This window comes from Vicugna pacos, chromosome 14 (assembly GCF_048564905.1).
Source record: "Vicugna pacos chromosome 14, VicPac4, whole genome shotgun sequence".
Taxonomy (NCBI): Eukaryota; Metazoa; Chordata; class Mammalia; order Artiodactyla; family Camelidae; genus Vicugna; species Vicugna pacos.
The window spans coordinates 18,769,054-19,780,998 of NC_133000.1; the positions used below are offsets into that span (position 1 = coordinate 18,769,054).

The 1,011,945-nt window shown below is 41.5% G+C and overlaps 5 protein-coding genes, 5 long non-coding RNA genes and 1 pseudogene across 43 annotated transcripts; 7 read left to right on the forward strand and 4 right to left on the reverse strand.

Annotated features, from left to right (window-relative positions):
* Window positions 1–38,466: 38,466 nt before the first annotated feature.
* LOC140685496 (uncharacterized) lies at window positions 38,467–40,953 on the forward strand. Its single transcript, XR_012058741.1, has 2 exons — window positions 38,467–39,368; window positions 40,733–40,953. It is a non-coding gene; the product is annotated as an uncharacterized lncRNA (long non-coding RNA).
* Window positions 40,954–273,013: 232,060 nt separating this feature from the next.
* LOC140701134 (uncharacterized) lies at window positions 273,014–290,579 on the reverse strand. 2 transcript variants are annotated; one of them, XR_012080027.1, is made up of 7 exons: window positions 290,457–290,579; window positions 289,279–289,352; window positions 287,060–287,231; window positions 276,904–277,027; window positions 276,640–276,777; window positions 275,649–275,857; window positions 273,014–273,105 (listed from the first exon to the last, which is right to left on the reverse strand). It is a non-coding gene; the product is annotated as an uncharacterized lncRNA (long non-coding RNA). The 2 variants fall into 2 exon arrangements; XR_012080026.1 differs by lacking the exon at window positions 273,014–273,105 and having other exon boundaries at window positions 274,461–275,857.
* Window positions 290,250–342,527, forward strand: LOC140701133 (uncharacterized). 4 transcript variants are annotated; one of them, XR_012080022.1, is made up of 9 exons: window positions 290,250–290,304; window positions 290,525–290,621; window positions 295,064–295,268; window positions 303,332–303,512; window positions 312,043–312,151; window positions 317,232–317,329; window positions 332,957–333,082; window positions 338,415–338,499; window positions 342,420–342,527. It is a non-coding gene; the product is annotated as an uncharacterized lncRNA (long non-coding RNA). The 4 variants fall into 4 exon arrangements; XR_012080023.1 differs by lacking the exon at window positions 303,332–303,512; XR_012080025.1 differs by lacking the exons at window positions 303,332–303,512; window positions 312,043–312,151.
* On the reverse strand, window positions 334,042–345,162 carry LACC1 (laccase domain containing 1). Of its 2 annotated transcripts, none has more exons than XM_031684524.2 (7): window positions 344,933–345,162; window positions 343,209–343,814; window positions 342,382–342,560; window positions 341,478–341,643; window positions 338,466–338,691; window positions 337,193–337,353; window positions 334,042–336,204 (listed from the first exon to the last, which is right to left on the reverse strand). In XM_031684524.2, the coding sequence occupies exons 2-6, from the start codon at window positions 343,756–343,758 to the stop codon at window positions 337,194–337,196; spliced, it is 1,281 nt and encodes a 426-aa protein (XP_031540384.2). In that variant the 5' UTR covers window positions 343,759–343,814; window positions 344,933–345,162; the 3' UTR covers window positions 334,042–336,204; window position 337,193. The 2 variants fall into 2 exon arrangements, with proteins under 2 accessions (XP_031540384.2, XP_006209488.2); XM_006209426.4 differs by having other exon boundaries at window positions 344,869–345,162.
* On the forward strand, window positions 344,616–349,478 carry LOC140701044 (uncharacterized). The gene is made up of 4 exons (XM_072975908.1): window positions 344,616–344,664; window positions 344,800–345,563; window positions 345,738–345,765; window positions 349,403–349,478. The coding sequence occupies exons 1-4, from the start codon at window positions 344,616–344,618 to the stop codon at window positions 349,408–349,410; spliced, it is 849 nt and encodes a 282-aa protein (XP_072832009.1). The 3' UTR covers window positions 349,411–349,478.
* On the forward strand, window positions 344,922–390,949 carry CCDC122 (coiled-coil domain containing 122). Of its 8 annotated transcripts, XR_012080019.1 has the most exons (9): window positions 345,461–345,592; window positions 354,321–354,406; window positions 354,930–355,045; window positions 363,070–363,468; window positions 364,228–364,344; window positions 375,606–375,813; window positions 376,649–376,682; window positions 386,663–386,756; window positions 390,788–390,949. XR_012080019.1 is itself a non-coding variant. In XM_072976292.1 (6 exons), exons 2-6 carry the CDS (start codon window positions 354,361–354,363, stop codon window positions 375,753–375,755), a joined length of 828 nt encoding a protein of 275 aa, XP_072832393.1. In that variant the 5' UTR covers window positions 344,922–345,038; window positions 354,321–354,360; the 3' UTR covers window positions 375,756–379,957. The 8 variants fall into 8 exon arrangements, 3 of the variants coding, with proteins under 3 accessions (XP_072832393.1, XP_072832391.1, XP_072832392.1); XR_012080017.1 differs by having other exon boundaries at window positions 375,606–376,682; XR_012080018.1 differs by lacking the exon at window positions 376,649–376,682.
* Window positions 390,950–395,004: 4,055 nt separating this feature from the next.
* LOC140701135 (uncharacterized) lies at window positions 395,005–396,337 on the forward strand. Its single transcript, XR_012080028.1, has 2 exons — window positions 395,005–395,226; window positions 396,147–396,337. It is a non-coding gene; the product is annotated as an uncharacterized lncRNA (long non-coding RNA).
* A 19,179-nt stretch (window positions 396,338–415,516) lies between these two features.
* ENOX1 (ecto-NOX disulfide-thiol exchanger 1) lies at window positions 415,517–924,721 on the forward strand. Of its 13 annotated transcripts, none has more exons than XM_072976293.1 (19): window positions 415,552–415,830; window positions 517,544–517,609; window positions 569,318–569,358; window positions 662,375–662,518; window positions 688,249–688,396; window positions 728,590–728,733; window positions 729,570–729,707; window positions 774,529–774,702; window positions 775,926–776,132; window positions 779,699–779,932; window positions 790,221–790,433; window positions 807,242–807,348; window positions 811,202–811,319; window positions 835,671–835,855; window positions 868,437–868,544; window positions 872,639–872,695; window positions 892,754–892,856; window positions 901,737–901,822; window positions 924,379–924,721. In XM_072976293.1, exons 5-19 carry the CDS (start codon window positions 688,309–688,311, stop codon window positions 924,508–924,510), a joined length of 2,094 nt encoding a protein of 697 aa, XP_072832394.1. In that variant the 5' UTR covers window positions 415,552–415,830; window positions 517,544–517,609; window positions 569,318–569,358; window positions 662,375–662,518; window positions 688,249–688,308; the 3' UTR covers window positions 924,511–924,721. The 13 variants fall into 13 exon arrangements, with proteins under 13 accessions (XP_072832406.1, XP_072832394.1, XP_072832405.1 ...); XM_072976295.1 differs by lacking the exon at window positions 415,552–415,830 and adding an exon at window positions 497,969–498,356; XM_072976294.1 differs by lacking the exon at window positions 415,552–415,830 and adding an exon at window positions 498,622–498,706.
* LOC140701137 (uncharacterized) lies at window positions 497,801–499,509 on the reverse strand. 2 transcript variants are annotated; one of them, XR_012080032.1, is made up of 3 exons: window positions 499,294–499,509; window positions 498,570–498,749; window positions 497,801–498,118 (listed from the first exon to the last, which is right to left on the reverse strand). It is a non-coding gene; the product is annotated as an uncharacterized lncRNA (long non-coding RNA). The 2 variants fall into 2 exon arrangements; XR_012080031.1 differs by having other exon boundaries at window positions 497,801–498,132.
* LOC140701136 (uncharacterized) lies at window positions 897,922–951,810 on the reverse strand. 9 transcript variants are annotated; one of them, XM_072976307.1, is made up of 8 exons: window positions 945,237–945,258; window positions 944,827–944,844; window positions 934,686–934,858; window positions 926,546–926,616; window positions 923,831–923,918; window positions 922,022–922,056; window positions 899,968–900,008; window positions 897,922–899,581 (listed from the first exon to the last, which is right to left on the reverse strand). In XM_072976307.1, the coding sequence occupies exons 6-8, from the start codon at window positions 922,050–922,052 to the stop codon at window positions 899,048–899,050; spliced, it is 606 nt and encodes a 201-aa protein (XP_072832408.1). In that variant the 5' UTR covers window positions 922,053–922,056; window positions 923,831–923,918; window positions 926,546–926,616; window positions 934,686–934,858; window positions 944,827–944,844; window positions 945,237–945,258; the 3' UTR covers window positions 897,922–899,047. The 9 variants fall into 9 exon arrangements, 8 of the variants coding, with proteins under 8 accessions (XP_072832408.1, XP_072832407.1, XP_072832410.1 ...); XM_072976306.1 differs by lacking the exon at window positions 945,237–945,258 and having other exon boundaries at window positions 944,827–944,897; XM_072976309.1 differs by lacking the exons at window positions 926,546–926,616; window positions 945,237–945,258 and having other exon boundaries at window positions 944,827–944,897.
* A 17,591-nt stretch (window positions 951,811–969,401) lies between these two features.
* On the forward strand, window positions 969,402–970,228 carry LOC102535013 (spliceosome-associated protein CWC15 homolog pseudogene; annotated as a pseudogene).
* The last annotated feature ends 41,717 nt before the right edge of the window (window positions 970,229–1,011,945 follow it).

The window sequence follows — 1,011,945 nt, forward strand, 5'->3', positions numbered from 1 at the left end:
TCTCTGGTGGAGGATTTTGCACCCAAAATGGTGCCAGGCGTGGCCATGCGATTTTAGGCACCCATCCATCCTATGGAAGATTATGCATCCACGCCCTATTGACGTCAGGCTTGGCTATGGGGTTTGCTTTGGCGGGCAAAAGTCAGCATGAGCAACTGTGTCACTGTTGTGTAGATGCCTTAAGGACCATCGTGTGGTCTGCCATCTATCTTTCTCTCTGTCATTGGGGCCTAGAATGAAAAAGACGTGGAGGCGGGCTATAGCTGACCCCTAGTGTATGTGTGACTGTGACATGGGTGAGAATTAAATCCGTGCTGCAGTAAACACTGAGATTTTTCAGGTTGTATGTTATTGCAGCAGAACTTAGCTTAAGTTGATCAATGATTGAGAATAATATGATCTATCTGATGGGCTCCTTGTGAGAATTAACTCAAGAATGTATGTGCACTTACAAGGTACCAGGTACTGTGTTCTAGATAGAAGAGTAACAAAATTGTGTATGGCATGGAGCCTATTCTCCAAAGAGCTAATAGCACAAGGGACAGAGATTTATAAAAAGCATGTTAATAGCAGTGTATAGTAGTAGACTTATGAGATCTGTAAGGGATTCAGCCTGGGCTGTCACAAATTCCCCAGTTCAAGAAAACCTCTCAACATACGATTTTTCTCTGAAAATGTTCGCAGAACAGTGCATTGAGACCAGCAAAACTGCATCACGATATGGGTGCTGGGCAGTTTTAAGAGATCACTAACAAGTAACTCATTTTTTGCACCAAAGCCCTTGAGATCAAAGTACCTTATTCAAACCCAAATCTCATAAAAATATTTTGTTTCAGCTGCATACAGTTGCTTGCAAACCGTCAGAACCATAAAAGTCGATTATCTAAGGACCAAGTGTACATGGTACGTAACATGGCCATACTGGATACCCAGCATGGTTTCTCACGTGGCAAATGGCTGATCTAAAGTTAGAGAAGAGGGCTACCTGATAACATCCACAATGGGTTTGTTATAATGAGGGGTGGTTGTCAGAAAGGGAAACCTGCTCAAGCCAGTTCAGTGAAGGAGGGAGATTGGGAAGATGCAGGGGAATCTCATGGGCTCCAGAAGGCCTTCAGGCAGTACCCTCTCCATCCTTCATCTTGATTCTGCTGAGAACATCCACTTTCTTCTTTTGCAACCCTGGTTTCATCATTTGGTCTTTCCTAGGTTCTGGCTCCTCTCTGTGTGATGGTGATGGTTAATTCTATGACTTTAAAAAATGGTTTAATTTTATGGATAATGTTTGACCAAATATCTGGGCACCCTGTATCCCAAATTGACTGGTGCCCAGATATTTGGTCAAATATTTTTCTAGGTGTTTTTGTGAGGAGGTTTTGGGAGGAGATTAACATTTAAATTGGTAGATTGAGTAAAACAGATCCCTTTCCCCAGTGTGGGTGGGCCTGATCTAATCAGCTGAAGGCCTGAATGGGACAAAAACCCTGACCTTCCCCTGAAGAAGAGAGGATTCCTCCTGCCTGGCAGCCCTTGGATTGGGACATTGGCTCTTCCTGGGTCTTGAGACCACCAGATTCAGTCTGGGTCTAAACCATCAACTCTCTTGTGTCTCTAGTTTGCCTGCTCACCCTGCAGATCTTGGACTTGTTGGCCTCTGTAGAGTCAATTCCCTATAATAAATCTTGTTCTGTATCTGTGTACATCCCATTGGTTCTGCTTCCCTGGAGAACCCTGACTAATACAGTGATGGCACAGCTGCAGGCTCACAGATGCTTTAAATGTCCTTTCTAGGTGTCAACTCCAGTCCTGTGGGAGGGCATTTCTGACTTACTCTTGGCGGTGACTCTCCCTGTTCCAGTCAGCTCTAGATGTCCTCTGGTGTGTGGGCCGTGGAACCACCCTATTCAGAGTAGGAACCTGGCAGGTTCTTGGTGGTGTTATTCTTGAATGTATAACATTTCTCTTACAGTCTTCCTCTGCAGTGAATGCAACTACCCTAACCTCTGTACACCCAAGAGGTTTTTAATACTATTGTGAGGCCATCAGGGGGTTGACATTTCTGAGTATTCCACTTCCGAGAAGGCTGGCATGCTAAGTGGTACCCCTCTTACCCTCTCTTGTTTTCCAATACCAAAAAAAAAAAAAAAAAAGGCATAGCAACGCTTTGAACCTGTGACTACAAATGTACTTTTTTCATTTTGGGGACAAGGCTATTGTCCATCATGGCCCTTCTCGAGCACTGGACCAGGAGCTGCTGGATGCCGATTTATGACAGGCTCTGCTGTCTACCAGCTGTGTGACATTAGGCAAGCCATCTCCCCTCATGGGGCCTCAGTTTACTCCTCTGTAAAATGGGGTTAACACCAATTGCCGGAGATACAATGAGGTTGTGCCAAACGTCTTGACAATTGCATTCTGATGCACAATGTTAAGGCAGTTTGAGAATTCCAGGGAACCCTTGCTAGAAGTTACCATAAAGAACACTTAGTCCAGCCCCTTAATTGGAAAGAGCATGAAACTGAGGCGCGAAGAGATGTCATTGTTGCTGAGAACATAAATAAGGACCCTCACAATTCTATGGCTTGTTCTGGTCTGACCCTCCATGAGGCATCTGTTTCCTTAGCTGGAGGGGTCAGGATCCCCAGTTTGCCTCCCCTTCTTCCCCTTTTAAGGACTTTTTTTATGTCCTCTGGGGCCACTTGTTGGACACCCCTCATGAGGTAAGGCGTGTGACCTTATCCCCTAATCAGGAAGCCTGGGCAGGCCAGCTGTGCATCTGGGGGCTGACTTGGCAAGGGCGGGCATCCAACTCCTATGGCCAGAAGAGTCAAAAGCTAGAGATCTGAGTGAGGATTCAGTCACATGGCAGGGGGAAAAAAAAGCACAGCACACGGGCTCTCAGGCCCTGTGGCCGGGTTTCCCGCAACGGGGTTGTGCAGTTTGGCAGAGCCCAGCCTGGGGTGCCCAGCAAACAGCTTTTGATCTAACGCCATAGTGGTTTTTGAACTCAGGGTGCAACGCCTTTAATCGCTCTTGGCTCTGATTTCCCAGGTTAATTTCCTGACATCTAAGGAGCTTTGTTTAGTGTATGTAACTTCCTGCCTTTTATGTCAGAGCCTGTGAACTGACGGAATCAGGGAATGAGCCAAGATAACCTGGGGGTGGGGGCCAGCGTTTGAGACTCCTTTCCTAGCTTTATTTTCCTTTAGTCACACACTCACCCTTAGTCACTTTTCCCCCTGATATTAACACAATAGGAGGCTCTTATGTAAGATGGTAGAGGTTGGGAGAGAGGTGCAGGAGGGAGTGTGGAAGGAGGCTGTCATTGTCACAGTGCAGAGCTGGAGAGGTTTTACCCCAACTTTGTGACTTTACACTAATGTCCTGGAGCCCTTGGGGAGCTGTCATCCAGGGCCCTTGCACAGGGTCGCCATTTCAGTTCTCTCAAATCTCCTTTCCCCATCATTCAAAAGACCCTGCAACCCTGGGCCAGTGAGATACAGCTAGTGACTCCCCCATCCGTGGCCTGTACGCCCCTCTCCCCTCCATCTCCACCTCCACCAGTTCTGCCTTTGCTTTCCCTTCGTCAGTCTGACAGCATCGTCCTATTAGAGTTTGCTTTGTTTTTTGTTTGCCCTTTCTTTTTTGTTTGGAAAGCTCTAGGATTTCTAGAAGCTTCTGGGCGGGCAGCGGGGCTGTGCCTCTTTGACTTAGAGCATAGGTGTCCGGAGCAGACAGGTGCCTAATGAGTGTTTACGAGTGTTTAGACGTTGCCCCACTCGCCTCTCCCCAGGGGTTGCGGTGAGGCTCTGTGACCATTTCGGACGCCCCCACTGCAAGTGCCAAGTGGCTCAGTCTGGGAACCCAAACGTAAACAAACAAGCAAACAAAACAGGATTCTTCTGTTTTAGCAGGGGCTGAGTTCATTAGCTCAGGAGACATAAGGAAGCCCTCTTGCCACTAAGAAATCATTTAGAGACCGTTGGGCGGGAATTGGCCCTGGAGAGCATGCCCTATAAACCCGCGGAAGCCTGGCTCCACCTGGGGTGTTTGGTTTTTGTTTCTATAACCCAAGGCAGTCCTTGGCATCTAGCAGGAGTTCAGGAAGTAAGTGATTGTTGAATCAATGACAGCAACTGCTCACCCTTCTGTTTGCTTCTGTTTCTCACACACGTACACACACACTCATGCGCTTTAGTTCACCTTTCCTTCAGTTTTCATCACCAGTAACCATGTACACTCTGTCTGGGGGCATAGATAAATCCTGGGTGCATGGAGATGGGACCAGTGTTAACATTATACTGACTTGGACTCCAAAAGACCGATTTGGAATTGTCCAGAGCCTCACGGGTAGGTGCCAAGGAAGGGCAGAGGAGCCACTGGGGTCCCCCATGGGATGAGGCAGCTGGTGCAGAGGGGACGATGGTGTCATTGGCTCAGAGCCTGGGAATGGTCATCACAGCTAGCCAGTCACAGGAGAACCACTCCTGATGCCCGTAGTGACTGCTGCTCCCACGCAGGGCCCTTCGGTGAACTCCCTGGGGTTCTGGAGCCAGGCCAGCCCAGGCTGCAAACTCCAGCCTTGGCCCAAGTCGGAGGTAGGATCAAAATAGCAGGAGAATGAGGACAAGAAAAGGGAGAGAGTGGGAGGTTTCCATGGCCATGCTCATGGAGAAATGCCAGTGACAGCAGCCCAATTCTAGAACCTTCTTAAGCAGGACACTTTAACATCCTGAAGTCAGGGTTTCCTCCACTGAGAGAAGAAAGATTGTTTATAGCACTGAGGCTAGGTAATGCCCTGATTTCTCATTTAACAGGTTTTTTTTTTTAATTCCTTCCTATTTCCTCTGCCATCTAGCTACCTCCCAAGGGCGTTCATAGGAATAACGAACACATGTGTAATTGCTCTGAGCTCCTTAAAAGGAAAGGGCTATCGACACACAGAGTATTTTTATGTGTGCATATGAAATATATCTTCTCTGGCTAGAAGTTTCTTATTCATGGAGCTAAATGAAACAGGTTTCTTTGGAATAGCAGCAATCCCAGAGGAGCTGAGTAGGGCAAAAAGCTCGAGTTTGGGGAAAAAGTGGTCAATATGAGAAACTGTGTTTAGCATTCACTTCTTCCCCTCATCTGTGCAGTCTTAGTTTCTACCTTATTCTTTCTGTTTTACCTTAATGAGGCTCCGGACCCTTACTCACACATAGGCTCTTCTGTATAGATCATAACACGGTTTCGGGTAGCGATGTGCTGGTAAATTTTGTACAACTGATTCTTTGAGGGAGGGGGTAGGCCTAATTTGTGGTCCTGGGGAGGTAAATTTTCACAAGGTCAATACTCCTCCCCTTGGCGGATTTCAGCTGTCAACATGGCGGATGTTGACAGGAGTCAGGGACGGAAGCACCTAGGACAACCGTATGTGACTCTCCCCCCGTGCAGATGAAGTAGGTATAAATCACCTCCAAAGCACAGGTGATAGTAAACTGTAACGAAGTAAACAGGAGGTAGAGAGCTTGGAGAATTTGCTACAGTTGTTTTTAAGATCACTTACTTGCAAGTTTTTATGGTTCAATTTTTAGTGAAGACTAGTTTGCAAAATTTCACCACTGGTTTGCAAAATTTCAGAAAATTTAGCCGTTGCCTCTCCCACAGTGGGAGGAGTTGGCCCGGCACCCCACTGTGCTAGGATGCTGAGGTGCTGGGCTTGGTGTGGTCTTGATTCTGAAGCCCCCGGAGGCCTCTGGCTCACGATACCAAACATCTGTTGGGTGTTTCCACCCGGATGTCGCACCATCAGGGTAAAGTAAAGGACTCTGGAAATAAATTCCTAGTTCCCCTCACCGGGCATCCCTTTCTGACTTTATCCAAAAGTTAAAAATCTCAAGGTCACCTTCTTTCCCCTTCTCGCTCAGTCTTTACATTTGCCCACCAGCTGTTATCAGTTCTTCCTGTGCAATATCTCTTGTAACAGTGGTTCTCAAACTCCGCTGCACAGTGGACTCCCTGGGATGCTGTAAACAAATACTGATGGCTGGGTTCCACTCTTGGGGGTCCTGATTCAACGGGTCGGGGTGCAGCCTGGCCATCAGGAGTCTGGAGAGCAGCCTGGGTGAATCGAATGCTCAGCCAGCTGGCCAGCTGAGAACCCCTGTTTTCCAGTCTCATCAGTGCCTCCACTAAGACAGTGTTGGGTGTGGAAATCCAACAGACTGGGGTGTGAACCTTGGCTTTGTCACCTGCCAGGGCAAGTTTCTTAAACCTCTGAGTTTCACTGTTGCCAGACTATAGAGTAGGAATAGGAACTCTGATCACATATAGTTATGTAAAAGTGTTTCTAGCTCAATGCTGGACTTAATGGAATTCAGACTCCTACTTGGTATTTCAGTGGTCTCCTAATTCATCATCTCCCTTTCCTCCTCAGCCTGTGTATCTCAGACACTACTGCTAAAATGATCACTCCCCAAAGTCACCCCTCTGTCCAAAAATCTTGACTGGCTCCCCATTGGCTACTCTGCTCCTTACCCAGCGCCTTCAAAAATCTCACTCCCTTGTACCTTTCCGGCCTCACCTTCCATCAGGAGGGTGGACCGTCTCCCAGGTCTGCGAATCCACCTTGTGCTTTCACTGTTGGGGTGCCCTCCCTGCTCCTCACTAATCACCAGCTCACAGCTTTCAGGATGCCTGTCTTTTCAGGAAGCCTCTGATGGATGTCTCCCTCTCTCAGCCTCCCTTCGTCCTTGCCCTCCTCACTCTGGTATAAAATGTTTGTGCCCCACCCTCATTGAATTTAGACATTTACATACATTTCATGTCCTTAGACTGAAGCCTCCTGGATGACAGGGACTTCTCTCTACCCACAGCCAAGGCTGTCCCTGGGATGTGCTCAGCGAGGGTGTCTAGTGATAGAGGGTGACAATCAGCCTTACAGCTCAGAGCTGCTGTCTTCCTGAGCTGCTCAGGTTGGAGGGAGAAGGAAGTGGCTGAGTAATGCTGATGTCCCCTGGCCACCACTTCCCCACCTCTGCCCTCCCCAACTGCGCTGCTGCAAATACTGCACTTAATTTGCAACTCAGTTCCTCCTGGGCATTCAGGGTGATGATGCCAGGCCTCAATTCTCGTCTTGGCAGCTCTCTCCAGGGCCTTGCATGCCCCAGGACTCAGCCAAGTATGGAAATGGTGAGGAAGACGAAGGTCCTTCCTGCTCAGCCTGTGGTCTTCACTATCAGCCGCCCCTGAGAGGACCACATAGAACAGGGAACAGCCTGGCATTTTTATCTCCCTAAAAAAGATGTGTCCAGTACCGCCCACAATAAAGGAGACGTTAATTATAGAGCAATTGATTGAAAAATTGTGTCTAAATGAAAGCAACCATCTTTACCTAGGCTGTTGGCTATCCTGTTACTGGATAGTAAACATCTTGGATGAGCAGGACCTAGTTTCTTGTCTCTTGTGTTTCGGCCTCTTGTTTTCAATTTCCCAGCTCAGTTATCACCATCATGGACTCAATTGTCCAAGCTGGAAACCTCAGAATCCCCTTTGACTCCCTTCCTGCCTCACCCCCAAATCTAATTAGCCACCAAGTGCTGTTGACGCCACTTTCTGAAGGCCACACCCTGGCTGCCCTCTCCATTTCCACCACCATTAACTTACTTCAGATTTTCATTTTCTCTTAGTTGGTCTACGGTGTGAGCCTCTGACCTTCCCTTTCATGTTTTACTTTACTGGCTGCCTTGTCTGTCTTTCTAAAATCTGATCGGTCAGACCTATGCTTAAAATCCTCTCTCATTTTACCCAAAGAATTAAGTCCAGACCTTTTAGTGTGGCACGTAGACCTTCACATTTGACCCCAACCCTCCGAACCAGCCTCACACCCTCCCTACCCACTCCTCCCACTTAATCTGTGTCCCAGACATGCCACACTTCCAGGGGGCTTTCACGCCTCTGTACTTCTGTGTCTGCTGTTCCCTCTGGCTGGAATGCCTTTCTCCTCCTTTCTCAACTGGCCATTCCAACTCACCTGTTAAAGTACCAGCTCAGAGGTCACTGTCTACACAGCCTACTTAACTCCCTCTGACAAAATTAATTACTCCTTCTTTGTGTTCCCACGGCCTTTGGTATAAAGCTTATTCAGCACTTGGCTGCATTATTTTAATGGTTTGTTTTCCTGTCTGCCCTCATTTGACTGCAACTTCGTCACCGTGGTATTCCCCAGTGGCCGCGCACAGAGGGAGGGGCTCTGCAGATGTTTGTGAAATTAACAAGCGCATTTCCTGTCTCATGTTACACATGCTCTCTCTGGTCTTTCTCCTCCAGAGATAAGCCAAGAGAGGAGGTGGAGAGAGCTTAGATGAGACAACAGTACACACAAGCATCTCAAAAGCTTTGCTGATGCCCAGAAAAAGCTGCCTCCCAGAACCCACGTGGCAAAGCACATTGAACCAAGCTGTGGCAGACGGGCAAGAAGTCCACCCTTCGCCCTCACAGAGGCTGTGCTTGGAAAAGCCGTGTTGATTTTAACTTGAGTATTAGTCACCCATAAAATGCTGCCAGAAATCTCTCTGAGGCTGGCCCCAATCGCAAATCGTGTGCAGATTGTTTTCTAAGCTGTGCTTTGCTAAAATAGCAATTCCCAGTTTGCCTCAGGTGTAGAGTTTAGGTTCATGGTTCACTGGGTATTTGAGGAAAATATGAGCAAACATTCCAATCTCTTCATTCCCCGCCTGACACTATGTGAGGCTTAGGCTCTTTGTTCACATGGCTGAGATTTTTCGGAGAACAGATTGCTGATAATAGCCGTTCCGTCTCCTAACCCCCCCCCCCCCCCCCCGCAAAGAAGCCTATTTAAGCTCTCGGTGGATTTGAGTGTCCACAGAACATCACTCTCCAGGGTATAAGCCTGGGGGTGGTGTCGGGGGACTCTGGAGTCCCTGATGGAACCAGAGCCTGAGCCTACATTAGAGATGAGGCCACATTTGGGCTTTTCCTGGAAGATCTAGCCAGATTGAAAGAATGAATAAATGAATAAACAAAGGAATCCTTCCTCACAACTTGAAAAGAAGATTTGAAAACCCAGCTCTGCATTTAGTGCTATTTTCCCCTCTCATCAACCTTCCCCCGACTCCTAAGGTGCACCCCTTGCTTTTGAACACTGACTCGGTGACATGACTCACTAATCTTTGCCAAATTAGCCTCCATGTCAGACAGTAGAAAAGACCTTCAATGACCATGTGCAGGACTGAAGGCTGGGTGACTCTCTAAGGAATTCTGGCCAAAACAGAAGGCTTTTTTTCTGGTTTTTTTTTTTTTTTTTGGTTTGGTTTAACAAACCATTTTTTAATCTTTATCCTTTTTTTAAACTTTTTTGGTTTGTTTGTTTTGAGGGGAGGGGAGTTAGGTTGATTTATTTATTTCAATGGAGGTACTAGGGATTGAATCCAGGATCTCATGCTTGCTAAGCATGAGCCCTACCACTGAGCTATACTCTCCCCTCCTCCAAAACAGTAGGTTTTTGAAAAAAAGTCAGAGGAAAAGATCAAGGAATGATGGTAGAGTATAAAATGCCTTCAGTCCCTGCATTCAAGAAAGTGACATCTAGGTCGGCTGTCACTCTTCATCAGACAGGCGTGTGCACCGGAGGTGGTGTTGACAGAATGGAACTGGGTGCTGGGGAGACGCTGGTGAAGCGGTGAGGTGGTGAAAGGGGGAAGTGCTTGGCAGAGTTCTGGAGGATTCTGCTTAGAGCTTCAGCAAAGGTGAAGGAAATAAATCACAGCCATGGGAATTTGCTGCTCCAACTCCATGTCATCAAGAAGATGGCCAAGGGAGCCTCTGAGGCTGAAGGCAACGCCGTCTCGTGTTTGCCTGGGCAGGCATCGGTGACATCCACCTGTCAGACTCTTCAGGAATGAAAGAGTGTTTGTTAAACTGAAACAGATGTTCTTAGAAATGTAAATTCAATGGAGTTACATAAATCAATGATCAGTTACTATATGGAGTAGCAGAAACTGTAGCAATGAAGAGCTGTGGTTGGAGGTGTGCTGACCCACAGAGGGAGCCCAGCTGCCGCCTGTCAGCTCAGTCAGTCACTGGCGTCAAGTTTCTTTCATTGCTTCCTGAGGAGCTTGGGAGTGCATGCCATCTTGGAAGGTTTGTCAGCCTGATCCCAAGATAGCAGCAGGCAAGTTCTCTTTACTGGCTATACCCTGGGATGGAGGTGGAGGTTCTCAGAAAGCACAACTATATTATGGGGCCAAATCAAGTGCCCATATAATCGAGTACAGGGAGTCACACCCCACACCTCACTTGATCCTCACTGGGTCCTCCTGAGGGCAGACAGGGCATTGCTCATTCATTCATTCAACATTCACTGAGCAACAAATGCGAAGCTCTGTTGGGGATTAAGAATGTAGTAAGACAGACCCTGGCTTTAAGATGTTTAGAGAGAGATAGACAAGAGTATTAGCCAGGATATTTATAGTGTGAAAACACTGGACTAGAGGTATGCACAGGACACCATGAGAACACATCGGAGAGGTACTGGGTTCAGCCTTGGAGAGACGTTCAGGCAGGCTTGAGTTGATTTTGAAAGATGAATAGGAGTGAGTTAAATTACTGGGTGGCAGGCGGTGGGGCTTAGATTCCAGGAAGTGGGAACAGCATTTATAAAGACAGAGAGACGTGAAAAAAAGACACTGACCAGGAAGCAGCAGGCATTCAGGATGACTAGAGCAAAATCAGTGGGATTCTAGCAGGAAATAAAGTTGGAGAAATAGAAAAGGGTCATATCATCAAACACTTTGTGTATAATACTAATGTTTTTTTACTTTACTCTGTAGTAATGAGCAATTGAATTCTTTTTTCTTTTTAAATCATCTCTACTAAGGTATATTTAAAATACAATAAAGTATAGCCACTTCATTTTTTCCAGTTTTATTGAGATGTAATTGACATACCGCACTGTATAAGCTGAAGGTGTATAGCTCAGTGATTTGACTCACCTACCTCGTAAAATGATGATCACAATACACTTAGTGAACATATATCATCTCATATCGTTATAAAATTAAAGAAATAGAAACAAAAATTTTTCCCGTGATGAGAACTCTTAGGATTTATTCTGTTAACAACTTTCATATATAAATACAGTAGTGTATGAAAAGCAGATATATGAAATTATCATATTGTACATTACATCCCTTGTAGTTATTTATCTTATAACTGGAAGTTTGTGCCTTTTGACTGCCTTCATCCAATTCTCCTCCCAACCCACCTCTCCTTCCAACTCAGTCTGATCTCTTTTTCTATGAGTTTGTTTGTATGTTTGTTTGATTTGAAGTATAATTGACCTACAACACTGTGTTAGTTCCTGTTATACAACATAGTGATTTGACATTTCTATACATTTTCAAAATGATCACCACAATAAGTCTATTATACATACATACAAAGATAACTACATAGTTATGGACTATTTTCCCCACACTGTACATTTCATACCTATGGCTCATTTGTTTCTCAACTGGAAGTTTGCACCTCTTAATCTCTCTCACCTTTTCTTTTCTTCCCCCAACCCTTCCCGTCTGGCAACCATCTGTTCTCTATGTCCATAACTCTGATCGTTCTGTTTGTTCATTTGCTTTGTTTTTTAGCTTACACATATAAGTGAAATCATACAGTATTTATCTTTCTCTGACTTATTTTACTTGGCATAATACCTTCTAGGTCCATCCTGTGTTGTCACAAATGGCAAGATTTCATTTTGTATGGCTGAGTAATATTCCACTTTACCTATCTATCTACCTACCTACCTGCCTACCTCACATCTTCTTTATCTATTCATCTGTTGATAGGCACTTGGCCTACTATGTGATCTATTCTGGAGAACATTCCATGTATATTTGAAAAGAATGTGTATTTTGCTGGTTTTGGATGGAATGTTCTATATATATTCAGCTGTTTTGTTTTAATGTGTCATTTAAGGCCCATGTCATTAACTTTCTGTGTGTTTGTTTATTAATTTTCTGTCTGGATGATCTGTCCATTGATGTAAGTGGGGTGTTAAAGTTCCCTACTATTATTGCATGACTGTCAATTTCTTCCTTTATGTCTGTTAATATCTGCTTTATATATTTAGGTGCTCCTAGTTGGGTTCATGTATATTTACCATTGCTATACCTTCTTTTTGGATTGACCCCTTCATCATTATGTAAAATGTCCTTTTCTCTTTTTTGAGGAGGAGGGGGTAATTAGGTTTATTTATTTCTTGTTGGAGATACTGGGGATGGAACCCAGGGCATCATGCATGCTAAGCAGGCACTTTACCACTGAGCTATACCCTCCCTCTCTGTAATGTCCTATTCTGTCTCTTGTTACAGTCCTTGCTTTAAAGTCTATTTTGTCTGACGTAAGTATTGCTATCCCGGCTTTCTTTTGATTTCCATTTACATGAAATGCCTTTTTTTATCCCCTCACTTTTAGGCTGTGTGTCTTTAGATCTGAAGGAAATCTCTTGTAGACAGCATGTGTATGGGTTTTGTTTGTGTATCCATTCAGCCACTCTATGTCTTATGATTGGAGCATATAATCCATTTATGTTTAAAGTAATTATTGACATTTTGTTAATTGTTTTGGAGTTGTTTTTCTTCTTTTGTTCTCTTCCCTTGTGATTTGAAGACTATCTTTAGTGTTATGTTTAGATTCCTTTCTTTTTCCTGTGTGTATTTCTATTATAGATGTTTGGTTTGTGGTTACTGTAAGGTTTATATATAGCCATATATATAGCTGTATATATATATATATATGATTATTTTAAGTTGCTGATCTCTTAAGTTCAGATGCATTTTGATAACACTGCCTCCTTCTTACTCCCCCCATTTACTGTTTTTAGCATCATATTTTCCATCTGTTTGTTCTGTGTCTCCCTTAACTACTTATTGTGGATAACGATGATTTTATTACTTTTGTCTTTTAACCTTCCTATGCGATTTATACGTGGCTGATTCAGTACATTTACTGTATATTTGCCTTTACCAATGAGCCTTTTCTTTTTGTAATTTTCACATTTCTAGTTGTGGCCTTTGCTTTTTCACTTAGAGAATTCCCTTTAGCATTTCTTATAAAGTGGTGGTGCTGAACTCTTTTAGCTTTTGTTTGTCTATAAAGCTTTTGATTTCTCCATCAAATCTAATGAAAGCCTTGCGGGTAGAGTAGTCTTGGTCAGAGGTTTTTCCCTCTCTAAAATACATCCATTTTAAGTGTGCACTTTGATGACTTTTGATAGACATATATACCTGTGAAAGAACTTCCCCAGTAAAGACACAGGACATTTTTCCATCTAGCCCGAAAGTTCCATGTGCTCTTTTGCAGTCCTCTCCTCCATTCCCACCTCCAGGTAACTACTGATCTCTTCTCAGTCACAATAGAGTGATTCTGCCTATGTGAGACTTTCATACTGATGGAATTATACAGTATATTCTCTTTTATATCTGGCTTCTTTTACTCAGTAGGCCTTTGAGAGTCATCCGTATTCTTGGGTGTATCAGAAGTTCATTCCTTTTTACAGCAGGGTAGTATTCCATCGTATGAGTATGCCACAATTTGTTTATCCATTCATCTGTTGATGGATATCTAGGTTTCCCGTTTTTGACTGTTGTAAAGTTGCTATAATCATTTAAGTACAAGTCTTTTTGTAGACAAGAATTTTTATTTCTCCTGGGTAAGTAACTACACAAATATGTGATGAGCACATAAAAAAGATGTTTACTGTAATTAATCATCAGGAAATGTAAAGCAAAACCACAACAAGATACCACTGAACACCTATTAGCATGACTAAAATTAAAAAAACTGACCATAACAAGTGCTGGCGAGGACTTGGAGGAACTGGAACTCTCAGACCCTGCTGATGTGAAAGTAAACTGGTACAGCCACTTTGAGACACAGTTTGGCAGTTTATCATATACATAAACATCCACGAAGCAATCCCATTCTTGAGTTTTTGTCCACTGAATAATTTTGAGCAGGGTAGCAATAGGAAGAGACTTTATTTTTTAAAAAATACTCTAGTGGCACTGAGGATGAGAGATTCTATGTGGTTAGATAGTCTTCATATATGTTAATTTTTATTGATGAAAAGCCATCTATCATGTTTTAATACTATACATGGGTAATTCTATCCTTAGTGTGAATAGTTAGGTAACATTCAATATTCCGTCATAGACTATAATTCCTAATAAACTTCTTCATATACATAAGTGTTGTTTCTGCTGAATTTGTTCCTTAAAATTGAGCTTCTAGGATCACTGAGTCAATATTCTTAAAAATCTTTATGCTTTTCGCTGTGAAGTGACATTCTGACTGACACAGGATTATACTGGTCAACAACAGGATATATATTATCAGTTATTTTTCATAGGTCAGAAAAGAGACGTTCAGATAGATCACGTGAATTAGCTAACACAGGTGGGAAAGGGTACAGCAGTGTTTTGAGGCCATGTCCTTGATCCCTTCCTAGTCTGGGGGTCTCTTATTCTTCTGTTCACACTTGTGCTAACTCAGAACTTCATCCAGAGAACCTCGACTCTGTACTGTAGACTCTTCTAGTGTTAGAGGTACAATAATGAAAATGCATAGATTCTGTTTTCACAGAACTCATGGGCTAGTGACATTCCCAGATTCCCCCCTGTTTATCTGGAGGAAATCTCAAGTGAAAAGACTGAACTACAAAAGGAAGGAGAGAAAAAGTGTTAAAATCATACAATGGGCCACAGCTTGGATACTAATCTTTGACCCAGCTTCCAAGACCTTGCCGAGAGACACGAGGAAATTGCATCTTCTGTTGTATCCTTACTTGGTTGGGTCAGTCACGTGGGTGGTGGTCTGTAATTAAGAAACAAATCTCAGCAGGGGATAATGACTGAGATTCAGTATGAGCTGAAGAAGGAGAGTATACAGAGGAGCTCGGCGGGGAGAATGACAGGTTGGAGCAATAACGGAGGAGTGTGATGGAGGCATCAGAATTGAGTGCATTTCATTGTGAGTGACTCACATTTCTTGAGTTCTTTCTGTGGTTGGCATTGTTCTAGGTGCTGGAAGAAAGGAGATGTAAAAAGCTTTGGGGGCCGGAGATCAAGACATTCTGAGAAACATCTGGCACATAGCAACGCAGGTGAGGTAGGAGGCGGAGTGTGGAGGTGGTGGCGTTTCCTTTGAGTGTGCCCAGTTCTCCCTCCCTCCCTCCCTCCCTCCCTCTGGGTGCCCCTTTTCTTTATCTTCTCCCCAGCTGCACCCCCTGAGCCCCCAGACACCAAGTTAGCACTGTTATATTATCCCAGGCCCTTTCAGAGGCACCTTGCCCAGGCCTTTGGAATCAAACCACAAATGCCCGCAGACGTCACCAGGTCAGCTCAGTGAGTAAAGAAAGCTGTCGTGGGGAGCCAGTGGTAGGGGCTGCAGAGAACTGGACAGCTTCTTGTCCATCTTGACAGCTGCTGCTACTCTGGGTGACTGATGCTAGTGATACCAATGAAATAGGACATCACGAGATGGCCCAAGGCTCCAGAAGAACGGGAAAAGGAGTTTTCATCTGAAATTTGATTATGTTTAGATATTGGAAATCCAGTTAATTTAAACATTTTTGCTACAGTTTACATTGGCCAAAATAAAATAAGAGTTTGGATTAGATTCCACTGGGGCCTCTCATTTGTGCTTCTGTCCTAGGCAACACTACTTTCCTTTTTCTTTCTCTCTTTAAGCCTCTCAGTCCTGGGAGAAGACTGCTCAACTAATTGATTTCCAAGGATGATAATGGCTTGATAGCGATCAATTTACCTTTGTCTTTGAAAGGCGTGACCTGGAGGTACTGGAACTGATGGGAGGTGCAAGGGATCACTGGGTAGGCTTGTCCTTTTTGTCCCAGTTCTCATCAAGCCATTTGGGCGGCCTGTGGGCTCTGACCATGTCTACAGTCAGCTCTCTCTTCAAGGGTTCTGGGGACACCTGATGATTTTTCATGAATAGGTTCACTTTGGTCTGGGGCTTGGAATGGAGAAGGATGGCTCTGGGGCACGGTACCTATGGAGAGAGATAAGGGTGACTCGCCCAGAAGCCCTCTCCGTGTAGCTCAGGTTTAGCACTAAGCCCCCACCTGCATTGTCCCATATGATAGCCACTAGTCACAGATAGCTATTTAAATTTAAATTAATTAAAATTTAATTAAATTTTTAAAAAATCTAGGTCTTCAGTGGCACTAGCCACATTTCATATGCTCAATAGCTACTTTAGCAGATGGCTACCATATTAGACACTGTGGATATGGAACATTTCCATCATCACAGAAAGCTCTACAGGACAGTGCTGCTGGACCGGCAACTTCATGAGTAAACAGGCATGGGAGTCAGAACTGAATTTTATCATAACCTCAAAAAGGTTCCCTAGGTGCACGTAAGGCGGGGAAGACAAGCAGGAAGGAAGGACTAGGATGCAGTTGCTGCTGCAGGAGTTGTGTAGAGCATGGTCTGTCCCAGGTGGTCAGAGAGGGGGGTTCAGGGATGAGCATATACCTGGGAACAGTGAACAAAGGAGAACCTGAGGGGTCAGGCAGGTCTGGCTAACAGTGGACATTGATAATGCTGGAAAGCAACATGGGACCAGATCCAGTGCTTGGCATGTGGGAGGTGCTCGAGAAATACTTGCTAAATGAATGAATGAATGAGTGAATGAATGAATGAATCACACAGAGGGTAAAGGCCAACAGGCAGCTTCTGGTGACCCTAGCTTCTGTGATGACTTCCCCAACAGCATAAAGCCTTGAGTTAATGGAAGAGGGAGAGCCATGCAGGATGGGATTAGCTTGCAAATAAGATGCAATAAACACAGGGAAGGATAGCAGCTCTATTTACTGGCCATCTGCTATGTATGCTCCGCATGGTTTCCGCATGGTTATCTCTACTCCTTACAAATACTCTGCAAGATTCATGTCTTCATTTCCATTTTACAGAAGAGTGAGTTTCCCAGAGTCACCTGGCTTTGTGCAACCATCAGTTACAGATCCAAAATTCAGACTTGAAGTCCACTTCTTTCCTGCGATGCCTAGCTACTTTTCAATAGGCAGCATGTTCTCTCTGAGGAGACCTGTGTTGCCTGAGCTTTGATGCAAGAAGTTGCAAAGATCTCTAATCTTCAGGTGGACTTCTGACTTGGCTAACCCTCTTTGGTTTAGCTTGGTTGTTAGGCTAATACGTACCATTCGTGCAAGGATTTCACAGTCCTTTACCATCCATACCTTGAACACACAACAGCAATGAAGTTGTTTTGCTCAGTTGAAAATGGAGAAACTATAGCACAAGGAAATTACATGACTTGTTAGAGAGTGTAAGGGAGGAAGTCATGGATGGAGTGTATATGAAATGAGGACATTTTGGGGAACTGAGATGGATCCATGTCATATAATAGTATGCATCTATTGCTAAGGTATGGAATTGTTTAACGTTTTTTGCTTCTTCAACTTCAATGCTTGTAATTGTGTATTCCAGAATGCAACAAAATGATGCCAAGAGATTGAGGACCACACGGAACACAGGTGTCAGTCTCAGACCATTCTGCCTGGAGACTGGTTTGTCTTATGTGAAGGGAATGTCCAGTCACCAGACCCTATTTCTCTGTGTTTCTACTAACACCTTTGCGGACCCTCTGCTTACAAGAGTGTCTGCATGGTCGAGGGTATGTGGAGGAGTGAACGGTCAGAAAGATGGAGAGGGAGCCTGTCTACCAAGGTCCTTCCTGGAATTTCCCTTTTACATTTACCACCTAGATGATGTCTTTCATTTGTGGAGTTCGCCACAATCCCTCATGTTCCAGTGAGGACTGACTGGGGGTCTAGTGATCCTGGGCAGGGTCTTCTGGGGATGAGATGCCCAGCTCTGTCCTGGGAGCTGTTGGAAGACATCCTAGAAGAAAGAGAAGAGAAGGACAATGGAAATCTATCACGGCAACTGATGGCTGCCCTGGGGCGGTGTCCTTCAAAGTGTGTTGTATGAAACCCGGGTTCCATGAGCTGCTCTGTGATAAAAGGATTCTGGTCCAAAGCTTTCAGGGATGTTGCATATTGTATCGCCCACATGGAGGAGCTTCACAGTGCAAAGTGAAATATTTAAAGCTCACAAAAAGCCCTATGGAAAAGAAACTCATTTCTTTCTGTTTAATGCAGTTTTTCTCAAATGTACTGGATTGCGGAACTCCATTTCTCCAATCCCTGTGCCCATCACATCTTTTAATATCACAGGAAAACACTTAGCATTGAAGGAAGATGAAGATGCAGGAGAAGACTGAAGCTACTGCCTAAAAGAAAGTGGGGGCCCTCTTTCCATTGTCTGTTGCTCTAATTACTAAATTCCAAACTCCATTTTGTAAACCTTCAAGGCACCAGGAAGCTCACAAAACATTATTTAAAGCCTAGAAAGGTGTACTCACTTTGACTGGAAAAACCCGTGCTGCCGTGTGCAATGTTCAGCAGGAAGAACGGGGTCACAGGAATAGCCTCCCTGAGTTCTGCTCGCTGAGTCACTGCCTCAGAGGACTCCTTCTGAGCACTCGTCTCTTTTACAATTCGGCCTTCCCTAGCATTGGTTTATGGTTTCCACTGGCCTGAAAGCAACAAGAGAATGGGGATTGGCATATAATTGGTGTTCAATAAATTTTACATCAAAAATATTTATTAAACCAATTGGAAGTCATAATAGATCCACATCCTTTGAAACTCATTAAACCAGACACTCCTTTATCCTCTAGGCAAAAATCTGGATTAGTTTCCCAGGGGCTACCATAACAAATGACCACAAACTTGGTGGCTTAAAATAACAGAAACTCTCACAGTTCTGGAAGCTAGAATTCTGAAATCCAGGCAAGGTTGGTTCCCCCACAGGCTCAGAAGGAGAATCTATTCCACGTCCCTCTCCTGGCTCCTGGTGGCTCCTGGAAATCCTTGGGGTTCCTTGACTTGCACATGCATCACTCCAATCTTTACCCTCATCGTCACATGAACTTTTTATCTCTGCATCTGATCAGAGATGCCTGTATGAAACTGGAATCCCTTAAACATAACAAAAGCCTAAATAAAACCTATAGTTGCACCACCCCGTCGCACTTTCCTGCTAACAACTATACACTCACATCCTCCTGGTTTCCTCACAGACCTTCAGTGTTTTTTAAAAATTGGGGGCTTCCACAGCTTACCATCATTAATTTTGTCAACAGGTATTTGTTGGAGATCCTTGAAGGGGATTAAGATTCCCCCAGGTGGAGAAGACAGAGAGGCATTTCAGGTGGCGAAACCAAAAGGAATAAAAGTTCAGTCCAGGTGAGGAACGGAGAATTTTCCCTCTCGCTTTCTCTTTTGTGTTTTTCACCTTCCTTGTACCAACAACCCACAGAACTCACAAACTGCCCATTCATACACCTTGTGCTCAGCTACAGAAGTGCCAAGGTGTTTTGGCAGGAGCTGTAGACAAGACACTTGCTATAGAAAAGGGAGCTAGCCTCTTGAATGAGCTATATGAGGACTATGAAATCTTGGATAGCTGCTGTCCTTGGAAGATGTTAAGGCTGAATATAATCTTGATCATTGGGATCTTCGGTTCTGCACTAGATCTTGCTTCCTCTGGGGGTAAGATGAGAGCAGACCTTCTTACCGGGCCAACTGCTACTTTGTACAGAACCTGAGGTCCTTGTAAGGGGACCAGATGCCTCAGTGGTCTCTGATCTCTGGAAAATGGAACTAAAAAAATGTCCTGCACCTTTTAGCAAACTGTAGGGCTCACAGCTTACTTTATGAATTAACATTTTAGGTGAATGTACTGACGAAGGTTGGGATGTGTTCTAGCTCTGAGTGATGAAGCAGAGAACTATTTGGCGCCATGGTCACCTGCTGGGCTAGGATTCCCCATGAAGGCCCACCTCTTTGTGACTCCCTTGTCTATAATACCTTGATCTTTCCCTCTCAAAACCCAAAATAGACACAGTTATAAAGCAACACCATCCGGCAGATACACCCAGTATGTATTCTTATTATCAGATGACTAGAGGAGAGGAATTGAAGGCATACGGACCTTCCCATCAATATATCAAGAAGGAAAATGAGGGAAGAGGCAGAGTTTGTCCCCTTCCTGGTTATAAAGGAGAGAGGTGGTATGTCTGAAATAATTACTTTTTTCCTATCTACTGACTTTACCAAAAGCAATATATTAGCCCATAGATAAGGCAGAGCTTTATCTTGATAAATGACAAAAACACACTCCACCGGAAGAAGAAGTATTTCCAAGAATTTTGTGGGGAAAGAGGAAGAAGCAATGCAGTGATGTCAATATCTATGACCGTGGAGGTAGGAAATGTTTTTTTGAAAATTAAATTTCAGACAGATAGTGATGGTATTGATATTGAGACTCCTTGAACAGAAGAAATTCTGGAGAAGTTTAAAATTTTTGTTTTCTGATGTTCATCTCATTTTCTGTTAGGAAACAAAATTCATGAACCTCAGAATTAAATTCAAAGGATATAGTACTTGGTATGCTGGAAATACTCGCTACCAAATATGTCAGACCTTAATAAAGATGGGTCTGACATATTTCCATGGGAAAGACACCTTGTCTTTTTCATTCTTTCAAATCAGGCATATGAAATGCATTTCATTAACCTTGATGCATTAGGGGGCCCTCAGCTCACATATTTTATTTAGCAAAAGGGCACAATATACCTTTCTCTTCTAATGTCTCTTTGCTTTGAGAAATCTTTTTGCCCTTCACGCACACCTAAGAAGCACATCTCCAAGGTACATAAATTTCCAAACTATGCTCTCAACCAGGTGAATTGCAAAAGGGATCACTCAATCCTTCCAACCAAGAAGAGAAACTGTCATTCAAAAGTTCCATTCCCAAGACTGGGACGTGGAGTAGAGGGCTGGGGAAGGAGAGTGGGCTTTTGCTGGGACGAGTGATGGAAGCTCTGGGACCCTTCTGCTCGGTGGTTGATGAAATGCTTTCATCTGAGAGAATACTCTTTTGGCCAGGTGTGCTGAATTCTGGGACTGCGCAGTGTGAGTGCTAATGGACGTCAAGTCAAAGAAAGCAGCCAAGGAGAGACAAGAGAGGAGAGGGGGGCTATTTCCAGATGAGATTTGAAGTGAGATCACGAGTTGATGAGGCGAAGACAGACAGGATGGCTGTTCCAGGTGACAGGAGCTGCAGAAGATGTCACTGCTTGTTTGTCTTTAGGAAGAGAGAAAAGCTTAAGGGGGCAGGAACCCCAAATATTAAAAGTGCTACATGCAGCACAAAACATTGTTTTGAAATCTGAAAATGTTACAAGAATATAAATTTTATTTTAAAGAGCTTTGCTGAACATGATTTTCAGGCTGGGTCCCTGCTAACCATATGTCCCCTTTGCCAGTTAGTGATGCTACAGGGAGGTCAGGTGTTGCAAGGAGGGGAGAAGGACTTACCCTTTCTGTCTGCTCACTTCTAGGGTCTGAGGACCCTCCTCCTCTCTGTGTTCTTGGCTGCTTCCTACAGTCAGTAGCTTTCGTTACCGGAGGGCCCTCTGTTTGCCTTTTCAATTTCACAATACCTGTTTCACCAATTCTCCACATTCAATTCTCTCTGTTAAGAGTTTCGGTTTTCTGACTGTACCTGGGGGATACAGCACCCTGTGTGGGTTTCTTGGTTTGCTATGTGTGTATAGGAAATGGTTGGTTGAGCCGAATGAGCACTGAATTGAATCCAGAAGGACTTGGTTTTGTATCTTGGCTCTTTCACTTTCTCACTGAGAAATCCTGGCCAAAACACTTGGCTTCTTTGTGAGTCCGATTTTCTTATTTGTGAAGTGGGATTAATCATGTTTATCTTATAAGGTTATGTGTAGTTGAATGAGATAACGTCTAAAAAGTGCCTGGCACCTAACAGATATTCAAGAGATGTTGGCTATCATTTATGTGTGTTAGAAATATATCTTTGTCTCTGTAAGGTCTCTTACGGGTTCCTTTGCTTTTTACTGTTGAGCATATGAGCTCCTCTGTGCAAGTCTCGTACTTCAGCTTCTTTCTTGGTTCATTTTGGGCATTTGCTTTAGATAAGGAGACTGCAGTTCTGTTGTGTTCATTAGCATGAGCCCAGCTGATTAAAGACTGAGGAAGGGATAGCAGTGAGTGCGAAAGGAGATGGCTGTAAATTGCATAATAGATTAGGATGAGAAACAACCCCCATCTCCCCCCTCCCCTAGCTGTTGGGAAGCACCACTGGGATGCTTTCGACAGCCTGGTGCTCACCGTGGTCCCTCAGCATGCTTTCTCACGTGGATTTGCTCCTGACTTTTAGAGGCACATCCAGTAAGAGACTGTGACATCCTTCGGGGTGGTGGAATGTGAATTAAAAGCTAAATGAATACAATCTGACTGGGACTGTTTGCCAGAGACTTAGTCAAAACTCTTTTAAAGCCACTCCCATGTTGAAAGACTATTTCAAAGTCAAAGAACATGGAGAGTCACCAAACGTTCCCAACATATTCCAAACATTGGTGAGGTAGCGTTCTGCAGGAGCAAATGAAAACTGGGATTTTAGCTGGTTTGGGATTTCCAGTATAATGAAGAGACCAAACTGACAGGTCCAAACACAAATACAGTATTTTCATATGTGATTCCAGTACATTCTAGAATTTTCTGGAGCTCCCAGGAAAATTCCTGAAGTGGCAGGTGCAGGGCCTGGGACATAGGTGCCACCATTAAAAGGTATTCTGCAGAGTCTAGTGGGAATTATTGGTCTCATTCTCTCTACACACCCACCCACAGCTGACCCGGGCGCCCGGATACTGCAGCTAGTTCTCATCACCTCAACTCACAGAAGGCTCCATCCATCCACTGGGCTCCCAGTTAATTCCCCTTCTCACCAGCAGTGTATCATCCCTACTCTCTTAGGATCCTGCTTTCTTTGTATGCAACCTTCAGTCAGTCAGCTGTACGAACCACGTAGAGCACCAGACACTGGGCCAGGCCTGTGGACACAAGATGTGGACACAAAGGTGCGTGAAGTGCAGAGCCTCAAGGAGTTCACAGTCTCAGTAGGAGGGACAGGTGAACAAAGCGCATATTAACTGCACACTGATTTGAGGTTCTAGGATAATGAAACACAAAGAGGGCGTGGGCCTTCTAACAAAGACGTGGTGAGAAAAAGTTTCATAGAGACTTCAAAGTGGGTAGGAGTGCAACACTACTAATTGGGGGGAATATGAATTTGGAGAGTGAGGAAAAGGCGACTGCAGGCGCAATGGCAGGACAGAGGACAGGCAAACACGATGGTGACATCTCCAAATACAGATGCATGGTAGGTCCTAACGTCAGGACTGAGAGGAAAGAAGCCAGGCTGGTGGTGAGGGGGTTGGCTTGGCAGGGAATGAAGGAAAAAGGGTTCTTGCTTTAGCGATGTTTCTTTCACACCTCACAACCGGGTCCCTGATATTTCAGTCAGACATTTGCACTGCCTCCTCCATTGTCTGTTTACCATAGACTTATTAACTGTCACTTCGTGATCCAGTGCCACATAGAGAGAGGGTTCAGAAGAAGCAACCCAGTCTCATACTTCTCTTACCAGCCGGGATTCAGATGAAAAGTCTACTCTCTTCTTCCCTGCCTTCCATGCCAGGAAACAAGTCCTGGAAACATTTGTTGGACATCTATCGCAACCTGGTTTTATACCAGTCACAATGGGGAGGGGCGTGCCTACCGCTTTTTAAAAAATGTTTTCTATTTCCCAAGCACCACTAGCTACTTTGGAGGCAGGGAAAATAGGGCACAGTCCATCCCATTAAGAGCTTGCAAAAAAAGGTAGACTTACACGTGCATTTTCATACAATATAGTCATGGCCAAGGGGGCAGTATGCAGAGGATGCTGTAGGGTTATAGAGGAACAGCACTGAGCCCAGTCTGGAGCTTCTGGGAAGCTTCAAGAAGTGATGGAGGGTAGGCTGGGTGTTGAAAGGTGAGAAAAGGGTAGTTATGTCACAAAAAGATGGACCAAAATTCCAGGCTGAGGAAGGAGCATGAGTGACAGCACAGAAACTTGAAACAACAGAACACATGTTAGAGCTACAAATGCTTTGGCACAATTAGAGCATAAAGTGTGAGACAGGGAAGGAAAGAGGGGAAGCAGAAGGGTAGAGGCCAATTCATATGAGAGCCAGCAGGCCAAGCAAAGAGCTTAACTGTCTTCTGTCATGTTGGGAGGCCCTAGAATGGCTTTATGTGGAGGGGAACATGCTTGGATGTCTAACTGCAGAGTGGAAGATGGATCTGGGCAGGGGTGACAAGACTGGAAGCCAGGAGTCAGTTGGGAGTCTTGTTCAATAGTCCAGGCAAGAGATGCTGAGCTCCTGAGCTAGGAAAGGGGTGGTTAGATGAGGTGGGGAATAAGGGACAAATTTAAGGGCCATTTAGGAAGCAAAAGAAGCAACTGGATTTAGTGACGGGTTGGTTAAAGGAGAGGAGGGGATAAAGGAGGAGGCAGGATGATTTAGACTGGGGCTTGGCTGCATGAATGCATGAAGTTTTAATGAACTGATACTGGGAATACAAGCGAAACAGAATTTTCGAGGAAGTCGGGGAAGGCTGTGGGTTCAGCTTTGGCGGCTTGAATATGAAAGGCTTGGAGGGTCTGAAAGAGGGAGGGAACAGGGAGTTGGATTTCATATAATCTGAAATCTCCTGGAGTGTCTTGTGAGCACCAGCATAGGGGTGGGAAATGCAACTGGGACGGTGCCTGGAATCACCTGTGAAGAGAAAAACAGGAGCTAGAGGGAAGACTAACACATTTTCCTTTCCCCGGAGGGCATCTGTAGTCTACCGGGGGAGAAAGGCTTGTACACAAGTAACTAGAATACAGGAACCCATGGAGTCATTCCTGCCATCACAGCAACTGCATTTTCCAGGCCAAAGTATGAGATCACGTGGTCTCACCAAGGCCTGACCGCAGACGTAATTTTGAAAGAGAGTCGTGTCAGAAATCCTGGTGCCTTAGTTCTGCTAGAGGTACAAATAGAAGAGCTTTTATTTTCTTTTATTTTTGAAGTTATTTATATATGCGATTTTAATGCTCAAAAATACATAATTTAAGTTAAAACATAGAAAAATATTTAAAATTATTTTATATCAGATTGCTTACCAAAAGCTCTCCTTTGAAAATGATTTATGTGAAATCAATATTTAACACAGTAATAACACAAAATTTATGTGAGTAGGAATAAGAGTCAATAATAAGTTATTGTGCTAAGATCAGTGACCAAGAAATAGATTAGAGAAAGTCTTACCTAATGCTATACATAATTCCAGTAACTGTTTTTTGTATGTTTGTGATTTTAGAGTTTGATTAAAAAATTTTTCTTTTAATTTATTTATAATTTGTTTTGGTGGAGGAGGTAATAAGTTTTGTCTTTTAACTGAAGTGTAGTTGATTCCCAATGTTAGTTTTAAGTGTACAGCAAAGAGATTCAGTTATACACATACATACACATATATGATTTTCAGATTCTTTTCCATTATATGTTATTACAAGAAGTTAAGTGAAGAGTAAGAAGCCATAGAAAAGAACCCCATTTTGCCACGTGCAACAATGTGGATGGACTTGGAGGGCATTACGCTGTCAGACAGAGAAAGACAAATACCAGATGATACATGCGGAACCTAAAAAAACACAACAAACTAGTGAATATAATAAAAAGAAAGAGACTCACAAATATAGAAAACAAACTAGTGGTTACCAGTGGGGAGAGGGAAGTGGGGAGGGGCATTATAGGGATAGGGGATTAAGAGGTAGAAACCACTATGTACAAAATAAGCTATAAGGAAAATGATTATACATCAATAAAAAATGTTAAAAGAAATAAGCTATAAGGCTATATGTACTGCACAGAGAATACAGCCACTATTTTACAATAACTATACATGGAGTATAACCTTTAAAAATTGTGAATCACTGTATTGCATGCCTGAAACTTATTTAATATTGTACAGCAACTATACTTCAATAAAAAAATTAAATAAAGTGCAGAATAAGAAGAAATTTATGCAGAAAGAGGAATTTGAGTTAACCCCCAAAAGTGGACTTGGAAAGTCTCAGCTTTACCCATATTAAGTTGTTTTCATTGAATGTTGAATCATCTTGGAGCCACAGAATAGGGTTGACCCTAGTGGGAAAAAAAACTGAGTCCTGTAGCAAGCGTAGACTAGCCACAGTCTTTACAGAAGATATGTTTGGGGCTCCTGGTTCTCTTTTGGACTTCTGGGTCCTAGTGATTTGTATAGTGTCATCTTTTTCCACCCTGTGTCAGCCAACCGAGACATAACCTAAACGGAGACAAGGAATGAATTCCGTGATTTACCAATGCAATGGGGTCTCAGATATGTTTGAATTGGAATTCAGAGTATGTTTATCTGCAGAATAAATGGGCTGTTGACCAGGTAGCATCCTCCCCCCCATTTCTGTTTCATGAATTGCTTTGTGTGAGGTTTTTTTTTTTTCTCTCTGCAAGGTAATGGAGGAAGTTTAGTGCCTGGGCATCTTAGAGAGAGACGAGAAACGTTGAGTGGTAGAGACGTGCAAAATGCCTGTCTCCTCTGCTTGGTGTTATGTGCCTCAGTTTTTCATTATGAAAAATTTGAAATCCTCAAAAAGTTTTGAGAATTGTGCACCACATACCCTTCGCCTGGATTCACCAATATTAACATTTTTGTAACACTTGCTTCCTCTCTCTCTTTGTAGCATACACAGGGGTTTTATGTTTTGCTAAACCACCTGAGAGTTAGTTGTAGGCATCACGAGCTTCCGTCTCCAAATACTTCATCATTTATATCCTAGGAAAAGGAGCACTAGTCTATGTAACTACAATACATCTTTCACATTTTGAAATTTGAAGTTTACACAACACTATTATCTAATATTCAGCTCACACTCAGATTTCCTCAATGTTCCCCGAAAGGCCTTTTATCGTCTACCCCCTCCCCCTTAAAATCCTAGGACCTAATGCAGGACCATCCATTGTCTAGTTGTCATGTCTCTTTGGTCCCCTGTACTGCAGAGAACAGTTCTCCCAACCTTCTGCAGTTTTCCACAACATGGAGATTTTTCAAGGGTCCAGGCGCGTTGCTTTACAAATCCTCAATGTGGATTTTCCTGTTTCCTCATGGTTAGAGTTACGTTAGGCACTGGGGTAAGATTGTTTTTTGAGCTCCTCAGTGAGGGTCACCTGGCTTGGGCAGGGGAGCTCTTCCTGATCAGGTGCACCTCAGCCTGGCTCTGGCATCTTGAGAATGAAAGCAGCCTTGATGTGGCTTCCAGTATCTGAGCTCTGCAGTCTGGAAATGACTGGGTTCAGTGGCACAGAGCAGACATGGGGACAGTGGCTTGGAACAGCTGTCAGGGACTTACAAGAGCCTGGCAAGAGGCTTAGAAGGAGAGAGCAGAAGCACCATTGAAGAAGATGCATCCGTAAAATGTGTGAGGCTCCACTGGGTTCCAGCAGCTTGGTGTTCTTCAGGGTGGAAGTTACTGAATTGCTGATACTCCTAATTAAGCAGCGGGGTAGAAGCCCAGCTTTCAGGTGAACGCTGGGGTTTACAGTCCGCAGAGGAGGAGAAGGTACTGCTGAGCAGATGGGAAGTGAATGAATAATTGCAAGAAACTATTAAGATTTTCATTTTCCTGAGAGAAGGAGAGACCGCTGTGGGAGGGGTGGGGTGGGGTGGGGAAGGGCAGGAAATGAGTTATAGTCAGAGATCTTAGGCGAATTTATTTTTAGGAGCATTTTTACCGTGAGAGGTTCAGGACAAAACAGGAAAGGCGCACTTGTATTTCCTTCTAGAGGAGAGATTTCCTGTTCCCGAGGTTTCCATTGACGGTTTTGAGAGACGTGTGAGGGCAAAGAGCACTCCCTTCGGTGCTCGCTGCCAGGTCATCTGTTTGCCCTCCTCCCTCCCGACTTTGCCCTGAACGTGCTGTGTGCGTTCACTGCTTCCCGGGTTGGGAAGGAAGTAATAGTGGAGGCCACGCTCATTTGGGAGCAAGAAGGAAGGAATACTTGCTGTTTTGAGGGAGCTGGTCCCTCTAGGAGCTGCAGGGTGAGACAGATCCGGGCTTGGTTTCTGGATGGCGGAGGCTTTTGATCTCAAACCAGCTCTTTGATCCCAGACATAATTCAGGCCAGAGGGAATGTAGCTGGTAGTTTGTGTAATCATTTGCTCATTCCTAAGGCCAAATCCTACCTCGCGGCCATGAAAATCGTGAACAGAACGTTTCAAAGCAGGAAATTAATTTTTGTTAAGTGTATTTTTTTAAATAAAGCAACGATGCCTTCTACTTGTAAAGCATTTTACCATTTACAAAATGCTTTCATGAATCACATCAGCTTCACAAAGTAACGTAAAAGGAGGAAGCAGCCCATCCTGGGATCTCGGACTTCCATTAGGGCTCTCAGCCCAGTGCTCAGTCCTCTGTCCTTTGCTTCCTCCTCTTAGCAGGGGGATACCATCTAAGATGTTTGCTTAGAGACCTAACTCCTCTGTCTTTCACCTGGCTTCCTATGAGTTTTTTCTTTCTTTTTTTCTTTTGGCTTCTGATCTTTATTTTTATTTTTTAAAATTGAACAATAGTTAACTTACAACGTTGTGTTAATTTCTAATTTTTGGTGTAGAGCACAGTGATTCAGATATATATATATATATATATATATATATATACACATACATATTCCTTTTCATATTATTTTTCATTATAGGCTATTACAAGGTATTGAATACAGTTCTCTGTGCTATACAGTAGGACCTTGTTGTTTATCTATTTTATACATAGTAGTATCTGCAAATCCTGAACTCCCAATTTATCCCTTCCCACCCACTCCATTCCCCCCTGGTAACCACAGGTTTGTTTTCTATGTGTGAGTCTGTTTCTGTTTTGTAAATAAGCTCATTTGTGTCATTTTTTTCGATTCTGCCTACAAGTGATATCATATGGTATTTGTCTTTCTCTGTCTGGCTTACTTCACTTAGTATGAGAATCCCCAGGTCCATCCATGTTGCAGCAGATGGCATTGTTTTATTCTTTTTTAAGCCTCTTACGAGTTCTTTCTTCCACCTGGTACCAGGTCTGCATGGAGAGACAACTGCTCTGCACCAGCGGAAAAGCCAGGGCCTCCCTGAGCAGCTGTTGACCCAGAGAGAGGAGGACGCCTCTGAGGTTTTCCCCTTTTGTGAAAACACAAGTCCTCTGGTGGTGTGAGAGAGATGCACCCTGTCTTCTCCTGAGACCCTTGGGGAGGATTAAATATGTCCCATGAGAGTCATTTTCTTTGACCAGTAGAAAATAGATCTGTTTTAAGATAAGTGTCTACATGGACTCTGAGTCTGGGATGATGTATTTCAGAAAGTCAGCAGAGTTCTGTGGGGGGTGTGTGTGTGTGTATGTGTGTGCATGTGTGTGTCCACTCAGGCAGCTGCTGGGGGTGGCACTCTAAGTGATCCTCTGTAAGTCATAGCACTTTTCATGGGCCACTCACAGGAAAGATGTCACGATGGGATGACATATCCACCTACAATTCCAGTGAACTTTGGGGTGACTTGATGGCTTATCAGAGGGGCAGTTTCCACAGAAGCACTTGCAAAATCCCTGAGATGGGAGGCCAGTGACGGCAGAGCTACCACTCTATGGCTGGGTCCTTCTGAAGCCACACCACACTCTTTACACAGTGGGGGGAAGCCCCACGGCTGGTGGCTGAGAATGAAACTTTAGGAGCCACCCTACCTGATTCTCCTCCTCTAAGAACTGAATCGAACGTCACTGTCTACGCGCATGTGTACACGTTCCTGCAGGATGTTCTGGAGTCCAGCCCATTACAATCTGTCATCCATGAAGCTTTATGAACCTGCCTCCCGCTTGCAGGCAGAAAGCACATGAAATTGTACCCTGGAGGAAAAAAAACCACCAAATCTCAGAGGCTAGCTCTCCACAGGCATAAAAGGAGATTGGGAAATCTAAACAATTCAGAGGCTAAGACGGTAGAACCAAAAGAACCAGAAATGCAGTAAGGAAACAAAGCAAGGCACATCCATGTTCTCGGCAGCCCTGTTCACAGGAGCCGAAAGGTGGGAGCAACTCAAATACCCACCCATGGATGAAAGGATAAACACAATGTGGTATATTTATATACAATGGAATATTGTTTGCCCATGAAAAGGAAAGACATTCTGACATGTACCAAAATGCGGATGAACCTTGAAGACATTATTCTAAGTGAAATAAGCCAGTCACAAAAGGATGGATGCTATGTGAACCCGCTTACGTGAGGTACATAGTCAGACTCATAGAGACAGAAAGAAGAACGGTGGTTGCTCGAGGCTGGGAGGAGGGGGAAATGCGAAGTTGTTGTCTAATGGGGGCAGAGTTTAAGTTTTGCAAGATGAACAACTGGGGACCGACGGCGTAACAATGCAAAGACACTTAACACTTCTGAATGGTGGACTTAAAACTGTTTGAGATGGTTAATTGTGTTATGCATATTTTGCCACAAATAAACAATGACATAACAAACAAAAATAAGGCCAGATAAGCCGTTTGTGTAACAACAGAGCTTTGTTAACTGGTTGCTTGAACTTCCTGGAGACGCAGCCACGTGTGGCTTAGCCAGGTAGTGGGGTCAGAGATGGTATTCTCAGCTGGGAGGGAAGCCACCCTGGGGAAGATCTGTTGAGGAGGGAGTTGGAACATCCCCTGCCCTTTGCCTTCCTGGGAGTTTGTCCTTCCATCCGTGACTTTCGAAAGAAAACTAAGGGTGAAAGTATCCATCTCTGATTTCCGTGTTTTACTGTAAATACTGACACTGTCCTGGGCAGGGAACTGCTGTCTCATCGAGATTCCTGGAGGCTGAGCAGGGTTTGTCTTTCCTTGGACACAAAGGGTGATCAGACTGGTCGGACAGATAAGGGCTATGCCGCCAGGGCTGGTGGTTGATCTAACAGGATGTTTCTCAAACCGGAATCCACAGGTCCTCTCTGCAAACTTTCTACTTTATAGCAGTTCACTTTTATGATAGAAATTTATTTAAAATCTTACAGTCAATTTAATAATCGGAGCATCCAGATGATCAATTTACCACTGGCATGCTGGTGTAATTCCAGCAGCCACCTTTATGATTGTACTCACTCCAGTGAAGGGCAAATGACATCGCAAAGCTTTGCATGAATGGAGGTGTAGCACCAAACTGAAGGGAGGAAAGCAGTGGGAGAGTTGAGTCCCCCCACGGCGCAGGGTGGCACAGGCATGCCACACTCAAAAATGCCACCATCGTAACAAAGCCAGCATCGTATTCGTTTCAGCAAAATGTCATCGGTGTCATTAAGGTAATGCGGTTAACTTTAATCCTGTCAACCTTTGAGGTCTTATTTCCATTTAACTAGTAAATTTTTGTTGCTTTTCAGTTATATCTGCACTATAAGCATAGACAGTTTAAATCTACGCTTACGCTGGTGTATTTTTAAGTAGCACTATACAAAGGTTAATTGATAATAACTTAAACTCAGGGTCTAAGATGCCTTATCTTCGGATACTTTTCAGATGCTCCTTGTGTGAGAAGCCCGTTACATGGAGGGTCAACAGGCTCTACCTGTATTTGATCAGACCCAGAGGAAGGTCTTTAACTCAAGACTTTATGGTCAATACAGTGACTTACTGAGAATGGCCGAGCTTATGTTTAGGAGTTCTATCCATTATCTCCAACATCAGTACATAAACTCTACAGTATAAATTATAACTTCCGGTTTGTGTTCACTTCGACTTCCTGGCTTCTCCCAGGCTCAGGCAGCCCTCTTCTGTGTTCCACGCCATTCTTGTCCATTCTTGTCGGAAGCCATGGTTGGCTGCTTCTTTTGTTGAGGATGTTTGTTTTATGTACAGAAACTTCTAGACTTGACACTAGCAAAGGCTCAGATTTCACCTTCAACACCATTCTCATCAAACAGTTTGGCCTCTGAACACACTCTGCAAACTGCTGCTTTCTTGTTGTGCGTGATCCTCCAGACGTGCTTTGCGTCCCGCTCGCTTTCAGTCTCTCCTCATCTCCAACCAGACGCTCTGCCCTGCTTTTGCTCCCTCCCTGAGACACAGACCCTGACCGACAGGGGGAGGGAGGGGTTCTCCAGACAGGAAGTCACTTCCTGAGCAGGAATCAAGGTGAAAATGGATTCCCCCTTGGGGTAAGACTTGGGTAGCCAGACAGACACTTTCTCTGAGAAACCATTAATGTTTGTGCAGTCGACAGGAGCCAGGGGCTACTTCTGGTTAACGTTCCATGACCCGCATCATGGAGGCCTCACCCCTCCCTGCTCTCCGCTCATTTGGCAGGTGTTTACCAGATACCTTCTATATGACAGCCACTGTTCCAGGTTTTGTCCATGCCAGGAGGAATAAATAGCATTTGTCTTTCATGAGCTTGTGGTCTCACTGGGGATGCCATGTGCCCCTAAAAAGGTTGCAGTGCATTGTGACAAATGCCCTACCATTAATACAAATGCCATACCGGGTACCAGCCCTTCAGAGGTGAAGAAGAGGAGGCCCCTAACTACTAGGGGAGGTCAGGGGAGACACCCTGAGGGCATGACCTCTTGAAGGATGAATGGGAGTTTTTGGTGGGAAACGGGGGTGGGTAGGCATTCAAGGTAGAGAAGAGGTTGCGCAAAAGCTCAAAGGAATAAAACTTCGTAGAGTTGGGGTGGAAATGTAAATTGCTTGGGGTGGCTGAAGTGCATGTTTTGGTGTGTGTACATGTATCTTATGGGAGGGAGAGGGTGGTGGATGCTCACAGTAGAAGGAGGCAGGGTGTAGATTCGGAAGAGGGTTAAACTCCAGGCCAAGAAGGGGCAACTGTACACCACTCCTCACTCTATCCCTTCCACAGTGATTCTGCCCCACACTGTGCACCACTCCTGCCTGGGGCTGCTGTTTTCCCCCTTCCTCCCTCCCTGCCCTCCTCTCTGCCTTTCCCTCCTTCCCTCCTTCCCTCTCCCATCCTTCCCTCCTTCCTTCCTTCCTTCTTTCCCTTTAACAGCTTTATACTTCACATACCGTACAACTGAGTGGTTTAAAAGCATACAACTCAGCGGTTTTTAGTATGTTCACAGAGTTGTGTAACCATCACCACAATTCATTTTAGCACATTTTCATCACTTCAGAAAGAAAACCCAGACCCTTTAGCTGTCAACCTCTTACCCCCATCCCTTCTATCTCAGCCCTAATTAATCAATAATCTACTATCTGTCTCAATGGATTTGCCTATCCTGGGCATTTCATGGAGATGGAATCATACAATATGAGACTTTTTGTGACCGGCTTTTTTCACTCAGCATGGCTTGTTTTCCTTAGCAGCTGCCGAATGGGTAGCAATTTGACCTCCCCTAAACTTGCAAAGGGACAGCAACTTCATGGGAGAGAAAAAGGCAAAAAAGAAAACAGTGATGGAGTATTTGGGGACTCGGAAAGGGCAGAGCTAAAAAAGGCATAAAGTTTCGTTCAAGACATTTCTTTCTGGGACCATGGCTCCTTAGTTGTAAATATTTCTCTTACAAAAAACTTCTTGTTTTGAGTGATGGGTAGTTTGTCTGGAGCCCCGTGGCTTGCAGTTTATCTCTTTGTGGACTGGTTGTAGAAGCGATCCCTCTCTTCCCCACTACTGTGGTGCCACTGCCTCCAAGAAAACCCCACTGAACTTCGCATCCAAGCTGCTTGCTCCATTAGGGGCCCTCTGCCTGATACTGGGTCGACACAAAATTACTTTTTCTCCAAGAACAAACTTGATGAACTGGTAAGAGGCATACGCTGTACCCTGTACCCAGCACTGTTTTCACAAGTGTGGTAAATTTCACATCTGTAAATTCAACAGGACAGCCCTTGTCCATTTCGTACGTCGCTGTGCAGAATTGCTGAGTTCTATAAAAGGTCTGGTTTCTTTCTCTGTGAGCCTTGCTGGCATGTTCTCAAAGATCACATCAATTCGTGAGAGCAGCCCTGGGTCCCTTCCATGCAGCTGCTGCCTCAGGGTTTTATAGATCCTGAGACGGAATCTCGTAAAGCCTGGCCGCCATTCTGCGTCGCGCAGTTCACTGAGTCTCCCTCTTTTCCTGCATGAAGATTTGATTTTAAAAATCCGTTTGGAAAATGACATGGTTAGCCTGAATCATCTCAGGCTTCAATATTAAATAGAACAGAATATGTGGTAGTTGACTCATACCATTGTAGTTAAATTACTTGTCACTTAATACTGCACAACTTTAAGGATTGTTTTAATCAATAGTTTTATAAGGTACACAGACTCTAGAGCGCTCCCTCCATCTTGTTCTCTTCTTTGGCGATATGCGTCATTATTACACCAGCGGGAGCCTGTTGTTTACAACTCTGCTTTCTCTTTCTGTTTCTCTCTCTCTCTCTTCCTGCTTGTCTCTCTGTCTCTCCATTTGTACTTATATTTACCAAATTATGATTACAAACATTCCCCTAATACTTCTGTTGGGAAGATTTGGGCATGTGACTTGTGGTTGTCCTTGAATGATTTTTAAAGTGTGCTAAATGAGAATAAGGAATAGGAGAGGCAGGTGTAGGGTAGCAGGTGGAGGGGACCCTTCGTGCTCCTAGACATCCGCTTAGTGACTTGAAGCCTCTACCTGAGGTTAAAGACCAACTTGTGTCATCATGACCACTGTGACCCAGAATCGGATCTGGGAGTTGACATCTTCTAAGAGCTGATTCAGCCCCATGAGCCTGGAACCCCAAGTTCAGGCATGGCAGCAGCCCCACACTTATCCTCAGATCTCAGTGAGCTTGCACCTCTGAGCAGCCTGGTGTGGTGGGAAAACACAGGTGTTAGAGTCAGTGGACATGGGTTAGAGTTTGAGGCTCAGCCATTTACTGGCTGTGTGACGTTGGGCAAATTGTTCAACATCTCTGATCTTCTACTTACCTTTTTTGTCAAGCAAATATGATCAGATCAGTAACCATGGAGGTTATTGTGAAGAAGAAATAAGCATTGAACATTACAGGTATGAGGAATTTCAGAGTCAAGATTTGTCTCTGTCCCTTTATAGGACAGGGTGTTATAGGACCCGCTTGAGAATATCTGACCAGAGATTTAGCTGGAAAGACTGCTTTATCCACTTTGTTTCATGAATCAATTCTTTCATTGATTCATTGTCTCAGTTAACCTAACTGGGGAGGGGTCCAGGAAAGCGGAGACTCCGAAGATGAAAAGGAGTTAGGTGAACGTGAGGCAAAGAGCACAGAGAGACACACAGTGGGCAAAGAGATGGTGCTAACGTGGTTCCTGTGGATATTTTGCTCTATGAGGAGTGTGGAGTGTTGACTGTGAAGGGAAATGTAGAGGTAAATATGGAGATACGGCGAGAACACAAACTTCCTATGCCCAGGAGTTTCCTCCTTGCCTCCTGGATGGAGTCCTGTACCTCTAAGTCTGGTACCATCCATGCATGTTGTCATCATGAAAGGCATGATGTAGGGCATTCCACACACTCAAAGTTAGAATTTGAAATACAGTTGCCACAGAAGCAACATGTTAACTGGTAGTTCTATGTAGGCAGGACAGTGTTATAAATAATGCCTTCAAGTGGATTTTAATTTAAGCAAATAAAATACTGGGGGAAAAGGGAGAGGACAGGTCCTGTTGCAAGGCAGGGGGGCCTTTGCAAGGCAGAGCACTGGGCATCTTGCTCCAGCCATCTGAGCCCTGATGCGGTCCATAGGCTGGCTCTGCTTGGCCCACGGTATTTGGGTTTGAATGTTTGGTCCAGCGATGCTTTCTTCACAGCACTTCTGTGGTCCCATCCCTCCCTGCTGGTTCACAGCTGGCCCACTTCCTCATGCTGATGTTTGGTCCCTGGGGCACTGGTCTTGGAAACCCTTTCTCTAGGTGGCAGAGATGAGAGATGGTACCAGCATCTCCATCCATGATGGGATTCATCATCAGCTGGGTGTTTGTCCACACGCAAAGTCAAGCATGATAGCGCGTCTGGAGGTGCCCTCTCACTTTCCACCAAAATGCTTCTTTTTCTTTTCTTCCTGTCCTCTTCCTTGGCTCTTCTCTTGCTCTGTTGGCACTTTTGTTTTTTAGCTCAATTAAATTCAATTCAGCAAAGGCATATGGGACATCGACCGCGTGCCTGCCACTTAGGCTGCAGGGGTTAACAAAGCACAGTGGTTACCCGCAAGGGGTTCACTGTCTGGCACGAGGCAGTGGAGGACAGACAAGTAAAGAAGGCAGTTCTGAGTGGTGGGGGAGGTGCCTCTGGGGCAGAGTTTACAGAGCATCGAGGAGGAGAACTGAGCCATCTTGGGCACGAGGAAGAGGCAGGAGGGATCAGCAGGAATTAGCTAGACAAAGGCAGGTGCATTCCAGCAGGAGAGCAGATACAGCATCGTGCACCCAGGATGATCCAGGATTGGGCCAAAGGCTGGGGCCAGGGAGGCAGAGGGAGTGGGAGGTGAGGGTGAGGAGTCAGCTCCACCCTTCCTGTCTCTCCCCAGAGGCGCCTCCAGGAAGCCCTCTGAGCTGAGATGGGCACTGCCTCCTGCCCTAGGGAAGCCTATATTTTTCAAAAGTTTCCTTAGAGAAGAGTCCCAGGGGAGTAGAGGGGCTGAGCCTGCACTGGCAGGAGAAGTGGATTAAAAGCAGGCCAAACCCAAAATAGCTCCTGGGGGTTGACCAGAGAAATTGGATTGCTGGTCTGTGTGGGTGTAACCCTGGGGAGGCCAGTAAAAGGGTTTGAAAAGGGGAATGATCCCTTGTAGAGAGTGGGGGAGAAAATGTTGCTGCCTGGGTCCCAGCTCGGCAAATGTTACAAAAGAATATAACCCGAAGAAGCCTTGTCTTAAAAAAAATTTCAAAATGCAAAAGGGGTAGGGGAGGGATAAATTAGGAGTTTGGGATTAGCAGATACAAACTATTACATATAAATAACAAGGTCCTATGGTATAGCACAGGGAACTATATTTATCCCATAATATCCTACAGTGGAAAAGAATACGGAGATACATGTGTGTGCGTGTGTGTGTGTGTGTGACCGAATCACCGTGCTGTACGCCAGAAATTAACATTGTAAATCAACTATACGTCAATTAGAAGAAAAAGACACCGTTAACTCAGCATCCACAAAATAAAATAAAAGAACCTGAAAAAGGAGTTTTGCAAAGGAGTTTTGAGTGCCGTAGGAAAAATATTATTTTATTGGTAAACAAGTACCAGTAAGATTGCTGGTCCTGCTGTTTAAACCGTTACTATCTGGGTATGTTTGGGGAATAATGATCTGGAGTCAACTTTCTAATCTGCTCTTTCTTTCTGAACTAGGAAGAATTCAGCCATTCTCCTTAGGTTACTGTCTCGAGGCGTGTGGTGTCCTGTTTGGGAGATGTAACTGGACTTAGAAAAGGGCTGCTCTGTGACCTTGTCTGCATCTGTCTCTGGTCCTTACCTGGACCAAGGCCACCTGCTGAAGAAGACCCAGGGCCAGGGTGATGTATAAACATGTAATGTCTATGATATTTTGGTTTTCTTCTCTCATCACTGTGTTGTTTTGGAAGTCGGTTCAGGGAAATGATGCTGCCAGCCTTTCAGACCGCCCTGGGCTGCCCAGCATCCCGGAGGGCATTCTGAGGCAGGCACGTCTGATCTCCTCTCTCAAAGCCCCAGGATGAGCACACACCTCAGCCTTGTGAGAAAGATGGGCTTTGGGAAGGGAGATTTAGATTTAGAGTAAACAGGAGAGAGGATTTCATAAGCTTCTCAGAAATGCCTGGGCCTGATGCCTGTCATCTGCTACTAAATTTGGCCTTTTCATTTTCCTTGCACAGGATACAATGGCAACCGTGGCACAGATTCCGGGATGGATTTAGATAAACAACTTGACGGCTGAGGAGTTTTACCTGTTACTAGACCAAGAAATGCCAAAGGTTATAAGCATGACTCAGGACAATTTCAATTAAAGTGTTAAGAATAGAAAAAATCAGCAGTCTAGCTGACCACTGTCTTTTTTTTTCCCTACTCTTATAATTTTCATTACTCTCAATAAACTGCTGGAGGCAAAACTGTTTTTGTCTTTCAGCTTTTATGCTGTGTGTAAGCTGATTCTTGTGTTTGGGTTAATAATATCGTGGCGAGCTTCAGTAGCACCTCCACCCTCTTCCTGAGCAGGTAGAATACATCTCCCCCACCTTGAATATTCAAAGCACCCTTGCAGGCCTCTGTTACAGCATTAGTGTGTTATTGGTTCACGAGTCTGCCTCTCCCGCTGGTTCTGGAAGCCCAGCGTGGACCATCTCTCACTGATGTTTGTATTCTCAACGTGAGCACGGTGCCTGGGGATGCTGAGCTGTCATGCTGATTCAGAGAATGAGGCTTTGGGCTGCCAACTGACAAGAGAACAGAGCGAAAGGCTCATGAAAAGACAGCAAGGGAGTAGGGGAAGGAACAAAGGAATTAAAGACAAAGATGCTTCTTCTGTTTACTGTTTCTGTCACCTTGGGCAAATCACCAACTTGACCTTTTGTTACCCAGGAAGTGATGATACTGCTTTCCCTCTAGGTTTCTGGGAGACGTTTCAATGATGTCATAGATGTGGAACTGCTTTCCCAATTGTGATGAGTTCCATGCAGGAGAAGCATCGGCATTAATGGAAAGAAGCAAGTGTACCTGGGAGCTGAGACAGCCACGTTTCTGGGAAGTTCCTCACGTTCTGAGAGATCTGGGGGCAAGTAAACCACTCTGGCTGTCATGGATTCCTCGTCAGTCAGGAAACTGTCGGTTCTATTTCCCAGGGTCATTTTGAGGATCAAAAGAGAATACGGCAGGAGGATTATTAAGGGCTGTGAACTGGAGCCATGATATTATTGGATACGGAGGGAAGTGGGCGTCCACGTCTCCGTCTGCTTGTGCTCCTGCTGTCCTCCTCCCTGCCCTCGTCTCCCCACTACCGACTCAGACAAATGTACGTGCATGTGTGTAGTGCTGGGGGCAGCAGGCAAGAGCCCCTCCGACTGCGAGGGCAGCAGAGTGGCCCCTGTCCTTGCTGGACAGTGACCCAGATCACTGGCCTCTTGGCAGTCTACTGCAACGACAGGAGTGGGGAGGTCAGCAGAAGCTGCCTCTGCTGAAATCGCACATTTTGGGGCGATGCATTCCTCGGTGTGCAAACAGAAAGATATATTTCTGGTATATCTGCTCCCAAACTGGACATTGATCATGCTTGTCATCCTGTAATGAACAAGATCAGCTTTTTCTACCAGCCAAACAATGTAAGCGGTTGGTGTTCTTAACTCTGCACTGAAAATAAAGCACTGTAAGGAATGATTAGTAGAATCTTAATAACCAGGACCCTCAATTCACCAGAATTAACGTCGCTGCATTTAGTATTCACGAGGAAGATTAGCAAGCGACACACAAAGCCGGTGTGTCAGGATAATGTATTAAGATATTAATTTGCACTTTGTGCTGTGATGGAAGAATGCAGTTAAATGAAACATTGTGTTTTATTCATTTTACCCCACCTTTCTCTTTCTCAGAAATTAGACAGGTCTTTTAGGGTCACTTGATTGTGAATTTCCAGGGCAGAAGCAAGAGGGGAGGATTTTGGGGGTTTGTGAGTGGAAGTTGAGGGTAGGGGCAGCATCCTGAGCCAGGGGAGCTGGTGGAGATGGGCGGGTCTGCCGCGTCATGCCCCCCCACTCCTTCTCTGTCTACACCCCAGATTAGCAATGGGACCTTGGACAGAAATGGTTGTGTCGAGCTCCCAGGAGGGCTAAAGCCCAGGAAATAGGGCTCCTGGACCAACAGCAACTGGCTTCCTCTGCTCCAGCACCAGTAAGGAAGTACCAGGCACTACGACTTCAAGAGGAAATGTTCATTTTTTGTATGACCTTTGTAGATCAGGAAGCCCCAGTAGGTACTGGGATTAAATTTTGGAATTATTGCTCAGAGCTGGACTGAATGAAAATAAATAAACATGATAGTTCTTGGGAAGCTGAAAATAGTTACTTGGTTGGCAGAGTTTATTTAGAAATGCAATTTCCAGGGGTCTCTATGAAGTCAGTTGATATCTAGTCCAGTTTCCAGCATCTACATCTACAGGATCATAGGGGCTTGTAGAGTTGGGGGCGGAGCAGGAGGAAGGCTGACAACCAAGCTTCAGAACTCAGAGCGGAGCGCTGTAGAGGAGAGTGTGATTCACCTGAGCCAAGGGTGGAAGTGCCTCGCATCTTTCTCCCACCGGGAATCCCTGAAACCCCTAGAGGTCGTGCTGTGGCAGACCAGGCAACCAGGTACTGGGCTAAGCATGTCACTTACGTCAACTCATTTAATCCTCGTAACAGCCTTGGGGGTGGGTAATGTTATTAATCTCCCATTTTGTAGATAAAGAAACCGAGGTACAGAGAAGCTCACTATCACATAGCTAGTGAGGGGCGAAGCCAGGAGTGAACCATCTGGCTTCTGCTGTCAGTCGACCTTGACCAGGTGGGTTGTTGTTAGTGGACAGAGCTCATAGGTGCTCAGGACGCTTATCCAAGCAAGACTCTAAATCATCAAGGGAAGGTCAAGTGTGCATACTCTTGATGGTTATTAAGAGATAAGATATTCTAATTTTTGTATTTTTATTTTTTAGGACACATTTTTACAAGTACTGAACCAAAAAGGGATTTCTGGGCAACCCTTGTTTGTTTCATTTCCGCAAAACCAAACAGTTCTCTTCCCAGCACGTTTTGGTTAATCTGGATTTTACTTCAACAAACAACTTGCAACGACTGAGGCAATCTGAAGTGGGTGAGGGCAAATTCTTCCTGTGCTACTCTGTGCCTCTGTAACTAAACCAAATCTCATCCAGTGTGTGGGGCTCTTCTTTGGGAATGCTGAAATATGAGGAGTGCATGAGAATCTCAGGATGAAATCACCCAAACAGTATATTTGCCTCTGGCAAGAATGCTGGAATCTGGCAAAGTGTGTGGAGTAAACACAGAGTGGATGGTTTCATCTGGACCACTCCATTTCAATGAAATTTGACTAAGGATTTGGGGAATCCCTGTGTGGATGTAAATAGAGCTTAGTATTTGTTTTTAGGTAAATACCCAAAAGGTCATAACAGGTGAGGGTTTGGAGGATACAGCAACAACAGCAATTTTTAAAAATAATTTTCTGCTATGTCTGGGGATTTTCCAGGTAACACTACTTTCTGGATTTGAAGATGACATTTCTTGTAGCACTCTCAACCCATGGTTACATGGCAGATGGGTCATATAAAAATAGATACATTCACACTCTACACAGGAGTTAATTTTATCCTCACTAAGAGAGAGTAACAGCCGAGTGACTGGAAACTTCCTGTGTTAGATGCCTTGAGACCACCCGTTCCCCACTCCCCTGCCTTCCCCAGGGGAGCTTCCCCAGGGGAGCTGCCACAGGGCTGTCAGCCTCAGTGACACTAGGCCTCAGCAATGAGCAAATTACTGAATGAAAGTCATCTGATAACCCTTTTATCCTTAGCACATTGTGATGACCTTTCATTTCTGATCCAGCTTTCTCTTTGGACTTGGGCTTTTGACTCTGTTGCAAAGCCAGTCATCTGTCTGTCCATCCATCTATCCATCTATCCATTTGTTCATCCAGACCTCCATCTGTCCATTCACTCATTTATTCAAGTCTTACCCATTACCTGCCTTCTCTGTGACAGGTTTCCATTAGTGCCCCAGATGACTGTGCTCTCTCCCAAGGGCTTGGGGGCTCCCAGTGGCCCCTTCTCCCACCATGCATGCAGTGGAGTACAGGGCACTATGAGGCTACTCTCAAGTTCACATTCCTGGACCCCTCCATGGCCAGTATGAGTCCACAGTAGTGTCAGGTTGGCTGGTCTACAGTTTCGGTCCAGCCCTGCCTGACATGGTTCTGAGCCCACAGGTCTGGGGATGGAGGAGGGGAGGTTCTGGGGGAGGGAAGCCATGGTCCCTTCTTGGCTCCTCTTCTTCCTGTGGGGTGGGAATCAGCTTCACATCACACCCTCTCTTCCTTCCTGCCTTGCTATGTATGGCCAGCTCAGAAAGGTTTTGGTTCTTTGTATGTTAAAAATAGAAAACAAACAAAACCCATTTGAGATCCCTGGAAAAACCTCTTTTTATTAACAGTCTTACAATTCTGTTGCCTTCAGAGTGAAGTACAGTTTGCAATTCACAGCAGAAGCAATGGTGTCTTTTCTCCTGTTGGTGTAGCCCCTTCCTGGGCTGTAGGTCTCAATAGTGTGGCCCTGAGGACCCGATGGCAGATGAGCTATGGAGTAGAGGTCAACAAACTGTCCCTGGGAAAATACAGGGGGAGATAGTTCAAAGAATCCCCAGACACATGAGCCAAGGGTGTGAGTCCCACCCTCTAGTGGCCCCTACCTTCCACTGACTTTGCCCTGAACGCTGCTCTTTCAAGTGACGTGGAGAAACAGCCTTCCTCCTCGTATTGGGTCTTGATTTATGTGGCCGTTTTGAAGCTCAGACTCCTCTGGGAACCTCGGCCTGTGTGTGCAGAAGGCCTCTGTGCTGGACTCGGCGGTCACACCACATCGTCTCTGTCCAACTGCCTTCAGGTCACTTGGCCCCATGTCCCAAAGTAGCAGCCCCAGGGTGTCGCCACCTGTTAGACCCGCAAACTGTGGTAGTTTCTCCAGTGGGCATCGCTCAACTTACACTCCTTGGATGTTGAACTGCAAGGACTGCAAGGACTCTCTCAAAATGCAGGCAGCTGGAAGATTGCTTTTCAGGAGCCTGGACGTCAAGCCTGTCTCAAGGACAATTCTTGTGGCTATGGCCTCTGTCTAACATGGTATCTCCTCCCAGACATCTTAGTGGAAGGTCTAACTGTGACCTTGTGGGCAGCTCTTCCTAAGCCTCTCATTATGGCTTGAAGATTTAAGCATTCTGTGCTCCATCATGCCTCCATGCTTTTGTGTATTTTATTCCTTCTTAGAATACTTTCTTCCACGGTCCTCGACGTGATATATCGTTCACTGAACGAAGTGGGCACTTCTCTGAGTACCAAACTGGTCTAAGTCCCATTTGTCCTTTAAACCTTGGCCTGGCACACAGTTCCATCTTTGAGGGGCCCACCTGGATTATTCCCGCTCCCTTTTCTATCCCTTCCTCCCTTTCCTCCTAGCCCTGAACTAGGGGCTCCTCCTCTGCTCCCTTGGAACCTGTTGCATATACCTATCATAGCATTTATCAAGTATAGCATTGCTTTCTCAGTCAGCCCCTTTTTTCAATCCGTGAAAGAGCAAAGAAGGTGCTTTGTCATGCTGCATTCAGTACCCAGCATACCATCTGCAAGTTAAAGGCCCTCAATAGAATTTACTAAATGAATGGATAAATAAATGATCGGGTTTAATGTATTTTCAAAATTGCATCCTCATGAAGGATTGACTAAAAAGATATTCCTGGAACTGGGAAAACAAACCAGAGCAATTCAGTGTGATTTTAATTTTAACCTGACCTTGAGGCTCTTGGCTGAGTAAACAGAAGATGAAAGACAAAATATTGAATTTAAGAAATGGTCATTTTTCTCAATGTTTAAGGTTTTGAAAAACCTCATGCCATGTTGCCCACAGAGAGGAAAAAAAGAAACGCTGCCACGAGAGAACTGTGAATTTCAACTTGTCTCCGGGGCAACAAAGCGAATAATTTTAGAGAGAGAAGGAGAGACACTGAGACAGTCTCACAGAGTGAATTCACTGTTTCAACGGAAAGTCACTTCAAAAAAAAAAAAATTTCCCAAAACAGAAGACTAGGAATCCAAATCAAAATAAAAGGAAATCAGGCAGTTTTCCTATTCATCATGTTCTCTTGGAGGCCGAGAAGGAGACGGTGAAACAATGGAAATTTAATGAGTGTTCAACTCTACTGAGACACAGCAGTGTGGTCTTTTCGACGTTCACAGCAGGGAAGAAATGTCAAGTCAGAACTGTAAGTATACACACAGCTCCAAGGCTGACTGTGAAACTCGATCATGCCCACAAGGTGTGTAAAGGAACAGAGCGACAGGATTGTCCCCCAACAGGGCTGGTGGGGAACAGAGCTGCTCTGGAGGATTGCTCCTCGCCTCTCCTTTGCTCTCCTGCCTGGAGCGCTTTCATTTCGCCTCCATCAGGAACAAATTTCAGGTCTGTTTCTGCCATGGTTGTTGCCGCCTGACTCCGGGATTCTTCGAGTCAGTCCGTTGTCATGGAGACCACCATTTAGACAATTCATCTGAATGGGGCCTTGTTAAGTGGGCAAATAGGACCCACAGCCGTATCCACTTCGGTGCAGGAAGGCCCCCAGTCAGGAGCGCCGTGTCACTGCTTGGGTCGCGGCCGCAGGATGTCACAAGGCTTCCTAGAGCCTTCTCAGGTCGTCGCTTCATCTCTCCATCTCCTCAGAACACATTTGTGTATTGCTCCTTATGTGCCCTTGATGTGTGACTTTAGAGAGAGGCTCTGCCTGCCGGGACCACCCCCCACCCCCGTCATCCTGGGCTCCCACACGTAGTCCTCACGCTCCCAGCGGTCCACGGCAGTCGTGTCCATTACAGGCGTTTCATGTTTAGAATGTGGACCATAAGCTGCTTCTTACTGTCTGCAGTATCAGCTGTGAGATCTCCGAGTGTTTCAGGCCCTCTTAGAAATCCATCTGCAGTAGTGCCCGTAGCCTGCAGCTAGACGGCCAGCGCCCCAAGTCATGGTGGGGAAGGGAGCCCCCAGGTGCAAGACTAGAGCCAAGGACAGGCATAAGAGCCCCGGGGACAGCCAGCCAGCCCCACAGAGCTTGTGCGTTTTATTCTGTGTAAGTGACGTGAAGCCATTCTGAGGGCCTCTCCCTGAAAACCACGTGAAATAAAGCAAAATGCAAAACTCTGGGGGCAATGGGTCACATTCAACACAGACAGTAACATCTCACAGAACATTAGAAGAAACAGAAGCGTCAAATCTGTACCTGTGTTTGGGAAATACCCATAGCTTGGAGTCATTTAGCAACCCCAAATGATACTGGAGGCAAAGAATATTGTTTATCTTGGAAGTCACTGAAGGTCTTGTTCAGAATGACACCAATATATCATCAAGAAAAGCTAAATATATACACATATATACACCCATGTACACATATATATATTTTTAAAGATGTGAAGTATGTAGTGCATTTCAGAAAGATTTCCTACTAAATTGATAAAATAAGAAAGGGAAAAACATCCGTTTTATGGAAAATTGAGTTATGTGGGCTACTGCCATGTGTATTCTGTGTGGCAGAGCTACTTTCTGTTACCACACCAGTGGAATTAAGAGTTCTTATATGCGGATTTCACAGAAGAACTGCTAGCGTGGGAGGCATATTTACAATCATATATTATGGAAATAATTATCAGCCTTGGAACTCTTTGTGCAGTAGAATCTTATGCAGGAGCCTCACCTGTATGTAGAAACCCCTCTCTCCGCCAGCCTGTGGGGAAGGAGCTGAGCTGGAAGAACCACTTGCTTCAGGTTCAGGTGGTGCCTTAGTCTGCTCAGCTGCCATAATGAAATACTACAGACTGTGCGCTTAGATAAACGAAACTTACTTTCTCATGATTCTGGAGGCTCGAAGTCCAAGATCAAGGTGCCAGTATGGTTGGTTTCTGGTGAGACTTCTCTTCCTGGCTTGCAGATGGCTAACTTCTGTCTGTGTCCTTACATAAGAGAGAGAGAGAGAGAGAGAGAGAGAGATCTGTTGTCAGTTCTTACAAGGGCACTAATCCATCGTGAGGGCCCCACTCTCATGACCTCATCTAGCTCTGATTACCTCCCACAGGTCTTGTGTCCAAATACCATCACATTGAGGGTTTGGGCTTCAACATATGGATTTTGCTGGGACACAGTTCACCCCACAGCAGACATGAAGGCAGAGGTCTAGGGAGGTACTGTGATGGGGGGGACATGTGTCCAGACGATGGTGTCCAGTCCAAGGCTCCTTGTCTTCAACCGCACAGCCTCAACTTCCAGAGCAACTGCCCTGGGGTCTTGACTTCCTCAGTCCCTTCTGCCCTTTTAAGAGCTGCGTGGACTTATGGGAGGATTTCTGGAGGCTGCCTTTTCCAAAGCACATCAGAAAAAATGTTAACCCTTACATTAGAAATAGCTACCATATATAGAGCCATGACTAACTGGTCTAAGAAATTCACCATGGAGTACCTCATCTAACCTTTTAGGCATCCTTGTCCCTTCTTCAATTCACAGCCAGAGTACAGAGACACTACGTGATTGTGCAAGGTCACACAGCCAGAAGGCAGCGTAGCTGGGAATCAAACCCCGGCTGTCTGGTTCCAGAGTCTGCGGTCTTAATCAGCACCACCCTTAGGGATGGAATAGACAATACCGTAATCAGGAGATGGGTGGGAGTCACCCTCCCCTGGGCTGCGTGTGCTGGAATACACTGTCCCCTGGTCAGGGCTGGGATGGCACATGAGGCTGACTGAGAAAAGCTTTAAGTGTAACTGACATATGGGTGTTTCCCAAACTGAGAATTGAGGCATGGGCTTCAATCTTCTGCTTCTTCCAAAGTCAGATGATGAAGCAGACAGACTTATTCTAGTCATAGTCCCGACTTCTTGTTTTCTAGATGGATCTGGATTAAGGGCTTCTCGATCTAGGACCTCAGGATCAAGGGACTAGGCAAGGACTACGAAGCCACCTGAGACCTTTGGTGCCATTGGACAGGACCACATGGAGCAGGATGCCATTTTAGTATTAAATAGTATCTGCTGGTCTATCCCTTAGGGGTGGTAATCTCCCCTTCTTCCGAGTGATAGTCAATAGTCAGCAAGGACGTTCAGTCTGCTGGGGGTCCACAGCCTAGACTTATGAGCTTGTGCAGCTGAAATTTACATTTGGACGTTGATTGACGTCAGTCCCTCCTAGGACTCTTATCACCAGCTGTTGCTTGTGGTTGGATGGCCTGCAATATGGCAGTGTGTCAGATTTGGGAGTTACATTGATGAGGATTCAGTCTTGGCTTGTCACTTGGTTACTTTGGGCAAATGACTTCACCTTCCTGAGCCATAATGAAAAAGAAACATATATATGCATATGTATAACTGAATCGCTTTGCTGTACACCTGAAATTAATTGTAACGATTAAATCTGAAACAATTATAAATCGACTACACTTTAATAAAAAATAAGAAGAAAAAAAGAAGGAAAAAAGAAATGACTTAATCTTCCCAAATTCTAGCTTCCTCACTTACAACGTACAATGTCTGCATTGTAGGTTGTTGTCTGGATTAACTTAAGGTGCCTGCCTTGTAGTCAGGGCTCAGCAATGCTAGGTGTTTTTCTTCAGGTGTTGCAAGTCCTGCATTTTTACTTAACAAAATTCTTCTGCTAGAGTTTAATTGGTGTCATATTTCTTCAGTGGGTTGTTTGTTTGTCTTTGACCGTGAATTATTTTATAACTGATGCCTCCACGTTTCTGGGTAAAGAAGCAGAAGTGAAGCCAAGGAAGAAGCAAAGCTGGGAGTTAAGGATGGTTGTGGAATGTAAGGACCATTGGCAGAGAAACATCACAATGATTCAAAAAGAAAAAAAGAGACTTATCCTGGGGGGGGTGGGGAATCTGCACTGAATTTCATTCCATTGTTTCAAGTCTTGGAGGGCTTTTAACATTATTATTTTATGTCATGTTCTCAAATACAAGCTCAACAAAGAATCACTGTCTCCTAGAAAGATTCAAGCAAGCGAAATCAGGGAATTAGATCAAGACAATAGCAAATCATCACCCACCGGAACAAGAACAAGGGGAGAGAAGCATCCCCAGAAACCCAGAACAACATTTCAGACCAGACTCTGCCTGAAGGCAAGATTCGGTTAACAGACCTCCTCCAGGTGACAGGGCTGGTTAGCAAGAGATGGATGGTTTGAGTTAAAAAAAAATTATCATTTACCCTTCTTCCCTGTAGATCTTAGATTTCAAAGACGATTTCTTGCTAACTCTTTAGTAACGGAGAAGCTGATGTGTTATGCCTTTTCTCTCCTATGGGAACATGCACTTTGCTGGGAGAGAAAAACGGGGAAGGAAAAAAAGCCATGCAAGTGGATAGATGAGGGATCATGATTGGCCAAGAAAGAAGGTTGGGAAGTTACTGGTGGAGATGATGCACACAGATTTGATTTAATTTAATATTGATTTCAGTTTCAGGAGGAAGAAATTGCCCTTGTAGCTGAGCGTGCTGTCATGCAGGAAATCTCTGTTTTCTCATTCTGACCAGGACTCCCCCCTCCTCCCAGTAGCCTCCCCACATGCACGTGTCTTACACTGAGGGCATTCTGGAGGGCTATTCATTCATCCTAAGGCGATGGATCAGGGCAGATAAAGGGCATTCCATCAAAAACATCTCTGTACAGGGACCAGGAAATAGACGAATTTCCTGAATAAGATGCTTTTTTCCCAGCACCATCAGCATCTTCCCTAACAAACTGACAGCCTGTTCTTACAAATGATTGTTAAGAAACAAACAATCACTTTGGTTTTGCCTCCTCCGCACAAAGGGATTTTAAAATAACCAATGTTAAGAACAAACGCTGGGTTAACTATTTCTGGTGCATTTTTCCCTTTCAAGTCTTGAAGAACGTGACATCACTTAGTGCCAGAGCTGCCTCACGTGGCATCTTCCTGTATCTCTGTTGGCACAAACACTCACCCATTCATCCCCTCCCTGCCTGACCGTCCGAAAACAATGTGACTGACGCATAAATTGTGCCAGGCAGGGGACAGGTGGGTTAGCTGAGCTTGGGGCCCTGCCAGCCCTCCCATCATGTAATAAGAAAGCTCTCAAATAAACACCGTGTGATTTAATTGAATCTGAGCTAAGAGATATGGTTTTATAGAAACTAATTATGGCAGGCAGCTTGGCATATTAGTGCAGTACATCTCACTGATGTCAAGCCCTCGAACTGCTGCTGTGTTGGTTAATTTTCTCTCTCTCTCTTCCTCTTCTTTAGCTTCTTAGTGTCTTTCATTTTGTCTCTTTTCACTCGGTCTCATCTCTCCCTCTTTCCAGCATCCAGCACTGACTCCTCCTTCAGATTAATGAACATATGTGGTTCTGTGCGTGTCTATGTGTGTGTTTTGGTCTTTCTGCCTGCGATGGACATGACAGTTCAGGATAGAGTGGTATGAGGGTGGGAGAAGGGAGCAGTGGATGAAAAAATTATTCAAACTTCTTGCCTTCAAATAGCTTTCTCATGGGTGATACTGGGAGTGGTGGTGGTGTTGGTGGTTATAAAAAGGGGAAGAGGCAAGTTATGTAAGCAATTAGCCTTGAAAACATCAGGCAGAATGAGGGAAAGGCCACGTGTCAGCAGAGGGCAGATGGAGGAGTTTTAATTCTGATCAGGTGAAGCTTTAGTGTCTTTCCTTCAAGGCTACCTTCTGTTTCAGTTAGGAACAGAACGCTTGATTAAATACTGTGAGTGAGTGAACTCATAATTACATTTATTACTTCCTTAAGAAGAAGTCTGGAGCTGGTCTCAGAGTTTGTTCAGTTATTTGGTTATCCTTCCATGCTTTTCCCATCCTTCTTTGCCATCCTCAGGGTTAATGGCTTGGTGTTCTCGTGTCTTGTGGTCTTAAGATGGCTGCTGCATTTCCAGATGAGCATCCCAAGCTTAAAGGAAGTGGCAGGAGCAAAAGACCTTCTCTTTATTAGGCTCCAAGAAACGAAAGTTTTTCCTATAACCCCCAAGAAAATTTTCCTTCTATCCCCACGGTCTGAACTGAGTAGCCAGCTTTAAGGAAGGACAGGAATGCATTTAGCAAAGGAGAATCGTGAGAGGGCCATGATTCATTTTCTAGGGGTGGAAGCACTGTCACTCTATTAAAATCAAGATTCTGTAAGAAAGGGGAAGGGGACTGAAATGGCAACTGGGTTGGCCAACATATTGTGTCTGTCACACTTTCCTCTAACATATTTGAGAAAAAGGCGATTTGTTGTACACGAGTTACTGAGCTGCTTCCCCACACCCCTCAGCCGATGCTCCTCATGTAAGTACCCTTCTCTGCCATTTGCTTTGCTGCTGGTCACCACGGAAGTCCTTCAACTGCAGTCCTCCTGTAACAATATTGCCTTCTTTACAGGCCTCCACACAGGATTTCGGATCAGACCAGTCCTGGGTTTGAATCCTATCCCAGGGTTACCACTCACTAGCATTGTGGCCTCGGGCAAGTTACCTAAACTCCTCACGCAGTAACAATGCACATAATAATTTGTATCTTGTTGAGTAACTATGAGGATTAAATTATGAACGTAAAGTGCTTAGCACGGTGCCCGACCCAGAGGGGTGCTCAATTAAAAAGATCATTTTTCTCTTTTCTGCACATTTGAAAAATAATAATAGCTGATATCTTTTGAGTGCTTCCTAGGCACCTGGCGTGGCTCTAAGTGCTTCATACAAATCAACTTGTCTAACCCTCACAGCAACTCAGAAAGGTCGGGACTGTCATCCTGTGCGTTAACAGCTGAAGGAATGAAAGAAAAGTAAATCTGCCTAAGATTCCAGCGATAGTGAGAGGCAGAAATAAGATCAAATCCAGGCAGTCAGTCTAGAGCCTGGGCACCAACCACTGGGTCATACTTCCTCCCACTTACGATGTGCCCCTCCTGGAAATGGGTTCACGATCAACTCACCAAAACTTCTTATTAGGCAACAGACATTCCACAAGAGGCGGCCTGAATAAGCACAGTTGTGTGGTCGTGGAGGGGAGGGGCTGTGTCCTGTCTGTGAAGGTGGCACAGCAGGAGCGCGAGGTCACGTGACGGAGTGGGGCAGGGAGACTAACGCACGGCGCTACACATCAGGCTACTCCCCACAGAAGGGCTTCCTTCTGCTACTGTTAGCTTAGCCAACCTCGGTGTGCTTGCAGCACCCAGCTCCCTACACAAGGGGTCTGCCCTGGGAGCACAGGTTTCCAGCCTCTAACCTTAGATTATTTTCCAGGTAAAAAGATCAGTGTTAGAACCCAGCAGCATGAGATGATTTTGATATTCTCCCTGGGGCCAGCCTTCCTGATGGAAAGAAGACAGAGCAGTGTTTTGTAGGGGGAAATGGCCATCTTTCCTTTGGCTTCTGAACGACCTACTCAGTTGCATCGAATGATTTCTAACCGTGAACAAAGGCTGCAGCATCCAAACTTCAGGTCCCTGTCGGGCTCAGGAACGAAAGCATCCATTGGTCTGAGATCCCAGGAAATCAAGGGAAAGAAAAGATCAGAATGAAACATCAACTCCCTGCTCTGCTGGCTGCCCTAAGGTTTTGTTTTGTTTTTTGTTTTGTTTTAATGGAGGTACTGGGGATTAAGCCCAGGACCTTGTGCATGCTAAGCATGCTCTCTGTCACTGAGCTATTACCCTCCCACTCATCCGAAGCTTAAGTAATTTCAATTTGATGTTTGGATGGCGATATTTCTTTCCTAAGGGAACCATGGACCCAAACCATGGACCCATATCAATGCCTGCATTAATATACACTCCATTTAAAGAAACAGATGAATCACCAACCATGCTGGAAAGGTATTTGATGAGGACATAGCATTTTTCATTAAAAAAAAAAAGTGCAATTGTACCAGAGTCCATGAGGTTGGATCGAGGGTGGTGGGTGGGGAGCCTGGAAGTGTTTAAATAACTTCAGTCTGAGGAGGTAAATTCCTGTGCACCTCCCCTGGCCCCTTTGTTGTGGTTTTATTGCCTTTGGATTTTGGTTGCTTGCTTGAGTAAAGGATGAGCACTCACGATAATGGGCCAGAAGGTTTAGATAGCTGAGCGGCCCAGGCCTGCCTGGAAATGAGTCTCTGTACTGCATATGATGAATTGCATGCAAATTTTTTACATGCCAGGCATAGAATCAATTGCTTACTTAGGCCTATCTGAGCATGGCTGAACCTTAGATAGTGAGAAGTTTACCATTTTAAAAGTGATTTCCTGGTAACTTATCTCACGTAATTTCAGCTACCTTGGCTGAAAGTAGGATAAGGGAGATTTCAGTGTGACCCCCGGTTTACAGGAGGCCTGGGCTCAGAGCAGTGACTTGTGGTCGCGGAGGAACTCGGGCTTTTCATTTCTGGAAAGAAATCCCACCACACCATCGAGCTTTTCCCCTAGTAGTTGGAAGTTCTCCCCAGGTCTCCCTAAGACGTAGGGCCTTGCGTTCCCCATGCACCTGGAAGGTGTAAGCCAGCAGAAAGGAGGAAGGAGACACGGATGTTTTGGGTCATAGCTTGTTGCCTCCACTGGGTCAGAGCTACAGATACGTTCAGCAGGGCTTTGGGAATATGGCGGCTTTTCAGGAGGGCAGATGTTTGCCTATAGTCTGGAAGCATGACACTCCGGACACTGGGAGGGACATCAGAGGATTCCCAGGCTACTTCTCACAAATGAGGAAAATAAGACTCTAATTCTGCACCCAGTTCCCATGAGTGAGATCTTTCCCCACACCAAGCAGCTCTCAGACACCAGCAGGATGTTCTACAGTTCCACTCAGTCCTGGCACTGTCTACCTGGAGACAGTGTCAGACCCCACAGGTTCAGGAATCAGTCCTACAAGACTGCTCCCCCCAAGCTCCATTTGGGTTGCCAATCACAAGTCAAGGTTGTCATCTGTGCTTCTGACCAACTAGCTATAGACTGGAGGTCCCAACGATCGCCTTGGGTCCAATTAATTAGCTAGAACAACTCACAGAACTCAGAAAAACATTTATGTAGAGAGTACTGGTTTATTATAAAAGATATAATTCAGGAACAGCCGGATGGAAGAGATGCAGAGGACAAGGTATGTGGGAAGAGGGACTGAATTCAAATGTCAGCACCTCTCCCCTCCCCAGAGGTCTAGGGATGGGGCTGAAAGTTCCAACCAAAGTTAGCCAGGAGGTTGGTTCCCCTGGCAACCAACCCCCCCATCCTTAGGTGACCTAGAGGCTTTCCAAAAGTCACCTCATTAACGTAACAAAAGACAACTTTGTAGCTCCCTTCACTTAGGAAATTCTGAGGGTTTTTAATAACTCTGTGCCAGAAATGGGATAAACTAAAATATTTCATATTATAAATCACAACATCAGAGAGACTCGGAGAGGTGGACTGACTGAACTGAAGCCACTCGGCTGGTAGAGAGCAAGCATTTGAGTAAGCTCAGATCTCTCTGCGGGGGCCTGGGCCAGTGTACTTGTTTCTGTCCCTCACTGCCTAGCACTTTGGCTTCTTTCTGCTGGCTGTGATCTGTGGGCCAGAGAAGTGATTAAAAGGAGATGGGAGGTGGTGAGGAGCCTGGGTCTGGGGATGGGTGAGACCCAAATTGTACCCCGACTATCTCAGGTGACTGTGTATCTTCAAGCAGCATGGTCCATCGAGGCAGAAAAAAGGTCATGCCAGCCAAGACGGTCCCTTTTGCTCAAGAAAGGAACGCTTCTTCTGGAAACTGCATCCAGGAGTCTTCTGCTTGCATTGTCTGGGCAAGCGTGGGATGGTGGGGCTCTGTCTCTCAGTCTAGCTGCAAGGGACAGGGAACATTAAGCCGTGGCCTCTGCAGCGGGAGGTGGCAAGGGAGCAGAGGATGGGACATGGCGCATGGAGGTCAGTCAACAGTGTCGCCTCAGGTCACGCCCTGACTTTTCGGGGGTCAGAGCTGGGGCTCTGTCTATGGCTCAGCCTCACGTGTAATGAGGTTTCCAACTCCTTATCCTTAAAAAACAGGTAAAATTGGTTCAAGTATCTATTTCTCAGTATCCTCAAGCTTGTCCACAGAGTCTCTTCCTCTTCGAAGGAGGTGTGTGTCTCAGGTAACCAGCTGGCTCGCGGCCCCGTGTTCACAGCAGGACCACGTCACTGCCTGGGGCTGCTGTTCCTGTTTCTCCACAGTCTGTTTGACTCAGACCTGGATCTTAGAGACTTTCTTTTCTTCCCACCAACTTCCCCAAGCTCCAGGTGTGTGACTTTTACTGAGAAGTGAGTCCATCTGGTCCATCGACATCAAAGCCAAGGGAAATTCCAAGGAAGAAAGTGAGCAGGGTGCACCGTTGTTTCTGCAACAGTGTAGTCAGAATGAGTTCTTCTCATTGTCTTTCCCCTTTTGGGGGAGGCTGAGCCTTTTCTCCAAAGATCTGTTCCTGCCACTATTTGTGTGATGCTGGGTTCCCAGAGCAGAGTGGGTGTTTCAGAAATCACTTAAATAAAATCAGGGAGGACAACCTTGAGTAAGGAAGCAGCCACTCAAATACTTGGAAAAGTTTGCAAAATCGGAATCCGAACAACCTCTTTCAGTTAACCAGGGTTTAACAAGGCATTTTCTCTTTGAACCTTTCATTTTCTCACGTGAAATTCTTTCTTATTGTTATCTTGGTGGAAGGGATAGGTTTCAGTGTGAAACTGGTCACCTCCCATGGTGTCAGTGGGACTTTGATGATTAAAAGTATTTCCTGTAACATGTTATCTCTTCCTGCCACCTACCCATTTACCAGGAGTCTTTGCAGACACGTGCTGCGTTTCTGAGGTTCCCTTGGAGAAAGAAACTCCAGGATCTCAGGCCATAAACAAGGTCACAAAACGTTCTTTTCTGCTGGGGACTATCTTGTGGGCCTGGAACATGCCAATGTATTTACTGCGGCTCAGTTTCCTCGTGTGAAGAATTGTCATTACAATTCCATGGATTTCTCAATGCCTTGAAGACTTTCTAAAGGGCAATTTTCAGCCAGTTTGTGTAGGAAACATTGCCGGGCTACTACCGGCTTCAGGAAGTCAAGCTGTGTTTTCGGAAGGGGCCGAGATCAGATTGGGCACTGAGCAAATTTCACTGCTGACAGCTATAGAAACTTTCTAGGATCTGGATTGAAAAAAGATGCCACCTGTGTCAGGCCACTGTAGTTGATGGGTCAGATGACATCATAGCTCTGTCAGCTCTTCACTTAAAGCTCTGATAGATTTCAGCTGCTATCTTGGAGTTTTTTTTTTGTTTTTTTGTTTTTTTTTTGGTGGGGTTGGGGAGAGAAGGATGAGGGATGATGGGAGTGAGACAGGAAGGGGGCAGAGCACAGCCATTCAAGGAATGCTACAGCAATTAACATCAAAATGGTGAAAGATTCAGCCCACTGTAGGCCTTGAGGCTCAAGATGGTGGGAGATTTAACTTCTAGTAGACCTTGAGCTCATTATACGCCTATTGTAATATAGTAGATGGTGGATAATATGCCCACAGGCGCCATGACAGTCCCCAGGCTAGCCACAAAAGGTCAAAGAGTGGGAAATGGCCAACTTCCTGGGAATCCCAGCCCCTTCCCCAGGCTAGTTAGACTGGTCCTTCCACTTATTTGCATACAAAGCTACCAAAGCCCATAAAAATGGGCAACACTGCCCCACGCATCCTTTCTCTCTCTCTCTCCATTTGGAGACAGCCTGCACTCTGTCTGTGGAGTGTGTGCCTACTTTTACTCTAAGCTGCGCACCCAACCCCCACACCTCGTGGCCTTTCTCTTCCCTTTCGATGTATCTCTCTAAATAAATCTACCTTTACTCAACTGTGGCTTGCTCTTGAATTCTTTCCTGCATGAAGCCAAGGATCCACACTTGGCAGGGCACATCCCAGGGGCTCAACCGAGACCTGGAACATGGACCTCCTCATGCCCCACATCCGTTTTTCCTTCATCAGGAGGAAGTTAAGCGCTTTTACTCGTGCTAGCGTGCCTCCCTTTGCACTGTGATGCGAGATCCCTTTTTGAGAAATCAGCAGTGGAAGCAGTCGTTTAAATGTGAGAGCTCATCACCCTACAGGGGGAACAGAGGGTGACATGGAAAAATTCTGTGGGGCCACTAAGAGAGTGGGAAAAATTCATTCAAGATGTTCATCACCGTGTGTGAAAAGTCAAAATGATTTCTACCAAGTGGCTTTACGTGACCTAGAAGGGCAGGTTGAACAGCCGGTTTCTCCCAACAATACCCACAGCTATTTTCATCAGTGAGTGACGAGAGGCTGAGATTTGCATAAAGCTCTTCTAAAAGGATGAACAGTCACCACACCCCAATCTCATTTTATAGACGAAGAAACTGAACATAAAGAGAATGTCTACACAGCAGAACCAGGGCTGAGAGAACCATCTACACCGAGTTAAGACTTGACCATTGTCCCCATGACCGTCTTCCTGCCTCTGTGGCTGGGGCTGAGGAGGGCACTGAGGATGGGTGACACACCAGGTGGGTCACCTCACTGGGGTATCACTGGGTGGCCTAAGCTTAACTGTCACGGCAGCAGAATAGATTAACCTACGTCCTATCTTGCCAGATGAATTCCTCCCCGCTGTGTTCCAGCCACTGAGAACTAGTCACCCTTCTCCAAACATGGCATTCCTTGGCTATTTTTGTGCTTTTGCATATGCACTCTGTCTTGAATTCCCTTCCTCATTTTCTCCTCTGAGTAAGTCCCTATTCATTCTTCAAGCCCCTTCTCTGCGGCCGGCCTTCTAGGAAAGCTTCACAAATGCCTCAGCCACTTTATCTGCCCAAATCCAATCACCTTGAATGTGTCAACTCCTGAACAGGAACCTCCATCTCTCCCTACTTGTGTGTATATCTGGAGGACAGCGACCTGGGTCTTTTCATTTCTGAAGATCTAACACCTTAATGATACCTGACACTGAAGATACAATTTTTAACTGGTTAATGATTGGATCCATCTCACCATTCTCAAAGCTGGAAAGGTACTCGAGGCGTAACAGCTCCCCCAGAAACCCGTATTAATTCACTCTGGTTATGCCTGGTCCCCGATGGAGCTGCTGGGAGCTTGCTGAGACAAACCCGAAGGCGCCAAGTGTGTGGGGAAGGGGCGCAGTGCCAGCATTTTATGTTCAGAGTCTATGCGTCACTATCAGTGTGGGTCAGGCCCTTTCCACTCACCATCTCATTTAATTTTCACGTCAGTGCTTCAAAATAGGTGTCAATACCCTTGCTTTATACTTGAGGAAACTGGGACAAAGAGAGAGTAGCCATGTGGCTCGAGGTCACAGAGCTCCCCAAGATGGCAAAGCCAGGTTTGGACCTTGTCGGCTGAAGGCAAAAGGTGATTCTCTTGACTACGGAGTTGTATTTATCTCCTTTCAATGTAGCTGCCACAGCACACATTTAAGGGTTCAGCGGTGGCAGGAGGCGGAGAGGGCTGGGAAGGGATTGGCTCACCTTGGGCTGAACATTTTTTCTTTTCACTTTCAGGAAAAGACTTCTAAGTGGATGAGGCCTGGGGGCTTGTGCTGAGTGTTCAGGTCATCTGTTTGGAAAGGTAGCCATGGGCCTCCTGGAACCAGGACATCTGCAGTGTCCACAATCAGACACATCATTATTGAAGACCAAATACAATGGGTTTTGTTCGCACGCGTGCATGCACACGCACACATTCAAAGGCAAGTGAGCACTTTCCTCCAAAAAAGTGCTTGTTGGAGGCCAGGCAACAGAGGCTCCAGAGTCTTCCACAGTCAGTATCAAGGGGAAAGGTCCTGTGTGGGGCCTGGCAAGAGGCAGCACAGCCGTCTCCAAAACAACATCAGTAAGAACAAGCCCCAGGGGGCCAAGTGCGTGGCTCCTGCCCTGTGTTTGCTCAGAGATCTGGGCAGGAGTTTGGGGTGGGAGGGAAGAGTCTTCTAATGGCTCTGCGTTAGCCCTAGGCAATGGTCAGAGTCCGGGATGTGTCTGGGTTTTGCAACCCTGGAGGGCTTCGCTGCTTGCTGCAGACCCAAGAGCTGCCAGGAAGCCCTAGAAAATGCTTGAAAACAAAGAGGCAATAAACATACTCTGAACCCTTTTGCTAACTGGCTCCATCCCAAACAAAAGTGAGAAATGAATTGCTGGGGTAAGCTTGTGTGTGTGTGTGTGTGTGTGTGTGTGCATGCGTGTGTGTGGTCTTCAGTTGGTGGGAAAGAAAAACCCTGTGTTAGAAGGGAATCTTCACTTTGGACCATTTAAAGTTATGGTCAATTTAACTTCTAGAAATTGGTCCCCATCGAAAAGCTGATCTGATAAGCTGTAAAATCTTAGCACCTCAAATTTTCTTAAGTGCTGACATTCCCCAGGGAAAGGCAACGTGTTTGCTGAGCTTGAGAATGTGTTTTCTGAATAGAGAAGATCGTCATCATCATCATCTCTGTGTCATCATCATCATCCTTTATTAAGCACAGTTTATAAACAAGCAATCTGCTGGAAGTGCACAGATATCAGCTATCATTTTTATAACAACACTGCTGGGTTGTTATCCTTGACCCTATTTTTACAAAGGACAAAATCGATGTTCAGATTCAAAAAGTAATTTGTTCAAGATCACATTACTGGTATTTATATTTAAGTCTTTTAGACTCCAAAATCCAAATTTTCTGCTGAACGTCTCCATGTGCAAATATTTATTATTATTAATAGAATGTCTCAAGACAGATCAATATTCAGCAGTAGGATATGGGGATGACTGTTTTCTCAATATATTGGGTTTTTATAGAAAACTTCATGTGGGCGTGCTGTTACCCAAGACAGGGATCCAGGGGCCAGGATCTGGATTCCATTTCTGGTTTTCAATTACTTTTTCTGTTCTTCTCGTTGATAAGATAAATGTGATGCCACTTGCCTTTACCCTTATTTTGTAAGACTTGATGAATTTATGTCTACGAGTTGCTCCAATATCTTAATCACAAGGTATTCACACATTTTGCTAGATGTTTTGCTTGTTTACCTGTTTGTTTTTAATTAAAGTCAAACCATATTTACTTTATTTTTGTTTGAGCTGAAGTTTTTGGAGGGGTCTAGGTGAGAGGCCTGATCTATGACCTCAGGAAATTGGCATGGTCAGCTCATCATCTGGGAAGTTCTCTGAGGCCTTCTTTCCACGAAGAACTTGCTTCTAGGGAATCATCATTGTCTAGGAGGTGGCGTGTCTTAGTTTTGTTGGAAGGGGATCAACCCAAGAAAAATATCCAAATGTAACTTCACTCTTTTCACAACTGAGTCTGAACACAAAAAAAAAAATCACACTTCATATTAAAAAATGGGAATAAAACCAAGCGCCTTGTGCACACAGGACCTTTTAACAAAACAAATCAGACCAAACAAAAAACAGGCACCAACTTCATATAAAAAAATGGGAATAAAACCAAGCGCCTTGTGCACACAGGACCATTTAACAAAACAAATCAGACCAAACAAAAAACAGGCACCAACAACCCCAAATCCTTTTAGAACTTTTCTTATAGGATCAGTTGACTGAAATAATTTTAAGATAAGTCTCTTAAATTGCTGAATATCTGCCAACCCTTTGTGAGAACACAGGAAAAGTACCATTGATGGGAAGGCCTGTTGCTGAAAAATATTTAACATTAATCAGCACTGTTTTCAGGAGATTTACACGATTAAACCAATAATTCTCACAGTAATTCTATATCCTTTTCAAGATGAAGAATCTGGGCACAGAGGAGGCAAGTAACTCACCCAAACTCATTCAACAAATACTTATTCATTCAATAAATTTGTTCAATAACTATTCACTGGCTACGAAGTCTGAGTATTATTCTGGGCACTGGAAGTGCAGCAGTGAACAAACCCAACAAAGATCCCTGTGCCCAGGGAGACCCTCAAACTGCAGATCTCATGTTTAGCAGGACATTTGTACCTTCTGACGCTCCAGGCATGAAAATTCACACGTCTAGAGAGGCTTCGAACACTGGGTTTGCGTGGTGGGGCTTTATTTCAGTAAACTGATTTTACACTGTAAGTTCCAGAGTAGCAAACATTGAAGTCTCTCTTGTTTCACTGCCCAGAAGTATGAGTGCGAGGATGTTTGAGAAATATTGGCTCTTTTTTAAAGTTATGACACTATTGGTCTGCTTGCTAATTAAGACTCTTTGCCCAATAAAACTTTGGGTTTTAATCAGAGAGACAGAGGGGGACTCAGAAGGATTGAAGGCCCGAGGCCGAGCTCTCAGCGTGGATGCCCTGGTTCAGCCGTGTGCATGTTGCCGGTTGCTTCTCCAGATTTGTGCTGATTTGATTTGAACTGCATTCAGCGGAAGATGGGGACACTTTCTCGAAGCATCTGGAGGTCGCTCTCGCTTTGGTGTCAGCTCCCCATACTGTTTGCAAACACAGCAGCGAAGAGGGCAGAGGTTCCCTTCCTCCTCCTATGCCCAGTTCCTCAAAGAACTGGCTGATTTAAATGTTTTCCAAATGTTGAATGGGTAAGTGAAAAGATCCCAAGTCCGAGAGTCGTGATAGCTTGGGGTCTTAGAAACCTAGGCCAGGGGCTCCAGGTCTCTGAGCCCCCATGTCCTCATCTATAAAATGAGGAGGCAAGCCCCCTCAGACGTAGACAGCTGCAGGTAGTTTCTCTTCCAATAATTCTTATTTGCGACAATAGGTATGGCTGCCTGTAACTTACATCGTTCTTCAGCCTCATAGTGAACCCTATGGAAAACCTCAAATGGAATCACCTCTGACTTTCTGCAGAGCATTGAGGGGCTGAAGTTTCTTTGTCAGGAGAGAGGAGGTCTTTATTAGTACTAGTGTTACTATTATCTATCAATTATTGAGCACTTAGAATATTCTGGGCATTATGCTAAGTGCTTTATAAATATTACTTCTGTTCATCCTTGCAACAACACTATGATTTAGACCTTTTATTTTCCTCATTGCATAAACAAGAAAGCCAAGGCTCAGAAAGGTTAATTAACTTAAGGAGGCTCATCAGATAATAACTGACAGACAAACCCCTGTGTGTGCGTGTGTGTGTGTGTGCAAGTGTGCAGGTGTTGATATCTCAGTGTAAGAGCATCTGTTTTTCCTTTTATTTGTCTCAGTTCTGCAGTGGGAAGGTCTGTCCGTCCCCCAGAAGATACCAGACTCTAGCAAAGATCCACAGCTGAAAGAGAGCCCCTTCCTGTCCGACCTGCTGTCTGGGTGGCCATGACAAAATGCCACAGACTGGGTGGCTTATAAACAACAAGCATTTACTGCTTACGGCTCTGGAAGCTGGTGGTCTGAGGTCAGGGTGCCAGCATGGGCAGGCCCTGGGAGGGCTCTCTTCCAGGCCCCAGACTTCTTGTTGCCTCCTCACAAGGTGGATGGGGCGCAGGAGTGCTGTGGGGTCGCTTTTATAAGAACACAAATCCCACACGTGAGGGCTCCACGCTCGTGACCTGAGCACCTCCCAAAGTGCCCCCTTCCTAATACCATTATCCTTGGGGGTTACGATTTCAACCTGAATTTTGAGGGGACACAGGGAGACCATAGCCCCTGCCTAAGCCAAGCCAAGCCAAGGTGTAGTGTAACTAGATGCTTTACATAAAAGAAGGGCAAATGAGGGGGAAGCCAGAATCCTAACTGACTCTATCAGCACCAAGCATCACCATGGTCTGGGGCATTGAAAATGATTCCCAGAGGGGACTCTGGGGTTGTTAAAACTTCTGAAAACTTTTGTGACCTTTAATTCCCGTTGCTAAAAATGCCTTTCCATAAATACTTCAATTTCACTCAACTCCTCAGTATCAAGGTTTATAATCACTTTCAACTCAGAGAAGAGAGCATATTCAGGCATCTACAAGTCCTTGATTTTAAATGAATTTGTCTTGCTTTCTGTTAATACTAACAAAGCTGCCATTGATGGAAACCAAGGGTATTAAAACCCAGAACACATCTACTGGCCCCAGGAAATTAATCAGATAATGACTGCTTTGAGAAATGAGTTCTGTGTCGGGACACATTGGCCAGTCTCCTTAAGGCATACACAGGAGCCCATTACAAACGACCCAGCCCACCTTGTGTAGGCTCCTCTGCACAATTCATACGCACAAAAGTGCCTCTGCTGGTGGGATGTCATTCTCCAGACAATGGATTTGCTGTGCTGTGTCACGAGAACAGCATAAGCCAAAGAATTGATGTACATGTCATAGTCTGGCAGCTGGGACACCTCAGTGAAGAGCACCCAGTAAGCTCAGGGAGGCTGATCGTGCTGTGTTTTGTTGGGCAGGGGCCCAAGGCTGCCTGCCAGCCCACTTGCTGGCCACAATACCTGTATCTAGTGCTGTTGGAGAGGCCCTCCGGGCCTACCTACTAGTTGACATTACTATGCACATTTTACCTAGGTTTTCAACACGCTGTTGTTTACTCTTGCTGCTGGGTGTGCAAAACAATTGTTGGTGCCTTGTATTTCCACTGAGTTGAGTACAAGCCCCCATCAGCCTCAGCAGGTCTGAGTTTGAGGGGAACTGAGAGCTTGCCGTCTCATTTCACAGATGAGGATCTGGAGGTCCAGAGACCTTGAGCACCCGGCCAAGGTCCCAGCTACATAATCTTAAGAGTCAAGACCAGAATCTAGCTATCATGACTCTTGGTCTTACGATCTTTCACTTACCCATTCAACACTTGATGAGCACTTAAGCTAGTTCTTTGAGGATCTGAGGATACAGAGACGAAAGGGGGTCTTGTCCCTAGGAATCTGTGGTCTTTGTTGCCCTGATTACAAGAAGTGCTGGGTCCTAACATCAAAGGCTGTGAGATGTCTGGAAGTTCAGTGAGAGAGTCTCCCCACAGTTGCCATTCTCCACTGAATGCCTACCCGCCGAATTCACATAAATCCGGGATTCACTAAATAAAACCACCGGAAACAAGGTCAAAGTGACCAAGGCCAAGAGAACCATACAAGTGCCTTCCTATCCCTCCTGAGAGGCGAGCCAAACAGTGGTCCCAAGTGACAACATGGGACTCATGACTGGGCCGCGCCCCCCACCCCAGCACCGCCTGGGCTGAATCACACAGCAGAGAACAACAGGGCTATTTCTTAAGCGTCATTTGTCAAGTTGACATCCGTGCCTAGAGTTATTTAGGGCTTTCTAAAGACACTTCTTTCCCTCCCTGCCGCAGGAAACACCTGCATGGCTGTGGAGCTGCAGGTTTGCTCAATAGCTCTTTGATATCCCTTAAGGCCATCAATTACACTTCTGTCCCTGCCGGCGTGGACTTTGGCGGATACAAAGATAGGGAAGCTTAGAGAGGATGATGAAGAGGGAGAGGACGGTGAGCTCCCCTGGGATCTGAGGCCAGACGCTGTCTGTAGGTGGGCTTCGTGCTGATTTCTGGGGGGATCCCCCCAGGCAGGACAGTCTGAGTCCTTGGCTGGCTGGACTTGGAACTTAACCGTGATACTCCCGTGAGGGCAGGTCTCCCTCCTGGAGTGGATCTATGTTCTCTGTCAACTACTTAGAGAAAAAGCAGGCCTGTCAGACGAGGGAGACGTGAGTAAAACTGGTCTTCTGATTCAGGTACCTGACTTGAGGGAGAGGGAAACTGGAGAGGAATCAGAGGAGGAAAATATAAATAATTAGAAGACTTGGTGAATGGACCTCTGAAAGCAGTTAGGGGAATTAGAGTTGTTGAGTCTAGGGAAGGCAAGGGTGAACTAAGAACTAGCTTTGATTACAGGGAGAATAATTGTGCAGAGATTAGTGGTCATTTCCACTGGAAATATGATTTGGGTTAGTACTGTTTAAATTGCTGCCTGAGGATTCTGTGCAGTGGGTGGTGGCCAGTCTGGGCTGTCGCATTGTTCTTATTCATGAGATGGTGGGTCTCCTTCCTTGGAGATGTGCGTGAATGAAAATGACATCCTCTCAGCTGGAACGGTTTAGGGAAAATCCGAATGGCCATGGGCTCTTCCTTTCCGTTCACACTGCCCAGCATCCCAGCTCAGCCCTATGTTTGAATCAGTTTGACAGACTCTCAGCTGGTATCCAGGCATTCCATCTCTGCCTCCTCCAACCCATTTTGCATAGTGAAGTCCTACTTATCGTCCTTAAATTCACTTTCAGTGATATCAGTGTCTTGCTCAAAAAATATTGATACTTCATTCATTCATTCATTCAACACATATTGAGCACCTAAGTGTTGTGTCCCTGTAATGTGCCTGACACTGTGCTAAGCTTTGTCCACACAGTGGGGCACAAAATGCAATAGGGCCTCAAGGAGGTCATTCAGTCCTCATGTCCTAGTCCTGGGATTTTTCAAGGCCCTCCCACAACCTGGCTTTAACATTTCTGACTCTGTGCCCACTGTAAAACCTTCCCTCTTTATCAGCCTAGTCCATTCGCCATGCTCCGCTCACTCTGGGCCTTGCTTCTTGCCATTACCGATGCATAGAATATCCTCATCCACGGCCCATGTTTCCTTCAAAGCTAACACAGGTTTCCTTTCCTGTAGGAGGGCTTCTGAGGCCATTTGGGCTTTGAGAATTCCGGCACCACAGCCCCGACAGTGCTTGCTTGGCACTGCGTATTTTCTGCCTGAGTGCAGATTGCAGACTGGGCAGCTGCCATGCCTGCTATGACCTCTTCTGCCCTCACACACTGTGGACAAGCCCCCAAGAGCTGTGACCACATGGACCTTCTCTCCCTTTCCAAAGCTCTGCTATGAGCAGTGAAGGTGGTTAGAGGGGTGGGGACAGCTCAGGTATTAGCAGATGCTCCCAGAGCATCTTGCATCATTAAGAAAAGGGCAAGTATACCAAACCTCTGGAGAAACACTTTTGTGATTGCTTAATACAATGACTTCATCTTACAGATGTGGAAACTGAGGACCAGAGAAACTTATTTACCCAAAGCCACAAGGTGAAGTCATAGCAGAGTCAAATCTGTTTTCCTTGTCCACTGAACTATCCTATCTCTATACAGTCCAGCAATTGGATTCCTAAAGAACATATTATTTCAGGACACACATGAAAGAAACAGGAAATGCATTAGTTACTTATTATGACTGTAAGAAATAACCACAAATTTAGTGGCTTAGACAACACCAATTTATTGTCTTAATAGTTATGTGGGTCAGAAGTCTGACATGGGTCTAATGGGGCTAAAATCCAAGTGTTTGCAGGACTTCATTTCTTTTTGGAGGCTCCAAAGGAGAATCTGTTTTCTTGCCCTTTCCAGTTTTTAGAGGCAGCCTGCATTCTACGGATCATGGCCTCCTTCCTCCATCTTCCAAGCCAGGAATGATGTGTTGAGTGCTTCTTGACTTGCATCATCACTCCCACCTCCTCTCTGGCCTCCCTCTTCTACTGTTAAGGACCTCTGTGATTACAGTGGGCCCTGGTCATCTTCCTATCTCAAGTTCAGCTTAATAGCAACCTTAATTCCTCTTTGCTGTGTAACAACATATTCACATGTTCTCTGCATTAGGGGGTGAACATCTTTGTGTGTGTGGGGTGGTCCTTATTCTGTCTATCACAGGAAGCGAGTAGAGAAATGAGAGCAAAGACCCACTCTCTCTCTTGCTTTCTTAATTTTTCTAATTCGCTGTGACCAGGGAAATTTAGTTTGAAGATATTCTAGATCTCTGTATCCAACCTCAGGCTTCTCTTCTGAGCCATGATCTGGTTAATGTGGTCAAGACACAAAGGAAAGGAAAATGCCAACATTTATAGAAAACAAGCCTTCCAAATGCTGGCTAAAATAGGATGAGGGTGAAAGGAAGACCTATCTAGTTTCTGAGGGTCTGAGAATTTCCAGACTTCAAGGATGTGGGTTTAATTTATCAGAGGAGGGCGTTTACATAAGACATCTATATGGAATCTCCAACTTCAAGGCCTGCTGATCATTAAAATCAGTAAGTAAGACTAGTGAAAGAGAGGGAATGTCTGGGACAATTTAAGGAAGGAATCAACCAATTTCAGGTTGGGATGTTCTTACAAACTCCTGGTCTCTCGGAGTCTAAATAAAGGGCCTTAAGGGGTTCCTTGTCTGACCTCACACTTAATGCAAGATCCTCTGTAAGACCTTTGACCATCCATCATCACTGTGCTTTGTGAACTTCTGGCCAGAGATAGAAAATCACCCTGATTCCTTTAGGTATTCTCCAGTTCTCTGAGTCTATGATTTTCTGTGACTCCCAAATTTTATGTCTAATTAATTCTTGATGTTGGTGGGAAAGTCAGGCCACCTATCCCTCCTGATCTCTTCTCTGTTGGGACCGTGGGAGGTTGACTGCTGTTCTGTCTTCACATGGGGAGTCTGAGACCCCCTAGACCACATGTAGCATTTCATCTTCACTTATAGGTCTATGAAGATAGGGAGGAAGATCTGATGGTAAAGTCATCTGCCAGCAGACTTGGCTTCACAGAGCTCTCTTTTCCTTAGATCCCGTAGTGACTGTTGTGTGATCTCCTGAGTGCCCCTCCCCCACCCCTTTTGGTAACAGACCCTGTCTCCTGGTCACACGGGACACATGAGCCAGGAGAGCCAATCACAGATCTCACATACTTGAGTCATTGTGGCTGGGGCAATCAGCATCATCACTCAGGGATTGCTTTCTAGTCCTTTGTTAGGGGACAGGAGTAACTCCCACCTGCTCAGCTCATGAGCTGTGTGGAAGTGAGCTTTGCCCCTCCATGGCCAAGTCTCCACCTCGTGGTGGAGCTGCTCCGGGAAAAGGGCATCACGCAGGAGCAAAAAGAAGAGAGAGTGAGTGTCCTGAGAGTGTTTTCAGGTCCCTCAATCCAACCATTCTTTTTATGGCTTTGTTACATGAACAAATAAATTTCTTTTTTAGGTTTAAAGTGCTCAAGATGTGTTTCTGCCATCTGTAACCCATTAAGTCCTAAATAATTTAGGACCTTTCTCAGTTTCCCTATTTTCTACAGACTCTGAAAAGTAAACTAAAGATCAGAAAGTATTAGTCTCGGAGTCCAAGTTGTCCATGATGGTTTGGGGAAGAATCAGCAGAAAGAAAGGGTGGAAAATCATGCAGGTGAGAAAGAAAGGTTCTTATGCAGGAGGCCCAGTGAGACAGGACCCATGGGTGATTCACGGGGTCCTATTCCCTGTGCTCCTTTTGGATCTCAACTTGGTTAAAATAAATCATGGCCCCAGACTCACATAGATTCAGGCCAGTCTTAGGGTCCCAAAGTGAGTGTTTTCCTACTTTGTGGATACAGTGCTATTTGTTCAGTATAAATCAGAAACTTAAAGAGGACACAGTAGATTCACTGTTAAGCCCAAGGAGAAGGGGAGGAAAGCAAGAAAAGTAGTAGGAAAAGTAAGGAGAGAGAAACATCACTCCACCAACAAAATGCTGACTGAATATCTCCTATGAATTTAGGGCTGTGCTAGTTTCAACTTGTCATTTCAAAGCACCAAGCAGAAACCTTATTCGTGACAACAAGAGTTAGGTAACGCTAAGAGTTAGGTGTGTCTGGTGGAAGAAAAATGCATATCCAGGTAGGAACAGCAAGACAGCAGAGTAAATGGACAATTACTCACCAAGGCTGTTAAGGAAGGAAGGAGCAAGGATGAACAGACCCGTGTTTAAACTAGAAGTTAAGTTAAAACATATGGGAAATTTTTTTTTATACTCATTTGAAGCGTGGAACTGTCTATACGAAAAGGCTGTGGCGTCTCCCTCCAAGGGAGGCTGTTGGGAAGAGTTTAGTCTGCCTTATGGCTGCCTCACCAGCTTGATTACAGGTCTGCAACTCAGCCCATCACATCTGCTTTTCAGTATCACCATGGGGGAGGGCAATTTGTCCCTTTGGACTCTTAAACATAATTTGTCTAAGTCTTTTGCATTTTTTTTCCTGACAGAGTTACTTTTTCATGTTTGTTTTATGAAGAAAGAGCTTTATATATATTATGTGTGTGTGTATATATATATATATATATACATATATTTTTTTTTTTGCAGGAAACAGTTGAACAAAATGTACACAATGGTGTCCAAACTTCTTAAGTGCTCCCAGATTTGGAAATAATGTTTATTTATGGAGCTTTCAGAAAGTCCAGATGGATCTGAAAGGTCAGGAGATACCTGAACTTTTGACTCTGCCCTTCGGCTCACACACTGTTCTGTGCATTGTTTTACCTCCAACATGGGAAAACGGGAACCATTCTTTGGCCGTATCTTGCTCACAGAGCCTTTCCCCTCCTGCAGACTGTGCCACCACCCGCAAGCTTGAAAACACCGCAGGAAGCCATCCCGGCATTGTGAGCAGACTAATCGCCACGTACCACTCGGTTTTCCTTCCTGGACTGCGTCACGGGCCGTAGCCCTGTGGTTCCCACATTGTTCCTGTCATCATCCCAAGAAGTATAACTCTTGATCCTGAGTCTGGGCGGGACAGCCTGTCTCAGCACGAGCGCTTATGTAAGTGGCTGTGGGGCGAGCTGGCAATAAACAAACATTTTTCCAGCCATTGTTTTCTCTGCTGTCTTGAAACTTTTTTCCCCTCTCTGGGGCTGCTGCTGCTCTCCTGCCCCAGGATGGCAGATTCCCAGCTTAGAACTGTCTTGTGCTGCATTTCTAGATTCTGAAATCAGAACAGAGTGAACCACAGTGTTCAAAGAAATTACTGAGCATGGGGGCATTTAGATGGGGTTCTCTGCAAGGAGATTTGAGGCAGCAGTTCAGAAAGCTTGTCCACTCATCTTTGCGGCTGGTAACTGTTGGTAAATTACATGGTCCTTCAGGGCCACGGATGGGGAACCAGAAGATGATAGGAACTAACCTGGGAGTGGAGAAGAAATTTCATGGCTACCAAGTCCTGTCTTCCAGTGTCAATGTCAGGGTCACTGCATGAACAGAGTCTCACGCATATGAGAAAGTGGGACTATTTGCAGGATCCATTTTTCCTTGGACCACTCCATCTTAGAAACTCAAAGGAGGGACAATTTCCAATAGCTTCCTTAAAACACTGTGTCTAACTCCCATTACTGAATTTCCTGGAAATCCTACCCAAGTAGGCAGATTCTGGGAGTATCTTCTTGAGATGTTCCTGGTTCACTGGGGGGCATCACTGGGCTTCCTGTGGTGGACACGATGTCACCTGTGGAGCTGCCTGGCTTCAGCTGCCTGTCTGAAGAAGTCACTCCCTTCCCCCTTCTCCACTGGGAGGCCCCAGCCAAAATGACCATGCTCCCACTTTCCCAGAGGTGGTCAGCTGCTCTGGGGGCACTCCCTGTGCTGAAAGCCAGGCTGAATTCTTTGTCTCTTTGAGTAACTCAGATCATCTCACAATGACTTAATCAAGTGCATTTGTTATTCTTTTGGGGGTGGTGGTGGTTGCAGAGGTGGGAAGCATACCTGAAACTGAAAGAGTCTCTTTCGGTTTTCCTTGAGTCTACTGAGACCCTTGCGTGAGGACTCATTGCCTGTAGCCCGGACACATCGCTACACACTGGAGGAGCCTCCGCTCTGCTCGTTGGCCAGGCTGGCTCTGTGGCTGTATTCATCCCACCTGCTCACCCCTGTCTCCATAACATGCATAGAACAAGGACAGGGATCCATGGAAAGGAAACGGCTCACCCAACACCACTTGGCTAGTCCTTGGTCACAAGGAGCTAAGATCGCTCCATAATTTTGGGGGCCCAGTGCGAAATAAAAACATGGAGCCTCTTTTTGAAAAATGACTGAGAACTTCAGCCAAGCCTTGAACCAAGCAGAGGCGCTATACAATTACACAGGTCACACACCCACAGGGCCTGGGTACCTTTAATTTGAAGTCTCCAGTTTTCCGAGGGTAGTGACTGGAAGAGGTGAGTACTTTCAGGGTCAAGTAAGAAAGCCCATGAGAGAAGTAAGAAAGAGAGACTGCAGCTGGCTGCCTCTCGCAGGGTACTTTGAGCGAGGAGAGCCTCCCGGGGACACCACGAATAAGAGGAACCATTCTAAGTCCTTCCGCATGTTAAATCATTTCACATACATACATACATATAAATAATTTACATCTATTACCTCATGAACCCTCACAGCAACCATACAAAGCAGGTACTATTATTTTCTCCTGCTTTACAGATGAGGAAACTGAGGCACAACAGAATTTGAGAAAACATCGAGAGTTTGGTTCTCAGCTTTCTGATACACAACCACTGTTTTTCAAGTCTACCTTGGAGTTCACTGGGGGGTTGGGGGGCTGAATCAAGCCAAACTCATGGATAATTGATTTCTATGTAGCAAAACATTTATTTCCCTACAGTGATAGGCACTACCATTCCAGTAACTGAAATATTTATATCCATGATCGAAGGCACCCTTTGGGTATTAAGGTACCTGAGGTGACTGAAGTCAGAATCAGAAGGTTTCTCAGTGAGCACAGAATCAAAACAAAGCTAACTGCAAAATCTCAAGGGAGGTGGCAAGCAGATTAACGCAGAATCCGGGAAATCATTGTCTTTGTGCTTAATGCACTTATTCCTGGTGGATGGGGTGCTCTGTCTTCTGAGCACGGGGCCTCTGTCCCGTGCATGGCGTCACCCCCCTTGCCTCATGCCAGGCCAGTTACATGACCACCAAGGGGGTTGTCCCTTTCTTTACATTGTTACATTCAGTTCTGGGATTTGATTCCAAACATCATGGTCCCAGCAGTAGCTTATTTACAAACCAACACTGAGGATGCTGAATCCACAGAAGGCCTGTTGACTTCTTTCAGTCCATTTCAGAGGGCAAACTGAATCTGGGCCTCTCTGTGGTGCCTAAACGTAGTATATAGGTAGTTCCAAAGACACACAGAATGTTAACGTGTTAAAATGAGATTATGTTGGTTTCATCGTGAATGTAGAATAGAGATGCCAGGCTGGCCCCTTGGAAGTAAATTAACTCCCTAAAAGCTCCTTTCTTAGTGGCACTGAATAATTAAACATCAAAACTACTCTTGGATAGGTTTCAAGTGGGACTGAGGAAGTAGTTGTAAAGTAAATGACTTGCATCATCAGGGAATTAGTTTTCTGTTTTGTTTTGTTTGTAAACCTCCATTAGAGAGTTGTCTTCTCTCTGCCAAAAGTCAGGGTGATTCATAAAACCATCTTCTGATGTACAAAGAAACTGCTGGAGGTGATTCTGAAGGGCATCTTCTGGGACCCAATTTTGAGTAGCATGATTGGATTGTAAAGATGATGATAATGATGATGGTGGTGGTGATGAGAGCTAACATTAAAAATATTTTTACTACATAGGTGGCAAGAATTGTGCTAACTGAAGACAAATTATTTTTTTTTAACAACCCTATAAGATTATTCTCATTTTACTGACAGAAAATGGATTCTGGATAAGCAATGGTGATAGAGATAAAGGTGATTATTCTCAAACTCTGAACCAAAAGCATTAAGAATTGGCTACAACTGGAAACTTGTCTTAGATGGGAAGGATGGTTCCAGGCAGACCAGCAGGGGCTGGATACTGATGGGACACATGGGGAAGGTCCTGAGACCACAATTAGCCAAGCAATGAAGCTGGAAGAGGGTCTTAAAAGGACTAGGGCAGAAAAAGAACCAGGGCTTGTATTTCTTCAGGTTAGGGCCACCTAAAGTTCTTCTGAGATCCCTTACTGAGATGTGTTCAAAGAGACCACTAGAATCACTGTCTTCCTGGTTAGGTGTGAATAGTAATTGTAACTGATTATTTATGTGTTCATTTATGCTCGATTAACTGTGAATAGACTGGTTGGATGTCATTCCATGGTGTGGATTTTGTCTTTCTTTCCTACATCTCTTTTGCCCCTTTTGAAACTCCAGTTAACAGAGTCCTTCTAACACTGTGAGAAGCAGAAGCCAGCTGAGGAGTACAGTCACTTAGTCTTCTCCTTCTCCTCGGGAGGTGGCTTAATCATACCCATTTGTAAAAGAGGAAATGGTGGCTTGGAGGTACTCAGCAATTTTCACAGCTAGGTAATTCACAGGCGAGTGGTTCAGAACTGGGTCTTCGATCTCTCAGGCTCTTTCCCCTCCATTGGGGAATCAGGCAAACAGCAATCCTCAGATAAGAGCAATATTTCTGTCTTCGGTGTGCCTCCCACTGCCCTGTCTGCAGCTGCCCCCTGGGGTCTAACCTCAGGTACACGTTCACCTTCAGCTCATTGCTTTGCCTACTCAAAGCTCGCAGGTGTGCTAACCGATAAAAGCAAGAATATGACTGTGATTTTCTTACCTACTTATTAATGTTCAAATCAGCTCTTTGAAGGCAAAGTCAAGATATAATAATAATAATTGTTTATAGCTAAAGCAGGGAATCAAATAGCACTTCTATAGCGTCTACTATGTGGCAGGTTGTTACTGGTGTGTTCTGTGAATTCAGTTTGCCCTATGTCTTCAAAAACCAGTTTCAGTGTGTGTGTGTGTGAAAGAATGTTACAATTTCAGTTTTCTCCTGCTCCAGTCTTTGAACTTCTCAGAATTGATTTTAACAGAGCTGGACCCAAGTAGAATCTGATTCTTACTTGTGGTTCCAAAAATGGTCCTGCTCTAAAGGCTGCCTCTTTGGCAAAGGGAGGGGGACACAAAGGTCGGAGGCCCACCCTAGATTCCCCCAGGCCTGACCTCTCTGAGGGTGTTTCTCAGAATCTGTGATTCCTTCTTTCCTTCCTGTTTTTTTTTTGTTTCTTCCTCCCCTGCCACCAAAGTCTTTCTTTTCATCCTGAAGAGCCATGTGCTGATTAACTTGTACACCAACACCCGCACCGTCCTCTGGCTCCCAGAGGCAAGGACCCCAGTCTCTTGGGGTCGGTCCTTCTATGCTTTGCTTCCCTGCACGCTGGGAGGGTGGAGACTGCTCCACCTCCTAGTTTCCACACAGCCATGAGAGACACACGTGTGCAGTCAGGGGGAGAATTTGGCTCCCAGGGTCCAAAGACACTCAAAACCAAGCTCTGTGCAGTAATTCCCCTCATAAATCTCGGCTCCAACTACAAATTATTTAGACTATCCAATTTCACTTCCTTCTCCTCTCCCATCAGAGTCAAAGGATTTTAGACTTAAGAGAAACACTGGGTCTGAATTAAGCCGAGTCATTAACTTGATCATTGTCAAGTCTCAGGTTTCACAGGAGACCGGGAATGGGGTGAAGGAGGGGCAGGGGGTCCCTAAGGCAGGGGCTCAGAAGGTTTCTACATATGAAAAGTCATTTGGGAAGCCAAACTTGCTATGGACTGTATAATACTGAAGATGGTACAGCCGAAATGAAACACAGAACAAAAGGCTAGCCCACCTCACTGTGACGTTTTTGTCCTTAATAATTGTCCTGGGTGGTACTGTCCCCCAGCTCCGGAAATCTGAAACAGGAAATAAACAAGATTCCAGGAGCTCCAGCAAGACCATAATGACAGCTTCGGAGAGCAGCTGCAGATCACCACTTTCTGTGATGGGGCCTCTGTCCCTCCCCTTATGTCAAGGGTGCTGTTTGATCCCTACACCCAGTTCAAGTACCTGCTTGCAGGCTTCCCTGGCTCAGCACACAAACAATACATGGCAAAGGAAAACACTGGCAGCACGTTCCAAGGCAGGCCTGAGGCAGGGATTTCCCAGAATTTGTTATGAGAAGTAACCTGCTCTTCCCACCAGGTCGGGAGGGGCCAGGGACCAGGTGGAATAGCCGTGAGTCAGGCCTAGAGAATCTCAGTTTCAACACCCACTCTGCAAGAGGCTGTTTAATTATATGTGCTACCTCGGATGAAAAGGTCACCCACTCTGCAGTAAATGATTAATTGCTGGCTGCCTCACATACTCTTCCGAATCGAATTCCTTTACATTTCTGGTTAATTTTTGTAAGAAAACCCGGATGTGCTTCGTTTTGTTTAATGGGATGGTAACCACAGTCGATGGTCAGTGGGTGAGCTGGCTCCCTTTGATGAATCGTTTGTGAACAGCTCTGGGTAGGACTGAAGGGTACGGGTGGGGCATGGTACTCAATTTGTAGTTCAAATTCTGGTGTAAATTGTCTCCCCCCCAAGTCAAAGGTTCACTCAATGGGTGGAAACCAGTTGAATAATCACTGTGGTCTGAGCAGGGCAGGAAGGAAGGATACGGGTTTCTAGAGAGAACATGCACTCATGCCAGATCATGACTGCACGCGGGGTCCCCGAGCTCCCAAATTGCTGTCCTCGGCCCTTGGAGTGATGGACCCAGGAAGATCAAGGGGTCCCCTCTTTGGACCGGTCAGCACTCTTCTTGAGAAGATGCCGTGGTTGAGTCATGTATAACACCTGTCCTGCTTGCTGACTTTCCTTCTTGTGACAGTGTCAGAGGGGCAAGGAGAGTTATGGAACTGGATCTATAACTCACCATCACAACTCAGCCCTTCATTTCCCTCAACAGCATAGCTGTCAAGAGTCTAATTTGTTGGAGATTATTTTTAGGAGATATGAGGAGAGTGGTGGGGTTGGTAGCTGTAGGGAGTGTCAGATGTGTTCTAATCATTTCTTCACCTCTGTTCCTGCCTTTTTTCTGCACTGGACTCATTTAATGTCTACAGCAAGCTCCAGAATAAGTGGAAACGCATCACCCGTACCTGTACCTAGAAGCTGACCCGATATTCTAGGGCCTGAAGCTTAGCAACCATGGGGACTCATTTAAGAAAATTGAGTATTTACTCAGAATTATGATGGAATTACAAATAAATTAACAAATTTTAAAGTACTGAGAAATACCACAAACATTCACAAAAATCCAGAAAAATCCCACACTGTTTTTTATTAACTAACTGCCCGACAGACCTCAATAATTCGCCACACTTTTTTGGCTACATACTCTGATCATCTCTTCACATGATAACAGTTTTATAGAAAAAAAAGAGAAGGATAATTCAGTCTTTCCTCTAACATGTTTGATCCAAAACTCTTTTTTAATTTTAAAATAAATAGTCGGAATGTGTAAACAATCGACTCACACAGGCACACACTTGCTATTTATAGTACTACTAGAAGTCTATGCCCTACAGGCACAGCGAGGACTTCCTTGTTGACCAGACGTCCATGAGAATTGAAATCTCTGCTTACAATTTCACATGGGTGATGGTTGGAGGAATTGCCACAGACCAGCTTAGCTTCTGCCTCCATAATCTCAAACCTCAGTGGTCTTCTAGTTCCTACGTATTCACAGGCGAGATTCTGCACAACACATTTGTCTCATGGTCTGACATCTGGCTACGTGCCCTCATATTGCAATGACAGAGCACTGGCACAATGGTTCTAGGAGTATTTCTAGAAGAAACTCCTACCCCACAATAAATAGCAATACCTTAACGATTACACACAGCGATGATGGAACCATAAAAATATATCCCATTAAACCTAAACCAAATGTATCTACAACTCACCTTAACCTCAGTAGAAGTCCCAAGTGCTGTGGCCACTCCAGGCCAACCCGGACAAGGGTGAGTGTGGTGAAGGGGAAGCCAGAGAAGAGCCCTGACTCATTTCAGTTATTCTACTTCTGGCAAATTTTACAGAACTCATGTGACCTTGAGCCCTGTAGCTTAAGCTTCATTAACACCACAATCTGCCTTTGCTTGTATCCATTTTAAAGCCCAGTTCAGCATTCAATAAATAGCTTTAATTGAAGAAATGGAGAATTTAATCTGGAAAAGACAATGAAGAATGATGAAAGAGGACATCAAAGGTGGGGCTGCTGCCAGCCATGTGTGTGCCAAGCAGCATCTGAGCCTGACCCGGACCTGTCCAGGGAAGCAGCCAGGTGGCCGGCCTGGGATGCTCCAGGAAACTTCCAGCGATGCTCTAGGCTGGGGATGTGGCTTTTGGACCATGACATTTTCCAAAAGGATAGAGTAGTCCTGGCTGTTAGTGAAGGTGAGAAGACAGCCTGAATATGCCAGAGAAAAAGGGAACAGAGGTTAGGAAGGAAATAGGGAGGGAAGGACAAAAAAATAATAATGATAAAAGAATTTTTCTTATTAGGTCTCCAACTTTCCCCCAGCAGTGGCAACTCTCTGTGTAGCCTGGAAGGAGAGTATGTCAGAGGTCACTTACGGGTACATAAAGGCTTCCGAGATGACCCACCAATGGCAATGATCTGCTGGCCCTGGGGGGAAAACTTTGCGAAGTCTGAGGATTTCCCTGTCTGTGTTTCTAGAAGGCTTTTGAGGTTAGCTCCTTTTCTGGATAAGAAAACAGTTTTATGGGGGAGGGAGTGTGATCTGTGAGACTCATTTGTGAAACTAATGAGATCTATTTCAGAGCTGGAGCAAGACCTGACAGTCTCCATCTCCTAGTCCCCTAGGTCTCCAGTATCCTCCTGTTCATTCACTGGTTCAACAACTGTGTGCAGACTATGGACTCATAGCTCCTACATGCCAGGTACTCTTCTAGAACTGGGGATACAGTGGTGGACAAGACTGGTAAAGCCCTTGCCCACCCTCGTGGGGCTTCCATTCTAGTGGGGGGAAAACCAGTATGTAAGCCAATGAACGGTATCTATCAGGTCTGGCAGTAGTAAGTATTCTGGAGAGAACGGAACAGAGGATGGGATATGGGTTTGGAGAAGAGTGTGGGTGAGGGGGAAGTAACAGCAATTTCAGAAGGCTTCTCACTTTTGAAGAGATGACACCTCGGACTGGAACGGTGAGAAGGAGGCAGGTAGGCAAGCATCTGGGAAGAGGGTTCCAAAGGGAAAGGGAACACCAAACGTGAAGACCCCCGAGACCAAAGGAGTTGGCACATTAGAGGGACAGAACGTACACCAGTGTGTCTGCAGTGAAGAGGCGGAGGAAGGCAGGGGTGAGATTAGAGAGAAATGGCCTAGATGCTGATGAACTTTGTCCCCTATGGTGAAGATTATGGACTTGGACAAATTAGTCTATCCATTCAGACAAACAGACTCCCCTTTTACAATACTACCCTATGAACCTAGAGGGTATGTAGAAATAGACTATGGCAAATGTAAAGGCCATCAAACCAGTGCCAGGAACAGGCTCAGGGAACTATGAGAGTGGCGAAAGGGGCCTGCAGACCCCAGAGGAACAATGGTGGGGGAGTAAATGGGTTTCATGTGACCTCAGTAGGGCATGCTTCAAGGTACCCAAGAGAGCGAGCTGGCACCAGATGTGCGGAGATTATTTTCTTCATAGTTGAACAAGACCACTTTGAGTACACAGGCTGCAGTGGGATAAGAGAAGAAGCAGAGAGGCCAATTAAAAGATTTCTGTGGTAGTTCACCCACTGTAATGTTACCAAGTCCAAGCTTGTACTGCTTGTGACACAACAGGCCAATAAATCAAGGGATGAGTTGCTGGGGGCAAGGAATGGTGACATTATTTGGAAAGCCAGCAGACTGAGAAGATGCTGAGCCAGTGTCCCAAAGAACCATCTTCCCCAAGTCAGAATTCAGGCTTCATTTATACTAAAAGGGGAGGAGGTGGGACTGGGTGTTGCAAACTTCTTGGCACTGGAATCCTTTGTTCTTGCAGCTGTCCAAGTAGGTCTGGTCACAATGTCCCTGTAAACTTCCAATGAGACAAATGTTTTTCTCTCTTCTGCAACTTTTAATCTCTGTGTGAATGGAAAAGTGTAATACCTTTAAAGGTCAGAGCCTTGAGAGTGGTCTTTCCTGTATACTTCAGGCTATAGGCAACATTCTTTTATAAAAGGTGCAGAGCAAGCATGACTAAGTACAGGCGACAGAGCTCAGGGTTAGAGCTAAAGGACTAGATTCAACATGGAGTCAAGTTTTGTTCTTCTCTGTTATAGTAACACTTGCAAGCACATATCTTGGAGGTACAGCTGAGAAGACTTGCTAAACAATTGGATGAAGGTATAGGAAAGTGAGGAGGAAGGTGTCATCAACTGCTGAAAACGGAAAGATGAGAGAGAGAGAGAGAGAGAGAATTTTAGTAAGAGAATCGAGTTCTATCTGGCTATGTGGTGTTTGTGATACCTAACAATACATTGACTAGGACACTGAACAGAAGACCTGGAGCCCAAGGAGAAGGTAGGGGCTGGATTTATATATTATTGGCTTTGTTGGCCCCTTTTGATTCTTCAACAATGTTGTGAGCAGCCAAGCAAATGTACATTTCAAATCTTGCCATTGCCACCTGTGACAAGTTGACAATTATTCATCAAAAATGAACAAAGAAGAGTTGTTGGATGCGGCTGCCCACCAGGACTCATTTCCTTGCCTCTCTTACATTTAGGTGGAAATTATGTGTCTAATGTTTCCAGGTCAAGGCATTTACAGAGTAGTTGTATCTTACCAATTCTTTCTCTTGCCTGTTTAGCTGGCAGGGTACGGAAGATAATGTGTCCCTTGGGCAGTATTTCTCAACCTTGGCACTATGGGCATTTTGTGCCAGAAAATGCTTTGCTACAGGATCTGTCCTGTCCACTGTAGGATGTTTAGCAGCATTCCTGGCCTCTACCCACTGGATGTCAGTAGTATTCCCCAAGAAGTCAAAAATATCTCCAGGCATTGCCAGGTGTCTTCCAGGGGGCAAAATCACTTCTACTTGAAACCCACTACCCTCGGGGATGGTGAAGCCACAAAAAGAAAGAGGCCTGAGTCTCTGAATCTCGGTATGGAGAAACACCTACTGACTAGGAAAACCCACATTTTACTGTCCCAAAAGTAATAGATAAATGTTTATTGGGTTAAGCCACTGATGTACAGGTAGGGGCTTATTTGGCATAGCAACTGCCACTCTAACCAGTCCAGCACTATAATAATGCCATAGCACCAAATAAAAACAAAAACAGCTAAAAACCACAACCTTTTTGTCTCTTCAATGCCACTAATTAGTGGTATGATTCTACATAAACCATGCAACTTCTCTGAGCATTAGTTTTTTTCTCACCTGAAAATAAGGTGATGTTGGACTAGACACGTGCCTTTCAAATATTTAAGACAGACTCACAGGCAAAAATACATTGTGATCCAGGACATACATAAGAGTTTCACAGAGCAAAACTTACCATTACCGTGAGCAAGTAACTTTAATATCATTCGAGTACTGTACCATCTTTAAAGTTATGGGTATAAAAAGTTTATAAGAAAATGGGAAAATGATGATTTTATTGTGCTGAAAAGTAAGAAGTTTTAACTGAGCTCTTTCCCATGGCCAGTACCCTGAGCGCTATGCATAAAAACCCATTTTTGCATAGAAATGTTGTTTTTCTAATAGAAAGGAAACCTAACACTGCATTTCAAATCCAAAGAAAACCCAGGCTTTGGCCTCCACAGTGCTTCTGACAGACTGTATAACCTATAAAAGTGGTGTGAGGAAAGTATGTTGCTTCCCCCAGGAATTCTGGTAGGAGAGAGAATGACATTATTTGTACTACTTTCCAAGGACCAGTCCTATATAAATATAAGGTGTTATTCTCTCTGCCTTTCATAACTAGAAAGAAAAAATATTATGAAACATTTTATTTTAAAAAACACAACTTTAAACCCCAAGTAATTGCTACCATAGACATTCGTTAGAGAGTGGAAGTCAAACTTAAAGGGCAACAACTTATTTTCCTGTCTCAAACTCTTTTCCTTGATTGAAAAAATCCTGTTCTAAATCTACAGACTACAGCTGCAGCGGAAGTGAAGGAACCAGTCTCCGTTGAGATGTCTGCCTTTCTGGAGCCTTCAATGGAAAGCTTTATGAAAAGTATGATACAACAGAGTTCATGAGAAGGTGGAAGTGCAGACTTGAAGACTCCACTTCTTCTTAGAGAGCCTCACCATTCCTTCCTTTGCAACATAATCTAGTCGGGTTATTCATCACTTTGCCGGTTGGTTCCAGAAGTTGGTCAACTGTTTTGATATCTCTCCAGGGAGCTCTCTTTTGTTGCTCACAGCACAGATACTTCCTAAGATTGCAGTTTCTTGGACTTCAATTACCTGTGATGTCTCCTTTGGAAAGGTTAAAACAAGTATCAAGGGCACCATTTTCTTGCTTTTTCTACCATGGCACATTAGTGTTTCATGCCTCAGTAGGTAAGGAGAGAAGTTATGGAAGGCGAAAGGGGGAGATTTTAATCAGATTTAAGGCAAAGGTAGGGTTGGATACCAATGGAGAGTTTGCATAGTGAGATGTTTCTTATTTCAGAAAGACGTTAGAATGGAACATTGTCACTATCAACCATCCTAAAACTCTCTAGCCTTCAAATTCCTGGGCACTCTTGTTAGTAATAATAACTATGAAGTTTCTAATGAGAATACTAACTGTCATAAACATTTAGTGATTTTTATAACTAAGGGCTGGATACTGTACCAAGCACTTTATGTGCATTATTTCATTTAATCCTCACAATAACCCAAGAGGTAAATTCCATTATTATACCAGTTTTACTTAAGGAGGGTTAGTAAGTTGCCCAAATACCAAAGCTTGACCCTGTGAGGATCTGAACTTGTATCAGTTAGAATCCAAAGTTCATGCTCTCGGGCTTTAAGCTATATTGCCTTCCTGATGCCCATATCATGTCCCCAGTGAAAGTAACTATGAATTTTAGAGTAGATTTCACAAGTACTCAATGCTAATGCACCACTAATTGTGATGGCATCCTCTTCTGTTGACACCATTGTCTTCTATAAGAAATAATGCTTTCTCCAAAATCCTAACGTACTAGATCTGAGGCACCGTGAAAACACTGTTTTGCTTCTTTCAAATTTGCTAGTTTATAATATTCCCTAAGTGATCATCTACAATCCCTCTTTCTCTCTTTCTTCTGGAAATAAATCCACTTTCTATAACCATGTGGCGCTTGGCTATGTGACCTGGTCAGGTGACTGTGATTGGTCCAGACTTGGGCAGGTGATTCAGGTGGGCCAATTGGAGTCCTTCCCTGAGACCTTTCCATTGGAGGCGGTAAGAAGACTATTACATGAGCCAAAATATCACATTTTTGGGGGGTTTATTTCTTGCTGAGTTTCTGATGGAATCTTGATTACTATAACTTACCCCCAACTCTTCCCAACTCTTTCCAATTTTTGTTTTATTTTAGGCCCCAATACACTTTAGCTATAGAATAATTCAGTTTTATACCAATAAAAAACAAGAAATTTGTTTGAGAGTAAATGAAAAATGAGATGAAGATGGGGAATGTGTACTGACAGGGATACATCTTCATTGGAAGTGTTCGAGGACGCAGTGCCAAAGGAAGTTATAATATTTCTTCTCAAAATATTTGTTTAAATATGGTAAGAAATTTTCACAAGGGGGAGGTGCTAGGGAAGATGCTGTCCTGCCTAAATGTAGGAGAGTCCTGAGGATTTTCTGGATCTAATCTTTACTGTTTTACGCCAAGTATGAAGACTCATCATACTTTAGGCTTTATAAAATATTTCACTTCTGGCTGCTTCTGTTTGCATATATTTTCTATATTCTATATATGCATGCTTTTTCAGTGGAACCTTTTCCCACTGTGTACATCTTTTTTTTCCTCCCCTAGGGACATATAAGAAAAAAATCAGCTTGTTTTTCTATCTAAATGGAGGTTTGTGCTAAACAGAAAAATCTAGCTACAAGTAAATTATGCTCTGATCTTGAAGGATAAAATAAACACAAAGCCATGCAGAGCTAGGTTTTGCCAGAGCCAAATGGAACATGACGTTCAGAAGTTTCCAATTGAGTCCCAAAATTAGAATAAATCTTGGCAAAATGCATACTCATGTTCCATTAGGAATTTTATCATTTGAACTCAGTGCTGGCTACTCCACGCCTTCCTCATTCCAGTAGCTCCCAGGAGGCCTGAGGACCTGACTTCATGTCTTCTAGAGCTGCCCTCGGCCTGCTGGTTTTAACTTTGCCTCAGTTAGGATAGAAATAGAGAATCAAAAAACCCAACCAGTGATCTAAGCCTTGAATGCTCATTTCTAGACCCATTTCTCCCAGAAAGCCCAGCTAGTGTGGTTGAGTTTATGCACTGAGTAGCCAACTTACTTGGTTTTATAGGGGTAGCCCTCTTGGAAGCACTTGGCGGTAGCTGCTGGATCTAAGCCTTTAGGCTGTGCAGTAAACTCTGGCTTACTATGAAAGTCTCTCTGTATTATACATTCTGTGAGAGGTAGTTCATCTCTAGAGTGGAGGCCTTTTTGGATAGACAGTCTGGTTCAAGTGTGAGAGTGTGGGAGTTCCCATCAGGAAGTTCTTAATTAAAGTCAGCCATATGGTTGTCAGTTAGTGTCAGGCAAGGTTAAATACTTGCTGAGTTACCTTCCAGGAGCCAGGATGCCAAACTTCATCACCAAAGTGGACTTGAAGCTCTTTCTTCTTTTGTTCATGGAGCCTCTCGGCATAAAACTTCATCTTATCTCCCACTACTCATCAGTCAGTGTAGCACTTTTGTCAGCCAGTGTCCTCTTAGCCCCTTAAGGTGTTGTGTACATTGAAACCTCAAGATTTCGCTCATTCCAGTTTCCCTCTTGGATTGCTTCCCTCCACTTGACTCTACAAATGCCATTCATCCCCCAAGCCCATCTCAAATCTTCTTACATCCTGTGTGAGGCATCCCTGCCACCAACTTTAGCCCACTTTGGTTGTTTGCCTCTCTATTTTCTCATTGTCAGCATCATATAATTACTAATTCATTAATACTCAGCCTTTGATTTTTCTGTAATTGTGTCCCACATTTCTACCAAAGCATTTTGAAATCAGGGCATATATTTCAGACTTTCTTATATCTCTTGTAACTTGAAAGATAGGTACTTGGGACTTGCACAAAGTTGAGTGTACATCTAACAAAAGATAAGCAAAATCTTTAGGTAAAAAACTACAGAACATTACTGAGATATATTAAAGAAGATCCAAATAAACGAAGGTATAGACTATGCTCATAGATTGGAAGGCCGAATATTATAATGCAGAAGAAGATCTTCATAAGCATGGGAAAGGCAAAGATTTCATAAATAACATTTATGAATTTTATGATGTACTAAACATAAAACTGACAAGTTAGATGAAATTAAAAATTTCTGTTTGTTCAAAGATACTATTAAAAGAGTAAGATATGAAATCATGGATCAGAAGAAAATATTAGCAAATTACATATCTGACAAAGGACTTGTATCTAAAATATATACAGATTAATTAATTAAGTCTCCTACAAATTAATTAAAAAAAAAGATAGACATCTCAACCAAAAGATGTGCAAAAGACTTAAAGAGGTAGTTTACAAAGGAGGAAACTCAAACGGATAATAAACATGAGAAGACGCCCAAGTTCATTAGTCATCAGAAAGATACAAATTAAAAACATGAGCTTCAAAATCACAGCCACCAGAGTGGCCAAAATGAAAAGGACATTCAATACCAAGTGTTGGAGAGGATTTGGATTATTTAGAACTCTTGTGCACTGTTATTACACAATGGTAATATACAGTTTATATAACCACCTTTCAAATCTATTTATAAGGATCTACTAAACCTGAGCACATATATAGCACATGAACCAGCACTTCCATCCTAGGCGTATATGAGAACGTACGCTCATCAAAAGATGTGTAGGAAGAAGATTCATAATAAGTACTATGCAAAATCACCCCCAAATGGAAATAACCCAAATGTTCATCAACAGTAGAATGGGTAGATAAATGTGGCATATCCATATAGTGAAATTCTTTCAGCAACGAGAATGAACAAACTATTGCTACATGTAACCATCTGGATGAATTTCACAGACATGTTACTGAGCAGAGGAAGTCGGACCCAGAGAGTATATATTGTATAATTCCATTTCTTTAAAGTTCAAAAAGAGGCAGAACTAATCTATGGTAACCAGGAGGGCTTTCAGGATACAATAATGTTCTATTTCTTCATCTGAGTGGTAGTTACAAGGGTTTGTTTTTTTGTGCAAATTCGCTGAACTGCACACTTAAGATTAGTGCTTTTTTCCTGTCTGTAAGAAGTATTTGTGTTTAAAAGCAGACGGTTTTGTCCTAGGAGGATGAATTGTCATTCATCAGGGATTTTTACCCACTGTCCACAAGCTTAGGAGTAGAAAATGAGGAGAGTTTGATTGAATAAACAGACCCATAAATCTGATTTTAAACCTCATCTTGACCTTGAAAAGGATAAAACAATGGTTTGAGCTACTCAGCTCCTCCTGCTTCAACAAATTTACTCATAAAATCATTTTATAGACGTTGCTGGCTTTCAACAAAGAAAGCATCTTTATTAATAACATTCACGTCCTCATTATTTTCCCATTGTAACTCATCTCCTGGCTTAGAATTGCTTAAGTCTCTCTCATGACCAAGATCTTGTTGAGTCTTGCATTGTAATTGTGTGTATTATTTTCTTACTCCACCATTCCTACCACCTCAGGGCAAAGTAGCCAGCCCTGTGCTGCTCAGCTCAATACAGAGGAGAGACTCAAGGCTGGATTTCCAAAAAAATTTAATTTAATTGGATTAACTGAAAGACTCAGGGTTACAAGCTAAGTGGGTGGTTTTGACTACACCTGGTTATGCTTCAAATCCTCCTCGTGAATTGGGTAAAAGGACATGATTCTCACTAAAACCCAGGCGGGCACTAAGACATCTTCGCTCTACAAGATCACAGGCTTGATTTTCTAAGGTTGTTCTTGGGCACTCAGATTGGTTTAAGATATTCCAACCAGAACATTCTCGAATGTGGGAGGCAAAGTGGGAAATATATTATCCTGTTTTTGTATAAATTCTATCAATTATACTAAAATGAAATAAGAGAACATTGGATTTGGACTGTAGAAGTCCTGAATTTAAAATGTTTCTACTTTAGCAGTCTGGAACTTTGGTAGTGATGGCAGGGGGACACAGCACCTGTTTCCATATCTTCCCCGAATGGGACAGTATTGCCACCCCACAGGATGAATGGGTGGATTCATTCATGCATCCATGCATTCAGCTTTCAACATTCAGCATTTATTCAAAACACTCTTATGTGTCAACCACTCCATCAGTTCCAGGGACTCATAAAAGTTTCACAGTCCAGTTGGTAAGAAAGATGTATGGCCAAATCAGTTCAGTATTTCTCAACTAATTTTTAATTATTGGCCTCTAAAGGGCCTCCTTAGGCACTTCTTTCCTAAACTCCCTCCCCCTTCCATTAAATTTTAAAACCACATATATACTATATATATATAAATATATATATATATGAATGATATGCATATCTGTGCTTTATAATAAAAAGAATAAGATTTTTCCAACCCCCTCGTACAAGAACTACTACTGGCCCCCTTAAATGAACATCGCCTCCATCAATAATGAAGGAAACAAATGATTACAGGGGAGTGTGGTGAGTGCAGCAGGAGGAAGAGGTACCGAGCTGTAGAGTCCCTCCACCGCCCACCCATGGATGAGGGAGACCACCTGGGACAGGTGTTGTCAGGGAAGACTTCAGGGAGAAAGGGAGGGGTGGAGATCACCAAGGATGAATCAGGACTGCCTGGCAGCCACGAGAGCGGTGGTCCCCATGGCTTTTGTCACAAGGGGGTATGAGGCAGTGTGCCCCCTCTGGGTGGGTACAGGTAGGGAGGCTCAGGAGCAGGAGGTAGGCTGGTGCAGCACAGTAGGGCCTTGGATGCCAGGCCGAAGAGCAAAGCTTACCCTGAGGCACTGGGGACGCAAGAAGTCCTTCTGAAGTGGAATGACTTGATCAGATTCACACGTTTACAGGTTCACTCAGGCTTCTGTGGGGAGGAGGCAGGGAAACCAGGCCTGAGACTGTTCTAGAATTTCAAAGCCAGAAATCATGAGGACTTGAACGAGAGCAGTTGCCTGTGAGGAGGGGAGAGGAGGAAGGAGATGCTGGAGACAGGATGGAGTGAAGGAATTTCTGTGATAGCATGGGGCATGCTGTCAGTAATTGACAAAGGGCTAATCGCTGAAACTCAGCATTTGGGACCATTTGGTGGCTCGGCATTGCAGACACTTCCCAGAGGCTGACTGACAAGTGGGTCTCGGTGTTGACCTTGGCTCCAGCACAGAGTGCCTTTAGAGCACTGCCCTTCGTGGCTCTGCAGTGAAACCCGGGCAGAGGGCCCTGGCCCTGTGCCTGCCCAGGGTCTAGGAATTGGATTCAGCTGGGCCTACAGAACCTTCCAGGTTCCACTTATTTCTTAGGAGAAGGTGAAGCAACAGTGCTGAGGGAGTGGGAGCTGATAATGATTAAGGAGTTTGCTGGGGAGCCCCCAAATGCTCCAAGGAGGCCAGAGCTTCAGCTCCAGCTCAAGTTCCATCTCAGGCAGGGATGGAACTACTGAAAAGACATACTGAAGAGTGCTGAGCTGTGCGTTCTGGTATCTGGAGGGAGGCCTTTGGGGGGGTGCCACAGTTCCTGACACCGTTTAAAAATTAACTGGATTAGGAGTGTTGGGAATATGTTAAGTAAACACAGAGAATGCAGAGCTGGGGGTGGAGACCAGTGCTCTGTGACAAACTTGGATTTAGAGCAACTTTGAGGGGCTGATCAGTGATGCAACAACATTCAGGGAAAAGTGAGAAATGTTAACGAGAAGTGTGAATGGATTTTCTATTAACTGCATAGTGCAAGAGAGAGGAGAGACGGCATACCGTCATGAATTGGATCCAAAGAGTCTGCAGGAGTTTTAATGAACAGTAAGATCAAGGGAATATAAAATGCAAGCTCCAGCCCCTCAAATTTTATATACCCCAAACTGAGCATGTCAGATTTGTCCCTCCCTTGATGGTCCCAATTTTTGTTATAGAGCTATTAGCCTCCTAGAATTAATGATCTATTATACTATTTGAATTATTTAACATATGATTGTAATCTGTAGCCAATTGTTTAATATACATATATTTGGTACATAATCCCATAACATGTTTTAATGAATTATTTGATCATTCATTTATTCTTTTTGTATATATGTATTGAGCAAATAGCAAGTACTCTACGCTCTGCTAGGTCCTGGAAATACAGTAGGAAAAGAGACAGACACAGTCCCTGCCCTCCTAGAGCTTGTCCTATCACGGGAGACAGACAGAAAACTAGCCAGTACATACGATTATTCACAATGATAATCCTCGTTAGCATTATGGAAGCACAGGTTTCTAAAGACCATATAATGGAGAGATAGGCCTATGGGAGGGGGAATCAGGGAATATCTCTTGAGAAAGTGAATTTTGAGTTTACTAAAGGTTGTAAAAGTTATTCTGTCCAATATGGTAGCCTCTAGCCACATGTGGGTATTTACATTTGAATGGATTAAAATTAAATAAAATTAGAAGTTCAGTTCCTCATTTGCACTAGCTACATTCCAGTGCTCAATAGCCACCTTCAGCAAGTGGCTCCCGCATCACAAAACACGGACATAGAATGTTCCCATTGTTGCAGAAAGGTCTATTGATCATGTGTTACATAGGATTTAACTAGCTGGGAAGGAGCCCAGGGGAGGGGAAAGGAAATACCTTGATCCAAAAAATATACTCCTGAATTTAGAGGAACTTAATTATAGCCTAAGAGAAATCATGTTTTTAGCATGTTCTGTTGATGATGACATTGGATGATGGGTTTTGGTGAAGGATAAGAGGAGATGGGAAATGGTCCCCTCTCCTGTTTTCTGACTCAGCCTTGGACAGATAATATCCAGCCAATCGTTCAGTGCTTATTCTCAGATGGGCCCCCTGTTCTGGACACTTGCCTTGGTTCCTGAGTACATGAAATAATTATGACCAAGACTGGAAAAAAGACAACAATATTGTGCTTGAATCATTCAGCAAAATATACAATGAATGACATAAAACGGGACAATTGACAATACATTTCGAATTGTATCGTGGAAACCACACGTAACTAAATATTGGCAGTCACTGTCCTCTGAGTTGTCTGCCATTTGCCACAGCACCTTGTCCCCAGGCCATAGAGTAAGGATCAGTGCTCCCAAGAGTTCTATCCTGGGTCCTAGTCTCTTTTCACTTTACACATTCCTCTGAGTGTGACTGTTCACTCCCTGACCTCACAGATGATCCACATACTGACAGTTCCCATGTCTATTTCTAGCCCAGCCCTCTGCCCTGTGCTTCAGATCACTAAGTTTAAATGCCCACTAATAATCTCAAAATAGGCCATCCCACAGATACTGCAAACTCATACCACCGGTGCCCGTCCAAACTGCACCTCCTTCTCAGTTCCTGACTTCAACAATGGCAACACTTTCCAAGCCAGAAGCCAGAAGCCTGGGTGTCATCCTTGACTTCTGCACTGAAATCCCAGCAGTCACCAAATCTGTTGATTCTGCCTCCCAGATAACTTGTCTGCCTTTCCTTCTGTACTATTTGAGTTTATATTCACTGCCTAAATTATGTATATTATGTATGTATATATGAAATAACCATTTCCTAACCATCTCCTTGGTCCAGTCTTGGCTGCCTCCAAACCACTACAGCCATCTCAGCCTTTGGAAACCTGATAATTTCCATTTCTTAAAACCTTTCAGTGCTTCCACATTACCTTGGTCTGAATGACTTCCTATAGTTACAGGCTCATCTTGATTTGGCCCCATTACTTCCCCAGCGGCTTCTCTTACTCTTTCTCCCTTGCACATTCTCCTGTAAATTCTTCGTTTAGTTCTAGGAATCCAGCATGCTTAGCTTTGTATGAGGATCTTTGGATGTGCTCTTTCCAGAAACAATTTCACCACCACCACCATCCCGCTCCCCTTCCTTTCCTAGTTCATGCATTTTAAATGTCATTTTTTTCAAGGAGACTTCCCCCAGTTCCCCAGTGTGGGGTAGGCTGCCCATGTCATGTACCCTCTGCAGTGGGTCGATTGATGCTTCCCCTCAAAAGATAAGTTCACATTCTAATTCCCAGAACCTATAGTGTTATACCTTCATCAGAAAAAAAGGGTTTTTGCAGATTAATTAAGGACCTTGAGATGAGATCATCCTGGATTAGACCTAAATACAATATCAAATATTTTTATAAGTGACAGAGAAAAGAAAGAAAGGCCACGTGAGGAAGGAGACAAAGGTGTAGTGATGCGACCACAAGCCCAGGAATGCCGGGAGCCACCAGGAACTGGAAGAGACAAGAAAGGATTCTCTCCTATAGCTTTCAGAGGGAACATGGTGATGCCTTGACTTCAGACTTCTAGCCTCCAGAACTGTGAGAAAATAAACTTCTCTTGCCATAAATCACCTAGTGTGTGGTCATTTGTTACAGCAGCCACAGGACCCTGATGCATCCTCCCCTCACTTCTATGAGACCTCTTCTCACAGTGCTCCCACATGGACTTTTTATTTGTTTGCCTTCCTGACTTGCAAAGTTTCATGAAGGTAGGAGTGTGGGTATGCTTACAATGGTATCCCCAAAGCTGGCTCAGTATCTGGTACAGACTAAGTAATCAATAATCATTTGATACATGAATGAAGCACCCTTGACTGATATGCACAGGATAAACTTGTGCAGGAGGTGGACTTGAGCGGGTATGATAAAATGGGCAGGATTTGGGTAACACTGAGAAGATAAGTGATTATTCTCAGCAACAGGAACTATATTCACGAGGGCTTGGAGATGAGAATGTGAGTAAGGGACTCAGAGACATCAACCTGACTGGAGGCTGGGTTCCTACAATAAAGCTGGGTGAGCAGGAAGGTGAACTGATAGAACCATCTCCTGCAGGACAGAACTTTCCCAGCAGGTGTGCTCAGCATCCTTGTGTGCTGCAGAAGGGTTCCAGTTTGCCATGGCATCTGCTCTCTCCAGAATGGTTGGCCAGGATCTGGGGCCTCAGAGCAGCCCACTGCAGCATCCATCTATTACCACATTCTTTGTATACCATGGGCTAAAAAAGATTGGGAAATACTGCTAAGGTTAGGAGTCATTAAAATAAAGCTTCTTGAAATTTAAACATGAATAGGACTAGCTACATAATTGGTGGGCCCCAGTGCACAATAAAAATGTAGGCCTCTGGTTCAAAACTCATGAAGAATTTCAGGGTGGCCATAGTAGAGCATTAAACCAAATGTGGGGCCCTTCTAAATATGGGGTCCTATGTAATTTATAGCATGAAGCCGACCCTGATCATCAAAGAAAGATTTGCTGAGAATGGATGTGAAGTCATTGTGTGATTTCGCTGAATGGGTTGGGGGGTATGTCAAGGGGACGAGGTAAGGGGCTGCCAAGGGAGGAAAAAGGCAAATCTAAGAGATGATGTGTGCTCAGAGGCAGGAATGCTTCAGGATCTTTCCAGACATCTCAGAGCAGGGAGGGACATCGGGGAGCCCTGGAGGAATTCGGAACACCTGTGTGTCACTGACATGGTACCAGGAGCAGCAGCAGGCAGGGATGACTAGAGACCAACAGAGATGAGAGTGAACATGGGCACTTACTCCACAAAGGAGCCACATGCAGCTGTCAGGCTGTAGCCTAGCAACGCAGATGGCTATAGTGAGGGTGATGAGAGAGAGGACACTCTCAAATGCTTCCAGGTGCCTGACTGTGTGAGGATGAGGATTGGTGTGGACATCTGGAGCTTATGACTGCCCCCAGGTGACAGCCACCGCATAGCTTCTGCTGCGGGAACACAGGGGGCAGAATGGCCAGAGCTTCTGAGTTTTAAAGAGAAGCCAGGGATCCAGAATTGTGAAAGCTCCCAATGTTTAAGTGTTGACAACAAAGTTAAATATTTTTCTGTAAATGCTGTAAAAGCCAAACCAAATACGCCCATAAGCCAGATCTGCTCCTGGGACTCAGCTTGCGGCCTCTGTGAAGAACGCGGTGGATACACGCTGTGGCAGGGCTCGAATCCTGCCTCTGCCATTTGACCAGGGGAGCTTCCTAAGGCTCCCTCTTCTATATGATGGGGACAATGTTAGCATCTGCCTCTCAGGGTAGAGATGAGGACTAAATGACGACTTTTTGGTAAAGCACAGATGACAGTGACTGATATGTGAAACTAAATAAACATTGGCTGCTACTGTTCTTAAGCATTTACTACTGTCCAGTTCTGTGTTGTGCACTTTAAAGGTTCCATTTTATTTTATACTCACAACCACATAGTGAAGTAGGCTTTATTACAACATATCCATTTCCCAGAAGTGGGGTAGAAAGAAAGGCTCAGAGATACGAAATCACTTGCTTCAAATCACACACGCCAAGTCTGAGCAAGCCTTCAAAACTCATTATTTCTGTCTACCTCCAAAGGTATTGCTTTTAAAAAAAAGTCTTTCTTACCCTGACTCTTGTATTTTATTTTGGAGGTTTCTAGAATGTTCTAGCCAATGGTGCTTTCCAAAGAAAATGTTAATAACAAAACAAACTCCAAAAGAAAAAAAAAGCTCTCCCTGCTAACCCCCAAACTCAAACACACACACAGACACACGTTCAAAACAAAAGTAATGAAAGCTGGCAGAGCATTCTCTCTCCCTCAGTCCAATGGACTCTGAAATAACATTATTTGAAGGAATACACTATTCTTTGTATTTTCCCAGTTCCTCAGGATAACCACTGCAATCCTATTCTGCCTCAGAGGTGAAGGAGTTGACAATGTAACAAATATGCGACCTATGTACATGCCCTAAGGGAGATTAACAGGTAGGACCCTAAGGCCTTTATTGAGTAGACCAGCTCCATTGGGTCCACTCCACAGTGGTGACAGGTGTCAGAGCCAAGCACAGGGCCCTGGGGCCTCTGTGCTTGGAAGGCAATTAGGCATTATGGCTCAGTGGCCTATACTTCATGTATGTCCTCTAGTCCCCTAAACTGCTCATTCCATCTCCCACTTCTTCTCAGGGACTGTACATTCTGTCTACCCAGGATCCTCCAGCAATCGGAATTTTTCTTTTCTTAAAAAGAGAGAAGGAAAGAAAAGATTTGCATTGTTTGTAGGTCTGAAAGTAGCAGGAATTTTAACTTGTTCCTGGAACAAATTCTGGGGCATTTGAATTGGGAGTGGAATTGAGTTAGGGGTGGGGGGAGGTCCCAGCTGGGCAGGTCAGAGTGATGAAATTCATAGCAAACAGCTTTGTTTGATTCTTTTGACCATGGCCAAGCCAGTAGGGCTGAGAGCACGATGTTCTCAATAACAGCCTTGACAATAACATGATTTGTTTCCCTTCCAAAGCCGAAAATGGCATCTCAGCCTGCAAAGGGGAGCTTTCTTCTGAACCTGTGGGATGGGAGAGCAGATTTCGTCCTCCAGACTAGGAAATGAAGGCATTAAGCAGAGCAGACTCGAAATGTCATCTGGCCGTAACACTTGCCTAAACAATACACATTTTATTTTGTTTTGGAGGAATGTTTCTTCAGTTGTTTCATGGGTTGGATTTCATAGGTAGACTAAGATGTTCCACTTTCCTAACCACCAGATTGAAACCGAATATTGCCTCGGTCCAAGGGGTACAATACCTGCGTTATTTCTGTAATTCACAGCAGAAACTAAGTCCTGAAGCTTGACCCAAGCCAGCTGACATTTTTAGGCCGTGGGCTGATACCCACCAAATGGTTTTCTTTTCTTCATGCTTTTCTGGATTCTTTCAGAGGACTGGGAGGATGTAAACTGAACCTCAGCACTTTCTCATTAGGGAAAACTGAAAGCTAATAGGCATTCATGCCATTAAGAAAAATAATGGCTGCAGTTAGCTAGCATTAATCATGATTGTAAGTGATTGCAAATCTCTTGAGCTGCACGAACGAACACTACAGACAGAAATAAATGAGGGTTATGACGCTCCCTCCATCGGTGAAAAGCAGGCGTTAAGCTCAATTCCGGTCAAATCCGTGCTCTAGTGCTGCAGAGGGAAAATGAGTCACCAAAGACATGATCCCTGCCCTCACTGAGGTTACAGGATCATGAGAGCAGGGTGCCCACAGGCACACACAGGTGCACGCGGTAGGAGTACCCACACCCCCGCGGTAGATAGGGACCGTCCCCAGAGCGTGTGTGGGTATGCAAGTTCACTTCTAAATCGATGGCTTCAATTCAACTTGCATTTGCCAAAACAAATTATACCCTAAAGGCTAAGTAAATTCTTGGGCTTGGAAACCACAGGCCATTTGCTTCTTTAGACAACTCTAGGATTTGTCCACCTCTTAACATTTCTATGGACTAATGTAGCAATCCCCTTGGCCCTGATGGTAAAGTCCAGAAGTTCCATGTCACCACCCTGCTGGAGGGAATGTTGCCTCCTCTCTCCTTTTACTGGGATTCTGTTTTCTTAAGGGCGCCATGGGGGAGGGGAGATGGTACCCGACCACTGGTGGGAATAGTGAGTGGTAGGGGGCTTGGGTGAAGATGGAAAACTCAGGAGGCCTCTGGGGCACTCAGGGAGCAGTTCATCTTTAGGAAGGAGTTTAAATCTCAGCTGTGGCACTTATAAGTCACAGGGCCTTAGGTAACACCTTCTTGATGAGTCCCTCAGCCAACAGAGACTCTTCAAATCTCAGTTTCCACATCTCCTGGGCTACAGTTCTCAGTTTGACTCGAATAAAACTCTTTTCTATTTCTATCATAGATCGTTTATTGATTATTTCCATCAATACCAGCAACTCAGAAAGGCCAAAAGGAGCAGACAAAAAACCAACCAAACAAACAAAAAAAGCCCAAAGAAAAGCCTGCTTTCTCTAGACAAAGGAAAAGGAAAGGAGCAGTCCAGAAAGACAGAAAATGTTTAGACAGTAACTTCTCTTTCAGCCAAACACCACAGAAAAAAATTGTGGCCCCACTCCCACCCCTGTCAGGGATGACCAAGTGGAGCATCTATACTTCTACTTTTGTGAGGCTATATCAAGGTATTCCCCAACCCCTCAGTGGGGTACGGTCAGAAAGAGCCAAATAGGGGCCAAGACTTTCACCTCCACTGGCCTGTAAACAATCCTCCATCCCCATCCCACAGGCAGTGGAGATTACGTGGGGAGCTGAACCACCCATCCTCATCCAACAGTAACAAGATATGCCCTCTCTCAGGTGTCAATAGAGGCTAAGTGGGGAACCTTGATTTCTGCCTCCTCCTGGAAATAACAAGGTGGTCCCTTCTGTTCCCTTACCCAACCTCCTGCCAGAGCAGTATCAGAAAAAGCCACCTAAAAACAAAGTTTAAATAAGATCCAGGGTTTTATAACATATTTTGATATACAGATTTCTATTGATTTCCTGTGGCTGCTGCAAGAAATGACCACAAACTGTGTGGTTTAAAACAACAGAAATTTATTCTCTCCCATTTCTGAAGGCCAGAAGTTAGAAAGAAAAGTGCTGGCAGGACAGCTTTTCCTCTGGGGGCTTTAAGGGAGAATCTGTTCTTTGCCTCTTTCAGCATCTGGTGGTATAGTTGGTATTCTTTGATCTGTGGCCACTTCACTCCAGTCTCTTCCTCTGTGGTTACATTTTATCCTCCTTTTCTATCTATCTCTTCTGTTTGTCTCTTATATGATACTTGTCATTAAATTTAGGTTCCACATGGATAATCCAGGATGGTCTTCTCTTCTCAGGATCCTTAACTTCATTATCGCTGAAAAGACCCTTTTTTCAAATAAGGGCACATTGACCCATTCCAAGGATCATGGCATGGACATATCTTTTGGGGAAATACCAAATATCACTCTAAGGTTTAGCTCAATTCTATCAAAATATCAGCAAGATTTTCTGTAGACAAAGATAAGATTATTCCAAAATTTATATAGAAAGGAAAATAATTTAGAATAGCTAAAACAATTTTGAAAAAGAAGAATGAAATAAAAGAAATCAGTATACTGGATATCGAGGCCTTAAATGCTGTAGTAACTGAGATTGTGTGGTACTGGTGAAAGAACTGACACATGGATCAATAGAACGCAACAGAGAATCTAGAAACAGACTCACACAAATATGCCCTCCTGGTTTTTGACAAAAAATGCTCGCCTCCTGCAAAAAAAGAAAAAAAAAAAAGGAAAAGGAAAAGGAAGGAATATTGATTCTGGAGCAATTGGACATCCCTAGGCAAATATATGAAACTCAACCTAAGTTTCACATTTTATACAAAATTAACTTAAAATGAATCATGAACATGTAAAGTGTATAACTATAAAACTGCTAGAGAAAGAACCATAGGAGAATATTTTCAGGATCCAAGGAAAAGAGTTATTAGACTTGACACCAAAAGTACAGTCTATAAAAGGAAAAACTGATAAATTAGGAATTTTAAACACTTGATCTGTGAAAGACTCTGTTAAGAGGAAGAAAAGGCAAGCTACAAAATGGGAGAAAATATTTACAAACCACATATCTGACAAAGGACTAGTATTTAGTATATACAAAGAATGCTCAAAAACAAATAGTGAGAAAAAAACGAAACAATCCAGTTAGAAAGTGTGCGAAAGATATGAAGAGACATTTCACCAAGGAGGATATACAAATATCAATAAGAACATGAAAAAATGTTTAACATCATTAGCCATAAGCAAAATGAAAATTATCAGCACAATGAGATATTTCTACTCACCCATCACAATGGCTAAAATAAAAAATAGTGACAACAGCAAATGATGGTAGGGATGTAGAGAAACTGGATGATTCCTGCATTGCTGGTGGGACTGTAAAATGGTACAGCCATGGGAAACAGCTTTGCAACTATCATATGATGCACCAGTTACACTCTAGGCATTTATCCTAGAGCAATGAAGACTTATGTTTACACAAAAACCTGTACATGAATGTTTATAGCAGATTTATTTGTAAGAGCCAAAAATAAGAAACAACTCAGACGTACCTCAATGGGTGAATGGTTAAACAAACTGTGGTATATCCATACCATGGAACAACCCTCAGCAATAAAAAAAGAACATGTATATAACTATTGACACAAACAATAGTCTGAATGAATCGCCAGAGAATTATGCCGAATGAAAATGTCAAGACCCAAAGCTTATATACTGTATGATTTCATCTACGTAACACTTTTGAAATAACAAAATTATAGAAATGGAGAACAGATTAGTGTTTGCCAGGGGTTAAGGGGAAGGTGGGAAGTATGTGGATGTGGCTATAAAAGGGCAACTTGCAGGGTCCTTGTGATGATGGAAATGCTCTGTACCTTGACTGTATCAATGCAAATAGCCTGGTTGTGATATTGTACTGTGGGTTTGCAAGATGAGACCATTGGAGGAAACTGGGTACGTGATAATGGAGATCTCTCTATACTATTTTTTAGAATTGCATATGAATCTGCAATAGCCTCAAAAAGTTTATTAAAAATCATACTTTAGTTTATCCTAATTTATTGGGAGCTAGGGATTTGTAGATACTAATTACTATATATAAAATAGATAAACAACAAAGTCCTACTGTATAGCACAGGGAACTACATTCAATACCTTGTAATAGCCTATAATAAAAAAGAATATAAAAAGGTATATGTGTAAATGAATCGTGACGCTGTACACCAGAAATTAACACAACATTGTAAATTGACTATATTTCAATTAAAAAAATGAAATATATGTAACATATAAAAATCATACTTCAATTTTAAAAAACCTGAAACAAACTAAAACAAACTATGTTTATGTATTACCTTTACAATTAAAAATAAAAATAACCTACTGGGAAAATACATTCAACATAAATTACAAAGGGCTAATATTATTATTGTAACAGGAGCTTTAGGTAATCATTAAGAATAGACAACTTGATGGAAAAATAAGCAAAAGCTACCAGCAAGTAATTCTCAAACCAGGAAATGCACAGCCAGTAAGTAGTGTGAGCCTAAGTTCCATTTGCTTCCCTCTGGTTAGCGCCCCTTTCCACTCTTAAAACACTCTAGATTGCACAGTAAGTTATATAATCATCTCACTAATAAACTAACAAAAAAAGATGTTCACCTTCATAAATAGTGAAAGAAAAGTGGAAAACCAAGTTGTTTTCCCCTATCAGCTTGTTGAAGAATGAAAGTTTGCTAATCCCTACCATGGGCAGAGGTGTGGGAAAGGTGGCTCTTATGTTCTGTTGGTGAGAGTATAAACTGGCTCAGTTTTTCTGGAGGGTAATTTATCTATATGTACTAAAAACGTTTGAAAAATATATTCTTATGAACAGCAATTCCATTTCTAGAAAATCAGACAAGTAATCGAAGATGGATATTCAAGTGTCATGCACTCACTAAGTGCTTAATATATGATATTAAATAAATATAAGGTGTATTTCCCCCCAAATTACCCATTGATATAAGAGCTTTACCTTACATTCAGGTCCTTACAATGTTTCCTGTATTATGGAATGTTGTCTCAGTTGTTTTATTTTTGAACAGTAAAGAACCATTTGAGAAGTACTGACTTAGGCCAAAACGACTTAATGGATGCTGGTTTTGGACACAAAGGTCATCTGACATAATCTGTGAAACCAAGAACAACATTCCAGGATGATTAACTAGTACATGTCGAGTCCAGCCGTGAGCCAGCATCTGCAGAAGGAGTTGTCTGCACTCACCATATCTTTAGTGGAATCATTTCTTTGGTGCAGTGAATACTGTCAAGACTGGTGACTAGTTAGGAATACTGTACGGCCTTCACCAACCCCTGGCCTTTTTATAAACAAGGCATAAGAAAGTGGCAGGTGTAGGCCAGCCATCAGCCCGTTGGTCCTTGGTCCTCCCCTTCACAGAGGGCCCTGCTGCCTGATCTGACCCAGAACTGCCCAGTGCTCACCATGTCTGCCCCAGTAGCAGGCATCCTTGCACGATGCTTACTTGAATGCTGGGCCTACTGAGTAAATGGAATGCCTGTTTTTGTGCTTACTTGCCAAAGCATGTCTGTATGTCTAGTGGGGTTCAGTCCAACATTTTTGAGGTTGTGGGAGGATGGGATTTATAACTCCCCATGTGCCTCTAACTGTAAGAGGTTACCAATAGTTACTAAAAGAAACTGATGTTTTCTGAACGGCAAAATTTGCTTAAGTCAGATGGCAATGTCACTGTCTGTCTCCCCACCAGTCCATAAACTCCTTTAAAGCAGAAGCCACGCCACTTCTGTTAGCCTCTTTCAGATGCCTCGCATGGTGCTTCATGCAAAAGTGAACTTAGGAAGCAGATACGTTTATTCAGATTAAAACTTTCTATGTTCAAATCCTGGCTCTTCCATACATTGAGAGACTTTGAGGAGGTTACTTACGTTCACTATACCTCAGCTCCCTTGACTGTCAAATGGAAATGGTGACAACAGCACCCACTTCATAAGGTTCTTGTGCAGATTAAGTTAGTAGCTCAGAACAGTACCTGATTTTCAATAAACATTAGCTCTTCTTATTGAGTAGGTGGAAAATGTTTGTTACGTGAGTTAGAAGTAGTAGTACAGGATTCTGCTAACTGCACAAGAGCTCTGTCCAGGCCAGCTATGATTGTGTAATCAGTTGCCATAGATCTGCTATTGGTTCCAAGAAATATATCCATCAACAAATTCACCTGCACTGCACATGAAGCCACCCGGCTAGTGCTGGAGGAGGGCCACAAGCCAGCCCCTCCATCTCCCCTTCCTGCTTCTTGGCCTGAGCCAGCACAACACTTTCTGAGAAGGCCCCCCGGGATCCGGTTCCAACTCATCCCTAATGGTTTTTTACCCCCTGCACTAAGGGACCTCCCTATCAGGATGTTGATTTTGACAACTGGTACATATCCTCCTTGGTTCTATTCCATCTCATTACTTCACGCTTCTCCTTTCCCCCAGTGATGCTGAGTGATTCCCAGAGGGTGAACTGGAATGAGAAAAAGGTACTTGTTGACTCTTGGAAAATGATGGCTTTTCCCATCAGAGTTGGGTTTGGCAATTGCTCTGTGGTTAGGCTAACATGTGTAGTGCTTGTACTGTTTGCAGCATCACATGTTTCCACACGCGTGCCTGGAGGCACCAGCACTTGCTCTAATACGGATCTACGTGGGGTAGTGCATGCACACCGTGTTCACGTACATGTGCTCATAAGCCCCTCCTCTTCTTCACACAGATTCCAAACTTGTCCTGAAATGACCTGGCACAGGGAGAGATGCAGGAAATGTAACACACTTTCAACCTCTCATCATGTTAGCTGTGAACTTGTTTTGAATACTGGGGCCCCTATACTCACACTGATTTCTTCCTCTCTGCCCACTGGGCTCCCCTCACTGCCTCCTTCACCCCAGAAAGGCTCTACACACCGGTATAAGACCCAGGTGTGTGAGAGTGAGCTGTGCTCAAGGTGATGACTTGCTCTAAATGCAACCTTGCAGGCCCTTCATGTCTAATCAGAAGGAAGTCAGGACATTGTCCTGCGGCCCTGGGACTGTGGTGGTGTGGTCAGTCACAAGCAAAGGAGCATTCCAGACTTGAGGGCTGAGATTCCACCTTCCCAGGGCTGACTTCTTTATCTCGGTTGCTGCTTCTCTCAGGAGGAGAACCCTGAACCCCCAAGCATTTAGAGGCTGTTGCTGCCTGTAGCCTTGAGATGGTCCAACTTGTAAGGCAAATCCCTAGGTTCAGTTCACATCAAACACTCTGGAACTGACGTGGCTTGTCTTGCGTGCCGAGAGAGCAAACAAGAGCCTGGGCTCTATCAGAGGAGGAAGGCCTCTCTTCCCTGTCCAGGATGGTGACATGGCCCTACCCCTCCCACACAAAGGAGGCTATTTATAGTTAGTGTCGATGGCCATCTAGGTATGTCTCTATAAATAGAACTATCCAGAACAACCTTCCAAGCAAATTTTCTTATCTGTCCCCCAAATAATGTTGACTGACAGGGAGAGGCAAAGCTATATTAGCTTTCCACCAGCAAGTAAAAGACATGGCTGATCCACTGGACAAGTGAGATGTTAATGAGGTTGTGCAGATAAACACTGTCTAAGAGACGAGAACTCTTTCCCCCAGCACCTGCGTTTTTTTCATCCTCCACTAATTATGCCCCGGCTTGGCAAAGACACTAGATAATGCAGGTAAAGTATACTTGTGTCCTGGCTGTCAAGGGGCTGGGGATCTGTTTGCTTAGGTCTACACACAGCAAACTTAGTAAGCATAGCCCAGCATTTTGATTTCTGGATTTTTTTTTATACCAAATCTCTGCATCTTTGCTTCAAAGCTATCTTGAGTTGAGTGATTTTTTTTCCCCGCGGTTCTCTTCTCTTTACCACCCTTAGCCTGCGAAAGTGCTGACATAAAATGAAATCCCCTGTGGCAAGGGAGCCTCACCAGGCTATGGGGCTTGATGTCGGTGAGCCCCGGAAGGGCAGAGCCAGGCCAGGTGACCCAGCCCAACTCCTTGCACTCACTCCTCGGGACTGCGAGGAAAGCAGAGGTTTCCTCAACCCACTGACTGGCTGGTTCAAAGGACAGGTGACTGAAGGGGAGAAGTGTGATTCTGGAAGGCTCGAATGAAAGGGGCTTGGAGCCTGAGAGGAACACCTGGACCTGAGAGCAAGAAAGCTGAACCAGAGTTGCGGCTGACATGGTGTCTCGGATCCAGGTGCTGGAATGACAGGGTTTGACTGGCAGCAGGGTAGGAAAGCTCGTGGGACCAGCCAGGCCAGGGGGAGCCTTGCTGGCTGTTCTGTTTTTCCTGGGATCATCTCCTGGGGAGCCTGTTTCCCCTGAGTTGACTGGTAAATCATTACAGAGCCACGACTGGAATAAGTGTGAATGTTTCCTGGGTTCAGCAGCCTAGGACACAAATGAGACTGTTCACCATTATGATCAAATTTTGTTTGCCTGGCTCTGTGCCCCGTGGGGCCACGGTGTTCCTGTCACAGTCCTCACCCCTCTAGCATCTGAGAGTTCCGAGGCTGTGTTTTCTCTGCTCCGTGGGCAGCCCAGCGGTATGGAAACAGCAGCCTGCCGCCCGTGAGCTGCTCTTTGAGGTGGTCCCCTGCAAGGCTGTAGAGAGACCTGAGAGCTGGGATCACTGCAGATGAGGAAGGAAGACAGCCTATGGGCTTCCATAGCAACCTGGCTTCCCTCTGAACTGCCTCCCACAATTACAGTGCCTTATAATTGCTCTTTCAGCCATCTCTCCACTAATCTGTGAGCTTCGGAGACTGAAGCTTTAATCTCTGTGTTCCCAGAACCCAGCTCAGCTCCTGATATGTAACAGGTGTCCAAAACACAGAAGAGGGGCTCCGTCAAAGATCTTGGGAGAGAAACAGGCACACTGAAGGCCAGGAAGAGTAAACAAAATTGCTTAGTTTAAAATGATGGATCTTTTGTAAATCAATTATGCTTCAATAAAATTTAATTTAATTTTTAAAAATAATGGATACATGGAGGGAAATGACTCTTAAAAGGGAGGGCAATATCTTGATAGTGAGCCTTGAGTACCTCAGTTGGTTTTACTTAAAAATGAGTCAGAAACTGAAATCAATCCTTGAGTGTGGATCCAAAACAGGGTTTGAGAATTCGTTTTCAGAAGTTGTGTGTAGAATGGCTGGATTAGGGGAGAGGCACAAGGAGGTGTGGGCTGAGGGGCTCACCAAGGAAATGTAGGTGGCCAGAATGAGATGAGGGAGGTAGCAGCTGAAGGTGCATTTGTGTAAAGAAAGAACAGAGCAAAGGGGAGGTTGGTGATGAGCAGGAATTAGGCTAGACCATAGGAGCCACTTACAGGTATGGATTCCTTCATTTGCTCTGGTGTCTACTCATAAACTCATGCATGCTTTATCCAGCCTTGGGTAGTGCCCATCCTCTTGCTAAGTGCTCTACTCTGTTCAGTGTCAGCCGACAGCTGCAAGTCCCATCCCAGCCAGAGGGCGACCACGTGGTAGAGTGTGGACTCCGGCTTCAGGCTCTGCTGGCTTGTGTCCTGAGTCTGCCAGCATGGTTCTGGGCAATTTACTTAACTTCTCTAAACCTCACTTTCCTCATCTGTGAAGTGGGGATAATGACCTACCCCATAGAGTTATCGTGAGGTTTGCTTGAGATAATGCATGGAGCTCACAAGGGTTAGCTAGCATATGATAAGTGAATCTTCCTTTCTTTTAATTGAAGTATAGTCGATTTACAATGTTGTGTTAATCTCTAGTGTACAATGTAGTGATTCAGTTATACATGTATATTCTTTTTCATATTCTGTTTCATTATAGGCTATTACAAGGTATTGAATACAGTTCCCTGTGCTATACAGTAGGACCCTGCTGTTTATTTTGTATATAGTAGTTTGTATCTGCTAATCTCAAACTCCTAATTTATCCCTCCCTCCACTTTTCCCCTTTGGTAACCTTACGTTTGTTTTCTATGTCTGTGAGTCTGTCTCTGTTTTGTAAATTAGTTCATTTGTGTCATTTTTTTTATATTCCACATATAAGTGATATCATATGCTATTTGCTTTCTCTTTCTGACTTGCTTCACCTTCTCCAGGTCTATCCATGTTGCTGCAAATGGCATTATTTAATTCTTTTTCATGGCTGCGTACTATTTAATTATATTTATAGATATATATTTATAGATATATATCTATCTATCTCACAACTTCTTTATCCAGTCATCTGTTGATGGACATTTAGGTTGCTTCTACATATTGGCTGTTCTAAATAGTGCTGCTATAAACATTGGGGTGCATCTGTCTTCTCAAATTAGAGTCTCCTCCGGATATATGCCCAGGAGTTGAACTGCTGGATCATATGGTAACTTTATTTTAAGTTTTTTAAAGGAATGTCCATACTGTTTTCCATAATGGCTGCGCCAAACTACATTCCCACCAGCAGTGTATGAGGGTTCCCTTTTCTCCACACCCTCTCTAGCAGATAAACGAATATTTCTTAAGCACCTGCCTATGTGTTAAAAACCATGATATTAGGAGACCGAGACAGATAAAACCCCATCTTGTCCTCTAGTACCCCAAAGACAAATTGTGAGGAAGGGAAATCTATAAACTCTGCTGTGTCATATAATGTACTAACTGATCTGACAGAAGGATAATTTAGTGCCATGGAATTCAGACAAAAAGATTAAAGGGGGCCTGAGGAGTTAAAGAGATGCCACAGAGGAAATGATAATTGAACTGGGTTTTGAAAAGGAGTAGAAATTTGGAAGATGAGAGGAGGGAAGAAGAAAAAGAACTTCATTCTGGAAAAGGCACGGCTATAGAAACAATGAAAAGATTGTGGTTTCCAGGGGTTTGGGGAGACAGAGGGAGGGAGGAATGAATAGATGGAGCACAAGGGATTTTTAGGGTAATGCACTTATTCTGTATGATACTATAGTCATGTCATTATGCATTTGTCAAAACCTATCAAATGTACAACATCAAGAGTGAACCGTAATGTAAACTATGGACTTTGTTTGATAATAATGTGTCCATGTTGGTTCATCGATTATTCCAAATGCGCCACACTGATGAGGGCTGTTGAGTGTAGGGGAGTATATGTGTGTGGGTGGGAGGAATACGTGTGAACTCTCTGTATTTTCTGCTCAATTCTGCTGTGAACCTGAGACTGCTCTAAAAAAATAAAGTCTATTAATAAAAAAAAGGAAAAAGAAAAAGGACTTCAGGCAAAAGGAAAAAATGCACCAAAGAACAAAGGTTACCGACACACCTCCCTTGCAGGGTTACTGTGGGATGGACTGAGGCACCACGTATGCACAGCACCAGGGCCTGTGAGGTCACAGTAAGCACTCAACACACCAACAAATGCTAGCTTTCTCCCTGCCTTTGCTGAATCCCAGCTGTGTCTTCTCTAGACAACTTGTAGCTCAACCAAGAAAATGGAGGAATGTCTCAGAAAAGAGAGAAAGAAGGCAGGGGTTCTAAGGCCAAGGCTTATATGACCACGGTTAATGAGTAAATGGAGAGAGTAAAGCACGTGTCTGCAAAGGAAGCCAACAGAGGTCACTCAGGGTAAAAGGAGCAGCAACAACAGGGTTCATGTCACATAAGTCAAGGAAGGAAAAGTCTTAAGAATGAGCAGTCAGTTATGTTGCATGTGATGAGAGGTCAAATAAGGAAGAAATGTCGCCAGGGCTGCTTCTGGTGACCTTTAATATCCTCCTCAGGGGTTTCTATGGTAACAGCTGCGGCCACTGTGAAGGGCTGGCTCTTCAGTGTCTTCCCACAGCTCCAGAAATGTTTCTTCTCCCCTTAGAGTCCCCATTTCCCTCTGCACCCTTCACCTCACCAGGTCCATGGGGCTCACAGATCTCAGTGAAGTGAGAGCAAGAGGACACACAGCTCTACCCGTGGTCACTCCGTAGACCAAGCCACCTTCCCAGGACAGCCTCACCCACCCAAACCTTCTGGCAGTTATGGCGTCCACACAGGAGAGCCCCACGGTTATGAAGGGCAGTTGCTTGCCAACTCCAGGTCAGCCTCGAGGAGGAGTTTGGTAAAATTTAGACAAAGCAAAATAAAACCTTCCTGTGTTACTGTTGCAGCTGGGATTGGTCTACAAACTACCTGGTGGTGCAGTCCTCCCAGGAGATGACCTTAAAGGACCCAGACCTCAAATATTTAATGACAAACAATAATGGTTGTCAAGATAAAGGCCTATGAGATTGGGTCATTCACTAATGCACTGGTAAGTAACGAGTTCACACTGAACTCTACAAATGTCCATCTAGTCCAGCACCTATACAAAACTCAGGGAATTTACACTTCCCAAGGACTGAGATTAGTAGACTTGCCTTTGCTTGAATCATATGCGTGTTCACCAGGACATGGGTCCCCTTTGCTTTATTTATAGCTGAAACCCTGTAGGGTGGAATAAAATAGTACTTTCTCCTGAAAGCACAGTAACAAAATGGAGAAGACAAATGAACATGGTAGATTTCTCTTTTTTTCTTGCTTCTTCTTTGTCTCATGTTTTCTAAAACCTAGACAGTGAATCGAATCTGAAGAACTACTCTGAGATAGCAGTGTAAACTATTATGTTAACGTTTAATTCACTTCTGGTTGATCAGTACTTTAAAACTTTGAATAAAATGAACTTCGGTAAAGATGAAAGATGAAAGGAGATCTTAATGTAATTTTGGTGAAGAAACAGAGCAAAAGTAAGTGGTTAAGGAGGAAGCAGTGTGTAAGGAGAAACAAGCCCATAGCTAGGGGATTGGTAAACAGAGCAGGGAGAGCAGGAATCTACACTTGTATAAGAGAAGCTCTTGCCTCTTCACCAGGGACTGGACTGTGTTTTCACTGTGGTTCTCATCCTGCTGAACCTTCCTCACTCCATGCCCAATAAAAATTTGCCAGTTGGTCACCAGATACTAATCTAGCATCTGCTAATTGCTAAGCAGAATACCTAGCTCATGGGAGCACAGAGAGAAGAATGATATTCTAAAACCCTCTTTAGCTTTATCTCAGAGGTAACTCTGACTCCAGACCAGGTGGGGGCCCCCATCATGTGCATGGACAACACCCCAACTGTCTCGTTCACTCACTCTTGTGTTTACTTGATGAATATCTGTCTCCTTACAGATTGTAAGCCTCAAGAGAGCAGTGACTCTTGGTGAGTTGATCATATCTGGAGCTGGAGCATCTAATGTAGCGCCTGACACAAAGAGTAGGTCTTCAATACATTATGAATGAGTGAAAGAATGAATGAACAAGCAATGGAAGAACAAACACCATCTCCGGGCCGTTGAGTTTATTAATTCATCCTCCTTTTGGAACAGCAATGGAAGGATGTCATTCAAATATCAGCTCACTCTCCCCTTCCTTCTCTTTCCTTCTTTCTTTCTGCATCTTTTCTGACTGCTACGCGCTTCACTCCCCACCCCTCCTGCCAGCCCCTCAGATATTAAAACGACAACATCACCAACAACCTCAAAATGTATTCTGAGTGTCTGCACCCTGGAGGAGGAGGTGGTGGTGCTGGTGTGGGCTGTACGGACACAGCCCACGCCCTCTGCTGTGCTGCATGGGGTTTTTATGTAATTGGAACATGTCAATTGAAATGTTCCCAGTTTGGAAAGAGAAGCCATGCCTTGTTGCGGCTTTGAGTTGAGACCAGTTTTTCTTCATCTTTGAAGATGAAGAGCCCTATAAGCAAAGCAAGTCAAAATGAGCCCGAATGCTTCAAGCTCTATGCAAGGCAGGAGGAATGCTGTGCGATGATATTGTTTAGAGAGAGACTTGGTAATTGCTGTACTGGAGAGCCGATATTTGCAGAACTCAATTGTGTGGCGTCCGACTGAGTAAGTTAACAAAATAAAGACAGATGGCAATGGATTAACTCCAACACACCCACCAGACAATGGCAGCCAACGTGGAGAACTGTGGAGTGCTCTAAAAAAGCGCTTTCTGGGAGAGTTTGCCAAGTGCCTCCATTAGATGCCACCTAGTGACTCACCCAGACATTGCATCTTGCACAATCGTGTAGATGGAGGAAACAGCTTAAAGAGACTGACCCGTACATAGATTGGCTTTGTTTAACAGGAAAAGAGAGAGGGAGAAACACCAGATCGTGAAAGCTTTGAAAATTTGTAGGAGTTTAATGTTCAGTTCACTGAGAAATAATGGTTGGATTCAGTATTCTGCATCGTATGTTTGGGGAAAAAAAGAAGAGATAAAGAACACAAATCCTGCAAGACAGGTAACTATCTTTCCTCCAGAAATAAATGACACAGACATAGATAAAAGACTCAGGACAATTTATGCATTGGGATCCTGGCTTTATACAACTAAAACTCAGGATGAGGAATTATTCGCTTCAAGTGCCAGCTCCAAATGACTCGCGGGATGGTGTGGGGCTGTGAGGTGGGCTCCAGGCTCCTGGTTGAAACCTTGTGGTCCCTGAGGTTGCTTGTCGTGGCTGCAGGTGAGGGGACTGGTACTACCTGGGTCTGCATTAGACAACCATGTACCAGGCTATCAAATCTCCTAATTAGTTTAAAAAGCTCTTTGTATTCCTACTGTTTGAGGGCAGAAGCTGAAACGTGCATAGAACATACAGAAAAGGTGACAGTTCTCCATGTAAAGGAGAGACGAAGAAGTAATATGAGCAGTTTTGTTACGTTCTACCAAACTAGCGTTTCATTACGTTGGTCCCTCCATTGTGGAAGGTGTTGTGTGATTGGCAATTTACACCCTAGCTTATATAATTTAGGGCTTATAGTCCTTGAATAGGTGCCCTGAGGAACTAAGTGAAGAGACACTACTTATTCCTAACTATACATTTGTTTTACAAGAGAAGGTCTAGACAATTTCAGTACAGGCAGACCTCAGAGATACTGCAGGTTCAGTTCCAGACGACTGCCATAAAACAAACATTGCAACAAAGCAACTCACGTGAATTTTTTGGCTTCCCAGTGCATATAAAAGCTATGGCTCCCCTATACTATAGTCTGTTAAGTGTGCAATAGCATTATGTTTAAAAAACAATGTACATACTTAAGTTTAAAAATATTTTATTCCTAAAAAATGCTAACCATTATCTGAGGTTTCAGTGAGATGTCATGGTAACATCAAAGATCACTGATCACACACAGATATCCATAACAAATATAATAATAATGAAAAAGTTTGAGATGTTGTGAGAATTACCAAAATGTGACACAGAGCAGGAAGTGAGCAAAGGCTGTTGGAAAAATAGTGCCAATGGACTTACTTGATACAGGGTTGCCATAAACCTTCAGTTTATAAAAAATGCAATATTTGCGAGATGCAATAAAAATGATGTAGTTTATCCATTGACACATGTGACCAATCCACCTGAAGTGTCTAGATGGGTACCCCAGACAACTTGTGAATACCTCCTGTGTGCCAGGCACTGTTCTAGGCATTTGGGTGCACAGAGATGAAAACAAATCAGTACTTGCACTGGGAAGTTTGCATTTTAGTGAAGAGGCAGACATGCAAAGATAAAACCCCGATATCATGGAAGAGATGCTATGACTGACATCATGGCTGAGGGAGATGGGAGCTCAATGGAGAAGGTGATATTCTGGGTAGGTCTTGAAGGATAAGGAGGAATTGAGTAGCCTGAGGATGACCGACTAGAGTTTGCAAGGGCAAGATCCCATGGAAAGGCAACGTGTGATGGGGGCATAATGAGCTGAGGTTCAGGTTGACATAAACACAGTACAACAAGAAGCCACTGCCAACAAAACCACAAAGGCTTTTGTGTCTCCTCTGCTTTAACACGGGTTTCATGTTTGGACTTGATCCTATAGGCCACTGGTTCCCAATATTCACATTCTTAAGGACTCCTTTTTTGTACTTTCTTTCCAGTGGATCATGTTTTTATAGCTTTCTTTTTAACCTCCCCTAATCCTGCAATTATTAAAAAGTAACATTTATTTCCTATATCAAAAAAGTCATCCAACTTCCATAACTGGGGCCAATGGATAAGCGTGAGCTAAAGCATGTTACCAAACTGAGATGATAAAATACAATTCATGAAAAAAGGCAAGCTCCTATTCAGTGAGCTGTATCATGGGGTATATTGGTCAGATAGAGAACATTCGCTGCTGCCTTAGACAAATCCCCCAAATCTCAGTGGTTTAAGACATGAAGGTTTATTTTTGCTCAAGTGAGGTCCACTGTGGGCTGGGAAGCCCCCCTTCATGTTGCAGCAAAGCCACTGAGAACATTTCTTCCAAGGTCCCTGCATCAGGGCTTCGAAGAGAGAGCATGGAAGAGGAACTCAATATCACCCTGGAAGTGATCCTGTCACTTTTGCTTGCAGTTCACTGGACAAATCTAGTCACATGGCCCAACCGAACCACAGGGGAGGGTAGAATATGTGGGGATGCATACAGGACATTTCATGAACTGCCTTGGCCATGTGGCATAAATGTGTAATTTTTCTCCTGGTTTCCTGGAGTTCAGGGGAGACTCCAGTTGAAAGCCTGGACTATGGCAATAGGAAGCAGGGGAATGACCGGATTGGTTTCTTTCTCAGAAAGACCACACAGGTGGGAGTTCAGAGAATGGACTCTAGTGAATAGACTAGAGTCAGGAAGACCAAGATGTAGGCACTGGGTCAAAACGAGGGAGGATGAGGGCCTGGTCTAAAGCAAGGGAAGGAGCAAGGGAATGGGTTCTAAAAATAGTCTGCGGGTAAAATCCTTCAGTACTGGTGACCAGAGATGATGCCTGGGGGAGTTAGAGGTGTCAGCGTTGATCTTGGGCTTCTAGACTGGGTGAGTCAGAGGTACCACGGCAGCAACAGCCTGAGTCAGAGCGGAAGTCGGGGCCAGGCAGGCAGGATCCCCTACTCCAGAGTTGCAATGGTTGCCAGTCATCCCTTTTTTCCCTTCTGACCTCATCATTTGCTCTGTCCCCTCCCCACCCAAGAAAACACCAGGTTTGAATCACAGTCTGTGGAAACTCAAAAGCCAAGGCACCAGACTTAGGGCAGGTCTGGCTCGATGTTCCAGACTCCAACCTGGGATTAAAGCCTTCCTGGCGCTACCTGTCTATGCTCAGGTGCTCTGTTAAGCATCCGGGCCAAACGGCACTTAAAGCTGTCACTGCTGACGCCGCCCAGTGCTCCTTCTTCTCTTCTACTCACTTTCTTTCATCAGGTTTTTTCCCTTCTGGATGCTTCCCAGTTGCTCCTACTGACCTTGCCAATTTTCGCCAAGCATCACAGCCGCCTCCTGATCATTCAGTGGAGATCATAATCAAATGTACCAATGCACTTCTTGCTCAGAAATCCCATGAGTCCTGTCTCCCACTGGACAGCAACCTCATCTGTGGAGAAGTCTGCGTTTTAGTGAACTTCACCTTCCCAATGGCCGTGAACCGAGCAGAAAGGAGCAAATCCCACCCCTCTCAATAAAGGGGCTGTGCAAGTTTAATGATGAAAAAGAAAGTATTATCTCTGGGGAGAATGTAAAATGAGATGTCAAAAGGCAACATTACTGTATTAGGGTTCTCCAGGTAAACAGAATCTATATATACATTTTTTAAATGCTGAAAAATATATCCATGTTTGTTTTAATATTGGGAAACATTTATACCTACATGCCCAGTTAGGTTACTTAAATGTGACTTAATAATTAGATGTAATTAATGCTCCATGCAGATGCCCCATTTCCTAATTTTAAAATATGACTATTAATTATAAAGATATTGGGCCACAAGACACCTCCAAGAAAGTTCAAAGAGATATTCACTAAATACTGAAAAAGTATGGAACAGACAGTATTCAGCAATAGCCCCATTATGTTTTACCGGAAACTGAGATGAGAAATACCTTCTTTGGCTTTGAGAGACATCAATAGTATATGCAAAATAAATGGAAAAATGTTTAATAAGAAAACTAACCATACAGGCCACATGATAGACTCAACAGTGATGTATCATTGAAACACGCTGACACCCTAAGGCTTCCCACCACGTGGGCAGAAGCAGCAGTGGTGGCTGTGGGACCTCTGCCATCCAGCCAGCGCCCACCAAGCCAGTTCCCCACAGCTGGAGGCCCTTCTGGTCGGTTGTTTCTCTGGGCCACGACCCAATGGATAAAACATGTTGATAGCTGTCTTTAGATTGTTGATCAGAAATAGTTCTTGAACAAAAAGGTGTTCTTTTCATGCCAGGTCTAGACTTTGGATGAGATGAACACAAAGAAAAAGGGGAAGAAGAGGTACTCTTTTGGTCAGCTGGACAGTACTTTCTGGGCTGTCCTTCCATGTTCTCTTTACTGAATTCTTTAAGATCCCACTCAAATGTTACCTCCTCTGTGCCTCCATCATGGCCGATTCCCTAACTCAAGGCAGAATGAGTTACTCTCTCCTTGGACCTCTTGTAACACTTGCCAATAGAGTTACCATATTTTAGGACAATTAGTTTTTTATGTATATGTGTCCCCTACTATTCTTTACTCTGAAGACAAGGGTTACATCTTAACTCAGTATCCTTAGATCCTGGTATTATAGCCAATGCTGGCTGGGTAAATGTTAAATTTCATTGGCCCTTACAATACATGATACACCACTTGTTACAGTCACACCTCAATCAGACTTTGGAGAACCAAGAACTGGCCTGTGCAGATGGAGAGCTCGTCTCCATTTTAATTTGTGTATCAGGCTTCATGTTTCCTGCCAGTCTGCCAAGCTTTTGACCCAGATTCCTTCTCTGAGCCTCTTTCCCTGGTCCAAGTGCAAACATAACTCCTCTGACCCAGATCCACTGCCCATACTTGTTCCAGATCAACAGGGTCTCCAGCATTGGCCTCATCTATGAAATCTGATGTGCGATCAAGGCAACCCTGGTGAAGAGCCAGGTGGGGAAGGCTGGCACTGCAAGGTCCCAGGGTGACATCTGACTCTGCCAGCTGTCTGCGAGACAGCTGGGTGGGCCAAGCAAAATAAGCTTTCACAGACTCAGGTATCCAATGTGCTGCCCACAGAGAATCCTGAGGTAGGAAGAGGTCCTGAGGTGGGGCCCAGGAAGGAGCAGATTGGTCAGTCAGTATGTCTTGCTTGCCCCTCTGGCTGTGAAAATCTCATAAAAGAGGTAAGGATGAGACTGGAACAAGGGTGCAGGGAAAAGGAAAAGGGGAAAGGAGATATATGGAGGTTCAACCAAGGTAAAGAGATGAATTGTACTTAGAATTAACTAGGGCCCTGTTACCCCTTATAGTGGGTTGAAGTGGCCCTAAAAGCTATGTTCATGTCTTAATCCTTGGTACCTGTGAATGCGGACCTGTTTGGAAAAATTGTCTTTACAGATATAATTAAGGCTCTCAAGATGAGGTCTTCTAACTCTAATTTGAAAAGGTACATGCACCCTAATGTTCATAGCAGCACTATTTACAATACTAAGACATGAAAGCAACCTAAATATCCATCGACAGATGAATGGATAAAGAAGTTGTGATACACACATACAAACACAGATACACAATGTAATACTACTCGGCCATAAAAAAGAATAAAATAATGCCATTTGCAGCAACATGGATGGGCCTGGAGACTCTCATACTAAGTGAAGTAAGTCAGAAAGAGAAAGAAAAATACCATATAATATCACTTATATGCAGAATCTAAAAAAACGACACAAATGAACTTATTTACAAAACAGAAACAGACTCACAGACATAGAAAACAAATTTATGGTTACCAGGGTGGAAAGGGCAGGGGGTAGAGCAATAAATTGGGAGTTCAGGATTTGCAGATACTAACTACTATATATATATATATATATAAAATAGATAAACAAAAAAGAATTTACTGCATAGTACAGGGAACTATATTCAATATCTTGTAATAATCTATAATGAAAAAGAATACAAAAAGGAATATATATGTAATATGTGTAATTGAATCACTATGCTGTACACCAGAAATTGACACAACATTGTAAACTGACTCTACTTCAATTAAAAACATTTTTAAAAAAAGATGAGATCTTCCAGAATTTAGAGTGAACCCTAAATCCAATGACAGGTGTCCTTAATAGAGACAGGTAGAGGAAGATTTGTGACAGACACACAGAGGCAGAAGGACATATAACAACAAATACAGAGAATAGGGTGATGCTACCATAAGCCAAGGGATGTCTGGAGCACCAGAGACTGGAAGAGGTAAGGATTCTCCTTCAGAGCTTTCAGAGGGAGGTGGCCCTGCTGACACCTTGGTTTCAGACTTCTGATTCCAGAGCTGGGAGAGAATAAATTTCTATTGTTTCTAGCCACTGAGTTTGTGGTACTTTGTCTGGACTGCTAAGAAAATGAATACACCCCTCCTTTGCTCATTTGCTGGAGACATAGGTATGCATTGGAGTGTTTGGCTCTATGAGGAAGGTTTTCAGAACATTAGGGAAAGAAGACAAGGAATAAAGAGGTTGGGTTAGAACCACACAGAAATAGCTCTTTTTCTACCCAAATCATCAGCTGAGATCCAAAGTATCCATCAGAAGAAATTTTCTATTATTCAATTAAGTTCTCCCTAAGAAAGAATCTTCCACTTACAAAGGAAGTAATGCTAACAGAAATAATAATAATTACTGGGAGCATGTCATATATCAGGCTCTCTCAAATGTTCTACCTATATCCATTTTTTTTTGTGATGAGAAAACTGACGCATAGAGTGATGAGGTAAATCTTTATATCATATTTACTATATGCCAAGCCTTGTTCTAAGAATTTTACAGTTCTTAACTCATTCAATCCTCATAACAACCCTGTGAAGGAGAAGTTTTTATTTGCATTCTGCAGATGAGAAAACCAAGGAACAGAGAGGTGACATAACATGTCTAACGTCACACAGTGAGGAAGTACAGAGGCTGAAATTCAAATCCAGGAAATCTTGTTGCCAAAATTCTGCCCTTACCTAAAGCTATCCCGGAGCCCAAGGTAAAAGAATCGGAATTTGAATGCAGGTGTGTCCGAGCCCACATCCCATGTGTACCCATAAGCTGCACTGCCTTAGAAAAACAAGAGGTGGAATCACATTGTGAACAGAAGTCCTGCCCACATGACCGACCCTGTCTGCCCTCTCAGTTACCGGCTCTGAGGGTCGTCAGCCAGGAAGGAATTGCTCCCCGTTGCTCACACAATCCTGAGCACAACAGCCAGCACAGTTGGAAGCTCAGACTTAACCTCCTGGCAGAGACTGGCACGGGCTTTGTGGGCCAGTCCCTGGGAGACTGCGGGAGAACCCTAGCCACCTCCCTCCCTTCCCCCTCCCCCATGCTGTCCCATCCATGTTTACCCAGTTACGTAACTGAGGTTTTTATTGTTTCAACAAATATTTATCAGGAATTTACTGTATGCTCTGCAATGTGGCAGATGGTGGAGATAAAGGCTGAGGTCCAGGCAAAGCATGCATGGACTCCAATTCAGAATGACAGATGCTATCAAGGAAGAATAATAATAGCCACTGCCTTCAGAGTGCTTGTTAGGTGCCAGTCATCATATAACCCTCCCAATACACGCTGCTCTGGGAGGGTCACCCACCCAGTCTTGGGAGTTAGAGGAAGGCTCCCTGGAAGAATCCTGGTGGACACCTGAGGGATGAGTAGGAGTTAGCCAAGTAAAGAAAGAGAGCCAAGGAGAACGGTCTCCCAGGCAGAAGCCTGAACTTGAGAAGGCACATAGTATATGTCGTAGAAAGGGAAAGCAGCTCAGTGTAGCTGGGGGCAGAGCAGGTGTTGGGAATGGCAATGGATGTGGTAGGAGAAGTATGTCTGCAAGTGAACACCATCATGGCCTTTTCACCCATGATACAAGGGCCTGCTGGACTGCAGTCCTCCCTATCAATGCCTGTCAGCTGGGACACTTAACATCTTCCCGCTCTTGCTGGACTCCTTGTCCCCTGTCTGCTGCCTGGAGTCCTGCTTCTAGGTGGATGGACTGCCTAGAACTATGGCCCTCCCACTATCTGACTGCGGGCACCACTACTGCCCAAAAGCTCCTTGGATACTGAAACTGGCCTTAATGGCGCTCAAGTTCACTGCCGTCTGTGGACATCTCCAAATCGATGGTGGGACACCACCAACCCTGGAAAGCAGATCCAAAGGACAGTTATTCCCCTAGTCATGGCCAATCTGCCCCTTGCTCCCCACTTTCTGTGCCTTATGGGGTCCCTGAATACTTTAGGAAGATGCCTACCCTCTGAGGGTTAAGAAGAGACTGAGAGCTGTGTTTGGTGTAGGCTACATAGCTGGTCAGTGGGAGGACCCTGGCCTCCTGACTCTATATCCGGGGTTTTGGTTAAGCGTAAGTGCTTTGGAGACATGTAGCCTGTGTCTGAACACAGGTTGTACTGCTCAGCAAGTTACTTAGCTTTCCTAAGCCTTGGTTTCTCCAACTGTAAAAAGGGGTAATAATTTATCTCCCTCATAGGCCTATAGTGAGAATTAGAAAATGTGTGTAAAGAACTGAGCACATGGCCGGACACCTCTCCCAGGTATGAGGCATTCATTTTCCTGACTGCCAATGGCTCCCTAAACCAAAGGAAGCTTTTTGCTCAAGGTCATGTCCCTTTTCTGGGACAGCCCATATTCAATGATGGGCTGATGTGAGAATACAAGTGCTGGCCCCCTTTGCCCTAGAAGGGTCATCAGTACTGACCTGATGCTATTCCCTAGAGCAATCCCGGGTAATTTCCTACATACAAATCTCAGAGTCTCAGACAACCCGTGCTGCAACGATGCTGAGATGAGCTGTGATGATGGCACCTCAGTGCCTTTAAAGATCAAGACTGTGCTGATACTGATAAGAATATGCAGTGGGTGTCAAATTAATTGATTTGGCTTATATTTATTGCCTATTCTCAAATAAGTTATTTCTTTCTTTATTTGAAGTTTCTATTAGAAAGAGAATACACAAACTTGAATTTCACAAGTATATATGATTTTCAAAAGTGTGATATTTCTTTAGCAAAGATTCAACTTCAGGCTCCTTTCAGACATTGATTATTCTCAGTATGTCACTAGTCTGAGTTAAGCAATATTTACCTTTTATGTTAGAACTGAAAACCAAACAACAACAAATTCATGAATTCAGTTATGCCTATTGTTATCTATTTTTTCCCTAAGTCTAAATTATATATACCATAAACTCTATCATTCGCCTTAGTAAGAGTACAGGATCATTTGGGCAAACCAATATTCTGATAAATAGCGTTATCACATTTCCATACATACTTTGCCAATTTTTAATGAATTAGAAAACAGTAGAACATATTTATCACTAAAAGTCTGCTACACACAATTTTATTTTTCATAATTCCAAAGGCATTTGGCATTTGAATGATTAGCAGTGCATTATAAATCTGTGCAGATAAGCTACTAGAGAATGACAGATAAAGCCAGTTTTAATCTAAGTGTATCTGTGATTATGATAAACATGAATGCCCACATTTGCATACCTTCATCTTGTTGAATACAATTATGTGGACTGTTGTTATAAAAATTGGTAATTGGAGTATAGCAGGAAACTCACTGATTCAAATGAGAGGAGACAGATACATGTTTAAAATAAGATAAAATTTACACACACTGTACATTAGCTGTACACTTTGATGGAAATGATACATACTAGTGTAACCAACAAGATATAGAACATGTTCAAAGCAGGGATTGTGTGGGAAGGTCTTTGGACCAACAGTGTGCTTGGTTTCACGAGACAGCTTGTCAGCGGCTGGATCTTGGTGCCGCTTCACTCCTCTTGTCATCTCCATTGCTTCCAGCAGCTTCCATCAGCATCCACCGCACCTTTCCCCGGCTGATACTCACTGCACACAGTTCTCATCAGACTGAGGGTGACTTCCTCTCACTGTCCCAGGCGGGGCTGTTTCCACTTTCCCTTCTCAATAGTCCATTGTTGTCTTACTGGTTTCAAACGATCTTTCTCACAGTGGACACACACAGCAATCAGATTTCCTTGCTTCTTCCAGGAGCCTTCCAAACCTTGGTTGGTAAATTTTCCCAGTACAGTCCTGGGGAATGAGTAGGGAGCAAGTCATACCACTTGCTTTTATAGATGGACGCCTCGAAGCAAAGTGAAGTGAAATGGCTTCCTAGGCCAATGAGTCTGACACTAACTCACAATTATACGACCTAGTTTGTGCCATGTTGGTTTTTGTTTTTGTTTTTGTTTTCCTCCAGGAGGAAGGGGATTATGATGGAGTTCCAGAGACAGTTATCTAATCTCTTTAAGTCTCTCAATTTTTCTCGCCTCTACTTGACAGGCTATTCCACAGTCCAGGTGTGAGGAAACAGGCCTGCAGGAGACACAGAGGTAAGAAGAGACACAGGGGGATCGGCGTGAAAAGCCTCAGGTCTTGGTGATGTTTTTACAGATTAGGAACAAGAAAGAGACAGCAAAGGGTCAAGACGGGCAAAAAAAGTCAAAACAATAGTTCTTCACACTGTTTTATCTGCACACTTCCTGCAGTTTCATCTTCAGCAGCTTAACAGTTTAATTTCAATATACGTAAACATTTTTAATTTGACTCTTTTCAGTATCAAAAAGATGACAACGTAGAAACTGTAAAGAAGACAGTGACTTCTCTGGGAAATCCCTCTTCTCCACCCCAAACGATCCTCCCCACAATGTTTTTCACGTTAACTGACTGGCTGTGTTGAAATAGCCACATTTAGGTATTAAAGGGAATATATATTTAGAGGCTTAGGAAATTATGCCAGAAGATTTTCCATGCTTTGGGCAACGGGAGGCGTAGCCACCCAGCATGTTAAAAGGAACTGTGCGGCTGGCGTCGCCCCTGCCCTCCCTCTGCAAACAGAGTCAGGAGACAGGAGCGGTCGGAAGTGGTGCCGCTCTCGCGCTGTTCTTATTGGCTGGGCTGCAGTTCACCTCATGCCCTTGGCGTAATGACTATGCTGTGGGATTTGACGGTTGCAACATCTAATCTGCCTCAAAGGCTCTCCGCACTTCCAGGGAGTTTCACTGGACCTCCCTTGGTCTGGTGTAAGATCTAGCTACAACTTTAATTACTAGTCTCCTTGAGAGAACCACGGAGACTGTCTCCCACACCATGACTCCGTCCACTCAGCTATGAATGAACAATCCAGCTCTTGATGGCTAACTCCCCAAACAAGGGTCAAACCCAAAGTGTGAGTAAAACAACGTGTGTCTTACACAGCCCAGCCCGGGCATGCCGCTCCTATGCTGCTTCTTAGGCAGCATTGTACACTCATCTGCAGCCTGAGTAAAACTTTCTCTGGCACCTTCTTCTGACTCACCAGAGCATCAACTTAATCCACTATAATAATAAAGTATTCTATGTAGCTGTACTTGTGGAAGAGGCATCATCAGGGTTGCTTAGCAGCAGAAATTGGTTTATTAAAAACAACTTTCTGTGAGGAAATCACCCCCTCATTTTCCTATGGATTGTGTCTTCTGGTTGATTGACTCACTCACTGAACGGCTAAAAAGATTTTCTCCGTGTATGTACCTGGAGAGCAAAACGGCTAGGAAAGACTCAGTATTAGAAAGTGTATGAGACACCTTGAAGTGACTAGGGGCACCATGTTTCTTCTGTCCAGAAACCTCTAACTAGACAGTCGGAGGACTCAGTGAAGCTGAGTGTCCCTTGCGCTGCTGTCAGGTTTCATATGAGCTCCAGCAGGACGAGGAAGAAGCTCAGAGAGGGAAAAGGGACAACGTGTCAAGCTGGGGATGAGGACAATCAACCCAGGAAAGGATGCAGACTTGAGTTGTTACCTGGTGACTCGAGGCACCACTGTTGCCAAATTCATTTTGTTGAACTATGTGTACTAACAGTTAAGCACATGGGGCCAGGAAGGTAAGGAAAATAGCAAAACTACCTCTGTAAGGGGGGTGGGAGGGAAAATCATCGACATTTCTTGAATGATTATTATGTGCTAGCCATTGTTCTAAGTGCTTTTGGTACACAAAAAGAATTGTTTTTAAAGATCAGAAACCAAGACTTTGAGAGGTTAAGTTCATGAATTCCGTTACCTGTAAGCACAGGGATGGGATTTGAGCCCTGGCAACCAACGTTCCTATCCACCGCACTCTCACTCAGATAATTGTGACCATGAGGGGGATTGTGGCCCTCAGCTGTCAGATCTTCCCATTTTTTCAAGAAAGCCAGTTTATCTGAATTTACTAAGGAGATTCTTCCGAATTTTTAAATTGTTGGCAGTATCTTTTTTTAAAACGTCTTAATAAAACTCACTTCAGGTCAGCGATTGAATGCAGACTGAATGCGATCTAGGATTACTTCCTGCCCAAAGTCATTAATTAGGTCACTGTTCAACCTGCAACCCTGTGTACATGTTGGGTAAACCTGGAAGCGGGAATATAAACAGGTACCCACACCTGTCCCATTGCATAAAATGTCCTTTGGGGAAGCTTTGCTACATTGGGTCATTAGAGTGAGTCTGACCACCTAGACTTGTTAGTTTCACCAGAAAACTGGGGGAAACGTGGATTTCAGATTTGCAGTGGAATAGAGTCTAGACCTGGGTATTTACGCCAGAGTGCTATAATCCTATAATTCAAAGAGGTCAGTGGGTTATAAGTGAGCAGAGATACTGACCCTCTCAGCCCTTAGGGGACTGGGAGTTTCTGTGGTCTAGAGATTTCTTATCTTCGTTGATGACCTCTGGCCATAAGTAGCTCCTCTTTTCAGTTTACCTCATGCTACAAATACTACAAATTTTTAAAAAGTGTGCCATGAAGTTAAAGTAGTTGGGAAGTGCTATTCTGGTCTGTTTCTTATATAATGTGTATTGCCCATCAAGCTTTTTTCTTTTTAATGAATGGGATCTACATCTTTATACGAATCCTTTAATGAAACGTTTCTCTTCTGCTCCCCTGCATAGCAACAGATCTTCTTTCCAGTTCTCCCCTTCCTCATTATTCATGGATCCTTTTATTAAAACATATCATTTCATTCATTTATTCATTCTAGTTCTCTTTCTGACTTCCAATCTCATATAGCAAGGATGGGGAGTGAAACAACGTGTGATCTTTTCGTGCCCTGATGCTGCCATTTGCAAAATAAAGGGGTGGGCTAAGTGAGCCCCTAAGGTGCCTCATGCATTCTAGAATTCTAGCACTTCTTGGAGGACTGTAAGAGGAGAGAAGTAGTTACAAACACACACAGATACACACACACAAAAATGTTAGAAGTCTTTGGTGTGTGAATTCAAGAGGGTAGGCCAGAGGTCTCTATAAAAAGTTAGGATTATGACTAGGACGGATCAGGCCCTAGGACACTGAGAACCAGGCAGCACCATGAAGGTTTGTGACAAAGGAGGTCTAATTCCGCCCACCAGAAGTGAATTTCTCATGATGGACTTTCACAGGTTAGAACATATTTTCACATAGAATAACTGCTTGCAGATTGAGAAGCATTTGAACATAATAGTGTTGTGTCTGATCCTCACACAATCTTGGGGGCAGACAGTAGAATGTCTAATCTCCCATTTTACAGATGAGAAAACTGAGTTCACAAGCAGTTAAGGTCACAGAGCTGAGTCCCCGCTTCGGTTCCCATGAATCTCCGTAACACTTACAGGGAATGGGAGTCAGTGGGGTTCTATCAATGAGCAGCCATCTCAGAAGCAGAAGCCCTGGGCATGGAGCTGGGGACCCCCGGGACATAGTGCCCCTGCAGGCTGGAGCAGAGGCCTGTGCCTGTGAATGCCATGATCGGTGGGTCACCAAACAGATGCACTAGATTTGGGGGTAGCCTGACAAGTCAGTTTGCATACTCTCCACTGGGGCTACGTCCTTGTGGTAACATCTCCAACCTAGACACTCCTGGAGTCCCTCTTCTGGAATGTTCCAGGACCACAGCTTTGGGGCTCTGGGAGGCTGTGGAATCGAAACGATCTAGGAATCTGCAGGGACTCCTGCTTCTCTGCTGTGTGCTGTCACGTGAGGCCGGATGCTAGTGTGTACTTTTGCTGCTGTTCAGACTGCTTATCCTCTATAGGTTATTATTCCACAAGTAGACCTGGAATGTTTTCTCATACATCTGAATTTAATTAATAACCTTTTTCTTGCTGACATGGATGTGGTCTTACTGTTTCTGGCCAGGCCAAAGATGTTTCAAGATAGATTTCTGAATCGTGGGCCAATTTCCCTGATCTTTTAAACCCAAAGCCTCTGCTGTGAAATGGAGATTTGTAACTTTGACACGCTATCTTCTGTCACTCTCTGGTCACTAGGGAGCATGCAGAAGCGACTGATCCCAAGAGTCAAGGCTGTCCCCTGCACCCTCGCTAGGGTCCTCACAGGATTCAGAGGACTACCTAATTTTCAGTATTTGGAAGACTGTGTCAGGATCACCCCAGCTGTACTTAATCATCTCATGACTTGGGAGGGGTGGTAACGGGATTTAATTTTCCATACTGTGGTCCATTTCTGATGTGTCTGGCCTGTGGAACCTTCGAGGGCATTATGAGCTTTCCTTTCTGTGTCCCAAAAGGACTAAGAGCAGAAACAAATATTTATTATTTTGGTAGCTTCTCTGTTTAGCAATATTGCACCTTCGGTGCTGATGCTGCTTAAAGAATAAGAGAAGATTCAGTAGCGCTGACAAGGGCACATTCCAAACCCTCTGCCCCTCCCCTTGCGTGATGGTCACGCCCCCTGCACCTCTAATTGCTCCCCAGGTGCTCATCCCAGCAGCTGGCTCAAATTTAAACAACCACCCCCAGGGAACACTGCCTCTTTGGTGCATGTTGTAATCAGGAGATTATGTCTCTCTTCAGATTCTGGGGTTCACGCCATTTAGGGTGGAAAGTTTGGGGAGCAGCAATGCTGGGACAGTAGCATCCATGCAGCCATCCAGTCACGCCTCCATCTAGTCTTCCTTTACCCAGTGATGAGTGCCCAGTGTGTGCCACGTGCTAAGCTGGGTGCTGCGCATTCAGTGGTGAACATAGCAGCCTCGATCTCAAGGGGCAGCTTCTGCTTCTGTACAGCAGTTCAAGGAACTTCATCCGCCATTGTTTCAGGTGTGTTCATTACTGCCAGGAGTCTGTTCAGAGACCTCATTACATTTTGGAAGCTCTGGGTCCTCTCTGCTCCTTGGGACCCTGGCCCCTGGTTGGGCATGGCCCTCAAAGGGCCACCGCCAGCACCTTTCAGATGAGTACTGCGTATGGAGAGGGGCAGGGCCTGGGTCCCCCACAAGACCGTGTCATCCCTGGCTCCAGCCACAGAGGTTTCATCATGGAGGGAAGCTGAGCTGTGAGCATGTTGCTAGGCTGTGGCTCTTTATTTTTATAAATGAGCCTTGTGCTTAATTTAGAAACCTGCTTTTGCTTTTTCTTTCTTTCTTTTTTTTTTTTCCAGCATCATCTGGCTGTCTGGCAGCATCAAACAGTTGTATTTCTGACCCAACAAGCACTCATGGGTGGAAGAGGGCAGGAAGAAGGTTGGGGAGAGGACTGATGCCAGCCAGGCTGCCTCACAGGGAGGTGGAAACACGTGGCCATGCCATTAGCATCCTGTTCTGGATGAGTTTCATCTGTGACACCTACATAGTTCTTACTGGGAACAACGGGATTAAAAGCGGCCCTGGTGCTGGTTCCTCTTCTGATTAACCACACCCGGTACACAGCGGAACAGAAAGCCAAGCTGCACAGAAGACGACCAAAGTCAGGTGCCAGAAGCGGGTGACGTCCAGAGCCTCAGTTTTTTGGCCAGGGCTATTTTAACAGAGTCGCTTTTTTTCCGCAGCTATTTTGATGCAAGGATATTTTGATTTGGCCTAAAAATTCAGCCGATAAATGTTTAGTTTTTCAGCACAGGGAATGTAGCTAGTATTTTATAAAGAGTATAATCCATAAAAATAGTAAATCACTATGTTGTACACCTAAAATTAATGTAACATTGTAAATCAATTATACTTCAATAAAAAGTAATTTTAAATAAATGATGAGTAAAATGGGCCTTTTTCACTCCATTTGTGAGTTTCATACCAGCCCCCCAGCTTTGCCCAATTGCCAATCCTGCCTCTGAACATCAAGGTGTGTGAATCAGGGACAGGTAAGGTAAAGGTGTGGCAGAGGTTCAAAATGGGAGAGATATCAGGGATTGGGTAACAGTCAAGGACGCAGTAAATGTCAGGAACGAGGTGCCCATCAGAACTGGCAGCAGATCAGGAATGGCGGGTGGTTGAGAGGCAATGAGAGGGTCAATAGCCCTGAGATGGAGCAAGAATCAGAGATGGAGCGAGGGGTGCGAATTCCGTTATAAATCTAAAATCCAGTGAGCTTACATTTTGATTCCCCTGCTTGGAGGCTGTCAGAACAGCTGCATGAAATTGCTGGGCAAGAAAATAGTCCACTTAGGATTCAGAACAGCTCATGCTGGCTCTTCCATGGGAAGTGTCTGACTCATCAATGTCTATGCATTTCACTTCAGGGCTGGTTTGAGCCTCAGTTTTCCCACATAAAATGCAGATGATCATGTCTACCCTTCTCTGTCCCCACTCGTGTTCTCCCTCCAAGCGACAGGATGAAGAATGAGCCAGCAGCTCGTAAACTGCTTGGAGCGACTTGAAAAAGTGCTTGCACACCCAGCGGGCATTAGTCTATATGAGTGCTCGATGAGTCAAGCGTTTCTGAGTTGGGCAAGTGTAGCCGTCTCTGCCTGGTGACTCATGTGGACACAGTGATGCCTTTAGCTGGAATGCACGGTGTTGGTGATGAATTTGTTCTTGCCATGGAAGAGAACTTCTTCTTTACCCAGATGCTATCAACGTGAGGAGTGTGCACAGGGGCACCAGGGGATTAGATGGGAAAAAGTTGAATCACTTTGCTGTATACCCGAAACAAACACGACATTGTAAATCAATGGTACTTCAATTTAAAAGCAAAAAAAAGAGTTGAAAGGAATCTGGCATTTCTGGCTGCCATCCAGAGTTCCACTGTACAAAGAACTATGGTGGCATGTTTGTGCCCAGTCATCGACTTCTCTTTGCCAGCAAAGAAATTCTTCCAAATTCATCTGCCATTTGTCAAACTTGCCAAAGTCCGCAGAGGTAATTCTGGTGTAACTGAAGATGGAGGAAAGAGAGAGCTTTCTTTACCAGATTTCACTCCTCTCTGTGTTGATCTTTTGCATTTCATGATGATGCCTCACTGACTTGAGTGTGGAGTGTCCCTCTGGAACTGTTACAAGGAGACAGCAGATGCCAGGGCCTCAGCTTCCAGAAGCCTGACCTGGGGCTGCCACATGGCTGGGCAGGGACCTGATTCTGAGCCCTGAGAGTGGAGGCGAAGGGCAGGAAGGGCATGAGTGTGTCTGCCGCTTGCTGACCCAGCTGCGCTTCTGAGAGCTGGCCGCCCCTGATCCCCATTCAACCAGCCAGAGCGCCATCTCCTCTGTTACAGCTAATCTTTGTTCCTGCCACCAACTCATCTTTCTTTGTTATTTCTCATCATGCCCCTGCCTTCAGATTTCTTATGGATTCCTTTCTCAGGCGTCGTGTTTTGATTTCCTCCTCACATTTACTTCCAAGTGCCAAGAACAACTTTGTTCCGGCAGAAGGATATTATTCGGCTTTAAAAAGAGAAGGAGCAGTAGCTTCTCTGCACTAGCATTTGTTACGTGGATTTACATGGGAATTTATTCTGGGAGCTGTTCAGAGTCTCCCTCAAGTCTCCCACCCCCACCCCAACAACATGCCTCTGTCGCAGGGAGTCCTCTGCTTTCATCGTTTTTAACCAGATGACAATAAGAGCTTTCTTTCAGAGGCGGGGTAGAAGGGCTCAGCACACCCCCTATACCATTACTCCCCAAGGACCCTGGCTGGGCCCCCACTGAACAGTACAATGTGCGCTGTTACCCCTGTTACAGATCTGAACCTTGGCCCCAGTATTTGTGCGATAAACCTTGAGACCTGTTCTGGAATAGTTGATTTTTCCAGCCCTTGGGTGCGGAATTCATCCCTTGGGGCAGCCCTCCCTAAGCAACTGACAAGCACTCCCAGGTTTAGCTGGAGGGGGGTCGGGTCCTACTGACACTTGCTTCTCTGTCGTCATCGTGTCGGACTTAGTGACACGCAACAAGCACAGCAGCTGGTGTTCTCACCGGTCCCTGTTCCTGTTCTGAGGAGGTTGTGTTGCCCCATCTGCAGTGATTCAGGAACTTGCTGTTGGACACAGGACTAAGCTCAGGGGTCGGAAGGGCCCCCAGGCAGCAAGCAAGCCTGCCAGGCCTGTCCCCAGACAGGGGAGTGGCTGAGTCCTGGACTTGATCTGCCTGGGCCTTCTGTAAACTGGACCCTCTAGACCAGTGGACGTTCTGTCCTCCAATAACAAAGAACTGCCCTTGGGGGAGAGGGGACTGGAGGCCTTGAGAGGTCAGCCAGCAAGACTCCTGCCTCAGGGACTAAAGCTAAGTAATCAGGCTTAGCCTGCATCCAAGCAACCTTCGACTGGAAGGTGCTTCCAGGTCCGTGAATCGGCTCCTTGAGTCCCGCCACAACTCCTGGAGGAAAACAGGGCAGGTGTTATTACTCTGACTTTACCAATGGGGAAACTAATTTCCAGAAAGTTTAGTGAACTTCCTTAGAGAGTCAACTAAGTAAATTACTGGTGAATATGCGACAAGAAACCTCCGGCTCCTGACATCTCTCCCGTTTTTCCATTACCCCGTGCTGGACTTCAGCAGGGCGTAAGCAAAACATCAAACGCCAGTCGTTTTCAGACATCAGACAGGAAGCCTGTGGCTCTGGTAAAAATTATGATAGAGCTCTTTGGATTGGAAGAATCTCTTTTCCCCTATGTCCAGGAGAGCCCCTGTATCAGGGCTGCTTGTAAGAAATAGAGAACTGAGCTGTGTCTTCAAAAACGATACCAGGTTGAAGTAGGCTTGTTTTCTTGCTATTTTATCTTCTGAGTTGCCAACGACATGGACCCTGAGCAGGTGTAGCCTCAACTCCTCACTTCCTTCCAGGCCTGGTGGTGGCGCTACAGATGCTCACTTTCATCGGGCAGACCTACATTGTCTTGTTCTCCAAATTCCTCTTAATGCAGCCATAGACTCTCGGGAGCACAAGACTCCCCAAAGTGGGAGTGGGTGCCTGGATGTCCCTTTCCCATCAGTCTTCCTGGGTTCCAGCAGACAGCAGACTGGACGTGCAACTCAGTAGACACATGCAAGCAAACGTGTTCTTCTAACATTTTGTAACCTGCCTCCCACAAAACAGAAGGCACTCTTTCCCTTGCGTTCGTCCCTGCCTTGTTCTTGACATTTTTAATGTGCTGAGTCTACAGCCGACTTTGCATTCCCAACACCTCCCACTTGAATTGGCTGCTGGTCCCTCCAGGCCGGAGGATCCCAGTCACGTGCTACACCCCAGAGAACACTGTCCGCTCCCTTTCTGGGCAGGCTACCCTCCTCCTCATCTTGACATTTAAGGCCTGCTGCTTCTTCTCCCCTTCTCTTCCAGTACATCAGGGCCAGACAAGACTCACTGTACCCTTGGCGGGATTTGGAGATGCTGACACTGGGATGAAGGGGCTTTTCTGTGTGCGCTGGGTATAAGGCAAGCGTCGCCTTTCCATTCCTGCGGCCTGGCCTTGCAACAGCATGAAAGCCCAGGCTCCGTCTCCAGGCCCTTTACTGACCTGTACAAAGCTGAGTGTATCTTTCAAGTTCTTTTGCTTAAACCAGACAGAGCAATACTGTCCCTTTCCTAGTTTGTGGCCCAGGCAGAGCTTCTGGTTGAGCTCGCTCACCTCAGGGGGTCTGGTGTGGAACGGAGTCATCAACAGCCTAAGGAACCGAGCCTGGACCATTCTGTCCCTCTCCCTCCCACGCCCCACTCCCACCTGGGCCACATTCAGGAGTCTGGGTTAAACCTAGCTTGGTAATGAAGGGAAGTAAGCCTTTCCAGTGCCAAGTGTCAGATGCTAAGCAATGCCTAAAGGTATGTACGTATGGGATGATAAGGTCCTCAGATAAGCTACAGGGATGCAATGTACAACACGGGGAATGTATCCAACATCCTGTAATAACTGTAAATGGAAAGTAACATTTAAAATTGCATAAAAAGTAAAAATAAATAAAAGAAAGAAGGAAAGGGGAGAGAAAGTGACAGAGAGCAAATGGGAACGACAAAGAAGGGAAAGGAGGAAAATGAGTCCACAAAGTAATAGTAATGTGGAGGAGTGGCTGTGTGCCACCTACAATCCTCTGAGTGGCACTGACGCCATCTGTCACACAGCTCTGCTTCAAAGTGGCATCAGGAGCTGGTGAATGCATGTGCTAGCTCCAGAGAAAACACACAGCTCAGATTTAGAACCATGTTGCCTCCTACGGTCCCCTGGAGTGGGAATGAGTGGGAACCTACTTACTCAACCACGAGAAGTCTTGACCAAAGGACTTTAAAAGGCTTAGTAACAAAATTAAATCACTTGTGTCAATATAAGATGGTGTTTTTCCCTCCAACTCATTTAAAGACTTGAACATACACTATGTGCAAGGGCCCTGACTGAGGTTAATTTAAGAATACTTAGAAGATTCTTAAAGGAAGAGCCATGACAGTTGGGTTGAGCCTAATGCCTGGCACATGGTAGGCGCTCAGTAGACATGTGAAATTGAATTACAGAATGAATGAATATGAGAGAGATACAAAGAAGAATATTTTAACAAGAAGATGCCTGAATACTAAACACTGATTCCTTTTCAGCATGTTTCATGGCTTTCCTTCTGGGTCCTGAGGGTGCAAGGATGAGTGAGTGCTCCCTGTGCACACTCGCTAGTCGATCACACACACCAGAGTGCTGGTGAAAGGAAGATGTGGACAGGGCACAGTGATGAGATGGTAGACACTGTCCAGGAGATTCTGGAGAGGTGTCCACGTATGTGGGTTCTGAAGCTATCCAGGACATTTCACCAGGCAGACAAGACCATGGAAGACTGAACATATGGACAAAGGTATGAAAGAACCTATTGTGTCAGAGAGCTGCAGTACCTGGGTATGGCTGGGGCAAAAGGAAGGGGTGTGTGTGTGTGTGTGTGTGTGTAGAAGGGTGAAAAAGGTGGTGGTTTAAGGAAGGCAGAGGCCTTGTTGAAAGATAACACACACAAGATAGAGAGCCCTGAATGTCTCTGATAACCACCAGCTTTTGCTGGCCACCAAAGGCTTTAGAGTGTCTTCTATACGACCAACCACTGACGAGAGTGGGTTTCACTTAATTAAATCTTCCTGGGAAGATGAAACCCCACATACAAGCTGTTGCTTTTTGGGGAGTGAGTGAGTATCCCCATGCCTACTTAGGGCCTCCTAGCTGATGGGAGAGGGCTATGATCTCTGATCTTCTAAGCACCTCATGGTGCTCATGTGGTTTCTGGTCTGTATTCCTCTCTGCTGTGAGCTACCTCAGGGCAAAATCTCCCTGTTCTTTGAGCAGACTGAGAACAATAGACCTTTTCTGGAAGGTTGGATGGATAGATGGACAGACGGACTAGCAGATGTTCAGAGTCCCATAAAAACCCTTAAGCCCTACCACTCTCTCCTAAAAGGACAAAATTCATATTTACCATGACTACTTATTTATTATTAAACTTGCAGGTCTCCCATAGGCATAGAGTCCAGAAAAAATCAGTTGGAATAAAAGAGACGAGGCTGGAGCCCCCAGAGAACTCAGCAGGAAGCCAGAACAGGGCTTACCAGAAGGGCGGCGCGCACAGGCTCTGAGGCCTGGGAGGAAGGACGGGCTGGGAGCCTCTGCCGTCGCTCAGGCCCTCGGGCCCCCAGAGGTGCCCACAGAAACGAGCCTGGTGCTGGAACACCACAGCACTTCTGCTGCAGAGTGCCTTGGAGGCCAAGGGATTTGATGGAGCCCAAAGCAGAGCAGATAAAAGGCAATTCTGTTCCCACAGCTGGGCTCTTGCCACCCTGAGGCTCCCTGGGGATGTACTCGTGGCATTTGGATGTTTCTCTCACAAAGGCCTGAAGAGAGAAAAACAGCCACTCAACATCTAATAAATTATCCACCGTGTCACTGCTTCTGCTGGCCTTGCTCTGACACTTCTCCCCTTTTGACTGTAGATAAAAACCATCCTCTAATTGCTTAGATCATCTTGCTCATGGAGCTACAGTAATAATAAAAAGCTCTCGTTCGTTTGTTGTTGTTTGTTCAGAATGTTGATTTAAGCCAAACTATGCCTCAGTTAGGGCAGGATTCTGTTCTGAAGAGCAGGACCTCCCTGCCCCCCTCCATGAGGCTTCTCTCTTGGCCTGAGGCTGCACCTGACCTCCAGGAGGTCACTTGTCAGCCCCCGTTTATAATCTAAGCCCCAAACAGGGCCCAAAAGTGGGGTCTTTGTGTGTCTGGGGGCCATGAGCCACCAGTGGATGAAGAATAATTTCAGGAAGACAGTGGGTGGATCCAGGTCCCAACCCCATTAACAAGTGGATTTCCCTGGAATTCAGACAGACCTTGGACCCTGTGTGTCATGATCTCTTTTTTCAAGGCACAGAACTGAAGGGCAGGAAAATATGATAACTCATGGACGTAATTAAATAGTATTCATTAGCCAACCCCTATTCATTGCTTGGTGCTGGATGTTCTACAGTCTTTGAGAAGCTTATTTCCTACAACAGGAGTACAGATTATAGATGGAAAGTGCCGTGAATACACAGAATATATGGAAATATGAGGCAGTGGTGTGAAGCAGACATAGCAATCAGCATCGATTCTCAGAGCAGCAGTCATGTGCAGAAAGCTGGAGAGAAATACCTGGTGTGAGCTGGACATCAGGCCTGGAGGTCTCAGTTGCTTACATTATTCCTTAATTCATTTGTTCATACTCTACGCACCGAGGACCTACTGAGTAACAAGTACCAAATGAGGCACAGAGAGTGGAAAGGAAAGGATAAACCACTGCCCATGGCTTTGAGGAGTTTGTACTCTGGAGACAATGAATGAAAGTAGGAATTTACTAGATAATTAGAGTCCAGCGGTACATAGAGGGTAGGAAGTACCAGGGAAGCGTCGAGGAAAGACGGATGGACTCATCTTGAGGAGATGGGACCCAGATTTGCATGGACCTGGAAGGCTTGCTGAGGGCACTTCTGGCCTGGAAGCTGGGAGGGCAAGGGGCAGTGAAAGGAACGTGAAACAGTTCTGTGCTGCCAAACAATACATGGAGGGAGGCAGAGTGATGGGTGTGGCGGGAGAGAGGCTGGGGCTAGTTCTGGAGGCTTCTGAGTATTCTGTGAAGGACGTGGGCTTTTCCATCAAAGGCTTTACGTGGGGACAGGACATGAAGAGACTCACTCTGGCCAGCGTGTGTGTGTGTGTTGGCAGGGGGATGGTGGATGGGAGGAGGAAAGGCAGGAAGCAGAGACCAGTGAGGCAGTGGCAGAATTAGTTGGCCTGGAAGGGCAGCTTTCAGAGACGCGTGAGATGGGGTCTCGTCCACCCTCACAGTTCTTTTTTTTCTCTTTTCAGTGCCTTTGGGGCATGATTACACACAGCTGTTTTATAATTTGATTCTATTAATCTGCTTATTCTGGAAGTCATTCCCCACATTTTTCCTGGGCCCTGAAATCTGGCCTCTATTTCTGAATTGTTAGGGTGCATATTTTCTGTCCTTGTTGGGGGACGAGAGATCCCTGGGTACACACTCAGGTTAATGGATGTTTCATGTCATGGGTTGGCCTCAACTTGAAGCCCTTCCTTTATGATCTAAATAATTAATTTATATTTTCTCCTTTCAAGTTGATAAACTCTCATCTGAAGCTAGAGTTATTTATGCGAGGACCTGGCTCTTTCCCTACTTTATCAAGAGTGTTTATAAACCAGGGGTCAAGTCTCAGCCGGCCTATGAACACAAAGCTATTGAACACCTGCTGTTTACACTTCACATCACAATTCCAGGGTGTGTTCCAAGAAAGAGTCTGAATATTGTTCAGTGGCCAAAGAAAGGTTCAGGCCAAGTGTTCTTAGCACTAAGCAGCTCCTACCTGGTGCTGAACTCGGCCAACCCTGGGCTCAGGGTGAACATCTGTCCTCCGGAGTATTGCCCGTTTGCTTGGAGTAACTCTGATGACTCAGCATCGTCAGACTCCACACACACAAATACATGCCTCTGGGGTAATTGCCATGGTTGTTTCCAGAGCACTTCTGTGAAAGGTGATAAATGAAAGTGCTTTCTAAGTGGCCTTGAAAAGAGCTCTGCTCTGAACCTGGACCTGTCCCCACTTTCTCTACCAAGAGAGTAAATAATCCAGAGGTCAAGAGTCAGCCAACCTATCACCAAAGATTTATTGGATGCCTGCTGTTTACACATCACACAGCTATTCCAGATTGTGTCCAAAAAAGAGTCTAGACTCTGAGTCTCAGCAAAAGTCCCTTGTAATCCTGCCTACTAATAACAATGCTTGTTGCTGGCTTGGGGCAGCCTTCTCATGTGCTGCTGTGAAAACCAATCTTAAAGTGCTTGCAAAGCCTGATGCAATCAGTCATCTAGACCCCCAGCTCCCTACCAACTGACAGAGAAACAAGAGAAGGGCTGGTCTCTGGAATGCTTTTCAGATCAGAAACCCCCAACTATACTGAGGAAGTAGTACCTTGGAGATGGTAAATCAGTTTGCCTAAAAACAAACCATCTAACCTACATTTCTCTGAGTCTGTTTCCCATTTCCCAAAGGCAACATATTCTGGAGGAAAAAACAAAAGGAAAATAAATAGATTGATCCAGCACCTCCTGTATACATGATTCTCTGTTAAGCACTATTGGGTCACAAAGAAACCAAGACTTGGCCTCCGACCTCATCGAAGTCGTGTATTCTACTTGCAGACATACAGAGCTGGATGAATACCTTTAGAGGTCCTAACATGAAAAGATACGGTCTCTCCCACCTATTTACAGGTCAAAATATAAAAACCAAAGCTATAGTGTAAAACATGTGTATATACTTAAATGTGTGTAAAAATTATAGATTTTTTTAAATTGCAAAATTCTGGACAAATGAATTCAAGATGAACTTTTCTCATGGTTTTGTGCTCTTGTTTTATTGGTTCTTGAAGCATGGGCTTCATTTGCCTACTAGGAATTTAGATAGGGGTCATTAACTATACATAGCACAAGATACAAGGCTATGCACACCAGACAATATTATAAGAAAACACGGGACATGGTGAGTCCCTGGGTCCTCAGGTTCTCAAGAGAAACAGAACCAGAAGATACATACAGAACCAGTAGATCCATACACACACACACACACACACACGTACAGTATGTGTGTGAATATACATATGCACATATGTGTGTGTGTATACAGAGAGATAGAGGGACAGAAAGACAGACAGACAGACATACACACATACACAGAGAATTATTTCAAGGAACTGGCTTAACTGATTATGCAGGCAGTTGGCAAGTCTGAATCTGTAAGACAGGCCAGCAGCAGGCTGGCAGCTCCCAGGCAGGAGCTGATGCTGCTGTCCACAGACTGAATTTCTTTTTCCTCAGGGAAACTTCAGTTTTGCTCCATAGGCCTTTCAATTGACTGGATGAAGCCCACTCAGTTTATCAAAGTTAAGCTTATTTAAAATCAATTTAAGCAAATGTTAATTGCATCTACAAAATACCTCCACAGCGACACCTACGTTAGCACTTGAATAACTAGGCTACAGCCTGATCAAGCTGACCATCACAGTCCCTACAAAGGATGCGCCATGAACAGGATAGAACATCAGAAGGAATCCCAGGATGTAAGAGCTGGAAGGGGATTTAGAGATCACCAAGTTCACTCTCTTCCATGCAGAGAGAAGGGGCTACGGTGCTTGCTTTATACATAACCTTGAAAACTGATTTTTCCAACCTAGTAGTGTGTTTTATGTGAGGAATTCAAAAGGATTGTTACAGAGGCCTGGGTCTAGATTCTTTCTTGATTAAGGCCTGACAGAGCAGAATGTACACACCAGGTGTCCAAACAGTGTTTTTTAACTGGATCACATGGGTAACGGAACTGGGCCTGAGGCTTAGTCCTACCTTTTGAGAGCAGGGTCCAAGACCATCAGCTCACTGATACATCCCAAGGGGCCTAGCCTAGTCATGGCATGTAATAGGTGCTTAAAAGCATTGGCAGAACTCATGAATTGAATGAATGCATGGAATTCAGGCCAGTTGAAAGTGCAATATCCCAATTCTATCCATAAAACGCAGACACAGAGAGGAAATATTCTAAGCATGAAATATGGTGTTCTCTGAGTTTCCTCATCAATGGAAATGGTAGTATATTACCTATCTAATAGCCACATTCTAACGATTATATAAGCATATAAACATGTATTTATATTTCATATTATTTTTGTATAGACTTTAGCACAGTACTTGGCACACAGTAGGTGCTCAATAAATGATAGTGATTACTACAATCAACATTAGTTCACACTATCCAATTCCAGTAGATGCCCAGAGTACCTTTATCAGCCGCAGCAACTATCCCCCAGCTCTGGGTGATGGGTGCCAACAGCTCACAGCCGCACCCTTCTCCAGAAACTTACCCTCCAGTAGAACAAGAGTTGTGTTCACTAGGCAGTTACGGTCCCCTGCCCTGTAGGGAAAGCCCGCAGCCAATGACTAGCCCATAGAGACAAAGAGTTATCCTCCTTGCCTTCAGGTGGGACCAACCCCAAGGCTCATGGTGATGAAATTGCAGCTAGTCTCCAGCTGAGCCCACATCCAGGCGTATTTCCTGCCCTATTCTGCTCCTCTCACTTCCTTTCTACTGATAGCACGCCCTCACTTGAAAAAATAAATCACTTGGGCGATAGTTCTTGTCTCAGGCTCTACTTCTCAGGAACCCAACTTAAGACATAAATAAATGTTTACTTGGAGAGCACTCACCTTTTTGGCCTGGGCAGTGATGAGCCATTTTGCTCGTTTGATTCTGCTATTCAGATCTCTGGGTGGGTCTCTGGCACGTGATGTTCCCAGCCAGAAGATGATATGGCCTGGCCCCTGCGGCTGGCATTGGGCTCATTCCTACCCGATCTCTCCAGGCGGCTGCATCGAGTCCTCTTTATGTTACATTTTGCCTCATTCTTCCTGGCCAAGTCTACTCAATTGGCCTTGCCTGTTTGTTAAACCAAATAATCACATTTTCAATCACCAAAGTTTGAATTTCAAGGAAAACATTCACTCACTTATCCATCCAACAATTATGGACTATTGTCCATTTAGCTAAGTACTGTGTTAAGTGTTGGGGATGTGGCTACATAGATACAATATAGTAACTACCCTCCAGGAAGTCATAGTCAGGAGGGAGAAATGGACAAACAGGCAATTGCAATGGAGTTTGTGATCCACGCTATAATATGATGTTATGAGAAAACAGAGAAGAGGCTCCTAACTTAGGCTAGAGGTTCACATCTGCTTGGTCCTCCTTGTGATCAACCTAAACAGAAATAAATAGCATGGATATCCCCTAGCATGCTTCAACCAGAGCAGTTACTCCAGAGAATAAGGTGTTACAATGTAGAAGGATATGTAGTTTTAAGCACAAAGAATGGTTGCCTAGTGATGGACAGAATAAAGAGATATAAATGCAAAGGACTCTGCCTGCTGTGTTTTTACTGCTGTAGGGTTTCCCCTACTCAAATGCTCACTTCCTGGGGGCCCAAAGAAAGGGTGGCTAATTAGATGTTTTCTGCCTGGGGAATGGCTAGATTAGTGGCCATCAAACAGAGTTCTCCCACTGCCTTTCACCTGATGGCATGGTTGATCTCCCACAGACACGGTCAGGATGCAGAGGTCTCATGCAAGGCCGCCTTGTCGTTGTTTATCCCTCCTGATCCATTCATCAATCTACTCCCCCAAGACATAAGGAGGTTATGGCCTAACTGTGAGGTTAGGGATGTTAATTGCTCTGGGCTGATATTAGTGTGGCTGGTGCTAATGGGGAAATAATTACTACTCTGTGCCTTCATGAACATTTTCATTGCCCTCTGGTGATTATGTAGTTACTTGGCAATAGATGGTAATGGCATAATGCATGGCGGGTAGTATTGCTTCAGCTACACAGTTAGGGGGAGTCAGGTAGGAGGAGGTGTTTGAGAGATTGGGACTTAATACGTACTGTATTTTTCTTGAGACTGTTTTTTGTTTTTGCAGAGTTCTCTTTGCAAAATCTCTATGTAAAATCCTAAAGGTACCTAAAATCCTATAAACCAAAAAAAATCGGTGATTCAAGAACTCCAATATCTTATTCATAAGTCAGCTCTGTTGGTGATTAAGTGCTGGAGGCTGAAAGAGAAGGAGTGTCCTCATCTCTCTGAATGCCTCCTATCACCTAATTCCTGAGTTATAAGCCTTGGAGTGGATCTAGATTCCTCCATCTCTCTTATTCTCCTGCACCCACCTCTAGTCATTCTCAAGGCCCGTCAGTTGTATCTCTCGTGCACCCCACTTCTGTTGCCTCCTCTCTGGTCCTGATCACGGCTCTGGTAGAGGGTCTATGCCTTTATCTCTTCCTGGACTCTTGATTGACAACTGCTGCCTTACTGGTCCCCCACGTCTATTCTCAACTATTCTAATCCACCAATGATGTTCATTCCTTATTCAAAAATTTCCCCATTGACTACCAGATAAAATAAAAAGTTCTTTCCAAGATGCTTTAAGACCTAACCCTTGTCCACCTTTCTACCTTCACCTCCTTTTACGTTTCCTTCTCATTCCCAGCAGTCCTGTGTATGACTCATTCCCAGAGCACGTCGTGTCTTCTCCTCCCATGCCACTCTTGCCTCCTGGAATGTGCTCATCCTTCAGGAGCTACTTCATCTGAGAGCCCTGTCTGACTCGCCTGTGCAAACATGACCACAGTTTTCTGCCCTGCAGTTTCCACCTCTACCTCAGAAACAACCACACTACGTTTTAACAATGTGTTAGCTCATCTGTTCCCTCACAAGACTGAATTTCTAGAGATTCAGGTTTTTCTCTCTTTAATTTCCAGTATCAGGCACATGGCAATTATTTAATATGAGATGAATAAATGAATGAAGTGGTTTTCTTCCTCATGAACTAAGGGTCTTCCAGATTCAAATGGCAGATAAATCAATTACTCTTTAGAAGGATCACATGAGATGTTTTTATCAACTTACAGATACAGTCATGTAGTCACATCTGTTAGAAGGCCAGCCTCCCCTTCTTCATGGTACTCACATGTGCTGGTCCCTCTGCTTGGAATGCTCTTCCTTCCCCTTCATGTGATTTCAGCTTAAATGTGTGTTCCTTAGAGAAACTCATACTGAGTACCCTTCCAATCCTCATCAGACAAGGCTAGGCCCCTGGTTACATGTCCTCATGGCATCTGTATGTTGTTTTCCCACTTTATTTATCCTAATTATTACTAGAAAATATTTGTTCAATGACTTTTATCTATTAGATATTAAGTTCTTTGAAGGCAGGGGCTATATCTGTCTTATTTATCACTAAGTTCCTGGCCCTGGCATATCACCTTACCTATAGAGAGTATATAATAAATATTCAAATTAGGAACTGAAAAAGTTTCCAAGGCAAGACATTCTTTTGACATCTACTTATACGCACAGATTAACAGGTTACATAACTACATCTCTTTTCAGAGATAGGCTGAAGTGTGTGTTTTCTCATGTAACATTTCAAGCAACACACTGAAATGTCATTAATTTGGAATAAGAAGAATAGGGGAGAAGAAAAGTGCTTTTGAATATGGGCTAAATTTCAATTTCAGGCTTTTTTATTGGTCAGTTTTGTTTAACATCTCCTGAGGACCTACTATATGCTAGGCACTATCCTAGACTCAACATTGGGTATATGAACATGAATACAACATACTTAACATACTCGCTTACTTTGAGATGCTTTTAAAGCCCTTTGAGGAATGACTTTTAGTAGATTTAATACATTTTAATTCACTCTAATAACCACTTGTTTCTTTAAATCACGTGGTCATCCCTCCCCAGTTCTGTCTGGAATGTTCTTTCCTATCTTAACCATTTGGTTAATTATTTATCTCTCCCACACCAAAACCTTTAGGATCACACTGATCCTTCCCTCCTCTGTTCCACTCTTTCCCTCCCCAACATCCTCACTGCTCCTTCTCTGTGCTCCCCTGCTGTTCTCCCAGGATGCATCCCCGTAACACCATCTGCCTGCAGGGCAGAGACTATCATTTCATTCTTTCTTCATAACAATGACTGAGATGTAGGAGATGCTCAGTGATTTTTGTTGTTGTTATAATAAACGTGTAAAAGAAAAAATTAGTGTTTTTAAATAGAGATAGTGCAAGACTATTTTAATGGACTGTTTACAATTAGTGATACTCACTCCTACGAAGACCTAGACACCCCCCTACCAAGTCCCTCAGTTTTTTTTCCCTGTAATCAAGTAAGTTAAATATCCGTTAGCATATCTTATTTTTCTCAGCATTCTGTAAGATTCAGCCATAAGAAGTTATCATTTTTGTGCATTGAAAACAGTTGAATATTGGGACTTCACATGACTCCAAATAATACTTAGCAAATCTGTTCATTAATGATGGTGCCAAGGTGAATATCAAAGTCTATATTTAGAAGTTTCAAATTCCAAAAGAGAGGGCTATTTTCCTTAACCCATTCTGGGTCTTTTCCCTAGGCTATGTCTCCAAAGCTATTCAGGAGTGTCTGCCAAGCCCACTGCCTCTTCCAGTCTCCCTGAGATCATAAATGTTTGCAGTACTGTGCAGAAGTAATCTTTTTTTAGGATAGTTTATGAAAGGTTAGCATTTATAGCTAATTAGCAAAAGCATAACACAAAGTGGATGTACAATAAATGTCTCTGAATGAATACTAAGCAGCACAGTGGATATTACTCGTATCACAAAGGGAATCTCCAGAGATTGGGATGGAGGGGCTTGAGGGATAATGGTTTGGTGAAGCCCCTTTCTTTCTGGAGTGAGAGTCACACCTTTTGTTTATTTGTCCCTGGGCCTTTAACTTCACTGCCCTGCTCCTGTGCCATGTGGTCAACACCCACAGAACTAAGCTGTCCTCTGAACTGTCTAATCCACAGCCCCTGCCTGAGACTTGACTGCTGGTAGCACACTCTACTCCATTTCCCAAGCAAGTGGTATCACTGAGTCCAGCCTCTTGCCTCATCTCCTGTCTGTCTGTATGTTCACCACTAGAGTCTCACAACCAGTATTTCTCTACCAGAATTGCCCTAGATTTCCCTCTTTGATGGAAGCTGTATTTTCTCTGCACTCAAAATATCATCTTGGGATGTTCACAGAGCACTTGGGACCTAATCCCCAGCACTATCCCCACTTCCTCCTCACATTACATGTTTCCCAGGCTTACTTAGAAAGGTGGAAGAAGAGAAAGCAGAAGAGAGGGGTGAAACTCAAGCACCTGGGTATTTTACTTAGCCAAGAGTCAGGACTGCTCTGGACAAACAAAAGCTGTGTATGGAAGCGTGCTTGCATAGTTCAAGGCCAGCAGAGCTATACAGGCCAAAGTCCTTTAGCAGGAACTCTGACCTAGCTCCCAGGGGGAACAGCCTCCAGTTTTCCCCTGTAGATACTGTCCCTTTGTGTTTGCCAGGCAAATACATCCCTGCTCGCACCTCACAGTGTTTAACCTTCCTTTTGAGTCTGTGCTTCCTTCAGGTCTACCAGCTCCCACCTTCTTCCCCATCTTTCTTTTTCCTTGCTCTGTGACACCTGATGAATGACGCAGACATGATCTGTGGTCACTGCAGTACACCCTGTGATGGTGAGGTAATTGGATAATATCATGACCTTCTCAGAAATTGTCTTCGAAACTATCACGAGGAAGTGAGGCATTCCTCTCTTGGCAGGTATCTGTGTGGTTAGATAAGATGACCAGATGACCACTCCATTCCATTCTAATCATGTCATTCGGTCATTCTTCCACGTTGGGCACGTCCACAGAGACAGTGAGGGATGTGACAGCCCACAGCACTCAGCTAAAATGCAATTCCAAACAGCACCCACACGTGGGTTTCTAATAATCAGTATGTATGTAGTCCATCCACAATTTAGGAGTTAAGATTCCTCTCATTGTACTAGTTTTTTTTTTTTTCTCCAACCCGTAACAATTTTAAAAAGTCAAAGGCATCTTGTAGATGGTGATAAAAGTATTCATTATCAAAGAGAGCTCTTGTATACAGCACAAATATTAATGTGTGTGGATTTCTGAGCTGGACTGCCTGGGTATGAATCTCAGCTCCAACAATTTTTACCTCTTTAAACATGGGAAGGTTATTTAACTTCTCTGTGCCTCAATTTCCCCATCTTTAAAATGGGAATTATAATAGGATGTGCCTCACAGGTCATTGTGAAAATTAAATAACTTAACTATATAAAGCACTTAGAACAGTGCCTGGCAAAAAGCTAACCAAAAAATTAGTATGTTATTAGTGGTAGTAGTAGTGCCAATAGTAGTGGTAGCAGTGGCAGTGGCAGTAGCACTAGTAGTAGAAGAAGAAGTAATTAGTATTTGCCTTAGAGGAGTATTATTTCCCTGCTGTATGTCTCCTACGTAAGGACTCACTGGAGCTCCTGAATATGTTCCTGCAGCATCCTGCGTTCCCTGGACTTGTGAGAATCACAGGTGCTGCAGAAAGAGGCCCAGACGAGTCAGAAGACCTGGGGGGTGGGGGAGTTGTAGCTACATACGCACCGTTCATTAGATGCCTGCACAGGCCAGTCCTCGTACCGGGTTCTTTTCTTGTTACTTTATGCATTCTTTACACCAGTTCCACAAAGTGGCTATTATTTGCTTCACTTCGCAGTTGCAGAAAGAAGTTCAGATCGGTATAACGACTGAGTCAATGATATGGAGCCGAAAACACAGGTCTGGAACCACTCTTAAAATTCCGTTTTAAAACTCCGGCACGTGGTTCTACATAAAGTCTCTCAACCTCTGCGACACTTACTTCTCACCTCCTGTAAAACTGGATTACCCCTCCTGGTCTATACCACAGGGTGAGAATCCAAAGAGAAAGTGTTTATGCAAGCCGGCTATAGACCGCGACAAGGCACCTGGCACTGGAACTTTTACTCCAAGTAGAGAGAATCACCTGGAAAGACAAGCTGAGAGGAAACGCTAAGGCTGGCAGGCGCCCAGAGAGCCCGCCTCCCCGCCCTGGGAGCGCGCGCGCCGCTGAGTGGCGGGAGCACTGGCCAATAGGACTGCGGGAGGCGGCGGGGGCGGGGTTGCCCCCCCTCCGCCACGCAAGGCCTTATGGGAGAGTGAGTAGCCGCCCACCGCGCGGTGGTGCCCAGTTCAGTCGCAGAGGTTGTTTTCCGAGCCTGGAAACCTGTGGAGCTTTATCAAATCTTAAAGCGCTCGCAGCGGGCACCGAGAGGCCTGGCTTTAGTGTAAGGAGCCTGGCGAAGCCTCGTTATTAAGAACAGCAGGCTGCTGGCGAGGTAGTGAAGTGGTGCAAATCTCCTCAGCGGCCCGGGCTCTGGAATGCAGGCATCGGGGCGGTGGATCTCTGTGAAGAAGACTGCGAGGACCCAGGCCTTGTGCTTCCCCTCTCATTCCTGAATGTTCCAGGGGCAGGGACCCATGGGGAACAAGGGGCGGCTGGAGAAGGAGCAGCCTTCTTCTGGAAACACGTGTGCAGTCATCCTAGGAGAAATCTTTCAACAGTGGTATTCTGGGAATGAATAGCACCTTGGGCCTCACGTTTGGATAGGATCCATTCACTTTCTGTCTTACGCGGCCACCACCATGTCTTACGGACTTTGTCGCAGTAGTTCTGACTGGTTTCCTGCTCCAAGATTTGCCCATTCCTGTTGAGCCCCCTGCAGCCCAGAGTGATGCTGCTAAATGCTCAGGAAGTGTTATGCATAGAACTCTTTAAGGGATTTCCCATTGCCGTCTGGATAAAGGCTTGACGTTGAACTTGGCTTTCAAGGTGATGGCGACTCTGGCCTCTGGTTACTGTCCATCTCTAGACACTTTCCACTCCCTTTCCTCAGTTAAGCGTTGTGAGATGAACACGTGTACTGGACAGTAGGTTCTTGTACGTCGCAGTAAGAGTTCAGAGACAGGAGGTCAAGAAAGCAGAGCAAGAATTTATTGAGCAGTATGACACTCTCAAGAGAAGAGCGGGCGGACTGAGGTGAGTAGATGCGCTGAGTTTCTTTGGCAAGCTGGTTATATGAGGTATAAGAATGAAAGGGCAGAATATTCACTGGGGAGGGAGGGACTTGGGGTCATATATCCTCATTTTCATCCCAGCTCCAGCTTCCTGAGGGGAGGAGGGATTTTTGTCCTTAGCCTGGATGGGAAATGTCATAACATAGATGCCTGATGGATACTCCTTATCTGCAAGGCTAATTTTATTGTAATGAGCGTATAATGAGGCTCAAGGTCAACTGGAAGTAGAATCTTCTCCCCTCACCATCTTGGACCTGGTTGGTTCTAAGCAGTTTATGTCCTATCCCCAATGTCTGGGTCATTCTTTTAATGGTTGTGCCCTGCCCCCTTCTTGCCTGTCTCATGGATGAATGAGTTATTTCTAGAATCATTCAGCAATATTATCAGAATAGAAGAAGCCCTTCGTAATCTGATGATGAATGCTCAGTAATTGCCTCCGATGGGAAGTGAGCTCTTCCCTGGAATCCAGGAAACCTGAGGGCTAGTTTTTGCTCAGATGCTAATTGTACTGTGTAATCTGCCACATGTGTATAATCTATCTCTGTTCCTTTATTTATAAAATAGAGCCAGTGAAGTAACGTTTCCTATTCTCTTATACTTTTACCTTTTCAGGATACTTCAAAGATAAATCTAATAGTACAAGTAGAAGCGCTTTACAAATTCAAAATATTATTAATAGATGTCCCTTACATCAAGGTGTACACAATTAGTTACCTTAAAAATCTTTTTCTGGGCCATGTAGAACCTGCACTTTACATACAATATGTAATGCCTAAGGTTTATCTCTTTAGCTGGCATATATTTAAAGCACCCCACGGATTTCTTTTCCAGTGGCTGGGTCTGAGTGTCCTGCCTGGCTTGTAAGCCTTGCCCACTTCTGTTCACCAGTTACTGTATGTTTTAACAGAAGGGCCTAGAGAGAAGGTGAGGTAGAAGATGTTAACTAGAGAGTACGGCCAGGGTGAACTAAAAATGACTCTGTTTTAAGGAAACCTTGAAAAGCAGTTCTTTTTGTGTGTGTGCCACATTCTGCGATTGCCCTCAAAGGAACTGGAATAGCATGTAAAATATTAGAATGTGGGGTCATGGGTTGCTATAGATCTCTGCTCACCCTGTGCTCTTAATCACCTCATTTTCTCTGCTTTCAGCACCCTTTTCCAATCTGGGGTGCCTCTTTTCTTCCCTCAACTTCCCAACATACATGTACTTTTCACTTAGCTAACAATACATGCTGAATGAATAAATGAATGACCGAAGAAATGGAAGGATGATGGAGGGAGGGACAGATAGATAGATGTTTGGACACCATGGACATCAAACCAGTGGATATGGGTTCTTGCTTGGATCTGCACAACCACCTTGTAAATGTAGTAGAGCAGCAATTATTGGTTCCCATTTTACAAATGATAAAATCAAGGTTTAGAAAGTTAAGTGACTTGGCTGGAGACATACTGTTACAAAGTGATAGAACTGGGCCTTAACTCTTAGGATTTCTTTTTCCCTACAACATCATAATTCTTGAAGGCAGGAAAGACTTAAATTTCATGTTTTAGGCTGATAACAAGGGATCTTTAGAGTAAAGAACATTTATATCCCTCACCACCACCTCCTCCTCTAAGCAAATTATTTCAAAGGCAAACCAGTACTCAGGCTAATTTTAAAGCAGGTCTGGAAAGTGATGCCTGTTAGGAACATGGTAAAGAAGAACTAGACATCACGAGATTTTAGCCCATTTTTGCACAGATTTCTAATGGAAGACTCAGTCCAGTTCTCTGCTTATGAAAGAAGCCTATTTCCATGGCACGGGAGGAAGTGAGGGAGGAAAGAGAGAGAGATAGTAGAGCATATTTTCTCAGAGTAATTAATCCAGATACACTGAACAATTCAAAGGGCAAGGGCAATTCAACCGTGAGGAGTGTGGCAATGTGTGAACTCTGAGAAACAGAATAATTCTTTAGCTTTCATCGAAGCAACAAGATCAATGAGAAGCTTGGGCATAAAAATGCATCCTTGAGCTCATGAGCCTGCTCTGTTTCACTTGCTCTGGCTCACATCTCTCCACATAGGCAGGAGCTAGACTTCCTGGGTTTTAAACCCTGGCTCTACCACTAAGTCTGTAATCATTGGTATTATTCTTAACCTCTTTGTCTATTCTCACCTGTAAAATGGGGATAATAATAATTAACACCTCCTTTGTAGGTTGTTTTGAGAATTAAATGAATTAGTTTATGCTAATACACTTAGATCAATGCCTGGCACATTGTAAATGCTGTTGTCTGTCATCATTACAGCTGCCTTTTAATTGAAGTAGGGCATACACTTCAAGACAGTTATTTTCAATTAGGTCACAAAAAGAAGGAAAGAAAAAAGGGAGGAAAAAGTGGTTAGATCACCTGGGGTGCCTTTACACCTTCTGGTTTTCCTCTCCATCTCTCATCCCTAACCTTCTGGAAATTCAGACTCATTTGGTCTGGGGTAGGACATCGTCTCGCATATTGAAAAGGCAGATCTTAAACGCTTTCTTTCATCCTATCCCTCAACCTAACACCCCATTGGAACCCCACCTTTAAGGGATTTCTCTAGAGGGTAGAAGGTATTTTTACTTCATTTACCAGCACAGTATATGCTTGGACAGGGCATGCATGCATTATTATTACTAAGTCCATCACCCTAATTAGATTGAAACCAAGCCAATTTAGGATTCAAAGTTCTTTTGCATTATGGATAAGCTGATGAGCCTTCCTCAGACTTACAGATGATATTAACATGATGATAGTCTTTCTGTAGACGTGGAGCTCTGGCAATCTCTAGTGATTGAAAGTTTGATCATACAGTATTGTGTTCATTATACTGCAGCTGACTTTTTTCACTTAATAATCTATGTGGACATCCCTCCAGGTTTATGCATATAGCTCTAACTCGTTCTTTTTAATAGCTGTATGATATTTCATAATATAGTATTTTTTCATGCTTTATTCAGGCATTTTCTATTGCAGGAAATGCAGATTGTCTGCACCCAGATTTTTACCACTAAGCACTGTGCAGCAACAAACACCCTTGCACGTATATCTTACGTACTATGGCATTGTTTCTTCTCTCCTCTTAGGATAGGATCATGAAAGTGTAATGGCTGGATCACAAAGTATGCACATTGATAACTTCAGATGATATTTCCAGCAAGGTTGAAACACTTCACCACTGCCCCTCCCATGTGCTTCTCCTGAGCCTATAATGTGTAGTGTGGGAAGGGGGCAGGCTGACCTAGAATACCTTCAGGTAGATGCAGCTGTGAGTATGACAAGACTATGATTCATGGTTTGTAGAGTATTTTGGATTTTATGGGTCAGCTAAAACCTCATTAGATAGATGCCCTTTGCAGAATATAACTGTGTCCCTGATGTGGCTGAACATATGACCCACCCTTGCTTAGCGACCAACATCAATCCACCTTTCATCCCTGCTCCTAGCTTTGTATGATACCTGCTTGAGGGAAAGGGGGAGTGGGTGAGAGTAGATGCAAAAAAAAAAAAAAAGTACAGGGGCAGGTAGGAGGAATTGTGGGAGTGGGTATTTAGGTCCGTTCAACCCAGAGACCACAGGAGAGGTGCCAGGCGCAGGATGGAATCTACTTCCTTATTTTCGTGCTCAGAAACATCTTTAGTGGAATAGCTGCTGACTTCTATAACACCCTCCTGTAATCTCCTGCAAATCCAGTGGACTCTGTGTTGTCACCCTCCATCAGCTGTGTTATAATTCCCAATAACTGGCATACAGTTGATGTTCTATCCCTGAAAAGCTGGCCTCAAATAAATGGCTTCGGAGGGCTTAATGATAAATCAGAGGCATTTTGAATGGATTCTGAAAGTATTCTAAGTCAGGACAAATCCTCCCTGGAATCCAATTTGGCTGCTTCATTCCCAGTTCTCTCTCCTGCATGCAGAAAGATGATAAACAACATTGTAAAGATGTAGATGAGATTGGCTTTTGTGACCTAATGTTTCTGATGAAGAGAGAAGTACATGTTGTTAAAATGGGAAAAAGTGCACACAACCCTCTGGCAACAGATTATTACAAGCTTCATTTTGAACAGGAATCATTTGTGATTTTATTATGGTTTAATTAACCTTTGTGCACAGAGAACTAGTACACCTATTCGAACTAAAAGGCACTTAAAAAATTGGGAGATGCCAGCTATTTCTTCCAGAGGAGGACCAAAGATTCTGCAGAAGTAGATAGAAGAGTGATGAAGGCAAACATTTCCTGGCCAGGCTCTGGGGGATGAGTTCCAGCGAATGACTTAAATTTCCCTGTGTCTCAGTTTCTTCATTTGGAAAATGGGCTAATAGTAGTTTGTACCTCACTTTTTTAAGTGGCACTGAGAAGAACTAACAAATAACCAGATGTGAGAGGGTGTATGGGCAAAGAGTGAAAGTTTAACTAAGAAATCTAGCCTCAGAAAAATCATTAAGAACAGTTAGAGTTTGCCTGTCATTTTTAGTTAATAAATTTCCATGTAAGGTTTTGGAATTGACAGTATAGTACATATGTTGTTTCTGTTCCGGGCGTTTGGAGTTAGACAGACTTGGGTTTAAATCCTTGCTCTGCCACTTAGTAGCTGTGTGATCTCCATTTCTTCATTTACCTTATGGGTGACAAAGGTCACACAGTGCATACCCATCCATTGTAAGGGTGCAGTGTGTGGCAGCTGTGATTATTATTATGCTCAATCTCTTGGCTGCCATGTATTGACCGCTGTGTTAGTTTCCTGTTGCTGCTGTACAAACTACCACAACCTTGATGGCTTAAAACAACACAGATTTCTGGAAGCCAGAAATCTGAAACCAAAGTGTCATCAGTGTCACGTGCCCTACACAGGCTCCAGGGGACAATCACTTTTTTGCCTCTTCTTGTTTCTGGCCAGCATTCATTGGTGTTCCTTGGTTTGTGGCTACATCACTCTAATCTCTGCCTCTGTCTTCACATGGCTTTCTCCTCTGTGGGTGTCTAATCTCTTATAAAGGCACTTTTGATGGTATTTAGTCCTTACCCAGATATTTCAGGATAATCTCATCCCCAAATCCTTAATTTAGTCGCATCTGTTAAAACTTTACCATGTAAAAGAACATTCATAGGTTCTAAGGATTAGGACTGATATCTCTGGGGGCACCACGCAGCCCACTGTCGTGCTTTACCATGTGTCAGACTAACGCGGGTTTCTAGAAATGGCTCTTGTTTAGGAAGAGGGGAAATTGAAAGTGATGCAAACACAATTTCGTTTAGCCCGAATGCTGGGAGAAATAGGGAGATTTATCAATTAAAAACAGAGTAAGGATTTTGTTTCTTAACATAAACAATGAGTCTACACATGTAATGTAGCTTAGAAGTGGATGCTCTAGGTCCTTGACCCAGATGGCCTGGGTCAGCTCCCAGCTGTACCTTGTATATTAGCTGTAACTCTGGGAAATTATGCCTCATTTCTTTATCTACAAAATGAGTACAGTTAGGGTACCCACCTCAGTGGGTGCTTGTGAGGACTGAAAGGGGCCCAGCTCATAGTAAATATTATGTAAATGTTAGCTATTATGCATTTCTGTGCATGTAGAGGGAGAAAAGATTTACTGCAGTTTTAAGATTAGAAATCCCCACTATCTGCTTTTTTTCTTCCAGTTTCATTACTTGCATCTAAGGGCATGATGGAGAGAACATTCTGGTTAGTTAAGAATCATAGTTATCAAGGCACTCATTAATTGAGATTTCCTGTGTAATTATGCACACCAAGATTATTTCCATGCATGAGTAGATGTATAAGGGGCAGATCCAACTTTGTGGGTACTGAAACTTCTATCATAGAGGGGCCCTCGTGATGAAAAGGAACACAAAATCACAAATGAGAGATTAGGTACGAAAGGGAATAATTACAATGAGAAGAGAGAGCACCATAAATCACTGGTTTGAGCTGGTCCTGGAAAGCAAGCAGAATGCAGATTCCAGGGCCGGTGTATATGGCGATGGTCTAGGTGGTTAAAGGCACAGCTCCAGAAGCGGTCTTGGCACAGTAAAGAACAACCCTCTTCCAAGCCAGGAGTCAGTAAAACTAAATCCATTAATAAAGAAGATTTATTTTGTTTAAACTAAAAGCAGTTTATTTTCCTTTTTTAAGACTTTACAGAAAAACATTTACATGTATGTCTGAACTGACATTCCAGTTTGGGATTAGGAAATCCAGTCCTGTGGTTCCTTTTACATTCCTGGTCTTCATCTGGAAAAGAATTCTTCTTTAGGTTCTAGGTCTTAGCAGGATGGAGAAGGGAGCCTGGAAATGTGGGCTGAGGGACATGTGCCAAGGTTACAGTCTCGAGCATCATACTTTGTTTTGGTCTTCTCCTTTCTTACTTCTCTCAGGTGCTCAGGTTTTCAGGTGCTGTGTAGCTGGGAGAGAAAGCATGTGTCTACTAAGAATATATGTTTTGAATCCTCACCTGCTGAGCTTCTCACTGTTATCTGGGCAACTTTGGAAGGGGCAAGGGTATCCTGGAAAGTATTGCCCTGCGCTGGGAACACTAGAAGGGAGGCAAATTCTGTCTTTTGGGTTGAAGTTTTGTCCATCTGTCAGGAGTGTGTCCTGGACAGACTCTGAATCCTTTCACCCTTAAGCACTATGGATTTGATGTTTTCGCCTTTACTTCAAACGTGTGATTTGAAGCCATGAAAGTGGCTGTGATGACAGCAGTCTCCAGCTTGGTGTGAATGGTGGCACAAATACATGCATGGCCCTCCCTCACTGGCTGCATCTGTTTGCCACCTCAGCCTGGCCAAGTCACCTGTTCACAGCGCCTCAGGTAATTCAAAATGAGAGCTAATGAGGAGAAAAAAAAAAAAAACTTGCTTTGGTTTCACTGACCTAAGCAATATAAGAAAAAAATGTAAATTAGACCATCCAGGATGTAAGTCTTCTTGAATGGCTTCTAGGGATTGTTTTCTCCTGCTCTGACAGATCATTCTAGTTCATTCCAAGGGTTATGAGTTTGGCCCCAGCAAGTGCTGCAAGCTGGGCTCCTCAGTCATGCTTGGGCATCTGCCCCTTTGCTTTCTTTACCCCCTCGTGGCAGATCTTCGTGAAACTTTATTGCTTTATTCCCTAGCACTTGGCAGGGAGGGGTTCTCCTCCAAGGTCAGGCACAGTGGTCCCCTGGCTGCCTGCCTGGCAAGCGTTACTGCCACCACGCAAGGCCTGGGACCACACTGGGTTGGTTGCATGGGGAAGAATGTTTATGGTAGTACTTAGCATCTGGGCCGTAGTTTGCCGTCCAAGATAGAAAGATAAAACAAAGCAGCCGTGAGCAGAATTGGGGTGCACATCTGTGGAGACTCAGGATGTAACAAACAGCCTCCAAGGGAAATAGAGCAGGGAGATATTGGAAGCAAGAATGTTATTGCTTATGAGTTTTAAGAATCCAGTGGTAATTCCATGGTGGAGAAACGAGTGCAGTGAAAGAATCCTAAAGTAGCAAGAGGCAATGAACACAAAGACTTACAGGCAGCACCTTCCAACTCACAGCTACCAGTCTTGCCTCACTGATCTCCCCCTTTCCTGAACTCCTATCACGTGTTTCATCTTTATTACATATTTTGACATTTATACCATACTCTGTCTTATGTTGCTTCCCAACTGTGGTTTCATGTATATACATTAGCTCTTCCCAACTGAAATATAAACTCCTGGAGGGCAAGACAATGCTTGACAACTGGCAAAATGTATGAATAAAACCAGGTTTTAAAACTTGCATATTTACTATAAGAGAGACAATACGATCAAGTCATTGTATTGTGCTTGGAAGAAAATTAAACAGTTATTGTATAGAAACACATCAGCACCATAAAAAAGCATTCTGTACCTACTTTCCTGGTCCAAAAAATTATTTTTAAGGTTTTTAATAATCAAAAATGTTAAACATACTCTGAAGTAGAGAAAATAGTTTAACTAACCCCCATATAACCATCACCCAGAGTCCAGAATTGTTTAAGTTTTCACTGCTCTTACTTCATTCATTCCCTTTTTTACCCAGTGTAATTGAAAAATTTAATCACAAATCCCAGATATGTTACTGACATCTGTATACTTAAGTATACATCTCTAAAAATATGGACATTTTCTTTCATAGCCATGTGCATTCATTAACCTGATTAGCATCAATTTAAAATTAACAATAATTCCTGGATATCATCTAAACTTCCCTGATTGTTTTCGAAGAGCAAAAACATCATATAAAAGAAGACTTGTTTCTCATTCTGTCACAGGCAGTTATGCTGGAAACTGATGAGATGGCAGCAATTAAATTCAAGGTCAGTTCTTGTCTGGCCATACTAACAAAGTCTGAGAATTGTAGTCACAAGCTCAAAAGCTGACTACTCTTCGGCCTGACTAGAGGACTGGCTGGAATTCAGCTTTCTGGAGAGAGGCTGTTGGGTTCTAGACAGCTAATGCTATTTTCGAGTTGTATGTGTGTGTGTGTGTGTGTGTCCAGATAAGGGCCATCTTTGAGGCATTGAAGTGGGAATAGATTCCAGGGGGTTGTGATGGAATTCAGGGTGGGCTATGAATTTTGATGGAAAAAGGGGATAAATCTTTTTATTAACTTTTTATGAAAGTTTAAAATTTCTTTCAACTGTAAAAACAGGCAGCAAACCACAGAAGTATTAGTATCTGTGACTCTGTCACCAATAGAAATAAAAATATTTTAATATTACATTACCGTTGTTGCACTTATCTTCGAATTTTGTGACTGCTCATTACTGCTTTGAAATTATGTCATTTTCCCACCTATATATCTTGTTAATGTGTCAGTAAGCAAGCACATATATTACTACATCACAAATTTCCTTTTTTTTTTACTATTTGAGTAACAGTATTTTTTATATACTTGATTTCCTTTGTAGTCCTGTATGTTTTATTTTACACATTTTAAAAAAGTATTTGAGAAAGAGTCCATAGACTTCACCAGATGCCAAAGGAATCCATGACACAAAGAGAAAGAGCCCCTGGGATCAAGGCAGGCTGTTTGGAGACACCCAGAAAGCTGAGATGCTGTGAGTGATGTTAGGGGAGAAAAGAGAATTACCTCTTGACTAGCTGATCATATTTTTGAACCCTGAACATAATAGCTGGAGATGAGAAATCAACCTGTATAAAGCCCGGAAGTCAGTTTAAGAGCCACGTGAAGACCCATCTCCAAAACAACACTCTCCTAGTGCTGGCATATGAGTCACCAGCTTTGGCCAGCTCTTCTGAAAGGATGCTCAAAGTCCTCTAGAGGCAGGGTACTATAAAAATCTAAGGTATTAATAGAATTCCTCCCACCTCGAGGCTGTGGTTCCTCCCACGATCTTCTCAGCAACCAATTGGGCACCTGCCAGGCTGAGTGTGTTGTGGGGACTGCTGGAGACAGCTCTCAGCTCACAGTCTACAGTTGATATCGACTCACTGTCATGAACAGGATAAGAGGGAGGTGAAGTGATTTGCCTGAACTCTGCTTTCTGGAAAACAGGAGCAGTGCCATTGGCCAACTACCTCACAGAGTTTTAAGTTAATCAAGACAATGTATGTGTTAAATCCTAGGAGTGTCACATTATCATAAGAGTGTCACATTATCATATCATGAAAAAGCTACCAAGCTTTGCTAAAGGTAGAAGGTAAAAATAACCAGCTGTTGCTGGGCTCACACAGACTCTTATTCTTTACCTGCAGATTCATCAGTCTTGTTTGCTTCTCACTGGCTGATGACTTACTAGCATTATGCAGTGAACTGCATATAACTGCCTTATACAGTAACCATATCTTTACTTTTTCCAAGCAAGGAAAAGTAAAGGAAAAGACATCTTTTACAATTATTTTTGCTTCCTGCAGCCCTTGAGTTTCACGTTCATATTTGGTGTGGCTTTTGACAGGAGTATGTTAACAACAATCAAACATGAAAGATGGCTGGCAACCATTCGCAATAGCTCCAAACTGGAAATGACCCAAATGCCCATCAGTAGGAGAATGAATTAAGTGATTTGTGGCACAGTCCTACAAGGGCATACTGTACAACAGTGAGAATGAACGAACTATTGTTAGTGGCAACAACTTGCATCAATCTCACAATATAAGATTAAAACCAGACAAAAGAGTGACCGACTACTCAGTGACTCCATTTACACAGAGTTCACAAACAGCCAAAGTGAGCCTGGGGCATTAGAAGTTAGAGCAGTGGTTGTCTGTAGATGGTGAGGAGTGATCAGAAGATGTGAAGGGGTTCCTAGGGTGCTATCTGTAATTCTGTTTCTTGACTTGGGTATTGGCTACTTGGATGTATTCATTTTTTGAAAATTTTTTGAGCTGTACACTTATAATTTGCTCACTTTTCTCTGTGTGTTTTATATTTCAACAAAAATTCAGAATTAAAAAAAGGGCATGAACAGGGTCCCCCAATTTTTTAATACACCCTCCTCTAGAATACATTCTTTCTTACAGAATTGGTGATATTTAGAAATAATGTTAAGGAATCTGAAATTCTTCATTAGGGTTTCTGGAAATATACAAATCACCAGAAAATAAACTATCCTGTCCACTCCCCACCCCCCCAATAGAGTTAGAATTCTTTTTATTGATGTATTTGTTCATCTTAAATGACAGATATCACAAAGCCAACTGTGATCTGTTCTAATGACTTGTTAAAGTGACCTTAAGTAAAGTGAGCCATGGTGAGGATGGCCTTACCAAGAGCTTCTCCCCAGGAGGCAGAGTGGTGGTGACAGGGTACCGAGCCAAGCTGATGCAATAGGGGCTGGGATCTAAGCGTGCTCTGTTCCCAGTGTGGTGTATGCAGTAGGAGGAAGGGAAATCTTCTAATTGGCCAGCCCAGAGAGCGCATTTTTCTCTAATTGGTGGGCCCCAGTGAGTACTGTTTTATAGATAAGACTAGCAGGGATACAGCCTTGATTCTGTGTCCCATGGGTTCCCTTCCTCAGGTCATCACTGTTGAAGCAGAACACAGTCCCTCCCTCGTCCAATTGCCTACCTTCCTTTCTCCCTGTTTTTACGTAGGAAGGCTTTGGGAACCATCTTGTTTCTTTTATGTCTTCCCATTCCACCCCACACTCCAGAGCAGAACCTAATCCTAAATCCCCATGTTTTACTGTTTGCTTAGTAGGGATTAAAGGAGGGAACCTTGTTTATGAAATATTGAAACCCACTTCCTATCCCAACATTTGGTGTCTGGAAGGAACTTGCTAAACACTTGCTCAAAGAAGATTCTTGCAGATTCTTGGTGTTTCTTTTGGCCCTATGCATTTTTGTCTTGCCCTTATTCTGTGATATTTGTTCTGATTATCAGTGTGGTACAGTGGAAAGAGAGCAGGTATCAGAGTTAGATAGATCTGGTGCCAGAATCTCGCCAGCCTCTTGTCATTGTTAAACCCTGGGCAAAATTAATTCAGGTTCAGTTTCCTCAGTTGTAAAATAGGAATAGTATCATCTTCTTTTCAAGGGTCTGGGAAGGATCATATAAGTAAAATGTATGTAGCTCCTAGTACAACATATCCACACAGCACTGTACACGTTCATTTTCTCACTCATGCACATGATAAACATTTGCTAAGCTTGAGATAGATTCCAGAAACCAGGCTAGCTGTAGTGACACAAAAAATAGGGTTCCATTGTGTGCAGAATCCTGTGGGGGATGTATTTGTAATCAATAAATGCAAAATAAATTTTGTTTTGTGTATTATAATAGAAATATATACATGGTTGTCTATATATTTATCTGTCTATCCTCATTTTACTATCTAGGCATCCATTCTTCTATCTGTGTATGTATGTAATTCCTCTACCTATATCTTGGTATAATATTAAGTATTATATGTGTTTGCTATTATTATTAATAATAATATTATAACTAGAAATTGTAACTGTATCCATATATAGAAATGTTTATATTATGATTATTTCTAAGGCTAGGGCTTAAGGTGGATTTTTCAATTTCATCTTTAAACTCTTCTATATTGTTTGAAGTCTCCAACAGAAGTTATCATTTAAACAAATTAAAATATTAAAAGATTTATGAGCTAAAAATTGAAAATCTAGACAAAATGGAAAAATATTAAATGCCAACTTTGGCATAAGAAATAGGGAACTTAAATGGACTGACAAATTTTAAAGAGACTGAATTGCAATTGACAACTGCTACTCTCAGAAAACTGTAGGCTTCAATGTTTTTTCAGGTGAGTTTTGTCAAACTCTTGAGGAACAGTAAATTTCCATTTGTATTATAAGTACTCCAGAAAAGACAAAACCAAAAGCTGCCAAGCTCATTTCATAATATTAGTATGATCAGATGAACACAGCATATAAAAAAGAAACACTACCCTTTAAAGAAATATTTTAAAACATTTTTCATCATTTTCATCAGATGAAAAATCTTTTAAAATATTAGCTAGTTGATTCCAACAGTATGTTTTAAAACAATATAGCTTGATTAATAGATGATTCATCATTAGGCATTCTATCAGCATTGTTAGAACATTAATAGATTACATTTTTTAAAAATCTCATGATAATTTCAGTTGATGCACAAAAAGCATTTGATGAATTGTTTACTTATTTATGATAAAAACTCTTAGTAAACCAAGAGTAGAAAAGGATTTCTTTAGTTCCATTAAATGAATGATGGTTATATTACAAAACCCTCTGCAAATATTATACTTAATGGAGAAACTTTAAGTGCATTCTTGTTAAGACTGATAATAAGACAAATATTCTTATGGTCAGAAACCACTGTGTATTATAACCAATCCTATAATATTGGAAATCCTGGTCAACACTGAAGGAAAGAAAGAGAAATAAGAAGATTGGAAAGAAAGAAACAAACTATTGGTTTTTGCAGGATAATACACATATTTACTCCAAATAAGCAATAGACTCAATAGGTAAATTATAAGACTGTGGTGGGTGTATGATCAAATTATAAGAGCATTTCTAAGAGCAATCAACTAGAAAATGTTATAAAAAAGCACGATACTATTCACATAGCAACAACAACTAGAAGTTGTCTGATAATTAACTTAACCAAGAATATATAAGGCCTCCTTGAGAAAACTTAATCATTGTAATAAAAGACATAGAAAAAAAATGAGTGATTGAAAGACATTCCATATTCTCAGATGAGAAGACTTAATTTGTAAAGATATCCATTTTCCCCACAATTTTCTCGTAAATACAGTGTAATCCCACTAAAATTGTGGTTAGATCTTTGAGATCCTTAATAAATGTATCCTAAAATGTGTCTGATGTAAAGACAGTACAAGACCTCTTAAGCAAAAACTTTAAAAAACCATATGATATAAAATTGATTATTAAATATATCAAAGTTAAGGATTTCTGTTATACAGTAAAGGGCACATGGATAAAGTTAAAAACATGTTTCAAAATGAGTAAAAAGCCTTAAAAATGTTTTAAATGGACAAAGGTTTCCTATCTAGAATATAGAAGAACACAAATCAACAAGAAAAAGTAACTTCAATAGAAAAAAATGGGGAAAGTATATCAACAGGCAATTCACAGAACAATAAACTCAAAAAGCTAACACATCATGAGTAACTCACTGAACTAACATGTGAGATATAATTTTATATTTATTTGACAGGAAAAAATTAGAAAGCTGAATTATGCCCTGTGTTGGGCTGAATACTGGGGTAGGTCCTGTTGGTGGGAGTAGGGACAGGCACCGCCACTGGGAAGCATAGTCTGTACTGTTCAGGCAGAGTAAGTAAACCTGTGTCCTACAAAATGGCAAGATTAAAAGTAGGGCAAGGAAATGAGAGGAGTAGAGAAAATAGCAAGGCTTCTGGCTTAATCATTGACTGGGTAGATTCAGGTGGCAGTGCCCAGGATAGAGAATGAAGGAGGGGGGGCTTCTTTGGGGATAAAGATAAAGTTTTCCATTTTGGACCTGTTAAGAATTATGAACTTATGGGACCCCGCCCACCATGGAATTAGTAGGCTCTCAATCAATACTAACTTCTCCATCAAATAAATTCCCCTTTTCTTTTGCGTTTAGGAAAGATTGAATCTTAATTTGCAATTTTCTTCAACTTAAATTCTGTTAGTTTTTATAGTTGAAGGACCAATGTTTTTATTAATCCCTTCTCAATAATAAAAGAATGAATAGATCATCAAAACTTTTAAGCTGTAGTTAGGAACTGAGTGAGATGATATCCCTGCTTTTTCCAAGTCACAAAATGTCAACATTCTTGGGCATATTTTTTAAAGTGAAGTAAAGAATGCTTAAGAAACATCATCCCACACTGGAGAGTCATGCATTTTGGTGCCAGAGAACCTAAATTTAAATACTGATCTACCATTAGCAAGCTGTGCGATTTTGAGGAAGATGCTTAAGTTTTCAATAAATGGAAATAATAATAATTACCTTTCAGGAATTATTAAGATTAAATAAACTCATATAGATTAAGTTTTGGACACAGTAGATATGTCATAAAAGGTTATCTGTTGTTGTTGTTATTACATCATACCGCTGTAGACCCTTGCCTTCCATTTTTATTAATTCTAAATTTCACAGAGTAGTCTACATTTGCACTCTCCAGTTAGAATATAATTCAAGTCACATGTATTATTTAAAAATGTTAAGTAGCCATATTAAGAAAGTAAAAAGAAATAGGTCAAATTATTTAAATAATAGACTTTAACCCAATATGTACAAAATATGATTTTAGCATGTGACCGATATAAAAGTTATTAATAAGATATTTTACATTCTTTTTTAATTGTTTCAAAATCTGGTGTATATTTTATACTTAGAACACATCTCAGTTCAGATGAGCACATGTAAAGTGCTTAATAACCACACGTGGCTTGTGGCTGCCACATAGGTCTAGATCCAATGTTTTAAATCCTGCATTACTTAGACCTTCTCTTTAAAATCAACAAGTTCTTTTCTATCATTCTCAGGTAATAAGAGTTTGTCTAAGAAACAACATGGCATTTTTTTCCCCACATCAGTCATTAGAAATGGAAGTTTCTTTGGAACAGTCATTAGGTCTTTAGTGCTTCTGGCAAGAGGGTCTTTGCAAATGCTCCCTCCTTCCCCTCTAATCTCTGGAGCTAGGCTGAATGGGGCCTTGGAAGAATTTCTTGAACCAGGTGTCCACACAGAAGTTTTGGCTGTACCTTGAGGGATTTCAGACTTTCTGATTCTTCTCAACAGGTTTCAGAATATGAATTCTTAAACAAGCATAGGGCTTCAATGTGTGATTCCCAACCTGAAAGATCGCAGACATGGGAAGATCCAAACCACACCATCCATTAAACAAATGGGAAGGAGGGAGGCAACTTTTCCATCTAAAGCTCACTCATGTTCCAGTGCAATCTAGCAGATCGTTTGTCCTGTTTGGAGTTGACTTGGAATGCAACAGGAAAGAAACACATATTGCATAAGCTTATGGTAACCACAAATGGGGTAGGACAAGTGTTAACAATACTTGAAACAAATGAAAAAGTATGAAATTATTGTCTTTGTTTACAGTGCCTAATGGAGTCTTGCTTTGGTTGGGAGGGTGACAAGAGGACTTCTCTCAAATCCATTTTAGGTCTGTTATTCTCTAGTTTTTGAAATAATTATGTAGGTAACGCACGCGTGTGTGTGTGTGTGTGTGTGTGTGTTAATAACACGTATCATGAACTTTATATCTTTACCATTTTAAGTGTACAGTTTAGTAGTTTTGAAACAGATCTCCAGAACTTTTTCATCTTATAAATATGAAACTCTATACACATTAAACAACAACTCCCTCTTCCCCTCTCCTGCCAACCCCTAGTAACCACTATTTTACTTTCTAAGAGTTTGACTACTTTAGACACCTCATATAAATGGAATCAAGCAGTGTCTGTCTTCTTGTGACTGGCTTATTTCACTTAACATAATGTCCTCAAGGTTCATTCATGTTGTGGGAACATTGTTTATAATAAGATTTTTTTTAAGTTTAATCTCCCAGATTCATCATTTTAAAAAACACATTTGATCTTTTAACCAGAGTTTTACTGAGCAACAACTAGATACTGCACGCCATACATGTGAAGCCTATTTTCGTGTTAAGGAGATAGAAAGCTAGAATTTTCAGTGTCAGGTTAGCATAGCCATGGTTGAGACTTACTCAAGGAAGCTGTAAAGAACATGTGAGGGAATATACAGCCTTATGTCCAATTTAAATTCTTCCCATGATCCTCAGCCAGGCACTTCTTTACTCCATTTTTCTTACACTGCTGGATGATGATTCACACTCCTGGGTGATGATTCAGGTTCGCAAACTATGGGGAATATAGATAAAAGTAAGCATAGAATATGTGTGCAGCTTTGAATGAAGTGGAGATCAATTTAAAAGCACAATATTTCATGCTCAGTGATTTGGGTGGGACATGGGCTGGCAATAGAGAGTCTGGCCAGTAGCAAAGAATTCCACATCACCAGACTCTGTCCCCCTCCTTGTCTTTCCCATTCCCATTCCACTTTGACTTCTCCAGAGCAGCCGGGAATTTGGCCCTGCCATGTGTATCTTAGGTCAAAGAGCAAAAGCATACAGCTCCAAAGTATGATTCTCAGCCTGAAAGGAACCAAGTGTCTTCTGATAAACAACACTTGAGTTTTTTTTTTTTAATGAAGGCATTACACTGACCTTCTTTTGAAATTGGCTAGAATGGGCTAGACAGGGTAAACAGGAGAGGTCTTGTTTTCTCTTCATCCTAGAAAAATAACATTTCTCCGTTTCCAGCTCAGTACAGTTGACTGAATTGGAAAGGAATCTATTTTCTCTGGAAAGATTTATTTGCCCAACAGTCATGTTTTTGTATATGTGTGTGTGTTGGCAAGAGGCGATAGATTTTCCAGAACAAGGGTTGTCTTGTTCACAGTTTAAAGGGGCCCAGAAGTTGACTGAGGAATTTAACGTTGGGGAAAGCTTTTGCAGCTTTCATTAATGCTACGTACAGACTCCAAAGCATCTCAAGTTGGCCTGGGTGTCAGGGGAAGAGAGTGTGCTACGGCATGACTCTGCTCCCACCCCGCTCATCCAGGAACAGATAAAAACATCTCCATTTTCTTTAGCTGCATCTCAAGACTTGTGACAATCAGCATCTGTTAAGAAGCATCTGCCTTTCCATTTTTCAAATACAGAAATTTTTCCAAAAAAGTTAAACAAGTTTTGAACAAAGCTACATGATAAAAACTAAGAGTAGAATTACCTCCTCTACCACCAGCCAAACTTCTTTTCCCATCTGGGGACATATATTTTGCATCAAGTTAGATGTAAATTCCTTTCTGGCCAAAATAGAAAACTTAAAGGGATTATTAAGGTGCCTCTGTCTCCTCTTGCCTCCTCTACTTAGCTTCACAAAGGACTGACATCACACTGGAAACTTATACCAAATACTTTCTGCTTTATGAAGAATTGTTTTCACTACTTTTAATTTTCTTAAATTGTGTACTAGGCATTAGTACAATAGACAATAAAATTAGATACTTGGGATATTTTCTTCAGAACATTTCCTTGAAGGTGAATGACCTACTTCTTGTCAATTCAAAAGAAGTTGAATACATGTATATCATATACATAAAACATATGATTAAACATATACATATTTTGTGTGTGTGTGTGTGTGTGTATAGTCTAACACCAGAACTGCAATATATCTTAAGCTGGAGATTCTTTCCCTTTTTTGTTTCCAAGTCATTGCTTGCTCAGCTCAACTGACAGCTCAGCTGGATTTTGCTCAAGTGACTTTTCACTCATCTGGTCTTTGCCTTGCCAGGTGTGTCTGGCCAATGTAAAGGAAAGGAAAGGTGTTTTTCCTCTTAGAACAAATATTAAAACTTTTACCATATTTTCCATCACCCAGTGTCTATTTTCAAGGAAGCATGGATGGGCAAAAAACAGAGGGGGCTGAAATTTCTCCTTTGTAGATGTTGGCTCCCAGCCTCTTAGTACATTTAATTTAGCAAAAGCCCACGTAATTAAATGAGGGGAAAATATAATTTTTCTTTGATGGCAAAATAGTTTCCATGAGGAGAAACTGGCTGACGGTGTTGACTGAAGTGTTGCTGGAAGACTTCACAGCAGTCCGGCACCCTCCTTCAGTGCCCAGACTGTCCACATTCCCAGATACTGGCTCTCTTAGGGCTGAATGGCTTTCTACTTAGGAAGTGTATACCTTCTTGAGACATTTTTGACTTTTGTATGTCAAAGTCCATGTATTTGGCATAATTGAAAATTTTACTAACTTCTATTTTGTTCATTATTACCTTGGTTTGGAGATAGTTGGGATTAAATCTGGGCTAGATGGGTTTCCACTTGCTCTAAAGTCAGTGAGCAGCTCTAGAAAACTCAGCTATCATCTCTAGGAAAGACCTCATAAGTTTTCCAGAGCAGGGTCCAGGCTTTCCTTCTTAGTCTATTCTCCAAATATCTACCCCATGCTTGGTATTAAATAAATATTCATTGGAAGTGCTGACCATGAGGTAAAAGACACAGAGGAGAGGAGAGAAAAATGGCAGCTTGCTGCCCATGACCAAAGGACAAAATGGGGGTGATAGTCCAGATGGACTTGATTCTCCTCTTGCAGGGCTCTCTGTCAATGAAGCTTCCAAGTCTTTCTCTGCCATAATCCCTTCTCTGATTCGCTCCCAGTAGTGCCCCCTAAATTCTGCCCATTCATCCTTCCGTTGGCACCTTCCTTTCCCACTCCCTGGTGCTGAGAGCCCTCCAAGGTACCTGCTTCTCTTTCCTCACTTCCTTCTCTTCCCCTCCAGCCAATGGCCTCGGGAGTTGGGAAAAATTAAAAACAGCTTCTTCACCAAGAAGCAGGCAATCTCTGGGATGGAATAGTATGTAAGGCTGGATGAATCACACACTCCGGGTTTCTGCCCGTAGGACAACAGGCAGAAGAAGGAGATTTAAAGTGGGATGTTAGCACTTGCCACCTAATTGTCAGGGTTGGTTGTTCATGTAGATGCATTCCTCGCTCAGGTTGTGGATAAGCTTAGTGGAACAGAATGGAGTGAAAACACTATCTGAGCAGCTAGCTTCAGAATTTCTCCTACCTTGTTGAGCCAGCCTGATCTAAAGAGTTGAGCAGGAAAGTTCAGCCCCAGGAAAGTTATGAAAAGAAAAGATAGAACAAAAAGAGGATTGAATTGCTCTGTATATAAAAAAAAGAAAGTATAATACTTTTTGCTAATGAAGGTGAAAGTAGAAGGGAGAGGAGAATGTTGAACTACCTGGTAGTAGGTCTCAGTTGATGGAAAAAAAATATTTGCAACAATTTTAATTGTTTTATTTGTTTGCATGGGTATGCTGTAAACCCCTCTATTTATCAGAGTCTTCAGTAAAGGGCATAAACTACTTATAAATTACAATAAAATGCATATAAAAACTGTGTGTGCACGCGCGTGTGTGTGAAAATCAAGGGACCATTCTGGATTTTCTATACCTAGATCCACTAGTTAAAGAAAGCCCCAGTGGATGGACAATGAGGTGATACACATTAATTAATGGGAGGAAATGGAACTTGACCAGCAGTAGCAAAAGACACACCTTCCTTATGCATCCAGAATCCAGGAGGCAGAAGGAATGCAAAGCCCCTCAGATGGGAATGTGAGGCAATTTATTTGAATCTCAAAGGACAGATTTTGTTTTTCTCTGATGCCTTGGTTATATTAAGAGCACATTTAGCAAAGTAGGGGGAGGGGGCTGGACAGCAATTGACTGGCTTGATTTGGGTCTAGGAGTATTACCTGGGAAAAGAGACCAAACCAAAACAAAATTTAAACTTCTATCCAGCATTTTGACTCTATCAAAAGACAGCCTCACCTTCCTTCATGAAAATGTGTGGGTCACAGACACATGAAATAATCCCAAAATGTTAAAGTCATGAGCCCAAATGTGGCAAGGGCCATAGAGCATATGAATCCAACCTCTGGTAGCAATGATCTAGACTTGACCTCACTTACTTGTAAGTGACTTTATACAAGTTCCTTATCTTCCCTGTGCCTCAGTTTTCTCTTCTGTAAAATGGGGAGAATATAGTTCCTAACTCATGAAGTTCTTGAGAACATTAAGTTAGTGTGCAAAAAGTACTTAGAAGAGTTCTGGCATAGTCAGAACCTGAATTATTATTATCTTGCCTTATCACAGGAAGTTGGGAACAGGATTATGGTAGGAACTTTATGCACATATCTCAATCCTCCCAACAGTTAATTTTCATAGCAATTGGATATTGCTAAAACTATTTTCTCAGCTGATGAACTTGAGACCAAAGAAGAGGAAGTACATTTTCTAAGGTCACACAACAGGTTAGAAGCAGATGTCTTTGTGAATCATTTGTTATGCAAATTTACAAGCAAAATTATAATGATCGATTATAGCTCACCCTGGGAATAGTGCAATATCTTATATAGTGTTTAAATAGAAGTGGAAAACCTAACAGGAAATAGCTATGTTAAGTGCATTAGGCTAGCCACACACCATTTAAAATGGGAAAGTGTGACATGAAATAAAACCCTTACAGTTAATCTCTGAGCAGGAAGTCCATGGGAGCCGCAGTGGGTCTGAGCTAGCATGTCTGCAGAAGTCTTCATTTCTCAATTTCTGGTCTGCAATTGCTTGAATTTTTAAAAACAACATTAAAAGTAGATTTAGCTTACATCTCAAATATTAAATAGATTCATATTAGTTGAAAGAGAGACAATTTTTATCCTCAAAGCTATGTCTATAAAGTTAAAGTCCCTTTTTCTCAGTTTGGGCAAGTCTGGTTTCCTGGAGGGTGGCTTTCGTGTCCCCCTTGTGGCTTAGAGTCTGACACTCATCCCTGTTCTGGAGGTGGTTGGGGAGGTTGGAGAGAATCTTCCTTTGTCAAGTACTTCCTGCTACAAAGCCATGCTAGACACCTGGCATCCATCAGCCCTTCCAATCCCACCACTGTCCTCTGAGGGTGGCACTCTCATCCTCTTTGGGGAGGAAACTAAGACACAGAGAGCCTTAGATAATTTGCTCGTATTCTCACAGCTACTAGGAGAGGCTCCAGGCTTCAAATCTAGGACTGTTTGACTCCGAAGCCTATGCTCCTGCTATTCATATTTTGCACCTGTTAGTTAAAGATGGATCCAGATTAAATCAAATTCCAGGCCAGGGGGAGTTGTTAATAAGACTCAAATCATTCATTTCCATGTGTGTAAGAAAGAGGCATAAGTTCAGGTACTTCCAAGTAATTGCCAGATAGACAAAGAGAACACAAAGGGCCCTTAGATCTGAACAGCTGACTAGGGCCTACACTAAGATCAGATTGTTTTTCACTTGTCCACTCAATACTCTTTGACAGTAGACAAAAAATTCATAGGCTCAGATCTCTTAAAGCAATGCTTCTCTCACTTTTTCCTGTGTGAAATAAATGGTGTTTTGTTCTAATGAATGTTACTCTCCCATGGGTAGAGTCAGGGCTATGGTAAATTTGATACATCTACCCTCCTTTCTCTTCCAGTTCAGGAGGCCCATCAGAATGCAAGTAGATGCTCTGGTTATTAGAACCGTAGCTTTGAATCCATACTCATTTACCTAATAGAGTACTTCATTTGCTAACTTCAGCACTTCCACCATTATTTGTAATAAACTGTATGCAACATACCAGAGAACTGTTCCTCAGAGGTGTGTAAAATCTAAATGAAGCAGGCATGGTGGCTACGTATTTCAATACATTTCCAAAGGAACTTCTGTGTTTTTCTTTATTTTTCATCCTTTCTTTTCTTTTCTTCTTCTTCTTCTTTTTTTTTTTTGGTGAGGATCCTTTATGTGTTCTATTTCAATAGAATTAACTTACCCACAGTTCTCCAGACTTAGCAACTCAGGGCAATTTTAGTGCCTCCCTCACCTTTTACTATTTCTCTCACACCTGTTCCCTTTTCTCCATCCTTTGTTCAGGTAGTCATTAACTTACTTCTGGGCCATTGTCTGTTCACTTGTTTCCCTGCCTCTTTTCTCTTTCCTCTTTCCTCTATCATCTTTTTATTTCATTACTGCCAGATGAGTCTTCCCCAAATGCAATTTAAATCCTTTTACATCATTTTATTGTAACAAAACTCTAAATAGCTACCCAGATCCAGTGCAAACTCCTCCCCTTAGCCCATAATAAACTTTGCCATATGATCCTAACAAGTTTTCCAATCGTACCTTCTACTTTCTGTACCCTATGCTCTGGCCAAAGTATAATATATAACTGCTGCCTGTGCTTCTCTGTGCTCATCCATTTCTCACTTTATTAAAATGCTCTCCATCCTTCAAGATCTTGTTCATCTTTCTCCAAAAAAGCCTCTCCCCATTCTCTCAGTCAGATGTAATTGTTATTCCTTTGAACTCTTCTGTCATAAAATGAGCAGAAATTGTTGTATCTCACTCGAATTACTATTATTATCTAGTTTGCTGTTCTCTTGACCCTCTCCTTTCCCAACCCCACACACACACACACACACACACACACACACACAGAGAGTTGTCGTTTCCTTGGCATTTGGGACTTTGTATCCCCTGTAGTTTCAGTATGGTCTTTCAAAAGAAGTGGTAATTGCAATCATGACATTGTTGTTGTTAAGAAGAGAAAGAAGGAGTAGAAAGAGGGAGAGAGTAGGGAGGAGGAGGAGGGAGAGGAGAAAAAAATGGTTAGAGAGTTCTTTTGCTGTCTACACAAAGCACGTTCACTGATCCAAATATAGCCTGCATGCCTGCCCTGCTTATGACCTGCCATCAGGGACCTTCTTCTCACACATTGAGGGGAAAAATTCTGCTTCTGAATCCACCCACCCTTAGCAGCTTCTCCAAGATTCAAGGCCTTGATCTCCAGGTTAATTTCTTGAAAGCATCTTTCTCCACTCATCTCTGAGCTCTAATATATATGGGGGGAGGGGGTGGTGTATATAGGGTGGCTGAGAGATCTGTTGGATTTATTATCATTATGTATAACAAACTCCTGGGGGTCAGAGGCAAAAAGATTTGTTCTTCCATTTACACAGAAAAAAATGCATCTAAGCCTCATGATTAAATCTTCAAATATGTGACTATTGTTATCCTATTTCCCATAAATCTTCCTTGGAAAGATTTATTTACTTTGGAAACTTAGAGTGGAGTGGATGGATAGGTAAAGATTCTTAGTAAAAATACCATGAGATGGGTTTTAAAAGGGTATATTTAGAAAAGAGGAGTCATTTATTTAGGATTTATTTTTACATTACAGGGATGGGGAACGTTCTGTGAGTTGGCTGTCTGATTATATCAGTCTTTGGCGGCTCTCCTACATAGTTGGCAGAAAAACGGATATAACTTTGGTCTCATAGGTTCATTATGTGTTCTTTGTTGTAGGTAGTTGCTAAGCAACACATTATCTGATTTGACACTTTGATCAAATCCGCCAATATCTTCCTTTCCATCACTGCTGCCATTACTCTTTCTTGGACCATGCAATGGCCTCTGGCCAGGATCCTTGTATCCCGTTGCCCCTCTCTCCAAACCATAGCACAGGTCCTAGTGAGGATAATCTCTAATCATGTTCCTGACCCAGCAGTCCTGTTTTCTTAAATCTTAAATCTTAAACTTAGATGCCACTTCTCACTTCATCCCTGGAGGTGTTCCTAAGCTCCTACAGAGTTGACCACCCCACTTCTTACTTATATTTCTGATACAGATTTCAATCATAATATTTATGACACTTTATTTCTTTACATCTCTTTTCTACTTCCAAGACTGTAATTTACCGTTGCATCCCCAACACCTACCATAGTACCTAGCATGCAGTGAATGTAAATTCCTCAGGAAGGAATACTAGCATACCTTGTTTTATTGTGCTTCACAGATGTTGCATTTTTTACAAATTGAAGGTTTGTGGCAACCTTGCATGGAGCAAATCTATAGGCACCATTTTCCCAATAACATTTGTTCATTCTGTGTCTCTGGGTCCCATTTTGGTAATTCTTGCAACATTTCAAACTTTTTAATTATTATTATATTTGTTATGGTGATCTGTCATCAGTGATGTTTGATGTTACTCTTGCAAAAAGATTAGGACTCGCTGAAGTCTCAGATGGTAGCTAGCATTTTTCAGCAATAAAGTATTTTTGAATTGAAGTATGTACATTGTTTTTTGAGACATAATGCTATTGCATACTTAACAGACTACACTATAGTGTGAAGATAACTTTTATATGCACTGGAAAACCAAAAAATTTGTAAGACTCACTTTATTGTAGTATTTGCTTTATTGGGGTGGTCTAGAACTGACCTGTATTATCGCCAAGGTGTGCTTAGATAGGATAAAGTTCTGTCTCCTTGACAGTACTCCAGGCCTTCCATAATCTTGGCCTGCCCCATCTCTCCAGTATGAATTTTCATGGCCCTTGTTCATTTACAAATCACAAGGCAAACCATTCCCCTAACAAGACTTGAATCATCTAACTTTAATGAGAAAGTGTCCAGTTGCTTTTACTGGATGACCCCCTTTCCCCTTCTCTGCTTATTGGAGCCCTACTCATTTTTCAGGATAGTCCAATAATCCCTTCTTCATGAAGCCTCCCCCTGCCCTGGTAACACCTGATTGATCTGTGTTTGATAGCATCAATCAGACATTTATTTCCTGACCTCATTCAGTTTCATTTCCTCCACAGCCTTCAGAATGGGGACTTCGCCAAACAGATGCTAAGAATACCCTATGTGGTATGGAGATAATATGGCTCCGTATCCACTGACTTTGCTGAGCACACGCCCTGCCCTGTGTGCATACATCTTGCTACTGAACTGTTGCTAGAAAAATGGTATATCATAAGCACTGAGGGCATAGTTAGAGCACAATCAGGCCAAAGCCTTTCCCTCTCTTAATTTTCTCTGGAGGAGTAGTGAGCCAGGCTGCAGAACCTCGGGCTTTCCAGCCTGTGTTCCCCACAGTGATGGGTCACAGGTATATGGAGAGAGAAAGAGATGCTTCTCACTCTTCGGGGTGGCTGGGCCAGGCTTGGGACCTCCCAAGCCCCTGGACCAGTGGTCTGGCTATCAGCATAGTGTGCCTCACAGATACTCTATGTGGGTCCTGTTATGGATGAGGTTGGGGGGCATTGATCTTAGTCAAATTAGAGCAAAACCAAGAACTTGTGGATGCATGCACACTACAATGGGAAATGGCTCTGGATTTGGCATCCTGTCTGTAGGCACAGCAGGAAAAGTGGAAACTGGGAATCAGGAGCTGCTTCCCAAACCCATCCCTTACATCTGTGTGATTTTGAGCAAATCATCTGGACTTTCTGGGCTTCTGTTTTTTAACTTAGGGTTTTGTTTTTGTTGTTGTTTTAATCTGGCTTCATTTGGGGTTAGGGGAAACCACAATTTTAGGTTTCCAGCCCCTTGCCCCACTTTGGTCCAGCTCCCTTTGATCTGTTTTATATGCTGTAGGGGGGCAGATGGACCTCCCTGGGAGAAGGAATCCCACTGCTTTGCAGCATCTGAAAGCCATTGGACTAAGCGTTGCCCACACACCCTTTCAATGCTCACGTCCTCCCAGTCTATGGAGACCTATTTCCTATCACTCTGTTGAAAGTAAGAAAATTGATACACTTTAGGTCACAACTTTTTCATTCTTAAAATGTATTGTTTTGCTGATTAGTCACTTTTTATCACTTGGTTTTCTGAGAAAGTAGAACTTTTGGGTGAGGTAGAAGCTTTAATGATACGGCTGTTAAATTCACCAGTTTGAAGGCAAAAGCTATGACTTCTCCCAGAAGAGAAATGTGAACATCTTCTAAGGGCATCAAATGCTGTAGATTTCACCATCAGGCTTTATTCTCCCTTTCCAATTAAATAGTATAAGATTGTGAGCTAATTTTTGAAAAAGACAATCTGCAGGTCTTGTGCTATTCATTTATTAATTCAACAAAAAATTGCTTATGGTAACTATACCACAGTTTGCCCCAAAACAGTCCTGGTTAGGCTTTTTGTGCATTAAGTGATCTCCACTAATTATTTTTAACACTCCCTTTCACTTTGCACATCTAATGCCTTCTCTCTGCCTGCAATCTGCCTGCAATCTGCCCCTTCTGGGCTGGGTTGGTACAGATTTACAAATGACTCCGCTCATTCAAAAAAGAGAACTGAGTCAAAACAACCTTATGAAATCTGTTTCTGAACCTGGCGAGTAGTCAATAAAGGAAAGTGGAACCTGAATGAATTATAGGACTCAGAATCAAGTCCTGTAGCTAAGCCCTGATTCCTTCTCAGATGTGAATTTTTAGATGATTCTAAGTTCATGTTTTCTCTTCCATGTTTTCATGGCTTATAATGGTTTGGTTTTCCATGTCAGGATTTTTGTCATTGGCGTGGACATTCACCCAGATCTTGACCACCACAGAATTTTGCTTGCTGAGTCAGAAACCAGTCCCTAAGGTGAGAATTAACTTGCTGAATGAAGATACCTTTTAGGTACAAGGCATCTCCACCATTCACATGGTGAGGTCCTATTTAATCACAAGCTTGTCCAAAGCCTTCACTGACCCCCACTGTGGAAATAAGCTCTCCTTCCTCTTAGCTCCTGACATTTCTCCATAACCTTTCTACTTGTGTTTATCACTTTCTAGAGTGACAAGGGATCTTCAAATCCCCATCAGGCTGGGACTATGTAAGATGACTGAGGCATTTGCTTCAGATGTGAAATTTAAGGAGATCCCCCAGATTTAGTCATGATAAAGAATACTATAATGTGACAGTTTAAAAAATAAAAGTTAGTGTAAAAAAATCTGTGATGAACAAAATAACAAATTTTTCAGTGAATACAGGATCAGCATTTTTCCTTTTATTTCCCCCCACTTTTTTTTTCAGATTTTTTTTTCTTTTACCTCAGGTGCCAATATGGCCCAGCACTGTTACTGATTTTGTCTTTAGTAGAAATTTTGATATTTTGTTCATCATAGCCTTTTGCATTAATTTTGATTTTAAAAACATTGCATTAATGTGTTATTTATCTTGATTACTGAGTTTTTTGGTGCCCCCTTAAATGTTGTGCTTTAGGCCAGTGCCTCACTTTCTTCTCCCTTGGTCCAAGCTCTGATCACCATAGTAACTAGCACAGGCCTTTGCCCATTGATAGGCACTCAGTTAATATTTCATGAATGAATGAATGAATGAACGAATACTAGCAGAGATATTTTAGGTGATTTTGTCTTTTTTTTTTCTCTAAAGGTAAAGTGACACCTTGCCCACAATCTAGCATGTAGCACATTTAGACAGGTAATGATACAGGTAAATTGTAGTGGCCTTAAGTGGCCACCTGTATATAGTGCCTGTCAGCATTGCTCCTACCAATTAACATAATCGATCCTGGGTCTTTTTCACTGTCATGGAGCACCCCCTTCCAGTCTTGCTTTATTTCATAAACAGACAATTCTCAAGAAGCTAAATAGCTGTGGAGGTATAGAATCATCTTTTCCTTCTTCTAGTAAATTGTAAACCACTAACAACAAAAATGCTCTATCTTTAAAAGACAGAAATGATCATTCACAAAATCCTCTCACAAAATCATCTCTAGAAAATTGAGCCTGCAATAACAAAATTATTTCTCTGTCCTGGTAGATGGCCCATGATAGCAATGTTTTTGGTTTAGTTACAGGAATCCTGTTCAGCAAACAATACTGTTAAAGTGTTTGCTCTGAGTTCTGTCCACATAATAGTCACTGTCCCGAAGAGAGAAAAACAGATTTTATTCTGTAATAGTTACTATGATTTACACTTTTTGTCCTGTCATCGAATGGTCATTAGCCTTTACCTCTCCTCACTCTTTCTAACCTTGAGTAGTCCAACTGTCAAAAAGTTAGCTAAATTAACTTTATTTTTAAAAATTATTGTTTTTATTTAAAGTAACTTAAAAAAACCCAAGAATAATCTACCCTCCAAACCCAGGATCCAGAAGAAAGAAAATGATTCTTAGTAACTACCTCTTTGTTTCTCTGATAGTTTCCAAATCACTTATTTTTCCATTTTGTTTTTTGCTGTTTCATTGTAAAGTGACTGAAACTTCACTTCTGATCTACCTCTGGATTTCTGGGGATCTGAGACCCAGCAGTGTGCTCATTTTAGCAGATTATCTTACAGGGAGAATGTTTAGACATTTCCTGGAATATTGAGGAGCCTCACTAACACATTAGGTTAAGATTCCACTTTACATGAGCACCTACTGTTATCTAGCGACTGCACTGGGCAGCTTTCCCGTATTATCTCACTGAACCATTTGAAGAGTCTAGTGGGAGAATAGGAATTGTCATCCTCATGTCTAAGAAATAAAAAACAAGACTCCAAAAAGTTGTACTGTGCATAAGTTCACAAGATGAGTAAGGAGCGAGGCTGAGGCTTGGCCCAGGTCTCTTGCTTGTCATGTTGCATCAACTGCCTGGTTATCGTCACAGAAGGAAATTCTGCACTGTTTCTACTCCAAGAGATGCCGAGGATATGTTTTTCCAACTCAGTGTGTCATATGGTTAGTTTCTAAGGTGAAATGAAACAAATTCTAAGAGGTTTCAGATGTTATTTCAACCTATTTGAAGAGATATGCACCATCTGACCAGCTCTCTGGACCCTGTATATACTGTCCCTGGAATTCTGTATTTTTTAAGGGAAACTTCTTCCTTTTCAGAAAGGACACCGTAACTTCCAAAAAGACTTACAAGTAATAGGTTTTAGGTCACCTTGGAAGAATTGCTAAGGTGACTGTGTATAAGAAAGAGAACAATTTGATTCTTTGAAATGGAAAATGCATCAAAGTTTATATGCCTGAATTTGGGGGGTATATGTGGGCATAGCTGTGTGTGCACTGGGGTTGGGGAGAGGTTTGTAACAGAAATTGAATGATGCTGACAATACATCCTAATCACTCAGAACCATATTTTGATGAACAAACAAGTATTAATGGCTACAGCTCTAATGGATAAAATGATTTAAATTAAAAGCAGTACAGGGAAGTAAGATAGAATAGCAGAGCACAGTGGTTAAGCAAATAAGCTCTTAAAATCAGTTGCATGAATTTATATCCCAGTTGTGCTACTTACTGGTTATGTGACATTTATAGGTCACTTAAAAACAAACAAGCAAACCCTGTGTGTTCAGTATTCCCATCTATACAATGGATACAATAACAGTAAGTATGTGTAAGGATGTTGTGAAGATGAAATGAGAAAGTGCCTAGAAAGTATCTAACACATCTTTAAAATGTACTATTATCAAAAGAAGGATGTACCTGTAACAGTTCTGAGTTCCTTGTGGTGGAATAATCTATTTCTCGGCTTCAAGAGATTGAGAAGAGTTAATCACGACAGGAATTGTCACCAGGCTTAGCGATAGAGCAAGTGATCTTATTAGTGGAAGTCAGCGTGACCCCAGTAACTCAGGAGCACAAGGCCAACAAAGCATGGGGAAGAGGACGTCTAACCAATAAATAGTAATAATCACAAGATTATGGCAGCTGAGCCCTTGGAGCACCTACATTCCTTTAACCATTAGGAGGCAAATAACTCTGCTCAGTGACAGTGGGTCTGCACTAGCCGTACAAGAGGTGCCAGCAAAACTAGGAAAAACTAGCACATGCCCCTTGTAGGAAATTTAATTCAAGTGGAAAGGCCTGTAATAATGTTTCCATTACACTCTTGACTTAAATGGGAGGGTAAAGCGTTCTGCAGATTCTCCAGACCAGGAAGCTGGCATGGAAACTGAACAGACACTCTGGGCCTCCTTGGATCCCATCAAGAGGACTTGTTGTGGCTATGTCAGTTGGTACTAACTTCCCCAGAGTCACACAGCACTTACTGATCTGCACAATTCTGGGTCACAAAATAGGTGGGAAGCCACAGAGTTCTGGTTCCTTTAAATAAAGTTAAAGATTACACAGTCTGTAATGAAACACCTTTATATCTCCTCATGGCCTCAATTCCTTACTCACTGATAATACAATAAACTCAGGAATAATTCATGGAGGTGATAAATGAAGCCTCACCCTTTTCTGTTCTGAGATGTTAGCAATTGTTCTACCTCTTGAAAGGGGGATAGAATCTATTCCACATCTTTAGCCTATGATATTTTCTTGCAAATGTCGGGGACTCTGAAAGGCAGTAGGCAGTTCCACAGGGAGACAGTATAAAGGGTGCCTGCCCTGGAATAGCAGTGTCTGGTTTCCAGTATGGTCTCAGTGTGCCAGCTTTATTGCAATAGACAAATGACTTCATTCCCTGTGCTTCTCGGTTTCCTCATCCACAAAATAGGAGTAATAATAGTGCCTACTTCATAGGTTAGTTGTGTCTGGCACACTGTAGTACTAAATAATTGTCCTCTATTATGCCCATTCTTCTCAGTAATTAACAATGGTCTCACCTCTTGATAGTCTAGTAAAGATTCTTTGAAGACAATTGCAATGACCAATTAAATGCATACTTCATAAAGATAAAATATCTAACATTATTTTGGACATATACCCAGAACTGAAATTGCTAGATCATATAGTAGTTCTACTTTTACATTTTTGAGGACCATCCACACTGTTTTCCATAGTGACAGCACCATTTTATATTCCCACAAAAAGTGTACAAGAGTCCCAGTTTCTCCACATCCTTGACAGCACTTGTCTTTTTTCCTTGTAATAGTTGTTCTAACCGATGTGAAGTCATATATATCACTGTGATTTTGTGTTTTTTTGTATGTATCAATTATATTTCAATAAAGCTGTTAAAATAGTATCTAACATTGTACCTTACATGTTATAGGGACCCCACACAATATAGGTAGCTATTGGCTCTTTGATTGCTATGTAAAAAGATAACATGTGCTGCTTCTTCTCTGAATAATATTCTGCTCCTTTGGCATCTCCACTGCTTTGACCTTTCCCAGTGGACCTGTTGAAGGGATCACAAAGATCTGCCTTGGCAAGTATTTACAGGGTTCCTTCAAAATGCGTACACCTACTAGGTGCTGACAGTAGCAGGGGAGGAGGCACCGACAGGAGTGTGGATAGAGTTCCTCCTTCATGGAACTTAAATTCTAGTTAGATGAGTGCTAACAAAAAAGCCTGAGAAGGGTTAGGATCAGAAACTCAGAGTGTGAGGGAGTCATGTGTCAGGAACTCACAGGAGGAGGAAGGAAATCCTTCCGTAAGGAAATGAAGTTTAAGCTGAAAACTGAAGGATTCTAGGCATTAACTGCACTTGAAAAAGTGCTCCAGGATGGTGGAAGAATGTGGTTTCCAAGACCTGGAAGGAAATGAGCCTGTAGCAAGAGGAGATGGAAACGTGGATGGTGGCCAAATTCTGATGTAGGCTTGGAGGCCATGTCAAAGAGTGAGGCTTGATCCTGAGAATGACGGGGAAATCACTGAAGGGTTTGAAGGAGGGAAGTGAAATTCTCCAATCTGAGGTTAGGAAGCATCATATTGACCACTCTGTGAGGCAATGGGGAATGTGGAATCCTGGTAAAAGGCATTAATGCATCATCTCTTGATGATTCTGGCTCCAAATCATCAGGTGGTTTGGAGGCAAAGGAGTGGATAGATTTGAGAGAAATTAAAGCCAAAGCTAGCCCTGCCTCTGCCACCCAGATAGAGATGGGACAGGTAGAAGCCTTAACTTTCAGCCTACCTTTCTGCTAACAACACCCAGAAAGTATTTAATCTGGAGAAAGAAGAAAACTGTTATCCAAAGTGGAGCTAGGGGGTTGTCTGCCCATGTCAGTTGTCTGCAGTAATCTACTTGACCCACTGCTTCAGCTAACGAAAGGCTGCCTGCCCGCCTTTCACCTAATTATGCTTATCATCTCGGCCCCATAGAAGCCAGGAATAGCTCAACACCAGTCCCTCTAGCCAAACAATCAGCAAACAAAGATAAGGTTAAAGAGTGTCAAGCCCAACTTTATGACTCCCTCATGGCACCACGGGCATTGTCTCAACAGCCTAGGCCACCAGACAGGATGGCTCAAGGCTGTTGTTAGCTGACCTGCTGGAGCCAACTGTGACTCATCTGTTTACCGCAGAGCAAAGGTAGCTTGGGATGCATGATTGGACAGCTGCCTGACACCTGCACCTGGAAATGAGGGCACTGGGCTCTTCAACTGGAAATATTTCCATTGGCACAGATCCAGGCTGGATGAAGCGTGTGGGGTGAAAAGTCACGCCACTGGACGTGCATGAGCACATGTGCACATTTTAAAGACCTGGGGTCTTCACAACTGCCCCGCTGGACTGTTTCAAGTCACTTTCGTTATCTCTCTGAGCATCTTAGAGGCTCCTGAGCATCTTAGAGTGTTTTTTTACAACTGAATATGACCAGACTTCTTTTCTTGGCAGAAGTAAGATTAAGGGCAAGCATAATAGAAGAGTAGTAATACTGGTATCATTTATTAATGGCATATTATACTTGGAAGATGCTGCATCATTCAGGTCGTATATGTTACCGCTAATCTGGTGAGCCCAACCTGGGTGCATATGTGAATCACCTGGGGAGCCTTAAAATACTGATGCCAGGGCCCACCCTCCAAAGACTCTGATTTTATTAATTCAGGTGGAGCCAGGCATGGGCATTTAAAGGCTCCCCAGGGAATTCTAATGTGCAGCCAGGATTCACGACAACCTGCATCATAGGGATTTTTAGCTTCATTTGATAGGTGAGAAAAAAATAAAAATAATGCCCAGACCTCTTTTGCCAAAGTGCGAGGTCTGATACTTCAATCTTGTGTCTGTCTAGCCACCAACTCTCCCTTTCAATTGCTTTCCATACTGTTTAGTGAATCTTCAGGTAAACAGTATGCAGCGAGAGTACACGGATGGAGAAGGAAGCCCAGGGCAGTAGCACTGCATAGGTACCTGGAGCTCTCTGAATAGGAAGCCCCACTTTGCCCTGAGCCAGCTGTATAGTCTGTGGGTGAAGGTTCATAAAGGAGAGGAGTTGAGTGAGCAAATAACCCGCCTTCGTGTTAGCAGCAGCTCCTTGCCTCTGTCCAAGCCTCGAGGATGGCACCCGGGAGACACTTGGCAGAAAGTTAAACAGGGTGCAGCCAGCAGGCAGGCTCACACACACACCCATTTACCCTCTGCCTTGTCATACTGCTGCAGGGAGGGGCACTTCCTTCCCCAGCTCTGCCTGCGCACCCTGCGCTATGTCAGTGCAGGGCTGGCCGGTTCCCTCTACGTCTAACCTCTGCTTCTGAAACACTGGTGTTAAGTCAAGGAGGTCAGCTGCTTGAGACACTATTGAGTGGAAAAGGGGCATCCTCTGTCTTGTTTCCCACCCATGAGCACTCTTAGCCGTAAATAAATAAATACCATCAAGTGGGATTCTACAGCCACACTCTTCTTCCTCCCTGCTAGGAAGACTAGGACTAAATATTTGAGGAATAAATGAAGGCAGAAGAGGCTATATCTGGAGCTAGTTGGATGTATCTCAAAGATGGGACCATCATGTTTCTGGGGAAAAAAAAAGAATGAAACGTGGACACAAATCGTGAGTTCAGTTCCTTTGTAACCTCCCACTTCAGAGATGAAGGTGGATCTCTCAAGTTATTTATGATATCGTCTCTGAGAGTGGTTGGGAAAGGCTCCCACTCTGAGGGATAAAGAAAGGAGGGAAGAAGTTTCTGGAATCTGGGGCAGGAAATATCTGACCGTCTCTGTTCCTCACATCTGACACCTACTCTTACACTCCCCACAAAGCCTTGGCCTGGCCACCTGCATTAATGTATTTACTCAACAGTTATTAAGGGCTTATAGTGCTGAGGATTCTTCGAGGAATAAGACCCATCCCTGACCTTAAGTAGCTCACACTTCAGCAGGGGAGAAGTCACAAAAAGAGCAAACATAGTAACAGGAGAAAGCACTGATGTAGTGGGAACACAGGGAGAGGCCCTGGGCCCAGCCAGGAGGTGGGGAGGGTGGGCCTGGAGGGCGACCCCTCACTTGGGACCTCCTGACTGCCTAGCAGGGTGGGGGAATGGTGTTCTCGGGGAAGTGGGCAACTTCAGCAGAGGGGCAGAGCTTCCATCCTTTGTCTCAATAGAGGACATTCCTTACTGAAAAGCCACATTGGCTCAGCTGTAGAAACTTCCCTAAGTTTCAGAGACTTGAACTTCCTTCTCTCTGTTTGAGCCAAAAGACTGAGTCCAAAGTGAGACTGAATTCCTCACTCAGATTTTTTTTTTTTTCCACAGAAATATGCAGTTCCAAAGTCCCGCCAGCCACACCAAAGAGCTTTTCCCAAGAAGGGATGGGTCGGTCAAGGCAGCTTTGCAAGGGGAGGAGTGTTAGGCTTGGGACCAAAAACCACGACTCAGGTGAGGTTAACAATACACAAAGCACAGGCACTGCATAAAGGAGTGCTTTCCCCCCTTGGTAAGCATGATGTCTCCTAGTATTGAAAATTATAACAGGGCATAACAGAGCAGACAAATAGATCCTTGAAGGGAAGTGTTCCTGGATTTCAATCCTGGCTTAACCAAGTAGGATCGTGGATGACCTACTGCAGATTTCTGAGCTTCACTGCTTTCATGTGTAAGATAAGGGTGAGCATGTTCCCTTGTCCCCTCTGGTGGGGAGAAGTAGGTGACATGGCCGCCAAAAAGGACTTGGGCTTGGCACAGAAGGGATCTCAGCCAATGGTAGCTGTCCTTACCGCACTCCTGATGTGACCCTCCCATTTCCAGTCCCCCTCACCATACAGCCCCCTTTCAAGTCTCTAAGCTCAGTCACCCAAATGCTTGGTCCCAGAAATGTCTACCTTTTCCCAAAAGTAGGTGATTCTGTGGTCATCTATCTTGGTGAGCAATCATTTTGTGCTCCATTTCCCCTTGCCCCTTGGAGAGTAATACGATGTCCCTGGGCAGAATTGTGCCCCTTGTGCCCCACCTTCCCTCTGACTTTTCCCTGGCAGCTCCACTATCCTTCAGCTTCTCTGCTCCAGCTATTTTGCAGTCCTCTTTCTTCACAAGCCCAGAAAAGATACTGCTCTCTGCTACCATCTATGTCCAAGCACATTTTTATATAATTTTATAGTTTTGCCTCTCACATTGTACATTTATCCTCCAAACACACCTGAGCAGATAAGGAGAAAGAAGGAGCAAGAATACTGATGTTTACTATGTATCTACTATGTGTTGGGCATGAACACATTTGGATACACTTTTTCAGTTTACCTGCAGACTTGTCTGGAAACATTTTGATACACACTTTCCAGGAGGGAACTGAAGCTCATGTTGGATTAATGACTTTCTTAAGGACAGTATGATGCCAAATATGGTGCCAAAGAGAAAGAAGACTTGTAAGGTGGAGCTTGTTAAGACAGGCTTCACAGATGTGGTGGGAGCGGAGCCAGACTTGGTCCAGTGGGCAGGAGGAGAGAGCACTTGTGAGTGTGAGCAGCATCACAGAAATTCCAAACTAACCCTGACAATGTGATCATTTATGGCTTTTAGAGATTATACCTGATTTCCTTTAAGAAGGCAATATTAAAGTTAATTGCCTGGTTTTGAGCACGCAAACACTGAAATGCACTGGATGGGCCAAAGTTCAGGGGTAAGTGAACTTTACTGTAGCATGTGGAGAACAGAATAATTGCTGACAGACAGAAGATTTTATTTTAACTGCAGGGCAAAAGAGGACTCAATACAAGATGACTGAAACTGGGCAAACACACAAACCCAGATGGTTTCATATAGCAGGATAAAAATGAATGAGCCAACAAGGATTCATCGACAATAACAAATGTACCCCTATGTGTGTGTGCGCGCAAGTGTGTAGGAGGTGGGAGGTAGGAACGCTATACTTTTTGCTCAGTTTTGCTTGGAACCTAAAACTACTCTGAAACATAAAGCCTATTTAATAAAATAAAATCACTTAGAAAAATTTAAATGGATGAGCCCAGATCCCAAAGCTGTGTGTTTGAAGGAATATGAGAGCTACCCAAGCAGCCAGGGCATTAGTAGACAGGATTCCAGAGAGAAGGTAAATAGAAAGAGATAAGATCAAAATGCAGCTCTACTTTCTCCTGGAAGCATTTGCAAGATCATAAGTGGCTAAAGATGGTTTTCAGCAATCTCATGGGACGAAATTGGAGGTCATGGCCTGCTAAGGAGGAGGAGCACTGAGAAATACTGTCAGCTTTCAGCTGTGACTTCTAAAGGGCAACATTCTACAAATAAAGGCAAAGTAGGTACAGACGAGCTCTCACAGAAACTAAAAGCAGCTTCATCCTAGGTTGGATTAAAGTGATTTGCCTAACTTAACCAGCTGGAAGTTATCCCTGGTGAAGAAAGATAGTGTCACCTAGACCCTCAGATGGTCTCCATATTTGCTATAGGAAAATGTCCAGCATTCAAATTTTTTTTTAATTCGATGTTTTTAATTCAGGAGACAAGCCAAGGACCAAACATCATTTGAAGACAGTAGAAACAGATCCATAGTGGCTACAGATACAACACAGACACTGGAGTCATCAGACACACACTTTAAATACTGTTAAACAGATTAAAGAAAATTGATGACGAAGTGGATTTCAACAGACAACTGGAATCTATAAAAAGAATAAGAAGGAAATTAGGAAACTGAAAAATTCAATAAATTAAATTGAAAATTCAGTGAGTGAATCAGGAACACATTAGACATAGCTGAAGAGAGAAATAATGAACCAAAATGTAGGTCAGTAGAAATATCCAGACTGAACCACAAAGAGAAAAAAAGGATGCAAAACAGAGAAAAAGAAGGTAAGAGATGTGTGGGACATTATAAATTATCATACATAAATATATAATTGTAACACCAGAAAGAGAGATAGAGAATGGGCAGAAGCAGTATTTGAAGAGAGTTTCCAAAACTGATGAAAATCTCAAGCCATTGATGGAAACAACTCTATGAATTCCACAATGGACAAATACAAATAAACTATGGCAGGACAAGTTGAAAACTGAAGACAAAGATAAAAATGTTAAAAGCAGCTATAGGAAAACAAAAAGATACATTATCTTCAAGGAGAACATTAAGGCCGACAGCTGAATTCTTAAGAAAAATTGTGAAAGCCAAAAACATTGGTATACCATTCTAAGGTGCAAAATGCCCCTTCCAAACTAGGATTATGAAAATTATCCTTCAAAATTGAAGATAAAATTTATTAGTTTTTAATTTATTTTTATTTTGTGTATTTTAATTATAAAATACAGATACAGAAACTACCCAAAACAAGGGTGTAGTTTTATAAATTATTTTAAGGCTAATAGTTTTGCAATCACCATAGAGAATAAAAACTTTGCCAGACACTCAGAAACCTCTCGTCTGCTGTCCCAATCACAGTGCACTCCCATCCTTAAGGACAACCCTTTACCTTTTATCATACTTTCATTGTAATCTCTTTCTTGTGTTTATAGTTTTATTACGCAAATATGCCTCCCTAGGCACTCTAGTCTAGTCTGGCCCATTCAAAAATGTTTGATGTGGCGCAGACGTCTTTTTAATCTGGTGGAGCTCCTCCACTTCTCTCTTCTATAGGGACTTTATCTGTTGATGATTCTGGGCTGTTTGACCTATGGAATTTCCCAAAATCTCATAATTATGGTACAGTTTGATAAGTCCCTCTCTTCTCTGTGTTTATCAAAAATTTTTAGAAACCAGAAACCTGGGTCCAGAAACCTGAACGTTGTATTTTCTGGAAGAATTTACACCAATACCTGCAGTAAAGGAAATACACAAGGGAGATCTTCAGGCAGAAGAAAAGCGATGCTAAAAGTGACAGTGAAGAATTATAGGATAGAATAAATAGTAAGGAGAAGATGTAAATACTTGTACATATACATGTAAACCTAAATAAATGTTGAGTCTATAAAATAATACAAATAATGTTGTGTGGGGTTTTAAGTAAATAGAAGATTAAAATATGTGACAATGATGGCATGAAGATCATAAAGATAATAAGTAAAGCCAAAGTATTCAAAGTTCCTTTCACTGCTCAGGAGTTGATTTAAAAACTACTGCTTTTCATTATGCTTTAATAAATTCAGGATTCATGTTGAATCTCTAAATAGCCTCTGAAAGAATGCCAAAAAATTATGTAACTGCCAACAGGTGAAATATGGAATAGTATATAACCTACTTGATTGACCCAAAAGAAAATAAGGAGAGAATAATAAGGAATATAGAATGAATGGAATAAACTGGACAAAAATAGTCAGATAGCAAATTTAAACCCAAGTGTTTCAGCAACTGTATTAAATGTAAACATTCTTAAAATTTATATTGTTAGACTGCATTAAAAATAGCAAGACTCAATAGTATAATGCTAATAAGAGAAGCATCTTAAATACAAGGATACAAAAAGAGTAAAACTGTAAGAATGAAGAAAGATACACCATACAAACTATAACCAAAAGGAAGTTGGCATAGTTATATTAGTATCAAACAAAGTCAGTTGTTAGACAAAAAGGGACCCTGTAGAAATGATAAAGGTCTATTCTCTAGGAAGATAAAATTGTCTTAAATTTATAGATTTTAATAATGTAGCATCAGAATATATAAAGAAAAAGTGATAGAATTAAAGGAGAAATGGCAAATCCAGAGTCACAGTGGAAGCTTTTAAGCATATTTCTTACTGAAACTGACAGACCAAACAATATAATAGTGAGAAAATCAGACACAATCTCTGCCTATATTGAACTTGCATTAGAGTAAGAGAGACAGATAGCAATCAAATAAGCACATGAATGAATGTAAAATTGCAAGTTAGCTGAGTGCTCTGAAGGGAAGGAAGACAGTTCTATGATGATGAAGATGACCGAGGCTAAGGGAATCAAGAAAGGCTTTTCTGAGAAAGTGACTCTTGATCTCAGTCCTGAATGAACTCAGATCTGAAAGACAGTAAGGTTAATTAAGAGAGTAGGAGTGGAAGTATAGAGCAAAGAGCATTAGACATTGGGCTTCATGGCATCTGCAGAGATCCTGCAATTGGGGGAAGCATATGAGTTTGAGGAACTGGAAGGAGGTTTGAGTAACTGAGCACAGCATATGAAGGAAAGTAGCTCAGAATCAAGCTGGAGAAGAGGGCAAAGCCAGAACGTTGAGAACTTTGTAGGCTGTGTTAAGGATCTTGGCCTTTAACTACAGAGCAATGGGAAGGCAATCAAAAGTGCTAAAGCAGGTTTATATTGTTACTGGATTTATGTTTGGAAAAGATTATTCTAGCTGTGGCATGAGAACGAATTGTAGAAGGTAGAGCCAAAGGAGGCTGAACAGCTCAGCAGTTTTTACCAGAGGAGGTATGGTGGTTGAGACAGTAGAGATGGAGAGGAGTCAGGCTCAAGAGAGCTTGAAGAGATTAAAATCAATAGTACTTGTAGAAGAATTCTACATGAGGGCAAAGGAGATATCAAGGCTGTCTTTCCAGGTTCTTGCTTGTGCAAATGGATCTGATAGTGATGCCATTCTCTGAGACAAGAAACATAAAAAGAAGGCCAGATTTTGGAGAAAAGATTATAAATTCAGTTTTGGATGTACTGAGATTGAGGATTTTTTCTGTTAGATATTGTTCTATAGGATGTCTTCTCAGGATTCTTAATTGATTATTCTTCGTGGCATTTGCTTTGTTTTATTTGCTTTTCTTACTCCCCTCCAGTCTAACATTTCAAAAATGGAATTGCAAGCCCACACTGTGGCTATTTATCATGTCACTGCATCCAAATATTGACGCTTGCCTAATTTGAACCTTCCTGGGGAGTAACGCAAACAAGAGAGAAGATGGAAAATTTGTGGAGATTCCCCAGGAGTGCTTGCAGGATATTGGACACTGAGCCCAGTTAGAGTCCAAATGTGTCAGGGAACTTTCCTGGCTCCTGCTGTCAAAGGCCATCTAATGTGGCAGGATTGCTTTTCTTGACGATGCTGCACAAGGATGAGCAAGCCAAGTTTAGAAGAATTGGCTCTCAATACACAGGGCCATTTCAGAGAAACACTAATGAGCTTTCCTTTCATTGAAAATTAAATCTGTCAAGGATGTGAATCAGGTGTCATATGAAAGAGAAACCAATCAACTCTTTCAAAACAATTTCCTGTTAGAGCTCCAGGATGGGAGATGCTATTTCCCTTGCTCCAGGGTGGTTGAGATCCTGTTGGCAAGTTGTATTGACACCCTTTGCATGAGAAAGAACACAGTGAAGATGAGAGCATGTTCAAAGTCAGTTCATATCCTGAAAAAGGGAATATATAGGCATGGAGTGTGCGCTTTCTCTCTTGCATTGACCAGTAACCTTATGAGGATGTGATGGGCCCTTTTTTTCCAACAGATTTTTTTTACCTTTCTTCTGCCTACATATATTCTTTAGTTATTTTAGGACTTAACTGAAAAGAAGAAATTGGATTTCTATCTATTGAGAACTGATAAATTTGATTATGGTATCTGATTGGAATGAAGTTCGTAGATTATATGAGGTTTAAATTATGTGGTATTCTTTAAAACAGCTTAAGTTTTAAGATTTTTGCCCCAAATTGTTATTATTGAGTTTACCTATAGTTTCAACAGTTGGTGAACTGGAGGGAAGATCCACTTCTTTACTTGCAACAGAACCTTGAGTTTTGTAGCTGTATGAAGAAGATAGTAGACAGATGATTTACAGCTGTTTCGCAAGCTATGAACATAATTCAATTGTCATAGGAGGAAAGAGACGGTAGACATTTACGAACTTGTGATTTTCTGTATTTGTGATTTGTTTAAAGGTTACCATCTTACGGGTTTATAAAATACAAGGCTATATACACGTATCTTGGAACTGGGTCAAAGAGTCATGACGTTGCTTAGTACCAATGCCACCTAACACAAAAGCACCACAGAATTTGGAAGTGCAGAGGCTCTTAAGCCATCAGGTAATCAGGGCTCTCTGGAGGGCCTGTGATTTGGGATCCTGGTTTTGATTCTCCCCACCTTCCATTGCCTGTAAGGAAACAAAGTCCCAGAAGGAATATGACCTGGTAAAAGTCAAGTGATTTGTATCTCAGCATTTATCTTCTTATGAATTTTAATCAAAGAAAAGAACCAAGAGCTTGAGCTAGTCTTTTTTCTAACAGACTGATTTGGCACGTTACAAAGAGAAAGTCTCAAGTGACAGTACTGGGAAGAACTACACTATGTGAAGTTCTCTCCACGGGCTCCGGGCTTTGGGTGTGCTTAGGCTATTTTTTATTTCTGTTTTGGATTTCTACAGACTCTGTAATGAGGAGGAGGCCACCAGGTTCTTGTGGCTGAGGGGAACTGAGAGAAATGAGAGCAGGGAAGCATCTCAGCACATTTCTGAATTTGCTCCTTGCTTTGGACCCCTTCTGCACACTAGTATGATGCCCTTGAACTGAAAGACAGGGATCTTGGACTGGAGTATTTTGCTTTCACATTTTCAAGCTTTGTATTTGTTTCCATTCCTCTGAAAGAACACTCGTTTACTCCCCATGTGGCCCCCAATCACATATTGAGAATTATTGGCCAAGCCTTTTAATAATTTATCATGTTGCTTGTTCTTGAATTTGATGGATAAAATAAATGACCCAGAATTTGTGATTAATGGGACCCCATCTCCACTTCAATCCCAACTCATTAACCAGTGACTTCTATTTGTGCCTCTCATATTAACAAATACTCCAAGGCATTGATTTAAATCTAGAGCTAAGCTGGTGATCTTATAGGAACTACTCTGATTCATTCTGAACAATCGTTTGATAGAACAGCCTTGGTTTTCTTATCTGTAAAATGAATTTAACATTGGTGACACTGGTGTTAAAGTAAAATAAGTTTAAGAAAGTTGCTGAAGGCTGTGACATATTGACCTAGTGTATTATTATTTTATGACAGAGAGTCTTATCTACCAAAGAGAAGAGCTATCAGTTGCTTATGGCATTGCTGGTAATTTATTATTAATGATTTCTAAAAATTCTAGCATTGCAGGAGGCTTCAAGCATCATTACTGCATTATGTTTTGCTTTTATGTTAATGGAGAGCTATTTTTCACTGTCACTTTCACAAGTAGCAAGAGAATGCAGATGAACAATTTTAACAAATATGAACAGTAGAAAACATATTCTAGGCTTTGTCACTTGTTAATAATTGAATGATCAAATTCAGCTGTACCAGAACAAGAATTTCCTGAGAGTAGAACAGAGAGTAACCCATGTATCTCCTTACCAGTGCCCTTTTTTACATACACCCACTCAGAAGCAAAGGTCAGGAAACACTGAATTTTGTTAGCACTTTCATGCTTAAAGAGTTAAGAAATCCATATCATCAATTTTTTGCTTTTTCATAATTGAGACAAAAAAGTCATAGTATAATTTTAGGCAGTGGAGAAACTTCAATCCAACTTCTTTATGGGTAAGAGTAAGGAAGCCACCTGCCCCCTGCCTTTTTGGCTTTATGTATCTGTATATAGGAGGGCTTTTCTTTAAAATTTTTGTTGTTGTTGAAGTATAGTTAATTTACAATGTTGTTTTAGTTTCTGATGTACAGCAAAGTATGTATATATATATATATATGAATACACACAGATATGTATGTTTATATATATATATATATATATTACTTTTCATATTCTTTTCCATTATGGTTTATTACAGGGTATTGAATATAGTTCCCTGTGCTATACAGTAGCACCTTGTTGTTTATTTTATATATAGTAGTTTGTATCTACTAACCCCAAACTCCTGATTTATTCCTTGCCCACCCTGTCCCCTTTGGTAACTATATGTTTGTTTTCTATGTCTGTGAGTCTGTTTCTCTTTTATAAATAAGTTCATTTGTATCACATTTTAATTCCACAACTTCTTTATCCCCTCACCTGTCAATGGACATTTAGGTTGCTTCCATGTCTTGGCTATTGTAAATAGTGCTGCTATGAATATTGGGTTGCATGTGTCTTTTCGAATTAGAATTTTCTCCGAATACATGTCCAGGAGTGGAATTGTTGGATCATATAGTAAGTCTGTTTTTAGTTTTTGAGGAATCTCCATACTGTTTTACATAGTGGCTACAAAAATTTACATCTCTACCAACAATGTAGGACAGTCCCCATTTCTCCACACCCTCTCCAGCATTTATCTCTTGTGAACTTTTTATTGATGGCCATTCTGACCTGTGAGGTGATACGTCATTGTAGTATTGATTTGCATTTCTCTAAAAATTAGCGAAGTTGAGCATCTTTTTATGTGCCTTTTGGTCATCTGTATGTCTTCTTTGGTGAAATGTCTGTTTAGGTCTTCTGCCCATTTTCTGATTAGCTTGTTTCTTTTTTTGTTACTGAGTTGTACGTATGTTTTGGAAATAAACTCCTTGTTGGTTGCATCATTTGCAAATATTTTTGCAACCCTAGTCCATAGGTTATCTTTTCATTTTGTTTATGGTTTCCTTTGCTGTGCAAAAGCTTATTAGTTTAAGTCCCATTTGTTTATTTTTGCTTTTATTTCTATTGCTTGGGTAGATTGCCCAAGGAGACCATTGCTGAGATTTGTGTCAGTTAATGTTTTGCCTATGTCTTCTTCAAAGAGATTTATAGTGTCTTATCTTACATTTAAGTCTTTAAGCCATTTTGAGTTTATTTTTGTGTATGGTGTGAGGGAGTGTTCTAACATCATTGATTTATACGTGGCTACCCAGCATTTCCAACACCACTTGCTGAAGAGACTGTCTTTTCTCTGTTATATATTCTTGCCTCTTTTGTCAAAAATTAATTGTCTGTAGATGTGTAGGTTTATTTCTGGACTCTCTATTCCGTTCCATTGATCCATATGTCTGTTTTTGTGCCAATACTTTGTTGTTCTGATTATGGTAGCTTGTGGTATTGTATGAAGTCTGGGAAGGTTATGCCTCTAGCTTTGTTCTTTTTGTAAGGAAGCCCTTTTGGTTTCACCAAAGAGATCATCTTCTAGAAGGCTTTTTAAAATACCATGTCTCACAGAGGGTTCTCTGGTTTGCACACATCTCTTGGAGGTAAAGACTCTCTGCTTGCCCACAATCTGGAATAATCTAAGTCAAGCCCAGTTGTCATACTATAGGAGCAAAACCAGGCTAACCCCCAGTATAACAAATGGAAGCAATTCCTTTGTCTGTAACTTGTAATCTGTCTCTCTTCAAAATGTTTGTGCCCTGGGGCTGGCTGTATCTGAAGTTGCTAACAGTCAGCAGGGGCAAGGACATCAGGGGTCTCTTTCTGTCTCCTCTTCTCTTCCATGCCTGCTCTTTGATTAATTGGTACTATGAGAACAAATTCACAAGCTGAAGGGCACATTTTCAAAGGGACAAAGAATGCTAAGACAATAGCTCTCTGCAAATATGATATAATTGGCAGATGTAATAGGTAAAGAAAGGAGATACTTAGCATGTTTATACTCATTATTAATAGCTTACAGCTAAGCAATTACATATTTTATTTTGATATCTTCTGACCTCATTCAGTTTTCCTTTATGCAGTCCAAGCATGTGCAACAAATGCTTTCTCATCCAGTTTCAGATAGCAGTGTATTTTTTTCCCAGTCAGCAGGGTCCTTGGTTGTGTGGTAACAATCAGCAGAAACAAGGACATCAGGGGTCTTGTTCTTCTCTTCTCTTATTTTCCATGCCTGCCCTTTGTTGTTTGGCTTTGGTAATTTGATCCTGAGTAGTGGCCCTAGATGGATCATATTTTCCATCCATTAATCAATGCTAATCCAAAAAAGAACAGGGCATAGATAAGGAAGGTCTCTTGCCTTCTCTTACAAAACAAGTTAATGTTTGTTCTTGGAATCTGTTCTAGACAAATTAAAGGATGAAAGAGACTGCACTGTCCATTAAACATCATGACAAACTGGCTGTAAAAACTCACAATTTGTTCAGAGTCAGTAAATGGATATTGTGGTATCTGTTACCTGTGTTATGGTCTAGTGAAGTATTTCCTAAAAGGTATTTCATGAAAAAGAAACCCCTGGAGATGCTTCGGAGAAGGGATTCTGGAGGTCAGGAAGACTGAGAGTGTTTCATACAGGATTTCCCTCTTTGAGATTCACAATAAATAGGATTTTACAGCTCTGATCACTCGTTCTGTTAAAAAAACAAAACAAACAAAACTATTATACTTTGTATAATCCAGCACTTTTAAAATTCACCTGATCACAAATCATATTTTGAAACACATTTTGGAATAATACGTATTAATATCTGAAAGTCTTAAGTGAAGCAACTGATCTATAAATTATACTTTGAGAGCAGATCAGTACTTTTATTTAAAAGATAAAGGTTCCAACTCAAGGCTTGCAACTGATTTGTAATAAATCACAAATTACCATCATATCCTTCTATACCCCATCAATAACTTTTCTTTTAAGTGAAAATTTACCAAGTTCTTATGATGTGTCAGGCACTGTACTAAGTGCTTTATATGTCTTATTTAATTTATTCCTTTAAATTTGTGTTTATTTTAAAATAAATCCAAGTAGTGCAAGAATGCATTCTCATTACAAAAAGTGAAGAAATAATACAAAGAAAATCCTTTAATTTTAGTCTGTAAACATTTAAATCTTTTTCTGTATATTTACAGTAAAAAATATGTCTTTGCAAAGCATGTACCTTTCTAATTATTTAAATAAAACAGAATTATATTATGCATGCCGTTGAGCAACTAGATTTTTCACTTTAAAGTATATATTAGAGTTCTATGTCAGTATGTGTGCATCTACCACATTCCTTGTAATAGCTTCATGACATTTACAGTGTATTTGCTTCCCACAATTTTTATTAGGAGATATTTAGCTTATTTTAGAATTTCTCACCAATGTAAATAATTATTTTTATTTCTGTTTCTGGTCGTAGGGCAGATAGATAACTCTGAATTTAAAATAACCAGAATTCTGGAGAAAATGTAGACTATCTCAACTGGTGCACAAGGAAGGAATCCTCAGAGGTCAAAAACAAAGTGAAAGCAGGGACTCTGTGGAACAAGAGATTGCCAAAGTTGTCTTTTCTTCAGATTTTCTAGTGAACTCAGGAAAATTTTAGCTACTTCTTGGTGAGATGCAGGAACTAGAAAGTAAAACTTAATGTCCATACAAGAAGCTGAAGCAAAAAGAAAACAGACAACATAAAACTGGCAACCAAAGGACTATACCTTCATTGTAACAATAAACAAAAAGTAAAACCACCGTCTAGAAGGGACAGTAAATAAATTTACCTGGCTCAGTCTGGGTGCTGGGTAGAGAATGAGGATAATCTCTTTTGAGAATTCAAAACAACAAGCCTGACTTCATGTGGGTTTGCAATCTAGTTCATGTGATGTCTTTGTTTTTCAGAAAACATCAAGTAAAGAATAGAAAGTGGACCCAGGTTAGTGATGCCCTTAGGCATATTATGTAATTAAAACAAATTCAAATTCTCTTAGAGGAATTTCAACTCAGGCATCAGATAATTTCCACTGATAATGTAAGGAGAAAAAAGACCAGCCTACAGTCAAAATTCATGAAACACATTAAAAAACCAAGACACCATGAGTGAAAACTAGCAGAAATAATAAACAAGAGAATCAGACTTGCAAAGACTTCATATGTTGAAATTATCAGACACTAAAAATAAACTATATTTAGTATTTTGAGAAATAAAGGAAAAGCTTAAGGATATACATAACAACTAGAAATTTAAAAATTTTTTACATTTGATTCTTTTTTAAAAAGAAGAACCAAATATATTTATAAAAGAATCACTAGAGAATTTTTAGACTCCTAGAAGTAATAAATATACAAATTGAAATTAATAAGGCAATGTATACAGCACATAAGACAGATAAGAAAGAGGGAATTAGTCAATTGGAAGATATAGCTAAAGAAGTTATGCTAAATACAATCCAGAGAGATCAAGAGATAGAAGGCATGAAGGGGATGTTAGACAAAGAGGATAAAGTGGAATGTCTAACATACACTAAATAAAGTTTCTGAGGACAATAATCACAATAATGGGGAAAAAGGCAATATTTGAAGAGATGGTGGTTGAGAATTTTCCCTAATTGTTGAAAGACTAATTTTTCTTTTCAAGAAGGTCAGTGAGTCCACAAGTATGATAAAGAAGAGAAATTTATACCTAAACATGTCACAGTGAAACAAAACACACACACACAAAGAGATTTTTTTAAAAAAATAGCTAGCAAGAAGATATATAAAAAAAAAGCAATTATCATTGTGGCTAACCTCAAAAGCAACAATGGCAGCAATAACTTCTTTATGCTGAAAGAATGTAAATGTCAATCTAGAATCTTACAGTAAGAAAGCATGTTTCAAGATTGAGGTGAAGTAAAGATATTTTCTATCCTTTTGCTTAGCTGTCTTTACCATGTGCTACTTGCCTTGTCACAGAATGGTTGCTTCACCTCTGAGGATTGCCTCTGCATTCTGGGTAGGAAAAAGGAAAACAGCAAGGGCAAAAAGCCATGCTAGCTCCTTTTGTGCCTGGAAGTCCCATGCAGGCATCCATTTATACTTCATTGGCCAAAACTCCATCACATAGCCTCACATACCTGCAAAGTAGCCTGAGACACATTGTCTCCCCCAACAAAATTTAGTTTCTGTTTTCAAAAAGGGGTAGGTTGGAGATTATAGAAGCCACCAATTAATAATTTCAATCACAATCAAGAGTGAAATATGGTTTCTGTCCTCAAAGAATTCAGAGTCTGGTGAGAAAGATGAGCCTATTAAAAAAGGTAAATGTGTAATTTCAGACACCAATTTCCATAGCTCTTTCTATAAATTAAATGGAGAGGCTTTACTACTATCATTTTGGGTCTTTGTTTATCCATCATTCCATCAGCAAACCAACCAATCAACTTTAATAAACACTCTCTTGTGCTAAGAATTATACTAGGTCAAGGGTAAAGAGAAATAGCATATATGGTTCCCACTCTGTAAAGGCTTATGAAATAATGGAAGATGTCAGGCAGAAAAAATACACAAGTGCAAGAAATTATTATAACATAAATAGGATGAAAGGAATAAAAGAGGGTGTTACAGATTGAACTGTGCACTCTCAAATATGAATTTTGGTGAAGTCTTAATCTCAGGTACCTCAGAATGTGACCTGATTTGGAGATAGGGTCCTTACAGTGGTAATCAAGTTAAAGTGAGGTTATTAGGGTGGGCTCTAATCCAGTATTACTGGTACCTTTATACGCAGAAGAAATTTGGACATAGACACTCATGGAGGGAAGGCAGTGTGAAGAGAAAGGAAAAAGACAGCTATTTAGAAACCAAGGAGAAGGATCTGGGAAAGATCCATCCTTTATAGCCCTCAGAGAGAACCAACACTGCCAACACCTTGGTTTTGGACTTCTGGTCTCCAGAACTGTGAGACAATCAATTTATGTAGTTTAAATCACCCAGCCAACTAATACAGAGGGAGTGGTAAATTCTCCTTGAGGCATGGGAAGTAAAGGTGTTTTGTAAAAGCCTTTATGAATTATCTGAAAGTTGAGTTGTAGGCTGAGTAGACATTCAACAGGCAGAGTTAGAGAAGGAGGGGCAATAGGAATTTCAGTCCAAAAGGATGTTATGCTTAGAGATACAGGAGTGTGATGAGGCATGGCCATGATTAAGAAGGCACTACAGCAGGAACATAGATTTTAATGTAAGATACCACGAAAGAGAAGACTGGAGTAACAGGATGCTCATATTAAGAAGGATCTTTGATTTCACCAAAAAAAGGCATCTCTTTGAAAAATAAATATGAAGTTGAGAAATCTTTGTAGCCAGTTTTGTATTGGATTGAGTCTGTTTTTGGCACATGAAAAAATACTCAATATCACTAATTATCAGAGAAATGCAAATCAAAACTACAATGAGATATCACCTCACATCAGTCAGAGTGGCCGTCATTCAAAAGTCCACAAATGATAAATGCTGGAGAGGCTGTGGAGAAAAGGGAACCTTCCTACACTGCTGGTGGGAATGTAGTTTGGTGCAGCTGTTATGGAAAACAGTATGGAGATTCCTCAAAAAACTAAAAATAGACCTACCATTTGATCCAGCAATCCCATTCCTGGGCATGTATCCAGAGGGAACGTTGATTCAAAAAGATACATGTACCCCAATGTTCACAGCAGCACTGTTTACAATAGCCAAAGCATGGAAGCAACTTAAATGTTCATCAACAGATGACTGGATGAAGAAATTGTGGTATATTTATACAGTGGAAAACTACTCAGCAGTAAAAAATAATAAAATATGCTGCTGTCCAGTTTTCCCAACACCATTTGCTGAAGAGACTGTCTTTATTCCATTGTATATTCTTGCCTCCTTTGTCGAAGATTAGTTGACCAAAAGTTTGTGGGTTCATTTCTGGGCTCTCTATTCTGTTCCATTGGTCTGTATGTCTGTTTTTGTACCAATACCATGCTGTCTTGATTACTGTAGCTCTGTAGTATTGTCTGAAGTCTGGGAGAGTTATTCCTCCAGCCTCTTTCTTTCTCTTCAGTAATGCTTTGGCAATTCTAGGTCTTTGATGGCTCCATATAAATTTTATTATGATTTATTTGTTCTAGTTCTGTGAAATATGTCCAGGGTTGCCAAGGGGGTGGAGGGTGGGAAGGGACAGACAGGATTTCAAAATTGTAGAATAGATAAACAAGATTATACTGTATAGCACAGGGAAATATACACAAGATCTTATGGTAGCTCACAGAGGAAAAAAATGTGACAATGAATATATATATGTTCATGTATAACTGAAAAATTGTGCTCTACACTGGAATTTGACACAACATTGTAAAATGATTATAAATCAATAAAAAAATGTTTAAAAAACAGAAAGAAAAGAGGAAAAAATGGTAAAACAATGCCATTTGCAGCAACATGGATGGACCTAGAGATTGTCATTCTAAGTGAAATAAGCCAGAAAGAGAAAGAAAAATACCATATGGTATCACTTATATGTGGAATCTCAAAAAAAAGTAAAAGGCAAATGAATCTATTTCAAAACAGAAACAGACTCACAGACATAGAAAACAAACTTACGGTTACCAGTGGAGGAAGTGGGTGAGAAGGGATAAATTGAGAGTTCAAGATTTGCAGATACAAACTAATATTTATATAATAGATAAACAAGAATTTCAAACTGTATAACATAGGGAACTATATTCAATATCTTGTAGTAACTTATGGTGAAAAACAATATGAAAACGAATATATGTACATTCATGCATGACTGAAGCATTATGCTATACACCAGAAATTGACACAACATTGTAAACTGACTATACTTCAATAAAAATTTATTAAATATAAAATAAATGAGCCTTCTTCATCAGTTAAAGCTGATGCTCATTTAAAATTAGTCCCTTCTAATCTCCAGCTCATTCTGTACATTACCCAGTACACTTCCAGGCACAGTGTGTTGAACAAATTAGTTACTGATGGAAGTACGGACCTGTATATTCAGTGTGCAATGAAGCTATATGGCTTGACACACTTTCATGAAGTCGAGATCTTAGTCCTCCTAATACATAGGTGTTCTTTTGATTCCTCTGAGACTCTTTAAGAGCCTTGTCTCAAAGATATGAAATCACTTAGTATAGAAGATTATATTGTCTGTGGATGTGTTGATATATAACTGCTACAATTGTGTCTCCAAATAATTGTGATATTCTTGTACCCTTCAAATTTGAAATTTCTGTTCTGGTTTAATGTTTCATTACTCAATTTAATTAAGTGAAGTACATGCAGGAAATATTAGAGGAGCAGCAGATATAGGCCTTTCATGTTCAAAACCAGAGAATAGAAAACTCTAGTGTGTTTTAAAATAGAAACTTTTTCAATTAAACCAACTCCCTCTTGCTCAGTAAAATCCATCTAAATCAAATTTGATGACAGTACTTCCTAACTGTTATAAATGATTGTAAATAAGCAATCTAATTTTCAATGCCTGCAACATGAAATATATTAACCTAGCATAAATTTCATTATAATATTTGTCACATCTTGAATTAAGGTTTTCAAAATGGCCATTATTTATAGAGACAGCAGTTGTTCATTGCTGACTTTTGTTAGGCTTGCATTCTAAACCAATAGTCCATCTTCAATAGAGAAGTTAAATTTTAAAAGCAATTAAATAAAGCAATATATTACAAATACTAGTTGCTACAATACAGGATGTAGAAAGTATTATACATGAGAGAAGTCTGAATAACATAGCAACTGGGTTCCATTTGAGAAATCTGTTAGCCATTCATTGTAAGGCTTGGATAAATTCTTCATCAGAGTAATTCTATTTTTTCATCTGTAAAATAAGGATAGGAGAAATAGATGTCCATAAAGAATATATCAGTGGTCCTTGTTTAATTATACACTAAAAATACTATAGCAAAATGTGCATTTTTGCTTGAAAAGACTGGAGCAATTTACAGCTAGTTTTCGAAGATGATGCTCAGAGTTTAACAGATAGAAAGATAGAATTAACACCGCCTTTGTTTATGCAGAGATTCATTGTTTTTATTCAGTGCATTTCTGGGAAAGAAAGGACAGCTAAGTAAACAAAAGTCCTTTAGAAGATTGCTGATGTTAATTGGATATGAAAATTGCTATCACTGAATCTGAATGCTCTTGCTGCTTTGAGGACTGAGTTGAAGGCATTGTCATTCATACCATGAACTTTGTACTAATTCTCACAACAGGTTAGAAACAGTAACAGATTTACAAATGGAAAGACAATGACAGCTGCAAATGTAAGGAGACATTTACAGGTTTAATTTTTATTTATTAATTACAGTTCTGTTTGGCATAAAATAATTGTAGGCCACCCTGAATTATACACACCTTTCTTATTATCTCATATTTAAGAAACAATCTAGGCAATCAGGATGATCAGTAAGAATGAGGGACAGTCTTAGGACCCAAAGAGTAGAAATAATTTCCTGGGTCTCTAGATTCCCTATCAGCACCACAGGGTGTTCCACCAAGTGTTTACATTGCCCTTCCCTAGTATCAATCCATTTTCCCCACAATTAGAAGGTACTGCACATTTTATTTTTATTTTTAAATATGTTAAAAACTTCACCAACAATCTTGGTCAGATTTTTAACAAATTAGAAGATTGTCTCCAATTTTTGTAATGGTGCCAATAGATTTTAAAAAAATAATAAGTTGTCTATATTGTTTTTGTGGCATCAAAATCTCATTAACTATGGATCATTTTCATTGTTTTCTCAAATTCTCTCTCTATAGCATGTATTTTTTGAAAAGCAATTAATCATAGCTATTAAATCCATAATATAAACTAATTACTATGATGTTTTGGTCACATAATAAATTAAGTAGATTTGATAAGCTAGGTTCAGAAACTACCCAATATCAGAATTATCCTGATTGTCATGAAAATGTAGCCTGCATGGTAGTCCCTTTACTTCTTTTATACAATGATAAGCATATCCACCTACTTCCCCACCTGGTTCCTGAATGGAGGGCTGGGCACAGAGTGAGGCATTCAGGGTAACCAAACTTATCTTCCGATTGAGTTGTACCAATAACTGTGGAGGACAGTCCCGAGCCGTCTCGTTCCCGAACACCACTTCATTGCCTTCCCCTGAAATGATAATAAATATGCTAGATTCTGAGAATAACAAAATCCATTCTCTACTCTAGGGTTCATAGGTATAAGGCAGGGTTTCTCAACCATGATATTGGTGTTTTTCTGGGCCAGTGATTCTTGTTTGTAGAGGGCCATACCGTGTATTGTGGAATGTATTATCCCAGCCTCCACTACCCTAGATGACAGTAGCACTTCTTCCCTCAATTTTGACAACTATCCATGTTTCCAAACATTGCCAAATGTCCCTTGAGGGGCAAAATTGCCCCAGTTAAGAACTACTATTTTAAAGCTAAAAGAATCAAGGGGGTAATCAGGTGTTTGATACCTCTTTCCTTCTTACCGCACAACGAGGTGTGGGTTTTTACAATTTCCCATGTAGAGTCTTCCTCTTTCCTTTCTGAGACCCCAGTCTTCTTTCTTGAAGTCTTCCTCGTATCCCTTTCCTTTCTCCGTATCCTTATTTTCCCAATTCCTCTGGGCATGCTGCTCAACCCACAATGATCAACTCCCAAATCCACTCATACCTTGCCAATTTCACAGCCTCCATTGCACAGGGAATATCAAGGCTTTTCTCCTTTCTCCTGTCTCTACTGAGTCTGCTGAGTGGAGGAATGAATTCATTTCTTAGTGTTTACAGACCTGAGGTTGGGATGGGGCAGAGGAAGGGCTCGAACCATCTCTCACAACCAAGTCACTACCGCCTTCCTCTCTGGCCTACTTCAAACTCCTCATTGGTCTCCCTGCTTCCACCCTTCCAGGCCACCATCTGTTATCAACTCAGCATCTGGGCTAACCCTTAATAAACGTGAATCAGATCATGCTACTCCTCTGCTCAAAACTATGCCTAAGCCCTTCATTTAGTCAGAATGAAATAGGTGTTCTTACAATGGCCCAAAGACCCTATGTGATCTGCCCTTTATGTTGCCTGTGACCTCAGCTCCTTCCTCTTTCCCCTCCTTTCTGTGCTTCAGCCACACAGAACTCATTGCAGTTCCTCACCCAGTAGGCACACTGCTGCCTTAGATCCTCCACAGAGGCTCTTCCCTCTTCCTGGACTGCTATTCTCTCAGATACCCATCTGAGTACCTACCTCCCTCACCTACTTAAGATCTCTGCTCAAGTGTTAGCTTCTCAACAAGGTCTATTCTGTGCATCCTAATTAACATAGCAACATACCCATTCCCAGACAGCCTTGCCTGCTCTCCTTTTATTTCCCACTGCATTATCAGCTTCTAATATCCTCTCTAGATTCTTTTTTTTTTTATTATGTTTGTTACTGTTTGTCTTTGTCTGTTTTGTTCACCAGCATATCCGGTGTCTAGAACAGCATCTGGTACATAGCAGGCATTTGGTAGATATTTAATTAGATATTTAGATATTTATTAAATGAACAAGTGAGTGAAGGTTGAATTCTCTTCCTGGTGGAGATGGGGCAGAGAATGCAGAGGGTGTCCCTCGCAGACTTTGATGTAACCTCCTCTCTTACAATACTGCATACACCTAGGGCACTCTTGGTAGTCTGAGCCAGATAAGTCTCTGTTGCATAATTTCAAGCACACTACCCATTGAAAGCATTCATTTCCTCCTGGAAGCCCTTATCTGGTCTGTATCTCAAATTCATATTCTTCTTACTAGCATATTAATCTTATCTCTTGTAATAATAATAATTTAAAAAAAAACCATTGGAAAGCATTTACCCCCTACCTACTCTAGTTCACTTGAAAAAGCCTCACTCCCTTGACTTCTCTTGGGAAGCTGGTTGGGTATGCGTTGTGATGGGTGGTCTCTTTTCACCACCCTGAAAATATTTGCAAACTTCTAAATTACTATCCTTAGTAAATTAGATTGTGATTGAATTCAAGGTGTAAATTACAACAGAAAAACAAGTCACTTTGGTTTTGTGAGTTATGTAGTGTCTACGAACAATTCCTCTTTTTTCTTTAGAAGAATTAAAATTAAAGAAATGAAGAATAGAGGAAATTATAGAGGCAAAAAGAGAGACCTTCTCTCTGTGTAAAGATTTTAGTCCTTGGTGTTTGAATTGAGTGACCCCAATACAAAGTCAATTGGTGTCCTAAAAGATTGGTCAAGGGGCTACTGGCTCTTAAATTCAGATTTTAGACATGCACAGTCCATGGAAGTTTAATTTTTGATTGATATATCTATTGTCATTAAATTGACACTGGGTACATCTTAGACTGAATTACAAACTTGTGTACTTTTCATTAACAGCAAAAGTGAGATGTATTAATTTAACTTTACTAATCTGTAATATTTAATAAGCCTATCAGGAGCTAAAATTTACCTAATGATTATTTATATAGAAATAATTTACTAATTTAAAATGCAGTAAGAATTCAAGTAAATATTTAAAATATTTGTAAAAATTGTTTTCAAATATCCCCTACTCCTTTGTAGAGGAACTATTGATTTATATCTCCATCTGAGGAAACAAAAAGAATCTTTTTCTCTTTGTATTCCACATCTAGAATGTTCCTGGTATAGAATGGATGTTTAATAGATAATAGTTGAATGAATAAAATAGCTCATATGTTAAAAAATCATTTATTTAATGAAGAAGCACCCCAAAGAGCATCTTACTTAAAAATACTTATCAGCCTAAGCTTACTACCATCTGCATCTAAAAGTAATAAAAATGCTTGTTTTTAACCATATCCTCTGAATCAAAGTTATTTGGCAACGTACTTAACTGCCTAAAATGTTCATAACCTCTGGCATTGGTGTTCAACCCTGAGAATGTATCACTAAAAACTTAATGAATTTAAAATAGTATATTTTATGTAACCTTAAAGCACCAAGTGTAGGAGATAGTTATGTAGCCAGTGACAGCTCTTGACAAACTGTTATGCAGATATTAAAGGTTATATTTATAAAGCATTTTATAACATGAAAAAATCCTAAAATATTAAGTTTTGAAAGTTCTATTCTTAAATCATATACAGTACAAATGCAACCAGGCCAAAACTGATTTGTAGAAAAATTATTGAAAACACATATTACTCAGTGTTATCTGTTATTGTATGTGCTGCTATAGTTATGGGATTTTCTTTTCTTGTCATGTTCTCCCCCAAATTCTTTTATCATAGTGTATAAAGCTGCCATCATCTCTTGCCTGGACCATTGCAACAAGGATCCTAACCAACCCCCCCCCCCTTCACAATTGCATGTTTCTTTCATTATCTATATATAAGCCAGACTGATCTTAAATAAATTGGACCTTTTTAAAATAAATTGGCTTTGTACTTCAAATAGAATAAAATCCAAAATCTTTAATGGGTTGACAATAATCTGCTTGATCTGATCGGCTGTGTAAGTCATATATTTATTAGGTACAAATTTAAAGGCATTTCCCATTTCTCCTGAAATTCATCATTGTCCTCCTGAAAAAAAAAAAACTTACACCTTATTTGTGCTCTTCAGCTCACTAAATTCCACCTAAATTGCTGACTGTGGATCATATTCCACACTCACAGCTTACCTAGCTTGGTAATTTCAGCAACTTTTACCAATAGAACATATGTGTATTTCACATTCCTCCCATGTAAATATAGGTGCAAATAAGGTAAATTGCCTAAAAATTCTGCTAGTAATATCCACTAAAGTAAGGGAATATGAGTAAATGGTTGACAAGATGAATTCATATTAAGCAGTTTTATCCTTATTGATTATATAGAAGGAGTGTGCTTTATGTGGCAAAAACCATAATTATTTAATAGAGGTTAAATCAATCACTGTAGGGGAGGAGAACTACATTAACATTTATTGAGTTCCTATCCATGGTAGATAATTAATATTTATTATCTCACTTGAGTCTGGAAGTGTTAGTAAACACCTGACCCAAGGAAAACAAAGATTGCCAAATAGCAGCCTGAAATTAAGCTGAATCTTTTGTTTAGTGCCAGTTCAGTGGGTCTCTTTGGGTAGAAATTAAGAGGACTAGTATCAGTATTGTCTAATAGAAAAATAATGCAAGTCACAAACATAATTTTAAATTCCTAGTAGCTACATTAAAAAACTGAAAATGAAACAGGTTAAATTAATGTTAATTGTATATTTTATTTAACTCACTATGTCTAAAATATCAGTATTTCAATATGTAATCAACATAAAAATTATAAATGGGGTACTTTCTCTTTTTTGGGTACTAAGTCTTCAAATTCCACTATGTGTCGTATACTTAGAACCATCTCAGTTAGAACTAGCCCATTTTAGGTGCTCAAGAGCCATCTGTGATAGTGGCCACCACATCAGATAGCATAGAGCTCTTTAATAAGGCAAATAAGAGAAAGACTGAGTCCAGCCCTATGGATGGTTCATGAGGCAAATTGTAAACGATTCTCTGGAATTAGTTGTCTTCAGTTTTTAAGACACCAAAGCTTGGAAGCTTGGATTCAATCTGAAATGGCTTGTCCAAGATTCCAGCCAGCCAAAGTTCAATCAGCGGATGCACTTGGTTGAACACTGTTGAAACTTGGCAAGATTTCTTTTTGCCATCCAAACAAGTCTTCAATCCACCACAGATGAGAACAGGAGATTTTTTTTTTAATTGCTTCATCAGCCACGTTGATCTTTAGTTAGGATGACCATAGAATTGATACTTCAAACAGGGATAGTTTTCAGAGAGAAAGGAGGTGCTCTTAATAATTACCCTGGGACAACAGGCATAATATGAGGCTGTCCCCACTGGGAAATCAGGACACATGGTTACTCTACCTTTAGTCAGCGTTCCCAAAAGAACTTGGGTTACTGCCAGTAGGCACACATACCTCCAGGATATATGTAACTCAATGAAGAGGAACCAGTTCCCACAGGAGCCCTGAACACAAAGCGCTAAACTCCTCCTGTGGAACTCTAGGTCTCATCCCAAGAGCCAGCATCATAAAGGGTCCTTTACTCCCTTGTCTAATAACATTACTTTGATGCAATTTGCAAGCTTCCTGCCTGTTTTGCAATTTTCCACTCTGGGTCATGCTTAAATTGGGGGTTTAATGAGAAATGGCTGTAGTCAGCTAAATGGAGCTTCTTTTTTGGCAAGTTCTCCCAAGAAAACTAGAGGACCAGTAAACAAAGCTGTGCATATGGGTGGCCAGATCTTTTTTTTTTCTTTTTTTTTTTTTTTGTGGTGGTGGTGGTGGCGGGGAGGGGTCCTTCCCTTTTTAAATTTCCTTTTTTTCCCTCCTATATATTTATATATAAAAAAGAAGTAGAACAATCAACAGTGACAGCCGAGGGAATGTTTCACGGGAAGTAACAGATGGCTCAAAGCCACTTCATTTTTGAGTGAGAGGGAGATTGCCTGTAGGCCTGGAAAATTGAAGGTTTGGAAACTAATTTTGTTTGACTCTTTAAGCCATTTCAAACATAGGCTCCAAAATGGGAGATTAAAAGATTTCACTTTTGCTGCTGAGGACATTCAGCTCAGAAAAGGTGAAAGATATAGAAGTGGATGACTTCAGATGGTACAATAGGAGACTGAACAGGGGGAACTTACCTTTATTAGCCCCAGGGTAGTAGGATAAAATTCTCAAAGGCAGATTTTGCTGTTACTGTTTTTGTTGTTTATGTTAATTTAAGACTGTAGTGTTTTACAAAATTGGAAGATGCTAGGTCATCATACAGGTTATATTATATATAGATCAGATTACTCAGAGCAAACAAGTCACAAAGTGAGATTTGGAGGTTAGTTAATATGAGCAAAGGTACGTTACAGCAAAGGTAATGAAAAGCACAAAGGATTCAGGCCCATCCAATATTCATCCAGTATTTATTTGTCCAATATTTATTGAGCACCTGCTATGTGGCAGGCAGTGTTCTGTTTCAGGTTCTGGGATCAGCTGTGAACAAGGTGAACAATGTAATGTACATTACAACAGCAAAGAGTTGACAGGAAAGAAATAAACAGATAGTAAGATAATTTCAGAGAAATATGAGCCCATGAAGAAATCTTACAAGGAGGGAAGAATAAGTAGGATGAAGTTGGAGTACTTTAAATAATGTGGTCAGGGAAGACGTCTCTGAGGAGGTGTTTAACCTGAAACGTTGAGTGGTAAGAAGGAGCCTTCCAGATGGCAGGAATGGTGTATGCAAAGGTAGCTTGACCTACTCACTGTGTGCCAGGCATTATTCCAGGTACTAAGAATATAGTGTGAACAAATTAGGAAAAATTCTTTCCTCATTGAGCTTATATTATAGTGGGAGTGGAAAAATAAATGAGGGCTAAATAGAAAAACTTAGCTGGGAGGTGCTAGGTTGAAAAATTAATCTGGGAAGATGATACATCATGACTCAGGGAAGATTTCACTGGGAAGATGACATTTGAGCAAGGACCTCTCGGAGGCAAGAGAATGATCCATGCAAATTTATAAGAGAAGACAAGTGTTCTAGACAGAGGGAACAGCCGGTGCAAAGGCCTCAGGCGAGGAAATGCTTAGCTTATTTGAGTAACAGCAAGGAGACCAACATGGCTAGAGTTTACCCAGGAAAAGGGCAAGAATAATTTATACTTAATGTTGGAGGATGGTGGGTGCCTCAAAGGTGGAGAGTCTATTCCAGAAACATCGTACCTCTTGTTCAGAGAAGCTCTTTCTCTGATAGTGGAACACCTATGTTTATTTCTGTGAGATAATGCTCACTCCAGGTAATTTTCTTTTGCTTTTGGATTTTCTCCATCTACCTCAAATTCCACAATTTTTTCCAGGTATTATAAACACCAGAATTTAATATGTATTCAGAGGTAGTTTACTTCAATATTTTCTAACTTGACTCATTCATTTGAAAGGAAAGATTACTAGCCAATAATGTAAGAATTCATGGTTTCATCAATTATTAGTGTGTTGCTCAACGTTCAGTTTTAGGGGGGAACTTCCCAATATCTTTCTGTTATTGATTTCTACTTTAATTTGCTGTGGGCAGAGAACATACTTTGTATGACAAACTGTTTTACAAATAATGACGTTTGTTTTATGGCACTCAGTGTGGTCTTAGTGATTGTCCTGTGTACACTTGAAAAGAATATGTTTTCTGTTGTTGGGTGGAAGTTCTACAAATGTCAGTTGTATCATTTGGATGATAGTGTTATTCAATCTTGTATATTTTTAAGAATTTTCTATCAAGTTTTTTCTACCAATTAGTGAGAGAAATGAGTTGAAATCTCCAACTCTTACTTGTGGATATGTTTATTTCCCTTTTGACTTCTGTAGGCTATTTCCTTATACATTTGAAACTCTATTACACTGGCATACACATTTATAATTGGTAAGCCATCTTAATCAATTTATTATTATAAAATATACTATTTTATTCTTGATAATATTCTTTGAAATAAACTTTACCTTATGTTAATATGATTGGGCTTTGCTTTTTTTGTCCAATCTAACAATTTCTACCTTTTAATCAAAGCATTTAAACAAGTTACATTTGATTGTAATTTTTTATATGGTTGGGTTTGAATCTGTCATCTTGATGTTTAATTTCTGTTTTTCAATTGCTTCTTTGTTTTCATTTACTCTTTTACTCTTTTCCTGTTATCTTTTGGTATGAATACTTTTTATGATTCCATGTTGTCTCCATTATTATCTTGTTAACTGTCTTTCTTTTTTTTTTAATTTTTGACTTTTTACTAGTTCTCCTTGGGTACAATACTTATTTCTAAACTATCACTCTCAACTTTTAACCTAAGGTATATGGTAAAAATCTTATAACAAAGTACTTTCCCTTCCTGTCTTTTATGTTATTGTTGTGATGCATTTTTCTTCTACATAATATAAACACATAATACACTGCTATTAATTTTGCTTTAAATAGTCAGTTATCCCTTAAATAGATTAAACATGAGAAAAATGTTTTATATTTACCCATATAGTATTCGTTTCTGATACTCTCCATTCTTTAATGTAGATCCAGGTTTTCAAAATAATACCATTTCTTTTTGCATCCCTTTTTTGGGGTGTAGATCTTCTAACAATGAGTTCTCTTAGCTTTTCCTTGTTAAAGACATTTTTATTTCCCCTTAATTCTGAAAGATGTTTTCCCTGGGTATAGAATTCTAGTTAGTTTTTTGTTTTGTTTTGTTTTTTGCTTTTGGTGCTTTTGCTTTACTCCATTGTCTACTGGCTTGCATACATTCTGAAAGCAGCCTACTATAATTCTTTAAATTTGCTCTTCTGTATTTAATGTGGTTTTTTTTTCCTGTTTCTGCTTTTAAGATTTTCTTTTATGATTGGTATTCTGAAATTTAGTTACAATATGCCTTTGTGTGATTTTTCTTTGTTTATCTGATGAAGTCATTGAGCTGCTTCTACCATTGTATTACTTGCTTTTATTAACTAGTTGTTTCTTTATTTCTCATCTCTTACTTTAAAAAATTAATCAAGTATTTTACTATTTCCCTGATGACTTATTAGTTATCATTTTGGTAATTAATTTAGAGAGCACAATATACACAGTAGACTGAATACTATCTATAATAAAATTAGTGCTTTTAACACTTTCCAGACAATGCAGAGATCTCAGAATATTTAACTCCATTTACCTTTACTGCCTTTTGTAATATTGTTGTCATGTATTTTAATTCTGCATAGATTTTAAACCCCAGAAGATATTATATTTATGTTATTATTTATTTGTTAAATTATTGTTTTACAAAGTTCATATATTTACTCACATATATTTACCCTTCCCAGTTTTCTTCCTGTCTCTGTGCACTTTTGTGATTCCATTTAAAATAACTTTTTTACTACCTGTAGAATTATTTTAAATATTTATTATGTAGTTTTGCTGATACTTAATGCTCCAAGATTTTGTTTGTATGAAATCATACAAGAGGAAATAAAGATTTCCCCTTGATTTTTGAAGACTTCATTCAGTATAGAATTTTAGGCCGACAGTTATTTTGTTTCAGCATTTTACAGATGTCACTCCTTTGTCTTTTGGCCTCTGTTATTTCTGTTGAGGAGCAATTAAGTTATAATTGTTACTTTGAAAGTAATGAGTCTTCTTCTTCTAGTTGCTTTTAAATTGCTTTTGTTTTTAGTTTAAAACAGTTTGACTACATTGTGTCTTGGATGGATTAGTTTGGTTTTTTTGTTCTTTGTTTTGTTTTTTGTATTTAATCTTTTTTGGATTCTTAGAGCTTCTTGAATGTAGGTTGATATGTTTCATCAGGTTTTGGAAATTACCAGTCATTACCTTTTCAAATATTGCTCTTGTCCTTTTTCTCTCTCCTCTGTTTCTGTAGACCCAATCACAAGTATTAGATCTTTTTTTCTTTTTCACTGTATTTCGTATACCCTGGCAGTCACTCTGTATTTTTTATCCTCTTTTCTCTCTGTGATTCAATCTGAATTTTTCTTCATTTATCTATCTTCTAGTTCACTATTGTGACATTATCTACCTCCATAAAAAACTTATTTTCCTTCTGGCAGGCAGTTAGGGTAGGACCATGTAAGCTTGATTTAATGGGGGATTGGGAGAAATCAGATTGAATTTCCATTTTTGTGGGGGCTTGTCTCTTTCCAGTTTGCCTTTACTCTCAGCATGTAGTTATTCATGGATCTCAATTCAGAGAATACAGTGTTTACCATTGCCTCTCATCCTTGGTTGGGATTTGAACTCCAATTTGTGTCTTCCCAATACCATGACAGCAACAAAAATTACTAGGCTTTTTAACCTCTTTTGTGTGTCCTCCTGTTTGTCTCCTAATCTTTACTCTGCACAGCATAGCAATGATAAAATGTCTCAAAGGGAAAAGCAAGATAATGTCAGCATGTTTCATTGTATTTTCTTTCTTTCCAGAATATTTATCCCCTAACTCTTTTCTTCCTTGATTTTTCTCTGATGCCTTCAAATTGCTACATTTTAGTATTTGTCCAAATTTCATTGATGTTATCAGAGAGGGAGTTGATTTGATGTATAAGGTACTCTATGATTCTTAAAAATGTAGATGAATTGAACTTCTAAATTTATTTTACTCCTAAAATATCATTTTGATGAAAAAATATTTAAATATCAAAGAAGCATTATGTTTCTTATGGCAACTAAAATAACAACTTGAAGTTAGAACACTAATTATTTGACAACCACATTTTTAATAGGTGACTACAATGTAGTCATGCTGGAAACCAAGTGATAGGAAGAAAGAAATAAACCATGAAATCATATTGTGAGCAAGATGTTAGTTGAAACCAAAGGGAAAGGTGCTGGAAAACAAGTACTGCAGTGTCAGTGTGGGTGAGTTTAAGAGGAAGAGAACCATTAATAGCTCATTTATTTTTAGAAAATAAGTGGGCTATTATTTCATTCTAAAAATACGATCATTTATCTAGTAGTGCTATGATCTTTCAGTGTAATTTGGTAAAAGGAGATGGATTGAGAGGCAGGTGATATTAATCATTCTCTACTGAAATTTTGAAAATAAGGTGGCAGAATTGAGTAGCCCCTTTTCCTCCGCTATTGAAAAATCATAGGTACATCAATTACATGAGAGATAGTATAATATGGTCACATTGCTGGGAAAGCTATAGTCTGTGCACAATTTATAATAGGAGCAGTCATATAGATGAGTGAATAAGGGAAGAAATCAACAAACACAACCACTGGACTCTTTACTTGCCTTATCAATCTATAGCAAACCATGAACTTGCCATCCTACAACAAAGATACTAAACCGCCAGAGAGCAGTGCTATAAGCAGGTGATACCAGAAAGCGTATGGACAAAACAAAGGAAGAGTGAAGGAATGAGAAGGGGTCTTGGAGTCATACTAACTAGAGTGCAAATTCCCAGATTCTGTCACTTAACTGTGTGGTCTTAGTCATGCTGCCCGAGTCTCTGCTTCTTCATTTGTAAAATGGGCAGAATAATACCTATCTTGCAATGCTGTTACATAGGTTAGAAATTTCCTAGCAAAATGATAGACATAAATAAGGTCTCAATAAATAATTTGTATTCTTGTTATCTTTCTTAAAACCTCCAGGATAATAAGGTATATCTGGTTACTTACTGTCATGTAATCATTTAGATGGAAGACGGTTTGCCTCAAAGATTCTTTCAGAATGAACTTTCAGTTTTTATATTAAAAGAGTTATGTGAAGTCAGCAAAGGGTGACAAAATCACTTCATTAAAGGAACTCATAATAATTGTCCCAAGAGCTATTAGTAATTTCCCATGGGGAAATGAAACAATTAAACCTTAGAAGGTTGAGAAAAAAGGAAATCAAATGGAGTGTGGTCTTTGTAGTTATGACTTGTATTACATTTATCATTTGACTGCAATGAGACTTAAATGTAGGCTTCTTTGTCATCCTGATTAGAAACACAAAATTAATTTGTGGTACAGTGACCTGGACACTGATCAGCATGCTCTTTCTGGTACTGCAACTTTAACGATTGCTTATAAACAAGAACTTCTACTTGTACTGACCTTACCACCTTGCCACCACTGTCCATCACCTCCTCCATATCCTTCACTGGGTTTAGAATCCACAACTCATACTTAGAATCACTCTGTCTCCCACTTGATGTCTATGCCCCTTCCCCTTCCATTATGAATTCCTGGCAAAAACACCAACCTTCTCATTGTTATCCCATTTCTCTTTATAGGAAAACTCTAGTTTTCTGTGCTGGTTCTCCTCACTCCCTTTCCACCCATTTCTCAAAGGCACCAACTCCAGTACATAGTCAATTCCACATCCTCATCTTAATGCAGGTGATAATTCCCTACTTTTGAAAACCTTCTTTAATTGGCTACAGAGACATAATTGCTTAGTTTGTCTCAGACTTCAAAGGCTGTTACTCCTCAGTATTCTCTGGTTGGTCCTTTCCTTTTCTTGATTTCTAAATGTTGGAGTACACAGGGGCAAGTCATCAGACACTTCTTTAGCCATATTCACTCCCTTATGATCTCATCCAGACTGTGGCTTTGAGTGACAGCTACGTATTTCATCAAGTCTAAGATTCTGTGATAGGCTGAATAACAACCCCCAAAGATGTGCAATTTCTAATCCTTGGAATCTGTAAGTGTTATCTTATTTGGCAAAAAGGACTTTACAAATGTGATTAAGTTTAGAATCTTTATGTGGGAAGATTGTTTGGGATATTCAGGTGGATCCTAAATGTAATCACAAATGTCCCTGTAAGATAGAGGCAAGGGAGATTTGACTATGGAGATAGAGGGTAATGTGATGACTGAAGTAAGATGCTATGCAGCGGGCTTGGAAGATAGAGAAAGTGGCTACAAGCCAAGGAATGCAAGGATTGCAGCTCCAAGAACTAGAAAAGGCAAGGAAATGAGTTCTCCCTCCAAAGCCTCTGAAGGAATGTGCTTTGATTTCAACCCAGTGAGACCATTTGGACTTCTAGCCTCCAGAAGAGTATAAATTTATAATGTTCAAAGCCACTATTTATTACAGTAGCCCTAGGAAATGGATACAGATACACTTTTTTCTTTACATTTAACATCTTTGAGATCGGGATGCATCTTATGGCATCTTAGAATTGCTGTCGGCCACATGGAAGGTGTGATCTAGTTGGAATAGTTCAGTGGTATAAGTACATTTGCATTGTTGTGCAACCAATCTCCAGAACCCTTTTCATCCTGTAAAACTGAAACTATGTATCTATATCCATTAAACAACCACTCCCCATTGCCCCCTCCTCCCAGCCCCGGACAACCACACTTCTACTTTTTATGAATTTGACTACTCTCAGTACCTCATATAAGTGGAATCACAGTTTTTGCCTTTTTGTGGTTGGCTTATTTCACTTAGCCAATGATGATGATAATATCATCAAGGTTTATCCATGTTACAAAATGGATGGCAGAATTCCCTTCCTTTTTTAACCTGAATAATGTTCCCCATATATATATTTTGTATATAATGTATATACCACATTTTATTTAGTCATTCATCTGTCTATGGATACTTGGGTTGCTTCTCCCATGGCTTTTCAGCATACTTGGAATAAAATCTGGAGTCCTGATATGGCTCACAAGGCCCTGTATGTCTGGTCCCTAGCCATCGCTTTGGCCTCTTTGTCTGTTAAGCTCCTCCTCACTACACTCAGCCACACAGGACCCCATCACACCCGGGCTGTCTCTTCTTTCTCCAGGACTCCTGTCTGAGTGGTCTGCATGGGTCCTCTCTTACTTCCTCACTCAGGGCTGCCCTCTTATGTCCCTTCTGAGAGAGCACTTCCCTGACCACCTCAACTAACAAAGCACTGTTCCTGCCCCTCCAGTTTACGCATTACACCGATTCATATTCCCCATAGCATTTACTGCCCAATGTTATTGGTGTTTTATGAGTTTATTTATTACCTGTCTCCCAACCAGAATAAAACCCCAAGAAGGCAGGAATTTTGTCTCACTAAATGTTGGGTCCTGAGTACCTAAAGTAGGAAATAGCATGTAGTACAAATTCAGTAAATGTCCTGGAATACCAAAGGAAGTAACAGAAACCAGATGAAGCAATTAACTTCTGGAGTATCTTAATTTTTTTAAATTTAAAGAATTTATGTCTCATAGCAGTTTTAGGTTTACAGAAAAATTGCATGAAAGTACAAGTTCCCATATAGTCCCTGTCCTCCCTCCAGTGTCCCCTATTAACCCTTTGCATTGGTGTGGTAAATTTGTTACAATTAATGAACCAATATCAATACATTATTATTAACAAAAGTCTGTACATTAGGGTTCAATCTTTGTGTTGTACATTTCTATGGATTTTGCAAATATGCAACGTCATGTATCTGCCATTAGAGTATCATACCCAATAGATTCACTGCCCTACAAATTCCCTGTACTCCACCTGTTCACCCCCTGTCCTTTTTCCCAACCCTTGTCAACCACTGGAATGTTTTAATTTTATGTCACTAGGTGACTAGACTCTTCCTAGGACAGACATGAGAAAGCCACCCCTTGAGTTTTCCGCTGCTCCACATTGCCTTCATGTTTAATGTTCTTGCTTTTCAAAGCTATTAAGGAACTGCAGCAAATTTCTTGGGTTAAAAAAAAAACACATCACATAATAATGTTGCATCTTGTACTCCTTTCAGAATGATTACTTGTTTCCTAATTATCACCCAGCTGTGTTCTCTGAGGCTGACATCTGAAAGCTGTGATTAATATGGGGGCTCATTGGGAAGTAGTTTCTCACATAGATTCATTTCCTCTTTCTAGGATTCTCCCCACTCCCACTTTTTTTTTCTCTTCTTGTTTTAATTTTCTATCAAGTTTACGTTGAGATTTCTAAATCTATTGTAAATTCAGTGCCAGTTCAATTAAGAAATGGCCACAAGCAAATTGATTTTTCCCATAAGTCATGGGGGAAAATTGTGCTTGAAAGTTTCCAAATGGCAGGTGCTCTAATATTCGTATTGGGTGTGGGGAGGGAATATAGAATATTACCAAAGGACTGGGTGTCTTTCTGTGGGGATGGGGACAGAAGGACTGCTAGGTGAATGACTTGTCTTTCCTGGTAAGGAGACGATTTCTATCGTTTTTACTCCCTGAAAAGGTGACTGAAATGTATCAAAGGGGAGTAAAGCTTTGTGGTCTTCAGGTTCGCTCCTGGGAGGCTCCTCCCTCTTTTACTCATTTGACCATGGGATCATTTATTACCTTGGCCTTCAGTACTATCTCTTTGGAGGAACTCACCAGTCACAAAATCACAGCTATTGCTAAATGCACAGAAATCTTCGTAGCACTGGGAAAGAAAATATATTTGAGAGAAAATTATTTATGTTTACTGTATAAACCAAGTTCATAAGGGTGGTTTGTTTCACCAATTGCTTGTCATTTTCTAAGTGCATAATTCTTTCTTTCATACCTGTTTTCCATGTGCTCATCCTGATGTCAATGCTACTGTTTCTTCTTTCTCCCTCCTTTCCCTCTGTGATGTCTTCTCTGTGTCCTCAGGTTGAGTCAGTCACTCCTTGTTCAATCTTCCCATAGTTCTTTATACGTATAGTTTTAATATAATAGTTTTTACTCCTTTACTACATGACAAGTTCTTTCTTAAAGGCAAGAATTCATCTAGAGTTCCATAAATAATAGTTAGGTGCTTAAGAAACTGTGGATTGAAAGCCTGAACTTAGATCTTTTAAACATAGTGTAGCAGGAGTCCCGGCTTGAGTGTGATCTGTTGCCTCCACAGCCAACATGTCTGGGGGATTGGTGGAACCAGCCCACCAGAAGCTGTTTTCATAAAGACTGGGAATCTCTGGGGAAAGAATTAGGACTACAAGACTCGTTCCTGGAAAGACTAATCTCTCCTGCCTTCAGGCCTCTACACATGCTCTGCACATGTTCTGCCTGAAACTCCCTCCACCTCTTTACTAAGCTAATTTTATTTATATTTCAGGGAAGAGTATAAATATAACTTCTTTAAGAAGCCTTTGCTCTAGCCACCCAGACTGTCAGCCTCTCTTGTTCTCCCATCCCGAAGCACCCTGATTTCTACATCAGTACCTACCTCATGTTAGTTACTTGTTCAATGTCTGTCCTACTTGCTTGTAAATTTCATAAGACCAAGACCATCTCTGTTTTGTTTATGGCTTTATCCCCAGAATCCAATTCAATTCCAATGCACAGTAAAGATTAAAAAATGTTGTTAAATAAACAGACAAGTATATGAAAATACCTACTCAGTGCTCCACTTCAGTAACTCATAAACACATCAACTGAACATGTTGCAAACTTTTGATTGCCCCTCTGAAGTCTGTTCTTCATCTTTCTCATCTTAGTAAACAGATCAACATCCATCCAGTTGCTCAAGCCAGAAACTCGGTAGTTGATCTTAATTATTCTCCTTTAACACACCTCTGTATTGACTCCATAAGCAAAATTTTCCTAATCCAAAATACACCTTCCATCTGCATATAAGTATCTCCAATGTCACTATCCTTCAAGCCACCATCATCTCTCACTCAGCTGACTGCATTTCACCTCCTGACTGCTCTCCTTACTAGCACTCTTGTTCCCGTCTAATTGCTATTAGACTCTAATTGACTGCTAATTCCCCACATAGAGTCACGATGATCTTTGCAAAATGTAAAGAGAATTATCCCATTGCTGTACTCTTTAATAGCTATCCCAGTACAACCCACAAACCCAAACATAGCCTGGCTACTCCTTACTGGTCCAGCTCCACCTCCTGTCATTCTGCCTCTCTGTCCCTGTCTCTCTCCTAGCTACACTCATTCCAAGTTTATTTCAGGTCTTCAAATCCACCATGCTTCTTTCTTCCTTATGGCCTTTGCTATTCCCTTTACCTGGAAAAATCTTCACCCAGCTTCTTAAGAGGTTGTTTTCTTCTCCGCCTTTGGCTCTCAATTTAATGTCATTTCCTGAATAAGGCCACCTCCTGACAATTCTGTCAGCTCGAGTTCCTCATCATAACACCTTGACTGTTTTCCTTCTCAGCACTTCATGTGAATAATTGTCCATCTATTAACTTCTTCACTTGCTGACTGTCAGTCTACACACAGGAATCTAAACTCCATGTATGTATGATGCTTATTTCATACATAACTGCACACCATGAGCCTGTTTTAGTGCTTGGTGAATACAGATGTTCAATAAACATTTGTGAGCTGAAAGAATAGACAGTGATTGAACAAATCTCAAGGACAATGGGGTGGAGGCAGAGTGGCAGGGTGGCTTTGAGGACAGTGGCTTTGTGTCATAACTAGCTGTAGTGGCCCAGACATTGGTTACCTTGGTCACCATCAGCCTCGGTGTGGGCATCTTGAAAAGTCAGCCTCTCTGGTGGGCACTGAAGGCCGAGCTCTTCCCTCAGGCACAGTGGAGGCAGATACAGCACCACAGAAATCTGGACACACTGGAGTCTCATGAGGGCCAAGAAAGTTAGTTGTTTGAACCATTGGGAGGTGCTGTGTGGGAAGAATTTAGTCCTTACTAAGACCCACATGGGAAGAATTCGAGGAGGCTGAAGAGTCTACAGAATATGTGAGGCCAGTGGAGCTAAAAAAAAAAATGCCATTTTGTGAGAATTGTGGCCAAGCAAATGTGAGTTGTGATTGCCTAAGTCTTTTAAGCCTTGTCTCTTGATTGGTAACTTATGTGGGATTTGATTTTTATGTTCAAGACATTTGGAGTAGGCAGTATTAATAATCACTTGCATCAATAGTGGTGGAAGATGGACTCTGGGAGCTAAACAAAACCTCAGTCCCACTGGTGGTAGTGGTTGCAATTTTATGAAGTCACTTTGGAAGTACATTAAAAAGCAGACACAAAAGATCTTTGAGGCATGTTCCAGCTGTTGTAGAAACCTTTCAGGTATTTATGTCAATGAGTACATTAACAGTCTTAATAGGTCACAGGTGGCTGCATTTTATTTTTTTTTAAAGCATTCTTACAAGGCGATCCAGTTTAAGTATACATTTGGGCCAAATTCTCATCCTTTATGGCTCTACGGGGACATGAATTCATTAGTAAAAAAAGGCATAGAGTTCTTTAAAAGGATGAATTGTCTACCAGTTAGCGATTTGGCCTAAAATATTAGGAACTCCATATCCTGTTTCCACTCTGTTCATTCTCAAATTATTTCCTTCAGTGGTGGCTGGCTTTCCTCAGGGCTGATATTTCTTGTTGTCATCCCCAACAGGAGTTCTGGGTGAGGAAAATGAGATCATAGAAAACCAACACGGACTAGTCTTGCCCAATATCCAGCATTTTCAAGCTTCTTCTCCCTCCACAGCTGAGGCTACTCAAGCCCTTTTTCAGGCTCAACCTTCTCTGGCTTATACAGGAGCAAGATGTTCCAGCACACACCCTGACTGGCTGCACAAAGTCACATGTGCCTCCAGTCCAGCTCTGACTTTGTACACAGGCTCCTTTATCTAGTCCCAAGAACTGATCTCCACCTCAGGTGCCAGTTCCAAGAGTCTGACTTCTCCCTTGTCCCTGGTGTCTGAGTTCCTGCACTGGAAACCTGATGCTCTCTATTTTAAAATGTTTTTTTCTTCTTTTAAAAAAATGTTTTATTGTGGTAAAATATACATAATATAAAATCTACCATTTTAACTTTTTAAACGCACAATATGTTCACATTGTCGATTCATTCACATTGTTGTGCAACCTACCTGCCTCCAGAACTTTATCATCTCAAACTGAAACTTGGTACCCATGAAACATGAACCCCCCATTCCCCTCTCCCCACAGCCCCTGGTGACCCCTGTTCTACTCGCTGGCCATTGTCCCTTGTACTGAGCCTTGCCTTGCTCTTGCCTGCCCACCTCTTCGTTCCTTAGCTACAAGGATGAGTCAGGGACTGGAGTCTTGTTTTTGAATTTTAACATAGGAGTTGAAGCCTTGCTACTTGCTAACAATTTTTTAAAATATATTTTCTGCCTGCCTGGACATCTGAGTATCACTTCATACTGCAGTCTTCTTGCCCTTTCACTGCCTGTCTCTCATAATTTCCCTACTCCTTTGCTTTGGGGTCCTACTCCACAACAGTTTTCCTACTTCCATTGTCCCTCCCCCATATCTGTGGCTTATTTCCATACCCTCTGAAACAGCATTCTCTCTGCTAGACTACACTTCTCAGCACCTGTGGCTGGACCCTTCTCCCTGCTCCCTTATTCTGAGTCTGTCCCTCCAATCATGCTCTTCCCCAGCCTATTTGGCAGCCTCTGAAGGCAAGAGAATGTTGCTATTCAGTGCCTGATCACATGGAGACAAAGCCACTGGCTTGGCAGCCTTTAGAAATGTAAGGCTCTAAGTCCCCCTAGGAGCATATAGACTCAAATTTAGAATTATGAGCAAATGGCAATGAGAATTGACAAAGCAACACATGAGGGAAGTAGCAATCTGGAAACACAAGTGAGATGAGTTCTAATGGACTGGAATAACCCAATATGAAATCTCATTTGATACACAGATTTAAAAGACTGACTTCAAAAGTCATCAATTCCATTTCCCGAGGCCCTCCACACCACCGCATAACATGTGACTCTCTTCCACAATAACCCCATCAAGGATAGAAACTAAGTACATCTCATGGTGTCCCATTGTACCTGAACAGGTTATGTTGTTAAAACCTAAGGTCCCATCCTAAAGAAAAGGTTGCTCTTCTAATGTAACATATTATTTTTCTCTTTTATTAGAGACTGATTCAGCTAAAGAATTAGTTTCTATACTATTTTAACAGTATTTTTAGAGGTCAGTGAAATATTACTGTGAAATTGAAAGTAATGACCCAATTTCTCATCTCCTTCAATAGAAGTGACACGTATTAAGACTTATCTCCCTGAGAAGAGAGATGAGATAGAATTAGATATTCATAATAACTCTGAATTCTCAAGTACTTCATTTTTCAGTGAACCTATAAAAATAGTACAGAGAGCCTATTTAAAATAGCATTTGGGTCATCTCTAACAGTCTAATGCACTTTGTCATATGTCACTCTTGGTCAGGACCAAGGCGAAACAGGGACAGAGACCAGGGTCTCAGGATCAGGCAAGTGAGGGAGGGTTTAATGCTGAATTTTCAGCTGTAAGATGAGTAAGACCTGAGATTCTATTGTAAAAGAATGACTATAGTTGATAACACTGTATTGTATAATTGACATTTACCAAGAGAGTAGAACTTAAATGGTGTCACCAAAAAAGAAAAAAAAAGAAAGGTACATTTTAAAAAAGGAAGCTGAATTATAGTGTGAAAGCAGAATCAAGTAAGGTATAGAGTGGCAGCTTACCAGCTGAACAGGAATGAGAGACCTAAAGGTCTGATCAGACTTGTAAAACAAGCAGAGACAGTAAAAGGGGGACAAGTTGAAAGAAGAAAATAAATGACTAGAGTTGAGACCCAGTGATGCTCGGAAGAATTTTAAGGATTGTTTGTACCCGAGCCCATTTAGAAGGCCAGAGCCCACCTGTGGTGCTCTCACTCAACAGGTGACACCTTGTTCCAGATGCCTGTTTTCTAACACGTGTCAAAGAACAGGACAAAAGCTTTTTCAAAACACATTTAGTTGTAGAAAGGGTATTAGATGTTAGTTTTCAAGACCTAGGTTTAAATTCCAATTTCACTACTTTTTAGTTGTGTATTTGGTGCAAATCACTTACCCTCCCTGGACCTGTTTCTTTCCCTAAATGATAACAAAATCTACTTCTCAGAGTCCTTCTAGGCATCAAATGAGTTAAGGGGGCTTTGAGCATTGGAAAGCTTCTACAGTTATTAAAGCTGGAGTTTCCTAAAAGAAATACTTGCAGGCTCTACAAAGAAAAATCCAGCAATTTGTTCCACAGGAGATGTCAGCGGCACACAAAAAACAAAGTTGAGAGAGTTTGTTTCCCGGTTCAGTTCTGTTCAAGGGTTCCATGTCATGTTTTTTCAGCTGTTAATAATGGAAATTTCTGCCAGATATGTAATTATGATAATACTAACTCTAAACCTTTTCTGGCTGTCACTTCAGCACTAAGCCAGCACAGAGCCAAATGGTACATATTTTTCTGGAACTTATCTGGGTGATATTAGTTCATTTATCCCAGGTTTTTCTATATAGATCTTCTGTGATCTGTCTTATAATATCACAGATAAGAGTATACTTTTCTTTTTAAAAAATAAACTTTATTTTTAAAGCAGTTTTAGATTTACCAAAAACTTGTGAAAGTAGCTCAGAGAGTTCCCATGTACCCCACACTCAGTTTCCTCTGTTAACATTTCACATTAGCATGCTATAGGTGCTGCAATTAATGAGCCAATGTTGAAACACTATTACTAACTACAGTCCACAATTTAATTAATTTTCTTAGTTTTTCACCTTATTTCCTTTTTCTGTTACAGAATCACAACTGGGATTTAGTCATCATGTCTCCTTAGATTCCTCTTAGCTGTGACAGTTTTTTAGACTGTTCTTGTTTTAGATGACTTGACACTTTTAAGGAGAATTGGTCATGTATTGTGTAGAATGACCCTTAGTTGGGATTTGTCTGATTTTTCTCTCACGGTTAAACTGGGATTATAGGTTTTGGAAAGGAAGATCACAGGGGTAAAGTATTACTTTTTCATCTCGTTGTATTGAGGGTGCATACTGTCAACATGACATCACATTGTTGTTAAACTTGATCACTTGGCTGAGGCAGTGTTTATCAGGTTTCTGCACTGCAAATTACTTTTTTATTCCCTCTTTTCATACTGTACTCTTTTGAAGGAAGGCGCTGTGTGTAGGCTACACAGCCACACTTGAGGTGTGGGCAGTTATGCCCTACTTCCTGAAGGTGAGAGGTATCTACATGAATTATTTGGAATTCTTCTACATGGGAGATATCTAACTTCCACCCTATTTATATATTTATTCAATTGTTTATATCAATATGTGCTCATAGACATTTTATTTCATGCTTTGAATTATAGTCTAATACAACTTTAACTGATTTTCCCCCCAAATGTCCAGCTTTATACACTGGGAGCTCTTTCTGTTGGCACCTATAAACCTTGGTAATATCTCCCTTATGGTGGGATTTTGTTTATTTTGCTTTTGTTTTTTGTTTTTGTACATTTCCTTACTTTCTGGCCTGTAAGATGCTCTGAGGTCATCTTGTCTATTTCCTGATTCAGCCCTAGAAGCGGCCATTTCTTCAAGGAGTCCTGGCTTCTTTCATTGGGGATAATGTTAGAAACCAAGATCTGGATACCAGGTGTGCTTATTGCTACTGAGGTGTTGGTGCTTCTGGGGCCTCTCAGTTGACAGAGCAAGGAATTCTGTATGTGTATACTAGCCTATGTATTTACACATATCTAAAAATACTTTGATATATAACCATCTGTATATATATATTAAACTAAACATGAGTTCATACTGATGTCTCCAAACCTAATCCATTATCACATGGATCATTGTGGCGTTGTCCCCTTGCTGATCTATAAACTTTCACTGTAGCAGTGAGAAATCTGGCTCTCATCATCTGCCATCCATTTACTTGATTGTTCATTTCCAATATGTATGTATAGTACTTTCAGAATTATTAGCCCATATCCCTATCGGAAAAAACTACCAACCAGAGCACTGTGCTTATGTGAAGATTCTTTTGCCTTTAAGTCTTATAGACTCTACTCATTTCCTAAATCACTTAGGTCAGCACATTTTCTCCCTGCCTCCCTTAGTGAGATTTTTTTCACACACTATAATACAGTTAGATTCTTTTCTCATAGTTTATGTAACTCCCAGGTACCCCTTGACATCTTGAATTATTTATTAAAAATTTATATAAACTGAGTTTCACTCTTTGTGCTTAAAGTTCAGTGTGTTTGGAAAAAATGCACAGTGCTGTGTATCCACACTTCCAGTATCATACAGAATAATTTCATCACTCTAGAACGTCCTTTGTGCTTCATATAGCCAAAACTCCCACCACCACCCTCCTGAACCCTTGGCAACCACTGGTCATTTTACTATCTCTATAACATTGCCTCTTCCAGGATGTTATACATGTAGTTGGAATCACATAGTATATAGGTTTTTCAGACTGGCTCCTTTTACAGAGATGTAGGCATTTATATTGTATTGTGTCTAACACATTTTTTACTATGGCTGAATTATATTCCACTGTATGACTGTACTGTAGTTTGTTTATTCATTTACTTATTGAAGAATGTCTTGGTTCCTTCCAGTTTTTAATGATTATGAAAAAAGATACTATCAACATTTGGAAACTAGTTTTAGCAGATTTCCATCAATGGAAAAAATTCCCTTGAACAATTTTCAGTTAACCCCTGCTCTCCCCCTAGTCCCAGGCAGCTTTGCCTTTTTTAGAAATTATTTAAAATGTAATCATTATTGTCTAATGCATCTGGCTTCTTTCATTTAGCGCTATGTTTATGAGGTTCATCTATGTTGTTGCATATATCAGTAATCCATTCCTTTTAACTGCTGTGTAATATTTCATTATAAGGATTCACTAGATTTTGTTTATGCATTTGTTGGTTGATGGACGTTGCTGGTTTTTGGCTGTTGTGAGTAATGCTGCTATGACAATTCACATTACAAGTTTTTGTGTCGATATATGTTCTCATTTCTCTTTGGTAGATATCTAGGTGTGGACTTGTTGGTCTGTTTGTAAGTTAGCATTTAATTTAAAAGAAAAAAAACTCTCAAATTGTTTCCCAAAGTGGTTGTACCATTTTAATCCTGCCAGCAATGTATGAGGGTTCCACTTCCTCCACATCCTTACCACTGCTTAGAATTTTCAGTCTTTTTTAATTAAGCCACCCTAGTGGGTGTGTAGTGATATCTTGTGGTTTTAATTTGCATTCCTTGATGACTAGTGACATTGAGCATATTTTCATGCATTTATTAGCCATTGGTATATCTTCTTTGGAGAAATGTCTATTGAAATAATTTCTCATTTTTAATTAGATAGTTTGTCTTATTGAATTGTAAAAGTTATTATTTATAAAAAAGTCTTTTATTAGATATGTTTTATAAATATTTTCTCCTGGTCTCTGTCTTGTCTTTTCATTTTCTTAATAATATCTTGTGCAGATCAAAAGTTGCGATATTAATGAAGTCCATTTCATCAAATTTTTAATAGATGTGCTCTTGATGTCATATCTAAGAAATATTTACTAACTCAAAACCATAAAGATTTTTGTCCTGTGTTTTCACCTAGATATCTCAGAGTTTCAGCTCTTACATTCAAGTCTGTGATCAATTTAAAGTTTATTTTGTGTGTTTTTGCAAATGGATATCCAATTGTTTCAGCTCCATTTGTTGAAAAGATTATTTTTCCCCATTGAATTACCGCAGCACATTTGTTGAAAATAAATTGACCATATATATGTGGGCTTATTTCTGGACTGTTCTGCACCATTGCTCTTTAGGTCTATCATTATGCCGATATCATACTGTCCTGCCTACTATCACTTTGTGTTGAGTTTTGAAATCAGGTAGTGTGAGTCCTTCAACTTTGTTGCTCTTTCTCAAAATTGTTTTGACTATCTGATGTCCTTTGCACTTACGTATAGTTCCAAGGATCAACTAATTGAATCTAATAAAAAAGAACCACCTGGAATTTGGCAGGGATTGTTTTGAATCTCTAGATCAATTTATGGAAAATTAACATCTTAATACCTTGAACATATTCTCCTTTGTTTTGGTCCTCTTTAATTTCTTCTAGCAATATATTATAAGTTTCAGTGTAGAGGTCCTACTTTTTAATGATATAAAATTTTTTCCCAAGTGTTTTGTTCTTTTTGATTTTATTGTGAATGGAATTCTTTCATTGATTACATTTTTAGATTGTTAGTTGCTAGTGTACAGGAATATACTACTGTTTGTATGTTCATCTAGTATCCTATGACTTTGCTTAACTCTTATCGTTTCTATTGTCTTTTTCTTATGTTCTTTAGGATTTTCTACACACAAGATTATTTCATCTGTGAATAAAACATTTACCATCTTCCTTTCTAATCCATATTCCTTTAGGTTTTTTCCTCGTCTTCCTTCACTGGCTAGAGCCTCCAATATACAATGAATTTCCCCAGTCTAAGGGAGACAGAATTTAGTCTTTCACCACTAAGTATGATTATAAACTGTAAGGTTTTTAATAGATGCTTTTAATTAAATTAATAAAGTTCTCTTTTCCTCCTTGTTTGTTGGGAGTTTTTAACATGAATGAGTGTTGTATTTTTCCAATTCTTTTTCTACATTTATTGAGATGATTGTATGCATTTGTCCTTTATCCTCTTAATATTGTGTATTGCATTGATTGATTTTTAACTTCAAATTACTCTTGCAAATCCCACTTTTTCATCATTTATACTCCTTTTTTTACGTTGATGAATTTGATCTGCTGATGTTTTACTAGGAATTTTTGTCATATTTGTGAGGGTTAACATTCCATAGTTTTATTTTTTTACTTTTCTTATGATACTTATCTTGCTTTGATATCAAGGTAATACTGGCTTCATTATATAAATATAAAGTATTCATTCCTCTATTTTCTGAGTTTATGTTGAATTGGTGTTATTTCCTCCTTAGGAGATATATCTTGATAGACTTTACCAGTAAAGTCATTTGGGCCTTAGTTGTTCTATGTGGAAAGAAATTTAATTACTAATTCAATTTCTTTACTTGGTGTAGGTCTATTCAAATTTATTATTTATCTTTAAGTCAGTTTTAGTAATTTGTGTCTTTCTAGGAATTTGTTCATTTCATTTAAATTTTCTAATTTGTTAGAATAAAGTTGTTCATAATATTTCCTTATAAATATTTTAATTTCTTCATGATCTGTGTTAATGTGTCTCTTTCATTCCTGACTTTGGTAATTTATGTCTCTTTCCATCTTTCCTTGATCAAGTTAAGTAAAGGTTTATCAATTTTGTTGATGTTTTCAAAGAACCAAATTTTAATGTAATTGAAATTCTCTATTGTTTTCCTGTTTTCTAATTTACTGATTTCCATTCATATCTTTATTATTTCCTTCTATTCCCTTTGGGTTTGATTTGCTCTTTTTCCCCTAGCTTCTTGTGATAGAAACCTAGATTAGTGATTTTAGATCTTTCTTTTTAATATAAGTGTTTATAACTATAATTTCCCTCTAAGCACTATTTTAGCTGTGTCTCATAAGTTTTGATATGGTTTGTTCTCATTTTTAATTAGTTCATAGTATTTTCTAATTTCTCTTGTGATTTCTTTTTTGACCCACGATTCTTTAGAAGTGTGCTATTGAATTTACAATGTTTGAGGATTTCCCAGATTTCTTTTTGTGATTGGTTTTTCATTTTATCCAGTAAGAACATTATCTCTATTTGTATTGGTGGATGATGAGGAAGAGAAACACAGGTGAAGACTGAGGAGTGGGGAGTTATTTTTGTTGTTGCTGTTAATCTTGTGTGTGTGTGTGTGTGTGTGTGTGTGTGTGTGTGTGTGTGTGTGTGGTGGTGGTGACCTATGTATTCTCAACTAGGTCTTCTGAGTGTATCCAACCCTGTGTGTCCAGGCTGAGGAGCAATATCCCTTTGGGATATAAATTAACATTCATCACATATCACTTCACAAACATTTCTAAGAGGATAATCAAAACTGGTTGAAATTAAAGAAAGAATTAGCAAATAGATTGATGCTTGTAAAATCTTTGTGAATAATACGGGGAAGGCCAAGAGAAATTTAGTCTGAATGAGAATTTCTATATAGATGTAGATATAGCCTCTTTGTTCTATGCCAAAATAGCAATTACCTCTTCAGCATAAAATACATCACTTAGCAATGATCCACATCAGTGAATCCAGATTTTATGGTATCACCAAAGAATTCAAAAGATATTTGCCCTTTTGTATTCTGTGCCAAGAGAAGAAAACACAAGGAAAAGACTGAACTTTAAATTTAGCAGATTAGAAGTGCTTGAGGAATTTTGTAAATGCTATAAATAATTTTAGATACATATAGTGTTATTCCATTTTAATACTTTCCCAGAGCCACCATCTTTTTTTGATCCTTCAAAGTGATTTAACTTTGATCTTTTAGAATTTTTCCTTTCTCTTGAAAAGAAAAAAATCTGTCATGGAAATTGTAGCAAATGTAAAAATTGTGGGCAGTTACAATTTCCCACACTAGTTACAGTTCTCAAGTTCTGTCCTTATATTTTGTTTTGGTGGGAGCACTAGAGCAGAGGGCAGGATGAAGGGAGTGTTTACACTAAGAGGGACATCTAGAAAAGAGTTCTGCACATTTCAACTCTCAGTATGTATTTTACTGGGTTTGTGCCTTACGGCGGAAGACAAAGAGTAAGATGTAGAATCAAAGAGGAAACCACTAGTGAGATGAGAACTTTCCTGGGATTCCTATGTAGGATATATGTGTGCATGTGTGTGTGTGTACACATCACTTTTTTTTAAACTGAAAACCTCTCAAAGTGTTGAAAGTCTTGAAAGTTGGACTTGTACAACCAACATTAATGCCTATTCTTCTCCACTCAATATCAAAGAAATCCTGTTTACTTTGGGACCAGAAAGATTTTTTTTTTCTCTTTCTCTCACCTGCCCCCATCCCCACATCATTTATACACATGTCTGTTTGGTTACTGGCCATCCCAAGTGGTTCACCTGGACAGGTGTGTTTCTAGGGCAGGTCAGGGGCAGAGACAAGGCGGGTATTGACTGTATAGCAGTCAATTCCTCTCCTCATTCCTCTCCTTCCCACCATAGGGCCATGTTTCTAGCATGTAAGATGTGTTGGCTTTTATTCTGATTTCCCAAACCCAACTGAAAAATTGGAATAAAATAAATCCCTCTCCCCTTTTTTGAGATGTCTAGAGGTTATCTGAGGGAGTCAGAAGTAAAATTGACCTTCCCTAGGACACTAGGCTCTCAATTCCTTAATTAATTCTCTATAGTATAACAAAATATTGGAATAGAAGATCTTCTAGACCAGCATCTTATTTTTGCCAGTGAGAAAACTGGACGCTAGAGAGGCTGAGAGGCTTTGTCAGGTCTCACTGCGGGTCCCCACCCATCTGGGACTTAAATTTGCTTTTCTGGCATCACAGACCAACATTTTTCCCACGCTGCTATGCCACCTCCCTGATGGATGATGCCAGAAGAACATTCTGATGAAAGGGACCTAAAATTTTTACAACAGCTGCTTAAAATGTTTTCTTTAGCATCACATAATGTTATGAGTTAGATTTTGTGCATAAATGTTATTACTTGTTATTGACTTGTATCCTTATTTTAGACATCAGAAAACTGAGGAGCTGAGTTGTAGCAATTCCCATAGAGTCTCAAAAATACACCCAAGATGGCTCTTCTCAGGGCAGGTGCTCAGTACAGGCTTCCAGCAACAGAGTAGGGATGGCTGCTCATTCATAACGAGCCCAAAGGCACAGCATCCCTTCGACAGTCCAATCCGCCCAAATAAACCAAGATCTGGATTGCCAAAGGCATCCACAGGCAATGGTGCTAAGGCTGTCTGACACTAACACCACACTCTGATCATTCAGTCAAATCAAAAAGCATTTATTAATCATCTGTGTGAGGCTCCCTGCAGGGACTTCTCTCTGTGTCTCTGGCAGTCACACTTCCCTGCTTCTTTTCTGTGGCTTTTCAACCCTGCCCAAGAAAACTCCCCTCACTGCTGGTGTTATCCTTGTCACAACCAGAGTAGAATCCCTTCTTGGTTCCTTCCAAGATGTTATTCAAAGTTCAGGATGGAGCTTTGGGCCTGGACTCGGCCTTTATTCCATTGTAGAATCTACACGTTCCGATGGCTCTCGTAGGATTCTGTGTGAGAAGCACCCTAGCTAGTAGCCAGAGCTGATAGGGATGAAATTTCAGCATCTGTTTGCTTCTTTCAGAATGCAGAGTGAACACTGAGAAGGGTTTTTAGGAAAGCAATTTACAGCCAGTAATTGGAACTGCTGAAGTGTTTTTGCAAGACCAGTGTCTCAGATTTGCCTAAAAATAAATCATTTATTTTAGGCTTGGACTTGAGAAAGAAGAAAAATAAAGTCTTAGAACAATTTTCTTCAAGTTTCACGTGACATATTTTACATCAGGAAGGGAGAAGGGGGAAGGCAAGATGGAGTTTCTAGAGAGAGGGGCAATCCAACGGTCTTTTCCCTCGGATCATTTATGAGATTACATTTTCCTAGTCATATACACTATTTCCATTTTATGACTCACTCTGACAGTTTACTTTGTTTAAAATTACTTTAATTTTAGGTCAAGTATATGTACTGTATGTATGCTTGGAAATTCCATCCCACTGATCCAGCTCATAGTATGGATGTTGTATTTGTGTCCTCGTTGCCATGGTGACTAGGAAAGGTTAAAGCCAAAGCCTCAGAAATCAGAGTGGCTGTGCAATGAAATATCATAAATATGTGTGTGCTTCTTAAAATATTCTTCTCAAATATGGATGAAAAAAATCTTTGAACCACAGTCTTAAAATTAATTTTCCATTTCTACCATGCAGATTATTACCTGAAAAGCATGTTCTCAAGACAGTCTTCTTTCAATTCACTTCCTTTCTCGCTAAACTGTAATCTAATGGCCATTTATCTCGAAAGACAGACTATGTAAATCATGAGAAATGTTACGGATTTCAGACATGGATGAGAAACAGCAATGAGAATGAAGGTGAATAAAGCTGTTTTCTGACTTAAACACACTGTCTTTTTCAAATATCCCCTTTAAATATATTTATACAGGAATAATAAAATATTTTTCCCAGTTTGTTTAAGAACTTGGTAAATAAACTTGGGCAACACTTGACCATGCCAAGATATTAAACATTTACCGGCTGTAAGAATGCAAACTCTTCTTTTTGTTGGCTGATGGCCCTCGGGTCCCTGACTAACCCGTTTTATTTCCTCATACACTTGAACTATCCAATGAGGTGGATTCTAAAGTTTTAGCCTCAAAAGTAACAGTAAATAGGAACAGAGAATGTAATTCCGGCAAGGCCTCTAGAGCCATCGCAGTATCGGATAAAAGGACATTTCTCATATCCATGTGTCTTCCCTATTATGTTTCCAAATGCGCAGGGAGAATGGGTGAAAAATACCCATGGAGTCATTTCCCTGTCCCCATGGCCCATTTCATAAGGATACTAGAAAGAGGATTAATACATCCCCTGGTCTGTAATCCCTGGCTTAATTTGTAACCTCCTACCTAAATTCTAAGGTTCACCTAAATTCTCCACAACCCTTTCTTTATTTCAAGATACTTCCATGTAGGACATGTAATAAGAATAAAATCATACCAATATAGTTCAGAGTTTATTTCCTATCATCTCTTGTTTAATATCTAAGAAGCAATTTAATGTCTCAAACTCAAGAACCTGGCCCTTCCTCTGCCATCTGGTGGAGAAATGGGGAAGCAGTGATATTAAGTAATGAACAGAGAGTTTCTTCACTGAATCCATAAATGTATCACCAGTCAACAAATGTTTATGGGGCTATTATTATTATTAGTCATTATTTTTATTCGAATAGTACTCATTGAGGGAGGTACCATTAAGCTCAATACACTTCAGACTAGCCAAACTCGGTCCTTGTCCCAGGAAGGGCTATGATATATTACATAAATAAAAGCTCCTCCACAGCTGAGTGTTTTCCAACAATCAGTGCAACACACAGGACAAAGAAAAAGCTCCTTAAGACGATGAGGTTACCACTTAGCCCTTTTTTAGTAGTAACTTACTTTATAATGATATTCTGATCCTAAGATTCACATGCTCATCTGAACATTTTCTAAAGAGGGAAAAAAAAAAAAAAGAAGAGAAAGAGGGATGGGGTGGAGAAATTCACTTCTGCTTTACAAAGCAAAAAATAAAGTTTTGGCAACATTTTTCAGTAAGTCATTTAAGAGTGCCTGGAAGAGAAAAAAATGAGGAAAAGAACATCTCTGTGAACTGTCTACATTTTTATCCATTCCTAATTTACAGGCTATGGAGAGTAGAGTTGTGATAGCAATCATATTAACTGCCACAGATTTGAGGGAAGTGACAGCCTCCTCAAATTAGCTTGAACAAAATGATGCTACAAGCTTGTTGAATTGGCCTATGTATAGTAAAATCTGAATTCCCTTCTTTCTGCCAAAACCTACAGAGAAGAGGCAGCCATTAATCATGTAGGAGATACTGTGGTTTTTATTTAATGTCCTGTGCATGTCAAGGAAATGTGGTTCTTTATGCCATGGATTCTGGAGGAAGCCACTTAAAACAGAAGGATCATGCTGTTTTAGGATGAAAGGGATTATTGGCTTGGTCTATTTTCATATGTTCTTTGGTTTTAGGGACATTGAAATCTAAGAAATGCTCTTCATCGTGTTCCAGAGTCATTATTATGGCAGAGAGGAAAAAGTAGTGCTGATGTAACCAACAGACTCAACCCAAATGGCCCTAGTGGAGCACAGTAATCTTCAACTCCTGTTTCTCGCCTCCTCCATTTAGCATCCTCTTGGACCCAACCTAGGCTGAGCAGTCCACCAGAAATAATCCTCATGCTCAAACAGGGGATAGAGGCACCAACTTGAACATCCCTAATTACAGTCATCAATGGATATATTTTAAATAGACATTGGATATGTGATGCTTTTCTAAACAAAATGAGAATTTATCTGATCCAAAAATAGGCTTTAGAAATAGACCCTCTGTGGTTTTGTAGCTGCTTCTCTACTCCAACTTACCCCTACACATCTTGACCTGCTGCAGCAAACTGAAAGGTCAATATAGTTTCACAGTTGACTCCTAGAAATTCTTTCCCCAGTGTCTACAAGAGAGCTCACGGGACATTCTGCCCACAAAGAGGGAATCTGGAATCTATAAAAGAGGAACTGGCAATCACAGGGAGCCATTATAGTTTCCTTAATAACAAGTTATGTCAGCCTAAACTTACTGTTCATTGATACTGTTTTTATAGTGTAAGTGCAGTGTATCTCAATGACTACAAAATATCTCGAAACCTTCCTTATGATAAAGATGAAGGAGAAAATTGAGCTGAATCCAAACACATCTAGATGAATACACACTGAGAGATACCAAAAGAAGGATGCTTCTGGAAGAGAGCTAAAATATTCTGTCCTTTTTTTACATTTTAATTAAAACTTGAAAAATATAGAAGGTATGTCTTTCAAGTTTGTCCAAGAAACAGTTAACCGAGTATGCTCTAGACACCAGGCCATGTGCCAGGAATCAGGGAGAGCAACATGTATGACGCAGAAAATCTGACCTTCGGGAGACTAGAGGCAGCTTCATTGATGATGCTGATGATAGAGAGCCAGGAGAACTAGAGACTGGATGACAGACTCACAAATAAGAAACCATGCAGACATTCATTGGGCTAAATTTAGCAGGGATATATATGAAATTCTGAATTAAATATCAAAAAATATAATAACTTAGCAATGCCATTAAGGAATGGGAAGATATGGCTTAGCAACTGCCTCATGAAAAGGACTTAATAGTTTCAGATGACAGATATACGGTGACAATGTGATGTAGCTCCCCCAAAAGCCAGTGCAATTTTGGGGCACATCACATAGATATATAGATCCAGAAAAAATTGGCAACTACCCCCTTCCATTCTGTGATGGTTCTACTGATATCCTGCACTGGATGCTGCATACTAATTAGGCCATAGACAAATAAGAGATTCATTGAGATGGTGATGGGCTAAACACTAGAAACTATTCACCAGTGAATGTTTATTGAGTGCCTGCTTTGTTTCAGTCACTGATGTTGGTGCTGGAGACAAATGATGGATCAAACACACAAGGTGCCTGTTCACATGGCGGTGACTGTTTAATGAAAACAGAAGATAAATAAATAGTTAGGAAAATAAGTTTACATACTGATAAGTACTACTTAAAAACCATGTCCCATGAAGCACATTGGAAGGGAATTAAAGACATGATGTTTAGACTGGAAAGGAGAAGATTAAAGAGATATGCAAATGTCTTATTAAAACGTAGAAGGGATTTTCTATAAGAGAAAGACTAAATACATTCTGTAAGGACCTAATGAGTAGAACCAGGGCCAGTGAAACATGAAGACAGAGTTAACTCAACATAAAATTAAACTCCTATAAATCTGATCACTGCAAAGGAGATAGAGCCTCCATCAGAAGAAGAAATGCTCTTCAGTAATCCCTTTGCCCAAGCAGAAACTTCACAACCCCTGGTTGTGCAGGAGTTGGAGGCTCATGATTGATGGGCCCAACTTCTGTGCTCCCCTGTGCTTTGGAGGTGCCTCTGTTAGCACTTTTCACTCAGCCGACTTATCAGTCTCTGAGTAGCTTCATTAGCGTTACTGAAACCATCCTGTCCAGCCTCAGCTCAGATTCTCCTCATTTTTACCTGGTTTCTTATTCAGGAAAGGTTTAGTTGCAAGTGATGAAAAAACTAACTAAAACTTGCTCAAGCAAAGAGGAATTTACTGGTATGCATAACTGGAAAGTCCACTGGTTTACTGGTTTCAACACAGATGGATCTAGGTCCTAGACTCTGGGGCCTCAAACAATATCAATAAAGCTCTGTTTCCCCATCTTTTAGTGCAGTTTCCTCTAAGTATTGGCTTAATGATCAGAGGGCCCTTTCTATGTAGCAGAGAGATGGCCTCTAGAAACCAAAATCTACATCCTTTCATCTTAAAGAAATAAAGGAAGGTAGAAAGAAAGAAAGAAAGAATCCTATGTCCAGGAGTCCATATGTGAAGTTTCATGGGAGAAGTCTGATTGGTGCTGCTTGGATTATGTGCCCACTCCTGGACCAACCACAGTGAACCAGGGATAGGGTACTCTAATGGGCTGGGTTTGAGTCTTATGTCCACTCCTGTGAGGGTGGGCCAGGAGTTGATGACAGGGCAATTCTCTTGCAAAAAGGCAAAACCAAACAACAACAACAAAACCAAAAAACAAAAGAATCACACAACAAATGTCTTCTATAGTCACACTATTTCAATAATTTTTTAATTGCCCCATGTTTTCTTCAGTTCATGCTTTTCTTTGTTAGAAGAATGATCTTCCTAAATGGCAATTATAGTTTTCTGCCTTCCCTCCTTGAAACCTTAAGTAGCTCCTATTTGCCTGCAAAATAAAGTCAAAACTTATTAGAATCTGGATGCTACCTGCCTCTGTCTTATTTCTCCCTCAAGGCTGTAGCTCCAGCCATTTTGAATTGCTTACATTTCCCCAAATGTTCAAGATCATTCTGTGCCTGCAGTCTTTACTCACACTGTCCCCTCTACCACCCTTCCCGAATCCCACTGATTTCCTTTGAAGAGGTAATGCAAGCATCACTTCCTGTCCAAGTCTGTCCTGCGACACATTTGCTTATACACCATGTCCCTGGGACCTGATAACCTGTGGGCTCCTTAGAGCACATGTATTGAGCCTTATTCGTCTTTGTGTTCCTGGTAATTGCCTGGCAGATAATGGTACCTAATAAACACTTTTAAGAGAGAACAAAAGTGGGGAAGAGAGAAAGGAATTTAAAAAAGAGAAGGAGAAGAACAGATTCCTCAGGGCCTGTTGTTTTCCTCCCAGATAATAAATACATTTTGAAAATTATATCCTGGGTAAAACATCTTGACTTTGTTGTCTAATTTGAAGTAATGAACCATAGTGAGAATTTCAGGCTTAGGGATGGTGGAAGATAGATGCAGGAAACACAGGAATAGGGGACAAATAGTCTTCATCATGTCCTTTTTGGATGTGAACCAGGGTAGACCTGTGACTTGTCCACCCATGCAAAGGGTGAGCGCAAAGGTATAGAGGCCTCATCCTCAGAGATGCGCTTGGGGCTGCCCCATTTCTGGCTCACTGCCGAACGGGCAGTCATGTGGAGAAATGAAAGTGAATGGAGAATTAAAAAGATGATCTAATTCTCTGCTGGAAGCATTTCCAATCATAAGTCTGAGCGTATTTTAATTATACCTGGACACAGGAGCCCTCATCCAGACATAACTGAAGTCCCGAGTGGACTGTCACTGTGGCTGTAAAGATTTGTCTAAGCTTGTGGTTATCTCAAGGGCCTGACATCACACTGATCATTAAGCAACAGTGCGGAGGCGCAGCTGGACGTTACCATAGCAACCTGCACTGGGTTCGCCTGCAGAGCTTGGTAACAAGAGCATTTTATTATGGGTCATTAAGGGCAAAAGGCTTCATTTACATTATTTCCTGTGAAATCCTATTATTTCAGGTGTTACAGTCCATCTGCATCTATGTGGCTTTTGTAGAGGAGATCATAATTGTGGGTTACAAGGTAAAGAAAAAAATAACACACATCAGGTAAACTGTAAACCACAGTATTCTGCAAATGAGACAAGCATTTTGCCATAGGAATGCTCGGTAAAGAGGGCATCCAGTGTTCTCTGAAGGCAGAGAATTCTTATTCTGAAAAGCAAAAGGCTTTTCCTTTTATTGTCTGTTCCCTCTGGCCTGAGTCATGCTTTAGACTGTCACTGATACCGATTCTTGGATCCTGTAATCTGCCAAATAAGTATTGACAAATCTGGCTCTGCTGGGTTTTTTTTTTTTCTTCTTTAAATTTTATTTTGTTGTGGTAAGAAAACTTAATGTGAGATTTGCACTCTTAACAAATACTTAAGTGTACAATACAGTATGGTGACTGCAGGTACAATGTTGTACAGATCTCTAGAACTTAGTCCTCTTACTTAACTGAAATTTTAAACCCTTTAATTAGTAACTCCCCTTTTCCTCCTCCTCCCCTGACCATTGGCAACCATCGTTCATTCCACTCTTTGATTCTATGAATTTGACTATTTTAGGCACATTATATAAGTGGAATCATGCAGTGTTTGTCTTTCTGTGATTTGGCCTTTTTCTTATGTTCATCAGCTGTTGAGTCTCACTATCTTATACCCCAGAGTAACCTTTCATTCCCAGCTGCACCAAATCCAGGAAATGGTAGCTTCTATCAGCACTAAAGCATTAAAAGTTCTAGAAGGCAGTGAGCCTCTCTTTTGTGTATCTGTGTTTGGGAATAGGGAAAATAGGCGTTCAACCTTAGGCAGCATCTTTCCGATAGCCCAGGCACTGGCCAGCATCAGAGGCTGACCTGAAGCTGATAGACAGTGATTGCCTCTGAGCTGTGACAGCCCTAAGTCTACTTAGGGAAGGGAGTTTAGAAGGTCATTCATTCATTTATAGCTCCATCTGCTGCCTGTAATTAAAGTTATCAATTCTACAGGGGCACAACCACAAATGCCACAGAATATGCTCTTACTTCCAAATCCCTATGACCTAACGATAGTCAATTTAGGCTTTTCTGAATGCTCAGAAGTCCTCTTGTGATCAGGAAGACTCTGGGGTCTTGCACACCAGGATGACAGCTGAGAACTAGAGATAAACAGTAAAGGGTCTAATCCTTACTTTTGCTAAGTTAATTTAGTACAGCTAGGAATACGTGAAATGCTTCCCTGTTCAGAAAACCACTTGTCTAAATGAGTGGAACAATGGACATGTCATTGAATTAGTGCACAATTTCACTGGCATTTTCCACCGTCCTCCAAGGACGGCAGTAATCAACTTCAGATGACCCAGGGTGGAGCAGTGGCCAGAGAGTGGGTAACTGTCAATGCTTTGCTTTATAAAGAAGATGCTATAGAATTGCTGGATTATATTAGACAAGAAACAAAAATACTGTTCCTTCTCTTAATGCTCATCAGGACAATTAGTGCTAGAAAAAGTAGATTTTTTTGTGTCAAATTTCAATCTTTTAACTATAGAAGTAAAGTATCTCTACTATGAACGGTGTAATTTCTTCTGTTAGAATTGAGTGACACAAGGCAGGAGGCCTGTGATTTAAGACAATCTGGTGAATGTTCCAGGGTGTATTTCCTGGTGTGACAGAGGAACCAGAGAGGTGAATTCTGTGCGGACTTCCTGCTAAGGTGTGAGCCAACATGCAGGACCTCCGGCATGCTTTCAAGCCCAGAAGATACTAGATGGAGGGTTATGATGAAGAGTTTATTTTACAAGTTGTTTTTCTTGCCCCAGAATAGGGGATCAATTTAGAAAATGAGGTTATACCGCAGGTACACAATATCGGGTATGTAAACACATGCTTTACATAGAACAGAGGTGAATGTGAGTTTTAACTGGTGTTTTTATACCAGTGATCACTTACTGCTAAAAGGGCCCCAGCTATTTGACATGTCAAACACCCCTTTAAAAAGATTCAATTCAGGAAATGCCCTATTTAAAGAGATGAATTTTCCAGTTCCGTAAATCAATAAGTATGCAACTAATTAGAGTTAAAAGAGACAAAGCTCCGAGGACAGGAGTTTCACAGGAAACTCCCAACAACTGGATTAAAAGATTTAATCAGAAACTATTGTCCTAAATCCCCTTCTTCAGCTCTGGTATATTCATAGTGAACTCTCTTGGTTTTACAAATGAAGAACTATTTGTCTTAGATAAAGATAACTGAGTAAGAATGGTGTTTATACATAAAATTAATTCTTTGTAAACTATATTTTCAATATCCTTTATCTAGAATACATGGGATAATTTTTGTATAGACTACTAACATAAAATTTCTATGTTTAAATATAAATAGAATGTATACAGATCAGATTTGAGGACTGCAAATTAGACAAATAATGATAAAGATAAAAGGAGAGAAAAATTTAAATAAAATTCAATTTCATAAAATGGAAAGGTTTTTAAAATTTAGGAGTGATGTTTACTTCTAAACATGCTTTTCCATTGTGTATTCCTGGTTTCTGAATAGTGATAAGAGTATAGTGACATGCTTTACCAAAAATAGCAATGGATTAATACAATATTTTGAGCAAAATGAACTAACTTAATCAACTTTCTATCACACACTAAACTATTAAAAAGTAAAATAATCCTGCTCTGAATAAAGGACTGAGCTGCCTGTGGACGTCTCAAAGAAGACTCCTAACTTTCTCATTGTCCCTTATTATTACTTCTGATGAAAATCATTACAACCCCTTAGTTCCTGAAGAAATAATTACCTTATCCAGCCTTGAAAAGCTGTCATACTGTCATTTGGCATTGGGCCTATGAAAAAACAACAAAGTGCTATTGAAAATTAAAGGTTTAGTTATTTCAATCTTTTGGCATAGACGAAACAGTGACTTGAGTGATCTTTCATTCCTATTTTTAAGAAGTCATATCCGTTTATGAGTGTAAATTTAAATTAACACTTGAACCCTGTTTGACATTTCTTTTTCCACTGCTTACTTCAAAACTCCTGATTCAACACCTCTTGTTAATATATGTATCTAAATAATATGTGGCCTGAGTGTGAGACCTTCTTCCATTCTTTGATTGGACGAAAGGTCAAACGTGTCAAAACAGTTCACTTATAAGACATCTTTATAGGCTAACTGGGAATCAGCAGTAGTCAGGCTTAAAGAGACCATTTAAGTCAAGGCTTATCTCCAGTGCTGATTAACAGAGACATCTATAATTAGAATTTCAGGAGCTATCTGTGCAAGGTAACATTTTGCATTGTTCCCATAGAGCCAAAGTCTCAAGAGTTTTAAGGACCTCACAGACATCATCTAATGATTTTCTGCAGCATCTTGATAGGGTAAAGGGAGGCTGACATCATGGCTCTGGAACACAGATGGGGATGCTAAGCCATTGTAGTAAGCATGCATTTATATTGTTAATGCAATAAGTCTTTTTTTTCCCCAGTTTTAAGGATCTCAGATGCACAGGACTGAGATAATCATACTCACTAGTCCAAGGCATATTATTAGTATCCATCTGAGGAAGGTCCTTGATTTGTTTTGTTACTTTTCCCTTTATCTCCCATCTCTAATCCCATTCCCCTCCCTGCTCTACTGGAAAAGTTTGTAAAGTATGTGATGTGCTTCCAGGTGATCATATGTAAGCATATGCATTTATGACCCAGAGATTTTGCCCTTGGAAATATATCCCAGAGAAAATCTTGTAGAACTTTTCACGAGAAACAACTTGTGCTATCTGTTTAGCACAGAGTTGTTCAGTAGTGGCAAAGAGATGAAAGCCACCTGTGTCCATCATTAAGTGAATAGATAAATATGTCATATAGACATGACAGGATACTGTGGAACAGTCAGAACCAATGAAATAGTATCACAAAAATGAATGATACAGAATGGAATTAGAGCACAATGTCATTTGTGTAAACTTTTTAAATCATAACACATAAAACAATGCTAAATATTTCTCAGATACATGTTTATCTCATTTTTCAAGGGAAAAATTTATGTGGTTTTTTTAACAGTGAGAGGAAGGAAAAGAAAAACATACAAGGGTAAGAGGGAAAAAGAAATTAGACAAAGGGTCTATGGATCTAATTTATTAACTATGTACCAACACAATGCTAAGTTCTTTATACTCATTATCTTAGTTAAAATCATAACCCTGGGAGGTAGAAACTAATATTTCTTCTACTAAAAACTGAAACAAATGAGGCTCAGAAAAGCTAATTGTCTCACCTAAGCATTCACTGCAAGAAAGTGGCAGATTCAACTTACAAATGAAGGAAATCTGGCCCAAGAGTCACCAGGCAGTTATAAAATAACTCATATCTGAGAGCTGGGCTTTTGTTGAATTCAAGATTGTTCATTATGAATTTTGCCATAGTCAGTTTTCTCTGTTACAGATCTATACTCAGCTTTCAACTGCTGGTTTTTGTTTCCCAGATTCCAGGAAATGGGTATCAAAAGTAAAAGAAACAATTGTAACAGACATTGACAGATATGTTCTGCTTCCCACAAATAAATACACTTGCATCTGATTTCTACTTTAGTGTTTCATTGATTTGGTTAGCATGAGTTGATGTCTAAGAAACTAATAAGCCTAGATGCACTGTTAAAATTTGTTTTCTTGACGTGAAAAGGTAAGAAAGTGATTTCATAATGTAGTGCCTCATCGGCTATTATCCTTCTACCTGAAAACCTGACTTGACCCTACATATGATTTCTCTTTAAACTCCATAGGCTGTTCTCAGTAGATTATTAAGCTTTTGAGAGTATGTATTCTGTTTCTTAGTGATATAAACTATCCTAGAGTTGATCTTTCAAGTATTAAATAAAAATACTTCTTAACGAGAATAATCAGTTAAATGTCCTTCCTAGAAGTTTTATGCGATGCTTCTAGGTTGCTAGAGATTAAATATAACTATGAAGAAATCTCTAAGATATATATAATAAAAAGTTTCAAAAAGCTAGGCCACACACTTATCATTGAGTTGAATCTTTATTTTCTTTATAATTGCTTAGTGGAAAATGTCATTTGAGAGCTCTAGCAGAGGTGGCACAAAAACTACTTCTGATCAACGAAAGAACAGCGGAAAAGACAAGCAGGGTTACACCACTGGCATCGCTGAATAATATAACGCTTGAGTTTTTCACTTTTCTATTAAGTATGTTCAGTATGCAATGCAGAGGAAGAAGTAGGAAATTCAATTAGGAAGCCACAATTAAAACTACTGTCAATTGATAATCATATGAATCCTCAAAAGCTAGAAAAAAAGAAAATATAGGGGATGGGATGGGATGGGAGGCGAGATGATATTTGTCTTAGATCAACCTGGAGATTCATGGCTCCAGAAATAGAAAAAGAAATGAATAGTAATGATAGAGGACATACTTAATGCTTTCTGTCTCTTGGAAATTTAGTAGTACCCATTGTACTAATCCTTATGTTTCCACTAAGAAGAATCTAATTAAAGAACTCCACATAGATTTCATTGCTTTATGTAGAGCAATGATTCTTTACGTTTTGGGGGTTATGAACCTCTTTTAAAATTTGATGAACGTTATGGACCATCTTTTTTCAAAATGCACATACATGCATCATTTTGCATAAAATTCCGAGGATTCCTAAATCTAAAACCCAAGAACTTGGACTGGAAAGGTCAAATTGATAGGATATGTAGCAACTCAATCTACATTTCCCCTATGCTTCTTTTCATAAAGTTTGCTAAGAAACATCTTGATGTTTATCTTTTTTGCTGATACTCACATATTATATAGAAAGAAAACCAATCATCTTACTTCAGGCAAAGTCCAATCTTGACATAATTAGATTTTGTTTATTTTACTGGAGCTGCCATTGAATTCTGAAAATTGCAGACATCATAATGACACTTCCAGGAATTAGTGCCAAAGGATGCAAAAAATACCTGGTTACCAAGGAGAAGGCTGGTGATACCTTGTGCTTGTGGAAGAGGGGTGATAGTAATCAGGGGCCATATCAAACTAATAGACAGGAACTGAGAGCTCATCAAAGCTTACAGCTCTTTGAAAAATAAATCTAGAAGCGTGCTCCAGTGGTATAGTTGACACTCAATTAAGATATTCTTGTCTAACTCTCAAGTCAGGTCCATCATTAATATTTAATGCAATCATGTCTTGAGAGCAAATAGACATGCTATTTTCCAGGTGCACTTAATCAAATTGAGAAGATTTGTTAAGCAACGAGATCAGTTCCTTGTGTCTTAAGTTGTTCTAACAAGAAGCATTTATCCACTAGGAAAAGCTTTAGACCACAAAGCTGTACCTACTAGTTGCCTGAATATTCACCTCTGTTCCAAACCAAGGATGCAGTGGTGACCTAAGATGACATAAGATTCTGTTCAATTAGCTCAGACATGACTAATGAAGGAAGTCATTTTGTATATTCACATTTTTTAATATGCTGCTGTGTGGGTGATATTACTTATAGCAACATGACAAATTTAAGGTAAGAGATAATGAGAAGGAGGAAGGTATTGTGAGGAAGCCTGAAATACAAAATTAAAAAAACTGGGTTTGATTGTTGGCTCTCCCATGTAGGAACTGTGTCAACTTGTACAGTTTCTCTGGGCTTCCATTCCTTCCCATGGGAATTGCGCATATTATGCTTATCTGTTAGGGATTTTCTGAGTTTTCCCGTCAGCCATCATAGTGAGGTATGTTTTTCTCTACATTTTGAATGCACTTTAAATATACTTTTTATAATCATTAAAGTAATCAATGTACACAATTTCAAAACTCAAATATTCCTATAAGACAACAATAGTGAATAAAAGCAGCTGTTTCTGCTCAGATTCCTGCTTCCCAGGGAAAACCACTATCAACTCTTTCTGTTTATGTCCATTTTTATAATATGCTTATATCTATTTCTGGATGGTTTCCGACATTTAGATATTATATATTGAATTTGTAAATTGAAAGATTAGGATTTCCTTCTATTCCACCCTCTAGACACACACTTTCCCCTCATTCATCCTCCCAGTATAGTTTACCACAATTTGTGATTAAATAATTCTTATACAATTATGGCAATAAACATGTTCAGAGAGCTGAGCCATGTAATCCATTATGATTACATTCCCTTCTTAGGTAACTTTCCCCCTCCCACTTGTTATTTTTATGTTTTGTATTTATTTTGTTTTCTGTTTGCTTTTCATTAGTTCCTTTGCCAATACTCTATCTGAATTACAAAGAGTCTCTACATGATCAAATGCATCAGGTAATATGAGTTTCAATTCCTTCATCCCACAGCCTTCTCACAGTCCCTTGCCTTTCTGCTTCAATTGTCACTATTTCTCAGACTCTTAAGGATTTACTCTCAGCAGCAGACTGGAAATTCCCTTTGCTTCTCTCCTGTGATAAATCCTGTATTTCCTGAATCTCTCTTCCTTCCTTCCTACCTTCCTTCTCTCCTTCCTTCTTTTCTTCCTTCCTTTTCTTTCTTCCCTTCTTCCTTTCTTCCTTCTTTTCTTTCTTTCTTTCCTTCTTCCTTTCTTCCTTTCTTTCTTTTTTTCCTTCTTTCTTTCGTTCTTTCTTTCTTCCTTTCTTCTTCCTTTCTTCCTTTCTTTCTTTCTTATTTTCTTCCTTCCTTCCTTTCTTTCTCTCTCTTCCTTCCTTCCTTCCTTTCTTTCTTTTCTTTCTTTCTTTCTTTCCTTTCTTCTTTTTTACATAGAACACATTACTTTGCTGCTCCCTAAGAAACTGTGTGTGGAAAGTCAATTTTTGAGACTGACTACATCTGAAAATACTTACTTGGGCATTTGGTCAGGAATAGAAATCTGAGTCAGAAGTCAGTTTCTTGGAGAACAGAAGGCGTTGTTCTATTGTTGTCCAGATTTTAGTGTTGTCCTTGAGAAGACTGATGCTTCTCTAATTCCTGATCTGTATTGTGTGACATTTTTTTATCTTAGAAACTTATAGTATGGGTTTATTGTTCATGAATGTCATACAATTTCAGGATTATCGTGAGCTTTTTTTGTCTCCTTCATTGTGCTGCTGTGCACTTGAAGGGCTCTTTTATTTGAATTGTTATGTCTTCTACTTCAGGGAAGTTTTCTTGCATTATTTATGTGATAATTTCCTTTTCTAAGAATGTTTCAAACTTTTGGTCTGATCCTGCACTTATCCCTTGGAGAAACTTGATGTCTCCAAATCCCAGTTCCTGGAAAGGAAGGGTACAGCCATGCTGACTTTACAAGGTTTCCTCATACTGGGCAGCCTGAGCTCTCAGCCAGGTTTCAAGGATCCGACTACTGCTCATCATTTACATAATCAAGCAGAACAGGGATTCCTAGCCAACCTCTCTTTTCTTCTGTCTTTCCACTCTCCTTCCTCCTTCTCCCTCTCTTTTCCTCATTTGTCTTCCTTATCTCTTTCCTCTTTGAGCACTTGATTCTCCTCTTCTTTCATCCTCTTTCCCTTTTCTTTTAAACTTCACAATCTGTCTTTATTCTAACCCCATCGACCCCATCCCAATTCAGTTCTGTGTCCTCTTACCAGTGCTCTCTATAGGCTCAACTGTCATATTAGTTACAGATACAGACCTAGCATTCTGGGACCAGATGGGTTCCATCCACAGATGAAAAATTAGGCTCAGAGAGGTTGGGCTGATTTGTTAGTGACAGCACCAGGACTCCAATCCAGATCTGCTAACTCTGGAATCATCACATATCCCATTATGTAACAGCTAAGGGGACCTCAAGTCCAAGAACACAAATCCCTGTGCATCATGCCTACAAATTTACAGTGGAAATCCCCTTGAAAAGGTAGCTAAACATTGTGTTTAACTAAGTTACTAGAAAGTAGTTTCTGGGTATTGCAAAAGCAAAATAAAACAAATGAGAAAAGGGCTTCTAGTAATTGCCAGCATTCATGTTTCACTATTTAAGCCATATACTAAGTTTATGTAATAGATAATTTCATAAGCCTTGATTTCATTATGATGAAATGTAGGGAAATTAATTTCTTTACTCATAGAGACATAGGAGGGACTCATTCACAAGTCTGACTGGTTTTCATGTCCTTACTGTTAACTAATCACCTATGATGCTTCCTGATAAACCTTGTTTAATGAGTTAATGTAGCCTGCTAGACAAGCTCTGTAGTTTAAGAGCCTGCATGCTTTTAAAAGTCTTCAACAGGTTCATACTCTCTACCTGTTTAGCAATACCTACCTCTCCCACCTCTTTGCAGATCTCTAGATTCAGAGAAGGATGACGTCTCTCCAGGCTTCTGTACATTATCATCCTGAGCCCTCTCATGTCACAGAGAAAAGGTAAACATAGCAAAAGTAGAGTTTTTCAGATTGTTTCCAGTCTATCTCCCTTCTTTTCAGATAAAAACATTTGGTGAAGTGATCTTTAAAAGGCTACTATAACAATTATACCCAGCAAGCTTCTTAAGGTTTATTTAAATTGAGGTGATTTTCATCAATCCAAGTTCCTGATCTGTTCTCCAGGTTCTTGTTACTGGGGAAAAACAGTCTTTCTTTCAAATGACTTCAATTCCCTGATTCATTTTTGACTTGGAAGAAATACCAGGTACATGGCTGTGTCTGAGAGCTGTGTTTTGGCAAGCACAATAAAATTCATTATCTTTTTTTTCTCTTGTCCAAGGAGTTTTTAAAAAGCTAATTCTATCATCTGTTTAACTGATGTGCTTCTGCTTTGACTGCCATACGAGTTTTCTGCCCTATTTTCAATACCTTCAGGGCATTTTTTTCTATTGCTTTAAAGTATAACAAACTATATAACAGATGGTAAAATACGTTCTACCCTTCAAAGCTTGTTAAGTCTATTACCTGTTTCATAACAAGCATGGAGCCCGGAGAATGTTCTGCTGTAATCTCCACAGTAAGGAACAAAACTTTATATTGATGTGGCTTCCAAGGTCTTTCTGAGCCAGTTTGGAATCCAGGACAAACAATAGTTTGTTGCTCTCAGCACTGTCACCACTGGGCAATTCCATATCGTTGACTTGGGCAGAGGATGAGGGTCAGTAGTTCCCTGAGTATATGACATTGAATCATGTCTCCCCCTCTAAGAAAATCATGCCTTCCTGGAACCTCAGAATGTGACCTTTGAAAATAGGGTCTTTGCAGATATAATTAGTTAAGACCAAATCATACTGGATAAGAGTGGACACTAAATCCAATGACTCATGACCTTATAAGAGGAAAGACAGAGTCACAGGGTAGATGCAGGGATTGGAGTGATACACTTACAAGCCAAGGATACCAGAAACCACCAGACACTAAGAAGAGAAAAGGAAGTCTCTTCTCTGACATCTTCAGAGGAAGCTTGGGCCTGTCAATACCAGTTTTGAACTTCTTGCTTGCAGAACTTTGAGAGAACAAGTTTCTGTTGTTTTAAGCCACCTGGGTAGGGGCCATTTGTTACAGCAGCCCTAAGAATGAATACAATGAGGATCTTGTGAATGACATTACTGAAGAGGAGTGATCACAGTTAGGACTGTCTGAACACTCAGGACTCCTGGGTTTTGGATTTTAAAAAGCTCTGCTTTGAGCACTGGACAGGGAGAATTACTAGGTAAACTAGGGAACCAGTGCAGTATGACCAGAGATGGAATAATCTCACTTCAAGCAAAAAGACAACTGCTAAGGCAGTGAGGAAAATCCAAGCTTGATGTGAGCCTGAGAATGCAAGGTTAGAGCTGCAAATTAAAGGTGAGGCTTCAGGGGTAAACTGGCAGGGAAGAACCAACTCAACTTCCTAGCTCTACCAGCATACATGAACATAGGACCCCTAAGCCCAGTCTGATAATTTTTCAGAGAGTTCAATGATAATAAATAAGAAGATTATTACTATGAATCATGGGGAAGTGTTCATTGCTTTGCGAAATCAAAGCCCAGTACTGGAGCCCAGTCTTCACTCTGCTTTGAGGGGCTTCATTTTACACTGGGAAGCATGTGGGCTTTGATGTCAATGAGACATGTGTTCATATCCTGGCCCCAGGACCTTCTGGTTGCTCAGCTGCAGTATTTTAACAAAACGCTACAAGCCATGGTGTCCTCACCTAAAATGGGAATAGAAAATACCTACTTTGTAAACTGTCTGTAAAGATTGACTGAGATAACACATGCAAAGCAGCTGACATACAGAAGGAGCTCATTAAAAGTTAGTTATTGGGTCCCTTCCACTCCTGGCATCCAGGGAATTAAACAGTAATTGTTCTCTTCCTCTTTTTCACATTTGTATCCCTATGAAACTAGGTGGTTTCCAAATTAATGAGGGGGCTGTGTTTGGTCATTTATGCCTATATGATGGTGAAATTCCTACACTATTTCCCTATTTGATGGTCAAGCATAATTTTTTAAACCCACTATTTAATTCACACATCCATCACATCACATATTTCTTTCTTTCTTTCCTTCTTTTTTTGAAGAGAACATTGCAGGTCTATTCTCAGTGAACTTCAATGATACAATACAGTGTTATCAACTATAGTCACCAAGTTTTACATTAGATAAGTGATTAAAGGGTAAATAATTTTTTAATGGTTATGCTTAATACTTATAAGAGGACTTCCAGAAGGCATGGGTTTAACTCAGAAGTAGGCCCCCAAGACAGACCTTGGGCTGCTTTGAGCTCCTTTTCTAGAATTTAAGTGCCGGCCAGCAAGGCAAGAACTTATAAATGGCTAGTCTTACACACAGCTTGGATTGGTCCAAGACAGATGGAACAAAGATGTTCTACAGTAGGACAGAAAAGGTAACAGTTGAAATTTTTTCCTAGTTCTACAACATCATAAATTCTTCCCAAACTAATATTTCTTCACATAGACTTTTCTGGGCCCACGTTCTCAAGGCTTTTAGAAAGTCATGATTTTCTAGATTTTATGGATTTAAATCCAGACTTTATGGATTTAAATCCCATGCCTGCAAGGCCCAACCACACAGCACCTCCCAGTATCTCCTCTGCACAAATCTTCTCCATTTCCTCTCTAAAAAACCATGAAGCTAGCCTGAAACCTTGTTTCTGAATTTTTTTGGTTTGTTTGTTTAGTATTTTGTTTTTCCCAGAGAAACAAGTTACATTCAGATCCTACCATAATTCAGTCATGAAGGAACAACTGAGAACATTTGCTTTGCTGAACTGAATGAAATGAATGGTTATTAAGTCTGGAATTCTGCTTCCCAGAAAGAGAAAGGAAGGCAAAAAAAAAAAAAAGTGGGGTGGGGTAGGGTGGAGGAAGGAAGAAGGAGAGGAGAGACTGGGAGGGGAAGAGAGGAAGGAAGGAAAAGAGAAGAACTATAATGTGAGTGAGAGACTGTGAAATGATTATTCCTTCTGGGTTGTTCCACAAACATGGCTCACCTTTCCTAAGCCTTCCCTGGTCTAAACTCTTTTACCTCATTTCTTCTTTTCTACCAAAGAACGAGATGCTGTAACTGATGACCTCTCAGAGCTCAGACCAGCCCCTGCAGTCAGTTCATCCTGCGCTTGCCAGAGACTTCGCTTAGAAGTCACAACTAGGATAATAGCTGGCTAACATATAAAACACATACTAAGTGATGGTCACTGTCCTCACAACTACCCCAGAGGAGATGCTATTTTTACCTTTGAGAAAAATGTTTCTAGAGGGGTTAAGAAACTTGCTTAAGGTCCCATAACTAGTAGAATTAGCACTCAGACCCAGGTCAGTGGTTCAGTCCCCTGAACTTTTGACCACTAAGCAACACAGCCATCCCTAGAATGGAGAAAAGAGACTGGGATGGTCTCTCCCGGCACAATCCAGCAGCTGCGAGTGTGCCTCAGGCCGTACTGACAGTGTTTGACGGAAGAAGCAACAGAATTGCTTCTTGGAAATTCCTGGTGTTTTCTCAGATGAGAGGAGGTTTCAGCCCCTCTTTCTAGGATGGGGAGGAACACTCCTGCTTCCCTCTACCTCCTTCCCTTACCACTCACGTCTCCTCAGAGGGAGAGGGGGCACTGTCCAGTGTGGGAGCTTGGAAGAACCTGGGGCTCGTGGCTCCACAGTTTGATTTCTCCTTCCCCCACCCTTCCCTGCTGCACTCCTTTCCTGTTTGCTTTTATAGCAAACGTTGGTTTGGAGCAATGTTTGTCCCTGGGGAGGGGAGGCCGTGCCGTGGTACTGCTGGGTCAGGAAGCAGGGGGGGCAGGGTTTTCTAATTCTCTGTGAACTGTCACAAACCCATTTAGCCACACAGGTAAAGCCATATTTTCCAGTTGTTTTCATAAGTAAGAAAACTGATGCTTTTATCTCCCTCTCACTATCTCTTCTGCCTCAGTTTCAACTTCCTCACCTCTCAGTTTCCTCAGCTTCAAAGAGGGAATCTTAATACCCACTTCACACGATTATTCCAACTTATATGAGATAAAGTATGTGAATCTCTCTGCACCTTGTAAGCATTTTGTTTCTTTCTGCCTTTTCTCCTTGTTAGTCACAATCCAACTTTTAAGAATTGTTTTTACTAAAGAAATATAAATATATCTTTCACCTTGTAATCTGTCATTGCAAAGACTTAATTGTATGGGTTTTGACAATATCTCATACCTTTCATCAGTTAAAACTAAGCTTGTGTAAATAAGAAGTCTCACTGAGTTGGTGTCTTGTGTAGATTTGGTCTTCATATCTTAAATCTTCAAATATATTTATTACTTTGTGAGCATCTGATATAATTGTTTTTTTCAGCATACAATTTTTTAAATTATGTAATTGGATTTTAATAATTAGGCTCTTGAAAGGAGCTGCAAAATATGTGTAAAGTAAGTTAAACATTTCAGACTTCAAAGTTATTATTTTGGCTTCAATTCAGTGTACCATGTTATTTAAAGAAGGTGAGAAAGGGATAAAATATCTTTAGATTGGAAGCAACTCAATATCTTTCAAATTTTATTATTCAATTCTTTCATAGTTGTTCTAATGAGAGAGCTAAAATCGCAGGCTTCAGAGATTGCTGTTTGCCCAGTGGATACATGATTAAGCGTCTTCTCATGTAGAAAGACAGCAAGAACAAACATCTGACAGAGAAGAGCTGGACATTTCTCATTCATGCGCAACATGACTCTCTTTCCCTTTGAAAGTGAAAGTAACGAATGAGCGCGTGACACAGAGTCAGTAAGTACTCAATCCCCGTAAGCAGATCCTGACAGCTCTGCCTTTAGACTCCTGCTTAAGGTGTTATCTGGGCCAACCCAAAAGACACTCCTTACTGGACCCCTTGAATGCAGAGTTTATAAAGACTGGACCTCAGAATGTGACAAGGCATTGAGCAGAGCTTCATGGAGGCTAAGACTCAATAAGGCAGATTCAGGGAGGGTTCTGCTTCATTCCAGCTCAAAGCTGGAGCTCAGTGATGCTAACAGTGATGGGAAATGATGATGGTCCCTGCTGAGCATCACCCAGGGCATTTAGGTCCCTTCTCTTGGGCACAGACTATGGTCATGCTATCCCTTTCTTGCATGGACTTGCTCAGTTTGGAATTCTTTGTCCTTCTTCCACCTTTAATTTCTTTCCTCATTGGCTCCAGAACAAGAAAAAGAGAAATAACAGAAAACAACTCTGTTTCCTTGAATTCTGGGGGATTGTGTACCCTGAGCTGATATTGGAGAAGAGTCTTCTACTTAGAAGATGGACACACCAGCTTGTTTCTTCTGTACCCTTCATCTATCCTCTACCATCCTGTCAGAAGTCCATCTTTATTTCCCAGACTCAACTCTTTTCTTTAGGAAGAGTCACAAAGGTGTGGTTTTTCCCTCTCTTGCACTGGTTTAGAGGTCAGGAAAAGCAGGATTGAACAGAAACAGGGAGTGGTCATGAAGTCCCAAATTCCACCTCTGTTGTCATACTCCTTGTTTTAAAGGTCATTAACTCAATGTTTATCAGTCCTTCCTGTAATGGCATAAGGGGTTATGTCTGCCATCACTTTTGGACTACCACCAGTGTTGGGGGTTTGAAACAAAGTAAAGATGTTATTTCCATTTTTTTTTTAAAGAGCGATAAGCTTTAGGAAACTTCAATATGTAGTGTTTGAATTGTGATTTCTTATTTCGTTGTGAAGAAATTTCAAACATCCATTTTTCTTTAGTAATTAAATGAAAATAATGCAAGACTATATGAAGCTTATGCACCATCTATTCAATGACTGCCTTTGAGACTGTTAATGGAACAGACTCACTGGAGCAGTAATGCTGGTAGAGGTTGCCTGCCTGGAACATGGCTTAGCTCACCAGAGTCAGACAGAAAGACCTACAAGTCATAAGTAGGTATAAAGCTAGTGACCCCATATTTCTTTTCGAGTAAAATTTATCCTGTATTTCAATAGCATAATAGAAAAGTTACACACTTTTAACTGAGACAAAAGTTAATTACTCTAGCGGCAACTTTGGCTTTTGTGATTCTTACGTTTAGCATGAAAAGGACTTGACCTTTAGGACTTCGCAGTGGGATTAGGGGAAAGGTATGCCAATTGAGGGAGCCTCTGCTGATTTCATCCCTGGTCAAAGAGTACTGCCCTTCCTGGGAAAGAAAGACATGGTTAAGCCTCTTGGAGGAAAAATTAGGATCTGTGCCAAACCTAATACTGATATGTACTTATGTCATATTTGTAAGCAAAAATCAAGGCAATCAGTGAAAAACAATCAAATCATATCTCCATGATCATTTGCTAACATTCTCACAATTCCCACTGGAACAGTGGTAACAACTAGACTTCAATGACCTTCCATTTATTCGACTCATCACTTACACTCATCATTTTATTGTATGACTTTCTTTTAACCCTCTCCATCCACTACCAAAAGAGGTAGCCTTTCACCGAGAAGACTCTGAGAGGCATGTTATGAAGATTTCGATATTATGGAGTAAAATGGATTGTTGCCCAATCCTTTGTCCTAGGCTTTCAAATACTTGAAGTCATATATAGTGAGAGGTATTAAGAAAATTCCCTGATTTGCTTTGTAAAAGCAACCAGAACCTTTCTGAGGAACTGATTTGTATGGTCACTGAAAGAATTAAAACGGGATTAAGTTGGGAGTCTTCTGGGTGTTTCCGTCCAGAGATATCATCTGACCCTACCCACATACTTCCTGCTCTAGACTCAGTCCTGGATACTGACTGTGTGACTTATTGCAAAAGTAGAAGAGCTGTTCGACTATCAGCTGTATTTTAGTTTGCATAATTCTACTCTCCTTACCCACTGTCCCTCAAAGCTTTAACAGGATGCAACTTCCTTCCTGAGCTGAATGATTGTTCTGGTTACAGTATCTTGTCTTCTGTCTCATTCCTCATTCCTCATGATTAGAACTCAGTGGTGAAATGACAGAGAGTTAGGGGAATGTTAATAATGGGGACCATCAGCTATGAAAATATTGACTCACCTGCCAACAGTGGCAGAAAACTCATGTGTCTTAAAGAACTTGAAATTGGCTTGATATATTTCTTCTTTCTATTCTTTGTAAAATGTCTTAGTCTGGCATAAGTGACATATCATAATGTTTCTCAAACATTAACATGCTGCATTAATCGAAAGTCACCTGGAGAACTTATTTAAACCCAGAATGCTGGGCCCCAGCCCTAGAGTTTCTGACCTAGTCAGTCTGGGTTGGGACTCAAGGATTTGATTTCTAACAGGTTTTTTCAGGTAACGCTGCTGGTCCAAGGACCCCACTTTGAGAATCCCAGTTGGAATTAAAAGGCCCTATATCTCTGAGGTGGGGCTCAAGTGACTAGCTCATCCTGGTTTACCTGGGACTTTCTCAGTTTCTACACTAAAGGTCCCACATTCCAGGGATACCTTCAGTTCAGGGCAAACCGTCACAGTTGGTCACCCTCAGTGAGGCCAAAATTATTTCCAGTTTGAATAAAAATGTTGTAGTTCTTAGTGTTTCCAAAAAAATCACTTTCAAGAATGCTGTATTATGACTTTGTATTGAGAAGATCAAAAAGATTTTAAAATCACTAGGTTTAAGATACCCCATCTATAGAGTATCCATATTTCTAATAATAAAAATGGTCTCACAGTCTCCTGTAATAACAGTAATGAGCTCTTACTGAGGCCCTAAAGCTTTGTGGGGCACTGTGTTAGCACTTTGCATATATTATATCTAATTCTTACAATAGTACAGCTTATTAGAAATTGTAGCTAATACAGATGGGAAACTAAGATCGCAGAGGTTACAGGTGACACAGCTGGTTACTATGCAGCTGGGGTTGGAGTCCATATCTCTCTGGCTCCAAAGTTTGTATTTTTCCCCTTATGATGATCTGAGTGGGTATTTGTTGTTCCTAGGGTTTACCATTTGCCATCACTTATTAGGTGTAGATGTTCAAGGCCAGTCGTATGGGGCCTGATTATTTGTGCACTAACCCTGAAATTATTATGTACCTTGTAAACACTGGTGTCTCCTACGGGAACAGAGATCTGCAGACAGCTTTCCTTAATTAGGAAAAACTGGCAGAAATAGGAAAAGAACTAATTAATATTTTTTAAATTAAAAATTATGGTATCAAAGCAATTTCATTTTCAAATTATTTTACAAATGTAAGGCACAATATGATACAGAATAAAATTTGAAGGAATACACTTAAATATGTGATCTCTTTATTAATCTCTTTATCATATTTCAATGATTGTCAGCCATTGCAAAAAGACCAAGTCTTTCTTTTCCCCTTTCGGGGCACTTTTGTTTCATCACATGTACCCACTGATCACAGTCAGGTCCCAGATCCTTATCTCATCTATGGGACCTCCAGTAGCTGGGGATGAAATTCTCTTCACTATTTCCCCTCCTGTGCCTCCTCCTGGAAAGCTCCTGAAGTTTCATTTTTTTCACCCGTTCAGGTTCAGGAACAGCATCTCATTTTTCAAAGAAGAGCTATTTACCCATCTCTTGGGAAGCTTCAAATTTTTTCCCCATTCTATGATGTGTCTTTTCAAGGTCAGACCATAGGGACAGAAAAAAAGAAACCTGGTCAAAATACGACTCTTTTCTCCTGGTTTTTTCACCCTTGATAGTTTCCTTCCAATCAGAAAAAAATCCTCATCGACTCACTAACTCATTTGGTGAACTCTCTCCACTCCATCTTTAACAATGCCTTACAGTAAACATGGAATTAGTTCTTTACTTAACCTGTCAAATTAGTGACTGAAATAGGGCACTCTTCGTATTTTCATTACTTTAAATATATTCGGGTTCCTCAGAACGTTTTGGAGGACTTGCTTCTAGTATTTCCTTACACAGAGTGTTCTCAGTTCCTAGCATCCTCTCCAATTTATGTGAATATTAGGGTCCATGCATGGTATGAAACACTTCCTAGTTACCCTTTTTTCTTTCCTGATTTCCATTAAACAGAATCACTTAAATTGTTTCGTTTTGTTTTTAACCATAAGAAAAGAAAAGTTATGAAGGCGAAAACTCACCGAGATTCCTAGCTTCTACACCAATGAGTGGCAGAGAACACCTCTGGTCCCCCACTCCCAGGAGGCTGGCTCACCTGAGGTGGGCCTAAAGACACCTGCTCATAGTAGAAAATCCAGAAGAGTACGAAGGACCAGCCTTGACCCAAGGGCAGAGTTTATGGGGTGTTGGTGATCATTCACGTCATGACCTCAAGCCTGTGGCCTCCTGGCTCTGAGCCTAGATCTCCACCTATCTTGCTTCTGTGTCTTGATCTTAGTTATGATCTGTGTCTCTGAGCTTGGCCTGGTTAATCTTTGCTGATAGTTGAATATATGAACTGGTTACCACATAACTTTTATTTTACCCCAAATGATGGATAAAATAGAAAAATGAAACTGTGCATGCAGTCATGACTACAAGTAAGATACATGTTGGTGAGACATTTAAAGAATGAGAAAGTGGCTGGGGAGGAGAGTGGGTAGCAGGTAAGCAGTAGCACCGATGAATTCAACTAACACATAGCAAATTCCATTCCTTTGTTCTCAGCAAATAGCAACTGCATTCTCCGTCCTCAGGTTAACATTTAAAAGTTAAATATCTTGAACCAGACACCAAGTAAAGGGGCAACATTTGCTTCATTTTTTTCATAATCAAACAAGAATTGTTAACAGAAAACAGATTACACATACATGCCTAACATCAGAAAAGATTTTTACTTAATACATGTGTCAGGGACGAAGTAAAAATGTCCTAATGACATCTAGCATTTCAAATTAAGATAATTGTGGAAACCGTAAGAAACCAGCGACAAACCAGGTTTTGAGGGGTTTTTTTCCTTTTTATGCAAAATGCCTTTTACTCTTTGCTCATAAGATCAAATTGCCCCTTTTTGGCAATGACAGGGGATGATATTTTAAACTTGGAACTGAATCAGATAAAAGTTGTTGGTGGTTTCCTCCTCTTCAGGGCATAGACCAGCAGAGCCCCTGCCAGGCCTTGGCCTCCCTTGGATCATTTCCTGACCACAGAGCCAGTACCATGGAGGGAGGGACATGGGGCTCCTTTGGCATCTTTGTTTTAGAGCATCCAGGGCACAGTCCTCCATTTGTGTTGCTGGTTGGCAAGTTCCAAGAAATATGATGTTTTAGCCAATACCCTATTTTGATACTGTCCCAAAAAGTTGTGATGATAGACACAAGTTAGTCAGCTTTGCACCAAGTACAAGTTCTCCCCCAACCGTCCTTTCTGAACCGGAGCTCTTTCCAGGAAGCAAGCAATTGCTGCTGAGAAATTGTTCATTCCTAACCTGTGAGCAGCATGCAGAAACAGGATTTTGATTAAGATGCCAATTTGATGATGTTTGTTCAATCATTAACATATTACATTTTCTGGACTGAATATCTGAAGGTTGTCCAGAAAGTTAGGAAAGGAGAGTTTGAACCAGAAACACAGGTGAGAGAATTAGACTAATTGATCATTTTATTTCCAAACTACATTCACAAACTTTAGGATTATTTCATCTGGCCTGTGTTCAAGTTTGTATTTCACTGTCTGGAAGAAATGCGCTGCTAAGCAATTAACAGTATTACCATATAATGCATTATAACCTACTAAAAAGAATAAAGCAAAACTGTTTTCTTTTTTGTGCTTTATTTCTATAAAATTTGAATGGGTGAAGGAGAATATAATATTTTGCTTAATAGCGAAGATTTTATTTATTTACTTATTATTTTGCATAATGATTCATGTAACTTTCTTATGTGACAGCATGAGGATGAAACATTGTTTAGAAAGATAAACTGAACATTTAGAAAGACTCAAAAGACTGCCAAAAGCTTGTTTCAACATTTCACTTCTCAGTCTAGCTTTTTTATTTTTATATATTAATATTAATTTTTGCCCTATTCAATCAGTATTGATATAAATTATATTATGGTTGTAGGCAATTTGATGAAAAAGGCATCACATCCAATATACTAGTAATGACTATGTTCTTGAATCAGCAGTGCTATATCAAACTACTTTTTCTCTGTATTAAAGACCTTTTTCTTTTTATAATCCAACTAATATAATTTCTTTTTTAGAGATTTTATTTTATTTTTTTAGGGGATAGGTGATTGCATTTACTTTTTATTTTCTTTTATTTAACAGAGGTACTGGGGATTGAACCCATGACCTCAGACATGCTAAGCACACACTCTACCATTGAGCTATACCCTCCCCTAGTTTCTTTTTTGGGAATCAAAAGGCAAAGCAGAGTTGTTTCCCAGGCTAAGCAACAGGGCACTTTGTATTAAAGATGCAAGGTGTGAGGCAAGAGTCAGTTTGGATAAACCAGGAACCTGACAGGGGGTATGATAGCTCAACCACCAGACACCAGGAACCCACTGGTCTCTATTCCTAAGACAAGGGTAAGGGCTTTCTTGTATCTGACTCAGCCAAGAAAATGCAAGAAACAAATATTGGTTAAGCACAAGGTGAACATAATTTATTGTCCAGGTTGGCTCACTTTTGAGAGTGAAAGATGCTATGAATAATTATGCCAAGACAAAAGGTGTAAACTAAGCCTATTCTAGGCAAAATAGAATGTACAGTCACGCAGTTAAAAGCCATATAGAGCTGTACAGTTTTCAGACCATAAAAACTTAGAGCAGAGGTAATCACCCACCAACACTTTCATTTTACAGATAGGGCCACAAAGGTGTAGGGCTGTACAGATGACTTTCTCAGAGCCCAACAGCAAGTTACTGGCAGAATTAGGACTAGAATAGAATTTCCTGCTCCCAGCTCACTGTTTTCCTAGTGAACCACATGCTTGTATAGTGTTTTATTCTCTTCAAAGCATGTTCACAACCTCATGTGGGCCGAAGTCTCCCCAGGCTATACCATTCGGGAATATAAACAAAGGTCATGGCAACAACAAGAAATAGTATTTTCCTTGTTCTTTCTGTATTTGTGATTTCAGAAATTCCAGTTCTACGTTACAGTCCCATTAAACAATTTCTGGGAGTTTCCTCAGGTCAGCTCATGTTTGTTCATGAGTAAAATCCTCCCTACATTGTGGGGAATCCACCATTTCCCTCAACTCACCTTCACGCCAGGGCAGCACAAGCATCACAGGCTGGAGAGCTAGCGTCCGAGGCGGGGTCTGCCTCCTTTCCAGTGTTACAGCTTTAACCACACCGTTTAACCTCTCTCCGCCTGAGACACCTCTGGGCCTAAACTTTAGTAAAATGTGGCCTTTATAGAATTCCTTTCTGGAATATTGCTACTAAGTGAAATAATGTACAGTCTCTTCTCTTTTGTGTTTGTTTTGTTTTATTTGTTTATTTATTTTATTGAAGTATAGTTGATTTACAATGTTGTATTAGTTTCTGCTGTACAGCATAGTGACTCACACATATATATCTGTTTTATAGATATATAGATATATATTCCTTTTCATATCTTTTTCATTTTATGCCATTACAAAGTATTGACTATAGTTCCCTGTGCACTACAGTAGAACCTTTATTCCTGTTAGTTATGGTGCATAGAGCCCCTACAAACACTGAATTAGCAAATACTGAACCATCACTAGAAGGGGAAATACAGAGTTAGGTCCCTCAGAGCCTCTGGTCACATTTTGGTCAACTGGTCAGTACACACAATCTTATTTTATATATGTTTCTGTTTAAAGACAACTTTAATTTATAGTGTCAATTCATTAATATTAAACTCATGGCCAAGAGCATTGTAATTCATGCTGAAACAAAGCTTATCATATACACACACACACACACACTTTTTTTTTCTCTAATAAAACAGATCACAGCTTTCTTGTGCTTAGGAACACTAGACAGTACCTTAGCATTGCACTCAGGGGCCATTTCAAACAGTGAAGTCACCAACCAAAAGCACAAAAATGCCCCAAACATGGCACTGCATAGACCACACAAAGGACACTTGTTTACAGGAAGCAAGCTGAAACAAAAAGAGAGCCTGTCACCCCGTTTGACCTCAGCTGGGAACACGCATGCATTTTAGGGAACTCATATTTTTCTCTGTTCTGCCCGTGTCCCTGAATGACCACAAAAGCTCTGTAAGTATTGACTTTGGAGTCACAAATACATTCTAGCAAATAGGCAAATACGGAATCCACGAATAATGAGGACGGACTATCTATAAAGAGCTTAGCACAGCACGTGGCATGGAACCCTCAATAAATGTTAACCATTGTTGTTCCATTGTGATCATGGTTAAGAAAAGCCTTCTGTCACCCCCGAAAATTGCTGGAAACCCCAGGGCTACCTACTGCTGATGTTGATCACAGGGAATATTTTCTAACCCACTGATCAAAGCTTATATCCCAGATAGGAAGTGTTGTGAGTTTTTCCCAAGTGGCTCCAATGTCCAGCAGGTAATGGGCTCCTAATGAGCCCATCTTCCAGGTTCTTTAGGGTCAAACACTGCTGAATACTTAGGTGAATATCATGTGGCTCTAGCTCAGACACCCTTTTCCCCTCACTTCTCAGCACTGCATTTGACCCTCACAAGGTGTTAATGTGTTCCACATGCAAATAAATGGCTCCGTGGGATGAATTAATGACCCAACATCAAACAAATTCCACACACCCTTGAATGCTTCCCAGTTTCTCGTACAGAAGGTACACTCAGATTTTCCATTCCCTTCTTCCTTTTATTTATTTTGTTTTATTTCGTTTCTCAAGTTCCTCCTTCAGCTCTCCCTGTGGCCTTGCCCTATTCTCCTCTTCTTGAAATGGATTTAACTCCTCCTTTGGCTGCCCTTGGGGTTTTTCTCTTCCCCTCTTCTCTTTGTCTCCTGGCTTTCTGGCTTATTCACTGTCTCAAATTCCAATGACTCCCTCCTCCAGCAGATCCTCTTCCTGCAGATCTTTCTATAATTGAGCTTGTTGTTCTCCTCTGGCTGTCTTCTCTTCCCGAGAGCAGCCTCCTCCCTGTGCCCTTCCTCCCCTGCGGCCCTTGGACAGGGTTGTTTTCTCTGGGGCAGGCCTGGACTGTCGCCTTTCCTCAGCAGGGGATGTCTTCTCCCGGCAGTCTCTTCCTGTGCTTTTGTGGTGCCCTAGCTGCATTCTCGGGTTTCCCACTTCCCCTTCTTCTCTTATCACCCTCTGAAATCCATCACCCTTGACTCAGGAGATTTGTAGGTTTGGGTTTTGCAGAAAATTGGATGATCTCAAAATAGGCGGTGCTTGAATATTCTTTGTACCTCCTTTATAGAACAACTCAATGTCAAATGGATTTGGAGACACAGCGGGTCACATCCCACCCTTTAGATTGCAACGCCACACAAGCCAGCTCATTGTGATCGCCAACCAAGTGTGTGCCTTTGATTTGTCCTCTTATACCAACATCGTGAAGAGCTGATACAGTTACTTACAGTTCTGGGGTTTTCAATATTACGCCCAAACCTTGATTTGCTCTAAGAGCCCTATGACCCTTGCTGCTTCCACTACCTCTACCCTGCCCCATTTACCCAGCCCCCAGTTACTGTCCCCAAACTACTCTCACTAGGGCTGACAGGAACTTCCCAAAACACCAGTCCAGTGACCTTGCCCATCCTCCTGTGCCAGCCTCCTTGCCTTCTTATCCTTGTCCAACACTGCTCATTCTTTCCTTCAACAAGTCATCATTCGATATTTCTCTATACCAAGCACTGCTGTGGGCACTCAGGACAGGTTAATAAAATAAAGATCCCTGCCCTCGTGAAGTTTATATTTGATTAGACTGTGGGGGCAGAGATCAAACAATAAATAACAAATTATTGTTATGTAGAAGAATGAGTAAATTATCTAGTATATTAAATGGCCTTAGAGAGAAAAGAAAAGGTAGAGCAGGTAGTCATCACCGAGAAGTTGACGCTGAAGCAGAGACTTGAAGGAGATGAGAGAGGACACCAGGTAGACATCCAAGGGAGGGAGGGTGCTCCAGGCAGAGACAGTGGCCAGTGCTAAGATACTAAGTTGGGGCATATCTGCATGTTCAAGGAATAGCAAGGTGGCCAGTGCACAGGAGAGGTAAGAGTTAAGGGCAGGGTCATAGAAGACAAGTCAGAGCTATTAGACCTCAGGCCATACTGGGCCTCCTGAGCCCTGCTGCATTGTTCCTGCTTGGCCTCCAAAAATGCTTTGGGCTGGTTCTGTTTGGTTTCTTCCTTTGCTTCCTGCATTAGGAACCTTATTCTTGGCTGATCCCTTCAGAATTGAGTTCTCCACATGCTCTTTTATCTTCTTCCTCTGTTCCCTCACCATCTCTCCCTTTTCGACCACATCTGCTTCCTTGGCTTCTACCATATGACTAATTCTCAACCTTTTCTGCAGGTTTATACCTACTTCCAAGATGCTGTTTTCAACTTGGTGTCTTACCCACATCTCACATTCCCTATATAATACATCAGCTTACTCTCAAGCCAGTAATTTCTGAGGTCTTTTCTATTTCCACTAATGAAAACGCTATTTCCTTGGCCATTTGTGTTTTAAAATCTCTTAATTACCATCCTTCTCCTTATCTAATCAGTATCAAACTGCTATTAAATCGATCTCCAAAAAAAGAATACTTCTCATAAGGAGCATACATTTTTTTTTAAGAGAAACGTAATTTTAACTAGAGTTTGCCAAGTCACTTTCAACCTTTATAATATTGTTGTATATGCCTACTGGAACTCTAAATACCATCAGAATTTTTGTGATGAGTCTAATAAATCAGAAATTAATTTCATTATATACCAGAATCATTCAAAAGTTCATAATAAAGGGCAATGCCAAGGTGTCAGCTAGACAAGGTAGCCATAGTTTTACTGGTAGAATAATAGGATCTGGGTTGCAAGCCCTTCTTTTGATGCCAGAACACTCAGATCCTGTCCTTTGCTGGGTCTTTCCTCACATTTGTTTATCATCTTTGGCTGCTCTGCAGCTCCTCCTGGCACTATAATTCAGTAGTTTATCACAGATCCACTCAGAAAAGAATTCAAGGAACGAGTGAAATTCCTGGAAGTAACCTGTCCACCCTCCAACCTGTTGAAAGATTGCATGGCTTACAAGCCTGTGTAATTCGCCACCAGTTGCCGCTGGCACTGTTCAGGCTTGGCGAGAGAGCCCCCCCGCCCCATGCCCTCCTTGAGTCAGAGGGCACGGGCTTCTTTCCTTACTTTTCCCCAGGCATTGTTATTTCCTGTGGCTCTTCTTTTGCAAAAACAAGATGAGCGGTTACCCCCTGCTCTGCCTCTCCCTCTCTCCTCCTCCTTCCTTCCCTCCCTTCCATCTCTTTCCTGAGAAGCCATTACCCAGCCTGCCTTTAGAAGATGGAGAAAGACGCAACAGAAGCACAGCTGCTCCTTCTCGACCAGTGAGTGCCGTTTCTCCCCCTTAGGGGTACGGACCTTCCTGGAGCACATGATAGACTCTCCACTTCTGTTTGCACAACTGTCCCCTCTTCTTCCTTTGGGGAGGAAGGGGCATCTCAGCACGGGGTGAGGAGGTGCTGTGCTCCATGCATGTGAAACAAGCTCTGGCTCTGTTGGCAAAGACTCAAAACCATCACTGGAACAAGATGGTGTCAGCAGAGAGGTCTTCGTGTCAGGGCTGGTGAGGGCGGACAGGGGAGAGTGGCCCCGCACGCTACCAGACCAAGCTGAGGGCTTGCTTGCAGAGACTGGCCACTCAGCAGATACGCCTGAGGGGTTTCCACAGGTCTTAACATTAAGGTTTAAAAGTCTGATGGCAGTTCTGAGACCCAGTGGAGAAAGGAAAGGGAGAGGAGCAAGAGGAGAGAAGAGAACAAGTTTTGGAAAGAAAGAAGGCTAACGGTGTGTGCCCTCCCCTGGTAGAGCTACCAGCCACGACACAGAGGCCCTCTGGACCTCATGCAGGCTTTCATAGCACATGGGCCTGTCCAACCTCAGTCTCACAGTGAGACCAGGATCCAATAGTGTTACTGACATTTCTAGAGTGTTCTTTTTTTTTTAATTGAAATATAGCTGATTTACAGTGGCATGTTAGTTTTAGTGTACAAAATAGTGATTAAGTCATTTGTGTGTGTGTGTGTGTATATATATCCTTTTTCATATTCTTTGTCATTATAGGTCATTTCAAGACATTGAATATCATTCCCTGTTCTATATAGTGAGAAAGATGTTGTTTATCTATTTTATAATGGTAGTTTGTATCTGCAAATCCCACTTAGGCTCATGGTCTCTTTGCATATCTGTATAGAGTCAGTTTATTTGGACTAGGGTCTATAGGTCAGAAAGTCTTAGAAAAATTTTGTTAGGAGCTCTGATTCTGAATCTAATGTCTCCAACTGGCTGGGTCTGCTCTGTGTCCACTCACACCCATGTCCAAAGACTAAGAAGCTGCGGTAAAGTTGTTATGAATTCCTGGCTCGGGGAATTCTCTTGAAGTCTCATGATAAACTCTGACCTCATCACCCATGAGTTCCTCTCAGCTTCTACTCTAGCAAGTTTCACAGTGTGACAGTCCCTTTCTGTTCTGTCCCATTTGGAATTGGTAATTGGGTTCTGAACATGTACTGTTGGTCTGCAATCCCTGTAGAAAACTGACTTGTGTAATTTTCTCCAGGCTCAATTTTCTGCTCTCATCAATGAGATGTTCCCAAGACACCAATAACCAGAACAGAGTGTGGACAGATTGTATGTTCCCTAGGTGTAATGGGATCTGTAATCGGCTTTGTGGTGGGAAAATGTCCGAGGGGAGGACCAGCTTGTACATAGAACAGGAGTTCATTTACATTTCAGGGGTATGCATTTCACAGTGGCAAAAATCTTGAGAATGAATAGCTCAAACACCCTTCAGTGGCTTGACATATAATGACACTGGCTGAAATTCAGAAAGTCACATTGACCAATCTGATTAACCAATACTGACAAATTCAATGAAAAAAAATTCCTATCCAATGAAACAAATGTATGTTTTGTTGTAGAATTTATTAAAAGTTATCTGGTCAATTTGGGCAACATATTTAAGATCATTATGTATTTGGGCATATTCTGGAGAGATACATTTGGTTCTTCAATTTATCAGCTTTGCCAAAAACTATCCTGGGTTGTTCGGGTTGAGTCATTTATCATTGGCTAGTTAGCTTTTTAATAATTCCCATCTTTTCAAGAAGTAGATTGATGGGATGAGTACAAAGAGAGAAGTTTCTGGAAATGGTGGAAAACTTTGACATAACTTCCTGAACCATCCTCTTGTTCTTGATGAACTGGTCTGGAGGGTCAAGTGTACACATGTGCTTAGGAAGCCAGCAGTGCCAAGCACCCCCAGCCTTGGAGGTGGACATGTGAGCGCATCCAACTCCTGCAGCGCTGGGTCTGAGCTCACTGCCCAGATGGTTGCAATAAAGCCTTCTTTTCACATAAAAGAGAAACATTTTAAAACAGCCCTCCTATGTACAGTATTAACCCAGGCAAGCGTAGACAATCAAATCTGAGTCACCCATTTAAATCCAAAGTACTATTTTTAGTTGACAGTGTCAGCTGTTATTTGACACTCTGTCCTGGAGTATGGGCCTCTTGGCCAGAGTTCTAGTCATTTACTGATCATTAATGGAGTAGGTGAGACATGACTTATTAACAAGTTTCGGTTTGAGGCTGTGGATTTGAGGCATAATGGTCTTGACCCTTCTCCGCCAAACGATCAAAGTTCAGCTTCTTAAGCTGTGCCCAAGCGTGGCTCCCACCCACATCTTTCTCATCTCTGCCCTTCCCCAAATAGGCAGGGTTTTATTAAAGAGCTTTCTTGTTTGATGCCACTATAGAAGTATAATTTGGAAAAGATAGTATTTTGAAAACCGGGACATTTTTAAAAGGGGCTCTTGTTTAAAAATGTAAAGCTGGATTTCCCCTAGTGATGTGTTTATATTCAGGGATCATCCAGGCTTACGTGGCCCAGACTTCTTATGTATTCCCAGAAATTTGGCAAAACCTTCTGAGAGGAAGCTTCCAGAAAGGTCTACTTTTGTTTTTAGAATCAAACTTGTCCTCAGACTACTCAGCAGCTCCTAATACCTGGGGACCAGAGAATGACCAGAAAGGGAATATGCAACCCATGTTCTCACAGAGGGGTCACGATTCAGGATCCCCTGGGGCGTGAGGCAGGAGGTGGGTCTTCCAGCCTTTCTCCCTAAGGTTAGGTTTATTGTCCTGGGCTTGCTGCCCCGATGAGTCCGCCATGCCTGTTTGTTTATTCGGTGGATTAGCTTTCCTCTTGTTGATTCTCATGTTTCTAGATCCCAGCATAACGTGCCTGTTGACTGCCAGGAAGTGTTTTTCACCCTAGCCTGACCAGTCAGGGCAGTAACCCCAGTCTAGGAACCAGAAAGATCTAAGTACAAGTCTGAAGCAATTTGATTGGTCTTAATAAATTTTCATAATCAGTGGAAAATATGGAGGCCAGTTCTCCATTACTTAGTCAATTCAAAATATGGACAAAAGCAATCAAATTCAGCTTTTACCCAAATGTGTCAGATGATTGCTTCAGATTTTCCGTTTTATTGTGTTATTCAAATGTGTCCCACCAAATGCAAATACTTGTGATCTCTCAGTGCTTCATTATCATCAAACATTGGAGTGACCAGGAAAGCAACTTGGTGGTATGTGTCAAAGAACAAAACAAAACAAAAAAACAGGCATATCGTTGTGCAAGCAATTGAATTTCTTGAAATTTTTTGATACGTACCTTCAGGAAATCAGCAACTACTATACATAAAAATGTATAATAACCAAACAATCCTCTTGAAACAGACCAAATACTCAACAAGAGATTAGGATAAGTAATGATTAATCCACATTATGAAATACTATGCAGCCATTTAAAAGCTCTGTCTTTGAAGAACAGTAATGGCAAGGAAAATATTCCATATCAGAAAAGGAAAAGCAAGGGTGTGGAGAGAAATACAGAGACAAAGGCAGAGGGTTGAGGGAAGGATTGAGATGAGAAGATGAGAAACTTAAGGAGAAGAGAATGTGAAGTCAGTCCTTTTAGTGTGGGGGATGAAAGAGCAGGGCTGGTGGGGGGCTACCACCTGGAACGTTGAGATGAGCATGTATGGAATCTTCTGAGGACCTGTGTGCTTGCTCAGTTAGTCGATGTTGGTAAATATCCTAGAGAATTTTTGAGTCCTGAGAAGCAGGTGGGCAACATAATGAGCAGATGGAGACAACATGCCCTCTGCTCAGACCAGGAAAATTTCTCTGTCATCACCAGATGCCTTACAGGGCATTCTTAATATGCTTGGTCACACTCTTCTTTAATTGACAAACAGTACTAATGAAGATTCCCTCATCCTGATGCTTCCTCGTAACCACAGCACTCTGCCTCTTCCTCCTTCCCAGGCATACTTCTTAAAGGAGGAGAAATAAAATATCAACTTTCTTGTAATCCATTCCTTTCTTAGTGCATCAAAGTTAGGCCTTGAGGTTCACCACATCATTGAGACCACATTGAGGGGGCAAAGGTCACCACATGACTTCCTAATTGCCAAATCCAACAGACCCCTTTATATTCTCATTTCCTTGGACCCACCACATCACTGAACCACCCTTGGTTGAAATGTGCTCTAATACTCTCCCAAGGCATCATTCCCACCTTATTCTCCTTCTTTCACTCTTACCATTCCTTCTTTGTCTCTTTTACTGACACCTCCTATGAGGCCTGGCCATTCCCAATGACCTGCTGAAGAATGTCTCCTTATCTTGCAAGACTTGGCTCAAAGTTCAATACCACTGGGACGTATTTGTTCACTCGTTCAGGATTTACATGGAGGTTAATAAAACTCAAGCATCAGGGCACTTCATTTACAGAGGTCCTGGACCTCATGTGTTCATAGGTCTTTGTAAAATATGCAGATATAATTTATTTTAACTGTAATGAATTAAGCCCACCATCTCTTTCCCACTCTGACTGCCCCCACCCCACTTTACATACGTCTCTTCATATTGGGCAGCTTGGAAAGACTGAGGGTATTTTGGGGATCCAGTTCAGAGAGAGTTGAGTTAGAGAGATATTTATTTTGATTTAATCAGATGTATTTATGTGGTTCCTAAACACTTCCATCTATAGTTAATTGACACCAGCTGTTCCGGTATAGGAATGGCTTCCTGGAATCCCCCTCCTGCCCACAGGGCTGACTCATCTTGCACCGTGACACTCAGGAGCGAGGAGGCCAGGGGCTGTACGGTGCTAAGAATAGCCTGCCCTCCTGGGCACTGGGACCACGAGGGCAATGAGGTGAAACAGGGTTTGAGAAGTACTGGACTGTCTTCCAATCTTTACATATATAAAATTGAAAGTGAATGATTCAGTCTTTAATCACACCTAATCAAAGTGAGAAATAATTTAAAAAAAAAAACAAATTTCACTGAACTGTGTTAGAAGAAAGCCAGAATTACATTTCTGTCTCTCTCTGAAAAATAATCATTAAAAAATCATTGTCATATGAAGAGGTGATCAAAGAGTATATGCTTAAAATATACAGGGAAAAAAGTAATAGAAGTTTATTATGTAGTTGGTTAATAAAAAATATTATGTCTTTTTTGCCACCTGGATTTTATGATGTTTGTGGTATTTGTCTGATTTTTAAAATTTGGAATTTGTTGGGATTTTTTTCTCACTCTAAATAAATAAAATTTCTCTTTTATACTTAAATTTATATTTGGAAGGTGGTATTTTTTTTTCTTAAAGAGAACCCTGCATAAACTTCAGGCTCCACGAGCCTGGCTGCCTCCCGACCTACCCTGCGGTTAGAGGTAGCAGCCCCAGGTCTTCATCTGGTAGCTCCACTGTTTATGCCGAGTCCAAATGCCTAGCACAGGCTCAATAAATGTTTGTTGAAAAACATATCATCCGAAATCTTAGGATGCTACACTCAGGGTTTACTGTATCTCAATACAATCAGAGGGTGAGAACTAAGGACATCAGGGCATCCTAGAAGACCAAGCCAATTCAGATGGTCACTTTCAGCTTGACTACGCCTATGCTCATAAAGTCTCATTTTATCTTCACAGTGTTCCCACTCCTGACACAGGGGAGACAGAATAAAGGAGATACAGAGATTTCTCTAATTACTATATGTGACTCAGAGTACAGGTGCAGCAAAATGAAGAAGTGAAGGAGAATAATGAAAAATATGTGCCTAGGACCCCTTGAAATACTGAGCTCCCCAGATTCCCTTTTCTGCAGAGACTACCCAGGTCTCAGGAACGTACAGGGCTTAAAACTCAGCTTCACATGTCAACCCCTGCACTTTGTTCTCTGCTTTATCTCCAAGGCCTTGTTATTTCAGGTGATGAACTCTACCTGAGGCATAAATTGTAGCTATTTAGCCAGTTGCTGAGTCTGCAGGACACACACCCAAGTCTGGCTTTTCCCATTTTCGAAATCTTGCCCCTGTTCTGGAGATACTCCTCTTTTTTGGTGGGACACTCTCCTTAGTTTGAGTCTACCATCAGTCCCTTTCTGTATCACTGGTACCAATTAGCAGCATCTTCTGGATTTTACCATCTCACCCTATGACCTCCCCTCACCCTTGACCTCCCCTCACCCTTGACCTCCACTCCAGTGCAAGTTCTTTCTTGTTTTGGTGGCTAGTATTTTCCCCTCTAGATTTTCATAGCATAGAGATGCAGGCCTTTTCTTTTTTCCTGTGTAGATGTTCATCTGGCATCTTCATTATTAGGGCCTTAACGTCAGCATCCCCTTTCTATGTAGACAGTAGAAGCCAATTTCCTGGAAATAATTCACATCTTTCTGACACAGCTACTCTGGTCTAGTCCAGTTTACCCCATGTTTTCTAATCCTGTCAGTCAACCTTTTAATAGACTTAGAACTGCATCTCCAGCCGCACTTCTACAGCCACTCATCCACTCTACATGTCCATGCTGAGAGAGAGAGCAAACACAGGTCAGGATTCATAAAGGGGATGGCCTGGATAGTTGTGTTCCTATTGACTTTAGGAAGTCAATAAAAGTAAAAAGAAGACAGTCAGGAAAAATGAAAGAATGAGAAGGACATGGAGAGATGAGTTACGAGGAAGACAGAACTCCCATGCCAAGTTCTAGATAAAATAAAAAAGAAGATTTGAAAAACAAAGCTGGGAGTGTCCTCTAGAGGACATTGAAAAACAAGTCCAAAGTCTTGAAGCATAGGACAGACATTTGAAATGAAAGCAAAACAAATAAAATGTAGAACTTTATTTCCCAGGGGCAAGAGAAATGTCCCCTCTGTCTGAGTGCCTAAACTGAAGATGCAGCTTCTGGCCTGACTAGTTCACACTGAACAAGAAAAGAAGCAAATCCAATCACCAAGACAACAGGTGTTGTAGGCAGATTGTATTCTTAGCTTATAAAAAATAATGAACCACATAGCTCTTCTTTATGTGTTGCGTTTTGAAATCTGATACTTAAAAGAATAACAGTTAGCAGATTAAAATAGAACTGCATCAGCACAAGAAATGTATAAGGTTAAAAAGAGCCACAATAAATTCATTTACATGAGATTTCTTTGGAGGTATATTCAAAGTATATTCAATACAGGGATGATATATTTCGAAGGTAATAAGAGGGTTTACTTCTTGTTTTTGAATAAACTTGGTATGACTCCAAGAACCAGTTGCTTATAATTATAGGCTTTTCAGAATTATTAATTAAAAACCAATTAACAATCATCTCAACCTGGATTGCTTTCCAGTTGCCTTGACAAATTGGCCGTGGGTGTTTCTTGAAAGGGAAATATAACAAAGTTGTGTTCTGCCTGACATTCCTCCGCCATCACACAAGGGATCAAACAGGTTTTTTCCTATTAATGTTGGCATAAACTTGTGCTCGAAGAATAGAACATCCCAGGAGAGTGTTACACCGTGAGAAAGGGATAGAATGGGAAATAAAAATCTGCATTATCAGATCTTGGCCAAATTTAGGGGAATGGCATTTTTCACACACTGAGAGTGCTTTCCTATGCTTATACATTAGAAAACTTTTCCTACTCAATATCCAGAATAATATGTACATCTTTGACAAATGAAAGGGTCCTTTTGGGAAAGGAGAGTCTCCAGCATTTTACTCCTCCTAGTTCTTGTAAATCTTGGAGCAGACAAAGGCCAGTGTCAGTATCCACACTATTCTTCATCCCCCTTTCTACCTCCCACCAGGAAGGACTACAGTACTTCCAGGGAATCGATGCCACGTACTCACCAGACACAGTGGCCAGCACTGCTTTCTGTCATTTCATCAAGAAGCCCCCAGAAGTAGTCTTAGCAGTAGAGAAACAGGAAAAAGAGTAAAATTTAAAGGTACATTTCTTTTTGTTATATCCTAGATCATGCTGAGTCCCCATAGAGGATTTACCAAATCCACTGTGCAGCCTTGCATGGTAGATGAATATACACATACAAGAGAGACATGTTTAACTTTGCTGGTTGTTACAGAGAAACCCACACCCCATTCTCTCCTACCCCTATGTCTGTCTCCCCATGTACTCCCAACTTGGCATAATTCCCTGGCAGGGAAACATAGATTGTGTGATCTCTGAAGACTTTTCTCAGGAGGAGATCCAACCTTTGAAAAACAGTTGTGTTTCCTGGGGATGCAGTGAATAGCATCACTGTTTTCTCAGGAAGCTGTTTGTGTTCACTTTGTGTTTAACCAGCCACACCCCCAAATAACTCAAGCAAAGAGGTACTATAAAGAGTTCACATTTGAACTGTTTTGGACAATTTTCTGGCCGAAATTGAAGTGTTCCAAGTTAGGGGCTATTTCTTACACAAAAAGTGTAGGCATCACTTGGCTGACACATCTTTCAGCAAGCTCACTTCTCACTTCTCTAGCTGCAAGAAAGGGTATTATAGCCAAGAGCCAAATTCCAGCTGAGTACGGTGACCAGGGCCACCTTGACTTATGAGGGTTTGTTAACAGTTTCCAATGGGAATTATGCATCTTGGGAATTTTTTCATTGAAGAATTGGAGCCAGATTTCTTGACTCAATGGGAGATGTCTAATATTGTAAGAAGTTGAATTAGTTCTGATAGTTCCACAAAATTGATATTACTATAATTCAGTGTTTCAGCGAAACTCTATTAATATGGACAAGAGTCAAGACTGAGATGACTGTGGCATGAAGCATGGCCACAAAACTCTTTGACACTACTCCTGTGGAAAGATAGGTCAATACTGCCTCTCCATAAATCTGAGCTTAGAGGCTGGAGGAATAACTCTCCCAGACTTCAGACAATACTGCAGAGCTGCAGTCATCAAGACAGCATGGTATTGGTACCAAAACAGACATATAGACCAATGGAACAGAATAGAGAGCCCAGAAATGAACCCACAAACTTTTGGCCAACTAATCTTCAACAAAGGAGGCAAGAATATACAATGGAATAAAGACAGTCTCTTCAGCAAATGGTGTTGGGAAAACTGGACAGCAGCATGTGAAACAATGAAGCTAGAACACTCCCTTACACGATATACAAAAATCAACTCAAAATGGATCAAAGACTTAAACGTAAGACAAGATACAATAAACCTCCTAGAGGAAAACATAGGCAAAACATTATCTGACATACATTTCAAAAATTTTCTCCTAGAAGAAATAAAAGCAAGAAAAAACAAATGGGACCTAATGAAACTTACAAGCTTCTACAACAGCAAAGGAAACCAGAAGTAAAACAAGAAGAAAACCTACGGAATGGGAGAATATTTTTGCAAATGAAACCGACAAAGGCTTGATCTCCAGAATATATAAGCAGCTCATACGACTCAATAAGAAAAAAATAAACAACCCAATCCAAAAATGGGCAGAAGACCTAAGCAAGCAATTCTCCAAGGAAGACATACAAATGATCAAAAGGCACATGAAAAAAATGCTCAATATCACTAATTATCAGAGAAATGCAAATCAAAACTACAATGAGGTATCACCTCACACCAGTCAGAACGGCCGTCATTCAAAAATCCACAAATGACGGGTGCTGGAGAGGCTGTGGAGAAAGGGGAACCCTCCTCCACTGCTGGTGGGAATGCAGTTTGGTGCAGCCACTATGGAAAACAGTGTGGAGATTCCTCAAAAGACTAGGAATAGACTTACCATATGACCCAGGAATCCCACTCCTGGGCTTGTATCCAGAAGGAAATCTACTTCAGGATGACACCTGCACCCCAATGTTCATAGCAGCACTATTTACAATAGCCAAAACATGGAAGCAGCCTAAATGTCCATCAACAGGTGACTGGATAAAGAAGACGTGGTATATTTATACAATGGAATACTACTCAGCCATAAAAACCGACAACATAATGCCATTTGCAGCAACATGGATGCTCCTGGAGAATGTCATTCTAAGTGAAGTAAGCCAGAAAGAGAAAGAAAAATACCATATGAGATTGCTCATATGTGGAATCTAAAAAACAAAAACAAAAACAAACAAACAAACAAAAACAAAGCATAAGTACAGGACAGAAATAGACTCACAGACAGAGAATACAGACTTGTGGTTACCAGGGGGGTGGAGGGTGGGAAGGGACAGACTGGGATTTCAAAATTGTAGAATAGATAAACAAGATTACACTGTATAGCACAGGGAAATATACACAAAATGTTATGATAAATCACAGAGAAAAAAATGTGACAATGAGTGTGTATATGTCCATGAATGACTGAAAAATTGTGCTGAACACTGGAATTGGACACAACATTGTAAAATGATTATAAATCAGTAAAAAATGTTAAAAAAAATAAAATTCAGTCGCTTAAAACAACAACAATTTATTTTGACTGTGAATCTGCAATTTGTCAGGGCTCAGCAGGGACAACGCATCTTCTCCAATCAGGATCAGCTGGGGTAGCCTGACAGGATTCATGCGCCACTTGGGCTTCCTGACAGCATGATGGCTGGGACTCTAACATGAGTGTCCCAAGAGAAAGACAGCAAAAACCCATTGTCTTTAAGGCCAGGGTATTAAAACTAGCATAGTGTCTTTTCCTCTGAGTTCTATTAGTCAAGCAGTCATAAAGCTCAGATTTTTTTTAACATTTTTTACTGATTTATAATCATTTTACAATGTTGTGTCCAATTCCAGTGTTCAGCACAATTTTTCAGTCATTCATGGACATATACACACTCATTGTCACATTTTTTTCTCTGTGATTTATCATAACATTTTGTGTATATTTCCCTGTGCTATACAGTGTAATCTTGTTTATCTATTCTACAATTTTGAAATCCCAGTCTGTCCCTTCCCACCCTCCACCCCCCTGGTAACCACAAGTCTGTATTCTCTGTCTGTGAGTCTATTTCTGTCCTGTACTTATGCTTTGTTTTTGTTGTTTGTTTGTTTTTGTTTTTGTTTTTTAGATTCCACATATGAGCAATCTCATATGGTATTTTTCTTTCTCTTTCTGGCTTACTTCACTTAGAATGACATTCTCCAGGAGCATCCATGTTGCTGCAAATGGCGTTATGTTGTCGGTTTTTATGGCTGAGTAGTATTCCATTGTATAAATATACCACGTCTTCTTTATCCAGTCACCTGTTGATGGACATTTAGGCTGCTTCCATGTTTTGGCTATTGTAAATAGTGCTGCTATGAACATTGGGGTGCAGGTGTCATCCTGAAGTAGATTTCCTTCTGGATACAAGCCCAGGAGTGGGATTCCTGGGTCATATGGTAAGTCTATTCCTAGTCTTTTGAGGAATCTCCACACTGTTTTCCATAGTGGCTGCACCAAACTGCATTCCCACCAGCAGTGGAGGAGGGTTCCCCTTTCTCCACAGCCTCTCCAGCACCTGTCATTTGTGGATTTTTGAATGACGGCCGTTCTGACTGGTGTGAGGTGATACCTCATTGTAGTTTTGATTTGCATTTCTCTGATAATTAGTGATATTGAGCATTTTTTTCATGTGCCTTTTGATCATTTGTATGTCTTCCTTGGAGAATTGCTTGCTTAGGTCTTCTGCCCATTTTTGGATTGGGTTGTTTATTTTTTTCTTATTGAGTCGTATGAGCTGCTTATATATTCTGGAGATCAAGCCTTTGTCGGTTTCATTTGCAAAAATATTCTCCCATTCCGTAGGTTTTCTTCTTGTTTTACTTCTGGTTTCCTTTGCTGTTGTAGAAGCTTGTAAGTTTCATTAGGTCCCATTTGTTTATTCTTGTTAAGCGACTGAATTTTAGAGTGGAATATTAAGCAGCAATATATAAGAGGTATCATCAACTTGCCACAGGTTATAGTTAGGCAGTCTGAGAATTAAAAGTAATTTTTCCCTAGTTCAATATCAGTTTTGAAATCTAAGAAAGCAGATTCAGGTTAAGAGATGTAGTACTTTGCAGCAAATGTAAATTTGATGTTGGTGTTTTGCACCAAGCTGTGTTAAATCAATATTCTGCATGTTTAAAGTTGAAAACAGTAATATTGTAGTATTAATAACAAAAACATAGCCCTATTTGCCAATGAAAATGATAATATTATTCCTACATAGGGGCCTAATTATTGTTACCTTTGACATTTTGCCTTCAATTTTATGTCACTCTGTGATGGACTATTTTAATGCTTTGGTTTTTCTGGAACATTAGATTACATGGAGAGGATTGTGATTATATAACCATAAAGATGTTCAGCATGGGACAGAATACATCAACACAAAACCGTACGAAATTTAAAGTAAATGAAACACTAGAGAACCAAATGAATTTACTACGATACATTTCAAGTGCTTACTACAGACATACTCACTTATTTATCCATTCACTCAACACACACATAATGAGCTTTAACCATGTACCGAGCATCTGCTTGTGGCTAGACATAAAGATGGATAAGAAGGCATAGTGAATAACAATGAGCAACAGTGATTATCGTTTGAAATCTTGTTCCTTCTTCAACTCATTTGGGTTCAAACACCTTCCCCTCTTGTCTGTATTTCTACCTGTACACCTGGGGAAACTGGAGCTCATGGATTACAAAGCCAAATTAAATTCTGTCAATTTGGTTAAAGATGTGAAGCCCTTTGCTTTGAGTCATGCAGGCAGATGAGCAGTGAGGGTGACTATACTCCACATATCACTTCAGGCCCCGGGTTGGTTTGGGGGTGAGCAGTGCCAGCCAGAGCAAAGCTAATGATACGGGTTCTCTAGTGAAGCAAAGGAGGCCCTTTCTCAGCCCCAGGTGTGAGTGGGAAAGTATGCATTACAGTATACTGGGGGTATTAATCATCATATTTGGAGGCATTTTAAACAGCAGAATCTGCAGCACTAACCCACAGAGGGAATGTGGTGGGTTAAAGAAAAAGGGAATAGTTGAGAATGTTGCTGAAGTTTCTAGTTTGACACAGGCCAGCTGAAAACATTATTAGCCAAGCTGGACCATACGGGGTAAGGGACAAGCAGAGGGACACCTGTGCAGGGATGAAGTGGTCAGTTCAGGCCCAGTCTGTTTGAAATTTTTAAAATATAGATCATGGGCAAAATAGGTGAAGGAGATCAAAAGGTACAAACTTCCAATTACAAAATAAGTAAGTCATGGGAATGTAACATACAGCATGGTGACTATAGTTAATAATAGTGCATTACTCATTTGAAAATTACCAAGAGAGTAGATCTTGAAAGTTCTCATCACAAGAAAAAAAGCATAACTATGTATAGTGATGGATCTTAACTAGATTTATTGTGATGATCATTTTGCAATTATACAAATATCTAATCACCATGTTGTATACCTGAAACTAACATAAAGTTATATGTCCATTATATTCAATAAAAAATTATATCAGGAAAAGAATCCAGAAAAGAGTATTTTAAATATGTTTGGGTAGCTCAAATTATTAAATAAAGTATTTTGACGTCTAAGGACGAAGGGAAAAAAATACTTCAAAGAAACAACAACAACAAATAGATAACCTACAAAAACCCACTTTGATTACCTCACTCAAGGAGAGTAATTTTGTCAAAATGATGCTAATAGCATGCTATTCTGCTAGAGCTATTTAATATATTAGGTGCTACTTTTATTGATTGATTTAGTTTTTGAGGGGATGAAGTAATTAGATTTATTTATTTATTTATTTTTAGAGGCAGTCCTGGGGACTGAACCCAGGACCTTGTGCATGCTAAGCGTGCACTCTAGCGCTTGAGCTATACCCTCCCCCAGTTAAGTGCTCTGTTTAACTGCGATTGCAAATAAGGAGGAACAGATGATCCTACCATCTGGTTATTTATTTGTAATAAAACACCAGGTCACCATAACTAGAATAAAGCATAGTGCTGACCAAGAGGATTATGAGAGAATTCTGAAGATAACAAAGGATAAAAACAGAGAAGATCAATGATAGGTAGATAGACAATAGATGATTGATAGGTGGATAAGTAGATAGATAGATAGATAGATAGATTATGTAGGAGAAACACCTCTAGAAGAGCTACCAGTCAGAGCTGGGAGCTTAAGCTCTAACCTTAAGGAGGGAGCAGAGAAAGATGAATACAGATTGGAGAACAAGAGCTTCAAAAATAAGATGAAAATAGGATAGAAGCTCAGTTTGCAACACCCTTAAGAGCTACCAACGGATACATCATTTTATCCCATGCTTCCTTGAGTTTTGATGTTGCAATTACTGTGTTGTGTTGTATTAGTTTTCGCCTAGCAGAAAACTCTCTGGGAAGGGATAGGGTGCCAGTAGGCTAGAGGACAGCAATACCAGCCCTACATTCTTGGCTCAGGATAGGGCAGGGACAGGGGACAAATAAGTGGGAAATAATGAACAGCGAAGCTAATTACTACAACCCACAAGTCAGCTGAGGGGCCATGGGAGCTGGTCCAACCTGCAGTACACCTTAATTCTTGAAAAGACTGTTAATCCAGGCCTCTGTGGATTTCACAGGTTAAGTCCCTGCCCCAGAATAAGGTACAAAAACAAACTGTGAGCATGCCATTGATTTACCACTGAGCTCATAAACTGCTTTGGAGGAAAATAGCAGCATTTTGTACAAGAAACTTGGCAAGCCCATGGTGTTGACAGTGTGCTGAGAGAGTCAGTTGATGTTTGACCTCACCAGGACTCAACTTATTTGAGTTCTCAGCCCCTCTGAACCTTGATAATGAACACATCTCACTAAGGCCTCTGATAATGGAAACCTTTTCTCTGCTGAGTTCCCCAGCTGTCACTTGAACTTACTGGTAAAATTTCAGTGGACAATAGTGAGACTGTCAAGCCAAACAGTAACTCTTTTAGTGATTCCAGGCAGGTCTCTGTATTTACTTGGTTGTCAGGAGTCCAGCACTGCTGGGGAGGACGCAGAGGAGGAACAGCGATGACTGGGGCAAGACATGTCATCAGAAAGAAATTCTCCCTTCGAGAAGGGTGAGTGCCTTCCTGCTAAAGACATAATTCAGTCATGTAGTTAAATCTGTAAGAGTCAATTACTTCACTACCTTTGTCAATCAGACATCCAAGAATTTGAAGCCTAGAGCAGGATCCTGACTGCACAAGAAAGAGGAAGAAATGCAGAAATGTTGAAAATAGCAGAATAATGGAAAATTATGAGGATGAGAAACACTCTCAGGGAAAAGGACACAACAGGTTTTCTGTGCTCACAGAACACCAATTCCAGATGACAGCCTCAACCCTGGAAGAGTAACCAAGTTGAGAAGAGTTGGGCCGAGCCCTGGTCAAGTGGGTTTGATTCTCTCCCTCACCATCTCTGTCAACCTCAAGCTTTCACCTGTAGTTAATGAGACAGGCAGTGGACGTACTTAAATTATTTAATAAGCAAGACAGCAAGGTCTGACCAACCAGAATGGGGGCCAGAGCATTGGAGCAAGTCCTGGAGACCTCCTGCCCAGCTGGATCCTGGGGAGGTCAGAGCAACTTTAACAAGCAGGACAGAACAATTTCAGTGATTTACGCATTGGCATACATGCACTATACAAGCCAGCTGAACATCTGCCCTCTTTGGAGCTCTTCTCTTGCTGCTTCCTCTCACCAGATAGAGATCAGATGTTCTTACACAGCACCCAGAGTGTCTAATTTCGTATCACCCCAGATTTGGTTGTCTGTTTTTCTGACTCCTCACTGTTGTAAGAAACCTTGAGCAAAGGGTCTTTTTCCCCCTCCTCTGTATTTTTGGCACGTAGCACTTTACCTCTCCCTGGGGTGGGAGGGCTAGAATCCTGGCAAAAATGACATCTGAGAGCGGCTTTTCTGGGACAAAATTCAGACAGACAGAGAGGGGGAAACTGGTTAGACAAGCTGTGGAAAGAGAATAAAAAGAAGGCAGGGATGGGAGAGGTAAAAGCTGTAGAAAGAGGGAATACTGAAGTCTGGCTGCACGAAGGAAGGGCAGTAGCAGGGACCAAGTCTGAAAAGGTATTCCAAGACCAAACTGTCAAGTGACATCAGTGACCAGCTAAGGAAATTGAAATCTATCCTGCAAATGAGAGAGAAAAGTGGAAAATTTCAGCACACAGGCAAATTGTGACTGCAGGTGTGTGATGTATTAAGTGGGAAAGATTCTAAGCCATCAGGGCCAGTTGTAGGGTTGTTTCAGTCTAGGCAGGGGGCGACATCAGAACTTGACTTTGGCAGGTAATGACAGTGGGAATGGAGAGGACAGTTTGGATATGAAAGACGTGATGGAGTATAATTAACAGCCATTGGTAACTGATTGGAAGCACAAATAATGGGGGTTCAAAGGTGATGGCAAAGTTGTGAGCCTTGATTCCAAGGAGAATGGTGTTGCCCTTAATGGCACGAATAACTCAGAGAAGCCCTGGGTGGGGATCGGATTGGGAGTGGGAAAGAAGGGCTACAAGAAGGGCATTTGAATCTGAGGGACTAGATGGAAAACCAAGGACAGGGTTGAAAAACCCCACAAAAGTGGAATCGGACCTTAGGAGAGACCTCAGAGGTGGAGTTAGGGGATCAGCTCAAGCAGTCTTAAATTTTACTGAGCATAAAAAGACAAAGCTTAGTAGCTGTTCCTGATGCTTCCAGAGCTGAACTGGGATCCTGGCTGTGGCACTCGCTTCTTTTTCTGAGGCTCGTTGGTCCTCTGTGTCTCTCAGAGGAAGATGAAGTAGGTGCCTGGAAGAATGTGGGTCCTGAGCCTTCTAAGTGGGCTGCCTTTGTGCAAAGCTGATGTCCAAGAGGCCGTGCAAGAGAAGAGGCCGCTTTACCCAGAGCTTTTCTCAACCTCCAAAGAATTATATTTATAAAAGCTTTTTAACAGGGTATTCATAAATCAGTGGAAACAGAGAGAACATTTTATAGAACAAAGATTTATACATGAGAAAATATTTTAACCATGGCCAGGGAATGCCAGATTGTTCGGGGAAGTTTTAGTCTAGCCTAAGAAACCCAATATCTCTAAGAATTCTTTCTTCCGCTAAGTACACAATACAATGTGTATTGATCCCAAACTAACATTGTCATTGTTATTAATAATAATGTAATAAAGAAGAATAAATCTGACTCTATATTAGATCTGTTTCTTTACTTTAACCTTTGTATTCTATTGCTTGTTAATCGCTAAAGGGATGTTGACTATAAGCTTAAATTATATATAGTGGCCCATCTCTGGGAACCTTGCCTCCCAGGTAATAAGCCTTAAGCTTTGTTCAGCTCACAGGACACATCCTGACCAGGCCCACCTGTGAATGGCTGCAGGAAAGAAGAAATTAGCACATATCTTTCTGAGTCTGGCCAGAACCAGGACTTTACCCCTTCCCTTCTAGTATTAAAAAAGTCTGAATTCAAACTTGGGGAAGATGGTTCTTTGGTGCAGTAGTCCACTGTCTTCCTGATCTGTTGGCTTTCTGAATAAGTCATTATTCCTTGCCCCAACAACTCATCCCTTGATTTACTGGCTTGTCATGTGGTGAGCAGTACAAGCTTGGACTCAGTAACAATAAGAAGACAATATCAGCTCATCAGGTAGAATGTTCTTCTGTTCTTCTTTTATTGGGTTTACTTGTTAATAAGTTTGTTTATCTTTGCTGAGTTTTCATGTTCTGTTTTCTTTTTCTGAAAAGGATGCTTAAGTTTTTAAATGTTTTAAAACTTTATTCTAGGCTCCTTCTGGACCAAACATTTTGGAAACCTTAGAGTTCCGATAGCCCCATGCCCACACAACAATGATTTTGCCATCTTAGCTTATATAAGAAGACACCCCACAATGTAGCTGTTTCCTTTCACCAAAACAATCATACCACATTCACTTGGATAATTTCCTTCTCTCCCAAATTTACTTGTATTTCAAATGAAAAAGTGAAATAAAGGAAAATGGTCAAGTGTTTACATTCTAGAGTCAGACTCCCTCTGTTTGAATCCTGGAGCCCTGCTGTAGTTTCCTGCAGCTGCTACAACAAGTTACCACAAACTATGGGGCTGAAGATGACAAAAATGTACTTTCTTATAGTTCTGGACACTATAGTTCTTAAATCAAGCTGTCAGCAGGGCCATGCTCCCTCTGAAGGCTCTAGAGAAGAATCCTTCCTTGTCTTTTCCTAGTTTCTGGTGGCCCAAGACACGTCCAGGCTTCTGGCAGCATTACCCCAATCTCTGCCTCCATCTTCACATGGTCGTCTTCCCCGTGTGCCTGTGTGTCCATTCTGTCTCTCATAAGGACGCTCACATTGCATTTAGGGCCCCCTCTAATCCGGGATTACCTCTTCTCAAAATTGTCAATTTAATTACATCTATAAAGACCTTTTTAAAAATAACAACAGTTGCAGAAATATGAGGGGATAGGACTTGGACATGTCTTTTTGAGGGACAAAACTCAACCCATTACTGATCCCCGTTCCTGGTTGTGTGACTTTGCTATACCTCTGTGTTCCTTTATGTCTTCATTTGTAAAATGAAGATAGTGATTGTATCCAATAATTATATAAATAAATAATATATGCAAAAAACTAAGCACAGTGCTTGGGACATAAATAGTGGCTATTATTATTTCCTCGGCAGAATGCAAAAAGGAAACAAAAAAAACCCAACAAACAAAAAGCCAAGATCAAGTTATGACGTTGCTCTTTATCATGCTCTATACTTTACATTTCTGTGGTATGTATTTTCCATTTTAAGTTTTAGGCAATATTGATCTCACTTAAGCCTCATGAAATCTTTGTGAAATAGAAAGAGATTTTAAGTATCATATTATACCTATTTTATAACTGAATAAATAGAGGCACTGTATGGTTATTTGCTGTAGTTAATAGCAACACTGGAACTTGAACACTGGATGACAAATCCAGACTCTTTCTATCTCAGCAATGTAGACAGGCAAGTTATTTTATATTTTTATGATAAATCATCCTTCTGTATCCAACATTTTATCTAGATATAAAAAAGGGATTGTGATAGAGATCTTGATTGAAATACACTTATGATAATTAATATGAGAGAGAGACCAAAAAAACGAAGTAGGAAAGGAGAAGAAAATGTATTTATGAAGTGATGGAAAGGTGGCCTTTATTTAGAACATCCTTTTCTTTCAAGTTCATACTTAATACTTTTGTATGTTTGGTCTGAAACAGGTTGCAGGAGGCAACTTCTTCAGGCAATCACCTCCAATCTGCTCCTCCTCTTCCCTAGAATTGCGGTAAGTTGGAACCAAAAGCAGTTGTCCCCGGGGAAGCTATTCCTTCCCTCACCCCCTTTTAATCTTTCTCACTGGTAGTTATCAGAGGTTCTAGCCCAACCACTAACACTTCAGGGAATATGGGGGCAGAAACAGGTAAGAAACTGGCAATAAAAGAGTACTGGGAAGAAACCATAAATTTACTCCTTTGCCAACTGCAGTGAGGACAAACCCACTTTATTTTGTTCAAGCACTATTCCTTGATGGGGAAAAAGTAGATACATTGAAAGGAAAATACATGAAGAGGAGATTCTAGTGTTTTCATCTGATCACTCAGCCTTTTGTTCTTAAATTCCCCTGTGAGCTCTTGCTGGAAGCCAGAAAGTTGCTTCACGGAATAAAAAGAACAGAAATAAAAGAGTCAAAAGGGAGTGAGATAATTAGGTGGGGACACATTCTTATAAATTTTATTCTTGAAACATGGAGTGTAAATAATTATATAAGAAAGTGAAATATGAGTAAATATGGGTATTACAACCTCCTTTGGAAATTGGACTCATACTGTTTAAAGTCATTTTAATAATCTTGCGGTTTATTCTATAATGTGTTTTCCAAATTGCCCTAGAAAGCCTCAAGGCACACGTACAACAAGATCATTCAGCAAAGCTCTTTAAACAACTGATAATAATAATAAAATGAAAATTGCCTGCATCTTATCCTAACCCACAGTAAGATCATTCTTTGCCCTTGTATGGCATTTGCCTTAAAGTGACTGACCCCTGGGTAAGGATTAATTAAATCCCACAACTGGAATGAAGGGCAAAATTCCAGACAAGTACAATTAAATCCTGTTATAAAGCACCTTTTTACTTCACAGATTGAATTACACCTGGGTCAGATTATGCCCTTGGTGTCCGTGAGAATGCCACACATGTCTTTCACTTTATAACCAAATGCTTATGACACAAGCTTATCTTTTGTCCTGGAGGACAATTAAATGCCTGACTCAAGAACATTTTGCTTTTGTTTTTTTCCTTTATCCTATGCTGCCTCTCAGCTCCTAGTCCCCAGGTGTTGTCCATCTAATCCTACATTTAAAGCATTGCAGCATTTGACACAATGATACAATAATTAATTTCCCAAACTCAACTGCTTCCCATTTTTCCAATCTGTCTTCAGTGAAAGAACTGAACAAAATGTGTCCCACATCCTGGAGGAAAAGCTACTTCAGCTGAGCATTAAGAGATGGGTCTTTTTTCCTGCCTTCAGTACTGGATTTTATTTAGTTATGTTGTATTTCTGGAAACTATATTTTTTAAAAGACATAATTCCCCTGTAATTGGAACTTGCAGTCTGCAGGGCATATGTCTTCCAGGAGCTGGACAGAGAGGCTCAAGCAGGAAACAGCCAAATATCCACCAGATGGTAAATGCTAGTGCATTAAGTCACCACTGTTCTCTATTACATTTGAACAGGAACCTTTAAATGGAACATAACCCATTGGGATAACTCTGCCTTCTTTTTCAGCCACCCTTCAGGCCTTCATGTCTTATTTCCTCTCTGCCAAGTTACATCTGACCCCCCATTTCGCTGATCAGTTAGACCCCATTAACATCATCTGTCACGTGCAGAATGTGCTTTCAGGATCATGGCCGAATCAAAGAGCTTCCTTGCTCACCTGGGACAGATACAAAGTCTAGCTTAAATGGAAAGACATGGTGGTGTGCAAATAAGAAACAGAAATCACAGATCTGGCTTATTATGGCTTCAAACCACCTGTGGCTGAATCAACCAAAGTGAAGCATTTAGACAGGGGTTTTCTGAAAAGTCTTCAAAGAGGTTGAAAGCTTGAGAATATGTTTTCAACGTTAAAATGTAAAGACTTGAAGAGACCGGCTCAGTGAGACAAGGGTATTCTGGGAGCAGGGAAGAATCTTCAGAATGACATAAGCACGAGGGGGTGAACTGCTGTGGGCATGCACAACTTTGATTGGCTGGAAAAGATACAAATCCAAAACAGACAGGCTTTTCCTACAGCCTCTCCAGAGAGATGATAAGTAAATATCTCCTTGAAAGAGGAATTGCTCTTGTGTTATGTTGTATTTAGTGAAGCATATTATAGATTCTCAGACGCCTCTTCTGACTCAAGTGATAAAAATGATAGATAACATTTCCACATTGCTAATCTCTAAAGAACAAGGAGTTGCTAATTGTCTTATTGCTTATCTGTTTCTCACAGGAACTACAGAAGGACATGATATCCATGGAAGTTTGTAAGTAAGCAAGGAGTTAATACAGAGATGATTCTAAAAAGCCCCTCCTTTCAACAAGAACGGAGCGGGTTAGGCGTCCAAAGGTTAGACATTGAAAGAACTTTTCGTGCTGTTACACAACATGAATCTGTTTCTGGGATTCATGAAACCTCCATCAGCCTTGGCACTGCTCGCCCCATAGCCAGAGCACAAATCCACTTCTCAGGTTGAGCCCACAGAATTCTCCAGTCATCACACAGTGACAGTCCTTCTTTATCATTCGCTCAAGAAGTCCCTCTCCTAAACCATATCACTAAATCCTGAGTGGAACTGAGAATTTCTTCTCCTTTGACTGCTGCCTTCTTCATCACAGATGTTCTCATTAAGGACGTCTGGGCCAGTGTTGCAGAGAGTGGGGATCCCAAGGAGCCTCCTTTCTCAGGGTTCTGGTCCACCAGCCTTACCTCAAAACCGCATCAGTGGCCTAAGGAGCTCAGGGCTCAGCATGAGGGCTTTGCCTCAGAGCCTCTGTCTTGTTCTCCAGGACATAAAATAAAGGCCTGCTGGCTTTCATCTCTCAGAGAATGTTCTCTTGGCTCATCTTCACTCAGACTAAAAGCAGTAGAGCGGAGGCACCATAAACAAATGAATTTGCTTTATCGTCCACTTTCTCACTTACTCAACAAACACTGTTTAGTCCTTCCTCTGCGCAGGACAGGATGCTAGGTTTTACTGGGAGTGAGGCGTGAAGGCAGAGGTCTCTGGGAGGACCGGAAGGCTCTCTGAGACTTGTCACATGTATGGAGATCACACAACTCCTCTGCTGCCTGCCCTGGTCTGGAAGTTCTTTGGTTCAAGCATGTGTAGAAAATGGGAGGGCTCAGGGTCCTTGAGGGCCAAAACAAAAAGATGAATTTACTTACAAAACAGAAAGAGACTCACAGACATTGAAAACAAACTTAATGGTTACCGAAGGAGAAAGGGGGTGAGGGATAAATTAGGATTTGGGGATTAACAGATGCACACTACTACATATAAAGTAGATAAACAACAAGGTCCTACTGTATAGCCCAGGGAAATATGCTCAATAGCTTGTAATAACCTATAATAGAAAAGAATATGAAAAGGAATATATATGTGTGTGTATATATAATTGAGTCACTTTGCTTACACCTGAAACTAAGACAACATTGTAAATTAACTATACTTCAATTGAAAAAAAAAACTATAGGATAAAGGAACTGAATGAGAGAGAAATTTAGAAAAGACAGTTATAAGCCTCTTATTACATCACATTCTAAACAGGAGTCCTCCTCTTTTAACTTCAGACAAAACTTAACTCCAGATGTCAGTCTTTGAGCAGACCACCATAAGCCTAGTCCTCACTGAGCAAGCCCTCTCAACCACACTTATGCAGATAAATTTCCTACTTAGACATTAGCTGAAACTGTTGAATAAACAGATAAAGGAGGTAGGAATACCCATCCTTTATTCGAGAGTGTGAAATAAGCAAAAAAGAGAAAGCAGTGTTCATTTGTTCTTGCTCTCTCTTTCTTTTTTTTTCCCAAAGAAGCAGGATGCACCACTCTATTTTCTTAGAAAAGAAATAAAAACTGAGTAGATAAGTGATGTGTCTTTTAAAGATGGTGCCAAGCCAGATGAGAAGCCACCTCTCCTTTGAAGTTTTGACTTGCATGAATTCCTCATCATCACCTTGAGAAAGTTCCTCTTTTCTTCTAAGCCCCCAGAATAAGATAAGTTTTTGCTCTGGATTCTTCAGAGCTTCTGGTCCCGAGTGCGAATAGCCACTGGAGTTTGGAGACCAGAAAGTGAGATAAATTTTAGGGTTTCCCTTAAGGGACACAAAACTTATCTTTATGCAAAAGAAAAACCACTAAATATTTCCCCCTCCCTCTCCCTCTCCTCTCACATACACAGAGGCTGGGTGTTGGCGATGTTAGGACCTCTTCCAAGAAGACAGAAATGGCTGAATCTAACAATTCATCTTTAGAAGAAAATAGATGGTTATATAATATGCTTTGCGAGTTAGAAGAATTCCTAGAAAGAAAAAATAATAATCAATTGATGATGCAAATTAATTGTTGCCACTTATTGCCTGTTTTTTTTTCTTTGCACAGAAGGTAATTAAGATGACGCCGGCAAAAGCTGCCTTGATTGTTTACAGAAATCGGAACTAAGTCATCAGCTTCTTCCTTGCAAAGCAATGCGATCTCGCCCCTTCCGTCTTCCATTATTTCCTCCAGCTGCCTTTCCTGTTGGGTGATGCTGCGCTATTTGTTGAGTCAGCCTGGCGTGTCTTCCATTTGAAGGCTAGTTGGCAGAGTAGATGGGCTTTTGAGATTCACTCTCATCCATCAACCTGGCAGGCTTCGCCAGACTAGCCCAGCCAGGCTAACATCAGAGAAAAGAGCAAGCAGCAATCTGCCAGCCACTGCCCTGCATCCTTACACACTCACTTGCCGGAGTCTGTAGGGAATGCTCCCAGCCTCCCATTGTAATCTGGAGTGTGCTAATCTCAGCTTGGAGGTGTACACCCATGCACGTGAAGACACATATATGCACACGTATGCTCATAACGTGCACTTAGAAAAAATCCATTTTACCTACCTCTCTTGTTTTTACCTTACTTCATCAGCAGAAATACTGTGATGAGTCTCCTTAAATGGAAAGACCTATGGTACACTTTTTCTCTTTCAATCAACAGCACAGAGATGAAGTCTGTTCTATGGGTTCAGACTTTCTGCACAAGGTGAAAGGGTGGCCGTCACATAAAAGTGATCAGGAGAAATGTTTGGAGAAACAGTACTTTTTTTCTAGTTTAACTTCAGTGAATAGGAAGAAACACTGCCAGTGTGGGTTGGCATGACAACTCTTCTGCTAGACTTGGCAAAATTGCCTCCCCACCCTACTCCCCACCCCTGAGTTTCAGATTTGCGCTCCCACAAAAATTTTCCAGCCACACTGTTTGGAAGATGGAATAAAAACTATTAAGGTGCCATTTAAATCTCAGTGGTTTACTGAAAGGATTGACATTTGCTGAACTTGTTTTTATGGAGGAATACTTCAAACTTATTTTTACCCAAGATAGAAAGCAGACTAATCTCCAGCACTGATTGCCAGGAGAAATGCCACTTGCATAACCCAGATGTTAACCTAACCGACAGAAGCAACCTCCACCACCTGACCCCTAGGTGCCCAGATATTTTAAGTGTGAAGATTCCTGGTGCTTTTCTTTAGGAAGGTGAACACATCCACTACCAGAATGGAGTTCCTGAATTCAGGGTTCCTTGATGGTAGCAACCACCAGATGTTTGTTCAACGTACACTTTTCCTTAATGCAATTTCTGACTCCAAAAATGTGTGCCTGGAGCTCCGAGGCACTTACATTTTTAACAAGTTCTTTAGGTGGCACAGAATCATTTCTTCATTGCATTGCAGGCTAGAGGTAAAACTAGATCTAGATCCAGGTTTGTTGACTACCAACAATATTAATTCTACACTTTATTCAGTTTTGTTGAGGAAAAATAGCAACAAAAAGTTACCAGGCAAGGAAATACAGGACAGTGTATCTTTAAGGCAAGTGTATTTACTGAAGCTTGGCAGTGAAATCTGAGAATATTACTGAGCTGTCATTTAAGACTCTAGTTTAATGAGTAGTTTACTCTAGTTTATGAGTAGTTCATCTAATTTTCATAACTGTTTTCAACTTTTAAAGTTTTTGTTAAAACTATGATATCCTTCTACACAGTTTAGAGTATAAATCTCCAGAGTGCAAAACTTAAGATTTCATAGTCCAATAATAACAAAAATTTCAGAAATCTAGCATAACTTGCTTCAGACCTCCAGTTCCTTCTTTATTCCATATTCTGGGAGCTCTGGGAGCTCATAGGTTTCTCAAGGGGAGGAGTCTAGTTTGTCATATGCCAGCGGACGAGGTCTAGCCCTGTCCCCTGTTCCTGTAGTATGCACCAGTTCAGGACATGGTCTTGCCTTGATCATAATGACATTTTAGGGGTAAGCTGGTCCATTTCCCCAGTATTACCATCAGTAGGAGGGGCCCCTAGCCACTTTGGCTAGGACCCTTTGCATTCAAGTCCATATAACTTCCTCTCTCAGACCCTAGGCTGCCCCAGATTAGATCTAGGCAGAGCCTGGAGTGAAATTTGGTGGCAGAGTCTGTGCTCCAGGACACCCTACAGTGAAATATATTTTAAAGGCAGCCCAGAAATAGAAGCATTTTATCTATCTATCTATCTATCTATCTATCTATCTATCTATCTATCTATATTTGCTTATAAAAATCAGTTTTAATTCTAGCATTTTCTTAAATTCCACTAGCTTCTATCTCTCTCTTTATGATGTCCTGTTTCATTTATTCATTTCACAAAACAAATTCTTACAATGATTTTGATACAGTTAGATACAGGCTGGAGATACACAGTGAAAACTTTCATGTCCTAAAGGAGCTCATGGTCCAACTGGAAATATAGAAAAGACTCAAAAGCAGAATAAGGGAGTCCTTGAGGGACAAATAATGAACTAGAGACAAGGGGAAGAGGGACCCTATGTCAGGCTGAACACCAAGGAGGCCTCATACAGGGGGATGATGAGCTGAGGTCTGCAGGAGGAGGAGTTGGTCAGGTGAGAAAGTTGGGTGCAGAGGTAGCCAGAGTGAGGCTGGCACACTTCAGCAGGAAAGCCAGCACCTGGCAAACACAGACCAGACTGGGGTTTAGGACAGGGCATCAGACTTATACTGTGGATCCCTCGGGTAGTCTGATGACGTCTATGAACCTTGTGGTAGGCAGAATAATGCCCCCCAAAGATGTCTGTATCTTAATCCCCAGAACCTGTGAATATGACAAAGGAGAATTAAAGCTGCAGATAGAAGTAAGATTGCTAATTAAAATAGGGAGATTGTTCTGGATTATCCAAATGAGTCCAATGCAAAGGTCTTTAAAAATGGAAAAGGGTGGAAGGGAAGTTTGGAGCAATATGATTTGAGAAGGACTCAAATCTGGCGTTGAAGATGGAGGAAGAGAGTCGTGAGCCCAGGAATGCGAGCAGCTCCATGAGCTAGAAAAGCCCAGCAGGCAGATTCACCTCTAGGAAGGACACAGCCCAGCTGACACGGTGAGTCCAGCCCCATGAGACCCACTTCAGACTTCTGACCTCCAGAACATTAAGACATTAATTTGTGTTGTTTTAGTTCCTGGTTATTTCTTAGAGTAGCAATAGAAAATTAGTACAGACCTCTTCATGGAATGCTTGTAAATGAATAGTATTATAATGGAAAGCAGCTATGTTGAAATTATCAAAATATTTTAAAGTGGCATAATATATATATTATATATGTGTGTATTTTTATTAATGCACTAAGATTTTGTGAAATAATCACTACAATTTTGAAGCAGTGATGGTCATAAACAATATTTTGAGATGAAACAACTGCAGCATGACATAAAATTACCTGTGATTTCTAACTGGGATGGTCACAAGTACTGGTAACATTATTGTAGTTTGTTGCTTACATTCATAATTGAAGGAAATGCCAAATTTCCATCAGAGGTTAGTAAAAATAAATATGCAATTTTCCCATTTAAGTTCTGGAATTCTGTCTGGATATCCATTAACCTCATTAAGAATTCCTGATGTAGAGAGGAGGTTGGCTGTGGTTAAAGCAAATTATTTCAGGGCAAGCACGTTGGACCATAGGCAGCATCCTGAAAGGAGTAAACACAGGAACCAACAGCCCAAGATGGACTTGTAACCCAGGAATGAAACCAAGAAGATGAGAGCGACAGAGCCTCGTTCTCAAACCCAGGCCACACCTGTGGGGCTGTGACACACCAGGCTGGGGAGACAGACACCCAGAAGCTATGATCACTCCTAAGCAGCCTCTTACTGGGTTGAAGTCAGGGGTGTAAGTAGGTCATAGACTATTTACTTTGCCCACGAATTAGTATTATGATTACTATTTTATATTTTTATTTTTCAATTGTATGATTTTAAACAAGGAAGTGAACATAGCTTAGACACACTGATTCTTGACAATTCCATTATCCCAGAAAGTATTCTTGTGTCCTTTCCTAATCAAAATCTGACCTCCCCTTATAAAAGCAACCACTGCTCCTATTTCTATCGCCATTCGTTAGTCTTGGGTGTTCTTGAACTTCATATGAATGGAATTTATGGTATGTGCTATCTCCCATCTGGCTTCTTTCACTCAATATAATGTCATCAAGATTGATCCATGTTATTGGTGCATGTCGACAGTGTTTTCCCTTTTATTGCTAAATAGTATTCCACTGCATGGATACATCACGATTTTTATATATTCTTTTATTGATGGACATTTGATGGAAATAATTGCTGTTTTTTTCAGGAGTATTTTTCGGCTACTATGCCAGCAAGGTAGAAGAATTCACCCTGCTTTACTTCACTTAAATGTACTAAACTTGGGCAACTCCTTCCCAACGTTTGATGTCAAATTTTTAAACTTAGTTATTTGAATGGGTCTGAAATGGTATCTCACTGTGGTTTTAAATTTGCATTTCTCTGATGGACATTGTTGTTGAGCACAACACAACCTTACTTGCCACTGCCTTTCGATCTTGTCAGTATTTGAGCTGTGAGGAAGTCGGGCTACAGTTGCAGGTATTTTTGGTTCACCCTTAGATTCAACTCAGTCAGAGTCCTGGAATCCAGTTACCATGGGAGAGTAAGGTTTTATGTTATTTCCTCTCTACTTACATCCTCTTTACTATTGCCCTCTCAGCAAAATTTGGTTTAGAGGGAGAATTATTGAGCCAGTTCTGTTCATCAAGGCTTCCTGTGTTTGCTGCTCTTTGCTAGCTCCTTAGAAAAGTGTGATTTAAATTTCATATGGATTTTTCTCCGTGTAAAATTGGAAACAGAGGGCTTTCATATGCTTATGTATCCTAGCTGGAAACAACAGTCTTTTCTTTCTACCTTTTTCTAGTTTTTAATTAGAAAACTAATTGACAACAATTAAAAATTAGGAAAACCCAAAGACATATGAAGATTTCCAGCTTTCGTTGATAGTAAGTTCTCTTGAATTCATTAGGTCTGCAGCCCTCTATGCAGTGATTAGTCACAGCCAAGCAGAGGCTTCTTCTTCACTCGAGATGGGCATCCCCCTACTTCAACCCAGCTCTCTCCACTTCCATCATCCAGCCCAAGCCACACTACCTGTGACTCCTGGTCTTTTGGATATTCATCACCACATCTTTCCATCAGGGCTGAAGGAGAGTCCTTCAGCAGGGTTTTTTAGCCAAATTCTGATTCTTTTAAACCCAAAGGCAATAAAAATTAGGTCAAAAACATCTCAAGTGACTGATAATCTTTTCTGGTTCAAGTCTCTGATCATATTTGGCAAGTAATTTTTCTCCCTGATAAAAAATCAGGAATAACTGCAAATAGGTATCTTGATTTAGGATAGAATGTCTCTGCTCTGGAATGATAGAGGTGCTCAGAGACTAGAGAAATTACCTTTACATTTGCATGCTTTGAGCTGTTAGCCCTGAAGTACTGTCTGATGATGGACAGGTGACAATGAAACATACTGGACAATAGTTTTGACATTTCTTTCAACACAACATCAATCAGTATGTCCCAACTTAGTTTACAAGTCACCATTATAGGAGCTTCTTGCTGTAAAATTCCCTACTCCTGGGACTTCTAATTAGAATCTATTTCAAACAAGAAGTCCCAGCTTGTTTCTTATGTTCCTCTCACTTTCTGAACTTGGGAAGCTCCCAAACTATGCCCAAGTTTAGAACATTTAAGTGAAGTCAAGCAGGATGAATTCTCAAAAAAAATCTTTTTATCCAAAATAGAAGTGAGCCTCCTATTGGAAGGTCACCAGTAAAGATCTATCAAGTAAACAAAATTTAAAACTCATAGTTAGAACTTAAATGATATGCTTTAACCAGCATCAAAATTCATTCCTGTAACTAAACTATCATTTTGTATGACTGTTCTACAACCAGTCAAGAGCTTTTTGGGGCTAGAGACTATGTCTTTTTCATCATATGACCTCAGCACCAAGCCCACTGCCAGGCATCTAGTGGAAGTTCAATGAATAGATTGTAAGCAGTAGTCTTTTCTGAATAATGCTGGATGTGAGTTCAGAAAAAAGCCAGGGAGCTCACAAGCGTACACTTGCTGATTTCTGAAAGGAATGGGTTAAAAGATTTCAAAATTACATGTCTTGTAACACACCTAGAATATTCCAGAATATATTAAGATTTTGGTCCTAGTAAGGATTGGTGTGGGGAGAGTGAGGGAGAACTCTGCAGAAAGAACGTTCTCATCCTTTGTTAGTTGTGATTCCACAGCTCTCCAGAAACTAGCTCTCCTTTGGTAAAACTCAGGGTTCACTCAGTGGGCATTCATAGGTCACCCCATATTCTAAGGGCAAGAACAGGAGGGAAGGTAATGCTGAATGGATGGGTTCCTTAGACCTTAGGTATCTGAAGCCCTGAACCTTTCATGGTGACGTTTTGCAATGTGTGTTTTTTGCTTCATTGAGAGCCACGTCCAATTCTTAATAGCCCATTGTTGAAGCAGCATCTCTGCTTCCTATTTCTCAATTCTAAATACCTTGGCAAGGTCTGCACATTCTCTCTCCATGTTACCCATAGATCTGTTTACCGGAGAGTCTGATATTTCTTAAGTAATGCCTGAGATGCCAAATTAGCTTGAACTGCTTCCTCTTACTTATTTTTGTATAATGTTGATTTCAATTTAATGCTAATGTTTTTAAAAATGGAAACAAAGATAACCAGGAAAACCTGATTGTAAATCAGGTTATAAATGGATAGAAGACTGGGCTTTAAGGCAGACCATGAGAGGGTAGGTTACTGGGTCCCTTGCTATCTCAGTTGTAGCAACTGTCAAAGAGGAAGATGAAGTTTAATGTTACCTTGCCATTTTACAATTGACACTAAAAATGAAATTTCCCACCAGCCTTTAATTTTTTAAATAAATATTTTATTGATGTTGAACATCTATAAAGAAAAGGGCACAATTATGGTTCTCTTGCTTAAAGAATTATCCCCAAAAAAACTCAAGCATCTAAGCATCACTTCATGAGGAAATCAATCACTACCAGCATTCAAAGCCCTCCTCATGGCTCACCCAGTCAAGACGCTCTTGGTCCTCCCCAAACATAACTCTATCTTTACTTCTACACCACATATTACTTGGCTTTTGAACATTATAAAAAGGATATTATACCACATATATTTTTATGTCTGTAAGCCATATATTGGTGATAATCAAAATTCAGATTTATCAACATAGATGACCAGAGTATTGGGCCTTTGTTTCTATACCTTTGTATCATTAAGGATTATTCAGGGAGGGAAAAAATGACCATGCATTTTGAGTGAAGAGATACTTAATATAAAAAAATTTAGAAAGAATTGGAAGAGTTGAGGGAGCAAAGGTCAAGAGTCCGTTTTAGGAGACCTAGAGATGCACAGTGATGGCAGGGAAGCCACTGCCAATGACCTCAGCTGTTGGTCTAAAGGACCCCCTGTAGCCTAGGGAAACCACCAGCGATGATCTTAGCTCCCTACCCATGGCTGGCACAAGAGAAAAACACCTCTTCTTCCAAATTTCATCTAAGTTTCTATCATTGGCAGATTTATCCCAGAATTCTACTGGCAAGAAACTCAGGAAAATGACATTCTGCATGTGATACAAGAGAGAATACAGAAAGGGGCAATGATGCTGCTGAGCTAAAAACCTCATCTGGCAGAAGCTTAGTTTTAGATTAGCTGATGGAAGAGAATCAGCCTGTCTACATCTCTGACCTGCTAGTCTCTCCTGACTCTTCAGATCCATTTCAACACAAATCCTATAGCACCCTCCTTAGGGAAACTTGAAAGCCTGCTTCTATTTTACTTTTTTTCAAGACCAGTGAATTAGAAGGTCCTTTTATCTTGCAGATTGCACGGGCAGCTTTTAAAGATAAGCAGGCCAGTGTGTACTCATCTGAGGATCCTTGGAATTAGAGCAGAATGCAATTCATCATACTGAATGGAACCACTTCCCACTGACCATGTGTCTCAGATGGCGAGACCATCTCCTAGGGACAGACATAGTTGAAAATAATTACTATTCATTATCCTCTACTAACAGAAACGATTTTCTCCCCTCACCTAGTTTCCAATGTTAGAAGCTGTCCTGTCCTCACAGAGGAATTACCAGAGAGCTAGGAGCTGTGTTTGTTTGCTTCTCTGTGCATTTAAGTATCCTGAAAATCTAATCTCCAGAAGGTCCCAGTAACCAGGCAACACAAGACATGCTCCAATTACCAGGTCCTCGATCCACTTTTTCTCTGCTTTTCTAGTTCAAAATAAAGACACCAAAGGCAGAACTGCAGAAATTAGATTTGAATGTTTATTACTGCAAGCAGACAACTGAACTTCCCCCTACTTCTTATTGCTGATCAGAAATTCTGAGATGTATTTTTAAAAAGATTAGAATAACAAATCTCACTTAAGAATAAGATCAGATCTAGTTCCCTGTTTTTCTTATAGAAAAAAAGAGCTTGGAAGGAGATAGCTTTTGTCTGGTGACAGTTTATTTTAACCCAGACGCTTTCCCCATTTGTAATTTAGTCTCACTTGTGTTTTCAGAAGTTTTGCCAATTCGGATGGGTTTCTTGGGCGAGGACTAACAGACAAGGTTAAACACAGCTGTTCTGGTGCCTGAACTCCTTAAGAGTCCAGCAGGACCTGAGCTGGTAAAATAAACTCAGAGAGGGCTGTCTGGACCCATTTTTCTAGAGACAAAAAGAACATAAATAAGCATAGAATCAACAAGCCTCCTGGGCTAAGGTCAGAGGCAAACTGGGGACATGAATTTACAGAGACAGATACTGTCTAAAGTACATTTGCTACAAGACAGTACAGAATTGGACATTCTGGCTTCCAATCATCAGAGTATCACAAGAAAAAGTGGTCCAGATTGACAATGACCTTGTCAGCTCTTTTACAATAAATGTTTCATTTACTGGGAATTCGGTTATCTGGTTGCAGAAGATAAAAATGACATTGAGATGCAAGGTTTATAATTCTTCAGTGAGCTAAACACACAGTCCTAAGTATGCAGATGAAGGGGGTAATTCTTTTCCCAAATGGTACCTCAATCTCCAGCAATTTACAAAGTATTTTTATACACATCATCCAACCTCCATGGTGCATGCATCCCGGTTACACAGATGAGTTGAACTGAAGACAGTTTCATTTGCCACTTTCCAGGATCTTCCGTTCCCTTCTGGGCAGTATTAGTTTCCATTTGGCCTATTACACATCTTTGTCATTTGGCTCTTCCAGGCACAGAGTAAGAGACAAACAGACTAGAACTACTTAGTCCTAACATCTTAGACTGAATCCCTCAGTCTCCCTTGATTTCAGCTTCTTCAGACGTATGCTGTAGATATGTTGTCAAAATTGTAGTAATTCTCACCAAAAAAATTAGGTGGTAAGAATGCACTGATGTGTCTATGGAGTTTTTCTCCTCGGTGGAAATATAAATTAGTGTGACTTTTTTGTTGCTGTTATGTAATATAATTTTAAATGTAAAATGTTATTTCTAGTAAATAGTTATTCCAATGAGATAGTCACATAAATAGGCAAAGATATACAAAGGTATTAATCACCATTAGAAACAACAGAAACATCCACCGACATGGGCCTATTCCCACAAGAGAATCTTCCCACAAGAGAATTTGTGCATCCACTAAAGAGAATCACGGAGATTTAAATTTGTTGAATTGATGGAGGCACCATGACATATCTTTGAGAGAAAAGGAATTATGAAGCAGCATGGTTGATCTAGTCCCATTTATGTGTAAATCAAAGAAATCCCAGATCCCACTGTGATCTAGTCTTGGCACCATGACATTCACAGAAACAGCCCAGCTACCAAGCGGCTTTACTGAGCAATTTCAGTCTTTGCTTTCAACTTTCAGAAAACATTAAAGACCATACAGTTCCCAACCCACAGTACCACATCTTAAAATATCTTCTGTACCTTTTTCATCCTGTTCTCTTTCACACTATAATAGCTCCTTCCAGAAGGCTCTGTCTCCCCAGCAGCTTTTCCAGTCTCAGCCACAAACTTTTCTCACAGATTGATCAACTCCTCCTCTTCCCATCCCTCTTCCCTCTTTCTTTGGGTCTCTCTCTTCTGTAATTACCATAATCTGAATAATAAGGTAGAAGGAGACAAAAATGGTAAGTGAACAAAATTTCCCTTCCAGAGAGTAAAAAGAAAAGAGATTGACTGTTTATAAACAACAACGTCTTAACCTTGTAGCAAATACAAACTTACTACACTGGTATCTATCATGTATACATACAGAGACGTGTCTGCAAGGATGCTGACAAAATTCTCAACAGTACTGATCTCAGTTGGGATTTCCCTGTGAATTTTGTTTTTAACTTTATGTCTCTCCTCCCATCTCTTTGAATTATTCATGATAAATGTGTTTTGTGTATAACCTGAAATGAGAAATAAACTCATATCAACACGTAGAAAACATGTAATAATGCCCACAGGGAATAATGAATGCAAAAAAAATACACTATTTTAGTACAGAATATATGTATTTTAAATAAATACAGTTGAATTGTCTCTTTCTGTTTTCAACATTAATGTGCTTTATTATTTTGGAATTATTTTAATTACTCCTACATGTTATGGTTGATCAATGTTCTTAACAGTTGAATACTTCCATACATTGCTTAATTTGTTATTTTCCTACCACCAAATTAATCCTGCTTAATTTGTGAATCCACTGCTTTGGGACTTGTACACTGTCTAATGACTCAAACACTTCCAACAAACCAACTGTGATCCTTTTCAGCCATCTGCCCGGAAGTCATCATCTTGTGGGGGTCTCTCCAGTGAATAGGAGGTTAGTATATGTATGTTGGTATCTGTTTCAATCTCTCCACACTTACACACCCCTGTATCTCTTTCAAAACAGATAGCATTTATTTATTTTTATGACTTGTAAGCCAGACAGATTTCCCTGAAAATCAAGGTAGCTACCTCTGCAGTTCCCAAAATTCTGACTCATGAGTCTTTTCTTAGCTGGGGGAATTCTGAAGAGAGGTCTGTAACACATTGCTGGTGGGGCCCAGTCCCACAACTGCTAATAACTAGTGCCAGGCAAATGGTACTCCTGGTTCTTGAGAAAGGAGCCTGTTAGTCAGACTTTCCACCCAGAGATGCTAAGTAGCACCCAGGCTTACAGCTGGAAATTCCATCCTGGGATTCCAGAAGGCAAAATTTGTTACTCAACAACTGTATTTACCTTTCAAAGTTCCTTCAGCATGATAATGAAATAACTGAATCTGCTCTAGTCATAGACAACTTGAAGCAGGTGTCTTTGTGAGGAGAAAAGAAAGAACTGCTGATCAAAATCCTGAAGGATCTTAAAACATTGGAAAAGTGATTGGAAACAAGCTTCATTTAATAGGCTGGTTACGGAACAGAACATTCAAGGGAAAAGTGCCCAAAGGAAGTGGAAGGTGGCTGATTTTTTAACCCCACAGATTCAGGTGTCAGGAAGGGACTATACCCCTCAGTGTTATTACATAAATACTAAGCAACATTTTAATAAATATAAGCAGGAAAAAGATTGATGTGTTTTAAGATGGAGCGTAAAACATCAAAAACCAAAGGCTGAAACAGGAAAGAACGTGGCTTAGGAAGAGGACCCAAGCAACACATGAGGACTGGGCTCTATAACATTTAACAAAACATATCCAACCACGGCCAGCTTCCTGAGGCATTAGGCAGGTGATTCTGTGGGCGGTGAGCCTCTCACATTCCCTGATCAGATACTGAGTGCATCGGATTGTGGAGGTCACAGTCCCTTGGGGGTCACCTGTGAGGAGGGGAGATTGATTTCCCTGCCCCTGGCCAGGCCCATTTATTGGTCCAGTGGCTGTACATTGATACATAGTTATTTTATATACTTCTGTTTTACTTTTTCTTCCTTTAATTATCTCTCTACTGCCAAGAGTTAGTATTTTAATTATTTAATCATCTACCTCCTAGAAATTTTCCAGATTCTCATCTCTTGCTCTAGACCAAGAATCAGAAAACAGCCAAGAGGAAAAGTTGACACTGAAGTCAGTTCACCTCTCTGCTATTCCCTTTTCCCTGGGATCTTAGCCCCTTAAGTCCTAATTGCTTTGCAGGACTGCAACAAGATTTTTTTAAATGGCTTTTTGTCTTACAGTAGGAATGTAGGTGTTCCATCATAGTTGGAAATTGATGACATAGTTTGATGTCATAAACTAGACAGCTGTTCCTGTAAACAGAAAGAACAAATGAACATTAGCCATTCCAGAATCCTATCATTTTGATCTCAGAGACTCTAATTTTTAATTAGTTTGCATTAAATAGTATTTTACATTAGTTCTTTAAATTAGACTATGTCCTTGAGGTTTCTTTTTTTTTTTAATGAACACTTTAGGTGATGAATATCACTTAACTGCAACATTTTCCAGCCTGAAAACTTTGTGGATATATATTAACCCATAATGCTTCTAGGCCTGGACTGTCCTTGTGCTCAAGTTAAACAATTAAATACTTTCTGATGAAAATATTGGCCCTGCCTTAGGATACATCCTTTACCCAACCCCCATGTAAACATGGGGCAGTCACGTGGCCTGATTAAACTCCTCATTATTCATAAATGTCATAAGGAGACGTCAAACTTGCCATTCTCTCAGTTTATTCTTAAAATAGATGTAGGGAACTTCTCTTTATCAGTAGCCAGGAGATTGGGTCCTAAATAGACAATATACTGTGAATTTCCTGTGGAACTTTTTTTTAATAAAAACCTTAGTTCTGAGAAATATCATTCGAGGAAGATTACCATAAATCTGTTAGAGTCCACTCCTTCCTCTTGAATCTAAAAGAGTTAAGGAAGAAAATCAAAGCTTTAGATGTAATAGCTTTGGTGTCTTGTATACCAGCTATGCTTTGCATTGTGCCTCTCTAACTTGCAGACAGGGATCTAAGAAGACGAAGTCATTCTACACTTTTTATTTATCACAGAAATTATTGTTGAGGATGTTGATCTCCATGGGAAATCACAGGAGATGTTCCTCTCAGTTCTCTGTATCAGAAAGAATTGTGCATCTCTGAAAATAAAGGGGGTTGTTTTCATTTATTGGCACTCTAAACATTGTTATCAATTATGTTTCATTTTGTTTGGCAGCTAGGAAGCTCAGAGCCAACTCTGGAACCCTCTTCAGGTGCTGTATTGCAAATATTTTTTGTGTTAAGCTTGTCCCTGGTTTTATTTTATGTTCCTTCAGTTATTCTGTAGCATTGTATATGTGTTTTTAGATACAACTTCAAATAATTTCTGAAATGAAACAAAGGATAAGTAACATGAATAAATGACCTTAAGAGTGGGGATGGGCTGTCCTTGCTTCTCCAATGTTTTTTTTATCTTTTGGATCAACCCTCCAGGCATGGGCAAAGCAGACAGCTGCATCTCTCTACCGCCCCAGCCTCCGAAGCAGTGATTCGCTGGGAGTTTCCACGCTAGCTGTGCAAAGAAAATGAGGTGAGAGGAACATTGAAGGAGCCCATCAACAAGGTCAATCAGTAATTCATAGCAATTGATGGGTTAGAGATCTGTTTTGTGACAGTCTTTCCCAGCTCGTAAATTTTATTTAATTCTATAATTCTATGAGCAGTCATTAAACTTACAGGTTAATTCTAGTTTTGTTAGTCTTGCGACCATTCTCGGTGTTTCTTGAAGCCCTTATCTGTAGGAGTTCCTGCTGCTCAGATTCTTCCAGAAGGTTTTGTCCAACATTAAAATCTGAATGAAGACTCCCTGCCCCTGTTCCCACGTCTCCACAGCACAACAAAAATGAGGTTAGCAGCACTCCTGGATCAGCCACCCTAGCCCCTATAGAAGTGATTCTTAAAGTGAGTGGGAGGGGAGGGGGACATTAAACGTATCTGCTCTTTTGAGAATCCTAAATATAGGATTATATTGAAAATGTAATCAACTTCAGAATTATTTGCTTCCTCTAAAACTTTCCTGTGAATCTTTATTTGAGGCAGGGTATAAAAAAATGAAAATATTCTCCTTTTTTATGAAACACACTTTACATTTCATATAATCAACCAAATGTGGAGATTGACATGAAGATATACCAACCTCAGCAAATTTCAGAAAGGGTCCTGGGCAGTATCATTCTCTCATTCATGGACCTGGCACCGTGCTAAGCCACTGAAGATAACTTCCGAAAAAGAGTTTAGGGTCTGATAGAAGAAAAAGGAGAGGAATAGGGAAAACAGATGTCAACATGGTCCTATAGTTGAGGAACAGAGAAGGTAGAGTGATGCCTCAAAGAAGATAGTGCTCTATCTGGGGGAACTTGGAGAAAGGTCAGAGAATTCACCTTGGTGGTGAAAGATAAGTGGTAGTTTGCCAGGTAGAGAGGGGGAGGGGACAACTTGGGCAAAGTGAGTAGTAAGTGCAAAGATGTAGCAGAAAAATGAGATTGGGGAACTTCCCAAGAACATGCATTGTTTTCCATAAAGACTGAGAAGAGACAAAGAAAAAAAAAAAGCAAATTGGGAAGAGAAAGTGAGAAAGAAAGAGCGAGAATGGGAAGGAAGGAGGGAGGTAAGGAGCAAGGACTGAAAAAGAAACAACATTGCTACTGATCTGGAGTTTAAGTGTGGACTTGGAGCCCAAGAGAAAACCAGAAGCTACGTTAAAAAGATGGGAAACCGTAATGGACAGATTTTGAAAGAAGCTGAGTAGAAAACCTCATCTTTACAGAGAGAAGTTACAAAATGCTTAGGGTCTTCCAGAACCTCTCTAAGCTCTTCAGGATAAAATCTAAACTCCTTCGGTGAAATGCATATCAGCTCTTTTTTTGACAGTCTAGCATCTTATCTCCCTTCCTAATTCGTTGGAAAATTATTGTTCCCCATTGTGTACCAGCTTGGTGGAGTAAAGCCTACGAATGAAACTGTTACTATATAGGTTGTTTCCTATCTCTTGGTATTTCAGAGCTCCCTTGGTTTCTGACCGTTGCCACACCCTTGTTCTCAAGCTTATCATCAGATCTGTGAGAACCATGATGTTCTTTCAATATCCTCTTATGCCCAGATAAGGCCAGTCAACAGCTTTTAACCAAAAATACCGTTTTGACCAAGTATATCCATTTTCAACTGCTGCTGTAACAAATTACCACAAACTTAGGGACTTAAAGAATATTAATTTATTGTCTTTACAGTTCTGTAGGTGAGAAGTTCGGCATGGGTCTCATTGGGATAAAATTAAGGTGTTGGCTGGGCTCTGTTGCTATCTGGAGGCTTCCTGGGGAATCCATTTCTTTGCCTTTTCCATCATTTTAAGGCCATCTGCATTCCTCAGTTCATGGCCTTTTACCTCCATTTCCAAAGCCAGCAATGGTGGATTGAGGCTTTCCATACTACCATCTCTCTGGTTCTCCAAAGTCTTAATAAAACCTCTGTCCTCTCTTAATAAAGGATTCATGTGACTAGATTGGACCCACCTGGAAAATCCAGGATAATGTTAGCATCTCCAAGTCTCTAACCTTAAACACATCAGCATAGTCTTTTTCTGTCATTTAAGGTAACATATCACAGATTCCTAGGGTTAAGGCTAGGATGTCTTTGGAGGCCAGTAGTTTCTCTCCAAACAGGGCAATCAAAGTTTACATCACCATGGTGGGATGGGTCTACATCATATTGTCTCCTGTGTGGTGTCCTGAGAATGTAGATAGCACACATATGGGGGTATTTCTATCAAGAATGCATGGGCATTCTTGTTTGAGCAGGAGGAATCATTGAACAGACTCAGGCTGAAGAATATGAATGAATGAATGAATGAATGAATGAATGAATGAATGAATGAATGAATACAGAAATAAACAGAGATACAGAATTTAAAATGTCAGGACTCCAGAGCTGGGTTCTCATCCATCATCAAGAAGCAGACTTTTATTCAACTTTCCTAGGAAAACGCATTTACATACATAATTCCCTACAGAGATTACTGTCATCTTAGACACCTACCTGTTGCATTGGCTTTCAGTTCATCTCTGCTAAGGTTGAGGAGAAAAATATTGGGCGAGGGTAGATTTTAGAAGGACTAAAAAGAACAAAACATGAAATCTGAAATGCTTAAGTTCCGATTCCCTCTCCCTCTTCTTCTTAACTTCACTCCAAAATCGCTTTGAGGAGGAAGTGGGGGAGCCTCTAGAATTTTTTTCTGAGCTCTACTCTCCTGCCCCATCAAGTCTAAAACTGTTGGTTTTCTTTCTTTGTTGGCTTTTCCTTCATGAAGAACTTTTATACACCTAAAATATTCAGAGGGTAAAATAACCTCCTTACCCATCTTCCCACTTCAGCTCTTGCTCCTTCTCATCCATTCTTCACATGGAAACCAAAAGGCTATTTTTACCACATTAAATCAGAGCACTAACTCTCCCATCTAAAACATTCCATTTATTTCTCACCATACTTAGACTAAAAACCAAATTTCTGACCATGACCTCCAAGCCCTGTATGACCTGTGCCCCGTGTACCTTCCTAGCCGCATGTCCCACCTCCATTTCCTTCCCTCACTCTCTTCCATCCACCTTAATGCCTCTCAGCCTCTTGAAGGTGACTGGTCCAAAAAGTGCTATCCTAAACCAGATAAACTGTGCTTACAGGGAAGTAACCTACAGAATTCAAGTCTTCAAGAATCTCACGGAAGGGCTGAAGTGCTAGTCGATGAAGTTTCTACCCTGGGAGACAGAGACCCTCATGGTATCAAACCAACATCTGTTATTCTACTGTCAATATATGAGAAACCTAAGCAGGCAACTGCTTCATTTTCCCCTGCTCTGAGTGCCATTGGACCACCCCCCTACCCTCTCCCCCATTATTACTCAAGCGAGACTACAAAGCTAGAACTGAGCTCCTGACGGTATATGGAGTGTCATGGTTAATAACCCAAGTCTGATTTAGACAACACTAGGTTTGAAAACTGGCTTTACCATTTAGTGACTGCAGGACTTAGTAAATCAGTCTTACTGAGCCTCAATTTTCTACACTATGTTGTGATACTTATTCGACTTCATGAAGGTTAAATTAGAAAAAGCATATAGAGCCCATGTCAGAGTAAAGCAGTCAAGCTCTGCTAACAGTGACCAAACAGAATCGTAGTCCTGGCTTTAATTTTTGCTTTTACAGACTTCATAGGTGCAGACTGATTAAGCAGGGAAAGAGCCAGCAAAGCAGTCACCTTGTTGATTGTGATTGTGTTAGACTTTGCCTGAAGCCTTGCAATACCTAGTGTAGTGCTGGCTATACCATCGGGTGATGTTTCTCAAGTGAGACCCGGAAACCCCTGTATCAGGGACACTTGTCATGAGACACGTTCCTGAGATCAGCCCAAATCCTCTCATCCAGAATCCCTGGGGTTGCAGGCAGAAATGGACATTTTAAAGAAGTTTCCTAGATAATTGTTACTGTACACAAAGGTTCACAGCGTGTAACTGGTACTCAAATCAAAACTGACTTACTTATTAAGCAATAGAATCTACAACTCTTATCCCAGAGGCAGACAATCTCCTCTAGCTTTGCATCTTTCAAAAAAATCTTTCTCCAAAACATAAGCAATATATTAGAATTTTTTAAAAAAAGAAATGCAGTGAACAAAAGGTCAAGAGTTCGTGGGATATTTGCTTCAAAGCCCTAGAGACCTCCTCTTTGACATTCCAAAGGCCCTCAATAGGCCCGTAAACTGACTGTTACATAACCACACTCTCATAGAAATCCTTTCTTCCAGAGACCTGCTTCCCACAGTGCAGGTTCCATCAGGTGCAGGCTTATAGCTCATGTGCAGTATTGGCACTTTATCACTCTTACCACCCTGTATGTATGTTATAAAGAATCGGAGTCCATTTTTGATGTCTGCTGACAACTTTCCAACCACATCATTTCCCTTCTTCTCTGCCCCACATCCAGACCAGCTGATAAGAAGCCTGAGGGCTCCCTCCTTTGGTACCAGCAGGAAATTCAAATCGTGAAAGCTTCAGCATAGATAAGGGGACACTCACTCCATCCCTACACTAACCATCATGAAAAGCCAAGCCAGTCACCCCTTCCTGTGCTCTCAAGCCTTTGGATCTGCTTGGAAGTTTGCCCTGCTCTACCTTAGCATCCTCATTCTGTGAGTAATAAACCTTCTCAGGCTCTCTTAGCGTGTGTTTGTGTGTGTGGCATCAGTCTAGACACCTGAACTAAATTTAGGTGGTGGCAGGTCCATCCCATTTCCCTGGAAGTACTTACACAGTCTGGAAGATGGCAGTACCCTTTAAACCATCTCAGTGTCTGAAGTTTCTCTGTCCAGTCTGCACATAGCTGAAAGATTCACCTCTCCAACATGCGGCTCTGGTTTTTGTCACTTCTCCACTTAAGGTTAGAATTAAGATTTTTTAATGGTTTCCCTACAAAATCAAGTTCTAAAATCTTACCCTGGCATCTAAGAGCCATAATTTTAATACAATTTCTTTTTCTAGGCCTGTCTCCTCTACCATTTTCAGAAACTCCATTCTTTAGCCAAATAGCTGAATTACTATTTCACAAAGGAATTCTAATGTCTGACTTGTATTCACAATTGGTCTTGTATGTGCTTTTCCATTGTTGTCTTAAAGTATTACTTATATCTTATGATGTTATTTGAACTTTCAGTTCTTAACAATTTTCCTCTACTAGATTTTAAGAAGACAAAAACTTTCTTTGTTCCTCCCATAGGACTTAAGGCAAAGTCTGGCCCATCATATGTGCTTACTGAATGTTTATTCTCCTGATTTGATTTTATAAAGAGTTATAAATCTACTCTAAGATTTCTTAAGGGTAAAAAATTAAAACAGAGGATAATTTTTGATGTAGACTTTTCAGTCATATTTTATGTTTAAATCATATATGACTTTATGGGGTTGGGTTTGCAAAAATATTCTTTCATATAAAAATGAAATGGATCTGTCCTTTATTGTGATAAACAAATTCAAACTTTTCTCACAATTATAAGCTATCAAGGATACAATTGCCTGAGGCTGAATTATTAAATCAATTGGTTTGTTTCAGACGTACCGATTTTTACAGGAATTTTTCTAATCATATGCTTTTAGTGTAGACTTTGATCATTCAATTAACACTAATAGGCACCGTATTGCTAACAATTGCAGCATGGTAATTTTTTTCCCATTGGATTGGTGTTCACATGGGCATACACAACAGGGATTTTTGGCTCCTTCAAAAAAAGCATTTTTCTTCTTTAAGCCCTCCATCCAGTGTCTTTCCTGGGCAGATAATAACTCAAGGAGAAGGGCTTGGGGCATCAGATCTCTCTCAGTAACAACTGTCGTCACTCCAGTAAGGCTTCTGTCACAAAGATACAGGGTATCTGCGGCAACCAGTGGAATTCTGACTATTTGTGTGAAGGCCAAGAAACATAGGTGGCTCAGTTTTCCCTTAAACTTGGTTAGATGCAAAGAAAAGGATGTCTAGCAGAAAGCCTTCTATAATCTAGAAGCTGAACAATATTTATACCAGTGCCTTTCTCAAGAACCTCCTAATAATATCCAAAACCAGGTTCTTTTCTCATTTATTAGGTAATTTGCTCAATAAAGACAGGTGAGTCTATAGCCCTGCACACAGAACCATCTGGGAATTGGGTGCTGTAGGTTAGAAAAGACTTTAGTAAAATATGTTTTGTGTGCCTTACTTGGACTCCCCTGAATATTTTTGAGAACCATATTACAACTTGGATTGCCTATTTCTACTGTGCTTTTGTACAGTGACATTGCTTAGGGATTGGATTCCATGCACCACAGCTCCAAACTCTAAATTCTCCAGAACTTTGTTAGTTTTTCTGCTACTACAGCTGCCATTCACTAAAAAACTCACTGTACATACACAAGACTCAAGATGCTCTTGGTGACTAGGCTCTTCCCCACCCAACTCAACACACTTCTTGTGTCTTCTTCCTTTACCTAACCATAGTCCCTTCCTTCTCCTTTCTCACTCACTTCTGCATACAGCCTCACATGTCTGAAATAATTTCCATTCAGCTACTCTCCACACTCCTCACCTTTAAACACTCCTTGTACTTGGATGGTCTGAAAAATCCAAAAATTTCTGAAGTCTTCTTAGAGGAATTTGATATCTACGCCTATGATTTTGTTAGATACAAACATACTTTCTCATATTTTCTTCCTATCTCATACTTTCTCTGGCTCTGTAATATTGATCATCCAAATCTGGTAGCAGCAGGCTATCAACTGTTGATGCTAAAGAAATCTTCACTTATAATGATGGAGGCTAATAGAGCAATTATCTAAGGTCAGGTTCTGGAAGTCACCAATGTGAGGAACATGTCACTAAACTCCCTCAATTGCCAGGATGTAATTCATTCTTTAAAAAAACGATGTAGCCTGATTTTCCAGCTGCACAAAGCAAAATGGAAAAAGAAAACACTATCACACATTGATGTCAGGTTTCTTAATAAATGTGTATTTTTTAAAATCCAGAATCACTACCTATGACTGATTGTAATACAAGTGACACTTATCTGTAAAATATGGAAACAATTCCAGGAAGACAAAGAAGCATAAGTAGAGCATATTTAAAATATGCTCACATACTTGAAGGATTTCTGGTGAGCAAAATCTGAATGGTCCATTGAAAACTTAGATTAGGTTTCTAAGCCTTTGCATCAGTGAGGAAAATAATCATTCCTAAACAAATAGCATGTGTTCAGTAATGATTATATTCATTTTTCTGTTGTAATTTTCCTGTAATAATCAGGCCAACAAACCCAGAACAGCAGTTTTATATTATAAAGTTGCCACATTTTTGTGGGGATTTGACCCTAAATATGGTCAGAAAAGTGAGTCCCAAAATGTCCCCTTGGCAATGATCCATTTCTTGGTTCCCATTTCATTCTTTAACATTCCCCAAAGGACATACTGAATATGGGCACTTTCATTTATCAGTCTGCTTCTAGGACAACAGTGAATAAAGTTATAATTCTTATTTAAGTTTCAGAGACATCTGGAGCTGACTTTAAGTTCTTGAATATTGACTAACTAGCTTTCAGTTAAAATGTAGACTGAACACAAATGTTTACTATTTTCCCCCCAGAAACGTCACTAGGAAGTCAGTAAAGGCATTAAAACATATAAATCCACAAGTATACAGAGAACAGGAAGAGGGGGAGGAGGGATAAATTGGGAGTTTGGGATTTGCAGATACTAACTACTATCTATAAGATAGATGAACAGCAAGGTCCTACTGTATAGCACAGGGAACTATATTCAATATCTTGTAATAGCCTATAATGAAAAAAGAATATGGAAAGGAATATACATATGTATAACTGAATCACTGTGCTGTACACCAGAAACTACACAGCACAATTGTAAACTGACTATACTTCAATTTGAAAAAAAGAGAGAATAAGAAAAGAAATGACAATAAAAACTTGGAAGCTGAAAGTCCAATGGATGAGTGGTTACTAACATAGGAAACTAGAAAAAGCCTGGAAGTGGTTAGAGGTGGGGAAGCCTCAAGCTAACTCCAGAAATAAGCAGATGCATGTGACAAAACGCAAAAAGTCTCAGGAGTTGGGATGCCAATTACCTCCAAAAGTGGGGTGTTCAGGTGAGGCTGAAAGCCAGAAGCTCAGTTGAAAATCCATGTAAGAAACAATTAACCTCATAAATCTTCCTCCTAAGCCTGCTCAGCTAAATGACCACCTCTTCCCTTATCATAAGAGGAAACAAAAGTCTTGCTCACTGGCTTCACCTCACTGAAGAACTGTACTCAATACACAGAAAACAGACCAAATGTGGGGCGCCTGAAGTGTAAACCCTCCTCACCCCCGCCTCAGCCCCTTCTCCCACTCAGTCCCAAAATGCTGCAAGAACTGACAACCTTCAGGTGTGAAGTTGCAAGATTCCTCTCTAGGGAAACCGACCCAGCAAAAAAAACCTTTAGATCTTGATCATTGGGGTTCCTCTAAGCAAACACTCAGCCAGATTATCTTAGAGTGAAGCCCATTACTCAGCAAGGCCCTTCTACTCAATCAGAACTTATAAGCAACCTTTTTTAGTACCTTAAGTATAAGCATACAACCAATAATAGTATTAAATCAGAGAAAGACACAGACCAAAACAAACAAAAAACCAACAGGGAAAAAAAAAAAAAGACTCAGAGAAAAGAGAGGCATTGAATGAAACAGAATACTTCAAACAAACCAAAAAAACCCAATCCTTATAAAAATAAAATAAATAATAAGAAGCAACATTTATTGAACAAAAATTCTTGGGAATTAGGATAAAACCTTCAAAGTGAACATTTTAATAAAAGGGATGGAAGATAAAGTTTCCTAAGTACAAAGTATGACATATGTGCTCAAAAGATAGAAAATAGGAAGAAAGATAAAATTAGAGAATCAACCTGGAGATCCAACATCCTTTTAATGGAACATTTTTGTGTGTGTGACCTTTACCTCACACCATATACAAAAGTTAATGTTTTTCTGGGTTTTCTGTTTTTGTTGGTCTTTCTGTCTATTCATGTACCAGTGCTGCACTATTTTAATTGTATTTTATAGTGCTTACCCAACCCCCTCTTCAGTAGCTCTTTCTTTTTAGTAATATCCTAGCTATTCTTAAGTGTCTATTTTTTTACAAAAGTTAATTAAACATGGATTATAGATCTAAAAGTGAAAAATAAAGCTTCTAGAAGAGAACAGACTAATGTATTTATGACCTGGGATAAGTTTTAAATAGTATAAGAAAACTACTAATTATAAAACAAAAGATTAGTAACTTAAATTTCATCAAAATTAGTAACTTTTATTAACCAAAAGATACCATTAAGAGAGTTAAAAGGCAAATCACAGACTGACAGAAGGTGTTTGCACTACATACACCTGACAGAAGGCTTGCATTTAGAATACGTCATACAAATCAATAATCAACAGATAGACAATCCAATTTAAATAAGGGACAAAAGACTTGAGTAAGAGCTTTCAAAAGTGGATATCCAAATGATCAATAACTATTTGGGAAAAAATTCTCAATACCATTACTTATTAGGCAAATATAAATTAAAACCAGAATGGATACCCTACCACACTCATCAGAACCGCTAAAATTTTAAAGACAGGTAATAACACAAGTTGATGAAGATGTGGGGCAACTGGAATCCTTCATATGTTGCTAGCAGAAACTGAAATTGTATAACCATTTTGGAAAATTGATTAACAGTATCTTTGTGCCTGTCCTTTGACCCAGCAATTCCACTCCTAGGTGTACACATGAGAGAAATGGACACATGTATCCACCAAAAGACAGATGCAAGAATCTTCATAGCAGACGCATTCATTAAAGTAAAAACTCTGAAGACAATCCAAATCTTCATCCATGATAGAATGGATAAGTAAACTATGGCATTTTCATACAATGGGATACTGAGTAGCAATAAAAAAGAACAAACCACTGTTACATGCAACGATGTGGGTGAGTCTCACAGACATGGTGCTGGATGAAAGGAGCTAGACAAATGAGTGCATACAGTATGATTCCATTTATATGAGGTTTATAGGCAAAACTAATTTTCAAAAATCAGAATGAGTACCTCTGAACACAGAGGTACTGACTGGAAAGGAGAACAAAGAAGCTTTTTGATATACTGGAAATATTCTGTATCTTGATACAGGTTGTGAGTCATGGGTATATTCATAGATAACAAATTCAACAAACTATGTACCTAAGATTCATGGACTTTAATATATATGTACTACCTGTAATAGTAGTAACTATACATATAAAATGCCATTGTAGCAATATTATGCCTCAATAGAAATGAAAGTCTGTTGGGAAGATCCCTAAGCTCCTTCACCTCACTCTGGGTCTGCATATCAGCACCACCTCTGATTCTGAGTAACCCCAGCGTGCCCTACTTACACTTGGAGACCAAGCTGAAAGCAGGTTCCTAAATGTTCAGCCCCGTGATTCTTTTGGTGTCAGCACATTATGCACTGTCTTCCCTCAGCCACCTAGAAGTTAGAGTTTAACCATCTCAGGCTTAATCATCTCATAAATATATACTGTTCCAGACAACCTGGTCTTCCGTCCTCCCTAAGTAAAATGCCTGCGCTTGGGGAAAGTGCATAGACTATTTTTAAGATTCCATGCTGTCATCTTATTCCACATTCTGAGCTTGCTGAAATTCTTCTCCCCACCTCATGCCCCAAAAAAAGAACAAAGGAAGAAAAGAAAAAAAAAGAGATTAAGAAAAGATAGCTCTGAAAATGTCTAATCCTTTTTTCTTTCCTGGTGGCACAAATTTTATTTTAGTTTATTATAATTCTCATATTTTTCAGCCTCTCCCTTTCCTTTACACTATTCTTTTTCTTTCTTTTCTCTCTACCTATATCTATTACACTGTAATAAGGCATATGAAGAATGAAATAGTTCTAAAATAATTTTTTAATAAATATACTTGACACATAACATTGTATAAACTTAAGGTGTACAGTGTGTTCTTTGATACATTTTTATATTGTAATATGATTCCACTGTAGTGATATCCATTGCCTTACATAATTATAGTACAATATTATTGTCTATATTTAGAACGATTTTTAAATTAACATACTTTTTAGAGCAGTTTAAGGTTTAAAGAAAAAGTGAACAGAAAATACAGAGTTCCCATTTACTCTCTTTCCAAGACACACAACTTCTGCTCAGTTTCCCTATTATTAACATGTTGCATTGGTGTGGTACAATTGATGAAAAAATATCGATACATTATTATTAATTAAAGCCCCCCATAGTTTACATCAAGTTTCAGTCTATGTTGTATGATTCTGTGATTCTGACAAATACATAGTCATGTATCCACCATTACAGTATCATGAAGAATAGTTTTCCTGCCCTAAAAATGCCTGTGTGCCAGCTGTTCATCTCCTTCCCCTATCCCCCCCAACCCCACTGAACCTCTGGCAACCTCTGATATTTTTACTTTCTCCATATTTCTGTTTTCCAGAATGTCATAAAGTTAGAATCATATAGTATATAGCCTTTCAGATTGGCTTCTTTCACTTGCAGTGTGTTTTCTCCATGTCTTTTCATGGCTTGGTAGCTCATTTCTTTTTATCACTGAAAACTTTCCATTGTCTGAATGTACCACACTTTGTTTATCCATTCAACTATTGAATTACATCTTGGTTGCTTCCAATTTTGACAATTATGAATAAAGTGGCTATAAAAATGTGTGTGTAATTTTTTATGTGGACATAAGTTTTCAGCTCATTTGGGAGCATGATTGCTGGATCATGTGGTAGGATTGTATTTATCTCTGTTACAGAATAATTTTGTAAACATTCTAAAAATAAAGAAATGAGGCGCTTTTTCAGCATAGGACATGGGAAATAGTCTTTCTTCCGTTGCTACTCCAGTCCTGCTCAATAATAGGTCTCAAATACTTAACATGTTAACCTTTCATCCTCTACATTTCTTCTCTTGAGGAGCCCCTGTACAACAAGTCAGAATCATGTAGACCTGTGTGGTGAGGGAGAAAACCAAAATGCCTTGGACCAAATTTCCTAGGTGAGATTCCTGTCTTTTTCTGGGGCTAATGAGCTTTGTAATGAGGTAAGTCAAGTTTGATTCCAAGATCTGCTTTTTATCAACTCTTCCTGGCAGTGACTTAACCTCACATAGCCTCAGTTTCCCATCAGCAAAACGGTGATAGTCATAAGAGCATAACGGCATTGGAGAAAGGATTTGATGAGGTGGCTTATGCAAAGCTCACAGGACAGAGCTGGGGATGTGGGAGACACTCAACAAACGCTTAGTTCCCCCTTTCGCCTAAGACTACTTGTATGCCACACTACAATTTCCCTCCTCACTAAACTGGGGTGATAGCCCACCTCCACCCAGGAGATCAGGAAATCTCTCATAAGTCTTTCAAGTGAATTCTTGAAAAAGTCTTGAAAAGACTTCTGAGAATGAGTGACATTCTGTGGAAATTTTAGAAGTAGGAGGGAAATAGACCTTGGCAGCTCTCTTGATAGCTTACTCCTTAATGCTTTTTAAGGTATTACCCTCCCTGGATTATTTGCATTTTAAGTGAGGATTTCAGGAGATAATACAAAGGAATTAGCGTCCAATTGAATTTTAATCAATCTTGTGGTTCACTCCCCTTAATCTGCCCCAGGAAATACCAGTCTTTCTGCAACATAGCCTAATGTATCCTCAGAATTCAACTCAAGACTCTTCAAACAACAATAGAGTGTGGAATCATCTCTCCAATAAGGACTACAAGTTCAAATGAAAGGAAGGCAGTGTTGAGACTGATCAGAGCCTTGTGAAAATGAGACTGCTGTTCTTTTATGGATGTGAGTGTAAAAATTATTTTTTGTGGAAATCTATCTCTATCCTTAGGCGTGTTAGCCCTAGCCACCACAGGGAGTTCCAGGCAAGGTTAAATGACTTCACAGAGATCCAAAGTGCTGAGATCTGTTGATCCATTCTAGGATATGTCAGATTTCTTAGAGCTAGTTCTGTGCTTTTAGTAGCATAATAAATGGTATCTGCTTTTTGTCTCCCAGGATGATTACCAGGGGAATTAATAGCTGTTTAAATGCACCAATATTATGACCATCTGCCAGACATAGATCCCAATATTCTTTCCCCAAGATAATTTACTCTCCCAATTTTCAGGATTATATTTGCATCGTGGAACCAGTGTTTCCCCTTCCTCGAAAGAGGGTAGGACCCATGTCTTATTTGTCCCTATGCTTTGTAGCATGCGGCCTGTATACATGGTGTTGAATATCTATTGACAAATGCCATGGCCTTATTGTAAATCAGGAAATTAAAGATGCCAATTCTCTCTTTACAATGCAATTACCAATCCAATGGTTAACAATGTCCACTTTACAATTTACAAATTCACCAAATCACAGATACCATTATAGCATAGAATTTCTCCCATAAATTTCAGTCAAGTATCACTAAAAACTTTTAATTGAACCCTTAAGACCTTTATAATTCTATAAATAGAGGAGTAGACTCACTTATAAAGCAAATAATATGAATTCTGTCTGGAAAATTTATTGAAATAGTTTGAGAATGGCCTTTCTTTATTTCTTTATGGAGCAAATGGTAAAAGCATTCATATCATGGATTTAAGCCACTGCCAATGTGGCATTCCCACTCCAAAATTTATCCCAAACTCCTATTTTGCTGTATAAGCATCATCTATTTCTTAGATTTCTTAACTTTCTCTTCACTTCCATGCCAACACTCTTCACCGGTTGGTTGGATTTGTTTGGTTTTTTTCTCTTTGTTCCTTTGTTTAACAGGGACATTTTCCACAAAATACAGAGATTTTCTTGCTTGCTAAAAGGTGTGTGGACAGGAAAATGAGCTCAGAACTGTAAAGTCAGGCTGAGATGAGGATGCTTTGCACTGGATGCTTGGCTCCAGGAAAGTGACACCCTCCTGCCAATGAGCCTCCCCTCAGTGTATAGAACTCAAATGTGTACCTCAGCAAAATTCAAATGACTACATTATGTGGACCATTGGAGTTACTCAACAATAGTCAAAACTGTACATTAATTTTCTGAATGTCAATGGTCTCACAGTGATTTTTTTAAAATTCTGATACAAGCTATAAATATACAGCCTTTTTGAGACACAGTGGGAGGAAGACTAAATTAGTGAGCCCTGTTGTGAGTAAGGAGCTGGGTTCCTTGCTTTATGCTCTAGAGACATGACATCATTTCATTTTCTCAGTAACTTTATAAGGTAGATATATTGTGCCTATTTTTACAAGAAACTAAAGCTCTGAGATGATTTAAACTTGTCCAATATTATACAACTAACAATTGGCTAGGAAATAATTCAAAGCTGGGTCTGTCTGACTGGAACCTTGTTACTCAAAATGTCCTCAGACCGCAGCATCAATGTCACCTGGGAGGTTGCTGAAAATGCAAAATCTCTGAGAAATTGAAGCCAGTTTGTAGAAAATTATAGACTGAAATCTGCCAAACCTCATAGCTGCCTAGGAAAGAATATGAAACTAAGAATCTGAGGCAGAGAGGGATGGAAAAGATGGACCAAGTTGAATTCCCTACTTAATTAGATAATCTGAACTTTGAATCTGTTCCTTTTCTCTCAGAACTTTGTACCCCATCCTTAGGTTGCTTTAGATTTCCTCTTTCTAACATACTCCTCTGCTACTCTTTCATACCCTGATTAGTGTCATGGCCCCAGTTGCTCAGGCCTGCTCTGGAGGTCATCTTTAATTATTCTTTTTTCATTGTCCTGTACATAGCCCATCACAAGTTCTTTTAGATTCACCTCTGAAGTAAATAGCAAAAATCAACCATACTTCACCATCACCACCGTCATCCAAAATACCCCATCTCTTTCTGGGGTGGTCTTAGAACTCACTATTCTTCTCAATTCCTCTTTCAACCCCTGCTAGCATTTAGGGAGGGAGGGAGGAAGGAACTGAGGGAAAGGAAAAGAGAGAGAGAAAGAGAGAGGAAGGAAGGAAAGACAATAACCTTGAGACCAAGTTTGCCCACCATTACAGAAATCACTACACAGCAGTATTGGTATGAAAAAAGATGAACTGGATTGGAGTATTTTGGTGTCTGTGTGGCATATCCCTGGGGGAGCTAGTTGCCTCCAGCAGCCCCTAAGGTGAAGCCCAAGGGCCCATCACTTGTATCTGGAGCCATGACAGTTTTAACAACAGGAGGACTCACCTTTGTGAGGCGAGGGCTGGGACAGGGTCATTGTCATAGAACACATTTTGGAGTCAGTGCTTCCTTCAACCTGGTGAAAGTTGTAAGAGTGAATTGGCAACCATTTTAGGACTTCCACAAGCTTCAGAATATGATGGAGGAGTAAGAAAAAAACCCCCATATTCTGATGACTGGAATTTCTGGATCAGTGTAGGCCTCTGGGCTATGGTTCCAGGGACCAAAAGCTTGGCATATTAAAATTTATGGAAGGTTCTCGGCCTTCACTGATATTCATTCTGTTTTACTCCAATCTCAAATTGCATTTTAAAGAAAACAAAAGGAAAAATTATATTCTTTGAACTCATTTAGTAATTATGTGCATTTGCCAGTTGGATAAAAAAACTAGATGCCAATTTATTGCCAAAAGCCAAGTGGAACTGAGGTCAAATTTTGTATAGGGTTACCCAAAGAAAACTGCATGTAAATATAGTTAATACTTTATGTCTAGAGCTATCTCTACACCTATGTACATTTACATATATAGATATATAAGGACATACCAGATGTCAGCTGATTTCCAGACAGCAAAGCTTGCAATATTCTATTGTAAATATACTGTTCAAAAGCATAAATTTTTTAGTCAATTGCTAGGACCAGTCTATCCAAAATACACTTTAAATAATGATATGAGATACATGGAAAATACAAGGAAGAAAAATTTATGAAACCACTAATGCTGAAATCAAACTGATAAACGCAAGGCATGCCAAAGTCTGAAAGGGCGTGATACGTGTACACAGCCTGCTGAAGTGGCCAGCCAGGCTTCAGAATGGCTCTCAGCTCAGTTGCAAGGGACAGTGTGGGATTTTCTCATCCACCTTGTTCTTCTTTGGTTTCTGTACGAACCTAAATAAATATATTCTTTATCTGGAGGAGTGTGTCCACCTTCTGGGTGAGTCTGGTTTTTGGCTTCAGAGAGGAACCGAGTATTGAAATTGGCCGTGGAAATCCCGGTTTATGATGCCTTCGAGCCACAGTCTTGTTTGCTCAGGGAGAGGAGTTGGCTGCTGAACTTCAGTGAGCAGAATTGATCAACAAAGTCAGGACACGGAAAGCCCTGACAGGCTCCAGCCTCCTCTGGGATGAGGCCAGTTGGGGATTTGAGCCTGACACAGAACCTGTTACATCTAATATTAAAGACCCATGAACAATGGCACGTCCCCAGGAGGCTCTTTCTCCCGGACACTAAGGAGTGAAAGTCATGGCCGGCCTTCTCTTTCCTGCCCTGTTGTCTGAGGCTACGCAGAAATAAAATGCATCTTCTTTTGAAGAGAGTTGTGGCAACAACGCATAATAGTTGCTACTTAAACATCTTCCTAAGATAATTAGCAAACAAATGACCAGGTTATAAACTGAGTGAGTGAATTTAGAATTTCATTTTATCCTTATATTTCCCTTCCTTAAACCTTGAGAGCCAGTACATTCAACAGAGAGTATAAATAAACTCCACATTTTGGAGGCTGGACAGGAAAGTCTTAACTTCAGTACAGTCACCAGGAGAGCAAGATTCAAGGGTGCAGGGCAGATCCTGGTGTGTTTCTGGTTTTATCCAGTTGTGCATTGGTGGGAAAAAGGTTCAGTAGCAGTAACTCTTTCAGTATTACTCCTCCTAAGATGTCTCTGATTCCTCTCGACTAATTTCACTGACAAAAAGCATGTTTTTAATCTGTCTGCATCACTGAGCCAACTGAGAAAAGGGAGAACATAAAACGAGTCCCATTCCTTGTGAATTATTGAAGCACGTTGTCAGCAACTATAAATCCTGGAGATGGAGCCTCAGAAGCAGAGAGAATACAGCCCAACCTGCAGAGCCCAGTGAGAAAAAAAGAAAGAAGGAAAATCACTTTTGAATGGAAAATTGAAGACATCCCTACTTAGATTTAAAATATGGATTCGGGGAGCTCTTCACAACCAGCCCAAATCAAAATTAACCTTAAATAAGCCTTCTTGGATAAAGTTTTTTACTATTTCTATTGTACTAATTCTTTCCCTAACATCTTACCTGGTTGGGATAGTCAACTAAAGTGATTTAAATGAGAAGTTTCAGCAGAAAAGCTTATGGGCACTTAAAATAGGTAACTCTTGAAAAAATTAGTACATAGCATAAACCAAGCTTGTTCATCACCAGATGGAACTAAAATGGAGATACTGAATATTTTCATGTGGTTCATGTGAGTCCCATTCTCTCTGTCACCAGTTCTAATTCATTGTTTCTTCATTCAGTAAACATTTTCTGGGATCTCTCAGTAACTTTCTCTCTGTTCTTTTTGAAGCAAATACTCTTGGGAAAGTACTTAGAACTCTCTGGCCAGCAAAAGGATAAGAAAAAAAGTCTTTATTATGGTGTTAACCAACATTTTTCTGTTACATTAATTCAGGAGTTTATTTTCATCCATCCTACATTATTAAATGCCAGAGAGTAGCTAAATATTAATCATGAATTTTGTTTCAAGAAACACCGTGGGCTCCACAGACTGATTCAGAGTGGATTCATGACCTAAGATCAAAAGAAAATAGAGGCTATTGGGTGTCAGGGCTGTGCTGCCTGGCCTTGAGAAAGGCACCCTTCCCCTCTCTGAGCCTCTGAGACCTGCATTTGACCCAAAGAGTGAATGCCTCCTTGAGTTTGGCATCCTAGGAGTGTGGGGGAAAAGGAACCCTCCTACACTGTTGTTGGGAATGTAAATTGTTGTAGCCACTATGAAGATATGGAAGTTCCTTAAAAAACTAAAAATAGACTTACCATATGATCCAACAACCCCACTCCTGGGCATATATCCAGAGAAAACTCTACTTTGAAAGGACACATGCACCCCAATGTTCATAGCAGCACTGTTTACAATAGCCAAGACATGGAACAACCTATATGTCCATCAAGAGATGACTGGATAAAGAAGCTGTGGTATATATACACAATGGACTACTACTCAGCTATAAAAAAGAATGAAAGAATGCCATTTGCAGGAATGTGGATGGACCTAGAGATTATTGTATTACGTGAAGTAAGTCAGACAGAGAAAGACAAATATCATATGATATCACTTATATGTAGGATCTAAAAAAAATGATACAAATCTCATTTACAAATCAAAAATAGACTCACAGACATAGAAAACAAACTATGGTTACCGAAGGGAAAAGGACAGGGGAGAGATAAATTAGGAGTTTGGGATTAACAGACACAGTATATAAAATAGATAAATAACAAGGATCTACTGTATAGCACAGGGAACTGTATTCAGTTTCTGATAAATAATGGAAAAGAATCTGAAAAAAAATATTTGTATGTATAATTGAATCTTGTTACTGTACATCTGAAACTAACATCATAAATCAACTACACTTCAATAAAAAACAAAATTAAAAAAGAAAAGTTTGGCACACAGGCACCTCATTGCCCACCTTAGTCCAAGCCCTGCCTCCATGATACTTTGGTGAGCTTTATGACTCCAGAGACACCCTGGGTACAAAGAGCTTGTTTTTATTGTCTACGTAGTGTAGAACCAGTAAAAACTTAAAACAGCTCATCCTGGCTCTAAGGTAGTCACACCCCCAAGCCCAGCTGCAGTGGCTGCTTTCCAAAGGAGCTGCCCAAGTCGGGGGAGGCAGCTGTACCAAGGGAGGTCGTGGGGGCACTCTCTGGATGCTGACGCTGGACATTCTTGCTGGGTGTTGACTGCTTCTTTGGTTCCTGTCTTGTGCTTTGGCTCAGAGCTTGGCCAACTGTGACTTTTGGCTCTGGTTCCTTTTGGGCTTCTGCCTCCTGGCTTCCACACAGTCTCAGTAGCAGACCTTCCAGCTCTGACCATCAGCTATGTCCTTGATTGGGTTTGTTGCATTCCTTCCCTTTAGATCCCCTGAACTTTTCCCTACAATCCTGGCCTGAGGTCCTAAGGCCATTTCAAAACCCACAGTCTGGTGACTGATGGTGTGTCCTGGAATGGGGAGAGGAGACCAGAAACGTCTCCTTTTGTTCTTTCTCTCCATGAAAAACAGACTGAAAAAATGCAGTCTACCCTTCTGGGCTGCCTAGGTGTGTTATAAAGATTAATGTCCGTGAAGCCCATGTGAATTAATGTGAAAAGCAGCCATGTAGAAGATTGCTAAGCTATTGCCTTGGCAACATCTCCATGCTAGGAAGAAACCCATGACACAAGCTGCCATAAAAGAAGGAGGCTGTTATGTTTTTACCAAATGCACCAAACTATTTCCAGGTGCCTCTTCTCCCCTTCAAATTCACTGTTGTGAGAAATTGTCACTTATTTCACTTATTTCAGCAGTTAAACCCCACTCAAAAAACTGTTTGGAATGGCCTTTTGATATTTCTCGTAGGGCTGGTAGCATATGTTTTCGAATAGCCTTAATGGTAAAAAGTCTTTATTCTATCAAGATTGTCCTGAATTTAAAACCACCCAATCTGGAGGGAAAGTTAGCCATGAGTCTAGGAAATACTGGGCAAAGAGAGAGAGACACACACACACACAGAGAAACCGACTGATTGATTGATTCCATTTATAATTATAAAAGAAAAAAAAAGCCCTAATCCTAAAGTGGTAAGGTGGGTATGTGTGTCTGCATGCACACATGTAGCGGGTGGAGTGGTTGTGCGTATGAAAATCTGAGAGAGAGAATATTCTCACTATTTCGATCTGTTGATAGAGTAGTGACTTTGTGTCCCACCAAACAAAGAATGCCAATCTAACAGGCCATGTGTGCTACAGCTTCCACCCCTGTCAGGAAAATTTCTCAGCTTCAGTCAGACTGGAAGCACAAAATTTTTTTTTTTTGAAACAGATGATGCTGTCAGCTGGAAGGCAGAAAGTCCCATGGGGCACATCATGGGAATGTCTTTCTACCCAGGATTCACATGGCTTTGTCATCATCTTTGATCTTTGCTGCCAAGATGACCAGCCAGCAGGGCTGGATGGGCAGACTTGTGAATGCTTTCAGTTGAATTTTTGAGGAAAAGGTTACTTTGCAGACTGATCCATGTGCCTCTAAGCTGAAAGCTCTCCCCTTCCCCACCCTAATCATGCTTCCCTTTCCCCACTGCCACCAGTCTCTATTTCCAGTATTCCCTCCTTCAGGCCTCTCTCAGCCTTTATAAAGATAAGCAATTATTTTCAGCTTCAAGAAGGATGCTGCCCCACAAGGAGCCTTCCAGTTGCAACAAGGATGAAAGAAGGTGGATGATTTACAGGTCAAGGGCTACCCGGCAGGTACCGTGGGATACTCTGCTGTCAACACCAAAGGATGGATGAGCGTAGTTTTGCTAACCATAGAAAAAATCTGTAAGAAAAAAAAAAAAAGAAAAGAGGAATCTAAACCTTTCCTCCTACTCTTGAGGAATCTGGTTGCTTCTTTCTTTCTCATTGGTAGCTAATTCCATTTTTAGATGCCTACGAAAGAGACAGAAACATTCTTGCTTTGTGAATTCTGCTATTTCCTAACTCATACTGTGTGTGATCTGGCCAGGTGTGTTCACAATGCTTCCTGGACCCTCAGGTGGATCCGCCTGATGGCCAACATCTAACAGCTATGTCAGGACATAGGAGTTCAGCTTGTGTCACTGCTCTTAATTCTCAGATGTACTTACTGTTCACCTCCTCACCCTGTAATTGGCATATCTACCTTCCCAACTCACTAGTACCACCAATTGCCACATTTCAGGAACTGCTTTCGCATATGTCAGAGTATCCTAAGGTCCCATGTTAATGTTTTTTTTTTCCTATTTTTATCCTTTGGGTATATTACTACAATATTTTAGAATGGATTAGCTGGGTCCGTTTTATCCTGTTGCCTAAATTCAATTCAGCTTAATTTTTATTTATGGAATCCTTGCTAAGAACAGATATTAAAGTTACAGAGGGTACAAAAAGTTAAGACATCATTTACAATCTCATTGGGTAGCTTTTCAAACACAGAAAGGAATGTAAGGTAGACTAAGATAGATGTCTTAGGATGCATAAATGTCCCTGGGGAAGACTCAGATACAGCCTAGTAATTGTAGATGTAAGTGCATGATGAGCATGGGTGTAAGATAGAAAATTTCACTGAAACTGTTCATTGAAAGGATAATAATTATACATGTTCCTTTTGCTTCCATTAGCTATTAAGCAGCTGAGTGTTCTGTAGTTCTACTGAGGACCATTTCTGGCTCCCTGGTTAATTTGCTCGGTGACCACAAGAATTGTTTCACTTCCTGTGTTTCAGTCTCAGTAAGTAGAAATGATCATTCCACTTCCTAACTGGGCAAGAGTTTAATATGAATGTGTTGGTAAGGCAATTTGAGGTCTTATGTGATCAAAAGGAGAGGGGTCAAACTGTGAGTCCTAGAAGAAAAAGGAAGATTATTATTGTTCTGAGAGATTGAGGAATCTCTGCTTCTGCTTTTCAGCGGTGCTGCTGAAATCCCAGAAAGGAATGCCCACACATTGTATCAATTCCTGACTATTTCACCAATGACAGGAGCACTCAGGCCAAGTCACGCACACTGACTTTGCTTTCAAAATTGGAGTTAGAGACAATGAATCTGTTTATCGATTCAAACAGAACTCACACTAAATTCATATAGTATCAACTCCAGATGAGTGCTGCATGCCAGGACGACAATAGGAAGTAAGGAGAGGGCAAGGAAAAGACAAGACCCTGGTACAGATCCCGGTGACCTCAAAGAATACACAGATAATATAGAAGATGAGTGTGAGTGCGTGCAGATATTATTCCTGCACACGCCCAGCTCCATCACCGCCCACACTCAATTCCATCATTCTTACAAATGGTCATACATAAAAGAACAGTAACTTAATTGCTTTGTTATCTTAGGAAGAAAAAATATAAAATGTTTAAGTCATCCATATTTTAAATGGTTAATAAATATTATTAAATCTTACTCAATATACAACATTAGTTCTATAAATTACACATTAGTTCTATAAATTAAAGAGGGAGTTGGATAAACTAATAAAAGTAAGGGAAACAAGTGAAATTAAGTGCTGATAACAAACAATTTTTTTAATAAAAACTGAATTAATTATAAAATGCCTCTACCTCCCATTCCTTTTAACTCCTTTATTGAATTTGCGGTGACCTTTTCATATAAATATTGACAGTAGAGAACATACAAACATTTGAATTTCTTAATGTTTTAATATTTAAATTTTAAAAAATCATCAAAGTATAGTTAGTAGAAGTTTTTTAATTTTAACAAATCCTTATTGACAAAATGTGCTAACTTGGATCCTTGTATCATTTTGAAGGGCATCTTTGTGCAACAGTTTGTAAAGTTGAAACACAGAAGGAGATGGGGAAAAAACTTTGTTTTTTTCACTTTCAAAGCTCCTATATCTTTTTCACCAGAAAATGGACTCTGAGTTTGCAGTCAAGGGCACGTCAATTGTTGTCTTTCCAAAACAAAGGATGGAAAAAAAAAAGATTACTCTTTCCCAATGCCTGCCTATTAGTTAAGATACAGTGAAGCTCTATTTCTTTTCGTTTTTCCTTTTTCTTTTGGCAGAAGGGTTAAATGGTCAGCCAGTTTGTTTCTGTCAAGTGAGTCTGTCAAAATGTTCAGTCAAGAGAATGGACAGGGAAGAAGTTGCTAGATATTGGGCCATTCTCCTTCATGCTATCCACAGCAGTGATCAGAGCAACATTACTCTACAGAACACTTGAGATCATCAAATAAAATCTATAGCAAAGTTCCAGCCTACAGTGTGATCATGCCTAGTGACTACTCCAAATGGCTCCACTATCTAAAGTTTCATTTAGTAGGTCAGAGTCTCCTACTCTTACATTTGCATTAACATACTGTGAAATTCTTATTTCATGACTGTGTAAAGACTCTCCTATAATTGTACATGTGCGATTTTAGGCACAAAGATTCTCAGCTCTGTAGCACAGCATACCCAGAGTGTCTGCTGGTACAGTATGGGGCCCCCCGGGTCAAGTTTGGAAGACACTGATTAATATTTTACCTTCTAGACTAATATCTCTCACTTAAATTATGAACTCCCTCTAAAGGAAAAAATAAATTTTAATCTATATTATTTTATTTTAGTAAAAGCATACAACTAGGTATAAATTTGTAACTTTAAATACTTCTACAACTATAAAATGAAAAGAAATTTACAATTATATACTATTCATGTTAAGAAAAACTCCGGAAAACTCAAGTTTGCAACCTTAGTTTAATTTCATGAATGGCGTTGTTTTGCTGAAACTAGATCTCTGATACAGAAAAACAGAATCTCAGATCCAATTTTAAATATACTTGCTCCAGAATGGTGGTTACCAGGGACTGGGAGGTGGGGGAAATAGGGAAATGCTGGTCAAAGGACACAAGCCTTCAGTTACTAGATGAGTAAGCTCTGGGGATCTCATATACAGCATCGTGACTGTAGTTAACAGAACTGTGTTATGTATGTGACACTTCCTAAGGGAGTGGACCTTACACATCCTCACACAAATAAAAAATGGTAACTAAGGGATGGAGGTTAATTAACCTGGTTGTGGTCTTCATTTCACAAGGTATACCTATGTCAGATCATCACATTATACACTTTAAATATACACAATTTTATTTGTCATTTATACCTCGGTTAAATAGAAAAGAATTAAAAAATAAAATGTGCTTTCTCCCATTGTGAAGAAGATTCTCCATGGTGTATAAAGCCTAGTCCCTAGCACATCGTTCTGTATAGCTGGATTCCTTTCCAACTTCAATTCCCTCTCTATCCCCCACTCACCCTTCACTTATTTCCAAATGGATAACTTGCCATGACTTGCCATTCTCCCAGGAAAACCCAGCCCTCGCAAATGCCTGTGACTTTGCCCATGCCGTCCTCTCAGGCTCCACTCTCCTCTGCCTACTCATTTTGCTCTAAGGTCTAGCTCCAGTGCATCCACTTCATGAAGTCATCTTCCAGCCCCCTGGACTTAAGAACTGCACCTTCCCCTGAGTTTCCAGAGTGCATTACTCACATCTGCTTTCATGTTGCCTAGTGTTATGTTAGCTATTTATAGATCTGTCTATTACATTATTAACCTTATTTTTAAAAAAAAACAGCTTTATTGAGATTAATTCACGTATCATACAGTTCACTCATTTAAAGTGTACAACTGAATGATGTTTAGTATAGTCACGGAGTTGTACAACCAACACCATGAATAATTTTAGAACATTTCATTTCTCCCAAAAGACATCCTGTACCATTAGCAGTCACTCCCCACCTTCTTACATCCAGCCCTAGGCAACTGTAGATTTACCTTCTGTCTCTATAGGTTTGCCTATTCTGAACATTTAATATAAACAGAATCATCCAACATGCAATTTTTGTGCACATGTAAATCTTTCAAAGGCAGAGACCAAGTCGTATTGATGGAAGTAGGAGTTAATGAGCAGGATATGTGACATAAGAGAAAGAGAGTGACTTGGGACTTAGACCCAAGTTAAAAGCTCAATTCAGCTATTTTTGTAACTTTGGACAAGTCACTCCATCTCTCTGAGCCTCCATCTACACATCTGTAAAATGGAGATAACAATTCCTCTCTTGAAAGACGATTGTGAAGATTAGAAAGAAGGTATTAAATCTTTCTAGAAAAGAGTTTGTGCAATAAATGGAAGCTGTTATTTGTGTTTATCTCTGTAAACCCAGCACCTGGCCTGTAGGTAGTTGTGCATGTTGATTAATTAATTAATGGATGAGTGGTGAAGAATTCTAATGCTTTTCCTTCAAAATGCCAGTGGACTGTCAACAACCTGAGGGAGGAGATAGAGCTCCCAGGGCTGAATCTGTCCCAGAAGGTGTAAACTAGTTCCTTCTCTTTCTTAGCCCCTGTTCTCCTTCAGAGACTGGTCCATGGAGAGAGACAACAGGACTAACAAACTAATTCGGGATCTGAAATCAGAGGGGAGAACTTGGGCTCTGGGTCTGATGCTGGCACTCAGGACCACGGCACTTTGAAAAATTAGCTCATTCATCTCAACTTCTAGCTTTCATTTCTACATATTGCTTCATCAAGTAATTTCTGCTTTCCCTATGATAGGACAAAAGAAGCTTGAATCATACCTGGAAAATGTTTGAATTCTCCTTTAGCTAGAAGAACAAGACCATCTGAATAATGAGTAGGAAAAAGTACAGAAAGGGAAAGGCATAGAATAGGCATTGGTCCAAAGGAAAGCATAGTCCGACTAACATAAAACAAATTATATCTCGAGATGTCCAAGTAAATCAGGAACCTTTGCCATAAGAACAATGAGGCTCCCTTACAGGGAAGAAAAGCACTGGTGTACCAACTCAATTCCCCAAAATAAAGGGAAGAGAGAGATGTAAAAAAAAAAAACAAGTCATAATAACGCTTAGCTGAGTCATATGTATAATAAAGGATGTCATGATTGAAAGAAATGGAATAATCTGCCTTAAAACAAAAAGGGTAAACATGTAACTCAATCTCTATGGAAGAGAAAAGTGGCAGGATTTTTAAAGAAGAAAGGATCTAATTTCTAAAAGATGTTAGTACAAGTTACATAAGTTTCCTGTATTTAATGTTTTTATAACCATAATCCTGCAAACCATAAGAATAATGAAGGATATAATTACTTAATTGGGCAATTTTGAAGCAGTTTAGTTTTACCAAAAGAAAGAAAAAAATAGAAATGATCTTGGAAACTTTTGACTTTTCAACATTTTTTATAAAGAGCCAAACAAAGTTCCTTCTAGCTAGAAGCAACTGTGTGAAATTCAGATGGAGGAAATTCAAATTGGTGTCATGGAAATGCTTGAATTGATCAAGTCCAGCCCTTAAAAGCAGGCGGAGGAAAATTTCAAACATAGTCATGAGGTAATGTCCACCATTACTGGCAGAGAAATAGGCTGAGTGTTCCCACCTCAAATTGCTCTAACTCTTTAATTTACCCTTTCCCAAATAACATATCCTGTGATGAGAGAATGTTTACCTTCTGATTGAAGGGAAGAGGACCGATAAGTTTTTCCATCCACTTATCTGTTTAAAAATGATGAAAAAAGAAAAATAATAAAATGTTAAAATAAAAGAAAATGTATCAGTTCCTAGTAGGCCTACTCACAGAGGTTCATAGACAAAACATTCTAAAATCTCAGCTTTCTTTTGTGTAAACAAATATCCTCTCCAGAGAGAGAAACCCTGTTTCTATATCAAACACACACAAGTGGGAACAGCTCCTAAAACTCTCTAAGGATATTTGGCCACTGTAAATAAGATATTCTCTGAGTACCTAGGCCTGCAGTGGATTGATTTTTTTTTATCATTATTTTCCAGATACCACTAGAGATGTAACAAAAGTGTTTGCTAACAGCTTCTGTAGTGAAGCTACCCGAAGAACACGCCCAGCTCAGCCTCAACACTCCCTCATCGCGGTAGGGAAGCAACGTCTGTGTAGCTCTGATGGGGTTTCTTTTTGGTGTTAAGAAACTCGCAAGACTAAGACAGCCTTTCAATACTGAGCTTCCATGGAAGGGATCCCTCAAGCTTGGGAATTGGGAAAGGAGGGAAAATTGAAGGAACAAAATATTAGTATTCAGTATTATGCTAACTGAAGTAAACCAAAATCCAGACCCCAAAGAGCCAACATGAAACTCACTGTAAGAAATGAACAAAATGCAAACATCCTCCAGTGTAAGATGATGGCACAGAAAAACTGTCCTGATTCACTAAGCTTTTTAATCCTTTCTAGTTTTCATAATTATCCCAGTTCTTGCCTGAGCATTAAACGTGCTAGTTAAATTGCTCTCTGATAGGCCACAGAAAATTAAGACTTAGTGTTGAGTTTGTTTTTGTGCACCTAACATTCCCCCAAAGTTTTGTTTTTTATTTTTTCAAAAACTAAAACTCTCTTAATCCAAGCTAGTAGTCACTAGAATCCTGTCCTATCATGGACTCTTCCAATGACTCAATACTTTACCCAAATAAAGTGCATATTTTTTTTGTTTCTCTCTCATTTAATTTCTCTTTCTTAATATGGGAACGTGGTACCTATCATTTGCCTTAACAGAGTTAACGGTGAATGCTCTCCAAACATTAGCTCACAGATATTTTTGTAAACAAACATGAAAAGCCGTTTAATATTGGAGCTGTTAAGACACACTATTAAAATCCTGATATAGAACATTATGGTAATAGCTTCATAGTGGCTAACAGAGCTGAAAGCCATAAACTCCAGCCCTTAGGATACCTTATTACTGTCCACAAATTTTTTCCTTCTCAGGAATGGAGAACCTAATGGTCCATTCAGTTTTCCCTTTATCATCAAAATAGTTTATATTAACAAAAATTCAGTCCACTAAAAGGCTACGGCCTGTGACTCAGATATTTTAAAACTCACCAAAATATCCTCCATCAGACATCTCAGGTTTCTAGTAGCCCAGGATAGGTATGCAAATCTAACTTACTACTTAATATTATAAAGGTTAGTTTGATGGGCTGTTTAAGTCAATTGGTAAAACAAGTAGAATTCTCAAACAGGAGAAAGCATGTGGAATCCACTTTACATCCGTTATCATGGGGCCCAATTCACTAAAGTGTTGGCTTTTGGCTACTTAAGGGTACAAAGATTCCAGTATCAAGTGTGGGTATTGGACCGGATCCCCTCTGCCCTCACTTTCTGAGAAAGGTTACGTGGAACGACAGGAAGAGTTTAGGCTTGAACTCCCTATCCCTACGTTGGATTTCGGTTTTGTCTGTTGTATGATATCGAACAAATCATTTAATCCTTCTGACTCTTAGTTTCTAACACAAAGTGGTCAGTGAAAAAAAGCAGCAGTTGGTTAAGAAATCTCCTGCTTTCTACCTCTCGCAGTCACTGTAAGTTTTAAATGAAGTTACGACTCTAACGTGGTCAGCACAGTGCCCGGTGTATGGAAGCAGTCAACAAACATGGTTGTTGTTGTTGTTGTTACTACTTTAGTTTCCATTTTATTAATTTTAAAATTCACCCGTCATGGCTACTAATCACCTCCAGATCTTGGTATAAGTGACTTCATCACTTGGTCACTGAGTTTATTTATCTGAAAAAATATGTGGTTGGAAAAAATGATCTTTACCATCTTTTTCTAGATCCCCAAATCTCTAGTTTTACATTATCAGGAATCTATCACCTCTGTCTCAGTGAAGGTTTATACTCACTGAACGTGCTCCCTCTCTCTGACTATAACTCCGATGTCCTGAAAATCTTGTTTCTTACTTATCTGTAATTTTCATCCCATGTAATACTTTGATGGTAAAAAGTAGCTTGGACTTTAGGTCAGTTTCTACCCTTATTTATGCCTGGGAACTCAGAACGGAGGTACTAAAAACCAAGGTAGAGAAAAACCTAAACAAAAGGTTGTATTTTCTGTTCATAGGATCATACATTTTCCATTTGGGTTTTCTCTGGGCTTTAGTTCTCTCGAAGGAAGCCTTAGTTCTAAACTAAAGCAGATGAACTAGAACTAGAGCGAAAATGCTACAGAAAGAAAGTTGCTATTGTTTTCATGACGTGGGTTGAATCACAATACTGATCGATTATTTCCCATACACTGAAGAGTGGAAATTTCAAGTTGTTCTAGGATTAGAAACTGCAAATAGTCCATTAAGACACCATTGACTTTGCTGAAGGATGACTGGCTAAACTTTTGTAGAACGACGTTATTATCAGTATGAATCCACTTATATCATGAACAGTAACTTAACGATGGGAAAGCAAAACACAGCAGAAATGAAAAATGCACACTTGCAAAAATGGTGAATTTACTGTTTGCCTTCCTTTGAAAAGTCATAAGCCTATGGCTGAAAGTGACATTTTTACTGGAGGGAATGTGGTCTTCGCGCCCACTGAATCTCAGTGCCTCTTGCCTATACAATAATCCCTCTCCTTTTTACATCACCAGTTTCCCTCTGCTGCATCTTTGTTCTCTGCACACAAACAAAATGCTGTTATTTCTCTCAGAAAAATAGAAGCCTCTCTTGGTCGGTCCTTCACGCCTCTCTAGATACCTCCCGTTTTCTGCTTCCTTCTGTAGTAAAGCACCTCGAAGGCACAGAGCACATTCACTCTCCATCTCTTCTCCCACGCTATCAGGGGTCTGACTCCTGTCAGGGTCTCCTGCATTTCAATAAAACCACTATTTCCTTGCTCACCATTAACTTCTATGTTGCCAAATTCCAAGGTCCATTCTTGGTCTTAGTTGCTTATCCTCCTTATTGAATTACTTTCTCAGTTTGACTTCCAGATCACTACCCTCTCCTGCTTGTCCGGCCTCAGTGGCTCTTCCTTCGTAACCTTCTTTCCTGAGTCTTCCTAACCTTCTCTACCTCTAACGTTGTAATGTCCCAACGCTGAGTCCTCAGACATTGCTTCACTAATTATGTTTATTCTCTAGATGATCCCACTTGTCCTATGACTTTAAATACCATCCATATACATCCATATATATATATAGGTAGATAGATAGCTCATCTGATTCCCAAATGTCTCTATGTCCAGGTCTTCCTTGACCATTCTTTCTAAAATAGAACCTTTCCTGTCATTTTCTTTCTTTTTCTTTTTTTTGGAGAGGGGAGCACTTTTAAGATCTACTCCCTCAGCAATTTTCAACTATATAGTATAGTATTATTAACTGCAGTTACAATGCTGTACGTTACATCCCCAGGATTTATTTATTTTATAGCTGGAACTTTGCACCTTTTGACCTCCTTTACCCATTTCATGCCCCATCCCCTACCTCTGGCAATCACCTGTCCGTCCTCTGTATCTATGAGTTTGGTTTTTTCTTTTCTTTTTTTTTTCTAGATTCCACATGTAAGTGAGATCATATGGTATTTATATTTCTGTGTCTGATTTACTTCACTTAGCATGGTACCATCAAGGTCCATCCACGTTGTCACAAATGGCAGGATTTCCTTCTTTTTTTATGCCAGAATACTATCTATCTATCTATCTACCTACCTGTCTATCTATTTATCTATCTATCTATCTATCTCTGTATATCACATTTTCTTTATCCATTCATCCATCAATGGACACTTAGGTTGTTTCCATATCTTGGCTATTGTAAATAATGCTGCAATGAACATAAGGGTGCAGGTATCTTTCCAAGTTAACATTTTTGTTTCCTTTGGAATAACACCAAGGCATGGAATTACTGTAGTTCTAGTTTTAATTTTTTGAGGAACCTCCACACTGTTTTCCATAGTGCCCACACCAATTTACAGTCCCACCAATGGTACACAAGGGTTCCCTTTTCTCCACATCCTCACCAACACCTGTAATTTCTTGTCTTTTTGAGAACAGCCATTCTGACAGATGTGAGGTGATATCTCGCTGAGGACTGGGTTTGTATTTCCCTGATGATGAGTGATGCTGAGTAGTGATGTCATTTTCTATTCCCTTTCCCTGCTTCTTGTCTTTTCACAGCACTTACTCTTTAGCAGTGATTTTGTATCATGTATCTACTCATTTATTTGTTTGTTGTGTCCTGCCCTGACCCAGAGTATGAACTCCATGAGGGCAGGAATTTGATTTTGTTCGCTGCTGTGTCTCCAGCACCCAGGAAAGGGTCTGATATGGTATATATCAGGTACTCAATTAATATTTGTTTAGTGAGTGACTGATGTCCAAATTCACTCTTTCAAATTATTCACCTCCTTTCATGTAACAGTGTCAGACAAGCAATAGCTTTAGCTCTCAGGGTGGAATTACACAGGCTGCCTGTGTTACTTGCCAGTCAAGGTGCCAGGATGGAGGAGGTTGAGCTGTGGAGCACCGTGAAAGGGGGTGCTGAGGAGTGGCAGCAATTCTAAATTAACCAGAGAGTGGCCAACCCAGTGCCGTCCACCGCAGTTGCTGGTATTAGGGTGGGGAAACAATGGCATGGGAGGGCCTTAGCACAGGGAGGCAGCTTCATGCTATCATGTGAAGAGTAGAGATCACAGGACTCCAAATAGCAAACAAGGTTATCCCGGGAAACTGTCAGATGACCTGGAGCAGATGAAAATTTGCAGAGCTCACAGGAGACTGCCACCTTAGTGCCTGTTTCCTTGACTTCAGAGCAGGATCATGGCTGCCTGCAGACGGCCTGATGTTCAGTCCAGTACCAGACAGGGGGATGGGCTGGGACAGCTATTGTAGGGCTTGTGCAAAGATAAACGAAACAAAATCTCTGTCTTCAGAGTGGCTGTAGACTTACAGGAGATGACAAGACACAGCTAATAGAAGGAAGAGCATTACATAACATGTAATGTGCTCAGTGGAGCCATGGAATCATAGCAAATTACATCCCTAAAGGAGGCTATTTCTGGATTGTATTTAAATATAGAACTCCTCTCTTGGGTACAAGAGGAACGATTTACCAGCCTCAAATCTCTTCATCTGCAAAATGTGGGCTTTTAATAGAAATTGTTTTTCTTCTGTGTCCTTCCAGTTCTAAATTATTATCATTCTTAATTCACATACATGTAACCCTGTATACATACATATAGGTATATAGATAACAAAACCTCATTAATTGGACTTTGCTGACTTGGGATTTAGGATCAATTGTCAGAGTGAGGCTGCTTGAATTTTGATTATGTTCTGCCAGCAATATTAGTAGCTTGTCCAACAAACAGTGTAAACAAATTATAAAAGGAATGTTTGCCAACTTTAAAGAACAAACTGTTTCCAAAGTGCTCAGAACTCCTATTTGTAAACAAGTAGCTACAGTGGAGTCAGCCATGTGGACAGATGTTCTGATACACTTTTTACATGTCCCTGAGCAAGGGCCCCTGGAGAGAAGGGGGTTGGCATACAAGTTCCCTGATCCTCACTTTGCCTCAGAGCTTCAGGAGTCAGAGCTTGACTTGACTTAAGGAGAAGCCGGAGGAATCATCTCAGGAGCAGCATGACCTTGCCACTTACCACTGGAGCTTCTACTGCCTTTCTTGCTCTGGCAGTAAAAAGTGCTTATGAAAAATGTGTAACAGGAAAAAAAATGTATCCTTGTTTGATAGGTTATTATGTAAAATTCATTAATCTTTAAAGATTTATCAAATGCTTACTATGCAGGAGACATTATTATATAGTCTCATTACATTACAGATTTTTTTTAGCACCATGCATTTATTTATCCACAGCTCTCGAAAATATACTAGAACATCTCATTATTGTACAGTTAACTCTAATGCAAATTTCAGTTTCATTGCCTCAAAAGACTGCATGTATACCTCACAGGAAAATGGGAAGCTTACCATAAACAGAAACTCAGGTGACTAGGGAACACTAAAACTTAGCAAAAAGCATTTAGGACTAAGGTCAGAAGAGCTAAAATTCAGAATGAGATGCAAATTGAAAAAAGCCAGGAAGGGAATGGAAGAACAGATCCTAGAAACGGCACAACTAGGAAATTTCATTATATCTTGGCCAAAGGATCACAGAGTGAATCCTGAAGAGGAGATGGATATAGGAAAGCAGCAATAGGAGTCACTCAGGCTACCAGCCTCTCCCCGCGGCTGAGTCAAAGATAATGGAAAAGGGCTGTGGTCTCCAATCTCGGAACACGTTGAGGTCATTTCCAATTTGGTCCCTTTCCTAATGCTGCTTTCCTCACTCACTGTCTGGCTTTCGGATACTGTTCATTCTCAGAACCTTGCTGCAGTTCCAGCTCCTCCTCAGTGCAGCCCTCTCTACCCAAAATGACAGCCACTTTCTGGAAGCCTGGTGAACACTTACAACACTGCTGTTTACCACTCAGTCGTTCTTTCCTGGCTGTTGAGTTGTTCGGGATTAGACTACAGATTCCTAAGGACTCATACCTTAAACCTTTTCATAATTTATGAACTTATACTTATGAGAAAAGTCTTACAAGCGATAAAGATTAAATCATATTAATTATGTATTGAATGGCATGTGTTGGTTGAAAAGAATAATACTGTAGGAAGTGGAACTACCTTGGAAAATTTGGGATGTGTGGTCCTCAATACCCATTGCACTTAAACTCCTGAAATATTTTTGACTGCACGTTGATTGATTGATGAATGATAGTAGGAGATTTTTCTTTACAGAGATCTTTCACTCTAACCTATGTGTTAATGAGGTATGAAGACCATTAGTGCAAATAATCAGATAACGTGTCCCGAATTAGACTCAAGATATTCATCACTACCACCCTCTAAAAACTGCTCAGCCTCCTGTCTCCTCTGTCCTGATTAATGACATCACCACTCAGCCAGTGACCTAAATCAGGACACTGGTGGTCACCCAGCGCCCTCCTTACTCTCATATTTGATTCCTCATCAAATTCTGTTGAATCTCTCGGATTCACCCCTGCCTCTCTTTCAGGCAGCTTCTACCTTGGTTCAAGCCTTAGCTTCCCCACCCAGGCTCTATGGTCATTTCCTAACTGAGAGCCTTGTATCTGGTCTCCCCTCTCTCCAGTCCATTCTACATACATCTGAGGATGATCTTTCTAAAGTGCAAATCTGTTCATGTCATCCCCCTTTCTAAATATTGCCATGATGCCTCGTGTCTAAAGGATAAAGTCCTAACTTTGCCTGTCATTCAAGGGCCCTCATAATCTTGTCCCCGCCTTTTTTTTTCATACCAACTTTGGCCATTTTTCTACATACATCATACCTTCTACCCATGCTGAAGCTGTCAGATTTTGAAGTACCATGCCATTTTATCTCACTATGTAAAACCATCTTTAACTCTATATCCATTTATACTGCTTGAATTAACTTCAGACCTAACCCAAGGGCCAATTTCTTTCTTGACCACTCCTATAAGTCTGATACCTTGGTCACCACCATGCCTGGTAAATATCTTCGATATATTTGTTTACATGCTCATTTTACCAACTAGATGCTCTCTAACCTTGGGAGGATAGGGAGGGACGTAGCAGATTCCAGGTTGGGGAGAGAGTATATAGTTTGGGACTTCATATGTTACCATCACCATAATGACTACTCAAATGTTTGCTGAACACTGGCGAGCCAGTGATGGCAGAGTTTAAAAGAGGAATTTCAGGGAAAGGGAAGAGCAGGAGCAAAGGCTCAGAAGCAGCAGAGAAATTGCTGTCGGCTGAGACCAGCCCGTGGTGTTTTTTCCCTGCCACTGCTAAATTGGAGGTTTTTATGAAGGGGCCAACGGTGAGAGAAGGAGCCAGTTTGAACAAGCAGTGACTCAATAAGTAAAACATGAAGTGCAACAGAAAAATAAGTCAAAGATTTCTGCCCAGGGGGCTGGAGGATTGGGAGCCCCTCCACATAAAATGATAAACCTGGATTCCACATTCAGACGAGTTCTCACCATCTGAATTTGAAAAAATGTCCAAGAGGAAAAACAACGGTTACTTACAAATTACTTACAAATGTCTTTGCCAGGCAGAGAGGGCTTACGCCACCTGGTGGCGGTTTACCCCATTTTAGATTCAATTCTTTAAAGCAGTATAAACTCTCCAAATTTGTATGTACCATTTAAAATTATTATAAAATATTGCCTATATTCACTGTACTGTGTAGTGTATACTTGTAGCTTATTTATTTTATGTATAGTAGTTTATACCCCTTAATCCCCTACCTGTATCATATGTTGCCCCCACCTCTTCCCTCTCCCCACTGGTAAGCATTAGTTTCTTCTCTTTATCTATGAATCTGTTTCTGTTTTGTTATGTTCATTGCTTTGCTTTATTTTTTAGATTCCACATGTAAGTAATGACATACAGTATTTGCCTTTCTCTATCTGACTTACTTCACTTAGCATAATACCCTCCAGGTCCATCCCAGTTGTTGCTAATGGCAAAATGTTATTCTTTTAAATGGCTGAATAGTGTGTGTAATATATACACACAGACACACACCACATCTTCTTCATCCATTCATCTGTTAATGGACACTTAGATTGCTTCCATAACTTAGCTATTATAAACAATGCTGTTTGAACTTTGGGGTGCATACATCTTTTCAAATTAATCTTCTTGTTTTCTTTGGATATAAAAATTATTGAATAAATAATAAAGGGAGGAGAGTAGACAAATCTGTGCAGAAAAATTTCAAATAATTTAAGGTGGAACATAACTCCACATTCAGTAAGTGTGCCTGTGCACACACCACCAAAAAGCACAGCATGGAGAGGAAGAATGAAAGAGTGACTTTACTGTAGAGAAACCTGACAAATATTCCCCCGCAGCCAGATGATCAATGTTGCTAAGTCATGTTGATACTATTTACCCTTGATATGACTTTACCTCTGTGGTCTGCTGCCCCCAAATCCACAATCCAAGTCTAAACATTAGAAAAACATCAGAGAAATCCCAACTGAAGGACAGTCTACAAAATACCTGACCAGTATTCCTCAAAGCTGCTAAGGTCATGAAAAGTAAGGAGAACCTGAGAAATTGTGGCAATCAAGAAGAACCTAAGGAAATATAAGGACTAACTGTAATGTGGTATCCTGGTGGGATCCTGGAACAGAAAAAGGACACAAAAACAAAGAAAATCTGAATAAAGTGTGGACTTTAGTTAACAATAATACATCAATATATTGGTTCATTAACTACAACAAATATACCAAATTAATAATGTAAGGTGGTAGTAATAGGGAAGAATGGATGTGGGATATACGGAGTTTTCACAATTATCTGTAAGTCTAAAAGCTATTCTAAAATAAAGATTAAAAAAACGAGTCAAATATCCCGTCACACTCAGTGCCATGCAGAGATTCAAGGAAATGTCAAAATATTATTAGGTACTTTTTGGAAAATTAGATAGCAGAAGCGTATATGCAAAAAACAGGAGGTTTTCAATCTAGGAAAGAGATAAAAGATGGTTAGGCACATTTAGATGCAACTTTTTCTTTTGAAAAAAGTATAGTTCATTAAAATATATAGAAAAACATAGAAAATATAGAAAAAATACAGAAAATCAGAAATTGGGAAACAAAAGCTTTCATAATTTCATCATCTAATGTGACTACCATTACTACTATTTTATTTTCAATTTTTAAAATATATATAACTTTTTGTGAGTTGTAATCACACTTGATATACAATTTAATTTCTTGGAAGTTTTTCCTTCTCTTAATTGAAGATAAATCGTACACAGAGTTAGTTAATTGGTTTCATTCTGCACTCTGGACAGTTAACTTAAGTGAAAGGGAAATCTATGACTTCCCAAGACTAAATAAATATCCTGAATCTTCTCTACTTATTTGTCTAGGACGTGGTGCAAAACCAGAGGGGATGTGTATGATGTTATATAGGAGATTGATGATGTGTCTCTTGATTTCACTGTGGAGGAGATGTGATATTTAAGAAGTAAAATGGAAAAGGGGAAAGTCCATTGCTAGGCAAGAGCCACAGAAATAAGAACTAATAGTACTGGAGTTGGAAAATAGTTTAGGGGGATTTAGAAAGACCATGTGTGTGTTTATGGAGTGAGGTATGAATAACTATCCCATGGTGTGGATTGAGAAGAACTAAAGTTTCGTCAATGCTAATAAAAGTTAGGTTCATGAATTTGCAGTAAGACAAGTCAGAGATACTTAACTTGTAATAGGGCACAAAGATGGCTGTCAAGACAAGGATCATGTATTTCACGAATGTGTGGTGTGTGAACATACTGGGAGAAGAATGTAGTTGAGAGTAAATGGTAGGAGGTATTAACATTATCAAAATCTCTGTAAGTAGGAGCTTGAATATAGGCAATACTGATTCTTAAGATTTGACACAATGGCCATTTTCCAGATGTAAAAGTTTAATGTCTTAAATTCAGTTAGATTGTGGGAGCTAGAAGTGGTAAACATTCCTGAGTACATGTTGCCACCCAGTGGATGAATGTGCATGATGCACAAATCATTTGCAAAGGAAAAGACAAAAAAGGTTAGGATCATGATGTCAACGTTAAAGTTTTGCTTATGTTCAGTGATAGCAGGTGTCACTTGGATCACACCTCTCCTTCAAAATGCTAGACCAGATTTTAACACACATTTTTCAAAGTATTTTGATAAACATTTTCAGAGGCTTTCAGCAATGAGAGAAAAATACTGAGTGTGCTTAACAGCACATTAGATACTAAAGTTTCATTAATGCTAATAAAACTTATGTTCATGAAAAAATTTCCAACAAAACAGCTCAGAAATACTTAGCTTGTAATAGAGAAGAAAGAGGGCTGTCAAAGCAGAGATTAGAGATTCAAATCTTGACTTCCCAGGGTGCTAAGAGCTTTGATATGAAGTCAGGGATGAATTACATTTTTGGCATAATAATTTTGAGTTTCCCTTTATCTGAAAGCAAATAAAGATTGATTAGATTAGGGATATGTAGAAACAATAGATGGAGTCATTTAAAATATGTACTGAGGCCATGTTTATATAGGGATTTCCCAGTGGTTCAAGTTGGAGGGGCACAGCAATATTCTTCTCTTGGGATAACTCAATTAGAATCTTCTGGTATTCTGCAGACAAGTCTAAACCTATATTCTGTGTTTCCTAAAAAGAGAAATAGAATTTATGCGATTGGAATGACATTGAAAATCTAAAGAAAACTAGTCTGGGGCCTTAGTTTTTGCAATGCTTATGAAATATCCAGCATAGAGGTTTATCCATCTGCTTTTGAACATCTCTCAATGGGGAACCCACTAACGTGTTCTCCTTTGTTGGGTCTGGAATTCCTCGATCTACTTCTACTTGTGAGCTAATAAATTAGTCTATCACTGTTTCACTGATGTTGGCAGAGGACGTGAGATGAATAATGAAAGATTTCATTATTCATAGTTAACAAGTAGGATACACATCATGTTCCAGTTAGTCTCCCTTACCCACCAAGTCCCATGTGGGCACCAAAGAGGGGCCTAGGTGCATCCTATGCACAAGGTAGGTCTTTGGCCTAGGTTAAAAATACTGAGCTTAGGGAATCCGCAGCTTTTATAAAAAGTGGTGAGCAAGTCTGCCTTTTCTCCAAAGTGGGATCTTAACATTTCCTTCAAGGTTGCTTGCTGCAAACACAACCCGGATAAATGGCCTGGGAAAAAAGAGCAGACAGGGCCTTGCTGGGTATTGAAGACCCCTGATGGACTGCCTTTCTCAATGTTCATACTAATCCAAAATCAGCCTTCCTATAATTTCCACAAATTTGTTGTTTTTCTTTTCCATCCTTTCAGCATTTTGTACTTCAAACATCTGCAGTGTGTCGTCCAAATGCCACTGAGACTTCTTTTCTCCAAGCTGTTCATTTCTAGTCCCTCTGACTGTTCCTCCCATAATCTGGCTTTGGGCCCCCTCACCATTAGTACTGGTTTCCTCTGACCTTGTTTAAGGTATATTTCCCCAAATGTACTCCAACTATGGTCTAATCAGTTTAGAGCAGGGTGGGAATACTGATTTGCTTATTCTAGAAGTCTACTTCTATATAGCAACCTGTGATCCCAAGAGCTTCTCTGGCCAGCCCATTAATTCTCACCGAAAACCCCTAACTTCTACCATTAAACTGATAATAAGCCACACACTTTTATTCTATTCTAGTCTATTCTTATATCAGAGGATGGAAGCTCCATGTAGTTTTTCATTATGAAGGAACCATCATACCAACCAGATTCCATTTAACATAATAGAAAATGTTAAAATAAGCTTATTATTTTGAGGTGGTTGCTAGCATAAAAATGTGGCTTCTTGTTGTCTCCTATTTTGTGGATTACAGACCTCCTCTATATACGTTGTTTGTTCTCTGTGTTAATATAAATGGTATACGACTTTCATACTCTTTGTTTAAGAATCCAGATTTCTGCTTTCTACCCACCACGCCCCACTCCATGCATGTACAAGAATGAGGTGACAATGTTCATCTTTTGCTTTAAAAAAGAAAACTGACATATATACATACTTTTTTCAAGAGTGAAAAAGAAATAAACAGCTTTGCAAAATAAATATTGGTCTCTAACATACATGATTCCCACAGCACGCATGCATCCTAAAGCAATATTTTAAAGTTTATATTGCTACATAAGTTGGAGACAGGAAAGTCTAATGATAAAGAATGGTAAAGAAACATAGATAAACAGTTTAAAACAGATTTCCATGAGAAATGTTCCTTCTTTAGAATAACTTTAATGTATCATTTTATTAAATAAGTTCAACTAAATATTTAAGATATAAAAAGTACCTCATAAAAATTACAACACATATGCCTCAAAATTGTTTATTATCTTTAATAAGCTTTGTAGACTTTGTAGTGGATCCAGAATTTGTATTGAATCATTAAAGGATTTCTACCCCTCCCTCCCTTTTTTTCTTCTATAGATATTAGAATATTACATTGTGTTATTATCTTTGCTAAATACTAAAAATACGGAATAAGATATGGTCTCTACTCTGATGGAAGTTATGTTTAATAGTAGACAGGTAGACAGACCAATATTTAAAAATTGATACACTAAAGACTATAAAAGATGATATACAGGATGCTAGTGAGGAAAGGAAAATGTTCCGGAAGAGGTGGCCCCTGATTTGAGTCTTAGAGAATGATTCTAAGTCAGAAGTCAGGTTGAGAACAGTCATCAACAGGTACAAAGCTAGAGACAAGAGAAAGCATGGCTGTAGAAGATCGTGGTAAGGCCTGCTGTGGACCCAATGACACAGAAAAAAAAGTGTTCATATTTTTAGCTGCAGCAAAACTTTCCTTATATGGCAGCAGTTAACCCTTTAAACATTTAACATGGCCGGCCGCTCACCTTGCCTAATGGAACAAAAGTTACTGAGCTTCTATCCATGGCCTGGCACACTACTCACTGTGTACACACAGTCATCCCTTGGTGTCCGGAGGGGACTGGTTCCAGGACTCCCTCGGATACCAAAATCCAGGAATGCTCATGTCCCTTATATAAAATCACACAGTATTTGTGTGTAAACTACGCACATATCATATACTTGAAAATCATCTTTAGATTACTTATAATAAATAATGTGAATAAGCTGTAAACAGTTGTTAAGTGCAAAGTAAATGCTATGTAGCTAGTTGCCAGAATGTGGCAAATTCAGGTTTTACTTTTTTGAAACTTTCTGGAATTGTTTTTTTCTCCCTGAGTATTTTCAACCCACAGTTGGTTGAATCCATGAATGTGGAACCCACAGATATGGAGGGCCAACTGTGCTAAACAGACAACTGAATTTTGGTCATATCTTCAAGAGGACCTAAGGAGACAGTAGAGTGCTGTACTCAATTCCTTAGATGTGTATTTTGTGTATGTCCTGGGTCCTGCTTCTTTGCTAATTAAGTAGAAAGTCTAAGTGAAAATAACCTTGAACCAAATTTGAGTTCTAGTCAGTCTTTGAGTACAAACCAACCTCTGTGGTCTAACCTATCTTAATGGCATATTCTAGGAAATGAAAAAAGTACAGAATGACTGGAATATAGGTGTAGAATGGGGAGTAGTGGAAATTGAAGCGGTGAGCAGGGCTGAGATCATGAAAGCACTTAGAAACTTTAGTGAGTAGGTCTTTATCTCAGAGACAGTGAAGAAGCCATAAAATAATTTTGAAGAATGTAATATGACCAGATTTGCATTTTAGGGCAATCTATAATGGCAGTGTAGGAAAGGATGCAATGAGGAAGCACTAGTTAGAAGGCTGCTCTAACCCTGCAAGTAAAAGATGATGATCTGAAAGGTCTGTGGCAGTTGAAATAGAGACACAGAAACGGATGGTAGATTTACAAAGTCGGTAGTGGTAGCGTGGGAAGGGAAAGGATGAAGAAAAGGAAGGCATTCCGAAACACTCTAGGGCTTCTATCCAGAAGGCAACTGCATGAGTAATGGTTTCATTCTCTGAGATAGAACACCAGAGGGGAGCAGGTTTTGGAGGGGAAATGATGAGTTAAGTGTAGAGGATGTTGCATTGGAGGGGCCCATAAAGTATGTTCAACAAACAACTCAATAATCAAGTCTGAATATGTAGTTAAAAGCAGAAAACTCAAAGAATGAAGTTATATGAAACATAGGTTACAGAAACAAGGATTATGGGGGCAAATACAACTCTAAAACACGTGCTTAAGGAAGCTGAAGGAATAAGGAAGCGCTGTGTTGCAAAACTAAGAATTAAGAAAATGGAGGATAATAAAAATTTAAAAGTCAAATGTCACCATGAACAAATCTGTTTTCTACAAATATTTCTCATGAAATAAGAGGACTCTTTCTATTATTGCTGTCAGAAAGGAACAGTGATATTTTGAACTACAGAATCTGCTAGAAATTTTAATTGTCTAATAAGATACAGTAACTGGTCACCCCAGCCTTCTGAGAATTAAGTAAAACAAAAAAGCCTGCTCCAGATACAGAAAGGACACAGCTCACCTCAGGCGCTTGGCACAAAGACACATGGAGTGTGATGTAAGCATTTTTTCTCTGCAAAGAAAATGCATCTAAGGAGAGGATGAAAAGTTTGTTTCCACACAACTGACTCATCCTGAGTCCAAACTAAATGCATTAATCTGGAGAAAGCAGTACTGGCAGATTTCTTTTCCTTCATTAAGCAATGACCTAACACAGAACAATGCACTTACAGCAGCTGTCTGATCTTTGAAATCACAAGTTTAAAAACACTGCCCACAGTGGATGTGGACGTGCTCTAGACCAGAGTGCGTATAAACACATACATTAAGCATAGGGACCATGCTTCCATTCTTTACTGCACAATTTACAAAATTTTTACAGCGAGAAATCTATGGTTCCACTGCATCCAATGTGATTTGTGTGAATTTACATGAGCTGGGGCAAAGGGATTACCTATCATATTTGACACTTGCATATTTCTTGTTTATCATTTAGCACACAGATCCATGTCTACACACACAGATAACCAAGCAGTGCTTTCTCTGAAGTACTGGACTTCCATAGATTGGTGGCATTCTCTAAGAGTTCATATAAAAAGCAGGATGGATACAGTGGAAGTGTAACTTTAGGACAACTGAGTGAAAACAAATACCAAATCCCACTTTGAGATATAAAATGATGTCATTCAAATGCCGCTGTCCTCTTATTTCCAGCTTCTGGATCCATGGGTATTATTTATGCTTTTGTCATGTGACACAGAGTGAGCTTCTTTGAATTTCCCCGCCAAAATCTACTTCCAGAAAAGAAGTTACTGGAGATTCTGCAGAAGTGAGACCCAGGTAGGTGAGGACTCCTAAATATGTTTATCTACTTGAAGCATAATAAGTTGCCTCTAAAGTAAGAGCAATGACCTTTAAATGCCCTTTTAAAAAATTTTGTACAAATAAATACAGGGATTAAGGTTGGTTCAACCTTACACCAAGGAACAGAGTAGTTACTTGTAGAAACACTACCTCCCAGTGGAAAAATCATTTTTTTCATTTACTTTATAAAGCAGTGGAGTGTATCATGTTTATTCAGTACACTATTCTTCAGAATTTAAATTTACAATTAGGTAAATTTCAGTTTTAAATGTGATATTTTGGAGGTAATAGTCATGAACTCTTATCTGATTTACAAATTTAATTTTTCTTCTTAATAAAATGAAAACTTACATGCAGTTAACAGCAGTGCTTAGACTGAAAACAAAACTTATTAAAAATCATCAATGTGGGTACACCCTAAAAGTCCCAGAAACCTATATACAGATGCTTAAAAGTGATAGAGATCTTGTTGTGACAATAAGACATGACTACTTAACGACCTACATTCTGGTTCTGAGTTACTCAATCAATACTTTCCACTCAGTAAAATAGCACAGAGACAACTTTATATGCTCTGGCACAGGCAATCCAAAATCACAGATAGTCAAACATAATTTTTATTTGGTTGTGGAATATTTTGGTTCATAAAATGAAATATGGCTGCCTAATACCCTGCATTCAACAAAATAATGCACAGTGAAGAACTGGAAAATTATCAGTCTTTCTCAATGTGTGGAATTATTCCTTAATCTTTCTTGTTACCATTAAACAAAAGAATATTTTGTATGAGTTTGAAATTGCTATCCTATGATTTGTATTTCATGCCTTCCCTAAATTAGAAAAAATGAGGTATTTCATATAAATTTCACACTGAGCTATGAGTTGCATAGAACAATTAAACAAAGTATTAAGTTGTGACAACCTTACAACACATATCACAGTATTAAAATTGTTGGTTTATTGATGGTCATCTTTCACTGGATATTAAATCTTGAGGGCTACAACTAAATTTTTTAAACTGGAATACGTCAACAGAATTTTGACTGTATGAATATGTGATTTTAATAAAAAGTTGTAAAAATTTAATTTAGATAGCACCAATTAACTGTAAAATCTGAAATGAGTTGGAGGCACAACATGTGGGTTCAAATCTTGACTTTATCACAAATTACGTGATTTTACCCTCTACTGTAAAGAGACTCAGTTTTTCTCTCTGAATAAGAAGGTAACACCTGACTTATGCATTTCAGAGTAATGATAAAGGTAAAATCAGGTCATGGATATGAAAGTCCTTTATAAGTACCAAACAAATATAACTTTCTGCATATTCAGAAAAGACATACATATGAAATAAGAAATCTTGTTACGGTAGAACATGACCTTAATTTGTATTAAAAATATGTACCATATATACAATTCTTCCCAAATGAAAACAGCTTAACTCCTTTCTTCAGCCTACAAATACACTTAAAACTATTCATCCCCCCATAAAATGTATGTACATATACATACCCCTTCCTTCAAAATACCCTGGTGCTTTATTTTCTCTAGTAAATATTGGCAAAAAAGAGTCAGCACTGACGCATCCTCACCCTCAAAGCACTGAAATCTGGCTCCACCACCACTACCTGTAGAACAGCTTAATATGGTTAATCCATTGGCTTCTTCTCAGTCCTCATTTCATTTTCTTTCTGAAGATTTCTTTTTGAGCATCTCTCACATCTATGCTGGCTTCTTTCTTCAAAACGACTCTTCTCAATTTTTCTCTTCTAGGATTACTCTATTTTACTGGTTCAGCTTCTTGTTCTAAATGCAAGTGTTCTTATGAGGGTTCATCCTTGGGCTTCTTTTTTTCTCACCCTGTATTTCTGCCCAGATGATCCAGCCTACTTCAGCTGACTAAGGCATCGTCTCTGCAAAGCCAACTCCCAAATCTCCTCCCCCCAACCCCCAGCTCTCTCGTAGGTTCCAGGTCTCTATTTCTAATTATTGACCACATATTTCCATCCAGGGGTATTTCAGTCTGTGTATCAACCTCATTATCCCTCCCACTTGTCCCAACCTCCTCCCCGTCTTTGCTGCCACTCGAGGTAGTCAGCCAAGAGACTGCGTCATCATCAGCGACTTCCCCACTCTTCCTCACCTACCCTCTCCATGATTTAGTACCAGGATCTGGACATTTCACCAAATGTCTCTCTAATCCACCTACTCTCTCCTCTATTTTAATTTCCACTGCATTCAGGTTTCCATAATTCTTTTTTTAAAGTATTTTGACTGCTTTTTAATTAATCTCTCTGCTTTGGTCCCTCACAAGTGAAATCTATCCTGTTTAATATAATGCCAAAGACACAGAAACACTCTCCAACTTTCTATGACTACTCTTTGCCAGGAAAATGAACTCCAAACTCTTTGGCATGGCATTCGAGACCCTAACTAATCCATTTCCAACCTGTTTTTCCAGTAACTCTCGCCCACACCCTTCTCTTTCTAGAACATGTTATCGTCCACTTTGAGTTTCATGCCCTAGTTGATGGTAGTCCTTCTACCTGCTACGGTTGTTCTTTATTTGTCAAAAGCCTTTACATATTTTGGGCCCATGTGATAAGCCATTTTCTCTGTAATATCTTCTCTATCCCACTTTCTAGACAAAATTAATCCTTCTTTCTCCTGTACTCTTCTGCTATTAAAATTAAACTTAAGTGTTAGAAGTGTTTATCTCCTCCACTGCATTAGACTCAGAGGAAAAAGTCTTACTCATCTTGATTTCACCTATGATTCATACAACACTTGACAGATAAAGGCATTCCCAATAAATAATGAACTGAACAGACCTATTCTTGATTTATGTGACAAATACAGAGAACAACTTTTAAGAATAATCCTCATCTGTATAACATATAAGCTATATTATGCTGATTTTTGTCAGTTATTGTTAGAATCAAGGAAAATCATAATGCTGTGGATAATAATGAAAATGTACCCTAAAGATGAATTATCCATTGTAATCCTTTTGGTTTTAAGTATACCAAACAGTTAAATTTCTCTTTTATAATCACTATGGAAGGAAGCAGGAAGCAGGCAAAAATCTAGTCAAGTACCTGTAAAAATACACAGAAATCAAATATGAGACCGTTACTAGTGCTGGTAAAATATCAAAGTAACAATTATTAAGTCTGTTAAAGTCTTTTGTATACTAAAGAGTTAAAGACATTGTAAAAACTAAAAATAACTCAGTTAAAAGTAAACTTAAGGAAAATCAGACATTTGTTAATAGGTCTGTGCTAAATCACTATCATGAAATATTTTTGTATAACTCTTTAAAAACCCTGTAATAAATACCAATTTAATGAAATTAAACTCTATCTTACTCTATAACTGTAGATCAGGTGTCAGCAAACTATACAGCCCGTGTACCAACTATGGCCCCTCAGCTGGTTTTTTTTGTAAATAAAGGTTTATTGAAACAGCCATACTCATTTGTTTCTGTGTTGCTCCAGTCTGCTTCTGCTCTACAACAGCAAAGTTGAATAGCTGAGACAGAGACTGTATGTCCCACAAAGCCTAAAATATGTACCATCTGGCCCTTTAATGAAAATTGGCCAATTCCTGCTATAAGCAGTTGGAAATCTACTTGAAAATCAAGCAAGTCTGTGTATGTGTGGATTTCTTATTATTATAGAATTTAGAATTTCTATGCAAAGATTTCTTCTCAAAAATAAAAAGAATAAAAAAAGAAAAGTCAAAGGACGTTATGACAGGAAATTACAGATGGCAAGTACATAGGAGAGCTGAATGGCATCCATACAGGATTTTTAAACCAAAAATTATTTTATTTTTATACTTTTAATATATGTCTGCCTGATTCTTCTTCATTATCCAGGAAAAGGACTGGCTGCTCTTTATATTTAGAGTATGCCACTGAAAATTAAATTCCTACCACTATTGCTTCACTCAAAAGTAGGAAATTAATTGTTCCTATAGGAATAAAGGAGTAAAATATAATTCTTTTCAAAAATGAGGGGAGAGAAAGGTAGAAAGAGGAAGGAAGAAAAAGGAAGGGGAGGGGAAGGGAGAACCTTACTGTACCTCATTCCCTAATTGATATGAAGCCAATCTGTGTACCAAAGTTAAGACCATCTCGGATATGGGAGAAAAACTTGTCAGGATGGCAAGATGTACAGAGGCTGAGATCTTGGTTCTGGTCCTGAATATTCTGTGGTAGAATTCCTCCTCGTTCTAGAAGAATCCTTAGGATACACGTATTTCAAAAGACAGAAAGAGTTTATTAATAGCCAAAGCAATATGAAAAAAGTATGGATATTGGTATAAAAGAATTCTGGGAAAGATCTGCTTGGAACAATGCAAATTGTTATTCAGTTACAGAACAGGGACTGTCCTGTCGGGAAACGGTACATTTCATCACCATTTATTACCTAAGTTCATATGTGAAGTATACAACCTCCACGTTGCCCTGCAGACAAATCTGTTTTATAATCAAAATCAAGTATGCATTTGAGAAGAAACTTCTATGGTTACCAGGATATTTGGAGACAAGATTCACTTGATTCAGACAGACCATGCTTTGTAGTCATCTGGCTCTCCCATATCTTTGCCTCCTATTAACCAGATTTTTCACAGAAAACTTGCTTCTCCATAAACACTTTATGGCATGAAACATGACTATAAATTAGTGAGTCTTATTCCACAAGTCACGTTTAAGAATCTATTTCAATCCTTTCTAACTTATGTACTAAATGAGGCGGAATCTGGGTAAGGTTGTACTACTGGAATCAAATCAGACATCAATTTTCCTTTGTAGAAATGACAAACAATTTTTAATAACTATTAATAGCAAAACTTCATAAGCTCAAAAATACAAGGGGCCATAAAGAACTCGAAAGTGACTGTGTGTTTATATTATCTAATATTTTTGCTGAAAAATATATTCCTCTATTTAATTAGAGAATAAGAATAATTTTTAAACATTAGCTTCCTGATAGTTTATTATATTTAGGAGAATTCAGCTGAGGAATGGCTGTGAAGTGCCATGTTTATCCCCTACAAAAGTACCAACTTTTCTATATGAAGTTAAAGTAGATCTCTTATAACTAAATGCCAACTGTTTCTTCCTTCACTTGTAAATCAGTAAGAGATACTGGAAGATTTCTGTTATTCAAACTTAAATGAGAAAACATTTCATATTGAAAATGAGTTTTTGTCTAAGAGTGTATGTCAGCTACTTAAACACCTGCCACCTGAATTTTTCTTTGGAGTTACTGATTGTTCCCTAAAATAATTTTCATTTTAGAAGGGATAAGAAATAACCAAACTTGCAGTTCTGGACTGAAGTCGAACATACCTGGTGGCTTTACGGATGTCAACATGGGGATTTGGTGAGTCAAGTCGCTGTACACATCCAGGATCAAGATTATGAAATGCGTTTGCTGATTCCCTTGGCAGAGTGAAACAGCAAGGTCCTACTGAAGGCCCCAGTACAACAATAATGTCTTCTAAACTACAGCCGTATTCTGCTACCATAGCGTTCACTGTAGCCATAGCAATGCCTAACAGGGTACCTCTCCAACCTGGGGAATATAATAGGAAGCAAAAGAGATAAGCAAAGTTGAAACATCACAAAATTTCACCATAGTTTATATCTAAGTTAAAAATGAGGCAGTTCCTGTATTTTTCAAAACGTGGAAATTGTAAATGAATCACCAAATTAAGCTAAATAATCAATTAAATAATTAAAATACTAGTTTTTAAATGCAGCATTTTATACAAAGCATCTGACACAAGAGAGACATTCCTCTTCCTTTTTAAAATGGTCTATACTTTCAGTTTCCACTGGGATTATATCTTTAGTCTTCTCTCCTTCACTTTTTTTTTGTCACATTTTTAAGAATTGTGGGGAAAAATAAATAACATAAAACTTACCATTTAAACTGTTTTCAAGTGTACATTTCAGTAGTATTAAGCCAATCCACATTACTGTGCAACCAATCTCTAGAATTTTTTCATTTTGCACAACTAAAACCCTATACCCATTAAACAAGAACTCCCTTCTTTCCACCTTTCCCAGTCACTGGCAACCACCATTCATCTTTCTGTACCTATGAATTTGACTACTCTAGGCACCTCGTGTAAGTAGAATCATTCAGTATTTGTCTTTTCGCAACTGGCTTATTTCACTTGCATAATGTCCTCAAGATTCTTTCATGTTGTCGCTTGTCTCAGGATTTCCTTCCTCATTAAGGCTGAATATTATTCCATTGTATATATTTTGCTTATCTATTCAGTCATTGGTGGACATGTGGGTTGCTTCTACCTCTTAGCTATCATGAATAATTCTGCTATGAGCATAGTGTGCAAATGTCAAAATCTTGCTTTCAATTCTTTTGCATATATACTCAAGAAGTGGAATTACTGGGTAATAAGATAATTCTACTTAAAAATTTTTCAAGAACCATCATATTGTTTTCCATGGCAACTGAACCATTTTATACTCCCGCCAATAGTGCAGCATGGATCCAATTTCTCCCCAGCCTCACCAATATGTATTTTCAAAAAAAATTTTTAATATTAGCCATCGCTATGGGTGTGAGTTGATATCTCATTGTGGTTTTGATCGGCATTTCCCACATTATTAGAGATGTTGGGCAACTTTTCACATGCTTATTGGCCGTTTGCATATCATCTTTGGAGAAGGGTCTACTGAAGTCCTTTACCTGTTTTTTTATCAAGTTGTCTTTTATGGTTGTTGCTGAGTTGTAGGAGTTCTTTATACACTCTGAATATTAACCCCTTATTAGATATATTAATTGCAAATATTTTCTCTCATCCTGTGGGTTGACCTTTCACTTTGTTGATTGTGTCCTTTGATGCACATAAGTTTTTCATTTTGATGGAATCCAGTTTATCTACTTATACTTTTGTTGCTTGTGCTTTTGGTGTCATATCTAAGAAACCATTGTCTAATCAAGATCACGAGGATTTACACGTATGTTTTCTTCTACGCATTTTATTTTAGCTCTTACATTTGGATCTTTGATCCATTTTAAGTTTTATATATGATGTAAGATGAGGATGCAACATTATTCTTTTGCATATGACTATCCAGTTTTCCCAGCACCATTTGCTAAAGAGACTGTCCTTTCTCCATTGTACAGTCTAGGTACTTTGTCAAAAATCATTAGGCTACATATGTAAAGGGTTATTTCTGGGCTGTATATTCAATTCCACTGGTCTATGTGTCTGTCTCTTTGGCAGTACCATGTATACTGATTTGATTACTATAGCTTTATAACAAGTTTTGAAATCAAAAAGTGTGAGACATCTAATGTTGTTCTTTTGCAAGACTTTCATTTATCTTTTAAACGTAATGTTTCAAAACCTAGGAAGTAACAAATTACAAATAATACTCCCGTTTTATGTCCAATAACTGAGACTCAAATTTTAAATAACTTTTGACAATGTCAAATATTAACCATGACTTGTAGTTATCCAACTTCATTACTCTAGCTAGATCAAAAGAAAACACGCCATTTTCTTATTTATCTGTCATCTAAAAAGCAAAGTAGTCATAGATTTACAAGCAGAAGAAAATCCAAAAGATCATTCCTCATTTTACGTAGAATCCTAACCACTGGATAATCTAAATAGTATTTTTAAAAACCTGCAGAAACCAAATTCCGTAACCTAACACAACATAGCACCTAAAAATTCTTCTTTGTTCTTATCTTTAGAGAGTAAAGTCACTAGCCTACAGCATATCAAACTAAATGCAATTTTTCAAACATATCTTGCTTTTTCTTACCTCCATACCTTTGCACATGCTTCTGCATCATCAAGAACACCCTCCTGTGACATATCTCATGTCTCACCTTCCTATTCCCTATGGCCTAGCCCTCAAGGGTTCTCAACTAGAGGCAGTACAACCCCCTGGGAGTGTTTTGAAAAGCATGGAGGCTCTTTTTTTTTTTTTAATTTGTGGTTATTACAACACCTGGGAGTGCTATTGGCATTAAGAATTTCAAAAGCCAAGCAAACTTTGTCTGCAATGTAAACTATCTTGCCCCAAATGTTAACAGCACCCTTGTCCCAGAAACACTGATACCTAGCTAAATCCTACAAATATCCCCCAAATCAGCCCAGGTACTGCTTTCTTTGGGAATTATACTCTGAGTCACATAATTTGACTTAGGCATTCCTTTTACCTGCTCCTATCATGAGTGTGCCAGCTCTACCCTGTCTTACACTTAGCACCATGTGAATTAATCAACTATTTGTAATGTCCATCGGAAAGAAATTATACCTTTTCCTGTGCTAAAAAATTGGTCAAACCCTAGAAGCTTTAATTAAGTCCACTTACCAGAGTGAGCAACCCCACATGCTTTTTTGACAGGATCTGCAAAAACTATCGGTATACAGTCAGCACCAAGCGCCGCTATTGTGACTCCTCTTTGATTTGTGGTGATTCCATCGTAAGATTTAGGCTCCTTCCTCCCCATAATCCAGACATCATTGGCATGATCAGTCTAATCCCAAAGATGTGAGATAAAAATGTTTTGAAAATAAAAATTTCTCATGCCATGAGTTTTTCTGAAGGTACAATTTTGTACAAAATTACATAACCAATTTAAGATTACTAGCATTCATTAAATATATCACTTCCATAGGTATATGATAAGATAACAAATTTACTTATTTATCTCTGGTATGCTAATGTCTGCATGTTTTATTCAAAGCAGACTTTAACATTTAAAAATTCAAAATAGACCATCCATCATGAACACCTCCCACTAGAGATGGGTAAATCTCTACTTGTAGTAATTTCCACAAAGTACCAATTTATTGAAAGAAATTACATTACCAAATCAATGATAGTTTTACTTCTCCTGGAGTCAAGTAAAGCTGGAATTCTATAGGAAACAATTATCTCACCAACTGTACCCTAGTTCCTCTTAGTGTTGATTTAGAAAATAATGGCCTTTCTCTCCTACCATTCAGGAAGTTTCATTCTAAATCAAAAAGGGTAGTGGTACTATACTCTGAGAATTAACTGTCCTTTTAGAGGTGAGGAGCTCCAAGTGAAATATGTAGAACTGATCTTTAGGCTACAATGTATAGCTCTAAGAAAAACAATCACAAGCATTATCCTAAATTTTAGATAAACACCAGGTGCAAAAGTTAAATAGCTTATTTAAAGTCCATGCAGTCATTAGCAGAGTCCAAAATACACTTTAGAGCTTCCAAAATAAGAAACAAAATTTTACTTTTATTCGGTAAAATTTCTTCGCATTAAATCCTGCAGCATTCCCCAGCCTACGCAGATTTTCTTGAACAACGACCTTGGGATCTCTTCGTTTGGAACTACTGAAGAGATTGAATGAGCTAAGAGTTGGTATGTAAGATATTCCACCTGCTCTTGTAGTAAATCCGTGTATGAAAATATCTGTTGAAGATAAGTATTGAAGATTAAAAACATGCTATACAAAAGCTATAGAGCATTACAAACCCAGTCGCTCATTAAGACTTTCCCTGATCACTTCAACCTGCATTAGTTATATGACTTCTCATTTCTATAGCACTTTATACCTCCATCTATTCTTACTGCATACTGCTTTGAGTTAGTTTTACCTTCCCTGTGGGATTATTGCTCTTCAAAGGGTACCTTTCGTCCCATTTGTCTTTGTTATAACCAACAGCATATAAACCACAGTAGATATCCCTTATCCAAGAAGTAAGATTGACTGCTTTAAATTTCACTCCTCTGTAAAGGCACCAGCGAGTTAAGGTTTCAGAATTTCTAAGTAGGAGATGCTTAGGGTCATAAATCTCATTTAAAAGGAAGGCTAGGGGATTTGTCTTAAAGCTGAATTTGCATAAAGTGAATTTATTTACTTAGGGTGGCTTTGAAGGGACTATCCCTTGACACCCCTGACACTACAAGGCCATCCATGACACTCCCATGTTGTAACTGATGCTAATGAGCATAAGCTCACAACAGTCTACCAAAAAAAGAAGGGAAAAGAGGTGAACTACCTGTAAAAAAAGACTGGCTTTTCACATCTACAGGAAAAACAGATAGTGTTTAGCATACCTGAGATCAAAGGAGATGTGATAATGGTTAATTCTCCTTTCAGGGCTGGCAAACTTCTCAAATATGTTTCTATTTCATTCCGGATTGCTTCTTGTTCTTGAGCTGTGATTGTGTTCGTTTCAGTAGATTGTTTCAAAAGACCTCCCCTCAAAGTCATCTGTAAGTCTTCAAACTCAAAATTGTAAATATCAGTGAAGAGTTGATCAATAAATGCCTTCATTATTGTCTTCCGGTGCGCAGGCACAATTACCTTAATGCTGCTCAAATTTTTTTCATCAATTTTTTGTTTAATGGTATACAAAGAGGCAGCCATGCTGGGATTGCTAACAGTCTCAAATTCTCTCAAGAGAGTTGATAATCCATTGCTTGTTTCTAATTCACAATTATCATGGTCACAACTGATGTTACTGCAACACATTATGCAAAGGAACTTTGCCTTGGCACTGTGGTGGTTTCTGATGGAATTCAATGTCTTTAGTAATGTCTGATGACAGTTTTTCTGAGAGTTCAGTTTCAAGCCAAAGAGATCAATCAACACTGCTTCTGCCATCCTTCAATACTGTACAAAATTCTTTAAAATAGATTTCTGTGTCCCCTAAAACTCACCTGAAAAGAAAAATTAGCTTAAGTAGGAATACAAAATTATATCAATCTCTATATAGTTATAACAGAAATTTACGGATGGATAAAAAGAAGAGTTGCATTGATTTTAGAATGTAACCAAAGTAATGAATCTAGACTCCTCCCAGAAAAGCCAGTCCACTATTTGTCATGAGAACAATGACAATGAAAGCAAAGCCATCTCTTAATTCATTTTGTGAAAGTACTTTACATCTTTTCCGCATAAGAAGAGTTTTTGTTTTGTTTTTTCAGATAGCAAATTTTAAGCAGGGAATTGCTTGTTGACTTAACCAAGTCCTGTTTTTTAATTACAGGGTGTCAACTTATTGATATGTCATTATCCTGAGGTGACTGGCATGTTAGATCACATCCCTTCATATGAAATATCTAGGCCCTAAGTTCAGTGGGTTAAAAGGAGCTGCATTTAAAAATTGCAGGGTTGTTTTTGTTTTCAGAAACAGACTCAGATATAGAGAACAAACTAGTGGTTAAAGAGAAAGAAGGGGTTAAGAGGTACCAACTAACACGTGTAAAATAAGTAAGATACAGAATATATAGTATAGCACAGGGAATACTGCCAATATTTTATAATAACTTTAAATGGAGTATAACCTATAAAATACTGAATCACTGTATTGTACACTGGAAACGAATATACCATTGGCAATCAACTATTTGTCAGCTTTTTTTTAAATTGCTTTCTTAGGAGAGAATAGCAGAGATGACTGATACATTTCCCCCCAATATTCACACTCAGGTACGGCAGTTATCACAAAAGCAACTGCGATGCGGATCAGGAGTGCATCCTACCTACTCTCCTATTCACTGCCCCTGAGTAGGTTTTCTCACCCCCAGCACTGCCCTCCCACCCCAGGCTGCCAGTCTCTCTGGTGACCATCCCCCACCCCCGTTGCCAGGACGGTTTTCTCCTGCCGCCACTCCTAACCCCCTCCCTCTGCACTGTGAAAAGCCACACAGCGCCTGTCACCGCCAGGTCCGCGCTCGGCCCCCGCTGGGGGAGGGGGCGCCGATCCCCCACCTGTTCGGACACCTGCACCGGCTCCTCCCGCCCCTTCGGGACTTTTTGACCGTCGGACGCGCACCCGAGGCTGTTCTTCGTCCCCGCCTTGCCGCAGGTCACTTTTGGTTGCGCACTCTGCACACTCTGCCGCCCTCCGCGCCGGTCCTGAGCCGGAACGAAACCGTGAGGTGCGAGCATGTACCCTGGGGGTCCGAAGCCGGGTGCGCGCGGCTGTGTGGGCGGCGCCCGGCCCGCCTCAGCCGCCTCAGCCGCCTCATTCGCCCGACCGCGCCGAGGCACGGCCGCCAGGGCGCAGGGCTGGCGGCGGGATCCGGGGCGGGGGGGAGGCGCCGAGCGCGGGGGAAACGTCAGCAGTTCCGGGTCAGGTGGCCGTCAGCCCGCACCCGCGGCCCCTCGCCGGGAGGAGGAAGGGGAACCCGAGCGGCCGACGGGCCGTGAGGCCGGAGCCAGGCGGGGCCGCGGGCCGGAGGCCGGGCGGGGCCGGGCGGGCCGCGAGGGCAGCGGGGCGGGCCTCCCGACGGGGCGCGCGGCCGAGCGGCCTCGGGGTGGGTCGCCGCCTCCCTTCCCGGCGCCGAGGGAAGCCCCTGGCCCACGGCCGCGCTCCCCGTCGCGCCACGACGAGAGGCCGGCCCAGCAGCGCGGCTGTCACACTTGGTGTCCTCGCCAGAGCCGGGCCCGAGGACCTCATTACGGTAGCGCTTGGCACTGTGTCCCACCCAAGGTTCAAGTAATGGGCCTCCTTGGCGGATTTTTCTTTCTCTCCCCCGGGTCCCCTCTGTCTTGCTTTGTTTCCAGAAACAAGTTGGCTGAACCCTCCTTTCCTTTTTGCTGATCCTGCCTAACTTGCTGACTGGACTCTTTTACAGCTCAGCCTGTTCATTCGTGTTGACAAACGTATGTCCTGTGTGCCCTTTCAAAATATATGCCACGAGTAGAAAATTAGAAGGCACTGGCCCTTAGAATGGTGATAAGAATGCAAATTAGAATCCTTTTTCTACCCTCAAAGAGTATAACATTCATTTATTTAAAAATATTTAACAGCTACTATGTATATGGAAGGCAAAAAATATCTCCGACCGTCAAAGAGTAGGAGAAAGGGTGTGTCCTGTGGAACTGGTTATGATGAAAGGAAAAGTCCCTTTTTTTTCTGATGGTTATTCAGATGATAGGTGCTGAAGAATGTGTTCCTGAAGGAAAGAATCTTAGATGTTTGGGAGTTTAGAAGAGCACTTTGAAGCGGGCAAGTGCTGCTATGCTATTTGAGTAGAGAATGGGGGCCCACTATTCAGTATCTGGCAGATGTTTTTGTCAAAACTTGTATTTTCATTATTTTTGCTGGACATTTGTTAAGAACCCTGAGTGGTATATGGTGCACCTGATGGGAAGGTGCACTCTGCCCTGAGCTTGTTTGATGTTAAATATTACTGTAAGCAAGAGGTCTTTTATTACAAAGCTGTAAAATATTTATCTGTTTTTATAGATAATGGTGAGAATTCATTCTCTTTAATGCAACAGTAACAGTAAAAGGTTAAAAAGGAAATATTTCAAAATAGAGAAGCTGTCAGGAAGGAGAAAGTTTGTTATTATATTGTATTTACATACCATTTCCTTCCACCATCTGCTTTTAGACTATGGCCTCATCTCCTCACCCTCTCTTTCTTCATCCCCACTCCCCCTCACTCCAGTGGCTCTTGATCCTGAGTACACATTAAAACTAAGAACTAAAGTGGAACTTAACAAAAAAACGTAAATCTAGGGACGTGCCGCTCCCCCTCACTCCAGATAAACATTTGAATCAGAAACTCAGGGTGTTGGGTCTGGGCATGTTTTGCTTCGCTTTTTGTTTTGTTTTAATCCTTATATATGATTCAGATGGATAATCAGTTTTGAAAAAACACTTCCCTCTTCAACAACAACTCACAACAAGCCACTCAAACTAAAGGCTGTTCTTGGAAGGCCACATAATTTCATCCTTTACATAATGCTGTTCCTTCTACTTAGAACACCCTTCTCTTTATATGCTTATTTAATTGTTACTTGTTCCAGACCCTTCAAGCTCAAACAGCCTTTCTTGAATCTCCATCCCCTCACCACGCAGAATTAACTTGCTTCTTCTTTAGTAATTTGTCCACACAGGAAAAGCTCTCTCATAGATGCAGAATGGACCCATAATCAAGCAATAAGTTGAAAAAGTCATTTAAACATTAAGTTATATACACTTTATAAAGATGAACTTGATAGTACATATTTTATATCTAAATAAAGCTGTTTAAAAGGAAAGTCAGTTCAACCAGAGCCATGAAAAAGTATTAACATAATACCTTAAACATTTTACTTTAACCTAGAACAACCGTGTACTTGTTTGCTAATCTGTTGAGAAAGTCCAAGGCCTTTTCTTTGCACATGGCCTTCTGATTATAGAGTTCTGCCTCGTCTCTCTTCCATAAATTACACCTCTAAACCATCAGCTAAGATATCCCACGATTTTGTTCCTTTAAGAGGAAGATAATTTTAAGGCACTTGAGAAGCAATCTTAGTGCAGATTTCTTCTTTATAATCTTTTTAGTTATCGCACACATTCAAACAAGTAACCTTAATTGGGTCTTTCCAAAATATTAAACACAGACTTTCAAGGGACAACAACTTTATTTCATGGGTTTACCTAATATTTAATTAAATTATGAAAGCATAATGAGAAGTACAACTGGCATAAACAGGTTTGGAGAACAAACACCAGTGACATTGTCGCTGTATGAGTCAACTGGTAGGAGCAGGAGTGGGTGGACTCCCTGGAGGGTAGCTTCCTTACCCTTCAGCATTCAGCATGATGTGGGAATTAGCTTGTGATTTACAAAGAAAACAGAATGAGTTAATGGATTCGGGTTAAGTGTAGGTAGACCAAGAGAGCATCTCCTGTACCTCTGCATTTTCATTATTTCACTATGGGTGTTTCCTTCATGGAGACTTAGAACTTTTTGTGGGCAGAGATAATGCTTGGCTATTAAGGGGAACCATTGGAAAAATCCCCAGATATTCTTACATCACCATGTAAATCCTTCTTGTGAAAATAATTCGAATTTAAAAAAACTGGAAACATTTGTTTTTAAGACATTTACGGTAGAGTTTATGAGTCCTTCCCGAAAAAGACATGTAACATACAAATATCCTTGTGAAAAGCTCATGTTAGTTTCCTAAGTTCGCCATAACAAATCAGCACAAACTAGATGGCTTAAAACAACAAAAAGGTGCTCTCTCATCATTATAGAGGCAGAAGTCTTAAATCAAGATGTTGTCAGGACCGTGCTCCCTTCAAAGCTTTCCTGGCCTCTTCCGGCGGCTCCAGGTGTTCCTTACTTTGGAGCTGCATGACTTGGGTTTCTTATGCCTCCATCCTCGCATGGTCTACTCACTTGCAAATCTCCCTCTACATCTTTCATATAAGGGCACCCATGTGGCAAAGAAAATATCATCATATGATAGTAAACAAAGGCTGTTTACTCAGAGCTTGCTAGAGCAAGGGAGTCAGCCACCATTACTTGTGTTCTGACAGAGACTTAAAGGCGGGCAGAGGGGTGCGAAAGCTTATAGTGGAAAAAAGGGGTATCTTCAGGTGTGCCCTAATTGGAGGCTGTTGGCATGCGGAAACTATAGAAGGGCTAACTAGAACTGGGGCATCCTTTGTGATTGGTTAAGGGTGCATATTTGGCTTTCTCTGGTCCCAAGTCACAGTAGGGACAAAAATCAGGGAAACTCTCAGTTATTAATCAAGCACTGGCCATTTTGGGACCAGTTGTTATAGGGATTAATGCCTGACTCCTGAATCTTTATTAGAGATAGTGGTCTCACTTCCCACAAGTCTGACCTATAGAGAGCAGGCTACCTTCCTGGGCTGGTTGCTGTAGATAATGAGTGGTTTCCTGGGTTGGTTGCTGCAGACTGTGGGTCAGAGTTCTGTCTTTATATATATAGTCTAGACATTGTTTGCATATTCAGTCTCTCACCTGTCACTGAATTTAGGGCCCACTCTAAATCCAGGATGACCTCATCTTGAGATCTTTAACTTAATTACATCTACAAATACCCTTTTTCCAAATAAGATCACATTCACAGGTTCTGGGGGTTAGGACACCTACATATTTCTAGGGGACCACCATTCAACCTGCTACAAGCGCTTCTTGGTCTAGAAATTACACTTACTTGTTTATAGAGTAAAAAAGGATCTTGCTCCTTACTGTTCTGAAGGAGACAAGTAGATGGTTTATGACTAGATTTCACCAAAGGCCTATAATTTCTTTTCCAAACAGTTGCCTGGGTATCCCTTAAAAATTGTATTTGAGCTACGGACTAATCTTTGTAATGTCTACTCCTCAAAACAAGATGTTTCAGTAGTCCAGTACCATCTGTATATTCAGAGAAATCCCACCTTTGACAGAAAGCTATAAGCAATGAGTAATATATGAATATTCTCTACATTGTCTTTGAAAGGAAGTTAAGGAACAGTACCACCCCTCTGGTTTCTTTCTGTTTTCAGCGTCCTGAAACTTTAATCTCCTTGCCTAACCAGAGACGAGAGTGATTCCTAGTTTCAGCAGATTCTAAGACTCAGGTATATAATAGGTATGCAGTACATGTTTAATGATTCAATTGATTAATTCTTTTTGGATGACTCTGAACTTCCCTTGAAACCATGTGGTTGAAAAGAGTTAGTCTTTTTCACCTGAAGTATGTATTACTGATTCTCACTCATTTGTGCAGTATGTTACATTGTTTTCTTGTGATGTCTCTTTATTGCTGGAATCAAACCGTCCATATCTGATTCCATCATGCTTATGACAAATATAGACTGTAATTTAAAACTTAATTTCAGGAAAATTTTTGTCTCATCTTTTCCCAGGTTAGTTTTTTAGCTTCCCCAGTAGAACCTCAGCTTTAGGTATTAAAGTCTCCCTCCCACTTGGAAAACAAAAACAAAAGCAATTTTATACTTATGTGAAATTTATCTGCACAATTTTTCTTTCCTTGTTTTCTAATAAAACATCTATTATAAAGGAGGTAGGAGGAAATTATAAACTTAACTGCCTGGCAAGACCACACAACAGCTTTTTCATTCAGAATGAAAAATGTTGCTTATGTGACATAGGTACGCATGGACAGTTACCCCCTCTTAATTCTTTTAAGTCTAAAACCCTCAAAGGCTCAGTGGAGTTTGACAGCCTTGCTTTATTTTGCTCATTAGTTTGGAGGGAGGTACCAGATGATGAGTTTCCAAAAGCTTGAACCGTGGCCTTTTTAAAATCTCCTCCCAATGGCCTAGTACAAGGACTCACCTCTTGAATTCAAGTGAAATGATGCACAAGTCATGCTTATCACAATGCTTAGTACATATTAAGTACCTAATAAATGTTAATTTGGATCCTAATTGATTCAAATTTCATCCTCCCTGCTTGGATGCATGACTTTGGGTGAATTTTCTAATTTCTCCAAGTCTTAGTTTCCTCATCTACAAAATATGAGTAAAAATAATGTCTATCTTGTGGGGTTGCTCTGAGGGAAAAAACAGGTGATCTATGTGAAAGCAATTAGAACAGTACTAGTTACAGGTAATTAATACATGTTAGCTATAGTTAATATAGAACATGGTGGTTTATTATAGTAATTCCATTGCATTATTTTCTGTAAAGCCATTGTTTTAGTTGAAAGTGTGTTTTCTAAATGATTTTTTATATGTAATGTTTGGATATTTGCTATCATACTGTAGGTATTATAATGTTTTTATTTTTTTATCGGTTATTTAATTCATCCTCATATTTCCCACAGTGCTTTGCATATTAATATATACCCACATATATGGTTTGAATGAAAGAATAATTGATACTCTCTAGTCTCTAAACTCTTTTCATTGATTTATGCAATTGTAATGAATCATCAGTAGATGGCAGTAGTTTGTTTTCACTTTTATTTTTTGTGCATTCTACAGTAGAGATCTGGAAAAAACAAAAACTTTCTCAGTTTTAAAGCAGATATCCTTTCATGAATAGCTGGCTTAAATAAATATCACCCAAGAGTTCTTCAATTTATGCTGCTTCAAGAATAGAGATCAAGAAGTACCAGTTACTTTATTTTTTATTATATGAATCTTAATTTTCTTCATTTTTTTCATTTCTTCATCAAACTTTAGAGAATACAAAAATGGTTAAGGCATTGTATTTGCCTTCTTGTAGCTTATAGTCTAATGGAGAAATATAGTAAAAAATAATGGCAATGACAGGAATAGAAATTTGAGTGGCAGGAATTTGCTAAATGCTTTACATGCATTAATTCACTTAGTCCTCACAAAAGTCCTGATGAAGCAGGTACTGTTATTGTTCTCATTTCCAGATAAGGAATCTGAGGCTCAGGTTGGAAAGAATTTACCTAATAAACTAGTAAGTGGCACAACCTAGAATCAAGATTAGCTCTGTCTTACCCTGGGGCCTATACTGTTATCTATCATGGTATAATAGAGATAGAGAAACAATTCTGCTAACAAGAGAGAGAGATCACATCTACTCAGAAAGATCAAGAAAGACTTCCTAAAGAAGATGCCATCTAAGATGGAGCTGAAAGATTGGTTGCTATCTGATATGATCACTAAAGTGTTTCAGGAACATTATTCTGTCAGGAGAACAGGGTGAACTGGAGTAGCAACAGACTACAGTTAGATACCTATTATGTGCCAAGCACTGTTCCAGGTCTCTTCCATCATGGAGCTTATATTAGTAAAAGGAAATAGAAAAGAAACAAATGTATGTCAGTGGTGATAAATGCGATTAAGATAAGTGAGGCAGAGTAAAGAAATGGAAGGCTTCTCTTCTAAGGTAGCATTTGAAAGTGGTAAGGAGTGATTGAATTCCAGTATAATTTAAAGGTGTAACCAATAAGTTTTGCCAAAAGAATTGCATACAGCACGTAAGAGAAGGCAAAGAGTCGAGATTCTGATTTGTCCATTGGGTAAAACATTTAGGGCAGCAGTCGTGGGCCACATACTTGGGGAGCATCTTAAAGGATTTCCCAAAGGACCTATGAAGCATCAATAATGAGCTCTTATTTATGATTATCTTGGGCAAGGCTGATTGAATTGCCTTGGGCTCTACACCCTTCTAGAGACCTCCTTGCTAATGTTCTAGGGTTTTGAGTCTGAACAAGAAAAACGAATTTGTAATTTCCTGGTATGGAAAAGACCATGAAGGAGTAGATTTAGGGGGAGTGATGAAGTGGAATGAGACATCAAGAGTTCAGTTTGGAACATAAGTTAAAGTGCCTGTAAGAAGTCCAAGTGGAGATATCAGGTAGGAAGATTGGTATGAGTCTGGAGCCCAGGAGAGATGTTAGATTAGAGAGAGAAGTTTGGGAGTTTCTAGCCTATAATTTTAAAGCCATGAAACTGGATGGCATTAACTGCAGAGTGAGGATAGAGAAAAGAAGGTGCCCGAGGACTGAGTATTGGGGCACTCTAACATAAATGAGAAAGATGAACAGGAACCAGCAAAGGAAACCAAGAAGTATGATGTTTCAAGAAGGAGGGCATGATCAAATGTGCCAAGTGATGTGGATAGTTCAAGGAAGGTGTGGACTGAACTTACCACTGAATGCGGCGATGTGAACATCATAGATACTTTGATAAGCACTTTAAAGGGGGAGTTGTAAATGATTAATTCTGGTGAACTTTAGAAGAGTAAAAGGAGAGAAAGTGGACTGCAAGGATCATGGCTATAAAGGAGAGCAAAGAAATGGGTCAATAGCTGAAGGAGATTAGAGTGTCAAGCAAGGGTGGTTATTATTGCTGATGATTATATGATAGGCTGTCCAGGATAATATGTTTGACCAAGTAAAGGAGGAAATTATATTGATGGGACATTTAAAGGAGTAATATCCTTGAATAGAAGAGAAAGGGGTACAAAAGTAGAGGATTGGCCTTAGGTTAGAGCAAGGACACTTTATTCATTGCAAGAGAACAATAGACTAGTATTTCGTTCCAGGTCCATCATCAGGATAGGTAGGCGGATGATGTCTGTGACCATGAAACCCATATAAGAGAGCTAAAGAGAAAATGAGATTCAAATTCATTACACTAATCTGGGGCCAAAAGGACATAGAGTAATGGCATGAACAGGGTGAGTGGGCTCAGTATCAGGGGAGCCATCATGAAGCAGGCAAATCTGAAGTGAGACTTCAAGGAAGAAGTTACGTGAATAAACAGGAAAGAATCATCGATTCTCTTAATGACACGTTGCTGCGTATTTCTCTCAGGATTTCTTTAGCTTAATAAGATACTTCTGGATAGATTTGAGTCTCCTGCTTAGAAAGCAATTTAACATTTTCTTTGTTGCTTATATATCAGATTGCAGTCTTTTCAATTTTTGCTTTGGGAAAACACCTGTAACTAATATACAAGAACTTTGTATTTAACCAATCTTTAGGAGAGAGATTTAGTGATTTTGCAGACTTCCTTGTGGAAGCTTCCTTACACATGCTGTACTGTTATGATCATATTTCACTTCTTTTGGCTTGTAAAGTTTATCATGACTCTAGTATGATTTGGAAAGATTCACAAGTTCTTTAAAACCAACTAAGATTTTTTTTAAAGGATGTGATCTAAATGGAAAAAAATCCATCTGTTCAAGTGTTAAACAGATGACAGTTTCAGAAGTATTTAACAACATTACATTCTTTTTATTAATTATGCAAACTTATATGATTTCTTTTGCATAGGAATGGAGAAGCAAAAGCAGATACACTTTTTCCTGAAGTTGGTAATACCTTTAACTCTACCAACTCAACATTCACTTGTTGAGTTGGTAGAGGAGAGAACTCTCCACCTTTCAGGGGAGAAAGATACCCCTTCATGTTATCAGTTACTCCTAGATATACAAGTGACTAAAATATGAATTTAAGACTGCATAAGGCCTACCCTGGCCAAAATAGCACAGGACAGGAGTGCATCCTGTATCCACCACGGAAGTTGCTAATCCATGTTGGCACTGTTTCTCACAGATTCTGGTTATAGTTTCAGAATCTACTTCATAGTAGTCTGGAGATACCAGCTACTAATCCAGAATAACTAGTTACTATATGTCAGGTCCTGTGCTAAGCATATTACATACATTGCTTTAATTATTACAACAGCCCTGTGAGGTTTTACAGATGAGGAAACTGGTGGTCAAAGAAATTAAGAAACTTGCTCAGGGTCATAACAGCTGAAAAGCAGGACAACCAAGATCCAAACACAGTTTCTACTTTCTTCCCCAAATCTCTCACTTAATCATTGTATTTTAATTCTTGGAACTAATGATGAATGTCACCATCATCCCTGTGAGATATTTGACTATTAATTTGTTTTCAGAATCACCAATACTTGACAGGAAAAAAAAAAGAAAAGTGAAAGATTATCAACATTGATTATTTTGTAGGAGTAAAGAAGGTGAACTAAAAAGAGGAAAAGACACAAGCATGTCAGGCAACAAAGAAAGGAAGAGTCAAGGCATTCCTGAAGAAGGTAATGAAGCAATCTTAGCAATGTATAACTAAAAGATAAGCAGTAATAAAAAAGTAGTATGACAGAATAATTGTGTTAAAATTAGCAGCAAGTTAGAATAGAAAGAAGCTGTTAAATTACACCAGGAGGAAACTTCTATGGTGTTCAGGAAAGCCATAACAACCTGAAAATGCAAGCCTATAATGAAAATTCATCACCTGTAATTGTGATATAGTTGTTATGGTAGCACTATAATTATAGCATATGTGCAAATGGTCTGGATAAAAAAATTTAGGACAGTCAAAATATTTATACTGTTCTGTAAAGGAACAGGTATAATGTTGTAGTAGGTGACTTTGAATTGTCTATTATTGTGGCCTTTGATTTTGGTTTTGTTTATAGTCGGAAAAGGAAGAATATCAACCCTAAATTTAGTTTATTTATGAGAAAACATCACAATTTTCATGCCTTTGAGTGAAGAAACATGAGTTTCTTAGAGTCTTTGCATTTAGATCTTTATTATGTATTTTATTCTCTTGTCTAGCTCTGGCTGAACGAGACACATCTTCATTAACTGATGCTGTAGAGCAAGTTGCAAAGCAACAACGATCACAAACATCAGAAATAGAAAAAAACAAAAAAGTTCTGTTCCATTTGCAGGTAACCTATTTCACATAGTTTTTAAAATGAGTCTTTATGTTCTTTAAAACTATGAAAAACTAGTAACAGGGAAGTTATTAAACATAGTTTAATAACTTTAAGGAGACAATTTAAAATTTATTTTTTTCTTATTTATAGCTTCTTAATTATTCTGATATCCCGAAGTGAAGTCTACCTGAGTATTCCAGTTTCATGGAACATTTTACACACCCAATGTGCAAATGTTCAACGTCACTGTGACTATAAATAAGCATATAAAACCCAATGTGTCCAGTCGAATTACTTTAAATTCACTTCTTTTTGATAATTTTTCCTAAAATGCTGAATTGAAGGAAGGTTAAGTTTTCAAGCCAGTGTTTTTAAAGCTATGGTTTATAATTACTAGTTGCCAGTGAACATTTCAAGTAGATAAGGAACATTTCAGTGTTCCTTATATTTCAAAATATATTCATAATTTCACCACAGGGAATCTGGAAGTCATGCTTTGTTTTTGCATGTAGCATAGTTAGATGTAACTGTACTCTGTTAGTATAGCTAAAGAAGTGAAAAGGAAAACAGCATTTCTACTACTTGCTTTGTAAAGGTTTTTATTAAATATATCATAGAAATGAAAAGAATATGCTCTGGAGCTGAACTGCCTAGTTTGAAAGACAAGATTTGCTACTTCCAGCTCCATGGGTTAATTTCTCTGTTATTCTGTTTCCTCATTTGTAAAATGGAGATAATAATAGGACCTGCCTATAAGATTTTTATGATGATTAAATGAAATAATGCTTGTAACTGTTATGTAAGGTATCCTTCCTGGGGCCCTGGTGGGCAGTACAGGACCACCTTTTGATATTGGCTTTAGGTATGAATGCATCAGCAGAGACATGATGATAATTTTTTACTATTATGGTAATACGGATTTCTTATAAATATTTACATTGCATTATTCACTTTTAGAAAAGAATATATGTTGAAAATAGTATATAATACGAAAATAATAATGTCTTACTTAGATTTCTGTGAAGAAATTTTCTGTAAAACTTCTCAGTCTTCAAAGAGTTTCACAGATGTTTTTTTCACTTATATTGAGGGCTTACTTTCTATTAAGTATTTTGCTGACATTGTCCTCACTCTTAAGTTGCTCACCATGTATTGAAGAGAAAGACAAAGTAGTAAACAACTAATTACATGCAGTGCAGTGGTGTCAACAATAGAGGCATAAACACAGATTTAACACTGAAAAAGGAATGATCACAAAGAAAGTGCTGTTTCAGTTGAGTTTTAAAGAATGGCTGGAGTTCACTTGAATGGTTGGGTGTCTGGGATAGGTTTGAAGGTTAGGGAGTGAGTAGGATGATACTCTGGACAAAAAGAACATAAGAAAATTCACTGAGGCTTTAAATAACATTGATCCATTCATAGTGGTAGTGGTATAACATAGAATGTATTTTGAGAAGTAGTAAGAGATTTATAGTATGATAAGAAACTTGAACTTTATTCTAGAGGTGATGGGAAGGTTTTGATGGGCTTTAAGCAGAAGAGCAAATGATTAAATTTATGTTTTAGAAAGAGAATTCTAGATACGTGAAAAACATTCATTATAATTCAACGTCTATTTAAGATAAAAACTTTCAGCGAATACAATTCCAGCCAACTGAAAAGGGCATCTACATAATCCTACAGCCAACATCATACCTAATAGTGAAAGACTGTTTCTCTCCTGAGATCAGGAATAAGGCAAGGATGTGTCTTACCACTTCTCTTCATTCTGTGGTATTGGTGGTTTAAGCCACTCCTTGCAAGAAAAAGAAATAAAAGATATCCAAAATGGAAAGGAGGAAGTAAAACTGTTTTCATTCACAGGTGGCATGATTATTTTTGGAAAATCCTAAGGAATCTATTATTTTAAAAAAGCTATTAGGACTAATAAGTGAATTTAGAAATGTTGCAAGATAAGATTAATTATAAAAAGCAGTTGTATTTTTATATATTGAAAGAAACAACCAGAAATTAACATTTAAAAAGCAGTATCATTTATAGTAACATCAAAACTATGAAACAGTTAGTGGTAAATTTGACAAAAGTTTTGTGTTATAGACCGAATGTTTGTGTCTCCCCCAAAATCCCGTGTTGAAGCCTATTCTCAATGTGATGGTATTTGGAGAGAAGGTCTTTGGGAGGTAGTTGGGCTTAGATTAGGTCATGAAGGTGGGGTCCTGATGTTAGGGTTAGTGCCCTTAAAAGAAGAGACACAGGAGAGCTTGCTCTCTCTCCCTCTCTGCCATGTGAGGACACAGAAGGCAGCCCTCTGCAAGCCAGGGAGAGTTCTCACCAGAACCTGACCTTGCTGACACCCTTTCCAGACTCCAGAACTGTGAGAAATAAATTTCTGTTATTTTAGCTGCTAAATCTATAGTATTTTGTTATGGCAGCCCAAGCAGACTAAGACAATTTGTTTTGAAAACTGCAAAACACTGCTGAAATAAATTAAAGACCAAAATAGGAGATATACCATTTTCATGAATCAGAAGACCCAGTATTAACAAGTGAGTTCTTTCTCTTTTATCTATTGTTTAAAAACAATTCCAATCAAAATCCCAGCAGGCTTTTTTTTTTTTTTAGCAAAATTGACAGGCTGATTCTAAAAGTGATATGGAAAGGCAAAGAACCTCTAATAGCCCAAACAGCTTTGAAGAACAATGTTGGAAGTCCTAATATTACCTGATTTTAAGATTTATTATAGAGTACAGTAATCAGGACAGTGTGACATCACATAAAGATAGATCCATGGAACAGAATATGGTTTTCAGAATAGCCCCACACATACTGATTGATTTCAAAGAGGTGCTATTATGGACAGAATGTTTGTGTTCCTCCCAGTGTGATGGTATTTGGTGACAGGGCTTTTGGTAGGTAATTAGATTTAGATGAAGTTGTAAGGGTGGGGCCCCTATGATGGGATTATAAGAAGAGAAAGAGACCCCAGAGCTTTCTTGCTCTTTCTCTCTGCCATATGAAAACACAGCAAGAAAGGATTTGTCTGCAATTCAGGAATAGGCCTCTCCTCTCACCAGTCACCAACTCTGTTGTACCTTGATCTTGGACTTCTTAGCCTCCAGGCTTGTGAGAAATAAAGTCTATTATTTAAACCACCAGTCTTTTATTTAGAAGCATGAGTTGACTAAGACAGGTGCAATTCATTAGGGAAAGGATAATCTATCAAAAATGGTGGACAGCCACATGCAAAAAAAGTGAACAATTTTCACCTCATGCCACATATGAAAAATAACTCAAAATGTATTATAGGCCTAAACACAAGAATTAAAACTACAAAGTGTCTAGAAGAAAACATAGGAGAAGAGCTTAGTGATGTTTAGTTTGGCCAAGATACCTTAAATACTATATAAAAATTTTTTAAATTGGACTTCATCAAAAAATGTTCTTATTTCTGTTCAAAAGTCACTGTTATGAAAATGAATGTGAAGTATACTTGCTGGAGCCCTATGGGCATTTAGGTTGTCACAGACGGAGAGAAAATATTTGAAAGCATATCTGATAATGTACTTGATTTTATTTGTACTGTATAAAGGACTCTTACAACTCAAGAAGGCAAACAACCCAGTTTAAAAATGGGCAAAAGATTTTAATGGTCATTTCATCAAAAATGATACTGCAAAAGACAAGCACATGAAAAGATACTCAGTGTTATTAAGGAAATGCAAATTGAAATGCACTAGAATGGGTAAATTTAAAAAGACTGATCATACCAAGTGCTGGGGCAGATATGGAAGAACTGAAACTCTCAGACCCTGTTATTTGGAGTGTAAAATGGTATAACCACTTGTGAAAACAGTCTACAGTTCTTTAAAAGCTCCAGCTATATATACCATATGATCTAGCTGTTCAATTTCTAGATATTTGTTCACCCAAGAGAAATAAAAGTGTATGCCCACTGGAAAACCAGAAACAACCCAAATGTCCATCAAATGAAAGGGTCATCAAAGTGTGATACATCCAAACAAGAACTACTGCTCAGAAATAAAAAGGAAGCACTACTGATACATCCAACAACATGGATGAATCTCAGAATAATTACACTGAGTGAAAGGAGTGATACTAAAATATATATATGATTCTTTTTATATACAATTTTTCAAAATGCAAACTGATCTTTAGTGATGGAAAGCAGATGAATGTTTGCCTGGAAACAAAGAGCTGAGGAGGGTAGGACAGATTACAAAGGATCAGGAGGAAACTTTTGTGGGTAATGGATATGTTCACTGTCTTAATTGTGATGGTCTCTTGATCATAAAAGTTAGTCAAAACTTGTCAAATTTTAAAGTTTAAATATGTGCAGTTTATTTACATCAATTATACCTCAATAAATCTATTAACAAAAAAAGGAACGAGAAAAAAGGGGAGGGAGATGAGGAAGAGAAAAAGGAAGAAGAAGGAGGAGGAAGAAGAGGAGGAGGAGAACAGCAACAAGAAGAAGAAATATAATTCTAGTGAAAGGGTAGAAATGGATTGGAGGAGAAATTGACTAAAGCCAGGGGAGAAAGTCAACAGTCCAGGAGAGAGGAGACATGATGACCAAATTGGTGGAAATGTCATCTCCCCATACTGATCAGGACGGTCAGCAGCCTGGTCTAGTTGGCAGCGCATGTGTCCGTTTCCTGACCATTCCACGTGCATCACTCATTCAGTCATTTACTAAGTATTTATTAAGCACCTGCTTTGTGCCAGGTGCTATTTTAAGCACAGGGAAGACGGTGGTAAAGAAGTTAGGAAAGCTTACGGCACCCATGGAGTTTACTTTCTGCTCAAGGGAGGCAAATAATAAAGAAATAATGTAATTCCATCGATTGAGGTGTTACAAAGGAAGTACAATAGGCTAATGTGTAGAGTATAACGGGGGAGGAGAGTGGGTGGTTAATTTACATTTTGACTCAAGGAAGACTGTTCTGAGGAGTAATAATACAGCTGAATTGTGAAAGGCAAAGACCGCAGCAAGTAATAGCTAGGGGTAGAGAATTTTAAGGTACAGAGAACAATTACAAACGCCCTTAGGGGAGAAGGAACTAGACGTATTTCATAAACAGAAGGGGAGCTGGAAGGGGGAGAGTAGTACATGAGGAGGATAGAACATATACGGCCTTAAAAGCCAAATTACAGAATTAGAATTTTATTATTAGTGCAATGGGAAACACTGGGAGGATTTTGAGCAAAGAAGTAGCATGATGTGATATATGTTTTTAAAAGATTCTTTTGCCTGAAATAGAGTCTAGCTGGGGGGAGTGGGGGAAGAACAGAAACAGGGAGACCAGTTAGAAGCTGGGCCATAATAAGAAGACTGGTCAGAAGTGAACTGGGATTTTATTTTGGAGGCCCAGCCATCAAGATTTGTTGGTAAGCAGGTTGTGGGGGATAAGATAAAGGAAAGAGTCAAGAATGACTTCTAAGTTTTTAAGTGTCCAGGTGGAATGTGGTATAGTTTACTGAAATCAGGAAGACTGGAAGAAGGAACATGTTGAGTGTGCAAATTAAAAATTCTTTTCTGGAGAATCCCCCTACACTGTTGGTGGGAATGTAAATTGGTGCAACCAGTATGAAAAACAGCATGGAGATTCCTTAAAAAACTAAAATTAGAGTTACTATGTGATCCAGCAACCCCACTCTTGGGTGTATATGGAGAAAATTACAATTTGAAAAGATACTTGCACTCCAATGTTCATAGAAGCTCTATTTACAATAGCCAGGACATGGAAGCAACCTAAATGTCCATCAACAGATGATTGGATAAAGAAGTGTGGTGTACACACACACACACACACACACACACACACATGAATACTATTCAGCCATAAAAAAGAATGAAATAATGCCATTTGCAGCAGCATGGATGGACCTAGAGATTATCATACTAAGTGAAGTTAAGTCAGGCAGAGAGACAAATATCATATGATATCATATGTGGAACATAAAAATATGATACAAGTGAACTTGTTTACAAAACAAAAAGAGACTCAGAGACATAGCAAACATATTTGTGGTTACCAAAGGGGAGAGAGGGTGGAGGGATAAATTGGGAGTCTGGGATGAGCAGATACAAACTACTATATATAAAATAGATAAAACAACAAGGTCCCACTGTATAGCACAGGGAACTACATTCAGTATCTTGTAGTAACCTATAATGAAAAAGAATATATGTATAACTGAATCATTATGCTGTACATCAGAAACTAACACAACATTGTAAATCAACTATACTTCAATAATAAATAAATAAATAAGTAAAGTTCTTTTCTGAACATATATAGTTGACGTGTCTATTCAGTATCCAAATAGAAATGTCAAGTGGGCATTTTAAAAGAGTTGGAGATAAAGATTGAAGTTCATTAGCACGTTTCATTCTTCAGTGTACTTCCCCCTCTTATTTCTGCCAAGAAAAGGATAGACTGGGTCTGTCTTTTTAGTGCAGTACTTCCCTCACAAGATTATACATATATTTAAAGAGGATGACCACACTAGACAGAAAAAAAAAGATAAAGGCCTACAGTTGTTTTTGGTGGGAGGATGTCTAGAATTTGATGAATGGTTAAATACAGATAATAAAGAGAAGGGAGGAACTAAGTGTGGCTCCCAGAGTAGTACCAGTAAGTAAGTTTGGGAACAGAGGGGTGTGGTAATCTGCAGTTTTCTTCCCAAACCTTTACCTTGTGTATAGCCATACCCTTTGCCATGTGTTATTACAGTGCCTCCCACAGTGGGTGGGCATACTTTCTGCCTCTTCGCTGAGAGTTTGATCACGTGGCCAGCTGGGATGTAGCAAATGTTATTCAAACAGAAGCTTGAAAAAGTTGTTGCATAATTGGGCTTCCATTTTTCTGCATCTGCTATCATCATGAGAAGGACATGCCTGGCCTGGCCCACTGCAGAACAAGATACATGTGAAGCAAAGCCAGGACATCCCATTCAGCCCAGTTGAAGCCAGCCCAAACCATCTTGCAGCCAGCCAACCTCCAGACGTTTGAGCAAATCCGGCCAAGTCAACAGAACCACCTAGCCAACCCAGTTGCTCCTCATCACATAAGCAATAAATGCTTAATTGTTGTATGTCACCAAGGTTTTGTGGTTCCGACAGTAGAAAACGGATACAAGGGAGAACAAGATGGGGTAGGAGAGGGGAGGGTTAGTCTGATTTGGGGCGTGATGAATTTGAGATGGCCCGTGGCAGCTGGGTGTGGGACTCGAGAGCCACTGTATTCTGTGAATCATCAGCATGTGTGCATCTCAAGATGTAACTATGGATAAGATTACCCAGGGAGTCTATATAGAATGAGAGAAGGAAATTATGATGACTGAACCCTGAAGAAAACCTATATTTGAAGAAACCATTGAGATTGAGAAGAAATGCTCAGAGATACCTGAGGAGAACCAGAGAGTATAATGGTGTAAAGACTAGGTTTTTAAAAGGCAGTGCTGGTTAGAAATGCCAAATGCCCCACAGAGGCAAAGTTAAGGTATACTTTTGTAATCATTTTGCAAATGAAGAAAGTGTGGTTTGAATGGGGTAATTAAATTATTTGCCATGTATGATCACTCCAACCAGTGAATAGCGGTAAGGGCACTAGAACTTAGATCTGTTGTTTTTTTAACTCAGGGTTTTATCATTTTTATCATATAGTTTTCCTTTCATTAGTACTTCTGATGCCTACGAATGTGTTAGTAAAATGATTGTAAAGTATCTTTTACATATAAAATATTAAGACAAATGATAAAATTTTAATATTTAGAATTAGATGAACATTAAAAAATAGGAAATATATAACCCTGGGCTCCCTCTGATTATGAAATAATTTTGGTACTTTATTACATGTCTCCTGTTACGCATCAATTTTTCTATATCTGATAAATACATATTTTTTATGTGAAGTGAGTTTTTTCCTACACGCACTATGGATCAAAACAATGACTTGCCTTTCATGTTGACTATCATGAATTAATAACAATAACGTTGAAATATCTTGCAGAATGAACTACATGAGCTTAAAACACAAATAGAATCTGTCTCTGCAGAAACTAAAGAAACCGAAAGGCGAATTTATCAGCAAGACGCTGCCATACAGAATACCAAGCTTCAGTGTGGAAATCTGGAAAACCAAATCAAATCCTTACATTCAGAAAATGTGAGGCTTAAATTTGACATAGAAGCAGCCCAAGAGGATTTTGAGGAACACATGATAAGATACAATGAATACTATGGAAAAATGAAAACGCATAAAGACAGTTTGAGGGAGGTAGAAAGCAAATGGTCATTCATGACTGAACTCGATGAGAAACGAGAGCTCGTTAAAAAACTAAAGATAATGAAAGAGGAACTTAGGCAGGATCTCCAAAATCCAAAAGGAAACCTTATGAAACAACTACAGGTTTGAAATACCACTTATTAAAACTTTTCCTATTACTCCTTTTGTTTTTTACAAGTATACTTACTAAATGACAAATTTATCACTAACAGTAAAATACCCATGGGGGCTATAATGGGATTCACAAATTTTAAAAACTTGCCTAAGTGTATGAGTTACGTAACAACTGTGCCAAATGTGCAAATGCATAAAGGAAACATCTCTAAATCCCCTATGGATTAATTAGAATATATAGTCAAACAAAATCACAGTGAACAATTAATCCATTTGTTGCAAAAAGGGTGACTCATAAAAGTGTTGAAACCCTAGTTTCCAAGCTAATGGCTCTAGACCAATTAAAATCACTTTGGTGTGTTTAATGCTGTTGTGCAAACAATATGAATTAGTAATTGCATCTTAAGCATCTTTCTTTTAATATTCTTTGAAAACATTGGGAGATAAAAACTTAAAATATCTATTATATTTTGCTAAAAACTAAAAAATGTCCTTTACATTATTGCTGGGCAGTTGCTGCTATGACTACCACTTTCCTTTGTGTGTTATTTTCATTTGGTTTTTACTTCTAAATTTTCAAATCTAAGGGTTGCTTTTTTGAATAACCATTCTTTGTTCCTTGTACCTATAGAATTAATATTCTAATCCTATTTATTGAAATTAAATGTGATGTCTAGTTTTCTTAAATTATAGAAACACTGAAAATCTTGGACTTATAGTGACCATTCATCATTTGACTTGTATATTTTAAATTTTATAAACATACAGGAAGACATTGCAAAGCTAAAGGATAAAATTATAACTGTAAAAGAATCCATCATTGAAAAAACTTGTTTTCTTGAGGAAGAAAAAAAGACACATGAAAAGTTAAGAAAAGAAATAGAGGTAAGTCTTAATTATGTGGATTTCAATGTTTTATGGGATCATTTTTTTAAACTTATACTGCATTCATAATTTCCGTAGTTTACTCTCAATTCTCAAAACAGCTGGAGAACAAAAAAGAACTAAAAAAAGCAGTTGATAAGTCCAAACCATTAATAGATAATTATAGATAACTTCCTCATTCAAAAATATTCAAATATATGAATGTATGCAAACAAAGCAAGCACTCACTCCTATTTAAATCTGACCTAGAATTCTTCCAGGTCCCATTCCACCAACTTTGTACCCAATTAATGGCTAGAAAGAAGAGGCAATCCAGCCAAAAAGATGTCACAGATAGACATTATAGACTCTTCAAAGTAGAGTAAAGACAATGGAAGCATTGGTATTTTATGCCTCTCTGACTTCATGTTTGTGATTTTCAGCAGTCCAACTAAAAAACAAACAAACTGATATGTAAAATTAAAGGTGAGACTAAATTTGAGGTACCACTGGCAGACTTACGTAGTTATTGTTTAGATAAGTGGAGAACAAAAATGGAAAAGTGTATACTGTTAAGGGTAAATAAATAATTTTCACCCTTAAAAACTACTTTGGAAAATATAAAGATGCATATTTTCAACTTCCTTATGACTAATTTGACAAAATAAACATCTGAGGAATTTGGAGACAAAACCCTCACCTTTACAAAACACTGTCTTTAAGAAACACCATGATTTTATCTTACATTTTGCTAGCAATCTAAATAAATGGGTATGTTCTTACCCTTCAGCATATCAAGATTTATTATAAAATTGTAAATAGGAAGACAGTATACAAGGGGCATAGAAATAGAAAAAAATGATTAATGAAACAGAAGAAAATAATCCAGAAGTAATCTGTGATGAATGATGCAAACATAATGTTAGCCATATGAAAAAATAAAGACAGTTTTGAAATAAAATTGGATTCCTACCTCTTAACACATACATGTACATACTTCATTGACGCTCATGTAGGGAGGAAGGACATCCTGTTACTGGTGGTCAGAAGTAGGAGTCCTGGCTGCCAGCTAGGCTTCTGCTGATGAGGTCCTGGCCAGGAGGGGCAGGAGCACCTCGTTACCCCTCCCATGTGGCCTCCAGTGACTCCACATAAATGTGGCCTTGTTACCACTGCGTGGTGGTATTAAGTCCTGGCTCTCCACTAGGCCTCTGACTTTCTCCCAGGGAAAGGGGGAAGGATGCCTTGTTACCACTAAATGGGAGTAGCAGTCTAGCCACCCCAAAAGGGCTCCACTCACACTAGAGGGTGTGATTTGTTACTTCCCAGTGGAATGAAAAGCCCCGGCTCCTCAATTAGCCTTCTCTGACACCATCCCAGCAGAGGATTGGGACACCTTTTTATGTCCCAGCAATGGTCTAGGCTTTGCACTCAGTCTTTGCTGATCTGGGTGGTGGTGGAGCCATTGTGTTTTCCTGTGATGTTTGACTTTAGCAGAGTAATTACTACCTAAATATTTTTGGTCTGCTGAGACAGCCCTTTTCCTGGTTCTTTGGCTGGAGAGCAGGCTTTTCTCGGAGTCTTCTTTGTGTGCACCTGTTGGCATTTCCAGTCTGGGATACGTGAGGGAAAGAGAAAACCCAGGGAGCTCAGCATCACGTCGCTCCTTGGATCCTGAGCTCTCTAGCAAGTCTGCCCTATTCTCTCCACCTTTCAGAAGTTTCCTATGTTAATACTTTATACAATGTCCAGGGTTTTTAGTTGTAGTTAGCACGAGGAATAGGTAAATGAAATACACTTACTTTATTTTGACAGAAGTAGAAATGTAAATGGGTATTTTTAGTGGCAAAGGGTGGTATGAGTGGCCACTAATGTTATATTTAGATGGAATGCCCCTTAGCTTAAGACTTCATTTTTTAATGTCTTCATCATTATATTTCTTGTCCTGAAATTTAGTAAACTCTTTTTAAGCTTTCATAATGGGGTTACTAAAGATTCTTTTAGACTTTTAAATTTTAGTTTTATTAACTCTAATGCATTATAAGTAGTCCTCAATTGTGTCACAATGTTATGGTTGAAAAAATGAATATCTAAGAAATTAGAGATTATCTATAATAAACTATAGAACTGAAGGACAGATACAACCACAGCATTGTCTTGAAAACACTGCATTTTTTTCCCAAAAATTTCTCTTGTCGCATGATGAGAATTGATCATTGGTATGAGTAACTTCTTTCACAAAACAACCAGTTTTTTAAAAGGGTATATTCAAATACCAGATTTTTTATTACTTATTTCTTCTTTGAGTCTTTTTTTTTCTTACTTCTGAATGTCTTTAGCCACAGTTCATGGTCATCTTTTGCTTTGATTACAGCATTTTTGTTTAATGTTTAATTTTTTCAAACGTTTTGTGCTTTGCATGCTTATACTAATATTACTTTTTGCATTTTTTGATTAAGAAAAAAATTAAAATGTTTTTTGAATTCTACTTTTTTTTTATCAAATGTATGCTTTTTGTTCTTTAAGGCCAAATCTGAATGAAAGAAATATTTCCAAAAACTTACCCCAGATGTCTTTTTTTCCCTGTCTATTGTCTGTCATTATATACATTCTGGAAGAAAGGAACTAAAGATAAGAGAGAGGAGAATAAAGATAAGTTACGAGTTATTGCTAAAAAAATCGGGGAAGCAAAATACAAAGCATACAAACACAAAGCTTCAAATACAAAGCATTAAGCAACAATCAGTGATTTTTCGTTCAAGGTTTAAAAAAATGTCATTTGCCAAATCCAAGAGCTTTCAGGGAAGGGAAACTAGAGCAGTTAAGAAGTTTTTAGCAAATGATGAGTGCTGCAAGTAATATTTCGTGATAACAGTCATTGTGTAAAGCATTGTAAGATTCACTGATAGTTACCCTTGCCTGAATTTTGTACAATTTGAGCTCCAAACTTGAAAGGATAGGGAAGAATTTAGAGTGCCTGCAAAGCTAGTAGGAGTCAGAAACAAGATATGTTGAACATGATCCAATACAGCATGCAGCTTACACAGTTAACTAATCCATTCATTTATTGAGGTTAGCCACAGAAATGATCACACAACTAGAAAGCCGGTCCTACATGAAAAACCCAAAGAAGCAAAGGTAAAAAGGTGAATTCAAGGCAGGATAAGAATGATTCACATAGCTAGATAGCATCGTAACAAATTATTCTATTTTATAAAAAGTACAAGAAGACACGTTCAGTATTATTAAATCTATTGTTGTTTACCGAGTGCTTGGTATTTTCAGGCACTTTATATAGGCTATCCCATTTAAATTCTCATAAGAACATATTTTACAGAATTTCAGAAAATTTAAATAACTTGTGCAAAGTTATGTAGCTAGTGTTAAGGGAAAGAACAGGACATGAGTTCAGGTCTTTTGGACTCTGCTCCCAATCTTTTCAAAAATTGGTTTTCACTTCTGCGGAAATATATTCTCCTTGAAAAAGATTAAAATATTAGGGGGAAGGCTAAAGTTCCTTTGACCACTGCCTGCCATTGTATTGCTCTTTCTCTTATCATGCTCTTCTCTTATTAATGGCAACCACTATTTGGTGTCTATCTTTCAAGTCTTATATATGTATGTGCTCTTGAGTAACTGAGCATGTGAATATACATATGTGTGCATGTACACACACACTTGCACACACATCGGTGCATATAGGAAGATTATATAAATGTACCTTACATATAATTTTGCAAATACTTTACTTACTCAATAACCTGTCTCATAGAAATGTTTTTCATATAAGTACATGTGGGCCAACTTCATTCTTTTTTAACGGTTACAAAATGTCCCACAGTATGGCTATACCTTAATTTATTTACACGTTACAACTGATAGACATTAAGTTATTTCCAGTGGTTCACTATTAAAAGTAGTGTTCTAGTGAACATCATAGCACACACACCTTTGAACCAAGAAGTACCGGTGAGACCATGTTAAACAATGTGACATGTGGGTAATTAGAGTCCCAGAATGAGAGGAGAGAGAGAAAAGGGAACAGAAATATATTTGAAGAAATATTGGCCGAAATTTTTCCAAACTTGACTAAAAAATAACTCATAGATTTAAGAAACTTAGCAAACCTAAAGCAGGACAAATACAGAGAAAAACATACCTAAGGAAGTTATAGTCAAGCTACTGAAAACCAAAGAAAAAAATCTTAAAAGCAGCCAGAAAAAAAGTCACATTAAATATACAAGAACAATGATGAGAATGGCTATTGATTTTTTTAAACATTTAATTTTTTTAGAGCCACTTTAGGTTCATAGCAAAATTAAGCAGAAAGTACAAAGTGTTCCCGCATACTCCCTACCCCCTGGCAGCCTCCTTAACTATCAACATCTCCCACCAGAGTGTACATTTGTTATAACTGATGAATCTACATTGACACTTCATTAGCACCCAGAGTTCCTGCTTTACATTAGATTCAGTCCTGGTGTTGTAGCTTCTTTGGGTTTTGACAGATGTGTACTGACGTGTATCCATCATTCTCCTGTCATACAGAAGGGTTTCACTGTCTTAAAAATCCTCTGTGCTCTACCTATTCATCCCTCCCTCCCTCAACCCCTGTCAGTCACTGAGATTTTACTGTTTCCTTGGTTTTACCTTTTCCAGAATGTCATGTAGTAAGAATCATACTAAAGCTGAAGCCTTCAAGATTGGCTTCTTTCACTTAGTAATATGCATTCAGGGTGTCTTGTGTCTTTTTATTGCTTGTTAGCTCTTTCTTTGTTTTGTTTTATGTATGTATTTTTTAGTGCTAAATAATATTCCATTGTCTGAATCTACGACAGTTTATCAGTTCACCTACTGAAGGACATCTTGATTGCTTCCAAGTTTTGGCAATTAGGAATAAAGCTGCTACAAATGTCTATGTTGTTGTGTGGACATCAGTTTTTAACTCCTTTGGGTAAATGTCAAGGAGTGTGATTGCTGGATCATGTGGTAATGATATGTTAGTTTTATAAGAAACTGCCAAACTGTCTTCTAAAATGACTGTACCATTTTGTATTCCCACCAGCAATGAACGAAAGGGTTCTTGTTGCTCCACATCCTCACCAGCATTTGGTATTGTTAGTGTTCCAGATTTTGGCTGTTCTATTAGGTCTGTAGTGGTATCTTACTGTTTTAATTCTCATTTCCCTGATGACATATTATGTGGAACATCTTTTCAAATGCTTGTTTGCCATCTGTATATTTTCTTTGGTGTAGTGTCTGTTCAGGTCTTTGGCCTATTTTTTAATCTTGTTATTTGTTTTCTTATTGTTGAATTTTAAGAGTTTATTGTATATTTTGAGTAACAGTCCTTTATCAGATGTGTTTTTTTTTAATATTTTCTCCCAATCTGGGACTTGTCTTATTCTCTTGACAGTGTCTTTTGCAGAACAGAAGTTTTTAATTTTAATGAGGCCCAGCTTATCAATGATTTCTTTCATGGATTGTGCCTTTAGTGTTGTATCTAAAAAGACATCATCAAAGCCAAGGTCATCAAGAGGCTTTCTCCTATGTTATCTTCTATGAGTTTTATAGTTTTGAATTTTATATTTAGGTATATGATCCACTTTAAGTGAAGACAGAAAAGAAGGGAGAAAGGAAAAAGGAACAAGGGATGAATAGAACACAAATATTGAGATGGTAGACTTAAACCCAAACATACCAATGGTTACATCAAATGTAAATGGACCAGACACTCCAATTAAAAGGGAAAAATCAGATTCTGTTAAAAGGCAATTTGCAAATATAACCTTTTCACAAGAGATACACTTTGAATATAAAGACACAGATAGGTTGAAAGATGGAAAAGGATAAATTATGAAGACATTGAACTTAAGAAAACTGGTTGTTGCTGTATTAATATCAAGTAATTTCAAGATATGGGCTACTAACAAAGTTAAAGAGTCAGTTAATTCATCAGAAATGAATAATAATACTAACTGTGTATTCAGTTAATCACAGAGCTTCAAACTACATAAGCAAAAACTGACAGAATTAAAAAGAGAAAAACTAGAGTTACTATGTGATCCAGCAACCCCACTCCTTGAGTTATATCTAAAGAAAATTCTAATTCAGAAAGTCACATGCACCCCAATGTTCATAGCAGCACTATTTACAATAGCCAAGACATGAAAGTAACCTAGATATCCATTGACAGACGATTGGATGAAGAAGTGTGGTGTGTATATAAATATATATATATATAATAGAATACTATCCAGCCATTAAAAAGAATAAAATAATGCCATTTGCAGCAACATGAATGGACCTAGAGATTATCATACTAAGTGAAGTAAGTCAGAGAAAGACAAATATCACATGATATCACTTATATGTGGAATGTAAATAATGAGACAGATGAACTTATTTACAAAAAAAGAAAGAGAGTTACAGACATAGAAAATAAATTAATGGTTACCAAAGGGGAAAAGGGTGGGGGGAGGCATAAATTAGTAGTTTGGGACTATCAGATACACACTACTATATATAAACTAGATAAACAAGGTCCTACAGTATAGCACAGGAAACTATATTCATTATCTTATAATAACTTATAATGAAAAAGAATATGTATATATATGTGTGACTGAATCACCATGCTATACACCAGAAACTACCACAACATTGTAAGTCAACTGTATTTCAATTAAAAAAAAGAAATCAATAAAAATAAGAAAACTAGAAAATACATAAACATTTTGAAACTGGGCATTATGGTTATAAATAACCCATGATTCAAAGAAGAAATCGTAAGAATTATTGGAAAATATTTGAAACTGAATGATAATGAAAACACAACATGTAACAAATTGCAGAGGGTAGCTAAAGCAACATCTAGAGGAATTTTTACAGCTTTAAATGCCTGTATTAGAAAAGGAAAAAAGGTTTAAAAGCAATTATCTAAGCTTCCACCATAAGGGACTAGAAAAATAAGAATAAATTCAGCCAATAGCAAATTGGAAGAAATGAAATCATACGTATTAGAAATCAATGAAATAGAAAATGGAAAAATAGAGAAAATCAACAGAGCCAAAAGTTGGAAAGACTAATAAAATTGATAAACCATAGCAATACTGATATAAAAAAGAGAGGATAGTGGGGTCACTACTTTAGGGCCTATAGACTTAAAAGGATATTAAAGGCCTTTTATGAACAACTTTATGTCAGTAAATTTGATAAGTTGATGAAATGGACAAATTCGTTGAAAAACACACATACAATAACACAAGAAGAAATTGCTTTTATATTTGGGCCTATAATCCATGTCAAATTAAGCTACATAAATGACATGAAATAAGAATCAATGAAATTGAATTAATAAGTAAAACCCTCCCTATGAGGAAAGCTGCAGACTGACGAGGCTTCACTGGTGAATTCCATCATACATTTAAGGAAGAAATAATACCCGGCCTATACAAACTCAGAAAATGAAGAAGGGAACTCTTCCTAACTTGCTTTAGGAGGCCAGCATAACTTTACCAGAAAAAAAATAAGCAGGATTATTAGAAAAGTAATTACAGACCAATGTCCCTCATGAGCACAGGTGCAAAATATTTTCAAATTTACTTTACTATATATAAAAAGGTTAATACCTCATGACCAAGTGAAGTTTATCTCAGAAATGCACAGTTGGTTCAACTTTAATGAAACAATGTACTTTACCACATTAACAAAACTAAGGCGATAAAAAGATAAAATCAACTTAATAGTTACTGAAACAGGGGACAAAACTCAACCCCCATTCATAATAGCTCTCAGCAAATTCAGAATAGAAGGAGACTTTCTCAGCCTGATAAAGGGCATCTATAAAAAAACTTACGGCTAGCAACATCATTTTTACCGGTGAAATGTTGACTGCTTTCCCTCTAAAATGGCAGAGATGTCTGACCACACCTCCTCTAGGCAGCATTATGTTGGAGGTCCTAATCAGTGCTATAATGCAAGAAAAACATATAAGGCAAAAAGATTGTGAAGAAGTAAACCTGTGTTTATTCACAGACAGCATGATTGCTCACGTAGAAAATCCTAAGGATTCTACAAAATGGCTAGTAAACCAGTAAATGAATTTAGCAAGTTCACAGGATAAAAGGTCAAAATACAAAAATCAATTGTATTTCTATGTAACTTCTATGTAGTAGCAAGAAACAGCTGGAAAGTGAAATGGATTAAACAAAACTCTTTTCATTAACACTAAAGAGCATAAAATATTTGCTAAATACTACATAAATGGAGTGATATACTTATGTTCATGGTCTACAAAACTCAGTATTTTTAAGTGACAACTTTCCCCCAAATTATCTCTTGATTTAACCCTTAGAGATCCCATTAAAAATTCTAATACGTATTTTTTTTGTAGAGATAGACAAGATGTTCTAAAATTTATATGCAAAGGCAAAGAATCTCACATACCAAAACAACTATACTTTTTAGATTAAACATCTAAAGTGAAGAAAAGTTACATGACATGTTGAAATGGCAGCAAATGATCTCCCTGTTCTTTTAAGTCCAGCACTTTCTTCCTGGTAAAAGAATGACACTTTGTGGAGTGCTTCTTACATATATGGAGAAACTCTAAACAATACAGAATTTAGCAATAGTGTAGCAGTCACTTGATTTACAGAAACTCTTATTTTATCCTTTATTCTAATTCAGCACACTTACTGAGATTTTACTATATGCCAGTTGCTCTTTTAGGCTCTCACAATAGAGTGATGAACAAAATAAATGGCTAAAAATCCCTGTCTTCATGGAACTTGCTTTCTGGTTAGAGAGACAGATATAAACTGTATATATATATACACATATACAGTTTATATTGTATATAGCATGTTAGATAAGGATAGAGTAAAGTACAAAAAAATGGAGTGGCAAATTGGTTATTTTGATAAATTTGGTGAATTGGTGTTTTGACAAATTGATTCTTCTTTGAATTGACCTAGAACCACCTTCCTAACTTGCTAGAACTCTCTCTTAAATAGATACGAGAATGAAGAGGTAACTTTCCCAGACCTATTATTGTATGATTCTATCGGTTCATTTAAAAGTGGATGTTTTACTGCAATGCTGCTGTCATACTCCCTGGAAATACTGCTTCACACCTACTAAGATGGCTATGTTTGTGACAAAAAGGCAGATAATAACAAGTACTTTCAGTATGGGAAAAATTGGAACCCTCCCACATGCTGGTGGGAATGTAAACTAGTGCAACCAGAGTAGAAAGCCAGTATGGCAGTTCCTGAAAAAACTTAAAAATAGAATTACTGTATGATCCAGCAATTCTACTTCTGGGTATATACCCAAAAGAATTGAAAGTAGTCTCAAAGAGATATTTGTGTACCCATATTTATAGCCGCATTAGTCACAACAGCCCAAAATAGGAACAACCCAAGTGTCCACTGATAGAAGAATGGATAAGCAAAATCTGGTGTATATATACAATGAAACATTATTCAGCCTTATAAAGGAAAGAAACTGACACATGCTGCAACATGGATGAACTCTTGAGGGCATTGCACTAAGTCAGATAAGCCAGTCACAAGAAGACAAATACTGTATGATTCTACTTATATGAAGTACCTAACACAGTTAAATTCATAAAGACAGAATTTAGAATGGTGGTTGCCAGGGGCTGGAGGCAGTGAAGAAAGGGACTTACTGTTTACTGGTTTACAGAGTTTCAGTTTTGAAAGATGAAAAGAGTTGTGGAGGTGAATGGTTGGTACTCGTTGTGTGAAGATATGAATGTACTTAGTAAGTACTGAACTGTAACAGTACATTTAAAAATAGTTAAGATGGTAAATTTTATGTGTATTATACCACAAAAAAATAAATAGAAGTAAATTTTAAAAGGAGACCTTTAAAAAATGAATAGGTAACTTTCCCAATTCTTTTAAAAGTAGGTGTTTAACCACAATGAGATATCACCTCACACCCAATAGAATGGCTATAACCAAAAAGACAGACAATAACAAGTATTTTTGAGGATATGAGGAAATTGGAACACTCACACATTGTTCATGGAAATGTAAAAATGTTGCAGTCACTTTGGAAAAAATCTGGCAGTTCCTCAAATGTTTAAACACAGAGTTATCATGTGACCCAGGTATTTACCCCACAGATGTGAAAACATACATCCACCTAAAAAGTGAGAACAACCCAAATGTCCATCAACTGATGAATTGGATAAATAAAATGTACTGTTTCATACTATGAAATATTATTTAGCAATAAAAAGAAATGAAGTGCTGATGCGTGCTAAATCATTGTCAACCCATAAAAACACTAGGCTAAGTGAACAAAGCCAGTCCCCCAAACACACACCTTGTATAATGTAATTTACATGGAATGTCCAGAATAGGCAAATATATATAAAGAGAAGGTAGATTAGTGATTGCCTAGTGCTAAGGGTGCGCATGGGGGAATAGGGAATCACAGCTTACAGGCACTAGATTCCCTTCAGGGGTAATGAAAATTTTCTAAAGTTGATTGTGGTGATGGTTGCACAACTCTTAATATACTAAAACCATTGAATTACACACTTTAAAGAATGGATTGTATGCTATGTGAACTATATCTCATTAAAGTTGTTTTAAAAACAAAATTGGGTGTTCCTTGTGTAGCCAACACTAACATCAAGAATTTTGACCTTTTTACTTTCCTTGTGGCCTGACACCAAATCCTTGCACTTTCCAGTGTGTTTCATTGCCTTCCGCTCTAGCTAAGCATAAACACTGATCTACTTAATGGCAGGGAAATAGCCTACGTGATCCCTAAATCTTTTATAACAATGGGTCTATGTTTCAGTGAACCACTGGATACAGGAAGTGAAACCTTTTCTCTTAACTGGAAACTGTTTTGATGACTAGAAGGCCCTTCATCACATACGCTTCCCTTGGGTTCAAATCCCAAACACCATCACGTGCTAGCTGTGAAACCTTGATCGCATTACTTAAACTCTTTGATCTTCAGTTTACACAATAATGGGGATAATGATATTTACATCATAAGGTGTTATCAGAATTTAATTATATGTAAAAAGCTCTCACATCTCTCATCACAGTATCTAACATGTAATAAGTGATGAGTAAATAGTTATAATTATTGTTTATTTTTATTATCATTATTATTTACAGTAGTAATTTTTAATCAAGTGTTTTCCTCTTTAGAGTAGTCAAAATATCCTTTATGGCTGTTTACTGTTTTTCCTTCTCAAGCCCTGTTGACCTGTACTCTTCTTTTAATAGGTACAACATAAGAGATACGGTGCAATTCTTAAGCGTTTGCACTGTCAAGTAAACAAGCTTCAGTCAAATAGAAGACAATGGCAATGGAACATTCAACAACTGGAAAAAACTGCAGCTGAACTGAGAAAATGCATTGAAATGAAAGATTAATATGTCCATAGGGTGATGAAAAGCACGGACTGTGTTACAAAAATTGTGGGACAGAAAGGTGAGAAAATCCTATAATTCTTAACAACCAGCATCCACTATCAGAAATCTGTCTTACTGACAGATACATTTTCTCTCTCTCTTTTTTTTTTGAATCAGTTATCTGTTTGTTAAAGTGCCTTCCAACCCTATAATTGATAGCTGTGGGTAGACGGTAGGAATGCCCATAAAAGGATAGTGGAAGACTGTATGAATACTTTGAATGGATAAGATATACTGTACTCATGAATGCCTGTTGATAAACCTGTTGCCTTCACTATCATATGAAGCAACAATTTAGAAGGAAAGAAACACTGAAATTTACAATGATTTACATTCTTAAGATATTTTAAATGGTTGTCTGTTTCAAACTTTTTGTGAGAACCGACTTTTTGAAACCACTGGCTTCAAAACAGGCCATGAATATTGACATTTATAATAATGTTAGATGTTCAAGGCTGCACATATTTTACTCAGTTTTCTCTTTATCCAGAAAGTAGCCATCATTCCTACTTTCTTGTTAGACAGCATATTTTAGAGTGTTGCAGTGTATACAATTTTTGTTCACTTTTCTGTCTATAAGTTCTTTGTTACTATTCTATAAGTAAATTGAAGTTATAGCATCATATAAGGCAAACTTATCAGCTCTTAAAAGAAGAATGTTAACCAGTATAGACTACCATGTATTTTTTTCTCATTGGAAGTCGTATACTGTGTCCACAGCAGCAAATCAAAACTTAACTTGTCTCTTATAGAATAAAAGTGGTCCTTCTTGTGGCTCCATTGAGTCAGATTTTAAGAAGCAGAAACAAAATATTAATTGTTGAAGATAATGGTTTTTAAATATTTATTTTTAGGACTTAATGAGTTCAAAGCAACAACGTCAAAAAGGTATCTCAAGTCCATTTTCTCCTCACTTTTCTATGTGCACAAGATTCAGTAGAGCATAGCCGATATTAAAACTTGATATTAATAATCTTGTTATGCCCCACACTATCAGTCCTGTTGTGAATTTGCATAGTTTATGATGGCTAACACTTCAAATGGTTTATACTGTAACACATCAGCTTTGGTCCCTGATTCAGAAATGTAGTTACGAATAAAAACAGTTAAACCTGAAGATTGTAGCGAACACTCACTATGCTCAGCTGAAGACAAGGCTGAGCCAAATGGGGATTATATAAAAATATTTAAATGTATTTTGCATATTTAAAAGGCCCTTCTAATAGTTATACCTCATACTTTCATTTACAACTTATAAAAGAAAAATTCTAGTTTTCTAAACTCTTTTTAAGTTTATAATAGGTTTCAAACTATTTGTACACAATAACTAAAACCCAGAGTTATATTTTTCAAAGTTTGTTTTTAAATTAAGATAAAGAAAATAGGTTTAATCTGCTTATGATAATATGCCCTATTTGAGAAAGTAATTCTCAATATACTTTTCTAAAATACCCATGATAATAATACATGTACCCATATGAAATGTTGTGAGAGTTGAAAGAATTATTTGAAAGAGAAATTTTTTTCTCTTCTTTGCTGTAATCTTAAGAATCATTTCAGATGATGGAAGCTTTTAGATTAACTAAGAGAATTAAAGTGAGGTATCCTCAAGCCTGATGGTGTAGTTAGTGGATATGATGTTTTAATATGGTCACAAACTCTAAGGTTAGAAAGTTAACTTTAGGTGGGGGAGGGTATAGCTCAGTGGTAGAGTGCTTGCTTAGCATGCATGAGATCCTGGGTTCAATCCCCTGTACCGCCATTAAAAAAAATCTAATTACTTCCCCCCACCCTGGAAAAGAAAAAAGAAAATTAACTTTAAAAATTTGTCTGTAACTGAACCTAGCTTAGAACATGAGCCCTTTTACTTAATGGCTTTTGTCACATAACACTTTTGCCTTAAACTCAGTCTCTTTTGGGTAACTACTCAGTGCAGAATTCTCCTCCTTCTCCTCATTTTCTGCTTCAAAGTGGTCTAAGTTCCTGGGGAACTTATATTGTTTTGTCATCAGGGGAAGGTCCTGGTCCAAGTGCCATTCTCTGACCTTACTGGCCTCTGCAGAGGTGTAATTCATTCTTCTTTGTCTTGATCATTGTCTTTTGTCTATGCTGTATCTCCAGTCAATGCGGTCAGCTTCCCTGTCCAACTACAAGGCCTCTTCTGTTTCTGTGTAATTCTCTCTTTCTGTTTGTGGGTCAAATTTTACCTCTTTGTGGCCCGTTATCGGATCCATGCATTCTTCCTCACTCTTTGATTTCCAATATAAAATGAGTCTTTCAAGGCTCCCAGTGCTTTGAGGTTCAGCAAATGTTTTCTCTCTCCAAATGCCCAGTCTTCTGTAAAGGAAAGCTATGATTTCATGAATATTGTTCTACTGTGGGGGGTTTTAAAAGCCTAATATGAAGCTCAAAGCTGATGAGAATGACTTCTTACATCTCAGCAGTATCTGTCTGACTGTAGTTTGCTAGGTTCTATTACTTAAATGACCGTAAGAAAGTAACTAGTGCACGGAAGCAGAGGGAGGAAAAAACCCACGGTTAATATATCAAAATATTACTACATGTGCAATCTATGGGCAAATTATAGTTGACTAATGTAAAGAAATTTATATCTACTTTTAAGCATATATTAACCATGAAAAACACCAGATAGTATGCATTAAAGCCAATTAAGTCAGCCACCTTGGACAGTCATGGCCAACATAAGCCATCTATCTGTTATCTATTAGTCCATGTTTTTTCAGTCAGTTGACTAATCATGCTGTTTTCTAGAACACTACAGCTAGGAACTAACAACACTAATGACAGTAATACACTGAGAAACTATGCTGTGTCCTATTTGGCAATTTGTATATATTCTTTTATTTAATTCTCAGAATAACGGTTTAAGGTATATATTATTATCCCTAATTTACAGATGGAGAAACTGAGGATTAGACAGTTTACATACCTTTCCTGGAATCTCATCACACAGTTTGTCAGGGGCAGAACTGAAATTCAAAGCCCTGTTTTTTTAACTTTGTGGCACTGCAAGAAATGATTCCAGCAGAAAGCCTCAATTTTACCATCAATAAGTAATCTTTTATGTCTATATTTAATCCATTATTTTAATAGATTTCAAGGCATAAAATGAACTTAACCAAAAAGATAAATTTTATGGCTTAAACAAAACTGGGGTTTCACATGTAAAGAGCTTGAAAGTCCTAACAACACTGAATAGGCTGAAAAATCAACAACTCTTCTTGGGTCCCTAAGAGAGGTGGAGGCAAAGGGCAAATTGTGGCCCCAAGATTGGAGAGACAGACAGGTGAATACAGGAATTCACCACTGGCCAGAACAGGCCCACAAGTAGAAACCCCCTTGGGAACCAGTGCCAGGATTGGAAAACCTGGAGTGTAACTGAATTTCTGGAGGCTCATTGTGGACAACTCTGAGAGTTAAAAACTCCAGGGGAACCCAGATATTGTGAGATTTATCTTCAACTAAGCATTACATCTGACCTTTCCTCAGAAACTATGCAAGCAAGAAAAGAGTGGCATGAAAAACTTTAAAGTATCGAGAGAAAAAAAACCCATCAACCTAGAATTCCATACCCTATGGAATTATCCTTCAAAAGTGAAGAAGAAATACTATCTCAGACAAATTTGTTACCAGTATTTCTTGCTGCTCTGCAAGAAATATTAAAAGAAGTTCTTTTGAGAGAAAGAACATAATATAGGTCAGAAACTTGGGTGTATATAAAATAAGAAAGAGAATAGAAGAAGGAATAAGTGAATGTAAAATAAAAACTTTTATTTGTTTTATTCTTAACTGATCTAACAGATAACAGTATGTTCAAAACAATAATAATAGCAATTGAATATATTCAATTATTTATCCTTATGTATATATCTTGTGTATATACGTGTATGTTTATGGGTGCTTACATATAAGTAAAGTAAATAACAGCAATGATATATGGGAAGAAAGAAATTAGGACTGCTTTATTATTATAAGGTACTCAACACTGTTTATAAAGTGATATAGTGTTCTTTGAAAGTGGACTTGGATTTGTTGTAAATGTATATTACAAACTCTATGGCAACCACTTAAAAATTTAAAAAGAAGTATAACTGATATTTCTGAGGAAAGAAAATGGAATTAAATAAAATGCTTGATTAAAACTACAAAAGGCAAAAAAAGAGTGGAAGACAAAAATAGGAACAAAGAATAGTGGCAACAAATTGAAAATAGTGACAAATATGGTAGATATTAATCCAATTAAATCAATAATTACTTTGAATGTCAGTAATCTGAAAACACTTATCACAAGATAGAGATTATCAGAGTGGATAAAAAACAGGACTCAACTGTATGTTGTCTCTAAGAAAATCACATTAAATATAAAGACACATATAGATTAAAAGTAAACAGAAAAATAATACCGTGCTAACACTAATCAAAAGAAAGCAGAATTGCTTTATTAATTTGTAGAGTAGAATTCAAATTTAGGAAAGTTAGCAGAGGTAAGCAGACATTATGTAGTAATAAAGGGATCATTTCCCCAAGAAAGCATAACAGTTCTCTTTTTTTATTGGACAGACAATATTATATTAGTTTCAGGGATACTACACAGTGAGTCAACATTTATATACATTATGAACTGAACACCATTGTAAGTCCAGTAATCATCTGTCACCATACAAAGTTATTTACCATATTATTACTGCACTCCTTGTACATTACATTTTTGTGACTTATTTATAACTGGAAGTTTGTACCTCACCATCTCCTTCACTGCTCCCTTTTCTGGTGATCAAGGATGTTCTGTGTGTCTATGAGTCTGTTTCTGTTTTGTTTGGTTTGTTCATCTGTTTTGTAGATTCATATAGTTCATATAAAACCTATATATATAGCAGTGTATTTTATGTTGATGGTTGCCTAAGTTCCAGAGCATTCTAAAGGCATACATATACAAATTTTATTTTTTGACATTATATTTTACATATTTTTATTTTGTGTATTGCTTAACTCATATAGATGATTACTACTTTTGTCTTTTATTCTTTGTACTAGTTTTCTTAATGGTTGATTCACTACATTTACTCTATGTTTGCTTTTACCAGTGAGATTTTTCTTTCATAATTTTCTTCTTTCTAGTTGTGGCTTTTCTTTTGCATTTTAAGAAGTCCCTTTAACATTTCTTGTAAGGCCAGTTTAGTAGGAGTAAACTCCTTTAGCTTTTGCTTGTCTGAGAAATTCTTTCTCTCTCCTTCAATTATGAATAATAATATTGAGTATTTTTGGTTGTAAGTTTTTTCCTTTTAGCACTTTGAATATATCATGCCAGTCCCTTCTAGCCTGCAACATTTCTGCTGAAAAATCAGCCGATAGTCTTATAGGGGTACCCTTGTACATAACTAGTGGCTTTTTTAAGGGTTAGAGTTAGAGTTGGAGTTAGTGGATCATAGACCTAAATACAAAATGAAAAACTATAAAACTTTTAGAAGATAACATAGGAGAATGACTAGATGACCACGAATATGGTGATACCTTTTTAGATGTAACATCAAAGGCACAATCCATAGAAGAAATAATTGATAAGCTGGACCTCATTAAAATTAAAAACTTCTGTTCTGCAAAAGACACTGTCATGAGAATGATAATATAAATCATAAACTGGGAGATAATGTTGGCAAAAGACACATCTGATGAAGAACTGTTATTCAAAATATACAATAAACACTTAAAACTCAACAATAAGAAAACAAATAACTGGGTTAAAAAATGGGCCAAAGATCTTAATGGACACTTTGCCAAAGAAGATATACAGATGGCAAATAAACATTTGAAAAGATGTTTCACATAATATGTCATCAGGGAAATGAGAATTAAAACAGTGAGATACCACTCCACACCTATTAGAATGGCCACAATCTGGACCAATGACAACACCAAATGCTGGTGAGGATGTGGAGCCACAGAAACCCTCTCATTCACTGCTGGTGGGAATGCAAAATGGTACAGCCATTTTAGAAGCCAGTTTGGTAGTTTCTTACAAAACTAAATGTACTCTTAATGTACAGTCTGCAGTCTCGCTCCTTGGTACTTACCCAAATGAATTGAAAACTGATGTCCACACAAAAATGCAGTTGTTTACAGCAGCTTTATTCATAAATGCCAAAACGTGGAAGCAACCAAGATGTCCTTCAGTAGGTGAATGGATAAATAAACTGTGGTACATCCATGTGGTACATATTATTTAGTCCTAAAAATGAGATGAGTTATCAGGCCATGAAAAGATACGGGGAAACTTCAATGTATATTACTAAATGAAATAAGCCAATCTGAAAAGGCTACATGTTGTATAATTCCAACTGTCTGACATTCTGAAAGAGGAAAAACTATGAAGACACTAAAAAGATCAGTGGTTGCCAGGGCTGCTGCGGAGGGTGGGGTGTTGGAGGAGAGATGAATAGGCAGAGCACAGAGGAGATTTTTAGGGCAGTGAAAATATTTTGTATGAAACCATAATGATGGGTGTATGTCATTATGCATTTGTCCAAATGCATAAAATGTACAACACCAAGGGTGAATCCAAAGGTAAACTATGCACTTTGGGTGATTGTGATGTGTCAATATAGGTTCACACTTGGTTTAAAAAAGATATGGCATTCTGGTGAGTGATGTGAATCTGGTGAGTGATACTATACCTCACTATGCATGTGTGAGGACAGGAGGTGTATGGGAAAATTCTGTAACTTTCTCTCAGTTTTGTTGTAAAACCTATAACTGCTTTAAAAAATTCAGTCTTAAAAAAAACCACTCAGATGCATAGATAACAGTACACAAAGGTCAGTGTTAGTAAAACATTTTGGCTAAGGAAAGTGAAATTCTGCTTATAAAAGTTGCTTTGGGACCTTATAAAGTTCACATGAGTGATTGCAGTTAATACTCCAAGTTCCCATATCACTGTACATTGAACATGGAATCCATTGTTCATCCATAAAAATCACTGAGACCTACATCAATACTGTGAAGATTTAGGCCTATTTTTTGGTGAGAGGAGGCAGAAGATTCAAAAGAACTTGTGGTTTTTCAACTAAAACCTACTTGATTTATCAATTGTTCATATTTTCAATATTATAAATATTTTATTTTCCATTAGTTAAGCTAATAAGTAGTAAAGTTAATGCTCAGAAGCTAAAAGTTATGTGCCTGTCGAAATTAACCGACGCTAAAAGTTTTTTTAAATAACCTATGCTATATTTGTTTACATGAATTTATAATGTATTTCTAAGGGAAGCATTTTGTTTTTGTTTTACTTTTCTGATAAATTTGCAGTGTAAGTAATGGCTCTTCCATCATAGCTATCAGCTAACAGTTAGCTATCACATAGCACTTTCTCCTGGATGTTACTGAACTATGACCAAAACCAGGGAAAATAAATTGAAACGGATACTAATAGCAAAATAGATTTATTCAATACATAGCTAGGAATGGGATGCTCCAAACTGCTTTTTCTCTTCCGTAATGTTGTATTTAAATGATGGCTGTGAGATCTAGATCTTTAGAAAAATAAAAATAGTATATGATTTAGTAATGACAGAGCTGCTGTTTATATAACCCAGTAAACATGGACGTGAAAGAATGAAAAACTTCAATCTCGTAATTAATGGGATGATGTACCCCAACCAGAGCTCATGTGACAAGTAGTTTTAGAAGGCTTCTTACCAAAAAGTTCTCTGACATAACAATCATGACAGAATTGGAATAAAACAAATTACAGATATTTGCCAGTCTTGCTCGGTCACAAGGTAATTTAGAGGCAGTGGTAATACAATGCCAGCCTAAGAGACATTTTCAGACATTTTTTTGTCCAGAATGTTTAAGTCAAGACGTATCATCCACTTCATCTATCACTTATTACTCCCCATAACATACTGAACATAGAATAGAAATTTGTAATCCCCAAGCTTGTACTGGAGAAGCTTCTTCAAGGTGCTTTTAAGATGGTTTCTCTTTGATTCCACAGTGCTTCTTTGTGTGTGTGATGTGGGGAGAAAAATAGCAATCCTGTGATTTGCGTGAGTTGTTTGTCTTCGATGCCTAGTGTTAACTAATTCATGTCCAGTTATCCAGCTGGATGTCAGCACATCTACTGGCTGAAAATACCATGCAGTTTTCTCTTAATCCACCATTTCCACAGAGACCATGTCATTCCTTAGAGTGAGACTGCTTTGAGGACACCTCCATCCCTTGGATATAATACTGATTTTGCTGGGAAGTTAGATAATGTTGATATTATTTTAATTTGTGATTCATGCACAAATTTGCATAAGGCACTCCATTTTCAGAAAAGCCCATTGTTCTTCTAATATTTGACTAATTTAGATTATTCATCTTCTAAGCCTTTCAATCTCGATTAGTCTGTCAGCGTAATTTACACAGGCACCATTTCCTAGTAATTAGTGTAATTTTCTCATTTTTCTTTCATTTCTTTCCATCAGAAATACCACTTCATCATTCAGAGCTTTTCTTTTCTCGGTCCCTGCGTAGCCACAGTTGTGTCATTTTCAGGCTCCGATTCTCATTTTTGTTGTGACTCCAAAGTTTAATTCACTGGCCTAAATTTAGATCCTGAACATTGAAAACAATCTCTTCATTTATAACTGTCTTATGCAAGAGGCTCCATCTTTACTTTGAAATGCATCACAGAGATAAACTTTCTCAGAAACACTGTGTAGTAGACAAGGTCAGTACTTGCCCAGATCCTCTCAGATCTTTTTTTATCCTTTTTGAGCACCCCTCTCCCAAGTGAAGTGTGCTTTTACTTTCACTCGCTCTCACCTAAGATTTTAGTGGGAAATTTGCTACCCTCAGAAGGACTTTGCCTGATATTGCAGCCTTACTTGGCTCCTTTCTTCTTACCAATCTTGTTTCCTTACTCATTTCTCCTGGGAGGACTTCACTAATACATCACTATCTCAGAATCTGCTTCTGGGAATCCCAAACTAAGTCATCTTATTTTTAAGAGATGACTATTACTCTCCTCCTGTTCGTCGTTGCAGATCAATTCTACTTCCAGCAGCAGCAGCAACAGAAAAAAAGAAAGAAAAAAAAAAGAAGAAGAAACTTAGCACCTTTGAAATCTAATCACTGCCCCATTTAGTGTAATTTTGATATTATTTATTTGCTTTAAGTTTAAAAAGCAAGCCAAAAGGCACAAACTTTATTCCATGTATTTAGTACAATGATAAAAGTACACTATTAGCCTTCAAGTATAACAAATCAATTACTATTTTGTATTAATCTTTTTTGATATTAGTGTTCTTAGGAGCTACCGTGTTGCTACATACAGTAAATTTATTAAATACATCTTGATTGTGAATTTAACAATTTTTTTGTTAAAATTTTTTCAACTGCATCAAGGTTATGTGATTTTAGATAGGTTTATCAAAAGACTCATTCAGCCAGACAGAAAGGTTGATATTTAGGGAAAACCTTTTGATTGCTCTCATTCCAACTACATGACAAATACAGGGACAGAAATAAATCACGTGTGCACATCCTCAGATCCCGTAGCCTGGTATAATCATCCTGGTTCTTTCAAACCATCCTTTCCCATCTTTCCCATTTTTTAAAATCAGCAATTCTCTTTTCTAATTGTTCATTATCCCACCTACAGCTCAAGAACACTAGAATAACAATCTGTTGCAGATCAAGGGTAATTAACTCAGATTATTACAAAGAAATGTAGATACAGAAGATAGAACATTATAAAACGTCAGTCATAGCACTTGTCACCATGCATCATGGTTTCAGAAAATTTACAGTCACTTTAAAAGTATTTATTGCTAAGAGTATTTTATAACATCTTTGTGATTTTTCACTTCAGAAACATCAAAAAATATAAAATTAGTAACAATTATAAAAAACTATTATTGGTGTTGTGAAATGGTTTTAACCTAGGCTAAAGTAAATATGACTTTTTGCTCTCAGCCTCAAAACACTTGTAAACATTAATGTTGCTAGTCCTCAAACCTTCAAGCTGATGTATGAATAATTTAAAATGCTCCAAAATGTTATACACATATGGAAGTAGGGCCTGGCAATGGGAGCAAATTTTGAATATCAGTTTTCATTTTGTGACATAACCTAAGAAAGAAGCGGACTGGTGTATGCGTTAGAGCCCAAAACAGTGAGCTGATGGCAAAGAAACAAATTTGATGTTCTTCCTTCTCTGGGTTAGGTAACTGCAAAAAGAAATATGACATGACTGTTTTCATCCAGAAGATCAATGTAGTTGGCAAGAGAAACACGTATATAATATGTTCAAATACAACGTAAAAATCCTGTAATAGAAACATAAACCAAGCCCTGTGGAAACACCAAATAAGATGCAATTAACTCCAAATGGGGGCAGGAGAGTTTTACAGAAGCAGTGACCTTTGAGGTGAGCTGCGAAGCAGTCAGTAAGTTCTCATGGTGGTTTCCACTCACCAGACCCTATAAGTTTCTGTTTTATTCCCTTTGTAGTTCCCCCAGCTGGCAGATGCCTGGCATGCATCTTAGGTGCTGTGGTGTATGTGGAATGAATTAGTGAATAAGACAATCAACCCATTTTTTCAGTCTCTCTTAGTTCTAATCTTATTGTTAATATTATTGCTTGAATTACCTTCTTTGAGTAAAAACTGAGCATGTAATTCCTCTTCTAAAACAAAAAAGAAAAACTTTCCAGAGACACAAAATCAATTTCAGGACTAACCAGTAAACACTTAAAAAATTTGTCCCAACCTGCTTGTCCACCCACTTGCCCATTTTTCTCCTGTTCTATTTTACAGTAAACTCTGTACTCCAGCCAAAACAAAACTCTAATTCTTTTGTAGGTGTATATTTTCACATGTTACTCCCTCTTCCTGAAAGTTCTCTCTCCTACATTCAGGAGTCAACTCTTACTCAACCTTCAGATGCCATAGCTTAGTAAGTACTAAGAAATCTACGTCTGAATCAAAATAAATATTCGCTTATAATTTAGAGAACTTATGTAGAGTTCCTTGTTTGAAATAGGTTAAAATAACTAAGTTTTTAAATACTGGGCTTACTGTGGCTAGTCTGGCATGAGATTATTTGATTGACATAGGAAGATACTAAATAACAGATAATTCATTTATTATTTGTAAAAGAACATGAAAACTACTTGCAAAATTTACTTTTATGATTTTAAACCAAAATGTGTGAATATTTATAAAGACCAAGACTTCAAAAAAAAAAGCTTTTCCAGAAAATGAAATGAAACTTTTAGGTAATTCTAATGAAAGTAAACATGCTTATTAACAAGCCAAAGAATATGCTTTTGTGTTCTTCGATTATAGTTTGAACTGTGCTTTTAGAGTTTTATATATTGAAAAATTATGTAAAATGTTCCATCTTTTGAAAAAGAAAGCTGTAATAAGCTTCATGAAAACACAACTAAACAAGGGGACTGTACGGAAATAGAAAGAAAATCTTTATTGAAAATGGAAACCATAACATTTCTCTGAATAGAATATTGTACATTAATCATAAATTCAATGCCTCTTCAGGATAATTTGGGGCAATTTCACTTTGTTTTTATTGTCTCTATATGGGTTATGCATAATTATGGAGTTAAACTATAATTCTAATATAATTTTCCAAATGACACGCTTTATATCTTTCCTAATTACATCTATAGCAAAATCATTTTCAGGAAACCAGCTTTCTATGTCTGTTATTCTCTACACCACTGAAAGTAACCTCTCTTTTAATCATTTTCAAATATTCTTCTCTTTTTCCCCTTAGAATTACAATATTCCATTAGCTGATGGCACAGGGGTTTTGAGTACTTCTCAGAGTTTTGGCATCAGAAGTATCCTTAACCATGCTTTTTAGGCCTTCAAGAATGCTAATTTTCTTGTACAAAGTCTTGAACTTTCATTAGGATGTTTCCCAGATGCTTTAGTTTCAATATAGTTTAGTATAATTATGGCTGCTTTAACCATGGTTGTTTGAGAAATATGGAAAAACACTAAGTGGATGATAAGCAAACAACCATGGTAACATGGTTTACTATCCCGTGTACCAAAGGGAAAATGTATATCCTGTGATATTAACTATTATAACTGCTAATACATCACAATTTAGACAAATAAGTTCAAAGAATACCAAAGTCCTTAAAATTGTAAGCATTCTTTAAACCAGAATTAAAAATAGCAGTGCTAATATGGTGGACACTGGAGTGAATAAAAAAATTAGAGGCCAAATATACCCTATTAAATAATGAGGAAAAAATAGTAATTAATACGATAAAAATAGCATTTTACCAAGTGTATAAATTCATTGAATGAGTTTACACAAAGTATATTACAAAACATTATGAACAATGTATTGTAATTATGTTGTTTAAAAAGTGACTATGAACTCTGTTTCAAAGAGCTGGTGATAATATAGCCCGTGTCCAGCCCAAGAACTATCTTCTCTGAGCCAAATATTCCCAGTTCTTCTATAACAGCTCATGTGACATAAGTCCATAGCCCTCTGCCATCCCAGCCACATCCCTCTGGGTGTACTCTGCCTTAATATTGTCCTATGAAAGATGCAGAGCAGCAAATGACACTTAAAGTATAGTCTGATCAGCCACTTGTAGAAGAGGCCTATTTCATCCCATCCTAGTACTCACTTTTGTATTAATGCAGCCTAAGTTTACAAAGGCTTTTATGGTAGTCATATCATGTTGATCACTCATCTTGAACTCACTCCTCTAACCTGAGAGATTATCTTGACATACCAGCATTGCACAGGCGTTTCAATTTCTCAACATCTTCTCCAACATTTATTTTATTATTATATTAAACATCCTTAGGTATGTAAAGTGGCTCAAAACTTTGGTCTGAGCTGCGTTTCCCTAGTAATTAGTGATGTAGAGCATCATTTCATGTGCTTATTGGCTATTTGTAGATTTTCTTTGGAGAAATGTCTACTCAAGTCCTTTGCCCACTTTTTTAATTGAAATGTCTTTATTATTGTTGTCATAGTTGATGAGTTATGGAAGTTCTTTATATATCCTAGCTATCAATCCTGTATCAGATATGTTATTTACAAATATGTTTTCCACTCCGTGGGTTTCCTTTTCACTCTGTTGATTGTGTCTTTTGATGTGCAGAAAGTTTTAATGTGATGAAATCCAATTTATTTATGTTTTTCTTTGGGCCTGTGGTTTGGGTGTCATATCCAAAAATCTTTTGCCAAATCCAAAAACACAAAGCTTTTCCTCTACGTTTTCTTCTAAGAGTTTCATTGTTTTGGCTCTTACATTTAGGCCTTTGATCCATTTTGAATTAATTTTGTATATGATATAAGGTAAGGGTCTAACTTCATTCTTTTGCATGTGGATATCCAGTTTTCCACTACTGTTTGTTGAAAAGACTGTCCTCTCCCCATTGAATAGTCTTGGCATTCTTGTCAAAAAAATCATTTGAACATATATGGGACGGTTTATTTCTGAGCTCTGTATTTTAGTTCACTGGTCAATACATTCATCTTGAGGCTAGAATAATCTTTTGTTTTTGATACAAGTCGCAAATATTTATTCCAGTTTGTCATTTGTCTTTTGACTTTGATTATACTACTTTTTGCCAGGCAAAAGTTGTTTTATTTTGTATGTAGTTAAATTTATCAGTGTTTTTCTTTGTTGCTTCTCTATTTTGTGTCACAGGAGAGTTTTCCCGGTACCTAGTTTATAAAGGAACATGCCCATGTTTATGCTAGTACATGAATAACGCTGCAAGATTTTTAGGGGAAAGAGAGGTTGACTCCTTTTAGCAAATACATAATAAACTCAGTTGAGAAACGTCTATACAAAGACTCTGACCAAGTTAGAGTGTAACCTTTTGTTTAATAGTAATGATGACAACTATGATGATGATGATGTTGATGATGACAGCTAGCTATCTAATGACTTCATATTCTGTGCAAGGCACTGTAGGAGGTCTTTGTATACCATAAGTTTAGGGAAAGAAGAAAAACACACTTGTTAAGAGCTTTAACTTTAGAGTTATATAAACTTGAAATTCTAATACTTGTTTTACTAGATTCATTCCAAACTACCACTTCCTGGTGATGTGACTTGAGCAAATTTCTTACAGTCATTGTCTCACTTTAAAAATCTGTAGAATGGGAATAGTAATACAGTTTACTTTGTGGCGTTGTTGTAGAGTTAAATAACACCTATAAAGTCTTCAGTAATTAGAATTAAATAGTCAATACATATTAAATACTGTTAATAAAATTAGCATTGATTATTTCATGAAATTCCCAATTTATGAATGAAATTACTGAAGCAGTGGAAAGTTAGATAAAGTTGTATACCTAGTATGTGTCAGAATTTGGATTCAAACCTAACCTCTGATCTGATTTTACTCCAAAGCTCCTATTCCTCTAGTACATCATTACATCAATAGGAAGTCATTTTAACGTGAATATTGATTTTTACAAAGGCCTAAAGTAAAGGGACTTGGTTGTTAAGAGAACTCTCTTCTGATTAGAAACAATGGTGATCATACAAGAAACAATGTACAAAAGTACAGAGTATGACCCCATGATCTTTGCCTCTTTTTCCACAGTCAAATGAGAAGCAATCAGAATTTTAGGGCTGAGAAGTGAGAGAAGATGAGGACTGGGAAGATGTCACTGAATTGAGTAATTAAGATCTTATGATTGATTTCTGAGCCAGAAACCAGTGTGTAGGGTTAAAGAGTGAGTGTATTCCAGCAGCAGCAGGGCTGGCGTGGTGGCTAAGATTAGACAGGTTTTCTGATGCCGAATAGGAGTTAGGAGAAGCCCCAGCAAGGAGGCAGAAGATGGGTAGTGTGGAACATTTATTCCCCATGACTCATTTCCATAAAGGGAAGAGAATGTCCAGTCTACCCTCCAGAAATGGAAAATTATGGTAGGAATGTTTTCAGCTAATCCCAATCTTCCTCTTGTCCCAACAGATGAATGACTTTCCTTTTTTTTAATTTGGAAGAAAGTTTAGCCCCTGACTCTTTTTCTTGTAAGCCAGACTGCAAATCAAGTGCAGAGAGGATGCATTCTGGACTGCTGTTATAGGAGAAAATTCAATTTAATAAAACTATTCAGCCAAACATCTAAAGACACATTTACCAATCAGCTTTATTAATAATAAAGTTACCGTTCTGATGTCTGTCTGTCCACATGTGAAGGAGAAGTGGAGATTAGCAGTGGGCAGAAGGTGAAGGTGATAACTGGTTAGCTTCAGTAGTTCTAGTAGCAGAGATCCAGGCAGAACCTAGTTCCAGGTTGGAACACTTGACACAGAGATTCAAAACTGTGAACCTTAGGGGTGATGGTGGCTTCCTTATGACAAGTTTTATCCTAGAATCTGAGCACAAGATTACGCCTTAGGACTAGAATTTGTGGCCTGAGGTGTCAGGGCTGGAGGGATGTCATCCATCAAACCAGAAGAGTGAGTGAATGGAGATAACATATGTTGACTGCACTTTTGAGAAATGAGATAGTAAATGAAAAGCTAGAAACATAGATAATTTATAGGCCAGCTAGTAGGGTTAAGAGAGGGATTTCCTAAGGCCTGGAGAACCCAGTCATGCTTCCAGAGTCCCTGAAAAGGGCAACACTGAAGAAACAAGAGATTAGAAGCCAATTCATGGAGTGCATCCTGGAAGACCGGGAGGGGACAGGCTCCAGGGCAGAGAGGAAGGGAGTGGCCTTGAGAAGAAAGAGGACCCCTGAGTCAGAATGGAAATAAAAGAGACCTACATAAGGAGAGAACAATTTTTTTAATGGGAAATCGAAGGAGCTCTTGATTAGATAGGGGGTAAGGAAAACAGCTGAGGGTAACAGTGTAGTGTTGGCACATTTAAGGAAAATGAAATGATGTGAAATGCCATAGAGCTATGAAAAAAGGGATTGTCCTTAATGATCTAAGTGATGCAGATCAGAGTAAATCCACGGTGAACCTATTCAGTTAAGCTTTGCAGTGTTTATTCAGCACTGTTCTGTTGTCCAGGCTCAGGAGGCACAGCCAACGATGGGATGGAAACTGGATTCAATACGTTCAGTATGTGACACACAGTAAGAACTTTTCTTTCTTAATAATTATAGATTCCTTGCCACAGGGTCATCATTTAAAATGGCTGTCCTCTTGAAGTAGTAGTATGGTGGTAAGCATAGAAGTTGTGAAAAAGAAGGCTCAACTCAGAACATACCTGGGAAGTAGTTCATGTGGCTTGTTGGTTTATTTTAAAACTAAATTCAGTATCTCAGATTACAAGTGGAGTGCTACTATTTATTGAACACTTAAGAAATGCTAGACATTTGCTAGGGCACCACAGAACTATGTAACTTCATTTAATCAAGTATTCCAAGGTTCTGGATCTTTTATTACATTTTACATCTACTAACTGCATGTCTCTGCAACATAATATGAAGTGCGATAAATTGTCCCTTTTCTCCTTTATCTTACACCCAATTGTGCCACCAGTAAGACAAGAAACAGATGAATCAGTTAAGCAACACTGAAAGGTAAGTATTTAATGAAGTGCCAACATGTCTCACAAATTTTCAGAGGAATGAACAACATGAACTGTCTATGGGATGATGGATATGATTTGGATGAAAAGGAAAGGAAAAAATTGTGTATTTCCAACTACAGCCATTGTGTGGTGGACCATCCTCAGCACACCAGTCCAGTTACCATGGGGAAGGAGTAAAAGAGAATGTTTGAATCAGATACAAGGGGATTGAGGCCGGGTCGGGGCGGAAGGGCTGCTTCTTGGAGGGAGAGAAGCGAACCACATGTCTGAGCTCTCCATCATTGGTTTGTCTGCTGGATCTAACTCCTCGAGGTTGTCTGTGAAGTCATAACAATGGTATGCGTCTTCATATACTATTCTATGAATATTACTATTTATAATAATGATTTTTAAAGCATGAAGTCTGCACATATCAGTGTTCTCTGTAATCATTAAGTCCTTCTCCCCCAAGCAACCCTCAGCCAACCAACCGATTAGTCCAAGTTAAATTGGAAACTACCAATTTTGGAGCAAGCCACAAGGCCTTTAAGCAACCTACACTTTTTTTTTCTTTTTTAAGTCTTAAAATATACTAAATAAATATGAAGAGTAGCAATTTACATTTTAAAATGTCTCTCTTAAAGTCCAAAACTAAGTCCAGATGTTCTTACTGTTTATAGCTCAAAAGGAGCTAATGGGTTGATGTCATTTTATCCTACCTCTGGAAAGTGAAATGAAAGTAAACTTTTATGTCAATAAATACTTGAGCAAAACCTGCTAGAATATATCCTGTAGCCCCTGAACCTACAGCAGGAGATGTAACACCAGGCTTACTCTGAATTGGAAAGCCCTGGACAGTCACATAGATTGTAAGGGATCCCAGGAGTGAACTTAATTTAGATCCACTCACCCCTCCCAAATCCCCGGCTCTTCACACAAGGCAGCTGGATAGGGACTTGTGCTTTGTGTCCCACACCTCCCACCATCCCCAACACTTCGACAGATTTCATTCATTTCTATAACAAAAACACCTATGAAGCAGCCACTCTGTGTAAGCTACTAGGATCCAGTGTAAAAGGAGACTTCGTTCCTGAAGTCCTAGACCTCATAACTGAGCAGGGAGGACAGATGTTAAATAATTACAAGGTTAGTTCTTGAATTACAGGAATGTGAGTGCTCTGAGGAAGTAACACAGGAAACTCCTGAGAGAATGACCTCGTCTGGAGAGCTCCAGAAAGACTTTGTCTAGCTAAGGGATGCTACACATACAGCCAATTTATTGCCCCATAGAGATTGTAGAATGTAAGAAGACAGGGAAATTATCATCAGTAAGCACTTCTTTTGCACTTACTATGTCTCATACACTCTTATAAGCATATTATAAACATGCTCATAGCTTCCCTATGAGGTGGATGCTATTATCATCATTCCCATTTCCCATATGGGGTAACTGAGGCCCAGAGAGGTCTCAGTCACATGGTGACATCACGGCTTAGCCAGGATTTGGACCCAGGTGGTCTCAGTCACCATGCTCTGCTGCTTCTCTTACACTGTCCACGTGAAACATAAGGGAGGAAGCAAGCACATCCAGGTGTAAAAGATACTGTGAGTTGCTTAAGTACATTTGTCTTCTGCATCTAATAGCCAAATTCAATCAGATCAAGGATTACTAAATTCTATCAGAAACCAAAGTGGAGCTGGATAATATTTTGATATATAATTTGTATTATCTCTCACCTAATTTTCCCTTTATTCTTTTCCATATTCAAGCTAAAATCCAGCTTTATGTTCTACTACCTCCAGTGTAGAAAGTAAAAGTAGACCCTATCCTTTCTGGCTTTTTTCCCCTAAAAATAAAAATAAGCCCATCAAAGAACTTACACTCCTTATAGAGGATGCATAAGGGAAAAAATGTTTGCAGGAGCAAGCAGAGTTTTAAAAAAGTAGGAAGAGGAGAAGAGCTTTCCCCAGGGAGGTAGGTCCTGGAGCAGGAGTCAGATGCAGCTTTCAGGAAATACCCAGGGAGGCAGAAGAACCTAGTGCAGAATGGCTTCAAACATTGGCTGTGACTGTAGAGAAAGGAGGACATGGAAGCATCAGAGGGCGGCCAGACTGGAGGGATGAAGAATGTGGAAAGAGACAATGGATGTGAATTAAGTGGGACAGAATCAGGAATCCATTGCCTTCATCCATATCCTGATCAGTGTATTCTTTCTACCACTTGGCAGCATCTCAGAGAAATCCCATAGCATTTGTGGTCATTTTCAACCATATCTACAGTCTCATCATTATGTAGACCCACATCTAACTTTAATTTCCTGCTTACAGTAAGGCAGATATCAGCTGAGGTCTGACTCCTCCTACTTTTGTTTGGGTACCAGGAGTAGGAAGTGCAGGCTACTTCTACCACTGTCTTCTTCTAAACTCCAACTCCCAATGCTGTGACCTCTCTCCCCATCCCAAGGTGAAGGAGGAGGGCTGCAGGGAAAGGGGAAAGGCCTATTTCCTTCGCTTTGCTGTTTGTATCCTGTCAGTTGTAGACTCTCTCTCTTAAGTTGTATTTGCAGATGATTTAAATCCCCCTGGTCAGGGAACTCTAGTCTGTACCATTCTTGAGTAGGATAACTTCCAAGTGACCTCTCACCATCCCCTGCAGCTCCCACCCTCTAGCGGTGCACCCACGGTCTCCTTCTGCCAGGGTCCTTTCACGTCAATGGCAGCCTCCTGAGCTGGCTCAAACCTGGCTCCTCTGGTGCCAGCTTGTGATGTGCAAAATCCCAGAACAATGACACATTTTGGGGGCAGAGAACATTTCCAAGAGAAGCAGAAGTTAAGATTTCCTCCAAGTAGGAGTGATGGGAAGTCCAGAGTCAGAAATCAAGGTGAGTTTTAGAAAATAAATGGATTTTTTTTTTTACAGTTATGTTTGTGGGTTGAGAGTAGTCATAACCTGCTCAAACAGTAAGTCTCCTCTAGAATGTTGCCCCTGGAGTTGTATAACACGTGGCCCTGGTCATCTAGTAATGTCAGCCAAGTTTTTGCCCATTGCGATAAATTTCCATGGACTTTCTTAGTATGGTTGAAAAGGAGAAGTCAATTGTCATTATCCTGTAGGAGGCTGAAGGAGCAATTTCCTCTCTAATCAGTTTGTAACAGTGTAAGTCATGGTGTCCAATGAGGAGTACCTTCTGGTTTGTCATTCAAGACTCAAAAACAATCTTTAATAGAACAATGTGAAGAAAGAGATTGCTTCCCCTCCCCTCCTCCCCTTTTTCCTCCCTCTTTCTTCTTTTGTCACTTGATCAGTAGCAACTCAAAATCCACAAGTCACTGCTAATTGCTAATTGTCACAAAGTTAGCTTTCGTTCACCATCTACTTTCTAGATTTTATCTTGTCCTTGTTGTGGCAGCAGGGGACCAGCATGTTTTGACAATTTGCTATCCTATTGATCTTCTCTGTTAATTTCCAAGCGAGTTAGCAAAAATATCTTTTCCCTGAGCATTTACCCAATATTAGCAACCGTTCTAAAAGGACAAAATTTCATACTTAAAAGTATGTGATGCTACTGTGTCACTGGATTCCACTTCACCGCTGAAGAGCTGTTAGATGCTACTGGGTCAACTCTGACATGCCTAGTTAGTGAGAAAAAGAGAACAAAGAAAATAAGCCTACATAATGGGTCTGCAGTTAAAAACGAAGGCAGCATGGTTGGGGGTCTCTCAAGAATCACACATCTATGTATTTTGCCTCTCACTCTGGTTTTCTGACTTGTCAAATCTTTTTGATTTTTTAATTACACAGCACTGAATTCCGAGAAAGATAACAAAACCTAAACCTAGGAAATCTGTTAACAGTTCTCAAAAAAAAAAAGAAACAAAAGGCAAGGAAGGTGGAACAGAAACAGAAATGGCTGTTTTCAGCTCGCAGAACAGAATATGGTTTTGGAAGGATGACATGATTTCATAACAATTAAAAGTCAATAGTTCATATTACTCATCTAAGGCTCATCTCTCAATTGGCTATGAGTTCTTTTACAATTGTCCTTAAAGTTCTCTATACACCCATAAATGCCTATTCAGTAAAATTGGCAGATTAACAACTCTCATTCTTTAAATGTGTTCAAAACACATTTTATAAACTAATTATATATTTCAGGTCAGCTAATTTTTCCTGATAAAATAGAGGTTAGACATGGAGATTTTATGCCATCATTGATTACTGACAGAAATAGTAGAGGTCCAATAGTGTGGAATATAATTGAATAAAACAATTTCAAATGGATGGAGGAGGGCATTTTGTCCTAATGTGAATCACTTTATTTAAGCGAAACCTATTACACACATATATTTATTGGCCATTCGCATATCCCCTAGACACTGATGTGCCATGCACAACATAGTGGTGGGCCGAGAAGGATCCCTTGCTATTGTACTCAAAGGTAATTAACATCTAAATCCTGGAAACGGTGCACTCAGTGGGCAGTAAACCAGGTCAGATATGAGAGCTGGCAACTTCATCTGCTGGGCAGCACATTTGAGTGGGAGTCATATTTCTAAATTCCATTCAAGGCAATCCTTCCCTGAAAGCAAATTGCATCTCTTGACTCGTTAACTTCTCCAGCATTAGAGGTTGGGAGAAATGCTTGGGGAAGAGAGAACATTGGTTAAGACTCCCAGGGTTTTGTTTTACCAGAGCTTTCCATTTCATACCGGTTTATAATTCATGTATTAGCTAGGTGCTTCTTAAACACATCTGGGGAATCCTTAGCCTTAAAACCTTTAAAATATCTGAGGATTTTAGTTACCTCCGTGAGGTGATGGCAGCGAGGCAGAGTGTAATACTCCAAACACAAATACATTGCATTTATATAATTACGTTTGGCTTTATACTGTCTTTATCGCTGTCTGCCTGCTTTTTGCCAATGCCAATATTTGCATGTATTAAATTTTAATAGTTAAATCTTAAGTCAGGAATTTTGACTTAAATTTGAGGAGAAAGGCAAAATAGGAACTTTTTAGCCAAGCATAAGAAAAGTGGAGTGTTCTCAATTCTGGTTGCATATGCAAATTACCTGAGAGATTTTTAAAAATACAGAATCCTTGGCTCCACTCCAAACCAATTAAATCAGACTTGCTTAAGAGACTTGGGCATCGGCATTTTACAAAGTCAATTCAAATGTTTCTGATACGTAGCTAAAGTTGAGATCCCCTGGGAAAGGTCAACCAACAATGAATGAGAAGAGGAGGCGTCTCATGATTGTGGAAGAGTCTGGGGAACAGGACAAAAATTATGCTTAGAGAATAACAGAGTTGCCCCAGGAGCAGTTCTGTGTAAAGGAAAAGGCCTGGAGAACCAATTAAAGCTCGATGGAATGAAGCAGGTAGGCTTTCAAGTTCACCAAGTCCAGAAGGACTTGGTCTGGGAAGAGGCTGAATCAGAATCTTGACAGTGATGTCCAGAGGGTCTCAATCTCAGACATATCCTACCCTGACTGTAATTGCCAATCTGCAGAATAGCCGGCAATTCCTGAATTAAAGGAGCTTTTTCCCCCACAAATTGCTGTTTGTCTCTTGGCCCTGAGGGTCATGTGAGACAACGTGTTTTATTAAATGAGCTACTATTTATTGAGCACTAGCTCTGCATGAAATACTATGGAAGATATAAATAAATACAGGACACTGCCTCTAGCGTATTTCCAGTGAGCTGGAAAGGTAACTGTAACACCAATACTCATGTTCCATGTCTTTGCAAATTTTCACTTTCAAATCATCCTTCCTCGTGCTGTTTCTTCAACACAACTTAAGAACTATTTAGAAACGAGCTGTTGTGAAGTGGGTCAGACCGTTCAGGCGCTGTGGTTTTAAGACAGCGGAGTCACTGTGGACAGGGCTTCACACGGGGCTTGGACTGGAGCTGGCTTTGATGGGTGACTCGGCTGTAGATATGGGACAGGAAGGCGTCCTTGGTCCTGGAGATGTGTTTCCCTGGTGTCACCTTTGTCCTTTGGGGGAGTCAGAGACCAGTCTGGCTTGCACCAGCATCTCCAGGAGAGGTGACACCTCACAGAAGCCAACTTGCACAAAAGTCTGGGTGATCGAACCCGTGTCTTCAGTCTCTCTGTGAGCCACACACTCTGTGAACCCATCACCATCAAACCTGGGAGCTTTTATTAGGACAGAGCAATTGGCATTTTATCTAGAGGAGGAGCACCATGTCTGAAAATGTAGTTGGACAAAGAATAAATAATTCATTGATATTCTCTTACAACACATGACAAAATGATATTTTGTGTTTCTAGACTTTACAGGCCACCCTGTGGGCACCTAAGTCCTTTAAAAGCAAATGTTCTAGGAGAGGTTAGTTGCCATCAACGAGACTGATTAAGAATGGGATAAATGAAAGGAATCCAAGTATGGGAATTAAAAGGGAGAGAAGGGGCCCCCAGGACAAGGAAGGGTGCCAAAAGGAAGGAGGGGGCGCTCAAAAAGCAGTGGGAGACACCCCACAAATGCTGTCTGTCTGCTCCATAGTTTTGCTGAAGACTGTCTTTGTCAGGGTGGTCCTGGAGTTTCCCCAGGGCTACAACTCACCTAGATTGGCTGTACGTTGGTGTGGCCGGGGAAGCTCCCCAGTGACTTGGAATCACTGAGATGGGATTCAGGAATGTACAACTTTTAAAATACCACTCATGCGGCCGATGTGCAGGCCCAGGAGAACAGACCTCGCAGGAAAGGTCTGAGATCAATGGAGGCCTCTCCCCCTGCAGTGTGATCTTAGGCACCACGGAGTCTACCAAGGAAAGAATCCCAAGGTTCTAGATGGTGGTTATCAAACCCCAACGTGCCCAAGAACAGCCTGTTAAATGAAGATGTCTGGGTGCCGGACCAGAGGTTTATCACTCAGCACCTCTTAGATTCAGGCCAGGAGCCAGTGTCTTTCACAGGCTCCCGGGGTGATTCTGATGCAGGTGATTCGAGGACCTCATTGTGAGAAGCACTGTGCTGGGCCATTGCCAGGGCGTGGATCACGAGCTGCCTCACACGCTGACTTGTGGAGAAGCCACAGAACCTAGCACGCTGCATGCTCCCGGGAAGAGCTGAGGACCACGCCCCCAGCCCTTTCGTCCCCACCACGCGGGCAGCACGGAATGAGCATCGTATGCACTACGTAGAGCCTGGCCTCTGTGCTAGGGTAAGCATTTCTTTTTCGCTCCTCTTCTTTGTAAAGAAGGAAATATGTTAGCCTCTGAGGTGGGTGAGATTGAGGTCAGAGTTGTCAGCTGAGCAGAGGAGGCAGATTATTTTATAAACCTGTGGAGGGTTCTCAATTTTTACTTGGTGATGCCTCCATGTAGGTAATTTAACTTTCTTTCTAGAAAGTTTTTTTTTTTTAATATCATGATAGATTTCTGTGAAGGCAATTATTTTGTTTTTATTGGATTTTCTTTTAATAAAGTGACTTAGAATGTATTTATGAAGAAACAGACAGACATTTAAAAACATCTTGAAATCTTCATGACAGGTAAGGCAGGTTTTTTTCTTATTTATGTTGTGAATATATATTGAGTATACACAACTCTTCAGAGCCTTTGCAAAACCTCTAACAAAGAGAAAATGAAAGCCCAGTAGATGGCACTGTTTGCTACTTTTTATAAGTTAATAAAATGAGGAAACATTTCCCTGGCCCCCAAACCTGTTTGTTTTTATAGTAATATAAATCCAACCTCCATTTTTAAAAAGCATTTCTTACAAGAAGCCCAATCATCATGTCCTTTTCTGGACCTACATGGAGAAACTCTGTCACAATGTATTAAATAGAGAAGTACTTAAGGATTATGAATCTTGTTTGAGTGCAGAATCCATTTAACTTGCCCCTTTTCCTTCAGTGCTGCTGAGACAGCTGTATTCCTCCTCCCCCGCCCACCCCCACACACTCCACAGATGCTCCGTCTTCAAAAAAGATGTAGGTTAAAAATCAATTTCAGGCAGGAATGGCACTTGTGTTTAAATGAAGTTACGTTTGTATTGGGATTATATCTAGCTGTTCTCTAACATATTTTTTCAAACACTATAGTACATTTATGAACAACCCCTTCATTGTGTCTTTTGACTTGAGAGAGAACTAATGTGTGATCCATATGGTGGGTCACTGAGATCAGAAGAAGGGGCACTGGTATGAGCTCTGGGGTTCCAGGCGCAGCTCTAAACCTAGGACCCCGGGTCCAGTATTTAACTTTTCTGAGCATCATTTTCCACTGTGTGCACAATTGTGATACCAACGCCTGCTCCACAGGGATGTTATGAAAATGAAACTAGATAGCATCAGCACCCAGTGCAATGCATGATGCATGGCGGGTGCTCAAGGTATCTGCTGTTTATGTTGTTATATCAGACATAATCTCCTGAAGTCAGGCATGCCTGACACACAACTTCCTTACAAAACTTCAGAAAAATAAATTCCATAATCTCTATTAGCAATACATTTAATCGTAACTCTCCCCCAACCTGCGGGATGCTATTTTACTGTGTTTTCTCATCATGAGCATCAAACCTGTATTTTTAAGCTTCTTGGGCTCCAGAGGCACAGGGAGGCAATTCAGCAAGCATCATTTACCGCTGAAGGTTAAAGCAGTTGTACCCTGTAATCTCCTACTCAGCCGCCAATACTGATTTAATACAGGGAGGTGAACACGTGGCTGAAACATTTAGTGCAGTATCTATTTTTCCCATCTCGGTTTAAGATTATGAAAATTACATATTGTCTACAAAAGCTCGTATTTCTAGTTAGTGATAGTTTCCCAACATCAGAGCACTAAATACATCAAAGCGCCAAGGTATTCTACTACGGATTAAACTTTGATATCTGTCGGCATTCAATTTGATTAAAATTCAGAAGCCAAGCAGGAAAAGATTCATGAAATGAACTGGAATATTCAGAAGGAAGAAAAATACCAAAGAGAAAAGAGCAGGGGGAATTCACCCTTACGACAATGTAGAATTTTCTATACTTACCCGAGTGTCTTTACTCCACTTGGTTGTCACTTTTAATTGGTCTGCAACATGCTGGGATTCTAATGTATTCAGAATTTCAATTGTGATTTCTGCCATCTAATCTAGTATCCCCCAATGCAGTCTGTTCTTGGTGAATAATAAGAGTTTGTCTCTTTATAGAAATAAATAGCTTATTAAATCTACTTTTAGTTTTTATACCTGATGACCCAGCTGTTCAGAAATGCAGAAAATGGGAAACTGTCTCCTTCACAAATTGTATTTACTTTACTAAGAGCCAGGTTGATTCCTCAAGGTTAGGCCAGCGCTAATTCAGATTTTGTAATGGTTAAAGCCAAGGCAGGTGTATACCAAAGTGTCAAAAGTTCACTACTGACACTTATGTCTCTCCAATGCAATTGTTTTTTGGATGCCAAGACTATTTTTAAAAATACTCTGCGTGTGTGTATGTATGTGTGCAACTGCATTTATCTACCTAACCCTTGATGGTTCTAATTTGAGAAGCCACGTGATGTACTGAAAAAAGCATAAGCCTTGAAGAAAGATCTGGATTCTTAGATACCAGCACTTATTCGTTTTTCTTACCTTGGGAGCTTAAAATTTAACCTTTCTGAAGCAGAGCTTTGTCATCTATAAAAAATGAGGATAATAATACATGCCCTATAGGAAGTGGCTGGTTTATTTTATCACAGCGCCTGAAATGTAGGAGATGCTCAACACTTGATTAAAAATTAACTCAGGACATAGATGGACCATTGAAACAACTTTATATATGAAAATCTGGATTTGCAACAACAAAAAATTAGTTGATGTTTATTTAAAAATATAATTTTAAGAGAAATGACAATAGAATCACTTTAGAAAGCATCTTAGTACATATACAGTTGAACAAAAATAACACTGTACAAAACATTATTGAGTACAGTGAAATATACTACAGAATTAACAACACCAAAAGGAAGACATTATGTTGTTCCTAAGCCATTTATTTGTTGACTCCTATTAATAAAAATGAACTCCCCTACTTGAGTAACACCTAACAAATATTTTTCTGTGTTTTTCTTTGAATAGGACTGGTTGATATTTCAATGTTTAGGTTTGTTAACGTAGCTTGTGTCAGTATGTATGTGTGTCAGTTGTTTTGTGCTGTTCAGAGATACTAGTGTGAGCCTAATTGGCATATGGAAATTAAAGGTTAAGCAAAGTAAACATAAAGAAGATATAAGGGTCATGGTGTAGGGAGTTGGGATTCACTTTCCTCTGTCATTTTCTCTGCATGTTTCTCAGATCTCTCATTTGATATGAAAAGTTGGAAAAGCACTTCAAATCTCAGACAGTGTTACTGAAGGGATAATAAAGTTGAACTACCACATGTTGATCTCGGATGCATTAGTGAATCCAGGGTTGTATATTCTGCAATTTCTCAAAGTGTTGTTAGAACATTTTATCATAAAGTCTTCATTTTAAATAAGATTTTCTTCCAAGAGAAATAGTTTGATGGATGTTTTGTCAGTTTTTTCTAAAAATTGAAAAACTGAGCTGAGGACATAGGTTAGCTGTAATTCACCCATTTGTGTGTGTAACAGAGACTGGGTGGGTGAGAAAGGGTTGGTAGTCTCTTGGTTCATAATCAGAATTGATTATGATTCAGAGAAATAAGACAGCAAGTTCAACCACTGACTTCCTTGATGAACCATTTTGAAAAGATAATTAGCCAAAATGCTACCAAAAGACTAATATACATCTGCAAAATGAAAGCATACATAACAAGGATGTTGAGTTGGTCCCTAAACAAGTACACATCCAAACATCCGCATCATCCTTTGATTCTGGCACCATCGAGAGATGAAGAACACTAATATGTGAGCAAGCAGCTCTTTCAGCTGAATCTAGTCTGGCTAAGAGGGTTACTATTTCCAGCCACATCCAAGAGAAGTAGCTACCGGGAAACGTACAGCCATTCTCACACCCTCCCCTTGCTTACTTTCTGCTGTTCCCAACTCTCTTACTGCACAATCCAGTTTGTGTGTGCAACACTTTTCAAAGCTCACTACAGCATACAAATGTCTCAGAACTCTCATACGCCATTGGCACAAATCAAGGATGTTAATCGCAGATTCTCAATCGCAAGTCATGTGTGTCCTGGTATCAACAGTGTCTGACTTCTGGACATCCCAAATTTCAGCAGTAAACACATCACACATTTTCTTAATAGAATGAAATATTACACAGAAACTCCTGAGGGTTCTTCTGTTTAATGTATTTTGCAGGTTATAGTTGAGAGAAATGTCTATGTGCCTTATTTATTGAACAGAGGTAGCAGCTTGCTGGGAGAATGATACGGCTGGAAAGTAGGATTGAAAATTGGCACCACAAGTTTCACTAAACAAAACAGAAAATTAGCGACATAGTATGGTTTTCGTGGGTTGAGCAGATGCCTCCATGGCAAGGAGGTCAGGCCTTGCCATAGATTCAATAATTAGTTCTTGAGCCCTGCTGATAGGATAGCCATAATATTAATTAATTAAGCAACTATTTACTAACCACTTGCTGTGGGCCTGGGTCAGAGTTAAGTGCTGAGATTCAAAGGAAAGAAAATAGATGTGCTTCCTGATGTGCTCACACACCTGTCACCATCATGGCTAGAAGTTCCTGCAGCATCTGTTGAGAAGAGCACGGGCAGGGGCTCTGCTGGCTTGGCTGCCTCTCTTGCTGTGCTGCTGACTTGCCCAGCGGCCTTGGAGAGGGTGTTTAACCTTTTAGTCTCACGCTCTGCCTTCGTACAAGAAGGCCAACAGTCAAACTTCCCTATCTAGCTTCCTCGCAGTGTTGGCGTGATGGACAAACCAGACAATCGATGTGAGAATGCTTTGAAAATTGTAAAGAACCCATTTTATTTTCACCTTGCAATAGACAGAAATAATAATTTCCACCTATTCACCTCACATGGATGCTATGACTTCTTGGCATTTATTGAACAGCAAAGCTCGCTCCCTGATTTACAAACAATTAGATAGAATTCCTGCCCTGTGATTTTAAACTAGGCAGACACGCATGATAAAACGATGAGAAAACATTCAAGGTAGACAGTATTGTGTGATGATCATAAATGTGTTTATAAAAGGCCTATGAATTTCTTAGATGGAAAGTGCTATGGGCATTTTTCATAGTCCTTCAGATATTTGCTTCCTCTGAAAAAATAACCTACATAGTATAAAACAAGAACACTACAGGAGGACTGAAAGGAAAGGAAGTTGAGTAAAAAGAAGATAATAAGTCAGACAGAGACAGACAAATATCATACATTATCACTTACATGTGGAATCTAAAATATGATACAAATAAACTTATTTACAAAACAGAGATAGATTCACAGACATAAGAAACAATCTTACAGTTACCAAAGGGGAAAGGCAGGGGGAGGGATAGATTAGGAGATTAATAGATACATACTACTATATATAAAATGGATAAACAACAAGAACCTACTGTATAGCTCAGGGAACTATATTAAATATCTTGTAATAAGCTATACTGGAAAAGAATCTGAAAAAAAAAATATATATAACTGAATCACTTTGCTGTACACCTGAAACATTGTAAATCAACTATACTTCAATAAAAAAGAAGGGAATAAATAACACAGAGCAATTGAGTCCAAGAAGATGTATTGAACGCCTTACTGTATGCTTTATACTATGCTGAGTACTCAATAGGGGAAACACTGATGTTGGCATGGGATGAACAGCAAGTGGACTCTTTATTTTGCTCTAGAAACTATGCCAAGTAGTTCAACTCATGGTTGACTGTAATCTTACAGTTAGCTTTGAAAATATTAGTATTTTAAAGTAGTTAACAGTTGTAGTAAAAACCCCCAGATATTTTAGCATTTATACAATGCCTTAGGTTTTAGAAAATGTTTATGTGAACAATGTAATTTAATCTTCACAATAATTTCGTGAGATAGGCAACACCATTATCTCTACTTTACATATGAAAAAGGTGAGCAGGAGTTGGTAAAATAATTTACTGAAAGTAAGACAGTACGTGGGAGACTCATGGCTTGAACCCAGGTTTTCTGACTCTAAGATGTGTTTTCCATCTTCACATCACATAAAGTTAATAGTCTAAAATAAAGCACTATTGTAACAGGCTGGGAAAAGGAAAAAACCTGGAAAACAAATTAAAAAGGAAATTCAAAGCATGTATTGAATTTGGAAGCATTGTGCCTCATCCCTCATCTTATTCCAGTTGTAGAATTTGCAAGTCAGTTCCATTGGTTTCCAGAGTAATGCAGTTTTTCGTAAGATTTCATGAAATGGCTGTTCCAGGCAAACACCGCTTTCTTAAGGATGTCACTGTAAACGTTTAATTGTGGATTGTGGTTCTGCGGAGGCATAGCATAGACTTCTTTCATTAACACTGTTAGAATGCTCCAAAAAGATTCCTGATGTGAGGTTCATGAAAAAGTTTAAAGCGTTTATTTTATTTTCATTAGTTATAGGTAATCGTGTGTAACATGAAATCTGAAAAGAGACTGAAAATGGCTTTAGAGAAATATAAGCCAAACACAAGGTCATAATTGACATTTCTTCTTTTAAGCATGAAATAAGAGTCTAGTTAACTGTACAATTAATGACAAGGCTATATGAGTAAAACACATGCACAATCGAATAATTAGGCATGGTTGTTAGCAAAACTTTAATGGTTTCCTGGAAATTCTAATAGTCTTCTAGTCCAGGAACAGATTACTGCGTAGTCCCTTTGCCAAAGTTAGGGTAAAAGACAACTACTGCAGTAACTCTTGGAGTAGTACTGTAGGTGAGGCCGATCTGTCAGAACACCAGGCTGGCTCTAGACAACACTTACTTCTCACAGTTCTGAATGCAGGGAAGTCTATGATCACGGTGTTGGCAGATCCAGGGGCTGGTGAAGACTCTCGTCCTGGCTTGCAGACGGCCATATTCTCGTCTTACCCTCACATGGTCCAGAGCAAGCGCTCATGTCTCTTATAAGGGCACTAATCCCATTCACAGGGGCTCCACCTGCAGGACCTAATTCACTCCCAAAGGCCTCGTCTCCTAATACTGACACCACCCCACTGGGGATTAGTCTTCCACATACGAATTTTGTGGCAGACACAAACATTCAACCCACAGCAGGTAGCTTAGATTCTCTCTGCCTCTGTCTCTCTTCCTCCACGATAAGACCAAGATCTTTAACAAAAGATCTTTTACCACAATACGAACAAAATCCTGTTTCTTTTTCTCACAAACTGTCTGTGTTTCAGAAATCTGAAATGCAGACTGTCTCATTAAAACAGCTGCTAAAGGCCAATTTCCATTTCTTTTCATTTTTCCTTCTATAATTGTCATGGGATAAAACTATCAAAATGCATCATCCTACTGTGACTTTTCTGTTCTGTTGTACCAGAGAGACATCTGACCAGAAGAGTACTTGATTGATCATCAGTGTCTGCCTTTAGGAAGTACTGTGAATAAATACTTTTATTAAGACTTATTTATAAAGAGCTTCAGAGAGGACCATTCCACCACCTTTCTTAACTCAATTAGGAAATAGTCACTTTCTTTGTCTGTAAACTCTTCCTTATATGTTGATTAAATCCCTTGTAACTACACATTAAGAAATGTATATACACAGACTGGATCTTTGCATTTGAAAATGGATCATCTTAAACATAGAAAAGAACTTGAGTTCATTTATTTCCAAATACTCATGTTGTAACTTTTATGCTAAAATCACTGAATGTTTCAGGCTGGGTCACACAGGATGTAACCCTTAATGAAATCTTCATGGTCTGAGGCTTGGCCCACAGTTTTACAGTTTCAAAAAACTGAGGAGTGGTCTGGCCCTGAGGAAGTGATTGATGCTAGCTGAAATCACAAGAACCTGATTTACATGAATATGTGGTATGATATGAGGGGTGGGGAATTGAACAGGAAGGAGAGAGGGCAGATGTCTGCCTTTTCTGCTGGGTTGGTTTGTTTGTGTGTTTTCCTAAGATATCAATACTTTATGTATTCAGAATATAGCTTAAAGTTGGGAACTAAGTGAAAAGAGACTAGTGAAAATTAGATGTCCCCAAGTCTGGGCAATGGAGTTCTGCTTTGAGCAGAGAAAAATCTACAGTCAGTCACACTGAAGAAATAAGAAGAGATGGTTGAGACCTTGAAGAAGTAGAAACTGGACACATGACTCAAAGGTCCATTCAGTGGTGGGGGAGGGTGTAGTAGTCAGGATTCTCAAGAGAAATAGAACCAATGTATATATTTAAAGAGATTTATTATAAGGAATTGGCTCACATGTTTATGGAGGCTAAGAAGTGCCACCAACTGCTGAACGCAAGCTGGAGATCAGGAAAGCCAGTGGTGTAGTTCTAGTTGGAGTCTAAAGGCCTGAGAACCAGGGGAACCAAAGGGGTCAGCCAGAGAGAGTGAATTCTCCCTTCTTCTGCCATTTTGTTCTATTCAGGCCCTCAACAGATTGGATGATGGACGCCCATCCGCACTGGGGAGAGCTATCTGCTTTACTCAGTCTACCCAAATGCTAATCTTATCTGGAAACACTCTCACAGACACACTCAGAAAAATGTTCAGCCAGATATCTGGTTACCCCTTTATCCAGTTAAGCTGACACAAAAAATTAACCGTCACAGAAAGTAAAATATATATCCTCATCATCTCCCAGGGACATGTTGACATTAGGGAAGAACAAAATGCTTAGTATTATCTCATTTAATCTTTGCAAAACGTCCTAAGAGATAGGTATTAAATTATCCCTATTTTCAGATGTGGAAATTGAAGCTTAGAGAGGTTAAGAAACTTACCCATATGCACTCAAGAGAGTCACAGACCCATGACTTAAATCTAGCTCAATTTGATCTTAAATCCATCCCATAATATGTTTACTTTTCTATGCTATCTTACTATTAAATATTATATTTATTCTAGTGATTCTAATTTGTGAAGATTAGGTTAAATGATATACAATATATACTATATTTTAGCAGAACTGTCATAAAGTAATTACATCAAAATATTTGGTATTTACTTTAATATTTCTTAGTTATTCTGGCCAAGTATGGCCTGATTACATTAATTTAAATAAAGGCTGACTTTTGAGAATGGAGTCAAAAGAAATGGAGGTTGAGGGCAGCCCTCTCTTTCAGTTCCAGCCAAGCCAAGTACCACATAAGAGGGGCATCCCATGGGTACTCAGTTCTCATGGACTTGGTCTTGGAGCACTGGCCTCATCTTGTCTCCCTTCGGATTTTCTGTTTCTGCTGTCACCTCACCTTTCAGATTCAATGCTATAAACTTGGCATCTCTCAGTAAAGTGCCCAAGGCCACTTCTCAGCCCAAGATGACCTACAGAACATACACACGCAGCACCTAGGACAGGAAAAAATCAAGACAAGAGATCCTGTCTAACAAAAAATCACCTTTCTAGTTGCTGAAGTTCTCTGATTTGCTGAATACGATGACTCTCTCCTTTGATTAATGCTAGAGACATGCTATCAATTCTCTAAAACTTTTTAACACATATTGCTATGCCATGTATACAGTTTCCAAGATTATAAGTTCGCCTCTTATGCTGCATTTTATTATCTCATTATTTTCTTATATGAGTTGCATATACAGGGTGGTAACTTATTTATTTAAAACTTGTGTAATTCACAATGTAGGATGTATATTCTTCAGAGAATTCCTGTAAGTAATTAATCTCACCTAGTTTTCCTTTTTTCCTTCCTTCCTACTGTCAATTCTTTAGCTTTCATTTTAAGAGTGATGCCAGAGGTCCTGGTCTCTTTGATCGGCAGAGTGGGGTAGCTTGGGTTAGGGTTGTTTTACTTCGGGAACTTGTTGTGCTCTGTACAACAAACAAATCAGTGAAATTATAAACATTGTTATATGTTTAGTTAATAATGAAAGCTTCCTGGGTAAAATAGTGAGCATGCTCAGTTACAAGAGTAGCAGATTCTATTGGAATTATAGCCAGCATTTGCATCTTGAAAGACTGTTTATAAACTCTTAAAACAAAACACATTTACCAAATTCTGCCTGCAGCAATTGACATAAAACATGAACTCAAATACTTCACCTCCAGGCCAACCTTCTGCACAATCAGTAGATGGTCACTCCAGTGAACATTCTGGTTACTCATTGAAATCAAGAATCTTTTCTGCTCCATCAGGGAATGCAGTACCAGCTCCAAGGTCAGAGCTGGACCTCATCTTGGGGGTGGAGGTTAAGTAATGCGAAGCATCCACAGAATGGCTAGGGGCCAAGGAGCGGGGCTTGTGACTCCAGAACACGTCAGCTCAAGGTGAGATTAAGTTTTCAAAGGGTCATTAAAAAGTACTCATTGTTAGAAGTGGTGGAAATGTGGAAATAGAAAGGACAGGTTTCAAGGATGACTAGGTAAAATCCCGTTTAAAGGACTTGCTGAGACGAGAGCCCATCTTGGAAAGAAAGAATATGAATGGAAGAAAAAAACGTTTGCACCTTTTTGTGAAAAGGTTTAACAATTTTTGCTAAAAGCTAGTATGTATTTAAATGGCTGAATGTTGATTTCAATGGCATTTTATTTTATTTTATTTCTCATATTATCAACAGATTTTTAATTGAAGTATAGTTGATTTACAGTGTGTTAGTTTCTGGTGTCCAACACAGTGATTCAGTTATGCCTATATACATATTCTTTTTCATTCTAGGTTATTATAAGATATTGAATATAGTTCCCTGTGCTATACAGTGGGATTTTGTTGTTTATCTACTTTATATATAAATGACATTTTAAAAGAATAAACTGATACAAAGAAAATGTCTGGGAGGGTATACACCAAAGTAGGAATCTGAGAGGTGATGTTGCAGCATTTTTTTCTTCTATATACATTTCTGTATTGCCTGTTTTTCCCCACTGAGTACACACACTGCTTTCACAATTAAGGGGGAATAAACAGTGAGTTATTTTTTGTTTAAAAAAAGAAATTTTACAGTTGGTCTTAATCTGCACAATAAATATTCCTATAGCTAAATTAGCAGCTCAAAACACCATTGGGGAAGCAGGGTCTGTGTGACAGGAAAAAGAGACTAATTAAAAACAAATGAACACAAAAGCTTGGGTTTTGCAACAGCAGCAGAGTTTACAGAATTACAGCACCTCTAGAATTATGGAACCCACAATTTCCTGCATGTGTCTGTTTCTGCCAACTTTTGGTTGTCTGTGGTTTTCTTAAAATATCTTCGGAAGGGACTCCCAGAAATCATCAAATCAGTTCAATGATCTTTAAGTTACACTCTAACAAGGGCTTCCAGCATTTCTACAAGAGCTGCCCATTCATGCCCATGTTCCAATTTTCTGCCACACGCTTTTGATTTTGATCCAAGATTGCGCAGTTACTTCGCTCCTACAACATGAGAAACCCTTTCCCATGTTGCTTCACGCGATTTTCTTAACCAAGGAGGTAGTTTACACAGGAGGGCCGACTAAAGCTCAGAAAGTGAGTTGCCCAAGGTCTCACGGCAGATTGCTGGCCAGGCTGGGAGTGAACTCAAGAGCTTATGACTTGGTGCCCAGGGCTACTTTTATATCACAGTGAAAAGATGTGACTGGTCATCTTGGTATCCTTACGTGAAGCCCCTGGGGCTGCTGGAGAGGCAGGTGATGTAAGTGGTCAATACGTGGATGGTTGGGCTTTGCAGAGCTCTGATTATGTGACCGACTTCGTGTTTCTGCCACCCTATAAGTGGAAGGGGAGTTTATGGTAACACTGCCTTTAACTGAAAACTTCTTGTTTCCTTGGATTATTGCTTTTCTACTCCTTATAATTTTGTCGTGAATTGAGTGAAAGAGATGTATTTCTAGAAATTCTGGTCACCAAAAATAAATGTTAACTAGTGAAAAGAACAGAGGGCAAAAATTAAGACATTTTAAGGAGAGTAATAATAAAATATTAAACTAAAGTTACCCAAGAATAGACTGAAGGATCTTTGTAGATACAGACATCTCAAAACACATGGGTGGCCCTACTAATTCATTGATCAGCTGACATATAAACGCCAGCATATTGTAATCAGCTTCACTCTGCCCAGGGACCCCCAGTGATAGGTCGTCACAGCAGCCATTGCCAACGTGGGCTATTTTTTCTTGTCAGTAATTGTCTCCTTATCCTCAACCTAAAATTCAGAACCCAGCAACAGACTAGCTTTTTACCTTATACATCATATGATAATCTAAGTAAATTACTGTTGGGAATATGAATATGAAAATATGCATGTATACATTGGCCACTGATCAATTTTTCAATGGAACGGTTTATTGAACAAATGGCTCATTAAGTCACACTGGTAATTCAAACTGAAGTTTGTTGCACCTGGTCAAATGATACATTATGCTTATGTTCCCTTTTTTGTTCCCAGGAATGATAATAGCTAGAGTGTAGGCTCCTTAAAGGCAAAGACAGACTGCATTTTATACTTCATTGGTAACAACTGTGGCGTGAGGCATAGTACTGCTTATGAAGTAGGTACTCAGTAAATATTTGTGTGGTTTACTGATTTGCTTATGTATCTTCTTGGTGTTGACAATCAAATAACTTATTAGATTAAAAACAGAAGTGAGGCTGTTAGTGTATCTACCAACTCATTTCCCTTCAGCCATAAATGTCAACTTGCAGAGGATCTCCGTTAGATGGGGATTCTTAACCCGAACTCCAGAGGCGGCTCCCTTAACTTCCTGACATTTTATTCAAAAGTTTTTGTATGTTCATATGTTCACTTTCTGAGAGGATCCAGCACTTTCTTCAGCTTGCAGGAAATCCATCACTCCATAAGCTGTTAAGAACCACTGGTATTTAATATATCCACCTGCCTCCCAGTGTCAGCACTGATAACTATCAGAGCCTGTCCCTTTGCTTGGAATACACTACTGCCTTTTTTCTCTGATTTCAGACTTTCCTAAACATGACTGCTCTCCAGTCAGAATTCAGTAGCCCTAAGTAATATCTGGAATAAAACAATGTTACAAAAGCATGAAGACAAACAGGATAACTTGAAACTTCTCCGTGTTCCCATGCTATACTCTGTACTGAGCTGGCATTTAGGTCCAGGTGCAGGTCAAGGTGGTTTTTATCATTTAAAACTTGAAGGCACTAAGTTATCTGTCACCTAATTATGGGAGAAATTACCTGCACCCTTATGCGTGCTCACACCCACTAAACTCAACAGCAACACTTCAGCTAACGGTCCCTGCCTTTGCACTTGAAAGAATTTGGGGCAATCTGCTCCCAGCATGTGGAGCTGATTTCGGAATTCATGGCACATCTCACAGCCTAAATTTACCAGTCTTCAGAGGTGGAAAGCTTTTGTTTTTCCTTTAGACAGACAGAATAGATGAGTTAGTTGTCGTCAAATCAGTTTAAAGTGCTTCTCTACACACCCCACCCTTGCTGAATGCTGTATTTTTAATGTTTGACTAGTTCATTGCACTGCTGCAAACTGAAAAAAGCAGTTAAGGAGCATTCCCTTTTTAGGAAGAAAACTAGGACCTCTATAATTGTGTTATTCTCAGTTCAGCTGATAATAACATATGAAAATGAATCTCTCAGTAGTACATTTTATTATTATTTAGTATTTAGCTAGCAGGCAGCTATGGTTTTTAGCATTTTAATCCTAGCTGTTCTTCCAAACTTTTAAGTGGGTCAGAAACACTGTATCTCTTATATTGTTATTTTTTCCCATTATCTTTTCAATTAACATACATTAAGATTGCTATAAGCTTACATTCTTACTTTTAAACATTAGCTTCTTGTAAATGTATTTATTTTTACAAAGACAAGTCTGTCCCCTTTGTTGCTCATCAGAGACACCAGTTGCTCATCAGAGACGTGATGAGTTTGTTTCATTCTTCCATCCCACCAAGAAAGGAAGCACCTGGGAAGCTGTTGAAACCCTAAAGGCAACTTTCTAAGCAAAACAAAGCTTTAAAATTATTTTGGAAAACTGAGTCATACCCATTTTAAAGGTTTGCTGTCAGGAGTTCATTTTGGGTATCAGAGTTTTTCCTGCTTCTCCTGCAAGTTCTAGAGCTCCCTTTCAAGTAAAAAAAAATTTAAATATCTAAGCTTCCAATATAACAAAAAAGCACAGGCATTCCATATCACACCAAATGGCTGCTAAGAAGATTGTAAATTGAGTGACAGAAGAGAAGTCATTTAAAGGGACTCCCGCTAGAGAACACACGGCAGCACCCAAATAAATCAATTTTAATTTTCACTTTATTTCAGTCATGTTTCAAAGCTGGGATATCATGAGTGGAGAGAGAAGCAGCTCATTGAAGAGCCTGAGTTCAAAGGCACTGAAATTCATCATGGAATGTAAAATTGAGGACTTCTACTTAGAACAGGATGACTGTAGAAATACCAAGGTTGAAGGATGTGGGCTTGGTGCTACCAGATAATTAGCAGTCTGGGGTGATGCTGCATGTATTGGCAAGTAGCCATGAAGTAATGCTCTTTACAAGAGAAAAGCTTGTACCTGACAAGTTATTAGAAGCATGCATTTCTCTTAAAACTCTTTTCCTGTCCTTCTGCTCTAGAAGAGACATTATAAACTGTTAATGAAAGGTGACTTTCATGTTGAGGGATTGGATTCCCCCAGGACTGAAATGAAGCAAGCTTTAGCCTTCCCACACCCAGGTACCCCACTGGATTCCCTGCAGGGTGCTCTCTGCCTGCACCCTGGGTGAGACTGCACAATGGGTCAGGACTCTCTGCTGCCTCTCTTTGCAGGGGGCTCTGGCTGCCAGAGGGAAGAGTCACACACTGGGAAATGGCGTAAGTTAAAATCAAGCAAGCCTGGTGGGGTGGTAATGACTTTCCCAGGATCCAAGTCTTTGCCTTCAGGATATGTGTATCTACAAAACAATGTCATTCATTCAACATTTATAGAGAACACAAAAAGTACAGGCTACTGGGCTCAGTACTGGAGGGCATACAGAAATATGCGTAACACAACCTCTGCCCTAGGAGTCGTGCCAGGGAAAGGTATTTCAATTATCTAACAGACTTTATGACGCTTCCTTCAAGAAATTCAGAAATTGACCCGTTGTAGACTGACCACATTTCAATTAAAAAAATAAAAAAAAATCTTGAGTGAATAAAACTGCACTCAGAATTTAAAATAAGCATGGAAAAGAATACCTCTAGGATGGGATGTTTTTTAGGACCAAGGGCATGCGGATGTGCTTGAAAATTTTACTTCTTAAGGTACACAACGTGGCTTGGATGAATGGGAGACTAGGGGGTTAAAAGGCCATGAGCGGCCCCAGGCAGGCCCTTCCTGGAAGAACCTGACTTCAAAGAAGCACTGCTCAGATGCCAGCAGTTAGCTGAATCCGAACAAAGAGGAGGCTGGCAGTTTTACCTGGGAAGTGGATAACTTTGAGGAAAAGTGGCCTCTGAGGAGGAAAAAAGGCAACATTCTGTCCCGAGTGGAAGCCCCCCTTTCCCCTCGACTGTGCACATTGACCGCACCCCCCACCGACCTCACCCTCGCTCCCCAGCCCCACATCCTCTACCCAGTCGAGGTGGGCCACGCTCGGCGGGCTTCCAACCGCCCACTCCGCGCCCGCAGCCCTTGCACACGCCGGCTCCAGCCGGTAGTCGGCCACGTGCGCCCGGGTTTCTGGCTCGGCCCCTCAGCGGGCCGAGCGCCTCCCAAGGTTGTAGTGGCAACCGTGGGGTCCCTATCTCTGTCCCCCGCGCCCACCCGAGAAGTCCGGACAGCGGCGGCGGTGGCGGCAGCGAGCTGCTCGGCCCCTCCCTAGAGGGGGCAGCGCCACCGTGGGCTGCGGGCGCCGCCTCTGCTGCATCTGTGGCTGCGCGTTCCGCTCCGCTCAGCCCCGTTCGGATCCGGAGCCCGCGCGCGCCGCGCTGCCTTTCCTCCCTCCTCCGTCGCCGCCGCCGCCCCTCGGGCGGCTCCCCGCGAGCGAGTCGCGCGTTCGACCCTCCTTTTCCCGGTTTACGGATTTCCAGGGGCAAAGAATTTTGCCTCGGTCCCTGCGAGCATCTCTCGGCTTCTCTCCCCCTCCCCTCGCGGCTCCCCCACCCCGTGGGCGCGCGCGCACACACTCACACACACGCACACTCGCCCGCGCGCGTGCGCACGGCCGCGCGCCCGGAGCCGCGGAGTCTCCAGCGCGGCTCAGCGGAACCCACTCTCTCCGGCGCCGCTACTCACACAGGCTTCCAGCCGCCACTGGGCGTCCTCTGTCTGCTGCAGCGGCGGCCGAGGCGGTAGTGGGAAAGGCAGCTGCAGCCCGGCCCGGTCTCCTAGCTCCGTGCCGTGGACAGAGTCCGAGAAAAGCGGAGAAGGAGGACGCGGAGGCGAGGAGGAGCCGCGCCGCGCCCGGCTCCGCGCGGCGGGCTGCCTCCGCTCTCGGTACCGCGGCCCCAGGTAAGCCGCTCCGGGGCCCGCAGCATCCCTGGGGCGTCCAGGCTCGGAGCGAGGGTTCCGCGGTCCCGCCCCTGCCGCGGCACCGGGACAGAGGCTCGGAGGGGAGTGGGCTCGGGGGGGAGGGGAATAGAGCTAGCGGTGAGGCCGGCAGGGAGGGGTGCAGGGGAGCGTGGGGGCTTCAGCGCAGCCACCCGTGCCCTTCCTCTCCCCATCCCACTCCAGCCGGGTCACTTTTAAGAGCCTGTGGGTGCCTGGCGCCCCAGACAGCTGTTCTTAGCTCTCCCCGCCGCCGCCAGCCAGAATTGGCTCTGGGCTCCGCGCCCGCCGCGCGCCTCCCACCACCCGTGCACCTTGGATAGCGCGCCCCGCCGCTCACCGCACCTGGGACCGTGTCCTGCTCGTGCAGCCCTCCCGCTGCCCTCTTCTTTCTAGGTTGTCACCCTCCCGCCCTGCGTCTGTCATGCTCTCTGCCTTGGCGGACTCCGCTCGGTGCGGGCCGGAAACTTTCCTCCCCGCCTTGTCGGAGCTAGGTACTATTGTTGTTATTTGTGACTGTCCCCTTACTTGGGGAACTCAGACGCCGTGGACGGGTCTTCCTTGGCGGGAGCAGGGCCTTCCCGGACCAGCCCGAGGCAAAAGAGGCACTGGGCAGCTGGACTCGGCGGCTGCCAGGGTGCAGAGCCCGAGCCTTGGGAGCTGGCCGCCTGCCGCCTCTCTGTCTCCCCGCCTCTCCAGACTCGACACGTGCGCGCCTCCCACGGACGCGGCCCCTCCCCGACCACCCCACGTCCTCCCCCTGCACGGCCACGGCCACCCCATAGGTTGGACACCCGGGGCTTGCGGGTCCTGATTGGCTGAAGGCGAAACCCCGCCTTCTTTCCGGAGGGGGTGGTTTTGGAGTGTTGTGGTTGTCATCCCGCGGCGCGCACATGGGGGAAGTGGGGTCGACAGGTGGGGAAGCCCGGCTCGGTAGGATCCCCGCGTCCCATTGTGTATAGCCACACTCCCACCCGCCTTCCTCCAGATACACTCCTGCTTTTCTCCTTTTCTTTTTCTAATTTTGATGCTGTAACATTAAAATAAACTGGCTTGTAACCCTACTTTTATGAATACTGTGTATGTTCGGTGGTAGAGATTTTTAAAGCAGATCTAGAACAATGAAGGAAACGGTGCTTATTGGGAGGTTTGTGGCGTGCTGGGCTGCAGATTTGAGTCCAGTAGTTTGGGGAAAGTAATGGATGCCTAAGAGATATGAAGAGGGTGGGGAAAGTGGGAAGGAAATTGTTTCTTAAAGAGGGCGAGACACAGGTGAGCAAGCTTAGGAGCTGAGGGGAAAGGAAGTGGGTCATCTGTGGGGTGAGACGTGAAGGAGAATCCCGGATGGGCGCTCCTGAGACGTGGGTGTGTTTTGCTGAAGATGGCTCTGTCTGAAAAAAGTGGTAATTTTGACTAGTATTCAGTTCATTATTAACACGCTTTGTGTCTGTTTTGCTAACGTTGCGCGTTTGATAGGAGATTTTATTGTAATGATGTCAATCCACGTAATAGGCTTTGCTTATTCCAGTTTCTTGCAATACATACAGCTTTGCAGGTGGTAATGAATTTCAAAAAGTGAGTTTCAAAGGCTCCTCTAGAGGGATGCACTAAATAGTGAAGTTAAAGTGCTTTGGAAATATTGTGAAGGAAGACGAATGAGTGTTGCCTAAAATCCAAAGACTGTTCTGGCATTATTTAGGGTCTCTGCAGAAGTATATATGTGTGCATAAATGATACTGATTTCTCTTCATTTCAAAGCCTGATTGCTTCTAGCATTTTCAAGCTTTAATTCCTTCAGGCTGTTTTGATGTTGTGTCTGTACATCTAAGAATATTGTAATTCTTTAGAAGCCTTGTCAATGGAAAACAAACAGCAACTGATGCAAGCTAATGTTGACAACTTTATATTGAGTACACTGTGCGTTATTTTATTTGTAAGCTAGTGAAATATGCAAGAGTAACATAGCATGACTGTTATTCCCTAGGGACCAATATCAAAACAAAGTGGGAATCACATGAGGCTATTCCAAGGCGAGCAATTCAGTTATCTTAAAAATGAATATATGTATGACTATAACTCAATAAAAAATGTTTAGGAGAAATGAATACATGTTAATCTTGGATGTAAAGAGAAACAGAATTTCCCCATTTGAATACTCTTTGTACACAGTGGTAGCACATGATATGAAGTAAAACAGCATATTAAATATGTTAGATGATTCCAAAGTAGATAGTAAAGGCTTTCCATTTATTATTTTTATATAGGTAGGCAGAATTGCTCTCCTGACTAGAGAACTTTGTAGTCAGGGGACAGAATTTGATACATCTGGCAAATTGGAAATTATTGCTGTTGAGAAAATATTTCTTACTGTGTTTTCATATCTCTTGGTCCTGCTTTGATTTTGCCTTCAGGGATTTAGATTCTAATTTTTGCTATCAAATTTAGATGGATTTGAAGGTAGGTAGGAGAAGAATGTATATAGTCACACACATACGCATGCATGTATGTGTATATATATATATATATATACACACACATATATATTCAAAATATATGTATATCAGCACACAGCCGTATATTTACACACATAATTTTGGGGTACATTCAGTGTGTTTATATGTATGTTATTGTCATCTGTAGAATTTTTTCTCATTTCTTCTTGTCCAAAAGGTGGCCCTGTTTTAAACTGTGGAAAGCATTATCACCAGTAGAATTGGCCAATAGATCATGGAAACAGACAATAGTATTTTGTTGCTTGGCAACCACCTACTGTGAATGAAAAACAAAGCAGTGACAGCTGCTTCCACATCCTGATACTCATACTGTAGCTCAAGCATTTCAACCCTCCAAATGAGACAGATCGCCTAAGTTGCATTTGATGAAGGTGAAGCTGTTTCTTTTTTAGGATGTCTTTAAAAAGAATATCTAAAAATTTTATTATAATAAGAATTATATTGTTATTGTGGGGTGAAATGAAGCATTTAATTTCAATTATCCTCTTAAGCCCAGTATAAACTGAAAAATGCAAGATGGGGAGGATTGTTTAGACCCTTCTCAGTCTTCGCTTTCTAGTCATTAAACACCATGAGCACATTTTGTGCTGCTGTCCGATGAACTTGGGATTTTACAAAAAAATCTTATGTGAGTAGCTCTGTGATACCTAAATAGGTGACTGGATTTTACTGTCAGGGGGAACTAGAGATTGATGCTGTGGCCTAACCCTTTAGTTTTAAGGGACACTGAGGCATATTGAGTGTTGTAACTCGAGCCTGATGACAGAGCCATCTCCAGGATGTCTTGCTTTGGGTCACATGTGAAAGTTTTCCCTGTATTTCCTCCCCCAAATCATTCTTTCTTTGTTCTTTATTTACATAGAATGTGTAACCAAGATTTTTATCCTAATAAGGATACTTAGGAAATAAGGGCTGTTTGGTAGTAAAACTTCAGTGTTGACAATAGGCTACATTATGGTTTTAGATGCACCACACACTGTGTATTCAGCCTTCAGTCTCGGAAAATCCTGTGACTCCCACCATTTTCCTCAAACTGGGGAAGCCCAGTCCCTTGCTTTGGAAATTATTTACATCTTTGGACAATCTTTAGTGATCTGTTATTCTCTATGTCAGTGTTAAATAAGGATACAATTGAAGACTGTGCTGGTCAGCTTGTATACCTGCGAGAGTTTAAACATTCTGACTAATTAATCACTTGTTCTGGTCTTCTGTCTGCAGTGTGATAGACAGAGTGCTGGCCTAGTGATCTGGACTCTTTAATGTACGTGGGACAGACTGTGCCACTGCATAATGTTCACTCCAGTCTTTTATCAAAGCTGTCTGGCCAAAGGTGTTACCTGGAGCCTGTTGGCGGACGAGAAGTCATCTCTCTGTGAATGACGGCAGCAGTGCAGATTGTTTCTTCACTCTAAAGTGATAATCAGTGGCGTTTTGGGTGGCAAACTTGTGTCATGTATCCATCATTAAGCCTTTCTGCTAAACTTAGGAGATGTGTGTGTGTGATACATCTTGAGGTTTCTTACGCTATTTTAAGAATCTGTATCTATTATTTATTATTTATGACAAGGGTAAGAATTTAACTTTCGTCCACCTTAAGTAGAAAACCTTGGGTTGGATTGGTTGGAGGAACAACGTAGGGACAATATTAAGCACCACTGAAGAGCCCCTTTCACCAGAAAAGCATGCACTTGAGCAGGTTTGTAGAGGGGGAATGAATTGATTTACAGTGTGTTTAACTTAGTTTTAGAAGCCTGCTGTTAACTTGTTCCAGCTAGAAGGATTTCCAAGCAGAATAATAATTTGGCAAATTTTAAATGAACTTCACTGATTTTTTAAAATCATTTTTCCCAGTCTGGTTATAGTTTGTCCAGGACAAGGGCTTGTTTTGGATCCTCTAGGATTGATCTGAATTGTAAGGTTATCATTCTTTAAAAGAAAAAAATTCTGAACCATTTCTCTTTGCATAGCCTGTTGTTAAATATTCTGTAGTTCATACATTTAATTTATTCCACTGGAATCTTGAAATTTAATTAACTTCCCTCTCCTGTCTTCATGTTCAAAATAAGGTGTGTGTCTGTGTATGTGCAAAAACGTACGCAGCACCAACTTTTTTTTTTCCTTTTTGTTGTTTTTATCCCTGTGATAGAACAGCACAGGACCTGATCTGTGGGGTTTTTTCATACTTTAAAGAGAAGCTTTAAACAAGAGATATTTATGTTTTCCATTTCCCTGTGTCAGCTTCTGCTATTGTAACCTATAAACTCTCACCCACACAAATAGGATGATTGCTAAGAACAAGCAAACAAATAAATATTTATCTAAGCAGCCTCCCAGTTGCTGCCCTCCAGACTGGCCAAGAAAGCTTATTTTCTCATTCTTAGACACACATATACTTGCATACACACTCACATACACATTGAGTTTAAGGTCCTGTGTATATGTATTTTTAATTCTAAGAGTGGACAGAAATAGTATTTGATTAGGAGACCTTAAGTAAAGCTGATACATTCAGATTTTCAGAAATGTAGCAGCAAAGGAAGAATTAGGTTGAATTATTCCCTTTGAAAAATTTTCAAATTTATGCTGAGAACACAATCTTTGACCCTTACAACAGTGCCCGGTACCCACAGCAGAGCCTGGCACGTGGTAGATCCTCAATGTGTATTTTGTGGAATTTGCACCTACCCTCCTTCTGTCTGTTTTTGCACAGATAACAAAAGTTGGGGAAATGGAGAAGAAATTACTGTACTTTTCTAATTGTTTCTGGCCCTGTATGAAAAAATATGTCAAAACAGCTGACTTAGCCAGTGATATTCTGGAATATATTTCTTCTCAGTGTAGGAAGTTATACCAGGGTATTGATTTTTCACAAATACAGCCATCCTAAGTCCAGAATAGCTCTTTAATAGCCCACAGCAGCATCACAAAGGTCATGGCAGCTGGTCCAAAGGAATCCTTTATCGAGCTGGAGCTGGAGGGTGAAGTTTGCTAGCCCCAGTGTAATTATCCAGACTGGAATGTGGCCAAGGTGCTGTGGTTAACATCACAAACAGTGGGAGAAAAGCCACTGATGAGGTCTTTAGTGACTGTGAATGTCCAGACCTCTGCTTTGGTCTTATTTGCAAGAGAGCAACTTGAGTAGCTTGAAAACCACAGAAACTGTTGGGCATTTAAGGGTAGGGCCTAGAGTTACCATCTTGGTCCCAGGTACCGAGCTTCTGGGCATTGGAAGAGGTTAAGATCCTGAGAGATCAGTGCCCTTGAAATAAGACTTTCTTGTTCACCCTGCTCCATCTTTGTGAAGTAGGTGGAGGGTAACCGTGCCTCTGGGGACAGCCGTGGCAGAGTCACAAGGTAGGGTGAAGTCTGACAGCCTTCCAGTTCCTCTTAAAGCATCCTTCACCTTTCAACCACGAGCACTGTCTCTTTTGTAGGCTTTAATTCACCATATTGTAGCTGCAAATCTTTCTTAAGGTGTATGCTGATCAAAGGTTATAGAACTTTTCTGGAGGGGTCTTGACTGTCTTGCATATATTAGGTGCTCAATATATATTTGCTTAGTTTTACACCATTTTGATGGATAGGGAAAATAGTTTTGTCCAGGGAACCTAAGTAGTACTATACTGTTTCCCTTTAGGATTGTCTTTTAAATAAACATTTATTGAACATTTACTATGTGAATGGTATAGTATTGGGCTCTGGGGATTAGAAAGTCTTAGGACACAGTTCCTACTCATGGGGGAGAATATGCTACTTGCAGGGAAGACTTGCAGAAAGTGCGCCAACTCAGTGTGGTTTTCACATGACTATACAGGGGGTTTGGGAGGTCTGGAAGGCAGGGCTGGAGACGAGTAAGACCCACCAAAGATCTTGAACTTTATAGTATCGGTCAGTGTTTCACAATCTGCCTGTTCACTGAAGTGCTTGCCAAAGTGTTGATTCCTGGGTCCCACCCAGTGGCCTCCGAATCAAAACCTTCAGGCCCCCAGCCGGGCTGGGGAGACGCAGTCCTGTGCCTGGATGCTCACCACTCCCGCACGTGTCTGCAGAATTCTTCCGCAAGCACTGCTGTGCTCCATCTGAGCGCTGTCTTTTCCACCTGCGGGGCAGCTGTAGGGCAGCAAAGTTCATGTGGCCTCAGGAGTGGACCTTAGCCAATGACAGAAGAGAGCTGGGCGGCAGCACCTGACATCCTGGTCCATTGGGTGCAAAGACCTTGAACCTCCACTGTGTCCCAGAATCCCGAGGGAAGCAGAGCCTCATTGCCCAGGATGGCAGTCGGCTGGGTGACCTGCGCTTTGTTGGCTGTCTTCCTTCCCTGTCCTAGTCCTTCCTAGGATCCCCTCCCAGGTGACAAACTTGTGTTTAAATTCTGTCTCAAGGTTTGTTTCTGGAGGAATCCAACATAAGAGACTGAAGAATCTGCTTTATCTGTTTATTTGTTTTAATAACGGTTTTTTTTAATGAAGTATATGGTTGATTTACGATATTGTGTTAGTTTCTGCTGTACAGCATAGTGATCCTGTTGTACATGTATATATTTGTATATATCCCACTGGTTTTTTTATAATCAAATTTGGGAGCTCTGGCCTCAGGTGATAGAGAGCTACTAAAGAATTAAGATGAGGGCATTTTTTTTTTAATGGAAATATAGTTGACTTACAATGTAGTGTTACTTTCTGGTGTGCAGCCAAGTGATTCAGTTATGTAATATATATGATCATATATATATTCTTTTTCATATTTTTCCATTATAGTTTATTATAAGATATTGAATATAGTTCCCTATGCTATACAGTAGGACCTTGTTGTCTATGCATTTTGCACATAGTAGTTTTTATCTGCTAATCCCAAACTCCTAATTTATCCCTTCCCCCCTCTTTCCCCTTTGATAACTGTAAGTTTGTTTTCTATGTGTGAGTCTGTTTCTGTTTTGTAAATCAGTAAGATGAGGGCATTGTTCCTTTTTTTTTTTAACATTTTTTATTGATTTATAATCATTTTACAATGTTGTGATAAACAAGATTACACTGTATAGCACAGGGAAATATACACAAAATGTTATGATAAATCAGAGAAAAAATGTGACAATAAGTGTGTATATGTCCATGAATGACAAAAAAAATTGTGCTGAACACTGGAATTTGACACATTGTTACTTTTGATTTGCAACTTAGAAAGGTCATGCTGGCAGGTGCTGGGGAAGTGGGTCGATTGAGGGAGAATCGGGGGTATGGAGACCAGCTAGGAGGTGGCACTGCCCGGACAAACAAGGATGGGAACCCCAGCAAAGGTAATGACTATGGGGCTGGAGGTGGGAAAGGATGCAAGATGGATTTTACTGGAAAGCTGTCTGGACAAGTCAGCATGAAGAAGAGGCCTGAGGTGTGTGCCCATGTAGCTCAGTGCCATTCCGAGACTGAGGCGTCAGTCTGCCACCCACACTGGGGCCGGCTCTGTCCCTCTGACTCCATGCCCCTAAAAGGGCTGAGATTCCTCGGCCTTGCCTGGAATCCTGGTCAGGCTTCCAAGTTAAGTAGTACAATTCTGGGCATAAATAAAAGAAGACAGAAAGATAAATTGAAGAATATAAATAATTCACCACCAGATCATTAAAGGAAGAAAGTTATATTTTATGGGCAGGATTTGTGGAGTGGTAGGTAGAGCTGGAGAGATGTCTGTGACTCGTGTCCATTTTGTGATGAATAGTGAGTCTTTCCCCCATCCTCTTGGCTAAGAAGTGGTTTTCATCCAGCAGCAGTTTCTGGAAGACCTAGCATGCACTTCTCGCTCTTGTTTCCCCTGCTTCTCCGATAGCCTGTGTTTTAGCTATAAATGAAGGAGTGGTGGCCAAGGGTGGGCTGCCGCCTTGCTCTTGTTCTGTCAAAATGCCAGGCTTTTTTCCCCTGCAGTTTCTCCTGCCAGTTCTTAGACTACTAGCTCCCGCAGGAGATCAGAGGGTACAGGTGGTGGGAGAAGGGAAGCTTCAGTCCATAAAGAGAGCTGTTTTGAATGGAATTCTTAATTATGCAATGAGCAGGTTAAGGCTTGTTAGATGATCTGAAATAAGATCGGGCTGCCTTCTAATCGTCCCGTGCACGCATACTAATATTCCAGCTTTGTCTGTAGTCAGAAATGCGGAGGCTGAATAGTCAAACAAGAGCAACCTGACACCATCATATTTCTGCAGAAGTAGCACTGAGCCAATGACAAAGAGAAGCCCAAATTACGAGGAGCTGTGGAGTGGGTCAGCAAAGAGCTTACGGGCCTTGCTTTTAATAGGAGATCGGTCAGGACAGTAGAAATACGGTGCATGTGAGAATAGAGGCCGGAGACACCATGGGTGAAACAGTGGAAAGGAAGAGGCCTTACTCATTTAGAATATTATGCACATACTTATGAAGTGTTTTAATTAAGCGTTTTATTCGGAGACACTTATAGATTGATGTGCAGTTGTGAGAAATAACGCAGGGAGAGCCTGTGTGCCTTTTACCCGTTCTCCCTGGTGATGGCGTCTTGCAAACCTACGGGCCAGTATCACAACCAGGACATCGATCGACACTGTCCCCAGTTGGGTTCCAATGCCACCAGTTTTGCTTGTACTCATTTGAGGGCGTGTGCACCTACATGTACGTGCATGTATTTTCTCCCATTAAATACTTAATGATTTTTTTACTTTTTAAAAGAGGCTTTTTCATTCCAGGATTCTGAAAAAAAAATTCACTTGTTTCGACTAGTCCTGGATTAACTGTAACTGCAGAAAAGGTAGCACTGTAGAGTGAATCCTCCATCCCCCTCCAGCATGGGGACCAGGCAGAGAGGATCAGGGTGCACCTGCACGCGCGACAGGGAGGCCAGCAGGCCACTCTGGCAGGCATAGCTGGCGCTTGATTCATTCCTGGGGGACCGATCCATGGCAGTAAGCAAGCCTTTAAAAAGTACGTCTGCTGGGAAAGACGCGTGCTTATCACTGCTCACTGTAACTCCTGCTCCTTGTCCCATCGTCCTGGCCTTCCCTCTTCCTCTCCATGTCTGAGGGGTTCCCCCCTGCAGGCTGCTCCCCCAGGTTTCCCAGTCAGCTGGCTTGCGGTGTTCAGCCCATGGGAGGCATGTGGGAGACAGCAGGGAGAAGGACAAAGCCGGGGTATTTTTCCTTTCCTCCCGCTTCCTGTAGCCTCCCAAGCAGTGGGAATCCCTCCCCAGATCAGGCTTAACAGACCGTCTCTGGTTCCAGCTGCTCACCTGTGACCTTGGCCCATGGGCTCCAGCCGCACCACCTCCTTCTGTGGTTGGTTGTTGTTAGCCCAGGGGAGGTGGCAGCTTCCTGCTCTTCCTAATCTCTGCTTTACCTCACTGTCCTGTCTTAGGCTCTCTGCTCCCTCATCACCTGAGTAACCAATCCTCTATCATAAATTTCCTCTGTGAAAAATGCTTGAAGAGATTTCTGTTTTCCTAGTTAGCCAGTCCCCTGTTCCTCAAAGCCGGGAAATGGTGTAAATCGGGTGAGGTTTTCCTCTTCTGATGTTCTGGCTTCTTCCACTGCAAAACTCTGGCCAGCTCCAGTCCTGGCAGAAAGTACCTTGCATTTATAATGTCACCCCTCCCACCAGGAATCTCCATCCTTTTCCTGACTATTCATCTCCTCCTGGTCTCTGGTTTCCCAGACACTAATTTGCCTTTGTCAAATAGAGTCGACACTTTGGAAACCTCCCCTAGTGTCCTTGTAAGTCTGTCCTTGAGTTCCTCTTTTCTTAACCACCCCTGTCTTATTTTCAGCCAGTGGTTCTTACTGACCTTATCTCCCTTATGAGTTGTGGAACGTCCTTAGGCCCGTATTAACATGTTGGTCTCGTGCCCCACTCCTGAACGCACTTTGGTTCGCAGGTTATACCTCTGCTGCTACGTAGGGATTTGGTTTTGCTGGCACTTCACTCTCCTGCACAAGGATGCTTTTTATGTGTTATCAGGCTTTTCCGCCTCGTCTTTTGTAGAAGTGGATGTGGCTCTGTAACAAAAACATTGGGAGGAACGTTAGTAAGAATGCTCTGGGGAGAAGGGAATAGGACTCAGGTAGCATCTTCAAGTATAAAGCCAATTTAGAAGCCATGTCAGAGGTAGCAGAGCTGGGGGCCAGCTGGCACGGTGCCCTCCTGGACTGCTGCAGGGACTCTGCTCAGGCTCCACACCCTGTTGGAGAGCAGTTTTGTTGGTTGCTTCCTTGTTGGCCCCATAGTTGGCCGCAGTGGGCAGCTTCGTCCTTTCTCCTTTCTCCGGGGGGGTCCCCAGCCAAGCACAGAGAGCTGGGATTTGGAGCAAGGAGAAAGGTTTCGAGCTATCACTAAGATGGCCAAAAGGTCTCACGGACAGCCCAGTTGTGGGTGCCCCAGCCTCAGGTGCAAGGAGCGGTCCCATTAGGCGTTGCGGCGCATGGAGGGAAGCTCTTTAAACTACCAGCTGTGCAAACCATCAGCAGGTCTAGGCCTGGGGCCTGGGAAAGTCTGAAGCTTTGGCTAAAGAAGAACTTCTGTATCGAGAAATAGCCCGTGGGACGGGTAGTACTTGTGTTCAGGTCCCGATGGTCTCCTACCCTCCCGCGGGACGTTCTGGGGGCGGGTGCGCAGTTGCACACAGGTGGAGCTCCTTGCAACCTGCCTGTGGCCTCTGCTCTCCACAGTGATCCCCGGAGGTGAGTGCTGGGCGGGGGGCCTGGGGGCTGGGCAGCTCTGGGCGGGCCGACAATGGAAAAGAAATAGGCTTACTTTAAATGGGCATAAGCTTTGAAGGCATGTGATTAAGATGTACTTCAGCATCAGGGACACACTGGGGTTCCAGTTAGCACAAATGCAAGGTCAGAGAGAATAAATCACTTGCACACCTACAATCACCAAAGAATAGTTGTTTAGCAACAAAACACCCAATTACGCCTGCTCTTAATGTGAGTGTCTCCTCTGTTTCCCTTTTTAAAAAGAAAATCCCTCAGAATGGACTGCGTTCAGGGTCCTTTCTTCCCTGGTCACACTCTGCACTTTTCTCCAAGAGCGTGGTACCCACGTGAGAGCAGCCAGTGGTTTCTCCTGGCATCTTTCTGAAGCCTGGTCTTTTCCCTGGTTCGGTTGCATCTTTCTGCAAAGATACAGTCTCTGTTTCTTTTCTTATTACTGAGTGATGTGCAGTGGCACAAGGAGAGAGTTTTTAAATGGAGTTTTCTCGAGCATCAGGAACTTGATTCTACGTAGAAACCCAAAGCAGGTGCAGTAGACGGTAGAGCAGTTGTTTTCTGTGCCTGGTGGGTGTTCCCTGTGTTGTGCTGAGTTGGCCCTGAGTAGTTTCTGATCTTTCTCATCTGGTTACTAATAATGTTGACATATATATTTTAAATCTCACATCATCTTGTGACCTAGCTCGACATTTTGTAGATTGAGTGGTTTTGGAGGAAAGCGTGCTGCATACTCATTGTCCCAAATGAATAGGTACTAAGGGTGCCAAGTTGACACTAGGTGCTGGAAATGCAGCAGTGAACAAAAATCATCCCCAGTCCCGTCCTCCTGGGAGTCTGTCGTTCGCTGGAAAGAATATTAAGCAAGCCCAAATTATTTTGTAATTGGAGCTCATGATAAGTTCTTGGAAAAGACCAGATTTCTCTGAAAGGATACTGTGAGGGAGGTCAGGGAAGGCTTATGTGGGAGAGTAATTTGTACATTAAGACCTGAAGATTGATTGGGGTTATCCTGGGGTGAGGTGGTGGGGAGGGTCCCATGGATGAAGCCTCGGTGTGAGAGAGAGCTTGGCTTTTAGAGTCACTGAAAGATGGCCAGTGTGGCTGGTGCAGAGAGCGAGGGTGACAGTGGCTGGAGGGAGGCTGCTGAGATGTAGGTTAGGGCCTGATTCTGCCAGACGTACCAGGCCAGGCTGACGACGTTACCCTGAGTGCAATGACGATTTTATGCTAAGTGCAGCAAGATGCCATTGAAGTTTATTTTTTCCTTTTTTCAAATTGAGGTGAAATTCATATAACGTAAGATGAACCATTTTAAAGTGAATAATTCTGTGGCATTTAGTGTATTCACAGTGTTGTGCAACCACCACCTGTATCCATCCTAACACATTTTCATCAGCCTGAATGGAAACCCCTTCCCATTAAGCAGTTGTTGAAGGGTTTTAGGGGAAGTGATGTGGTGTGGCTTGTCGTGTGTAAGATCTTTCTGGCAAATTTCTGGAGAAGGGATTGGACATGGCGAGAGTGGAAGGAACACAACCAACTTTGAAATTTGGGTCAAGTCCAGGGAGAGACAGTGATGGTGGCCTCCTGGACCAGGGATGAGGAGAGTGACCATGGATATGGAGAATGGAAGGATCCAAGTTCCGTTATCAGGTTTACGATCCGTAAGTGACTTGGTCATCTTGTAATAACCTGTATCCCTGGTTCCCAAAGGGTGGTCCATACCCTGTTCTCTGTGGAGGATGTTTGTTAAAAGTACAGCTTCCTTCTTAAGCCCACTTTGAGATACTGATGCAGAAGGACTAAAGAGGGACCCTAAGGGATTCTTTCTGGAACTGAGGTTTGAGAACCACGCATTGTTGTCTTCTTTCTCATCCTGATGCCCTTTAATATTGAAGGCTGCCAACAGGCCATCAGACTGGGATCAACGAGAATGAGACACAGAAGAGACAAAAGGATAACCTGGTGGGTGCTTTCAGTTTTGAGTGGGAGGGATTCTTTTCGGAGATGCCTCTTTAACTTGATCCCAAGGCAAATAAGTAATATAGACAATTTTATGGGTGGTGTTTATTTTTGATTCTTTTCTTTCTTGGAGTATTGTGACTCTCCCAGAAATAAATGGTGACTGACTGAGAACAGTGGCATTCTCATGAAGTACAGTGTAGGGACAGTGCGTTCAGTTATTGTAAAAGAAACAAGTAACTGCTGGAAGTTAACTTGTAAAACAAGCTGTCCTAGTATTTTGGGATTGACCTTGCATCTACAAGTTTCCTACTACTTTAAAGAGAGATTCTCTCCAATTAACTGATTTTACAGCCAGAGTTTTTGAGACTTTAGAGCCAGAAAAATCCTGAAAGCTAGAGTAAAAATCACCAGTAAATAAATCAAGATTTTCACCTCTGACTCCTGTTTTCCATGTGCCTTTGGTAAATTTTTCTAACCCAGTGTTGCCACTTCCAGCCCAAGTCTGCGACACTCAGATGTTTCTATCCTAATGGTGTTTGGATCTTTGAAATAACCCTCTTCTTCCCAACAATTTATGTAATATGTTTGGTTAAATTATAACGTTAGAACTGAAAGAGATCACAGAGAACATCTACTTTTCTGCTTTGCTTGAAGCGGTTACCTTTGGAGAGCTTAACGTGACTGGAATGAGGCTCCGCTGCTGAGGAGTGGGGTCAGGTGCTGGGGGGTTTATCCCTGTGAGAAAAGGGTGTGCACAGCCAGCAGCGGTGGAGAGTTTCACCCACTACATAGCGGCGTGCTAGCGCCCCGCGCCAGCCACCCCTGTGCCCTTCTGGTGGCCTCACTGGCCCCTGCTTTTCCAGGAAGCAGCTGTGGTCTCTCCGCCACCTCCCCCACCCCTTTGCCTTTCTGGAGTGTGATGTGCTCAGCTTCCTTCAGAAGATGTTTCATTTTGATTAGTATTATTTCCACTCTTCTAGAAAGCCACTTAGGCACCTCTGGCTGTATTTCTTTCGCAGCTTGTACACATTCAGATCTTAAAGTGCTTTCCTTGCTTCATCGTGGAATTTCATAATGAAACAAGATTTTCAGTGCCTGGCTAGTGTCTTCGATTTTTTGGGTGGGGTGGGGGGGAACACTTCAGTTTGGAGAGGGATAGGAGGCAAAGCTGTCCATTTATTTTACAGGAAAGATAAACAGAATCAGTAAATAGCCAGCTTGTTTTTAAAGCTTAATTTTTCTGTGCCCCTCAAAATGCAGGTTGTTGGAAAGGGTATGAGGGGTACAAAAAAGTAAGTAAAATTCTTCAGAAACACTAGAGCTCACCATTGTGGACATTTTAGTTAAGTTCTCCCAGGTTTATCTGTCTGTCTCTTTCTGACTCTGTCTCTATCTGCCTGTCTGTCTCTCTGTATACACACACATACACACATACACACATACACACACACAAGATACAGATAAAATTCTAAATGAATGGGATTTTGCTGGACGTGCTATTCTGTAATCTGCCATGTTGTTCTCATGACATGTGGTGGCATCTTTCCATGTCAGCAAATATGTATTATCTTTTTAATGACTAAATACTTGTATTGTGTGCTCTTCGTTGTAAGTAACACGAATCCCAAGGTAAACTAGCTTAAATAATAACATACTGACAGATTCAGTGGTGGAAGCTTCAGGCGTGATTTAATTCGGGATTTAGGATTTCTTTCTTTATAATGTTCTCTTTCCTACTCTCTTTCATGCTCCTCATGGTGGCAAAACAGCTGCAGCCCCAGGCGCACCACACTAACCAGAGAGGGAGCTTCTCTTGGTCGTCAAACAAGCAAATCATCCCAAAAAATGTTGGTTTCCTTCTGCTTGGATCATCTTAGGTTACATGACCAGGGCAATGCCTTGTTCTGATTGCTTCAAATTTGGGTAGAAATTCATGTTAATCCCATTTAAACTTCATGTGTAAGAAACTCAGATTTCTGCTAGAAAAGGCAGGGAACAGCTTGCCGAGGAGGCTGCTAAAGTGTCTGTTAGAATTTACCCCAGGATCCCTGATAGACATTTAAGTTGTTTCCACGTTTTCAATCTAAAAATTATTGCTGCTCTAAGCATGCCTGTATGTATACCATTTTACACTGGTGCGATAATCTCATTTGGGTAAATTCTTGTTAGACGAATTGCAGGATCAAAAGGTATGCCCATTTTACACTTAATAGCCATCAGCCATCTAAGCTACAAAACCACCCTTTTGCGAGTTACACATTGAAATCCCTCAACTGCCTGTTGGGAGCTTTTTTTTTTTTTTTCTTTCTATTTTGGCTTCTGAGTCTGTGGGTGGAGACTTCAGAGTTACAGCAGAATTTCAGATGTCGCCATGTCTCCGAGCGAGACAAATTGGACGTGACATAATTTGAGGTTACTCAAAGCTTCTGTGGTGTGAAATGTTTCACCAGGAAGGCAGGGAGGCAAGGAAGGAGAGTCGTGTGTTCTACCAGCTGCAAGTCTAGAGCTTGAGGGGTGATGGCTCAGGGTGGGCAGTTGGAGGGCCTGTGAGTGGCCTCCCATTTGTTGCCATTGGCACGTGCTCTGTTCACCTCCCATCGCAGCCAGACAGGACTGGATGTGCCGGGGGACGGTGGGCATTCGTGCGTTTACTCTGTACTTTCAACTGTAGTGCTTCTGAGTTCCTCGCAGCTGAATTTAGTAGTAAAAGGCTAACTTAGAAATCAGCGATCTCTGGAATGGTCGGACCTTGTGTGCCGTGAGCATCCTTTGGAGGAAACGAGTGGGGAGACTCATGGGATGACACGCTTTCAGGGACCCGGTGGCAGAGAAATGCCGTTTACCAGGATAACCTTTATTAGTGTGAGCGAGAATGGTGTTTGAGTGGAAACCTAGCAGAAGAATTACAGTTAATATCTTTTGAGTATTTTCAGGCACAGTTGCATATGCCATCCTATTTAATCCTCATGGCGACTCTTTTCAATGTCAGTCATCGGAGGAAACCAAAGTTCAAAAAGATTAAGTAACTGGTCCACTGTCATAGCTGATAAGTGGAAGAGACAGGAATGTGGTACCTTTTTTTCCACCACATATATGATGCTACTTGTGTCCCCAGGAGATATTACTGATAGCAACTGGCTTTATTTTTTTCTGATGATGCAAAAGAAGGAAAACAATATCTAGTATTACAATTGAGATACGGCATTGAAAAGAATTACAAATAATAAAAGTGATGGAAAGTGCGAATGGCCCAATCGAGGTGTGTGACCCAGAAAACAAGGAAGGTGGATCAACAGTGACGAAGAGAACAGGCTTCCCCGTGGGAAGTGACTCTGCAAGGTGGGAATTTCATGAGCTTGAGACACGTGGAAAGGGGCCAAATGGAAAAAAATAGATCAGATACAGTGTATGGTATATGTGAGAATGTTCTAAAGCTGTGCTTATTCTAGAGAAATAGAAATTATCATCATTAAATTAGATATGTTTATCGTGGAAGTATATTTCCATGACAGAACTGTATTACCACATAGAGAAGTGGCAGGCTTTTGGAGATGTGTGAACTTGGCTGCTACGTTCACGCGGGTTCAGAATGCTGTAAGGCGATGGCTTGCTGAAGTCAAACAATGTCCTCATCAGGAAGGAGATGAAAAAGGGCAACTTATGAATAAAGCACAACTGTATCAGAGTGAAAATACGTTTACATGAGCAAAGAGAAGGTTAGGGTGTAGCATACTTAGTGGAGAAAAGAGATGGCTTAAACGCGCAGGAATGGAATTATGGAACACAGGGTCAGTTCTTCTGACATGAAGGACAAGGAAGAGTTCTTTTGGTCATTGGTCAGAAGGAGGGCTCTCCCCCCACTGCCCCTTGCTAACTGCTGATGCCAAGCGGAGCTGGAGGGCACTGGCAGATTGGCCCCAGTGAGTCTCCCATTGCATCTGGCAGCAAGCAAATTGCTCTTCTCGGGCTCCTGCCTGCGGCTGAGCACGGCCCGTGTTTGGGGTGTCTGCCAGTGGACAACTGATTCAGAGCCACAGGGGAGCGTATAGGGCTTGGGCAAGTGGCCAGCGGTACATGGCAGACCCTGCTCATCGCAGATGCTTTGGTGGAAGCTGAGTGCGTCCTTTCCCACTGATGCTCTAATGAAGCCATTACAGAATATCCATCATAGTAGCTCCTTAGTCATCTTTACTGGGAATCGGCTCCATTGCCCAGTTGCACTGATCATTAAAAACTTCTTTGAAGCGTGCAGCCGAAACTTCTCTCTCCTTGGCTCGAGGTAGTTGTTGCCTGCCCTATTTGGCAGCGGCCATGAGTAGCTGTGAGCACAAGTGATTTTACTGGCTGAGTTGTTAAACAGAAGCTGAATCAAGTTTGGCTCCCTGCATCCTGGTCCCAGGGTTGAAAACAACAGAATAGCCAATGAAAGCGTCACTGAGCGGTGCACCGTGGATGGCCTTTGATGCCTCACAGGGGCATGTGTGCCTCAGTGTAGAAGCTGCTGCCGCAGGCTTCCAGTGCTCCAAATCGGTGCTCCGGTCTCGTTAGTCTCCAGATCTTAGCGTGAAATATTTAGTATCCTAGGAAAGCTAAATTAATGGTGAGTCAGAGTAATTAAGGCAAAGTAAATAATCTCCAAGGTTCTCATTCCCCGTGAAACTAATTTCATATCTTATCCTTCATGTGTTAAAAATAGTTCTCTGCTAATTCAAGATGCCCGTGCTCTGTGTTGGTGAAGTGCACTTCAGTTCTATTGAAAGGATGCAGATTAGAGACTTATTTTCAATTGGGCAATTTTTTATTTTTTTAAGAGAGACATTTATTTTGGCACCACGAGAGCATGAATCTCTTTGGGGGAACTGGGCGTTGGATCCAGCTGTAGCCGGGCAGCTGATCGGCCACCTAGCTCCTGATCACTTGCAGCTGGGACAGGCTATTCCTCCCTTTAGTGAGGACTCTCAGTTCCCCTCCTTCTAGCCAGTGGATTAGTTTAACTCTTGCGGGACGTTGACCGGCCATAGCTTGACCTTGAATATGTCTGCACGTTTAGAAACGAGATCTGTTTAGTTCTTGTGAGCAAGGGGAATCCTGGGACCTGAACATCATTTAAGAGTTACTTCTCACCTTTCATAATCATGGCATGTAAGTAAGGGAGCAGCCATGAGCTCGTGTGTTTACTTAGACTTGAGGGTGCCAAACGAGATCCTCCCACAGCCCAGCAAGAGCAGTGCCCATGTCCCGTTGTCCCAGGGCCTGGGACGGTCTGGTGCTTTGGCTTGAGGGAGGACAGGATGATAGCTTGCTTCCTCAAGCTCCTGGAACTGCTTTAGGATTTCTTACTGTTACAGCAGTGGCCTTGATCAGGTGAGAGAATTCTTTCTCTTTCTGTGGTGAGAGCACTGTGGTTAGGAAGAACAGAGCTACCTGAAGAGAAATGCTTAACAATCCTCAGTTACCTGCAGCTGGAATGTGAGATCGTTCTGCTGTGGCTTCCTTTCCAAATCCCCCTGATTGTCCCTGGCTCTTCTGAGAGCTGCCTCAGCCCTGCAGTGTGTCCTGGACCTCTGCTTCCAGAGGTGCAGCCTGGCCTTTCGACTGTTTCGGGTGCCAACACGGCCGTGGACTGTGCAGTGTTCAGTTTACATCACAGAGGGGACCCTGGATAGGGTCACACATCCATGCAGAAGACTGTGGGTGAGTAATGGAAGGAGAGGCATATGTAAAGTGACTTTAATGATTCTCTTACTTTTCAATGTTTCGTTTTAGTGCTGGGGGAACTTTTTTTTTTTTTGACAGTGGAGTGTCCTCTTTTGCAAAATTTTGAATTTCTTTTTCTGAGAAAAGAATATTGAAACAGAATAGAGTGTAAGCATGTGATGTGGATGGGGAATAACTTTACTGAATGTGGGGATTATCACACTGTGTCTGTACATTGCGGAATTTTAATATTACCGTCTTTATCATGATCAGTACATACATTTATATGGCACCTGACAATGTGCAAAGCACCATCTCATGCTTTGCTCATCACGACTTCTGAATGACCTGGGTAATGATTCTTATTCCTGTTGTAAAGGTGATGAAACCAAAATTTGGTGAAGTCAATTCATTATCTATTCCTTCATTGATTCATTCTTTATTTCACAAACTTTTACTGAATGTTCCCTAATGTTATGGCAGTTTTGAATGTACAGAGTTGAGAAGCACAGAGACTGTAAGAGGAAGCAGACAGACAGGGATCACTAACACTGTGTGGTGAGCATAGTGCAGATGAGGCTTAGAGGTGCCCACAGCAAGGTGTGATTCATCCTAATGAGGGAGTGGAGGTACCATTTACAGAGATAATTAAGCTTGGCTCCAGAGAAGTTCCCCAGGTGGAGAAGGTCATTCAAAGCTGAGATACAGAGGCACAGAAGAACATGGTATGTCCAGGAAGAGTCGTATGAAGTGACCAGAGCATTGGAAACACCTGGCAAGTGCAGGTGTGGGGCGCTGAGGCTTGGAGGCATCACAGCTTGTCAGTGGCAGAGCCAGGAAGGCACAGGGTTTGTACCTTCCTAGTTTGATGTCCTCCTTTACACTAGGTTCTTTGTTGCTTATTTTGGTTTTCTTGTCTTTCTTCCTAGATACATCCTTCGCACTCTTGACGCAAGCCATGTTAAAGAAGTGACAAGTAGGGGTTTCATTCGTCAGGGTTGTTTCGTGCAGCGGGAGATGTATTAGCTCGGGTGTTGGTGGATGCATGAGTCTGTGTGTGTTCCTCTGTACGAGTTGAGGTGAAGTGACTGGGGGCTGAGGCCCAGACGCTCTCAGTTTAATGTTCTGAAAGGTGAAGTCAGTGCCACTTCATCAGCCACACAGGGACCCTTGGCCTGCCTGAGCCCAGCCCCGGTTCAGAGGTCTCCCAGGTTATGTAAACTTGGCACTTGGAAATCTAAAAGCCTTAGTGATTATTCTGAAGGGGGTTTTTCTGAGCAGTTTCCCCGGCTGAAATGACTTTTTGTTCACAGAGCTGAGTGAGTGCTAGAAATAATTGAAAATGACTTGAAGACGAGGAGGGTAATGTGGAGGGAAGGCATATTAGCTGCTAGCTGATATTATTGCTTGAAAGCAGGCGGTTCTGTTAGATTCTGTACACTGTATGTGGTGAAAGAACAAACCTTTCCATTTTTTTTTCCTGAGAGCCACGATGCTATCTCAGTAATTGAAAATAATCTTCTAAAGTTGCTCTTTAACTAGATTTACACAATCCCCTTTCAAATCAGCTGTTATCTGCCCTTACATTTCACAGTTAATGTTGCTGTCTGCACAGGCCCTGCTAACAAGAAGATCAAGTGTAACTCTTTTCATGATTTGAAATAAAGTGTTTCTGTTGTAATTATCCTGGCTCCTGGTTGTGCCGTTACAAGTGGGCTCATTTCTCAGCTGGGTTTACGAGGATGGTTCGTTGTGGAATATAAGGCCTGCCTTCTGTTCCAGCAGTGTTTCCTTTCACAGGCATCTCTAGGATGGCTCTAACTCTCTCACTTTAATTTTTTTTTTTATCTTTGAAAGTGTTTTCATAGATGTTTCAGGGTGTGGGCCAGCATTAGGGGGAGGTAGGTCCTGGGGAATTTTTTCCTTCTACTCTACTGAGTGACACTTGACGGACACTGTATCCTCTGTTTATGTCTTGACTGACCTAGTTTTGTCAAAATTAAATACTATGCCTCCTAAAATGTAGCAGACTGGTTTCGAATAGGTGTCTGATGACGGTGGTGAGAGAGGTAAACATTAAAGTGTGCTGCTGGGGGATGTTGTGAAAAGCTGGGGAATCTCCCTGGAATTCTTCTGGACCAGGACAAATTCTCACATGTTTAGGATACGCATCCTCTGTGGGTCTTATGTATCTGTGCTGATGCATGTAACTCTATTTCTAGACTGTGCTCCCATTTTAGTTTTAAGTTGCTATCTTATCCCTCTTGCATAATTGATCTACAAAAGCCTTTTGCTTATTCCAGGCTAGCAAAATTTTCAATAATGCATTCTTTTTAAAAAAAATTATCTGTTTTTTTATTGAAGTATAGTTGATTTACAATGCTGTGTTAGTTTCAAGTGTACAGCAAGGTGATTTAGTTATTCTTTTACAGATTCTTTCCCATTAAAGATTATGACAAGATAATGATAGTTCCCTGTGCTGTACACTAAGTAGGTCCTTGTTGTTTATCTGTTTTCTGTGTAGTAGTGTGTATACAATAACATGCTCTTTAAATCAAAATCACTAATTACCTACTATCTCAAGAAAAATGTCAATCAACAGCCACGGAAAGCTGAAAGGACGTTAAGTCCTGTTGAAGTTGGAGTATTAACTCCATCTGAGACTTGTACTTAGGAGGGTCTCGGAGGTAGTCTTTGTTACTAGGATTTTGGGAAGAGAACTAAGGATGCGGCTGGGGATGGAAGACACTAACTGAAGCAGCTCGTGGATTTTAAGACTTCTTTTGAGTCTAGTCCGCACGGCTCTACTTCACAACGTCAGCTGCAGGGGTACCTCGAGGCCTGACTCTTCCATTTAACACCTTGTGGTCCCTCAAACAATTGAAGCCAAATTTCCCTTGGGTGCAAAAGAAGAGGTTTGGACAGAATGACCCTCTGCGAGTCTCAGCTGCCTTGAAATGATGAATTCTGTTGAATCTGGAGGATATTCCGTGAACCCATATGCCAATCATAAAGAGAACGGATTATGAGCTGTCGTTAAGCTACGTGGTCTGCTGTTGTAGGTTTTCCGCTGTGTTAATCAGCTCCTCGAGTAAGAAAACGAGAACTGACTGAATCGTTTAGAAACGCTCTTAATTACATTCATCAAAAATAAATATTCTGTAAATATTTCAGCCTTCATACAGATGTGTCACTTTTTTTCCCTTAAATTATCTTCTGGCTTTACGTAGAGTTAGTATTGTTTTGTACTACGCAAGAGAGTAAGTATCTTGCCGAATTCCCACAGTTGGCTACCCCGGTGCCTTTTTCATTGGGCTGTAGGATTCCAGTGAGCGCCTGCCCCAGATAATTAACTTCTTCTGGTGAATGCGGATGCCACGGGCTTGCTCTTGTTGGGAGCAAGAGGTCCAGGTGTTGCTTCTGCTGTTCTTTGTTGTGTGCTGTCTGGTTCAGGACTTAACTAGCAGGACTACCACTTAAAGGACACCCGAGAACAGTTTAGGGAGTTAAATTTTATCCCATGGTTAACTAAACAGCGGAGGAAGTCAATGAGGAAGAAACTCAAATCTGATCGTTACGAGGAAGCTCACGTCTCACCCCTCATTAATCTCAAGGAACTGAGACTTGGCTCACCTGTAGAGTAAATCCTAGCCCCCGACCTGCACACCTTTTCTTCTTTCTTCTCAACAGGAGACTGTTCACAGCCCCGGGAGCAAAGGGAGGGTTGGAGGGAGGTATGCGGGGAAGAACTGGAAGTGGCTGCATCGGGCCGCTTCCATTTATCTTCGAGCTCCAAACAGAAAGCACAGCCTAGACAGAGAGACCGAATTGGTAACAAAGTTTAAATTGCCCCTGAGCTGCCTTAATTTATGTTTCTCGCTCCGTGGAGATGTTGTGGGATGAATTCTTCATACTTTTGCCAGCACTGAGCTCTCCCTGCAGACGGCTCTCAGCAGTCATATCCATCTCACATTCACCCGGGCACATGAAACATCCTTCTCCGACTGGAGCTGGTCTGCCCTGCTTTATCTGACACCTGGTGTAGAACAAGGAGAGGGGGAGGATGTGCAGGAATTAGATTTGCAGGAGGCAGCATGACCAAAAGAAGGGCAGAGACACGTGCTTGTACTTTACCGTTTTTGTTTCTCTTCCTGTTCTGCCGCTGACTACGTGGAATGCTCTTCCTAGCTCCTCTGCTGTAAAAGCGTGTAGTGTTTTACTAATTGAGGCTGGGGAGTGACACAGATTTGGCTGAAAGCAGTGAGAACCCTGTGAACACTGAAAATACCGTGTAACAAGAATCCGGGGAGATTCAGCAGACGCGAACGAGGAGAAAGAAAAGGCACCAGAGAGCCTGTGGTTGGATAATGAGGAGACGCGGGTCCTGACAGTGCAGTTCATCTGAAGACAAGCCAGTCTGAAGCGGTAAAGGGAAGGCATCCAAAGACAGTGGGTGGGGATTTGATATTTGTAACTTTCTAATGCAAAGTCATGTCTGTGACCCTGAGTGGATAGTTTTACAAGCTGCCATAGAATGGTGTGTTTTTTTTCCCCCTCACTGTATAAAAAGTTCTTTGAGAGTTATCCTATTTATCTGATGTAATTTCAAGATGTCTGGAGAAGTGACGAGTCCATCTGATGATGTAGAAGGATGAGAGTATTTTCCTGTAAGTTTTAGGGACTTGGAATAAGTTTTTGTATGAAATAAGGGTGGTTTTCTTCAGACTGAGAACATCTTTTGGAAGAGTCTATTGATCTTGCTTTTTCTTACCTCAGTTGCTCTATATCTGAGAGGAAATTCAGGTTATCTTGTGGGCATCTCTGCTCTGGAAGTCTCAAGAAGCAATGTTTCCAGGAAAGAAAATGAGGGCAGGGAGGAGGAAGGACCCTCAGGCCTCTTTCTTTGACTTTGGGCAACTCACTTGGAATCTTGGTAGTCGCAGCTTTCCTCTCAAAGTATTAATAATCGTACTTGCTTTTTTTTCTGTATCTCAGGAATTTGGGGAGAAAAAACAAGATAATAGTACAAAGTGTGAGCTCTTTGTAGGGAAAAATGCTATATAATATTAAGAGGCATAATGTTCACTGCTAGACTAGTGGGGTTTATTGTTTTTTTTTTGTGTGTGTGTGTATGTATATATATATGTATATAGATATATTTTATTGAAATGTCCATTTACAATGTGTCAATTTCTGCTGTACAGCATAATGCTTCAGTCATACATGAACATACATATATTTGTTTTTATATTCTTTTCACCATAAGTCACTGCAAGATATTGACTATAGTTCCCTGTGCTATACAGTATAATCTTATTGTTTATTTTATATATAGCAGTTAGCATCTGCAAGTCTCAAACTCCCAGTTTATCCCTTCCCATCACTTTCTCCCCTGTAGTTTTTTTTTTTTCCCTACTGTGATGCTGTGGAATATTTGTGAACCTGGAAGGAAAGCCAGGAAAGCACAGTACCCCTGCTCCCTGAAAAGATCGGTCAGAAATCCCATGCAGTTGAATTTTGTTTTGGGTGAAGTATCTTTAGTTTAAATTTCAATATGGTACCTGCTGTTTGAGTTCCCTTGGAAATTTTCATGTCTGATCTAGCTTAGAAAATACCGGAAGGAGAAAACACAGCTGAAGAAAGAGGGTTAGAAGAGAGGAGTGCTGGTGGGGGCAGGCAGTGTGGACACGTGCCAGTGGAGTCAGTGGGCTCTAAAGGAAACAGAACACGTCACTGCACCGGGGTTGTGTGGTGCGGGGCAAACACACTGATGTCCGCCCTGCTTACGGGGTGGGGGACGCGTGGGGGCGGGGGAGGTGCACGGACAGACCACAGGCTGCCGCAGGTGAGCGTTCTGGTCTTCTACCTCCCTCCGCAGAGTTCAAAGTGAACACGTGGTCCTGACATTCCCAGCCTCACCAGGGGCCGTGGATAAGAAAGTAAATTACAGTCACCTGTTTGTCTTAGTGATGCAGAGGCGTGTATCACCTGCTGTGTTTTGGAAGGATTTAGTTTTCAGAAATTTTAATTAAAATTTTAGTACAAGGTGATATTTTCTAGCAAGTACACTTAACCAGACCAGAATACTCTTTGATGATGGCAGATAAATGAGGTGTTTTTTTTCATTATCTAAAAGGAAAAAAAAAGAAAAGAAAAAAAAAAAAGAGCTGCTTTCCCAGTCTATGGAAGAGATCAACTTGCTGTTGTTGATAACCTGGTAAACCATCAGATGAGTTCTGAGCTCCTGCGTCCAGTGAGGTTCCCAGAGCCCCTCTGTACTTCCTGTTACTGTACACTTTCTGATCAATAAACAATTATATTACCCTCCTGATGAAATGCAAGCGTCATGAAGGCAGAGATCATGTCCCTCTTCCTCGTAGTTGTACTGCAGCATCGGTATGGTACCGAACATAAAGGAGATGCTCAGTAATTACCTGTTGAGTGAGTGGATGGATGGATGGATGGATGCACTTAAATACAGTGCAGCTTGACTGTTCTGTACCTTGGCTGGATTCAGGCGCCATCAAAGAAGCAAGTATCTTCAAGGGTTGCCTGTATTCACACTCTGAAGAGACACCAGTCTTCATTGTTCCAAGGGGATATAAGATGGAAACCATTAATCCTTATTTCAAAATGCTTATCCCGATGACTCTGATGTGCAGCTCGAAGTGTCTGCACCAAGGTCTGATTTACAGTGTTACAATTACATTCAACTCTGAAAGACAGTGGCTGCTCTGTCATCTCCATCACTTTTTTTTTTTAATGAGACATTTCCTTATTAGGCATCATGGAGCATAGCATGAGGGGTTGAAAAGTTTAATGGGGATAAGTTTAATTGAACTCTTGGGGGTATGCTTTTAATTATATTATCTTTAGTCATATGACAGAGACTAATCAGTTTCCAGCCCAGGTTTTCATTTACTTAACTTTCTGACACAGGTTTTCCTTGTTCTGTTCTACAGCTTTTTCTAAAATAGAGCTGTCTTTCTCAGTTTCCTGGTCCTTGAGCAAAGAAGGTCTCCTTTCCCTTGCTTAAGGTCTTGTTTTTCTAGTAAGCACCTTGACCACGTGAATTCTGCTGTCTACCTTGCTGTCCTGCCCCCAGAATCTGGCTGGACTTTATACAAACAAAAATATTTATTTAATTGTGACTGTATTTAGTATTACTTGTTGCTGTTTGTGCTTGTTACTGTTGCTATTAATATTATGAGTAATAACATTTACTGAGTACTGACTATCCTCTAAGAGCATTATGAGTATCATTTCACTTAGTCATCTAATTTCAGCCCTGTTAGCTAGGCACTGCTCTGTCCCTGTGTTGCAGATAAGAAACCAGGGCCTGTAAGTTAGTTCAGTAACTTGCCCAAAGCCATTCAGGTAGTTAGTTCTTTTTTTCATTCATTCATTCATTCATTCTTTTTTATTGAAGTATAGTCAGCTTACAATGGGTTTTTTTGCCTTTTTATTATATATATATATATATATATATATATACTTTTTTTTAAATTGAAATCTGGTCAGTTTACAGTGTTGTGTCAATTTCTGGCATATAGCATACAGGTGGTTAGTTTTGAATGAAACTTTTTATTTTGAGATGGTTGTAGATTCATATTCAGTTGTGAGTACTAATATAGAGAGATCCCTGGTATCTTTTACTTGGTTTCTTCAAATGACAGTGTCTTGCAGAGCTGGAGGACAGTATCATAACCAGGGTCCTGACAGTGATATAGTCAAGATGCAGAATATTTCCACCAGCACAGGGATCCTCCACGCTGCCTTTTTTAAATTCCCATTTTATTCTCTTCTTGTCTCTGCCTGTAGCTGTGACCCCAGCACCACTAATCTGTTTTCCAGATTCTATAATTTTGTCATTTCATGGGTGTTATATAAATATAGTAAGTAAGTGGCCTTTCGGGATTGGCTTTTTTTCACTCAGTGTAATTCCCCGGAGATTCATCTAAGTTGTGGTGTGGACCAGTAGTTTGTCTCATTTTGTTGCTGAGTCTAGTTTTTTTAATCATTTTACTATAGAGGAACTTCTGGGTTGTTTCCAGTTTTTGACTACTGTGAATAAAGTTGTCGTGGACATTCATGCATAGGTTTTTTGTTTTGTTTTGTTTGAACATATCCCAGGTTTTTATTTCTCTGGGACAAATGCCCAAGAGTGCAGTTGGTGGGTTGCTTCATGTTTAGTTTTATAAAAAAACTGCCCAACTGTTTTCGGCAGTGGCTGTACCATTTTACATTCTCGCCAGCAGCGTATGTGTGGTCTGGTTTCTCTGCATCCTCACCAGCATTTGGTGTTACCATTTTTTTAAATTTAGCCACCTTGATAGGTATTTAGTGGTATCTTGTGGTGGTTTTAATTGAAGTTCCCCTGATTCTTTGATGAAATGTTCCATGTCTGAGTCCACGTGGCAGCATGGCTCAGGGCTGGCTGGTCACAAGTCTAGTGGCTGACTGACTGTCAGCTGGAGGAACGAGGCTGGTGGAGCCACATGGCCTTTTGTCTCCCTTCATCCCCAGCCCAGCGTGGCGCCTAGGCAGACTTCCAAGAGAGCAGAAGTTCCAAGGCCTTTTGAGACCCAGTCTTGGAACTGGTGCCCCTTCACTCCCCTTGTGTTCCGTTACTCAAAGCAAGTCACAGGACCAACCCTGATTCAAGGAGTGGGGAGATAGACGCCATCTACCTCTTGAAGGAGGAAGATGCAAAGTCAAATATCCAAGTGTGTGGATACAGAGAGGAACAGAGACTTAGGGGCTGTTTTGCAATTAATATACCATATCAGGTATCTTGTATGATTATCTTTCATCCATTTTTTTCCCTTCACAACACATACTTACCTTGACAATAGTGTTCTTAGTGAAAATATATTTGACTAAGAGTTGGAAAATCAGTTGTGTGTGTGTGTGTGTGTGTGTGTGTGTGTGTGTGTGTTGAGAAATGGGACTAAGGATGCCTAGAGCCGTAATATTACCCAGGTTATTTACAAACTTTTCCCTTTAACATATGCAGGGTTGGCTTCTGCCTAAATCACACTGGGACAGTTATAATTAGAGAAGATTATATTTTCATCTTTTTTGTGGGGTGTTACATAGGCTGATTTCTGCCCATCCAATTTCAACTCGGCTGCTTCTGGGACAAGCCCTAAATTCATTCAGCAGATCCTAAGTGCCAGGCACTGGGGATGAAAAAAAGGAATAAGACGCCTGCCCAGGGCTGCCAGCCCAGTGCGGGAAGTGGGTGTATTTAAAAATGCCAAGTGGTGTGGTGTGTCCCTCACCCCACACACATCCTTTTCTCTGAACCTCTTGCACTTATTTTTTTCCCCTTCTCGGCAGAAACGACATGACTTTATTTCTTCCCCACTCTCCCACCCCCATTGTGTGGCCGTATGTACCTACAGGCTGCTTGGAGCTTTACCTGTGGATGGGATGTCTCATGCCACCTGGCTGAGTGACAGCATTTGGGATATGGTTTTCTAATTAGTAAGGGAGTTCTCTGATTGCTTGTTAATTCTGCTCATTTTAGGAATAGGCCGTGGGTGGCTGGAGGGAGGGCTGGTCTCACACCATAATTCGTTGAAGGTTTAACGCTTTCTCTCATGTTTTACTTCTTTTGCTAAAATCACACCCCAAAATAATCAACATGTGTTCCTGCCATTTTACTGACTTGACAACTTAGAAAACAGCCATGGGTAACTTTATAATTTCATTTTTGTTGAGAATGTTGTAAGAGAGGAGAAAAGTCTAGGAGAATATACACCAGATGTTAGGAGCGGTGATCTCTGGCTGGTAAGTTTAATGATGATTTGTTTTCTTATTTAGGCTTTATTGTGTTTTGTAATGTTATACTATAAAATATATTACGGTTGTAAATATTTATTTTAATTGTATGAAGAAAATTGATAGCCCACAGGTAATGCTTTATAACCAGAGAGAGAGGGTGTGAAGGTGTGATGCCTTGGAGCATCGCAGGTACTCAAAGCCCTGATGAAAGCAGAGGCAGAGGTCCCACTGAATGACTGTTATGTCACCGTGGAGAGAGAGGAAGCAGCTTTAGGGAGTTTTGACCAGATTTCATTCTTTGATGTTAAATCTGCATGTTTATTCTGGCGTCTCGATTTCTTTCTGCCCTTTATACAGTGTGTTGTTCATACTCAGAGATGCTGCCTCTGACAGTGATGGTCATCTGGAGATGTGGATATAGCTGAAAATGCTCCTATTCAACCCCAAATTCTTTCAATTAGTAATACGCTTTGAAGTTTTCTGTGCAGCGTGGAATAGAGAAGCAGTTTTGTGTTCTGGGGTTTGTAACAATGGCATCCTTTCTTTTATGTCCCGAAAGTTAGAGTCCTGGTGATGTGAAGGATGGAGGAACATGTGACCTCTGGGTTTTTCTGTTGTGGAGAATCAATGCAGCAGGCAGGATACGCTGCGTTGTGAAGCCAGCATCCTATTTATGGATGTGGGGCCAACAAGAACATAAGCAGATTTAGTTACACAGGCAGGCAGCATGAATTAATATGTAGAATTTAGAGTCAGAAACCCAAGACTAATCATTCACAATGCAAGTCAATACGTAGAGGAAACACTCCAGTTTAAGTCCCAGTTCGGAAATGTAAGGGCTAGGTTCCTTTAAGGAGACCTGGGCATAAAAGGATGATGGAAGAAAAGCTGAAACCATCCTAAAGGAATCATGGCCGAAAGGAGGGGAAGCAATACTATTACCAGCTCCCTGTGGTTCCTCTTCTGTGACGAGGGATTGTACTGTTTCGCATTTCAGAAACTGTTTTAGGAAGGACCATATACATTAAACCTTAGAGTTTTCCCCAAACCCTTGACTAATGAGCTCAAAGACTCACTCAAGCCATCCAAGCCAAAGATGTAGAATCAGAAATGTTGAGGAAATATCCTTACTTCCTCTTTTTCTCCCCAGCAAATATATCTCCACAGCATATAATTTCGTGTGCGCAGTTTTGATCAACTTCCTTTGTACCTTTAGGCATTGAGATGTTAACTTAATTTTTAATTCCAGTGACCTCTGGCAAGATTCCAGTATGGAATATCAATATATAAAAATCAGTTGTATTGCTGTATACTAACAATGAACGATCAGAAATTGAAATAAAAATGCCTTTGACAATAGCATCAGAAACTGAAATGCTTGGAGATAAATCTGACAAAAAATTTGCAAAACCTATACATTGAAAAACCATAAAATATTGCAGAGAAAAACTGAAGAAGGCCCAAATAAGTGGAGAACTATAATTTGTACATGGTCAGAAATATCACTATTGTTATGATGTCAGTTTTCCCCGAACTGATCTGTAGATTCAGTGAAACCCCAATCAAAATGCTAGCAGTTTTTGAAACTGCAAAGATGAACCTAAGGACTCACGTAGGTATGCGGAGAGCCTAGACTAGCTAGCCAGCACAACCTTGAAAGGGAAGAGCGAAGTCGAAAGACTGAAATTATCTGATTTCGTGACTTACAAAGCTCAGTGACCAAGAGCGTGGTGCTGGTGTCACAATAGACAGGTGACGAACAGCAGAGAGAGTCAGAAATAGACCCAGACGTATGCAGACAGCTCGTTTTAGACAGAGGTGCAGAGGTTAATTCAGTGGAAATAGGATTGTTTCTTCAACAAATGATTCTGGAACAATTGACTATCCATATGCAGAAGAATGAACATTGAGCCACACCTTATAGTATGTATTAAAATGAACACAAGGTAGATTGTAGACATTTAAGGAAAACCTGAAACTATAAACCCCATAGAAGAGAACATAGGAAAAAATCTTTGTGACATTGGTTTGGACAAAGATTTCTTAGATATGACACAAAAGCCACATTGCATAAAAGAACAAATTGATAAAATTAGACTTCATAAAAATTAAATGTTTCTGCTCTTCAAAAGATACTGTTAAGAAAATGCAAAGATAGACCACAGATAGGGAGAAAATATTTCCAAATATGTCTGATAATGGACTTACATCCAGAGTATATAAATTATTCTCAAAACTGAATGATGAGAAAACAAGCAGCCCACTAGAATTATGGGCACCCTACATGAACAGATATTTCACCGAAGAAGAAATATAAATAAACACATGAAAAGATGCTCAGTATCATTAATCATCAGGGAAATGCAAATTAAAACTCCGATGCAGTAACACGGTAGACATACTAGAATGGCTGTAATTAAAACAAACAACCATATCAAATGTTGATGAGGACATGTAGGAAATGGAACTTTCATACACTGTTGGTGAAAATGTAAAATGGCACAGTCACTTTGGAAAATAGTTTGTCAGTTTCTTAAAAAAATTCAGCATCTCCTGCATGATTCATCCATTCCCACTTCTAAATATTTACCCGAGAGAGAAGAAAACCATGTGTATGTTTAATGACTTACATAGGAAATTCATAGCAGTGAACTTGGTAACAGACAAAAAGCTGAAACAACTCACATGCTCGTCAACAGGTGAAAGGGCGGACTCACTGTCGCGCACCCCTATCCGTGCGGAAACTGCTCAGGAGTAAAATGTCATGACGCACTGACTCATGCAACAGCATGGATGAATCTCGGTACCATTATGCTGAGTGAAAGAAACAAATGAGGAAGAGTACATATTGTATAGTTCCATATATTTAAAACTGTTGAAAATGCTAATGAATATATCGTGTCTGTAAGCAAGTCAGTGTTGCCTGGGGATGGGGAAAGGCGAGGAGGGGTGAGAGGGAGAGACGACTATGGGGCGTGAAAGTCTTTGGAAGCTGGTGGGCTGTGTTCACAGTATTGATTGTGGTGATGGTTTCACAGGGGTAGCTATATGTTCAGACTTAGGAAATTGTGCACTTAAAATGTGTGGTGTGTTCGATTTGGATTATTCCTCCATAAAGCTGTAAGGGAACAGGGCGGCCAAGGGCCGTGGCAGGCAGAAGAGCGGGAGTGGTCCAGGGTATTTCAAGGGCACAGAGGAAGGAGTGGGTCAGACTTTCCTGGGAAAGGAGAGTTGGTAAAGGCTTTACAGGGAGGCTGATCTTCGCTGAGCTGGGGAAGGTGAGTAGCATCGGTCAGAGCTGCTGCGAAGACAGAACACTCCAGGCACCCAGGGAGGGCTGAGATGTGTGAAGGAGCGTGACAGGAAGTCCGAGGACTCGCAGAGAGGTTTGGCATCCAGGCAGCATGGAGGATAGAGGCCTTGCTCATCTTCAAGTAGTAGGATTTTGGCTCATAGGTACAAGAAAGCCACCGAAGGCCATATTTGTTTTAAGGAGATTATTTTCATTCTAGAATGAATGCTTAACTATGATAATTAAGGATGTGTAGGGTTTTAATTAAATAAAAAGCATTTTCCATTGAGAAAGTTTCCACATGATCACTTCCTGTAAAAGTACTTTATCTTGAATGGGCCCAAAACAGATGTGACCTCATGGAAAATTTGGTACCAGACGGCAACTGTGCAGACGTACACACATGGATATCCATTCCTGGATTTCTCTCCTGTCTTCCCTTTACCCCATCTGTTGACAGAGGGGGCACGTTTGTCAATCTGGCTCCAAGGCTCTTTTGATAGAAGGTTCCAGATCAGACATTGTGCCTTAATCTAAATTGTGACAGTGCTCCACTGCAGAGCCACATTGGTATGGAGCTAAGAGCCATGGTCAGCTGTCTGGCGATCGGGAAGGCATCTCTGTGTGGTTGGGCTCCAGTGGTCCAGGCACCAAGCAGACACCAGGTCCACCTCTCCCTGGTGCTTTGCCAAGTCCCTGCAGTGTTAAAAGCCAGCATTGCAGGGGCACTGTTAATCTGTCAGCTGGGATGTTTGACTTTGGACATTACTAAGGGATGCTGGAAATAGTAATCCGACCCAAGTAAAGCACTGAAGAGGAGAGCCCTCTAACTACCAGTCTGTCTTGATTCCACTGTAAATGTTTCTACTACCTGATAATCTTTGGCCAGTAAGCCCGGAGTATGCCAAGTTTTGCTCTCCTGGTAGGAAAAGCTTCTTGTTTTTCCTTCCTCCTGGGAATAGACCTTTAACTATATGTGTTGGAAAACTAGATCTCCATGGGATACCTCTGTGTGCATCTGTGGAAAACCTACAGATTTACTGCTTCTGACTCTGAAAACGAGTGGCTTAGTAATCTCTTAATTGTTATTTAAAAAAAGCAGATCTGGACTTTGCATTTTTGTTGAGTGCCGGGAAGAGTGATGACGTTACTTTTATATTAGAATTGTTGGGGTACGTATCATAATTTGATTCATTGCCTTACGTGCTGGGAGGATCAGTATTACAGCTCAGCAAAAAACCCTGAATTCTTAAAGCTTGTAAGTAAAAAAAATGAATGAAATCAAATGATGGTGAGAATAATTTCACTTGCTTCATAACGTTGCTCTGATAATTTTGTTGAGTTACTAATTACTCAGCTACCTTAAAAGATGTGAAGTGACTGTTTTTTATTATCAATACTCTTAGTTCAGAAAATAACATGAGTTGCATTCTCAGAGAGCAGTGGTTTGTGAAGGTTTTAAACTAAGTCAGACCCTACTAATTGCCAGGTGAGGAGCAAGGCTGGTCCCCTGCTGGGAAACAGGTGCGTCGTCCCTGCTCCTGTGATGCTGACATGACCCTTGCTGTTGAGCCCAGCATTTCCGTGGCTCCTTTCTCCAAGGTGCGCCCCAGCCTGGGCCATAGAGGCCCCCCTCTCTGCACCTGCTTAAAGGTATAAAAGCAAAGCTCCCTTGTCCCTATCTAACACAGATCTGTTGCCACGAATGAAGCACTTATACCAAACTTTCAAGCATCTTTCTTGCGTAAGCTTTGATTGGGTTACTAAGCCACAGAAAGTAGGGTCCTTCTCATCTCTCCTAGGAAATAACTGTAGCTGAATGTGCTCCCTGCCTGCTCTATTAACATCAAAAACATACTTATGTAAATAGTTTCTTTTATATGGGACTGACTCCACTTCATTTATGATAACTCACCACTATACTTCAGATGAGAAGAAGAAAGAGTTCTGTGTAACTTGATGAGAAACCATTATATAATATCCATTGATGATAATAAGTAATAGTTGAAAATTACGGAGTATTTACTGTATACCTGGCCTTTTTAAATTCATGTGTGGTTACAAACTTGACCCTTGTAACAATCCTATGAAGTAGATATTACTTTCCCCATTTTGTAGATCTGGAAACTGCATCTCAAAAAATGAAGTAGCTGACCCAGCTTGTAAGTGGTGGAGGAAAATTCAAACCCTGGCAGTCTCTCTTTAAGAGTCTGTGTTCCGAAGCAGTGTATTATATTGCTTCTTGATTATGTAATCTTTTCAAGAAATCATCTTAAAGACTCAATATAAGTTATGGTTCAAATGCCATTAACAGCTAAAAGAAAGTGGCGACAGTGTTACAATTTATTGAGTACTTACTATGTCGGGTACTGTGCTAAGTACTTTGCATGTATTATTTAGTGTTTTGCAGGTGTTATTTAATCCTCTTAATAATGCTTTGAGGCAGGTATTATCATTCACATTTTATAGTTGAGAAAAAAATGAGGCTTTGAGAGGTTTACTGGCTTGCCCAAGGCCAAACAGTAAATTTGAGATAGGATTCAAAGCCAAGTTCTTAACTCAGATGCTTGTGTTTTTAACTGCATGGGAAAAGGTTATAAAAAAAGAACTCAAATCAGACGGTTTCCCGCATAGGCTGGTCTATATATAGGTCATGTGATTAATTTTGAACTTGTTAGTCAGTATAAGCAACTCGTACATCTCAATATAATTGCAGATTCTCAGATTTTTTTTTATCTTCATATTTAAAAGTGTTCCAAGCAGTGGGATTGGTGCCTGTACAATGCTTTCAATTGTTAGACAGTATAATCTAGGGCAAGGGTTCTTAACCTTTTTTTTTTTTTTAGCATCATGGGTACCTTGATACTCTGACAGAGTCTAAGTCCTGCTTCTCAGAGCAAAGGATGTGAATTCATAAAATAAAACATACAGAGTGATAAGGGACCAGTTGCATTAATTATAATTATCGAAATATTAAATCAAATTTGCTTTGTAGTAATACATGTACTTCTTGGTTAACACATTGTATCAGCTCTGGCAGTGAGGACAGTAACCATGGTAATTCCAAACTGGTTATAAACAGAGGATATTTTGAAATATCAGCGTCACTTGCAGTGAGATACAAAATGATCTGTGACTTCTGTTGGTGACAGATGTACAGGTGCCTCTAATGCTTGTTGCCTAAATTCATAATTGAAGCAAATGCTACATTTCCATTAGATATTGGTGAAAATACAGAGCTAGTTTTCTTCCCACCTGAGCGTGAGTGCCTCCGTGAATTCTATCCGTGGATCCCTTTGGTACCCAAGGACCCAGATGAACAAACTCTAGCCTAGAGGGTGTTTCTCCATCTTATGCCCTTCAGGAAAAAGGTATCCAATTTGATGTGCTGTTCACATCTAGATCCTCAAAGCTGTTTTACTTCCACATTGTCAAATGACCTGGGATCCCCTTCTCGGCCACCATGTCACGGTTGGCACCACAAGATTCTCCCTGAGCCTGAGGAAGATCTGGAAATGCTTCCTTCTCTGCATGGCTTTTTAGCATTAGTTGGTTCTTTGCCTGTTCATGAGGTATGACATTACACCCCTCCCCATCTTAGATTTTGTAGTTCTAAAGAGAAAAGGCAGAAAGCACAGAAATAGCACTTTCAAGATTGAGGACGTGATGCAGATGCCCGGGAACGGCAGTAACAGTAGTAGAAGCAGTAAATGGGAGACTTTGATGTTAAAAGGAAGTTGCCTGACCTGACTGCAGTGACAGAACCCGCTGGAATCTGGCCCTCTCCCACACCTTTGTTTTGTGCACAGTGATAGTGCACGTAGGACCAGACTACGCTGGTTCATTTGTTCATTCGGAGACATGTGAGTGTTGTGCTATGTCTGAGGCACTGAATTATCATTTGTCCATCACTGGAATCTCACAGTTCTTTAAAATCATACCCATTTTTCAGACCAGGGACCTGAGGCATGTAGTGGTTTAGATGTGCTTGTAAGTGGTAGAGCCAAACATTTTACTTTTTAGACCGGGGCGGTACTGCTTACTCTTGTCAGCTCTCCCACCCGCTGAACCAGTTAGCCCATCCACTTCCCAGGAGCGTCTGGGACATGGTGACACAGACGAATGTCTACAGGAACGGTGATTTTCAACTGAAATTTGCTGAGCTCGTTAAGGCCAGACAAACTGCACTTTGAAGTCTGATTGCTTTTTGGAAGCAAGAAAGCAGATTTCAGGTTAATGGGCTTGGAGCCAGGTTACTTTGTGCTCGACTGGCTTTTGGTAAATTGGCCGTTGTAAGTTCCCCTCATGCAGTCCGTTTACTTGCCTCTTGTGTTTCTTTGGTGCTGTTTTGGTCACTGTTACGCATTCCTTCTCAGCCTTGCCTCCTCCCCTCGTCTGCCTTTCAGAAATTCCCTGTCACTTTTTCTCAGGACTCTGTGGATGAATGTTCCTTTGCACCCTGTGAAATACCTTCTCCTTTGATGTTCAGGTGGTTTTCTTGTTCCTGCTCCCCTTCCACCTAGGGTGATCGCTTAGGCACCGCCATGTCAGAGCTCCGCGTGACCACTTCTCTTCATTCCCGTGGTTACACTGCCTGTCTGGGTCCTGCCCTGCGCTAGCCCTGTCCACCCTCCGCTCTTCAGAGCGCCTCTTAGACTTTACCCCTGGCTGCCCTCGGATACACTCTAGGATGCACTTCTAAAGTTTGTCCCCGTATGCTAGTTGCTTTTGAAAATTTTTAATTCGATTTCTTCTCTTTAAAAAGTTTTTCCAGTGACACATGTAATTATAAGTTTATACAAAATTCAGACATTACAGAAATAGATTTATATAGGAAATGAAAACATCTAATCCTAAAATTGCCCCTCCATTTAGTGTCAATTACTCTAAACTCTTTCTTTCCTCTGTAGACACACACATATATTAATACAGTTATTTTCATAAAAATCCTTTTATACTATGCACTTTTTCCTACACCTTTGCTTGGTCATATCTTATAGGCATAGCTTCACATCAGGATAAATAGTTCTACCTCAGTTTTTAAAGTGGTGTAGGAAGTCGTTTCCTGTATCTGCCAGAATTAATTTAATCTGTCCCTTATAGATGGATATTCGAATTGTGTCCCATTTTTTTTAACCATCATAGAGCTGCAGTGAATATTCACATACACTCTGATTGCCTATAAAAATATAGTGTGTGTGTACACACGGGTCTTTACCATAAGATTAAAGAGAATTTTAAACGAAAACTGATAGGTTGATAATTCTACCACTGTCATCTACTGTTTTTGAGTTTTCTTTATTCCCTTTCAGATTTGAGCCTTTTGTAGACATGATTTTAATAGTAGAGTGCACTTTTCATTCTGTGTCTTGCTTTTTTACATTTAACATTATTTTACAAGCACTTTTCCATGTTGCTGCATTTTCTTGGTGGTTCTGATGGAGATGCCATTTTCTGTGATATTGACATTCTGGTTGATATTTTTGTCTTCTTCTACCCTTGCTTTCTGTTACTCGTCTCATGATGCTTCTCCAGTCTGACTTCTATATTACGGTTACCTCTCCTCTTGCATATCCTCTGTTAAGCAGCTTCTTCCTCCACTGTCCTGAAACCAGTTGGCCAGAGACCTCCTTTGTGGGGCTCAAACCCTGGCACCCTCTCAGTGCTCAATAAATACATAATTATTCTCTGTAAGGGGGTGCCTTTCCAGTTATGTCCTGAAGAATTTTGTCTACATCAAAGTGCCTCTACAAACACGGCCCGCTTAAAAAACGTGTACCCTGTTGGTAATCCATGAATGCTAAGATGCTTTGTAATTTATATTCATAGCCATTTATGCAGTGCATTATTTAGGCAGTTCAGCACCAAGGAGAGTGACTATTTGCTTTAGCTTGGGTTCAAGGTCAGTGGAGGATTTACTGTGTTTAGGCCTCTGCAGTGCTATTGGCAAGATGTAATTTTTCCATAATAGATGAAAAGCCAAACCCTGTATAAACACACTTTAATAATGGTGAAAGCACTGGCAGGGCTGTACACTGAGGAAATATTAAAGTTCACACTCCTGTAGCTTAGGCTTAATTGAAGCCAACAGTCTTCATATTTACATTTGGGTTGTTTGCTTTAATGTCAGTCTTGGAGTGATTCATCAGATGTCTCCCATTCCTCTCCATACAGCCGCTTAACAGCCTGTTCCAGGGTTCCAGTTGGCCTTTGTCTTGTCTCCAGGCCCGGGGACAGATTTACATTTTCCTCTGTGTGCCTTGGAAATTCTTGACATGGTATCCTGGCCCCCTTTCTTCTGAATCTCTCTAGTGCTAAGAGGAACTGCTTCCTCATTAGCTGCTGCTGCTGCACTGGCAGAAAATGACTTGAAGGGTTTCTGGGGTCTCAAACTGAGACTTGTTGTCTGTCTGTGTAACAGGGTCTCAGAACTAGTTCCCAGTTGCCCAGAACCAGTTTTCAGAGAAGCCTCGAAGCCTCCTGCTTTCTCTTGAAAGGAACACTAGCTATTCCTTGTGCCCTGCGGACTCAGTAGATTTTCACTGAAACGGAAATCTTGTCTAGGATAGAAGGGAGAGGAAAGCTCCTAAATCCAGAAGAAAATCACTTTTTTTTTTTTAATGAAGAACAAGACAGCTTAGATGCTTCTGTTTCCTCCCTGTGTGTTACAGTCCTTATCCTGCTTCACGTGCCTCCCCTGAGGTCAGGGGAGGGAGATTAAGTCTCTTTAAGGAACACGAGAGGTGCAGTACATTTTTCCAGTGCAGTGGTATGAGCTGTTGGACTTGTGCCTTGACCATCTTCTCAGGGGCTTTAATAGAACTTGGAGATTTATGCCTGAGAACCCCCTGGGCTGGACCTATTAGAAAGTCTGCTACAAGAGCTGCTTGAAAGAGTTTCTGAGTTATTAGAAAATGAGGCTCTCTTGTCTTCCAGTGAAGACAAGAGGTCTTCTGGAGGAGTATGATTTGGAGGATGCCTAAAATCCCATCTAGCCTGGAATATCGACCTTTGGTGAGATTTGTAGTTCTCACAATTAATTGTTTGTTGGAGATTAGTCATCATGTCTCTAAGAAGCACGGATGGCAATTCACATAAGTTTCCAAAGAGGAATTATTGCAGTGGCCTTCTGAATGTCCTCTCTACTTTCATCTCCATCTCCCTACCGTCTGTTTTTAATGTAGTAGCCCAGGTGATCCTGTCACTCTTCTCCAAACCAAAATTGCAGTCTGCGTGGCATCACAACCAAAAATATTGGGGTTAACTTTGAGTCCTCTCTTCCTCTCTCATCCATGTCCAGTCTTTAAGCAGATCCTTTCAGCTCAGTTTTTGAAACACATCCAGACTTCGACCCCTCCTCAGCACTTCCATTGTCTCCCTCATGGCTGAGCCTCTGTCTTCTCTTACCCGGTTTATGATAGTAGCCCCCCAGCTAGTCTCTCCATCCCTGCCCTTGCCTACTTAGCCTATTCTCGAGATCATGGACAAATCCTGTTGAAGTATAATTTAGTGTAATTTCCAGGGGTGCCAAGAAAATTCAGTGGAGAAAGAATAGTCTTTTCAAAAAATGTTACTGAGACAACTGGATTTCTACATGTGAAAGAAAAAAATTAGAACCCCTTCTCTCACACATACAAAAATTAATTCAAAATGGAATAGAGACCTAAATCCATTGAATCCTGAGAAGATGACTTAAGTATAAAACTTTATGATCTTAAACTAAGCAACCGTTTCCAAACTATGACATAGTGACAAAAAAGACAATTTGGACTTCATCAAAATTGAAAAATTTTGTGTTTTAAAGCATACCATAAAAATGTGAAACAGCATCCTATGAAATGGTAGAGAGTATTTGCACATCACATGTCTGATAAAGGACTTGTGTCTAGGATATATGGAGAATGCTTACAATTCAGTAATAAAAACATATACCCTATTAAAAATAAGCAGAGGATCTGAATAGGCATTTCTCCAAAGGAGATATACAAGTGATCAATAAGCACATAAAAAAGATGCTCAGTATTATTAGCCATCTGTGAGATGCAAATCAAAACCACAATGAGATGCCACTTCCCACCAACTTAGATGCCCTGATCAAAAAGACAGATAACTACCGAGTGTTGAGGCTGCAGAGAGGTCAGAGCCCTCATACACTGCTGGTGGAATGTAAAAATGTTCAGCCACCTTGGAAATTAGCTTTGGTAGTTCCTTAAAAGATTAAACATAGAGTTGCCACGTGACCCAGCAAGTGTACTCTTAGGTATTTACCCAAGAGCATTGGAAATACATGTCTGCATAAAAACTAGTACACAAATGTTCATAAAAGTATTCTTTAGAATAGCTAACAAGTTGAAACAACCAAAATACCCATCAACTGATGAATGGATAAACTAAGGGAGGTAGATCCATACAATGGAATTCTATTCAGCAATGAAAAGAAATGAAATACTAATCCGTGCTACTGGGATGAACCTTGAAAACATTATACTAAGTGAAAGAAGCCAGTCACAAAAGACCACGTATTGCACAATGCCATTCACATGAAATGTCCCAAAATAGGCTAATCAGTGGAGACAGTGAATTGCTGGGTGCCTAGGGCTGGGAGTCTGGGGGATGGAGGGTGACTGCTGAGAGCTTTGGGGTTTCTTTCTGGAGTGATGAAAATGTTCCAAAGTCAATTACGGTGTTGGTTTCACAACCCTGTGAGTATACTAAAAGCCATTGAGTTGTATACCTTTTCAATGGATTGGTGTGTGATATCTCAATTATATCTCAGTACTGCTGTTTTAAGAATAATAAATGATATTACTTTGCTCAAAACCCTTGAATAGCATTCCTTCTCATTCAGAGGAAAAAAAGTCTTTACAAAGGTCCTTGGTACCTTCCTGAATTGAATACTCACTACCCTTTACCTCATTTATCTCACTCTAGGCACATTGGCCTTGTTTCTCTTTCTCGGAAATATTAGACTCCCTACTTAGGAATCTACTGTTCTCTCTGCCTGGAAGTTTTCCACGGTATCCACCTGACTTTCTCATCTTCTCTAGGCCTTTGTCCAGCTATCCCCTTATCTAACCGTCTTATTTAAAATGCAGCCCCACCAATCTACCAGAACATATACATGCACGTATATACATCCATGTATTTTTGTTATTAATTAGTTTATGTATTGTGCTAGCCTCTCAGAAAGGCAGGAATTTTGGTCTGGTAGTGTTTAATTAAGGCAGAGTGTTGGGCCTTCTTAAGAATTGAGTTACAATTAGCAAAACTAGTATGAATAAGTGACGTGGTTTCAGAGTTTTTGAGGCAAAGGCATTAATATGTGCTTGCTATAGTCACTATCGTGAAAAGGAACCAAACAGAAGCCAGGAGGCATCGATTGCCATCTTGGTATACCTGTTGGACATGAACTCACTTTATTATTTTTATAGCATCTCTAATGACACACAATTAAAGGATTATTATTTGGAAGGGACTTCTCTTTGAAACGTAGCAAAGGAAAACATTGTTTCTATTTAAGTGTGGATGAGAGATGGGCTGTTTAAATAGAGCAGGTTAATATTATCTTCATCAATTAATCTTTTTAATTGATGATTTAAGAACTAATTCCATTGTAGTTCTATTTATGGCACTAGAGAAAGACAGTTAACCACAGAATAAATGTTTCTGGTGTAAGATTTTTTTTCTTTTTCACTTAACATCACAGAGCTTTTCCATAAATTACTGGATTGTCTGACCATATACTTGGCCGTATAACTATATTTTGTTAGGTTGAGAAATGGATTAAAGACTCTTGTACTTAAAAAGCTATGGCCTAATTTATACAATTATTTTCTTCTAGGTTGTATCATATACTGTGTGCTCTTTGAGCCTGAGTAAAAGGGCTTTAGAGAGTATTCATATTGTAAAATAAAGAATATGGTATTCCCAATGCTTTATAATAATATTTGGAACACACTATCTTATTTATAATATTTTACTATACATTTTCTTTTAAAATACCGAAGATTTTCAAGCAACTAATTATGGTTATGAATTTAGGTTTCACTTAAAGTAAGAATTCTGCAGAAAAAAAAAAGGCTTAAAATCATAGTCCCTGTTCTCTTATCAGAATTGGTTCAAGTGAGGCTGATCCCCTGTGTAGTATGTGGAGCAGAATAAGAACTAGACTCCAGGTTGTTAGGTTTGTTTGCCATGTAAGGACCCATGTGTGTTCAGTGTGATTGGCCAATTAGCTATACATGAATTTTAAATAATGAAAGTCAAGGTGTATTCCTGATACTCACAAATAATGACTTGCTTGGTAACATTTGTGTTTGTGGATACCACACCTTTAATCAGGTGGTCCTTTCTGGAAGGTCAAGCCTCGTCTCCTTCCCTGTTGAATATGTTACCCTGTGTTTTGCTCATGGTATGTATGCATCTCTGTTAACTCGGCATCCTGGGTGATACGTATAGCCTGTGCAAACCTGGCTGGTGTCCTTGGCCGGTGAGAGCACTGCTGAGGAAGAGCGCCCGTCCATCAGGGTAGTTCAGTACAGGCCTGACCCAGGTGGAAGGAACAGCCCATGCTCAGGAACTGGGAGGCTTGGAGGGGAAGTGGAGCCTGTCAGGCTGTCTAAGTGTTCACTGCCGCCACTGAGCAATGTGGAGACTTGCCAGAGATCCAGACCGACTTTTGCTTGGAGAAATCTGCATCAGTCACCATTTCAGGGTGCAGGCGGCCCGGTAATTACTGTAAATACTCCGAGATCTGTAGCCCCTCTGTTCATCTTCATGACCACTCAGGCCAGAAGCGGCAGGTCTACCTGCTGATACCCAGGACTGGGAAGACGTAAAGGGCAGGGCGAGATGAGACCTGACTTGCATTAGGACTGGATCTTCTGGTTCACTTGATTCATCCACGTTTAAGTTGACTGTTTGTAAGGCTATGTGAAGTGGGATTTGTGGAGAGAGATGAGGAGGAGTTTGGATGGAAAGGATGACAAGCCAACGTTTCATCTCTTTTCCAACTTGAGCTTAATGTCTTTGCTGCCTCCCACATCTTCAGTAAGAGCTGAGCTCCACCTCTCCTGTTTCTGCCAAAGGCCCCAGAGCCCCTTATTACAGCCCATAGTGTATCCCACCCAGACAGTCCTCTTAACTTTTATTGTTTATCCAGTAGAAAATCTGGGTGAGAATGAATCTTCCCCTAGGACTAGAAGACGATGCCTTAGATTAGAGACAAAATATTAAGAACTAACTTAAGTGTGATAAAGTAACTCACCAGAAACACCTGCCACTTCACTGTTCGTTCACAGCTGTCAGCGTAGGTTCTCAACCCTGTGGCAATTTTGCCAGAAAGTTTGCTCACTGATGAACTCTGTATAATCTGCATGCGGCCACACTGAAAGGGAATCCTTGCCACTCGCCGGGCCAAATTAAGGATGGGTCAGGACGATTTCTAGAAATTGAGGGGGAAAAAAAAAAAGACACTTTGATCCAGTGAGTTGTTCAGTCGTATGTAATTTCAGTTTTAGAAAAACATTCTTATTGACAGCATGTCTGAGACATAACCCATGACTGGAGGCAATAAGCAAACCACGATGCTTCATTTGCTGAAAATTTTTGATAATTTTCCTGCCATAACATGGGAAAATAAGAAATATTTACAACAAAGCTCTTCAGGTTTTCTGGCCTCCATTAATAATTAAAAGATCAATAAATGCACTGTAGCAGAAGTTTCTATGCAAGTATAAATGTGTGTGATTGAATCAATAGGGTACATTAAACGATGTTCCTGCACCAAGCTGACTGAGAGAGTGCAAAGTGGGTTTAAAAAAAAATCAATAAAAGGAGGGAAATGGAAGGAGTTAGTCCTGAAAATGGGTTTTGATCATCATTCTCTATCACTCGCTTTACCTTCTGTATTGCTGCACTTTTACGGGAAGTCTGAGGAAGCAAGGATTCTTCCCATCATCGTCTGTGCGGTGGTCGGTGCTAAATGGAAGACCTGTTTTTAAGCCTTAACCTTGAACGACCTTCTGGTGTAATGAGGTAGATGTGTGTTAACTGTCCTTAGGTTTTTGAATTATTTTTCTCCGTGGCCCTTCATCCTTCACATTTCAGTCCTGCCCCAAATTTGCCTTTTTCTTTCATACTTCCCCATTCTACAAGGACTTCGTGTGGTCCAAAATGAGCGGTAATAAATTTTATTGCTTGTTTCAGCTTGGTAAATACTGTAATGTGTTTTATTGATTACGTTATTGTTTTGTTTTCGTAGGCAGTGGAGAGGAATTCTTTTATGTCTGTTCAGAAAAGCCAGCTCGTAATTGTGATCTTTAAAGGCCCAGTTACTAGATTGTCACCTTAAATGTCATGTGTTCTGATACATTTACACACTGAGGATTTTGATTAACATTTCATAGCATAGAAGTATGTTCCCCATTTTCCCAGGCCCATTTTCTATTTAAAAATATTAGCATTTCTTTGTTTGTTTTGGTTTTTGCTGACCCCAAATTGGCTTTAGCTGGGGCATTTAAAAGCATGTTACAAGCAAACGCCATCACCTCCCTCTTTGGAGACTGAGGAGCAGACAAACAGCAGTCTGGTGGAAAGCCTGCCTAGGTCAGGGTTGGCAGTGGCGTCCTAAAGATGTATCTTGAGTGTGGTTTTTCTCATCTGTAAAATTATGGTTTGAGATCTCTAAAAATACAACTGCTCTAACAGTAAGTTCTTTGATTCCGTGTCTCCAGAGCTATCCTCCCTCCTTGTGAGTATGTCCCACATATCTTTGTTCCAAACCTTGCAAGCTGGAGTCTCCTTTACATCCCATTTTGTTAATCTCTTCAGCAGAAATACCCAGTTTTCCCAGTTGTTAGTGGTACATGCTATGATTTCATTAAATCATATAGAATTGTCTTCGTCCATGAGCACATACCCTACAGATGTTAAAACGTTGAGTTACTGAAGGTTCTTTAGATCTGGGTGTTCTGAAAAGCAAATGACAGGTCAGAAGTGATCTGCCTCGCTGCCGTCTTCAGGATGACCGCCTTGGGGAAGGAAGGCAGGGTGACCTCAGCAGTTTCCAAAGATGCTTTCATGTTTGAAGGTGGCAGATTGCAGCGGCACTTTTTTGCTTCTCTTTAGCTCACACATGACAGTTTCTGGTCACAGGGGACCTTGTCCGTTGGGATGGGTCCCGGAGGGGTTCTGTGGGCTAAGCTTAGTCCCTCCCATCAGGGTTAATTTCCATGAAGTCCTACTGGAAGGCAGACAGGGAGGAGGCACCCCTGTATCAGTTTCCGAGGGCTGCCATAATAAGGTTCCATGGACAGGGTCGCTTAAACCCACACGCATTGAATGGCTCATAGTTCTGGAGGCCGGAAGTCTGAAGTTAAGGTGTTGGCCAGGCCGTGCTCCCCTGACACCTCTAGGGGAGAATCCTTCCTTACCCCTTCCTAGCTTCCGGGGGTTTGCTGGCAGTGGTGGAGGGCAGTCCTCTGCCTCGCTGGCTTCTGCTGCACCACTTCTGTCTCTGCCTCCGCCCTTGTGCCTCAGTGTCTGTTCTTATAAAGCTACCAGTCATATTGGGTTAGGGTTTACCCCAGTGATCTCGCCTTCACTTGATTACATCTTCAAAGACCCTATTTTCATATAAGCTTGGGTCCCCAGGGACCAGATATTAGAACTTCACCATCCCATTGTGGGGGATGCAGTTCACCCCCAAATAGTCCTAGCTTTTTTTCCATGTCTAAGATGTGGAGTGAGGGGTTGAACCTGCAGATCAGCAATCTGAACAGTGTATCCAGGAAACAAGTTTCTGGTACAAAAGAGATGAAAAAGCTTTTTAAAGGACAGTGCCTTAGGTGTAGTGAAAAACTGGGTCTCTGTTTTACTTGGGAGCATTCAGACAAAGTCCAAGGATAAATTGCCACGTTGGATGTGGCTTACTCTAATGCCTTTTGATGCTTCTGACATGTTTGTAAAGCCCAAGATTCGTGTGTGCATAGAGGTTATTATCTTTCAGTTCTTTGTGTGGGAAATAACTGAGCTCATGGTGTTTTTCAATAACAATTACTGGACTTTTCATGTAGCAATTACTGTCTGGTCTTTTCTCTTGCTACAGAAGGTATTTATGTACCATTTATATATATAATGCTTATATATGCTTACAATATATAGAATGCTTATATATGCTTATAATGTATTATAGAAGCATTATGTAATGCTTATATTTTATATATATATATTATTTTCCCTTTCTGAGGATGGTATAAGATTATTTAAGGTATATGAAATCCTTATATTTTTGTTTCCCATCCCCCCACAATACACATACTTTTTGTGGGGAATGAGGGCTGGTCATCCAGGCATGGAGGTTTACCTTGGAGAGAGATTTACCCTCCAACCACCGGGTGTGGAGGGAAGGTTCCAGGAGGGGACTGGTTACTAGTGAGGTGTATCTTTTGACTGGCCCAGTCTGTTAGGTGTGGGTTGTTTTTCACTCTGTGCATGTGCCTCAGAGCAATTAGATGTAATTTGTGTCAGTGCTGTGAGCTGTCACCGTGTGCAGCCTGGCTGCTGACTTTTACCACGTCCACGGCGGTGTGCTGGGCAGGTGGGGAACTTGCTTTGTCTTGCTTTCCTGGGGTGGCCTGAAAGGCCAGAGAGAATCCACTGAGTGCTGAGGGCCAGTAGACCAGAAACATTAATGGACAGTGCTGCCTGAACCATGCTCTGCCCTCTGAACTTTTTGAATCTACCAGTTTAATTCTTACGGGGATTCTCATTTAAGAAAATCTTGGTGCAAGATTTAAGAAGAATTTATCTTTTTATTCTTTCACCTAATAGCATATTGTCTTTTTTTAAAGGGTATTATTTTTGGTATTGGATATTCAGTACTTAGCAGTTGGAAGCTAGTTCACTTAAAAAAATTTTTTTTTAAATTGTAGCGGTCTGATTTGACCGTCATCCTTATTTGGCATGTGTGTTTCAATGACTGGGTAGAAAATATAATTAACTTTATGAGAATGGAAGTGTATTCTAGAAGCTTAAATTGTTTTTACATCAATTTCAAATAATCTTTGATTAAAAGGATTTGAGGGTGTATACTTAAGACAAGGGCAAGAAAATGGTAGACAAAGCTGGGGTGAAATTAGTATTTAAAAACGTAATCTATAAAGTTTATACTTGTGCTGAAATTGTACTGAAGTTTGGCTTCATGGTGGAAGATAAAAATAAGTTACATTATTTTCTTTTTTAATTAAAAAATTTAACAGCTTTTTTGAAATATAACTCAATACAGATCACACAATGAAAATTAAAAACAAAATACACACAGTGTATCTCTTAACTTCATATCCCCATATTGCCCCTCCCTGCTTCCCTCTCCCCATTGGTAACCACTAGTTTGTTTTCTATATCTGTGAGTCTGTTCTGTTTTGTTATACACGTTCATTTGTTTAATTTTTTTCGATTCCATGTGTAAGTGATAATGTGGAGTATTTCTTACTCTGACTTATTTTCCTAAGCATAATATTCTCTAGGTCCATCCACGTTATTGCAAATGGCAGAATTTCATTCTTACGGCTGAGTAATGCTCCATTGTGTGTGTGTGTGTACATCTTCTTTATCCACTCATCCGTTGATGGACACTTAGGTTGCTTCCATGTCTTGGCTATTGTAAATAGTGCTACTATGAACACTGGGGTGCATGTATGAAACAGATGAGCTATGAGGATATATTGAATAGCACAAAGAAATATAGACATTATTTTCAATAACTTTAAGTGGCATCTAATCTATAAAAATATTGAATCACTGTGCTGTACCCCTGAAACTAATATATTGGGTATCAATTATACTTCAGTTAAAAAAAGAATAAACACGGTATGAAGTAAATCTAGGTTCAACAAGTGTTTTCTGTCATTGGATGCTTAGTCATAGGGAATGTCAGGAGGCAAAAAAGAGAAAATTGAGTCATAAAACAGGAGCAGGTCCCTGGAGTTCATCTAATCTGCCCTGTGTCTCTAGGCAGCTCTGCCACTGGCTGTGTGAAGCTGTACAAGAATTAACCCCGCAAGTATGCTCTTTTTAAGGGTTAGCTGAGTACATACAGGAACAAGGGGCAGCAGGCTGAGCTGGGTGGTGGTGTAGGCCACTTAAATTATATCTGCATTACCGATGCCTCGTATAAGGTTTGAAGTGAATTCTGATACTGTTAAAATTGATTTTAATTTTCTTTCCCTTTTCCTACTCTGCTTGGGATAAAATGTTAATTAACTCTAACCTGTGAAACTTGTGTGACTCATACTGCTTGTTTAATTTAAGTGACAAGCCCATGGGGCAAGCTCCTTTCTCTCCTCTGCCATGCCAAGGACGCCGATGGCAGAAATGTTTATTATTATTATTATTATTATTATGTATTATAATAATCATGATGTTCTACTAAAATACTCTGCTGATTGCATTTACTCAAAAGTGACAGCCTTAGTCCTTTTTAACTTGAAAATATTTTATTTTGCTTTAAGCTGGTTAGACAGTGATTTCTTCAGGAAGACTAAGCTAGGTACTAAACCGAAATGTAGTTTCAATGCATTTTTGAATTATGTTGGTTATTCGGAGCCAAAAGCAGTTACACCTTCACTGTAAAGTATGTTTTAATCATTTTAAATCTCCTCTCATTCCAGAATGGCTAAGTGGATTTTTTTTTCCCTCAAATTGTTCCCAAAGAAAGAAAAAAATAGGACTGGGACCAAGCTTAAATACGTTTGGCTGAGGAAGGGAGTTCTGAGTGAGTGAAAACAGGTGGCCCTAATATTCTGCTTAGAAATATCTTCAACAGCAACTTTTTAAAAATCGCAAACTCTTGTCATTTACTGTAGAAGGCTCCATCCATAGAAAGTGATGGAGAACTGAGGCCTCTATCAGAATAATTCTGTCCACAAAGCATTCTATGTAAAACATCTCAGCAGAGAAAACCTCGTTAATTGAAACTGACTTGGAAAGGCCAGCCAAATTAGTGAGGTTTAAATTGGAGTGATCTCCAGTGTATGGGAAATTGATGTGATTACCCAAGGCCGTTACCTAGAACTTGGCAGGGGTTCTGGGAAGTGGGGAGGAACTCAGGAGGTGGGATTAGTGGGTCTGTGCCTGTCACAACTGGTTACTTATTTTATTCATTCAGTGGGTATTTTCTGGGCACCTTTTATATGATTGGCACTGCGCTAGGAACTGGGCACACAGAGGTGAGACATCGCTTCTCCCGTCAGGGATGAGACACACCACAAAGAGTGAGGAAGTTCTGTTAAAGAGCAGTGGCAGGTTTCCAGTGCTACACGTAGTGACATCGGACAGGTGCCTTCTCTGTGAATAATGCAAGGAAGAACGCTTACCTCGGCCCAGCTGAATTCTCCCAAAAGCCAAACTGGTGGAGTGTGAGTTAAGCGGTTTTACTAGAACCTAATCAAAAGGGTGGTGTTTCAACCTGAGTTAAATAAATACTCATTTAGATTTTCTACTCTATCTCAGCCTATACGATTATCTCTGGAGTACGTACTGAGTAAATATAATTTTAGGGAATGTTGGATATTTGGAATATTGTATTTTCTGTTCTGTCTTCTGCAGATTTTCACTAAATGACCTCAGGCAAAATAGATACCGTTTGGGGGCCTCGGTTTTCTCACTTATGCAACAAAAGGCCTGGACTGAGTGGTTATTGTGATTATTATTCTTGATTGAATGACTAAAGCTGAGAGAGAGGCTCCGGCACTAGTTGGGAGGTAATTGGGTGCTTGTTCGGAGCTTAACGGACCAAAGAAAGGGCAGAAACTTTCTGCCTTCCTCTCCCAGTCACTCATCTCCTTGCTGATGCTCCCACACCTCCATCTCCCGTTTAAAAATAATTTAGACAAATATATTATTAAATGCATGGTTGGAGTGTACATACGTGGTCCATTTTTTCCCCCTCCAACTTGTGTTTTATGGAACATTGATCAGTGATGTGAAACCCCAAGGAGTCAGTGGTCAGGTAAGTCTTGGGAAATCTGACCTACTGGGCCTCTCTCTCAGGAAGCCCCACTGCATCTCACATTCTCCAGGAAGCTCTGCTGTGAACAAACATGCGCTTTTTCTTTTTTTCCCTTCCCCCAGCATTTGTTTTCTCAGATGAGTGTATTAAATTCTTACTTCACTCAGAATCTGTTGCCGTCCTAGAGAGCCCTTGATCTCAGGACACTTTGTGGGACACCATGATGTACTGGCCCAAGTTCTCCAGACATTCACGGAGGGGACTGGGTATTAAATGCCAGAGAGATGAGCCCTGTGCTAGACTCAGATGCACACTGCCACCCTGTGAACTCTCACCATCTAAAGGGGCCTGGAAAATCGATATGGAGAGAAATAACCTGGGTGCCTTTATCCCCGCAAAGTCTTTACATTGACAGGTGATGCTGTTTTCTTCAGATTGTCTTTAATTCCACAGTAAGCAATGGAATTGAACAAAAACTGATGAATATGAGGCTTTCACTTTTTTCTTTTATTCTGAGGACCACGCTAGGAAAAGAATGTGCTCTGACTTGTGGAACTCCAGCCTTGTTTGGTTCACAGCTTGTTTGCCCTTTCCCCACCTTATTCCTGTCCCCTCATGCCTCTTCAGGGAAGAAGAAAAAGAAAGATGAAAAGAAAAGAGTAAAGGGAAATAAGAGGAGGGGAAATTGGGTTTATAAAAGCCCAAGAGGTGTCAGATTCCCACCGCTGGTGCCGTGGCCTTCAGTACTTTGGACCATTGTACGTTTCCTATGCTAGAAGGCAGTGTAAGGGGAGCTTCTGTTTTAAATTTGAAGAGTGGTTTCTTGTTGTGGGTTGGCCATATTAGTGTCTATGCCAGATGTGCTAATAGGTATCCACAGCTCACCTTAAAGTTTGATTTCTTTAAAATGAGAGAATCAGTAAGCGAGTGACTGATAATAATGCTAATAATTTTAGCATTAAAAAACTCCTCCAAGTTGATACTATTTTTCAAATGGCTTCAGACATTTGATTAAATGTGGGGCCAGAGGGGAGGGTGGGGTGGGAAGGAGCGTAGAGAGAGGCTGCCTAATCTTGCCTTGCCCTTGGCCGTCCAACTCAAGACGTGCGTCCAACAGAAGGTGTACATCCAACGCAAGATGTGATTGATAGCACGTGCTGGTGCACCCTCCTGCCGGCCTCTCCCCTCACCGCCCCCCACCCCAAGCAACCACCCGTGGACTTCAGCACCGTCTTTTGCCGTCGTCCCCGTTCTTCTGGTGAGCCCCCCCCCCTCCCCGACCTCAGGGAACTCCTTGCCTAAAACAGACTTTCTGGAACAACTTTGTAATGACAGCCTACTCATGTTGTCTGCCCATCAAGTAGAAAAGAACATGGACTGAATTCATTTGAGTCTATGTCGGCATTGTCTCCTGAGAGTGAGGGACAGTGCAGTCCTGCTGATCCCTGCAGAGCGGAACCTCGCCTGGGTGTGGAGGCGCTGCGTGCTGCATCCGCAGGGAGGCGTTGCTCTTTTGTTCCCGTCTGTTTTAACGTGGGTAACGGGGAATCAGCCAAAGATTGATCAAGGTTGTATGTAACTTGAGTCCATTAAAATGATTTGGAGTCTTGAGAAGGCAATAAGTGCTCCAGGAAAGAGCTGGAGTGTCAGTACTGACACTTGCACAGGGGGAAAGAAAAGATGGACAAGTTCAGGGTGTACCTCAGTGTAAGACTTTGGCCTTGACACCAGAGTTCAAACACTTCTGCCTAAAACAACGTGTTTTCTTCAGTCTCTTTAGGGCTGAATTCTGAGCAGAGGAGAATTTCTCCTTCCCCCGGTGTGTGTATTCTTCTCCTTGTCCTTGATATTTAAAGCATGCGTATATTTGCCGGATGATTCAGGTGTTCCGTTGTAGTTCATTTTTTAATTTCATGCAGATGATAGAATGGTCACTGAATGACTAGAGGTGAAATGAATGCGGAGTTGCATGACAAAACTCAAGAGTTTATAAGCTTAAGATTTCCTTTGTCCTTTGGTGGGTGCTTTTCTGTGGGTTTACATTTTTTTCAATTGCATGACCATGCTTTATTTCATTCCTTTGTTGTGTAAATATGTGGTTTGCTTTGAAAAATAATATCGTCATCATGTGCTCCTTGGATCATCTCTGGTGACCAAAAAAGTTAGAAGCATCAAAACTCTGTTTAAGTGGCACATAGCTGGTGAGGAGCAGAAGGAGGTTGTGGAAATAACAACAAGGTGACCAGCAGTTACTTCTCCTGCAGAAATTTCTTTCTTGTGGAACGTAAACTGGACTCAGGAGATAAAAGATATGCTCTTATTTGTAAAGTTCTTGCCATCTAATTCCTGCCCTAGCCTCAGAGAGAGGACATGGCTTTGGCTGATACAGTGTTAGCTGTTTTGAGCCTTCTGTTTGGGACCCCTCATGGCAAGAGGATTACATCAGCAGTTGGTGAGCCCTGAGCTCCATATTCTGTGTTTATTATAATAATTATTACTATGTTTTAGATCTACAGCATTATAACTCAACATCTGCACACACTACAGAGTGGTGACCATCGCAAGTCCTGTTACCATCCATCATGCGTTTTACCACCTTCACCCATTTCATCCACCCCCCAGCCCTCTACCCCTCTGGTAACCACTTATCTCTTCTCTGTATCTGTCAGCTTCTTGTTGTTTTGTTTTGTTTTGATTGTTAATTTGTTTTGTTTTGTTTTGTTTTTTAGATTCCACATACGAGTGAAATTACATGGTATTTATCTTTCTCGGTCTGACTTATTTCACATAGCAGAGTATCTTCATCCATGTTGTCATAAAGTGGCAGGATTCCATTCTTTTTCATGGTAGAGTAGTATTCTATCATGTATGTACTCCACATCTTCTTTATTCATTTATTTATTGATGGACACTTAGGTTGTTTCCATATCTTGGGTATTGTGAATAATTCTTAATAAACATAAGGGTGCATATATCTTTTTGAATTAGTGGTTTTGTGTTCTGTGGATAAATATTCAGTGAAATAGCCTGGTTATATGGTAGTTCTCATCTTTTTTTTTTTTTGATGAATCTCCATACTGTTTTAAGTAGTGGCTGCACCAGTTTACAGCTCCAGCAGCAGTGCATGATGAGTCCCTTTTTTCCACATCCTCCTCAAAATTTGTTTTTTCTTGTCTTCTCGATAGTAGCCATTCTAAGAAGTATGAGATGATATCTCTTGTGGTTTTGACTTGCATTTCCCTAATAATGAGTGATATTGTACATCTTTTCATGTACCTGTTGGCCATCTATATGTCATTTCTTTGGAAAAAGTGTTTATTCAGATCCTCTGCCCATTTTAATGTTTTTTTAAATTGTTGAGTTGTAAGAGTTCTTTATATATTTTGGATATGAACCCCATATTGGACATATAATTTGCAAATATCTTCTCCCATTCCATAGGCTGCCTTTTCATCTTGTTGATGTTTTTCCTTCACTATGCAGAAGATTTTTAGTTTGACATAGTCCCACTTGTTTATTTTGGCTTTTGTTTCCCTTTCCTTCAGAGTCAAATCCACAAAAATATCACTAGGATTTATGTCAGTGAGGCTACCACCTATGTTTTCCCTGAGGCATCTTATGGTTTCAGTCTTACATTGAAATCTTTAATCCATTTTGAGTTAATTTTTTCTGAATGGTGTATTAAAGTGGCCTAGATTCAGATAATTTTTCTGGCCATTCTTTTCTCTTTTCCTGGGGCCCCTACACTGTGAATTTTATTCCTCTTAATGTTGTCCCAAATGTCCCTTAAGGCATTTTCACTTTTTATAATTCTTTAATTTTGCTGCTCTGACTGGATGCGTTGCACTGTTTTGCCCTCCAGCTTGCTGATTCGTCCTCCCCTGTCCAGTCTTCTGGAGATCCCCTCGGTTTATTCTTCAGCTCAGTTTTAACTTCTGCTCGGTACCCTCTTACATTTTTCTGTCTCCTTGTTGAAGTTCTTTGCTGTGTTCTTCGGTTCTTCTTCTGAGTTCCGTGAGCCTCTTTGTGCTCATTACTGGGCCTCTTCATCAGGTAGATTGCTTATCTCCATTCCATTTAGTTCTCTTTCTGAGGTTTTGTTTTGTTCCTTCAGTCGGAACATACCCCCCTGTCTCCTCGTTGTGCTTTGTTCTCCGTGTTTGTTTCTGTGCATTAGGTCAATCAGCTGTCGTTCCCAGTCTTGAAAAAGTGGCCTTAGAAGCACAGTCCCGCCTGCCGGCCAGAGCTAGTGCTCAAGGGGTGTCCCACACGTGGGCTTTGTGCCGCCTCCTGCTGTGGTGGCTGCCGTGGTGGCTGCTGTGGCACATCGGCCCAGCTGGCTGCTGCCAGGCGCTGCTGGGTGGGGCTACCGCTCCACCAGCTCTGAGGCCTGACCGAGGTGCCGAGGTGGGCAGGGCTCTCAGCTGGGCATGTCCACTGGTGCTGGCAGCTTAGAGGGAGAATTCCAGAATGGTGCCTGTCAGTGCCGGTGTTAGCAAGGTAGCCTAAGGCTGCAAAAATACCTCCCACCCGTGTTTCAGTCCCCAGGGAGCATCCCGACTGCTGTCCGGCTCTTTGGCAGATGCTTTAAGATTAGTAGGTGGGACCCTTCATCTCCAGTCCATGTGCCTTTCAGTCGGGTATTTTGGTGCTGCTTTTTGGGTCAGGTGAGTCTGCGGGTGTGCCCTTTACCTGTGGGCTTCTGTTCCCTGCAGTTCTGAGGTTGGCCTGACATGTTCCCTGTTGGTTTTCAAAGCCAAGTGTTTTGGGGCCTCGTGTCTCCACGCAGGACCTAGCGGCTGGGGTGCCTGATGTGGCGTGTGAATCCCTCGCTCCTCAGGGAAACGATCTGTCCCTTTGTGACCTCTCCTCATTGTTCACCATGACTGGTGTGTGGTTTTCTCTGTGGTGAGACCCTGTCTCCGTGCTGTCCTGTTATCCTTTGTTTGGAGGCTCTGTTCATCCAGTTTTAAGGTCCCTTTCCATGGGAATTATCCTATATGTAGTTGTGGATTTGTGTCCATCAGAGGTGAGTTCAGGGTCTTCCTGCACCCCCTTCTTCTCCATGCTCTTCAGACTAGCGGTCATCCTGATCCTTTAACATTCAAGCACTTTTAGGGAAGCAGGGTCCTTTACAGCCCCCTTGTCCTGCTCCGAGGGACCGGCTTGCTTAATCAGTGGGAAAAGATAACCTATTTGGCTACCTTATAAAGGCAGAACTAAAAAAGAAAATTTTCTTCTTTTTTTGTTCATCCCTTCTTCTAAATACCAGTCAGAAAAATCTTATCCTTTCCCTCCAAGATCAAATGCTTTAGAAGTACAACTTAATCATCAAGGTGGGACACACATCCCATGTAATAACGTTTGAGTTCTTGGTTTGCAGGGAAATGTTACCTTAGCTTTATCTTGCCAAACATCCGAGCATTCGGTGCTGGCGGTCTTGCTCTCTCCTTCCTCTTCTTCTAGTGGACCTGTGCCCTCATGAGAATAAGGGAGTCAGATAATCCTTCTTTTGTTGTTATCTCATAGATGCTGCGTGCATAGCAAGATGAAGCAAGGCAGCCAAGTAATGTAAAGGTGCATTTCTCACATAGATTTAAATAGAAGCTGTGTGTGTGAAGAGAAGGAGATGGAGAAGGGGGAGGGCAGAGAAGGGGAGGCGAAGATAAAGTGTCTTCTTTTGAGGAAGAATGAATTAGATAAACATGAATTGAAAACAATCCAGATTCTTTTTCAAATATATTTTTATTGAAGTATAATCAGTTTACAATGTTGTGTCAGTTTCTGGTGTACAGCATAATGTTTCAGTCATACATGAACATACATATATTCATTTTCATATTCTTTTCCACCATAAGTTACTACAAGATATTGACTATAGTTCCCTGTGCTGAACAGTATGAACTTGTTGTTTATCTTTTTTATGTATATTAGTTAGTATCTGCAAATCTAGAACTCCTAATTTATCCCTTCCCACTCTCTTCCCCTCCTGGTAACCAAAAGTTTGTTTTCTATGTCTATGAGTCTGTTTCTGTTTTGTAAATAGGTTCGTTTGTCTTTTTTTTAGATTCCACACATAATTGATATCATATGGTATTTTTCTTTCTCTTTCTGGCTTGCTTCACTTAGTGTTTAAGTTCATTTTAGTTCTTAGTTGAATTTCCTCCAAAACTTATCACCAGGGTGATAATACAAAGGCATACTTTGACTGGGTTTTGGTTCGTCTTTACCTATGCCTTTGGTGTTTATTGGGTTTCTGCTGTGGTGCTAGTCAGGAGAGATACACAAGTGAACAAAATGGTCCTTGTGCCCAGGTTCAGACAAGTAGATTATTTCATCCATGTGGTACCCTGGTGCTGCCAAGGAGAGAGGAAAGCATGGTTGCTATGGGATTTCCCTCTTATGTCCTTTCCATCCATCAGTTGGAAGTACTGATAAAACAGAGACATCGAAAGGAGGGCAGAAGGAGAAACAAGGTCTCAGACACATAAGGAGGTACAAAGGAGAGACCAGCCTTGTTTGAACTCAGCATTCTGGTTCCTGGCATTCCTATTTGTACAGAAGCATTTGTTACCTTTCATGCATGGAAAGTTCTTTGTACACATTTGATTTATTTAATTGAAGGGAACTGGCGGAGAGGCAAAGGAGGCCCTTCCATTTGGGCAGTAGCAAAAAGAACATGAAAAATGGATCCCTAGAATCTTTTCCTGGCGTTCACAGCATTATTTAAAAGACCTAATGTGATGTCATGTATGATTTATGCTGTGTAGGTATTTTTCTACTGTGTTCGAAGCTGATAGGTATTACAGTGTAATATATTATGTAGTTTCAAATATAAGAACAACCTGGTGATGTGAAGAGATAAGGTGTTGTATTGCTGATCCGATAGTGCAGAATAACTGTTCTCAGTGGCAAAGCTTATATTTGTACGTTTTTATCCTAATGAAACATTCAGGAATCGAATTTCCTTTTGTTCCCCTACTTGTGGCTTAAGGGTTTGTCCATTTCTTCTTTCTTTCAAATATGGTTTTTCTTTCTTTTTTTCTTTTTTTCTCTTTTCCTCCAGGCATTTGTATAAATTCTTCAGAGTGCTACCACCAATTTGATGGAGAGTAACACCTAGACAGAAAGAGGCTTGGATCTCATTTACGGCTATGAAATCAACTCACTTCTAAATCCAAGTGTTCTCAGTGACTCTCCTGTCTTGGGCTTCCTTTTGCAAGAGTGTGCTGAAAATGCATTTGTACTCACCAAGTGCTTTGTTACTTGCTTGAAATGACTATGAAAAATGGCATGTTTGAAGTGCTTTTAGGAATAGCAGATAGAGTCAGCTGTCTTCCAGGTCTGAGTTTTCTGTTGAAATTTGTGGTGATGTCATTTCAAACAATCCTAACAGGTAGAAGACAGAACACCTACATGGCTCCTGAGAAACTTTTTGAAGATGTAAGCATTTAAATGAGCATCCCAGCTTCGCTCTCACAGGTGTCGGTTTCAGTCACATCCTGGGCTTAAGTGGTAGGAAACAAGCAAGGAAAAGTGAACAGTGTTCCAGCAAGAGGCAATTTCACACCTGCTAGATTTCCAAGTGCCCAAATATGGCTTTCCTAGGGTGCCTTCCAAGATGTGTAAGTATAAAAAGCTACAACACCTGTCTTGAAATGGGACAAAGCTGCTGTCTGGCAGGCCCGGGCTCTTCCTCGCTCTGGCAGGGTGGAGACTGAGGGCATCGTTAAGGGAGGAGAAGGGAGAGAGTTCCAGAACCTCGAAGGTTTCCTTGGGTGGAGGAACCATTTTGGGAAGGCTGGAAACTCAGTAACTGTGTCAATGCTCTAGGAAAGCGAACATCTTTTGGCTCCTTGATATTTTTTTTTTGAAGCTCTGCTTTGTGATGATGTAATTCTTCTTGATGGTTTAGTGTAGCTTTTGGGTTCCCTCATGATGATTCAGATGATGATGTCATGTTTATGTGAAGTTGAAGGTACCATCTGGGAGTCTTTTACATTCACAAGTGGGATTTTTAATCATTTGTATTTCACTTAGCATTTGGGTGAATGTGGTCCAATATTAATGAATCCCAGAGTTTGAAGAGAACTCAGTGGAAGGTGGCCATCTTCATAACATACTAGCTTTGTGATCTTGAAGAAGTTAATTGAACTTTCTTTACCCTCAGAGTGAGAATAAGAGCAGTAAGAGGAATAATACCCACTTCATGGATTGGTTGTTATGATTCAATAAGATCATATATATAAAGTGCCTCTCATAGTATCTGGGTTTTAGGACGTACCAGGAAACTGTACCAACACTATTGTTAGTGTTATTTTATGTCTTAGCCTTTATCTGACATGACATGTTCCTTAAACTTGATCAAGTATGATCAGGTACTCCTTGACTCAAGACACTGAGAACTTACTATATTCCCAGGCAGGCTCATGTTTGCCGCTTCAGAAAATTTTCCTCATATTGGTTTTCTGCCTTCTTCCAAGTTTCTTCCCATTGGTTTCTACTGTGCAGTTACCTGCCACTCTTAAACCTCCTCCTGTTTCCTCTGACAGATGTTCAGCAGTTAGAAGTCCGTGGTTGTACTCCTCCTGTGTCTTTTTTTAAACACCTTACTACCCTTATTTTGCAGAAGAGAAAGCTGAGGCTCATAAAGGTTAGTTAACTTCCGCTTGTTTATATAGCTAATAAGTTGCTGAAATAATTTGAATCTGGTACCTTCTTCTCTGCATCCCTTTTCAAATGTGGCCCTTGGAACTCTGCTTAACACCCCAGGTGTTGTCTGTCCAGCATGGAGGAGGGAGTCAGATGATCGGTTTTCTCATTTGGGACCTTGTGGTCTTTTGTTCCGTATCATACCCACCACGTTCTGTAGCTAACACGTCTTTACTGAATGAACTCAAACTAGGAGCCTGGTGTTGTAATGTAATCATAGAAACACAAATACAGCAGAGTCCCGACCCTCTGGGAACTTAAGTCTCAGGGGCAGGGCTGCCTGCGGGGTCCAGTGCAATTGAAAATGTGGGATCCCTTATTCAAAAACAGGGCAAAAAGAGGCCATAAAGGTATAAAATATAAAATTTTTTTCCCTCTCTTCTGTGGTTTCTTATGTTGTTTTATTTTTCCTTGCTATTTAGTGTCATTCTAAGTAGGGAATAATTGAAAATTTAAATTATTAACATGAACTTTACCATTCATTTTTGTACTATGCAATACAAGTTTTAAATGTAAACACCAGGGCACTGAACTGGTGTGGAGTCACTGAAATCACACCGTTCACGTGTGTCCCGTTCTTATCAGGACGATGCAAACACGGCACGAAACGACCTCGGTTGTTTTTATTTCACTTGTTAGGTGCACATTCCGCCCCAAACTCTCTACCTTTGCTTACTGATAAATAAGGGAAAACTGAAAGGAAAACCAACCAACCATGGGTTACCCTCTATTTCTCTTTCTTTCTGTGTCATTATTTCCAGCATTAACAGTTGGCTAACGTTTAGAACTGTAGCCTTCTTTCTGCAATCACATCAAGTTCTGGTTCAAATGGAGAGCACCACCTTTCGGGGCGTTCATTGCCTCTGCTTACTCACTACTCAGTGATACATGTAATGCACTTGCCTTGTGCTTTGAGTCCTGCTGAACTCCCACACATTGCGGGTCCTCAGGAACTCTGCCCTCACTGTGCATCGGGAAAGCCACATGCAGTGAGGTGGCGAAGCCCTGTGGATGTACGTGTGTGGACTCCACTGCTCATGCTCCAGTCACTTATAAGACAGATTCAACGATAAAATTATTAAGACTTTCAAGATGTTGGCAGGAGGGCGTGAAACCAAGTGATGGTGTGAGAGTGGGGCTCCGTGTAACTTCACAGGTCAAATACCCATGATGCCAGCCCTGCCTGTCAGAGAAGCAAGTAAGTCTAATGCAAGGTGGATGGAAGATGAGCTTATAATTGGGACAGATCTATGGGCTTGGGCATTTGGCAAGAGACTTTCAAGGAGAAAGTGATGTTTGAGTAGCCATTGAGGGAAGAGGGTGAATGAAAGAAGCAATGAATAGAGTTTATGATGCTGTATTGCATATTTGAAAGTTGCTGAGAGAGTACATCTTTAAAGTTCTCATCACAAGGAAAAAAAATGCAACTGTGTGTGGTGATGGATGTTAATGAAACTTATTGTCACAATATGTACATATATTGAATCATTATATTGTATGCCTGAAACTTACAGAATGTTATGTGTCAGTTATATCTCAATGTAAAAAGAGAGAGAGGCTTTGAAAGAGTTTCTACGTGAGGGAAAACTTGTGCCAAGGCATGGAGGATGGGAGTCCAGAGCTCAGGTGCAGGGTGACCTGAGCACAGAGAACGTGGTGGGTTTAGAGACCATTTACTCTGTGGGGCACCAGACTAATTGAAGAGGATCCTTGCTTCCTTTTCCTTATTTATATTGCATTGGGTCTATAAATCTGCAAACATTATCCTGAGAAACATCAGATTTATATGTGTGATTTTTCCATCATAATGGAAGTAATTTACGTTAACTTTAGACAATCTCCCCCCAAAATGAAACACTATTAATTCTCTGTCTGGCTTTTAGAATGATTACAGTTAGAGAGATAAATCTTGAATTTTTTTTCAACTATCTCTGCTTGAAGAAAGCATTAGGTGAACAAGCTGGAAATTCTTTTCTTTATATGTGAAAATTCCAGTGAATTTTAAAATGTTGCCGTTGTCATGTTCCAGAGAGACCCCACGAGTTCCGATATCTTCTCCAGCAGCCTGAGATGGGAGGTCAGACATGGGCAAGAGACTCATTTTTCTGAACGGGCTAGGGGTCAGAGGGTGATATGGTCCTTTAGGTCCACAGTCAAAGGGTATAGGAAACCCTTTTAGGATTCTGGCTAGTCTTTCGGAGTTCTGGCCGTCCTGTTGCACGTTCTGAGGTGGTCCATACTTGGTGAGCTGCACCTGGGTCCCCTGGTGGTTGCTGCTTTGGGTTCCTTATGTTGAGGTGAGGTCTTAAGTCAGGTGTCTTGCCTGTGACCTTGGCACTTGGTGCATTTCTAGTTTCCACTCCTTTCACTTGAGATCTGCTTATCTCATAGCTTCCCCACCACTGCTTGTTTCCATTGCTTTGGGGAGGATTCAGGGAGAGCCTGAATGCTTAGTCACCACATTGAACAGCTCCGGCTTCCAGACAGAGGGCCAGGCTGGAGCAGCCAAAACCATAGAAATCAGTGCTCACACCTAACCCTGAGCGTGTGAGTCCTGATGTGTATGTGTGCAGCTGTATGTGAATGAAGGATGCACCTGGGTGCACCTGTGGGTAGGTGTGGAGCGCTGCAGCTCAGCAGGAAGTGTGAGAACACAGTTATCACTGCTGAAAGACATCAAACTCTTAACAGGCAGTATAAGAGATGTAGGAATCTTGGAGAAAGCCAATATCTGGAAGGGTGACTAGCTCCAGACCTTTACGGAGGGTGGCCAGTGGAAACTTAAATGCCACTTCTAGGTCAGCTGGAAATTAGACCCTGAGCCTTCAGAGAGAGGTGGAGAAAGGTTGTTGTTTGAAAAAAAAAAATCACAGGTTCATAATTTTTTCCTATGCATGGAACATTTCTCCATTAATTCATTATAATCGTATTCATTATAGCTGATATTAACATAGTTTTAAAGCTTCTCCATAAAGGTCGTGTGCATTCTGAACTTTATGTAAAGATATTTTGTTTTATTGTGGACGTTCTCTTTTATATTTTCTAATTGGTCATTACTTCTGTAGAGCAACGTTGTGAATTTTCATTAGCTGATTTTCAATTTAACCACCTTGGTTAAATTTCTTATTTTTAATTTATTTATGTATCAATTCTGTTCATTCTTACTTTGGTTTTGCTTATTTTATTGTTTTATGTTGATGGTCACATTTTCTATTCTATTGATTGTATCAGATTTTTCTATGTTGGTAGTCACACGTTCTGCTAATTAGTTTTTTCTCTCCTTTAACCATTATGTCTCTGATTTAATTTCTTGTCTCCTAGTGTTGGCCTGATGTAGTGATAGCAGGTAGCATCATGAGTCTAAAGTTTTTCAATTATGGTGCTTGCTGTAGATTTTGGTATGTATCATTATTTGGTTAACAAGTTAGCTTTATTTTTAGTGTCTGAGAATTTTTAGCATGAATCATTGTTTAACATTTTTCAAATGTTCTTTCTTTATTTCCTTCTTTATTGAGATAATCAGGTGATTCTGTTATTTCATCTATTAATGTGATTGGTTACTTTAATAAATCTTCTAATGTCAAACTATCCTTGAATGATCAGGGTATTTATTTTCCAGACATACAATGTGTCTGGATATCAGGGTAAAGTTTATCTGACCTTGACTCCTCCTCCATAGTTATTTTAATACTTTGTTGGATTTGATTGGCTAGTGTTTGCTTTAGGATAGTTGCATTTATGTTGATGAGCAGAGTTTTTTTGCATTGTCCTTATCAGGTTTTATAATGAGATAACCAGTGTTCTCACCTAATATGTTAAGAAGCTTTTCCTCTTTTCCTATATACTTTAACAACTTAGTGTATGAGAGAGGATTTTTCTGTTCTTTGAAAGTAGAGCTCACTGGCAAAAGGATCTGAGCTTGATCTTTTCTGTTGTGGAAGAGATTTTTTAAAGTTATCATTATTACAGTTTCTTCCCTCTTCTTTCCTTTGTCCTTTTTCCTACTTCCTCTTCCTCCCTTATATGAATGTCCTCTCCATTGATTTTTTTCCCCCTATGTTCTTATTTCCTTTCCGTGGTCTCATTTTGTTAATTACTCTTTCCACATTCTTGTGTTGAATGTTATACTTATTTGCTTTCAGCATTAATACTTGTTTCCTTAGATACATATTTAAAATTATAATTTCCCTTGAGATTTCCTCTATCATGATTATTTAATGGTATGTTATTTATTTTCCAGACATAATTTTTTTGCTGTTGTTTTAGCTTCCTTTTTGTTAATCAGTTTCTGGTTTTATTACATGTATGGTCATAGGACATTTTTTATATGATGTTGATCCTTTGGAATTTATTGTTTCTTGTGGCCATCATTAATTTTTAGGAGTGTCCTAAAGCACACTTCTCTGCTTCATGTAGAGTCTTGACTACAGCTGTTAGTTTCCGTTTATTCACTGTGTTTCTGTATTTTGTTGTTTTGCGTTATCCATCACTTTCTGAGAGTGTGAGTTAATATCCTAATTATTATTCTAGGCATATCCACTTCTCTACCTTTTTTCTGATTATTATCATATATTTTCAGGCAAAATTGTTAGGCACCTTTATGCACGTGGTAGATGTATATTTGCAACCTACTGTTCCTTTTACTAATGTCATTTCTTTGTCCCTTGTGATTTTTTCCTTGAATTCTATTTTTTATCAGATATGAAGTATGTTATGCTAGCTTCCTTTTGGTTCATTTATATTGGATATATGTATATTTTTTATCTTCTTGTTTCTATAATTTTATATCCCTTTTAAAATGTGGTTTTTATAGACAAGATATTGCTTGCTTTTTTAAGTCATTTAGGGAATATTTGTCTCTTTGGTGAGAAGAGTATAACTGACACATAAAAACTACACTGATTTTAAGTGTATGGTTCGATGATTTACCAAATACATATACCTATGTAACTACCACTCCAATCAAAGTGCAGAAAACTTTGATCACCTGGATTGAGCCCTGATGCCTTTTTCCAGTCACTTTTACACCCTGCAGGTACAATCATTTTTCTGGTGTCTATCAGCGTATCTTGTTTTGACCTGTTGTAGAACTTCATATAAATGAAATTATACTTTATGTACCCATGGCTGGCGTCTTTAGCAGTTTATTTCTTTTACTGCGTGCATTATTTTGTTTCATGGATATACCATACTTTATCAGCCTGTTGATGGAATTTTTAGTTGTTTTGATTAATTGGCTAAATACAGCTGCATTGTACAAAGCATTTATGTATAATGCCTTTTTGACTGGAAGAGGGGTGGAGAGGGAGGGAGTAGAGAGTGTGTAAATACCTTTGAATGCAATTATTAAATCATGGGATAGGTATATGAAAAACTGCAAATAGTTTCCAAGGTGGTCATATCATTTTAGGTTCCCATCAGTGATGTCTGAGAGTTCTAGGTGCTCCACGTTCTCAGTCGTTTTCAGGTACCATTCTGCTAAGTAGGTTTCATTGTGGTTTTTATTTGCATTTCCTAGCTAATGATGTCTAATTGAACATCTTTACATGTGCTAAATGGCCATTTGTATCTTCTTGAGTGAAGGTTCTATTTAATTCTTTTGCCCTTTTTTATTGCATTCTCTATTTATTATTAAATTACAGAATTTTAAAGTATGTTTTGAATACAAGTCCTTTGTCAGGTATGTGTATTTCAAGTATTTTCTTCCTATTTATGGCTTGTCTTTCGATTTTCTAACATATCTTTTGAAGAACAGAAGTTTTAATTATGGTGAGTAAAATGTATCAGTTTTTTGCCTAACCCTCAGTGGATCTGTGTGCAGAAAGATCTTTGCTGTCCTAAGGATGTAACGGTATTTTCCTGTGTTTTCATCTAGCAGCATTACAGTTTTAGTCTTTATGTTTAGGTCTATGAACTGTCTTGGATTACTTGTTATGCATATTTTGAGGCTCATTTATTCATTACAGATTTATAGTTGTTTCAGGATCAGTTGTTTAAAGGATTGTGCTTTGTCTATTGAATTATTTTTGCACCTTTATTGGAGACTAATTCGTCATATATGTCCACACATTCTTCTCAATTCTTTTTTTCTGTTTCATTGATCTGTTTACCTGTCTTTACATCAGTACCTCAATATCTTGATTATTGTAACATTTTTGTAAATTTTGAAATCAGGTTTTGTAAATCCTTTAGCTTTGTTCTTCTTTTTAAAGATTGTTTTGACAACTACAAATCCTTTACATTTCCTTGTAAATTGTAGAATCAGCTGTCAGTTGCCACAAAAATCCTAAGTGAGAATCAGCCGTCAACTGCCACAAAAAATCCTGCTGCGATTTTGACTGGGATGGTGTTGAATCTATAGATCAACTTTGGGAAAGTTGACAGTTTGTTATTGGGATGTCCAGTGACTGAACATGTAACATGAAATACCTTTTTATTTATGTAGTCTTAGTTTATTCTCCAATATTTTGTGGATTCCAGTATAGCGGCCTTGCATATTTTTTTTATTATATTTATTCCTGAGTACTTAATGTTTTATGCTATTGTGAATGGTATTTTAAATTTCATTTGCAATTATTTGTTGCTGGTATATAGAAATATGGTTGATTTTTATGTAGTGACTTTGTATCATCTTGCATTACTAAATGAATTTTTGAGTTCCAATAGTTGTGTGTACATGTATGTAGGGGAACTGTCTCCTTTTCTCCAGACAACTTGACTGTTTACAGAGGAAATCTTAAGGAACAGTGTGTAAAGGCTCCCTTTTCTCCACATCCTCACCAACACTTGTTATCTCTTCTTTTTTTGATAATTGCCGTTCTAACAGGTATGAGGTGATGTCTCATTGTGGTTTTGATTTGCATTTCCCTGATGGTTAATGGTGTTAATGCAATGGCCTGCTAAGTAATACCCCTTTTTGTGAAATAATTTATTTTCTTTGATAATATCCATTGGCTTGAAGTATACTTCATTTGATATTTACATAGCCACACCATGTTTCTTATGTGTCGTATTATATAAATTATAATTTTCCATTCTTTCTTTTTCAACCTCTGTCTTCACTTCTAAAGGGCATCATTTTTATAGAGTATGTAATTGTTTGCTTCCTTTTCTGGCTTAACAGTCCATGCCTTGTAATTCGATGGCTTATTCTGTGTATGTTTAATGTAATTATTGATATCCATGTTCATGCAGTCTTGCCATTTGGTTTCTATTTGTCCTTCTAGTTTATGTTTTTGTTTTGTTGTTGTTGTTTCTTTCTTTTCTTTTTTTGTTGTTGATTGAATATTTTTAGTGTCCAATTTTATATCCTTTATTTTAGTTTAGCTATATCTCATATTATTTTTTAATGGTTGCTCTAGAGAATACAATATTCAGCTCTATCTCATTGCAAACTACCTACAAGTAATGTTATAAAACTGTATAAAGTGGAAGACCCTCACAGCAGTACATTTTTATTTTCATTGCTCTTTGTCTTTGTGCTATTGATAGCTCATAGTTTTTTCTTACATATGTTATAAAATCCACAATACATTACTGTTGCTTTTGCATTAGTGAACTGACTTTTAAAATCAAAGAAAATATGTATAGTATTTTATATTTACTCATATATTACTTCAATCTTCTTTTTATTCTTTATCCAATACCCAGTATCTCAAATGATCTCAGGATTATTTCTCTTCACCCCAGAAAAGCTTTCTTTAGTCTTTTTTGTTATGCACATCTTTTGCTGTAAATGATTAAATGATTTTTGCTTATGTGACAATGTCTTTATTTCGCCTTCATTTTTGAAATGAAAGATATTGAAAGCTTTTTTTTTTTTTGGCCAAATATAGAATTTAGTTGTTTTTTCAACACTTGAAGATGTCATTCCATTGTCTCCCAGCCTTCATTTTTCTAACAGTAGCTCTGTTGTGATTCTTAATTACTTTTTTTCCCTCTCACCTTCCTCTCTGTATAGACTGTTTCTTATTTATTTATTTTTATTTGCTCTTTTACAGTGTGACTATGATTTTCCAAGATGTGGTTTTCTTTTTATTTATCCTGGATTTGTTATTGTTGTTTTTGATAAAATTTATAAAAATTTTTAGCTGATAATTTTTTGGATAATTTTCCTTTTCCTGTCTGTTTCTTCTCTCCTCTGAAGCTTCCAACTATAAGTATGTTAGACTACCTTGTAACATCCTTCCGTTTTTGAGACTCTGTAATAATAGTAAATTTATTTATTTATCTGTGATTTTTATGCTTTAGTTTGGGTGATTTCTGTTGATCTCACTTCAAGTTTATTGATTCTTTATTGTGGCCAATCTGCTATTAATCCCATTTAGTAAAATTTTCAATTTCAGATACTGTATTTTTCTATTTAGGATTTACATGTGTCCCATTTTTATAGTTCCCCTACCTTTCCTGAAATTCCCTAGATAGTCATCCTTTAGGCACAAATTCTTTATAGACTTTATAACATCTTTATCAAAATTATTTAAATATTTTTGTTTCCTAACTCCAACATCAGAGTTGTTTCTGTGGCCTGACTTTTCTCTTGACTATGCGTCACATTTTCTTATTTTCATATCTAGTGAATTTTTATTACATATATACTGTGGATGATATGCTATGGACACTGGGGACTGTGTTATTTCCCTCTGAGTACATCTGTGTTGTGTTGTGGAGCCAGCCGGTAATGTTATGTAGTGATTGCACTGAACGTGTGGGGGCTTCGTATCAGGCTTTGTTGGTGTAGGTTAATTTTGGCTTTTCCTTTAGTCCTAGGACAAACAGTCTTTCAACACAATCTTTTCTTCTAAACTGTGACCCTTCTGTGGCATCACTGGAAAGCCCGAGTTGTTTCCCAGGCGCCACCTAAGTTGGCAGGACTTGAATTGCAGATTTTGTTTCTTCTGAGATGAACAGCTGCTGAAATCTCTAGCTCTTTCTGCCTTCCTTTGGTTGGTTTCTCCTTGCTCTTTCTTTGGAATCTTGCCCCGTGCGTGCACAATTATATAATCAGCCAAAGATTTATATGAAGACTGTAGTTTTGGGGTTTTCCTACCTCCAGTCCCACCCTGGCCCCTTTCTGTAGTGCTCTGGCACCTCAGACACTGTTCTCTGATTCCTCAGACCAACAAAACTGTAGATTGCTTCTTGGATTCCAGCTCCAGTGTCCTGGGGGGAAAAGATCTGTAAGAGCAGTTCTTAACCAGTGGGTTTCTTTCTTTCAAAGGTCAGCTTTCTTTTTTGTTTGGTTTATTTTCAGCGCCTTCAAAGACTTGGTTTCATATTTTGTGTAGAGTTTGTACTCATTTTCAGCGGGAAGGTTAGTCTGATAAAAGCTACTCCACCATTATTAGAAGTCAGAACTCCTCTGCAGGTTTGACTGGTGAGTTTAAACTGTTTATAATGATTTCATGTGCTGTCATACCAGGACTTCTTTCTGCCGTCTTATTCACATTTTATATTTAGGTTTTTTTTTCCTTTTAGTTTTTCTTTCCTTTTTTCCTAGCTTCCTTTGAATATATCAAATTTTCTATTGTTTGCTTAAAAGATTCAATTTTTATTCTTTCAGTGGTTCTGCTTAATTTATTAAGATACACTCTTTATTTTTTTCTATCAGTATCTTAATTTAATTGTTACCCATTATCCTCCCTATGAAGAAATGTACAAGAGTGCATCTTCTATCTGTGGTATCATTCCTTATTCCTTGTCATTTTTTTAATTTTAGAATTTTAGTTCTTTGTTATCAAGGATATTTTCTTCAAATTTTTTTGCATGGGTCAGAGATAAAACGGCCTGTTCTAGTTTAGCGTATTGCCATCAAGTGCATGTAATTGTTGTTTTTTAATGAAATATATTCCTTTAGGTACAGGTTGTGTTTTAAATGTGAAACTGAGAAACTAATAAATACCTTCTTAAAGAAAACTGATATAGAATTGGTAAACATAGTGTATTTTCTATAGTTAGTGATTTCTTTTTGAACAAACATTAGGGGAAAACAAAATAGATACAGTCTCTGTTCAGAATGTAAGTTAAGTTCTCTGAACTCCTAGCATATTGCGTGCTCATTATGTTTCTCTGCTTTGAATGTCTCAGCTACTGAGTGAAAGTCCACTAGCAAGAAATAATGTGAGATGGTCTATAGAACTAAGTTAAGAAAAGGCTCATCACTGGGCCTTTGGACAATAGAAGGAAGACAGATGTGTAACATTCCTGGAGGAGCCTCAAAGGTAGCTGAGAATGCCATCTGAAGCTGCCTGGATCTACAGTCTTCGTAAGTGGTCTCTGCTCAGGGGGACAGCCACATGTCTGGTTACCCATAAATGAAGGGGAGAAGCAAAAAGAAGGTGAATGAGACTAGAGAAAAAAGCTGCGTTTGGGGGTGGTTATTCCATACTCTCTGTGTTTCTATGGAGGAGGAAAAACTTGTACACTACACCCAAGGAAGGAAGCATCTGGAAAGGACACTGCCCGTTTCACTATGCCTCTTGGGCGTTTGAGCTTTCTTGAGAGGAGAGTTGGGGAGTAGGAACTCAGCAGGCCCCAGACTTTCTGATCTGTCTACCAGTAGTTTTCTAGCTTATGCCAGTTGGTAAGTTTAATCCTGCAGTAGGATGTTAGCCAGCGCTTTTGGCCGCGGATATATAAAGCCATGTTCTCCAATCAGATTGAACAGTAAAACACTGATATCTCTGTCCCCTGTATGACTGCTTCATTTGCTTTCTTATTTTGTTTGGAACGTGAGAGGAGTATTATTTATCAACCCAGTAAAATTCATCATTATATTTTTGTACTCAGCTTGTATGATGATGAACATGACGGCAGTATTTCTGAGCACTAAGAAGGGTGCAAATAAACTATTAATTCATGCAACAACGGGGATGGATCTAAAGGGCATGCTGAGTGGAAAAAAAGCAATCTCAAGAGGTTTCATGATATGTGATTCCATGTATATAACATTCTTGAAATGACAGAATTACAGAGATAAAATATACGTTAGTGGTCACCAAGGGACCGGGATGGGATGAGGGGTGTAGAATAAGAGCGTTCCTTGGCGTGGGAGGGTAGAATTCTGTTTCTTGTTTGGAAGGGTGGTTACTTGAATCTATCCAAGGGATAAAATGGCACAGAAATACGTAACATGTGCACATACACCCACACCCACACGTGAGTGCATGTAAGAGCTGATAGATTCTGAATAAGGCCTGCAGTCTTTATAAATATTTAAATACTTTATAAATATTAAAATACTTTATAGAGTATTATACTATTGTAGTTTCCTGGATTTGATGCTGTACTACAGATGTGTAAGATGCTACCCTTCGGGGGAAGCTGGACTAAAGGCACACAGCACTCTGTGCTATTTTTGAATTTTTCTGCGAGTTGGTAACTATTTCAAAGTCAAAAGTCAAAAGAAAGTTGTGTGAACATTGTCATTTAATCTTGGTTCCTCCTCACCTAAAAAATAACAAGCAAGGGGCTAGAGCTTATAAAGCTGGAGTTTACAAGGCTGGGATGCTCTGAAAAACCTTGGCAATAATACATTTTGTCCCAGCTGAAGTCATAGCACCATTAATCTTGAAAACATCGTCAAATATCGTAGTAAATCATGAATTTTAAAATCCATTCATCTCTTCCTGAAAATTGTCTTTTTGTTTTATTTTTTATTTTTTTATTGAAGTACTGTCAGTTACAGTGTATCAATTTCTGGTGTACAGCACAATGTCCCCATCATGCATATGCATACATATATTTGTTTTCATATTTTTCTTAACGTCAAAAGCAGATTTTATTTCTGCTCTTACTGGAGGAGAGTGTTGACTACCTTGCTTCCTGATTGAAAATCCAAGACTCAGACTCATTTGTGAACATTCAAATACATTTTCATTTACCATTGACGCTAATAAAAAAACAAGATGCTTTTTAAAAACAAATGATTATTTTGGGGGAAAGAAATGCAGGCTTAGGAACAATGAATAGTTTTGGCAATTATTATTCACTGCATAGGTATTAACCGGTGTTTATTCTTTATCAATAATATATACTTCAGGCCCCTAAATATTCAAAACATGAACTAATTTTTCTTCATTATTGAAACCTCTGTATGCAAACCTAGTAGCATTTGAAAGCTAATCTCCCCATGTGCCAGAGTAATTACAGCAAAGTAAATAATCTCCAGTGTTCTTATTCCCTACAGAAATGGTTTAATATCTTATCTTTCAAAACTGGTTTCTAGCTCATTCAAAAAGCCTGAGAAAAGTTCTTTAGTATTCAGAGTAGGAATAACTTTAAGAAAAGCTCTGGAGTGTGTCTCCCCTCCAGCAATTGCTCTTGGGCTGGAGTGCTTTCTCCATCCAAGCAGGAAAACAAATCTCTTTGCCACTTGTCCCTAGCATGGGAGCATGTGTGTTCTTCGCTAAAGCCCCGGATCAGAACCCTGAACCGGAAGCCACTGTGCGTGAACACGAAGTCATCTGTTCAGCATGTTGATCATCAAGTCATTCTAAACTGCAGCCCTAGCGTGATACCGTGATACTAGGGGCCACCAAGCTTTCCCATGAGATGTTCTATGCAGGACCTGAGCTTCCATGCTGCCTTATTGTCCACTGGGCTTTTTTTTTTTTTTTGTCCTTTACTTTGCAGTGTCTGTCCCAGTGTCTGCACAGATTTCAGAATGGGTTGCTGTACAGTTGCTTCCCAAGTCGTAAGGCAGCCGCCGACTGGGAAGAATTCTTTGCTTCTGTATCTGCAATGTTGGATATCAGGCTTCAAAGTGTCAAAGTGATTCTTGCTTTTTAAAACTGTGAAATGGTTTTTCACAGGCCTCTTTACTAGTGGATGTGCTGGAAGCTCTGCATCTTTTTTTTCCCCCTCAAAAGGTTAAAACTGTGAGGAGGGTTTCTCAGCATATATGATTCATGTTCCTTCCCTAGCAGGATCACTGGGAGATGTTTTGTTTTGAATAAATGTATCTTCAGTGAAGTGTGCAGAAGACGTGACATGTGCAACTTGCAGATTTCAGCCTGTTACAATTTTGTGAAAAGTGTGGTGTTGATTGAAATTTTCTATTTTTGATCTTGGTGTTAAGATGATTTTTGCTTTATTTTTTGCCTCAGTGAAAGACAAGGGGGGGGAAGCTGTTCATTTTTGTGAGTTTTTATTTATATTAAAATTGTCATCTTTTAGACTTTCAGAAGATACCTTTTGATAATATAATGTAACTGTTTAAATTAGTTCGCAGTCTGTCTGTTTTAGAACCACTGAAGTTTACATTGTATCATTTGTGCCATGCTTGGCATTCTGCGGCATTTCTGGTATTTTTCTGCCCTAGGAATTGGACCTTTTGGAGGCCCATATTTCTAATTTATATTATTGATCTTTTTATTTGCTTTTAAGGCAGCTTCTAGGTCAAGATTGGATGTGTTCACCAAAGGTGTTTATCTGGGAGTTGCCACTCTTACATATTGGTTGCCAAAAACCAAAAAGGGAGCTTTAAAAAATGGGCCGACACAGTGTTATCTGTGGTAGGGCATCACTACTGGGTATAGCGAAGTGAACATTTTGGCGAAAACCGGGGGATCCAAAGTTTCCCGGTGACCCCGTCATTTGCTCTGAGTCCTCCCCTCCTCTGATGTCCCTGACTAGCTTCTCTCCTGCGTCACTGTCACTCTCACTGATGTACAGCGTGTTGTTTAAATGTTTTCTCTGCCTTGCCTTTTTCCCCCCTCTTCTTTCTTTGCTCCAACAAACGTGGATGTTCTGTAAGGCTCTGTCCCTTCCTTCCTCAGCCCTGATTCTGGTGTAACTGTGAGCATCTGAAGGTTCGGCTACACTGGGTTTCTGAGTCTTTGCTGAGCTGGGCAGAAAAAAACAATAGAAGCTTCATTACAGTAGCAGGTGGGGCCCCAAATGAGCCCTGCCCTCCCCAACACCAGGCCAGGTGTTGAGAGGGAGGAGGGGGGTGAGTCCTGGTTGCCCACCTCTGCACCAAGCTGCATCCCTTCCCACATCTGTGAACCAGAGCCTTGGTGGGACCCATCCCTTTGGATGGAACTTGGAGATTTTGCCCAGCGCCTGCTCATCCTGGGAGCCTGGACTCTGCCCTGCATCTCCTCAGTCAGTGAAGGAGGTCTGCTCGGAAATGGCCATCCTCTCCGACGGGAAGTCCCTGCGGCCGTGCCGAACTAGCAGGCAAGCTCTCCGCATAGCAGCACTGGCCTGCTCACGGCTGAGCTCGCTGCGTCCCTCCGGGCAGTGGAGCTGAACAGCCCGCTGCCTTCCTTGAGGTTCCGTCCCAAAGTTGGGCCCATTTCCCAAATCCTGGCCCTGCCTAATCCTGGTCTCCTTTACCGACTTTCTTGTTTGGGGATAAGTTAAAACAGGCCCTTTTTCTTCTTTCTCTTTACTCACGCTGAAGGCTTCAGCAATGATCTCCATTAGGAAATATTTCCTAAGCCCCAGTTCCGTGCTTTCATCTGCCCAGTGGGACTGACCTGCCTGTGTTCCCCACCTACATCCTGCACATGCTCCCTGGTGCTTTAAACTCTGTGCGTGTCTGAGGTGGAGCTCCGTGCTTCCCTCTCGGGCCAGGTCTTCCTCCAGCCTTAGCCATTGTTCCTGTGAACGGCGCTACCATGTCTCCTATACTCCGTGCCGGCAACCTGGGACTCATCTTGTGTTCCACCTCCTACCTCACTTTTCAGCATGTCAGTTCTTCCTTGTTTCTTTCCTGTGCTTTGCTGATTCCTCGTTCTCATCCCTTCACTCTGTGCCTTTGCCTACACAGTTCCCTCTGTCTCATGCAGTTCCTCATTTTTGCTTGTTTAAAATGTAGTTGTCCTTCTTAAGAGCTAGGAATGATGCTTTCTGCTCCAAAATCATCTTCCCGGATGTGCCCAGGTGGAATTATTCTCTCAGGTGTTAGTTTCTTGAAAACCACATTTTGTCATGATTTATGTTCTTGTCGTCTTGTCCTGGTGGTACTGTAAGCCCCTGAAATGAAGGCATGTGTGTGCTTGTGTCTGTGTGGTTTATTGTTATAAATCGAGGGCCTAGGAATGTAAACCGTGTCAGAACCCCCTCAGAATTTCCTGATCTGGCCTCTGAGCTCCAGGCACCGTTGCTGCCCTGGGCTGGGGGTCCAGTCTGCCTGCTCTGCGTGGCACCGCATCACGTGGCCTCCACAGGCGCACGGCCCCCACCTTGTTGTGTTTTCTCTACCTACAGTGGCTAAAAATTGCCCATTCCGTAGAAAATACCTTTACAGTCACCCCAGTTATTTCCCTAGCTGAGCTGAAACAACCCGAAAGCAAACATAGAAGGAACCCAGTGAGGTCAAAAGCAAAGAGGATGGTATAGCCACTTCGGAAAACAGTTCGGCAGTTCCTCGAAAGGTTGGATATAGAGGGACCATATGATCCAGCAGCTCTTCTCTTAGGTGAATGGATACCCAGGAGAACTGGCTATATGTTAGGTCTGCAGAAGTACCTGTACATGAATGTTCGTGACAGCATTATTCATGTTAGCCAGAAATGCCCACCAACTGACGAGTAGATAAATGAACTGTGATATATCCAGAGTGTGAATTTCGATTCAGCTCTCAAAAGGAACAAAGTACGGACTGTACCATGGATGAACCCTGAAGACACGTAGCAAATCCACAGAAACAGAAAGGGGATTGGTGATTGCCGCGGTTTGTGATCTGGGATGGGGAGTGAGAGCTAGTGGGTGTGTGGTTTCGTTTGGGCATGATGTAAATGCTCTGGGATTACATAGTGGTAATAGCTACTCCGAATATATGAAAGCCCGCTGAGTTATATGCACTAAAAGGGTGAATTTTTATGATATGTGAAATATATCTTAATGAAATTATTACTTTTAAAAAAGCAAAGAAAAGTTTAGAGAATATAAAGGTAAAAGGAGAAAGGATTTGAACGTTTCATTGAGCCACGGTGGGCCCCCTGGTTGTGGGGAGGCTAGTTCAAGTGCTTTTACAGACGAGGAAACTGAGGCTCAGAGAAGTTAAGGAACCCAGCTTAGGATCCTGCAATGTGTAGTGGGGATGGAGAGAGGGACCTTGCTTCAAAACACATACTTACTCCACTAATGATGTATCCTTCTCAGAGAAGCATATGCCTCCTGTCATATGTGCCTTGTGAACATGTCACTTCCGGGAGGCCTGGTGATTGCATTGGCTTGAGGTCTGGGCTCCCTCAGGGCAAAGCCCCACCTGTCGTCTGCCTGGGTGCTCGCAGTGCTGTTGCTCTCTTCCTCAGGTTTGATTTTCCATCCTAGCAACAGCAGTTCTTGGTCATCCCCGTGAGAGGAGAATGGGTGAGGCTTACGCTTAGCGGTGGCTTTCCTTTCTTAAATGCACCATGTGGGAGACAAAATGCAACAGACTGTTAAGGAGAGGGTTTTACTCACAGGTATTGTGAGGGAGAGAATGTTCATTCATAAGGACTGTCTCAAAGAAGAGGGAGAAAAGTCAGGTTTCATAAAACAAAAGAGTCATTGAATAAGGGTAGATGTGGGTCTTGGAATTGAAGAAGGTCCTTCGCAGTTGGCCACTGCTTCAACCACGTCTTCTCTAACATCAACAGTAAATTGAAATTATACATGCTTCCACTGGTGTTATAAAGATGGAAATGATCTTTATTCATTTATTTGTTTATTTTTTTATTGACATATAGTTGATTTATAGTATCGTGTTAGTTTCTGGTGTACAGCATAGTGATTCAGTTACACATATATATGTAGATTCTTTTTCAGATTCTTTTCCATTATAGCTTATTAGAAGCTATTGAATATAGTTCCTGTGCTATACAGTAGGCCCTTGTTTATCTGTTTTGTATGTACTAGTGTATATATTAATCCCAAATTCCTAATTTATCCCTCCCATCCTTTCTTCCCCTTTGATAACCATATGATTGTTTTTTATATCTGTGAGTCTGTTTCTGTTTTGTAAATGAGTTCATTTGTGTCTTTTTATTTTATAGTCCACATATAAGTGATATCAGATGGTATTTGTCTTTCTCTGTCTGGGTTTACTTCACTTAGTATGATAATCTCTAGGGCCATCCGTGTTGCTGCAAATGGCACTATTTCATCCTATTTTATGTCTGAGTAGTATTCCATTGTATAAACATACCACGGCTTCTTTATCCAGTTATCTGTCGATGGACATTCAGGTTGCTTCCATGTCTTGGCTATTTTAAATAGTGCTGCTATGAACATTGGGATGCATGTCTCTTTTCAAATTAGAGTTTTGTCTGGATATGTGCCCAGGAGTAGGATTACTGGATCACAGGGTAAATCTATTTTTAGTTTGAGGAATCTCCATACTGTTTTCCATAACGGCTGCACCAAACTACGTTCCCAGCAGCAGTGCAGGAGGGCTCCCTTTTCTCCACACCCTCTCCAGCATTTAAGGTGGAAGCGATCTTGAAGTGTCACTCAAGAAAATATATTGTCCCCTTTTTGCACAGTTGGAGTGTGGCCCACTTACCTTATGGTGGTCAGTTTTAGAGAAAATGAAAAAGACTTTTGTAGAGTTAAAGGAAGGGAAAGACTGACTTGTGTGAACCAAGTTCAGTAGGTAAATGCGTGTCCTGGCAAAGTGGCTGCTAAGCCAAAGCCAAGGCCAGCCAGAGAAGCATGCACTCAGCAGGAGAGGAACTCTGGAGTATAAGGCGATGGAATGATTTTTCATAAGAACTGATGGAGTTGTTTTTGAACACTAGAAGTGGTTAAAAAAAAAAAATCCCAGGTTTGGGGTTGTTAAGACTTATTTTTTTGTTCCAGCACAGACTAGCTCAATAACAAATTAGTCTTTCTTAGTTTTTTTTTTTTTCTAAACCTAATTTCCATGATTTTACCATATGGAAACTCTGACTTTTATAAAGAACTTGCTCCATTGAGCAAGCTTGGTGAATTTTTCAAATGTTTCTTGACATTAACAGCTCTATTTCTCAATTAGCAAAGGGAATAAAGTTGATTATGCATATCCATGGGGTGACAGTTTACATCTGATTAGCCAGCTCTAAGGTAAACATTCAAAGGTCACTATAAATAACTTTTACTTCTTTTGTTTTCAGAGAGACCAGTCACCCTAAGTCCTCCTAGCTCTCCCGGACTCCCCATGGTTGAAATGCCCCTATTTTAAAACAATGCACGTAAAATTATATTGGATAATAAAAATCTGTAGAATTTAAAGCTTAGTTAGTTGACATTTTCTTTGTTGTTTTTCTAACTATCCTCTGATACCCATCTGTTTTTGTGATAACTATTAGCTAATCATAGGCTTTAAAAAAAAAAAAAGAACATATGTATAGACTTACAACGGGTCCTGGTAACCTATTCGTGGATTTATCCTTAGAGCTGAAAAGTCTTCCAGCTTTTTTTCCCCCCTGACTAAAAATAGGCAAACTGTCAGAGAGAAGGAGGGAGGAAATTAGCTCTACTTCCTGTAATATGAAAATGAATAGTTCATTCTTGTTTTATGCTCAGTGGAATCAGAATATCTGCTGACAGTTTTGTGTATGAAGGGGATGCAGAAAAGTACATTTACAGGGCTAATTGTTCAGGTGTCCCTGTGGTACTCTGTTCATTGGGTTTGGCAGAGCTCTAGAGGATGGACTTTATGGGTGTTCCTGGTTGGCAGTTGGTAAAATTTAGTTAAAATGGCAACTCTTCCAGATGCATGACCCTGCTCTCTCAATCCATTCATATGAACACTGTTTTTGTCTTTTGTCTATTTTATTCATCCTTTTTAAACGTTGGAAATAGTTGTATTGTTGGTAGTTGTTTTTTAACTATAAAAGTATACACACCCTTGGTAAAAAAAAAATCTGAGAATACAGAAAGGTCTGAAGAAGGAAAGAAGAAAGAATTCATATTCCCACCTCTCGGAGGTAATGATTATTTACATGCTGGTAAATGTCCTTCCAAGTGTTTTTTTTTTTCCTGTGCATATGAACAAACATATTTTAAAATAAGAGGATGTTATACACTGTTTTTAACTCAATTAAAAAATTTGCAGCATATCAAGCATGGCTTTCTGTGTGAGTGAATATGCGTATCTCTGTGAGTTTGATGGGTCTGTGGTAGCACTGGACAAAGAGCCACTCTGGTTTATTAAGCTGCTTCCTGTTAATGGATGTTTAGTTTGTTCTCCAGGATAAATTCTGGGGAAAATTCTGGGTCAGAGTGTTTGAGACTCTGTTAACTGCTGTCCAGAACTCTCTTATCAGCAGTATTTAACAGTGCCCCTTTCCCACACCTTCAATAACCCTGAGTGGTTTTTTTTTTAAACTTTTGCCATTCTGGTATGCAAAATATCATTCAAAAATGGAATTTCTTTGACGTAGGAGTTTGAAAACCTCACAGAAATTTAGAAGCAACTTGTGTACTTGTTTATGTCATTTGTTTTGCTTTTTCTGAAAGAAGATTTGGCTTTTTGTATTGGCTCACAAGTGCTCTTTATATATTAGGGAGATTAACCTTCTGCCATATAAATCAGTTTACTCAAAATAGATGCCAGGCAAGGTACTGGTTATGCGTTTTTCTCAATTTGTTGATTGTCTTTTCACTTGGCTTTATAGTACTTTTCTCCAATTAAAACCTATTTATTTATTGAATTAAATGGATCAGTCTTTATAGTTTCTGGTTTTTAACATCATGCTTGGAAAAACCTTTCCCTTGGATTATAGAAATCATCTCATAATTTTCTTCTAGCTCTTCTGTGATTTTTCAGACATTTAAGTATTTACTCTATCTGGAATTAATGTGGGGGGAAGATACTGGCTGAGTATCCGAAATTATCATTTCTGCATGTTTAACCCATTATCCCAGAACCATTATTTGAGAATCCGTTGCTTTTCCACTTTCATGATACGCGAAATTCCCTGGGGTTTAGATCTAATTCTGTTTCCCCTGTCCTGTTCCACAGATCACCATGCTGCTGAGAGATACAAAAATATGTCATCAAATAGCACTGTTAGCTTTCACTCACAGAGCTGGATGGAGGTGTTCGGACTGCGCTGAGGTGTTGTCCCAAGGCTGCCAAGAGGTGGCCCCTGAAAGAACCTTAAACATGTACTAGGAGGAGCCAAGTGTGGGTCAGGGTAGGGAGCGAGGAGGGCGTTCTAGGCAGAGATGCTAGTGTGAGTGCTCCCGGAGGTTAATACTCGGAGTGTGTGTGTGTGTGTGTGTGTGTGAGTGTGTGTGTGTGTGTGAGTGAGAGAAACAGGAGGTGCATGTCACGAGAATGAGGTTGTAGCCATGGTCTGGTGCCTAATGTTTGCAGTTCTCCCTGCCATGTGAGAAATTTGGATGTATATTCAGACCGTGTGTCTCGTTCAAGTGTTTTAAGGCGAGGCCAGATACTGTCTGATTTGTGTTTCAGATGTTGTTTGCTTTTCATGGGTAGGATCCATTCTGGAGAAATTCACCCGTAGGCAAGGCGATCGCTAGATGTTTCCATACTCGTTTGAATAAAGGATGACGAGGACCTGAACTAAGGCGGGGGTGGTGGAGGGAGAGAAGGGGGGCCGGTGCGAGGCCTGTTCAGCGCTGATCATGCAAGACAATTGATGCTGCAGGTGGAAGAGGTGGGGGTGGTCCCCTAGGTTCCCAGCATTGCTGAACGGCCTCAATTTTCTAGACTTGGAGGAGACAAGACTGCCTTGTGAAGAGGAAGAGATGGCAGAGTTGACTTGGTGACTTTAGGAGAATGATAGGGATGAGAGAAGGATCTGACCAAACAAAATCCATGGGCTGTCCAGCCCAGGTGCCCTGTGAAGGCCTCAGATAGGGTGTTCACACTGAGTTCCACATTCACTTCCTGTTGGTGGACTCCTGCCCTTCCCCCACAACTACCCCCTGAAACCTGCTGAAGGAGCCTAGAATTAAAAAACAAACAAACAAACAAACAACTGGATACTTAACCTAGCTGGTGGGAAACAAGTTGCGGTTTCTCAGTTTCACATATTTGCATCAGCAGCTAAATTTCTAGATGTGCTTGGCAGATGATTTTTGAAGCTGGCCAACTCTGAGTAATGATGACCCTCTTAAAGTCACAGGAAGAAGGACTTGTTGGAGCTGATGGAAAATCTCCCCACGGATGCCAGGGCTGATGTCCTGCTTGCAAAGTGTCTCTTTGTTTGTCCATACAGGCTGGTCTCTCTCAAATCAGAGGAAGAATTAATTTTGCTAATTGGAAGGCTCTTGCCAATAATCAGATTCACGGCTGATGTGAGTTACAGTATGAGAAGCCATCAAGGAAGAATAAAATGCATATGATTTGTGCCACCAAACTGCCACCTGTGTGTCATTAAGCAAGGAAATATGGGTAACACTGTCACCATCCTCAGTTTATACTTATTGAACCCCACGGTGTTCGAGGTCAGTCTTATAGATAGTCACTTGGTCAGCTTGAGGACACTAACAATTTATGCCGGGCATGTAGAGAAGCTTCCTGATTTGGCTTCCTTTACCATCTGTGTGCTGCCTGGGCAGATCATTTTTTAGAATCTACTTGTCTTTTTTTTTTTTTTTTGACGTATTTATAAGCAAGGCGGGTTGTTTTCCTGCCAGAAAGAGTGTTCCAGATACAAAACCCTCACACACCCCTTCTGTACCCGCAAGACTTTACACTCCAAAGAGAGTAAAGCGGGAAGATCGGTAGACAGAGGTCGGCAGGATCTCAAACTTTCCTTCTCCCAGCTGAGGTCTCCTTGGCTCAGAATTGCGGAGGAAGGGGGCCTGGGCGTTCTGGCCTGGACTTTCTTGGTTTCAGCTACAGGCTCTGTTGTGCTTCGTACTAACGAAGCAGTGCTTAAAATGTTACAGGGGTGGGATCCAAATCATTTTCCTGGGTCTTCTCTTTGGGAGCCAAGAACAGACGAGTAAATGGGTCGGGTGGGAGGGGGAGGAGAAGCCTGGAGCAAAGCCGAGGGCAGGGAGAACGGCCCAATGATGGAAGTGAGAAAGAGGCGCCTGGTGGTAATGAGCCCTGGGAGGGCCGAGTGTGCGTGTCTCCACAGACGGGTGTGTATTTGTATTTACAGCCGTATGTCCGCATGTGTGTGAGGCCACATAAAATTTTTGATGCAGAAAACATTTTACCTATATGGGTTGATTTATGGACACAAAAGTGAGTAGAGAAAAAAAGAGAGAGAGAGAGAGTATATTGCAGTACGTAGCCCTGAAGCAGTCCATCTGAATGGTAATGAAAACCTAGATTTTTTGAGGAGCCGATTTTGCCACTAAAATGCAGTTTGGCTCATTTTTGTCTGAGTATCAGAGGTACCAAATAAGAGTCAGCTTGTCAGAGGTGGGCTCAACGCTTAAAGGCTAAATTTGTGCTCATTTCTACGTACGTTCATTGAGTGCCCGCCTCACTGCTCCAGTTTTGCTTCCTCCTGTCCTCCTCCTTTGCTGGGTCTTCCTCCTCCTCCGTTCATCTCCAGACACGGGGCTTCTTCCGAGCGCTGAACGTGGTTGCCTGAGTCCCTCTTACTCGTCTTTGTGCCTCGTGGCCGACGGAGGTATTTTTGACTCTGGTGGTCGATCCTGGTGGCTGTGATCCAAATCCACTCCACCGTGATCCCAGACACACAGCTCTGCTGCATTCCCCAGGCCTCCCTGCGGGGAGGTGGCTGCGGGAGGGGGACCTCTCTGATGGAAGGTGGGCGGACAGGATATGTGCCCCATGTAGCCCTGGTGCACGGAAGGCTCTTGCAAGTGCCCCTCTCTGAACTTTCCTCCTTGAGGCTCAGCAACGTGGGCTCTGCTACCGGACAGATGATATCCCCCATCCCCATGTGAGTTTCTTATGTCACCTCGTGAGAAAGTTCTTACTACTAAAGCCACAGAATTTGGGGGTCCGCTTATAAAATTTAATCCGCCCTAATGAAGACAACTCCCAAGTCTCCATATTTTTACCTAGAGCTTGAGTGATGTCTCTCAGGACATCAGTATCTTGAACTCAGCTTGTCTGAAAAGTGACCGCACCTCCACCCTACCCCGACTCTGCTCCTTTTCCACGTCCCTCTCTCTGTAAACAGTAAGCTGGCCAAGCAGGGCCCAAGCCCCAGACTTGGGAGCCATTTTTGACTGCATTTACTGCCACATCCCTCACTCCTTCCAGAGGTCTGCAGACTTCAGCCCTGGGCTAAATTTGGTCTGTTGGCCTACTTTTTGTAAATAAATTTTTATTGGAACACAGACACACTCATTCACTTGGATATTGTCTCTCTCATTGTTTATTTCTTACCCAGACAGCAGAGTCGAGCAGTTGTGGCAGAAACTGTATGGTTGGCAAAGCCTAAAATTTCCCTCTCTGGCCCTTTAAGGAGAAGGTTACCATCCCCCGACCTAGGATTGTTGAAGTGTGTGAATTCTGTCTTCTTAATATTCTCTTGAATCCATCCAGCTCTTTCCATTTCCATCATTGCCATCACCATCCTCGTCTGGACTACTGAGACAGCATCCTAAGTGGTTTCTGTGTATCGAGTCTCACGGTTTTATAATCCATTCTCCATATGGCAGCCAGAGTAATCTTGCTAAAAGGAAAATGCTGAAGATCTATTTATTACTACACTTAGCCTGCTCTAACGATGTAACTCCCACATCTCTGTGTCTTTATCTACAACCTCAGTCTCTCTCCTGAAACTCAGATCCAGATACCACCACCTTGGTTAAAAATCCTTCAGGGCCTCCTGTTGCCCTTGGAATAAAACAGATGAGGTCCAAACTGCCTCCTCACTTCAACCTCAGCCAATCTTTACTTCTTTAAGTGCTGTGAGTAGATTGTGTTCTCGCTTGTCTCCGGGTCTTCCCCTCCAACTTCCCATGTTCTTCTGCCTGGAGAAGTCCTACTCATCTCACAGGTCCAAACTGAAAAGGACTCTGTCTAGGGGCCCCTTGTGATTTCCAGGTTAGGTTTGATCTCCTTCCTCTGTGCTTTTAAAGCACCCTGTGTTTCCCCTGTCCTTGTGACTACACTTCACTCACCTTATTTTTTCTCTCTCTTCCTACCACCGACTGTAAATTCTGCAAGAGGAGGTGCTGTGTCTGTATTGAGTCTTGCTGAAACTCCAGCATCCTTCAGACTGGGAATGTGGCTGGCAGGTTGTGGGCAGCGCTGTGGGGTAAGACCGAGTCATATTTCTTGCCCTTTCCTCCATCCAGGAGCTTACAATAAAAAGGAGAATGCCTTTTTTAGAGTAAGGATGCTAATTAATTAAGTCCAAAGAGAATAAGTGACTTAGCAAATTATGAGATAGGTAGGTACAAGGTGGGAGAGATCCAAGAGCAGAAGAAAACACGAGATACGTGCACCTATAACCACACACAAGCACTCAGTGAGTGCTAAAACTTCCTAGCTGTCTAACACTACAAATGGCCATGACCTCCCCCTCCCCACCCCCGTCTGAGTGTGACAGTGTCAGCCGTCTTTAGTCATAAACATTAGGGGAAAGAGAGCATTTCTTTAGCCAGAAATGGCTGGAGCCGTTGTCATTCACTCATTGTTACATTCAGTCTTACGTTGGTTTGTTCAACAGTGTTAAGCTTGGTACCAGATGCATGGGACTCAGATACTAAGGGGCTAGAAGGACCTACTACATAAGTGGGAAGGCAGACACCTCAGATATAATTACAGCACAATATGGTGAGCGCTGTCATTAGCAATTGGTCCCAACTCGTATGAGTGCAGAGGAGGAGATTCTGCTTTTACCCATTTCTGGCAAGAGGAAGATGGAAATGTTGTGTGTCCGCTTGTTTGTGGGAGGAGTAGGGAGTGGGTGACGTTCACCTCTCCTGTGGTTTGGTTTTGCTTGAGTAGCTTCTCATCGCTGCCCTGCCACTCTTCCGTGGGGCTGGGATAGAGAGAGCCTGCTGCTTTCCGCATGAATTTGCTTGGCAGATCGAATAATTCATGTGTTTCCGCGGGACCAGCGGTAAGAGCGTTTCTGACATACTCGGTTGAGTCATAGGAGAGAAGGCAGACAGTGTTCCCATGATGTCAACACCCCTCCCCAGTCTCCCCGAGGAGGAGACACAGTAGAAAACTCAGTTCCCAGGCGGTGACTGCTTGACAGAGCCCCGTGGGGACAAATCACACTTGAATAAGAGCGGGACCCTGTAAGTGAGGTTTGAGTCTGCATGTTAAGCCTTGTTTAACAGACGACTCACTTGGCTGAGAACAAGCCCCAGTCTTTGTCGGCAAACATTCACACCGTTCGACTTTAGAATCTCCTTTTGCCTCATTAAGCCAGAGAACACAGAAATGAAGTGACAACGTGGTTGGAGAAATTTTGTGTTTTCCTCCGGTTCTTTCTTTTAATTTTTCTCAGTCTTTTTTTTTTTTTAATCCTTTGGCATTCTTGTTTTTCTTGCTCACCTCTTTCCTTCATCCTCCAAAATTTCTTGGAAATAGACTAATCCTGATTTTAAAAATCTCATTGGTCGCTGATAGTGTCAGTAACTGAGAGCATGCACTCAAATCTCATCAAACTGGGGACACTTGGATGATTCATTTAACTGAGCTTGCTAAGCCTCAGTGTTTTCATCTTAAAAATGAGGATATTAATACTATCATCTGCCTAAAAAGATGGTTATGAAGATTCAATGAGATAACCTTGATGAGATCCTGGTATGTCCTAAGAGCTTCTTAAGGCTGCCTTTTGTTATCAGGTCCAAAACTCAGCCTTGCTTACTGTTTCTTTGTTCAGAGCATCGGATGCTTTTCCTTTGCCATTTTAATCAAGACAGTGGCAGGAGCCTGCTGAAAGTTTATCCCTAAGGTCTCATACGTGACTTTTGACTCCTTGGTTGCTTTATATTGGCTAAGACTTCATTTATTTTAGGAGATTTCTCATTGTTTAAAACCACATGGCAATTTTTCTCTCCCCTGGGTCTTCTAAAAGGCCGTGGCAAGTTTCTTCCATTCCTGAGGAGGGCGAATCTGATAGGTGATGGCGATGATCTCAGCAGGCAAGGTGTTCTCATTCCCCAGAAAACCCGGGAGGCCACCCTGGCTGAGCTCCTGGCCATCTAAAAGTCCAGAAAGATGGAAAAAGCAGAAGAGTTCAGATGTCCATAACGTACTAGCCATTTTTCCACCACGAGCATCTTAAAGAAAAAAAAAAGTCACCATTTAATACTTCTCTTCTCAGAATTTCCTTTTGAACTGAGGCCTTACATAGTTCGGGTCTGAATTGCCAAGCACACTGCCTCATTTCTTCATTACGTAAGCTATTAACAGGTCACTGCTCAGATGTTGGAATACCCACTTTAGGCTAACAGCAAGTGCCCAGATGAATCTCAGCTGTGCCTGGAACACTTGCGCTCACCTGCGCTCCCCAGAGAACCACTGCACTCAGCTCCTCACCATTAGCTGTGAGTCCTGCGTAGAAGCTTCATTAGATCAAAGTCTTCTCCTCTCTGCTGCCTTCCCAGCAGCAGCGACCTACCCAGGGGAATGGAAAGAAACTATGCAAAAGGCAGATGGCAATTACTGGGAAGCGAAACTTTCTGCAGAAAATACAGATCAACTAGATCTGGATGGAGGGAAATAGGAAGAGACCCTGTGTTGTGTGGGAAAGTGTCATCCAAGTGAACTTGAAAGCTGGGGCGGAATCTTTGGCGCCAAGCTGAGTTTTAGAGCAAACACCCTAGAGAGTGACCTTGGGGATCCTGAGAAATTGAGGAGGAGCAGCATGATTTACACAGTGAGGCCAGAAAGAAAGTAAATGCTTAAGAAACCGTTCTTTCTAAAACGTATTAGCTCGAAAGAGACATTCTAAACACGATTTCTTTGAATCCATTGCAAAGCTCAAATATTTATATTGATGCTGTTTAGCTTGGGCCATGGAATTTTTTGGTTTGGGCTGACACAGGATACGTATTCCCCTGTTGTAATTATCTAGGGAAAATATTGTTCCAAGAAGTTCATAAAAAAGATATAACTTGTCACTGTCCGTGATTGGCGGTAGCGACTGTGCATAACAGAGGCTTGGCTTGATTAAGTGCTGAATCCTTTCTTGTTTCCGTAGAGGTCCCATCATTCAGCCTGGTAAATGCAGACATGGGAATGCAGCTGTTTCTGAAGATTCTCTGGAGGGTGATGGTCCCTAGAGGCGTTCCAGGGCCTCAAACACAAAGATACCATTATCCCCTAGTCATTGCTGATGGGGGCTTGCGGTGCTGTCATGGGACTGATGCTCCCATCTTAAAAGGACTTGTGATTGCCCTTTGAGGCCTCTCCGAGGGTCATTAGAACTTACTACACTTTAAATAAATGAGTTAGGAGACATCCTGGGACTTCAGAGTTTTGCTTATTTTCTTCCTTAATTTAGGCACACTCTTCTTCCTTCCTTTGACAGTTCAGCTCCGGCATCTTATCAGGCAGAGCTGGGGAAGGTCCTCCCTGACCACTTGGGTTCCTCTGTAACTGACATAACTTGTCTCTACTGCGTAGTCAAGAATCTGATATTCATTACATCTTGCTCTTTTCAGTCATTCAAATATTATTGCTCAGAAAGATTAAAGGGGGCAATAAGATACTTACATACATGACTGAAATATAAACTAGAAAGCGATGTAGGAACTCAAGTGAAGGAGATGATATTTCTGGCCAGGACATCGGAACAACCCCCACGGAATAGGTTAGATTTAAGGTAGAACTTGGGGAAAAAAAAGGTGCTGACAGATGAATTGTTTCTTGCACAGAATGTTACACCTTCATTAGCTTAGAATCCGAGTTCTCTTCCGTAGTGTCCTTCCTGACATAATGGTTCGGTGGTTGACCCAGAGTAGGTGCCTCATACATGTTTGTCACCCGAGGCGATGAAATAACCATTCCCCTAGGGGGAGAAGGGTTGAGGTGCTGTAACGGAAGCATCCAACCTCACAGCAGAACAAAAGCAGATCCTTGCCCAGGGGCCCTGGAATGGTTTTCAAGAGGGCATGTTTCCTTTCACCTCCTTCTTGGCTTCCTGGACCCCAGTTACTTCGATGCCACATTAAAGAGAAGGTGAAGGAGTGAATGAGGGTCTGAGCGGTAGAGTCTGGCTGCTTTTACAAAATCATCTTTGAAGTTGGATCTGTGGCTGCTTCATCCTGGAGTGAAGAGAAGCCATCCCAGAAACCCAACTGAAGTTGGCTGTATATAAGCTTCACTGGTTTTGGTTTGTTTTTTTGTTTGTTTTTTGCCTGACGCTGTTGCCTCTGACATGTCTGCTGTGCATTTAATTAAGAAAGGTTATACCTGATTCAGATAGCCACCAAATGAGAGTGTGAGCTCTGGAGAGATCCAGGAGTCAGGGGACGCTAGGTCCTCGGTTCCCACCAGCAGACCTGCTTCTGCACCTGAGGAGACACTTGCCGTCCTTTCTGAAGCTGCTCCGCTTCCCGGTCCCCACTTCGCCCATCATCAGTTACCAAAGGGCCACGGATGAACTTGCACTGGGGGGCAGGATCTGAACATTCCTCCTGCCTTGTAGGGCTGTCCCCACCCTGGCTCTGCTAGACAGTTGCGGGAAGCTCACAGTGATGCATGGCCATCTGCTGGAGGAGAACTTGTCTGCAATTACCTGCCACTGACCTTGGCCTAATTTGTCATGTTTTGGCTGATACTCCAAAGATGAAGGATGAGGTACCTATTCGATGTGATGTACCGCATCCTTCCTCCGAAGTGAAGTTTGTTTTCTTAGCCAAGGATTCTAGTCTGTTATATTAAAAACCCAAGGTTTATTTTATAAACGTGACAACTAGACTTTATATGAGTCGTCTTCCATAAACCCTAAGCAGAACATGTAAAATGTCATTCTAAGTGCCAGGTTTTTTTTTTTTCCCTAATCCCATTTTTTTTTTTCTCACAGAATTTTGAAAACGGCTTAAATCTAATTGGCTCCCCCAGGATCTCAGCTCCTGATCCATTTGCGGTGCTTCTTTTTTGCGAGGCATCTGGAGAGACTGAGCTGCCGCTGCTGGTCGGCACGCAGGGGAGGAGGATGCTGCAGCTTTTTCTTTTCCTTCCTTAGAAACTTTCAGATTTTGGCTTAAGTCTTCCCGAGCTGCTTCGGTGTTTGATTTTTGCAGTTGTCTTGGCAACACTGAGTTCTGCCTTTCCTATTATTGAATTTCCTATGAATGAGAATGGCGGCCATGACCACCACCACCGGTGGTGGCCAGCTGCATTTACCCTGAAAGAAAAATGGAGAGAAAAAGACAAAAAACAAAAACAAAAGCAAAATCATAGTAGTGGCAGAGTCTAGGCCCTCGTAAACGATCCTTACCAAGCCCAGTTCTAATAAATAGGCTTTATGTGAATCTAGTCTACTAAAAGTCAGCACCTGTTTGCACAACAGAGCTGAGTTATTTTTAGTGGCCCAGAGTTGGATGTTCCTGGAGTCTGAACAATGAGAGAAAACTGACAGAATCTCTCCCCTAATCACAGCGAGGCCACACCTTTGAAACCCCACATCGTGAGGCAAATAAGAGAGAAACTCCCTAATTATAGGGAAGGGGAAAGGAAAGGGGGAGTGTGTAAGCAAGCCAGGGGCTTTTCCTTTTTTTCTGAAAATGTTCATTTTAGCCAGATACTTAAGGATCTGAGCTATAACCACAACAGAAACACAAACTTACGGTGTTTGTTTTTAAATATATTAATTATTAAAGGGTATTTAAAAGGCTCTGGTTTCAGAGCCTCAGTTCCACTGTGCACTTGAAAGCTAGGAATAAGGAAAGTCAAGCCATCTGGGAGGCTGTTGACCTGCTTTGGGACAGCCACGCTGAGGGCGCACCGCGAAGCCAGACAGGAAAGCCCAGGGAATGTAGGGCTTAGGCCGCCTTTTGTTGTTGGATTAGAAGGAGCGTATGAAGCCGTAGCAAGAAACTTGTTCCTATTTTGGAAGAGAAATGATTTAAAGTCTATATTCGGAGAGCCTTATCTTGCAATATTTGATATTGCCTTCTCTTAAACACAGGCCAGAAGAGTGACAATTAAGAGTGGGTTCAAACTTTGTTTTGATTAAATGCCTCTTGGTTGTGTGTGTGTGTGTGTGTGTGTGTGTGTGTGTGTGTGTCTGTCTGTTTGTGTAGGACCCAAGTGAGAAAATCTGTTTGATTGCAATCTGATTGTTCTGTTATTGGGTAGGCAGAACTTGCCCAAGCATAGAAAAACCTAATTTTAGGCTTAGCAGGCAATGAAGGTAATCATAAAACATGTTTATTGCGTTAAAAACAGTAAGCTCCTTGTTCATTCATTTAAGACTGTTTCTCAAGATCTTCTTCCCAAGATAAAAATTTGTACATCTGCCAAACGGGATAAGGGCCAGCCAGACTCCATGTACTCATTCTGTTGTCCTCAGGGAGACAGCACAGACCAGGGGCACCGGGAGTCCAGCATTAGCGCTGTTGGTGCCTCCACAGAGCAGTACAACCACCGGTGAATGGCCCTTGGTTTTTCTCATGTATGAAATAAGAAAACTGGATTAGGGGACCTATGAGGCCCTTTCTGCCTCTAACAGTCTATGAAACAAAGGTGTAAACAGTGGAAGGAAAAGCAGGAGGGATTTTCTGGACAGAGGAGGAAAAGAGTCAGGGCAGGACTGCAGCAAATTTCTGTCTCCGTCTTAGTTCAACCCCTGCCTCCCTGATGGTTTGAGGTCACTCAGAAATGCTCCTCCTGCCTGTCCCCCTTACACGCTCTCCTTTTCTCTCTTTCCCGTTTTTCTTCACCTCTTTACATCCTTACCCATCACTGTCTTCATGTCTGTCTGAGGAAGAGATGGGGCTAGAATTGGTCAGGAAGACACAAGGAAAATCATGAAACTTGGAAAGAGAATTTTCCACTTTGCTTTCTCCCATTCATGTCCTAGGATCTGTAATAGCTTCAGTTTGACTAAATAAAAAAATGAAGCTTTTAAACTCGTGGGTTGTATGTTCATAATGATGGTAATCACAATACAGGTGCCAACGCTGAGTGCTCACTGTATGCCCGGAACCACTCTTAACGCGGTGGGAGGGATAACTTAGTGAATCCTCATAACAGCCCTAACGAGGTGGGTCCTGTTATTCGCACCATGATGTGGAGGAAGACGCTGGATCAGAAAGGTTGAGTAACTTGCCCTTTCGTGTCCAGCTCATTATGGCAAAGTTGGCTTTCGTTCCCAGGTAGTTGTTTTCCGGTGTCGCTGCTTTTACCCGCTCGGCTTGCTGCATCTCCTCCCAGGCAGAGATGATATGTTTTATTCATTTTTCGCATCCCCTAGAGAGTTTGGTACAACACTTGAGGAAAGTGTGCTTTGAATTTGTGCCGGATGGAATTAAAGGCACCGCGTCCTCCCTGGGAGAGGGAGCTGTCCAAGGCGGCCGGTGCCTCCGGGGTAGAAGCTGTGCTGTTGTGCCTCCCAGCTCTGCTTGTTGACAAATCTTTGACTTGGTATTTGAAAGCGTTCACCTCCTGTCTGTGTGAACGCTTTTAATTTAGAAGTTTCAGTTTTAATATAGTTAGACTAGTTTAAAGGAGTCAAATTGTGTTTCTATGCAAACAGTGAAGCTGTAATATTACTAAAACAAATGTAGCTGGTAGGTTAATATATGCACCAAGAAATAGCTAGGAACAGAGGATCAGTGGCAGCGCTAGCTTTAGTTCTTAGGAAAAAAAAATTCCTTTAAGGAATTTTAAATTTTGTTTGCTTGAACCCAGTTGGCTTTGGAAGTATGCTAGTTTTTCACTTTTGAACATTTGACTCGGGAAAATAAACATAGATCAATATGTTTACATTCCAGGGTCAGTCTTTCTACATTTATGATGTTAAGGGTGAGAGAAGGAAATCAAAGAGCTAATTTTTAAATTTTTGTTGCCATGGTACAAGGATATGGTACAATATTGCCAAGAAGCACTTAGTGATTTCGAGGACGTCTGTAATAGAGGGTGAAGAGTGCGTTGTTTATTCATTATGTCCTCTGAGATCTCACCTGGTGGTCAGATTTCCAGCAGCTCCATCATCTGGAACATATATATGTGACCAAAAGTATAGGACCATGGAAGATTAATGTTAGAAAGGATCTTTGAGATCATTTAACCCAAACTTCCTTATTTTGCAGATGAAAAAGTACAGCCTTAAATGAGTCAGGGGCCTAGTCATGGATTAGAATAAAGTCATCAAATAGAAAACAGTAATTATAAAGGTTGCATGCTATTTACTCTATTAATTCACTTTATAAATATTTGTTGAGTGCCGACTATGTACGGGGGATCTAGCAGGTCTCCTTGGACTTGGAAAGATGCGAGTCCTCCTTGAAGCTCTTACTAAACATGTTTCATGAGGCCATAGCTGAGAAATACGTGAGAATGATTCCTGGTAAACTCTTTGAAGATGACGAAGATTTTGTCTTGTTAATTACTCAGTGTCTCATGCCTTCCTGAGGATGAAGCTACTGACCATGGAAGAAATGAAAACCATGATCACAGGGTCAAAAGCTGGAAATGTTTAATGTGAGCAAATCTACTGACTTACAAAGCCTACAGAGTTATAACTTCTCATTCCATTGTTAAGTCTTGAGTTCATGTTGATAACCCTGAGTCAAGAAAATGTTACAGCTCTTTCGACCTGCTCTTTTAGCAAAGTGGTTAAGTATACCATACATTTTAGAAAGCTTTCAAACATAAGGAATATTGATGGGCTTCAGTTCTCTGGGACATTTACTCATTTAGTCATCAACACAGTTAGTCATCAAAATCGGTTGAACACTTGTTATGCACAACAGCTTCTCTCTGAACCAGGAGTAGACAAGTTTGATGTTGGTGGAGGGGAGGTGGACCATCATTGTAGAGAACTGATGTTTATCCGTTAGCTTCACAGCAGGGTTTTGTATACTGAAGCGCCATTGTAAAGGGTGGTATGAAAGGTGTCATGCTAGACTTGTGATAGAAAGGGGGAAATATATAAGCGACAGCAGCTTCTGCAACCTGGGCCGTGTGCCGAGTCTGTGACGTCATTTGATCCTCGTCAGTTCCGTGTGGTACTCGGAGGTAACCGCACCTTGCTGACGAGGAAGCTTAGAATCAAGGACTGAGTTAATTTGCCCAATATGACATAATGGCAAACATCAGGATTTGAATCTGTATCTATGTAGCTTGGCCCATTGAGCTTAAAGCAAGTGGCATTTCCTTCTGTAACTGACATGGGGTGCAGCTTGAATGACACATGCATTCATCCATTTGTGTGCCCATCCATCCATCCAACAAATATTTGAAGGCCAGCTTTATGTCAGACTCTTTAAGGAGAGGCAGATATGAATGAACAGAAATTTGAACTACAGGATAATGTAATAAATGATAAAAGTGCTTGACAGAACCATACAACTGTGATGGCTTTTTATTTTAGCCTATAGACTCAGTACCGTTACTTTAAGATCATACCTTACATTTGAGGGATTTTTTTTTAATTTTAGAAAATATTGATTAGCCATGAAAACAGAATTAAATCATTTATAGTTAGCAAATTAATTTTTGTAACTGCACATTGGTGCTATGTTGGTGATGTAGGCCTCATGACTAAACAAAGTCAAGCTTCCTCTCCCTCTACCTTCAGGCTGAAGTTTCCCCATCCAGCATCCTGTGTGATGCTGTAGGCACATCTGTTGTAGCACCTCCCAGATTCCAGGTAAGTCAGCATCAGCGGACGCTGGTTTATTGCCTCACCAATTCTGAATTAGTGAAGCCTAGATTAGTGAAGTTTACAGCACATAGAGGACAAGAAATAGACTAACAGCGTGTTCTAGAAAGCACAGGGTCTCCAGTCGCAAGATCTGGGTCTGAGTGAAGGCTCTTTCAAACCTGTGTGGCATTGCGCAAAATTTTAAGTCTCTGTGAGTCTGGGTTTATTGATCTCATAGTGTGTATGGCACGTAGTTGTTGTGAGAATGAAATGACACTGTAGATGTAAAAAATGCTTTGCAAAGAAAGCGATGGTGTGTAATTGTGTAAGGATAGGGTTGTCACTCTGATAATTGGCTGGCAAGGGTATCAGGTGTCTTACGAGGATAAAAGGGTATTTGACATCAGGCCCAAGCTGTGAAAGAAAGACAAGAAATAGAGCAGTGCAGAGAGGTTATTTTGCCTGTGAAGGGAGAGGAGTGTGACATTTGCCGTGCTGTCACCCACACTGTTCCTTGCCATTGCCCGTGACAGGTACCACTGGGGTCCTGCATCCTTCTGCTTCCAGGCTCTGGAGTCGCCTCTAAGATGTCTCTCAGTGGGGTTGAAAGCCTGCTACCCTGGACGCCTCCCTGGTTTCTAGTCCACTGCTTGCTTTTGGTCATTCCTACTCGCGTGCTTGTCTGCCCTCCAGGCCCCCACCGTCGGCCCACCTGGCTCGCTGACTTAGGCTCTAACTAGGCGCAGACGCTCTGAGTCCAGCCCCCTGTGAACTATCCTCAGTTTACCTGCACTCTTGCCATCTGTCTTTCCTGAACTCTCTTTGCAAATCGCAATCACCACACTACCAAAAAGAAGAAAGAACATCTGAATGGAATGACAAGACAGAGTTAGGAAAATGATGCACCCGAGCAGGGCTCTGTAGGCAGATAGGGTCCGGTGGAGGATCTCGATGTGAATGAAGCTGTGGGTTGTTTCAGAGAGAGAGCCGCGCGAGTGTCTGTCTAACAACAGAGCAGGTGTCCACTCTCCTTCCGTGTGTGCCGAGCGTATTGGCCATGGGTATCCCCGGGAAAACATTTGGTAAGAAAATCAACATTGACGGGGACTGATTCCCATCTTTACATATGATTTTAACCCTGAAAAGTGATTTTCTAAATCCCCTGGTTGGAGGTCAGGGAGCAGCTGGCCAAACATCTCAAGCCCTTTTCTCCCTAACCTGCTGCTCGGGTGCTCAGGCCGGTTACCATGGGTACTGCTGGCTGCGACCACGCAGTCCGCACATGGGGCTGTGCTTGCGGCATCGGGGTCCTTTGGAAACACACTGTTAGAGAAAAGCAGCAGAGAGGAGGTCTGCAAATCAACAAGAAAAGCAGGCAGCCCACAGTCGGGAGGGACGGAGTGTATGTAACTCACAGCGACAAACACGGAGGCGGACACCCCCTCACTGTTTCCCTCTCAGACATCAAGATGTGAGGTGGGAGACTCGCAGCTTCTGGGGGAGAGCCTGGTGGCTGGAAAAGGAGTGTGTTGTGAAGCCCTGTAGAGGTGGTGTACGGGCTAGCAGTGCGGCCAGCCCTCCCAGGCCCGCCCCCTGTCTTCTTTAAATATGATCGGAATGGTTTTAGCAGTAACTTCATCGAGTTGAATTTTGCTCCTTTAAATAATGTTGCAAAAACCAGACCTGTCAACCCTTTGCTCCTAATGTTTTTATTTCCCTTTTCCTAATATGTGGTGCTTTTCGTGTGCTTTGAGAAACCCAGAGAAGAGGTGAGGAGGTCCCAGTGAGGCGGATCAGGAGACAGTCTTACGCCCGTTTCTTCTGTTTTGGAGGAAGCTCCGTCTCTGTCACCCCAAGAAGGTTTCTGAAGGGCTCGTGCGTGAGAGGTCTTGTTGTTCATAATTAAAACATCTGGTTAAAAATCAGTGTCACGTTGCACTTGAGTATTTGACTTGCTCTCTGTGAGGTTTGCTTTCATGTTATTGATTTTTTTTTTTTAAGATTTGTCAGCCACATTTTATGGCTGATTTAAATAGTGTCCAGACAGGATGGGTAAAGGAAAGGGGGCAACACCTCCCCACCCCTCACCTCATCCGGAGTGTGTGTCCCACAGCATGTTGTGGATGGTTTACCCCGAGGGGTGTGATGTGCGGTGTGGACGCCTGGTTCCTAGTTCAGCTCTGCCCGTGCCTGGCCCTGTGACTTCCCGCAAGGCTCTTCACCTCATTTGCCCTCGGCTTCCTTGCGTGTTAACGGGCACACAACAACCACAACCACAACACAACTCTTTCCCTTTATTTCTTGAAAGATTGTTGAAATGATTTCAAATATTCTTGGAATTGCAAAGCCTGTCTATTAAACATGCCATATATTTGCACATATCCCTATACGTAAGTGTATGTGAGTGTACGTGTCTTTCTCTCCCTCACACACACACACATTTGCTTTTCTGATGAAGGCAGAGGTCACGCCAGTCGCACTTGAGCTCCCTTGGTGGACCTGGATGCTCCCACTGCCTCCTTCGGGCTCCGCGTGGCACCTTGTGTGGTCCTCACAGGTAATTTCCCAAGGCCCTTCCCCGTCTCAGTGAACAGCGTCTCCTCCTGTTCAGAAATCATCTTTAACTTCTCGTTCTCCATCACCTCCCACTTCCAAACTATCCATCGTCAGTCCTGTCAGCTCTTCTTTCAAAACATATTTCAAATCCAGTCACTTCTGCAGCTGCTGCCCACGACCACCATCGTCAGCCTCTGTTGACTCCTCTCTCTAATCCATTTCCCACATGGTAGCCCGGTGACTTGTCAGATACGTAAAACATGTGACAAGCCCCGCTTCACACTAGCCGGTGGCTCCTGGTGCCTTTAGAGTAGAATTCTAACTCCTCCCCGTCACCTCCTTGGTGTCATTCCCTGCCCTGCCCTGGTTACTATATTCTAGCAAAGCCGGACTCCTTTTTGTTCTTCAATGCCCCACACTTTTTTACTTTAAGAATTTTTTTAAAAAAGACTTCCTTTTTAAGAGTGGTTTTAGGTTCACAGCAGAATTGAGGAAATACAGAGAGTTCTCATATATCTCCTGCCTGAAGGCACAGTCTCTCCCACTGAGGACATCCCCCACCAGAGCGATACATTTGTTACAGTCGATGACCCTACACTGACACGTCACCATCACCCAAAGTCCATGCTTAACCTTAGGGCTCAATCTTAGTGTTGTACCTTCTATGGCTTTTGGTAAATGTGTGATGACATGTATCTACCATTATGCAGAAGTCACACAATGTCATACAGAAGTTCCACTGCCCTACAAAGTCTCTGTACTTCTCTTGTTCATCTCGTCCTCTCCCCAGTTCCTTGCAACCACTGATCTTTTTACTTTCTGCATAGCTTTGCCTTTTCCGGAACGTCGTGTAGTTGCAATCATACAGGAGATGGGCGGTTCCGATTAGCTCCTTTCACTTAGTCCTATGCATTTAAGATTCCTCCACGTCTTTCCACGACCTTGACCTTAAGGATTTTGCTGTAGCTCTTTGCTCTGCTTGTCTCTTCCTGTCTGCCCTGTTTACCTGGCCTCTCCTACCCCATCACCCTACTGTCTGTGCTTCATCACACTTGTTACCCTCTGATGTCTTCTCTTACTGTTTACTGCTAAGCTCTGTGGGAGTGGAGGTCTTGTCTGCCTCACTTCTGACTGCACCCCAGTATCAGGAACTGTTCTCAGTGCACAGCAGGTGCTCAGTCAATGCTGGGAGAGTTGACTGCATCAGTGACCCGAATATACTAACCCCCTTCAGCTTTGCTCTTCTGTCCCACTTGGTTTTCAGGGTGGTGAACTCTCTCATTGACGCAGCTCCAGACTCTGTTCAGAGGAAGAGGCCGACATTCTTGTTAAGTCACTGAGGCTGAGAATTATTTCTTGTTCACCGCTGGCTTCTGAAGCTCTCTTGATTGTCTGCTGAATGTAATGGGCCCCCAGGCAGATGGCAGTTGGGAGCCTTGGTGGCAATCGGTCACGTTGCCAGAGAGAGCAGAGGCGGGAGGAAATGATTAAGGGAAAAGAGCAGAAAAGTATGATTTAACATTTACTGAGTCACACGTTGGACTCAAAGCTGTGTATAACATAAAAGGAGAATTAGGAGACAAGTCAGAAATAAAATGAGTGAGCACGCAGACACACACAAGTACCACAGAGAGGAAAGTGTTTCTCTGGACGCCTTCTCTCATTTACCAGACAGCACCCATATCACGCTATATGGGCTGGTTCAGAAGAGAAGTGATGCAGCCCATGTTTGTGGCCCGGTCACGCCCCGTGGGGCACAGAGAGGCCTGCGATGTCATTACTGCTTTTTAAAGAAACTTTGTCCAAGGCTAACAGACTTTCTAGGGAGACCAAACCAAGTGAAGCTGAGTTTAATGTTCTCATTAAAATGTTAAGGAGCTTTATTCACGAACGACTGAAGCCGTAATTGCTTTGTCCTCGTAAACTATGGAAATATGTGGGGATCTCTTAGTGAGGCATTCATGGGCCACCCCCCTCCATGGGAAGGCCTGTTTAGCCGAGGGCGTGGCTGGATCTCAGGACTGAGAAGGGGATTGTCTGGGTTCTGTTATACCTTCCCAGGGTGCAGTGGAAGTGGTGGCAATGGGTGCCCCTTCCTTGCTCTGCCTTCATTCTGCAGCTCCTGCTGTGGATGCACTATTTGCCTGTTTGACCTTGAGTTCTAACTTGGAAATCATACGAGAAATGAACACTCGTATACACGTGTGCACACAGATGCTGTGGAAGAAAGTGGTTTATATCCTTCCCATAAGCAGCAGCTTATCCAGGTGAGGTCAGAGGTCATGAAAGTGTTGAGGTGCTGGTGAAACTGAGCAGGAAGTTGATCTGGAAAGGACACCACGTGGATCACAGGGGGGGACGGCACTCCGAGTGGGCTTTGGGCCGTCACAGACTTCCCCTCCTTTCTGCAGTTCTCAGCGGCCCAGTTAAACAGCACAGCTGTGGGACTTGAGGGAGTGAAGGCAGATGACAAGTACAACTATTTTCTTCTTCCTGGAAATACTTACAATGATGTATAGGCAAGACTGAAATTGTAGAGCTCAGGCCCTCATGTGATTAGGAAACTCTATTGCTGGACACCTCAAAATGAAATTTAAGGGGAGGAACGCTTAAAACATGCTGTCTCTTCTTTAGTTTCTTATTATTAGAAGACCCTGCTTGTTGAATGGTAACAAACCTAGGTCTCGTGATATGCAGATGTAGTAATATAAGTAATTGCTTTAAAATACTCTTTCTGCACGGATGGGCCATCGAGGCATTTTGCACTGGATTGGATTTAAATTAAAATACGTGCCCTAGAGCTGCTGAAGTTTTCTCTTCAAGAGGCAGAATCCTTCTTTTCAGATTACAGGGTGCAGGGCGTTTGTTAAAACTGATTCGGGACGGAGTGGGCAATGGTGTTGAAAGTTACCACTGGGTCTTTCTAGATCTTTCTGGATGATAATGGGGTAGGTGTTTGAAGATGTCTTTTCTTGTGGGGGGGGGAGGTGGTGACCATCTCAGCCCAATGATTTTAATGGTGTTAATGTTGCTAATGTTAAAAAGAACTGCTTGTGAATTTTTGAACACGAAGAAAGTGAACGCCTACTCCAGGAACACTGATTATATGTAATAAAATACGTTTAAGACATTTTTAAGAGCAAGTGATAACCAGTTGCACCACCAGCTAGGCCAGCTCTGCTCTCACTCTTGGTTGATTGGAGTGACTTGCATCCCTGTTTGGGGAGCTGCTAACCGGGTCCCTGAGCTCCCACGGGAGTCGAGAGGGGTGGGACCTCTCGGGGTTCTGAGTAGGCGTAGCTCCACCCATCACATCTCCTCGCTGCCCACCCCCACCCCAGCGTTTTCCAAGCTGGGGTTACAATCCCTTTCCTGGTCTTCAGAGTGAATCCATTCTGGAGCCTTCTTGGCTTGCCCCGGGAATCTTGGGGAGCCATGGTCAGGTCATCACTTCCTAGTGTGACTCACAGAGTTTGAAGAAGAAGAATGCTGTGATGAGACCGTCACTAATACCAGGTTGTGAACCAAACATCATGGAAACAAACAGAGGAACTGACTAATTTATCCCAGACTGCTGTGCTCTTTTCGAGAACTTTCGTCTGTTCTCGAGAGATTTTCTATTTGCTCATTTGCTATTGGAAAATTAGTTGTCACATCTGACCACTCCGTGTCCCTACCCGGCCGCCCCCTCTTCCCTTCCTACTTCTTGGAGATGAGTGACATCCAAAACCCTGTGTTGACCTTATGATTAGGTGGCAATGATGAAAGCTGGGGGAGATTTTCCATGTTTGTCGTAGTCTTTTCCTCCAGCTGCTTGATTCTGTTGTGACTTAGGTTTATGTCGATGGATCAGTCGATTCTTTGATTAGTTAACTCATTCGTTCCTCACATGTTTGGGGAGCATCTCCTGTATTTCCTCTAGGCACCATAAAGGGTGAGCAAACCAGATCTGTCCGCGGAGTTTTGCTGATGGTTCGCAGGGGTTGAAAATAAGAGTGAAACACCTAAAGAAAACCCGATTGCTTCTTTGTAATTCAAAGAGCATGTATCAGATTGCCCTTCCGCAGCCGCCTCTGCAGAGTTCTCCTGAGTGCATTTCACGGGGGAAGTGGTTCCAGGCATTTTCTATATTACAGTAATCTTCATCTACTTGCTAGGTTTCCTGATGGGGCATTATATGAACCTCTTTGTGTGCTGTGTTGTGCCTTTATCAGGAAGCACTCTGCTAACTCCTGCTGTATTGTCACCAGCCCTGGGCAAGTCAATCATCTTGGGAGGGTTTGGGCGATGGGCACAAGAGGGGCAAGATTAACATTAAGGAGAGAGCTGAATTCATGGTAGGGTGGAGGGAGCATCCCTACAGAAAACCAGAGATAGAATGAAGCCCTTTTGCCTAGATTACTTTACACCTCTGTATCCTTTGATTACACCAGCTGAACATTCCAGAATTGTCCTACATTTTTAAAAAACTGTTGAGAAAATGCTAGCTTACTGCATTTTTTAAATTTTCTTTTTTCTTTTTTCCTTCTCAACTGTTGACCTGGCAGCAGGTCGGGAGAATCTTGGGAACTCCAAGTGTGACAGTGAATCAGCAGAGGGGTCCAGCAATTTTCCTGTCACTTCTCACCTCTGGGCCGGGGAGGACTGGCTACACGCTGATCACAGAGATTCGACTTGAGGAAAGGAGAGAGCAAAGAAGAGGGGAAAGATGTGTGGGAGTTTTAGTGAAGAAAAGGGAAAAGAGATAGAACAAGGGAAAGAAGGTAGAAAGATGCTCTGTTACCCTCGCTTCTCTTCCTCATTACAGGAGGGGCTGAGAGGCAGGCTGAGAGGGAGAAGAAGGGAGTTGAATCAGAGATGGGAGGGCGCTTGGAGGTGGTGAGGGAGAAGGAGAATGAGTCAGAGAAATCACAGGAGGAAGTGAGGGGGAAGGAGGCAGGGTAGGGTCTATTTAAATTCAGGGAGAGGAGACAGGCAGAGGCAGTGGAGAACACACTGTGGTCTCACCGAGAGCCTTCAGTTGCTCCCAGCGGTGCACCTGCCAAATGGCCAGTGTCCCTCACTGAAGACAGTTTGCTGACTTTTGTGTTAACTTTAATGCGATTCCTTTTATGGTCCCCGTATCGCTGGTTGAGGTTTCATTGACACTCCGTGTGATCAGCCAGCAGCTGTGGAGGCACGGTTCTGTTGTCCCTGCCCCCTTGCAGTGTTCAGCAGACTTCTGAGTCGGAGCTCCATGCATTTGATGTTTGCCATTCCTCCTTGTCTACAGGTAGGAGAGTTGAAAGGAGAGAAAATGTTCCCGAGGGCTGCCACAGTTACAGCTCGTGCATGCAAATATTCAAAGCAGTTGAGAGGGAAAAAACTATAAAATCACTATCCAACATTTTTTCTAAGCAAGGTAGTTGACTCCTTCATTGCTGGTCTGAACGCTCACCCTAATCCAGCTTCTCACTCACTGGCCCTGTAGGTGGGCTGCTTCTTGAAAAATCTTTCCTCTTCTTTGTTGAAAGCTCAGCTCAGGAAGCCTCCACAGAGCTCCAGGTCTGGGGCAGGTGCTTTCTGAGTGTGCACCCGTGCCTCCCTCTGCACCCTTCCTCCCCTCCTGCGCTGACCCTTCCCTGCGAGAGCTCCCATTTCCTGCTTTAATTTCCGTCCTGCCACTGCACTTGGGGCTCTTTGCCCAGTGTGGGTTAATATGGATTGTGGAGTAGGTAGATATGTCCACTCTCCGGTTACGGAATGAATGACTGGCCTACGGTGCTGGTCTTTTGAGTGTAAAACAAAGTTCTTCTAGAATCAGCTATGATTTTCGATGTCAGTTTTCAACTAGCCTGTATACTCTGGAAGAGAAGAGTTGACGTGGCCAGCCAGTAAGGGGTTTCTGGAGAGTTTAGTAGGTCCCCAGATTCGTTCTACTGTAATAGAAGGACTGTGATTCTGTTAACCCCTGGACACCAGAGGATGGTCTTGAAGTTTCAGGCAACCTATTTCTTATGATTCCAAGTGATTTCAGGTCAGATGCATCAGACACTTCAAAACCACGCTTCTCCGACCTGAATGAGCATAGGAATCACCTGAGTTCAAATGCAGATTCTGTTTCAGGAGGTCTCAGCCTTTCAGGCTCCCTGGTGGTACTGACTTTGCTGGTCCGTGGACCCAACTTGCGTCGCGAGATTTCAAAATACTTGCTAATGAACAAAGCTGAGACTTCTTTTGTGAAAATCTCTAGATGCATTTTTATAGTTTGCAGAACAACAGACTTCCTGGGAGAAAACTTACAAGTGCCTAACTCGTATTTCAGGTGGGCAATGCACCAGAAGTCTTTCCCACACTTCAGCAGAGTAACCCTATAGTGGTCAGCTCCTCACACTGCTTCCGAATGATACTCCTGGTCATCCTGCTCTTCCTTAATATACAGCTTTATTACTTAGGCTTTTCTAGGTTTGGGAGGCCCTGGCCCTGGCTCTTGTCTGGGTCCGGTGACTTTAGCAATAGGGACCACTTTTAAAGCAGAAATATTCTTTGGAAGATTGACAGTTCAAGGGCTGTGTTTATGATGAGACCTTCACACTCAGTGATTATGACTATGCAGAGACCTTCTCCAAGGACAGGCAGTTAGAATGGCTGGAAATAGGAAAGGGCGACTTCCAGCTTGAAATTTGTAAGCGAAGCCTCGCATCTGCTTACATATGTTCAGATGACTCTCTCAGTTTGATGTTAGAAATTCTCTCTAACAAGGCGGCCTTTATCTTACAGGCCCTTCGCAGCCAGCATGATACCATCTTTCTAACCCTTGGAGGAGAGAGGGCTCACCGTGCTCAGGTAAAGGGATGGTGGGTATAGCAAGGGACAAGCACGACTAACGGCAGATCACTTGTCACCGTGTGAGAAGTGATGCAGCTTAACTGTACAGTTGACGTCATTCTCGTGTATGCGTTTTGCTCACTTATAACCAGGGTGCAGATGGCCAGTCATAGTGGTCTGAGTAAACTAACAGGCATCTGGGGAGCATCCACAGGGTACCTACTACGGGGTGGACACCCAGTGAGGAAGCAGGACTGGTCACCTGAAATCTCTTTCCATCTTCTGCAGAGTTAACACAGAATTATTGCTGTTGTTCATCGTCACTACGTTATCAGAAGACGATCTTTTCAACATTTATGTAAATAGGTGACTACTGAAGACTCTTTTAATTAAAGTCTTATCTCTGCCCTCTTATCTGAAGTTGCCCTTCTAAAGATTCTTTGCATTTTCCTTTTAAATAAATGCATGTCCCACAACTTTGATTTGCCCGAATAGGTCACCAAGATTAATTTTTCCATTAACCTTTATTGCTTCTGTTTCTTTCCGATCATCCTTTCAGAGGATTAAACGGTCCCCGTTGGGTCAGCCTCTGTACAGGATACAAACCATCATTTTGTTTGATGGGCTTTATGGAACTGACATGGACGGTGGTGGTGTGTGGTCCAGTGACTGGACCTGGCCCCCTTGACTGAGTCAAACCATCTGTAGACAGAGGCCCACGAGGAGTTCCATTGGATCTGGCAGTTTTGTCATTGGCTTTGCTTCTTTTGGGACCCAGTCTGTGTTAGTTTTCTCTGGCAGTTGTACTAAAGTAGCACAAAGTGGGGGACTTAAACCACAGACACTTACCTCACAGTTTTGGAGGCTAGAATCAAAATCAAGGCGTCAGCGGGGCTGGCTCCTTCTGAGAGCTGTGAGGGAGAATATGGTCCACGCCTTTCTCCTGGCTTCTGGTAGCCTCAGGTGTCCCTTGGTCCATGGATGGCCATCTTCTTCCTGTTGCTTCACATTGTCCGTCTCTCTGTTCCAACTTCCCCTTGTTATCTCCACCTGTCACACTGGATTAGAGACCACTTTAATGACTTTATTGTAATTTGGCCATCTGCATAAACTCTAAACAAGGCCCCATCTACATGTGTGAGAGATTAGGACTTCCACATCTTTTGGGAGTACATAATTCAACCCATTATACTGTCTAAGGGAAGGGGACTTGATTCCTCTTGGTTTGCCCTAAAGAAACCAGTGTGATTCTTATTGCTTCATAGTGGTTGAATGAGTGAGCGGCAACGACCATAATGCCCATGGTCAAATCAATTTGCAGAAGCGAAGTGCAGTGAGCAGAAGTGGGCGGGTGTTCTGCTGAGCCTTGTCCTCAGCGAACCCTTACTTTCAGGAGAGTCCAAGTTCAAAGACATCATAAATGGAATAAAAGTTTTCTTTTAGAAGTAACAGCAAGCAGACATCTTTCTAAGACATGGCCCTCTGCGAGAGCCAGGCCCGCTTTCTCTGCTGGCGACGCCAATTTACTTGCCATCTTTATCAGTACATCACCGTTGTCTTTTCAGCTAATTCAATACCATTTAAATCATACTTAGCTAGGCTCTTCTTTCCTTCCAGCTGCATCACTTTGCACTTATTAAATTTAACATCCTGTTTCAGAGCTCTCGCCTATAAATGCTGCCCTGAAACAGATCTCCTGTCATTGTGTCTTCTCTCTTCTCTGTGCTTCCTTGGCTCCAAATTATTAGCAGTGGTCTTTGGCGTGTTTATATTTCAGTTCTGATGAAATACGAAGCGACTGGTCTTAAGGTAGCCCTTAAGTGACCCATTCTTCAGGGATGTTTGTCTAGAAAACCCTCATTTCCTGCAAGGGGAGATCTTCCTGGACGTGCCTACTGTGACTTCCAGGAAAGGACTACCTTTCTGTCCCCGAAAGGAAGCCTCCTACTGAGAGAAGTCAGAGGCCGGTGGCGGGCTTCCTCCTGGCGATGAAGTAGGCATCTTTAGGGGCCCTGCGGATTGACTTCTGCCCCTGGGTTAGGGCTGCAGGCAGTCGGGCCAACCTCTCGATACTGAGCGTGTGGCTCAGGCCCCGGCCTCCCCAAGGCCACACAGCAGGTGAGCTGGGATAATTCACTTCCAGGCTTCTCAGCCCCACAGGAGCTTCCCTGTTCCTGGGGGTGGGGCTACAGGCTGTCCCACGGCCAAGTGACAGCATTGGCCTGGACAGCACTGGATTTATAAGATGGTGACAGGCAGCAGAAAAAGAAAATGAAAATAAAAATTCACTTTAGCATTTTTCACACTGACATTAGTGCCTAAGAACATTGGTAAATCGCATGACAGATATTTATGGGGTGTGTGATGCAGGCAGGCACAGTTCCACCAAACGCCGTCGCATAAGGATGTGTAACTTCGTCCTGCTTACGTTTCCTCCACTGCTCTTTTTTCCATTTTACTGAAGTGCTTACTACCCTCTATTCGAAGCTGTTCTATAAATTACCCTGTCAATCCCCTTGTTTGTTTTGTGAGAATGTCTACAGGAATAAATTAAAAGGAAAACAATTTGTTCTGGTCACACAACGAGCAGATCAGAGTGATGCTGGAAGAGCCCTTTGACGACTGCATGTCGGTTTCAGTGAGCCGTTGCATCTTGGTTATTAAACTGTCCTTAAATAGCTTGCTTATTGCCCTAAAGTATGCACTGCTGCGGTTACAGCATTCTCATAAATCTTACTGCAATAACTAGGTTGTTTTGTGTGTACCTAACACTTCTCTCCTATTAAAGAGGAATAAACCGGAAATAAAATCTCAGGTGCCTTGAAAACTAAAAACTAGTTCATCATTGCTAAGTCTTTTCCCCTACTTCCACTTTGTACTCTCCAATTTCATTAACCTGAGATTTCTGAAAATTCAGCTCTAAGAGTTTTGTGGAATTGATGATAATACACATATTCATTGTTAGACTCCAATTTTAAAAAGGAAAATGATTTTTATGTTTTTTTTTAGGTAGCAATTAATATGGCAATTTTTAAAAGACATCTGAAATTAGAATGCGTGTTTATGATACATGGGAAACATTGTAATTAAAGCAATTTTTCTTTGAATCAGGAGTCTATCAGACTTTCTTAGAAAATATTTGCACGTGGGTGAGTTAAAATATGAATCTCGGTGTTTGTTCTCTTTGGGTTCTTTTTCTGGCTTTGTCTCCTGATGCTTCCTTTTTTTGTTTCTTTTAAATCTGTATTTTATATGCAGTGCTTTTAGGCTGATGATATAAAAATTCTGAAGAGGGGCAGCGGGCTGTTGGCAGGGAACTCAGAAGCTGGCCGTTCTCCTCCACCTCCTGCTCCCCCGACGTTTGGTTCCCACTGAGCTCTGTTAAGTTTCCGTAATGCTTTCATCATCTTACTTCCCTTTGCCCTTTCATATATGAACATCCTTTTCTGGGCTTTTCTTTCCTTTTTTCTTTTGTTGGTTCATATGACCATTCCATTGGTCCATTCATTCATTCCCTCCTTCCCTCATTCATCCATTCATGTGTTGTCCTTGCATGTACCACACATCGCTCTGGGGATAACATCAGGGGTGTTCTAATTTAGGTGGGAGATGCTCATGTAAAAAATTATTGCAGTGATGGCGCTCTGTGCTCTGTGCTCCTTCCACACAGGACAGAGGGCTCCTGAGTTGGCTGCAGGGAGTCCAGAAATGCTTTAGAGAGAAGGTGGCACTTGAGTGGAGGTTGGAAGGTGTAGAACATTGCCAGGTGGACCAGCGTGGTGGAGAGAGAACATTCCAGAGGAGACAGGGCCCGGGCAGCTTAGCGGGGAGGTGTGAGGGAGCAGGTGTGCTGTTTGGGTGGATGCTGTGGGAGCGTGAAGTGGGAGGGAGAGAGGGTGAGGGGCTGGGTCAGGCTCCGCAGGAAGGCAGGCATTGAATCTCGAAGGTCCCTTTCCCCTTCCAGGTTGCTGAGCCTTCTTTCCGTCTCATGTCTACACACTGCAGTTGCCTTCCGTTCATCCCACACGTGGCAAGGAGGCTGACTGTGTTCACAGGCTTGTCTCCTGCCCAACTCCTCCCGGCCTCACTGCTTCTACAGGGAAGTCAGGCCTCCCGCACCTGGCACTTGCAGATCTCAGCCCTTTCTCTCTTTCACGGACTCTCTAAGTCATCTGTCCCAACTAGATTTGCCTGCTTTTCTTCTCAGGCACAGTGTGTTCCTTCCCCCTTCCAGCTTCCATGTTCAGAGTCCTCCCGTCCCACAGGGTCTCACTCACATTCTCCTCCTTTGTGAAACTGCCCTCCGCTCCTAAGAAATTTACCCGTTCTGAGTGCCAGGAGAACTTTCAGTGGACTCTGCACATCATGCCTGTCATGTGCCTCTTTTACATCACGTGGTAGTTTAGTAACACCCTCAGGAGGGCTGGCAGGTGTTGCGGGGAGGGCCTCCGTATGTGTCCTGTTTACTCTGAAAGTGTGGCATCTCGCAAACAGTAGACAGTGCATTGACGTTTGTTAAAAGAAATGGAGGGAAAACAGAGTTCGTTTAATTCATGAGGCTGTCACGGAGGTGGAACAGAGGGGTGGATTAATTGTTCCGTGGAAGAGGCAGTCGTGGATGCAGTATGCAGTTGGAACTCTTGCAGAGCGGAGTAATTATCAGCAAGAGGAGAAGGATTACATTAACTGAAAAGCTGGGATGTGCACAGAAAACGGTCCCCTCTGAAGAGTAGTTAAATCGCCCGAAGGCCGAGACACGGGAAGAAGAAACCAGCAAAGCCGTGAGGCCGCACGTGGCTGGGCTTGACAGTGAGTGACAAATGGCAGAACAGGTGACAGCACCGATATCGCATTAAGAAGCTCTGCAGCCTTCTGTGGGGCGGCCTCTGGCAGGCTTGATTCAATCTGAGACTTCTCAGTTGCAGATCTGGACACAATCACAAATTCAGAAATGTATTTATGAAGGTCTGTTGCCACTGAGCCCAAAGGACCAGAATCCTATTACTTGCGATTTTGAAAAGGGTAAACATGAATAACTGAAAGGAGATGTTGATTAAAGAAGTAATAGGAGCAGGAATAATGGAATTAGAGTAATTGAGGCAATATTGCGCCTAATGGGCCCTGTTCTCTCAACGCCTTTCTTCTGCTCTGCGAATCGAGTTGGCCCTTCGAGTTGATTGGACCCTGTGCACAGAAAGAGAAGAACATGATGGGAGAATTAGTATTGCTGTCTAAAAAAATAATCAATCTGTTGTTCTTACAGAACATCAGTCAGCCAGTGAGGTCAATTAGCTGGGATCTTTTTCATTCGGCGTCTAAGGTAATGAGACAAAATGATGAGCAAAGACTGTCAGCCTTGCACATAGTAGATACTCAGGAAATGTTTCTCGAATTAAAAACCGAAGGACACCAAGGATTGGGTGTAAAAACAACTTCAGGGGAAGTGCTTTTGTCAGGACTAATTCAGTCCCATCCCTTTTCCTTGACTGACTTTGTCTATAGTTCTGTAGACGGAGAAGGCTCGATTTCATTGATCTCTGAAGTGAGTTCTCTCACGTGTCTACTGCCGGGCTGCCCGGGCCGACTTTGCGTGACCTTGGATCACTGTGTTATTTAGGATCTGAACCATTTTCTGTGACTAAGTTTTTGGCCCTGTAGCATGCTGGCTGATTATATCTTCTGAAACTTTACCTTGATGACATCACTCCTTCTTCAGAAAACGTGTGTCCTCTTTGTCTACCAAGTTGTAGGCTCATGGACCTTCGCAGTTCACCCCCGCTCGCGGCTCTGAAGAACTCCTGCGTTTAGACTTGTCCCACGACCCGTCCACACTTGACTCCCACTAGCACCTACCCAGACCCGATGGGGAAGACAGATTTTGTCTGTTCATTGTGTCATCCCACTTTCACAAACAGGCACGATATTCTCCTTGGAATTCTTCTCATGTTATATCCATCTGAGTCCGTCTGCCCGCGGTGATAGTTCCATTCCTTAAAACCGTGCATTATCAAAAACCATGTTCTTTATTTCAGTGAGATAGATGGTGTTAGGGACCAGAGAGTTGCAGAGCCACAGTGACAGAGTTGTTTTACCAGCAGTTCTTTCAGTGATAATGGAGTTTCCAGTATCTACAAGAGTGTAACTTCAAAATCTAAGCAGCACTGAGAAAAAATACAACATTTTACTGGATCTCTTTTCACAAGTTTGTAGTGAACTTAACTGGTATTTTTAAAAATGATTTCAACATCTTAATGACCTGCTATGGTGAAAAACTGAGAATTAAGACTTAAAGCTGCTGTATTATAAGCAGAAGAGCTTTTTTTCCCTCTTCTGCTAGCAGCCTTAGTCTGCATTAAGTAAATCTTATTTCTCAATTGATCACTTTGTATCTAATACACATTATGCAGACTCTGCAGAAGAAAGGTCTAACATTTATTCTTCAAAACTGAGTTTAAATCCATTTTCCTCCAGTGCGTTCGCCCCTTACCTTTCTACTCTTCTGTCTGGTGCTCTTCCCCTCTGCAGACCCTTTTTTAGGTTAATTATCAATTCAGGGACCTCTTTACTATTTAACCTTTTTTGAGAATTTTTAGAGACTGTTCTGAAATAAGGACATATTTTTATTTCCCACTTTGCCTGATGCATTGTTAGGACAGTGTGACATCCTGGTTTACAAAAATATTCAATTATTAACTTCAGTTTCACCAAAATCCCCAAATTGCTATTTTCCCTACTTCTTATTCCACCTGAACATTAGGCCTTGTCTGAATGGTTAACTTTTTTTTAAATTGCGTAATCCCCATTTCAATATCAATATGAAAAGATTGGTTTCAGGTTAAAGATGAATACACGTTTTAGTTTCTGGCAATTCCCAAAACAGCATTAAAATGATATTTAAGGGTTTTTTCCCTCCTAAATTTACACACCTACAAAAACAAAGAAATGGGACAACAGCCGTAGCATTTGGAAATCTGGGATACAAGTGGATGAATGGTAGCTTCCTGAGCAGAGGAGAAAAGAAGTGGCCTTATTTATACTGACGAACTCTGCAAAAGCTGAGGCATTTTCAGCAACAGGAGCCCCCTGGAAATGAGAGTGAGGATGGGATTACAATTAAGAGTATTGGTTGAAAGTTCAGGTCTGCTCCCCAACTTTGCACAAGGAGGTAGTGGCCCCTTTTCCTCTCCAGCATAGGAATGGATATTATTTTTTTTTTTTTCTGTAGAGATGATAAAATAGAGGTTTCTGGATTGAAAAGTATCAGTAAAAGCTAGAAGTGGTACTGCATAGTCTTGCAAACAGGGAGACTGCGTAGTTTACCACATCCCAAGGACCCTGGCTGCCTCCTCCCTGCCCCCCAGCCTGAGGGCAGCCGGGATGATTCCCCACCTGTAGGAGACTCCAGGAAATTCTGACCTAAAAATAAACATGAGGATCCAGACAACAGGGGTTCCCCCAAAGAAAAGGCCGAACTAGAACAATCCTAAAATAAATCCCCCACCCAACACACACATGTAACCTTCCCGTTGACTTTCTAAGGCCTCTCACCCTTAATTATCAGCAGACAGCCTAGGATCATCAGACATTTAAGGACAGTCTCTGTTATGAGAGACAGAAACTAAAACATGGATGCAGGGAAAAAGCAACTTGGATGCAGCTGAACTTTTGCAGGAAGAAGAAATCTTAAAAAAAGAAATCGTTCCTATCTTCAGAGAAATAAGGCGTGATATTACAACCACGAAACAGAACAGGTTTATAAAGACTGGGAGATAAAGTTAAGGAAATTTCCCAGAATGTGGAGGAAAAAGAGAAAGAACAGAGAGTAATATAGAAAAAAAAATAAACTCACAAGATCGATCTGCTAGGTTAAATGTCCAAAAATAGTAGCACCAGATTGAGAGAATATAGAAAACAGAGGACAGAAAACGATCAAAGGAATAATTCAAAGATATTTCTCCCAACCAAAGGTTCAGAGTGTCCTGACTAAAAGATAAAACCAATACTTCATCATTAAACTTGAAAGGACTATGATGTGCCCTGATAAATGATGGGGTAACCAATAAAAAGAAAAACCCCAGATCCCAGAGATGGGACCGCATGAGAGCTAGCTGTGCAGTGGGACTAGTGACCCACCGATCTAAATGGAGTAGGTGGCGGCCTTCAGGAGGGACCTCATCAAGATGATAAAACTTGTAAGACACCTGATGTGTTGGTACTGAGGGGAGATTGACAAATCTGGGGGAGGCTTTGGGGATAAAACTCCTGAGAAGTACATAAGGAAACCAACCCAAGTTAAATGTAACAATGATTAACTCCAGGAAGGACAAAAGTAATGCGGAAAAGGAAATGTAATCATGGAACATTACGTGACTCAGCTACTAACAGTGTCTCTGTATCTATAATGATATAAAAATGGATATTTAGTATAACTGGAATTGTGCTAGAACTCTGAGAGGATAGGGACATGGGACAATTATACGTGTATGAAAAAAAAATCAAACAAAAATAACCCTCATCCTCCTCCTTGGGAAGCCAACAGAGAGCACTTAAAATCGAAAAACCAAGAAGTAGTAATATAAGCATGTTGTTTAAATTAGTTCTCTGATTCACCTCTTGACACATGTAGAAACAGATACTTAATAACGTCATGAGCTGGACACGTTCAGTTGGGGACTATGTAGATAAGAAACTTCCAAATAAAATCTTCTCAAATTTTCAAATGAGAAACCTGAGCTTGCTTTTGTGAACATAACTTTTTGTCTTGCTTATTTGCCTGAAATAGCTCAACATAATTCTTGACCCAGATGCCAGTGATTCTCCTTTTCAAAATCGTGTTGGTCACTGTCAGATACTACCTGATAGCGATTAAGAAATAGACAAGCCATTTCACCACTGTCCCAAAGTTTGCAACAGTTAAAATTCTATTTTAAAGATTCAGTAGCTTTACTCCTTTTCTTTGCTCTATAAATGCAATACTCTGATACTTCTCATTGAAATTTTTTTCTATGATGTAATTAAAACTCATGATGGGACCCTAATTAGTAAAACACATGGTCATTGTCAGAGCAGTCACTCTGTAGGTTGCTGGGATGCTAAGGAAAGCGCATCAGCCCCCAGTGAAAAGAAGTTTCTGAAACCCATAAAGAGAGAATTTGGGGAGCTGATACTTGTAGCTCTGCCCACCAGGTCCCCATCCCTGACTTTTCTAGAGCCCCGCCTCCAGCCAGATGTACCTGCACACCTGGAATACAAACTCCTCCCCCAGCATCAGGGGCCGCTTCTTCACAAAGGGCAGTGGTCCTGGCGCAGCAGCCTGTTGACCTGAGTGTCTGTGGACGTTTCATGCTTCTCAGCAGCTCAGTGAGGACTGTGCCTTCGGATTCTAGGGAAGCTGATGGCCACCTGTGACCTGTCCAGAGGCGCCGGCTGCCCATGGCCCGACCTGGTCCTCTGCGGCTGAGGGGTGTCAGTCCCTCATAGCAAACCTGGAACCAGTTCCCAGCACAGCAGTGTGCCGGGACCTCCCGCTGGGGAAGCACTGATTTCCAGATGCAGAGACAGATTCCAAGATTATGACTTAAAGAGTTGAAAGCAGTTAACCTCTGGGCCTAGCGCTACTTAAGGAGCGAGACTGTGTTATGAATACATTGAAATACAAAGTAGTTGTTAAGGAATATCTCTCATGTGGTCATGCTAGATCTTCCAGACCTTTTGGAAAGAGCTGCTTTGAACTCCCGTTTCCATGAGATGAGACGGTGAAATGTACACAACTGTAGAATATGGTCTCCTCCTTAAATTCAGAGGCTCTTCCGTTTGTGCATTATCTATGTGCTGTGTTTTACCATCTTTCCTCAAGTATATGGTCAAGGACAATGCATCTGAAGACAGCGAAGTGCATCGTTAACTAGAAGGAAAAAGAGAAGTTGGAATGAACAGAGAATATTGCTTGTTCTTTAAATCTCCAGTTGCCCCGCTGTCCCTTTACCATGGTCCCAGGGAAGTTAGTAATAATGTTTTAGGAGAAGAGTTAGGAAGTGGATAGTCAGTCTTTCACTAAATTAGCTGGAAAAGAAGAAACACACTTAAGAATATGTAGCAGAGGACGCCGTCCTTCTGCAGAGGAAACAGAGCGCGTGGTCTGTTTGGGACCCTTGGTCCTCAAGGCTAAAATTGGAAATGATGGTGTTTTAATTCGCTGCTGAGTTAACGGGCCTGCTGATTTGTCCTCATTTTTCAGGCCTCTAAAATGTCCTTAAAACCCTCTCAAGGGTTTTACACTTTTAGCCCGAGGTCTCGATGCTTCAATTTTCCCTTTTGTTCTTCAGACACTCTCATTTCCTCTCCCTGTTTCGTCTTCTGAGAGGCTGAGAATAATGCATGGTACGTACTGAATAATTTGGATGAAGCTTGCGACATGTCTTGATGACGCTAAGCCACTCAAAGTCCTAGGAAATAGTCCCAGCCTGAATTAGCAGGAGATGAATGCAGGTGAACTTTAGAGTCTTAATTTAAAAAAAAAATTTACATTTTTACCAGTGATGATTGAAAACCATTGGCATTCTTTCTGCCCCCATTACTGATTACAATTGCAAATTGTAATGAATGACTTCTCACTGTTCCATAAGGAGCAGAGTATTATTTTACCCATTTAGTGGCTATTAAATATTTAAAAAAACAATTTTCCAAAAATATATCCATAGCAGTATGTAACAAGTGCATAAATCACAGTGGGAAATGCATTTCGATGCGCATGCCTAATGATGCTTGCGTAGATCGGCTTCTGTGTCCGAGAGTATTTGTGAAGAGGAAAGGTTCACTTTGCGGGAGGTTTCTCTTTTGACACTTCGTTATGAGAATGGAACCAATAGGGGTGATTTCAGATGGAATCAAGAGTTACTACTTAGGGAGTTAATAGCATTTTGCCCAGGGGTTTCCTGGATGTGAGTCCAGACCGTATGATCTGAATCAGGAGTGGTGGGAAACCAAGGCGAGTTAGTTATTCCAGGTGTGGGATGGAGGAAGCCCATCGGCTCCTGAGTTTTCTTCGTGAGAGATGAGCAGGGCTTACTTTTTCCTGTTCAGGGGTATCTGTTCTGAGTGGAGATCCCAAGGAGAGCAGGGACGTGTTAGGGGAGGAGTAATGAAGGAGAAGGGTTTGTCCCCCTGTTTGGAGAGCAGAGAGGGTGCTGCAGACAAGGGAGGATGGGGCAGTGCTGGGCGGGGAAGGAGGCGGGGGCACAACTAGGAAGGAAGGGAGTCGGCTGCTGGACTTGAGGTCCGGGCTGGAAACTTAGTTTCAGAAGAACCAGTTGGAACACTTGGCAACACGTGACATGGTCTAAATGACATCTGGGGGAGACGGTTCTTGCCGTGGATTATAAAACAACTCAGAAGAAGAGGAAGAAGGCAGGCGCTGATGAGAAGGACTGCGGCTGAGGAAGGGAGAGGGAGGGGGGACTGGACTTGGTGCCAGGATTGCTAGAGAAGATGAGGGGAGGTTACAGGTAACTCCCAGTCGAGGCTGGAGGGCTGCCTTGAAGAATTCCTCCCATTCCTAGCCGTCCAAAAAAAAGGGGGAGGGATATCTAGAAGATTATACAGCAGATGTGCAAATGCCTTCTGGAAAAGGTCAGTTCTCTCCCCAGCTTACCAATCATGGAACAGTGGGTCAGTTTGCAGAAGGTATAAATCTGTTCAGTCGATCAGTTCTTGTTGGGACGTGCTACGACCCTTCCCCTCATGCCTCCCACTCCCAGGAGATCCTACAGTTGGCAGGAGATAAAGGGGGTGTGAGAAGAGTTAGCGGTCAGGGAAGAAAGTACAGCCCCAGATTGGCTGCGCACTCACAGTAACTGGATCTGCGTGTGGAGAAGCACCCCTCTTGCAGAGAGGAGATGGGAAGGGCCAAGGAGGGAAGCACACATTGTGAGCTGCCCTTTGAGGCCAAGGGAGGAAAGGAGCCAGACAAGGAGGGATCAGAGTGGTACTAAACCCGTGAAATTGTTTGATCGAAACTTGACATGGGTATTTGCTTCATTAGAACTGATGGTCCAGTTGGTGTTCTCAGGCCATAGATGAAGGGACAGTTCCATCCCCCGAGACTTAGCATCCACAGAGGAGTCACAGAATAAATCCAGCAAGGCAAGCCCCCGAACCGGCATTGCTGAGCGGATAGTCAACCACCGAAAGCTTTCATGAGCCTCTTTTACAAGTACAGTTCCCCATCATTCTTCTTAGCGTCAACTTCTTAGAGTGAAAATTCTTTAAATGGGTATCAGGAAGGAAATTTTCAAGACAGGCATGCACTCCATAGTAGTGAAGCTATTTGAACAAAATGAGCAGAAGTAATCAATAGGTACAGACTTCCAGTTGTAAAATAAGTAAGTGGCGGGGATGTAAGGTAGCACAGGGTGACTACAGTTAGCAGTTCTGTGTGGTGCGTTTGCATGTTGCTAAAGGAGTAGATGTTAAAAGTTCTCATCCCACGAAAAAAGATTTATAACATGTGTGAGGATGGGTGTTAACCAGACTGATGATGGTGATCATTTTGCAATATTTACAAATAGTAAATTGTTACGTTGTACCACTGAAACTAACATAATGTTATATGTCTCCCAATGAAAATTCTTTTTGAAAAAAGAGAATACATTAGCTTTTACATTGTAATCAAAATCAGGCAGCACTCACCCACCCACCAGGATGGGTTACAACACCGTACACTGTGTTCTAAACTGGAAGTCCCTTTGAATCTTGGCTCAGTCAGGGTTTTCCAGAGAAACAGAATCAATAGATATGCACATATAAGTGTGTGCGTATGTGTGGTATGTATGTATTAAGAGACTGATTTTAAGCAGTTGGCTCACGCAGCTGTGGGAGCTGACTAGTCTGAAACTCTCTGGGCCGGCCAGCAGGCCGGAGCTGCTGTTGTGCCCTCGAGTCTAGAATTATAGGACACGTCAAGAGGCTAAAAACTTCGGCAGGGTTTCTGTGTTCAAGTTTTCAGGCAGAATTCCTTTTTCCCTTGGAAACTCAGTTTTTGCTCTTAAGGCCTTCAACTGATTGAATGAGGCCCACCCAGACGATCCAGGGTAATCTCCTTTACCGAAAGTTAACTAATGGATAAGGTGAATCACATCTGCAAAATACCTTTACAGCAACATCTAGACCACTGTAGGCCCAGATAACTGGGCCCCATCACCTACCAAGCTGACACATAAAATTTTACCATCACGAATGTCTTATTTTTACTATAGTGGAAGGGCATGTTCAGCTGTCTTTTGTCCCATTTCTTCAATGTCAAAATCTTTACAGTGAAGAAAGATCCTCTTAAGTGATTCAATGGTGGCAGTTGTAGTGGTATCCTTTTTTTTGGTCAAGTTATTTAAATAAAACAACTGTTTGAAGAGCTGGGCAACATTCGCACCTTCCTTTTGTCCCTCACAATGCCGGATGGTCTTATCTGCTCTGCCGGATTCGTGGGGTGGGCATGGGTGACCCAGGTTACAGCCTTCCTAAACTCAGCAGTGAGACTGCTCCGCTGGCCGTGTGGCGATTACATGGGACACGGGGAGTTAATATTTTCTGGGAAGAATTTTAATGTTAGAATTTACTGTCTTTTGCACATATAAATTTGAAGCTTTAATGTTATGCTCTTCTGGTTATTTGCATTTAATATGCATGCAAATTCACAATGTATACACCATGCACTGAGAACATAATTTATAAATCAGTACTTTCCCTGGTTGTTAGCAATTTCGGCCGCTTTAAAAATTAATACTTTGAAGAAATATATGCTTTCAAATTTATACATAGTATCTTCAGTTTCCGGAGGAAAATATGGAGTACTTTCTCTGCTGGAAAGGTAGATCTCTGCTGTAACGTTCTCGGTGTTTAAAGAAGTTCTGCTAAAAGTTAAGAGTGCTTTTATGTATCTTTCCAGTGAATGGGTTGGATTAGGTGTTGCAGATGTTTGTTTCTGCTAACAATGCTGGAAAATACGTGCTTCTGAAGCATGATTGCAACCTGCAGCATCCTGGAACTGGGGGCTGGGGTGGCGGAAGGTGAGTCATTTCAGGTGATAAACACATCTCGTGCGTAACAAGAGGCGCATGTTGTACCCTTAAGGGGAAGGAGGTCAGGTCCGCACAGCATAGTCAAGAGCAGGAGAATCCCAGAGACAGACCCTGGGGCTTCTCTGCCTGCCACTCAGGCTTGTTATCTTGGCAACCAGGACACAGCCATCATCAGTCCTTTCCTGGGCCGGAAACTCAGTCAGCCCTGACTCCACCTTGACCTTTTCTCCTCCCTGTTTCAGTCTGTCGCTGCTGGTTCTGCCCGATAGCTTCCAGGCAGCTTCCGATTTTCCTCCTTGCACGTCTCCAGGCCACCACTGGTGTCTCTTCTCTCCCATCTGGGCGATTGAAACCTCATCACCGGCCTCCTGGCTTCTCGGCTGCCCACTGCTTCAATCTGCCCACACTAGGCCCCCCCAAACCTTCCTTCCTACGATGGAAAAAGTGCTCTTTCAGTTCGGACCTCTGGGTGTTTAGCATCCTCTGCGGGGAGCAGACACCCATCCTCGACTTCAGCGGTTGGCTCTGGTGTAGGCTGATTTGGTTTTACCCTTCTTCTTGCTTCGCTGCTCATCTTCTCGGCTGTTAGTGCCCCTCCTCCTACAACTTAGCACCACTGTGGACGGCTTTACCCTCTCTGTCTCTCAGTTGTCTCCGTCCCTCTCAAAATCAGTGCTCTTTAAGTGACAGTGAGCAAAGGCTCGCCAGCACCACCACCACCATAAATACTCTCACCAGCATCTGTGTCAGCACGGCGGCTGCACACAACGGACTAAATTCATCTGGCCTGTGGGCGGCGGCTCCCAGCCAGCGCTGAGTCAGGGCCTCTGTGTGCTGCTGTGCAGCTTGGCCAGGAACACGAGTGGGGACGAGAATCCGTTTTGGGGGTCCTTGGGCACAGCTGGATCTGCCAGGTTAAGAGGTGACTTCATCCCCCGCTCAGGCGCCAGCAAAGGCACCTTCAGGTAACCGGTCTGTGCTGAGACCTGGCGCTGAAGGGGCACCGTGTTCTAACTCATTTGTGGGCTTAAGGAGGGGGTGCCCTATACACTTGAGGAAGTCTTGACTTACAGCATAGATGTGAAAATCTAAAGGAGTCGAAGTCAAGGTTTCTGTTAAGAGGGGAAAACATCCCAAAGGAAGACTGAATCTTTGCCTCCTCCTTCAGAAACTATCAGTGGTGGTGAAGCTTGCTTTTGTTTTTGAGTTAGTGACAGTGTTTGATGGATTTAATATAAGTCCAGGTGGAAGTCATTTTGTGATAATGATGACATCCAAGCAGAATATTCTGCAGTGGTTTCTCTTCCCCTTCCTTCCTCTGCCCTCCTCATCCCCTCTTGTTTTCTTGTTCCTTCCTCCCCTCTTCCTCTTTCCCATCCTCCTCCTCTTTTTTTTTTTTAATCAATAATGAGCATACCAGCTTATAAATGTAGAAAACATTCTGGGCAGCTCAGAGATGCCTTTTTACTGGGACGGACTGCATCATAGGTAACTGCAGCCACCAGGTCCCATCCATGTGCTGTGGGCAGAGGGGCTTCTAACTGTCATAGAACGTTCAGGGGCGTGGAAGCAGCGTGCCTGGTTGGCACAGCACTCAGGAGCGCTGAGTGTGGGAAGTGGAGCCCGCTCACTTCTGGAGTTCACACGTGGACTGATCTCTCCCATGGCTTTGGGTTCCCAGAAGAGCTGGACTGAGAGAAAGCCACGAGGGAGGAGGTCTACCAGTGAGACCAGACTGAGCAACAGCCTGGGTGTCCAAGGGAACAGAGGTTCCAGGTATCTCTCCTGACTTAACCCGCTTTCCCTCAGCTCCCCTTACAGCAGACACCACCCCCACCCCAACAGAAACAAGTATGTTGTGGTGTGTACAAGGGATAAGGCATAAGGCTCGGGTCAGCCAACTCTGGTCCTTAGGACAAACCCAGCCTATGACCTGTTTTTGTAAAGATGAAAGGCTCAGAATTGTTTTCCATTTTTGAAGTGCGGAGGGGAGGAACTCAGCTCTCAGGGGGCAGGAACGCCCACTCGCACCACCACCAGGGCATCCCAGTGGGAATTACTGGGAAGAGGAATCCTGGGTGGAGTGCAGAGGACCGGGACCTAGGCTGTTGCCTTAAACACAGTGTATTCATACCACCATGAGTGAGGAAGCCGGGGACTTCGGGTTTACGCTGTTGTTCTCTAGTCCACAAAGTGTATCTCATTTTGTAATTGAGAGAACCCTCTGAAACAGGTGAAAGGGCATTTCTTTCAACTTCAGTTTAGAGAAAAAAAGTATTGACGCTTGGACAGAGATGTGTCCTATTCAAGGTCATATACTTACTGGATATGGTGGAATTGGAAATCAAACTCAGATATTCTAGCTCTAAAACCTGAGCACCATTCTCAGAGTCAGTGAATTATCACTGTGAAGTGTTAACTCTGCACCCCAGTTGCTCACCACAAAAGCCTTCCCACTCAATGTTAAGTCTGTTTGTAAGTCGATTATATTAACATAGAAAACAACAGAAATGGATAGAGGAGCCCTAGGACTGGAAGCATTTTGCATATCTCAGCTTTGTCACCTTCTCACATGGGAAGCTGTGCTTGGAAGAAGCTCTTAGCAGGTGTTCACAGTGATTTGCACCACTCTGGATTGTTTATGTATGTCTGGGAATTCTGCATTGAGACAGATTGTGTGGATGTTCTAGCTTGACCTTCATTAAAAAACCTATGAAAGGAGCAATTGTGAGAAATATTAATGACACTACTGTGACAATATTAAAATTGCAGCTGTTGTCACTTTTGCTACAGATGTCAGAGCAAAGTGCTATTTAATAGATAAATTGAGTGGCTTGTTTCCGTATGTTTTGGATCTGTATGTTTCTGTATGTTTTGGATCTCAAAGACCATCATTCCTACATGATAGGAGAGAGAATTTTACACATGTACTTACAGCCTCCACCTTTTGATATCTGTCTCCTAACGAAGTGTGCAGGGAGCCAGCTGGGCCTGCACTGGCTCTGCATCTCCATCTGGGTCTGAACCTGAGTGATGGTCTTGGTCCCGGAGCCAGTGTCACTGATACAGGCAGCAGCCAGCCACGGGGAAGTCCATCACAATTAGGGCCATCTAGCCATCCCCGGGAATCTGACCACATCCATATTCAGATAAGGAGAGCACGGAGTGATCTCCCTGGGAGTGATACGGAGGGACTCTGGGGACGGCACCCCTTTGTGCTGTGCATGAAGTATGTTAAAAACTAAAGCCTTAAAAGTCACACTGTGAAGAGTGAGGACAGGAAAATGATGGAGCAATTCACACAGTGCACTTCTCCTCCAAGCGAGAAGTCACATCAGTTTCACAGTGGGCGTTTCATCTCTTACCTTCTCTGGAAGGATGCCGCGGTCAGCCGCGGGTGAGCGGCTCCGGAGCTGGCTTCGCTCTTTGCCTTGCTGACAATCCTTGTACCTTTTTGATTTCAGCTCAAATGTCATTTCTTTGGGAGCCTTCCCCCTACCTGGTGGTGGGTTTCCTACCCCCCAGCTCTGCCTACCCTGTTCTCGATCTCATTGTTCTGTTTTATTTTCTTCCCAGCATCCATCACTATTAGAAATTGTCCTGTTTCTTTATTGGCCTCTCTTACCTCTGGAATGTAAGCTCCGTGGAACAGAACCCAACGTGCCTCTCTGGTTTTCTGTTGTTTTCCGTAGCACACTGAACAGTGCCTGGCCTCTGGCAGGTGCTTCATAAATTCATGGAGTGACTCAGTGAATGAATGAATTAGTGAGTATGTGTTTTTCTGTTGCTTAATGCCACCGTATGCTGCTTGGATACTGGCCTGTGGTCTTTGCCTGCTAGAAGAATCCAGAGGGACTATATGTTAGATTTCTATTGTTGCTGTAATAAGTTACCACGAACTTAGTGACTTGACTAGTACAGATTTATTATCTTGAAGTTCTGGAGGGTAGCAGTCCAACCTGGGTCTCACTGGGCTAGCGTCAGGGTGTCAGTTGGTCTGCGTTCCTCCCTGGATGCTCCAGGGGAAATCCATTTTCTGGCCCTTTTCAGCTTCCAGAGGCCAGGCACAGTCCTTGGTAGCCCCATTTCATCTTCACAGCCTGCAGAGGTGGGTGGTGTCTTTGTCATGCTGCCACCTCTCTGATTCACTGCAGCTAGGGAAGTTGCTCTGTTTTTAAGGACTCCTGTAATTAGATTGAATTTACTTAGATAGTCTAGGAAAATTTGCCATCTCACTGTCCTTGTTAATCCTGTCTGTAAAGTCCTTTTTGCCGGGTAATGTAACACATTCACAGCTTCTGGGACTAGGATGTGGGCATCTCAGAGGGGACGAGGGTTATTATTTTGCCTTATCTGTAGATTTACTCACAGAAGACATGGAGGCTGGTCCAGCCCAGACCTTCATTTCTCTTCCAGAGTATATATTATGAAGGACAGTCTTCCCAACGCATGTATTCACTCAGTGAGGAGGATTTGCGGAGCTTGTCACGTTGTCTTTGACGATTTTGTTTCTGATGGCAGAGTGGGCCAGGCTAGATTGCTGTTTTGTAGGACTGGGTATAGGGACCCTGGAGAAGTTCACCTGAATTCAGGTCCAGGCCTGACAGTGAGAAATTGAGGTGCTAACCAAAATGAGATCACTGTGTCCGGTGGGGACTCAGAGCAGCTGTAGTAGTGATGATGGTGGTGACAGAAAACGTTTATTGAGTGTAGGCCTGTTGGGAGTAATGTATTTAGTTCACTCAGTCTTTACAGCAGTCCTGTAATAGAGGTATTGTTACACCCATTATACAGATGATGAAGCTAAGGCACAGAGAGGTGAAATAAGTCACCTGAGATCATACAACTAGTAAGTGATTGAGCCAGGGTTCAAAACCCCATGTCCGCCGACTCTAGACCCCCCACTCCCTAACCACTGTGCTCCCCTGCCTCTCAGGGGGCCACTTAGGGGCTCACGGAGCAAATGGGAGGGCAGAATGGAGGCTGGGGAGCAGAGCCTTTGGTGCAGGGGTGTGTGGGGGGTGGTTGGCTTCGGGAACACAGCACAGACAGCACTGTGTGCAGGTACAGTCGCCCACCTGGGGAGATGTGGAGGATGCCGTCTGTGCCAGGAGGATAACGGGCTAGTGCAGCCCACGGGCGTCCCCTGTTGGGGGGCCGGCGAGGGAGCCGTGGACCGCGCGCGTGGCAGAACCATCTGCTGGGCTTCTGAGCGTTGTGCCGTACAGAGGGCGGGATGGTACAGCGGAAAGAGGCGGAAGCCCCGAGCTGACGTGTCTGCCCCACCAGTGACCAGATCTGAGTTTGGGTGAAGCCACTAGGATTCACTGAGCCTCTGTGAGGAGAGCGTACAAATCCTGCTTGTTGCCTCTCCAAGTGGGAGAAGGATCAGATGGTTTCTGAGACATGCTTTGTGCAAGTGGGTTGTTCACTGTCCACCTGCCTGACTGGCAAGGTGGGGAAAGGCAGAAGGTAGGGCATCTCAGGGCCTCAGAAACCTGTCTGGCTTATGTCACGCTGGGGGTAACCTGGAGTGTGAGAGCGAGACACAAGATTTTCTTCCCCTGAGGCTGATTGATGGCAGGGATTTACAGGTCAGCCTGGGAAAGCATGTAATCAATCAGGGCGAAAAAAAAATAATCTTGTTTTTGGTGTACAGATCCATGGTCACAATGATGCTAATAACCCGACAGCGGACAAGCCTCCCCCACTGTCGCCGCCCGCCTCTTTTCAGTAGCTCTCGGGTGGCCAGGATCATAGGAAGGTGGTGCTCTTTAGAGGGTTTGCCCTGAGCGCAAGTGACAGCTGCCAGTTGAGTTCCAGCCTTCAGAGGCAGGTGCAAAAACTCACCCCAGAGTTAGGGATCCTCTGCAAATACCTACTTAATCATTCATAACCACCTGGAGCAGTGAAGGCTCAGAGATTTTACCCCACCTGTGAGCTAATAAGTTAGCCTGCCACAGTTCCGTGCACGTCTGTAGGAGACATGAAACTCCTGGGTCAGACACACAGGATTTTATTCCTCACGGCACAGCTGGCGGTGTGAACTTCCTGTGTGTCAGTGTCCCTGGGCCCCCCAACTCCCACAGGGGCAATGCCGAGCGACCCCAGGTGGGTGCTTCACACGCAGTGGGTCTGTGTCATGGCTGAGGAAGGCACAGTTTGGGAAGTCACCAGACTTATAAAGAGCTGCTGCCAAGTTACCCAGCCTTTATTATCCTGGCCAGGTAACACAGCTGTCCTCTGTCCTGGAGGGAGACAGCATCTTCATCCTTCCAGGATGGTTGCTTTACAGACATCCTTGAAGAGAGAGCCTGGGACAAAAGCTGTCACAAGATGTGTAGTCAAGCTTCTTAGTAGAAACTAATGCATACTTAGCTAAATTCCTAATAATGACCTATAAAGGGTGTTTGTCTTTAAGTGTATGAAATTGTACTGGTGCGTTGATACAATCTGAATTCTGTTTGAGGAAAAAAAAATCCATTTCTAATTCTCTTCACTTAGCGAGTTCTACTCAGTATTTTAGGATAATTCAGCAAACTTGTTGCTTAAATAGTCAATTACCATGGAGTTCAGAACTTCTAATCAGTTGGAAATTGAATGATATTTTAATTAAAAGTGGTTTACCTGGAGTGTACAGAGGGCCTATGGTTGACTGATCAATTTTGGTTACAGGAGTACCAAAAGTAAGAATTTAATGCTTTGACAGTGGATGACACTGATAGAAACTAACATAAAGATTTTTGTTTGGAACAATGCACACTTTTCTTTGATTTCCACTTGCTAGGCAAATTCCATTGGGAAAATTATTATTTGATGTACAGATTTCTTAATAACTTGATTTTTCAATTAATTCCCCAAAATGGTCATGGTTAAAAATTGTAGACCTACCACTTCCTACACCATATGTAGTCAGTGATAAATTGAACCCCAAAGTCTTGAATAATCCATAGAATAATTGAACTTTGAATACTTTTTTAGGTTTAAATTTGATGTAAGGGCCCACAAGGAACTGTAAATATTAGGAGGCTCAAGGACCCATATTCTGCCTGGGGGTTGGTGCAGTGCTGTGAACGTGGTTGTATCTGGGTTGAACTGCAGCTCTGCTAATTCCTGACTTAGTAATTTACCTAAAATACCTGCGCCTCAGTTTCCCCATGTAAAAATTGTAGATGATGACCACTGCATCATAGGGCAGTTGTGCAGCCTAAATGAAATAAGTTATTCAAAGCTGGTGCATCCCTTTATTAATGTGAAGGGAATATTGAAGTCAGTTCAGGACCATTATAAAGTTTTTCTGTGATTACTTTCAGCTTGGGTGAAGCTTTAAATTCTTAAATTCCTTCTCTAAAGTACTCATTTATTGTCTGTTATTTTTCTAGTTATCTAGGTGCATTGGGGGATTAGGAGCATCCTTTAAAAATCATCCCATGGTTAGCAAAGCTCATAAATTGCGAGATGCTAATGGGAAAGTCAAGATCTCCAACTTATTATTGCAGCAGTGCACAGAGCTGTCTCGGGAAAAGCAAGGGTTGGCTTAAAATCCCAGAAGAAGATGCTTTGCAGATTTCAAAATATGTCACTCACTATAAAATTAATTCAGTCATTTACCAGCCACACACATACCAGTCAAGGTCGAAAGTAGAAAGACCACAGGGAAGAATGAACGGCCACCTTTCTATTACCAGGAAAAATGACAGCTCCCATATGTGTGATGCCCTCAGTTTTATGGGAAATCAGGAACTGAATATTTAAAAACTAATTACAATTAATTAAGATGCCTAAAAGGCCTATGACAGTTTGGGATTCTATTTTTATCAACTTAATCTCTCCAGTGAAAAGTGGGAAAGAGCATTCAGATTTGACAGATACCTTGGAAGCTTTGCAGTGGGAGTGGAACGAGGAAGCACAATGAGTGGAAGAATATTATGTGCAGTTCTAGACTTTTAAAAATAAGCAGCTACTGCATCCTGAATATGAAGGCAACCATGACTGGAGACGGGGAGAGAAGGGGAGAGAGAGTTGCTGTATTTCAGCAGCTGGGTTGATGGAAGATAAATGGTGAGGTGCCCTCCCCTCCTGATGTAAAAATCTCTATTCACTGCTACCACGTAGAAAACAGCACTGTTAGGATGGGACCTGCTTTTCTTCCAAATGTGTATATGTATAGTTTCTATATAAGTCTTCAGATTGTATATAAAATGTTAAATGCTTTACTTAGTAGAGATTGGGTTAAATATTTACACCCAGCTAAGTATTACCATATGCCTAAGCTTTTAAAATAGTAGCAATTCTAAAGGGAGAAAACAAACGAACGATTTGGAAAATATCAAAGCTCGTCTAAATTGGTGGTTCATAGAGGTAACGAGGTAACACTGATGTTATTTCTGTTTAGTCCAACTCGTGTTAAATGAGCACCTCCCATGGGCAGGGTGCTGTGCTGGGTCGGGAGTGAGTGACCTGATCATGGTCACCAGCAAAACTCTCAGCAACTTCACAACCAGAGAGTAGGCAGCAGGGGACACAGGCGCTATGGCCCAAGCCTTGGCGTCATCCCATGTAAGGGATGAGGTTTGTCAATCTGACCCTTGTCCTCGAGAACCTTATATACAGTAGGGAAGCTTGCACACTGGTGAGACGGGACACACATACACATTTAAATCAGTTCGCTTCTGTCAGCAATTCTCCTTTATCTTTTTTTTTTAACATTTTTTATTGATTTATAATCATTTTACAATGTTGTGTTAAATTCCAGTGTTCAGCACAATTTTTCAGTCATTCATGGACATATACACACTCATTGTTACATTTTTTTCTCTGTGAGTTATCATAACATTTTGTGTATATTTCCCTGTGCTATACAGTGTAATCTTGTTTATCTATTCTACAGTTTTAAAATCCCAGTCTATCCCTTCCCACCCTCCACCCCCCTGGTAACCACAAGTCTGTATTCTCTGTCTATGAGTCTATTTCTGTCCTGTATTTATGCTTTGTTTTTGTTTGTTTGTTTTTGTTTTGGTTTTTTAGATTCCACATATGAGCGATCTCATATGGTATTTTTCTTTCTCTTTCTGGCTTACTTCACTTGGAATGACATTCTCCAGGAGCATCCATGTTGCTGCAAATGGCGTTATGTTGTCGGTTTTTATGGCTGAGTAGTATTCCATTGTATAAATATACCACATCTTCTTTATCCAGTCACCTGTTGATGGACATTTAGGCTGCTTCCATGTTTTGGCTATTGTAAATAGTGCTGCTGTGAACATTGGGGTGCAGGTGTCATCCTGAAGTAGATTTCCTTCTGGATACAAGCCCAGGAGTGGGATTCCTGGGTCATATGGTAAGTCCATTCCTAGTCTTTTGAGGAATCTCCACACTGTTTTCCATAGTGGCTGCACCAAACTGCATTCCCACCAGCAGTGTAGGAGGGTTCCCCTTTCTCCACAGCCTCTCCAGCATTTGTCATTTGTGGCTTTTTGAATGACGGCTGTTCTGACTGGTGTGAGGTGATACCTCATTGTAGTTTTGATTTGCATTTCTCTGATAATTAGTGATATTGAGCATTTTTTCATGTGCTTTTTGATCATTTGCATGTCTTCCTTGGAGAATTGCTTGTTTAGGTCTTCTGCCCATTTTTGGATTGGGTTGTTTATTTTTTTTCTTATTGAGTTGTATGAGCTGCTTATATATTCTGGAGATCAAGCCTTTGTCCTTTATCTATAAATTTAAAAGAAAAACAGTTTGAGTTAATTTTTATAGGTAATTTCTTTTCATACCTAATTGTAACTGTTTTACTTTGAAAGACAGTGAAAGGCACATCTCTTCCTTTTCATTTTCTACTTGTGTTCTTCTCTGCCTTGGACTGTATCTGATCATGAACGTGAAGATCGCACACCTGCTACAAACACCGCCGTGTCATAAATGAGAGACACAGAGTATCAGCGCAAGTGGAGGAAGTTCAAACTGGGCTCTGTTAGACAGGAAAATGGATACTCCAATAAATAGAGTTGTTGAGGCCACTGCGAGTTATCCGCACAAAGCTGCAGGGTCAGCATTTTTTACATAGTATCATGGACGAGTAGTTAATTAAGTAAAGACATCCCGTCCCAGTGGAATCTTGGGGAAATGAGGGCTATACTTTCTTCTCCTTGAACACTGGAGCGAATCTGTGAATCTGTGTGGCCATCTCTTGGGTGCTTCTGCCCTAAGTTCTGCTTCTATTACTTGGAAAATTGTTTTTATTGAAATGAAACTTAGTGTCAGTGACACCCAAAGGCTAAATTTAAATGCTTTATGAAAAATACTATTTTCCCCAATAATTCTTTTAATTCACAATTAATTAAAGCATAATGTGTTTGAAACTTTCTTGTTAAACTCGTCCTTTTCTTCACCTTACTGATTTATGTTTTTCACTACAAATGACCAATTCTGGATGTGTAGTATCTCATCTTCCAGCTCCTTGCTTTCTTTCCTGATATTGATTAAATTTGGGGATATTCAAAGAAAACCGTTCTATAGATACAGATAATCTGTGTATGTGTGTAGGAGTTGTCCGTTTTTAAAGAGCTATAGAATAATGGCAGGATCTTTTGAAATTGGAGGCTGAATTGTGTAGAAATTATTAGCATATGTAAATTTGGACAAGTGATTAAGTAATTCTCTAAGCTTTTTTGTTAACTCATTTGTAAAATTAGGTTAATAATAATATCTAATGCTCTTTCTGTGTTTTGGAAGTTGGAACATATTTAAAATAGTGACTAGTACATAGTAAGTGCTCAGTAATAAATGTTACCATTGTGGTCATTATCATCCTAGTCATTTTTATCTTGATTATTAGACATTTTAGAATTCTGTCAAATGGAAAGCTTCATTTAACTTGAGATCTCTTACGAGGCACGTGAGACTTCTTTTTGAAATTTTTCTATTGCTGATAATGTCTCTGATGTCAGTCAAATTGATTTCAGTCACACAGTGGTCACAGGGACTCGGGGGCCATGAGGGTGGGAATGTGTTTTATTCTCCTGTATGTTACCTCTGGGATAAAGCTTTTTTTTCGGAGCAGATGTGCACCAAATTTGGACAGAGTCTGGTGTCTGAATTTAGTTCTTGTGTCTCACTAGCTGTGGGCTTGCTTGGTTCATTTTTCTGGGCTCAGGATTTCTAAGGTCCTAAATCTAGATTTGGAGGCAAAAAGACCTGAGGTTTGAGTTCTCTCTGTGCTGAGTTCTGGTCCAAGGTGCGTGGGGTTTCCTGAGCAGATGTCCTTCCAAATCTATATTGTTTCAGTTATTTGCCCAACATGTATTGCATAGAGGCACAGGGAAAATGATTTTGAGTAATAAGAACACAGTATATTAATAGATTCACTCATTTATTTACTTTGGTCAATTCAGGATCAATGTTCTGAGGAAAAATTAGTGGACTTTTTTTCTTAATTTTTTTCTTGATTTTACTGTACACCGTACATGTGTGTTTGTTCTAAATCAAACAATTGGAAGGCGTACTAGAAGATTTATGCATTAGATAAGACCTCAATTTAGTGGAAGTGCATCAGCCATGCTTATTTGATTTCAGAATTTGAGGGGCAGCAGCTGCAGGTTACCCCAGCAAGAAAGACGAGGGATTCTGGGCAGGCTTTCTTTGCGTGGGTGGGTGAGTGGGAGGGGAATGGGACAGGCTTTTTCCGGAGAGGGCTGTTTTTAAATTTTGCAAGTCATATAAAGGGTTGCGTGGTGAAATTTGATTTGGCTGGTGCCTATTACCCAGGTAGCATTGAGCACTCTCAAGAAATTGGCTCCTGAGGACCTGGCCTACTGCCCTGAGGCCAATTTGCCTCTGCTTTGCCGCTTACCAGCTGCATGGTTTGAGGTGAGTTACCTAACCTCCCTGAGCCTTGGTGCCATCATCCTGAAAGGGCAAGACAAGGGGTCATGCCGGCCAAGTCTCTTCCCTTTGTCTAAATGCAAACTTTCCTAGAGCTCACACTCCCCCGCTTTCCTCCCGTGGGCCAGAGCTGAATCACATGACCACTGCTTGCAGAGAAGCGTACTACGCAACCAAGAGTTTCACCTTCCCATCCTTTTTGGTGGTTCCTGGTGCCCCCCTTTTCCTCTCTTTCAGGCAAAAAGATGACCGATTGTGGGTATTAGGCCAGTCAACCCACGGGGACATCAAACTGCTTTCTAGGGCTTTCTGTGTGACAGGAGTACTGTTACAGTGAGCGTGTAGCAGAACCTGTGTGCTTAGTGTAAGTAGTGAGCGTGTGGGAAATAATGTATTTTCTCATGTCTGATACACTGTGGATTTCTAGATGCAATTATAGCTTTTTGGAAGAAAATAAAGAGATAACCCAGATTTAATGTGGATATTATTTTAAGATGTATCTCATTTTAAAAAACGCTAAAACGTGGGAGAAAAAAATGCATACCCTGGAATTGAGGAGCTATGAAAGTAGATATGGTGAACTTGAAAATTTCATTTTTTTTCCTTAGATGGTATTTTAAAGTAGGGCATAAGCATGTTACATGGTTGCAACTCCTCAGAGAGAAAAACAGCTGCTCCTTTTAGAGGGTATGTCCTCTAATGTGAATGTATTGATTTTGGCGAAATATATTAAGATTAATTTTGCAAGGCTGCCAAAATAAACATTTTAATATAATAATATCAAGAATACCAAGAGATAAAGACTTTCATTTTTTTAATATAAGGAGCATTGTAAAATTTGTAAATGAATCACTTAGAGAGGCAAAGGGCATTTTTAAAAACATAAGAAAATGTAAAAGCTGTGGTGGTCAGATTCCTGATCTACCACGGGATGGTGTATTATGTATTATAATTATAATATAAAATATGGGAGGGTGCTGTTGTCAACTGCAAAGGTTAAATGCCTGCTCTTAGCTCAGACTGTTCTAATCAATGCTGTTTATTTTAATGTCGGTTCAATTAACAAGTCAAATTGGGTCCTAGTGATCTAAGACTAGCTCCAGTGAAAATCTTAAGAAAATACTGGGTTTTTAACATTTTTATACAATGCCAGTTTGTTCTTGTTAACGAATTTTACTTAACTTCTCAAACTTTTCCTCTTAATGCAAGAGTTTATGTCACATTTTTTGTGATGAATGTGTTCGTGCCAAATCCAGGTATAAACACATGTGTACACACGTAAACACATATGTAAACACATAGTTTTCACATATGTACAATATATAAAAATTTAATTTCATATAAAAATATATTTTAGCAGATTGTGAAACAGCCTTAGAGAAGAAAATGCGTGACCATGAATAAATAAAGACCCAGCTAAGCAATCCTGCTGGGAGAAGTATGATTTAAAAAAAAACCAAAAAACAGTCATTTGGTTCTATTCTCACTTGCCATGCACTGGGTAGATTTAAACTCTTTGGTTTAGGTGGCAAAGAAATTTACTAGGTTGGAAATCAGTTCCTTCAATTACATTCTTTGCTGAAGTGCAGTGCGTTTAAAGAAACTTTCTCTGAATTAGGGGGCCAAATATTTCCTGAAAAAGGCCCCAGACACTTGTGATGGCAGTGTGAGTCCCTTCTGCTTCCCTGCGCGAGGCCTCACTATGAGGACACAATACAATGCGTCACGTTGGCTGAAATGCAATTTCCAATAAATATGGAAATTATGGCTTCCAGTGCTGGGCCCTGGTGTGATATCTCATGGGAAATAACTGGAAACTCTGTGATAGGTTTGAAATTGATTCCTATCCCCCTCCCTGAAGTAACCAGCCTCTGTTGACGAGATGTACCATTATGTCACGGCCATCCCGAAAGATGAGGAAGCACAGTCCTATCTTGTAGAATGAGACGGCAGTGATAAAAATCTCCTCGCCCATGCATGGTCTTTAGGGGATGAGCTGAACAAAGCAGGCTCTGATTTTGTGAGCTGGACAAAGTGGCCAAAGCATCCGTAAGGTAAAGAGTTGCTCCTTGACCCTTTTCCCCACTCCTGCCCTTCCCTTGGCTTCCTCTAATGATGTTCAGAAGAGACCTGTGTTTGGGAGTGTTCCCTTCTCCAGAAGAGGAGAGTTTTGTAGTGATGAGTTCAAAACTAAACCCACGTTGTCAACCTCGTGAAATCTTGGTAGGTCCAAGGTGAGACGTACCTGCCGCTTTCAGGCACGTTTGTTGAGGGGAGCTTGGACTCATTACGCTGCAGATGTTGTGGGAGGCTGTAACTAAGAGTGAGGAGAGATGGGAGATGGATGTTTTGACAAAGCAGAGGCTCTCAGCATTGCTGAATGCCATTCTTAAGGGACTTGAATTCAGATGTGGCACCTGCCCAGTGAGACCAGAAAAACCTCACCTGTGCCTGCTCTGAATTGGCCACCTGCTAGATGAGTTTGTGAGGATCAAAAGGGTCTCGGAGGTGGGGGGAGGCCTGGCCTCAGCTGGGTGTCCCCAGGCTGTAGGACTTCAAGGGGCCAAGACCTGTGCTAGTGGTCTTTTTTTTCTCCTTCTGGGGACCGGTTTTTCTGAGGATCCTCCTTAACTTGGTGTACTACCTGCGGTAGGTTGTCCGTTCTCTTTAAATTGCGCTTCTGCAGTTGAAAAAGACATAAGAGATTAACCCTGCTTTGTTCATTTCTAACCAAAGGAAAGGGAATTTTGTAAAGATTTAGTAGGTTAATAAAAGCAAATACTTGTGGGCAATATTTTGTGCTCTTGGACAGTTGGTTCTGAGTACATTTAAGGCGTGAGGATGATGCCAGGATTGGAATTTTATGAAAGATGAGCTGTGAGCCGAGTCCCCAGGGCTTTAAGGAGTCCTGCTTTCAAGCAGCACCGTTAACAAGCTTCTGCTCTTCTCCATAAAATTAGATCCATATAATAGTATTTTCCCCTCCAGCCCCATTCTTTGCAGTCTTCCCCCTCTGGTGCCAAGACCACAGTGAAGTGCTGGCTGAGATAGGCCTGGGAGGTCCCCATCTAGTAGTCCAGACCTCTGCGGGCCTAGGAGAGACTCTGGAATGTCAGGTCTCCTCTCGTGTTTGGAGCAGCTCTGGCCTGTGGGTGGCCTTCCCTTCAGAACCGGGGGCGACCTGTGCCAGGAATTCTGCATCTTTCCGGGAAGCCTTCCTGACTGGATTGGGCTGGACACACCCGTATCCCTGAGACCCAGCCCTCCACCCCCACTTCCTGCATGTGTTTAAGACCAGCCTCTCTCCTTCCGGCCTGCTCTGCTCACTGCCCAGCCCCGCCACAGCTGTGCCCAGCCCCCCACTGGGGGACAAAGCCGGTCCCGGCACAGCAGCCCTCGCCCCAGGGAAGGCTGAGCGGCGCACGGACGCGTGAGGGAGACCGTGCTCAGCTAGGATGAACAGGACTTACTTCATTCTCAGTCTTTCAAGGGGTCCGTTGGCTTGTTACCATGCCTACTTTTCAAGGGATTTTGGTGAAGGAAGCTGGAGTGCTCCAAACCTCTATTTTGGAGTGTGGTTATTCCCTTTAGTTTTGTCGAATCAGCGTAAATGTCCCAATATAAGATCGTTTTTACTAAAGTTATGTTTGTAATGAGAGAGTCTTAAGAAGAACTCATGAACTCCACGAGTTTCCAGAAGTGGCCGTAGAGATTGTGGGGGTGAGAAGCCCGAGGTCCTGGGAGGTTAGGGGACGCTGCTCAGAGTTAAGCAGGAAGTTACACCAGAACCTGGCAGCCTGAGCTCTGACCTGCCTGCTTCTCCAGAGCCAGCTTCGCACGATTCCGGGAAACCGTTGTTAACTGCAGACTTTAAATGCAAAATTTTTCACCTTTGAGGAGATTCTGTCATTTGAAGTTGGATGTGATGTTACGCCCCTTCTACTGATAGGAGACCCTTTTCTCGTGTTTGCTGTGCGTGGCTCTGGGCATGCTTTCTCAGTGCTCCTGACTGTCGGCCCATTCAATGTTAACTCTTCCTGTTGCCTTAGTAACAGCAAAGCTTCTGTGTCTTGACTTCAAGAACCTCAGGCAGCTTGAATGTGGTCCGGGTCATGACTGTCTTCTTATCAGTCATTTGGTCTCCATGGTAGGAACGGGCCCAGACCCCCTCCACCGGCTCCCCCAGCGGCTGTGCTGCCCTAGAAGTCCAGCCCAGGGACAGGGCCCTGCTGCTGCTTCCCTGGTGACAGATTAATGTCTGCCCACCACCGCAGGGGGGCTTCCTAGGACTGCTGGCCCACTTTCTGTGTGTCACCCTGGGTCCTGGGCCTCCCGGGTTTTCTTTGGCCCTGAATTGAGGTCAGAGTGAGCATTGTGCTTCGTGCGCTCTGGCCCACGCACGCTTGCTCCAGCCGCAAGTCTAGCGCAAGTCCCGACCCCTCCTTGGCTGCCTCGTCTTGCTCTGTGTAACTGACAAGATCCAACAAAATTCCGGTACACATCGTATTTTACTGATATTGGATAATTTTAAACACTTTCTCACTTCTCACGTGTGGAAATTATAGAAGATATATGAATAGAACCTTTATTTCCACACTTAAAGAGTGGAAGATATCCTTCCAGCACATTTACCTCTGTCCAAAGGCCAAAAAAAATCATATTTTTATATTATGATTTTCCATACGGAACATCACTGGAAGCCGAGTTGCTAATTCAGTTGTGGCTTTGTTGTTAATAGTGGGCATCTGTTCGGACAAAGAAATGCTTATCGGCGGAAACAGTCACTGTGATAAGTGGCCTCAGCTTTCGTGCTTACCTGCTGTTTCCTGGTGGCACTAAATCCCAGTTTTAAGTTTGAAGAACATTGGGCTGAATGTCTTTTCCAGCAGAGCCTCTGCTTCCCACTGAGCATGTGCAGAGTTTTTCCCTTGTACCCTTTCTGGGACTCTGTCCTCTTTCATCACTTCATGGGTGTTAATCCCCTTTTTATCCTCCACCGTCCACCTTTATTTCAACCCGTATTTCAGTGTCTCTCTATTCCAAGGCTGCTCTTCATCCCTTCCTGTCCCCTTACTCCTGACCTTCAGGGCAGCTGTCATAGAAACGTTCCCTGTTCTCTGCCCACATACACAACACGGGGTATGTGGTCCTTGTGTGATCAGAGTCCTGGAATCCACCATGCTTGATCAGTAAGTGGCAGATACACCACCGCGGTGCAGAAAAGTCCCCAAAATTGTGTTTGTCCACATACACCTTTTGTGTTTATGGGCTCTTTTGTCCATTAGCCGCCTTGTATTACATTTTGGACTTAACTTTTATTTACGAAAGGACACATTTATAGTGTCACTTGGCTGATAGGCCCTGACGCAGCCTCTCCTGACTTTCCGCTTAAATGTCAGCGGTGACACAGGGAAAGATAAAGACGTGAAACCAGTGGAAAATAAGACCGATAGCCTCTTGCAGGATTCCTGGAGGAAATTCTGCTGATCACGAGGCTGACGGAGCTGAAGTGAGAATAGAAATTGTTGGCCGGCCTTGGATTTCTGCACCCATCGGAGAGCCGGCGCTGCCGTCTCCTGTGGGTCCTGGGCTTCTTGACACGTTCACGATACTGGAGCAGAGCTTTCCCTCCGCTCTGAATTATTGTCTACCTTCCTAGACTGTAACTCCCAGAAGTGCACTGTCCTTGTTCAGTGGTTGGTGCTGGAGGGGAAGAATAGATCCGTCCCGGGGGGTAAGGTGCCCTCCCCACCTGACGCACCGACCGACCGTGGAAGCGGGGGCAGTAAATGCTCATCCTGCATCGTGTGTGTGGGTTGTGGCTTTTCTCTTACTCTTTGTCTGATGGGCTTTGGGGTAGAGAAATACACGAGGACAGGAGGAAAGAAATCCTACCCCAGTCACGTAGGGCAGTCCAGGATGAATGCTGGCTAAACACCCAAAGTGTCCAGGCTAACTTACACCATAGGGTGGAACCCAGGAGGGGGATCAGAAACCACCACCCAAGGGGCATTGCCAGCCGGGGCCACACGTATTATCTGTTGGCCAGCTCCAGGTGTGAATAACGTTTCCCCCAGTTCAAGAGCGAATGAGCACAAAGACACCCAAATGGCCGTGCAGGAAAAGGTAGTGTTAATGATGAGTAGGCGTTGCTTTTAAAATATTTTATTTAAAACATGTAAGTTATATATGAATCCAAGATTGTAGTAGATAAATAACATACAAATACTTAGATTAGTTGTTGTAGTCTTTCTTTTTACTGTCTAATTTCACTTAATCTCCCCAGAAGTAAATATAATTTCCCTTTTAATGTCTGTCCTAAATAATTTATACATATACATACTACCTACACATACACAAAAACAGATACTTTAAAATATAAATAGCATTATATTGCTCATATTGTTCTTAAACTTATTTTTTATTTAAAACTATGCTGTTGTCCCCTTTATCTGTAGGGGAGACCCCCCATTGGATGCCTGAAACCATGGAGAGCATGAAACCTTACATATACTGTTTTTTCCTATATATACACGTGCTTATGATTAAGTTTATTTTATGAATTAGGCACAGTAAGAGACTAAAAAGATAATGAAATGGAACAACTGTAGCAATATACTATAATAAAAGTCGTGTGAACATGTGTGTCTCTCAAAATATGTAGAAATTTAGTGCCTTTTCCATCTTAACTAAGCACATACCACATGCTGTGGCCGTAGCTTTTGCAGTTTGAGGTGCAACAGTAAATCTAGCAGAAATTTATTTTTTCTTCTTCACGATTTCACGGATAGGTTTGTTCTTACTGTAGCTCTTTGCGACTTCAGCGTAGGGATGTCTTTCTTTCCTTACTAGTCAAGAACTTTCACCTTTTCACTTAAAGGAAGCACTTTACGGCTTCTCCTTGGCAGATCTGAATTGCCAGCATCACTACTCTTACACTTTGGGGCCATTACTGAGTGAAGCAAGGGTGGCTTGAACACAAGCAGTGAGATACTGAGATGGTCCTTCTGCTAACTGAGCCGGCTACTCATAAGTGGGACACGCTGGACAGAGGGATGATTCACATCCTGGGGGCACGGAGCAGGATGGCGTGAGATTTCATCACACTGCTTAGAATAACGCGCAATCTAAAACTTATGAATCGTTTATTTCTGGAATTTTCCATGTAATGTTTTTGGACTGCGGTTGACCTTGAGTAACTGAAGCCTTGGAAAGCATAACCACCGATAGGGGGTGACTAAGCGTATCTTAGGGAGTTTGTTCTACATGATTACATACAGATCTACATCATTCTGTTAGTAGCTGTACAGGATCCCATTGCATGGATTCTGCATAGTTTATCATTCCCGTCAGGTGGACTTTTATGTGGATTCCAACATAGGATTATTACAAACAACGGTACAATGACCTGCCTTGTATCTTTATGTACATGTGTAAGAATGTCTGTGGGACAGATTCCTAGAAGGGCAATTGTTCGATCAATTGGTAGACGCATTTTACATTTTGATAGCTGTGACAGACTTCCTCTAAAATAACCACCGATTTCCTTTCTCATCAATGGTCTATGAAAATGCTAATTTCTTCCATTTTTATCCCAACACTGGACATTCTCAAACTTCAAAATTTTCATCGACTTTTTAGACGGCAGATAAACCTGCAGTGGTATGATTAGTAGTGCAATTAAATGCCTTTTTACATGTTTACTGGTGTAAACATCTTTTTTAATAGTCATAACATTTAAATCTTATGTTAAAAATCTTAGAGAATTTTTATTTTGAAACTTGAATTACTGACTTTTGAAATTCATTTAGAGGAATAAATGAGTGAGCTAGTTAAAATTTTGAGGAAATAAACGATAAATAGTAGTGGAGGAAAAAATACTTGCTTTGTAAGATACGCAGTATATACCTCAGTAAACAGTCTAAGATTCGTCAGATAACACAGTGGTACAACTAGAAGGGCCTCTAAAGATCCAGTATGTGAAATAATTTAGTATATGATAAAAATGGTATACAAATCAATGAAGAATCAATGATTTCTCAAAAATAATGTTTAAAATAATACTAAGTTGAAATCATAAAATAGTAAAATAATAAAAGTAGAAGAAGAAAATATAGCTTTATATGTATATATGATTTTGGACTTGGGAAAGTATACTAACTATAAACAAAAAATGCTAAAGTAAAAGACATATTTTAATGTACTAAACGTTAACATTTCTGAATGGTAAAAAATGTGTTACATATGGAATCAAACGGCACTGAAAACTGAGGGAAGTATTTGTAACAAATATGACAGGTTCAGGGTTGATGTCATCAATACTTAGAGGAATTTCTCAAATTCATAAGAAAAAGAATGCCTACCACCTCAATAGAAAAATGAGCAAAGAGCACGAATAAATAAAATGTGAGTTCTTCCCTGCTAAGGCTGCTCTCAGAGGTGCAAGCAGCAGTGGAAATTGGGTGTTTCAGGGTAGGTTGATAGATGAGTCCTTCTTTTGTGTAAAGATGCTGCTTTTGTCTTGATGTCAGTGGAAACGTGCTTGTTTTAAAGAATGTAAAATTAGAAGGTAGTATATGACAAGCCACATTTTTACAATTAAATAACTTATAAGATCTATTAAGGAAAAGAGAACAGCTTAAAAGCACCTCATTGAGAGCAAAGTGTGATCAGAGATACATTACAATCACATACAACACTGCAGTTACATAGTGCAATGCAACTATGTAGTTGCCTAAATTTTGGCCATAGATAGACAGATCCTGCCATTTAGATATTGTGTTCCCCATTGTGTTTCAAAAATACTATTTCCTCACAGCATGGAAACTTATTTGTCCTGAAAAAAATTAGCAATTAAGGCTTCCTGCAAAAAAAAAAAAAAAAGCCTCCTTACATTCTGATCTTGGCCCTTACTTCTCCAGTGGTGAAAAGAAGCAGGGTACAAACCAGAGGAAGCATACGCGTGACTCAGTTTCCCTGGTTCCCCGCAGCTCCTCTAAGGAGCAGAGGAGGCAAATCCCTCTTGGAGCAAGCTGGAGGAGATTCAGGCTTGCCTGGCCACACTACTGCACAGGAAAGAAGTGTTCCAAACAGAACCCCAGCAGTGTGTTGCTTCTAGAAGCATGCAGAATTTGCACTTTCTTTTCAGTGCTATGGCCAAGAGCGAACTTGGCCCTGACCCACAGCAGTGTTTCCCACTCCAGGAGGAAGGCTTACACTACCAGTAGTGCAATCCAGTAATCCGAATTCCAGCAGTCTACCCTAAGAAAGACACAGAGATTTACGTTAAAGGGTATGCATTGCAGTATTATTAACAAAACGACAAAAATGTAGTAACGTATCCTCAAATAGGACTTTAAATAAATTATGACACCTTCACAAGGTAGAATGTTATTATAGCCATTAAAGACTCATGTTTTCAAAGACCATTTAACTAAATGGGAAAACACATTATTATGTTAAGTGAATGAAGCAGGGTTCAAAATGTGTTTATAGTGTAAGCCCATTTTATAAAAAAGAAGAAAAAAATAAGTGCATAAGAAGAAACTAGAGTGGACTATTCCAAAGAAAACTTAACAGTAGTTTATAAATAGGTGGTATTATATAGATTTATATTTTTATACATTTTTTTCCCCAAAGTATTCTACTGTGAGCAAATATTTCACTGGAAGTTTGTGTGTGTGTGTGTATACACATATTCACATCTTTATATACTGCATTGGGGTCCACACAAGTTAATCCTTTTATTTTATGTGTACGTGTTTCTTTATAGAGAAAAGCAGGAGAATCAGCTTTTAAATTAAAAAAATATAAGCCAAACCTGTTTGGGGACTATGTATTAATGGCAGTAAGCTTTAACTGAGGGAGGGTGTTTTCATTTTACTCTTGTTTTACATGGTATTTTATTGCTGTCCTGTTCTTCCTGGAATATTCTGTCCTCACTATCGTTGAAGTAGTGCTTAAGGACTGTCAGGCAAAAAAAGTCTGGAAAATAAAGATGTGATATAATCAAGTACAAGGGCTAAACAAGTGAAAACGGATACTCGTCTGACAAAGTTCTCCACTTGTGTGTCAGTGGAGGCCAGGTTGGGAGCCTGGACTTCTGCCTTCCCTTGGCAGTAACGAGATGGTAGCCTTCCTACCCCTGTCAGATCAGTATCAGGGAAAACCTATTAAAGTGGAAGGTTTAAATAAGACCCAGTGTCTCAGAGCATAATACAAAAATGTTCAGGTTTTATTTGAAAAATCACTCGTCATACCAACAACAAGGAAGGTCTCAGATTGTGTGAAAAAAAGATAATCAATAGATACCAACATTGAGATGACAGAATTATCTGACAAGGATTTTATTTTTTTTTAAATTGAAGTATAGTTTATTTACAGTGTTGTGTCAGTTTCAAGTGTACAGCAAAGTGATTCAGTCATATATATGTATATATATATATATATAATTTTTCAGATTCTTTTTCATTGTAGGTTATTACAAGATACTGAATATGGTTTCCTGTTTCTATACAGTAGATTCTTGTTGTCTATCCATTTTATATATAGTATGTATCTGTTAATCCCAAACTCTTAATTTATCCCTCCTCTGTCTCCTTTTGGTAACCATAAGTTTGTTTTCTATGTCTGTGAGTCTGTTTTTGTTCTGTAAATAAGTTCATTTCTCTCATTGTTTTAGATTCCACATATAAGTGATATGTGATGCTTGTCTTCGTCTGACTTACTTCGCTTAGAATGATCATCTCTAGGTCCATCCATCCAATGCAAATGACATTATTTGATTCCTTTTTATGAATGAGTATATTCCATTGTATATATATACCACAACCTCTTTATCCAATCATCTGTTGATGACCATTTACGTTGCTTCCATGTCCTGGCTATTGTAAATAGTACTGCTATTAACATTGGGGTGCATGTGTCTTTTCAAATTATAGTTTTCTCTGGATATATGCCCAGGAGTGGGATTCCTGGATCACATCATAGCTCTATTTTTAGTTTTTTAAGAAACTTCCATAGTGTTTTCCATAGTGGCTGCACCAATTTACATTCCCACCAATAGTGTAAGAGGGTTCCTTTCTCTCCACATCCTCTCCAGCGTTTATTTGTAGACTTTTTAATGATGGTTATTCTGACTAGTGTGATTGATACCTCATTGTAGTTTTTATTTTCATATCATGAATAATTAATGATACTGAGCCTTCTCACGTGCTTGTTGGCCATCTGTAGGTCTTCTTTGGAGAAATATCTATTTAGGTCACCTGCCTAGTTTTTGATTGGGTTGTTTGGCTTTTTTTTTTTTTTTGATATTAAGTTGTATGAGCTGATTGTATATTTTGGAAATTAATCCCTTGTCAGTTGCATCATTTACAAATGTCTTCTCCCATTCCATAGTCTGTTTTGGTTTCCTTTGCTGTGCAAAAGCTTTTAAGTTTAGGTCCCATTTATTTTTGCTTTTATTTTTATTACTCTGGGAGATGGATTGACACAAATATTTCTGTGATTTATGTCAGAGAACGTTCTGCCTGTTTTCCTCTAGAAGTTTTAGAATATCTGGTCTTACTCTCAGTTTTTTTTTTAATCCACTTTGAGTTTAGTTTTATATATAGTGTTAGTGAATGTTCTAATACCATTATTTTACATGTAGCTGTCCAGTTTTTCCTACCAATACTTATTAAAGAGATTGTTTTTTCTCCATTGTATATTCTTGCCTCCTTTGTCGTAGATTAATTGACCATAAGTGTGTGGGTTTTTTCTAGGCTTTCTATCTGGTTCCTTTGGTCTGTGTGTCTGTTTTTGTACCACTGCTGTACTGTTTTGATTACTCAAGCTTTGTAGTATAGTCTGAAGTCAGGGAGCTTGCTTCCTCCAGCTCTGTTCAGATTGTTTTACTATTCAGGGGCTTTTGTATTTTCATACAAATTTTAACTTTTTTTGGTCACAATTCTGTGAAAAATGTCTTTGGTAATTTGATAGGAATTTCATTGAATTGCCTTGGGTAGTATGGCCATTATAACAATATGGATTCTTCCAATTCAAGAATATATATCTTTTCATCTGTTTATGTCATCTTCAGTTTCTTTCATCAGCTTCTGACGAGGTTTTAAAACAGTCATGTTAAAAATGCTTCAGTAAGCAACTACAAATACTCTTGAAACAATGGAAAAACTAGAAAGTCCCAGAAAAGGAACAGAAAGTCTCAGCAAGGAAATGTAAAATATAAAGAAGGACCAGATGGAAATTTTAGAACTGAAAATAAAAAAATCAGAATAAAAACCTCAACAGCTATGCTAAACAGCAGAATGGAGGGGGTAGAGGATAGAATCAGTGAACTGGAAGGCAAAATGAGAGAATTAACCCAACGTGAACAGCAGAAGGAAACTAAAATGAGAAAAAAAAAAAAACCCAGTCAACAGAGCAACAGGGACCTGTGGGATTATAACAGAAATTTAAAATTCATAGCATTGAAATGCCAGGCAGAAAGGAGAAAGACGCATGCTGAAAAACTAGTTGAAATTATAATGGCTAACTATGTATATATATATATAGTGGCTGAAAATTACCTAAATTTGGCAAGAGACATAAACCTACAGACTGAAGAAGCTGAGCAAGCCCCCAAAAGACTAAACACAAATTCACACCAAGACACGTGATAGTTAATTGTTAAAACTATTTTTAAAGAAACTTCTTGAAAGCAACAAGAGAAAATGACCCTTTACCTGTAGGAGATTAAAAGAATAGATTTCCCACAGAAACAATGGAAGCCAGAAGGAAGTGTTACTATATTTTTCAAGTGCTAAAACAAAAGAACTGTCAATGCATTGGCCTAAACCTAGTGAAAATATTCTTCAGGAATGTAGGGGAAATCAAGACATTCTCAAAATAGGGAAAACTAAAAGAATTAGACACCAGCTAACTTGTCCTAAAAAAGTGACTTGAGGAACTTATCTGAACTGAAAGGAAACAACAAAAAAGGGATTTGGGGCACTGAGAAAAGAAGAAATATGGGTAAATATATTAGGTTTTTCATCCCATGAGTTTTCTAAATTATGTTCACTGATTGAAGGGAAAATTGTATCAGTGTCTGATGTAGCTTCTAAATTAATGTAGAGGAAGTATTCATTACAATTATATTTTAAATAGGGACAGTAAAAAGACTTAAAAATAGATAAGTTTTCTGTACTGCACTTGAACTGGTAAAATGATGCCAGCAACAGACTGTGGTAAGTTAGGTATGTATGTAATAATTAGAGAAGCCACTGAAAAACTATAAAGAGGGATACATTCAAAAACACTACAGATGAATCGAAATAGAATTCTACAATGTTGATCTTACCTACTTGAAACAGAAAATAGAGAAATGAAAAATAGAACAAACAGAAAAATTTTTAAAAAGTTTGTGGACTTAAGCCATAACATACCAATAATTACAATAATGCAGATAACCTAAAAATATCAAGTAAAAGAGAAATTGTCAGGGTTGACTAAAAGACAAAAAAAAAAGCTATATGGGGGAGGATATAGCTCAGCAGTAGAGTGCATACTTAGCATGCGTGAGTTCCTGGATTCAATCCCCAGTACCTCCATTAAAAAATAAATAAATAAACCTAATTACCTCCTCCCCAAAATTAAAAAAAAGATATGTTAAAAAACAAGAACTATATGCTGTCTACAAGGAACTCACTTCAAATATAGGAATATAGGCCCACTGAAAGTAAAAGAACAGAAAGTATATATCATGTCAACATTAATCAAATGAATTCAAGGTTGTATTAACATCAGATAATGTAAATAAAGAAAATCACCAGAGAAAGGTGAACTTTATATAATGGTAAAAGCATCAGTCTACCATGAAGATACAGCTATACTAAATGTGAATGCAGCAAACAACAGAGCTACAAAATATGTGAAGTCAGACTGATAATGCTGAAGGGAGAAATATGCAGATCCACAATTATAGATGAAGATTTCAACAACTGTTTGATACTGTGAACAGTTTTACCCACATGAAGTTGAGAACTTAGACAGAATAGATCATTCCTTTTAAAATCATAAATGGATGTTGAATTTTGTCAAATGCTTTTTTGCACCTGTTGAGATGATCATGTGATTTTTATCCTTCATTCTTTTGACATGGTATATCATATTGACTGATTTTTGAATGTTGAGCCATCCTTGCATTCCAGGGATAAATCCCACTTGATCATGGTACATGAGCCTTTCAAAGTGCTGTTGAATTCAATTTCCTAGTATTTTGTTGAGGATGTTTACATTTGTATTCATCAGTGATATTGGCCTGTAGTTTTCTTTTCTTGCATTATCTTTGTTCAGCTTTGTTAGCGGGGTAGTGCTGGACTCATCAAATGAGTTTGGAAGTGTTTTCCTCCCCTTCAATTTTTCTGGAAGATTTTAAGAAGAATTGCCATTAATTCTTCTTTAAATGTTCGGTAGAATTCACCAGTGAAGCCATCTGATCCTGGGCTTTTATTTGTTGGGATATTTTTGGTTACTGATTCAAACTCTTTACTCATAATAGGTGTGTTTATCCAGTTTTTCTGGATTATTCATTTTGTTGGCATATAATTATTCATAGTAATCTCATAATTCTTTTTATTTCTATGGCATCAGTTATAATGTCTCCTCTTTTTTTAATCTTTGATGATTTTTGATAGATTAAAAATTTAAGAAAGCTTTCATAGTATTAAATCATTTGTTACTCATTATTTTTGTACAAAAGTATCCTCTTTCATTTCTAATTTTTTTGGCTCTTTTTTTCTTAGTCCAGCTAAAGCTTTTTCAGTTTTGTTGATCTTTTAAAAATATTAGTTTCAATAATTTATTCATTTAAAAGTAGCTTTAGTGAGATGTAATTTGCAAACCATAAAGGTCACCCATTTAAAGTTTATAATCCAAGGTTTTTAAGTATATGTATAGAATTGTGTAACCATTATTGTAATTTAATTTTAGAACATTTTCATTATCCCATAAAAGGAACCTTGCACACATTAGCAGGCTGATCCATTTTTCAACGTATATTTATAATGGACTCTGAGAATCTATTTTTGACTATAATAAATATGATGAACTGTGAGAACCAGTTTTTAAAAATATTTTTTTCAAATTTTTTTGTGGCAGGAGCGTTCTTTCACTCCTCACCTCCTGTGAGAAACAGTTTTTGACTGTAGTAGTATCATGAACTTTTAGAGATGGTTGAGCAAACAATAAAATCATTAAGATAAGTATTTTATTGTTATCAACTCGTGTAGATTTTTATTATCACTCAGAAATATTTATTACAAAATGTAAGCTTAGTATTTCTTTGTGGCTACACATTAAATAGCCTTTGTTGACGATATTGATGAGGTCATAAAAGATAGTGAAAGGTGATGGGAAATGAAATCTATTGTATTGCATTTACAGAACAAAGTCCTGGGCTGTAATGGGAGGCACAGATCGTAATGCCACTGATTTATTTTGAGAGTCATATTATAAAAGTCTTGAGAAAAATACTGAGGAGAATTTATAATAATTAAATGGTCATCAGATTCATTTTTTAATACAAGTTCCCCTGGAGGAAAAAACATTAATTTTTCAAGTCACTTTACAGGAATTCTTGGGTGAAAAACGTTCTGGGAGTCCTAAAGTCTGCTTTACTTCTACTTTTTTGGAAAATACCCGTAATTCTATTCCTAAGCATTTAGCAAAAACAAAACAGAACAGAACAAACAAACAAAGAACAACTCACTGTAGTTAAGTTACACTAGCAAATAAAAGCAAAAATTAACCTCAAAAAAAAAATACCCTTTATAGCTGAGGACAGATGGAGCACCAACAAAGATGTCATTCTTACCCGTTTATAACTATTTGCCAATGATAATCCAGTTCCCTTCCAGATCTTTCTTAGTCATCAAATATGATGCTCCCAAACTCTGACTTACAAGAACATGAGTGAAATCCATTCAGGATATCTCTGTGTTTTCATTCCCAACATTTTCTGCTACTGTTAACTGGGCCAGTCAGTGTAAGGTCTACTCGGTCTGCCCTTCCTAACTGTAATGAACACGCTCTTATTCAAAATGAGCCTTCCTGGGACATGAATCTGCTCTCTTTGACTGTTCACAGAGGTCAGCTTTCAGAATAGTTGAAATGATTTTCCTTTTGGCTTGCTTTCTTATGATCACCCCCTTTCAACTCTCTCCACAAAACAAATTGCCAGAAATTCTTTATGGTACTGTATTAACATTCATATGTGAGGATGACTACAGACAGTGACTGGGTATGAATGACTGAAAAAAAATGCAGAGCTGGTAAAAAGGAAAAGAGGGTGTCCATCCTGAAGGTGACATCAGCATCTTGGAGAGCACTTGGGGAATCTGTGTTTATGAGGCCAGTGCATTGGCAAACTGGAAGGCAGTGTGGCATTGCTGGAACCGATGGAGAGCAAGGGACCATGCCAGGGGCAAGCCCAGGCTCCTGGGCAAAGCTCCCAACTGCTAAGAGGTTGACTTGTTTGGCAAAGTGTACAAGTAATTTGTTGTTAAGTCACATTCTCTGGAGGCTGGCACTACTGTGAGGAGTGACTTTATGAAAGAAGCTTTGCTAGAATGCACTAGAAATGATGATCGAAGATTGAACTGGCTCTGTTGAAATAACCTCAATTGCATGCCACAACATTGTTTTTCCCAAGTGGCTAAAATCACTGACTTCAGATATTTAAAATGTCAGAAATGTATATTCTTAGTAAGATTGGAGAGTCAGCCATACTTCAGGGAGCATCACAGGTCTTCATCACCATCTAAGTATACCTTTGAGACTACACGGGTCGTGCCTTGATGTCTCTCATTATAAGTTAATCTGAAATGACTGATGCATCCCGACATCTGGACAGGGCTAAACCAGATGTGTGACTGAGTCATGTTTGCAAGTCCCCTGCTTCAGATCCTGCAGCGTAATTTAGCATTTGACATTTAAACGTTTAGACTGAAGGATTAGCCTTCCAAGGATTGTAATTCTTGATGCCTAACAGATGGATCCATGGATGCATGTGCGTGTCTGGGTGAGCAGAGCTGGTTGAAGGAAAGGCCGCTTCCCCGGGCCCCAGTGTATACTAAGGGAATATCACTGATATGAACCAGAAACATGGCATCTGTTAACTTCCGTTTCCTCGTGTAATGTTCAGGCCATTGGCAAGACAAGATCTATTTCAACCCCCTCATGGGGGTGGGGGCAAGATAGCAATAAGAATTGTTGCCCCTGCTGAACTATCTCTGTTGAATGTTTTTATAACAGTGACGAAAAATTATTGGCATCGCTGAACTATCTCTTTTGAATATTTTGCACAATGTTACGGCAAGCCTCACCACCATCCTAGTTTAGAATTACCTGGATTTGGCAGTTCACAGTTGAAATTCTTACACTGAGTAGTAGTTTATGTAGGTCTGGTTTTTCGAAAATGAGTGATTTATTTTTAAAATTTATTTTCTTTTATTGAGCTATAATTGACATATAACATACTAGTTTCAGGTGTACAGTATAATGACTTGATAATATGTATATATTGTGAAGTGATCACCACCGTAAGTCTAGTTAACATCCATCATTACACATAGTTATAGTTTTCCTTTCTTCTGATGAAAACTTTTAAGATTATTTTCTTACCTGCTTTCAAATGTAACACCAAATGTACATTACATCAAATATGTATTGAAATATAATTTCAAATACATACAGTTACCATGCTGTTCATTTTTTTAATATCTAAATTTAAAAGTTAGTGTGCTTTCCAAGATTTTGCTTGGTTTGATAGATCTGAAAAAAGGACCACAGGGAAGTGGAAAATGTTTTGACAACAGGAACGTAAACAAGCAAAATAACTTTGCAACCCACTTTGTCACTTTGTAACTATGTATGTGTGGGCTACTGCTGCCCTCATGAGTGTGAGTGACTAATTCTAGGCAGTAATGAGACCAAACAAAATTGTGAAATGAAAGAGGCTGAAGCAAGTGAAAGTGATGTGTTCATTCAGTACATGAACTAGCCCTGTTAACTAACCATCAGAGATACACACTTTTCTTAGTAGAAAACGAATTTCCTTCAATTCTGCTTAATAAATGTTGAGTAAATACTTCAGAAATATCCATTTGAATGGGTACCAAACCTTTAGCCTTTTGTGGTGCACTCACAGAAAGGTGCTTGCTCTCAGTCTGGCAGACTGTGTGTGTGTGTGTGTGTGTGTGTGAGAGAGAGAGAGAGAGAGAGAGAGAGAGAGAAAGAGAGAGGTGAGTGAGCAAGTACAAATATACACAGTCGAATACACAGCACTAGAAAAGTACTCACGTCCACGTGCTTTGATGGGTCTGAGCTTGGAAAAGCTAGAATCCATTTATCACCTGCAAAATTTCACAAAAAAACAATAGATAAATGCCAAGAGCACTTTGAATTTATAATATCACACTGGAGAAATATCTGAACTCTGTCCTGATGGCCAGGGCAAATGGTTGATATGTGCAAAGATGGGCACTTCGCAGCTCCCAGCATTTGGAACTCTGCCATGTAAATTTGAAACGAGTCAGTGTGCACTGCTGGGATTTTCATATACTCATGAGTGGTGCATAATTTCAAAACTGGGGGGATCACAGGAAGTTATTTTCTGGAAAAAACCCTATTAATAAAGATAAGTTTATTCCGAGACTATAATTTATCTGATACTTGTCTGGATGAACAGGAGATGGGAAATTTTTTTTACATAAATGAAGTCCCTAAGAGAGTAGTGGAGTCCTGCTTTTCTTATGTTTGTAGCAGTTTCTTTAATACTTGTGCTGATGCACCTTACATTAATTCTTATGCCCTAGTAATGCAACAGTTATCAGTTTTCAGTGCAATTATAATATACACGTTAGGTTTAATGAGAGCCTGCAAGGAGATTAAAATAATGGGAATCTGTGACATGGTTTATGTTACAAATAAGAAAAGAACATTTTTTGTTCAATTGCAGGTGTGAAGTTATGCGGGAGAAATAATCAGATGCTGCATGAGCTGTACTTTATAATTGCTTTGCCTTTTACATGCAAACTTTAGACTTTCATCGTCTGTAGGTTTGTCATCATTAGATGAGAGGAAGCAGCATCAGAATGGCGGTGATGCCACTTCCAGAAATGTCGAATTGCATATCCACAGTAACACAACTCAGACCCTGGATTATTCTTTATAACCGAGGTATAAACTGTTTATAAAAATATAAATAAAGCAAAAGTGACTATCTTATTAAAATAGATCCACTCGGTGGAGAAAATTTGTGAAAATAATAAGGCACTTCTAAGCTGTCAGACTGCACGGTTACAAGTGAGTCGATGCCGGCATAATGAGCATTGCGCGCAGGGGTGAAAGGGGAAGAAGAAAACTCTGCACAAACAGGCACAAGTAAGAAGTGATGGACTGTGATTGGTGGGTTTGCTGACCACAAAGAGGAGCAGCATCTGTAAGGTATCAGGCTGATCTTGTGAGAGACGCAGAGACTGGGACAAGTGTCGGATCCAAAAATTGGCCTGTACTGAGCGCCTGCTCTCTGGCTGCTCTGTGCGAGGCATCCTCCGTGCAGTGTAATTCGAGAACCTCAGAGGGTGGAGAGGAGCAGAGCAATTGGCAGGGACTTGAAGGGGTGCTGCCAGCGGTGTGGAAATTCAAATGGTGAGAGGGAGGTGGGTGGCTGACCTGTCAAAAAAGGCCCAGCAAGAAGTAACCTTTAGGGCAGCTTTAGAGACCTGGCAGGGTTCTCAGCAGAAGGCTTCAGCCCTCCTTGCCCGTGCCTCAGGGAAGACTGAAGGCAGTTCTGTGCTTGTTGGAAGCGTTATTTATCAGATGACAGGTCTTTAGTTCATACATGGAATGAGAAGGGGAAAAGACCAGAAAGTAATGGGATATTTCTATCTGTCCATCCATCCATCCATCCATCCATCCATCCATTCAATTCAAGAAGGCAGATGGCAAGTTCTTGGTTAACTTCTGCGATCAGGAGCCCTCTGCTCCCAAGTCACACTCATTTCTAACTACAGCTGTGCCCACTGTTGTGGCCCAGGACAGCAGAAGGTATACTTGACGATGCCCCAAGTCACCAAGGAAAATTCGTATAATATTATTCTTAAGGACAGAGGAATGTGTGAAATCTGTTCCAGAAAGATTTCCATCTTTTCATTAGATCAATGATTCCTCGAGGGAAGAAATCATCTCTTACTCATCTTTATAGCTTTTGACACGTAGCACAACGTTTCTTGCATAAGAGATAAAAATATTTGTGACACCGAGCAGAATAGAAATAATTTAAGTTTCTGGGGAAAAAAATATGTTGTTTAAAATCCACTATTTTTATCATCAGGAGACTCAACCAGAAATAATGCATCGCCCTTCCTCTACTCCTGCCCATTCTCCGCCCTCAGAATAAGATGATGTTTTCTTGTATGAAGGGTTCGTTTACTGAAGTGTCTTTCATCATGCAGGGTATGTTTCTAAGACCTTTTTCAGGAACACCTCACAGAGGAAGGTGTTGAACAGCTGGCGTCACGTGAAGGGGTCTACCCTCTCCCACTGTGTGTCCTGTGTGCCGGCCAGAGCGCCCCTGCGCCTGCCTTTCCCCGGGTGAGTCTCAGCTCTGTGACGTGGGTGCTGCTAGCCTTCACCCTAAGCTCGAGGTGGGGCTTAGCCAGATGAAACTCAGAGATCAGGCCTGTAGAGCTTCCATAAGACGTGTCTGCCTGCGGCTTGGCTGGGGCACGCTCTTATCTACCCAGGCCCAGCTCGTCCCTGAAGAGAACGGAATTGTATTCCAGTAGAATCAGCATCGTATGGTGGAAAGACTAGGTTCTTGAGCCTGAGGTCTGGGGTTTCAGCGACCATATTTGCCCTAACTGGTGAGCTGTCGCCTCCTTGGGCTTCAGTTTTCATAATTTTAACATGAGGATGTAATCTGCCCTGCAGAATTATTGGTAGATCATATGAAATAATGTGTCTGATGGGTTGGGTTCGGGTGTCGAAAGCACTCAACACGCATTAGACCAGGCTTCCTCTGCGACCAGACCAGCCTTTTGGTAACATTTCTGTCAGGGATGTATTAACTCCCTACCACTGATAATGGTTGAAAATAAGGAAAATCATAAGGAACATTTTACTAATAAGCTATGCAGTTATATGTGAGTGATTTGGGGTATATTGGTAACTCCTAGGTAAGGAAAATTAGAAAGTGTTGTTTATGAAGAATGAACCTGCCCACACGATAAATACAAGTATATGCTCTTGGCCCAATTAATCCAGTACTTTGAGTCTATTATCTTGTCCTCAGAGACTCTGCCACCTTCCCAACCGAATCCTGACCGCCTCCACGGTATTCAGCAACTCACAAACACTCAACTATTTCCACTAAAATCTAGTTAAGATCCTATTAACACTTTTAAGTGGGTCAGCGTCTCTCCCTGAAGGAAACACGCCACTTACCACAGAGCGATCCTTAGAGTGAGCGAAGGAATACTGTTTAACTCTATGGGTCCTTGTCAGCTTGCCTTCAGCGCTCCTGTTCAATTGCTCCTTGAATTTAAAAAAAAAAGTGATTTCACATTCTAAATAGCATATTTTAAAGGAGCCCAAACCTTTCCCCATGATTTTGTACATAGCCCACCATACCACCTGTATGTAGTTTAATATTTGTCTTAACAAGTTACAATAAAAATGAAAACCATCCGTGTCGTGCTTTTTGCAATGTACTGTTTGCCTTTTTGTTGGTTGGAGATATTTCCAGAGACTGAGGATCACTAGCAAGACCTGTACCTTCTGCTTGTGACCCATGTGGACGGAGAGCGGACCCCTTTAGGAGCAGATGAAGTAGGCTGGGGAAAGGGCCAGGCTTTCTGAACCACAGGGTGTGCTTATCCAGGTTCTAAAAATGGAGGTTTGGAGTTTGGATGCTCTTTCAGTCTGGTTGAGGAAAGGAGATATGACAGAATGTTAATCCATTCAACAAATACTTGATTCCTACAACGCGCCATGCACTATAGGTCTTGTGGAGGAAGCGTTGATCAAAACAGACGAGAACTACCTTCATGAAGCATATTTTCTTGTGGGGGAGGGTGATGCACTTTTTGGAGGGAAGTGCTATGCTAGTAATTTGTCTCGTAGGGAGAAAAAAGGCCTGATTTTTCTTAGCATTTGCCAAACATGGCTGATTTCAGGCTGCCCATGTGAATGGGAGCTGGGGAGAGATGTGAATAACCGACCAACAATCTGGGTTTTTGAGGACCCTCCATACTGGTTTCCATAGTGCCTGCACCAATTTATGTTCAAACCAACATAAGGTGCACAAAGGTTCTCTTTTCTCCATATCCTCTCCATGACTCCTTGTATGTCGTCTTTTTGTAATACCCCTTTTGTCAGGTGTGAGATGGTACCTCACTGTGGTTTAGATCTGCGTTTCCCTGATGATTTGGGACGTTCAGCATCTCCTCGTGTGTTGGCCATCTGCATGTCTTCTTTGGAAAAACATGTCTGCTCAGGTCCTCTGACTACTTTTTAATCCAGTTGTTTGTTTATGTTGAGCTATATGATTCTTTGCACATTTTGGATGTTAACCCCTTATCAGTTACATCATTTGCAAATATCGTCTCCCGTTCAGTAGGCTGCCTTTTCATTTTGCTCGCTGTGCAGAAACTTCCTGTTTGACGTCATCCCGTTTGCTTCTTTGGGCTTCTGATTCCCTTGCCCGAGGAGACAGAACCCAGAAATGACTGCTAAGACTGATGCCAGAAAGCATACTGCGTGTGTTTTCTCCCAGCAGTTTTATGGCTTTGGGTCTTACATTTAAGTGTTTAATCCATTTTGAGCTTCTTTCTGTGCACAGAGTGAGAGAAGCGGCCTCAGGTAGGAGACTTCCTTTGGGGCCCAGCAGCACCGTCCCCTCTAGTCACCAGAGATGAACGCTCTAGGGATGCTTTCTATGTGGGCTCTGTGGCCCTTGTCTTGCGGCGGGGCAGGCTGCTTTGGGTGAGCTGGTGTGCAGGGCTGACTCCTGGCCCAGTTGACTACCAGGCCCTGCCTCATGCAGTGGCTGCCAGCCCACTAGCGCACCAGGCCAGGTCCCAGCACGGCTGGCTGCGTGGCCCCAGGCGTGCCTGAAGCTGATGCCCTCCCACCGCTGGGCAGGTAAGCCCCTGGCACTGATAGGCTGGAGGGGGGACTCCAAAATGGTGCCTGCCATCACCAGAGTCCTCGTGGTTGAGCAAGCTCCTAAAAAGGGCTTCTGCCAGCATCTTTGTTCCCTGGTGGAGTCCTGGTTGCGTCCTGCCTCTCCAGGAGGCTCTCCAAGGTGAGCAAGTGGGTCTGAATCAGGCTCCTTTCCCATGGCTGCCTCTGTACTGGGCTCGGAGAGGGTGAGATCTGTGTGTGTCCTAAAGAGCCGAGTCTCTGCCTCCTTTGCCCTCCTGTAGCCCTCCGCCCTTCTCAAATGCAAACCTTGCTGGCCTTCAAGCCTGGTGTTCTGGGGGCTTGTCTTCCTGGTGGAGGACCTTCTGGATGGTGAGTCCAGTGTGGGGCTCGGACCACTCCATCCTTGCACAATCTACAATTGTGATTATCTGGGGGTGTGGGTTCTGACTATACCACGTCTCCATCCCTCTTACCCATCTCGTCATGGTTCTCTCTTTACATCTTTAGTTGTGGAAAATCCTTTCTGCTAGCCTTCAGGTCATTCTCACAGACGGTTTCTTTGTAAATAGTTATGATATTGGTGCGTCATGGGAAGAAGTGAGTTCAGGGCTCTGTACTCTGCCATCTTGGACACCCAAGCCAGACTTCTGCCTCAGTCCCTCACTGGCTGTTTGTTTCCTGTTGCCCACACATCATTGGTTCCACGAAAGTAGGGACATGCTATAATGCCTTGTACCACTGTAGTCACGGTTCCTAGCACATCGTCGGCATTCAGTCAGTCCTTCCACAGTGAATGTCATTGTACCTTTCTCCATAGTTTAGTGTCCGTAACTGTGAGACGTCAATAATACCAACTTTACAGGTCATTTGAAGAATAAAAATAAAATGATGTTTATAAAGTGCATTACACATGCAATATACAGAAAACATCAGTACATGGAAGCAGCCATTATTATTGTCCATATTTCATGTCATTTAGAATCTTGATAAAAATTTGGACATTCAGAAGGGAGGCTTCTTCATGGTAAAAATAATGGCGACTAATTTTAACCATTTTCATTAGGACTTTTCCACTAAGAGCCATCTCTTGAGTAACTCAGAAATAGAGGACTTCCATGTCTAAAAGCCATAAGGTGCAAACTATTCTAACTGCATCACTCCAACTAAAAAGCATTTGTCCTCTCCATAGCGGTAAAGTAGGACAGAAGCAAGAGAAACCTGCCCTACCAACTGACTTCCTCCACATAGGTATTATTTACCATGATGATTGTTTCAAAACAGTACCTACTCTGGGCTTTTAAAATGAAAATGAAAGGACTTGCAGTGGTGTTAAAAGTAAATGCGCAGAGACCGAGCTGTGTGAGAAATGTACACTCAGTTGTCATGGTAGCGGAAAGCTCCCAAGTAGGTCCTTTCCCCCCGCCCAGATGTTGAATGTCTATAATAACATGCCCTAAGTGGTGACAGAGCCAGATGTGAATGCATAATGCCATTTATTTACTTATGTTTTTGTCCTTGACAGTTTCAGAAATCTTTTTAAAGCTCAGAGATGAATTTAGCTGGGAGTAAGCAAGTGAGAATTTGGTCGAACATCTGTGTTTCTGAAGTTTGTTATTTTTCAGCTGTACGTGAATACTCAGTTGCCTTTTTAGATGAATGTACTAACTCCACACATTTTGAAGAGAAACTCACAAAACCAATTAATAAGAGCATATCTGGGAATTGAGACCACAGAATTTAAACCTGTCGATATGAATCTTCTGTTTTCTCATATTCTGGCTTGGGTACCAATTCAGGCTAATGATTGCTAAAGAAAAGAACAGTTATGAATTTGCAAGTAGCTCTTAAAGTTGTTTTAAACCTTTGCCTCAATTCTAGCTTTTCATTAAGTGATTTGTATATACATATTTTATAAGTGTATTTGATTTTCACAAGTTTCATTTTATACCAAAAGCTGTTAGCCAATATGTCCTATAAAAATACCTCTGATGAAGGTAGAAAGTATAATCTCTTTTTGCTACTAACCCTGTGACCCAGTGAAAGAATGTTAACTGAGGGTCCTAATGCATGTTAAAAGAATGGTTCACTCTTCTTGAGAAAAGTTTTAAATGTTCAGTTAATCTGCATAAAGACTAGTGAATGTAAAAGTCTAAAAAATAAAAGAAATAAAATATTTATTGCAGGTATATTTTTTCTGGTGACTGGAGGATGGAGGAACATGAGGGACAATAAGGTTTTTGATAAGGAGATCAGGGTCACATAATCCAGGAGGAATTACAGTATAGGAGAAACTGATGGAAAAAAATGGAAACAACTCTTCTACCTAGCATTGCTCCATGAAACTCTGTTCTTCTAGGTTTGGTTCCTAGTTCCCCTTCCCTCTCAATAACCACAGAAAGTCCTGCCTGCCAAGCCCCATCTGACCAGCTATGCTGCTCCCCCCTTCCTAAGATGCCATTTCTTTGCCCAGCTGTGGGACCAGCCCCAGAGAGGCAGGGTGTCTCTGAGTCCCCTGAGATCCACGCCCGCTTCCTGCTGTCCACCCGCCTCCCTTCACCTCTGACAATCTTTCTTGTGTCTGCAGGTTCTTCTGAGACGGGTCTCTCAAAGGGAAGTGCCTATAAGGTAAGTCTTTTTTTAACCTCCCCTTTGGATCTTCAACTTGATGATCTCTTTTAAGCAGAAGTTGTCCTTTTGGGGCAATGCAGTTTAATAGAACTTTCTGCAGTGGCAGAAATGTTCTGCGTCTGTGCTATCAGGTATGGTAACTGATAGCCACTGGGGGCTACTTAGATTTAAATCAGTTAAAATGGAATAAAATTAAACATTCATCTCTTTAGTCACACTGCCCACATTTGAGGTACTTGGTACTCACGTGCTGCTAGTGGCTACCGGATCGGATGACACCGCGTTAGAGGAATCCCAGGTTTGGTGGGAATGGGCCAATTCTGGTACCTCACCACGCTCGGATGGGCAGAGGGAAGCTCCAGGGAACCGTGATCTTGGAAGAGAGCCATGGTGGATGCAAAGGTCCAGCGACTGCCTGTCAGCCAGGCTCCCTGCCGCAGGTTCTCTGGAAGGGAGACTGGAGCCAGGCACCTCCATGGCCACCATGGGCACCACCTCCCAGCAAACAAAGCTGTAGCCTCGAGTGTAGGGTTTAGAGTTAGGCCTGGGTTTCAATGTCGGCTCTTACTAACAGTTAGCTATGGCACCATGGGAAGTTATGTAAATTCTCTCAACCTTTGTTTCTTCGTTTTGTAAAATGGAGATAACACCTACTTCCCAGCGTCGTGGTGAAAACTCAGTGAGATACTAACTGGAGGCAGCTCCGCGCCTCACATCCTAACCACCTGCTCTGCTGGCCAAAGATCAGATGCCGTGGGTCCCGTGTCAGCCTCGGCCTCCTCTTCCTACCACTTAAACAAAATACTCATTAGCCTTTGAACTCAAGTGCTAAACAAACAAAAGAGTAATTCAGGAATTGTTGCTGCATTGCCTGTAATTTCAAATATACTGTTTTATATAAATAGAACTCTCCTTATGTGAAGATGCTATTTCGAGGAATAATGTGTGTGTGTGTGTGTCTGTCTGTCTGTGTACAGACGAATCTTTATTCACACTGTTGCAGGGCAGCCACTGGTAACAGTGCACATGGAAAGATGTACTCGACCCAAGTCAGTTGCTGTTTTTGTCACGGCCATTTGTGCTTGTTGACCATTGAAATCGTCTGTTCCAAAGATGGTACCACATTCCTGGGTACTACATTCCAAGTTGCAAAAGGAAGAGATTTAAGGAGCAGATTATCTGTACATCTTGGGAATTTCTGCTCCCCTCTTTCTTTGCACTTCCACACACTCTCACCCACCCAAGAACAAAGTGGGTTGGTGTTGATGGGGCTCCGTAAGAGAGAACCGCTCGTGTCAGGGCGGATCTACTGGCTGAGCTCACAGAGATACCGCTAGCACTGGGAGACGTGAGGATTGAACTATGATCCAAAAACCTGAATGAATTCAACCGCTGAACTTCCAGTTGCAGCGTGCATCTAAACTCCATCGCTCAACTTCTGTGCAAAACTGGTCATACATTTGACGACAGGAGGAGGGGGAGTTCAGATAACTAAGATTTTCTGAGCATCCTCACTATGAATTGAGTTTTAATTAGTCCAAGAGCTTCCCCTGGGGTAAAACTGGTGAATTGTTTGAAAAGGAGTGCCTGTGTGTGCTGCGGTGAGGGCAGAGAGGGGGCAATAGAATTACAAATCCAAATGTTTCCTCAAGGGTGAGGCTGTTTCCACCCTCCCGCTCTGATTCCTGCTAAGTGGGGACCACTGAGCTCCTCCCATCTCCTTCACCTGCCAGGTAAGCTTTGAAGGTTTTGAAAGGGGCTACTTTTTCTTCCCTAAGAGACTCTATGACCCCTCCCCTGGAGTCTGGGCTGCCTTGTGCCTGCTTCAGCTAATAGAGTATATCTGCTGAAAAGAAAGAGACATTTCTTTGATTTAATTTATTTTAAAGGTTGATTTTAAGGGGTTCACTACAGGCAGGGTAACCAAGAGCACAAAGCCGGAGAATTTGCAGCTGTCTCAGCATCCCGGAAGGCCCTTCCTAACACTCTTTCTCAGACTCTCTCTCCGCTCACTCCACCCCCAGTTTTCTTTCTCATCCCATCCATAGATCAGGCTGTGGAATTGTTCCTCCATCCTTAGCCTTTTCCCTAGAATTGTGTTGACCTGAAGATACATTTGGGGCAAAACAGTAGAATCCCTCTGTTGTCAGCAAAGTGCTCAGTCCAGACAACTGCAGGAAGGTAAGTAGATGAGGAAGTCGGTCCAGGAAGCAGTCTTTATCAGGCCCTGGACTGCTGCTCTCCTCCAAAATAATTTTTAGCAAAAATTTTAATCCTGTTACACTAGCAGTTCTTGGAATTAGTTGGCATTTATCCTGTTAATATGTGAAACACTGGCCAAATATTGTTATTGAATAATTATTATGAGAGTTACTAATACTTTTGAGAACTTCAGTGATCTAGAATATTAAGTAGAGCTTTGAAGAATGTCTGAAATTGTTTTGTATGGGTAGCCGGCGAAGGAATAATTATTGGAGACTTCTGCTCGAGATCCATTCTCAGAGTGCTGAAGGATTGTTGACTTTATCAGATCCAGATTTGACTTTAGCAGAATTTGTGATGAACATTAGCATTTTTAGGACTTTTCCTCTGCAGAGAAGGATAGTAATCTGGCAACTATCAATGTGCCTTACATTGGTTTAGTTTAATCATATAGGCTGTCTTTAGCGAAAATCTAATTCCTTTCTTCCTTCCTTCCTTTATCCCTTCCTTCCTGCCTTTCTTCCTTCTTTCCATGGTATATTTCATTAAGATTGCATTTCCAGCATAGAGGAATCTATGCCAATAACTTTTGCATACTGGTGTAGAAACAAAAGACCCAACCAAACAAATTTTGAGGAATTAACTTAAATCACATATGAATAGATATATTGATGTTCTGTTATTTACAAGTGTATATCAAATAGCCTAGCCCTTTTGGTTTTTTTCCTAGGATTTTGTTTTTCACTCTATGTGTGTTTGTTTTTATTAAAACAATGATGGTATTTAAAATCACCTATGAATAAAACCATATGAATGTTCCCATAAGTTACTTAATCACACATTTTTACCTGTCCCAAACACTCAAGATTTTAAATTACTGCAAATTTACTAAGTTATGTTTTCAAGGACTGAATGTTTCAGGAAACATTGATCAGCTGACATACAGCAACAAAAGTCTTAAATCCAGAAGTCACTTACATTTAAATAAATATCTAATTACAAGAAATTTTATTGGTACCCTTTCTTGAATTCCTTTCACATTCCATATCTACTAGTCAAAAAGATGTTCAAATGATTTTTTCCCCCACTAAGACGAATGAGTAAAAACTTTCCGGCCATATCCTGTGAAAAATATATACAGAGCATTGTGATAATTAGGAGTAATCAGTCTAGAGGAAGCTCCAGGAAGCTTTTGAAGTGGTCTGCAGGCCACTCCAGTCACCTCCACTGAGGAGCTGTGTGGTAGTGGGTGGGGGTGGGGGGAGGGCAGGGAGGTAACACAGGAAGGAGGTGACACCTGGCAGATGTGGGGGTTATCAGGAGGGCTTCAGAGCCAAAGCTGGTCTTTGGACTTCAGAGGTTCCCTGGGAAGAGTTACCTCCAACTTTTATTAGCCCAAACCTTGATTATCCTTTGGCGGGATTTGTGCATGGGACCTATGAGATGTGCCTTTAAGTCTGAGAAGAGATGCAGGTGGGAGGGAATCAAAGACGTACCTGGCAGAGTCTCTGATTCTGCCCTGGATTTGCTGGTCCCTGCCTTCCCCGGTGCTCTTTTGTAGAATTTTAATGCAATATTTTATACATGTAATGAAAAATATATAACATGCATTTACAGAATAAGGAATGGTAAAACAGCAGCTGTGTGTGCCTCCCAGCCTAAGAAACAGAACATTAGAAATAAATCAGATGCCTCCTGTGTCCCCTCCTCCAGTTTTCTCCTCTCCCTTCTCTCCCAGCAAACTGCTTCCCTGTAATTACCCGGCTCTGTCACATGGTTTTACTGTGTATGTATGCATCTGTAGACAACATACTGTTTTATATGTTTTGAAGTTTACATAGATAGAGTAATATTCTATTTTGCTTTCTTTTTTTAACTCACCATTATTTTCCTGAGATTTGTCGTGGAGCTTATTGTGGCTACACTCATTAATTTTCACTGCTGTGACATAGTCTATTGTACGGCTATTCCAAAAACTTTTAATGATTTGTTGATGGACATCGTTTGAGGTGTTTATAGTCAGATTGCTTTTGTTTGTTTGTTTTTTGCTGTGACAAACAATGCTGACAAGACTTTTGACCTTTCTCGGGTCTCTGATACATAGATACATGTGTTTCTCTGGGGAATATATTTAATTGTTGAAATGATTAGTCAGTGCATCTTCAAATATGATGCTAAATTATTTTCCAAAGTGATTAGACAAATTTAATATTCTACCAGTTCTTGTCAACATTTGGAAAGTACAGGTTTTTAAATTTCTCCCAAGTTTTGGGGGTCAAATGGTATCTCACAGTTTAAATTTCTCCAGATATTTGATAATTTATTCATAAGTTTATTGCCCATTCATGCTTCCTCTTCTTCGAAATATCTGTTTCTGACATTTGCCCATTTCTCTGTTGGGCTATCTTTATCTTTTGATTTATAAGCATTCTCATATATTCTGTAAAGCATCCATTAAGGATTAGCTCCTCACTTTTTTTTTGGTGTCTTTTTTTCTAATATATATATATATATATTAGAAACACACACACACACACACACACATATATATGTATTGAAGTATAATCAGTTTACAATGTTGTGTCAATTTCTGGTGTATGGCATAATTCTTCAATCATACATGAACATACATATATTCATTTTCATGTTCTTTTTCACTGTAAGTTACTACAAAATATTGAATATAGTTTTCTGTGCTATACAGTATGCATTTACTGTTTATCAACTTTACATGTATTAGTGTCTGCAAATCTTGAACTCCCAATTCATCCCTTCCCACCCTCTTCCTCCACTGGTAACCATAAGTTTGTTTTCTATGTCTGTGGGTCTGTTTCAGTTTTGTAGATAAGTTCATTTGTGTCTTTTTTTTTTTTAGATTTCACATATAATTGATATCATATGGTATTTTTCTTTCTCTTTCTGGCTTACTTAACTTAGAATGACGATCTCCAGGTCCATCCATGTTGTTGCAAATGGTAGTATTTTATTCTTTTTGTGGCTGAGTAGTATTCCATTGTATAAATACACCACAACTTCTTTATCCAGTCATCTGTCAATGGACATTTAGGTTCTTTCCATGTCTTGCCTTTTGTAAATACTGCTGTTATGAATAGTGGGGTACATGTATCTTTTTGAATTAAGGTTCCCTCTGGATATATACCCAGGAATGGGATTAATGGATCATATTGGTAAGTCTATTTTTAGCCTTTTGAAGAATCTCCATACTGTTTTCCACAGTGGCTGCACCAAACTGCATTCCCACCAGCAGTGAAGGAGGGTTCCCCTTTCTCCACATCCTCTCCAGCATTTGTCATTTGTGGACTTTTGAATGATGACCATTCTGACTGGTGTGAGGTGATACCTCATTGTACTTTAGATTTGCATTTCTCTGATAATTAGCGATATTGAGCATCTTTTCATGTGTCTATTGGCCATTTATTTGTATGTCTTCCTTGGAGAATTGCTTGTTTAGGTCTTCTGCCCAGTTTTGGATTGGGGTTTTTTTTTTTTGTTACTAAGTTGTATGAGCTATTTGTACATTCTGGAAATTAAGCCCTTGTCAGTCTCATCTTTTGCGGATATTTTCTCCCACTCTGTAGGTTGTCTTTTTGTTTTGCTTATGATTTCCTTTGCTGTGAAAAAACTTATCAGTTTAATTAGCTCCCATTCTTTATGGTGTCTTTGGATAAAGACAACTTAAATTGTAATGCGTTTCTTGAAATATTCTATTGTCTGTGTCTCACAGCCTCTCTTTCATACTTTCCATGTTTTTTGGTCACTTTGTGTTGTAATCTGGCTTATGAAGTCTTTATAGTCTTTAGAGTCTGTCTTGCAGTTGGATCTGGGGTTGGGATGGAATGGAGGGTTAGAGTGAGCAACACCCTCCATCCTTACATTTGTATCACCAGAAGAGCCTTGCTTTTATCATTTATTTACTGAGCGTCTGAGTAGAATTTCCATGGTAAGTATAAAATCTGGAAACTGGACAGTCAGTCTCATGCACTGATGAGGAAACTACAGCTTAGAAGCCACATGTCTAGAAGGTGTGGGACATGGAGCTCAAGGAAGACTTTCAGCTTCACGTTTCAGCCCCACTTTCCTTACATCAGAACGCTCAGCCTTGTTCTATAGATCATACTGGTCTATATCACAGGTTTGTATTTTAATTTATTCTTTATACTTTTAAGTGTTGTGTGGATTTCTCAGCCATACTCACGGCAGAGGAGAGAAGACAGGTATAAGCATTAGTGTGATTACTGACTGTCATTATTGAAAAAGAAAGGTATCTAGAGGGGTAATATGAATTTTTTGATCTGATAGCAAATGAGCTAAGACTGTGATCTAGATTTTTCCACACCAAATCCACTCACTTATACATCTTGTTTAAATGAGATAATATTAAGTCTATTTTAACAAGTGTCCAAAAATTTTTATTAATGTGTTTGCTTCAGTTTTATTAGATCAGTGTGGGAAAGCTAAATGAACTAATTTTCTTAAGTTAATAGAACCTTACTTAATCTGGATTCAGATTTTTTTCTCCAGGAGTCAATTAGAGATGAATTTTTTTTTGTTGTTTACCTTGTCCCATGTCACTTCAGAAACATAATTTGGGTCTTCATTTCCACTGCTTTATCAGAAAAGTAGATTTACTTAGGAGTTTTCTGCTCTCAACTGTGTCTTTCTCATTGTAGACTTAAATGAAAAAATACAGAGAGGTTATGAAATCAGATGATAACTCCTTAAACTATTTCCACATGGTCTGTCTAAATCATTTCTGGCATTTATGGCTTCTAAAATGAAGTTGTTTCAACTGATAGTTGAAGGATAAGTGTTGTATTTATTTTTAGTTGGAATTAAATTGTTGCCCACATAAATATATAGCGTATATTTAAAAATGAAGAAAACTGCTAGAGAACCTTGTGAGGCTCTGATTTCAGTCTAATGATTCCAGCTATAGAGCAGAACATCAAGTCAAGCTCATCTCTCCTGTCAGTGCGTCAGACAGTTCTTTGCAAAAGTGTGAGATTTTTATTATTCTAGGAAAAAATACTGGTAACTTATCCTAGCCACCATAAAGAATGGAATTGACACGTAGGTATTCTGAAGGTAAAAAGTCCTTCTCACCCTGTCACTCAGGAATACGAGTCAGCAACATAGGACTGTTACCAAAAGGTTAACATGATCTAGGTTGCATTAACTAGAACGTAACATGCAACAGTCATGAAATAATCCACTCACTGTGTTAAACATTGATAAAGCCCATGTTAGAATCTGGTTTTCATTTCCATATTTTAAACATAATATCAGGAAATTGGATATGGGCCAGAGAAAAGGAATGAAAATTATTTGAAAGTACAAAAGTTTATCTATGCTGCAAACTGAAAGGAAGTGGAATTCCTTATAACCAAGAAGGGCAAATGAAGAGGTGGTGTAAGAATAGCTTCGAGTGGGTCTCCAGCTGTAGCAGAATTGGCACTGGCAGATGTCTGTTGTCCTGAAGCTGTCTTTTAAGGGGAAGTTCTTTGCACTAGAAGAAGTGGTTGTGATGCCACGGCTGGTTGTTCTGGTACCACTTCTCAAATCGAGTACCTGCTCATTAAAAATATATGAGTCTGAGGGCATGGGTTAATTCTCAAAGTAATTCCAAAGCCAAATATGAACCCAAAGCAGGAGAAAGACAGGGAGGGCATATGTCAGAGGTCATGAGAAGGAGAGGCTTGTCCCTCCTGTTTGTTCAGAGTCAGGGCCGGACGAGGCACTGAGAAGGAGATGGGGGGAGGTCCCAGCCTTCCAGGAGGTCACTGTCGAGAGCTTGCCAATGCAGTTGATTCTGTATGTTAGACAGTTAGACAAGTAGTGAGGGAACACCAGACAGACAGAGCAAAAATAAAGCACCAAGTATGAATGGAATTCTGTGCAGAGCGCCAAGTTTGGACAGAGGACAGAGATTAAAATTGGATGATTAGATGGGTGTCAAATATGAAGACCTTTTTATCAGATAAACTTATTGCCACTCTGTTGTCAGTAGTGAGCCATTTGGCTTGAGTCTTGATCAGATTTGTGCTTGTAGATATCCTCTGGGGACAGTTTGAAGACTGATCTTGCCCAGGCTGGAGCTGGGGGGAAGGAGTGGTCTAAGTAGATTCAAGGAGACTAGTAAAGACTCGGAGGATGCAGATCTGTCTCAGGGAGTACCCATGGAGATGAGAACAGATGGTTGGGAGGGAACATGAAGAATTTAGGAGGCAGAGTGGTAATCAGGAGTGACTGAAGAATGTAAGGATGCTTCAGGGTGGTACCACAGACTAAGAAGGGAACTGGTACTACAAGTGCCCTCTATGGCCACAAAATTAATTGTTTCCAACAGCACACAATTGCTGTCTTACAATTCTGGAGGCCAGAAGGCTGAAATGGGTTCAGTGGGCTAACATCAAGGTGTCAGCGTGGCTGCACTCCCTCCAGATGCTCTAGGGGAGAATCTGTCCTTACTTCCTCCAGCTTCTAGAGGCTGTTGACATTCTTTGCTTCATGGCCCTCTTCTGCCTTCAAAAGCAGCAATGGCCAGTGAAGTCTTTTCCACATTGAATCAGACTCTTCTGTCTCACTCTTATCAGCACCTTTGTGACTATATTGAGCCTGCCCAGAAAGTCTCAAGACCCTTAACCAGATCACATCTACAAAATCCCTTTTGCCATGTAAGGTAACATAATCAGAGATTCTGGTGATGAAGACATGGATATCTTTGGGGGGCCATCATTTATTCTCTCTTGGTTGGTAAGGAGAGAGTGAGTTCAGTTTATGCACGTGCAGCTGATAACAAACTGGGGAGAGTTGGGTATATGATTCTTATCTGGAGATAGAGATTTTGGTGACATAAGGCTTTTAGTTTTGGGTTGAAACCGTGAAGAGTAGTAAGCTCTGAATTGGCAGGGGGAGTGGCATGAGATGACTTGAGATGAGGGCTGAAATATGGAGGCCTGGGGACCACTGAAATAGAAGGGCAGAGGGGGAAAGAGGAGTCTGCGGAGATGAGGGAGCATGAGAGGGGGAGGAGGAAGACCAGGAGTGGACATCTCAAGTACCTAAAAGGGCACCTTCTAAAGCAGGGATGGACCAACATGAGGAGCAGGCAAAAAAAAAAAAAAATAGTGCTGGTTATTTCAGCTTCTTTGTTTTATGTGGTCATAAAATAAACTGTAACTCCAGTATTCAGAATGAACCAGAAATATGTCATTTCATAGATTTAATCGCTTTTGAAATTGCACCTGGTAACAATGTAACAGGTTTATGCTGAAAGTCCAGTTCTCAAAATAACGTATCAACAGTGGTTGGGATGTGGCCTTTTTGTATCGATCTAACCCCATGTCAGTGTCTCACACTCAGTCCTATAGTCTGGGCTCTGTTTAATATTCTGCTCTTGGCAAACCTTCTGGTGCAGCTCTGATAGGACTGTTGACCCCGCTGTGCGTAACAAATTACACGGACATTTTGAAACTTGACATTGTGACTGTCTTGCAAGCTTACACATTCTCGGCGATATTTTAGAACACAAGTTAATATCTGGGCTTCGTGAAAATGAACATGTGAAGAGGGTGGGTGTGTGTAGTAGGGGGACGTGTGTGGGTGTGCGAAGTACTCGCTTCCAAGCCAGCAATCTAATGAAACCAATAGTTCCATCCTGGCTCCCTTACTCATCCCCACCCCATGCCTTGGATTGGCGGGTCTAGTGGCTCTTTGACTTCTGCAGAAGCCGTCCCTGTCACCGTGCTGGTGGAAGGTAATTGGGGTTCCTTAGCCTGGAGCTCGCGGGCATGTCATTCCTCCATGATTCCAGCCGTAGGAATGATAGTGGGCTGGCATGGCTACTGCCCTGCTGAGTTTCAGATATTAACTTTTTATTCTGTGTGCACACAGCAACATTTTAAGGAAAACCGTTTCTCACAAGCCTTCAGCTCGCTTTTTACCTTTACATTTTGAATTTGTGTGTGTGTATGTGTCTGCACCAGAACATGCAAGTGTGTAAAGATTGGCGCTTGGGGTGATTGGGTTACTAAAGACATGGCCCTTACCCTCAAAAAGGTTTCTAGTCTAATAGGAGAAGTGGTACCTTCAAGGTGCAAATACTTTAATACACAGGTCAGTACATGTACTATGAGAGAGGGAGAGAGACAGAGCTTTTCAGCTGTTTAACAGAAGGAGATAGGTTTCTGATTGTGAGGAGAAGCAAGGAAGCTTTTCTTATGATTTTATATTTAAATACAGTTTTGATGGATGGATAGAATATTTAGAACTGGGAGGAAGTTGGGGCCCATGACATTCCAAACACAGATACAAAATTATTAGAGGTCCAGGGACAGGAAATAGCGTTAAGTATGTGAAAGACTGAATGGCGTAGTGTGGTGTCATTGGAGTGGGGGATTCCTGTGGAGAGGACGACCACCATCCTCTAAAAGGCATTGAATGCCACAGTGAGGGATTCGGTGTTGACAGATTTTTTTTTTTAATACTGTTGCTTTTTTTCTTTACATTTCTGAAATAAATTCCATCTGGCCATGTAGATGATTGTATTTGCTGCTGGATTCTGTTTGTCAATATTTAGTTTCTGATTTTCGCATTGCTATTCCTAAGTGAGTTTGTGCTATAATTTTCTATTTGGTGTATGCAGTCTGTCGGATTTTGGTATCAGTGTTATTATCGCTTTGCAAAAAGAACTTGGAAATCACCCCTGTCTTTTTCCCCTTATGCTCTGGAAGAGTTTAAATGATACCAGAATTATCTGTTATTTAAAAATTTTGGCAAGTTGTGCTGTGAAACCATCTAAGCCGTGTGTGTGTGTGTGTGTGTGTGTGTGTGTGTGTGTGTGTGTGTGTCCAGTTTTAGGGTAACCGTTTACTTCCTTTATTTGCATGATAGTTTGTCTGATTAGATCTTTTTTCCTTCTGGAGCCAGTTTGGCATACCATGTATTCTGTAACATTACCTCTTTCATCCAAGTTTTGAAATTTATTTGTAAAGAGTTGATCAAAGGAATCTATTATCAGAAATGCCTTCTATATTGGTGTTATTTGCTCTTATTGTTTCTTATTTTGTATAATTGTAGCAGCCTCCTTCCTCATCCCATTTGGTTGGCTAACAGTTTAAGTACTAGCTTTTTGATTTATTTATTAACTCTCGTCTTTCTTCCAATTAATTTATACTTAGGTGTATTCCTTTCTCTGCTTTCTTTAGTTTTTGGTTTTTTTTTAACATCCTAACTTGGATGCTTAATTTATTTTTTATTTGTTCTTGCTTATTAATAAACTGTTTAAGTCTATGAATTTTCCTTTGAGCACTACTTTAGCTATCCCGTAGGGTTTTTTTGTTTTTCATATAGTTGTTTCCTAAAGGTACTTTTTTGGACCCCCAAATTATGAGAGAGCTAAAATTTTCAGAAGATAAGGTATACTTTTTTGTAGTTTTGTTAGTAGTGAACAGATTTATTGCATTGTGATAAAAGAATGTTTTCTACACTTTCCTATTTAGGGGAATTTGTGGATGTTGTATTTGTGACCTAATAAGATTGTCAAATTTTGTGCCTATTTGATGGATACTGGGAAAGAGGATCTTTTCTCTTTCCAGGATATGGGTATGATCTATACTGACTAGATCTGCTATTTTAATTATGGTTTTCAAATATTCTATATCATTACCTATTTTTTTTGTCCATTTGATTTATCATGAATGGAAAGAGAGACATAACTTTGTGCTCCTAATCTGTTTCTGTATTTTTCCCTTGTGTCCCCTGTTGGCATTCTAGGTAGGGACGATTTCTCTCAGTGAATGCCCACCCTGTGTATTGCAGGGTATTGCCTTCACCAGCTTCGACACAGTTTAGGCTGGTAGATGCCTCCAGTTTACTGCGACAGCCAAAGGTCTCCCTAGGATTCTAGAGAGAGCATCATTTGTAACTTAGAACCATGTGTGGTTGGAAAATGTTTTTAAAATTTCTTTCCCTCTCATTTATAAGATAGTTCTATGTCTTATGAGGCGGTTTAAGATTTTTAAAAATTACTTTAAAATGTGCATGAAAGAAATTGGACTTTTTTCCTTCTCTGGGGATCTGATGAAACAAATAGTGATTCCAGAAGGAACTGGTAGGAATCAGAGATTACTAAAATTGCTTGAGTCAGGCCCTTCCCATCCCAATATTTTGTTCTTGTTAGCATGCAAGAGATCCAAGAAAGGCCTACCAAATAAACTAACTCTTCCAATAGCCTTAAAATAATTCTGTATCTCATATTTCAGCAGTCCTCACTTTTATTACCATCTGCTGCTATTGATCTCCCAAAGGGCAAGCTGTATTAAATTGACAAGTTCTTGAATGTAAATATGGCATGCTAAATAACATATATACATGAATTTAAAACTTATTTGGTTCTAAAATAAATCCCTAAAGACTCATGCAAATTTCTGTAGATATGGCACACAAAAAAAGAAACCCTCAGGATTCCCTTGAAAGAGGGCGGAACCTTACCTATAAAAATAAAATCTAAAGTTCTTGGAGCTCAGGATGAGCTTACTAAAAATTGTGGTGTGCCAGCAGGGTGGAAGCAGTCTAACAATTCCAGTGTCACTTTTGGCTAGCTCATCAGAATCTGAAAGAGTCCCCCCAAATGTGTGGACAGGATTTGAAACAGCTTAGCTGAAGCTAACACATATTGACATCAAAGTCTTTTGTAGGGTGGTTTAAAATGACTTTCACTGCGGTAGGAAGGAGAGTGAGTGTGTATTTTTAGGTCTTCACCTGAGCACACGGGAACTGTTCTCAGTGCAGCTAGTCTGGCCAGTGCTCGAAAATACGTCACAGAGAAGCTGCTCCAGATCTACCACTGGTGAAAAGTAACTTATAATATGCCTACGAATGCTCCTAGCATCACTTGCTGGTACCAGAAGGGTCCATTATTGTTTACCAAAACAAAAAAAGCCGAAGGTCGGCTGACCAAGCACACACGACTTACTAACTTGTAGAGAACTGAGCATGATAAAGATGCGCTTAACATAAAAATGAATGCAGAATACCATACGATGGTCTTTTCTGGTGTAGCCGGTGATTTAGGATTCTGTGTTTCTCAAGGACATGAGTGTCCCAGGTTATGTCTTGATATCACAGAGTCAGAAGAAGCCCACAGATTCATTCTTTCACTCTGAAGCTAGATTTAGATTTTTCGGGTCTCACTTTCTTGAAAAAAGCCCCCACTACCAGCTGCTGGCATCCGGGTGCACCTCGGGGCACACATAGCCCTGACCGCCCAGCCCTGCCCTCTGTGTGGTTGACTTGGTGGACATCTCAAAGGACCCCTTGAAACTATTTTCCCCTCCTCTGTCTAGGGACTCTTTGGGAGAGGTCGTCTTGTTCCCTCTGTCTGCAGTAAGTTATGGTTTTCTTTAAACGTGAATATATTTAAATTCTTTACATTCTAATGTTTACATTAGAATTAAAATTAAAAGGGATTAAAATTAAAATTGAATTATATTTAAATTCCCACTAAGAATCATAGTGGTTTTTGGTCTTTTGTTTGTGTTTTTGTCTCATTTGCAGATCGCAAACTCTTGGTAGTTTCTTCCCTTCAGTTTACCCTTAGTTTTCTTTATCCAGAGCCTTCTGAGCAAGTCTCTTTATGTCTCCAAGAACATCTGTGCTCAAGTTCCCACGTTCATCCACCCCTAATTCCTTGTAGTTGCGTGAGGCGGTCGGGAACACGGACACCCATGGGCAGAAGTTAACATGAGGTTCCCCACAGAAAGGACACGAACTCTCTTCAGAAGATGGTGCAGATGCATCTGCTGGGTACTTGCTGGAGGCTGAAGGCTCTTTGTTGCATTCAGGGACTGTGCCATATACTTCTTAGCTTCAGTTTACAGTATTAGTCACGACTGTGGAATCTTAAGGTTGCAAGAGTAGGAAGCGGGGATGGTAAATGTTACCTAGTGTTAATGGCTTTCTGCTGCATAAATCCAGTATCTTCAAGTGGATAATTAAGTCTCTGAACACCTTTGGGAATAGAAGACTCACTTCTAAAGCCATTTGAGGGTGGAAAATTCTCCATTTTTTAAGCCACCATTCTTTTTTTTTGTGACTTCAACCCACTCTGGAGTTATATTTACTGAGCTTAGTAGGTCCCGGGCACTATTCCATACACTTTCAGTCTTCAAGCAACCCTGTGACATAATGATTTTAACTGATGAGGAAACCCACATCATAGAAAGGTTAAGTGGCTTACCCAAGGCCATACACTAGAAGGAAAAAAAAGGAACTAGAATTTTTATCTAGGCAATAGGATTTCTGGTCCCATACTCTTAATTAATCCTACAATACTCAATAAATCAAATATGACCTCTAGGATAGATATAAGATTAATAAATCTTCCAGTAATAAAGTTGTATAAATCATTGTGGGGAGGAGATGGGATGTGGAATTAAGTCAGGTAATAATATTTGAATTTCTTATCCATTCATTCACTTATTCATTCAACAAAAGTGCCTTCTAAGATTTTTAAAAAATATTTTATAATCTATTTATCTATTTTTAAATGGAGGTACTGGGGATTGAACCCGGGACCTCATGCATGTTAAGTGTGCTCTCTACCACTGAGCTGTCCCCACTCCCCCAGGTTTGGCACTTATAAATGCTGCAGATAAAGCAGTGAGTGAGACATACCAGTCATGCTCAGACTGAGCTGGCATTCTAGAAAGAGGAGGCAGAAGTAAACAAACAGTGAACAGGAAAATATCAGATAATGATCTGAAGGAAGTAACTCAGGGTGACTTTTATATTGTAACTGTTGAGTGATTCTCCTTTTGATAGGAAGGTCTTTCTCAGAAGGTAATATTTGAACTGAGAGCACAGATTTGTTTTTTCCATTCATTATTAGTAAGAATTAGAAATAAACGTTTTCATATGTGTCACAACTTTGGGAAACAAAATGAAATCCTTCTTGATCAAAGGACGGTCAGGTAGGGGAGGGACATGGAGGCAGAGGCCGACAGAGACTGCCAAGAATTGAAAAGTCATCTAGGGTCACTTACATGTTTGAGCTTTCTGTCTGGAATACTGCTTCTTCCACCGTTTGCGTGCTTTAAAAAGAAAGAAATCCTGCTCATCTTTGACGATTTAGCTAAAACAGCTGACGTTTTATCTTTTCAAGCCGTCCCTGACACCCACCTCTTTACCTTGGCACATCCTCCGCCTGGCCGTTGGTCCCCCCGAAGCAGTGGCAGCCTGGTTATGGCTGCCTGGCCTAAGGCCCGAGCGCTGTAAGGCAAGTACATACGTACGTACATGCAACCCTGGGCTACGCTGAGATCCCGGACCGTGCCATCTTCTTGTTTTATTATGATTATTTTTTATTGAGATAAAAATCACGCAACAAAATATTAGCCATTTTAAAGTGAAACAGTGGCATTTAGGACATTGATAATGTTATGCAACCACCACTGCTATCTAATTCCAAAACATTTTCATCATCTCAAGAGGAAATCCCATACCTGCCAAGCAGTTGCTCCCTGTGCCTCGCTCCCTCCAGCTCCTGGCAACCACTTCTTGTTTATTTTTATATCCTCAGGGCCTTGCGCGGTACCTGGCTCAGAGTGAGTGCTTAATAAATGTTTATCAGAATAATGGGTGGGTTATAAATTTCTGAAAGGAGAGGAACTGTCTCTATTTAAATTGCTTAATTCATCCCTGCTGTTCTGGACTGAGCGGCACAAGCCAGGCAATGTGCTGGGGACAGGGTGGGAGCCGTGTGTGAAACCCACAGTCCCTGCCCTCGGGGAGCTTATAATTGAACCCAGTGCTGGCCAACAGAAATGTCACGTGACCCATCCACGTACACCTTCTAGCAGCCACGTGTATTAGTTTTCTGTTACTGCTGTAACAATTAACCACAGACTCAGTAATGTATTCTCTCATAGCACTGAAGGTCAGAAGACTAAGGTAGTTCTCACTGCTCTGCAACCAAGGTGTCAGCCGGGCTGCATTCCTTCAAGAGGAATTCACATTAAGCCTTCCAAATCCAATCTATATTTTGCACAGAAGTACATCACAATTTGAACCAGCCACATATCAAGTGCTCAACAGCCATATGTGGCTAGTGTCTCCCATACTGGACAGCACAGGTCTAGGGGTGCGGGGTGGAGAGACAGAGAGAAGTAACTACAAGTGTGATTTGTATCAAGGAAAAGTGGAGTCCTGTAAGATCACACCCGGGAACCTAACCCCATCTGTGTGGGAAGATTTCATGGAAAAAGCAGAAACCTGAGTGCCAGGTGGGTTGGGTCTTAACAGCGGAAGGAGAGACAATATACTCCCCTCCTCTCATTAAACTTCTCAAATACCCTGGCCTTCTGTCATCATAGTGCGAGAGGTCCCATTGAAGATTTGGGGCTTATCTAAGTAGGGACATACTGGGACTGGATTCGCATTTCTTAGACAGGCAATTACTCTGACCGCTTTTAAGATCTCATTTTCTTCATTCTGAACATTTCTCCCTGAGTTGTCTTTTTAATTGAAGAAAATATTTTTTCTTCCATTATCTACTCTCATAAATTTCTCATTAGACTACAAGGTCAATACATTTCAACAGAATGTAAATTCTTTCATTTTTTTTTCCTTTTTAGTCTTTAGGAACTTACCTGTTACGATGCATTTCTAGGATGTGCTCTGCTAAATCCTCCCTCGCCCAGGCGTTAACCCTTAGCTGCAGTCCATGCGTACATCCTCACCCCTTGGAGCTAGGCTGTCATGCCACCTGTGTGGGTTGATTTTCCAAAAGAGACCCTGGTGCAGAATTCCACGTGACCAGGCAGGCGTCTTACTGGGTGAAGAGAACTTCAGCTGGAACTTTGCAAAGTGACTGAGGAATCTGTGTCTTATTCTTCTGGTGACAACCCTAGTCTCATTGCTCCGAGCCATGGGGATAAGTGGTGACTTGTTAATAATAACGGTATAAAAGCATCCTGTAACACGGGCCTCTTGAGGAGAGCTGAAGGATTGATGGGGCCACAGGAAGGCGGAGGCACTGTAAGGAACGGTCTAATAAAACTGAGTTTAGATGCTCAGAAGATAAGGCCTGAGCACTGTCTGCGGAAGTCTTCCAAGTCACTTGCCTGTGTCCAGAGAGCAGCTGATGCGTTTTCCACTTGTCAGAGGCAGGGCGCAGGTATAATGAAGGCAGCAGTGGTGTCATTGTCCAAGATTTACCTGGCTTGTTTTATGAAAACGGTCGAAGCCCGGCAGCCTTTCCTCTCAACTCTCACCGGGCAAGCAGTCCCTGCTTGCGCTCTTTCCAAGGAGGACTCGGAGATTGAAAGTGTCAGATGAAGTCAAACTTCCTCATAGTCCCCATTAAAACACCAAGGGGGAAGGTCGCTCACAGGCCCCTGCCTTCTCTCAGGAAGTCTTTAGACGGATGTTTTTTCAGTCAAGACTGAAAGGCGATTCACTACACACTTGACACTCGCACCTTCTCTTTCAAAATCGAAAATATTCCTTAGCTATAGGTGCTTACAACAAATTTTAAATTCAGTTTTAGGTGAACTTTAGCCTAAACCTTGTAAAGCATGAGCTCCTAGCAGGCATCGGGGTCTTCCTGTGCCCTCCCTCCAGGCGCGCCCCTCACCCTCTTTACCTGCCTCCCAACTGGTTCAGAAGAACTTCTCTTGAGTCTTCCTGGTCCTGTTTGTCTTCTGTGTCCTATGACCTATGCATTTTCCTAGTCTTGTCTCTGTTCTCAGAAACATCCACAAGGGAAGGGACAAGAACGTAGAGCTTCAATGATACCATTTCCTTTTCCTTCCCATTTCAATCTGTTACATGGTTCCTAGAGCATCAGGCAGGGGTAGGCATGGTGCGGCTCGGCATCTGCCTCATGGATGCCAGTCTTTGCGGAGGAACCTTGAATGTCCAGGATCTCCCACCCCTCCGGGTCGCTGAGTAAACATGTGTGCAGTGATTCAGGAGGGGGCATCCCCTACTATGATAAAGCATGTTTGTCAGAAACCTGTGGTTTCTCTTTACCAAGAATTCAAGCACGACAGGTGTTGAAACAGCACAGGTGCCCTGGCTGGGATTAAAGGGGAAAACCAAAGCGGCTGTTTGGTAGGCATGCTAGAACTCCGGGTGCCTTCCCCCCTCCGATGTCTGACAGCGATTTACGGAGATGGGAACCTTGGGGAGCATCGCATCACTTCCATTGATGTTGTCCAAGCTCTGATTTTAACCCATGGCATCAATTTGAGTAGAAATGCATGGATTGTACCTTGGAGGCCAGGGATAAGAGAATAGGTCCCTGCCACCAAGTGCTCAGGCCCAAAGGAGCGTTGCTTTTCCAGAACCCACTGACCAACCATAGTGCACTTTCCCCGATTGCCTGGGAATGGCTGTTTTGCGGTTCACACTCCTGATTGATTATAAGACCCCGACCTATCTGAAAAGTCCTTCGCACGTGCTCTGTTTTTTCCTGTCAAGTTGATACACATATTATATTACATTTCAAATAGCCCTTAGTCCGTCGTATGCAGCATTAGCCTTGAAGATTTGTGGTCCCGTGTTGTAATTTTGAGGGAGAAAACTGGCTAAATAAATGACAGGAGAAATATGGCAGTTCACGACTAAAATTCTTTCTGAGTTTCATTCTCTTTCCTGGCCATCCATATCCCTGTCACTAACCTCATTAGGTCAAGGGCTTCCAGGCATGTTGTTCAGAATTGGCATATGTTTCAGTGACAGTTGTACACATTTTATTATCTGAACGGTGATTTTTCTCTCCTGTTTGGGGTGGGCAGTGACCGTTTCCGAATACCTCTAATTTTTAAACTGAAAAATTAATATTGCACAGTGCATTTTGCCCGAGGAAAGCCTTTAAAGCAGGACACTGGAGTTTGTCTCACTTTTCCCATCAGTGAAGAAACTCCTCAAAGTCTCGGCAGCAGCTGTTAGAGTCCAAGCAATTGAATTAACGTCTGTGGCAAGACTGATTTGGGGCGGGGGGATGCTGTTCTTTTATTTGTCTTCAAGTTATCTCAGGCATCTGAGGCCAACAATATACCATGGGTTTGATTCTCTAAGGGAGGTTCTTTCATTAGAATAATAATGGAAGAAATTAGCCAGGTGCATGCTGAATACGGACCATGGAATGGAGCATCTGTGGCCCTCCGTGGATGTCTGGGTAGCATTCTTGCTGTGCGATGCAGCTCTCTCACATCTGGAACGGTTCATCTGCCCCGAGCAGATGCTGGTGTGAAATAGGTCATTGTAGCAGGAGATCAGGAGAACATGCACATTTTTTTTTAATTCCTGCAGCGAAAGCCATTGCATTTTACTCATGCTGATTAGAAAAATGTCACGCCCTCATGAAAATAGGAACACACGTATGATAGCAGGCCCTGGCAGCATCGAGAGGTGAAAATCGAACTAGCTCAAGAGGATTCATACAGCACCATTCCCATGGTATAGACGAATAACTCTCTCAATGTTAAGGAGTGGCACTGGGGGAAGGGCAGGCAGAAGGGCGCCTAGAGTTCGGATAAGACATTTCTGAGTGCCTTCTCAGTTGCAGACACTCAGAAGGATGCTAATTCATGGGGGTGCATCAGTCTTGTGAAAGGAGAAGTCACTGAGATAAGAAAAATGAGCAGCATGAGGACACGAAGCAGTGACATTCAGTGAGTCCTTGTCACCAGCAGTCATTAGCATGCAAGCCTGCTGTTCGTTTCCCATGCTTTACGCGATTTCCTTGACCAAGCAGGGAGCCTTTGGAGCCAGAGGCGCGGTTGATATCACACAAGTTATTGTTTCTTTCTGGAATGCCTTGTATTTTTTAGTGCCAGTGAGGTTCTGCTCTGTCCCCCTGTGTCTCTAAAATTTTAAAGAGAATCAAAGAATGCATAATTTATATCTGTCCCAGAGGTAATGGAGTGACTCAGTGACATCCACGAGGAGATGATTTTAAATTTCATGTCTTACGCAAGAGGTGATTTTTATGTGAAAACTGTAAGAATGGGCCTCGGGGATAACCAGATAATGATCCCTCTAACAGCAGGGACAGATTCCAGGGGGACTGTAGCTGAAAGCTGGGTGGATCAGCTTTGCCCTTGTGAACCGCCGTTGCCACAGCGGAACGCATAGCAACTGATCTCACTGCGTGGAACACATCTTACTCCTGCCTCTGGGGGGTGCCCGCTGGAGACCTGTGTCTCAAAAGGCAGGTGAGCCGAGATTTCCTGTGCAAGAATTCAGGACAAAGCTGAGTGAGATTTCTGTTTGAGCAGGAGCAAAAAGGAAGACAAATTGCTTTCTCCACTCTGTTCCCAGAGGTGCTCACTGATGAATCAGATGAGATCTCTTAGTCCTTAAGCCACAAGTGCCCTGACCCCTGCTCGATCATCACTGCTCCCCCCGCCGCCCCCCGAGCACAGAACGTGGAAACCCCCCTCACCTAAGCCCCAGGCGCAGGGAATGTTGGCACTGAAAAGGTCTCAGGGCTTCCAAGGGACAAGAGAGCAAAATAATATTCTGCCGTCTTCAGCTCAGTTAAAAGTCTCTGTTTTGTTCTTTGAGCCAAATGATTCTTAGCATTTTCTTTTAAGCACTTCGTGGCTTTGTTTTTTCTCTGGGAAAATTTAGCAGCAGAGGCACAAAGTTTTGCAATCTAGTGGGGGAAGAGGCTTATATAATTGTAGAGTTTCTAGCCAGTGAAATTGGGAGGAAATTTTTTTCCGGATTGATTCTCTATTTTGTTTTGTTTGTTTTAACATTTTTTTATTGATTTATAATCATTTTACAATGTTGTGTCAGATTCCAGTGTAGAGCACAATTTTTCAGTTATACATGAACATATATATATATTCATTGTCACATTTTTTTCTCCGTGAGCTACCATAAGATCTTGTGTATATTTCCCTGTGCTAATACAGTATAATCTTGTTTATCTGTTCTACAATTTTGAAATCCCGTCTATGTTTGTGTGTCTGTGTCTTTTTCTCTGCGTCTGTAGGTGTGCAGATACATTTTTGTTTATATACAGTGGTCTCCACTCTACTAATCCCATCCTCTCTCAGAGGATGCTTTTGATAAGGTGCCCTCTGATCTCTTAATCTGTCTTCATCCCAGGAGACCTTTCTGCTGTACTACACAGTTGACTGCCTGCTTCTCCTTGCAATCCTCACCTCCCTTTGTTTCTGAGATTGTCTCTGACTCTTGGTTCCTCCTACTTGTCTAATACGCACTTGCATTCAATAACAAGGAAATGTTTGGAGATTGATGAAGGGGACTTTAGACATGACTACTTCCATCCCTTCAAATCTCAGATGAGGAATCGGAGGCCTTATATTTCTGTTTTTCTGACCATCTCCTTGAAAAGTAGTTTTTAAGGTGGTAGTAATCAAGCGTGGATTCTCTCCTTGATTTCAGAGCTCTCTCAGAGGCAAACATCGGTCAAACAAATGGAGCACGTACCATGAGCTTTATTATCAATATGATTGAATTCGAGGATATGGTTTACATGTGTGACCACACGGGCTTCTTAATACTGCTCCTTTGATATTATCTGGCCCTTGAGTTGCAGGCGGAGCCAGAGATCCCCGCTCTTCCCTCGCTGTGGCAGGCTGTTGAAAGCAAACCCAACAGGAGGTCGTGTACCTCCTGTGATTTTAAGGGAGGAAGGTGATGAGCTGGACAAGCTCAATAACTTTTCCCCAACACAAATCAGGTGAATTATTCCTTTGAGGGAGAAATAAGTGGGAAGGCAGAGTCTGTATTTTCTTGGGAAGTTGATATTCCTTTGCCTCCATGCAACCATGAGGAATATGAGGTGGGGGCAGACATTCATCACCAACAGGAATTGTGAGACCATTTTCCTAAGGCCAGCTTGCCCCAGATATAAAGCAAAATGTCGCAGTGGGAAGAGTAGACACCTTCCTGCTTTGTGCACTTGCGAATTCCTTCTCACTCTGCTTCTCCATCACTCTCTCCTCCCCTCCACTCCCCACCCAGGCAGCCACTGAAGGCGTCCTGCTCAGCCATCTTTCTTGCAGACGCAGTCTCAGTACTGAGTCTGGATGAACAATGCTCGTTCAGTCTAACCAACTACAGTCTGCTTCTTCCTGGTCCTTTCCCTCCACTGAACTTGCTCTCAGTGACGTCTCACTTTTCCCTGCACCCCATCCCCCCAGGTTGTAAAATCCATCATCTCTGTTCAGTTTTCACCCCACTTGACCATTATGAGACACTAGCAAGGATGAAACTCCTTCTTATTCTAACTTTTTTCCTAATGCCTTTGGCCTCAAGTCCTCTAGGTTCTTTTATGTTATTCTTCCCCAGAGCCTTACTACAGAGCCCTTTTCTTACCTCCCTTTCTTAGCTTTTATTGGGTCCTCTTTATCCATCCATCCATTTTCATCAGGTCTCTGTGTAGGTAGCTCTCATTGTTACCTGTATACAGACAAGTCCCAAATGACTACCTTCAGCTCTAACCCATTCCCCCAGCTCTAGACCCAGATTCCCCAACTTTTTCTTTTTTCTTTTTTTTTGGAGACATATCTTACTGGGACTTTGAAATTTGAATGTCTCCATATGAAACAAATTACATCTCACAAAACAGTCTGCTTCTCTTTCTCATGCCCCCTGTTGGTTAACTTCATCACTATTCCCCTTGCTTCCTAATCTGGCAACCCTGAAAGTATCCCCAGTTATAGTCAGTGTTTCCACACTGTGCCAGGTGCTACAAAAACAGATGCAAATTAAGACGAAGTTCCTTCTCTCAACCAGTTTGCAGATAATCATTTCAACTCACTGAGAAAAGATGTGACGGGTGCAACTATAGAAATATTTATAGGGGAGGTACGGAGCTAACACAGAGAAGGAAATGACCGGCTTTTCCCAGGGTGTGGCATGGGATAATTTATAAACAGGGTTTTCAGTTTCTCAAGCAGACGAAAAAGCAAAACCACCATGAGAAAAGACATGGAACTAGAAACATCATGATGTGCTCAGGGAGTTATCAGGGGCTCATTCCTGGGGAATGGGGATTGGTGGTAGAGGAAGCTGAGCGAGAGCCTCAGAGGCCAGATGGAGAAAGATAGTGTCTGACTGCTAAGGAGCTTGCCCCTTGTACTGCAGGTAAAAGATTTGAATAAAGGAAAAGGCATTGTCTCCATATGCCTCTCCATGTGGTAATGCCAGGGGGCCCTCCCCTGCTGAGAGTCTCACTAGGGTGTCTTTGACCCAAGCCTATGGGTTACAAGCTTTCAAGAAGGTCTGTGAGTCAAAGCTAAGGGTATTTGGGAGAACAGAAAAGTTGTCCCCCAATTAATAATTGGTAAATTGATTAACAGAAGTGTCCTGGGTGAATATCTGGGGTCTTTCAATCTTTCTGTCTTTCCTTCTTTCTACCTATTCATCCCACTAGCCATCCATCCCTGCCTACCAACTTGTCAGCATCCATCCATCCATCCATCCATCCATCTGTCCAGTCTGTTTCTCTGTCTGCTGTGGCTAGTTTTTATATGCTTGTGTGCCATGCTTCACGAGCAATCCCAGTAAGAATAAAGAACCAGACATGAGAAGGGCAAACATGATCCAACGCAATTATGGAAAAAGTCATTTTAATAGCAGTGTGGTTTGGAAAGGGGTAAGGATGGAGGCAGGAAGACCCCTTGAGGAACTGTTGAAGTATCCCAGATGAAAGGTTGGTGAGCGGATGAATAAATAAAGGCAGATATTTACAACGAAGGGCATTACTGTCTGTTACCTTTTTTTTTTTTAAAGCTTCGCTTACACAGAGACCTCAGCTACATTAATGAAATGATTATTTCAATAAATATTTATTGATTACCTACATGTGCTGTAAGCCTTGGGGACTTGACAGGCCTGTTCCCATAATGAACAGCCTGGAATCGGCAGGTCGCACTTCCCCACTGTCCCCGGCCTCGGAAGGCTTCTCTGTGCACACTCCCAGGCAGCCACTCCTCATAGATCAAAACTGGCTTTGGAAATGAAGTCTATTGGCCTTCCTCTGTCTGAGTTCATCCATAAAATGAGTTTTATAAACTTAATGATTGTGGTGATGAAAATAATAATTTTACTAATGGATCCAAATCAGGGTAGAAGCCTGAATTTTGGCAGACACAGAAAAACCCAGTTCTGGAGTGCTGGTGCCTGCTCTGTGTGGAGGGGTGGCCGAGGCCAGCCCTGGCGACCATGCTCGGATGCCCTGTTTCCGGAGCTTGGTCATCTTATCCGTGCTGCCCTCTCTTCTCTCAACTTGTGGTCCGACTTGACCCCTGGAGTCTCAGGTGGAGCGGACCCACCTGGCAACCTGTGTCTGGGAGGAGGTTATCACACTGACCCTGGTTTGGATGAAGTGTGGTTTTTCTCTTTCTTAGGGACAGAAGTGGCCAGAGGGGTCTCTGACTTCCTTCCAAAGGCAGCCTGACATGTTTGCTGAGGACAGCTCTCCCTTGTCACAAGCTGAAATTTTAATTCAGATTTTGGGTGTTCTTAACATGTGTCATCCTCTGTGGACAGTGCGCCACGTGCCGGCCCTTCTAGAAAGTTTCATGCGTATCAGGGAAGGGGGAAAATGGTTTTTGGATTATCCTTTGGAGAGGCAAAGCATTTATCTGACACCTTTGATCGAAATATTGTGGCTGGAGCACTATACTATCCGATTTAACTCAAGTTTATAAATAATAGTGTCAGTTGTCCAAGAATGGAAAAAAGGAGTGTTGTTCTATCACAGAAAAATCAATCACCTAAGGATTTTTCATATTTTGTTTTGAGAGTACAACCAATCAGCACTTTTATAGTAGGGGAGCATTTTCTGTGGCTGTTAGAGACCTGAAGTAAACATTTTTAAATGTCAGAGTGCTTTAAAACCCAAACAGGCTGTAGTCTCATTAGAGAGCAGACTGGCTAGAATTCTCAAATTGAAATATCCTGTCAATATTTATTGTAAATTTATTGTAAGCAAGAAACCAAGGAAAAGCATTTATGTAATGTAGCAATTATCAAGCTCTGGGGTTTCTAGCTTGTTAAATTCAAAGATGTTTGAAGTTACGCACTCATACCCTGTCTCATGTTGTCATGATTTATAAATCTGCTTTCTACGTGCTGTTTCTCCTTCTTGCAGCTCTAATTGTGGGAAGGGAGCTCAGGAGACATGTCGATTACGTCCTGATCCCTTCTCTACGAGGTCCTTCTCTCTCTGAACCTCCGTTTCTCTCTAAATTAGGGATATTTTGATTCTCAGTCTACTTTAAATATAAATATTTGCAGATTAATTAATTAATTATTGGGCCATAGCTTGATTGGTTTTAAAATTGACTTTGGGAGTTATATTTATCACTTCAGGCAATTTTCATCTCTTTTTTTTTTTTAAAGAAAAACAAAGTACTCTTGGGACACAGTTTATAGGATATAGTTTTGTCCATTTTAAAGCATATTAAACATTAAAACTATTATAGATAGGTAAGATAAAAGTGATAGAAGACTGAAGACCACATAGGGTTTAAAATAATAATACAGCTTAAAATATTATAAATTTGTGCTGACATGATGAAAAAGCTCTTGATGCTAATTGTTATATTCAAATGTGTTACTTTGACAACTCTTTAGAGTTAAGTATAAGGAATAGGCCTTGATATTGACTTTCCAGTTAAGGACCTGGTTATTTCAGACCACTACCTTCACTATCAGGTTTCAGTTGTATCTTTTCTTCTCCATCCGTTCTGGTGAGTTTTAAAAACTTGTTGGACAAACCAATCAAGAATTGACAGTGGAGGTACATTGTTCAGATTCCATAACTTTTTGGAATAACTTTTTCCATGAGCTGTTTCTGCTTATAGGAGAGCAGCTCACTGTTCTGTTCATTCTTATTTTAAATGATCTGGGCCTGGTCACTGCAAAAATAATGACAGACAAGACTTTAGTGGTAGTGATTGGCATAATGAAACAACTCCAGTAATAATAACAATGTGCCCTTACACTTTACAATATTTTATAATTTGCAAAACATTTTCACACACATGAACATTTAAACTCATCTTCTTTAGAAATTAAGTATAACTTAGTACCTTATACAATTTTTGGTGATTTTATACCTTAGGTTCTAAGAGTGGAAACAGTGTCTTTTGGTTATTCTATCAGATGGTAACATTCCAAAAGAACACTAAGTTCTTAGCTTCTAGTCTTAGCTCTTTGTCTTCCAGAAAAAATACTTTATTCCCCATATAACCAGAGTTCCTTCTGTATTGCTGTACATAGAAGGATTTGAACAACAACAAAAAAATCACATTTTAACAGAAGACAAATATGCTTTTACCTTTGAGAATAATAATATGTATATTCCAAACTCAGGAATAAAATACATTTATTCACCTTGGGTGTTTATCTTCTTTAGAAATACTAGTAGAACAGAAATCATGTGATATAGTAAGTATAAAATTCTTTGGTCCACGCATTGATGGTTTGCCCTAAAATGACTATACCTAAAATGTTTAAAATGCCTGAAATTTGTGGACAAGCTCATTGAGTTTTACCCCTTGTGACCATGGAATTAACATCTTTTTTTTTTTTTAAGAAAGCAGTATAACCTCATAGAGAAATTTGGTCTTATTATTTTAAGAATAAAGAAATCTAGTATCAAATACAGACTGGCCTATTAATCCATGCTAGTAAATGATAAATGGGAAAAAGTGTCAGCCTTAACATCTCCAGACTTACATTCAACGTTTATATAAGAAAGCATGATTTTATTACTAAACACATTTAGTTAAAACTCAGCTTGGAAGAACAGACATTCCTTAGATTTCCTACTCTAAATTATCATCAGTTGCAAGTTCTTTTGATACTATCATATGCACGGTGACTATAAAGATGAAACATTTAGAAAAGAGGCCAAGAAATAAAGTAGAGGTATGTCTTTAAGAATTCCCATACTGGATGAGGTTTGTTTTCCATCCAGCTGTGGTTTTGCTTTGGTTTTCAGAGTGACCGTAAGGGATGTTTACTAGGATGGCATTGGGGGTGGGATGTGGTTTTGCCATAAATCATAAAAGGTTAGCGATACTCCAGTGATTGTCCTCATCCCCCTGGGTTTGCTTTGCACGTAGGTCACCCTTGGAATTTCTGCCCTTTCCAATTGATTTTGTCCCAAGTGCTAATTTTTGGAAGCTCATGGGCAAAATAAGGAAACAAAAGGCAGGTATCTTTCCCACGACTAACTTAGACTAAAATTCTGCTGAAGATGTCTTGAAATCCTTTCCCTTGCTCCCCAGAGTGTAATTGTGAGTGCATATTCACCCAAGCCTTTCGCTTTCCTCCAATCAGGCCCTTGGGATCCCATCCTGGATCCCTGAGCGAGACCCATGGACCGAGGGAGCTTCTGAGGTCCCGAGCTTGTGCATTTTGTGTCTGCAGCGGAGGAGCTGACAGACCTCTGGCAGGCGGTACCAACAAAACCCCCAAAACTGCAGCAGCAGAGACGGGGGCAGGGGTAGGGGGAGATGTGGGTTTGGTCTTCAAAGCTGGAATTCAAAATCACTTTTTGTTTAGGAAGCTCTCCCCTGGCACTTTCCCCATCACTGGCTCCAGCCTCGCTGGTCTGCTTTTTTTTTTTTTGTGCTGTGAACACACCAAGCCTTTTCCAGACTCAGCAGCTTGGCTCTGATGGTCCTCTCTGCCCGGAACTTCTTGCTACCCATCTTCTGTCTCCTCATTCAGATATTGTCTGATGTCACTTGCTCAGAATGGCTTTCCACCCCGGGACAACGCTCACTTTTACCTTCTCCACAACACTTTTCATCATCTGATGGAGCCAGCCTCCCTCATGCTTTGATTTATTTTTACACCCTGTGCCCCTTGCTCCCCCTCTGACCCCTACACACACACTGGAATAGGAGCCCTGGGAGAGTGGACGCCTGGCTCCTTGTTCAGAATGTAGCCCATCTCTTAGGGGAGCTGCCCGCGCGCTGGTGGTAGGCGGTCATCAAACGCTGAGTGAATGAACGCCCGAATGAATGAACTCTGCCTTTGCAGCATTTGTTGCCAGGGGCTGCAGGGACCAGCCGGGAAAGTTCATTCTGTGCGGCAGGGTTTCTGAAGGGACAGGCATTTATTTCTCCTTTCAGACCTTTGCCTTAGAGATAAACTTTGGGAATGCAACCTTCCTTTCTTCTGTTAGGGCTTAGCTCTACTTGGGAGATAACAGCTGATCCAGTTTATTGCTTGAGAGCAAAGAGTAAATAAGCACTTTCTTCTTTAAATAAACAGAGTCCAACTATCTGGGACGTTAACTCCTTGGCGAGCTACAGTTTTAAAGTTGTCTCCTCCTGTCTCAATGCACCTTCTGTTGTGCTCACACTAGTTTTGCTCCCTGTCCCTGAAGTGGTGGTTTTTTTTTTCTTTTTTTTTTTCAAGGCTCTCCCTGCCTTTGGAATGCACACCACACTTGTCTTGGCTTCATCTTAGGACTCCTACTCAAGTCCTGCGTTTTCCTTTCTGTATTTCTTGACTGATCCTTTATGGCTCCCTTTTCTGTGGTCACATGGTACTCAACTAAGACTTGATGGATTTTATCCCACTCTTAACTTACATTGCTCTCTAGTCTCGTTATCAGGATGAATATTAATACTATTCTAATTATTATTTATGCTTATGTAAAACATGCCACGTGCCGGGCATTGCTCTGTGGAATAACTCCTCTTACTGTATAGGGGTCCTGTGATGTAGCTGCTCTTTATTTTTTGGACGCATCATACTTACCTGTATTTTATAGATGAGGAATCTGAGCCCCGGAGGTTAACTGGCTCTGGATAATAAACACAGTGACCAAGTCGGGGTCAGGATTTGCACCTGGCCACCAGCTCCCCGCCTGCACAAGTGCAGACGAGCTTGTTGCTGGCTGGACTGGTGCCCTGTCATTCTGTGCGTCCGGACCAGCGGCAGGTTTGCACCCTCAGTCACGAGTGTCAGTGGTGATGATGAGGGAGAGGATGTGGAACCCAAGAATACATCTTCTGGTTACAGACTTCCCTTTCTCCCCCAACTCTTCCCAGAATTGTTGATGGGGAAGGAGGAGGAACAAATAAAAGAGTAATGACATTTTGTTTATTGCCTTTTTGAGCAACTTCTGAATAAAAGGGGTGGGCACTTTTGGGTTGGGATCCCGACTGAGGATCAGGCTGCCAGGTGGGAGTGAACCATCATAGGGGCTCTTGTGATGGTGTGAAACTCGGGGGAGTGTCCACCAATTAGTCCTGGTGACCTTGCTCCCTAAGATAAGCATGACACCCCGAATAGAGCAGGTCATGGTCCACACCACGCATACAAATAGCTACTGATGTATTGTTTAAAACGTCTAATTTGCTAGAAGCCTGCCTTCCACCCCAAAGCAAAAGTCAACAGACAAATGAAAATTAGGAAAAGTGTTCGCAATACATACGACAGGTGATGGGCTAATTTCCTTGCTGAACAAGGGACTCGTGCATCAATCAATAAACGGTAACAATCCAGTAAAAGAAAATAAGAACATATTTCTATTTCTTTAAATCAGCTTTAATTTCCTTACTCAGTGTTTTGTAGTTCTCCGCAAAGAAGTCTTTCACTTCCTTGGTCAGATTTATTCCTAAGTAGTTTAATTTTTTGGATGCAATTTTTAAAGGGATTGTTTCTTTACTTTCCTTTTCTGGTATTTCATTGTTAGTGTAAAGAAATGCCAGTGATTTCTGTATGTTAATCTTGTATCCTGCTACCTTGCTGAATTCTTTTATTAGCTCTAATAGTTCTTGAGTGGAGCCTTTAGGGTTTTCTATATATATAGTATCATGTCATCTGCATATAATGACAGTTTTACCTTTTCTCTTCCAATTTGGATCCCTTTTATTTCTTTTTCAGATACTAACATACATATATATATATATATATATATATATATATATATATATATATATATATATACATATATGTAAACAACAAGTTTATACTGTATAGCACAGGGAACTCTATTCAATACCTTATAGTAACTTATGGTGAAAAAGAATATGAAAATGAATATATGTATGTTCATGTATCACTGAAGCATTGTGCTGTACACCAGAGATGGACACAACATTGTCAACTGACTATACTTCATAAAAATATATTTAAAAAAATTAAAAAGTATAAAGAGAAAAGATCTGGAAAAAAAAAAGAAAGAAAATAACTGTATGAATGGTCAGTACAAAGAAAAATGCAGTGACCAAGAAACATGGTCTTGTTCATGATGAAAGAAAAAAGTGTTAAAATAAGATATTTTTCACCTGTTCATTGAAAACGGTTTTAGATACATCCTATTATCTAGTGATGCCGAGAAGCTGTCACCCTGCTGGAAGGGGTCTAGATTGGCAAAGTATTTTTTGGAGAAGCTTTAGTTCAATCTGTACAAGACATGCAGCTGTAACTGCAGGAAAGCGTATTGTATCTTCTTTTGAAATAGTTAAAACTTGGAAGTAACCGGGAAGTATGCGGACTGGGATATAGGTATTTATGGTGACCTATTCAATAAGGCGCAATGTAGCTGTTAAAAAGAGCAAGTCAATCTATGCCAACGATAGGACCAGTGTGGCACGAATTTTACCTATCGCTGAGAATTTTTAAATAAAATAGCAAATGTTTCCATACGACTTCAGCCTATCCCAGCAAATATGCATGTGTGTAAAGATGCTTTTACATGCTTTGTCTATGCATGAACCTGTTTATGGTTGTTATCTCTAGAAAGTGACCCTCCGGCAGTACGGAAGTCTTTAGTTCTTGGCTAGTCTTTTGAACTAGTTGAAACTTTTACTTTAATGATATATTAGTTTTAAAGAAAAAGAAAAACCCAGTTCAAGTATGTTTAAAGCACTTGATTAAAGGACAATACATCTCAACATTTTTTAAAAGTTACTTAACCCAAAGAATTGGATTTTTTCCATATGGTCCATGCTCCCGGCATGTGGTAATTCCTGTTAGAAATTAAGGCTTTCTTTGTTGTAATTCATAAACACAGCATATGCTTTGCTAACCTCCATGGCTCTCTCTTCCATCACTGTTCTGGGTGGCTCCTTTCCTGCTGTCTTACTGCTGGCTGCTGACTTGAAGGAGGGAGCCCCACGTACTCCCATGATCCTTGTTCTCCTGTTCATAGTTTTGTACATCTTTGATCTGGGATATTTGTGATAATTCACAATATACCTCAAGAACACTAGAAGAAGCGTATTTAAATAAGTATTCCTTTTCAGAGATTGTTTGAACTACCTAAGAGAGGGTGAGTTCTAGAACTGCAGAATCCGCAGTGGGTCTGGGGTCTGTAGATGTAAAATCTCCCTGAACCTATATTTTCTCCTAGGTTGTGCAGAAAGTAAGCTTGTGCACAGAATGCTGGATTCCAGTGCAGTTTACAAACAGCCAAAGGACAACAATGGTTTTTATTTAAGAAGAGAATTGAGCATGGAAAATGAGGGGGAAGAGAAAGTATAAACACACCAAGTAAGGGTGCATGTGTTTGGAGGGACTATTTTCTGGCCTGTGACCCTTGCACATTTGAGGAGTCAGCAAGCCAGAGGGTGAGTCTCATGCCAAGCGCCATCCCCCCGCTCCCCTGTACAGGCAAAGCTGAATTCCACCGAGACTTGTCAACTAGCCAGATGTGTGTGAGTTTGCGAGATTTAGCTGAGTGAGTGGTGCAGTGAACTGAGAAAGTCCCTGATAACATATTTCTGCTCTGTTTGTGTCACCCTTTTTTGTCATGGAAGCCAAAGAGGCGGGGTAGGGGCTGAGGAGGCAGAAACTGAGAATTTTCTTGTGTTACTTCTGTCCTCTTTAAGGGGACCAAGTGTGGTTAGCGGATACAAGTAGATGATTAAATGGCAGAAAAGAAATCCTCTTTAATCAGAAAGACAGCCCAGTCCCCAAGACTATATTGGCCAGCTGGTAAAAAGGAAATTCACATGAAGATATTTAAAAAGGCAAATCCAATGGCTTTCTTGTAAAAACATGCTTCCCTTTCATCTTTGTATGTTTTGTTGATTTCCCATCTGTAATTCACCATAATGGTCCATTTTGCCCTTTACCTGGAAGAGCAGGGGGGAAAAAAGAGAATGAAAAATAATGAATGGTCCAGCCTGTTTAGTGTGGGAAGGTGGAAGTGTCCCCTTGTCACAGAGACAAAGAGAAATAAATGCAAGTCTGTCAGAGCAACTCAGGCAAGTCAGTGACTCATTCACTGTGGTCAGTGGTGATAGAAACGCTGGACTTTCCCTGCCGCTGCCACAAACCCAGACCCATCCTGGAGACACCCCGGCTCCGTCACTGTTGCCCTGGAACCTTAGTTCAGCTGGATGGCCCGCCCAGCCTTGCCCGCCCTCAAGGAGGTGAACAACAGGCTAATTGTTCTCCAATTAACTGCTGCTTGAACGAGGACACCCAGAGGAATCGTTCATGCTGGAGACGGCGGCAGAATTCTCCCAGCCAGTCCAGCCCCGCCATCCACACAACCGCTGATGGCCCTTCTGCAGGAGGCTGCCGGCAGTCAGAAAGTCGCTTGGGGAGAGCGGAGGGGGCAGCTGCCAACTCGAAGCCTAGCAAAGACGTTTCCTGCTCTCCCAGAGGTACCCAGGTCAGCAGATGCTGCCTTCTTGACACCCCAACACCATGGTGGTGTCCCAACCCTCAGAATGTACCGCAGACGCAGCCTTCCAAGTCGCGTTGGCCCCATGGGAGGGCTCTCGCAGACAGGAGCCCCTCCGACGCTTTGCTGTGACTTCCTACAGTGGGATATGGGGCCTAGATTTGCTGGAACTTCACAAGGCAGGGCATACGTGTAATGGTGACAAATATCAGTGCTAGTAAGTCGTGCATGCCCCATCAGCTGTGGCCTCCTAACCGGCAACCTCCCTGTAGCTTGTCTCTCTCTGCTCCTGTTTTTTTCTTCCTGGAGCCACAGAGTGAGTCCTCTCCTTTCAGCCCAACTCCTTAAGCTGTTGGAACCTGGTGGGTTTAACTGTAAAGCATCTTAGGATATTATGCTTGTCAGTGACAGGTGAGGTTGGAGGAGGGTGCTTTTTCTGGCACTGGGTGAAGTTCCTGAAGCTGCATGACCCCAGATGCTGTTCAGGAGCAGATCCGTCGGAGCTACCCAGCCTCCTGTCTCTGCCCGCTTTGTCCCCTCCCAGCACGGAAGCCTCCCAGACGGGGGTCCTCTCGCATACACTCATTTCTGTTTCCGTCAAGGAGTTTCCTGTACCATGACCACCCTCCCAGCGCCCTTTCTCTGAAATTGTGGCTTGCTCCTACATCTTCTGAAACCTTAGACTTCTCTTAATAGGACTCTGGCCATAAAGGAAATGCGCCTCTTCTATAGAGAGGATATCTTTCCTTTGCAATTTCTACACCCCAACTGCTCCTGGACTGGGGAATGGTACAGCATCTCCTGACTCTCCATTTCTTCTCCGGCTTTAAGTAAAAACTTTCCCACCCCGAGTTCCCTGCAGTCCTGCCACTGCCACTGCCCTTCCCGGTCGTTTGGGTGGAACTTTTCTACTCTGAGCCGCTCTGATCTGCCCTGTAAACCTCCTCCTGCTTCACAGCGGACTCTGGGCTTTCGGTAGCTCATCCTTGCTTTTCCTATTGTTCAGAATGTTTGCTGTTTGCTTTTCACCTGCTCACATCCTGTCTCACTCCTCTCTGTGACCTCTCGCCTAGTCCTTTCTTTGAAAACAACTGCCAGTAGAGATTTCTTCTTTAAATTTTACTCTAGCCCTTCTTTGGCACATAATGATATCCAGTCCTGTGACAGCTGACTTTTATATTAATTTAAATCCTGTAACGTGGTCTGACTCTGGTGATGTGTGCCTTCCCTACCGACTTAGATCGTCAAGCTCCTTGAGGATGGAATGTCCTGGGAACTTTCTTTGATGTAATCCTCATCAGACCTACGTCTGATATTTAAGTGTCTGATAAATGTTTGTGGAATGAAAGAAAATTAATCAATCATGAATAAGTATCTTAAGACGTTAGGGAGCCTTGCCTTCTTTTGTTGCTGGTTTGCCAGCTACAGCCTTTTCTAAACGCATTTCCTGATGTGACCTCTTAGTTCTCAGCTTTAACTTGCTGTGAGATTTGAGAGCTACAGTCAAGTCATTTGAGCTTGTGAGAAAAAAAAATGTTTTTAATTAAACATTGTAAGTACAAAGTAAAAATTGTAGTAGAGTCAAAGTAGTGTCTACAGTCACTGTTACCTCTATAAATAAGGAGATACATTGTCCTTAAGGAAAAGCCTTTTGTTTCCTGTACTGATCATTGGAAAACGTTTCTTTTGTCTTTTTTTTTAAAACTTTTTAATTGAAGTATAGTTGATTTACGTTGTGTTCTTTTCTTACTTATTAAAAAAGAAAACGAATTAGTCCTATAGTTAAAACAATTGGACAGCTGAGCCTAGGAACTAGTTTTAACTGATTGCTTGTTTTCTCGCAAGCATCAAAGAGAATGGGGGAGGCTAAGGGTTTAGGGAAAAAGAATACTATTATTTACACCCCATGAGACAGTTGGAGCTCACCATGGATACTTTTTGCTATGCTTTGAACGTCCATTGGCTTCAAAGTACTTTTCATTTTAAGGAGCCTTTCGCAAGGGAGGGTATTTTAAGTGAGGGGAGACTCAGAAAGACTGAAAACTGTTGCATGTAGGAGGAGGTGGGTTACAGCCACTGAACCTTCCTCTACTTTGATTCCTCCGCTCCGTGCTGCCTCTATCAAGCAGTATGTCATCCCGGCTGCAGTGGAGCAGAATCATACATATTTACCAGTTGCAAATTATAAATGTGCAGCCCTGAGAGCCGCAGTGTTCTTTGTCTTTCTGCTTTTCTTCCTGCACTAATGATTTAAAAACTCCTACCGCACTCAGAATTCGGAGACTGGTTTTGTAACTTGTCATTTCCTTTGTACACCAATTAAGTCTTTGTAATTTAAATGGAATTTTATTTTCCAGTTTGGAAGCATGTAGGTAGACTGAGGTTTTTTTTTCTCCATCGGGTGTCGGGGCTTTGATGTACTGATTTATTAAGGTACTAGGAGAAATATCGATCCTGCTAATAGCTTCTGCCTTGACACATCATGTTTTATGTTTTACTGAGCTTTAAGACCCTTTGTCGTCATCTGATTGACCATAAATGCTTTGGCCTTTCCTCTGCAATTATCTCACTTACCAAAGCAGTGGGTAAAAGCCAAGTATTTATAGACTAATTAGTGAAGTCAACATGTCTAAATAGAGTCCTTTAAATAATACGAAGAAGTATTGTACAGTACTGTGAAATTAGCAAAGTTAGGTACAAGGCAGCCGAGCAAGGGTCGAGAACACCAACATCACCAACTGCTGATGGCGGCTGTCTTGTGTGTGATTATGAGGACACAGCTAAGGTGATGTAATCAATGCACTTTTCTTCCATAGCTTCTGTTCTTGATCCGAACTTCTTTTTACTTTTGAAAGATTAGGGTATTAGTGAGTTCTGAGTTTACTGTAGATTCGTTTTTTTAAGTTTACTGCCTCAAGATACCTAATGGACAGGAATATATCATTTAACACTTGCACTCTTGGGTAAAAAGATGTGATGAAAATGCAAGTATCATTTTGTTATGTAGAAACCTACTTTGTATTTTCAAAATGTCTTAGGAATCTTGGTTATTGCCAAGGTATAATTAGCCTAATTTTGAAAATTACTAATTTTGCTAGAAAATAAAAACATGGGACTATATCAAACTAAAAAGCTTCTGCATGTTGAAGGAAAGCATCATCAAATGAAAAGGCAACCTACAGAATGGGAGAAGATACTTGCAAATCATATTATCTGATAAGAGGTTTATATCCAAAATATATAAAGAACTCACACAACTCAACAACAACAATGAAATAAGCAACCTTATTAAAAAATGGTTACTAATGTTGAGCATCTTTTCATGTCCCGTTGACCATTTAGAGGTCTTCTTTGGAAAAATATCTGTTCAAGTCCTCTGCCCATTTTAAAATCAGTTTTGGTTTTTTTTTTTTTTTTTGCTGTTCAATTTTATGAATTCCTTATATATTTTGGATATTAACCCCTTATCAGATATATGGCTTATAAATATTTCCTTCCATTCTGTAGGTTGCCTTTTTATTTTGCCATTTTTTTTTTTTTGCTGTGCAGAAGCATTTTAGTTTGATGTAATCCCATTTATTTATTTTTGTTTTTGTTGCTTGTGCTTTTGGTGTCATATCCAAAAAATCATTGCCAAGATCAATGTCAAGGAGCTTTTCCCCTGTTTTTCTCATCTAGTGGTTTTATAGTTTGGGCTCTTACATTTAAGTCTTTAGTTCATTAGAATTAATTTTTGTGGATGGTGTAAGATAAAGGTCCAGTTTCATCGTTTTGCATGTGAATATTGAGATTTCCTAGCACCATTTGTTGAGGAGAGTATTCTTTGTGCATTGTATGGTCTAGGTACCTTGTTGGAAATTATTTGACCAGATAGTCAAGGGTATATCTGGGGGCGGGGGGGGGGGGTCGGCTCTCTGTTCTATTCCATTGATTTATATGTCTTTCTTTATGTCAGTTACCATACTGCTTCAATTACTGTAGCTTTATAATAAGTTTTGAAGTCGGGAATTGTGAGATTTCTTACTTTGTAGATTTTCAAGATTGTTTTGACTTTGCAGAGTTCCCTATGAATTTTAGGATGTATTTAGTAATTTCTGCAAAAAAAAATGCCATTGGTAAGGATTGCATTAAATCTGTAGTTCACTTTTCATTGTATTGACATCTTTATAATACTGAATCTTCCAATACATGAACTTGAGATTTCTTTACATTTATTTGTCTATTCTTCAATTTCATTCATCAATGTCCTGTAATTTTCAACATATAGATCTTTTACCCCTTTGGTTAAATTTATTCCTAAGTATTTTATTATTTTGGATTCTATTATAAGTGGTACTGTATTCTTTATTTCTTTTTCAGATATAGTATTTTTCAGATTTTTCTGTTTTTAGTGTATAGAACTACGACTGATTTGTGTATGCTGATTTTGTACCCTGTAACTTTACTGAATTAGTTATTAATTCTAACAATTTTTTGGTGTAACTTAAAAAAATTATTTAAATTGTATACGGGCCAGTGAAGGGTTCCTTCTGAGATGAATGTAGGCAGAAATAGGATTGCAAGCCAGACTTCTGTTAAGTTAGTCATGTTGCTTCCTATTTGGACCTGGGTTGTTCCTTCTGATGTGTAGATGTGTCCTTATGTACACCTGCCTTTTTGCATCTTATATACAATTTGGAAGGGATGAAAAATCTCTTTAGAATTTCTAAAGGAGATTATGGAATCTCTTTGGAAGTAACAAGGAATGTCTCACTATCCAGGGCCCACCTGTAGTTATTTATAGTTTCCCAGGTAGCATTAGGACACTCAGAAAGATAACTTTTTGCTCTCTCACAGTATTCTAGGCCTAGAATGGAAGGAAACAGCACACAAACCAACACTTCAGCGTATCCGCCGTGAGTGAACTTGGCCATGCACCTGATTTATGCTGTGCTCTTTGTTCACTATCCTGCGCTTCCTTTAATCCCTCTACTTGACATCATTTGCAGGAACTAATAATTTGTAAAACCAGAAACCAAAGCAAAATTGAGTCATACAAATGACCTCAAAAAAGAATGAGGCAGCTGTATTGTTTTTGAGCCAGTTTTAAGGAATGGGTGAATACTTTGACCCCAGTGAAGTATGAGCTTTCTCTTCAGAGCAGCCAAGGTCAAGCCCCATCTGTCTTATGGGGCAGCTTTTCTTTTCTTTTTCTCTTGTTTGTTTGCCTTGCTTTGTTTTGGAAAATTAAAATCGTTGTGGAATGGTGGTCATCCTACATTCACCGTTAGGTTTTGTCATGACCTCTTCATAGACTACTCAGTGCAGGTTCTCCAATTCAGTACGTAGGTGTTGTAACCACAGCTTTGTAATCCTAAGCCAATAGTAGTGTTTGTGTTCAACGCAGTTGCCATCTTGCCTTTTTATATACCTTTCCCATCTTCTGGGGCCGTGCCCCCTCTCACCTGTCTTGAGGTACCCATACTGTCCTTAGGTTGCCTCTGACTACCCAGAATTTCCATTTTGTTTCAGGACCTCTCAACTTCGACCCCCATCCCTCCACCTGCCCACCTACAAAAGATCCCAGGGTCCAAAATTACCTTCTCCTCTCAGTGTCATTACAAACTCCCATTTCTTTCTCTGTCTACCTGGCTAACTTAGGAGAATGTAATGGGATTAAACTAATTCACAATAAGGTGTCTGTGACCAACGAAAATCCCTCCCTGAATTCTCCTATGGGTGTGTTTCCATTTTAAAGGAGAATGATAATCTCAAATATGCCATTGATGTGGATAAACAATGATTTATTCATTCATTAGTACATAGATAACTGAGTGCCTGGTCTTTTCGTGTGTTAAGAAAGATAAAGGACCATGAGGTCAGGTTGATCCCTTTGGGTGGGTTGGTCCTGGATCTTAAATCATGACATGGGCTCAACCCTTATGTCACAATGCTTGTCTTGAGTCTACTGTTCATCCCAGGAATGCATGATGCCTGCCCTATAGGCGGCAGTGATTTCAGAGCAAGTGGGAGGAGGAAGAGGAAGGGACGAGGGAGTCCAGTTTCAGAGATGAGAAGAAGCAAGCTGGGGCGTCGAGATGCAGTGGGAAACAAAGGGAGGAGAAAGTAGAGCCAAGAGAGTTGAATTATTTAACCATCAAGGTCTCTTCTGACTTTAAAATTCTGTGTAAATGAGAAAGAAAAAGAGAGGAAATAGGAATGAAAGGGGAAGGAGGAAGGTGCTGGGACTACAGTAAAAGCTGCATTTTTTAGCTAAGAGCCTCCAGGTTAGTAAATATATTATGATGTGCTGTTTACCTCCTAGAGCAGAGGTGAGCCCTTTTCTGTGGCCTCTTGGAATTTTAAAAATCGATTGGTGTGCAGCCTCCCCAGCATGACCCTTCCGTGACATCAGAGGACGTCTCCCACGAGGAGGTGGAGGCTGTCAATAAATACTTCAGCATTTTCTTTTTAAGCATATTCCTTCTTAAGCCGGGACCCTCAAAAAAGGGTTGTTAAGAGATCAGAAGTCCCTCAGCGTATCAGGGCTAAAGGTCCCCGCTCCTTCCCAGCAGGGGCTGGAGACGGCTCAGGCACGGAGCATCAGGCGGGGACCCGGGCAGGCCAAGACCAAAGCCCAGCTCCTTAGAAGAGGAATGTTTTCTAAACTAAAGAAGTTGGGGTGGTGGGGGGGCGTGGAGTTTAGTGTTTGTGAAGAGAATTGAAACACACTAAGCTTAGTGAGTTTAATATGTTAAGTCAAAACAGTCTCACCTCGTCCAGGTTGGTACCCACGCACAGTCGGGCCGAGCCCATCCTCTCCTGCCCTGGCCAGCTGTAGCCGTGGAAGGAAAAGCCCCAGGAGGCTGGAACAGCCCTGTGGTTGCACCATCGTGATGTTGGATATAATGTAAATGGTGGTCAGACACCCAGTGTTCTTTTGCGTCACAGTTATCCTGTTATCAAATGCAATCAGCGACACATGCAGCTTACTAAACCCATGACTATTAAATTTGACTAAATTATAATATACATTTTCAGATTAAAGAAATGTTTTGGGTATATAAAAATGCTTTGTAGCTTTAAAAGGTCAGGATCTCCCTGGAGCAGAAATTCCTTAGAAGATGAACAGTCCCCAGACTGGATTTAATTGTCCCATTCTGGGGCCTCAGCATGAACAAATGTCAGCTACATTCCGTCAGGTACGTGTGTCATGCTTGGAGGAGGATCTGAGAAAGCGCGTCTTGAGTGGGTAGCATCTGCAATTTTGATTTTATTTTAAAAAGCCAAATGAACGTGAATTTAGGATTTTTTGTCTCTTTGAGAGTTACCTAAAGTTCATCAAAAAAAAAAAGTCTCAGGTTATTAGTGTTTGAAGGATGTTGCTGAGATAAGACACAAATACAAAAGAGATTTACTCTCTAAATATGGGTTGTTTATGGTCTAAACTTTTCAACAATTAAAAGACATTTTGTGATATGAAATCTTCGCTTTAATGACTTAATTATGATGATTTAAATTACTGTTATAATATCTCAAAAGGTTCATCAGAGATGATCTCTCTTTTTAAAATAATACGAAGTGCAGCTCTTTTGCTATATACAAGTGTCCTGAAGATCGCTGAGTATCCAGAAGATAGCTCCTAGAATCTTTGCATGGAGGAGGAGAATTGGATTTTTCGAGGACATTATTGTAGGAAAGTTACTGAACCTCTCTGAGGCTTCGTATTCTCATGTGTAAACCAGGGCAGTAATAATTTGTCCTTCAGAGTTTTGGGTGTGGTTGATTCTCTGAGCAGTGGAATTGAATCTTATTTCAAGCAGGAATAGGTAGACCTTATCTGCAAGTCAGTTATAAGAAGAGAAAGATGAATAGGGAAAAGTACTCTTCAAAAGTCCCTACATTTCCCATAAAGAACAGCAAACATGGTTCTCTGCTTGATTGCACCGTCTCTTGGGAAGTCCCGCGCAGCCCACTGTCCCTCCAGCGTGTGTCTGGGTAGCTGATGGTGATGCCATGTTGTTTGAAAGCTTGCATATGGCGGGACGCCCGCCATGTGTGTGTGTAAGATACCCAAGCCCGTACCCTCCCCACCTATCATTCCCTTCCCCTTGCTTCTAGTACCTTGGCACCGTCTTACCTAAACCAATAGGACCTGAATGTGGGATTCATCACAGCTTTAAGGTCTTGATCGCAAGAGTTCAACTTGAAATGGATGGTTCTGAAACCTGAGATGTTGGAACTGGGTTATTGTGAGATAGTCCTCACTCTCATTCGACGCCGAGAAGGAAACGTGGGATTTAGGCTCAGAGCATATGTACGTTCGCAAGATGCAGAGCAGTTGCCTCTAGGATCCACTTACGCAGTTAGTATTTTAAGTAATGGTAAATTTAAGCAATGTTTAGAATGACGTCATCTGAAAAGGCATGTGTTGCCATTCCATAGGCTGTTTTTACACGAAGCATCTTTGATTGTAGCGAAACGCAAGACGTCTATTTTTGTGAAGTCAAAAATATAAACTGAAAATATAAACGGAGTTAGAGATGAGTTAGAGTTATTTTGCTGGGTTGTGGACTGAATAGTGGTGCTGGCACTTCTAATGAGATGTTTTAAAATACTTCACAGTTAATGTTCTGCTGTTCTCGTCTGAGTTGGGCTTTAGAGACTAGGCAAAAATGCGTTTCTCAGTTACTGAATTTTCAAATTTCCGTTTACAAGACAGAGACATTAAAGATGGACGCTCTCCTGGAGACTGTTACCTCGTTACTTCAGAATAAATGCAGTGTGACTGATACTGCAGCGGGCTGATTGATTTACCGTGAGAAAGAAGAACCATCTCTGTCAACAATAGTCTAATTCCATAAATACTTGCTATTTTGTGCCAAGGATGTTCCCAGGTGGCAAGGATAAAAAGCCTTCGGGGCATTTGTTATATTTAAGATAAACACGTAAACAGAGAGTTTCAAAAAGTGCAGTGAATTCAGCAGCAAGGGAGGACCTGAAAGGGGCCGCAGACCAGGGGATGGGAGTCTGAGGAGCGAGCAACCTCTTTTTTTTTTTATTAAATTGACCATTTTAAAGTGAACGATTCAGTGGAATTTGGGAGAGCTTTTGCTGGAGGGAATATCTGAAATCATTTTTGATAACATTGTTGACAAGAGGAGGAAACAGGTAAATGGAAGGACCAGCACAGATGTCACATAGGAAATACCTGTTGGTCTCACGTGGTGGCATGTGTTCCTTTCCTGGTAACCACACCTTAAGTTTTCCTTTGGGAACCAGGTCTCTTCTTTCACCTGTGGAATTCAAGTGGTGCTGACAGCACCCCATTCAAAGTTTTACTCCTTCAGTGTGCATATAGACCAGAGGCATGACATGTGAACCAAATCAGGTTAATGAGCCCCGTCTTGGAAGAAGTTTTGTTTTGTTTTAAGCTTAGGTTGTTACATAACACAGCATAAATCTGGACTTCTAGTAGTCATTTTGCCTCTATTAATAATAACTTGCTTAAGAATAAGCCAATGTGGAGGGTAGCACAGTTAAGGAGAGAGCTTCTGGTAGTACAATTTAAGCACCTAGATCTAGCCACACCTGAATCCCTTGGACTTCTCAGATAAGTGTGCCAATAAATTCTCCTTTTTAATGTAGCTACTTTGTATTGGGTTTCTGTCCTTTGAAACTGGAATAGTTTTAATAAAGTATTTTAGTTTGTTTGTTTCTAAGAAATTGTATTACTTTTGACTTAAACTGGCAGTTTCCAAATAAGTATGTTTCCTGTTAAAGGGAAGTTTATTTCTTCTTTTAATGTGTTCTGATTATTTATCAGAAATTTAAGTTCAGTTTTGAAACTATTGTCTTATTTCAGAACAGCATTTTATATCAATTATCCAGAAAAGAAAAGAAGCCTCTCACCCAATTTTTGACATAGAAAGTCATTTTATATAAAATTATATTTTGTTTTTATATATTTTCTAGCCACCCTCTTGGTGAGGAGGATTTAGGTTTCGCGATGTGGATGCCCCTGGCCGTAGGGAGGTTAAACCTGAACACCATTTTAGGGTCTGCATATGCCTTACCTGATAGCACTTGGGGTCTCAACCCCTCCCTCTCCTGAGTTGGCAGTGGTATCTCGGCACCAGAGATTCCCACTTTACAGAAGTACCTCTGAAGAGATCGTCTCTAGTTTAGTCTCAAGGCAGGTTTTTCAAGTCATCTGAAGATGTGCAGATGCGTTTAGGCCAGACACGTTTTTGTGATACCTGATCACCCATTGTTCCCTCAAGCTAGACATTTCAGAGAGGAAGATTTCCCTGCGTTGTTGGCTTACCCGTCTTTCAAAACGGAAGCATTCCCTCGGGAACTGCAAGACAAAAACAAACCCAGATTGTACCTGGATCTGTCTCATCTGGTGATTATTTAGCAACTGCACTTTCAGATCCGTCTCTTTGATGTCTTTATCAGTTACCTTTCCAGTCAAAGATAACTTTCATCTTTACACACCATTAATGAATTTTTTAAAAGTTTGCTTCCCTTATACACATATCTTGTCATTTATCTGGGGGTACAAATTAAGTTAATGTGTTCTTCTCTGGGCTCTTGGGCTCTTTGAAATCATTTCATTTCTGTGCTTTTGTCTCTGGTTTGTGTTCATTTAAGGGAACCAAACCAGATATAGACTTAAGAACATTAACCTGACACAAGTAGTTGACTGTATTAGGGAACTCCTTCCTCATGGAAACAGAATGCAGACTTTGCTACAGAGCCTTGTTCCCCAGTTGGTCTTTGCACCAAGGGTGGGGTTCTTGGAGATGTGAACTGCGATCCAGTTCAGAGGCAAGAGGACTGGCCAGGTCCGCCTCTCTTATGATTCAATGGTTGGCTGAGCCAGCTTAGCAAACAACGAGCTTGCATGCCTTATTGAAGCAATAATCCTCAATTGGTCCAAAGGGAAATGCTGGCAGCTCATAGGGGAAGAGAAGCAGTTCGGTCCAGCCTGCACTGTGTCTGAGATACTCTGCAGAAGGCACTCACTCTCAGAGACTTCGGTCGACATCGAGACTTGGCCAGTCAATCCCAGGGATGTTGTGAGAAAGGTAATTTATATTAATCTGTACTCTTTTGACTATTTTCTGGTTCTTCTTTCTTGCTGTTCAAGCCATTTGGAAGTATGCAGGAATGGTGAGAATGTGGTGGTAGGTAAAAGGTCTTTTTCTTTTTTTTAATGCTAGGTTTATTTAGATGTAAACAATTAGTCCTCAAACTTCTGTTCTTGATGGAATATTTTTCACAAATAATGGATATGCAGAAATTGAGGGTGCAGGGAACACGTCTCTGCTGTCAAAATCTGCAGTCTTGGAAGGCATGGATCCTTAGAAGGTGGTGAGCTGTTAGCTTGCAGTTAGGAGGCAAAGTATACTTACTTTAAGTCCCTTCCAATGGTTTCCCTTCACTCATAGAATGACACGGGGGCTCCTTCCCACCACCCACAAACCCTAGTAGAATCTGAGCCTCCTGCCCCCGTGACTTCCCCTCATGCCACTTGCTCATTGTGCAGCAGCTCCAGGTGTACAAGCCATGCTTACCCTCCACCGTCACCACAGGGCATTTGCATCTGCTACCTGGGCTGCTCCTGACCAGAACCAGAGCTTGGTGGCTTCTTCTGATCCTTCAGCTTTCAGCTTGAATGCCAGCTCCTCCCGGAGGCCTTGTGTGAACCTGCCTGAAACTAACCCCTTTCCATATCCAGTCACTCTATCCAGTGACTGTGTTTTACCTTCTCCATAGCACTTACCCCCACTATTGGAAGTTGTTTTTTAGCTTGTCTGTTTGCTGTCCCTTCCTACTAGAGTTCATGTTCCATGAAGGTGGGGACGTTATTCACCACTATCGTCCCAGCACTTAACTATCATCTGGCTCAGTTAACAATGAACATTTGAATTTTCTAGACCCGTTCAAAGGCTGATCCACTATTGTGCATGTATCAAACATGAACAAATAGTTCTCTTGCCCCTTGCCGTCACGGGGAAAACTTCAACCAATTGACACAGCACCGCCTCCCACATACCCCTCCCTGCCACACACACACAGAGGTCCCGGTGGCTCAGACAAGCTGGCTGGTTTGATTGGTTGAAAGCAGAGAGAGAGCAGTGGATGCTAACAGTCAGACGTGTTTATCATCTTACTTGGAGGAGATACCTTCCCCTGAAGCGTCTTTCCAGCACAAACGGCAATCCACCCCCCCTCCAGGAACACACCCTGTTACACAGCATGGATGTCCAGTTTCAAAACTCAGGAAATCCCCTCCACATGTGACCTTTGGCTTGGCTTTGTGAAGTGTGTAACCCTGCCACGTGGCAGGAGCAGAAGGAGAAGCGGGCTCTGGATAAGCTCAGCGTGTCCCCTTTGACCTTTCACAGTGACCCAGGGCCCACGGGCCAGGCCTCAGACGGATGCCATTCACCGGCCCCTATTTCTGATCTCCCCACCCTCACGTTCCCTCCTCCCTGGGGGCCTCTTGTTTACGTGGGCGAGAGAGGAAACAGAAAGAAACCTGGCAAAAAGATTATTTTTGTGAGGCAATTTAATGGCAGAATAGAAAGCCAATGCCACCCTAGGGTCAGCCAGAAAGGCTAGATGTGTAAGAATTGTATTTTCATTGTCACTTTGAAGTTGGAAGGATGGGAAAGCTCAGTGCCTTCCTACGCCTAAGGGTCCTTTAGGGATGACTGTTTACTGAGACACAAATGGCCTGTTTTATCGGGCGGTGCAGGCATGTCGTTTGAATGACACCTGGAATTCCTCTGAGATGGCAGAGAAACCTCATCCAGCCTTGGGCCCCCCCCCACCTCAGACCCAGCTCCGTGGCCACAAGAGAGTGGGGCTGCTGGCAAGGCCAGTTTGGACAGGGGCTCAGAGATGCCCTGTCACCTCAAGGGGTTGGGGGATTCGAGGCTAGAACAGTGGATGCAGATTTCGGGGTGTGAGGTGTTTGTGCCGAGATGGGAGCAGACGGAGGTTTTGAAGAGCAAGTGAGCTTGGCCCCTATTCATTATGGTCTGTCACAGGCTTGTTTCCCAGCAAAACAACTGTTCTGTCTTATCAACCTGTTCTTGCCTTTTGAAGATAAGCAAAAATACCACTCTTTCCTCAGCCCCAGTGCCTGGCTCGTGTTGACCTGCAGGTGCTTTCAATTACTGGCTTCTTCCCAGAGCAGAGAGATGCGTTAACTTCCTGTGAGGGAGGATGAAGCTTTCCCAGCCGCACTTGACTTTGGCTCCCATTGCAGGCGGACCGTTCGGGAGGTGGTTGTTTCCTGTTGACTCCCCGTCCAAAAAAAAACCAAAAACAAAAAACACCAATGGGCTGACATGGGCCAGACTGGCTCTCGTAATTGTTTTGGCAATAGGGCTGCACTCTTATCCAGAAAACCCAAGAGCATCTCCCCTTAATCCAGTTTTCTCAACTAGTATCAAGCATCCGCTGTGTGTCAGGCCCTGTGTTGCGCTCAGGGGATGAAAAGAGATGAAAAGATACAAAACAAGGTGCCTGCTTGTCTATGAGGAGGCTAATACACGCTTGTGTGCCTGCGTTCCCGTGTTATTACAATTCAAGAGTCGTTTACTGAATACCTGCCTTTTGGCAGGCACTTGGCACGAACCGACTCCACTCCTAGCGACAGTCTGGCTAAGGACATAGTATTAACTTTAATTTACAGCCAGAGAAACTAAGGCTCAGAGAGGACGAATGACTCTCCAAGTTTATGCAGCAGGGAAGTGGTTCTGATTTATTGCATACTATTTTTTTTCCAGTTGGACAGTCATTTAGATAGGGATGTATTTTTAAGTAAAGCCAGCTCATAACGGCAGTTTTTAAGACCGTCTAACAAAACAGATACCCAAAGGAGAGAGATGATCTTCATAATCTTTAAAAGCCCAGTGAGCTGGTGGGGCTAAAGGATTTAAGAACTGCTTAACAGAGAGGCGGCATATGACATAAGACGAGACAAATAAGGGATAATTTCCGAAATGTCGGAAGCAAAGCTTTCTTCTCTGCTCCATTACTGGAAACAGGGATAAAGTGGAGGCTCAGCTGTTTCGTTCTGAAGGTATAAAGCCCGAGTGAAAAATGAACAACAGGTCTTTAACTTACGATCCCTTCCTGTGAGAAGGAAATGGCCGGGAACCTTAAGTACTGGAGCTCAGTGACTCACTTTTTGCTACAAACCATAGAATTAAAAGCATCTATATGACCAGTCTGTGTGTGCACGTTTACCTGTTTTCACAAAATGCGTTCATAGACAGGTGAAACAAAACTTCCATGAAACGGTACCTCTGTTTGTATGACATACTCTGATGCCTTCCATTGTAGCTAAGAAAACAAATTCTGGTCACAGTCCACTCACTAATGGCTCATGACCTGATGTTTGAAAAACAAGGCTCTGTCTAATCTCTCACTGTTCCCGTCTCCTTTCTATTCCTTAACCCCAAGAGCAACATCTCTACAGCGAACAATGGGAACACTGACACCCTTCTCCTTCCTCCATCGTCTTCCTCATCCCCATGGATGGCACACGCATCCCTTCTCCGACCCTCTGCACATACTTGTGCTTTAAATTCCAGAGACCTCTGGCATATGCACCACTTTCTTTTTGCAGATGAGGGATGTGTGTTAACTTGTTATTGATGCTCTGCAGATTATGATGGTTGAGGGATTTCCCCCTTCCCATGAATGAATCTTCTCTAATGTTCAGAAAACATTCTTTTCCTTGGATGCATCTGAAATAACTTTCGTAACTGGAAAAAAAAGTTACTCAACAGTTTTACAACTCCATCAGGAACTTTATCTTTTTATTTTAGAGAGAGAGGTTAAAACTCGAAAACCTGAATGAAACACAGGCCCAGTAAATGTTTTGGGGGTTGTCATTTCAATTACAAACATGATGGTTTTTTTGTAATAGAAATGCTTCCTTTGAAAGTAGTGGCACTGAAGTTTTGTGTTAAGGAAAACCAAATTGTCTTTCGCGAGAATTGTGTACTTCAGTTTTGTTTTCTTGGGGAAAAATGCAGTAGAACAAAAGTTATGTGTTTTCATTTTTTTAGAGTCAGCTTTAACCTGGTCTAAACCACTGAAGGTTTCTGACCAAACTTGTAATGTTTTTGTGAGAATAATAATACAGAAGAATATGTGGTGCCTTGTTGGGTTTTATTTGGAATTATTTTTAGCATGAAAACTACAAAGGAAGAATATTAAGGGGAGATTGGAGTTTGGGGAACCACAAGAGGTTTTCATAAGCTTGTGATTTTGAAAATCTGTTAAATAATGAAAGTGAGATAATGATATGATAATAACAGGTGGATTTGATAAATGGCCTACAATTATTAGTCTTTGTTGTAGATAAAAATTCACAGGCATTTCTTATCAGCATGTTGCTTGAGCCAGAACTGTGACGCCATCGCTGATACCACCTTCTCCCTCACTTCCCATGTGAGCCATTATTGTCTCTTGTTGATTCTACCTGAAGAGATAACTCAACATCCACCTGCTTCTGTTTCTCAAGCAGGGAGAGACATCTTTAGGAGACTGCAATGTCTACCTTATCATCCACCCACTTCCACTCTTGCCTCCTCTGATCAGCTTTTATGGTAGCTGCCCGAGTAAACTATTAAAAACATAAATCAGACCATGGCATTGCCCTATATACTGCGAAGTGCATTTCTAATACAGTCAACAGCCCATAAAGCTCTACGGGATCTAGCTTATCCCATCTCCCTAATCTCACCCCTTCTTGCCACACTTACTTTATGTTCCCTAAGCTCATCAGACTCCTTTCCTTCTTAGAGCCTTCCTTGATACCTTCTGCTGCCAAACATCATGAGCTTTGTTTCTTTCAAAGGAGTCATCTCTGGAGACTGTGCATATATTCTTATGATGCTGCCATTACCTGATAGATTTTTAGAGCATCTGTGAAACTGCATTCAGGAGCCTGTGTTGCAGAGGTTTCGTTTTGGTTTTTAAATCATAAGTGGAAGAATATTTGCCAAAGCAAAGTTTGATTTAGGACATAGTTTTGAAAGCTCTTGTACAAATCTTCTTATTAAATTAAAATACATCCTCATAAGATCCACGTTTGAAGTTGATACTGATGTTTAGAAAGCTAGGTAGATAGTAAGATAGTAGAGTTCAATCTAAATATATTAGCAGTTATATTAATTTTAAATAGACATAATGCTCTAATTAAAGAACAAAGGTTGTCAGATTGGATAAGGCCCAACTTAATGCTGCTTCAATAGGTAACATCTGAAATATAAGGATGTAAAAAGGTTGGAAGTGAAAAGATGGAAAAAAATGTAAAATGGAAACACCAATGTCCGCCCCCCACCCCCTTGCCACAAAAAAGGCCCTTAGTAGCTATATTAATACTAAGATGACCTTAAAGCAAGAAACATTACCAGATATAAAGAGGATCTTTTACAGTGGTAAATGGTAATTCATCTGGAAGTTATAATAATCCTCAGATTTTTGCCACTTAATAATATGAGCTTGACCAGATCAAAAGTCAAGTCTCAAAATATTTGAAAGGATTAAAATCTTACAAAGGATTAAAAGTTGTTTACTATTCACTTAAGCTGCATCAGCAACAGTAATCTTGAAAACAATAGTAAAACCTTGAATAGTTCCATATTTAAAAATTAAAAATTATTCTTCTATGTAAATAATGAAATGGGTCAAAGAAGAAATAACAATGACAATTAGAAAATATTTTACCTGAATAAGGAAATTTTGACATATCAAAATTTCATGTATAAAATGCAGCTAAAGCCATCTTTGAGGGAAATTTATAGCCTTAATTGTGTATGTTAGAATAAAGACTGAAAATTAATGAACTGAGTAGCCATCTCACAAAGAAAGGAAATAATAAACTGAAGAGAAGTAGAAGGAAGAAAAAAAAAAGCAGAAGAGCAGAAAAAAGTGAATATTTAAAAGCAAATATGTAGCAGAGGCCATCATCAAAGCCAAAATTTGTTCTCTGGAAAGTATTAAAACTGACAAGCTCAAACAAGGAAAAAGAGAATAAAACAGTCAGATACTGGGAATGAAAAAAGAGGGTATCATTGTGGTGCCTTGCAGACATTGAAAATACAATATGAGGATACTCCCAACAATTTTAGTAAGTACAAAATTTATGAAGAAAATATTACCAAGTTAATTAACATATAAAAAAAGTTAACACATGAGCAAATTGACTTTAAATCAGCAGCACAAGATTGGTTCAATGTAATATTCCACACTAATTTTGTAAAGGAGAAAAATCGTGTGATTATCTCATTATATGCCAACGAAGTATTGATTGAAATCCAACATTAGTTCGTGATATTAATTCTTAGTATACCAGGAAGGAAAAGGTAGTTTTCTTAATCTGAAAATGGTACCCACCCCAAAAAAGTACAGTGCAGTTTACATGTGTGCACCCCCAAATCTATAAGCCTGTGTCCTGTCAGAGGTCATTCTGGCCCCATTCAGACCTGTCCTGTGCCATTCAACATTTAATCCCCCATCTTCTCTATGATTTCTTCAAAAATTGATGAAATAAAAGAAAAATGAAATACTTGGCTTATTTTTGATGCCATATAGAATGCCTGTAAAGTTGGTAGGATTAGATTAAATATTGTTTTGGTTTTAAGTCAGATATTGCCCGAGAGAATACCTGAATTAACAGGCATGCAGAATTGGAAAGGAGGGCCAGGTCTGGAACCCAGTTCAAGGGCCAGACCTAGGACGAGCTGAGAGAAATCAGCTAGTGCAGAGAGGATGGGTAGCTGTCCTATGTCCGGAGGGGGGGCTTTGTCCAGAGCCCGGGAAATGCAGGGTCACTGAGAGGCAGTACTATTGTCTGTTTGGAGACAGAGGCTAAGTACCACCCTGTAGAATGACTTCTGCTTCCTGGAGTCTGTGAGGACTCTGCCTGGTGGGTGTTAACTGTGGCCGGAAGGACCCTGCCCACAGGGTGAGAGACTTACTTGGCAGGTGCCAGATATGCCCCCAAAGAACCCTGCGACTCAAGGTAAATGAGACCATTCTTCCACTCCTTGGTTCCAATCAGTAATAAGCCAGGAAAATTTTTATGTGTGTGGTATATCATCATGAGAAGATAGAAGAAACATCGATTTTCAGCAGTTTCTTCCACCTGGTTCAATACTTTTGGCTACTGTGTCTCACATCACGGGGTGTTCTATAATTTGACTTGAGAGCTTATTAATTTCCAGTGAAATATTTTGATACAGTTGTCTGAATTCACAGAAACAATGCCGAGAACGACACAAAAAATGAAGTAGCCATTATCTCAGTCATCATTATTACTGCTGCACATTTCCTGTATTTCCCAGGGCACTCTGTCCTGGGAGTAGAAACAAATCACAGTAACAGTTACACAACAGCATTTCTTTGGCTCCAGCCAGCTCCTTCAGATTCCTCCCAAGTAACTCGGGAGTCTCCAGTGAATGTCTTGCATGCATCCTGTTGATTACTGCTGATCACCAGCAAGTTTATTCCCCTTCCACCCTGGGCAGGGTTTCCAGCAGCTGTGACTCCACACGTGGCCCCTAAGTCATTGGTAACTGGGAGTTCTTGAGATTTCTACCGATGCCCCCTCGAGGGTGACAACCTCACATCTATGGCACTGAAGTGTGGCCCAGGAGTGAGTGTCATCTCCCATAAACTGATAAATGCTGCTGAACAAATGCTTCTAATGCCTCAAACTTCTAGTGCCCCAATTAGATTTCAGATAAACTGCTCTTACTTGCTGGCACAACGTTTCTTGTAATTTCTCTACCCAGGACTCCTGCATGCCTGCTGGAATGGAGACCCTCCATATTCAGCAGGTAGACATTTTGTTGCTCTCAGATTGCTTCTTTGTATTTATCTTAGAAGAAAATCATTTCCTTGTCACTCCTTTTCCTTCCATTCCTAGCCTAGGAGGGTTCTCGGCTCCTCCTGTGTTGACATGGATTGGTCCAAAGAGAATCCACCTCTCAGTCGTCCACACATCAGGTACGCCTGGCCCCGGGGCACACAGTCTTCAGCTCAGATTTGGGACATAAGTATCTTCCTAGGGCTGCCCCAACAAAAGGGGGAGCAGCTTAGCACTTTTCACAGTTAGATCTTAAAAATATCCCTTCCCGAACGTAAAAGATTGAGTGACCAGAATAATAGAGAAATATTATGGAAGGTGATGATCGACTTTGAAGGAAGAAATCTGTCACGCAGACATGTCTCTGCCTCCTTTATCTGTCTGGTCAGGATGTGTTTTTTTCTTGAAAAAGGGTTTGTAGAGTTGAGAACTCATGGAGGTTTTTTTTTTTTTTTTCTGAGTGAAACTGTCTGTTTTTTGACAGTCCCCCAATTAATTATCTTGTAGCCTCTATGGCTTGAAGCCTTTCAGCGAAATAGGGGATTTTTGTGTTATATGCACGTAAATCGGCAGTAAGTGTCTCCAAAGCAAATACTGCAAACTTTTCTATGCTGCAGGACCAAATTCCTGAAACACAGGCTAGTTACCTGCTTCATTACGAAACATGAGCGCAAACAAACTTTATGGAAAAATTATGGAAAGCAATTGGCTAGAGAGTGATTACAGAGGTTAATCCGTGCGCTAATTGGCTTGTTTAGGACTTACCCCCAAACCAGATCCACCCATCATTCCTAGTGGAAGTAAATGATACAGCATTGTGGCAATTAAAGCATGATTCATTTTCCCACAGCGTTTCTACATGAACCTAAAAATAACCATTTGGGTTTAATCCAAATCCACAAAAAAAAAATGCAACATCTAAATGGAGCTTTTACCTTTTAAGTAATTTTCCCTGCTGCTGAGGGTGTAGATGGATGCAAGACAGAACTTCATTTTTGAACCGCAGAGCTTAAAGGATATTCTCTTAGGGCGTATACCTTCCTGCCAGCCCGTATTTATTTATGCTACAGGTCATTATTCTAGTGAATGTGACACCGCAGTCATTCGCACAGGTACAAATTATAATGTGTATGTGCAAATTGTAACCTTCTTGCACAGAGCAAAGAGCAGAACTGTACCAGGTGGTATAAGAGGGAAAAGTAAAAGTCACTTGATACAATAAAGAAAATAAATTATGAGGGATTCTTTAACTGGGGGGGGATTTTTTTCCCTGAAAGATGCTTATTTCTGCTAAATTAATTAGAGTTGCTAGCTGACATACCAAGAGGGAGCAGATGGACTGATGGTATGTCCTGACCACATGCTCCTCCTGGGCTGACATTTCGACCCCTGAATTTTGAACGTGGTGGCATTGTCAGCCCAGCCCCTTTCTGAGGCCCATGGGAAGTCAACCTGCTTGCATGCTCTTTTCTCTTTGTTATGAGAGTAACTGTTCACCTTAAAATGCCTGAAGTTCCAGGGAACCAGAGAACCCGGGGTTATGATGGGAGGGAGAGGTAGCAGGGGAGCGGGAGGAGACCCCGTTGGGACCAACATAGCATCCTGTGATGCTAGAGGAGGAGGGAGAGATGTGCCTCACTGGGTGGTCAAGGAGCACATAAGCATGCTTCTCGCTTTGGGACAATTCTTTAGGATTTCAGAACTTTGGGATATGATTTCTGATTGCATTTCTGCCCAGCTGGGTGTGTCTGTGAGCTCCCTTCTGATGAGCTCCAAGTCTTTCCTCATTAGTGTATTTTCAGGTCCAAACACAGTGCCAGGCACCTGGTAGTTGTTAAGTGTTTGACGGTGATCATGATACTGGTGATGATGATGGCGCCAGCAACAGCAGCTAACTTTTACCCACTGAGCTTTTTTTTGTATATATTTTCTAATGTAATCTTCATGGCAGTTGTCTTGAAGGCAGGCAGGCAGGCAGGCAGGCAGGCAGGCAGGCAGGCAGGCTTGCTTGCTTGCTTGCTTCATTGATGAGACACCGATTTTCAGCCCCTTCCCCAAGGTCCCTTAACTAGTGTCAGAGCTGAGGGTCAGATCTCTTTGCTCATGGACACAGTACAGAAATGCAGTGAGTTGAATGAAGTATTGAATGTGGCAAGTGGCGTTTCCATTCATACCCGCGGACCTAGAAGCTGGATGTTTTGTGTTAGACTGGGGCAGGATTTCTTAACCTATTGACATCTTGCACCAGGGAATATGTTGTTGTGGGAGCTGTCCCGTGTGTGCTGGGGTGTTAGCAGCATTCCTGCCTTCTGCCTGCTGAATGCTGGTAGCACAGCATCCCCCCCCCCCGACTCCCACTCCTCTAGTTGTGACAACCCAGAATGTCTCTCGAGGGCATATGGTTGCCTGTTGAGAAGCACTGGAGCGAGAAGGGCACCTGAGGCATCTGCTTCTCGAGCACAGATTCCTACTGGGGGCACCTGGGACACTTTACCTTCCAGAGACCAACAGCGCCTCTGTCAGCGGCCCCTAGAAGACCAAGCTCAAGTGCATTTGCCTTCCTCCGTGATGACGTTACTGTCTTCACCCTCTAGGAGTCAGGGTTAGGGATGAGGTAGGGCATAGTATTTAGTTTTTTGATATTTTTCCATGTTTTCTCCTTCGGTTATGGAAGAGAGAGAGTCAAAACGTTATCCCTAGAGAAAATGACAAAAACCTGTCCAGAAAAGTCACTTTCTTATCCCGGGAGAGGAGAAGGGTAGACATTTAGGAGTAGGACCATGAGTAAAATGTATTGCAGTGGTAGGAAGAATTTAATTCACTGGTTGCAGCAACAGTGGCCCTAGTCTTAAGAACACGAGACCAGGTCCAATGCAAGTATCCCAGGCCCAGAGGAGGTTGGGAAGAGGACCCAAGTGGGTTGTTTCATACCCCACTCTTAGGTTTCTTGAGAATCTCTGTTTATTGAGGACCCGGAGTCTGTGATTGCCTCACAAAATGGGAAGGCTGTATTGGACAGAAGGGTGTGGTTTGATTTAAAATAGGAAGAGCCAAACATTTTTAAAATCCTGAGTGAGAAATGAAAAGGTAAGGGTAAGTCCATTTGGAAACGTAGAGACGTTCCACCTGGCACGTTTTTGTTAGTAAGAATTAGAAGTATCCTAACACTTAAGACCATGTCAAGTTGAAGTTAGTGAGGTGCTCATCAAGGCTCTGCATATGTTACGTTGTTAAAGGTAATGCTGCAAACCAAGTTGTTTACTACAAAGAGAGGCTTGCGAATTTCTCAGAACTTTCAGTTAGCTACTATTCTTTGACGTTGCTAACCTAGAGAGTAAATCCCCGATTTTGAAAATAAAAATGTATCGTTTTATTTAAAAAAATAAAATAAAATTAGGAAGAGCCAGAGTACATCTTTGGAGAGAAGATTCAGCTTTTGCACTTGAAATTCATTGCTGAAGATTCCCAGACTCATTCTGCACTAACATCGGGGTCTGCCGCTCTGGCGATCACAGGTTTGGAACCTCACGTGGCCATCCTGTCCTGTAGTTCTGCTCTTGTGAGCATTCTAGTGTGGATACCCAGACTGCTTTAAATGGGGACTCCAGTGCCCCTGTAACAATGGGAATCCCTGAATACCGCAGAGCCCATTTTAGGGAGTGTAGTCAGGTTTAAAGTTACTTAGTAAGTCCTCTGGAGACCATTTGAGATTAATGAGGCTAACTCTGTATGTATTTAATTCATTGAAAGTAATATTAAAGCAGGAGAGAATGCATTTTATGGAATTTTTATGCTTTAGGACTCTGGGCAGATGTTTTTTATTCTAGATTAATTTAAAAAATCAGTAACTGGATAATCTTGATTTAAGAAAATCCAGATTTGCAAAATAGATAAACTGGGCCACGAGTTCATAGTACTGTATGTATATTCTTAACCTTGCCCCCACCAAAAAAACCCCTAAAAAACCCAAAAGCATGATTTAAATAATACTTCTAATTATTAAGGGCCATTCAGTTCCCCAGTATTTGACTCAGAGGCCATGAGGATGGGAAGGGAGTCAGTGACAGAAGTAAGTGCTCAGGACTCAGCCTGATTGATTATCAGTGAGAAATAGAAAAAAGATACCAGAAATGTAATGTGAGTTCAAGGGAAGTATCACTTGGCTTGCTGAAATACATTTGTATGACAACTTCTTTGGACATTACTTTTGTGGAAATCCTAGAAAAATTGGACAAAATATTGAGAAGGGAGAAAAGCTAAGCAGGAGAAGGAGTGTGGTTGTGTATAAAGAGCTGGGGGAAGTCTAGCCTTTGGTCCTTGTCTTCAGTCCGCCCCCCTCGTGGGAGAGGGACGTGCTTTCCGGGAGCTGTCCGCAATCCCTCCCCAGAATTAGGTGCTTACTCCTTGGGGGCAAATCTTCCTACTGGGCTCTGTAGGATTTACACTGTAGTCCTTGCTTTCAAGAACTGTGTATGCTTGTGTTAAATAAATAAAAGCATGCCCATTAAAAAGACCGCTATGCTTTTGATAAAAGTCCTTCCCCAAACTTTTTGGCCTCAGAACTTCTTTACACCTTAAAAATTACTGAGGATTCCAAAGAACTTTTGTTCATCTGATTTATATCCATTAATATTTGCTATATTAGAAATGAAATAGAAAAAAAATCAATACATGTATTCAGACATTTAAAAAGAACATTAAACATATTACCTTCTAAATAACACACTTTTTGGAAAATATGTTTTTCAAAACAAAAAATACTAGAACAGTAAGTCTTGTTTTAGATTTTTGAAAATCTCTTTAATATCTTACTTGATTGGCTCAAAAGAAGACATATGGGTTCTCCTACCTTTTTCACTGTTCAGTCTGCTATGATACGTTTCAGTTGAAGAATATAAAGAAAACCCTGTCCCACAAATATATGGAAGGAGCATTTCAATAGCCTTTTTGAATAATTGTGGATATGCTTCTTTGATACTGGACCTCAACTCAAAAACTACCTTGATTCTATTTCATGCTACAGCAGTTTGACCCACAGTGGCTTGTCCCCCATTAGTGCAAAGGTCAACACGGTGAAAAAGGCAAATAACATTTAGTACTGTTATGAAAATAGATTTGACTTTTGAGACCCAAAGAAAGGATGTCAGGGACACTTAGGAGCCTGCTGTGCCTACTTTGAGAACTGCTGTTATAGAACAACATTTTAAAATGTGGGAAAAGTCCATAGTGTATTACTTAGCAATAAAGGAACACAAAAATTTATCCTGTTTTTAAATAAAAATATTTATAGTAAAGAGAAAAACTGGAAAGTGTGTTTCAAACTGTTAAACAATGGTAATATCTCAGGATAGAAGAATTAGGGGTCACTGTATTCTCCTCTTTTTGTTTATTTTGTAAGAATTTCCTGTAGAAAATGTTTTGTAACAGAACAGTTGTTGATTCAATCTTTAACTTACTAGAAATTAAATATTTTGAAATTTTAAGCAAAATACAAAACCTCTTATTATAGTCCCATTACCCCCTCGTAAGAATGTTTTCACTCTTTTTAAAAAATTTTATTGTGGATGTGAGAATACTTAACATAAAATCTACTCTCTCAATTTTTTAAGTGTACAAGACAGTGTTGTTAAGCACAACTGACCACTCAAACTTACATGCTTTCACTTCTTGTTCATTTTAGGTTTTATTCATTTGTATTGATGTTTTGAATAGTGTTTTCCATACAATAGTAGAAAATTCATTTTTGTATTTGTAATTGTATTTGGCCAAGAACTTTCAGTCTAATTATATGTAAAATATTAACATTCTTAGTAGTGGTACAAATTTTGGCTCCTATGGAGATGAACTGGCTAATCTAAATGGTACCCAGTGATACTAGTTAACGCAATTTCTTCTAACAGAAAGTAACAGTGACTTTTCATTAACTGAGTTTAAAGAAATATCATCACTGCATTAACACTCTAATAACTTTAGATCCTAAATTATGCTAATTTGATTTTAATGATTTAGCAAATTCCTGTTTGTTCTTAAGATTTAAAAATAGCCAGGGGTACTGTAGCTTAGGCAGTTTTGTTTAATGTTATTGTCGCTGTAACTACCCCCTTTTAACTTTTAATCATTCTCAGCCTGGTTGATTCCACACACCACTTAGGGCTAATGTAGAAAGATAACTCTTTTCAAATTCTGATGATGCATTATGTCTGCAGAGGAGAGATGCCTGCTGGTTGGCATTCCACCATAGCCATTTTCGAAGCCAGGCAATTTTCATTTCTTAGCTTCACTTGTATGAAGAGCGCAGGCTGAGGGCATGTTTTACAGGTAGGCTCGGCAGGGTCAGTCCCGGGTGGCTTCCTATCAGAAGTGAGAAGTAAGAAATAATTGAATGGCACCACCTTTCCTTTGTACAGCTTTGATTCTTTGGGAGAAATTTTACTCTTTCTGTCTATCACAAAGTAAATCCCTGCAGCATCTTGTCTACTCTGATTATATACTTCAGTTCCTAACAATATCTGCGTCTGGCTTGTTACCTCCATTGCATCAGGCGATTTATGGGAGCTGATAGGTATTGTTGGAAATGCTATGAACAAACGATGCTTTGTTTAGTTATTTCCTGTCTCTTCCAACACAGCCTTCACTCACATGCCACAGGAAGTATTAGGTGAATATTAAAACGTACACAGGAGGGTTGTCCTCACTTCAGTAATTGATTCTGAGGGATCCTGAGTCAGAGGCATTCTTGGCACCTAAACTCCATCTACTCCAGGTTGGACAGCTTAGTGTGACAGCTGCATTACTTGTTTGTTTGTTGTTTTCATAGTTGTACAAACGATTGTTAGAATATTGTCTTTTTTAATTGAGTGGCCGCTGGAGATACTCAGCCTGGGATCAAACTCAGCTCCTCTCCTTCTAGCAGTAGTATTGTGCACTGCTAGTAATGATACTCGCAGTGTTATTAGTGTTGTTGAAGCCAGCTAGCCACTTTCTGTCAATGTCTTTTTCTGTAAAATGGGAATAACAGGATTCCTCCAAGGACTGAATGAGCTAACATGCACAGAATACTTAAACAGGAAATTTCAACATACATGAACTGCTGTTGTTGTTAGTAGAACTGTAATTCTTAATTTAGGTCAGCACACAACAATGGTACAGAATTCTCCCCCTCCCCCACCAAGTTTTGTATCAAGCAACTTGAAGTGTCACATTAAGATACTAACTCATATATATAAAATAGAGAAACAAGTTTATACTGTATAGCACAGGGAACTATATTTAATATCTTATAGTAACTTATGTTCATGTATGACTGAAGGATTATGCTGTACACCAGAAATGAACACAACACTGTAAACTGACTATACTTTTATATATATATATATATAGTTTGGGAGGAGTCAGATTGTGCATACGCTACCCTCATTAAAACCTCTTTCAAGTATAAGAGAACATGATATTGCTCAGACTTAAAAATAAGGAAGGGAGAATGGGGGAGTCAGAGAACAAAAAAGAGATACTGGCAAACATGGAAGTTCCCAAATTAAAAAAAAAATTCAGTGGAGGGGGTGAATAATAGGATGAAAATGCTGAGTGCCAAAATAGTGATTTGGGAAGTTGAGGCACTCCTACCAAATTCATTGCGCAAAGCAATGGGACAGAAGAATGAAAACATGAGCAAAATGTGGGTCATGGAAAATCAATCTGAGGGGTCAAACAGTTATTGACTTGGAGTTCTAGAAGGGAGCAAAGAAAATAGATAAGACAATAATCAAAGAAATTATCAGAGAAATAGCAGAAGATAATTTCTCTAAGTTGAAAGTAGACTTGTGTCTTGAGATTAAATGGTTTGACCAAATTCTAGCACAATGAAAGGAAAACAAAGTACATCTAAGTACATCTTGATGAAATTTCAGAGCTTCTAGGAAAGGATAAAGAAAAAGTGCTGTTCTCACAGATGAAAAAGAAAGCTATATAAGAAAGAGAACATTATGTGAACAGACTTCTTTTGACCACCCTTGATTCTTCAATACAATGACATATAAAACTCTTAAATTGTTATGGAAAATTACATTAAGCCCAGAAATCACAGACATGAAGGTGTAATAAAGATATTTTTCAAGGTGCAAAACCTTCTATAAAAAATAACTTACAGACCTACCACAACAAAATTAAAAGCAAAACGAATGATAACATTTTAAAAGTGGACAGCAAAATATTCAAACTTGTAACAATGATGGAATTTTATATTAAAATAACAGTGAACAAATTTTTATCCAATAGATTGATAATATTCAGTGTTGGCGAATATGGGAAATAAGTACTCTCACATATTTACTTTAGGTGACATTATGATAATTTAGTCCTGTCATCTTGAAAGGTAGTGTGGCAGCATATTTTACTATTTAATAGCTACATTCCATTGGATCTAACAGTTCTAGGTGTCTACAGTAAGACAACAGTCCTATGTATAGAAGAGTATGTACTAGATATACTGGGGGTACATCATGCGAAGGACGGAACCAGGGGATTGGGCAAAGAGCATCATCTCAGCAATCTTCTGTGCCGTTTACGTGACGTAAGTAATTAAGTGCCCAAGAATTCAGAAGGAGAAAGGGTCCTGAATTCTGTCAGAGGCTATGTCAACAAAAAGGAGATTAAGCCTGATTTACTTTTATAGGAAACAAACTCGATCAACACAGAGAAGGTGGAGCTGACTCTTCTCCAAATTCACATGAGTCAAAACATTCAGTTTTGAGCCGACATCAAGCTTGGGAAGTTTCAACCCCAAAGGAAACCCTTTGGGAAAATTATGACAGAGTGAAAATTGGATTATAATGGAAGTCTATCTACTCTATAATTTTATGGTTTTCCAAATAGTATATCATCTTACTTTACATTGCGTTTACGTAATTAGATGTTTGAAATATGGAAAACAATATTTAGAAGAAAGCAAAAACATAGACTTAATGAGCCTCCAAAAGCATAAACCGAAAAGAGAAATTCAGGTGTCTTTATATTCTAATCATACAGATCATAATTCTGATGTAGAAAGTTAGGTGCCTCTCTTTACTGCCATCACTCAGATTCTTTTTTTTTTAATTGAATTACCACCAGTTACAATGTGTCAGTTTCTGGCGTACAGCACAATGTCCCAGTCATGCATATACACACATATATTCGTTTTCATATTCTTTTTCATTAAAGGTTATTACAAGATATTGAAAATAGTTCCCTGTGCTATACAGAAGAAACTTTTTTTAACATTTTTTATTGATTTATAATCATTTTACAATGTTGTGTCAAATTCCAGTGTTCAGCACAATTTTTCAGTCATACATGGACATATACACCCTCATTGTCACATTTTTTTCTCTGTTACTTACCATAACGTTTTGTGTAAATTTCCCTGTGCTATACAGTATAATCTTGTTTATCTATTCTACAATTTTGAAATCCCAGTCTATCCCCTCCCACCCTCCGCCCCCCTGGTAACCACAAGTCTGTATTCTCTGTCTGTGAGTCTATTTCTGTCCTGTATTTATGCTTTGTTTTTGTTTGTTTGTTTTTTAGATTCCACATATGAGCAATCTCATATGGTATTTTTCTTTCTCTTTCTGGCTTACTTCGCTTAGAATGACATTCTCCAGGAGCATCCATGTTGCTGCAAATGGCGTTATGTTGTCGGTTTTTATGGCTGAGTAGTATTCCATTGTATAAATATACCACCTCTTCTTTATCCAGTCACCTACTGATGGACATTTAGGCTGTTTCCATGTTTTGGCTATTGTAAATAGTGCTGCTATGAACATTGGGGTGCAGGTGTCATCCTGAAGTAGATTTCCTTCTAGATACAAGCCCAAGAGTGGGATTCCTGGGTCGTACGGTAAGTCTATTCCTAGTCTTTTGAGGAATCTCCACACTGTTTTCCACAGTGGCTGCACCAAACTGCATTCCCACCAGCAGTGTAGGAGGGTTCCCCTTTCTCCACAGCCTCTCCAACATTTGTCATTTGTGGATTTTTGAATGACGGCCATTCTGACTGGTGTGAGGTGATACCTCATTGTAGTTTTGATTTGCATTTCTCTGGTAATTAGTGATATTGAGCATTTTTTCATGTGCCTATTGATCATTTGTATGTCTTCCTTGGAGAACTGCTTGTTTAGGTATAAAATTTATATGGAACCATCAAAGACCTAGAATTGCCAAAGCATTACTGAAGAGAAAGAAAGAGGCTGGAGGAATAACTCTCCCAGACTTCAGACAATACTATAGAGCTGCAGTCATCAGGACAGCATGGTATTGGGAAAACAGACATGAAGACCAATGGAACAGAATAGAGAGGCCAGAAATGAACCCACAAACTTTTGGTCAACTCATCTTCGACAAAGGAGGCAAGAAAATACAACGGAATAAAGACAGTCTCTTCAGCAAATGGTGTTGGGAAAATTGGACAGCAGCATGTAAAACAATGAAGCTAGAACACTCCCTTACACCGTATACAAAAATCAACTCAAAATGGATCAAAGACTTAAGCATAAGACAAGATACAATAAACCTCCTAGAGAAAAACATAGGCAAAACATTATCTGACATACATTTCAAAAATTTTCTCCTAGAAGAAATAAAAGCAAGAATAAACAAATGGGACGTAATGAAACTTACAAGCTTCTGCAGAGCAAAGGAAACCAGAAATAAAACAAGAAGAAAACCTACGGAATGGGAGAAAATTTTTGCAAATGAAACCGACAAAGGCTTGATCTCCAGAATATATAAGCAGCTCATACGACTCAATAAGAAAAAAATAAACAACCCAATCCAAAAATGGGCAGAAGAAACTTTTTTGAAATCTGTTTTCATATATAGTGGCTAACATTGTAAATCTCAAACACTCAGATTCTTTATCACATATATCTATTTTTTCTTTTTGCAAGATGCATCAGACTAAATTCACTGACAGGGTAAAACCAAAAAAGTAGATTGTTTCTAGGCTTCTTCCCTGCTGGACTGAAACTAGCTATGTCATAAACTCTACTTGTATAAAAGGGTTGAGAAATGGGGGTCTCGAAATCAATATAAAAAAAAAAATACCAAGCCGATTTTCCTTTCCTTAAGTAGCATACAGTAGAATTTTTAGAGAGAAACTCCGTAACTGGGGTTTATGGGGATAAATAGAGAATTGAGTGTAGGAGAGTGTGATGGTTGTGAAGTGACCACACCTCTCCCGGGAGCTGTGACATCACGGCTGTGGAGCACCCAGCAGAGGGCCTGGCACACAATACCCCTCTGGTCCTAACTAATATTATTTAGATTATTAATTTATTTAACAAACTTTTATTGCATGTCTGCTCTGTGTCACACACGGTGTGAGGCACTCAGGAGTGGGCCTTTGGGAGGGGAAGAGGCCTGAGGTTGAGGGAGGTGGTCTCGCCCCGCCATTTACTTGAGAGCAAATAACTTCCAAGTTAAGAAGAAAGTAGAGTAAGCTGTGCTGTAACTGGATGCTTTTCTGCTCTAGGACTTCACACTGGTGCCCCTGCACCGCAGCACCTTTCAGTTAGGTTGAGCAGGGAGGGAGAGAGAAACTGCATATGAACATAATTTATTTGAGACTCAAAAAGAACTTTACATTCAAAATGTTCTGCTAACCACTGCTTTGCTTTGCTTTCCCGTGGCCTCCTAGTTCAAAGAACATTAAAATCTTATTTTTTTTCAGTATTTTAGAAAACCCTGCCTTTCTTTTATTACAGAGCATGAAAAGCTCATTTAGAAACGTATGTGCTTTTAAACTTTTTTCATCTTTTTTTTTTGAGGCCAGAATAAAAGAGTGAAAATAATGGGTAAAAAACAAAGGCTTTCAAGTGCAAGATGTAGAGGTTTTAATTAAAGGATGATGAAAAAGTGACTAGTCCTCCAAATCTTTAATAAAGCTAGTTAATTCTCCTCTAATGCTGTGGGAATTATGCTCTAGTGAGCTGGGACATTTTATTCATAATCAGGCAACATTATGTGCTTTTAATTAGCATTTGTACTTCCGTTTATCGGCCACTATTGAAAGAAGAGTTGGTACCAAGATACCAAATAGTATCCTACCTTGTTTCTTAATCATCTTTAAAAAACTTTAGGCGTCAAGTCTGCACGGAGCATTGTTTGCTGAGAATTGCATAGATCGAAGTAACAGGCCCATCTCTCTTCTCTAGAAGTGCACCATCCAGTATAAATTATGGTCAGGTTAAGAGGACACCCATCAATCCAAGGAATTAAAAATACATATTATTCAGCAGCCCATTGAATGAGAGAAAATATTTGCAAATCATATATCTGATAAGGGATTAATATCCAGAATATTAAAAGAACTACAACTCAGAAATAACAGCAACAACAGAAAACAAATAACCCAATTTAATAAATGGGCAAAGGACTTAAACAGACATGCAGATGGCCAACAAGTATAATAAAAGATGCTCAGTATTAACAGTCATTAGGGAAATGCAAATCAAAACCCCAGTGAGATATCTCCAACCCTTTAAGATGGCTACTATCAAAAAGGAAAAAAAAAAACCCAGAAAATAACAAGAGTTGATGAGAATGTGAAGAAATGGAACACTTGGCTGGTAGGAATAAAATGATGCAGCCACTATGAAAACAGTATGACAATTGCTCAAGAAATAATAGGTTTACCAGATGTCCATCAATTTTACTTCTCGGTATGTATCCAAAAGAATTAAAAGTAGAGTTTCAAAGAGGTATTTGTATATCCGTGTTCACAGCAACATTTCCCACAATAACCAAAAAGTGGAGGCAACCCAATTATCCATCTATGGAAGAACGGATAAACAAAATGTGATATATACGTACAATGCAATATTACTCAGCCTTAAAAAGGAAGGAAATTCTGACCATGCTACAACATGGATAAACCTTGAGGACATTATACCAAATGAATCAAACCAGTCATTAAAAAAATACTGCATAATTTCACTTATACAAGACACTTAGAATAGTCAAATTCATAGAAGCAGAGTGTAGAATGGTGGTTTCCAGGGGCTGGAGGTAGGGGAATCAGGGGGCTGGTTTTGCACACTGAGAAGAGTTCTGGAGGTGGATGGTGGTGATGGCTGCACAACAGTATCGATGTACTTGATGCCACTGAATGATACAGTTGAACATTGTTAAAATAGACATTATAATATTATGTCTCTTCTACCACAATTAAAATTTTTAAATATATATCTATATGCATTATTTCACATTAAATGTAAAAGGAGAGTTGATGAAATGAGGATTTTAAGAACAAAGTCAAATTTTTTCTTCTTTCCTTCCTTCCTTCCTAATTGAACCCCTTCTAAGTGCCCTATGCCCAGAATACTGTGTCAAAAACAAAATTACTCTTCAGAACTCGTGTTGCTGTAGAATCATGAGAGGAGAACCAGACAATAGCATATCAACTAATGCATATATGTTGGAATTTCAGGCAGTGAGGTTATGAAAAGAAATAATAAAGCAGGGTGAAGAGAGAAAGGGAAGCACTCATTTAAATAGGGTGGTCAGGTAAGTCCTCTCTGACAAGATGGCATTTGAACAGAAACGTGAATGAAAAGAAAGACTTACCTGTGCAGATATCTGAGGGGAGATCTTCCAGGGAGAGGAACCAGCATGTTCAAGGGCCCAGAAGCTGGAACGTGCCTGCTGTGTTTGAGGACAGCATAGGGCCCAGGTCACCGGGGCAGAGCGAGCGGGACAAGGGAGGTGGTGGCTGTATTTCACGGTCATGACAGGACTCGGGCTGGGGAGGATGTGAGGGGACCATACTCGAGAACGAGTCCAAAGATTTGACCTCAACACAGAGGTGTGTTATGGAATCTGCTGTCCACCATGGCGGGGACCCAGACAGGAACACTGTCCAGTGTATGGAACAAAAGGTGGGAGCTTGAAGGTGAATATGCTTGTCAGTGAAAGGAGTTAGGGAACGCAGGAATCACTGGGGCTCTTGTCAGTTAATGAGAGAAATGTCTCTTTGGAGACTGTGGGGTGAGAACTTAACCCTGATCACAGTTGGATTTTCAGATGTCATTATCAAAGCAAGGAGTTAGAGAGAAGGCGTGCGGTTAACTGAAGAGGTCTGAGGGCCGGAACAGCGGGAGGAAGGCAGCTGGGGGGCTCAGGTCGTCTCCAGACGCTTGGACTGTGGCTGGAGCCGTGGAGGAAGGAAAGGAAGAGACCGGTTCCGCAGGTACCGTGAAGGAAGAAAGGGTGCCGAATGCTTTGTTAGAACCTCTGTGTTGGATGAAGAAGAAGGATGGATTAAATGAAAAGTTAAAGTTAGGACCTTCTCATTGACTGAGTTTGTGGTGTGCCACACTGGCCACTTCACCTGCTCGTGAACCCCTCCTCAAGAAGGAGAATCTGGCGACTGAGTTGACTACATTTTCTGGGCTAATTATGTCAAATGATGGCATTGGTTGATGGCTGATGCTTGATGGTTAGATTTACCTTCTCTGGAACCAGAATGATATCTTGGAGATCAGGTGGTTCTGTCATCCTCCCGTGTAGGGAACCTCAGAGGCTACCCGGAGGGTGGAATGTGGAGGGTGTCTGAGAGGAGGCTCACGGGACAGGGTCCCTGGTCACTTCTACCAGAGCAGCTCTGGGTCTATCAAAAGATTTGTTTCCTTGAGAGATTCTCCTTGAACACAGCTTAACGGGGAAGAAAGGGGTTAAAAAGTCACTGTTCTTGTTTGCAATCCTTGTTTGTCAGGTGAGAAAACAGCGACTGTGCGAACAAATGATGTCCTCTGCCCTAGTACCCCCTGCTCTCATCCTCCTTCTCCTGTTCTCCTCTTTCCCACTTTTACAGTTGGTGCAGATTTTCAAAGGGATTCCTCCTTGGACTCTTACCACCAGTGTCTGCAGGGGTTGGAGCAGATCTGGTAAACCACCATTTAAAAAATAAGAACCCAGGTTTCCTGCCTTCCTACTCTTGTCTCCTAGAAATAGACCTTATTTCCTGAGAGCCTCATCCAGCACAGGGCCAAGGAACTTGACTTTTTGGTACATACCTCAGATGTTGCTTTTGTAGGTAGCCCAGAGGCCACGTTTTGAGAATAACCAAACTTGATTTTTTGTAAAGGAACCACCCTTCCAGGGTGTAGGTTAGGAATTATTATTGAACTTTATGGATTAAAAAAACAGGATGTTCTGCTACTGTGATGCGGTTAAGACCCAAATTCTGTCTTCTTCCCACAAAACCATTCCTTCCCAAATGCAGGTCTACAAAGCAGTGCCTTTCGGTGTTTGTATTTTTTCTATGACCTGTATGAAATGAGGAAATTGTAGGACAGTGTTGTGTTTTTTTTATCAAGAGTCTCTGTTTATTCTGAGATTATTTTATACTAAATGTTTTTAGTAGCAGAATATCCCTTCTTTCATGACATGGTGGTAATTGTTTGTAGTAATTTTTTTTAATGGCATAAAATCCACAAATCTGGATGCCAAAGCACTAAAAGCCCAGCGTGTCCACCTGAAAAGGAAGCGCCAGGCAAGCAGTGGAACGCTGCCTTCCAGGCCTCCCCGTGCCCCATCCTGGGTGCCCGGCAGGTTCCGCAGAGCACTCTTTGAGAATCACTGAGGTGGTGGAACGTGTACCAGACAAAGAGTTGTGAGACCGAGATTTCAGTCTTGTCTCCATCGTGAATTAGCTGTGTGACTTCAGCAAACCACTTCGCTTCTCTGGGCTCATATCACTGTCTAAGATTCTCTGTGCTTAGGGATAAACTTTTGTATTTTGAAGTAAGGGGATTATTAAAATGGATTAGAGGTTATTTTCCTTCATTATGAGTAATTCATCAACTCTACCATATTTGTATGAAACAACTAATACAATTTTTTACTAAGCCCAGTCCACGGAAAGCTCATTAAGCCAACACTGGCTTACCCAGGGTGGTGGTTAATTCAGAGCAACCGCTATTCCCTAGTAATCTGGATCTCTGTGGTTTAGTAGTAAAATATTGAATTATCTGAATCTCGTTAATGCAAGACTCATTTTTTTCAATTTCCCTATTCTTAAATAGAGTTTTCCCTTCTAATTCAAGAACCGTGATGTATGTGCCATCGAGCATCTACCTCTGACTTCTCAGAAGGTGGACTCACCTTGATAACCACGATCCCACACCAAGGATCTAGTCCATAAATAAACTGTCAGATACTTAATTTGATTCTCTTCGTAACTCTATACTAATCAGTCTCCGTGGTATCTTATAAATACTTAAATGCCACATCAGCTTTAAAATTCATGTATCATTTGGGGCAACTCTCTTGCCTTGTAGCACTAATTTTTTCGTGTATCTGACAAGCGTGTAACGCACTCGCTCTGTCTGTGGAACTGAGCGAGGCCTTGAGGACTTAGTCCCAGACCTCAGGAAGCTCCCAGTCCAGTAGAGGAGTCAGTCTTACAAATAAATGATTAAAATACAGTCTAAATGCAGTATTGGGCAATTCACATTTTCAGCCTTTACACTCAAACTTCTGTTCTTGTCTGTTCCAAGCCGTGGACTCATAGGGCGAAGCTATCTTTCCGTGTAGGCTGGGACTTGCGGTCAGAGAGGTCATGGGTGCACTTAGCCCCCTTGAGAAGCTGCCGAGGCTGTTCAGGCCTTCCCGGTCTCTGTTGTCCTTCCTTTTTAGGATTAAATTCCTTTTTAGGAGGAGGGACACAAGTGTGGCCTCGTAGGACCCAGGGACAAAGAGCTGCTTTGCTACCGAAGGGCTTGTTTGCAAAACGTGTAGGGAAAGGGGGAGACTGCAGCTTTCCCCGTGGGGGTGAGGGTAGTCACTGGCCTCTTAGGAGGGAGAACTTGGACACAGCCCCTCCTGCGGGAGCCGGACTGCCCGACCAGCATCAGTTGTTAAGCAAACTAGGCTGAGCCCCTGGCATCAGTCTTCGGGCAGTCCTGAGCACTCCTCCCGCAAGGCCTGTCGTATCCTGCACAGCCTGCATCGTCACATGGGCTTGTGTCCAAATAATGTCTTCTAAGGGTGAATCTCTCCCTGTTCCAAAATTAAAACTAAATATTTTATTATTCAGTTGTGCATGTCAGACAGTCCTTGCAGTTTATTAATTTGTTCCTTTCATAATGTACCTATAAAATATAGACTTCAATTACTCTCTTCTACAAAAACAAACAAACAAACCAACCTTGTTTGCAGACACAAGAGGTCAGTGTACCTCATGCAGAGAATCTGGACAAAAGTCAAATTTTACTGACTTTTTCACACAGTCCCAAAACAGCGTGGGCCAGAGCGCATTCTTCTTGAGTTTGGAGAACTGCGGTGTGTTCTCAGGCACCCGCATCTTCAGGAAATCTGTTTCCAGTAAAGGATATAGAAAGGAAAGAGGGAGGGGCACTCTTAGGTAGGAACTTCTAAGAATTTGCGAAAAACTTGGTGTGATACAAACTTTGTGTGTGTACTTTACCGGAAACAGTTTTCTCTCCTTCCCTCCTCCCCTCCCTTTGGCTAAACTAGGAAGAATCATGTTGCTTGCGTGAGGGGGATGACTATTAAAACATGGCCCTACTAGTTTGTTCCTTTTTGCTTTTACCTGGACTAGGGGTCGTAGGGGTGAGGGGCTGGGAGGGACCTTGGCGTCCTGGGACGCCATGTTCCTCCCCTTTCTGGACTCCTGGGGTAATTACTGTAGATTGTATATATTTTGCACTTGACTCTATGTTGGAATGTTTGTCATTTGTCAGTCTTCCCTTGCAGGTTTGTGGTTCCATAAGTTCGGGAATCTTAAGCAAACACGTCTCCCACACTGGGCAGTGTACTGTTGCTCATGTAGTTGGGGGATCAGTGAGTGGGGTGACAGTGAGAGAGCAGGATCTTCTGATGGAGACCCACCTTCTCTCCTCGTTTGCTAGCCCAGGCTAATTTCAGATAGCCAAATCATCTAGATGGTCAGCTGTGTTTCTTTACCATGAGATATTTGACATCAGGTTCTATTTTTAAAAGCATAGCATCTGATAGGTGTAATCTGACCTATGGTGGCTAATCACTCTTAACTGATTCCCTGGACTCCAGATGTCTGTACGAACATCCCTTCCCCTCCACCCTGTTCAGCTGAGCCCCATTCAGTCCCTCCTGGCCTCCTCTGGCCCGGCCCAGTTGTAAGGAGCACTTGCATCACAGCGCAGCCCGCTCAGCGGCAGGGCCAAAGGGCGTGGCAGCCTCTTCACACACTGCACCCTCCCCGGCCTCCTCCCCTGCATCATTCACTGAACACAGTGTGTTCTCCTGGGCGCCAAGGACACAAGAGTTTTTGGACTCAAGTCAGGGTTTGGGTCCCAACCCTGCCCTTTATTAGCTTCATGACCTTGGACAAATTACTCTCTTAGTCTCACTTCTGTCATCTATTAAAATGAAGATAATCAGACCTACGTCACAGGGTTGTAGAAGTTACATAAGGTGACCAGTAAGTGATGCTCTTCCCTCCCTCCCCCTCGGCTGGTATGATTGCGTGTGGAGGAGAGGGAATGACTGTGCATTTTTCCATAGCGTAATTAGTAGGCAGAGGCTTTCTGTTTCAACTCTCTGTAGTCATATCACATTTTTTGGAAAGTACAGATGATCCCCTGTTGAACTTACAGAGACGATTCTAAACCCTCTGCAGATAATGAAGAAGAAGAAAAAAAGTGTAGGTTTCAGCCTTGGAGAAAGTCACTTCAGCCTCATTTTGATGAAAGTTTATGGCATTGTGTTAATATCTCGTAATGTGTCTGTGAAAAGGGATGGCATAGTCTAGAATTCTTATGCTAGATCTTTAAAACTAAACTTCTAAAGAACGGGGCTCTTGGGTTTATGGAGTTAAATACAGTTGAGATTAACTTTGCAGAAGCACGAAGCACTGCCATGTTTTATGGTCGTGCCCTTCACCCCTTAACGTGGCCCGTTTTAATTGCACATCTTCCGAGGTGTTTGCTAAAGCAGTTGGCCACTTGGCGCTCAGCTGTGTTGATTTTAGCAGCCTTGCTTCTGCCAGGTCACTTTTTTCTTTTTTTATTCAGTAGAAATGTGCCACACTGACAAGTTTTCAGCAGCTTAAATTATTTATTAACTGTCTTAGTTTAATACTTTTTTTTTTTTCAATCCTGAAGTCTACTGCCGGGGTGAGTTCATGAAAGGATTGCTTTTAAAGAGTGATGGTCACTGCAGGTGATGTTCGGGGCCTGGAGTGAGTCTGCTGCTGTGTTGCTGTGGTCCCTGACACAGCATGCGCTGTCTGCCAGGGGATATGGGCAGACTGACATGAACTCATCACAGTCTCAGCTAATTAGAGGCAGATCATGGAGGGTGTGTGGAAGGGCATTTCAGGTGCTGGGAACAGTCTGAGCTGAAGCACAGAGGTAGGAAATGGGAAGAAATGGTCCAAGTGGTGGCCCAGTAGGCTTAGTGGCCAGAGAATCTGTTTCCTGTTAGGCAGATACATTTTTTTTTCCAAGCCAGCACATTCTGTAGGTGGGTGGGTCAGAGGTGGCATATAGGGTGGATGGCAAAATTGGGGGAAACATACACATGAGTTCAATAATGCTATTGAACTGAATTGCACTGAATTGAATCTGTTGCAATTGAATATGAATTAATATGCATCTCAGTTGCCTTGCCAGTACCTTGGGGAAACATTTGCGCACAGATTCCTAATCGAAAGACCTCACATGGCTATTTGCATACTTGAAACTAGTCCCCAGGCTTTTCATGTTCTCCACCTATGCTCTCTTTAGGCCCCCAAGTCTTTCGTATACTATGAAAAGGAAATAAGATTTGACGCGGACTCCTGACTGGGGGAGGAGAGAGTTTTGTCCTGTGCTGCCCAGAATCACTAATTTCAATCTTAAATTTAACAAAAGAATGTTGAAATGAATGGAGATTCCACTTGATTATGTTTTCTATAATTTACTTATAAATTCCTCAGTGTAGACACAGTGCAGTGTGTGTGTTATATTTGAATTAATCTACATCAATGATGGAAAACTAATATCTGAAGCCCCTAATCGAGAATATTCAGTTCAGGGTGTTTTGCTAGTGTCTGAAAGATTCATGAGATGGTTACCATGAATGCATCAGTGATCTTTGTATCTAATCAAAAAGGAGGATTTAGAATTGTTCCCCTAGTGGTGCAATGAATGGGTTCAAGATTTTGTGGATTCCATACTGATGCATGGATAAACATTTTTTAAGAATCTAGTGAAACAAATATAGGAAACTCGGTTGCCTTTTGAACCACAGGTTTATAGCTCTGGACCATTTTCTATGCAAGACTGCCCTTAACTAACTGAAAGAATTAGCTGAATGTTGCATTAGAATATCATGACATCTGTCTGCCCTGAACTCCATCCAAAATGATGTTGGAACCCCAAAAAGAAGAGAGAGAGAGGGATTTTTCATGGAACTGATTACATAACTGTTTTTGTGCATTTTGCCAAGAGATGTTTGCATTTATGGCCGAATTTGGTAGCAAGATTGTGGGAGAGGAAGATCCACGGTCTCACCTATCAAAAGAAATCTAATATCCATGAATGACCAAATTGGCTCGGATCAGTTCTCAAAACCAACCGCCTGAGAATGAACTGAAAGAAGCGGGCAGGGAATTTAAAGGAGAGGAAGCCTTATTGACGTGGCCGATGAGTTAGTTCTTCTTGGTGAGGAATGCACTGTTGAGGCTGGTTTTGCTTGGGGGACGCTCTCTGATCGGGCATCAGTGCTCCCTGACTTATCCCATGGGATCCATTTCGAAGAAATCATAGTTCATTTTTTGACCATGGGGCACAGCAGAGGTAATCAGCCCACGCTAGAGTCCGTCAAGCCTACAGCCACGGCAGAGGGCACTAACTCTTGAACTTTTGTTCATATTTCATAAAGTAATGGGTTTCCCAGAACTGTGTGTTTCAAGTGAAACTTGTAGGGACCTGAAGACTCGAGGGCATCTCCCTTAAATCACCAGGCCAAAAGCTTCATAAACATATTTTCCACTATAAAATATAATTGTGAGGTACAGTGTATAGTCTTTTTTTTTTTCATCAATCTGAAATACGCTGTTTATTTGTGTGGCAATCTGAGCTCTCCATCACCACATTAGCATAATGGCTTTGGCTTGTTTTCATCTTAGGGTATTGTTTAGAAAGAAAAATTAATACGGTCTGTTTCTACTGATCACAAATTCCATTTTGTATTTCTTTGATATACTTTCTTTGATGTGAGGGAAAAGACTAAATCTCTTTTAAAGGGAGAAAAACGTCCATGAGTCTGCTTAGCATGTCTGCAATCTCAAGGATTTAGTAAGCTGCGCAAGATGGGGGAGCTAATTCTCTGTATTTGGGGCTGCTTTGCTTGTTTGAAAAATTTAATTACAACTCGGGTGGCTTTCTAGGCATGCAAAGTATTCTTACCCTAACACTGTAGAACATTTTGCAACTATCCTGTTTGATTTACTAGGCCGCTGAGAGACAAGTTAGATCAAACACCAGCCAGACTTTTCTAGAAGCAGGAGCCAGAGAACCAATTCCTCTCCATTGTTTCCTGCATCCTTCTTGTGCTAAAGAATTTTGTTTGCCCCAGATGGCTTCAGCGGTCATTGCAGAGCAGGGAAACTTGATCCTTCAGTAGCCTGGAGAGCCGAGCTCTCACAATTTCTTGCTTCCGCCAGCTGGAGAGGGAAGGACCGAATTCACAAGCCAAGCCTCACCTCCCCCGTTTGCTTGCTTCTGAAGCCAGCGTGCACTGATGTGTGCAGCAGTGTCCCTGAGAACCAGAGCTTAATTCCCATTTTCGTAGGTCCACAGATTTCCCGCTGACTTAAATGATCATTTCAGAGATATTTTATCAGAAATTTGAATTGATCTCCAGCTGGCAGTGGCTTTGACTTTCTGTTCTCCAGGCTTTCTATCCAGAAATTAATGATATGTCAGTGAGCACAGGGGTTTAGAAACCTTTGGTAAATTCTATTATAAGGCGAATAACCATTCCTTACTGGGTATATAACCGCATGTTTATGGCACAGTGAGCTTCTTCCCACCACTGGATACCGGGGGCAGAAAGTAACTAGGGCTGGATGTCCACCCCGAGGGGGTCTGCAGTATCCTGTGGAAGCTGGGAGCAGATCTCCGGGTGTGGCTCTGTGTGATCTGTGCGCTGGGCCCTGGAAGTGAGGACGAGGGGGCTCTCACAAGTCATGGACGTCCAGGGATGGTGTCCAGGTTGTGTTGGATGAGAAGGTATCCGCTGTGTGAAGAAGGGGCTGGGGGCATGCCGGGCGTGCCCGCAGGGGGAACAGAACACAGAAGACATGGAGGCCCAGGGAGTAGGAGGACGTCCTGGGACAACCCTGCGCTGCTCTGTAAACCCCGGACCGAAGCTGGCTGTGAATTTAATCGAGTAACAGGGCCTAGCATGTAGTAAATACTATATAAGTATTTGTTAAATAGAAAATGTGAGATCAGGAGGGTCTGGGCAAGTGCTTTTTCATCAAAGACACTTAAAGGATGATTTTTAAAAATCCCAGAAAGATCCCTAATGACAAGATGAGTAACCCTCTGAAGTTGAGAGATAGAAGAAAAAACTGAGAGCAGCAGTCTGTTAACTCCACTGTGAGTAAGAATCGCCCAGGGCGCTTGTTAAAATGCAGACTCTTGGCCCCACCCTTCAAGAATCTAGTTCATAGCTCTTGGCTGGGATCCAGGAATATGCATGGAAAACCTCACCTGCAGTGATCAGTGATTTTCATGGTAGATGATCGCAGAATCTTCATGAGACCTTGTCTAAGCCTTGGCCCTTTGGGGACACGTGACGCAGAGGGACTCAGAAGACCTGTGTCTTGTCCCGGCTCTGCCACTTCCTTGTGTGACCCTGGACAAGTCGATGAATGCGGTGACCATCCATGCCTTTGTCTGGGAATACTGTCATGGCGCTGCTGTGAAACTGAAATGAGATACGTGTCTGAAAGGCGTCAGGGAACCCACCGTTGTTAAGTGGTCTTGTTAGGGGAAGTGAGGTGCCTCAACCTACAGCCAGGCCGGCAGGAAGCCTCAGTATTGACGATGAGGTTATTTTAGGATGAGGGAGAGTGAGGGTGATCAAAGTTGGGCCTCTGGCCACTTTTTTTCCCGTGGAATCCACCTGTCTCTCCCACGGCATCTTGACCGATCATGGAGCTAATATTCCAGCGCTCAGCAGACAGCAGATCAAGAGGGTTGATACTTTATAAAAAGCAAACCATCCCCATATTAGACAGCTCTGATTGTAAGGAAGATCTATGGATTAAGCCGAAATAGGCCTACCAGCAGATTTCACCGTATCGTTAGACAACTGAACGTGGGAGAGTTACTTAGAACAAGCTGTTTCCACTGAGTGGGGCTGGAGCCCGGCACTTGGGTGGGGAGGGTTGGCTGGCCCGCAGCATCCACTGCTCCCTCCCAGCTGTTCAAGTTAACACCCTCTCAACCAATGTATTTGGCTCCAGCCACAAGTTTCACATGCCAGAGGGAAAGGGGGAGAGAGAATTTAGAAAAAAGTAAAGGATAGGAGAGACTTCTTACAATTTATTAAGATGAAAACATGTTTGCTGTTAGATAGAAACATGTTCCTAGAACAGAGTTGCTTCTGGTTTAGGAATTCAGCAGCTACCCATAGGGACTTCCTGGGATGGAACAAAAGTGGTTAGGACCAAAAATCAAAAAAAAAAACCTATCAATTGGAAATTTAGGACATATAAAACTGGTTTGAGTTTTATTTTATTCCACTTTAATTGTAATAGAATCCAACAAGAAGAGCTGGAATCCCAAATTGCCTCTTTGTCTCTAGCAGTGAATATGAAGTAGATATCATTGCTCTACTTAACCCAGAAGAATAAAAGCTAATTATTACTGCTCCCTTCCCTGCCTGCTAAGAGAGAAATAGATGCACATACAAATGTGTACATAAATGTGTCTGGATGTAAACAAGCCTTGTATTAATATGTGCGTTTCATGGTTAACTATTTTGATGTATTCTAGGAAGACAATTGTTTATAGAATAAATTAATGCAAAATTACAGTTTTGAGATCCTTATTTTTCCTTGAAAACTACTGTTTTCCAAACCATCTGACCAACAGCTAAGGGAAAATTTTTACTTAAAAAGACAAAGCGGTACTTGTGATTTTTCTCCTTTTTATTTCTTGAAATGTCTTCATTACATCTGTGTTATTTTCCCTCCTTATAACGAGTCTCATAAAGGAAATGTAAATCACAGTTGGAGATGTGGTCATGATGCTTGACCTGTCATTTAATAAAAGCTCCCCCCCTCCCCCATTGCCTGAGGGAGTAGATGGACGGTTGCTTGTGTGTGGTGACAGTGCACTGGGAATACTGTCATGGCAGTGCTGTGAAGTTGAAATGAGATACGTGTCTAAAAGGCATGAAGAATAGCAGAATAATACTTGTATTGTGTATTACTACTTCAGGGTGTATCATGAGAGTGACTCTGCCCAGTATTGATTAAGACAGTAGTTAATCAGAGAAGCGCGAAGGATGACTCTTGGAAAAACAGGAAGAGTCCCAACCTGTGCCCACCTCCCCAGTCTTATTTCTTTTCATGTCTCTACTTGTTGTCTACGCACCAGCCATTCCTTCTTTCAGTTTTTTTCTTTTAGTGTTTCACACTCTTCCTTCCCCTGGTCATTAAATTGTGCTGTTCCCCCTGGCCTCTAACTCCCTTTATTTATTTACTTTTTTTCTGACTGAGTACTACTTATTCTTAAGGCCTCAGGATAAATGCTGTTTCTCTTAGGAATCCTTTGACCTTTCTCTGGATTCCCCATGTAACATGTGCTTTGTTTATCTTGACACTTAGCACAAATTATGACTATTAATCCTTTCACTCTGAGTCTTCCCAGCTATACTGTACGTTCCATGATGGCAAGGCCTCTCTCTTGATCATCACTATATCTCTGGAACCAGCACAATGCTTGACACATCTTAGACTTGACTAATATTTGTTAGAAAAATGGACAGATGGTTGGAAGACTAGATGGATGTATGGATGAGTGGATGGATAGATGGATGAATGGAAGAATGTTAACGCTGATAAAAAAGAGCAGATGCTGGCCTCATGAGTCAGGATTATACTAACAGCAATTTGAACCAGGAAATTTGTGCTTCTTAGGTCCCCATGCAGAAATGCAAGCGACAGGCAGCAGGTGAAGTATGAACATCAAAATGTGAAAGCTGATAACATCACAGTTATTTCCTTGGCCAAAGATGGCAGAGGGTCGGAGGGAACAAATTGGTTTTGGAAGCTCTCTAAAAATATATTTTTATCATTCAACTGTTTTTGTAAATGATTTTCTTTGTTATATAGCGTGTTAAACTTCTCTAGAACAGTGCTGGCAAGTCTTTCAGTCAATTATATGCTCACTGGCAAAATCTTTCAAAATATTTTGGTAAACTTTGGAGCCGTGTGCCATCCAGCAGCTCACACGACATTTCCACATCAGGATGTTGCTTTTTTATTGGATTTTGTTCACTCATCACTTGAGTGGTTCTTGCCAGCTTTTTGTTCTCAGGATGGAATAGGTTTGAATTTGGGGATGATAATATGCAAGGTGGTACAAGTGCCTCAAACAGTGTGGTGTAATTAGAAGTGTCTAGTGGAGTCAGAAGGAAAGTAAGTTAGAACTGGCTTCCTGGGCCCCTTCATTCTGGAAGGGTTTTTGTGTAACTGCAATGATTTAAATCAGATGGCCATTTGTAGACCTTCCAGTAATAGTAAAGCTCAACCTGGTCTTATAAAAGTATAAATCAATCAATCAATCACACACACACACACACACACATTTCTAAGCTTTACGCTAGGATATTGGCATGGTCACGCATGGGAAGGCAATTTCTAGGGATCTCTTAGAATGAACCTACAAGATTATCTAGTTTGAAGCAGCAACTGCTGGTGACAGTTTTTTCCCCTAGAAAGAGATGAAATGATGCAGACCGATGGTCTGACATTTCCCAAAGCACTATAAAAGAATAAATAAGAATCAATGAAATGACATATTGCTTTATACTTTATTTTGGGACTTTTAGAATTTCTTTGGCAAACTGCTTTTTTTTTTTGCCCCCCAAGAGAACCCCTTGACCTGATGGAATAGGTTCTAACCGGAAGATTTTGCTCACAATACAGAGTAGGGTTCAGGAGTGATGTGCTGGGTTTTGCTTTTAAGTCTCCAGAAAAATTCAGATCAATCTGATATGTTTGCATTGAAGGAAACTGACATCTGGATTTCAATACTAATGGAGCAGAGAGTCAATATAAATATAACTGCACAAACTCTAACATGTGTACAATAATCATAAACTAAGCTCTTCTGAATGAAATTGTTGTCAGGAAGTATGTCAGCCTACCCATGCTAAGAACGTTCCTAAAGCAAATCTCCATAAAAATTAAAATTGTTTTCCCTTTAAAGAAGCTTGTCATGTCCACATCACTTTCAAAGGCCTTCGTGAAAGAGAGAGCACCTTCAGCAGCGTGCTTTAAAAAGCAGGGGGAGAGACCCCGAAGCTGCCTCCATGATTAAATGCCTCAGCTAATATTTATATTGTATCCGAAACATATAACTTACTAAGCTGTAGTTTCACTGGGCTCTTTAAGGAAGTAAATATGTACAAGAGAAGTGCATCAAATTGAAACTTCAGGGGAATTCAGGAATATCAACTCTGTCCTTAAACTTGTGTGGCATTAGTAAAAAAAAGAATTTTTTAAAGTCGCAGTATGGACATTACTGAATTCCCTTATATTGTGTCTGCCTCCCAACAGTCATAGGAGCACTGGTATCAGAATTAGCAGTGCTCCTTACTGCCTTCTGTGTGTCAGGCTCAGTTTTCCATGAGTTACGTAGAGCAACCCATTTAATTTAAACAACAGTCATGTAAGTTAGGCACGGTTATCTCCCAATTTACAGATGAGCCAATTCAGTATAAAGAAGTTAAATAATTTGCTCGAAGTCATACCGCCAGTAAGTCAGTCGTAGTGGTGGAATCTGGTTCCAGAGTTCATGCTCTGAACACCTGCACTGTTCTGCCTGTCACCTCTGTGGACGCATCTAATTACAGAGCCTGTAGTAGGACTCAAAATGCAGGGAACAGGCTTTGTCAGGGTGTTCAGGAGCTGTCCCCAACAGGGGACTGAATTATAGGGAATAACAAGAGACATCTTCGTGTTTTTGAATTTGCACAGCACTTCGACCTGCTCCTTTGCTCTGTGCAGTAAAATTAGAAGGTTGTCATTCACTTACGAAACTTACAAAACGCCATTGTATGTCAGACACTTTTCTAGAAGATGGGATACAGTAGTGAACAAGACATGGAACTCGTTCTCGCCGAACTTACCTACTTAAAAAGACTGCGTAGTAATAATCGTGTTAGTAGCAACCATTGCTACATGTGCATGCTTCAGAAAGGGCAGGGCAGCAACGCCTTGTTCTTTCCTGATTCTAGAAGACTTGTGAAAGCTCACATGCCATGATCTGGAAGCTCTTTAAGCTCTGATTTCATTCACAGGAAGGGGATCCTGTAATAATTATGGATTATTTGCTCTTTGGGGGGTTGTTATTCTGTTGCAAAAACATTTTAGTGACTTCCGTTTTCTAGTTATATCCCTATATATGTCCAGATAAACTCTTTCCATAATGTTTTCCAATAGATATCTGAAGTCTATTACTACTTGTTAACCTTCCTGAGCCCTAATTTTTGCTAAAAAAAGAAAAACAAAAACAGAGTATTTTCATGTAGGACTATCCAACCCAGAGGACACATGTCTGGAAACTTAGCAGCAGCTGGAAAATTCTCATTCAGGAAGGGGAGAGAAGAAGCCTGCATATTTTTTTTTCTTTAGGAAAAGCAAGCCAACATTCATTTTTAAAGCTCCTACAAGACGGGAAGTATTTAAAGTCTGCCGTTGAATTTCAGATGTTTGCCTGTATCAAATGACATTGGAAAAAACTCTTCATTTGAAATGTTTAAACATGGAGCAAAAGAAATTTGAAGATGAATGAGAATACCATCCACAGACTCAACAATCTTTCTTATGTTGACACTTGTCTCTTTTTAAGGCTTTCCACTTCATTTTTCCTTTTTCCAAATCCATATCACAGAGTACTTTATTCTATCCGGAAAATTCCAATTCATGCCACATCAGGTACTTCCCAGATTTCAGGTGACATAAATTCTGTGGTGTCCTACTGTGCCTAAAGTCTTTTGAGCTGTATTATGTTTTGATGGCAGAGGTATTGTCACCTAGAAATGAAGGTTGGGGATGTGGCTCACAGACTCTGATTCTGATGGACAGTTTGTCATCTCACTTAGTGGAAATCACACAGGGACTAAATGACAGACCCAGGGTATTTCAGGATGGCCCCAATCACGGAGAATCATGAAAGACAGGCACTTACTCACCTCATGTATTTTTCAGAAATATTTTAACCACAGTTTTTTTAATTTCGTTGACACCTGATGCCCCTGAAGTAGGCAATTTAGTCATGTATTCTAAAATTTTTCTGTGCTATGGCCTGCCACAGGGTAGGATCTGTAGAAGACATTTCTATTTGAGACTTTAAAATGTACTATTTTAATTTCTGAAATACCAACAAGACCTTATTTAAATGCTGAGGTCAACACTATGAAACACAGTCTAATGGGATGATTTCCAGATAGATTTTTTAAAATGTTAATAAATATTTCACATTCCAAGTGTTAAATATTTCAGAAATATTTATTTTTATCAATAAAGTGCATATATATGTATATATGCTTTTAAAATTGAAAAGTACAGAAGGCTTTTTTTTAAACTTTTTTTTTATTGAATAATAGTCATCTTACAATGTTGTGTCAAAGAAAAGTACAGAAGGCTTATAATGAAAAGCTATAGTCCTAGTGTTGCAGAAAAATGTGTTACAGCTTGGTGTTATAGCTCAGTTGTGATAGCAACCTGGATCTGGGCGAGAGACCAAGCAGCACTCAGAGAGTTGGAGAACTCGGGTTTATTATGCCAGCAGGCCCAGAGGAGTTAACATTCCAAGCTCTGGACCCTGTCTGTCGGTTTACACAGGCCTTTGTAGGCTGCCAGTTTTACACTTTGCAACATCATATGCAAACAAAGTATAATAGAAGTTGACCAACCAGGAACAAGCTTTGTAGAAATAGACCAATCAGGAGTGAGAGAAATAACCAATCAGGAGTGAGGGGAATGGACCAATCAGAAGTGAGAGTAATAACCAATCAGGAGTGAAGGAAATAACCAATCAGAAGTGAGCTCAGGGAACCAATAGAATTTTAGGGGTAAGTAAGCCATTTCAGAGGCAAAAAGTGAGATAGAGCCTCTGGGCCAGGGAACCGGATGGTGCCCTGCACGAAAGTAGTGGCCCTGCTTGGGGGGTCCTGCCGGTCTTTTTAAGGGGCTTCCCGCCTCACTAGACCTCACCCCCAGTCTAACTGCACAGGGAAAAGCTTAGCATTCTTTTGTCTGTTTCTGTGTTTATGCTTTTGCCTTTATAACTCTAAATATATTTGTAATATTGGCTGAATCAAGTGTGTGTGCGTGTGTATATAAACACCATTTCTTGATTTGTCAAATTTAGATACTATTAATATATTGAGTTTTTATTATGATAGATAAGGGTCTAGATTATTTGTACTCTACCATTCCACTCCCAGTGTACTACCATTTTTAGTTCTTGCTACCTGTATATATTTAAATCGTATACTTATTCCTGTATTTCTATTTTATTAGTTGTAGGCAGTATCTAATGATTTCTTACTTTCTAAGATGAGAATATTACCCTTTCCCTAACTTCTCCTTTTAATACCTCCTAGTTTCTCTGACGTGTGCTTTGAATTTTACATTATGAAGATGTTATCATTTATAGTCTTTTTTACCATATTAAGGCTTTTTATGTTTTGTCTGTAGGTTGACTCTAAAGGTTAAAAAACTCAATAAAAATTATTATGAGTATGTGCACCTTACTGCTGATTGAAGTTGTATACTATGCTTACATTGCCTTATTTTGTATAGCTTTTTGTTTCTCCTAGAGTTTCTAGTTGTTTTTATTTTTCTTTGCATAATCTGTCTTTATGGCATCCTTAGGTTCGTTCAGCTTCTCGGGGGTAGAATCAAATCTTTGCAGTACGCCCATTTCCTAGGTCCTTCCCACTGTCCCAGGCTGGAGCAGCTGCTCTCTAGTCATCTTGCCTTGCACTGATCTTCCCTGGGTCCGTGCCTTTGTCTTTCTCACTTTAATCCCGAATACTGCTGAAGCATATGTCAGGGATCTTCCTAAAAGGAGGTAGATAGGAGGTAAATATTCCAACTTTCTGCATATCTGAAAATGAAATGCACAGTAGTAGTTTGGCCAGATCAAAATTATAGGTTAATTATAATTTTCCTTGAAAACTTGGAAGACTTTGCCCTATTTTTTAGGATCTAATATTGCTGATAAGAAATCTGATTCTTTTCCTTCACAAGTTACTTTTCTCTGCCCTCAATTTTTGGAAACTGATTTTTAGAAACTTTCACTAAAACATATCTGATTATAGTTCTTTTTCTTAACGGATCATTTTGATGGGCTTCTTGATGGGCGCTTTCATTTTGATGACTTGTGACCCTTAGTTGTGGGAATTTCTTTTAAATGATTTCTTTGATTATTCCCTTTCCTCTGTTTTTCTTCTTTAGAACTCTTTTTAGAATTCTCAGTAGCTGGGCCTTCTGGTTGGCTTCCGCACACCTTTTCTTTTGTGCTTTCCACTTCTTTCTCAATTGTTTGCCTAACTTTTGGGGTGACTTATTCAAAACTCTTTTCTTACCTTATATTGATTAAAATTTTTTTGACTATTATATTTTTACTTTTCTAACACTCTTTTTTATTCTCTGTTCCTTTTTAAGAATAGAATTCTGTTCTTGTTTTTTAGAGTTTTTAAAGTTCTGTCCCCCAAATTATTCAGGTTTTCTCAAGAATCTTTTTTGTTTGTTTGGTTGGTTGTTGCTTATTGAGATATTTTGCTTTATCTTTCCAACTTTCTTCAAATGTCTGTCAATAGTTGTTATCCAAATATATTTAAGAATGAAAATTTGGGAACTATCGTCAGAGAGTATAGCCCATCATCCTACTTTTTTTTAGGATGTTTGTTGAAAATTCGGTTGTTTCCCTGCAAGATTCTCCCTTTCTGCATTTTCTTAATCATCCTCCCTTCTTACATGTATTCGGGTTATTGCTTTATCAGTTTTCTGATCAACTCCATCATCTAGAATTCTGCTGAAGTGTTTCATCCATTCCTACTTTCTTTGGTTTCACGGATTTGTGACTACTTGGCTTCTTGACTTTAATATTAATGGGAACCTGGGAAGGCATGAGTAAACTGATGTGATCAATTTGACATCTTCAGCTGGAAACATCTAGAACAAGCATAAATCTACTATCTTTCTACAGTTGATTGAGAAGTTAAATTGGGAAATAATTTGGTTCTGCCTCTCTAAAGGATAATAAGTTTCTTTTATTTATTTGTTTCCTAAGAGAGAGTGGTTGTGGAACTGACTATTACTTCCTTCTCTTGTGGTACCCTGCGTTTTCTTGGAAATAGTTATTATAGTTATTACTAATAGCCATTGTGTTATTAATAAATTATAATGTTTCTAATAAATTGCTTTTCTTTATCCCATTTCATGAGATTTGTATATGTGTAATTATAAGTCCAAACAGCTCTAGACTGTTTCACAGAAAGGAATGTAAGTTCAATTATTAATTATTAATATAAACAGAAGGAATACAGACTTACAGTGAAGCCAAACAATGTGTGGAATAATACAATAGATTTTTTTAGTTAAAAAAGTCTTTCATTTTGGAAATAATTTTAAGTTTACCAAAGAATTGCAAAAGCAAAACAGAAAGTTAGTCTGCGCTCTTCACCCAGCTTCCCCTAAAGGTGCCTGTGGCACCATGGTTACCTAACTATGGTACATCTATCCAAACTAACAAATTAACATTTGCAAAATACAATTAACTCTACTCCATACTTAACCCAAACTTCACCAGATTTTCAAATCTGTCCTTTTTCTCTTCTAGGACACCACAGGGCTCATATCCCCTTAGTTTCTTCTAATCTGTGACAGTTTCAGTTTTTCTTTGTCTTTTATGGCCTTGACAGTTTTGAAGAACACTTGTCAGATATTCTGTAGAATATTCCTGAATTTTTTTCTGATGTTTTGTCATAGTTAGATGAGGATTTTGGATTCTAAGGATGAATACCACAGAGGTGAAGTACCTTTCTCATCATATAAAAGGTATATGATATCAACATTCCTTTTACTGGTAACGTGAACCTTGATCACTTGATTAAGGTGGTATCTTCCAGGCTTCTTCATAGTTACCATTTTCTCTTTCCATATTGTATCCATTTCAAGCAAGTCACTAAGTCTGGCACACAGTCAAGGGGAGAGAAATACAGTTCTGTCTCCCAGACAGGAGACTCTAAAATAATTGTGGACGTGTGTTAAAACTACCACAGTAATTGATAAATGTTTTAGGGGGCTACTTTGAAGCCATTTAACTGTTCCTCCTCAAAGTTTTGCTAACTAATTTTAGCATTCATCAATGGATTTTACCTGTTGCAATTCCTACTGGCTATTCTAATTATTTTCTGTTTCCCTCCTTCCTTCTTTATTTTCTATCTAGCATTATTTAAGGAAGACTTGTCTCTTCTCTCCCATTTGTTTTTTCAGTCATTTGTTTATAGGATTATGAACTCATGATGTTTATTTTATTCTTTGGGGTATATGGTCAGCTCTTTCAGGTTGGCTCCTACGCCTTTTGTCATGGCCTGATACTAATTTTTTACTATTATCATTATTTTTAAATACTCCCTTGCTTCCTGGAACTATATAAGGTACTCCACACTCATCCACAGTAGATGTTCAGACTAACCCCAAGAGTGGGCATGTCAATAATCCCATAAATATTTACTAACATTAAATAACTATGTGAAGTTGCTATGGGGAACAATGAAGTTTAAGATATGATTTCTGCCTTCAAGGATTCTATAATCTATTTTCAGAGGTAAACTAATGAAAGATAATGGGAAATACAAGACAGTATAAGATTAAATTAGTAAGGACTGGAGAAGCTCACAGAAAAGGAAAAAATAACATTTAGCTGAATACCCAGGGATATGGTTATAGTTTAGTCAAGTGAAATGGAAAGGAAAAAAGTAAGGGCAGGAATTGTTAGTATAGGGTATGAAAAGTAGTAGGAGACAAAATCATCTTACTTGAAATTGAAAATTTTCTTGTTTAGTAAGATAAAAAAAATCTACTAAAACTGATAGAAGAAGTAGAAGATAGGAGCAGTTCTGTATTTATTAAATTAATGAAATTTAACATCACCATGACAACAACCAAAAAAAAAAAAACCCCTCCAGATCTGGATGGTGTTACTAGTGAATTCCTTCAAATATTTGAGGAAGAAATAATACCAATATTAAGAAAATATAGAAAATAGAAGACCTCCTAAGTCATTTTCTGAGATCTGTACTATTTTAATACTAAATCCTCATAAAGACACCATTAAAATAATACGCATTGATACCTGCCATGACCATAGACACAAAAATATTTAACCCACAATTAGGAATAGAATGCAGTGATATATGAAAAGAATGATACATCATGACTACACTGAGTTTATTCCATGTATGCAAGTATGCTTTAACATCCAACAATCCGTGTACATTAATGAAATCAAGGATAAAAGTCATGTGATTGTCTCAGCAGATCCAGAAACAGCATTTGACAAAATTCAGCATCCACTTATGATAAAAACTCTCATTAAAGTGTGTACAGAGTTAACATATCTCAACATAATAAAGGCCATTCATGACTAACTCACAACTAATATCAAACTCAGTGGTGAAAAGCCGAAAGCCTTTTCTCCACATTCAGGAGCGGGACAAGGATGCCCACTCTCACCACTTACATTTAACATAGTATTGGAAGTTCCAGCCACACAGTCAGACAAGAAAAGGAAATAAAAGTCATCCAAATTGGAAGGAAGGAAGTAAAACTGTCACTATTTTCAGATGACAGTATACCTTATATAGAAAACCCTAAATAATTTCAGTTAAGTTTCAGGATACAAAATTAATAATACAGAAATCTGTTACTTTTCTGTACACCAATAATGAACTACCAGAAAGAGAAAGTAAAAAAGCAATCCTATTTCAATTTGCATTAGAAAGAATAAAACACCTGGGAATAAACTTAATCAAGAAGGTGAAAGATCTATACTATATACTCTATAAACTAGGAAAACATTGATGAAAGAAATTGAGCAGGCTTCCTTTGCTCAACGTTTTACTGGAGGTCCTAGCCAGTGAAATAGGATTAGCTACTAAGAGAAATTTTTTAAGTTACTAAGAGTAATTTTTAAAGTTAACAGATTGGAAAGGAAGAAGTAATTAAACTGTTTCTATTTGCAAATGGCATTATCGTCTATCTGGAAAACTCAAAGGAATCTAAAAAGATCTATATGAACTTAGCAAAAATCTATTCAATTTATCAAGGCCTCAGGATACAAGGTCAATATAAAATATCAATTCTATTTCTATACGTGAAGAAACAATTAGAAAATGAAATTTAAAACACCACTTACAGTCATATCAACACCATAAGGTAATAATATATTTAAATGAGAAGCGCAAAACCTGAACACTAAAAATTATAAAATATTTCTGATGAAAATTAAAGATGACCTAAGTAAGTGGAAAAATATATAGTATTCTATAATGGAAGACTTAGTATTTTTAAGATATTAATTTTTCCCAAAATAATGTATAGTCTATCATAATCTCAGAAGGTTTCTTTTTTCTTTTTGGAAAAATTGGCAAGTTAACTCTAAAATTCATATGAAAATACAAGGATTTATAAAAGTCAAAACATTTTCCTCTTTTTTTTTTTGAGTCAAACATTTTTGAAAAAAGAATGACAATGTGAGGAGACTCTGCCTCCCTGATTCCAAGACTTACTATAAAAGCATCAATAATTAAGAAAATAAAATATTAGATAAGGATACAAAAATGGATCAGTGAAACAATCAGAAATGAACAATTATATGGTTAACTGATTTTCAACAAAGATATCAAAGCAGTTTAGTGAGATAAAGGAAAATTCATCAACAGATGGGTACTAGAGCCATTCATTAACTGCACTGAAACAAAATGAAACTAGTGACTACTTCACACAAAAAGTAATTCAAGATGTGTCATAGACCTTCCCATAAAGGCAAAAACTGTAAAGCTTCTAGAAAAAAAAAATGTAGGAGAATGTCTTAGAAAGATAGCAACTGTTTCTTAGAATACCAAAAACACTAACACATATAGAAAAAAAAAAGTCAATAAATTGGACTTCACCACAGGAAGAACTTCTGTTCATGAATGGACACTGTTAATAGAGAAACCACAGGCTGGGAAAATAATTCACAATATAGATACGTGACAAAGGAATTGAATCCAGAATCTATGAAGAACCTTTACAACACAGTTTGAGAAGACAGAGAACACCCCTCGTCCCCATGGGCGAATTGCTCAAACAGAACGTTCACATAAGAAGACATCAGAACATCCAGTAAATATTTGAAGATACAGTAATGACATCATTAGTCATGAGGGAAATGCAGGTTCAAGTACCACTTCACACCCACTAGATTGGCTACAAATAGAAGCGGCGATGACACTGAATGTCGGTAAGGATGTGGGAATACGGGAACTCTGACTGCTGATGAGGGTGTAAAACAGTACGGCCATTTTTGGAAGACTGGTGGTTCTTTAGAACTTGAACATATCCCTGCCCTATGCGCCAACCATCTCACACCTAGTTATTTATTTAAGAAACATGAAAGCACATGTTCACAAAAAGCCTTGTATCAGAATGGTTGCCATAACTTTGTCTATAATGGCCAAAAGCTGACTCAACCTCAATGTCTGTCAGCAGGAGAATGGATAATGAACTCTGAAGTTTTCATACAATGGAATAGTACTCATTTATACAGTTGTCATTCATACAATAATGCTCATGAATTAACTAAACAGATTTAACAATAAAAATAAGTCATGATCATTATGTTGAGCAAAGGAAGCCTGACGGAAAAGAATGTATAATGTGTTATTCTCTGTATAAGAAGTTCATGTACGGGCAAAGCCATCAATGGTGGTAGAGAAACCGAAGCTTCCCTTTTGCGAGGGCTTGACTAGAAAACAACTTTCTGGGGTCATGACAATGCTCTTTATCGTAACTTGGCAAGCTCTAGCTAGACACACTGTTTTTAAACTTAGCCTCAAATTTAAGTCACAGGGCTTGTGACGCAGATCTCCAGGGTGACCTTTACAGGGTATTGTTCACAGAAACATGTCTGTCACTGTGCAGGGGCCTCTCCATAGAGCATTTCCCAGCATGGCGGCTGGCATCATTAGAGTCAGAGGATAAGAGAGGGACCACCTCCCATCACTTCTGCCATATCCTGTTCATCAGAAGACTCTAGGTCTAGCCCACACTCAAGGTGAGGGAGGAGAGGGGCTGTGAATTCACAAGGGTGTGAATGCTACTATAGAGTCAAGCAGGAGAATCAATGGCAGGTCCTTTCTGGTTTAAAATATTTTAACTCTATGCTGTTATCTAGGGAAGGGATGGAATATTGCTGTGGCCTAGGAAGATCCATTTAAAAGGTGAGGCTTCCCTGTGCCGTGCTAGGTGGGTTCATAACACCTGGAGAAGGAGAGACACAGGTGATGTACATCTGCACATGGTGCAAACTTTCCTCTGGTGATTCCAGTTCCGTTGACCTGGGTAAGTACAATGCATCCCTAGTTGAGAGTCACCATGATATAAAGAGCAGAATATTTCTATTTGACCCAGGATTTGGGTCAGAAATAGTGTGTTTTAAGGTTAGAGAGGATGGTGGGAGCAGATATTCCTGATGAGAACTTAGGTCTCATCCTTAAGAGAACAGGGAACCATTACAAGTTCTTGAATAGCAGATGTACATAATTAGAGTTAAATTTAAAAAATATTTCATTTATACATTCATTCGTGTATTTTTAATCCAGATATTTATTTATCACCACTATAGACCAGTAAGAGGGGATTACAGATCTTTCAATGGTTAGAAGGATGAACTACAAGAAGGAAAACCAGTGAAAAGCTTGTGGCTGTGCATAGAATGTGATGTCATGAGTTGGGTGAATGGGGAGAGGGGTTGGTAGGATTTCATAATTCAGTGGAAGGGATTGAGAAGGGAATGACCACACCACGTCTTTTGCAAGTTCACTCGCCTTAAGCAGAGCTGCCAGGGCTGGGAAGCAGAGAGGGTGTTGAGAGGATTCAAGGTTACCATGTGCATTTAGCTCTTCTGCTCAGTACAATATTGTACGGATCTGACGAGGACAAAGTAGCATGACTCAGTAAGCTCTTGAAAAAGGGATTTATTCAGGGGGACTTTATTTGAAATCCACAAATGATGAGATTCCTGCCAAGCTTCTTTTGAATTAAATAAGGTCCAGAATATGGGGGACATAGGAATGTTCATTAATGCCATAGGACAGTGTTTCTACATGAAAGATACAAAGTCAAACAGAGTCTTTGTTTTCACTGCTTCTAGAGAATCAAAGCCAGAATCATTTTGTGGCTCTGCACAATATAGTGCATCTTTTCATCCTACTTTGCAGAATAAAATGGCGTGTAGTTTCTCTGCACAGTGACAGACATGTTTCTGCGAACAATACCCTGGAAAGGTCACCCTGGAGATGTGAGTCACAAGCCCTGTGACTTAAATTTGAGGCTAAGATTTTAAATGGTGTGTCTAGAAATTGCTGAGTTTCATTAAAAGTCATGGTGTCATTTTGGATCACAGTTGAATAGAACAGGACCCAGTGTATCTTTCTTGGTAGCAATACAGAGATTTTCTTCTTTGTCTCATTCCCTGGCTGTGTTGTTATGGTAGATATCTACTTTCACACCAAATCCTAGGAAATAATGTCTAATTTCATGGACCTATTTTTTTTCCCCTCACGTAGCTCATTTTGTAGCTTTTTAATTATCATTAGAGGATTTCTGTGAAAGCATGATTATTTGTGTGTGTTTAGCTATGGTTGCTCCTGAACCTCACTGAAGCCTCCTTGATTCCCCTCATCCCCAAGAGAGAGGATCTCCAGTCCTTTCAAAGCTTCAGAGCATCTCTTCCCTCACCGACATCATCATGCTCTGTTACGTAACAGTACCACCACTGCTTCCTGACCACTAATGAGTTCTTAGGATGCGCCCTGGGTTGTGCCAGGCACGTCCTCGTTGCCTCCTCCTACAAGGCAGTAAGATTCTTAAGGGAGAGACTATCTTGCTTTTTTCCTGTATTCCTAGAATTTTTGAACATTTTGACTCACTCAGGAGGAGGCACTAAATAGTGGCTGAGTGAATGCTTGGAAATTGCCATTGAGATTTTGTGGGAAACAGGGTGTGCAGGTTTCAACTCGCCACCGGAAACTTTGTCTTTAAGTGGTGTGATGAAATCAAAATGCTAGCATTGAGGTTTTAAGAAGAGTTTCTATTTATTTTGTATTCCGGTCATTTAGGTTAGAGTCTATGGTCCAAATCTTTTCATTCCCTGTTCTTTGTCAAGCCCTTCTTCCTTCTTTTATGCAGAGATAAACTGGCTCTGTTTGGCTCTGTTCTTTTTTCTTTTTCTTCTTTTTTCCCCATGTAATAATCCCACGCTCCTGCTCTGCAGAACTCTGAAAATGCTGTCAACCATTTTTCCTTGTTTCTTTATTCATGACTTAAGCTTCTGTTGCCTAAAATAAAATAAAAATTTAAAAAGTTACGCATGACCTTCCCGCTTTATCTTCCTCTAGCCTTTCTGAGGAGCTTCCCAAATGCAGTGCAGATGATATGAGCTGAAAGTTCCAAAGCCCATATGGAAGGCAGTGGCATTAAAAGCTGGCGCTTCGAGGGGAATTTGGAAGTGATTACTTGGGGGCAGTGACCCTGAAACACACTGTAAAAATGGGTACTGGGACAATTGGTGGAGGGTAAGCTCTTGGCACCAGAACGACCCAAAACATGTAGATATTTGACTAAAAATAAGGACAGAAATTTAGATAGAGCCCCACCTTGTCAGCCAACCCTTAGCTGCTAAGACAGACATGGCCATGGGGAGATACCCTCATATGGCTCAGAGTTGTCCACAGAAGATGCAGGCTCTGTTGCTAAATGCATCAGGAAAGCCCAGAGGGAGAGGCAATGTTCCCCTTCATCCCGACATCAAAGGAACTGTGGGTCCCGTGGAGGGGCCAGATGAAGATGGATCGTTTGCGTTGGTATCTCCTTGATGTCTCACAGCACACGAACCTACCCCACAGCGCAAGGGGACCTCTGCGTTTCCACGGAGCTCTCTCTCTTTGCAGAAGGAAGAAAGTGGGAGAGGAAGGCACTGCTTAAAACTGGGTGTCTCTATTTCTGTGGGACCTGACTGAATAAGATAGTATCTGATATAAAACTAAAGCAAATTAGGAGAGAAATTTTTTAAAATTTATTGAAGTACAGTTGATTTATAGTGTGTTGTCACTTTCTGATATACAGCAAAGTGGTTCAGTTTTATACACACACACACATATTCATTTTCAGATTCTTTTCCATTATAGGTTATTACAAGGTATTGAATATAGTTCCCTGTGCTATACAGTAGGTCCTTGTTGTTTATCTATTTTATATATTGTAATGTGTGTCTGTTAATCCTGAATTCCTAATTTATCCCTCCCCCCACTTTCCCCTTTGGTAACCGTAGGTTTTTTTCTATGTCTGTGGGTCTGTTTCTGTTTTGTAAATAAGTACATTTGTATCACGTTTTAAATTTTATTTTTTAATATAAATCCATTTATATAAAGCTCAAAGATGGACAAAGCTAATATATGTGGTTAGAAGTCAGAAGAGTGGTACCTTTGGAGGGGAGGTAACAGACAGTATTTGGGAGAAGACATAAACCAGGATTCTGAATATTATCAGTGTTCTAGAAGTTTCTTGATGCAGGTTATGGTTATAAGGGTTCAGAATAATTCATCAAGCCACTTAAGATCTGTGCTCTTTTTGGTATACATGTATTTAATATATTTTTCAAAATTCCTGTTCCCACTTCCCTTTCATGTGATTCTGAGGTTTCCACTTCAAAATCTATTCTTGTTGACTTCTGTTACATCATCATTTTTGGTTCCACTTTTTTTAGATTTACATATAAGTGATATCTCATGATATTTGTCTTTCTCTGTCTGACTTCTTCACTTAGTATGATAATCTCTGAAGTCTGTCCAGGTTGCTGCAAATGGCATTATTTTATTCTATTTTATGGCCAAGTAATATTCCGTTGTATATATATACCACCACTTCTTTATGCAGCCATCTGTTGATGGACATTTAGGTTGCTTCCATGTCTTGGCTATTGTAAACAGTGCTGCTATAAACATTGGGGTGTATGTATCTTTTCAAATTAGAATTTCTTCCAAATATATGTCCAGGAATACGATTGCTGGATCATACGGCAACTCCATTTTTAGTTTTTTAAGGAACCTCCATACTGTTCTCCATAGTGGCTGCACCAAGTGAAATATTTTTCTAAGTCACACAAGCCACAGAGTGAAATGAGAGAAAGAGCCAGCCCTGAGGCCTTTGGGGCTTTGATGACCTGGGTTGTAAGCCTGACCTGAGGAATCTGTGCCTTAGTCTTCTCATCTGGAAAGTGGGACCAGTGCCCTCCAATTGCAGGGCCACCATTCAGGTTAAAGAGCCATGAAGCCCGTGCCCAGGGCCTGGCAGCCAGTGGGCGCTCAGTGAAGGGCAGGCAGCATTGCCACCTTCATGCTTGCACCCCACACACCATCCTTCAACCCCCATCTGATTAGATAAGGGCAAAAGCAGAGTTCACTTGGTTATGAAATAGTTTTGACCTTTAGAAATTTCTAAATGCAGTGCTGAATGGTTACTGTCCCACCTTGCCATTTATAAGTAAGTAAGATCTGGGAGTACAAAATATTAATAGAAATTAATATCATTATTTTAATAACAGCAGTAGATGCTCCTACAGCACCTGCTGACCGCCCTGGCTGGTACTGGCAGTAACAGTACTTCGGACACTTAATGGTGTGCTTTTCTCTCCTTCCAGAAGCATCTGGCATGTCGAAGCTACCCTGTTTTCCACGGAGCTACCTTTGTGAACAACTTCCATTGAAAAGACTTCTGTGAACACACTGTTTCAGTCAAGTCCGCAGAGAACACCTTTGTCTTCTGATCTACTGGAGGTCTTCAGGTTTGTGTTAATTTTCCCATTTGTCTCACTGAAGTTATTATTAATTTGGAGGGATAACTTTAAGATGGGCAATAGCCATACCCTATTGCAATAAGAATTCTGGAAGTAAGTAGTGCACAGATTGGACTCCTTTGACTTCATTGGGAGATGGATGTAATGAAAAGAAATTTGACGTGCTGCTTCCCATACTTATTACTGTACACTCCATGGATATTACAAGGATATTAGAAAGAAAATACCCCCGCATGTTGCCTTAAAACAAATTTTATTTCTGTGCTCATAAATTCTAACTGAATAGATTCAATACATTTATATTGGGTGTCTATATATATCGGATCTTGTTAAGTACTTTCAATTAGTTAAGGCCTTGTGGATAAATTATATTTTGAATCGTTGAAAATCAGAACTGCATTTATCAATATCAGCTAGCGTTATCATTTGACATTTTTCAAATTATAACATCCCAGTGGCCAGAATATTTTCGTTTAGTTCCACCATAGGGTACTCACCCTGTGATTTATTCCGATAGAAGAGGGTTGTGGTGGTGGTTGTCTAATGCGTGTGCATTAACAGCTCAGAAAATCACTCACAGTGATCGTTGCTTACTTAAGGAAAAAGCTCGCTAGCAAAGCAAGCATTTTATTTTGGAAGTCCCCTGTCTGCTGTTGATATAGGACCAAGTAAAACACTTGGATTTTGTAAGTACTTTCTGACAAAGACCTACCTAAAGGCCAGAATTAATCCGTGCATCTTTCGTGCATGGAAAAATGAACAGGGGAGCAGCTGGAGCTTGGTACATTGAGTGGATGAAACTCAATGAAGAGCAAGGAAAAGGAACATAGTACTTTGCCTCGAATGACGTGTCTTTTTCACAGGCATTTATTTCATTTAGTTGGACTTTTATACTGTCCACAGTGACAAATGTTTTCTCCTCTAATAGCCCTTTACTGTGGGCTCTTTAGAAAACTTCTTTTATTTCTACTGAGAAATCAAAGTAGATTTCGCTGCAGTGCTGGGCTAGGTTCCAGTTTTCCCAGTGCACCCCTCCTTGCTGGGCCCCACAATTGGCTCACTTTGAAGTGTGGGGCATGCAGAACGTATTCGGGGAGAGGGTGGGTGGGAGATTCTGCCTGTACCTTGAACTCTCCAGTCTGTCAGTTTGGTCAAGATGTAACAAGTGTATCCATGGAAAGAACAGGTGCTGGAAAGGACTTGAGAAGTTACCTAAATATTCTTCCCCAGTCTACGAGCATGATCCTGCTTGAACTGACTGAAACCAATGAGAATCTTTTTGCTTTCAGACTTTCATACTTCGGTAGCCACTTTCCTTTTGAAACCTAATAGAGATTCTCCTTTCTTAGAAACCTTTTTGTCAGGAAAGCCTAAGTAATTCCTGACCTCCTAGCGAGGCAGTTTATTTCTTCTGCCACAGAGAGAATGTATCGGTCAGAGCGCCCCATATCATCCCAGACACAAATCTCAAGTCATCCTTTTTCTCCTTGGGAGAGTGAAACCCATTTTTCCGAACCTTTGAAATTGTACAATCCACAGCTTCATTTATCCTCATGGTTTTTGTTCTGGGTCTCTTGCATTCTCTGCATTTCACTTAAGTTTGAGAATACAGAGCGGATGCAGGAGCATTAAAAATCATCTATTAGTATTTCTCAGTGGGGTCACTGTTGACTTTTTGAGGGGGATGCTTCTTTATGATGCAAGATTGTCCCAGTGATTTTAGAATGGTTAGGAGCCCCAAGCTTCCAGGAGCTAAAGACCAGCAACTCCCCCATCCCCAGTCGATGTGATAACCAGATTCAAACCTGCTTCGCACATCTGTTCAGAGGGACTGCCCAGACTACAAAGTCCTCAGCTGGAGTTGAGAATGCTGAACTTGGCAGAGTTGAGCCAATGGTGGGGCTGAGAGTGAATCCCAATTTTTTAACTCCAGGTACTGTTCTCTCCTTGTCATATCATTCTTATGCTCTGGGCTTACATTCATTTTCCAGCTGTCTAGAAACACACTGATGCTCATATATGGATGCTCTTTTGGAGAACCAGACTTTCTGGTTTGGTGTTTAAAGGAGATCACTGTTGTTTGAAATGGGAACATGGCTATGGGAAAGATACCATCAGAAGAATTCAGTGCAGGAAAATGGGAGAGAGAGGACAGCTGGAGACTTATGGAAAAGATAGGGCCAGAACCCCAGGGGAAAGAATGGGGCTGACGTTGCAAAGCTCAGTCACTGAGACAGGAAGCGACTGAGCATCTGAAATCTGAGGGAAGGCTGAAAAAGGTAAGTAGCAAAGGAGTACTTTTTTTTTCACTTGCTTTGTACGGTGCAGCTCAGTTTCAGCTCTCTGCTCCATGTCACAGGCTTCCTCGGGAATTCAGGGATCAGTTTGTGGGGAGCTCAAAGGTCCTTCACTACAGCTGACACTCTCTCCCATCAGCCCCAATACCCTGTGCCTCACCCACCTCCATCAGCATTTGTCTTCTCCCTCACTTACTCCCCCTTCACTCCTCATGCAGCAGAGAATGGAGAAATGACTTGATGCCTCTTAAGTCTCTGGATTCTTCCAAAAATCTCAAGTAAGGCTATAAAGTAAAAGGAAAGGGCATAGAAACAACGCACTTTGGGAAATTTCTCCCACAAAAGCTTTGTTTAAGGCTATGATCTCTTGAGACAGTTACCGTAATACAGGCACAACCTTTCCATAGAAAAACGATTTCTCGTTCGCTACGATTTTCTTTGGATTTAACGTTAGAAATCATTGAATTCCCTAGTACAGAGGTTACTTAACAAAATGAGAAGAATTAATGACTTAAAGATACAGTTATAAGTAGGGGCGTCTTGGTTGTTATGGTGGATTACACTGACTGCCTTCACTTACACGAGATACACACAATAGGTACAGGGCTGAGAATGGAAACTGAATTCAAGGGACTTTTTGGTTTTTTTTTTTGCTTTCTACTAAAATGAAGAGTCCTACATGATAAGATTTATCATCTATAAAAAGGCTACATTTATGGAGAGAGAAGTAATAACAACAAAGGCTTCCCTTACGTTGTGTTGTTTAATTATTTAAAGCTTTATGACCGAGTTCCTGAGTCCGGTTTTTTTAAACATGGTGATTGTCCTGTCCTTTCTTCTTCAGTGCACAGGACACCAAGTTGTATTTGACTTTCTCATTTCCTGAAGTGGACTACTAGCTCTGTAAACTTGGAAGAATAAATATTAGCTTTATGAGACCATGTTCCTCTCCTAGTTGAAAAATAGCATGTAATAAAAAATACAAGGATGTAATATGGAAAATTATAGGTCAGTATGTCCTGTTATTATGGGTATATATCTAATCCTTATGCACGGAGGCTCTATTTTCAGAAAAATGTGTGCTGTGCGATGCCACTTGTGTCTGAGATAAATTTTCACCCCTCATGTTTAATAATATATCTCAAATGACTCTTGCTTCACTAGTGAAATATTTCAGACTTATTTACCACTATGATTTAAAAACAAACAAACAAATTAACTCTGAGACACTTGCTGTTAATTCTAAAAACTATATATGGTCCAAAGCTAACATGTTTGTAGGTTCCGTTCTTGCTAGAGCCCCTCAGCACTGAGTGACCTTCTTGGAATTATGTTAGAAAATGTTTGGTGACAATTTGGAATCAAGAAGAAGTTTTTGTGAAAGGTTTAAACATTTACAAAAAAAACCCCCTCAATTATGGTCTTGCACAGCTAATCAGTACTCTAAGTGTGCAAATTATTATTTCAAAATCTAGACTCTAATTATACATTTTTAGCAGCAGTGAAAATGTAACATGCATTAACTGTGCCCCTTAAACTTCACATTCATGCCCAGTAAGGAAGAAAAAGAGTAACCTACGTGCACAGTGTATGAGTTGAAACACTCTTTGAAATCTAGGGGGTACAATATAATTACTTTCAGATAATTTACTTCCCTCTGGAAATGACCATGCATTTGCCAAAAGTGCCAATAATCTACCATATCAAGGACAGTTTTTCTTTCTGCATTAACTCTTCATTGTTCCTCTTGCTAAAGATGGGAAATAATCAGCCTTCTATATTCTAGACTCAAAAGTAAGAATATTGGACTTGCTGGAATAGCTCCTTCTAGTTACCTAAATTTCTCTAGCATTCTCCATTTACACAACAAAATTTTAAAAAATATATTAATTTTTGTTATGAAATGGTTTAAACCTACAGAATGTAATAAAGGTTGTGTATCTACTGCCATATTTTATTTATTTTCATTTTAATGACATTTATTGTTTTCTTTCTAATTTTACAAACAATACCTGTTTATTGCAGACAACTAGAAATACATAAAAATATAGATGAAAAACTAAAAATCACCCATAATACCCCCCCAGAGGTAACTATCATTATTAGCATTTTTATGCATTTCCTCCCAGTGTTTACAAATTTTTGTAAATTGAGGTATAATTGACCTGCATCGCTATGATAGTTCCAGGTGCACAGAATAGTGACTCAGTATTTCTATACATTACAAAGTGATCACCATGGTATGTCTAGTTACCATCTGTCACCATACAGAAATATCACAACGTAACTAATGATATTCCCCATACTGTACATTTCATCCCTGTGATTCATTATTTTGTAACTGAAAATTTGTAACTCTTAATCTCCTTCAACTATGTCCCTCATCTCTTAGTCCCCCCTCCCCTCTGGTAACCATCTGTTTGTTCTCTGTTGTCTCTTCTTCTATGTTTGTTCATTTGTTTTGTTTTTTTTAGATTCCACATATAAGTGAAGTCATACAGTATTTGTCTTTATCTGTCTGACTTTTTTCACTTATCATAATACCCTCTAGATCCATCCATGTTGTCACAAATAGCAAGATTTCATTCTTTTTTATGACTGAGTAATATTCCATTGGATATATGTACCACATCTTTATCCATTCATTCATTAATGCACAGTTAGGTTGCTTCCATATCTTTCCTTTTGTAAACAATGCTGCATTGAACATAGGGGTACATATATCTTTCCAAATCACTATCTTTGTTTTCATCAGAATAATACACAGAGATGGAATCGCTGGATCATATGGTAGTTCTGTTTTTAATTTTTTGAGGACGCTCTATACTGTTTTCCATAATGATTGTACCAATTTACATTCTTACTAACAGAATACTAGGGTCCCTTTTTCTCCCCATCCTCACCAACACTTGTTACTTGTTCTTTTTTTGGTAATAACTATTCTAATAGGTGTGAGATGATATCTCACTGTCATTTTGGTTTGCTTTTCCCTAATGATTAGTAATGTTGAACATTTTTTCGTGTGTCTGTTGCAGTCTGTATATCTTCTTTGAAAAAATGTCTGTTCAGGCCTCTGCCCATTTTTTAATGAGTTTCTTTTTTTTGATGTTGAGTTAAATGAGTTTTGTATACTTTGGATATTAATTCCTTACCAGATGTATTGTTTGCAAGTATCTTCTCCCATCCAGTGGGTGGCCTTTTCATTTTTCTGATAGTTTCTTTCACTGTGCAAAAGCTATTTAGCTTGATGCAGTCCCATTTTTTAATTTTTGCTTTTGTTTCCCTTGCCTGAGGAGACATATTCAAAAAATTATTGCTAAGGCCAATGTCAAAAAGTGTACTGCCTATTTTTCTTCTAGGAGTTTTATGTTGTCAGGTCTTGCATTTAAGTTTTTAATCTATTTTCAGTTTATTTTTGTATATGTTGTGAGAAAGTCGTTCAGTTTGAATTTTTCTTGTAGGTGTCCAGTTTTCCCAACATCATCTATTGAAGGGACTGCCTTATCCCCATTGTATATTTTGCCCCCTGTCATAGGTTAATGGCCTATATAAGTATGGATTTATTTCTGGGCTCTCTATTCTGTTCCATTTATCCATGCATATGTTTTTGTGCTGATACCACGCTGTTTTGATGACTGTAGCTTGTAGTGTAGTTTAAAATCAGAGAGCATATACCTCCAACTTTGTTCTTCTTTCTCAAGATTATTTTTGCTATTTGGGATCTTTTGTGTTTCCATACAAATTTTAGGATTTTTTTTCTAGTTCTGTGAAAACCACCATTGATATTTTGATAGTAATTGCATTGTATCAGTAGATTTCCTTGAGTAGTATGGTCATTTTAACAATATTAATTCTTCCAATCCATGAGCACTCTATCTTTCCGTTTGTTTGTGTCATCTTCAGTTTTTTTCCTCAACATCTTAGCTTTTTGAGTACAGGTCTTTTGTCTCCTTTGTTAGATTTATTCCTAGGCATTTTATTCTTTTTGATATAATTATGAATGGGATTCTTTACTTAATTTCTCTTTCTGATATTTCATTGTTAGTGTATATAAACCCAACAGATTTCTGTTTATGAATTTTGTATCCTGCAACTTTACTGAATTCACTGATGAGTTCTAACAGTTTTTTTGGTAGCATCTTTGGGATTTTCTCTATATAGTATCATGTCATCTGCAAACAGGGACAATGTTACTTTTTCCTTTACAATTTAGATTTTTTAAATTTCTTTTTCTTTTCTGATAGGACTTCCAATACAGTGTTGAATAAAAGTAGTGAGAGTGGGCATTCTTCCCTTTTTGAGGAATGAGTGTGATGTTAGCTGTGGGTTTGTCATATATGGCCTTTATTATGTTGAGATATAGTCCCTCTATGCCCACTTTCTAGAGAGTTTTTCTCATAATGGATGTTGAATTTTATCAAAAGCTTTTTCAGCGTCTATGGAGAAGATCATATGATTATTCTTCAGTTTATTAATGTGGTGTATTGCATTGATTGATTTGCAGATACTGAAAAACCCTTGCATCCCTGGGATAAATCCCACTTGATCATGGTGTATGATCCTTTTAATGTATTATTGGATTCATTTTGCTAATATTTTGTTGAGGATTTTTGCTTTTATGTCCATCAGTGATGTTAGCCTGTAATTTTCTCTTTGTGTGATACCTTTGTTTGATTTTGGTTATCAAGGTGATGCTGGCCTTATAGAATAAGTATGGAAGTAGTCCTTCTGCAGTAGTTTTAGAATAGGTGTTAATTCTTCTCCAAATGTTTAGTAAAATTTACCCATGAAACCATCTGGTCCTGGGCTTTTGTTTGTTGAGAGTTTTTGAATTACCAATTCAGTTTCATTCCTGGTAATTGGTCTGTTCATATTTTCTATTTCTTCTACAATTTTTTACACTCCATCATCTCAGACATCAGCTAGTTTTGGAGGCTGTTAAACCAATCAAATACTTCCTTTTGTCTCTTAGTTTCATAACAACATAAGAAAAATGTGCATTATTTTTTAAAAGTTAGGTGTAATGTTTCAAGATCTATTTCACATTAAATATTTGTTTAGATTCTGATGCCTCAGAAAAAGGGAGCTATCAAAAATCCCCAAATGGATATACCTTTGTACTCTTTAGTGGATTTTAGGATTGTTTTATGTTTTGACTAGCATGTGCTAAATAAATATTTGTGGAATGGTTGAATAAATAAGCAAAGCAATAAATATTTATATGGGTTGCAGTAATAAATATTTGTAGAGGTTACATGGTCATTTGACTTGGAGGTAGTTTAGTGTTCCATCTTTCATCTATTAGAACACTTAACTTTAACATTTAGACCTCCTATGATTGAACGCTGAGGTCTAAAAACAGATGAAATATCAGAGTTAACTGACAGCATCAGTCCTCAGGAGTTATTAAAATTAAAGTCTCTGTGTTTTAGAGACTTTAGGGTTCCCAGGTTATTTAGGACTCTAAAAATAAGTGTCTACTCTTAGAATTTTAAGAGCCGTATATGTCAGAGTTAAGACTACTGTGAAATTCTGTTCTGTTTTGTTATTCTATGAGATTAAAGTTTTTCAATTATATTTATGTATATGACTGTGGGCTGAGCCAATTGACACCACTAGAAAAAAAAACAATGAAACTTTGAAAAATTGAAGAGTAAAAGCAATTATTTCTAGAACTGACAGAGCCTTTCTTGGGTTCAATTCTTGCTCTTTTTAATTATTTATTCCTTTCAAGATACTGGAAATTATTAGACTGTAAATGATCTCAGCACTTGCCAAATGTAATTTTCTATATAAAAAGATTAATAAGTATTGAGAATTTCCTTTGGTTTCCCTTGCAAGCAGTGCTCTGGTCTTTTCTGAAAGTCAAGTTTATAGGAAATTTTTTTCCCTTCCTTAATCTTTATTTTTGTTGCATTTGATGGAATTCTGCTAAGCTAAGATTTGTACCAAGTTTAGTTTTCAACAGACTTCTTCAGCTGAGTGTAAGTCTTCAGAAAATAGGATTTCTGTCAGAAATTCCTGCACATATTACCTGTAGCGGTTCTGCTGGGCATCCCCGCACCACTCAGGCGCTCTTGTATGTCTGAAATCAGCAGGGAAACGCTTTTCAATCTTAGCTCACATATGTTTTTAAGTAAAATGTGTCCTGGTAGCACTAATACCCCCAATATAAGATAATTAGTGCTATTTCCTAACAGTAAATATTTGATTTTTTGCCAGTATCCATCCAAATGATAGATTTGCGGATGACCTTTGGTATATTTGTTAATAAGTATGCCGGAATTCCCACAGTCTTAATTTCTGGTGGATTTCATTTTAGAAAGTCAGATAGCTGCTCTGCCCATCCATCTGCTTCCAAGGTATGGCTTCAGGACTCAGCTCAAATTATCTTCAGCTCCGCGGCCTGCCTTCCGTTCCCCTCCCTTCCTGTGCAGGCCCGTTCGCTCAGGAGTGAGGGCGGAGCCCCTGGGTTCAGAGACCATCCAAGAAGATGAAGCTGCAGAGGAGATTGAGGATATGTGTCTAGTAATAGGCCTGCTGTCATCCTTCTGCATTTTCTTTTCCTTTTCTTTTATATCAGAGTCCATAAAAAGAAAGCAAGAAATAATTAGGCCGCCAGTGCCAGGCAGAAAAAAGCTTGGTCATGATGTTGGATTATAAGCTTTTCAAATATAATTTGAGAAAGCATCTGTTAAAATTTGAAACGTAATGGAGAGGAATGAAAAAAAAAGTGTGGTTTTTAATTCAGATGAGAGGATTAGCGAATTCATATTGAGTAAATTGAAACCTGAATTTGGATTCTTTAATACAGAAACAGCCATGCAAAATTTAAAGGTAAGCAATGCATCATTCCCCAAAGGGTTGAAGACAAAATTAGGTTAACAAGTCTAGGCAGAAAACAAAGCTAAGTAATTGTTAGGAACTTAGAAAAACTGTGAATTTCAAGTGTACTGTTAATACTTGAAACATAGACACAAATAATTAAGGACAAAGGCTCTCAAGGATGCTTGTGAAAGAAACAAAATTAATATAGAGAAGCCTCCTTAATTTGGGTGAACTCGAAAGAGCACACTTGTTGGAATTATGTGATTTTTAATTTCAAGGCAGTTAAACACTCAAGTAAATACATAATATAAGCTTGTGGCTAATAAGAATCTCAGCAGCAACAAAAAAAACCCTCTCTGTCTTGCTTTATGAATCTCTGATTTCTCCCTGTACTTTTACTCTAAGATGATCTGCATTCGAAGGGATTATAGAAGTTTAGCCTTTCATTGTCCTAAGCAACTTGTATTAATTTAGAAAACAGTGGATTCACCAAAAGTCAGTGGTGAATATAGGTCTCCTAATACACTTCTCTGACAAATTCAGTACTATTTAAATTGAAAGGATGCGTCAAGATTACAGGTGTATTGGTGCCAAAGTCCAGAAAGAGGATTTCCAGGTGATGAGTATTTTCATTTACATCTAGCATTTTATTTCCTCTTAACAGTAAGGTTTCACTCAAGAGGAAGAATAATAAGACATTAAAGTGCAGGGCACCTGACTCACAGCTTGCGTCTCCACCCAAGAAAGAGGTCATGGAGTATGGACATCCCAGCCTGGGAGAGATAAGTGGGAGGAAAAGATAAGAGCCGAGAGAGGTGATTGCCGACCAGCTTTTTCTTCCCCGTTATCCCCGAATTTGGCATGCAGTCAGTGTTTCTTTAATTTTATCTTTAGCTTCTATTGATAGCACAAGGGTTGTGTGTATGTGTACTGGGTGTAGGGTAGGGGGTTCTTTTTTAAATACACACAAGGGGATGACATTTTTTTTATGAGACAGACATTTTTCTGACTTCTTTCCTGCAAGTATGGACAACATTTGAATAAATACTATGGGCGCAAGTTTTCTAGATAAAATGTCTAAGACCATTTCCATTCATTTGAAATTTTTCACACACACAAAAGACTGCTATTAACTGAACAATGCCAACACTGTTTGAAATTCCATCCTAAATTTTACCAGAGAACGTATAATCCCAAAATAAAGATGAGTGAAAGGAATGGAATGTACTTTTCCTTTAACTTAGAAGAATGTTTTGTTGTTATTTACGAATTCTGGGTAAAAATCCGTCAATCACAGTTGCTTAGAATTATCACAAGTGTATGTATTTGAAAACCCAAAGGACAGCAGTCATTGTAGGATGAAGCAATTTTCAGCATTCTGGAGCTCAGTTCTCTTCTCAGAAACATTACTGAATTCAAAGTGAAAGGTATCACATGAAGAAATTCCACCTGCATTTAAAATATCTATTTATAAAAATGATCATATTGTAAGTACTACAGAAAATACAGTTTATAAAAACGTATTTCTACTTAGGCATTCCTCAGCAAAGTAAGACATAACCCACATAACACATTCTGCTACCTTTCTTTCCTCTCTGAGAATTCCTGTCCTTTGTGAAAATATGTGGTTGCTTAATCTGTTGACTGAAAATGCTAAAATTGTCTTTTTTAAAACGAATATTGAAAAAGGACGTGGCAGGTGTCAATGGTAAATTACTGTTTACTATTACATACATAGTTAGTAGTAGTGGTAGTTAGTAGTTACTAGTTAGTAAATAGTACTGACCTCTCATTACACTGCACTTAGAGCTTGTTCTAAAATTACCTCACCCAGCTTCATTTTGCGAAGGCCCTGGAGGACATGCATAGAACTTTGCCCATAGTAGATTGTGATTTAAATGTTTGCTACACAAATAAGTAAGAAAATTAATTAAAGGTGACCGACAAAGGTGAATTTCCCAAAACCCGCTCATTTCAGTGGGCTGAATACCAGATGGTAAGGTTATCAGATGGTAATGTAACGTTGCATTTTACATTAACATCCCGTTTTACATTTTCTCTCCAAAGCCCCGCTCTATTTATTGCTGTGGCATCTGGCAGGCTTGCTTTTCTGGGCCTAGCATGCTCCATGCCATGTGTTAGCGTTTTCCTGGAATGAAAGTCAAGGAAATACCATTTCTAAAAATATGCTTTATGGGTTTTTAAAAATATCGTATTTCCTTTCTACTAGCTCGTTCGCTTAGGGGTCCTGATAAATGACACTCATGCACAGAAAAATAATCACAAGGAATCTGATTTATACAACAGACATAACAATTGCCTTGGCAAAGTGTGCAAACATCGTCTTCCTCTTCTGTTTCTGAGACATTTTATTTTTAAATTAATAAATTAAAAAAAACTGGATTTATGGCCTGAGGCACTCCGTGCTCACTAAAAATAGTAGCTAAGATATTTACTCAGGGCTTATTGATATCAGAAACTGTTCTTTACATATCTTAGCAAGTGTAGTCCTTTAACATCCTGTATAGGAGTTACTATCATTTACATGACACAAATAATGAAATTAAGACTTGGACTATTTATTTTAAAACTTTGCCAGTTTCTCATGGCTCATCCTTTAATGAAGTTGGGATTGCTTTCTTTCTTTTTTTTTTTAACTTTTTCCTTTTATTTGTTATTTATTGTGAAACACTCAGTTTTTAAGGATTTTTTTTTCTCTTGCACCATTTTATTATGAAAATGTGTAACCACACAGAAAAGTTGAAAGAAATTTGCAGTGACTATTCGCATACTCACCCCTGTGCCTCCCTTTATTCACCCATGAATTCATCTTGGTTTTGGAAGCACTTCAAAGTAAGTTGCAGACATCAGTAAGATTCCCCCTCATGCTTCGGCATATGTATCATTACTAGAATTCAAAGTTGATGATTTTTTTATGATTCTTCTTTTTAAGTAAAAATTTTACAGTAAAATTTACATATGTACTTACATAAAGTACGTAGATCTTAAGTGTGCATTTCTGTGAGTTCCAACAGATACATACTTCTGTGCTCCCCCAACTGTGTATTACCCCGGAAATTTCCCTTACACACCTTCCTAGCACATCTTCATCCCCTACCCACCCCCAGAGAAAATCATGTCTACTTTTAGAACTTTATGCAAAGAGAATCATATACTACATACTCTTTTTTTCTCAGGTTTCTTTTCCGTACTGTGTTTTTGAGATAAGTCTATCCTTGAGTCTATCAGTAATTCATGTCTATCTCTCACTGAGTGACATTTGATTGTATTCATGTACCACAGTTTGTTTATGTTCTTCTTTGGATGGACACTTGTGCTCTTCTTTTCTGAATGATGTTGCTGTGAACATTCTTGAACAAGTCTTTCTGTAAGCATAGGCCATCATTTCTATTAAGTCAATATCTAAGAGTGGAATAGTTATAGGTAGGTGTATATTCAGTTTTAGAAGAAATTATCAGATCTTTTTCCAAAGTAGTTGCACCATTTTACTTCCCCACCAACAATATACGATAGATTTAATTGTCACACATTCCCCAAAGCATTTGGTATTATCAGTCTCTTTAACTTTAGCCAACCTGGTAAGCTAAAATCAGGTTTGTGGTGATATTTCATTGTGATTTACTATTCATTTTCCATGACATCTTCAAGTACTTACTCGCCGTTCATGTATCTTCCTTTGTAAGGTGTCCATCCATTAAATAGTTATTTGCTCATCTTTATATTGGATTGTTTGTATTTTTATTTTTGAGGTGTAAGATGTATGTATTCCAGTATTTTATTAGATGTATACTTTGCAACTATTTCCTTCCAATTCCAATCTATGACTTGCCTATTCATTCTCTTAATGATGTCTTTTGATGAGCAGAAGTTTTAATTTTGAGGGTATAGTCTGTTGACCTTTTTCTTTCATTGATTTTTGTATCTTAAGATAACTTTACCCCCAAGTCAAAAAAATTTATGATGTCTTTGAAAAGCTTTATGGTTTTAACTTTTATATTAGATTTATGATCCGTGTTGAATTAACTTCTGTGTATTATGTGAGGTCAGGGCAGGGTTTATTATTTCCTGTATAAGATATTTAATTCTTCCACCACTATTTTGAAAAACCTTTCCTTTCCCTATTGGAATACCTTAGTGCTTCTTTCAAAAATCACATGACCACATAAATGTGCATCTATTTTGAAGCTCTCTATTCTGTTCCTTTAATTTTGTTGCTCCTTATGCTAATGCCATATTGTATTGATTACTGTACCTTTATGGTAAGTCTTCAGGTCAGATGGTCTAAGTCCTCCATCTTTGTTCTTCTTTTACAAAATTGGCTTAGATAACCTAGTTCTTCTGAAAATATATGTAGACTTTAGAATTACTTGCCAATTTCTAAAAATAATCAGCTTAGTGGGATTACAGTTGAGGATATGTTGAATCTAAGGCTCAATTTGGGCAGAATTGACATCAATATTGAGCCTTTCAATCCATAAATATACACTCTCTCTTTGGTTATAGGTCTTATTTAATATTTGTCAGCAATATTTTATAATTTTTAGTGTATAATTCTTGTGTGCCTCTTGGTTCATTTATTGTAACAATTTTATATACTTCAAATAATTTGGTAGAATTTAAAGTTTTTATCTTCCAATTGTCTCCTGCTAACACATAAAACTACAATTATGGTATTATCTTGGAATAACATTTTTCAGCCAAGAAAAGGGATGAAATACAAATAAATGCTACAATGTGGATGAACCTTGAAAACACTGTGCTAATTGAAAGAAGCCAGACACAAAAGACCCCATATTGTATAATTCCATTTATATGAAATATCCAGAGTAGGCAACTTCATGGAGAGAGGGTGTAGATTAGTGGTGTCAGGAAGTAAATGGAGAGTGACTGCTAATAGGTACAGCTTTCTTTTTGAATGATGAAAATATCCTGGAATTAGATAAGGATAATGGTTGCACAACCTTGTGAATATACCAAAAAATCACTGAATCATACACTTTAAATGGGTGAAACATATGTTATGTGAATTATATAGCAATAAAAAAATAAAAGTGTGCCCTGTAATTTTTTTTGTAAGTTTCCTTATTAGTTCTAAATGTTGTTTGGTAGATTTCATAGGATTTTTTTATACACAATATGTGCAGAGAGACACTTTTGTTTCTTTGTAAATTTTATGATTTGTTTCTTTTTTCTTACTTTATTGCAGTGGCTCAAACCTCCTATACAGTATTGCATGGAAGTGGTGAGACTGGGCATCCTTGCCTTACTCCTGATTTTATGAGGAGTCTTCTACTGTATTAAAAATTGAGAAAAATTTTAGCTGTAGGATTTTCAGAGATTTTTGTTTTATCATATTGGGAATGTTCTCTTCCATTCCTAGTTGATAAGTGTTTTATCATGAGTGGTTTATAAATTTTTTTCAAAAATTTTTCTTTATCCTTTGAATCTGTCATACAGTTTTTCTCTATTATTCTTGTAATCTTCCTCTCTATCTTATACCTGATATTAAGGAAATAGTAAAATAGACAATTAAGTAGAGGATCCCACAGGAAATTTTAAAGGCTACGTGTGTAATCCACATTCCTTTGGGTAGAACTGGTTACGTGCTTACACCTAAATGCAAGGACTAGTGGGAATTATAGTCTTTCTGTGTGCCCAGAAGATGCAGGAAATAATTGGTGAAAACAAAACAAGAGCAAAGATGATAATGGATAAAAAGTAATCCTGTGTTATATTTATGTAACACTATATATTATCTAATTCAAAACTCCATTTCATTATGGCTTGTGTTAGAATTCAGCATGTATTTCTCAATATTAATGTTGTCTAGACTGTTGTCCCTGATTTTCTGTTTCTTATTCTTCCCATATTCCTGGCTTTTTTATCCAGTCCCAAGATTTTCCATCTTCCTTTTTTGATTAGGATCCTGAAATTCAGTTTTACAGCTTAGACAACTTTCTTGAAATCCAGAACCACATTTCATGAGGTCTTTGAAACATGTCCACACGGATGTTCCATTTTAAATGCCCTAAAATTCCATTTTAAATTCTTTCCTCCCACTGTATTTTCTACCTCAGATTAAAGGACACCATTCATCCCATTACTTAAGCCATTTTTATCTCCAGCTTCTCTCTCTCACTTTACGCATCTAATCACTCAAGTTCCATGCATTAATCTTCTAAAGTATTACTCAGATAAATTCCTTCTTCTGTTTTTCCATAGTTGCTGTTTTATCTCAGGCCCTTACTGTCATGTGTAGAGTATCTCTGCATCCTCTGTAACATTTATCCTTATCTCAGCTCTCAGACCCCTTCAATCCATCCCTCCCTCAGTCTCAGAACAATATTCTTAAAAGTATAAATTTAATAATACACTTTACTACATTAAATAATTTAAGGACCTCTCTTATCAATGTTTATTTGCAAGCTTTTTTCCATTATTTTAAAGGAATAGAAATTTGTTTTCAAAGTAAGTTTCAAATATTGGATTTGAACAAATAAGTAACTGGATGAGGAGAGCCAGATTTCTCCCTGTCGAGGCCCTTGCAGATAAGCAAGGAAGGAAAGCCAGAATGAACCAGTTAGTAATGGATTAGAGTTGGACATGTCAGTATGAGCTCATGTTCAGTGTAATTGTAGATACAGATGGACAGACACAAAACCAATTACAGCTATGTATATATATTTGGGCTTGAATATATACATACATTTCCTAACTCTTTCTGCTGGCAGAGCCTGGGAGCAGTGATATCTCAGTAGCATCTAGCACACCCATGCCCAGATACTGGTTTCTAAATGTCATCCCCCATTAAAAGGAACTAGGGATCCTTGGAGAAATGGCTGGTTCTAGGGCTGGGGCAGTGAAAGTACAATATAAGCCTGGATCATCTGCTATGCTCTAAAACAATAAAGTGCTCAAAAAACAAAAGGATGTCTTTGATTATGCCAGGCATTAAAGGAACATAAGACAAGATACAGTAAACCTCCTAGAAGAAAATACAGGCAAAACATTATCTGATATTCATCTCAGAAATGCTCTCCTAGGGCAGTCTACCCAAACAATAGAAATAAAAGCAAGAATAAACAAATGGGACCAAACTTACAAGCTTCTGCACAGCAAAGGAATTTTTTAAAATATAGAACAATGCCACTCTTCTCACTTACGTTTTTGTTTCAGAAAAAAAATCAGTTTTTCATAAAAATGTGATTTATGTTTGGGGGAGAAAAAAATGGAGGATGAGAGCATATCAAAGGACAGTAAGAGCCAACTTGAAAAAAGTTCCCAATGGCCAAAGCAGGAACAATCTGAGCGATAAAATTGGATTGGTATTGGATTATAACCTAAAGTATAAAGTAAATATATATGAGTTCTTAATTTAAATAAATGATTGAACAAATAATAGGAGTAGAAGTGACAAATCTTCCTTGTAGAATAATTCCAGATAATATACGTAGATAGAGGCTCCTCCAGGAAGTGAGGCTTACCCCTCATCCTTGAATGTGGGCTGGACTTAGTGACTAACTTCCAAATAAGAGAGTACGTGAAGATGAAGAACAGTAGCTTTAGCCTGGTTAGCACTACCTTAACCGAGTGATCAAGGTTAGCATTGCAGGTACCAAGTCTTGTCGATGATATATGTCCCCCAGTCTGCCATGATGAAAAGTGTACGTCACCACTGTGGAACTCTTCCCAAAACCCACAATCCTAGTCTAACCATGAGGAAAACATCAGGCGGACCCACAGGGGCCTTCTGTGAAGTACCTGGCACATCTTTCTCAAGACTGTCAAGGTCATGAGTAACCAGGAAAAACTGAGAACCTGTCACACACCAAAAGAGACAAAAGAGACATGATGACTCAATGCAGTGTGGCGTCTTGGCCTGGAGTCTGGAGCAGAGGAAGGCCACAACTGGAAACACTGGTGAAATAGGAATGTAGTCTGGGGTTTGGTGAATTGCAATGTTGGTTTCTTGGTTGTGCCACAGTAACGTAAAAAGGTTAATATTAGGGGAAACCCGGTGAGGTGTTTATGGAAACTCTTTGCAGGTTTTCTGTAAATCTGAAATTATTTCAAATTAAAAATTATTTTAACACTTAAAAGGTGCCGCAGAAGACAGATATTGTCAAAGCTACCATGGTTGAGGCAGAGTTGTGGAGCCCGGAGTCCTGACTGCCCAGCCTCTCCCCCACTTTTCACTCCTCCCCGGTCTGTCTCCCTCCCTTCCTGGAGCCCCTGGGCACGTGTTTTGCAAACTACTGCCTCATAGAAGTAAATCCCAAGTCCTGGGCTTGCCTTCTGGGGCCCCTCACATTCTCATCCTTGCCTAGCATTCACCTTCATCATCTGTTGACTTCTTGTCTCTTGTATTTATTTCCTTCTTGTACTCTGAAGGCGGTCCCTTTTCCTCAGTCAGACCATGACCTTCTGTTGATTTCTGCACATGCTACATTCTCTCATCGTGGAAGATTTTTCTCGAGCTTGTTTGGCCTCAAAAACTCTTCCTTTTGTGCCCTCTTTATACTGTGCTAGAACACAGCTCAAGGTCTTCTCTTTGAAGTCTCTAAGGAAGAGGGAGGTACTCTGAAAATATTCCTACATAATAAGTAGTCTCTCCTAGTTGTGGGTGTGCATTCAACTTTCCTCCAATAGTTGACAGGCTCCTTAAGGAGATGTCGTCATTCATCTCTCTCTGCCAGATATCAAGAAGTGCCTAGCACATAGTAGGTGTTCAGTAAATGTCGAATACATGGATGGATGGATGGATGAATAGTAGCAAATGTATTAAAACAAACTCATTTTCTCTTTTGAAGTATTTGTATTTATTTGAATCTAGTTGTTATAAAGCTACAAATCCAACATTTTAATAAGCAAGTAGATCCCAGTTTGCCATCTTAAAAAGAAAAACATTGGGTTTTCAGGAGTAAATAACAGTCTTAACTCAACCAGTATGTATATACAAATTATCGAGGGCAGTTAGGTTTCATTCCTTTAAAGAACAAAAATTCAACATGATGCGAACTTTACGGTAAATGAAATTGGTACCATCATGTTGCCTTTTCAGTCTGCTGGCGCTTGAATGAAGTTGTCAGTAAAGCTAGCTGCATACATTTGTCTTCATTAGTCATTCCGAGGTGATGCTTTCCGACGCAGGTGGCCCAGCCATTCTCAGGCACTTTAATTTGCCAATTACTGTACCCGTGGCTAAGAACAGGTAGTGATTAGTTTCACGTTTTGCTCACTGGGCAGCTTAACGTTCTTGTCACCTTACGTTGAGTTTTAAATGTGCAAAGCACGGAGAATGTCAAACGTTTTTCTCAGACTTGAGGGCACACCTGGGGATGGGGGAGTTAGACCTAGTAACTTGAATTGCTTCTGGATATAGAAGTGACAGAGCCTGATTGATTAATAAAAGAACAAGATAATATGGCAAAAATACATCCAGAAAGGTAGCATGAATGTATGTGTGTACATTACCTCCCTTGATACATCTCTTTATTCCTTACATGTCTCTGTTTCTTTTCTTTTCTTTTATCATAAGCACCACTGGCTAGTTTATGGAATCCAAGTGTTAGCTTGATGGCTTAAATTACTACCATTTAGGGAAAGAAAGAGAAAATGGTAGGATATTATTTACAAAACAGCATTCAACCTTAATAATTTCCTTCTTTGAACATTCTCAGGCAGCACAGGTTACCCAAAACACAATGAAATGCACCATGAATCCCTTTTGACATGATGAATATCCACTACCTTATATTTTGGTCAATTTTCCTCCAACTATGACTCACCAATGTCTTCTTTTAAAAATTGCCATAGAAAGGTAGAAAAGTTTCCTTTGGAAAAATCCAAAACCACACCAGCAGTTTTGTCTGTAGTCCTTTGGCTTCCTTGCCTGGGAGTGAAGTTGACTCATTTATGGAGACTTAACCTCGTGCCATTATTAGCAGAAAATATTACTTAACATTATAAGAAGGCATGGGAAAATGTCAGGCACACAGCACCCCAAAGATAAACTTTACTTGCTATCCTCTTGAAGAATTTGTTTGCATATAATGTTGTTCACACCACTGATAACAGAAAATGTATTTAATAACTACTCAGAATTAATATGCTGTAGTATGCATGGCTGCCTAATTTAATTTATCTCTGATTAAGCCTATTATGTCTGAGATCACTTTACAGAAGAGATTTTTTTTTTTGCCAGCTGTAAGCTTATTTGAATTGTAATATAAGTTAATAATGTGTGAAATAACCAGTGGTGCCTACTTCTAAATGTTAATTTTGCCAACTGACTTCCTGAGATGACGCATACCCAGATCGTTCGTTGGCATTTAGTTAATGTCTTGCATGAAGACCAGATACTGGAATGAATATGAAAATCAACTATTTTAGGAGGCAAAGACAAATGGAACAGTGGTGCTTTTCATTTTGAAATCCAGAGAGGAGGCCACTGTGTTAGGAAAGTAATTGAAAATCAGTGACTGATAATCACGTAACAGGACATAAAAGATAACACGTAGCTTCTGCATGCTTTTTTGTGCTCCTTCAACATTAAACAATCATCTGATCAGAGAGAGAGTAGGAACCTCAAGGGTCTGGCAGTGATCTGCGCAGCTTTTGCCTGGATGCCGGGTAATCAGGTCTCTTCAATGGGCCCCGCACGAGACGGAAGGGACTGGGGCTGCTGCTCCGTGGCTCCTTCTCCCAGTTACAGACCAGGCTTGTCTTTTGGCTTATGCTGAACCAACTGTTTCCTCTGCCGGTTTCATTCTTTTCACCATCACAAGTGGTTACCACCAAAAAGAGCGACCAGGCTGGTTACGTCCCCTTGCTCAGCAGTTGGCCTCGCATAGTTTGCGTTGCTCAGGATGTGAACTTTATTATTTGCATATATATTTAAATATGGTAGTCTGATTGCTTCTTAGCCACTCCATCCTTGGAAGGCCTTTTCTGGCCTTCTCATTGAAATTCTACGCAAGTCCACAAAGACCTTCTTTAAATCCTACTTGCTCCGTGCAGATCTCCCACCCGTCCCAGGCCACAGCCATTTCCTCCTGGAGCTCCTCTTGAGGTCACTTGCTTGATCATTTCGTCACCTTTCATGTTTTCTGCATTGAGCTCCCTGAAGGCAGAAACCTTGAGTTGTAAATCTTTGCGGCCCCACGGTGCCTACCTAACACAGTGTCTCATGTAAAAAATTATGTCAGTAGATGGTGGTGACTGATGATCAGAATGAAAACATGACCAGGGATCATGAAATAGGTCATGAACCCCGGGTGAATACATCTGAAGTCAGTCTGGGGGTTCTCACTTGTTTTAAATGTGGAGGTGGAAACTGGCATGCAATAGTTAAGAAGCCAGAGATCATAGAGTGGATTTCTCCCTGCTTCAGGTGGCTCTTGCAAGACCTGTAGTTTGAATCTCAGAACACACGCAAATCCTATTTCTTAGCCCTGGGTAACATGAGGATAAGCTGGAGAATTTCAGGCATACATGCTGGTGACTGCGACTCACCTTCAGCCCAGGGAAGTCAGGAAATTAGTATCATTTTTAAAAAGCTAACCAGACGATTTTAGTAAGAAGGCAGAACTGAGAACCACTGGTATAAAGGAAACTTAAAGGTCATGAAATGCATTCGTCCATCTGGTGTTTGCTTGCTATAGCTGCTCAGCCCTGAAAGAAGAGTACTTCTACTAGGAGGGAGAAAGTGGCAATTTTCTGAAGGAGGCATCCGCTGCCACTTCGAGTCCTCTCAAGCTACCGACCAGGGTGACCCACTGTCCCTGTTTATCAGGGACTGTGCCGGTTTTGGCCCGGAAAGTCCTGCGCAGTGGGAAACCCCTCATTTGGCCACCTTACTACCAACACACTCCTCCTTTGGATTCTACAGAATTGTCTTTTGATAAACTTCCTTTTGAAAAGAAGGGAGAGTATTTTGGGGGGGGTGAGAGTAGATTATTCAGGGAAAATATGGTAATAATTATAACACTTGAAAACCTTAGCAGATTGAGGGGAAGGAAAGAGGAAAAGGCAAAACATCACAACAGGTTCTGAAAGAATTCCTACAAGTAAGATGAAACGGGGGGCTTCATTGCATGTCATTAACTAAAGAACATCAAAATATGTATTCACTTTTATCTCTGCTAGGTAGATACATTAAGAATGATTTTGTGGGGGGTGGGGCAGTGGGTATAGCTCAAGGGGTAGAGCCCATGCTTAGCATGCATGAGGCCCTGGGTTCAATCCCCAGTACCTCCTCTAAACATAAATTAAAAAATAAACCTAATTATCTCCACCCCGCCAAATAAGAAAAAAAAATTTTTTTGAAGAATGATTTTGTAACGTGAGAAAGCATTAAACAGAAATCCCAAATTTGTAAATATAAATATAATCAGTGAAATTATAAGCTACTTGAGGATAGTTATTTTTGAAAGTAAGGAAACAAAAGACTTACTGAAGGCTGCATGGAAAGTTACTGACAGCACTTGGCTCCTAGTTCTTTTCTGGTAGGCTCTCTGGCCTCCTTCCTGCTACATCCTTTCCTCCCCAGCGAACGCTCAGCACAGTCTTTCCCTTTCAGATAAAGTAGATGTTGGTAGATTGATAGAAAAAGGGAAAGTATTTTATTATTAGAAATGATCTAATGGTTTACTTTGTAACTCATCCTCAACGCCCGTTAGAATTTTATTCTGGTGTCAGGGTCCAGTCCTGCAGTCTAGGGATGAATTTATCCCAGTTATTTTCCATTCAGGTCACGTTGATCACCGAGCAGCTGGTCCCATCACTACATGGTTGATTCATTTCATTCACTGATTGCCAAAATTGCCAGATGTGTCCCAGTAATACGTCTGTCTTCATCACCAAATCACATCCACTGACTTGGCAGCGCTTTGGTGATCAGCTGCCCAAGACACTGATGCTCCTGCACAGATGAACTTGGTAAACCAGACGTAGAAATGTCCAGTTTCATTGAAATTATGAAAGATTTTTCTCCCACTCTAAAAGTTAATAGGGCTGCTATAGGAGAAAACATCAATAAATAAAACGTCTGACTTACCATGTTTACCCTTTTTTCCTCAACCAAACATTTAGGTGATGTAATAAAACCCAGAGAAATCTATTGTAGGTGGGAAATTACAGATCAACTCATCCATCCTTTCCGAGATGTTAATACGTAGCACCTGAAAAGAAAAAAATGGGGAGAATTTATTTGTAGGCGAGTAAGTTTGTGGTGTGCCAGGTTAAAAAAAAAAATCGATCCCCTGACTTGAATAGGGGAGGTGGAGAGCGTGGGACAAAGAGTCATGTTCCAAAATTATCCAGCCACAGAACTCTTCCATGAACATCTGGAGGGACTTATCCACCTCCTAATTTTATAGTTAAATCAGCTACAGAAAGGTTAAGGGACTGACCCAAATACTTGCCTTTTTTTCCCAGTCTCCTTTACCTGTCCCCCACTTTCCTATTGCTTTCTCTCATTGTCTGTAAGAACTTGCCCCTTGCTTTTCCGTGGCTGACAAGCTGCTTCTGGTTGACCAGCATACTGGCGATCTGATGCCTAAAAACGGAGGTGAAAACAATTCACATAGAAAAGGTGTATTTTTAGAGATCAAGGGTTTCAGTTTCCTCTCATGTTCTGATTTTAATAGCTTTTATCTATTGGGCACTTACAATATGTCAGGCTCTTTATCTGCATTATATGATTTAATCCACGTAACAACCTATGAAGTAGATAATAGTGTGTCCATTATCCTACTGGGGAGATTACTAGCTCCCTGAAGGCCACACATTCCGTAAGTGAAAGAGTTGAGATTCAAAACGAGATCAGTCTTGACTATAAAGTTTTTCATCTTGTCAAGCTCAAAGAGGTGACTGCAGCTCCATTAGAAGCGTTCTTGTTGACAACATGATTAATTTTTTTAGAAACTTATTGGTCCATGATTGAGCGTGGCACAGAGTAGAGAGAATTACATAATTTCAGGTAGACAAATTTGTAAGAAATGTACTCAGGAAAATAAAAATATATTCAAGTAATATGTTAAAAGGATAACAAATAAGCTGACTTAAATTTGTTTGGGGGATGAGGTGAGGATATATGCATTCTTAAGCCAAAAATAGATTCCTTTCAAGCCAATAAAAGGGTGGGTACATAATTGGAAGGTGACCTGTGTATGTAACTGTGAGAATTTTTCATGTGGATATTTTCTTACTGGCTAACTTAGTGAATAACTGGCATTTCACAGCTAATATTCCATGATAGAGATTACTCAGCTGCCTTCCAAGGGAGCAACTGTTGTTTAGTTATCTTAAAGTCACTTCATTTTCTGCAGTCTCTTATCTTACTTAATAAATTTACATACCTTTTCCCAAAATAGTTATTTATTTGGGCCAATCCTCTTCCTATTATGTTTTTAAATCATTTTCTTGAGGTCCATTTCTTTCTTTTTTCCTCCCTCCGTTATTCCTCCATCTCTCCCTCCCCTCTTCCCTCCTTCCCTCCTTCCTGTGTATTTAAAAATTTATGTGGCATCGGCCTCAAACAGACTCTTTGTCCAAATTTCTAGAGCCAAGGTAACAGTGAGATTCCCTATAAAGGTAAATTTATGGAGGAATTCAACTCACTTTGCTGGGGGTCCCTAGAAAATAACAGAGAATTAAAATGATTTTGGCAATGTCCTACCTGAAAGTTAGTTGATTTGAGGCAACGCCTAAAGTTCTCTGGATAAACTAACTCGACTAGAGTGAAGTATGTATAAGTACACGAGGACAAGCTAAAATTAATAAGACTGGGAACTTGTGGTTCTGTCAGATTGAACACATGCACGTATCTCTTCTTCTTCCAAACATCTCCCTAAAATTGCAGCAGAGAATCAAAAAACCATAAAGAGGCAGAAAGTGAGAATGAGAGAGAGCAGAGGAAGAGTTGGTACCAAACAAGAGATGCTGGCAAGCTTGGGGAAGACGGCCCAGTGATGGAGCGTGCGGGTGGCTGAGGGGGAGTGAGAGAAGCCTACAGATTCATTCCATGGGACCCTGGGGAGGCTTAGGAAGGGTGTGGGGGTGAGACTGGAAAAGGGGAACTGGTTAACAGTCGTTACCGAGTAGTTAGTAGTACTTAGTGGGACAGAGAGAGTGTATAGAACAGCTTGGCCCTGTTCCTCTCCAGCCTCACACTGCTGCTACCAAATCTCCATCCCCCCTGGAGGCTTGAGGCATCGTCCTGGGCTAAACTGAATCAGAGATGCTCTGGACTCAGGGAAACAAGGCCCAGGATAGAGAGATGAAACCAGGGGAACTGAGTGAAAGTCCACAGAGTGAACAGGTAAGACCCTCCTGGACTGTCCCACAGCATAGCTCCCAGAGCACCTGTAGCCACAGACAGGCTCCTGAAACAAAAGTGTGAAGAATTCTTAGCTAGAGGAACTGAATAGTTCAAAGAAATAACCTGACTGGCATTGGAGTGTCCCTAGCGAAATGGCTGGGTTCCCGCCCGGTTACCTCCCAGGGATGCCTGCCAGGGAGTAAGCACATCCTCCCCCAACTCAGGTCTCCAGTCATTTGTGTAGGGACTCGCTGCATCTGACTATAACTGAAGCCTGCACTTTCTTTCCATATATATGTGTATATATATATATATATGTATTTGATAAATGTCACATGTATATATGAGTATCTTAAATATAGATGGTGAGAGGGTCACCAGATATTTGAGTATAACCCCCAACAAAAAATGCAGTAAAATATAGAGATCAAAACAGAGAGAGAGAAGGGGGTTGGGGGACTTAGAGAAAATATAGATAATTCAAGAAGCAAAAGAAGAGCTTTTAAAAACCTATAGTATCTTCCAAAAGATGGGAGACAGTACTATTTCCATGAAAATAAAACAGAAGTTTTATATATATGTTTATATATATATAAGGAACAATCAGAAAATAAAGATATCTTGGAAATTAAACTCATGGTTAAAAAAAATTGTTCAGACATGTAAAAGATAAAGTCAGGCAAACTTTCTAGAAAGTAGATAAATAAGCAAAGATGAACAGTGGTGGGAAAAGTGGGGGAAAAGAAGGCAAGGAATGTAGTGGATCAATCCACGGGGTTCAACGTTTCAACCGCAGGTGTTCCAGAAAGAGAAAATAGGAAAGAAAAAAAAAAACGGTGGGGAGACAAGTATCAAACAACAATACAAGAAAAATTTTCAAATCAGAATGACAGGAATTTCCAGTTTTAAAGGGAAGAGCAAGTTCCCAGACAGTGGTTAAGAAAAGATCCTTGTTAAGTTTCTTTAGAACACCAGGGATTAAAAGGAAGAGTCCAAAACCTTCCGGAGAAATAAAGCAGGTCCCAGATAACAGATCAGGAAAGCCAGCGGCATCCGACTTCGCCGCCGCAGCCCTGGAAGCTGGAAGACGGTGACACCGTTCAGCCTTCAGAATTCCGAGGGCAGTGGTTTTTCACTCGGACCTAAATGGCAAGCGTAACTGGCAAGCACGTGCGAGAGCAGAGTTAGGACGTTTTTCAGACACGCAAGGAAGGTCTCAGCAAATTTACCTCCCGTGTACCTTTCCTCAGGAAGCCACTAGAGAATGAGGATCTACAAAAATGAGGCTGTAAACCAAGAAAGCGGAAACCATGGGATCCAGGAAACGGGGGACCCAGCACAGGCGAGAGGCACAGGGATTTCGCAAGATGCTGTTAAAAAGAAGCCCCAGGACAACAGGTGGGCAGCTGGCCTGGGAAACCAAACCGCGAGACCTGACGGACTCGGGGAGGCTCCTGGAGGGAAAAGCTTGTCTGATAGATTAACTGACTGAGATGATCACGTTAAAAAAAAAATGTGTTTTAAGAGGGTTTTTATAGTTCCTTTGAAAAGTTCAAGAGCAGTCAGTAATAGATACACACAAAAAGGAAGGAAGAAAAAGACAACAGCAGGAAGAATGAAATATTGAACAAGCCAGGATGTGGGTTCTAACACTATGTGGCCCAAAAGTGAACAGTATTACATGGTGACAGCGGTGTAACCACAGAGTATCAGTTTACCCCAAACTGCTGTGTAACCTACTGGAAAGACGGGGGAAGGATGCTTATGGGGAGGTGGCGATGGTGGAAGACGATGTCACATTGTCCTCATTTGGCACAGTAGGAAGACATTAGGTAATCTCTAAAAAACTGATCATTTAAGAAAGGTCAGTGTACACACATTACCTCAATAAACGGAAGCACATTTCAGAACTGCAAGGGGTGTCTTTTCCCATGACAGGATTCAGCCTCCTCGAAGGGGAGGGGTGGGTTCAATTCACGGGTTAGTCTTCCTGCCCTGGGCGAGCCCACAGATTAGCCACTGGTTGGGGCATAAGTCTTACCTGTACAGCAGGCTGCTTGCTCCGGCAAATCGTTATCTTTCATAATAAAAATAAACCACAAAAAAAGTGGTTTCTGAGGAGCAGGAGGGGGTGGTGGAGACGGGGGTGTGGGGTAGGGGATTGCTGGTTTTGACAAGAGGCCTTGGAACACTCCTTACCTCTTGACACTATGGGCATGTATGACTTTGATAAGTATTGAGTTGGTTTTTTAAAATGACTGGATATAGAAATAGAGGTTGTAAAACCAAAGTGCGCAACACCCTCTCCCGCCAAAAAGAACAGAGACAGAGAAGAAGGGACACTTTGGCGGTGCTTCTCTTGATCTCTTTCAGGACTCATTCGTTTATCTCACGTCTGATGACAAAGTCAGAGCCTCAGACCCTCTGCCAGCCTCCCTCCAGCCAACTTGTTCTGTCACCAGCAGTCACCCCCCCCCATTCTGTGTTTAAGCTCTACTGGGCCACTTTATGTCCCCTTCCATCCGTACATGTTACACACACCCCCCCCCTAAGTTGCCTGGTTCCACCTCCATCCCTCCCTGCTTATCTGTCAGCCAGCATCCCTCTCTGATCATAGCATCCGCCCCTTTCCTTCTTTACTATAATTCCTGTCGCATTGTCCTTGGCACCACTTACCACACACCGCTTTGAAATCATGGTTGTTTTTTTCCCCTTGTCCAGTCTTTGTTAAGAGCTCGCAGGTGACAAGGACAGGGACCATATTGCACTGATATTTATCCCTCCTCTAGAGCCCGGCAGAGTACTGATATAATTCAGGTACTGCCCCCAGATAATAATTAAATGAATAAATGAATCTTTCATTAAATGTGAAATCTGTTCGGTCATATGGCCCAGTGCTAAACATCTGTATCCATGTAAATAACTATTACTAGAAGGTAAGGAGTTTTATTTGTTTTCCTTCCTCCTAAAGGGGAAGATGGTACCCAGAGTCCAGAGGGTTAACTCCTCCCTGAAATTTTTGACTGTGCTTCCTGTGTGGGAAATTTAGAAAACTTGTCATCTGGAGGGTTTTTATTTGACTCTGCAGGGGTTTCAGGGTAGCCTTGTATTGAGGGAGATGTTGCAAGTAGGATGTCACCTTGGCTTCCAGATAGAGAAACTCCCAGCCATCCCCCTGCACCTGGTGGATGTAGCCCAGCCTCAGATGCGGCAGGAAAAGGGAGAGCACTGACATGAAGCAGGCATTCCGTAAATAGTCAGTGATGACACGGTCACCTGGTCGAATGGCCCATGAGGGTTCACGGCCACAACTGCCCCCACCTAATTTAAGCCCCTTTCTAACCTCGTCAGGCTTTATACCACACTCCCCGAATCTCCTTATAACCACTCAGACGATCACCTAACAAATTAAATAACGGGATTAATCTAAAACATTCCCTTTGTGGAAATAACTAAATATCGATCAGTCTTATGGTATACGGAAATAGTGGAGAACTATGAAGCCATCAAAAAGAACGAGGTGGACCTCTAAGTCCTGGTACAGCAAGGGCTTCAACATGTGCTGCTAAAGGAAAAAGTGAATGTGGAATAGGATGACCTTCTTCGTGTATCTGCTCAAATACCACCTTTTCAAAGAGGCCCTCCTTAACCACTGCATTTGAAATTGCAAATGCTCCCCTCCCCAGCATTTTCATTACAATTTTTCCCTATTGAACATAATTTCACTTGTTTGTTTATGATCTAGCTCCCCTAATGGCATGTCAGGTGCATGAGGAATGTTGTGTGTGTTTTATTTACTCTTCAGCCCCCCCCCCGAAAAATGAATGGCCAGATGAATGAATTCGTGTGAACAAGTTTATTATTTGCATAGGAGGTTACTCTTTGCCTAGAATTTCTAAAAGGCTACACCAACCTAGCAGTAGTTATCTCTGTGCAGTAGAAATGAAGGCATGTGGGTGGAAGATGGACTTTTATTGTCTATATCTTACCATGTACATGCATCTGTTTTTAAAAGAAAAACACCAGTTTAATAGGGAATCTCATTGAAAGTGTTTCTCGAACGGCTATAATGAAATACAGGTGATTTAGTCAGCATCGTTTACTTCTGGTCCCCAGGTAATGAACACCATTCAGAATTTCTCTTCTTTTCAGAAGTCAAGCTATAAATGGCCACGATTCAAGTCCATGGACTTTATATTTTATGTAGCCTTTACCAACAGAGACTTTTTATTTTCCATCAGAGTAGAACCATCTGTACTTACATTGCGGTAGAGGAAAAAATTGGGTTTTTAAGTCAGACACTTACATCTTCTAACTTATAGCTGAGTGCCTTGGGGCAGGTTACTGAACAACCCTGAGTCTCAGTTCCCTTACCTGTAACATTGGGATGATTTTTCCTATGAGCAAAAGATGTTGTCCAAGCAAAACAAGGTAAAGTCTGTACATTCAGTGCCGAGCAGTATCTGGTTCAAAGCAGGGTTCAGTCAGTGTCAGGCTCTCCCCTCCCCCCTGTAGAAGGTGACCCAGGGATATTCTTACCCCTGACTACTCAAAGCGTGGCCCCAACATCACCAAGGACTTTATTAGAAATGCAGAATCTCAAGCCCCACCTGATCTAATGAATCAGAATCTATAGTTTAACAAATACCCAGGTGATTTTTAAGCACAGCAAAATTTAAGCAGCTCTGTTCTTGTGTTTCTTACAGTACTGTTTCAAACAGGCTTGTATTCATCATGTTTTTTATCTTCTGTATTTTACGAGATGTATTTTGACATCTTAGAGTCTTGCAGAAGCCAGGGAGGCATAGCCCTTCCCAGACTTAGCTACTTTTTAGAGAGAGCACTGTCTGGGAGCACACTTTTGATTTGCACATCCCACCTGTCCCCTTTTACCAGGCTCCTGCAGTCCAGGACACTATCTCCCTGCCCTAAATCAACCTGGGGCCAGGTACCAGACAATGAGAAATCACCCCTGGACCCCAGAACCTACTGAGATTATTTAAACCGTCCAACCCTAAACCTTCTTACCCTGCCTTGCTTTGTCTTTCCTGCAGAAACCACAGAAAAGGTTCTGGCTCACATCTTTTCCTTATTTCCCCTGCTCCTGACCAACCTTGGTACCTCCCCATGTAGCCCTTCATGGCACCTCCTCTTGGGAACTACGTGTAACACACTATCTTTTCAGCAGCCAGCATCTCTAATTTGTTGGCCATCCCATACCTGAATAAAACCAACACATTTGAAAACAAGGCTTCCCTCTTAAACTTTTTTCCAGGTTAAATGCCACCTATGACTCTGCCCCATTCACCTTGCCAGCTTTAGTCTCATTGGGAGAAGTGTGAGGGTGCCCAGCAGAGCCAGGTGTTCTGGTGGGGTGGGACTGACAGGCTGAAATGTACGAGGAGGCTTAAGCCACTTCATCAGCCTGAACTTACTTTTAAATAAAGATGATCAAGGATAACCACGAACAAAGTTGTAAATCTGCTTTACGCAGTATGACTACATGGAATGCCAGTGATGCTCCTTGAGCACAGGCTTTGAACATTTCAGAAACTGCTATTGCAAATGATTAAGACCTCCAAGATAATGGAACAGTTTGAATTGAAACACACAGACTCATTTACAGTATTCTGAGATGTCAAGGAAACAGATGAAAACCTGCCATCCACATCTATTCATTTTTTTTTCCCTGTGGCTTCTTAATATGGTCTATATGTTTTAGGGAGAAATAATTCTTGCAAGGGAGCGGCTTTTGTGTTACCAAGCAGCTTCCCTTCTCACATTTGCATTTGCCTCTTGTCTCTTCTGTTTTGAAGAGTCCTGATATATGGAAGTAAGCTAACTGCAGCTGAACTTAATAAAAGCAAATATTAAAAAAAAATACAAGGGTCTTTTCTCCCTATGACTCAGAGAAAAGAATACAATAAGGAGTATCTATTTCAGAAATATTCCACATTTGTTAGATAGGACGATGAGAACTGAAGATAGTAATTTTATGGTAACTTTCCCCTTATAATTTTTTAAAATATGATTTTATTAAGAAATTAGGATTTGATTAGCAGCTTTTAATTGGAAATGTTAGACAAGGAAATTTTCCATTATCACATGACTATCAATTTTGCTTCCATAAAAAAATTAAACCCTTTACCACACACACACACACACACACACACACACGCACGAGTTATGTGGGGTGATGGACATAACTTACTTTATCGTGGTCATCATTTCACTATGTATATTGTGTGTTGATGAAAAAAATTGAGCAATAGTCAAAGAAAGAAAGAAATGGAAATTTTATTCAAGCCACCCTGAGGATTATAACTCAAGAGACAGTCTCTCAGGGAGCTCTGAGAACCATCCTGCAGAGGTCGGGGGGAGGGGCAGCAGATACGTGATTTTGGAGAAGAGGGTACTGCAGTCAAGCACATATCTTGGTAGACGGTCACTGCTATTTGCAAGGAACATGGTTAATGATTTTAGTGCTTTTCTAAGTATGGGAAGATGCAAGAATCTGAGTTCATAAAACTTTCTCCTGAAAATACCTCACTATCTAAGGGGTCTGTCCTGCCAGTTTTCCTAGAACACAAAGTACCTACCTCATCCTGATCTTTGCCCTGAATCCCTTTCAGGGTGTGTTGTAGGTCAGCGTCTGCAGGACTTAATGACATGAGTCTGGCAGAACTGGATGGTGAGCAGCCTTCTTTATTTTACAGTCCCCTCCTTTTTGGTCTTAATTTCGACCAAGGTTTTTGGAAGCATTCCATGACCAGTTTGTCCCACTGTGCTAGGAATGCACATTCCCAGGTAGGGCAAGCATTTCATTGCTAGGCCTTCTCAATGTGCTGCTACTGGATTAGGCCCTGTTAATAGAAGCCGAAAGCCCAGTTTTGAAGGTAAGGGATCTGAGGCTCTGTCATGGTCTCGGACACGGTTCCCCCTTGTTGTTTCTTCCCATATCTAGAGTGACACTATTGCAATCATTGATCGTACAGAACTGTATGTTTGGTCAGTTGTTTCAGGACATCATTTTTTGTTGTTGTTGGAAGCTCAGTCATACATTTGGTCATGCAAGAAACCGATAATCTGGCAAAATAGGCAGAATACAAGGAATAAGGTTAGTAGCGTTAAAGAGGTTACAGGTAAGTATTTAAGTGAGAACACCCGCTAGGTGTGGCCCAGTATCTCCCCAGTCGTCTGTCCAATCTGTTCTGCAGCAATTTGTGTCTTTCAGGGAAATGACATATTGACATTGTCCATAAAGTTCACCAGAGATGTCTGTCCATACACGTGAGTGGTGGGTCATTGTGACCCCTTGTAGGATTGAGAAAGGAATGTTATCTTCTAAGGAGTTACATGGCTGATGCCAGAAAATCGATCTTTATGGTGGAGTTGGCATTTCTGCTATTGGGGAGGTCTGGTCAATGCATAAAGCAGATGCCTGATGCAGCATACAGAGGGGAGGGAGGAGGCCCAAGCAGGCAGAGAAAAAATGTTTGTTTTGAAATTGGTCTTGTCTTGCCTTAAAATATGAATTTTTATTTCATCCCATGTATATCAAACCATGTTTATACATACCTTATACAATTTTGTTTGTCAATTATACTTCGATGAAGCTGGAGGAATAAAACTTCCTTGTCATGACCACAAAAAGAATCTTTGGCTGCAGGTATCAGGATTTTGCTTCCCAGAGCTGGTCCTATCAGACTCAACACTCCTGCCCAAGCAGTGTCTAAAATTTGACTTGTGGCCGGTACGAATGACGTCCCCTGAAACCACATGCTTGTTTCTCAGTAGGTATTTTGTTTGATTGCTCCTTGACCCTTTTCCAAGAACCCTAATTTGCCCAAGGGAGTCTCACACAGGAAAAGGGTGCTTGCATCTGCTTAGGGAAATGTGCCTGAAATAATGCCGTATTTAGAACGGAGTAACAAAATGGAATGGAATGGATTGATCAGCCAGTTTGAGCAGGCAGAGAGCAACCCGGGCCTCGTAACTCTTATAAAAGGAGCCTACAGCCAAGCGCTTTGCCCAGACCATCTGCCAAGACCCATCTCCATTCAAGGAACGTGGTCTCTGTAAACTCCGTGCAAAATTCTTACTCTTACAAATGCCTCGAGGCACGCTATCTCATCTTAAGTTTCACTTATACTTCTAAGATGGTGCGGATTTCTCGATTCAGCCCTGCAGACCCCACTGTAGAAATTGCTGTCCGAGGTATGTTACCTGTTTTAAACTTCCCTGAGCTCTGGGTGGTGGTAACACTGTGCCCGGAAGGTAGAGCGCTTTCTTGGTGGCCTGGAGAGGTGGCGAGTGTGCTAATGCCCGGCTTCCCCCTGGGGAGAGCTAGATTCTGCTTCTTTCTTACTCACTGAGCTTGAAATGAACTGGCAGTCAGAAGTAGGGAGCTGACGTCTCGTCTAGCAGGATGGAGGACGAATTGAGGCAAATGAAAAAAACGAAAAGAAAAGCAAAAGAACATTGCCCCTGCACGGCTCTTTTGTGCTTCTTCGTTTCCCATTTCTGCTACTTTGTCTTTTTCCTCTTCGTTTGTCTGCCAAGAAAATATAATTGATTTGTTTATAGCCATAGCCTCAAGGTGGGCAACCCTGGAATGTCATAGGTGGCACTCAAAAGCTTCTTAAAATAAGTTTGAAAAACCTGAAGCTGAATTGATTTCTTTCCATCTTAATCTTTTTCTGCTATTTAATACCAGAAAAGAAAAAAAAAAAATCTCAACCACTGACCGTATTTCAGTTAGCAAGTTTAAGCTTAAATAAAGCTCTCTTTATGCAGAGTGGTAAGGAGAGTCTACCTTTTTAAAAAAAAAATTGAAATCCATCTTTGCACAATTAGCAAATTATTAAGCGACCTTTCCTTCAGAGTCTGCAAGCCGTTGCTTGTTTTCACTAATAAGAGTACATGTTTTACAAGGTTCATGTTGATTAATTGACAAATGCTGATAAAATCAAAGCAGGGCTGAAATGCAGTGCCCAGCTGCAGCATAAATTACTTCTGTTCAATAATGTTTCAAGTGCCTATACATTTATGGCTCACCTTTCAATAAATATCACTGTCTTAATTGAAACATCCGTTGCGGAGATTTATCTCTGAAGATGACTTATCAGGAACCCTAGCGAGGACTGAACATTTCTACACCTGTATGTGCTTTTCTGCGCAATTAAAGACATCGATTGCTGTGAGCATTTTAAAAATGGATGCTTTATGTTATATGTGAAATGAGCACTAACACATTTTAATGTACTTTGGAAATCATGCACCCTTGATTGGCCTAAGTGTAGTGTTCCCCACATTTATGGAGAGCTTCAGCTATGAAAGATAAATACATAAATGCTCTAAACTAGTAGCCTTTAGCGAAGGGCATACTGAAATCATGACATTGACATGTTCATTGACATCCAGCTGTTTTGGCAGCTCTGTCGGACTCCATTAGAGGGTCTGTAGCTGCCTGTTTTTCATCCTCAGATGTGTTTCAGGTTGGAGATGCTTGGCCAAACCCAGATTCCTGTTTCAGCTTGTGAGTAAATAGATGTGTCCAGAGGAACCTCCCGCATCCCAGGTCAGATCTGAGGGTGCCACGGACCCCAGCAGGAGGGGAATGCACATTAGGTCCCAACTGTCCTGCAGGGCTCCCTGCCCACCAGGTAGACGCACGGACCCCAGTGCCTCAGGAACACCGTAGCATGCAGACTCAGGGCTCTAGGCGATCTGATGGTTATGTTTGGGGCATCTTCAAAAGCCCTGCCTCATCCAGATTCCTAGGAAATTACATAACCTCCGAAAATGCCTTTGACATACTTTTCTCAACAAAATCATCTTAATCCAACAAATAGGCATCAGTTGTACCGGACGCCAGGCACTGGGGGTGCAGATATAAACCCAGACTCTCTGTCCTGAGTTACAGTATCCGTGCATAACTCTGAGCATTTGCAATTTGTTATCTGAAAGATATCTTTGCATAGTTTGCCAAAATATTTGAGTCCCATCATGTACCAGGCACTGTTCTAGGTGCTCAATAAAACCTCCAGGTGTTTCCTTTCCTCAGTGATTGTCAGAGACTGCTGTTGTTCTGGCGGCCCTCTAAGGCAAATCTCCCTTGGGAGTTTCTGTGGGAGCTGCCTCAGTTGCTGGGTACCAGGTAACAGTTGTAATCCGGAGTACCACAGCTGCCGGACCCAGACCGAGATCAACAGAACTGAGCCGAGACCATCACTCTGAACTCTATCAGAGGGTGTGTTGCCCTCAGGATGGACGTGAAGGTCATGGGGCAGGAATGTGGGGTTGGGCGATGAGGAAGTTCAGGATGGTCTGGGCCAGTTGGAATGAAGCTGATTTTGGAATGTGGATCCCAGGAGAGGCACATTAAACTGGCAAGCCAATGCTGAGGGCTGGGCCAAAGTCACATTTGGCTAGGAAAGGGTAGAATTCCAAGTGACTGAGCAGAAGTTAGACTAGTGGAGGCAGCCAGTTAGAAGAGATCTGAGCGGGTGAGTGGCTGGAGCCGTCATTTCATCCAGGATGTGAGCATTCCAAAAGATCAGCCACTGCTGGGGCGGGCTTCAGCCATCACGGGAACGAGGTGTAAGGGTAATAAACAGGGAGAAAATCTCTTCCACTGAACTTGGTCACGGGAAGTAAAATATGCCTCCAGTTACCTAGGTCCCAGGCTGAAAGCAGGCCGGGCAGTGTGACACAGAATTTCTGAGTCTTGCAATTCTCTCGGCCCAGACATTATTAAGACAGTGTCTGGCCTGCAGCAGACAGACACCCCATAAGTACTCCACTGAGCTGACCTGTGTTCCCAGAGGGAGGCAGGTTCCAAAATGAAGCAGTTCTTACATGGCAGTATGAAAGCTAAATTGCTTAATAGAGACAACAACAACAGAAACACAGGAGGGTCAAACACCTGAGGAGGAGGGTCGTTTGTCTAACTGGTACACGCCTTGTCTCAGTCCTTATGTTGTTCCCTCCCTTGGTTTCTCTCCTGGGGGGTGGCATTTAGTAAGGATTGGGCAAAGCTGTACGGAACCCAGGGAGTTGGGTGAGTGTGAAGTTAGCCGTTAGCTGGTCAGAGGCAGTTCCTTGTGGGAACGTTCAGAACGAAGGAAGTGGAAAGGGGAAGGCAGATTAAAATCCTGCCAAACCCCCAGGTGAGTCTTCAAGATGCCAGAATTGGGCTAACTTGCTTGCGGCACCCAGAATCTCTCCTGATCTCCCCTCGGGAAGGCACTGCCCGCCCGTCTCCATCCCCCAGAGGCTCTTTTATGTTGGTGATGGTGCTGCCAGTACAGAGAGTGGGAAAGATTATCCTATAAGACCTTAATAAAAGCCCTATTGTGCTAGTGTTGTACATCACACATGGAAGCTGTAAAACAGCTTCCTAAAAAGATTTTTAAACTTGTCCCACACCACCAAGTTGGCCAGGTGGGATATGACAAAGACCCCCCCAGCAGCATTTATGCAGACCTCCATTCTGAGCCCTGAGGCGGTGAAGGGCCACAGAGCCGGTCCTCACGGCACTCCTGAGCCAGTATTCCCTGTTTTGACACTAGATGGGGCATTGTTATTATTACAGTGGCTCTAAAATATGAATCTTCGAAACCCGGAAGGATGAAAACATTTCTTCAGAACATCACACAGTGCAATGGAATCAGAGAACAGTGGGAGAGAACGGCCATACAAAGCGTGCAGCCCGAACTCTGGCTTTTCGTTTCTACCTGAGACCCAGAACTAGAAGCCAGAACCCAAGACTCATGAGCCCCAGGCAGCTCCATAGCCCCCCCATGGACAGGAGGGCATGGCACGTGGATATAGGGAGCCAAACCCTCAGCTTTCTGAAGCTGCCTCCTTCTACATGGGGAATAGTAAGAGGGTTCAATCTCCAAGGCACATCTTCCTACAACTTGGCTCTACTGGTCGATCGCTCAAAGAAAAGTAAACAGTGAATGCAATCCAAACACTTGGTTCGTTTATTTATTTATTTGATTGAAGTCTAGTCAGTTTACAATGTTGTGTCAGTTTCCGGTGTACAGCATAATAGTTCAGTCATACATATACATACATATGCTTGTTTTCATGTTCTTTTTCTTTATAGGTTACTACAAGATATTGAATATAGTTCCCTGTGCTCTACAGTATAAACGTGCTGTTTACCTATTTTAAATATAGGAGTTAGTGTCTGCAAATTTTGAACTCCCAATTTATCCCTTCCCACCCTCTTTCCCCCGGTAACCAAACCTCTTTCTCTTACACACGTAGGCACACACACACATACACTTACACACGCAGGCACACCACTTTGAAAAAATACCAATGCTTCATTTCATAAAATGTGAATAAGCAAGATGCAATGTATTATATTTAGGTCCCAGCTAGCTTAAATTCCCCTTAGGTTTTTAACCCCAGTTTCATTAGCTTCTAGGCACTGTGAAAACCCATCGAAGTCTTGTCCTCTTGGTCTCTCAGCCTCTTAGCATCATCTTCATTTGAGCATTAGAACCTGAATGAAGGAGGAGACTTCCCAGAACTCTTTTCCTCCATCCACGTCTACCCCGGGGACCCTGCTCCCCCCTTACTTTTCCCTCTGTAGCAGAAGAGAAACACAGTGCAAATCACTAAGTCTGCAGTGCAGCCTTCATCTCCATTCAGGATACCAGTGCGATTAGGTGGCTGGGTGAAAATGATCAGTCTCTCCTTGCTCTCTCTCCTCCCTTCTGGCTAATAGGACCCAACACAGAGCAAAATTCTTACACACCCTGTGGTTGATAGGGCTTTGCAGACCTTTTTGTAGCAGACCCTCTTTCTTAAAGAGATTGATTTCATTTGTGTTGCAAGCAGACCGAAAGGCGTGGTTGTTGCAGCGTGAATCTCGTGGTTTCAGTGCCAGCGCTTTTCACTCACAGGCCAGCAGCGCTGATTCCGACCATGACTTCAGTGAGGGAAGCATCCTCATTTTCTCTGTCCCTACCAAGGTACTTTCAGTCCTCTTCTTGTTACTTGTACTTCCTAAACGTCTAGGGAGTTTGGCAGAAGGGCAGGCTAGTGCGAAGGAAACCATCTAGTTTGCGATTGTTATTTTATGTGAGTCTTTGCAAACTGAAGTCTCGTTGAAGGAAAATACTTTCAAAAGTCTGACTATAAACACTTGGCGTGGGCGGGCTGGTTTGATTTTCCCTGGCTTGGAATGCTCTGCCCAGCCTGTGCTAAACCTTTACGACCCAGCTCGGATGTCATCTCCTCTGCTGAGTCCCTACCCTCCCGACTCCCACATCCCCTCCCGGAGTCCTCACTCTTTGCTCTGCTAGAGCATGCGGTTCACACCACTAGGATATAATCCCAGGATGTTACAACCAGGTACACGTGTCTGTCCTGCCAGCCCCGTCGTGGGCTCCTCGTAGGCAGGACCAGCAGACGATGCCTGACTCATCTTGCGTCACCTGCTCAGAGCATAGTGGCTGAGATGCATTGGCACTTCTGTATGTACTCATGGGGTCAATTCAAATTATGTCCGCACCAGTTCTTAATATAAGGGTTCTGAAATATTGGAAAGTGTATCAAGTAGAGGTGTAATGTAAAAACCATATTCTTCTGAAGTTTTCTGAAGAAAATATTTTATATTCTTATTTTTAAGGGGAAACCGTTATATAAAATGAGGCACATGTTCCCATGCACATGGGGATGCTGGTCATCGATTTGCTCCCCACATCTAAGTAGGATGGACATTTTTGTCACAGATGCGCTTTGCTTTATGCTAAAGTTGTTACACTAGAAACGTTGTGGGTGTATCTAATGTCTATAAATCAAATTATTTATTAAAATGCAATAAGGGAGCAGTTTAAAGAAAGCATTTTCCCAAGTGAAAGGAGATAACTTTCCAAGTAAAAGGAATAATTTCGGGACTTACCTGAGAACTTGCCTATTGTGGAGAAGTACTTTTCCTAGAATGACAAAGGCTCTCCTGTATTCCAGTCAAAATTCACCTGGCATTAGCCTCACACTTTTCCATAGTCTATTTAAAACACTGGACTTAATCCGAAGATTTTTAATTTATACCACAGATATTCTTGGCTCACTAACGTGAGTAACTCTTCTCGCTGTCACAAAATTGGTATGTATATTATGTATTATTTCTGGTTCAGCTAATAAAAAAATTACTTTGGGCATTTAATGATCTTAACACAAATCTTGTTGGAAGGAGTCAGTACATAGTTCTCTGGCTTTGCTGGTGGAACTGGGGGCTGGTGTGAATGTTTACGCAGCCCTGGAATGTGGAAAGGGGACGCCAGGCACCAGGCTCAGAGAAGTACTTACCGTCCAAAAAACCCAAGATGTTGTGTTTGGAACTGAACTTTTATATGAGCTTTATTTAAATATTTCCATATTCCTTTTCTCTAGAGGGAACTGAAGAGAGGCCTGGCGTAGTGTGAAGTCTGGGGTTATCGCTGTTCGAGTTTGTAGTGAATGACTGGGCGTCGGCCCTCTGCATTCAGAATGCGGGGCCACTGCTCTCTCTTCTCCCATCTCCCGGTCGTGGGCACAGCAGAAGGCCTTTAATAATGCATCCACTGAGTCTGAAGAAAACAATATTCTTGGCCCCGGAACTATGCGTCGAACACATTCTCAGCAAATGCCATGTGGAAAACCCGAGTGCTTTTAGACTGAGGCTCTGCCTCGCATAAATAAAACATGCGGGTGTTGGCCTTTTCCAGTAAACAATACTGGAAATGTTGAGTACCTCTGAAATTAAAACGCAGCTTTTAAAATGTGCTCTCATTTTCATGGACAGCTGAGGCCTGCCTGTGCTAGTAGCCAGCCGATCTTAGGTCTGCAAAGAGCTTGGGCATCAGTTGCTCTCAGTTCTTCTTTGCTTGTTTTAGCCTCTCGTGTGGAAGCTCTGGGGCCTGCTCCATTCAGTTCTCCCTGCATTTAGGCGTTTTGATTTCCCAGATCTTGCTCGTGTCTCAGCATTTGTTTCACGAGCATCACATTTGGACCAACACACATGCCCCCACCCAATTTTATTTAAGTAGCAAAGCTGATCTTGATTTTTTTAGGATCTTATTTCTTTCTACCTCTACTTGAAAAAATGTTTTTATTGGCTGTGTCTTTTCTCACCCCTAAAAAATATCTAAGGACAAAAACCCCACCTTGTTGTGAAATCCCATCCAGCTTTTAGTACTGGTCCTGGGGGGTCAGAACACGCAGAGCCACTTGGCTGCCTGGAGGTTGCATTTACCTAAAGGTGACCATTACTAGCAGACCCTCAGTACTGCCTTGGGGCAGGTAGGTCCTGGGACGGGCCTCCAGGTGGGAGAGCGGCACCTGACCTATTCCACCAGATTAAAAATTAAAATCTGTTTAGAAGCAAGCTGCTCACTTCTAGCCTGGAGCATCTTGTAGTCCCAGGTTAATGAATGTGCTTTAAAGGAGTAGTGTTTCCTTCCTCCCTGCTTCAATTTCCCCCTCTCTCTTTTTGTTCTACTTTTCTCGTGTGCCTGCTTTCCTGTTTGGACAATGGAATTAGCCGTCATAATTCTAATACTCTGATCGGAGATACTGATTCAGAAAGACGTACAGCCTTTGTAAGAAATGACTTATGTAAATTTAGCTGAGCGTAATTTTCGATCAGTTAACTGATATCTCTAGTTAATAGAGGATCCTTTTTTGATTATAGCTGTTCGGGGAAAACTGCAAATAATAAAAGAGCAAGTCTGCATCCTAGAATTTAGCTAATACCCTGGATGTGATCTGGAATTATTCCAATGTCTTAAACCTACATTTCTATATCCAGTAGTATGTCCCGACTTTAGAGTGATGATCTGAATACATCAGAAATATGGAAAATCAACAAGTCAGTTCTGTATTCTTTCTTTGTCTTTCATAATCATGGTATTTTGGAAGAGTACTGGTTAGTTGTCTACGAGATGTCTTTGATGTGATTGTTGTCTGATACCCTTTCATGATTAAATTGAGGTTATACAACAGTTTTGTCCAGGATACCACAGAGGTGATAACGTCCTTCTCAGTGGCCCCACTACCAGAGGCCGCAAGATGTCAATGTATCTTACCACTACTCTCAACATCTTTTTGATAACGTCAGTGAAACAACGTGGCTTTCTCCTTGGTAACCCAAATTATATCATCAATTAGAATCTAGTATTCTTCTGTCATTCTGATAATTGAAGTTTATGTTTATCATTTTAATAAAAACATGGTTTTGTAAATATAATATACCTTTTCACCTGGATTAACATGATGCTTCAGTGATTTTTTTGTTATACAATTAACACTTCTCACAGTATTCCAGTTTTAGTAACCTCCATGTGAGGTTACTCTGATGGTTTGTTTCCTGATCTGTAAAGTTGTGAGACTCAGATGAGGTGAGAAATAAGGAAGTGGCAAATTTTAGGTAAAGCAGAATTCTGATTTTGATCATTTTTGTGTTTAAAAAAAAAAACTCACGTTCCCTCTCAGGGCTGTAAAATATTTTAAAATGTCGTGAGTTAGTTAAACAGCATAGGTAAGTACTGTCAGCAAATGTTTAACTGTTCAAACATATAAAAGCGCATTGACCACAATTCGTATAGAGATTTGTAACATTTTGGCTCCTCAAATGAGCCACCTGTTTCTACTTCTTTAATTACTCTGCTGATATGAACTTTGAGTTTCCCATTAGTTCAGCCTTTCATTCATTTCTTTATTTTGTACCTAATCGTTAGACCTGATCATTAACATATAAATGATATGAAAGCCCCAGGTTCATCTGGCTTGGAGGGTACAACTTCTTAGATCCAGATAAGCAACAGAGCCAGGGCTTAAATTATATTTTTCAGGTTAAGCACCTGTGCCTGTTTTGCCCTTTTAGATATTTATTCCCTATACTTACGTTTGATTTATTTTACATAAGGAGCTATCTTATAAGACATCGAAGTTCTTGGAGCCGAAGTGCTTTCTTGAGGAAGAATTTAAAAATATCTTGTCTGCAGCTGTATGTTTTTAACACTTTGGAAATTGTTTCCTGATTCTGTAAGACCCTCATGGACAGATCCGTAGGCATACTGAAAGTGATGCGATGTGACTTTAACATTTTCACACACAAAAAAAATCTGGCTCACTGCTCACCTATTCACTAAGTACCTGTGCTTTGCTAGGTGGGTGCTGGTTACGCAACAGCCAAAGAAACAGAATCCCAGCCTGTTTGTAAAGAACTTCAGTCTAGTGGAAGAAGACAGGCATTGAGGGAGAAGCAAATGGAGAAAAGTGTATCTCTACAAAAACACAGAATATTGTGAGGTTAAAGAACAGGTTGCTGTAAGAGAGGATGGTCATTAATAATGTAAAAGATGTAAGAAAAGATTCTTTGAGTCAGGCCAGTGATTGTTCAGCTAGTGCTCTATCTTCAAGGGTCAAAGCCAGGGATTTCATAACATCACATTCATGAACCCTTAAGATTGGAAGATCTTAAAGGTCATCTTACGTCTTGCATCTTCCCAGCCAATACTATACCATTGAGAATAGAAGGTCAACCAGCTGCTGCTGCATAAACTTCAGGAAGCCTTCTCTCCTTGTAACTAATTAATCTGTTATTTATTGGCTGAATGTTACGGTGGCTGTCAAATCTTGATACACATCAGCATCTATTTTGGAGCTGTTTTTAAAAATGCCAGAATCTCATATCAGATCCACTGAAGGTTTAAAAAAAAAATCTGAGGGTGGAAACCAGCATATGTGTTTGTAAAAACCTCCCCATTTGATTCCTCCTCAGTGTCCATCAAAGGCTGAGGACCACTGTGTGGTGTGCCAGGCACAAAGGCTAGCTCTGCGGCTCCTAATAGAAGCATGTGTCTGCCTGGGGACAAACATGCTTTTGTATATTACGTAAGTTCAGTAATGGGAGCATTTGATTGCTCTGTAGAAAGCTCACATTTTCCTCCTTCCAAACTAAACTGACACTTTAACTCTTCTCGTGCCTTGGAAATCCCCTACTTTTATCCACCAATCCCCTGAGCCAGAAACCTGGGAACAGTTATTGAATAGGACCTTCTTGCACCATCACCTGTGGATTTCAGTTGCTCCTCAAATCCTATCTTTCTATCTGGAAATATCTCTCAAATCTGTTCCCTCCCTCCATCTCCACTGCCATCGTCCCATCTTGACTGGTCTCTAGCAATTGCTTTGGAAGAGATGAACCCTCCCCAGGCTTCTCTCCCTGTGAGCTGAGCCTTACTTCACTCTAAGAAGGATCTTAAATTACACATTTGCTTCTGTCATTCCCAGTGTAAAACACTCTGGTCCCCACTGCCTGTGGAGATCAAACTCCTTAGCTGGGCCGCCATCTATGTTTTCAGCATCATTCCCCACCGTTTCACCATTTGCCCTGTAAGCCCCAAGTGAACAAAAATACTCATTTCTATACCACACCATAGACTTCTCACTTACGTGTCTTTGCTCATAGTATTGTCAATGCCAGAAACGCTTTTTATTCCTTTTTAATGCCCCTCCAATTTTCACCTTCATTCATCCTTCAAGAAAAATCTAAAATCACTTCCACTGGCCGAGTGGATTGGTTCTTTCTCTCTGTTCTTTACATTAACTGGTGTTTTAATTACTATACCCATTTATCTCCAGGCATACCTATATACTGACCTATCTGTCTGGGCCAGCCTTCTTTGGAATGAGTTTTCATTTGCTTAGAACTTAAAATGGTGCTACACACAATGGGAGCTAGTTAACTAAATATTCACTGAGTGAGTGGGGAAAAGAATGAATGAATCCGAAGCCAGTTCACCTATCCCTTCCCACTGGTCCTAATTTTATTCTTTGGTGTATTCTTTAATTAATCTAGTCCATTTTCTACATCTGTTTTCCTTCTAATATGTGAAGATCACTCTCATTCTTTATTTTTCACCCCTAGTCACAATGCTAGTAACTTGTCATTTGAAAGCTGACATCAACTCCAATAGTCGTTATGGGCAGTTTCAAAGTTGCGCTCACCATTCTCTAGTTCAAATGACCTAATCCTGATAAATTTGCCACAAACTCAGGTTTTCTAGAGAGTAAAGTGGGTAGCCTTTAACCTAGTGTCATATCACATTGGTTTCAGGATTGAGGTGCTGGTCTCTCTCAAGTTCAAGTGCATTTTAACAGCGCTGCATTTTTACTCCCCACGTTCACTGTTGTTGGTGTATTTTGCATCTTTCTGTTCTGTGTGTCCCTGAACTACTTGCTGTGGATATAGATAATTTTGCTACTTTTGTCTTTTAACCTTCCTACCCGCTTTATACGTGGTTCACTTCCCACCTTTACTGTATATTCGCCTTTACCAATGAGATTTTTTTTTCCTTTCATGGTTTTCATGTTTCTAGTTTTGGCCTTTTCTTTTTCACTGAGAGAAGTCCCTTTAGCATTTTTTACAAAGCTGGTTTGGTGGTGCTGAACTCTTTAAGCTACTACTTGTCCATTAAAACTTTTGATCTCTCTCTCTCCATCAAATATGAATGAAAGCCTTGCCAGGTCGAATATTCTTGGTGGGAGATTTTTCCCTTTCATTGTTTTAAATATACCGTGCCTCCCCTTCCAGAATTTCTGCTGAAAAGTCAGCTGATAGCCATAAGGGAGTTCCCTTTATGGAACTAGTTGCTTTCCTCTGGATGTTTTTATTTTTCTTTCTTTACCTTAAATTTTTCCCATTTTAGTTACAATGTGTCTTGATGTGTCCTCTTTGGGTTGATCCTGTTTGGAATTCTGTGCTTCCTGGACCTAGATGTCTGTTTCCTTTCCCAGGTTAGGGAACTTTTCAGCTGTTATGTCTTCAAATATGTTCTCTGCCCCTTTCTCTCTCTCTTCTCCTCTGGAACCCCTAGAATGTGAATGTCAGTACACTTGATGTTGTCCCAAAGGCCTCTTAAACTGTCCTCATTTCTTTTTATCCCTTTTTCTTTTTTCTGTTCAGTATCAGTGATTTCTCCTACTCTGTCTTCCAGCTCGCTGATCCATTCCTGTGTCATCTAGTCTACTGCTGATTCCTTCTATTTTTTTATTTCAGTTGTTATATTCATCACCTCTGGTTCTTCTTTATATTTTTTTAACTCTGTGTTAAAAGCTTGTAACTTCTCACTCTGTCCATCCAGTCTTCTCCTGAGTTCTTTGGACATCTTTGTGATGATTACCTTGAACTCTTTGTTGGGTAGATTGCCTATGTCCACTTGACTTGGTTCTTCTTCTCTGATTTTATCTTGTTCCTTTGTTTGGAAGATATTTCTCTGTCACCTCATTTTGCTGGATTTATGGGTTTTATTTCAGTGTGTTTGGTAGGTTGGTTATGTTTCCCAACCTTGGAGAAGTGGCCTTTTGTAGGAGAGATTCCGTGCCTCCTGGCAGTGCAATTCCCACTATCCCCAGAGCTATCTGGATGCTTTAGGGATGTTTCCTGTGTGGGCTTCCTGGGTCCTTCTGTTGGGGTGGGCTGACTACTGTGGGCAGTCTGGCAGGCTGGGCCCTGGTCTTGTTGGTTGCCAGGCCCTGCCTTGTATGGAGGCTGCTGGCCCACTGGTTGACAGAGCCCAGTTCTGGGGTGGGTGGTTGTGGGACCAGGAATCCCAGATCTAGTCTCAGCCTGCTGGGGGGTGGGATCAGTTTCTGGCGCAGCTGGCTGCAGAGTCTGGGGTATCCCATAGCTAGTGTCAACTTGCTGGTATGTGGGACTGGATCTCAGGGTGGCTGGCTGAGGGGTCCACGATGTCCTGGAATGGGTGTTGGCCTGCTGGTGGGTGGGGCTGGGGTCCAAGGCTTCTTGGGGCTGGTGCCTGCCCAGTGGTGATTGAGGCTGGTCCCTGGGCTATTGTTGGCCCCCCATTGGAGCTGGGTCTTGAGGTCTATGGCTGCAGGGCCCTGGTGTTACTGGCGCTAGTGCACTGGTGAGCAGGGCCAGGTCCCCAGCCCTCTGGCAGATAGGGCTGGGTTCTGGGGTAGCTGTGGGCTCAGAGGGTCTCAAAGCAGCCTGTCTGCTGGTGAGTGGGGCTGTGTCGCTTCCCAGCTGCTGCTTGGCCCAAGACATTCCACTACTAGTGCCTCTAAGTTCTTGGGAGGTGGCGGGGTTGGGTCCTGAGGCTAATAGGCTAGAGGGAGGATTCCAGACGGTACTTGTCAGCCTCAGTATCCGCGTGGTAAAATGAGCTCCCCAAAACGGCTGCTGCCAGAGTCTGTGTCCCCAGGGTGAGCTCTAATCGCCTCCTGCCTCTGGGAGTCTCTCCAAGATCAGCAGGTGTGTCTGACCCAGGCTCCTGTCAAATTACTGCTCCTGCCCTGGGTCCTGGAGCTTGTGAGCTTATGTGTGCCCTTTAGGAGTGGCGTCTCTGTTTCCCACAGCCCTCTGGCTCTCCTGACTGTAAGCCCTGCTAGCCTTCAAAGCCAAACACTCTGGGGACTTGTCTTCCTGGTGCAGGACCACAGGGCTGGGAGTCCAGTGTGGAGCTCAGACCCCTCGTCCCTGGGGAGAAGCTGTGCAGTTGTAATTCCCTTCCAGTTTGTGGGTCACCCACCTGGGCATATGGGTTCTGACCTCCCCTCCCACTAGCTGTCTTGTTGTGATTCCTTCTGTATGTCTTTAGTCGTAGAAAATCGTTCCTGCTAGTCTTCTGGTCTTTCTCGTCATTAGCTGCTCTGTAAATAGTTGTAATTTCGGTGTGCCCATGAGAGGAGGTGAGCTCAGTGTCTTCCTGCTCCGCCATCTTGGTCACTCCGCTCCTGGGACTGAGTCTCACACTTGCTACTTGTTCAGAGAATATCTGATGCTCACACTAATGTCTTTCCTCTCCCCACTCCCACCACCACCTCGGACTGACATCGCATACCTTCCCCATTTGTGGATTCTTTGTTTGAGTGTATGGATTATTTTGCTTGCAGAGGGAAACTCACAAAAGGAGACCTGAACAATTCTGCAGTCTTGGTTGTTTATTGTTAATGACCCCCCCCCTTCAAATGTTTCAGTTTTCGCTTGTTCCTCCTCTTCAGATATTTATTTTTTTTAAATATGCAGATGTATTTATTTATTTATTTAACATTTTTTTTATCAATTTGTAATCATTTTACAATGTTATGTCAAATTCCAGTGTAGAGCACAATTTTTTAGTTATACGTGAACATATATATATTCATTGTCACATTTTTTTCTCTGTGAGCTACCATAAGATCTTGTGTATATTTCACTGTGCTTTACAGTATAATCTTGTGGGAGGGGACAGACGGGATTTTAAAATTCAGGTATTTTAAAACATAGTCTAGGTGCTTCCTCTGGTATTTTTTCAAAATGTTCAATCTCAGCCTTTCTGGGTTCAGGCCTCTCCCATGTTCTCCTAGGAATTCTCCTGACACTTTTGTGATTGTCTTTACTTTGTGTCATTGCTCCCATTTACTTCTCATCCTTGTAGAATCAGAATTCATCAGGGAAGTTCTTGTCAAGATATGGTGAACTCTATAGCAGCATCTCCTTTGCTTTCACTAGGGTTATGACTATATTGTTATGTGATCAAAATTTTATTTTTCAGAGTCTCTTTTATATTAGAGCTGATGTCTTTGCGTTCATATCATACTTACCTTTTTGCTAATGTTTTAAAATGTTTTTCCTAAGTCAATGGCATGGATCTGATTAGAATTAATATTCTTTACCCACACTATTATGAACTTCAGGATGGTAGGGTAACTTTCTTCTAAGAGTCCAGCCATTTCCATGTGGTTATTAACTTTTTTTTTTAGCTAGTCAGTATTAAGGCTATTATATAGTTCTTCCCTGTGCTCAAAGTTTGGGAACAGACTCCTGCCATCCCTAACCTAGTTCAATTCAACCGTTGTAAATCTGTTCTCAGTCACTTTATTTAAAACTCTCTTAAAATCTCTAATATTTTGTGTATTTTGGGGTCTCTTGGTTAATGAATTCTGAGATGACTTTCTGTGTTGTAAAAATGTGCATTATGTTCTTTATTAGAATGATCTCTTTCACGCTTTTGAGCAGTAAAACCCTAGTTTTAGGATTGTATGAGTTGGTGAGTAAATGCATGTTTATATTGTTATGACTTTCCTCATCATTTCTGTCTACCTTTTATTTAAAAAAAAATTTCACTTTAGTCTTCTAGTTGATAAACTAGCATCTTTATTTAGGAAAACGTTTTATTTCGGAAGCGTACGCCTAAATCCCTTGACATCTTCCTCAAAGCAGCATTTTAGAGAATAAAAACTACCCCTGTTGTTATACAGATATGGGGAGACCGGTTTCATCAGAGTAACTTCACTTAAATGTAAAGTGGTGAAGAGAGCGGCCTCCCCGACTCTGGACTCCGCACATCAGGGTTTACCTTTCCCTTTTGAGCAGCCTGTCTTCTTTCCCTCTCTTCCTATTGAGGTGTTTTTTTATCCTTCAGGACTGAGTCCACATACTTCTTCTTTGTGGTGCTTTCCTGACACCCCAGAGGAAAATAACATCTTTTCTCTCTCCTCATCACCCATTTCTACAATACATTTTTTCTTTAATATTATTGATTGTGACATCTAGTGATGAACCTCCCGGCTACGCTGGAGACATGTCATTCGCTGCTGTGCATGGCAATAAGGACTGGTTACTAGGCATGTTGTTTGGGGTTTTGTTTTCCCTTAAACACTATCTTTAAAATAAAAGCCTAAGTTATAAGGGCTTTCAGAATACCAGCTGCACATAATATTTTATATGTGTTTAAAAGAGAAATGAAGTATCTAGGCTGTACGAGCAACATTAGTTTAGTGTTTTGAAGCATGTGAGTCATAATTATCCCCACACCTTTCATGAGACCCAGGCATCACTTTTTAAAGGATGGTATTTCACTGAACCTGATGCTGGTTGCAGTGTTCAGCAGCTGGGCCCAGAGGTCAGGTTCCAGGAGAATGTTATCGGAGGAGCTGGCTTCCCACGGTCTCTTCTCTCCCACCTGCTTGTGGCCTTGTCTGCTGGGACTGGGAAGCAGGGGAGAACTATGCATGTTATGCGGCTAAATAGAGTGAGTCCAGATGGCCAGCCCACGTTCTGTCCAACAGACTACACTGCCTCTTATCACTTCTTGGCAGTTTCTAACATGCAGTGCTCCTAAGAGCCCTGAGTTGTAAATTGTTCCAGGTCTGAGGCTTCCTGGCCAGAACAGCATGGCCCATCAGTTCCCAGCTTTAGAATAACAAGAAGGAGGACAAATGGTGTTTCCTGGTGAGATACCATCATCTTAATCACCCAGACAAATCCCGCTCCTGGGCCTGTCTGCTGTGTATAAGGTACTATGCTAAGAGGCTGATCATTCACATTGCTCTCTGCCTTTAAATGTCTGGGAGACTAGTTGGAGAGAAAACACAGACACACAAAGAAAATAACCACCAAAAAAAGGTCATGTTAAATGGCCCGAGAGGCATAAGGACCACTGGTTGTCCAAATGTATTTGTTCTGCAGTTTGATGGTGGAAATCAGCTTAACAATTTTTGCCATGTCTGCACCATCAGAATGTTTATTTACTTATTTGTTTATGTACGACTCCACAAAGTATCTATTGAAGCCTCTTCCTAAGCAAAAATATCAGCAAAATCATATGGTTTTCTTGTAATACATTCTTTTTCCTCCTGGCACATATTAGGCTGAGCTATATGAAACTGCCAGTCTTTGACCACTTTTTTCAATCCACAAAAACATCAGTTTCGCGTGGCTTAAAGTAAACTTAGCTATTACAAATTAAAATGATGGTTTCACATCTCCCACTCAATCCCCGGACATACCACCCTGGAGGAAGTCTAGAGTTGGAGGGAGCAAGCATTCGTAAAGAGTCGATCTTGTGAGGTTTCACGGAGGAGGTGGGCCTGGACGCAAGCCTGGAAGAAGGATGCACAGAGAAGAGAGGGAAGTGCAGGGCTCACGGGGGAGCAGCCTTCAGGCGGGACGTGTGGGAGGCCGTGTGCAGCACTGGTGGGAAAGGAGAGCCGATGGACCAGGGAGAGCGCTCCTGACTCCTCTGTTGTAAATTCTTCGTCCTTGTGTTTATTTGCAAAGCTGGTTTTCAGAGCACACAAGCACAGTTTTATGACCCTTCTGAAGTTTCCTGAACATCATTCTGTTACTACAACTGATACCTGAAGCCAGGTCAGGTAGCGTTTCTATGAGTGGTTGTCTGCAGGGTGACCACGGTCGGAAAGAGCTGGGTAACAGAAGCGCAGGAGGCATGCGTGTGAGTGCAGGCAGACAGCTGTGTAGACGGAGGCGCCGTGGGAGCTCCCCCTTAGAGAGTCAGGCTTCCTATGCTGTCAAATCCCAGGGAGGGCTCTCCCGCCCAAGACAGCCAGTGCCGGGGTTGGGGCTCCCTCCAGTTGATTCCAGAAGCTCCCTTTACCATTCCTGTGGACGTCTTTATACCTTTCCGGCCCGTGCCCACTGTGCTGAAGACTCCAGCCCCAGGCTTTGCCCCTTACCAAATGCAAGCACATTCCTTGGAGCTTACCGTGAGGGTGAATCCAAGGTCAGTTTCCCAGGATCAGTTTCCACGGCGGCCATGCCTGTCGGGCCCGGGCTCGGCCCTGCCCGAGGTGTGTTCCGGCACAGAACATCCAGGCATCTGACCAGTGGGCCGTGGAACAACATGAACTACATTTTCTTGGAATGAAATGAGAACAACTGTGTTCTAATGTGTTGGAAAAACTCACCAAGTGCTTCAAGGGTAGAAATGTGGCCTCATTACTTTTAGAGCTCACTGTAATTTAGAAATTGACGGGTAGGACTTATTTCCTTATATTCAAAAAGAATAAACTTGTATGTGTTTTATTGTCAGTTTCTTGGTGCTTGGTATCTAGTGTTAATTATTTGTGTCTGTAGCAGAAAGAAGGAGGCAGGGCTGCTCCCTTGCATTGTGGTGCCCAGATGCAAGAAAAGCTTGAGGGTTAGACAGACACCAACAATAATAACCACCAGCAGTCAATCTGTAAGCTAAACTCAGAGCCACGATGAGGGCCAGGTGGCCTACAGATCTTTAAAATGTTACAGTTATTTCATTTATCACGAGTCCAAGGAAGCCTAACTCCTGATGACGACTATGTATCATTTTCCTTGAAGATACAGTGAACTTCACTGGTTTGCTTGAGTCATCCAACGAATTTGTATGTGTGTGTTTGAAAATATAGAGATTTCAGTATTGTTCGGATATGGTGAAGTCAAGAGGTCAGGAGAAGACCGCCATTGAAGATAGAGTGTGTTACTCACAGTTCCTAGGAGGCATGAGCCTGCCACACCCTGCAGGGGTGGGGCACACGGGGAGGCACCAGGGTCCGTCAGGATGCAGAAGGAGCCAGGGAAAGGTGCGCAAGAGGCCTCACTGTAGTTTCTGAGAGAACGAACCGGTGGAGCGGGGTAAGCAGATGCAGGATGGGCCAGTTTGAATAACCCCAGCCGGCTCTGAGGTCCGGGGCTGTCTCTCGTTGTCTGGTACCTGGCTCTGGGGTGATTAGGGCCGGGGGACAGTCGCTGAGTGTGTGAGCCCCACAAAGGAGTCGATGGGGAGGGTATGAGCTCTGGATTGGTTGGTTTGCGTTGGAAGAGTAGGCTCCCATGGTTGGCTCTGTTTAGAAGTTGACTGGTCCTGGGAGGGGCAGTCCCTCCAGTGTCAGCAAGGCCCCAGATGTAAAGCATCAGGAAATGCAAAAAATAAACAGCACAATTAATGCAGTATGTATATACGTGTGTGTGTGTGTGGATGTACACACAGAGAGACACACTCACTGTTTATTCAGTGCATTTGTGAGGAGGGAAAGGAGGATGCATGACTACTGTGTACCAGATGCGTTTCAGCTGATGGTGATTTAGCACGAAAAACATAAAAAAATTTGTAAAAGTCAGCCTGCCCTTATGGAAGACCAACCCATCAAAGAAATAATTATGTAATAACAGCCTCAAATGCTGAGAAGTCCTATGGAGAAAAATGCAGCAGGTAGAAGGGCAGAAGGCAAGCACGAAGCTGCTATTTTTGGTAGATCAGGGGCGGCCTCTCTGCAGAGGGTTCCATTTCAGCAGAGAAGGGCTTCGGGGGCGAGGACGGGGTGGTCGCACAGGGATGTGTGGGAACCACAAGCGCCGAGTCACTGGCAGAGGATCGCGCTTGGCAGACTGGGGGAAAAAGAAGCTGCGTCCCAGGAGCTCCGGGAGGAGGGGGCTGTAGGCAGAGATGACAGGAATATATGTTCCTGTGATGCCAGAAATTTAAGCCTTATGTAGACAAGAGTTCAGCTTTAGCCTCAAAATGCAAATTACGTAGTAATCACCTCACTCTCTTCTCTTCTACACGATGACATTTTTTCAGTATTTATTTGAGGTGGCTTCGTTTGCAAATGGGAAAGCTTAACATCTTCCTCCCCAAAGGTTGAATGTTTTTTTTTTTCTTTACCAGTTGAAAACAAACAACTAAAAACTTCTCCATGTGATACAAAAGGGTTGCCATTGAGGTCCTTGGCATATATGTGACATGTAAATAAAAGGAAGTACAATTTGAAAACGGCCACACTTCTGAAAATCTAGAAGAAGAAAAAAGATCTGGGCACAGTCAACAATCTGCTTTTATTTTCTGTTAAATCGTGATGTTTTTTGTACTTGGTATCATTTCCTGAATATAAAGCAAAATCCACTCACACTCCACTTACCTTAAGAGCGCCTACAAAGAAAAGCCTCATTTCAAATCTAATTTTGGATATTGTTCTTTGTTAAAAATTCATAGGGTTTATAAATGTGTCACATCAGTACTGGAGTCTCCATTATTTCCCCGGCTCTTTTCCCGCTGCCAATTCTGATCAGAATTTTAAACTACCCCGAACTATGAAGGTGTTCTCTGATGCACAAAAGCCGGAGACGGGGGATGGCGAGAAAGAAAAGAAATTATGAATAGAACTAGAAAGACCTTCTCACCAAATATGCTGCAGTTTCTTGATTTAATGTGAGTCAAAGCAGGTAAACGGACAGGGAGAAACCATCTTCTCTTAACACAATGTCCAGTTACTGCTATTAAGTGCTTCTTCTCGGCCGACTTTAAATGTGGTATTAACTAATTGCTAGTCACTTGTTTTGCTTTTGGTAAATGGAGGAAACTTCCATTTTGGTAAACGGAAGAGGAAGGCTGATCCCTTGGCCTCTGTTCTGTCCTAACGCCTCCCCACTCACATTAGCGAGACCTAAGTTACGTGCACTCACTAGCACTGTGCATGCTGTTTGCTGCAACGGACAAGACAAGCAATGCTGTGCAGTTAAATGTTTTGATGAGTCTCCATGTGGAGCCCGTATCATTTATACGTCATACGCTTTCATTAATCTGGGTCAAGAATATGCAAATATAACAAAAACTAGCAGAGAGCATAAAATAAGACTGTGTAACCTCATGTAACAAAACTATGATCACACAGCATGGAGGAAATACACTTTTCTGGATTTTAACTATAAATTTACAACCATTGCATTACATTTAATGTATTTCAGAAATTCCCTTTTCTCCTCGTATAAACTTATTTTTGCAGTTGAACTCAGCAAGGAGCTTGCAAATTGAGGAACAATTTGAGCTCAATACAAGTCTGATGGGAAGGATCCGAGTATAACCTCTATTTTATTCTGTATCACATTTCAGTATTAACTCACATCATCTCTTTAATTTGCTGCTCTTCCTAAAATGGTCTGTTCATCTCCTTCGTTCCCGAGTGTGTGATCCAATGGCAGATAACACAACCAAAAGATCTCTGCCATTGTTGGCCATTGTTCTGAATTTCATTTGATGGATTAAGTCATCGAGGTGACACTACAAGCCTTTCCTGCGTTTGATTTCCTGGACCACAGGAGTTTACAGACCAAAACACTGATGCTCTTGCCAAACCCTGCCACTCACAGTCTCACACCAGCTAACTTATTGTTCTGGTGTCATGTGAACCGATAATGAATCAAGCCAAAATACTGGTTGAAACAAAACAAAACAAACAAGAGAGACCAGAATATGTACTTTTCAGGGGGGGGAATAGCTGAGATAAAGATGCATTCAGGAGATTGTCCTGGGTGGAGATTTTGCTGCTGTTTTGTAGTCCAAAGAATTTCTTTACAAGAGCCTGTCTAAAGGGATGTGGATTTTAACCATCAAGATGTCTGACGGTGTTGCCCATAATGCTTCATTTCTTTCACTTCCTCTAAAAGGCATTATGCCTTAGCCCCTGTAATAACTTGTGAGATGAGGATTGAAGGCATAAAGCGGAAAAGCTCAGGGAACTGGCCTGGGGGGACTTGCGATAGGGGCTCTCCTATGATATGCAAATTGTGCTGCCAAACTACCATGCACATTTTTATAAGAGAGGCAGAAAGGGGGAAGTCCCCAGATTAGCTCTCAGGGTTTAAGTTTATCTTCACCGGAAATGAAAAAGTAACTGGTGCCATGGTAATGGTTCCGATGAGCACGCAGTGGGACTTGGATTCAAGTTTCCATCACACAGTAACACAGACCCTTGTGCCTCCAGCATCTCCAGTATGTCTCTGATCCCTTGGAAGAGGAATTAGAAGTTGGGATTTCTTGTTCACTCAACTCCTGGCTCTACCTAGCTGCTCGGTACCTCCACTTCTTACTTCCTATAGCTCTTGTGTGTGGCAGAAGGCAGAAAGGAGAAATGAACTCCAGGCCAGCCCTGCAGCCAGCTGCCAGCATTGTGAGATAGCTTGTGAAGCAGAGGAAGTGGGACAGGAAAGGGTGCTAGCACATAAAGGGAGAGGAAACGGGAAAAAGGAAGAGTAACCTGACTTTACCTCCCCGCTGTCCCATTTGTATGGCCTGCCATCCTTTTCTCTGTTACATTTCATTAGAAGTGTGTGGGGAGGTTGGTGACTTGGAGATTGCAAAGGGAGCTATCTACACAAAGATAACAGTTCTGGGCAGCCCTGGTTGGCGATGAGGATGCTTAAACCAAGCTCTCAGCTCAAACCACAAATTTCCCCTCCATATCATTTTTGGACGAAGTTAAGCCCTGTTTGGGCTAAGACATTTGTGCGACCTTCTGGTAAAACCTAACCCATTAAAACCCTCAGACTGCAGATCAGCCCTAGGCAGACGTCTTGTGTGTGTGTGTGTGTGTGTGTGTGTGTGTGTGTGTGTTCCCCCTTCCCGTCTCTCTAAATGCACCACGCAGGTTCTGACATTAAGAGAAATGGGCTTCTTGGGGTATCGGTATAGCTCAGTGATAGAGCACATGCTCGGCATGCATGAGGTCCCGGGTTCAATCCCCAGTATCTCCATTAAAAACAAAATGCTTCTCCATGGAGCATGGGTCTTGAGCTGTCTTCCAGCAGTGAGTTCTGCTGATGTGCTGATGTGCTTTTCCTTGCCTGTTTATTTTATAACTGAGGTAGAGGGGTCCAGGTGGCTGCCTGGGGGCTGGGGTGAGGGCCATGCAGACACGACAAAGCTCCCAGGTCCTGATTACCTTGGGATCCTCAGACTCTGGTTCCACTTCGCCGTGGCAGGCTGTCTCCTGGCACCATGTCACTGCTGGCATTTTCCCTGCAAGCAACTCCAGCTTCATGTTTGCTTACTGCTCACAGCAACTGCTAGTTTCAGCCTGCTTGTCTTTCTGGGTTTTTTTTTTTTTGTGGAGGTGGGAGGGTAAGGGGGAATTGGGGGGATGGGAAGAATCTTAGTGACTTTCCTTCCTTCCTTCAGGAATAACAATACCTTAGTAAGTAGTTATATCCAGAAACTCGTTGTTGTGTGTTCTTATAATAGGCAGACTTTAAAGAGTATCTAGTCAGCCACACTGTGGCAAACTCAAGTCTCATTAATGCTTTTTTTTCCCCAACTGAGCTATAGTGGACTTAAATATTATATCTATTTCAGGTGTACAACATAGTGGTTCAATATTTTTGTAGCTTATACTCCATATAAATTTATTATAAAATATTGGCTACATTCCCTATGCTGTTCATCACATCCTTGTATCCTATTCATTTTTTACCTAGTAGTTTGTACCTCTCAACCCCCTTCACTCTAGCCGCTAGTAACCATTAGTTTTGTTCCCTGCATTTGTGAGTCCATCTCTGTTTTGTTATATTCGTTCGTCTACTAGTGCTTCTTAATTTGCAGACTCCTTGAAGACGAATCTGTCTTGTTTGCTATTGTATTCCTGATCTCAAGCACACAGCGACCCACAAACAGTAAGCGTTTAATAAAGATCTGTTGAGTGAATGAGTCCCTGGGGGATGGAACTAACCCTTTACCCCAGACAACTCTGTCTTTAGAGTCAGTCAAACCAAGAGGGACCTCCTTGTCTGGCTTTTTTGTTGGAGAAAAGTTCCCCAAATCTACAACAGCACAGGTCCAGGCTAAGACACACTGAACCCTGGGCTCTGCCATTCATTAGCTTTTTGACCTGGGATAAATGAGCCAGTCTTAATTTTCTGAACCTTAGCTTTTCTTCCTTTGCGAAAAAGTGCTAATAATATCTATTTCATAGGTTGCTGTGGGTTTTTGTGAAATCAAAGATATGGGACTGTTATGTAAGAAGCTGTTTTCCCACTAGGTACCTTTGGGGGAGGGCTGAGGGAACGACATATTCCTTTTAGTTTATAGACGTCAGTTTTTTTTTAACTCGTTGTAAGTATTGGTGCCAGTAAAAAGGCCTTTCAAATAAAAAGGTCCTTATAAGAACATTAGTTTCCATCCACCTCATGTATATTCATGTTTATGCCCAGATTGAAAAGAACCATGTCAGTGCACATCCATGCAAATTTCACTACAAAAAAAAAAAAAAAAGGCAGTTGAATTAGCTGGTAGGGAGGGATGGTAGCCAGACTTTGAGACGCGTGTTTGAATGGAGATGGTGTCTCCTATTAAAGTGAGAGTTTAGCATTAGGAGATTTTACTGTGGGGAGTCTGGAAATAATGCTGCATTTAGTTTTATGTTGATTATGTGTTTCGTGGTTTTACCTGCTTTATTTTTACCTTATTAATAAAACTCTGTGTCTAGGGATTGTGTCAGGTCGATATGTTGGGATAAGTACGTGAACGCACGTCTACTTCATTGTGTAAGTAATAAAATCGTTATCCTGATTGCATTAACGGTCCAAGGTGAATATTTGGCGCTGACGGCCACGGAGGTTCTTAAGTGCCGTCACTTCATGTCCCGCACCGCTTAGCAACCCCTCGCTGCTGCTGACTTTCTGAGTCATCCTTTCACAATAAACATCATCTCATAATGAACCATAAATTTTAGAAATGCACAAGAATGAGAACATCGAGTTCTTGAAGAGCAGATGATCTTTTTCATTAAGACTAGAAAGGGGAAAATGTGATAATGCTGGTGGGAAATTCTTTTAAAATATTTGTTTGGGTTGGGCTTAAGCCATCTTGCTGTGAAAATAATAAACCATGGTAGCAATAGCAATATATGGTTAATTCCCACAAAGCACATTCAGCATAATTTCTTTTTTTTTCATAAATAGTAAAATCATAAATAAATATGATTACTCTGAGCTAACAAGAAATTAGCTTAAGCACCATGAGCCCAATGTTTTTCTCTCATATCTATGTCCTCTAGGACCAGTTTTTGCTCACTCCTCTGCACACCCCCACCCCGATAATATGTAAATCATCTGTGAATAAATAACTGGGGGTGGTGTTTGATCTTGAACTGAGTTTGGCAAATTTGAGGGGAAACAGAGCTTTGTTTATCTCACACACAGCAGGAAGGAAGGGGCCAGATGGTGCCTCACACAGCCACTTAAAACTTGGTAGGCTCCAGGCACCAGCAACTTCCTTCTGGAAGCCTCACTCCACCACATCTCATCAAAAGGACGAAATGCACTCACATCTGACGTTCAATAGAAGTCTGTCTATAGGACATTTGAACGGGGGTTTTATACCTCTGCTTTTGAAACTATTTGCCTACAAGTTACTCCTTTCATTTAAAACCTGCTCTGATTTCCCCATAACCATGCAGGCTCAGGGATTTCTTGCAGCGTGAGAAGAGCCCCACTCACAAATGATTTTTAACTACAATGATATCTGTATAGATATTAAATTTGCGAATTAAAGAAGTTGTCCTAATACGAAACGCATAGGTATTTCATGAAGTAACTTTTTGCTTTTGATCAGGCACATTTCATTGCAAGTTGGCACAGAACATTTTCGGCTCTCCAATGTTATTGTAGACCTCGGCGCCTTTAGCGTCTAGTTAGTGACATAGCCGCAGTTAGAAAAATAAGCTACTTTCCCTGGGCTGGATGAGATCTTAAGCTGGAAGATAGGAGTAGAGAAAGAGATTGCATTTGAGAAGCTTAGTCCTCCAAATGCCATCCCCTTGTACAGAAGGAGGCATTTCTATGTGACGTGCTTAAGAGGCAAATAGCGTCTCCTACTGACCTGACAAGGAGGATGAGGATTCAGGGGAGAAGGTGGGGTGGAGGGCAGCACATACACACTTTTGCATGGAAATCTGTAACAGATAGGAGGAGGGAGGAGGGACAGGGAGGGAAGGGAAGATGTTATGGTTATAGCAGCAATGTTTTACGCTGACCATTAACCTTGTTTTGTTGCTGGAACCTTCCCATCAGCATTTTTCCTCCCCCTCTTTTTGAATCTTGCTGAACACAGCCAGTAGCAACAAAGGTCTGACCCATTTCCTCAGGATGCTGCCTGCCAGCCCAGGACCCTCCGCCTGGCTATCGTGCTGCACATGCGTTTGGACTGGGCACTCATGCCCCAGTGGCCCTCCCCTAACTAGCCCAACCCTGTGTCACCACCTGTAATTCCCGGAAGAGTGAAAAAGGACCGTGCCAGGGAACCTCAGGCCCCCACTCTCCTGCCCACTAGTTACAGAGCCTCGGCAAGAGCTGTGGCTGCTCATCTGGAGAAGAGAGAACAAGGTCCTGGGTCCCCAGTAACACACCAGAGGGCAGGTGTCCCACTCCATCTGCCAGTCCTGGGGCAATCGCTGCTGCGGGGCCAACGCTTTATTCACCGTGTGGCCGTGGCGTCATTAAGAGCACATTAGTTTAAAGAGTAACTCACATGTTCCTGGTGGCCCTCCGAGGGGAAACGTTAAATAGGATGAGCAACTGGCTGGGGCTGGTCACGGTCTGATCTGGGTTTTATTGCAGGTAGATTTCCACTGATTCAAGGGCTCTAATCAGGGCTTTTTGGAAAATACATAACTCATTTACTAGCGCTGGCAGCCATTTAGGAATCAATTATTCACCCACCGCAATTAAAGTGTTCCACTTTGTAGCTTAATATGTTTTCCATGGTCGTCGGGTCAAGGTGTAAAATGAGTATGTAATGAAAAAACCGAGTACAAAACAGCCCAAATTACAGAGTTAGAGATAGTCTGCATTCCTTTACATGAGACCATAACGTTCGCAGAAATCACTTTCCTCATACTAGTGTGGCCCCAAGCGCCACCTGCAGTACGCAGACACGACAGGACGTTCTGTGATGTGTGACAGCGTCCACAGTTCGCGGTGTTCTTACCACTTTTGGTGGCTGTATCTTTGAAGTCAGAAAGCCACCTGAAGTCTGCTCTTCTCCAGGGGACTCTTCCTCTGGTCTCCCTGTCGCTCTTTATTGGCAGCCCAGGATGCTGCCGATCCAAGTGAAGCATTTATGTAGTTCCAGCCTTTGGTTTCCCTTGTCTGTTCCGTAGAACTTTCTGAATGGGAAGTGAAGAGGACAGACAGAGCCAACAGGAAAAAAAACAAAAACAAAAAACTGAGGGGAAGCAAGAGCTCTCTGATGTGTCCTTATTTACTTTATGAACTTGTCTCTAACTTACTTATTTGTCAGTTACACATCAGTGCCCCTTTCCAGGGGCCAGAAGTGTCCCTTCCCCAAGGCTACACATCACTGTAGAAGTAACGATCGAAGGACCGAGCTCAGATATCTGGTTTTCCAGGTAAGGGCTCCACTGAAGGGAGAACCTGTGAACTGTTGAGGCCTGGCGGAAGCATTCTGGGGGCTTGTGTATCCGGGAGAAGTTAGGATTGAGGAACTCTCGGGTTCGAACCTTAATGTGCTGTGAACTTGCATGTGTTTGTCCTGATTGACAGAGATCCATTAATGAGAAGTAGTAGTTGACCCATTACATGTTTGATAAACAGCCTTCAAGTTTAATATTGCCCTTCTCAGAAAATCTGAAATATTCTAAGAAGGTCCTGTTTTTTAAAACTTGTCTCTACGAGGACTTTGGAATCACATATTACATGGTAGCGACCAGTCCCATTTTCTTTTCTGTTTTTAATGGAAAGAGAGGGACTTTATTCCTTTGGTCTCAAGCGTTCTCTTTTATTATTTTGTTTAACTTAGAAATGTAAAGCATAATTTTTTAAAGCAAAGATTTCCTGAAAACAGAGTAATTTTACCATTGTCATTTCTCTACACGTATGTGTGTAATGCCAAATAGTATTTTTCTTTGTGTCAAAAGACAGTTGGCTTTCTTTACTGTCATGCTCATGGTGGCTGAGTTGTCTCTGGCAAATTTGGTTATTTTGTTTGATTGCGTTTCAGAGGGAGACCTTCTGGTTCTCTCTCATATTTTTTCATTCTCTCTCAACATTGAGTTATTCAAAGACAGACATGTCATGGGTAAAAGTTTATCATCCATTCAGCAACCATTTCCTCCCTCAGATGGAAGGACGATGATTTGTAGTTTAAAATTGGCTACTAGGCGACGTAGAAGAATGGAGAATGTATTCACAGACCCTTGATGGCATTTTGTGTTTCAGAAATGGCCAGAGCTGCTTTTTATCCTGTGCAGTGCACGCCAAATTGAAACGTTTCCTTTCTTCCACTGATTGCGCTTCTTCAGCGCCATACGTACACGCCTTTGCCACACTACTGTACTGCTTAATGGAGCTGGAAATGGCGTTATTTATAGATCTCGCCTCCCAAAGAGCAGCTGCGAGAAGTCTCACAACAGGAGAACATCACTGTAACCTGCTCATGACCCTCCGTGTCTTACCAGCGAGGTGTGGGATCTTGGATCTTGGAGAATGACTTGCTGAGGGCACCAAAAGCTTCTCTGGAAAGATCTAACACTTCTTAAAATCGTCTTTCTTTGATACTTTCAATTCATCTGTGTTCTAGTCTCCTTTTGTGTCCTTTAGTTTTCAAACCTCCAACCTGTGAGATTGGACCCTAGAACTGAATTTTGTCCCTTTGTTCCTTTATTACTTTCTTTCTCTCTTTTTTTATTGTTCTTTTTAGCTTTGTTTCCTTCCTTGTATGCCTGAATTCATTTGAAAAAAAAATGTATTTATATAATTTTGTATGTGTAATTTCTATATAATGATTTAAATGTATTTCATAGGTTTATAAACATATTATAATTTTATATATACATTGAGCATCTGCCACATTCCGGATACTGTGTCTGTTAGCTGCAGGATTTGCGAAAACAACTAGTTTCCATGATCGTTCTAAGCTTTTTGTTTACTAGGGGCACAGACATAAACAACTAATTAGAGTATGAAGTTACAGTACCGGCACAGAGAAAGGTCAGAGTACAGTGGGAACACAGAGGAGGGAGTACATATCTCCTTGGTCCTCTTGCCTTAATGGACAAACTAAAAACTGCCTGGAACAAGAATGGCACATCTCCTCAGGTGCACTGTGCTGTGACGTATGTCACCCCGTGACGTTTTGAAAAGAGTTCAGTGGTTTTATAAATACATGAGTAATAGGTCACATACTAAAGAAGGTCTTTTGATTTCATGGCTTTGATAGAATTACTACAGGGTTCAGCCTTCCCTGAATTGATCTTGGCCCAGTTCCAGCCTCTGCCCATATCGTTTCCAAGTGATGACTTCTCTCTCCATTACCAAGAAGGATCTTTCTAGCTGTATTTGACATGATATTCCTTCTTTACAATTCTCTTGTCAGAAATGCCCGCACAAAATCTAATTCCTCACACACTCTCATCTGAGCTAAATCTCTTCTTCAAAACCTTAATCCTTTTATTTTTCACTAATTAGGAGACATTGATCATTGGGAACCTACATCTTGAATATTTAACAGACCTGAAAACTTCATCATTCCTTGTAATGTAGCACCTCAGGTAATCTCTGTTATCAACTGCCTCCTTCTTGTCCTCTTCACGCTCTGTCCTCTAAAGGGCACCCACCATCCAAAAATTACTCCTATTTAAGAATTAAGAAGCAATGTGGATTTGACTGACATTTCTGTAGAAGGGGCAGGAGGGAAATTTACATTATATATTTTCCAGTGAACCACCCGAAAGTCTGCGTTAGTCATTTCTCTTCTCTGAAGTCCCCTCTTCCCGTGAGTGGCCACCAAAGATCCCTTCTTTCTTTCTCCTGAAGGCACTTAGCCTTAATGGCTTCTTTTATCACCTTTTGCAGAGCAATTCCACTCTGTCTCAAAACTTGCAGATTCCATCCAGCTCCTAGATCAAAGAGAAGACCTAGTACATAAGAGGACCCATTCTCCTTGGAAGCCTGTTTAGCAATCCTCTACAATACTTGAAGCATGTCTTTGCTATCCTGTTGTGTTTGAATAGATAATAGTGAGTGAGAATGTTATAAAACTGTTGAGACATTAGACTCTTCTGGTTGTTTCTCAGTGGGAGAATTAGTCTGAATTACTTAGTTTACTATCGTACCATTGTAGGAAGCCCAGAGATGTCTCCCTTATTCATAGATGGTTGCTAAAAAATCATGGAATTAAAACATAAGTAACATCTATTTAGCAATATTCTGTATCATTTTAAACTATGGATATTTCCATAACCTCAGGAGAGTATCCTACTCATTATACGAAGATCAAAGTGAGATATTTTCTTAATCATGGAAGAGGAAAGTAGAACTTTAGATGGGAATGCATTTTTCTTTTTATATAAACTATGATAATGCTAATGAATATTTCCTATGAAATAAGTTTTCTTTGGAACCAACTCTCAACAAGACATTAATAAATCTGATTTTCTCACTTTATTTTCTATTGAATTAGGTATGAACCTAAGGACTTAACTCAAACAAAATCATTCGTTTAAATTTAAAAAAAAGGAAAGAAAAATTCAATTCTTAACTCATCTCTACCCTCCTTTAATAGGAATCTGGGTTTTGTGGACAATTACAGATGGATTTTATTAGAGCGTGTGTGTGTGTGTCCTTGGGACCTGTAAAAGTTGGACAGGTAGAAAGGGTTGTGTTATTAGGAGCAGGAGAAGCCTGTGTCATTTTTTTAGGACCAAATAGTATTTTCTTAGGCTTGGTGAGTTTCAAAAACTGTTTGCCCCATCGGCACAGCCCAGTGAAATCTTGAGCATAAATATGTCTTATTGAAGAGCTATGAAATTGAGCATGAGGTTTTGTACTTGAATGTACGTTAACAAAGAACAGCTTAGATTTCTGTTGAACCTAGATAAACCTGTACTGTTATCTTTGGCATTTTATACACCTGATTGTTTCCGGACGATCTTTCCTCACTAAAAGCTGTACATAGATACTGCCAATTTCACCATTGGTCATGAATCTCTTGACAGCTTTTGTAGTTGCATAGGCAGAAAGAAAGAAAAAAAAAAACCTAGAGACAAAAATGTATACATCTTTTAAATTACATTATATTATTTTATAAAGGAACGGTGGAGAATGAAATATTCTGGTACAATTTAGGTGTGACACAGAAAACTACGGCAATGCTTACTTTTAGAAATATCAAGTGTTACTCACTGTTTTGAAATTAATTACATAATTATCCAGCAGAACACAAAGATCCCAGGGTACCTTAATGGAAACACTACTCTTCCAAATAAAATAATAATAATTAGCACCTACTATATTCCAAGTGCTTTATTAGCTATAATTTTTAGCTCCCCACATCTCTGTGTGTAAATAAACACCATTAAGACCATTAATCTCTTCTATAGTTTAGAAATAAGAAAACTAAGGCAGAGAAAATTATTTGAGTGATAAATTAGAAGTAAGAAAACTAAGGCAGAGAAATTGATTTGAATGATAAAGTGTGGCCTTGAATCATTTAAAGAGGCAGGTACTCAATAGGAACAATTAGATATTAGTGGAGTATAAAAAATCCCTCTTGCAACTATTCATAAACTACTGGGTAGTAATTCATTTAAAATACCACCCTTCTCCCAAGCCAAGTGATCACCTCAGTTTAAAATTTTTGAAGACTTGCAAGGCAGCCATGAGACCATCAGAAATGCTGAAGACGTGACAGAACTTCCTTTCGAGTCACCTTTCTAGGTACATGGCGGCCACGTGAAGTTGTGTGTCATTCAAGCCAGTGGGTTGGGAGATTGAAGAGATGTAATACATTGAATGTCACAGAGTCTCATTAGGGGATGAATTCAGGTTTACAAACCACAGCTTGCCAAGGAAGCAATACTTTTTTTTTTTTTAATGAAACAGTAGAAGTTTGTTAAGATGGGGATGAAAAGTAGGGTAGAGGCTGTGGGCCTCCAGGACACTTGATGTGCCCCTGTAAGACCATAATCACTAACGTAAAACCTCGGAACAGACGGTTATAAAGCCCAGGAGATCGAACACCACCCCTAAAACGCTGGCCAGAAAGGCAAAGTGAAACATGGCCGGTCAGGCCCAAGGCATAAAGCCTGTAAAGTAAAGGGATGTTCTCTGATACCGTGTTCCAGAACCGCAGACTCACTGGACAGGAAATAAGTGGTGATTAATGCCCATTGCGGGAAAAACTTGAGCTAGGAAAAAAAAAAAAATGCCAGCCAACTAAACTTCACTGGGGAGATAAGTAAGACAAATCATGACCTTGCAAAGATCTGAAACGCCTCTGCTGCTGGGCCATTTGAGCACAAGAAGGAACACATTCTAGCCTGACTCCGCTTTGGTGTTCTGAAATGGTGGGAGGTGGAGAGAGGAAACTGCTCTGAGGCTTCATCCTGGAAGTGTTGCTGGCGTGTGGATAGCCAAAGGGCAGGCATTTTGGTTAGCTATGCATTGATGTTATTGAGTTTATCTTATATGGTGAGAATCTCTCTATCTGGTGGCATCCATTGCCTAAAATAATGGATGCGTATAACAGATAAACAAGTTCTGAATTCTTTTGGGTAGCAGAGTTTAACTGCAAGGTATCCAACATTTGTCCTGAGCACAGTTGGCTCCCAAAGTTAGGATTATTCACTACTGCTTATGAAGGTGTTTCATCTTCCTGACAGGCCATTGGAAACAACTATTTTACAGGCCCCTCTGGCTGAGGGATAGGGATTTGTGGAGACCATAGACACAGTGCGCTCAGTGCCCACCTGTCCTTGAGATACTCAAACTGGAGCTTCATTGGAATTAAACTTATATTCACCTGGCAGCAAGGATTTTTTTGAGAGCACAGTGTTCAAAGGGGTCATTGATTCTTGCACTTAAGAATCAAAGAAATAAAAGAGCACTCCATCAAACTTTACACTAAATACACTGACAGCCAGACCAGAACACTGATTCTAAAATACCCATGAACAGAAACACAGTTTAGAAAAATGTCTAAATTTGTACCTAAATAAAAATGAATATGTAAATTCAATTGTTCTAGCAATCTACTCAAAATTCAGGCTCCTTAGCTCACCCATCCCAAATGGTATGTTTTCTCTTCCAGTCTTGAATTGGTAAAGGTGCATTTAAAATATGTATGTGTATGAACACTATGTCTTTGCATTTTTAAGGATGGAGAGGAGGCATGGTATTTTATAAACAATGCAATAGACAGGAGCCCTTTGCAACTTTCAGTGATGTCTTACTGTTATGTGTTTTTGTTAGAAAAGTGCTTTGAAAAGCCTTATAAAAATGCACTTACACATAAGCTGTGCAATTCTGCGGAAAATTTAGACCACACAGATTGTGGCCAGTTCAATTTATCTTGCCGAGGAACTAAAACAACAAATGCTTTTTCCTCTGCTGCACCCCCCCACCTCTACATCTTCTTTAAGAGGCAGCACCCACTCTTTCCTTTCGCCTTCCTGACGCCTGTAGCCTGGGTACCCTCCTCTAGCAGCCTCACAGCGAATAACTTCTTACTTTTTTCCTTCCTCTTCCCTACTATTTTCTCCTCTCCGAATACATTTCACAGACGACTGTCTTCGAAAATAACAGCATCAATTAATTTTTTACCTGTAAAAACAAATCATGTTTACCCTGAGTCTGCCCTCTCCATTGATGTGAAGTATGTGGAAGAGGCTGTGCAGGGTCTGATAAGCCCCTTTGGTGGAGTCTCTCCAGCAGGAGGCAAGGCACTGGCCGCTCCGCTGACCGACAGGCTGTTTATTCAGCCAGCCCTGCTCTCGGTGGTTGACAGCTGACCCACGTGTCTCCCAGCTCTGCAGCTGAGCCAGGAGGCAGCCTCGGACACACGGGGCAGAAGCAGCTTTCCTTCTGTGCCTGTGACTCAAAGTTGTTCTTTGTTTTTTGTTGCCTGTTGTTTGTTTGTTTGTTTGTTTTGTTTGGACAACAGTTCCCCTGCCCCCCCTACCAAAGGCTCCCTCAGTTAACTATTCCCCTTTCTCACCACACTCCTCTTCCCCTCTTGCAGACTCCGATGATCTCCGTGGGGACCCTGCTCTCAGCCATCAAGGTGCTCCCGCCCCTCAAGATGCTCGTAATTCAGTAGTAGATGCAGGTGGCGTTGAAAGCATCACCCAGTGTCCCCAGCAGCTTCCTCAGATGATGGCTGCAGGTAAATATCGGCGGCCAGCACCGAACACAAACAAGGCATTTTGTGTCTTAGTGGAAAGCCTCCCCAGCCATGAAAATATGCATTCATCCAGCAGCCTGGGCTCCTCCAAGAATTCAGGCTGTGGAACTAGTGAACATCAAAGAGCATTAAGTCAGTATTTTGCTGACTTTGTTTTTCAGCTCTGTGCTATTTGTTTTCAGCGTGATTTATTTGTTTGGTTTTGATGAAAGTTTGTGCTGATAAGAAATATTCTGGGAGTCACTTTAGGCAGACACCTGCATTTCCTTAATGTAAGGATGTAAACAGTTTGTAAAGGAGGGGGTATGTTATAAGGTTAACACTTCATAAATTCAGTCAGGACCAGTTTGACTGCTTGACAACTGATTTTAGAGATTTTATTAAGTGACTAGAGGGTGTGCCTGCCTCAGAATTACTCTCGGAAACAGACGAATTTATTTATTCTTAGTTTGCTAAGCCAGTTGACTTGTTTTACCCAGCAAGTACTCCGGCTTTGCCTCTCAACTTTGTTACTTAACTAATGTTTCACTGGGTGGAGGCAACTATACTTCAGTTTCCCCCCCCCCAAGGTCACTTCCTTAACGGCATGCTGTGTATAATATAAACCACACGTCATTAAGTTTCCTCTCAGAATATATTTGAAAACTCTTTATGTTTACATGTAGAGAAAGCATTGCTGTAGATTACGATGCTATATATTTTTTTGTGCTTTGGAGATGTGCTGAAATGAAGCCTCCCATCTCTCGAAACGCGATTTCATTTCAAACTGACACCCTCGCCTGTGGATTCTAAGTCCGAGTTTGTTTTCCCCCCTGCAGCAGCCGATGGTCTGGGGAGTCTGGCAATAGACACGACCCAGCTCAACATGTCGGTGACAGATCCCAGCGCCTGGGCCACCGCCATGAATAACTTGGGCATGGTTCCCGTGGGGTTGCCTGGACAGCAGCTTGTGTCGGGTAAGCCTTCTCCTGGGCTGGAAGATGCCTGAAAGCCGCGCCAAGGGGTGTGGATGACGGCAGCCTTGTAATCTCCCTACACGCAAGTGTTGAGCCCCGTCCGGGAGTGATGACCGGGGTGTGTTTGGCAGGCTGTGCTTGAATTGAGATTTTTTTCTCATCACCTCGCTCTTCTGCCCAATAGCTGTTCTCAGAAAAAGCCGCCAGGCAGAATCTCTCACCTGTGGCATTGGAACATCAGTTTCATATTTTAAATGAGTAAATAGAAGAGCTAATATTTGCTTTCCAGTCGGCAGAACTCTTTCACTTAGGCTGCGCCGTTCGATTGCACAGTCTTCTCTTTGAGACGGGCAGGGACTTTATGGTGGCCGTGGCTCTTGCTCATGTTCCCATTTTAAAAATAGGGAAAGAGAGGACCCAACTTTTAGGTGACTTTTCCAGCACTGAAGTGGCCGAACTTAGAAACCCAACTCAGCTGGCACTGCATTCCCTGTTTTCTTTCCATCACACTTCGGAATCGTGATACACTAATGAATTCAACAGAGAAAATGTTTGGAAATGTCACAAAGCAGGAAGTCACTGGGAAGAGTTCATCATTTAATTTAACACACGTTTTTGCAGATTTTTCACGTGCTGTGTAACAGGTGCTTTGGGAAATATAAATATATATGTATTCAGGCGTCCTTAAATTGACAAATAGCAACAAAAAGACAGCAGTACAAATACTGTGTAGAATCAGGTGCTAAGTAGTGGTTCAGACTAGTAATGTTGTAATTTTCAGAAGGATCAGTGACCGGGGCTCTGAGGGAAAATGTTATCAGGGAGGCAGGACTTGAGCTGCCTGGAAAGACACATGGGATTTCAGTATTCACTGTCCTCACTCATTCAACTCGTGTTTGTTGAGACGCTGTCCTGGTGCAGGGGCTCCAGCAGTAAACAAAGCAGGCGTGGTCCCTGCCCTCCCAGAATCTGCCACAGAGAAGTGACAGTCATTATACTGCAGTCGTTGTCATATGCCAAAAGAACAATTCGCTTTTGCCCATCGAGTTAGATGAGTGTAGACAGTACGCATTAAGTAGAAACCAATTGTCTTTGGAGAGTTACTAAGTTTCACACCCACAGACCCGCGTACTTTGAGCTAAGTTGACCAAACATTTGGGATTTTCTGTTGTTTTTTGTTTTTGTCAGTAGGGGCCATACATATAAAACTCTAAACAAGCTGTTGTAAATTATATATAATGCGTGTGCATGTGTGCGAATATATACAAATGTACATGTACACACATGCGTATATGTATACATGCAATTTCTTTTTTAATATAGCAAACAACATAAGAAGAGAGGACAGGAGACGGGGAAATCGGGAGACAGAAAAAGGAAAGTCAAATATTGAGTTACAAAACATTTTCTTTAGGACATTTATAAAATTCTCCAAAATGTTATAAAATTCATACAGTTGAAGAAGAATCAGCTGTGGGATGTGTGTGTACAGACATAAATGACGTTTTCTATGGTTTGAACATGTGTTTATCCAGACCCCTCTTCCCTAAAGCTAATCTTGACAGATACTCCGTTCTAATAACTTGAGAGTAAAGATTTATATGTTTCTACCCAAATTTTCTCAGCTGCCTAATTGAAATATTCATACAGCAGAAATTCCTTCACCCTTGTCTCCACCTCCCGCTTCTCTCAGAAAATGTTATGTGGCTTTCAGAGTAAGCCACCACCTCAATAATTCATTATTTTTTCTTATGATTTTGAGTCTTCTGACATTTTAACCATGACCAATTTATGATTTTCCCAGCAACTTACCATGAAAAGAATTACAGCCCTACTCGTTATAGAAGATTTACCGTATCTGCCCTGAATTACATTCTCTATCTCTTGGATTAGCCAAACTGCTTAAACTGTGTCTGAGCCTTTCGGGGTCTTTCTGAGAGTCCTTCATCATCCCCTACCTCATCCGCCGATTGAACTACACTCAGCTTTGTTCTCGGGGCTGCCAGCCGACTCCCTTCCGTGACACTCTCTCAGGGTCAAGCGCTCTTTTATTTGGTTATGTTTCTTTATTTTCTTCCAACCTTTTTTCTGTGCAAATATTTTAATCCTATTAAATATAATACATTCTATTCATTTTTATTGACACCTTATCCTAAACTATTTTTCCATTTTAGAGTTTTATACGAACATTTTTTGAACAGTCCATTCAATAAATCTTCCCTGGTTTTCCAGTATTTCCATTTAAGCTGTCTCTGTTTTTTCACTGTTACCAGCCAAGTTTCTTTGGAGTGCTTAATCACTTCAAGTGTGTAAAAACATTTACCTTTTCTGTGAAATGGTGATTGTATCCATTTCATGGGGCTGTTGTGAGGTTGTAATCTGGTAACTTATATATAAAACTGCATAGAACCTACACAAAGCAAGCATTCATTAAATATTAGCTTATTCCTTTCTTTCTTCCTTTTGATTTTTTTTCAGTAAATACTACAGTGAACATTTTTATCCAAAAGGCTTTCAAGCAATTAGAATTACTTCCCTTGGATAGACTCCTACATGTAGATTAGTAGGTCAAAGCAAATGAACATTTTGAAGTTTCTTGTTAAATGCTGGGCAATTAATTCCCCAGATACACATATATGTATTTAATATTTACTAACTTGATATGCAAAGATGGCATCCTATTATTTTACCTTAAATTCCTTTATAACTACTCTTTGAAAATTACGTCATTTTCCTCCATTTATTTTGTATTTACACTTCCTCTCTTATAAATGGATTACTTTCATACTATATTGATGTATCAGATTGAGTTCTGGGTGATTTTTTTATTGGCTTATATTTGGTTATTACTTTTAAGCATTCTAATTTTGGAGTTCATGTTTTCTAAAAACATTTATCCAGTCTGGGTGTTTTGTTTTGTTTTGTTTTGTTTGCCTTTTTAATGTTGTTCCTTCAAAAAAAACTGTGTAACATTTCCTTTGTGAGTTCTGTATTTCATCTCTAAATAAAGAAAGGTTCGCCCCCTCTCTACAGTTGATACATTTTCCTAATTATCCATGCTGCTGTGGATTTACTTCCATCTTTTATCAGAAATTCAATTCTTATGTATATTTCAATCGATTTCAAAAGTATCTGTTCTGCACTGTTAATCTCTTTTTATTCCTGCACCATATTGTTTCAACTCTTACAGCTCTATAGTATATTTGTATGTGCATCTTCTTAGTGTACCTGATATCTGTAGTGTGATGTACTGTGCCATGTGTGTGGTGCTATTTTTTTTCTTTACACCGTATTCATTGCACCACAGAATGTTGCTTCTCACTCAGTTTCCTTGCCAGCAGCCCCTGGAATTCTTTGGTGTGACTATAACATGTTTGAGGCAGCCTTTAAAGTCTCAGAAGGGACTTAAAGATAATTTAGTGTAGCCTTCGTTCCAAGAAATCTCCTCTAAAACGTCTCTGACAGGATTATGGAGAGTCTGGATTTTTACGAGCACTTGGCCTTCTCCCAAAGTTTCTGGTATTTCTAAATGACCAACTACTCTTCCCATATTTGTTAAAATTAAATTGACACTAAATCCTGTTCTCTGCTACCTTTTCCTCTATTTATTGGGAGATGAAAATTATCAGCAAAGCAAGGCACACATTTTTCATACCCTCTGATTTTATCAAAAGGATTTCTCAGGAAATCAAATGTATTCATTGCTGCCATGTCATGCTGCTCTGAGCTCCCACAATCACACCTCTTTCATTTTCCTCTCCTTTTATCATCACCCACGTGTTCCCCACAACGATCCCGTTTCCACTTTCATACATCCCCATTTGCCGTGCTTCCTATGAAGTGCTACTTGAGATCATTGCATTGAATTTGTTTCTTTTCACTCAAAATACACTATTCTCCTGCTGTACTCTAGCCTTAAGTCCCGTGCACAAAGTCTGGTTTATCTAGAATATAATATTTACTTCCTTCTGGTATTGTATGTTTATTTTATTCCTCATACTTCCAGTTCTGTGGATTTCTTTTCTTTTTTTTTTCTGCTGTTGTTGATTTGTTCTTACTATTAATACTTTTTTTTGCATTGAAATAGATCCAAGTTCTCTAAACTGGCCTGTTGAAACATCAGTGTCTCAGTTGTTAGGTAGGGTGGTTGTCACATAAGTATTTATGTACCCTAATAACCATGGCAAATTCTGACTTTAGCACAAGTAGGTTGCTTTCTTTGAGTAGGTTTCCTCAGAGCCTTTACTCTGCTAATGTGCATGGAGCAGTTTAAAGGAATGATGTCTAATACATAGGATTCCGTAAACATAATTTAGTCTTTAAAAAAATACATATTGGCATCTCATGAGATACTAGAATATAGCCACCTAAGCCAGATTTTTTTCCCATCAACTGTGGAGATCCCTCTCCATGATCATCCATCTTTCTTTGTCATATATAGCACCCTCCCTATTATCTAGTTTATAATTTTTGTTTGTTTGTTTGTGTTTTCACTGAACAGTGTCACTCCTTAATCTCAAGTTTGCAAATAATTCTCCTGTGGTCTAGTGTTGCCTGAAGCCTTCTTCCCAGTTTCCTACAATACATGCTGTCACTTTCCAGGAGCCCCCCATCTCTGGTGTCATCAGCCCAAACCAAGAATATCCAGTCCTGAGCTTTGACACCATCTGTGTGACCAGCTGCTCCCTTCCTATATACCCTGGCTTCTTCTCCGAAGTTATAGTCATCAACTGGAAGGGTTGGCCAGCAGCAGCTGAGTCCCCAGGTTTCAAGTTGCTTGCCCGGGACTGGTGATGTTTCCTGGATATTCTCTGGCCATGAGATTATACCTTGCTTTTCTCTAAACCTTGTAAAGCTTTCTTCCCTAATGTCAGCAGTCTCTCCTTAGCTGTTACTGACTTTAAGTTGACATGTATCTTCTACCCTGAGTTTCTTAGTGTGCCATTTGTTGTGTTTCAAATACATGTTCCAAAAAGGCATCGCTACCTCCCTGTTAGCTAAGGAAGCACTGTCTATGAGATAGTGCCACGTGCCTTATCCCGGCTTAACCTGGAGCCAGGGAAAGATCTCTTCATCTCCCAAGCATCTGAGTTGTTCCTTGGTTCATACCTTGCTGTTTCTTCTGAAGCTCTGAGTTTGCTGTCGGAGCCTCTGTCCCCTGCCAGTCTGAGAAGAGCTTAGCTCTACAACTCGCAGGGAGGCTAAGTCCCCTCTCTGATCTCTTCCTTCCTCTCTGCCGTTCTCCGATGCTCCCGCTCATCTTAATTCCGCTCTGCTCCCTCAGGAGACTTTTTCTCTCCTTTCCTTGTTGGGTTGTTTAATCCTCCCAGGAACACCTTTATCCTCTTTAATATGCCCAGATGTGGAGAGGCGTTTGTTAAATCCCTGCATCTCCTGAAGCATCACTCTTTTCACTGGGATTTACTGAGCCGGACATGGTGCTGAATCCTGGGAATACAAGACAGAGACCTCACTCTCCGATTTTAGAGCCTAGTGGGAGAAACAGAGAAGAGTAAATAAGCAAATACAAATCAGCATGATAAGTGGTTCTGCTCCTAACGGATAAAGGGTGCTATCCGGTGTCGCTGGAGAGCATTGAGCAGGGGAGTCGGATGACAAGAGCAGTAGTTTTACAGAGCACTTTTGTGGGTCCTGCAGAGCCCTGATGGGAATGGGGAAAGGTTGGCGGCACAGAGAGGGGATGGGAGGCGGTAGCAGTCACCCGGAGAGGAAATAATGATGACAATGGCAGTAATAATCATGGCGGTGAAGATAGACTAAAGAGACCCCTAAGACATTAAATTATAAAAAAAAAAAAAACAGGAAACAGGAAACAGTGACTGAGTCCACATGGAAAGTAAGGAGCGTGAAGACTCAGCAATGACTCCTGGGTTTCTAGCTTTGGAAATTGTGTCGTTGGAGGGGCCACTTACTGAGCTGGGGAAAGTTGGAAGAGAAAAAGGGCGAGGAAGGATGGCAAGATTCCTTTTGGATGTGTGGAGTTTGAAGAACCAGTTGAAGGAAACACGTGGTGATCAGTCACACGTAAGGATCTAGAGCTCATGAAAGAAGCGGGTACGGAAGTTGGTTTGGGCGATCGCAGCACACGGATGGCCCATTGACTCCTCTCTCCCCCAGGCACGCTTTGGCTCTGAAATTAGAAATAGGCCCTCAGCTGCTCACCCAGGTGGCAGCCCGATGTCTGTTTGCATCTTCAAATACCTCCTTCATCTATGTCTTCTCTCGGTGACCCACCAGATTTCTGTCCATTGCTGGGCTCCAAGGTTTGAAATGGGAGAAGTAGTCAGAGACTGAGAACATCTAATGAAGGAATCTGGGCCTGAAACCGTCTCATCAGCTCTCAGAGACACCCAGATTGGCTGTCTGATGATAAGCCATCCCACATACTTGTTTTGAAGATGAAAATTATACCTGAACCAGTAAACTTCCTTTCTCCAGTCCCTTCAGATATTAATGGTGACACTGTCTGTCACAGGCATGATTAAGGGGACACGGATCATCTGCTGCTCAGTAGCTGGACTCTCTAAAACATGCTGCTCGGTCCTGTTTTGTTTTCATTTTTCATCTTGTTGAAAGATTTCTCATTATCAAGTGCCAGAAAGCAAACAGGCCCTCGACTTACATTTCACAATTTATGTACCTGATTTCACGTCTTCTTGACAGTCCTGTTGCACTTTCCGTGGTTACTTGCCCCTTTATTCCCCAGGACGGTAGGGCAGTGCATTGGTGTTTTCATTCATTCATTCACCGCAGTATTACTGAAGGCTCGTAATGCACATCGTATTCTCCAAGTCACGGGAGAAGCAGCCATTCACACGACAGACAGGTGAAGCTCCTATAGAGTATACATATTTCTAAAGAGGAGATGTTATCTAAGTAGCTGTGCAGGTGATTATACGATTACAACTGTGGGGCGTTACAGAAGAGGAACGGGAGCCTAACTTAGCGTGGAGGTATTGGAGCGCATTCATAAAAGGTTCCTCTGAAAAGCTTAGGGCTAAGACATCCCAGGATAAAGTAGGGAGGAAGAAGGTGGGAGGAACAGGAAGAAAAGGGGAGTTGGGGAAGATGAGAAAATTCTAAGAGCAGAAAATGCCCCCTGGAAAGGTCTGAGGTAATAAGACCTTGGCTCTTTCAAGGAGATGAAAGGGAGGTGTGTGTGTGGGCGAGAGGCAGTGCTTGGCGTGGGTGGGTTGGCAGGTTGGTCCTTAACATGTGTTGAGAGGTCGGCTGGGGCCAGACCCTGCCTGCCAAGACCAGGAGTGCAGATTGTATTTGAAGTGCAAGCCATTGAAGGGTTTTAAGCAGGGAAGCAACCTCTGACTCATATTTAAAAGAGAAAAAAAAAATCACCCAAGTAGTTTTCTAGGGATTGGATTGAAGAGTGGCGAGAGGCATCAGGAATGCTCTTGGAAGTCTCAGAAGAGAGTGATAAGGTAGACAGCCTAGATGTACCCGTACGGGGCTGAAACACTCAGTACCTACCGTGTCAGGCGCTGCCACAGGTGCTGAGAATGCACATGCCCTCCTGGAACATTCACTCCAGTGCTTTGTGTATGATGTGTGTCTGCAGTATTTCTAGAGGGAAGGGAACTGGTAGAAAACTGTTTCCAAAAAATCTTTGCTTCTGCCTGTACTGTGTACTGTGTTGGGTAACTGATGTCACTTCAAACAAATCAAGGCTTGTCCTCCAGTAACTCTCCACAAGTGACAACAGCCTATATCCTTGGTGGCTAGAGATGTTATAAAGTGGAAGTCCTTTTTAAATGCTTACATAACAAAGTTATTTGAAATATAGTCATTGTTCTCTTCCATGAAATGAAGCACATAGATATGACTTGCTTTGTAAATTAACTTCTTTGTAGATGGACTTCATTTGAATTATCAACGTGTAGTTTTTGTGTTCCAGTGTATGCCACAACAATTTTTTTTGTTTTAATTTTAAGCTGGTTGCCATCTCTTGGTTACCTTAGTCTTGATTTGCTCTGTCTTGCTCTGGTATATGTACTATTCAGCCTTTAAACTATGCAGATCACTTACTTACCCACTCTCTCTAGTCTAAAACTGGAGAAAATATTTTCAGATAATTGTGTGTACATTTACATATGAGTAGATGTATGAAGTCTACATATATTGCATAGAAATTTGTAACATGTATGTATGCAAATACAACACAAATACACACATTTCCTAATTTTCTTGTTTTCCTTTTCTTTCCCTGAAATAGAAAAGCTTTAATATCTTTGACTGCAACATGAACAGAAGGGAAATATTTGCATTTCATAATGGAAAATTGTATCCTGCCTCCATAGTAGACATTCTGAGACAGCTGGGACCAGAAAGAAAATCCAAACTGTTAAATTCCTATATGGAAATCGATTTGCATGTTCATATCCTGCAAGCACACATGCGCATCGCTGTACATTGGATTTCTGCTTTGAATTAATGTCAAAGCCTTTTATTTGTAAATCTGGAATAATTGTGTAGTGACTTTTCCATCTTGTTTCCTTTTATTTCCTTTTCTTTTGCAGCCTTGTCATTTTCTGTGTTACATTCTGTGTCTTTGAGTTGTGGCTATATCACATTATAGCTTTGTATCATTAGGCTATCATTTATCTAATAGACTGTGCTGGACTGTACACTTATACAGGCAGGAGCCACGTCTAATTCATCTTTGTGTTTCCTCTATCATCAAACAGATCTGGGTGCTCAATAACTATATAGTTACAGAATGAATGTATGACTTGATTTGTTTATATAAATAATTTTATAAAGTGTATTAATTTTGGAAAAGTCACTTTCATACCCAGTCCCTGGACTGTTCTAAAGTCTAGCTGTTATGTCTTTAATCATGGTTAGATATGGAAGGTAGCCGCAACCATCGGTCTCCTTTTTTGACGTCTGTGATTTACTTTTCTCATAATTGAGCATTATCTTTCCAGATTACCTCCTCTTTTCTTCTTTTTAAAAAAAATCTATCTTCCTTATCTCTCCTTATCATGCTTATGCATTCATTTACCTTCTTGTACATATGGAGTATATTTATAACAACTGTTTTAGTGTACTGAACTAATTCCGTTATCTAATGTTTCTAAGTGTCTGTCTGTTGATCAATTTTTGTCTTTGTGTTGGGTCATATTTTTCTGTTCCTTTGCACGCCTCATAATTTTTTGTCAGATGCTAGACATTGTGAGTTTTACATTGTAAGTGCTAGATTTTTTTTTTGTATTCCTTTAAATATTTTTGAAACTTGTTCTCAGATGCAGTTAAGTTCCTTAAAAATAGTTTAATTCATTCAAGGCTTGCTTTTTTTAACTTTTTTTTATTGATTTATAATCATTTTACAACGTTGTGTCAAATTCCAGGGTAGAGCACAGTTTTTCAGTTATACATGAACATGTGTATATTCATTGTCACATTTTTTTTCTCTGTGAGCTACCATAAGATCTTGTATATATTTCCCTGTGCTATACAGTATAATCTTGTTTATCTATTCTACAATTTTGAAATCCCAGTCTATCTCTTCCCACCCCCTGCCCCCTTGGCAACCACAAGTTTATATTTTATGTCTGTGAGTCTATTTCTGTTTTGTGTTTATGCTTTGTTTGTTTGTTTGTTTTTTAGATTCCACATATGAGCGATCTCATATGGTATTTTTCTTTCTCTTTCTGGCTTGCTTCACTTAGAATGACATTCTCCAGGAGCATCCATGTTGCTGCAAATGGCGTTATGTTGTTGGTTTTTATGGCTGAGTAGTATTCCATTGTATAAATATACCACATCTTCTTTATCCAGTTATCTGTTGATGGACATTTAGGCTGTTTCCATGTCTTGGCTATTGTAAATAGTGCTTCTATGAACATTGGGGTGCAGCTGTCATCCTGAAGTAGGGTTCCTTCTGGATATATGCCCAGGAGTGGGATTCCTGGGTCATATGGTAAGTCTATCCCTAGTTATTCAAGCCTTGCTTTTAAGCTTGGGAAACTGGGTCCAGAGCAGCCTTTAGACTGGAAATAATTCTATCCTACTTCTGTGGCAAGACGCTACTTGGAACTCTACCTCAGTATATTGCAGTGCTCCCCATTCCTGGCTGTTGGAAGTTGATCTGCTCCCAGAGCTTTGTGAACGTCAGAAATGGTTCCACCTGCTCCTTTCCCACAATTGCTGCCTCAGCCTTGGCACTTCCCTCACGCGCCTGATCAATACCCAGCCAAAGTCTTGAGGGGAATCGTCTGAAGATCTCCGGAACTCTCTCTCTGATTAGCTCCTTCCTCTCCAGTGCTCTGCCCTGTAATTTCCAGCTGCCTTGGCCTCCTCAGACACTGAACTCAGGTACCCCTCAGGCTCTGTTTGGGTTTCTCTTCCCCGAGTAAATCCTGGAAACTTTCTAGACAGCTGGCTGGGACGCTTGCAGGTTTCACTTCACCTTCCTCCCTTCTCTCAGTAATCACCGTCCTGTATTTCCCGTTGTCCGGTGCCTGGAAATTGTCATCCATGTATCGTGTCTCACCTTTTTAGTTGCTTGAGGCAGAAGATTAGGTTTTATCTCTGTTGCTTCCTCATGGCTGGAAGCAGAAGTTTTCAAGGCTTTTTTTTTTTAAGTGTGTGTGTGTGTGTGTGTGTGTGTGTGTTCCTAGAGACATAATCAGTATAAATCTGAGGCTATGATATGAATGACTTTGCTAGGATCGCTGAAAAGAATAGTAACAAGCCCACCAGTTATTGAGCACCATACCAAATGCTCTAAATACCTTGCTTCATTTAATCCTCTGCTAGCTAAATATTATTAACCCAGTTTCATAGCTAAGGGACCTGAGCTTGAGTGGTGTTCATTCACTTACCTAAGGTTACCCAGGTGGAAGGAGGCAGTGCTGGAACTGAAATCCAGGGCTGGATGCTGAACTCTCCACTCTTTCAGGAACTGGGGGGAAATGATTAAAGCAAAACCCCTTACCTTTTTGCCTCAGGCCAGTACTACCTTTATTCTTCTACTTTTAAAAAGAAATACCTTTGGTGGAAATATATCTTGGGGGTCGGGAAAGAGTGACAGCTGTAGAGATTTTCTGGTATTATATTGAAATGTAAAAGATTTCAATTGTTTAATTTTTAGGCATAGCATTTTTATTGTGCTGGAAATCTGGAGATTAAATGTTACAGGTTTAAGACTTGGGGTCCAGTGATCTAAAATCTGTACTGAACTTTAACCAGGAATAACTTAGTAACATGAAGTTGACACTATGAATAAGACCATGGTGATCATGGCTTCCAGTTAATGTCAGTAACCAAAAATGATCATAAATATTAGGAGAATGTGTACATTTCAGTCTGAAAATAAGTAAATAAAGCTCTCCCAAAGGAAAAAAAGAAATTTTGAATTTTCTTGTGATTGACACAGATGGGATGGTCTTGGGTCAACTTAAATATTCACTCTTCAAGAAGTAAGGAATTCAGAGCATGTGGGCTTGTTGATTTGGTAATAGAGATGGAGAGCACTCTTGGCTGACGGATTCTGTTTTCTCAGAAGAGTAGGAGGCAAGGTCATCTGATGAGGTTAAGTATGCTGATGAGGAGTGGAAAGTTTGAGAAGGGAGAGCCCTTGAAGGTAGTCACTGGGGGAGTGAGAAGAAGCTGACTGTGGAAGTTTGGTAAGGTTGATGATCACTCATCGCGAGCCTGATGTGTTTTCCCACAGCCATGTTGCATTTTCTCAGTGGGTGGGCTGTATCCAGGCTGGGTTTCAGCAGGTGGCTGCAATGAAAGGCCAGGGGCACAAAGAAGATGTGAGCATTTAAAGGAGAGTCATTATGAATCCAGACCACACGATCCTACAAGACTGGATGGAGGTAGAGCAGTGAAAAAAGGGAGGACCAGCGTCAGGGAGAAAGTGGAGGGAGGGGTCGCTGGATGGAAGAAGCTGATGAGGACAAGCAGGAGGTTGGAAGGGTCGGAAGGTGGGAAGGAGAAAGGGGCTCCAGCTGATAACAGCAGTAAAGGGAGGCCCTTTCTGTGTCATTTGCGGAAGAAAAATCCTCTTTAGAAATTAATGAGCCCTCTCTGTAAGAAGCAGACGGTGGCTTTAGAGCCTGAGGTCTTGGGTTTGAATCCAGGCTCTTTCCCTCCTCTGTGTTTTTCTCCGACTGTTTCTGTCTGTAAAGGGGACATAACTATCAACATCAGAGGATTGTTGCAGTTTCCAGAATCGGTAATGTGGAGTATGGGATATATTGTAGGGATCCAAAATGCTAGCTTCCTTTCCCCTCGCTGGAGGGCAGTTTAGTGAGGAGGAGGGAAGGGCGGTGGGGGAGCGGTATCGGATGACGATTTCAAGGGAATGAAAAAAGACTTGGCCCCTGCGAACAGTGATTCCCTTGCCCTGACTTTCCTCCTGTCCTGGGAGCAGTGACCGTTCCCTTCTACAAGCCACGCGGAAGCTCCCACGTACACCCAGAGCACTGTGACAGGATTACTCAAGGTAATTTCCACGAGTCACTTGTGTCAACATGCCCTGGACTGTAGACTCCAGGGCCTATTTCAGATGTGCTGAGACATGAGGCCCCGCAAACTACAGCTGAAAACTTGAGAATACAACTCCTTGAAGGACGTCAGGGCCTGGGCTGTTGGGCAAACCAAAAAAGACCCCATTTGGCCTGGGGATGGGTGCGGAAGCTTGTTTGATGCTACATTTCTGTGATCTTATGTAAAACGTAATTTTACAGCTGATTTTTGTGTGTGTAAAGGTAGCTGAGCTGTAAAGCCTAAAAAGGGGCGGGGCTACAGGTGCAGATCTAAAACAACATGTTGATTATTGTATGCTGCGAGCACTGTGTATCATCTCATTTAATCGGGTTTTATCCCAGAAAAAAATGTCTTGGGCATCAAGACATATATCCTTGAACTATCGTAAACTATTTTCCTTCTCATCAGGGACACTTACTTGCTATCACAGAAGGCACAGCTTTGACCTTGAAGTTTTGCTTCTGAAAGTTGATGCCTGTGGGCAAAGAGATACGTTATCCTTAAGAGGAAGGCGAAATACTGTCGTCTTCAAGTTCACTAAGTCTTTACAGCCATGAGGGCATCCTTAAAGAAATGTTCCTCAACTTCACTGGCTGGAACTCTTGCGACCTCCATCACTTAATGCTTCCTAGCCATTTATTCCATCTCAGCAGGAAAAATAGGCCTCGCCACCCTAATGCGAAGCAACTGAAGTCTCCACGGGGAGCCCTGCGCAAGAGTGAATCATTGCTGACCAGGTTCTCACCGGAGACATTTTCATTTCACTCAAAAATGCTCATTTTATATTTTCAGAACTTAGTGTGGCCTCTCTCTTGGAAACCATGTATTTGAGGAACATCTTTTTGAATTTGTTCCTCCCCAGCTGTGAGAAAACAACTGCCCAGTCATGGGTAGGAAAAAAGCAATTTAGGGAAATAATAGAGGAAGATGACGATGTCATTCTCGTCTGGATTTCTGTGTCCTTCTTGCTGGGACGTGGATGGGAGAGGGGCAAGCTCAAGGCTCTGCAGGAGGCAGGGGAGATGTCCGGCGTGCAGCCGGCCTGGACTGACCTGAGGAGACAGGAGGGGGCACAAAGGTGCCAGAAAAGTGAGTCAGTATCCTACTGGGGGAGCAGAATGCCAGAGACCCCACAGGCTTGATGTGAGGCCTCCTTTACTCTGTCACATGGCGGCTCAGGCACCAGGGGCCAGGTGCCCAGATTCCGAGGGCCTTGCTATGCTCACCCGTCAAAAGAGGGTGTCCAGGTTCCCTTAAAGCTCTGAAATTCTAGATGTAGGAAAATCCTAATGATCCAGAACTATAAGCCCTGGCGACGCACAGTGCTCGAGCGACTAGCACCCAGGTAATGTCTGGAGGAAATAAAGCGAGATGGTAAATTCTAACAAGAACCACAGGAAGAGTGTCTCTCTAATTAAGGTAATCTCTCTGGCGGCGATGGTGGTTTTTTGTTTGTTTGTGCATTTGTTCTTTAATGGACCCACGGAGCCCCTGCGGAGTTAATCGCCCACACAGCCGTGGAAGTGATGCAGGAGAATGGCCGTCAGGAACGTGACTCTGTCTAGGCTTCCAAGAAGCGACCTGCAATAGAGGGAGGGGCATGTTCCCGCCAGTTTCAAGCTCTTTGGCTTAGCAGTAGCATTTGCCGAGTAACCAGTAACTGAGGGCAAATGGGAAGGTGTGAAGAGCTGTGTCAGTGCTGGAAATCAGAGGGTCTCAGATCAGGCAGTCCTGGGAAGAGTGTCGGTAGGGCCCCCCGTATCTCAGTTTTTCCTCCCAAGAGAAGATAATTGGGTACAGACCATCTAAAATCCTAAATAGGTGGCCTTGTTTGTTTTCATCTACAATTGCTTTTCATCATGGTTATGTCTGATTAATGAGAGTTCCTTAAAGAAAAGTAGGAACCTTGTAAAAAAAAAAAACATGCATAGGAGGGAAGCAGACATGTCCGTTTTCCCGCCCACCTCCCTTCTGACAGATCTTGATGTTCCCAAGCCCAGGCTCAAACCAAGGAATAGAGCCAGCGCACCATCTGTGCAGTCCTTTGCACCGTCCCTGTGTGACGGGCTCCTCCTTTGAACAAATAAACCAAGTGTTGCGGAATGCAAATTCGGAACGCACCGTGAGGCTGAACTAACTGAAACGTCACAATTTGGAGCAGAGGAGGGTTTACCGCAGAGCCAAGCAAGGAGGATGGCGTGGCTCCTGCCCAAGAAAACCTTGAACTCCTTGAAGGGTTTCGGCAAAGCATATTTAAAGGCCAGCTGAGGGAGTAGGGGTCACGGGGTACGTGATCAGCTCATGCGCAGTTCTCTGGTTGGTTGATGTGGAGGGAACAGGGTGGTCAACACTATCAAGCCCCTAGGCGCTGGAAGGTCTGGGGGCCGTGTGCTAAAGATCATCAAGTAGTTAATTTCTTCCCTTTGGTGGTGGTTTTAAGCATCTGAAAAACTCAGGAGCTATACATGAGATACTGTTATCTGCGGACTTCAGAGAGGAGCTGCAGCAGAGGACAGGGGGAGGGGTCTGTCCCGGGGAGACCCCGCAGGGTCCTGCTCAGTTACACAAGTGTTCTGTTTCCAACGGCCTCCTGCAGGCCCCATACTTAGGAAGGAAAAGGAAATAAGGCCAAGCCTGTTACAGTCATGTTCATGAGAACCTGAAAGCAAGACTTGGGGCACAAAATAACCGAAATGTGGATCATTAAGAATTTATTGTAATGTGGTATTCCTGGTGTGGGAAGAGAAGAGTGCCCACTCGGTAGAAATAAAAAGATTTGGGAGTGAGAAAGGACTTTAGATAGTAATATACTGGTGTGTAGTGTTTAATGTTTCAGAGAGGTTTCAGATCTGATATTTTGTTTAAGCCTTAGTGATCCCCTCCACAGTGGCAAATGTGTCTCGTGCTCGTGGCCAACGTGGCTAGCCTACCAAGGCCTCTTCCCTACTGAAACGGGATGTGTCTTTACATCTCAATGGGGTCTCCAGGCAGCCAACACCAGTGCAAATGTGAAGGAGCCTTTCTGCTAACACTAATCTGGTCCAGCCCCAGTATTTCATGGATGAACAGAGAGAGGTCTGGATAGGGTCTGGTTAAGTTCTACAGAACAATATATCTCGACTGTTTCCTCCGTTTTTGATGGGCTGGGGGGGGATACCCACGCCCCCTCCTGTTCCCTCCCACGCCTGGTACAGAGCATGCCAGGTCTGGGAGTGTCACTGTATCTTCCACTGAACGAAGCTGACCAGTTATAAAGCAACAACTAAACTCTAACCTTGGCTGCTTAAGGGCAAGACTTAATTGACAGGAGACTACAGTCTGCATTCATTCACTCTAAGAGTTTTGTGTGCACGAAAATAAAGGGAAGGCCTACTGATATTTTACAAGGCAACTGAGATGCAGATAAAATTAATGAACATCTTTCATTCATTTCTTCACATTTATAATCGGAGTCTCCTTACCGCTCCCTGTTTCATTTTTTTAATTCTTCCCTTTCCCCGGGAGACCACACTCAGCTATTCATCCTTTCCTTATGCTGTATCTACCTTTGTGTCCATCTGTCTGTCCATCCACCCCTCCTTCCTTCCATCCAATCTGTATCTTCTGCTTAGTGCTAAGCCTTTTAAAGGGAAAAAAAAAAAAAAACTATGTTTTATTCATCTCTGTGCCGCCTGTGCCCCCTGTTCCTCCCAGCACAGGGCATATTCAGTAAATGTGTGTAAAAGGAATCTCTTGCCTATGATTTCTTGCCCCTTTACTATTTATTAGAATGGCACAAACCATTTGCCCCCCTCCCCCACCTTTTTCTCCTATTTGAAGAAAAGAAATTAAAAAGTACCTTCCGTAAAGCCTTGCGATTATCTTCTCTCAGGTCGTGGGCCCCTTCTCAAAGCAGGCAGCTCTACGAATGTGGAAGTTTCTTGTTGCCGGTTAGGTGCACTTGCGGCCAACTACATGTCAAAGGGTGAGGCTCTGTTGTGTTTCGGCTGAAAATGAATTCCTTCCAGCAGCGATTCAGAAACATACAATGCTTCATATTCTTCCCTCTTGTTATTTGGTGTTCACCTCTTCATATGAATTATTTATAATAACTAATACAAATATCAGAAACCTCTGCAGAGCTGTGCCTGGTTTTGCCTCAGACTCCTTGGTACCAACTTACAATGGTCAAGTTAGGGGATCCACTCCCTCCAGCCGTAGCCTCACCCCTCACACCTTCCCTTGTTTGTTTGTTTGGGCTGAGGACAGAGAAAAGAATGCAGAGAAGGGATTTCTTTAAAAGACTTCTCATGAGAGTCATGCATTTCCTGCTTCGACTGAAAAAACAAATTTGTATAGAAATTAGTAGCTTTGAAGGAAAAACACGTTATAATTTTTAAAGTGTATGTAAAAATAAGTTCAAAAGATGCAGAACGTGTTGAAACTCAAATTTTATTCTCAAGAAAATGAATTTTTGAATTAATAGTGCTCCATCCCAATTTTAGGCATTGCACACTGTTTCTAATTTTATAGCCTGACAATATCCATCCATTTTTCCTCTCTCCCTTTCTTCTTTTCCTCCATCCCTCCATCCCTTCTTTATATGTTGACCACCTTTCGCTGTGAAGAACTAAAGTTATTTTTACCCTAATGGAGCTCGTTGTCTGATGATGTTGCAGAAACTTGGTCAAGAGACCAAGACTCAGAGGGTTGAAGAACTCAGATTTATTACACAGGCGGGCCCAGAGGAGTTAACATTTCAATCTCTGGACCCCAACTGCAGGCTTTTATAGGGTTTTAGGTTTCCAGTAATTTCGTGTCATATGCAAATGAGGTGTTAGAAATGGACCGATCAGGAGTGAGCTTTTGGGAACCAATGGAATTTTAGGGGTAGGTTTCGTTTTCCTAGAAGCAAGGCATTTTATAGAAGCGCAAAAGCGGGAAGGCAGTAGCCCTCCCTGGGAGGTCTTTCTGGTTCCTTTGTGGGTTTTGCCCCTTCAATTGTGGAGACAGGTAGTAAACAGGTAAAGACAGTAATGAGTATGTGATTACAAATTGTAATAATCACTAGGAAGGAAGTAACAAGATGCTGCCACGGTAGAGCACAAGGGAGGGAATCTGCCATAGATCTTCATGTAATCAGATCAAAATTTAAGCTGTGGTCCTGAAGGATGAGGAGTCAGCTCTGGAAAGGGGGGAAGGAAGAGCGTGAGGGACCCTAAGGGCAGAAGGAGCTTGACTTGCTGGGAGAACTGCCAGAGGGCCAGCTGAGTGGATGGGGGGGAGGCTGCCATGCGAGGAGTTACAGAGGTGGTTAGAGGCCCTGTAGGTCTTGAGAGAAGGTGTGGGATTAATTCTAAGATTAACCAAAGGTTATTTACTCATTCATTCATTCATTCATTCACTCAACCGAGAGACGCCATGACTGAATTTGAATGTTAAAGGAGAATGGATTTTGGTGCTGGGGTGGGGATGGAAGCAAGGGAATCAGTAAAGAGGTCGTGCAAGTCCCCAGTGGAGTGAGTGTGGCTTCCACTGGGGGATGGGAGTGATGTTGGAGACACGAGGGCAGATCTGTTTTCATTTCTGAGGTAGTGGCCTCAGGACTTCGTGATTAGATGAGAGGGGAAAGGGGGATCAAGATGGATCCCAAGTTTCTAGCTTGAGGAATTGGGTAAATGGCGGTGGCATTTCATGAAACCAGAAATACAGGAGGAACAACAGGGGAGAATGGCACATTCAGATCTGTACATCTTAGGTCTGAGCTCTTGTCAGAAATCTAGGCTGAGATAGGAAGTAGGCAGAGGGATGTAAGGGTTTGGAGTGAGAGACATGGGGGCCAGACACACACACACGTGTGCACACACACCCCCACACACAGACATCTATGTTCGTCGGCACCTGGACATCAGGGAAGTGGCATGAAGAGAGCAGGGGGAGAGCAGGGGGTAGGAGTAGGCTTTGCAAATGTCCAGCGTTTAAAGTTTAGGAAACAGGGTTACATCAGTAAAGGGGGGTAAGAAGGTGTAGCCAGAAAATAAGAAAGAAAACAGAAATGTGTCACGTTATGGGGGCCAAGCCACACTTCTCATCCTTGGAGCAGCCGGCAGGATTGGTTTCTAACGAGAGATCAAGTGAAAAGACTGCAATGGGGAGGTCACTGGTGACATTAACAAGCGCCATCCCTGCTTGTAGGAATAGAAGCCGGGCTGGGGTTAAAGATGAGCAATATTTAAGGATCAAATGAGGTGGTTCATAGGGAGACCCTGCGAAAAGCCAGAAAGTGCCACACCAAGAGATTATTATTAGTTAATTAGTAAAGAGGTTCTTAGTAGTGGTGGTAATATTTAGCTTCATGATCTTGACAGATGCACTGCTTCTTTTCATATTTAAATTCAGGATGACTATTAAACTTCCTTCAAAATAAAAACAAAACAAAAACAAAAGGAGAGAAAAAGGGAGGAAGGGAGAAAGGCAGGAGAATAATGAGAAGTAGAAACACTTTGTATAGTCAGTTCTTTGAAGGTGTTTGTCTAGGAAAGGGGCAGATAAATGTCAGCGTAACTTGAGGGAGACACAGGATCAAGAGAAGATTAAGACAAACTCAGATATAACAGTACACTTTTGGGAATGATAGAAAGAAGTATTTGACTAAGGACACTGGAGCTAATGTAGAAAAGAGAGTCCTTGAGAAGAAAGAACCCAAAGCTCCTGGTATGAGCCAAGCTTTTCAGTCCACATTACAGATAGTAAAGCTGAGGCACAGAAAAATAGTGAATCCTTAGTCCAGGATCAAACAATGAGCCACTGGGAAGGGAGGATTTCAAAACTCAAAATGAAACACATTCTTGACCAACACAGTCTTGTCCTTGCCAGGACTTTTATAGAGTGACTGAAGTTTTGCAGACATTTTTCTTGACAAATAATAGGGCAATGGTAGTATGTGTCCACTGACATTATTCCTGGAGACAGCCATCTGGTGTGACACTACTTCTCCCTTTTGAGTAATTGCTCTTTCATGTCTAAAGCTCATTTATATGCCTTGATTTCATCTCTTGGTGCTGTAATTCATTCTAAATATTTACTTTGGTTAATTAATTGATTATTGTGAAACCCACTGAAGTCCACATGGCTTTTAGAAGTGATGAGAATTATTACTTCTCCTGCTGCGAAATAATAATACCTCACTCCCTGTTGGAACCTGCTCTCCAAGTATGTGCAATGCCTGTGAGTAACAGATCCCACACAAACCTCACCTCCACTTAAGCATTCACACTGCGTCTGATATTTGCATGTAAGTTATTTTTGTTTGTTCTTTCACACATGCTAGGTCAGAGGACCAACAAGCCGTTTTTCTTTCTCTCTCTGCCCCCTCCAGTCCTCACCCCACCGCCCCCCAAATATAATGGGAGCAGTATTATCCATTATTCCACAGAAAATATCAAATTGCTCCCCAGACCCTACTGGTTTGCTGCCATGAGATGGAACTGTGCGCCTTAAATGGATATTTTCACATAAACAAGATGACTGCATTTAGCCTTGTGAAATTCCTACCATTTCCATCACAGAACACTAGTAAAGGATTTGACTTTTAAGCTTGCCAGGCATACGAATTTAGGGCTAGTAAGGGTAAACCCCTTAACCTCTGTGACCTTTATGTTCCTTAGTAGAAAGTGGGCCACTGGAGGAGAGGGTATAGCTCAGTGGTAGAGTGCACACTTAGCATTACAAGGTCCTGAGTTCAATCCCCAGTACCTCCCTTAAAAAATAAATAAATAAATAAATAAATAAACCTAATTACCGCCCTCCACAAAAAAAAAAAAAGAAAAAAGAAAGAAAAGAAAAGAAAAAGTAAATTAAAAAAATAAACCTAATTACCTCTCCCCTGCAAAAATTAATTAATTAATTAATTAATTTAAAAAAAAAAAGAAGGTGGGCCTGTCAACATCTGTCATGATGTCTTGTCTTTCAGGGGTCAGATGTATATTGTGTATTATATGGTTTTGAAAAGGAAATTAAGAGATGCCTTGGAATCAGTAAGATCCTTTACACACCTGAAGTATTCTAACTTATCCAATCATTTCCCTTCTCTGAGTTTCTAGAACTGATACAGAAGAATGACTGTTTTAAATTTTGCTGTGGCCAAAGTGTCCCCCACAGACATTTACCCGATTGTATACTCACACCCAACGTGAGTCCTTAAAAGCATTTTAACCTTTACTATCTCTGTGGGTGACAAAGGATCTCACTCGTCGATGTGCATTACTTTGACTACCCTGTTGGTAACCTTTGAGCTGTTCCTGATTTTCAGACAGTATAAATAACTCCGCAGTTAGTATCTCTGACGTTTTATTTCCCACGTGGAATGTTTCTTTAAGGTCAGCTTCCAGGTCAGCAGATGATGGGGTCGTTTCAGTTACTCTGGAGACATCTCAGAATTACTCTGGGGAGGGTTTTACAATTTATACCCTCATCAGAGATGCCCGAGTGTTTTCTTTTTAGCATCCTTGCTCACTCTGGGTGTTTAGTGAAATTATTTTTGCTAATTGAGTAAGCAAAAGTTCTGCCGTCTTTGTATCGCCCGAGAGTCATAATTCAAAGGGCCTCCTGCTGTCCTGCAGCCAGATGGAAGCCTGCGTCCACACCAGAGGTTTGTTTTCTATTCTCTCACCTGCTAGTTAATAATTAGGCAATATTTTCAGACTCACAGTTGGATCAGATTGAACTGCTCTTGCTGAGCTGTTAATGATTCAGAAACACCTTCCCCTACCTCTCCACCCATCTAAGTTCTTCCAGCTCCTCCGAGGGCACCTCCAGTCCCACTCCCTTCAGATGGCCTCCCCTGGTAGCCTTGGCCAACTTCAGGGATGCCTTTCCCCATCGGCATCAAGGCAATGATCGCTCTTACCATATGGTTTGACCCTGAGCTATAGGCAATTTGTTTCCATTATTTGCTCTGCTGATAGGATTTTGTAAAATGGATGCACTCCACCTGCCAGGGGCTGCTAGCACCATGCCTTTTCTCTTTAGCAAGTAGGTTTTAGGCTCCGTGAGCAGAAACATCTCCCAGCACAGTGCGAGGCACACGTGGGCGCATAATTTACATTGTTGGTGGTACTGAACTGAATCCCTTATCAAACAGATTTTACTCTAAAGGGTTATGGGGTATACGGAACGCCATCCTCTCCCTCACCAGTCACTTCCAGAACTCCAGAACATTCCCAGAACAGGCACAGCAAATGCATTATTATACTTCGCTTTCTAATGTATTGTTCTCATATCATCTGATTGGCCTTTTAAGGTGCCTTCCCCTCATGGTCTTTTCTTGCTTAGGCTTCTGGCTTTTTCCACTGAGCAAGATTCGTTTCTCCTCAAGTAAAATAGCTTAAGGTTTCTCACACGTGGATTGAGTTTCTTCTCTGTTTCGATCATGTCTCTTAAGTGACACCGATCTGCCTAATCCCGGCAGGCTTCATTGTTACTGTTGGCTCCATCTCTAATGTTAGCGCTTTCCAGCTCTGCTATTTTCAGCATATAGCTGTTCATGTCATTCACGTGTCTTTTATTAGTAATCTCTGGTTTCGTTGACAGACTGGCCTTCCCCGGCTGCGGAAAAGTCACCACCCACCTGTGGCTAATTTTGCTTCTCCAGCTTCGAGGCCTTCCAAATCATGAACGTTCAGTTGTACATCCTCTGCCATGATTTCTAAGCCATTGAGTCTCTGGAAAGAATCCTTGTCAAATGCTCAAAAGCATCTGTATGTAGGTGTGTGTCTGTGTGTATACATGTTCATACATTTTATACATTTGTATATATGTTTATGAACGTGTCTTTATAAACATGTGTCACATAGATATATAATATACACACATACATAAATATGTGTATGTGTGTCTGTATATCCTCTGGCAATTAGAATCAAATTGAAAACTACCTTGGTTTTCATATCTTTCTTTTTAACATGAAAACACTTTTGAATACTCACTGGAGCAGAAAGTCAAGAGGCATGAAACACAGTGATTATCCAGTTGAATCGTAGGGATGAGAAAGTTCTTAGGAGCACTGTTCACACACCATGAACTTCTCCTGCTGCTGATCTCACATCTCTTTGCTGCACCCGCTGCCCACCCGGCTCCATCCACACTGGCCTCCTTTTAGGTCTGGAACGTGCTAAGCTTGTTCCTGCCCTCAAGCCTTTGCTCCATCCATTCCCTCTGCCCAGACTCTCCTCCCCTAGGTCTTACCCCTTCCCACAGCCCAGCACCTTGTTATTAGGAGCGCAAATCAGACGTCACGTTTCCAGAGAGATCTTCTTGACCAGCTCAGTGGCTTCCTCCTTCCTCGCCACTTCCGGGTAACTGTTACACCCCCGCCCCTGGCACTTGTCACTACCTGAAAGTAACTTTCTTTCTTTATGGTTTATGTTCCATCCGTCCCCACCAGGAGGTAAGCTTTGGGAGAGTAGGGTCAGATGTGTCCTTAGAAGGCACTTACATGAGTAAGTGCTGGGGGGAAAAATCTATCAGTGGAGCATTAGCTTCAGAGGGCTCGAAAACTCACATACAGTTTTCTTCTCTCACTTCTAAATTCATTAGGCTTCATTTTTCAACCTTCCAGTTTTTAAAAAGGTGTTTCACAAGCTTTTTTGTAGTTAATGTTATCAGGTCAAGTTTTGGTATTTGAAGTCTGATTCCTGGTAGGGATTTGAAAGCCTGTGGTCAGAGGCTACGATGCCGAATAAACTCAAATGTGTTAAAATCAGCTCTAAAGAGTTTAAAAGAGCACCTAAAGAGAATTTTTACTTCCTAAAATATTAAGTAAAATTTCAAAGTTTATTTCCCAAAAGGAATCACCATGTTCTTTTACCACTTGAATGATAATGCCAAAAAGTAATTTTATTTCTAATTTTTCAGTTGTCCAAAGAAAAAACTAAAAATTTTACGTCCACGTAAACAATAGGTGGTAAAAAATGGTTTATTAATATTACTATTTGGTGAACATTAGTTTCTGTCCACTTTTCTCCCAGTTGTAAATTTACTGAATGGGAGGCAGCTATTAAGCACATCATTTGCTTGGAAAAAATAATATGTTAAAATAGTATTGTAATTTGTGTTCTCTTCATTCTTTCCTCATGGAAGAATCTGCCCATGCTGAACTAGACTCCCAGTTCTAAAAATAATTTTATGTAAAGTTAAACTTTCCAACAGGCCTGCCCATCTAATCCTCAATAATCCTCTTTGGAAAATGGCAACACTGTTACAAAGAAGTGTTATACGTTATCAGCATGTCTCACTACGGACATGGAGAGGTGGGTAGCATGAATCCCGTCTCATCCATTTCCCATCAAAGATAGACTACTGTTTTAAAACTTGGAATGTACAGAGAAAAAAAAATGTATGGCATAATTTTACTATAAAAATGTTGCGTATATAGCAGTTATCTTTGAAAGAAAACTATTTTAATCTAAAGGTTCAGAGTAACCACTACTTATATCGGCGTATTTCCTTCTAGTCATTTTTTCTACAAAAATATAAACGAATGTGTTGGCTACTAAAAATATGGTGCCATTTCAAATATATAGTTGTTTATCACTTTTTCTTACCAGGGAGGAAAAAGATATAATTTTCTCATGTCAGTAAACATATTCTTTGGATGCGTAATAATTGACATAGCCACATGTAGTGTCGGCCCATTCCTCGAATCCTTGCTAAAACTGCTGTTACTGCATTTTAAATCTTTGCTAATGAAATGATAGAGAAGAATTCTGTGTTTATTTGAATTTTTTTAAAAATCTTTTTCCCCAGTGTTATTAAGATATAATTGACATTCAGCATTATATGAGTTTAAGGTATAGAGCAGGATGATTTAACTTACATATATCATGAAATGATTACCACACTAAGTGTAGTTAATATCCATCATCTCTTATAGGTGAAAAAAGAAGGAAAGAAAAAAAATTTGTTCTTGTCTTGAGAATTCTTAGGATTTACTTTCTCTCTTAACGACTTTCCTATATACCATACAGCAGTGTTAACTATAGTCATCACGCCGTCCGTCACTTAATTACCTTATAACTGGAAGTTTGTACCTTTTGCCAACCTTCATCCACTTCCCCCTCTCCTCTGGCAACCACAAATCTGATCTCTTTTTGTATGAGTTTGGACCTTTTCGAAATCTTAATTGTTTATATGTGTCTGTTTCTTCTCTCATGAATTCCTTGTTTGTTTTCTCTGGAAACATTTTCTTCTTTTTCTTTTGAACTCATTAGTGTTCTTTATACATTAGGGATTTTGCCCTTATGTGTGTCATATATATTGCAAATATTTTTAGTAGTTATGAGTTGAATTTGATATATGCTATGCTATATTTTAATAAAATTGTTACTCAATATAAAAGGTAATCATTACAAGTTTTCTTGAGAATCCTGAGGAATATTCTGATAGTTATGAGCTTATGAGTAGTATAAGATACAAATTTTCTCCTATTTTAAAAGAATAATTAACTTTAATTCATGAAATCCATCCCAAATATACATTAAAATGCACTCATGTGAGCATTAGTCAGAGAGTCTTTCCCTCTCATCTGGGAAGCAGGAAACCTGACCCTAGAGCTTGATGCCTCGGGTCCTCACAACCCTGGGGACACCCTGGTGCCTCCATGCCACACATTTCTTTGTTCTGTGCTTTCTGCATAATATGCATAATGTCCTTCCCTGAGGAAGTAAGCACTGAACAGCCTGATTTGAATTATGGTAACAGGTAGGGACCAAGGAAAAATCAGGAAAACATTCATTACCAGTTCAAGTATGTTCTCCTGACACACAGAGATGGCACAGCAATAATGATGTTACCTCCGTGTGCAGAGGTGACAAGGAAAGTAAGTTTCACCCAGCAGTCCTTGAGACTGACCTTCTTTTAATAACTGAAAAAGACTGCACACACGCTGTTGGAAACTCTGCCTCCTGAAGGACTTGTTTTCTTCCAGAACGGCGTTGCTCAGCGTACACCGTTGCAAAGCCACAAGGCATAGTGGAAAACCCATGAGCTAACAGCCCGACTCTGCCAGGCTCCGTGCAGAAATGCTCTCACCAGCCACGTGAGCAGAAGCAAATTATTTAACTTCTCTAGACTTGAGTTTCCTCATCTGGAAAATGGGAGCTCTGTCATCTACTTCTTAGGGTTGTGGTGGGAGTTAAGACAGTGTACGTGATGCCCTGTATCCACTGGAATGAATGTGGACGTACTCAGGAATTAGTGGAATTACTATAACCATTACTTGATAGACTGGCTTTGCGTGGTCCTCTTTCCTGGCAGGTTTTGCTGCATCGTTGGAGGAAGCACTTCTGTGTTTTACTGCCTTAATCCTATGGTGCTTGTCATCGGGAGGCAGTTTAGAGATGCTTCTGTCCTCCATCCTCCAGCAAAGCTGTCTTAATAGTAATAATTGCTTACATTTATTGTCTGTGTGCCAGGCATTTCCCCAAGCATCTCACAGTTCTTATCTAATCCACGTCTCATGAAGTAGGTGCTAACATTTCCGCATTTTTACAAATAAGTGCCCCAAGGCCCAGAGGGGCTAAGGAGTCCGTTCTGAGTCGCACAGCTAGTGAGTGGCACAGCCAGAAAGTGAATGCCAGCAAGCTGGCTCCCCCGCCCAGCGGTCTCATGAACGTTGCTGTGCCGCCTCCTGGGAGTGGCAGCCTTCACAGGCTGAAAGGAGAGGAGGAGGATGCTCAGAGTTGAGTGTCATTAACTCACAGGGTGGTGTCCAGAAGGAGCAAAGCCTCTGCCAAAAGAACTCCATGCATTCTGCTAACAGCAATCTGGCTTTGTATTTCTTCCAGTAGAGAGTCTCCACAGTGCCGGGAGAATTCCTGCCAGTGGTAATAGTGTCATTTCTTCTTTTCCCCAGAACCCTGTTCTGTAATTGCAGCCCTGTAAGCACCAGCAGCAGGAGACCGCGAGGGAAGCCTTTGTTGATAGTAATGTAGGGTCTGTTGCCTTTCAGTAAATAAATAGGCCTTATTTATTAAGCATGTGGAATTTATTTAAAATCCTAACTCTGAGGGAAGCAACAGGGGGATGTATGGATTCCCCAGGGGTTACAAACTTAAAATATTGCATATTGCAGTATTAGCAATATCTAAACTAGCTCTGTCTTAATATTCATTTTAGCACCCAGGTTAATGATGTCTCTCTCCTCAATTCTGTTTTAATCTGATGTGCAAACAGCTTAAGCTTTGCTTGCCTTGAATCACTATCACAGTGACATGGAGCCCTGTGTGTTTTACTTATTCTGCTCGTGGCTCCAAGGAGAAGGCTTGAAATTTAACAAGCTGGGAGAAGAATTTCTGTGGAGTCGATTCAGATAGACAGTGACATCTAAAACCCTGCAAGGTGTTTGTTGCTTGGGAGACTTTTTCTCTCTTGGATTGAGTTGAGAGTGAGAATTAATCTCACCCGACCAAAATCATCTGCAGTTTTCAAAACCACTTGAGGTCTGGAGCCAGGTTTCATGCCCGATTTTGCTCAGTTCATCTATAATCCCCATTGTGCTTCTTGTTGACTTTTAAGATTGTAGGATTGGCGTAATAGTGGGCTGTGTGTTTAAATTATACTCCATAGATATAGGAAGTGCAATTGACATACAATAGATTGTACTTACTTAAATTGTGTAACTGGATAAGCTTTGACATGTGAATACACTTGCAAAATCATCATCACAGTCAAGATAATGAACATGTTTGTCACACCAGGAAGTTTCCTTGTTCCCTTTGTAATTGTTCCCACTTGCCTATCCAAACCCCCCACCCCACCCCAATCCCCAGGGAACTGTGAATCTTCTGTCTTTCTCTATAAATTATTTTATATTTTCTAGAATTTTATATAAATGATGTAATACAGAATGTACTCAATTTCTGGCTTCTTTCATTTCTGAAAATGATCTATGCTGTCATGCATGTTGATGGATGAATAGAAGCAGTAAAAATGGATATCCTTGCCTTGTTCCTGATCTCATCAGGAAAATACAATGAAATATGAGGTTGCCTGTTTTAAGTACATCACCCTTTTTGGGTTGAGGAAGTTTTCTTCAGATTTCAGTTTGCTAAGAGAATGAGTATTGGATTTTTTTCAAATGCCTTTTCTGCATCTGTGAAGATGATTATGGGTTTTTCGGTTTTGTTTTTTAGTCTGCTACTTTGGTAAATTACATTGATTGTTTTAATGTTAAATCAATTTTGCATTCCTGGGATAAACCCTACTTGGCCATGATGTATTATACTTTATACAGATCACTAGATTTGGTTTGCTAAAATTTTACATCAGAGTTCATCACAGATAATGTCTATAACTTTCTTTTCTCCTAATGCCTGTGTCTTGTTTTGGTGTTGGTGTAATGTTGGCATCATAAAACAAATTGGAAAGCGTTGTCTCCTCTTTAATTTTCTGGAAGAGTTTGTACAGAATTACTATTATGTTTTCTTTAATATTTAATTTATACTAGTGTAGAATTCTCTAGTGAAGTCATCTGGGACTTTTTTTCTTTTTTTCTGCCTCCTCTTTCATGGTGAAAATGAGTTTAGGTCTGGATTCTATTTCTTTAATAGATAGAGGGCTATACACATTATTTTTCCTTTAGTGAGCTTTAGAACTTGGTGTCTTTCAAGGAGTCTCTTCCATCCAAATTGTCAAATGTATTGACACGAATTTGTTTGCAATATCCCTTTATACTTGTTAGGATTTGTAACATGCCTAATATTAGTAATTTGTATCTTCTCTCTCTTCCTTCTTAATCGTGTCTGGAATTTTATCTGATCTTCACAAAAGAACTAGCTTTTGGGTTCATTAATTTTCTTTATAGTTTTAATGTTTATGGTTGATTCTTATTTTTATCTTTATTATTTCCTTCTACTGTTCATATTAAGGTTAATTTGCTCATATTTTTTCCTAGTTTTTTAAGGTGGAAGCCAGGTTTCATTGAGACTTTTTTTCTAATTAGGTATTTTAGTGCCATAAATTTCCCTCTAAGTACTGCTTTAGCTGCATCCCATAAATTTTGGCATGTTATTTTTATTTTCATCTAATTTAAAATACTTTTAAATTCCTCTTGATTTTTTCTTTGACCTATAGATTATTCAGAAATACATTATTTAGTTTCCAAATATTTGATGATGGTCTCGATGTCTTTCTATCATTAATTTCTAATGTAATTCCATTATCATATGAGAATACACTTTGATTTGTATCTTTGTAATTTTATTGAGATTTGCTTTATGCCCAGAATATGGTCTGTCTTGGTAAATGCACCATGTACACTTGAAAAGAATGTGTTTTCTGCTATTGTTAAGTGAGGAGTTCTATAAATGTCAATTAGGTCAAATTGATTGATAGTGTTAATTAAGTGTTCTGTATTCTTCCTGATTTGCTGTCTGCTTGTTCTAGCAGTTAAGAGAGGGTTATTGGAATCTCTGACTGTCATTACAGATTTTTCTACCTCATCTTTCCATTCCATCAGTTTTTACTTCATGTATTTTGAAGTCTTCTTATTCAGTGCAAAAATGTTTTGGACTGTTATGTTCTCTTGATTATTTGTCCCCTTTATTATTATGAAATGATCCTGTATCTCTGGTACTTTCTTTTGTTCTGATATCTACCTTGTCTGATATTAATATAGCCCCTCCTCCAGCTTTCTTTTGACTGGTATTAGCATGGTGTGTAATTTCAATACTTTTAACCTATTTATGACTTAAGATTTAATGTGAGTTTCTTGGAGGCAGCCTGTAGTTGGGTCTCACTTCTTTTAATCCAGTCTAACAATCTCTGCATCTTAATAAGGGTATTTAGACCGCTTACCTTTAATATGATTATCAGTATGATTGGGTTAAAATCAGTTTTACTAATTGATTTTATTTGTTTGTTCTGCTCTTTATTCCATCTTTTCTATTTTTCTGCCTTCTGTCTGAGTATCTTTGATGATTCCAATTTTACCTCTGTTGGCTTACCACTTCACGTATAGTATAAGAACCATAAACACTATACTTTTATTTACCCCACTTGTCCTATATGCTATTTGCTGTTCCGCATTTTACTTCTACATGTTATGAACCCAACATACATTGCTAGTATTTTTGCTTTTTCAGTTGATTATCTTTTAAAGAAATTAGAAAAAGAAAATCTCTTTTACACTGAACCACATATTTACCATTTTCCATATTCTGCATCCCTTTGTGTAGATTAAGACTAAGATTAAGATTTACATTTCACATCCTTTTTTTCTGCCTGAAGGACATTCTTTAATATTTTTATAGTGTATATCTGCTGGTGTTGGATTCTTTCAGCTTATGATGTCCAAGAAATCATTATGTTGCTTTCATTCTGAAAGATATTTTTACTGGGTACAGAATTCTGGGTTGACAGATTTTTTTTCTTTCAATTCTTTAAAGGTGTCACTCCAGTCTTCTAGCTTTCAGTTTTCTCAACAAAAATCCCTTCCCTTTGTTATCTTTGTTCCTCTCTACATAATATATCTGTTTTTCCCTGGCTGCTTTTAAGAATTTGTCTTTATTACTGGTTTTAAATAACTTGATTATGATGTGTCTTGATACACTTTTCTTCATGTTTTTGTGCTATATATTCTTGAGCTGTTTGGATCTGTTAAATTTAAAATTTTTTGTTTGTTTGTTTTCCAAATGTGGATAATTTTCCTCTATTATATCTTCAGGTTTCTTTCTGGTTCCACCTCCTTCCTTCAGAGAATGTAATTGCAAGTATATTAGGCTGTTTGTGGTTGTCCCACAGCTTTTTCAATGCTGTTTATTTTTTCTTAATTTTTTTCTCCCTGTGTTTCATTTTTTGATAGTTTCTATTGCTGTGTCTGCAGGTTCTTATTTTTTAATGTAATGTTTAATCTACTGTTAATTTCATGCTGTATTTTCATCTCATGCATTGTAGTTCTCATCTCTAGAAGTTCAGTTTGAGTATTTTGTTAATCCTCCATGTCTATTTAACATGTTCAATCTTTGTACCACCTTCTTGAACATATGGAGCACAGTTATAACTATTTCAGTATCATTGTCTGCTAAATCTGTCATCTGTCATTTGAGCTATTTTTTTCTGTTGATTTATTTATCTCTCTATTATGGGTCACGTTTTCTTGCTTCTTTGTATGCCTAGTGTATTTTTTTAATGTTGCTATAACTAGTTACCACAAACTTAGTGGCTTAAAACAAGACAATTTATTATCTTACAGTTCTGTAGGTTAGAAGGTCTCCCTAGGCTGAAATCATGATGTCATCAAGGCCTTGGTCCTTTCTGGAGGCTCCAAGAAAGAATCTGTTTCCTTGCCTTTTCCAACTTCTGCTGCCTCCATTCTTTGGCTTATGACCCCCTTCCATCTTCAAAGCCCGCAACGATGGGTTGAATCCTCACGTCAAATCGTTCTAGCTTTCTCTTCTGCCTCCCTCTTCCCCCTTTAAGGACCATTATGATTATATTGGGCCCCGTGGAACAATCCAGGATAATCTCTCTATCTTATGGTCAGCTGATTAGCAACTTTAATGCCATCTGCAGCCTTAATTCCCCTTTGCCATGTAAAATAACATAACCACAGGTTCGGGTTGGCCTATCAAGCACATGTGCTAATTTTTCATTGGTTGCCAGACATTGTGAATTTCACCTTGTGAGGTGCTGCGTATTTTTGTTTTCTTCTAAATATCCTTGAGGTTTCTTCCAGGAAGCATTTAAGTTAATTGGAAATAGTGTGAACCTTTTAAGCTTGCTTCAAATCTTTGTTAATCTAGGGCTAACTTTGCCCTGCTGCGGAGGCAGTACCTTTCAGAGGATTCTACCCAAAACCTCATGAAGGTTGAGGCTTTTCCACTCTAGGTGATGAGGGCACAGACTCTCCCCAGCCTTTGTGATCTCCACGGATTGTTCCTTCAAATCCTTTTCAGTGGTTCTTTTCCCAGCGTAGTTTCCTCACACGCATTCAGTTCTTAGCTGAAGACTTGGGGTGGGTCCTCTTTAAATCTCCAAGCTCCGTGTGTGTAAGTGTGTGTGTATGCACTTGTGTGCAGTTCTTTTCCCTCCAACAATCTGGCCTGCGAACTCCAGTGAACTTTGACTTGGCACCCCTAAACTGCCAGCTCTGTCTTTACTCAGGAAATGGCTAGACTCCTCCAGGGCTCCGCCTCCCTGTGCTGTATCTCCGAAGCTGTCAGATGGCAGGATTCCAGGCACTCATGGCTCACCTTGTTTGTTTCCCTCCTCTCAGGAATCACTGTCTCACTCTGCCTGGTGTCCAGTCTCTGAAAACCATGTTTCATATATTTTATCTGGCTTTTTAGTCATTTCAGGTAGGAGAGCATTTCCAGTCTCTGTTCCTCTCTCCTTGCCAGAAGTAGAAGTTAAACATTTGCCACATATTTCATTTTGATAAGGGCAACAATGATACCCAAATATTTAACAACCAGTAGGTCTTGGGCACTGACCAAACAGAACAGATGCTGGCCTGAAACAGTGATATGGCCATCCTGGTGTTTACCAGCTAAAGGTCAGTCCTGTGTAGTGATAAAACCCCGTAATCCATCCAATTCAGAGCTTTGTCATTGACAGTCCTGGTGAGACAAAAGGAGCTTTGCAATAAGACTGAACTGACAGTTTGCATTCCGACACTGCCATTTCTAACTTAAATTTCTTCGATTCCTTAATTTCCCCTGCAGTGAAGATGACGTGGAAGAAGGTTTGTGCAGGTGCCTGGCATCTTGCCTGGCCCCTAGAATACACAGTAAAAATGAGTATTCTTCCAGACCCTAACCAAACCTTCCTCCATGGTCCTTACAGATTCTTCAAAGCCAGCCCCAACTCAGAGGGCAATTCACCCACGAAGAAGAAGGGACTACACTCAGGAGCTGTTTGTGGGGAAAAGGATCTGAAAAAAATCAGAACTGTGAGATGGTGAGGGAGGGGAAAACTGGGTGGTAATCACCATTGCTAACAAAACCTACCGGTCAGGCTGGTGTAAAGTCAGTCCAAGGGGGACCTAGTGTCCACAGCCACAGGAGAGGCCAGTGCAAGGCAGGCCACCCCAGCCAGGTGTGAGTCTGTCCTGCATCCTGACACATACCTCTCTGCTTCTTACAGTGGTAGCAGTTCAGAGCCATCCTGGAATAGTCCCTTAACAAGTGGTGGCAAAGGGGACAGTGTGAGGGACACTTTGTGGGACTAGACTTCTCTGATGGCATCCTCAGGGGTTAGGATTTCCCTCTTACGCATCTGGTTTCCTTTTCACAACCCCCTGTGAATGTGTCAGCTGTGTGACACTGTGTGTACCATCAGACCTTTGGTTTCATTTTGAGATGCTTTGCAACAAATTAAGATACTTTGTTATTTATCACTTTTATTTTTCCTGAAAGTTTCTGTCCCTCTGGAACCATGAAGCCCAAACCCTTGTCTTCAACCTTTTTGTGTCCCCAGCACCCAACACAAGCTTTAAGCACAGGTGCTTGGTGATGACAGTATTTGATGAGTGTGTTACAGAGTTCTCTGTTCAAGGCATCAAGTGAAGGTACTGAGCAGAAAAGGCCCCAGGATCATTCCTCATGATACATCCATGATACATCCTCCCAGGTTACTCTGTTTTATTTTAGGTTAACTTAGCTCTGTTTGTTCAACAAACACTTTCTGCTGAAATTATTCACTTCCCCTACGCCCCTGTCGCATCACTCTGTGATGGAAGGAAGATAAATACCTGCAATAAAGGTTTCAAGTCCTTTTGACTGATTTACCAAATGTATTTGGAAAAAAAAATGTGATGATCTGTTTTTGTTACAGTCAAAAAAAAAACAAAAACCTGTAATTGAACAAGGGTATGAATGTCCATTTCTAGTCTGGCTTTTCTGGCAAACGAAAATTCCCTGTCCAGTTTCAACAAGCAGATGTAGATTAGCTAGCCCTTGGACTTGGCCTCTGGCAGATCTGTGCTTTGTAACCTCAGTCCTCCACGCCCTTGGACACTTTTAACATAAACTCAGCCTGAAGGCGGTCTGCTGATCCAGAATGCCCCCGGTATTAAGAGGAGAGAGATACATAATCATACAGATAAAGGAAGATAAACAAAGCACCCGACAGTCCTCTGCCCTCAAAAAGTCATTGGATAAATGCAGTAAAAATGACCGCTATTGAAAGCGTGGCTCCAGCCCCGAGGGGCAGCCGCTGTCTGACTTGGAAATGCATTTACAAACTGCTCTGTGCTCGGGCTTGGGGACACAGTGGCTCAGCCAGACAGGTCCTTTCACTGAGGAAGGCTGCCTTGTCAGTCAGCATGTGGACGGGCTCTTTTCCGGAGGATGGCGCAGGTGCTATGCTTCCTCCCTCATTTTGCTGTTGCCACTTTCTAATGCAGCTCCGCGCCCACGTGTCTGCGTAGCAGCGCACTGTGCACCTTAAGCCGGGGATCCTGGCTTGCCTCTGTGCCCCTGACACCCAGCACATCGCTTAGCAACCTTGGAGATACTGAATGAGCAGACGTCTCAGAGACACCTCAGGTGATATGCTGCTCACTTCCTCGGTTTTTCCAGCTATAAAACTTAGCGGATGACCCTAACATGGAGAATGGCGTAGCTGTGGTGGGACAGTGGGTTACGGCGAGATACAAGAGGCCATGCCCCACACATGCGCACATTACACACGCATTCATTCCCCCTCTTTTTCCCCCTCCTCCCTCCTGTCATGTTCCTGCATACTCTTTAAAGCACAATAATATATGGGACAATATATTGATTCTCTTTCTGCACAGGATGAGCACTTACCACCATTGTGGAGCCCCAGAGGCCTTTGAAAGGGAAAATCCTAACTACAATTTACATTTGTATATTGATTTTCTGGTTTGTAAACTGCTGGGACATAAATGCCCATCATAGCATGTGGCATCCATAATAACAGTGGGAAGTAGGCAGGGCAGGTTTTAGCTTCACATCTAAGATGAGGAACTTGAGGTGGACATAGGGCTGAACCCGAAATTGGGTGTGATACCTATTTCCCTCTGCTCTGTGCTTTTTTCGGAGACTACAGGCAAGCAGATCCTCACAGCAGCCAGGAGAGGATGGACCACAGTCTACCTCTCTTCTGTTTCTGGTAATGTTGTGGGCAAATGTCTTTAGTCTCTCAAACCTTATTCATCTGTAAAGGGAGAGTGTTCTTGGAGAGATGTAATGAGGACTAGCTTATTAAATGACTGAAAAAGGATTTTGGAAATACAGTGTTGCATAAAAGCTTAGCGACAGTTCAAAACTAGATGCCTCAGGGAATGAGAATGAGATGTAGACCCCCAAATGAAGAACAAAAACGTTCTTTGCATTTAAAACTGGACAGAAAATGAATCATTTCAAATGAAAATCTGGGGGCTAGTCTCTGCTTTCAAGCTTGACTTCTCCAGAAAACAAATGTTGGGAGTATGTTTTTCATGTGGGAAAGGAGTCCTCTGAGTTTTTCATACTGAGGGATCAACACTGTGGAGGAAGACTCGACCAAAACAAGTGGTTAAGAAATGCTCCCCAAAGTACACCGCACTCAGCCCAAAAAGCTGAATTCGTTTTAAATGGCAATTTGTTCGAGAAATTATTCAACCTTAGTTTACGTCTCTGAAAACATCAGCCAGTGGGATTACTCTAGATGTTGCTAGAAATGACAGGCTACCAGCGAGTAGAGTTTGGCACTGGTGTTTTCTAAATTAAAATACACATCAACATGTAAGTAATTAAATCTGGCCAGAGCATCAGATGTAACGAAGTATTTTTTAAGTCTACTCTATTTTAATTTATTAAAAGGACATGTGTGTATGTGGATCTGTGTGTGTGTGTAAAGAATAACATAGACATGTTCGTTTAAGTTAATAAAATCGGATTGCAGAAGGAAAAAACTAAGTTTAAGGGGAAAGCAGATACACACCAGATATATGAACAGCATGATGATGTGTTTGGATATAGCACCTAGTAATCCTGGCACAAAAAGCAGAGAGGAAACAGCTCTGAATCCTGTAACTCTCATTTCCGGGCACAGAAAACCATCTTGGGTCCTTAGGGAGAGGGAGGAGATTTTTTCCTGATACTAAACTCTTGGCAAGATTTCTCCTGTGGGGAAACTATTTGGCACTGCCTTCTCAGTTGTTTACCTAGAAGACCCTCCTGATTTCCACCTAAAAAAATACTTCTTGAGGGGTGGATACAGCTCAGTGGTAGAGCACGTGCTCAGCATGTACAAGGTCCTGGGTTCAATGCCCAGTACCTCCATTCAAAAAAAGGAACAATAAAAATACTAAAATAAATTTTAAAATTACTTCTTGAAATTAGGGTAGATCAATGAAACATTAATTTAGAAAGCAACGGAGAACTGGGATATGCTTTTATTTTTTTAAAGGTAGGATGCTCAGACAGTATGGTATCATGTATACAGTGTAACACACACACCGCCTGCTCTACACACACAATATACATGATATTCATCATTAAAGTGACTAGTTAATACTTATCGAGCACTTCCTATATACCAGCCACTGTTTTAAGCCCTTTATGTATTTTAACTTATTTAAGCCTAACACCTACCTGATCAAGGTATTATTTTCACTCCTCTTTTTGCAGATTTAAAAAGGAGTAGAGGGTAGTCAGCGGGGCAGGAGGGCGAGCCTGCCCTTGAACTCAGGACTCAGACTGTCCCCTCATCTGTCTGTTGCTGCCTTTCCCTCTGATTTCTCTTTTCTTTCCATTTTCAATATTCTTCCCCCCCCCTTATTTTCTCATTCCTACACATAATCTACAGTTCCTCTATTTTCTCCATCTTTGTTTTTCCCTTGATTGTCCACAATATAAAATCAAAGATAGTGTCTATTGAATATGGTAATACATGCTTCCTATTTAAAATTTGAGCAATAGATGAGTTTGGATTTGATTTTTACCTCTTTTGTGAGCTTGATTTGATTAAGCCGCTCTTTACTTCTGCCACCATTCGATGAGAGCGTTCCCCCGTGGCACGGAAGTACATTGTAATACGAAAGCACCCATTCCTGTCCTGAATTTCCCAAGTGCTCCCAAACTGATGGATGGACTTTGTATGGCCTTAAATGACACTGCATTCCCCTCCTGTGAAAGGGATCTCACTCCCGTATGATCAGGTCTGTGTTCTTGCAGCCATGAGCTGGCAGGACTGTGAGGGTAAGTGCTGTCTTACAGACGCTGTATTGACGAGCACTCAGAGTGGTCTTGTCAGGGTTTGCTGTGATCTTGAGCGCACCTGCACTCCCGTGCCTCCCAGTCTCATTACCTGTAACACGTGAGTAACAGTCATTGCCGTTTTCCGATGATATTAAGAGGAACAACTAGCAGAAACCCTCATCGCTCTCCTTGTTCAGTTAATAAGCTAAATAGAAAGAATGCCAGTTATCATTTGCTCGAGAATCTTACATGAATTTAGGCAGTGACCTTGTGGGTTGAACATCCAGGCATTACCTTATCTTGTCCATTTAGTATGAACTCTGTCACTTTTGTGAATTTTGCAATTTCTTTCACCCGTGTAACAAATATTTCTAGAGGGTGACACCAGGTGCCATGGACTGTGTTGGACCCAGGAGTTAAGGTGATGCCCACACAGCCTAGTAGAAAAGTTATATTAATATTCGATTAGTCTGTGATCTAAAAACAACACACGATTCAAAGTTTCCTTTAGGAATATGGAGTGTTTGCTTTTAAAATAGGCTCTATTTTCTCTCCAAATGCACAGCTCTGTGCTGATCTTATTTAAAGAGACCAACTCTGCGTTCCCTCCACCCCATCAAACAGGAAGTTTAAATTGAAACCTACATCAATTGTTTAAAATAATATGATGTGAATGTTTTCTTTGAGGCTAAATATTGAATACGCTTTCCTTTGTTCTTGTTTAAATTTATGAGATGTTCCCTATCTCCCAGATGCCTCTGTAAACTGAAACCAAGGTTGATAAATAGAATCAAAAGGTTAGGCCTTGTATGTTGCCTTGGAAAGATGCAGGTTTCAAAGGGGAGCTCCCTATAAAGACGTTCGCAGGCTGTGAAATACCAGCTCTGCTGTCACGACCACTGACTCCAGCAGGCTTTACATCAATATGACGCCAGGCTATTACCCTCACTTCAAAGAAGAGGAACAGCTCTACAGAGCAAAGAGGCATTGAATGCCAGGAAGAAATGTGTTGACATAAATTCTCTAGTCTTTCAATACATACTTAGAATGTCCCCCACTCCTTGGAAAGATAGGCAGATAAATGGATAAATAGCTGTGTAAAAAATATTCAAGAGTGTGTCTTGCATGCTTGACTGAATATTCAAAAATATTTCCCAAGACTCAATAGTGTTTCGCCTCAACTCTTCTGCTCCTGTGCCATGAACCTGTCAGTGAGGACACAGCAGAGAACACCGAGAGCCTATTCAGTCCGTTTTTCCCCATCATCATGTCACAGTCCCGCAGTACAAAGTCACATAACATCGTACAGAGAGAAAATTAATCATCAGCTGATGAGATAGGAATGTGAAAAGTTTGAAAGAAGTAATTTAGAGGCCCCACTTAGGGCCGATTCTCGTGGGTCTCCTGTGAGCATCGCTGGCTGATCCCAAGTCCAGGGGGGTGAGAAGAGGATGGGGAGAGGCAGCGGGGGCGGGGAGGGTGGAAGAGGAGGAAGGAAGATGTAGCGTCTGCAGCCTCCAGGTACACAGAGGACTGCAATTCCACGGATGAACTAGTGAGAGCCGAAATAGTGATGGAGACGAAAGAGAGGATGAGGGCGAAAACCTTTCAAGGGTAGGTCTGTCTGAAAGGCCGGGGCACGTGACTGGATGTGGTCACCTAACAGAGGTTTTAAACCAGGACCCGAGAGGAAGGGCAGGTGCCCTTAAAAGAAACAGGAAGACCCTGCAGTTACTTAACCTGCTCAAGAGTGTCTAACAGGACGGGAGGGAGCAGGATGGATGCCCTGGGTACTTTGGACAGTCTGCAAAGGGGAGCATTCAGCCAAGACACAGAAACAAGTGAGAGGGTTCCCGGAGGCCCCAGGGCAGGGAAAATAACTTAGCATGAGCTTCCAACACGGGGAGTCGGGAGTAACCCCACCTGCCCTGAGGCTCGGCCGTGGCCCTCAAAACTGGAAATCAACAGCAGAGCGCTCAGAAGAAATAAACGCGAGGAGGAAGGCGTCTCAACGGACGTGTCCAAGGGGCTCTTCTCTCCTTCTGTGGCTGCATCTGACCTGCAGGGAGAAACCTGCTGGCGAGCCGGAAGGGGCAGGACCTGACAGGAAGACTTGTCCCGCTGTGCTGTACGACACCGAAGGCCGGGGAGGGAACATTCGAGACGAGAGGAGAACCTACAAAGACAGACTGGGGAAAATTCAGGGCAAAACACAGAATCTTTTATTTCTCAAACGGGGAAGCTGGAGAGCTGCACCACAGTATCCCGCAGAGACAAGACACATGTGTTCTGGTTGGATGAGGCCATCCGATGGGGGTCAGCTCTGCGATGGGACCACCAAAAGGGGTCACATCCTGAGGATGTGAGGCTTTTCGGCACAGGCCTGGCCCAAAGCAAGTGTTCAGACGTGACCGCTGTTTTTCAGCCATGTTGTACATGTTGACAAAGCAGCAGGACTCTTGATTCCAGTTTCAGCTTTACCCCTGCCTAGCTGTGTCCCTTTGGGCAAGTCACTTAACCTCTCTGAGCCTCCATTTGCTCATCTCCAAATCCAGAGGGTAAGGACTAGGTAATGCCCAAGTCTCCCGCTTTGAAATGTCACAATCTTCCATAATGCCCAGTGTCCTTGGCCTCCTCGTCCTCGTGACCCCCCCTCCCCGCCTGGCTGGCTGGTGCCAGCGTGGTTTTTACGCCTTGGCTGTGAGGCACATTGTGTCTGAGGAGTGTGTTGCAGCATGTCCAAGGGACACAGAGTGGCTGCCTTTGAGTGCGACAGCTCAGGCCTCTATACAGAAGCTGCTCCAAAATCGAATTCAAACCACTCCCCCACCCCCCGTGCGTGAGTGTCACAGAACCTTTGATGGCTTTTACCTCCCGCCCCCTCAAAGCCTGTTTGCTTTTCGGGCGCCTGCTCTGGGAGCAGGTTGCCGGAAAGATCTGACAGACCCCTTCTAGCAGTCAGTTCTCCTCTGCCCTGGTTTTGGTCAGTAGTCTTGAAATCCTCTTCGCTTGGTGTCGTGTCATATTTTCAGACATGGACACAAATTTCACTCAAGTCGACAGTACTTAAAATAACTGTTGACGGCTGCATTCCTGCAGCCGCCAGCATTACATCCCCAGTCAAAGCAGACACAGAGGGTTTTATTGATGGAATGAGGTCTTTGTTTATAGCGTGTGCACAGGCGAGCTCCGGGAGCCCACTTCGGATATGCATCTTGGGTTTAAATGGAAAACATACCTATCCACCTTTGGGTCTCTTTGGAAGGATCACAAAAGCATTTTCAGTTTTGCACTCTTAAAGATTCTGTTTGTAGGCACTCACTTATAAAGTACGTTAACTCACCATCTACGTGGTTGATTTGTTCTCGACAAATACGGGGTGATCTTCAAGGTTTGCTTTTTCAGAGGGGAAACCTAAGAGCAGGGGACTGGCTTTGAACATTCCTTCTAAGAGAATATTGAGAATTATCTTTGTGTTTATGATCCCGATAGGTATGTTATGGAAATACCTTTTTTATACGCCTGTCGCGTGTATAGAAGCCATCTTTTCTAAGGCATGGTCGGCTGCCACCCCCTCCAGGGTTCCTGCTGTGACACCACCTCCTGTATTCGTGCCCTAGGGCTCAGAACAAAGTGCAGCAGACTGGCAGGGCTTAAAACAGAAATGTCTTCTCTCATCGTTCTGGAGGCGAGAAGCCCGCAGGCAAGGTGTCGCAGGGCCGTCCCGTCGTCTCTGTAGGCTCCAGGGAAGAATCTGTTCCATGCCCTCCTCCTAGCTTCTGGCTGTTGTCAGCAGTCCCCAGCGTCCCTTGGCTTGCAGCTCCATCACTGCAGTCACCTGGTGCGTTCTCTCTGTGCGTCTGTCTGCATCTCTTCCTGTAAGGACGCCAGTCCTGTTAGATGGGGCCCGCCCTCATTGCGTATGACCTTATCTTACCGTGATTACCCACACAGACCTCATTTTAAATAAAGTCACATTCTCAGGCACCAGGGGAGTTAGGACTTCAACATACCTGTTCAGGGGGACACAGTTTAAACCACAGCACCCCCATTCCAGACTGTGGCCTGCGGGCAGGGTCCCCTGGCAAAGCTGGCTGGTCCGGCCTTGGGTCCTGTCTGCTGCTAGCAGTCTCTACCCATCCCCAGGCCTACAGTGCTACTGGTTGGCCCGATTCCCACCTCTTTTCTCTCATTATTCCCTTGGAACACCGTGTCCTGCCTTCTGGGCCGCACTTGTTCTTGGCACTGACAGCTCACCTCTGTGCCCTCAACCGCAGTCCAGCCCACGCCTAACCCACTCAGGTCCAGCCTTGCCCGGAGACAGGCTTCCATTGCCTTTGTTTCAAGTGGGATCTAGCTCTCACTTTCAATATGAAACCCTTTCCTGAGGCATTGACTGGGAAGGGCAGAAAAGGGGCAAGCCGCCACCAGGGACGGCAGACAAAGAGGGCGGGAGGGGTGGAAGGCAGCCCTCACGGCCCTGCAGAGCGCACATCCGACCTTCGGTGGCTGCCGTCCCATGAGAATAAAGTCAAAACACACTCAACTTGAATGGCAAGATCCTGTCCGATCTGCTTTGACGCCTGTGACCCTGCAGTATAATGTGGCCACACGGGCCTGTGCTCACCGTGCTGTAGCCAGGGATAATTATGGGCGATTCTCTTGGCCGATCAGGCTCCCCCTGGCTCCCCCTGGCAGGTCCTTCCCTGGACGGCTGTTTCAGTCCCTCCTCCGCTCACATTTCTCAGCTCTTCTGCTGAGCTTGGCACCCATCTCTCATGCTCCCCTCAAACCCTGGGATTTCCCCAAATGGGGGACGTATTACGGTTACCTCTGTAACTCCAGATCCCAGGAAGAGTACGTGCCCAGAAAATGCTGCGTGAATGAATGAATGAATGAATGAATTCAACTGCCAGCCCTCTAGTGCCCTGAACACAAAACCCCAACCTGCCCTGTGAAAAATGCTCATCTCATTGATAAAATGCTGGACTGCAATTCAGTCAACAGGATCTTTGTTCCAGTTTTTGTCTTGTCCAGCTGGGGAGAGAAACATCTGCTGAGCTCTGGCCTGGCTTCCGCGGTGCTTGTAGCAGGCCACACAGAGAGGAGCGGGGCAGGGCCGCAGGCTTTGAAGTAAGGAACACTTCCTCTGGTTTAAGCACAGTTTCTAAAAGAAAGTTCTACTATATGCTTAGTTGGATTTTTTTCTTGCTGCCATTTCAGCTTTCTCCCTCTTTTCCGGGGGTGGAATTAGAATCCACTCTCTCTTAAGTTCACGGGGGCAGCTTTTCTAAGCAAGACAATGAACTGACTCTTAGCAATTACCACTCTCTCCTCTCACCTTTGTCTTCCTGGGCATGTGTCTTAATCAGACTTTCAAAAATTATGCATTTTCTTTTAGGAGTTTGTCCACAGTAGGCTCCTATGCTGTTTGAGAAAACAATTTTCATCTCTTCATAGATTGTTAAAAAAAGTGATGGGTTCATTTTTTTTTTTCAAGTCAAATCCTTCCCACTCCTTCCTCTCAAATACTGAATCTCAGATCCTTTGAGGTCCAACATAATTTAAGTATTAATTCCTTTCTGAGCTCTTTTCAAATGACTGCACTCACCACGCAGATTGCATTAAAGCTCACAGTCTCTTCGTATTAATGTCTCAGGAAAAAAAAAAAGCAAAGGAACTCTTGCCGTGAATTAAAATCTTCTGCTCAAGAGCAGTATCTTTTGTCCCCATTTCTGTAGATGTATTTATTTATTTGGCCTTCACAAAGAAAACAGGAGTCTGCTACGACTAAATGAGACTGCAAGGGCCAGGCTCCTTGTCTCCTTTTGGGGAACATCTGGTTATTATAATTCACGGAGCTCTCATTTCAGGGTCTGCAGTCCTGAGTGGTTTCAGCCTTAAATCACCCTGTGTTGGCAAACAATGGCAGGGGCCAGGCCAGGAAAGAAACAGACAAATCTCATGTACGGACTGAAGTTCGATAAAGGCATAAGCATGCCAAGACGCCCACTGCCACTATTTCTATTTCTAATCTAGTCCCCTTAGAAGCCAATATGTTATTTCAGTGACGTTGACATTGAAAGCCATTCTCCTCTGAAACCCCTCCTTTACACTTGGCATCTGGATCACAAGGATATGTCTTGATTTTTGTTTAAAGAGTAGAGTACATTTTTAGTGGCCTGTAGTAGTTACATGATTAAGTTGGGTCATTCTAGGCGGAAATTTTGAAGTGGTTAAAAGAGACATGTATAGATCAGGAGCCAGAGACCTGGGCCCTAGTTCTGACTCTGCCGTTTGTTCACTTTGTGATGCTGGAAATTTAACTGAACTGCTAAGTTTGGGTCTTGCCTCTCCCTTGCAAACTTTCATGTCACTTGGATCTCATTTTGTTTTGAGCAATTATCAAGCGCAGAAGCCTGGAGTCCGACAAGGCTCGTGCTCCAAGACATTATCCAGTCAAAAACCCCTTGTAAGAGATGAAGAAACTGAGAACCAGAAATACAGAAATGTGCAGAGTGTCAAGGTGACTGGTCTGAAAGAGAATGCTTATTTGGCATTTACACTGAGGGCTTCTTAAAGCCAAAACCAAAACCAGACCAAAAACCCCACCTCATTTTACTGAAGTCACGCTGGGGCGCTATCCCATTAAATAGATTTATTTCCTCATAAATGGGAGAGCAGTCCTCTTGGGGTTATAGATCAGGATTATCCTGTCTGTTCTGTTCAACCCAGAGGAGGAGAGGAAATATCCGAGGTAGCTGGAGGAAAGCTGTAATCAACTTCTTAGAAAAGGAAAAGGTGGTGCCGGCCCTGAATCCCCCAGAGCGTCTTAGTAAATAAACAGAGCTTGTAGTTGTCACCTCAGCTGCCTCTGGGCTCACCTGCCCTTTCAGCACAGGTGTGCAGAGTGAAGCCATGCAGGGATCTAAACGCGCAGGCTGTACCTGAGAGCCACAAAGGCGAGGGGGCAGGAGGGAAGAATCGAAATGAGCTAGAATAACTGGGGGGGAAAAGGAAAATAAGAGAAGGAAATTTCATCCCTGAGGACTAGGGTGGAGGGCCACCATGGCTACTGCTGGTGGCATCTGTGCTGCTTGCTGTCTGTGCACCTGGGAGCAGTTACCTCTCCACCAGCGAGAGCTTCTGTTTTCTGTAAACAAACATTCTCAGGAGGGGGACCCCCTGGCAGCTACTACAGAAAGTGCAGTACATTTTAACTGTCCCTGCACTTAGAAAGGTCTTACTAATTAAAGAAAAGAAAAAATATCCCTGGATATCACCTTTGAAATGACTTGCTTTATTAGCACACTAAAAAAAACAGTTCAGTGTTTATATTGGCAAACCCATCTTTTTTGTGCCCTTTCATTTTTTTTTTAATACAGGGCATCAATTTGTAAATATTTTTTTACAACAAATGAAGATTTCAGAAGGGTGGTCAATTCTTTGCTGATTGAGTTATAGGGAGGCAGTGGGATTGTCCAATAGGACTCAGATATGTGTACAGCTAATTTTATGTCAGCATGTGTCTAACCCTAGCCTTAGTAATTATAAGCATCCTTTGTTTTTTTATTTCCTGGGGGAAAGAGGTTAGGTTGGACCTGACTGCCTCATTATAAAGTGTGCACATATAAAACTGAACTTTTCCAAATCTAGGTCCCTTGGGTAAGGAGGCTCTTCTGATAAAAACCAGGTTGACAATTGGATTCACTGGGCACTTCACTGTTAAATGGCATTCTTCCCACATCCTGGGTCATAAGGCATCACATCTGCATTGAAGTTAAGAAACAGAAGATCGAATTCACAATAATAGCAAAGCTTCATGGTGCATGGTTTTACCCTTTAATATGCTGTGTTCTGTTCTGCCACGTTAATATTTTAAATAATATCATTTCCTTTCCTTGTAGTGTGAAGTTCATCTTTTATTTTCATTTTACCTTTCTGGAATGGCTTTCCATAATGCTCTATTTACGCCAGGAGAAATCCCTACGAAATAGAAAAGCATAAAGCCAAATAATCTTTGCAGGAAAATAGCAAAAGTAACAACAAAAATTGATTTAAGCTCCTCCAGCCAAAATATTATCTTGTGTACTTTGCAGACTCGATCTGTGTCCCAGGCTTTGATCCAGGCCTCAACATGATGACTGGGATCACCCCAATTAACCCAATGATACCGGGCCTGGGGCTGGTGCCACCCCCACCGCCGACGGAAGTGGCCGTCGTCAAAGAAATAATCCACTGCAAAAGCTGTACTCTTTTCCCTCAAAATCCAAGTAAGTGATATCCAGGAGAAATATCTGATCATAAATTTAAATTTCTTTTTTTTTTTTTGACATAGTGTTGCATTCACTTTCAGATGTACCTCAAAATTCTCCCACTTAGGTACATGGGAATGGGCATCCACTCTACAGAAGGCCTTTGTCCCTAGCTTAGAACAGATATATGGGTCCCTGTGTCTGCCCAGGAGCTGCACTGACACCGTGAAGGCAGCATGTGTGATTTGGGGAAACATACCCAGCCTTAAGGATCTTTTTTTGCGGGCAATGAAGTCTAGCATTTGCTGCCGATCAGAGTGTGAAATACGTGAGCACTTCCATCCATCTTCACAAATGTGGGAGAAAAACTCTGACATGCATTTTGCTGATGGAAAGTGGAGTTAATTTGGCAGTTAGTGATTTTGAGGGGAGCCTGCATCTCAGAGTTTCTGGGCTAAATTGTGTTCGCTTGAAGGAAACATACATTTGATGAAATAAATAGGCCGGATTTTTTTTTTTTAATGTAGCCTCAGATACTAAGCTTATGGGCTTAACTAGCTGGGATTTTTTTTTTTAATTCACAGTCATCACTGTTGCCTGTTTAAAGTGGGCTTTTCAAGAGACTGCTTTAGTAATCTACATATAAACTAGGTAAAACATTGTGACAGTATACAGTGTATCTTTTTAGACAGCCTCCCCCAACTTTAATAGTTTGCTCATTTAAATGTGAATAATAATAATAAAAAAAAGTGTTCTTTTCAAACCGGTGTTTCCCAGCCCAGTAAGCGCTGTGTGCGCTTTCAGGTTCTGCTTCTGTGTTCTGCCTTTGCGGCTCCGTTATCCCCCAACAAGACAAAGCAGATAACGAGCCTCGGTTTTTCATCATGTTTTCATTTCATCATGCTTTGTACTTCGTGAAGGTTTTTTTTTTTCCCCTGGTTTTCTGGGCTTCCGTATAATGAAGGAGAAATGAAATTATGCTAACATGTGCTTTATCTCTGTTCGCGGACGAGCACAGCCACTCTGTGTAGAAACGAACAGAGAGAGTAAAGAAAGGTGGAGAGGAGGAGGGAAGGAACTGAAAAAACAGGACAGCCCGCCATCCATGTAAGTCAGTCTAGAAATTCATCCCAACTCAGAATGGAGAAAGTTACTCTGCGACTTTTACTTCTGGCAGGTGAACCAGGAGGGGGAAAAGCGCAAATAAAAAGCAAAACCCTCTGTTTTGTTGTGATTGTCAGATCTTCCCCCTCCCTCCACGAGAGAGCGACCTCCTGGGTGTAAGACGGTGTTTGTCGGAGGATTACCAGAAAACGCTACCGAGGAAATCATCCAGGAAGTCTTTGAGCAGTGCGGTGACATTACAGCGATTCGGAAAAGCAAGAAGAATTTCTGTCACATCCGCTTTGCCGAGGAGTTCATGGTTGATAAAGCCATTTACCTTTCTGGTACTTCGCCTTACATAAGGGGTTTCCTCCGTGGTTTGTGATGTTTTGTGATGCTAATCTGAGCATATTCCCTTTTACCTTCATGCACAGTAAAGTCTTCAGGTTTGGGGCTGGAGCTGCCCGGAGCTCGGAGGCTGTCCAGAGCTCGGAGCTCAGTGTTAAGTCTGTGAATGCACCTCTTCCCCGCAGACATGGTTTCCCACCGTCCAGCATTTAGGAATTCCATCAAGTTTCTAATTAATGTTCTCAAGTGCTTATTAGATGAAAAGCAATATTATGAATACCGAGGACCATTGCTATTATTGGATGTAATTCCCTGGGGGGGGGGGGAATAAAGTGCTCTCCCAGCATAATTTCAGTTTTTTCAGAAGTGGTTCACTTTCCAGACACCAGAGCACCCCATCACGATCAGTCCCTAGCGGACAGTCGTCCCCGGCGCCCTAGCAGGAGGCCCTGAATCATTGCCCATTTGCCAGTGCATTTAGCTTGGCTAAGCCCACCCCATGTCCCTGCTTCTGTAGTGCCATTTATTTGGGAGATTTTTACAGATGCAGAAATTAGGCCTAATGCTGCCTTCGACTCCGTGGGTGTTGGAGCAAGTGTGTGGAGCCTGTCAGCAAGGCCTTTGCCAAATCTTAAGAACTACAGAGCTCGTATTGATACGTGGCTTCAGAAGGATATATTTTTAGATTTAACTTACTGCCATCCCCTCTCACCCTCCATCTGCATATTTTAGCCTGTCACTCTGCACGCTCTTCCAGAGGCAATGCTAGTGGGAGAAGGTGAGAAAAAGAATAGGGAAAAAACAAAAACAAAAACCTGAACATTACGACCAGATTTACTTAATTTCTGCAGTCAGCCTCTATTGTCATGAAATTCTCTTGCAAACCCCAGCAGCTTTGGGATTATTCCAACACCACAGAGACTTTCCGGAGCTAAACAGTGATAGGGAGAACTTTAAAACTCTTATTCCAATAAAACCTTACCAATGGAAAAAAAAATTGAAAACATTCCAAGATGGAGACAGAAGACAAAACATAGAATAAAAATATTTTCCAGCATACATAGTTTTCCCATACTCTTGAGCTATATAGCATCAGAGCAATCTATTAGACATCTGGGGGTTCTGGTGAGTGCATGGCACTGGGTTTCACATGCCTTGGGCAAGATAACCTCTTTCCAGCCTGTTTTCTCATCTGCAAAATCGAGATAATAATAGTCCTACCTCATCGGATTGTTATGAGGAGTAACTCAAAATAATGGATATTAAGTGCCTGGCAGGGCACGTGCAACATGGGAACCAATCAGTAAATGGTTTTTTGTTTGTTTTTTTTTTTTTAACACAAATGGCCTGAGGATGATAAAGAAAGACTGATTCTTGTTTCTCAGGAACCCTGCTCCAGGAATTTGGGTTCTAATCACAGCTTTCCCAAGACAGCTATGACTTCACCCCCAGCTGAATAAATGAAAGGGTTCCAGTAAATCAAAGGTGCTTTTCCACGCCTACATAGCACCACGTTTAGACCCAATCAGAAACCTCATAATACACTGCCAAAGATGAACAGTCCCAAATTTAGGCACGTGAAAGTCCTCAGTTTATGCCTTGAGGTTGTACCTTTCCAACTCCCAACCCTGGTCCTGCTTCCCAGCCAGGCCCCTGCCTGACTGCTCCTTGGTCTGCCCATTGGCAGCAGAAGGAGCCCACAGCAGAGGCCTCACCCACCTCCTGCCTCCCTGCCTGGGTGCACAGGGGTCCCCCAGCTCTGCCTGGGCCATCCTGGGAAGGTTGCAGTATCATTCCAGGCAGATCGGAAAGGCTGCTTGGGAGGGGCAGGAAGGCAGGCTGCCCATCCTGCGTGCGAGCTCCTGCAGGCCGGAGCCCAGCTGGAGGGCTGTCTAATTTTAGGACTACATGCACATTTGAAGGCCAAGCTAATTTTAGACCCAGCCTCATCAGAGGCTCTTTTAAGGCCGTAAGGATGATGTTCTGGTGAAAGAGAGGGTGCTTTTTGGAACCAGAAATATCTGAAAAGTGATGCTCTGGACGGGGGCAGGGGAAAGACGCTTGGCTAGTTGGGACAACTGGCCAGTCTTAGGCCATTCCGCCTGCTCCGCTGTTCCGTATATGTCACTGTGGCCCGCTGACTTGTTAAATTTACATGGCCCACAACCAAGGTACATTGAGCTTGAGCATTAGTCCTGCTCCTCTGGGATCAGATGTTTGCGTTTTTGATAGGTGCTGTTACATCTTCCCGTTTTTAGATAACGCCGTTTAAACCTGGGAGTGAGAAGGGCATAACCTTGAGCGCCAAGACGTGAGACTGTTTCATATTTGTAACTTTTCAAGAGTGTGAAGTACCCGCCTGGGGAGAAGCCAGCTGCTACTGGGATTTTCAGCTGAGTTTCAACCCCAAATGCTAAGATAATCCATCGAAATCTACCCACAGCCCTGAATATCAGCACAGAGTAACCTAGCAGTTCGGACTGGCGTCTTATTTGCAAAGTCCCTGCGCGACACAAGTGCTTAGTTTGCTCTCTCTTCTGGCAGCCCCTGACAGCCAGGACCCTGCTGGGACCTGAATTTATGTCTTTGTTGCTGTTTTTTTTAATCTGAGTACCCCAAACTGTAGAGCAACCTCAAAGCCAAGCCTCCTTCATTTGAAGTTAGGCTGGAGCTCTGGTTTCAGTTCTGTTTGTGCTGATTTCTCAGATCAAGTTTCTGCTCATAATCTTTATAAGTTGGGGAGCTCACAGTAAATCCCCCAAAGACTTCCCAGGCCTATGTTTTTGCTCTGGCTCTGGGCTCTCGCTCGGGCTCCCGTGGCCTTCAGAGATTGCATGGACGATCTGCGCACTGCCTGGCACCAGACGAGGTGCTGGAGGGCTTTAAGCCCTCCTGATTGAAGGTAAAATATTCTCCTGCGTGCCCCCGAGGATAAGTGGAAATAAAACAGCACTGCAAAATTGCCTTGGTAATTGTGGCTTTTGCAGCTGCTGAGAGAGAAACAGAGCAACAGCATTTTCTGGGAGAGTGAAGCAATAGCCTGTGAGTGAGGTGTGGTGGAATTTACTTTGCTTCACTTTTTAAATATCACGGATACTCTTTATTTACTCCCACTCCACCTCTTTCTAAAAAGAATGCAAGGGTGCTTATCCAATGGAGTTAACAGTAAATTGAAAATATAAAATCGTGTCCATAATATAGTAGGGGGTGTGGGTAGGGAAAGCTACATGCCAAATTTGTTTCTGAGCTTCCTGGAAGCCAGAGGGAAGAAGGAGCTAGGAAAGGTGCCCTGGTTCCTGAGATCATCCTCTTGGTCACAGCGGCTTGCAGACACCTCCCAGCAGTGTGTTCATCCCGAAATCTGCCATAGACCTACCTTTGCAGTGCTTCCCAATTGCTGAGATAAGGACAACAGCTTCCCACCTCTTCTGGGAAGGGTGTCCTTTGTAAGGACAAAGAAATAAGTGAGGGTTCCCCCTAGCGCGCCTTGAGCGCCTGGACCCAACTGTGCGGTGCCCTCGTTGCGACAGTGTGATGTGACCAGCCCTCCCGCCGGTTTCAGGTTACCGGATGCGATTAGGGTCCAGCACGGACAAAAAGGATTCGGGCCGCCTGCACGTGGACTTCGCCCAGGCCAGGGACGACTTCTACGAGTGGGAATGCAAGCAGAGGATGCGCGCCCGCGAGGAGCGGCACCGGCGCAAGCTGGAGGAGGACCGGCTGCGGCCGCCCTCGCCGCCGCCCATCATGCACTACTCGGAGCACGAGGCCGCGCTGCTGGCCGAGAAGCTGAAAGGTAGGAGCCCCCGCTGTCCTCCCGCAGCCTCGGCGCTAGCCATCGCCCGCCAGCGGAGAAACGACGCGATCGCCAGGCGCCGGGGCCCTGGGTGTTTCTCCTGCCCCTTCACATGCTGATTTCGTGTGCGCGGGGTCACGTGGCAGCGGGAGCCATCTGGGCTTCATCATGCTGCCTGGATACGCCCTACCCCTGCCCAGGGTTCTCCCCTGCGTTCTCCTCCAGTGTGTGTGTGCCGTCACTGAACAAAACTCAGGGAAAGAGGGGCAGGAGAGTCACCTGCCCTACCCCCAAAGCAGGCTACTAACCATGTTGGATGAGCCAGTGTCTCCTCCTGCGAGCAGGCAGGTGCCCTCTTTGCTCTTCCAGATCCAGACAGTTGGCATCTCTGCTAGATTCTTAACAAAGCGTCCCCAAAGGCACATTAGAAACAATGCGGGGGTCCTTGCAGAATAGAAGAGAAACGTAGGCTAGGGTCCCCATCTTCAGAGATGGGGTGGAAGGGACACTCCTAACACCCATGAAGGAATTAGAACTAGAAGTGAGTGTATTTCATTTCTATCAATGTTTGCTGGGCTCCTCTCTCAGGTTTGAGGCCACGGGAGATTTAGTACCTGCCCTGCAGAACTACGGATGATTGGGGAGGGACCAGATTTGGAAGTTAGGATGACACGCATGTGAATTCTGTTCTGTTATTGATCAAAGTTGTTTGACACGAGCAACATGGGTGCATTTTACTGGCAGGTGACGTCAGACGCTCCTCCGTCCATTGGGCGTGTCAGGTTTTAATGAGAAAACATAGGTCATGGTCGCCGGCCACATGTAGGTGTCTACAAGTAAACAATTAACTGTTATGCAAAGTCAATGACGTGATTGTCAGCCAATACATGAACAACGGGCCCTGGGAACTCAGGGACAAGTGTGAGTGACGTTGATGTAGGTGTCGAGAAAGTCTTCACAGAGGAGGCGGAAATGGAACTTCGCAGGATAAACAAAATTTTCCCACCCGGGAGAAGAAAGGACCTAAAGACATTTCTTGTCAGAGGCTGGAGCCCTAGGAGTAAAGACACGAGGAAGCAGAGGGGAATTCGGCAAAGGAGGAGACAGGCAAGGCCCCTCCTCTGGGGAACGTGACAGCTGCTCGAGGGTTTATAAGAGTGAGCTAGGTGAGACAGAGAAAGCAGTCTGGGGCCAGATAGTGAAGCGTGAGGGCTGCTGCTGGATTTGGGATTCCTCCCATACGCAGTGGAGAAGCCATTAACGATTTCTCAGGAGAGGAGCGATGCGGTTGATTCTCTGAGTGTTTTAGAGCATGGCTGGCAGTATGTAGATTGGGAGTGTTCACTAAAGGAAACATGAAAAGCTGCCCAAAACCTATTTTTAGGAAGATGTAGGTAATTGACTTCTATTCTTCCATTTCTTTTTAAAAAATTTGAAAAAAAGAAAGACTTCTGCTTCCAGCCCTCATCCCCTGCTCCAGCCTTGGGAACCCCAATCAGATGCAGCTGCCACTGAAATGCCCCACTGAATGTATTGACTTGGAAAAAATGCCCATCGTTAAGAGCTGTGAGTTGTTTATTCAGTGTCTTCCCGAGGACCAGAACTAGGAGACAACCTCTCAGATGGCTCGAGGGACTGTTCTAAAGAGGTTGGGGGTGGAGGGGTCGGCACGTGTGTGATTTTGGCAAAGGGTACGTGTCATCAATCAGGCACACCTCATGGTAGGAGGTTGCTGCTAGTCACGAGAACAGGTATCCTGGTCTGGGGTTTTAGTATTTTTCTAAGGACGGGATGATGCCAGAATTTGGGTTCATAAAATTTTCTCCTGAAAGTATCCATCTGGAGGCCTGTTCTGCCAGTTTTCCCAGAACACAGAGGGCCCCCTTCCTGATCTCCGCCCAGAACTCCTCTCAGGGTGTGTTGAAGGTCAGCGACCACAGTGACTCTCAACTTCATTCTTCTAGCACCTTCTTCAGTTGACATAAGCACTGAGCGCTTCTTACTGCTGCTCTCAGTGCATGTTCTGCTTTCAGTCATACATACATAGGCTGTGGCTGTCCCTTTAATAAAAAGCATATAAAATGCAGACATCCTCTCATCACTTTTCCATTCAGACTGGAATCCATAAGGAGTGGGCAGAATGAGAAGGAGCAGCGTTCTCAGTAGGGGAATGTTGATTTTGGAACACACCATTTTTTTTCTTTAATATCCGGTACATTGTGTAGTCTCAGCTAATGAGCTGTATCAGCTAAACCGCATTCGATCTCGGCCACACCTAAAAGTGACAAAACCTAGCACCTTGGTGCTGTGACCCCCTGGGGGAGTTTCAGGAAAGTCTGACATCTACATTGTGTTCTTTTTAAGAAACCAGCACGAAAGTGTCTATGCTGTGTGTGATGCAGCATTGCCTTTCCTGTTGGAAGATGGCAGATTGGGGTGTCAATTTGGTAAAATAATTTGCAAACCTTGCCATTTCAAAAATATATACTTACACAGATGAGTATAATTTGCAGAATTTAGAACCTGCCCCTTTGCCAAGTACCATGTGATCCCTTGAGGAGAGAACAGATTGGAAATTTTAATAGATGGCAGTTACAGTAGAGTGAACTAGCTGGGGATACATCTCAGGCAACAGTCAGGTAATATCAAGCTTGACAATTTCAACCCAAGCACAGAGTTTGGAATATAAACAGCATTTAATTGCTTAGGAAATTGGCTGCCTCAGAGAGGAAATCCACTCTGTGCTCCTTATAACGCTGCAAAGCCAGACAGGAGGAGCCAAGGAAGCTGTTTCCCCGAAGATGATTTCCTTGATGTGAGGATATAAAACGCCATCAAGACTCAAGGTAAAAAAGCCTGGATCAGAAAGAAAATGGAAATGCAATCTGAAAAGACCTAATTGGATTTGATTTTTTTTCCTCCCCCGAGAAATCTTGCTATCTCAGGTTTATTACGAACATTTTTTTCCGCATTTTACATTGCACTTGTTTATCCTTACCATTTTCTTTCTGAAAATCAGCGTTATCTAGCAAAATCTGTACTAGCCAAGTCTGTATGGTGACCCATGAGGCCCTCCATCTCCTGCCCGGTGTTAAAAGTGTGCACATAGCAGGTGCTCAGTAAATTAATTCCTTTCTCTCTTCCTTAGCTGGCTGGAGCTATGAGCTTGTTGCGTTTCTGGTCAGCAGTGCCAGCGGGCATGATCAGAAGCGTAGGGGAGGGATGTGCCCTCGGCCACCATTCCATTCACTCCACAAGTCTTTGCTGAGATCTTTACCATGTGTGTGGCACTGTGCTAAGCACTGAGGGGAAAGAGAACAGCGTGCCAACCCCTGCCTCACAGACTTTAGATTTCTTGAGTGATAGACGCAATTTCAAAGCCCTTCCCACTACAGTGCACAGGAAAGACAGCGTGCTGTCCCAGGAGTGATGAGCAACCCAGCTGGGCAGTGGTGGGGTGAGAGAGGGCGACCTTCTGGGGCCAGGTAACCCCAGATCCCGGGCTTCCTGAAGTCAGAGGAAGCACGGAGTTGTAATTTACTGTCTAAGGCACTGGGCGCCCAGTGTCTGTTACATTAATACAAATTCTAAAAAAGACAATTAGCGGAGCACCCTGCTGATTAAATAGACATTGTTCTGAGACAATTCAACTTAATGAAGACTGACTGGGAAGTAACTGCTCACAGATCCAAAGTTTATAGCACGGCTTTGAGAAAGTGAGAAGGAACTCAATAACACCATAATTACAATTTATTGGAAACAGTAGCACCAGGCAGATGAGATAATGAATTTCTGTGTGTCTAACACGGACCATCCACCCCTGGAGGAACCCTGTGTTTGGACTATGGGAGGAAGAGATTGATTAAACAGTGAGGAAAGATTATATCCTAATTCACTGGGGATTTCTCCTGGCAAGAGCGTTTAAAAGTTTTTGTATACTTTCCTCCACTTTGGAAAGCTTCACATAATCTTTCATTACGTGATGAAATGAGGAGTTCCTCTCTGTGTAGGTGAGGTTTAGAGGCAGTTCTGCAAGCAGCATCCTTGGGACGTGATGTATCACCCAGGATACAGTCCTCCTGGGACGGGTACTCATCACTTCCAAGGACTAGTCTCTGATTTGCATACAGAAAGGCCCCCGATCAACCTGCCAGGGGGAGAGAGGGCAGAAGTGGTTGCCAGCATTCTGCTGAGATGGTTGTCAATATTTATGGTTCTAAGAAAGTAAAAATCAATAACCCTGTGAGCCAAGCGGACATTCCATTAGCTAAGAGCCAGACTTCCTTCTTGGGGCCAAGGAAAGACGAAGCAGGCAGCCAGTTGGAGAGTCACTTCCTCCGCCAGGGTATCGATCTTCATAGAGGCAAGATGGACCATTTCATCTAGAAACGTTTTGCCTGACCCCAAAGCAGAATTAATTAGTGCATATTTCTATTGCCCTTTTAGCCACCCCCCTCCCCACGCCGCCAGGCTGAATTTTCTTATTTTAATAGGTACTAAATTGTTGGAGAGGTTGTGCGTGTGTGTGTGTGTGTGTGTGTGTGTGTGTGTGTATACATCCCCATTTATTTGGAAAGAAAAATGTAGAATGTCTTCCTTTTTTGCCCTCATTCTCGAGACATTTTGTTCAAACATGGAATTGCCCTTCCTGTTGTTCCTTTTGAGACCCGGCCGCAAATCCAGCTACTCCAGCCCACCTGAGTTCTCCATACCCAGTGTTCATGGCCGGGGTCTCACCCACCTGTTGTGAAATTCAGGCCCAGATCTCCCGCTGAACACAGAGCAGGAGAAGACACTACTTTCCAGTTTGATTCCTTTTTCCCCTTCCTTGTCTGCACATCACTTACACTAAAGTTCACCAAGTACCTGCCTGCTGGGCCCTGTGCTCTGTGCGCTGCCCTGGGGTTCGGGTACAACCACAGCCGGGGTCCTGCCTTCAAGCCCCTTGCAGTTCCGTGGTTGCTGAAGGATACTCTGGCAGTGGAATCACGACTGACAGATGTAACACGAGCATGTGCAGTGATTTGATTTAACTCATTCTTTAATGATGGAGTGAGTAAGATGTTCATACCAGTTCAGAAGAGCTTGCATTATAAAGATTTTTATGTTCTTCTGGACAGAAATTCATTTACATTGTTTCAGAGAATTATTTGCACGGGTATCAGTTTTCCACAGTTTATGTTCGCTTCTTAAAGAATTGTTAAGATAGCCTGGTCAAAGACAGTTAAAAATTCACACCCCTGTAATATCAGGTAATCCCAGCGGAGGGGTGGGCAGTGTCCTCTGATCTACGCCCAGCATCCCACTGAAAGGATCTGCAGTCAGGTCTATGCCCATTTCCAAGTCTTTGACTTTTTTTTTTTCACATTTTTTCTAGGATGAGGGTGATGAATGTTTAAGCAGCTATTAATGGAGGTGGAGGGTTTGGGGACAGAAATTCACAAATCTCATGAGAATCACATCAGATCCTTTCCGTGTTCTCTGCTGTCTCAAACGCGACTTTCCATCTCAGGTTTCCGTTATCTTTTAAGTTAGATGCGCCCCTGACCAGTTTCCCTGGTTTTCGCTGAGTGAATTCTTCCACAGCTGCTCCAGTTTCAACGTGTGCGTGAAACACGTGGGCGAGGATGCAGATTCCGAGTCAAGAGGCCTGAGTGAGGGCGAGGCTGCCTCTTCAGCAAGCCCCCAGATGAGGCTCGTGCTTGTGGTCTTCGAACAGCAAAGGTGTCTACCATACACAGCTTTTTAAATGCCTACTGTGTGCCTCCTGCCCAGTAAACATAGAAAAGGGAGAGGGAGGGAGGCTGCTGAATTCCAAAGTAACCAGAAATGGAATGAGAGAGGTGGTGGCATTGAAGTCTGATCACCATTATAATTTATTTATTCCTCACAAAGCCAAAAACGGTTATTATCTCTCTCGAGTTAAAAAAAAAAAAGCTTTCAAAAAGATTTTTGAGTCCTTTTAAAAAAAAAGTTTTATTATTTATTTTTATTTTTTACGGTGGAGGTAATTAGGTTTACTTTATTTATTTATAGAGGAGGTACTGGGGATTGAACCCAGGACCTTGTGTATGTTAAGCATGCGCTCTACCACTTGAGCTCTACAACCCACCTTGAGTCCTTTAATAAGCTAGTTAGCTTACTGTGGAAGGCTCTGCTTCTGTGTAGTTATCTGACATCACCGTTCACTTTCATAGCCAATGGGAATAACCTCAGAGGCCTGAAGGGTAAAAAGACCCACCAGCCTAAGTGCCCAGAGAACATTTATCTCTAGTAGACAATGTGAAAATACTCTTCGATGTGAAATTAAAATGTTTATTATCCACTAGTGTTTTCCGACTTTTGACCACTGAGTTTGTTGCAACTTTCTGGTGTTAATCACTGCGAATCTATTAGAGAATGCCATGAAATAAAACTAAACTGCAGAGGGAAAAGCTCAGAGTGAGCAGAAGACTGAAATATGTTTTGGAAGTTTTATTGTCACAGTAGCCTCTCCAAACTTGAGACACATACGTGAACCAACAGTTACCGTACAGAGTGACTAATGTTGTAATAGTGGGCTGTGTAGGGAATTGTGGAAACACAGCACGGGGATGCCAAATTCATGCTAGGGTTACAGAAAAGCTTCCTTTATGAAGGACACTTTGACTCTTGAAGGAAGCGTAATAGTGAGCCAAGTAGACCAGGAGCTCCTGGGCCCCTCGGATGAGTGCATAGCACGTGCAAAAGTCGGGGGGCAAGGCCATGGTGTTTTACAGAGAGGATATGACAAAGGAATGGAGGAATGGATTGAAGGGGAAAAATGCAAGTCAGAGGAGGCCTTGGAGCAAGCATTTGCAGTAACCCAGGTGTGACATGGTGAGGACGCTGATTAGAAAACATTGGGCAGTTGTTAATGAGCAAATGGTCCACAGTCACTCCATAATATGCCAGTGTTTCCAGTTCTTACTGTGGAGAAGGCACGTCTGCAGATTCTAGTTTCTAAAGGGCACTCATGTTCAGAGTTAAACTGAAGCAAGTTTGCAGAAAGTACTTGGAATTTTTCTGAGTGCATCTTTGATGTGATTTTTACGAGCAGTGTTCATTTCTTTCCACATGACTAGACCTAATAATGCTGCCATCTAAATCCCGTTTAAATTAGTTTATACTGTTTCCTGTTTTCTCAGTGATCTTTCCACTGAATACAAAGTCGAATTTACAGTTGGGTATTGAAAATGACCACTCCCGGCACACTCCTGTAGCCCATTCGGAGGGAGCTGCTGACTTCGTCTTAATTAACATAACGCCACTTTCAGGGCAACAGATACTGACTAGACTTACCAATCGTGTGTGAACTAATGTTTTCACTGCTATTTGAATGTCAGTACATAGTCATATATCAACTTGCCTCAGAAAGTTCAGAAATGAGGATGAAGTTAGGAGTTTTCAAAACTAAATACTAAGCCATATTTATATAACACATATATTTTTTATTTATTGTATTTATATTTATTAAGAAAATGGAATTCTTCCCACTGTTGTTAAAATATTAGACAGTCTCTTGCCCATTTAAATTGTGTTTTTTCCGTTGCTCAGTCCTAAGATTGCTGTTTCTGAAAAGTATCAATTGGCTCTCACCTGCTGGTAGACTTACACTTTGGGTCTCGAAGTGATGAACAATAAAATCTGGCTTTTAAATCATTCACACAAGCATCCATTTTTAAAATTTAAGCGTGTCCTTCCTGACTGTAAAGTAGGGTGTACTGAACTGAGTGACCACAAGCAGAAAAGAAAAACACTGCCTGTATGCGAGTGAAAGATGGAACCGCCTTGTGAGCTGTCTCTCTCCTCGTAAGCCCTGGAACAGAAATGTCCAGATTTTTCTTTGTGTTACGTAGAGATGAAAGTCACAGCAAAGGGGAAAAATGGTCCATGAAGTCAGAGTTCTCTTATCCGTTGTTGTGATTTTTTTAAGAGAGGGGGTAAAAAAAGAAAAGATTTCTTGTAAGCGTTAGGTTTATTTCTGCTGTCTTTTCGGAGGCCCATTCTGCTAACATATATCTGCAGGGAGAGAGGTGGAGAGTGCGAGGGAGGTGGAATTTATTCTGACTGTAAGGGCTGCCCTGGGGCTCCCTCAGGCATAAGGCTAAATTATGGGCCTCGCTGCGGGCTGAACGCGGTGTTAAGCTGTGTGATGGATTCTGTCTTACACAAGCCACCCTGGTCCCTGAAATGAGATAAGAACCCTGTGCAGCTGGAGTTCACTGAGGTCTGAACTTACTGAAATCCTGGCATTAACAAACCTGTGTGCGGCAGCCGTGACACTGGCTGTGGGTTGAGATCCGCAGAAGAATTGAGTCTTGCCCCGAGCAGGCTGCCCTGTGGGCCCTCCCCAGGCCAGGTGTCTCCTGGGGTGAAGGTGTGAGGGCAGAGGGGGCAGGTTTGCACAGGAAAAAAGCTTTGATCCCCCAAGCCCGGCCTGCCCCTGCCCTGGGAGAGAGGGCACAGGATGGTGGCCTGTCAACAGCACAATCTCCAGGGGACCCACGGGCCCTGGTACTCACAGGTGAGCCTGCCTTCCTTCAGTGCACCTGTCCCCTGGGCAGGCAACAGCCACTGCAGGGAGGTCGTGCCCAGTCTGGGAGGGGACCTCTGGGGGGAAAACGGGTACTGATGGTGTTTCTACAGCGCTCTGAGAAACTCACAAAGCACCCTGCACTCACAGACGGAGGCTTTGTGTGATGTGTTAAATGCTAACAAGGATGGTTGATTACAAAACATCTGGTGAATAAAATAAAATGAAATTTCTTTACCAAATATGTATCACCTGCTATCCGTTCATCTGGAGTGTATATATGGATATGTATGTATGTGTATATATATAAACAATATATGAAAATATATAAACAATATATTTACACACACATAATGCATAAGGGTATCTCTGATATTCCCCTAGTGGAGGGAGCTTGGTAGGCACTAAGTATTTGTCAAATAAATAAATAAGAATTAATCTTTTGGAGGAGGGGTGGTTATTAGGTTTATTTATTTATTTACTTACTTACTTGCTTACTTACTTACTTAGATGGAAGTACTGGGGATTGAACCCAGGACCTCGTGCATGCTAAGCATGCAGTCTCCCACTGAGCTATCCCCTCCCCCCACCCCAGAATCAATCTTTTAGTCTAATTTTGCTCCTTATTTTTCGAATTCAGACTCCACTCAGTTTACTTGGAAAATGTAGAACTTTTTTATTTTTAATTTTTTTATTGAAGTATATAGTTAATTTACAATGTTGTGCTAGTTTCAAGGATGTTTTTCTTAAATCATTTTTTTCGGGGTAGAATAATACAAGTGAGAGGCTTCTGTCATCAAATTTGTCCAGAAAGTATGCAATGAGTCTTGAGCAGTGGGATGGGTCAATGTGGTGATAACCAACATATAGCTTCCTGTTCTAACTAACTTAACCACCTGCAAACTTGCTTTTTCTCCACCTCCAAGCTGTACGTACCACACAGATCTGTTCCAGGAGCTATCTGCAAACAAGCAAATCTATTCATTTTCTTTGAAGTACACTTTATCACTGATTTACAAGAGGAACCTCCCGTTCCCCCGCCCCCACGCCAAACCAGGTTCAAATGGCTTTTCCTTAGCCTTCGAAAGCCAACACTAACCACCCTGGGAACAGGTCCTCTTTTGTTGAAAACAAGGAAATATTCTATTTTTCAGCCTAATCAAATGTGTTATATTAAACCTCAAGTGAAGTTAAGTTTGAATTGTAGGTGAACAAGAATTAACTTATCCTTACCACCACCTTGGGAACCATATCTTACATGACAGCCACTTTTAAAAGTAATTTGATCTGTCGTCCACATCTGGACATTAACTCAGCAGATTCTAAGTCAAAACTAGTATCACTCTGTGATATTTCTGACAGAAGAATAAAGAAATGAAGTGGAGGCCAAATAGGTGAATAACGGTTTTTCCAGCCAGTCTTTAAAAAAAGAGAAATCTGTGTTTGATGGAAGAAAGAGGCTGTACTGTATTTCAAAGAGTGCCCAGAACAGAGTTCCTAAAATTGAGCTCATCGAGTTGGTGGATGGGAGGGTGAACCACTCTGGGACAGCTCTGTGATGAGAGTTAGATGCTAGAAGACAAGCTAAGTGAGGATGGAGCCGTTAGTCTTAAGGAGGCTCACGTGTCAAGTTCTGAAAATGTACCCATTAGGATGGACCGTGCTCTGCCTTTTGAGGAGAACCTCAAAATCTTGCCTTGGCGTGATTTGGACTTGGTGGCTTTCCATTTCCAGACGACAGCAAGTTCTCCGAGGCCATCACAGTGCTGCTGTCCTGGATTGAGCGAGGGGAGGTGAATCGGCGTTCCGCCAACCAGTTCTATTCGATGGTGCAGTCGGCCAACAGCCACGTCCGCCGGCTGATGAACGAGAAAGCCACCCATGAGCAAGAGATGGAGGAAGCCAAGGAGAACTTTAAAAACGCCTTAACCGGGATCCTCACTCAATGTAAGTAAAAATTTGGGGGCCATCCCTTTTGTCGTGATTTTTGCCTTTTCTTTGGTACTCATTTAATTTTTTTCGTTTGGGGGTAAGTAGTCCAGTAATTTCCCATTTTACTCCATATCGAATGGCAAACCTCATAACCGATCTCATGTTCTGTGGCAACTTGGAGGACCACGGACCCCGCCCTGAGAGCTTGCTTCCCAAGGTGAGCAACATTTCTGTAGCTTTTCCTCAGAGCGCCCAGCCCGGCCCCTAGGGCAGGACAGACGGATGCTTCCGTGCCTGCTGGACCCAGCACAGTTCACGCCACACCTGCGGGGCAGCCACCCCTCGCCTGTGGGCTGTGCACTCGGGCCCTCCCAGTGCCGACAGTGGGAAGCAGTCCCTAAGCACACTGTCACACATTGTCCTCGGGCTCTGTTTAGGAAGAAGGTACCGTCAGAAAAACTCCTCCCCAGGATCCTTTCTTTGAGGTGAGCCTTGGCTGTCAACACGGGCAACTCAGGAGTAGAGATTTTTCTGCAATGTTATTACTTTTTTTTTTTTTGTCCTGTCTTCATTTGGAAAGCCAATTGCCTGAACCACTTAATGCCAGTGATTTGCCATGTCTAGATCCAAAATGGATAGAAGGGTGTAAATGAGGCTTTCTCATAGAACAATAGTCAGGGTAATTACCCAGGGCTCTATTCAAAAAAAGGGCGTATCTTTTTTTTTTTATGTGCACTCCGTCTGTGGCTGTAGTTAACGCCACAGTGGCACAATGCATTGCAGCTGCTGATGTGCCCTTGCTCGGTAAAAGCCATCAAATGACCCTGTGACAGTGACGTGCTCCACTCCACACCAGGTGCAGGGTCCCACCCACACAGGATGGCGACATAAGCGATTTCCATATTCGTTCTGAGAATAAATATTATTTTCATTATATAATGTGCCAAAATGCCTATCGCCGCTTTTACCAGTGTAAACCCAAGGGATAACGTATCCCTTAGGATGGAAAGAGAGAAGGAAGGGCATGGAAAACCAGGATCTTAACTGTAAACGTGTTTTCTATGACTTTGTTGTGAAAAGACCATTTTTTTTGCAGTAGCATAAGATATCATATAAGGAAACTCCCAAACAGAAACCCTGAGAAGTGACCACATATCCAGTATGAGACCACCCTGGGACATAATGTCTTTCTAGGAAAAATCAGAAGTGCCCTGTCTCAGAGAGAGCATTGTCAGAACACCTTACCTAAATTCCTCGTGAGCAACAACCTTTTACTGGACTGAGTGTGCCCAGCAGTCCTGAAGTTGGGATTCCTAGGGCTAGGATAAAGAACACTAATGCAGAGATTACCTTTTAAATGGGGGGCACAGACAATGGATTAGTAGGTAGGGGGGAGCAGGGTGGATTGCCAGCAGAGGGAAGGGAGAGAGGGAAAGACCACACCATTCTAATAGTACAATTCCCGCAAAGTTATGGCGAGGAGCCAGCTGCCCGCATGGTGCAATGATGACTGATTACCTTTTGCTCGCTGGCATCTATTTTCAATAAATTCTCATCCTTACTCAGTTTACAGTCCCACCTGGCAGGGAAGACTCAACTGTTGACTCTCACATAGGAAGGCCACCCCACATTAGAGTAGGGGAGGGATTTCAGTTTTTTTTTTCTGGCAGTAGCTCCTGAAAAAGAAGCACCTGTTAAAAACAAGCCCCCGATCCTGTGGCTCAAAGAAGGGGCATGCCTCACGTTGTACAGGTGTACGCTGGCCTGGGTTTGAAACCACTGAGAGACAAAGAAGTCCAGCATGTGGGAATACCAGCATCAGCGCGTTACTGCTGATGTAGGCTGCATTGAATAACGGGTTGAGACCTGCAGCCATGCTGGGCTTCCCAGTGCTGGACCAGAGGGTGGAGCATCCCCCGGAGGACCTCTTCCTCTGCAGCCCAGGCCCGTCTGTGCCACACAGCACGTGGAGACGCGGACGGGAATGAGTACAGGTGACCCTTGAACTTGCGCCGGGGATTGGAGGCACGGACCCTCTGCGTGATGAAAAACCCGCGTGTAGCTTTACAGCAGGCACGCCCTACCTGCGGTTCCACATCCGTGGATTCAACCAGCCACGGGCGGTGTACTGATGCAGGATGCGTAAGCGGACCTGCGCACTTGAAACCCACATTGTTCTAGGGTCACCATACTCTCTCCAGGCAGGCTGGTTCCCTTCCTCCCTAAGACGAACAGAATGAAAGGCTAGAACAGGGCCAAGAATTTCAGAGGGAAATCCCTCCTCACAGGAGCCACGCGAGCAGAGATTACTATCATAGCCACCGCTTAGGCACCTTCTCTAAAATGTCAAAAATTAAATTCTTGCTCTTAATGTCTTCAAACCTGTTCTTCTCTGGGTCTTTTCTTCCTATTTTAATAAATTCTCAGACCAAAATCCTGTAAGGAATTTTCACACCCACCATCGCCTACATCTAGGCCATTAGGAAATCCCGTTGTTTGCCAACATTCAGCACTGACCCACTTTTCTTCATTTTAACTGCCACCATTCAAGTGCAGGCTTCCTGAACTACAGTAAGAGCCTGGTATGTCAGTAAGACAGGGTGTCCATCTGTGAGTAACAGAAAACCCCACCAAACTATCTTAAACAAATGGAGTATTGTCTTTTCAGACACAGTGAAATCCAGATTTAGGTGTTTCCTGGAACTGGTTCGGTGGTTCAAAGCTATCAGGCCTGAGGCTTCCGTGATGCTGTTAGACTTCCTAGATGGCTGTCTATGAGGGCTGCTGTTGCTCCTGCCATCACATCTTTTCCTGCAGGATGAGGAAAAAAGAGGAAGAGATTGCACTTTTAGAGCAGGAAAGCAAAACTTGCCCAAGGACCCCCAACAGATTTCCATTTCTACCTCATTGTGCAGAATTATCACACGTGGCCATGCCTACCTGCAAGGAAAATGAGAAATACACTTTTTTAGACTGGGCCCATTGCTCTCCAGAATAAAACTGGAATTCTGAGGAAGGAAGAAGGGGAGAATTGGCTACGGGGAGACTTTTTGCAGTTTCTGTCATTCGTAGTTCCTCCCTTCCCACCTTTACTCTGGCACAATCTATTTTTCACACATCGTCTGATATAATTCAGAGCGTGTTTTTCCCTCTTAAGTCCCTTGAATAGATTCCCATCGCACTTAAAATAACATTCACTCTCACGAGCCCGGAGCTCTCCGTGCTTGCCTCTTCAACGTCAGCCTTCCCTTGACTCACAGTGCATCATCCTCATTGGCCTCTTTCCTGCTGAGCCCGTCAAAGCTCCCCCACCCCGCCCTGCCTCTGAGCCTCTGCATATCTGTTCCCTCTGTCCAAGGTGCTCTTCCCTGCGCTCTGCTTGCTTGAATCCTTCTCATCCTTTAAGTCTCATCAGTGAGACCGCCCCTTCCAGAGAGGCCTTCCTGATCCACCCTCTCCTGGCAGGTTCACCATCCCTGCATCTTATCAGATCCTCAGAGCTCTTATCCAAAGGGGTATGATTCAATGAACTGTCTGGTTTTGATTATGACAAATAGTGTCACTAAGGAAAGGCCTCATCTCTTTCAGTCATCCACGCAGATCAAGTGTCTGGGGCATAGAAGTATGCAGCAAATACTTGGTGGATGAGTGAGTGAGTGAGCACAGTGGAAGGAAGGCAGAAAGTAACCCTGAAACATTGCAGAACAGCGTGGCATCCGTGTTAGCACTGCCTGTCGATAATGGAGTCTCACCTTGCATGTGTAATCAAATAAACCAAAACAAGAGCTCACTAGCTGTGCTTTTGCTGGAAATTGCTACATTTTACCAGACACTTGGTAGCAGGCTAGAGGATGTCAGGAGAGCTTGGGGGGAAGAGCCAACACAGGCATTCGTGTTGACATCTCCCCAGTTGTCACTGTCTCACAACCTCTGCACTTCCCAGCTTCCTGTTCCTGTTGAGACACTCCCTCTCGACACTGTGATTTGATTCTAGGAAGTATTTCAGCAGGCAGCCAGGAGATACTGGCAGAGATTGTGGAAACCCCAGCTGAACTTGACAGCCCCCCGAGCTGGCTGAGAGATACACGCCCCAGCCACGGAGGGCCTGAGAGGGGTCTTCGTGTGAATCCTTGATAGTCAGGAGCCTTCAGGATGACTGGAAGGTGGGAGATACTTTAAAGTGAGCCTCAGCTGGCATTAAGCCTGGGAGGGAGGACAGGAAGATGGCAGAGCTCCCCAAGCAGCCTCAGAACTTTCCACTCTTCCCTCCATGCTTTTACAGAGGTGACAATTCCCCATAGGCTAAGGGGAACCAGATTCTGACGAGAAATTCATCACGAAAGTATTCGCCGTAACCTGGCTAACCTGGCACTGTGTGTGTACGTTTCCTCACCCTTTGAATTTTAAATATATTTCATTTCACATCTGACGGAGTGAGATTTGTTTGCCTCAGACATGTTTTCTGCTCCCCCCAGCTGGCTTCAGCGTGGGCTTGGGACCCACGCATCAAGCTGCCTCTAAGACAATAGCTGCTGAAATCCACAGCACTGGCCGTATTTTCCATAGGCAGAACCAGTCATATCCCCATTTATCGGCACGAATATTCCTGGCAGACACCCCAGGAGTCCCATTTGGCTTTCTCCTTTAGAATTAGATGAGGATTATAAAGCACTACATTTCGGGAATGACATCTCGGCTTTCTTTCTCCTAAGTGGCTGGAAATCTCCTGGTTCTCTGGCAGAAGCCCTGAGTGCCCCCTCCCCCGTAAAAGATCTCCACATCATCAGTGCCATCCTCCTAGCATCTGCGGCAGCCTCACCATTGGCAAGCCAAGTTTCGGGGAGTCGCTCCCGGGCAGTTTGGAGGCAGGTGTATTGTTGAACTAGCCTATTACAGCACACGGGGCTGGCCTGGTGTCCTGAAGGTTGGGCTCGCTGAACAACTTCCAGGAAAGTTCAGGTACCTTAACCAAGCTCCAAGCACAGTGATGTGTAAATTTTGTTGCAAATAGCCAACTGAACAGGAGAAGGGAAATTCCACTGAGTTAGTCCATTAAACTGGATTGAATGCATGCATCTCCTTGTCTTGCTTATTGTATTTGTCCCTGCTTTCGTATTTAAACAAATAGTGTCTGCTCAGATGGAGAAAAAAAAAAATCAAGAGCCATGAATGATAACATAAAGAAAAAGTTGTGATTTATTTCAAGGTCTGCATCAAAGGCCAGGAGGTACCTTCTAGCTTTGTTGGTGTTCAGTTCTGCCCACATTTGTTTAAGTTCTAACCTTCTTCATATCTCTGGGCTTCACCCCAGAATCAGCTACTTAAGTATAATCAAATAGGCATTGTTTCCACTGAGCCTTGGCATCAAGTGTCGAAGGGCAGCAGCTAAACCCAACCAAGAGTCTGGGGCGTACAGCATCCACTCACTTTTGCTTGGGACCGTTTTTCACCTCTGACTACAGACGTGCGATTTCAAAGATATTAGCTGAGGGCATCTCTAGCCTGTGTGAGATGGTCCGGTGCTTGAGGCTTTCCCTTCCTTTCTGGGCCAGCTGGATAGATCTCATTCAGTAGATATAGAGGAAGGAAAAGCAAATTCACAGGTGAATCATCTCATTCTATGTCATCTTATTCTCATGTCATCCTTGTCTCATCCTAATACTGTTTCTCACCCTGCGCATTGGGCAGAAACTTCCCCAGGTGTCCCAACCAAGAGACTTTCAGGTTTTGATCTTCTCCACTTTTTAAACATTTATACTTCACAGGAACTCCCCACAGGCCTGCCCGTGTTCAGTATTTCAGTTATGAGCAAAGCCTGTCATTTCAAAGCTCAGAGAGGAGCTGTTTATAAAGTTCAGAAAGCATGTACCACAGCGCTCAATTATTAATACGCATGCCAAGATGATCAGTTGTGCATGCCTTGTTACAACACACACACATCTGATGAAAATTTAAACACTCCATGATAGTCCCACTCCAGTACTTTCCCAGCATGCTTCCAGGTAAGAGAGAAGGGGGGGCAGGGAGCAAGGTGGGCAAAAGGCAAACGGGAAGCAGATGGACACCGAGAAGGGCTTCTTCATGTTAATTTAAGGAAATGCGCCATGAATATCAGTGAGCAGGACGGAGGAGTAGTGACTGTCAAATGTCAGGGGACCTCAGAGACTCGTTGGCCCAAACCCTCTCATTTTATAGAGGAGGAGACTGAGGTTCCAAGAGCAGACCCAGTAGGCCTGGTCATTTAGCAACTTATGGGCAGATTAGAACCCAAGACTCTTGGCTCCTCCTACAGCTTGCTTTCTGGGTGTGTGTGTTTATGAGAAATGAAAATGATCAGAGGAGGGCAAGTGTAAATATATAGTTTACAGGTGGAGTCGAAGAAGTGTGCTGGCATCACGCTGAATGTAAATGCCTCCGTCTGGTTGGAAAAGGAAGTCCTTGGCTCTAGCTCGGCCCTCTCTCCCTCTCTGCACTCATGCTTCCTCCGACCCCTGTCTGAAGTGTCCCCCCGCCCCCCCCCCCCCGCCAGGACTGAAGCCCCTATCACACCTCCTCCAGGAACCTTTTCACATAACCGCCTCCCTTTCTCCTTCCTTCCGTTATGCACTCGTTAATACTGTCTATAAGGGCATTCGATTATCTTCTAAGCATCAGGTTTGGAGGGTTTGGTTTCTTCCTCAGGCAAGATTTTAGGCTAAATGGAGACATGATTGATCTTTTTTCCCACCTCCCTGCACCCCTTCCAGGCATAATTCTTGTAAGCACCTCAGTACAAATGGTGATCGTTGATCAGACGTCATAGATGGAAATGAAGGTGGTATTGGAAATTGGGGTGCAACCTAACAACTGCAAAACACATTCTAAATGTTGGGTTTTGGGGTAAGCTGTGATCTCAACTGGCTTTGCTCTCATATACCTTTCTCCTTAAAAGTAAAACACGTATTGCAGAAGTGGTACTGCAGCAGTGTTATGAATATTTGAACCTGGAGTTGGTCTGGTTGGAACTATCATGCAAATCCGCTTTATTCCTTTATGTTAGGAAATGGCGTCCGCCTCATCTTAGATCTCGAAACTGGCAAACAGTGGAGAGACTTCTTATCAGGCACACAGAGACTCTGGTTCTAATCCCAGCTTGATCGCTGATGAGCCGGGTGACTTTAGGAAAGTCTTTGAAGCTCCTTGAGTCTTCATTTTCTCATCTCTATGGTGAAAAAGTTTGACCAGACGATCCCCTAGGGAATCCCCTGAAACTTCGGCTGCCCCTGTCAAATGAGCAACTTCCACCCTCGACCGTCCCTGAATATCTAAATACATCAAGTGTCTGCCAGGACCCAGCCAGGATGTCAGTAGCTCCAGAGATGATCACAGAACAGAGGGTCGGATGGTCCTCCCTACCCTTGTCCGGACTCTGCCTTGCTGTGGGGGGTTAAGTCTGCCAGGCAGCACTGTGAGTTTTAAGCCACTTTTGCCTCCGTGAGTGTGTGTGGCCCCCGCTGGTGCTGCAGATAGGTCAGTGTTCTTGTCAGAGAGGCTGTGTCTTGCCCCGATCCTTCTCCTCTGCTGAGTCCTCATCTGTTTTCTTGACTAGAATCGTAAAAGCCTCAGGCACCTGAATGAATGATGAAATTCATCCACAGTTATTTATTGGGTCTCTATTAAATGCCAGGTAGAGCGCTAAGTGCTGGAATGAAATGCGAGGGGCTTCCGATCTCAGTGTGAACCCTGACCCTGCTTTCAGGCAGATCCGTGTCCTCGCCCACATTTCTTCTACCTAAAAAGTTCTTCCTGAAATCATTTACTTCTTAGGAACTTCGCAGCTAAACTTTTTCTCCCCCCCCCCAATTTCTGCCAAGGGAAATTTGGCTCCTGTGTCCTTGCTGTCGAAAAAGACTTTTATGAAGTGTTAGAATGTTTTCCTGCATCCGTGGCTGTCATTACTGTTGTGCGCCATCCGTGGGGGAAAAATTCCCCGTAGCTGCTGTAGTCACTCCCAGACTTTCTGTTTCTCCTCAAAGTTATATAGATGGCTGTATTTGCCAGTGTTTTAAGTGCTGAGAACATAATCTTCATGAAAAAAAAATCTGTTTGCTCTCAAGGAATAAATGTCCAGAGAAAATATATTTTATAAAAACTTCCAAATCAAGGATGAGCATAGAATTTCCTATGTCGTGGGACACCGAAGCTGACAGCAGAAGATTCTGGAAGTCTGCCAGAACCTAGCTGAGCCTTTTTTGCTATCTCCTTTCAGCCTTACTTTAAAAAATAAAACAAAACAAAAAACAACAACCACATACACACACACACACACACACACACACACACTGAGCCAAGTAATTTACTGTAATGTTAACATTAAAAAATTAATGATAGCAAATTATGAGAGAGAAGTGACGTCTTACACTCTGTAACAATAAAGAATTGGAGAAGGCTAGACTTCAAGGATTAACATATGAGTGTTAAGTGAAGCACAGGAGTTCAGCAAATATATAACTCTTGGGAGCTAAAGATGGAAACCTTGCTACTTTGATCTGAGCCCAGCTGTAGGGACCAGGACAGAAGCTGCTGCTAAGTGTAAGGGGGAGGCAAGGCGGGGGGTGCTATGAGGAAACAGTCTCTGAACTACATGACATCACCAGTGCCGGCCGCCTGGCCCTCCGTTGGTTGCATCTGGTAGACAGATAAGCAGGGGCCCTTTTCCCAGACACTTGGATTCTCCCGCCCTGTCTTTCAGATTGCTCAGTACACTTTTGGAGAGAGGTCAGTGCAGCTTCCTGTCCCATCACAGCCTCAAATATTTGGCTTCTTTGCAGTAGAAAATTCTGCTTACGTTGGCCCGGTGGTTGTTAAAGCTTTTCCTGCCTCCTGCAGCGCTCTCTGCAGCCTCCCTTTCAGAAGTCCTCGTAGTGGGATTCCATCACTTGTGGGGCTGCCTCCTCCTGCTGGGGCTGCGAGGACCAGCAGCATTTTTGGATTTTTTTTTGTCCCCAGTGCCTGGGACCATGTCTGAAATGTTGTACTCCTCAGTGTTCGTAAGACTTTGGCCCATGGTACAGATACAAACACAAATGGGTGTAAATGCATGATTTGAAGTTGGGTAGATGCAATTTCCATTCCCAGCTTCACCATTGCTAAGTTAGGACCTTAGATGAGTAATGAGCCCGCTCTGTGAGTCTCAGTTTCTTCATCAGTGAAATGGGTACAAAAGTAGCACCTGCCCCAGAGGGTTGTCGGGAAATTTGAATGAGATAATGTTTTTAACCAGAGGTTCTCAAACGCAACTTCACTGTGTGCTTGAATGACCTGGAGTGCTTATAAAAACAGACTCTACTGGAGGAGTGGCTGGCTGCCAGAGGTGGGGGCAGGGGGCAGCAGGTGAAGATGGTCAAAAGGCACAAACTTCTAGTCATAAATGAAATAATTCTTGGGGATGAAATGTACAGCACGGTGACCATAGTTAACAATACTGTATTGTCCATTTGTCCATATTGTCCATTTGAAAGTTGCTAATCTTAAAAATTTTCATCACAAGAAAAAAATTGTAGCTGTGTGAGGTGATGGATGTTACCTAGCCTCGTAGTAATCATTTCACAGTACATTCATATAGCAAATCATTATGCTGTACACCTCAAACTTATGCAGTGTTGTATGTCAATTATATCTCAATAAAACTGGGGAAAATATTTTTTAAAAAAGAATATACTGGACCCCACTCCTAGGATTTTTATTCAGTAGGTCTAGGGGCTGCTTGCATCTTAATAAGTTCCCAAGTGATGGCCACAGTGCGAGTCTGGGATCCATGCTTTGAAAACCACTATCATCAAACATAGTGCCTGGCCCAGAGAGTCTAACTAATTAGAACTGGCCGACTACTGTTACCCGATTTTCATAGCACCACAAATGGAGTTGGTGGTGACCCAGGGGGAAAGCAGGGTCACCGTTTTGAGGGTCACAAAGAAGAAGAGACACCCAGAAACCTCGTCCCTCCCCTTCCTGCTGGATTAATCATCCACTCTTCACTACGAGTCTCCTGCCGGTCATAGGGCAGTTCTTATGAGTCTGGGGACTTATTTTTGTGATTCACAGTGGAAACTGCAAATGTAGGTAGCTTGTTTTCGGAGAGTTGGTCATCATATAACACCAAACCTTTTCTCATTGATCAGGAATGGCAAAATGTAAACATTTGATTACCAGCCATTCACAAGGGAGAGGAAAACAATATTGGAAAAACAGCACTAGTGGGCTTGGAGGGCAAACTGGAGTGCAATTTGGAAAAAGCTCTCAAAAATTGAAAATTCAAATACTCTTTTATCTATCCTCTCCACTGCTAAAATTTCTTCTAAAGATATTTAGAAAAGTGTGTTGTCAGAAGATGAAGATGTTCACTGCAGCCTTATTGACAATATACGTAAGACGAGATTTCCAAGGTGAGTTAGGTATAAAAAAGCGAGATATAGCACAGTGTGTATAATATGAGCACTTTTGTGTAAGTTACAAAAGGTTACACATAGAGAAATAGACACAGTGTGTTCTGTATGTGTAGCTCTTTCTCTGGATGCAGAGGCTGTGGTTACCCTTCAAGAGACACTGGGTGGGAGGCAGTCAGGATGGGAAAGTAGCCTTTTACTTTTCATTTTGTTCCTTTGTTTTCTTATGTACATATATTACTTTTATTTAGCCAATACAGATAATCTAGGCAGGTGGATTTATTGGATTTTTAAAAGCCTGATGCTATATATTGCAAGGAACCATTAAAATTATAATAGTCTCAAGGATTTCTGTTTTGTTACTTTCCAGACTATTTGAATATGTGCATTAATAAGCGGATCTACAGTTCCCTGAAATGTATGAGGATTTATACAAAGCTTTAAAAGTCACTAGCTGCCTAATATGCTACCATTGATTTGAACAATGTCACCATTTCCAGCTTGCTTAATCTTTGCTAAAAGCACCCTCTTTCTTTTCTTAATAACATGATCAGCATGTTTGTCTTCCTCTCCCCGCCCTTTTCCCCAAAAGGACCAAACTTCTGGCCTCATTCTAGCCAGGAAGGTCAGAAATAAAATGCTTGCTGTTGGTGTTTTAGCCTCCGGTTTAACAGGGCTGTAATGGATTCACAGTGTCACACAGCATTGTTCTTTTTACTCATCTCAAGACAAAACCCTGGCATGCCCTTTCTCCTCCTCGACTTGAAATTCCAGTCCTTGCCTCCGTAATGTATGGGGTTGACCGACTTCATCCTGTTTCCTGGGCTTCCGGCCAGACTGGCTGGCAGGCTCCTGTGCTCAGGACCCAGAACCCAGTGAGGGCGCAGGAATCTCTCTGGGAATCAGTGTAACAGCTTCCCCTGTCCTGTTCAACGCTCACAGCTCCTCCCTCTGGCTTTGTGTTGCTCTTCTGGGCTTCCTGAGGGCCCAGATCTCTCTCTACATTCTCTGTTCTACTTCTTCAGTCCAGGGCCAAGGCGCATCCACCCTCCTGGGATTTCTAGTATTTAAAACAAACACTAACAAGCTTGGGTCTGGGAAATGAACTCTTTCCTTTGTTACGTGCCTTTGAAAATCTCTCACAAGCTATTCATAAAGGATTTGGGAAAATGTTATCCCCTGAACGAAAATAAAATTTACTCTGAACCCTGCTGAGTTAAGGCTCTATCATGAGCCCAGAGAACATTAAAAACAAAAATTAGGCTTGGAAGATTTGTTTGAGGTGTTCTACTGAGGCCGGCCTATTGCCTGTAAGGGCTTAATCAGTTTCTCCAAGATATCTGGACCACTCAATGGATTTAAGGCTCTCTCTTGCAGCTGCTTAGCTGGAGCAAAAGATGCGGGAGGTACGAGGACATGAGATGATGCGCTCCGGAGAATGTGAAGGAGGCCTGTGCTTGTGTCTCGTGGAGGAGCCTAACCTCTCTCTTTCTCTGCTGTCAGTGAGTTTCTGCCCAGAACTCAAAAATCAGGAGCTCCGTGCAGCCCAAGAAATCTGAGGTTTTGTGCTTGGCACCCAGTTCCCTCCCAGGGAGCTTGTTGAAGTGTGGTCTGTTTCTGGGTAAATGCATGTCTTTGTTCTGAGCTTCTCTTTTCTGAGAAGGCTGCAGACAAGTGCTTCTCAAGATAATTTGTGAAGTTCTCTCTCATGTAAGGAGTCTGTTCTGAGCTCAGCAGATGTCCACACATTTTGAGGTAGGGAAGAGTACCAAAAAAAAAAAAATTGTTGAATTACTTAGTCTTAGGATTTTTCTGAGATTCTAAAGACCGTATACACAAATGTGTGCGTGCTGTGTGTATGTGTGTGTTGGGGGTGCTGTGTGTGTCCCCTGACATACACATGTATAAGATAATGAATAATCCTCAGCGGGCTGTTCAATTAATTAAGCACGGGGGCCATTAGACAGAGGAGGCTCTAAGGCTCTAAATCAAAACCTAAGCCTGTAAATGCCTCAAGGTTAAGAAATGGAAACCTAAGGACAAGCAATCACAAATAACCAACTAGGCTTTAAGTTTCCGCCAATCAGGAATCTGCTTTCTTCACTTCAGCCTTTTCTCTGTCCGTCTTTCCTGAGTTTCCATCAGTGGAGCGGTCTAAGCATTTCTGGTTTGGTGCTGCCCGATTGGAATTCATTTTTGCTGAAATAAACTTCAAAAAATTTTAATATACCTCAATTTATCTTTTAACAAGGGGTTTTCATCTGCCAAGAGTGATTAGCAATTTCCTCAAAGCTCTGTTTATCCTCCCCTTGTGTTCATTTATACCTGTTGGATATGTACCAGGGGCGCTGTCATGACATTCAAGCCTGCTTTTGAAAAATCAGTCACTTCTCATTTTTTTTTCTTTTTTCTCCTATAACCTAATTTACGCAAACTTAAAGCACAGAATTGATGTGTGGTGGGAAGAGGATGGGAGAGATTCACAAGGTGTGATGGATAAATACAAGTTCTCTTACTGAGAGCTCTTTCTGTTGATAATACTTCCAAAATGCTGAAATGTGCTAACTGATACAGACAGTGTAGACGTGGGGCGGTGAAGTTCCTGGCGGGGGTTGATCTGAATGCCTTCTGCCCACTGCACAACCTCTGCACGCTACCTTTTTGAACAAAGACCAGTGCCATCTTGTTTACTATTTCTCTCCTCTCTGAGTGTTTACTTAGAGTGTTAAGGATCCCATTTAATTAGTGACTGTTTGCAGTTTTATTGTATACGGAACAAGTTGTACGGGTTATACTGGAGAAGCAGCTAGCGGTCGTCGAATTCATGGACTTGCTCTTTGGTGTTTCCTGCTGGAGACAGTGAAGAGTGTATGGTCTTTCCTCGGGACATCCATCCCAGCGGTCAGCCTGATTTATGATTTTAAAAATATGCTTTCTTTGAATCACATTCATTAAGGCTACTCTTCGAGGTAGTTTTTCCCTCATGATGATGAATTCATGCTGATCAGAGCACTCTTCCGAGTCTTTTGTGTGCCCAAGAACTTTCATTTGCAAGACAAATGGCCAGTTCAGGGGTGATCTGCAGGGAGATGAGAGAAGTCAGCTGGGCCACAGAAATACCATGTGAGTATTTTTTAAATCTAAGCTGAGTTATACATTTTTTGGTTTTTTTGGTTTTGGGGTTTTTTGAATTTGTTAATATGTTGGGGGAAAGTATAAAACTTAGTAAGAAGTATAAAATTACCATAATTAGTTTTGCTTTTAATTAATTACGCTGTTGAAAAGAATACTATTGCATGAAATTGAGAACGGCCCAGAAAATTCACAATAGATCTATGAATTCTGACTTCTTTCTGAACCTCCAATATATATTTCAACAGCATCTGGATGACCTTCAGGCATCTCAAATTCAGCCTGTCCGAAAGCAAGCTCCTTAGCTTCTTTCTCAGACCTCCTCCTGTACTCATCCTCTTGGTCTCTGATGCATGTCCCAAGTATGAGTCATCCTGGTCTCCCTCCTTCCTCCCTTGTAGTAACTCAGCCACTGTGTCCTGTCATCCCACCCTGTCAGATGACTCCTTGCTCCTCCTTCCATTCTCGTGCTCTGTCTTAATTCAAGCCTTCATCATGTCTCCCAAACAAATCCTACTCGATTGTGCCTCCTCTAGCCTACAGTATAAAGTCACAGTCTGGCTGAGCATCCACGGTCCTTCCTGATTCCTTCCTGTCCAGCTTTAGCCGCATCCCCACCAGCTGCTTTCACACAAGGTTCTTTCACAACTCCATGCCAGCCTCTGAACCTGCCGCTCCTGCCTTCTCTGCTGGGCAAGCATTGATTCATCATTTAAGTCTTAGCAAATGTTGCCTTTCTTTGGGGGTGTTCCCTGACTGCATCTCCTGAGTTCGTTGCTCTGTCCCCATCATTGTCATCCATTCCTCTCTTGCATAGGATAATTATCTGCTTGTCTCTCTTTCTCCCTAAAGACTAGTCTCATCAAGAGCAAGGACTATGTCTTAATCGTATGGTTGACTGTGATTATCAGTCAAGTGCTTGGTAGCTAGTAGGCTCTCAGAGGCTTGCTGAATGAACGAATGAATTGATCTTATGGCCTGGGTTATGGTAATAACTAAGGCCTAAATAACTGAGGCACTTAGCCTCCAACAGGGAGTACCTACAAGAAGGCATGGCTTGAGTAGCTGTTAGAGGATCCATTTTTATGCTTGAACCTGTACACAGTCTTCTAAGTGCCTTCCCTTCTGTACTCTTCCCTGTGCATTGCTGGTCTCTCTTAGGTTCCTCCCACTCCACTCACACATGTATGACCACTTAAGTTTCTCTTTAGTGTATCCCTTTATTAACAGCCTTCCCTGATCGATGGCAGAATATTGACTTTCAGCACCCAGATAATCAGCCTCAATCCTGCCGTCCTCATGCCTGGTGTCAGGACACCACACTTCTTACTCTTCCACATGATGCTGATCAAAGAGCACTACTATTAATAAGCAGGGGGACCCATTACTCATGAACAATCCCACGATCACCACCCCTACCAGACGATCGCATCAGACGGTGGATTGCACCTTTGCATTTTGGACGGACTGCTCTGTGTTGCCCGTGCAGCAGGCAGCTTGGAGCTCCACCCCCGTGATCCCAGCCTCCCTGCAGACAAAACAGCGGGGAGCCCAGGCAGCAGGCTGACCCAGTTCTCCTCCGCCAGCCACGCTGCCGTGCAGCTGAGCAGATCTCGGGGGGTCAGCGGTCGGGGAGAAGCTGGCACTTAGAGCAGCTCAGCCTGTAGCCTGGCAACGTCCCTTCCTGCAGGTGAGGTAGGAGGGGGCAGCTGTGTGCACTCAGGGTGAGTGTGAGCTTAGCCAACACCAAATTCTCCTGTTAAAATTGAGGGCAACAGGTTGATCATGTGACATGATAAAGTTTGATAAATAAGGAGGTTTGGAGTCGGGATTCTCTAGAGGTAGAAAACAGAAAACATTAAAAGCTCCTGTAAAAATGACCCCTAGACTGAGAAGTAGTTGCTCCTTAGCCTTCTAAAACATTCACAGTGTAGCAAGCGAAGGGAGCCTGCTTTCTTCCTCTTCTCCGTCATACACTTGCTTATTTTGTGTGCTAATTTTTGAAATTGTGGCACCAAGTGTTGCCCTTCTGCAGGGATTATCCTATTACTGTTTGACATGCTTTGGACACCTGGAAGATTTGAAAGCACTTTGATGTCCTTTTTTATAATAGAGCCTTGGGAATCACTTAAGAAAGATTTATGTTAAGTAGAGTGTTAGCAGCCCTAAGAAGCTCATTGTAACTGTGCCTTCCTGACTAAGTATTGAGAAGTTCAGGTTTAATCATATGGTTAATTCAGTGCTGTAATGTCCGTAATCCCATGCTTCCTAGATCAATAACCGTTTTAGCAAGATTGAATCTGCAGTTGCTTGGCCGCACCTCTGACACCCTCTCCTAAAAGCTCTACCCTCTCTCTATAAAGCTTTGTTCACAACCCTTCCACATCGATCACTGGAATAGCACCTTGCCTGGAAGCCACAGAAGTGCTAAATTAAGTCAGAGTTAGAACTTCGAGGGGGGTTGGGAGCCAGAGGGAGGGGAGCCTGATGAATGTGAAAACGGAATAACGGAGGATGGCATGTGGTCCCGATGAGCTGTGGAGGGCGCCGTAGGGTGTTGAAATAGGCTCTGTACGCGGTGCTGCTGGCAGTGAGCCTTGGTCTGTCCTGAAGTGGAGGCCATGGCCCCTGTTTCCTGCCAGAGGGCTGGAGGGCTGGCTACAGTGGGCACCCCAGGGGGAAAAAAGGGAACTGAGAAGTAAAAATGGCCTTGAGATTGAGGGCAGGTGCCACACAATTACTCACTGCCCCAACTTGGATCCTGGACACAGTGATGTCTTCAGAGGGCTGCACTGGGTCCTACAGATGGAGACCAAAAGAGAAAAAAAATGCACGTTTGGCTCTTCTGCATTCAGCCACTGCACCCTGGCTTCACCTCTAAGCCCCCAGCCCAGGCGTTACTTGATCTGTGTATCTGTATCTGTATGCCCATGCCGGTGCCTGGATGTCTGCAGACCTAGGTATATAGATGTACCAAGTCATATTATTAAACGAGAGCTAAAGACGGCTTGGAAGCAGATGTCCATGAACTTTTCCCAGTCGTATTTAGAATGCGTTTTACCCTAAAGTTATGGAGACAGACTTGAAGGGAGACCTCCCCAACCTTGCTAAAATGTAAGTACAAAAAAAAGGCACAGATGGGATGGATATTGATGATGTTATTTCTGCTGTGACATCATCCATAGACTCCTAGTGTCTTTGCTTTGCTTCCCTATAGTGATCACAACATAAATTACTTGTCTTGTTTGACTTCCTTGTTCACCAAAGTTGAGCAGATTGTGGCCGTTTTCAACGCTTCTACCAGACAAAAAGCTTGGGACCATTTCTCGAAAGCTCAGCGCAAGAACATAGACATTTGGCGAAAGCATTCTGAGGTTGGTGATTTTATTATTACTTTTTAACCACCATCACACAGCTGGATTGGCAGAGAATGGTGTGGCTGCAGCCATAATGGTCTTTGTTACGGTGGGCAGTCCTCCTGCCATTGTCCTGTCTCACTGTCAGCTCCAAATCCAGCTCTGATCAGTTCCTTATCCAGAAAAGCAGCTGACTTAATGCTTAGAGGACAGAGTGCTTTTCTCCCCACCCCGCAAGGGAGAAAAGAATCTCTCCCATTCATAGCAAAGAGCGCAAAAATAAACCAAGACACTCTGCCTCGTTTCAAAAAAAAAAAAAGTGTAAAAAGTGAAATAGAAAGCGAGCTTTTAAATTAAATACTGAGTTTTTTCAGTGTTCTGCAATATGATGGTGACGGTTTGCTCTTTGGCTAGAAATGGCAGTATGCCTGTCACCCACGTCTCCTCATCGTAAGAAATGCCTTTGTCCCCCGTGCTGGCCAGTGGGTTATGCCAGACCCCTCCCCAGAGCACGTTTCCCCAGGGAAGTGAATGTCCTGGCTAGCCCAGTCCACCCTTCTGCATCAGTGCATGTGCCACGTGTGAGTATCTCCCCCCCAAAAAAAGAGTTCAGAACTTGACCTTCCCTGCCACCTAGAAGGACCAGAATGTGTCACTAGTCATTGGTCATCCAGCTGTTATGTTTTAACTCCGCAGTGTAGTGTACGCTTTGAACCTGTAATTTAAAAGTAAGTATACTGTCTTTGTTTGCTTCTTCTTTTTCTTGTTCTTTTTTTTTTTAAATGAAAGAATGTTTTTCATTTGAATGCCTCTCCATCTCTGGCATGTTAATACTAAAGTTCTCTAAATGCTAATCCCCTCTTTCAAAATCCCAAACTTATAGAAGGTAAGGTTTATCTCTCTAATGATTTTGGCTCACACATATAAAAATAAGTGTTTTATGCAGAGTTTGAGGAACCACAGAGTACTGTGGTATCAATCATATGGGTAGCATTTTAAGTGCCCATTAACTAATGCTAAATTACAGTTGAATACCAATGGCATTAGATGTAACATCCACATGCATACCAAATTAATTCTTTATTATCACTGTTATTATGGTGAATACGGAATGACTTCACAATAATGGGACACTTGAAATGCTAGTGCAATTTATTATTAAGAAGGACATTTGTTATTTTGTTCACAAATCCTAAGAAAATGGTTGGTGACTGATGCAGTTCTGTTCCACTGCTCAGAATGATGAATAAGGAGGCGGTGGGGTTTCTCTTTAATTTTTCCGGGGCCAGAAAAACAGAGGGTGCCTACTTGATTCTCTTCCAGACACTGACTCAAGACCCACGTCAAGGCTGATTTTCAGGAGGAAAGAGTCCCGAAAATCCATGATAAAATATAGTCACTGAGGGTTCTGAACACAAATTGGAATCCATAAACTATGATTCAGATTTGGGAATGATCTGCCTATGAATTGTTGATTTTTTTTCCCTTCTCGTAACACGAGATGTGATTAAAAAAAATGTTAAGAGAAAGGCAGGTGGCATGATGCTGAATAAATCCAGACCAAAAAAAAAAAAAAAAAAAGACTGTCGGTCTGTGAGTGTCAGCAAGTATCAGTTATTCATCTAATCATGCCTCCTGCCAGGTCTGATCCCATCCCTCTAGCCCTGCCTCCCCCGTGCAGGCCACCCTCTCTCTTGTGAGCAGGACTCGAGAAGTCCTCCAGTCTTATCCCAGGGAAGCCTGCTCGCTTTGCTCCCCACCGGGAGGTAGCAACGGACACGATCCAGAAAGATGCTCTTGCAAAGGGTCTTTGTGTCTCCCCGCCACTCCCACTGCCTCTTTTGATATACTAGGAAATAGGATTCTAAATTACCTTTGATTTTCCCTCCTGCATGTCGCCTAATTGATTAAATACCAGTTGGCAATTTAACATTGTGGGTGATTTCTCAGTTGCATATAAGCTTGATAATTGGCTTGATTTTTCCATGTTCCCGTGAACGGCATCTGTTAATTTTCTGCAACACCTTTACAGATTTATTAGCGTGTACTAGTGATTTACTGCTGAACCAGAAGCACCCTGTGGAAACACCCTCAGCTTTTTTTTTAACCCCCTCCAAATTTTTTCCTCTCCGCCACTCTTCCCCATAAGAACAGCTACTGTGTGACAGTTGGTCATGAACTGCAGGGACTAAACAACAGGCCCTTTCAGCCTTTGTTCTTTCCACCTGACTTTTCTTTGTTTCAGGTATTTTCAGGCCACTTCATTAGAATTTGGGCTCTCTGGCAGTAGAGAGATTAGTCCACAACCTAACAATGTCCCCACTAATCACGTGTGACAATCCACCTCCAGGACCCTATGATGGTATTTAAGATGGAATTGGCACCTCTTTCTACTGGGTGGCGTGGTCAAGTAAGGAGACACGACCTGTCATCCTGGTGCCTCTCAGGACTGGCCTGTGATGGGCGGCCCTGTCCCAGGATCCTTGCCTCCTGCTCCTCCCTTCCCCCGTCTTTATCTCTGCAAAGGTGATTCCCAGAGTTCAGGTAACCATGCAGGTACAGTTAGCAATAAATAATTTCCTTTCTATCAGGTTCCAGTTAAAATCTGTGAACTAAGGAGAGACGAGTATAGAGAACCTAAAACAGAATAATAGCCGCACACCCATCGAATGGGCACTTTTAACTGTGTCTAAAATCATGCCATTAATACATTAGGTGTTGTCATTTAGTTTTATTGCGATTCATACATTTATTTATCATAAAGTGAAATTATTTTAACTATTTGACTTTTATTTGGCTTCAATTTAGATGGAGGAAAAAACAGTAATGCAGCCCTTTCCTTAGTGTTTTTTTTTTTTTGAGAACAAAGCTGTAAGAACAGCACAGATAAGGATCCACAAATATATAATATACAGCCTGATCCAAAATGGTAAAATAATTATTTAACATAAACAATTCTAGCATTCTGACTTTTAGGCACAATAGTAAACAATTTATTGTGTAATTCTTTACTCTTGAGTTTTCACATACAGTCTTGCCTTCAAACACTCTTGTAATACCACTGTTCCCCATTTATATGTGAGTAGACAAAGGCTCAAAGAAATTAAACGCCTTGATTGCAGTCCCTCTTCTAGGAAATGGAGACAGACATGTTCCTAAGAAAAGATCTTAAAATAATGCTAAAAGAACCATCACGACACAAACAAGAAATCCCACACGGTCATGTGAAACACAAAAAAAGAAGGCATCTGCTTTCCTTTTGTCCTTAGACATCATTTAAATTTCACCATTTGGGTATCCGAAGTGTGTGTGTGTGTGTGTGAGGGAGAGAGGGAGGGAGAGCGAGCACATGGAGTGCACACACACATGCAGGGACACTGTTTTGCATGAATGATAATAGTCAATATCATCAAGTTCCTGAACCAAGTCTCTAGCATGATGCTGAGTCTCTCCCATGCATTGATTTTTTTAATCCTCAAAACTCACGTTGTCACAGTATCTCAGGGAGTGAGCTGATGCTAAGAAAGATAAAGAAACATCCCTAAAGTGCTGTTGCTCACCTTCCTAATTATTCATGGGATCCTCACAGCAGCCCCACCAGGCAGATGTTACTGCCTTCCTTTTTACGAATGAGGAAATTGAGACTCACGAGGTTAAGTAACTTGGGGAAGAGCCCTTGACGAGCCATTGGTGAGCAGGGGTTTATCCCGAGTCTGATACCAAATCCCTGGGTCTGTCCACGAGTGTTCGGGAGGCGAAGACTTTAGATGCTCAATATTCCCGTGTCGGTCGTAACACACCAAGCGGCCGCTGGGTAAGGTGTGCCGTGTGTCCGTGACTCTGACGCCCGCGCGCCCTCCTCTCCTTCCAGGAGCTCCGGAACGCTCAGAGCGAGCAGCTTATGGGCATCCGCCGTGAAGAAGAAATGGAAATGTCAGATGATGAGAACTGTGACAGCCCCACGAAAAAGATGCGAGTCGATGAATCAGGTAACGCTGATAACTGCCACATGCCTGTGAGGTACCGTAATGATCCTCCTCATCTCAGATGGGGCATACATGCTGGCAGATGGCCGCATAACTCACTTTTATTTCAGTTACACTCAACTTTCATCTTTGAGTGACTCTGCCTTTTATTAATAGAGCTGGAAACTCCTTCTTGGGAACATCATGATTTAAATTGCTCCGGCTGGTTCTCTGTACGTAGGTCTGGGGCCGTGGCACATTTTTTCAAGGATGTTTGCCGGTTCCCATAAAAATCCTTTTCCAGAGTCTAGCAGCCACCGCTGATGCTGAAATACAGATTAAAAATTGGTTTCAGTCCGTGTACTTCTTCCTTGGGAAACGTTTAATCCCTAAAGAAGCTTTCTAGCCTCTGAAGCAACGTGCTGGAGAATTAGACTTCTTTTTTCCTAATAAATTTTAGTTCCTCACCTGTAATCAAAGGGATGGCCTCACTTGGTACCAAGAAGGGTGCATCAATCCTTGAGTTACAGAAAGGAGAGAAGCTTAGCAAGAACCTTGCTTTATGTGCTCTGCCTAGTCTGAGATGCTGATTTAAAACCCTCTTCTCAAATGGTGTGTAATTCCCTTGGTATTGTAAAAAGCCGACAAGGGAAGGGCTCACTCGCACAAAAGAGACACCGAGGGTGGCTGCTTGTCTGACGGGAAAAGTGTGGCCCAAAGGGCCCGGGAGCGGCCACAATCGCCACCGTTGCCCCAGAAAGAAACTGAGAGGAATGGTATAGATTTGCTCTGTCTCCTGAGTACCAGTGAGTAAGACATTCACCTCTCCCAGGCTCTTTAACAGGAAGATTCAGGTGACCAGGAACAGAGGAGCTTTGCTAATCTGCTGGTAGAAGCCAAAATCAAGATTCCAAAATGGTCAAGTCACCAGGACTGCAGAGCAGTCAGGATGCTCTGTTTCTCCAGGGCTTTGCAAGAGAAGCCCGGCGGCAGAAAGGATGATCACGACACGAAAAACGCTCCTGCGTCCAGATGTATCCGGGGGGAGGGGTAGAGGGAAAGGCGTTAATTTCCTTAAAGCAGTGCTTCTTAGAAGCGTGGTCCCCAGTCCAGAAATACCCGCATCGCCTAGGAAATTACTCGAGACATAAATCCTTGGGTCCTTCTCAAGACCTACTGGATCAGAAGCTCTGGCTGGGGTGGGGGTGGGGGAGGTGAGATCTAGTGATCAGTGATTTAAAGCCCTCCAGGGAACCGTGATGCCAGCTGAAGTTTGAGAACCTCTGCCTCAGAAAATTTCCCTTTCATCCTCAAATTCCATTCATGGAAATCATTTAGAAGCTTTGAATAAAAAGCAGGCGCCATGCCACTATTTTTTGGAGCCATATATCCTTTGTCTGAAAAATGAACATAGCATTTCTGTGTCCATGTATGTCGCTTATGAAGCTGGTCGATTGTTGGGTCTGGATTCGCTTATTTGAGGAAACCACCCTCCCCACGGCGTTTCTATTTGGCAAACCTTCATGTAGCAAAAGAAGAGAGTGAGTTTGGGTGGGATTTTTCTTAAATTCAATGAGATCTTCCAATAAAGAAAGAAATTTTTGCCCTCAAAAAGGCTTTCATCAATTTTGAAGTTTCTGAATGAGGGCAAGTTTACGCAAAATCTGGATCCTTAACATCCTTATAAGGTAGGTAAGGGAAAGAATTGAATCAGTCAAAAAGTCTGATTTGAACCTGTGGCTTTTTTTTTCCCTTCTTATTTTGGGGAGTGTTGGGGGTGGGGTGTGATATTTCTTTTCAAACAACCCATCAATTTCCCAAGGGAGACATATGTACAATCTCATCAGCTGCTTGGGATAAGATAAGAACACTGATGGCTCGGAATTATAATGATTCAAGAAAAATAGGTTCACCGAGGAGCTCTTACAGACCGTGGCAGCAAGCCTGTGTGCCCCTGCAGGACTGGCCCCTGCTCTGGAAGAATCCAACCTCTCTTCTCACTGGGGACCATGAGGTCCTCCCTGGAAGTCTGACTGGTGAGCCCTCTTCCCAGACCTCTGCTGTCTACTCCCGGGGCATCTGAGAAGACCCCACAATAGTACATGACCTTGCAGACTTTTCTCCAGGCTGGTCCGTTGTTCAGCAGAATGAATGAACACTATGCAGGGAGCGTTCCACACCAAGGCCAAGGGCAGGGATGAGAGAAACAGGCTTCAAATGCCAGGCCCTGAGGAGTTCAAAGTCTTTTTGGGGCTTTTCAAATTGAGATGGACCAAAGAACGTGGCATGTGGTTTATGAGCAAAGTGTGGGACTGATTAGAGGGAAGGGAAAGCAACTAACCTTTTGATTCCACTGGGCCCTCGAGATCCTGCCCAAAGGCAAGTGGTGGTTGTGCACACGGCTGGAGGGAATGCAGCCTGGCAGCAAGAATTGTCCTCTGGTCTTGTGACTGAGCCTGGGATGAGGTCCCTGTGAACTGCTGAGGGGGGTCCCACAGCCTGAGGGAAACACCCCTTTCAGCCATATCTCCTGGCACAAATATGAACGTGCTAGTCCCCTCTCTCCCGCTGAGCTGGCCTCTCAAAAGGGAGGGGGGCGCGCCCCTGCACTGGCGGGGGCTGCCAGACTCTGAGATAAAAGAAAATTTCTCCATCCTTTAAGGAGTGCCTGCCCCTTCCTTCTGTGCTGAAAACAGTAAGATTTTGCCTCAGACTTTTCAAGGCAGCAGCTGAGCCAGGAATTCTTGGAAATCCCGGGATGGTTGTGGAGGGATACCCTCCTCCGTGGAGCCTCCTGCCCACACGAGGGCCATGGAGAGGCCCAGCTGCCCCAGGGTGCCTGAGCCTGGACCTCGGCGATGCTCGGCCTTTCATCTCCCTCCTAGAAAAAAAACTAACCCACATGGGCTTTATGTCTGATTAGGAGATGGACAGAGTTGACTTTGCTTTTCAGAAGAGGCACGGTTTAGTATATGAAGACTTGTATGGTACCTGGAGTTTAACTTTTTCTCAAATCAGAACTTTCCATGGTGTCACTGCTTTGATGATGATGAAGGATGCTTCACTGTACTTTTGCTGTTTACCACATATAGTCATTGATGGTGTGTCTTTGGCCAGGGTTCCCCTTGTCTGGACCACCTTCACTTCCCTATCACTCTGGGCAAGCTGTTCCGCTGCTGCTCAGCAGATGAATCTTAACAGGGGAAAAAACATTTGTGGGAGCCAAGCAAAGATGCTGATAAAGATGGAAAATGAGGTGATTTTTGCTAAAAATTCAAATTTATTGTTGCATAGTCTGCCTCCTGCTGGAACCAGGCCGAACTGTAGGAGCCAGATCTGTTCCTCCTTCTCTCTCGTTCTGTTTCTCCCTCTCTCCTTCCCCTCACCTCCTCCTCCTCCTCCCCCTTCCCTCCAGGTTGGCAGTAAGGGAGGGGCAGGAGTGCACAGGAAGGAAGGGAGAAAAGAGGGAGTGGGTCCTAGATTGTAAGGCCTCGTGCCTAGAACCTGAATGGTGTCTGTATTGTGAACGTCAGTGCATCCGCATTCTGTAAAGCCCTCCCAGCCCTGAGCCCTAACAAGGACTCACTGACTGCTAAAGTCGCTTACCTTCTCATCTCAGTCATCCTCCAGCACCTGGCCCTGGGCCTTTCACCAAGTAAGTGCTCAGTTAAAGTTTGTTGACCTCAGTTGCATATTCCCTTCTTCAGATCTCTGTTTTGGATGCCTCTGTCCCATCGGTTGAGAGGAAGATGGTAGCCCTACGAACATTTGTTCCAGTTAAATTGAAATGGCAGGCATTTGGAAGCATGTTCAAACAAAGATGGTTCATTTCTCCACACTTTTACACACACAGAGTTCAGTGCCTCGTGCTGAAGAGGCCGCTGACCGGAGTTGAGACTCAGTGTCATTCCAATTCGACAAACATAAATGTTAAGCACCTTCTTGTGTTCAAGGCACTGTGGACCCAGGGGATGTGGAGAGAGTTAGACATAGCCTACCCCGCCCTCAAGGGTGTGAGATGCTTTCTGAAGAGGAAAATAAACATTTTAAGTTAATAGAGATGCAGTGCCTGATGCCAAATATGTTTTAAGCCATTGATTTAAATTAAATGTAGACCACGATGGACGTTGCTATCCTGTGTATGTACCTCACCTGATGTTTGGTGAGTGTGTATTGTACGTTGAACAGAGATTTTAGAAGAGTAAAACTTTGCCTAACAGACAACCTTTAAACTGTTCCATAACGTACAAATGCTCTTGGATTTTAATTGTACTTCAGTTAAACTCAGAGCTCCTTATAGGAGCAGATACTCTTTTAATCATGAAGAATGTTTTCTGGGTTGTCACTTTCCCATGGAAACTCACCACAATGTAGATTTTTTAAGAATTTCAATAAGAAGTCAAGCAAGGATTTTCCAGATCTTTCAGCCAACTGAGTGAAATTAGAGACTCATAATTAAGTTCAGTTGGAATTAGCAGTATTCAGTCTGTCTGAAGCGTTTCATATATATAGCTGGAAGCATTAGGTTTAAAAAATTGATAATAATAAGGTTCTCCCTGGATACCCCCTTTGATCTCTTTGAACACCAAGGCTGCCTTCATTTTTCTGATTTGATTTATTTCCTGTATAGGAGTGCATTTGAAAGACATAAAGGATGCTCAACAGAGGAATTACAGTTTGGCACAAGCCTAAGAAGGGACTCACTGCCACCCCAGAACCAGCCCAGGCATGGAAGGCAGGGGCTAAGGGGTTCCAGCCCAGGGTCCTGCAGCCAGTTGACAGGGACCAGCGAAGGGGCCATACCACTCACAGATGGTAGAAGCATCCTTTTAGGAGACATTGAGCGTGATCTGAGCAGGCTTACTCTGGGGCCACTCAGAGCTAGGCAGAGGGACTAGAGCCTTCAGATATGGAAAGTGAGATGGCTCAGTCTGAGGTCACATGCCAGGAGCCGTGCTCCCTGCCCAGCAGACCCCTCCCCCCGCGCCACTCCGTCGGCGGGCAGGAGCATCAGTACTGAGAGGCGTGTGGATGGATGAGCCGTAGACCTCCTGTTTTCACATGTACTGACAACCTGTAGGAGAAGCAGGGCAGTGACACGTGTCCATCAGCCACCACCGGATTAAAGATGACTGTTTTATGTCCAGCCACAACAGAGTATCTTCTGGGAACCGAAGTGCCAAACGAGGAAGTGTGACAAATTAAAACTTACAAGGCTTAAGGAAGATGAAATCAATCTTCCGAGGTGGGCTGAGTAGCCTGCTTCATTCCTAATCTCTTAAAATCGAGCTTCATTTGCAAGGAGCCAAGGCTTTTTCTTTGTTTCTTCCTTTAAAAGAAAAAAAATCTTGCTAATCTTGCCAAAGGAAATCATATTATTTGGGGTAGATTTTTCAGTTCCCAGTTCATAATGGATATGTTTCTGGAAAGTGTAGAAATCATTTCTCTATGTTTTAAATGCAAGAGACAGATGCATTTAAGCCCATCCCATAGAGGAGTCCTTGGTAACAGCAGCACTGCTGTCCAGCCAGACTGTGTGTGTCTGTTGTGTAAATTCACACATTTGGAGCCTAAACTGTGTTTAAGCCGGGCCCCCTGATAATCTGATTTTCATGTAGCACCGACAGTGCCATCTTCCTGACATCGCACGCATATATGCACAGATTTTCCATAATCATGTGTTTTGTGTCAAATCGATTTGTGTTGCTGAGATTGTGTTGTGTCTTGGAGACCACGGGTATTTCCCTGATACTCCAACCACTCAGCTGTGCGGCCCCTCCAGAAAGCCCCGGTGAGCCTTCGCTGAGGTTCTCAGACCATCCGCACCCACTCAGTGCTAGCTTGGCGCTGGGTGGGTTCTTTGGATGGTTTCCTGTGCGACAGCCCAGCACATGCTCCCAGCTGCATTTGCAGATCGGGCTCCGGCTCTTTTAAGCCCTGGATTCTTGCTGGTGACATGAGCCCCCTGGAGAGCGATGAAGGGCTCTCGGGCTGATGGGCGGTTGGCAGGCAGAGGAAAAAGTGAGAAACTTAACAGCCAGTGTTCACAAAGGGAGAACTGTGGAGACCTTGACCTGGGAGAAGTGTGGCCAGGTGGCCAGGGTGCAGCACGAGGTCACAGCACGGCCATCCCGCGGTGCTCTGATGCCTTTCTGCTGCCAGGAGCACTATGATCTAGATTACAGTTTATTAGGTTTTCCGGGCATTTCATTCTGATAAGGTTTGATGCAGGATCATTACGTAGGGGAGTAGATTTAATCCTGTTTCCTTAGCAGGTTCTAAGGACACTGAGGGAATATTTATGTCATAAGATGCAAAGTTGCTATGGAAAATACTGTAGCAACCTAACATCTTCCCGGAGCCAGGCAGCCACTTGTAACAGCAATCTAAATTTACATTTATTTTAGTGTCATTTTATCGACACTCTTAGTATCTCATTCTGACAGGATGTTAAAATATGTTTTCAGCTTGCATTTGAGCAAAATTAACACAGTGTTGTTGGAATTTAAGTGTGGTTTGCCCAACTTCTGGAAAAAAGTCAGAATATTTTCAAGAGAGTTGAGATGACAGAGTCTGGGTAAGTTTGTAACTCCTTTTTTTGTTTTTTCTTTCCTAAATATATGAAAGAATTCCTTAGTGGTGATTATTCCTAATGCTTCCTCTTAGTTTGTAAGTAATGAGTAGGAGTTTCTGATTATGAAATAAGGATCATCCTTTTCGACGTTGATGTAATTAGTCAAGTGCTGGCCTATGACGCCAGTTGGTGCTCATCGAAAATGCTTTCAGTGGATTAGCTCATTGCCCTGCAGCAGCATGGAACAATTTAAAAATGAAATCTATCTTTCATATAAATGTAATGTCTATTCATTTTAGAAAATCTAATGATTAAGAAGAATGGAAGAAGCAAATGAATCTGGGTTAGTTCTAACACTCCAAGAGACTGTGTGATTGATTTCTCATTTTTTCCTCCTGCACAGCCTAATACATAAGCATGGCTTTTAAGCTCAGAAACAATAATTCTACATGATTTTCTTTTCAGTCAGACCTCTTTGTGTGAGTGATTCCTTTTTTTTTTTTAGTCCCCCCCCCTTTTTTTTTGTTCATGAAATAGAAAACAGAGCAAATGCATGTATATCCTTTCTGGCTCATGGACTCCTTCCTGTGAACCTTGAAGACTTGAAGCTATAATCTTTGAGGTGGTCAGAGTGGATGCCTGAGGTTATTAAAGGCTGAAAACTAGGCCAGCCCTCCCCAAAGCATCTTTTAGTTCCCTTAAATGTGAGCGTGGCTAAGAACTCTAGCTATGCAGCTGGCTGGGAGTGGAAAGTTAGTATCTATTGATTTTCTTCCATACCGCTCCATCTTAAAATCTTAAAGTGTGACTGTAACGTTGTTAAAGTGGGACATTGGCCAAAAGAATCAATACCAGGCCGTATTAAAACATAAGCTGTTACCAGCTTCTCGGCCCAGATGCGCTGTTTATGAACACCATTGTCGTAATTCTCCTATGCATTTATAACTGCATCGTTCATCCGAACAGTGGGTGACGTAAAGAGATTAGACCCTGACTCCTGACCCTTTTGCCCATTAGCTTTATTAATCAAAGGCCTAAAGATGCCAGAAGTACAGAGAGGGGGGACAAGAAGACATCCTGGAGAATTCCAGTTGGCCACACACGGTTAAGTGCCACACAAGTAATGGAAAAAGTCATTGAAAGCTGTAGTAGTAATTACTTTCTTCCCCTTTCTTGGAAATTCCACCTGCCATTTATGATAACTTCTGCTTAGAAGTCCTGGACATTGAGGTTTATAGCAATTAAAAATTATTGTTATAGCAAGCTCTCCCACATCTAAGTGGCTTAGACACTCTTCTCTTTTACTGAGATGCATGTCCTTGATACCAAAGAGGGACTTAGCGCTCAGCAGCTCTACTCCCCAGCCCCAAGACCCATTGTGGGAGGGCTTTTCTGGGAAGGGGCTGAGAAGGAAAGTTTCATTTGAGACTCCCTGTCACTAGTAGAGAAGTAGGGAGAAACATTTCTGGAAGTTGCAAAAAGGAGTCGATCCATCGTGGCTGCAGGCAGGGAGATGTGGGTTCTTTCATGAGCCCACAGTGACTTCTAGAGCCGCTGTGTCCCAGAGACCCCTCCCTGCTCTGCTCTCCACCCAGGGCTTGTGGGTCACTGCTACTTGATGTAGTTACCCAAATTTCCAACTATGAGAATTAATTTAGAAACACGTAAATATCAAACACTAGGGTATTGGTTAATTAATCATCTATCCATAAGCAGCCTTGGGGAAAAAATCATGTTTTAGCAGACCACATAATGGCATGAGAGAATGTGCTCTAGGTATTGCTAAGTGGTTTAAAAAAGCAGTTACAAATCAGCCTACAGATCATTCCGATTGTGTGTTTGTGTATGTGTTGTATTCCTAATTTTTATGTTAGGGGAAAATCTATAAGGAGATAGGTCAAAATACTCAGAGTGGTTATTTCTAGATAGTGTAGTTATAGGTGATTTTTTTTCCTCTTTGTGCATCTCAAAAATTTCTATAGTATATACATGTATTATTTAGATAACTAAACTACAATAAATATTACTTTAAAAATGACCCAGGAGAATCTGTGGTAAAACTCATCTTGATTGAGGAGTCTCCCTGGCCATTTCCAATCATAGAGGGAAGTCAGAAGTAGCAATGAATGGTAACAAGTACCCGATAGTAGACGTTTATTGACTTGCCTTCTTTTGCATCTAATTAGGGAATTACCACATTTAATTTGCCATACCTTCTTACCTTCCTCTACCGTATCATCTTACAGTTTCCTATTCCAAATACGATCACATTTGCATCACTATTAAATTGAGGACCCATGAAATAATTCAAGTTCTAACCCAGGCAGACATGTTGAGCTCTTCCCCACAAGGAGACTGGCCACGGTAAGTCTCTTCGGGTGTAGAAGAGACCCTTAGAAATCATGTTGTGTAACTGCCTCCTTTTTTCACAACAAGGAATATGCAGTCCCGTGTTGAGAAGTGATGTTATTTGCCCAACATCAGAAGTAGGAGGTCTGGAACTCAGTGCTCTTCCTTCTTTCCAGGCTAATGACCTTTCTGTGGCATCACTAAACGCTATGGGGAAGAGCTCCAGAATATCCCCCCAATGCCTTCGGTGGCATCATTAAGTGTCAGTAAAACCCACCAAGGATTTTGACTGCCTGCTCTGTGCGCGGCACCGTGATGCCACGGGCAGGCACAGGTGGCCTGGAGACGTGTACGTCAATCCAGACAAGGCTTTTGCTCAGCCTTCCTGTTCCTTTCTCTGTTTTCTACTGACGAGGAAGAGGTTGGCTTCCACATAGACAGCGCATCCAGCGAACTGTTTTCTAGCCCATTCCAACGGCAATGCCCGCTTTTAAAAATATTCGGGAAATTGGCACAGTTCCTTTTCTAGCTGAGTGATATTTATTTCCTTGAAGACGATCTGCTCCATGGCTTTGGGCAAGAAAAAGGAATGGTTTGAAGAGGTGAAGGTGCCGTCCTGTGCCACGTGATGCACTTCCTTGGGAAACAGCACACGCTGTCGCAGCCCATGCCTTCCTTTCCCCGACTCTCCACGCAGGTGAAGAGGAACATGAAAACATTTCTCAGAACACAAGCACAGACGTGATGTTGGATCTGGAATGATCTCAGCCACAATGGTACTTCTTTGATTTCCCACCTCATCCCATGTGTCCTCTGCCTCCCCAGGGCCTGAGAGAGCCTCCTTCAAGATCATAGGTTCATTGACTCCCCATCTGATTTCAAGACTTATTGAAGTGCTCTCCCTCCCCTCTTGTTCCTGAGGCTTCTCTTTTTGAGTCATACCTCTCACTCTTTTTTTTTTTTTGAGAGGAGCAGTAATTAGGTTTATTTATTTATTTTATTAGAGGAGGTACTGGAGATTGAACCCAGGACCTCGTGTGTGCTAAGCATGTGCTCTACCACTTGAGCTATACCCTACCCACCTTGATCACTGTTAAAAATTAAAAATCGGAGGGAAGAGCATCTACAATATCACTCTTACTGAGATATACAGACTCAGGGAAGTTTTGATCTGGAAGAGGTCTTAGAAGTAATATGTCCTCTCCCTCCGCATCCCATGTTCTCAATTAATGAGAAAAATGTAATTTTACCCCCAACAATAGTTAGCTAGAAGGCTGATTAAATTCTGCAAGTTTATATGGGGATTTTGGTTTGTGATTACAAGTTGTCAGTTGCAGCGTAAGTGATAGCACGTATTTGGCAAATCTTTTGGAGGTAGGATAAGAGATTTCACTCTTCTTTTAGTGATTTACCAGTCAGTTGTTTAAGAAATGTCTCCACTTGTCATATTAGACTTTTTTTAAAAAATGTATTTTTATTGAAGTATAGTTAGTTTATAAAGTTGTGCCCATTTCTGGTGTACAGCATAATGCTTCAGTCATATAGGAACATACATATATTCACTTTCATATTCTTTTTCACCAAAAGTTACTGTAAGATATTGAGTATAGTTCCCTGTGCTGTACAGTATAAACTGGTTGTTTATCTGTTTTATATATATTAGTTAGTATCTGCAAATCTCGAACTCCCAATTTATCCCTTCCCACCCACTTCCCTCCCTGGTAACCGTAACTTTGTATTCTGTGTCTGTGAGTCTGTTTCTGTTCTATAAATAAGTTCATTTGTCCCTTTTTTTTTTTTTTAGATTCCACATATAAATGATATCATATGGTATTTTTCTTTCTCTTCCTGGCTTACTTCACTTAGAATGACATTCTCCAGGAACATCCATGTTGCTGCAAATGGCATTATTTTATGATTTTTTATGGCTTAATAGTATTCCATTGTATAAATATACTACAACTTCTTTATCCAGTCATCTGACAATGGACATTTAGGTTGTTTCCATGTCTTGGCTATTGTAAATAGTGCTGCTGTGAACACTGGGGTGCAGGTGTCTTTTTGGATTAAGGTTCCCTCTGGATATATGCCCAGGAGTGGGATTGCTGCATCATAGGATAAGTCTGTTTTTAGTTTTTTGAGGAATCTCCGTACTGTCTTCCATAATGGCTGTACCAAACTACATTCCCAGCAATAGTGTAGGAGGGCTCCCTTTCTCCATACCCCCTCCCACATTTATTATTTGTGGACTTTTAAATCATGGTCTTTCTGACTGGTGTGAGGTGATAACCTCATTATAGTTTTGATTTGTATTTCTCTGATAATTAGCAATATTGAGCACTTTTTCATGTGCCTGTTGGCCATTTGTATGTCTTCATTGGAGAATTGCTTGTTTCAGTCTTCTGCCTATTTTTGGACTGGGTTATTTGGTTTTTTCCTGTTAAGTTGTGTGAGCTGTTTCTATATTGTAGAAAGTAAGCCCTTGTCAGTCACGTCATTAGCAAATATTTTCTCCCATTCCATAGGTTGTCATTTTGTTTTGCTTATGGTTTCCTTTGCTGTGCAAAAGAATATAAGTTTAATTAGGTCCGATTTGTTCATTTTGCTTTTATTTCTATTGCCTGGGTAGACTGCCCTAGGAGATCACTGCTGAGATTTATGTCAGATAATGTTTTGCCTATGTTTTCTTCTAAGAGTTTATAGTGTCTTATGTTTAAGTCTTTAATCCATTTTGAGTTGATTTTTGTGTATGGTGTGAGGGAATATTCTAGCTTCATTGATTTACATGCTGCTGTTCCGTTTTCCCACCACCATTTGCTGAAGAGACTGTCTTTACTCCGTTGTATGTTCTTACCTCCTTTGTCAAAGATTAATTGACCAAAACTTTGTAGATTTATTTCTGGGCTCTCTATTCTGTTCCATTGGTCCATATGTCTGTTTTTGTACCAATACCATGCTGTTTTGATTACTGTAGTTCTGTAGTCATATTAGACTTTAATGGGATAGTTTATATAATCTGAATATCCTAAAGCCATCCATTTCTCCATCCTTAGCTCTTTGCTTCCAGGAAATTGTCTTAAGCAGTCCCATAATACAAAGCAATGGTAAGATTAAAATGGCAAATATTCAGTGAATTCTTTCGATGTGGCTGGGACCATGATATCGTTTGTCTTGCAGTGTCATATTAAGGGGCGGAAAGAGCAAACAAGTTTGATAAGACTATTCGAGACTCAGTCTTTGATCTGAGAGTGTTGCTTATCTACCATGAAAACTCCAAGTAATGTATTTTCAGAGTTCTCCTTGTCCTGGAACAGCCCTGGGCCATGGGTCCACACAGTGCCTGCTCGCTACACTCTCAGAAGTCACGGCCAAGATGCAGATAAACTCTAACAAGCAGAAGAACCGTGAGAGCTGAGAGTATGTGAGAAGAAGTTGGATACTCTGTTCATCTGAACTCTGTCACCCCTGGGGAAGGTTTTATTTCTTTCTTTCTTTCTTTGAAGCAAATAGGAGTGAACGCACGCTGAGATGGGAGGACCGCTGACCCCATCTGCTCCTTCAAGATGCCCTGAATGGCCAGCATGTTGCATTGTACTCATAGGTGGACAAGCACTTGTTAAATGAATGGATCAGAAATGAAAACTAGGGAGAACTAATTTTTTTATTCTGTTGAAGGATTTTTTTTTCAGCATAGACCAAAAACAAAACAAAACAAAAAAACTATTTGCTATTTGATCCCTGTAGTAAGCACTGACCATGATTTTCAGATGAGGACCCTGAGGTCTGATGGAGGGTAACTAAATTGCCCCCAGGCTCGTAGGCTTTAAACCCCCTTCTGTCTGTCTAACACCCCACCCCCCGCCTTCCTCCTGTGTGTGATCTGTGTGTACACGACTCTCCAAGGTTGACAGGAGCAGACAGTGGGATACAGAGAAGCCTGGCCAGCATCCTAGCAGGACTGCTGCTCCTCATGGATACCCGACAGCCCCCAAACCACCACGTGTGCCTGGTCCCTCTTTACGCCTCAGTGGAATCCCACTCCCATAATTATGTATCAGAGACTCCATGCGTTACTCTTTAGCACAAGAAGGACACGTTCTTTCAGGTCATTGAAAGATGGGGACTTGGCAAGGTGAAGGATGGAGCTAAAAAGAGAAACAACAAAGAAAGAAAGAAGGTAGCATTTGAAACCTTTTCCCCTGGAACTGGGTTGAGATTATTGCAGATGGAAAATGTGGCTTAATTTTTTTTAACTAATTTAAAGTTGTTAAGTCCTGGGGCCTTTAAAATAGAAATCAAACCTCAAATTGAAATTTTTGCCCCTTCTATGTAACATTCAGGCTCCCAAGGAAGATTATAATCGATGCAGGGTCATCAGCACCCTGTTAACAAAGCGCTTTATATAGAACCATCCATGGCGCCTTCTCTCCCACGTTCAATAAAGCTAGTAACAAGAGAGCTGCCTTCACAGAGGAATTCTTTCAACCTTTCAGAAACAAAATATTTCATGCTAATTCCCGCTTAATTGGAGGGAAGTCATTTCTTGAAAATCACTGAATATGAGTTTGAAGTCTGTTCCATCCTTGACCTCTAATTCAATCAAGGTCACCTCATAATCTTGCCCAAACAGCACTATTTCTCAATTAGAGAAGAGGGGGGAGAGCTGTTTTAAAAAGCATTTAGTGTTTGATTAATAGCGCTTAACTGGGGCTTCAGCACTTGCAGAGGGATTTCAAGGAGTCGCTAGTAAGAATAAAACATAGCTACCTGAAAAATTATACTCGTCAGAAGCCAAAAGCAAATCATTTTAATGAGCACAGCAAAAACTGCTTTTCGTGGGGATGCGAGAAAGATGAGCATACTCAATATATAGTGGGTTTTCATATCTGAACAACTCTCTCCCAGGGAAAAATTGCTGTCATTTAGCCATCCAGACAGTTTATAAAATACGTGTGCTTTTCCCGCCCAAGGACTCGGAGAAGATGAATCCGGAGTCTGGCGAAGCTGGGTTTCGTTGCACTCAGGCTCCAGGGGTGAAAAGACGTGAGAAGATGTGTCCACGTGAAGCATGTGAGCAGAAATCAGGAGTTCTGAAAATAGGTTTTTGAGAGACTTTCTTGCATGTGTCCTTCCCATGTTCGAGGCCTGCCCGAGGACTGCCAGGCTTGCCTTGATGCTCTTTCGAAGAGAGGGTCACTTGGGTGGTCCAGCCGCCAGAAGGGCTCGGAGAAAGTGGCCTGCAGCAGTGAGAACTGATGTCCCTGGAAGAGAGATTTTAGGGTCACCGAACAGAGGGAAGAAATAACTTAGAACCAGACGAGGTCAAAGGCCCCCTGAGGCATCTTCGTTTTGTGTCTGGCTTGGCCTGGCACGTGTTGTCCCTTCTCTGAGCCTCAGCTTGTCGGCAGTAACGTAAGGCTCATCCTCAGAGGGTTTCCTCGAGGTCGTAAGAAATAACCAAATCTGGGATTCTGGGGCACTTTGCAAATGGTACTCCGGCATTGTGGGCACTGCTGAACTGTAACAGAAGGTAAAATAAGCTGTTTCCAGCCCTGGCTGCACACAAGGCAAAGGCAGACCTGGGAGGCTTTACACAAACCCCGATGCCTGGGGGTGAATGCCCAGGAATCTGTGTTATTCAAATACTCCTCAGGCAAGTCAGATGCACAAGGAATTGGAAACCGCTGGCATGTGACAGAGGATTGATGGAGGTCAATTGTAGGTAGGAAAGAAGGAAAATGGGAAAAAAAAAAAAACAGGGTGAAATAAGGTAATAAAATATGAGAACAAGAAGAAATGTAAATGAAGTAAAAGATAAAAATGCTTAGTGGAGAGGAGGTGACTGACAGAGGACCAAAGAAAGAAGAAATGAAAGGGAGGTGGTTTATTCATTTAGGTACCACGTGTATGACACAAGTGGAGGATTCCTCTCATCCTGTCTGTATCCAAGTATCCAAATATCCTTTGCTTAATGGAAAAAAAGACCCTCCTAGTTTAGAGGGAAGAAGGAATGAAAGTAGCCTGATGCAGAAAAATGTGAGGAGAGCCAAGGGCAGAGTCCCTCCTCTTCTCTGACTCTCCAAGAATAGCCAGGGACTGTGTTGTCATCCATCAGTGGTGAGAGGGAAGAGGGGGTGCCTGAGCGGTTGCCAGAGAGAATGGCCTCCGAGGACCTAGTGACCAGGGGCTGGGGGAGCATGCGCAGGTGGGGCCTCCTGTCCTCCAGGGAGACACTGGTCTGAGGGCCCTTGGTCAGGGGCGAATAGACCCCACAGAGCACAGAGGTGCAGCCCCGCCCCTCCTGGGTACCAGCCACAGACCTGATGCAGCCAAGCTTTCTCCAGAAATATAGCTGCAAAGGAAAGTAATGCACAGCCCCATCTAGTAGATCAGAAAAAATGTGTTTTGGAGACACTGGCTGGAGGATTTATGAAAGCATTCAGTCACAGTGTCATCACGGGAGAGGCATTAAGTAGCATTCGGAGAGGAACCGGGAGACAGATTAATGCAGTGTGAGAAGGCAGATGGCAGAGAACCCTGGAAGGCCACGGTGGATGGTAAAAGCTGGAGAGGAGAAGTTTCTTTCAATAACAGAGAAGTCGTTAGAAAAGGCTGAGGGAAAGCAGGTGTCAAAAAAAATAATGAAAGAAATACAAGACTGGGAGGCAGTTACGAAGAAACAGTGATCTTGGTCACTAAAAGCTAGTAAAGTGGTTCTAGAACTTTGGCATGCATTAGAGTAACCTGGAAACTTGTCCATGTGCACAGCCTCAGGCCCCATCACAGAAACTGGTTCAGAGGGTCTGGGGTGGTCCAGGAATTCTCATGGGGCAAATGGAGGCTGTGTGCGGGACAAGCTGTGAGAAATACTGGCCTGGAGATGCCAGTGATTGTTCATACCAGTGTGATTCTACCTTGATTGTGTACTTAGAGAGGATGGGACTCCTTGTCCCCATGCCAGGCACAAACACCAGTGCTTAAACCGGTGTCAACGCTGGTGACGAGGTTGGTGAGGAGGAGACCTGACTGCGCATCACTTCCCACCAGCCTTGGTCCCCACTCGGGCTGGAGAGTTTGAGTTTATGCAGGGCACGAGACCTGAGGGAAGAGAGAGGCTTTCTGTTCAACACATCTTTGTTATCCCAAGGACTTGGCATTTTAAAATAGAAGCTTTGTGGGAAAGGTCGCTCTTTCTTGCCGAGGGCAACGCCTTGAACTGAGAACACGCTTCAGGTGTGGGCTGACTCCACTGCATGTTTCAGGGCGCGCTGAGTTCTATGCGGTAGAAACCACCCGTTTAAGAGCATGTTGTGTGAGCGTGAGGGGGTTAGAAGGAGTAGGAAGACGTCACTCCTTGAGGCAAAGGATTCTTGAAGAAAATTAGAAGTGATCATCTGTTAAAAGGGAAAGAAATCTGCCGGTTGGGAGGAGAGAGGATGACAGCCCTGGCGTTGCCGTTGGATGAGGAATGAGAAGGGTGATGCCTTCAGGGGAGGGGTTGCTGTTTAAAGCCGCTCTTTCTTTTTGGATGAGACCAGCCAGCAGTGAGGGTGGAGCACGGTCCCCAGGGGAGGTGGGCGTTGTGAGGGAGGGGGCATGGCCAGGGAGGGGCTGTGTTCCGGAAAACCTGTGTCATTCTGTGGTGTATCTTGGTCTGTCTGACGGCCCTAAAAAAAAAGAATCTTTAAAGTATCCAGAGGGTTGGAAAAAGGGTAGTCTTGTATCTTGGACATTGAAATAGAGATTGCAAGTGAAAAAGAAAACTGAAGTCTAATAAAAAAAAAAAAAACGAAAGAGTTCTGGGTGAGTGGGGCAGGGAATGCCCCTCTCCACGTGCCTGCAGCAGCCCAGCCTCCTCTCCTCGCCGCACTGATCGTGCCCGCCGGCCGTGGCACCGTCTTCATCTGGAGCGGCAGGGCCTTGGTGAAAGCAGCCCTCACTGTGGGACTCCCACTCCCACTTGCCTTCAGCTTTTCACAGTGAGAGCCTGACTTCGAGGCCCAGCCCACCCCACCTTCTTCTGGAAGGGTCCCCCCCTCCTTTCACAGCCAGAAGCTTCCCCTCCCTTGGTCCAACCACCACAGCACGTGATGGAGGGAGCAGGTAAGTGGCTTCCCCAGGTCCTTACCTGCATCAGTCCCCCCATCGCTGGGCACAGATCTCCGAGGTCAGAGCAGGCACCGAGCTGAGGTTCGTGGGAGTCACTGCGGATCTGCTTCCCTGAGGATGCTACAGGCACCCTTCACCTGCCAGAGCATCCGTCAGAGTTTTAAATGGCACACTCACCTTGCTGTGGGAGAGGTGATCATGCCTCTTCCCTTCACTTACTTTCCTCGGAGGAAAATGGGGAGAGCTGGCGGAGGTCTCAGAGGATAATAGCATCGATGGAAAAGCGATAAAGCAGAAGGTGAGTTCTCAGCAGTGTCCCCACGGCACTGCACAACACAGCCACCATTGGTGCAGACCACTTCCTTAGGAGGGGCTGTGCGGAGGGAGGGGCAGAGGATCTTCTCTTCCTGAGTCACCTGCTGCCGGTTGTGCCTCCAGACTCACATCTAAGCCATTATAATAACAGATCCAGCCTACCCGCTCTCTCCAAATTACCCTTATTCCCCTGGCCTCACACAAAGACGGAAATAGACACTGCCTCGTGCGTCTGTTTGGCTCTCCCTAATAATAGCTAATGTGCAGACTCTAATACACATGGCAAATATAAAACGTTATGTCAATGCTAAGTTGTAATAATAATAATCCTGCACAGATGTAGCAGAAGGAATTTCTGCGAGCGATTTGAGGCAGATTGCTGCTTCAGTGGTGTTACAAGCGCTACTGCAAAACAGATCGATTACAGTTTGTCGGGAGCGTGAGAGGCTACCTTGCGGGAGACCAGCCGCGCAGCGGGCGACTAGGATGCTCTCCAGGTCCTTGGCGGGATGCTGGGAGGCACCAGCCTGACAGCAGCCTGAGGGCCCCGTGCTTTCGTCTGGTCTTCTGAGGTCCATCTGGTCCTCGTCTTGGGTTTTCCTGAGCCCATTCATACCCTGGGGACTCTGTGGGAAGAGGGGTCTTCACCACCTTCACTCCAACTGAAGGTGCAGGAAGGACATTTAAAAAAGCAGAACATAGAGTTGGGTAGGCACTGGGCCGCTGGTCCTCCGGGAGTCCTGGGTCAGCCTGAGTCCCTGGACACGGCTCTCTTCGTGGAGACCTGGGAACCAGCCGAGACCCAGGAGCTCAGCGATCGGTGGCCTCTGCGTCCATTTCCAAGGAGAGAGAGATACAGTGCAGAAGGAGGGACCCCTGAGTGGATCAAGTCAGGCCTCAAGATTCAAGAACTCTTGAGTTTACCTTCCGTATGGATCGTTCATTCCCAAATTCTCCTACATAAGAGCCATGTGTGTTTATTTTAAAAGTAGGCTCATCCTTTCTGCCTCCAGAGCGGAGCCTGTCTCCAGCAGGACAATTCCCCCCAGCAGAGCCAGCAAGGGCATGGTTTACCTCCATTAGGAGCAGATCCGGCCCCGCAGCAGCAGCCCTGGTTCCCTTCACTCTACAGCTGCAGCACGGACCGCACGAGGCCGCCCGGGTGGCATCACATAACGACATCGGGGAGTAGGGATTCTGGGGTCACCCTTGCCGAGTGTGAGCCCTGCACCTCCCACCAGCTGGGCAGCCTCCACGTCTCTCAAACTCAGCCCCGTCGCCTGTGAATTAGAAATAACAGTCGTATTGTCTAGATCATGTTTTTGTGAGGGCGAAAGATTATGCAAATAATAGGCTTAGCATGTTGCCAGGAAGTAAAATTGTTAGCTGTCACTACCACGGTTACTGTTTCTGCTGCTGCTACTGTTGTTTGGGGGAAAGAGGGGAAGGAAAACAGTAGTGATTGTATCTTTTGCCCCAGTCTACCCCTCCCTCCATAAGGAGGTGGCTGGGGGATGGGGATGGGGCTGGGACAGGATGACCTTCACTGGTGCAGAGCATGGAGCTGCGGCTCATTCAGAAGGTCAAGAATGAAGCCGGAATGACAGGCTGAGCCTGTGGTGCCCCGAGGAATACCTGTCCAAACATGCCAACTATAGCCCCAGTTCAGAAGCAGGGGGATATACAGAACCATGGTCTGAGCAGCCGTCTCCAAGGGTGGTCTCGGCCACAGCGCTGCCTGGAACTTGGAGGAATGTACACGCTCAGACTTCATCCTGGACACACCACGTTGAAAACTCCAGGGGCCAAAAATATGTGTTTGAGCACACCACCAGGAGTTTCTGATGCCAGCCAATATTTGGGAAACTCCGGGTTTGAGTAATACCAGCTGTTTTACGAAAAAGTCCCACGTCTTCGAGTGGCTTTACCAGAAGGGAAAAAAAAAAGTTTATTTCTTGGGCACTATAGAGTCCAAAGCAGATAGTCTTGGTCAGTGGGCACCTTTCCTCCACTTGATGAGTTAAAGACTCAGGCCTGTTCCCAGCAGCAGGAAGAGAATGAGGGAAAGTGCCAAAGACACACGTCACCCCACACCCCCCTCTCATTCCATCAGTGAGAACCAGTTGACGGCAACCCCTGGGCCAATCATTCTCTTAGGAACAAGCTTCACTCAGTGAAGGAAAGTATGATGTTGGGTACACAGTGTGCTGTCTGTGCCAAAATGAAGCAACTGGACACCCCAGGCGCCCTGCAAGAAAAGAGGCAGAATGCAGGAGGCAGATGGAGCCTGGGGATGGCCCCTGGGTCCCTGGGCCAGGGGAGCTGGAAGGTGCACAGACATCATGCGGCCTGAGACCCATCCAGCCATCCTGGGTTCTGGATCTATCAGCACACCTAGCTGTCTGGGCAGCAGCTGATAAAAATCCTTGAAAGAGGTGTCTTTTGCATGTGGGAGGGAAAGGCGCAGCTCAGCACGTCCTCCAGGCATGCCAAGGGGGCCTCTGGCGAAGTGGAGGGAGGGCATTAAACATACAGTCCCCCAAAGACACGAAGACAAACAGTTCTTGAGAAATCCGGATATTGTTAGAAACAGTATGTTAACGTGTTTGATTATTTAGTTACATCTTGCCTGAGCATGAGAAAGATATTAACATACTGTCAGCTTACTGGGACATAACCCAAAATAACTTACATTTTTCATAGAGTGCTAATTATTTTTCTGAGGCTGGCTTAGGCTAGTAAGAGAGAGATTTCAAGGCTTTCACCAGATTATTTACTTAAAGAAGTTAAGCATACCGTTATCTGTTCCCATGGAAACACAGTAAGTAACGCAAGAGACAGAGGAGGAGGTCACTCTGACCATAGTTAATATAAGGAACAATGCTTTACGTAGAACCTAGTAAAGGATGCAGCGAGGTGCTGGAATACCTTTCAGTCTCTTCTTCAGCAGTGCAATTTAATCTCTGCATCAGCTTTCATACACTAGTGTCACTTTGGTAATTTTTTGTAGCCCAGGGCTAATTTTTGAAATGTAATTTAATCTTATTGAACAAAGTCTTTTCCAATATTGTTCGTTCCTTTTTGGTCCAATCAGAAAATCCCCATAACAGAGTTTTCCTAAGGTCCCGAGCAAGTATAAACCAATGCCTACACTGGATTTACCCTTGTGGATTCCACGGCTCCCCGCACAGGGCTCCTCCATAAACAGTAGCTTGGTGAATGAGCTCATAATAATCCAGAGGCCCCACTGGATTCCGCAGTGCCTTTAAAATCACCCAAGGAAAATTCAGTTCTGTTCAGGATCGTTTACACTTTAAGTGCCTTATGGTATCCTTTTTAAAAATTTTATTGAAAATTGGTAATCCACCTGTTAGCTAAATATTCTGTTTTCTGTTTATTGGAACGCAGTGCACTCCTCAGGGATTCCTACAAAAAGATGCATAGTGGTGTTTATTTTGAATCCGTATGCTTTTTTGAATGATGGATTTGTTGTGCAGTCTCTCAAGGGTAAATTTTATCAAAAGCTTGATTATACATTTTTTAAAAACTGTTTAATTTAATGCAGTGTCCCAGAAAGAACAAAGGAGAAAGAGGCAGAGAGAGAGAGAAATGAAAGGGTGGACCCTCCCAGTTTCTGAAATTTTAATACTCTGAGAAATGGTGTTAAGTTAGAAATTATTAGAATTTTGTTCCCTTTAGAGCTCTGGCCCAGGAAACGTAATCTAGCCTCTTCCAGGAAGCCTCATCTGAGGGTGGATCCAGGCAGCTTGACACTGATAATGTTTACACACAGGTGGCCAGAAGTTAAGTGGAGTCAATATACAATTTCTCACCCTTTAGAAGAGAACCACTTTGCTGCCACATGAGTAACCAAAAAAATTTTTTTGCAAATATCAAGCTTGAAATCATTTAATAAGGAATGTAAATCAGTTATATGCCCCAATTATAAAAACATTGAAGGGATTGGCTATGGTATTGATTTGAGGGGAGGGGAGAGGGGAGAGTTACAGCTGCTGTTGTTTTTTTTTTCTTTTTTTATATAATGCTATCACACATCTATTCAAGAAGAGCAAACGACACAGTATCCTACTTGGCAGGGACAGTGGTCACTTGGCTTAGCCAAGAATAAGATCCATCAGCAATGCCATTCCACAGGATTATCAGGGAACCCCTAAAATAATGGATGGTGCACTTCCCTATATGTATTTACGGTCACACAATTTATTTAAATAATGTTGCTGGCACATGCTTTATGGCTGCTTACATTTTGCTACACAGATTTCAGCATATCTTGCCGACTATGCAGTTCATTTGGAAAATGTAATTTCCATCCCTGCATACTAATCGATTTCTTCACAAACACCTGCTATCAGTTATGATAATAAAAATGCCACTCTGAATTGAGAAAGGGCCAAATAGAGCTTCCTAAGGAAATGACTTAAGTGTCTTTGAATGCCACTAAATGTAGTAATGCGCGTCTGTGGTGCCAACACTTTTTTCGTCATTTGCATTTTCTGTAATTTTGCCCTATTACAACGTCTCTCTCTTAAATGATGCCTCATAACCATTTCTTTAAGGGTTGGTAAACTGAGTCGTCAGGCACTGGTATCTAAGGGCCTGGACGAGGTCTAAGGTTGGGCTGCAAAGTGTTAAAAAGCGCTAGCTCCTATCCCTGGGAACACCCTGGAGAGTTTCTGATTTTATAAGCCCCTGAAAACTGTAAAATTGGCAGCTCCTTGGTTTTGCACACACGTCTACACCGAATAAAATTTCCTTGATCCATCCTCTTCAGCCTCCAGTTCATTCCACGCACCATTGCCAAACTAATCTTCCTAAATCACCAGTTCGGACATGTCCTTCCACTGCCCAACTACCTTTGGTGGTTCTCCGTTGGCCGCCCCATCCATCCCAGCTCTCCAGCCTGGCTGCTGAGCCTCCACCCTCTCTCATCACCCGACTTGGCTCACCGTCCTCTCACTGCTTCCAGACAGACTCTTCCCTCTTGGTCAAGCTTCTCTGCTCCCTGCCTCGAATATTCTACCTCCATTTCTCATCTCTGGGCTTTGCTTATGCCCTTGCTCCTGACTGAGACGTCCTTCCCCAGTTCTTGGGCTTTTAGCCTTCAAAGTCCTCTGTTATTATTCCAGCCTGCACTTCCCTTTCTCTTCTTTGAACTCCATACGATGGATTCCCTCATCATAAACCTTGGCACTAAGTTAGTTGCTCATTTATTTATCCAGCCAACACTTACTGAGTGCCTACCGTATGCCAGGCATCGGGCTGTTCTCTCTTCCTTGAATGTGTTCCTTTCAAACGTGTCTGTTTCTGTTATATTTCAAGCTCCTTGAGCGAAGAGACATATTCTGTCTCCTTACTTTGTGATCCATGATGCCCAGACAGGCCCGGCACAGAGTACATGAGCAGTAAATGCTTGTTGACTAATTGATCCCTGATGGTTTGAGGTAGGGAATTTTCTGGTTAATTGCATGTTCTATTTGATTAGCATTTCAGTGTGTACTATACGTAATCATTTTGCAAAGTAGAATACCATAAAATACTCACTATAAAATCACTGTTAATGTAATTTGATGGTTGATGCTGAAGGAGAGAACTCGCTGGGGTTTCAGAGCACCTCCGGAAAGATCTGTCGTCCTGTGCGGGTGGGACAGCTGAGAGGCTGACCTCGGTCTGGCTCTGGGACTGGAATTGGGGGTGGGGTGGGGTGTGGAAATCATCCTAGACTGAGGATCTGCCATCTGCCGGGCAGAGGCTCCACACCACACCCTTAAAAACCGAAAGTTCCTTCTTTAAAGATGTTTCTGATAACCAGCCTTTAAAATATCTTCACTTTTCCCTTACTTACAAAAGTAGAGAGTGAGTTTTTCAAAGGAGGAGGAAGAAAGTATGGGAAACTGGCGAGAAGGTAGAGGGGGAGAATTTGGGGATGTTATCAAACAGTCTAGTAAGAACTAAACCCATCTGGCCGGCAGGATAGCCCAGTGACTAGGGGAGTAGGGGCTCTGAAGCCAGAGGTGGGTTTGAGGCTCCTTTCTTCATGGGATCGGACAAATTCTCTAACTTCCCTGGGCCTCATTTCTCTCCTCTGTAAAGAGCATACCCACTTCAGAGGGTTGATGGGGCGATGAAGTGAGGTAATTTGTGGTCCCCTGTCTGTTGTATGATGAGTGCTCAGAAAGCTATTATTATTATTATTATTGGAGAGACCACCAAGCAGTAAGCTGGAAACTGGGGGAAGGGAGTCCCCATCCTCAATTTTGTACCATCCACTCTTCTCTTTTATTTGATTTCAGTTGCCCGGGGAGCCTTAGCCTGGAGATCTGTAAGACCCTGAATTAACTGTCTCGTTTTCTCAGTAAGGTGGAGATGTGAGTGAGGTCTGAGTCTGCACGTTGGGAATTTCAGGTTTCAGGAAGGAGTCTTAAGTAGTAATCTGGTGGTGAAACAGATGCAACTAGGTTACCCTTCTGATAAGAATTAGAGGAAACAATTTGTGCAGTTTGTCCCTGCGGTAGAGCAGGGAGGAATGGTGTGCCCATCAGTTCCCGCCTCTCCAGGGCTGCCCCAGCCGCATCCCTCCACCTGGGGGACCGCTGATGATTTAAAAGAAAGCAGCCCTCCGAGGGGCTAAGCCATCCTGCCCAAAGGCAGAGGGCAGCCGTGGGGTAGATAACAGTGGTTGTCTGGAATTCTGAGTGCTCTCATCACCTAGCAACACAGATCGATTTCTGAATGGCAGCCTTGGATGGGGGGAGGGGTCAAGAGACAAGAATTTGGAAGGAATTAATCCTGTGCCCGAGTTTGTATGTGAGATGGGACAAATAAAATAGCTGAAAATTCCCGAAGAAGCAATGCTCACCAGCTGCATAATAAAGAGCCCTGGGGGAAGGCATCTCATCTGGGTCTGAACGTTAAGAATCCGGGTTAACAGGAGGCTCTCCTTCCACACAGAAGGCCCTCCAGCTAAGCAGGCAGGTGGCTCACCGGAACTTGTTCTGTTTGCCTCGCAGCCCTGGCCGCTCAGGCCTACGCACTGAAGGAGGAGAATGACAGCCTCCGGTGGCAGCTGGACGCCTACAGGAATGAGGTGGAGCTGCTGAAGCAGGAGAAGGAGCAGCTTTTCCGAACGGAAGAGAACCTCACCAAGGACCAGCAGCTCCAGTTCCTGCAGCAGACCATGCAAGGCATGCAGCAGGTACCGCGCCCGCGCTGCCAGCCCTGTTTTCGAGAGGAAGGGGGAGGGACGTGCGTAGTAAGTGGAAGTGAAGTGGCAACCATTTGCCAGGCAAGGTGGGAAGAGTGTTACCAAGGGCAAGTTCATGTGCCTGCCGCACCACGAGGCCAAACAAACTGAAACATCAGAGTTTGGAGCAGAGAAGGGTTTCTTGCAGGGCTGAGCAAGGAGGACCGTGTAGCTAATGCCTGAGAAAACCCCAAACTCCCTGAAGGATTTCAGCAAAACATGTTTAAAGGTCAGGAAAGGGAAGGGAAGGGAGGGGAGGTCACAGGGTATGTGATGAGCTTGTGTACAATCTTCTGATGGGTTGATGTGGCGGTAACAGGGCAGTCAACACCATCAACCCCCAGGCGCCAGAAGGTCTGGGGGCCACAAGCCCTTGATCATCAAGTAATTAGTTTCTTCCCTTTGGTGGTGGTTTTAAGCATCTGAACAACTCAGGAAATGTACATGAGATACTGTTATCTGAGGACTTAAGAGAGGAGCTGCAGCAGAGGACAGGGGGAGGAGCCTGACCCTGGGAGGCCCCCCAGGGGTCCTGCTTGGTTACAGAAAGACAAAAGAAAAGTTGCTAAGAACAGGAAAGTGGAAGAGTAGGATCTGGAGAAAAGCCAAGCCAAAGAAATAAGTCAAATTATTACCCTCGAGGTGGGAAACGGAGGAAGAGAATCTAGGAGCCTGAGCTTTGTATGTGAAGTTTAGCCTCATGGCAAACGGTCAGAAAATCCTTGCCCATCCTCACGTGAGTGTTCCGTACCTTAGAGCTCTGTCCTTTAAAAGCAGGCCAGCTGATTTTTACAACAGCCTGGCGAGTTTTATTCGTTTCCCAGGTCGATGAAAACGTAAGCTATGTTATTTCCACTTCTCCCGGGTTACACCTACCGTGCAGGCAGGTTCTGTGGACATGCTCCATGTTTAAGAAATGTTTGTGGATGGAATGGATGGAGCACTAGAATCCGGGGGGACAGGCAGCTCTAGAAACGGGCCAGTATCTGTGCTTTCATTAAAGAGTGACAGACACGTCCACCTGGCACACTCAAGTTAAAGCCGTGTCTTTCCAGCTGTTGTAAGAGAGAGACAGAAGGTGTGGGCTTTGGAGGGAGGAGAATATGGCCTGTGGGAAACGAGGGGATGGAGGGGTGGGCAGGGGACACCTGGGCACTGGCAGAGGAGGGGATGGAATCAAAGACTCAGAGCTGGATTTATATCTGAAGACATCAGCTGATATGTGATGCACTTAAGATATTTGGGCCTTTGTGTTCTCTTAGAATAACATAGCCGAAATTATCACAATAACATAGCCGAAATTATCATCACACATGAGTATTTTATTTATGACTCCTCTGGCTATATAAATCTAATCACTCTTTCCTGGGGGAAAAAAATTGTTTTTCTTTAAACAAGAGAAATATAAGCAGAATGAGGAGAACTCATACACTGAGTAGGATATTTTTTAAAATCCCCCCATCCATAGTGACTGCTCTCAGAGACCGGCAGCCTGAATTGCCTACAAAAGTGCCTTAACGATTAGAGGTAACTGCTGCAGAAACCTTTTCCAAGCAGGGAGAAATAATTGAGAGCAGGGGATATGAACAAGAAGCGCAGATGGGGATGTAAACAAGTTAATGACAAGTCACAGAAATCCTGTCTTAAACATCTCCTGCCGTTTAAAAGCAATTGTGGAGTCTCGGCTTTTTGAGTCCTGACTTGCTGATCTTCACGGCGTGTGTTAGACCAGTCAGCGAGATTCAGAAGTCAGGGCCAGCCAGGAAAATGTCATTTATAGGTGTTGCTCAGGTCCCCGCACTTGGAAATCGGTCTGACAGCTGCAGTGCGAGGACCCCGGGTTGTCCATATGCCCCAGCCCTGGGTGTGCATGGCGCCTTCGAAGGGAGGAGAGCCTGCCCGTTTCCCCAAGGACCGTGACACTAGATCCAGCCTGCAAGCTACTATCTCACAGCCCTTTTCCTCCAGGAAAGAGAATCCTGGTTGCTTTAAAAGCTGACAAAACCTGTAAGATGGTTGAAGATTCAAATCTGAAAGAAGTCAGAGGTGGCGAGGGTGAGCTAGCCAGGCAGGAAGAAGCACGTCGGGGTGTCGCGTCTGCCGGGCACTGGTAAGCCTGGTCCACCTTGGAGCAGTGCCACCACTGAGCTCCAGCCCCATAGAGGAGCTGTTTCGTTGTTGCAGCTTCTCCCCTGTTTGCAGAATCCCCTGGTCAGTAGGAAGTGTCCTTTAGTGTGCTTGTTTTATTTTGGAAGGAATTTTGTTTGGGGATTTGTTTTGGTTTACCCTGGTTCAGTCTAAACCACAGTCTCACAGTTCTGGACCTCGAAGTGCAAGACGAGGGTGATGGCGCGGTTGGTTCCTCTGTGGGTTCCACGTCTCTCCCCTCACTTCCGGTGGTTCACTGGCCACCTTCTTCCTTCCTCGGCTTGTAGACGCGTCACCCGGCTTCCTGCCTTCATCTTCAAGGCGTCCTCCCTGCGTGTGTGCCTGTGTCCAAATTTCTGCTTTTTATCAGGTCATAATTTGTACAAAATGTGAAGGGACCCACACTACTGCGGTATGACTTCATCTTGACTGATGACTTCTGCAGTGACTGTTTCCAGATGAGCTCACGTTCTGAGATACTGAGGTTTAGAACATCAGCATATAAATTTGGGGGAAACACAATTCAATCAATAACAGACACAGAGTATATTGTCAAAATAGATTTGTTGAATGGAGGAACGGATGGACAGAAGTACAGAGGCAAGAGCTAACCTGGCGCCTGGGGGAAGCTCTGGGTTGTTTGAGATTCTTGACTCATAAGGAGCAAGGCAAAGTGTGGGGAGGGCTGATACCCTGCGGGTTCATGTAGCACCTTCTGAGCACAGGGGACGCACTCACTCAGTGGCAGTAGTTAGGATTTCCACTTTTACTGGTTGTTAGGCGGATGCACGATGATCTCTGTGGCAACACATCTTTAATACAGCTTTTAAATTCATGTGCATCTTTCTACCTTAACCGCTTTGAATAAATTCCCACAACTTGCTAATGTGAGCCCCACTGCAAAGAATTCTCCTTTCTTTTTTTTTCTTTTTTTTTATTAAAGTATAATTGATTTTGTTTTTCACTCCTGACTTTAAAACCCACTCTCCATCTGCTCGCTGTCCACTTTACAAATCAGAAAGTCATGATCTCACGGGAAAGTCAACAGATGGAGGAGGGGCTGGCCTCCCACGTGTCCTTGTTTTAGCAACTCGTCTACAAGAAATTATTTCTGTAACAAACAAAACAAAACACGTAGTCTTAACAGCCTTGGGACTAGCGTACAATTTTTAGAATTGCCTTCAAGTGTAGCCAGAAAGTGTCTAACCTTTCTTCTTGTAATCCCTTAAGGATATGTTCACTGACTTCACATGGTTTCTCATGAGTTCACAAAGAAAACATTACGGGCAGGGTTGCGAAAAATGAACAACCCTTGGGCGACTCTGTCTGGCTGTTTCTCAGTCTACCCTGCCTTGCACGTGAGTCACAGTTTAATATTAGAGGTTTCATACAAAAGGAAATAATAGCTTATATCCATGGTAACACGGCAGCCTTTACCTGATCTGAAGCTGGCGATGAAGTTAACCTGTCTCTGCCACAGGGAGAGTGAGAGTATGGGCTTCCATTTGTACCTTTAGGTACCCAAGGAAAAAAAAAATTTACATATATATATATATATGTATGTATGTATATATATATATATATATATATATATATATATATATATATATATTTGAATTCTTATTTGTCTTCAGATTACTGCACTGAATTGTTTTCTTAGGTATATATATGTATGTGTGTATATATATTATATATATATAAAATGGAATAGAGAGAGAGAGAGAATAGAATACTATTCAGCCATAAAAAAGAATGAAATAATGTCATTTGCAGCAACCTGGAGATTGTCATACTAAGTGAAGTCAGACAGAGAAAAACATCATATGACAGCACTTATATGTGAAATTTAAAAAATGATACAGATGAACTTATTTACAAATCAGAAACAGACTCACAGACATAGAAAGCAAGCCAAAGGGAAAAGGGGGTTGGGGATAAATTAGGAGTTTGGGATTAATAGACACACACTACTAAATATAAAATAGATAAACAACAAGGACCTACTGTATAGCACAGGGAACTACTTTCAATATCCTGTAATAAACTATAATGGAAAAGAATATGTAAAAGTATGTGTGTGTGTGTATATGTATGTGTGTGTGTGTATGTGTGTATATATATATATATATATATATATATATATGTGTGTATATATATATATATATATCACTTTGCTGTACACCAGAAACTAACACAATATTGTAAATCAGCTGTACTTTAATTTAAAAAAAGAGAGGGAAAAAATGATCTTATAAAAAATACTCTTTTGAGGGGGTACAATTCTGTAAATCTTCACAAATTCGTACACTCATGTAACCACCACTACCACAATCAATATATAAAACCATTCCATTACCACCCCTAAAATTCCCTCATGCTCCTTTTTAGTCAGTCCCACTCCCAGCAGCCCCTAATTTGTTTTCTACCCTCATGGTTTTGCCTTTTCAAGAATGTCATAGAAGTTGAGTTGTACCTTGTGCCACCTCTTGAGTCTGGCTGCTGTCACTCGGTGTAGTGAATCTGAGATTCATCCGTGTTGCTGTATGTGTCTGTTGTTCATTGTTTTTATGCTGAATGATATTTCACTGTAAGGATGAGCCATTTATCTAGTCACTAGTTAATGGACTTTTGGGTGGTTTCCTTTTGGGGGCAAATATGAATAAATCTGCTGTAAACATTCCCTTGCAGGCTTTTCATTTGGACATAATTTTTCACATTTCACTTGGATAAATACCTAGAAGTAGGATTTACTAGGTCATATTGTGAGTGTGTCTGACTTTTTAAGAAACTACCAGACTGTTTTCCAAAGTGTCTGTACCCTCGTGCATTCCAATGGGATTATATGAGCATTCCGGTCATTCAGTGTCCTGATCAGCCAGCACTTGGAACGGCCAGTTTGTTTTGTTGTGTCTTGTCTTGTCTTTTTCATCCACTGTAATACATGTATAGTGGCCTCTCATGATGGTTTCAAGCACACGTAAGTTTAAACCGGATTTATATTTTCATTCACGAGGATGAGTCAGTATGTCATATATTTTAAATAATCAGCTTAAAAATCAGAATTCTTTTGAAGCCATGTGTAAATCGTATTGACAGAACTGATACATATTTAGATAACAACAAAATACCATTATAAGCTGCTGATCATAAAACTCTGAGTGACTAATGATGATTATGTCAGTAGGTTCCTCATATAACCTCTAACCGATGCTCTTTAATACTGTTAGCAAATGTCATCTGAGGCCCAGCTGTCTTAGGCCAGTAAACCATTGGCCCATGTCCAGCTTGGCTTGACATTAGTAAAGACCAGGGCTGGTCAGCTCTGTTGACAGCTTTCAGCCAGGGCAGATCAGGGAAAAATTGGGAAAAAGAGGACTGTTATAATCAACACCATTTTAGAAATTAAGTAACAAGTGTTTTTTCCCCTTATGCTCAAAGAGGAACACATCTGAGATTTCTCTGTATATGTATTATAAAACCTCATCTAGGCCAGTTTTGTAGAAGACGACAGAGAAATATGATAATGTTACTTTCCTAAAATACAAAGTAACCCCAGCTAGTTTTGCCAAACGTTGGTTGAGAATTTGAGGATATGTATTAAGAAATAGATGAAAGTATGTTAAAATTAGAACGTCAGTGAGTGCATCTGACCACATACGTAAAGTTAAGCACCTCTTCTGAAATCTTCTTTAAACTATTCAGTTGCTTAGTAAGTACTTTTTATAGAGAGAGTGAAAAATCTGTGTTCCGTTCCCCTCCGAAATTCTTATGTAATGAGGTCTGATGTGCACATGTCGAAGTCAGGATAATTATTATGCAGCAGGAGTCATACCGTGGACTGCGATGATGGTGGCTGTGCTGGCGATGTAGTGGGAGGATGGTGTCCATGGTGGGGACGGTAGCATTTTTGATCACTAGAAAATTTTTAGGGAAAGACAGGTAAAAAGAACTTACCCAAGACAACTTTAAATAATTTCACTTTAACTTGTGAAAAAAAGCATTTCCCTTAAATATTGTGAAAATCCTAAAAAGTCCAGCCACCCACTCCTCCGAGTGGTCTTTGCAGGGGTGCTGAGAAGAACTCAGGTGAGGTGCTGCAGGCAGAAACCACAAATGCAACAGGAGTCTCTGTTCCCTTGATAATTTTTCACTTTTGATTTCTGCCCAGCAGTCAGATAATGGACCTACCAGGCTGATGCTCTGTGCCCACTTCCCCTTTATCTCACAGTATCTGTCTTAAACTTTCTCTCTTATCCTTCCCATTGAAGTTTCTATTTGATAATCATGCTATTTTATCTGCAAATGTTATTTTTGTTCTTTGATTATGATCTTTTCATGCAGTCTTATTTTTTGGTTGGCAGTATCTTTTCAAATCTTTCTGAGAATACTAAGTGGAATTTTTTAAATTCTTTTTTGTTCCCGAATCATTTCTGTTTATTCCAGGACTGGCTGTTTGGTTTTCTGTGTCTCCGTTCTATCTCAGTCATGCTCCAGGTTTCTTCTCATGTGAGGTGATGCTCGGGAATCTGTTTATATTTGGGCTGGAAGGCTTGGTTCACTTTTCTGGGACGCCACGTGGTTTGCTCATTGCCGAGTCCAGGTCTCCTCCGTGGCTGAGTCTTTCTCCCGTGCAGGGGCTCACTGACCAGCAGGCTGCATTTTGAGGAGCACTGGGGACCCCACGAATACCAGCGTCTGTCATACACTAAGAGCTCCCTGAAACTCCCTTCCCATCCTCTTTGCTCTTTTAAGTTTATTCATTGACAGACATTTTAATTGCCTGTGGAGGAAGGAAAAAGGAAAAAGCAAACACACTGGGTCTGACATTTGAATCAGAACCTGCTTCAGGGGCTTCTACCTTTAATCTAGTCCTTGAATGAATTCTTGGTGAGCGTGGTGCCTGGGGATGGAGAAGAGGAGGCGTATTACACATTTTCCCTGCGGTCCAAGAAGCAGGGCAGGGAAGGGCAGCAAGCGCATCTCCCCAGTGTCTGAGGAGCAGGAGCAGAGCAACTTCAGGCAGCATATTTTGGAATAAAAATAGATGTTTCAGGAGGAGGAGACAGAGATACTGATCAGAAGGGCTTGGGGGAGGAAGAAAGGAAGACAGTCTGAAAAAAAAAGGTGACCGGAAGAGGCTGCAATATGTAATAATGACAGAGAATTTTGATCTTTAAGTTGCTTATTTACAAATAGGACACCCCGACTCATCCTCATTAGTGAAAATACAAATCCTGTTTAACTGGGTTAAACAAGCTTGTCCTCCATCCTGTTTGGGTATTTTGCCCTAGAAGAGAGGAGGAGGCAGAGGACTGAGAAAAACGGATAGTGGGCAGGAAGGCAAGCCTGGGCTTCAGTGGATGTGCATAGATGAGGGAGTGGAGGCTATTGGGGATGCAGGGATGAGAAGGATGTGCAGAGACAAAGGAAGAGGCAGCGGGAAGGACCGCTCTTCCTCTCAAGTTAAAAATGGTGGTTGAGGGGGAGTAATGATGCAAACAGAAACACGGAAGAACAAAAGAGAAATTTCTCTGAAAAAAAATTTCAACATTTCTATCATGATACATTTGGAGAGCTTCTGTGAAATATTTAGAAAGATGAACTAGATGTAGGATGGGAAAAACTAAAGATTGATTCATTCTGAATTTCTGTGGCAATTGTAAGATTCTTTCTCCTAAATAGGTTCACGAACCTCAAAATTGTTCAGTTGGAAAAAAGAAAGTGCACATATGTAATGACCTGTTTACTCATTCAGGAAAAAGTATGTAACAACCTTATCATAATATATTTGATATTTAATTTTTTAATATTTAATATCAGTGCAGAAAATAATTCAGTGTCACTGGACAAGGCAGGAAAATCACATTATTACACTGTAGAGAAAGGGTCTTTCTTTTAGAGTTTCATGTGGAAGTAGTAAAACCTTTAGTCTTAGAAAGTTAAAAAAAAAGTGCGTGTAAATACACACACATAAAAATCTGAAATTTTTACAAGAGACATAACCTATGCTTGTCTCATTCTACTTCGGCCACCCAGCTGCAGTGTCTTCCTTTATGAATAGGAAACAACTCACAAGACATTTCTGACATCCATGTTAAGTCTTTTAACATTTAACATTTAAAAACATTTTGCCAGAATCAGAAAGATCATAAAACCTGTAAATCTTTCAGATGGTGTGGCTTCAAAAAGGTTCCAGGACGCGACATCAAAGTTCACAACTGTTCGAATTTGGGGTCCACTGTGGTCATCCTTCCTTTTCACTTAACTACCCGAGTTTGAATTTCATCTTCCACCCATTCTTCAGCCATAGCTTGGGATGGTGCATTATAATAGCAGCCCGTGTGATGGTGATGCTGATTCTCATTTTACGATTCAGAGCCCCTTCCCTTAGGCAGCTAGAGTCAGTTATCGAGTTCCTGCTGTCAGCGTGCTCATTCTCTTAACATTTGCAGTCAGATTCCCTGGCACTTCTGAAGAAGGTATTTACCAACTGCAGTGTGAGATGCTTGAAGGGATGGCCGGGGACAATCTGGAACCAGAAATAGCAACCAGTTCTTGCCCAGGGCTGCACATTACAAAGCCCTACCCCTTTGAAATGATCGCACCTGACATCTGCTTAGGGGCTGGGAGTCTATAAGGCACGTTCCCATTTGACTCTGGACAAGAGACAGAGGACTAAGTGTGAAGCTCATGAAGAGGAAAACTCTCTGAATTCTTAGCAGTTTCAAACCAAGGTGGGCCACTGGCATCTTGCCATTTTCACTGGCCAGAGACCTTCAGATAAGGAAGGAGATAAGCTGTCTTGGTGGACATGAGGGGCGCCGAGCTTCTGCATAAGAAAATGAGAACACCAAGCCAGCAGGAAAGAGAGGTGGCTCCAGCTTGGCCGTTTTCTCTACAACTTTGCGAGAGTCAGCCCATCTGAACCTCGGGTCCTCCATCTGGAGAATGGGTCCTGCCAACCTCAGTCAAGGTTTGTTGCCATAAAATGAGGTCACGTATGTGAACACGTTTGGAAAAGCTGTTCTCCAAATGCAAGCCATGATTGCCACCTGCCCGTGGAAAACATGAAGAAATACAGACATTTAAGCAAGGGCTCAGGACTCGCAAAGGAAGTCTGGACAAATCCAGATCTGAAGTTCTAGACCCTGGGGTGTCCTGCACTGTTGCTCCCACCCTCTTACAACAGCGGGACTCACTCCCCACAGTGAACTCACAAAAATTCCTTCACGTAACTCCATTCAGCACTCACAACTCAGGAGTATGTGCTTATCCTGGTTTCTCACAGAAGACATTGAGACCTGAAGACGGTGAGTGACTTGCCCAGGGTATAGCACGTCCCCGGCAGAGTCAGATTTCCAACCCAGGCCTGCCTGACCACAGCCCCTGCTACCGAGTCCAGACTCATTCTGCTCACCGCAAAACAGGCCAATAAATCAAGGGGCAAGGAATAACGACTCTATTCAGAAAGCCAGCAGACGGAGAAGGCAGGGGACCAGTGTCCTAGAGAACTGTCTTCCCCAGGTCAGAATCCAGGCTCCTTTTATACTAAAAAGTTGCAAACTCCTTGGTGTCAGAATCCTTTGTTCTTGCAGCGGTCCGCCTAGATCAGGTCATGGTGTCCCTGTAAAACTCCAACAAGACAATGTTATTCTCTGTTCTGCAACTTTTTATCTCTGTATGAATGGAAAAGTGTGATAGCCTTAAAGGTCAGAACCTTGAGAACGGGCTGTCCTGTATATTCCAGGCTACAGGCAACATTCTTTCATAAAAGGTGTAGAACCAGCGTGACTAAACACAGGCAGCAGAGCACAGGGTTAGAGCTAAAGAAACAGATCCAATATGGAGTCAGATTGGTTCTTCCCTGTTACACTCCTATGTTCTCTCTGTTTCCCTGGAACTCTACCCTGTAGAGAAGAGCCACAGTGAGGGGGGTGGGGGGATGCAGGGCCAGAAGACTGGGAAGTTCTGCCCTTCCTGTGCTCATTGATGGCTAGAAATATTTTGGGCAAAAACCCATTGTCTGTTCTTGCCTCTATGACCTCGCCTTTAATTTGGTTTTTACACTGGAGTAAGAGCGAGCAAGAGGAAAATAACACCCCCGTGGCTTTTATTTATTAAATTTGAACTATGAAGGTAAATCTCTTTACTTCTGGGAAGAGAAAGAGAAGCCCTAATAAAGTCTAACTCTGGGAGGCTTCATCTCATCATCAGTCATCCTGCTCTGCCAGTAATTAATTTGATCATCAGATGCATCCTCATTAGTAATCATCTCTTCTAAAAATAATGAGACTAGCAAACGAATCGATGTAGGAGCCAGGGGGAGAAATAATGGCATTACCCGGCAGACCATTAAAATCGCCGGGCTTCTTCCCTTTTTGCTGCTTTCCTCGCCATCTGCAGTGGGAAGGATGGACTCTGTAGATGTGCAGCCATTCCCAAGATAAAGGAACTCCACCTTCCCCCCTACTGTCGGCCACAGTGGGTGCATGACCTCTGAATGACCCTCCCCTCCACCACCTCTTTTGGAAATTGCTTCCTGACTTACAGACCATCTACCAAGCCGAGAGTGCCAGATTTATAGCAAAATGGCTCTTTTCTTAAAGGTAGTAAATCAAAATGGGCTTTAGCTGCAGACGCATACTGTTTGACCATCGTCATGCCTCTGTCCAGGCATGGATGCTAAAATGAACCCCTGTGTTGTGGCCTTGACTCCATCCCTGTTTATAGCTTGCCAATGCAAAGAGGCAGCCTCATCCACGCCAGAACCCTGCACCCGGCTGCAGACGCCGCCACCTGTATGCAGCAGGTGTCACGCTCGCAGCCAGACTGATGTAATTATCCATCTCTCCAACGGGGCTGCGGTGCGGAGGGAATCGTGCTCCAGGGCTTCTCTGTGCAGCTGGTTAGGAGAGGAAACATGAGGACTAGGAAGATCCGCCAATTTCCTCCCCATCAGAAAGGAAGGCTGTGAAGAGAAAGCCAGGAGAAGTGTGGTGGGGGTGAAAGAATACAATGTGGAAACACAGAAGAAAGGAGAATGACTCAGAGGGAAAAAAAGTCCTCTGGATCTGAGTAAGAGAACAAACAGAGAGGAAGAGAAACGTAGGAAGGAGCTGTGGGTTTTCTGGGTCTAGTTTTGTCATTTTAATTTTTGTTTTATTTTGCTTTTTGCAAGAATATATGCTCAACGCAGAAAACTTGGAAACCTAAAAGAAGCATATAAAAGGAAACAAATCAGAGTGTCTGAATGCCGGATGTAACTATTGTTAACTTTTAGATACATTCTTTCAGTCTCTTTTTCCACGTGCACATAAACATATAGTGTTGATCGTTTTTAAATATCAAACAATGGAATAGCTAAATGTAGCCTGTTAACATCTCTGGAATTGTAACCAAAGAGTGGAACTGGGAACTCAGTTCCAAGATGTTAGATGGTTAGTTAAAGACTATGTTTTCTCCTCTGTTTAACAAAGCACCCTGAATAGTCATCAAGGGAAACTTAAACAAATTTACTGCCCAATCTGGTCCTCACTTTATAGACCACCCACTTCACTCAATTGATCACTGAAAAGACCTTGCTTCACGAAGTTCTTAACTTGACGTGACTTCCACAGTTTAGTAATTACCTCTCCAGCTTTGGTGCCTTAATTTTCATCTCTGTGTGTCTCCGGATCTGTCTGTCTGTCTCTCACACTCGCGCACGCGCATGCACACGCACACACATGCACACACACAGTTAGTAAATCGCCACGGGAGCTTTATTTTCTGGGAGTACTGGGGAAGACAGAAAAAGAGAGAGCATATCTGAACTCTGGTTGTAGGTTTCCAAGGAAGGGGTCTTACAAATCGTGCTTAAATAAATGAAAGATGCACAAAATGACTTTCCAAAGCTTTACCATCACTCTTCTTCCTTTTGTCTTATAATTTATTGTAATTACATTTGCAATTTATTCTGCTATGCCCCCCCTCGTCCATACACATTGCTTTTTTTATATCCTCCATCACTACCGCCGCCACCTTGATTTATCTTAGGCCAGGTGTCACTCAGGCATTCTAGTCATTAGGCTTTCGTCGGTCATTACCGGGGCTCCCATTCGTGGTTAGAGATGTATATATTCACCCATGATTTATGTTGTATCCTGAGTAAGTCGTTTCCTGACATTTTCAGTCGTTTAAATACAGAGTGGTACCCTGCAGTTTTGTCCTTCACTGATTCTCTGTGCACTCACCTTGTCTTCTTTTTCCCTCCTGGGTTTATATTTCTTCCCTAGTGGTTTGTATTTCTTATCTTCAGTGCTACTCACAATTTATTTCAGGAAGATCTTGGTAATGACCTAACTGTAAAGTCCATAAAAAAGCTGTTGTGCTGAGTTTCTCTTTACAATATAATTTTCCCCCAGGAATGTTCCTATTTATCATTTAGAGAGAAGGAGAAAAGGGATGCTCATGTTGGAGTTTCTCTACCCTTCATCTGGTAGTAGGAGCTCAGATTTCAGAGAATCGCTGGATTATTTAAGGAACTCTCCCAGGTTACATCTTCTTTCCCTTGTGGGCCCTTGGAGCTTAGTTCATTAGGCTGGTCTTTTCAGTCTGCCTTTCTGTCCTCCTGGTGATTGACTTGCTTGATTTTTAAGTCCACTATTTGCTGGTCATTTTTCATGGTCCATCCACAGGAGAAAAAAAAAGAAAGAAAGAAAGAAAAGCAAGGTAGAATGTGTTGTCACATAAAATTTGGGCTGGACATGGGTTCAGTTTCCCCACTGTTGTTACCGCAGGAAAACTGCAAGATACAGACTGTTAAACCTAGGAGGGGCATGAGAGAGTCCCTAATCCAGCCCACTTACTTCCTAATTTTAATAAGAGTTGAAGTCACTGAACTCAGCCCCCACCTCCCAAGCCCCAGCCTCACTTCCTGCTGCTCATGACTCCAGATTCCTGGTCCTGATTCCTGGCTCCTTACTCTTGCCTCCTCGCGCTTGCAGTCTGAGAATCCTTGCCTTTTACGTTCATTTATGTCATTCTCCTATCCCACTGAAAAATGAGTTGAGACACAGGGGCTATGATTCTGCCCACCCTGTCTCCGCCCCCAGCATGTTAAATAACTATTAGTTTCTTTTTTCTTCTGATCCTAGGGTAGAGACTAATTCTGGCACCTAAGGCCAGTCTTTTATGGCTAATTTAGTTATTTATATTCAACAACTCTCTGAATAAACGGTTGACGAAAAGAATACACTGTTGAGTCACCACGCATCTATGTTTTATCCTCAGCTACTGAAAACTGTAAACCAACTTCCCTGATTCTTAATCTCTGCCGCTTTTTCTCCTCCTGCCCGAATACATAATAATCTCACCTCACTGTCTGAGCAGAACCAGCTTTCTGACTAGTCCTTGTTGAGGTGTAAGGATTGATGGAGTCCTTCTGTCTTTGGAGGTCATGAATGCTTTCTGCCGGTAGGAAAGATGCTAAGGAGCTTATTAGTCACGGATCTCATCCCCTGTGGCCCTGGGACTCTGAAAAGATGACTGCAGCTGTGGGAAGTAAACCGTTGTGTTTTCACTTATGCTGACTGTGTGTACGTGCGGCCCACAAGTGATTCTGTTTAGACATTTTCTACTATCCATATGCTTTAAGAGCCTTGGGTCCTGGAAGATGATGTTCGTACTGTGCTTATAAAGGAACCAAGGATTAGAAAAAGTAGGTAAGATGGCTCCAAACCAGGCAGTACAGTGCTTAATATTTCTTCCTGGTTGTTTCTCCTAATCTCTTGAAAGTGAGATTATGTCACAAATTGAGATTTAAAGGACAATGGGAACATGCCAAGCCCACTAGTGAAAGACCCTAGAAGATGTCAGGGAGTAAGGACACTTTTCAAAGCAGCTCTGCTGTTCCCTTTCTCTTGCTGTTCCTGCTGATGTTTCCAGTTAATGAAGAGCTTCCATAGAACTCAGCTTCTATACATTTGATCGACAGAACCTGTACAGAAAACTGTACCTTTCAGATATACCTGGAACGTTGACAAAAATTAATCCCGTACTAGACCTTGAGGTGAATCTCAACAAATTTCAAGGGAGTGCTATCATATTTTCTGACCACAACACAATTGTTAGAAATGAATGTCACAGAAGATAACTAAAATGAAGTCTTAGAAATTTAAAAACACACATCTAAATCCACAGGTCTAAAAAGAAATCAGAATTGCAACTTTAAAATACTTAGATATAATTGATAATTAAAATACAACATATCAAAACTCATAGGATGAAACTGAAGCAGAACCTAAAGGAAAAATTTTAAACTGTAAATGTCTGTTTTAGGAAGAAAGAAAACTAGAAATAGGAGTAAGCATCTAAATCTTACTAAAAAAGAGAATAAACACATAAAAGGAAGGATAAGTAAAGGTAAGGATAGAAATTCCTAAAATAGCAAATAGCCATGTAATAGAGGAGATCAACAAAGCCAAATGTTGCCTTTTTTAAATTTTACTTTTTATTGAAGTGTAGTTGATTGACAGTGTTAGTTTCAGATGTACAGCCAAGCAATTCAGTTATACATCTACACGCATATATATGCACACATATATTTCAGATTTTTTTTCAGTTATATGTTATTATAAGAGATTGAATATAGGTCTCTGTGCTATGCAGTAGGTCCTTGTTGTTTATCTCTTTTATAGTCATGTGTATCTGTTAATGCCAAACTCCTCTTTATCCTCCCCACACCCTTTCCCCTTTGGTAATCATAGTTTGTTTTCTATGTTTGTGAGTCTATTTATGGTTTGTAAATAAAATTTGTTTTTTTAGAGTCCACATATAAGTGATATCATATAATATTTGTCTTTCTCTGTCTGACTTACTTCCCTTAATATGATCATCTCTAGGTCCATCTATGTGGCTGCAAATGGCATTATTTTATTCTTTTTATGGCTGAGTAATTTTCCATTTTGTATATATACCACAACTTCTTTATAAGGGTACATGTGTCTTTTCGAATTATAGTTTTCTCTGGATATGGGATTGCTGGATCATACAATAAGTCTACTTTAAGTTTTTAAAGGAATCTCCACACTGTTTTCCATAGTGGATGCACCAATTTACATTCCCACCAACATTGTAAGAGGGTTTCTTTTTCTCCATACTCTCTCCAGCGTTTATTAGTTGTAGACTTTTTAATGATGGCTATTCTGACTGATTTGAGGTGATACCTCATTGTAGTTTTGATTTGCATTTCTCTAATAATTAGTGATGTTATTTTTTCATGTGCCTGTTGGCCATCTGTACGTCTTCTTTGGAGAAATGTCTGTCTATGTTTCTGCCCAACTTTGGAATGAGTTGTTTGTCTTTTTGATATTAAGCTGTATAAACTATTTGTATATTTTAGAAGTTAGTCCCTTGTCGGTCGCATCATTCGCAAATATTTTGTCCTATTCTGTGTGTTGTCTTTTCATTTTGTTTATGGTTTCCTTTGCTGTGCAAAAGCTTTTAAGTTTAATGAGGTCCCATTTGTTTATTTTTGCCTTTATTTCCATTATTCTAGGAGCTGGTTGGAAAAAAATATTGCAGTAATTTATCAGATACTGTAAAACTCCTAGAGGAAAACAAGGCAGAACACTACTTGACATAAATTGCAGCAAATGTTGCTTATTTGAAGACTAAGAGAATGGAAATATTTGGCAACACTAACCATAAAGAGAATGACCTAATAAACAGTATTTAAAAAGAAAATGAGTTATAACTATAGATGTGACAGAGATTACATAGATATGAAAAAAATCAGGAATAACTTTATGACAGATTTTTAAACTCAAGTTTAAAGACAAATTCCTAAAGGAAAACAAACAAACAAAAAGAAACCTTATCAAAATTAAATCAGGAAAAAAAATTGAAAGCTTGAATGAGCTCAGTTAAAAAATTGGAGTTAGTAGCTTAAAGTCCACATCAAAGCAGCAGATCCAAAATGGCTTCACAGGAGAGTTCTACCACACATTCAAGGAACATTATGCCAATCTTTTACAAAATTGTTCAGAGAATAGAAAAGGAGGAAACACTTCCAACTAACTCATAAGGCTAGTATACCTAGTATGCTTGATACCAAAACAGAACAAAAGACAGTACAAAAGAAGGGGGCATGGGGAATTACAGGTTGGCCTCACTTTTGAACATAGATTTAAAATTCCTTTTAAAAAGCTGATTTAATCTGGTATTTTACAAACTACTCAATTGGCTTTAAACCAGGAATGCAAGGTTGGTTCAACATTATAAAAGTCTTTTAATGTATATGTATGTAATGTAATGTAATATAATCCCATTAACAGGTTAAACCAGGATAATAGTCTTTTTGATAGCTTCAGAATATGCATTCATAATGTAAAACAACAGAAAAAAATGAATATTTTAGCAACTTGAAACAAAAGAAAACTTTCGTATGTTTTTGAAGATTATCCACAGTGAACTCAGTGGCAAAACCAGTGATTTTTTTTTTAACATTCCCAGAGTAATCCTCACATAATCCTTCTTAATCCTGATATAATCACTTGAACTAGACTGTAACTGCTTTTTGTCACTTGCTTATATTATGATTTAAATTTTCAAATTGTCATCTGGAAGCAAAAATCACTGCTACACAAAGTCTGCTAGCAGATCTAAAAATGTGGTTTCCTTTTGAAAAAACTACAATCATCGACACTAACCCTGATGTTAGCCACTATGTCTAGAAGGCACACTTAGCTAGCTGTATATCACGTGTGATGATCTTTTCTGTGCCATCATTGTTAGAAGCTATCTGCTCTTTCAGCTGACTTCAGCAAAACCTGTGATTGAAATTTTCATTAAAAGGACATGGGTAGACTTCCTCCACGTAATGTTAAATTGCATGCGATTGCTGATCTCAAGTCAGGGATTGCTAAGGCTGGAGAAACGCTACATCACAGGGTAGATTGATACTGATATTAAGTGTGGAGCTACAGCTCTAATTTCTTTTAATTTTTATAACCTTGGGAGCCATTTTTTGCCATTTTCACTCATGGCATGCTGACACCATTTATTGTAAAGGGCCTGAGTGATTCAGCTCAGCTCTTTAATGCTTCCTATGTTTAATGTTTCAGAAGCAGAGAAGATTGGTTTAAAATGGTGACTTTCTGTCTGCATTTTTGAGATCTATGCCAAATGGGTAGTGCTGTGGTTTATTTTACCCAATAGATCTCAGCCCCAGATATTAAGAACATGTGGTACATCTCACAGTGGCTGTACTTGAGGTTTTCTGTTGCTGCTGCTACTACTGTTGCTGTTCTGTTTTATTTTTTCCTTAAAGACAGCCTTTATTTCAGAGATCAGGCAAATCTACGATAGTCCAGAGGCTAAGTAGCTGCCACTCAGACCACCTGCGGGTGGTTCAGGCCCCTCAGAGACACTATTCTTACCCACTGCGGCCCTCGCCAGTCTACCCAGGACTTGGCCCTGGTCTAGAGAGCAGGTGAGCTTGGAGACCTCTACGAGGTTCTGATTACTCTGAGACTCCTAAAACGTGGGGTTCCAGACCAGTCAAAGTGTATTAAAATAACATGGGAACGTCAGGGAATGGGCGGACTTCCTCTGCCTCACTCTTCTTCTATAACAGATGAATGTGCCCATTATTTGCAAACCTTGTTCCAGATCCACCTAAAAACATTCGAGGTTCTCCATCCTCCATCCTGCCCCTAGATGTCTGAGTCTCCTAGCTGTAAAAAATGTTAACTTGTGTTAACAGAGAAAAACTGGAAATATTGTCATCATTGAATTGGCTTCACTAGATTCTACAGTCAATTGGGAGTTAAGCAACAGGCGACAAAGGCCTTCTAGCCTCGTAATAGAGAAAGCTTTCCATCCTTAGTGAGACACCTATGGCTGATGTAGAGATAAAGCTTTCAGCTGTGTTTTCTCGCTTCATTCATATGCAGAACATGTTAGATCATCACAACTTTCTCACCAGTTAGAATTCATCTAAAAGCTCTCAAAACCGCAGCTTGTGTTCTTACTCCATAACCACTAAGTCAAAGCTGCTTTTCTAAAACTGCAATCAAGATGGTCAGTGCTGGTGGTAGTATCTGTTGTTGATGCTGGAGTGAGCATGGTTTGGCTCTCCATGGGCTGAACTGAATGAGGCCTGGGTCACTTTGCCTAAGCCACCTCCAAAGACAGCCACAGGATTTCGGTTACAAGTCACCCATAAAGGGTTTTCTAGCTATGAGCTAGATCATGACTGAGTTATAGACCCTGCAGAGAAAGCACAAATCTCTACTGGCCTTTGGGGCAGGGTGCAGGACCCAGCTGTGCGGTTAGGTTCTTGTTTGAAGTAAATGGGCCAGCCTGGCTGGGAAGCATGTTAACATTTTAAATTTCTACATGAACAGCTGTACATGTGCCCAGAGGCTGGGGTGATGACCACCTTGTATAATTTCCCCAAAAGTGATAAGAATAAATAAATCCCAGCAAATTGGGTTATCATTTGCAGTGGAATTGCCAGCAAAGGCAATAGAGAGAATCTCACTGATATATGTTCCTCCACTGGCAAGGCAGTTGACACCTTCTCTCGGGAATTGCATGAATGGTGTTAATTCAAGTTGGCTGGCCCTGTGTTTTGAAAACTGGCTGAAGGAGGACAACCAGCATGGCTAGGACGGGACTGAACAACAGCGCTTGCTTTCTGAATACTAATCCCCAAGAGTGCCCGCTCATGTAAGTTAAAAGTCACTTGACCTCGCTGAGTCTTAGTCACTCCAGTTTTGCAAAAAGGATAATGACAGCACTTACATTTAACTCGGTACCCTTTGCCATTCACGGAGCCTCGCGTGCTAAATAGATGTTCTTTTCATAATCTCCCACTGGTGAGTATTGTTATCTTTGTTGAACACGGGAAGAAAGTGAAAAACAGGGAGTTGAAACGACCCTGCAAATTACACTACTTAAAACAATCATCTGAAGAAGAGAAAATAGACTTTAGTCTTCTCTGAACCACTCCTGCCTCTTCGTTTCCTGTGTTCAGTAATCAAGAAAGTGGTGTATTGCTTTGCAAATAAAAACCATTCCTCATGAGACAGTTGGGAGGGAAAGAGGAGATCAGAGCAGTACAGTGGCTTGCTCAAGGTCACACAGCAAGTTAGCAATAGAGCCAACCATGCTGACCTTGGAAATGATGACCTGGGGCTTTTTTTCTTTTCTTTTTTTTTTTTTTTTTGCCTTTTTTCCAATCCTTGGCTGTATTTCTTTTCATAATAATGTCACCTTACTGGGGTATAGTGTGTCATCATAAGTAACTCTATTGGATTACACAAATGCCAAAAAGTATCTTGTCTTTCACACAAGGCCCTCCCTGGAGGCTGTTCAAGTAAAGGAAACCATCTCTTAAACCATGTCTGATGAAACATTCCCCCCTCTCCCAAGGTCATGATCTCCTCTCCTGCCCGGACACTGGGCTGCCTGCCAGGGGTGTGCCTAGTGTAATTTGACACTCAGAGAGGACCTTTAATAAAACATCCTCTTTGTCTACATGACAAAATTATTTTTGGTAATAATCATGAAATGAAACAAGTAATAATGATGGCCAAGAAAGAAATACAGACAGTGAAATTTTTCTTATATTGAATGTCATATATAATTATATCTGTAAATTTTTTAAAAAATAGAATGGTACTGCAGCCACATGGATGGACCTAGAGATTATGATACTAAATGAAGTAAGTCAGACAGAGAGACAAATATCATATGATATCACTTATATATGGAATCTAAAATATGATGCAATTGAACTTATTTACAAAACAAAAACAGACTCACAGACATAGAGAGCAAGTTTATGGGTACCAAAGGGGGAAGTGGGGGGCTAAACTAGGAGTTTGAGATTATTACATACAAGCTACCATATAAAAAAACAGGTACCCAGCAACAGTCAGTTCCTACTGTATAGCATGGGGAACTTTATTCAGTATCTTGTAATAACCCATAATGAAAAAAAATATGAAAAAGAATATATGTGTATAACTGAATCACTGTGCTATATAGCAGAAACTAACACAACATTGTAAATCACTTCAATAATACATAAATAAATAAATTAAAGTTAAAATCTCTCAATAAAACTCCTAAATAAATACATAGTACAAGGAAAGGAAAAAAATCACAACTATCTATTAAACAGTTTTTTTTTTAAATCCACCTAACAGTTTGAGCTTTTGAACTTGATTATAGTTAACATAATACAATATGTAAAAAATTGGTAAATATGTGAATCTTAACAAATCCACGTGCAAAAGGTACAATTTAGGCAACTACTAATTGTACCAATGGTGTAACATTTTCTTGGTTTTGTCCTTTTGTTTTTTTTTTCCCTAAAGTCAAATTTATTTGAATTTGTTGGCATTTTATTAGTTTATCTCAGTTTGGGTTTGTCCTTTAGTTTTAAGGCAAACCATTACCAATTTTAAAAGAATTCATTTCAACTTTTAAAATACTGAAATTATGTAAAACCATTTAATGTATGAACTGAAGTTTGTACTTAAACAGTTATTCTCACCACGTCTCACTGTCTCAGATTTTAAGCATAATTCTTTAAGAGGTCCCGTGGCATGAACTGAAGTCGTCCAGTTCTGGTTCTTAGTCTTGGCAATAACTGTGCTGTCATTGTTTATTTTGAATCTACTGTAGAAATGTAGGAACACATGTAGTGCGGCAGAGGTTGGAGACACAGTGTCTAACAAGCTCAAGTGATTCTAAATCCAGAAACCGTGCATAGCTGAGTCCTTATATGAGTGTATGGGGGTTGGGGAGAGAGCAGATCATGAAACTGACATTTTCTAAATTCTTTTCTACAGAGAATATGTTTATTAAAGCGTAAGAAATGAAATGCTCATTTGAAACTTACACATGTATGTAGAATCTCATTTTTAAATTTTTTTTTATTTTGGGGGGTGTTGTTAGGTTTATTTATTTTAGTGGAGGTACCTGGGATTGAACCCAGGATGTCATGCGTGCTAAGCGCCCACTCTGCCAGTGAGCCATATCCTCCCCCTGTATATAGAAGCTTGGCAGTAATGACAGCAGGTGTTTAGGTTTTAGATCAACAAAGGATTTTTATCAGGAAGGAGTGTTTTATCACCGATTTTGTTAGAATCGCTGGTACACGCTGATAATAAACGGATGGACCTTTTGTTAGTTTTATTGTTGAGTTTTGTGCAGTTGCACCTGCTTATTTCCTGTACCAAGACCAACAGCTCCCAGAGTCCTGCCCTTGGTACCCCCTGCCCGTTACCTGCAGACTTAGGCCCCCAAATCCCCATCTCAGTGGCCACCTACGTTGTGTTTCCCAACCATTGGTCACTCTTGAAGTCTTACATTTATTGCTCCTGCTTCCCTTTGGAAATTTTGCATGGTTCACAGAATTCATGGGTTTTTGCCTTTCTCTGCAGCTGGGGAAATCCCAGTGTTAGGGGCCAGTCCCAGGGAACCTGGAAACTTCCAGCTCCAAACCCTTGCCCTCTGGGGTTGTGCCCTTCTCCTCTAGAGCATCCACAGCTCATGCCCTCCCTTCATACACACCCTGTGAGATCTTGCTCTGATGATGCACATGGTGGGTGTCCTCGGTCAAGCCCTTGCTCATACATTCAGAGAAGGGTATCCTTGCCAGAGGACACTGCCCTGAGTGGGTGGCGGCGTCCCTCCAGTCCCAGGCACCCCTGTGAGGATCCAAACCCTCGAAAACACTTACTTCTGCTTTCTCACCAGTCTCTCGGAGCTGTCCCAGGCTCCCAGGGTACTGATGTTATAACCCCAGGGTTCGTGGTCTTGACCTCTCAGAGGGCAAGCTGGCCAGACCTGCACTTGGGCAGGTCCGGCTGTGACCGACATTAGGATCTTAGCAGCGGGGTCAGGGAACAGGGCCAGGCTCCAGGCGCGTCTCGGCTGTAAATGAAGCCTGGTCGGATCAGGAGCAAGAGATTGCCTTTCTGCCTAGCAATGAGAATGGCATTTAAAATCCAATATCAGAAAAGATATTGACGAGATTAAGGGCCTGAAGGAATTGATTTATGAGGAAAGACCTGAGGAATTAAATATGTATAGCCTGGTGTAATAGGACATTAGCCTCCGAGCACAATTTCATTTCTGTGATCCAGTGTTCCTGTTATCAGTCATCTGAATGGTGGGGTTCTCTCCGAGAGATGTCTCTCCCCCAGGGGTCACCGAGCTGGAGGCAGAGAGAGAGGCACCGGGGTTGACAAACCAGGTCACAGGCTTGGTTATTCTCAGACCTTGCCGTAAATTGAAGTGCCATTTCATCTGCAGGTGGAAGCAGATGACATTTTAAACGAGAATAAATTTTGAGTAGTCTTACCACCTCATGTGACAAGAAAATTCAGACTAGTTCAATTCCATCTTTTTTTTTTTTCCCCAAGGAAAAGAGTGAACATGGTAGGTACCAGGTGGTAAATGACTGTCCTTCCCCTGAGCTGGTTTCTCTCCTTTGTCAGAAATACTGTGAGATGTGTTTGCTTTTAGGCAAAGCCTTGCCCTTAGGTTGCAATAATGTGGACTTGATTTTTTTACATCTCAAACTTTCCCCAACAATCAGGGATTGGCTTGGGATTCAGTGTTAGATGTAAAGGAGGTGCAGGTAGACTTCAGCAGCAGGACCTAGGGCTCACCTTCCTAAGTGGTTCAGAAGCCCGTAGAACCGAAACAGGACTGAGGGGGCAGAAGGTCCGGACAGCACCAGGGAGAAAGCAGCAGACGCAGTGACACATTAATGGATGTGTCACCTCTCACCTTGTAGAAGGACAAGATGGCAAGGATCTGGTAGGGCTGGCCTCGGGTGGGGTTCAGATTGCAGGCTGAAATACACAGAGAATTCAAGCTGGAGACGAGTTGTGCAGATGTGGTGATGCTGGATGCTCAGGGCGTCGCCGCACAGGCTAGACATGAAAATGGCTGCTGGACTGGTCTGTCCAGACACAGTCACATCCACCCTGGCCTTTGGTGGAAAACTCTCTTTGGATGTCAGTGGACCTTGTTTCTTTAGGTGATACTCTCCTGGCCTTAAAGGCATATCCCACTGAGGAGGACATTGAATTTATAGCAAAGTTATGGAGACAGAATAACATTTATTAAAACTGAATCAAAAGAGCAAAAACATATTACACTGGTGACACTCTGTGGGTTCAAATATTTCCGGGCTTGAAGCATCAATTTTCAGTGGCTCATTTCTAATAAGTAGAACAAGTTCTGATTCAAAACGGATCCCCTGAGCCCATGTTCTCCTAACACCTTAATTGACCCACCCCCCAAAATCTCCTAGGGAAGCTACACTGGTTGTAGCCATTATTTGGAGTGTTTTGTGTACCCTAAGTACATTTTATTGTCTGCATTAGCATCCTGGTGACCCAGCGTCTCGAGGACAGGCTACTTAGTGTCTGTTTCCTCCTGTTCTCTGTCTCATCCAGCCCCACACTGTGTACTTAGTAGATAAGGGATGACTGAAAGAATGAATGAATGATTGATTGAATACTACTGGTTTTAAAAGAACTAGACACAGAGCCAGTCACTGGGGAAATCCTAAAACGAGGGTAAGAGGGAAAGGGAGGAAATTGTGTGTGTGTGTGTGTGTGTGTGTGTGTGTGTGTGTCACTATGTGTATACATCTACCCAGTGGCACAAATTACCTGACCCCGCCACAACCGTAAGTTTAAAAAGCGTACTCCTCCACCACTATGAAAGACACAAAATCAGTGTTCCGTTCAGAGATCCTCTCAATTTCATGTCAGCCGCCACCTCTGTCCTCTAGCTGCCCACCTGTCCTGCCAAAGATTCCTGAAGTATCACAATTCTGTGTCAGCTTATAATGAGACCTTGCCCATGTACTTCATACAATTTGTGCTGTAGTCTGTGACTTTCATGGAATCTAACCTGATACGATCTATTAGCTACATAAAACTTCACCTTAGTGACCAAATTATAAAATTTAAGGGAAAAGAAGAAAGAAAGGGTTACAGTTTTTAAAGGAAAGTTGAATTCACCACAGCACTCACAGAAGGATACACAAAAGCATGTCTCCAGCAGCCTCGCTCTTAAGTGGAAATGGTGAATGCCAAGGTGGAAGTCTAGACGTCGTTGCTGGAGGATGGTAAGTCTGGCAGGTCCTGATTTCCATTTACAATTGACAGGGCAGTGTGGTTGCCAGGGCAGAAACCACAGTTTGAAGCAGGAAAACTGAGCTGTGCCGGTGGTAGGTCCTTCCCAGACAGTGTGGCCTTGGATACGTGACTTAACCTCTGGGTGCCTGTGATTCGCCCATCTGTAAAAATGGAAATGTGACCTCACTTATTCCGGGGCTCCGAATAACATTTGTGATGCTCTTTGAATTCATCAGAGAGAAAAAGACCCATTACACACTGAAGTCTGCCTCCCCAAAGAGCATTACAAATGATCCTATTAAATCGGTGGCCTGGAAACATCAAGATGTGTCAGGTACGGCATTTATTTACCTGTTATTATCCGCCAGAGTGTTTGCCCGTGATTGGCATATGGATAATTGTCTAATTGGAACACACTCACTCACTTGTAACCACCAAAAAATGGAATCGTGCATCTGTTTAATGCCATACCCTCCAATGTTAAATTAAAATTATGCTGCAGTCAGCCGAGCCAGCCGAGAGACTCTTCTGATAACGTTCTAGCTGCCTGCGAACTTCTGTAATTGAGGCACTTTGGTGCTTAAACATTCAAACTGGAAAGACTATTCTACAGTCTCATAAATTTCAAGGGAAAAAAGACCAGAAAGGCTGACTTAAAATCATCTACTTGCGGACTATCTCGTTGTTTTTCTAGGCCGTCTAGTCGAATGAAGAATAGCAGTTTTGAATCACCACTATTTTGAAGACATAAATATTAGATTCATGAGTTTATATTTGGTTAACAAAAGAAAGAACTAATTTGAAAGAATGCAGAAAATAGTCTGGGGGGGTGTTGATTTTGGTTTTCCTCTAGTGGTAGTTTTGGTTGATCTGTTTGTTTTCCTGGTGGAACTTACAAATTCACTGATTGAATTTCCTTAGACTCTTAAGAAATATTCCCCTATAGATGAGGGGCGGTACCTGGAGCTTTCAGAGTAATGAATCAAAATGTCTTAAATGGAATGCCACTTCCCTCTGAAGGTCTCATCCATCCATATGTGTAGAACGATAAATTACCCAGTCACGGAGCCACAGGTAATTTTTGTTATTGTGCACATTTTGATTTTTGTCTGTGTGTGTGTGGTTTTTTTGTTTGGTTTTGGTATTTTTTTTTTTTTTTGCTAGATCAGGGCTTAATCCCATAGAACTGGGGAAACTAGAGCAAGCATTCGTTCATCTCCTCACTCATTCATTCATTCATTCATTCACTCAGCGCCTACTGTGTGTTGGAGGTAACCCAATTATTGACCCTGCCATTGGTGGATGTAGTCTGGTCAGGGAGCTCTCTGTGAAATGCAGTGTATCATGTAAAAGTGCTTTGGGAGATTGGAAGTTGAACCTCTAACTTTGTTTGCCCGGCTGATTGGAGGAGCTCTTTATTGAGGAAGAACACGAGACTACTGCACATAGTTGTGCAGCTTTTTCCCTGGACAAAGGTGCCAGGCCAAATGGGATGGGCATGAAACCAAGTCCCCACTCCACTGCCCAACCACGTGCTCTAGTGAGGGGTCCCGCCCACCTAGAGGCTGGAGCTCTTTTCTGTTGTGTAAGGTCATCATATGGGTTGATGTTGGCCCAAAAGCATTCTAAGTTGGCTTTCAAGATGAATCAGAATCTGCCAGGCAGATTTCTGCATAGTGAGCTTTTCATAGTCATGCAAGGACCTGGCGTGTCTGGGGAAGGACGAGCTGGCCCGTGGTTTGGATTTTATCCAGTTGAGCTGGGGTAATCAGTGGCGTTTTTTAAGCATGGGAGCACTTTAATTCTTAGGTGGTCCATTTTCTCAGGAGTATAGGGTGAATGACTGGGGAGCAGGCAGATCCAGAAGAGAGAGATGGTCATCTTAACTGTGACAGTGAAGATGGATGAAGAGAAGGCCCAGGAACAGGCAGAGAGGTTGTGAGGGTGATGAAAGGGTCATGTGGACTTCAAGGTTTTAACTCTGGATACCAGGGGACTAGCAGGAGGGGTGTGAGGGGAGGGGTAACAGGAGGCACAGTTTGAAATAGTCTAAGTGAAGCGTCCAGGGCGTAACAGGAGAGGCAGAGGCTGTAAAGTCAGCCTTGTAAAGCACCAGTGCATGAGCCATGTTGCTGAAGCCCCAGTGTGAGCAGGATCACCTGCAGAGAGAGAGCAGGTACTGAGAAAAACAGTACCTGGCATCCTCGCTGGCAATTAGAAAATTAGAAAAGCATTGGTGACTTTAGTGAGAACAATCTGAGTCCGGATGAAAGTTACATTGTAGCGGGTTGAGGATTCAATAAGCATTTAAGGAGCCAGTGGTTTTCATCTCCAGTTGCACATTAGAATTATCTGTGAAGGTTTTTTGTTTTTTTTTAAAGATGTCTCTGCCTGGGTCTATCCCCGAGATATTCTGAGTTAACTGGTCTTCTGTGGGGCCCAGGAATCAGTATTTTTGCAGAGCTCCCCAGATTTAAGAACCATTACCCTGGACTACTCTTTTAAGAAGCATCAATAAAGCTCAGTAGCTGGTGAACATATGATGAGATGTTTAAAGTCACAGGGAGTCAGACTTTTAAAAGATGAAGAATCTTGATATTATTAGACTGAAGTGTTAGAAGGCTGGATAATGCAAATTGTTAGTGTGGGTGTGGACATGGTAACTCATATACAAATGGTGAGTGGGTAGACTGGTACAACCTACCTTGGCAATGAAGCTACTTTGACAATGAACTCCTTAGGCATGCCCTGTGAACCAGCAGTTCTGCTGGACACATGCCAGGGAAATTCTCCCAGAGGTCCATAAGGGAGCATGCACCAGCGTGTTCCACTGCAGGCTTGTACAGAGCGAGGAGAAACAGAGGTGATCTGAGTGACCTTCACTGGGAGAGTGGAATAGTTGCGTGGACACACCCCATAAAACATTATGCAGCCACCAGAAGCAATAGTTAGATACAGATACACATATTAACATGGATGGATCTTAAAAACACAATGCTTAGTAAAAACATAGTAAGCAAGACATGAACTCATTTACAAAACAGAGACAGACTCACAGACATAGAAAACTCATGGTTACCAGTGGGGAAAGGGAGTGGGGAGGGATAAACAGGGAGTTCGGGATTTCTAGATACTAACTACTGTATGTAAAATAGATAAGCAACAAGGTGCTACTGTACAGCACAGGGAACTATATTCAATGTAATAGCCTATATGGAAAAAGAATATGAAAAGGGATATATATATATGTATGTATGTATAAATGAATCACTATGCTGTACACCAGAAATTAACGCAACATTGTAAATCGATGATAGTCCAATAAAAAAGAAAACATAGTAAACAAGAAATATGACACTATCACTTACCTATGAATGCATACTCGTGAGAGAACAATATATGCTTTGGGAAAACACATTCAAATACGAAAGATAGAAATCATTTAAAGTGGTTGCCTATTCATGAGAAAAGAAGGTGGTGGGGACGATTCCTTGGAATTACACTTTTTAAATTAAAAAAAAAATCACGTAAAGTGTTGTTAAGGGAGCCAGTGTGGGATGTGTGTATTACCTTGTATATGATTATGATATGGGCAGGTGGTGAATTAAATAAACTTTAAAAAGTGTGATTCCAAGGAAGAATGAGATAGGATGGAGGCTTAAATGGGAAGCAAAGTCAAGGGAAGGGGGTATGTGTGTGTGTTGCAGCAGCACGAAGAAGTGTTATAAATGTGTAGTTGAAATGGCAGACTCACTTGAGTTCTCACTTCCCCTCTGATTCATTCACAGTGTTGGTAATAATGGCTGAGAATTGTGTCCAAGTAGTGTTCCTTTCTTTGTCCCTTCCCCAACCTTAATTAAGTTCATTTGTTTTTTTCTCTGTTTCTAAAGCAGTGTATGCTCCTTATAGACATACCAGAAAATTACAAACAGAACTAGCAGAAAGATCTGGAAACCCACTCACCCAGAGACAGCATCCAAATCCTTTTCTATGACTGTTTTGCAAAATTCAACAAAGCCTTTTAATAACCTGAACTTTTCGTGCGGAGAACTGTATATCGTGAGCATCTCCCATGCCCAGAAACACTCGTGCAACTTCCCCTTTAACGGCTGCGTGACGTTCCATTGTGCAGATGCACTGTTGTTCATGTGGCCAGCCCCGTTCTGTGGGACATCCGCTGTTCCTAAATTTTACTCCTTCCAGTGCTGCAGCAAATGAGTATAAACTACCTACACTTGAAGACAATTTCCTGCCCTTCATTTGGCTCATTTTTAAAGGAGGCTTAAGGACGGGATTTGCAGTTGTGTAACGACATAAAAATTCATTCGGCATCATCGAAGTCAGAACACCACATGCCCTCGGAACTCTTCCGGGGCTGGTCGTGAATGAGAATAAAGGAACAGGGTCATTCCCTGCTGTTTGGAAACAGTCGTTTTAGGTACTTGTCACGGTGCCAAAGTACAATATAGGCCCCCTGGTTTCTGCACTTTAATCAGTTGGTGCACGATTGAATCACATACAGCGTTAAGGGAGCTGGTGTGGGATGTGCGCATCACCTCATATGTGATTACGATTTGGGCAGATGGTGAAAGAAAAGGTGCTGAGTGTTTAGAAAACGGCCAGGAAATCACTGTTTATGTTCGGGGACCAAAGTAGGTTCTTAAATGTGCATCCAGTGCCAGACGAGGGAACCGGACAAGCAAGCCCGAGGGGACGCACAGTGTATTTTTCTGAGTACTTTGTACCCCACAACATACCCCCAAACCAGTGCTTTTGAGGGTTTAATTTAATCCTGCCAGCTGGTGGGTTTAAGCATGAGGGTTTAGTTCGGCCTTGGTGGTGGTTCCGAGCTGGCCAGACGGCCCTGCGGCCAGCTTGTCCAGGCCCCGAAGCAGCAGCCCTGGTGCTGAGACAGCTACCCGGGTGGCAGGAATACACACATTTTCACATCATCCGTGCAGCATCTGTTACTTGCGGGAGCAGAAGAAATGCACTTCTGTCTTTTCAAACGAGTCCTTTGTTGTCAAGAAGCTTTGAATAGAAATAGCCATTTCCAGGGCCCGTTCTGAAGCTCTTGAATGTGTTCTCCAGCCTGTGGCTGTATTAACATATAAGCACATTCCACAGAGTTAGTGCTGGGCAGCGCCGTGCTTCTGGCAGACAAGGTAAACCTCCCTGTGAGTTACAGTTGGTAGGGCGAGGATCGCTCAAGGCTTCCAGAAATCCCTTCAGTGTCCCGGCTTAAAAATAGCAGTGGAGGCCAGAGCTTAGTGTTTTGACAGCTTATATCAGCGGTTTTCTCGGCTGATACATTGATTGCAGTTTGGACTTCAGTCCTTCTGATCTAATAAAACATCACCATCATAACAGAGAAAATAAAATGGATCTTTTGTGGTCCCGGCTTCCCGGTGAAGTAGCTCCATGGACCTACTGTAACGCTAGCTTTAGTGTCGTATATAAAATGATGTGACCTCAGACAAGCTGACTAATTATTCCAAGTGTTTTTATTATTTAATGTCTTCACTTATCAATATGTTTTAGTTCCTTAGCACTATTGTACATCTTTTTTTTTATTGAGTTATAGTCATATTACAATGTTGTGTCAAATTCCAGTGTAGAGCACAACTTTTCAGTTATACATGAACATACATACATTCATTGTCACATTCTCTTTCGCTGTGAGCCACCATAAGATCCTGTATCTATTTCCCTGTGCTACACAGTACAATCTTGTTCATCTATTCTACATTTTGAAATCCCAGTCCCTTCCCACCCCCCCATCCCCCGGGCAACCACAAGTTTGTATTCTATGTCTATGAGTCTGTTTCTGTTTTGTATTTATGGGGTTTGTTTGTTTTTGGTTTTTAGATTCCGCATATGAGCAATCTCATATGGTATTTTTCTTTCTCTTTCTGACTTACTTCACTTAGAATGACATTTTCCAGTAACATCCATGTTGCTGCAAATGGTGTTATGTTGTCGGTTTTTATGGCTGAATAGTATTCCATTGTATAAATATACCACTTCTTCTTTATCCAGTCATCTGTTGATGGACATTTAGGCTGTTTCCATGTCTTGGCTATTGTAAATAGTGCTGCTATGAACATTGGGGTGAAGCTGTCATTTTGAAGTAGGGTTCCTTCTGGATATATGCCCAGGAGTGGGATTCCTGGATCATACAGTAAGTCTATTCCTAGTCTTTTGAGGAATCTCCATACTGTTTTCCACAGTGGCTGCACCAAACTGCATTCCCACCAGCAGTGTAGGAGGGTTCCCTTTTCTCCACAGCCTCTCCAGCATTTGTCATTTGTGGACTTTTGAATGATGGCCATTCTGACTGGTGTGAGGTGATACCTGATTGTAGTTTTGATTTGCATTTCTCTGATAATTAGTGATACTGAGCATTTCTTCATGTGCCTATTGATCATTTGTATTTCTTCCTTGGAGAATTGCTTGTTTAGGTCTTCTGCCCATTTTTGGATTGGGTTGTTTGTTTTTTCTTATTAAGTTGTGTGAGCTGCTTATATATTCTAGAGATCAAGCCTTCATCGGTTTCATTTGCAAAAATTTTCTCCCATTCTGTAGGTTGTCGTTTTGTTTTACTTATGGTTTCCTTTGCTGTGCAGAAGCTTGTAAGTTTAATTAGGTCCCATTTGTTTATTCTTGCTTTTATTTCTATTGCTTGGGTAGACTGCCCTAGGAAAGCATTTTTGAGATGTATATCAGATAATGTTTTGCCTATATTTTCTTCTAGGAGGTTTATTGTATCTTGTCTTATGTTTAAGTCTTTGATCCATTTTGAGTTTATTTTTGTGTATGGTGTGAGGGAATATTCTAGCTTCATTGATTTACATGCTGCTGTCCAGTTTCCCCAACACCATATGCTGAAGAGACTGTCTTTATTCCATTGTATGTTCTTGCCTCCTTTGTCAAAGATTAGTTGACCAAAAGTTTGTGGGTTCATTTCTGGGCTCTCTGTTCTGTTCCATTGGTCCACATGTCTGTTTTTGTACCAATACCATGCTGTCTTGATGACTGTAGCTCTGTAGTATTGTCTGAAATCTGGGAGTTATTCCTCCAACCTCTTTCTTTTTCTTCAGTAATGCTTTGGCAATTCTAGGTCTTTTGTGGTTCCATATGAACTTTATTATGATTTATTGCAGTTCTGTGAAATATGTCCTGGGTAATTTGATAGGAATTGCATTAAATCTATAGATTGCCTTGGGCAGTATGACCATTTTAACAATATTGATTCTTCCAGTCCAGGGGCATGGGATATCTTCCCATTTTTTTAAGTCTTCTTTAATTTCCTTAATCAGTGTTTTATAGTTTTCTGTGTACAAGTCTTTCACCTCCTTGGTTAGATTTTTCTCCTAGTATTTTATTACTTTGGGTGCTATTTTAAAGGGGATTATTTCTTTACTTTCTTTTTCTGTTGATTCATCATCAGTGTAAAGAAATGTAACTGATTTTTGAACATTAATCTTGTAACCTGCTACCTTGCTGAATTCTTCGATTATTTCTAGTAGCTTTTGTGTGAACCTTTTAGGGTTTTCTATATATAGTATCATGTCATCTGCATATAGTGACACTTTTACCTCTTCTTTTCCAATTTGGATTCCTTTTATTTCTCTCTCTTTCCTGATTGCTGTGGCTAGGACTTCCAAGACTATGTTGAATAGGAATGGTGATAGTGGGCATCCTTGTCTTGTCCCAGATTTTAGTGGGAAGCTTTTGAGTTTTTCACCATTGAGTACTATGCTGGCTGTATATCTGTCATATATAGCTTTTATGACGTTGAGATATGTTCCTTCTATACCCACTTTGGTGAGAGTTTTTATCATAAATGGGTGTTGAGTTTTATCAAATGCTTTTTCTGCATCTGTTGAGATGATCATGTGGTTTTTGTCCTTTCTCTTGTTGATGTGACTATTGTAGAACTTTTTACAAATACGTATTTGTATATAGGAATATAATAGTGCCATCACAAATACTGAAATAAAAATTGTGCCTCAAATCACAGACAGCCTAGTAAGGCCTTAAGTAAATACTTGTTACACTAAAGTAGGGGGTGAAATGCACATTTTAAAAAGTCCCCTGAAGTCTGGATTAAGCTTGAAAACGCGTACTGGTCATTTCCTCATGTTTTGAAATGGAGGTTTTGAATATCTTACAACATTCCATTGACCTTTGGTCCTATTTATCCTAAATATCCTTTCATTTCATAGCAATTGCTGACCATCCAGGAAGAGTTAAACAACAAGAAGTCAGAACTGGAGCAAGCAAAGGAGGAGCAGTCACACACACAGGCGTTACTGAAGGTCCTCCAGGAACAGGTAAGTGAGTGCAGTGGCTCTGGCTCGCGAGTGGGCTCAGACACTGACCCGCGCCTCCCCCGTGTTTGACGCACGCGCCAGCTGCTGAGATTAATCTGCGGTGTCATTAGCCTGTCCCCTCGCAGCCTCCTGGCAGCGTGGCTCCGTGGAATTTATAATCTCATTTCCTGCATCTCTGTTCGCACTCTCGTACCCGTTTAGACCACCTAAGCCCGCTAGCGACATATGAAAGTTTCTTGCAGGAGACCAATGAATTTTGATAAAGTTTCAAAACACTGGCAATGCAGATATATTTCAAAGCAAGCAGCTAGTTTCCTCTTAAGTCTAATAGTGAGGAAAATGAGTTTAGCATAACCCACGGTCCTCCTGCAGACATCTGAATAAGAAGGGCTGATTCATCGCCACATTAAAAATATATATATATCTTCCCTCTGCATCAGGGCACTTATCGAACCAGGGTGAGCAATAAACCTTTTATATGAAGTTTGTAAAGTCTGATCGTTTCATCCTGGCTTTCTTTGATACTGAAGTGTGGCCTGACATTGATAAGTGGATTTGAAAGTATTGTCTTACAGCAGGTAAGACGGATCGCTCTGCAGCTGAGTGAAATCTAAGCCCAGTATCTACATGGGAGAAGCGGGGGGAGCGCTTGAAATGCCTTTTTCTCTCTGGCCTTCGCATGCTGCCCACATTGTAATGAATGGTGTATGGAAAGGGGGAAAAATCACATACAGTAGCCCCAACCCTTTGGGGGTAATCAAATTTAGGTTATTTTATTTTATTTTACTTTTCACCCACAGTAGTATATGAGAAGGTTCTTTGTACAACACAAATAATTTCAGAAGTGATGCTTTTAAAAAAGTATGAGGTTGGTAGAGTATGACCCGAGTCAGCTGTGAATCAGTCACTTTACAAGTAGTTGTAACTTTTTAATGGTTTGAGATCAAGGAAGTATCTTTCTAGTCACTTTCCCCTGCAAGTACAAGTGATTTGTGAGGGGAAAATGAAGATAGTTTCCTGAAAAGATAGTTTGAAAAGTGAATATGTTGGATAGTTTATAAGCTTTTTATAGCTTTGGAGGAAAAATCCTTTCTAAAACTAATCACTATCCTTATATGATTAAGATAGATTTAGTAACTTAGCTTGAGGCTGAACCTGTCTGATTGTGGATACATTAGATTGAACTAAAAAATCTAATGGCTAGATTCACAATGACCTACTATCCAAGAGACCTGAAGTCACTGTTCTTTCTTCTTTACGTTATTAAAAGATTTTCAGCAAAGTGGAGCTGGTTTGGTCCAGATTTGCTCCTGATCAGACAGACGTAGCTCCGAGCTTTGTTGTTTTATGTTGTCTCTCTCTGCCTCCTTGATTTACTGGGATGAGGAGGGGTGAATTTCTCTCTATAAATGACTCTAATCCTTTATTTTGATTTGAAGTCCAAACCCCAGTCATAAAGACAGATGCTAAATTTTGCAGAATGCATTGCTGCATTCTGCAGCAGGCTTTGGAAACACATCACACTTCACTGTTACTTTAAAAAAAAAAAGAAAAGATAAATGAGGACCACAAAGAAGATTCAGAACAACTAAAATCACTAAAGACCTAGGAAATACAACTGGAAAGGAAGCCCTTCCTTTTCAAAAATCTGCTGTACTGAGGAGATGGCTCTTTTTCAAGCAAGGGCGCCGAGAATACTTAAATCTAAGAGGACCCACAGCAACCAAATGCATTTGGGTGCCATTGGCGCCACCAGGCTGTTTTCCTGAGAGCCCCTCGCCTGGTGGCCCTGTCATCCTTGCAGAGACGCGCAGGCAGCGGACTCGTTCCTTCTGTCTGCCTGTAGCTGCTGCCCACACAGACATGCATTTAGAAACACGCCTCTGCCTTTCTGGGCATTGCCCTACACGGCTTTCTTTGGACTTGTGTAGAGTAACTGTATGTATAAACACCTTTTCAGTGCCTGCACAGGTAGGGCCTGAGCAAACGGCCTCACTCCTGGAGATCTGGTTGGGCCTAAAGTCTTACTATTACATACACACACACACACACACACACACACATGCGTGCGCACACAAAGATACACCCTTCCCTGAACTTGGAATTTTGCTCTTTAAAGTGACAGCCCCTTGATGAGAATCCTGAAAAGAAGGGACAGGTTGTACGAGGCAGAGCCTTACCAGTGGCAGCCCCCAGCCTAGGGAAGGCGGGCTCATTCCCTAAGCTCTCTGTTTGCTAAGATGCAGCCTCACCAGGTCCCTCCAGACTCCGCTGCCTCCTGCCTTTCATCTCCTTCACGAAGGTGGTGGGAGCTTCCCACACCTGAAGTCTGTGTCACAAGCCCAGGAATTGTCAGGCAAGATGCCAGCCCGTCCACGTGGAGGAGAGGAGCGGCCCAGGAGAGAACGGGGGGGTGGGGGGCGGCCGGCCTGCAGCCTCGGCTGTCAGGGGAGGAGGGGCCTGTGTGGATCTGGTGCACGAGAGCCGGGAGTGAGTCAAGACAAGTGGGTGGCCTGAAAAGCCGGGGCAGAGTGAGAGGACAACATAGGGCAGGATGATGGAATTTACTGAAACGGGAGGAGAGTGATGGGCATATCTGTGCTGGAAATATGTGAAGCTTTGAAATGAACATAGTCCCGTGTGTCTGCTGAGAAATAACAAAACCTTCTTCTGAGCTAACCCTGCTCTCAGCTCCCAGAAGCACAAGTTACAAGGTGGAGTGAGTGGAGAGGGTTGATGAAGAGGAAGAAGATGAGGAACACGTAGGATAAGAAAACCTTAAGACAGGAAAGTAGAGAGGATTTTTTAAGTCCCTTTGTGCCCTCTGATGATGGACGGTCCTCCTCTCACCGTGGGGCACTTTTTCTCCCCGTGTCGGTCACACACTGCCCATGCTCCCTGCTCTTTGCATGGGAACATCGGTGAAGGAGCCCTGAGGGACACTTGGCAGGACTTTTCTTTCTCAGGTGGGATGATGTGGACGTGAGCCATCATCTACTCCACTGGTCCACCACCGGCTGCCCCATACTCGGCTCCTTCCTTTGGCAAAGCCCCTCTCTTGGCGCAGAGAGTGTATGGCTCTCTTGCTGAGAGTCTGAGATTTTTACAAAAACCAAAGAAGCTTTCATTTTTAACACATACAAATGGCCCGGAAGCACCACCATTTGAGTCAAACACATTGATGGTGTACGAACCTTTATTTTCTTTCAAACTTGAAGTATTTATATCCCACCATGAATACTTTATTTTAGGCATAAAAAAGAGGATGCAGGAGATGCTGCTTCCTCAGTACAACAAGCCAGGAGGAAGTCCCAGCCAACAGGTGCGAAGCCTGCTCACGTCTGCCCTTGTTCTCTGCCTCCATGTGTCTGCTTTGAGTCAGCCTAGGATAAAATGCCAATTAAAGGTTTCCAGAAATCTCCACATAACTGATTACTTCCTAAGCCTTCTGAGAGAGAGGGGAGAGAGAGGCATTTTCAGATGTTCACTGTTAAAAATCTCATTTGAGAAGTAGCTTTTCTTCTGATGCCTCAGTGACCCAAGAGATGTTTTCCCAATTCTTCCTCCCCCAACCCAAAAATCAAATCATCTTCTCTTAGGCCTCCAGAAGCCACGTCAGTCATTCAAATAGGTTCTCAAGGAGGCCACGTACAGTATCACTGCGGCATGTTAAAACCAGCGAAAATGCATCATTCATGAATAATCGTTAGTATCACATCATTTAGCTGGTGGCAACTTGCAAACACTGCAGGGTTTAAATTAACAGCAATACAACGAGGAAATGAAGTCGTTTATTATTCTTAAGAACCAATTTTATACATTTTATGCCTATGGAACTGCTTTCTAATCGTATTATTTAAAAAATAATGACCAAGGCCCATTGATTTCTTGCCAGCCGTCAAGTTTCATAAAACACCGGTCTCAAACTGGTTTCAGCAAGACTCATTAGAATTGTGTGTTCCATCTGTGTTTTTCTCGTTGGAAGTTTTATAAAGTGCGACCTCAGATAAATCAGGGTTAACAGGATAATATGCACTTAACAGACATACTTGCTTACTCATTTGGGTCTTTTTTTTTTTCCTTAAAATTTGCAGTTGAAAGGTACCAAGGAACTGATCGAGACCAGTGGCCACAGCCACGAGGACACAAACGTAAGTACCATGAACCTGGTATTTGCTCTTCTTGGTGCTGGTTGAATGCCCACGAGAATGTGGTCCTTTGTAACACGAAGGAAGTCAGAAGCCCTGTCTCTCAGTGACTTATTAAGGTTCTTCTGTGTGGTTTGGCAATAAAATATGGTAGGTAGGTCCCGTAATTGTTAGCTCAGGTTACCAGGGGTCAACGGACAAGGGCTTGAGCCAGTCTCTACCACAGAGCTTCTAGTCTCAATGAATTTGTTTGAGCCCTTTATATTTCCAGAGCTAAAAACTGACCATGTGTTGGGAGGGAAAACAGAATGAGACCCAACAGGGTAGTAAGTTGCATAGTGCACACAGATTTATTGCATTTGCCTGTCAAAGAAGATGGTAGTGAAATGATTGATTGTTATGCTGAAGAGGTTTCAAAGCAAACCCCTTCTCCCAGGAAAGCCCTTGGAAGCATGTCTCTCTGTTCATGACCCAGAACTGTGAGTAACGTGATGCATCGTCTTCCTGATACAGCGTCTAACGGTACAAGGTCCCAGTTGGCACCCGGCTTCCTTTCTCGGTGTTCCTTGAATTGCCCAACATTAGCCAAGGGTTCTCTTTGCCTTGGAAGCTCTTTAGGCTCAGGTGAAATAGTGTGCCTTGTAGGTCATTGTCTCTGCATATGTTTGATGGGGTTTTTTTTTTTTTTTTGCCTTTTTCAAGATCTCTTTGATATCTGTATGCATTTGACTAGCCTCATCACAGAAAGTGCTTACTAAGCAGCTCCTTTCACAGAACACAGACTCAGACATGGTAATGAATGCCTGATTAAGCTCGAGCTAGGAGAAATTACACATTTCATGTTCTCTCTTGTTTTAATTATATACAGCAGAGCGCCTGACACTCAGAGTACCAAAAAAATCCCTCTTAATAACTACTCTTCCTACCAAACAGATATTTAACGTATGATGCGTATTGAAAACCTCCTGGGTACGTGGGCTCCACTGAGGGAGAGGGTGGCGACAAAGAAATGCAGGGCTTGCTGTCTGCCCTCAACGAACTTAGAACAAAAGGTTGATGAACTAAGGAACACGTGGGCAGGCAATATACGAGATGTGATAAGTGTACAGGAAGCTGAGGCAGCTGTGACGTGATGAGCTTTGAAATCTGGACTTTGCTGCTTATTAACTGTGTCAGCTTGACAAGTCACTGAACCCCTCTCAGCTGCATTTTCCTTGTTCGTAAAATGGACTACAAAACCTACCTCCAAAACCTGACGTGATGTAATGAGCTAAGACACGTGCCAACCTTAAGGTGTTATTATTAGTGTTTCTTCGTGCTGGATAATCAAGAGTGGCTTCCCAGATCTGTGGGGTTTGGGTTTGGTTTTGAAAAACAGATACGCTTGAGGAAGGAGAAAGCTCGAAATGGAAGCCGTTCATACAGAGCTCTGCAAGTAGAGTTTGTCTTCCCACTGCAACATTTCACGACCCCTATCCTTACCCTGAAACCCCTTTTCAGGATCCTGTCTTCCAGGGACACGTTGCTCATTTCCAAAACTTTCCCGTGCACCCCCATCAGAGTCAGTCCCTCTGTGCCTTCCAAGGAAGCTGCTGTCTCTAATCCAAAACATGAGACGCAGTGGCAGGTTGCCTCAATTTCCTGCTCAGTAAAATGAGTTTGACATTACCTCCCTTTCCTTCCTTAAGGCTTCCTGGGAGAGGTAGGTGAGGTAATTGTCGTGGAAGCGCTTTGTAATTGGGAGGTTCTAACTGCATGGGATGTTGTTAGGATTGCGGACTCATCTGCTGATGGGATTAAAGTAGATGGTACGTGTAAAGATAGACCTGACACAGTATCTAGTCTGTCAGCTCTTTCTTGAGAAATATCAAAAGGCGTTTATTATTAAATGGAGAAACGTGAAAAAGAGATCATCTTTAATATCTGTTTACCCTTCTAGAGGAAAGTTTTTAACATTTAAAATAAATAAATCTCTAGAGTCCATGATGTATGCTTTGTAATCAATGCAAAGAAATGGCCATTGAGGGGTAGGGCTCAGGCCAAGAAGGAGCCCCTTGCCCGGGGTGGGGTGGGCGAGACATTGTGGACTGATGAAGCCTGCTAGCGCTTGGCTGTCACCGCTGGGGCCACCTTTCTCACTGAGCAGAGGGTCAGGCTAGTTTGTATAGCCTGAAAAATTGCCCGTTGTCTCCAAGGTTTCCCAGTTGTCTGAATTATTCACTTGTCCTTCTCTTTTCTGCCTGTAACGTTGTCTCCTTTGAGCAGTTCCCCTAGAACCTCCACTAGGTTGCATGAAAGAGAGGAAACAAATTACTTACTTTGGCCGCACGGTAGGAGTGCTGGCAGGCAGAATACTTTCAGATCTTTTAAAATGTCTGAAACGAAGTCTGCATGCTATCTGAAGTTTCCACCAACCCTGTGGCGTTCAAAGGAGTGGAGGCTTTCAAGCCAGAGTGAGAGGGTTTGAATCCATTTTGGCCATTGAGTAGCTGTGTGACCAGAGCAAGTGATTTGACCATTTTGTTTTATTTTTTACTGTTTTTAAATTTTTTTATTGAAGTGTAGTCAGTTACAATGTGTCAGTCTCTGGTGTACAGCGTAATGTCCCAGTCACGCATATATGTACATAGATTCATTTTCATATTCTTTTTCATTAAAGGTTATTACAAGATATTGAATATAGTTCTCTGTGCTATGCAGACGAAATCTGTTTTTAATCTATTTTTATATATAATGTGTAACATTTGGAAATCTCAAACTCCCAAATTTATCCTTTCCCACTCCCTTTCCCCTCTGGTAACCATGACTGTTTACTATTTCTTCAAGTCTGTTTCTGTTTTGTAGATGAGTTCATTAGTGTCGTCTTTTTTCTTTTTCTATTTCTTTTTTTAGATTCCACATATGAGTGATATCATATGGTATTTTTCTTTGTCTTTCTGGCTTACTTCACTTGGAATGACAGTCTCCAGGTCCATCCATGTTGCTGCAAATGGCGTTGTTTTGTTCTTTTTTTTTGATTACTGAGTAGTGTATAAATATACCACAACTTCTTTATCCAGTCGTCTGTCGATGGACATTTAGGTGATTTGACCTTGTTGAACTTCACCCTCCTCATCCATAAGTGTACTAAGAGAAACCCATGTACATGAGCACCTGGCCCAGAGTATGTCCTCACCAAATACCGGTTCCCTCTTCATGCATCAGTATCAGAATTTCACACACAGGCAGAACTTGGACAGGATGCATTTTAATGCAGGTCATGAGGTTTAAAGCTGCTGGGCCAGAGGTTACTGACTGAGACATCCAGATTTCTTTCACTGTAATTATTCACATGCAGGGGCAGGGATTTTGGTATTATCATTTACCAATAATAATTACACAGGGGCCTGGTGCTGGCTTAGCTGGGTATTCTTGTGAGAGTTAACAATTGCTTTCTTAGAACAACATATATTTCTATAAAAGGAAAAGGAAAAGGTTTGTGTGAAACTGGAAAATTATGGAAAAAATATGAAAGTGGAGAAGCAGCAGCTAATATCTCATTGCTCAGAGAAAACCACTATCAATATTATATTTTAGTTCTTTCCAATCATAGGCAGGTAGGTGACTTGAGGGGAAAAACCGATAAATAAATGAACAAATAAATATGATCATATTGCCTTCCATTCAGACCTTTATGATTTCTCATTATACCATGAGTATTTTTCTTGTCAACAAAAGTCCCTCAAAGACATGGTTCTTTTTTATTATTATTATTTTTATTTGGGGGGGGGCAGGTAACTAGGTTTATTTATGTTTAGAGGAGGTACTGGGGATTGAACCCAGGACCTTGTGCATGCTGAGCATGTGCTCCACCAATTGAGCTACACCCTCCCCCAAACACATGGTTCTTAATGGCCGTATAACATAAGTACGACGTAACTGAGCCACATGCCTGTGTGTCAGGCATTGAGCTTCCCATTTTTTTCAACATTATAAATAATACCATAATTAACATGCCCACAAATCTTGGTCTGCATTCATCCTCTTTATTTCTAGGGGATTCCGTAGATGAATAGCCGTGTCATGAAGTCTGGCAGGGAGCTTCAGACTTGCAGCATCGTTTGGCATTCAGAGTGTGAGTGTATGTGTGGTGGCTGCACACTTACTGTATCCCTTAGTCGCCCTGAAGGCATCCTCTCCAAGATACGTTGAGTCTTGCAATTCACTAACTCTGTTGCCCGTTTAGGGTCAAGAGCCACGCTTGTGGGATGATGGCTGCACCTAGATCCAGGCAGTTACTAATGCTTTCTATTATGTTTACATTTTACTGAGCAGCAACAGTATCTGACCACCACCTTGCTTGGTAGTCTTGAGGTCCCCAAACAGAGGCATTCTTACAAAGCCCACCCTTGTCCCTCCCCATCCTGCGCGGTGCACAGGATCTTCTGTGAGCTCATGCCCATGAGAGAAGATTTCTGAAAGCTAATCTAAAAACATCAGAGCCAGAAACTGAGATCAGCTGCGAAGGTCTTTTCTCCTAAGAAGACTGTCCTCACGATTTGAAATAGGTTTTTCCTTGTATTTGGAACTGGATATTTTCACGACAGTGGGGCAGTCCAACCTTTTAAATGTACCTAAGTTTAAAATGAATCCTCATCACAGATCTTTTAGAGATTTCAGCTATTCAAGATCTAATTTTCTGTCCTAAAAAGCATCACCATGATTTTTCATTTGCTCTCTGCCTCTGAGCTCTCTCTTAATCCCGAGGTCTAATGAATAACTAACCTGGTCGTTACATGTAACAGATATCAAAATTTTTAATTAAAAAAACTTTAAAATTTTGGTTTAAAATTAAATTAACTGTTAATTTAATCCATTAATTTAATCCATTTATTATCTCTTTAACTTAATACCAGTCCTCATGTTTTATCTCTTTTGATGCAAAAATGAAAAAATTTCATAAAACCTTCCTCCCAGAGGTGTCACACCTATGATCCTGACTTGTGTGTGCTTGGTGAGAAGGTGGAAGGGACGGGAGAGGATATGAGAAGTGTAGGAGCAAGTAGAAGGAATCAGATAAAGTGGTAGCTTAAGCCTGCGATGTGTAGAACCATTTGGTGTAGAAGTCGTCCATGAATTCTCTCTCCCCCCTCCTTGTTTCTGCTGTAGGAAACCTGCTAACCCTCCCGCCACCATCCTCTGTTGGCACAATTCGGGATCACACACTGGGGTTAGAGAAATCACTTGCAATCTGTAAAGAGGTTTAATTTGTGGCGCCTGAAGGTGACCACTGTCAAGGGAACGCCTTTCCCACCCAACAATACAACAAAAACACAAAGGAGAAAAGATTTTTCAGTTTTTCACGTTGCCTCTGTAAGAAAGTAAATCCTCAAGCTGTCTTTAAGTGGGTCAGAGTAAAGATGTTAGGAGTGAGCGGAAGGGCTCCTCTGTGAAGAACATCCTTCACGTTTGGCACCTGCCGCCACAGAGGGCTGTCATTAACCAGGTGTTCTAATGACGTCCACGGCGGAACCCCTGTGAGCACCGAGTCCTTGGCCCACCTTCAGCATGTGCTTATCATCCTTCAGGCAGGTAAGCCCGAGAGAACATGCACACTGATGTATTAAACAAGGAGAGAGAAAAAGAAAAACCCCACAGGAAACTGGGACCATATTCTCAAAGGGCAAAGACAACTCAGGCTCTGTCCCTTCCTCCCGTAACAACTTCCTGCCTGCCCTTGGGGGCCCTGACCTTGAACTGGAAGAGGAGCAGACGAGACATCAGGGAAGACCTCAGCATCAGGGTCTGCCCCTCCCGCACTCCATCCCACCGGCTCAATTGGGGAACTTGAACCCGGCCCAGGGAGCATGCGCCTGGCAGACACCAGGTGTGAGACTGCAGATGCCACGGGTCTTCCAGCCCCTGGGTGTCCTTCTTCTCACCATCTCACTGCTTGAGTCTGTACAGAGTCCCCCAGGCTGTGTTCCAACACAGCCCGCCATCCCTTTTTGACTCAGTAAATCAACGAGGATTCACTGAGGGAGGCAGCAGAGGGGAGAGAATAAAAAAAGACCTGGGTACCAGGTGGGCTGGTTTCAGCCCAGGTTCTGCCTTTTCCTGTCTGGGTGACCCTGAGCCACACATCGCACCCCTGCGCCACCGTTGTGTTCACTTCTAAAATGAAGGTAATGATCGCACCCACCTCACAGGGTTATTGTGACCGTTGCTTGGCAGTCTTGATGTGGTTGGTTAGTGCTGAGTATCGTTAATACCCTAGCCGTCCACATGCTGGGTGCTGTGCTGGGTTCTGGCGATTAACTGGTGCCTAATATAGATGTGGTTCCTGCCCCGCACGGAGCTGACTCTCTGTCATGTGTCCCGCTCTTACCAAAACATGCTTGTCCTCTGTTTCATTCCATCAGGACTCACGCTTTGCCTGCAGGTCAATATCACGGTGGGAATAAGGGGCCTGAGATAACTGGTTGGCATGTTTCTAGAAACCCTCCAGAAACAAGACCTTTATTGGACAGATTGGGTGCGTGGAGACGAGAATCTGATGGGAGTGGGGTACCATGCGTAGGTGGAGGGGGGACTTTGAAGCCCCTAAAAAACTCAACTGGAAAATCAGTAGCCACTTTGTCTTCCTTCAGGGAGGGATGGACCATGGCTAGATGCTGGAGGTCACCCCTGCTCTGGAGATGTCTGGAATCAGGAAGAGGGGCTTTGCGTGGGCTGGTATTTCCTTTGTCCTAGAATCTGACCTTTTGTTCCAGTCGCAGCTTCTGTAGCATTGCTTTTCTCCTGATGCTTCCTTCCCCGCCTCTCCCCCAACCCCACCCTCCCCACCCCCTCCCCCCATGTAGCTGCTTTCTTCCAGCCAGTTTACTACATTTTTTTCTGCTGTGAAACAGCTGTATGTACCATTTGCTGGGAAACCCAGAATTCCACCTGAAAAACATCCACACACATCCCAACCCAGCCCCCTTGAAAAGGATTTGATGATCAGAGGAGACCCTGTTCCGATGCCCATTTCCCAGCACGTGCAGAGCCCCGAGGAGGATTCGAGAGGGCATGGCTGTCAGAATGGGCCAAAGTTGACTTCATGCTTAGTGCTTTTATTTCTAGTAAACATTCAGGAGAAGTTTCCTTACCAAGAGCCTCACGGCCGGCCAACCATGTGTTTCCACAGCTGGAGCAGCAGTGTGTTTCCACAGTGGGTCCTTCTTGTCAGGACAGAGGCTGGCAGGACCTGCTTGGCTATTAGGGGATTTGGAGCATGTAACAGGATTAGCGCATGTGTAATAAAACTGACAGGTTGGGCTTGGAGAAGTGAAAAGACCTTCTTACCCCAGGCCAGGTTAGACAAAAACAGCCATGGAGACACATGTCAGTGCTAAGCGAAGTGGTCTGACACAGACGTGATACCTACACAGCTAAAAGCAAGCGGTGAGCCAAAGTCTTCCATTTTTTGAGGCTAAGATACTTCCCCCAAAGGTTAATGATAATCTCAAGTGATATAGAAGCAAAGAACAATTGTTTAGAAAGGAAGATTGGTAGCTTTTATACATCCAGTATACACACATACAAATGCAAATGCTCCTCTCTTAAAGGAGCCATTTTCTTTCTGTGGAAAATTAGAAAAATATAAAGAAAAAATAACCATCTGCAATCTCACCACTCAGAAATTAGTGTTTACGTCTCTTTGTGTTTCTTTCAGATTTGTCTATGGGCACGTACATATGTTCTCACCAAATTTACAGCGTATCGTGTGGGCAGTTTTACAGCCTACACTTTTCGTCATAAATCATGAGCATTTCCCCATGTTATTAAATGTTTTCCTAATGTGACTTTTAATGACTGCCTCATACTTCATGCCACAGATGTGCTGTAGTTTATTTAATCAGTCCCTGCTGTGGGACTTTAAAATGCTATTTGTTTTTGCCGTCACGGATAGTATGCAATGACTATTCTCTAGCAATGTATTAGTTAACTCATCCACCATTTCAGCATTTTTTAAGTGGGGGTGCTTTTCCACTTGACTGAGATTTAGGGATAGAGGGGGATCCACTGATTCTTTAAGAAGATTAAGGCTCAGCCCCTACACGTTAAGTGATGAGATAAGCAACCAATAATAATGTCTGGAGTTACCCACAGAGAGAGGATACTGAGTTCTTCAACAGGAGAGGAACGTCCCTGCATTCTAAGAGAAATAATCTGCTATAATCTGCATTCTAAGAGAAAGGCAGATTGTATACACTTCATACATAACTTAAAGGAACAATACTGAGGCATTTTATTGGGGTTTTTGTATTGTGAACTATGGGTCCATCTTCTGGGTGGTCTAGGGACCTGTTCTCTGTATGGATCCCAGACCAAGGTCACTCCTACCCAAATGAGGCTTGTCCGCCCTCTCAAGAGAGATAAAGGACAAAATGAACTCTTATCTAAGCCCAAATAGGAAATTAACTTTTTAATTTCTAATATGACCAAGAAGATACATGTAAGCTCCAAACCATCAACCAGAGGTGCATACAGAAATACACAGATGTGACTGGAGTGCAGGCAATATCATTTCAAAGTCTGACAAACCTAGAGACTCCCTGTCTCCCGGGAGAGCTCAGCGCTGCCTGAGGTGCTGCTGCTGATCAAAATGGACCAGGAAGAAAGGTGAGGAGCATTTGTGATAAAAGGCCAGGGGCCCCAGAGGTGGACAGAAGCAGACGTTTGTTCCAGCGCCTCTGGAAGACGGTAGGGGCAAGTGGGGCACCTCCTCTACTCACACAGCTTCTGTTCCTGCTGACAGATCACCAGGATCAGTGATCTGAAAACAGCGGGGAACAAGGATTCACCAGTAGATGAACTTCCCCTCTTGTTAGTTCCATATATTCTGAACAGATTTCTGGGGTTTTGCTTTTTTTTTTTTTTAAGAAAACCCTCTAAGCCTCGGCCTTCCTAGCCCTGAAGTTGCCCTTGTAGGGGAGATTTGTGGCTGTGATGCTCAGCATGCCGGTCATTTTATTGTTATGTCAGTTTCCCCATGAGATTTCAGAGTGCCTTTCTTTGTCTGGACAGTTTCCAGACTGTTCAGTGTATGCTGATGAGCTACTTCTGTGTATGAGACTTTCAGAATCTAATTTGCACAATTTCTTTCCATGCCAGCTTTGAGAAAGATGCCTTGAAACGCTGAGAAAAGTCCATAAGTGCGATCTGTCTAAAGCCCCCAAACCTATGTGGGTGTAATTCCCTGCTCCTCTCACCACATGTGCAAACACGCTGATGCACATGCGCGTAAGTCGGTCTCATCACTGTAAGCCTAGGGGTCATTCCCAGTCATTTCATGTAACAGCATTCAAGTGGGTCCCCTTGGTAAGAACAGAATAACTACTGGCCTGGTTTTGGGAATAATTGCTTGACCTGATAATCCTGAATAAATGACTTTAAGTCAACAGGTGCACCATTCATTAAAACTCTAAATAATTAGATGATTTTACTGATAATTCACCTTCCCCCATCCATCATGCCATCCTGTTTGCCTGCAATGCGAATCCCACTGTGGTTAAGCCCACCTCAATTCCTCTTTCTTGGGGCCTTATCCTAACATCAGCCCAAATCAATTACCATCTTCTCCATATTCCCTCAGTATGTATCATCATTGCAAACATTCTGAACAAGCCAGTTATGATAGCTCTTCAACTCAGATGTAAGCACCTTAAGGGCAGGTAATGTACAGGTATGCCTTACAGAACCTAATACAGTGGTGAGCTTATGTAGGCGGGCACATTTGTAATACATTTATAACATTTATTGATGATTGAGTTGGTATAGAAATTCCGGTAGCCTCAGACAGCCCTGTGAATCTGACCTGATTAGGTGAGAAAGCAAACATTTCCTTCCATATATCATCTGCCGGTGATCTCGAAGATTAAGCCTGGTCCATCACTGTTCACTTTAAGATGTGTGCAGAAGTCACACAGACAGTGAAAGTTAGAATTGAGGCTGTGGGGCTCACTCGTCGAACCTTCTTATTTTGCAGATTTTCATTTGGTGTTAAGAGTTCTTGCCTACTGGTTTTGTGTCTGTGAGTCTTAATTCTCTAAGGCAATATTTCTCAAACTTTGGTTAAGCGACAGAATCAAAAGGAGAGCTTCTTAAAACACAGATTGCTGCCTCCCCCACCCCTGAGAGTTCGAGGCTGGGAAGGTTTGGGCTGCGGCCTGAGAATCTGCACTTCTAGTAAGCTCCCAGTGCCATCAGCCTGTGGACCACACTTTGGGTAACCCCTGCCTACCGTCTGCCCCAGTCCAGGTTAGGTGCTTCTGCGGGCTTCCACAGCCCCCAGGGCCAGCCCTTGTCATGGGTATATCACACTATATTTTAATATATTTTGCAAGCCTGTCCATCCTCTAGACTCTTACATTCTTTGAGAGCAGGAACCACCACATTCATCTTTGAATCTTGAACCATAGGATAGACGCTCAATAGACATGTGATGGATGAAGGAGTGGTGGAGGTTTGATACATTCTAACCAAATTATACTGAAGTGTCCAGAAACTTTTAGTCTAAATGTTGAACTTTGCTGCGATTCAACCCCGAAAGGAAAATACACAGTTACAAAAAATTGCCAGACTTGAGTTCATGAGAACTCATAACCATTTGGAGAATACACAAAAGACAGGTGGACTCACAACATGCCACTCCTAACGGTGTCCAGCCAAGTCCACCTGATGGACAGAGCAGCATTATGGACACAGCACTGTGCGTTGGGAGGCACATGTAACCACAGCCTAGCCAGTGCCTTCAAGGAGCACATGGGCCACTGTGGAGACAGCATATGCTGAAAAGGGAAATCATTGAAACTAGCTTCAGTCCTCTCAGTAAGGGTAGGATTTGTCCTGAGATTAGGGTCTCAAACAATGTTGAGAAGTTGAGATTCCCTGAGAAGTACCTTGGACAGAAGGCAGCATAGACTGATAGCTCCAGAGTCTGACTACCTGAGGCCCCATCTTATAGCCACTACTTTCTAGGTATGTGAGCTTAGGAAACTACTTAGTGTATTTGTGCCTCAATTTTATCATCTGTGAAATGGGGGTAATAGCAACACCAGCATCTGGCATCCACCAAGCACTTAGTAAGGGCTAACTATTATTAGTATTATCATCATTGCCATTTTTCATAGTGTTTTTTAATTCAGAGGACCCCAAATTCTACATCCATCATGCACCATGCATCAGCAGTCAGAGCACTTAGTTCCTGGAATATTTCTCGTAGATGGAATATGCAAGAGGGCAGTGAGAAGAGGGAATTGGATTTTGGTGCATTGGAAGGGGAGACTAATGTTTACTAAGATCTCACGGTATGGTTGGTAAACCTTGTGAAATTTGATTTTCCTTTCATAATAATTAACTGTTTCTCTTTGCCATTTATCAGATTGCATCCCATCTATTCTCATGACCTAATTTACCTCTGTAAAGGTCAAAAAAACTCTGAATTTTAATATTATCATTAGTAATGTAAACTCAGCAGGTGAAAATTATGATAGTGGGTGCTTTGTAGCTGAGAAAAATAAGAAGTGTCATGCTGAGAAATGGACTCAGCAAATAACTTGCCAAGAGCACCATAATACGATTAATCTTTACCAGCAATAGAGTCAGTATCATAGAAGATGAATCAAACTGACTAATTCTGGATGCACATACATACATTTAAAAGTATTTCACTTTAGTTTCTTCTGTTTGCTGCTCCATTTTTATTGGTTAAGGAGATTTTTCATGTCAGTACTTTTTCAAGCTATGAAGGGTATGGTCTTAACACAGATATAGTAGTACAAGTTGCATTGTTTTTGTTTATTGAAGAGAAACACACAACTGTTTTTGAGATCAAGTGTCTTATTTCGTTTGGTAACATCTACACTGGCATGTGGTAAAACTATAAGAAAATGCTACAACTGACACTTTAAATAATGAATGGAGTTAAAGGAATGCAAAAGAATTTTTTTCTCGTTTTTAGATTGTTTTCATTTAAAATATGGCTGTGACAAAACTATGCCAAAAGAAAGTCATCTGATCACCAGCAGGAGACCACAGTTTAAGCTTGGTGTGAACTGTGACAGCCGTAATTAAGTTATAATCCAGGCAGCAGTGATGCTCTTAGCATTTAATGGGAAACATTACAAAACTGAAGTTACTCTTTCTTATCAAGAGTTCTCTTATTAAAAGTATGTGTGGGATAATCCTAGTTTTTCAAATAAGATTTAAGCAACAACAATATATACACATGCTTTCATGTATATATATTATCTGTTATCTATTACAATATATATTATATATTATATGTATATTAAATATATATTGTATGTATTATATATGTGTATTATTATATGTGTGTGTATATAAAATATTAAAGGTAAATACCTGAATGTTAATAGTGCTTGTATCTGCAGATCAGAATTCCAGTTACTTTTTATTTTCTCTATATTTTATAAATTTTCTGCACTATAAATATACACATATTTATAAATATATATATTTGCAATGAGAAAACCAAGAAAGATTATTATGAAGAATTAAGGGGAACTAGGGAATTGTCTTAAAGATTCAAAAGGAAAAGAAAGAAAAGGAAACAGATTATAAGCTTACGTTATGATCTCCCTAAAAAGCTTATATTTAAATTTGTACATATTGAAGGCACTGTTAATAGATACAAACTCAAAATTACCTTTTTTACCTTCTTCAATCTAAAATAGTAAAGAAATTATTTTACTTTAAAATGATGCTGCAACATTTAGGGACCAAAAGTCTGTACAACACCCATAGTGATGGTGTTGTTTTTTTCACTCTGTCTTACACAGTCCTCATAGACTTCCGGTAAATCACTCTAGGCCAAGGGTGCCGACCAAATCCTGTTACTGTCAGCTGGTTTCACCGACAAAGTTTATCCTCTCTATGTAATAACGAATGCATTTGATTTAATTCAACAAATATTACCAAGAGTCTACTGTTCATTCTTTCGGAAAATACTGGTTGCATACTTGCTGTGTGCAGGGAACTGTGCTGGCTACTGAGGACGCTGTCCCTGTGTAGAGAGATGGCCGCGGGTAGAGCAGTCACCTCAAGTCCAGGCAGAGACACTCTGAGGGTGGCAGTGACAACAGGTGCTCCTGTCACCTGCAGGAGAGGGAGGGGGATGGAAGATGGGCTGGAGAGTGCCTCCCACCCAGATGCTGTCGTGGGCTCACGACCCATAGTTCCAGCTGCCTTTCCAAGACCTCACATCCAGTGTTTCTAAAATATTGGAGCCAGTGCTTCTCCTTCGTTTTGTGACCTCTGATTCTTATTATTCTTATCATTATTCTGCTAGTTGTCCAGACTTCGTTTTAAATTGTTGTTTACCTCTTCTCTTTCCTCTGCTTCACAAACAGAGTCTGTCCATCCTTCCTCTAGAACAGCTTCCGTATCCCCTGCTTTTCTCTCTTTTCCTATTATCTCGGTGGTCCTGCCTTATTATCACAAGGTTGGGGTGTGGCTGGAGCTCCCCTGGGTCCCCCGGCCCGAGCCTCCTCTGCTGCTCAGCCAGTCCTGCCCGTAGCCCACCCTTATCTTTGGAGTGCCACCTTGACCTCAGCTTTCCTCTGCATACATCTTCCAAACCCGGAGAGCATGCGCCGTTATCTTCTTCGCCGGCCCCCGCATTCTGCCTTTGAAACCCTTCCCGGCTGCAAGGCCATGGTTACAAGAAGTCACTCTTGTCCAACAGATAAGATGTCACCACTTCTAACAGCAGCAGAGAGCTGGGGTCCCATCCCTGCTAACAGCCTGCTCTTCGGCCAGGTCCCCGCTGGCTTTCTCCCTCCCTCCCCTTTGCGCTCACGACTCTGCCGGACCTCCCCGCCCCCAGCCACCTGCTCACGGGGCGGCGGGGAGCCCCTGCTGGGCTCCTGATACCCAGACTAGGAAGGGGATTCAGTCCCAGTGCTCAACAAGCAATTTTAAATTGACAGGGACCATAATATGTGCCAGGAGGGCATTCAAGAGAGGCAGCCCAGCACAGTGGTTAAGACTCTGGAGGGAGGGAGCACTGGTTCGAATCTCAAGTCTGCTTCTTACTGTGTGACCTCAGGCGAGTCCTTAGCCTCTCCATCTTTCATTTTCTTCGTGTGTAAAATGAGAATTCAGTAGTCCTGATCTCCTAGGGCCATTAGGAGGATTGAATTAATTCACCTTTGTAAAGTTCTAATTCTACTACCTGCACAGAGTAAGCACTCTGTTTTTACTAAATAAATATAATCAAGGAGGATCTAAAAAGAAAGGTACCAGGAGAAACGCCTTATGTGGCTATCTCTGGTAACTAAACCACACTGAATTTGCTCTTTCTTTAAAGGGCCCTTTTTATGGCCGATAACCAGTTCTCACCTATTTTAATCTTTGTGATGAGAAATCTTGGAAAATCTTGGAGTCGTCTTAGGCCATTATGCACGCACGCTGGGTCTGAGTCCAGCAGCTGTGCCCAGTGAGGTGGGACATCTCAGCGGGTGAAACGTGGTAGTGCCGTGGTGCGTCACCGCCTCTTGGCTGAGGGCAGGAGCCCTGCGTGTCTGCCTTCAAATGGTCTCCTCTGAGGCTCCCCTCTGCAGACCCTGGACAGCAAAGGCTTCTGAGGGAAGGGACAGGTGGGTGGGCAGCCCACCGCCCTCAGGATTGGCAGCACCAAGCTTCAGCAACCGGTAACATTAGTGAGGCCTTGGGACTTCTGACCCGTAGACAAGTCCTGAGATCCTGCTCACTCTTGGGGATTGATGCATTCTTACCTTCCCTTGAACTGCAAGAAATTTTGAAGCTTCCTCAGTTACTCACTCCCATCAATCCTTTGCTTGAACATCCGCTTTTTAATTGTTTTTTCTCCCTCTTCTTCTTTCTTTTCTAATTCTTATTGGCATTGAAATCCAAGATAAATATATATTGCCTGTACTAAGCTGGCTGCGTTACTTTGAAGGGAAGCACTAAAGTTAAGGAGGTCAGGGGAATAATGAACTGAAAAGAATAAGGAAAGGATTATTTTATAATGCTGAGGAAGCTGGATTCTTGGTTCGTAGGAGCTTGGGTAGGTGGAAGGGAACAAAAACAAATCAACAAAGCACAATTCTAGCTCAGTAAATTACTCAAAGCTTTTCTAAATGGATAAATTACTTTGGTGATCATTTTGCAAAGTAATTGACAAGGACTCTTTGAGGGGAAATTTCTGCCTTTAAGTAGCTTACCTTTAAGAAGTCTAAAAAAACTCTGTGATATCTATTTCCCAGTTATTGAAAACCTCTTGTCCCAGCCCTTTAAAGATCCTTTCTAAGTGTCACAGAAATGGAGTTAAAAGGTGCACTGAGAAAAGATTTATGAGATGTTGTTCATTCTCCTGCCAAATGCAGAATTGTTACTTATTGTGCATTTTCTAGTCTGCAGTGCTTTTTTAACTGCGTCAAATGAAAGGTGTTCTTGCCACTTCCCGTGGAGTACTATATCATAATCCTATTGATCTCACTATATGGAAATTCTTGATCCCCATCCTAATGTTTCCTTCCTAGTGTATACTTTGTCCACCATTAACGATTTGTCCTTAATAATCTCCTTCACTTCCCAACCCTGTCTACCCCTCCCCACACCCAGTTTGCAATCTCTAAGTGTCTGGAACACCCTTTCTAGAACATCTAATAGGTACATAATTCTTCAGGGCATATTACATCTATCAGAGTAAAGGATTTGAATGTAATAAAAGATGGAGTCTACTAATATTCTGTTTCTAAAGATGAAACTTTCCCATTCTGAAAAGTTCCTTTTACTTTCCAGAGATTCAGGGTAGGAATGAGTAATAAGAACAGTGATGTTTTGAAGAATGAGGCAAAGTCTTTCTAACTTATGATCTAACATCCCAGTAAAATGTGTTCCCCAATTACTGAATAGATAAGGTGGCACCTCCTAGGGAGAGAGTATGAAACTCTTAAGGCAGGACCAGGACTTAGGTTAGACTTGAGCCATGGTTTTTGTACAGTTAGAGATGAAACATAAACTAGTTATGTCCTCTGATATCCTGGAAAGTGTGCTCCTTCTGGTCAGTTTGTCCCTTCTGCAATGGATTGTCCTCTGAAAAGGTTTTAGCCAGTGTCCATCTGAGGATTTATCATGTGCGACCAGACAGCTGTCCTGGCTTCACTGGATTTATCCTCAGATGGATCTTGCAACCTGGTCATCCCCCCACAGAGGCGCCCACATGGCAGCCTGAACGTGCCATGGACTGTGTTACAGGAGAGGAACCCTGAGCTTGGGGGAGCCACCTCTTTTATATCAAGCAGTAAGCAAGCCCTTTCTTTGTCCCAGAAGGAGACATCAAGGTTGTGCGCTGCGAACACTAACCTGAGAAATAGACCGTTAAAGGGCTGTCCGGGCCTTGCTTCTAAGTGCAAAACCCTACTTTCTCTCAAGTATCTTGACAAGATGTCATAGAAACCTCAAGTTCAACATTTCCAAAACTGAATCTACATCATCTTCACTCAGACTGGCTTCTTTCCTGTCTTCCTTTCCACTGAAGCGCTGGCCCGTTCCCAGCATTTTCCTCATCCACCCAGTCATGAGATGTGTTTTAATTCTACCTCTTAAGTGTCTCTTAGGTTTCACACTCTGCACGCCATTAAGTTGGTTTTTACCCTCATCATGCAAAGCTGAAAAATAGACCATTGCTGTGAGCTCCAGCCTGGCATCCCTGCCTCCAGTTCCCCTTGCCTCCAAACCAGTATCCCAAAATGCAGAACCGTTCATGTCACTCCGCTGCTGAACGCTCTTCATTTGTTAAGCCTTCCGGGTAAGAGCCAAGCTCCTTATTGTGATCCACCTGCTTCTCCAGCTTCATCTCCTGACATTTCCCGTAAGCTTTCTTACAGACTTTTTGTAAGAATTGCTTGCTGGCTCCTGGGTAAGCATGCACTTCTTGCTGCTTTGGACCCGGTATCCTTAAAGACTTCGCATTCCTTGGCATGTGGTAGGCATGTAATAGCCGTATGCAGCATAAATATTTATTGAGTAACAGGAAGTAAAACCAGGCTTAGCCTAAATGCAGCGAGGGTTTGGCCTGGGGAATTATCCAGCTCCACGTCCTCTCTCTGTATATTCTCTTTACCTTAGCCAGTTATAATGCTGGAGCTCTTCTGACGAACCTTGGATGATAATTTAGATTTGTAGGCACTAAATGCAAACGTGGAAAGAGGATCCAGATATTGCTTGTACCTATTTTGTACTTCGTAGACAACCCTAAACTTGCAACCTGCTAATAATTATAATTCTCTTGTTAAATTAAACAGCTCCACTAGAAATACAGACAAATCAAATGAACTTTACTTTTCTAAGGAAACCATGAATCATGCATGAATCATTACAACACTCCTCTGCTTTTTTGTTATAGTGAGAAAGGGTGTTAAAAAAAAAAAGAAAAGAAAAGCACAGCACACCAAGTGGCATTCTAAAACCACTGTCCTGTTTTCTACTCCTTAAAACACATCCATATTAACTTTAAGTTTTGTCTCTGGAAAAATGTGTGACAAAAGCATGCACCCATCTCATCAGCTCTGTGACTTTGTCAGCAAGAGTCTGAGCGTTTAATGCGTGCCCAAGTCAGGCTTAGGCTCCGGATGCTAACTCAGTAGTAACTCTTTGAGTGGTCACAAGTCGTATGATGCTGTAGACCCAGGTCTCTTGTTTATATGCTTGGACACACCTTTGACTGTACTGGAAATGGTAGTTCTCCTTCTGTAGATTCTTGAGGCCAACTTATTAATATTCAACTGTAATTACAGCCTGCCTGCTCAACTTCAGTAGGTCCTGTGCCACTTCCCAGCAGAGTTCTTCTTCCTCCTGGAGGAGTCAAAAAAAAAAAAAAAAATCTCCACCCTGCGCAGAACTCAGAACTCTTAAAACATCATCAAAGCAATAGTCAGTGGGGGATATCTGGCCCCTTGTAGACTTGTTGATTCAGTAGCATCTGTTGAGACCTGCTCACAATCCCCTTTCTTTATGACTCCAGCTTTGGGCATGGGGATGGGTCCTAGGCTGGTCTGCCCTTGCTATCCCTTGCTGGCTCCTGACGTGCTGCCTCCCTTGGTGGTCCATTTGCCTCCATAAAGTCATATTCTCAACTGTGTGATGGTCCCAGGACACCACTCAGTTTTGGCAGTGACAGTGGGCCTGTTGTCTGCTAAACTCTTCTCTGTAATTTCATTTGGCCCCAGTTATCATCCAGGCTGTTAACAGATCACCCGTACTTGGAGATACTGTTTCCACTCGGCCCTGAGTTTCATTATTTATATTTTTCTTAAATGATAGTTATCATCCTAGTTAATATTTTTCCATCCTCTTCCCTCTAAAGCTCTTCGAACCCTTCAAACACATTCATGTTATTTTATCTCAGAAGGAATCTCCTCTTTATAAAATGTTCTATTCCCATCTTTGTAAACCTTTGGATTTATTGTTTTCAAGTTCTGGATTATATGTCTACAGCGTCTGGTTCCCAAGATCCCTTTTTGATGTAAGAGATGTAAGAGCATCTGTTATCTCTAATGACCTTTTAGTCTAACTGGCTGCAGACTTGCCTTGGACCATTCCCTAAACCCTGTCTGCTCTCTGTCCGCATGCGCACACTCCCGCCATCAGCCCCAGGCCTCAGCTGGTACCCTCTAGTCAACCACGATCTTCCGTCTTTTCTATCATCACATCACTGTGATGCCCTCATCCTTTCCCTAAGCCATCTTCACCTCTCGCTCAGTTTTCATCACTCACTCAGTCTTCAGCAGCTAAGTCTGACATTTACAGGAGCCTTCAAAATGCTCACCAGATGCTACCACCTGTAGTTTTCCAGGAGAGCCGTTCTCCTTGGCACTTTCTAATTACCCCTAATTTACAAAGTAGTAGCTCATAGGTTAAGTTCAGCTCATAGATCTATTCTGATTGACATGCACTGAGGGTTTTTTTTTTTCTTCTTTCTGTCTCAATTTGAATGCCTTTGGGTGGGGTTTGTGCCCTTGACATGTTCAACATGCTCCCAACAATTTCCTATATTCTTTTGTCTGGCCAACTTTGTTAATTTGTATTAACTAACTAAATGTCTATCCTGTAACCAGTTCCAGTCCTTGTAACACCTGCCAGACCAGCTAAGTTGTCCTTCGTCCCTCCCTCCCTATCCTCTGTCCCTCTGACAGAGTCCTCATGATCTAATGGAAACAGTGTCCTTAACTCTTTGTCCCACATGCTAGTCTTTCTTTGAGATCTTTCAGTGAGAAATTTCCCTCCAACAGGCCTCAACTATCCTGATGGTTCTACTGTCCCATTTATGCAGGTCTCTGATCATTCAGTTGGATTTTGTATTACATCATTCTCCATTCTGAGCCCTCATTTCAAGTCTGGGAGAACACGAGTTAAATCTTTTTATGTTTTTAAATTTAAAAGGCCATAGAAAGAACTGAAAATAGTCCAGCCTCAGTGTTTCACATATGGTCTTGTTGTACAGTTCTTCATTTTTAGTTTCCAAAGAAAAGAATTTCCCAACCTTCACTTTATCTAGCTTTTGCAGTTGTGTATAAGGACATAGCCTTATTCAATGTAAACATTCCTAGCAACAGTTCTATCTCACCTTCCCAAAAGGCCCTGCTTCCCCACACACTCACACACATTACTCACAGAGTGTTATAAATTAGTCCGTATGTGCTTTTCAGGAAAATTCTTTGTATATGAAATAAATTGTTAAAGTAGCTACAGTCAAATAGTTTTTGCTAAGAGTTTGATCAAAACATGGACCAAAATGTAAGGTGATTTGCACACAATGTGCCGCTTTTGCAAAGAGTTGCTCGCCTTGCTGGGAGCACCAGCTGGGAGAGTAAGTTCTAGAATTACTTTTCTACTCTTGGGCAAATAGATCGATCACTTACAAAAGTTGATCTTTAGTTACAAATGGAAGCGATGACCTCTTTTATAGAGTTTAAAAGACCTGGTGGCTTTTGCTGGAATTCACAGACTCTACATAAACACCTATGTTTTTGTTTTTTAACTTTTTAGGAAATCAATGTGTTGACAGTCGCATTGGTCAACCAAGACCGAGAGAACAATATTGAGAAAAAAAGCCAAGGCTTAAAATCAGAAAAAGAAGCTCTGCTAATCGGTAAGGAAATTCTGTTTTCCTAATCTGCTCTCTCTTAGGTCATCATTCATCTAAACAATACTTAAGTAATTCACCTCCAACGTGTTAGTAGTTTAAAGAGCTCTGCCTTCTGCTCAGAGGTAGGATTAGCTTCATCAAGATTATATCACACACATTTCAAATCAGGGGCATAGAAACCAATGGGGGCTTTGCTCTTCTGTAACCATGGATGTGAGTTGGTTTATCCAACATAAAACTGAGTATAAGAAAAATAGGTTAACTTATATCTCACATGTTACAAATTTGAATTTCAAAATATGGATGCATCACTTCCAACTGAGGTCAGGTTGGGTTCAGTGCAGAAGTCCCACACCAAGCCAGACTCCCGGGCTCTGGAGAGGTCCTGAGGTCAGGCTCGAGGCCAGAGCCACCATGCTGTTACAGGGCCATCGGAATACAGTGCTGGGCCAATCCAGGCTTCCCTACCTAAGTCTGGATCCATTTCTCCAAGATAAATAAAACGAGCTGGCCGCTAAGGAAGGGGAAGGAAGGAATGAAGGAAGGGAGTAAGGGAGGGAGGGAGGAAGGAAGGAAGTGGCTGTTCACCTAAAATTTATTCAGTTGCCCCACAAAATATACCTAGGTTGGCTTTCTCTTGGTCGGGACCAGAGAAAGCTCTGAATGTTCCCTTCTGGTGGTCAGCAGCAGCAGATCCAGAAGTGGTACTTAGTCTCATAAGGAAGAGTTCTTGATGAGGACGGGTTGGTACCATGCCTGGGACCCCAGCTTAGAAGCCTGTATATTTAAGGCTGTCTCCAAAGTCCTCAAAACCAGAGGAGGAGGAGCCACCAGCCTCACTCCCTGATGCACAGCATTGATTCAAGCTGCACCTTGGCGCTGACCCCAGCGCGAGGTTCCAAGTTTAGACTGGCTCCTCCATGGCACGCTTAAGAGAGAGGAATGAGGCCGCTATACATGTGAGATAAACTGTTCTGTGGTTCATTACCTGGCAGAGGTACCGCCTGGTGGCATCTTCTAAATACGGCGTGCACTCACCTCGGAATGACAGGCGCATCAGGTCCTGTAGAAGCTGGTGCAGGAGGAATTAAATGCAAAAAATAGTCCAGACTTCATCCATCATATATGGATTTTTCAACTACAGGGTTATTGAATATGACATCAACTTAGAGCTACTCCTCAGAAAACCAATTATTTTTTTTTCTCTGTGATGATCTACGGCTGTACTACCGGGCCGTGCACAAGTTTCCTAGGACATGCTGATGTGCTGGCAGGTCCGGGAACCCAAAATGAACCCATATGTAGTTGGCAACTGGATTTTTCTTCTTTGGAAAATGTGTCAAACGCTGACAACTGCTTCTCCTTCGCCTGGGGTAATAAAGTTGTGATTTCCCCTAGGATGCTTTTAGGGTATGAGAAAGCACATACTTACGTGATTAGCCATAAACTTTCCCTCTTTAAGTCTGAATAATACAGACCACTTGAAGGTTAAAAAAGAAAAATAGGAGTGATTCTCCATTTATTTTATTTCCTTCCCCTTCAGTAAACCTATTAGGTACAACCAACTCCAAATTTTTCAGGATTTTCCTTCACTTTTTGGTCCTTTGAACTGGCACACCCACCTTAGCATTCAGGGTTGAGCAGAAGAATGGCTCAGGACGTTCATTTTGAATCAATATATGAGAATGTTTAGGTGAAAGGGAGGCTGGAGATGGACGGTTTTGATTAAACTAAGTTTAGGCGTTTAGTCTTCTTCATTTCCCTGTTACTGCTCCACCTCAGTATTTGATTTTACTCGACTTAATGGAAGTTTCATTACAGTTGTGGCTTCCTGCCCAAATCCTACCCTCAAATACCTAGGTACTTACACTGCTGTGTAGTCAAAGAGAGAGTAATCATCCGAAAGAATGCTGTAGTAGAGAAGGGTTTTCAAGATCGGCATGACGAGTTCTGCCGAAGGATGCAGATCCCCCGGCCATGACATGTGTCTCTCTGCAGAGTGAATTTGGCCGTTCCTATTTTGCAGAAACCTGAATGTTAGGACCAAAAAGACCTCTCCTGCAGCGTCTGGAATCTAGATAAGGACCATGATAGGGACAGAATGACGGAATATGGGTCCGAAAGGGCTCTGGACCAGCTAGAGAGAGAAAGGAGCTTCTCGTGCTGGGTCTGCTCTTTTCTGAAGCACACGCGAGGGCTGAATGGTCCTGGGAGTCCCCCGGACTTCTGATACACCTGGAGGGGTCAGGAATATTCTGCAGTTTCCCCAGAATGCTCCCTTAGGATAATTAAACCCATGCGTAGGATACAGTAGGGCTGTTCTAAGTCAGTCTACAAGGCCAGGGGCACAGCTAGAAAGTTTTCTCCCTTGTATTAGAAATGCTTATTGGCAAAATCTTCATCACATCTACGTGTCTACGATGTATGCTCTATGCAAATATATTCAGATAACACCCTCTTGGGACACACAAATGTCCCATCAGGAATGCACAGCAGCACAAATCTTGATTGCCTGGAAGAGAAGGGGCGTGTTAGAGGGAAATTATTCCAGACACGGAATTCCAGAGAACACAACACTAAGGCTAGAAGTTCCTGAACAATGAGCGATCCCAGTTATGTGTGATCATCTGTGATGTTAATTTATCGGGGCCAAAGAATGGAGTCCTTCCACACATTCTCATGACCATTTTATAAAACTGGCCTCTTTACAGCATACAAATTAGGTACACATTACAGAAGATCAGCGGGGTTTCCACTACTTGGAGCTTTGTAGATTGGAATCCTGAGTCCCTCGGGAATCCCACCATTCTGCCAGACTTTCTGCCTGACAGTTACTGGGGATCAGGTGCTACGTTCCAAGTCAGCGAAAGCAGCTAGGCCCTTGGCACTTTCCTATTGTGATTGCTGGCTTATTTATTTTGCAATCAGTGCTTGTGAAGACAGGTCAGCGTATAAACAAACCTAGAAGAATTACTTTTTTATGGGAGTTTTGGAGGGTAACATTGGATATCTCAAACCTGTATAGTAACCACACAGGTCAGCTTGACCCCGCCTGGTGTCTATGCCACAACTCCTAGTTCATTTCACAAGTGCCCTCCATGTTGGAGTTGACATGCGTTGAACTTGCGTGGGACAGAATGAGTCAATACTTTGGGTTTAGGACCAAAGCTTTGGAACCGTGTTTCGCTGGAAACCACTGGCTATTGTTATGAAGGAGAAAGGATCAAATTGTTTTATTAATTAGGCAGATAGCTCTGAGGAGATGTTGGCTGTGTAACCCTGGGTCTGGATCACTCCATCTTCTCTTGCTTTTTAATTAATTCCAACACAACAGATTTCCAATCCCAGCAGCCCTCACTGGCACCCTGTCAATGCCAGTCATCACTGTAAATCCGATCCAAATAGAATCAAAACCTCAACAGCTCTGTTTATTAAGTTGCTGTTTAAAACTTCCCCAGGTCCCTGAGCACCACCCTCAAATTCTTAATGATCAGGGAAGCTTCTTTATATCATCATCCTGACTCCTCTGCAAATCAGGACGTACGGATGCTGGGTCACCAGGATGACTGTCCACACCAAGCTCTCCCCCACCACCACTACCACCACCACCACCATTTTCATCACTGTCACCATTTCACACTGCTGCACACAGCCAGTCTATACCTGAATTGAAATGTTCCCTCTAATACATAGGTATTAGGAAACAGATGAATGAAATGTAGAGAAAACACTTAAAGAAGGTTGAGTGGTGACTTTTTGGTGTTTTCAGTGAGTAGAGTTGAGGCTATATTTAGATGCACCTGAGAAAAGTAATCTGGGGAGTGTGTTCTTCTCTGAAAGCTACTGACCATAAAGAATGAGTCATTGACCTAAATCTTGTTTCCAAGACACAAATGTCCATATCAATAAATCAGCAAACATTTGTCAAGAGCCTGCTCTAAAAATTACCAGCCTTCACTGTGGAAAAGAAACATCTGGACAGCGTGTTTAAAAGGCAGAATCTTTGTCCCCACACAGATTCTGTTTGTTTGTTGTAAAACTAACATCCGAGGTGCTACTGAAGCAGGCACCTCAGGGACCACGTTTTTGGGAACCACTGGCTGCTATACGCAAGACCTGCGTCAGCTGACGGCGGGGATAAGACGGTCTCTTCCCTCGAGAAGTTCTTAGACTAGCGAGGAAGAAAGTAGTTAACGGCAATGAAATGGCTGTACTAAAATCAGAAATACAGAGAAGGGGCTACTTATGCTGCAGAGGCCTTGTCAGAAGAAAGGACAGTTGAGGGAGTCCTAAAGGATGAAGAGTTTCCTCTGGACAGCAGCTTGAATGAATTTTTTAAAATGTAATTCAGTTCATAGCATGCCCCTACTCAGAACCCTTCCACTGGTTTCCCGCTATAGTTAGAGCTCAATACCAGACCCTACGTGATCTGTCCCTCTACCTACCTCTAAATGTAGGCTGTACCACTCTCCAGCCAAGTTTGTTCCTGCCACCTCATTTCCACCTCAGGTCCTTTGCACTTGCTGTTGCCTGTACCTGAGTAATCTTCCCCCAGGCTCTCTGTGGCTGACCCTCAGGCAGTGCCACCTTCGCTTGACCGCCTATGTAAAGCAGCACTCCATCAAGCTGGAGGTTACTCCTTAACCTGTTTTGTTTTCTGCATTGTGCTTACCACTATCTGAAAATATCTCCTTTACTTTTAATCTATGTTTATCATCTGTGTTGCTTACCTAGAATATAAGTTCCCTGAGAGTCTGTCTGTGTAACGCTGTGTCCCTATGACCTTGGCACCAAAATGTTGCTAAGGAAATGAATTAGTAGAAATCTGGCAGTAAAAATCTAGCACTGTTTGGCTATTTTAAATACTGCTCCCTTGGTCTTAGTGAGGCCTAAAATTAGAATAAGCTAGATGATTTTGATGGGAAAAGCTCAAAATGCCTTTATGTGCTTGTTTAAATGGGCCTTCCTACCGAGAGATTTGCCATAGTTTGTACAGAGCTGGTTTGTGTATCCTTCTAAAGTAGCTTTTAAGGTCCTGAGGTGGACAAAAAACTCAAGAGTACCGACAGCCTTTTCCACTCCTTCTTTATTTTCTTAAATTAGCTACTTACAGTTGTATTTACCACTGTTGGGAAACCCATTCTTAAATATGGAGACCTCGCTTCCCCATGGGAAGAGCCAAGGCCAATAGTTGAGCCCATCCCCTTGGAAATCCACCAGCTTGTAACAGCCAAGTTCTCCACCCTCAGTTCCTAGCATTCCTATTACCAAGCCTTTGGGTCTCTTCCAGAGGACCGTAAATAGTTTCCATTTCTGGCTTTGCAGCATTTTTCATTCAATTCTGAGTTACAGCTATCCTTTATTTCCATTCTCAGGAAATATCCCAGTTCCTTTAAAGGAGCTACAAGAGGCTTTAGCTGGTTATTTAGGAGGTTTCCCCAAAATGAACCTGATCCAGTATCAGGGCCTAGAAACTACATTTTTTCCGATGGCATGACATGCTCCTGTGATGCTTCTGTGATGGGCAGGGGCAAGGGGAGGAGGAGGCAGGAGGAGGGGTGCAGTACTCGAGACGATGGCTAATGTTTCCCATTTCTGCTGTATCTCTAGCCGTGCTCAATAACTTGGTTGCCATCCACAGGAACAGCCTGGGGTACCTTTAGTTAACTACCACCTTTGGCCCCACGTGTATCTAGTGGCAACTGCTAAACTTTTACAAAGAAAAACTAATGGCTTGTTCGTATCAGCTACCACTGAGCTGTTTCTCAATACTCTCCTAGGGAAAGATACTCATGTCTGGGTCAGGGTTTCTAATCTGATTTGAGAAAGATATATAGAAATCACGTGAGCATTTTTTTCCTTAGTTATATGAGCAAAATTGTTTCAATCAATAAAAAGTTTCCATGCCCAAATGATACAAGTTACTCTGTCCTGAAACCATAACAGGATGAGTTAAGGTCAGAAATCACTGATGAATAACTCCTCAAAGTTACCTGGTTTTTGAAAGAGTATTATGTTATCAGTTAGTACTGGTAGCCATTTTTAAGGTTCTTCTTTATCTGCATTTAACAACAGAACAGTAGACATTTTAAACAAGTATACTGGCTGTTCTCAGTTCTAGAGGATAAATTCATTCAGCATATGCTTATTGTATATTGTATTCCCAATACTGAACTAGAACACACAAATATTGTCTAAGGGCAGAGTTTCTCGGGGGTGCAGACCCAAGACTGGGGCCGAGGGACGGTAAACAGTGAGGGAGCAAGTCCACGTACATAAAGGGGTCCCATCATCACAGAGGCAGGAAACGGCCGCTCCAGGTCCTCCCGTTTCTGGTATCCCTCAGTTTCCTCCTTCAGCACTTCATCTCCAAGGCCAAGAGTTGTCAACTGCTCCCCCATGGCGCCCACCACCACCCTCTTCTGAAGCATTCCATTCATTCTGTGGGAGACATTTAACTTCACGTCACACTCCCGTGGGCATTTACAGGAGAGGCGGCAGGTTCCCCGAGAGATGCTGGTGACGATTTGTCCTGTGGGGATATGGACATGAAAAATGTGGGTTTTTTTCTTTATTTGCTGCTCGGGTTGGCACAAAGCCAGATCGGTCCGTCTGCTGCTTGAGTGGATGTCCAGCCGAGGAAAGGGATGTGCCTGCCCTCTTGCAGGGCCCCTCCAGTCTCTGAGAGCCACGCTCTTGAGGGGCCTCCTCCCCGCGCTGGGAGCATCCTGTTTAAAAGAAGACAAAAGCTTCTCACCGGGAACACCCTCGCCTTCTCCCAAAGCCAGAGCTGACTGCTCCTTCTCTCTTCCCGGTCCTCCTCCTCAGAGGGGACAGGGGCTGCCTCCCATTTGCTGGAGGCTCTCCGTAGAAAGCAGTGGACACAGGACGGCTTGTCCTCAGCCTGGGACGGCAGGGAAAGCCCCACTCACCATCCTGAAATAGAGCAAGTCACCGTAAGAAATCTGTCCCCTCTCTCCCACTTATGGAATGCCGATGAAAGTGTTATTTTTTTAAAACATTATTCTCATCTATTTTTTAAGAAGTACATCACTCATGAGAGTCTATACTTTAACTCTTATTAGTAACAGAACTACTTACAGAGCCATCTTACCAGATTTGAGAATTTCAGAGACAGGGAAGTAGTCACCAGGTCTATAAAGTTAAAACAAAAATTAACAAAGTTGAGGGGTGGAGGGTATAGCTCAGTATGCATAACGTCCTGGGTTCAATCCCCAGTACATCTATTAAAATAAATAAATAAACAAACAAACAAACTTAATTACCTCCCCCTAAGATAGACAGACAGACAGACAAACATTTCCAGAAAGAAACTAAGAGACAGAATTATAGACTATGATTAAAAAAAGAATACACATCAAAAATAAGTAAATAAATAGGAGAGGGACAAAGCAATTCCACTGAAGTATATTAAAAATGGCTATTTGCCACTTAAAGAGATTAAAACTACCATTGTTTTAATGGAGGTAGATAGAAGGTAGAATGTTTTACCTTCTATCATCACCATTATTTCATTAAAAAAGACATTTTAGCAAAAAAAGAACATAATCTAGAACAAAACAGTAGTTCTTTATGTTTTCGGGAAAAGGTCAACCTCGGAAGACGGAGGTTTTTGCTTTATGAAGAAATGTAACGAATCTTTTCTGTCTTCCTCATTCTACTGTCCACCTAGAACAGTAGGTTCTGTTCTGAAGACAGGTCTTGGGAGCATGTCTGGACCCTTCGGTTCCCTGTTCTCAGCCTAAGGATAAACTGGGAACTTTTCTTTCAAACCTGATGCTCGTCCAGAGCATCCCGAGCATCACCCAGGTGACCAGGGCTCAGGAGCCCCCGTCCCAGGTCAGTCCAGGCCACGCGGCAGTTCACAGGGCGACCTCGTGCGGAAGTGACGTGCTCGGCCCAGGCCAGCCCTAAGCGCGTTTCATACAAGTGCAGGTCCCCGCTTTGACCTTTGACTTTCAAGCATCAAAGCTTCACAATAAACAGAACGTGCAGGCTCGTCCTCCAGTCTGACTCATCTCAAAGCCGGGTTCAAAGAGAGCCCCAGTTCTCAACAAGCAGCAGCACTCGGCCTGCGGAGTCGGCCTCCTCGTTTCACTGCTTTGATTTTGGATGTAAGAGCAGGGAGGGTAGGAGGCTCGTGTTTTCACTTCAGCCCTGACACCAGCATTCAGCTTCTCATTGGTCAGTACCACACTGACAGCTGAACTTCACGATGGAAAAGCCTTCTGATTTATAAGCAGACTCCAGCCAGACCGTCCGCTGCCGGGCCTTTCCAAATGATCCTGTAATTCACAGCAGCAAGCAGGAGGGAGCAGGACGGCTCCCTTTAGACAAGAGTAGAGGGTTCAGCGAGGATCTGTGCTTCCTGAGGGGCAGTGAGGGGAAATTCAGATTAAATACTTCTTGCAACCAGCAGCTGTCACCGTCAGGGAAACCTGAGGCAGTGTGATCCCCCACACAGCCGTAGGAGCCATTTTCACACCGCAGAGTCCGCTGAGGGAACGAAAAGAGAGCATTTTATCCTTCCAATATCTACAATTTGATATTGGTCAATCAAGCAGAAAATTGGTAGCTGAAATGCTTCCAGGTGGCTTTGTTTAGAAAGACCTTTGTTCATCTACGTATGATCTCAGAGTCCAGCTTTTCTAACTACTATCATGCCAGGAGACAGCGTTCTCTTTGCCACGTTACTATTACTGTCTTTAGAACGTGCTGTTATCGAATGGCTGCCGAGTGCTGTTAGAAATGGCAGGACCGTGACTTAGCCTGACAAAACTGTCACTGGGGTCCGATGACAGTATTTGACTGAGACTTTTATTTGCCTCTCAGTAATGGCCAACATTTGTCTTTTTAACTTAGGCATCATATCAACGTTTCTGCACGTCCATCCTTTCGGAGCCAATATAGAGTATCTTTGGTCATACATGCAGCAGCTGGACTCCAAGGTAAGTCCTTCTTCTTAAGTGGGACTCACGTGGCTGAAATTTGGTATGTGGATTGCCGGCTGCGGGCGGACCCGGCGTGAGCCGTGCAGAGGTTCACTGGTTCCTCTCCTTCACGAGAACTTGGTTTTGAGCAGAGTTGTCTTCTTTTCACCTGCCTTTGTCTTTGTAGAAGGACCAGCAGTTGTGGAAAATGACAACAACTTTCAGCAGATGCCCAATTACTCTGAAAAGCATATGAGGGATTTAAAAGTACAGGTTGGCCTTAAAGTTCCCCGAACAAGGGAGAAGTCAGGTCAGGGTGACTCAAGGGGCACTATCCTTAGACCATATTCTCACTGGATTCTCTGTTAAGGACACCACACAATAGAGGAAAAATCGCCTCAAATAACATAAAGATCTGCTATGATTCAAGAAAACTGTATTAGCGGTAGTTTTTCAGCATCATTCTCTAAATGGGAAAAATGACTGTACAGAAATTCCTCTCAGCTGTGCCCTCCAGGGTCTCACCCCGAGTCAGCCCATCACTCCTCATCTCTCTGGGGCTAGTTTTTCTCCTCTGCAGATCAGCTACGCTCCTAGCCCCAAAAGAGCTCAATTTTATATATAAATTGCAGCGAACAATGAGAGAGGCCTCTGTGGGAAGAAGGTGATGGCCTGGCCTTCACCAGTACTGCCTCGGGCAGCCCTGGGAGGGGACAGGACGCTAGGCCTGTCACTGAGCATCTTGCTGAGTGTCCTGCCGCGAAGGAAAACAGAAATGAGAGTAGAGCCCAGCGAAGCACCCGGAAGGTGCAGGACCGGGCGCACGCCCGCAGCTGCCTGGCCCGAATTCATGCGTGTAAGTCACTCTGACTTTTCCGTGGTCAGCGTTGATGACAGTACTCCGCTGTCCTCTAGTCTGCATTCAGATGATCTCGCCAGTTCATGATCCCACAGCTCTTGGCCTTTCTAATGGGTTTATACTTCTCCTTTGCGAGAAATCATCTGGAACAGAAAGTAATTTTCAGTCATAGAGCTTGGCGCCCCCTGAACCTCCTGCAGCTGGTGACAGGGTAGACCGTCCAGACCGGAGTGTAAGAGTCTTCACATCCAGAGCCGCGTCAGCGCCTTCCCTGTGGCCTCCCCATCCTTGGATGGGGGTGGGGTGGGGGGTGATAGAAAGCGCTCGGTTAACACAGATGAAACGAGGAGGAGGAGGAACGATACGATATTCCTTCGTTGAAAGCAAGCTCTTTGAAGGGCTTGTTTTTTCCTTCTCCAATATCGTTCTTCCTAATATCACCACTACCGTTGCCTGGAGGAGTAAATGAAATACTGCTTGCACCGAGGTTCCTGGTGTAGAACCAGCCCTGAGGGATGGTTTCTATTGTTGCTGTTATGCTTCCTGAATCGCTCACATTTCTTTCCTCCCCTTTCCGGAAATCTCAGGTGGGAAGCCTTTGTTGAGAAGCAGTTGTGTCAGCATGAGCTGAAATGGCCAAGGAGTCCTCTTACTGTTCATCTAAGACACTGCAGGGCTCTTGCCTCCTCCGCCCCGGCAGTGCCGGTTGATGATGTGTGTGTGTGTGTGTGTGTGTGTGTGTGTGTGTGTGTGTGTGTGTGTGTGTGTGTGTGTGTGTGTGTGTGTGTGTGTGTGTGTGTGTGTGTGTGTGTGTGTGTGTGTGTGTGTGTGTGTCTCTCTCCTGCACACGTGTGTGTGTGTGTGTGCGCGCGTCTCCAGGCTGCATCACCTGGCACAGTGATAATTAGTTATTCTGATGGGTGGGAGCTCCTGTTATATTTCCACCCTCAGGACAGTGTCCACCGTGTGCCGTCCATCAGCTCAGGGGAGACCTGTGACTCTGAGTCTCTGAGGAGAGACTCACACTCCTGGTCTCTGGCCAGCAGACGATGGGCCTTTCCAGAAGGGATGCAGTCAAGGGGAATCCCATTTCATCTCAGACTGGTACTTGTATCTTAGAAGATAATGAAGAATTTCCCTCGCAGTGGAAATACACAGGGTCTCCCTGAGACAGCCCTCCATCCCCTGAATGAAATGCTCAGTGGAGCTGTCAAATTCTCTCCTTACACCTGAGGTTAAAAATATATCAAGAAAGTGTTCTGGCTAAAACTCCTGGGTACCAGGGATTGGACCCAGTACTCTCTCTATTCTAGTGAAGCTGAGAGGATATTTAGACTTTTTAATGCAGAGAGCAATTTATTGCTGTTTACTGGAAGTCCATATCCTCATGGCTTTCAGCAGGAAACAAACTAATGAGAGGTTTGCCTTCTAAGTACCCACCAGGGCCTCATCCCTGCATCGGCAGCCCGAAGGCTCAGGGTCCCGGAGCTGCCGCCAGCCCGGATGCTGAGACTCTCCTGCGCATGGGCCCGGGGCACCTGCCCAGGTTAACCAGAACGAGCCAAGCGTCCTGGGCCCCGCCAGGGTTTCAGTTAATGTTGCTTTAAGGCAGTGGATTCTGCCTGGCTTCCACAGCACAGGTTTGCTGACTCTGGGAAGATGGCTTTTTGTGTGTGTGTGTGTGTATATATATATATATTTTTAACTGAAGTATAGTCAATTTACAATGTGTTAATTTCTGATGTACAGCATAATGCTTCAGTCATACATGTACACATATTCATTTTCATACTCTTTTCACCATAGGTTACTATAAGATACTGAATATAGTTCCCTGTGCTATGCAGTATGACTCATTGTTTATCTATTTTATATATATATATTAGTCAATATCTGCAAATTTTGAACTCCTAATTTATTTCTTCCCACCCCCTTCCCCACCAGTAAGCATAAGTTTGCTCCCTATCGGTGAATCTGTTTCTGCTTTGTAAATAAATTCACTTGTCTTTTGTTAGATTTCATATATAAGTGATACTATATATATTTTTCTCTTCCTGGCTTCACTTAGAATGACATTCTCCAGGAACATCCATGTTGCTGCAAATGGCATTATTTTATGATTTTTTATGGCTTAATAGTATTCCATTGTATAACTATACCACAACTTCTTTATCCAGTCATCTGACAATGGACATTTAGGTTGTTTCCATGTCTTGGCTATTGTAAACAGTGCTGCTGTGAACACTGGGGTGCAGGTGTCTTTTTGGATTAAGGTTCCATCTGGATATATACCCAGGAATGGGATTGCTGGATCATATGATAAGTCTATTTTTAGTCTTTTGAGGAATCTCCATACTGTTTTCCATAATGGTTGCACCAAACTACATTCCCACCAACAGTGTAGGAGGGTTCCCTTTCTCCAAATCCTCTCCAGCATTTATCATGGACTTTTGACCATTCTGACTGGTGTGAGGTGATACTTCATGGTACTTTAGATTTGCATTTCTCTGATAATTAGCGATATTGAGCATTTTTTCGTGTGCTATTGGCCATTTGTATGCCTTCATTGGAGAATTGCTTGTTTAGGTCTTCTGCCCATTTTGGATTGGGTTGTTTGGTTTTTTTCTTATTAAGTTGTACAAGCTGTTTATATATTCTGGAGATTAAGCCCTTGTCAGTCTCATCTTTTGCAAATATTTTCTTGCATTCCATAGGTTGTCTTTTTGTTTTGCTGATGGTTTCCTTTGGTGTGCAAAAGCTTGTAAGTTTAATTAGGTCCCGTTCATTTTTGCATTTTTGCCTTTATTTGTATTGCCTGGGTAGACTGCCCTAGGAGAACATTGCTAGGATTTATGTCAGATAATGTTTTGCCTATGTTTTCTTCTAAGAGGTTTATAGTGTCTTGTTTTACGTTTAAGTATTTAAGCCATTTTGAGTTTGTTTTCGTGTGTGGTGTGAGGGTGTGTTCTAACTTCGTTGATTTACATGCGGCTGTCCAGTTTTCCCAACACCATATGCTGAAGAGACTGTCTTTACTCCATTGTATGTTTTTGCCTCCTCTGTCAAAGATTAATCAAAAGTCCGTGGGTTTATTTCTGGGCTCTCTATTCTGTTCCATTGATCTATATGTCTATTTTTGTAGCCATACCATGCTGTTTTGATTACTGACACTCTGTAGTATTGTTTGAAGTCTGGAAGGGTTATTCCTCCAGCTTCATTCTTTTTCTTCAGGATTGCTTTGGCAATTCTGGGTCTTTTGTGATTCCATATAAATTCTGCATTATTTGTTCTAGTTCTGTGAAAAATGTCCTGGGTAATTTGATAGGGATCGCATTAAATCTGCAGATTGCTTTGAGTAGTATGGCCATTTTAACAATATTAATTCTTCTAATTCAGGAACATGGTATATCTTTCCATTTCTTTAAGTCATCTTTAATTTCCTTAGTCAATGTTTTGTAGTTCTCCACATATGTCTTTCACTTCCTTGGTCAGAAGGAAGGTGGCTTTTTAAAAAGTCCACTTAGAACCACAGTTTCCTTAATATCAGACAGCATCCCCATGACCACAACTGTTGTAAGGTACCATTTAGATTCTGCCTCTCCCAGTGCCAATGGAGATAAGGAAAGAGGGCTTGTTCAGCCAGTGGAGCTGTTTTTCTTAGGATTTCCCCAAAGGCCACAAATGGGAAAAAGAATGATGAGAAATCGAAAGAGAGACAGGAATTAAAGTATGCTGGGCAAGTAAATTGCATATGGTTCCCTAAGACTGTGTAGCCCCCAAATAGGCCACTTTCCACTTAAAACACTGTTCCTGCTCTTGATAATTGTATTTGCTTATTTTTTTCCTTCTCAGTCTCTGAGTCAAAACTCACACCCTTGGCACAGGCATATAACACTATCTTGAATATGCTTTCTGCTCAGTATCTGGAATCTCTCACGTCAGCCCAGAGCCCTCCAAGCTCACTCACTGACCCTAAGCAGCAAGGAAGTCACATTTGAGTTGAGCATCAGCAAATGAGTATTTCCTTACAGTCAAGTGGAGGGAGTCCTCCGCTCTTCCCTCTATTTATGTCATCTCTAAGAGACTGAGACCCAGTTCTCCAGGTTTGTCAGGCTCTCCCCACTACGTACCTAATGCCTCTTCCCAAGACCCACCAAGTGGAAGATTTGATTCTGAAACCAGACTCAGCATTGCCATAGATGCTGATTTAGGAAGAGCTGCCATCTGGGGTATGACACCACGTTTGGTGATGAGCTTGGGTACTCCTGGGCTTGTGTACATTTACCACCAGAGGGGCAAACCATTTGTCATTTTGTACTAAAAGCATACCTCTGAGATACAAAATATCTTGTCAGTTCCAAGGCGATTCAAATCTGCCTTAATTGGAGAGCATTCTTTCCCAGACAATAGCTAGGCAGTAAGGGTGGAGGAAAAGTTCCAAGTAGTGTTTGTACGACTGCCCACCGGAATAATCTTTAATATTACGTCTGTTCTGGTGTTCTGCTGGATGGCCACCTGTCATAGTATATTAATGAGTAAATGAGATTCTGTTGTTTAGGCAGAGTATCATGAGTGTGTTTTTTAGGTATCATAGTACCTCTGGAAAGCATATGAAGCACTGGGGGTAACAAGATTTCCATTTGGCTGCATAAAAAAAACAGGAAAGGAAGTTGCTCATCCACAGAAAGAGAAATTGGCAAGGTTACCAGGGTCTCAACGACAGTTCCACTAAGTCACTGCTTTTCACAGACCCAGTGCTGTCTAGGGACCAGGCAGAACAGCGAGTGGCCAGGGTACAAAAGAAATCTAAGAAAGGATCCTGTTCTCAAAAAGCCTGGAGTCTAGATGAGGAAATGATATATTTATGAACTAACTTGAGAATCAGCTGTGAGCTAATGCAGTGCTAAATTTGGCAGGCAGGTATTTAGTGAAATAGGAGAGAGAGAAGGGCCAAGTCACGACTAACAGGGGGTGCCCTTGAGTCCACGCTCCTTCTTGGGACGTCCTCTGGGGCACCTGAGCTGTCACTGTGCATTTCTCCTCTTTCTCCCCTCCCTCCCGTCTCTCATTTTCCATCCAGATCCTTCCTTTTCTCCTTCTAGTTCTTTCCTTCTCTTTATCTTCTTCCTTCTTTCCTGTTCTTTGCCTCCTCCCTCCTTCCCTTCCTCCCTGTTCCTCTTCCTTCCAGTCCTTTCCTTTTCTTTTCCTTTTTCTTCGCTTCTGTTGATCTTTCCTTCTTCCTCCCATACTTGCTCCTTTGTGTCCTTCCTCCCTCCCCATCTGCATTCTGTACCTCTCTCAGCGGACATTTGTTGCAAGGTGTCCGTGTGCTAACGCCATGCTCTGCCCAGGGATATGAAGGATGAACAAGACTTAAATGTGCACTAAAGGTGAACCGTCAGTTTGTCCTGTGGAAGGGAATCTGGTCTTGCAACTGGTTTCTCTGACTCTCCAGCCTTGACAAAGCCTGTGTATTTTCAGTCCCCCAAACAGGAACCCCTCTGCACTTGCTTCCCTTGCCTGACTAATATGGGACATGGAGCCAACGATCCCCATAGTAAAATTGATTTATGCACGGTGGTGTCAATTTATACATGTGCTCAGAGGCCTGGCAAGGAAGCTGTGGGCTTGGGCTAGAGTCAGCAAATCAGAAAACAAATCAAGCGCATCTGACAAATTACCTGCGTGGCGTTACCAGCACACAGGGCCTTTGGTTACAAGGAGCCTTTATTCCTTCTCATCTTTTTTTTTTCTTTTTAATTAGAGCAAATCAATCCTTTTTCAAAGAATATATGTTAGACTTCAGAAATTTTAAACAAAACAGGAGTGGAGGGGTCTCCTGACATCAAAGACTAAAAAGACACAGCCCACCAATTTCTTGGAACAGAAGCCAGCTGGGTAAGAGGGTAATAAAAGCATCATGTTTATGACAGTCCTCCCCACTTTCTAGAGCACTGGTAAGTGGTATTTGGGAAAATGAGATTTCACAGTCATAGCACGTTTCTGACCTATATCGTAATACTGCACGGGATGTTCTTAACCGCGTGTCTCCGATGCGCCTCGCAGTATCCTTGTGAGGGCGCGGAAGCAGTGCGGTGAGAGCAGGGCTGGATTCAGCATCAGAAACCCTGCAGCAAGTCCAAGCCCCTCCACTCACAGGCTGGGCGAGCAGCAGCCCTTCCCCGGATGCCCGTGTTCCATCTATGACAGGCAGGAGCTGAGAGAGAATCCCTGACCTCAGGCGGGATTCGGGCAAGGGACTCCTGCATGACTGGTGGGGAAATGGGTACATTTCACTCTGAGCTCAGCCGGTGAGGTCTGGGTGCTTTGTTTTATGTGATGATTCCATGGCTCTTTCAGTTCTCAAGACCAAGGAATGATTGGTAGGAACAGAAAGGATGTTGTGAAGGCAGAATTGCAGGAGCTGGCATGTTTTTATGAGGAGGAGAAGAAACAGAATTAAAGTAAATGAAGGTATTTGTAAAGTAAAAATTCTGTGGCTGTAGGGTAAAACAGGACAAACTGAATTTTCTTGAATTTGTCTTGAAAGCTCCAAAATGTCATTTGTCATACAGGTCATTTTGTCAGGGTAGGGGAAAGGTTTAAAAGCCATCAAACTAATATGAAAGCAGTTACTCCTTGATCTTTCTTCTCGCATGAGATACAAACATCTTTAAGGAAATGCTTTAGAATTTGGCCTCGTTAAATGGACACATTAGGTAGGATTTCATTTGAGGCGCCTGTTCTGTAATTGTGACACATCTCTGGCCACATCATTTACATCTTCGTGGTAGAATCAAGCTGTTACCTTGCACTACCAACAGCAAGTGAGGGTTAATTACTTTTAAGGACACTAATTTCCACTAATTTCTGGCTAATTGGTTATTCAAACTAAATAGTCATGAGAATTTCAAATCTGAGTTTCACCACTTCTTAGCTGTGTGACCTTCGACAATTGATGTAACATCTCTGTGCCTCAGTCTTACAGTCCATAAAAATGAGTTTTTATGGGTTACCACGTATATTAAATGACTTAATATATGAAAAGCATTCACACCTGTATAGGGCACACAGTTAAGTGCTTCTAAGTGTTGGTTGCCATTTGTTCTGTGCTTTAAAGTACACAAAAGACCTATCACATTCTCTCAGTTTGAGATCTTTGCCACAACCTAGTGGACAGATGAATTTTAAATGGCTTGCCCATGGACCGGTGCTGATATGTGGTGGGGCCAGGACTCAAATCCAGGTCCTTAGAGCATTCAATGGACTTCTTTCCAATTGCCGAGTCAGGTCAATGAAAAAACACCCAAAGAGATTAAGTGACTTAGACAAGATGGTAAAGCTAGTTAATGGTCATTCCATGACTAGGATCCAGTCTTTTGCCTCTATATCTCTTCCTTCCAGCAAGTGAAGGGTTTATTTGCTTGTTTAATGAGCTTTTTGATGAGATAATGCACTTAAAGCACATACTCTGTGCCTGGCCCACAGGAGGACTCAGGAAGTTTATGAGCTGGCGGAGTTGGGAACTTCCAGATTCTTGCTATGGATGTTGGTATCACTGTAAAATAGTATTCATCACAGACGAGCCCTGTCCTCCTGTACTCGGACACTGGCCCCATGGTCCCCATCTGTGAGCAGAGAGGCAGTGACCAAGTAGATTATCTCCAGTCCCCGTCCCCCATGACGACTGGCATCAGCGTCTAAGAACAAAGCCGGGGAGCCTGGATTGACGCCCCAGCTCCACACTGACTGCCTGGGTTACCTAATCTCTCTGGACCTCAGTTCCCTCATTTGGAAATTATTCCCTCTCTTATAGGAGTGTGGTGAGAATTAAAGAAAATTTGTTCAGAAGCGTTTGGCAAGGAAAAGGGTCTCAGTGACTGTGAGTTGGTGCACTTTTCACAGTCAGCTGTGGGGCTGCTGGGTGGGATGGCCTGACCTGACCCCAGCTGGCCTCCTCCAAAGACATAATCTTTAGATCAGATCTTTATTTTCCCAACAAGAATTCAACTTTTTCTATTGTTCCTAATAAGTAGCACAAGGCTTCTTTCCCACTTTTCCAAGGGAGGAGACAGTTATGCTGGAAACAAGGCTGTGGTTGGGCTGGCTGTTCCTCCATCTGTCACCTTCACTGTGGCCTCTGCTTGATCTGGGAAAGGACTGTTTATCCCAGGGGTGTCACTTGAATTTGACTGGGGACTGGAGCCGAACATAGATTCCCTGTGCTGTCCTCCAAAACAAAGAAGGGGACTTGTTAAGAGGTTACCTTGACCTCATGAAGCTTAAGAATACTGCCTTCTGGACCAGCTAACAACGGCTTGACCACGTGTCTCTCTCTGTACTTGTTTTCTTTGGCTTCTGAGCATGGAGCTTGTCCTGCCTACAACAGAAGGTTTTACGCTACCATGTAGTAGCCAATCAGCATTGCCTAAAATGGATATAAATATAGAAAGCATACTTGTGCCAGGCCCTGGTTACACTTTACATACAATGCTCACAACCACACTAAGAGATTGTTATTTCTGTTACACACATGAAGAAACTGAGAATTACAGCTAATTTTTAAAATGAAAAAATATTTAATCTTAAATTATAATAATCAAAGGACTATCAAGGGAGCAAAAAACTATTAATGTCTGTACTTTTATTTTTTAATTTTCTTAATTTTTAAAATTGAAGTATAGATTTTTTTTTTTACAATGTTGTGTTAGTCTCAGGTGTAGAGCAAAGTGGCCCAGTTATACATATATATGTAGTTCAGATTCTTTCCCATTATAGGTTATTACATGATATTGAGTATAGTTTCCTGTGCTGTACGGTAGGTCCTTGTTGGTTATCTGTTTTACATATAGTAGTGTGGATCTGTTAGTCGCAAACTGCTTATTTAGCCCTCCCTCCCCTTTCCCCTTTGATAACCTTAAGTTTGTTTTCTCTGTGAGTCTGTTTCTGTTTTGTAAATAAGTTCATTTGTATTATTTTTTTAGATTCCACATATAAGCAATATCATATGATAATTTGTCTTTCTCTATATAACCTACTTCCCCTAGTACGATAATCATCCTTGTTGCTACGAGTAGCATTATTTCATTCTTTTCTATGTCTGAGTAGTATTCCATTGTGGGTGTATATACATACACACACACACATATACCACATCTTCTTTATCCAGTCATCTGTCAGTAGACATTTAGGTTGCTTCCATGTCTTGGCTATTGTAAATAGTGTAAATATTGTAAATAGACACACTAGGGTGCATGTGTCTTTTCAAAATAGAGTTTTTTTCCAGATCTATGCCCAGGAGTGGGATTGCTGGATCATATGGTAAGTCTATTTTCAGTTTTTTTAAGGGACTTCCATACTGTCCACAATAGTGGCTGCACCAATTTACATTCCCACCAACAGTGTAGGAGGGTTCCTTTTTCTCCACATTCATTGTTTATAGGCTTTTTAATGATGCTCATTATTATTGGTATGAGGTGATAACTCACTGTTGTTTTGATTTGCATTTTTCTAATAATTAGCAGTGTTGAGTATTTTCTCATGTGCCTGTTGGCCATCTGTATGTTTTCCTTGGAGGAATGTCTAGTTAGATCATCTGCCCATTTTTTGATTGAGTTTTTTTTTTTTTTGTTACTGTATGAGCTGTTTGTAATTTTGGAAATGAATTCCCTGTTGGTCACATCATTTGCAAATATGTATTCTCATTCCGTAGTTTGTCTTTTCATTTTATGGTTTCCTTTCCTTTACTTTGCAAAAGCTTTTAAGTTTAATTAGATCCTATTTTTTTAACATTTTTTATTGATTTATAATCATTTTACAATGTTGTGTCAAATTCCAGTGTTCAGCACAATTTTTCAGTCATTCATGGACATATACACACTCATATTTTTTTTATCTTTGTTTTTATTTCCATTACTCTAGGAGATGAATCCAAAAAAATATTGCTGCAATCTATGTCAGAGAGTGTTCTGCCTATGTTTTCCTCTAGGAGTTTTAGTGTCTTTAGGTCTTTAATCCATTTTGAGTTTATGTTTGTATATGGTGTTAGAGAATGTTCTAATTTCATTCTTTTACATGTAGCTGTCTGGTTTTCCCAGCACCACTTACTGAAGAGACTGTCTTCTCCACTGTATATTCTTGCTTCCTTTGTCATAGACTAATTGACCATAAATGTGTGGGTTTGCTTCTGGGCTTTCTATCCTGTTCCATTGATCTATGTGTCTCTTTTTGTGCCAGTGCTGTACTGTTTTGATTACTATAGCTTTGTAGTATAGTATGAAGTCAGGGAGCCTGATTCCTCCAACTCCTTTCTTTTTCCAGATTGCTTTAGCTATTCAGAGTCTTTTGGGTTTCCATACAAATTTTAACATTCTTCGTTCTAGTTCCATAAAAAATGCCATTGGTAATTTGATAAGGATTGCACTGAATCTGTATATTCCCTTGGGTTCTATGGTCATTATAACAATATTGATTCTTCCAATCCAAGAACACAGTATATCGTTCCATCTGCTTGTGTCATTAATTTCTTCCAACAGCATCTTACACTTTTTGGAGTACAGGGCTTTTACCTTGTTAGGTAGGCTTAGTCCTAGGTATTTTTTTCTTTTTGATTCAGTGGTAAATGGGATTGTTTCCTTAATTTCTCTTTCTGATACTTTGTTGTTAGTGTTCAGAAATCCAACAGATTTTGGTGCAGGCATTTTGTATCTTGCAACTTTACTGAATTCATTGATGAGCTGTAGTACTTTTCTGGTAGCATCTTTAGGATTTTCTATGGATAGTATCATGGCAGAGTTTTTATCATAAATAGATGTTGAATTTTATCAAAAGCTTTTTCTGCATCTCTTGAGATGATCATATGGTTTTTATTCTTCAGTTGTTAATGTGTCATATCACATTGCAGATACTGAAAAATCCTTGCATGCCTGGGATAAATCCCACTTGAATCCTTTTAATGTAGTTCTGGACTCAGTTTTTTTGTTGAGGATTTTTGCATCTATGTTCATCAGTGATATTGGTCTGTAATTTTCTTTCTTTGTGATATCTTTGTCTGGTTTCGCTATCAGGGTAATTGATAGTGGCCTCACAGAATAAGTTCAGAAGTATTCCTTCCTCTTCAATTTTTTGGAATAGTTTCAGAAGAATAGGTGTTAACTCATCTCTAAATGTTTCGTAGAATTTCTCTGTGAAGCCATCTGGTCCTGGAGTTTCATTTGTTGGGAGTTTTTTAATTTCTAATTCAGTTTCAGTGATGGTAATTTGTCTGTTAATGTTTTCTATTTCTTCCTGGCTCAGACTTGGGAGATTATGCCTTTCTAAAACCTTGTCCATTTCTCCTAGGTTGTCAATTTTATTGGCATATAGTTGCTCATAGCAGTCTCTTATGGTCCTTTGTATTTCTCTGGTGTCACCTGTAACTTCCTTTTCATTTCTGATTTTATTGATCTGGGCCCTCTTCATTTTTTCTCTTGATGAGTCTGCTGTTTATCTTTTAAAGAACCAGCTTTTAGTTTCATTGATCTTTTCTATTATTTTTTTAGTCTCACTTATTTCTGCTCTCATCTTTATGATTTCTTTCCTTCTACTAACTTTGAGTTTTGTTTGTTGTTCTTTCTCTAGTTGCTTTACATGTAAGGTTAGTTGTTTGAGTTTTTCTTGTTTCCTGAGGTAAGTTTGTATGACTACAGACTTCCCTCTTAGAACTGCTTTTGCTGTGTCCCATAGCTTTTGGATCATAGTGTTTTCATTTTCATTTGTTTCCAGCTATTTTTTAATTCCCTCTTTGACTTCTTCCGTGACCCATTGTTTGTTTAGTAACATATTGTTTAGCCTCCATTCGTTTGTATTTTTTGCAGTTTTTTTCTTGTAGTAGGTTTCTAATTTCATAGCATTGTGGTCAGGAAAGATGCTTGATATGATATCAATTTTCTTAAATTTACCAAGGCTTGCTTTGTGGGCCAGCATGTGATCTAGCCTGGAGAACATTCCATGCGCACTTGAGAATGTGTATTCTGATGCTTTCAGGTGGAATGCTCTATAAATATCAATTAAGTCCATCTGTTCTGCAGTGTCATTTAAGGCCTGTGTTTCCTTACTGATTTTCTGTCTGGATGATCTGTCCATTGATGTAAGTTGTGGGGTTAAAGTCTCCCACTATTACTGTGTTACTGTCAGTTTCTCCTTTATCTCCATTAACATTTTCCTTATATATTGATGTTTTCCTATGTTGGGTGCATATATATTTACAATTGTTATTTCTTCTTAGATTGATCCCTTGATCATTCTGTAGTGTCCTTCCTTGTCTCCTGTAAGTCTTTATTTTAAAGTCTCTTTTGTCTGATGTTAAGTATTGCTACTCCAGCCTTCTTTTGATCTGAGTTTTCATGGAATATCTTTTTCCATCCCCTTACTTTCAGCCTGCATGTGTCTCTAGAGCTGAAGTGGGCATCCTGTAGACAGCATGTATGTATGTGTGTGTGTGTGTGTATATATATATATATATATACATGTATATATCTTATTTTTGTGCCCATCCAGCCAGTCTATGTCTTTTGGTTAGAGCATTTAATCCATTTAAGGTAATTATCTATATGTATGTTCTTATAGCTGTTTTGTTCATTGTTTTGGATTTGATTTTGTAGCTGTGTTTTTCCCCCTTTCTTCTTTTGTTCTCTTGTGATTTGGTGACTATATTTAGTGTTATGTTTGGATTCCTTTTTCATTTTTTTAAATTGAAGTATGTAGTCCATTTACAATGTATCAGTTTCTGGTGTACAGCATAATAGTTGTCTTACATATACATACATACATTCATTTTAATATAATCCTTTTTTCTTTTTCATGTGTATATCCATGATGGATTTTTGGTTTGTGGTTACCATGAGGTTTTGGTATAGCAGTCACACACATATATACATATACATATAGCCATATGTGTGTCTATATAGTATACATATGGTTGTTTTAAGTTGCTGATCTCTTAACTTCAGATTCATTTTAAGTACTCCGCATTTGTACTCTCCTTCCCTCATGATTACTAATTTTGATATCATATTCTACATCTAGTTGTTTTGTGGATCCCTTAAAAGTTTATTGTGTATACAGACGATTTTATTACTTTTGCCTTTTAGCTTGTGTGTGGATGGTTTCCTGCCTTTACTGTATGTTTGCCTTTACCAGTGAGCTTTTCCATTTCATAGTCTTCTTGTTTCTAGTTGTGGCCTTTTCTGCCAAAAGAATTTGGTGGTGCTCAGTTCTTTCAGCTTTTGCTTGTCTGTGAAGCTTTCGATTTCTCCATCAAATCTGAACAAGAGACAGACTGGATGGAGTGTTCTTGGTTGTAGGGTTTCCCATCTCATCACTTTCAGTATATCGTGCCACTCCCTTCTGGCCTGCAGAGCTTCTGCTGAAAAATCAGCTATTAACCTTATGGGAGTTCCCTTGCATGTCGTTTCTTGTCCCTTGCTGCTTTTAGTATTTTCTCCTTATCTCTAATTTTTGTCTACTTGACTGCAGTGCATCTTGGTGCATTCCTCTTTGGGTTAATTCTGTGTGGGACTCTCTACACTTCCTGGACTTGGGTGACTATTTCCTTTTCTAGGTTAGGGAAGTGCTCAGCTATTACCTCTTGAGGCCCTTTCTCCATCTCTTCTCCTTCTGGGACCTATAATGTGAATGTTTATGTGCTAAATGTTGTCCCAGAGGTCTCTTAAACTGTCTTCATTTATTTTCATTCTTTTTATTCTTTATTCTGTTCCACAGCTGTGATTTCCATTAGTCTGTCTTCCAGCTCACTGACCCATTACTTTGCCTCATTTTTTCTGCTATTGATGTCGTCTAGTATATTTTTTATTTCAGTTATTGAATTCTTCAACTCTGGTTGTTCTTTATATTTTCTAACTTTTTGTTAAAAACTTTTAACTTCTCTTTCTCTGCATTCATTCTTCTCTCGAATTCTTGGATCATCTTTACTGTCATTACTCAGAACTTTTTCTCGGATAGACTGCCTATCTCCACTTCACTTAGTTGTTCTCCTGTCATTTTTATCTTGTTCCTTTGTGTGGAATATATTCCTCTACTGCCTCATTTTGTCTAAATTTTTATTTGTATTCTTATGCATGTTGTAAGTTAGTTACATCTCTTGACCTTGGAGAAGTGGCCCTCTGCAAGAGACGTCCTATATGTCCCAGCACTGAACTCCCCTCTTGTCACCCAAGGGCCAGCTGGTCCCAGGGTAGGGTGTGGTCTGCATTTGTGGACCTAGTTGTCTTGCTTCTGATGTCTGCCCCCGGGTAAGTGAGGTTGATCCTAGAGGCTTTGCTTGTGTAGGCTTCCTGGTAGGAGGGGCCAGTGATGCCTGCCCACTTGTGGGCAGAGCTGGGTCCTGGCCCTCTGGTGGGCAGGGCTGTGTCTGGAGCCATATCTAAAGGTGATTGTGTGCTCAGGAAGTCTTTAGACAGCTTGGTTGCTGATGGGTGGGGCTGTGTTCCCGCCCAGTTTGTCGTCTGGCCTGAGGCGTCCCAGCATTGGAATCCATAGGCTGTTGAGTGGGGCCTGGTCTTGGTGCTAATGACTCAAGCAAGATGTCAACCTCCAGGAGAGTTCATGCAGATGAATACCCCCTGATATGGCCTCCACCAGTTTTTATGTCCCCGGGGTGAGCCACAGCCTCCCCAGGAGACTCTGCAAGACTGGCTGGTAGGTTTGGCCCAGGCTTCTATAAAGTTAACGGCTTTTGCTCTTGGTCCCAGTGCGTGTGCGATTTTGTGTGCACCCCTTAAGAGTGAAGTCTCTATTTTCTCCAGTCCTGTGGAGCTCCTACAATTAAGCCCCACTGGCCTTCAAAGCCAAATGCTCTGTTCGCTCCTCTTTCAGATGCCAGACCCCCAGGCTGGGGAGCCTGACACAGGGCTCTGAACTCTCATTTCTATGGGAGCTACTCTGCACTATAACTATGCTCTGGTTTATGGGTCACCCAGCCAGGGGTGGGAAATGGGATTTGATTACATCATGAGCACACCCCCTCCTACCATCTCATTGTGGTTCCTTCTTTATGTCTTTACTTACAGAATATCTTTTATGGTAGGGTCCAGTCTTTTTTATTGATGGTTGTTTGGCAAGGTCCTCCTACTCCTCCATCTTGTAATTCCTTCAGCCTCAGAATTACAGCTATTAAATGACCTGCCCAAGGTCACAAAGATTGCTCAGGGCCTAGCCCAGATTAAATTTCAAGCTTGTCTGATTCAACTCTCCATTCTTGGCCTGGGGTTGGCATGGGCATCAGGGAAGCTGGATGGCAGCATAGTAGGACCACAAGCTCACCTCTCCTCGCAGCTACAAGAAAAGCACGACTAACTGCTAAACAACCATCAAAAAAAAAAAAAAAAAAGACTGGAACCTAGCAACAAAGATCACCTTCAACTAAAAACATAAAAGTCAACAACAGCAGGTCAGAAGTAGGGGTGTGCTCATGATATAATTGGGCCCCATACCCCCCAGGTGGGCGACCCACAAACTGAAGAATAATTAAGTCACAGAGGCCCTCCCACAGGAGTGTGAGTTCTGAGCCCCACGTCAGGCTCCCCAGCCCAGGGTTCTGGCTTTGGGAGGAGGAGACCCCAGGACATGTGGTTTTGAAGGCCAGCAGGGCTTAACTCCAGGATATCCATCATTCTCTTAGGAAACATACACAGAATCTCGCATGCACCAGGTTCAAGGGCAGAAGCAGTGATTTCACAGGACCCTGGGCCAGACCTGCTTGCTGGTTTTGGAAGCTCTCCTAGGGAGGCAGGAGACAGCTGCAGCTCACCCAGGGGACATAAAAGCTGGTGGTGGACATCCTGGGAGTGTTCATCAACATGAGCTGTGGAGGCTGACATCTTGACTGGATCATTAGCACCAAGGCCTAGCTCCACCCAACAGCTCAGAGGCTTAAGGTCTGGGAAGCCTCAGGCCAAACAACATACTGGGTGGGAACATAGCCCCACCCATTAGCAGACTTCCTGAGCCACAAACGCCTCTAGGTACCCACCAGAGGTCCAGGACCAAGCTTTACCCAGCAGTGGGCAGGCACTGACTCCCTCCAGGAAATCTGCATAAGCCTCTAGTCCAGCCTCATCCACCAAGGGGCAGATACCAGAAATAAGAAAACAGCAATCCCAAAGTACAGAAAGAATCAACCAACACAGGCCAGATTCTATACTGGTACCAGCTGGACCCTGGCCCTTGGGTGACAAGAGAGGAGTGCACTGCTGGGATGCATAGGACATCTCCCACAGAGGGCTACTTCTCCAAGGTGGAGAAACGTTAACTAACCTACCTAGAAATACAAATAGAAAGATAGACAATACTGAGGTGGCAGAGGAATATCTTCCAAGCCAAGGCACAAGATAAAATCCCAGGAGAAGAAGTAAGTGATGAGGAGAGAGGCAACTTATCTCAGAAAGAGCTTAAAGTAACGATGGCAAAGATGTTCAGAGAACTCAAGAGGAGTACAGATGTACAGAGTGAAGTTTTTAGCAAAGAGCTGGAAAATATAAAGAATACCCAGAACAGAATTGAAGAATAAAATTACTGAAATGAATAACACACACTAGAAGGAACCAAGAACAAACTAAATAAGGCAGAAGAATGGATCAGTGAGCTAGAAGACAGATTAGCGGAAACCACTACTGCAGAACAGAAAAAAGAAAAGAATGAAAAGAAATGAGGATAGTTTAAGAGGACTCGGGGACAACATGAAGTTGTCACATTATAGGGGTCCCAGAAGTAGAAGGACCTGAGAAAACTTTTGAAGAGATAACTGAAAACTTCCCTAACTTGGGAAAGGAAACAGTCACCCAAGTCCAAGAAACACAGAGTTCGACACAGGATCAACCCAAAGAGGAACACACCAAGGTACATAGTCATCAAATTGACAAAAATTAAGGAGAAAATATTAAAATCAGCACGAGAAAGGCAACAAATAACATACAAAGGAGCTCCCATAAGGTTAAAAGCTGATTTTTCAACAAACTCTCCAGGCCAGAAGGGAGTGGCATGATATATTTATAAAGTGATGAAAGGGGAAACCTTACAACCAAGAATATTCTATCCAATAAGGCTCTTATTTATACTTGATGGGGAAATCAAAAGCTTCACAGATAAACAAAAGCTAAAAGAATTCAGCACCACCAAAACAGCTTTACAACAAATGTTAAAGGAACTTCTCTGGTCATCAAATCACAAGAAAAGAGAACAAAAAGAAAAACAAAAAAAGACCTACAAAAACAAACCCAAAAGAATTACCAAAATGGCAATAAGAACATATGTATTCATAATTACCTTAAATGTAAACAGATTAAATGCTCTAACCAAAAGACACAGACTGGCTGAATGGATATGAAAATAAGACCCATATATATGTTGTCTAGAAGAGACCCATGTCAGAGCTAGAGACACATGCAGGCTAAAAGTAGAGGGATGGAAAAAGATATTCCATGAAAATGGAAACCAAAAGAAAGCTGGAGTAGCAATACTTATATCAGACAAAAGAGACTTTAAAATACAGACTGTTACAAGAGACAGAGAAGGACACTACAGAATGATCAAGGGATCAATCTAAGAAGAAATAACAATTGTATATGCACCCAACATAGGAACACCTCAATATATAAGGCAATTGTTAACATACATAAAAGGAGAAATTGACAATAACACAATAGTGGGGGACCTTAACACCCCACTTACATCAATGGACAGATCATTCAGACAGAAAATTAGTAAGGAAATACAGGCCCTAAATAACACATTAGACCAGATGGACTTAATTGATATTCATAGAGCATTCCATCCAAAAGCAAGAATACACATTCTTCTCAAATACACATGGAACATTCTCCAGAATTGACCACATGCTGGCCCACAAAGCTAGCCTTGGTAAATTTAAGAAAATTGAAATCATAAAAAGCATCTTTTCCAACCACAATGCTATAAGGTTAGAAAATCAACAGTAAGAATAAAACTAAAAACTGCAAACACGCGGAGGCTAAATAATATGCTACTAAATAACCGATGGATCACTGAAGAAATCAAAGAGAAAATAAAAAATACTTTGAGACAAATGAAAACAAAAACACAATGATCCAAAACCTCTGGGACACAGCAAAAGCAGTTCTAAGAGGAAAGTTTATAGCGATAAACGCTTACCTCACGAAACAAGAAAAATCTCAAGTAAACACCCTAAGCTTATACCTAAAGCAACTAGAGAAAGAAGAACAAAGCCCAAAAAGTTAACAGAAGAAAAAAGATCATAAAGATTAGAGCAGAAATAAATGAAATAAAGACTAAAAAGAAAAAAGAAAAAAGAAAAGAAAATATCAATGAAAGTAAAAGCTGGTTCTCTGAAAAGATAAAATTGATTGATAAACCTTTAGTCATGCTCATCAAAAAAAAAAGTCATGCTCATCAAATTAATAAAATCAGAAATGAAAAGAAGTTATAACTGACACCACAGAAATACAAGGGATCATAAGAGGCTACAATGAGCAACTATATGCTAACAAAAAGGACAACATAGAAGAAATGGACAATTTCTTAGAAAAGTACAATTTGCCAAGACTGAACTAGTAAGAAATATAATATGAACAGACCAATTACCAGTACTGAAATTTAGTCAGTAATATAAAAGCACCCAGCAAACAGATAACTTCACAAGGGAATTCTACCAAACATTCAGAGAGGAGTTAACACCTATCATTCTGAAGCTATTCCGAAAAATTGCAGAGGAAGGAACACTTCCAAACTCATTCTGTGAGGCCATCATCAACCTGATACCAAAACCAGACAAAGATATCACAAAAAAAGAAAATTACAAGCCAGTATCACTTATGAATATAGATGCAAAAATCCTCAACAAAATACTAGCAAACTGACTCCAAAAATGCATTAAAGGGATCACACACTATAATCAAGTCGGATCTATCCCAAGGATGCAAGGATTTTTCAATACCCGCAGATCAGTCCATGTGCTATATACCACATTAACAAACTGAAGAATAAAAGCCATATGATCATCTCAATACATGCAGAAAAGGCTTTACCTAAATAGACATCTTTCCAAAGAAGACGGAGATAGATGGCCAACAAGCACATGAAAAGATGCTAAACATCACTAATTGTTAGAGAAATGCAAATCAAAACTACCATGAGCTATCACCTCAAACCAGTCAGAATGGCCATCATTAAAAAGTCTACAAATGATAAATGCTGGAGAGGGTGTGGAGAAAAAAGGACCCTCTTACACTGTTGGTGGAAATGTAAATTTGTGCAACTATGGAGGACAGTATGGAGGTTCCTTAAAAAACTAAAACTAGACTTACCATATGATCCAGCAATACCACTTCTGGGCATATACCTGGAGAAAAATGTAATTTAAAGACACATGAATCCCAATGTTCATAGCAGCATTATTTACAATAGCCATGGAAACAACTCAAATGTCCATCAACAGATGACTGGATAAAGAAGATATGTATATGTGTGTGTATATAGACAGACAGACAGACAGACAGACAGACAGACAGACAGACAGACACACACACACACTGGAATACTACTCAGTCATAACAAAGAGTAAAATAATGCCATTTGCAGCAACATAGATGAACCTGGAGATCGTCATTCTGAGCGAAGCCAGAAAGAGAAAGAAAAATGCCATATGATATCACTCATACATGGAATCTAAAAAAGGAAACAAATGAACTTACCTACAAAACAGAAACAACTCAAAGACATAGAAAACAAACTTGTGGTTACCAGAGGGAAGGGATAAATTGGGAATTCGAAAATGGCACCTTTTGGAGAATGACAGAAATGTTAGCTAGTGGTTTCACTGGTGTATACATCTATCCAAATTCATCAAATTGTACATTTGAAATACGTGTAGTTACTGTACAGGAACCATACCACAATAAAGTTCTTAATAAAATAAAATAAATCCCCATTATTAACCCAAATATGCCTGACTCGGGGTGACTATTAAACCTAATCTGGGCTTATACTCCACACTGGCTGAATTAGAGACTCCAGAGAAGAGGCTAGGGAAAGTTTTTTTAAAAAAAAAAAAACAAAAACAAGTACCCCAGGTGATTGACACTTAGAAAAAACCCACCACACCCGTGGTTCTTCACCCGCAGATGTTGACAACAATGGGGAACATTTAAAGCAAACCAGTGCCCACTCCCAGCCCACAAGCAGTGGAGTCTTCCCCAGTTCCGTCTCTGATACAACACTTGACCCCCTGTGGCTCGCTCAGTTTCCTCAGCTGTCACATGCAGACAGAGCATGACGTCTGCCCTGCGTATCTTTCAGGAATGCTGTGGGAATGAACTCAGGATGCTGGTGAAGGTGCTTTGGTGCTCACTGAAAGAAAATGTCCTTTTTCAAATTCATTAGGAACCTTTTAACAATGTGTTTGATACACTTTTATGGGTTGACTTGGGAATCTCATAATCCATTTTACAGTTGTGTGGAAAAAATACATTCAGATTTCAGAATAATTCACATAAAAATTCTACAACTGATTTCAACTTTCAGGATTGCCTCTGTTTAACTAAAGGTTTGTATTACAGGCCTAGGAATATTGACTATGTCATGTAAAATCTTTTTCCATGTGAATATTAAATGAACAGTTGATTTGATTTTCTGGCCTATTTGGTCTCCTTTTAAAATGAGTCTTAATTGTTAAATGAAAAGTATAAACTAAAATGATACCCACACAGTAACTGTACCATGAAAACAATGAGGTTCTAACTCACTGACTCACTGTGCCCGAGTCTGTGCTAAGCCAGTAGTCTTCACACATCCTTGCTGAACGTTGGTATTCCCACTCGCTAAGGCTTAGAGAGACTACCCGTCCTGGTGTAGAGGCCATTTAGCTCATAACAACAGTGGAAACAATATCCAAACAGAAATGTCAGACCCCCAATTCCAAGATCTCAGGCACCTTGCTATATGAGATCCCCGTGTACACGGATCAGGATGCAAACACAGGAAGATGAGAGCAGTGGCTTCTTAGAGCAGAAGGATTGTGGTTGGCTTGTTCTTTGTTTAAGATAAAGCAGATTACTGGTATAAAAATGTATATAATAAAAGTTGGGAGAAGAAAAAAATGCATTAAGAAAACCTACCTGGATATTATGACTGGACATCAAGACTTTTACTGTTGTAGGCGTTGAATTTCATTTATATTCCTAAACCCATGTGGTCTTCTAGTTCCTGTGAAAGTTAAAGGAAGAGAAAGTTGTTAGGGTGGCAAGAAATCCACCCACATGCTGTCTGATCCTCAATGAGTTAGATAAAAAGTGTTGCCCTTTGTTTCAGAGGAGTGGTAGCTTTCCGGAAGTGGTGCTGAATTTGCTCTGAGCCCCCTTAAATTCCATCCCCAGCTCCTTTTCCATCAGGGAGGACTGTTCAGGCCCAGTGCTGCCAGCAAGGTCGCCATCCACAAGAAGGGTACACCTGGAATTTCCACCCACTGTCTCATGCCCCACTCCAGCCAGCTGCTCAGGGGACGATGGGAGCCCTTTCACTTGCGCTCCTTTTTTAAGGCCTTGACTTGACAGCCAAGCTGAAAAACTCACGTTTATCTCACTGGGAAAGCATGTCCTTACTCAACCCCCTGCCTCCTCTAAGATGAGTTCCTTTCCCCAAAGTGACTTTTCTTCCTTTCTAACAGATATCTGCAAACGAAATCGAAATGCTTTTGATGAGGCTGCCACGCATGTTTAAACAGGAATTCACAGGCGTGGGAGCAACGCTGGAAAAGAGGTGGAAGTTGTGTGCCTTTGAAGGAATTAAAACTACCTAACTGTGAAAAGCAGCAGAAGTCTCTGGAAATGAAACCACCTGAACCCAGCCAGGGCTGTGCAGGGTGAGCCCAGGAGGTTTGGGGCTGGTCCAGCGCGGGACCTTCGTGGAGCCACCAGAGCCTGACTCTAGCTGTATCTGTGGCGTTCTCTTGTGAGTGGAAATGTAATTGTGTACCAGTTCCCTAAAATAAACAAAGCTTCATACTGTGACAGATCTGTTTGCTATGAAAACCAAACAATGATTCCACAGTCATCATGACGGCAAAACCTTAAAATATGCTACATTTGAGAATAGCTCACCAAGCAAAATATTTAAAGTTAATGATGGTGTGGCAATGGTTGTTGCTAGGCTACAGAGTTGTATATGTAATGTATAGCTGAAACCATTCAATGACATTTTTCCTGAAAGTCTTTCTGTTTTAGTAAAAAAAAAAAAAAAAGGAAGAAAGGAAAAAAAAGGAATTTTACAGTGAGAGGAATAATCATACCAAAAGAAAACTTGAATATGTGTCTGAACAGTTATTGTATTTTGTAAATTAAGTTATATGCCGTTCTAGGGACTTTTGCCTTATTGAAGAGGCAGAAAATGCGATTGGACTCCTTGAGAATGCTTTACCAAGAATATTATTTTTCTAATGTAACAGTTCTCCATCATCAGTTCTTTTAACATGGACCGCATAACAATTTTCATAAAATGTAAATAAAGGAAAAACTAGTGCTACTGTCTTGTACTTGGTATGTAATATTCAGGTTTATGCATCAAAATAAACAATTCAGTAAATATTCCTGTTACAAATTTTATAGCAAAGATATTAATTTTTTTCAATAAATATGACTTCTACCATATTGGTTTTGCAGATTATTCTTTGATATATTTTAATTCTTCCCTGAGAAGTATTTTTCACATTATTCAGTCCCATTTCATAGCCCATCATTTTTAAATGATTAAATGCATGACTGACATTAAGAGACAAACCAGTATTTCAAACAGGAATATATAAAAATCATGGAGTGGAAAGTACTAAAAAAAAGGAGATTATATAGCATTAGAACAGATGTTATTTGAAAATACCATGATATGACATCCAAATGTGATAAATATAAATCTTAACCTTTGTTTTTGGTCCTCATGCATAGGTACAAAGTAGCCAACTAGTTAATATTACTAGTTCCTGGATTTATTTATATTATGTTTTCTGGAAAGCATACAAGTTAGAAAAGGAATTCAAAAATTCCCACTTGGACCAACAATTGAGAGAAAATTTGGGCTTCCCCTCTTTAATTACAAGTAGAATAGAGCTTTAAATTGTATCTCCTTCCTGCTCTCTTACATGAGAATCACAAAAAAAAGACAAGTATTCAAGATACTAATTTTAAATGAAACATTTTTTTAGGAAGATGTCAGAACAGTGAATGTTCTTTGAAATTCTGAAAAGACGTTCATAATTTCCTATTGGACATTATTGTCCTCAGGCTCTTTTTATTGAGCTCTGATAAATTAAGGTACTTATTCATGCCTCCCATAAGTATCTACACATACGTTATGTTCAGGCTCAGTGCTAACACTACGAGTATAGAGCTGAATAAGAAACGACCCCTTCCTTAATGAGCTCAGAGTTCAATGGGGAAAAGACATTTTCCCAAAAGTTTCTATATGATGTGAGCCAGGTGACAGGAAAGATAAGAAAACGGAGCTATGGGATTCAAACTAAACAGCAATATCATATTAAATGTTGGACCACTAGAGGTCTTTCTCTTGTCATCTGCTGATGCCCACCACCACCATCTTCCTGACACATTTATCTCTAGGTCAGGAGACACAAGTAAGGATGCAACAGTCGGAAAGGAGACGACTTCATTTACAGATGTTAACGTAAAACAGAAAACCTAAGAGGCTCACCTGAAAAATAATTAGAAAAAAAGAATTCTGTAAAGTGACAGTTATAAAGAAAAGGTCTAGGAGAGACACACAGGTACCACAATCTAGACTACTGCAAGTTGAAAGCCTGGTAGCGGTTTCAAATGTGTACTCACGTATTCAAGTATTGCCGGTAGTCGGTGTAGCAGAAGGATACAGTGCACAGGGTAAACGCCAACTTAGAGCTCTGATTCGGAAAAGGAGTTGGATGGATCTTATATTAGATCTGACAAAAGACACTACTTTCTAACTTCAATATTGTGAATAACTTCTTTTCACAGGAAAAAAGTTCTGAATTATTTCACAGACATTCAGGTTCAGACAGGACTTTAGAGATTACTTGGGGAAGGAACTAACATGGGTACCTTTGAGAGCCATCTGGAGTCTACTTATGTCTGTCACCCCATTCTCTTTCATCCTTGGGATAACCCTACATAAAGACAGTATTATTGACCTCGCTGGTCTCACAAGGAGAATGAGGCTCAGAAGTTCTAACTAATTTGGCCAAATTTGCAGTTGGAAAATTTTGAGCACGGGATTTGAAACCAGGACCCAGTGACTCTGAAACGTGTGCTGCCTTTCACTGTCATGCTTCTAGTTCAGCCTATGCCCATTCTTCTCATGAGCCCAACGCCCATGCAGCGCCTTCAGATCCCTGCTCCCACTCCCCATTCTCCACCATCCTCTGTACATAAACACACGTGTAAAAACTCTGGCCCCTCTCTCCTAGATAACACCCAATAACAAATCACTGTTCTTGAATTCTGAGAATAAGCAGAGCACTGAAAGTTTGCAGATCCTCCTAATTTGGCCCCAACGGGCCTTTCTGGCTTGCTTTCTCACTGCTCCCCTCAATGGGACAATTGCTTTTTGCCTTTGCTCATGTTCTTCTATTCAAAGGAAACAACCTTACTCACATCTGGTTATCACAATTCTACACGGTCTTAAGAGGAATACACAGAGACCCTCCTCATTCACAAAGCTTTTCTCCATCCCCTAGAAGTCATTTCTCTCGCCCCTGCACAGCCATCCCACGTTGACTATTTCTTAAGGCATTTACTGCCCAGCTGTCTTTGCCTCATCCCCCTATTAGATCACAAGCTCTTTGAGGGATCCAGCATGTCTCATTTACTTTCAATTATTTCTCAAAGTGATTTTCCTTATAAATATTTAGAAAGCAGGACAGAGAATGAACCAAGATGTTTTTCTGCCTCCAGGGACCAGTTTGCTTATACACAAAAGAGGAAAAATTACAAAATATTTGAAAAAGCTGCAAATATTTTAGATCCAAGTTTCCAAAACAGAAAATGTGAGCAATAATGTACTACATCCTACTGAATACAAAGCAACACAATTCCTTCTCAAAGTTCAAACTCAGATCAATTAATTGTCAGCTCTTCTATGAAGACTTGATCCCCTCAGGAACCTCCTCTCCTGTGTTCTCACTAATATCCATTACATTTCTCCTGCAGCCCTAATACTGTATTTTAATCATTTATGAAAGTGACTGTTTCTCCCATGCCCTGCTATCTGGAGACCTATTTTACTCATCCTTCTGGTCCCTCAGTCTGACATGACATAACATGACTTTTAAATATTTATTGACCAAATGAACCCAATGAGTGAAAGCAAAGCCCACACAGGAGCTTTCTGAATTTGTTGAATCAGAACATACTGAGTTATCAGTTCCAGTAACAGAGGCTAGAACTTTCTGCCCATGAGTTGTAATACCCTGGCAGAATTATTACCTTTAAAAAAATTTTTTTTATTGTGGTAAAATATACTCTTTAAAAGTCATTTTAACCATTTGTAATTGTATGGTTCAGTGGCATTAAATACATTCAGAATGTTATGTAACCAATCGCCACTATACTCAAAACTTTTTCATTTTCAACATTATCACCCCCAAAATTTTAATGTACCCATTAAACAATAACTCCCTACACCCCTCTTCCTGGTAACCTCCATATTATTTTATGTCTCTTTAAATTTGCCCATTCTAGGTCCCTCATTTACGTGGAACCATTTAGCTTTCTGTGTCTCACTAATTTCACTCAGCTAAATGTCTTCAAGGTTCATGCATGTTGTAGCATGTGTCAGAATTTCATTACTTTCTGAGGCTGAGTAAGATTCCATCATACGAGAACTCTTCTTGCTGGCTTAAGAATCCTTTACCTACTGCAGCAAGGAAAAGTCAGTTGTCCATGTGTGAAAGTATTTTAAGTACTTTTAGTAAATACCACATCAAAAACGTTTGACGGTGTAAAGAAGTTTGCTTCCATCTGGATAAACCTCTCATTTTCATTGGGCATAATAAAAATGAAATGACAAAAGTAGAAAATGTTGGTAGTAATTGTGTAGAAAAGAAGGCTGTTTAAACAAATACCCATGCAACAAATATGATATGTGACAAGTTGATTTCCTTGGTAAGGGTTGGAGATGTTTTACTTTGAGGGTTTTTTAAAATCCCTTTTCTAAAAATGAGTGCTGTGTTTATTTGTTACACTCAATAAAAAATGTTTTATACCCAAAACATAAGAACTATCTTACCATAATACTCACAGTTTCTCTTCATAAACTGAGAAAATAAAGAGATGTTAAACTCCTAAAATCTGATAGCTTGGCTCACTCAATATCAAAATGGTAAAAGGCTTCCATATATATTCAATCAGTCTGTCATTTGTATCTGAATAAACTGTATTTATATGTGTAGCAACCAAACTTGAACCTTTCAGAGTTAATTTATAGTGAGTGTGTTTCTATGTTAGATCATTAAAAATATTGTGTTTCTAGTTCCACCAACTCCAAATTTCCTCTTCTGTTTTCAAGGAGACTTTTTAAAAAATTTCTGGGCCTCAGACACTTAGGAATTTCTCATACTGTGTGTAGGAGAGTCGAATCCGAGTACAACATTCACTGGCCTTGTAACTAAGGCTCATGACTTAACCACTCGGAGGCACTCGGCCCAGATTCGTGATACAGTAATGTTAATACCTGCTTCCTAGGATGGATGTGAATTTCGAACAGAAGAGCATGCATAAAGCACCCAGAACTGAGCCAGGCAGACTGAAGGCATAGTACCTTAGATACATCATCCCAAGAAAAGCAGGCAAGCCCTTTCCCTGCTATTCGCCTATTCCTGTCCTTAGGGATAAACAGTCAAAAACAAAGATATTTCTAAATATAAGAATAAACTAAGACAAGCATAAGTGTCATCCCCAAATACTCCATTAAACATGTTCAAATGTAAGACCGATAAGCAAAATAATTGTAACTCGCCAACCTGCAAAGACTTTCACAACTCTCACAGGCAAATGGGCGGTCACTGCCACAGTGACCCTCCGCCACGAGGACATTTAGAGCCAGAATTTTTGTTGCAACTCCCTTTTCACTTACTTGGTGTATTTCCAATAAACAGTAATTAGGGTCATATACATTCAACTGTGAAGAAACTACATGGCTCTGGGCAACTGCCATTTTGAATGATGGTCAACTAGGTATACAGTATTCAAGGATTAAATAAAGTATTAATTATGGTTTTTTTTAACCCAGCAGAAACATTGTCAGGATAAATTACAGTTGTAGCTGGAACATGCAATAGTATTATTTCAGAGAACATACACATCCATTATAGTTGTTGAGAATATCAAAGCAAAAGACCCCAGTAAATCTAGTAATTATAGACTGGTGGTGTTAATAAAATTAGCTGTTTGGGTCCAAAATTCTCCCTCTGTTTGCCTGCTCTCAGAACTGTACAGATACCCAAACGATAAAGCTCAGATGTTTCTACTGCACATTTCACCTCTTACATAATGTACATTTATCGTACAGGGTTATGTAATGGAATGTTCTTACTTCATGGGAAAAACAGACTCATAAAAATAAATTGTAAACATTTTACAGTAGAAAATAGAACTTTTCTACACAAAGCAGAAAAGTGGTTAATGTACAATAGAAAGTGCACTGCATGTAATGAAATGCATTTTTTGTCTAGAAAACATATTTATTGTGTGTTGAAAATTGTAATATCTTCCCCTGCGCAAAGAAATTTCTATATAAAGCTCATTTGCTATTGTAGAGAGTGAAACTCTTTTTTTCTTGTTTACTAAAGTAATCTATCTTAATATCAACCCACAATACTGTCAAGTTCACTTAAGAAGAGCTATGTGCAGATAAGAATAGGACTGAATCAGAAACCAGAATATTCCGCTTCATCTGCTTTTCATATCTGAGCAAATGCTATGTAACCCAGTACATCTGGTAGCAATCTCTTTTTAGAAAGTATTCTTCTTTTTAGAAGAAAAGGCTAAAAATTGGTCAATCTAAGGCTCTCATCAGTAAATAAATCTTTTGCTTTTGAATGTGTTCTTGCATAAGTGAGGGTCTGTTCCTCTAGTATTTTTTTCAGATAGAATGTGAAATATAGGTTGGCAAGTCAAATACTGTCTTCAGGTGGAGATAATGTATGAAAACCATTGTGGGTCGTTTATTAAACAGACATGGATTGTTACATCAAATCAACACATCATGCATCATTTTTATGACTTACAATCACAGTAAATCAAGTTTCAAATAGGAAGTGCTCTGAATCCTTAGTGAGGATAACTGTCACTTCCTAAGGCTGGGCAGCAACTGGGAAGGATTCTGCACCTCATAATCTGTTCCTTGAGCAGATAAAGGTAACTTTGGTTCATGCATCCCAAAGAAAAGGCTCTGTGGTGCTGGGCCTGGTGTGCAAACTGTGGGTGGCAGAGGACAGTGACATCTAGACTGTGTCAACCGGCAGTCAAGTATTTTATATCACTGCTTACTACTATGGGCTGATCAATGAAGCTTCCAGCCTTTTGGTCATGAAAGGGGTAGATGACCTGGTCCTGAAGATGGTATAGTAAGGCATTCAAGAGCTTTTTTATGGAATCATCCCCCGTGAGTGATCATAGGAACGTGACAATCTCTGAAATGGGGAAAATAGTTAACAACCTATCTCACAAAATCTTCCTGTAATTTTATACATTATCTGGTCTTACTAGGTCATCTACATTTATAGAACTCGTCTAGCAAACACATTCAATCTCATGGCTTCACAGTCCACTGCCAAGTGGAAAGTATTTCCCCTCAGAGGTCACCACTACCATATCAAGTGGATTCAGCTTCCTGATTCCTCCCTGCAGTAACAAATGCTTTAATGCAACATAATAAGTAATCTCCCACCAGTCCCAAGGTGGTCTGCATGGAACTAGAACCAGGACCTCCGAGGAATTCTAGATTCCTGTGGCCTCACTGGGATATTTTAGGGTCTCATGAAATCAATGAATAACCAGTAAAGTTCCTAACTCAAACCAGACCTCTTGGAAGACAGTCTTGGCAAAGACAAACCTGGTGTGTTTTCTCAAATACAAGATATTTCAAAGGAAAGAGAACAACACCCCAATCTTGAGACAGAGAAAGAACTAGATATCTTATCCCTGGTCCTCTGTCTCCAATAAGGATGGGACATGGTGGTGGGAGAATCAACGGGATAAATTGACCTTGTGCTTCTATGTTTCCTATTACTTCATGGAAAGGCAACATGGACACTTCAAATATTTCCTCTTTCTCCAGCATCCAAGTTTAAGGAAGGACATCGAGGGGAAAGGAGTGAGGAGATGCTCATCACTACCATTTGAAATTGCTCAAACCTGGAAGTGTAGGATGAGATACAGAAGCCCCCAACTCCTGCTTTGTTCCTATAACCCTTTGGCCTCCTATTTCCTTCTTTTCCCATGAGGCTTTTCCTTGTAAGTACTCATCTCACTGTCTCACTGATTTATCAGGTCAAGTATAGTGGTATTTTTTAATAAACTGGGAAGGACCACCCACCACTTTGCATATATACAGGCACAAATGCACATGTGCCCAGAAATGTATATATTCACACACTAGTAAAAATTCATGAACATACACACATGCATGTGTAATACACAATGCAAATGTACACATATGCAGCCACATAGACTTCACTGACACTCAGACATCTCTGCTTTTGGTAAGCATTTTTACCCCCTCACATTCTTCCTTCTCCTTCTATTTCTATCAGCTATTCCCTCTTCCCAGTAAGATGATTAACTTAGGACAAATAAGAGAAGGTGCCTCTATAGATAATAAATACATGGAATGTGCCATGAAAAGATGATACTGGCAAAAGACGTAGGTGGATTTGAAAATATTCCAAACAAATTTATGAAAGATCCAGAACAGGTAAAGAAATTGAGCTAGCTGGCCCATGAGGACATCACTGAGTCCTGTTCCAGGGAGGTACTGGAGCAAGGGTCTAACTCAGGAAATCTTACATTTCCGCAGCAACAATTTCTATAGCAGATGAAGGTTATTAACAGCCTCATTTAATGGCCAGTCTGTATCTATACCTCTTTCCCTGAAGCTTTGTAATGAATCTCACTCCAACCCTGAACTTGGTCATCTGCCCTGCTTTGGCCAAAAAGACGTTAGCAGAAGCTTCACAAGCACATGCAAATTTCTGCTTGCCCTCTGGAGTTTGGGATTTGTAAATACTAACTACTATATAAATACATACACAAGAAGTTCCTACTCTGTAGCACAGGGAACTATATTCAACACCTTGTAATGGCCTATAATGGAAAAGAATATGAAAAGGAATACACACACACACACACACATATATATGTATAAATGAATTGTATAAATGAATCACTACGCTGTACACCAGAAATTAACACATTTTAAATCAACTATACCTCAATAAATAAATAAATAAATTTTTTTAAATGGGAAAAAAGAGAACACGTCAAAGACAAGAAGTATGATTCAGCCTCAATTGTTGATTGGCAGACTTGTGAGCTAAATGGTTGTCTTAAACCACTGAATTTTGAGGTGCTTGTTATGCAGCATTTTTGTGGCAGTGGGTAACTGATACAGAAATTGTGATTTAGAATTAGGGTGCTGTTATAACAAAAAAAAATATGGTATTGACTTTGATACCAAGCAGTGGGCAAAGGCTGGAAAAATGATGAGAAATCTGCTATAGAAGGATGGGAAAACAGCAACATTGGGCATGTAGCAAAAGAAAAAAATTGATAAAATTTCTACATGTGGTCATTCATAAGACAGAAAATGTACCTACTGAACTTTGGGATTTGAGCACTAACACTTCCAGGCAGAATGTTGAAGTATCAGTGGCTCTCACTGCCTGCATATGATAAAGTTCTACAAGAAAAGAGAAGACGTCAAGAAACAACTTACCAGTGTGTAAGCAAGTTTACAGGGACTACAGAAGGACCAGAACTTCTTGGCTGAAAAACAAAATTGCTTCTCACCTCTAGTCTGCAGTCAGCAAAAGATTCTCAAAGCAAAATAAAGCCCAGGGCAAGGATGCAATCAAACATTTAACTTTAAGACCTTTTCTTATGACCTCAGAAAGAAACAGAGCAGAACTGAGCAGAACCTCTATGCTACACAAAAGGGCTGCTAGAAATCTTAAGAGCATTGTCCTACAAAAACCTGACTTACCCAAATAACAGTAATTAAGTCTAGAGAGAGATCTAGCTCTAAAAGAATTGTGGATATTGCTTTTAGCTCATCAGATCTATAAGAAATTCACAAAAGCTTTGAGGGCACTGTATTGGCAAAAGTTTTACCAACTTAAACTAAAAGAAACTGAGACAGCTGAAAATGTAAGAAAACCTCTGGGTCCCCCACTTCCACAGACAGAAAGCAGGCTGAGAAAATTGCTCAAAGCACACAGAGGTGGCCAAGGAGAGTGAAAAAGTAAAGGCCTCCCAGATGACAGAGCACAGAGCCATAGACAACAATGGATTGTAGAGTTACCCTCAGGAAGCAGAACTGAGGTGCATTAGGTTTAGGGGGAAATAGCTTATCTTTTTCATTCAAAGTCCTTCACCACAAAGGAGTTACATCCAGGTGCCACATTCAGATACGTTGCACATCTTGAGACCCTGGACCTTGAGCCTGATACTGTGATTAAACAAGCTCACTAGGGATCTTGGAAGGAGATAAGTGTATTCTGTGTGTGCGAATAAGATGAACAGTTGGGATCCAAGCATGGACTTGCACTTCCATACCAGTTTCCATTTCAATTTCTGTAACAGTTTCCTACTGCCGCACGTAATGCTGCATGACAGACTACCCCAAAATGGATGGCTTACAATTATTTATTTAGCTCACAGGTCTGCAGGTTTGTGATTTAAGTTGGGGATTTCTCCTGATCTTGGTTGGACTCACCTGCACGTTTTCTAGGTCAGCTAGCTGCAGGCTGGAATCATGCTTCTGGTGACAGCTGCCTGGTGGTTGGCTTGAGGCAACCACATCCCAGTGACCTCAGCTGTGACGAACCCACTGTCCTCCACAAGACTCTCTCATCCTCCCAGCAGCCTAGTCCTCGCATATACTCAAGACTATGATGGAGTAAGAGAAGGGTATGATTAGGATCATGATTATGGAGAGCAGCCTGAGAGCAAGCCTCAGTGCAAGGAGGACTTTCCAAGTCTTCATTTGCATCACACTTGCTAACAATCAATTGGCCAAAATAAGTCACATGGCTGAGCCCAGAAACAAGGGGTGGGGCCATCAATGCAGTCAACCTACCATAATTCCAAAACTCTCTTCCATGGAAACTAGTGTTCCACAAGATGTTATGAGATATTCCACTAAAAAGGGGTTGTATAGTCATGCAGATTTGTGAAGTGCTGTTTAGTATATCCTTTGGTGAGTCACAATACCCATTAACCTATTAAAGGCTCTGAGAATTCCCATCTCTATTTACCTTGATTTAACTGGCATCTCACACACTTATTTAGCCATGAAACACGTTGACTGGAGAAAACTTTTGGAGATGTCTTGCAGAACAAGAGTTTCCAGAATCTCAGTCTGAGGAGCACTAGTCTAAGTTACGAAGATGTGTAATAACTGCATTACAATAAAGAGCTTTAGGAGACCTGGAAGCTTTCATGGCACAGATTAATCAACTGCTTGTGGTAATTATTTTCTCTACTCCCAGATGAGAAACCAAGAGTCAGAAAAGTTAACCACGCCTTGCAGAAAGGGAGCAGCAAAGCTGGGATGCATGCCCATATCTGCCTGACCAAACAGCCACCATCCTTTTAGCTCCCTCCCTGTCAGTGGTGGAGTATCAGACACCATGACAAAGAGCAGGCGAAGCAGCACAGGGCGATAGTCTAGTTGAGAAACCAGTTTTAGTCCTGGCTTTGCCACTAAGTTATCTTGAACAGGTCACAACCTCTTAAGCAGAGCAGACTAGAAACACTATTTGTCATGTTCCTTTGCAACTTGAAGAATCTGGAAAACATTTTGATGAACAGTTCATTGGGACACAAGAATCCTCTGATGCTTCCCCAAGTGCCACCATAAAAATGACCTAAAACTTACTGCCTTGTCATTCATCTGGTCCTGAATATAGCAAATTCATTTTTTTTAATTTGCTTATTTCAATCACTTAAGATATTCAAAATATCCTTCCAGCCGGAAGCTTTTTGCTTGCCCTTCCTAACTTCCCAGTGCAATCTCGATGATGCACTGCTGGGAGAGCACAGTAATACTCTGAGGAAATACAATACCTGTACTGCAGACTCTAATTTTAGAGCATCCATCACTGAGGATGGTTTTCTTCTTCCTGTCCTAATTTTTTTTTTCAGGTTGTCAGCCTGTTGGACTACTTTAAGCTAGTGGTGACTCTCCTTGATTGCACATTTTTTTCCTGAGGGCCTGCCCTTTGTTAGGAATGGCAGGAGGTCCAGAAAAGGGGAGAGAATTCATAGCCCTTGGCCGCTCTCAGTCTGCCCTCTAACTGGGGAGATAAAACCTGGAGCAACAGGCAACCACACGGAAAGCACCAACCGAATGGCAGAAACAAGGTCACTTTGTCAGGGATGCGATTTCATTGTCATGAAATCCATCTGGGCTCTATCTCACCATCACACTGAGGCAATAAGGTGAACTGGTCTCACAACCATTTCCAAATCTATGACCCAGTATCTGGTTTTGGTGTGGCAGCACCCACAACACAAAATTAGGCGTTAAATGAAATCCTTCATCTTGGAGGAAACATCCAAAATACATCTGAGTCTCCTGTTCGCCCACAAGTGGCAATGTGACTCCTGTGCTTTTACTGCCACCGGCCTGCCAGCCCATTCTAGAATGGCCTCTCTTCCCTTAGGGCAGGGAGGGCCTCCAGAGCAGGGTCTCCCCGCCTCCACACCCCTGACACTTGGGAGCTGGACACCTTGCTGTGAGGCTGCACTGTAGGATGCTCAGAAGCTCTAGATGCCCACTGGACGACAGGAGCATCCCCCACCCCAAGCATGACAATAAACACTGACTCCAGACTTGCCAGATGTCCCCTGGGGAACCACATCTCTGCTGGCTCAGAACCACTGCTCTAGAGAATAAGGAAAAAAAATCCCAATTTTTTTGTTTATTAAAAATGGATATCATCACCCACACCACACCAAGCAACGTCACCGGGATGCCCGGCTCCCTCCAGGCCCCCACCTTTGTGTGGAGCCAGGACTTCTCAAAGCCGTTCACGAGAAAGACCTTCATTTGGCAGCTGTTTTCTTCTCTTTCCCACTCGTCCTCCATCCCCAATACCTTTCACTGCTCTACTCACCAGGTTTTATAGCCCTTTATCGGGCTTCCAACAGGGAGCCCATTCTCCAAATGCCTATACCCACCATTCCTGAGCAATCTGGGACAAATTTAGTGGCAAAACTGGGAAAGATTCCAGTGGCATGACATGCTGTCCCATTCAGAAGGCTTGATTTTCAGTGGTGGTCAGCTGGGGTGATTCACCCCAGCGTGCGTCCTCCAGTTCTTTCCCTCTCGGGGTGGATTCTCTGCAGACCCACCGAAGCATAGGTCCCAAGGCCCCAACCCTCATCAAGCTAGGGTCAAATTTAAAGCCTTAAAAGTCTGGAGTCTCAAAAAGGTAGTATCATTTGCTTTAAATCAGAAAGCTAGCAGATGGGAGAAGCAGGATTTGAAGGTGGCTTTATCTCCTTCCAAACACTCATGCCCTTTCCTTCACCACCACACCAACCACATTCCTCCAGAAAAACCGGAAACAATGATTTGGGGACACCATGAAGGGCATTCCAGTTTTTCCCCACCCATCCTCACACAGTAGTACACCTATGGACATCTATTTGTGCCTACAATGACAAATCAACGTGATGCTGGATTAATTTAATAAACATAGAGCCGTCACTGTGTGGCAGGTCCACCCTCATTCATCCTCATCGTAATCTATAGCAAACATTCTCCTGAGCCATTTTTTGGTCAACCTTATTTCCATTTGCTGTTGAAGAGGCTGCAGGAGAACACTTAAGACCTCTCGGTGCTGGTGTTTTCCCATCAGTGGCCTGAGCAGCGGGAGCGCAGCCCAGTCCTCAGCAGGGAGCTGCTGGACAAGCACAGGGGACGCCTGCACCTGCAAACCAGCCTTGGGCTGCGTGGCAGTAAACTCGGGAGCCGGAGCAGCCCCTTCTGGGGCACAGAGAGAAAGAGGGAGAGACAGATATATTTTAAGGTGTGGCTCATGCAATTTTGGAGGCTGGCAAATCCAAAATTTGCAGGGCAGGTCAACAGGCTAAAAATTCATGTTGATGTTGCAATCTTGAGTCTAAATACTGCAGGGCAGGCCCGCAGGCTAGAAATGCAGGTAGAATTTCTATGCTGCGGTCTTGAGGCAGATAGCTGCTTCTTTGGGAAACCTTTCCCCTTAAGGCCTTCAACAGATTGGATGAGGCCCACCTACATTATGGACAATAATCTGCTTTCTCAAAGTTTACTGATTCAAATGTTACCCACATCTAAAAAATACCTTCACCATAACAACTAGACTAGCGTTTGACCAAACAGCTGGGCGCCATACCTACCCAAGATGACACTTAGTTAACCATCAGCCCAAGGAACAAAGACAGATGTGTTATTCTTGGCATCCACTGACTATTCAAAGGCAACCTGGTCCTTTCAATTCCAGCAGGCACGGTGCTCAGTGCATCAAAAACAAACAAAAAGAAAGCAGTGGGAAAGCCACAAAGAAGATTAACACAGAGACTGGAGGCAGTGTGTCAATGCCAAGCACCCTCCTCAAAGAAAGGTGGAGGCAAGCAACGCTGGTGACGGCCCAGGATGCTGCAGGAATGAGCACAACGGGACGGCCGCCTTCCCTGAAATCCATGCTCGCAGATTAGATCTGACTTCTCTTAGATAAGTCTCCATGTTAACAGATAAGGTGTGCCACAGTCATGGAAATAATGAAATTTTCAAGAGCTCTGAAAGTCTGTTACCCACCTAACCTTGTCTTCTATCATCCAAAATGGCTTTTAAGGGTGTTCACTGATGGTAAGTATAGGAAAATATACTGTGAGCACCAGCAAATGATTCCACCTAGAGACAAGCACGTGGGGGCTGAGCATAAGTGAACAAGCTTCCTTTGCAAGAAGGCTTCCCACTGCCTACAATCCCTTCTGGTGCTGTCTGCATCCTTGGCTTGCTTTCATAGATTTTATGCTGTTGAGGTTTTTTGGTTTTGTTTAATATGTTTTCCTCCTAATAAAAATGATGAGTGGAGAAAGGTCTTGAGTGCTGCAAGGAGAAACACTGTAGGATGTTATGTATTAAAAACTGGCTTGGGATCCAGGTGGCAGCTTCTTACAACTCAGCCCGGAGCTGGTTCCAGTTCTCTTTGCTATATTCGGACCCGCTACGTGTAGCAGTTTTGTGAAATGCTTAAATAGTATCCTGCACCCCCCACCACCAAAAAAAAAAAAAAGACCAGGTAAAGCGAGATGACTTGGTTGTTCAAGAGGGAGATCACAACTCCAAGATGCATTCCAATTTTTCCTCCTTTGCTGTCTGACCTTGGAAACTTAACTACCCTATGCCTCAGTTTATCTACCAGCAACACTCAAATGGTAGTAACGCGGGCCTGCCTCCTTCCTACCTAACAAGTTATAAATCAGGGTGTTGGAATGCTCTGTAATCTTAAAGTATATAAATCAAGCACAGCAAAATATAGAAACCATCAATATCATCACCTTAGGTCAAAACCAAGATTTAAATTCCCGGCTCCAGTGATGAAACGCTAGTGGGTGGAAATGCTGTCAGCTAGCCCATCGCTCTTGTCTCCATGTTTAACATGTTCGCCTTCAGATCAAGGAGTCTTCCGTGAAAGACGACCCCACGGTACAGTAGCATTGTTGTAATAGCACACTGACAAAAATGGAGACAGATGGCTGCTCAGTGGCAGGTTCTTAACGTGAATTTACTGTTTATGAAATGTGCTGGATTGATGGCATCAGGGACTGAGCCTGCCACTTAGAGGGAGAGATCAAGGGGGACAAGGACAAAGACCCAGGCAGCCTCTCCTCAATTCCACCCACCCCAGTCCCAGGCAGGAGGCTTGAGGGAGCTGCCAAGTCCCCAAAAGGGAAACTGTATCTGGATCTCATGGCGACACTCACTGTGGAGCCAGAGAACAGATTCAGGCCCATGTATTCCTCACACTGGCAAAGGAAGTCCCAGTGAGTGCCAGTCGTGTGAGGATGGGGAGAAGATCGGGGCTCTTTCCCTGGTTAATGTCTTGAGTTCATTTCTTGGGAGACAGCATGGGGGTGGGGTGGGGTGAAGACAGTGTACTCCCCCAGATGAGAGCACCAAGGGAATCACCATGGCATGATCCTTAAAGAGGTGGTGACTGTTCTCAGCAAGTCCCCTCAAGTCTGGCAAGCTCCAACCATCGTTTCCTCCAGTTCCACATAAACTTCAGTCAGTCCTCCCAGGCTGCAGTGAGTTTTATGACATCCTTCCTCCGTAAAATCGAAGGATTTCCGTCAATCCCTAATGGCCTAATTCTCTTTTCTGAACCATTTCCTCAAAGGAGACTCCAGCTTCCGTAAAATGCTGCAGTGTGGTACTCTCCCTGGGCACTTCTGAGGCACCGCTAGCCCCTTCTGCCAGCCATTTGGGTCAACGACACAAAAATCACAGCCAAGTGAAAGGGACTGTGGCTCAAGCTACGCCAGGGCTCTAGGACTCGCAAGGACCCAGTGGCCGAGGGCTTGGATGGTGCCCCCTCTACTGGCTGGCCTGCTCCACTGTCCTCTGACTGACTCGCTGTTTCAGTAGATGTACTACTGGGTTTGCAGATGCAGCACAAAAGTAATCCTGGGGCAAGCCGCACTAAATGGCTCAGGGCTGAATGGGGTATGCCTGTAAGCTTAAAACCATTCTGGTCTGACACTCAAGGGACAGCAGCCGTCCTCACAAGGTATGCAGGCCACGCACTCTGACCACCTCTGAGAAGCCTTGGACACCTGCCCCCCACGATCCTTGTCGGAGGGGCCGCCACGTACAAGGCACTGTCCCTACCGCAGCCGGGTACCAGGGCTCCGTGCAGTGCAGGGGCCTCTCAGCAGACGCGACCCACCAGCTCCATCAGGGTCCCCCTTGGAACGCTGGACAATGGGACCTACAGAGAGAGACAGAGGGACTCCAGAAGCTGAGGGACACCCTAGCGCCACGCACCAAGCAGGAGCTGTGAGGCTGGAGGACAGGAGGAAGTCGGTCAACGGGAACAGAAAAGGCAGACCCGAACCGCTGCCACCACGATGGCGGAACAGGAGATCAAGGAACAATCTCACCGCTCTCCTACCCGGGTGACCTCGCAGGAGTCTTTGCTCTGCGGAAACTGAGCTGGTTTCCAGTCTCCCTCGCTCTCCCCCACATCCTTTTTTTTTTTTTTTTTTAACTGGCTTAACCTATCCCGTCCCTGTTTCTTGCATTTCACAAGAGATAACACAGGTATGTCTCACTATACCCCAGGTCAGCTGAATGTGAGTCAGGGCACCCGCCTTGATGTGGATTTATAATGGCTGCTTTTCACACCAGGATGAGCCTCTTCGGCAGCCCTCCGTTAGAGGAGGCTTTATTCATGCCCTTCCCTGGGGCAGTCAACAGCCTTGATGGATGCCTTTTTTGTGACAGCCAAGCAACATGCAAGGCACTACGGATACAAAGGAAAATTAGAAACGACCTTAATCTCAAGAGCATTCCAAGAACTGGAACTTCCAAGCCCCCAGTTCTCTGACTGTCCGGCAGCTTGCAAAGATATCCCACCTTCAACGCTTCCTGTCAGAGATTACGGAACCAACACCACTGTTAAACAAACACCACCACTGCCAGCGGATCAACAAGAGCTTAGGAGGGTTTAGTTATATAGACAACTGAGAAGAGAACATCAGAGTTAAACATTGAAGGCGAATGATTGAAAGGTTAGCTCTTTTACGTAAACGCACCCCAACAAAAATAAAGGATCAGCAGGAAAGACGACGAAAGCACTAGAATATTGCAGAGGCACTTTTAAAAAAAATTTTCCGTCTTCATTTCTTAATTAAACAAAATACCATAGGTTACGTCCTTAAAAAATAAAGATTTCAGTCGATTACTTAGCAGAATTATTATTCTCCCATTTGTACACATGCAGGAACAAGAGTAAAAGAATAGGCAGTTGTAATGAAATAGAATGCCTTCCATGTAGAATGCGTCCTGTAAAACGTTCTGTTTTCATATTGGCTTCTATTAACAAATCTCTTTATAACCAAAGAGCACTTTCTAACTCCAGGATTGCTTCCCCACCGTTGTACACCCAACCTCCTCATCACATCTATTAATGTAAACTCTAGAGCATTCTCCCATGAAAGGATATTCTTCACAGAGACTCTTTTTAATGGTATGTTTCTGATACAAACGCAATTCTAACCTGCCCAGGTTTGGTCAGCAGGAGGGAGAAGGAGGGCAGGGGAGGTTCCTATTGAGAGTCAGAGAAAAATACAAAACAACTGCTTCCCTTAGATATATTCTAGGGAAGGAAAGAGCCACTGTTAGCCCCCAAAATGCTTTTGTGTCGACTAGAAAAAGATGCCTCCTCTGGGCAGACAAAACCCCATGCCAGTGCTTATGCCTCAGCAAGCAGAGTGTAGGCTGGATTCCTGCCCTCGTTTCTCTTCTTGGCAAAGTATCCTTGTGCAGTTAACCACCTACAAACCCTTACATGGCACAGAGAAGGGGGAAGAGGAGAGAGAAATAGAAGAAGAAAGAGTTGTGCAGAGAGATGGACACTGAGCAGAGACAGAGAACAAGATGGGGTGGGAAGGTCAAAGAAAGAAGGGAAGAAAAAGACAGAAGGGTGGGAAGGGCAGAAGACAGAAGGAAAACTCACAGAAAAGAATGGAAAGAAAGAGGGGGGAGTGCCAGATGCTTTGGACTTGTTTCTCCATGGCCAATCAAGGCTCAGGAGACTATAATTCAATTCCGTTGAGACCAACACAGCTGTCTCGAGGACAGACTTGTGATGCACTGCAGTTGAGGCTCTGGACACAGATCTGAGCGACAGGCTTCCTATCCTAAGTGGCCTGCTGGGGAGAGCTCAGAATGAAATAAAATGTCTCCCAACCGCTCTGGGAGCACCAAAGCACGTGTGATTAATTCTAACCAGAAAGACCCACTTCAGGCAAGGCAATGGTGTCTCATGACTTTGTCAGTCAATTAGAAAAGTCAAGCCTTGACCAGAAGAAAGCAAACAATTAACCAACCAGCCAACCAATCAACCACCCACCGGCGATCAACCAACCAAGCCGAGCCCTTGCCTGTAAGGCACGTATTATCGAGGTATCTAGTTGCAAGAGGCTTAATAAAAATGCTAGATGTCTTGTAGGCATTTGCGACTATCACAGCTTCTGTTAAAAACAAGAACAGTTGATCTTACCCACCTCCCTCTACCACCATCAGCACAAAAAAATTCCCTCCCACCCACCCCCATCTGTCATGTGGCCCGATTCTGAAAATTCCTTTAGCAGTCTGCAGAGAGCCTCCTTATAGCATACGACATTTCCTAGATCAGCACCTTAGTTACCAATTTAGAATCTTCCCAGCAGCTGGAACCTAGAAACATCTTGTTAAGATTCTCCAAAAATAGCTAAAATAGCCCTGGTCATTGTCAGCTCAACTCAACTGGGGAAAAACCTAACAGCCGACCGACAGCACAGAATTGGTAGACATTTGCAGGAAGAGAGAAGCTATAGGAGGGAGAAGGCATACTGAAAATCGGCCCCACCTGCAGCATGCTTTCACCACAGCCAGTGCTCCAAAGGTCATGTCCTCCTGCTTTGGTTCATTCATTCAACACATGTTTACTGAGCCCCTGCCTGGTGTTAAATACTGACGTGTGCTTCGCAGATACAGCAGTGAAGAAAAAAGAGCCAAGCCCTGCCCTCAAGGAACCGACAACCTCATTAAACAAACAACTCCACAATTAATTAATTAGTAAGCATTGCTAAAAAGCAGTAAGTATAACTGAGCCCAAGTACAGGGCTCTGGAAGGCCAAGTACAGGGTAACCTCTGTTCACTGTCTTTTAGACTGAGTCATGGCTTTTTTCTTTGACTCACTTGTTTAATCTAGAAATACCTGACCTCCAGTGTATGAGCTGACCGCAATGCATAGATGCATCCAGAGATGTCAGTATGAAGAAGTTACCCTTCAAGGTTCAAAGCTCAGGATGACACTAGGCTCCAGTAGCCTTTCTCTACCTGCCTACTTCCAAACAGAGCTTCTGCACTACCCAAGAGACCCCGCTGCCTGTCGTGGCAACAGATTACATAACTTGCAGTAACTCTCATCAACCTGCGCTTCCCAACGGCTCTCCTAAGACCGCCCTGCTTCTCCAAGGGAACAGGGCACAACCTCTAACGTTAATGTCAATTCTCTCTAAGGTTAAATCGCGCAAATGACTTTACTACATCCTCTTTGAGTCTGTATTCCTGCCATTTAATCATTTTAATTCCTTTTCTATTCATTAGAAAAGGAGAATGCTAAGAGAAGAGAATCCCAGAATTCATATACCTTTGAATAATGGCCCTAAAAAAAAGTACAAAAGATTTCAACTCTCATTTCCCTTTCTCTTGTCAGATTTAACTAATGGCACATAATAGAGGGAGTTAGGTGTTCCTCTAACACTTACAATATGCAATTTTGCAGCTAGAATAAGAAAGAAGTAGCAATCTTCTGTTTCCAAGACTGCTGGAATTTGAGGTATAATGTGGTCCAGGGATGGGAGATGAGTTCTGCCCTGGATTTCAACTCTGTTTAATCGGCAGTGGTGGCGAGAAAGGAGTCTTGATTCTCAGGCTCAGCAGGTAGGTCTGCGTGGTCAGCCAAGGATGGGTCACAGGAGGGTGAATCACAGCAAGCGTGCCACGTGTTTCCCATCCCTGGCAGAGTGCTTAAGAGAATTCACAGACTTTTGAGCTTGAAGCCTACAGGTGAATTCTGGCTGAGCTACTTACCAGGTTATGACCTTGAAACTGCAAGGCCATAGAAGGTCATACATCAGATCTTCAAGACTTCATCAGATTCAGTTACTAATATCTGCTCTAACAGGGGGGAAATCTCCCAATCCTCACTACCTTATATACACAGACGTGTCACCTGAAGGGTAATGGCTCACATTCGATTCATCAGTGGCCACTATCTGCTGGTACAGGATCACCTACCCTCGGGAAATTCTTTATTTCTCAACTCTTTCTATAGTTCTCTGCAAGGTAGCTCTCATGGGTCCATAAACAAGTTTAAAGGGTACTGCCATTCCCAGAAGTATCCCAATTCCCTCAAGGACTCCCCAGGGCTGAACAGTCCTCAGGAACCCCACTATTTTTGTCCCAGGTACAGTGGCTACTGCTGCTCCTCCATCAGGTACCATTTCTGATGCCAAGAACCCTCAAAGCCAAGCTGTGCTGTGATGTGCAGTGAAATGGGTCTGTTGGGTAGAATTCTAAGAATGACCCCTGTGACCCTCCCTTTGTGCCCCTTCCCTTTTGAGTGCCAGTAGAATCTGTGAACGTGATGTCACTCCTGTGACTAGGGTACTTTATATGGCAAGGGAAAGATTACCCAGCTGGGCCTAACTTAAACTTAATGAGGCCCTTAAAAGCAGAGTCTTCTCCAGCTCACAGCAGAGGGAGAAGTCAGAGATATGAAGTACAAGGATCTCATGTACCACTGCTGCCTTGAAGATGGAGGGGCAACGGAGAAAGAAATGCAGGTGCCCTCTAGAAGCTGAAAGTGGCCCCTGGCTGACATCAGAAAAAAATGAAGACATCAGTCCTTTGGCCACAAGAAACTGTCAACAATCTGAATGACCCTGGAAGCAGGCTCTTCCCCAGAGCCTCCAGGGAAGAGCCCAGCCTGACTGACACCATGACTTTGGCCTTGTGAGACCCTAAGTAGAGAACCTAGCCAAGCCTGCCTGGACTTCTGACCTACAGAACTGAGATACTGAATGGGTGTCGTTTCAAGCTGCTAAGTTTTGGTAGTGTGTTACACAGAAATAGGAAACTAATACCTGGAGAAAAGGGAGGAAAAAATCTCTCCTCTGTTCGGCAGCCCCACAGCAGTGTTGTTTTGGCACCCATGTTTTACACTCCAGGGAAATGGATCTTTCTGATTTCATGTACAATCCTACTGTTTTCTGAAGATCAGACATGTGCCCAATGGCCTAAAGACTGTCATTACTCAGTCTTTAGAATACACTTCTCAACTCTTGGTTAAAACTCTTGCAGGCCTAAAATTTATATGGAATCCTAGAAGACCCAGAATTGCCAAAGCAGTATTGAAGAAAAAGAATGAAGCTGGAGGAATAACCCTCCCAGACTTCAGATAATACTACAGAGCTATAGTAATTAAAACAGTGTGGTATTGGCATAAAAACAGACATAGGGATCAATGGAACAGAATAGAGAGCCCAGAAATAAACCATAGAACTATGGTCAATTAATCTTCAACAAAGGAGGCAAGAATATATGATGGAGAAAACACAGTCTCTTCAGCAAGTAGTGCTGGGAAAACTAGACAGCAGCATGTAAATCAATGAAGTTAGAACACTCCCTCACTCCATACACAAAAATAAACTCAAACTGGATTAAAGACTTAAAATATAAGACAAGACATGATAAACCTCCTAGAAGAAAACATAGGCAAAACATTCTCTAACATAAATCTTAGCAATGTTCTCCTAGGGCAGTTTACCTAGGCAATAGAAATAACAGCAAAAATAAACAAATGGGGCCTAATTAAACTTTTATGCTTTTAAACAGCAAAAGAAGCCATAAGCAAAACAAAATGACAACTTACAGAATGGGAGAAAATATTTGCAAATGATGCAACTGACAAGGGCTTAACTTCTAGAATATATAAACAGCTTATACAACTTAATAACAAAAAAAAAACCCCAAACAAATCCAAAAATGGGCAGAAGACCTAAACAAGCAATTCTCCAATGAAGACATGCAAATGGCAAATAGGCACATGAAAAAATGCTCAATATTACTAATTATCAGAGAAATGCAAATCAAAACTGCAATGAGGTTTCACCTCACAATAGTCAGAAAGGCCATCATTCAAAAGTCCACGAATGATAAATGCTGGAGAGGGTGTGGAGAAAAGGGAACCCTCCTACATTATTGGTAGGAGTGTAGTTCGGTACAGTCATTATGGAAAACAGCATGGAAATGCCTCAAAAAACTAAAAACAGACTTACCCTATGATTCAGCAATCCCACTCCTGGTATATATCCGGAGGGAACTCTAATTTGAAAAGACACCTGCACCCCAGTGCAGCAGCACTATATACAACAACCAAGACATGGAAGCAACCTAAATGTCCATCAACAGATGACAGGATAAAGAAGTTGTGGTATATTTATACAATGGTATACTAGTCAGCCATAAACAAGAATGAAATAACGCCATTTGCAGCAACATGATGGACCTGGAGAATGTCATTCTATGTGAAGTAAGCCAGAAAGAGAAAGATACCATATGATATCACCCATATGTGGAATCTAAATAAACAAACCAAAAAAAGGACACCATGAGCTCAACTGCAAAACAGAAACAGACTCACAGACATAGTGAACAATCTTATGGTTACCAGGGAAAGGTGGTGGGAAAGGATAAATTTGGGAGTTTGAGATTTACAAATGTTAGCCACTATATATAAAACTAGGTTTTAAAAAGTTTCTTCTGTATAGCACAGGGAACTATGTTCAATATCTTGTAATAAACTTTAATGGAAAAGAATATGAAAACGAATATATGTATGCATATGCATGACTGCAACACTGTGCTGTACACCAGAAATTGACACATTGTAACTGATGGTACTTCAATTGAAAACAAAAAAACAAACAAACAAAATCTTTTGCAGGCCTCATTTCTTTACAAGTTCTTGCAGGAGGCGTCCCTGTTCCACCCTGAAGAGATGTACATGATCATCTATATTCATTCACTCATTCATTTATTCATTAAACTGTGAATGCCTATCACATGTCAAGCTCTGTTCTAGGTTCTGGTGACACAGAAGGAATGTACTGAAGTCCTCTCTCACAAAGAGCTTACACTTTCCTAAGAAATAAAGAGACAAGTAAATAAACATCTTTGTCAAGTGATGCCAAGTGCTATGAAGAGAAACAGAGCAGAGTAAGGGGATCAGGGGCAACCCAGGATTGGATACCGTAACCATTGCTGACCAGCAATGACCTGTTGACAAGGGGGCCATTTGGGCAGTTCAAGAGTGAGCCCCGCGGATACGTGGGGGAAGAGCACTGTAGGCAGAGGGGATTCTAAGTGGGAGGGTGCTGAAGTGGGAGGGTGTCTGGCATGTTTGAGGGCTGCCATTGCCGGACAGGAGTGAAGGAGGAAGAGAGAAGAGGGAAATGACATCAGTGAGGTACCAGAGGCTAGATCACCCGGGGCCCTACGGGCCACTGAAGAACGTGAATTTTACCCCGAGTGAAATGGAAAACACTGGAGGGATTTACCCAGGGGAGTTTCATCATCTGACTTGCAATTCTGTGGTGGAGGAGCTAAGGTGGAGGGGAGATCGGCTAATGAGCCAGGACACTGACAGCTGATGGTGGTTTGCTGAAGAGGCAGCAATGGAGACAATGAGAAGATGCTGGATTCTGGACATATTAGAAGGTGGTATTGACAAGCTTTATGGACAGTTAGATCAGAAATGTGAAGGAAAGAGAAGAGTTAAGAAAAACAAATGCTTATGTCTGAATTCCAGCTGTGGGTGGGGCTGAAATTCCTTCCCAGGAGACATCTCAGGCTGTCAGTTCTACCAACACTCCACACACCACTAGACATGCCTGCAGCCTAGTGGTGGTTATGTCCAGGCTTAACTTGAGATCGGAGCTTTGGTAAATAAATTTCCAGACACAGCCAAGCTTCTGTTGTGAGGCAAGAAAGCCAGGTGAGGCAAAATCTTCCAAGCATAAAGATCTCTGACTCAGCAGGCAGCCTGTTTCCTTATTTAACAGGAAAGGGCAGAAAGCACATGGCGCTGGTTCTCTAGCCCCTAATTCCAACAGAACTACACAATTTTGCCCAGCTCTTGAGTATGGTGTTGAAATCTGAATATGAGTGTGAGGTCCTGGGTCCCAGGTGGAGAATAGGTCCAAGCAGTATTTCATGGGGTATAAAGCATGTCAATCCAATCATAGCTTTTGTGTATGAGCAGAGAATAAGTCCCGATGTTATTTTGGCATGAAAATCACACAGGATATTTGAATGTAGGGTACCATTTTATAAGTAACAAAAGAAGGGTGAATAAAATAAAATCCTTTACACAGATAAAAACAGCAGGTTCAGACCCATTCTCCTGACTCCTCCCCCCTAAGCACAAGTATAAAGCCTGGGAGTGGCCCAAGAGGCACCAAAGGAGAGCAAACTGTGGTAAGAAAGCTGGCTGGCTTGGGACCTCAGGACCTGAGGAACAACAGAGCACAGGGCATCCTGCGGCCTCGCACCAGAAAGAAGAACATCCAGGTGTGGAATCTCCAATCTCCAACCTAGCAACAGAAGGCCTCCCAGTTACTCCTCCCTGGATAAGACAACTCTGATAAGAGACCCAATGACAACAAAGGAGGAGCATCAGAGCCCCACCATAAATGGCCAGGGGAGGTATTCTCCTTCCCCAGGGGCCTCACTCTCTCTTTCCACCTGAGACACCAAGGATTCAGGCCAAGAGGCCAACAGGAGAGGGCCAGCGACAGCAGGTGGCCAGTCCAAAAGCCTCTTTGTCCCTGAGGTCTGAGATTCTTCTCCCCCAAGCTGATGGAAATAACATGGAAAAGGCCCAGAAAACTAAAAAGCTAAAACAAACTTTAGCTCATAAATGATCGTGATATTTTTGTAGCTAAAGATTAATAGGATAAACATGCATATATGATAGGGTTGAGCTGTGGGGCTGATAAAGCGGCCTCTGTAAAAGATTTTATCTAGAAATTGAGATGTCCAGGTGGGGTTGCTAGCAGTGAAATCTTTAACCTTAGCTTTATATTTTAAACACATGCAGATTGAGGTTACAATAAAATACACTATTTTACTAGTATACAGGAAGCAAGAAAGAGACACTGGTCTATATAAAGCTCTCGACTAAATATGATTTTCAGCTAAGGTGCTTTGGGGGAAATACACATAAAAAAGCTTTCAAATAAAACTGAAATATGTTTTTGAGGAACAATCTGAGGTGGTAGACCCCTTGGCTGTATCAAGATGGCCTTATTCTTGCAGGCTAAAGTTTAAATATAAAAACAGACCATTTTACTGAATTAGGGGAGAATTCAGGATTCTGGGAATATCAAGAAAATTTTTAGCCAAAATGAACAATAAAAATCTTTGGAAAGTTCCCAAGCCACCCATATCTGAAGCAGTATACAGAATCAGTTTCTGAAAGAAACTCAGCTAAGGAAGAAGGGTGATGGGGCAGAGAAAAAAAAAATCAGTTAATCAACATTTGAAAGAAAAATCAGATGCTACTGAATGAATGTTTGTGTTCCCCTAAAATTTATATGTTGAAATCTTCAACCCCCACTGTGGTAGCAGTAGGAGGTGGGGCTTTTGGGAAGTAATTAGGTCAGGAGAGTGGAACACTCATGAACCGGATTAAGTGCTCTTATAAAAAGACCCCCGAGAGTTCTTTTGCTCCTTCCACCATCCTAGTTAGAGCAAGAGAGCAGTCTATGAACCAGTAAGTGAGTTCTCACCAGACACCAAATCTGCTGGCATCTTATCTTGGACCTTCCAGCCTCCGAAACAGTGAAATATAAATATTTGCTGTTTAAAACACCTTATCTTTTAGGTATTTTTGTTACAGCAGCCCAAATGGAATAAGGCATCAGATATGAGAAATCAGTTAAAGATTAATTCAAGAATGTGAAATAAAACATCCCATGTGGAAAAGGTATGTAATCAATCAAGTAACCAAATTGCCCCTCTTCAGCCTTCCCTTGACGACCCCTCCATAAATGACCTGCTCTATAAAGAACAGGTGGAAAAAACTGATTCTTATGAAAGCCAATTAGAAACTTCAGGAAGAGAATTCCCCAAATACTACTTAGATGCTTTTTAAAACAAAATGTTTAGTTAAGAGAATCCAGTTGGATACATTCCTGACATAATGAAAAAGACTTTTTAAAAAATCCGCTCTACTTTTGTAGATAAAGAAGTACTCATTCAATCAATAGAACTGAAGACCACCAAGGCTGCAAGGGCTGAAACGCTGTCAACTACTGAAAAGACAGCTAGAGCCATGGAGCTGATTGCTCCCTGGAATGACATGAAGATGCTAGGTGTCACATGGCCAGTAACCTCCTATATAGCTTCCCCCAAATGTCTCTGTCTTAATTTCTTAGTGTGAAATCTAGGGACTAAATATTTTAAAATGTAAAGAATCTCTCTAGCTCGCTAAAGACTGTATCAGCCGTAAGAAAGAATGAAATCCTGCCATTTGCAACATGGATGAAACTGTTGGAGGGTAATATACTTAGTGAAATGAGTCAGAGAAAGACAAATACTATATGCTATCATTTATACTTGGAATCAAAGAAATAAATAAATAAAACAAATGAATGAATAAAACAAAACAGGAACAGGCTCACAGATAAGAGAACAAAATAGGTCTATCTCACGCTCACGTATATGCAAAAAATTTACACAAAATTTTAGCAAAACAAATCCAACAATATACAGAAAGAAAACACAACCACGATCGATTTGGGTTGAAGGAAGGGTTAGGAAAAAAGCAAGTTTGATTAAACACTCAAAAATTAATGTATTGATAACTTCCAGAGCAGGTAGTCATGCCTGCCAGGGAGGAAGTACCTGCCTTGCGAGCTGAAGTTGTCCAGCTTGAGGTGGGGCTGAACCCCCTAAAGCCGAAGCTGCTGGCGGCTCCTAGGGCAGAGCTGGAACTGGAGCCGCGCGGGAGCCGAGCCGGAGCCAGACACCAGGCTAGAACACCTGCTTCCGGTGTCGCAGTTGCCCCGAAAGGGCTCCTAATTGAGACGATGCACTCAGCGAGCAGCTAGTGCTGCCTGCGCTGAGCATGCGCAGACCTCTAGGCCTGGTGAGCGCCTATTGTTTCCTGGGGTGTAGTGGATTTGGCTTCACGCAGGGAACCATCACTTGATTGGAGATGAGCAACCGGGAGGGCCAGCGTAGTGAGAATTTTGCGCGGCTGCCTCACCTCGGCCTGGAGTGCATCCCCTTGGCTCAGGCCCTTACGCCCAACTGCTCAGTGTGCTCATGTCACCCTCCAGCTGGCTGAGGACACATAATGCTGTCCGTCCCGCCTCACGTGTCGGCCCAGTGCCCTAGCTTCCAGGCCCAGATCCCAGCCTTTCACTACGACAGCGGGCCTTGCCATCCCTGCGTCTTCCTTCAGCTGCCTCCGAGGAGACAGTGACCAGCTGCGCAGATGGCGGGGCGCTCGGTGTCCGGTGTTGTAAGCATAACCGGGGTACTGCGCTGCCTGCAGGCGCTGGAAGTGCTGAGGATCACTGCTGCCTCGGCCCTCTCACAGTGGCAGCCTGTTCTCTGGGATGCCTTCGGAAGCGTTTCTGCAAAATTCAGCAGCGGAGCCACAGGGCCAACTGTGTAGCTGGCGAGGAGTGGCCCACTGTGAGTAAAATGCAGAACTAAAATCAAGCCTTCTGTGGCTCCAAACCATTGGTAAGTGCCGCTCCCTGCCGTGGCTGAGCCCAGAGGGGCAGGCTGCTGTCAACCATTCTAATCGACTTCTGGGTTGTGGGGCGCCCCACCAGTTGCTGGACTTCACACCTCAAAAAGTATCTGTTGTTTGCCTCTTACCTAACACAGACCTTTGAAATATTTGGAATCGAGGGATGCAGAAAAGTGGAAACTCCTTAGAAGTAATATAGGAAGGGATTCGAGGCACACAGGAAGTGGCCCCTCTCTCTCCATTTAGGTGATTTGAAAACTAGGCAGTGATTCCCAGAAATCCATGCTGCAATCCTTAAGAGTTAAGAGTCTGACAGTTCAGAATGTTGTGAAGGGCCTCAAGGGCTGGGCTACCAAAATTGATTAAACATCCCACAGCACCGAGGGGGCTGGTATAGTCTGACCTGGGAAAGAAGTGGATTGCCATATTATCTCAAAGATAGATTCATTTGCATTTTTTAGTAATGTAGAGAAAAGCCTGCGATTCTGAAGTATCAGCAAATGAACTATGAACTCTTTTTTAAGGGGTTCTTTGATTGCAATTTATTGGATTACTTTTACTTATTAACCAGGTATCATACTGCTTCTGAGTATCCTCTTGTTTTCAGAGCTTGGAGAGTGTCTTGACCTTGTGACTTGTAAGTAAAAAGATGGTTTTGTTTTAACCTGCAGACCATATACTCATCCTGCTTTTTTCCCCACCTCCTCCAAATTAAAAAGGCAAAAGCAAAAACAAAAAAACAAAAAAAAGTTATAAGTGTCCATTTTGTGCCTAGAATTGAGGTGTCATAAACTTAGTCATACCAAATTGATCATAGACGTTCATAGATACTTAAGGGCAGCTTATTGTTTAGTAATACATTCTTTGGGTCTGATTCCAAATTGTAGAATATATTCTACAGAAAATGGTATTTTAATACATAAATTGTTTTAATTATCTGGGAAGTGGTCATTGCATTAAACGTTTTGAATTTATGTCAAAGTCAAATCTTTACAGTTCAACAAGATAAAGGAAACCACTTTTGTAGTCTGACAAATTTCTTTAAAAATTTTCTCAAAGTCAGCTTCAGGGTCCACCTTATGTTGTACACATATAACTTTTTCTAAGCTGTATACTTTGGTTTACCTTGCCTTGGAATCTTAAAAGTCCAGTTCCAACCTCCCCTCTGCCCTTTAATTTACCTTTTCTATTTTGGTTTAACCTGTGTTCTCCCAGCATTTGATAGCAGTGTAAATTTTAGGGTTTTTTTTTTATGTTTGTTTACTTACTAAACGACATTTTCATGAAAGGGCAAGTAGTCTGCCAAGATTATATAACGTACAACAAAATTAGAAGTAGAAATGTACTAGGAAAGTATACACCAGCAGCAACTTACAGAACAAATGCTTTGCCTTTTCGAAAGCAGGTCTGGTCCATATGCTCCAGCAGATTGTTGCATGCAGGCCCATAATTGTCACATTCCTTTTTTTTTTAAGAGAAGGCAGAAATCACAGATGTAAGTGTAAAATCTTTGCATCTCTAGCAACAAATTGAAGGGGTTGGGGATGGGGGCGGGGGTTAATAAAAACCACTGTGGGCTGGACAAAACCCACTGCAGGCCTGCTGGTCATCAGTTTGCAACCTCTGGTATGGACTCTTGTTTTATTATAAAAGGCTGGTAGTTTAAAGATCAGCTTCAAAATTAGGAAGTCATCATTTCTTCATTGTAGGATTTAGAGTAACTCGTAATTCTTTGAACAGGTATGCTTATAGTATGCCCTTCTCTGTTTTAAAGATGTAACAGGCCTCTTATTACTGCTTCTCCCAAGGAGTTATGCAAGTAAGTGACAGAGGTGTAGGGAAGAACTACAACAACAAAACAATGTGTTTTCCCACATTAACAGAATAAAAGACAACGTATCATCTCAGCAGATGCAGAAATTTAGCATCCTTTCATAAAAAGTAATCCTCTTCGTTAACAAAGAATAGAAGAGAATATTCTTTTATCTATTAAAGGCTATCTATCCAAACCTACAGCAGTCATCACAGTTAATGGTAAATTGTTGAAAGATTCTGCTCAGAGATTTGAAGTGAATCAAAGGTGCTTGCTATCACCACTTATATTCATATTTTAATAAAAGTTCTAGCCAGTGCAATGAAGCCAGAAAAAGAAATAAATGTATAAGGGTTAGAGAGAAAGAAATAAAACAACCCTTTTTCTCTTCCTTTTTCCTTTTTTTTTTTTAACAGAAAGCAAGATTGTATATGTAGAAGGTTCAGAGTACAATTACAAGCTATTGAAATTATATTTATAAGGTTATAGGTTTCAGGGGGCAAATATAGCAATTGTGATGGTTAATTTTGTGTCAACTTGATTGGGCTAAGGGTTGCTAAGATAGCTGATAAAGCATTATTTCAGGGTGTGTCCGTAAAGGTATGTCCCAGAGAGGTTAGCATTTAAATCCAAAGACTGCTTAAAGATCTCCTTTACCAATAAGGGTGAGCATCATCCATTCCTTTGAGAACCTGAATAGAACAAAAAGGTAGAAAAAGGGCAAATTTGCCCTGTGTTTGAGCTGAGACCTCCACCTTCTTCCCTTCAGTGCTCTTGGCTCTCAGGTTTTTTAATTCACACCAGGATTTATGCCATCAGACCCCCGTTCTCAGACCTTCAGCCTTAGGCTGAATTAAACCACCAGCTTTCCTGGTTTTCCAGCTTGGAAACAGCAGATCAAAGGACTTGCTGGCTTCACAGTGTGAGCCAGTTCCTAAAATATGTCACCTCTTATATGTCTGTATATATCCTATTGGTTCTGTTTACCTGAACCCTGACTAGTACACTAATCAATCATACATACTTCTTTATACCAAAAAAAAAAGGAAAATAAAGTTTTATAAGAGATTCATTTGCAGTAACATCCAAGCACATAAAATACCTATGAAGAAAAATGAACAAAAAGATATGCAAGACCTCTATATAGGAAACTATAAAATATTACTGAGGGAATTAAAAAATATGTAAGTAAATGTATGTATATACATTGAGAAACTCAATATTGTCAGATGTCAGTTTCCCTAAACTGATATTTCCCTAAACTGATGTATTCATTCACAGCAATCCAAAACAAAATCCCAACGGGTTTTTGCTGCTTTTATTGTGAAAGTTGACAAGGTGACTCTAAATTGTATGAAAATACAAAAGATCAAAAATCAGTATAATCTCAAAGGGCAAAAGTATTAGAATGCCCACTCTACTGGACATCAAAGTTTTTAAATTAAGAGAGTATGATATTGGAGCTGGAATAGACAAGCCGATGGAACAGAGTCTAAAGATAACACCCACACACATAAGGATACTTAGTAATAACTACTCATTTCCATTCTTAAGAAATAATTTCTTTCTTGTTTTTTTTTTAATCCCATGAGAGGATGTTGAACTGCTTCTGTTGAGATAATCATACTTTTCTTTTATCCTTTAATGTGGTAAAATAAATATATATCAATTTGTGGGTTAGTCTTTCTTTACTGTTCTAAGGATATCTGTCTAGTCCAGGATAATGTAGCTGTCATCCATAGGTAACTTTGCATGTTATCTTTTATAGATTTATAATCTATAGGTAATTGTTGTGGGGTGGGGGGGGTAGTTGTATAGAGGGGTGGCTAGGAGTCAAGTTTTATTTTCTATGTATATATCCTACTTTTCTAGCACCATTTAGCTAACTTAGCAGAGACTTCAGTGGACACACATACCAAAAACTATAGACTCTACAAAGTTCAGGAAAATCATGAAGCAGATGCATGAACAATAACAAATAGCAATAAGGACAAACTAAGCTTGAAGTAGAAGGCAAGTCTACTGGCAGTAAATTCTCTCAATTTGTATTGGTCTTCTTATTGCTTCTTCACTTTTGATAAATAATTTCCAGGGTACAAAATCCTAGGATGTTGGGGTTTTTTTCCTCTCAATACTTTAAATATTTCATTCCTCTCACTTTTTGTTTGCATGGTTTCTGAGAAAGAGTCAGATGTAATTCTTACCTTTGTTCCTCTATATGTAAGATATTTTTTTCCTCTGGCTTTCATGGTTTATTCTTTATCTTTGATTTTCTGTAATTTGAAAATTATATGCCTTGTAAGTCACCATTTGGTATGAAAGTTAAAAGATGAAATTATTAAAATAACCATATCTAGAATAATTTAATAGGTATACAATATAAAATATGTAAATTAACTTCAGTAACATAATATGTGGGGCGAGAAGTAAAATTACAGTTATTGTATGTAACTGAAGTTATCAGCTTAAAATAGGTTCTAATAACATCTGAAATATAAGCTATTTTATGGAAGCCTCACATGGTAATCACAAAGAAAAAATCTTTGGTAGACATGCAAAAGACGAAGAGATAGGAATCAATAAGTACCACTACAAAAAAATGTTATCAAATTACAAAGAAAGACAGCAAGAGAGAAGAAAAAGGTCATAAAACAATGAACAAAAATGGCAATCCTAAATCCTTACCTATCAATAATAACTTCAAGTGTAAATATATTAAATCACCAATCTAAGACATAGAGTGCTCAGTGAATAGGAATACACGATCCAACAATATGCTGCCTACAAGAGACCCACTTTAGCCTTAGATCCACACAAAGGATGAGTATGAAGGGACAGAAAAAGATAGTCCATGAAATGGTAACCAAAAGAAATCAAGGGTGGCTATAGTTATATCAGACAAAATAGACTTTAAGCCAAAGACTGTAATAAGAGAAGAAAGTCATTCTATAATAATAAAGAGATCAGTGCATCAAGAAAAATATAACAATTGTAAATATATACAACACTGGAACACTTAGTATTTTAATATTTAATGTTTAATTTAATTAATAATTAACTAATATTTAAAGCAAACATTAACAGAACTGAAGTGAGTAATAGATAGCAATACAATAATAGTAAGGCACTTCAATAGCCCAGTTTCAGCAATGGCTAGATCATCCAGGCAGAAAGTCAATAAGGAAACAGTGAACTTGAATAACAGTATAGACCAAATAAACCTGATAGACATACACAGAATGTGCACATGGTACATTCTCTAGGGAAGAGCCTTTGTTTGGCTACAAAAAAAATCTTAATAAATTGAATAAAATTGAAAACATAGCAAGTATCTTTTTTGATCACAATGGATGGTATGAAACTAGAAATTAATAAAGGAGGAAAATTGCAAAAAGTCATAAAAATGTGAAAATTAAATAATACACTCTTGAACAAGTATTGGATCAAAGAAGAAATCAAATAAGAAATAAAAACATACCTTGAGACAAACAATAATGGAAAGATACCAAAACTTATGGGATACAGCAAAAGCAGTTCTCTGAGTGAAGTTTATAGCAATAAACACTTATGTTAATAAAAAAAGAAATCCCTCAAGTAAACAACCTAACATTACATCTCAAGGAGCTAAAGAATAAACTAAGCTCAACTTTAGCAGAAGGAAGGAAATAATAAAGATTAGAGCAGAAATAAATGAAATCGAGACTAACAAAACAATAGAAAGTATCAACAAAACTGAGTCAGCTTTTTCAAAAGATAAACATAATTGGCACACTTTTAGCTGGACTAGCCAAGAAAAAAGAGAGTGTGCAAATAAATAAAATTATAAATGAAAGGTGAGACATTACAACTGACAGCAGAGAAATACTAAGGATTATAGGAGACTGTTATGAACAATTATATACCAACAAATTAGATTACCTATAAGAAATGAGTAAATTCCTAGAAACATACAACCTTTTAAGGCTGAATCATGAGGAAATAGAACATCTGAACAGACCAATAATGAATAAGGAGACTGAATGAGTAATCAAAAACCTCCCAACTAAAAGAAAAGCCTACAACCAGATGGCCTGATTGATGAATCCCACCAAACATTTAAAGAAAAATTAACACCAATCCTCAAAATCTTCCAAAAACTTGAAGAGGAGGGAACACTTCCAAACTCATTTTACAAAGCCAGCATTACCCTCATACCAAAACCAGACAAGGACACTATAAGAAAAGAAAATTACAGATCAATATCCCTGATGAATATAGATTTAAAATCAGCAAAATACTAGCAAACCCAATTCAGTAATACAGTAACAGGATTATAAACCATGATAAAGTGGCAGTTATTCCTGGGATGCTAGGATAGTTCAACATACATAAATCAATAAATGTGATATACCACATTAATCGAATAAAGGGTAAAAATCATATGATCATCCCAATAGATGCCGAAAGAGCATTTGAAAAAATTCAACATGTTTTCCTGATAAAAATCTCTCAGTAATCTAAGTATAGGAGAAATATACCTCCACATAATAAAGGCCATACATGAAAAGCCCATAGTTAACATAACACTCAATGGTAAAAAGCAGTAAGCTTTTCCTTTAAAATTAGGAACAAGACATGCGTGCCTATTCTTACCACTTTTATTCAACATAGTACTGGGAGTACTGGCCAGAATAATTAGGCAAGAAAAATAAATAAAGGTCACTCAAATCAGAAAAGAAGAAATGAAATTGTCTCTCTTTACCAATGACATGATCTTATACATAGGAAACCCTTAAGACTCCACCAAAACAGAACTAATAAACAAATTTAGTAAAGTTGCTAGATCCAAAATCAACACAAAAATCTGTTGCATTTCTACATACCAAAAACAAACTATTTTAAAAAGAAATAAAGCCATTCCATTCACAATAACATCAAAAGGAATAAAAGAGTTAGGAATAAATCTTAACTGAAAACTAGGAAACATTGATAAAATTAATTGAAGGAGACACAAATAAATGGGAAGATATCCCATATTCATGGATTGGAAGAATTAATATTGTTAAAATATCAGTACTACCCACAGTGATCTACAGATTCAAAGCAATATCTATCAAAGTTGCAGTAGCATTTTTCACAAAAACAGAAAAAGGATCCTAAAGTGTGTAGAGAACCAAAGACCCCAAATTGCCAAGGCAATCTTGAGGCAAGGAGATTAAAGTTGGAGGCATCACAATTCCTGATTTTAAAATATATGGCAAAATATATAAAAGCTACAGTAATCAAAACAGTATGGTACTGACATAAAAACAGGCATACAGATCAATGGAACTGAATAGATAGCCCAGAAATAAATTTACTCCTTTATGGGCATCTGCTCTTTGACAATGGTTCCAGGAACACACAATGGTGAAAGGACAGTCTCTTCAATAAATAGTGTTGGGAAAACTGAATATCCACATGCAGAAGAATGAAACTGGACCCTTACCTCACACTGTATACAGAAATCAATTTGAAATGAATTAAAACTTAAATGTAAGACCTGAAACTATAAAAGTACTAGAAGAAAATATAGGGGAAAAAAACTACTTTACATTGGTCTGGGCACGGATATTTTGGATATTACCCTAAAAACACAAGCAACAAAAGCTAAAATACGCAATTGAAATCCCATAAATCTAAAAAGCTTCTGCACAGCAAAGAAAACAACAGAGTGAAGGGACAATATATGGAATGGGAGAAAATATTTGCAAATCATATATCTGATAAGGGGTTAATATCTAAGATATATAGGAGAATCAATAGAAAAAAACCCCACTAAGAACCCAATTTTAAAATAGGTAAAGGATATGAATAGACATTTCTCAAAAGAAGATAAACAAATGGTCATTAGGCATAGGAAAAGATACTCAATATCACTATCACAGGGAAATGCAAATCAAAACTATAGTGAGATGTCACCTCAACCAATGAGATGTTAGAATGGCTTTATTATCAAGAAAAAAAAAACCCAAAAGATAGTTAAGTGTTGGTAAGGATATGGAAGAAAGTGAATGTAGTGGGAATGTACACTGTTACATCCACTAAGGAAAACAGTTTGAGTTTCCTTAAAAATCTTAAAAATAGAACCACCATATGATCCAGCAATCCCACTTCTCAGTATATTTCCAAAGGAAATGAAATCACTATCTCAAAGCAATATCCGCACTCCCATGTTCATTGCAGCATTATTCACAGTAGCCAAGATTTGGAAATGACCCAAATGTCTGTTGATGGATGAATGGATAAATGTGAATGAATGGAGATACAATATATAAAGATATAGAGATATATAGATACACATGCACACACACGCACACACGGGAAATTATTCAGCAATAAAGAAGAAGGAAATCCTGCCATTTGTGACAACATGGATGAACCTGAAGAGCATTACACTAAGTAAAATAAGCCAGACACAGAAAGACAAATACTGAATAAGCTCATCAATATGTGGAATCAAAAAAAGTTGAACTGATAAAAGCAAAGTAGAATGGTAGTTGCTGGGACTGAGAGAAGGGGGAATGGAGAGATGTCATTCAAGTGGTATCAAGTTCAGTTAGGCAGGATGAATAACTTCTGGAGATACAATAGACAATAATAATACTGTATTGCATACTTGAAATTGCTCAGAATGTAGATCTTAAGTGTTCTCACCACACAGAAAAAGAAAAGTGTGTTGGGTGATGAATGTGTTACTTAAATGTTGTGGTAATTTGATACATATATCAAAACATCACATTGTATACTTTAAATACATACATTTTTGTCATTTTTGTCAATTATACTTCAGTAAAGCTGGGGGAGAATACAGCTACATTAACAATGACAAAGCAAGTAGGCAAAAAGAAGAGAAAGGAAGAAAGGGAGGGAGGAAGGAAAGAAGGAAGGAAAGGGAGGGAGGAAGAAAGAAGGAAGGAAAGGGGAGGGAGGGAAGAAGGGAGGGAGGGAGGAAGAGCAATTGGATTAAAAAGCAAGAAGTAAACTAGCTCAATTTTCAGATGACAATCTTATGTATAGAAAATTCTAAGGAATTAACACAAAAAAAATTTAGAGCTAATAAACACAGCAATAGGATACAAAATAAATATACAAAACTTAATTGTATTTCTGTACACTAGCAATGAACATGAAATGAACTCTGAAAATGAAATTAAGAAAATAATTCCACTTACAACAGTGTCAAAAAGAATAACATACCTAGGTTTAAATGTAACAAGTACAAGGCTTATCCACTGAAAACTACAAAACATCATTGAAAGAAATTTTAAAAGACCTAAATAAATACAAAGACATCCTGTGTGAACACATTGGAAGATCTAACATTTTTAAGGTGTCAATATTCCCGAAAGTGATGTACACATTCATTGCCATCCCTAACATTCTGTTTCTTTTTTTTAAGAAATTTGCAGGCTGATCCTAAAGTTCATATGGAAATTCAAGGAACCCAGAACAGCCAAAACAATCTTGAAAAAGTTGGAGGACTCACATGTTCAGATTTCAGCACTTACTACAAACTCAAAACAGTATAGTACTGGTATAAAGACAGACATATAGAGGAGACGGAGAAGATGGGGGAGTAGAAGGATGCACGTAAGTCACCCTCTCCCACAAATACACCAAGACCCACATCTACAGACCCACTCAGCCAACCAGAGCACCTGCAGAACTCCGACAGAACATCGCCCTCTTCAAAAGATAAAGACGCCAAAAATCTGGTAGGAGAAAAGGAAAAAAGAAAGAACAAAAGGCAAAGCAGCACGGGACTGGTCCCGCGGGGAGGGAGCGGCAAAGGAGGACTGGCGCTCGCTCGCTGGGTCTCCCCTCTCCAACTGAGAGGCCAGCGGGACGGAGGGGGAGCCTCCGAGGCTCGGATCTGTACAGAGCAGCCCTTGTCTGACAGAACTAAGTTAAACGGGCACAGAGCGTCCCCCCGACGCCCAGCCTGAGACGCGGGCCGGCAGCAGCGGGCAGGGCCAGGCTGCACAAGCCGGGCGGAGGACGGGGACGGCTGCACGGAGGCAGCCCCGGGGGACTGCAAGGGGCTGGCCGCCGTGGCTGTGGGTGTACAGGACAGAACAACCTGGGCCCTCCATAAAACAGCAAGGTTGATGTGCTCTCGGGGGAAGGGTGCACACCCCCATCTCTGAAAACCCGTGGAAACTTTTCGGGGGGAAGAGAGGCGGGGCTCAGGCAGAGCCGCCATATCCTCCGGCGCTGAGCACCCAGGCGGGGGCGGGGGCGAAACCTGCATCCACACCGAAGGGCTCAGCAGCCTCAAGGGCCAGACTGAGGCGGGCCTGCAGCCTGGGGCAAATAGGATCCTTCCATCCTGGTCCCCCAGAGAACTTGCTCCACAAAGACAAACAAGGAGCTGGGTCTTGGCTTCGAGCAGGGACGAGGCTGCCCCTCAGTCTTCCCTGAGCCCACCCTCGGAGCGCCGACCAGGGCGGAGCGCGCAGCCGCACAGAGCAGCGGAGCTACCGTCGGGCAGGAACACAGCCCCTGACCAAGGTGCTGGGAGGGGGCACGACCCGCCCTTCTGCCTGGCCAGTCTGTAACACCTGACTGCGACATCCGGAGGGGCAGTGACCCGCCCGCCCACAGCAGAGGAGAGCTGCATCTGACCCCGTGTTAGGAGGAGGCGCGATCTGCTTGCCGACAGGTGCTGGGAGCAGCACAGAAGAGGGCGCCAACAGAGGGCCTATGAAAACAAGCTGAGCTTCCAAAACAGGACGAAGACAGAAGGACTTCACATTAAAAGCACACAGACTCCAGAACACCGACAACCACACCCCCTTTTTTTTTTTTAAATCTGTTTTTACCTGTTCTATTTTCTATTACTCTCTTAATTTTTACTTCTTAATTCATTTCTATTTCTCTTGGGTTTTGATGTCCTGTTATTGACTAGACACAGGCTTCAAACACATATATTCATCTCCCCACCCCTTTTTTTTTTTAAAGGTTTCAAAAGGACGTCTCCACCCGATTAATACTCTGCTTCAACCTGCTCTTCTATTATTCATTATACATTGTTTTCAAACCCTCTTTCTCCCTTCTTTTAAAAATCTTTCTCTCTCTGTCTTATTCTTTTCTCTTTTTTTCTTTTTTCTTTTTTATTTTTTTTCCTAAGTTCTATTCCTAAATAGGCATTAGATAGATAAAATCCTTAAGATCCAAAATAGACAACTGATACTCCATAAACCACAGTGCCAGAGAGGTATGAGCAAGATGAAGAAGCAGAGAAACCTTTCCCAATTAAAAGAACAAGAGGAATCCCCTGAAAGAAAGCTCAATGAAATAGACATCGATAGCCTACTAGATCAAGATTTCAAAAAAGGAGTGATCACATTGCTGAAGGAATTAAAAGAGATAATGCTTAGAGAAATAAAATATGTCAAGAATGAAATTGAAGCTATAAAGAAGAGCCAAGCAAAATGGGAAAACTCAATGACAGAGATGAGGAATGATCTAACAGCTGTGCAAAGCCGACTAGTTAATGCAGAGGAACGAATTAGTGATCTAGAAGACAGGGCAACAGAAAGCACCCATTCAGAAGAACTACAAGATAAGCAAATAAAAAATAATGATAATAGCATAAGGGACCTATGGGATAATATAAAGCGTCCCAATCTTCACATAATAGGGGTCCCAGAAGGGGAAGAAGGATCAAAGGGAATTGAAAAGGTTTTTGAAGAAATCATGACTGAAAACTTCGCAAACTTAAAGAAGGAATCAGATATCCAAGTACAGGAAGCTCAGAGGGTCCCAAACAGGAAGAACCCAAATAGACCCACACCAAGACATATCATAATCAAGATGGCCAGAGTCAAGGATAAAGAAATGATTCTAAAGGTAGCAAGAGAAAATCAAAGAGTAAGTTACAAGGGAACCCCCATAAGGCTCTCAGCTGATTTCTCTACACAAACACTACAGGCCAGAAGGGAGTGGCAAGATATATTCAAAGCCCTGAATGAAACAAAGATGCAGCCTAGGATACTTTATCCAGCAAGGCTATCCTTTAGGATAGAAGGAGAAATAAAGAGTTTGACAGACAAAAAAAAAAAAAAAAAAAAGCTGCAGGAGTTTAGCAACACTAAACCCATGCTAAAAGAAATATTGAAAGGGCTATTCTAAATAGAAAAGCAGCAGGATACTACAGAAATGTGAAACTCACAACTGGAAAGGTGATAACTCATGAGTTACAAATAAAGAAAACACGAAATTCTAAAAGAAGACATACAAATCACTGAGAGTGGGAGAGGGAGGCAGGGAAATATAGAATATTTTTTTCTTTCTTTTTTAAAATTTTTTTAACAGTAGGATGGGTTTGAGATCATGTTACTATCAGTTTAATAAAAACAGTTATAGTAATGGGTTAATAGATTTACAAAAAAGGGTAACCACAAGTCAAAAATTTACAAGGGAGTCACAAAAATTAAATAAAATCCATGATAATACAAAGGAAAATTACCAAACCACAAAAGGAGGAAGAAAGGAACAAAGAGGATATACCAATTCAACTGCAAAGATAAGTTCAAAATGGCAATAAACACACATCTATCATTAATTACTGTAAATGTTAATGGACTAAATGCTCCAGTCAAAAGACATAGAGTGGCAGACTGGATAATAAAGCAAGAACCTTCAATATGCTGCATACAAGAGACCCACTTTAGGGAGAAGGACACATATAGATTGAGAGTGAAAGGATGGAAAAGGATATTCCATGCAAATGGAAAAGCCAAAAAAGCAGGTGTTGCAGTACTGATTTCAGACAAAATAGACTTTAAAACAAAGGCCATAAAGAAAGATGAAGAAGGACATTTTATAATGATTAAAGGAGTGATACAAGATGAAGATATTACACTCGTTAATATATATGCACCCAATATAGGAGCACCTAAGTACATACAAGAATTACTAACAGAGATAAAGGGGGATATTGATGGGAATACAATCATAGTTGGAGATTTTAACACTGCATTAACATCACTCGACAGATCTTCCAGACAGAAAATAAACAAGGCAACAGAGAAATTAAATAGTACAATAGAAAAACTAGATTTGGTGGATATTTACGGAGCTTTACACCCCAAAAAAATAGAATATACATCCTTTTCAAGTGCACATGGAACATTTTCCAGGATCGATCATGTACTTGGACACAAAAGAAACCTCAACAAATTTAAGAAGATAGAAATTATCTCAAGCATCTTTACTGACCACAATGCCATGAAACTGGAACTCAACAACAGAGAAACAAAGGAGAAAAAAAGAAAAGCATGGAGATTAAACAATATGTTATTGAAAAAACAATGGATCAATGAGGAAATCAAAGCTGAAATTAAAAAATACCTTGAGACAAATGATAATGAAAGCACAACCACTCAAAACCTATGGGACACAGCAAAGGCAATGCTAAGAGGGAAGTTTATAGCGATACAGGCCTTCCTCAAAAAAGAAGAACACTCTCAAATAAACAAATTAACCCACCACCTGAATGAATTAGAAAAAGAAGAACAAAAAGCCCCAAAAAGCAGCAGAAGGAAGGAAATAATAAAGATCAGAGAGGAATTAAATACAATAAAGATTAACAAGACCATAGAAAAAATCAACCAAACCAAAAGCTGTTTTTTTGAAAAAGTAAATAAAATCGACAAACCTCTGGCCAAACTCAGAAAGAAGAAAAAAGAGAGAGCACAAATTAGCAAAATAAGAAAGGAAAATGGAGAAATTACAACAAACAAAATAGAAATACAGAATATCATATGAGAATATTATGAAAAACTATATGGAACCAAACTGGATAACCTAGAGGAGATGGACAAGTTTCTGGAAACATACTGTCCACCAAAACTGAATCAAGAACAAACTGAACACTTGAACAATCCGATCACTAGAAAGGAAATAGAAATAGCAATTAAAAACCTCCCTACAAATAAAAGTCCAGGACCGGATGGCTTCACCGGGGAATTCTACCAAACATACAAAGAAGAACTCATACCAGTCCTTCTCAAACTCTTCCAGATGATTGAGAAGGAGGGAATACTCCCAAACTCATTCTATGAAGCCACCATCACCCTGATACCAAAACCAGGCAAAGACACTACAAAAAAAGAGAATTATAGGCCAATATCACTGATGAACATAGACGCCAAAATCCTCACCAAAATTTTAGCAAATAGAATCCAACAACACATAAAAAATATTATACATCATGACCAAGTGGGGTTCATCCCAGGGACACAAGGCTGGTTCAACATACGCAAATCAATCAATGTAATACATCACATCAACAAGAGAAAGGACAAAAACCACATGATCATCTCAATCGATGCAGAAAAAGCATTCGATAAAATTCAACACCCATTTATGATAAAAACTCTCGCCAAAGTGGGTAGAGAGGGAACATATTTCAACATAATAAAAGCTATATATGACTAACCTACAGCCAGCATAGTTCTCAACGGTGAAAAACTCAAAAGCTTCCCACTAAAATCTGGGACAAGACAAGGATGCCCGCTATCACCACTCCTATTGAACGTAGTCCTGGAAGTCCTAGCCACAGAGTCAGGCAAGAGAAAGAAATAAAAGGGATCCAAATTGGAAAAGAAGAGGTAAAAGTGTCATTATATTCTGATGACATGTTACTATATTTAGAAAACCCTGAACGGTCCACACAAAAGCTACTAGAGCTGATTGACCAATTCAGCAAGGTAGCAGGTTACAAAATCAACATTCAAAAATCAGTTGCATTTCTTTAAACTAACGATAAATCAACAGAAAAAGAAAGTAAAGAAACAATCCCCTTTAAAATAGCACCCAAAGTAATAAAATATCTGGGAATAAATCTAACCAAGGAGGTGAAAGAATTATACACAGAAAACTATAAAGCATTGATGAAGGAAATTAAAGAAGACTTTAAAAAATGGAAAGATATTCCATGCTCCTGGATTGGAGGAATCAATATTGTTAAAATGGTCACACTGCCCAAGGCAATCTACAGATTTAATGCAATCCCTATCCAATTACCCAGGACATATTTCACAGAACTACAACAAATCATAATAAAATTTATATGGAACCATCAAAGACCTAGAATTGCCAAAGCATTACTGAAGAGAAAGAAAGAGGCTGGAGGAATAACTCTCCCAGACTTCAGACAATACTATAGAGCTACAGTCATCAAGACAGCATGGTATTGGTACCAAAACAGACATATAGACCAATGGAACAGAATAGAGAGCCCAGAAATGAACCCACAAACTTTTGGTCAACTCATCTTCGACAAAGGAGGCAAGAATATACAATGGAATAAAGACAGTCTCTTCAGCAAATGGTGTTGGGAAAACTGGACAGCAGCATGTAAAACAATGAAGCTAGAACACTCCCTTACACCATATACAAAAATCAACTCAAAATGGATTAAAGACTTAAACATAAGACAAGATACAATAAACCTAGAGGAAAACATAGGCAAAACATTATCTGACATACATTTCAAAAATTTTCTCCTAGAAGAAATAAAAGCAAGAATAAACAAATGGGACCTAATGAAACTTACAAGCTTCTGCCAGCAAAGGAAACCAGAAGTAAAAGAAGAAGAAAACCTACGGAATGGGAGAAAATTTTTGCAAGTGAAACCAACAAAGGCTTGATCTCCAGAATATATAAGCAGCTCATACGACTCAATAAGAAAAAAATAAACAACCCAATCCAAAAATGGGCAGAAGACCTAAACAAGCAATTCTCCAAGGAAGACATACAAATGATCATAAAGCACATGAAAAAATGTTCAGTATCACTAATTATCAGAGAAATGCAAATCAAAACTACAATGAGGTATCACTTCACACCAGTCAGAATGGCCGTCATTCAAAAATCCACAAATGACAAATGCTGGAGAGGCTGTGGAGAAAGGGGAACCCTCCTACACTGCTGGTGGGAATGCAGTTTGGTGCAGCCACTATGGAAAACAGTGTGGAGATTCCTCAAAAGACTAGGAATAGACTTACCATATGACCCAGGAATCCCACTCCTGGGCTTGTATCCAGAAGGAAATGTACTTCAGGATGACACCTGCACCCCAATGTTCATAGCAGCACTATTTACAATAGCCAAAACATGGAAACAGCCTAAATGTCCATCAACAGGTGACTGGATAAAGAAGAGGTGGTATATTTATACGATGGAATACTACTCAGCCATAAAAACCGACAACATAACGCCATTTGCAGCAACATGGATGCTCCTGGAGAATGTCATTCTAAGTGAAGTAAGCCAGAAAGAAAGAAAAATAGCATATGAGATTGCTCATATGTGGAATCTAAAAAACAAAAACAAAAACAAACAAGCAAACAAAAACAGCATAAATAAAGGACAGAAATAGACTCACAGACAGAGAATGCAGACTTGTGGTTACCAGGGGGGTGGAGGGTGGGAAGGGATAGACTGGGATTTTAAAATTGTAGAATACATAAACGAGATTACACTGTATAGCACAGGGAAATATACACAAAATGTTATGATAACTCACAGAGAAAAAAATGTGACGATGAGTGTGTATATGTCCATGAATGACTGAAAAATTGTGCTGAACACTGGAATTTGACACATTGCAAAATGATTATAAATCAATAAAAAATGTTAAAAAAAGACAGACATATAAATCAATGGAATAGAACTGATAGTCTAGAAATACATCTACACATTATGCTCAATTAATTTTTTACAAGGGTGCCAAGACCCTTCGATGGGGAAAAAGCAGCCTTTAAGAAGCAATCAATTTAAAAAAAAGCAGTCAATTGAATAAACACATGTAAAGAATGGAGTTGGTCCTCCACCTTTCACCATATTTTTACTCAAAGTAAATTTACCCCAAATAGATCAAAGACTTAAATGTAACAGAAAAAAAAAAAACTTAGGTTAAATTTTCATTGCCTTGGATTCATTTCCTGGATATGACACCTGAAGCACAAGCAACCAAAGAAAAAATACATTGGATTTCATCGAAATTAAAGACTTTTGTGCATCAAGAAATTACAAAGACTGTGTCCTAATGGTATCTGTATGATCTCTGATGGTTGATGCATTGGACCCCAGCCTTGAAGATAACAACAGCAGTTAGGCCAACTTTTGAACCGGCAACAGATGAGAGAGGAAAAGGAGAAGGTGATTTGAGCCAATTCTCAAAGCAACATTCAAGTAGAGACCTACCATTTCATACAAAGATATAATATAGACAAACCCCTTAGGATGCTCCTGAAGAGATTTGGAACCGTGACTTCAGGAGAGAGTTGGAAGAGAGAGAGAGAGACCTGCTTCAAGAGAGAAAAATAAGAGATCGTCCAACCCGAGGACATAAAACTCCTCTTCAGTGTCAGAGAAGCCGCTGTTAGACCAGATTCCCCCTGCCAAGCTCAATGCAGATGATCCCCTAACAGATGAGGAAGATGAAGAGTTTAAAGAGGAGAGTGATGATGGTGGTGATACTGCAGAACTAGGAAAGATCTGAAAAGCAAGCCAGGAAGGAACAAGAGCAAAAAGCTGGAGAAGAAAGGATTTGTACGGCAAACATTCTGAATGAAACCACTCTCCTTAATCTCACTGACCCATCCCAGCCTCAGGCCAACTTCAAAGTTGAAAGATGGGATGATGATGCTGTTTTCAAGAACTGTGCAAAAGGGGTAGATGATCCAAAGAAAGATAAAAGATTTGTAAATGCTATGCTATGATCTGAATTTCACAAAATGTTCATAGAGAAATATATTAAATGGTGCAGTTCTTTTGTGCGTTATTGAAGACTGTAAAATGTAAACAATCTGACTTTATTTGGGTTAGTTTTTGTTTCTCTTTTCCGCCATCTAAACTGTGACTAGGCTTTCCTAATTTTAAGTTCCTTAATCTTTTCCTTTAGTGATATCTTTTTTGATAAGGACTTGGGAATTCGTTTAACCCAATTTCCATCTCTGAATATTTCCAATCAGATGTTTCCTTTTTAACATGGGAAAGGGAATCTGCTTGTAATAAATATTTTTAATAGTCTAAAAAAAGAAATTACAAAGACAAATCATGAAATGGAATAGATATTTGCAAATCATGTATCTGTTCAGAGTCTAGTATCCCAATTATAAAAAGAACCACTACCAGTGAGCAATATAAAGACAAAACAGCCCAGTTTAAAAATGAGAAAGGATATGAATAGACATTTCTCCAAAGGAGATACACAAATGGCCATAGCACATGTGTAGGTATGCATGTCTCAGTCCAGTATAGGGCAAGTGACTCTCCTGAGCAGTTTGCCTCCAGGCAATACCCAGGGAACTGGGCTGCACCCATGGAATGGCTCTGCTGTGCACCGGGATAGGCAACGGAGAGTGTAAGCTAAGAACCTCACAGGATCTTTTAGGGGCCAGGTCTGAAAGTGACATGTATCACTTCTGCCCACATCCTCTGTATCATACCAGCCTCAGACTCACTGCTGTTAGTACCCAGGATGTACCCAGGAAGAAGAAATGGTATTCATGAGTACCCGTAACTTCGTCAAGATAGTAAAACCTCAATCTTCCAAAGTTGGCCATGGCAGGAGACTTCCCAAATGGGAAGGGGCGAGTGGACCTTGCAGCCTTGGTCTTTTGCCCTCAGGACTTGCCTTCTTTTGGCGCCCTTTCACTTACATCACTACCACACAAACATCAGAGGCTGCTGCAGCCATTTAAATGCACCCACCAAAGAGAGACTCACACTTCCCACAGCCTGACAATGTGGAGAAGATGTTCTACACCAGTGGAGTTACATGCAACAGGCCAGCTCGTTACTTCCACAGCGAAAGAAACTCAGTGATAACTCCACCAATTCACAAATTCTCTGCTGAGAATTGCTGCCCCTCCAAGCAGCAAAATCTAATATGATCCTATGTTGACTCTCTGTTGCAGGTGGTCCTAATCTGTTCCAAGAAGAAACACTCTTAGATGTCTTGCCCCCAAAGAACTATGAGAATTTTTCCTGATAATCACCTCTTTTATAAAAAGTGACCCCTGGAAGCCTTTCTTATTTAAGGGAGACTCCAGTCCCAGCCCCAGAAGACATGTAGTCTCAACTTCATGGCCTTAACGGGACAATCACAACAGATTACCTACCACATGTTACACCTAAGGGCAGGTGCGATAGTTCTAGCATAATTCTTTGCTGTGTGGAAGTGTCCTTACTACCCTGACATACACCAAACAACTCCTAGCCCTTGTATCTAACAAAAATGACCCCACAATTTTCCAAATGTTTCCTGAGATCTACAACTGAGAATCACTAGGATTTTATATAAATTCATCCAACCCCAACCCTTCGGAGATGTTGATAATTTAGCATTCAATGCCATGCACTTCAAAAGGAAGGAAGGGAGGGCAAGAGGGAGGGAGGCTATTTCTTGGGTTTCATGTGCAAAGAAGGAAACAGTACCACCAAATGTTCTTTCTCTTATTCCTCCTTCTCTGCTTTCAAGACAAAATAGATTTGCCTGGACATGGATGTGGTCCATGGCCCGTGATAAACTATGACTTGATGCTTCTAGACTCCCCTTTTCAGTTCCTTGTTCTATAGGGGAAGTCATAGGAGTCATGGCATTGTCTGAACAAGGAGCCTCCACCCCAAATGAGCCTTCTGGGTAAACCCTCCCCCAAACTGAGTCTTCTTACAGAGCACCCCTTCCCATCCATCGCTCCCAGGCCAAGTCCTCACTGGCCCATATCCCCCGAGGCCCTTACTTCAGATACAGGTTGTCCCTCATAAGGTCTTTTCAGAAAACAGGGCTTTATTTTTGAATCAGTTGACTTAATGATTAGTAACATTTATTAATTAATTTAGGAACACTGAATAATTAAAATATCCTTGCAGGCAGGGTGTGATGGACCTGTAATAAATGCATCTCTAATTCATATATTTACCAAAAACGCTTCTAAACCCAAAGCATTTTCAATATTTTTACTTTTCTTCTTCTTCCAAGGTGAGATAATCATGATAACCACAGCAATATGCTGAGATATTATGGCACAAAGTGCTATGAGGACTGTTTTTTATCTTGCATCAATCATTTGCTAATCCCTGTGACTGTACCAATGGGCATTATTCCATGAGGCTCTCAAGAGCAACTTCGTCAAATGTCAGGCTGATATCCAGCACTTGTGTGGCATTCTCTTAATCTAGCTAATATATTAACTTCTTCCAAGAACAAATCAAAACAAAAGCCGTATCATGAAAGCTTCAAGTTCTTTCAAAGTTGAAAGCACAGAGAAAGGGGAAAAAATTCAACTTGATATGTCTTTCGCACGTTCTTGGAAAAATCTTTGTATGACTTTTTCATTGCTATTATCTCTATGGGAAGCAGCACGAAGCAGTGGATAAAGGCTTGTGTTTGGCATCAGGAGACAGCACTGGGCTCTGCTTCATATACCTGGTTGACCTTGGGAAAGTCCTTTAATTCTCTCTCCTTATCTCGAAATGTTAAGAGTAATGCTTTCCTTCTAATTAGGATCTAATTAAGAAAACATAATCCCCTTCAAACATTTACAACCGAGGGAATTTAACGCAAGGAACTGCTTAGTCGGGTGATGGAGGCTCTGAGACCCTAGAAGGGATGATGAGGTAAACCAGAGATTTGCGACAGCAGGAAGACGAAAGGGGAAGGAGGCAGAATTCTGGAGTCCAGGCGCAGAAGGCCTGTCTGGTGGAGGGTGGAGCCCCAGAAAGGAAACAGCCACTCACGGCTTAATGGAGAAGCTCCCTCCTCCCACCAGTGCTTCCCATTGGCCAAATCCAGTTAGAAGCCAGCTAATAAGGGGGGGGGGGGGACATGGCCTGCAGGGCAGGGCCCTGGAGACACAGAATAGAGCAGAGAGGTGGTGAGGAGTAAGTCTGAGGGCAAACAAAGTACCTTTATAGGGTTACTGTGAGGATTAATAGAAACCAGAAATTATATGGGAAAGGCCTTTGTCAACTGTAAAGCTCTATAGAACATGATCAGGTATTGATGTGTGAGATGCATTTCATTGAAAACATCAAGCACATTCTCCCTCCGATCTCCTCTAACACTTCACCTCTACTTGCCTTCCACTTACTATTTTCTGCCAGTTCTCTTGTTTTTTTTTAAGCACATGTCACATCTTTCCTTGTATGAGTGTGCTCCCTAAGGCCAAGTCCATGGCTGATTCATCTTCACAACCCTCACCATACATTTCCTGTAGTAGATGTTTAGGAAGTATTGGAAGAAGGAAGGAAAACAGGAAGAAAGGAAAGGAAGGAAGGAAAATAAAAGAAAGAAGGAAAGAATGCAGGAAGGAAAGAAACATCATATCCTGGATCAAACTAACTGGCAGTATAAAAGATGACCCCCCACCTTGGGCATTAATGGCATTGGGGCAGAAACGTCTTCATTCTCGGGAATGACCCAAGTTTTGTAGGATGTTTAGCATCCTTGAGCCTCACCCATTAAGGGCTGCTAGTCCTCTCTAGTCATGACAGACACATTTCAAACTGCCCCTAGGAGGTGACTGAGACCCACTCTCAGCTAAAGGTGCTGAAACATCCCCATCAGGCCTGGCCTTAGGACAAGCTTAGGCATCTCTTCCCCCATGGTCCCAACCCATTACACCTCCCTTTGAACTTATATTTGATTTTATGATAGAATTATTCATTGTCATGTCTGTTGAGAGACAGAATAAATAAAGTGTAAACGTTCTCCATCAATACTCATTACCTACATGCACCTGTCGACTGAAAAATAGTGCACAACGTGAAGGTTGTGAGTTACGTTTTATTTGCGGCCTAATGAGGACTATAGGCCAGGAGACAGCCTCTCAGATAGCTCTGAGGAGCTGCTCCAAAGAGGTGGGGGGAGGTCAGTATATATGTGATTGTAGTGAGGGGGGACTATGTGCAATCAGGCACACATTTTGGCAGAAGGTTGCTGCTAGTCATAAGGAGCAAGTGTCTCTGGTAATGATTTTAGTGGTTTTCTAGTTGTGAGAAAATGGAAGAAGTTGGGTTCATAAAATCTGAAGATCTCTATCTGAAGACCTGTTCTGCCAGTTTTTCCTAGAGCACAGAGAACCTCCTTCCTGATCTGCACCCTGATCTCCTTTGAGGGTTTGTTGAAGGTCAGTGAATGCAGTGGCTAACAGATTCGTTCTTGTAGAACCAGATGGTGGGTGACAATTTTTAGTTGGCACAAGAGACATAAAGTCATGCAAAGGAAGTTAGGGGAGGTGAGCGTTGTTGTGGGGAATCATTCAGTTCAGAAAAATCGAATTCCTTTGTCCTGTCAGGACAGGGCCATTCATTTATTCAATCAACAACCTGTTACTTCATTAATATATGCCAGGCACTATGTTAGATGCCTGGAGATAAATAGGACACAGTGCCTGCCTGGAGTTTAAGATCCAGTGATGGAGACTGAGAAGTGATCGGCCAGTTACAATGTTGAATGTGCGTTGGAGGCCATGATGGTGGCAAAGAGCCCTAGGGACATGCCTGACAAGTCATTGTGTTTCATTCCTGCAGCTATTCAGGGACACTGAAAAAGCCTGGGCAATGACTAGTCCAAGTCGTAGGCTTCCAGCCACTTCCCATCCCAGTCATGACCCTTGGACAGAGAGAAGCTGGTAAGTTGCCTGAGGTCATGGTGATAAGTTACAACCACAGGTTAAATTCAAGTCCTTGAACTCTGGAACCCAGAAATAAGCAGGCAGCTGGTGCCAAAGCACAATCCATTTTATGACTTGACACAATGATCCTTGTTTGTCTTCTCCACTTGGCCAGCTGAAACATTAGCCTCTCTGCTGCTTAATGACACAGTTATTATTGTTGCTTTCCAAAATGAAGCATCACATGGATATACAGACGTGTGTGGAAAGTATTTATGGCCTCTCCCAATGAAACACATGTCAAGGCAAGCTCTTCCGCTGAATGAATTCACTTATAAGTGTCACGTCACCCACCAATTGTTAAGAAATAAGGGTCCAGGAATGGCAACATGACCCTATAAAGATGTATAAAATGCACACTGTGAATTAGTCCTTGAAGATGAAAGGCTGTGTGCTGGGAAGTACTTAAACCTTTGTTCAAATTTCAGATTTCTCCTGCTTGAACTGTGGATGCTGAATGTGATTCATCAGGGCCTCGCTCTCGTTCTGGCTTCAGACATGCTGAGAAATGACCCAGTAATCCCAGAGGAAGATGAGCCCATCCGTTCTCTGAATTTTCAGAAACTCAATGCGTGTATCCACGAAGAGAACAAGGTTATAATAGCTCCTCATGGTGGCTCATGGTGTCAGGAGTTTCCAGCACAGGACTTGGGATCAATAGACACTGTATCAATGACTTTGTCTGTAGATTGATCTGGGGCCCCGTCCCTCCTGGAGCTTTGTGTGGGTGCAGAGCCCACACAAAACCATGGGCTTTGTGCATGTGTGCATGTGTGTTCATGGGTACTTGTGTGTGTCCCTTCTCTGCTATGAAGCCCTTATTTATAAACCCTCCAGAAATAAACAGAAAAGGAAATTCATCCAAATAAGATAATAAGGAATTTGAAAGTGCTCTGTAAACTGTAAAACACATGCTAATGAGAATTGTTAGTTGCCATTTTATTATTAGTGCCCATTTAAGTCTTATCACAATTAGTTATCATCACCCATATATAAAGGGGAGAATTTTTGTTACTTAGCAGCAACTTGAGTTCCTCTGAGGAAAAAAGAGCTATCTTTGTTCAAGAAAATACCTTCCTGGGAATATTTGGTGCAGAAGCAAAGCCTCAAGTTCTCTGTCATAAGCAGACAGAGGAACAAAGATAAGGAAAGAGTCAATCTGAAAAGAGAGATGGGGAGATGGCTGAAGGCTGGGGACTGTGGAGTTCAAAGAACTTTTAAGAACTGTCTGTCTTATATTTTAACCTAAGTTGTGTAGCACTGCATTATAAATCTCCTTCATTGCCCAGCAAATTCAGAAAGCTACCTGTGTACCCAACCTTAGAGATCAAGGTATGCAGTCAAGAAAGGAGGGTGGCACTGAGCATGGGGTGACAGTGTAGAAAACCAGAGAGGATGAGATGGCAAGGCAGTCCTTGGAACTGGCCTCTTAGCTGCAGCAGAAATTCAGAGCCATGGTTGCTGGAAGAAATGGACCAGAGCCAACAGTAACACTGTAGGTCTGGCCCTGTTCTTAATGCTTTACTTGCAATAATTCATTGACTCATCGCCCCAGATTTATAAAAATATTGTTATGCCTATTTCACAGAGAAAGAAACAGAGGAGTTAAGTTACCTGCACAAGATCACACAGTGAGTAAAATGAGTGCCCAGATGGGATGTGGGCAGATGGACTCTCAGGCCCGTATTTTTGTTCACTGTTCTCTGAAGCCAATGTCATTTGAATCTCAGAAATCACTAGGATCCCAGCTGACATCTGGTCTGCAAAATTCTTGTGATGAACAGTTTTCAAACTAATGGATTCGGGGGCCAGGCCAAGTTTTGATGGTGGTGTGAATCTGTTGGCACTCGTGAAAACCAGATGTCAAGTCAGGGCTCACAGACAAGCCCCGGCGGCCCACGGAGGTGAGAGCCCGTTGGGATGGTCTTTACAAGAAGGTAAGGCATCATTCCCACTTCTTGGAGCCAGACCAGCACCATCCAGAGTATGAGAGGGAAACAGAGGAACCGACTGTGGTCCAGGAAGGGTACAGACCAGATCCAGGTAACTCCTAAGGGAGTCTGTTTAAGTTTACGTTAACCTCCATGATCCAGGCAGTGCTCACATGCAGAATCCCTTTCCTTGGCTTGGAGTGATGGTCTCGGGAGACGTGAGCCGTGGCTCCTCAGGACCAGGGTGGTTGGTGGGGCCTCTGCATGTGCTCCAAGGCACCAGGGAGCAGGACTCAGTGCTCCCAGTGCCTCCAGCTCCCGCAGTGGTGGCTAAATTTGCCCTCTCAGTAATGTTTCCTCTCTCCAATGACCTTCTCCCAGGGTCTAGTACAGAGGTTTCTAGAACATATCAGTCCCCGTGCCCTGAACCTGTAGCCTTAGCTTCACTGGCGACCCGGAAATGGCTGGAGCACCTACGCTGCCACGATTATCCAGCACTGGGAGAAGGGGGTGGCTGAGCAGATCAGAGGTCACGTTCTCCCTTTCTCCTCTACTGCCAGTCCTCCCCATCCTAGGGGACAATCAGATGCCATCACATGAGCAATAGAAACTAATATGGGTCTAATGAAATGAGGGCCTTGGACTGACAGTACTTTGTTTTAAGGACTCTCTGGGCTCTGGCAGCATAATTTATTCATAATCTGCTACTCCCCAGGAAGGGAAAACAGATGGTTTATCTGTTTCCAAGTCAGAGGTTGAAGGACTAAGATCAATAAGCATGATCCCATGGCAAACACTGCTGTCTGGCTACACTCCAAACCCCTCTCCCCTTTTACCTGCTTCCCACTAGAAAGAGTGAAAATGCTAGAGACTCACGTTCCAAGCCTCATTTGCAACTGAAGATGGTGCTAACAGACGATGCTGGGAGGTCTCTAGGAAGTACTCCCCCTCCCTGATCAAAGGAGAAAAGTGCACAACGAGAACACTCTTATGAGACCCTCCTTTCTGACTTTTGGACATGGTTAGGTGAGGATATAGTGCCTGGAGCTGTGGCAGCCATCTTGTGATCATGAGGAGGACAAAAACTAGATGCAACGACAATCTGGTGTCTTGATGTCATAAACATGCTAAACATACCCAGGAACCACCTACCTCCAGATTGCTTGTTGAGTAAATAAAAACAGTTTATTGTTTAAGCCCTTGCTATTCAGGTTTTCTGTTACTTGTAGCAAAACACATTCTTTTTAAATTTAGTGGCAGTAAATAGAGCAGCACAAATACTGTATCTGAAAGTACAGAATGGGTGACTCAAGGTGGCAGGACAGAGGGCAGTGCGGACCTCTAGTGTAGACTGGGATACTGGTAACACTTACTAGGTGGTGGCAGGACACTTGTTTCAGATTCTTGCTTGTCATGCCTTGAGATTCCAATCACACACCTATAATGTTAAAGGAAATGGTGGGAAACATTTAGGGTTGTTGGGTTATCTTGGCTACTCCTTGCATCTTTTGGCAAGATGCTACAAGAAAAAGACAAACATGGGCTAGAGAACATCTGTCACCAGGGAGAGAAGAAAAAGAACTCTTCTGAGATGTTCTCTGCTGGTACCCAGCCATCTCAGTTGACCGAGAGGCCCATAATTTGGAGACTTGCTGGCATCAGAAGCAGGGACGTGTAGACGTGGCAGGCGATAAGACTGACAAAATTAGACCCCTAGCTCCCAGACTTCTCTGACTCAGCTTTCTTTGCCAGGCGAGGAGGACAAGCCTGCTGGCAGAAGTCTGATAAAAATGAGGCCTCCCCACCCAACCATCTTGTTTTGAATTGCTCTAAAGCAGCCACCTTTAAACTAACAAAGAGAGAAGACAAAGCCAGTAGACCAGATCCTTGGCTGTGGCAGCCATGAAGTCACCTCACTCAGATCTCCCTTCAAGAAAACTTGGCAATGAGAGTGGTTAGCTGACAGCCTGCTCAGCTTTATTTATTTTAATTTTTATTGAATTGTCATTGACATACAGTATTATTTTAGTTTCAGGTGTACATGTAGTGATTCGATATTTTTATATATTATGAAATGATCACCACGATAAGTCTAGCTACCATCTGTCACCATATAGAGTTATTACAATATTGTTGACTGCATTCCCTGTGCTGCACGTTACATCCCCATGACTTATTTACCTTATAGTTTTTAGATTCCACATATAAATAATGAAATCCTACGGTACCTGCCAATCTCTGACTTATGTCACTAAGCGTAATGCCCTCGAGGTCCATCCACGTTGTCACGAATGGTCAAAAGTACCGCAGGCGTACATATTTACATAAACTTCTTGGCTTTTGAATTCCATTTATTAACAATTCCAATTAGCACTGGAAATAGTTTCCTAAAAATACTGTTGGTGAGAGGAGATGAATTTCTTAGATTTCTCAGAAATACAGGAGAAAAGAAAATGCTTTCAATAACCATTTGTATATGGCTTGGTTGATTCAGTAAACTTTTTAGAGCATCCATCTACTATCTATAGATGCTTGAATAGGCATTGCAGGGGCACTCAGAATTGGAATATGAAATATCTATCTATCTGTCTGTCTGTCTGTCTGTCTATCTATCTATCTATCTCAGGAGAGAGCGGGTAAGTTCCAAGAGAGGAAGAGAGGGCAGGTTCATGGACTTGGCATCGTGCTTTGGAGGGTGAATGTCAAGTTCACTGGCTCCACATTCATTCACCCCTGAGATTTTGGTGGTGCTTCCTGCGCTCACATATGCCACCAGTCTTGACTTGGTAGAGGTTCTGTGAAAGCAGATAAAGGACTCTGACTTAGCCTAAGAATGGGGGTGAGTAAGTGGGTTGAACATGGGGTGGGTGGACATGAGGTAGATCAGGCAAAGCTTCCCTGAGAAAGTGACAATTGAGGTAACAAGAGAAGGGTGGGTAGGAGATAACCAGGTGAAGGGAAAATGATATCATTCAACTCAGAGGATGCAAAAGAGGGGACAGTATCACCTCTGCAGAATTAAAAGACAGGCAGCAGGGCTGAGAGCAGAAGAGGGAAAGAGTCTGGGATGAGACAAAGCTGGTGAGGCAAGTGGGGTCCTCAGAAGCAATGTTAACAAATCGGTCTTCATCTGAGGACAGGTGGAAAGCCACCCAAGAATTTAAATTCAGTGGTGCTTTGATGTGGACTTAAAAAGGCTTATTACTGAGCTCAGGCTGAGATTATTTAACCACCTTGGCAAGCCAGCAACAGAATTGGGAGATGGGTGATAGACTTTGCAAACTGCTCTCAGAATAGGTTCCATCTCCAGATCTAATGGTTGTGAAAAATTCCCCCAGGTCCCTCTGCTGTTCAGTATCAGCAAACACTGGAGGAGCACTGACAGCAATCTGGATGCTGATCCGGGCTGGATGCGAGTCTAGTGCGTGTTTATATAATAACAGGTTTAATATTTGCTGGCTTACGGCATCAGCGCTTTATCAGAGGAATAAATGGGAAGTTATTCTGGGCTGAGAAGGTAAAGAGATCAGTTTATGGAAAAGAGAGCCTCCTTATGCACATCTCCGGTAAACTACAGATCAAAAGCCAGGAGAGGAGTGCCAACCGCGAATAATGAAATCACACATCCGAAGGTCTGGACAGAATCAGACACCCTGATGATTTCTTTTTAAGGAAAAATCAAGGCTTTTGCCTGGCACTGAATGCTTTGAAGGTAAGTGCTCTGAAGGCAGAACAATATAGCTGTCACATTCAGTAGAGGCAAGTGAACTTTCAAAATTGGGTTCATTTAAATAGAGTGCCCTAGACTGTCCCGCCAGACAAGGAGGGTCAGAGGGGCTTTCGTTGCGTTCGAGGGTCACTTTGATCTCCAATAATTTGGTTGTTCTTTGATGTCAGGTGGTTTTAGACTGAGCTGACCTTACCTGAAGACTTTACTTTGGACTGAAAACCCATCCTAACCAAGAAAATTCCCCAAGAGGTGAAATTTTCAGAAAAACACAACCCAGCCACAGTCAGAGCCACAGCCATGCCTCAGGCAAGTACATTTCTTAACTTCCACTCACTCCCCAACCCATCAAACTTCATCCCTGCCTTCTCTCCACCCTCCGTTCTAAGTAGCAGCAGGTGCTGAGGTAGGGAGACCAACCGTCCAGGTGGGCCTGGTACTGTCCTGGTTTTAGCACTGAAAATCCTGCATCCAAGGCAGCCCCAGCAGTCATGGCAAACCGGGAGGGCTGGTCACCCCGCTTCAGTGACCAGTGCTCTCCGATGGACACGTGCAGTGACCTGTCTGCACCCCTCACGCTTGCCCTCTCAGCAGCTGTGGATGTGGGTTAGTCCCGGGGTTTCAAGAAGACTCTTTGCTCCCGTGGCTCCTTTGCCTTCCTCCACCTCCTTCTGCATTCCTCCGCTGACCCTTCCCTTTGAATTTCAACAGTGTTAGAGATTCTCATGATTCTGTCCTTGGCTTGCTTTGTTTTTCTCTTCACCTTTATGCTGGGTTAGAGAGTGTCCCCCCCCCCAAATTTTTGTCCACTCAGAACTCAGAATGGGACCTTGTTTGGAACTAGAATCTTGGCAGATGTAATTAGTTAAGATGAGATTGCGGACAAAGAATGTTGCCTGCCCTTCCAGTCAAAAACCATCAGCCGCTGCTGCCGTTCCTGATGGTGCGCCCTACGGGGAATTCAGGATGAAGGAAAACAGGACACTGGCTGTAGAGAGTTACGGTGAATATCAAAGGAATAACTTCAGTGAGCTCAGACTCTCGCATCCTTCCACATAGAAAAGCAGTAAAATCTTTAACATGGGAGGTCCGGTTTTTTGTGTGTGATTAGCAGTAATACCACAACGTGGTATTTTTTCAGCAAAAATCCCTGTATATCCTGGTTCCTCCCTTACCTCTCTTGAACAGTTCCTCAGAGCCATCTGAAAGGCTGTCTCCCAGGCTAAAGTCCTCAGTAAGTTCCCCAAATTATACATAACTAGCAACTTTTAGGCTAAGTGTCCTTTTTTTTTTTTTTCAGTTGACAAAATCATACCGGGTTAGGGTGGGTCCTAAATTGATTTTGACTAATGTCCATATAAGAAAAGGAGAGGACACACAAAGCCAGCCAGACACAGAGGGAGGAAGGCCACGTGACGAGAGAGGCAGATATTTGATCCACTATAAGCCAAGTAGCACAGGAATTGCCAGTGTTAAAAACAGTAGCCCCAAAATGGAGTCACTTATGCTAAACCCCACATCACTAAGCCACGACTTGGTGCTTAATTACAGTTTCAGCCTCTTCCAGAAATGGAACCTTTAACCAGCCAATGAGGAATCACCTGGTCAGCACTAGTGAGGTCATATGCTACATAGACCCCTGTCTTCCCCTAAAGGAAGGTAATCTTGCAATAACCAGTCACTTTTTCAGCCTAGCATAACTTCCATGTCCCTGCTCCCTTCTGCCTATAAAAGTCTTTCATTTCATTCGGCTCCTTTGAGCTCCTTTTTACCTGCTAGATGGGATGCTACCCAATTCATGGATCATTGAATAAAGTCAGTAAAGGTTTTTAACATTTAGTAAGTTGAATTTTGTTTTCTAACACGAGCAATTATCAAAAAGTAGGACGAGGCAAGGAAGAATTCTTCTCAAGAGCCTTCAGAGGGAGCAAGGCCCTGGTGACAACCTGATTTCAGACTTCTGGCATCCTGAACCGTGATAAAATAAATTTCCACTGTTTTATGCCACCCAGTTTGTGACGATTTGTTATGGTAAAGCCAGGGAACTAATACAGCCATCTTCTCAAGTAATTTCATTTAATCTTTGTGGTTTCAATTCCATCCACATGCCTGTGGCATCCAGTTTTTAAGTGCTGGCCTGGAGCTCTCTCCTGAGTCCTAGATCTGGTTTCCAAGCACCAGCTTAACCAGCAGGCACAGTGGATCTCAGGGTCCCGCATACACTGTCTCTGTCTATGTCCAGCTCTGAATTGATCTCTGCCACATACCTAGTCTCCCCTCAATAATTACTTTTAATGGAGGTGCTAGGGATGGAACCCAGGACTTTGTGAATGCTGAGCACGTGCTCTACCTCTGAGCTGTACCCTCCCCCCACCGCAATAATTTTTTAATCTAGGTTAGTCATCACCAACACCTGCCTCCCAAAACTTAACTCTTACTGTGATTATTCCTTGATTATTCCCCCTCCTCCTCTTTCTACATTGATCCTACCATTAAAACCTCACAATTCTCCCTCCAAAGCCTCTCTCTGTAGAGTGTTGAGTGAAACAGAGGTGTCTAGCCAAAGCCCAGGCAGTCTCCATGGCTACATTTCAGACGTGTGTCTGGTCCTGTCTGAGGCACTGGGGCGCTGGGCAGGTGGGGGAGACCCAACGAGGAGCCAGTTTGGCTAAGAGGTTTGTGTGACTTCATGACGGTATGACCTACATATCCCTGGCTTCATTAGCTTATGATTACAAAACAAGGTCATACTTCCCTTTTATAATCCAAATTATGATGGCAGGAGACCGCCTCCTGCTTGCCTGCAGGAAATGGTTCTTGCTCAAAGTGTCCTCGTGCTATTTCCAGAAGTCCCTAGAGGGATGTCTCATCTGTATTCACAAATCAGACTGACACCTGCTGGCATCAGAAAGTGCATTAGTCAGGGCCATGTTGGCCACGTGTGTCAGAGACCATCACAACTGGCTTATGGAAGACAAGTGAATAATTGGCTCATATTGTTAAGAAGGATGCTGAGGATCTTCGTGTAACTGAAGTAGCTGTGGAGGGTCCAGGGCCTCAAGGACCAAAACCAGTGCTCAGCGCCTCCACAACACTTCTCCTCTTTGCTCCTCTCTCTCATTTCTGCTGTCTTTGCTCTTTCATGTACTGGCCTCATTTTCCCTCCTCGTCCACCCAGCTCAGAACACGGCTCCGGATTACTTCTTCCAGGAACAGACTCCGATTACGTCTGTAGAGGCCTCACAGCCAAGCCTGGGCTGATTGCTGATTGCTGTTTCCAGGGCACAGGGGCGTGATGATCAGCTAGGCTTGGGTCACGTGGCCATTCCTGCAGCTAGGAGGAGCGTCTGTTACCAGGAGAAAGGGAGTGACAAGCCCAAATCAGTAGCTACCCCCGGCCACTACACGTGTCTTTCTTCGTCATCCTCTCTTGTGTGTGTCCACTGTGTCCAAAGCCACATGGTTAAGCCTCGTCACTGCCAAGGCCATCATGAGACCCAGAGCACAAGTAACACTGCCTAAGGCCCAGGTGGCAGAGTACATCACCAAGAAAGAGGAGGGCATTCTTTTATGTGAAAACTCATACTCTGATACCCAAGGGTTCCCCCAGTGAAGTGGGCAGTTCTATGTAGCACAGGATGTGGGAGGAATAAGATGAAGTAGGATGGTGCCAACATCCAGGGCGTGGACCTACGTGAGGAGGAGGTGAAAGTTATTAGAACAAGGTCAAGGACCACGTACCGAGGATGCCCTATGGACAGCTGTTCAGGCAGCACCAAATGAGACAGAGAGATGGAAACTCAGAGATCAAAGCAGCAAGTGGAATCTTACTGGCCCAGGACGTCTTTTAAAGGATCAGTGTGTATGTGTGCCTGTGTTCCTGTGTGCCTGTGTGTGTGCCTGTGTGTGTGTGTGTGTGTGTGTGTGTGTGTGTGTGTGTGTGTGTCCTTACAGGATCAAATAGTCCAAGTGACTAAGCCATTAGGCTCTGGTGGGATTCAGGATTCAAGATTTTGTAACTGTAGAGTCTCTGACTCTACGTCCTTCTCGAAGCATCAGGGCACAGACATTCCCCTGGCATCCCAGGGCAAGTGTTTGCCTTCTGCTTTCCAGCCCTGCTGCCCTTCTCATCGGCAACAGCAGCGCAGCCCAATGCCTCATTTGGATTAGGGACAGCAGGGAGCCAGATGGGGTGGAACTGGAGCGTGAGAGCAGTACAGCCTTCTCCTAGAGTGGGAGCCCGGCTACCACCCTTTGGCCTGGGTAGAGAGTCGTTCTCTGCAGCCCATCCTGGTCCAACACAGGCTAAGACCGCTGGCCTTCCCATTGCCTGAGCCTTGACTGCAGCAAATCAATGGAGCCGAAGTTAGCAGCCAAGGCCGATTTAAAGGGACCATTTAGATTTATTCTCACTTGCGGCATGAAACAAGCGATTTGTGTTCACCAAGAGAGGCTTGGGGACTAGAAGTCTGTGGCTTGACAGAGTGTAATTAACACATCATCCACACAAAGCCCGAAGATGGACTTCACAGCGGCGCCGTGATTACTCCCAGGAAACACACTGTAATTGTATCATCCCATCCAAATGCACTGGGACCAGCGTTTATTTGTCTGGATGAAAGTCAAGGCAGATTAAGAAGGGCTTATGCCAGAGGCAGCTTCCCTGACCAGCATGAGGAGGCAAGACATGAGAGGAACCAGACGGGGTGGACAAGTGAATAATTCCACAGCTACACACCAGAGTACGATGTGTAATCGGGAAGTACATTGCAGAACACATAATGATGTGAAAAATGGCCCAAATGTAACGTGAGAAGAGCAGAATATGCAAACTGAAGAAACAGTATAATCTTAGGACTCTCAAATGTTTCTTACTTTTTGTGCGCTTTTTCAGTATTTCTAAATTTTTTCTTTGAGCCTTCTACCTGGAAGAAATCTCGATTGGCACTATTTGGAGGGGGAAAAATAATATTAAAGGTCAGAAAGACCTTTTCTCAAGCTAGGAGATTTCTTTTAAATTATTCCTGCCCTTCCCTCCCGGTTCCCTGGCACTGAAGTCTTGCCTGAGGAGTCCTTTTCCCTTTCCCGCCCGTTTATAGTTGGGGCCACCAGGGGGCAGAGAGTCCCAGGGCGGAATCTGACGTGGGACCAACACCCTCACAGAGACAGTAAACAGAGGCATTTCAATGGGGACTTGAAAAATAAACTCCTTAACTTAATAGTGTTCTATAAAAGCCAATTACGGAAGGAAATAAATTACAACAAAAGCAACACCACAAAGGATGGCCATCTGTTGCCAATGTCGTAAAGGAGATTTCTGCATGGGGAAGGAAGTTGGGCCAAATGATCTCTAAGGACTTCTCTGAAACTCAAAGTCTATGAAATTGTGAGCTCATAAAAAAAGGAAGTACAGGGTGGGAAAAGAGGGAACACTCCACTCTGCTTTGATACGTATTCTGTGACTTTGGACACCACTGTCTGCTCAGCCTTACCCTTTTTTTTTCTTTTTTTTTTAAGTTCCAAAAAACTACAGGATGTAGTCAGTTTCTCCTTAAAGAACACCTGGCCATCCCCATGCTTCAGTCCCCTTCTCTCTCTCTCCATCCCTCGGACAGTTTGCACGGTGTCCCTTCCTTTCCTCTGCCTCCCACCCTGCCAGCCTGAACTTGGCAGGAAGCATCTGTTAACCACCAGACACCCAAAGAAGAGCATCATCCTTGGAAAGGGCTCAGCTTCACTGTTTCTCATTCCTGGACCCTGATCCCTCTGGCGGAGGCATCACATCCCTGCGAGCTGCGGGGGCAGTTTCTCACGCACGATGCAACGGAAGAGCAGGCGGCCTGGCTCCCGCTGGGGGGCCAGCACCGCATGCTTTGCCACCTACATATTTCAAGGCAATACGTTCATGTATACAGTATGTGTGGGTTTGAGGAGTTATTTATCAGCTCTAAAACAGATTTCCCTCCCTGGCTTGTCTGTAGGACAGGAAGGAGGAAGGGGGAGACGGTACCGGCTGACGGCAGAGAGGCACAGTTGAGGCGCTTACCTGGACCCATCTCACGCTTCGAGAACATTCTATAGAGCGGGGTCTGAGCATCTTAGCTGCTCAAGTATCTTGCCCAGGGATATGCAGCCTACAAGTGGCAAAGCAAGGATTAGAACCGGGGTTGTTGTTTCTTCAGGTTTATTTAAGTAATTCAAAACATAAGATTTTGTTAAGTGTTTCCTAAGTGTCATATTCTTTGGGGAAAAAAACAAAACAAAACGGTAATGAGTGGATGTAAAGGTCAGGCTTGTACCTCAACAATGTTTCAGTTGAAATTTCAAGTTACATGTAATTAAATTGTATAATTTAGAATATAATGATGCCGCTGTATTAGCGAGATAGACACACTTAGTGATGCTTACGACGGAACACAAAAGAGCCATTTAATTTAAACAAGATAATTCAAACGTTTGCTTTGCCTAAAGCTCATAAAATGCCGTTTCATTAAATCATGTTTTCATTTATGTAAGATGACGGTTATATCAAAGCTATTTTATTGTCACAGAAGTTAGAAGAGTATGGCAGATTATTATTAAATGATGAGCATATAATGAAATATACTCTTTAAAATAAAGTACACTTGGCTATATTAACATATTTACTTGTTTAATAAATGATAATTGAGCATACAGGCTCAGTTCTTGGTGCCTGGGCTGTGGCAGATTTTTTTCCATTGAGCAAGTGGAAGGAAACAGAAATCATAGAGGCTGGATAATGGTCCCCCAAAGACATCAGGTCCTAATCCCTGGAACCAAGAAATGTCACCTTACACAGAAAGAGGGTCTTTGTAGATGTGATTAAGTTAAGGTCTGGATGTGGGGAGATTACCCTGGATTATCAGAGTGAATTCCCAAGTGCAATCACATGCATTCTTCTAAGAGGAAAGCAGAGGGAGATTCTGACACAGTCACCCAGAGGAGGAGGTGATAAGAAGATGGAGCAGAGAGATGTTGGCTTTGAAGCCGGAGCGATGCAGCCACAAGCCAAGGAATGCCAGCGGCCACCAAAAGGCGGGAGAGGCGAGAACAGACTCTTCCAGGGCCTCCAGCGGTGTGGCCCCACCAGCTGACATCTTAATTTCAGTCCGGTGAATGCTGATTTTGGACCTCCGGTCTGCATCACTGGGACAGAATACATTTCTGTGTCACTAAGTGTGGTCACTTGTTTCAGCCACGATAGGAAATGAATACATACACATGCACATAAACATGATCACATTGATGGCAATCGACAAGACTGGGAGATGGGATAAAGTGGTGACTGGAGGAACCACCTCAGAGGACCCAGCCCAGGCAGGCCACCCTGCAGCCAGCATTTCAGTGAGGGCCTGTGAGCCTGGAATGATGCAGAGCGAGGACGGCGGGCACTGGCATGAGGCGGCTCACGGGTAGGCAGGGCTCCAAGGGCGTGGGGAGCAAATGGAAAGCCAAGGAGACTGAAGCAAGGCGGACCAGGGCACGGGGCTGTGAGATGTCGTCGGAGTGACTGGCTGCAGCCACTTGGAGTAGGGTTTGTCGGCCAGAGTAAGGAACCTGGATTCTAGACTGCTGAGCTGTGAAGGCTGGAGGATTTTAGCTGAGGGAAATAGGATCTGCTCCCCATCCTGGAGAGACCACCGTGTACATGGGCAGTGGAGGGACACGGAGAAGCAAGGGAAAGCAGTGAGAAGGCTGCTTGCGGGACCGGCGGGCTCCAAGCAGAGATGCTGGCGGCTACATCAGTGCTCCATCTGATTCTGGAAACCAGCTCCTCCCCTGGGCTTCCGTTTCAGTGACAGTACCGCTGTTTGCCGAAGACCCGTGGCAATGACGTGGGGGATCCTTCCCACTTCTTCTTCCTCCAGCCTCCTGCCCTCATTATGATCACATCGCCTCCAGATTCAGCCCACCTGCCTCTGCCTTTCCAGTGCCAGCGCCTCACTTTTGCTCAGGCCCTCCTCGTGTTCTGCCTGGATGAAGAGGTGAGGGTGCCTGGCTGTACCCAGGTCTCCCCCTTATTAGCTGGGTGACCCTGGACAGGTCACCTAAAGTCTCCGTTCCTCAGTTTTGTTATCTGTAAAATGGTGAAAACAGCCATCTCCCTCCAGAGGAGTGCTGTGGGCATTACAGGAGATAACAGATGCGGAGTGCTTCCAACAGTGAACGTCTCCCTCGATCTCACCATCATCGTCCTCTTCACCACTGCCATCCTCCTCCTCACCTGCCGCCCTTCTTCCTGCCCGTCTCTCCTCCAGTCCCTCCTCCACACCGTTGTGGGATTAAGCTTCCAAAAGGGGTGCTTTGATCAGCTCCTTCCCTTCAGTTACGTATGAAGTAGGCACTCCAGAGGCCCCAGGACTTAGCCAGTCTTCCCATCTCCCTACTTACTCCCTACTCCGCTGCTGAATGGCGAACCTCATCTCCCCCTAACGCCTGCTGGCCGCATTTGCTTTCTCACCTCCAGGCCTCCGTTCCTGGGGTTTCCTCTGCCTCCACCCCCCTCCCCTAGGCTGGCCTCCAGGGCACATCCTCTAGGGCCTGCCTACACTTAAGCCTTTCCATCTTTGAAACCTTCAAAGGTGTCTCAGCCCTTCCCCTGCCCTCCCCCCCTTCTCCCCCGAGAATAAGCTCATTTATCTACATCCCTGCATTGAAGTGAATTAGGAGACCCTCCTTCCTGCTGGCTTTTATCAGGAGAAAACGTGGACCAAAACGATTTAAGGTGAGCCCGTGTACCAGGCCCGGTGCCCCGTCTCCCTCTGCCACAGCGAGCACCTCCCTGTGGCCTCTTAGAGGCCGCAGGGCCCGGGAGAGCCGGGGCAGCGAACGCCCACCGTTCCTCAGAGGCGAGGCCCAAAGCAGGCAGATGGGAAACACCTTCTCCACGCAGGATTACAGGCTTAGGCTGTGTGCAGGCTGAGGAAAACTGTGCTCACTCAGGTAACCTTCACAGATGACCGAGCAAAGTGGTCAGCCCGCCCACAGCTTGCCTGGAGCCACAGAAAGGAGGAGTCCTCAGCCCAGCCTGTCCAGCAGCCATGATGAGAAGGAAATGCCATCACCCACGTAGGCACAGATCTGGGTTATAAGATTCTCCAAGAAACCCTCAGAAAAGCACGCATTTTCCCAGCGCAGATGTGGGGTCGCTGAACCAAGAGACCTGGGGCGGTAGCCGTAGGGATGACCAGGAGGAAGAAATTCAAGACCAGAGCTGGGGGTGAGGAATGCTGGCAGGCGGGCGGGTGATGAGCGGGGACAACTCCCTTGCGCAGGGTCAAGTCTGGAAGGTGTGGGAGACGGAAACGCCCACCTAGAACTTCAACTCTAATCCCCTCTGCATACTTGGAACACTCTTTGGAGATTTGGTCTGGCACCTGTCTGCCTTGCCTCCTTGCAGGGACATTCTGGGCTGCCTCTCTACCCAGAGCACATACTCATTCTCATGGAGGAATGGGGACTTCCACTCCAAGATCAGAAGGAAGTACGGAAGGCATATTTTGGTTCCCTTTCTCACCCGCACTTCCCTCTGGCCCAAGGAGGAGAGATTGGCCTGATCAATGAGTGGAGAGGGGAAGGAATTCCTAGGACCACACCCCCCACACCAGTGGGTGGGGGTGCTTGGCCTGGAAAATGGAGAACAGGCTCCGCCCATCTCTTGTTCTCCGGCTGCTGGTCTTTGGTGTCCCCGGGCTCCGTAGGGGTGGTGGGAGGGGTTGTAAACCAGGTAGGCCTGGTGTGGGGAAGTCCAGCCAGGCATCTGTCCTCTTAGTTCCTTCTCCTCCATCTGTGGCTCAGTGAGGAGGCCAGTGGGGGCCTCATCACTTCAGTTCTGGAGGAGGTAGCAGGAAGGCACATTTTGGCCCCAGGCGTCCACGGTGCTGCCGTCCAGAGCTGCCCAGAAGCCCTGTACTCTGTCATCAGGCACTTGCTGGGCCCACAGGGAAGCAGATCCCACCTTCTGTTTCCCCAGGGTGGCAACCTATACCGTCTCTGGATTGGTTAGAACCCAAACAAGACCCTTAAACCCAAAAGCATTCAGTAAGGAACTCCATGTATCTACACTGTAGTCTGAGTTACTGGATTTGGTGAAGCATAGGGTGGCCCGGGGAGAGATGGACCTGGTCCAGCCCTCTGAGTGGGTTACTTCTGAGATTACCTGTCGATTCAGCTGCAGAGAACAGACTCATGACTGGGAGATGCTGGAGCAGACTCCAGATTTAGGAGACGACGTGACTTAACTTTTTGATTGCCCTCCAAGGATTGGCCAAGATCACCCTTCAGGACAGAAAATAAAGGGACCCTCTGCATCTACACAGTGCATCTAATCCCTCCTCCAGATTAATAAACCCCTCACAATCTGGAGCTGTATTTTACTTATCTTTCTATTCAACTCAGGCCCTGAGCCTGGCACAAGGTAGGAAATCATTCTATTTACTGGACTGAGTTAAAGCCCGGATGGCATTCGATGTGTGCGTGAGTGATGGACTCAAGGATCTGGTTGATGGTATGGACTCTGTCAGGGTCAAAAAAAGAAGTCCCCTAAATGTCACTACCCATTTCATTTAAATAAGTCAATAATGTCACCAAATAGAAGCAGAATCTTTAAATAACAAAGAATAAAGAACTGTGAAAAGAGAGTCAAAGTCATTAAAGGAATGGGGAGCCTGTCTAATTAGTTCAGTTTTTCTATTCCTCATCATCCATATATTTTCTTACTCATCCTTCAGAGGTCTTTGCAATGTGGATCCTTCCTAATTCTTTACCTCTGCTGGTCCTGGTGTGTGCACCATGGACACACATGCAAACCATTTACATAGTTCTCTCTCCCAGCCAAGGATCTGCTACATTGCTATTCCGAAAGGCGTTCATGAAGAAATAAAGATCCAATGAGATTACGGTCACAAATCTCTTCCAACGCACTGGGTCCCTCCTGTCATGGCCTCTTCGGTACACAGCCCTTCTCCAGATACCAGCTATTTCCCAGCCATTAGGAACCAGGTAAGTTGAATTGATGATCTGAGATTCTGCCTCGGGGCATTAACTTCAGTCAATTATTGAAGTTACTGCTAGTTTTGAAATAGTGTTTGCTTTAAATCTCCAATAATGTAAATCTCACAGGCAGGCAGGGTCCCTCAGCAGCCATTCCAGCTCTAGTGAGAAAGCAGAAAAGATGCTGAGATGTTACGAGATGGGAAAGACCAGGGTCTGTCACTTGACTAACACGACAATCATCTTTAACCTACAGAGAGAAGACGCGGGCTTTTGTTTTGTTTCATGTCGCAGAGGGAAGCCATTGTTTTGGGTTTCAGATGATGGCATAATAGTTCATTTATGCAAAACATCAGTGAGATTATCTAATGCTCTGAATAAAATACGCACACCAATCCAGGCAGCCATTGCTCCCTTGCTAATTCTTATATTTTGTTTGTATTTAATACACCATTGAGATCTAAACTCCTAAAATGTGTTTATTCAACCCATATTTACTAGCACACACTGTGGTCTGCATTAGGCAGTAGCCTCTAGAGACCCCTAGGAGCTTCCAGACTCCTGGGTGAGATCAGGTTCGCTCACAAGGAAATGCAGTTACGATTCTCCTGTAAGGGCCACGAGAGGATGCGGCAGTTTGCGAGGGCTGCTGTGACAAGAACTACAAACTGAGTGGTTTAAAACAACAGAGCTTTATTCTCTTACAATTCTGGAGGCTAGAAATCTTTAATCAAGGTTATCAACAGGGCGATGCTCTCTCTGAAGACCCTAGGGGAGGATCCTTTTCTTGCTCTTCCTAATTTCTGTCTGTGTTTGGGAATCCTTGGCACTCCTGTACGGTCAGGCCACTCAAGATGTTCTCTTGCTCTCAGCACACCCCTGCTGGACCAGTGCCTGCTCCACCTACACCCAACTCACCTGACCGACCTTCCTACACACTTGCCCCAGGCCCCAGCTAATGATGTTCCCGACAGACTGTCAAAGGGGTGGTGAGGGGCGTGCCCCTGTGCTGGTTTCCCTTGTAACCGAGGGACCAACCTGACTTTAATTCCCCCTAAAACTGCTAACCCCCTGCCATGTCCTGCCCGCCTCCACTGCACACGGTGAGGTGTCACTCCAGGACCTTGCTTCGGATGTGTAAGGTCCCTCTACCCATTAGACCACTGATGTCTCTGTACCTGACTCCGGGCTCTCTCTTTGGCCTTGAAGCTGGGCAAGTATAGGCCTTGCAGGCCTCCTGGTGCTGCCCAAAAGCTCCTTACCTTGAAGGTGCATCACCCCAGTCTCTGCCTTGGGCATCACAGGGTGTTCTCTCTCCCTATGTGTTTCTGTCTACACATGGCCTTCTTATAAGACCACTGCTCATTAGATTAGGGGCCCACCCTACTCCAATATGACTTCATCTTAACTGGTTACATCTGCAATGGCCCTGAGGTATGGGGGTTAGGACGTCAACATATCTTTTGTGGGGGACACAATTCAACCCATAATAGATGGATCTTTCAAATCCGATGCATGCTTGTGAATGAGAAAAAAGCATTTAGGCTTAGCTTCTACTGTGTGCAGGACTCAAGGCATCATCTTGCCAATGGGTCATCATTCCACACTGGTTCTGATCGGACCTTTGTCCTCTGAGTTTTGGGGCAGCCCTGCCAGAAGCCACTGAGGTCCAACCGCTGGGGACCAGGAACCCCTCATCTCTCTCTTCCTTCTTTCTTTCCCCAATGGCATCTTATTCTGAACCCTAAAATGTACTTTTTAGACATTAACCAACCAATTCTTATCAGAGGGCCTTGAAATTTTTCAATACCAGTAACTGCCAAGGAAGAATCTTGGGCCTCACCTAAACCTGCTGAGCCAAAATCTGCCTTTTAACATGATCCTGTGGGGATTCATAAATACATTAGCAGAGAAGCAAAAATCAGAAAGGTGCTGACATCTGGTTTTAGCACATACCCAGGATGATGATGTCCATGACTTTAGGAGACCAGGCCAGACTCACTTCCTATATCCCTTACTCTGAGTGTGAGCCTGTGCACTCAAGACCATCTTACCCCTTGGTCATTCTCCTAATAGCTTCTTAAAATCTATATGATGATAGGTATATAATATATAGATATAAATAATACATATTTATAAATTTATAATAAATATATTTATATATTTAATATCATAAAGGTATATAACTTTATTAGGATATTTAATATATAATTTAAATTTAAATATTATATATAGATAATAGTTATTAATTTATAAACATGTTATATGTTATATATTATATACACATCTATTATACATAATATTTTAATATAGTACATAATTTAATATAATTTTATTATGATATAAACCAATTTAATATTGTATATATAATATATTTTTATAAATGTATGTATACATTTATGATATTTATATATATTTTTTGTCAGTTTCTCAAGTTTTTATAGTCACGTGCCTCATCCATCTTTGGCCAAGTGCACGGCTGCAGCAGATTCATAAGTCAGTCCTGATCAGGGCCCACAGCCCTCATTACCTCACAGCAGAGCTGTCCAGATCCTTTTCCTAGGAAGTTACTCAAATGCCACTCCATCCACTGCCTTCCAAGCTCAGGCCTTCAGAAATGGCAAGTTGTAAACGAAAGAAGGTTTGGGGCACCGTTGGTGCCCCCAGAGCAGTGGAAACTAAAATTCACGGTTGGAAGCTCCTTCAACATTCCTTAGAGAACGTATTTCACAGAACCTGGCTAGTTTAAAAAACAAAACCAAACCTCGGGGGAGGAAAATGTAACCTCTTTCTCAAATTCAAAATGTATACAAAATATAAATCTCTGACTTTAATTTTGGGAGGTTTCTTTCCCCATAAGGCTCTCAGGCTGGGAGTTGAGAACCATTCTCCATACCCTCCCAGCATATTGTAATGCTTTATTTTAAAATTCTGAATTTTGGGGGGCCTCCTTCCTGGCAACATACAGCATTAAATCAACAGCATCAACAACCCAAGCTTCAAACTCCTCACACGGAAGTAAAATACACCCAAAATCTACTCCACGGTAGATCCAACACAAGTCCCCCTGCATAATCCATGCTCTCATTCTCAGGATGGCCTCTGACACAATGTACACCGAGGCACAAGCTGACTTTTCTAATCCAAGCTGCAACGCAAGTCCAAGGAGTGTATCGTTTGCCTGCAGTATTCTTCCCACGAAGTTCCTCCTAGCTGAGGAATTTCTCTCAACAGGGAGGGCAGACAAATGGCTCTGGCTGCTCAAGGGTTATATTTCTCACTGTCAGGATATTCCAAATGGTTCCTTACTCCCTGGGATCAATAAACAGCCGGGCTCATATGCATAAACCTGTCTTAGCTTCAGCAATGCTAGCACAGGCTGTTTCCTGAGCTTCTCCCAAGGTACAACCTTGAAAAAAAGTCCTGACATCACTGAAATATGTACCGGAACAAAAACAATAAAAGGATGAAGATGAGAGAGACCAACTCAGCTCTGGACGTACCCTCAAGACAGTTATTCAGCACAGCTCTGGCTTTTTCTTCTTGAGCAGAAGAAACAGTGACCAAATTTAACTCGGTCAGCAAGAACAAGCCCAGATTTGTAACGCGGTCATCTTTGCCCCAGATGGGACCTAAAAGGAACGTAGCCTGTGGGAGATTAATTAATGTGATCACAGTTGGTCAGAAAATCCCTTGGAGGACCTTGGACCTGCAGAAGAACACAGAGACGGAAAGTATTTAATTGCTGCGATCTCCATTTATAGACGGCCTCAGTGCCTGAGCTGCTGGTGGGTGGCTGGGCTGGAAACCCACCAGGCCTCTCAGCCGATGTCTGTCCACAAGTATCAGTGACCCATCCCACAGCCCCATTGTCCTTAAGGACCAGAGTACACATGGGATGGTACATTTCCCTTTATACTCACATCTCCTTCTGGAAGCAGGATCATGGGAAATTGTACCTACCTACTTCCTGAAAGAGGTTATGTGGGAATACGTACTCTTTTCAAAAACAGGGTGACTTTTCTAAGAGAAGGTAGGATCAGAGCCAATCTGTCATCCTCTTTCACTGGCATTTTTTTTTATCCTTCTCCTGATACTGTGACTGTCCCTATATCACTGTGACTGAAAATATGCTGACCTTAAGACCCTAAGTCCAGGAAGTTAGGTCTCCCATTGGGCTGACTTTGCCCTTGACCCTCCCACCAAATCACGGGGAAAAACAATGGAGAAGACCAGGTTGGACTTCCTTCCACAAATGTATCCATCTTGGCATCCACTCTGGTCTAATCTTTTGACCCCAGAATACTTCTATCAGTATCGGTATTGACCAGGCAGCTGAGTTCCTAGTGAAGACGGACAAATAGAAAACTCAATGTAAGAAAACAGAAAAGCATGTAGAAGACCGACTAGCAGTCACAATGAAACACGTCACCATGACAGCATCCTCGAGCTCCCTAAACAAATGGGCAAAGAGAATTAGAAATAAGAGTGTCCATTAGCAGACATTTACTGAGCACCTACTGTGTGCCAAACAATATTCTGGCCCCTGCAGGTAGAGAGGGCCACGCTCGATAGAGAAAAAGACTTTGACCTTGAGGACCTTGGGGATAAGTGGGGATGTAGAAAGGTGAATGTTTTTACAGCACAATGGTGGAGGTTCTGCAACACAGGTGAAACAGAAATCATCTGAGAACAGAGAAGGGTAGCTGATTTTTTCAGAGTAGCCAGGAAGTTTCTCAGAGGATGTTGATCACTTAGGAATTTTCAAGGGTAAGCTAGCCTGAAGACCAGTGGGCTATGTATCTCCTTGAGCCAGCAGTAGTGTTAAAAGTCAAACTGACCTGGGTTTGAACCAAGGATCTGACCCACCAGCAGGCTGCGTAGCCCTGAGCAGATCACTGAGCCTCAGTGAGTCTCTATTTCTGAATCTGTGAAATGGGGAGAGTAACATCTTTCTCATAGAATTCTCCCCACAACACGTACAAAATGCTCACTACAGAGTCCAACATATGCTAGTCTTTCAATACAACTTCTATTAGTTTTAATAGTTTGTGCTTTCGTTCTCGAACTGAACGATGGACCACATTTAAGAGAGAGAGTCCCAAAGGAGAAGAGGCTGTTGGGGGGTTTTCCCCTCAAATTTGCATTAAAAAAAAAGAAAGAAAGAAAATTTAAAAAAAAAAGAGACAAAGAAAAGAAAGAACAAAGAATACACTGCAGCTCCCAAGGCATTGCATTAGTGAAAGGAAAGAACTTTTTGTCCTCCCTTTGAGCGCATTAGACTGAGAGCTATCTGAGGAGTCGTCCCCATGAAGGAGAAGCCTGCCACCAGCACTCCATTTTAGCATCCTTGCTCGCACAATCAATACCAGCTCAGGACAGCGAGCCGCGTCACCCACCCCCCAGCACCTCCCCACTGCCTCCCCTTCCTGCACATCAGGACTGATATTGATCCTCAGCTCTGCCCCCGCTCTGCTGGCAAAGTCAGGATTCCTAGTCCATGTCTACAGAGGCAGGTTTGGGGTGGGGGGGCACTGTTGCTAATCCCTGGGGACACAGCTGGGGGCCTGGCAGTTCTCGTGGGTAGCTCACAGACTGGAGCCATCAGAGAGCTGAGCCGGCATCAAGGGTGGCCAAGAAATCAGCTCCCTGGTGGCAGAGCTGTCCAGGCTAATTAGTGTAACAGGAGGAGGGTTCTGGCCTGGAGCCCACAGCATCAGAAAGCAGCATTGATTCAGATCCACATATTTGGGGTGACAGACTTAGCAAATAAAAATACCCATGTCCAGTTACATTTGGACTTCATATAAGCAATGAATTTTTTAAAGTGTAATTTCATCCCCAATATTGCATGCAACATATACTACATGATACTGAAACTAATTCTCCGTTGTTTATCTGAAATCCAAATTTCATTGGGTCTCCTGTATTTTACATCTGACAAGACTACCATGTGCACATATATATATACGTAAAGGAAACAGACATGGTTCTGTTTGCTACAACCCCACCATCTAATGCAGCCAATCGCGCTGGGGAAATGTCTAAACTTCTCCGGCAGGCATGCCAGGACTTCCACATGCCCCACTCTTTGCCAGCCCTTTTCTCACTCTTTCCCGACACAGCCACTCCACTCTAGCCTACAACGTCCTCTTCCTGACTCCTGAACGTGACCAAAATGTCCTACCGTCCCTCACGCAGGGACAAAGACTTTCCATGCCCTTCCTCCTCCCATTCATGGACCTACATCAACCCCGCATATCGACCCTCGCAAATTTCACCCCTCTAAGCTTTCTATCATCACCCCTTCCCAACGCACCGTGCAGTGGCTCGAGGTGACGCCTTCCTGCTTGGAACTTGGGACATGGCTACCTTCTCCTTTACTAATCTGGCCTTGGGTCACCTGCTAAGTGACTTTCGTGTTTCTTGCAGGCCTGAGCTGATGACTATAATGTTACAAGGCAAGTAATGACCCAGTCCTTTCTTTCGCGTCTGCTCTGAGCCCCACCTGCCCAGCTGGTGGGTAAAGTAATCCCAGGTCCAGTGTGGGCGCCCACTAGGGGACCACACGGGACTCCCAGGCTTGTACCATGTGCCATTTGGGGACAGGGCAGAGTGAGGGTCGGCAGGGGGCCGAGGCTAACTCCACTCAGCCCTCAAGTGTGAAAACGCACCCCAGTATCTGCACGCATCATCTTCCAAATCACAGGGGAGGTCTGGCAGCGTCCCCCTTCGGGGGGGGGGAGGGAGGTGCAGACAAATACGTTAACACTGCTCAGCCTTCAAGACCCAGCTCCAAAGTACCGTTTTGGATGAGCCTTTTCTGATTTCTTCAGAAAGAAGCCAAAGCCCTTCCGAGGGCCTGTGGACCCTCCATAGTCCCCCTCCCCCCTTCCCATCTCGGTACACCTCCCACTGCCCCTCTTCCCTCACTCCGCCCCAGACACACCGGCCCCCTTGCTGTTGCTCCGGCGCGCCATGCGTGCTCCCTCCTCGGGCTCGCTACCTTTGCTGCTCCCTCCGCCTGGAACGTTCTCCCGTCTGTTGTCCACGCAGCTCACTGTCTCTCCCCTTCCAGGGCCTCACCTTCAATTCACTTCAGCTGACCGCCCTATTTATAATTGCAGCGTCCTTCCCAGCCACCTCCATCCCCGGTCCTGCGTTATTTTCCTCGGTGGCACTTACCATCAGGTAACATACATATTTTTTATTAGCTTTTCTTATTTACTATTTATCACCTCCCACAATGAAACATAAACTCCATGAGACCAGGAATTTTTTCATCTGTTTTGTTTCACTGTCGTATTCCTAGTGCCCAAGACAAGACACAACACAGCGTCAATAAACATTTATTGAGTGAATAAATAAATGCATTTTTTTCTTGTAGGTTGCATTATAAAAAAATTATAAAAATCTGTAACTCCACTTAGTTTATTTCCTGATGTCCCCATCGCCCCTCCCCCTTGGAGAGGGTGTTAGGTGTTTAGTGGGTGAAGAATGAAAGAGCCGCGGGACTCGAGGCAAAAGCAGTGCCTCACCATCCTTAACGCATCGAGATGCTTGGTAAATACTCGCTGATTGAATGAAAAAGGAAAATCCTAAACACACACACACAGAGACACTTTAGAGAGGATCCGGTAGGTAAGAAGAAAACCATGCTGACCTTTGCAGAAGCTGAGGGCACCACGGGGAGTAGCTGTTTCTCCAGCAGAGGAGGGGACGGCGTGTTGAGCCATCGACCACCCCCCTCCCCTCCCCGCACCCACCTGGCTGGGTGCCCTTGGCCGCTGGTGCCCGGGCTCCGGGGTTGGGTGCAGCCTCTGGCTGTGGCGCTGAGTGAAGTTAACTGTCCCCCGTGGGGCCTGAGCCCAGACGTTGGCCTCATTAGCACCAGCTGCAGCCAAGCAGCCCCACACAGACGCCACTAAACAGAGAGCGCGCGCGGGATGGCTGGGCCGGGCGCATGAATAAACCAACACGGCCATCAATAATGAAATATTTACATGCGCCACTGGGTTTAGCAAGACTTGGTGAGGAGGGCAATGAGTGTGAAGGAAGAGACCGTCTTCGCTTCCTCTGCGCGGGGGAAGGCATCCGACGGATGATCAGCAGTTTGTGACCCCGGACTTCCACTGTTGTTGCTACTGTTCTTTTGACTATTAAAAGAAAATTCTTTTCTGTTTTAGGAGAAACCAATTGCAAATACCTTGGGTACAAGGAGGCTTCATTTTCTCCCAGTTCAACCCTTTGGTGATGAAGAAAAACAGGCCCATTACCCTGTTTCTGAAAAGCAATTAAGCAAGCCTTACTCAAACCTCAGCCTTTGGGAAACTTGCAGCTTCCCGAAGCGGCTATAAAGTCAGGGATCATTTAGCAAATGAAGGAGTGGGAGTCTTTGGACTCCCTCGGAGAGAAGGGCCGTGCTTTTCACCGCCCACTCCTTTGCCTCAAAAGTGTTTGAAGCACCTGGCCCCAGCCCTGAGTCTGACTCATCCGGGTGGTTTCCTCAGCGCCCAAACTGCCCGCAGAGCCTGAGGCAAGGATGGCGGTGCAGCCACTTCATTTGGAAAGTGAAACCCTGGGGAGGTGGGAACGAGAGGACAAAAGGGGGAAAGACAAGAAGCACCGTGATACAATGTCGCTGCCCCAGACACCCCTTCTCAGGGAGCAAAGACAGGGGCTGCATCTGCGGATACAAAGTGGTCACGGAGAGAGGGTGGCAGGAGGCCTTCAGTGTTTGTGTCCAGTACGATGGGGGGGGGCTCTTCCTACTTCCAAACTTAGGATAGAACTGCTCCGCACAGAACGTCTTCTCAATTCCATTTGTCATGCCTTCTGGCTAGTTTGTTTGCTTAAATCCAAATCAGGTCAGAGACTCCCCTGGAGAGATTCTGCTAGATGGCCACCTTCCCGCCTTTTCAGCCCCATGTTATTCTGCCCTTTTTAGAAACCATAGTCCCGGATTCCTCTTCCTTTGGCCCAAGTAGCACCTTTCCCCCTTCCTGCCTAGCCTTCTCTTCTCAGCAGAGGACTCAAGTTCTCCAAGGTTACAAAAGGCTTTAGGTTTTAAGATGGGGGCTTTGAATGTTACAAGTCTGGAGAAAGAATCACTTGACCTCTCAAGGAAGCAACTGCTATCGAGCTGGCTCCCCTGGGAAGTGGATCTGAGATGGGGTAAGAGATGGGGAGAACTTGGCAGTGGCCCATCCAGGTTTCGGTCTGCCTGTTCTCCTCAGAGCCTCTGTGTTCCTCCAGGCTTGAGTGCAAGGCTTTTCACTTGCAGAGACAGGCGTTGGAGGTCAGGTCCAGAGCGGTGGCACAGCATCCCTGTGAGGGGCTGGTGAGACACTTCGGTGACATTGCAAGACACTGATGTCTAGGGTTACCCAGAACTGATTAGCTAGAAGACAGAGGAGGTGGTTTGAGGTCCATTTAGCAATTTCTTTCAAAAGAGTGATGGAATATGCCTGCTTTATCAGCTAGAATAACCATTTTTCTACCATTTTCTACAGATCACTTATTACTTTGCACTAGAGCACACCTCGGGTGTGTGTATGTGTGTGCACACACGTGTATATGTGTGTATGAAGGATTATGAGGTCAAATAATGAGGCAGGAATACAATCTGAAAACAATTCTTTACCTTGGTCCCATGACAGCACAAAGCAAATCAATGCACTAGGCTACTTTAGAGGTGGCAGATGAATAAAAAGCTCTCTGCCATCGCCCTGTGCTCAGAAGACACAGGGACCCTTCCTGCCCTTTAACTGTTCTGCCTACAAAACCCATTGTAATGCTTTTTTTCAGGGGGAATTTGAAATTAATTTGGTTTCCCTGCATCTTGTTCTATTTTTATCTAAGTTCGCACTGTTCATTCAAAAATAAAAATAAAGGCTCACACAAGAGGCATGCAACTGCCTTTTAAACTTAAGGATGAAAAACTGGTTATGAAGGAGGTTAACGCTGTTCTTCCAGAAAGATAACCCTGGTTGCCATGGCAAGGAATCTTCTGTCAATCACCCCGATGAAGTTGGCTTCTCTTGCAAGAACAGCCTTTATTAGAGCTGCGGTTTGAATATATTTGCCACTGAGCTTTGACTCAGATGTTTAACTTAGTGGACAGGTCTGTGTTTTCTCAATTGGAATACTGTCGACTTTAAACGTATAGTGCTTATAGAATGCAGCTGAGTGAAACGGCGTGCTCTTAGAATCAGCCAATTTAACTACCAGGCTAAGTAGTCTTTAATTCTGAAAAAGTGTGGAAGGATTTGGGGAAGAATAGAGCTAACCATGACCAGCCAAGGAGAAGCTCCAAAGAATCACGTTACAATGTGTGGTCTGATTTGGTTTGTAAGATGGGAGTTCTTGATAGATTCCTTGATTGATTGATTTTTAAAAAACTTTCAGTTGTTTTGATCTGTGGCATTTACGGCTTAATGATCTGCCATTCCTGCTGAAATTTATTCAGGCAATAATCCACAAGAAATTGGTTGTTTTCAGCCGTTTATGACTTGTTATTTAACATTTAACAGAATGGCTATTTATTTTGGAAACAGCCAATTGTGAGAGGTTTATTGCTATTGTAAACCATAATCAACCGCTTGTATCATTACTAGTTTCGTAAGAGATAAAATGGGCAGCTGCAAAGGGAAAATTGTTGAGTAGCTTTAAACATTTGCATTCGTGATTGTACAGGGGAGCTGCTTCACCTTGCAGTTCGCCCGCATTTACAGCCAACACCGCACTTGCCTTCAGTAGGAAACGTTCTGCGTTCCGGGTAAAATCAGATCCAAATAAGATAACGCTCCCCAAGGTCTCTGCAATTTTTTTTCAATTACTTACATAAAAAAAGAAGATGCAATTTGGATGAGCTGGGACAATGTGGTAGATTACATTTTGTTTATCCCAGTATCGTAGCAGGAATTCAGTTTCACTGCTTTTAAAGAAAATCGACGGTTTGAGTAATTTATTCCACTGAACCCTCAGAGAGCTCCTTCTGTCACCAGGCTTTCTGCTTTAACACTCGCTGCTCCGCTGCCAGATTCACCCCAGTGGCCTAAGACCCAGAACGTGGTTAGAGCTCTGAGCGACGGCTCAGCCTGGAGTCCCCGTGAGCGGGCGTGACTGTGATTTATAGCGGATGCCACGTGCATCAAAGCCACACAAATTCTCTTGGGCAAGTTTGATCTGCGCGGTTTGAAATTTCTGGTGGGAATCATAGAATCCTAGTGCTGACAGGGGCATGGAGGGGAAAGAGTGGGGCTTAGGGTCTCCAGCAGAATTCTGGGCCCTGGCGCAGTGTAAATAAGTCTACGTCTCTCTGAGCCTCAGTTTCCACATTTTAAAATGGAGGAAATTATAACATGACCTTCCCTACTATAAAAAGGTTATCCCGAGAAACCAAGAGTGGAAGAATATGTCCCAAAGAAATTATGAGTGGGTTCAGATAAAGCACAGTGCTTTAATTACAAACATTTTTATCCCTAGCTATTTTGCATGCTTAAAAGCAGACGAAATCAGATAAACAAGTTCATACTTTATAGAACAGGAACTATATTGAATATTTGGTAGTAACTTATGGTAAAAGAGTATGAAAACAAATATATGGATGTTCAGGTAGGACTGAAGCACTGTGCTGTACGCCAGAAATAGACACAACATTGTAAACTGACTAGACTTCAATAAAAATATGTATTAAAAAAAGTAGATGAAAATCAACTAAACGGCTACCGACGATTTGTTTCAATACACTGGCTCTTTGAAAGTTTGTTTTGCAGGCCTTGCCTCGTGACTTCCTCAGCGGAAGTTTTTCCAGGCAGGATCCCTTATACAGTATTTTTTATGTAGGAACAAAGGCTGTAAGAAGTGAGATACAGTTTGATCTTGGGCCCAGAAAAGAATCCATTTACCATTTCTTCGACTTTTGCTGTTTAAATGATGATTTTGAAAGATTGAACTTAATTGTACTGTTGGTATCGTGTAGCATATGGACCAATATTGCCAGTAATAAAGATGTTATATATAGACATAAAAAAAGGCCTCCTTACCCCACCAACCAGCATCCGGCGAGACTGTGGTGGGGGCTGAGGGGGGCACGGTCCTTAGTGGCAGGAGCTGCATTCTAGACCACAGCCCTTTGAGGAGCACAGAAGGTGCGAGGCAGCCGAAGAGCTCAGTAGTCACAGCCCTGCACGGGTACCGCCCAGCACTCATCCGGATCTCCTCTGAGGCCAGCGGGCTCTGCAGCTCCTGATTCAGTAAAGCCCATCTGTGACTCCAACCAGCCCAACAGAAGACCACGTAGCCTCATCGCATTGTACTGGCCACCCTGCGGAGTCGCTTTCCTGGAAGGGCACTTAGGTGTGATGCCCCAGGTGGACAGAAAAGGATGTTCCATGACACAGCCCCATGAACGTCCATCTAAGGACACTGTTGAGGACATTCTTCCTGACCCCTGCCGGAAAGCTTAGGGCCAAAGCCACGGACCCCCCGGAGCCTGAGTAGAAGACTCCAGTGCACGTAATTCATGCACAAACGTCACTCAGTTTTTTCTTACCTTTTTAACTCTTATTTCCTTTTGCCCTGATTTTGTCACTTAAAGTAAGTGGTTTATTTTACATTTTAATTATATATTTGTAGTCTACCTTACCTCCCTTTTGGAGAATGTCAAAATAAAAATACAGAATAATATGCACCCACAATTGCGCCAAGAGGTCATTTCACTCTGCTAAGGATGCACAGAGGGGGCCAGTGGGCTCCACTCAGGGAGGCGGGCAGGGGAGGCAGTGCTGGGAAAATCCCCAAGAAGGGGCGCCCTTTGAAGGATGGAGGGGTAGGCGTTCATTCACACAGAAAAACAAGGCAAGGGAGAGCCTTCCAGGCAGCATGAGCAAAACCAAAGTTTCATTTGGGTTTCCAGCTCTTCTTTCCTGAACAATCACTGTTGCAGTCTGGAGGTGAGTTTTTAACACTCAGGCTCTTGAGTGGTTTTCTGACTCATATCCTGGCCTTCCCCAGTTTTCCTATTTCCAGAAGGCCCGGAGCAGAGTGGGAAAGGACTCCAGGGCTAAATTAAGAGGCCATCCACCGGCCCTGCTTGGATCCCATCTGCCCCATTTGGCCACCGTCCTCTTGACAGGTGGGCCTGGCACGGGAGCTCGGGCCTTTCAGCTAATGGTGGGCGACTCTGAAAAGGCCTGTCCACTCTCTCCAAAAAGAAGCACCCAAATAAATCCACCCTCTTTGGTAGATTGAGCAGCCAAAGTAGCTTTCTGGAGAGCAACTGGTGCCAGACCAATTTAATTTCCTTGTGTGATAGCATGAAAAGGCACACAGATAAGGAAACAAGCGAGAGATGCAATCTTCCAGGGCTGCAGGAGAGCTCTGGACCTCTGCCCACGCGATGTTCTCATCAGCAGAGCAAAATGGCAGGGTTGTAGTGGAGCCAAATGTGGAAGGAGGTCAAGAAGCACTTGATGATCGACTCGCCAAGACCCGGAGAATCCTGGGTGAAACCTACGCTCTGGGGTCAACATCAAAGTGGGATGTTTCAAACACTCTGAGACGGAAGGGCTCCTTCATTCGGCGGTTTGGTGATCCGCGTGGGCGTCAAGCAGGGCGCAGAGTATTCTCTCCCAGGAGAGGCTGGCGTGGCTGCTGGGGCCCACTGGGGGTAGGAAGCTCCCGCGGGGCCAGGGAGCAGTGGCTCTGCCGAGCTGGGGTCTTCTTCCCCAGGCCTAGCACCTTCTGGGAGGTGACACCCTGCGATTTGAAGAGCCTGGCCTTGGTTGCCTTGAATGTCAGGCAGACAGACAGGTTTGAACGCCAGCTCTGATCCTTCTGGCTAGCTGGGGATTGCAAGAGAGTCACTTCCCCTCTCCAGACTTCACTTTCCTTGTCTGTGAAATGGGCACAATTCTACTTACTTTTTTGTATACTAATAATTAAAATGCACAGTGCCCAGCACTTAGCAGGCACTCAGTAAATGTTACTTCCTTGCCTTCCTAACCCCAGGTTTCCCAGTGAACCAGCATTGCTTATATTAGCGTGGATACACCATGGCCTCAAAGGGTCTGTTATGAAACAAAAATATCTCAGGGGCTCAGAACCTCAGACCAGGAGCCTTGTAATATGAGACATAATCAAACAGGAAGTAAAGCACAGAAAAGCATAATCACAAGTGGATAGAGCCAGTTGGACTTTGTTTTTTTGTTTATTTTTTAATTTTATTTTTGTTTCAGCTTCACTGAGATATATTGACATATAACTTCATATAAGTTTAAGCTGTACAATGTGATAATTTGATCTACTTATATATAATCATTGCAGAATAATTACCACATTAAGGTTAGTTAACACTTTCATCACCTCATACCATTTTTGTGGTGAGAACATTTTTTATTCTCATCAATGTTCAAATATATATTAAGCATTGTTAACTATGGTCACTATGCTGTATGTTAGATCCCCAGGACTTATTCACCTTATAACTGAAAGTTTGTACCCTTTAATCAGCATCTCCCCGTTTCTCCCATGCCCCAGCCCCTGGCAACCACCATTCTTCTGTTTCCATGAGTTTGACTTTTTTAGATTCCACATATAAGTAAGATCATACAGTATTTGACGTTCTCTGTCTGGCTTATTCTACTCAGCATAATGCCCTCAAGATCCATCCATGTTGTTGCAAATGGCAGGATTTTCTTCTTTCTCATAGCTGAACAATATTCCACTGTATACACACCCTACCCCTGCCCTGATATGCACACATCTTCTTTATCCATCCGTCCATTGATGGACACTTAGGTTGTTTCTGTATGTTGGCTATTGTGAATAACACTGCACTGAACATGGGAGTGCAGATATCTGAGATCCTGATTTCATTGCCTTCGTATATATACTCAGGAATGGGATTGCTGGATCTGGAAGTTCTATTTTTAATTTTTTGAGGAACCTCCATATTGTTTCCCTTATTTGCTGCATTAATTTACATTTCTACCAACAGTGCACAGGCATCTCCTTTTCTCCACATCCTCGCCAACACTTGTCTTTATGAAGATATCTACAAGATGTGAGGTGATAGCTCATTGTAGTTTTGATCTGCATTTTCCTGATGAAACTGCTGGCCATCTGTATACCTTCTTTGGAAAAATGTCTATTCAGATCCTCTGCCCACTCTTCAGTCAGATTTTTTTAAAACTATTGAGTTATATGAGTTCTTTCTATATTTTGGACATTAACCCCTTAACAGATATAAGATTTGCAAGTATTTTCTCCCTTTTGGTAGGTTGTCTGTTCATTTTGTTGTTGGTTTCCTTTGCTGTGCAGAAGCCTTGCTGTAGTCTCAACTTGTTTATTTCTGCTTTTTGGCCTTTGCTTTTGGTGTCCAAACCAAAGAATCAGTGTCAAGACCTATGCCAAGGAGCTTTCCCTTGCTCTGTTTCCTGCTAGGAGTTGTGTGGGTTTAGGTCTTATGTTTAAGTCTTTTAATCCATTTCAAGTTAATTTTTGTGAGTGGTATAAGACAGAAGTACAGTTTCATTCCTCTGTGTGTGATTATCCAGTTTTCCCAGCACCATGTACTAAAGAGACTATTTTTCCCCATTGTGTATTCTTGGCTCCCTTGTTAAATATTGGTTGATCACCTATTGCAAGAGTCATTGTCTAGGTGATCTGTTTATTGATCACTGGGGTACTGAGGTCCCTATATAACTGTGCCGTTGTCTGTTTCCCATTTCAGATTTGCTAGTGTTTGCTTAATAATGTATTTAGGAATTCTGATGCTGACTGTGTATATTGTTATAGTCTCTTGATGAATGGACTCCTTTATCATTATATAATGACCTCTTGGGAAAGATTTAGATAATGGGCTCACACGAATAGGCTGGCAAGTCCAAAATCTGATGAGTGGGCCAGCAAGCTGGAGACCCAGGCAAGAGTCAATGCTGCAGTTCAAGTCCAAAAGCCATCTGCTGCCAGAGTTCCTTCTTGCAGAGGGGAGGTCAGCCTTTGTGCTGATTTCTTTAACCAGCTGGATGAGGGCCACCCACATGATGGAGGACAATCTGCTTTATTCAAAGTCTGCCAATTTAGATGTAAGACTCAGATGAAAAATATTTGGAAGAACATTTCATCAAATATTTGGACACTGTAGCCCAGCCAAGTTGACACACATAATTAGCCATTATAAACTTTACACTGGACCCAAGTGATTGGGGGGCCCTCCCCTCATTTCTATCTCTACCTCTTGCCCCCGCTGGGTGGGGGGTTTTCTTTCTGTGCTTCTTAGAGGCGGGCTCATGACAGCCAGCTGCACAGCCTAGCAACCGGCACAGGTCCAGGTACCTAGTAAGTGCTCAGTAAATGCTTGCTGCCCGCATAAGAAGCTTCTAAGCGACTGTAGGTGCTTAGTGAGCCATCTGACAGCCCTCTGTTGCCTTCTTGAACCAGGAGGATGCAGGAGCCCTTCATCTGTGCCCCTACATCTGGATGTTGGCGTGCGCATGGTGGGGTGGAGGTGAAAGCCAGCTTTCAGCTACCCGCTGTGTGATCCTAAACAGCTTACTTCACCTCTCTGGCACAGAGTATACATTTCGATAAACACTAATGCTCATTCAATAGAACTAGAATTAGCTAGAAAAATACCTGCAGGGAGAGTTGGCTAGACACTGTGCATTCTGGCGGGCCCCCAGAAGGGGCTGGAGGTTTAGGACAAGCTCTTAAGATGATGCTGAGGAGGGCAATCAGGATGCCATTATTTGCATCTCCGCTCAGTATTAGACATACCACTGTTTAATCTTCACAGCAACTTGCAAGGCAAGAGGGGTTTCTTAAACTTTTCTATGCCTTGGGCCTCTGAACCCCTCTTCAGAATAAAATTTTCAAATGTATGCAATAAAAAACAAACAAAATTACAAAGGAAACCAATTTGTTTAAAATACAGTTTTTATAAAACTAAAACACATTTGAGTTATTAATGTGCCTCATTATTAATACATTAAATATCAAGATCTAGCAGCAAGTCTAAAGTCTATCAGTTTGAAGTAGATGAACCCAAAGAATGTGTAGAGATACTGCAGGTAGCTGTAATGTGGTATGCAAATATCTGTGATGTCTACTGTGGACAGACTTACGGCCTGCTAACACTACTGTGACTTGTTGCCTGCATTCATAATTGAAGAGCATGCTAGATTTCAGTTAGAAATTAGGGAAAATAATTTTTTTTCCCCATCCAAGTCCGTGAACCCTCTATATCCCATCCACAGTTTTCTTGGCAGCTTTAAGGTCAATGCTTTCATTGCTAATTTACAGATGAGGAAACAGGAGTTCGGATAAGTAACTCTTCAAGATCACAGAGTAAGAGAAAGAGCTAGAACCCTTACACTCACAAGCACCATTTGCCTCTGAAGTTTGTTCTTTTTCACTATCGCAGTGCTTCTCAACCTTTAATGAGCATGTAATCACTGGAGAGCCTTGTAAAAATGCATAGTCCTGGAGGAAGTGTATAGCTCAGTGGTTAGAGTGTTTGCTTAGCATGTATGAGGTCCTGGGTTCAACCCCCAGCACCTCCATTAAAATAACTAAATAAACCTAATTACCGCCCCCCCAAGATGCAAACAAAAACCCCACAAACAAAATAAAACACTTAAATGCATAGTCCTAGACCCTGCTGTGGTAGCACGGGTTGGTAAAATAATTTACCAGAGGTTAAGTATAAGAACAGAAAGGAGTTTAATAGGGTACACTGTCATAAACAACAGCAAACCCCATAGATGTGGTGTCTGGATGAGCAACAAGGGCTGGTTGCTGGGGTGTTTTATAAGGTCGGGTCACAAGGTGCCTGATCGGCTCATGCACAAGGCTCTGATTGGCTGTAGGTGAGGTAAGAGGTTTAGGGTCCGTGAAGGGCGATGGGGTTTGACTCTGATACGGTAGTTGTTACCTGGGGCTATCACCTGGGGAGTTTGTTAGGAGAAACTTGCCCAGTAAAGAGTGTCCTTTATCTGAGAGCCCAGAAATGGAGGTCGTTGGACTTTGAAGGATGTCAGTTGGCCCAACAGACCCTACACCCTAGAGATTCTGATTCAGGAGGTGAGGTGTGGGGGATCTGAGAGTCTGTTTGTAACTGGCGCCCCAGTGATACTGCTGCTGGTTCTGGGGCCAACCACACTGCACTTCCCACTAAAGATCTGACTCCTGGAGGGAGAGACAGAAACTCTGGCTACCTGGTCCTGAAGGTCAGAGTGCCTGCGTGGTCAGCGTGGTCAGGACCTGTAAGCATAGTCCTGCTTGCACCATCTCCTTTTGCTGTGTCTCCCCTCTTTTGCTGACCACGTTTCCTTAAGCTGCCTGCTCTGGACATCATTCTTCTCCAGGCTACCCTTGAATTCCATTTTAAGCTGGTATCACTTAGATAAAAATGCCATGGGGAGTGGAGATTAATCTCCTTTCCCGTGGTGATTCTCTGTCTGGCCCTGGGGACGCCCCGCAGGCATCTCCCAGAGACAGCCGAGTCCCTGCCACACTGTCCGTCGGACCTAAGTCCTGCCCACCTTCCTGAGCTGCGCTCCCACAGAACCGTGCAGACAGCCGTGCACTCAGCCTGCATCTAGCCCAGGGATGCTCTGCCTTGCCCCGGACACGGGTATACCAGCGGGGCTTTAAAGACAGTGTTTCCTGGCTCCCACTCCAAAAAGGCGAGTGGTCTCAGGGTGCTGCCTGGACACTAGGAGTTGTAAAAGCTACACAGGCGATCCTGAGAAACAGCCAACGTAGAAAAAAAAAAAATCACTGGCTTAAGAAAGAAATCAGTTGCATACACAGTTACAGATCGAATAGGCACTGTTTGAGGTTTTACGTGTATCACTTTATTTCACCCTCACAGAAACTGTGTGATGTGGGTGAAATTATCTCCATTTTACAGATTAGGAAACGGAGGACTCAGAGGTTAAGTAACTTGTCCAAAGCCACACAGCAAGTAAGTATATGAACCAGAATTTAAATCCACATTAGTCTGTCTCCAAAGCCTGTGTTCTTAGAATCCTGGCCTTTCCCAAGGAGGAGCCATAAAATGGTAACATTCCCTTTGCCCCCAGCCCTGATGCTTCCGCCTTTAACTCACAGTGCTTATCCTCTTTGCTGTGAGAAGTGCTTTAAAAAAACGCCACGGATCTGGAAATCGATCCGATGCACCAGAAGGAGGGAAGCCTGAAGATCTACAAGGTCTTTTCTGATGCTGGTGCCAGTTTTTAAGTCTATTTGTCACAAAGTGCCTCCTGTTCATTTCGCTGGCTGCGTCCTCTGGCGTCCTCAATGCAACATGACAAGTGACAAATGTCCTGAGAGGTAGGGAGGTCCTTGGACTGTGATCATATTGGAATGAATGACCACCTGGAGGAGACTTAGTAGAATTTCCAGCATTCACTCTAAGCCAGGAGTGGAGTTTTCAGGAACTTTTCCCCCAGAAAAAAAGCAAATGGTTGGTGTTAGGATGTTGTAATTATAGTTGACCTTTGAAAAATGCAGGTTTGAACTGCACGGATAGAGTATATATGGAATTTTTTCAATAGTTTATGTGCTCAATGCACTGTGAGGCCAAACAATACTGAAATATCAGAGTTTAGAGCAGGTTTATTGCAGGGCTGGGCAAGGAGAATGGGTGGCTTGTGCCCAAATCTGCCCTCTCCCACCTCCCGACCCCTAAGGGTTTCTGCTGAGAATTTGTAAAGGCGCAGCTGAGGGAGGGGTGTCTGGGGCATGTAATCAACTGTGCACGATTCTTGGACTGGCTGATGGTGATCCCCAGGCGCCAGAAGGTCTAGGGGCTACGCGCTCATGCTCGTCTAGTTAATTTCTTCCATTTGGTGGTGGTTCTTAGCATCTGAACAACTCAGGAAATGTGCATGAGATACTGTTATCTGAGGACTGCAGAGAGGAGCGACAGCAGAGGGTTTGGGGGAGGGGTCAGTCCCAGGAAGGGCCCATAGATAGGGTCCTGGTCGGTTACAATCCCCCCCTTTCCCTTGGGCTCCTCAATCTTGAGGTGAACAGATGTTGGACCAGAAGGGGAATAATGTTTCGGAGAGGCAAATTGTAAACTCGGCAGAGGAACTTGGTTTCAATCTCCAATCCTATCTCATCCCAAGTCTGTCAGGAAACGGGGCGATGACCACTCTGGCTACTTCCTA

What these genes read in the sequence shown, in the direction of transcription:
- LACC1 (XM_031684524.2), bottom strand. Translation starts at nt 343,758, where the DNA reads ATGGCAGAAGCAGTGTTGATTGATCTCTTTGGCTTGAAACTGAACTCT. An exon ending in ATGTGGGGTTGCTCACTCTG is followed by an intron (nt 338,692 to 341,477) that starts GTAAGTGGACTT and finishes TATATTCCCCAG; the next exon opens with GTTGGAGAGGTACCCTGTTA. An exon ending in GACATCCGTAAAGCCACCAG is followed by an intron (nt 337,354 to 338,465) that starts GTATGTTCGACT and finishes GTGTATCCTAAG; the next exon opens with GATTCTTCTAGAACGAGGAG.
- LOC140701044 (XM_072975908.1), top strand. Translation starts at nt 344,616, where the DNA reads ATGCGGATCAGGAGTGCATCCTACCTACTCTCCTATTCACTGCCCCTG. An exon ending in CTCCTATTCACTGCCCCTGA is followed by an intron (nt 344,665 to 344,799) that starts GTAGGTTTTCTC and finishes CACTGTGAAAAG; the next exon opens with CCACACAGCGCCTGTCACCG. An exon ending in GGCCCGAGGACCTCATTACG is followed by an intron (nt 345,564 to 345,737) that starts GTAGCGCTTGGC and finishes ACTCTTTTACAG; the next exon opens with CTCAGCCTGTTCATTCGTGT.
- CCDC122 (XM_072976292.1), top strand. Translation starts at nt 354,361, where the DNA reads ATGTCAGGCAACAAAGAAAGGAAGAGTCAAGGCATTCCTGAAGAAG. An exon ending in AAGTTCTGTTCCATTTGCAG is followed by an intron (nt 355,046 to 363,069) that starts GTAACCTATTTC and finishes AATATCTTGCAG; the next exon opens with AATGAACTACATGAGCTTAA. An exon ending in AGTTAAGAAAAGAAATAGAG is followed by an intron (nt 364,345 to 375,605) that starts GTAAGTCTTAAT and finishes TTCTTTTAATAG; the next exon opens with GTACAACATAAGAGATACGG.
- ENOX1 (XM_072976293.1), top strand. Translation starts at nt 688,309, where the DNA reads ATGGGATCCAGGAAACGGGGGACCCAGCACAGGCGAGAGGCACAGGGA. An exon ending in TGGACAGCAGCTTGTGTCGG is followed by an intron (nt 729,708 to 774,528) that starts GTAAGCCTTCTC and finishes TGTACTTTGCAG; the next exon opens with ACTCGATCTGTGTCCCAGGC. An exon ending in GCTGGCCGAGAAGCTGAAAG is followed by an intron (nt 779,933 to 790,220) that starts GTAGGAGCCCCC and finishes TTCCATTTCCAG; the next exon opens with ACGACAGCAAGTTCTCCGAG.
- LOC140701136 (XM_072976308.1), bottom strand. Translation starts at nt 922,052, where the DNA reads ATGCCCAGAAGTGGTATTGCTGGATCATATG. An exon ending in TGGTATTGCTGGATCATATG is followed by an intron (nt 900,009 to 922,021) that starts GTAAGTCTAGTT and finishes TTAACTTTATAG; the next exon opens with ACCTGGTGACTACTTCCCTG. An exon ending in CTCTGAAATTCTCAAATCTG is followed by an intron (nt 899,582 to 899,967) that starts GTAAGATGGCTC and finishes TCTTTTAAACAG; the next exon opens with GATGCTCCCAGCGCGGGGAG.